Source organism: Furipterus horrens, unplaced genomic scaffold (genome assembly GCF_987537825.1).
Source record: "Furipterus horrens unplaced genomic scaffold, mFurHor1.1.pri manual_scaffold_2, whole genome shotgun sequence".
Taxonomy (NCBI): domain Eukaryota; kingdom Metazoa; phylum Chordata; class Mammalia; order Chiroptera; family Furipteridae; genus Furipterus; species Furipterus horrens.
In genome coordinates, this window is record NW_028327172.1 from 163,513,286 (window position 1) to 164,641,539 (window position 1,128,254).

A 1,128,254-nucleotide genomic window follows, 5' to 3' on the forward strand; every position below is an offset into this window, starting at 1 on the left:
AGCATGACAAAAGACATAGAAACCATAAAAAGGACCAGTCAGAAATAAAGAATATATTATCTGAAATAAATACACTGAAAGGAGTAAACCCATGCCTTTATAATCAATTAATATTTATGGAGGAAGCAAGCACATTAAATGGGTTAAAGATAGTTTATTCAATAAATGGTGTTGAAAAGCTTGGACAGATATCTGTAGAAAAAGAAACTAGGCCATCTTCTTACGCCACATACAAATAAGTTCAAAATGGATTAAGGACATAAATGTTATACCTCAAACCATAAATATACTAGAAGATAACAGAGGCAGTAAAGTCTCTGACATGGTTCGTAGCAATATTTTTTTTCTGCTATATCTACTCAGGTAAGGGAAACAAAAGAAAAAAAAATAAACAAATTGGACTACATCAGAAACAAAAGAAAATAATAAACAAATGATACTATATCAAATTAAAACAATTTTGCACAGTAAAGGAAACCATCAATAAAATAGGAAGACAACACATTGAATGGGAACACATATTTGCTGATACATCAGATAAGAGGTTAATATCCAAAATTTATAGAGAATGTATAAAATTCAACATCAAAAAAGCAATCTAATTAAAACATGGGCCAAGTACCTCAATAGACACTTCTCCAAAAAGGACATACAGATGGCCAATAGACATAGGAAAACATACTCAACATCACTAATCATTAGAGAGATGCAAATTAAAACCACAATAAGATATCACCTCACTTTGGTCAGAATGGTTATCATCAATAAATGAACAAACACCAAGTGCTGGTGAGGATGTGGAGAAAGGGGAACCTTTTTGCACTGTTGGTGGGAATGGAGCTTGGTGCAGCCACTGTTGAAAGTAGTATGGAGTTACCTCAAAAAGTTAAAAATGGGAATGCCTTATGACTCAGTGATTTCACTTCTGGGAATATATCTGAAGAAGTCCCAAACAATGATTCAAAAAAATATATGCACCCGTATGTTCATTGCAGTATTATTTGTAACAACTATGATTTGGAAACAGTCCAAGTGTCTATCTGTAGATGAGTGGATAAAACAACAATGGTACATTTACACAATGGAATACTACTCAGCGGTGAAAAGGAAGAAAATTTAACCCCTTTCAACAGCATGGATGGTCCTGGAGAACATTATGCTAAGTGAAATAAGCCAGTCAGAGAAAGACAAATACCATATGATTTCACTCATTTGTGGAATTTTATGAACAAAATAACAAGCAAAATAAAGACAAACTTATAGATAGGGCAGGCTGAGAGCTCTGCTTGGTGGTAGTATAAAGGATGCAGGGATCAAACAAAAAAGGAAAAGGACTTATGGACATGGACAACAATGTGGTGATTGTGGGTGGACGGGGTAGATGGAGATGAAAGAGAGTATAATGGGAATAAATAATAAAAAACACAATAAAAATAAATAAAATAAATAAATACCTATAGGAGGATTTAGCATGATTGGGAGGTCATGCACCTCACTTCATCAAGGTTTGCTAAGACAGTCTATGAATAGAGGAATTAGTATTTCTGGGACTCTTCTGTCCCAAAGATGGTATTTAAGCCACAGCAAATCAGCCAAATCATTAGGATATGTGTGGATCCACCATAGCCACATTGGTCTTGCCTGAGGCTTTGGGCTTTCCACCCCAAGAAGTAACAAACAGTGGCACAAACCGGGAAACAGACAAGCCATGTGTTTGTGAAAACACTGGAAAATAAATTAGGACAAATAGAGAAAAAGTCTTTACATTATGTTAAAAACTGAGGGACAAGAAAATGTACATTTTTAGCTACGAGCTCCCTTGATATTCATTCCATAAAGGTTTTCTCTCAAGTAAAACAATGAACTTGCTGGTGTGATAAATTAGCAGACACCTCCTTGGGTGTGAAGTATTCCTGCGTTGCAAATCACTGATTTTATTAGATGGCAGCTCTAGCAGCAGTCTAATGTTGCCTCATGAAAAATCCATAACAGTTCACCCTCATTTTAATGATTTTGGAAAATAATAGGACGTATTTGAGAACAGCCCACTTAATCATAGTCCCACTTTTTAGTCATGTGTGCTAAAGTGAACGTGACCCATGGACTTTTGTGGCCATTATTATTATTTAGCAATGTATGAGCCTAACTCAGTTTTTCATCTTTACCTGACTGATTCACACATCAACTCTCCCCAGCATATTTCTTGCATCCTGCATATGTTACAGCTGGTTTGGTTTCTAAGCTCATTGGACAAAGATCAAAACTAATTCAGATGAACATTTAACCCCATTATGATGCTTGTTTATGAAAAATGCACATAATGGCTTACATTTTTAGTTTAGAGAATAACTGAAAGTAACTGTACCCAAGATTCTCTTCAGACATCTAATCAGAGAACAGGAGGAGTTTCTAAGATAAACAAAAAATTGATGAAAGCCAATCTTGGAATAAATTGTACCTCTGTCTTATTTGTCTTCTAATTGTACTTTGTTTACTTATATGTAAATCTTTATTCATGTGATACCTTCATTGTGAGAAAGTCATGCCATTTTCCTGGCAACACAAACCTTCTGGGAACACAAGAGTTTGGTGTATGCTCTCAAATAAGTCACTTTCTTTTTTTCTTTGAATAGATAGAATAATTTATCTTTGCAGGCACAATATTGGAAAAGAAGAGGACATTACTGCATTTTTTTGTATGTTCTGATTCTTGTGTTAGGACTACCATGTATTCATTGATTAGACTATATCTCAAGGTAAGAAAAGATGTTATTTTTCAAGTTCCATAGTTGTTTAAATTACTTTTCTAGATGGACGCATTTATAATATTAGTATATGCTCTTTGCATGATATTTTCAGGTAGGATCATCACTTATCAATAGCAAATATTTAATCTGCTAATAAAATATCAGTCTGTGTCTTTGTTTCTATTACTGTCTATTTTCTGGTACATATGCTTTTAGTGTGATGTATATTTATTGGTGTACAATTCCAGCAATATGAAGACTGTTGACTTTATTTTTGTCTTTATTACATTTTAATGCTTTTTTAATCACCATTTGTTGTCTGCTGCTATTGAAAAATTCTTTAATAGAAATACAATACTTTGAAAATAAGTGGCAACAAGAATGTCCTAAAAGAAAATCAGAGTACTGAAATAACAATAGATGTTTAGTTGCCTCAGTTTGCCCAGTGAGACTGTGAATAGACTGCTCTGGAGAGATGCAGATTGAAACAAATGGACATTTTTTTGTTGATTCTTCTATGTGGGTGTGCATGGCTATGTAGGACCATTTGCCTGACTCACCATTGTTGGAGGTTAGGGATGTCACATTCTGTTATCTGACATATTACATATAGTACTTCTGGAAACATTGGTGACCCTTCATAGAGGTCCTTGGCCTTTCATGGATCAGGTTCCATCATTTCTGTAGTCCTACATTCCCAAATTTTTATAGCCAAATATATTTGCCTCATCCTATTACTCCTCAGGTAATTAAAAGACGTATTAACATACAAAAAGCAGAGAGCATAGCCCAGATTACTTGGTAATCTGGAAAACATCTCATTTGAATCATACCATGTGAAAATTTTTTTAAAAACCAAAGGAGGAATAAGTAACTTAACATAAATTTTGGCTGATTTTTCTTATGCCAGATGGAAATGCCAATGGATCATTCATACATTCCCCAATAATTACAGAGTATTTGTTTTTAAATAAATTTTAAATTATGTTTTATTGATTATGCTATTATAGCTGTCCCAGTTTTTCCCCCTTTCCCTCCCTCTTCCTTCCAGCAATTCTCCCCACTTAGTTCATGTCCATGGGTCGTGCATATAAGTTCTTTGGCTTTTCCGTTTCCTATACTATCCTTAATATCCCCCAGTCTATTTTGTACTTATCAATTATGATTCTTAATCCCTGTACATTCCCCCCCATTCCCCTCCCCACTGATAACACTCCAAATGATATCCTTATCTATGATTCTGTTCCTGTTCTGGTTTGTTTTTTTGTTTTTGCTTTTAGATTCAGTTGTTGATAGTTGTGAGTTTGTTGTCATTTTAATGTTCATAGTTTTGATCTTCTTTTTCTTAAGTGTGTCTCTTTAAAATTTCATATAATAAGGGTTTGGTGATGATGCACGCCTTTAGCTTTATCTTGTTCTAGAAGCACTTTATCTGCCCTTCAATTCTAAATGATAGTTTTGCTGGATAGAGTACTCTTGGTTGTAGGTCTTCGCTTTTCATCACTTGAAATAGTTCTTGCCAGTCCCTTTGTGCATGCCACGTTTCTTGTGAGAAATCAATTGATAGACTTATGGAAACTCCTTTGTAGGTAACTCTTATTTTCTCTTGCTACGTTTAAGATCTTCTCCTTATCTTTAGCCTTTGACAATTTAATTATGATGTGTCTCGGTGTGGTCCTCTTTGGGTCCAACTTGTTTGGGACTCTCTGTGCCTCCTGCCCTTGTGCATCTATTTACTTTGCCAAATTAGAAAATAATTATTTTTTCAAATGAGTTTTCAATTTCTTGCTCTTCCTCTTCTCCTGGCATCCCTATGATTTGGATGTTGGCACTTTTGGAGATGTCCCAGAGTCTTTTTATTTTCTGCTTACTTTTTTGAATTCTTGTTTCTTTATTCTGTTCTTGTTGAATGTTTATTTCTTCCTTATGTTCCAAATAGCTGATTTGAACCCTGGATTTCTTTCCTTCACTGTTAGTTCCCTGTATATTTTTCTTTATTTCACTTAGTGTAGCCTTCATTTCTTCCCTTATACTTTTGCCATACTCAATGAGTTATCTGAGCATCTTCATCACCAGTGTTTTGAACTCTGCACCTGACAGATTGGCTATGGCAATATCTTACTGCTGTGTTTATATCTTCATTTTCTCCAGGAAAATCTGCTAGGGAGTAGGCTGTGGGATATCTACCCTTTATATTTTCTATCTTATATCAGTATTAGTGCTGATATCTTTAAAATATTGGTCCTGTCCCTCCAGTTCCTAAGTCAATCCTTGATTGATGCTGGACAAGGTGGGCTTTATAATGGTAGACTTGGACTCATGAGTTGGTAGGTATAAGCTTACTGGTGCAGCGATAGGTTCTTATACAGGATGCTTGGAGTAATGTTTGGGTATTTAGGCACAGTTGTACTTTGAGGATATGCATGCATTAATACAGACACAATGTCTTACCAGTATGACTCATGACTACTTCTTTTATGTTGTGATTCATTCCAATACTAGCATGTTGCCTTTTCCTTGACCACTTTTCCAAATGTTCTTACTTGGCCTTCAGCCCACTTTCAAGAGACCTAAGTTGCCTGGAAAAACAGGTAGAAGGGATCACGTTGTCCAGAAGGTAGAAAGAACATCTCTAGAGCACATGGGGAACTTTCCCTGGCTTGGCCTAATTTATATGCACTTTCTGAATTCTTGTATTCTTCCCTGTGCCTGTGCTTGTTCCTAAATAATGAGGAGACATGCTTTCAAGGTGACTTGTGTCCTCTACTCATTGTCTCTTCTCTTATTAACTTTCCCTCAGCTTCTGAAGTTCCCCACAGGATCAGAGTAATTGATCTATGATGCTGTTGGTGGTTGGTGCTGGAGTGCAGAGAAGACATTTAACATTGTTCCAAGGGATACATAAAACCACAGGATAAATTTGGCACAGTTCCCCAAAGGTCAAGCTGTTATTTCTTAAATTTCTGCAGTTTAGAGTGGGCTCTGCAGGGCTATTCTACTGCTCCAGATGGCAACTGCTGGAGCTGGAATCTTTAAGATATCTTCTTTATTCACATGTTTAGTGCCTCAGCTACAAAGTCTGCAAGAGCTGGTGGCTAGCCATGCTTCTATCTCTTTCTCTTTCCACATGGTCCTTCCATTAGGATAGCCGGATCTTTTTACATGGTGGCTCAATGCACCAAGAGAGAGCATTCTAAGAGGACAATCTCCATTGTGAAATCACTTGTCAAGCTTCTGCTTGCATTCTGTTTACTTAATGTCCCATTAGCCGACGTAAGTCATGTGGCCCAGTGCATGAAAGGGTTTGCATCCTGAAGGCAGGATTTATTTGGGAGCTGCCAACCTAATAGTCTACCATATAGAGAAATATACCAAATTTAAATCAATTTTGAAGATGAAACAATAATTTCAAGATAACTTTGCCTTTATGGTGGGCCAAGACTCAACCACTTTGGATAAAGCATTTACTTTTTTTCTGCTGCGAGAGCTGACCGAAGCCAGTTAGGTGTGCACAGCTATTAGGTTCCTTTTGGGTCTTGAGAGCTGTATATGGTTAGTGGTAACGAGGGGTAGGTAAATGCACTCTTATAACCTTGGATCAGGCTACTAGGAAATGAAGTCTCAGACCAATTTTTGGTATTAATATAGACCTTTCTGCAGGCAGGCGCGAAACAATCTTAAACCAGTTCTGTAAATATCACTTAAGGATCTTGCCAAGGGCCCCCTTCTTAAAAATAAAGATTCCAGGGCTCACTAGAATCTACCTCCTGTTTTAGCAAGCATGGAGTATACATACCTATAAAATATCATAGCCAATTAAAATTTCTCCACTGCTACTAATTTCCCAAATGAAAGTTCCATTTTATCAGCTAACAAGTCACTAATTTCACCAATGAAAACGCACTCCTAACATTATGTTGATTAGGAAAGCCCTGGCATTAAAAGGAGAAAATAATGACTGAAGATCATTTAGTCATTACCTCTAGTGTGCAACTTTTCTAATAAAGTTTAGCTAATCATCCCCAGAATGTGGATTTCTGATTAGGGCAGTATCCTGCCCTAATATTGAGATTGTAACTAGCGCACAGTCTATGCTAAAGGATATTAAAAGAAGGTGTAGATACTATAACATATGCCTTAAAGCATGCTTTGGTGGAAAAATTCGAAACATTTCACCACAATATACAAAATTATGACCTTGGAATTAAGCTTTGTGGATACATTGCTTCTGGAAAGAGCAAAATGCGTTAGGTAACTTTCCAAAACTAATTTAAGTTTTGTGTACATGTGAAAAGGTCATAATTAAAAATTTTATTAGAATTTTTAATTTAATTACTTTTTATTTTTTATTATCTATTTTCAAACATATACATACCCAGCTTCAGTGCTGATCAGTTATGATCAATTATCTTCACACCTCTCTACTTCCCTCCCAGCTGCATTATTTTAAAGTAGGTCCCAGATATCACGTTATTTCATCTGTAAATACTTCAGTGTGTATTTCTAACAACAGATGAGAATTCTTATATTAGTAAGATAATGCATAATCCTACTAATATACCTAAGAAATGAACAGTTCCTCAATATCCAGTCAGTGTTCAAACTTCTCTGAATAATAAATGTCTAAATACAATTGGTTTGTTTGATTCAGGATTCAGACAAGACTTGATATTCACCATAGGTTCTATATTTCTTGTGATAGACCGAGACAAGGTTTCTCCAGTTCAGCACTATTAACAATGTGGACTGGGAACTGTCCTGTCATTGTAGGATATTTAGCAGTATCCCTGACCTTTGCCTGCTAGATACCAATAGCACTAGCCCCTAGCGTGACAAACAGAAATGTCTCCAAATATTGAATAATGTTCTTTGGGGGAAAGATTGCCTCAGCTGAGAACCACTGATATAGTATTCATGTTTAATTTTTTGGCAAAAATATTTCACAGTTGATATTGTATATTTCTTATTGCATCACATCACAAAGTACAAAATCAATGGTTAGCTCTCTCATTTTAAAAATTAATTATTTATTGATTTGAGAGAGAGAGAGAGAGAGAGATATTTGTTTTTTTACTTATTTATGCATTCATTGGTTGCTTCTTGGATGTGCCGTGATTGGAAATCAAACCCACAACCTTGGTGTATCGGGACAATGCTCTAATCATCTGAGCCACCAGGCTAGGGCTGGTTAGCTCTCTTTTTGATTAGTGGGTCCAAATGTTGTCTACCTGATTCATATACTATGCTGAAGTTTCTCATTTATCTTTCACTCAAGAATTTTAATAGCCACTGATGATCATTGCCTACGGCCATTATTTTATTAGGGATTGCAAAACGGTGATTTTATTTTGTCATTCTTTCTACATTTATTAGCTGGGATTCCTCTATAAAGAATGTTTCTTCAATAATAATTTGACTACACTGTAAATGAAGAAACATTGTGTTCCTCTGCTCACAGCAGTTCTGACACCAAACATTTGGGATTTCTACCGAACAGTTCTGTACCCACAGGTTAAGTGCTCGGTCTCACAAGACTACTGCCTGCCCCCTTCCAATGCCAGCTGCAAGTCCTAGATAGGTTGCCACCTGTACTTCTAAACAACCAACTATAAATTGGGAGTTCCTATGATTCCCCATCCTTGGGTTCAATAATTTGCCAGAATGGCTCACACAACTTGGAGAAATGTTTTACTTACTAGATCACCAGTTTATTATAAAGGACACAACTCGTTAACAGCCAAATGGAAGAGATATGCAAGGCAAGATATAGGGTTGGGGCACAGAGCTTCCACATGCTCTCTGGGCATGCCACCCTCCCAGCATGCTGATGTGTTCCCAGACCTGGGAACCCTATGAACCCTGTCCTTTATGGAGGTTGCCTTACATAGGCACACTTGGATAAATTTTTGGCTATTTGTGATTGAACTTAATCTGGAGGCCGACTCCCCTTGGTAGCTGGGGGTGAGGGTGAAGGTTCCAACCTTGTAACCACACAGTTGTTTCCTCTGGCAACCAACTTACATCCTCTGAGAGTCACCTTATTAGCATAAACTCAAGTGTGGTTGAAAGCAGGCTTGTTATTAATAACAAAAGTTGCCCCTCTCGCTACTATCACTGAGAAAATTGCAAGGGTTGATTTAGATACTCTGTCTCTGGAACTAGTGATAAAGTCTAAAATATATTTCTTGTATCACATTTCACCCTCTGGTTTTTGAACACTGATTCCTTGCAGTAAAATGATCACAAAAGTCTAAAGGTACTGACACATTACTGAAATCCATTCGGTCATTAAATAACTACTTAGTCCATCATCACATTATATGAAAATGTCTCACAGAAAGAAGGCACTCAAATTTTTAGGCTTTCATTCAATCTTGTCGGGTTCTAAGAACAGAAGTAATCTCAGCAATAGATGTTCTTCACTTGCTTTTTTCACTTAATATATCGTGGAGAATACTCTATAGCAGGGTTCATCAATAGTAGCGCTATGGACCAGATAACTCTTTGTCCTGGGACTGTTCAGTGTATTGTAGGATGTTTACCAGCATCCCTGGCCTCTAGTCACTAGATGCCAGTAACACACCTATTAGACAGTCAAAAATGTCTCCAGACATTGCCCAATATCCTCTGGGAGGCAAAAATCACCCTTCACTGAGAATCAGTGCTTCATAACAATATTGAGAGCTTTCTCCTTTCTTTTATGACAACATTGTACTCCATTTTGTGAGTGTATCATCGTTTTTTCATGCAGTTCCTATGGTCAGGTATTTAAGTGGTTTCCAGTCTTTTACTATTACAGTGCTGTGGTGAATGGTGGGATGCCTATATCATTTGATATTTTTGCTAATGTATTTTTGGCAGGATTCCTAGAAGTGGGATTGCTGGGTCAATGGGTAAATGTGTGTGTAATTTGTCTAGATATTACCCTAATTCTTCTCCTTGAGGATTGTACTATTGAATATTTTTCACTTTCTATAGCAAGGGAATGTTTCTCCACAGCCTCACCATAGAACATGTTATTAAACATTTATAATTTTGTCCATATATTTGAGGCATTTGCTTTTCTTTTTCGGTGAATATCATCTGTCCATTTTTCTATATGTATTTCCATCCTCTAGAATCATCAAGACCTCTCTTTATGTTAGAGATATTAACACTTTGAGTGATATAAACTGTTAATCTCCTTGCCTCCATCAGTTTGTATTTGTCTTTTGCTTTTGCTTGTTACTTTTTTTCATGTGAAAGTTCCTATTTTTATGTGGTCGAATGTAACCCATTTCCTTTACTGCTTTTGGATTTTAAGTCAAGGAATGCTTTCCTTATTTTCAGCTCATAAAAAGAATGACAAATGTTCCGTTCTAATATTCATTCATATATATATATATATATATATATATATATATTTTATGTTTAGATTCATTTGGAATTTATTCTGGCATACAGTGTGAGGAATGGTTTCAGTTTTATATTTTTCTATGTAAACAACCAGCTTTCTATTAGGCAGTCATTTTTTTTCCTTACTGATTTGAGATTCTGCTTTTATGACATCTTAAACTTTTATTTTCAGTTTTATATATTTTTGAATTTTTATTTATTATTTTCTTGCTATATCTATCAATTCATGTGCCTACACTGAAGGCTTCAAAATAGTTTTTAATATCTAGTAGGGCTATCTTCTCTGCTCTATTTTTTAAAGCATTTCCCTGGATATTATTGCTTGTTTGTTCTTTCAAATAAAATATGTAATCAACTTAGCTAGCTCTGGGGAAAAAACAATATCTATTTTTGTTGGGATTATGTTAAATTCACAAAGTCACTTAGGATGAGCTGACATTTTTATGATGCTGAGTTTATTTATCTAAAAACACGTGTCTTTCCATCCATTTGAGCCCACCTCTATGTCTATCAGGAATGTTTTATGGTCTATAAATGTTTTTTCTTTATTATTTTTTAAATTTATTTTTTCCAATTACCATTTACATTCAATATTATTTTGTATTAGTTTCAGGTGTACAGCATAGTGGTATATGTACAACATATACTTTACGAAGTGTTCCCCCTAATATTTTCAGTACCCACCTGGCATCATACATAATTATTACAATGTTATTGACCATATCCCTTATGCTTCTCTTCACATCCCCATGTCTACGTGTAACTGCCAATCTGTACTTCTCAATCCCGACATCTTTTTCACCCCGTCCTCCAAACCACCTCCCCTCTGGCAACCATCAGTCTGGTCTTTGTATTCATGAGTCTGTTTCTGTTTTGTTTTATATTGTTCTTTAGATCCTACATATAAGTAAAATCAGATGATATTTGTCTTTCTCTGACTGATGTATCTCACTTAGAGTAATAACCTTTAGGTTCATCCATGCTATCACTAATGGTAAGATTTCCTTCTTTTTTATGTAGTCTATAAAATATTAGATCATCATATAATGTGAAGAGTAAGGCCGTCCTCTCATTTCACACATGACTTCCAGGGTACATACATGTTTTGAGACTCACCCTCTTATTTTTGTAGCCACGATCATTTAGACTTGATTCTACCTTTCTGAAAATTTGGGAGGTAGGGAGAAGAATTGTATGTAGAGTGGTAAGGGTATGGACTTTGGAGTTAGACTGCTTTTGGTTTGAATTTGTCTCATTTATCATTTATTTGACTATGGGCAAGTCCTTATGGGCAAAACAGGGATTTTTACCTTTTATTGTAGTAAAGATGGAAAGAGATAACATATGTAAAGCAGCTAGAACAATGCCTATATGAGTAAGAATTTGGTTTCAGTGGTAACTGATACTTGTGGTTAAATTCTCCCAGTAAACTATCCTGGTCCTGAACAGTTTCCCGTATGGAAGCTGGCCATGTGTGTATCTCTTTATACCATATATATGTGTGTGTGTGTATACACAGTATATATATACTGTGTGTGTATATATATATATGAATTCATCCATCTTCCATTCATGTTAATTTCATTGGTGGTAGGCAATACCAGGCTGTTTTGAGCTTTTTCTTTTTTCCATGAGTTGGTATTTTTTTAGACTTTATAATTTTTTTGTCTCACTTTTACAAAATGCTGAAATAACTTGCAAGTTGTGGCAGCAGCTTTGCTCATCTGAACACTGATGGATCATCTTTTCTGGGAAGCCATCAATCAACAACAGCTAACAAGAATATGGAGTGGGGCAAGAATGGGAAGGGGTCCGAAGGTCACTTTACTTGGTTCACTGACTACTTGCTGTAAACCCTTTTGATTGATGTTGTGGAAATTTCTGCTGATTGCATCACTATTTCAGGACAGCGTTGACTTGCTTTCTCTTAACAGGTTTCTGATTTTAGTTAAGAATCAGCATTCTCAACTTTCGAAATTTTATGCAGATGGCAACATTAATTGAGCACTGCTGTCTACTGAGCAGTGCACAGCAGAGTTAAAAATAAGTGGAAGGGCCAGTGATGTCCTGTCCCAGGCTGGGGCTGGGTTAGGCATGCTCTGTTCTGACATGAGCCTATCTGGCTGGGCAATTTATAGATTCAGGGAAGGTGGGCTGATGAGTGCTCAGCTAGCATAGTGGTTGCAGGGCTGGGAGTGCTGGTTCATGAGGGAGGGTAATCACAGGAAAACCAAAGTAGGGAGCAGGAATGAAGTTAGCACCCTTTATTGGACAAAACAAGGAATGAAGGTCGGTACTGTGGCCAACAGCAAGAAGAGGCAGCCCTGTAGTCTGAAACCTTGGTTGAAAGCTGTGAAAACTGAGCAGATGGTGGAACAGGAGTTAGACCAAGGTCAGAGGCAAATAGCCAGAATTTCTTTTGCGAGTGAGTTGTGCAGACAGGGTGTGAGGTGCAGTGCCACCTTTTTCAAAAAGCAGCACAGGACATCCCTGGGAGTCAAGCCAGTGAACTGAGGGCCCTCTCCTTAAAGGAACCTGTCCTCAGGGTTGAAGAGGCTCCAGACATGGCTAACAGGCTCCACATTCTATCAAGCAAACCTGCTATATGCAGCGGGGATGGAATTATCTTAATAATAGTAGCACCTTCATTTCTTTAGTGCTTTTAATGCTTCAGAGTACCTTCTCCCCTTTCCCTATGAAGATGATGCTCATGGCTTTCCATTAATACTTTTCCTTGGCTTTGTTTTCTTGCAAAAATTTATGGACTTAGGTTGATTAAAACACATTTTTTAGTCTGGTAACCTACAAGATCTAGAGGTGTCAGAGTGAAACTGTGTATTGTCTGTATACTCACACTTTTGTGAGATGCATACACACCTTCATTAATTCAACTAAAAATTTGTATTGTGCACCCATTAGGTAGCAGGCACTGCTTTGGTGTTATAGACATGCAATTATTTCTATATATAAAAGATATGTCTATGTGGGGGACAGACAGGCATGGGCAGGTGTGGGAAGCAGACAGGCTTGGTTTAAAAGACTCTGACTGTTGTGCGGAGCCGCCCCCAGCTGGGCCCTTAGCGGGCAGGTTGTCTTCCAGGCCTGCTCTGAATCCCACCCTCCGGGGGATTTTAAAGATAAAAAAGAAATACAAAGTGGCTTTTAAGGAAAAGGGAACCTGCTCTGTTTTTCTCTGTAAAGCCTCAAATCCTTGTCAGTAAAATGTGAAGAACAGAAAGATTAAGTAAGAGGAAATGCGTTTGACCTTGTGTAAAATACCTGGATATTTCAACCCTGTGTTGAACTGCATTTCCCTTTCACTCCCTACCATTTGGGGAAGTGCTGCATATTTTCCTTAAGTACTTCCGCATGTGGAAAGTAGATAAAAACATTGGCTAATAAAGAAATGGGGGTGATTTTCCACTAGAGAAAATCCCCTCCCTTCCTTCCTCAGATGCAGAGTGTCTGAGTAGTTTCTTCATCCACTCCGAGGGACCCAGAGTCTGTCACATGACTATATGTTTATTATTCTATAATATCACCTCTTATCCAGAGGCATACTGATAATAACCTCAACCACTCAGAACATAAATTGGAAAAAGGCAGTGAGAGCGGTTAGAAGTTGCAAACTGAAGACTTATCCTGTAGGAAAGACAGAATTGCCCTCAGGCAGTTGCTCAGAACAACTGTGTGTATAACGCAGCAGATGACAGCAGCTAGACTCATTGACCTCCTGAGAAATGAGAGCTGACAACAGAGGGAGGAGACAGGAAAAAAAAAACCCCTCAAAAATGAAATAATTTCTTTTGTTTTGTTTTTTAATGAAAAAATAGAGACATTTATTGAAGAAGATACAAGATACAAGAAACATTATACATAGTCCCCTTCAAAGTAGAGACCTTGGGACCTCACACAGTTCTCCCAGCATCTCTTCCACTGTTCAAAACACTCTGCAAAATCTTTTGTTGGAATCACCATCAGCTGCCCCGTTGTATTTTCCTGAATTTTATCGACAGTCTGAAATCCCTTCCCCTTTAAAGGTGATTTTTGTTTGGGGGAAAAGTCAGAAGTTGTAGGGCGCTAAATCTGGGCTGTTGGGTGGCTGAGACACTTGGGTTGCCTATCGTTGTTAATTGTAGCCTGTATACGTTCAACATTCTCAGGTGTTCTTCTTGTTGCAGGCCTTCCAGAACATGGATCATTTCAACAGACTCTCCACCATCTTTGAAGCATTTGTACCACATTTTCATCTATACTGCACTCATTGCATTGTCCTCAAAAGCCTTCTGAATCATCTGAATAGTTTCCATGGAGGAATGTTCAAGCTTAACACTAAATTTGATGCATGTTCGTTGCTCTGCTCGCTCAGTCATTTTGAATGCGATGGCCACACAGTACACACACTCACTCAGTGGCGTTTAACATCCCCACCAATTAGTGCAGTGAAGTCATCATTGTTCAAACATGCACATTCCAGTCCACTCTCTTTGACTGCCAGGTTACACCAATGTTGCGCAAATCATTCTTGTTACATTAACAATGGCTGGACTTTTCCAGACAGACCACATGTTCATAGATTCCTTGGTACTTCTCCCATCAAATAATGAAACTTAATTCTCCTCCCGATGAGTGTGGGCTGAATTTAGTAACTCTCTTCTAATGAATGTAATATGATGGAAGCAAGGTTGTAGGGCTCAAGCCTAGGTCATAAGCATTGTGGCTTCTTCCTCACTCTCCTTAGATCATTCGCTCTATAAAAAGCCAGCTGCTATGTGGAAAGGACACTCAGTCAGCCCTTATGCAGAGGCACACATGGCATGGATCTGAGGCCTCCTGCAGAATGCCATTAAGGGCATGGGGGGATTCTTGTGAACCTTTACTGGACTCCCTACACTTCCTTGGAAATGTCCTTTGGCCCCAGGGCTCTCTCTTCTTCTACTTCCCCAAGCGTTTCCTGGGAACCTACTATAAAGAACAGTCTTGAACACTGCTTGCCTTCTATCCATGTGTTCTCTAGGGGTACTGGGCTGCTCATATGGCTTCCATTAGTGCTCGTTCATGGATAACTCCTCGTTCTCCTAGAGCTACCACCTCTCTGCCTCTCCCTGGAAGGAATAATTCTTTTTGAATTCACCCTAATTCTTCAGCACAATGGTCTGAGCCATTTAGTTTAGGAGTAAAGAACCACAAGAGTGACAATCTTTGAGGACAGTACCACATTAAGTAGCACTATAATTAGTGTTCATAAGGCTACCAGCTCATGTTTGCACAGCTTTATTTTTTAAATACAGTTCTTTACATTACTGGTTTTATTAAGGCAGCACAAAATCTCTATGGCAACATGCATCAGAATCACCTGCAGGGTTTGTTAAAACACAGAGTGCTGGACCCCACCCTACAGTTTCTGATTCAGTAGGTCTGGGGTGGGGTCCCCAACTCTGCCTTTCTACTAAGTCCCTATGTGCTGATGATGCTGGTTCAGGGCCACACTTTGAGCTGATTTAGAGGGTATGTTTGGCCTCTTGTGTTAGTATTGTCTCTATTTCACATGGGAAGAAATGGGATTTTAGAGAACTTAAATTACTTAACTAAGGTCACACAGGTGGAGGATTTCAGACTCAAATGTAGGTCTTCTAAGAAGAAGCCATATGCTTTTCAACTATGTGCTGTTTTCTCAGATTTTCCCTTAAAAAATTAAGAGAAGGTTTAATACAGTTTAGATTTTAATCAAAATACCTGGGATTAAATGCATTGCCATTCTGACTATTATCGAAAAAGACAAGAGGTGACAAGTGCTCTTGAGGAAAGGGAACCCTTGTGCACTGTTGGTGAAAAAGTAAATAAGTGGAGCTACTATGGAAAACAGCATGGAGATTCCTCAAGAAATTAAAAGTAGTACTACCATATGATCCAGCAATTCCACTTCTGAGTGTATATCTGAAGGAGATGAAATCACTATCGCAAAGAGATATCTGCACCCCCATGTTCATTGCAACATTATTCATAATAACTAAGATTTGGAAACAAGCATTCATCAATGGATAAGTAGATGAAGAAAATGTGATACAAACACAATGAAGAAGGAAGCCCTCCCATTTGTGACAACATGGAACCTTGAGGGCATTATGCTAAGTGAAATACAACAGGCAGAGGAAGACAAACACTATGATTTTAGATGTATGTGGAATCAAAAAAGCCAAGCTCATAGAAAGAGAGTAGATTAGTGTGTCAGGAGCTGGGGCAGGGGGTGAGGGGCGGTTGGGGAATGGGGAAATGTTGATCCAAGGGTACAGACTTTCAGTTATAAAATGAGTAAGTTCTGGGTATCTAATGTACAGCATGGTGAAAGTTGCTAAAGAGAGGAGATATTAGGTGGTCTTACCACATGCACAGAAAAGGTAATTGGGGTGTTATGGAAGTGTTAACTAACTTCATTGTAATCACTTCACAATATATACATATATCAAATAATCACATTACACACCTTAGACTTACACAGTATTATATGTGACTTATACCTTAATAAAATGGGAAAAACATTGCCCTTCTGGTTTATTAGAAAATTTATGTATATCGCAAATATTCATCCTTCACGATGCTGGATGAGTTTGGGGGATATCCAGCCTCTTTGACACTTAGAACATTTAAGTAAGTACTAAGAAATAAGGATGAGTGGATAAAAAAAGAATACAAGGAGGAAGTGGGTGTTTGGATTGACTGGGGCAGGTGAAGATCCTTTGGTAATGAGCCATGAGAGAGTGGGAAAGCATGGGATTTGGCAGACCAGTAGAAAGCTGGTATTTCAGGAGCATCTCTCTGCAATAATAATTTACCTGGAATGCTTGTGTTGACTTTGACTTGATGTTGATCTTTGCTAGATGAAATCTGTGATAGTCTTTTCCAGACAAACAAGCGGTCTACTTCCAGGGTTGAAATGTCTAAGAAAAATCTATTCTGTTCATGTTTCTGTGACCGTTTTACTTCTCCGTGGTGATTTCCCCTGAGTTCTTTGTTCCAAGTCCTTTCTGAATTAATTAGAGAATTATTCAATATGATGAAGCCTCCTAAGAATCTCTAAAAGTATCTTAAATAAAATTCTGACATCACATACATCCTTTCATCTTAAGACCTTGATAGTAGCTGCCTTTAATGTGGAGAAATGGCATTAGTCTCTCAGGCCACAACCAGGCTGTCTCATCAGGGTTGGTCAGAAAAACAAAACCACCACAGGCATTTTAAACATGAAGATGTTTAATACATGACAGAGGTGCTTACTAAATTATGGAAAGGCTGGAAAAGTGGAAATTATGGAGGTTCCCTGCCACAAAGAAGTGGAGAGCTACTCCCACCCAGAATCAAGAACCTGCAGAGAACGTGGCTGGTGGCCTCAAAGCCTCTCCTAGCTCTGCATAGTAGAAATGACAAGAAAACAAAGAGACTGTTGTAAAGACACATCTGGGAAATGTCCATATCCATCTGCTAATGCCACCTGAGGAAGCAGAAAGGATGTCTGTATTCTCTCTTCCCTTTCTGAATCCTGTAGAAGTACAGTGTCATTGTTGAGCCCTAGGACACTTCAAGTTTAACTTTTTAAACAGGATCCACTTGGAAGGTAAAGTTGGTGTCACTACACAGATGTGGTTGTGGCCTCTTCCTCAAATTACCTTCTAGGGGTGGACACATGGGAGTCTGGCCAGAAGTGGAGGTCTTCATGCATCATCACCAAACCTCTGAGCTGTGAAGTGTCACTGCACTTGCAGTTTCAGGATTTGATTTTGCTTGACAGATATTAGTGACTTATTACACAGGGGAACAATTTTTAACACAATTCCTGTTGAATTCTATTTTTCAGCTGTTTTAGACTTAAATAGGCATGCTGGTTTCAAAACTGCAGTCAGTTTTCTTCTCTCACACCAAGTTTTTTCTGTACAGCTTATCTTATGTGACCACTCTAGGCTGGATTGAGGCTGGATTGAGCCTGGATCAAGGGAAGCACTAGTGTTCTCCTACTGGCTGAGAGCAAACCTCCCTTGAGTGGGGAGGGGTGGGGGACAGCCTCGGAGACCAGCAACAGGTTCATACTTGTCTAGGCTATTCAGTTACACATGAGACAATGTGGTGAGAGGTTGTGTGCCGCTCTGTATAGTGAATTGTATTCCGAGGTGTAGTCTGAGTTCTTGTCTGTATACAAGGAGTTAGCAGAATTTATTTTTTTATTTACATATATACTTATTTTCTTTCCTTCAGATCATGTCTGCCTCTGCTATTTATTGTCATAAGTGCCTAAACAACCCTGATTCATTTTGCTATATCTGTGGCAGTTTCATCATTTCCAGTCAAAGGACAAACATCAGCACATTTGTCAGGCAAGCCTATTTTGCATACTTTAAAGTAAAACTTGGTGATCAAGATAAGTCTTGGGCCCTTCACAAGGTGTGCAATGCAAGCAGTGTGTCGAGAATTTATGGATGTGGATGAAGGGAACATGTGATAAATTGCCATTTGGTATACCTATGGTTTGGCAAGAACCCAGAGATCATTCAAATGACTGTTACTTTTATACAGTGAAAACATCAGGGTAGAACAAGAAAAATAAATGTAAAATAGAGTATCCTAGTCTACCATCAGCTATGTGCCCAGTGCCTCACTCACCTTGTAAGAAACAAGGACATAGTGACTCCCAAACCAGTAGAAAGTCATTAGTAACAAAGGGCAAATGTAATTAAAGGATCTCAAGGGCAAATGTAATTAGAGGATCTCTGAGAAGGGAGTTGACAGCATTAGCATATTTACAAATCACAATAGGGGCATTTAGATGACCAAGTTAGATTGTAACTCCAGAGTAACCAATAATGGAGAAACTGGGAAGAAGGAAAGGGGTGGGGAAGCTAATCAATTTCACTTTAGAGTGGCAATTTCACTGTAGGGCGAGGCACTTTACTATAAAACCAGCTTTCTTTGTCTACTTTTCACGCACATTCTCCTGGCTGAGGGTGTGCCCTGCAGACTCGTGAATAAATGCGTCGCTTTGCTGCTCAAGTCCTGTGTCCCGGTTTTTATTGTGAGCATTTCTCACAATCTGAAATCCCAGTGCCAGTTTTCATTGAACTACCCTCTTTTGCAAAACAGGAGTATGGTGAAGAACTAAGCGACAGCAACGATGAAGATTTTGAAGTTGAAGATGACTCAGTTTGTAAGGGATTTGATCAGCATGAGTTGAATGATTTGGCATGAGATTTGCGACTATCCAAAAGGGCTTCAGAACTCCTAGCATCAAGACTGCATGGGAAAAACTTGCTTGAAAAAGGAGCAAAGGCATCCTACTCTCGATCAAGAGAAAGTGTATTTCTCCAGTACTTTTGAAGTGACGGTGGCTTTGTATATTGCCATAACATCCATGGTTTAATGAAGGAGTTGGGAATTACAATCTATAACTCAACTGAATGGCAACTGTTCATCGATAGCTCAAAGCATAGCTTGAAGTGTGTCCTCCGCCACATGGCAATTTATTTGGTGCAGTCCCAATTGGCCATTCAGTTTGTTTTCGTGAAGAATATGAAGACATAAAGTGAGTCATTGACCTGTTGCAATATCACAAGCACAATTGGATCATCTGTATTGACCTTAAAATGGTCTGCTTCCTTCTTCCTCAGCAATGTGGATACACCATGTATCCCTGTTTTCTGTGTATGTGGGACAGCAGAGTTCATGAGAAGCACTGGGTAGAGTCAAATTGGCCTCCAAGATCTGACCTCGAACCTGGTGATCCAAACATTCTACATGAGCCACTTATTGACAGGAAGAACATTCTATTCCAACCTCTGCACATAAAACTGGGTTTCATGAAGCAATTTGTTAAAGCTTTGCCAACTGAAGGAGACTGTTTCAAGTATCTCATTTTGGCATTTCCTAGCCTGTGGTTTGAAAAGATAAAATACCTTAATATATATGTTTGGTAGCAAAACCTTATTACTTGTACACACTTTGACTTACAGTAACAATATATAGCCTTTATATGAATAAAACAACTCCAAATAAACAGTATATTCAGGTAAGTTTTTTCTTTATTTTCCTTTGTTATGTACATTTTGTATGCATTTTGGGACAAAGGGAGGGTATCCTGTACCTTAAAAAGTTGATGTCATAGAGAAAAACTGGGTCATTTTTGGATTCAGATGCCAAAAGCTAGTCAAAAACAAGTGTCAGATACAACTCAACGAAAATTGTGTTCCCCAATGTTTTTATATATATATATATATATATATATATATATATATATATATATATGCACACACAGACACAAACACACATTTTAGGATTTTTATTTTTATTTATTGGTTTTAGAAAGGGTGGGAAAGAGAGAAAAAGAGAGAGAGAAAGCGAGAGAGAGAGACAGAGAGAGAGACAGAAACAATGATTTGTTGTTCTATTTATTTATCCCTTCTTTGGGTGATTCTTACATATACTCTGACCAGGGATCAAACCCACAACCTTGGCATATTGGGAGAAAACTTTAATCAGTTGAGATTCCTGGCAAGGGCCAATAATTTTTCAAACCAATTTGACAGTTTTACATTTTATATATTATGGAGTAATCTGTATAATGAGCTTGTCTATTAGAAGAAGGCATGCTTTCATAATTTTATGAAAAATATTATAATGAGATTTAGCAGCAATAAAAATATGTAGTAAGTATATTTAATAGTTGTTACATCTGGGTTATGGGGAGTTCTATTTTCTACTTCTGCTTACTTATATTTAAAAATTTATTTAGTATGACTACATATAACTTTGTTTAAAAATTAAATAACATCATGTCCTGACTGCATAACTCAGTTGGGTGGATGTCGTCCAGCAAAGTGAAAGGTCACTGGTTTAATTCCTTGTCAAGGCACATGCCTGTGTTGCAGGCCTGGTCCCTGGTTGGGGTACATATGAGAAGCAACTAATTAATGCTTCTCTCTCACATTGATGTTTCTCTTCCTCTCTCCATTGCCCTCTCTCTAAAATAAATCAATAAAAAATTTAAAAAATTAAATGACATCTTAAACACAATGTGTTTTTCTTTTTTAATTTTTAAGTATATTTTATTGATTATGCTGTTACAGTCGTCCCAATTCTTTTCCCTTTGCTCCCCTCTGCTTAGTACCCTCGTCTCTCCAGCAATCCCACTCCTCTTAGTTCATGTCCACTGGTCCTGCATATCAGTTCTTTGGTTTCACCCTTTCCTATGTTATTGTTAACTTCCCCCTGTCTATTTTGTACCAACCAATTATGCTTTTTAATCCCTGCATTATTTTCCCATTTCTTTCCCTTCCCCCTCCTAGCTGATAACCCTCCAAATGATCCTCATACCTATGATTCTGTTCCTATTCTGGTTTGCTTAGTTGGATTTTGTTTTTATTTTTTAGATTCAGTTGTTGATAGTTGTGAGTTTGTTGTCATTTTAGAGGTCATAGTTTTGATCTTCTTTTTCTTAAGTAAGCCCCTTTGACATTTCATATAATAATGGCTTGGTGATGATGAACTCTTGTCTGGGAAGCACTTCATCTGCCCTTCCTTTCTAAATGACAGCTTTGCTGGATAGAGTTGGTTGTAGGTCCTTTTTATTTTATTTTATTTTTTTTACCACCTTGAATACTTCTTGCCAGTCCCTTCTTGCCTGCAAAGTTTCTTTTGAGAAATCAGCTGATACTTGTATAGGTACCCCTTTGTAGGTAACTCTCTGCTTTTGTCTTGCTGCGTTTAAGATCCTCTCTTTATCTTTCACCTTTGGCATTTTAATGATGATGTGTCTTGGTGTGGTCCTTTTTGGGTCTAGCTTGTTTGGGACTTTCTGTGCATCCTGGACTTGTATGTCTATTTCTTTCGCCATATTTAGGAAGTTTTCCTTCATTATTTTTTCACTTAAGCTTTCAATTTCATGCTCTTCCTCTTCTCCTTCAGGCACCCCTATGATTTGGATGTTGGCACATTTAAAGTAGTCCCAGAGGTTCCTAAGCCTCTCCTCCTTTTTTTCAATTCTTGTTTCCTCATTCTGTACTGGTTGACTGTTGTTTTCTTTTTTATATTCAAAACCATTGATTTCAACCTTGGTTTCCTTCCCTTCACCATTGGTTTTGTGTGAAGTTTCCTTTGTTTCATTTAGCATAGCCTTCACTTCTTCCCTTATGTGTTAGCCATACTCAAGCATATCTGTCAAGCCTGTGAGCATCTTTATCACTAGTGTTTGGAATTCTGTGTCTGTTTGGCTGGCTATCTCTTTGTCGCTTAGTTCTCCCACCGGAACCTTGATCTGTTCCCCATTTGGGGCCACACTTCTCTGTCTCCTCATTCTGACAGACTCCTGTGTTTATTTGCCTCTGTGTCCTGGGTAGAGCTGTCACTCCTGTCACGCTGTAAGGGGCAGAGCCTTAAGGATTCATCAGTACGGGGCTACCTGTTTCACCACATTGTGGCGCTGTATGTGTGGAGGGGTCGGAGAGGGAACAATGCTGCCTGCCCAGCACTCTCCCCTTTTCAGGCACCTCTCTCACTTCCGCACCGGACTGGTGCCTCTCTAGCTGTAGCCCTGGCTGTCATTCCCAGAGTTAGTGGGTCTGCCGACATTCTAGGACTGTGGAAGGAGCCCTTTAAATAAGTGGACTCTGCTGAGAGACCGGAAGTTTCTGCCTCCACCCCAACCCCCACTGGTCTGCACAGTCAGAAGCAATGAGGCTTGATTTTCGCCGGTGCTGGCACCATGAGCTTCTGGTCCGGTGAGGAGCTGGGAATGCTCCCCAGGTTTCCCTCCTGACTTTTTAAAATGTGTGACTGCACTTTCTGTTGGCCTGCTGCTGTTGCCACCACACTGCGTCCTCTCTGCCCTGGCTCTGCCTCTCCTACTTGTCTGGATGAGTATTTCTTCTTTATATCTTTGTTTGCTGGACTTCCATGCAGTTTGTGTTTTTTTTGGACCTTCTGGTTGTTTCTAGTTTTGAGGTAGTTGTGTTCCTTCTTAGCTGTGGACGGAGATGCAGTGTGTCTGTCTATGCCTCCATTTTGGTCGGAAGTCCCAATGAAAGCCTTTTTGATGTAGCATTTGTTTTTGTGTCATTTTATCAACCTTTAGTTGTCTGTGCTATTTAGGTAAGGAAAATCACGAATATACAAAACCAATGCTCTCCAGAAAAGGTTTATGAGTTAGATGTTTTCTGAAATAAATACTCAAAGCAAATACTAAAAAATTATTTAAATAATACTTACCTGGCAGGGGAGATACCATGATCACGAAGGTGGTTTTCCCAGGGCGAGGCTTATCCATTGCACTCCGGATGTGCTGACCCCTGCGATTTCCCCAAATGTGGGAAACTCGACTGCACAATTTTTGGTAGTGGGGGATTGCGTTCGTGCTCTCCCCTAGGGAAAAAAAAAAAAAAAGAAGAACAAGAAAAAAAATTATTTAAATAGTTCATAAACAATGATTGACTTTTAACCTTAGTAAAGGTGGTAGTATTTACAGTTTGCGATACAAATGAAGAGTTCTTTAGAAATGATTAAAAAAAAGCCCAACTCTGATTTTATTTAAATTACCTTTCCACTAATGTTTCTTCTCTTTTTCAGGAGATGAGCCAAGATACCATGGTGTATTTAGAATGCATTTTATTTTATCAAGTAATTTCTATTGTTCCTATATTTTATAATTATTGCTGACCAATAGAAGTCTTGACTATTCTCTGTGTGTGTGTGTGTGTGTATTTTTTTTCTCCTCTATGGCAAAATAGGAAAAATAAACATCGGGGATTTGAAGTCAAATTGACCTGAGTTTTAATCCTAATTTGCTGCTTAATTTTGGGGTGTTGGTCAAGTGCTCTAAATTCTCTAAACTTGTTTCTTCATCGGTAATATAGAAATAATATTAACTAATACCTACCTCACTGAGTTGTGAGGACTAAATGAACTGTAGTAGTGATTGTTGGTATTATTAATTATAGTCTAATGAAGATACTAAAGAAAGAAAATTATCCAGAGAGCATATGGTCAAGAATGATTTTTTTTTTTTTAATGGGGGAAGAGGAATGTCACAGAAAAGCCACAATTTGAAAAACCAACTCCAAAATAATCACAATTGATTGTTCAGTAAAATTAAGGAGCTTCTCTATTTCTTGCCAGCCTATTTATATCAAAATGTGTAACATGGGACCAGTTTTGTTTCTTGGCATGTTTCTGGCTACTTGTAAAGAAAATGTTCAGTTGCTGTTGTTCTGGGAAGCAGATGGGTGGATGGCATTTATGAATTGTGCTTCAGATGGAGAAACTGAGGCATCAAGTAATTGATTGCTTTTCCCAACATTCCACATCCCGGAAACATCAAATTTGAAGTTACAGTTCATGAATATCTTATGCCTTCCAGCTATGCACTGCAGAAAGCAATTACCAATGGATGAGATGCTAAAAATGGGGGCTTTCTCTAAGGGAGGCCAGCTTCGGAGTCGTGCTTTTGTGTCTGGTACAGATGGCCAACTGGTAGTGCCTACCAGGGTTTCCCCCCTGCAGCCACCCACCCTCAAGTGACAGCTTTTTGCATCTTCTTGTCTTAATTAAACCACCAACAGAGAATGCCAGTTATCTGCTTGTGTGACACCTCTGAATATTAAGTAGCTTTTGTAATTAATTATTTTTTGAAAGCCTTTATCCTCCATAATTAAATAAATCTTTGAGAATTAATAATAGGTTAGCATGGTATATGGGCTGAAAATTCCATGAGCAATAACTTGGCAGTGTGGGAAGAACTTTGCATCCAATACAGTGTTTCTATTGATCAATCCATAATGATCTGAATGCTCCCAATACTAACATTACGACGTGTTCCTTCCTTTCTCTGTATTCCCGTGCACCCAAGTGGAACCAATTGTTTCTGCACAGGGTAAGATATAAAAATGCAGATTTGCTTGAATAACTTCTTGTCAACAAGGCAATCTGTGTTGTACATGAAAATATGCTGGAAGCAGCTGTCTGCCTCATATTGCCCTCTGGGTTATGACGGTGATACTGTTTAGTAACTTTTGTGTCTTTTTGTGCTGGCAGCCACTTTGAGACCAGATAATAGATGCTGGCAAGATCTTGCTTGAAGTCACAGGCCTGGAAAGAGTGGCTTTAATCAGCTGGCCCTGATTAAAGTCACTCTCCTACAGCGATCTTGTGGAATGTGACTGAGGTGGCCCAGCCCACAGGACAATCCAGTATGCCACAACTATCTTAGAAGGGGAGCCTGCTTTTTTGCCCTTGAGAGGCCAGACAGCTGGGGAAGGGGGATACTCTGCCTCAAGGGCCTGGTGTCATGTGATTTTGCTTTTTACGTGGAGGCCTGGAGGCCGTTTAATCTTAGCTGTAGGGGGTTTAGGTTGTTAGCTGCCAAAACTGGATAGAACAGGTGTTTAGCTAGAAGCAGTATAGGGGAAGGGAAGATGGCTGGAATTAGGTGAGCAAAAACAGGGATGTGGTCATACCCATACTTATATTTAAAGGATATTTCCTGCCTTTTCCTTCCATCCAGTCCCATTCTCTTTCATTCTTCCTTTCTTTCCTATCCTTGCCTGTCCTCTTGTTCACTTGTCCTAATTTTGTGTTTTTGTTTTAATGGCTGGCACCAGGATTGTCTTGCTTAGGTTTCAGCTTTCAGAGTAGCAGGATCATGCCTCAGCGTTACAGAGTTTTAGATCTGGAAAATGTCTTGGGAGTTCTGGTCCAACCATGGAGAGTCTTGAATCTAAAAGATTCTGGAAAGATTCTAGGGGTCCTCCCAGGGGTTTCACTTTTTTTCAGATAAGCTTAGGAGTGCTGTGTGGCTTAGAAACTTACATGTGAAGCTAGTGGCTTTCATGACAATTATCACCATAACAATTAATATGCATTGAATGATTCACACTATATATCTTGTCTTTGACATTTTGGTTAATTTTAAAACAGGTAATATGTCTACATGGTTCACAATACAAAAATCATAAAAGAAATCTAGAAAAAATTTCCCTTTTCCCCTCCACTGAGTTACTACCTCCCGAAGAAATATAAAATTTATTTATTTATTTATTATATATCCTTTCATAAATTTTTGTGTATAAACAAGAAAATATGAATATATATATATATATATATATATAGTTTCCCTTGTTTCATGGTACAAATGGTAACACATTATACATTGTTCTCTGCTTTATGCATGTCTTTACTTAATTCTTACAGCAGACTTACGTGGAATGAGCTGCTTTTACCCCATTTTGCAATTAGAATTCAGTTCTAGCTGAGTACTTGCTCAGGGCGACATAACAGAGTGATGGACCTGGGATAACCTGACTGTCTAACTTGATCAGCTGTGATTGTCATCAGTCAGGCTGTGTTGCCTCACTGGAGCCTCTCTGGGCTCCTCAGGGTTCCTGCTGATTTGCACAAGTTTCCCAGGGACTCAGCAGTGCTGGCTCCTAACCACAGACTCCTGCCAACGATAAGGGAATGTGGCAAAACTGATTCAGCTCTGTATCAGCTGGCATTTCTTTCTTTCTTTTTTCACAAAGTAACAATTTTTAAAAAATGTGGTCAAATGCATATAACCTAGAATGTACCATCTTGGTCATTTCTAAGTGTATAATTCACTGATGTTAAGTACATTCACATTGCTGTGAAACCAATCTTCAGAGTGCTTTTCATTTTAGTAAGCTGAAACTCTGTTCCCATTAAACAATAACTCCTCCTTCCCTACTCCTGCAGCAGCTGGTAACCACCATTTCACTTCCTGTCTCTCCGAGTTTGACTACTCTAGGTACCACATATAGTGGGAAGATACTGTATTTGTCTTTTTGGAACAAGCTTATTTCACTAAGCATAATGTTGTCAAGGTCCATCCATGTTGTAGCATGTGTCAGAGTTTCTTTCCTTTTTAAGGCTGAATCACATTTAATTGTATGTATATATCACATTTTGTTTATTCATTTATCTTTGGTGAATACTTGGGTTGTTTCCATCTTTTGGCTTTGGTGAATACTGTTGCTGTGAACATAGGTATGCTAACATCTGTTTGTGTTTCTGCTTTCAATTCTTTGGGGTATATACCCAAAGTGGAGTTGCTGGTCCATAGGATAGTTCTACTTTTAAGTTTTTGAGGAACTGCCATACTGTTTTCCATAGTTCCTGCACCATTTTACCTTCAGTGCACAAGAGTTTAATTTCTCCATATCCTCAACATTTATTTTCTGTGTTTTTATTTTGTTGTTGTTTTGTTTTGTTTTTTGTTTTTTTCATTGTAACCATCCTACTTGGGTATGAGATGACATTTCCTTTATAACATGCCTTTAGACACATATCTTAAGTCTCGTATTGGGGCCCCTGGCATAGAATTCAGAGTTCTTCTCACCTCAGGCTTATCTTGCAGTCAAGAAAGGCTGTGGAAGGGGAACCTGCTGGGAGGCCAAGAGAGGCTAGTGTCTCTGCTCAGAACCCCTGGTCAGACCCTGCCCCACGCCTGGGTCCTTAGTGACGTCACTCTGCTTTATTGTGTCTCTATCTTGCTGGTTATTCCTCAGGTAGAAAGATATTCTTGACCTTTGCCAAAAAGACGGGATGGGCTACGAGAACGCAGAGGAGACTTGTCTGTTTCTTAGGTTACTCACGTTCTTCATTCTTTCTGGATAGTTATTGGCTTTGTCCAAATGCGAGACTTTTTAAACCTAGTGACATTTTCATTCAGTAAGCCACGTCCACCTCCCATCTTTACATTTTATCCTCCCTTGGAAGAAGATGGGAATGTTTCTTTCCCATGGTGTAATGTTGCAGGAGATAGCATGTCTCCTGCAGACTCCCTCAGGTGAGTGACTCAGTTTGGCAATTTAGGTGAGTCATTTTTTCCCATTTCCTGGCCTGTGCTCTCTGTGATGTTTCTTGGAAATGATTAGAAATTTGTAATTAGGACTCAGTGTGACCTCAGAACAGCAAGAGAGTGAGGTATTTTTCTGTATTTCCAGCCGTAATCCAATATCTAACCCAAAGTTTAGCTGCCATTAGGATGGAAGTGGAGCACCTTCATTTGTGATCATTCTCCGCCCATCTTCTGCACATCACTGAATATGGATATTTTAAAATGTGGCGTCTTTTTCTAATCACAACAGCAAATACGCCTCCCAAACAGAACCTTGGAAAATGAAGAAAAACACACCATTACAAACATTTTTGTTTATAAAATCATAACATAGGTAGTTTTATAGCCTACTTGTCTTCTTAAGAGGTTGGATAATTTTCCTACACTAATACATATTCTTTACCATGTAACTTTTAGTGATAATATTCATGGCATAAAATGGATATTCTGTACTTTATTAAAAAGTTTCTTTATTGTTGGAAATTTAGACAATATCCTTTTTGGTGGTTAGAAATTTTCATGAACATCTTGGTACATATATCTATAACAATTCTGTTATTTTTATTTGAAAAAATTTAAGAATTCTTACCTGGGGACATTTTTTTCATTGTTTTCAGAGGCAAAGGAAGTGGGGGAGAGAGAGAGAGACAGAGAGAGAGAGAGAGAAAGATATCAATGTTAGAGAGAAACATCGATTGGTCACCTTTTTGTTTGCTTGTATGTGCCTCAAATGGAGGATCAAACCCGCAACCTGGGTACGTGCCCTGACTGGGAATCAAACCTGTGATCCTTCCGACTATGGGATGATAGTCCACCTACTGAGCCACACCAACCAGAGCCAAAATTATGTTATTTTTAAATGCTATTTTTGGAAAGATGTATAAGAAGGTCAATTTTATGGCAGGTGACCACGACTCCACAGGGAATTGAAATGACACTATAGGGTCTAATGCTGCTAAAAGTGAGTGGAAATGTTCCCCTTGGGTTTCTGCACTGACACCAGTTCCAGAGAACTCTGAACAAACTCAACTTCAGTATTGCTTTGCCAATTCCATTTGACACCCAGAGTTCTAAGATGTTTAGGATGCTCTTTTTTTCTGCCTCCCTGTTGTTTGTGGTCCCAATTAGTGGAACCCCTGGAAATATGTAACTAATCAAGACAATAGCCACATCCTCAAAATGTACATCTAAGTCTTTGATTCTTTGTTTTGTGAGGTGTTAGATGATCTTAACAGTGTATTTCCTGAAATAGTCTGTATTTCCCCAGGAGATTTCTTTAGTTCTTATTATATGTACAAAAAAGCATTATCTCATTGTTATTCTTATTGTTATTCTGGGTGTATCCTCAGTGTTGGTGATTTACTACAGACAGTTCTGGCTTTTTTTGCCCTAACACATTCCTGGAAACTCTGTCATCGAGCAGATTTTTAAAAATATCATGTTTTCTAATGAGAGTAACAACACAATTGGAGACCAATATATTCCTACCAATTAACTTGCAATCAAACAAGTCATGGTTATGGTAAACAATATGTCATTAAAACAAACAAATATCTTTCTTTAAGTTTTCTAAATTTTCTTTGGAGCAATCAGAGATTCAAAGTGGTTCCACCAATTCAGGTCATATAAAGTGAACATAAATCTATGACATGTATTATTTATTCAAAGGGCCCCAAATGTACATAGAAAGTGTTAGTAAAGACTATAAAAACATGGTGAGATGAATTTGTGTGATAAATTTGGCCCACATCTAGATCTTTGGAGCTGGCAAAACTAAAACATGGCTTATCCTGCTTCAATTGACAGAGAAGCAAAATGGGTCCCATAGCATTAAGTGACTTGCTGAAGGTGACCATGCATATATTAACCCAATATGTACTTAATAACAGTTTTGCTTCCTTCCTTAGATCTAGTAAGCAGATAGTGTGGTGTGCCTATCGGCTGAAACCCTTATTACCCCAACTACCGAGATAGTGGCTGTGGACAATTCTGAACTAAATCCCTCTCGTGGGCTTGCCCTTGGCTGCAGGAAGCCTCTTTAGCCAAGGGCTGCTCCCATCTGATGACTGGTCTGTCTGGTCGATGCAGAGATATAAGGACGTGGCCCTCTCAGTCCCAACTAAGGCAACTGGAAAGGGCCAGTAGGATCACCTGAAGACTTTGTTGTCCCTGCACTGTGGCCCAATTTCTCCCCATGCCAGTGCTGCTTCCTTCCCCTCCCTCCAAGTACTGATCCTGAGAACACTTCCTAATAAATGTCCTGCATCAAACTCACTCCATTTCAGAATTTGCTTCTCTGGGAACTGAACTGTGATGTTAGACAAATCTTGGGATATTTTGGATCGTTGAGTATTTTAAGAAAATTTGTAGCATTAAGTTTGAACTGATGTCTTATTTTTTCATACTATTTATACATTATTTTTAGAAACATATGTGAAGTGGTTATGCTGTCTCAACTTTGAATATGTAATACATATAATTGTGTACAATGTACATTGTATACAAATACACCCATATTTCTCTGATAATCTTGCAGCATCTCAATAAGGACTTTAATTTGGAAAAGATATAACTTATTAATTTTTTTCACTCCTTCCTTTTTCATCAAACAAACTCACGGTCACTATTAAAAGGAGAAGAAAATTCCCCAAGTTTTGTGTTTGGGAAGAAGAGAGGAATAATTGGTGGGAATAAGAAGATGAGAAATATTTATGAGCTGATTTCATGGAAATTAAGTCAGGATTTAAAAAAAAGAAAAGATGCAGAAAATAAAATGGCATAATACATACACATGTATCTACTACCCAGAATTAGTACTTGTTAATAAATTGTCATCATCGTTCTTTTAAAGTATGAAATAAAATGTTAGGGGCAGAGCATTTAGGACTGTCTCTTAACCACATCACAGAGCCCACGGTCCTGCCTGCTCTCTGCGCTTGGCTGGATCACCAGCCAGACAGCAGATCTTTAACACCAAAAACAACAAATGGCGCACGTGGACAGGAGCCACGTGTAAGCGTTGCTGGGTAGCATCCAATGAGCAGAGTGATGAACTGTGTTGAGAGCAGAACACACCTTCCCTATACATGGACATTCACTATAGTGGAGTCAGGAAGGTACAAATTGAATTCCAGACAGTGAAGGTTCAGTGAACAAACGCTTGAGGAAAAATCGCTCTTTTTATAATACAGCTGGTAGCATTTAAAAAGTCTTCAAAATTTGTGGAGGTTAAACTGCTTGTGTAAAAGAGTTTGGAATGCATGATGAATTCATAAATAACTCCTTGTTTTTCCAGACAAGTTCATCCTCATTATTCTTTGTTCCAGTAAACCTCCTGCCTAGTCACATGAGTCAGAAGCCTGGGCATCTTCCTGGAATTCTCTTTATCTGCCACACCCAGTTCATTTACCTTTCTAAGAAATTGTTTAAATCCATTCCTTCTTGTCTATATTTCTTCTGCTGTCTTTATCTGAAATCTCTTCAATTCTGGTTAGGCTGCTACAGATCTCCTAACTGGTCTTGATTCTTTTAACCTTGCTTCCTTCCCTGTCACCTGATCCACCGCACCTCAGATGCAGGATTCACACTACCACCAGCGGGGTCTTCCTAAAATGCAAATTTGGCATCATTCTTTTTTGTTGTTGTTGTTTTGAAAGAAAATATTTTTATTTCAATTTTTAAATGTTTTTATTAAATTTATTGAAGTAACACTGGTTAATAAGATTATGTAGCCTTCAAGTGTACAGGTCTATGATACATCATCTGTATATTGCATTGTGTGTTCACCACCCAAAGTCTCCTGACACCATATATTTGACCCCTTTTACTGTTTACTACCACTCCCCACCCCCTTTCCCTGGTGATGGTTGCCTGCATGCTATTTCCTGTCATGAGTTTTTGTTTTTCTGTCTTGTCTGGTTGTTGCTTTCTATTTTACATCCGACACATGAGTGAAATCATATGGTTCTTGACATTTTCTGTCTGACTTATTTTGCTTATCATGATGTTTTCAAGATCCTTCGTTGTTGTCTCAAATGGCAGTATTTCATCCTTTCTTATGGCTGAGTAGTATTTCATTGTATACATGTAGCACATCTTCTTTATCCAATCCTCTACAGAAAGACCCTCCAGTTGGTCCCATGTCTTGGCCACTATGAATAAAATGGCAATGAATACAGGAGTGCATATATCTTTGTGAATAAATGTTTTCAAAATTTTCAGGTTGCTTCCCTGCCACCTGTCCCACCCCACCTCAGATGCAGGATGCACATGACCATGAGTGGGGTTTTCCTAAAATGCAAATGTGGTATATTATTCCTTAAAAACAAACAAACAAACAAAAGAAACTACTTGGCAGTTCCCCACTGCTCTTAAAATAGATTCAAGCCTCTCTGTGAGATATTCAAGCCCCCGACATTCTCCAGCTTCACATAGCACCTTTCCAGGCTTTACACTTCATATTCTAGTGATGCTGAGCTGTATATAACCCTACACCAAATATTTAAGTATTCCACACCTCCAGGCCTTTGGTCAGGCCTCTTCCCTATCTTGCTCCTACTACTTCAGTTGGCTAACTTCTACTCAAGGCTCAGTATTGGTGTCTTCTCTTTAGGAGATCTTCCTCAATTTCTTCCAGCAGGGCAGAATTTTCCCTGTTTTTATGTCTTCCCCTCCCACTTTCCTGGAAACTTCAAATTTTACTGAACTCTGCATCCCAGTATCAAACACAATACCCGCATTTAATGAGTGCTTTAAATGTTTGTTGAGTGCCAAATCAGTGCAGCTGGGAAAGAGGCTGAACCACTATGTGGACCACATGTTGCTGGGTGGAGCATTAGTGCGTGACTAGCTGGGGCATCCTGAACACAGGTGGGTCACCTGCAGAGGTCTCTTCTCTAAGGAGGCAGAGGACTAGACACCAGGTATGTTTTGAGTTTTTGCTGAATCTCTGAGAGCCTCTTGGGCCCACACAGGCTAGATCACTAGAGTTAGGAGAGAAAGTATGGACTTCATGTCATTGGAGGAGTGGGAGTGGAAGGGGGAGATGGTAGATGGGACAAGATGTCACTGAGCATTACAGGACCGCACAAGGAGAGTAGGAAATTTTGCATGAAAGAGACTGATCAGAAGATATTGTTCTCCTCTTCTTCACCCTCCTCTTCTTTTTCCATTCTTCTCTTTCATTCCTTCCTCCTTTTTATGTCTCTTCTTCCTTTGTCTCTTTTCTTTAGTTTTGGTAGGTATATTACATTTTACATTCCAAGTAACCTTTTAACATTAGCGGTGTAGAGAGAAAAGGTAGAGAAAAAATATGTAAGCGTACAAAATAAAAGGCATCTTAAAAGGAGGGTGGAACTTAAAGAGATGACAAGTAAAATGGTTCATTCATTAAGTTGGTTATTACCAGCTTTAAAATCAGTTGTAAATCAAGCACTTGCATTGTGGAAGGCATATTGCCTTGGTGCATAAATCTGCTAACAGTAATGCTGCTAAAATAAAGTACAAGTTCAGGATGCTTGGGTTATGAGATAAAGTAGGAAAATAAGTAATGTTAGGTGAAAAGGCGCAATGCTTAATCTCCTCCTGCCCCTGTCAATCATGCATAAGGTATTAAGTTTATTTGGTCATTTGTGGACCATAATTTGCATAAGCTAGTTATAACTTCCTGTGGAGAGTTTGAGAAGCTGAAAACAAATACTAAACTTCAGAGCGTGTATATCACAGGGAAACCGACAAGTGCTAGAGTAAGACCACAGAGGAATTTCAGTGCTGTTGGATTTACAGTATCTTTGCTTAAAAGAATTGTATTCTGTGTTTAGTTTAAGATAAGCCCATAGGCCTGGGCATCATTTCAGCCTCTCTACTTGTTGTTTCTCACAGCATGGCCTTTGACCTGCATTAGAATAACTTGAGGTGCTTGCTTTGGTCCAGATTGCTGGCCCCCACCCCTCAGATCTACAAGATCAGGATACCAGACAGCAGGTGCTGGGCTCTGCAGTTTGTTTTAAAGTCATCAGTGCCCATTTTCTGTGGCACACCCACATAGAGCCTACTGACGTGCATTATGAAAGTGATGGTTAGTATCAAGTAGCCTGGACTGAAGTGAGGAAACATCATGTAAACTCTAAGTCATGTCGGATGGCCAGTGTGGTTTGTTGTCAGAAATTGTTGAACTGGAGTCAGAAACAAAGGGCAAAGCTGGTGAGCTTCTAAGGTCTGACCTAATGGTGAGCAAGAGCTCCTTTGTGGCCACGGGAAACCCTTCCCTCGTGAGATGACTAAACAGTGGCTTGAACAGTGCCCGTGACCCTGGAGGGCCCTGGCCAGAGGGTCTTAACCACAATCGTATTTGGCTGCCTGACTCATGCATGGGAGATTTTTTCCAGAGAATAACCCTGACCTTGAACAAAACCACACAGGGAAGTGGTCTGTTTTGTAGGCTGTGAATTGCATCCAAGCCACAGCCTAATTCATCTGCTGCTCTGTACAGCTCCTGAGACTTCAACCAGCCAGCCCTTCTGCCATCAGCAAAGCAGGCACAGTAAAGCTGTAGGGCCAGATGCATGGGCAGCCGGCCCAATGTATCTTAGTGCATGGAACGGAAAGTCGTATCACAATCCCTCTTTATGGCTTTCAATCCATTTGATGGTATTCCAGAAGTATATAAACATATTTTCCTGCTCTGATCCACTCCCTTTTCTGATAATCTAGAACATCGCTATAACTATTATGATGTTTCTGTCCCTAGCAATGTAATACCTAACAAAGCATGCCATTGAAAATGCACCCTCTATTGTATTTAATAAAAGCATTACTGTCTGCGATATACACACATGACATCTTGGAAAATGATACTGGATTTATTCCAAGAATTTTTCAGGTTATTCTAACATCAGAGTATGAGAACATTTACTCCTAATTCTAAAAGCTGTTACTTTTCTGTTGTAACACCCAGATTCATTATTACCAGACCAAGTAGATTGTGGTCACTTGTTCTGGCTCTGGGTCTTCCCATCTGGCTGCAAGGTGAAACATTTACAGTGCCCCCAAGGACTTCAGTGTGCTCTCATCTTGACCTCACAGAGAGCCCAGCAGCTCTGCCCCTGCAGCAGTCTAGTGAGAACCTCCTCGCATATCTTGTGATTGTCAGGATTGTTGTGTTTTATGACATGCTTCTATGGGCTCCAGCAGGCTACCCCCACTTAGCCTGGAGGGAGGACCAAAGAAGGGAGAGAGCAAAGGGCCTCTAACTCAAGGTCTCTGATATCCTTTCCCATTGGTTCATGGCTTCTTGCTTTTATTGGTGAACTTCCAGATTCTGGACCTTATCTGTCAGGAGCTGTGGCACCTACCAGTGCCTCCTGGCCTTAGCTGACCTCTCTGGAATGCACTGCTTGTAAGACTGATTCTTGCAGCCTTCTCTGCCTGCCTTTGTGTCTCTCACCAGTTACCTGTTAGAGGCTCACCTGGCAAAGCAGGCCTCTAGTACTGACCCCTTCTGGTTCTCTGGATTCTGTTGCCACCAGAATCTAGAACTTAACCAGACCTGGACTTAAGCTCTGTGGGCGTAGTGAGCAGGCACTATGTTGCTTTGCTCACTCCTGTATTTCCTGTAACAGGTACCTAGTAAATGCTGGCCAAAGGCTGAATGAAGTTGCGTACGAACTTTAACATTTTAAAATGTATAACTATACATTATAGGATCGGGAACCCAGAAGGAAAATTATTTGAATAATGATAACATGAAAGCTGTAATTCTCCTTATGTTCTTAATAATTTTTGTAGTTTCCGCTGTTGTCAAGATATTTCTTATAGTCTTTTCAGTTTAAGATTAACAAGTAAAAATTGCTTTGCTATTCCTAAATACTGACTAACAGGATTTCCTTCCTGTTATGGGCCGTGCAGAGAAAAAGTACAAAAAACTTCTTCAAACCAGGGCCTTCAACTGAAGTGTTCTGAGGCCTAAAATCTAGAAGAGGCCACTGTAATTAGTGTTTCTGATTCTCAATCAACTACTTTTCTTTTTCCCTCCTTAAATTCAAATATCATACATGCCAACTTTTTCCACTGAGAATTCTTGATAAATGGTATGAACCAGAATGGAATCAATATATACATATTCTCATTCCAATTCTTATTCATAAATTAAGAAGAAACACCACTCAAGTGTGACTTATAGTGCCTTAACTAAATTAACTGCTTGGCTCTATGTTCCCTAACATTGGAATATTGTCAAATGAACTCTTGGGGCTGATGTTTCCATGAGAAATTTGCATGGACCATTCTCTTTGAAAATTTTATTTTTCCCCAATAGAAGAAACTAAAGAAAAGAAGCATACCCTTAAGACAAAGCCAAACTCTGGATAAGAATATCATTTGTTTTTACACAGATTTTAAAAGAGCAGAATGTACCTCAAAACGAGAAAAGCCCAGTGACCTCTTAAGCTGATCTCTGGTGTGTGTTCACGAGGAAGAACAATGGACAGGAAAGAGATCCTTATACCTGACTGACCTCAGGACGGCTTTACGGGGCCAGCAGCACGTGGTGACTAGCGCTGGTGCAGAGCTGTCAGTTTGCAAACGTTACCTCCTCTGAGCTTCTCAGCAACCCTGAGGTGTAGTTGGATAGGCAAGAGTGTTCATTAATCTTGTCTTCTACATAAGAAATGGATGCTCAGAATGTTGCCAAATCTCACTCAGCAAGTAAACGAGAGGGTTGAGAATCAAACCTAGGTCTTTTGACCATAAATCAGGCTCTTTTCCATACACCCCTCCTGAAACAGTGACTGCTCTATGTTCTTCAGAAGCTAAGAGAAGGCTAACTAATAATCTCCTTTGCCATGGATTGTCTGAAGACGAATTTGTATGAGATATTGACTTTTCAGGAGTTTTGTTTTTGGTCTCTTCTTTTAATATTTATTCCGGATGATTTCCCTAGCATGCTGTTGCTTACTGGGTCCAAATTCCTGAATAAATATTGATATTTAGCCTACTTGGAGTTTATTTAAATAAATAATATCTTTGATAGTAAAGACAATAAAGAGAAATTTGAAGCATGGTCAAAGGATTTGGTTTTCATTCTTTGGATTCTTTAGACCTGAGCTGTTGGGTTTAAGTAGTGCCATAAATCATACTGTCCCGACAGAAAGGGGAATGGAAGCCTCATGGCATTGCCAAAATATTTAATTTTCCTTTCAAACGCTTCATTGATTATGAGTTTTGCTCTTTTTTTTTTTTTTTTTATGTTGGAAGAAGAGGCATTAAGCAGATTTACTCTATAGTTAATTCTTGATGATATATGTCCACAATCTCTTACCTGTAATTCTAAATTCCAGAAAGTTCTGAAAATCTTATTTGTTTCATAAGTCAGGTGCAAATTTATTGGTGGAAATACCAGATCTAAAATGAACAAAGTTTAGGCTTTATTTACCTTATTTAGGGTAGATATTTATGTGTTTTGCTATATAAATATTAATACAAGATGTTCCCCAGATCCATTTAGTGTATTATCTAATAATGGTTGCATAAAATCTGAAAAATTTTTAATTCTGAAATGCAACTAGCCTCAAGGATTTCAGATAAAGGATTGTAAATCTTTTCTCAAGAAGAGAAGGCAGATGTGTGAGTGACAGAATATGGAGAAGCACAAGCAGGGGACCGCAGTACCTTTCACTCACACGAGTGCCTTTCCTAATGGGAGATTACATATCCCCACACTGCTGAACTCACGCACAACCACATGATTGATTTTCTCTAGCAAATATGAGCAGAAGAGATGAGTCATTTCCAGGCAAAGCATTAAGCTCATGTATAGCTCTCCATTCTCTCTCTCCCTTCTGTCATGAGCTCAACAATGTTTTAGATGAAGGCTGGGGTCCTTCAGCTTGGATTCCCAGTGCAACCTGATGTCGAGCTATGGTTGATCTGGAGATGTAATGTGAATGAGAAAGGAACCTTTATTGTTCTTTCTGCAGTATCACCAAATCTATCTTCACTGACACATGCAAGATCAATGGCCTTTGGGATGGAGTTGTCCATTAATATAGCAACTGTGGGCACTGACACAGTCAATGACCAACAGTCAGTGTCCTCTAAGGGTTTGAAGTCCAGCTATACAGATAAAGAGTTAATAAGGAGACACCAAATCAGGCCTGGCCTGCCACACTTTCTCCCACATCTAGGCCTAAGGCCAAATGTCTCCTGACTTTGTGTATCTAAATACATGCTTGGATAATAACATACATTTCTTCTTTGCTGGATTTAACAAGTCATGTAAGTAATTAATGTTCATTTTAATAAATAAAACAACATGAAAGTATGTAAAGAAAAAGTTAATTTTATTCTTCCTATCTCCTTTCAATGATATATATCCTTCCATGCCTTTTCTGCGGTGAGAAATATAGTATATGGGTTCACTTTTTAGTATTATCTTACCATGATATTACTCTGCCAATGGCATCCATTCAGTTACTAGCTCTAACTAGGCAATTAATTCTTTAATTATTAAAAACTTCTTTTATTGGATGCTTACTATGTTCAATTCACTCTTATAAACACTTCATTTCATCCCCTGTCAATCCTCTGAGTTAAGCACTGTTATTACCAGCATTTGCAATTTGAGAAAACCGAGGTCCAGATAAATAGAATAGTTTGTAAGAGTCATGCAGATTAGGAAGTGGTAGAGTGAGAAACCCTGGCTTTATACACCATGCTTTCAACCTCTAATTTATATCGCTTCTCTAATTATGTAATAGTCCATGAATAAATGGGCAATAATTTAGTCAATCACTTCCTTATTGAAGGTGATTGAGGTGATTTCCTTTTTTTCTTTTTATTTTGCTACCACAAAATGAACAACACTAAAATATATTCTGACACTTTTTTTTCTGTTGAAAAGAGATCCATGTTAATTTCTTCCTATGCTTTATTTGGGAGAATCCTACCAACCCTGGCCATCTTAGTCTTGGTTCGACAAGGGGTCCTAGTTATAGTAATTCATTTTCCAATGACCAGTTAGGAATTCTTGCTTCAATGGTTCTTCTGAACCCTCTACGTATCTCTGTAGTACAGGGTAAAATGGAGAGCCCTGTTTAAGTCAATACAGTTTACAGTTAGAAAGAGGAGGAAGTGAACTGTAAGAGATTACTGTCTCCTAGATGTGTCAGATGCAATCACACGGCATGGATTTATGAAGCAGACTAAAATATTTGTCTTGATTGCTCACTGATTAAGAATATACTCTAATGTACAATCTTGACAGGCATCTAGGCCAACTACCCTTACTTTAAGGATCTGGGTCAGGGATGCCCAACTTCTTCTAATTCAGCAGTCTCATTTCATTAAAGGATTATGCAAAGAAGCCTCAGCTGGGTTTGTACAATTGGCTACTTCATCTTCAGTATTTCATATAACAGGAGCCCCAGTGGTTGCCAGTGTTACTGTTCATCGATTTGTAATGTGGCCTTCCTCATTGTTTAGTATAGAGTTTGAAAAAGCAATCAGCTGGAGATCTTAAGAAAAATGGATATACCACATGAAAAGTGGACATACAACTTAATACTGAAATAATTCATGAAGATATTTGAGGTAAAGTGTTAGACAAAACCCCATATGTTGGAGATGCTTACAAATGGGATTTTGCAAAGACTGAGCATTATTTAGAAGGAAATGATTAAAAATCTCAAGAGGTATATTTTTAAATTTCAATCTAAAAGCACTGCAGGGTATGTATTTTTCAGCAGATTGCTGCATTGTGCTACCAAATGAAAACTAGAAACTAAAACAGATTTGGTTACTTTAAGGTAAATTATCCAGTAAAACGCAGAGAAGAAAGTTATAGCATAATTTGGGAGATCTTGTGTTTGTTGCCAGACAGTGTATTTTTGTGTGGGGTAGGGACTAAGGGTGGACCTGCATGTGGTCTCCTTTAATTTTTTTTTTTTTTAAGTACAATACAGGCATTAGGGTAACCAGTAGTCACTCTATATAATATGTATTGGAAGGAAATGCATTCAAGAGATTAAAAATGGATTCAAGAACTTCTGCTTTTGAAATAAAGCATCACATAATCTGTCCTAGAATGTCAGTTTGTCTGTTTCTCTCCTCAGCACCTTCCATTTCTGTCTACATTTATACTGACCTAGTAGGGAGTGGGGCACAGGAGTTTTAAAGTATGAAGCCTCATGCTTAAGCATAGATGCAGGCATCAATCTGTTCTTTTATTCTATTCATGCAAGGTTGAGGAATATTTTAACCAGCCTACACTATCTTAAATACTAGAGCCTATTTCTTCATCCATGGTGTTGATTAAGGTGCTGCTGATTTCACCAATGAATTTTTTATACTCATTAGAGAAAGCACTGAGATATGAATACCTGTAGCACAAGGAACTGTAGACCCTGTGGCATGTGAGCTTTTACTTTATGAATGTGGGATCCTGATTAGGACAACTGATTGCCCCTTGAATGAAACTTAAGCCAACTAACATCTCATTGTGTCCCATTGTCTATATTGAACATTTTGAAGTACATACATTATAGATACTTAACTGCAACGAACTTATGCAAGCCCGTAAACTCAGCTGCTCTCCTTCTTATTTCTATTTTTCAGTTCATTCAGATTTTGCCTTTGGCTACATACTTCTTCCCACTTCTAGCTCAACTCATGCTCCAGTTTCACTTATGATGACTGTTCTCTTTTTAATACCTAAGTGTATGAAAAGGTACAGTTACTTTTTTGACTGATCATTTACATTATTTTATTTGCTATTGCCATTGTGCTAAATGCATTGTTTTGACCTGAAAGATTAATCCTCTGCCAAAAGAGAAAGAAAATGACCAGCTTGCCCTTGATGTGGAATGCCTTCCATCTCAAGTCCTTTGGGGCTCTGCTTCTTTTCACCTGTAAAGTGAGAGATTTGGACCACAATCGCTTATCCTTCCCTGACAGTTCTGATAATTTGAGATGGTCTTTCTTGTCCCAGCAGTTACACCTTAAGCTAAACCTGCAGCAGCCTGTGAAGTAAAGCAATGGATCAAGGTCTGCATTTTAAAGGGCTTGCTGATTTTGGGTCTTTTCTCTTATGATGTTGAATCAGAACTCCAGCGTCACTATTTGATGATCCAGCCAGCTCTCTTCCTATAATGACTAATGGATATACATGGTGATGGTGCCAAACCTCTGCCATAGGCGAAGCATCCCTTACACCAGGAAGTACATCAAAGGGGGAATCCATGGGATTCAACTGCCTTCCTTCAGTTTTTATGCAGTGATTGACCAAAACAACATGAAGAGTATAGCATATCTTCCCCGCTTTGCTTTTATATTGAGTTCTGCATTCTCAGCAGGTTGCATAATTTTTTTCAAGACAGCAAAGATTCTGCCTTTGAATATCAAGGGTTGTCTTAACAGTTATAATGCTCTGGCACCGATGCCTGTACAGGTGTCCCTGGCTTACGATGGTTTAATGTACCATTTTGTGACCCTATGATGATGTAAAAGAAGTACACAAAATAAATTACCTGAGCTATTCAATACTTTATCATAAAATGGGCTTTGTGTTAGATGATTTTGTACAACTGTAGGTTCATGTTAGTGTTATGGTCATGCTTAAGATACTCTAGGCTATGATGTTTGGTAGGGTAGGTGTATTAAATGTATTTTTGACTTAGATATTTTCAATTTATGGTGGGTTTATTGGGTTGTAACCCCATTGTAAATTGAGGAGTGTCTATATTTAATCTCAATTTAAATATTATTTTATAATAGGCATTTGTTTCAATGTCTATTTATTCGTTAATGGCAGAGGTATTCTTCATTACACAGACACTCAGTATAGTGACACTTATAAAAAGAATTTATAGATATAGAGATGTATTCAATATTGGCACCTGCTCACTGAATTCAAGGAATGTGCAGATCCCTTGTCTGATGTTCTAATAAAAGGACACGCTCATTTGTTCCTTTGTTTATATTCCTTTTTTTTTTTGTTTTTTTGTTCTCTCTTCTCTTGTTCTCATGGTTTTGCTCATTTCCAAAAGGAAGCCACTTAGACCACGTGCTTGGACACTGTCTGAGGTTACTATTCACTAGAAAATATGAGGAAGGATTAAAAAAATTGGCTGCTTTTTCATTCTGTTTCCCTCCACCCTCAGATAGTTTAATTCAACTTTTTGCTTTTCCTCGAAGTCATCAAGCCTTCAGGTCAAACACAGAAAGAAACAAACTTACTGTTATACTTTGATAATTCTTGATTTATCAGAAAGTAAAAATGTAAGGGTATATTATATATTTTTTCTGTAGTCTTAAGTGTGACTTTAAAAATCATGCTTTAAGCCAAACTTTCTCTCTTCCCACATCCCATCCTCATCCTTGGGATAATATAACTCTCTATACTTCCTTTTGCTGACTGAAAAAAAAACAAAACAAAACCTCATGACACTAGGATTCTCACTTATATTCATGTTTGATGAATCTGTTTTCTTTCTCAGATCCACTCTGCAGTTTTCCCACCTAGTTCTGTGCCCTGGTGGTTGGAGTACTTCACCAGGCTGCCTCATCCTCTGGCCCTGGTTGTTTTGGCCAGTGGGAGCTTTGGCAGGGGTTAGAGGGAGGGAGGAGAATGAGGTCTGTGGATTTATGGACTCTCCCCTCTCTTTGTGTTTCCCAGTGCTTTGGCTGCATTTCTGGACTAACTTACTGTTTCTGTGATATGTCCCTCTCCACTTAGCCTCTTTGTTTCCAAATTTCAGCATCTCCCTTGCCCTTTTAGGTTTATGGGTATTAACAGCAAGCGCTGATCCCAACCCATTGTCCCTTGAGGTTTCCCTACACCTACCCACCCCTTTATTAAACTTTCTTCAAGTTACTCAGATGGAATGTGCCATCATTTCTTGTTCGGGCCCTTGATGGATAAATAATACAATGAATGCTTCTATTACCGGGAAGTAGTATGGTATGATGATTATTTTCCATTTGGTGTCAGAATTGATCTAGGTTTCAGTACATCCCCATCACTTCATTATTTAACCACTCTGGGCCTTCATTTTCTCTAATTTAAAGTGGGGAAAATATTACCCATTTCACAGAATAGTTACAAGAATATATATGAATACTCAAAATGTTAATTAGTATATTAGTTCAAATATAGATATATGTGTGTTTGTATAGACATGAATGCATATATTGGAAATTTTCATTTCTTTTCAATTTACCTTAAATAACCTCTTCACTAGGAAGGCCTGGGCAATTACAAAGCCGTTATTTTTAGTTCCTCTACACCTTGTGCTGCTGATCCCTGTGTTTCAAGTTACGCGGACCGCCACCCATCCAGTGCTCCACAAGTTCCTGCTTATCTAAATGACACTTCATTTCCTGGCGGCTCTGGTAATCTTACCTCAGGTCTGTGGAATGTCTTCAGCTGGTGAGTGCTAGAAGTCGGGGGTCCTGGTGACGGGAGAATCTTTTGCGGACATCTTAACTCAGTGTAGGCTGCTGACTGCTGAAGTGCTAGCATCATTCATATTCGTTCCAACTGCTTTACAGAATAGCTTATTTTTTGTTTCTGTCCTTGTATTATAGATATACACTGTTTTGAGAGCCCTGGCTAAGCCCGGAGAGGTGCTTGCAAGGATTAGCTAATTGATTATTTTAAATGCTTTGAAACTGGCAGAGTTTCGTGAGAAGGATGGGCCAAATAATTTTAGCAGGCTCAGTGGGAGGGCAAACTCTACCAAATGACTCTTAATTTGCTTTGGTATATAGTAGGACTTGCTTATTGTACAAAATGTCCAGTTAAAGTGAGTTATATATGTTATTGCATTTAAAACATGACCTAGGAAAATGCTTTTAAGATAGGAAGAGGCGTTTGGGAAATATATACGAAGCTTTTGTCGAATGGAGTTGCAGCTACTGAAACCACTAGGTTTCTCTGACTCTAAACAAGCTCTGTGAAGCATGATTCGGTACTTTTAAGGGCCTGCTCTGTGTCTGGGCTGGATATGGTCACCATGGTTCTCTGCCTCAGAGTTCCAGAGACCACAAGAAGAGACCGATATACACAGTCAAAACCCTTTAATAGGGTGCAAAAAGGGGATAGCAATTAGAATATCCTATAACATCCAGGGAGTGTTTATCAGAGACTGTGGCTACATTGGAGTTAAAGAATATTACATTCAACTATAACAATGGGATTTGGGGATAGTTGTTAACCTGGTGGGGCAAAGACTTGAGATTGTGGCAGGTATCACCGGAAATGTGGCTGTAATGATATAGGTTGGGGCTTACACATTTTGACTTTATACTGTAGATAGTGGGAAACCATTGAAATTATTGAGCAGGGAAGTGCCATGATCAGATTCCTGTGGCAACATCATGGAGTATGAATTGGCTTCAGGAGAGATGTGAGGGAGAAGACCCAACTGTGACACTTCTATACTCCAAGTGGAAAGTACTAAAGATTTTTAGGGTTGTGTAGGTTTGGGGAGAAGATAATGAGTTTTTTTATAATCAAGATAAATTCAAAGTGTCTGTGGGTTAGTATGTAGGAAGTCCAGTTAAGTTCTTGTCTGTGAGATAACCAGTAGAAAGGCCAGTAAGTCCTTGGAACTCTCCTTGAGAAAGAATCAGCACTTAAACTATCACTACCACCAGAGACTTTGAGAACTGGAGGAGAGGAGGCTCTCTGGAAACCCCAGGGAGGCAGTGAGGAGCATGCACAGCAGGGGTAGAAAAGCAAGAAAGAAACAGAAGAAAATGGTGCTGTCAGAATCACGGGACAAAAAGAAGGAAAGGTGGTTCAGAAATGAGAAAATTACCTGCACAGGAAGGAAACTGTTCTCCTTTCCCGAGACATTTCTTTTCCCCCTGCCTATAGGTTTCTGCTCAAAGGACATCTCTTCAGAGATGTCTTCCCAGACCATCTACCTAAAATAGTACCCTTCCCCACTCCATATCACCTTTCCCAAGCACTGTTTTAAAATATAGGTTTTACAATGTTTTATTCAGGTTTAGTGAGGCCAGCAGGTCAGGAGAAGACTGCCATTATTTCTTCACTCCGTTTGGGCCTTCTGTCTAATGTCCTCACCTCATCGCTGGAGACAGATGACTTTCTGGGGGTAGAAAGCCAGAGAAGTGGATCATTACATTTTTCTTTGCACACTGGATCAATTATTGATGTAGAAAACTTCTTGTCTTGGATTTCAGATCCAGTTAAATGGGATAGAGATATCTGAGGTTCTTATAAGATCTCATTAAAAAAAGAAGATTTTATAAATTTCATGGTGTAGATGTTTCAAGGTCAAAGCCATATTTGGCTACTTCCCCAATTAAAATATATGGAAGAAATAGACTAAAACTGGAAGAAAAAAGGAAATGGAGAAAACATCCTGAAAAAGTAATTTGTAAGTTGAAATATGTGTGTGAAAAGGAACCCTGCTTGGGTGGTTGTGGAAGGAAAAGTCCATGATGATGATGGACAAGCATCTTGAGTCTCCATATTAGTTTGGATTGCCACTCTGGGCAGGGTGTAACTGAACAATTTAAATATCTCATTTATACTTTTAAAATGAGGTACAATTTGTATATAGCATTATATTGGTTTCAGATGTTCATTACATGTTTCACTAAATGTTTTTAATGCTGTGACTCCATTGCACATTTTTGCTGTAGCAAAAATTCAAACTATGCTGTATGAAGAGATCATGTCCCATATTCTTGCCCCTAGATAGAACAAAGGTCAATGGTTTGCGTATTTTTCCTCCCCAGGATTTCTTTTATGCACTTACACACACACTTTGTTTTTTTGTTTGCTTGTTTAATTCATGCTTTACTATAATTTCCTTTTCCACTTATCAATGTCATAGACATCTTTCTAGGTCAGAGTATAGAATTCCACCTCCTCCTTTTAGAAAGCTGTTTTAGTAGCCACATATTATGCGACTGCATGAATAAACCATAATTTATGTTTCCATGTTGCCTTATTGATGGATAGTCAGGTTTTTAAATGTTTCGCTAGGTTTTTACTATTATAAACCCTGTGGCAACGATGCTCATTTGTTCTCCTAGTATTTTGTGGATTTAGTATTTAGGTTTAAATCTTGAAGCCACATGGAATTTATTTTGTGCAGGAGGTAAGGTGGGAATTACAGTGATTTCTTGACTTTCATCATTCAGATGATTACCCACCTGAAGAGATTCAGTCTCCAGGCACCCAAGTAAACACATTGCATCTATTATAGAAATACATTGAAAATTGTAATAAGGGGACTCTCTGTGGTAGAAAATAGTAGATAGTGTGTTGGGGAGAGGTAGCAGAAACAGCAGGCTTGACCGTTATGGACTAGAGCAGGGAGCTCTGCTTTCAGGTTGGAATGCTGCATTTTAATTAGCGATATTACTCCCAAATGTTCAGCTGCATCAGTGGGGGCATTAGAGACCCCTGCTTGCTCATCGTAATTCAGAACCTACATATCAGAATGTCTAATTAGATCTCCTCTCTTTGAAAGGTCAGTCAATAAAATTATCATGTTGTGTCATTAAGGTCTAGAAGTTACTCTGCTATAAGTGTGGTGGATTTTTTTAAAGTTAAAAATTGCCTGTTCAGGTCAAGGGTCTTTTAGCAACCTTTGCTAGACTGAGATTCTGGAAGGCCATCATGCAAAGGATCTCTGAAATTTCAGCTACTTAGAATATTTCTTGTCCTTTTTTTTTTTTTTTCTTTTTCTTTATCACTTTGGACACTGTGTTAGAGTCAGGCTCTTAAGCCCTTTGGTATATTTTCCTGTTCATAAAGAAAATAATATTTAATTCAGTCTTTGTTTTGGGTCTTGGATTCTGTAATCAAATATTACTTTCAATTAATTTCCATGGGAAGAAATCCCCAAATAAGCTCTGCTCTTCTGAAAATGTTATTATCATACAGAAATTAATGGAGCTAGATTTTTTATTTTTTTCAATTTTATTACTTGGCTATAAGTGAAGTAAGTTAGGGAGCTATCCAAAAATTTTTAAGCCACTAGGATCTTAATTAGAATTCTGTATGGGGTGACAAGTTCGGGGGGGTGGGGAATTGGGAATTATGGCAACCCTTCTGTATGACAGTTGCTGCTGTCTCGCTCCACTTACTTGGCCTCTATGAGTGGGGCCACCTCCTGGGTTCGCCAGACCTCACACCAGCTCTCTCCATATGCAAAGCTGTTGAGCTGTTAGCCTAAGGATCTGAGACTAGGGGGAGGGGGTACTCAAAGCTGAAAGTTACATTACTCTCATTTCCATTATATTATGGGTTAAATTAGCTTTTGTGAGGGTGCCAAGAAAATCTTACCACTACTAATAACAGTATTTTCCAAAGTGCGGTTGCATCAGAATCATCTGGTGTGTAATCAAAATGCTGCTTGTTGGATTCCACCTCAGAATGTGCATCTCCAGTGGTAGAGTTCAGGGATCTATTTTTAAAAAGCCTCCTATGCTATTCAGTTGTGCATTAAAGTTTGATAATATTTGATTTATAACATTATTTCAATAGGGGAAATGTACTCCTGGTTCTAACCAATTGACTTCAAAGTGTACCTTTGGAATTGTGTGCAAGGACATGGGTCTAAACTGTGTATAAAATCAGTGTCTGGATGACAATCACATTTTAAAAGAACCAACAATTAACTGGTAAATAGATTATGGCTCAGAGTATTCAGGTTAAGTTCTAAGGCAGCAATTTTCAACCTTTTTCATCTTATGGCACACATAAACTAAGGTAATTACTAAAATTCTGCGGCACACCAAAAAAATATGTTTTTTTGCTGATCTGGAAAAAATAGGTATAATTTTGATTCATTCACATTGGATGGCTGTTGTTGTGTTGGTTGTTGTCATTTTTAAAGAAAATTTGACACTCTGAAAGAAAAGAGGTCAGTGAATGTGATTAAATTGTCAAGTATTGCATGTTTTAAAAATTCTTGCAGCAGACTGGTTGAAAATTGCTGTTTTAAGGTATGGAGCTGGGGATTACACGAGGAGAGAATTCCCGCCATAATTGAAGCACAGAATGGATATTCAGCTAGAAGGAGAAGCTGCAAGAATAATTCAGATATCTGTATCCAATGTCAGCTGGTTACTCTGCCCCTTGAGGTTTGAATAAGATGGCTCAAACCCTTTCTACAGCCCCTGGAATGTCAATGCTCTTTCCAAGATTTCTACAAATGTTAGGGAACTTGTCTTCTTGGGGTTACTCCTTGAGGACCCCCTTGTCCTGCTCTGCATCTTGTGATGGTCCTTTATCTTTGTTCTGTATGGCAAGCCCTTTTTTGACCCCTCAGCAGCAAAGAGTTATTTTATTAGTCAGCATCTTTACAGATGATTGTGGGATCAAAGGGCAGAAGTCACATGACCACATCACACATCATAGAATAGTACTGACAATCATGTCTTAAACATCCCCATCCTCAAAGGTGTTTTTGAACAAACCACGACAGAGATGTGTCTCACTGGACAAGCCACTGCATATCATATCCTGGTCTTTCTCCATCTTGCTGGCTCCCCTCTCTCCTTTGTCTCAACCATCTCTCCAGGCTTGCATGGAACTCCAAATTCTTCTCACTCTTTTCTTCAGAAAATATCAACTCTCTTGAACCCCTTTTCCCCAACTCACTCCCCGGGACAATGCCGACCAAGGTCCTTGGGTGAGAAAAAGTGTCATTCAGTCTTTTCTTTAACAAAATCCATCATCCTTAGGAAAAAAAAAAAAAAAAAACTATTTGGGGATTCAATAATATCTTCCAAAGATCTATTTTATATTTCTTTCATGGAAAAATGAATTCTGTCTAGGCTCTACTGGATGGATAAAGGCTGAGAAAGAATCTTTTCTTCCTACATAACTAGAGAATCTTTTTTGTTAGGAGATGCTCATCTGGAAAAAGTTAGGCAGGATTTTTATAAGGTTTTAACAGGCAGATACACACCAGTGAGCTCCCATTAGTTAACCTCACCAGTCTTTACAACGCTTTGTATAACATGTTTAGGAAGAGATCATCTGTATTTATAGCCAAATAAATGCAGACAGAATCAGTTCCCACTTGCCAGCAGAAAGAATGCTACTGACGCCAGGTGAGTGGCATTTGCAAGGCCATTCAGGGCATTCTGTGTCATAAATCGCATTTTGAGACTAAAGCACCAGAAATTGTTTTCAGGATGGTTTGCTTTCTTGCTATCTTACCTTGTGTGTATCTGATAGCTTTTTGTTTTGCTTGAAATGGAAAGTCACTTCCCAGATGAGAGATTATTTTATTTAGTACTCTTATTTTCTTGGAAAGTAGTCTGAATTTTTTTTCCTATTAATTATGCACAGTGATTCTCAATTGGTGAGAAAATTATGATCTCATAATCTCTTTTCCTTATCACTGCTGAATGATTAGCCTCATTTGCTGTGTGAGTTCCAGTTCATGGTTGTGAAATGATCACTCTCCCTGACTCTGGCTAAGCACGTTGGCTTGATGGCTTTGACCTTTACCATGAAAACAAGGGAGATGAAAGGATGTGACCTGTGTATAAATTGTCACTCACATGGGGTTATTTTGGCTAACAGCTTGAAATACATATTTTGCTAAACTCCTAGAAGGTACGAGTGGAATGTTTTGTGTTTGGGGTTTTTTAAGGCCTTCCAGAGTTATTTTTAAGCAATGAGAAAAAAGTTTGATTGCCCATTCAATACAAACAATAAATTTATATACTGAATCGTAAGCTCTGTGAATAAGTGCATTATAGGTTCCCAAGAATGGTACAGTTCAGTTTGCTTTATCTGCTCTTTGATAGGTATTACTTCCACTGCACTTAATTGGGACCACTGAAAAATTTAGATTCAGTGCATATTAGTGACTCCAAGGGATGTATAAATATCTCACCAAATCCCTTTAAATGGTGTTCTGGATTTGGTCAAGGGTCTCACTGTAGTAATTTGCAGGTGTGACTGATATTAACTTATAAATTTCCCATGACTGGTCCTTTGTTGATTTCAGGCTTCCCCCCTGTTCGGTAATGATTGCTCAGCAAGCCTATTTTACCTTCCTTCTCTGTGGGCCCTTTATTGCTTTGAGACGTGCCTCTGTGTGTGTATGTGTGTACATATTCTTAATAGTAATGCATGGGCAACAGCAGACCCTCCATATTACCCTGCCCAGGCTCTGTAGCTTCAGTTTCACTGGAGAGGACACTCCAGCGTCATCGCAAGATGTCGATTCAACACGGGAGGAGACAGATACCGTGTCACTCCCGAGTCGGACTGCACAGCCATTCTCGGCGGTGCAGATAGACTCTTAAGAAGCTACACCATTGTCTCTCGAGACGGACGGCTGCCGCCGCCGCCGCCGACAACGAATGCATGAGATAGTATTTCCCACTAGAGCATATTCATTTGAGATTGTGGAGCTATTTCGTACTTGACATATTTCTTTCTTCATTTGACTGTGCATTTATTTCAGGGGACTTGGACTTAGATTGGGTAAGTGATGACAAAACAATAGGGACAGTGTAGAAATAAACACATGCTCTAATGATCTGTACAATATCACACTTGGTTACTGATCCTGTGACATTATTTCTAGTTATCACCATCAGGATATGTTTGAAGTCCAGCATAATGACCTAATGTGTTGCTGTAAAGGCGCTGATAAATTTATATGTGGGTAAATAATGATTGATTTTTAAAATTCATTTTATTCTTCATTATTGAAAACGAGATTCCCATCCTCTGACATTAGAATATAATCTTTCTATCATTTGCTCTTTTTTTTCTGTCACTAAAATTTTGAACTATATTGCATAGAGTTGAATTTCTCACTGGTTAGTTCTGACTCATTTTAGAGACTTGAAAAAATAAATTGTGTTACAACCATGTCAGAACTGCTTGGCTTGTGTTATTGATAATCATTGTGCTCAGCTAACATACCTGTTTAAATGAAGATCTTTAGGATATTCTTACTACTTCAGTTAGAGTTGTACCATGTTTTCATTAATTCATTCAAAATATATTTATTTGTAACCAACTTCATCTTTCTCAGCTTTATTGCGGAATGACTGACAAAAATTATATGTATTTAGGTTGTACAGGGTGGTGATTTTTTATGGTGTTCAATGTGATGATTTAAACATATACTTTGTGAAATGATTACCACAATCAGGTTAATACATCTGTCAGCTCGCATAATAACATACAAAAAAATATTTGAACCATTTTGGTGGTAAAACGGATTAGCAGTAGAAGAGATACCTGTATGATTCTGTAAGTGTGGGTCTATCTTTTTTATTAATAATGAAGAAGATACATAATATTCAATAACATTAAGCATTAAGATGGGCATAAAGCCTATATTAATGCAATGAGCTTTAGGTAAGTATAAAATTTCTAATAATAATAGTAATGGGCATTATGTAGTAGCAGTAGTTAATATTGAGAACTTTTATATGACAGTCTGTGTTCTAAGTGCTTTATGTGTGTATAAGCTCATTTAATCTTCATAACAATCCTATAGGGTAGATTGTTATTATCCCAACTTTAAAAATGAGAACTGAAGGACAGAGATGTTAATTAAATTGTCTGAGGTCACACACTAGGAAGCCACAGAAGAGAGGTTTGACTTTAGAGAGAATTGCCAAGTTCAGGAGGCAATTCACACACACACACATGTTACACTTATGCAATAGTTGCCTTCTTTTTGCCATATTTAGGCCATACTTACACTAAAAAAGTATTCACTGTTTATCTGAAACCCATGCTCTTAACCTTCATGCCCATACTGTCTGAAACCCAAGCTTAACTGATAAATGTTAATTTTGTACACCTCAGGTCAATTCTTTTCTATATCTTCTCAAGGTTTTATTGGTCAAGACAGTTCTTTTTTCTAGAGTGAGAATATATCTTAGCAAATATGTACTTTTAGTTTACTCCATGTTCAGCGTTGTGCCAAAGATTAATTAAAGATAGTTCTGCCTGTAAAAGAGTGCACAACCCAGATATGTGAAAGGCTAATTAATTATATTACAGTAAGTAGAATAATAGCTTTGTTGGGCTCTGAGTTGTTAACTCTCCCCAGAAAGCTTGGAGAAAAAATAATAGGGTAGGGAGCATTTGAATTGGTTCTTAAGGGATGAATAAGAGTTCATTAGGAAAGAAACAATGGGTAAGAAGGAAACAATGTGGAAAAAGACATAGATATGTGCAAGTGCATGATGGTATCATTTTTTAAAACATAAGGTTCATGTGCTCTGCCTTAACAGTGGTTGATGAGAATTGGAGAGTGGGATATAGACTTCAACGCTCTACTCAGAAACCTTATCCTAGACCATTGGGAGCCATTGAAGATTTTTAAACAGTGAAGTGACATGATCAGAGGTCCTTGAGAGTTGCTAGGGTGTGCAAGAGGATGTGGCCTAACATGGTACTGGGTAAATTGACCAAATGCTTAATCCAGCGCCATCTGAGTCTTCATCATACTACCTTGGCTTGTAAATTTCATTTTGTCAGAGATGAAATAAAACTAGAGAAGACATTAAAAACAAATGGAAAGTAGTTCAGGAGTGTATACTTTAGGGCATTCTAAATTACTGGAAGGAAAGCAAGTTACATGAGCCTAAGTGTGGAATGAAAGATATGGATTTATCAATAAAATAAAGTATTATGTGAAAACTAGACACCCATTTATCTCATCACATGATAAGAGAATATGCAAGTGGTTATATAATGTAGGCATTGAATAGGAAAGCAATATATGTGAAACTCTGCCATCCTATATAAATCGGAGTTATAATAGTTATCCTACTTTTCATTATTATACCGTTATTAGGATTCTTCATATAGTCTTACCTTCTAACTTTAATTCTTTTAAGGAAAAATATGAGGGGCATTTTTTTGTTCAAGATGGCTTACAATTCATCTCCTTTGCTGGAAGGACTTTATGATCTCCTAAATTACCTTATAATCTCAGGTTTCTGTGTAATGTAGGATGTACATTAGCTCTGGAAAGGAAATCTGAAATATGCTCTAAACATCACATTTTGATGATGCTAATGATAATTTTTGAATGTTCTGGATAAGAGGATCTGAAAGCATTATGAACAGAATAAGCAGCAGAAGGTCTGCCATAGGCAGAGAAGGTCAAATAGAAACAATCCCCCTGGAGTCTTAAATGCATGTTGGCCTCAGGCGCGTGCAGAGTCCATGCCTGTGCATGTTCTCAATGGAGCTTCATTCCACGTCACCCGGTAGGAAAAAAAGTACAAGCACTGGGTCCCAGAGCTAGTATGCATAAAAAGTGGGGCTAGAATTTAACTCTCCTAACTTTCACTTTTATAACAGGTTGTCCCAGCTTTCACTGTGGAGTTTTACAACGGTAATGGAAAATTTTGTGGCATGTTGAGGGAGAATGAAGCCAAGAGCCCGGTGCACTCTGCAGTTAGTCTCTCAAAATTTTGTGGCTTGCTTCTGGTGAGGAAGCGTTAACTTGGCAACAGAGCCACCACAAGGTTATGTTCACTTGAGAACCATGTAGTTGGAATCCGACCCAGTGTTATAATGAATGGGTCCAGCAGACTCCCTGTCTGGGCCTTGGGGCAGAAGATAGATGTTGAATTCAAATACTAAAGGCTGATTTACATTTAGTGTCTCTCTCTCTCTCCTTAGCTTGTTTTCTTGATAACTTTTGTTATCAATTCAGCTATATTCGTATTTGATAAATTGACTCTTACAAATTTAAAATGCTTCAAATGGACAAACCTTTATTTTGACCTTGCTTTGGAAATATTTTATAAACAAACAGAAATCCAAGACCCAGATGAATAATAGTGCTCAGCTGTAAATTATAATGCAGTGACACTAACAATTAAAGCAACACTGCCACCCAACTCAAGTAAATCAGTAGCTTCCTAGTTGCATTTGTACTTGAGAATCATTGTGGCCGTGGCAAAGGTATTGATACTACCGCAAACTTGAGCTGTGAAGAATTAATTCCAGTGTTCTGGTTGCCTAGCTGGAGTAGGAAAGGATGCTCTGGTGCACTTTTTATGGTTAGTGCAAATTAGCAGGTAGTTGTGGTAATAAAGTTCTCTTCTTGATCTATGGCAGGAGATAGCTAGTCTGCAAGAGTTCATTTCAGACTGTAATTAGTTTGTTCATTAAGGTTGGGGAATTCAATGACACAGCTGCATGAGGTACCATTGAAAGCTACCTGAACATATGGCAGAAGGATAATGCAAACTAAGTTCCTAAAAGAAAAAGGCAAAATGGTACAGCTTTGTGCTTTTACTTTACATCCTGCAGTGATTTCCTGAAGGGGGGGACGGCGACTCCAAACCTTCTAATATATACTGATTTTAGAAGGGGGAGGTATATATTTTCCTTGAATGTTACATATATTACATATAAAAGTATATAGCTTGTCCCTGCACACATCCCTAGACATCTAGATACATGCACCAAGGGCTGAACGTTGTTCTTTGGTTCCTAAACATACTTCTGTCTCCCCTTGTGTTTTTAGAGTTAATTATTAATCTAACAAGGTTTTCAGTCTGGTTAGAGGTGCATATACAGAGGTGAAATGAAATTAGTGGTTATATCTGTTTTCTGTAAGACTTATGGGTCTTTGGACATAGATGTAAAATTCAATCTTGCTTGTGAAATGCAAGCACTTAGATAGAAATAGTCTCTTAAATTTGCTTTTTGTGCTTACAAACTAATCTGACTTCAGACATATAGTTATAGTCAGTAAGGTTTAAAAACCCTTATAGTACTTGACTTGCAAAAACCAAGGCCTGTAATTCAAGCAGATTATAGGAAGAATGAAATATGTTTTGTTAGGAAGAAAGCCCAGGAGGTTGAAAAAATTGACTGGAGCAAAGCACAACTTGATTTTAACCATTATACCAAAACATTATTATATCTCTTTTCATATTCTTTATTTGTCACCCATAAACATGGTAAGTGAAAGTGTTATTGAAGTAAAAGCATTCAACCCAGGAAACAAATAGGTGTGGAATTGCAACACATCCCTGATATTTTGTTTTTTGCAATTGATTTACTCTATAATTAGTGCCAAAAGCTATTCTTGACTACATTATGTGCTCATAACACTAAGGTCTCTTTTTCTTGTGACTCTCAATCCAAATTGATGGATAACACAGATGAAACAAAATTCTTCTGCCAAAACTGAGGTGTTGAATTATGAAGAAACTCAGAAGAATATGCACAAGGAGATGGTGCTCGATTGTTCCATGGGTTCCTGATCATAAGGAAGCTTTACATCCTATTTTGTGGTTTTTCTGTACCATATAAATTTTAAAATGTGTGTGTGTGTTGCTTTTGTAATAATTCAAAGACTTTTATTTTCAAGAATGTAAATTTACTTCTGTGCAGGATCTAATGATTGTGGCTGCAGCTCTGAATGAAAGGTGGTGTGGGAGGCAGAGGCTTGTAGGTAAATGCACAGGAAGGGGAAACCTGCAGAAAGGCAGGTTAGGGAATGTTAGAGATCAGAGGAGGATGGGCTCTGAGTTTAATATACCTGTCAGAACAAACCCAAGTGATAGGTTGAATTAAGTGAATATATTACAAATCAAATGATGACAAAATCAGGGTGCCAGGCCAGTAGCATAATCTGGGATCTAGTTTGATGATGGTCAATGAAGGCTGAATTGAAATGAATCAGGAGTCAGAAGGAATTGGGAGATCGTCCCAGGTAAGGCAACTTTCATCTCATTCCTCAAACTTTCATATTTTTAGATAAAATAATCTTCATGACAGAGAGAAATCTACTCAAATGTACATGAGAAAAGACAAACGAAAATACCTGAGTAGATTAGGGAGTACAAGCCTTGACCCCAATTGCATTTATGTCTCAGGTATTAACCTCATAAATACATTACCATGGAGAATAACAAGACATTTATCTGACAGTCAGTGGACAATTCTGCTGCTTTTTTTTTTTTTTTTTTGGCTTTTACCTACAGTAGGGGAAGGGCAGCAGAAGTCTGTGGCTCCTGGTATCACACAGGTTTAGCAAGGTTGTACAGTGTGTTTAGAATCTGAATTGTTCTGTCTGTAGTATTGGGGCCTGGTGAAAGCTGTTGCTCCCCAGAAAAATGTGTTTGCTAAGGAGTATCTCTTCACTGATTGTTAATTATTCAACCTTCTGCTGTTGTTTTGTGTATGAGAATTTTATAGCCATTTTGAGGAGACAAGAGATGCAACCATTCATTCATTTTTACATTCATTCACTCATTAACTATGCTAGATACCATGTCTCTAGCAATGAATGATGCAGCAACATCTTTGCCTTCACGGGGATTACAGTCAAATAAATGACTTACCGTAAGTGATGCAAATCTTCTGTTCTTTTTGCCTGCTTCTAATGTCCTATCTCCTTGCTTAAATCACTTTTTATTTTACAAATGCAGACTAGGATAAAATTAAACAAGGCCTTGTGGTGTTAAAGCTTTGTTAATTTCATAGGATGGTTTCAGCACATTTACTAGTGTCTGGTGAAGAATTGTGATAATTAAGATTCAGCTATACTAATTAAAACAAGTGAACAAAGTCTGTTTAATGTCCCTTTCCTCAAAATTTTTAATTTCTCTTTTGCTTACTCTTGATTTTGCAGAATTCTGTAATCCTCACTGGAGTTTTCCTGTCATTAGAGAAATTTATGAAGTTATGCTGTTTTGGGAACCTGAAGAAATTCTACAGCAGTAATATTTTAAAATTTAGGTTCCTTTGGTTCAACTCATTTAAATCAATGAATTTAAATGAATATGTATTCTGAAAGTCAAGCTTTCATAAGAAATTCTGACCAATGTTTATTGTTTTACTATGCCAAGGTTAAAACTGAGTCCCCATATGCTTCCGCAAATCTCCTCAGGAATTAAGAGCTAAATTGTGATATGAAATCGGCTAAATAAAAACTGTATCGAAATAGGAAGAAGGAAATTATGCAAAATGCTAATAGAGGTTGTCTCTGGATAGTGAGATCAAGAGGTTTATATCTATTTACATTTTTCTACATTTCTACATCTCAAATTTAGCAGCAAAGAAGATACTTAGAAAACTAGAGTAATAACAAGTGTTAAATGCTCTCATGGATTGAGATTTCTGCCATAGAAAGAACTTTCCTTTCAAAGGCAGGTTTCAACTTCCTTTCAAACAATCCATTCACTTTTAAAATGGAGGCATCCTTTGGTTTATTTTATTTTATAGATTGGTATTTCACTTACTTCATTAGAACACTAACTCATCAGGTTTTTTCTGAGTTCATTTGATCCAATGGAGAATTCAGCTTCACCTTTTTAATTTAGTCCAATTTTGAAAACATAGTGCTGCCCTGTGATTGAGTGCAATGTCAATAATAAAAACAGAATAGTGATAATAAATAGTGCCTTTATGAAATGTGTGTGTGTGCGTGTGTGCGTGTGTTGGGGTAGGGGTAGAGGTTTGAGAGAAATCAGATTTCTACCTGTTAACATAATTTTTAACCTCATTATCTACTCCAAGAATTGGAGAAACTTGATAAGTGGTTCCAAATGAAATGGGAGAAAGAGTTGAGGCCTGGCTTCCTGAGTGTGGGATGAACTTTCAGGCCATGAGTTTTATACATAATAAGGATATAGATTTTAGAAGCTAAGAGCTGGGTTCAGTTCCTAACCCTGTCACGGGATAGCTGTGTGAGCTCTGAAAATTACTTAACCTCTCTGAATTTCCTAATTTGTGCAATGTGGAGGTAATTTCTACCTTTCAAAGTTGCTTTGGGCAAGTAATGTGTATAAAATGTTTGCCATCATGTTTGGCACATGTAGCTACTTTTGGAACATGAGAAGGCTGCCTATTGGTGGAAAATCCTCACACAAGTTATTATTATCCCGGATTGCCTACTTTAGGAAAATCAACCTTTCTCAAGAAAAATTGTCAACTCTGACAGGAAGTTAAGAACTTTTGTAATACATGAGTATTACAAAGCACTACCCCGGGTGAGAATTTTGTTCATGACACTGAGTGGTTTTGCAAGCAAGGAATAAGGACTGTTGCCCACACACCGATTAACTTCACCCCTCATTAGTAATGGGTGCCTGCAGACATCATTTCTTTTGCTTTATCTTATTTCATGAGGATGACATCCAAGAGAACACAAGTAGAAATCCAGTTGTTATGCCTTGCTGTTAGCGGAGCAAGTGTAGGGTAAACACCATTCGAGTTAGATGTATTACACTAACCTCAGTTGAATGAGCAACCAAAAGGCCAAGAAACACTCTATCAAAGCTGAGGAACAGGGGACTGAATGAAAGAAGGTGAAAGGAGTAGCCACAGAACATACATACATGGCCCATGGACATGGACAATGGTGTGGGGATTGCCCGAGGGATTTGTGGGTTGGGGTAGAGGCGGGCAAAAGGGGGAAAAGTGGGGACAACTGTAATAGCATAATCAATAAAATATAATTAAAAAAAACAAAGCTGAGGAACAGCTTATTTTGAATTACAAGATGGAAACTTCAAAACTTAGACCTGGGTTTAATTAGGAGTTTTGGGCATTCTTACCCGAAATCACAAGAGCAAAATAGTTGAAAGTGGTTCCTTTACTTGGGGCCTCTTTTTTTTTTTTTTTTAAACCTGTAATTATTCTCCCTATTTCAGATTACAATTGAAGGTAGTTTATAATCTTTGCTTTCTCCTTTTGCTTTTTCATGTCATTAATAATTATTTACTGAAGATTTATTAAGGCCAAAAACTAAGCTAAATTTTGAGAGTGCCAAAGGTTTAAGAATTGCTTCCTTTCATAGCTGTGTGGTAGGTTAGTTACATATAAAAGGGACAGAATAGCCATAGTAGAAGGTAGTTTTTGATGATGAATGCCAAATGAATGTCTCTATAAAATACTCTGTGTTGACAGTTCAGTAAAAGTAGAAATTGAGCCTTTAGTTCTCTCCAACTCTTATAGGTGAAAACACTTTATCAACCTTCAATTTTCTCAGATCACAGCTGAGCAGCTGCCTTGATCTACCTTTTCTATGGGCACTAAAATCCCAAGGTGTCATCTGGAATTTGAGAGCCATGCTCCATTAACACTAATGAGTGACTTATGGTTAAATCTTCATGGATCAGGCTAAACATCTCCCTGTAGGTACCAGTTCACATTTCATTTCTGTGGTCATCACACCAGCGTGCACTAAATTGCTTGCATCATTTAACCTGTAAGGGTGTCCAACAAACCGATGATATATGGCACGGAAGGTATTCCGCGTAGTCCAGGCTGTTATTGAAAATTTTTTGGTTTCTTGATTACAGTTTCACATTCAGGTCAAATACAGTTATAAATTTCCAGGCCCTCATTGTTTCCTGTAGTATTTGGGTCAACATACTTTATATGTGGAATAATATGACTTTACAATGACTGTCATAACAGTAATGGAATCAATTTGCTTGGGGAATCTAAAGATTTAAGTTAAACACTCTTGATAATTGAATTGCCAGCATGTTATATTTTTGTCATTCTAATGATTTGTAAAATAACCTTCAGATTCATAGGCGGGCAAATGAGCAATTTTTAAAATACTGTCATGAGAAACTCAAAGGACAAAAAAAAATCTATTTTCTACATAACTCTGAATAGTTGTTTATATTAATTGTGTCTACGTTGATTATAAATTTAATGTCAGGAAACATAGTTGAGATGTATAATTCAAGGTTAATAAGAAGGTGTTCTGTTATATGATTTAGTCATGAGCCACAGCTTGAAGCCTCTCCTTCCATCACTAATGAGTCTCCTCCAGATTTTCCTCTAAAGCCATAAGATTCTGAACCTCTGAACTGCCGTGTGTGTGTGTGTGTGTGTGTGTGTGTGTGTGTGTGATTCTTTGTGCCTGTGTGTTTGCCCTTTTGTTTGGGAACTGGTCCTCGCCAGCATGTTGCTGACAAATCAAATCTCTGTTGCAGAGTCTGGCTGTTAGATTGAGAGCCATTAATAATTGGCAATTTGTAGCTGTCATAATGATGGTGGGGATTTTCCAGATGGCTTTTCCCTTTCTCTTGAGAAGGGCTAAGACTTATACTTATTCTCTTTGGTGGGGTTTTGATCATGCAAACATTGGTCATGCCCCTTGACCCACAGTAGGGACAGAATTTGGTTGACTCATCTCTGGTCTGGGGACAGGCCTGTATCTTGTTTTCCCTAGGACAGGTTCACAGGCTTATCTGAGCTTTGGCTTTCTGATCAAGGGGCAAGGCTTCCAAAGGGTAAGAGTAGAGTGTATTAGGCTGGAGATGGTAGAAGTATTGGGGTTTTACCGCTGCACATTTGAAAAGAGAAAAGAAGAAGAAGAAGAAGGAGAAGGAGAAGGAGAAGGAGAAGGAGAAGGAGAAGGAGAAGGAGAAGGAGAAGGAGAAGAAGAAGAAGAAGAAGAAGAAGAAGAAGAAGAAGAAGAAGAAGAAGAAGAAGAAGAAACGCCCATCTGAACTTTTAAAATAACTAAACCATTTGTTAAGAAAATAGAAAGTAGGAAGATGAAAGCATTATGTTTCTTTTGGACCTAATTGTAGGCTAAATGATACAAGTTTAAATTAGGAACAAAATGGTAGTTTTATAGCAAATACTTTTCTCCCCTCTAACTTTGTTCCCTTTCTTGTGCTACCACATCATGTACCCAAGGGGGAGAAGAGAATTTTCTGTAAAGTTTTATAGTTAATGCCATCTGAGCGGTGTTATGTTTGAGAATGGGGATAGGGTACTTGGGAAACGTCTTTCCTGTAGAACTAATGACTGTAATCAAGCTTCTTTCTGCCCCACAGTCCTTGTAGTTGGGCTGTCCTTTGACTAAAATTCTGTTCTCTAAGCTTCACAGAAATCTCTGTGTAAACATGACCTTATTTCATACTTTCCCTGACCTGCTCAGCTGTACTAGGTTGTCCCTTTCCTGCCCTGTGATATCCTCAGTTGGTCTCCTCATCTGCTCTCTTCTTCCTCATGTCACTAATCATCCCTGGTTCACTGCTCAACGTCTGCCACTCTCATCAGGAGGCAAAAGTTCCATGAGGGCAGGGATTGTGTCTCTTACTGCTACACCCTCAGGGTCTAGTATCAGGTGGAGATTCAAAATATATTTATTGGACTAATGTCTTCATTTCTCACCTTAGGCTCTGCATATAGAACCTGAGTCTCTATGGAGACAGAGCTCTGCTATGCTTGTTGCATTATCACGGATACACTACTCCAAGATGTGCAATTTTTCCCCCACATTTTAACATTTCTTAAATCAGGATACACATTAAATATATACATTTAATTAGGTAGTGATTATCACCCATAAAAGCTGCTACTCATTTGATGTGGATCTTATAATTAAATGTGCCCCAGAATCAAGAACATTGTGGTGGACAGAATGGCCCCCCAAAGATAGCCATATCCTAATCCTTGAAACCTGTGAATATGTTACCTTACATGGCAGAAGGGACTTTGCACATGTGATTTAGTTAAGGTTTCTAAAATGGAGATATTGGCTTGGATTATTCAGGTTAGCACCCAATCTTTATGAGAGGAAGGTAGGAGAGTTAGAATCAGAGAGGAAGACTTGATGGTGGAAGTATAAGTTAGAATCATGTGGAACCACAAGCCAAGGAATGTGAGTCTTAAAAGAGGCAGGGGAATGCATTCTCCCCTAGAGCTTCCAGAAGGGACATAGCTCTGCCAGCCATTTTAGACTTCCACCTCCAGAACTGTAAGCTGATAAATATGCATTGTTTTGTCACTAAATTTGTATTGATTTGTTATAGCAGCTATAGGAAACTAATATAGGCATTTTATTAGGGGCAATAACATGTGTTACATTCTTAATTTTTTTAATGTCCGGTTTCATAATCTTCTTGGGCATTGCTAAGGTGTGTCATTGACTCTCTAGGAACAAAACATCATTGATATTTCAGGATCTAGACAGGGTATAGTTGTGGAATTATCTGATGCCTTTTTGCAGATGCTGTCAGTGCACCATCCATACTCCCTTAACCTATTCCAGAGGTCACCTGCAGGTAGTTCCTATATTAGAATGAGCAGTCATCTCATTTTGCCAGGACTTTGAGAGTTCTCAGGATGCAAGACTTGGTCAGGTGCTATGACCAAGAAATTCCTGGCAAGCTGGGTTGGGGTGTTCACTCTACCTTGGGGCTTTTACCATCTTATGATGAGGACATTCTCACCTTACAAACAGGGTGTGAGTTAACACTACAGAGCATCTTTTAAACAACAAGGGTGGAGAGTTGGTGGGTAAGTGTCCAGCTTCCCTGCCTCTCGGTGGGAATGTTCTGAGGCATGTTTCATGCAATCTCCCAGAGGGACCCCTCCATGATTGAGCCCTAATTGCCCACAATGCTCTTCAGTGAACTTCTTATTGGCTTTCCTTGTTACCTTGTCTTCAACCCTCACCACGCTTCTTAAATTACTTAAAAATTTTTTTATTTAATTATTTGTTTGTTAATTAATTAATTAATTAATTTATTTTTAGAGAGAGGGGAAAGGAGAAAGAGAGGGAGAGAAACATCATTGTGGGGTTGCCTCTCACTCGTGCCCCCAACTGGGGACCTGACGTGCAACCTAGTTATGTGCCCTGACTGGGAATCGAACCAGCAACACTTGGTTCTCAGGCCGACGCTCAATCCACTGAGCCACAGCAATTAAATTACTTTTCAAATAAACTTTTTGTACCCGGTCCTTGCTTCTGGGGCTGTTTTTGGATGAGCCCAAAGTGGGATATCACCCTAGGCTTAAGTGTTTTATGTGATAAAGTCCAAAATCCCTCACATGGCCTCAAACATCTGGACCAAGTCTTCCCTTCTAGCTTTATCCCTGCTCTCTTCACCAATTAACATAACAACCATACCAGTCATTATTCAGAATCTAGCCTGTTCCAAATTTCTTCCTCACATAGTCATTTTTCCTGCCTAAAAGTCATGTTCATCCTTTATATTCCCACTTAAATGTTACTTCCTTATGGAGGTGTCCATGTCTCACCTGCACTTTTCCTTTGTGGCACATATTATGAAATGAATTACTTATTTTACTGGAGGGTGATTATCTTTTAGATGTGGGTCTTGCAAAGAACTTGAACATACTTGTATCACATGGTATTGGTATAAAGTAAGGTTTATAAGAAAATCACAGGCAGAAGGGTCAGTGTGATGCATGTGTCCCCTGTCCTCTGGTCAGCTAGCGGAGAGGAACACTAGCCTAGGCACAGTTGTGGGAAGGTCTCCTAAAGAAGGATCCTGCTATGTACCACTGCATATATTTATAAGGTAACTGGGAAGAAGCGGGGGACATCTAGTCAACTTGCAACAGTAGAAGCCTCCTGGACAGAGAGATATTCATTTTTTTTTTTAAGTATACTTGATTGATTATGTTGTTACAGTAGTCCCAATTTTTTTCCCATTGCTCCTCTCTGCCAAGTACCCCCCTTCCCTCTAGCAATCCCACCCCCCCTTAGTTCATGTCCATGGGTCATGCATATAAGTTCTTTGGCTTCACTCTTTCCTATATTATTCTTAACTTCCCCCTATTTTGTACCAACTGATTATGCTTCTTAATCCCTGCACCATTTCCCCATTTCTCCCTCTTTCACCTTCCAGCTGATAACCCTCCAAATGATCCCCATACTTATGATTCTGTTCCTATTTTGGTTAGCTTAACTGGATTTTGTTTTTATTTTTTAGATTCAGTTGCTGATAGCTATGAGTTTGTTGTAATTTTAATATTCATAATTTTGATATTCTTTTTCTTAAGTAAGTCCCTTTGACATTTCATATAATAATGGCTTGGTGATGATGAACTCTTTTAGCTTTATCTTGTCTTGAAAGCACTTCATCTGCCCTTCTATTCTAAATGATAGCTTTGCTGGATAAAGTAATCTTGGTTGTAGGTCCTTGCTTTCATCACCTTGACTACTTCTTGCCTGCAAAGTTTCTTTTGAGAAATCAGCTGACAGTCTTATAGGCACCCTTTTGCAGGTAACTCTCTGCTTTTCTCTTGCTGCTTTTTAGGTTCTTTCTTTATCTTGAATCTTTGGCATTTTAATTATGATGTGTCTTGGTGTGGTCCTCCTTGAGTCTAGCTTGTTTGGGACTCTCTGTGCATCCTGGACTTCTATGTCTATTTTCTTCATCAAATTTGGGAAGTTTTCCTTCATTATCTTTTCACGTAAGCTTTCAATTTCTTGCTCTTCCTCTTCTCCTTCTGGCACCCCTATGATTTGAATGTTGGTATGTTTAAAGTTGTCCCAGAGATTCCTAAGCCTCTAATTTTTTTCAATTCTTGTTTATTCCTTCTGTACTGGTTGATTGTTTTCTTTCAAATCATTGATTTGAACCTTGGTTTCTTTCCCTTCAACATTGGTTTTGTGTGGACTTCCCTTCGTTTCACTTAGCATAGCCTTCACTTCTTTCCTTATGTGTCTGCCATACTTAAGCATATCTGTCAAGCCTGTGAGCATCTTTATCATTGGTGTTTTGAATTCTGTGTCTGTTAGGTTGGCTACCTCCTCATCTGTGAGGTTGGCTATCTCCTCATTGCTTAGTTCTCCCACTGGAACCTTGATCTGTTCCATCTTTTGGGCCATACTTCTCTGTCTCCTCATCTTGACAGGCTCCTGTGTTTGTTTTGAGATAGTCTTATTAAACCAGAGCTTAGCTAGATGTATCATCCCAATTTTTAAATGGAAAGTCCCATCAGTTAAAAAACTGTTGAGTCCACACTTTCAAATATGTATATTTATTTCTTTGTACATGTACCTCTGTCAAGCTAAATGTCAAATAGTAGAGAAACTGACTTTCTTTTGTGAGATGAGCATAAGCAAAAGTAAAAATAAATACAACTAAAAAATTAAAAAACAAAGTGGTAAAACCTTGGCACATCCTAATAGATCATTTTGTGTGTGTCCTGGTGTGCACATATCTCTCTGGAAATTAATGTTCTAGAGCAGTGTTTTTCTGAGCTAATGAATCCCCTGGGGAGCTGGTTAACTGGAAGACTGATTGATTTGGTCTTTGTGGGGCCTGGGATTCTGCATTTCTAACTAGCTCCCAGGTGCTGCCGATAGAATTGGTTTGTGAACCATACTTTGTATAGCTGGGTGCTCAAGCATCTTGCTGCCCACATATTCAATAAGCCACAGAGATTTAGACGCTCAGATTAAAAAGAGTGATATGGCATTTCTATTTTTTGGAATAATTCTGTCTCATGGTTTGCTTTCCAGGTGAAATAGTGGATTGTGTGTGACCTTCACCGCACTGTGGAATGATTGCCCATCAGAAAATATAAAGTGAAGGACAATGGGGCAAGGTGAGAGTTTGCTGATTCTTCATTTCTCCTGTCCTTTACATTCTAATAATCTGTTCTTATTCACTTGAAAAGATGGCAGAAACTCACCAAGCCCCATGACCAAGTTTTATGCTGGGTGCATTACATGCACCTTTCTATTTCAGATCTGGCTCTAGTGACAGAAACTAGTTTGAATACAAAGAGGTGTGCTACCCTGTGTGTGTGTGTGTGTGTGTGTGTGTGTGTGTGTGTGTGTGTTTGTGAGAGAGAGAGAGAGAGAGAGAGAGAGAGAGAGAGAGAGAGAGAGAGAGAGAGAGAGAAAGGGAGAGGGAGAGGGAGAGAGAGGGAGGGAGTGCCTTCTCTGCTGACCCTCTGTCTGATCTGATGTGAGGGAGGTGGGCAAACCATTCTCACTCCTGTGCTCAGAGATGCAGTGAGGATTTCCCAGTTAGTGACAGAATCTAAGTGATTTGTAGGCATTTTTGTGCTGATTGTCTTGCCCTCTAGGCATAAGTAATGTTGTATCAGGAGGGCAAGAGGGTTCCAAATAGATTTAATATTCCTTGTATGAGCTTCAGCCATCTGCCCGCCAGCTCTCAGTGTGAGCATAATATATGTTTGCAGAATCAAACACAAAGAGCCTGTTTTTTTCCTTTTTCTTTTTCCTTTCTTCAAAGTCTTTTAGTTTGGATCATTTGTGTTTTCCCCCTCTTTTGGGGTAGGTTACTAGGGTCACCCTCTTCACAATTATATTGACTTTAATTTTGTTTTCTGATGCCTCTGGCATATTTAAATAAATGTTTCCCCCCTTTCTGATCTCCATGTGCCCCTCCCAAACAGAACTATGTGCTTAAAATTAATAAATATCTATAATATCTTATGCACCCATGAGGCTTAAACTGTAGGCACTCTCACAGGGTACAGATGACATGCTGGACATCTGACAGTTCTTACCAGGCTAAATCTGAATGCTGTTTTTCTGATTGATGAAATTTTAACTTATTTTCCCATTCAGGATAAATTTTATGACCATTGATGATCCTGTCCTAGTAGCTATAGCTCACTGTAGGACTGAAATTATTTGGGTGTTGGGTGTCTCTGACCTGAAACCCTGTGTCATTTAAGGTACTTGAAATATGGGGATCTTAAGGTCTGAAAGAGATGAAAATAAGTTAAGATAATCAAATGGAGTTCTTAACTTAAAATCTCACTTAAGCTAGAAAAATTTGGCAGGAGATTTGGAAAGTTGGTATGAACACTATTGGGCAGGAGGTGGCTAATGGAAGGTGCGCTTGAAATACCCTTTGTGCAGGTTTGAGGGCAGAGGGGTCAAAATTCTTCATTCTGCTTATTTTTATTTAGTCAGCACACTTTGCATTGTTTTGCATTGGGCAGTGTATATTTAAAAATTGCCTCCTTTTTAAATGCATTTCACATTCAGTTCTCCCTCCGGGGGTGGGGTGTGGGTGTATGTTGGGGGATATGCTGAAAGAGCCCAAACCTTGCTGCTTTTCTAGTCTAATGATGATGGCAGGTAGAGGAAGGATGTGTGCCCTGGAGCACTGCCTGGAGGCCAGGCCAGCCTTCATCTCTCTAGCTACATGACCTTGGTAATAAGCATCTCTGTGCTTTATTTTCTTCACTTGTAAAGTAAGGATTATGATAGTGTTACCCGAAAGAGTTGATGAAACGATCAAATATAATAATGCATAATAATATATGCAAAGTACTCAGCATAATGCCTCCCTCATACTATCATGTTGGCTATTGCTACTGTTATTTCCACAGAAATGGAGGTTGGAGAAAAATGGGAGTGTGGATTCCACATCATGACTAGTGCTGTTTAGCTGAGAAGGATGTTTCTGAAACACATCTTTGTCCATGGGGCATAGAGAGGTCAAGGTTGATAGGGGAAGGAAGAAAGAAAATAGAAATAGTACTTTAAAAAAAAAAGCTTTGGTTTAAATATGTGACTGCTGTGGAACTCATGAAGCTGTTTGGTTGGATGGGAGCCATCCCTTCCTTTGAGGGTGGTGCAGGTTGCCCTCTCCTCCCCCTAACACCAGGTGTTTGGATTTGGTCTGACTTCGAGTCATCTTCGAACTGTATTAGTTGTGAGACTGATGGAGTGCTAGGGGTGACCTCGTTTAGAACTCCTTAATCTCACTGAATATCTAATGCAGAGAAAATCTGGGCCTTGGTGGATAGTTGGAACTGAATGAGCCTTTGGGGAGCAGTGTGCTTCTGACCAGAACCAAGAGCCTCTCCTTTCTCTTGTCCCAGCTGTCTTTCATGTGAGGTTTCACAGATGTCGGCCACACCAATGAGGGTGAGGGACCAGTCAAAGGAGGGGTGTGAAGCAATGAAATGCAAACAGAAATGGTATTTGCCTCAAGTGCCTTCCAGGGGAGCATTTGGATCTTCAGCTTTCTGGTGCCCTGTTTCCCATGAAGGATCCAGGCCGTCATGTGTTCAGCTCTCTCCCCGCAGCAGTTCTGCTTCTTAGTGCTGGCTCCCTCTCTCTGCCCAATTGTTTGTGGTCTCTGAAGCACCCTTGCTTAATGGGTGGTGCCAGAGTCCTGGTCCCAACCTTCGATGTTCCTCCGTCTGGTGTTAGCTACAGTCTTTACTTGCAGCTGCCCTTTGGCGCATTTGGCTCCAAAGGCTCCATATCGATGCCCTACTTTCCAGGTGACTTTGGCTCTCTACACTTGAACCATCATTCCTAAGGTTATGGCAGAGCCTTGATGCCACTGTGGGTTTTGTTGTTGTTATGCAGTATCAGTCTAAACATTATCGTGGGCCTTCACTTAGGCACTCCCACCATCACCATGATAAATCAGGTCCTTTCCCACAAGCATAATGACTCTTATATTAAGCCCCACACTATGGGGAGGTGTAACTTATTCTCTTAGTCTCTTATTACACTTATAATATTGCAACTTTTCCATTTATTGATTCAATTTATCTAGGCTGCTTCTATCTTGTGAATTATAATATACATTCCCTCCAGGGCTGAGTTGGAATGTTGATACTTCATTGAATGACTTTCCCCTTAAAAACCCTAACTTTGCTTTGTGCTATCAGCCAATTATATTGGCCCAAACTTTGAATCTCTCTCACATTAGAATATGTCTCCCCCACGTGTCACAGCCCAGGGCAGGGCTGTGCGGGTAAGGTATAATTCTTTATTTATTAAAGAGCCTCTCGCCGTCAGCTTCAAATATCCTAGAAGACTTTTCCAGGGAGCTCCATTATAGCTTTTCAAGTAAGTAAACCTTGGCAGCTAGCTCACTGTGGCAGCACTGAAACCCCAAGTTCCTGCGTCAGAGGAGCAAGCTTGGCTGGCGATGTGGGAGTGTTACCTCAAGGATATGACGCTAGCTTCTCCCTCCAACTTCCTCCTTCCCTTTCTCCCTTTCTCTCTCCCTCCCTCTTTCCCTCCTTTTTTCCCATTTTACACCTATCTCAAAGGAAAGTACATTTTTCAGGGGAAAAATCTCAGCCCTGGCATTATTTAAACACGATGCGAAGTTTCACACAGAGGGCATGATTGAATGCAAAGAGTGCGGGCCATGAGGAGACTTAGAATCCAGCCCCGACTCTGCCAATATACTTTGTAAACTTGGGCAAAAACTTTACACTTTCTATGCTTCTGAAATAAAGTGGGGTGAGGGAGGGGGAGGGTGGATTGGACTAAATTCTTAAAAAAACTATTTATATATATTTAATGGAATCGGGCTTCCAGCATATAGGGATGGAAAAGCCATGGTATATGCCAGGCTTTCCTGCTCACCTTCTTGGTAAGGAAGGATGGGGGCCCAGACTGAAGCCACAGGCTTCCTTGTTGTACCAAGAAAGAAGTGAGACAAATATTAAGTTTCAATCAATAGCACTACCGGAACACAGAAGATGGAACTATTTTCCCCAAATTGTTTTTATTGCTGCCAGTAGCTGCTATTTGCTAAGAAATCCATTCAGATCATCAAAAGCCATAGAAACATACAGTGCATGAAAAGATAATATAATTGGCACCATTGTAACTCTATACGTGTGTGATCTCAGCTTGGAAGTGGGACGTTGTAGGATAACTTGTAATCTAGTTCTTTTGTTGTAAAATAGAATGTTACCATTGTATTCCTGTGGAATAATAATTACAAAATCTCAGGCAAATAAAGAGCCTTTCTCAGGAGGTACTTAAAGAGCTCAATAGACACCCAGTCAGCCTTGTAAACATAGTAAAACCTGGCTTGCTTACATTGCTCTCAACTGAAAATTCCTATTAACAAGTATCTGCCCTCATCTGTCTTATCAGGATAAATGCTTTTTATGCTGGTGAATCTGACAACCTGAGAGACATGGAAATGCCTTCTGAATCATCAGAGAATTATGAAACCTTCAGTAGAGTTCCAGTGTTGGTTGTAATTTATGACAGTCTAATTTTTTGAAAAGTGGTATTTCATGTGTTGTAGAGACTATAATTAGTCAACATAGTTGATTAATCAGACTGCTTCACTTTCTGACCAGACTCAAGTACTGTACCGTATTTATGGTAACTATAACACCCAATGTCCCTGAAAGCCACAAAGGAAGTAAGGTAGATGAAGATAGTATTCTTTATGGGTTGGCATAGAAAAAATATTACTCATTCTGGGCAAGTGAACATTTCCAGAGCTTTATTGTTCAACTTCTACATTAGCTTCTAAACTAAATGAAAAGAGAAAATAGGTAAGTTTTAAAAATAGATATTTGTTTTTTATGAGTTTGCCATTCCCAAGGTCATGGTTAATGTTAATAAATAGACAATCAGCTCTTTTAGCAAGGATGAGTGTCTTTAAAAACAAATTACGGGTGAGACTTAGTAGAGCCTCTTCACAAACAGAGATTTTTTTTTAAAAAAGAGAGTATCAGTATAGTAGATTTAGTTGTATTAATTGGTCCATTCTAAATGTTTTATTGAGGGGATGGGATCTTAAATCAGTTAAGATTAACTTGCTAACTTTTTTAATGTCCAAGTTCTTAATGATAGGATCTTTAAAAAAGTATTAGAATTGGTGTTTTTTGCTCAGGTTCACTGCAAAGAATAGAAAATTCAGGAATGTGTAAAGAAGAAAATAAAAATAATCCATTATTCTATCACTCAAAGAGAACTATTATTGCCTCTTCATATATTTCCTTTTCTTTTCCTCCTATGTGTACATGTGAACATTTTACAAAGTTAGCCCATACTACATGTACAATATGATGTCCCTCACCAACATTACATAGAAGAAATTTCCTAGGTCACTAAATAGTCATTTAGAACATACTGAAAGCTTACTATATTTATCAACCATAGTATGTTAAAACAACCTCCTGTTGTTAAACTTTAGATGGTTTATAAATTTGGGCATATAATGCTGCAACAAGTCTCTTTGCTTATTTGTTTATCTACCCATCCATCTTCTTTCTATTCAGTCAAACAAGCACCTTTAGAATGCTCCTTTTTACCTGGAGTCTCTAATACAATGTGACTTGATGAACTATTAGAAACTTTTCTAGTTCTGTTTTTCTTGCGTGTGATATTAGGTGATTTGACAAGAATTTCTCTGAGGTCTCTGTCACCAATCTAATGCTTTTACAGTGCTTGTATGTGCTGACAATATAGGGCAATGTTTCTCAAAGTCCAGTCTGAGTACTACCTGCATTGGAATCTCCTGTGGTACTTAATGAAAAAAAAAAAAAAAAAAGTCTAGTTTTAAAGAAGCTCTCCAGGTTAGTGTTATACACATTAAAGTTTGAGATGTACAGTTATAGGGTTGCGACATAAATATATGACATAGGTCTTGTGTCCTGAAAGTATCTCCCTTATTTATAAAGGACAAGCCTTATAGGTTTGGAAAGAACAACAGGGTCCCACCTGTGTGTTATCAGTCTCCTGGCCCCAAGGCCCATCCTCCCACACCCCCAAACTGCACTCCAGCCAAGGCCATGGAGGGAGCTGTGACAGTGATGATGGAGCATATCTGGCCAAGCCGCTGTGCCTACAAAGTCATCTTTCCTCTTCTGGGGCTTACCTGTGCCTGCCCCTTTCTGTAAAGAGTGTTAACGTAAGAATGGGAGGGAGTTCCTGCTCCCAGGCTTCAGGAGCCCTTTCCCTTCCCAAAGGGACGGTGAGGCTGGCGCTGGCTCGAGGAGGAGTTCCTCTGGGCGCCTTGTAGCGGTAAGTCGCCTGGGTCAGGCAGCAGCCTTAGCAGCAGCGCCTTTTCCACCTCCCTTAGCACGGACGAGGGGAAACTGGAGAAGTGGGTCAGCCCGGCGGGCCCGTCAGGGCAGACCCTCCCCCGCCTTCGCGTCCAGCTCTCCCGCGGAGCATCAGGCTTGGGCTCCAGCCGAGCGGTGTCGCTGGAGTGTCCGTGCCCAGGGCTGGGCCGACCCGTGCCCGCACCACTGTGCCCGCCGGCTGCCCTTGCCCGCACGCGGCCGTGCGACCTGCGGCGCCGTTGGCCTTCCCGCCACCCCTTCGGCGGGGCCCTTTCCTTACTACGGTAATAGTGACATTCAGCGGGAAAGGCTAGCGTGTACCGTGGCGCCCCGGATCCCGCGGCGCAGGAGGCTCGGTCGGCGGACAGGATTGCGCGCCCCTCGCCCCGCTGAGTGCGGCGGCCGGGCAGTAAGCTCGCTGGCCCCGCTGCCCCGGGTCGTTGGCTGCTGCAGGGCAGCCTCCGAGACTCTGCCGGCGCTGGCCGGTGAGCTGCGGGCAAGACCACGCCGCTTGGGCTCCTACACGGGGAAAGGACGGATCCAGCGCTTCGGGAGGACACCCTGCCTCACTGCTCGTATATGGCCAAGTTTTTCGCCGAGCTCCTGGGCTGCACATTGCCGAGCAAGGGCGCCTCTCCCATGTTTGAGGTAGGTGGTAGAGGGCGTGTCCCCGCAGCGACACGGCTGTCTGCAGTGGCGGGGGACCTGTGACCGCGGCCCTGGGGCCCCAGGAGTTGATAAGTGTGCAGGCTCACTTGACTGGTTTCCATCTGGATGTCTGGGGTGGGGCAGGGAGAGGAGGGCGAGAAGGAGACCTGTAGCCTGAATTCTTGTCTCCCCGGACCTCAGTCTTTTTCTTTTTTCTTCTTCTTCTTCTTCCCTAGTTGACAGGCAAACACGTTTTCTGTCCATCTGCACGAGTTTTTAGAGTTGGCCTTTACCTAAAATGCCGGGAATGCCTGAAACGAGCAGCATCCTGCAGTCCCTCTCTGCTGTCTACGTTGTTTCTTCCTTTTTCCTTTTAATCTGAAAACATAATGAACAGTAAAATCTTTAGGTCACATAGTTCCTACCTTCCTTCCTCCTCCTGCCCTCCCCCAACCTCCAGTGCACGGCAAACTCAAAAAGTTAATGCATTTCTTCTTCTGTGAGTGAGATACGTTGGGAAAGAGAAGGATTAAAATAGGGATTGCCAAGTCATGTGAGGAGATCTCAGTTCTGAAGGCAGGTACTTCTAATTGCTCACACCTGCGAGAGATGGCAATGACGCTGCTGTAAGCATCTTGGCCAGGCGTTGTTTTTGGGAAGGCTGGCTTGCTCGTCCTCCTTGGGGGAATGGTGGCATCAAGCTTTTAAAAATAGGAAACCTATATTGGCCACTTAGGAGAAACAGCTTTACATTGTGCACAGTCCCTCCCTTACCTCTGTAGTGCCACAGGGTCTTTTGTCTCTACACACTTGCCCTCCCCAGCAGGCTGACTGCCTGACAGCAAGGCCTGGACCAGAGCACCCCTGCTGTGGCCCTGGCCAGGTGAAGCAGTGCTGCAGCCTGTGCTTACCTGGCACTCCTCACTGAGCCTGAGGGCCTGACAACTTCCCCTACCAGCCTCAGGGTTGCTCCAGGAGCAGCGTCAGCCCTGTCTGTCTGCGTTTCCAACTGGCCAGAGAGAGCAGAACTTGGTCTCTTCTCTTCTGGGTGTGGGAGCTTGTCCTTCAGCAAGGCAGCTCTGGAGAACTCCAACTGTTTGTCTCTTCCTTGACTGCTTGTGAGTCTCTTCACAAGCCTTTGACAACTGTAGGTGTTCTTACCTTCTGAGGTCTTATGGTCGGTCACATTCCTTTGATTTTGGAGCTCAGATTGCCCAACCCTTAATGTTTGCTGTGTGGCAAATCAGTTTTTAAGCAGGGAGACCCCCCATAGTGGGCAATAAAGAGGATCTGGGACAACAAGAGTAGGCTGGAAGAAACCAGATTGAAATGTTTAGGCACTTACTTGGTAGCCTAGAATCTAAAAAATAATGAAGAGCTTGAAAAAGTAGTTTTCCAGGCCTGCAGCTAAAATTAGCTGTCTCCTTTGGTGGATAACATCTCTGCTCATTTGCTTCTCTGGGATGTAACTGTTAGGAAGCTTTGGGGGGCCATTTGGGACACCTAAGAGACTCCTTTAAAACTGCTGTTCTCTACAGCTTTCTCGTCACTTGTATTTGGATTTTTGTTCTTAAGTTCCATTCCAAGCGATTTTAGTTGTATGTACTGTGTCTTGGTTGTAGATAAGCCCATTTTATCCTCCAGTCAATAGATGGCCCACCATAGTTTCTCAGAATAATTGGCTCTCAATCATTGATGGTTGGCGGGAGCCTTAAAATCTAATCAGAGACATATTTAGACAATGAAGAAAATGAGTGGCTGTTTTTTTTGTTTTTTTTTTGAAAGAGCTCCAGAGAAAGGGAACTCCCTCAGTCCTGGGTAGCTCAAAAGTTGCTTTGTGTAATTTCCTACCCATTCGGAGGCAGGAGCTACTGAAGCACAAGCTCTTCCCTTTCTACAAATTATTGATTCAGTGTTGGCTGAATCAATCAAAAATACTACATGCAGGTATCACTTTTAATCAATGTTGCTGGAGGAGTTAAGTGACCATCCCTTTCCTACCTGTGGGGGAAAATCTGTGCCCAAGGAGATGAATAACTGAGTCAAGGGCGTGTTTTGAGGATGCTTTCTTCTCAGGCAGAAACCAGTAACCCCTTCAACACACTGTGGTTGAGTTCTCTACATCTGGTAGGGAGAGAAATGTGTAAGAAAGATAAACTTAAACCTTTTAAAATACTAATTTCTTACAAGTGAGATTGCTAGGACATGAGAAAATTTTAAGCAGCTTCTCACTTCCACCAAATGCTCTGATTCTAACTTTGGAGGTTACTTTAGTTTCAGGGAGGTCAAGAGAAGAGACGAATGTTTTCCTAATGAATGGCCTTTGGTTTCATTCTGGTTAGGAGGTGGCCAAGAATGTAGTTTCTTCCTACACAGGCCAATTAGGTTTGCACAGAGGAGCTTCTGCCTGGAAGAGTACTGAATCCCGACAGGACCTCTTGTGTGCTTGCAGTTGCCTGACAAGGGAGAATGGGCGACAGGTACGGGGAACCCAGGGACAAAAAGCCACTGTGGTTGTAAAACAACCCCAGGGCATTCCCTGCTGTGTCACCTTCAGAGGCTAAGGACAGATGGTGTCCATCTGAAACAGAGAGTAGGTATTTGTGATCATTTTGTTAACCTCTGCTTCATTTTTTTTTAGTAAAGTATTTATATTTACAAGCCAGGTCTTTGAGAAACAACTTTACAATTTCAAGAAAAAAAGCAAAGGATACTAAGCTTACCCCAGCCATGTCAGTGCCATGAGCACTGGGGCTAGGCTTTTGGAATAACTTTTGTGCCACAGCAAGACAGAGCTGCTGCAGAAAGATTGAGCTTGCTGGGGATTCTGGATGTCTAGAAAGGTGGGACACTTTACACACACAGGTTGGTGGTTTCAGACCAACCTTAATTTGCTTCAGGTCACTCTGGTAATGTGTGCTAGAGTGAGGACCTCAAAGTTCATCTACTTCCCCCAACTATTGTTACTGTGCATTAAAAACTTCTGTTTTGCTTTATTTTTTGGTTTTCTACTTCAGCTTCAATCCTAGATGTACTCTTTCCCTTCGGAAGTAGGACAGGGAAACCCATTCTTTCATATTTTCTTTCATTCTTTCACCTTCATTATGTGACCCTTGGAATGGTGAGATACCTTACTCCTGGAAGTGTTCTAGCAAAGGCTGATTGAACACAGAAAAAATATTAAAGGAAAGATTCAAGTTCAATCTATTGACCCTTTATAGAGAGCTTCCATGTGTGGAGCATTTGCCGTATGTTGTCCTGTTTTATTCCCCAATCACATTATGAGGTAAGTCGAGTTGTCATACCTGTTTCAGAAGTGAGGAAAACGAGGCTCAGAGTCATTGCACAAATTGCCGGGGGTCACTCACCTACTAAGATCTGATCTGGGAGATAAATCTTGGACTCTGATTCCATAGTATTTTGCCAACCAGCTGCATTGACTTACCCCATCTTTTCTTGGCCTCTGATCTCTATCTCATCCATTCTATCTCTTGGACTATTGCCAAAGTTAGATAATCTTCCTTAAGAGCCCACCTCAACACTGTGCCCATTTATATACCCCAGATTCTTTGGTAGCTCATCGCTGCACATAGATTCAGCAGGGTATGCAGTTCCTCTCAGAAGTGTGGTCACTACCTAATTTTCATGTCCAGTCTTTCCTTCCTCCCACTGTATTCCTAATATTCCAGCAACTACCCCATTTCTTGATTGAGTGATCTCACCTCCAAGCTGTCCCTCTGCCTGGGATACTCTTTCCGTTATATTCTCCTATTGATATTTTCCCTTTATTCAAGGTTCAGTTCAAATCCCACCTCCAGATCCCCTTGGACAATATCCAACCCTCTCCCACAGTCTCACTGAATATTATTTATGTTTGTTTCCATGTGAAACTGTGTACAACTTTCTTTTATAATTTCTCTATACTTAAGTTTTCTATCTTCAATAGGGGATAATAGCAGGACCAAATGCAGGGCAGTTAATTTCTGGAGAGAACTTAGAATAGTTTCAGTATGTGGTCATTCCTGAGGTCCTTTCCTTGTGTGTCTCTGATCTTCAGCCTCAAGAACTAAATATTTTTTTCCTTTCACACCATGTAGCAGAGTATCTGGCACATAGTTTGCATCAAATATATGTCCGATTGACTTGATCATCCAACCCTGAGGGTCCGTAATTTTCTTTGCTTTAAATTATTTGTTATCTGAAATTCAAATTTAAGCAGCACCCTGTATTTTTCACTTGCCAAATCTAGCAGTCCTATCTTACCTTCCTCCTCCTCCCTCAGAACTAGCTCATAGAGTTCAGTTCCACTCAACTGTGTAAGTCTTGTCTTGTCCTTTCCTTTCTATAGCCCCTACTCCGCCAGAAAGCCTGTCCCGGGACACAGGAGCCACCTGTAGGGAATTGTAGCTGGGCACCTGTCTGTCCCCATTGAAAGCTTTCCACTGCAAGTGTCAGGGCTGCAACTGTGTGAGGCATATTACTGGAATCCTGTTTATTCATTCTTCATGTGTTCACCAGTTCATTCAGTCATTCATTCATTTAACAATTATTATTAAGCATTGGCTTTGTGCTAGGCACCCCATAGAAGCCTTGCTAAGAGACGTTCAATTGTTTTGACTGTGACCAACAATAACAAAGATATTTTACATTTCAATCCTGAATTCACATAGCTATTTATACTAATATTATACTGGAATAAAGTTTCAAGAATAGTACTTTCCCTTATGACAGGGGATGGACTCTGATTTTTGCAATTCTGTTCTTTCCTTTGCATTCTACCTCTTCCATCCTAGTAAGAATTAAATGGGGGAAAGACCCGCTGAATTGGTTTCATGAGTTGTGACTCATAATTTGAAAAGCAGAGCTATATAGGATGATAATATTCTATTTCTACAGACCAGTTTGTATTACCTCATTATCCAGTAGTATCCTTATACCTTGTGACATTAGGAGACTTTTGTGGTCTGTCTTGGGAAGACAGTTACTATGCATAACACTATTTTTTGATGGAAATTATTTTCAGGGCTTTAAACAACTAACTTAACAAATAACTTTTGATAAATATCCTGCCTCTAAATTGGGTAAACGTTTGGTATGCTACCTGAGCATATTTTATGACATAGTTTTTTATTTTGAATGCTGTACTTGTATTTCAATTTGTTTGTCCTTTGCATCCACTAACAAGTGTGCCCCACTGGTTGGACTGACTCCCCATGCTACAACTGGATCTTACCAGTTTTATATTTTAATAGGCCCATCTCTTCTCTTTCTAGCAGTGTTTTTCCCTCTAATTTGCTTGATAAAGATCTTGATTTTGTCCATTACAACGAACTTCTTTATCTGTTTAAAAGAATCTTACACATTCTTATCCACTTGGTCATTCTGATTGGTTTCAAGCATCTAAAAAGTGAACCATGTGGTCAGTCTGTTTTGAAAGTAAATAACTTGCTTGTATATAGCTTTCACTTTAGTGATTAGATGTTGGTGGATGATGATCATAAGAGAGAAGCTGACTTTGAGAATAATAGCTCCTGTTACCACAGCTGGGCCATTTGAATTTTAAGCTAATGGATGCTGCATTTGTCTTTTAAATTCCCAATTCAGTTGGTTTGAGGGCCAATTGAATTTCTCTACCACATCTGAACTGTTGTATACACCCGGGCAACTCTCTTTTTCTTTGTGTTAGCTGCTTTTAAACTCTGCATGTGGTCCTAATGCACGCATTTCATTTATAGGAATATTTGGTCCCATTATGATTACATCTGTCTAATGGCTTCTTGCTGAGAAACAGTTACATGATTTGTTCTTTTCTGTATTTTGATAAGGAAAGGCTGGTGTTTCATATCTGTCAAATGGCCAGTGCTGGTTTCCATGTCAGAGGAAGCAGAGATAAGAGCTTAGGTCTTTGATTGATTGATTTATTTTTTTGCTTAGTTCTTTTCAATTTGTAGGTGTTCTTGTATATTATGAATTTCTTTACTTTGTAAATCTTTGATGAAATACAATAGGTCCAGTAGTGACATTTATATTAGGAAAGTTCTACCTACTTAGAGTTACCTATTGAAGTGGCCTATATAGAATGACAACGTTTTTGTTTTACTTTAAAAATTTTTTAAATCATTTTTTAATTGTTATTCTATTACGTTGTCCCCAAAGTTCCCCCTTTGCCCTCCTCTGCCCATCCCTACCCCTGCTTCCACAGTCAGTTCCTACACTGTTGTTCATGTCTGTGGGTCATTCATACATGTTCTTTGTCTAGTCACTTTCAGTCTGTTTCATGTTTCTATGCCTATGGTTTTATTTTGTTCATTAGTTTATTTCGTTGATTAGATTTCCTCGCAGGTGACATCATATGGTATTTTTCTTTCATTGACTGGCTTATTTCACTAAGCATAATATTCTCCAGTTCCATCCATGCGGTTGCAAAAGGTAGGAGTTCCTTCTTTCTTTCTGCTGCATACTATTTCGTTGTGTAAATGTACCACAGTTTTTTGATCCACTTATGTACTGACGGGCACTTAGGCTGTTTCCAGCACTTGGCTATGGTAAATAGCACTGCTATGAACATAGGGGTGCATAGGTTCTTTTGAATTGGTGATTCAGGACTCGTAGTGTATATTCCCAACACTGGAATCACTGGGTCAAAAGGCAGTTCCATTTTTAGTTGTTTAAGGAAGTTCCATAATGTTTTCCACAGTGGCTGCCCCAGTCTGCATTCCCACAGAAAAGTGCACCAGGGTTCCCGTTTCTCCAAATCCTTGCCAGCACTTGTTGTTTGTTGGTTTATTAATGATGGCCATTCTGAAGGGTGTGAGGTGATATCTCATTGTGGTCTTAACGTGCATCTCTTTGATGGCTACTTATCTGAATTCTGTGATGAGTAAGGATTGTGCTTTCTACCTTAAACTTATTCTTGGCCTATTTCTCCAAATACCTGTAAGATATTACTGGTATCCTATGGCCCTGTCAAACCTCTGCATATTCAAATCAAAATGGAAGACTCATCCCTCTCCCTGCAACCAGCTGGAACCCACTTCTCCTTCCTAACTCTATCATCAGCCAGAGCACCACATGTCTTCTTACCTAGAGTAGCATGGTGGTGCCCTCTTTGCTTTCTGTTGTTTCATGAACATTCTGTCAGTGATGCCTGCACATTCTTTCCTGGATTTGTACCTTTATTTTTATCCCTGCCAGTCTTCATCCACTGATCTGACAAACATTTATTGAATATGTACAGTAAGGTCTAAAGGGGATTTCACAATAAGCCCGTAATTGGTTTGCTTCCCTGAAGCCTCCCTCCTCTCCACTTTCCCTGAATTTGCTACTAGAATACCACAATACTTTATCATTGTCACTTTCCTACGTAAGAGTCTCTAAATTCTGCCTAGGTTATTTCTAAAGTATTCTCTCAAGTGTCTTACTCTGCCTAGCTAACTGTACTTCCTGCCGTTGATTTCCTTCCATTGATCCTCACATGTCAAATACAAATTCTTGCCCTTGTCTATCCTATAATATGATGACCTATCCTCATTCTTTTCATTCTTCCTAACTGCACAATCTTCAGGGCTACAGTAAAAACCCAGCCTTTTCTGATCCCTTCCCCAAAGTCACAGCAAAGAGGCCAAGAGTACACAGGCTGGAGGATGAGATACTAGGCTTCCAATCCTGGCTCCCCCACTTTTTAGCTATATGACCTTAAGTAAATTACTTGTTTGTGTCTCACTTTTTTTCTGTATAATTAGAATAATAATAGTAGCTATTTCATTGAAATGTTATGAAGATTAAATAAGAATTCAAACAAAGTACTTAGCATATTATGTGGCATGTTGTAATTGACAAATAACATATAATAACGATGTTTATTATGGTTATTATTGTCTACTTTCTCCTTGATTCTAATATCCCTGAGTTGTCTTTCTTCTTTGACTACCTTAGACATACCTTACATTTTCCTGAATTCTTCACATTGCAGAGCACAACATAGGTACTCAATCAATATTTATTAACTTTGAACATATGCCATATGCTGTTTTAGCAAAATCTGGGAACCAATTTATATCCGGATATATTTAATTGTATGTCATGGAAATGTGACACCCACTGTTCTTTAATGACTTGTCTCTTATCTATGGGATGTATACTGATGCTAACTTAGCCTGTAGTGGTAAATGTGATGATAATGTACTTTTACATACAATTCTGGCAGAAGCAGTACTTGAAAAATGTGCCAATTATAAATGCCATTTAAATAAAATTCAACCATAGATTACAATATAATTAAACACAGAGTATTCTTTTATTTTTCAAATGGTTTGCAAACACATATCCTCAAAATAAGTCAAGTGAAGCAAATTCATGCCATCAGTCAAGATTTTATTCATCAGACCTTTATGTTTCATGCTGTGGGTGGAGAATTCTTGCTGGAGGTTAGGTTAGATTATTCCAAAATTAATTTAATCCAAAAAACATTTACCCAGTGGGCTTCCTTATTGAATTTCTGGTGGGAAAGAGTGGGTAGTGATGCCCTGCTTCCCCAGGAACTCTGTTGGAAGGCCTGAACACATAGGAATTTACTTTCACGGAGATTATTTGGACTTGGCTGAAAGTCCAGTGAGGGTGCCTATAGAGAGGCACATGGACTGAAAACTAAAGAGAAGCAGCATTAAGAATTGCAAAGAACCTGCACCGGGAGTCTTAATATCTACATTCTGAGCCTGGCTGACCTCCTCACTGGCTGAATGCTATTGGGGGAATCTTCTTACCTCTTGGAGTGCCAATTTTCATAGCTCTAAAACAAAAGTATCCTTATTTGATTTGCTTTACTCACAGAAATGATGTGAGGCTCTGTGTGGCAATAAATGTGAACATCCTTTATAAAATGTCAAGCATTAGACAAATGTGAGTTGCCATCACTGATATTGTAATGAAGAGGTCAGAAACAGCACTTATATCCTGGCATCCAGGGTATGCAGGAGCCTGCTGGCAAATGGACCCTTAGGGATGGTATGAATGGTAAAGAATAAAATGCTTCTTTTTGAAGGGTTGAGAAAGAAATATGAAGCAGTTGTATTTTACAACTAGAGCTTTAGCCCCTGTGCAATAACCCCTGGAATCTATTTGTATTCAGAGATTTAGGTAGGGAATAAATCTTGTAAAAACTAAACTTGAACTAGGTTTATCAATGACAGAATCACATCAACATTGGGAAGATGGAGGGTGGGGTTAAGGAGTAGAGGTGGGAGGTTGGGATAGGGTGAGATAAAGGTTAAGGGTGGGGATGGGTGTGCAGATATTCATGACAGAAGGAGAATTACAAGGAGGGGCTGCTGGACCAGGCTCAGAAAGAGGATATGAGAGGCTACGATTGCAGATTGCAAAAAGGTATAGTGGTTGTTGTGTGAACGCCCTCTCCTCTCCCTTTGTCCCCTGAGCCCAGCTATACCCTCTGCCAAAAAAAGAAAAAGAGCTTGACATGATGGATGATCCAAGCAACTCTGCTATGGAGCCATTTCAAAGGGCAGAACTCAGAGGAGGAAGTCTTTCAGTGCATGGGGAGCACTGATGTCCTGAGCAGAGCAGAAATGGGTAGTTGGCTACAGTACAGTCCAATGGCTGGTTCAAGAGCTCACGTGATGTAGTTTTCCCCAGAGCACAACGACTGATACCAAAGGAAGAAGGGATTCTTGGAAGAGAATCTGATGTCTCAGAATGTGCATGGAGTTCTCTGGCTAGCAGAGTTGTGGGTGTAAGTGATAAGATGACTTCATTTGTAACCACATTTGGGTATATACAATTTGTTCATGTAATCTTGTCAGTTTTATTCTTCCCTATTTCATTCTTGAATCGGTGTGAAATCTACCCACCCCAAGTCTTTTTTCCCCCAACAAGCTTATTCTCGATGTTCATTTTAACCAAATTTTATACACATTAAAATGTGTTATGTGTCTGTTAAGAGAAAGTGGGGTGGTGTGGGAGAGGTCAGAAGCATATACAGAGTCACACACTTCCAGAAAGACACACAGACACACAGTGATTTGCTGCTGAAATGGCTATGATGATCAAATCACATCATGTAATCAGTGGTTAAAATGAACCCAGAAATCTCACTGATATTATATATCAACTTTGCTCCAAAACCTTAAGTGTACTTAAATGTGTGAGGCCAAGCATCTGGGACACTTCTCAGGGGTTAACAAACTGAACTTTCTTCCTTTTGAGGTTCTCTTTTGCCTCCTTGCTCTCCTCTCACCTAGGTAGGCCCTTTCCAAGTCTGTGACAGAGCTGTGTGCAATTCTCTTTTGTTTTTTTCCCCATCTCAACTCTGCAAATAGAAACTGATTTCATTTTTTCCTCATGTATAAAGAAATAGTGCATCTGATTTCACAGGCCAGAAATAAATGATTGGAAAGCATCCATCCAGGCTCTGGGGAAGCCCCTAAAATTATCTTCTACCTTATGGACTGTCCAGATTGTATGTGGGGCTGGGGAAGATGGGGGAAGGAAAGCAGGATTTGGGAAATAACATTTTCTCGGGCCCAGGTGCTGTGAGTGAGTCAGATGGCTGGGTGAGTACCCTGATGCTGGCTCTGATTTTTAGGAGTCCATTTGCTCAGTGCCAGCTTTGAATGTCCAAGCATCTGGGCGGACCCTCTGGGGTCCCTAGTTAATGCAGCTCCCTCTCTCTGCACATTGTGTGAACTTCCTTTATGTGTGAATGCTGCCTAGATCTAGGGGTTTCTCTTGGCTTACCTTGTGTTGCATCTTTGATTTGGAGTTGCTATGGGTTTGAATCACAAGACTTATGCCTTCACTTTGCAGAGTTGATGGATAATAAACAATAATAACAGTTCTTTAGAATTTACCAAAACATCTTATGTACATAATCTTATTAGATATGAAAAACAATACAAGGTCATTTTACTCTATTTACAGATAAAAAAACAAAGGAACAAAAAATAAAAATTATTAGCTATTGGAGAACAACTTGGGTCTAAAATCGTTCAACAGCCTTGCAGATAATAAAAGTAATTTATCGCCTTTGTCTATATACACCCTCTTCCTTAATAGAACTAAGAAGACAACAACATAAAAATACCATCAATTGAAATCATCAATATGACATTCTTTGAAAACCATAAAGTGGTACAAAGAAAGGTAAGGCACCTTACCTCAAATACAGCTTGGAACAACAATGCAGGGTATGCCTAACTACCATACAATAGTGTTATAGTTGAACTTATTCTGTCCCTAGTAAAATAAAGGTCCTTCCCAATTCAAAGGCATTCCCTAAGCCCTTCTTTGCCCCACAAAATTAGCATTAATCCCACTTGACATCTCTCACCACCCCCATCTCTTCCTTGGGGTTCCTTATATCACTGAATGAAGAGCCCCTGAGCTGTGAACTGTGGCGAATGAATAGATTTGTCTTTTCACACAAACCGTTCCTAACGTGTGTATTGCCCAGGATTTTATGTTATAGCATTTCCTGTCTTGCTGGCTAGGAGTATTATCAGTAGAAGAAAATAACTGAAAAATTTCGTGGCACAATGCTTTATGGATTTTGAAGCACTTTGACTGATCTTCATAAACACCTTTTGAAGCATTACCATTCACATATGACAAGTTGAGAAGCTGAGGTTCAGAGAGATAAGGTGAGAGATAAGGAAAGTGATGGAGCCAGGACGTCAGCTCTAGCTCTTCTTTTCACAAGTTTCCCCATTTTTTTCCAGGGCAAGCCAGGTGCTCACTGTGATGCCCTCACCAGGGTAAGGAAGCTATTGAGTCTCTTATACATTAGTCATCTCCATAATGACTCCACCACCACCAAGGCAAAGGCGGGGCACCCCCTACTCCCTGTCTCTTTGTTGATATTAAGGGCTGCCCTTATATGATTATCTTCTAGAATTTAATTAAATTTCTACTCTGTCACTTGTCACTTATTATTTATGTGACCATGGCCAAGTTACTTAACTTCTTTAAGCTTCAGTGTCTTCATCTATAAAATGAGGACAATGGTTATTATGGAAATTAAATGAGAAAATATATGTTCACTTGGCCTGGCACGTAATTAACATTAGGTATTATCTTTCTTCTTATTAGTTTTTGTTCACTTTCCACTTCGTGTTTGGGTTGGATTTACATTTTAGCCTGGTTATTCCTGTATTAATTTTCTAGACTGAGGTGGATATTAAGTGGATGAGTAATGGGAGTAGGAAAGGCCTAAGAAAAGGCACCTACTATATACTGCGTCACTGGCCCACACTAAAATGAAATTAGATGCAGTAGCACTAGTGGAGATAAAAAGATTAGTTTGATTATTTTTTATGGATAAAGAAACCAGTGTTTACTCTTCTGAAGTCTCTTGCCATTACATACTGTGCTATCTGACTACTCATTGAATAAGCATTTATTTAATCCTAGTTATGTGTCCTATTCATGTGCTTGCTGCTGTAAGGATTACAACCGAGGACTATTCTGAGCTGAGGTCTGGTATGAAACCTTTATGCCTATTCTGGGGAAAAGAGTTTACAGGCTAACTCTTTCTCAGGAATGCTTCCCAGTGCTGTGATGATCATTTAAAATATTTTCCAAAAGGAGCTGGTTTCAGAAGAAATTCTGTTCTTCCAGATTGATGCGATAAATAGGCAGAATAAGTTATCATTTGTGTCTTATCACTTTTCTTGAAGACACAAGCAATGATTGAAAATGGTGAAATGATGGGATTGTGTCTGAGGTCACAACAGATGTAAAACCTTTTGAAAACTATGCCTCTTTATTGGATTTTCTGATTTTGTTTTGTAGTGCCTTAGGCAAATTACTTTGCTCACACGTACAATGCTCCAAATAAAAATATCTCACTGGGCTGTCCTGCAGATTGCATGAAATATGATGTGAAAGCACTTAGCATAGTGCCTGTCACATGGTAGCAAGTATCCAATTAGCAGTGTTTTTCTTCTACACTGATGAATATGCTCCTTGGCTTTTCTAGACCACTGGTTTAAATCAAGTCTTCCTTTGAAGGCCCTCCTCCTGTTATCTGCTTTTATTCTGTTAGCCCCTTGAGCATCTCAGTGTTTCTTCAGCTCAGCATGGCTTCACATACATAGCCCATCAAAGAGTTAATAATGCTATGCTCTGGCCTTTCTGGTTTGCTGGAGCTACTTAATCAGACAAATCATTGTGGCTCTTTTTTGTGCAACTCATTGATGTCCAAAGCAACTAATTAGAGAGAGGGCGTATAGAAAATCAATGTTTACTAGCATTGACATTTCTTCCAATTTAAGCAATTGATTTGCTTACATTCTTTGTGAAAACCTGTTGAAATCTAAAATTATCCCAGATGACAACATTAGAGCTTTCTAATAGGTTTTCAGTGTTAGAATAAAGATTATTTGAACATTAAATACACAGTCAGAATTTGGAAGGGATCCAGGATATTACATGAGCATACTAGACAAATAGTTTGTACTTATGACAGCATTAAAGAAGCTTCAAGAGAAGAATAACTGTTTAAGAATCTTGCCTACTTAGAGGGGAAGAGGATTTTATTAGATATTATCCCTTTGCACCTCCAGTTCTTGATGTCTTTCTGCTCTGTACTCCAGGAAGCCAACCTGTATGAAACACAGCCACTGGGGTCTCTTGGCCTTAGCTTCTAATTGTATTTGGCCAGTGGGATACATTGGTCAGAGACTGAAGGGAGTGTAGATTGTGAGGGCAAGACATTTAGCACTCCAGCTCCCTCTTTGCAAGGTCACCTTGAGCTGGCTGTGTCCCCTCTGACTAAGTCATAGCTCCTATAAAGTTCTTTCCACACAGCCTGTCTCTCTCCTGCTTCCTGCAACTCTCCCTTCTTTTGCTACTTTAGTGGGGGTAACTGGGCATGTTACTAGCCTCAAGGTATTGTAGATGCCTTGTGGTTTTTCTTACAGCCTTCTTGCATCTTTGTAAATAGTCAGATTTTATTGAACTTTCCTTAAATTACCCAATTTGAATATGTCATCTGTTTCCTACTAGAAGCCTAAATGAACTTATTCTTTCACTGGGATAGTGAGGGTCATAGGTCCTCTCTTGTAGTGTTAGCAGAATCAAGTGACAGATGTCAGAAAAGCAACTCACGCAGTACCTGGTATATACCCCTTAATGTTGGCTCTCTTTCCCTCAGTTCATGGGTTCTTGTCAGATTAGATATGGGGAGAGACTAAGACAAAATTAAATGAGATTGGAGGAACATGCTGGGTGGAAAACCGGGATAAGGCTAGAAAGTAAGAGGTGAATATATAGAATGCGAAAGAGAAACAATTTTACTGCAAAGCATAACACATAAGCCCCGAATAGGTGGCTCAGCTGGTTGGAGCACTGTCCCACACACCCAAAGGTTGAGGGTTCAATCCCCAGTTGAGTCATGTTTGGAAGGCAACTAATCGCTGTTTCTCTTACATTGATTTCTCTCTCTCTCTCTCTTTCTCTCTCTCCCTCTCAAATCAAGAAACATATCCCTAGGTGAGGATTTATAAAATAAAAGTATACCACATCAGCAGAGAAGAGTGCTATTGAGAAGGCTGCCTAGCAAAAGGGCAGACCAGATCTTGACCTTGCCAGAGCCAACCAACTCTAAAAAATGACCCCTATCATGGGCCAAGTATGGGCCATGATGGGTCAGCTTACTAAAGCCACCATCTTTCCTGCTGCAGCAAATAGAATTTTTGAAAAGGGCAATTGTCATCATCACAATAGCCACGTTAATGACACAATGGCCTCATTAATGGGGAAAAAGAAAAACAGGTGTAGAATATTTCTTTAAAATGCATATGTGTCAAAGAATCCAATGTCATTTAGAAATCAAGCTACATGGGTGGCATAGTTTAATCAACCAGATTGGGATAATATCATTTGCATTTTTCAGCAATTACGTATTGATATGCCCCCAATGATCTGGTTGAGAATCAGCATTCAGATATAAAATTGATTGATTCTAGGGATTATTAGGTCAATAATTAACTCTATATTGCTGACTCAAATTGAGATCTAAAGAGCCACTAAGTCAACAATTTTAGGTAATCAACAGCAGTTCCATGGAAAACTAGCTTTTCTATCCTTTGTTCTTCTAGACCTGTCATCCTGAGTGATTTTTTTAGCTCCCTAGGGGGAGCTCTGACTTAGGTGTCCCTGGGTGGAACTCTATATAAGTGTTCAATTTGGTCTTAAACATCTTTATAAAGGAATTTGTGCTTCCTTCATTCAGTAAAATGTGAAGTGCTTATCCTTCCCTTTCCTCCACCATTCTCTATTCCCAGAAGAAACCACTTCTAACCATGTAACATAATATACATATTAACAGATAGTTTATATGTGATTATACTTTTTAAACGCATATTACTCAACAAACTGATTCATTTAAATTTAAATATGATTAGCATTCTCATACAGATATTTTCAGACACTTCTGCTAATGTTCTTACAGGAAAGAAGAAGTGAGAATGAGGGATCATGTAGAACATTCACAGGGAGTTATGATTGGCCTAACTGGTCTCCAGAAGTCATAGCAACTTATAGTCCAGCCAATAGTGTACATGACTGTTCATTTCTCCACACTTTTTCCCAACTGTATTTTATAATTTAATCTAATAGGTGAATATAATTGATCTTTGACACATTGACTTATAGTATAAAGAGTGCTTTCCCAAAAGGCAACTGAACTGGGCAGAGACCACACATACATTACATATTTTAAAATTTTAATAGAATGTTCTCACCCTTATCTAACATAAGATTCATAAATTTTTTACCTTTTCTTACAATAGTGCTTCTATGTGCCTTCATTTTGAACATAGGGTATATGAGAACAAGTTTTACTTCTCTTGATTCCCTTTCTTATAAATTAAGTGTTCAGGGGAGGTTATATTCTAGTTGCTACAAGCATGAAAAGTCCTGTTATTAGACTAAGAAATACTTGGTATTCTCTGCCTTCTCCAGTACATTTTCTGAGTACCTACCTTTCTAAAATTGGTCTCTAGCAGGTTGTGATATGAGTGGGTCCTGGATGAAAAAAATGTAACTTCTATCACAAACTAAAATTTTATAGAAATAACTTGGAAACATCATGGATAAATCAAATGAGTGTTCAAGACCATATTTACCCCTTTCTAAGTTCTTGAGTTAGGACTCATTGTCGTCACTCAGGTTTTGTGTGAACTTGGACAAATTCAGGTTCCACTTATTTTATTTGTTCTGTTTCGCCCTCTGCTGGTTGTTCAGAAGAAGAATAGGAATGATTAGAACTACTGTCTCTGACCCTGTGAGTTTTTTCTTGTTTGTTTTTGCTTTGGAAAATCAAAATTCCAGTTGAATTCCCTAATTCTAAAAACATTAAAAGAAGCCCTGGGAGTTTTATTTGACTAATTTGAATTACTGTGTTTGGAGATAAGGCATGGGGGTGGAAGAAAACCACCTTGACCTCTTTTTATATAGGTCTTACTGTTTAGTTCTTCAAGTATAAATTTTCTCAGGCGTATAATTGTAGCTACATTATAAATTTAAGGAGTTATATTTACATGAATATATACATGTCCTGGAACCCTGCCAACCTGGAACCCAGAGCTGAAATCATCCTGAAAGACTGAAAAAATAAAATAAAACCCCACAGAAGTAGATACCTTCTGCTTATTACCATACCCATTAATGCAACAAAATGTAGACACATGCTTTCAGAGCCTTAGAAGGCTCTCTTTTACTTCCAAGTTCTATGCGTTACCTGCTCTGGGAAATCCTCAAAGCTTGGGGGCATTATAATAACAATTTATTTAAGAGCCAATTGCCTCAAGCATCTGGTTTGCCTGGGAGATGTACGCAGGACAGCAAAGGACAAGTAAGGAGGTGAGAGTCTGTCACCAGCCTCCGCTCTTCACAGAGTGTTCCTCTCTGTCTGGCTCCCTTTTGCTTTTCTGGTAACAGCACCACCATACCTTTGGGAAGCTGCCCTTTCTCCTCCACATGACCCAAACTTGGCCTCTTCTTCTCTGGGATTTTACCTGTTAATGCAGGGAGAGAGCATCTATCTCCTTCTAGGGTCACAAACTTGGCGTTGTAGAAGTTTGGACTGTCCATGATGCTCTCCTCCCCCCACCCTTACCCTACTTTATGGCGGGCCCCAGGACAGCAAACATGGAGAGAAGTAGGTGGAACTGAAATATATTTGGAAGTAGAATCTGCTGAAGGGTTTAAGTGGAGGCAAGAGATTGGCAAAAGGGGCGAGTCAAAAATAATTTCTCCATTTTTAATTTTGGTTCCCGCTTGAATGTGTTGTCATTGTTCATGTAGGGAGAGAATGAGGGATGGGATTGGAGATGGAAGCAGAACTTTGAGGTGACAAGCATCAGGTCTGTCTGGACATAAGGATTTAGAGAGAACCGTGGGATAGCCAAGTGGAGATGTTATGTTGTGCAGTTGGATATGTCAGTTTGGAGCTAGGGGGACAGATTTGAGCTATCAACATTAATTTAGGAGACATGGCATATGAATTGTATGTGAAGATATTAAAGTGGATGAAAATATTTAGAGATAGAAGACACTGAAGAGAAGAAGGCTCAGGACCATGTTTTGAGGAGGATCAAATTTTAATGATTGGGTAGAGAAGGAGAACTTAGCAAAGGAGACTTAAAAGGAGAGGTTAGTAACGTAGGAGAAAAAGTAGAATGAGAGTAAATGATCACAGAACTGGAGAGAAGAGTCTGAAAAGAGGACAGTGGTCAACTAAGTCAGAAGCACCGAGAATAAATTAGAGAAATTTGAGATCAGAGACATAGTCATTGGGTTTGGCAATACAAAGAACATTGGTGAAGCATTTTCAGTAGAATAATGAGCATGAAAACAAGCTCAGAACAGGCTGACAAGGAATAGTGGTGACCAGCAATGTAGATAACATTGTCAGCTCATGAGAAACTCCCTACCTGCACCCCCTTACCCTCACACACACACAAATACACCGCAGTACAAATACATATGTGGGGCAAAAACCTGGAATTATCTTCTGGAGGGCAGGCCTCTGGTAGTATAGGCTTCCCCCACTGGGTTAGTGTTCTAGGAACCCTAGAACCAGTGCACCAGCTGGCATTGTTGTGAGAGGCTGCGTTCAATTTCAGTGAATGTTTTTTAAGACTCTTTCATCGTGCTTGCCCATTTCATGATGCGTGATTTATGAGCACACCTGCCCACACCACACTGAATGTTCGGCAGTTTCTGACAAAAAAATGGCATGACCCCCATGCCTCACCCTCCCTAGTCACCTGATCTCACCAGCAACATTTTTTTTTGTTTCCCAGGATGAAAAAAAATCCTCAGAAAGAAATGTTTTGCAGATATGGAAGAGGTGAAACAAAAAATGGCAGAAGCAATAAAAGGCATCAAAATTGGTGAGTTTAAAAACTGTTTTGAGCAGTGGAGAAAACATCTTGATATGTGTATTGTATGAAATGGAGAGTACTTTGGAGGTGACTGAGTTTTAAGCATGTAAGAATAAATACATAATCTTTAGTAAATAAATTCAGTTTTTTGCCCCCCCCCTCCATAGCCATGTCTGATAAAGAATTTAACACCACTACAGTATGAATGACCACTTGGTTGTTTGGGTGTTGTTTAAATAGCTGGTATTTGGTCAGTTTGAGTATGTAAAACTCAATAGTGCTGGCTTTCATTTATAAAATCTGCTTAAAACTTAGATGTCAAGAAACATAGTTTAAAATACCATAGAACTTTTCATCATACACATAAGATCCAAAAATATATTTTTAATAAATTTCACATATTATGTGTTTATTCATTCCTTTATTTAGTTATTTATTTTAACCAGTTCAAAGCCTTTATTGGGGAGGTCCAAGCAGGTGGGCTGAGTCTGGAGTGACTGCAGGCCCGAGCAGAAACAGAGCAGGGTTTCTAAGGGGTGGGAGAGTTGGCGGGACTCTCAAAAGTCCCGATGGAGCTAGTGATAGGGAAGTAGGCTCTGAGAACAGGGAAACCGCTAAAATCTTGTCAGCAGAAAAAGATATCTTGGTTAAATAGGATAACTGCAGGGCATAGGCAGTCACTAGGGCCAGATTTATTGGGGGGCTTGCTGCAATTAGATGTGAATTCCCGGAATCCAGGTCTTATGCCTAAGATTCCTGCCTTCGTTTTACTGCTTCTGGGGAGTTGGGTCGAAGGTCTGTTTTCTGAAACTTCTTTGGGCTGATGTTAGGATGTAGAGCTGCCTTTATATTTCTTCTTGAGGTATTGGTTGATACGGAAGGGTATGGAGTAGGAGGACGTCACCAACAGCTTGGTTTGTGGCAGCTTGCACTGTCCTGAGGAGAAAACTTATTAGAAGGTGTAGGAGACAGGTTAGTATTATTGGGGTTATTAAGGGTATTAGCAAGGCTCAGAGGGGAGAGGAAAAATAGGAGAAGATCTCAAGCCAGGAGGAGTCACTGGCAGCATTTATTTCTGCATGTTTTATGATGTCAATGTTTTTTTAAAACTTTTAAATCTTTTACAACCTGCCCACTAGTGTTGACATAAAACAGCACATCAATTTAACAAAGTGCATGTTCCACCTGCTTCAGTAGTTAAGGAGGAGAGGCAAGGCTCTCTCTCTAAAAATACCAGTGGGGGGAGGTGGGCGTGGAAGTAGGCTGTCCTGCCCTAGAATGGGCCCCCTACTCCCGCCCTGCTCTACTTAGGGCAGGGGCTGGAGCAAAGTGGCTGAGATTACACGCTCAGGCCTCAGGCATCCGCTGAAAACCAGCCTGAGTTTAGAAGTATCACTTTTTTTCCTCTGCGTTGGAGAGGCCAGCACCCTGCTCTTTCTTCAACCAGTAATAAGCTTGAATAGCGAGTTAATTATCCTGTTGTTTCTAGGACTTAGTAGCTTCTAGGTCTAGAAGTTACAGTGTTTCAAAGATTTACCTCCATATTCTTTCTTTCCCTGCTTTCTTTCACTTCCTTAAGTCCTTCTTTCTTTCTTCCTTCCCTTCTCTTTTTCAATTCCTTTCTTTTCCTGCTCCCTCACAATCTTTCTTCCATTTACACTGACCATCTATGACTTACACGAACCCTCTGCAATGTAAGCAATCTTCTGCAATATACATAGTCTTCTGTGCAAGACGCAACATTCTAAAATAAGGGAGATGAATTTTCTTTGAAAGTTAATCAGGAAACGAATACAGAAAAAAACTTTATTATGTTGGCAGATATACACAGTGCTCAGAAGTGAGATGTTTTGTAATGTCATAACCTTGACAGCAGCAGGGGCTGGAGAAGAAGGGGAGAGATCAGGCTTGGATGACTTCGATCACTTCAGTTTTAAGAGTACCAGATTTTTTCTTTTGTATATCGAGGGAGGGGTGAGATTTTTCCCTTTCTGTACTCTTGTTCCTAAAGTGGGTGCAGTGGGACCAAGCCTAATTTGAAACTGAAGTTAAATGCAAGACTTGGGTCAGGCAGGTAAGGAATAGCGTCGCCTCCTACTAGGGGGATAGCGATCAAAAGCATGGCCTTAGCGGATTAGACGGACACTTGGCTGAAAAACAAACACAATTACTTTTTAAAGCAGATAGTTATGGGGGGGGGGCGGTAAAGAGGTAAATGGAGCAGCCAGAGAAAGGGGAAAAAAAGACTGAGTGAGGGAATTTGAGCAAAAAGGCCTAGTTAGGAGAACAGGACCTGGAAAAGCCAGGACTTGCCAACTACAGGCTAAAATCTTGCTTCTCCTCTTGAGAACTAAACCTAAGTGGGGAATGCACCACAAAGATGGGACAGTGAGATTGCTTTTACAGAGTGCCTCTCATTGCGTGGGCTTCTGCCTGTGGCTGGCAGGAAACCTCGCATTCGGTCCTGGTCCATGTCCCAGGTTATCCTCTCATGGATGTCCTTCTTTGCAGTGAGCACCCTGGTGGCTTTTAAATGCTTGACCTGTGCCCACGGGGTGCAGCAATTTCTTGAGAAGAAGACATTCACTTGGCAAACTAACATTGCCCCTCCTTGCAGCTCCTGCACGGAGTATTTGGATGCAAATTGAGTTGCTAGAAGTCATCTGGGGTATAAAGAAATGCAGTAAGCTCACAATAGACCAATGATTTAAATTGACTTTTCTCCTGGCCAGGTTTAGAGGCAGAAAAGGCTAAGGAACCCCTTTGATGGGTCAAACGTGCTGTTTTGTGAGAAGGGCTTCCAAAGGCTGCTATACCTTTGGTCATTTCCCGACTCTTTTACGTCTCAGTTCCTCCTGTCTAAAACAGCCAAGGGGGCTCAGAAGACCACCCCTTATTTTGAGGGTTCCCGGACGAGCCACAGTTGTATTACAGTGTTGGGAGTTCCCTATGAGGCCCCTGTACCTCCTAGGGATTGACGCCAGACACCTCTGCCAGGCCCCTACTCATGTAGGGATGCTAGAGAACTTGGGCTGGATGAAGGAAGTGCCTCTTTTGTCTTCAGAGCTTGGGGGGAACCCGAGCACTCATTTCAGATTTCATTGTTTCTACCCCTCCAAAGACAGGTCTAGCACGTTTGAATGCTCCACCCCCAAAGTGCAGCATGTCCTTTACCCCAAAGGTGAGAGACTGTACTCACTATGTTCCAAAAGGCTAGAGACAGAGTGGAATCCGAGACATGGCAGCATTTCTGTTAAATAATGGAGGGAGGAGAGTGGGAAGTGGCAGGTGATTGGTGAGCAGAGGGAAGGAGTATATGGGCCTTAAGCTTGACTAGAATACCTCAGCAAAAACATATTCTTCTAAGGAGCACGGAAGGACAGGAATAGTGGACGGTTGCGAGACTATGCAGTCAACTGTGAGAAACACCTCCATCCCGTCCAAAACTCAACAAATGGACGTGGAGACAAAGAGTACAGCGAAAGTGAGGCTTTAATGGAGGCCTTACAAGACCGGGTGTCTGTCTGGTATGCCGGCACACCCAGTGGAGGCACAGCAGGATTTTTATTCCCTAGTGCGGGGTTCTCTTCCCCCAGTTTCTCATTGGCTGAGTACTGTGGGAGGTACAATCTTTCTGATCGTGTTTAAAAATGATTGGCTATCCCCTCCTCTCTTTGTTCTCCAAGGCATTTACAGCACGTTGCAGAAATCCCCAGCTCCTGTCACACCTTCTCTCATGTATCCTGTTCCTTTTTTGTTCTTCAGTTTCCTCAGAGACCCTCTAACCAACATTTTGCGGTTTTGGCATGCCCACTATGCTGTTTGTGCAAGCTGACCACCAGTTGTTTTCCATTAACTGTACCACCCTGAAAATAAGACTATTAACATCTCTATTCTTATATCAACCCAAACAATCAAGATTGAGGAACTGGTAAGTGGCCCAGTGTATCAATAAGAAAAGATACTGGCTTCCCTGTTACTGATAGAGCTACCCAATGTTCCATCTTGAATACAGGCATGGGGCTCATGCAGCCCCTGGGCAGCTTCAGTCCTCCACTGCTAGTCCCAGGAGCTCTGGGAGGTCAGAGCCAGGAGTCCGTCCCAGGCGGGTAACCAACATCCCTGCGCCTCCTCTAGTGTGCACAGCAGGCACAGCCCTGGAGGGGCTCATGGATTTGGGCACTGTTTAGCCCAGAGTCCAGGCTTGCCGCATTTGAAGCAGCGCCCTGGAGGGGTCAGACTTTTTCCTTTTGATGGGTTAGGTCTGCCGGACTGTTTCAGAACAGAAGCCAGTAATTGGAAAGCCTGAGTTCACAATTGGGCATGCTCCTCATCTTGATGGTTAGACTTTTAAAGCCAGATTAACACATTTGGTCTGACTGGTTTGAGGGCTAGCCTCTAATTTTTGGAGCTTGTGGTGTATGTTGGGAGCTGACTGTGAAATAAAATGCATATGGAGAAAAAGTATGTTCTTGGGGAATCAGGATTTAGGTAAGTGAAACGCTGGAGGGCTTCCCTCAATCTGGCCAGGAGGCACACTATCATATGACTGTGGGCCTGTCAGTTTAGAGTACAATATTCCCTCGCTTATCGTGGGTATTACATTCCAGATGCCCCCGGCAACAGGTGAAAATCCACTAAGTAGGAACCTTACATTTATTTTAGTATTTATATATATTTTAAGGCTTTATAAACCCTTCCCCCACACTTATAAACCATTCCCAGTCCCTTATTAACCTTTCCCACTCCCTTATTAACCTTGTCCACACTTTTATAAACACTACTTATGTTCTTAAACATATTCTACAGTCTTAAACCTACGTAACTTTAACCTATGTATACAGTACCACAAAATCCCATGATATAGCGAAAAATCCATGATAATTAAATATAATATTTTTAAAAATCCTGCGACGCTGAGTCTCCCTCCACAACTAGGAAGGAATACAACTACCTTAAAACTAGAGACAACCACAACTAGGAGGGAATACAGCTACCTCAAAACGAGAAACAACCGGAAGTTCCAGGGTGTCAAACTGCATGGAAGTCTAGCAAACAAATATATGAAGAGGAGATGCTCATCCGGACAGGTGGTAGGGCTGGAGACAGGGTGGAGAGGATGTGGTATGGTGGTGGCAGCGGCGGCGGTGGCGGCAGGCCGGTAGAGAGCCCAGTCACACGTTTTGAAAGGTCAGGAGAGACACCTGGTGAGCGTTCCCAGCTCCTCACTGGACCTCGCAGCTCATGGTCCTAGCACTGGGGAAAATCGAGCCTCATTGCTTCCGATTGTGCAGACCAGTGGGGGTTGGGGTGGAGGCAAAGACTGCTGGTCTCTCAGCAGAGTCCACTTGTTTAAAGGGCCCCCATGATCCTAGATGGTCCGCAGACCCGCCCACCCTGGGAACGACGGCCAGGGCAATAGCTGGAGGGGCGCTGGTCCGGTGCGAAGGTGAGAGAGGTGCCTAGAAGAGGGGCGAGTGCTGGGCACGCAGCATTGTTCCCTCTCGGACCCCTCCCCCACATACAGCGCCACAACGTGGTGAAACAGGTCCCCGTGTACTGACGAATCCCTAAGGCTCCATCCCTTACAATGTAACAGGAGCGACAGCTCTATCTGGGACACGAAGGCAAACAAACACAGGAGCCTGTCAGAATGAAGAGACAGAGAAGTATGGCCCAAAAGGGGGAACGGATCAAGGTTCCAGTGGGAGAACTAAGCGATGAGGAGATAGCAAACCTAACAGATGAGGAGATAGACAACCTAACAAATGCAGAATTCAAAACACTGGTGATAAAAGATGCTCACGGGCTTGACAGCTATGCTTGAGTACGGCAAACGCATAAGAGAAGAAGTGAAGGCTATGCTAAGTGAAATGAAGGAAAATCCACACATAACCAATGGTGAAGGGAAGGAAACTGGGGTTCAAATCCATGATTCGGAACATAAGGAAGAAAAACACAGTCAACCAGTGCAGAATGAGGAAGCAAGAATTGAAAAAAATGAGGAAAACTTCGCAAATTTTGCGAAGGAGATGGACATACAGGTCCGGGAAGCACAGAGGGTCCTGAGCGAGTTGGACCCAGAGGGGACCACACCAGGACGCATCATGACTGAGATGCGAAAGGTGAAAGATAAAGACAGTCCTAGGGGCAACAAGAGAGAGGCAGAGAGTTGCTCACAGGGGGGTGCCTATAGGACTATCAGCTGATTTCTCAGAGGACATTTTGCAAGCAGGAAGGGATTGGCAAGCAGTATTCAATGTGATGAAAGGCAACCTGCAACCAGGATTACTCTATCCAGCAAAGCTATCATTTGGAATGGAAGGGCAGATGCAGTGCTTCCTAGACAAGATAAAGCTAAAGGAGTTCATCATCACCAAGCCATTATTATATGAAATGTCAAAGGGACTTAAGAAAAAGAAGATCGTATAGGTGGTGACAAATATATCAATTTGCTCTTTAGCTATATTAAATTCAATTTTGCATAAAAAAAAGAAAAAGATCAAAACTTATGAACACTAAAATGACAACAAACTCACAACTATCAACACCTGAATCTAAAAAAGAAAAACAAAATCCAACTAAGCAAAGCAGAATAGGAACAGAATCATGGGTATGGGGATCATTTGGAAGGTTATAAGCTGGGAAGGGGGAGGGAGGAAAATGGGGAAATGGTGCAGGGATTAAGAAGCAGAATTGGTACAAAATAGACAGGGGAAGTTAAGAATAATATAGAAAAGGTGAAGCCAAAGAACTTATATGCACGACCCATGGACATGAACTAAGGGGGAGTGGGATTACTGGAGGGAAGGGGCGTACTGGGCAGAGGGGAGCAAAGGCAGAAAAAAATTGGAACTACTGTAACAACATAATCAATAAAATATACTTAAAAAATAATCCCGTGATACAGTGAGGCCGCGATAAGTGAACCGGGATACAGAGAAGGACTACTGTATTGGTATGAGGCTGGGCTGCCAGCCACACCCACTCTCTTTCCTCACTAGCTAAACAGGTGGACAGAATGACAAAGAGATCTTGCCAGGTAATAGGAGACAGTGAGATATTTAAATTCCTTAATGAAATGGGTTGGGTCAGTATAGTAAGAACCAAGGCGTTGTTCTACTTGAGAGAGGTCGGAGAGGGAAAAAGCAATGTGAAGCCGAATGGGTCCCTGGAGCTCAGCAAGCTGTCTAAGACAGAGGACAGGATGAGGCTGAGAAATTGTCTCGCGATGTAGTCTGGGGAAAGTGGTGGGTTGGGTTGGCCACCCCCGGGGCATTAGGAGGTGGAGGAGCATAGGGAGGAGAAGAGGAGAGGAGGCAGTCTTCTAGGGCATCTGAAGGGATTTTAGGAGTCAGAGACGGAGTAATGGGATCAATAGGATCAGATGGATGGGTTTTGGGGAGGATAAAGTGAGGAGGATTATTTGGTAAGTGGAACAGGATTGACAGAAGAAGGGGTGGTTGTGTAGGTCAGAAAAGCCTTGAATGGGTCTGGCTCAGTGGATTGAGAGTCGGCCTCCGAACCAAGTGTCGCTGGTTTGATTCCCAGTCAGGGCACATAACTAGGTTGCATGTCAGGTCCCCAGTTGGGGGCGCGAGTGAGAGGCAACCACACAGTGATGTTACTCTCCCTCCTTCTCCTTTCCCCTCTCTAAAAATAAAAAAAATAAACAAACAAACAGATAAATTATTTAAAAAAAAAAAAAAGCTTTGAATGGAGGGAATTTCACTCTACTTGCCCAGGTGGTGACAGTAGTTGTTGAGATCAGTTGATATTCGGGGCCCAAGAGTCCCTTTCTCGGGCCAAACAGACCTGTTGTCTAATTTATATTGAGGCCAGGCAGTATTACAGAAAAATATCAGTCTTTTAGTTTTGAGGTCCATTTAAGGCCTAAGTCCTTGAGGTTTCTCAGTAGTCACTCCAGGGATGGTGTTCCAGGGACGGTGTTCCACTAGGGCTTGGATTGGCCTGAATGTGAGAAGGGTGAGGAGTAAGGCCTGTCTCCCAGCTTGAGGGCCTCTCAGCGGGTGTACTGCCCTGTGATCCATCAGAGCAGTGACAGAGGAAGAGGAGAAAGGAGAGGGGTGTACCTCGGTCCTCTTATCCCTCAAGGGTCCAGAACCTGGTAGCGCCTCTCACCCAGCACTGGGATTTCGGAGTGATGTGCAGTGACAACAGGAGCAGAGAGAGGGCTGGAAGTGCGGGGAGAAGCAAACTCCTTACCCTGGTAGAGATCAGCCAGTGTGGATGCAGGGACAAGGCAAATGGGTGTCCCTGAACACATCTCATTCTAGGTTTCAGCCAAAATGTTAGGCTTGTGCGAAGAAGACGGTAGGAGACATGTAAACCAACTCAAAGCCTTTATTGGGGAGGTCTGAGCAGGCTTGGCTGAGTCTGGAGTGACTGCAGCCACATAGTATGTGTTTAGTGGAAAATAATTAGAATATTATGTAAATAGTCCAGTAAATAATTATCTTTCAGATCATATATTTTTTCTTTAAAATTTGTGTATATTCTTGGGATGTTTTCAGAAGTAGATTTTCATATGTATCTGCCTGACCTATAGGATAAGCTGTGCAGGCTTCAGATTCAAATTCCGCAGCACCTGGAAAAAGAATTAAAGGATTATATTCTTTATCTAAAATACAAATAAGTGTTAAGAAGAATGAAAACATTTATATATGACTACAATACACACACAAGATTACTATGAAATATAATTTGTCCATGGTTGCCGACTGTATTCATTGCTATTGTGGCTAAGTATCAGAGCTTCTGGTTTTTTTGTTCTTCATTCATTTAATCAACAACCATGCACTGAGTATGACAAGCACTGGAGTTACAAGGTGGAGATGACACAGTCCACCCCTGAACAATCATATATTATAAACTCAAAAGACAGATGAATGTGCAATTTCCACTCAGAGTCATATATAAGATGACAAATATTAAGGGGCACACAGAAGGGACATCCAAGTTTTGTGTCAATATTGTCAGCTATTTGATGAAGGTGATATATGTGTGTATATATATATATATATATATATATATACACACACACACACACGCACACACATATATATATGTAAGTGGGTAGCTGAAGAATTAGGAAAGAGTGTGCCAGAGAAACAAATGAAGCAGATGCTCAGGCTATAGGTGAGGGAGAACACTTGTGGAATTAGAAATAGTCTAGTTTGGCTAGATGCTAGAGCAAAGGGGCAGAGTAGGGTAAGTGGTATTTTGAAATAAGTCTGAATTATTTGGCAAGAACTAAATGGATTTCTGTGTTTTTATTCCATGCAAAGGAATCTGGAGTTTTTCCTGAGGGTCAAGGGTAAACCAATGACAAAGTCGATGACTGGAGATTTAAATGTTGCCCCTCAGCGACAGCTATATGAACTGTAACTGCTTGACTAAGCATTACTAGATGAGTCAGGTTATTGGGCCTTATATCTCTAGCAAAAACATGAGAGGTGGATGAAGCCCACTTTTCTGACAAGAGGTTCAGTGTGCAGGTTGACAGACCCATAGGCATGGCAGAGGAAAGGAAGGGGACAGCCAGAAACTAAAAGAGATACATGGACTTTTGAGATTTTAAAAAAGCTATGAAATGTGATAAATGAATGCAAATAAGTGTATTCTTCCTTGTGAATGTTTATGCTTTCACATTTTTCAATCCCTATGTATAAGAAAATACTTAATACAGTATGGGTTACTCAAACATGTAAATGGATGCCATTTGCTATTTATTTCAGAAATCAATAATATCAAAATTTAATTAATAAAATATGGCAACATACCTTCTTCTAGTTCTCTAGTTAGAATTTTTTCGAACTCCTGCCGCATCTGAAATAAGTCAAGTATAATTTATAACAATGAAGTTAAACAAGAGACATTATTATAAGAATGACATACAGCTTATGAAATGTGAGCTTTAAATAATTTTATTTAATTTCTATCTACTTTTAAAAGGTTTCATTTATTTATTTTTAGACAAAGGGGAAGGGAGGAAGAGAAACATCAATGTGAGAGAGAAACATCAATCAAGTGCCTCTCACACGCACCCTGACCAGGGATGGAACCCACAACCCAGGCATGTGCCCGAACTGGAAATTCAACCAGTGAACTTTCAGTTTGTGAGACGACACCCAACCAGCTGAGCCAGGGCTAAATAATAATTTTAGAGACTAGCCCTAACTTGGGGATTGCGTAAATAAATAAATAAACAATCACATAAGTAAAATCAATTCCCACTAACTTTTATGAATATGTAAATGCTACTTAGATTAATCTGATAAAAGGTACAGTTGATATTGGTCTATTGAGTAAACATGACTTTAGGAAAGTGATGTTTGATCCCATTGGTACAACAAAGTTTAAACAGGTGAAGTCATATTTTACAAGGAATGCATTATTTTGCAATTGTTAGGAAAACTGCCCTTTGTAAAAGTTTAATCAGGGACTCTGCTCAAGATGGCAATATAGACAGACCCCGCCCAGCGGCCAGCACCCGGAGCAGGCCCGGCAGCGGAGCGGCGCGGCGGCACCATGCAGGTCACCCTGAAGACTCTGCAGCAGCAGACCTTTAAGATCGACATCGACCCTGACGAGACGGTGAAAGCACTGAAAGAGAAGATTGAATCCGAAAAGGGGAAAGATGCCTTTCCTGTAGCGGGTCAGAAATTAATTTATGCAGGCAAAATCCTCAATGATGATACTGCTCTAAAAGAATATAAAATCGATGAGAAAAACTTTGTGGTGGTTATGGTGACAAAACCCAAAGCAGTGTCAACACCAACACCAACAACAACTCAGCAATCAAATCCTGCCACCACTACCACAATTAGTTCTTCCACAGCACCAGCTGTGGCTCAGGCCCCAACCCCCGCCGCCGCTTTGGCTCCCACTCCCACACCTGCATCTATCACTCCAGCATCAACGACAGCATCTTCTGAACCTGCACCTGCTAGTGTGACAAAACAGGAGAACCCTGCAGAAAAGCCAGCAGAAACACCAGTGGCTACTAGCCCGACATCAACTGACAGTACATCAGGAGATTCTTCTCGGTCAAACCTTTTTGAAGATGCAACAAGTGCACTTGTGACAGGTCAGTCTTATGAAAATATGGTCACTGAGATCATGTCAATGGGCTATGAACGAGAGCAAGTAATTGCCGCCCTGAGAGCCAGTTTCAACAACCCTGACAGAGCAGTGGAGTATCTCTTAATGGGAATTCCTGGAGACAGAGAAAGTCAGGCTGTGGTTGATCCCCCTCCAGCAGCAGGTACTGGGGCTCCTCAGTCCTCAGTGGCTGCAGCTGCAGCGACGACGACAGCAGCAACTACAACAACAAGTTCTGGAGGACATCCCCTTGAATTTTTACGGAATCAGCCTCAGTTTCAACAGATGAGACAAATTATTCAACAGAATCCTTCCCTACTTCCAGCATTGCTACAACAAATAGGTCGAGAAAATCCTCAGTTACTACAGCAAATTAGTCAACATCAGGAGCATTTTATTCAGATGTTAAATGAACCAGTTCAAGAAGCTGGTGGTCAAGGAGGAGGGGGTGGAGGTGGCAGTGGAGGAATTGCAGAAGCTGGAAGCGGTCATATGAACTACATTCAAGTAACGCCTCAGGAAAAAGAAGCTATAGAAAGGTTAAAGGCATTAGGATTTCCTGAAGGACTTGTGATACAAGCATATTTTGCTTGTGAGAAGAATGAGAACTTGGCTGCCAATTTTCTTCTACAGCAAAACTTTGATGAAGATTGAAAGGGACTTTTTTTTAATCTCACACTTCACACCAGTGCATTACACTAACTTTGTTCACTGGATTGTCTTGGGATGACTTGGGCTCATATCCACAATACTTGGTATAAGGTAGTAGATTGTTGGGGGTGGGGAGGGAGGGATCTAGGATATAGGGCAGGGATAAATAAAGTGCATGTCTGCTTCAATTAGCAGATGCTGCAGATCCACACAGTATGTAAAATAGACAACCAAAAACCAGCTTTTGCAGGTCTTTATATCTTGTATAAAACAGTAGGTAACTTCCTAGGTTTCACTCTTTAGTGTACTAGATCCAGAAATTTAGTGTAATGCCCTGCTTAATATTTCTTTGACTTAACATTGGTTTCAGAAAGAATCTCTGCTACCTAGAATCTACAGTCTATTTCATGGCAACACTGGATAATGGCTTTATGAAATTGAAAAAAATTTGGGGGACATCTATAAACAGAAATGCCAAATTATTGCTAGTTATTGTTGCTGCTTCAAATAAGTATAAAATTAATGTCAAGAAAGCCCATTCTTTCATGTTAAATACTTGGGGTGGGGGGGGAAGAAGGGGAACCTTTTCTTAAAATGAAAATAATTACTGCTATTTTCAAATCTCTTGATCATTGAATGTGAGACCCTTCTAACATGATTTGAAAAGTTCTACAATTATAGGCAGAGTTATTTTCCTGTTTACATTTTTTGGTTTGTTTTGGGGGAAAATTGGTAGGTGTCTAAATACTGTTTACTTCCTTGTTACAATGCAGTAAAAGTTTTAAAACCTTCGTTGCATGTTTGCTTTTGATGTATCCCTTTGTGAAACTAGCACTTTGGGGCCAATGGAAAAACGCAGCCTTCACTCTCCCTCCTCCCCTCCCTCAGCAGAAACGTGTTTGTCAGCAAGTCGTGAGTTCAAACTGCTGCCTTTTTTAAACCCCACAACATGCTGATTCAGTTTAAAATTAATGCAAATGTTTCAAAACTGGGTTTCTGATATTTGTAAATGTTTTTCTTTATTAGATAAGAATATATGACCATTAAAGTCATTAGGATTATACTGCTTTCAAAAAGAGGTGAACAGAACTAGAATCCTGCATCTTTTATTGCATTGGAAAGACTGATGAATGATGAAATCTTTGGGGCGGGTTGGGAGATGTGTCTGGAAAAGTACTTTGAAAAATATACAATCAAGATATCTTGTGGCATATTAAAAGAAAAACCTCAAAAAAAAAAAAAAGATGGCAATATAAGTAAATGCAGTACTCACATCCTTCCACCACCACATCAAAATTGCCACTAAACTACAGAACAACCATCATTCAGAACCACCTGAAATATAGCTGAATAAAAGTCCTACAACAAGGGATTTAAAGAAGCAGCCACATTGAGGCTGGCAGGAGGGGCAGAGATGCAGAACGGGCTGGTCCCACACCCATGTATGGTGGATAAATATCGGGAAGGATATCTTGGCTGCAGATATCCTGAGAAGCGAGGTGGGTCCTAGCCCCACACCAGGGCCCCTAGACCAGTGTTCCCGTGCCAGGAAGAAAAGTCCCCATAACTTCTGGCTGTAAAAGTCAGTGGGGATTGAGGCTGAGTGAGATGGAGGGCTTCTGAGTCCCAGGCATTTTTCTTAACTGTCCCACACACAGACTTCCTTGGACTCACTCCCTTTGAGCCCCAGTACTGGGCAGCAGCTTAAGACACAAGAGACACCCAGGGAGGAACTGAATTGCCTGGCATCTGGGTAAGAGCTGGGTGGGGGGCAGTTTTCTGCCAGACAAAAGTGCTAGCAGAGGCCATTGTTCTTTTCTGAGACCCTGACCCACTACAGAGAGGACAGGTGGGCACCATATCTGAGTCTCCATCAATCAGACAGACTCACACCATTTGCCCTGTCCTGGTTATTCCCTGAGACCCCACTCCACCCAACCAGTGGGCCCACCTAAGCTGTTTATAGTGGCTTTTTAAAAAATATGAATGGCCTGTCTTGGCTCATGCTTCAGACTTTCCTAAAATACCTCAAACAAGCAGCAGCTGGCCTCAGTATGCCCTGTACCTATCACTAAGTGGCCTCAACCTAGCACTAGCAGCAGCTGGCCTTGGTTGGCATCTTGTCCTTACCTAAGCACCCTGAAGCCCAGCATAAATAGATGGCTTTTTACAGATTTATTTGTAGCTCATGCCAGTTGGCCCTGGCAGAACACAGGTGGCAGCTGACCCTGAACCTTCCAAGAGGCCCCAGAGCCCGCGCTCCCGTTGGATATATCCAGACCACACTGAAGCAACCATCCGACCACTCAACATGTGAAACACTGAAGGGGCAGACTCAACTGGCACCAGACCCCAATGAAGTAAGTCCTGCGCTGTGGGGTGGGCCGCTGCACAGCTGATCCTCCACAGTGGTTGGTGGTCACAGCCAGTCCTTGCAGCCAATGGGCCTGAGAGTAAATATCTTCCATTGATGTGCCAACACCAATCAAGGCTCAACTATAAAAGGAGGGAGTATAGAGCCCACACAAGTGGCACGCCTGGAGTGCCAAGCTTGTGTGATCAGGGAGGTTGTGTCGCTGGACCCTGCAGAACACCTACTACATAAGGCTACTCTACCAAGCCTGAGAGATGTAGCAGCTCTACCTAATTCATAGAAACAAACATAGGGAGGCTGCCAAAATGAGGAGACAAAGAAACATGTACCAAATGAAGGAACAAAGCAAAACTCCAGAAAAACAACTAAACAAATGAGACAAGAAATCTACTAGACGCAGACTTCAAACACTGGTTATAAGGATGCTCAGTGAACATAGTGAGAACTTCAATAGCATAAAAAAGGACATGGAAATCATAAAAAAGAACCAGACTGAAATGAAGAATAATTTGCAGAGAGTTGACTCAACAGGACAGTGGATGAAGCTGAGAATCAAATCAGCAAAAGATACCCAATCAGAACAGCAAATGAAAAAATAATCCAAACAAATGAAGATAGTATAAGGAGCCTCTGGGACAACTTTAAGCATACAAACATTCACAGCACGGGGTTGCTGGAAGGAGAAGAGACAGAGCAAGAAATTGAAAACCTATTTGAAAAATGACAGAGACTTCCAAAACTTGGTGAAGGAAATGGACATACAGTCCAAGAAGCACAGAGTCCCAAATAAGATAAACCCAAAGAGACCAACACCAAAGGTTAAAGACAAAAAGAGAATCTTAAAACCAGCAAGAGAAAAGTAGTTACCTATAAAGGAGTTCCCATAATACTGTCAGCTGATTTATCAACAGAAACTTTTCAGGCCAGAAGGGATTGGCAAGAAATATTCAAAGTGATGAAAAGCAAGGACCTATAACACATGTGAAATGTGCAAGAGTCTTGTTAGATTCAGTGCCAAGGTTTTTATGGCACACTAATCACACAGGCATCTTCCCCATAGCATGTGCCAAAATACAAGATTCCCAGAAGGAAAGGAAGTGTTCAGCATGAACCCCACTGTTTGTACAAACAGTTTGGGTATAGTGAACCATTCTTATCAGTTAGGGAATGGTGGGAACCCTCCCCAGATTCAGGTTTCCAGACACCAACCAAGGCCAGATATTGAAGCAGGACTTTCTAAGGATAGCAGCCTTAGGCCTGCTGTATGAAATTGTTCTGCACAGCAGCTATAGCCCTGACTTAATTTCTGGTGTTGTCTTAAAATTTATTTAACACAGATTTAAAGAACACAGATTGAGGAACTATTATGTCATGCACTGTGTTAGGAATACAAACACTGACAAACACTTGAACATAAAAAAACTGTAAACCAGAGAAATCTCATCTGTTATGAAATTGTCTGAAATAAATTTTTAAGTTTTCAGTTCTAAGAAGAAGATCTAATGAATATCCGTTCAATGATATCTGTATTTTATAATATCATTAAATAACACAATTGAAAGAAATTATAAATTACTTCTGAGGTATTGGACAAACATTAACTAAAATGTGAAAAGTCAAGGTAAAAATTAGCAAAACAGATATGGAGTAATCTACAGTACAATGGAATCAAGTGGGCAATGCTAAACTTCATGTAATGGTAAGAGAGGCAACAAATTAAATATCATGAAAGATGAGAAAATATGCTTCAATAACCAGTGCAACTAAAGTCACAGACTTAGGTGATATGTTATTATAATTATTGTCTTTAAAGTTAGAATAACAATGCTGGGTAAGAAATTCACAGTATAAACAGTCCAAAATGTTAAATAAAGCTTGTATAAATAAAAATAGCAATTAAGAATATTCTCTCACATAAGATGACCAAAATTTTAACTTAAAAATAGAAATTAATCCATTTAGTGTTACAAGATTATTTAATTCATAAAAAGGATTTATCTCAGTTTCATTTAAACAATAAATATCCAATATGCTTAAGTACTTGGATATCAATCATTCACTTAAGCGTGGAAAAATCAGGGTGCAGCAAAATTTTCAATTTGTTATGAAGCGTCACCAAACTAAAACCCATTACAAAGTAAACCAAAGCATCGCCCAGTATACCATAAGTTATTAGGCAGTAATATTTAGTTTCTAAAATTGAAATTATATGTAGCTTTAAAAAAATTTTTAAATGTGTCAGTTTAGCTACATTTGTTGAGTAAAGTTAATGATAGGCATCTCTTTAAAATGAGAGATCTGGGGACTTAAAAACGATTGTAGAATTTATGTCTCCTTTCTATATTAGCACAAATAATTAAGGCCTTTACTCAGTGTGCATTAGTCAATTAAACAACTTGGAATTTCACCAAATTAAACACTAAAATTATATCAGAAATCTGAAGCCCAAGGGAAAAAAGATACTATAACTAAGCTTGGCCAAGTAAGTCTCCATGCTATTATTTGAAGTCCGCGGCCTTAAAGTAGGAATCAAGTTTTCTTTTGGAGTATAATTTCCATAGAGTACAGAACTATTACTAAGATTTCCAACAGAAGGCGTCTCCAGGACTAGCCTTGTATTAGGAGTGTTGAGTAAAAATCTGTTACGCACTTTCTGCAGGAGAAGTTCAGTGTTGACTTCAGCTAGCCTCTCGTTAGTCCTGTGAAGATTGTAAAAATAAATGCTTAGTATTTCATTTTTCCCTAAGTGACTTGCATTTTTTAAAGTTGCTGCAGTAGTAAATGGAATTTCCCATTAAACAGCATTTTAACACTGAAAATGTGTAGGAGTAGACCTACTATATACAAGTTTAAGTCCTAAATTGTTCTAAAGAAGTACATATGCTTGAGGGGGGACTGTGGGGGTTCCCGACGAATGAGTAATCCAAAGCAGGGAGGGGAGAGAAATGGCTATCAGTGATGTACGAGGCTTAACAGGTAATACTTGCTGCCTTCTGGAAGGGCTGTACTTACAAGATTCTTGAGGATTACCTTGGACATATTTAGTAAACAAGTTTAGAGACTTAAAAAAATCCTTCATAGACATTGTCAAGCGTTTGCTTTCACCACCCTTGTGCAAATCACTCATTACCTTGGAGATTTTAACCACTTGGCACTGAGGCATGATTTAGAGCAACAACCTCTAAGGGAGAACAAGGTAGCCTAGTTGGTGATCAGAATGAACCAGAACAGCTCCAGAGGCAATTATAACGTTGTTACCAAGGCACTGGAGGGGAATCTGCCCTTTCTGTCTTTCACACCCCCCTCAGACAGACCACCTTACTATTTTTAGCCACTTTGTCAATGATGCTGCCCTTCACCCCGATATTAATCTTTCCCTATTTAACATGTATGCCTTTATGTAGAGTACAAAAACTATAAAGGATAGTTAGTCTCAAGCCGCCCTCTAGTGATAATAACAAAGATCACAATCAAGAAAATAAATTTGCCAAACACCAGAATGTGCCCAGTATTGAACCTTTTGGGTTTAAGTTGTTTTCTTTCAAAAAATAGTTAAACTCATTAACATTTCTATTTAGGGAAATTGCAACAAGCAATTTTATAATAATATCACTGTTAAATTATAAAGCTTCAAAAACACCTAGCTTAAAGACTAGTAGATCAGGTTAACTATATGAAAACGGGGGGAAAAAGCCATGTAAAATTTAAAATGGGGGAAGAGATGCAAACTGTTCTGGAAAAACATTTTAAAGATAAGTTCGTTTACTAACATAATTTTCCAAATGACACTACTTAGTGAGCTTCCACTTCCTACTAATCTCATAAACCTGGTTAGATAAAAATTATGCTTTTGAAACTAATTAATGAGGTAAATTTGTTTTCCCTGATTCCATGTTTTGACTTACTTCTTTAGTCCAGATTCTAGAGCTTCATTTCTGAGTTCCAACTGCCTTATTACTGAAGCATTATGCCTTATTACTGAAGCATTATGAGTCTCTCTTAACTGCTCCCGATGTTCTTGAGATGTTGCTTGTGTCTAAAGCAAATAAGCAGAATATATTTTAAAAATAAGTATAATCTGAATAATTATACTTATTTTCTTTAGTTTTGAGTCAATGATTCAGAGAGCATCTTTAAACATAAAAAAGCTGAAGTTTAAAATATTTGTTAACAATGTCACAACTAAATTATAATTATAAAGTTACATCTTTTATTAGTACTCTTGCATTCTGATAATCCAAAGAATAGCAGAATCAATGTAAAATTTTAAGAATTGCATAACAATAATGGTATAATTTTAAAATTGCAATTTATTTTTTATTCCTAATATTCTTGTTTTATATCAACTGGTCTTTAAAATAAAATTATCCTCTAGTAAGAATTATTTTGAAAGAGCAATTTAGTAATAACAATGATAGAAATTGAAATACTAAAAGGGAGAAACATTCTACCTTCCTTCCTTAAATTTACAAAACAAATTGCTATTAAAAGAAGGAAACATACAATGTCTATTTCCAAAACGTAATCTGCAGTGAAATGAATTACTTTAAATATCAAGAAATTAACCTGTAAATATAGATAGACTTCTTTAAATTTTTCTTCTATATCCTGTCTTAGTCTTTCTTCAATCTTCTGTTTATACTGTGCTATTTCACTGTTTTCTACCATATGCATTTCCATATGTCTTTTGAAGTTTATTTCTTGTTTCCACTTCATTTTTTCATCCTTTAGTTTTTCATATTCTTTTTGCATTTCTTTCAGAGATAATAACTCCTGTTGAAGAAGTTTATTTTTTTCATGCAGACATAGATATTGTAAAGATGCAGTTTCCAGTTTTTCTGTAAGGTGATCATTCTGCATGAATAAAATAATAGAGTTTGGTTATGAAGGTGTAGACTGAGAACAGTCTAACTCAACACAAGTATCAAATTTTGAAACAAATTCAGTTGCAATAAAGTTATTGGTACTGTAGTAGAGACTTATAATGTGAAATTTTTAATTACTCAGAATAAAAAACAAAGTTAAAAAGACCAAAAGTCACAACAAAATATATTTAATGTTATTGTCTTTGTCACAGAATGTCTGCATTTCATTTTATACTTTTTTTCCTATGACTGTTTTCATGTCTTCCTCCACAAAATTACCGTGAGTCACCTCTTAGTAGAAAGTCTATTACCTCTTCCCCAATACGAATTCTCCATAATTTTTAAAGGAGTTTTGGGGATAGCATATTGAGTTATTTAGGCCTAACTCAATAAATGCCTCCCAAAATAAGACTTAAAAAATAATAGTGTAATTAATGAATCTTATATAATTTTTTTATTTTAATTTTTAAAATATCTTTTATTGATTATACTGTTACAGTAGTCCCAATTTGTTTTCCCTTTGCTCCCCTCCAACCAGCGACACCCCCAACCTCCAGTTGTCCCCCCCTTTTAGTCCGTGTCCATTGGTTATGCATACAGTTCTTCTCAACATCTTTCTGTCTATTCCATTCCCTCCTATGCTTCTTAATTCCTGTACTATCTCCCTCCCTTTCCTCCTTCCCCCTCCCTGCTGACCTCCCCCCAGTATGTTCCCCATACCTATAGTTTTCTTTCCACTCAATTCATTGTCTATTTAGTTTGCCTTTGTTTCGATTCCCTAGCTTCTGTTATTGGTTGTTGTGATGCAGTTTTCATTTTAATGTTCATAATTTTGATCCTCCTTCTTCTAAACCAGTCCCTTTAACATCTCATATAATAGTGGTTTGGATCTAATGAACTCCTTCAGTTTTACTTTGTCCTGGAAGCATTTTCTCTGCCCTTCTATTCTGAATGACAGTTTCACTGGATAGAGTATTCGTAGCTGTAGGTTTTGGATTTTCATTACTTTGAATATTTCTTGCCAGAGCCTTCTTGCCTGCAGGGTCTCCTTTGAGAAATCAGCTGATAGTCTAATTGGGACCCCTTTGTACATAATTCTTTTCTTTTCTCTTGCTGCTTTTAAGATTTTCTCTTTCTCTTTAATTTTTGACTATTTGATTTTAATGTGTCTTAGAGTGGCTCTCCCTGGGTCCAGTTTTTATGCAACTCTCTGTGCTTCCTGGACCTGTAAGTGTATTTCCTTCCCCAAGTTTGGGAAGTTCTGCTTCATTATTTTTTCACATAATTTTTCCATTTCTAGTTCTTCTTCTTCACCCTCTGGCAATCCTATTATTCAAATGTTTGTTCGCTTATAGCGGTCCCAGAGGTTTCTGAGCCTCTCCTCGTGTTCCTCCCTTTTGTTTCCTCTTTCTGCACTGGTTGACTCTGTTCCTTCCCTTTGTTCCGATTCGTTGATTTGATCTCTGGTATTCATTTCCTCACCACTTGTTTTGTATGTTTTCGTTCGTTTCAGTGTGACTAGCTTTCATTCCTTCCCTGTCTTGTTCCAATTCTTTTGTTAATTCTGTAAGCCACCTTATGACTATAGCTCTGAACTGAGCCTCAGAAAGATTTCTTATTTGCTCATCGGTTAGGTCCCTCATCTGCTGCCTGGTGAGCTGCGTCACCGGGATTTCAGTCATGGTCTATTTCATCTTGTCAGTTTTCTGTTTACCTTTGTTTCCTGGGCGGGCTGTAGGGGGCGGCACCATGTGCACTCGTCACTACCTGGCGACCAGCGACCTTTTTCACCACTCTGTGGCGCTTTGTGTGGGGGCAGGGGTCCAAGATGGATTCCTGCCATTACTTTCCGCTGAGAGACCAGGAGCCTCCTTTCCTATGGTCTCATCATCCAAGGCAATGAGGGGTCTGCCTTCCCCAGCATTGGAATTGCGAGCTGCTGGGTCTCAACTGCAGCCGGGATTGCTCCCCTGGTGTTTCTCGCAGTCCTGCTGCTACCACGGACAGCACGCCCAAGCTTTCCATCCCGATTCAGGTTTCGCCCTTCCTACCCACCCAGACGAGCACCGCTGGTTTATAACTTCATACGTTGGGCTTCTATGTAGTTTTATTTTCTAGAATTTCTGGTTATTTTTGGTTTTGAGGTAGTTGTATTCCTACTTAGTGGTAGAGGGAGACAGAGCATGTCAGTCTAAGCCTCCATCTTGGCCGGAAGTCTATTTTTCTAATTAATGAATCTTATATAGATTCTAATACCATGAGCCTTAAATGAACTACAAATGTTTGATGCTAATTGAATTGCATTCCAAGAAGAAAGGATTCCCAGGGTTAAAGAGAAATCAAAGCTTCCACTATAAATGTTTAGTGAGATGAGCTATACATTTTTTAAATCAACCACAAAAGGCTTAATTCAGTAGTGCTGTCTTGCAATTCTTTGTTACTTCCCACAAAGAGAATATACTAAACAACAAAAACTCCCTGGAAATTCTGTCATACTGAGTTGAGAAATACTGAGTTGGCCAAAAAGTCCGTTTAGTTTTTCCAGTAAAATAAAAGACATACAAGTATTTTTCATTTTAACCAATATCTTTATTGATTTGGAAATTTTGAGTATGTTGGCTGTCTCCCATGGGGTATAACGTTCATTGTTCTCAGTTAACGTCTCGTTTGATAGCTATCAATTTCAACTGGTCTACCTGACCACGGAGTATTAATAGTCCAGCGAGATATCTCCAGCACGAAACTTCACACTTTTGACACATTGGATCAGTCATAGCGCCTTCTCCATACCCTACACAAATCTTTTTTTTTTTTTTTTTTTTTTTTTTGCATTTCAGTTCTAATTTTACCCTTCTTGAAATAATAAAGCATAATATGCCAAAAATGTTGTGTATTTTCTTTCATGTTCAATATTAAAATGGCTACACAAAAATTCAATTTTGATCAGCTTTTTAAAAATGTATGCTGATATAGCAGCTATCAAAATACAATCTAACAAAACTGTTTTGAATGAAGTTCAAGACAACTAAGTGCTATTAGAGCCATCTCATGGGAAAGAACAAATGAACCCAATACTACTTTCCTTTATTTGATAAGACAAGGTGAGTGATGCAGAGTTTTTAAAGGATGTCTACAAATTCTTTGGCACTCCTCCCATGAAACAGGTGCTGGCCTTAGTTAAGTAACTATTCCTAGTGAATAGAATATGGTGGAATTGCTGTGTGACTTCTGTGTCTGGGTGATACAGCTTCTATCTGACTTTCTCCAGGGAAGCTCACCCTGAGAGCCCAGCCACATTGTCAGGAATGAAGCCACCCAGGCCACAGAGTCAGTCCTCATATAGGTGTTCCAGCTGGGATTGTTCCAGCTAACGTCCCAGCCGAAAGCCTGCTCCAACTGACAAGCATGTGAATGAACAAGTCCTTAGCTGCTTCTAGTTCCCAGCTTCACATCATCCCAGCTGGATGGCATGTGGAAAAGAAACGAGCCGGCCTCACTGAGCCTGGCCCAACTGCAGATTTGTGAACAAAACAATGCTGTGTTGAGCCACTAGGTTTGGAAGTGGCTTATTAAGCAGCAATAAATAACTAGCACAGACTCTGATATTTAAAACAGAGTGCTGCCACTAAAAAAAGAGAAAAAAAAAAACAACAAAAACCCAGACAAATGTATGAGTGCCTTTGAAACAGGAGGCAGGTGGAACCTGAAATAATGTGAAGACACGTGAAAATGGAAAACAGAAGGGCCTCCCAGAGACGATTAGTGGAGGCCTGATGGCCCCTGAAGAGGCTGACAGCAAGGGATTCCAGGCAAGTGAACAAAAGGACCCTGGAACCTGGACAAAAGGGGACTCCTACTATAAAGGAACTCAAAGTAAAATGGATGTGAAAGATAAGCTTAAGAAAGACTATTAAATATAAAAGAACCAGGACTTACTGGTTTCAAATACCCATTTCTCATAGCTTCTCCCACATGTCCAACTGTCAAGTAATGCTAAAATAAACAAATGGCTTCTAGGCTAAGATAAAATCCAGGGTGCTTCCAGGAAAACATGGTCTGAGGATGAAGCCAAGACTGGAAAACCCTTAAGGCCTCAGAAAGATTAAGATGGTGCCTCCAATTTCTTTAAGGATCTTCAGAATATAAGAATTTTAAAGGCACTGTCTTATAATAGGTCCAGGAAGCCCTAGGTGAAGTTCTTATCTTAAAACAATTTATAAGAGTGGTTTTTCTAATGGCATGAACCTGATAAAATTTACAGGAAACTCAAAGCTTCTGACAGAATTGTAGAAGCAGAAACCCTGCTTGCTAGCTTGGACTAAAGGAGACCAAGACAGGACACAGTAAAGAGGCCTGTGGATCTCAGATGTTCAACAGGGAGCAAGCAGGCTGAGAAAAGAGCTGCAATCCCAGGTCATTTCTAATGAAAAGGGCACAACAAAGAGCTCAGAGGGAGCAGCCAAGGGCCATAGAGAAGCAGTCCATGGTTAGGACTAAGTTTTCCATTCCTCCTTCAGTGAGGAAATAGAGGAAAGTTTGAAATCATTTTAAATCCCACTATTAAAAAAAAAAAAAAAAAAAGCAGTGTCCTTTGGCACTATTAAATACGTACAATTTCTCCTCTACCTTACTTCAAGCTTGTTTGTATGAAAAGGTAAGAACATCTCATCTTTATGTTACACCACAATGTTTTTCCACAGCACACAAATTAGCTTTAAAATTTTGAAATTTCAGAAGGAGACAGTCCACATTTTGTGTGTGTGTGTGTGTCTGACTTACTCCCCTTGAAAGCAGCACCACTAAGTAGAGCAAAACCTGCAAAAAAAAAAATCCATGATGGTGATGCTTTCACCTATTTTCAAGCTTTTTTTCAAAAACTGAGTATTGGGGTGACATTGGTTCGCAAACCATACAGGTTTCAAGTGTACAATTCAATAAAATATCATCTACACACTGCATTGTGCACCCACGGCTCCAAGCAGTCTCTTTTTGGCCCCATTTTCCCTTCCTTTGCCCACCTCCACCGACCTGCCATCCCCCTTTCCCTCTGACTATCACCACACTGCTATCTTGTCTGTTTTATGTACCACTGTATGTTTTATTTTAAATCCCTTCACCTTCTTTCATCCATCCCCTCAACCCCATTCCCCTCTGACAGCTGTCAGTCTGTTCTCTGTAGCTATGCTTCTGTTTCTACTTTGTGACTTTATTTTGTTCATTAGATTCCATGTGAGATCATTCAGTATTTGTATTTCACTGACTGGCTTATTTCACTTAGCATAATAACCTCCAGGTCCATCCATGCTTTTGCAAAAAGGTAAGATCTCCTTCTTCTTAATGGCTGCTTAGTATTCCATTGTGTAAAGGTACTACAGATCTTTTACCCACTCAACTACTGATGAACACATGGGCTGTTTCTAGTTCTTGGCTATTGTAAATAACACTGCTATGAACATAGGAGATTCTTTGGGATTGCTGGGTCAAAGGCAGTTCCACTTTTTGATTTTTTGAGATATTTTCCATACTGCTTTACACAGTGGCAGCACCAGTCTGCATTCCCACCAACAGTATACAAGGGTTCCTTTTTCCCCACATCCTCACCAACACTTGTTGTTTGTTGATTTATTGATGATAGCCATTCTGACCAGTGTACGGTGATATCTCTTTGTGGTTTTAATTTGTGTCTTTCTGACGATTAGTGACATTGAGTGTTTTTTTTCATGTACCTATTGGCCACCTGGAGAAGTGTCAATGCAGGTCCTCTGCTCATTTTTTAATTGGGTTGTCTTTTTTATGTTGAGTTGTATAAATTCATAGTATATTTTGGACATTAATCCCTTATCAAATGGATCATGGGTAAATGCGTTCTTCTATTCAGTGGGTTTTCTTTTCATTTTGTTGATGGTTTCTATTGCTGTGCAAAAGCTTTTTATTTTGATGTAGTCCCATTTGTTTATTTTTTCCATTGTTTCCCTTGTCCAGGAGATATAGCAGCAAAAACACTGCTATAAGAAATGTCTAAATTTTTTTTAATTTTGTTTTATTTTTATTTTAATTAAAAAATTGTAATTGTTTTTCTATTACAGTTGTCCCATTTTTCCTCTCATTGCTTTCCCCTACCCTGCCCACTCCTTCTCCCACAGTCAGTCCCCACAGTCAGTCCATGTCCCTGGGTCATTTATACATGTTCCTTGACTAGACCCTTCCCCTTATGACCCCCCTTCTCTCTTTCCGCCTTCCCCCCTTGTCACTGTTAGTCTGCTCCTTGTTTACATTGTCTCTGGTTCAGTTTTGCTCGTTTGTTTGTGTTGTTCATTAGTTTCCTGTATTAGGTGACATCATATGGTATTTGTCTTTCCTTGCCTGGCTTATTTCGCTTAGCATAATTCTCTCTAGTTCCATCCATGTTGTTGCAAATGGTGGGAGTTCCTTCTTTCTTTCTGCTACACAGTACTCCATTGTGTAAATGTACCAGTTTTTTGATCCACTCATCTACAGATGGGCATTTAGGTTGTTTCCAGCACTTGGCTATTGTAAATAGTGCTGCTATGAACATAGGGATGTATAGGTTCTTTTGAATTGGTGTTTCAGGATTCTTTGCATATAATCCTAGCAGTGGAATCGCTGGTTCAAAAGGCAGTTCCATTTTTAGTTTTTTGAGGCAATTCCATACTGCTTTCCATAGTGGCTGCACCAGTCTGCATTCCCACCAGCAGTGTAGCAGGGTTCCCTTTTATCCGCATCCTCGCCAGCACAAGTTGTTTGTTGATTTGTTGGTGACAGTCATTCTGACTGGTGTGAGGTGGTATCTCATTGTGGTTTTTATTTGCAGCTCTCTGATGGCTAGTGATGTTGAGCATTCTTTCATATGCCTATGGACCCTCTGTATGTCCTCTTCGGAGAAGTGTTTGTTCAGGTCCTTTGCCCATTTTCTAAATTGGGCTGTCTGTCTTCTTGGTGTGGAGTCGTGTAAGTTCTTTATATATTTTGGAGATCAATCCCTTATCTGAGGTATCACTGGCAAATATGTTTTCTCATACTGTTAGTTAGTTCCCTTTTCATCTTGCTGATGTTTTCTTTTGCTGAGCAGAAAATCTTTAGTTTGATGTAGTCCCACTTGTTTATTCTTTCCTTTATTTCCCTTGCCTTAGGTGATGTATTGGTGAAAATACTGCTGCGTGGGATATCTGAAATTTTCCTGCCTATGTTTTCCTCTAGGACTTTTGTGGTGTTACAGCTTACATTTAAGTCTTTGATCCAACTTGAGTTTATTCTCTTGTATGGTGTAAGTTGGTGGTCTAGTTTCATTTTTTTGCATGTCCCTGTCCAGTTCTCCCAGCACCATTTGTTAAAGAGGCACTTTTAACTCCATTTTATGTTCCTTCCCCCTTTGTCAAATATTAGTTGGCCATATAGACCTGGGTTTATTTCTGGGCTCTCTATTTTGTTCCATTGATCTATATATCTGTTCTTATGCCAGTACCAGACTGTTTTGATTACAGTGGCCTTGTAGTATAATTTGATGTCAGGTATTGTGATTCCTACTACTGTGTTCTTCTTCCTCAAGATTGCTGTGACTATTCAAGATCTTTTTTGGTTCCTTTTAAATTTTTGCAGTATTTGTTCGAGGTCTGTGAAATATGTCACTGGTATTTTAATAGGGATTGCACTGAATCTATAAATTGCTTTGGGTAGCACAGACATTTTAATGATGTTGATTCTTCCCATCCATGAACATGGTATTTACTTCCATTTATCTGTATCTTCCTTAATTTCTTTCTTCAGTGTTCTGTAGTTTTCCAAGTATAGGTCTTTTACCTCCTTGGCTAAGTTTATTCCTAGGTATTTTATTTTTCTTGTTGCTATAGTAAATGGGGTTTATTCTTCTCGTTTTTATCTCTGATATTTCATTGTTGGTGTACAGAAATGCCTTTGATTTCTGAATATTGACTTTGTCCCCTGCTACTTTGCCAAATTCACTTATTAGGTTGAGTAGTTTTTTGGTGGGGTCTACAGGGTGTTCTATGTACACTAGGACGTCATCTGGAAATAATGACAGTTTTACTTTCTCTTTTCCAATTTGGATGCCTTTTATTTCTCTTTCTTGTCTGCTGTGGCTAGAACTTCCAACACTATGTTGAATAGGAGTGGAGAGGGTGGACATCTTTGTCTTGTTCCTGACCTCAGGGGAAATGCTTTCAGTTTTTGCCCCTTGAGTATGATGTTGGCTTCAGGTTTCTCGTATATGGCCTTTATTATGTTGAGATATGCTCCCTCTATTCCCACGTTGCTGAGTGTTTTCATCATAAATGGGTGTTGTACTTTATCAAATGCTTTTTCAGCATCTATTGATATGATCATGTGATTTTTGTCTTTCATTTTGTTTATGTGGTGTATTATGCTTATTGATCTGTGAATATTAAACCATCCTTGCATCCCTGGGATGAATCTTACTTGATCATGGTGTATGATCTTTTCAATGTGTTGCTGGACCCTGTTTGCCAATATTTTGTTGAGGATTTTAGCATCCATGTTCATCAACGATATTGGCCTGTAGGTTTCTTTCTTTGCTGTGTCTTGACCTGGTTTTGGAATTAGGGTAATACTGGTTTCATAGAAAGAGTTTAGGAGTCTTCTCTCTTCTTGGATTTTTTGGAAAAGTTTGAGAAGGACAGTAGTTAGTTCTTTTCTAAATGTTTTGTAGATTTCACCTGTGAAGCCATCTGGTCCAGGGCTTTTGTGTGTCAGGAGTTTTTCCATTACTGCTTCAATTTCACTAGTTGTTATCAGTCTGTTCAGGCTTTCTGCTTCTTCTTGATTCAGTTTTGGAAGATTATATGTTTCCAGAAATCTATCCATTTGACCTAGGTTGTCAAATTCCTTGTGATACCGTTGTTTGTACTAATTTCTTACAATCCTTTGTATTTCTGTGGTATCGGTTGTGATTTGTCCTTGAAATGTCTGAAATTCTGCTGCCTATGTTTTCTTCTAGGAATCTTATGGTTTTCTGACTAACATTTAAGTCTTTAATCCATTTTGACTTTATTTTTGTGTATGGTATATGTTGGTGGTTTAGTTTCATTTTTTCCCCCCACATGTTTCTGTCCAATTTTTCCAACACCATTTATTGAAGAGAGGTAGTGAAATCTATCACTGAGTCTATGAATTATGAGTTAAACACAGTGGAGCAAATGCCTAAGTCAGCAGATCCTGTTACCAGGACTTAATGGAAATGGGAGTGAAGTGAGAGGTGTTGAGTTAGAGACTGAAGGTTTGAGTGGAGAAAAAAAGGAATGAACATTGTCTCTGTAAGATTACTTTCCCATAATGTCAGGTCAGCAAAACATAAAGTGGCCACAGGCTTTATGAAGAAGCAATAAATCTCCACAAAAGTAGAGTTAGGGACATTCCACTACACTGACTTTTTATTATTACATTAAAAAAAAAAAAAAAACTGGTAATATGCAAGATGACCAGGAAAGAGTTCTTATAAAATTTGATGCAGTAATAGAATAATGACAGACATATAGACCAATGAATTAAAAGGGAGAATCCAAAAATTAACTCTCACACATATGGCTAAGTGCTTTTCAATAAGGGTGTCAAACAATTAAATAAGACATGAATAGTCTTTTTAACAAATGATACTAGGAAAACTGAATATCCACATGCAAAAGAATAAAATTAGACTGCTACTTCATACCATATATAAAAATTAACTCAAAATGTAAAACCTAAAACTATAAATGTTTGTCAGATCAGTGGATGAAGACTGGCAGGGATAAAAATAAAGGTACAAATCCAGGAAAGAATGTGCAGGCATCACTGACAGAATGTTCATGAAACAACAGAAAGCAAAGAGGGCACCACCATGTTACTCTAGGTAAGAAGACATGTGGTGCTCTGGCTGATGATAGAGTTAGGAAGGAGAAGTGGGTTCCAGCTGGTTGCAGGGAGAGGGATGAGTCTTCCATTTTGATTTGAATATGCAGAGGTTTGACAGGGCCATAGAATACCATTAATATCTTACAGGTATTTGGAGAATACCTGGCTGGTTTGGCTCAGTGGATTGAGCGTCGGCCTGCGAGCTAAGTGTCGCTGGTTCGATCTTCCAGTCAGGGCACATCAGAGAAGGAAAACTCTGACTCCAAAAAACCTCCACTGCCTTGTGGCATACCTCTTCAGGGGAAAGGCTAAGGGAGTAAACCCCGACAGAAAATCCGGAGCCGGAGTCCCTAAGGCGGTTTGACGTTGTAGTCAATACCGGCAACTCCTGCGGCGCACCTGAAGCCAAGCTGTGTTGACTCCGTCTTTCCCTTGGACCCTTCAGCTGCGAAGAGAGGGGGGTCTGCTGCATGGGCAACAGCAGACCCTCCATATCACCCTGCCCAGGCTCTGTAGCTTCAGCTTCACTGGAGAGGACACTCCAGCGTCATCGTAAAGATGTCGATTCAACACGGGAGGAGACAGATACCGTGTCACTCCCGAGTCGGACTGCACAGCCATTCTCGGCGGTGCAGATAGACTCTTAAGAAGCTACACCATCGTCTCTCGAGACGGACGGCTGCTGACGACGACGACGACGACGACGACGGAATGGCATATCGATATCAGAAAAGCCCTTCCCAGAGCTTTACAGATGGTAAAGTGCTATAAATCTCTAAATCCCAGGTCTGGCTGCATAGTGAAGGAAGGCTGGTTTCTATTTTGTTTGTTTTCTTACATTGGGGATAAAAAAATGCGCTTCTGATCAAATAATTCTCTATTATATTTATATTTAATTGCTTAAAATACATTGAGAATAAAGCTTAATTATATCAATGTCTCCAAGAAGAAAGTAGTGGTGTGATATAAAATAATTTTATCCAAATAGTTAAGCTAAAATATTTTCAATTTAGTCGTATACAAAGATAAGTACCTTCATATCGAATAATACACCCCATAGACAAATTTATACTTAAAAAGACAAGATTATGTCTCATAAAAAGAATTAAAGCAATGTAAAATTAAGGACTGGATTGTTCAGCACAGACAAGATGACAAGTGCTGAAAAGAATGAGGCCAATGAGAGGACAGTCAGAGAAAGCTTCATGGAGAAAGGGAGGTTGGGAGCTGGGTCCGAATAGATGTCGGATTAGGCAAGAGGAATAGAAACTGAAAAGACAAAATGGACAGCATGGGTAAAGGCCGAGAGATGCTGAAATCAGCACGGTTAAAGCCAATGGCAGGTAAATAAAAACATATGTTTACATAATAACTAATGTTCATAGTAGAATTATTAACAGCTAGGAAGTGAAAACAACACAAAGTTTCATGAACTGATGAATGGATAAGTGGTTTAGCCACATAATGAAGTATTGTTCTGCAATAAAAAGAAATACATAAATACTGATGTGCTATCATATGGTTGAACCTTGAAAGTGTGACATTAAGTGAAAGAAGCCAGTCACAAATGCTGCATACTGTGTGATTTCATTTATATGAAGTGTCCAGAATAGGCAAGTCTGTAGAAACAGGAAGTACACTGGTTGTTGCCTGCCTGGTGGTGGGGAAGACAAGAAGCTGGGAGTGACAGCTAGGAGACGTGGAGTTTGATTTTGGAGTGATGAAAATGTTCTATAATTGACTGAGGTGATAGTAAGATGCATAACTCTCTATATATGTCAAAATATATTGCATGTATAATTTAAATGGGCAGATTATATGATATGTGAATTATAGCAATATAATTTTTTTAAAAAGCCAATGGTGGATCTAAATTTAATTTTTAAAATTTTCTCTTGTGGATGTGCATACTATAATGATCTGAATATTTCCATGCTTTTGCAATGTTTCTGAGAGAAAATGAAGGAAATGCCTATTTCAACTGGCTTGTAGAATGATGTTTCCATACAAGTTATTCTGAAGTCTATGAAGTAAATATGGATTCTTTGTCCATTCACAAAAGTGAAGATAAAAAAATTTCTGGAACATTCCGTTACACATTATCCTCCGATTTTATCTGTCAGTTCATCATGATAATGGAGATAGCACTAATAATATTGTATAGTAGAAAATAAAGTCTCTTGAATTCTGTGAAGAATAATGCACAATTCTCGACTTTCCTAAGGATAAATATTATGAGAAAAAACATAAATACAAATGACTGAATAAAGCAACGGTTTAATAAATGTAAGTGCATTATAAAGATAATAAAATTATAATAAATTAATTACAATAAAGATAGAAAGAAAGCTGCCCATGAAAATTAGTATCCTAAAACATATTCTATTACTTAATCAGCTATAGATTAACTGATGGCATGTTAAATTCCATACATACTTGACTTCCGATTTCTTCTAAGTTCTTCTTTAAATCCTGTGTCTCTTCTTCCAAATTCGTACGATAACGTGATGTAACCTCCAGTGAAGCCTCTGACATAGATAGTCTTTTCAGAGTATCAGCCAGTTCTTCTTGAAGTTGTCTCACAGCTGCCTAGTAAGACATTTCTGTTACTGATTTTATAAATCACACTATTAAGTCATGTTAATAATACATAACTTCATATACAGAGTGGGGCAAAATAAGGTTTACAGCTGTGAATATGCAAAACAAAGAGTTTACTCTTGTATTATTTATTAATTACTGTATTATTTTCCACACAAACAACTGTAAACCTACTTTTGCCCCATTCTGTATGTACTTTGTTAGTCATATTATTAACACAAAATATAACCGGGAAAGTATCACCAATATACATCAATTCACCTTCTTTTCCTCAGATGGACACATTCCTGTTTATTAGGTAATCTGGCCTTGATCTCCCCCCCTGTTACATATAAATCCTACCACCCCTCACTAGTCTGAACTGGAGAGCCAATGCCAAATTAACAAATCACAGAAAACTACAATTTTCTCTGTATTAAACAAACATCTCCAAATGATCATAATTGGATCTTGAAACAAAAAATATGAGCAAATTACTTGTAAAAATATTCAAACAAAATTGTAAATAGTGGAAAGATTAAGTCAAGTATAGTTTTGCTAAAACTCATCATGTTTGTCTCAAATTATGATTTAATGAAAAGTAGATATTTTAAAAGTTTAGAGGTCATAAGATTATATTACTCAAGAATGAAATATTTCCAAATTTAATTCAGATTGACATAAATAAAAATAGCATTATACTAACTAAAATGTATCAGAAGCCACTGAGGGAAAGGTACTATAAGATACAGCATCTACACTTCAGTTCATCTGGGAAATCTGAAATTAACTGTCAAGATAATCCACTTAACTGAAACTTAATTTCAAAATACTCCTTTTAGGAATGAGTATTTCCATTTATCTGCTTCATAATGGTATTGAAATGTGGTGAGATTAAAATTAGTATTTTATCAGGCTAAATTGTTAATATAAATCTATATCTATTAACAGTCTATAATATAACCTCTTAAAATTTCATAGACAACACAATGTCTTTACTCAAAACAAAACACCTCTCAAGTCTAATTTTCATTTGCAGGATACAATATCTGCATTTAAACTGACAGAGCAAACACAGTTATAATCTATATAGTTTTAATGATCAGCTAGATTCAAAATTTAGCCATCATCAAAAATAATATTACTTTGAATTTTCTTCTAGGAAATTTGAAAAATATCTATCTTTTTGGATACTTACATCTCTCTCTGCATTACTGTTTTCATACTGATGCATTCTTTCCTTTAAATGATGGCATTCATTGGTTAGTTCCTTATTTCTTTCTTTTAGTATAACAACTTGTTTTTCACTTTCGGCTTGAAATATTTTGATGATATCCCGAAACTGATCTCGAATATTAGTTACTGTCATTTCTTTATTGTTGGCTTTGTTGTGAGCATCATCTAGCTGCTGTCGAAGCGACATGTTTTCACTTTGTAGGTGAGATAGCCTCTCCTCTAAGGAGCCCTGCTTTCCAATGTACTTATTCATTTTACCTTGTTCTTCTTGATACCTGTGTTCAATCTCCTTCTTTTGACACTGTGTTTGGCTTAGGTCTCTTTCTACACCTTCTAAAACCAGTGTTCTTTCTCTGGGAGCATCTCTTGTGTGATGAAGCTCAATTTCTAGGCTATTGGATTTCGTCGTCGTCGTCGTCGGCAGCCGTCCGTCTCGAGAGACAATGGTGTAGCTTCTTCAGAGTCTATCTGCACCGCCAAGAATGGCTGTGCAGTCCGACTCGGGAGTGACATGGTATCTGTCTCCTCCCGTGTTGAATCGACATCTTGCGATGACGCTGAAGCTACAGAGCCTGGGCAGGGTAATATGGAGGGTCTGCTGTTGCCCATGCAGCAGACCCCCCTCTCTTCGCAGCTGAAGGGTCCAAGGGAAAGACGGAGTCGATGCAGCTTGGGTTCAGGTGCGCCGCAGGAGTTGCCGGTGTTGACTACAACGTCAAACCACCTTAGGGACTCCGGCTCCGGATTTTCTGTCGGGGTTTACTCCCTTAGCCTTTCCCCTGAAGAGGTATGCCGCAAGGCAGCGGAGGTTTTTTGGAGTCAGAGTTTTCCTTCTCTGATGTACCCTGACTGGAAGATCGAACCAGCGACACTTAGCTCGCAGGCCGACGCTCAATCCACTGAGCTAAACCAGCCAGGGCAATGTAAGTATATATATATGTGTATATATATGTATATATATATATATGTGTGTGTATATATATATATGTACGGTATGTGTGTGTACATGCATGAGCACTCATTGGAAGAATGGTAAAGAGGCAGGTGGTTTGGGCAATGAGGCACTTGAGAAAACATCAGCCTCTTTCTCTAATGTTTCCTAGGTTTGCTTGCTTCTCTTTCACATTCCCATAACCTCTAACGCTGGTGATTTTAAAAATTTAATTTGGCAGATGACTGATTCATAATTTGGTCTAATCACTTGTGCTATTTTCACTGTAAAACAATTAATAGCAATAGGAAATGTTCTAATTGAAAAAACTAACATCTGCCCAAGAAGAATGCATTTCTCTATAAATTTTTATAATGATTTTATTATGACTAGAATAGGACATGACCAAATACCTAATTGAATAGTAGATCGCAACAGGGCCAATTGGCTGGATGTATTATGTAAATGTATAGACTCTTCCATAGGACAGGGGGGTATGGGCTTTACTGATATGGCAAAACATCACCTCCAATGCCTCCTTCAGTGCTGAACACCAAAAAGCATGTCTTCAGGGACTAGAAAGGGAGTAACTTTACAACCCTACTTAAGATAGATCCCATGAGACCCCAGAGTAGGATTCTAGGCCCTATTTTTCTACCACTAGCAAGAAATACCTGCAGTTTTCTTTCGCTATTGGATTTACTTTCTGCTTTACATAGTTGTTGAGAAAGCATCTCGTTTCTTTTTTTTAGGTCAGAGATATCACGATTCATTTTTTCCCGAAAATGCAACCATTTTTCTTTTTCTTTTTCGTAACTTGCAGAAACCTAAGGAAAACATAGGAGACATGTAACTAACACTCATTGAAATGACGTATCATGATATCCTCTGAAATTAAAGAGTAACATATGTTTACAGAATGAAAGGTTGCAATAAGTGGATATCCCCCTGGAAAAAACAGAGTTGGATCCAAACTTCCAAATCTGTACAAGTATAAATTCCCCAAAATTCAAAAATGTAATATAAAATGATAAATCCATGAAAGTACAAAAGGAATCATAAGAGAAATTTTAAGAATCTCTTAATTAGATAACTCTCCACGATGTCAGAGGAGTGAGTGAAGGCTGCGCTTGCCTCCTACCAGGACCAGTCTGGAATTTTGGCTTAATTGTGGAGAAATCATCTGGATGACCAACTGGACACAGGCTGGAGTTAGCTTTGTAGCTGTAGCAGGCAGAGGAGGCTGCTTCGTCACGACCTGTCTGGAGCAGATCGTGGAGGAGATGCAGGAGTGCCAGGAGTCCCAGCTGGGCTCCCTTGGGTGGCAGCTGGGGGTGCGGAGAGATGTTTCAGTGCCGCGAGGATTCTCCAAGAAGAGTGGGGGTGGACCTCAGGCTGGGTCTGCTGTTAGAGCAGACAGTGAACCAGGTGGTGCCTGGCTGCACGATGCGTAAAGCAGGATCTCCCTCACCCCTTAAGACCAAGGAGGAATGGCTGGAGGTGCAGTGAGATTCCTGAGAGGAGGGTGTGCAGGATTGCATTTGTGTCTGCTTGCCCTGTGCCCTGAAGTGGACTAGAGATGCTTGCAGAGAGTTCAGGGTGGTGGTGTCGGGGAGAGAGCTGGGGGAGCAGCGGATGGGATCCCAGTGCTGACTCATCGCATGTGCTGCGGGAGAAATATTTCAAGCAGACCACTCTCCTCCAAGTGGCATCAGCCAGAGGGAAAGCAATAGCCCCGCCTGAAGAAATAACTCAGCCCTGTTCCATGGTGTTTGCACCTGATTGCAGATCACACGTAGGACGACTAGAGTAAAACCCAACCAAAAAAGACAGACACAGCAGCAGAACGCCGGTAATTTCAATAAGGCTGCCTAGATCCAGACTGGGATATGATCTGACGTCACCAGGGGTGGGTCAGGAAAGAGAAGAAAGTGGTAAAAACTAGATACTATGGAAACCAATTCCATGTGATCTTCTACAGGAGTTATTTGTCTCCTGCATATGTTTTCAACAGTCATTTCTTGTCCTCCCAGTCTGTGCATTATAAGTAACTAGTTTTTATATTATAGTTTACTTAAAATCTCATACTTTGCTCCTCCCCTTTCTCATTTAATGTATCATCTGGTTTCCTCTTCTTATTTTTGTTTTAAACTCTATCTTCTCTCTTGCCACGACTCGTTTCCAATCTGCACTCATTATTTCTCACCTCTTCAGCCTCTCCATACCATTTTTCTTGTCATTAGTCACCCCGCATTTTTTTCCTCATTCATAAAATACACTTATTCTCTCTCCAGCTTGATCAATCTGTGCCCATTGAGTGTGATATGGTGGTGGTTGTGGCATTTCTGCAACTGTATTCACAGATCTTCACTGTTCTGGTATTTCAAATCTCAAACCTTCTCATCCGCCTCTCCTACTCCATTTGTACCTTCCTCCAGCCCTTTCCTTCTTTAATTTTAAATTTGAATTTTACCCTGCCTTAGCCTGGTTTCGATTCCTCACTCTTAGTATTCCTTCTCCCTCCATCATTTCAAAATCACTTCCCTTTCCTCCAGACTTCTCTTAAGTTTCTCTTTCTTTTTTACCTCTTACACCCATCCCACCTATATAAATCTTAGCTCATAGATTGTTGATAGTGTTGTGGTGAAACTTTTTCTCAAATTTGATTCCTATTTTTTCTTCTTATTCATCTTCCTTACTTTTTTTCGTTTGTTCTCTCACACACTATATATAAATATTATAACTTCTGTTTAAACCTAATGCTATACACTTGTCCTCTCTTCATTCTGCCTTCTTCCCATCCTTTTTTTTATATATGATATAAATTTTACTTTCTCTCTCATTGCCTTATCCCTACTCGCTACTATTATTGCTCCTCCCCACCCCTCCTCAAAATCATTTTTCTTTCAGTTATTCAACTCTTGTTTGTTTTTCTTTTCTTATAATAGTCTTAATCTCTTTACATCCTTATTCATACTGGTTCATCTGCAGTTTATATGGTGACTGAAAGTGGGGGATGTCTTTGTGAGTGTGGGATTCTTGCCTGGGCTGGTGGTTTGTTTGAGCAGCAGCTCAACAACTGTTTACAAGACAGAGTGGGCGGAGTGACTCTCAGTCAGCTAGCTGGAGGGAAGGACCCACCAGAGAGCAGGACAATATCAACAGAAACCAAAACACTACCAGAGTCCAAATAAACGGCACAAGGCCATCCCAAGAGCATCAGGTTCAGGAGATCAAGGAGTCTGCACCACTGAATCCCACAGGACTCCTACCACAGACGGTAACACCATGAGAGTAGAAAGTCAAAGTAGATCAACCTAAGAAGCAGAAACAAACAAGAAGTCACCTAAAATGAGAAGATGAAGAAACAACATCCCATTAAAAGGAAAGGAGGAATTCGCAGAAAGAGTGATAGATGAAATAGAGGCAAGCAAACTATCAGACATGGAATTCAAAATAATGGTCACAAGGAAGCTCAATGAGCTCAGCAAGCTCTGAGAAAACTACAAAGAACTCCAGGGGAACTACAAAGATCCACAGGGCATCTACAAAGAACTCCAGGGAAACTAAAAGGAACTCACTGGGGAACTACACCAGCATTAAAAAGGATTTAGAAACTATTAATAAAAGCCAGGAGGAAATGAAGAATACAATTTCTGAACTGAAGAACACAGCAGAAGGAATCAAAAGCAGGACAGATGAAGCAGAGCATCAGATCAGCAAGCTATAGGAAAACGTAGAAAAAAATTCCCATACAGTGCAACAAAATGAAAAAAGACTGAAAAAGAATGAAGAGGGTTTAACAGAGCTGCAGGACAACATGAAACACAATAATATCCGTATCATACAGATAACAGAAGAAGAAGAGGACCAAGGGACAGAAAACCTGTTTGATAAAGTAATAACAGAAAACTTCCCGAACATGATGAGAGAAAAAGTTTCGCAAGTCCAGGAAGCACAGAGGGTTCCAACTAAAATGAACCCAAAGAGGCCTACTCCAGGACACATCATAAAGAATCGTAAAGGCAGGAAGAGAGAAATAGCAAATAACATACAAGGGAGCTCCGATAAGGCTATAAGCAGATTTCTCAACAGAAACACTACAAGCAGGAAAGGAATGGCAAAAACTATTCCAAGAAATGAAAAACAAAGGTCTACAACCGAGATTACTCTACCCAGCAAGGCTCTCTTTCAAAATGGAAGGTGAAATAAGGGGTTTCCCAGACAAAAGAAGGCTAAAAGAATACATCTCCACCAACCAGCACTGCAAGAGATGCTAAAGGGACTGCTTTAAGATGAAGAAACAGAGCAAGACAGAGAGGAACACAAGCACAAGGGGAAAAAATCACAATGGTAAGGTTATCAGTAATAACCTTAAATGTAAATGGATTAACTGCACCAATGAAAAGACATAATGTAGCTGAATGGGTAAGAAAATGCGACCCACATATATGCTGTCTACAAGAGACCCACCTCAAAACAAAAGTTCTACACAGACTGAAAGTGAAGGAATGGAAAGAAGTATTTCAAGCAAATGGACATGAAAAATAAAAGCTGGGGTAGCAATACCTATATCAGACAAAATAGATTCCATAACAAAGGCCATAAAAAGAGACAAAGGAGGACATTTCATAATACTTAATGAACAACCCATCAAGAAGATATAACCCTTGTATACATATATAAACCCACATAAGAGTACCCAAATTTACAGGGAAAATCTTGGAGGATTTCAAGAAGGATAACGACAGCAACACATTCATAGTAGGGGACTTTAACACCCCATTATCAACAATGGACAGATCTTTGAAGCAAAGAAACACCAAGGATATTTAGGCATTGAACAACACTCTAGATCAAATGGACTTAACTGATAAATACAGAAACTCTCACCCTCAAAAAGGCAAAATATACATTCTTTTCAAGTGCACATGGAATATTTTCAAAGATAGACCACATGGTAGGATACCAAACAAGCCTCAACAAATTCAACAAAAATGAAATTATATTAAGCATATTGTCAGATCACAATGGCTTGAAATTAGAAACTAACCTCAAGGAAAAAAACTCAAAAACACTAAAATTCATGGAGAATGAATAACATGCTATTAAATAATGATGGGTTAACAATAACATCAAGGAAGAAATCAAAAAGCTTCTGGAAACAAATGATAATGAACACACAACAGTCCAAACCTATGGGACACAGCAAAAGCAGTCCTGAGATGGAAGTTTATAGTGACACAGGCCTACTTAAAAAGGATAGAGGAATCTCAAATAAAAAATTTAACCCTACAGCTATGAGAATTAAGAGGAAAAACAACAAACAAAGCCCAGAGCGAGAAGAAAGGAAATCATCAAGATCAGAGCAGAATTAAATGACACAGAGACTAAACAAACAATTCAAAAGGTTAATAATACCAGGAGTTGTTTTGTTGAAAAGGTGAACAAAACTGACAAGCCTTTAACTAGACTCATCAAGAAAAAAAGAGAGAAAACCCAAATAAATAAGAACAGAAACGAAAGAAGAGAAATCACAACCGATACCGCAGAAATACAAAGGATTGTAAGAAATTACTATGAACAACTACATGACAAGAAATCTGACAACTTGGGTGAAATGGAAAAATTTCTGGAAACATATAATCTTCCAAAATTGAATCAAGAAGCAGCAGAAAGCCTGAATAGACTGATAACAACTAGTGAAAGTGAAGCAGTAAACAAAAGACTCCCGGCACACAAAAGCCCTGGACTAGATGGCATCGCAGGCAAATTTTATCAAACATTTAGGGAAGAACTTACTCCTATCCTAACCACATACTGATGTTTCTCTCCCTCTTTCCCTTCCTTCCCCTCCCTCTAAAAAAATTAAATTAAAAAAAAAAAAAAAAAGCCATAAGCTTAAGAGCAGAACCTTTAAAATACTGTTAAAAGAAGGTAGCCTTTTTAAACAGAAGGATCTTATCTTCCATGAAAAACTCAAATCTTAATTTAAATCACAGCTAAATGGGTCAAAGAGCGAAAAATACAAGCACTGTGAAATAATTTTTTTAAAAGACGTCTGACTACTTCCATAATAGCCTCAAGGCAACTTAGCCTGAATGCTAACATTTCAAAAAGCCAAAATTTGAGACTTCTGGCCAAGATGGAGGCGTAGACAGTCACACTGCATCTCCGTCCACAACTAAGAAGGAATACAACTACCTCAAAACTAGAAACAACCATAAGTTCCAGAAAATCAAACTGCATGGAAGTCTAGCAAATGAAGATATAAAGAAGAAATACTCATCCAGACAGGTAGGAGGGCAGAGAGGACGCAGTGTGGTGGCAGCAGCGCCAGTGGCAGGCCCGCAGAAAGCGCAGTCACACATTTAAAAAAGTCAGGAGGGACCCCTGGGGAGCGTTCCTAGCTCCTCACTGAACCTAGCAGCTCACAGTCCCAGCACAAGGGAAAATCAAGCCTCATTGCTTCTGACTGTGCAAACAAGTGCGGGTTGGGGAGGAGGCAGAAACTGCCGGTCTCTCAGCAGAGTCTGCTTATTTAAAGGGCCCCACGGTCTTAGAATGTCCACAGACCCACCCACTCTGGGAATGATGGCCAGGGCAGCAGCTAGAGGGGTGCCAGTCTGGTGCGGAAGTGGAAGAGGTGCCTGGCAGAGGGGCGAGTGCTGGGCAGGTGGCATTCTTCCCTGTCGGACCCCTCCTTCACATACAGCACCACAACGTGGTGAAACAGGTCGCCGTGTACTGACGAATCCCTAAGGCTCCATCCCTTACAACGTAATAGGAGTGACAGCTCTGCCTAAGACACAGAGGCAAACAAACACAGGAGCATGTCAGAATTAGGAGACAGAGAAGTATGGACCAAAAGGGTGAATGGATCAGGTTCCAGTGGGAGAACCAAGTGATGAGGAGATAGTAAACCTAACAGTTGAGGAGATAGGCAACCTAACAAATGCATAATTCAAAATACTGGTGATAAAGATGCTCACAGGCTTGACAGATATGCTTGAGAAAAGCAAACGTATAAGAAAAGAAGTGAAGGCTATGCTAAGTGAAACGAAGGAAAATCGTCACAAAACCAATGGCAAAGGGAACGAAACCAGGGTTCAAATCAATGATTTGGAACATAAGGAAGAAAAACACAGTAAAATAGTGCAGAATGAGGAAGCAAGAATTGAAAAAAATGAAGAAAACTTCCCAAATTTTGCGAAGGAGATGCATATACAGTCTGGGAAGTACGAAGGGTCCCGGGCGAGCTGGACCCAGAGGGGACCACACCAGGATGCATCATGATTGAGATGCCAATGGTGAAAGATAGAGAGTCCTGGGGGCAGCAAGAGAGAGGTGGAGAGTTGCCTACAGGGGGGTGCCTATAGGACTAGCAGCTGATTTCTCAGAGGAAACTTTGCAGGCAGTAAGGGACTGGCAAGCAGTATTCAATGTGGTGAAAGGCTACCTGCAACCATGACTACTCTATCCAGCAAGGCTATCATTTGGAATGGCAGATGAAGTGCTTCCAAGACAAGGTAAAGCTAAAGGAGTTTATCATCACCAAGCCATTATTATATGAAATGTCAAAGGGACTTACCTAAGAAAAAGAAGATCAAAACCATGAACACTAAAATGACAACAAACTCACAACTATCGACAACCGAATCTAAAAAATAAAAACAAAATCCAACTAAGCAAATCAGAATAGGAACAGAATCATAGGTATGGGGATCATTTGGAGGGATATCATCCGGGAGAGGGGAGGGGGAGAAATGGGGATATGGTGTATGGATTAAGAAGCATAATCGATTGGTACAAAATAGACAGGGGGAAGTTAATAATAATATAGGAAAGGGTGAAGCTAAAGAACTTATATGCACGAACCATGGACATGAACTAAGTGTGGGTGGAATTACTGGAGGGAAGGGGGATACTGGGCAGAGGGGAGCGAAGGGGAAAAAATGGGAACTCTTGTAACAGCATAATCAATAAAATATACTTTTAAAAATATCTCAAAAAAAAAAAGGCACGATGGAAAACCTGAAGGACTTAGAAAAGACAGGTGTTTACAGGCAAGGCTCAATGGCAGGTAGGTGGCTAAGCTCCTGTGCCATGAAGTTCTGACTGAAGATCACCCTAAAGGTTCTTTGTGTAAATTCCAGCAAAGCAGACTTAAAAGATCATATGTGATCATTTGCTACTCTTGATGTGTTTATGCGAATGAACAGGCTACATTAACAATGGACTTAATGCAGTCCCTTTAATGACAAGAAGGATAATCTTAAGGAGAAAAATCGCGATTCAAGGAAAATCACAATACTCAGTGGTAGACTATAAAGAAGTTCAGCTAACTGTCTTTAAAGTTTATTTTCATCAAAGTTTGTTTTCATTTGAAAGTTGAACGAGGTCTGTGGCATAATCAAAGATGCTTAATTTACAGGCAAAAAGAATGTCTAATGCCTTGCAATTGGATGTCTTTCCAATAAGACAGTCTTACAGATTTAGAGACTGGATTGTGGGTTATGCTGCATAAATTAACATGTGTTTTCTGTTTTCAAAGGGCATAAGCCTAGGATCTCATGACCTGAGTGGTTGTCTGTACATATAGGCCTCACTTAATCCTGTCTGCAGCGCTTCGTCCTGAGACTCAATGGTTTGGCTGAACTAAGTGGCTGGGTTGGTGAAGAATGGAGTGGTCTGTGGGCTTCACTTTAAAACTGGTTTCTCTTTTCTGTCCTAATGGCTTGGACAGAAAGGGTCCAGAGGTCTGAGGAGGGAAACCTAAAATATTCCCCTCAGCCCAAATTAAGTATAGTGGGCAAAAGGGTTTCGGACAGGTGTGATGTGCCTGGCACACCTTCCTCCAAAGAAGCCCTTTTTTTCCCTAATGTGGGACATTGAAAAATTAATACCTGCCTTTTGTCATCTAGTGGTTATGGACTGAATGATGCCTTTTAACCCTGTTGCCAAATCTGTTGCCCCCAGAATACAACAAGGATGCCAGCCTGTTAAACCAAGTACGCCATTGTTCGGGGACAGCCAACTGACCTGGGGTCTGCAAGATGCTTCCCCATGTGGGAAGGCCACCCTCCCCTCCACACCCCCACTCTTTTTAGGGATTTCTGGACCCAAGGATAGGTAGGATGATGACCATGCCAGCTTGAAGCAGCTAGAGGAGCACGAGACCTTCATTCATTGTCCTTTATAAAATTATAAAGGGTCTTCAGTCTGAGAGCGGGGACTCAGAGCGGGGTCCTCCGCCCAAATAAATAAACAAACAAACAAATAAATAAACTATAAAAAAATGAATTGGAAAAAAAAAGATGAGTGGATAAAACTGCTGTGATACATTTACACAATGGAATACTGTTCGGCCATATAAAAAAGGACACCTTACCTTTTGTCATAGCATGGAAGGACCTGAAGATTATGTTAAGTGAAATAAGCCAATCAGAGAAAGAAAAGTATGATGTTATTTCACTTACATGTGAAAACTAATGAACAAAATAACTGACAAAACAGAAACAGAGGCATGGACACATGGAACAGACTGAGAGCTGTCAGATCAGAGGAAAGATGGGGAAATTGGATAAAAGAAGGTGAAGGGGGACCTCTGGCCAAGATGGAGGTGTAAATACACATGCTGTGTCTCCTCACAACTAAAAAGAAATTTACAACCACGTCAAAACTAAAAAAACCCCAGAACATCCAGAAAATCGAAACTACAGGGAAGTTCAGCAAAGAAATAAAGAAGTAATAATCAGCCTGAAAGGTTGGAGGGGCAGAGCCAGGATGGAGAGAAAGAGGAGCAGAGCAGTGGCTGCAGGGGCTGCGGGGGTGATGCTGGGCAGGCGAGTGGCTGGTAGGCGCGGGGAGCTGTACCTGGGCTGAAAAACAGCCATAGAGTTTAAACCTGAGAAGCAGCCTCAGCGCCAAAACAGACCGCATAGCGGGCGGTTACCGCCCCAGGGCAAAGAGAGCCGCATTGCTTCCGATTGTGAAAGCAGGTGGGGGCTGGGATGGAGGACGAAGCCAATAGTCTCCAAAAGGAGGTAGCTTGCTTAGTACCGGAAGGGGGAGAAGTGCTTGGAAAAGTGATGGCAACCGGCACATTTCCCTCTCTGACCCCTCCCCCACATACAGCGCCAAAACAGTGAAACGGTTGCCAGCACTAATGAATACCTCAGGCTCTGCCCCCTATAATGTAAGAGGCACGACAGCCCCACCCAGGTCACAGAGGCGAACACAGAAAGCTGTCATGATGAGGACACAGAGAAAGTGACAGATCAAGGTCCCAGTGACACAACTAAGCAACCAGCAGATAGCACACCTGACAGATCAGAAGACAGACAACTTAACAGATGCACAGTTCAAGGCATTGGTGATCAAGATGCTCACAGACTTGACAGCAAAGATTAAATAGGACAGGGAAAGAATGAAGGCTATCCTTGCTGAAATGAAGGAAAATCCATATGAAACAAGTGGTAAGGGAAAGGAAACCAGGGTTCAAATCAACAAATTGGAACATAAGGAAGAAATGAACAGTCAACCAGTACAGGAGGAAATGAGAATTTAAAACAAATGAGGAGGCTTAAAACCTCTGAAACAGCTATAAATGTGCCCACATCTGAATCATAAGGTTGCCAGAAGGTGAAGAGGGAGAGCAAGAAATTGAAAAATTATGTGAAAAAATAATGAAGGAAAGCTTCCCTAATTTGGGGAAGGAAATGGACATTTGGATCCAGGAAGCAGAGAAAGTTCAAAACAAACTAGACCCAGGGAGGACCACACCAAGACACATCATAATCAAAATGCCAAAGGTTGAGGAAAAAGAGAAAATATTAAAAGCAGAAAGAGAGGAGTAGAATTATCTACAAAGGGGTCCCTATAAGACTATTAGCTGATTTCTCAAAGGAAATTTTGCAAGCAAGAAGGGACTGGCAGGAAATATTCAAAGTGATGAAAAGCAAGGACCTACAACCAAGATTACTCTACCCAGCAAAGCTATCATTTAGAATGGAAGGCAGATATAGTGCTTCCAGACAAGGTAAAGCTAAAGGAGTTCATCATCACCAAGCCATTATTATATGAAATGTTAAAGGGACTTATTTAAGAAAAAGAAGATCAAAACTATGAACATTAAAATGAAAACGGTATCACAACTATCACAACCAATTATCACAACAGAAGTTAGGAATGGAAACAAAGTCAATCGAAGGAGGCAACTAGAGTGGGAACAGAATCATAGGTATGGGGAGCATGTGGGGGGAGGTCACTGGGGAGAAGGAAGCGGGGAGATGGAGGGAGATGGTACAGGAATTAAGAAGCATAGTAGGAGGGTGTGGAATGGACAGAGATTTGTTGAGAAGAGTTTTATGCATGACCCATGGACATGGACTAACAGGGGTGGCTGCTGGAGGGTGGGGGGTTGCTGGGTGGAGGGAAGCAAAGGGAAAAGAAATTGGGACAACTATAACAGCATAATCAATAAAACATACAAAAAAAGAAAAAGAAGGTGAAGGGATTAGTCAAAGAACATATATGCATAACCCATAGACACAGACTATAGTGTGGTGATGGCCAGAGGGAAGACGGTTTGGGGGCTGGGTAGATGTGGGCAAAGTGGGGATAAATGTGACATCTGTAATAGTGTCAACAATAAAAATAAAGAAAAAAGAATGAAAGAAAAGTACAAATTAGTAGTCACAAAATAGGCATGGTGATATAAAGTACAACATAGGGAATACCGTCAAAAACGATATATAACTATGTCCAGTGCCAAGTGGGTACTTGAAATCTGAGGGACCACTTTGTAAAGTATATGATTGTCTAATCACTATGCTATATACCTGAAACAAATACAAAATAATATTGAATTTGAATTTAAACTCTAATTGATATATTTTTTAAAAAGGCAAAGCTCTGTCTCCCCAAAGGAAAGTTTAGCCATTGCACACACACACACATACACACACACACAAACACACACAGAAATAAGACATTTTTACAAAAGATAAATTTACCTGATTGAAATTTATTCTAACAACCTTCAATTCCATCTGTAGTGTTCTATAAGCAGTTTCAAGTTGTTTCATTTCAACTTCTTTAATATATTGCTCTTCTCTTTTTCTTAACTGCTCCTTTGTTTTGTCATATAATGAATGCATACTTCTCTTCTTTTTTTCCTCTTCTAATGTAAGTCTGCAGTTAAATATACTTATCTTAAAATTCATTTTGTTAGAAAATAAAATGTTCATTTTATGATCTGGTTCCACATATGCTGGTTTATTATCATAATGAAATTCCTGTTATTGAAATTTTTTCTTGCTAGGTTTCATGTTTTTATTTCTTCAATCTCTTCTGAAATTATATACATATATATAATATAAATATATATTTATTTGTTTGTTTATCTCTGGGCTCTCTATTCTGTTCCATTGATATACGTGCCTGTTCTCATGCCAGTACTAGACTGTTTTGAATACAATGGCTTTGTAGTACAGTGTGATATGTATTGTGATACCCCGAACTTTGTTTTTCTTTCTCTAGATTGCTGAAGCTATTTGAGGCCTTTTTGGTTCCATATAAATTTTTGGAATATATATATATATATACATATATATGAGAATTAAAACCTTTTTGTTACTTAGTAGGTTTTAGTCAGAAGTAACTGTGGTAAATGCTGTAGAAAAGAAAATTTGGAGTTATTCAGTAAAGGTAGAACTGAAATTATCCTTTTTTGCACAATCATAATTACTCCTCCATTAGGACAACACATGATATAGTTACTAATTAGAAAGAGAAGTGGTTTTCTATAAACAGGTTTGTAAATTCTCTAGAAATACAATTTCAGCTTCACAAAATATCACGGGTACTCCTAAAAATGATTCACAGTGTAGGACAGCATCTGTAGAAGTCTTTTACACAAGATATATCTGCTGAATACTGTAATCTAAGACTAGGCTAGGAAGTCTGTTGCTTAACACTTTTTATGTTTCTTCTTTTGTAACCTTTTCAATGTATCTTTTCCATTATTATCTATTTTATACATCCATTTAAAATCCCTTTGGAATAAGATAGAATTAATTAAATCAACAATAAAGAATAATATATGCTTTTAGTACAGACCTTCAAGTTAGTGTCATCTAAGTGTAAGAAAGATGCTGAACACACTAATCAGTCATCCTTCTCCATTCCATGCATATATTAAAACTAAAACTGCATTAGTTAAAAACATTTTTTTTTTCTGTCTTGATAAAAATGGCCATTTCATACTCTGTTGATGTGAGTGCAAATTAATATAACTGTCTTGGAACAATTTAGGAATATGAACAAAGATCCTTTTATAAAGTTCTTACACTTAACCAAATAAGACTCTATTAAAAATTTTATTTAGAGTATATAATCAAAAAATGTAGGAACAGACTTATATAACAGACATTGCTGGCAGGATTAATTATAATACACAATAATGAAAAACTACTAAAATTCAACTGGTTAAATAAATAATGAGGTTTCCATATGATGGACTTCTATATGGTAATTCAAATGATGATTTAAAAAATATACATTATCTTGTAACTCAAAGTAGGCACTGTTAAAAATTGTTATATTATTCCAAAAATGTCATACCCCATAGTAGTGAAGACGTGTTCTTTCCTGTGAAATCATAATTGGTATGAAGGCAATTATAAAACTTTTCCTACAAATATGAAGAGTATATAAAAATAAAAGTAAATATTTAAATATTTCTTTAAAAATAAACTATTCAATACCTCAAGCTGTTGCGTTCTTGTTCCCATTGTACTTTTTCATGTTCTAACAGTGATTTCATTTCTTCTGTTTCTGAGAGCTCCTTCTGTAGTACACTAACCATATTTTCCATATTTTTAATATTTTCTTTAAGTATTTCACAATGATTCGTCTTCTGTTCTAGCAACATTTTATATGAAAGAAATGAGGCTTGAATTTTCAATAAGGTAACAGAATCTGCATCAGCAAGAAAACAAAAATAGAAAAACATTTGAGTACTTTTTGTTTCTAAAGGACTGTGCATTTTCACATTCATTCATATACTGAACAAATATATATTGAGTACCTACAATGTGGAAGAGATTATATATACTAAGCTCTGCAAATAAAGCAGACAAGACTCCTGGCTCTTGTTTAAAGTCTATTGGAGGAAAAAGACAAATTAAATGACAATTATAAATTCAGGTAGATATTGTAAGTAAATTAGAGTTCTATGATCATATAATAGAATTCAATCTAGACTGGGCCCAAGAAGATTTCCCCAAAGAAGAGATGGGTACAGTGACAAAGGCAAGATGAGCAGGAAGCAATCAGGCAAAGGAGGAAGGAGAACATTCTAGACACTCTACAGCACGTGCCAAAGTTCTATGCAATCTGCTTCTAACAAGATGGAGTAATAGGTACTGATTTACCTTCCTACATGAAACAAGCAAAAACAAAATAGAAAAAGTACACTAAAAAAATTACTTTCGAGACAACGAACTTCAGGCAATGAAGGACAACGATGCCTGAAACAAATGAAGTGAGCCCAATGAAGTGAATGTCCCAGTTCACTGCCTTTAGAGAATTTACAGGCCACAACACAGGGAGAAGGAACTGAGGCAAGAGTCCACCAGACTCCTTGGGTTGGGTGATGAAGCTGAGGGTCTGATGAAACTCAGGCAGGTAGAGGTCACAGGTTGGAATCCTGGAGAAGAGGGAGCAGAGCAGAATCACCACAGACCAGAGAAAACAAACATATGAAAAGAGTGGAGGAAGCAGTAACCTGGTGTTCACAAAGAACCAAGAATGGTATCTATTTCCATTAGCCAGGCTGAAAAAAAAACCTCATAACTCACAGGCCAATGAACAGAGCAGGCAGAAAAGTCTTGCCTCAGTAGTGGAGAGTAGCCATTGGTAAAGCACTGCTCTGTTTTGACCTAACATTGACAGAGCAAGACCAGAAAGGATCAAACTGTTTATAAGGAACTTAACTAAATCCCAAACAAAGCTCAAAAAGATAAGTAGAGGCATGAAAGCTATTTAAAAATAAATTGCACTTAAAAAGATGCATATTATAATGTCAGACATGAAAAATATACTGGATGGAAATAAATGCATATTAGACATCACAAAATAAAAGTTAGTAAATTTCTCATCAGTGAATTGTGAGAAAACTTAAATGCCTAATGTGTAATTCCCAAAGAAGCAGGAGGAAGGGATGGAAAATATTTGAAGACACAATGACCAAAAACTTTCTAAACTCAATGAAAAATATAATTCCACAGATCTAGGACAGATCTGACTAGTAGAGAAGAAATTGAAGTAACTTATTACCATGTTCTTATGTATTACATATGATATGCTATAATATTACTTGAAAGTAGACTGTGATAATTTAGTCATTTATCATAAAGCAACCCTAAACCAACCACTATAATAGCAAGAGTTATATAGCAAATAAGCCAAAAAAAGACATACAACTAAATCATAAAAATCACTCGATTAATCTGAAAGAAGACAGAGATAAAAATAGGAACAAAGAGCAGATGGGACAAAAAGAAATCAAACAGCATGAACGACAGATTCAAACCTACTGTACTCCCAATCACATTAAATTAAAACTGTCTAAAAACCGCAACTGGATAAAAAACCAAGACCCAACTACATACCACCTATAAGAAATGAACTTTAAACATAAAGACACAAAATCTGTAAAAGCTTAGAAATAAGAAATAAGACTCAAACACCAGACAAAAGAAGACTGAGGTAAGTGGCTATCTTAACACCAAAGTAGATTTCAAAGCAAAAAATAATATCAGTAATTAGAAAGATCAATGCATAATGATAAATTAATAAGCAGTATAATAATCCTAAATGATCACGCACTTAACAGCATCAAAATACATGAAGCAAAAATTGATAGAACTGCAGAGAAAAACAGACAAATTCACAATTACAGTCTGAGATTTTAAATGTAATCACTCAATAAATGATAGAACAAGTAGGCAGAAAATCATCCAGGATATAGTAGACTTGAACATCACACTTCTCTTCCTAAGTACCTATGAAATATCTACCAGAAGAAACTATATTCTGGGTCATCAAATAAATCTTAATAGAAAGAGTCAGCCAAAAGGATTTAAGTCATATAAAATATTCACCCTAGCCACAAAGATATCAAATTGAAAATCAAAACGAAAAATATCTCTGGAAAATATTCAAGTATTTGGAAACTAAGTAACATACATCTAAAGAACCCTTAAGTCAAAGATGTAATGAAAAGAGAAATTTGAAAAGTATTTTAAACTGGATTTAAATAAAAATGAATATATTAGACTTTGTGGAATGCTACTTAACAGTGAAATTTACAGCACTAAAAATCTATTAGAAAAAAAAAAAAGGTCTCAAATCAGTGACCTTAGTGTCCACATTAAGAAATGACAAACAAAATTGGGACTACTGTAACAACATAATCAATAAAATATACTTTAAAAAAAAAAAAAAAAGAAACTAGAGTAGGACTTCTGGCCAAGATGGAGGCCTAGACTGACACGCTCTGTCTCCCTCCACAACTAAGAAGGACTACAACTACTGCAAAACCAGAAATAACCAGAAGTTACAGAAAATAAAGCTACATATGAAGTTATAAACAAGTGGTGCTCGTCCAGACGGGTAGAAGAGGCAAAGCTGGGGTGGAGAGATCAAGCCGTGCTGTCAGTGGCAGCAGCAGCGACGAGCGACGGGACTGCGATAAGCACAGGCACCCGTGTTTAAGGGGAGGTGAGAAGCACCTGGGGAGCACCCCCGGCTGCAGTCCAGACCCGTCAGCTCTCGATTCCAACCCGGGGAAGGCAGACCCCAATTGCCTCGGACTGTGAGGCTCAGAGGGCGTGGGGACGGAGACGGAGGCTCCCGATCTCTCAGCAGAGAGTAAACAGCAGGAATCCATCTTGGACTCTCGACCCCACACAAAGCACCACAGTGTGGTGAGGAGGGTTGCCCGTTAGTGATGAGAGCACGGGGCTCTGCCCCCTATAGCGTAGGAGGTGTGACAGCCCCGCCCAAGAAGGAAAGGTAAACAAACCTGCCAGGATGGCAGGGATAATGATAGAGATACCAATCACGCAGCTGACCAGAAAGCAAATACACGAATTAATGGATGAGCACATAGATAATCTTTCTGAGGCTCAGTTCAGGGCTATAGTTATAAACAGCTTACAGAAATAACAGTGGGACTTAATCAAGATGGGGAAGGAATGAAGGCTAGTCCTACTGAAATGAATGAAAACACGTATGAAACAAGTGATGAGGGAAGGAAAACCAGGGATCAAATCAACAAATCGTAACGTAGGGAAGGAACAAACAGTCAACCAGTGCAGAAAGAGGAAACAAAAAGGGAGGAACATGAGGAAAAACTCAGAAATCTCTGGGATAACTATAAGAGAGCGAATATCTGAATTACAGGGTTGCCAGAAGGTGAAGAAGAAGAACTAGAAATTGAAAAATTATGTGAAAAAAATAATGAAGCAGAACTTCCTTAACTTGGGAAAGGAAATAGACTTACAGGTCCAGGAAGCACAGAGAGTTGCAGAAAAACTGGACGCAGGGAGAGCCACTCTAAGACACATTATAATCAAATAGTCAAAAATTAAAGATAAAGAGAAAATTTTAAAAGCAGCAAGAGAGAAGAAAAAAATTATGTACAAAGGGGTCTCCTTTCTCAAAGGAGATTCTGCAGGCAAGAAGGGACTGGCAAGAAATATTCAAAGTAATGAAAATCCAAAACCTATAGCCACGAATACTCTATCCAGCGAAACTGTCATTCAGAATAGAAGGGCAGAGAAAATGCTTCCAGGACAAAGTAAAACTGAAGTAGTTCATTAGATCCAAACTACTGTTATATGAGATGTTAAAGGGACTGGTTTAGAAGGAGGATCAAAACTATGAACATTAATATGAAAACTGTATTACAACAGCCAACAACAGAAGCTAGGGAATCGAAACAAAGGCAGACTAAGTAGGCAACGAGAGTGGAAAAAGAATTATAGGTATGGGGAACATTATGGGGAGAGGTCAACAGGGAGGAGGGGGAAGGGAGGGAGATGGCACAGGAATTAAGAAGCACAGTAGAAGGGAGTGGAGTAGATAGGAAGATGTTGAAAAGAACTATATGCACAACCAATGGGCATGGACTAAGGGGGGGGCAACTGGACGGAGGGGGGTCACTGGGTGGAGGGGAGAAGAGGGAAAAGAAATTGGGACAACTGTAACAGCATAATCAATAAAACATAATAATAAAAAAAAGAAACTAGAAACATAAGAACAAAGTAAACCTAAAGCAATAAAAAGAAATGAAATAATAAATATCAAAGACAAAGTCAATAAGAGAGAAAATAAAAAGTAGAGAAAAGTCAATATAACAATTGCTTTCTGAGAATCTATGGCAGGCCAATAAAAAAAAAAAAAAAGAGAAGGCACAAATTACCAAAATTAGAAATAAGTAATGTGACATTACTACAGATTTTATAGAAAATAACAGTAATACTATAAAATTTATGTAAATAAAGTTGACATTTCAGATGAAGTGGGTCGATTCCTTGAAAAACAAAAATTACACAAACTCAATCAAGAAAGAATAAGCTAAATAGTCCTATATCCATAAAAGAATCTAAAGTCCTAGTTAAAGACCTTTCTGAAAAGAGAAAATTCCAGGTCCAAATGGCTATACTGGTGAATTCTACCAAGCATTTTAGAAAAAAATAATACAAACTCTCTCAAACAATGAAGAGCAGAAATATGCCCCAACTCATTCGCTAATACCCTGAAACCAAAAGCAGACAAAGATGTTGTAAGAAAAAAAGTTATGTCATGAGCATGGAGGTTAAATTTCTAAACAAAACATTTGCAAATCAAATCCAACAATACATCAAAAGGACAATTTGTCATAACCAGATGGGGTTTATACCAAAGAACTTATATGCATAACCCATGGACATGAACTAAAGGGGGATACCAGGTGGATGGGGACAAAGGAGAAAAAATTGGGACAACTGTAATAGCATAATCAATAAAACATACTTAAAAAAACTATCAAAATATAAACTTCACATATGTGTAGTATACCTAACCAAGCCGTTGGAAAATAAGCACTATTATAGGAAAAAACATATAAGTCAGTGGTTGCAACACAGATGGAAAGAGGATAGGAAATTATACCAAATGAAGCTAGAGGCTATTGTGGCTTTAACCTGAGAGCATAAGAAGTAAAGGCTGGGTTTTAAACATAATGAGATCGGAATTTTTAAAAAATATATAATAATTATAGCTGCAATGTAGACCAAAGTTCCAGGAGGTGAAATGGCAGGAAAAAGTTATGAGGTTATTTTAATATCCTAGGAGGGAATTTTCAGACATAACCTTGGGTGAAGACATTGGAGAGAAACAGTCAATAAACACACTAGGCATTGCCATTCACACTGAGAAAAATACAGTGGAAACTACCATAGCTCTTTGGCTGAGAGCATACAATTGCTCTCACCTTATAGTAATATAAAACATATTTCTTAGATAAGTAACCATACAACACGTCAGTGCTCTGTGGTTCAATACTAGACAAGTTGTACATATATTATTACTACCGTATACATAAAAATGCTTTATATGTATACAATGGTCCTACCTTTACAATGCATGCCAAGTTGTTCAATTAGCAACAAGAAATTATTACAATTGGAGTCAGGCAACTCACAAACTGTTTCAGATGACTGAGTTAAATTCAGATGACTGGGATTAAATTTCTCTTTGACCTACAAATAAATAATACTGTGTTTCAAATGTTGATAATATATATTAGGTGTACAGAGGTAATAAATAATCCACTTTTATAAAAGCAAAAACATAGGTATTTTAAAAGAACTGATTTTTATAAGGAAGGTGCCTTTATCAATAACTAGTATGTCTAAATTACTTTCAGAAAGTATGTCTCTATAACATAGGAAGATTTTCTATTGTTTCACTATGTTCTAATTTTTTTACTACAAATAATATTTTTGATAATTTATTTTTCACAATACCTTGTTCCCTTTACTGGACGTTTTCTCTTCATGAGTCATTTTCTCTGCAGACCTAAAAAGAAAATTAACAATCCTTCCCGGTAAATATTAAATACTTAAGATACAAAGAATATCTAAACCTATTGTTTCCTATATAAAATGTCTGTATTTGTAATTAAACAACAAATAAAAAGAAAAACTGACATTAAGGTACAAAGAAAATATAATATTAATAATAATAACATGAAATATTAAATTTAGATCAAGCTGATAGTCAAGCCCAAAGGAAAACATAATGTTTGTTACTTGCACTATTTATTAGTAAGAAATAATATACCATATGTTTTTATTGTCATTTTCAATAAAAACAAGTTTTTACTGGCACTAATTCCTAGTTGGAAGGTAATCCTTAAACCCTTATATGAAGGAAACATTTTATAATAGTCACAATACTAGCTTTTTGAGGACTTAATATGCAACTAGTATACATGAGCGTGAGCATTTTACATGTCTTAGGTACATTTTAATCCTTGCAAAAAATCTTGGATGTAGGCAATATATTAGGTATTTTACAACGAAAGAAAATGAGGCTTAGAAAGGTTAAGTAATTTGCCAGAGTCTATAGAGGTGTTCAATAGCAGATCTAGAATTCAAACCCAGGAAATCTGTCTTCAAAACATGTTTCACAATATGCTTTGAAAGTAACACTTATTTTTAAGTGTTTTTAAGTACCACGATAGCAAATGAATTTATATTATTATTCCATTTCTAGCTATAATTACTAATAATCATTTCTGAATACTACACATACTTTTTAAAAATAAAAAGAATTTTGTACCTAGGCCATATTGAAAATATTCTTTTAATAACCTAAACATATTTTTGATAAATTCATCAACAGGCATTCATTCATCCATTCAATTGTTTAATGACACATTCAAAATATACTTACTGAGAACACAGTATGTGTTAATGGCACTATTGGTATAGAAGGCATGGTTTTAATACTTTAGAACTTTATAATCCAAAATTAATAATCTGCGATAGATTGTTACAGGTTTATTTTTCTGTTGCACATAAATAAAATCTTCCTCTTTCCCCCACAATCTAAGAGACTTAATATAACCTAATACTTTCGAATACCTTATAAAATCATAGCTATTCATGGTAATACTGTCAAAGGCATTATAATATCCAGAATTTTTAAGAAATAATTAAATTCTATTCAGTATGGTCTCAGTGTTTATGTTTACAATTATATAATTTTAAAAAATCTGTGTATGATCACGTAACTTTTAATTTTCTGCATATTCAATATATGAGAATATTCCAATGTGGATCCAACTCCACATATGTGTATGTGATAGAAATAGTATGGACAATTAGTTCACTCTAATTTTTAAAATATAATGTAATACAATCAATGAGCTGATACTTGGAAATGCAAATAACTCATATTTAATAGACATGTCCTTCTATACTGGATGATTTCCAACAACATACAGAGATACTCTACAAGCTCCTGTTTTAAAAGAAAAAAGAAAACTCCCTTGGAACTCCACATTCTTCTTCCATCATCATCCATTTGTCTATTGCCTTTCCCAGTAAAAATTCTCTAAGGAGTGGTTTACACTTATTTACTACAATCTGACTTCCATGGCAACTATTTCTAGAAACTGCTTATTTTAAGGGTCACTTGTTTTTTTTTAAGTATATTTTATTGATTATGCTATTACAGTTGTCCCAATTTTTTCCTCTTTCCCCGCCTCTGCCTGGTACCCCCCTTCCCCCCAGCAATCCCTTCCTTAGTTCATGTCCATGGGTCATGCATATAAGTTCTTTGGCTTCTCCATTTCCTTTACTATTCTTAACGTCCCTGTCTTTTTTTTACCTACCAGTTACACTTCTTAATCCCTGCACCTTTTCCTCCATTATCCCCCTTCTCCCACACTGCTGATAACCCTCCATATGATCTCCATACCTATAGTTCTGTTCCTGTTCTAGTTGTTTGCTTAGTTTTTTTTTAGATTCAGTTGTTGACAGTTGAGTTTGTTGTCATTTTACAGTTCATAGTTTTGATCTTTTTCTTAAATGAGTCCCTTTAACATTTCATATGATAATGGCTTGGTGATGATGGACTCCTTTAGCTTTACTTTGTCTAGGAAGCACTTTCTGCCCTTTTATTCTAAATGATAGCTTTGCTGGATAGGGTAATCTTGGTTGTAGGTCCTTGCTTTTCATCACTTGTAGTGCTTCTTGATTCCCTGTCTGGGCACACCTGTTACATTGTAAAGGGAGCCTTAGGTTTTGTCAGTGCAGGATGGCCGGTTTCATCATTTGTGGTGCTGCATGCGGGGGAGGGGTCAGAGAGGGAAAAATGCAACTGGCGCCCCTCTAGCTGTTGCCCTGGTGGTGGTTCCCAGATGGGTGGGTTTGCATATTTTCTAGGACTGTGGGGGGTCCTCTAAATGGCAAAATATACAGCATGTTAGAAGAGAAAAACTAAAGCAGAGAAATGTGTTGTGTGGGGAGGGCGTCAGTAAAATATTAGGCTGGCCAAGAAAGGTCTTACTAAGAAAGTGGCTTTTAAGTAAAGAACTAAAAAATTGGAAAGAGCATGGCATCTGGATATCAGAGGGAAGAGCATCCAGATCGAAACAACAGCAAATATAGACTTATGCTTGGAGTGTTTAAGGAACAGTGAGAAATTGTCTGGTTGGAACAGAATGAAAGGGATATAAAAAAGAAGTTCAAGTCAGAGACACAGATCTAAGACGAAGGAATTATATAAGGCCTTGTAGATAGTATTATGAACAATTTTGACATGTATCTGACTTATCATTTAAGAGGTCCACTGTGTTTAGAATTGATGAAAATAGTAAAAAGGGAAAAACAAAGGAAGAAAGGAAGGGCGAGGGAAGGAAGGAAGGAAGGAAACCAATTAGTTGTCTATTACACTAATCTGAGCAGCAGGTGATAGTGGCTTGGGTCTGAAAGATGCTTCCCAATATATTTTGAAGGTAACCTGGCAAGATCTGCTGACAGATTAGATGTGAGGCGTAAGAGAGGATGGCACCAAGTTTTTGACAGAGCAACTGAAGAGCTGTCATTAACTCAAACAGAAAGACTATGTGAAGAGCAGGTGTGAAAAAAAAAATCAGTACAATTTTGGACATCTTAAGTCTGAAATACCCAAGAGCTTTCCAAAAAGAGTTCTCAGGTAGGCAGTCTGATATACAGGGCTGGAATTAAGGAGAGATACCTGGGCCGGAAATATAAATTTGGGGATTAGCATATACAAAGTAGTAAAAGTCATGGGAAAAACAGATCAAGGACTGAATCCTGGAACACTTGGAAAGTGTAAAAGGTGGGGGGTGGGGAGAAACAAGTAAAATAGACGGAGATGAACAAACTAGACAGGCAGCGGGGAACCAGGAAAGTGTGCTTCCGCTCCCTTAAAACTAAGTCCTGAAAGCCAAATGAAGAAAGTATTTTGAAGATAGTTTCCCATTGGGTCAAAAAATGCTGATAGATTATGTAAAACGAAGGCTAAGGAATGCTATTTTTATTAAAGTGAAAAACCAGTGGTAATCTGGAGAAAAACAATTATGGAGGAGAGAAAGGGCTGAAAATTACTAGAGATGGTTCAAGAGTGCATGGAGGGGAAATTACAATCAGTGAGTGTAGATAGTTTCTAAGGACTTTGTAGCTAAATGGCTTGATCGTGGATGATCTGATTTTCTTCTTGTTTAGCTATAGTTTTCAATCCTTTCATAGTGATTATGTGCTATTTTTGTAATACAGAAAAGTTTCTTAATTGAAAAAATGCCAGACAACTTATTAAATAATAAATTCACAAAATCATACAACTAAAAGACCCCGCCACAAAATTTTTTTAGATATATATGATGGGGCAAAAGTAGGTTAACAGTTGTGAGGAGCAAAAAAAAAAAAAAAAAAAACAAGGAAGAGTTCATTCTTGTATTATTAATTATTGGTTTCAATATGAACCGTAAACCTGCTTCTGCCCCACCCTGTATAGTGATATTATATAACCTGATTATCATTTTTCTTATAGTTAAAAAAGATCACAGGATTTTTTGCTTGATGAGAATCATTCAACTCTAGAATATATCTACTATTAAAATATACAAAGTAATTAGTCATATTAAAATTCTGTAACTGAAATAAAGGGAGAAGCATGCAGATAATTTTTTTCTTTATAAAATGAATTTTTATAAATTGTATAATATGATGTCACTGTTGAAAAATTTGGTGTGCTGCATACTGAAATACATTCTCTATAAAAAAGGAAGGATAAAAGCATGTATGCAGGGTACCTTTGAAAGGGAAATTCACTCCATTAGCAGCACCTTGATGTATAGTGAATAGGTCAACAAATGACTGCCTGCAGGCCAGATCGTGCCCATTGCCTGTTTGTAAATTAAGTTTTATTGAAACACAGCTATGCTGTTCATTTACCTATTGTCTTTGAAAGATTTGGGATTACAATGAAAGAGACCTGATAGTCCACAAAGTCTAAAATACTATCTAATGCTTTATAGAAAAGATCTGTGCCCCCCTGACTTAACAGATTGATCCCCTGCTGTGTTTTAATGTTTTACTCAATATACTGAAATTTTTACACAAGATATGGAACAAATTGCCTTGTGAAATCTCTTGCTTTCAAATTAACTTGAGGGTCCAATATTTGAACACTCACATATTAAGAACTAAACAGAAAAATCTAATAACAAGCAATTATGATGGTAACAAAGCAGAGTGCCAGTGTAGAATAAGCTTCCTTTTGAAACACACCAGATATTAATGACATCCCCAGCTCCCATGCCCCCTCCCCCCTGCCTGCAGCTGCCTAGGAGATAACGATGTATCAGCGCTCCCTGCCTGCAACTGCCTGGAAGATAACGGGGTGTTTTAAACTTAAAATAAACTAAAACTGTGTTCCTCTTTGATCAGCCCGTTTACCTGCAGCTGCGAGACAACCAAACGGCTGACTCAGCTCAAAAATCCATTTTTTTCTTCCCCCTATAAAGCAACCCCTCTCTCCCCTAGAAGCTTGGAGACCTAGCTACCGGCGGCATGGCTCCCTCCCCGCTTGCTAAGCTTGGACTGCCTGTGGCAGGGCTTGCTCCCCACTTGATGATTCTCCCAATAAACTTCTTTTTTCCTGCTTGCTGTGTCTTAATGGCCTTCTGAGCAACTCCGTTCTTATAATTAAAAGTATTCTAACAAAATTTGCTTCAGATATGACATCAAACAAAATGCTTTAAATGTACTTTAATTATGAAATAATCAGTATGCTGTAGACCTAACTTCATTTTTTCCAGTGGTTACATACTACGTTATTTTATGGATATAAGAATTTATTTCCTTATAGATAGGTATTTAGACTATCTCCGACTTTCTGATATACAATGCTATGAAAAATATCCTTAACATATATATATATATGGGGGGGGATCAAAAGTTGCTTTACAGCTGTGACTACACAAATGAGTTTATATTCTTGTATTATTATTTATTAACTATTGCATTTTCCATACAAACAACTGCAAACCGATTTCTGTCCTGCCCTGTATGTAACATATTTATATAAATATCCTTGATGCATATATGTATATTACATATCCTTAACATGTCATATTGCATATATTATATATAATGACCTACTGTATGCTTTTTATATATAGTAATATATAATAAATGTCTTTAGAATGTGTGGGTGTGTTTATACAAGACATGTTTTCCTGTAGGGTCTATTTCAGGAAGTGTAGCTGTTAGGATAAAGCAACGACACATTTGACATTTTGAAACACGTTATTTATTAATAATTACCTTTCAAAAAAGATTTATCAATTTTATCTAGCAATAGTGTATGAAAATGCCCTTTTTACTTTTATTTGCCAACCCTGCTTGTTATTTGTTAAATAAAATATTTATCATCTATGACCTCAAAAAATGGTATCGCATTGTTAGTTTGTATTTTTCTGATTACCACACAAAGATGAATATCCCTAGTAAAAATATAAAATTGTTTACCATGAATATTAGCTCAAATTAGAATTTTCTTTATAGGAAAGTAACAATAACCTACTGTTAAATATTGCTATAAGCTTACCAGTCAGAATACTCATTCTCTGTAACAGGGAATGGCTGGTTATCAGTTTGTTCACTCTTCCTTTGCTGAACCGATCCATCGCTGTCATTGGCATCAGCACTGCAAATGTTTTTTATTACTTCCATTTCACTACTGTTGTGCCTTCTTTTTTCTTCTTCAACCTTTAATTAAAGTTTGATATTAAAAATAATTGCTATTACTTTATCCCTTAAAAAGACCTTTTGTGTTTTTATCATTTGGCTTTTAGCTTAATTTTCATGACTTTAATAAAAAAAAATTTTTTTGTGCTTACTTTAATTTCATTATTACAATTCTTTGAAATTGTAAATTCTGTTTTATTTGATTCAGTAAAAAAGCAGAATTTTCTAAGAGTTCACAAAGGGCTTTCTGAATTTTGTGCTCTATTCACATCCAATCTCCCTTCTCCCTCAGTTCCATTTATCTAGCAGAGACATAGAAATAAAAAGACAAAGACATAAAATATGTCCTCTTCTGTCTTTCCCACCTGAATTTTGCATTACACAGCTAGTTAGAGGATGTGACACTGTGCTTCAGTAACAAATAGGAAGCATTCCTCTTTCTGCAACAAGCTATTTTTTCACACACTGACTTTTATAATTTTTCTTGGTTTTAGACCCTGGAGTTATCAAAAAAGTGATGGTATTCATAAAATATATGAACCAATTTTTACAACAATACAGGGACAGAGTGAAAAGTAATGAATTGTTAGGTAATGTACAACCCTGGAAAATGAGTAATGCTCCCCAAATTTCACATTCAATAACCATAAAATTTTATAGCTAGAGAGTATGGTATAGAAATAATTATCTACTTTAAGCCCCATATTTGCTGAAAATGGGAATAAAACCAAGGTTAAATGATCTACCCAAAGCTTCTAAAAATGCATTACCTAGCATTTTATGGTACCAAAGAGATTATAAACTTCTATAATGCTGAATCAGATAAAAGAATGGAAAAATTCGTCGAATTAATCAGATAAATTAAAAGTGTGACTTTTGCAAAGTAATTTAATGCCTTAGTTTGGGGAGAGGGCTCATCCACCTTTTCCCTTTAAAGAAGAATATCTAAATGTTTGTTTTTTAAAGTCAATGTTCCTCAAAACTCAGTTTCACCTTTAAAGTTAAATATTGAATTTTTTGCAAAGGGTTTATGCTCTCTATATGATAATGTTATACATGTCAAAATATACCATACTATTGAACAACATTATATAAAGGTTTGACTCTACAAAAACATCTGACAGTAATGATAAACTAAATATATGTGGAAGTATGTGCTTGTTATTGAAAATATCTCAAAGTGGTCACATTGGAATTCTATGCTCCAAGGAAGTAAAGCATATAAAATTGAACACATTAAAGCACAATAATAGATGAGTTTAGCTGGGAATATTTTCAATATTGCTTCCCTCAGTCACGGCTTCCTTCTCATTTTATTGTTTATGGAATGCAATTTATACTGAAGCCAATAAACTAAACAACAACAACAAAAATCTCTAGTGCTTATTACATCTTAAAACAATTTTCCTTATACTTTTTCTGATTCAGAAGGTCACATGGTACATAGCTAAATTAGTGCCCCAGTTCATATGGAGGACTGACAGAGAGACTTAAGTTGATTAAAGAACAAAACTTATGAGACTGTTTTCCTGAGCTCCTATTATTTAGATTGCAGAAATAATCAACTTCTAGCCTCAATTACAAATTCAACCAAACTCAACCAAACTCATCTTACAAACTTTTTTTTTAAGCAAAAAATAGAATGGATCAGATAACTAATAAGAGGAAAAAAGTAGTAGCAGCAAGTGAACCTCTACCTCTTTTTGAAATTGATCTTTCTTTTTCCAAAGCTAGAAAGAAACTCTTAATTTTAACATATTTATTTCATTCTTAAAACTCTGTATTATCTTGCTGTGATTCTTCATTTAGATAACTTTCAGATGTTCTGTCATTATATGGTAGAGAAAAACTCACATTTTCTAATTCATGTTCCATGCTTTTACAGTTATTAGCAAATAGCTTCATATAATGGCTTGAGGACAACTTTTGATTTTGGTTTTGTTTCTGTATAAGTATTTGTAAGTGCAGAAATATCCTGCCTTTTTATTTAAAGCACATGTTTCAGTTCACTGCAGCAGGCAAGCCACAAATCACAAACACGTTTTAGATCACAAGACTGAGATGTATGTCCAATGATAATTTCCAGTTAGTAATATTTGGGTTCCTATTTTTTGCCATTTGGGTATCAAGCTCTTGGTCTTTTCATTTCAAACTTAACTACTGGGTTTTTTTTTATTTTTATGTTTTTGTATTTTTTATATCCTTATAAAAACTCTTCTCATTTGTGTTAAAAGCAATTCACTATCCAGTTTGTTATCATTTTTATAGTGTATTTGTATTCATTTAAACAAAGCTTAGAAGATTACCAGCAAGGGTATTCCAAGTGCAGCACAGGGAATACAGTCAATAATATTATAATGACTATATATGATGTCATGGGAATTCTAGCCTAATTGGGGATATCACTTCGTGATTTATATGAATCTCTTACCACCATGCTGTACACCTGAAACTAATACAATATTGAACGTTAATTTTAACTGAAATAAAAAGTTTAAAAAGCAACAACAAATTTTCTGAAATTTGATATTTTACTATTTGGTTATTAAGAATTTCTGCTTCTAGAGCTGGTTATTATTTTAAGCAAAACATGTATTCTTTAATTAAATAAATAATTTAAAAGACTCTCAATGGAATGATTTAAAACACAATGGAATGATTTAAAGCTGCAATACAGCTTTTGAGAAAGACAACTTAAATTTCTAAAATTACACATTTTGTAATATTATTTCAGTTCAAATAAATATTATTTCTAACCAAGTTAGAAATAAACAAAATAAAACTCTCTCCTAACAATATGATACCAAAATAAAAGCAGTCCAAGGAGAAAAAAAACTATATATTATATAATATATAGTTTTGGAACTGAGAGACACCAAGATTTCTTGATTATTACAGTAAGTAATGGGATCCACTAAAGAATCATTTAGGCATGTGTATTATAAAAATCATGCTGGTATGATTTAGAAGTCATATTAAAAATCCTTATCTCTGATCAAATTTCCTACCTCCTCTTTTGTGGTAAACTTTCCTCCAATATAATTTTTCTACCACTATATATTTCGCAGCCCCCCCACCTTCAATATTTAAAGTTAAAAAATATGCAACATATCATACTTCCACCAAAATGGTTTGCTTTGACTAATTTTTCGTTATAAACATAAAACAACGATAGCTAGACCACTACTAAATTTTAAGAGCAGGAACATTAATTTCATGAAGGAGCACCTTACTTTGGTATCAGAACGGAAGTCTTCATCCTCTGATATAGGCCATGAATCCTCAATGCCAGGGTTTCTGGAATGCCTTTAGAGTAAAAATAGCCAACAAAAATTTTCATTTCTTTAAAAAACCAACCAAAAACCTGAGTGAAAAGTCAGCTATCTGTGTATTAAATGAAGATTCTTGATATAATTAAAATTTGGCCTGTTTTAGAAAAGCTGTCAGTTCTCTATTTCTGTCTTCACCTCTCCCAATCTATGAACTAGTCAATGGAGACATGCTCTAAGTTCCCACAAAGGGTGACAGCCAATATACTGGCAAAGCCTGAAGTTAATTTTTCACCAGAAGTCCTGAAGCCTGAATTAAAAATCCAATAAATGGCTGACATAACTTTTGACTCCTGAACTGGAAAAGATCTGATGACCTGAATCAAGGTGGAAAGACAGACTGTTTCTTCTCCATTGTCTGTCCTTGGTTCAAGGACTAAACTATGTCCGTCAAAGGACTAATCTAGGTTCTTTAGGAAGGAACTTACTAAGGTGACAACATTTCTTCATTTTACCCTAGAATACTACAGGGAGTTTCTTGAAATGTTTAAAAGTTAAATGTCCAAATGTCAAAGAACAAATGTGTATGACATTAGCCTTCCCACTCCCAGATTACCCTTCTGCAGCGTCCAAAACCATCTCCAAGCTTTAAATCTTCAGCCTACAGAGGCACACACGTTTGAAACAAGAATGGGTTCAAATAACCAAGAGTAAGAGCTCTCGACTTCCCTGCTCCTGGAAAACAAGCTAAATGGATTCTGCCATCCATATCTAACATAGGCGTGTTATCAACTACACACCTCCATTACTGATTTAACAGCCAGTCCTACCCATTTCCTACCCCATTCCTACATGGGAAGGCTATCAGCTAATTGGGAAAAGGGGCAGAGGTGAGGAGACACCTGCCTTGGGCCACAGATCTATATAGTTCAGCAATCTCCAGCCCCCTACGACTCGAGGGGATCAAAGCCCCACTCTGTAAGTAGGGGTTCAGATAGATGATACCATAGTCCTGTTTGCAATAAGGAGAATCTTTCTAAATTATTCTAATACTTTTCAATAGAAACCTTGAATTTTGCTAGTTTTCCAAATTAAGCAAACAAACAAAAGAACAGGAACATCTTCAGGACTCTCTTGAACCCTTTATTTTAATCTGCCTTTCTAGAAAACTCCCAACATCCTGTGGCCTTCCTTCTTGTAACTTGTCTTTAATTTGTCATAAACCCCTCTACTCTGATCTCTTTCCCCTATCTGATCTCTCCCATCTCTTTTCTAAAACCCTTATTCCTATCCCAACCCAGTGTTTTTCCTCCTGATTTCCCTGCTAATTCTATTCTGTCTTCTTTCACTGCATTCACTAAACCCAATCCTACTAGGCTTAGAAATCTGAATTTACATCTCACTTCCACCACTTACCACATCCAAGTAAGTCACTCTAATTTCTTTGAGTTTCAAATTCTCCATGTGAGCAACCAGTTGGCCAGAATGTTAAACACAGGTTGAAGTACTAGTGGGTGTTCTGATTATTTAATTGCTAAGATTCCTTAAAGTCCTACAATTCTATGTGCTCTTCATTCTATCTATAGAAAAATGGAGAACACGTAACAGGCTAAAGTGGAAAAAACTAACACAATGAGAGAAACTCCAAAAAAGGCAGAGAAGAAAGTTAAAAATCTAAAACGTCATGAAAGAAAAAAGGACTCTATGAAAAAGAAAAAAACTACAACTAGGCCAAGTTACTGGCCTGAAGAGAAAACCAGACTGGGAAGTCAGTGAGTAGAGAAATCATTGAGAAATATCTTTTAAATAGATGCTGAATTTAATTAACATAACATGGTTTATACACAGATATTTTTCACTTACAAAAAATAATTCATATCAAGAAGAACAGATACTATTATACTTAAAAACACTTGCCTGATTAGGTTTTCCTTAGGTCAAATCTATGGTTCTGTGGCCATAGCTAACCATGATGTGCCCTAAAGTCTTTGTTGTGAAAAACAAGGTACTAGTTACCACTGCAATTGTCGACTATATTAAGACAAATGCTTGGGTTTCTTAGGAAAACTCTAAATCACAGTTAACACACAACTAGATCTGACATTCTGAGGTGATCTGATTTGTATCTGTATCTTGATGCCAGGGCCACACAGAAACTTGGCAGTGTATGTTGAAGGACAACAGAAGGGATCTGGGAGCCAGGCAGAATGACACTCCAACCATGGGTCAGCCACTTGTTAACTATGGAATCATGGGTCAACTCATCAACCTCCCTGAACCACAGCTGCCTAATTAATGAAAAGTAGGCTATTAGGGCATAGCTACTTTGCAAAGGTATTGCGGTGACTATATAACACATGTTAATTCCATAGTATAGTGTCCAGCCCAGGGCAGAACGCTCAAGAAATGTTAAGTTTCTTTTCTCTGCATTCCCTTAGTTAACATATAGTTTTTAAAAATCCATAAAATCCTACCTCTTCAAAGGGTCTTCTTCAGACTTCTCACTCACTGTTAAAAAAAAGTAAAATACATTTTAAATCAGCAGTGGAAAAATCCAGAACTTTAAAAGTACCAGACTGATGCTTTGTTAGAAAGTAGTCCTTTGGGACCTAAGATTATACTACAATGAATATGAATGATACTATTAGTAGGCAATTAATACATTAAAAATATTTACTTCTCCTCCTTTATATATATCAAATGCGGGAGAAAAAAAAGAAGGAGATCATAATCTGATATCTACAAGTGAACTGCTATTTACAATGATCATAATTCTAACTAAATCCTATCAAACTGACAGAAAATAGTATCATTAGTAGAATCAGTATCATAAACTAACAATGTCAAACTTGAAATGAATAATTTTTCCAGACTCCTACCCTTAGTTAGAAGAGAGTATGCTTATTTTGCTGTAATACAATACAATTTCTCAGCTCTGTCCACTCTATCACAAGGGAGCCTGGCTACAGGCAGTACACTTTGCACATGGCAAAACATAGGAAACAGACACTTTCTGGCCCTATTTCCCATCGCAGGATAAGTATGACAGACTTTGTGGTTCCAGTTTTATCAAGTATAGCTCCTTGAGACAGTCTCCTTACATGGCTAGAATCTATCTGGACCCACCTCAGAGAGAAGGATGGTCCAAATAGTTAGCGCTGTGCAGTAGTGCGTGATGTAATTTTTCTCAACCCTCCCCAGTATGTGACAAATGCCTATAGAAATCATGCTTTCTCAGCTTGTAAGGCATATATCATCAGATCCTATACTGATGAACAACAACAGCAGCAACAACCCATAAAGGACAAAAAAACATCTTGGATAACTACATTTAATTACCTTGGAAATTTTAATTTTTTAAACATTCAAAAAAATACCTACTGTATGATTCCAACTATATGACATTCAGTAAAAAGATCTGTGGTTTCCAGGAGTTAGGGGGGAGGGTGGGATAAATAAGCAGAGCATGAAGGATTTTTAGGGCAGTCAAACAATTCTATAGGATACTATAATAGTGGCTACATGTCATCAGACATTGTCAAAGCCCATAGAATGTACAACGCAAAGAGTGAAACTTAATGTAAACTATGAACTTTGGGTGATAATGATAAGTCATTATTTGGGCTGATGTGTTATACCTGTCCTTGAATTTGTTTGTGTTGATACTTGTTTTCGAAATTCCAGTAGATCTACATCCACGTGAATAAAGACATAAAAGGAATAAAGGAAACAATGATGTCAGAAAATATGTGAAACCAGTAACAATCCTATTATAATCAGAATAAGAAATAAAGACTTCTAATGACTGACAATACATTCTATAGTATGAAACTTCCTATAAAGAAAATAAAAACACCACTGTTAATTTTCTCCAACTAAGCAGTGCTTAACTTTTTATAATAACTGTGCATCAATCACTTGTGATAGCTATAGTTATCATATGTAGTATGGTTACCGGACCCTGGTTCTTCTCACCTATGCAGTAAAGAATTATAGATCAGCGAGCCTGGAAGTGTGCATGCAAAGTTTATCAGTGAATGGGAAAGCCAAAGCAAGGGTGGCAAAAACAAGGGTGGCCAAAGGCGGGTGACTAGCACCCATGTGACCAGAGCCCAGGTGGCCAGGTGGGATGAGGGTGAGGGAATTACAGATTGATTGATGGGTAAAGATGGTGCCAGCTTCCCCCAGGGAGATGTGACTACCCAAATGTAGGTATGAGTGGGAGTCTGTTAGTCCCAAACCTTATGTCACTGCAGACTTTATTTGTTCGTTTTGCATACGTGACAGAAGGCAGGCAGTTAACTGAATTCTTGTATGGATGGGCTTTTTCTCTGGACACCGTAGACCCCTCCCCTCCCCACTTCCAGGCCTTGGGATGACTACCTGTCTCAAGGCTTTTCTTTTCCCAGCTAGTGGAGATGATACGCACAGACTTTCAAGGGCTCCCCCTGCACTATCATAGTTTACTTGTGTAGTCTGGAATGCCTGGCAGCCTTATCGGACCAGGCTCACGACTACTGGTCAACGGGTGAGACATGTCTCCCTCTGCTTCTTGCCTTCTCTATTAAGTTCTTTGTTAGACTGCGATGGTGAGAGTCCTGCCTTTACTTCCCCCCTGCTACTCATTCTATTTGCTCCCAATTTTTTCTTAATTTCTTATTATGCTAAAAATATAGCTCACTATTAAAGGCATTTGTTGACAGGACAAGGCAAAAAGTCAAAAATAATTGTCTACAAAATGTACATAAGTTATCCATGGATATTCCATCTCAACACGTATGGAAAAAGAAAACTGGTCTTCTCTGTTGACCTGCTGCTCTTCCCTGTTCATCTGATAAAGTCCTAGTCTGCATGTCCAATTAAAATACTAGTGCACAACCTGCAAACCTATGAATCATCTTAGATTTCTCTCTCCCTGCTAACTTTTTAAATTCAGTCATCATTAAATCATATTATCTAGACCTCTTCTGTCTCTGCTTTACTTTGCCACTGCTTCTGCCCTAGTCAATCATGGGTTCTTAAGAGATGGCTTTCAAAGGGAAAAAAACACTACCAACTATTACTGCTATTTCTTAAATGAATAAGATTTTTTAAGGAAAATAAATAAAAAACATGCAGGCCTAGAAACAGAGCACATTTTAAGTGGAATAAATGAAGCTTCCTGGCTTTTTTATTTCAACATGGATAGGTGAAAATTTCATAAAGAACTGATGGTAGCTGAAAAAACATTCTACCCACTTTTTAAAAACCCTAATTCCCCATTATGCACTTAAAGTGTATGGGACATATTATGCATTAATAGAAAAGAATAAATAATGATAATTATAAATTCCTAGTGGGCTCTGGTACCTAGTAAGCACTGAATAAAGTATAGTAAGTAATACAAATGACAATAACAACATCCTCTTGAAGGGCAGGGACTGTGTTTTTAAAATATTTGTATTTTGCAACATCAGAGTAATACTTAGCACCTAAGGCACTTGAGAGTTAAATGGCACACCATTAAGCAGACAAATGAATAAATGAACTTTGAAAATTTCTTTGAAAAGTACGTTTAAAAAAACCACAGAAATAAACCAAGGACAGCTCTATCACATTATGAATGCCTTAAATATCAAAACTCTATTTCATCTTTGTGTTTCTTATAACTCGCAAAACAACCTACGCAAGTCCTTTGATAAAGGTCTACTAAGTCAAAGGCGTCCTCATACAGCTCAGGCTGCGCGATGCACTAGGTGTCACATCCAGCTAGCACACCAGCGATTTTTGTTACTGTGAAGCATTTTTATACTTTTATTAAAAATGTGTTGACTTTGGGCTATTGAATATTTATTTTGATTATCTTTTGACCAATGGCAACAGAGTATCTTGTTCTAAAGAAATTACAGTATCATGACAATTATCCAACAAACAGAAGGAAACATCTTGTTCTAATTGAGTCAAAATATCTCATTCTGTTTTGACCTATGAGAAAGGAAGTTGATAACAGTGAGACCCTGTTCGTATAACAACATATAGAATAACTTACGCTTCTCAACAAGGCATTGCTTTTCTGACTTATCTATCGGTAGATATCTTTAAAAAACAATCTCATTGGGAATGCTGCACACTGGCTAAGTTTTGTAGTTCTTACCGCTTGCCATTTGTTTATGGCACTAGGAAGGTATTGTTGAGTTCCCAGTTTTAGTTACTTTTCTTAGTGAGACAAATCAGGACATAATAACAAGTATTTACTTACTAAATATAATCCATTTGTTGTAAAAACTAAACAAAAGAACCATTTTTATAACAAGTATAATTTGTTATCATGTGATTATAGAGGAAACATACAACATCCTAACTTTAAAATCTTTTTTCGTTTTTACATAAGGATATAATATGAAATTTTAGGGGTCATGACTAAAGAAATGAACTTCTTTTCAGACAATACTGTCCCAGATTTTGAATTACCTACAATAAACTGCTTAAGCAGTACTGAATACTATTCTATTAAGAAAGAAATTATGAAAGAAAAACTGTACGTGAGATTTACACATTTTTTTTCACCGCTCTTTCTTATCAAAACTTCTTTACTCTTACTTATCAATGGCAGGACTGCCAAAAGTAATTCACTACTAGATGTCTTACCAAGACTTTTGCTACTTTCGAAACCCGTTTTAGATCTCCTTTCTTCCGTATTTTCACAACTTAGTTGATGATTGCTGTGCATAAAATTGGTGATAAATAATATTACTACCTTAATACTGATATCAAAAATATTTTTCAAATATATTAAATTCTTAAGAGTATTTCAGATAATATCTTGAGCTAATATCAAGACTTCATACCATACATTTCAAATTTGTAAATTCTACAAACTTTTTATTAAGGAAAATAAAAACATGAAACAGTCATGACTTGATGGCAATACACTTCTGTAAATCAATTAGAGTTAGCTTGACATAATGGCAAGTGTCTTAAACTCAGAAGTCCTAGGTCTGTAACCAATAGCTATTTGTTCTAAGACAGTACTTCTCTTTGGCTCGAAATCCTCCTCTGCAATATAAGAATCTTACTGCCTTATTCTACAAGGTTGTTAGGATGATTGACTAAATGAGATAATACACCAAGAAGAGATGCTTAGGGAAACAGCATAGTAAAAGAAAAATCTGTTCATGAACTTTGTTGAACCTACTATGAAATCGCAAATCAACCCCAAAGTGGGTTTTTCATAGTTTCTAACATTTAACTGTTGCAGTTTCCAGAAAATAGAATTAAGTTAGTTATTAGCTGCTCCTTCTTTGTGGCTTGTAATTCAGGGCATCTCAGCAATTATATAACTTGCAATGAAATTTATTTAGAAATATATTACTTCATTAAGTCAGATAACATAATATTCCACTCTTATTGTAGCTAATCATACAAATGGCAGAAAATTAATAGAAGTCAGGACCCGGCCTGGACTACTAGCATCCTTCTCCACCTGCTCAGACTCTGAACCAGCAGATCTTTATGAGAACGATGCTTAATCTCCCTGTTTATTCCCAATAGACTTGGAAGATAAAATCCTACTTGTCAATCATGGATACTGATGAGTCAGGGATAGGGCTTTAGCAATTCTAATACCCAATAACCTACTTTGACTTAAGAGCTTTCTGTTTACTGACTTCCACATGAGGCATAATTAAAATATTTTGATATGTGAGGTAAATTCAAGCAGTTGGGAGAATTTCATTGTTACGGAAAACAGATCACTTGAGGGGTCAACCTTAACTATAGAATCTCAGGCAAGTTGATGCCTATTATTCTAGGAAAGGTGATATGGGACCTTCCTTGACTTAAACAAAGATGCTCTACAGGACAGAAAGTGGCCTTGGGCTAGAAATCTGATAATGAAAAAGAAAGGAAAGTCTGATCTTTTCCTGCAACATTATTTGAACCTCTCTGACAGCTTAGAATGCTTCCAACAAATACCTGCTAACAGAAAAAAGCAAATAAGATGCTCAAAGGATAACTAGTGCACAAAGGTCTGGACTAAGTTGTGAGCTCTCCATAGGTTTTCAAATGTGTGTGGAAGACTGTGGGTGTCTAAAGCTAGGAGGCTCAGCTGCCAGAACAAGGTACGAGTAATTAGAATAAGGGCTGAGCATACAAGCATATGTATGTGAACTAAAAAAAAAAAGCTGTAACTTTCAAGTCCAAGTGTGGATCAACATGAAGACTTGGGAATCTGGATCAGCAAGGGTAACCTAGGAGCATAGATCTATCATGACTGTAGGACCAGTTTCAATAGCAAGTCTGCAGCAATAGAATCAATGGAAACAACCAAATGATTAGTGTCTTTGTTTTACTTCTCCATCTGACCTGTAAAAGATAACTGGCTCCCTTGGACTTACGGAACCCTTTAGGTTGTTGAAAAATTCAAAGATGAGATTATAGGAGTTCGCCCCCAGAAAATACAGAATCTTTGGCTATACCTAAGATTTCAAGGTCCCAAATAACTAGTTAGAAAAATCAGAGATGTGACATTATTTTTACCCCATGCATAGGGTTCTACATAGAATGAAATGGGTAATATTAGGATCCAAAACAATAAAGATCTTAAAAGTTCTGAGCTAAAGAATCTGGCCCATTGCTGCTTCTCACTAGTCTAGTCTTTTGCTTGGTTTCTGGCTGCTGGCACAGACTAATTCAGTGCCATTCCCAGACTGCCTGAACCAAACTATGAAATCTTACCTTTTACATAAGAAGTAATGGTTAAATTATTTTAAACCTACGTTTAGCGATACCTAGCATTTTAGTGTAAACACTTACAAATGAAGACCACTAACAAAAGCATATTCTTCTGTAGTCCATCCATAGTTATCTTGAAAAAAGAAATCAGTGCCGTGCTGAAGAAAAAGCCTGACTCTATTTGTGGACTCATCATTTACTGCAAGCATGAGGGCTGTTCTATTATAACAAAGGGGTAAACTTCACCCTCGGGAACTTCAATTAAGTCATTTAAACATCTAATTTGATATATGTTATCAAGTCAATACCCTGTTTATCTGTGTAGAATTGATCATTCACATGCTTACGCGTTTATCTTTGTAAATTACTTCCAAGGCTAAAATTAAGGGACAAAAAGAAAGCCTCTTGTCCCACTTGGATATTACACAGTAGAATTTGCTAATTTAAAATCCTCAAACGGATAAGAAACTATGCTGAGGTCACTAATCTGAAGTAGGTGAAGATTTAAAAGAATTTCCTGTTTCATCCTTAGTCTGTTATATTGTACTTCAAAGTCAGCTAGAAGTCAGGTAAGTAAGAGCTTTTTGGCAGACTTAAAACAATAATATCAATAATAATTATGATGTTAATAGTCATAGTGTTATTTTTTTGTATGTTTTATTGATTATGCTGTTACAGCTGTCCGAATTTCTTTTCCCTTTGCTCCCCTTTACCTAGCAACCGCCCTCCCTCCATCAGTCCCCCTGACTTAATCCATGTCCTTGGGTTGGGCATAAAGCCCTTCTCAACATCCTCCCGTACTATTCTGCATCCTCCCACTACGCTTCTTAATTTCTGCACCATTTCCCTCCCTCTCCCCTCTTTCCCCTCTCACCTGACTTCCCTCGACATGCTCCCCACACCTAGTCATAGTGTTACTGATGCTGACAAGCATGAGGTAGGCACGAAGTTAAATGCTAGATAATCTTACACACAACCAGCCTTGAAGGATACATTAGGATTCTCTTTTTCATATCAGGAACATATCTGGGGATGATAAGTAATGTTGACAAGGTCACGCAGCTGGCAAGAAGGAAAGCTAGCCATTAAACCCAGTCTCAAGTGACCTGAAAGCTTATCTCTTTCCTTTATCACCCGCCTATGACTCATCTTCATTAAAGGAAAAGTTTATTCAATTAAAGTTATCTTCCTTCCTTCTACCATACCAATTAGAAATAAAAACATCAAAATATACTAGAAATGAAAAAGGATGAGTACATAGTATCTAGCAGCAGTAATTCATAGCCACTTAGGGATAATCTAATAACACCAGTATTCATCAGAGAGAGAAATGTAAAGCAGGGTCATCCAAAAGACAAAATCAACTCCTACTTAATTTTAATATACATCTTTTAAGGAAAACTATATGCAAAGTAAAAGTAAAAAAAAAAACTATTAAGGGAGACTAAATCCAATATTGTATCATAATATTAAACTAACAGAATCCATATAATATAAAACTAATAAAACCAAGAGGAAACCCCTCTAGCTGAGATCATATAACCAAAAAATCAGATTGCAAATGACATCACTCAATATTATAAATGAATATGAAACCATGTTATACTCTCCTTCCAGTTGCCTAGCCAGAATAATTGTTTTTCTACCTAGTTGATTATGTTTGGTATTTTTCACTATATAATTATAAATTAATCTTCTTATTATTAATTTAATCTTTCTGACTTGAGTGATTGTTCCACTCAAAAACAATAAAGAAAATGAACAACTGTACCTTTCCAACTGATGGACTTTTGCATCTCTGTTTTCTAAAAATTCCACCATTTTCTCTTTGTGTTCACGCTTAGCAAGTGAAAGTGGTGTGAGGCCCTCCTGTAAAGCAGCAAAAACAATTTATAATTTATGAAATAACATATATCCAACCAAATTTTAAAACTTATAAAAGATCCTCTGAACTTAAACACATAATACAGAAAGTAAATAAAAGTAGTTCCTTCCACCCTGACCAGTGTGACTCAGTTGATTTGATTCCCGGACAGAGAACATGCCTATGTTGCGGTGGTCCCTGGTCAGGGCAGTATGAGAGGTAACAGACTGATGTTTCTCACAGAGATGTTTCTCTCCCTCTCTCTCTCTCTCTAAAAACAAATACATAAAGTATTTTAAAAAGAAAAAAAAGCAGCCCCTTCCTTTTCACCCCTGTGCTGTCACCGGCTGCTGCTTCTCTTTAAAATGCCCACCTCTCCCTCTTCAGTAGATTAACTGCAACATCACTCTCCAGAACTCACTTCAAACACGTACAGTACTGGTTCCAAGAGTCTGTGTACCTATCACAGTATCTATCTATCGTGGGATACTGGCGTTATTTCATTGCTCCCCATCTAAAACAAGAGCTTCATGAGGGCTGAAGCTATTTTTTGATCTCTGTATTTCCAAACTATAAAAAGTAAAAAGTATAAAGTATAAAGTAAATGCTTTCAATACTTTTACTGAATTAATAACCTAAATAATTAACTCTAGTGTTTCTTAAATTGTATTTCAAAGAATATGTACCCTACTTTGCCAGAATTGTAGCACTATGTCCCAGCAGAAAAAGGATCCAGAAGGATCACCCGTGTTTAAAAAATATGACAAAACTGTGCATTGTATGCTCAGTACTAAAAAAGTATTTAACTTTGCTTAATCCCAATTTGTCAATAGTTTTCTGTGGCAAACATTAACATTTGTAAATTACGGAGTTGCATGGATACAGTTTTGAGAGCTTTGCAACAGAGGTGAAGGTTTTCTCCAGGTTATACACAGTTGCTTGAATCTCTTCTACTAAAGCTATCAGGATCCCAGATGTCAACGTCAGTCACTCCTGCTTCAAAACGGTTTCTAAAAAAATGGACTCTAAATTAAGAGACAGGCCAAACAGTGTGAGCAACTCACAATAAACTGGTTATCACAAGACCTTATTGCCTCTAACCAAGGACACCGGAGAGCAAATGGTATACCTCTCCTCCCTAACCAGAGAATACATAGCCAAAATCACCCTGGTCTGGAAAATAGAGAACAGAGACCCAATTAATGCTAATTGTGCCAGCTAAACCCAAGCACAGATGAAGTCAGGAGTACAAATAACAAAAACCTCATTAGAAGCCAGTCAGACCTAAGGTAACAGTAAAATACTATAGCCGACCAAGGAATAATCCCAAACCCCTCTATATGCTCATTTTGACGCCATCAGCATATTAAAAATGCACCCAGAAAGCTGTTGAATAGTCTACTGAAACCCTCCCCTAAGATTCATTCCAGCATGGGAAAAAAAAAAAAGAGAAAAAGCCCTCAGGACAAAGACTCACTGCGGGCTTGCACTGGAGCACACCCATGCCCCGTCCAGGCCATGAATTTTTTACTTCTTTCTAAACTCTAAGGGTGTCCATGAGACGTACAGCCAGGGGAGCAGCGGGCAGCAGCAGCTAACCCTCAGCTAACCCGAGCTTATCCCCTGACCCTCTCTCCAAGGCTCTCTTTTTCTTTGACTCTCCAGTGAGCTAACAGCTGCCCCACCTGGGCTCACTTCCTCCCTACAATGTTTCCAGGGAACCAAAGCAGAGCACTACCTAGGCTCTCTCCTGTTGCCACTTCTACCCTAAGCCCTTCCTTTGTTTCACGGTCCCCAGCTATAATAAATGTACTCTCAAAATCACTTAGACTGCTGTTGCAAAATCCTTCCTACATGAACTCAAGAACCACACACTACAAGCTGGCCTGATGCAGACCAGCTCTAGGCTGGTCCCTGTGCAGTAACAAGAATATGATTATTTATAGGACCTATAAAGGAAAAGTTTTTTAAAACAATAACATAAATTCTAACTTGAAAAATTCAATCCCATTCTTAAAAGATCACTATAAATATATATATTATAAATGAATGCAGATGGTCTTGAAAATATTGATGTCTTTAATAAAATATAATACAGGAATTGTAAACTCAAGTGCTTATAGAGGTAAAGTAGGTAACTCAAGTAAGAAAATAATCTAGGTAGGGATGGCAGCAAACTAGAGAACACATGTCTCATATGAAAGGGTCAGATTCTCCACAACATAGCAAACAGCAGTATGGGCTTATGGGGTGCCATATTTGATTCGTTAAGAGAAGCTTGAAATCCAGATTTCCACATGAGTCTCCTAAATTTAAATGTTGACTCAATTTATGGAAGCAAAATAAACATTCAGGGCCCACATTTAGGCTAGAGCCCACTTGTGTTTTTATTTGCTATGTTTTTAAATGGTTGTGTATAAAACAAATATTTATATTTAAACCCATTTCTTTCATTAGCATCATATGTCTTACCAATATTTTGGGCCATGTATGTAATAAAAATAATTATTTAGACTAATAATACCCACTACAAAAATTTGCCAATACTTATTAAAACTATAATCAGTTCGTATTTAATTCTCTGAAATTGTTAATCAAATAGATAATTAGTTGATAGAACTGCTGAAACTAAATTACTGGAACAATCCTCATCGTCATTGTTATTAAAATTCATGGTTTTTGATGTTTTAATGTTTAAAGCTGCCATCCTGATTATGCCAGGGTTCTATGAATTTAACACATACTGAAACAGTTCATCACACTATTTCAACTAAAAAGAAGCCTCAAGACTTAATATTATTGCAGGAAAATCCTGCTTGTGGTAAACATTTGCTGATCTAAGGATCTGAACAAGAACAAATGATGCAAAATTCTTAAAGGGTCCGATTCTACTAATTAACAGATGACCCATAAGCAAATATCTAAAGACTGGATGGTTGAAAGGAAAAAGGTGTTCTTTAAGTCAGTAGATATTGCCAATAATGGTCCCAGTAACTTCTTAAGCGAAGAGGTGGCAACAGTTGAAAGTCAGGCCAATATTGCTGGAAAGGAGAGAGTTTAAGGAAGTTTCGCCTATCAAATTCCAAGTCTTTTAGAGATTGCTTAAGTTTGTGCGATCTGTGAATTTACACATTACACTTACCCATTCAGTAGTTCTTAACCAAGTGTTATATCAGAATCTCAAGGAAATATTTCTAAATACACATGTCCAGGATTATTAGATTTACTCAGGCAAAATCTTTAAGGAAGAGCCTAGAATTGAAAACTTTTTAAAGTCCATCAGGTGACTGTGGTTCACCAGCACACTTCAAGTTGAGAACTAGTAAAGTACACAGTCACTTTAGTCTCGTCTCTCACCTGCCTGGCCAAACCCCTCTGTCACTTGAGGACTGGGCCAACTAAAAGTGTAAGAGATATAAATAACTTATCAAAACGGCATTTAATTTCCTGGGTAGGGGTCAAAAGGGACTATTAAACTCAAAATGCAACTCGATTTCATTATTTATAAACTCCTTACTTCCCATCAAGACCTTCTAGATTTGAGAACAGACTTCAGACTCTTATCTAAGTGACTGTTTCTGCCAGAATAGGATAATAGCTCAGTTAATCACCTGTCCTTTCCTCTTGGGCCCCACTTAATGATCACTGTTCAATGCCAGTCTGGTGGCCTCAGAGCCTCCTAATATTGATCTTGAGGCAAGTTTATAACTCACTGATGCACCCTCCCAAACTAAAAATCACTGTCCCTGAAAAATGAAGAGCGCTTTATCCAAACACATAAACTGCAAGGAGAGGAAAAACAAAAAATAAATCCCAAAAAACCCAAAAAAACCCTTTTCTGGTTATTTCCTCTCAATCAACATATTTCCAAATTGGCCTCGGTATTTTTAATTGCTCTTTCTCTTTCGTTTTCCTTTTTCCCTCTTAGGCTTTGGCCAATGATAAATCACTTTTATATAAATCACTTCTTTATCATATAAAAACTTGTCAATAGCAGCAAGATTTCTATTTAGTATAAAATGTTTTGTTTTGTTTGAGTTTTAAGATAATGCCTATTTCCATGGGATATTTTGCTTTCCTGTGTTGTTTGACATTAATTAGGGAAAAACTTGGCTGAAAAATTTTTTTTAGAAGTTTTACCTCTAATAAATTGTTTTCATAAATAGATATCAGCAGGGCATAAAAGAGAGCTATATCCTCTACTGCTTCTTCAAAAGTATCATTATGTAAAGTGAAATCTTATACAATTAAGTTATTTCAAGATATTTTCATTCAGAGAATGCTTCAGCTTCCAAATATGTAAAATCAACCCCACCTGTGTCCGCCGAGGCTGTTCCTGTCAGGGTTGCAGTGGTGAGAGGTAATGTGTGTCCAGGAGTAAAACTGGGTGGACTGCTTTGCCATCACGTGCGCCCTGTGTACAGCTACAACCCCACTGAGGAGCCACCCGAGGCTGAGCAGGAGGTCCACTCTCACGTGGAAAATCCCAAGGAGGTGTGTGGCTGGCGGAGTGGCTATGAGCACAAGTGGATGCCTTTGGTAATGTCAAGACATGGCCTGACTCTCTTGCCACAGCCTTCCAAACTCTGGTGTTCTGGAATGTTCAGGGCCTGTGGACTTCTGCTTCCCTTCTCACTTGCACTCACCCAGCTCCCCCTGCTGGGTACTAGGTCTCTTCCACCCACCCATCCCCAGCAGCCCCCGTTTCCTAAGCCCCTGCCTGCACAGGAGCCAGCCCCACCTTCACTTCACTCCCCGCAGGCCTTCAGTCCTGGGTGGGCTCTCAGCCTATCACCCAGTCCCAGGCACTAACAGAAACTTTTTCCTTCTGGGCTGAAGGGTAGCTGGAGACAGTGCTTTGCCTTTTCCCTGGACACTACATTCTCCAGCCCTCCCTGACCTGGCTTGGAGTTGTTCCCATGGTGACAGGGCCTGATATATTATATTCAGAATATGCATGTGAGAAAAAAAAATAAAACCATGTATTTCAAATATTTTGTAAATAAAGTCGGTTGATCTATACCTTGTTTCTTGCTTCAATGTCTGCATTATGTGCAAGCAGCTCTGCTACTATCTCTGTATTGTCACCCAGGGCAGCATAGTGGAGCGCAGTGTTGCCTTCGATGTCCATTATATTTGGGTCAGCACCACGTTCTAACAGAATAGTCGCACATTCCTCCGCCTGGCATCGTACGGCCTGTCAGTAGTATGCCGAGAAATAGATCATAAATGCTAGGAGTTCAAAGTAAACAGTTCAACAATAACTTACAGCTAAATGAGATAAATTCATTTTTATTCTAAGTAATTAAATCAAACCCATCTCATGCTGACATAGTTGGCTACTCCATACCGTAATCAGAGCTGTCCTTTCATCAATGTCACCGAAGTTCATCTCGCATTTTCTGTCTATTAGGAGAGTGACCACTTGCGCATGGTCATTGGCACAGGCCAAATGTAGAGCAGTTCTGTGCAAGTGAGAGACATTTTTAGGAACCTAGAATGCACTATCTCAAAACATACAATTATTCATGCAATTGCAAACATTAAAAGTTATCCCCCCCCCAAAAGAAATGTAAACAGGGATGTACAACAACAAAATGACTTAATAATCCTTCATTACAATGATAAATATCTACATTTAGAACTTAATAGTTTAAAAATTATAATATGAAGATAATAATAAAGTTGTATACACTCATTGAGTTCACAATATCTACCAGGCTCTATGTTAAATGATTAATTAAGCATTTATTATTATATGTAAACTATTAATAAATTTTTAAAAAAGTTATCCCTATGCCTTCAAAACAAATATTTAGTTTTTTCCTGAAGACAGTACAATATGTATTAGTTTTTGTTACTCACCACATTAATGAAGGAGCAGCTTAATGGAATAGAGAGACCATGACCTGGGAATTCAGCTCAGCTTGGGTCTGATCCAATTTTAACCCTGTCACTTATTAGCTATCACTTAGCCTTTCTGTGCCTCAATTTCCTCATCAACAAAATGGGGTTAAAAATAGTAGTTATCTCATAGAACACTGTTTGCTTAAATGAAAAGTTATGCAGTGTTTACTACAGTACCTAGCACAAAAAAAATCTCAGTAATTGTTAGATTCTTATTATTACTATTACTATAACTTTACAAAGATATTCAACTAAGAAAATGGTAATATGATACCTACTTTGCAGATGTGTTTTAAGAATGAGAAGATATACTGTATTTCAGTGATTCTAAGATGTTATTTTCTCACACTTTAACATCTCATACTTTGATATTGGAATGCAATTTATAATTCAGAATGTCTTACAACTATAACTGGCAGCATTAAAAAAAATTCCTTCATAAAATATTAGGCATCATACCATCCATGGTGCCCTATATTAAGTGAAGTAATGATAAACATAACAGATCTTTTGCAGTTCTAGTCATATGGTTGGTATGTAAATCAGTTTTAGTTCATAAAAGCATTATGGGGAAAGACAAAACAAGAGAACAATTTTTTTAAAAGTTTAAGAAACTTTAAGCCAAAGGGAACTATGGATTCAAGTGAATAGGATGGCTCATTTTATTTAATATTTAGACTTACAGACTGTATGGAAATTAGATATTTCCAATGATCATTATTAGTATTTAATAATATTACACATTTCAAAAGGGGAGGTAAAGGTTATCTTTTACAATTTCCTACCTTCAGAAATACTTTTGTTTGAAAGGAGGGAGAAAAAGCTTTAGCTGTAGTCCTAATACTTCAATTTTAAATTTCTTACTTTGCTAATACTGAGCAACACGAAGTTTTTAAAGGAAAAGAGTCTGAGGATAGACTGAAAGGGCCCTGAGTAGAAGACACATGCTACAAAGGTATTCAGGTTATATTTCATGAATAAGTAAATTGAAAGAATGGGTAAATATAGTTTGAGAGTTCAATATTCTTAAAGAAAATGTTTATAAAGTAAAGCAATCCTTCTGCAATATAATAATCTCTTATACTTGCTAGCTTTGATTTTTTATTTTCATAAGAACACAACTAAAATGATTATAATCATTTACATATTACGCATAATAAAACTATATAAAATAAAAACCATATGCATATAATTAAATATATGCATAAACTCTACAGGCACAGATAAAAAGATTTCCTTTACTTTTTTTTTAATTAATCAATTTATTTGTTTGTTTATTTATTTATTTTATTTTTAGAGAGAGGGGAAAGGAGAAAGAGGGGGAGAGAAACATCACTGTGTGGTTGCCTCTTACTCGCGCTCTCAACTGGGGGCCTGACATGCAACCAACCTTGTCATGTGCCCTGACTGGGAATCGAACCAGCGACACTTGGCTCGCAGGCCGACGCTCAATCCATTGAGCCTCAGCAGCCAGGGCTTCCTTTACTTTTGAAGATGCTAAAAGTTATCAAAATATATGACTCCTCAAAAAACATTAAAAAAATATAAAGTGAGAAATTATTTTTATCCGTTCAAGATTCATAGTCCTGCTCTTCACCAAGATTATTTCATTCAGAATAAAATTTTACTAAAATTTCTATACATGTTCATTGTAGAAATCAGAATTTTTAAAAAGGAAGAGAAATTTTCCCTTATAATTCAAATGCTCAGAAATAAATTTGATCACATTTTGCACATTTTTTGGTTAACATAAGGGCATAGTCTGTGTGTATATATAATCAAACTGATTTTTGTCTCCCTTTCTGATCTACCAAAGTACATCTTTTCATGTCAACATACGTCTATTATCTAGTCCACCTTTAATGGTCACATATTATTCCATCCTACAGATGCACTGCAATTTTTAAACAAAATCCATTTATATGAGTTTTTAATACACTGTTACTTTAAGCAGTGCTGAGAAAAACAAATTGCATTTAATTTATCTAATTATTTTATGGAAATATTTTAGTATAAATAGGATAGATAAAAAACAATATATATTTAAATGTGGTACTTATAAACAAATTGCCTATTTGAAAAGTCAGAAGTGACTTAAACTTTAAGTAGCAATATAAGGACTATTGCTGGTCACCTTCACAAACTTTGTGGATGGAAAACGGTATTTCACTACTTTTCAACATAAATTCCTTTTGTTTTTTTCCCCTATGTCCATTGGTCACTTGTAGATATGCTAAAAGTACTTTGTCCAATTTCAAATTAGAGTTCTCTTACTTGTTGATTTCAAACTCTCCTATGTAAAATAAAGATATATGTTTTCTCTGATATGCATGTTGTAAATATTTTGCAAGTACATTTTCTTTTATTTTATTAATATTAATTTCTGAGTTTTAATTTTTTTATATTGCTCAATCAACCACCAGAAGTCTTGCAAAATTTTGAAGTCTTTGTCAACTTGAAAAAATATATAAATATGTTCTGTCTTCTTCTGATAATTTTTGCATTTTGTATATTTGAAAATTTTAGTCTACATCCCATCTGGAACTTATTTTTTGAGATTAAAATTTAGCTAGTTTTCTCCAAATATTTAAGTTATTTCTCCATTTATGAATGATTCATCTTTTTATGTAAACATAAAATGTTAACAGTACCAAGTTCTAAAGACTTAAATCTATTTGGATGTTTGGGCATTTCTATTCTGTTCCAATCCCTTCTTTGTCTTTTCATCTATTGGTAAGTAAATAATTTGTGGAAATTGATAGCACATGTTGATGTCTAGAAAGGCAAATCTTCACTACTGTATACAGTAATTTTCTTAATTTCATCACAACAACAGACAGCATGTGTAACTCAAAATTTTTATTTAATTTATGTAAAATTGGTAATGATCGGAAGAGCACACATTCAAAAAAAACGATTCTCCCTATTTAAGACCACAGCCATCTTCCAATTTCAAAACTCCCTTCTGAGGTCCTTCAACAAAGAACATATATACACCACTGTACACTGATATAAAACGGATATTGGATTTTATCCGAAGAATTTTTGGCCCAGAAGTTGACCTATTGTGGAAATTATTTCTCTTACTATGCACTTTTCTATAGTATACAGCATTACGGTATAAAAATGTGAACATCAAATAAAAAACGCTGCATATACTTCAAGTGTTCTGTGAGAGGAATTATGAATGGGTCTTTTAAGTTTGGGTTTTTGCTGCTCCTAAAGTCGGCCTGAGTGCAAGACCCCACCTAAGGTCTCCACCACCGAGGTGCTACGGAGCCGCGGGAGGGAAGACAGCCCAGCGCCCTCGGTGACAGGAGGGCTGAGCTCCACCTGGCTGAGCCCCAGCAGGTGAGCGCTTCTCCCAGGTCCACACCACCTCCTCCCGGTCCACCCCTGGCTGTGGGCCTCGCGGTCCCTATTACCTGTGCATATTGTCTCTGTCATTCACGCCACTGATCCGGAACAACAGAATCTGCTTCACTTTTGTTACGCTGCCCACAATGGCAGCTTTGTGGATCTTTCCCATATCTTTGTCCCGGTGGTGCCTACGTTGGGAATGCCTTCCTCCCACGCAGCTCCCCGGGGTGTCCGACTGGACAATGGGCGACACGCCCTTCCTACTCCGGAAACCAAACATCTTCTTCATCTTGGATAACCTAAGGGCTTTAGAACAGCCTCATTTTCCCCTCCGCTTTTCACCATCTGGTGAGCCACATTACCGCTCCAGACGAGCCAACGTCTTCACGGAACAACACCCCGGCAGGGTAGTAGGGCTCAGAACCTTTCAGCTCAGAATAATCGTAACCAAGCAACTACCCCACCCCCGGCCCCCGCAAACACAACTGCGCGTGCGCGCCTCAGGGATTACATCACAGACAGTGAGCACGGAAGCCTGCAGTCAGAGATACCCAGAGCGCATGTGCCAGGTCCAGACGTTTTAAAATCTCAGCTTTGCTTGTGGGTAGTGTGGGTTCCGTCTCAATGTCAGCGGAAGTTTGGCAGTGTTTTGAGACAGCTACAAAACTTAGCTTCACCCCAGTGGAAAAGCTGTCTTTGCCTACGTCTGGGGCTAGAGTGGTGTGGAAATCTGGGGTGCTGAAGGCCTCCTCCCCCAGGAAACTCCCCTAAAAGAAATCTATATGTCTTCTTGCCCCTCAGCTCATTCCTCTTCCACATCCCTCTGGGCCCCAGCCAATCCCCATGGAATTAGGTAGATGCAACAACAGCAAGAACTTTTAAAAAATTAGCTACTCACATGTGGCAAACCACATTTTCTCACCTAATTTAAAGTACCACTTTATTTTGCATTAAATATTCCGTTTCGTTTTTGTTTTTTTCTTCTTTCTGTTTCTGGATTTTCTGTTCCATTCCACTGAATGATATACTTCTTGCAAAAGTACTCCAGTATTTGAACTTCTTTATAAGATGTATTTTAATATACATTAGAGATCCAAAGTTTCCCCTCTTTATTCAGTATTCTCCCGGCAATGTTTACGTCGAATTTTTTTTTTTAATTTATGTTTTGGTTATTCAATTACAGTTGTCCCATTTTTTCCCCTTTTGCTCCCCCCTCCCAGCCCATCCCTTCTCCCACAATTATATCCCTCCCCGTTGTCCATGTCCATGAGTCATTCATATACGTTCCTTGACTAGACCCTTCCCTTACTTATCCCCCTTCTCTCCCTCCCCTCTCCCCGCTCCGTCGAAATTTTTTGAGATGAATCTTAGTGAGATTTTTATTTTAGGTTGAAAATTAATTTAAGCTGAAAATCTGTTGAATCAGTGTATCCAGATAGATATTATGTCTCTTAATTTATTTCTTATTTTATCTCCCTAATCAGTTCTTGGCAGCCTTTTTCTTATGTAAATCCTTCAGTATTCCTTGGGGTGACCTGTAAGACCAGTAAAGACTCTCTGTAGTGACATCTGAAGAGAAGAATATGACATTTTTTGAAACAGCCTGTAATGAGGTTCGAAGACATTACCAGGCTACGGAGAGGTAGGAACCACACACCAAGACTCCAGGTCAGTTTTAGAGATTTGGTTGACACTAGTGTTTTGGTACAGACCAAAGATACTTAAGGAGTATATGTTAGACCAACTTTGAGCTTCTGTGTTACTTTGTCAAATGCAACAGGAATTTAGGATTGCCTGTTCCCAGACTTCTGTGGAAACTAGTTTCAGATCCACAGCAGATGACCTGTAGAAGGTTGCTACTTAGAACTCTCATGCCTATTTAACACTCAGATAATGCCCTGGTTGAGCTCTCCTGCACTCTCACTTAATAGTTATGCTAACGGAATTAATAATGGGTAGAGTGATATTTGTTTTGTCATGAAAAACAACTCGGAGGTGGATGCCTTAACAAATGCCATAGCTAAGGTTTTCCAATTCTAACTCAAACGCTATTATTAAAGTCTTCTTCATGTTAATGTTACTACAAAACAGTCAAACACTTTTCCACAACTGGTTAATTTGTTCTTTGCGATGTCTTCCCATGCATTCTGCTGTATCTATTAAGGAAACCTGAAGTGATGGTTATTTTAAAACAATATAAAAATAGAGTCTGTTTTGTTCTTTCTGAAAATCTTTTAGCAACCAGTTTCTCCAGTTGTTCTATGTTTTTTGTTTGTTTTTTCCCTTTTTTCCTCCATTTTCTCCTACCTCTGCTTCTTTTCATTACCTGGCAAAGTTATATAGATGTAACTAATGTCTCAGGTTGAAGAACTGGTCTTTAACATTCCTCAAAACTGAACGGTAGAAAAATTTGAGGAGATAGCCTGAAATCATTTCTATGGAACAGAAAGTAGGAAACATGAAAGATACAGCACATTTTAGTGAAACATATTCACTCAGATATAGTTCTCTGTTAGACTGACACACAATCCTTCCTTGCATTTCTGTATTTTCTAAAAAAGAAATCAGATTTTCCTCTATAAGAAAAACACTTCAGTCATTTAAAGGATATCTCCTTTATAGTTATTCTCACTGTGATATTTTCAGAGATGAAAGAGTCATTCAATATTCATTATCTACATAGCATAGTAAGCCCTCTAAAGTGAGTTGATCCATCTATTCCTTGCTCTGCCTGATGGTGGGAGAATTAGGATAATTAATCTACTGAATACCTATTCTTTAACTCACTGAAATAGTGTTAGCTGATGACCTAGAAAACACTCTTTTTAGTCCTAGAGATACAAAAGTATTCACAATTTCTTCCTAGAACGCACCATCAGGTGGGAGAATGCAGACCTAGAAACAATAAGTTAGAGAACAGTTTATTACAGAAGTACCAATCAAATGCTGTAGGGAAACAGAGAAAGCAGTTGGACATAGAGCTTAAATAGAAAAAGGCGGGAGAGAAAGACTAAGAAGTCACCAATGTACAGATGGTAGAAAAATATGGAGAGAAACTAAAAGGACTAAGGATACAATTGTAGAGTTTATTAATATGAAAGGAAAAGTAAAGAATAAAAACCCACAATATAATTCCTAAATTTTAACATCATCATAGAATTGTTATAACAGAATAAAGGAGGAAATGAGAGCTATAACAAACTAAAGTATTCATCAGAAAGGGTTTCTTTTGTCTTCATTAACTGAGCAGTATTACAAACAGATAATTCTACCAGAACCCTGGATTAGCTCTTTCAGTCTTAACAGTATTAACTTTGATAATTATGTAAAAATACCACCACTAAATTTCACTGAAAAAAATGTTATGGGCATATTTATTTTTATTTTTTATTTTATCATTTTAAATCATTTTTATTTTTCAATTACAGTTGACACATATTATATTTGTTTCAGGTGTACATCTCATTGATTAGACATTACATGAATCTCTTGCCCATCTTGTGACAGAATAGTTAAAAGCTAGGGGAATTCCTGGGTAAATGGAATGGGGAAACTGAGATAAGAAAATTAAGGCTAAACAGCTTAAGGAACTCACAGCAAGCTGGTGAATCATAAGACCTTATCTCCCCTAACTAAGGACTTGAGCGCAAATGATTTCTACCTCTCCTCCCTAACCAGAAAATACATAGCTGAAATCACTTTGGTTTGGCAAATAGAGAACAGAGACCCAGTTAATGCTGTTTTGCCAGCTAAACCCAAGCACAGATAAAGTCAGGAGCATAAATAACAAAAACCTCATTAAAAGCCAGACAGACCCAAGATAAAAGTAAAACAGTATAGCAGATCAAAGAATAATCCCAACCCTCTCTATACATTCATTTTGACTCCATCAGCATATTAAAAATGTACCTGGAAAGCTGATGAAGAGTCTACTCAAACCCTCTCCTAGGATTCTTGCTAGCAAAAAGAAGAGAGAAAGAGAGAAAGAGAGAAAGAAAGAGAAAAAGAGAGAAGGAAAGAAAGGAAGGAAGGAAGGAAGGAAGGAAGGAAGGAAGGAAGGAAGGAAGGAAGGAAGGAGAAAGAAAGAAAGAAAGAAAGAAAGAAAGAAAGAAAGAAAGAAAGAAAGAAAGAAAGTAAGAAGGAAGGAAAGAAAAAAAAGAAAAGAAAGAAAAGAACAAAGAAAGAAAGAAAGAAAGAAGAAAAAGAAAGAAAGAAAGAAAAGAAAGAAGAAAAAAAAAGAAAGAAAGAAAGAGAAAGAAAGAAGAGAGAGAGCCCTCAGGACAAAGACTCACTGTGGGCTTGCTCTGGAGTACACCCATGCCCTTCCCAGGCATGAAATTTTTCCTCCTAAACTCTAAGGGTTCCCAAGGGACTTGCAGCCAAGGGAGCAGCTGGCAGTGGCGCTCACCCTGGGCTTACCCCCTGATCCTATTTCCAAGGGTCTCTTTTTCTGACTTCAGAGTGAGCTAAAAGCAGCACTCCCATCCCAGGGCTAACTTCTGAAACTGTGACCTTCACTTCCCAGTGAGCCAACAGCAGCCCCACCTTGGCTCACTGCGTCCGTCCGTATATGTTTCTAGAAAGTTAAAACAGAGCACTGCCTAGGCTCTCTCCTGTTACTCTTTCTATCCTAAGTCCTTCCGTTGTTTCACTCTCCCCAGCTTTAATAAACATATTCTCAAAATCAACAGGGCTTGCGTTGTAAAATCTTTCCCACATGAAGAATCCACACACTCTATGCCTGCATGAGGCAGACCTGCTCCAGGTCAATCCCTTTTTGTTAACAATCTGACACCATACATAGTTATTAGAATACTATTTACTATATCCCCTACGTCGTACTTTACATCCCCATGACTATTCTGTAACAACCAATTGTACTTCATAATTCCTTGACCTTTCTTAGTCATCCCCCTAACCCCCCTCCTATCTGTCAATCATGAAAATGTTCTCTGTATCTATGAGTCTGTTTCTGTTCTGCTTGCTTGCTTATTTTGTTTTTTGGATTGAATTGTGTGTGTGTGTTTGTATACATATGTGTATACATATATATGTATATATATGTATACATATATATATCCATTTTATTGTTCATATTTTTGGTCTTTTTATTCTTCTTAAAGAAGGCCTTTTGACATTTCATATAATACTGGTTTCTTGGTGGTGAGCTCCTTTAGCTTTTTCTCAACTGAGAAGCTCTTTATTTGTCCTTTTCTAAATGATAGCTTTGCTGGATAAAGTTGTCTTGATTGTAGGTCCTTGCTTTTCATCACTTGAATACTTCTTGCCAGTCTCTTCTTGCCTGTAAAGTTTCTTTTGAGAAATCAGCTGATAGTCTTATGGGAGTACCATTGTAGGTAATAACTGCTTTTCTCTTGCTGTTTTAAAATTCTCTCCTTGCCTTTAACTTTTGGGAATTTAATTATAATGTGTCTTGGTGTGGTCCTCTTTGGGTTCATTTGTTTGGAACTCTCTGTTCTTCCTGGACTTGTATGTCCATTTCCTTCACCAAGTTAGGGGGATTTTCTGTTGTTTTTTTCTAAGTAAATTTTCAATTTCTTGCTCTCTCTCATCTCCTTTCAGCATCTCTATTACCCAAATGTTTGTACACTTGAAATTGTCCCATAGGTTTCTTACATTATTCTCTCTCTCTCTCTCTCTCTCTTTCTCTTTTTTTGGATTCTTTTTCTTCTGTTGTTTTGGTTCAGTGTTTTTCTTCCTTATACTCCAAATCACTGGTATGATTCCCAGCTTCACCTACTCTACTATTGATTCCCTGTAAATTATTCTTCATTTCAATTAGTGTATCCTTAGTTTCTGATTGGTCCTTTTTCATGCTGTTGAGGTTCTCACTAAATTCATTGATCATCCTTATAACCAGTGTTTTGAGCACTGCATCCTGTAGATTGCTTGTCTCCACTTTGTTTACTCCATTTTTTTGAGTTTTGTTCTAATCTTTTGGGATGTGTTTCTTTGTCTCATTTTGGCAGATTCCTTTTGTTTGTTGCTATGTGTTAGGTAGAACTGCTATATCTCCGAGTGGCCTAATGTTGTAGGTGTCCTGTCGGGTCCAGTGGCACATCCTCTTTGATTACCTGAGCTGGGTACCAGAGGTGCACCCCTTGTGTGGACTGTATACACCTTCTTATTGTAGTTGAGCTTAGTTTGCTGTTTGCCTGTCCATGAGAGAGATTTATACCCAGGATGATCAGGTGCATGGACCCACCACCAAACTTTGACCACCAGAGAGTATCAGCTGTACAGGGGCCCACTCCACAGAGCAGGACTTACTTTAGCAGGTCCCTGTTGCCTGCTGAGTCCACACCCTGAGTGTGTCACTTGTGAAAGTTGTTGGGTGGTGATGCTTTGACATGGTCTGAAGCTATCCACTATGGGCTCTGGCTCTGGGGCCTCCTGGGAGGTGCAGGTCAAGGTCAGTTGCTGCCTGTGTTCTTCCTAGGGCCACCTCGCATGAGCTATAAAACTATTTGCAGATGACTGCTACTTGTCCTGGGATTAGAGTTGCCCAGGTGAGGCTAAGCTGAGAACTGAGGCTGACTCTGCTTGTGCAAGGCCTGGGGCCACTTTGCAAGAGATCTGGGGCATGCTGAGGTTAGATGCTGCTTGTTTGAAAGAATTTTTAAAAGTTTGAAGCATGAGCCAAGACAGGATATTCGTATGGAAAAGTCACAGGAAACAGCTGGGGTGTGTCCAAAATTGGGGTAGGACAGGGCCTTAGGGAATTATCAGGGTGGAGCAAACAGTGTGAGCCAGGTTGATAGTGTCTCAGATATGGCACCCACCTGCCCACTCTGTGGAGAGAAGGCTCATCAAAGAAACAATGGCCTCTGTCAGTACTTTTGTCTGGGTGAAAACTGTCCCCCAAGGTCTTGCTATGATGTGGGGCAGCTCAGTTCCTCCTACATGCCTCCGGTGCCTTTTGAGCTGCTGCCCCAGCACTGGAACTTACAGGGAGTTAGTCCGAGTAAGTGTGTGTGTGGACCCTTTAAGAAGAAATCCCTGGGACTCCAGAAGCCCTCCATTTCACCAGCCACAATACCTGTTGATTTTTACAGACAGAAGTTATGGGGACTTTTCTTCCTGGCACTAGACCCCTGGGATGGAGGGCCCGGTGTGGGGCTGGGACCCCTTGCTCCTTAGGTGGGCACTCCACAGCTAAGATATCCCTGCTGATTTTTAAAAAATATGTTTTATTATGTTATTACAGTTGTCCCAATTCCTCCCTCATAGACCCCCTCCACCTGGTACACCCATTCCCTCCACAAGTCTCCCCAACTTAGTTCATGTCCACGAGTCATGCATATAATTTCTCTGACTACTCCACTTCCTATACTGTTCTCAACATCCCCTTGTCTATATGGTACCTACCAATTTGTGCTTCCTAATCCCCTCACCTTCCTTCTCCCTCTGATAACCTCCCAGTTGATAACCCTCCAAATGATCTCCATATCTATGATTCTGTTCCTGTTCTGCTTGTTTGCTTAGTTTGTTATTTGGATTCAATTATTGATAGTTGTGAATATATTGCCATTTTAATGTTCATCATTTTTGCCTTCTTTTCCTATGTAATTCCCTTTAGGATTTCATATAATAATGGCTTGGTGATGATGAACTCCTTTGTCTGGGAAGCACTTTATCTGCCCTTCCATTCTAAATGATAGCTTGGCTGGATAGAGTAATCTTGGTTTAAGTCCTTGTTTTTCATCACTCTGAATACTTCTTGCCAGTCCCTTCTTGCCTGCAAAGTTTCTGTTCAGAAATCAGCTGACAGTCTTATGGAACTCCTTTGTAGGTAACTCTCTGCTTTTCTCTTGCTGCTTTTAAAATTCTCTATCTTTAACCTTTGACATTTTAATTATGATGTGTCTTAGTGTGGTCCTGTTTGGGTCCATATTGTTTGGGACCCTGTGCTTTGTGGATTTATATTTAAGTTTCTTTCACCAAATTAGGGAAGTTTTCTTTCATTATTTTTCAAATAAGTTTTCAATTTCTTGCTCTTCCTCTTCTCCTTCTGGCACCCGTATGATTTGGATGTTGGTATAGGTAAAAGTTCTCAGAGGCTCCTTAGCCTATGCTCATTTTTTTGAATTCTTGTTTCTTCTGCTGTTCTGATTGAATGCTTTTTTCTTCCTTGTGTTCCAAATTGTTAATTTGATTCCTGGCTTCATCTTCCCCACTGTTGATTCCCTGTAGGTTTCTTTCTTTAGTTCACTTAATGTAATTTTCATTTCTGCCTGAGTCTTTTTTATGCTGTAGAAGTACCCAATGAATTCCTAGAGCATCCTAGTAACCAGTGTTTTGAACTCTGCATCTGATAAGTTGCTTATCTCTATTTCATTTGGTTCTTTTTCTGGGCCATTTTTTTCTGTTTTTTCATTTGGGCCATATTTCTTTGTCTCCTCATTTTTTCAGCCTCCCTGTGTTTGTTTCTGTGTATTAGGTAGAGCTGCTTTGACTCCCTGTCTTAGTAGAGTGACCTATTATAGAAAAGTGAATCTGTTAACTTGCATGGAGTGAAGCCTTAGGTAATTGCCTGGATGGGGCAACCCATGTCACTGCTCTGTTGCTTTCTGTGAGGGAGGGCTCATAGAGGAGACAATGCTACTGCCTGGCCTCTGGAATTTTGCCCAGGAGAAAGCTCTCTCCTGAGCCTTGCCCTGTTGCCAGTCGTTTCACTTTCTCCCTGTATGCCACCAGTGCCCTTCCAGCTGTTGCCCGGGTGCTGAATCCCAGAGGGGGTGGGTCTGTGTGAGTCCTAAGTTCATTGCTGTCCATTCTCAAGAGGAGTCTCTTGAGAATCCCACAGTTTTTTCCACTGTCCCATCCCCCCTGGTTTTACAGCCAGAAGTTAGGGGGACTTCTATTTCTGGCACTGGAACCCTGGGCTGGGTGGTCTGGTCTGTGGCTGGGATCCCTCACTCCAAAGGTATCCCTCCCAATTTTTATCCACCAAATGTGGATGTGAGACTGCCTGTTCCATGTTTCTGCACCTCTCCATGTCATTCCACGTCTCTGCCCCTCCTACTTGTCTGGATGAATGTGGCTTCTTTAAATCTTTGGTTGTAGGACTTGTGAATAGCTCAATTTTCTGACAATTCTGGGTGATATGTTTTGTAGTCTAGTTGAATTTTTTTCTCTAGTTGTGCATGGAGGCAAGCAAAATGTCCCCCTCCTGATTTTTATCCACCACATGTGTATGTGGGACCAGCGTGTTCCACATCTTGCCACTGTTACCAGTCTTAAGGTCATTTCTTCTTTAATTCTGTAGTTGTTGAAGTTCCATTCAGCCAGATTTTAGGTGGTTCTGAATGATTTTTTTTTTTTTCTTTCTGTACTTTAGTTGTAATTTTGATGTGGTTGTTGGAGGAGGCGAGTATCGCATTTACCTACATTGCCATCTTGACTGGTATACACATTGAAATTTTAAGGGGAAAAATACTAAGCCATGACATAGTATAATCAAAATTATATAAAATACAAAGACAATAGTTTCTTTCCAAAAGTTAATTTAAAGGTGACATTCACGTACATCTCACGCATTGTGATAAATTATGCAAATATTTCAGCTTTGAACAATCATATCACCAAAAAGTGTTCAAACAAAAACCCATTAATATTTGTAACCACTTTTTTGATTCTTGGGATATTATTAGAAAGAAACATTGTTTCCTACTATCCTTTAAATATTCAGATATTTTTCTCCCAACCCAGGTTGAAAAACCTTACTGTCAAGTAATAAAATGTCCATAGGGTTGCTTTAACTCACAAAGAACTGAAACAGAATTGCCAACCCCACATAACTATAAAAAGGCCCAAAGTCAAAATTGATCAGCTAGGCCAGACTTCATGGTCACTTGCATTAGGGGTTCAAGGAAGATGCAGTACTTTTCCTCTTTCCTGCTTAATTCCATCCCCCCACCCCCAGGTGATTTTACCAAGATCAAAATTAGGGTGCATAGTTGAGTTCTTCTCTGGCTGATACTATAAAATGGTTTTGAGCAGTCTGGATCTGGTGATTATTTTAAAGCTAGCTCTTCTTCTCAGGGTTACTTCTGTACCCATAGCTGTTTTCATCTGGAACTCCCTTAACCTCAGTGAACGCAACCCATTCTGTTGGCCTTTATTTCTTCTTAGCTTTTAGGAAATAAAGATATCCACTTTGGATCATTGTCTTCAGAGGCCTCCTTAAACTTCTAGATTTTTTGTACAGTATCTAAAATGGCTTCCCCATAAGGGCTCACTCTTTTATGTTTGACAAACATCTGGTCCTTCATAAACGCTCAAGCAATTTTAGTCAAAATAAATGCCAAGAATGCAGATAAGTCTAAAACTATTAGCAATTATTCTCCCTTCATCAGCCAAAGCAACTTACCAGTTGTTTCAGGTTCCAGGTTACCTGTGTGATTCAAACCCCAGTTTCCAGAACTGCAGATACATATCAAACTCACCAAACTAGATTTCATGAGAAATAAGTACCCTTTCCTTCTCTCCGTATGGCATATTTGCATATATTTTTTCATAAAATGCATTTTCAAATTTATACAAATTCTGAACAGATCCATTACCATTATGTTACCATATGATGCAAGACTGAAAACAGTGTAGCATGTATATATATGCTAATTAAGTTTCTATTGTAAATGGAGTGGGTGTTTACATTTTTGCCTAACAAAATGGGGATTCATCTGTAACAGAAATTGGTGAGGAAAGAACTTACACAGAAATAAAATCTTTAGTTTTATGACTAGGTGTTATTTCTTCATTCTAAAGATGATATCTATATTCCTACATATTTTATTATATTTTACATACTTACATTAAGAAATATGTGCATAACTGGTTGGGTTGAATTAACTCAGTATATACTTAAATGTTTTTATATGTTTTATTTAACCCAATATATCCAAAATACTATCATTTCAACATTGAATCAATATTTTAAAGATTATTAAGGAAATATTTACATTTATTTGTACTAAGTTTTTAAAACCCTGAATGTATTTTACACTTACAGCACATCTTGATTCAGATTAGTTACATCTTGTGTACTCGGTAGCCACATGTGGCTAAATGCCGCCATATTGGACAGCACAGGTCTAGATCCTGAATGAAGGTATTAAATGAGATCATAATTTTAGCTCAGACCTCTGTTAAGGTCCTTTCCTTCCTCATATTTTCACTGCTATCACTACCACCACCACTGCTACCACAGTTTAGAAATGTAGTTCTCTCTCAGGCTAGTCTCTCCAGCTAAGTAGAAACCATGCCTTGGACATTTCTGCAATCTCTCTCCCATCTGCTACTCTCCCTTATATCCCCTTCATTTCATAAATGGGAAAACTGGTGCCCAGAGAGATTGGTGATTGGTCCAAAGTCACACAGTAGCTAGAATCTAAATTCACTCTTACAGATGACTAGACCAGAGCTCTTCGGACTTCCTTAAGCACTCAACCATTTCCCTCTCCCTATTTCTGCCTTAGGGCTCAGTTACTCTCCCTTTTCATTTGTTCAATTGAATTTATTGGGGGTTATAGTAGTTCATAAAATTATAGGTTTAAGGTGTATAATTCTATAAATAGCATCTGTATGTTGTATTGTGTGTTCACCACCCCAAGTCATGTCTCTTACCATCACCATTTATCCCCATTTTACTCTTTCCTGCCTCCCCCCACTACCATTTACCCCTAGTAATGACCATACTGATGTGTATGAAATTTTTTTCTTTATCCCTTCACCTTTTCCACCCATCCCCCCTACTTCCACCCCTCTGACAGTTATGAGTCTGTTTCTATTTTGTTTGTTAGTTTATTTTGTTCATTAGATTCCACATATAAGTGAACTCATAGGTAGGTATTTATCTTTCTCTGACTGGCTTGTTTCACTTAGCATAATGTTCTCCAGGTCCATCCATGCTATCACAGAAGGTAAGATTTCCTTCTTTTTTATGGCTGAGTAGTATTCCATTGTAAAAATGTACCACAGCTTTTTTATCCACTCCTTTGTTGATGAGTAACTGAGCTGCTTAAAAATCTTAGCTATTGTGAATAATGCAACAGTGAACATAGGGGTGCATATATTCTTTCAAATTCATGGTTTGGGTTTCTTCAGATAAATTCCCATGGGTGAATTCTCTGGATCATGAGGCAGTACAATTTTAATTTTTTGGAGTTACTCCATAATACTTTCTACAGTGGCTGCACCAATTGCATTTCCTAATATCCATATCCTCACCAACACTTGCTGTTCTTTGATTTATTGATAATAGTCATTCTGATAGGTGTGAGGTGATACTTCATTCTGGCTCTTTTAAAAAGGATATTTTATTGATTATGTTGTTAAGTAGTCCCAATTTTTCCTCTTTGCTCCCCTCTACCCATTACTCCCCTTCCCCCAGCAATCCCACCCCCCACCCCCTTTAGTTCATGTCCATGGGTTGTGCATATAAGTTCTTTGGCTTCACCCTTTCCTATATTATTCTTAACTTCCCCCTGTCTATTTTGTACCAACCAGTTATGCTTCTTAATCCCTGCACCATTTCCCCGTTTCTCCCTCTTTGCCCTCCCAGCTGATAATCCTACAAATGATCCCCATACCTATGATTCCATTCCTATTCTGGTATGCTTAGTTGGATTTTGTTTTTATTTTTAGATTCAGTTGTTGATAGTTGTGAGTTTGTTGTCATTTTAGTGTTCATAGTTTGATCTTCTTTTTCTTAAATAAGTCCCTTTATCATTTCATATAATAATGGCTTGGTGATAATGAACTCTTTTAGCTTTACCTTGTCTGGGAAGCACTTTATCTGCTCTTCCATTCTAAATGATAGCTTTGCTGGATAAAGTAATCTTGCTGTAGCTCCTGGCTTTTCAACATCTTGAATACTTCTTGCCAGTCCCTTCTTGCCTGCAAAGTTTCTTTTGAGAAATCAGCTGATAGTTGTACAGGCACCCCTTTGTAGGTAACTCTCTGCTTTTATCTTGCTGCTTTTAAGATTCTCTCTTGATCTTTCACCTTAGGCATTTTCATTTATGATGTGTCTTGGTGTGGTCCTCTTTGGGTCTAGCTTGTTTGGAACTCTCTGTGCTTCCTGGACTTGTATGTCCATTTTCTTTTCCAAATTTGGGAAGTTTTCTTCCATTATTTTTTCACAGTTTTCAATTTCTTGCTTTTCCTCCTCTCCTTCAGGCACCCCTATGATTCAGATGTTGGCATGTTTAAAGTTGTCCCAGAGGTTCCTAAGCCTCTCCTCACTCTTTTCAATTTTTGTTTCCTCATTCTGTACTGGTTAACTGTTTGTTTCTTCCTTATATTTCAAACCATTGATTTAAACCCCGGTTTCCTTCCCTTCACCATTGGTTTTGTGTGGATTTTCCTTCGTTTCATTTAGCATAGCCTTCACTTCTTCCCTTATGCGTTTGCCATACTCAAGCATATCTGTCAAGCCTGTGAGCATCTTTATCACCAGTGTTTTGAATTCTGCATTTGTTAGGTTGGCTATCTGCTCATTGCTTAGTTCTCCCACTGGAACCTTGATCTGTTCCCTGTTTTGAGCCATACTTATCTGTCTCCCCATCTTGACAGGCTCCTGTGTTTGTTTACCTCTATGTCTTAGGTAGAGCTGTTGTACCTGTTTCGTTGTAAGGGGTGGAGCCTTAGGTGTTCCTCAGTACAGGGCTCCCAGTTTCACCACGTTGTGGCACTGTATGTGGGGGAGGCGTCAGAGAGGGAATAATGCCACTTTCTCAGCACTTGCCCCTTTTCCAGGCACTTCTACCACTTTTGTATGGGACTGACGCCTCTCTAGCTGTTGCCCTGGCAATTGTTCCCAGAGTGGGTGGGTCTGCAGACATTCTAGGACTGTGGGAGCCCTTTCAAGATGTGGACTCCACTGAACACTGGCAGTTTCTTCCTCTGCCCCAACCCCCACTGGTTTGCACAGTCAGAAGCAATGAGACTTTATCTTCCCTGGCGCCAGGACTATGAGCTTTGTGGTCTTGTCAGGAGCTGGGAACACTCCCCAGGTATTCCTCCCCACTTTTAAAATGTGTGACTGTGTTTTCCACCAGCCTGCCACTGCCAGTGCCACCACATTGCATCCTCTCCACCCGGGCTCTGCCCCTCTTACCTGTTTGGATGAGTATTTCTTTTTTATATTTTTGTTTGTTGGGCTTCCATGCAGCTTGATTTTCTGGAATTTCTGGTTGTCTCTAGTTTTGAGGAAGTTGTATTCCTTCTTAGTTGTGGTGGAGACCCAGCATGTCTGTGTAGGCCTCCTTCTTGGCCGGAAGTCTCATTGTGGTTTTAATTTGCACTTCTCTGATGTTTAGTGACATTGAGCATCTTTTTATATGTCAAGGCAAATAAAGGAAAAAATAAGCAAATGAGACTACATCAAACTAAAAACTTTTTGCACAGCAAAGACCATCAACAAAATAAAAGGACATCCCACCGAATGGGATAGCATACTTACCGATACATCTGATAAGGGGTTAATATCCAAAATTTATTAAAAATTTACAAAACTCAACACCAAAAACAAATAATGCAATAAAGAAATCAGCAAAGGAACTGAATAGACACTTCTTCAAAGAGAACTCAGTGTTTACTTTAAAATGTAGATTAAATAAATACAAAGAATATCTAAAAATAAGAGTTGTTGATTACAAAAAATAATCAATTCAACAAATGTAGTTTACATGTGAAACTCTTGTACCTGGTAGCTTTGAAAAGTTTACAACTCCTTCCAATGTCCATTTCTATAAAACTGTTGTTATTGGAGTGTGATTCTGAATAAGTCAGGGAGTTTCACTTTCATCCTGATGAGGTGATGAATTTGACAAAGCATCTCTACCTTTGAAAAGCAACTATAAAGTCGGACAAAATTCTTTTAAAATACGTTTTAGCACTCTGGAAATCTACCGAAGACCTACAACAAGCTAAGAAGTGTTTATTTGTGAAAACCTCTGAAGTTTGGGTAAAAATGGTGTGAGTCTCTGCTGCTGTGGTCCCACAACCCATGCCAGGGCTTGTTACCATTGCCAGAGGAGACCCACTTTACTCGATGCATTCTAACTGAGAATGGTGATCTCCATGGTAAGCAAACAGAGTTTGATAGCCTGAGGTTGTCCTGTTTGAAGCAAACAACAGATAGAGTAGCTAGCTATTTCACTGGCAGTATTGGAAGGTCAGATGCCATCTGGATTTGATAACACTTTACATACTCCAGATTTACCAGAGGAATGAAGAACAGAACCTGAAGCTTGTTCAGGCCATTCACAAACCCATGGTTACCAAAGACTACATATATGCACAAGAAAAATCAGAAAGGCCCACGAGAAAGCAAAACCAGGGAAGACCTGAAAATGACCTGAACATTAGATGTACTTGCCAGTCCACACTCAGACCCATCAGCAGCGTGGAGGGCCTGGCTGATGGGATAGCAATACTTATTATAAATCAGACAAAATTAGACTTTAAAACCAAGGCTATAATAAAAGACAAAGAAGGACACTACATAACGATAAAGACATTAATCCAAAAAAAGGATATAACTCTTGTAAATATTTACGCACCAAGCATAGGAGCACATAACTATATAAAACAATCTTGATGAAGATAAAGGCAGAGATTGTCAGTAATACAATCACATTAGGAGATTAGAAAACTCCATTTATGTAAATAGATAGATCTTCTAGACAGAAAATCAGCAAAGAAACAGTGACTTAAAGGACATGTTAGACAACATAGACTTCATTGATATTTTCAGAGCATTTCACCCCAAAGGATCAGAATATATACATTTTTCAATTTCATATTAAACAGCTTCCAAGGTAGACTAAATGTTAAGACAAAAAAGAAATCTTAAGAAATTTAAAAAGATTAAAATCATATCAAGCATCATCTCCAACTACAATGGTATGAAACTAGAAACCTATTACAAGAAAAAACTTAAAAACACAAAACACATGGAGGCTAAATAACATGTTACTAAACAAACAAACAAAAAATGGTTAACAGTAAGATCAAGAAAGAAATAAAGCCCTGGCTGCTGTGGCTCAGTGGATTGAATGTCAGCCTGTGAACCAAGTGTTGCTGATTCGGTTCCCAGTAAGGGCACATTACTAGGTTGCACATCAGGTCCCCAGTTGGGGGTACGTGAGAGGCAACCACACAGTGATGTTTCTCTCCCTCTCTTTCTCCTTTCACCTCTCTCTAAAAATGAATAAATAAATAAATAAATAAATAAATAAACAAGTAGATTTTTTTTAAAAAAGGAAAGAAATAAAAAGATACTTTAAGACAAATGAAAAAGAACACACAGTAACATAATATCTATAGGACACAGCAAAAGCTGTCCTAAGGGGGAAATGTATAGCAATACAGGCCTATCTCAGGAAACAAAAAAAAAAAGGGAGATCCAAGGTGGCAGAGGAGTAAGTGGAAGCTACACTAACCTCCTCCCAGGACCAGTCTGGATTTACAACTTAATTTTGGAGAAATCATCTGGAATAACCAACGGAACACTAGCTGGAAAGAAGTCTTATAACCACGGAGAGACAGAAAAGACCGCTACATCACAACTTGACCGGTAGGGAGTGCGGAGACGCGGAAGGGCTGGCTGGGCTCACATGGGTGGCAGCTGAAGGGACTGAGAAACAGCTCAGCAGCCGGGGATTCCCCCTGAGAAGGGCAGGGTCTAAACCCCCAGCTGGGCTTCCCAGCCTACAGCAACAGAGTGGAAAGTAAAATAGTATCAGCTGTGAAAAGCGAAAAGCCACAGGGTTTCTTGCTAGCCGGAGAGAAACTGCAGGAGAAAAAGAGCTCTTAAGTGGATCACATACGGAAATATTTTGGCCACCACTTACCCTGGGCTCAAGCAGAGGGAAGGCAGAGAGGACTGGAGACACTTGGGGAGAGTTTGGCGCGGTGGCTTTAAAGGGAGAGCTGGGGAAGCGGCCGACTGGGTCCCAGTGCTGACTCATCCCCAGTACTGCGGGTAGACCATTCCCCTCCAAGTGGCGTCAGCCTGAGGGGAAGCAAAAGCCCTGCCTACAGGAATTAAGCTGCCACACCCACAGTCCTTAAGCCTGATAGCTAATCACAGATTGAGTAGATTAACAATCAAAGAAGACAGACAACAGCAGTAGATCCCTGGAAGTCTCCAACAGGCTGCCTAGGGCCAGACTGGTACATGATCTGACGCCTCCAGAGGCAGATCCAGGAAGTGCAGATCATTCTAAGAAGCACCAACAAACAATAGGAGTCAAAAAAATGGGGAGACAGAGAAACAACCTCCCATCAAAAGGAAAGGTAGAATCCCCAGAAAGAGTGCTAAATGAAATAGAGAGGAGCGAACTATCAGATATGGAATTCAAAACATGGATTATGGAGAAGCTGAATGAGCTCAGCGGAAACTACAAAGAACTCCAGAAAAACTACAAGGAACTCACAGAAAATTACGTGAGCATGAAAAAGGACATGGAAGCTATCAATAAGAGCCAGGAGGAAATGAAGAATACGATCTCTGAATTGAAGAACACAGTAGAAGGAATTAAAAGCAGGCTAGAGGAAGCAGAAGATCGGATCAGCGAGCTGGAGGACAACCTACACAAAAACTCCCAGACAATGCAACAAAATGAAAAAAGACTGAACAAGACTGAAGAGGTTCTAAGACAGCTGCAGGACAACATGAAACGTAATAATATCCGTATCATAGGAATTCCAGAAGGAGAAGAAGAAGAGCAAGGGATAGAAAACCTCTTTGAAAAACTAATGACAGAAAACTTCCCTAACATGACGAGAGAAAGAGTCACGCAAGTCCAGGAAGCACAGAGGGTCCCAATGAAGATGAACCCCAACAGGCCCACCTCAAGACACATCATAATTAAAATGGCAACATTCAAAGACAAAGAGAGGATCCTAAAAGCAGCAAGAGAAAAACAACTAATAACATACAAGGGTACTCCAGTAAGGCTATCATCAGATTTCTCAGCAGAAACACTACAAGCCAGAGGGAATGGCAAAAAATATTTCAAGCAATGAAAAACAAAGGCCTACAACCCAGAATACTATACCCAGCAAAGCTCTCATTCAAAATGGAGGGTGAAATAAGGAGCTTCCAAGACAAAAGAAGGCTAAAAGAATACATCTCCACCAAACCAGCAATGCAAGAGATGCTAAAGGGTCTGCTCTAAGAAGATAAAGAAACAGAGAAAGACAGAGAAGAACACGAGTACAAAGGGGAAAAATGACAATGAATAAGTACTTATCGGTAATAACCTTAAATGTAAATGGATTAAACGCTCCAATTAAAAGACATAGGGTAGCTGAATGGATTAGAAAGAATGACCCACATATATGCTGTCTACAAGAGACCCACCTTAGAACAAAAGATCTACACAGACTGAAAGTAAAGGGATGGAAAAAAGTATTTCAAGCAAATGGGCATGAAAAAAAAGCCGGGGTAGCAATACTTATATCAGACAAAACAGATTTCACAGCAAAGTCCATAAAAAGAGACAAAGAAGGGCATTTCATAATACTTAAGGGAAAAATCCATCAAGAAGATATAACCCTTATAAATATATATGCACCCAACTTAGGAGCACCCAAATATGTAAGGAAACTTTTGAAAGACTCCAAGAAAGATATAGACAACAACACACTCACAGTAGGGGACTTTAACACCCCATTGTCAACAATGGACAGATCTTCGAAGCAAAGAAACACCAAAGATATTGAGGCACTGAACAACACTATAGATCAAATGGACTTAGTCGATATATATAGAAGTTTTCACCCCAAAGAAGCAAAATATACATACTTCTCAAGTGCACATGGAACATTTTCAAAGATAGACCACATGGTAGGACACAAAACAAGCCTTAACAAATTCAAGAAAATTGAAATTATATCAAGCATCTTCTCAGATCACAATGCCTTAAAATTGGAAATCAACCTCAAGGAAAAAACTCAAAAACATTCAAACTCATGGAGAATGAATAACATGCTATTAAATAATGAATGGGTTAACAATGACATCAAGGAAGAAATCAAAAAGTTTCTGGAAACTAATGATAATGAACACACAACAACCCAAAACCTATGGGATACAGCGAAAGCAGTCCTAAGAGGAAAGTTCATAGCAATACAGGCCTACCTAAAAAAGCTAGAGGAATATCTAATAAAAAATTTAACCCTACAGCTACAAGATCTAGAGGAAGAACAACAAGCAAAGCCCAGATCAAGTAGAAGGAAGGAAATCATCAAGATCAGAGCAGAATTAAATGACATAGAGTCTAAACTAACAATTCAAAAGATCAACAAAAGTAGGAGCTGGTTCTTTGAAAAAATAAACAAAATTGACAAACCTTTAACCAGGCTCATCAAGAAAAAAAGAGAGAGGACCCAAATAAATAAAATCAGAAACGAAAGAGGAGAAATCACAACTGATACCACAGAAATACAAAGGATTATAAGAAATTATTATGAACAACTGTATGGCAAGAAATTTGACAACCTAGAGGAAATGGACTAATTCCTGGAAACCTATAGTCTTCCCAAACTGAATCAAGAAGAAGCAGAAAGTCTGAATAGACCAATAACAGCTAGTGAAATTGAAGCAGTAATCAAAAAACTCCCAGCACACAAAAGCCCTGGACCGGATGGCTTCACAAGTGAATTCTACAAAACATTTAGGAAAGAACTAACTCCTATCCTTCTCAGACTATTCCAAAAGATACAAGAAGAGGGAAGACTGCCAAACTCATTCTATGAAGCCAGTATAACCCTAATTCCAAAACCAGGTCAAGACACAACAAAGAAAGAAAACTACAGGCCAATATCGCTGATGAACATAGATGCTAAAATCCTCAACAAAATATTGGCAAGCCGGATCCAGCAACACATTAGAAAGATCATACACCACGATCAAGTAGGATTCATCCCAGGGATGCAAGGATGGTTTAACATTCGCAAATCAATAAACGTAATACACCACATAAACAAAATGAAAGACAAAAACCACATGATAATATCAATAGATGCAGAAAAAGCATTTGATAAAGTACAACACCCATTTATGATAAAAACTCTCAGCAAAATGGGAATAGAGGGAGCATACCTCAACATAATAAAGGCCATATATGAGAAACCTGAAGCCAATATCATACTCAATGGGCAAAAACTGAGAGCATTCCCCCTGAGATCAGGAACAAGACAAGGATGTCCGCTCTCCCCACTCCTATTCAACATAGTCTTGGAAGTTCTAGCCACCGCAATCAGACAAGAAAGAGAAATAAAAGGCATCCAAATTGGAAAAGAGGAAGTAAAACTGTCATTATTTGCAGATGACATGATAGTGTACATAGAAAACCCTATAGACTCCACAAAAAAACTACTCGACCTAATAAGTGAATTCGGCAAAATAGCAGGATACAAAGTCAATATTAAGAAATCAAAGGCATTTTTATACACCAACAATAAAAACTCAGAGATAGAAACTGAAAGAAAAATTCAATTTACCATAGCAACAAGAAAAATAAAATACCTAGGAATAAACTTAACCAAGGAGGTAAAAGACCTGTACTCAGAAAACTACATAACACTGAAGAAAGAAATTAAAGAAGATACAAATAAATGGAAGCATATACCATGCTCATGGATGGGAAGAATCAACATCATTAAAATGTCCATACTACCCAAAGCAATTTATAGATTCAATGCAATCCCTATTAAAATACCAGCAACATATTTCACAGACCTAGAACAAATACTTCAAAAATTTATATGGAACCAAAAAAGAGCCCGAATAGCCACAGCAATTTTGAGGAAGAACACAGTAGGAGGAATCACAATACCTGATATCAAACTATACTACAAGGCCACGGTAATCAAAACAGTCTGGTACTGGCATAAAAACAGACATATAGATCAATGGAACAGAATAGAGAGCCCAGAAATAAACCCAGGTTCATATGGTCAACTAATATTTGACAAAGGGGGAAAGAACATCAAATGGAGTGAAAAGAGCCTCTTCAACAAATGGTGTTGGGAGAACTGGACAGGGACATGCAAAAAAATGAAACTAGACCACCAACTTACACCACACACCAGAATAAACTCAAAATGGATCAAAGACTTAAATGTAAGCCGTGATACCATAAAAGTCCTAGAGGAAAAGATAGGCAGGAAAATTTCAGATATCCCACATAGCAACATTTTCACTGATATATCTCCTAAGGCAAGGGAAATAAAGGAAAGAATAAACAAATGGGACTACATCAAACTAAAAAGTTTCTGCTCAGCTAAAGAAAACATCAGCAAGATGCAAAGGAAACCAACCATATGGGAAAATATATTCGCCAATGACATCTCAGACAAGGGATTGATCTCCAAAATATATAAAGAACTCATACGACTCAACAACAAGAAGACAGACAACCCAATTAAAAAATGGGCAAAGGACCTGAACAAACACTTCTCCGAAGAAGACATACAGAGGGCCCATAGACATATGAAAATATGCTCAACATCAGTAGCCATCAGAGAGATGCAAATAAAAACCACAATGAGATACCACCTCACACCAGTCAGAATGGCCATAATCAACAAATCAACAAACAACTTGTGCTGGAGAGGATGCAGAGAAACGGGAACCCTGGTGCATTGCTGGTGGGAATGCAGACTGGTGCAGCCACTATGAAAAACAGTTTGGAATTTCCTCAAAAAACTAAAAATGGAACTGCCTTTTGAACCAGCAATTCCATTGCTAGGATTATATCCGAAAAATCCTGAAACACCGATTCAAAAGAACTTATGCACTCCTATGTTCATTGCAGCACTGTTTACAATAGCTAAGTGCTGGAAACAACCTAAATGCCCATCTGTAGATGAGTGGATCAAAAAACTGTGGTACATTTACACAATGGAGTTCTATGTAGCAGAAAGAAAGAAGGAACTTCTACCATTTGCAACAACATGGATGGAACTAGAGAGAATTATGCTTAGCGAAACAAGCCAGGCAACAAAAGAAAAATACGTTATGCTGTCACCTATTACAGGAAACTAATGAACAACACAAACAAATGAGCAAAATTGAACCAGAGGTATGTAAACAAGGAGTAGACTAACAGTAACAAGGGGGCAGGGGGGAGGGAGAAAAGGGGGTAAGAAGAGGAAATGTCAAATCAAAGAACATGTATAAATGACCCACAGACATGGGCAACTGAGTGGGGACTGAATGTGGGGCAAGGGAGGGGCAGGATACAGGGAAGCAAGAGGGGGAAAAAAAAAGTGAGACAACTGTAATGGAAAAACAAACAAAAAAAATTTTTTAGTGGGGGAAAATGAAAATATGAAGAATGGAAATGCCAGTTCAGTGAATATTAGGATAAAGATTTTCCTTCACGTTGTATATTTTTCTCCCTATTTGATCTCTCCAGAGTTTGGCATTCTAAACAAGTAAGTAATGACTTAAGTTTCTTTGCATAGAACTAATAAGACCAGTTGTTAATAGAGGTTCCTTTTTCTGACCAAGCCTTTGACTGGAATGTCAAGCCTAAAGGAGACATGCTTGGGCTCAGGTTGTTGCCAAAAAGCCCTAAGGAACTGGGAATGACTTTCAAAGGTAATAAAAGCCCGCGAAATAAAAGGCCTGCTGCCATGGTTGGTTGTGCGGTCCACAGCAATCTCTCCAGGGAAGGAACGAAGGTTGTTTTCCTGAAAGATGGCTAGAAGGGACCTTAAGGCACAATGGAAAACCAGAAAGACTTGGAAAGGACAGGTGTGTACAGGCAAGGATGAATGCCAGGTATGTGACCCAGCTTCTGTGCCCTGAAGAGCAGACTGAGGGCCACCCTAAATGTTCCTTGGGTAAGTTCCAGCAAAACAGAACTAAAGATCATAAGTGATCATTCGCTGCTCTTGTTATGTTTATGCAAATGAACAGGATAAATTAAAAATGGACTTAATGTAGTCCCTTTAAAGACAAGGAGAGTATCTTAGGGAGAAAAATCATTATTCAAGGAAAATCACAATGATCAGTGGCAGACTGTAAAGTAGGGCAGCTAACCGTCTTAAAAGTTTCTTCTCATTTAAAAAATGGTTTCACTTGAAAATTAAACCATATCTGTGATATCACCAAAGAGATTCAAGTTGCAGGCAAGTAGAATGTCAAGTGCCTTGCAACTGGATGTCTTCCCAATAAGACAGTCTTACAGATTTAGAGACTTGTTTGTTGGTTATGTTACATAAATTAACATGTGTTTTCTGTTTTCAAAGGGCATAAGCCTATGACCGCATTACCTGAGTGATTGTCTGTATGCATAAGCCTCACTTAATCCTCTCTGCAGCGCTGCCTCCTGAGACTCAACAGTTTGGCTGAACTAAATGGCTGGGTTGGTGAAGAATGGGGTGGTCTGTGGGCTTCACTTTAAAAGTGGTTTCTCTTTTCTATCCTAATGGCTTGGACAGAAAGGGCCCAGAGGTCAGAGAGGGGGGAAACATAAACTATTTCCCTCAGCCCAAACTAAATATAATGGGCAAAAGGGTTTTGGACAGGTGAGATGTGCCTAGCACACCTTCCTCCAAAGAAGTCCTTTCTTCTTCTTCTTTTTTTTCTCCTAATGTGGAACATTGAAAAATTAATCCCTGCCTGTTGTCACCTAGTAGTTATGGATTGAATTATGCTTTTTAACCCTTTTTGCCAAATCTGTTGCCCCCAGAACACAACAAGGATGCCAGCCTGCTAAACCAAGCACGCCGTTGTCCGGAGACAGCCAACTGACCTGGAATCTGCACAATCCTTCCCCATGTGGGAAGGCCACCCTCCCCTCCACACCCCCACTATTATTAGGGATTTCTGGACCCAAGGGTAGGTAGGACGACGACCATGTCCAGCTTGAAGCAGCTAGAGGAGCTTGAGACCTTCGCCCATTGTCCTTTACAAGATTACAAATGGTCTTAATATCTGAGAGGGAGGGATAGTTATTTTTTATGAACCATGGGTATGGACTTGGGGGGGATGCTGGGGGAGGGAGACACTGGGTGGAGGGGAGTAAAGGGGAAAAAATTGGAACTACTGTAACAACATAATCAATAAAATATACTTTAAAAAAAAAAAGAAACAAAAAAAAGAAAAAAATTCAAATAAACATTCTAATCTGACATCTAATGAAAGTAGAAAAAGAACAACAAAGCCCAAAGTGAGTAGAAGAATGGAAGTAACAAAGAGCAGAAAGAAATGAAATAGAGTTTTAAAAAAATACACAAAAGATCAATAAAATCAAGAGCTGGTTCTTGGGAAAGATAAATAAGAATGATAAACCTTTAACCAGACTGATCAAGAAGATAAAAAAAAAAAAATAACCCAAATAAATAAAATCACAAATGATAGAGAAGTAACGAGTAACACTAGAGATATACAAAGTATTATAAGAAAATATTATATCAACTATATGCCAACAAATTAGAAAATCTGGAAGAAACAAATAAATTCCTAGAAATATACAGTCTTCTAAAACTGAACCAAGAAGAAACAGATAACCAGAACACATCAATTACAACTTATAAAAACAAAAAATAATCAAATATCCCAGCAAACAAAATTCTTGGACTAAAAGTCACAGGTGAATTTTACCAAATATTTAAAGAAGAACTGATCCATCCTTCTCACACTATTCTAAAAAAATCAAGAGGAGGAAAGACTCCCAAACTCATTTAACGAAGCTAGCATTATCCTAGTTCCAAAACCAGGTAATTATACAACAAAGAAAGAAAATTATAGGCCACTATCAGTGAGAAACATAAATGTTAAAATCTTCAACAAAATATTAGCAAACTGAATCCAGCAATATATTAAGAAGATCATACACCTGGGAATCTGGTCAAGGTGGTAGTGTAGGAAGACATGGCTTGCCTCTTCCCACAACCACATAAAAATTATAACTAAAATATAGAAAAACCATCAGCCAGAACTGTCAGAAATCGAGTTGAATGGAAGTCTGATAACTATGGAATTAAAGAAACCACATTCATCAAGATGAATAGTGGGGTGTAGATGCAGAACTGGTTGGTCTCTCACCCACGTGTAGTGGATAAAAATTTGGAAGGGATTTCTCAGGAGTGAGAAGTCTCAGCCTCACACCAGGTCTCCCAGCCCAGGGTTCCAGTGTCAGGAAGTAAGTCCTCACAACTTCTGGCTAGAAAAACCAGTGGGGATTGAGTCGGTGGAGGAAACTTCTGGAGCCCTAAGCAGTTCCTCTTAAAAAACGCACACACAGACTCATCTACTCAGACTTACTCCTTCTAACTAAAGCACTGAGGTAGCAACTTGAAAGGCATCAGTGATATAGAGAGAAACCAAAGTGTCTGGCATCAAGGCAGAGGCTATTGTCTTTTTTATAAATGCTCCCCTGACAGAGCCAATGGCTGGTGCCATATCTGAGACTCCATGAACCTGGCTAACACTGTTTGCCTCACCTTGGAGGTTGCCCAGAGACTCCACCCCACCCAACTTATGGGCCCACCCAAGCTGCCTTTCCATATGAATGGCTGGTCTTGGCTCATGCTTCACAACTTCCTAAATCATTTCGAACAAGCAATAGCTGGCCTCAGTGAGCTCCAGGCCTGGCACTAGCAGCAACCAACTTAGACTCATAGCTTGGCTTTGCCTGGGAATCTCCAAGCCCAGCACAAGCAGCAGCCATCTCAGAATGCTTTATAGCTCAGGCAGGGTGCCCTGGGCAAAACACAAATGGGGGCTGACCTTAGCCTGCACCACCCAAAAAAACCCAGGATCAGCACACCCAATGGACAGCAAGAGACCACTCTGGAGAACCACCACCCTACCCCTGCACAGCTGATCCTCCGCAGAGGGCATAGGTTGTTGGTCAGTGGTCACAGCCAATCCTTGAAGCTGACTGGCTGGGTAAGTCCTTCCCATTGATGTGCCAACAGCAACCAAGGCTCAACTATAAGAGGAGGGTGTACTCAGCCCACATGAAGGGCACACCTCGAGTACCCAGCTTGGGTTATAGGAGAGCCTGTGTTACTGCATCCTCAAGACACCTACTAAATTAGGCCATGGTACCAAGACATGGAATCAAAGCGGCTCTACTCAATACACAGAAACAAACACAGGGAGGCCTCCAAGTCGAGGAGGCAAAGAAATATAGCTCATATGAAGGACAGAACAACACCCCAGAAAAAGAACTGAATGGAATGGAGATAGCCAACTGAGCAGAAGCAGAGTTCAAAACACTGGTGATAAGGATGCTCAGAGAAATGATTGAGTATGGTGATAAAATAAAAGAAGAAGTGAAAGTTATACAAAGTGAAATAAAGAAAAATATACAGGGAGCCAACAATGATGGGAAGGAAATCAGGATTCAAATCAATGATTTGGAACTAAAAGAAGAAATAAACATTCACTTGGAACAAAAAGAGGAAACAAGAATTGAAAAAAAATGAGGAGAGGGTTAGGAACCTCTGAGACAACTCTAAATACACCAACATTCGAATCATAAGGGTGCCAGAAAGGAGAAGAGGAAGAGCAAGAGATTGAAAAGTTATTTGAAAAAATAATGAATGAAAAATAATGAAGAAAATAGACATGCAAGTTCAGGAAGCACAGAGAGTCCAAAACAAGATGGATGCAAAGAGGCCCACTTCAAGACACAGCATAATTAGGTTAAATATAATGAGAGAATCTTAAAAGAAGCAAGAGAAAAACAGTTAATTGCCTACAGGGGAGCCCCCATAGTTGTCAGCTGATTTCTCAAAAGACACTTTGCAGGCTAGGAGGGGTTGGCAAGAAATATTCAAGGTGATGAAAAGCAAGAACCTGCAATTAAGCGAAGCTATCATTTAGAATCAAAGGATAAAGAGCTTCACAGACAAGAAGAAGCTAAAAGAATTCATCACCACCAAACTATTATTATATGAAATGTGAAAGGGTCTTCTTTAAGAAGAAGATCAAAAATATTGATAATAAAATGGTAATAAATACATATCTATCAACAATTGAATCTAAAAAACAAAATAAACAGAACAGAAACAATATGTAGATAGACAGAATGTTTTGATGGTTGCCAGAGGGGATGGAGGTTGGGGGATGGGTGGAAAAGGTGAAAGGATTAAAAAGTACAAATTGATAGTTACAGAATAGTCATGGGGCTGTTATAGAAAAAAGAGTAGTCAAAGAACATAATGCAGGACTCATGGTCATGGACAACAGTGTGGAGATTGCCTGGGGGAGTTGAAGGGGCTGATTGGAGGGGACAACGGTAGAAAAATTGGGGCAACTGTAATAGCATAAACAATAAAATATAACTTAAAAAAGCCTTCTGGATATGATTGGATTATGGTAAATGCAGTTCAATTTGAGGAAAACAGATATCTTAACGACATGGAATCATTCTATCTGTGAATATGGTTTCTCTCTCCATTTAGTTGTCTTCTTTAATTTCTCTCAAAAATATCTAATTAATTCGGTTAGAGTTACTTCTGAGTATTTTTATTTTTATGGCACTTAAAATAATACTAATTTTAAATCCCTTTCTTGTTATTTTAGTATTAGAGTTGAATTTGGTATACTTACCTTATATTGTGTAACCTTAATAGGATCATCTATTAGTTTTTGCTGATATTGAAGTTTATCTAGCAATTATGCAAAGGTCACATAAAGGCCATTTTATTTTTTCTTATTTTCTTTAACCTCTCTCTCTCATATCTTTTTATTTTTTGCCTTCTAATGTTTAAGTAAATTCATGTTAAAACACTAGCAAAAACATCTATAGGTGCAGCAATTTAAGAGATCACACATGGTAAAGATAACAGACTTATAAAAATATTTTATAAAAGTCAGTAAACAAGCAGCTACAATCTAAAAGAAAAAAAAAAACCTGAGGAGGGAGAAGAATCTCATTTACAGAGATACCACCTTATAATATTTAATATGTCTAGTTTTTTTTTTAGGTATATTTTATTGATTATATTGTCACAATAGTTCCATTTTTTTCCCCTTTGCTCCCCTCTGCCCAGCACACCCATCCCCCAGCAATCCCCCCCCACCAGTCCATGCCCATGGGTCACTGATACAAGCTCTCTGGTTTTTCCCTTTCCTATACTACTATTTTTAAAAAATTAATTAATTAATTAATTGATTTTTTATAACACTCCCCCCTCTCATACTTGAGATCCTTTATAATCTTATAGAGGACAATGGGCGACGGTCTCATGCTCCTCTAGCTGCTTCAAGCTGGACATGGCCGTCGTCCTACCAACCCTTGGGTCCAGAAATCCCTATTAAGAGTGGGGGTGGCCTTCCCACATGGGGAAGGATTGTGCAGACTCCAGGTCGGTTGGCTGTCCCCAGAGAACAGCATGCTTGGCTTAACATGCTGGCATCCTTGTTGTATTCTGGGGGCAACAGATTTGGCAACAGGGTTAAAAGGCATCATTCAATCCCTAACCACTAGATGACAAAAGGCAGGGATTAATTTTTCAATGCCCCACATTAGGGGAAAAAGAAGGGCTTCTTTGGAGAAAGGTGTGCCAGGGACATCATACCTGTCCAAAACCCTTTTGTCCACTATACTCAGCTTGGGCTGAGAGAACTATTTTAGGTTTCCCCCCTGTCAGACCTCTGGGCCCTTTCTGTCCAAGCCATTAGGATAGAGAAGAGAAACCCGTTTTAAGTTGAAGCCAACAGACCACCTTATTCTTCACCAACCCAGCCACTTAGTTCAGCCAAACCGTTGAGTCTCAGGAGGCAGCGCTGCAGACAGGATTAAGTGAGGCCTATATGTACAGATAATCAATCAGGTAATGAGATCCTAGGCTTATGTCCTTTGAATAAGAAAACACATGTTAATTTATGCAACGTAACCCACAAACCAGTCTCTAAATCTGTAAGACTGTCTTATTGGAAAGACATCCAGTTGCAAGGCATTTGACATTCTTCTTGCCTGTAAATTAAGCACTTTTGATGATGACACAGACCTAGTTTAACTTACAAATGAAAGGAAACCTTAAATGAAAAGAAACTTTGAAGACGGTTAGCTGCACTACTTTATAGTCTACCACTGAGCATTGTGATTTTCTTTGGATCATGATTTTTCTCCCTAAGATTACCCTCCTTGTCATTAAAGGGACTGCATTAGGTCCATTTTTAATTTATCCTGTTCATTTGCATAAACACAAGAGCAGCAAATGATCACTTATGATCTTCAAGTCTGCTTTGCTGGGACTTACAGAAGGAACATTTAGGGTGACCTTCATTCAGCCTGCCCTTCAGGGCACAGAAACTGAGCCACATACCTACTATTCATCCTTTCCTATAAACACCTGTCCTTTCCAAGTCCTTCTGGTTTTCCATTGTGCCTTAAGGTCCCTCCTAGCCATCTTTTAGGAAAGCAACCTTCATTCCTTTCCTGGAAAGATTGCCATGGACCACACATCCAACCTGGGTACCAGGCCTTTTTTATCATGGGCTTTTATTACCTTCTAAGGTCAACCTTAGTTCCTCAGGGCTTTTTGGTAACAACCAGAGCCCAAGCATGTCTCCTTTAGGTATGACATTTCAGTCAAAGCCTTGGTCAACAAAACCTCTATTAACAACTGGTCTTATTAGTTTCATGCAAAGAACCTTATGTCATTACTTACTTTTTCAGGATGCCAAATTCTGGAGGGATAAGGTAGGGAGAAAAATATACAGTGTGAAGGAAAATCCTTGTCCTTCTAATATTCACTAAAATTGCATTTCCATTCTTTATATTTTCTTTTTTCCCCCTATTAAAGTTTTTTGTTTGTTTCTTTTTCTATTATATTTGTACCACTTCCTTTTTTCCCTATTGCTTCCCTGCACCCAGCAAGAGAGAGGCAGAGAATTGCCTACAGGGGCATGCCTATAGGGCTATCAGCTGATTTCTCAGAGGACACTTTGCAGGCAGGAAGGGACTGACAAGCAGTATTCAATGTGATGAAAGGCAACCTGCAACCATGACTACTCTATCCAGCAAGGCTATCATTTGGGATGGAAGGGCAGATGAAGTGGTTTCCAGACAAGGTAGAGCTAAAGGAGTTCACCATCACCAAGCCATTATTATATGAAATGTCAAAGGGACTTACTTAAGAAAAAGAAGATCAACACTGTGAACACTAAAATGACAACAAACTCACAACTATCAACACCTGAATCTAAAAAATAAAAACAAAATCCAACTAAGCAAACCAGAATAAGAACAGAAGACAGGTATGGGGATCATTTGGAGGGTTATTAGCCGGGAGGAGGGAGGGGGAGAAATTGCGATATAGTGCAGGGATTAAGAAGCATAATTGATTGGTACAAAATAGACAGGGGGAAGTTCCGAGTAATATAAGAAAGGTTGAAGCCAAAGAACTTATATGCATGACCCATGGACATGAACTAAGGGGGGTGGGATTGCTGGAGGGAACGGGGATACTGGGTAGAGGGGAGCAAAGAGGAAAAAAAATTGGAACTACTGTAACAACATAATTAATAAAATGTACTTAAAATATACTACATATATATAATTTCACACACACACACACACACACACACAGGAATATTATTCAGCCCTGAAAAAGAAATCTTGCCTTTTGTAACAATATGCATGAAATTTCAGAACATAGTACTAAAAGAAATGAGTCAGAGAAAGATAAATACTATAAGATCTCACTTATATGTGCAACCCAAAAATAATAAACAACTGAACTCACAGATAACAGAGGAAAGATTGGTGGTTGCCTGAGGCAGGGGAGGAGGGAATGAGTGAAATAGATAAAGGTGGTCCAAGGTACTAACTTCCAGTTATAGGATCAGTAAGTCATGGGGATATAATATATAATATGATGATGATACTTAACAATACCATATCATATACTTGAAACAATACTGTATCATATACTTGAAAGTTGCTAAGAGGGTGGATTTTAAAAGTTATCATCACAAGAAAAAAATACGTACTTCTGTGTGATAGCTGGTATTAACTAGACTTATTGTGGTGGTCAGTTCACAATATTTTTAAATATTGAATCATTATGTTGTATACCTCCAACTAATATAGTCCTTTATGTTACTTATACTTCAGTAAAAAAAAAAAAAAGAGTGAAATTATAATACAGTTATACCTATAGTGAAGAAATAAGCATTTATAATTATTACTTTGATTTGAAACTCAATCCTTAACCGATATCTGTTATTATATATGTATATGTTTATGTATAATAGAATATAGAACATTTATGATAAAAACCAAATATATGACATGCATGTTTGAATAGGATACAAAATACATGTTTAAAGATGTTTATATATTACATAAGTATGTGATAGAAATATCATGTGTATTATAAAGCTATATGTAAATATATAGGATAAATATACAAATATACATGTATGGTATATACATACAGAAATGTACATGTCATATGTGATAAAATAAAATACTGAACTGATTTGTAGAAACTCTGTGTGAGCAAACTTCTGCTATTAGGTTCAACTGTTGTAGCAGGGACAAGGTATGAATTTTTCAGATTGTTGTCTAAGTAATAAAGTTTATTTCCTATATTAGCAATACTATTTAAAATGAAGGTAATAATATTTCTGGAATAGAAATATAGTAACTTTAAATATAAACAATAACATTTCATTTCAATAGTTTTTTGTTGTTTACAAGAAAATACAATCCTGAAGACTTTACCAACAATTATTAATAATAAAATAAATTAGTTCTAGTACATTGCACAATTCCTTTGCCAGTAGGTCATGAATAAGTGTAACCTACAACTTCAATACTATTTTCAATAATATTTACATATTTTCTACACAACTGATGCCTATTTCATCCTCACATAGACAAATATGTCCAAGACCAACCACTGCCAAATAGCCCTTTCTTATTTTCCAGCTGAAATGTGATAAAATGCATACAATTTCAGGGTAACTTCAGGAATGTTAAGAAATGTTTTGTTCTCTAAGGAAAAGATTTATTACTTTCTTGGTATGAATTTTGCCTCCAGTTGATTCATTTTTCTAACAACATTTTGAGACCAAAAGCTTTTCAGCAGATTGTTTTTCTCGAATAAAGCTCTACTCACATATTTGTGTTTGGTCTCCACTGGTATTTCTTAGCAGGAAAAGGTGATTTGGAAGTTTCTAATCACCAGTGGCTATTTGCCTCATTTGGCTAACTCATCTTCCTCTGACCAAAGTAAGAAGCTTCAAATGCCTGAGGGCTGGCAGCAGGAAAAGGTGCATAGATGAGATCCAAGAGCAACTTAAAATACGTTGCACCACATGTTACTTTATCACATTATTCTGGATTTGGCTGTGCTGTGAATCAGTTGGGTACATAGTCTTAGTACCCAAGTACTAAGTTGGATAATCCTTCATGTGCCTATGGAAAAGAGTAGAGGCGGCCAGCCTATGAAAGAATGATCATCGCAGCTTTCCTTCCTTTAAGTTGCCTCCTCTCTTGGTCATCACCTGCCATGGACTTGCACAGAAAAATACTACTTTATACAGGGATGATGTCTGTTGACGGCAGAAAAAAATTATTGCATCTACTGCCACAGGGACTGTGTTTTATTTTTAAAAGTTGTAGAGCAACTTTGGGGTAGTACAACAAATGCCCCAGGACAAAATGACAAAACCAAAAGTGAAGAATCATATTATGCCTGTACACAATGTGAGACAGGACCTTGACATATTTTGTGTGTGTGTGTGATATTTATTCCGACAGGTAAGACTCTCCTAAAGTCAGTGGTATTCATTTTAAACTATAACAGTAATATCTTAACAGTGTTCAAATGTCAAAGGATATAACTTTTTAAATACATTATTATCCTGAAGGTGTATTGAAGGTGAATAAATGAAGAACCATCAGAATAACAAAACTTCTAAGGCAGGAGCCTGACCTCTTAGATAATACAATTTGACCCTTTAGATTTGGAAACTCATTGATTTGAGTATGAGAAACACTGCATTTAAAATTAAATGTTGTGGACTTCCGGCCAAGATGGAGGGCTAGTCAGACACACTGCGTCTCCCTCCACAACTGAGAAGGAATACAACTACCTCAAAACTAGTGACAACCAGAAGTTTCAGAAAATTGAGCTGCATAGAAGTCCAACAAACAAAGAAATAAAGAAGAAATACTCACCCAGACAGGTAGGAGGGGAGGAACCCGGGCAGAGAGGGTGTGGTGTGGTGGAAGCAGCAGCGGCTGCAGCAGCATACCGGCAGAAAGCATGGTCACACATTTTAAAAAGTCAGGAGGAAAACCTGGGGAGTGCTCTCAGCACCAGACCAGACCTCACAGCTCACGGTCCCAGTGCCATGGAAAATAAAGCCTCATTGCTTCTGACTGTGCAAACCAGTGGTGATTGGGGCAGAGGAAGAAACTGTTGGTCTCTCAGCAGAGTCTGTTTCTTTATAAGACCCCCACAGTCCTAGAACATCTGAAGACCCACCCACCCTGGAAACAATGGCCAGGGCAATAGCTAGAGAGGCACCAGTCCCATACAAAAGTGGGAGAAGTGCTTGGAAATGGGGCGAGTGATGGGCAAGCGACGTTGTTCTCTCTCAGACCCCTCCTCCACATATAGTGCCACAAAGAGGTAAAACCAGTCTCTCTGTACTAACAAATACCTCTGGCTCTGCCCCTTACACCGAAACAGGTGTGACAGCTCTACCTAAGACACAGAGACAAACAAACACAGGAGTCTGTCAAGTTGAGGAGACAGAGAAGTATGGCCCAAAAGAGGGAATGGATCAATGTTCTAGTGGGAGAACTAAGCAATGAGCAGACAGCCAACCTAACAGATGAGGAGAGAGCCAACCTAACAGACACAGAGTACAAAACACAGGTGATAGAGATGCTCACACCTGACAGATATCCTTAAGCATGGCAAACTCATAAGGGAAGAAGTGAAAGCTATGCTAAATGAAATGAAGGAAAACCTACACAAAATCAATGGTGAAGGGAAGGAAACCGGGGTTCAAATCAATAATTTGGAACATAAGGAATGAAACACAGTCAACCAGTGCAGAATGAGGAAGCAAGGGTTGAAAAAAATGGGGAGAGGCTTAGGAACCTCTGGGACAACTTTAAACATGCCAACATCCAAACCATAGGGGTGCCAGAAGGAGAAGAGAAAGAGCAAGAAATTGAAAACTTATGTGAGAAAATAATGAAGGAAAGCTCCCCAAATTTGGCAGAGGAAATAGACAAGGAATCACAGAGAGTCCCAAACATGCTAGACCCAAAAAGGACCACACCAAGACACATCATAATGAAAATGCCAAAGGTGAAAGATAAAGAGAGAATCTTAAAAGCAGCAAGACAAAAGCAGAGAGTTACCTACAAAGGGGTAACTATATAACTATCAGCTGATTTCTCAAAAGAAACTTTGCAGGCAAGAAGGGACTGGCAAGAAGTATTCAAGGTGACGAAAAGCAAAGACCTACAACGAAGATTACTTTTTCTAGCAGAGCTATCATTTAGAATGGAAGGGCAGATGAAGTGCTTTCCAGACAAGGTAAAGCTTAAGGAACTCATCATCACCAAACTATTATTATAGAAAATGTCTAAGGGATTTACTTAAGAAAAAGGAGATCAAAATTATGAACATTACAATGACAACAAACTCATAACTATCAACAACTGAGTCTAAAAATAAAAACAAAATCCAACTAAGCAAACCAGAATAGGAACAGAACATAGGTATGGGGATCATTTGGAGGGTTATCAGCTGGGAGTGGGGAGGGGGAGAAATGGGAAAATGGTGCAGGGATTAAGAAGCATAATTGGCTGGTACCAAATAGACAGGGGAAAGTTATGAATAATATAGGAAAGGGTGAGGCCAAAGAACTAATATGTACGACCCATGGACATGAACTAAGACGGGTGGGATTGCTGGAAGGAAGGCGGGTACTTGGCAGAGGGGAGCAAAGGGGGAAAAATTGAGATACTGTAACAACATAATCAATAAAATATACTTAAAAAATAAATTAAATTAAAATTGTACTCAGGTTGGTGTGGCTCACTTTGTTGGAGCACCATCTTGTAACTGAAATGCTGCAGGTTTGACTCTCAGTCAGAGCACATACCTAGGTTGCAGGTTTTGTCTTTGGTCCAGGCTGGGCACATACAACCCCCAATCCAGACACCTAGAATCTTCGCTCTGGGCGATAATCCCCAGTATGGGTGTGAATGGGAGGCAACCAATCAATGCTTCTATCTCATATGGATGTTTCTCTCTCTCCCTTCCTCTTTCCCTAATAGCAATAAAAAACAAACCAAAAAACTCCCCAGTGAGGATTAAAAAAATAAAATTTAAGGTAGTTTTTTTTAAACCATTTTGCTCAAAATTAGTTGTAAAGGCAAGAAAATGCTGGCACTGAAACCAGAAGAGCAATAGGGTAGAGAGTTATGTTCATTCTTTACTTTGCTCTCTTACTCCTCCTCTTGGATCCCATAGATTTTTTTTTTTTCTTTCTCTAATGCAGATACTCTCCAGCTGACCCATCATGGTTCATGCCACACAAACTCCAGTTGAGGTTGTCTGCCATCCAGAGAGGGACCTGTCTGATTCACTTAAGCATAGTTCTTTTCTGCAATATTCACTTGATCCATAACATCACAGATCCTTGTTGCCCAAATGGTATGTTCTTCTGCTGCCTTTCTTCCTGGCCCTGATAGTGGATAACTCCTGCCAAAGTCCTGCCTTTAGAATTCTTAAAGCAACAGTCATGCCCTAGTCTCTCCACCAGGGGGAGGAGAAAGGAGAGGGCAGAGCTTCTACCTATGCATTCCCATCAAAGAATACTTCAATAAATCTCTACCCTTCTCTTTTTACACTGTTGGAAAATGACAGTCACCGAAACTTAAGGATGAAATAAGAATTCTTTCACCCATTGTCCTCAGCTGAAATTCTGTGAAAACAGAAAAAGCCTCACTCCTTTTGTGTTTTACGTGTCTGCAAGCTACTATAGAACAAAACAAGATTTTAATTCTTCACACATGAAGCATGTACCTGCCTGAATCATGGATATAGAGGAAAAAATACTGGGTGAGTAAGAAAAGCATGATTCCCATGCTGTCTTCTCTTTCTAGCTGTGCAACTGGCTAAGAGTAGCTTTACCTCAGTAAACTTCCAGTTAATCTATAAAATGAAACAGACACACACACACACACACACACCCCTAGAATATCTGGAACAGAATAGAATAGACTATTTAGAATGAAATCTATATTTTTAAGCTGAATGCTACAAATTCTTTTGAGGTCCCATTTTATGACTTGTCTGAAAAAGTGACAGAAAGGGATCTTCTCTGGATGGCACTCTTTAAGGTAGGGAGAAACCAGGTACCATTAACAATCAATGGATTACTCAAGGAAAATGTTGAAAGAATCAGTTAATTCTTTGGAAAAATAAATCCCAAACTATTTATTCCCAAACAAATTCTACGCGGATTAAAGATTTACATTTTAGATAAAAGTCTAGAGATAAAAGAAGAAAAAAAAATGAATATCGGTATAACTTTGGGATGAAAAAGATTCTAAATATCAGAATAAAAAGGCAGAAACCATAAAGGAAATGTCAGAATTATTTGAGCAAGTATCACTTGAGACTCACAGAGTCTTGTAACCTCAGAACTAACAGTGACAGTTTATCAATCTCATGTCTTTTCAGATGAAAAAAACTGTCACCTGGAAAATTTCCAAAAGGACCCTTAACTGAAATATGTGATTATCTAAGGGTCTTCTGGAGTAACTGGGTCTCAGCTCATCTCTTTAAAATCTAACTGTTCTCAGACTGATAGATATCGGGGGGGGGGGATGGGAGGACTGGAAGAGATTAGTCAATGAATGTACATCCATAGAGGCATGGCTCGTGGCCACAGACAACAATGTGGGGAAGGCTAGGAAATGGGGGCAGTTGAGGCAGTGTGGAGGAGTCCAATGGGGAGAAAATAGGGAACATCTGTAATAATGTCAACAATTTAAAAAAAAAAAGAACAGAAAACAGGAAAAATAAGAAAGAAAGAAAGAAAGAAAGAAAGAAAGAAAGAAAGAAAGAAAGAAATGAGCTGCCGCTTTCTAGTGCCTCACGGCTAACCCAGCATAAAATTATTCTCAAACATTGCATTTGCTCACTTCTCCTAAGTTGACTTATGAGGGGGAGACTCTTTAACATACTTAGAAGCTAATGGGAGGATTTGGTGAGAATTGAGCCTAAAGTTACAAAACTAGACAACGGCTTATGAATATTGTAAAAAACAGCAGAAAGAACAGAAAGATGAAATCTAAAATACAAATGGGGAGATGAGGACTTCCGGCCAAGATGGAGGCATAAACAGATATGCTGCATCTCCCTCCACAAATAAGAAGAAATACAATTACCTCAAAACTAGAAATGATCAGAAGTTCCAGAAAATCAAGCTGCATGGAAGTCCAACAAACAAAGATATAAAGAAGAATTACTCATACAGACAGGTAGGAAGGGCAGGGCTGGGGCGGAGAGGACATGGTGTGGTGGCGGCTGCAGCGGCGGCAGTGGCAGCCTGGCGGAAAGCACAGATACAGGTTTTAAAAAGTCAGGAGGGACACCTGGGGAGCATTCCCAGCTCCTCACCAGACCGCGCAGCTCACTGTCCCAGCACTGGCGAAAATAAAGCCTCATTGCTTCTGACTGTGCAAACCAGTGGGGGTTGGGGCAGAGGCAGAAACTGCCAATCTCTGCTGAGTCTGCTTGTTTAAAGGGCCCCCACAGTTCTAGAACATCCATAGACCCATCAACATTGCGAACGACGGCCAGTGCAACATCTAGAGGAGTGTCAGTCCCATACAGAAGTGGGCAAAGTTCCTGGAAAAGGGGTGAATGCTGGGAAAGCGGCATTGTTCCTTCTCAGACCGCTCCCCCACATACAGCACCACAACGTGGAGAAATGGATCACCCATACTGACGAATATCTAAGGCTCCACCCCTTACAACATAACAGGTTCAGCAGCTCTACCTAAGACGCAGAGGCAAACAAATGCAGGAGCCTGTCAAGATGAGGAGACAGAGAAGCATGGCCCAAAAGAGGGAACCGATCAAGGTTCCAGTGGGAGAACTAAGCAATGAGGAGATAGCCAACCTAACAAATGAGGAGACAGACAACCTAACAGACACAGAATTCAAAACACTGGTGATAAAGATGCTCACAGGCTTGACAGATATGCTTGAGTACGGCAAACGCATAAAAGAAGACGTGAAGACAACAAACTCACAACTATGAACAACTGAATCTAAAAAAAAAAAAAAAATCCAACTAAGCAAACCAGATTAGTAACAGAATCATAGGTGTGGAGATCATTTGGAGGTTTGTCAGCTGGGAAGGGGAAGGGGGAGAAATGGGGAAGTGGTGCAGGGATTAAGAAGCATAATTGGTTGGTACAAAATAGACAGAATGGAGTTAAGAATAATATAGGAAAAGGTGAAGCCAAAGAACTTACATGCACAATCCATGTACATGAACTAAGGGGTGTGGGGTTGGGGGAAGGAAGGGAGGTACTGGGCAGAGGGGAGCAAAGGGGGAAAAAATTGGAACTACTGTAACAACATAATCAATAAAATATACTCAAAAAACTACAAGCAGAGGGATTGGCTATTGAGGAGAAGAAATATCTAAAGTGAGAATGATCAAAGTAGAGACCCAATGCTTTGGGAGAATTTGAGCATGAAGGGCCAGAATCCAACTGCCCTGGAAGCCAGGCTACCTTTGGACTCTTTAGTTAAATGAGAAAATAAGTTCCACCTTTGCCTTAAGTCCTTCGGAGCAGATGTCCTAACACTTGTAAATTGATGCAGGAAATAAAATGATAACAGACATGCTTAATCTGATGCCACCCCATCATTGCCAGGTCCTGTCCTGCACTTACCAGGAGTCAGTCTCAGAGCTATAAAACCAACACAAAAAGAGGTTACAGTGCCGAGTTCCTTAAAAACCAACACCTCAGAAAATGTGATCATGGAATGTCTAGCCCAATTCTATTTTGTAGTCATGTTGAGGAATCTAAATTCCCTTTATAGGATAACTGGAATGCAATCTGCTTTGCTTAAGGACATTGGACATCCAGACTCATTAATGCATTAGATAATGGGTAACGTAGATATACGGCTGGATTTGAAACATGCAAATTGATTTCTAATATTTATTACTTTGTACTGAATGGCTTGTGGATAATTGTAGTCATGTTGTTCTCTCCTCTTCACATGCACACACACAAATCTGATGCATTTGTATAAGAAAAGGCTAACAAAATTGCCAATATGTGGCTTTGAGTTTGAAACTTACTCTGTAATGTCGGATTTGTGAGCAAAATTACTGCAGTATTCCACTTTATTCATTAGAGTCACTCCCTCTACTTTGAAGCTGTGGGATAAATAATGCAAATCACAAATCTTATTCCACCTGTGGGTTCTTACTTAAGTCAGTGACCTCAGTTTTATAGTCTGTGATTTCATATTTGAGAAAAGATTATAACTGAATCTCATGCAACACATTGTACTCTTGAAAACAAATGCAAAACTCAAAAGCAGAGAAGTGCCAAACATTAAAAAGAGAAAATTGATGCTATCTTGTGGTAACAGAGAAGTAAGACTAAATATTTTATCTCTTTTTTTATATATTAAAGACTCATTGGCAAAATCAGACCTACCTTAAACAATCCCTTCCCTCGGTGTTCTTTAACACCCAAATAAAACCTCTGTACTCCTCCTTTAGGATATTGTCAATGTGCAGACACTTCATTGAAAATCAGATTCATGGTTTCAGCCAAGAAATTCTAATTTCCTGAAAAAGTAGTTTCCATGATTATACTTTGATATTTGAATGAGAGGCAGATCTTAATTCTGCATGTTAAGGTAATGCATTCATGGAAAAAAGCTCTAAACCATTTTTTAGGCATTCACATAGTAATCACCAAGTGTCTTTGAGAGATGGCCCAGATGCCAGAAACAGCACGGGACTTGATTTTTGAGTCCATATAAGTGCATATTTATTTCCAGGAAACGTAGTGCTATAGAAAAGGGTATTGGACGTACTCTTCCTAGAAACTTCTTGATTGAGCAAAGAAATAAGATGAGCATGAGCTAAGATGTCCTCCCCCATGCTCCACATTTGTCAAGTAGACTGAAAGAAAATGCCAAGTGATCCCGAAGTATCCTTACTTTGAATAAAGGCAGAACCATGGAAAGCACTGCAGGCCTTGCTCTGCGCTGCAGATGCGGCCTGGTGCCTCGCTGGGCAGTCAGTCCATGAACATTAAAGGCATAATAACCCGGTGATATGCATTTATACTAGCAGATAGGACCTCTTAGTTTCAACTGATATGTAATTTAAATAATTTATGCTTAAAGTTAATAATATACCTCAATATTTAACAGGAAATACTTCCTTATTTTATAGGAATAAAAAAATTAATTTACAAATTTGCACTACTTGTCTGGTGGAATTATTGACAGGAAGGATGGCCATAAAAGTAGTAGAAAAAGGAAAAGAAGAGAGTCAGGGAAAGGAGAGAACGAGAGCAAGAAGGTGTTTTACAAGCATAGGGTTAAAATCATGTGTAACAATCATATGAGGCTGATTAGAATAAAAGCCAACATTTGTTGGACACTCACCAGATAGAATGTTATGCTCTGATTTTGCAATATTTTATTTAATCCACTTTGAGAAATTTAGTTGAGCTTCCATACACTACTATATTGGATGTGTAGATTAGATGTTGTTGATTTTTTCTTTTTTTTTTGCACAGAATTTTTCTCCAGTTTAAAAAAAGCTAGAAATCACATTTAATATCTTCAGCATTCTTCATCAGTACCTAGCTGGGTGCCCTTCACTGACTAATCAAATATGCCAGATGTTTTTATTAAAAAGACATTTTTAAAAGTAGATACTGTGAGATAAAATTGCCTTGTAAATACAGATGCTTAAAATCTCTTTTGAAGTCACTCTTGAAAGCGAGTTAGGTGAATTTACAAAATAAAAATGTCTGTGGAGTGGCTATGCTCAGGGGTGAGGAGAGAGGGGAGGCCTGTGCTCAACAGAGTCCTGAGAAAAGGCTTCCTTTAGCTTCCTGGGACCCTGGCATGTAGGTGACCAGGCCTTCTTCTGTCACAGGCGCAGTCTGCAGTGTTGGCCCTGCCTTAGGGCTTTGACACATGGGGAGGCAGAGGGAACTTGATCCAAACACAGGCACCAGAACTGGAAGTCTTCTCAGAAAATGAGAATGGTTCAGCCTCTGGCGATTGGATGAAAGCATGCAATGATTATTTCTTCGTGCTCCTCGCAGAAGTGACCACAGTTCGGGGGTCTAGGTGAGTTCCTGGAAGATCTGTTCATGTGCGGGATGAAATGCTGTTTTCATTTCTGCTGGTTATCTGTACGGGAAATATCATTGTTTGGTTTTAGGACCTGCCAGGTTTATTTGATTGAATTCTTAACCACATAATTTTTGAATGCTGACCTGCTTAATATCCTATTTTCTATGGATATAAATAAAATTAGTCAGACAGACCCCTCAAGAAAGTAAAAAGAGTGAGAAACATGTCTTCCTTGCAGAATCTATACACAGGTTCAATCTTATACCACAAACTTTGACGCAACTTAAGATACAACACCAGGAATGAGAAAGCAACTTACTCTGCAGAGAAGGCTATGCTCAGCCGCAAATGGGGAAATTCTGTAAAACCCCACTCAGTGTGTGCAGTTCAGGGGCAGAAGGAACATACTGAGTTCCGAATATCTTTTCCGTGCTATAAGTAAAGGACCCCAGACCCATGCTGCCAACTTTATCCTCCACTTTGGCCCAAGGAGAAGACACTTAGGGCCCAATGTAATCACCATTATTATACACCTGGCAATAGGAGTAGCAAAGATTCAGCTACAATATCCAGTCGTATTATTTTCACATTTTAATAATTTTGTAATCTAATTGCTTAAAAAATCTACAGCAAAAGAAACTTTCCATCTCCCAGATGAGAGAGTAAGAGATAATATAGTCATCGTTTCCTGTACTTTGCTCTCACCTTTGGATAGAAGAATTATATTGTGTTGCTTCTTAAAAATGTATTCCTAATGTGGATCACTGTTTTATAGATATCCTCAAAGAAGTATCGCATGAGGCACCATTAACATACAGCTATAGTAGATATCTTCACCATAATGAAGAAAATATCTGTTATGAAAAACGACTGCCCTTCCATTCAAATTAGTTATTTTTTCTGCGACTTTCTTGGACCTTTCTCTGTGCTGAAAGAATTGGATTATGAATTCAAAGACATTCCCTATCCCAAATTGTGTCCAGCCATATTTCCCAATATAGCCTCTCAGAGTTTCTGCAATAAGGTTAAATAACATTGTGATATTAAAATTAAATTAAATATGCCAACTTTAATTAAAATATTCCCCAAATTATGTCAAAACATAGTGATACTCCATAATTAAGTATGTATAACCCCTCTCATTAATTTGCTAGTTAATTTAATTTAAAAGATTTAAATCTTGACAAACTAAAATCCAAAATCTTTCTGTTAAAGTTCATTAAAAAGGCTAAAGTGTAAAAATGTCCCAATGTCCTTGTGAATTATTAATCCAAAGAAATTAAAGTCCCAAACCCCAACTCAAAGTCTAAAATTGTCTTTTGCAACTTTTCATTCTTCTCACCTTCAGTGAGATGATTGTCCATGTCTGCATTCTTTCAGAAACTCCAGCCTTTTTGGAAAAGGTGAGCACAGGACACTGAAACTGTTCACTGCAGATCAGCTCAGGAGCTCATGTGTAAGGATTCAAAGCATCAAAATTACAGCAGCTGTTTTCTCCACCTATACACTTTAGAAAATTAAGCAATCCCCAACTTTTATTACAGCTATAGCAAATATAATTATGTTCTAAAACCCAATACTTAATGTTGTCAAAGACCATAATGTAAGATTGATGCAAAAATAATGTCCAGTTTTGAGGTCTATTTTAAAAATGACAATCCCCCAGCCTTGGACTTGTAAAAACCAGCCTTGGAGTGCAGCTTGGATCATTTTGCACACACCCAGGCCCAGGAGAAGGAGCCACAACTGTGGATCACTGACAGCTCCAAACAGGTTTCCCAGGCCAGTCACAGACAGCATCTGACATGGGTCTGAATCAGAGTCTTTCCAGATCTTCCTAATACATAGAAACAAACACAAACAGGCAGCCAAAATGGGAAGACAAAGACACATGCCCCAAAAGAAGGGCCAAGAGAATTCACCAGAAGAAGAACTAAATGAAATGGAGGCAAGCAATTTATTAGATATAGAGTTAAGAGTAATGATTATAAGCGTGCTCAAAAGCATGACAAAAGACATAGAAACCATAAAAAGGACCAGTCAGAAATAAAGAATATATTATCTGAAATAAATACACTGAAAGGAGTAAACCCATGCCTTTATAATCAATTAATATTTATGGAGGAAGCAAACACATTAAATGGGCTAAAGATAGTTTATTCAATAAATGGTGTTGAAAAGCTTGGACAGATATCTGTAGAAAAAGAAACTAGGCCATCTTCTTACGCCACATACAAATAAGTTCAAAATGGATTAAAGACATAAATGTTATACCTCAAACCATAAATATACTAGAAGATAACAGAGGCAGTAAAGTCTCTGACATGGTTCGTAGCAATATTTTTTTTCTGCTATATCTACTCAGGTAAGGGAAACAAAAGAAAAAAAAAATAAACAAATTGGACTACATCAGAAACAAAAGAAAATAATAAACAAATGATACTATATCAAATTAAAACAATTTTGCACAGTAAAGGAAACCATCAACAAAATAGGAAGACAACACATTGAATGGGAACACATATTTGCTGATACATCAGATAAGAGGTTAATATCCAAAATTTATAGAGAATGTATAAAATTCAACATCAAAAAAGCAATCTAATTAAAACATGGGCCAAGTACCTCAATAGACACTTCTCCAAAAAGGACATACAGATGGCCAATAGACATAGGAAAACATACTCAACATCACTAATCATTAGAGAGATGCAAATTAAAACCACAATAAGATATCACCTCACTTTGGTCAGAATGGTTATCATCAATAAATGAACAAACACCAAGTGCTGGTGAGGATGTGGAGAAAGGGGAACCTTTTTGCACTGTTGGTGGGAATGGAGCTTGGTGCAGCCACTGTTGAAAGTAGTATGGAGTTACCTCAAAAAGTTAAAAATGGGAATGCCTTATGACTCAGTGATTTCACTTCTGGGAATATATCTGAAGAAGTCCCAAACAATGATTCAAAAAAATATATGCACCCGTATGTTCATTGCAGTATTATTTGTAACAACTATGATTTGGAAACAGTCCAAGTGTCTATCTGTAGATGAGTGGATAAAACAACAATGGTACATTTACACAATGGAATACTACTCAGCGGTGAAAAGGAAGAAAATTTAACCCCTTTCAACAGCATGGATGGTCCTGGAGAACATTATGCTAAGTGAAATAAGCCAGTCAGAGAAAGACAAATACCATATGATTTCACTCATTTGTGGAATTTTATGAACAAAATAACAAGCAAAATAAAGACAAACTTATAGATAGGGCAGGCTGAGAGCTCTGCTTGGTGGTAGTATAAAGGATGCAGGGATCAAACAAAAAAGGAAAAGGACTTATGGACATGGACAACAATGTGGTGATTGTGGGTGGACGGGGTAGATGGAGATGAAAGAGAGTATAATGGGAATAAATAATAAAAAACACAATAAAAATAAATAAAATAAATAAATACCTATAGGAGGATTTAGCATGATTGGGAGGTCATGCACCTCACTTCATCAAGGTTTGCTAAGACAGTCTATGAATAGAGGAATTAGTATTTCTGGGACTCTTCTGTCCCAAAGATGGTATTTAAGCCACAGCAAATCAGCCAAATCATTAGGATATGTGTGGATCCACCATAGCCACATTGGTCTTGCCTGAGGCTTTGGGCTTTCCACCCCAAGAAGTAACAAACAGTGGCACAAACCGGGAAACAGACAAGCCATGTGTTTGTGAAAACACTGGAAAATAAATTAGGACAAATAGAGAAAAAGTCTTTACATTATGTTAAAAACTGAGGGACAAGAAAATGTACATTTTTAGCTACGAGCTCCCTTGATATTCATTCCATAAAGGTTTTCTCTCAAGTAAAACAATGAACTTGCTGGTGTGATAAATTAGCAGACACCTCCTTGGGTGTGAAGTATTCCTGCGTTGCAAATCACTGATTTTATTAGATGGCAGCTCTAGCAGCAGTCTAATGTTGCCTCATGAAAAATCCATAACAGTTCACCCTCATTTTAATGATTTTGGAAAATAATAGGACGTATTTGAGAACAGCCCACTTAATCATAGTCCCACTTTTTAGTCATGTGTGCTAAAGTGAACGTGACCCATGGACTTTTGTGGCCATTATTATTATTTAGCAATGTATGAGCCTAACTCAGTTTTTCATCTTTACCTGACTGATTCACACATCAACTCTCCCCAGCATATTTCTTGCATCCTGCATATGTTACAGCTGGTTTGGTTTCTAAGCTCATTGGACAAAGATCAAAACTAATTCAGATGAACATTTAACCCCATTATGATGCTTGTTTATGAAAAATGCACATAATGGCTTACATTTTTAGTTTAGAGAATAACTGAAAGTAACTGTACCCAAGATTCTCTTCAGACATCTAATCAGAGAACAGGAGGAGTTTCTAAGATAAACAAAAAATTGATGAAAGCCAATCTTGGAATAAATTGTACCTCTGTCTTATTTGTCTTCTAATTGTACTTTGTTTACTTATATGTAAATCTTTATTCATGTGATACCTTCATTGTGAGAAAGTCATGCCATTTTCCTGGCAACACAAACCTTCTGGGAACACAAGAGTTTGGTGTATGCTCTCAAATAAGTCACTTTCTTTTTTTCTTTGAATAGATAGAATAATTTATCTTTGCAGGCACAATATTGGAAAAGAAGAGGACATTACTGCATTTTTTTGTATGTTCTGATTCTTGTGTTAGGACTACCATGTATTCATTGATTAGACTATATCTCAAGGTAAGAAAAGATGTTATTTTTCAAGTTCCATAGTTGTTTAAATTACTTTTCTAGATGGACGCATTTATAATATTAGTATATGCTCTTTGCATGATATTTTCAGGTAGGATCATCACTTATCAATAGCAAATATTTAATCTGCTAATAAAATATCAGTCTGTGTCTTTGTTTCTATTACTGTCTATTTTCTGGTACATATGCTTTTAGTGTGATGTATATTTATTGGTGTACAATTCCAGCAATATGAAGACTGTTGACTTTATTTTTGTCTTTATTACATTTTAATGCTTTTTTAATCACCATTTGTTGTCTGCTGCTATTGAAAAATTCTTTAATAGAAATACAATACTTTGAAAATAAGTGGCAACAAGAATGTCCTAAAAGAAAATCAGAGTACTGAAATAACAATAGATGTTTAGTTGCCTCAGTTTGCCCAGTGAGACTGTGAATAGACTGCTCTGGAGAGATGCAGATTGAAACAAATGGACATTTTTTTGTTGATTCTTCTATGTGGGTGTGCATGGCTATGTAGGACCATTTGCCTGACTCACCATTGTTGGAGGTTAGGGATGTCACATTCTGTTATCTGACATATTACATATAGTACTTCTGGAAACATTGGTGACCCTTCATAGAGGTCCTTGGCCTTTCATGGATCAGGTTCCATCATTTCTGTAGTCCTACATTCCCAAATTTTTATAGCCAAATATATTTGCCTCATCCTATTACTCCTCAGGTAATTAAAAGACGTATTAACATACAAAAAGCAGAGAGCATAGCCCAGATTACTTGGTAATCTGGAAAACATCTCATTTGAATCATACCATGTGAAAATTTTTTTAAAAACCAAAGGAGGAATAAGTAACTTAACATAAATTTTGGCTGATTTTTCTTATGCCAGATGGAAATGCCAATGGATCATTCATACATTCCCCAATAATTACAGAGTATTTGTTTTTAAATAAATTTTAAATTATGTTTTATTGATTATGCTATTATAGCTGTCCCAGTTTTTCCCCCTTTCCCTCCCTCTTCCTTCCAGCAATTCTCCCCACTTAGTTCATGTCCATGGGTCGTGCATATAAGTTCTTTGGCTTTTCCGTTTCCTATACTATCCTTAATATCCCCCAGTCTATTTTGTACTTATCAATTATGATTCTTAATCCCTGTACATTCCCCCCCATTCCCCTCCCCACTGATAACACTCCAAATGATATCCTTATCTATGATTCTGTTCCTGTTCTGGTTTGTTTTTTTGTTTTTGCTTTTAGATTCAGTTGTTGATAGTTGTGAGTTTGTTGTCATTTTAATGTTCATAGTTTTGATCTTCTTTTTCTTAAGTGTGTCTCTTTAAAATTTCATATAATAAGGGTTTGGTGATGATGCACGCCTTTAGCTTTATCTTGTTCTAGAAGCACTTTATCTGCCCTTCAATTCTAAATGATAGTTTTGCTGGATAGAGTACTCTTGGTTGTAGGTCTTCGCTTTTCATCACTTGAAATAGTTCTTGCCAGTCCCTTTGTGCATGCCACGTTTCTTGTGAGAAATCAATTGATAGACTTATGGAAACTCCTTTGTAGGTAACTCTTATTTTCTCTTGCTACGTTTAAGATCTTCTCCTTATCTTTAGCCTTTGACAATTTAATTATGATGTGTCTCGGTGTGGTCCTCTTTGGGTCCAACTTGTTTGGGACTCTCTGTGCCTCCTGCCCTTGTGCATCTATTTACTTTGCCAAATTAGAAAATAATTATTTTTTCAAATGAGTTTTCAATTTCTTGCTCTTCCTCTTCTCCTGGCATCCCTATGATTTGGATGTTGGCACTTTTGGAGATGTCCCAGAGTCTTTTTATTTTCTGCTTACTTTTTTGAATTCTTGTTTCTTTATTCTGTTCTTGTTGAATGTTTATTTCTTCCTTATGTTCCAAATAGCTGATTTGAACCCTGGATTTCTTTCCTTCACTGTTAGTTCCCTGTATATTTTTCTTTATTTCACTTAGTGTAGCCTTCATTTCTTCCCTTATACTTTTGCCATACTCAATGAGTTATCTGAGCATCTTCATCACCAGTGTTTTGAACTCTGCACCTGACAGATTGGCTATGGCAATATCTTACTGCTGTGTTTATATCTTCATTTTCTCCAGGAAAATCTGCTAGGGAGTAGGCTGTGGGATATCTACCCTTTATATTTTCTATCTTATATCAGTATTAGTGCTGATATCTTTAAAATATTGGTCCTGTCCCTCCAGTTCCTAAGTCAATCCTTGATTGATGCTGGACAAGGTGGGCTTTATAATGGTAGACTTGGACTCATGAGTTGGTAGGTATAAGCTTACTGGTGCAGCGATAGGTTCTTATACAGGATGCTTGGAGTAATGTTTGGGTATTTAGGCACAGTTGTACTTTGAGGATATGCATGCATTAATACAGACACAATGTCTTACCAGTATGACTCATGACTACTTCTTTTATGTTGTGATTCATTCCAATACTAGCATGTTGCCTTTTCCTTGACCACTTTTCCAAATGTTCTTACTTGGCCTTCAGCCCACTTTCAAGAGACCTAAGTTGCCTGGAAAAACAGGTAGAAGGGATCACGTTGTCCAGAAGGTAGAAAGAACATCTCTAGAGCACATGGGGAACTTTCCCTGGCTTGGCCTAATTTATATGCACTTTCTGAATTCTTGTATTCTTCCCTGTGCCTGTGCTTGTTCCTAAATAATGAGGAGACATGCTTTCAAGGTGACTTGTGTCCTCTACTCATTGTCTCTTCTCTTATTAACTTTCCCTCAGCTTCTGAAGTTCCCCACAGGATCAGAGTAATTGATCTATGATGCTGTTGGTGGTTGGTGCTGGAGTGCAGAGAAGACATTTAACATTGTTCCAAGGGATACATAAAACCACAGGATAAATTTGGCACAGTTCCCCAAAGGTCAAGCTGTTATTTCTTAAATTTCTGCAGTTTAGAGTGGGCTCTGCAGGGCTATTCTACTGCTCCAGATGGCAACTGCTGGAGCTGGAATCTTTAAGATATCTTCTTTATTCACATGTTTAGTGCCTCAGCTACAAAGTCTGCAAGAGCTGGTGGCTAGCCATGCTTCTATCTCTTTCTCTTTCCACATGGTCCTTCCATTAGGATAGCCGGATCTTTTTACATGGTGGCTCAATGCACCAAGAGAGAGCATTCTAAGAGGACAATCTCCATTGTGAAATCACTTGTCAAGCTTCTGCTTGCATTCTGTTTACTTAATGTCCCATTAGCCGACGTAAGTCATGTGGCCCAGTGCATGAAAGGGTTTGCATCCTGAAGGCAGGATTTATTTGGGAGCTGCCAACCTAATAGTCTACCATATAGAGAAATATACCAAATTTAAATCAATTTTGAAGATGAAACAATAATTTCAAGATAACTTTGCCTTTATGGTGGGCCAAGACTCAACCACTTTGGATAAAGCATTTACTTTTTTTCTGCTGCGAGAGCTGACCGAAGCCAGTTAGGTGTGCACAGCTATTAGGTTCCTTTTGGGTCTTGAGAGCTGTATATGGTTAGTGGTAACGAGGGGTAGGTAAATGCACTCTTATAACCTTGGATCAGGCTACTAGGAAATGAAGTCTCAGACCAATTTTTGGTATTAATATAGACCTTTCTGCAGGCAGGCGCGAAACAATCTTAAACCAGTTCTGTAAATATCACTTAAGGATCTTGCCAAGGGCCCCCTTCTTAAAAATAAAGATTCCAGGGCTCACTAGAATCTACCTCCTGTTTTAGCAAGCATGGAGTATACATACCTATAAAATATCATAGCCAATTAAAATTTCTCCACTGCTACTAATTTCCCAAATGAAAGTTCCATTTTATCAGCTAACAAGTCACTAATTTCACCAATGAAAACGCACTCCTAACATTATGTTGATTAGGAAAGCCCTGGCATTAAAAGGAGAAAATAATGACTGAAGATCATTTAGTCATTACCTCTAGTGTGCAACTTTTCTAATAAAGTTTAGCTAATCATCCCCAGAATGTGGATTTCTGATTAGGGCAGTATCCTGCCCTAATATTGAGATTGTAACTAGCGCACAGTCTATGCTAAAGGATATTAAAAGAAGGTGTAGATACTATAACATATGCCTTAAAGCATGCTTTGGTGGAAAAATTCGAAACATTTCACCACAATATACAAAATTATGACCTTGGAATTAAGCTTTGTGGATACATTGCTTCTGGAAAGAGCAAAATGCGTTAGGTAACTTTCCAAAACTAATTTAAGTTTTGTGTACATGTGAAAAGGTCATAATTAAAAATTTTATTAGAATTTTTAATTTAATTACTTTTTATTTTTTATTATCTATTTTCAAACATATACATACCCAGCTTCAGTGCTGATCAGTTATGATCAATTATCTTCACACCTCTCTACTTCCCTCCCAGCTGCATTATTTTAAAGTAGGTCCCAGATATCACGTTATTTCATCTGTAAATACTTCAGTGTGTATTTCTAACAACAGATGAGAATTCTTATATTAGTAAGATAATGCATAATCCTACTAATATACCTAAGAAATGAACAGTTCCTCAATATCCAGTCAGTGTTCAAACTTCTCTGAATAATAAATGTCTAAATACAATTGGTTTGTTTGATTCAGGATTCAGACAAGACTTGATATTCACCATAGGTTCTATATTTCTTGTGATAGACCGAGACAAGGTTTCTCCAGTTCAGCACTATTAACAATGTGGACTGGGAACTGTCCTGTCATTGTAGGATATTTAGCAGTATCCCTGACCTTTGCCTGCTAGATACCAATAGCACTAGCCCCTAGCGTGACAAACAGAAATGTCTCCAAATATTGAATAATGTTCTTTGGGGGAAAGATTGCCTCAGCTGAGAACCACTGATATAGTATTCATGTTTAATTTTTTGGCAAAAATATTTCACAGTTGATATTGTATATTTCTTATTGCATCACATCACAAAGTACAAAATCAATGGTTAGCTCTCTCATTTTAAAAATTAATTATTTATTGATTTGAGAGAGAGAGAGAGAGAGAGAGATATTTGTTTTTTTACTTATTTATGCATTCATTGGTTGCTTCTTGGATGTGCCGTGATTGGAAATCAAACCCACAACCTTGGTGTATCGGGACAATGCTCTAATCATCTGAGCCACCAGGCTAGGGCTGGTTAGCTCTCTTTTTGATTAGTGGGTCCAAATGTTGTCTACCTGATTCATATACTATGCTGAAGTTTCTCATTTATCTTTCACTCAAGAATTTTAATAGCCACTGATGATCATTGCCTACGGCCATTATTTTATTAGGGATTGCAAAACGGTGATTTTATTTTGTCATTCTTTCTACATTTATTAGCTGGGATTCCTCTATAAAGAATGTTTCTTCAATAATAATTTGACTACACTGTAAATGAAGAAACATTGTGTTCCTCTGCTCACAGCAGTTCTGACACCAAACATTTGGGATTTCTACCGAACAGTTCTGTACCCACAGGTTAAGTGCTCGGTCTCACAAGACTACTGCCTGCCCCCTTCCAATGCCAGCTGCAAGTCCTAGATAGGTTGCCACCTGTACTTCTAAACAACCAACTATAAATTGGGAGTTCCTATGATTCCCCATCCTTGGGTTCAATAATTTGCCAGAATGGCTCACACAACTTGGAGAAATGTTTTACTTACTAGATCACCAGTTTATTATAAAGGACACAACTCGTTAACAGCCAAATGGAAGAGATATGCAAGGCAAGATATAGGGTTGGGGCACAGAGCTTCCACATGCTCTCTGGGCATGCCACCCTCCCAGCATGCTGATGTGTTCCCAGACCTGGGAACCCTATGAACCCTGTCCTTTATGGAGGTTGCCTTACATAGGCACACTTGGATAAATTTTTGGCTATTTGTGATTGAACTTAATCTGGAGGCCGACTCCCCTTGGTAGCTGGGGGTGAGGGTGAAGGTTCCAACCTTGTAACCACACAGTTGTTTCCTCTGGCAACCAACTTACATCCTCTGAGAGTCACCTTATTAGCATAAACTCAAGTGTGGTTGAAAGCAGGCTTGTTATTAATAACAAAAGTTGCCCCTCTCGCTACTATCACTGAGAAAATTGCAAGGGTTGATTTAGTTACTCTGTCTCTGGAACTAGTGATAAAGTCTAAAATATATTTCTTGTATCACATTTCACCCTCTGGTTTTTGAACACTGATTCCTTGCAGTAAAATGATCACAAAAGTCTAAAGGTACTGACACATTACTGAAATCCATTCGGTCATTAAATAACTACTTAGTCCATCATCACATTATATGAAAATGTCTCACAGAAAGAAGGCACTCAAATTTTTAGGCTTTCATTCAATCTTGTCAGGTTCTAAGAACAGAAGTAATCTCAGCAATAGATGTTCTTCACTTGCTTTTTTCACTTAATATATCGTGGAGAATACTCTATAGCAGGGTTCATCAATAGTAGCGCTATGGACCAGATAACTCTTTGTCCTGGGACTGTTCAGTGTATTGTAGGATGTTTACCAGCATCCCTGGCCTCTAGTCACTAGATGCCAGTAACACACCTATTAGACAGTCAAAAATGTCTCCAGACATTGCCCAATATCCTCTGGGAGGCAAAAATCACCCTTCACTGAGAATCAGTGCTTCATAACAATATTGAGAGCTTTCTCCTTTCTTTTATGACAACATTGTACTCCATTTTGTGAGTGTATCATCGTTTTTTCATGCAGTTCCTATGGTCAGGTATTTAAGTGGTTTCCAGTCTTTTACTATTACAGTGCTGTGGTGAATGGTGGGATGCCTATATCATTTGATATTTTTGCTAATGTATTTTTGGCAGGATTCCTAGAAGTGGGATTGCTGGGTCAATGGGTAAATGTGTGTGTAATTTGTCTAGATATTACCCTAATTCTTCTCCTTGAGGATTGTACTATTGAATATTTTTCACTTTCTATAGCAAGGGAATGTTTCTCCACAGCCTCACCATAGAACATGTTATTAAACATTTATAATTTTGTCCATATATTTGAGGCATTTGCTTTTCTTTTTCGGTGAATATCATCTGTCCATTTTTCTATATGTATTTCCATCCTCTAGAATCATCAAGACCTCTCTTTATGTTAGAGATATTAACACTTTGAGTGATATAAACTGTTAATCTCCTTGCCTCCATCAGTTTGTATTTGTCTTTTGCTTTTGCTTGTTACTTTTTTTCATGTGAAAGTTCCTATTTTTATGTGGTCGAATGTAACCCATTTCCTTTACTGCTTTTGGATTTTAAGTCAAGGAATGCTTTCCTTATTTTCAGCTCATAAAAAGAATGACAAATGTTCCGTTCTAATATTCATTCATATATATATATATATATATATATATATATATATTTTATGTTTAGATTCATTTGGAATTTATTCTGGCATACAGTGTGAGGAATGGTTTCAGTTTTATATTTTTCTATGTAAACAACCAGCTTTCTATTAGGCAGTCATTTTTTTTCCTTACTGATTTGAGATTCTGCTTTTATGACATCTTAAACTTTTATTTTCAGTTTTATATATTTTTGAATTTTTATTTATTATTTTCTTGCTATATCTATCAATTCATGTGCCTACACTGAAGGCTTCAAAATAGTTTTTAATATCTAGTAGGGCTATCTTCTCTGCTCTATTTTTTAAAGCATTTCCCTGGATATTATTGCTTGTTTGTTCTTTCAAATAAAATATGTAATCAACTTAGCTAGCTCTGGGGAAAAAACAATATCTATTTTTGTTGGGATTATGTTAAATTCACAAAGTCACTTAGGATGAGCTGACATTTTTATGATGCTGAGTTTATTTATCTAAAAACACGTGTCTTTCCATCCATTTGAGCCCACCTCTATGTCTATCAGGAATGTTTTATGGTCTATAAATGTTTTTTCTTTATTATTTTTTAAATTTATTTTTTCCAATTACCATTTACATTCAATATTATTTTGTATTAGTTTCAGGTGTACAGCATAGTGGTATATGTACAACATATACTTTACGAAGTGTTCCCCCTAATATTTTCAGTACCCACCTGGCATCATACATAATTATTACAATGTTATTGACCATATCCCTTATGCTTCTCTTCACATCCCCATGTCTACGTGTAACTGCCAATCTGTACTTCTCAATCCCGACATCTTTTTCACCCCGTCCTCCAAACCACCTCCCCTCTGGCAACCATCAGTCTGGTCTTTGTATTCATGAGTCTGTTTCTGTTTTGTTTTATATTGTTCTTTAGATCCTACATATAAGTAAAATCAGATGATATTTGTCTTTCTCTGACTGATGTATCTCACTTAGAGTAATAACCTTTAGGTTCATCCACGCTATCACTAATGGTAAGATTTCCTTCTTTTTTATGTAGTCTATAAAATATTAGATCATCATATAATGTGAAGAGTAAGGCCGTCCTCTCATTTCACACATGACTTCCAGGGTACATACATGTTTTGAGACTCACCCTCTTATTTTTGTAGCCACGATCATTTAGACTTGATTCTACCTTTCTGAAAATTTGGGAGGTAGGGAGAAGAATTGTATGTAGAGTGGTAAGGGTATGGACTTTGGAGTTAGACTGCTTTTGGTTTGAATTTGTCTCATTTATCATTTATTTGACTATGGGCAAGTCCTTATGGGCAAAACAGGGATTTTTACCTTTTATTGTAGTAAAGATGGAAAGAGATAACATATGTAAAGCAGCTAGAACAATGCCTATATGAGTAAGAATTTGGTTTCAGTGGTAACTGATACTTGTGGTTAAATTCTCCCAGTAAACTATCCTGGTCCTGAACAGTTTCCCGTATGGAAGCTGGCCATGTGTGTATCTCTTTATACCATATATATGTGTGTGTGTGTATACACAGTATATATATACTGTGTGTGTATATATATATATGAATTCATCCATCTTCCATTCATGTTAATTTCATTGGTGGTAGGCAATACCAGGCTGTTTTGAGCTTTTTCTTTTTTCCATGAGTTGGTATTTTTTTAGACTTTATAATTTTTTTGTCTCACTTTTACAAAATGCTGAAATAACTTGCAAGTTGTGGCAGCAGCTTTGCTCATCTGAACACTGATGGATCATCTTTTCTGGGAAGCCATCAATCAACAACAGCTAACAAGAATATGGAGTGGGGCAAGAATGGGAAGGGGTCCGAAGGTCACTTTACTTGGTTCACTGACTACTTGCTGTAAACCCTTTTGATTGATGTTGTGGAAATTTCTGCTGATTGCATCACTATTTCAGGACAGCGTTGACTTGCTTTCTCTTAACAGGTTTCTGATTTTAGTTAAGAATCAGCATTCTCAACTTTCGAAATTTTATGCAGATGGCAACATTAATTGAGCACTGCTGTCTACTGAGCAGTGCACAGCAGAGTTAAAAATAAGTGGAAGGGCCAGTGATGTCCTGTCCCAGGCTGGGGCTGGGTTAGGCATGCTCTGTTCTGACATGAGCCTATCTGGCTGGGCAATTTATAGATTCAGGGAAGGTGGGCTGATGAGTGCTCAGCTAGCATAGTGGTTGCAGGGCTGGGAGTGCTGGTTCATGAGGGAGGGTAATCACAGGAAAACCAAAGTAGGGAGCAGGAATGAAGTTAGCACCCTTTATTGGACAAAACAAGGAATGAAGGTCGGTACTGTGGCCAACAGCAAGAAGAGGCAGCCCTGTAGTCTGAAACCTTGGTTGAAAGCTGTGAAAACTGAGCAGATGGTGGAACAGGAGTTAGACCAAGGTCAGAGGCAAATAGCCAGAATTTCTTTTGCGAGTGAGTTGTGCAGACAGGGTGTGAGGTGCAGTGCCACCTTTTTCAAAAAGCAGCACAGGACATCCCTGGGAGTCAAGCCAGTGAACTGAGGGCCCTCTCCTTAAAGGAACCTGTCCTCAGGGTTGAAGAGGCTCCAGACATGGCTAACAGGCTCCACATTCTATCAAGCAAACCTGCTATATGCAGCGGGGATGGAATTATCTTAATAATAGTAGCACCTTCATTTCTTTAGTGCTTTTAATGCTTCAGAGTACCTTCTCCCCTTTCCCTATGAAGATGATGCTCATGGCTTTCCATTAATACTTTTCCTTGGCTTTGTTTTCTTGCAAAAATTTATGGACTTAGGTTGATTAAAACACATTTTTTAGTCTGGTAACCTACAAGATCTAGAGGTGTCAGAGTGAAACTGTGTATTGTCTGTATACTCACACTTTTGTGAGATGCATACACACCTTCATTAATTCAACTAAAAATTTGTATTGTGCACCCATTAGGTAGCAGGCACTGCTTTGGTGTTATAGACATGCAATTATTTCTATATATAAAAGATATGTCTATGTGGGGGACAGACAGGCATGGGCAGGTGTGGGAAGCAGACAGGCTTGGTTTAAAAGACTCTGACTGTTGTGCGGAGCCGCCCCCAGCTGGGCCCTTAGCGGGCAGGTTGTCTTCCAGGCCTGCTCTGAATCCCACCCTCCGGGGGATTTTAAAGATAAAAAAGAAATACAAAGTGGCTTTTAAGGAAAAGGGAACCTGCTCTGTTTTTCTCTGTAAAGCCTCAAATCCTTGTCAGTAAAATGTGAAGAACAGAAAGATTAAGTAAGAGGAAATGCGTTTGACCTTGTGTAAAATACCTGGATATTTCAACCCTGTGTTGAACTGCATTTCCCTTTCACTCCCTACCATTTGGGGAAGTGCTGCATATTTTCCTTAAGTACTTCCGCATGTGGAAAGTAGATAAAAACATTGGCTAATAAAGAAATGGGGGTGATTTTCCACTAGAGAAAATCCCCTCCCTTCCTTCCTCAGATGCAGAGTGTCTGAGTAGTTTCTTCATCCACTCCGAGGGACCCAGAGTCTGTCACATGACTATATGTTTATTATTCTATAATATCACCTCTTATCCAGAGGTCATACTGATAATAACCTCAACCACTCAGAACATAAATTGGAAAAAGGCAGTGAGAGCGGTTAGAAGTTGCAAACTGAAGACTTATCCTGTAGGAAAGACAGAATTGCCCTCAGGCAGTTGCTCAGAACAACTGTGTGTATAACGCAGCAGATGACAGCAGCTAGACTCATTGACCTCCTGAGAAATGAGAGCTGACAACAGAGGGAGGAGACAGAAAAAAAAAACCCCTCAAAAATGAAATAATTTCTTTTGTTTTGTTTTTTAATGAAAAAATAGAGACATTTATTGAAGAAGATACAAGATACAAGAAACATTATACATAGTCCCCTTCAAAGTAGAGACCTTGGGACCTCACACAGTTCTCCCAGCATCTCTTCCACTGTTCAAAACACTCTGCAAAATCTTTTGTTGGAATCACCATCAGCTGCCCCGTTGTATTTTCCTGAATTTTATCGACAGTCTGAAATCCCTTCCCCTTTAAAGGTGATTTTTGTTTGGGGGAAAAGTCAGAAGTTGTAGGGCGCTAAATCTGGGCTGTTGGGTGGCTGAGACACTTGGGTTGCCTATCGTTGTTAATTGTAGCCTGTATACGTTCAACATTCTCAGGTGTTCTTCTTGTTGCAGGCCTTCCAGAACATGGATCATTTCAACAGACTCTCCACCATCTTTGAAGCATTTGTACCACATTTTCATCTATACTGCACTCATTGCATTGTCCTCAAAAGCCTTCTGAATCATCTGAATAGTTTCCATGGAGGAATGTTCAAGCTTAACACTAAATTTGATGCATGTTCGTTGCTCTGCTCGCTCAGTCATTTTGAATGCGATGGCCACACAGTACACACACTCACTCAGTGGCGTTTAACATCCCCACCAATTAGTGCAGTGAAGTCATCATTGTTCAAACATGCACATTCCAGTCCACTCTCTTTGACTGCCAGGTTACACCAATGTTGCGCAAATCATTCTTGTTACATTAACAATGGCTGGACTTTTCCAGACAGACCACATGTTCATAGATTCCTTGGTACTTCTCCCATCAAATAATGAAACTTAATTCTCCTCCCGATGAGTGTGGGCTGAATTTAGTAACTCTCTTCTAATGAATGTAATATGATGGAAGCAAGGTTGTAGGGCTCAAGCCTAGGTCATAAGCATTGTGGCTTCTTCCTCACTCTCCTTAGATCATTCGCTCTATAAAAAGCCAGCTGCTATGTGGAAAGGACACTCAGTCAGCCCTTATGCAGAGGCACACATGGCATGGATCTGAGGCCTCCTGCAGAATGCCATTAAGGGCATGGGGGGATTCTTGTGAACCTTTACTGGACTCCCTACACTTCCTTGGAAATGTCCTTTGGCCCCAGGGCTCTCTCTTCTTCTACTTCCCCAAGCGTTTCCTGGGAACCTACTATAAAGAACAGTCTTGAACACTGCTTGCCTTCTATCCATGTGTTCTCTAGGGGTACTGGGCTGCTCATATGGCTTCCATTAGTGCTCGTTCATGGATAACTCCTCGTTCTCCTAGAGCTACCACCTCTCTGCCTCTCCCTGGAAGGAATAATTCTTTTTGAATTCACCCTAATTCTTCAGCACAATGGTCTGAGCCATTTAGTTTAGGAGTAAAGAACCACAAGAGTGACAATCTTTGAGGACAGTACCACATTAAGTAGCACTATAATTAGTGTTCATAAGGCTACCAGCTCATGTTTGCACAGCTTTATTTTTTAAATACAGTTCTTTACATTACTGGTTTTATTAAGGCAGCACAAAATCTCTATGGCAACATGCATCAGAATCACCTGCAGGGTTTGTTAAAACACAGAGTGCTGGACCCCACCCTACAGTTTCTGATTCAGTAGGTCTGGGGTGGGGTCCCCAACTCTGCCTTTCTACTAAGTCCCTATGTGCTGATGATGCTGGTTCAGGGCCACACTTTGAGCTGATTTAGAGGGTATGTTTGGCCTCTTGTGTTAGTATTGTCTCTATTTCACATGGGAAGAAATGGGATTTTAGAGAACTTAAATTACTTAACTAAGGTCACACAGGTGGAGGATTTCAGACTCAAATGTAGGTCTTCTAAGAAGAAGCCATATGCTTTTCAACTATGTGCTGTTTTCTCAGATTTTCCCTTAAAAAATTAAGAGAAGGTTTAATACAGTTTAGATTTTAATCAAAATACCTGGGATTAAATGCATTGCCATTCTGACTATTATCGAAAAAGACAAGAGGTGACAAGTGCTCTTGAGGAAAGGGAACCCTTGTGCACTGTTGGTGAAAAAGTAAATAAGTGGAGCTACTATGGAAAACAGCATGGAGATTCCTCAAGAAATTAAAAGTAGTACTACCATATGATCCAGCAATTCCACTTCTGAGTGTATATCTGAAGGAGATGAAATCACTATCGCAAAGAGATATCTGCACCCCCATGTTCATTGCAACATTATTCATAATAACTAAGATTTGGAAACAAGCATTCATCAATGGATAAGTAGATGAAGAAAATGTGATACAAACACAATGAAGAAGGAAGCCCTCCCATTTGTGACAACATGGAACCTTGAGGGCATTATGCTAAGTGAAATACAACAGGCAGAGGAAGACAAACACTATGATTTTAGATGTATGTGGAATCAAAAAAGCCAAGCTCATAGAAAGAGAGTAGATTAGTGTGTCAGGAGCTGGGGCAGGGGGTGAGGGGCGGTTGGGGAATGGGGAAATGTTGATCCAAGGGTACAGACTTTCAGTTATAAAATGAGTAAGTTCTGGGTATCTAATGTACAGCATGGTGAAAGTTGCTAAAGAGAGGAGATATTAGGTGGTCTTACCACATGCACAGAAAAGGTAATTGGGGTGTTATGGAAGTGTTAACTAACTTCATTGTAATCACTTCACAATATATACATATATCAAATAATCACATTACACACCTTAGACTTACACAGTATTATATGTGACTTATACCTTAATAAAATGGGAAAAACATTGCCCTTCTGGTTTATTAGAAAATTTATGTATATCGCAAATATTCATCCTTCACGATGCTGGATGAGTTTGGGGGATATCCAGCCTCTTTGACACTTAGAACATTTAAGTAAGTACTAAGAAATAAGGATGAGTGGATAAAAAAAGAATACAAGGAGGAAGTGGGTGTTTGGATTGACTGGGGCAGGTGAAGATCCTTTGGTAATGAGCCATGAGAGAGTGGGAAAGCATGGGATTTGGCAGACCAGTAGAAAGCTGGTATTTCAGGAGCATCTCTCTGCAATAATAATTTACCTGGAATGCTTGTGTTGACTTTGACTTGATGTTGATCTTTGCTAGATGAAATCTGTGATAGTCTTTTCCAGACAAACAAGCGGTCTACTTCCAGGGTTGAAATGTCTAAGAAAAATCTATTCTGTTCGTGTTTCTGTGACCGTTTTACTTCTCCGTGGTGATTTCCCCTGAGTTCTTTGTTCCAAGTCCTTTCTGAATTAATTAGAGAATTATTCAATATGATGAAGCCTCCTAAGAATCTCTAAAAGTATCTTAAATAAAATTCTGACATCACATACATCCTTTCATCTTAAGACCTTGATAGTAGCTGCCTTTAATGTGGAGAAATGGCATTAGTCTCTCAGGCCACAACCAGGCTGTCTCATCAGGGTTGGTCAGAAAAACAAAACCACCACAGGCATTTTAAACATGAAGATGTTTAATACATGACAGAGGTGCTTACTAAATTATGGAAAGGCTGGAAAAGTGGAAATTATGGAGGTTCCCTGCCACAAAGAAGTGGAGAGCTACTCCCACCCAGAATCAAGAACCTGCAGAGAACGTGGCTGGTGGCCTCAAAGCCTCTCCTAGCTCTGCATAGTAGAAATGACAAGAAAACAAAGAGACTGTTGTAAAGACACATCTGGGAAATGTCCATATCCATCTGCTAATGCCACCTGAGGAAGCAGAAAGGATGTCTGTATTCTCTCTTCCCTTTCTGAATCCTGTAGAAGTACAGTGTCATTGTTGAGCCCTAGGACACTTCAAGTTTAACTTTTTAAACAGGATCCACTTGGAAGGTAAAGTTGGTGTCACTACACAGATGTGGTTGTGGCCTCTTCCTCAAATTACCTTCTAGGGGTGGACACATGGGAGTCTGGCCAGAAGTGGAGGTCTTCATGCATCATCACCAAACCTCTGAGCTGTGAAGTGTCACTGCACTTGCAGTTTCAGGATTTGATTTTGCTTGACAGATATTAGTGACTTATTACACAGGGGAACAATTTTTAACACAATTCCTGTTGAATTCTATTTTTCAGCTGTTTTAGACTTAAATAGGCATGCTGGTTTCAAAACTGCAGTCAGTTTTCTTCTCTCACACCAAGTTTTTTCTGTACAGCTTATCTTATGTGACCACTCTAGGCTGGATTGAGGCTGGATTGAGCCTGGATCAAGGGAAGCACTAGTGTTCTCCTACTGGCTGAGAGCAAACCTCCCTTGAGTGGGGAGGGGTGGGGGACAGCCTCGGAGACCAGCAACAGGTTCATACTTGTCTAGGCTATTCAGTTACACATGAGACAATGTGGTGAGAGGTTGTGTGCCGCTCTGTATAGTGAATTGTATTCCGAGGTGTAGTCTGAGTTCTTGTCTGTATACAAGGAGTTAGCAGAATTTATTTTTTTATTTACATATATACTTATTTTCTTTCCTTCAGATCATGTCTGCCTCTGCTATTTATTGTCATAAGTGCCTAAACAACCCTGATTCATTTTGCTATATCTGTGGCAGTTTCATCATTTCCAGTCAAAGGACAAACATCAGCACATTTGTCAGGCAAGCCTATTTTGCATACTTTAAAGTAAAACTTGGTGATCAAGATAAGTCTTGGGCCCTTCACAAGGTGTGCAATGCAAGCAGTGTGTCGAGAATTTATGGATGTGGATGAAGGGAACATGTGATAAATTGCCATTTGGTATACCTATGGTTTGGCAAGAACCCAGAGATCATTCAAATGACTGTTACTTTTATACAGTGAAAACATCAGGGTAGAACAAGAAAAATAAATGTAAAATAGAGTATCCTAGTCTACCATCAGCTATGTGCCCAGTGCCTCACTCACCTTGTAAGAAACAAGGACATAGTGACTCCCAAACCAGTAGAAAGTCATTAGTAACAAAGGGCAAATGTAATTAAAGGATCTCAAGGGCAAATGTAATTAGAGGATCTCTGAGAAGGGAGTTGACAGCATTAGCATATTTACAAATCACAATAGGGGCATTTAGATGACCAAGTTAGATTGTAACTCCAGAGTAACCAATAATGGAGAAACTGGGAAGAAGGAAAGGGGTGGGGAAGCTAATCAATTTCACTTTAGAGTGGCAATTTCACTGTAGGGCGAGGCACTTTACTATAAAACCAGCTTTCTTTGTCTACTTTTCACGCACATTCTCCTGGCTGAGGGTGTGCCCTGCAGACTCGTGAATAAATGCGTCGCTTTGCTGCTCAAGTCCTGTGTCCCGGTTTTTATTGTGAGCATTTCTCACAATCTGAAATCCCAGTGCCAGTTTTCATTGAACTACCCTCTTTTGCAAAACAGGAGTATGGTGAAGAACTAAGCGACAGCAACGATGAAGATTTTGAAGTTGAAGATGACTCAGTTTGTAAGGGATTTGATCAGCATGAGTTGAATGATTTGGCATGAGATTTGCGACTATCCAAAAGGGCTTCAGAACTCCTAGCATCAAGACTGCATGGGAAAAACTTGCTTGAAAAAGGAGCAAAGGCATCCTACTCTCGATCAAGAGAAAGTGTATTTCTCCAGTACTTTTGAAGTGACGGTGGCTTTGTATATTGCCATAACATCCATGGTTTAATGAAGGAGTTGGGAATTACAATCTATAACTCAACTGAATGGCAACTGTTCATCGATAGCTCAAAGCATAGCTTGAAGTGTGTCCTCCGCCACATGGCAATTTATTTGGTGCAGTCCCAATTGGCCATTCAGTTTGTTTTCGTGAAGAATATGAAGACATAAAGTGAGTCATTGACCTGTTGCAATATCACAAGCACAATTGGATCATCTGTATTGACCTTAAAATGGTCTGCTTCCTTCTTCCTCAGCAATGTGGATACACCATGTATCCCTGTTTTCTGTGTATGTGGGACAGCAGAGTTCATGAGAAGCACTGGGTAGAGTCAAATTGGCCTCCAAGATCTGACCTCGAACCTGGTGATCCAAACATTCTACATGAGCCACTTATTGACAGGAAGAACATTCTATTCCAACCTCTGCACATAAAACTGGGTTTCATGAAGCAATTTGTTAAAGCTTTGCCAACTGAAGGAGACTGTTTCAAGTATCTCATTTTGGCATTTCCTAGCCTGTGGTTTGAAAAGATAAAATACCTTAATATATATGTTTGGTAGCAAAACCTTATTACTTGTACACACTTTGACTTACAGTAACAATATATAGCCTTTATATGAATAAAACAACTCCAAATAAACAGTATATTCAGGTAAGTTTTTTCTTTATTTTCCTTTGTTATGTACATTTTGTATGCATTTTGGGACAAAGGGAGGGTATCCTGTACCTTAAAAAGTTGATGTCATAGAGAAAAACTGGGTCATTTTTGGATTCAGATGCCAAAAGCTAGTCAAAAACAAGTGTCAGATACAACTCAACGAAAATTGTGTTCCCCAATGTTTTTATATATATATATATATATATATATATATATATATATATATATATGCACACACAGACACACACACACATTTTAGGATTTTTATTTTTATTTATTGGTTTTAGAAAGGGTGGGAAAGAGAGAAAAAGAGAGAGAGAAAGCGAGAGAGAGAGACAGAGAGAGAGACAGAAACAATGATTTGTTGTTCTATTTATTTATCCCTTCTTTGGGTGATTCTTACATATACTCTGACCAGGGATCAAACCCACAACCTTGGCATATTGGGAGAAAACTTTAATCAGTTGAGATTCCTGGCAAGGGCCAATAATTTTTCAAACCAATTTGACAGTTTTACATTTTATATATTATGGAGTAATCTGTATAATGAGCTTGTCTATTAGAAGAAGGCATGCTTTCATAATTTTATGAAAAATATTATAATGAGATTTAGCAGCAATAAAAATATGTAGTAAGTATATTTAATAGTTGTTACATCTGGGTTATGGGGAGTTCTATTTTCTACTTCTGCTTACTTATATTTAAAAATTTATTTAGTATGACTACATATAACTTTGTTTAAAAATTAAATAACATCATGTCCTGACTGCATAACTCAGTTGGGTGGATGTCGTCCAGCAAAGTGAAAGGTCACTGGTTCAATTCCTTGTCAAGGCACATGCCTGTGTTGCAGGCCTGGTCCCTGGTTGGGGTACATATGAGAAGCAACTAATTAATGCTTCTCTCTCACATTGATGTTTCTCTTCCTCTCTTCCTCTCTCCATTGCCCTCTCTCTAAAATAAATCAATAAAAAATTTAAAAAATTAAATGACATCTTAAACACAATGTGTTTTTCTTTTTTAATTTTTAAGTATATTTTATTGATTATGCTGTTACAGTCGTCCCAATTCTTTTCCCTTTGCTCCCCTCTGCTTAGTACCCTCGTCTCTCCAGCAATCCCACTCCTCTTAGTTCATGTCCACTGGTCCTGCATATCAGTTCTTTGGTTTCACCCTTTCCTATGTTATTGTTAACTTCCCCCTGTCTATTTTGTACCAACCAATTATGCTTTTTAATCCCTGCATTATTTTCCCATTTCTTTCCCTTCCCCCTCCTAGCTGATAACCCTCCAAATGATCCTCATACCTATGATTCTGTTCCTATTCTGGTTTGCTTAGTTGGATTTTGTTTTTATTTTTTAGATTCAGTTGTTGATAGTTGTGAGTTTGTTGTCATTTTAGAGGTCATAGTTTTGATCTTCTTTTTCTTAAGTAAGCCCCTTTGACATTTCATATAATAATGGCTTGGTGATGATGAACTCTTGTCTGGGAAGCACTTCATCTGCCCTTCCTTTCTAAATGACAGCTTTGCTGGATAGAGTTGGTTGTAGGTCCTTTTTATTTTATTTTATTTTTTTTACCACCTTGAATACTTCTTGCCAGTCCCTTCTTGCCTGCAAAGTTTCTTTTGAGAAATCAGCTGATACTTGTATAGGTACCCCTTTGTAGGTAACTCTCTGCTTTTGTCTTGCTGCGTTTAAGATCCTCTCTTTATCTTTCACCTTTGGCATTTTAATGATGATGTGTCTTGGTGTGGTCCTTTTTGGGTCTAGCTTGTTTGGGACTTTCTGTGCATCCTGGACTTGTATGTCTATTTCTTTCGCCATATTTAGGAAGTTTTCCTTCATTATTTTTTCACTTAAGCTTTCAATTTCATGCTCTTCCTCTTCTCCTTCAGGCACCCCTATGATTTGGATGTTGGCACATTTAAAGTAGTCCCAGAGGTTCCTAAGCCTCTCCTCCTTTTTTTCAATTCTTGTTTCCTCATTCTGTACTGGTTGACTGTTGTTTTCTTTTTTATATTCAAAACCATTGATTTCAACCTTGGTTTCCTTCCCTTCACCATTGGTTTTGTGTGAAGTTTCCTTTGTTTCATTTAGCATAGCCTTCACTTCTTCCCTTATGTGTTAGCCATACTCAAGCATATCTGTCAAGCCTGTGAGCATCTTTATCACTAGTGTTTGGAATTCTGTGTCTGTTTGGCTGGCTATCTCTTTGTCGCTTAGTTCTCCCACCGGAACCTTGATCTGTTCCCCATTTGGGGCCACACTTCTCTGTCTCCTCATTCTGACAGACTCCTGTGTTTATTTGCCTCTGTGTCCTGGGTAGAGCTGTCACTCCTGTCACGCTGTAAGGGGCAGAGCCTTAAGGATTCATCAGTACGGGGCTACCTGTTTCACCACATTGTGGCGCTGTATGTGTGGAGGGGTCGGAGAGGGAACAATGCTGCCTGCCCAGCACTCTCCCCTTTTCAGGCACCTCTCTCACTTCCGCACCGGACTGGTGCCTCTCTAGCTGTAGCCCTGGCTGTCATTCCCAGAGTTAGTGGGTCTGCCGACATTCTAGGACTGTGGAAGGAGCCCTTTAAATAAGTGGACTCTGCTGAGAGACCGGAAGTTTCTGCCTCCACCCCAACCCCCACTGGTCTGCACAGTCAGAAGCAATGAGGCTTGATTTTCGCCGGTGCTGGCACCATGAGCTTCTGGTCCGGTGAGGAGCTGGGAATGCTCCCCAGGTTTCCCTCCTGACTTTTTAAAATGTGTGACTGCACTTTCTGTTGGCCTGCTGCTGTTGCCACCACACTGCGTCCTCTCTGCCCTGGCTCTGCCTCTCCTACTTGTCTGGATGAGTATTTCTTCTTTATATCTTTGTTTGCTGGACTTCCATGCAGTTTGTGTTTTTTTTGGACCTTCTGGTTGTTTCTAGTTTTGAGGTAGTTGTGTTCCTTCTTAGCTGTGGACGGAGATGCAGTGTGTCTGTCTATGCCTCCATTTTGGCCGGAAGTCCCAATGAAAGCCTTTTTGATGTAGCATTTGTTTTTGTGTCATTTTATCAACCTTTAGTTGTCTGTGCTATTTAGGTAAGGAAAATCACGAATATACAAAACCAATGCTCTCCAGAAAAGGTTTATGAGTTAGATGTTTTCTGAAATAAATACTCAAAGCAAATACTAAAAAATTATTTAAATAATACTTACCTGGCAGGGGAGATACCATGATCACGAAGGTGGTTTTCCCAGGGCGAGGCTTATCCATTGCACTCCGGATGTGCTGACCCCTGCGATTTCCCCAAATGTGGGAAACTCGACTGCACAATTTTTGGTAGTGGGGGATTGCGTTCGTGCTCTCCCCTAGGGAAAAAAAAAAAAAAAGAAGAACAAGAAAAAAAATTATTTAAATAGTTCATAAACAATGATTGACTTTTAACCTTAGTAAAGGTGGTAGTATTTACAGTTTGCGATACAAATGAAGAGTTCTTTAGAAATGATTAAAAAAAAGCCCAACTCTGATTTTATTTAAATTACCTTTCCACTAATGTTTCTTCTCTTTTTCAGGAGATGAGCCAAGATACCATGGTGTATTTAGAATGCATTTTATTTTATCAAGTAATTTCTATTGTTCCTATATTTTATAATTATTGCTGACCAATAGAAGTCTTGACTATTCTCTGTGTGTGTGTGTGTGTGTATTTTTTTTCTCCTCTATGGCAAAATAGGAAAAATAAACATCGGGGATTTGAAGTCAAATTGACCTGAGTTTTAATCCTAATTTGCTGCTTAATTTTGGGGTGTTGGTCAAGTGCTCTAAATTCTCTAAACTTGTTTCTTCATCGGTAATATAGAAATAATATTAACTAATACCTACCTCACTGAGTTGTGAGGACTAAATGAACTGTAGTAGTGATTGTTGGTATTATTAATTATAGTCTAATGAAGATACTAAAGAAAGAAAATTATCCAGAGAGCATATGGTCAAGAATGATTTTTTTTTTTTTAATGGGGGAAGAGGAATGTCACAGAAAAGCCACAATTTGAAAAACCAACTCCAAAATAATCACAATTGATTGTTCAGTAAAATTAAGGAGCTTCTCTATTTCTTGCCAGCCTATTTATATCAAAATGTGTAACATGGGACCAGTTTTGTTTCTTGGCATGTTTCTGGCTACTTGTAAAGAAAATGTTCAGTTGCTGTTGTTCTGGGAAGCAGATGGGTGGATGGCATTTATGAATTGTGCTTCAGATGGAGAAACTGAGGCATCAAGTAATTGATTGTTTTTCCCAACATTCCACATCCCGGAAACATCAAATTTGAAGTTACAGTTCATGAATATCTTATGCCTTCCAGCTATGCACTGCAGAAAGCAATTACCAATGGATGAGATGCTAAAAATGGGGGCTTTCTCTAAGGGAGGCCAGCTTCGGAGTCGTGCTTTTGTGTCTGGTACAGATGGCCAACTGGTAGTGCCTACCAGGGTTTCCCCCCTGCAGCCACCCACCCTCAAGTGACAGCTTTTTGCATCTTCTTGTCTTAATTAAACCACCAACAGAGAATGCCAGTTATCTGCTTGTGTGACACCTCTGAATATTAAGTAGCTTTTGTAATTAATTATTTTTTGAAAGCCTTTATCCTCCATAATTAAATAAATCTTTGAGAATTAATAATAGGTTAGCATGGTATATGGGCTGAAAATTCCATGAGCAATAACTTGGCAGTGTGGGAAGAACTTTGCATCCAATACAGTGTTTCTATTGATCAATCCATAATGATCTGAATGCTCCCAATACTAACATTACGACGTGTTCCTTCCTTTCTCTGTATTCCCGTGCACCCAAGTGGAACCAATTGTTTCTGCACAGGGTAAGATATAAAAATGCAGATTTGCTTGAATAACTTCTTGTCAACAAGGCAATCTGTGTTGTACATGAAAATATGCTGGAAGCAGCTGTCTGCCTCATATTGCCCTCTGGGTTATGACGGTGATACTGTTTAGTAACTTTTGTGTCTTTTTGTGCTGGCAGCCACTTTGAGACCAGATAATAGATGCTGGCAAGATCTTGCTTGAAGTCACAGGCCTGGAAAGAGTGGCTTTAATCAGCTGGCCCTGATTAAAGTCACTCTCCTACAGCGATCTTGTGGAATGTGACTGAGGTGGCCCAGCCCACAGGACAATCCAGTATGCCACAACTATCTTAGAAGGGGAGCCTGCTTTTTTGCCCTTGAGAGGCCAGACAGCTGGGGAAGGGGGATACTCTGCCTCAAGGGCCTGGTGTCATGTGATTTTGCTTTTTACGTGGAGGCCTGGAGGCCGTTTAATCTTAGCTGTAGGGGGTTTAGGTTGTTAGCTGCCAAAACTGGATAGAACAGGTGTTTAGCTAGAAGCAGTATAGGGGAAGGGAAGATGGCTGGAATTAGGTGAGCAAAAACAGGGATGTGGTCATACCCATACTTATATTTAAAGGATATTTCCTGCCTTTTCCTTCCATCCAGTCCCATTCTCTTTCATTCTTCCTTTCTTTCCTATCCTTGCCTGTCCTCTTGTTCACTTGTCCTAATTTTGTGTTTTTGTTTTAATGGCTGGCACCAGGATTGTCTTGCTTAGGTTTCAGCTTTCAGAGTAGCAGGATCATGCCTCAGCGTTACAGAGTTTTAGATCTGGAAAATGTCTTGGGAGTTCTGGTCCAACCATGGAGAGTCTTGAATCTAAAAGATTCTGGAAAGATTCTAGGGGTCCTCCCAGGGGTTTCACTTTTTTTCAGATAAGCCTAGGAGTGCTGTGTGGCTTAGAAACTTACATGTGAAGCTAGTGGCTTTCATGACAATTATCACCATAACAATTAATATGCATTGAATGATTCACACTATATATCTTGTCTTTGACATTTTGGTTAATTTTAAAACAGGTAATATGTCTACATGGTTCACAATACAAAAATCATAAAAGAAATCTAGAAAAAATTTCCCTTTTCCCCTCCACTGAGTTACTACCTCCCGAAGAAATATAAAATTTATTTATTTATTTATTATATATCCTTTCATAAATTTTTGTGTATAAACAAGAAAATATGAATATATATATATATATATATATATATATATATATATATATATAGTTTCCCTTGTTTCATGGTACAAATGGTAACACATTATACATTGTTCTCTGCTTTATGCATGTCTTTACTTAATTCTTACAGCAGACTTACGTGGAATGAGCTGCTTTTACCCCATTTTGCAATTAGAATTCAGTTCTAGCTGAGTACTTGCTCAGGGCGACATAACAGAGTGATGGACCTGGGATAACCTGACTGTCTAACTTGATCAGCTGTGATTGTCATCAGTCAGGCTGTGTTGCCTCACTGGAGCCTCTCTGGGCTCCTCAGGGTTCCTGCTGATTTGCACAAGTTTCCCAGGGACTCAGCAGTGCTGGCTCCTAACCACAGACTCCTGCCAACGATAAGGGAATGTGGCAAAACTGATTCAGCTCTGTATCAGCTGGCATTTCTTTCTTTCTTTTTTCACAAAGTAACAATTTTTAAAAAATGTGGTCAAATGCATATAACCTAGAATGTACCATCTTGGTCATTTCTAAGTGTATAATTCACTGATGTTAAGTACATTCACATTGCTGTGAAACCAATCTTCAGAGTGCTTTTCATTTTAGTAAGCTGAAACTCTGTTCCCATTAAACAATAACTCCTCCTTCCCTACTCCTGCAGCAGCTGGTAACCACCATTTCACTTCCTGTCTCTCCGAGTTTGACTACTCTAGGTACCACATATAGTGGGAAGATACTGTATTTGTCTTTTTGGAACAAGCTTATTTCACTAAGCATAATGTTGTCAAGGTCCATCCATGTTGTAGCATGTGTCAGAGTTTCTTTCCTTTTTAAGGCTGAATCACATTTAATTGTATGTATATATCACATTTTGTTTATTCATTTATCTTTGGTGAATACTTGGGTTGTTTCCATCTTTTGGCTTTGGTGAATACTGTTGCTGTGAACATAGGTATGCTAACATCTGTTTGTGTTTCTGCTTTCAATTCTTTGGGGTATATACCCAAAGTGGAGTTGCTGGTCCATAGGATAGTTCTACTTTTAAGTTTTTGAGGAACTGCCATACTGTTTTCCATAGTTCCTGCACCATTTTACCTTCAGTGCACAAGAGTTTAATTTCTCCATATCCTCAACATTTATTTTCTGTGTTTTTATTTTGTTGTTGTTTTGTTTTGTTTTTTGTTTTTTTCATTTGTAACCATCCTACTTGGGTATGAGATGACATTTCCTTTATAACATGCCTTTAGACACATATCTTAAGTCTCGTATTGGGGCCCCTGGCATAGAATTCAGAGTTCTTCTCACCTCAGGCTTATCTTGCAGTCAAGAAAGGCTGTGGAAGGGGAACCTGCTGGGAGGCCAAGAGAGGCTAGTGTCTCTGCTCAGAACCCCTGGTCAGACCCTGCTCCACGCCTGGGTCCTTAGTGACGTCACTCTGCTTTATTGTGTCTCTATCTTGCTGGTTATTCCTCAGGTAGAAAGATATTCTTGACCTTTGCCAAAAAGATGGGATGGGCTACGAGAACGCAGAGGAGACTTGTCTGTTTCTTAGGTTACTCACGTTCTTCATTCTTTCTGGATAGTTATTGGCTTTGTCCAAATGCGAGACTTTTTAAACCTAGTGACATTTTCATTCAGTAAGCCACGTCCACCTCCCATCTTTACATTTTATCCTCCCTTGGAAGAAGATGGGAATGTTTCTTTCCCATGGTGTAATGTTGCAGGAGATAGCATGTCTCCTGCAGACTCCCTCAGGTGAGTGACTCAGTTTGGCAATTTAGGTGAGTCATTTTTTCCCATTTCCTGGCCTGTGCTCTCTGTGATGTTTCTTGGAAATGATTAGAAATTTGTAATTAGGACTCAGTGTGACCTCAGAACAGCAAGAGAGTGAGGTATTTTTCTGTATTTCCAGCCGTAATCCAATATCTAACCCAAAGTTTAGCTGCCATTAGGATGGAAGTGGAGCACCTTCATTTGTGATCATTCTCCGCCCATCTTCTGCACATCACTGAATATGGATATTTTAAAATGTGGCGTCTTTTTCTAATCACAACAGCAAATACGCCTCCCAAACAGAACCTTGGAAAATGAAGAAAAACACACCATTACAAACATTTTTGTTTATAAAATCATAACATAGGTAGTTTTATAGCCTACTTGTCTTCTTAAGAGGTTGGATAATTTTCCTACACTAATACATATTCTTTACCATGTAACTTTTAGTGATAATATTCATGGCATAAAATGGATATTCTGTACTTTATTAAAAAGTTTCTTTATTGTTGGAAATTTAGACAATATCCTTTTTGGTGGTTAGAAATTTTCATGAACATCTTGGTACATATATCTATAACAATTCTGTTATTTTTATTTGAAAAAATTTAAGAATTCTTACCTGGGGACATTTTTTTCATTGTTTTCAGAGGCAAAGGAAGTGGGGGAGAGAGAGAGAGACAGAGAGAGAGAGAGAGAAAGATATCAATGTTAGAGAGAAACATCGATTGGTCACCTTTTTGTTTGCTTGTATGTGCCTCAAATGGAGGATCAAACCCGCAACCTGGGTACGTGCCCTGACTGGGAATCAAACCTGTGATCCTTCCGACTATGGGATGATAGTCCACCTACTGAGCCACACCAACCAGAGCCAAAATTATGTTATTTTTAAATGCTATTTTTGGAAAGATGTATAAGAAGGTCAATTTTATGGCAGGTGACCACGACTCCACAGGGAATTGAAATGACACTATAGGGTCTAATGCTGCTAAAAGTGAGTGGAAATGTTCCCCTTGGGTTTCTGCACTGACACCAGTTCCAGAGAACTCTGAACAAACTCAACTTCAGTATTGCTTTGCCAATTCCATTTGACACCCAGAGTTCTAAGATGTTTAGGATGCTCTTTTTTTCTGCCTCCCTGTTGTTTGTGGTCCCAATTAGTGGAACCCCTGGAAATATGTAACTAATCAAGACAATAGCCACATCCTCAAAATGTACATCTAAGTCTTTGATTCTTTGTTTTGTGAGGTGTTAGATGATCTTAACAGTGTATTTCCTGAAATAGTCTGTATTTCCCCAGGAGATTTCTTTAGTTCTTATTATATGTACAAAAAAGCATTATCTCATTGTTATTCTTATTGTTATTCTGGGTGTATCCTCAGTGTTGGTGATTTACTACAGACAGTTCTGGCTTTTTTTGCCCTAACACATTCCTGGAAACTCTGTCATCGAGCAGATTTTTAAAAATATCATGTTTTCTAATGAGAGTAACAACACAATTGGAGACCAATATATTCCTACCAATTAACTTGCAATCAAACAAGTCATGGTTATGGTAAACAATATGTCATTAAAACAAACAAATATCTTTCTTTAAGTTTTCTAAATTTTCTTTGGAGCAATCAGAGATTCAAAGTGGTTCCACCAATTCAGGTCATATAAAGTGAACATAAATCTATGACATGTATTATTTATTCAAAGGGCCCCAAATGTACATAGAAAGTGTTAGTAAAGACTATAAAAACATGGTGAGATGAATTTGTGTGATAAATTTGGCCCACATCTAGATCTTTGGAGCTGGCAAAACTAAAACATGGCTTATCCTGCTTCAATTGACAGAGAAGCAAAATGGGTCCCATAGCATTAAGTGACTTGCTGAAGGTGACCATGCATATATTAACCCAATATGTACTTAATAACAGTTTTGCTTCCTTCCTTAGATCTAGTAAGCAGATAGTGTGGTGTGCCTATCGGCTGAAACCCTTATTACCCCAACTACCGAGATAGTGGCTGTGGACAATTCTGAACTAAATCCCTCTCGTGGGCTTGCCCTTGGCTGCAGGAAGCCTCTTTAGCCAAGGGCTGCTCCCATCTGATGACTGGTCTGTCTGGTCGATGCAGAGATATAAGGACGTGGCCCTCTCAGTCCCAACTAAGGCAACTGGAAAGGGCCAGTAGGATCACCTGAAGACTTTGTTGTCCCTGCACTGTGGCCCAATTTCTCCCCATGCCAGTGCTGCTTCCTTCCCCTCCCTCCAAGTACTGATCCTGAGAACACTTCCTAATAAATGTCCTGCATCAAACTCACTCCATTTCAGAATTTGCTTCTCTGGGAACTGAACTGTGATGTTAGACAAATCTTGGGATATTTTGGATCGTTGAGTATTTTAAGAAAATTTGTAGCATTAAGTTTGAACTGATGTCTTATTTTTTCATACTATTTATACATTATTTTTAGAAACATATGTGAAGTGGTTATGCTGTCTCAACTTTGAATATGTAATACATATAATTGTGTACAATGTACATTGTATACAAATACACCCATATTTCTCTGATAATCTTGCAGCATCTCAATAAGGACTTTAATTTGGAAAAGATATAACTTATTAATTTTTTTCACTCCTTCCTTTTTCATCAAACAAACTCACGGTCACTATTAAAAGGAGAAGAAAATTCCCCAAGTTTTGTGTTTGGGAAGAAGAGAGGAATAATTGGTGGGAATAAGAAGATGAGAAATATTTATGAGCTGATTTCATGGAAATTAAGTCAGGATTTAAAAAAAAGAAAAGATGCAGAAAATAAAATGGCATAATACATACACATGTATCTACTACCCAGAATTAGTACTTGTTAATAAATTGTCATCATCGTTCTTTTAAAGTATGAAATAAAATGTTAGGGGCAGAGCATTTAGGACTGTCTCTTAACCACATCACAGAGCCCACGGTCCTGCCTGCTCTCTGCGCTTGGCTGGATCACCAGCCAGACAGCAGATCTTTAACACCAAAAACAACAAATGGCACACGTGGACAGGAGCCACGTGTAAGCGTTGCTGGGTAGCATCCAATGAGCAGAGTGATGAACTGTGTTGAGAGCAGAACACACCTTCCCTATACATGGACATTCACTATAGTGGAGTCAGGAAGGTACAAATTGAATTCCAGACAGTGAAGGTTCAGTGAACAAACGCTTGAGGAAAAATCGCTCTTTTTATAATACAGCTGGTAGCATTTAAAAAGTCTTCAAAATTTGTGGAGGTTAAACTGCTTGTGTAAAAGAGTTTGGAATGCATGATGAATTCATAAATAACTCCTTGTTTTTCCAGACAAGTTCATCCTCATTATTCTTTGTTCCAGTAAACCTCCTGCCTAGTCACATGAGTCAGAAGCCTGGGCATCTTCCTGGAATTCTCTTTATCTGCCACACCCAGTTCATTTACCTTTCTAAGAAATTGTTTAAATCCATTCCTTCTTGTCTATATTTCTTCTGCTGTCTTTATCTGAAATCTCTTCAATTCTGGTTAGGCTGCTACAGATCTCCTAACTGGTCTTGATTCTTTTAACCTTGCTTCCTTCCCTGTCACCTGATCCACCGCACCTCAGATGCAGGATTCACATACCACCAGCGGGGTCTTCCTAAAATGCAAATTTGGCATCATTCTTTTTTGTTGTTGTTGTTTTGAAAGAAAATATTTTTATTTCAATTTTTAAATGTTTTTATTAAATTTATTGAAGTAACACTGGTTAATAAGATTATGTAGCCTTCAAGTGTACAGGTCTATGATACATCATCTGTATATTGCATTGTGTGTTCACCACCCAAAGTCTCCTGACACCATATATTTGACCCCTTTTACTGTTTACTACCACTCCCCACCCCCTTTCCCTGGTGATGGTTGCCTGCATGCTATTTCCTGTCATGAGTTTTTGTTTTTCTGTCTTGTCTGGTTGTTGCTTTCTATTTTACATCCGACACATGAGTGAAATCATATGGTTCTTGACATTTTCTGTCTGACTTATTTTGCTTATCATGATGTTTTCAAGATCCTTCGTTGTTGTCTCAAATGGCAGTATTTCATCCTTTCTTATGGCTGAGTAGTATTTCATTGTATACATGTAGCACATCTTCTTTATCCAATCCTCTACAGAAAGACCCTCCAGTTGGTCCCATGTCTTGGCCACTATGAATAAAATGGCAATGAATACAGGAGTGCATATATCTTTGTGAATAAATGTTTTCAAAATTTTCAGGTTGCTTCCCTGCCACCTGTCCCACCCCACCTCAGATGCAGGATGCACATGACCATGAGTGGGGTTTTCCTAAAATGCAAATGTGGTATATTATTCCTTAAAAACAAACAAACAAACAAAAGAAACTACTTGGCAGTTCCCCACTGCTCTTAAAATAGATTCAAGCCTCTCTGTGAGATATTCAAGCCCCCGACATTCTCCAGCTTCACATAGCACCTTTCCAGGCTTTACACTTCATATTCTAGTGATGCTGAGCTGTATATAACCCTACACCAAATATTTAAGTATTCCACACCTCCAGGCCTTTGGTCAGGCCTCTTCCCTATCTTGCTCCTACTACTTCAGTTGGCTAACTTCTACTCAAGGCTCAGTATTGGTGTCTTCTCTTTAGGAGATCTTCCTCAATTTCTTCCAGCAGGGCAGAATTTTCCCTGTTTTTATGTCTTCCCCTCCCACTTTCCTGGAAACTTCAAATTTTACTGAACTCTGCATCCCAGTATCAAACACAATACCCGCATTTAATGAGTGCTTTAAATGTTTGTTGAGTGCCAAATCAGTGCAGCTGGGAAAGAGGCTGAACCACTATGTGGACCACATGTTGCTGGGTGGAGCATTAGTGCGTGACTAGCTGGGGCATCCTGAACACAGGTGGGTCACCTGCAGAGGTCTCTTCTCTAAGGAGGCAGAGGACTAGACACCAGGTATGTTTTGAGTTTTTGCTGAATCTCTGAGAGCCTCTTGGGCCCACACAGGCTAGATCACTAGAGTTAGGAGAGAAAGTATGGACTTCATGTCATTGGAGGAGTGGGAGTGGAAGGGGGAGATGGTAGATGGGACAAGATGTCACTGAGCATTACAGGACCGCACAAGGAGAGTAGGAAATTTTGCATGAAAGAGACTGATCAGAAGATATTGTTCTCCTCTTCTTCACCCTCCTCTTCTTTTTCCATTCTTCTCTTTCATTCCTTCCTCCTTTTTATGTCTCTTCTTCCTTTGTCTCTTTTCTTTAGTTTTGGTAGGTATATTACATTTTACATTCCAAGTAACCTTTTAACATTAGCGGTGTAGAGAGAAAAGGTAGAGAAAAAATATGTAAGCGTACAAAATAAAAGGCATCTTAAAAGGAGGGTGGAACTTAAAGAGATGACAAGTAAAATGGTTCATTCATTAAGTTGGTTATTACCAGCTTTAAAATCAGTTGTAAATCAAGCACTTGCATTGTGGAAGGCATATTGCCTTGGTGCATAAATCTGCTAACAGTAATGCTGCTAAAATAAAGTACAAGTTCAGGATGCTTGGGTTATGAGATAAAGTAGGAAAATAAGTAATGTTAGGTGAAAAGGCGCAATGCTTAATCTCCTCCTGCCCCTGTCAATCATGCATAAGGTATTAAGTTTATTTGGTCATTTGTGGACCATAATTTGCATAAGCTAGTTATAACTTCCTGTGGAGAGTTTGAGAAGCTGAAAACAAATACTAAACTTCAGAGCGTGTATATCACAGGGAAACCGACAAGTGCTAGAGTAAGACCACAGAGGAATTTCAGTGCTGTTGGATTTACAGTATCTTTGCTTAAAAGAATTGTATTCTGTGTTTAGTTTAAGATAAGCCCATAGGCCTGGGCATCATTTCAGCCTCTCTACTTGTTGTTTCTCACAGCATGGCCTTTGACCTGCATTAGAATAACTTGAGGTGCTTGCTTTGGTCCAGATTGCTGGCCCCCACCCCTCAGATCTACAAGATCAGGATACCAGACAGCAGGTGCTGGGCTCTGCAGTTTGTTTTAAAGTCATCAGTGCCCATTTTCTGTGGCACACCCACATAGAGCCTACTGACGTGCATTATGAAAGTGATGGTTAGTATCAAGTAGCCTGGACTGAAGTGAGGAAACATCATGTAAACTCTAAGTCATGTCGGATGGCCAGTGTGGTTTGTTGTCAGAAATTGTTGAACTGGAGTCAGAAACAAAGGGCAAAGCTGGTGAGCTTCTAAGGTCTGACCTAATGGTGAGCAAGAGCTCCTTTGTGGCCACGGGAAACCCTTCCCTCGTGAGATGACTAAACAGTGGCTTGAACAGTGCCCGTGACCCTGGAGGGCCCTGGCCAGAGGGTCTTAACCACAATCGTATTTGGCTGCCTGACTCATGCATGGGAGATTTTTTCCAGAGAATAACCCTGACCTTGAACAAAACCACACAGGGAAGTGGTCTGTTTTGTAGGCTGTGAATTGCATCCAAGCCACAGCCTAATTCATCTGCTGCTCTGTACAGCTCCTGAGACTTCAACCAGCCAGCCCTTCTGCCATCAGCAAAGCAGGCACAGTAAAGCTGTAGGGCCAGATGCATGGGCAGCCGGCCCAATGTATCTTAGTGCATGGAACGGAAAGTCGTATCACAATCCCTCTTTATGGCTTTCAATCCATTTGATGGTATTCCAGAAGTATATAAACATATTTTCCTGCTCTGATCCACTCCCTTTTCTGATAATCTAGAACATCGCTATAACTATTATGATGTTTCTGTCCCTAGCAATGTAATACCTAACAAAGCATGCCATTGAAAATGCACCCTCTATTGTATTTAATAAAAGCATTACTGTCTGCGATATACACACATGACATCTTGGAAAATGATACTGGATTTATTCCAAGAATTTTTCAGGTTATTCTAACATCAGAGTATGAGAACATTTACTCCTAATTCTAAAAGCTGTTACTTTTCTGTTGTAACACCCAGATTCATTATTACCAGACCAAGTAGATTGTGGTCACTTGTTCTGGCTCTGGGTCTTCCCATCTGGCTGCAAGGTGAAACATTTACAGTGCCCCCAAGGACTTCAGTGTGCTCTCATCTTGACCTCACAGAGAGCCCAGCAGCTCTGCCCCTGCAGCAGTCTAGTGAGAACCTCCTCGCATATCTTGTGATTGTCAGGATTGTTGTGTTTTATGACATGCTTCTATGGGCTCCAGCAGGCTACCCCCACTTAGCCTGGAGGGAGGACCAAAGAAGGGAGAGAGCAAAGGGCCTCTAACTCAAGGTCTCTGATATCCTTTCCCATTGGTTCATGGCTTCTTGCTTTTATTGGTGAACTTCCAGATTCTGGACCTTATCTGTCAGGAGCTGTGGCACCTACCAGTGCCTCCTGGCCTTAGCTGACCTCTCTGGAATGCACTGCTTGTAAGACTGATTCTTGCAGCCTTCTCTGCCTGCCTTTGTGTCTCTCACCAGTTACCTGTTAGAGGCTCACCTGGCAAAGCAGGCCTCTAGTACTGACCCCTTCTGGTTCTCTGGATTCTGTTGCCACCAGAATCTAGAACTTAACCAGACCTGGACTTAAGCTCTGTGGGCGTAGTGAGCAGGCACTATGTTGCTTTGCTCACTCCTGTATTTCCTGTAACAGGTACCTAGTAAATGCTGGCCAAAGGCTGAATGAAGTTGCGTACAAACTTTAACATTTTAAAATGTATAACTATACATTATAGGATCGGGAACCCAGAAGGAAAATTATTTGAATAATGATAACATGAAAGCTGTAATTCTCCTTATGTTCTTAATAATTCTTGTAGTTTCCGCTGTTGTCAAGATATTTCTTATAGTCTTTTCAGTTTAAGATTAACAAGTAAAAATTGCTTTGCTATTCCTAAATACTGACTAACAGGATTTCCTTCCTGTTATGGGCCGTGCAGAGAAAAAGTACAAAAAACTTCTTCAAACCAGGGCCTTCAACTGAACTGTTCTGAGGCCTAAAATCTAGAAGAGGCCACTGTAATTAGTGTTTCTGATTCTCAATCAACTACTTTTCTTTTTCCCTCCTTAAATTCAAATATCATACATGCCAACTTTTTCCACTGAGAATTCTTGATAAATGGTATGAACCAGAATGGAATCAATATATACATATTCTCATTCCAATTCTTATTCATAAAATAAGAAGAAACACCACTCAAGTGTGACTTATAGTGCCTTAACTAAATTAACTGCTTGGCTCTATGTTCCCTAACATTGGAATATTGTCAAATGAACTCTTGGGGCTGATGTTTCCATGAGAAATTTGCATGGACCATTCTCTTTTAAAATTTTATTTTTCCCCAATAGAAGAAACTAAAAAAAAGAAGCATACCCTTAAGACAAAGCCAAACTCTGGATAAGAATATCATTTGTTTTTACACAGATTTTAAAAGAGCAGAATGTACCTCAAAACGAGAAAAGCCCAGTGACCTCTTAAGCTGATCTCTGGTGTGTGTTCACGAGGAAGAACAATGGACAGGAAAGAGATCCTTATACCTGACTGACCTCAGGACGGCTTTACGGGGCCAGCAGCACGTGGTGACTAGCGCTGGTGCAGAGCTGTCAGTTTGCAAACGTTACCTCCTCTGAGCTTCTCAGCAACCCTGAGGTGTAGTTGGATAGGCAAGAGTGTTCATTAATCTTGTCTTCTACATAAGAAATGGATGCTCAGAATGTTGCCAAATCTCACTCAGCAAGTAAACGAGAGGGTTGAGAATCAAACCTACGTCTTTTGACCATAAATCAGGCTCTTTTCCATACACCCCTCCTGAAACAGTGACTGCTCTATGTTCTTCAGAAGCTAAGAGAAGGCTAACTAATAATCTCCTTTGCCATGGATTGTCTGAAGACGAATTTGTATGAGATATTGACTTTTCAGGAGTTTTGTTTTTGGTCTCTTCTTTTAATATTTATTCCGGATGATTTCCCTAGCATGCTGTTGCTTACTGGGTCCAAATTCCTGAATAAATATTGATATTTAGCCTACTTGGAGTTTATTTAAATAAATAATATCTTTGATAGTAAAGACAATAAAGAGAAATTTGAAGCATGGTCAAAGGATTTGGTTTTCATTCTTTGGATTCTTTAGACCTGAGCTGTTGGGTTTAAGTAGTGCCATAAATCATACTGTCCCGACAGAAAGGGGAATGGAAGCCTCATGGCATTGCCAAAATATTTAATTTTCCTTTCAAACGCTTCATTGATTATGAGTTTTGCTCTTTTTTTTTTTTTTTTTATGTTGGAAGAAGAGGCATTAAGCAGATTTACTCTATAGTTAATTCTTGATGATATGTGTCCACAATCTCTTACCTGTAATTCTAAATTCCAGAAAGTTCTGAAAATCTTATTTGTTTCATAAGTCAGGTGCAAATTTATTGGTGGAAATACCAGATCTAAAATGAACAAAGTTTAGGCTTTATTTACCTTATTTAGGGTAGATATTTATGTGTTTTGCTATATAAATATTAATACAAGATGTTCCCCAGATCCATTTAGTGTATTATCTAATAATGGTTGCATAAAATCTGAAAAATTTTTAATTCTGAAATGCAACTAGCCTCAAGGATTTCAGATAAAGGATTGTAAATCTTTTCTCAAGAAGAGAAGGCAGATGTGTGAGTGACAGAATATGGAGAAGCACAAGCAGGGGACCGCAGTACCTTTCACTCACACGAGTGCCTTTCCTAATGGGAGATTACATATCCCCACACTGCTGAACTCACGCACAACCACATGATTGATTTTCTCTAGCAAATATGAGCAGAAGAGATGAGTCATTTCCAGGCAAAGCATTAAGCTCATGTATAGCTCTCCATTCTCTCTCTCCCTTCTGTCATGAGCTCAACAATGTTTTAGATGAAGGCTGGGGTCCTTCAGCTTGGATTCCCAGTGCAACCTGATGTCGAGCTATGGTTGATCTGGAGATGTAATGTGAATGAGAAAGGAACCTTTATTGTTCTTTCTGCAGTATCACCAAATCTATCTTCACTGACACATGCAAGATCAATGGCCTTTGGGATGGAGTTGTCCATTAATATAGCAACTGTGGGCACTGACACAGTCAATGACCAACAGTCAGTGTCCTCTAAGGGTTTGAAGTCCAGCTATACAGATAAAGAGTTAATAAGGAGACACCAAATCAGGCCTGGCCTGCCACACTTTCTCCCACATCTAGGCCTAAGGCCAAATGTCTCCTGACTTTGTGTATCTAAATATATGCTTGGATAATAACATACATTTCTTCTTTGCTGGATTTAACAAGTCATGTAAGTAATTAATGTTCATTTTAATAAATAAAACAACATGAAAGTATGTAAAGAAAAAGTTAATTTTATTCTTCCTATCTCCTTTCAATGATATATATCCTTCCATGCCTTTTCTGCGGTGAGAAATATAGTATATGGGTTCACTTTTTAGTATTATCTTACCATGATATTACTCTGCCAATGGCATCCATTCAGTTACTAGCTCTAACTAGGCAATTAATTCTTTAATTATTAAAAACTTCTTTTATTGGATGCTTACTATGTTCAATTCACTCTTATAAACACTTCATTTCATCCCCTGTCAATCCTCTGAGTTAAGCACTGTTATTACCAGCATTTGCAATTTGAGAAAACCGAGGTCCAGATAAATAGAATAGTTTGTAAGAGTCATGCAGATTAGGAAGTGGTAGAGTGAGAAACCCTGGCTTTATACACCATGCTTTCAACCTCTAATTTATATCGCTTCTCTAATTATGTAATAGTCCATGAATAAATGGGCAATAATTTAGTCAATCACTTCCTTATTGAAGGTGATTGAGGTGATTTCCTTTTTTTCTTTTTATTTTGCTACCACAAAATGAACAACACTAAAATATATTCTGACACTTTTTTTTCTGTTGAAAAGAGATCCATGTTAATTTCTTCCTATGCTTTATTTGGGAGAAGCCTACCAACCCTGGCCGTCTTAGTCTTGGTTCGGCAAGGGGTCCTAGTTATAGTAATTCATTTTCCAATGACCAGTTAGGAATTCTTGCTTCAATGGTTCTTCTGAACCCTCTACGTATCTCTGTAGTACAGGGTAAAATGGAGAGCCCTGTTTAAGTCAATACAGTTTACATTTAGAAAGAGGAGGAAGTGAACTGTAAGAGATTACTGTCTCCTAGATGTGTCAGATGCAATCACACGGCATGGATTTATGAAGCAGACTAAAATATTTGTCTTGATTGCTCACTGATTAAGAATATACTCTAATGTACAATCTTGACAGGCATCTAGGCCAACTACCTTTACTTTAAGGATCTGGGTCAGGGATGCCCAACTTCTTCTAATTCAGCAGTCTCATTTCATTAAAGGATTATGCAAAGAAGCCTCAGCTGGGTTTGTACAATTGGCTACTTCATCTTCAGTATTTCATATAACAGGAGCCCCAGTGGTTGCCAGTGTTACTGTTCATCGATTTGTAATGTGGCCTTCCTCATTGTTTAGTATAGAGTTTGAAAAAGCAATCAGCTGGAGATCTTAAGAAAAATGGATATACCACATGAAAAGTGGACATACAACTTAATACTGAAATAATTCATGAAGATATTTGAGGTAAAGTGTTAGACAAAACCCCATATGTTGGAGATGCTTACAAATGGGATTTTGCAAAGACTGAGAATTATTTAGAAGGAAATGATTAAAAATCTCAAGAGGTATATTTTTAAATTTCAATCTAAAAGCACTGCAGGGTATGTATTTTTCAGCAGATTGCTGCATTGTGCTACCAAATGAAAACTAGAAACTAAAACAGATTTGGTTACTTTAAGGTAAATTATCCAGTAAAACGCAGAGAAGAAAGTTATAGCATAATTTGGGAGATCTTGTGTTTGTTGCCAGACAGTGTATTTTTGTGTGGGGTAGGGACTAAGGGTGGACCTGCATGTGGTCTCCTTTAATTTTTTTTTTTTTTTTAAGTACAATACAGGCATTAGGGTAACCAGTAGTCACTCTATATAATATGTATTGGAAGGAAATGCATTCAAGAGATTAAAAATGGATTCAAGAACTTCTGCTTTTGAAATAAAGCATCACATAATCTGTCCTAGAATGTCAGTTTGTCTGTTTCTCTCCTCAGCACCTTCCATTTCTGTCTACATTTATACTGACCTAGTAGGGAGTGGGGCACAGGAGTTTTAAAGTATGAAGCCTCATGCTTAAGCATAGATGCAGGCATCAATCTGTTCTTTTATTCTATTCATGCAAGGTTGAGGAATATTTTAACCAGCCTACACTATCTTAAATACTAGAGCCTATTTCTTCATCCATGGTGTTGATTAAGGTGCTGCTGATTTCACCAATGAATTTTTTATACTCATTAGAGAAAGCACTGAGATATGAATACCTGTAGCACAAGGAACTGTAGACCCTGTGGCATGTGAGCTTTTACTTTATGAATGTGGGATCCTGATTAGGACAACTGATTGCCCCTTGAATGAAACTTAAGCCAACTAACATCTCATTGTGTCCCATTGTCTATATTGAACATTTTGAAGTACATACATTATAGATACTTAACTGCAACGAACTTATGCAAGCCCGTAAACTCAGCTGCTCTCCTTCTTATTTCTATTTTTCAGTTCATTCAGATTTTGCCTTTGGCTACATACTTCTTCCCACTTCTAGCTCAACTCATGCTCCAGTTTCACTTATGATGACTGTTCTCTTTTTAATACCTAAGTGTATGAAAAAGTACAGTTACTTTTTTGACTGATCATTTACATTATTTTATTTGCTATTGCCATTGTGCTAAATGCATTGTTTTGACCTGAAAGATTAATCCTCTGCCAAAAGAGAAAGAAAATGACCAGCTTGCCCTTGATGTGGAATGCCTTCCATCTCAAGTCCTTTGGGGCTCTGCTTCTTTTCACCTGTAAAGTGAGAGATTTGGACCACAATCGCTTATCCTTCCCTGACAGTTCTGATAATTTGAGATGGTCTTTCTTGTCCCAGCAGTTACACCTTAAGCTAAACCTGCAGCAGCCTGTGAAGTAAAGCAATGGATCAAGGTCTGCATTTTAAAGGGCTTGCTGATTTTGGGTCTTTTCTCTTATGATGTTGAATCAGAACTCCAGCGTCACTATTTGATGATCCAGCCAGCTCTCTTCCTATAATGACTAATGGATATACATGGTGATGGTGCCAAACCTCTGCCATAGGCGAAGCATCCCTTACACCAGGAAGTACATCAAAGGGGGAATCCATGGGATTCAACTGCCTTCCTTCAGTTTTTATGCAGTGATTGACCAAAACAACATGAAGAGTATAGCATATCTTCCCCGCTTTGCTTTTATATTGAGTTCTGCATTCTCAGCAGGTTGCATAATTTTTTTCAAGACAGCAAAGATTCTGCCTTTGAATATCAAGGGTTGTCTTAACAGTTATAATGCTCTGGCACTGATGCCTGTACAGGTGTCCCTGGCTTACGATGGTTTAATGTACCATTTTGTGACCCTATGATGATGTAAAAGAAGTACACAAAATAAATTACCTGAGCTATTCAATACTTCATCATAAAATGGGCTTTGTGTTAGATGATTTTGTACAACTGTAGGTTCATGTTAGTGTTATGGTCATGCTTAAGATACTCTAGGCTATGATGTTTGGTAGGGTAGGTGTATTAAATGTATTTTTGACTTAGATATTTTCAATTTATGGTGGGTTTATTGGGTTGTAACCCCATTGTAAATTGAGGAGTGTCTATATTTAATCTCAATTTAAATATTATTTTATAATAGGCATTTGTTTCAATGTCTATTTATTCGTTAATGGCAGAGGTATTCTTCATTACACAGACACTCAGTATAGTGACACTTATAAAAAGAATTTATAGATATAGAGATGTATTCAATATTGGCACCTGCTCACTGAATTCAAGGAATGTGCAGATCCCTTGTCTGATGTTCTAATAAAAGGACACGCTCATTTGTTCCTTTGTTTATATTCCTTTTTTTTTTGTTTTTTTGTTCTCTCTTCTCTTGTTCTCATGGTTTTGCTCATTTCCAAAAGGAAGCCACTTAGACCACGTGCTTGGACACTGTCTGAGGTTACTATTCACTAGAAAATATGAGGAAGGATTAAAAAAATTGACTGCTTTTTCATTCTGTTTCCCTCCACCCTCAGATAGTTTAATTCAACTTTTTGCTTTTCCTCGAAGTCATCAAGCCTTCAGGTCAAACACAGAAAAAAACAAACTTACTGTTATACTTTGATAATTCTTGATTTATCAGAAAGTAAAAATGTAAGGGTATATTATATATTTTTTCTGTAGTCTTAAGTGTGACTTTAAAAATCATGCTTTAAGCCAAACTTTCTCTCTTCCCACGTCCCATCCTCATCCTTGGGATAATATAACTCTCTATACTTCCTTTTGCTGACTGAAAAAAAAAACAAAACAAAACCTCATGACACTAGGATTCTCACTTATATTCATGTTTGATGAATCTGTTTTCTTTCTCAGATCCACTCTGCAGTTTTCCCACCTAGTTCTGTGTCCTGGTGGTTGGAGTACTTCACCAGGCTGCCTCATCCTCTGGCCCTGGTTGTTTTGGCCAGTGGGAGCTTTGGCAGGGGTTAGAGGGAGGGAGGAGAATGAGGTCTGTGAATTTATGGACTCTCCCCTCTCTTTGTGTTTCCCAGTGCTTTGGCTGCATTTCTGGACTAACTTACTGTTTCTGTGATATGTCCCTCTCCACTTAGCCTCTTTGTTTCCAAATTTCAGCATCTCCCTTGCCCTTTTAGGTTTATGGGTATTAACAGCAAGCGCTGATCCCAACCCATTGTCCCTTGAGGTTTCCCTACACCTACCCACCCCTTTATTAAACTTTCTTCAAGTTACTCAGATGGAATGTGCCATCATTTCTTGTTCGGGCCCATGATGGATAAATAATACAATGAATGCTTCTATTACCGGGAAGTAGTATGGTATGATGATTATTTTCCATTTGGTGTCAGAATTGATCTAGGTTTCAGTACATCCCCATCACTTCATTATTTAACCACTCTGGGCCTTCATTTTCTCTAATTTAAAGTGGGGAAAATATTACCCATTTCACAGAATAGTTACAAGAATATATATGAATACTCAAAATGTTAATTAGTATATTAGTTCAAATATAGATATATGTGTGTTTGTATACACATGAATGCATATATTGGAAATTTTCATTTCTTTTCAATTTACCTTAAATAACCTCTTTACTAGGAAGGCCTGGGCAATTACAAAGCCGTTATTTTTAGTTCCTCTACACCTTGTGCTGCTGATCCCTGTGTTTCAAGTTACGCGGACCGCCACCCGTCCAGTGCTCCACAAGTTCCTGCTTATCTAAATGACACTTCATTTCCTGGCGGCTCTGGTAATCTTACCTCAGGTCTGTGGAATGTCTTCAGCTGGTGAGTGCTAGAAGTCGGGGGTCCTGGTGAAGGGAGAATCTTTTGCGGACATCTTAACTCAGTGTAGGCTGCTGACTGCTGAAGTGCTAGCATCATTCATATTCGTTCCAACTGCTTTACAGAATAGCTTATTTTTTGTTTCTGTCCTTGTATTATAGATATACACTGTTTTGAGAGCCCTGGCTAAGCCCGGAGAGGTGCTTGCAAGGATTAGCTAATTGATTATTTTAAATGCTTTGAAACTGGCAGAGTTTCGTGAGAAGGATGGGCCAAATAATTTTAGCAGGCTCAGTGGGAGGGCAAACTCTACCAAATGACTCTTAATTTGCTTTGGTATATAGTAGGACTTGCTTATTGTACAAAATGTCCAGTTAAAGTGAGTTATATATGTTATTGCATTTAAAACATGACCTAGGAAAATGCTTTTAAGATAGGAAGAGGCGTTTGGGAAATATATACGAAGCTTTTGTCGAATGGAGTTGCAGCTACTGAAACCACTAGGTTTCTCTGACTCTAAACAAGCTCTGTGAAGCATGATTCGGTACTTTAAGGGCCTGTTCTGTGTCTGGGCTGGATATGGTCACCATGGTTCTCTGCCTCAGAGTTCCAGAGACCACAAGAAGAGACCGATATACACAGTCAAAACCCTTTAATAGGGTGCAAAAAGGGGATAGCAATTAGAATATCCTATAACATCCAGGGAGTGTTTATCAGAGACTGTGGCTACATTGGAGTTAAAGAATATTACATTCAAATATAACAATGGGATTTGGGGATAGTTGTTAACCTGGTGGGGCAAAGACTTGAGATTGTGGCAGGTATCACCGGAAATGTGGCTGTAATGATATAGGTTGGGGCTTACACATTTTGACTTTATACTGTAGATAGTGGGAAACCATTGAAATTATTGAGCAGGGAAGTGCCATGATCAGATTCCTGTGGCAACATCATGGAGTATGAATTGGCTTCAGGAGAGATGTGAGGGAAAAGACCCAACTGTGACACTTCTATACTCCAAGTGGAAAGTACTAAAGATTTTTAGGGTTGTGTAGGTTTGGGGAGAAGATAATGAGTTTTTTTATAATCAGGATAAATTCAAAGTGTCTGTGGGTTAGTATGTAGGAAGTCCAGTTAAGTTCTTGTCTGTGAGATAACCAGTAGAAAGGCCAGTAAGTCCTTGGAACTCTCCTTGAGAAAGAATCAGCACTTAAACTATCACTACCACCAGAGACTTTGAGAACTGGAGGAGAGGAGGCTCTCTGGAAACCCCAGGGAGGCAGTGAGGAGCATGCACAGCAGGGGTAGAAAAGCAAGAAAGAAACAGAAGAAAATGGTGCTGTCAGAATCACGGGACAAAAAGAAGGAAAGGTGGTTCAGAAATGAGAAAATTACCTGCACAGGAAGGAAACTGTTCTCCTTTCCCGAGACATTTCTTTTCCCCCTGCCTATAGGTTTCTGCTCAAAGGACATCTCTTCAGAGATGTCTTCCCAGACCATCTACCTAAAATAGTACCCTTCCCCACTCCATATCACCTTTCCCAAGCACTGTTTTAAAATATAGGTTTTAAAATGTTTTATTCAGGTTTAGTGAGGCCAGCAGGTCAGGAGAAGACTGCCATTATTTCTTCACTCCGTTTGGGCCTTCTGTCTAATGTCCTCACCTCATCGCTGGAGACAGATGACTTTCTGGGGGTAGAAAGCCAGAGAAGTGGATCATTACATTTTTCTTTGCACACTGGATCAATTATTGATTTAGAAAACTTCTTGTCTTGGATTTCAGATCCAGTTAAATGGGATAGAGATATCTGAGGTTCTTATAAGATCTCATTAAAAAAAGAAGATTTTATAAATTTCATGGTGTAGATGTTTCAAGGTCAAAGCCATATTTGGCTACTTCCCCAATTAAAATATATGGAAGAAATAGACTAAAACTGGAAGAAAAAAGGAAATGGAGAAAACATCCTGAAAAAGTAATTTGTAAGTTGAAATATGTGTGTGAAAAGGAACCCTGCTTGGGTGGTTGTGGAAGGAAAAGTCCATGATGATGATGGACAAGCATCTTGAGTCTCCATATTAGTTTGGATTGCCACTCTGGGCAGGGTGTAACTGAACAATTTAAATATCTCATTTATACTTTTAAAATGAGGTACAATTTGTATATAGCATTATATTGGTTTCAGATGTTCATTACATGTTTCACTAAATGTTTTTAATGCTGTGACTCCATTGCACATTTTTGCTGTAGCAAAAATTCAAACTATGCTGTATGAAGAGATCATGTCCCATATTCTTGCCCCTAGATAGAACAAAGGTCAATGGTTTGCGTATTTTTCCTCCCCAGGATTTCTTTTATGCACTTACACACACACTTTGTTTTTTTGTTTGCTTGTTTAATTCATGCTTTACTATAATTTCCTTTTCCACTTATCAATGTCATAGACATCTTTCTAGGTCAGAGTATAGAATTCCACCTCCTCCTTTTAGAAAGCTGTTTTAGTAGCCACATATTATGCGACTGCATGAATAAACCATAATTTATGTTTCCATGTTGCCTTATTGATGGATAGTCAGGTTTTTAAATGTTTCGCTAGGTTTTTACTATTATAAACCCTGTGGCAACGATGCTCATTTGTTCTCCTAGTATTTTGTGGATTTAGTATTTAGGTTTAAATCTTGAAGCCACATGGAATTTATTTTGTGCAGGAGGTAAGGTGGGAATTACAGTGATTTCTTGACTTTCATCATTCAGATGATTACCCACCTGAAGAGATTCAGTCTCCAGGCACCCAAGTAAACACATTGCATCTATTATAGAAATACATTGAAAATTGTAATAAGGGGACTCTCTGTGGTAGAAAATAGTAGATAGTGTGTTGGGGAGAGGTAGCAGAAACAGCAGGCTTGACCGTTATGGACTAGAGCAGGGAGCTCTGCTTTCAGGTTGGAATGCTGCATTTTAATTAGCGATATTACTCCCAAATGTTCAGCTGCATCAGTGGGGGGATTAGAGACCCCTGCTTGCTCATCGTAATTCAGAACCTACATATCAGAATGTCTAATTAGATCTCCTCTCTTTGAAAGGTCAGTCAATAAAATTATCATGTTGTGTCATTAAGGTCTAGAAGTTACTCTGCTATAAGTGTGGTGGATTTTTTTAAAGTTAAAAATTGCCTGTTCAGGTCAAGGGTCTTTTAGCAACCTTTGCTAGACTGAGATTCTGGAAGGCCATCATGCAAAGGATCTCTGAAATTTCAGCTACTTAGAATATTTCTTGTCCTTTTTTTTTTTTTTTCTTTTTCTTTATCACTTTGGACACTGTGTTAGAGTCAGGCTCTTAAGCCCTTTGGTATATTTTCCTGTTCATAAAGAAAATAATATTTAATTCAGTCTTTGTTTTGGGTCTTGGATTCTGTAATCAAATATTACTTTCAATTAATTTCCATGGGAAGAAATCCCCAAATAAGCTCTGCTCTTCTGAAAATGTTATTATCATACAGAAATTAATGGAGCTAGATTTTTTATTTTTTTCAATTTTATTACTTGGCTATAAGTGAAGTAAGTTAGGGAGCTATCTAAAAATTTTTAAGCCACTAGGATCTTAATTAGAATTCTGTATGGGGTGACAAGTTCGGGGGGGTGGGGAATTGGGAATTATGGCAACCCTTCTGTATGACAGTTGCTGCTGTCTCGCTCCACTTACTTGGCCTCTATGAGTGGGGCCACCTCCTGGGTTCGCCAGACCTCACACCAGCTCTCTCCATGTGCAAAGCTGTTGAGCTGTTAGCCTAAGGATCTGAGACTAGGGGGAGGGGGTACTCAAAGCTGAAAGTTACATTACTCTCATTTCCATTATATTATGGGTTAAATTAGCTTTTGTGAGGGTGCCAAGAAAATCTTACCACTACTAATAACAGTATTTTCCAAAGTGCGGTTGCATCAGAATCATCTGGTGTGTAATCAAAATGCTGCTTGTTGGATTCCACCTCAGAATGTGCATCTCCAGTGGTAGAGTTCAGGGATCTATTTTTAAAAAGCCTCCTATGCTATTCAGTTGTGCATTAAAGTTTGATAATATTTGATTTATAACATTATTTCAATAGGGGAAATGTACTCCTGGTTCTAACCAATTGACTTCAAAGTGTACCTTTGGAATTGTGTGCAAGGACATGGGTCTAAACTGTGTATAAAATCAATGTCTGGATGACAATCACATTTTAAAAGAACCAACAATTAACTGGTAAATAGATTATGGCTCAGAGTATTCAGGTTAAGTTCTAAGGCAGCAATTTTCAACCTTTTTCATCTTATGGCACACATAAACTAAGGTAATTACTAAAATTCTGCGGCACACCAAAAAAATATGTTTTTTTGCTGATCTGGAAAAAATAGGTATAATTTTGATTCATTCACATTGGATGGCTGTTGTTGTGTTGGTTGTTGTCATTTTTAAAGAAAATTTGACACTCTGAAAGAAAAGAGGTCAGTGAATGTGATTAAATTGTCAAGTATTGCATGTTTTAAAAATTCTTGCAGCAGACTGGTTGAAAATTGCTGTTTTAAGGTATGGAGCTGGGGATTACACGAGGAGAGAATTCCCGCCAGAATTGAAGCACAGGATGGATATTCAGCTAGAAGGAGAAGCTGCAAGAATAATTCAGATATCTGTACCCAATGTCAGCTGGTTACTCTGCCCCTTGAGGTTTGAATAAGATGGCTCAAACCCTTTCTACAGCCCCTGGAATGTCAATGCTCTTTCCAAGATTTCTACAAATGTTAGGGAACTTGTCTTCTTGGGGTTACTCCTTGAGGACCCCCTTGTCCTGCTCTGCATCTTGTGATGGTCCTTTATCTTTGTTCTGTATGGCAAGCCCTTTTTTGACCCCTCCAGCAGCAAAGAGTTATTTTATTAGTCAGCATCTTTACAGATGATTGTGGGATCAAAGGGCAGGAGTCACATGACCACATCACACATCATAGAATAGTACTGACAATCATGTCTTAAACATCCCCATCCTCAAAGGTGTTTTTGAACAAACCACGACAGAGATGTGTCTCACTGGACAAGCCACTGCATATCATATCCTGGTCTTTCTCCATCTTGCTGGCTCCCCTCTCTCCTTTGTCTCAACCATCTCTCCAGGCTTGCATGGAACTCCAAATTCTTCTCACTCTTTTCTTCAGAAAATATCAACTCTCTTGAACCCCTTTTCCCCAACTCACTCCCCGGGACAATGCCGACCAAGGTCCTTGGGTGAGAAAAAGTGTCATTCAGTCTTTTCTTTAACAAAATCCATCATCCTTAGGAAAAAAAAAAAAAAAACTATTTGGGGATTCAATAATATCTTCCAAAGATCTATTTTATATTTCTTTCATGGAAAAATGAATTCTGTCTAGGCTCTACTGGATGGATAAAGGCTGAGAAAGAATCTTTTCTTCCTACATAACTAGAGAATCTTTTTTGTTAGGAGATGCTCATCTGGAAAAAGTTAGGCAGGATTTTTATAAGGTTTTAACAGGCAGATACACACCAGTGAGCTCCCATTAGTTAACCTCACCAGTCTTTACAACGCTTTGTATAACATGTTTAGGAAGAGATCATCTGTATTTATAGCCAAATAAATGCAGACAGAATCAGTTCCCACTTGCCAGCAGAAAGAATGCTACTGACGCCAGGTTAGTGGCATTTGCAAGGCCATTCAGGGCATTCTGTGTCATAAATCGCATTTTGAGACTAAAGCACCAGAAATTGTTTTCAGGATGGTTTGCTTTCTTGCTATCTTACCTTGTGTGTATCTGATAGCTTTTTGTTTTGCTTGAAATGGAAAGTCACTTCCCAGATGAGAGATTATTTTATTTAGTACTCTTATTTTCTTGGAAAGTAGTCTGAATTTTTTTTCCTATTAATTATGCACAGTGATTCTCAATTGGTGAGAAAATTATGATCTCATAATCTCTTTTCCTTATCACTGCTGAATGATTAGCCTCATTTGCTGTGTGAGTTCCACTTCATGGTTGTGAAATGATCACTCTCCCTGACTCTGGCTAAGCACGTTGGCTTGATGGCTTTGACCTTTACCATGAAAACAAGGGAGATGAAAGGATGTGACCTGTGTATAAATTGTCACTCACATGGGGTTATTTTGGCTAACAGCTTGAAATACATATTTTGCTAAACTCCTAGAAGGTACGAGTGGAATGTTTTGTGTTTGGGGTTTTTTAAGGCCTTCCAGAGTTATTTTTAAGCAATGAGAAAAAAGTTTGATTGCCCATTCAATACAAACAATAAATTTATATACTGAATCGTAAGCTCTGTGAATAAGTGCATTATAGGTTCCCAAGAATGGTACAGTTCAGTTTGCTTTATCTGCTCTTTGATAGGTATTACTTCCACTGCACTTAATTGGGACCACTGAAAAATTTAGATTCAGTGCATATTAGTGACTCCAAGGGATGTATAAATATCTCACCAAATCCCTTTAAATGGTGTTCTGGATTTGGTCAAGGGTCTCACTGTAGTAATTTGCAGGTGTGACTGATATTAACTTATAAATTTCCCATGACTGGTCCTTTGTTGATTTCAGGCTTCCCCCCTGTTCGGTAATGATTGCTCAGCAAGCCTATTTTACCTTCCTTCTCTGTGGGCCCTTTATTGCTTTGAGACGTGCCTCTGTGTGTGTATGTGTGTACATATTCTTAATAGTAATGCATGGGCAACAGCAGACCCTCCATATTACCCTGCCCAGGCTCTGTAGCTTCAGTTTCACTGGAGAGGACACTCCAGCGTCATCGCAAGATGTCGATTCAACACGGGAGGAGACAGATACCGTGTCACTCCCGAGTCGGACTGCACAGCCATTCTCGGCGGTGCAGATAGACTTTTAAGAAGCTACACCATCGTCTCTCGAGACGGACGGCTGCCGCCGCCGCCGCCGACAACGAATGCATGAGACAGTATTTCCCACTAGAGCATATTCATTTGAGATTGTGGAGCTATTTCGTACTTGACATATTTCTTTCTTCATTTGACTGTGCATTTATTTCAGGGGACTGGGACTTAGATTGGGTAAGTGATGACAAAACAATAGGGACAGTGTAGAAATAAACACATGCTCTAATGATCTGTACAATATCACACTTGGTTACTGATCCTGTGACATTATTTCTAGTTATCACCATCAGGATATGTTTGAAGTCCAGCATAATGACCTAATGTGTTGCTGTAAAGGCGCTGATAAATTTATATGTGGGTAAATAATGATTGATTTTTAAAATTCATTTTATTCTTCATTATTGAAAACGAGATTCCCATCCTCTGACATTAGAATATAATCTTTCTATCATTTGCTCTTTTTTTTCTGTCACTAAAATTTTGAACTATATTGCATAGGGTTGAATTTCTCACTGGTTAGTTCTGACTCATTTTAGAGACTTGAAAAAATAAATTGTGTTACAACCATGTCAGAACTGCTTGGCTTGTGTTATTGATAATCATTGTGCTCAGCTAACATACCTGTTTAAATGAAGATCTTTAGGATATTCTTACTACTTCAGTTAGAGTTGTACCATGTTTTCATTAATTCATTCAAAATATATTTATTTGTAACCAACTTCATCTTTCTCAGCTTTATTGCGGAATGACTGACAAAAATTATATGTATTTAGGTTGTACAGGGTGGTGATTTTTTATGGTGTTCAATGTGATGATTTAAACATATACTTTGTGAAATGATTACCACAATCAGGTTAATACATCTGTCAGCTCGCATAATAACATACAAAAAAATATTTGAACCATTTTGGTGGTAAAACGGATTAGCAGTAGAAGAGATACCTGTATGATTCTGTAAGTGTGGGTCTATCTTTTTTATTAATAATGAAGAAGATACATAATATTCAATAACATTAAGCATTAAGATGGGCATAAAGCCTATATTAATGCAATGAGCTTTAGGTAAGTATAAAATTTCTAATAATAATAGTAATGGGCATTATGTAGTAGCAGTAGTTAATATTGAGAACTTTTATATGACAGTCTGTGTTCTAAGTGCTTTATGTGTGTATAAGCTCATTTAATCTTCATAACAATCCTATAGGGTAGATTGTTATTATCCCAACTTTAAAAATGAGAACTGAGGGACAGAGATGTTAATTAAATTGTCTGAGGTCACACACTAGGAAGCCACAGAAGAGAGGTTTGACTTTAGAGAGAATTGCCAAGTTCAGGAGGCAATTCACACACACACACATGTTACACTTATGCAATAGTTGCCTTCTTTTTGCCATATTTAGGCCATACTTACACTAAAAAAGTATTCACTGTTTATCTGAAACCCATGCTCTTAACCTTCATGCTCATACTGTCTGAAACCCAAGCTTAACTGATAAATGTTAATTTTGTACACCTCAGGTCAATTCTTTTCTATATCTTCTCAAGGTTTTATTGGTCAAGACAGTTCTTTTTTCTAGAGTGAGAATATATCTTAGCAAATATGTACTTTTAGTTTACTCCATGTTCAGCGTTGTGCCAAAGATTAATTAAAGATAGTTCTGCCTGTAAAAGAGTGCACAACCCAGATATGTGAAAGGCTAATTAATTATATTACAGTAAGTAGAATAATAGCTTTGTTGGGCTCTGAGTTGTTAACTCTCCCCAGAAAGCTTGGAGAAAAAATAATAGGGTAGGGAGCATTTGAATTGGTTCTTAAGGGATGAATAAGAGTTCATTAGGAAAGAAACAATGGGTAAGAAGGAAACAATGTGGAAAAAGACATAGATATGTGCAAGTGCATGATGGTATCATTTTTTAAAACATAAGGTTCATGTGCTCTGCCTAACAGTGGTTGATGAGAATTGGAGAGTGGGATATAGACTTCAACGCTCTACTCAGAAACCTTATCCTAGACCATTGGGAGCCATTGAAGATTTTTAAACAGTGAAGTGACATGATCAGAGGTCCTTGAGAGTTGCTAGGGTGTGCAAGAGGATGTGGCCTAACATGGTACTGGGTAAATTGACCAAATGCTTAATCCAGCGCCATCTGAGTCTTCATCATACTACCTTGGCTTGTAAATTTCATTTTGTCAGAGATGAAATAAAACTAGAGAAGACATTAAAAACAAATGGAAAGTAGTTCAGGAGTGTATACTTTAGGGCATTCTAAATTACTGGAAGGAAAGCAAGTTACATGAGCCTAAGTGTGGAATGAAAGATATGGATTTATCAATAAAATAAAGTATTATGTGAAAACTAGACACCCATTTATCTCATCACATGATAAGAGAATATGCAAGTGGTTATATAATGTAGGCATTGAATAGGAAAGCAATATATGTGAAACTCTGCCATCCTATATAAATCGGAGTTATAATAGTTATCCTACTTTTCATTATTATACCGTTATTAGGATTCTTCATATAGTCTTACCTTCTAACTTTAATTCTTTTAAGGAAAAATATGAGGGGCATTTTTTTGTTCAAGATGGCTTACAATTCATCTCCTTTGCTGGAAGGACTTTATGATCTCCTAAATTACCTTATAATCTCAGGTTTCTGTGTAATGTAGGATGTACATTAGCTCTGGAAAGGAAATCTGAAATATGCTCTAAACATCACATTTTGATGATGCTAATGATAATTTTTGAATGTTCTGGATAAGAGGATCTGAAAGCATTATGAACAGAATAAGCAGCAGAAGGTCTGCCATAGGCAGAGAAGGTCAAATAGAAACAATCCCCCTGGAGTCTTAAATGCATGTTGGCCTCAGGCGCGTGCAGAGTCCATGCCTGTGCATGTTCTCAATGGAGCTTCATTCCACGTCACCCGGTAGGAAAAAAAGTACAAGCACTGGGTCCCAGAGCTAGTATGCATAAAAAGTGGGGCTAGAATTTAACTCTCCTAACTTTCACTTTTATAACAGGTTGTCCCAGCTTTCACTCTGGAGTTTTACAACGGTAATGGGAAATTTTGTGGCATGTTGAGGGAGAATGAAGCCAAGAGCCCGGTGCACTCTGCAGTTAGTCTCTCAAAATTTTGTGGCTTGCTTCTGGTGAGGAAGCGTTAACTTGGCAACAGAGCCACCACAAGGTTATGTTCACTTGAGAACCATGTAGTTGGAATCCGACCCAGTGTTATAATGAATGGGTCCAGCAGACTCCCTGTCTGGGCCTTGGGGCAGAAGATAGATGTTGAATTCAAATACTAAAGGCTGATTTACATTTAGTGTCTCTCTCTCTCTCCTTAGCTTGTTTTCTTGATAACTTTTGTTATCAATTCAGCTATATTCGTATCTGATAAATTGACTCTTACAAATTTAAAATGCTTCAAATGGACAAACCTTTATTTTGACCTTGCTTTGGAAATATTTTATAAACAAACAGAAATCCAAGACCCAGATGAATAATAGTGCTCAGCTGTAAATTATAATGCAGTGACACTAACAATTAAAGCAACACTGCCACCCAACTCAAGTAAATCAGTAGCTTCCTAGTTGCATTTGTACTTGAGAATCATTGTGGCCGTGGCAAAGGTATTGATACTACCGCAAACTTGAGCTGTGAAGAATTAATTCCAGTGTTCTGGTTGCCTAGCTGGAGTAGGAAAGGATGCTCTGGTGCACTTTTTATGGTTAGTGCAAATTAGCAGGTAGTTGTGGTAATAAAGTTCTCTTCTTGATCTATGGCAGGAGATAGCTAGTCTGCAAGAGTTCATTTCAGACTGTAATTAGTTTGTTCATTAAGGTTGGGGAATTCAATGACACAGCTGCATGAGGTACCATTGAAAGCTACCTGAACATATGGCAGAAGGATAATGCAAACTAAATTCCTAAAAGAAAAAGGCAAAATGGTACAGCTTTGTGCTTTTACTTTACATCCTGCAGTGATTTCCTGAAGGGGGGGACGGCGACTCCAAACCTTCTAATATATACTGATTTTAGAAGGGGGAGGTATATATTTTCCTTGAATGTTACATATATTACATATAAAAGTATATAGCTTGTCCCTGCACACATCCCTAGACATCTAGATACATGCACCAAGGGCTGAACGTTGTTCTTTGGTTCCTAAACATACTTCTGTCTCCCCTTGTGTTTTTAGAGTTAATTATTAATCTAACAAGGTTTTCAGTCTGGTTAGAGGTGCATATACAGAGGTGAAATGAAATTAGTGGTTATATCTGTTTTCTGTAAGACTTATGGGTCTTTGGACATAGATGTAAAATTCAATCTTGCTTGTGAAATGCAAGCACTTAGATAGAAATAGTCTCTTAAATTTGCTTTTTGTGCTTACAAACTAATCTGACTTCAGACATATAGTTATAGTCAGTAAGGTTTAAAAACCCTTATAGTACTTGACTTGCAAAAACCAAGGCCTGTAATTCAAGCAGATTATAGGAAGAATGAAATATGTTTTGTTAGGAAGAAAGCCCAGGAGGTTGAAAAAATTGACTGGAGCAAAGCACAACTTGATTTTAACCATTATACCAAAACATTATTATATCTCTTTTCATATTCTTTATTTGTCACCCATAAACATGGTAAGTGAAAGTGTTATTGAAGTAAAAGCATTCAACCCAGGAAACAAATAGGTGTGGAATTGCAACACATCCCTGATATTTTGTTTTTTGCAATTGATTTACTCTATAATTAGTGCCAAAAGCTATTCTTGACTACATTATGTGCTCATAACACTAAGGTCTCTTTTTCTTGTGACTCTCAATCCAAATTGATGGATAACACAGATGAAACAAAATTCTTCTGCCAAAACTGAGGTGTTGAATTATGAAGAAACTCAGAAGAATATGCACAAGGAGATGGTGCTCGATTGTTCCATGGGTTCCTGATCATAAGGAAGCTTTACATCTTATTTTGTGGTTTTCTGTACCATATAAATTTTAAAATGTGTGTGTGTGTTGCTTTTGTAATAATTCAAAGACTTTTATTTTCAAGAATGTAAATTTACTTCTGTGCAGGATCTAATGATTGTGGCTGCAGCTCTGAATGAAAGGTGGTGTGGGAGGCAGAGGCTTGTAGGTAAATGCACAGGAAGGGGAAACCTGCAGAAAGGCAGGTTAGGGAATGTTAGAGATCAGAGGAGGATGGGCTCTGAGTTTAATATACCTGTCAGAACAAACCCAAGTGATAGGTTGAATTAAGTGAATATATTACAAATCAAATGATGACAAAATCAGGGTGCCAGGCCAGTAGCATAATCTGGGATCTAGTTTGATGATGGTCAATGAAGGCTGAATTGAAATGAATCAGGAGTCAGAAGGAATTGGGAGATCGTCCCAGGTAAGGCAACTTTCATCTCATTCCTCAAACTTTCATATTTTTAGATAAAATAATCTTCATGACAGAGAGAAATCTACTCAAATGTACATGAGAAAAGACAAACGAAAATACCTGAGTAGATTAGGGAGTACAAGCCTTGACCCCAATTGCATTTATGTCTCAGGTATTAACCTCATAAATACATTACCATGGAGAATAACAAGACATTTATCTGACAGTCAGTGGACAATTCTGCTGCTTTTTTTTTTTTTTTTTTTGGCTTTTACCTACAGTAGGGGAAGGGCAGCAGAAGTCTGTGGCTCCTGGTATCACACAGGTTTAGCAAGGTTGTACAGTGTGTTTAGAATCTGAATTGTTCTGTCTGTAGTATTGGGGCCTGGTGAAAGCTGTTGCTCCCCAGAAAAATGTGTTTGCTAAGGAGTATCTCTTCACTGATTGTTAATTATTCAACCTTCTGCTGTTGTTTTGTGTATGAGAATTTTATAGCCATTTTGAGGAGACAAGAGATGCAACCATTCATTCATTTTTACATTCATTCACTCATTAACTATGCTAGATACCATGTCTCTAGCAATGAATGATGCAGCAACATCTTTGCCTTCACGGGGATTACAGTCAAATAAATGACTTACCGTAAGTGATGCAAATCTTCTGTTCTTTTTGCCTGCTTCTAATGTCCTATCTCCTTGCTTAAATCACTTTTTATTTTACAAATGCAGACTAGGATAAAATTAAACAAGGCCTTGTGGTGTTAAAGCTTTGTTAATTTCATAGGATGGTTTCAGCACATTTACTAGTGTCTGGTGAAGAATTGTGATAATTAAGATTCAGCTATACTAATTAAAACAAGTGAACAAAGTCTGTTTAATGTCCCTTTCCTCAAAATTTTTAATTTCTCTTTTGCTTACTCTTGATTTTGCAGAATTCTGTAATCCTCACTGGAGTTTTCCTGTCATTAGAGAAATTTATGAAGTTATGCTGTTTTGGGAACCTGAAGAAATTCTACAGCAGTAATATTTTAAAATTTAGGTTCCTTTGGTTCAACTCATTTAAATCAATGAATTTAAATGAATATGTATTCTGAAAGTCAAGCTTTCATAAGAAATTCTGACCAATGTTTATTGTTTTACTATGCCAAGGTTAAAACTGAGTCCCCATATGCTTCCGCAAATCTCCTCAGGAATTAAAAGCTAAATTGTGATATGAAATCGGCTAAATAAAAACTGTATCGAAATAGGAAGAAGGAAATTATGCAAAATGCTAATAGAGGTTGTCTCTGGATAGTGAGATCAAGAGGTTTATATCTATTTACATTTTTCTACATTTCTACATCTCAAATTTAGCAGCAAAGAAGATACTTAGAAAACTAGAGTAATAACAAGTGTTAAATGCTCTCATGGATTGAGATTTCTGCCATAGAAAGAACTTTCCTTTCAAAGGCAGGTTTCAACTTCCTTTCAAACAATCCATTCCCTTTTAAAATGGAGGCATCCTTTGGTTTATTTTATTTTATAGATTGGTATTTCACTTACTTCATTAGAACACTAACTCATCAGGTTTTTTCTGAGTTCATTTGATCCAATGGAGAATTCAGCTTCACCTTTTTAATTTAGTCCAATTTTGAAAACATAGTGCTGCCCTGTGATTGAGTGCAATGTCAATAATAAAAACAGAATAGTGATAATAAATAGTGCCTTTATGAAATGTGTGTGTGTGCGTGTGTGCGTGTGTTGGGGTAGGGGTAGAGGTTTGAGAGAAATCAGATTTCTACCTGTTAACATAATTTTTAACCTCATTATCTACTCCAAGAATTGGAGAAACTTGATAAGTGGTTCCAAATGAAATGGGAGAAAGAGTTGAGGCCTGGCTTCCTGAGTGTGGGATGAATTTTCAGGCCATGAGTTTTATACATAATAAGGATATAGATTTTAGAAGCTAAGAGCTGGGTTCAGTTCCTAACCCTGTCACGGGATAGCTGTGTGAGCTCTGAAAATTACTTAACCTCTCTGAATTTCCTAATTTGTGCAATGTGGAGGTAATTTCTACCTTTCAAAGTTGCTTTGGGCAAGTAATGTGTATAAAATGTTTGCCATCATGTTTGGCACATGTAGCTACTTTTGGAACATGAGAAGGCTGCCTATTGGTGGGAAATCCTCACACAAGTTATTATTATCCCGGATTGCCTACTTTAGGAAAATCAACCTTTCTCAAGAATAATTGTCAACTCTGACAGGAAGTTAAGAACTTTTGTAATACATGAAGTATTACAAAGCACTACCCAGGGTGAGAATTTTGTTCATGACACTGAGTGGTTTTGCAAGCAAGGAATAAGGACTGTTGCCCACACACCGATTAACTTCACCCCTCATTAGTAATGGGTGCCTGCAGACATCATTTCTTTTGCTTTATCTTATTTCATGAGGATGACATCCAAGAGAACACAAGTAGAAATCCAGTTGTTATGCCTTGCTGTTAGCGGAGCAAGTGTAGGGTAAACACCATTCGAGTTAGATGTATTACACTAACCTCAGTTGAATGAGCAACCAAAAGGCCAAGAAACACTCTATCAAAGCTGAGGAACAGGGGACTGAATGAAAGAAGGTGAAAGGAGTAGCCACAGAACATACATACATGGCCCATGGACATGGACAATGGTGTGGGGATTGCCCGAGGGATTTGCGGGTTGGGGTAGAGGCGGGCAAAAGGGGGAAAAGTGGGGACAACTGTAATAGCATAATCAATAAAATATAATTAAAAAAAACAAAGCTGAGGAACAGCTTATTTTGAATTACAAGATGGAAACTTCAAAACTTAGACCTGGGTTTAATTAGGAGTTTTGGGCATTCTTACCTGAAATCACAAGAGCAAAATAGTTGAAAGTGGTTCCTTTACTTGGGGCCTCTTTTTTTTTTTTAAACCTGTAATTATTCTCCCTATTTCAGATTACAATTGAAGGTAGTTTATAATCTTTGCTTTCTCCTTTTGCTTTTTCATGTCATTAATAATTATTTACTGAAGATTTATTAAGGCCAAAAACTAAGCTAAATTTTGAGAGTGCCAAAGGTTTAAGAATTGCTTCCTTCCATAGCTGTGTGGTAGGTTAGGTTACATATAATAGGGACACAATAGCCATAGTAGAAGGTAGTTTTTGATGATGAATGCCAAATGAATGTCTCTATAAAATACTCTGTGTTGACAGTTCAGTAAAAGTAGAAATTGAGCCTTTAGTTCTCTCCAACTCTTATAGGTGAAAACACTTTATCAACCTTCAATTTTCCCAGATCACAGCTGAGCAGCTGCCTTGATCTACCTTTTCTATGGGCACTAAAATCCCAAGGTGTCATCTGGAATTTGAGAGCCATGCTCCATTAACACTAATGAGTGACTTATGGTTAAATCTTCATGGATCAGGCTAAACATCTCCCTGTAGGTACCAGTTCACATTTCATTTCTGTGGTCATCACACCAGCCTGCACTAAATTGCTTGCATCATTTAGCCTGTAAGGGTGTCCAACAAACTGATGATATATGGCATGGAAGGTATTCTGCGTAGTCCAGGCTGTTATTGAAAATTTTCTGGTTTCTTGATTACAGTTTCACATTCAGGTCAAATACAGTTATAAATTTCCAGGCCCTCATTGTTTCCTGTAGTATTTGGGTCAACATACTTTATATGTGGAATAATATGACTTTATAATGACTGTCATAACAGTAATGGAATCAATTTGCTTGGGGAATCTAAAGATTTAAGTTAAACACTCTTGATAATTGAATTGCCAGCATGTTATATTTTTGTCATTCTAATGACTTGTAAAATAACCTTCAGATTCATAGGCAGGCAAATGAGCAATTTTTAAAATACTGTCATGAGAAACTCAAAGGACAAAAAAATATCTATTTTCTACATAACTCTGAATAGTTGTTTATATTAATTGTGTCTACATTGATTATAAATTTAATGTCAGGAAACATAGTTGAGATGTATAATTCAAGGTTAATAAGAAGGTGTTCTGTTATATGATTTAGTCATGAGCCACAGCTTGAAGCCTCTCCTTCCATCACTAATGAGTCTCCTCCAGATTTTCCTCTAAAGCCATAAGATTCTGAACCTCTGAACTGCCGTGTGTGTGTGTGTGTGTGTGTGTGTGTGTGTGTGTGTGTGTGTGTGATTCTTTGTGCCTGTGTGTTTGCCCTTTTGTTTGGGAACTGGTCCTCTCCAGCATGTTCCTGACAAATCGAATCCCTGTTGCAGAGTCTGGCTGTTAGATTGAGAGCCATTAATAATTGGCAATTTGTAGCTGTCATAATGATGGTGGAGATTTTCCAGATGGCTTTTCCCTTTCTCTTGAGAAGGGCTAAGACTTATACTTATTCTCTTTGGTGGGGTTTTGATCATGCAAACATTGGTCATGCCCCTTGACCCACAGTAGGGACAGAATTTGGTTGGCTCATCTCTGGTCTGGGGACAGGCCTGTATCTTGTTTTCCCTAGGACCGGTTCACAGGCTCATCTGAGCTTTGGCTTTCTGATCAAGGGGCAAGGCTTCTAAAGGGTAAGAGTAGAGTGTATTAGGCTGGAGATGGTAGAAGTATTGGGGCTTTACCGCTGCACATTTGAAAAGAGAAAAAGAAAAAAAGAAGAAGAAGAAGAAATGCCAATCTGAACTTTTAAAATAACTAAACCAGTTGTTAAGAAAATAGAAAGTAGGAAGATGAAAGCATTATATTTCTTTTGGACCTAATTGTAGGCTAAATGATACAAGTTTAAATTAGGAACAAAATGGTAGTTTTATAGCAAATACTTTTCTCCCCTCTAACTTTGTTCCCTTTCTTGTGCTACCACATCATGTACCCAAGGGGGAGAAGAGAATTTTCTGTAAAGTTTTATAGTTAATGCCATCTGAGCGGTGTTATGTTTGAGAATGGGGATAGGGTAGTTGGGAAACGTCTTTCCTGTAAAACTAATGAATGTAATCAAGCTTCTTTCTGCCCCACAGTCCTTGTAGTTGGGCTGTCCTTTGACTAAAATCCTGTTCTCTAAGCTTCACAGAAATCTCTGTATAAACATGACCTTATTACATACTTTCCCTGACCTGCTCAGCTGTACTAGGTTGTCCCTTTCCTGCCCTGTGATATCCTCAGTTGGTCTCCTCATCTGCTCTCTTCTTCCTCATGTCACTAATCATCCCTGGGTCACTGCTCAATGTCTGCCACTCTCATGAGGAGGCAAAAGTTCCATGAGGGCAGGGATTGTGTCTCTTACTGCTACACCCTCAGGGTCTAGTATCAGGTGGAGATTCAAAATATATTTATTGGACTAATGTCTTCATTTCTCACCTTAGGCTCTGCATATAGAACCTGAGTCTCTATGAAGACAGAGCTCTGCTATGCTTGTTGCATTATCATGGATACACTACTCCAAGATGTGCAATTTTTTCCCCACATTTTAACATTTCTTAAATCAGGATACACATTAAATATATACATTTAATTAGGTAGTGATTATCACCCATAAAAGCTGCTACTCATTTGATGTGGATCTTATAATTAAATGTGCCCCAGAATCAAGGACATTGTGGTGGACAGAATGGCCTCCCAAAGATAGCCATATCCTAATCCTTGAAACCTGTGAATATGTTACCTTACATGGCAGAAGGGACTTTGCACATGTGATTTAGTTAAGGTTTCTAAAATGGAGATATTGGCTTGGATTATTCAGGTTAGCACCCAATCTTTATGAGAGGAAGGTAGGAAAGTTAGAATCAGAGAGGAAGACTTGATGGTGGAAGTGTAAGTTAGAATCATGTGGAACCACAAGCCAAGGAATGTGAGTCTTAAAAGAGGCAAGGGAATGGATTCTCCCCTAGAGCTTCCAGAAGGGACATAGCTCTGCCAGCCATTTTAGACTTCCACCTCCAGAACTGTAAGCTAATAAATATGCATTGTTTTGTCACTAAATTTGTATTGATTTGTTATAGTAGCTATAGGAAACTAATATAGGCATTTTATTAGGGGCAATAACATGTGTTACATTCTTAATTTTTTTAATGTCCGGTTTCATAATCTTCTTGGGCATTGCTAAGGTGTGTCATTGACTCTCTAGGAACAAAACATCATTGATATTTCAGGATCTAGACAGGGTATAGTTGTGGAATTATCTGATGCCATTTTGCAGATGCTGTCAGTGCACCATCCATACTCCCTTAACCTATTCCAGAGGTCACCTGCGGGTAGTTCCTATATTAGAATGAGCAGTCATCTCATTTTGCCAGGACTTTGAGAGTTCTCAGGATGCAAGACTTGGTCAGGTGCTATGACCAAGAAATTCCTGGCAAGCTGGGTTGGGGTGTTCACTCTACCTTGGGGCTTTTACCATCTTATGATGAGGACATTCTCACCTTACAAACAGGGTGTGAGTTAACACTACAGAGCATCTTTTAAACAAGGGTGGAGAGTTGGTGGGTAAGTGTCCAGCTTCCCTGCCTCTCGCTGGGAATGTTCTGAGGCAGGTTTCATGCAATCTCCCAGAGGGTCCCCTCCATGATTGAGCCCTAATTGCCCACAATGCTCTTCAGTGAACTTCTTATTGGCTTTCCTTGTTACCTTGTCTTCAACCCTCACCACGCTTCTTAAATTACTTAAAAATTTTTTAATTTAATTATTTGTTTGTTAATTAATTAATTAATTAATTAATTTTTAGAGAGAGGGGAAAGGAGAAAGAGAGGGAGAGAAACATCATTGTGTGGTTGCCTCTCACTCATGCCCCCAACTGGGGACCTGACGTGCAACCTAGCTATGTGCTCTGACTGGGAATCAAACCAGCAACACTCGGTTCTCAGGCCGACGCTCAATCCACTGAGCCACAGCAATTAAATTACTTTTCAAATAAACTTTTTGTACCCGGTCCTTGCCTCTGGGGCTGTTTTTGGATGAGCCCAAAGTGGGATATCACCCTAGGCTTAAGTGTTTTATGTGATAAAGTCCAAAATCCCTCACATGGCCTCAAACGTCTGGACCAAGTCTTCCCTTCTAGCTTTATCCCTGCTCTCTTCACCAATTAACATAACAACCATACCAGTCATTATTCAGAATCTAGCCTGTTCCAAATTTCTTCCTCACATAGTCATTTTTCCTGCCTAAAAGTCATGTTCATCCTTTATATTCCCACTTAAATGTTACTTCCTTATGGAGGTGTCCATGTCTCACCTGCACTTTTCCTTTGTGGCACATATTATGAAATGAATTACTTATTTTACTGGAGGGTGATTATCTTTTAGATGTGGGTCATGCAAAGGGCTTGAACATACTTGTATCACATGGTATTGGTATAAAGTAAGGTTTATAAGAAAATCACAGGCAGAAGGGTCAGTGTGATGCATGTGTCCCCTGTCCTCTGGTCAGCTAGCGGAGAGGAACGCTAGCCTAGGCACAGTTGTGGGAAGGTCTCCTAAAGAAGGATCCTGCTATGTACCACTGCATATATTTATAAGGTAACTGGGAAGAAGCGGGGGACATCTAGTCAACTTGCAACAGTAGAAGCCTCCTGGACAGAGAGATATTCATTTTTTTTTTTTAAGTATACTTGATTGATTATGTTGTTACAGTAGTCCCAATTTTTTTCCCTTTGCTCCTCTCTGCCAAGTACCCCCCTTCCCTCTAGCAATCCCACCCCCCCCCTTAGTTCATGTCCATGGGTCATGCATATAAGTTCTTTGGCTTCACTCTTTCCTATATTATTCTTAACTTCCCCCTATTTTGTACCAACTGATTATGCTTCTTAATCCCTGCACCATTTCCCCATTTCTCCCTCTTTCACCTTCCAGCTGATAACCCTCCAAATGATCCCCATACTTATGATTCTGTTCCTATTCTGGTTAGCTTAACTGGATTTATTTTTTATTTTTTAGATTCAGTTGCTGATAGCTATGAGTTTGTTGTAATTTTAATGTTCATAATTTTGATCTTCTTTTTCTTAAGTAAGTCCCTTTGACATTTCATATAATAATGGCTTGGTGATGATGAACTCTTTTAGCTTTATCTTGTCTTGAAAGCACTTCATCTGCCCTTCTATTCTAAATGATAGCTTTGCTGGATAAAGTAATCTTGGTTGTAGGTCCTTGCTTTCATCACCTTGACTACTTCTTGCCTGCAAAGTTTCTTTTGAGAAATCAGCTGACAGTCTTATAGGCACCCTTTTATAGGTAACTCTCTGGTTTTCTCTTGCTGCTTTTTAGATTCTCCCTTTATCTTGAATCTTTGGCATTTTAATTATGATGTGTCTTGGTGTGGTCCTCCTTGAGTCTAGCTTGTTTGGGACTCTGTGCATCCTGGACTTGTATGTCTATTTTCTTCACCAAATTTGGGAAGTTTTCCTTCATTATTTTTTCACTTAAGCTTTCAATTTCTTGCTCTTCCTCTTCTCCTTCTGGCACCCCTATGATTTGAATGTTGGTATGTTTAAAGTTGTCCCAGAGATTCCTAAGCCTCTAATTTTTTTTAATTCTTGTTTATTCCTTCTGTACTGGTTGATTGTTTTGTTCCAAATCATTGATTTGAAACTTGGTTTCTTTCCCTTCAACATTGGTTTTGAGTGGACTTTCCTTCGTTTCACTTCACTTCTTTCCTTATGTGTCTGCCATACTTAAGCATATCTGTCAAGCCTGTGAGCATCTTTATCGTTGGTGTTTTGAATTCTGTGTCTGTTAGGTTGGCTATCTCCTCATCTGTGAGGTTGGCTATCTCCTCATTGCTTAGTTCTCCTGCTAGAACCTTGATCTGTTCCATCTTTTGGGCCATACTTCTCTGTCTCCTCATCTTGACAGGCTCCTGTGCTTGTTTTGAGATAGTCTTATTAAACCAGAACTTAGCTGGATGTATCATCCCAATTTTTAAATGGAAAATCTCATCAGTTAAAAAACTGTTGAGTCCACACTTTCAAATATGTATATTTATTTCTTTGTACATGTACCTCTGTCAAGCTAAATGTCAAATAATAGAGAAACTGACGTTCTTTTGTGAGATGTGCATAAGCAAAAGTAAAAATAAATACAACTAAAAAATTAAAAAACAAAGTGGTAAAACCTTGGCACATCCTAATAGATCATTTTGTGTGTGTCCTGGTGTGCACATATCTCTCTGGAAATTAATGTTCCAAAGCAGTGTTTTTCTGAGCTAATGAATCCGCTGGGGAGCTGGTTAACTGGAAGACTGATTGATTAAGTCTTTGTGGGGCCTGGGATTCTGCATTTCTAACTAGCTCCCAGGTGCTGCCGATAGAATTGGTTTGTGAACCATACTTTGTATAGCCTGGTGCTCAAGCATCTTGCTGCCCACATATTCAATAAGCCACAGAGATTTAGATGCTCAGATTAAAAAGAGTGATATGGCATTTCTATTTTTTGGAATAATTCTGTCTCATGGTTTGCTTTCCAGGTGGAATAGTGGAATGTGTGTGACCTTTACCGCACTGTGAAATGATTGCCCATCAGAAAATATAAAGTGAAGGATAATGGGGCAAGGTGAGAGTTTGCTGATTCTTCATTTCTCCTGGCCTTTACATTCTAATAATCTGTTCTTATTCATGTGAAAAGATGGCAGAAACTCACCAAGCCCCATGACCAAGTTTTATGCTGGGTGCTTTACATGCACCTTTTTATTTCAGATCTGACTCTAGTGACAGAAACTAGTTTGAATACAAAGAGGTGTGCTACCCTGTGTGTGTGTGTGTGTGTGTGTGTGAGAGAGAGAGAGAGAGAGAGAGAGAGAGAGAGAGAAAGAGAAAGAGAAAGAGAGGGAGAAGGTGAGAGAGGGAGGGAGTGCCTTCTCTGCTGACCTTCTGTCTGATCTGATGTGAGGGAGGTGGGCAAACCATTCTCACTCCTGTGCTTGGAGATGCAGTGAGGATTTCCCAGTTAGTGACAGAATCTAAGTGATTTGTAGGCATTTTTGTGCTGATTGTCTTGCCCTCTAGGCATAAGTCGTGTTGTATCAGGAGGGCAAGAGGGTTCCAAATAGATTTAATATTCCTTGTACGAGCTTCAGCCATCTGCCCGCCAGCTCTCAGTGTGAGCATAATATATGTTTGCAGAATCAAACACAAAGAGCCTGTTTTTTTCCTTCTCTCAAAGTCTTTTAGTTTGGATCATTTGTGTTTTTCCCCTCTTTTGGGGTAGGTTACTAGGGTCACCCTCTTTACAATTATATTGACTTTAATTTTGTTTTCTGATGCCTCTGGCATATTTAAATAAATGTTTCCCCCCTTTCTGATCTCCATGTGCCCCTCCCAAACAGAACTATGTGCTTAAAATTAATAAATATCTATAATATCTTATGCACCCGTGAAGCTTAAACTGTAGGCACTCTCACAGGGTACAGATGACATGCTGGACATCTGACAGTTCTTACCAGGCTAAATCTGAATGCTGTTTATCTGATTGATGAAATTTTAACTTATTTTCCCATTCAGGATAAATTTTATGACCATTGATGATCCTGTCCTAGTAGCTATAGCTCACTGTAGGACTGAAATTATTTGGGTGTTGGGTGTCTCTGACCTGAAACCCTGTGTCATTTAAGGTACTTGAAATATGGGGATCTTAAGGTCTGAAAGAGATGAAAATAAGTTAAGATAATCAAATGGAGTTCTTAACTTAAAATCTCACTTAAGCTAGAAAAATTTGGCAGGAGATTTGGAAAGTTGGTATGAACACTATTGGGCAGGAGGTGGCTAATGGAAGGTGAGCTTGAAATACCCTTTGTGCAGGTTTGAGGGCAGAGGGGTCAAAATTCTTCATTCTGCTTATTTTTATTTAGTCAGCACACTTTGCATTGTTTTGCATTGGGCAGTGTATATTTAAAAATTGCCTCCTTTTTAAATGCATTTCACATTCAGTTCTCCCTCCGGGGGTGGGGTGTAGGGGTATGTTGGGGGATGTGCTGAAAGAGCCCAAACCTTGCTGCTTTTCTAGTCTAATGATGATGGCAGGTAGAGGAAGGATGTGTGCCCTGGAGCACTGCCTGGATGCCAGGCCAGGCTTCATCTCTCTCTAGCTACATCACCTTGGTAATATGCATCTCTGTGCTTTATTTACTTCACTTGTAAAGTAAGGATTATGATAGTGTTACCTGAAAGAGTTGATGAAATGATCAAATATAATAATGCATAATAATATATGCAAAGTACTCAGCATAATGCCTCCCTCATACTATCACGTTGGCTATTGCTACTGTTATTTCCACAGAAATGGAGGTTGGAGAAAAATGGGAGTGTGGATTCCACATCATGACTAGTGCTGTTTAGCTGAGAAGGATGTTTCTGAAACACATCTTTGTCCATGGGGCATAGAGAGGTCAAGGTTGATAGGAGAAGGAAGAAAGAAAATAGAAATAGTACTTAAAAAAAAAAAGCTTTGGTTTAAATATGTGACTGCTGTGGAACTCATGAAGCTGTTTGGTTGGATGGGAGCCATCCCTTCCTTTGAGGGTGGTGCAGGTTGCCCTCTCCTCCCCCTAACACCAGGTGTTTGGATTTGGTCTGACTTCGAGTCATCTTCGAACTGTATTGGTTGTGAGACTGATGGAGTGCTAGGGGTGACCTTGTTTAGAACTCCTTAATCTCACTGAATATCTAATGCAGAGAAAATCTGGGCCTTGGTAGATAGTTGGAACTGAATGAGCCTTTGGGGAGCAGTGTGCTTCTGACCAGAACCAAGAGCCTCTCCTTTCTCTTGTCCCAGCTGTCTTTCATGTGAGGTTTCACAGATGTTGGCCACACCAATTAGGGTGAGGGACCAGTCAAAGGAGGTGTGTGAAGCAATGAAATGCAAACAGAAATGGTATTTGCCTCAAGTGCTTTCCAGGAGAGCATTTGGATGTTCAACTTTCTGGTGCCCTGTTTCCCATGAAGGATCCAGGCCATCATGTGTTCAGCTCTCTCCCCGCAGCAGTTCTGCTTCTTAATGCTGGCTCCCTCTCTCTGCCCAATTGTTTGTGGTCTCTGAGGCACCCTTGCCTAATGGGCGGTGCCAGGGTCCTGGTCCCAACCTTCGATGTTCCTCCGTCTGGTGTTAGCTACAGTCTTTACTTGCGGCTGCCCTTTGGTGTATTTGGCTCCAAAGGCTCCATATCGATGCCCTACTTTCCAGGTGACTTTGGCTCTCTACACTTGAACCATCATTCCTAAGGTTATGGCAGAGCCTTGATGCCACTGTGGGTTTTGTTGTTATGCAGTATCAGTCTAAACATTATCGTGGGCCTTCACTTAGGCACTCCCACCGTCACCATGATGAATCAGGTCCTTTCCCACAAGCTTAATGACTCTTATATTAAGCCCCACACTATGGGGAGGTGTAACTTATTCTCTTAGTCTCTTATTACACTTATAATATTGCAACTTTTCCATTTATTGATTCAATTTATCTAGGCTGCTTCTATCTTGTGAATTATAATATACATTCCCTCCAGGGCTGAGTTGGAATGTTGATACTTCATTGAATGACTTTCCCCTTAAAAACCCTAACTTTGCTTTGTGCTATCAGCCAATTATATTGGCCCAAACTTTGAATCTCTCTCACATTAGAATATGTCTCCCCCACGTGTCACAGCCCAGGGCAGGGCTGTGCGGGTAAGGTATAATTCTTTATTTATTAAAGAGCCTCTCGCCGTCAGCTTCAAATATCCTAGAAGACTTTTCCAGGGAGCTCCATTATAGCTTTTCAAGTAAGTAAACCTTGGCAGCTAGCTCACTGTGGCAGCACTGAAACCCCAAGTTCCTGCATCAGAGGAGCAAGCTTGGCTGGCGATGTGGGAGTGTTACCTCAAGGATATGACGCTAGCTTCTCCCTCCAACTTCCTCCTTCCCTTTCTCCCTTTCTCTCTCCCTCCCTCTTTCCCTCCTTTTTTCCCATTTTACACCTATCTCAAAGGAAAGTACATTTTTCAGGGGAAAAATCTCAGCCCTGGCATTATTTAAACATGATGCGAAGTTTCACATAGAGGGCATGATTGAATGGAAAGAGTGCGGGCCATGAGGAGACTTAGAATCCAGCCCCGACTCTGCCAATATACTTTGTAAACTTGGGCAAAAACTTAACACTTTCTATGCTTCTGAAATAAAGTGGGGTGAGGGAGGGGGAGGGGTGGATTGGACTAAATTCTTAAAAACTATTTATATATATTTAATGGAATTGGGCTTCCAGCATATAGGGGTGGAAAAGCCATGGTATATGCCAGGCTTTCCTGCTCACCTTCTTGGTAAGGAAGGATGGGGGCCCAGACTGAAGCCACAGGCTTCCTTGTTGTACCAAGAAAGAAGTGAGACAAATATTAAGTTTCAATCAATAGCACTACTGGCACACAGAAGATGGAACTATTTTCCCCAAATTGTTTTTATTGCTGCCAGTAGCTGCTATTTGCTAAGAAATCCATTCAGATCATCAAAAGCCATAGAAACATACAGTGCATGAAAAGATAATATAATTGGCACCATTGTAACTCTATATGTGTGTGATCTCAGCTGGGAGGTGGGAGGTTGTAGGATAACTTGTAATCTAGTTCTTTTGTTGTAAAATAGAATGTTACCATTGTATTCCTGTGGAATAATAATTACAAAATCTCAGGCAAATAAAGAGCCTTTCTCAGGAGGTGCTTAAAGAGCTCAATAGACACCCAGTCAGCCTTGTAAACATAGTAAAACCTGGCTTGCTTACATTGCTCTCAACTGAAAATTCCTATTAACAAGTATCTGCCCTCACCTGTCTTATCAGGATAAATGCTTTTTATGCTGGTGAATCTGACAACCCCAGAGACATGGAAATGCCTTCTGAATCATCAGAGAATTATGAAACCTTCAGTAGAGTTCCAGTGTTGGTTGTAATTTATGACAGTCTAATATTTTGAAAAGTGGTATTTCATGTGTTGTAGAGACTATAATTAGTCAACATAGTTGATTAATCAGACTGCTTTACTTTCTGACCAGACTCAAGTACTGTACTGTATTTATGGTAACTATAACACCCAATATCCCTGAAAGCCACAAAGGAAGTAAGGTAAATGAAGATAGTATTCTTTATGGGTTGGCATAGAAAAAATATTACTCATTCTGGGCAAGTGAACATTTCCAGAGCTTTATTGTTCAACTTCTACATTAGCTTCTAAACTAAATGAAAAGAGAAAATAGGTAAGTTTTAAAAATAGATATTTGTTTTTTATGAGTTTGCCATTCCCAAGATCATGGTTAATGTTAATAAATAGACAATCAGCTCTTTTAGCAAGGATGAGTGTCTTTAAAAACAAATTACGGGTGAGACTTAGTAGAGCCTCTTCACAAACAGAGATTTTTTTTAAAAAAGAGAGTATCAGTATAGTAGATTTAGTTGTATTAATTGGTCCATTCTAAATGTTTTATTGAGGGGATGGGATCTTAAATCAGTTAAGATTAATTTGCTAACTTTTTTAATGTCCACGTTCTTAATGATAGGATCTTTAAAAAAGTATTAGAATTGGTGTTTTTTCCTCAGGTTCACTGCAAAGAATAGAAAATTCAGGAATGTGTAAAGAAGAAAATAAACATAATCCATCATTCTATCACCCAAAGAGAACTATTATTGCCTCTTCATATATTTCCTTTTATTTTCCTCCTATGTGTACATGTGAACATTTTACAAAGTTAGCCCATACTACATGTACCATATGCTGTCCCTCACCAACATTACATAGAAGAAATTTCCTAGGTCACTAAATAGTCATTTAGAACATACTGAAAGCTTACTATATTTATCAACCATAGTATGTTAAAACAACCTCCTGTTGTTAAACTTTAGATGGTTTATAAATTTGGGCATATAATGCTGCAACAAGTCTCTTTGCTTATTTGTTTATCTACCCATCCATCTTCTTTCTATTCAGTCAAACAAACACCTTTAGAATGCTCCTTTTTACCTGGAGTCTCTAATACAATGTGACTTGATGAACTATTAGAAGCTTTTCTAGTTCTGTTTTCCTTGCGTGTGATATTAGGTGATTTGAAAAGAATTTCTCTGAGGTCTCTGTCACCAATCTAATGCTTTTACAGTGCTTGTATGTGCTGACAATATAGGGCAATGTTTCTCAAAGTCCAGTCTGAGTACTACCTGCATCGGAATCTCCTGTGGTACTTAATGAAATTTTGAGCGTCGGCCTGCGAGCTAAGTGTCGCTGGTTCGATCTTCCAGTCAGGGTACATCAGAGAAGGAAAACTCTGACTCCCAAAAACCTCCGCTGCCTTGCGGCATACCTCTTCAGGGGAAAGGCTAAGGGAGTAAACCCCGACAGAAAATCCGGAGCCGGAGTCCCTAAGGCGGTTTGACGTTGTAGTCAACACCGGCAACTCCTGTGGCGCACCTGAAGCCAAGCTGTATTGACTCCGTCTTTCCCTTGGACCCTTCAGCTGCGAAGAGAGGGGGGGTCTGCTGCATGGGCAACAGCAGACCCTCCATATCACCCTGCCCAGGCTCTGTAGCTTCAGTAGAAGCTACACCATCGTCTCTCGAGACGGACGGATGCCGACGACGACTTAATGAAAAAAAAAAAAAAAAAAAGTCTAGTTTTAAAGAAGCTCTCCAGGTTAGTGTTATACACATTAAAGTTTGAGATGTACAGCTATAGGGTTGCGACATAAATATATAACATAGGTCTTGTGTCCTGAAAGTATCTCCCTTATTTATAAAGGACAAGCCTTATAGGTTTGGAAAGAACAACAGGGTCACACCTGTGTGTTATCAGTCTCCTGGCCAGGCCCATCCTCCCTCACCCCCAAACTGCACTCCAGCCAAGGCCATGGAGGGAGCTGTGACAGTGATGATGGAGCATATCTGGCCAAGCCACGGTGCCTACAAAGTCATCTTTCCTCTTCTGGGGCTTACCTGTGCCTGCCCCTTTCTGTAAAGAGTGTTAACGTAAGAATGGGAGGGAGTTCCTGCTCCCAGGCTTCAGGAGCCCTTTCCCTTCCCAAAGGGAGGGTGAGGCTGGCGCTGGCACGAGGAGGAGTTCCTCTGGGCGCCTTGTAGCGGTAAGTCGCCTGGGTCAGGCAGCAGCCTTAGCAGCTGCGCCTTTTCCACCTCCCTTAGCACGGACGAGGGGAAACTGGAGAAGTGGGTCAGCCCGGCGGGCCCGTCAGGGCAGACCCTCCCCCGCCTTCGCGTCCAGCTCTCCCGCGGAGCATCAGGCTTGGGCTCCAGCCGAGCGGTGTCGCTGGAGTGTCCGTGCCCAGGGCTGGGCCGACCCGTGCCCGCACCACTGTGCCCGCCGGCTGCCCTTGCCCGCACGCGGCCGTGCGACCTGCGGCGCCGTTGGCCTTCCCGCCACCCCTTCGGCGGGGCCCTTTCCTTACTACGGTAATAGTGACATTCAGCGGGAAAGGCTAGCGTGTACCGTGGCGCCCCGGATCCCGCGGCGCAGGAGGCTCGGTCGGCGGACAGGATTGCGCGCCCCTCGCCCCGCTGAGTGCGGCGGCCGGGCAGTAAGCTCGCTGGCCCCGCTGCCCCGGGTCGTTGGCCGCTGCAGGGCAGCCTCCGAGACTCTGCCGGCGCTGGCCGGTGAGCTGCGGGCAACACCACGCCGCTTGGGCTCCTACACGGGGAAAGGACGGATCCAGCGCTTCGGGAGGACACCCTGCCTCACTGCTCGTATATGGCCAAGTTTTTCGCCGAGCTCCTGGGCTGCACATTGCCGAGCAAGGGCGCCTCTCCCATGTTTGAGGTAGGTGGTAGAGGGCGTGTCCCCGCAGCGACACGGCTGTCTGCAGTGGCGGGGGACCTGTGACCGCGGCCCTGGGGCCCCAGGAGTTGATAAGTGTGCAGGCTCACTTGACTGGTTTCCATCTGGATGTCTGGGGTGGGGCAGGGAGAGGATGGCGAGGAGGAGACCTGTAGCCTGAATTCTTGTCTCCCCGGACCTCAGTGAGTCTTTTTTTTTTTTTTTTTTTTTTCTTCTTCTTCTTCCCTATTTGACAGGCAAACACGTTTTCTGTCCATCTGCACGAGTTTTTAGAGTTGGCCTTTACCTAAAATGCCGGGAATGCCTGAAACGAGCAGCATCCTGCAGTCCCTCTCTGCTGTCTACGTTGTTTCTTCCTTTTTCCTTTTAATCTGAAAACATAATGAACAGTAAAATCTTTAGGTCAGATAGTTCCTACCTTCCCTCCTCCTCCCGCCCTCCCCCAACCTCCAGTGCACGGCAAACTCAAAAAGTTAATGCATTTCTTCTTCTGTGAGTGAGATACGTTGGGAAAGAGAAGGATTAAAATAGGGATTGCCAAGTCATGTGAGGAGATCTCAGTTCTGAAGGCAGGTACTTCTAATTGCTCACACCTGCGAGAGATGGCAATGACGCTGCTGTAAGCATCTTGGCCAGGCGTTGTTTTTGGGAAGGCTGGCTTGCTCGTCCTCCTTGGGGGAATGGTGGCATCAAGCTTTTAAAAATAGGAAACCTATATTGGCCACTTAGGAGAAACAGCTTTACATTGTGCACAGTCCCTCCCTTACCTCTGTAGTGCCACAGGGTCTTTTGTCTCTACACACTTGCCCTCCCCAGCAGGCTGACTGCCTGACAGCAAGGCCTGGACCAGAGCACCCCTGCTGTGGCCCTGGCCAGGTGAAGCAGTGCTGCAGCCTGTGCTTACCTGGCACTCCTCACTGAGCCTGAGGGCCTGACAACTTCCCCTACCAGCCTCAGGGTTGCTCCAGGAGCAGCGTCAGCCCTGTCTGTCTGCGCGTTTCCAACTGGCCAGAGAGAGCAGAACTTGGTCTCTTCTCTTCTGGGCGTGGGAGCTTGTCCTTCAGCAAGGCAGCTCTGGAGAACTCCAACTGTTTGTCTCTTCCTTGACTGCTTGTGAGTCTCTTCACAAGCCTTTGACAACTGTAGGTGTTCTTACCTTCTGAGGTCTTATGGTCGGTCACATTCCTTTGATTTTGGAGCTCAGATTGCCCAACCCTTAATGTTTGCTGTGTGGCAAATCAGTTTTTAAGCAGGGAGACCCCCCATAGTAGGCAATAAAGAGGATCTGGGACAACAAGAGTAGGCTGGAAGAAACCAGATTGAAATGTTTAGGCACTTACTTGGTAGCCTAGAATCTAAAAAATAATGAAGAGCTTGAAAAAGTAGTTTTCCAGGCCTGCAGCTAAAATTAGCTGTCTCCTTTGGTGGGTAACATCTCTGCTCATTTGCTTCTCTGGGATGTAACTGTTAGGAAGCTTTGGGGGGCCATTTGGGACACCCAAGAGACTCCTTTAAAACTGCTGTTCTCTACAGCTTTCTCGTCACTTGTATTTGGATTTTTGTTCTTAAGTTCCATTCCAAGCGATTTTAGTTGTATGCACTGTGTCTTGGTTGTAGATAAGCCCATTTTATCCTCCAGTCAATAGATGGCCCACCATAGTTTCTCAGAATAATTGGCTCTCAATCATTGATGGTTGGCGGGAGCCTTAAAATCTAATCAGAGACATATTTAGACAATGAAGAAAATGAGTGGCTGTTTTTTTTTTTTTTTTTTTTGAAAGAGCTCCAGAGAAAGGGAACTCCCTCAGTCCTGGGTAGCTCAAAAGTTGCTTTGTGTAATTTCCTACCCATTCGGAGGCAGGAGCTACAGAAGCACATGCTCTCCCCTTTCTACAAATTATTGATTCAGTGTTGGCTGTATCAACCAAAAATACTACATGCAGGTATCACTTTTAATCAATGTTGCTGGAGGAGTTAAGTGACCATCCCTTTCCTACCTATGGGGGAAAATCTGTGCCCAAGGAGATGAATAACTGAGTCAAGGATGTGTTTTGAGGATGCTTTCTTCTCAGGCAGAAACCAGTAACCCCTTCAATACACTGTGGTTGAGTTCTCTACATCTGGTAGGGAGAGAAATGTGTAAGAAAGATAAACTTAAACCTTTTAAAATACTAATTTCTTGAAAGTGAGATTGCTAGGACATGAGAAAATTTTAAGCAGCTTCTCACTTCCACCAAATGCTCTGATTCTAACTTTGGAGGTTACTTTAGTTTCAGGGAGGTCAAGAGAAGAGATGAATGTTTTCCTAATGAATGGCCTTTGGTTTCATTCTGGTTAGGAGGTGGCCAAGAATGTAGTTTCTTCCTACACAGGCCAATTAGGTTTGCACAGAGGAGCTTCTGCCTGGAAGAGTACTGAATCCCGACAGGACCTCTTGTGTGCTTGCAGTTGCCTGACAAGGGAGAATGGGCGACAGGTACGGGGAACCCAGGGACAAAAAGCCACTGTGGTTGTAAAACAACCCCAGGGCATTCCCTGCTGTGTCACCTTCAGAGGCTAAGGACAGATGGTGTCCATCTGAAACAGAGAGTAGGTATTTGTGATCATTTTGTTAACCTCTGCTTCATTTTTTCTTAGTAAAGTATTTATATTTACAAGCCAGGTCTTTGAGAAACAATTTTACAATTTCAAGAAAAAAAAGCAAAGGATACTAAGCTTACCCCAGCCATGTCAGTGCCATGAGCACTGGGGCTAGGCTTTTGGAATAACTTTTGTGCCACAGCAAGACAGAGCTGCTGCAGAAAGATTGAGCTTGCTGGGGATTCTGGATGTCTAGAAAGGTGGGACACTTTACACACACAGGTTGGTGGTTTCAGACCAACCTTAATTTGCTTCAGGTCACTCTGGTAATGTGTGCTAGAGTGAGGACCTCAAAGTTCATCTACTTCCCCCAACTATTGTTACTGTGCATTAAACTTCTGTTTTGCTTTATTTTTTGGTTTTCTACTTCAGCTTCAATCCTAGATGTACTCTTTCCCTTCGGGAGTAGGACAGGGAAACCCATTCATTCATATTTTCTTTCATTCTTTCACCTTCATTATGTGACCCTTGGAATGGTGAGATACCTTACTCCTGGAAGTGTTCTAGCAAAGGCTGATTGAACACAGAAAAAATATTAAAGGAAAGATTCAAGTTCAATCTATTGACCCTTTATAGAGAGCTTCCATGTGTGGAGCATTTGCCGTATGTTGTCCTGTTTTATTCCCCAATCACATTATGAGGTAAGTCGAGTTGTCATACCTGTTTCAGAAGTGAGGAAAACGAGGCTCAGAGTCATTGCACAAATTGCCGGGGGTCACTCACCTACTAAGATCTGATCTGGGAGATAAATCTTGGACTCTGATTCCATAGTATTTTGCCAACCAGCTGCATTGACTTACCCCATCTTTTCTTGGCCTCTGATCTCTATCTCATCCATTCTATCTCTTGGACTATTGCCAAAGTTAGATAATCTTCCTTAAGAGCCCACCTCAACACTGTGCCCATTTATATACCCCAGATTCTTTGGTAGCTCATCGCTGCACATAGATTCAGCAGGGTATGCAGTTCCTCTCAGAAGTGTGGTCACTACCTAATTTTCATGTCCAGTCTTTCCTTCCTCCCACTGTATTCCTAATATTCCAGCAACTACCCCATTTCTTGATTGAGTGATCTCACCTCCAAGCTGTCCCTCTGCCTGGAATACTCTTTCCGTTATATCCTTCTATTGATATTTTCCCTTTATTCAAGGTTCAGTTCAAATCCCACCTCCAGATCCCCCTGGACAATATCCAACCCTCTCCCACAGTCTCACTGAATATTATTTATGTTTGTTTCCATGTGAAACTGTGTACAACTTTCTTTTATAATTTCTCTATACTTAAGTTTTCTATCTTCAATAGGGGATAATAGCAGGACCAAATGCAGGGCAGTTAATTTCTGGAGAGAACTTAGAATAGTTTCAGTATGTGGTCATTCCTGAGGTCCTTTCCTTGTGTGTCTCTGATCTTCAGCCTCAAGAACTAAATATTTTTTTCCTTTCACACCATGTAGCAGAGTATCTGGCACATAGTTTGCATCAAATATATGTCCGATTGACTTGATCATCCAACCCTGAGGGTCCGTAATTTTCTTTGCTTTAAATTATTTGTTATCTGAAATTCAAATTTAAGCAGCACCCTGTATTTTTCACTTGCCAAATCTAGCAGTCCTATCTTACCTTCCTCCTCCTCCCTCAGAACTAGCTCATAGAGTTCAGTTCCACTCAACTGTGTAAGTCTTGTCTTGTCCTTTCCTTTCTATAGCCCCTACTCCGCCAGAAAGTCTGTCCCGGGACACAGGAGCCACCTGTAGGGAATTGTAGCTGGGCACCTGTCTGTCCCCATTGAAAGCTTTCCACTGCAAGTGTCAGGGCTGCAACTGTGTGAGGCATATTACTGGCATCCTGTTTATTCATTCTTCATGTGTTCACCAGTTCATTCAGTCAGTCATTCATTTAACAATTATTATTAAGCATTGGCTTTGTGCTAGGCACCCCATAGAAGCCTTGCTAAGAGACGTTCAATTGTTTTGACTGTGACCCACAATAACAAATATATTTTACATTTCAATCCTGAATTCACATAGCCATTTATACTAATATTATACTGGAATAAAGTTTCAAGAATAGTACTTTCCCTTATGACAGGGGATGGACTCTGATTTTTGCAATTCTGTTCTTTCTTTTGCATTCTACCTCTTCCATCCTAGTAAGAATTAAATGGGGGAAAGACCCACTGAATTGGTTTCATGTGTTGTGACTCATAATTTGAAAAGCAGAGCTATATAGGATGATAATATTCTATTTCTACAGACCAGTTTGTATTACCTCATTATCCAGTAGTATCCTTATACCTTGTGACATTAGGAGACTTTTGTGGTCTGTCTTGGGAAGACAGTTACTATGCATAACACTATTTTTTGATGGAAATTATTTTCGGGGCTTTAAACAACTAACTTAACAAACAACTTTTGATAAATATCCTGCCTCTAAATTGGGTAAACGTTTGGTATGCTACCTGAGCATATTTTATGACATAGTTTTTTATTTTGAATGCTGTACTTGTATTTCAATTTATTTGTCCTTTGCATCCACTAACAAATGTGCCCCACTGGTTGGACTGACTCCCCATGCATGCTACAACTGGATCTTACCAGTTTTATATTTTAATAGGCCCATCTCTTCTCTTTCTAGCAGTGTTTTTCCCTCTAATTTGCTTGATAAAGATCTTGATTTTGTCCATTACAACGAACTTCTTTATCTGTTTAAAAGAATCTTACACATTCTTATCCACTTGGTCATTCTGATTGGTTTCAAGCATCTAAAGAGTGAACCGTGTGGTCAGTCTGTTTTGAAAGTAAATAACTTGCTTGTATATAGCTTTCACTTTAGTGATTAGATGTTGGTGGATGATGATCATAAGAGAGAAGCTGACTTTGAGAATAATAGCTCCTGTTACCACAGCTGGGCCATTTGAATTTTAAGCTAATGGATGCTGCATTTGTCTTTTAAATTCCCAATTCAGTTGGTTTGAGGGCCAATTGAATTTCTCTACCACATCTGAACTGTTGTATACACCCGGGCAACTCTCCTTTTCTTTGTGTTAGCTGCTTTTAAACTCTGCATGTGGTCCTAAATGCACGCATTTCATTTATAGGAATATTTGGTCCCATTATGATTAGAACTGTCTAATGGTTCTTACTGAGAAACAGTTACATGATTTGTTCTTTTCTGTATTTTGATAAGGAAAGGCTGGTGTTTCATATCTGTCAAATGGCCAGTGCTGGTTTCCATGTCAGAGGAAGCAGAGATAAGAGCTTAGGTCTTTTATTTATTTATTTATTTTGCTTAGTTCTTTTCAATTTGTAGGTGTTCTTGTATATTATGAATTTCTTTACTTTGTAAATCTTTGATGAAATACAATAGGTCCAGTAGTGACATTTATATTAGGAAAGTTCTACCTACTTAGAGTTACCTATTGAAGTGGCCTATATAGAATGACAACGTTTTTGTTTTACTTTAAAAATTTTTTAAATCATTTTTTGTTATTCTATTACATTGTCCCCAAAGTTCCCCCTTTGCCCTCCTCTGCCCATCCCTACCCCTGCTTCCACAGTCAGTTCCTACACTGTTGTTCATGTCTGTGGGTCATTCATACATGTTCTTTGTCTAGTCACTTTCAGTCTGTTTCATGTTTCTATGCCTATGGTTCTATTTTGTTCATTAGTTTATTTCGTTGATTAGATATCCTCATAGGTTACAGACATCATATGGTATTTTTCTTTCATTGACTGGCTTATTTCACTAAGCATAATATTCTCCAGTTCCATCCATGCTGTTGCAAAAGGTAGGAGTTCCTTCTTTCTTTCTGCTGCATACTATTTTGTTGTGTAAATGTACCACAGTTTTTTGATCCACTTATTTACTGACAGGCACTTAGGCTGTTTCCAGCACTTGGCTATGGTAAATAGCACTGCTATGAACATAGGGGTGCATAGGTTCTTTTGAATTGGTGATTCAGGACTCGTAGTGTATATTCCCAACACTGGAATCACTGGGTCAAAAGGCAGTTCCATTTTTAGTTGTTTAAGGAAATTCCATAATGTTTTCCACAGTGGCTGCCCCAGTCTGCATTCCCACAGAAAAGTGCACCAGGGTTCCCGTTTCTCCAAATCCTTGCCAGCACTTGTTGTTTGTTGGTTTATTAATGATGGCCATTCTGAAGGGTGTGAGGTGATATCTCATTGTGGTTTTAACCTGCATCTCTTTGATGGCTACTTATCTGAATTCTGTGATGAGTAAGGATTGTGCTTTCTACCTTAAACTTATTCTTGGCCTATTTCTCCAAATACCTGTAAGATATTAACGGTATTCTATGGCCCTGTCAAACCTGTGCATATTCAAATCAAAATGGAAGACTCATCCCTCTCCCTGCAACCAGCTGGAACCCACTTCTCCTTCCTAACTCTATCATCAGCCAGAGCACCACATGTCTTCTTACCTAGAGTAGCATGGTGGTGCCCTCTTTGCTTTCTGTTGTTTCATGAACATTCTGTCAGTGATGCCTGCACATTCTTTCCTGGATTTGTACCTTTATTTTTATCCCTGCCAGTCTTCATCCACTGATCTGACAAACATGTATTGAATATGTACAGTAAGGTCTAAAGGGGATTTCACAATAAGCCCGTAATTGGTTTGCTTCCCTGAAGCCTCCCTCCTCTCCACTTTCCCTGAATTTGCTACTAGAATACCACAATACTTTATCATTGTCACTTTCCTACGTAAGAGTCTCTAAATTCTGCCTAGGTTATTTCTAAAGTATTCTCTCAAGTGTCTTACTCTGCCTAGCTAACTGTACTTCCTGCCGTTGATTTCCTTCCATTGATCCTCACATGTCAAATACAAATTCTTGCCCTTGTCTGTCCTATAATATGATGACCTATCCTCATTCTTTTCATTCTTCCTAACTGCACAATCTTCAGGGCTACAGTAAAAACCCAGCCTTTTCTGATCCCTTCCCCAAAGTCACAGTAAAGAGGCCAAGAGTACACAGGCTGGAGGATGAGATACTAGGCTTCCAATCCTGGCTCCCCCGCTTTTTAGCTATATGACCTTAAGTAAATTACTTGTTTGTGTCTCACTTTTTTTCTGTATAATTAGAATAATAATAGTAGCTATTTCATTGAAATATTATGAGGATTAAATAAGAATTCAAATAAAGTACTTAGCATACTATGTGGCATGTTGTAATTGACAAATAATGTATAATAACGATGTTTATTATGGTTATTATTGTCTACTTTCTCCTTGATTCTAATATCCCTGAGTTGTCTTTCTTCTTTGACTACCTTAGACATACCTTACATTTTCCTGAATTCTTCACGTTGCAGAGCACAACATAGGTACTCAATCAATATTTATTAATTTTGAACATATGCCATATGCTGTTTTAGCAAAATCTGGGAACCAATTTATTTCCGGATATATTTAATTGTATGTCATGGAAATGTGACACCCACTGTTCTTTAATGACTTGCCTCTTATCTATGGGATGTATACTGATGCTAACTTAGCCTGTAGTGGTACATGTGATGATAATGTACTTTTACATACAATTCTGGCAGAAGCAGTACTTGAAAAATGTGCCAATTATAAATGCCATTTAAATAAAATTCAACCATAGATTACAATATAATTAAACACAGAGTATTTTTTTATTTTTCAAATGGTTTGCAAACACATATCCTCAAAATAAGTCAAGTGAAGCAAATTCATGCCATCAGTCAAGATTTTATTCATCAGACCTTTATGTTTCATGCTGTGGGTAGAGAATTCTTGCTGGAGGTTAGGTTAGATTATTCCAAAATTAATTTAATCCAAAAAACATTTACCCAGTGGGCTTCCTTATTGAATTTCTGGTGGGAAAGAGTGGGTAGTGATGTCCTGCTTCCCCAGAAACTCTGTTGGAAGGCCTGAACACATAGGAATTTACTTTCACGGAGATTATTTGAACTTGGCTGAAAGTCCAGTGAGGGTGCCTATAGAGAGGCACATGGGCTGAAAACTAAAGAGAAGCAGCATTAAGAATTGCAAAGAACCTGCACCGGGAGTCTTAATATCTGCATTCTGAGCCTGGCTCATCTCCTCACTGGCTGAATGCTATTGGGGGAATCTTGGAGTGCCAATTTTCATAGCTCTAAAACAAAAGTATCCTTATTTGATTTGCTTTACTCGCAGAAATGATGTGAGTCTCTGTGTGGCAGTAAGTGTGAACATCCTTTATAAAATGTCAAGCATTAGACAAATGTGAGTTGCCATCACTGATATTGTAATGAAGAGGTCAGAAACAGGATGTGTATCCTGACATCCAGGGTATGCAGGAGCCTGCTGGCAAATGGACCCTTAGGGATGGTATGAATGGTAAAGAATAAAATGCTTCTGTTTGAAAGGTTGAGAAAGAAATATGAAGCAGTTGTATTTTACAACTAGAGCTTTAGCCCCTGTGCAATAACCCCTGGAATCTATTTGTATTCAGAGATTTAGGTAGGGAATAAATCTTGTAAAAACTAAACTTGAACTAGGTTTATCAATGACAGAATCCCATCAACATTGCGAAGATGGAGGGTGGGGTTAAGGAGTAGAGGTGGGAGGTTGGGATAGGGTGAGATAAAGGTTAAGGGTGGGGATGGGTGTGCAGATATTCATGACAGAAGGAGAATTACAAGGAGGGGCTGCTGGACCAGGCTCAGAAAGAGGATTTGAGAGGCTACGATTGCAGATTGCAAAAAGCTACAGTGGCTGTTGTGTGAACGCCCTCTCCTCTCCCTTTGTCCCCTGAGCCCAGCTATACCCTCTGCCAAAAAAAAGAAAAAGAGCTTGACATATGATGGATGATCCAAGCAACTCTGCTATGGAGCCATTTCAAAGGGCAGAACTCAGAGGAGGAAGTCTTTCAGTGCATGGGGAGCACTGATGTCCTGAGCAGAGCAGAAATGGGTAGTTGGCTACAGTACAGTCCAATGGCTGGTTCAAGAGCTCACGTGATGTAGTTTTCCCCAGAGCACAACGACTGATACCAAAGGAAGAAGGGATTCTTGGAAGAGAATCTGATGTCTCAGAATGTGCATGGAGTTCTCTGGCTAGCAGAGTTGTGGGTGTAAGTGATAAGATGACTTCATTTGTAACCACATTTGGGTATATACAATTTGTTCATGTAATCTTGTCAGTTTTATTCTTCCCTATTTCATTCTTGAATCGGTGTGAAATCTAGCCACCCCAAGCCTTTTTTCCCCCAACAAGCTTATTCTCGATGTTCATTTTAACCAAATTTTATACACATTAAAATGTGTTATGTGTCTGTTAAGAGAAAGTGGGGTGGTGTGGGAGAGGTCAGAAGCATATACAGAGTCACACACTTCCAGAAAGACACACAGACACACAGTGATTTGCTGCTGAAATGGCTATGATGATCAAATCACATCATGTAATCAGTGGTTAAAATGAACCCAGAAATCTCACTGATATTATATATCAACTTTGCTCCAAAACCTTAAGTGTACTTAAATGTGTGAGGCCAAGCATCTGGAACACTTCTCAGGGGTTAACAAACTGAACTTTCTTCCTTTTGAGGTTCTCTTTTGCCTCCTTGCTCTCCTCTCACCTAGGTAGGCCCTTTCCAAGTCTGTGACAGAGCTGTGTGCAATTCTTTTTTTTTTTTTCCCATCTCAACTCTGCAAATAGAAACTGATTTCATTTTTTCTCATGTATAAAGAAATAGTGCATCTGATTTCACAGGCCAGAAATAAATGATTGGAAAGCATCCATCCAGGCTCTGGGGAAGCCCCTAAAATTATCCTCTACCTTATGGACTGTCCAGATTGTATGTGGGGCTGGGGAAGATGGGGGAAGGAAAGCAGGATTTGGGAAATAACATTTTCTCGGGCCCAGGTGCTGTGAGTGAGTCAGATGGCTGAGTGAGTACCCTGATGCTGGCTCTGATTTTTAGGAGTCCATTTGCTCAGTGCCAGCTTTGAATGTCCAAGCATCTGGGCGGACCCTCTGGGGTCCCTAGTTAATGCAGCTCCCTCTCTCTGCACATTGTGTGAACTTCCTTTATGTGTGAATGCTGCCTAGATCTAGGGGTTTCTCTTGGCTTACCTTGTGTTGCATCTTTGATTTGGAGTTGCTGTGGGTTTGAATCACAAGACTTATGCCTTCACTTTTCAGAGTTGATGGATAATAAACAATAATAACAGTTCTTTAGAATTTACCAAAACGTCTTATGTACATAATCTTATTAGATATGAAAAACAATACAAGGTCAATTTACTCTATTTACAGATAAAAAACAAAGGAACAAAAAATAAAAATTATTAGCTATTGGAGAACAATTTGGGTCTAAAATCGTTCAACAGCCTTGCAGATAATAAAAGTAATTTATCACCTTTGTCTATATACGCCCTCTTCCTTAATAGAACTAAGAAGACAACATAAAAATACCATCAATTGAAATCATCAATATGAAATTCTTTGAAAACCATAAAGTGGTACAAAGAAAGGTAAGGTACCTTACCTCAAATACAGCTTGGAACAACAATGCAGTGTATGCCTAACTACCATACAATAGTGTTATAGTTGAACTTATTCTGTCCCTAGTAAAATAAAGGTCCTTCCCATTTCAAAGGCATTCCCTAAGCCCTTCTTTGCCCCACAAAATTAGCATTAATCCCACTTGACATCTCTCACCACCCCCGTCTCTTCCTTGGGGTTCCTTATATCACTGAATGAAAAGCCCCTGAGCTGTGAACTGTGGAGAATGAATAGATTTGTCTTTACACACAAACCGTTCCTAACGTGTGTATTGCCCAGGATTTTATGTTATAGCATTTCCTGTCTTGCTGGCTAGGAGTATTATCAGTAGAAGAAAATAACTGAAAAATTTCGTGGCACAATGCTTTATGGATTTTGAAGCACTTTGACTGATCTTCATAAACACCTTTTGAAGCATTACAAGTTGAGAAGCTGAGGTTCAGAGAGATAAGGTGAGAGATAAGGAAAGTGATGGAGCCAGGACGTCAGCTCTAGCTCTTCTTTTCACAAGTTTCCCCATTTTTTTCCAGGGCAAGCCAGGTGTTCACTGTGATGCCCTCACCAGGGTAAGGAAGCTATTGAGTCTTCTATACATTAGTCATCTCCATAATGACTCCACCACCACCAAGGCAAAGGCGTGGCACCTCCTACTCCCTGTCTCTTTGTTGATATTAAGGGCTGCCCCTATATGATTATCTTCTAGAATTTAATTAAATTTCTACTGTGTCACTTGTCACTTATTATTTATGTGACCATGGCCAAGTTACTTAACTTCTTTAAGCTTCAGTGTCTTCATCTATAAAATGAGGACAATGGTTATTATGGAAATTAAATGAGAAAATATATGTTCACTTGGCCTGGCACGTAATTAACATTAGGTATTATCTTTCTTCTTATTAGTTCTTGTTCACTTTCCACTTCGTGTTTGGGTTGGATTTACATTTTAGCCTGGTTATTCCTGTATTAATTTTTTAGAGTGAGGTGGATATTAAGTGGATGAGTAATGGGAGTAGGAAAGGCCTAAGAAAAGGCACCTACTATATACTGCGTCACTGGCCCACAGTAAAATGAAATTAGATGCAATAGCACTAGTGGAGATAAAAAGATTAGTTTGATTATTTTTTTATGGATAAACAAACCAGTGTTTACTCTTCTGAAGTCTCTTGCCATTACATACTGTGCTATCTGACTACTCATTGAATAAGCATTTATTTAATCCCAGTTATGTGTCCTATTCATGTGCTTGCTGCTGTAAGGATTACAACTGAGGACTATTCTGAGCTGAGGTCTGGTATGAAACCTTTATGCATATTCTGGGGAAAAGATTTTACAGGCTAACTCTTTCTCAGGAATGCTTCCCAGTGCTGTGATAATCATTTAAAATATTTTCCAAAAGGAGCTGGTTTCAGAAGAAATTCTGTTCTTCCAGATTGATGCGATAAATAGGCAGAATAAGTTATCATTTGTGTCTTATCACTTTTCTTGAAGACACAAGCAGTGATTGAAAATGTTGAAATGATGGGATTGTGTCTGAGGTCACAACAGATGTAAAACCTTTTGAAAACTATGCCTCTTTATTGGATTTTCTGATTTTGTTTTGTAGTGCCTTAGGCAAATTACTTTGCTCACATGTACAATGCTCCAAATAAAAATATCTCACTGGGCTGTCCTGCAGATTGCATGAAATATGATGTGAAAGCACTTAGCATAGTGCCTGTCACATGGTAGCAAGTATCCAATTAGCAGTGTTTTTCTTCTACACTGATGAATATGCTCCTTGGCTTTTCTAGACCACTGGTTTAAATCAAGTCTTCCTTTGAAGGCCCTCCTCCTGTTATCTGCTTTTATTCTGTTAGCCCCTTGAGCATCTCAGTGTTTCTTCAGCTCAGCATGGCTTCACATGCATAGCCCGTCAAAGAGTTAATAATGCTATGCTCTGGCCTTTCTGGTTTGCTGGAGCTACTTAATCAGACAAATCATTGTGGCTCTTTTTGTGCAACTCATTGATGTCCAAAGCAACTAATTAGAGAGAGGAAGTATAGAAAATCAATCTTTACTAACATTGACATTTCTTCCAATTTAAGCAATTGGTTTCCTTACATTCTTTGTGAAAACCTGTTGAAATCTAAAATTATCCCAGATGACGACATTAGAGCTTTCTAATAGGTTTTCAGTGTTAGAATAAAGATTATTTGAACATTAAATACACAGTCAGAATTTGGAAGGGATCCAGGATATTACATGAGCATACTAGACAAGTAGTTTGTACTTATGACAGCATTAAAGAAGCTTCAAGAGAAGAATAACTGTTTAAGAATCTTGCCTACTTAGAGGGGAAGAGGATTTTATTAGATACTATCCCTTTGCGCCTCCAGTTCTTGATGTCTTTCTGCTCTGTACTCCAGGAAGCCAACCTGTATGAAACACAGCCACCGGGGGGTCTCTTGGCCTTGGCTTCTAATTGTATTTGGCCAGTGGGGAACATTGGTCAGAGACTGAAGGGAGTGTAGATTGTGAGGGAAGACATTTAGCTCTCCAGCTCCTCTTTGCAAGGTCACCTTGAGCTGGCTGTGTCCCCTCTGACTAAGTCATAGCTCCTATAAAGTTCTTTCCACACAGCCTGTCTCTCTCCTGCTTCCTGCAACTCTCCCTTCTTTTGCTACTTTAATGGGGGTAACTGGGCATGTTACTAGCCTCAAGGTATTGTAGATGCCCTGTGGTTTTTCTTACAGCCTTCTTGCATCTTTGTAAATAGTCAGATTTTATTGAACTTTCCTTAAATTACCCAATTTGAATATGTCATCTGTTTCCTACTAGAAGCCTAAATGGTAGAGGAACAATAGCAACTTCCTCTTGAAATGTTAAAGTAACCATCTGAATTACTGGTTTGTGAAACATTTTGCCGATTCATAAAAATGTCGTGGTGCCTTGTTACATATTCAGGTAAAAGTGCACGAATTTACAAGACTAATATATAATGATATGGCCGGTGTTGGTTGTGACTTGTGGTTAAATAGAATGCCATTTGAGTTGAATGAGAATAATATTAGAACTTCTGTAAATGCCAGTATTTTAAAAGACTGGAGTATGCAGAGATGGAATGCATTACATCTCAATATCTTGATTTGCAGGCGAGGAATCTTGAGTCATCAAGAAGTTAGATGAGTTGTCCAGTCAGATGATTAGCATGTGGCAAAGCTGGGTCTTGAACCACAACAGCGACTCTAAGGCTAGTGGTTGTTTCAGCACTCTAAATTGTGGAAAACAGTTAAATTTAATGTCCTTTATGGACATTAAAATACATGAATTTGACTTTAATTGGTTAGCTTGGAATGAACTAGAAATGTGCTTCAGAGTGGTGTTGTGGGTTTTGATTTGTTTTTAAACAGAAAATTAAGGACGAGTGAGGAATTTCAGTTTCTAATAATTCATCTCTCCCATCAGAACAATGTTATGAAGATGATAAGTGTTTTTTTGCTGTATAGTACTTTTAATTTTAGAAAATATGGTTTATACTTGTGCTAAGTGATGAATTATAGAATTGCTTAGAAAACAATCCTGACCTCTGAATATACTTCATTATTAAAAGAGTTTTGAGGGAACTAGTCTCCCCTTACAGTTTCATACCAGACAAATATTTGATTTTCTGTTGCATATGTGGTGTGTTCCCTGATAATCGGAGTAGTTGTTATATAGAAGGTATCAATGTTTCTAGCCTTAAGGTAATACCAGCCTAATGCAAGGGATATGGGATAAAGATTAGACCCAAACTGGAAAATAAACAGGATAAAATTTTCTGTTTATGTCAACTGTTAGGAGGACCTATAAGATAACCCATTCAATTAAATTGAAAGTCCCTGAAGTCAAGGCTGAAAATTTACATTTTCTTTGTAGTTTCTTCTACCTCTTCACATGATAATTACTTAGTAAATATTTGACAAGTAAATAATGAAAATCACAATAAGTCTTGTAGTATTTCAGGAATAAGATAGGGAGTTTAGTCTAATCTGTTTTATGTAGTTCATGGTTTCTAGGCTCACACATTGGGAATATTACTTTGTTGTATATACATTTTATGGGAGTGTGATGGTTACTTTTTTCTACTTAAGGTTACATATAAAAATATTGGATTGTGAATTCAATATCTTTTAAATAAATTAAAAAGTGAGGCTGCCTGGCTGGTGTGACTCAGTGGACTGAGCGCCAACCTGAGAATCAAAGGGTTGCCAATTCGATTCCCAGTCAGGGCACATGCCTAGGTTGCGGGTCAGGTCCCCAGTTAGATGTGCTTGAGAGGCAACCACACATTGATGTCTCTCTCCCTCACTTTCTCCTTTCCTTCCCTTCTCTCTAAAAATAAATAAATAAAATCTTAAAAAGAAAAAGTGAAGCAGTTTAGGTAGACAGATCAATAATAGGATGATTTAAATCAATTTTACTATGAAGAAACATCATTAGTTTTCTTGTACATAAAACCTTAAAATTTAGTAAAAATAAGCTGCATATTGGCTTCAGTTTTTGTGCTTTGGTACTGATCCATAAAAACAGTGACTCACACCTGCTACAAGTATCAGCTTTCCTTGCACTTTTGCAATACACTAAAATGATCTTTCCTTTCATTATGCTTTTCTGGATAGTGCTGCACATTACTGTATTACATGCATATTTTAGAATTTTGAACTCCTAATTTTTTCTATATGTATGTAAATACATGCAATTCCCTTTAAAATGTCACTAGTGAATCCTTGTTTGTTAAATATCAGGATTGGCTTATTATTTTTTGAATGGTGGAGTTTTAAGAAAAACAAATCTGTTGAAGAGCTAATGGTTAACTATATGCTTACCTAGATGTAAAAATTGAATTTTGATAATCACAATTTCTTCAAATAGAAAGTTACAGCATGGCCCTGTCGGGTGAGTACTCAATGCTCCTTTATTACTCAACCTATCAAATTAGTTCTCTTTCTCATTGAGCCTCAAGATGCAGGGACGCAAATCTGACTGGTTGTAGGATTCAGATTGGGCCATGTATGTGAGTGGGTAGAATCTCTTATATGCATATGTCTCTGTCTTATTTCTTGTTCCTTCTAAAATGGTAGGACCAGGGAAAACTCACTTATGAAATGCACGGCTAATCCCTTTGTATTGCTTTTTCTCTATTTCCATTCTATATTGTGAGAGTGGTTAGGAAGAGATGTTAGCATCATCCAATATGATTTTTTCATTTTGGGGGGAAGGAAATGAACCATAAAATATTTTAGGATGATACTGATAGTAAATTCTAGGATATATAATTATACCAACTCCCAAACTCTTTTTATGAAGCCAATATTATCTTAGTTCCAAAACCAGGTAAAGACACAACAAAGAAAGAAAATTACAGGCCAATATTTCTGAAGAACATAGATGATAAAATCCTCAACAAAATATTTGCAATCCAGATCCAATGATACATAAAACAGATTATATACCATGATCAAGTAGGATTTATCCCAGGGATGCAAGGATGGTATAACATTCACATATCAATAAGCATAACATATCACATAAACAAAATGAAAGACACAAATCATGCGATCATATCAATAGATGCTGAAATAGCATTTGATAAAATCTAGCACCCATTTGTGATAAAACACTCAACAAAGTGGGAATAGAGGGAGTACACCTCAACATAATAAAGGCCATATAGAGGAAAACTACTGCAAATATCATACTCAATTGGCAAAAACTAAAAGCATTTCCCTTAAGATCAGGAACAAGACAAAGGTTCCCTGTTTTCAACACTTTTATTCAACATAGTACTGGAAGTTCTAGCCACAGTGATCAGACAAGAAAAAGAAATAAAAGGCATCCAAATTGGAAAGGAGGAAGTAAAACTGTCATTATTTTATTATTTGCAGATGACCTGATAATATACATAGAAAGCCCTATAGTCTCTAACAAAAAACTGTTCAACCTAATAAGCAAACTTGGCAAAGTAGCAGAATACAGTCAATATTCAGAAATTGGTGGCATTCTTCTATGATAACAATGAGTATCAGAAAGAGAAACTAAGAAAAAAAATCCAATTTATTATAGCAACAACTAAAATAAAGTACCTAGGAATAAATGTAACCAAGGAGGTAACAGACCTGTACTCAGAAAACTATAGAACACTGAAGAAATATATTGAGGAAAATACAAATAAATGGAAGCATATACTGTGTTAATGAATTTGAAGAATCAACATCATTAAAATGTCCATACTACCCAAAGCAATCTATAAATTAACACAATTCCTATAAAAATACAAAAGGCATATTTCACAGATATAGAATATATATTCTAAAAATATTTCTTTGTGTCTGGCATTTTTAGTTAATACAGTTGAAAATGTTTATTATTTTCAAGTTACTGGTATCATTCAATTGAAGAGCCATAGAGCATAAATTAAATGTGCTTTTACCTCACTTTTTGGGTAATGTTTTGTGTGTTCATTTGCATTTTTGACACATTTTCTGTATAAATCTTCAATCATTATTAATTGGAACATTTAGATAATAAATAGAGATTTTCTTAACAAGGAAATTTGTTTGTTATATTCTGACTTCGTGTTGAAAGATGGTTACAAAAAATGAAAGTGGAAACTTTTCTTGTCAAAATACCACATGAACTTGAAATAGTGAAACTATACGTGGAATTTTGTACAAAAAACAACACTATTGACTTTTCTACTTCAGTGTCCTTTCCTTACTTGTGACTGTCCATGGTGCTGAAAAGACTACAGTCTTGTTAGACACAATAACAAAATATTGGTGTCATGAAAAATTTTTTAGAGTACCCTCCATTTTAAATGAAGAACTATAGCAAGATTGTAATTGCTTATCAGGACAAGAATCTATATGTTTTTCCACTCTGTCAGACTGGCAAATCTGACTTAAAACTGAATGGACCCTTAGTAGAATTAAATGAACAAAACTCTAGGGTTAACGAAAGCAGTTACTGTATTACAAATCTTCATAAACACTTTGAACACAGGAAAACATATAGAGTTTTTTATTTATTGGGTACACTGATGAGTTATCATCAGCTTGTAACAACCCTACTGGTGAGAGCTATCAATCCTGTTTGAGAAAAAATTTAAAACATTCTGAATCATATCTTACCTTTGAGTCTTTTGAAAACCTTCTTGAAATTCTGACTGACTTTGGAGTACTTTCCAAATATAAACAACCATCTCATTTTCTAAGGGCTAACTGTTTACATTCAATGTCCACTCATGTTTTTAAAAACTTATTTAGTAAAGGTAGCAAGATTTAGAAGGATAAATCTTGAGAGTACTAGGTAAAAATTCTGATATAAAATATGAGCCAGTCTTATAAATTATGCTTAAAAGACTTTAATCTGGTAAGTCTTTATTTTTCTTCATGATAGTATGAGGTGCTACTTAGTATATTCTTGCTCACTGGTTTTCTAATTTTATTTTCCCCATTATTTTTTGTGTTGGTTTGACTGTCATTTGGAAACATTTGAAAACAAAATTATTTGTATTTACTTAGAATATAGGGAAAATTTTAGAATAATTCCAACATTCTGTGTCCCAAATGTATTTATAGGGAAAATGGCAAAAAGCACTCCTTAAATTACAGCTATGTATTTATTGTATTGTGTAGGTGCATACTATTTTCTTACAAGTGTACCAGGAAAAATTAATTCATTACATTACCCTAGCTTATCCTTCTTATCTTGTAATTTAGTTTATTTAAAAATGAATACTCATTATTTTTTAAAAGTTTTATTGGGGTTTACTTGACATACAATAACTTGCTATGAAAGTGTAATTGCTGTAAAATATACTACTTGATAGGTTTTGGTGAAGGTATACACATGTGAAATTATCGTAATCAAGATAATGAACATATCTATCACTCTTAAAAGCTTTCTTGTGCCCTTTATAATCTCCCCACCTGAATCTCACCTCTACCCTCAGGAAACCACTGGTTTGTCTTCTGTCTTTAGTGGTTAGTTTACATTTTCCAGAATTTTTATCAGTGGAGCCATACAGTTTGTACTCATTTTTCTGTGGTTTTATCTTGCTGTTTTGTGTACAACATATGAGGTCTGTCCAGAAAAAATCCAGCCACCATTAATATAATGAGAATGGTTTGTGTGACATCGGTATACCCTGGCAGCCAAGGAGAGTGGGATGGAATATGCATGCATGAACAATGATAACATCACTGTACTAGTCAGTAGGGGAGTAGATGCCATTGAGTGAGCATGTGTACTGTCTGGCAGTCACATTTTAAAAGACTGAGCAAGTAGAGCAACAAATCTGTGTCAAATTTTGCATTAAGTTTGAACATTCCTTTATGGAAACTATTTGTATGATTCAGAAGGCCACAGCGATGGGCAACTGGTGATTGGCAGCTTCATCATGACAACATGCCAGTTCATGCATCGTATCTTGTGCAGAGTTTTTTTGAGAAACATCAAACCACTCAGTGACTCAGCCTCCCTACAGCCCAGATTTGGTGCCCTGTGACTTCTGGCTTTTCCCAAAACTAAAACCACCTTTGAAAAGAAAGAGATTTCAGATCTTTGGTGAGATTCAGGAAAATATGATGGGGCAGCTGACGGTGATTGGGAGAACTCTGTGAGGTCTCTAGGTGCCTACTTTGAGGAGGACTGAGGCGTCATTGTCATATGTACAGTGTTTGTTGTGTCTTATATTTTCTTCAATAAATGTTTCTATTTTTCATATTACATGGCTGAATACCTTCTGGACAGACCTCGTATTCCTTTATTTCTTCACTTTTTGATTCTGTGTTGGTTTGTATGCATTAAACATCTCTTACAGTCTTGAATGAGTGGCCTCAATGATTTTTTTTTGGCTTATCTATGTCTTTTAGATGGAAACCATTAAGAGATATAATAAAATGTAAAGTTTGCACGTTTTGGAATATGTTGTTTATTAATACCAAGTTCTAATTTTTATTATCAAGATACATTACTATATGAGTTTTATTATAAATAATAAACAAATATTGAACAAATGGTTTTTTTAAATAAAGCAGATCCTTATTTGAATCCTGTCTCTGTCACTTATTAGCTGTGTTTCCTTAGATCAGTTATTTCTCCTGGTTTCAGTTTCCTCATTTTAAAATAGGAATAATGACAGTTGTTATCAGGACTAAGTGAGATAATTTATATAAAGTACTTGGAACGTATCCTGGCACAGGCTGAATTCTTAGTAAGTGTTGGTTGCCATTATAGGTTATACTATGAAGGTGGAATGTCACTTGCATTAAAATATTTTGTGGTATTCAGCCTTCGGTCAAAAACTGTTTGCTTTTCTCATAGACTCCTATAGTTTAAAAAAATCTATATTCAAGTGTCATTTTCCACTGTTTATGTCTTAAGGTTCATTTTATTGAGTGTCTTGGTCTGTGCCTACATGATAACAAACATCCAGATAAGAACTGAAAAAACATTAGATTTTGATTCATATCAATGGCCATGCTGGATTGACCAAATTAACTTGACTAGTCAACTGTGTTTTGTGTTTGCCTGCCTACCTTTTTGTCTGGATCGATTCTTTTTTCTTCTTCTCTGTTACCCCTGTCCTGCTCAAGTTAGCATACCCTTGTAGCAATTTATCTTTTGTGGGTTTTGTTCTGGAAGGGACATTTGGCTGGTTAGTTTTGAGAGTTTGTATCAATAGGAGAAACCAATCTCCCCAAGCCCCTTCAGACCATTCTGAGAACCTCTTGCACAACAAATGGGAATACTCTGGGTTCTGAGTTCCAGCCGATGTACTCACATTTTCCTACTGTGCTTTCCAGTGAGCACTTGTTGGCAACTTCTGGGGATTCCTGTTCTCAGATCCATATTTTCCTTCTTTCGCTTTCCTCTTCCGTGGCAGGGGATATCACATGGGGCTTGTAGCTGCTGGTCGTTTATCCCTATACACTCATGTATTCAGGGTCCTGGGGAAATCTTGTCACTTAATTGTCACCATTTGATGTAAATACTGTTCAGGAGTTTTTGGGTTTTGGTGTTTTGGTGGTGCTTTAATAGAAGGGATTTGGGAAAGTTTAAATACTAGATTGTGGCTGCCATGATATTCCCCGAATTCCTCCCTAGTCAGTCTGTTTTTCACATTTATCTCTCTATTTGATATAGAGCCAACAGTTTTCTGGAAGCTCTGACCCAAAGGTTAATGAAATGGAAACTAGATGGTGATAAAAGAAACTAGCCTAGTCGGAGATAGCTTGCTAGTGGGATTCTTTCAATGTAGACATTTATTTTTTCTGAATGTGTTTTTCTGTGGTTTAGAATCCATTACTTTTTTATTATTTAATTTGAAAATATGATGACAATGTATAGATCATTTTAATGCATTTCAGATATGCCAGGAGTCAACTTCTGTCCTCCTGCCCCACAAGGATGAGAATTACTAAAAAAATATTTTGACACAGCACTGTTAATTTAGAATTCAGGTATTGGTTCTACTCCCTGCCACCAGAATTGTAAAGGAATTTTACTTTTGCCCTATTGAGCAATTTTTAAAAGTCTTCTTGGTGAGCTGGGGTTGTTTTCTTTTGTTTCCCTGATCTCTTATTTTTCTTGGTATTAAAAATCATTCAGGTTGGAAATATAGGAAATGAAAAGCTTTTTAGGGTTTTCATTGACTTCAAACCTAGAGTGTCAATTAAACCAATTCAATTACTTCTGGTACTTTGCCTCCTTTCTTGAGGAAATTAATCACTGGACAAATAAACATGTCATCTGGTCATTTGAAAACTTATTGATTTTTGTTCAAATTTAAAATTGATTAGAAGTAGTGTTGGTAGTGGTCTGGGGTGAGTGAGAAAGGGAGGAAGCAGAATTAATTACTCCCCCAAGTCTATTACACTCCAAGGGCATTTTCTTCACAATCATTATTGCAAGTGTATTGTTAGACTTCACCATGGAAGGTTGAGTGTATTAGCAATTTTACCTGATTTACAGGAGAGAAAAATAGGAATCTGAGAAAGTGTTGAAAGTCCAGGAAGATATAATTAATTCCCAAACTTCCTCCTTGTGCTCTGTCTTCTCCTACAGAAATAGCTGAGCTTTTAACAGCAGTAATCACTTACACCTTCCCTTATAAGAACAATTTTCACAAAGATTCATAAGGCTCTCATTTTCAAAACTGTAGGAATTACTTCTGATCACACACATTTTTGTGTACAGGTGGACTTTGATGTACTTGGATGCTTTACAGCAGGGAGAGGTTTCCTCATCTGACCTCATCTCTTTGTCCCTAGTACAGCCCATCTGCTCCTTTCTTGAATCTTGCTGTGTGTGGCACCCAGTTCATGACTGTTTAGTTTCCAGTTCCCCACCCTTGCTTGCCATTCTCTGCCATCTGAAAAGCCGTTCAGCATCAGCCCTGTTAGTTAAGAGTTAATCTCTCTTCTTATCTAGCTTAAAATTCAATTCCTACAGGAAGGCTTCTCCTATTAAATGTTATTTATTTCCTCTGATGGTGCCATTGGGGCACTGTCCTCTCAGCACATAAATATTTGATTTGAATAATAATACTTCTCACTGCACTTAATATGGATTCCAATCCAAACTGAGCTCTTAATAAATGACTACAGTAGTTTCCCCTTATCCACGGTTTTGCTTTCCACAATTTCAGTTAACTGTGGTCAACTGAAGTCTGATAATTGAATGGAAAATTCCAAAGAAGAACAATTCATAAGTTTTAAATTGCATGCCATTGTGAGTAGTGTGATGAAATCTCATGCCATTCTGCTACATCCCGCTGAGGGATGTGAATCATCTCTTTGTCTAGTGACTCCTGTATTCTCTACCTGTCCATTAGTCACTTAGTAGCCAACTTGGTTATCAGATCGACTGTCATAATATCTCAGTGCTTGTGTTCAAGAAACCTTTGTTTTACTCAATAATAATCCCAAAGCACAGGGTAGTGATGCTGGCAACTCAGATGAGAGAAAAGCTTTAAAGTGCTTCCTTTAAGTGAAAGGGTGCTACAGTACAATGATATATTTAGAGAGAAAGGAGAGACCACATTCACATAACTTTTATTACAGTATATTGTTATAATTTTTATATTTTATTTTTAGTTATTATGTTTATCTTGTACTATGATTAATTTATAAATTAAACTTTCTTATAAGTATGTATGTATAGGAAAAAAAGGTATATATAGGGTTCAGTACTATTAATGATTTCAGGCATCCACTGGGGGTCTTAGAACATATGTGGATAAGAGGATCTCATGTGTTAACTAATTAACCTATTACCTTTTCTTTCAGGAAAACCAGTAAATAAGCCTCATGTATCAAAAGTCTATATTTATTCAGGTTTTGACTATTTGAAAGTAAAACTAATGTTCTATGAAAATAAAAGGAAGATGAGGTTTAGATGAATTGGGTTTATACTATAATTTGGTTATTTGCATACTAACACTTAACTATAGTGTGTAGTAATAACTATAAATGTTTTTTGAATTATAAAAACAGCTACTCTATTTCACAGTGTACCAGGCACTCTATAAGGAACCTGGATTAGTTAATATAATCCTCCAAATACTTGAACTCTTATTATTTAGGGTGGGCAAAAGTATGTTTACAGTTGTTCATATGGAAAATAATACAATAATTAATAATATAAGAATGAACTCGGTGTTTTGTGTACTCACAACTGTAAACCTACTTTTGCCACCCTCATATTTATTTTACAGGTGGTGACCTCGATGCTCGTATTAGCTGGGTAATTTGCCCAAGCTAACCTAGATAATACATGGTTCAGATGTGTTTTTATTACAGGCAATTTATATCTAGACCTTATGTTTTTAACTGCTCTGTTCAACTAATGCCAAAAATAAGAACATGGTGAATTATCACTGGGGAACACAATTTTTGGTTAGTTTGATCTGACACTTGTTTTTGACTAACTTTTGGCATCTGAAGAGAAAAATGGCCCCAGCTTTTCTCTATCACGTTGACTTTTTAAGGTACAAAATACCCTGCCTTTGTCCCAAAAATCATATAAAATGTACATATGAAGGAAAATGAAGAAAACATCTGAATATACATTTTCTTTAGAGTTATTTTATTCATATGAAGGCTATATATTGCTACTGTAAGTCAAATTGTATACAAGTAATAAGGTTCTGCTACCAAACATATAGTTGGACAATATCGTGAATGTGCTTAATGCCACTGAATGACACACTTTAAAAATGGCTAAAATGGTAAATTTTATGTTTCATGTATTTTACCACAATTAAAAAAATAAATGAGGAAAAATAAAATTATAAAGACATGTCAGAAGGACATAGAATCCAGCTTGAAACACCTTCCTCTGGCCCTTCTGTGATAATTTGAACATCAAAATAAATAGCCATAGAACTAGATTACAGACCATTAAAATTTTAAAAATATATAAGGCTATATATTGCTACTGTAAGTCAAATTGTATACAAGTAATAAGGTTCTGCTACCAAACATACATATTAAGGTATTTTATCTTTTCAAATGACAGGCTAGGAAATGCCAAAATGAGATACTTGAAACAGTCTCCTTCAGTTGGCAAAGCTTTAACAAATTGCTTCATGAGACCCAGTCTTATGTGCAGAGGTGGGAATAGAAGCTTCTTTCTGTCAACAAGTGGCTCATGTAGAATGTTTGGATCACCAGGTTTGAGGTCAGATCTTGGAGGCCAATTTGACTCCATCCAATGCTTCTCATGAGCTCTGCTGTCCCACATATGGAGAAAACAGGGATACTTGGTGTATTTGTGTTGCTGATGAAGAAGAAAGCAGATCATTTGAAAGTCAACACAGATGATTCAACTGACTCTCTTTATGTCTTCATATTCGTCACAAAAACAAACTGAATGGCCAGCTGGGACTGCACCAAATAAATTACCATTGTGGAGGAGGACACACTTCAAGCTCCACTTTGAGCTATCAATGAACAGTCCCCATTCAGTTGCATTATAGATTGAAATTCCCAATTCCTCCATTAAACCGTGGATGTTATGGCAATACACAAATCCACCATCACTTTCAAAGTACTGCAGAAATGCACTTTCTATTGATTGAAAGTAGGATGCCTTTGCTTTTTTTTCAAGCAAGTTTTTCTCATGCAGTCTTAATGCTAGGAGTTCTGAAGACTTTTTGGATGGTCCCAAATCTTGTGCCAAATCATTCAACTCATGCTGATCAAATCCCTTATGAACTGAGTCATCTTCAATTTCAAAATCTTCATCGTTGCTGTCACTTAGTTCTTCACCATACTCCTGTTTTTCAAAAGAGGGTAGTTCAGTGAAAACTGGCACTGGGATTTCAGCTGAATGAGGCACTGGGCATATAGCTGATGGTAGACTAGGATTCTCTATTTTACATTTATTTTTCTTGTTCTATCCTGATGTTTTCACTATATAAAAGTAACAGTCACTTGAATGATCTCTGGGCTCTCACCAAACCATAGGTATACCAAATGGCAATTTATCATGTGTTCCCTTCTTCCACATCTGTAAACTCTTGACACATTCCTTGCATTGCACACCTTGTGAGGGACCCAAGACTTATCTTGATCACCAAGTTTTACTTTAAAATACGCAAAATAGGCTTGCCTGACAAATGCTCTGATGTTCGTCCTTTGACTGGGAATGGTGAAACTGCCACAGATATAACAAAATGAATCAGGGTTGTTTAGGCACTTACGATGAGAAATAGCAGAGGCAGATATGATATGAAGGAAAGAGAATAAGTATGTATGTAAATAAAAAAATAAATTCTGTTAACTCTCTGTGTACAGACAAGAACTCAGACTACACTTCAGAATACGATTCACTATATAGAGCGGCACAGAACCTCTCACCACACTGTCTCATGTGTAACTGAATAGCCTAGACAAGTAAGAACCTGTCGCTGGTCTCCAAGGTTGTCCTCACTCCTCCCCACTCGAAGGAGGTTTTCTCTCAGCCAATAGGAGAGCACTAGTGCTTCCCTCAATCCAGGTTCTCTCCAGCCTAGAGTGGTTGCATTAATATAAGCTGTACAGAAAAACTTGACACGATAGAAGAAAACTAACTGCAGTTTTGAAACCAGCATGCTTATTTAAGTCTAAAACAGCTGAAAAATTGAACTTAACAGAAATTATGTTAAAAATTGTTCCCCTGTGTTATTCTTTTCCATTCCATTTTACCTTGCCCAGGCAGATTTAAACAGCTGAGAGCAGTGTTTTGCAAAACTTGTCCCAGGCAACCTGCATCAGAATCATTATATTGTGTAACTGATTCACTGACTAAGCATCACATGTGGGTTGTATACTAAGTGCAGCTTTGGCTTTCCACCCTGCCCTGGTTTTGTTCAGAAGTACATTCCATACCAATTCTTGCTTTAGGAGGTTTTCTTGGGCAACAACTAAAACAATTTGAGGCCTGTTTTCTCATCTGCATGGCCCATCTGGTCTACAGGAAACACACATACATCCCTTGCCCCAATGAGTTCTGGGAGCACAGACTGATCATAACCCACCAATCAGCTAGATTCTGCTGCCTCAGGACACTTTCACTTTTTCAGAGGAAAGTTTAGCTTGCTGTCTCTCCATGACCAGGAACACATGTCAGGCTCTGGAAGTGATCTCATGAGAGCCCCCTCACTCTTTTTCACAGTCTTTTATTTCCTTGCTCAGATGAGGTATTCAATGTCATGGAACTGATATGAAACATTTCTTTTGTAGTTTCTATGTAGGAAGGCATGGGTATGTGAGTGTGTTTTGCACTACTTTTGGTTTCTATGGTGTTGATGCCTGTGCAGGATGTCTTCATTTTGCCCTTTTGGATCTTCTTTCTATTTCTATCCATTCACTTGCATGACCCAAGAGGCTGAACTATATGGACTTCACCAATGGGCTCCCTTGCCTTCTGGCTTCCTGTTAAATTTGGTCAATGGGGAAGATGAGAAGAAGCCAGGAAGAAGGGGATGTAAGGCTGGGTTAGTGATTCTCTGGCTTTCTACTGGGTTTTTGTGGACTGACTGCCTCTCTCAACAAAGGCCAGAGCTTATGTCAAGCAGCCCTGTTCACCCAGCTCCTCTCTCTGAATTCTTGTAGCGCTCCCTTCTCTTGTCCTTTGGGATGTAAATAGACCCCTTGCTATTACTAGAGCTGGGGCATTGCCTTACCCGTGTGGCTTCCCTACTCTCTACCCACACCATTTGTAAATACTCTTTATTAAACTTCTTCATGTTCCCAGCTTTAGTGTGCCGTCTGTTTTCGACTGGGATCCTGTTATGATACCTCAGTTGAAACTGACATAGAGATGTTGCCATTTTAACATCCTGTTATGCACATTAAAACATATCCTTTCTTGGGATAAGTGTCTGTTCAGGTCCTCTGCCCATTTTTTAATTGCATTTTTAATTTTTTTGTTGTTGATTTGTATGAGTTCTTTATATATTTTGGGTATTGACTCCTACAGAGGTGTTTTTTGCAAATACCTTCTCCCATTCAGATGGTTGCCTTTTTGTTTTATTGGCACTTTCTTTTGCTGTGCAGAAGCTTTTTAGTTTGATTTATCCCATTAATTTATTTTATTTCATTTCCCACATCTTTGAGGTCAAATTCATAAAATCCTCCCTAAGACCAAGGTTCATAAGTTTAGTACCTATGTTTTCTTCTATGTAATTTAGGTCTTTGATCCATTTTGAGTTAATTTTTGTGTATATTATCTGTTCATCGGTGGAAAATGGGAATGTGAAAGAGGTAATAAAGGGTAAAGAGGGCAAACATATGGTGACTTTGGGTGCTGAACAGACATTGCAATATACAGATGATGTATTATAGAATTCTATACTTGAAACCAATATAATTTTATTAACCAATGTCACCCTAATAAATTTAATTAAAAAATAAAAATATATAGATTACTTGGACCCCTACTAGATTTACTGAATCACAATCTCTGGTGGTGGCATTTAGGATTTTGTGTTTTTCGCAAACATCTCAAATGATTCCAATGCTTACTAAAGATTCAGATTTAACAGAAGTTGAACGTCAATTCAGGAAGTAGAAATTAAGTTTTGAGTGATGCCTTACCTTTAGGAACTGAACCATTTTGCCAGCCTGGAAAGCTTATTGAATTCACCTTGGCAGTGCTTTGAGTTTCAGTAATAGAAAAATACTTTGTGTATACTACCCATGTAACTTTTATGTTTTCTTATATGTTCTCTAAAAATTGGCTTAATTATTTTAAGTGAATCGATTAATATTTTTGACTGCCACACATAGCTCCTGTGAATGGCTATTTTTATACTTTTCTTGAAATTATAGACATGGTTTACCAGTATCAGATCAAGTTAATTTTTGGTCTAATATATAGATCTAATACCCCTTGTTAATACTACAATTTAATAAATAGTGTTTGTAGTAACTATTACTGCTACATGCTTTCTAGAATAACATTTTTTAAGAGGGAGATTTTAGAATTGCTTTTTTAAGAAGATTTTATTTATTTATTTTTTGGGGAGAGGGGAAGGGAAGGTGGGGGAGGCAGGGAGAAAGAGATGTAGAGAGAAACACTGATGTGCATGTGAGAGAAACATTGATTGGTGGTCTCTCACTCACCCCCAACAGGGACCTGGCCTATAACCCAGGAATGTCTGAGAATTTAACTGGTGACTTTTTGGTTCACAGGCTGATGCTCAGTGCACTGAGCCACACCAGTCAGGCAAAATTGCTTTTAATAAGGATGCAGCAGGCATAACAATGGACAACCCAAAATGTCTATGTCCTAATCTCTGGAGACAGTGAATGTGTTAGGTTACGTGGCCAAGAGGAATCAGGTTGCAGATGAAATTAAAATTTCTAATCAGATTTTCTTGAGCTGTTGAATTTATACTGGAATATCTGGGTGTTTTCAATGTAATCACAAGGGTCCTTAACCATGGAAGAGGGAAACAGAAGTCAGAGCGATATTATTTGACAAAGACTTGACTTATTATTGGCTTTGAAGTTAGAAAGGGGCCACGAACCAAGGAATGAAGGCTACTTCTAGAAGCTGCAAAAGACAAGGAAATGGATTCTCCCAAAAGCTTTTTGGAAAGAACATAGCCCTGCTGACACCTTGATTTTAAACCTGTGAGACTCATGCTGGACTTCTAACTTATAGAAATGTGAGATAAGAAATATATATTGTTTTAATCAACTAATTTGGTGTAAATTTGTAACAGCAGCAATAGAAAACTGATACAAAGGGTTAAAAGAAATAAGGGGAAGGAGATTTAAAATAATAAAGCACTACTTTAACTGAGGTCATTTATCCTGTAAACCTTGAGGTATGCACAGGCTGTAATTGTCGTGTCTGAATGTTAGAAAAAAAAATTTAACTCATTCTTTTGGAACTTTAGTGGGTGACATTATGGCTTTTTGATATTTTAATTATGAGATTGGCAGGGGAGCAACTTAAACACAGAGAGTGAGAACTGGGAACCTCATCCTAAGTCAGAGCTAAACTGCTTAGAATGTATCTGACCTTCAATAAATGGAAGGCCAGCCCCCAAGAGACAATATCTCCATAGTGACTCTATTCTTTTGTGTCTCTGGAAAACTGTCAGCCCGTCACTGAAAGTATAAGAGACAGGGCAAGAAGCAGGAGTACCTGTGTCTGATTATCTTTCTTATCTTTTAATTTTCTGTGGTATTTTTTGTTTTATTTATTTCCCAATTTTCATATTAAAATTTTTACATTTTCTATCATATTTTTAATTCCAAAGAACTAATTTTTAATTTCTGAATGATGACAAGGCCTCCCTCCCTGACCAAACAGTAGTCAGTCTTCACTGAGCCCTCTTGACTATGCCTCTGTTGGCCTGCCAGCCCAGCTTTAGTAAGAATCCTGCTAAGCTATTTTAGTGAGAATTCCCCCATCCTTGATGTCCCATTAAGGTCCCCATTTCGTGTCTATGGACCTTCTGTATGTCCTCTTCAGAGAAGTGTTTGTTCAGGTCCTTTGCCCATTTTTTAATTGGGTTGTTTGTTTTCTTGAAGTTGAGTCATATAAGCTCTTTATGTATTTTGGAGATTAGTCCCCTGTCTGTGATGTCATTGGCGAATATGTTTTCCCATATGGTTGGTTTCCTTTTCATCTTGCTGATGTTTTCTTTTGCTGAGAAGAAACTCTTTAGTTTGATGTAGTCCCATTTGTTTATTTTTTCCTTTATTTCTCTTGCCTTAGGAGATGTATCCGTGAAGATATTGTTACGTGAGATATCTGAAGTTTTCCTGCCTATGTTTTCCTCTAGGACTTTTATGGTGTCATGGCTTACATTTAAGTCTTTGATCCATCTTGAGTTTATTCTCGTGTGTGGTGTAAGTTGGTGGTCTAGTTTCATTTTTTTTGCATGTCCCTGTCCAGTTCTCCAAGCACCATTTGTTAAAGAGGCTCTTCTCACTCCATTTTATGTTGCTTCCTCCTTTATCAAATATTAGTTGACCATAGAGGCCTGGATTTATTTCTGGATTCTCTATTCTGTTCCACTGATCTATATGTCTGTTCTTATGCCAGTACCAGACTGTTTTGATCACAGTGGCTTTGTAGTATTGTTTGATATCTGGTGTTGTGATTCCTCCTGCTGTGTTCTTCTGTCTCAAGATTGCTTTTGCTTTTCCGGGTCTTTTTTGGTTCCATATGAATTTTTGGAGTATTTGTTCTAGGTCTGTGAAATATGTCATTGGTATTTTAATAGGGATTGCATTGAATCTGTAAATTGCTTTGGGCAGTATGGCCATTTTGATGATGTTGATTCTTCCCATCCAAGAACATGGTATTTGCTTCCATTTATTTTTATCTTCCTTAATTTCTTTCTTCAATGTTATGTAATTTTCAGAGTACAGGTCTTTTATCTCTTTGGTTAAGTTTACTCCTAGGTACTTTATTTTTTTTGTTGCTATAGTAAATGGTATTTTCTTTTTTGTCTCTGTCTCCAATATTTTATTGTTGGCGTACAGAAATGCCTTCGATTTCTGTATATTTATTTTGTACCCTGCTATTTTGCCAAATTCACTTATTATATTGAGTAGTCTTTTAGTGGAGTTTATAGGGTTTTCAAGTGTACTATCATTAGCCATCAGGGAGATGCAAATGAAAACCACAATTAGATACCATTTTATCCCAGTCAGAATGGCCATCATCAACAAATTAACAAAGAACAAGTGCTGGCGAGGATGTGGAGAAAAGGGAACCCTACTGCACTATTGGTGGGAATTCAGACTGGTGCAGCCACTATGGAAAACAGTATGCAATTACCTCAAAAAACTAAAAATGGAACTGCCTTTTGAACCAGCAATTCCACTGCTAGGACTATACCCCCCAAATCCTAAAACACCAATTCAAAAGAACTTATGCATCCCTATGTTCATAGCAGCACTGTTTACAATAGCTAAGTGGTGGAAACGGCCTAAATGCCCATCTGTAGATGAGTGGATTAAAAAGCTGTGGTACATTTACACAATGGAATACTTTGTAGCAGTGAGAAAGAAGGAACTCCTGCCATTTGCAACAACATGGATGGAACTAGAGAGAATTATGCTTAGTGAAATAAGCCAGGCAAAGAAAGAAAAATACCATATGATATCACCTAATACAGGAAACTAAAGAACAACACAAACAAATGAATTAAATAGGACAAAGAGCAGAATAGCAGTCAATAGGGGGTTGGGGGGAGGGAGAGAAGGGGGATAAGTAAGGGAAGGGTTTAGTCAAGGAATGTGTATAAATGACTCATGGATTGGACAACAGGGAGGGATATGATTGTGGGAGAAGGGGTGGGCTGAGGGGCGAGAGAAATGGGGGAAAAATGGGACAATTGTAATTGAAAAACCAAAAAATAAAAAATAAAAATAAAAAATCAAAGCCAAGGAAGAAAGAAAAAAGATCCTCAGTCTGCAACCTTTTGATACCTAACAAATTTCCTTTTAGTAATTTCTCATCTAATGACGCCCTCATGCAGGCTATAAATCTCCAGCTGTCCCTATTGTATTTTGAATTGAGTTTAATCACTATCCCCTACTGTAAATAGTCTTGACCCCTATTGCAATAGTCTTCGATAAAAACTTCCTTGCCTGTTTAACTTGTCCAGTGCAATTTCTCTTTGACAAAGCTTCTTTTATATAGATTCTTTCCCTTATTTCTTTCAGTTCAATGTCTTCTTCTCTTACCAATCAGAAACCAATAGTGATCGTTTTATTTTTTTCTAAAATTTTCTCTTCTCTGCTTTTCTTCCCTACAAATTTAGAGATTAAAGATATTATTTCTTCACACTTAAGGATGGGACACTAAAATTCTAAATGGAAGTTTCTGTGTGTGACTTTTCAACTGAAAGGCTTTAGAGTAGGATGAATGGGCTAGGCTGTTTCTGCAATCCTGCATTAATACCTGCGACTCCTTTCTCTAGGGTGGTTGGTGAATTTTCCAGAGAGGATTCCCAAATTACTGCCAGTTGGGAGAGATATAAGTATAAGGCTACCTATGTCACTCAAGGCTGAGTGGCAAACTGGGAATCTTACCTTTCAGTGTGTGTGTGTGTGTTTTAATGTAACCTCTCTATTTTTAGTGTGATATCCCTTACTCTCTGTGTCCCTAGTGTTCCCCAGATCACAGTCCCTTGTTTCACTATTTCCAGAGAGTGACTCTAGGGTTTTTGCAGGTTGAGAAGGATATCTAGATGCCTGTAAAGTCTATGCAGATTCCCTGCCAGTCATCCTGTTTTAAGTCCTGCCCAATTTCCCACTCTTTTAAAGGTACCTAGTAACTCTAATTATTCTGTCTTTTCCTCATTCTCAGCAAGGAATTGGTTGGTTTCTTTCAGTGCTGGTATAAAATTAAATTTTCTCTGGATCACTTATCTATCTGCTTTCCATTTTTCCAATATTTTGCTTCCATATTCTCTGAATTTTTTTTGGTGTTTACTAAAAATGGAATATCAAAAGGTATTTAATGCATCATGTTTAGCTGGAAGTAAATGTGTACATTTTAGAAAGGTTTTCAAGATATTAACTCATTGTCTTCTGGTTTTCTCTTAGTCAATAAGAATTTCAGTTCACCTTAACATCACTGTACCTCCCAACAAATTCAGAATAATACATGGTGATGGGACTGTTGATTTATTGTGTAAATAGATACACTGTATTCTCTGATATATTTAAAATTTTATTTATTTTTGTTTTTTAAATTTTTGCTGAATTTATTGGGCTGATACTGGTTAATAAGATTATATGGGTTTCAAGTGTACAATTTTTAAAATCCATCATCTGTATATTGTATTGTGTGTTCACCATCCAAAGTCAAGTCTCCTTCTGTCACTGTGTGTTCCCCATACCCTCTTCTACCACCCCCACCCCCTTTCCCTCTGGTGATCACCATGCTGTTCTCTGTGTCTATGAGATGTTTAATTTTTCTTAGTCCCTTCTCCTTTTTTGTCCAACTCTCCAACCCCTGACCCTTCGAACAGCTGTCAGTCTCTTCTCTGTATCTAAAAGTCTGTTTCTGTTTCGCTTGTTTGTTTATTTTTGTCATTAGATTCCACATATGAGTGGAATCATATGGTATTTGTCTTTCTCTCTATGACTGGCTTATTCACTTAACATAATACTCTCTAGGTCTATCCATGCTGTTATAAAAGGTAAGATTTCCTTCTTAAAAAAATTTTTTTAATACTCACCTGAGGATATGCTTACTGAGTTTAAAAGAGAGGGGAAGAGAGGGAGAGAGAGAGGGAGAGGAACGTTGATGTGGAGAGAAACTTTGATCAATTATCTCTTGTACATACTCTGACCGAGGATCAAACCTGCAACCTAGGCATGTGCCCTGACTGGGAATTGAATCTGCAACCTTTAGGTTTATGGGATGATGCTCCAACCAACTGAGCCACACCAGGTAGGGCAATATTTCCTTTTTCTTCTCTTTTTATGGCTGAGTAGTGTTCCATTGTGTGAATGTACCACAACTTTTTTATCCATTCATGTATTGATGGGCACTTGGACAACTTCCAAATCATGGCTTTTGTAAATAGCGCCGCAATGAACATAGGAGAGCAAATGTTCTTTTGAATAATTGTTTTGGATTTCTTCAGATATATTCCCAGAAGTGGAATCACTGGGTCATAAGGCAGTTCCATTTTTAATTTTTTGAGATATCTCCATACTGCTTTCCACGGTGGCTGCACCAATCTGCATTCCCACCAACAGTGCAAAAGAGTTCCCTTTTCTCTGCATCTTCACATCACTTGTTGTCTGCTAATTTATTGATGATGGCCATTTAGACAGGTGTGAGGTGATATCTCATTGTGGTTTTAATTTGCATTTCCCTGATGATTAGTGACATTGAGTATCTTTTCATATGTCTGTTGGCCATCTGTATGTCCTCTTTGGAGAAGTGTCTATTCAGGTCCTTAGCCCATTTTTTAATTGGATCGTTTTTTGGTGTTGAGTTGTCTGGGTTCTTTATAAATTTTGTACAATAAACCCTATCAGATGTATCATTGACAAATATGTTGTCTTTTTATTTTGTTGATGGTTTCCTTTGCTGTGCAAAAACTTTTTAGTATGATGTATTCCCATTTGTTTATTTTTTGTTTGTTTCCTTGTTTGAGGAGGTATATCGAAAAAATATTGCTATGAGAAATGTCCGAAATTTTACTACCTATGTTTTCTTCCAGGATTTTTGTGATTTTCAGTCTAACATTTAAGCCTTCAATTCAGTTTGAATTTAGTCTTGTATATGGAATAATAAGGTGGTCTAGTTTAATTTTTTTGCATGTATCTGTTCAATTTTTCTCAAAACCATTAATTGAATAGTCTGTCTTTGACCCTTATGTTCTTGCCTTCTTTGTCAAGTATTAATTTGCCATAAAGGTGTGGATTTTTTCCTGGGTTCTCTATTCTGTCCCATTGATCTATATGCCTGTTCTTATGCAAGTACCCGGCTGTTTTGATTATATTATAGTTTGTTGTCAGGTAGTGTGATTCCTTCAACTTTGTTCTTCTTTCTCAAGATTGCTGTTGCTATTTGAGGTCCTTTGTGATTCCATATAAATTATTGAAATATTTGTTCTAGTTCTGTGAAATATACCATTGGTATCTTGATAGAAATTGCATTGAATATACAGATTGCTTTAGGTAGTATTGACATTTTAATGATGTTGTTTTTTTTCTGTCTACAGACATGGTATATGCTTCTATTTGTTTGTGTTTTCTTCCATTTCTTTCTTTAGTGTCTTATAATTTTCTGAGTACAAGTGTTTTACATCCTCAGTTAAATTTACTCCTAATCATTTTATTATTTTTTGATGCAGTTGTAAGTGCATTGTTTTCTTCATTTCCCTTTCTCATAGTTCATTACTGGTGTATAAAAAGGCAACTAATTTCTGGATATTCATTTTGTATCTTGCTACTTTACTGAATTCATCAATCAATTCTAGTAGTTTTTTGGTGTATTCTTTAGGGTTCTCTAGATATAGTGTCATGTCATCTGCTCCCTGATACTTTTTAAAGGATATAAAGCAGTAGTATAGTAAATATAATTGAAGAAAAGAATTTATAATAGAGAGTAAATTACATAAGTGGAAACCATCTCATCCACCATATTGCATTAGAGCTGAGAATTATCCCAGTAATCACCTAACAATAGGGGTCCATATTGATTTTAACTGCTAACTATGTCAGGGATGTGCCTGCAAGTTCAAATTTTAAATCTAATTCTGTTTAATTTAAAAGTATTTCCTGAATTCTGAGTTGTAATTTAAACAGAAAAGGATTACAAACCATGGCAAAACAACAAATCTCAGTTGCTTATCCCTCATGAACTGATTAAGACCTTTTCATCATCTTTTATCATGGCAGGGTCTTTGAAAAAGCAGAATAAATTGGGATACTTAAGGCCACTCCAAGTGTAATAAAACTCCCAACAGACTCAGAATTAATAAATGATGATGGAACTATTCAGCTATTAGGATTGGACCTTTCCCTTATTTATTAAGGCCATTAGAGTGGAAAATAAAAACCTGATTAGAATTCAAGGAATAAAGTAAAGAAGAATCAGAAGTGAAGATGGAGGACTGTAATAAGCTTCTACTTGGTAAAATCCAGGACTTCAAATCTCTATCTTCCTTTTAAAGGATATACTTTTAAAGTAAACACTGATGACAGTTTTTTCTCAGAGTCAAGAACAACTCTTGGATCAATCTTGATCATGTTCTTCATTTACATAAATTAAATTTAGTGGTGGTTGAGATTTTTGAGAAATGTTTTAGGTTATTATCGATGAGATCAGACACTTGAAGGACTCTGTTTAGAGTAGGGCCCTGAAACATCATGTGAACAGTACATTTTCTTGGATATTTGTATCTAACAATGGTTTTAAAATCACTTGTTCTTATATATAAATTTTTGACCCTCCAAAAGGTGTTGAAGATTAACTAAATTGACTTCTGTTTAATACCATTCAAATTCATGTTATAATGTTCCAGAACATTGCCAATTAAAAAAAATGCTTCTTATTGAAAACATAACTCAATAACTTGATACCAGGTGGTGATGATGATCAATTTCTAAAAAATCCCCTGGCATGTTTCTGTTTTGATGAGTAATATAACTTCTAAAAATATTACTTCAATAAACTTCTTATGTCTGTAAAATAAGATTTATGTTCAGATACTCTTTAAAGCCAAGTGGTTTCCCATCCAAGGAAACGTATACTAGATAGTTCTTCATGCTCTGTCTTTAGCTTTAATGCAATGAAACAAACTTAAAATTTTTTAACTACCTTTGCCAAATATCCAGTTAGATTATTGTCAATATTTTAATCTATAAGTATGAATTTATTATATGTTTTAACATGTCCTAGACTACAGCAAAATGTTTTCTAGTTTAATTTTATGGAAGCACCTACCGCAGTGCCTATTATAGATGCCTATTAAGCATTTTCTGGACTTCCATATCTGTTAAATTCGTTAACTACCCACTGTAAAACAAAAGATCTTCAGAAAAAAGTTAAGCGAGACTTCAACTTTTTAGTCAAATAAAGATGAAGAAATGTTCAAATCATAAAATAAATAAGTTACCCACAAGCACAGTTATTTAATTAGTACTGGATATAAAAATATAAACTTTACTAGTTGCTATATAGCCACTGTTCTGAGTACCTACCTCTTCCAACTGTCCTCAGGACCCTAAACCTCGCTACGATCCAGCAATTAATGAATTAATGCCTGGCACAACAAGTGGTGTCCAGGGCCCAGAGTTCATTCTGATTGAATATTGGCTAATATCTAAGGTATACTGTTAATAAATATCTTGATTATTACCCTTCCTCACTCATCAGGTGATATGTGCTAAGGAATGCAAATAAATTTCAGTATTAGCTGGATAAAGATTTTATTATAATCAACGAAGTTTTTTAGAGCATTTCCCAAGCTCTTTTTCATGGAAGTATTATTCATTCATTTGAAAAATACCTATTTCTTTCATGAAGGACTTTTCAGATCCTTTAATATACGACTTTACATTTTAAGTCTCTAGGAAGGACTATCTCTGTTTCCAAAACTTACTTGACTATGGAACCTCCCCTTTTGTCCCATGGAACACCAATTAATATCAGTTGATATAACATGTATTAATATCTTAAATATTTAGAATAGCACTGGCTTTTCCTCATATATGTAAAAAATTATCATTATTCACTCTTTGAATTATAGAATTCTGGCATGAAGAGAAGTTAGACTTGACTATTGCTTTGGTCAGGCTGGTTAGATCATGCTGTGGGAACACATAACTTCTAAATCTTAGTGGTTTAACACAATAGCTGCTCATGCAAAGGCTGCTGTGGGGGTTGAGACATTGTCCCAGTGATAGGGAAGTTTTTTCCTTGTGCTGGGGAGCAGATGGATTATATGGGGAGCCCTACTGTCTCTACCAAAACCATACTGCAAAACTCAGGAGCATGTAATTTAATGTTAATTATCCTTTATTTTTATTTTGATAAATAAATAAATAGCAAGCTATATGTTTTCAACCTCCTCTAAAAGTTTTTGTTGGTGGTGTTTGTCATTCTGCAAATTTGCCATTGAAAAGTGTCAATAGGCTTTGCCCAGTCTTAGAGTGTACCTCATTTTTGCTATCACATGCTAAGGTATTTAGTTCAGGTTTTTAAATATTCAATTTATGCTGTAAATGTACAGAGTTGAGAATTTTGTTATCAGATTTTTGTGCTTTTTGGCATCCTGCTTGCATATCAATATCGTTCATTTCAATGTTTCTTATTCTCTGTGTCTGTTTGGTTAATTTGTGTATAGACACTCAATTAAAAACTTAATATTTTTTTTGCTAAACATCAAAGGTATTGTCCTTTACCATGATTATTTCCTAAAAGACACTTGCCCAGTTAGAAATCCTCCCTGACTTTGTCACAAGTGATGGTCTCGCTTGAAGGGATATTCTTGTCTTTGTTATTGAGGAGATGATGCGAAAGATAGGAACTCCGATAGAACTTTACAGGAGCAGCTGAACATAGTATCCCACTATGTCTGGCCTAAATCAGTTGTTACTAATTTTTCAGTTTTGTGAATCATTCACTTGCTCACATTTATTCTGATGTTAAAGCCTCCAGGATCTCCCTGTGTTTGGACACCTTATTGGACGGGGGGAAACTACCTCAGCCTGGTACAGAGCAGTGCTGAAGGACGCTGTGGTGAGGGAAGGATGAATCCCTTTTGCTCATGACAAATATTTTTGCAAAATGATTTAGACTTTAGCATATTCCACAAATATGTTTTTTTTTTTTTTTTTTCATGGTGCTATAGGGGAGGAAAATATTTTTTCCTTTTACCCTTCCAAGTCTCAGCTAGGGCCCTATAACAAGATGGATTAACAGGAAAGAAGCATACAAATGTATGTAACATAACTTTTACATGACATGGGATTCTTGATAAGGACATGGATATCTGAAGGAGTGAGTAAACCTGAGTGTTTTTGTGCTAGGTTTGGTGAAGAGGGGAAAGTCATGGGAAAATGTGACAGAACAAAGAAGTGTATGAGCGAAGTGTAGTAAACTAGGGAAACAGCAAGGCCTGTTTGTTCCATTTCCTCTCAGCATCTCCTTATCTTGAAGATAAAAGACATGCTTTGGAGGAAGATCAGAAAGTCTTTCCTGCACATGGCATTTCTCATATTCCTTTAGCATAAAACATTTACTATGTCAAGGTACCACATTTAGGGATAGTGTGTTCTGAACCCAATCAATGCTATGAATAAACACCCCGGAAATCTCAGTGGCCCCGACTCTACCTGATACTGCCATTCCTGAGTTTTCTTATTCTCTTTCTTCTCAAGTTCTCCTGAGCAGGTATGGCCCATGCCAATTTAAGAAATTAGTAATGAACAAGTATGAGATGGCAGCTACACTATACCCCTATTGGTAGTATTTTCTCCTGGCCTTGGGCATTCAGTGCTTTGAGAAAATAATTTTCTTTACAAAAAAGTTGGAGATGGATATTAGAGTCTTTAGCCTCTTGACTTTTTAAAATTAAAAAATTTTTCTTTTTAAAATTTAAATTAAAAAGCAACGTGTGCTCATTGTAAAAATATTAGAAATTACAAAGTAAGAAGAAAGAAAAAGAGAGTCCATCTATGACTACCATCACTCTCCTGTACAGAAACAACTACTGTCATTTTTGGGGGGCCTCTCCCTCAAAACTGGAGTTTTCTTCTGGAGGTGGTCCTCTTGTAGTACAGGCTTCCCCTGCTAGGTGAGTGTTCTAGGAACCCATCTGTGTCAGTGTGCCAGCTGGCGTTGTTGTGAGAGGCTGCGTTTGGCTTCAGTGAACTTTTTGTTTTTGCAGACTCTTTCAGCACTTTTGCTTATTTCATGATGGGTGATCTGAGTGCATCTGCCCATACCGCGCTGAGTGTTCAGTAGTTTTTGACCAAATACCAGAGTGACCCCTGTGCCCCACACTTCCTGTTCACCTGATCTCACCCCGAGCCACTTTTATTTGTTTCCCCCATGAAAAAAGATCCTCAAAGGGCAACGTTTTGCTGGTGTGAAAGAGGTGAAACAAAAAGCAGAAGCACTAAAAGGCATAAAAACTGACAAGTTCAAAAATTGTTCTGAGCAGTGGAAAAACATCTTGATAGGTGTATTGCATCAGATGGAGAGTGCTTTGAAGGTGACTGAAGTTTAAACATGCAAGATTAATACACAATTTTTAATAAATAAATTCTGAGTTTTTTGCTGCCCCCCCTCACCCCTGTATATTATGGTCTTTTATAACATTTTCTCTATATACTATTTTATATACTGGTATAGACACTATTTCATGTTTTCTTTTGCTTTTACATTTTATAGACTTTTTTCCATTTTTTAAAACATAATGTTTAGATTTATCATTTTAATGACTGTTGAACAGTTCACTGAGTTAATACACCATCATTTGAAAATGAGTTATGGTTACAAGCAATGGATTCTTTGAGAAGCATTTCCCCTTCTCTCCTTTTTGTTTGAGCAGGTGTCTGGAATAGATAGGCCATTCTCCTCTCCCCCTGGAGCATGGCTCACCATTGCCTTGTTGCCCACTTTCTCCCTTTTACTTCATACTTGAAATATCTTTTCATCTATGAATATAAATAATCAAAATTCATTTGGAAAGAGTTAATAAGAGAAAGAATTTTTCTCTGAGGAAGATCATTTTGGATAGGGTTGAAAGTGGGGTTTTTTGTTTCATCTGACATTGGCCTCCAAATGAAAGTGGAAGGAACTGCAGCTGTATTTTAACTACAAAATTGTGCATACATATGTCTGAGGAATGTTATGAAATGGCTTAGAAAATGACCCTCAATGCCTCGAGCGGAGTCATTACAATGTGTGTACTCATTTAAGCATATTCTTGGGCCTCTGCTTTCAGATGGCTTGATTTGTAATAGATGCCATTCTTTCCATTGTTTGCATATCAGAGATGATGGTTTTTTCTTTCTCCCCTATTGCTGCTGCATCTCCACCTGGGATTATGCAGATTCTGGTTTAAGCCTCTTTATTCTTCTCTGCAAGTGTGCATGATGAGCTTCAAGTCTGCGACTAAATGATAACGGATTTCAGTCTTCACCAGTGACATTTGGAAACTCCATGACTTAAATAATACTTGTGTCACACAATAGAGTGGTCACCCTGTCTTAACAATGTGAAAATGTAAATAAGAGGAGTATTGTAAATATGTTGAGGCCAAATCTTAAAATGAAGGTGGGGAGGGATGTCTTAAGCATTTTAATGGACCAATTTTATGATTTCTCAAGCTGAATATAAAGGACAATCTTATCGATAGTGGATACTTGGAATAATCAAGGGAAGGCACTTAGAAAGGGTTTAATTTATTCTGTCAGATATTCAAGGTTATAACACATTTCAACAAATCAAAGCCATCATTTGAGAAATAACAAAGATTAAAAGCCAGCATTGGATACCGCAAGCTTGCATCTTTCCTGCCTTGTAATCTGAGTACCAGTTTTATATTAAGTAAAGCTTAGTTATTATCATTAATTAGCATTTATTTCTGTCTCATTGGGTGTGCAGTGCTTTTTGATGCTCTAGATGTTAGGGGGATTCAATTTATTGTCTAAAATAACTGAGTACTCTATCTTTTGTTTAAAAAGGTAAACAAGGGTGTGAAGAGAGTTTTGATAAATTTGTGAGATCTGGGCTTATGGCTGTAGCCTGTGAAGGGAGGAGAGGCAAGGCCACAGAAACAGGTCTGTGGGGCCAGGGTATTAGAAAAGAGCAGAGGTATTTGTCTCAAGACCAATGACCTTGAGGATAAGGTTACTGAAACCTCAAATGCCTGTTTGGGTTCTCAAGGCAAAAAAACCCTTTGCCTTATTTCCTTCTTCCCATTTTCCTTATTCTCATTTCCCACCTGCAGAGAATGGGCATCAATTTCTTGCCTTGAGGAAAGCAGACTTTATTGAGCATCTCACATCCATGCTATTTGTTCTGTAAGAGAAAGAAGGAGGCTTTTCTGCTCCAAATGCCCAGGGAGGGCCTTTCCTCATTTCATATTCCTGAATCATCTGGATGCTCGCACTTGGCGTATTGACTCGTGGCAGTGACAACTGCACCTCTGTGTAATATGTCTTTAAAGTGAGAAGCCTTTCCTGGTCAATACTGAATCAATTTGCTCTGGCAGCCTAATTGAATGCCTCCCTTAGACAAATAGGTCACCAGGGGAAAGGGTAAAACCTTGATATGCAGATCTGAATCGAAGCCCCAGAGAAAGCTGTTTTAAAAATACACATATTCCTTGTCAGAAGTGGCCTAAGTAACGAGAGCAGTGCTAGTTATTTGCTCAGAAAAATGAACCTAAATTAATCTGTTTACATCCTCCTCCTTTTTTTGCTGCGCTACTATTTTACTTTAACTGGATCCCTGCAAAAGAGAGATACCAAACAAAACTCCAGAATGACCCTTAGGATGAGGAATTTCTCGCTTTAAAATTTTAGTTATGTAGATCTATTTTAAAAAGAGGCACCCCAACCTGGCTGCTGTGGCTCAGTGGATTGAGCGTCAGCCTGCGAGCCAAGTGTCGCTGGTTCGATTCCCACTCAGGGCACGTGACTAGGTTGCACGTCAGGTCCCCAGTTGGGGGTGCGAGTGAGAGGCAACCACACAGTGATGTTTCTCTCCCTCTCTTTCTCCTTTCCCCTCTCTCTAAAATTAAATAAATAAACAAAACAAAACAAGTAAATAAATAAATAAATAATTTAAAAAAAAGTGGCACCCCATTTCTATTTAACAGATTGCATTGATATTTAAATTATTTGATATCCTTAATAGTCATAAAATATAGCTTTTTCCTAAGATAAGCTTGTTTTTGTTTCTTTTCTCATAGTTCCTTTTGAGGTTTATGAGAAAGAAAGGGGCTAAAAACTCTCTTATGTGTGCTCAGCATTGTGTTAGCTTCTTTCTAATAACTGTTTTCATCCTTACCAGAGCCCTGTGAGAAGAAATAATCCCCCGTGTACCCAGGAGGAAATTCAGACAGCTTGGGTAACTTGCCCAAGATAATTTATTTACTTACTGGTATGAACCAGACTCTGGTGTTTCCAAGACCAGTACTTCTTTTCCTATAGGATTGGATTTTGATACCACTTTTAAAAACGGTATCTTGGGGACAGCTCCTTTTTGTCAGAACAGCCTTGCTCTAAGAAATCTCCCAGAGACCAATGTGGGAGCAGGCAATGTGTTTATTGAGGGATGGAGGGGAGAGGCAACTCCTGGACCAAGTTGAGGGTCCGTAGGAGGAAGGGAATGGGGAGCAAGGGAATGGGGATCTCCGGTCCTCCACATGGGCCCGTAGGAGTCCCACTGGGACTTCTGCAGGCATGCTTTTTAAACTTGCCAACCACACATTTCAGCAAGGGTGATTTCGCTATATTAGCATATTCAGTAGAGGGTTTGCATCTTGTTGCTGTCATTCTGGCCAAGTTGATTAACATATCCTGCTGTTGTCTGACCAGGTTAATTAACATATCCTGTAGTTGTCCTGACCAGGTTTTCATTGTGGCTACCTCTATATTCTGACACTTTTATTCATCTTTCTACCTAAATGACATGAAAATCTGTACATACCCTGTATATGTTTCTGTAGTAACACAGTGCCACAAAGGTAGTAGCTTTAAATAAAATGGATTTATTTTACTTCGATTCTGGTGGTCAGAAGTCCAAACTTGGGCTTTGCTGGGCTAAAACCAAGGTGCCAGCATTCAGAAAGCTTGCATTCTTTTCTAGAGATTGAAGGAGAGAATTTGCTTTCTTGCCTTTTCCAGCTTCTAGGAGCTGCCCTCATTCCTTGCCTCTTGGTCCCTTCCTTCATCTTCAAAGCCAGCAGTGGCTGGTGGAGTCTTTCTCATACTGCATCATTCTGACTTCTGTTTCTGCTATTGCTGTGATTACACTGGCCCAACTGGATAACCCCAGGTAATCTTCACATCTCGAAGTCAGCTGATAAGGAAATTTAATTCTATCAGCAACTTTAATTCCCCTTTGCAATGTAACCTGAGTAGTCAAAGGCTCAGGAGAATAGGACATAGATCTTTGGGGGACCATTACTCTGCTTATTAGGTGATCTTTTAACAAAATAATATAGTTGTAAGAGACCCAAGATTTGAAGTCATATTGCCTTTTTAAAATCTTAACCCACTGCTTTCTCACTGTGTGATTCGGGGCAAGTCTATTACATTCTCTGTGCCTTGGCATTCTTATCTATGAGGCAGGAATAATTATCTGTGGTGGAGACTGAAATAATGCACGCAAAGTGCTCAGTATGGACCAACACATGGCATATAGTAGACATCCAATAAACACTGGATATTATTATTTTTAAGTTTATTTTATTGATTATGCTGTTACAGTTGTCCAATTTTTTCCCTTTGCCCACCTCCACCCAGTAGCCCCCTTCCCTCCAGCAATTTCCCCCTTAGTTCATGTCCATGGGTCATGCATTTAGGTTCTTCGGCTTCACCCTTTCTTAAAGCAACGGTTCTCAACCTGTGGGTCGCAACCCCTTTGGGGGTCGAATGACCCTTTCACAGGGGTCGCCTAAGACCATCAGAAAACACATATATAATTACATATTGTTTTTGTGATTAATCACTATGCTTTAATTATGTTCAATTTTTAACAATGAAAATATATCCTGCATATCAGATATTTACATTACAATTCATAACAGTAGTAAAATTACAGTTATGAAGTAGCAATGAAAATCATTTTATGGTTGGGGGGTCACCACAACATGAGGAACTGTATTAAAGGGTCATGGCTTTAGGAAGGTTGAGAACACTATCTTATACTATTCTTAACATCCCCCTGTCTATTTTGTTTCTATCAATTATGCTTCTTGATCCCTGCACCGTTTCCCCATTTCTCCCCTTTCTCCCTCCCAGCTGATAATCCTCCAGATAGTCCCCATATCTATGATCCTGTTCCTGTTCTGGTTGTTTGCTTAGTTTGTTTTTGTTTTTTAGATTTAGTTATTGATAGTTGTCAGTTTGTTGTCACTTTAATATTCATAGTTTTGATCTTCTTTTTCTTAAGTAAGTCCCTTTTAGCATTTCATATAATAATGGCTTCGTGGTGATGAACCTTTAGCTTTACCTTGTTTGGGATGAATATTATTTTTACAAAACATTGCATGCATTCTTGGTGCTTTGTGCTACATAAAAGGTTTCACAGATTTTTTTAGCTTTCTTAACATCTATGGCACTTACTATTAAATACATTTCTAGTTTATTGTAAAGTTACTTTAAATCAAAGCTGTAATTGTTTAAAAACTGGCTTGAAATGAAAAGAAATTTTGGGGAAATTCACTACATTAATAACGTATCATAATTATTTAATTTTTTAGTACTTCTAAGTCTTTGCAAACATTCAAGACAATATTTTTCTTCCTTCTAGAGGCACTGGCTTGAACATAATTAGCATGCAATGAAAGCAGTTAAATGCCAGATGGAATCCAAGAGGCCGAGATGGCTAGAGGTGAGGGCAGAGGCTGGGACGTGGTCAGGTTTGCGCACTCTCACTCCTTTTGCTACACTGAGAGTTCCCTAGTGGGTCTCTTATCCTTGATGTGTTTCAATCTTTTCAATTCATTGAGGACATAGCAACTTATTAAGAGCTCACTCAATTAATTCAGTAAGTTTGGTTTTTAGCCATGTGCAAGGAACAGAAAACTGGTCTCAAACTGGCTAAAACAATGAGGCGTTTATCAGCTCATGTAACTGAGAAGCACAGAGGTGTGTCCGACTTCAAGCAGGGCTGGAGCCAGTGGTTCACCGATGCCATCATTCTGCATCAGTCTTTCTTTGTTTTCACCAGGACTCTCCAACCTAAGGCTGGCCTCATTGTGGTCCCAAGACAGCTGCTAGGACTTTCTAGGGGCTTCATTTCTTCTTGCTTAGGTTTTGCTCGCTTTGGAGCAAAACGTAGCTCCAAACTTTAAGGATCTTACCACCAAATAGAGCCTCTTAACTTCCAGGATCCTTGGTTAGTATCAAAATTAATTCACATCAGACTCTCAGTCTGACTGTCATTGGGTCAAGAAAGATACATCTTCATATCTGTACCATGAACATAAAGAACCTGCTCAGTTATCTCAGAGGGAGCAGTCTTGGAAAGGACTCAGGGAGTCTGGGTGACAGATGCGTACTCAGTAACAGAAACTGACACAACTTAAGCTTCTCGTGTTAAAGTTGTAAACAGGGTGAGAAAGGTGGGATGGAGCAATTAAGACTAGAAAGTAGAACGGGGTGGTAGCCTGAAATGCATTTCCTGGGGGCCTGGTGTGAACTAAATTTAAAGTGGTTTGAAACCATGTAGTTACGTCACAGTTCATGACATATATGGGGAGACCCTAGAGAGGAACTGGGGATTGAATCTGTCAATTAAAATCCTATTTTCTCTCCAAGAAATAGGCCCTCTGGGTGGGTCATCCTGAGAGCTTCACTGATGATGAACTTCACATTTTAGTTGCATTTTCTCTAAATAACTACCTCCCTAGGGTAGAAGGTGCAGATCCCTTGGTACATATGAAACTCACTTAAGCAATGAATGGACTTCCTGCAGGTCAGTGCAGGAAATCCCACAGGATGAGGGAGGGTCTAGGCTAGAGGCAGGGATTAGGGTCAGAGCAGTTGCTTATACTATATGCACCCATGTAGTTCCAATTCTCTCTCAATTTTGTTATGTTTGAGTTCTGGAAGAACACAGGAAACCTAAGTATATTGAAACATATTTAGTAGTATAATCAATTAGAATTTCAAAGAAAAGTAAGCTAACCCACATTAATGGTATTTTTAGTAATTATTATACATGAGATAGTCATAATGATATTTTCTGCCAGTTACTCTAATTATATTACTTTGACATAGCCAGACCACTTTTGAGTTTTCCTTTTGCTTTGTTACTTTTTCAGTATCCATAAATAATGTTAAGGCTTGTCCTGCCTGAGAGCTAAGAAAGGCTAGAAGTAAGACAATAGAGCAAAACAGATGAGAGTTCAAAATGCTACCTTTTTCACTCATAAAGCTTCAGTTGGAGGATATAGCTAATCATCCTTTCCCATCTAGTTAGTGGCTGTGCTGGACCAAGTTTGACTCTCTTGGCTGGTGGAGGAGTTAGGTGTAGAATATAATAGGGTATGACTTGGGGCTTCCCCCAAGGAACACAAAAGAACCAAGAGGTAGAAGGGAAGAACTGAGCTGAGCATGTCCAGTTTATTCTTCCAAATGTATCCATTGAATAGGTCACCCCCAGGGAGAGGTCATGGATGTTACACTAAATGGACTCCCTTCCTCAAGCATAGCTAAGTGTTCCCTTTAACTGTATAAACAATTTTTCTTGATATTTTGTAGAGTTTAATTTTATATTTATATACTGACTCAATTATACTGTCATCCAAAGACACGATCTTGGATTCAAAACAACCACAGGACTTCCTTTATCTTCTATCATCCCCTCTTCTAACCTGTTCCTCCTCCTCATCGACTAAATGTGGCTCCTGGACTTAGGCATCTTGAGGTCCTCTTCTGTAGTTATTTAAATTATTTAATTATGTTAAATGCCACATTTAATCCTACTCAGTAGGTCTATAGATTTTTATATGCCATTGTATATACATTATCCCATTGAATCCACAACAGACCTGGGCAATAGGATTTGTTCTCACATCTAGATGAAGAAACTATCTCTCAGAATGGGCAATTCATCCAAGGCTAAAGAGGAAGTAAGCCGTGCAATAGAATTTAAACCCATGTCTCCACTCCAAAGCCTATGCCCAGGGCTTGACTAAGAGAAGCTGATGATCCCAAGCACTTCTTTCTCAACTTTAGCAGGAATGAAGAATAGGTTTGAATTGGAGATGACCTGTGAAATGATGAAGTTCACATAGCTCTTTGATAGAGGTGAGTACAGGAAAGAGCGTAGTTGGACACTGAATTCTCTGAAAGGTAAAGGGTTATGGTAAGAGAAAAGTAACTTAACATTTTTAATATAGGCTTCTGTCCTAGCCCCACTGCACATGGAGGGCAGTCAAAGCTAGGCAAGCGGCAGGGTTAATTTTTCTAGCACCTCCTCTGCCCCTGCCCACTGCTCCCCTTACATAGTAGGACATGGACTTGGGAAAGGCTTGATTTGATTTTAAGTAGGAGCCCTGGGGCAGGGAGCTGGTCAGGTGTGTAAACAGCTGAGTTGAGTAGTTTCTTGACCTACTGTTCTCAGTAAGTAGGCAATAGTTGGCCCACAAAAGCCTCCTCTCTTCTAGGACACCTCTCCCCTTTTCTTCTCCCTCTCCCCAGTCCAGGAAGCTGACAGGAGGGGGGTGCATGGCAACCTGTATTGCAAAGGACGCTTATGGCTCCAGGGTGAAAAAGGGTTTCTCTGTTGTTGATGAGGAGAAAGAATATGAGGTGTGTATTCTGTTTTTCTCTTTGGGGGAGCAGGCAGCTGTGCCCATGCATGCCTGTTTCTGAGGATCTGTGGCTTCCTGGCCATCTTTGTCTCTGGAGCAGAGTGTTTTCCTTCATTTCCTTTTTGGTGGATAGTGTTATAAACCTTGTCTTACCTTCTTCTCTGGCAGTGCTGTGTGTACCTCCCCCTATCCTCCAATCCATTGTCTATTAAGACAGCCAGTCATTAAAATTCTGTCTACTTATAGCAGTACACTAGAAATAGCTATTGCATTGACTGTTGCATGTGTACAGCAATTTGCTTTTTTAATTTAAGAGAAACTTGCAAGTGTCATAGCTCTAGGATAGTGTGCTGGTATATTTATAATGACTATTTTCATCTTTCCCACTTATCTGGATACCTGATAAGAATAATAAACATCTCACCCAGAATTGTGGGCAAGAATCCAAACCTGTAGTGTATGAATGACTGAATATTTAGCTGCGACTTGCAGGATCTAAGCAGTGATTTGTTATTATGTAGTAGGGGTCTGAGTTATTTCATGAAATCTTTACTTGCAGAGGGGTGGCAAAAGAGATTCTAGTACATTATTAAAATGTTTCTAGAATCCTTAGGATTTTTCATAGCAGGGTGTCATATGCCCAGATCTCTGCTCCATGGGTAATTTCAGTTGGCCTTGTAGATTTACTGATTTCTCATATAAAAACTAAACAGTAAAATAAATGAAATAAAGCAATAGAAGTTCATTTACTTCATTTCCACACTGCTCAAGAAGACTACACAGGAAGTTCTTGACTTGATTTTAAATTCCGTTAATAAATGGGAAAAAGAAAAAAGAAAGCCATATTTGATTTCCCTTGCTCTGCATCTATCTCTTTTACAAACAAACTGGAAACTGACAAGATTCTATTCCATTGATATTTCTTGGTTGAAGTGATGAAGGTGTCCATAAGTCATTTATTTAAAATTGCATCTTTGAGATATGTACACTGTTCATGGAGTTCTTGAACGTTTTCTTTGAACTGATTCCCAAGCAGGACTCATGTACAGGCTTTAATAGAAAGTGTAACCATGTGTTCCTGAGCTTGGTGGGACCACTGTAAAAGTGTTCACATGTTATGTACAATGTATTTTTTTATAAGGCACTTTAGTGCTGTGTCATAGATTGAAATGAGCAAGGTGATTCTGGCCAAGAACATATACATTGTTAAAGTTAGCTAGTGATGGAGAAATTTAGAAATTTGATTTATGTTTATTTAGCTTGAAATTTTTCTATCACCAAAAAGGGGTTTGATTCAGTTTTCTTCGTGTAATTGCAAAGAGTTGTTTGTGGTGAGGAAAAGTTGGGGGAAAATCCTTTTATTTGCCAGAAATCTCTTCATCACCTTTTCTATTATAAGGCTGGTGCAAAAATAATGTCCAATTTCGAGGTCTATTTTGAAAATGAAAAAGCCCATGATTATGAAAATATTTATTCATTAACATAACCTCCTTTGCTTTCTAGAACTTCATTCCATCTGTCAGCTAGCTTATAAATGCCATGCTTGTAAAATTCTTTAGGTTTTGAAGCAAAATATGAATCCAACTCATTTTCAGCCTCTTCTCTTGATGTCAACCTAAGACCATCAAAATGGTTCTGTAGTCCCTGAAACAAGCAATAATCAGAAGGAGCAAGGTCTGGAGAATATGGAGGATGAAGCAATACTTCCCAACCAAGCTCTTTCAAGAAATTTTTGGTGAGTCGAGCTGTGTGAGAATGAGCATTATCATGATGGAAGATGATACCCTTTCTGTTGACTAAGGAGGGTTGCTTTTGGTTCAAAGCTGCTTTCAGACGACGAAGTTGTTCACAGTAAAGATTAGCAGTAATTGTTTGATTGTTGTTTAACAGTTCATAATGGACAATTCCTTCCATATCCCACCATCCACTCAACATGATATTCTTTGGATGAAGTACTCCTCTTGGTTGTTGAACTCTTCTTCCTCCTTGACTGATCCATGATCGGCAGCGTTTAACGGTATGGTAAAGGATCCACTGCTCGGTACCTGTAACAAGCCTACCTAAAAATGATGCCTGAAGGTGTTGCGAAAGCAATGAGTCACAACAAGCAACACGCTGTTGCAGATTCTCTGGAGACAGTTCGTGTGTGGCCCATTTTCCAACTACTAAAATCTTTCCAATCCTTTTCAGTTGGCATAGCATGGTTGTATGGGCTACATTAAATTGTTCTGCAAGTTCCCTAGAGGTAATGATGGGGTTTTCTGTGACAACAGCTTCCAATACTTTGGAATCAAGTTCTTTTGGATGATCCTCTTTTGGCTCATTTTTCAAACTGAAATCCCCACTTTGGAAATGGGAAAACCACCTCCTGCAACTTTCAGTCACTGCATCGTCCCCATAAGCGTTCTGAATAGACTTTGCTGCTGTACTTGCATTGGAACCTTTATGAAACTCATAGAGTAAAACATTTTTAATGCGGTCTTTAGGTGGGACGAACATGGGTGCAAATATTGTGGATGATTATGAACAATATTTTGATAATCTGAAAAAATAAGATATAAAATGGTCACTGTGACATCAGAAATTATAAAAGGCACAAATTTAATAAATACTATCTAAAACTTTCTTTTAAAAAAGTCAGACATTACTTTGGCACCAACAATTATAATAGCTCATAATTCTTGAGAGCTAACTATGGACTAGCCAATGTGTTAAATGCAACTGCATACAGGTAGATGTTAAAATAATCAGCTTTCAAAACAAAAGCAAAAACAAACACAACCCCCACCTGCAAAAGACAGTTCTAATTTGTAGCACCTACCAATTTCTGTGGTTTAAATACTCCCACTATGGCTAATCCATTGCTGATTGCAAGCCACGCATGTGATATAACTGAAGGAGGAGTTGGGAAGAAATGCTACCAGAAGGTCCTTGTGAGTTTATAGGAATCAGCTCCAACACACTACTGGCTAAAAGTTTTATTCATATATGTACTAAACTCTCACACCAGCTCTATCATTTAGGTACTGTAACAGCCTCATTACAAAAATGAGAACACTGAAGCACGGGGAGGTGAATTAATTTATCCTTGTTACATAGCTAGTTAGTCAAAGAGTTAGGATGTGCACACAATAACCTGGCTCCTGAGCTGGTGCTGTTAACCACAATACCATACTACCTGTAGTCTGTGTAGTGGTTTCACCTCCACTTCAGAAATTTGGTGCAAGTATTGTTTAGGAATATGAGGTTGCTGAGTGTGAAAATTATAAAGTAGAAAATATTTGTGTTAATGTATATATTTATATCTATGTAAGTTCATTTCTGTGAATTACTTAAGATAATGGCTAAGAAATGTGCTCACATGGGGAAATATCTCTAAGAGCCACCTGGATTCCTGCAGGCATGCTTTTTAAACTTGCTGAATGCACATTTCAGCGAGGGTGAGTTTGTCATATTAGCGTATTCAGTAGAGGGTTTGCATCTTGTCATCCTGACCAGGTGGATTAACATATCCTGTTGTTGTCTGACCAGGTTTGCATCCTGGCTACCTCTATAATCTGACAGTTCCACAAGACCCACTTTGGATGCCAGGGACAAGTCTCAGGTTGTCACCTATAATTTTGACCAATAAGCTGTAAATCAGGGATCCCACAACCCCCTCCTCAGGTTTGATAACTTGCTAGAATCCCTCACAGAACTCAGAGAAGTGCTTTACTTATTATTACTGATTTATTTGAAAGGATACAGTGCGAGCATAGGCAAATGGGAAAGCTCCGTAGGGCAAGGTATGGTATGGGAGTGTGTGGAGCTTCCGTGCAGTCTCTGGGAATGCCACCCTCCCAGCACACGAAATGTTCACCAAACCAGAAGCACTCTGAACCCATTCGTTAGGGTTTTTATGGAGGCTTCATCACACAGGCATAATCCAGTCAGTCATTGACCATGATCATTAACTCAACCCCACCCTTCTCTCCTTCCTGGAGGTCAGGGGTGGGGCTAAAAGTTCCAACCCTCTGATCACATGGTTGGTTCCTCTGGTAATCAGCCCCTATCCTCCAAGAGTCACTTCATAAGCATAAACTCAGGTATGGTTGTGTTACAGAAACAGGGGAGTCCAAAAATCCCCAGAGTTTGCTGCTGGGGGATGGGGAGAAGTAAGCAGCTTTTCAAATGCTTCCACATGCCTGAGGCTGGTGGCTACTGTCTTTCTTATGCAAATGGCTTTAATGCATCCAAAGCCTCAGGCAGATGGGAGGAGTCTTGAACCAGGGGACAGTATGGAAAGCACACAGAGCCTACGTAAGGTTCTGTGAATGGTCAGAACTGTTTGCAATGCCCACTGCGTCAGATGACGCAGTCAGGGATATATAAGCAGCTGCAGACATTTTAGCTCGGACTCTCTCTCAAGCTCTGGTTCAGGCTCTGGCTCTCACTGGCACTCTGAGACTCTCTCTCAGACTCTCTCAAGCACTCACTCGCGCTCGGGCTCTCAGACGCTCGGACTCAGACTCTCTCAGACTCTTGCTCAGACTCTCTTTGGCTCTTGCTCGTGCTCTCACTCTGACTCTCTCTCGCTCTCGGACTCAGGCTCTCACTCGCGCTCTGGCTCTGGCGCTCTGACTCTCTCTCTGGCACGCTCGCGCGCTCGCTCTCGCTCTCTCGCTCTCTCGTGTGCTCCCTCCACGTGTGCTTGGTGAAGGGGCCTTCTCCATGTGGCTTGAAGAAGGGGTCTCCAGGCTGCTTTAAGAGGCTCTCGCCATGCGGTTTTGAGAAGGAAAGGAGATCCGCGCAGTTTGCAGGAAGAAGGCAGTTTGCAAGGAGGCTGAGAATCCAGGTGGTTCTGCATTGAGAGCTGGAGGGCACCACAGCACAGAAAGGACCTCCCCAATCAGATTGAATGATTGGCAGCTGCTGGTAAAGCTGAACTGTGTTGGGAAAGTAGGGAAACGGTTTCTCTGACTTCCCTAAAACTAGCCTGGTTTGGAAGGGGGGGAGGCAAGGATATGTGTTTGTGGGTATTTTAAAGAGCATAAGACTTAACAACAGAAATCCGCAAATAACTAAATCTATATAACTGTTAAATAAACAATTCTTTTTCTTTTCACCAAACTCTGGTATTGAGAGTTATAATTTTGGCGGCGGGCAATCGGGCCCCTAACTAAAGAGCCCGTGGGTTTGTTTTCAACTGGAGCAGCCCAGGGGTTCTGTAACAATTTGGCGACGCAGACGGGACGTTAATAATTGCCCGTGGCAGGTCGATCCCCTTGGGAGACACCTTCTGAGGGCGCCGACCGCCTAAGCACGCCAATGTGGTGAAAAGAAAATAGAACTGAGAAGGGATTAGAGAAGTAAGATTGTTTGCTAAAACTTATTTCTGAAGTATTTCTGAAATAATGGCATCATGGATACTAGATTTGTTTGTCCAATTAGGAGAATTCCTGGAAGTAACAGAACTATGGATGCCTGAGTGGTATATATGCTTTCTGGTCTTTGGGGTTTTTCTGGTTTTAGCCATTAGCATGTATGTCTGGGTTAATAAGAGCAGTTCTGGGCAAGTCCCTGATGGCAGCCCGCTGGGAAGAATTTTGGAAAATTGGGATAAATACTGTTGTTATCCTATGACTAGAAAAATATTAATTTATTATTGTAACACTGTTTGGCCTGAGTATGTTCTGGGTGGTAAGAAAAGGTGGCCTGTGAATGGTTCTCTGAATTACCATGTGATTAATCAATTAAAGGGGTACTGTCTGCAATCGGGAAATTGGGAAGATGTTTATTATCTAAATGCATTTGTAGAGTTGCATAATAAGACCTTAGCAGAAATGGAGGCCCGAATAATGGTGCAGAGGAAAAAGGAGATCTCGAATCCTTTTCCTGAGAGTCAAACGCCGGAAGAAAGGGAGAATGAGGAAGTAGCCCTCTTTAATTCTCTAAATCCGGGAGACAAAGGCCCTAATTTGGTACCAAGCCAGGCACAGGTGGGGGCGGTTCAGGAGGCCATAGCTTCCGCAGCAGTGGCTCCACCTCCTCTGCAGGAGGCCCAGGCTTCCGGGGCGGCGGTTCCTGTGGCGCAGCGCCCTCTGCAGGTGGAGGTTGCTTCCACCATACCACCTCCAGAGATGGAAGTGGCTTCCGTGGTGCCCGCCCTTTTGCAAACTCAAGGGACTTCTCTCGCACCACCCTTTTTGGAGCCAGCCTCTGAAGTGACTGCAAAGTCAATGACTCCACCCTTACAGGACGAGGAGTGGGTCTCCCCCGCCAGAACCCGCCAAGGAACTCAGTATAGTCAGGGGGCCTCCCAATTTGGAGCAAGCCAATTCCCTCTACGGCAGTACCCAATAGGTGGAATAAATCAGCAAGGCCAGCCCTCTGGCTACTATTGGGCCCATACTCCGTTTTCCACTTCAGATTTGCTAAATTGGAAGAATTCTAACCCCTCATATAGGGAAGATCCTCAGAAAATGGCAGAGCTTGTTGCCTCCATTTTTGCCACTCATAACCCGAACTGGGCAGATGTACAGGCTCTCCTAAATATTCTGCTAACTGGGGATGAGAAGCGACTGGTTACAAGTAAGGCTAATGAAGAGGCTCAGCGTCTCCATGGAGAGGATCCCCATGGGACCCCCGACCCAACTGTGGCAATTCCTTGGACAGAGCCTAACTGGGACCCAAATGGTGGAGGCCTAGTTCCTTTGAAACACTACAGGAAGTGTATATTGGAAGGACTTAGAAACGGGGTACCCAAGCCAAAAAGCCTGAATATGGTACAGACTATTCAGCAAAAACCAGATGAGGATCCTTCTGAGTTCTTAGAGAGGATCTATCAAGCCTATAGAAAGTACACTGATGTTGATCCACAGGCACAAGAGAACTTAAGAATGGTGAACATGACATTTATTGGGCAGAGTGCCCCAGATATTAGACGGAAACTCCAGCGTATAGATGGAGTATTAGGAATGAGCCCCTCTCAGTTAGTGGACATCGCATTTAGAGTTTACCATGCAAGGGGAGTAGAAAAGAGAAGACAGAACTTAATGTTCGTTAAAACAGGCTGGAGAGGCCAAAGGAAGAAACAGGACCCTAAAGAGAGGAGGAAAGCGCCATTGGGCAAGGACCAGTGTGCCTATTGCAGAAAGAAGGGCCATTGGAAAAATGAGTGTCCAGATCTTAAGAAGGGAAGTAGAAATGAACATTCTGGCCAGGCAATGCTGGGAAGGAGAAAGCAGGACAATGACGAATGAGGAGGCCCAGGGGCTCCATTGGACATCTCTCAACCTATTACTATTTCCCCACGGGAGCCCCGGGTAAAGATGAAAGTGGGGAATAAGCAAGTTGACTTTCTTGTAGATACAGGAGCAACATATTCAGTATTGAATACAAAATTAGCAAAAAAAGGTCTGGATGAAGTAACAGTTACTGGGGTGACTGGCCAGTTACAAAAACAAACATTCCTGCAACCCTTGGAATGCCAGCTTGGGGATAAAAAATTAATACATAGTTTTCTCTATATGCCAGATTGTCCCATTCCATTACTGGGCCGAGATTTACTTTGTAAATTACATGCACAGATAACATTTTCTCCTGAAAAACAGCAGCTATGTGTAGAAGTTCCGCTGGAGCACGCTTTTCGACTACAGGCAGTTTTGACCTATCCAGAAGATCCCAAAGGTGAACCATTCCCACCTGAGATCCATGAGCAGGTTAACAAAACTGTTTGGGCTGATGGAACCCCAGGTAAAGCAGTTAATGTACAACCTATTAAGATTAATCTAAAAGAAGGGGCAAAGGTCCCACGAAAGAAGCAGTACCCCCTCAAGAAGGAGGCATTAGAAGGAATCCAGCCAGTGTTGCAAAAGTTTTTAAAATCAGGACTAATTCGGCCATGTCAGTCACCCTACAACACCCCCATTTTACCAGTTAAGAAGCCACATTCTGATGAGTATCGGTTTGTACAGGATCTGAGAGCCATTAATGATATTGTACAGGATATCCATCCTACAGTGCCTAATCCTTACACCCTGTTGACCATGGTGCCTGGGGACAGCAAATGGTTTTCAGTCCTAGACTTGAAGGATGCCTTCTTCTGCATCCCAATAGATGAACAGGCTCAGCAACTATTTGCCTTTGAATGGCAAAACCCAGAAACTAAAGCCACACTCCAATACTGCTGGACTGTGCTGCCACAAGGATTTAAAAACTCCCCAACTATATTTGGGGAAGTGTTGGCGAAGGACCTAAGGGATGTTCAATTGAAGTCAGGAGTCCTTTTACAATATGTGGATGACCTATTAATAACCAGCAGCAGCTATGAGGACTGTTTGCACAATACCATTACAGTCCTAAACCATTTGGCAGAAAAAGGATACAAGGTATCACCTCACAAGGCCCAGATCTGCAGACAGGAGGTGGCATACCTGGGATTTCAACTAAAACAGGGTACCAGAAGCCTAATGGCAGATAGAAAGCAAGCCATCGCTATGTTAAAAGTCCCAGAAAACAGAAGGCAGCTTCGTGGGTTCTTAGGAATCACAGGGTTTTGTCGGATTTGGATTCCAAACTTTGGACTCATAGCGAAACCACTGTATAATTCCTTGAAGGGACTGGACTCTGAACCCCTAAAATGGACAGGGGATTGTCAGGTAGCATTTGATACCTTGAAGGAAAAGCTGGTTTCATCCCCGGCACTAGGATTGCCTAACTTACAGAAGCCTTTCAAGTTGTATGTTCATGAAAGGCAGGGAATTGGACTAGGGGTACTAACCCAGACTCTGGGAAGTATACCCCAACCCATAGCTTATCTCTCAAAGAAGTTGGATCATACAACAAAGGGATGGCCACCATGCCTCAGGGCAGTAGCAGCTACTTGTGACATGCTACAGGAAGCTGAGAAATTTACTTTGGGACAGCCCACTACAGTACTGGTACCACATCAGGTATTAACTCTGTTGGAACAAAAAGGAGGGTACTGGCTGACAGCAGGGCGCATGGGGAAATATCAGGCCATTCTGCTGGACAATCCGAATGTCACCTTACAGGTTACCACAACCCTGAACCCAGCCACTCTACTTCCAGATGTAGAGGAGGACTCAGCCCTTCAGCATAATTGCTTAGAAGTTATTGAGCAAGTTTATTCCAGCAGGCCAGATCTGCTGGACCAGCCGCTGGCAGCACCAGACTGGGAGCTGTATACAGATGGGAGCAGCTTCATGGACAATGGCCAGCGACGAGCTGGATATGCAGTGGTCACCATTGACAAGGTAATCGAAGCCCAAGCCCTGGCACCAGGAACTTCAGCACAAAAGGCTGAACTAATAGCCCTCGCCAGAGCTTTAATGCTGTCCCAAGGAAAGAAGGCTAACATATACACAGACTCCAGATATGCCTTCATGGTAGTTCATGCCCATGGAGCAATATGGAGGGAAAGGGGACTTTTAACTGCAGGTAACAAGGATGTTAAGCATGCAGAAGAAATCTTGCAGCTGCTGGAGGCAGTGAATCTACCAGACCAGGTCGCCATAATGCACTGCCCAGGACACCAGAGAGATGGATCCCAAATGAGCCAGGGAAACCAAGCTGCAGATAAAGCAGCCAGACAAGCAGCCAGAGAGCCGCCATGCCTAGGGGCTTTAGTTCCACATCTAGACTTATCAGAGTTTAAACCTCATTACACAGAACGGGATGAGGAACGGGCTCGTGAATGGGGATTCACTAACACGGACCCCAATTCTGTGTGGAAGGTCAACAACCATGGTATGATTTTACTCCCTGAAGCTCTAGTGTATCCTGTCCTTAAACACTTGCATGAAGGGACCCATTATGGAAGGGATGCTTTAATGAACTTTATTAGGCCCTATCTAAGTGGCCCATATTTACAAAGGACTGTTCAGAGGATCACACACGCCTGTCAAATATGTGCCAAGAACAATCCTAAAACAGAGCGTGTCCCAATGGAAAAGGGCATACAATATAAAGGGAAGTGCCCATTTGAGGACTGGCAGGTGGACTTCACACAAATGCCTAAGACCAGGGGCAATTTCAAATTTCTGTTAGTTTTTGTAGATACCTTCTCTGGATGGGTAGAGGCATACCCAACTAGAACTGAAAAGGCAACTGAGGTAGCAAAACTGTTACTTAAAGAAATAATTCCTAGGTTTGGACTTCCTCGCAGCATTCAAAGTGACAACGGACCATCGTTTACTTCGGAAATCTCCCAGAAAGTTGGACAGGCATTACAAATACAGTGGAAATTACATGCATCTTGGAGACCTCAATCTACAGGAAAGACTGAAAAAATGAACCATACAATAAAGAAAACTCTGGCAAAAATATGTCAAGAAACACATTTACAATGGGACCAGATACTTTCCATTGCTCTGCTCCGAGTTAGGGTGGCACCCAGAAGTGGGCTTAAACTGAGCCCCTTTGAAATTGTTTATGGGAGACCCCTCCAAATCTCCAGTTTAGGAACACCCCCTCTGGATTTGGAACACGAGGCAAGAATTAAGCAATATGTACAACATTTAGGGCAAACACTGAACACTTTGCACAAGTTTGCTCATCGCAGATTAGTATATCCATCCGATGAACCCTTGCACCCATTTGGACCTGGGGACAGAGTCTTACTGAAGACCTGGAAGACGCAAGGTCCTGAACAGCAGCTGGCTGAACAATGGACTGGTCCCTATGATGTTTTGCTAACAACACATTCTTCGCTGAAGCTGGTAGGAATCAAGCCCTGGATACACCACACACGGGTAAAACGAGCACCGCCTGAGGAGGACACAGACCCTGCTGCTGTGACTGACACCGAAAAGGAAAGTTGGATCTGCACTCCGGAAGATTTGAAATTACTCTTTCGAAAAAAAGGACAGTGAACTGAAACACAGATTAAAAGTGTTTCTTTTGCTTTAGGCATGTGCTTGCAAATCTAGGGAATTTTAGCTGCCAAATACTGAGTTTGGGTAGAGTCCTTTGCAGTGTGGAAAAGAATTGGAAATGGGTTATGGTTAAATCTGAGTGGGTAAATATATAGAAAGGTTGTGAAAGTTTTTAAACCTGGGAAAAGGGAAACCTGAACTACTTGTGGTCTAATTGTATGGTTACTGTACCTCTGTATTGGCATGTAGCCATTGGGGACCTATGAAAGGTCATTTGGAATTCCCTGTGTTGGCATTTAGCCTTGGGACCTATGAAAGGTCATTTGGAATTCCCTGTGTTGGCATTTAGCCTTGGGACCTATGAAAGGTCGTTTGGAATTCCCTGTGTTGGCATTTAGCCATTGGAGACCTATGAAAGGTCGTTTGGAATTCCCTGTGTTGGCATTTAGCCATTGGGGACCTATGAAAGGTCATTTGGAATTCCCTGTGTTGGGATTGGCATTTAGCCATTGGGGACCTATGAAAGGTCATTTGGAATTCCCTGTATTGGTTTGGCATTAGCCATTAGAGACCTATGTAAGGTCTAGAATTCCCTGAGGCCTAGGAAGGGTCTGGAATTCTCTGTATTGGTACTGGCCATATAATCTGAAAGGAAAATTGAGGTTTCCCAGAGAAAGTTAAGAAAACTTCACATGTAGGAAAGTGAACAAAAGAAAGTATAAGGAATGGAAATGCAATTTTGGGAATATTAGAAGGACAAGGATTTTCCTTCACACTGTGTATTTTTCTCCTTACCTGATCCTTCCAGAATTTGGCAATTTAAAGGAGTAAGTAATTACATTAGGTTTCTTTGCATAAAACTAAAAAGACCAGTTGTTAATAAAGGTATTGTTAACCAAGACTTTGACTGGAATGACATGCCTGAAGGAGGCATGCTTAGGCTCTGGCTGTTACCAGAAAGCCCTGAGGAACTGGACTTGACTTTTGAAGCTAAGGAAAGCCCAGAAGGAAAAAGGCCTGACACCTTGGTTGGTTGTGCGGTTCATGGCAGTCTTTCCAGGGAAGGAACGAAGGTTGCTTTCCTGAAGGATGGCTAAAAGGAACCTCAAGGCACAATGGAAAACCCAAAGGATTTGGGAAAGCAGGTGTTTGCAGGCAAGGCTGAATGGCAGGTATGTGGCTCAGCTTCTGTGCCCTAATGGGCAAACTAAAAGTCAACATGAAGGTTCCTTGCGTAAGTTCCAGCATAGTAGACTTAAAGATCATATGTGATCAATCACTGCTCTTGTTGTGTTTATGCAAATGAACAGGCTAAATTAAAACTGGACTTAATGCAGCCCTTTACTGACAAGGAGGGTGATCTTAAGGAGAAAAATCATGACTTAAGGAAAATTGCAATGCTCAGTGCAGCTAACTGTCTATAAAGTTTGTTTTCCATTTGAAAGTTAAACCAAGTCTGTGACATTATAAAGGATGCTTTATTTACAGGCAAGAAGAATGTCAAATGCCTTGCAACTGGATGTCCTCCCAATAAGACAGTCTCTCAGATTAAGAGACTGGTTTGTCAATTGTGTTGTGTGATTTAACATGCATGTTCTTTCTGTTTTCATAGGGCATAAGCCTATGATCTCTACCTGAGTGATTATCTGTACATATAGGCCTCACTTAAGAAGCCCATCTGCATTGCCACCTCCTGAGACTCAACAGTTTGGCTGAACTAAGTGGCTGAGTTGGTGAAGTATGGGGTGGTCTGCAGGCTTCACTTTAAAACTGGTTTCTTTTCTGTCCTAATGGCTTGGACAGAAAGGGCCCAGAGGTCTGAGAGGGGGGAAATCCAAAATTTATACCCCTCAGCCCAAGCTAAGTATAGTGGGCAAAAGGGCTTTGGACAGGTGTGACATGCCCTGCACACCTTCCTCCAAAGAAGCCATTTCTTTTCCTAACGTGGGGCATTGAAAAATTAACTCCTGCCTTTTGTATATAGTGGTTGTAGGTTGAATTGTGTTTTTTTTTTAACCCTGTTGCCAAATCTGTTGCCCTCAGAATATGACAAGAATGCCAGCTTGTCCAGCAGTACCAGCCCTTGGAAACCAAGCATGCTGCTACCCAGGAATAGCCAACTGACCTGGACTCTGCAAGATTCTTCCCCATGTGGGAAGGGCACCCTCCCCTACATCCCCACTCTTATTAGGGATTTCTAGACCCGAGGGTAGGTAGGACGACGACCACGTTCAGCAGGAAGCAGTTAGAGGAGCATGAGACCTTCGCCCATTGTCCTTTATAAGATTATAAAGGGTCTTAGTCTGAAAGGGGGGAAACTGTTACAGAAACAGGGGAGTCCAAAAATCCCCAGAGTTTGCTGCTGGGGGATGGGGAGAAGTAAGCAGCTTTTCAAATGCTTCCACATGCCTGAGGCTGGTGGCTACTGTCTTTCTTATGCAAATGGCTTTAATGCATCCAAAGCCTCAGGCAGATGGGAGGAGTCTTGAACCAGGGGACAGTATGGAAAGCACACAGAGCCTACGTAAGGTTCTGTGAATGGTCAGAACTGTTTGCAATGCCCACTGCGTCAGATGACGCAGTCAGGGATATATAAGCAGCTGCAGACATTTTAGCTCGGACTCTCTCTCAAGCTCTGGTTCAGGCTCTGGCTCTCACTGGCACTCTGAGACTCTCTCTCAGACTCTCTCAAGCACTCACTCGCGCTCGGGCTCTCAGACGCTCGGACTCAGACTCTCTCAGACTCTTGCTCAGACTCTCTTTGGCTCTTGCTCGTGCTCTCACTCTGACTCTCTCTCGCTCTCGGACTCAGGCTCTCACTCGCGCTCTGGCTCTGGCGCTCTGACTCTCTCTCTGGCACGCTCGCGCGCTCGCTCTCGCTCTCTCGCTCTCTCGTGTGCTCCCTCCACGTGTGCTTGGTGAAGGGGCCTTCTCCATGTGGCTTGAAGAAGGGGTCTCCAGGCTGCTTTAAGAGGCTCTCGCCATGCGGTTTTGAGAAGGAAAGGAGATCCGCGCAGTTTGCAGGAAGAAGGCAGTTTGCAAGGAGGCTGAGAATCCAGGTGGTTCTGCATTGAGAGCTGGAGGGCACCACAGCACAGAAAGGACCTCCCCAATCAGATTGAATGATTGGCAGCTGCTGGTAAAGCTGAACTGTGTTGGGAAAGTAGGGAAACGGTTTCTCTGACTTCCCTAAAACTAGCCTGGTTTGGAAGGGGGGGAGGCAAGGATATGTGTTTGTGGGTATTTTAAAGAGCATAAGACTTAACAACAGAAATCCGCAAATAACTAAATCTATATAACTGTTAAATAAACAATTCTTTTTCTTTTCACCAAACTCTGGTATTGAGAGTTATAATTTTGGCGGCGGGCAATCGGGCCCCTAACTAAAGAGCCCGTGGGTTTGTTTTCAACTGGAGCAGCCCAGGGGTTCTGTAACAGTTGCTTATTATGAATAACAGAGGCATTCTTCTTAGTCCTATCACTCACGAAGTTCCAATGGTTTTAGGAGCCCTGTGCCAGGAATAAGGGATGAAGACCACATATGTATTTCTTATTATATTATAATATCATGGAGCCCTTTCCCTGATTTAGGTACAACAGTCTATAATGAAGAAATTATTATTACTAATTGTTATTATTACTTTTAACATTCAAAATCAATGCACCCACTTGGTATAATCTAGCTATCTCTCGGGGAGGTTTTTTTCTGGTCACATCTGATTTGTACTTCTGTTTCTGAGTCAGCTCACTATTTCACATGTGCTATAAACAGTATTGCAAAATCAACACAAACAGAAAAACAAAAAACACCTTTTTTTTGACAGTTCCTTCATATTCCACCATCCCCCATGCCAAAAAAATACCCCAGCAGAATCAGTTACCTAAGACCTTTGTGCATGGAGAAAACCTTATGGAGAGTCATAGAGGGTTTACATTCTGCAACACTATTAATAATAATTTGATATTGAAATTTAATTTTGTTATTCCCATTCACAAAAAGCTTCTTGGCCATTTCCTCCACCTTGAACTGTAGTTTTCTCTCATTGTCTTGGTTTTCCATTTCTCAACTCTAAAAAGTTCTATTTCATTGTCTGGTTTTCTCTATCTACCACTTCCTGAGTCAGCTAAGGCTCTTTCTGCAACCTAAAGGCCCATTAACATACTCTAAAATACATGGGCCTCTCTTTCTTCTCAAGTTGTCTTTAATGGAGAAACAGGCAGTGCAGAGGATATCCTCACTGTTATGAAATATGCACACAGGCAAATACCTTACCACCTCCCCCCACTGAGTAGGACCGACTCACTTGATTTTATCTGTGGTAATGTTTGATTTGATTTTTCATTTCATGTGGGATTTGCTCAAATGTAGTTTGCCTGTAGAATAGGAAGTGATGATATGAAAGATGAAATTGCCTAGAGTGATTGTCTAACTACATGATCTGTTCTCTCCCTCAGGGGCTCAATCTCTTTCAGCCTTCTTATCTCAACATTGGTTTTATCCCTTGAATCAGTCCCACTAGGAGCATAAAGGTGGGTTTTATAGAATGGAGACTGTAGCATAGTCTGGCAACAAGCAATGTGTTCAGATGTGTTTGGAGGGTGGGTGCCTTTTGTGAACAGGCCTACGTCAACCTGGACATATTTTTGGTAGATCTCAGTAGCCCCTACTAGTTAGAGTGGCATGATGATTAGCTTACCGCCCACCCCCACCCCCAACACCCACACACCCTTGGTGTCATGTTATAATGAAAGCAAGTCTTAGTCAAAGTTCTTCCCCTCATGAAGGTGCTTATTAGCATGTACAGTCATATAACTTGTTCTGCAGGGAGGTGAAACCTAGCTCTGTCCTTTTCGGTGTCCTGAAAACATCTTACAGGAGGGTTCACCTGAGGCAATGTGGCCCTATTCCAGTGTCAGGATTCAGTGAACTGGGAAACCAAGGATTCTCTGATCCGCTGGCTGGGCACAGGATGTTTAGAGATTAGGCTACAACCACAGTTCTCATTATATTATTATACTGTTTTCATGTACAAGCAGAAGAGTGTCTCAATCCGCCTGTTTTTAGTATCTCTAATTTCACTAATGGCAACCCATTTCTAGCGTCTGCTGTAATAATTAACAAGCCACTAATTTAATCATTGAAAACCTTTTCAACATTTATTAAGCCACTTGACAGAACCTCTGGTGTTGATCAGAGATAAGGATAGCTGAAGGCTTGTACTAGTTGCCTTGGATTTAATAATGGTGACTGGCTACTTTGGAGCATGAACTTCGATTTAGATTGTAGTTTAAACTAACAACGCTATAATATGTGTGGTAACCAAACAGGAGTTGTGAGAGAATATCCTTTGTCCGAAGATGTTTAAGTGTTTTGAATGTTCTTTCTAATCTCAGGTCATCATTATTCCTCCCCTTCAACGAGTATCTCTAAGACTATAGAGACAAAATGACAGCTTTCTTTTCTCTGTGGTACAAGCTTACAAATAAGAGCAGAATGGACTGTTGTTAAGTGCACATGAATGGAGGCAATCTGGTTTGATAGAAATACGTCTTGCAGTCTTTTGTTGGGTTAAACCATAGAACTTTCAAAAGGGATAGATATCCATTTTTCTGGTGTGTAAACTTTGTTTCCCTAAAAAATAACCTGAAAGAATTGCTAGAAAAATGCAGACTTTAAATCCCCAGAAAACTCTGTGTGGCTCCTTGTTTTCATTTCTTTGAAATTCAGTATGGTAAATATTGCTCATGACTTGCAGACCAAATAAAATGCATAGCAGCTCAAAACTCTGTCCACCATTAAGTAGTTTTTTTGGGGTGTGTGTGTGTGTGTAGAATTTTTTTGTGTCAATTCAGACAAATAGATAGCTTATTCCAGTAAGGAAAAAGAGACAAATAAAGGGAACAGACAATTAACCTTCTGACCAACCTACAAAATAAAATATTCATGAAACTAGAGTTCTTAATTAGCTAAGAACCATGGAAAAACAATTTTATAGAAGGCCACTTGAAAATTTGGATTGCAAACACATCTGAATTTTTACATTGTTCAGAGGTAAAGGCAAATTAATCTCCTTAATTAGGATCTCAAATATCTCAATGGTGAAAATCTTATATTGAGTTCCTTGGGAGGAGTTAGATATGAAGTACTGACTTTGTTAATACTTGTATTCTAAAGAGCAGGGTACAAATTTTGATGTGCAATATTTTAAAGACAGATATGAATAAATGGGTTACTACTACCCTCATTCACATTGACTGTTTATACTTGTAATAGTTCTACACAGAATGGTTATCACATCTTTCAATATATTTCTCCTTGTATGCACTGTCCTATTCTTGCTCTTTCTCTGACCTCTCCAATCTGAACTCTAACATTTTTTAAATCTTGTTTCTTCTGTTACAGTTGTCCCAAATTTTTCTCCTTTGCCCTCCTCTGTCCAGCCTATCTCCTGCTCTTACAGTCAATCCCCACACCATTGTCCATGTCCACGGGTCATTCATACATGTTCTTTGTCTAATCCCTTCCCCTTTTTTCCACCATTATCCCTGCCCCCCTTTCCTCTGGCAACTGTCAGTGTGTTCCATGTTTCCATGTCTCTGGTTCTGTTTTGTTAATTAGATTCCTCTTATAAGTGAAATCATATGGTATTTGTCTTTATCATTTTTGTTGTCATAAGTCTGGGATTTCTTCAAGATTGAGAGAATGAAGCCAGGGAGGAGACCTAGATTTGGATCTGGATGCATTCCGGGTCTTTGGGGTGGGTTAGAAGTACAGATCCAACTGCAAGTTCTGGAAAGCAGGCAAGTGTGATGATAAGTTAAACATGGTAGTTATTGAGGAGGGTAATTAAAAGATAAGGGTCCATGAAACAGGGGTAGGAAGGATGCAGGCCTTGTACCAACCAGGCCTACCCTTCCATGCCAGGGACAGCCATCACTAATTGATCATGACATCTTTTCCTCTAGAATCTAGACAAGGCTTAGACTTCTTTTCAACAACGTATTCTAGGAAGCCATTAAAAAATGTATGGTCTAAATGGGTGACCCATCTGGTGTATAAGAAATCATAGAGCAGGCAATGTTTGGAATAAGAGGCCACAGATATCATTAGAGATGTGCTTAGCTTCTAACTGGCTTGAAATTCTAGTCCTTTGGAGAATGACGAGCAAGAGCAAGGCATGGAACACTTAGTTGTGAAGGGACTGGGTTGTGGGAAGCTTACCAAGATGAGGAACAGGACAGAGTTCCAGAACTGGACTATCAGGTGGGGAGTAAGGCTTAAGAAGAAAGAAGTCCTGTTATGAGGACCAGGAGGCAAAGTTAAAGCTGGGTGATTGCAAGGAAAGCTTGATGCTATTCCCTGGAGTAACTGGACAGAAAGAGGAGACAGAAAAAAAATCAACAGTCTTCATGGGTACCTGTGGTGAACCAGAGGCTGTTTGGTGCTTTATAGATTTGATCTTATTACAGAGGAGTTTATATCAATATAATCCCTTCTGCCAAAGAGTAGATTTATTCCTGGGCTGGATCCAGGCTAAGCTACAGAAGCTTCCTGCCAGGCGAGAGCTCATCTCTTGCTACCTCCTCTCATTACTTGTCTTTTTAAATCTCCAACTGGATTTTCATCTCTTGAGGGAAGACACCAGGCTTACTGTTTTTTTTTTTTTTTTGTATTCTCCTCAGGGTTCTACTTGCCTTAGGTACTCAGTGAATATTTGTTAATTGATGGCTGGATCCTGGCACATACAGCATCTGCTTTAGAAGAAACATTTCTGGTGATTGTTTTTCAAAGTAGATCTCTTTGTAAGATCAAATCTGATTTTCCTTGCACTGTAGTTCTGTGTAATCATTGAATGAACAGTTAACAAGGGTAAGAAGTAAAGTCTATATCTAAATGTCATAAGTAATTGGACAGAATTCACCCACTGGGATATTCTTCACACTGAATCTCTATGTGAGGAAGACTCTGGGCTGAAAACTCTGACAGCCATGAGAGGAGACACAGTACAGAATTCTTACAGTCTTTCTAGGACGGGACTCCTTGAGTCCCAGGGTATGTCCCCCACACCCTTGTTGTCCCCTCTGTGACTTTTGTGTTGTCTGAAATTTCTGCATGATACTTACCCACATTTGTGAGTCAAGTCCATGAGACTGTATGTTAATATTCATCCAGCATGTGGAAGATTTAAATTAAACCAATATCAGTTTTGTGTTCTTGCAAAATTAAGTTTACGATATACTTTCTGTTAGGTTTGTCAGATTAAGCCTGGTATGGTTGAGAGAAAACTTGTGTCCAAATTAAAAACAACCAGAAAGATAGGCCCAGTCACCATCTTTCCCTTTAGATGTTCCTGGTGGATACTGAGATATGTATGTGAAATAACATGGGCTTTGGGGTTAGATGGTATTATTACTCTATCACTGACTTATTTGGGCAGGGTAATAAAACTCTCTGATTCTCGATCTCTTCATGTCTAAAATGTGGATAACAGTGCCTGTGCACACAATTTCTATAAGGATTTAAGAGAATGCTCATAAACCGTGCAGCAAGTAGCCCATACCCAATAAAGTATAGATGTTATTATTAAACTTCTGATTGGTTTTTGGAAAGTAGGAGGTAAACCCATTCTTACCTATTTTATTTTTCCTTTTCTGAAATTTCCTTTATCCAATAAGGAAACTAATGAAACCATGAAATACAAAGTCAATGCGATGCATCACTTTGGGGGCTATTTTTGTTCACTGGATACAGAAATATTTGTCATTGATTATTTTATCACTCAGGCAGCATATAACATAGTATATGGGCATATGCAGACATTGAGGTGGATGCTTATAGTTAGAACACTTTATACAAACCATTAAGGAATTCACAATAGATAAGCACAAGGAAACTGATCAATAGATACCATTGAAAGAAGCACACATGAATTCCAAAATGCAAATACTGAGAATGTCTCCCTACCACACTCTCTTCCCCACCATATTCTTCCATCAGTATTATAGTTTTAGGTATGTTCTAGCTTTTGGTCATCTTTCAATCGTAAGCGATATTGTCATTTAGGACCTGTCTCATATCTCTTAGGCAACAGTGGCAAATCAGAGTGAGATGTGTTAATACTAAGGCAATTCTAAGACAATAACATCTTGCTACACATTTTAAACTTAAGGAAAGACATAAACTCATGATAAAAGGGAGCCTGCTATGTTATATGTATGTGTGTGTGGTCCTAGTCATGATAAAACTGCTTAATATTCTGTGAAAATATTTTTACAAGCTCAGTTCCAGTTTCTATAATCACAACAATAATTTTTCACACCCTGGCACCTATTAAATTAGCAACCAAGTTCTTTTCTTGAGCCATTATTCAAATGGATTCCATCTGCATTCAAATTAATCTCAAGATCATAAAAATTAACAATAGGAAAGGTACATTAAATCACCTAATCTATTTCTTTGCTAGGGGAGAATTTATGTTTACATTGTAATCTCTAGTGCTTTGTCTAGTCTGTTTTAAATGTGTTGAATAAGTGTTATTTTGATCCTGGGTGGTCATCTCGTCAAATTCCAGGGGAAATTCTTGTTCACAGATTAGTGAAATATATATGGATTTTCTGATGCTGTGCAATTTGCCAGTGCTCAGAACTGCCAGGAATCAGGCAGTGAATTTCCAGAGTGTGTGTGTGCATGTGTGTGCATTGGAGGGTTGGGTAGGTCATGTGAGGGGTAGAGAAAGACAAAAAGAGGACAATTGAGGAGGATGATATGCTTGATTATATTTGAGATTTAACAGTTGTTTGCTTTCATTCTGTAATACTCTGTGTGGCTTGGGGAATTGAAAGAAGAGTAAACATAGTCACTAAGCCATGAGAGAGGCATGAAAAATGTGGTGGGTCTGATGCTAATTTGAGTAGTAATTATGAAATTTTTATAAGGTCAAATATCCAGAAGCCAACTGAAAAATTCTTTAACTTAAGGTTTTATACTCTATTAATCTTACTATGGGTACTTTAAGTTATAGGCTCTGAAGTAGAAAGTAAGAGACCAGGCATTCTAATACTTGCTCATTTTCTTTTTTTATAATTCAGTTGCAGTATTCCAGTTAGACAGATAGATAGATAGCCAGACAGACAGGTAGACAGAAAGATAGGTAGGTAAAGTAGGTGTCTATATTCACCATCTAACTCAAGAAACAGAACATTATTATTACAATGAACCCTTCCTTGATTGTTTTAACTCAAATGTTCTTCATTTCCTTATTAATAGAATGAGATAAGCAAAAAGCATGAATCACACATTGTGTAAAACAAATTTTATGACCTTATGACATGTTTGTTATTAAAATTAAACAAGTCCAATTGAAGACAGAGAAGGTCTTACTACCCTAGAACTGATGTGAAAAGCATGAGGATCCCTTCTTTCATAATCTAATGGAATATAAGGATCATAAAGGACTTTAAATTCATTTACCCTCTGTGTGCTGCTTGAATCCCCACTTTAACATCCTAGTATTTGTTCAATTCCTGCTTGAATACCTTATGTGTTGAAAAAATTATTAGTACACATGGCTTCAGTAATAATGGTTTGAAGGTTCTTATTTCTACCGATCCCCAATCTCTGCCTGCTCAGCATTTCTACCATGGATCCTTATCTCATCTCTTCACACATTTGAACACAGTTGTCATTGCCCCTTGCCTCAACCCTCAAAGTGCTCCCAACCCAGTTTCTTAAGCTAATTCACTTTCTCCCAGACATCAACATTCCCGCTGCTTGGTTTGCACGCGACTGTCTTAAGTGGTAGCTTCAGGCAAACCCATTCTTCACAGTCTTCCAGAAATAGTTCTTTCAGTGCCTAGACTGTGACAGGGGCTTAATACATATGCTAAATTGGATGAGCCGAGTGTAACCAATCCTGTAGCAAATTTACCTAGCGCTGTAAGCTTTCTCTAGAAAAACATTACCTCCCAAATTTTCTTCAGTACCTCTTCCTGTCACAGTCTTCATTAGATGAAAAAGTGAAAACATCACCTTTTCTTCAAACTCCTTCAGTCCCTCAGGAACTGAATCCATCCTGTTTGATAAGCCAAAACACAGGAAGAATTCCTTCCAGACTTTCTCTCCTTCACTTACTCTTCAAAACAAAAAAAGGAAACCAGCTTGCATTTAACATATACAGAATTCTCTCAATTGCCAGCTACAATGTACTGGCTCTGCACTGTGCGCAAACCACAGTAACCTCTTGTGCAAAGCAGGAAAAAGAGCCATCTCTGGTGGATACATAGACAGCAACCCCCCTGCCCCCCGTCCTGTCCTGTTTGTAGCCCCATTTCCTTCTCCACCAGGCACTTCTGTGGGCTCACACTCTCAGACAAGCCAGCAAATCAGAAGACTGATAATAGAAAAGCTCTTGGGAAGTCTTGTTGGTTAAAGGATGATGTTATGAAAAGAAACAAACCAAATGCTAGTAATTACTTTAACGGCAATGAACTCTACGAATTTGTGTAAGTTTGGCCATGTCTGCAAACTAGGTCTACTTGGCTCAGACAGGTACAATTTTATATAGAAAAATATTAACAGAGCCCTTAAAGGTGAGGAATGTTTATAATTTGAAAGTGGACTGGCTGTGGTTGCTGATGCTGCTGAGTTCACCAAATACATTTCACTAGTCTTGTCTTAAGTGGCCCTGCACAGACAGGAGGTGGAGTAACCACCCCAGCAGGTTGCCTGCTGCTTGACTGTCCCAGCTCTCAAGAACAGATATTTGGTGTTGAAAGGCTGAGGTCATAAGGAGGTGGAGAATGCTGGAAGAAAAGAATGAGCACATCCCCTCTGGAGAGGCCACATGTTAGATCAATCCCATCTTCTGGCCACTGGCATGACTGCAGGGAATGAAATGTTAATTTATGTGCATTGCCATCCTGTGCTTGGAAAGTGAGTCTGAATCTAAAGTGACCAAACTGACTGCTCTCTAACCTTTGGGCTCGAAGGTTATAACCCCTTACCCCCTCAACCCCCAAATTCCAGTGTTCACCTATGGAATCAGCAGGCCAGGCCCTATTTCCTAACTTCCTTTTCCCTCCCCACACTCCCCGCTATTTCTTCCTTCCTTTTCCCAGTACAAGTCTGAGATGCCCTGGTGATAGGATAATATGAAAACTTTGCATCCACATAGAATAATTGGTGACTAGCTAAAAATGCTTTTCTGTAACCCACAAAGAAACAGTGAAGTGTGTGAAAAAGAAATATGTTTACTTCATGTGGTTTTGAAGAGACCATTTGAAACCACATAAAGTAACACCCAGCTTTGCAGTACTGAAAAGTTGACTTTGCAGTTTGTTTATGATTCCTTTTTCTCAAGAAAAGCCTATAGTCTCTCTTATTCGGGGAGGGGGGATGGAGAAGAGGCAATGGAATCATCAGCAAGAAAACCAGAATTCACATCCTAGCAATACGAATAATTGCAAGCTCTTAAATGGAAATTGGCATGTTTACAGATGACATAACATTTGTTGAAGTAAAATGGGATGTCCCTTGAGGCATAGATAGCTTTATTTGTTCCTATCTGAGAGCTTTTATGATCCCAGGAATAAGCTGTATTTCATAGTATCTTGGTGGCAGGTACCCCGGATAACAAAGACATGTTTAATAAAGCTATCTTTTCCATACAGAGCCAGAAGACTTACAGAACAGTGCTTTGTACTGCATTGCCAGGTCTATATGCTAGAGTTAATTTCCATTTGCTTTCTGTTCATGTTCTGGCACATGTAGGATTTAGCCATGTGCTTGACTTTGATAAAATTCTCTCTTAATTTTCTGATTCATTTCTTCATCTCTGAAAGTGTTTCTCACTCAGAGATGCTGGGATTGATGGAAGGATGACATGATTGGGTTTTGGAAGAAAGCAGCAGAGATGTTCTTTGTCCAGCATGTGGAAGGTCAGCCTGAGCAGACTGAGTGAGGAATCTCCTTCTGTTGGACCATTTGCACGGATGGCCCCTGCCACCCTCTAAGACCTTTGTGTCTTTCAGAGGCTGGTTGGTTCTTGATGTCAATCTGACATGGTTCAGTGATTATTCACAGAATCACTGATGAAACATCCCAACCTCAAGGAGCTATCTCTGTAGTGCGTTTAAATTCATATTCACTGATTTCCAAGCCTCTACAGACAACGCCTCAGTTATACCTGTCTTTGGGCATAGCGTATGCATTGTACTGTGTACCTGTCTTCCCAGAAAGGTGCCTTTCCCAGCTCTGTGGCACAGCAGTGAAAACATTCCTGATTGTGGTAAGTGCAGCCCACTTCTACCGTTCTCCCAGGGCACATGCTTCAGTGAGGACTGGTCCACCTCTGAAGGCTGGCTACCATGCCTTTCACTTTTATTTTATCTTTTTAAATTTTTTTTCACCTGAGGACATTTTTTTCATTGCTTTTAGAGTGAGAGAAAGGGAGACAGAGGAAATCATTGATCAGCTGTCTACCGTACACGCCAGGACTAGGGATCATACACACCTGGACCAAGGACCAAACCTGCGACTCAGGCGTGTGCCTAAACTGGGAATGGAACCCGCAACCTTTCAGTTACGGGTGGTTGCTCCAACCAACTGAGCTACATCAGCCAGGGCATGCATTTCACTTTTACCCGATCTCTTTGCATTGCTCTAAATCTTACAACCTTGGCTCTTTGATCTCATGGAGCGGGCTATGCTCTGGCCCTCTGCTACTCTGGTTTCTGCCACTTGCTCTGTCCAGGCTACATTTCATGGCTTATCCTTTCATTCAACACTGTTCTAAAAATAGGCAAATAAGTTTTTGTCCTTATTGAGCTTATGTTCTAGCTGGGAGAGGTAGAGTTAAAAAATAAGTTAAAAAAACAAAAACAAAAGTTACGTTTTATTTGTGCTTGCCAGTGGCAGGGTTAGCACTTGTGATACTGGGCTGCTCCTCTTTCTTTGCTGAAGAATCCTGCTAAGAAAGCTTCTAGCCCCTTTCTGTAGCTGTAAAACTAGCCTTTTTGTCCTTCTGGGCATTCTGATAATGACCCCCATAGGTTATTGGTAAAGGGGTAAATTGTGCTGAAGATGAAGAGCTGCTTCAGCAGTGGCATAGAAATAGATTCAGTGCAGTTATCTGAGAATTTGGGTCTTTGGCTTCATCCAAGTCCAATTATTTGATCTGAGTTGATTGACTAAATTGTAGCATTGAAATGTGCTCATTACTGCTCACTTCTAAAAGAAATGGATATACATATAAAAAATACACACGGTGCTTTGTCATGTAAATAAAATGTTCTTACAAACACAATCTCATTTTAGCCTTAAGGGTCTTGGGAGAGAGGCAGAGCAGATAGCATCTTCCCACCATAAAATCACACCCATAAATTGTAGTCCTACTGTGTGTCCCTGAGTAAGTTACTTAAATTCACAAAGCTTGTTTCTTCATCTCTAAAATGGGGATGATAATACATGTACTTGTGAGGTTTTAGTGAAAAAAAAATGTAAGTAAGGTACTTAGTAGTGCCCAACACATCATAGGAATGCTAAATGACAGCTGTTGTTACAATTATTACTCTTTATAGTGAGGAAACTGAGGCTCACAGAGGGAAGCACCTTGCCCCTGGCTGTTAATGATGGGCTGCAACCAGATTCTTCCCCCTGTAATAGCAGTGTCCGTGGTCTGTCTGAGCAACATCCACATGACATTTCAGACAAATGGCCTTTTATGCTCACGAAATAATTGGTGCTGTCAATCTTGTGACATAGTGCTCATTTCAGGGGGAAATGAAACCTACAGTCACAAACAAGACAATGATTTTTTTTTTTTTGGCATTGGGGTGGACTCTTTGGGGTCCAAAGCATCATCACAAACTTAGGTGAAGAAAACACTGGGATAAAGTAAGGGGGTGAGAAGCTCCTGCTGAACTGGGGGTGGGGTGAGGAAAGTGACCCAACGCCTTTTTAATTAATTAGGAGCATCATTTACCTGCTCCCAGAGGATATTTTTCTAAGCAATAGGTCTTGCATCTGAGGCATCTAGATGAATTGATTCCCTATGTGTGAATGATTGAGATGTATTCCCTTGGGCTCCTCCCCTCAAAATCATTGGGATGGATGTACTGCTGACCAAAATTGTCATGAAGAAATGTTTAAAAACAATAACACCCACCAGGTTACATCTACCTTCCGACAAAACTATTTTCTGCAATAAACAGAGTATATATGGGTATAAAATAAGGCTTACATATCCTGTGTTTATTGATATAAAATAATAAGGCTTAAGTGTCTCTGCATTCAGTGCTCTTTCTACAGAACCTCATCACTTCACCTGTTTACATTAAGTTGTTGGGTTTCTATGAATAATAACACTAGCTAATATTACCGAGCATTTTACTATTGCCAAGTCCTGCTTTCCTACCTTGCATGCATTTATTTATGTACAGCTCTCAAGAACTCTATGAGGTGGGTACAATATCGCACTCCTACTGCAGATATGTGAAACCTTAAAAGAGGAGGTGACCTTCCCACTAACCTCACGTAACTCAGAAGCACAGGAGCCAGCACTGGAAAGCAGGCAGTCTAGCTCTAGAACAGTGGTTCTCAACCTTCCTAATGCCATGACCCTTTAATACAGTTCCTCATGTTGTGGTGACCCCCCAACCATAAAATGATTTTCATTGTTACTTCATAACTGTAATTTTGCTACTGTTATGAATCATAATGTAAATATCTGATATGCAGGATGTATTTTCATTGTTACAAATTGAACATAATTAAAGCATAGGGATTAATACAAAAACAATATATAATTATATATGAGTTTTCTGATGGTCTTAGGCGACCCCTGTGAAAGGGTCGTTCGACCCCCAAAGAGGTTGCGACCCACAGGTTGAGAACTGCTGCTCTAGAACATATGCTGTATGCTTTTAACCACTGCATCCTATTAGAGAACTAACTCATTCTCTGAAAATTGAAAATACAAACAAAATTTTGTTAACCAGAGTCATAGGCACAATGCACTCTTAATATAGAACATTGTTTTTGAGAAATCTGTTTATGATCTTAGAGAAAAAGTAAATATCAGGCACCTTTCTTGGGGCCCCTGCTGGCTCCCCAGGCATTGGCAAGGCTGGTGTATGGAAGGTGGGACCCTCCAACAGTAGGGGAAACTCTAGGTAGCAGGAATGGAAGGGGAGAGACATTTCTGAGAGGTGCGTGGTTCTCTCTTTGATGGGAAATGTGGTGAGAGAGGTGTAATGGATATATGTCCTCAAATTAATTTGCATATTTTTTCATATTTTTCTCATCTCTGTCAAATTTTCTACTTTGCTTTTAAAATGATGTTTTAAAATATGGCTCCACCACTTATTGGCTGTAATTAGGGATGTGGACTAACCTCCCTGTGACATTTTGTCTTCTGCAATGATAGACCTCCGTCAGGAATAATATGAGGAATAAATGAGCATATGCAAAGCACTTAGCATAGTTCCTGCCATATCCATTATAAGGCTAATAAATATTAGCTATCACTGTCATTCTTGTTTTAAAAAGTAATGGAAAAATATGACTGGTATATTTCAACATTATCCAAGTTAGAAAGATATAAGCTGATCACTTGGGTTAGAGATTTATTTTGTTCCAATTTAAAAACATTAACAAAATATTTCTTGAGCCTCATTGTACATCAGGCCCTCTGGTAGAGGTTTCCATATCCGTAATTGACTTGATCCTAGTGTCCAACCATGAGATAGCTAGAAACTAATGTTGTTTTTACTTGGTGTATGTGGAAACTGAGGCTCAGGAAGGATAAGTGATTCTTAAAATCAGTCATTCAGCTAATAAAAGGCAAATCAGGACCAAAGTCCAGGTTTTCTGACTTAAAACAGGATGCTTTCTCTACAATCCCACTGTGTCTCTGTCCCTTGACCTATTCTTGCCCGTTTCTGCTGGTCACCATGCTTTCCCCACATTCCCCTTGGCATCATGACAACCTCAGTTCCTGTGCTGTAGTCCACACTTTCCTTGCTTTACAAAGACTTCTAAAGCTTGAAAACATTTTTTCCTTTTACACTTAAAATTTCCTGTCTTGCAATTTTCCAAATCTACACATGCAATGTCCTAAATTCTGTATCTCATGAAAGACTTGGATTGATGGCTATATTATGTTGACTAATTTGAAAGTCATCACATTAAAAGGAAGATAAATTCAGCGCTTGTGCCATCTATGAGAAAGGCTCAGAGCACCATAGTGCCTATATGTGTGTTTTAATTAATGAATGAAAATTTGCCAAGTTACTCACTTAATTGTAGCAAAAGAGTCAATAAGATGATGTTTCTTTACAAAATGAAAACTTAGTTTTGTTTGATTTTTTGGCCTGGTTTTAATTTCATTCTTGCATATGTCCCTTCTCTGGGGCACTGCTCCATCCACTATAATTCCCATTGTCTTAGTCTCACTGACAATCCCCTTGAATGAACACTTCAGAGCCTGGCTGGTCACCATGCTTCAGAAATGCAGCAACTTAAAGCAGACTCTATCTCAGCTGGGTCCTAAGTGAATGGTGTTAACCTCCTCACATCCTTGTGCATTAAGCAGGAGTCAGGGAATTATTTAGTAATGTGGAGAGTTTCTAGTCTGTTCCAATGAGGAGAAAATGCTAAGGATCAGATATGTGAGTAATTCATATGTTCATCTATTCATCAAAAAGTTACCCAGGCCTTCTAAATATTTCTAGAATGTAAGCTCCCAGTACACAGGTTGGTGCCTTACATGATAATTTTCTGATTAATTGAATGAATAAATGAGTGAATGGAGGAAAAACACTGTGCTAGGGAAGCATGTAAGAGGATGCTGGAAGGATGAGTAGGTATTAGTCATGAAGTAAAGAAACCTTTGTTTGAGGATCTGAATCCAACAGTACAATGACAGTGTTTTCCAGAATTGCCATCATAAGAAAGGACAGAAGGCAGCAAGGATGGGCACAGCCAAGCATCGGGAGACACTCCAGAGTAAGAGATACTGGCAACACAGAATATATTTAACTGGGAATGGGGTTAAAGGTCGCTTGATCTATTTTTATTTGTTTATTCAACACTTACTAGAACTTACTATGTAGTGGTCACTGTATGTTTTATAAGTTCATCTGCATAACAAACCTATTATTCTGATTTTACAGATGGGAAACTGAGGCACAAGGGAGTTAAACAGTGTAGCCAAGGTCATATGTAAGTGGTATAGTGAACCAGGGTCCAAACCTAGGTGGCCTAGATACAGGGCCCATTCTCTTAATTTTATCACTATGTTAACTCTTGTTGATGAGCCAAAAAGATTCTTTAAAAGAAGCAAAAGCACAATGACACCTGGACTCCTGGAAGCTATATATTTATACAAAGGAAAGGAGGCTTCCTATACCAAAACAGATAGATATTCTGTTTTGTGATAATACAGTACCCTATATTCCTGTTACATTAAAAGAGGAAAAGGTTCTTCTTAACCTTTTCTGACTTTTGCTGGTGTGTGTGAGTAGAAGGAATAACTAGAGAGACACAGAGAGAGGGATACTGGGTATATAAGTGGAGTGGGGGGCGGATTCCGATTCAGCAGTTTGGGTATTCAGCTAGACTCTTTGTTCATTCCCAGGAAGTGATCACTGCCAAAGCTTGCTCCTGTGTGCCCAAATCTGCTTATTACTGCATTCAGACTGTTACTTTGGCTTTACATTGCTTAAACACAATAAAAATCTCCAATCTTTTTTTATTGTATTGTGACAAGAACACTTAACCTGAGATCCACCCTCTTAACAAATTTTTAGGTGTACAGTACAGTACTGTTCACTATAGGTACAGTGTTGTACAGCAATTCTCTAAAACTTATCCTTCTTACATAACTAAAACTGTACCCATTAAACAGCCACTCCCCATTTCTCCCTCCCCCAGGCCCTGGCAACCATTACCCAAATAATTTAAAAGTGTCTAAAATGGTGGTGAGCTTAATATGGTGCAGAGATTTGGGGTTTCCTTCTTCCAATTACCTAGATAAAAGCTCAATGGACATATTTAAAAAGTTTTAATGGATATAGTTGTTATTATTACCCCAAATAGTTTGTATATTTCTGACATTTCTAGAAAGATATTAAAACAATTTCTAGACAAAAACAAACAAACAGACAAAAATAGATGGCCAATTTTTCTTATAAACTTTCCCACATGGAGCTCATTGGGTGTCCTATGTTTGCCAGTGAATTTAATGCCTGTGATGGGGTGGGGAGGAACTCTGTCGAAGACCACTGTGGATAAGATTCATGATATGAGCCAGTGAACTGGTATTTAAGATTTGCCAGGCTGGATTGACAGAAATGACTTGAGTGAAAACAACGTGTAACTATTGTTTTCAATAGATTTTGCTTCTAACCTGCATTTAGTGAGCAGTTCCCCACAGCCAATTGTGTGTTGGCTGGTGGACCCAGGAGCTCAGGCTCATTTTTCTCTCCCTAAAAGCACTATAGTTTCTGGAGGGCAATGTGTGTTAGAAGCCTGTTCCGGGCTGCTTTGTCAGGAGACGGAGATATAATAAGAGGCTGTCGGGAACAAACAAAGACATCCTTGACAATGGCGATTTATCTTGCTACCTGCAACATGCCCTTTGGTTTGATAGCTGCCTGGGCAGGCTGGAATTATTTATCTTGAGTGCACACTGATATATGGAAGTGTGTGCCTGGCAGGCTTCCTTCCTTTCTTCCGTTCCTGCCTGGCCACTCTCCTCCGTTTACTCTTCCATATCAGAGGGCTGTCAGCCAGTGTTGTCCTGGGGAATAGAGGGGAGGGCAGGTGCCTAGAAATATTTTAGGAGAAATAATCTTCCTTGCAAACAGGGCTTGATCTAGTTTCTATTTTTCCTGTTCATTAAGCCTGGGGAAATCAGAGACGCTTAAACAGTATCTGGAAGGTGCAAGGAATGTGGGACTGTGCTTCTTTCCAGCAGTGATCTCTTTTAAGCAGATCCTACCTCTCTTCTGCCTTCTCAAAGAAAGGCTTTCTTCCTGCTTCTTCCTTTTGCTTGGGCTTGTTCCAGGTGAGACTAACACATGACAGTTTCAGGAAGGCACAGTGGCAGCAGCTCTCCTCCATTTGTGCCTTGGAAAATACTGCTCCCTCTGTTAAGAATCTTGCCTCCCCTGACCCCTGATTTCCTCTGGTTATCTCCTGCTGTTTATTTACACATTCAGCTCAGGCATGACCTTTTCTCAGCATCCCTTGCCCAGTTTCCCATCTTAGACTGTGCAGGGAGTTTTCCAGGGCAATGGAAAGCTAGAGAAAGAGTTATTGTTCAGGGTCCCTGGCACTGCCTTTGTTATCTTCCCTCACTCCCAACACAAGTATACAGCACACACACATACACACACATACATACTATTGCATTCTGCTCCCCAAAGAGCATGTGGTCATATCCCTAGTTCACAAATTAGGTGAGTCTGCAAATGGAATCAAGCTAGCAAGAAATGGAAGTTGTTTGCAAAAGACTTAAGCTGAGAAGAATTTAATGACTATTTCCAGTAGTGTGGGTGAGTTAAGGACCTAACAATTGGTAAAATACTCAGAGATGAGCTACAACAGGAAGGGGCAAGCTCAGGAATAAAGCTACAGGGACTTTGAGAGAGAAGAAGCACTAACTCACAGGACTTATGGCCACAGAGCAATGCACACTCTACTGGAAGTCTAGTGAGGGAGGGTGGGAGTGAGAGAAATTCATCCATCATCTAAGCTGGAGGGATTGGAGGTGCAGAAGAAGCCTGGGTGATGAGTCAATTGAGGTCACACTTCTGGGGCACAGAACAAGGCACAGAGGTGAGAGTGCAGGGCATGTGGGACAGGGATACAAGGTGGCAGGGATGGGAGTGAATGGGAAAGAGCCAGCATATGAATGTTCCTTTTGCTCTATGAACCCTTTTGGCAATCTCAAAAGCTAACAGATCCTTTTCAAAATAATGTTTCTAAATACAAAAATAGAATACATAGGATTACAAAGGGAACCATTTATATTGAAATATGTTTATCAAAATACTAAAAATACAAAATTATGCTACAGTGATATACGAACATCTGTCCAGAAAAAGTCCAAAGTCCAACAATTGTTAATATAACAAGAATGGTTTGCATGGTGATATAACCTGGCAGCCAAGGAAAGAGGACTGGAATGCACATGCTTGAACAATTATGATTTCGCAGTACTAGTCAGTGGGGGTGATAGACACTGTTGAGTCAGCATGTGTACCGTGTGGCCATCACATTCAAAATGACCGAGCAAGTGGAGAAACGAATCTGCATCAAATTTTGTGTTAAGCTTGAACATTCCTCCAGGGAAACTATTTGGATGATTCAGAAGGCCACAGCTATGGGCAACTGGTAATTGGCAGCTTTATCATGACAATGAACCCACTCATGTATCACATTTGGTGCAGAGATTTTTAACGAACATCAAATCACCCTGGTGACTCAGCCCCTCTACAGCCCAGATTTGGCACCCTGTGATTTCTGGCTTTTCCCAGTACTAAAGTTACCTTTGAAAAGGAAAGGATTTCAGACCATTGATGAGATTCAGGAAAATACGACAGGGCAACTGATGGCAACTGGGAGAGCTGTGTGAGGTCCCAAGGTGCCTACTTTGAAGGGGACTGAAATGTCATTGTCCTATGTACAATGTTTCTTGTATCTTCTTCAATAAATGCCTTTTTTTTTTCATATACATGGATGGATACTTTCTGGACAGCCCACATACATGTTTATTTATTAACACGGGACACTGCAAAATATAGTGGCAGATTTAACAATTACTAAACTTTCTCAATGATTAGTGTAAATGATATTTTAAGATATGTGCAACAGCTGAAATAGTTATGAGAATATCTGTGATGTTTTTATTGTTGATAAAGTCAGACTATGCTTTGCTGCCTATACTCATGGTTGAGGAAAATGCTAAATTTTATTTGAGTAGAGTTTAGTGATATGCATCAACAAATAATTTCCTCTTCTAATTTCATGGATCTCTGAATTCTGTCCATGGGCTCCTTGAGAGTCTCAAGACCCCAGGTTAAGAACACTTGCCTTAATATAAGTGCAGGAATGTTAAGTTCCAGTGAAGTGGTGTTGTAAGCCTCAGTATGATAGGGCAGCAGGATAGCCATAATCCAGCTTCTTGACAGTAGTGGGATCAATCGAGCCTCCCTGTGCACTGTCCGAGGGTCCTGGGAAAGCCATGCTAAGAAATGGTGCATTTGCTCAACTCTCTAGTTGCCAACAACTCTCTAATACTCCTGTTAAGGATTAGATCCTTGGCTACGCTAGAATGTGAACTTCATGAAGACACGAGTTGTTAATAAACCTGTACTACAGTAATATATATATAAATATTCATCAGGTGTATGGCTTGATGAATTTTCATGACCTGAACATACTGGTATAAGCAAAACCTGGATTATTACCACTATCCCAGAAGCCTCCCTCAGGTCTTCTTTTCAGCACCCCAAGGGTAACTACTATCCTGATTTCAAATAACATAGAGTAATTTTGTCTGTTGTCGTTCTTTTTAATTAATAGAATAATGTATAATAAAATAATACTCTCTTGTATCTTTCAATATTCTGCTTGTGAGTTTCACCCATATTCTTCCATGTAGTTGTAGATTATTCATTATCATTGCTGTAGAGCCTGCCATTGTGTGACTATACCGTAATTTATCAATTCTGCTGTTAATAGGATTTGGATAGTTTTGAGTTTTGGGATATTATGTATAATACTTATTATAATTATTCTAGTACATGCCTTTTGGTGGACATATTGGAATATTTCTGTTGAGTATATACTTAGGACTGAAATTGCAAGGTCATGGGCCTGAGTACATTTAGCATCAGTACGTATTGTCAGTTCTCCAAAGTGACTATTGGTTTATACTTCTACCAGTTCCACTTGCCCCAGGTCCCCACCAACACATGGTGTTCTTTTCTTTCTTATTTTTGTCATTTTGGTGGTTGTAGTTTTAATCATCATTTTCCTGGTGACTAAGGAAGAAGAGCACATTTTCACCCAGGTATTGGTCATCTGGATATCCTCTTTTATGAAGTACCTGAGCAAGTCTTTTGTCCATTTTTCTAATGTCTGTCATTAGATATCCTGAGAAAATTATTTAACCACTCTCGGTTTTTTCTTTGTTAACTTAGGATACTCATAGAACCAATTCATAGAATTGCTGTGAGGATTAAGAGAGAGTCATATAAAATGTTTAGCCTATTGTCTAGCACCTGGCCAATGGTAAGTGCTTCATGATTTGCACCAATTATTATTAGTTAATCGGTGCACGTCAGGCATTCCATCTACATTTGTTGCATAACTGAATTTTAAATGTATTACTGTAACAGCATTGTAATGAGACTCTATTAATATTACCTACATCTGGGTGGGAACCTCAGAGGCTTAGAGATGGGATGAAGGAGGTTACTTATTTTATTCTCTTTTGAATTTTTTACTATGTGTTTCTTATTAAAAACACATAAAGTTAAAGTCCAAAGAGCTGAAATAGAAATGGAAATAATCTGAAGTTAAGTTGAATTATGAGCTATGTTACATGTGTTACCACATACACCCAGGATGTATATGGAGAATGAACATATTGTGGAACAGTAGAGGGAAACCTTAGAAAGGAATAGATTTACTCAGAAAGGAACAATGTCAATGTATTCATGTGGAAGTTATGAGAAGGATAGGAAAAGTAGGTTATTCATGTATAAATAGTATTTGAGTGTTCCCAGGGCTTAATGAGGTGGAATATGAACTTAACGTTGGGAAACAAAAGATCCCAGAAGACAGAAAGGAAATGAGTGGAATGCTTTAGTTATGTCCAGTCCAGACCTTAAAGGTCCCACAAAATTTGAACAGAAATATTTTGGTCTAGGGTTTTTGAGGATGGAGGTACAGATCTGCATGTCTCTTGGAGCTTTACTATGTAAAAAAACCCACATTTGTCTCTCATGGTGAATTTTATGTTGCATTTTTCCAAGTAAGTCACCTTTGAGTGATCTAGAAGGAGAAGTAACAGAGGTCTGTCTGTGTTTTAAATTATTATTATTAATAACAATTCTGATAATGTCTTAATTTGCATAATGTTTTTCACAGTGTCCCTAATGCTAATAAGTACATGTTATTTGCTCTTTACACAAACTCCTGAGAAGGTTAGCTGTTGTTGTCTCCATTTTACAGGTGGAAAAACTAAGTCCCAGAGGGACTAGGGAAAATGAGAGAGCCATAATTAAAACCAGTTTAGTACTGGAAAAAACCCAAAGTACAATCCACATGGTGACTATATATGCCTGTGACAGGTATAGGATTGAGATGGGAAGGAGCATTGATGAAATGTTCAAGTGACGAATAATGACTGGAGAGTAATGAATGGAGATATTTGAGATGGAGAGTTCAGTGGCTACCACCACCCGGGGGATGGATGGTTGTGGTGTCATGTCATGTGGTATGCCTTTAGGTTGTGTCATCTCTGAGCTTTGATGACGTCCCAGGACAAATGGCTTTGTAGCAATGTTCAATTTAGTAACTTTTACGTGGTTATATTTTCTGTTTAAATGGAATTTGTGTGTTTGTGTGTGTGTGTGTGTGTGTGTGTGAGTATTCTTAAAATGTACCATTTTACAGGGAATATAGTCAATAATATTGTAATAACTATGTATGGGTCTAGGTGGGTACTTGAAATATCAGGTGGACCACTTTGTAAAGTATATCATTGTCTAACCACTATGCTGTATTCCTGAAACTAATACAGAATGATATTGAATGCAATCTATAATTGAAAAAATATTTTAAAATATCCCAGTTGATCACCACACTTTCTGGAATCTTCATTTCCTTTTGGATTATGTCAATTAGTCATGGGGATATAAAGTACAGCATAGGGAATATAGTCAATAATATTGTAATAACTATATATGGTGTCAGATGGGTATGAGATTTATTGGGATGATCACTGAGTAAGTTTGTAATGTCTAATGTCTAATCACTGGGGTGTACACCCGAAACTAATATAATTATGTATGTCAGCTGTAATTGAAAAAATAAATTAATTAATTAAAAATAATAATCACATTCTAGTCCATTTGATTCCCCACGCCATTTACTCACCTATTTAATGATAGACCTAGGAAACAGTTTCAATGTCACCTAGAGCAACCTCCTCATAATTTTACAAATGAGGAAACTAAGACCCAGGGAGGCACGGTGACTTGTCCTCCATCACACCACCAGCTAATGTGGAGGATGGCATGAATAAGCTGGAGGAGAGGAAGAGGACAGAGTTGGCTTTCAACATGGAAGATATTGTTATAGAAGTTGATTAAGTTCAGTTTTAAGGGAGGCAAAAGTTTTGAAAGTTCTATGGAAAGAGAAGGATTGCTTTTGGGACCAAGAAGAATGTTACGTATCTAGCTGCTGGGTAATGATGGCAGATGGCAGCCACAATGTTATTGTAGCTACAGACCCAAAAGGTCCTTAGCCATGGCACATCTCACTGACACACCTTCAACTCAGCACTTCAGTCCTGAACCAGTATTGAAAATGGAAATTCATACATGACATATGTACTGGGCAGGACATGAAGATAGCCCCCAACCACCCCTTTACACACACTCTTTATAACCCCACCCCCACTTTAGTATGGGCAGGTCTGTGAATACGATCGATTTTGCTCCCATGATTAAGTTACATTACATGACTAAGATAAAGGAATTTTGTAGATCTGCTCTCAAATCAGTTGATTTTAAGTGAGTCACTGACTTAATCAGTCAGGAAGTATTCACAAAGGACCGAAATTCAAAGTAAAAGATACTCATAGTGTCTTTGAAGAAAAAAAGCCTCTATGTTGTGAGAGACCTACATGGCTAGGACTTGAGACGGTTGTTGTAGGAGCTGAGAGCAATCTCTGATCTCTGGCTGCAGCCAGCAAGAAAATAGGAACCTCAGTCCTACAGTCATAAGGAGGTGCTAACAACTTGAATGAGCTTGGAAGAAGACTCCAAGCTCTCAGTAAGACCACAGGCTTATCCGATGTCTTGAAACCTGGTGAGCAGAGGACCCAGTTAAGCTGTACCTAAATGTCTAACATATAGAAACTATGGGATAACAAAATTTTGTTATTAAATAATTTTACCTATCTAGGTATCACTATCTTGGAATAGCCCCAAGTTGAGGAGTATAAATTCAGGCAGAACAGCCCTTTTGAAGATACTTTATTTCCTCTTGGGTTTCTGGACTGATGTGGTTCTTCATAGTATAGCTTGTTCGTTATGTGGGCCAATAACAGCAAATTTTCAGAGAATTGATTCGTAATAATTTTTGTGAATCATTTTGCAGAAAAACAGTTTTCAAGGGAGTCAAATGAAGCTTTATTAAAAGCTTTACCTTAGGGAAGATCATAACTCTGGAAACCTATCAGAAATTCAAAGTAGGCCTTCCCCTCTTAGATACATTGTTTCTTTACTTTAAGCAAAATCTTGGCTTGCTTGAAGAAAAATAAGTCTTTCTGGTATATGAGGGAGCACACTGGTGCTTTTCTTTGTTATTTTATTTTCTAGGCTACCTTTTCATTCTTTTCTGTACTGACAAAACAGAAAATGCTAAGGAGCATTCATTTCTGTTTGATGCAAGGCCTACTGGGGAGAGGGACCTTGGAAAGGGGCCAGCCTCTTCCTTCCCTGGAGACAATGCCCCTGTGTTGAATGAGGCTCTCTTAACTGGCTACCTTTCTGGTGGTTCCCCTGCCACACAGCTTCTCTTCCACAGTATTGGGCCTTCTCTGTTGTGAGGGAAAAAGTGGGACTGGCAAAGTTCTTGCTCAGGAGGAACCACTTGGTGGAATTTACTTGTGACACTTCTAGTACGCAAATTCAGAAACTTAATTCTTTATTTTAATTCTCAGACATGGCTGAACCCTTGTAAAGAAAAGATTGTTCTAATAATGTTCAGCTGTATCCTTCAGATTACTCTAGATTTTGCAAATATTCAGCCCAGATCAAAGTAGCTGACAAGCCCTGGCTGGGTGACTTGGTTGGTTGGAGCATCATCCTGGACACCAAAAGGCTGCAGGCTTCATTCCCAGTCAAAACATACACCTCAGTTGTGGGTTCGATCCCTGGTTGAGGCACCCATGAGAGGCAATTGATGTTTCTCTCTCTCTCTTCCCATCTCTCTCTCTCAATAAACATATCCTCTGGTGAGGATTAAAGAAATGGCTGACAGATTTCCTACTGGTGGGTAGCACAGAGGACTCATGTCTTAATCAAGGGGCCCCTAAGAGGTGACGGCAGTAAATGTTTCTACAGCACAGTGTCCAGGCTCCTCCGAGAGCTGCAAGAGAAGAGGGGCAAAGAGATGAAGTGAGAACATCACCTCCGATAGAACATGCCAGATCAGTCTAGTATCTTCGAAATTTGGAAATAAATCTTCTGACTGAAAGTTTTTGCAAGTGACACAGCAAAGCATAAAGGCACTGGACTATGACTCTATTTTTCATTCTGTGATCAACCAATTGTATAACTTTGGCCAATTCATAGAACAGCTCCAATTCTCGGTGTCCTCAGATGTGAAAGTGGATATTACCATTAGAATTCTTTGTGTACACAGGGCAGAAAGTAGTTCTCATCACCCTAAGGAAAAGAGGATTGTTTGGAAGGTGCTGGGCTGCCCACAGGACCTATGGAGACTTGAGACCCAGGCTGGGGAAGGGCAGAAAGCAGAGCAGGTCTGGGTTCTGTGGCAGCAGTGACTGTGCTTAGCTGTGGTGGGCTTTAGGTTTAGGGACATACTTCTTTCCCAGGAGAATATAGAAAGTCCTGGCTTCACAGTCATTGCCAATCCTCCTGGCTGAGTCCCTGGCTTTTGGTTTCTCACTTAGCATAGAATTTCAGGTTTATAATATAGATATTTAATTTACAAGGGAAAAAGATATGGGCATTTTCAGGCTTCCTCTCCTGGAATGGTTTCTCTTCTGGGATATATGAATTTATTCAGCAGAATTTTGATTTGATTGAAGTTAATACACTTGCTACCAACCTGAAGCTTGAAACGTTTAATTTTATCATTTAATAATATAAATAAGGTGGAGAAGACCCTAGGCTTGACATACTTGACTTTTAAATCTAACTTTGCAAAATAATTTACTAAGAAAAGTATTTTCTATTCTTTTTCAGGTTTCCCTGGATATATTGTTATAGGATAGTAATGAGCATCTCTAGAAGGGGGGCAATGCATATTTGAAGTTGGTTTTTATTTTCCATTTTATTAAAATAGATTCTCTAAGTCAAAGGCATTTCAACTTACATTTTCTCTGTGCTAGCCAAACACTTAGACATAGTTACCATGAGAGTTAAGATTTGAGAGCTATTTATATAGAAATACACTGTCATTGAATACATTAAGAGTGCTTTTTCCCCCCTGCTATTCTGAAAGTCAGTTGGAACTCAATTTAGAAACCAAAATTCATGCCATTTGTTCAGTTTGGTGCATTTTAATTGCTTACTTGGGAGCTTAACCATTTTAGAATATTTTCTTCATCTACAAATGACAGAATATTTGTGTGCTGCTGCAGAGATATTTTTAATCAGCATAATCAGATATGTTAATCAGCAAGTATTAAGTAAACATAAAGTATTGACCGTGTGTGTGTGTGTGTTTCATGTTAGGAGTTGGGTGAGAATTACATAAAAGAGCCTCAATCTTGCTTTGCAGTCAAGTTTGGAAACCATGGTCTGTTTCTGATCTAGCACTTTCAAGCAGAACTGCCCTTTCAATCAACAATGACAAGGATGAGCTGTGGAACTGGGCCCTATTGTTTTCCCATCAAATTCCGCAGGGAGCATCGTTCATAGGCACAGACTGTCATGAATGCACGAGTGATGTAGAATCTCACACAATCCCCATTGGAAGAATGTGGCAGAGGTGGTTAGCTGTACCCTAAAGTCCATGCTGCCTTTTCTACAGAACATACTTGTCTCTAGCAACTAGTTTCCAATCTGGGGCTAAATTTTACAGCCCTTCTTGCATTTGGGTGTGGTTACATAAACTATTTCCTGCTAATGGAATGTGAATGGAAGTGGTGGGTGTCACTTCCAGGCCATAGTGATTAGGAAGCATGATACTTCCTCCATGTTCTCTCTTTCTTCCTCTACTGGCTAGATGCCGGTGACTACCAGGTATGGTGGAGCCACAGAGTGGAACCATTGTGAGGAGGAGTTCCACCTGTCAACTTGGAATATCTGCCTTATATTTTTACCTGAGCAAGAAATAAATTTATATTGTGTTTAAGCTTTTGTATCTGTCTATTTTTATACATCTGTCTTTTTGTTATATCAATTAGCATTACCTCAGATTCCTTGAATAAACCTCTGATTTTGCTACTCTGTGTTTATTGTATCTTTGAAATTCTTTGTCAGTCTGAACTTATAGTGGAAAGAGACGATTAGACTACATTTCCTATGTTTATTATATCTACAAGAGGACAAAAATATATGATTAAAAAATTGACACTCCTTAATTTTATAAATCACCTTCCTGAATTTCCCTCACAGATTTTTAGGCCATTAAGAGATGGTATGGCATAGTGGTTAAATGTATAGGCTATGGAGCCAGGATGCCCAGGTTTAAGTATTATTTCTGTTGCTTATTTTTTCTGTGTACTTGGGCAAGCTGCTTAACCTGTCTATGTCTTTGACTCTACATCTGCAAAATAGGGGCAGAAATACTACCTGTTCAATACATCAGAGTGTTGTTGTGAGGATTAAAGGAATTAATATAGTTAAGCACTTACAGTGTTTTCTGGCTTGTAGTAAGCACACAATAAATGTCATTTTTTATGATTATTCAGGTGTCTTATTGTGGTTTAGCCTAGGACTTCTAACTACTCTTGTATTTGTGTTCAGTTTTCATATTAGTGTCAAGAGAATCCAGGAAGTTTTTCCATGAAGGGTGATGCCATTGTCAATGGGACAGAGGTAAATCTAATATTAAATAACATGAACTATAAACACTGGCTACCTTGTGGATTAGAATGTCTAAAATGATGATGATGATAGTTTATACTTTATAGTGTTTATTGTATGTCAGGCATTGTTTTAACTTAACATTTATTAGCTCATTTATCATCACAATGATCCTATGAAGTAAATTTTATTTCTTATTTTTCCTCTTTTAGAGATGGGGAAATCGAGGCACAGTGAGGTTACGGTACTCATCCTAGGTCACAAAACTAATAGATGGCAAGTTGTTGCTTCACATTCATACAGTCTGCCACAGAGGTCATGCATAGGAAACTCCTGTCTCTCTTTAATGCCTCATTAAAGGGTTTCCTCTTCTGTGAAGTCTTTCCTTTTCTGTCCAACAGGTTGTCACGGCTTTCTGTGCCAGCCACCACTCTATCTTGGACTGCCTTGATTGCAGCTGGACCCATGCTGCATTGTAGTTATTTGTTGATTTTTCTGTGATATTCTTGTATACTTAGACTAGACTAGTGCTTTTCAAACTTCCATGTGCCTATGAATCGCCTACAGAATCTTATTAAAATGCAGATTTCGATTTAGTAGGTGTGATGGTTAATTTTATGTGTCAACCTGACTGAGCGCTCAGATATCTGGTCAAACATTATTTCTGGGTATGCCTGTGAGGGTGTGTTTGAATGAGATTAACTTTTAAATCTGTATACTGAGTGAAGCAGATTGCTCTCGCCACCATGAATGGGACACATCCAATCAGCTGAAGGCTTGAATAGAACAAAAAGCCTGGCCCTTCCTCAAATAAGAGAATTCCTCTTGCCTGAGTGCCTTCAAACTCTGGCTGCTTACTGCTTTTGGGCTTGAAAAGAAAACTTAGCTCTTCTGGTTCTTGAGCCTGCCAGCTTTGGACCAGAACTGGAGCATTGGCTCTACTGAGTCTCCAGCTTGCTGACTCCCACTGTAAATTTTTGGACTTGTCAGCTTCCATAATCATGTGACCAAATTCCTTATAGTGATAAATTTCTTTATATGTGTGTGCATATCTACTTCTCCCCACTGTATCCCTCCTTCCTTTTGTCCCACCCTTCCTTCTTCTATTGGTCCTGTTTTCCTGGGGAATCGTGACTGATACAGAGATCTGGGGTGGGACCTGGTATTCTGCATTTCTAACAAGTTTCCAGGTGACACCAATGCTCCTAAGCAGTGGGCCATGTTTTGAGAAGCAACGACGAGACTCTTTCACTTACATTTTTATCTTTGGCCTCTTTCATAGAACGGTCACCCCAAAAATACCTTTTGAAGGTTTCAGGTGATCTTTTCTTACCAGGGAAAAGATTCTCTAAGAGAAAAGTCAAGGAAATAGTGATAAGAAGTGACTTTGAAAGCTGTAACTTCGACTTTAATATAGTCCAAATTTGAGCTAAATAAAGAGAAGAGAATAAAAAATCAGAAAAAATGATGGTTGTAAGAGCTAAACATCAAGGAAATGGAAAGTAAGATTAATGAGACTAACTGGGACTGACTGAATCTATAAGTGGTTAAGCATAGAGAAGATGAAATTCATTTTAGCACTTGTGGTTTTAATAGCATGGATTTGAAACTGCACTGCCTGTGTATCTTGATGTCATGTACAGTTTAGTTCCATCCATTTATGCATCAAAAGCCATTTTAATCACTTGTAAGTATGATAATGTACCCATGAAGTCTGAGACTGATAACTTTCAGTTTGTTACATGGGTCATTATTTTCTGCTGTGGAGATGGTGTGGCTCATTGGCTGTGTTTCCTCTTGGAACTTTGTTCCTGAAGTTTGGTTACACTATAGTCAGCTCAGCACATTCAGGGTTTAATTTCTGTATGGCAAGTGTTGATAATATGTTTCATGATTGACTTTGCTCATTTCCTCTTAGTGACTACAGTTTATTTACCAGATTGATAAACCTATGACTCTAAGATTAAAATGATCCCAGGAAGCACATAAATGATAAAAGTGCTAAAACAACTATAACAAAAGAAAACAATAGTGGTAAGATACACACACAGATATGAACATACAATCTAAGATCCTGTTCATTGTAAGATGTATCATTAAGGTACGTACGTACTGCAAAAACTGAAAACAAAGTCATGTTATAGTAATTATATTCTTATGTTACAAGAATGTCACATTATTTTATAATAATATGCATCCAACTTTCAGAGATTTTAACGTGAAAAAAATTGCACTTTAAAATTTATGAAATACATTGTGCCTTTATGTACATGTGTGTATGTGTATATGTAAGTAAATTAATACATATACTTATTTATATATACTCTTTTAGATGTATAGGCACTATTATTATTTTCATTGACTTGAGAAAGAGATAGAGGAAGGGAGAGAGAGAACAAGAGACACATTAATTTTTTGTTCCATTCATTTATGCATTCACTGGTTTACTCTTGTAGGTGCCCTGACTGGGGATCGAACCTGCAACATTGGCATATTGGTACAATGCTCTAATCAACTGAACTACCCAGCCAGGGTTATATAGGCATTTAATATTGACTGTGAAAGGCTACAGATATTCTATATAGAACGTACAGAAAATGAGTTTTCCTGGTTCTCTACAGCTGAATTATGAGACACCACTAGTGGTATTTTTAGTTTATTTTAAATGTTGGGAATGATTGAAACGCTGTCCCACTGAAATGTTTCTAGAGCTTAAGATATTTCAGGCTTCAAAAAGAATACTTATTTCAACCTGTGGAATTAATAATCTCTAGTTAACAAAAAAATTATAATTTAAACAAAGATGATTTGGTTATTCATATGAAATATATGCTCTGTGATATGTCTTCTTACTATCTTGATTTTTTTTCAGACATTTTAGTACGGATCTGCTGCTTTTAAAAAATCTTATTTGATCTGAGTTCTCACTTAAGATGACCCTGTTAAACCAAATTGCCAATGCTTTCACTTGCATGACCTTAGTTAAAACTGCATGGCAAGTTCAGAATTGCTTCATATATCCAAAGCTCCCCAAAGGTCAATAATGATCTTTTGTGTGTGTGGATTTTGTGACAAATAGCAATGGACTTTATGTGAGAAACAATTAAAATATCATCAATACTCACTAATGTCTTTCACCGAGGGATCAGAATTGTGCAAAAACTATGAACCCCAGGAGCATGACAGATATCATAGGCCAACCAGAGTTGTCATGGAAAATCTAATGATCATTATTTTTCATGGATGAAACTCACACTGCCAATAAAACCTTTCAAATGGGGGCACCTGTGTCCCTCAGGAAACATGTTTAGACATCGCTAACATCTTTTTTCTCCTCCCGCCCCCCAAAGTCCTTTTAAGAAATTGATTATTTAATGTTGAGCCTTGTGTTAATTCATGTTGCTTTCTGTTGATATCTTGTATTTGAACTAAGAAGGCTAGCTTATTCACTGAGAAGGCAGGAGCCAGAAAGGGAACATTAAGGGACTGCCAAGATAACGAGGGTATCTAAGGGTCAATAACAATAGTCTTATTTTTAAGGAGAGAAGGACCATAGACATTCTGCACAATGTTATTATCATGCAAAGTCTTGAAAAAAGGTTCTACACTATTTAAATAATGATAAGATATACAATATACTTGCAGTTAACAGGAATGAGAATTTCCTGTGAGCCAGGGACTCTGGCAACAATACTAGAAGGCAGATACTCTTACTAGACTGGTTTTACAGACGCAGACACTGATTCACAGGAACATTAGATAACTTGCCTAAGTGTGTCAGTCAAGGTCCTGGCAAGAAACACATTCATATTGGGTAAAAGGGATTATTTGCCAGAGTATTGGCAGGGTTTAGGGAAACCAACACCAAGTTAGCAACATTGGGGTCCATTTCTACTCCTAGGACTGAGGAGATAAGGGAAGGAACAGTTCTTGGATTCAAAGTTACATGGAGAAGACTGCCTGACAGGATCTGTGTATTTTGGGAAAGAGATGTTGCTAGACCCAGAGACTCTGAAGGAAAAAGCTGGGAGAAGAAATACCCAGCCTCACTCTCTTTCTGCCCTTGGAGTCTTCCATTGGCTGAATCCCACTGGAAGCCAGAAGGAAAAAGGAGCCTACTGATACTGTCCCTATGGCTCCACCTCCTGGAGCTCAGAGTATGATGAAGTGTGGTCTGATTCCAACACCAGTGTCCCTAACCATTGCTTCATGCCAGATGCCTTCAGTCTGCCTTCAGAATGAACCCAGGGGTTTAAAAAGTTCCATAGAAATGTCTTAGCAGCCCCAGACATCATTTATTCATTCTTTATTATTCATTTAAAATTTCACTAGACTTCCATTTCTAGTGTTACATAGTTCTGGAAGAACATCTTGTCTTTCTTTCCCCCAGCTTCAGGAAGTTCAGGTTTATCTTTGGCTCCTGATGACTATGTGTTTTGTTACTTCACCACACTGTGTGGAGTGTTCTTTTATTTTTGGAAGTGTTTCTCCAATAATTGTTTTAGTTGAGAAGAAATAAATTCTTATCTTAAACTGCTCTTTAAGCCAGGTAGATCTTTGAGTTTTTGCAATATCAAGAAAGTATCTATTTCTAAAAAAGACAAGAAAATTACCTTTCAATGTTTGTGTCCAAAAGCCAAATTATCTGGAGAGGAATAATTCTCTTTGTGAAGAGGCAGACAACTGAATCAATGGTTGTCTATTTTTACATTAAAATGTAGTTATTTCCATAGATACCTGACTCATAAGGATTATACAGTTGTGTTTCCCAAAGTCTATTTGAATGATATGTAGCAATGATATAATAAAATTCTAATATATTCAAATACTTTAAAATTTTCTTTCAAAAGCTATGGAGGTTTGTTTAGTGCCTGAAATAGAGATGAATAGATTCAGCTTTCCATTTTTAAAATCATTTGCTACAAGATACATTTTGGAAATATAATAGGGCTTATCACTTGCAATGATCTTGTTTTTCTTTTTTTATTGTTGAAAAGGTGTAATGAAGATTTTATGTGTTCAAATGGGATGGTATTATGATCAGAGCAAGCTATTTTTTGTAGAGAGTAGGGAGCCCCAGGTTACCTAGGAGTTTACTCAGGTTATGGGGTATGTGGTTGTCACAGACCTTAGCATGGCTACTAGTGGCCCCCATAGACAGTTAGCTTGCTGAATATCCTACTTGATTGTAGTTATAGTTGAAATTTGTATACTGCTTTAAGGCATACAAAGTATTGACATGCATACATTATTTGATCTAGCCTTCAAGCTTATGAGGAAATATTATTTTTTAATTATCAAAATACAAACAAGAAAATCAACGTTTAGTTTCATAGGTAGTGAACAGTAAAGCCAGAATTCAAACAAGTCTTCTGACTCCCTAGTTTGGATCTCTTTCTAATTCTCTAATGCTGACTCACAAAGTCTCACCAACCCAATCAACTGGCAGAGAATTAGAAGTCTGGTTTAAGGTGGGTCTTTCCCAGAGAAGACCTAATTAAGATTGAGTAAGGATGGCAATATAACAGGTTAGGACTGGCGAAAACAGTGAGGTGAGGGGGTTGCAAGAGTGCCAGTACTTATTGAAGAGTTAATGATCTTTTGGGAAATTTTTGTGATTAATAATCAAGTTACTTGCTGCTTTGGCAAGTGTCTCCTGGAGTAGTAAAATAATGCTAATGAAGACTGTGTGTGTGTGTGTGTGTGTGTGTGTGTGTGTGTGTGTGTGAAAGTAGATAATTACAAGGTAGGTCCTTGGTGTCCAAGCTGTATATCGAGGTAGATGGCTTAGTTTCCCAGTGTCCCCCCTTGTGGCCATTCTTCAGCCTGAACTGAAGGATAGATACTTTATGTTTGGGACTGTGATCAATCCAGATCTTCAACGGTGTTGAAGTGTCACAGTTGCATATCAAGTACCTGGGGTGGTTGGTTCTACCTCTGTATCAAGATTTTTTGCTCTTTTGCTTCATGATCCCTTGTTAGATCCTTTGATGTGATAGGGGCTACACAGCAGCATTTAAAACTCTGGAGATCACACATCTGAACATGTGACACATGCTAAGAGAAGGATTACAATCAGAGTTTATAGTCAGCTCCTCAGCCAGAGATTGATAGTGTCCAGATTAAACCAGGAGATTATATCCCATACCAGTATGAAGAGGCCACAGAACCCAATAAGGCATAACCACATTACCTGATTTTTTTATTTGTTTGCTTCATGCATCTTTTAGCACTATTAAAGATCCAAGAGAGATCTGTAGAGATGTAAGTATGAGTTCCTCTATAATACACATGTCCCTCTGGAGAAGCAATATTATATCTCAGGGAGCTCTATTCTGAATCACTGTCCAGTTTGTTCTATACTTTTGGTGCTCCTGTCTGAATCACCTGCAAATCTCCAAACCCAGGATTTTTCTTCTTTTCCTGGCCTCTTGTAAAGTACGTTGTGAAGATGTTGGCAAAGAGAAGAAAGCTATCAAGAATTTCCCTGAGAAGTTTTGATTTTGGTTCTCATATTAGGGCTGAGGTATTCTCTTTTTTCTTAAAGCTCAAATTGGTGGGTCAGAATGGGCCCTGGGAGACATCAGGGACAATCCTGAAGCAGGCATTAGTTTACCAAAATAAGATGATTCTGTTCAGCTATGCGTAGTAATCAGTAGGCTTTTCTTCAACAAACGCAATACCCATCATTAGGGGCTACACAATGATCTACTTTGGCCAAAATACTCCTATTGGATTGTCAAATATATTGTAACATTCTGGTGCCACTCATCAGGTAAAGTTTAGCATCATGTGATGAAATTTGTACTAGTGAGATCATTAGGTAAGTCTGAAGTAAGAAAAAACAAGTAATATGTCATATTTGTAAAATTTGTGAAAAGGAGGCAGCTTCCAAAAACACACCAACTTAACAAAGCACAACTACCTGTCAAAATAGAGAATGCTTTCTCAGAAAACTAAATAATTTTTCTCTTGAGAATTCACTTATGCTTTCAATTAATCTGGGGCTTTTTGAAATGTGTCAGGCATTGCATATGTTGCCAAAAATAATTGTCTAAGGCCTTTTTCCCTTTTCATCATACTGAAAATAGGTAATATATCTAGTGAACCCTGCACCTAATGCAAGCTCATGGCCATTTCTGCTGCTTTCATGACACTGATACGTGCTCCCTTCCCAGCCCCTTTTGTGTTCCTGTGGCTGCCCCAGTACTTCAGAATCCCAGAGAATATTAGTGGGGGATGTGTGACCTGTGTAGCTCTATGGATTTTCACACACATGTTGATAAGTATTTGGGAAATGAAATTGGCAGTTAGGGAGGAATGAGATCAAATGAAAAACGGAAAGATATAAGTTGTTTTTCCAACACAGCACTCAATCATAGAAAGGAAACTGAGGTCTTGGGACAGCATTCCTGTCTTTCAGGATATAGCCTACGACCTATTGAGCCACATTAGAGTATCTTGCTATATTTGGATGTGGTCTCAGATTAAAGTATTTTGGACTGAGTCACAGCTAGAGAACCTTGTATATTCAAGAGTTGACTGAATAAATATCATGAGGACATGAAGGTTATGCTTAGCTAACAATCACCACCACCACTACCGCCACCATCATTTTAACAACTATCATTTCTTGTCTGCTTGCTCTGTGCCAGGAAACGTGCTAAGTGATTTATGGCATTTTCTCATTTAACCCTGTAGCAATCCTATGAAGTGGCTATTTTTAGTACTCTCATTTTATAGATGAAGAAATCAAGGCTTAGAAAGCTTAAGTAAACATAGTCAAGGACGTACAAGCAGAAATATGGTAGAGCTTGAATGGGAAGACAGATCTCTCTGACTTGGCAAAATATGTTAATAAAATTCAAATTTGAGTATCCAAGTGACTGTATCTAGGAGCAGCCCTTGTGAGACCCGAGTTTCAACAACTTGGCATAGTCAGTAGGATTCCTAAACTCATAGTATGTCTACAGTGGTTCATAGAAGTACCAGCTGGGGCTTCTGGGATAAGGGAGGTTTTAAATATATCATTAAAAAATTTCCATTTAGTGGCTAAAATTCCCCTGGGAGTCCTTTAAAGAGCTGATATATAAATGAGGCTGGATGAAGGACAGTTGTGACCACCAAAACCAAATTAAAGAATTTTTAGTACAGTGAAAGTAGAATAATTTTTTTAGGCCCTTGAATAGACTGACAGCAGAACTTGTAATGATGGACACACATCAGTCCTGGAAAATTGCCGTGGAGGTGGTAGTAGAAGTCTCCTGATACTGAGACTTATCCTTGGAGAAATCCAATTTGACATTTTGTAACAGTAGGCTGCAAAGCAGGGGACAAATTTAGACCATCAGGAATTTACTCTACAGTTGGGATGGTCTCTGAGCCCATTTTGTGAAGTTTATGGGTACAATGCTGACTTAGAAAAAGAGCCTTTTGTGAAGAACATGAGGTGGCTCTGAAGGTATCCATTAAGACTTCCTGCGTATTTCTTTCTATCATCTTGAGAGTTGGAATGGGGAACCAAAGTAGTGAGGGCATGGAATGACAGGCCTTAACATTTTAGGTCCTCAATCATTTTAAGAAAGCGTGGGTTTTATTACTTGGTACTCATATTAAATAGGAAAACTAGAAGATCAACATCTACATTTCAAAGGACTCTATACTGTAAAGAAAAGATTCACTGTAGGATATTTTTTACACAGTTATTCCCTGGGCATTAAAGTACACATTTCTATAGCATTAATTAATTCAAAGTGACTAAAGAGAAAAGGAACATAGATGTGAAGAATTGGGAGCCACTATTATTTGGAGATCCGTCAGAAACAAAAGTAAACTTTTCCTCAGGCAAAATGTGAGCCAATGGGAACACCAGGTTTGATTTACAAAAATTCTACTCACAGACATAGCTTGCAAAGCAAAGCATACTTGTGCTGGTTTTGTATAATGCTGTGGTTGACTACCTCTCTTTGTCCTGGTGTTTTTATATGGTTGAGTCAACAAACTGTTGTTGTCAAGAATGGGAAGTCAGCATTCAAGGAGAGTTAGTACTATAAGAATCTCCTCCTTGAGTAAGGAGATTGCCCCTAAGATGGTCATAGATCTATCATATGGTTTTATAATTTCAAGTCAGCATTTATTATTGGCAACCTGGAGTAGAAAAATAATGATGACCAAACTATATATAATCTATATTGATGAAAATTTTATATTAACTTCTCTATAGGTGACTTCAGAGTTGTTTTAGGAACTATGTATAATTTTATATTTTAGTCATGTATAAATATTACAGAGACTGATAGCAATTTACAAATAATACACAGGCTATTCTTGACCTTTTATTTTTATTACAATTATTTCTATTAAGACCATTATAATATACATTTGAGTGAGAAATGAAAGTAGTCCCTACATATTTAAATGCCTTTTGTTTATTGTCACAAGGGATGACATGAAAAGCAAAGATAAAGCCTGAAGTAGCCTTAAACATTAAAAAAAAGAAAAAAACAGATGAAATAACTAGACATTAAGGCAAGAGGCCATAATTTACCAAACATTATGTTCAAAGGGTAATTTGCCTACTTGACTTCCCCTTAGATCACTCACAAACATCTCAGAAGTAGCATGTCCTAAATGGAACTCTTTATTTTCTTTTCCAGACCAATCTTCCTATCTCCAGTTTTCTCCATTTCCACAATGGCAACCCTATTTACCCAATTATTTGTGCCAGAACTCTATGAATTGGTCTTGATACACCTCATACACAATCTATAAGCAAGTCCTGTTGATTCTGAAATATCTTGAATCCATCCATTTTATCCATGAACATTGCTGTTTTATTAGTTAAAAGCATTTTTATCATTCACCTGCACTATTGCTTTAATATACCAACTGGCCTCCCTTCTTCCACTCTTGGCTCCTCCCACTCATTATCCACCCAGAGACAGGAATGTTTTTCAAAAATATATTTATCAGACCATTTTATTCCCCTGCGTATAATTCATCAGTAGCTTCTGATTGTACTTGGAGTAAAATCCAAATCTTTATAATGGGCCAAAGTCTTAGATGACATGGCTTCCACTCCCTCCTCTACACCACTCACCTTCTGTTTTCAGCCAACACTGTTCAGTTTCTTGAACACATTGTGCACTCTGTGATGTACTGCTCTGCTGTCTCTGCATGCATAGTGTTCACAGGGCTCACTGCTTTCCACCCTGTAAGTCTTGGCTCAAATGCCACCTCTTTAGACAGGCCTTACCTCACAAGTTTCTCTTGTTATTCTCTTTCTCAGTTTCTTGCTTGTTTTATTTATAACATAAACACAAACTTGCAGTTATTTTACTTATCTGTTTGCTTATATTTTTCTCTCTTCCCAACCAGTATGTAAACTCCATGAGAATAGAGGTGATTAGTCTTGAACAAGTTTCTTGCTCAGTGTCTTACATGCAGTAGGCAGCCAGTAAATACTTGTTGAGTGAATCATCTTGGAATTCACCATCCCACAAACATTGAAGATAATGGTTGATTTCCCAAATACACCATAAAAACCTATTTATTTTAAGGATGTAATTTAACCAAACCTCTAGGATTAACAGCTTGAGTTTGGGGATTTGAGAACAGAGCTATGCAGTTGGATTCAAGAAAAGGAGAAGTAATAATTTGCTCTCACTTTCTAACATGCAGATTTAGCTATAGGTGAATTATAAAAATGACAAAGTTTGTCTTCAGCATCTTTATACTTCCTTTTCCTGCAGCCTTCTTTATTTTATTTCACCTTTATTTTATTTATTTTTATTTTGTAGAAGACAGAAATCCATTCAGGAAAGACCAAGAAAAAGGTGATCATATAATGGGTAACCAAGAATAAGAATTGTATTTCACAGAAATAGGAACTGTGAAGCCACTGAGAGTAAAGACTGTATATCTCTCTTCACTCTTTCTCATTCTCCCCTTCTTCTTTTCCACTTTCTTTCCTTTTCCCTGTCTTTGTCTCTCTCTCTTTCTCACTTACGCACCACATGATCTCTCTCCTAGGGTCCCTGCTGTTCTCTGTCATATGTCCTATTCTCTGCTGTCTGGTTCACTCTGCTTACTTATAACTTTGAAAAAGTCATTGTGGCCAACACTCTATGACCCTTTTATATTACAACTTTTAAATTTTAGTTCTCGTTACTAACTACCTCAGACTGCTTTCCATTTCCAAATTCTTGACAGAAAGATCTTATTGATCTTTCTGAGCAAGGCCATAGGCCACTCTCCAGCCTACTTGTTGGCCTCCTATTGGATCACTGGTCTACCCTTGACCTAGCAATCTGTGCCTGAGGTGAGAAGTGAGGTCATGTGATGGGGGCATGGTCATGGAGGCAGCAAGTATTGTGAGTGGGTCATAGTCCTCTGAAAGAAATATATATGCATAGGAAGCAAAGATCTATGTCTCTAGCACCATGGTCTATGTTTGTAATACCTTCTACTCAACCTGCTAGCTCCCTCACTCTGGCCCAAGCATCCATTCCAAGCCCTCAAACTAAAGTCTGCCCAGCATGATCCACAAGTACCTACACCTTTTGTCTAGTTAAAGCCCTACTTGGAGGAAGTGGTTATGATCCCTACATGTCAGGTATAGTGAAGGTCATTTGAGATACTAAATTGAATAGAATACAGGCCCTACTTTTAAAGAGTTGCAGTCTAATTAGTGAGGTGGACCAGTATACCATCAACTAATTTTTAGTGTGTTCAATGCTATTACAGATTGGTATGACTAAAGTGTGTCCTCAGAGTCCAGTGGTGAAGGTTAATAATTCTGCTTTAGTAGGAAGAGAGAGCTGGATAAGACTTCACAGGAGATCTGACATTGTGAGTGGGCTTTGGAAGATGAATTGGAGTTGAGAGGGGGGTGAAGGCATTAGCATAGCCATAGAGATGTAAGAGCCTATCAGACAACTGGCCTCTCTAAAGCATGAAGTACATGGGAGCACGGTTCTGCTGAGATGTGAGCTGGAAACGTAGGGTGGAACTGAACTACTGGTCATGGAACAGCAATAGCTAAACAGGAATTCATGTAGTTATGAAGAAAATGTGTAAGATAGGGAGACATGGAAGAGTTGAGGCAGCGACACATTTCATGTACAATCTTACTTAAACTTCATATTTGAAGTGCACAACCATCTTTTTTTGTTCAATTTAACTTCATTAGCATTACTGAGCATCTAATACGTGTCAAAAACAGCTCAGAAGAGAGTTATATTTATGTGACATCACAATTAAACCCATGGGTGTGGCTTCTCCCAGGAAGACAAGGCAGAGGAAAAATGACGTGGTGATGGGGGGTGGGGGAGGGACTAATGTAAAAGATACCTCCAAACAGCATGACTGAAAAACTAGGAGGAGAGACAGGGAGAATAGAGACAGAAGCCAAGGGAAGGGATTCAGGAAAATGGGAGTGGTTAGCAGTGTCTAGAGCTGCAGAATGGTCAGAAAAGATAAAGACTGCAATTTGGCATTTAAGAAGATTATTATGAGCAGGATGTAGAGCAAGGAGCCAGTGGGGACTCTGGGGGTACAGGGTAGCAGTAATAAAATAACTTCCCCATTTCACCTAGCGCTGACTCTGCACTAAGGAGTCTCATTTCAGTCAGTTTTAATATTAATACTTTGTTAGCAGCTCTTGGAAAAGGTTTGTTGAGGAAGGAGACTGAAGCTCTTGGCTTAAATGAAGGTTCTGGATTATTTATAGGTTTAATTTATCCCTGTGATTCATGTCCCCAGTTGACATAGGCTATTAAGAGTTCGTTGCATTCTTTTCTTCTTGAAAAAGTAAGAAGAATATTTAATCATAACTGAGTTGCACTAATAGAGATTTTAATAAAACTGGGCTGAGCTCGGCTGGGAAGGTCGAATAAGCAATGGAGAGCGAATGTTCCTCTGGGTGCACTCTGTGCACTGGCGTCATTCTTAGGACTGAAATATAGTATTGAATCCAAAGAACTCACAGGGTTTTCATAAATGCAGTTGAATTGAAAGTCTATGCAAACACATGCAGTACATAAACACATCTTTCTGGACTGTTAAGCCTCCCTGTAGCTTAGATAAAACTTAAAAAGAAACTCTTTGGTGAATTTGATAATAGCCTCATTAAAATTAATTTACCTTCCATGGAAATCAAGGTAAAGACTGAAATGCTTCCCTTCCCACATACTCAGCCTTTCTTTGAGGGTAAGTGAGAGGGCCTGAGAATTATCACCATCAGGAGCTTAGAGAGCATCTCCTACAACTTCTTTGTTTTGCAGCAAGGAAACAGGGCCACTGAAATTGCTTGTGCAAGGTGCCTGTTTCATGCCAGAGCTAGGAAAGGACCTGAGTTTAGGGTACTTGCTATGGGGCAAAACCCACATTACTACTAACGCTAGCAAGAGACAAACAACATGAGTAAAATCCTACCAACTCTTCCAACCTTCGTTCTAGACCTCTTTAGTCCTACTAGAGTTTTCTTTCTAAAAATGAATCTGATTGTGCTATTCCTTCCATGTGAAAGCCTTCAGTGCTTCCCCATTGCCTATAGTGTAATGTCCAGACTCCTTTGAATAATAACCAGAGCTCTGTCTATTTCTCTGGTCCTATGGATCCAGCCCATACCCCTCAACTTTTAGTTTTCAGACATACTTAGCCATTTGCAGTCCCAGATTCATGGTTTCACACTTTTTCACTCTCTCTTCCTGGGAGCCTCCCCACCTTGCTGCCCACCCCCCCCCCCCGCCACTTAACAATGCCAGTTCATCTTACAAACTCAGTCTAAGCATAACTACCTCCCAGAAATCTTCCCACACCTTCTCCCTTTGGGCTCTCATTCTAGGATGTTGCCTATCTCTGGTATAATATCTGCCTCAGTGACTGGCAGTCATTTGTTAATATGTTTGACTATTTGGCTACATCCTGAGTACATAGTGCCTGGAATGTTTAGATGCTTAATAAATGCTTATGGAATTGAAGCAAACAACAAGAAATCCAGGGACAACAGGAAAAGAAACTAGATTACCCTTGAGAAAAAGGCATTTGGACCTATTTTAAAAAGCCATGGCCCTTTCACATAAAAAAATCAAGCATACGATTCCAGAGATAATATAAAACAGTGGCAAAAGACAGATTTTTTTTAAAAAAAATAAATATTGTTGAGACAACTAGTTAGCAATTTGGGCAAAGAATCAATCGAAGCCATCTAGTAAATAAATACCAAATGGCAAGTATAAAAATTAAACCACAGTCTGGCATGAAGAAAATAACCTGAAAATTTATTAAAGTTTAGTGAAGTCATATGTTGCATGCTTGAGCTTTAGTCAGGGCTTAATGATGACTTCATAGCACCTAGAGATTGACTGTAATTGTACTGATTGTCCAGGACTCTGTCCAGTACAGTGTTTGGCACACAGTGAGTTCAGTAACTACTTATAGGATGTGAAGATGCATGTATGTCTTGATGAATGTGTAGACCCGTCAATCTAATAGGCAAGCAGTTTTCTGTGTGCATGTGCCTGTCTTTGAACCCTGGTGAAAGGAGATGAAAAGACCTTATGGGACCATCAGGTACCACTTCTGACACTTCAGATCTGTGCTATTTTTCATGTTTTCTGTTAAGAAGATACAGAGAGGATGAGATTTGGAACCAAAAGAGAGAAATAAAGTTCTTTCGAGGGTGTAGGATGGGGAATGTGTGTATTTGTGGGAGGGGGAGCGGGTGAATTTCTAAATGTTTTTTAAGTAATTTTAATCCTCTTTCTCTTTTTTGTGATGGCAAAGAAAGTGGTTGCCTCTCTTGCTGATGGGAAAAATTGATATATTTGAAATACAATGTTAGAGGAGAGCTCTATAGATACCCTAGACCAGAAAGATGAACGAGGGGCTCCTAGAGCAATTTAAGGCCGGAATATCCCTGGAGGCAAAAATGACAAAACCGCAGCTGTCCTACTTCTGGCACATCATGGGAAGGCAGGGTTCTTTGGGTGTGGGGGTGGGGAGAAGGAACCTATACTAGGAAAATGAGAAGGCAGCAGGAAAAGAGGAAGAACCAAATATGAGATGCATTGACTTTATTAAGAAGCCACAGGCATGAGTCTATGAACAGGGCTGTTGAGGACAGGGCATTGTGGACATCACTCATTTATAGGGTCATCAGGAGTCAGAGTTGACTCAAAGGCATGTAATGCTCCCACTTTCTTGTCTCATGTCCCTTTCTAATAGAAAGCAGATAATAGAGAGCTGCAAGCTGAAAAAGGAGTTCCTTCATCTGGATTTTTGTTAGTTCCATGAATAAGTGCCTAGTGTGTGCCTTCAGAGAGCTACAAAGAAAAGAACTCTAACACATAACACTTATCTCAGAGTTTATCATGTCAAAATATCTGGTCTTTCTTAGTATTTTCCTCCAGCATTGTGTTTTCAGAGATGCTCAATATTAGACTTCTGCACATTAATAGCCTTAGAGACATACGGATTCAGAATATATTATAGTCATTTGTCTTGGCCTTGTTCGTGCACTGAGTTCATCATTGTTTTATTTTCAGCACAGCTCCTTTTTCCCCTTACTGTAGAGTTATTAACAGTAATAGGAGCTTCCCAGCTTCAGTCAGCAGCATGCCTGAGAGGGATGTTCAAGAGAGGTAGGAGGGTTTCATTTCCCAAGTAATTTGTATGCCAGGGAGTACCACTCCATAGAAACCATGTTCTTTGTAGCTGATGTGGTTCATAATACGGCTGGCATGGAGGGGTGAACCACAACAACCAGGGCAGACAGGGAGAAACTGGAGCCGACAACCAAAGCACTCCTCCCCTGATCCCAGGGCTAGACAGGTACTAAGGGTGGGCCAGGTGGAGGCACCAGCTGGCCGTGGGAAGAAAGAACACAGCAGGTAGGCAGGCCACAGCACCTAAGAGATCATGGGGCAGTCTCGGAAGAGGGTCTGAACACAGAGAGCTGTGACAGTAAGGCATATAGGGGATGATTAAGTGTAGTGGTTAGGAACAGCAGCTTTTGGAAACAAACCGTTTATTAAGCAAAACGTGTTGTATACATTGACACTGGAATGTTTTTCAGCCTTTAAGAGAAAGGAAATCTTGCATATGCTACAACATTGATGACTCCTGAGCATATGCTAAGCAAAATGTACCAGTCACAAAAACCTAGATACTATGTGACTCCACTTATCTGAGGTTCCTAGATTAGTCAAATTCATTAAAACAGAAAGAAGGATTGTTGCCAGGAGCTGGGGGAAGGGACAAGGGGGCATTGTTTAATGTATATAGAGTTTAAGTTTTGCAAGATGAGAAAGGTTCTAGAGCTGAGTTGTGCAACAATGTGAATGCACTTAACATCACCAAACTGTACACTTAAAAATGGGTACCATGGTCAATTTCATGTTAGGTGTACTTTGCCACAATTAAATTTTTTTTAAATCAGAGATATCCCAAAAGAAAAAATAAAGGCAGCTTTGAATACAGGATCTCTGAGTTCAAATTCTGGCATAGACAATGACTAGGAGGGTGCTTTGGGCAAATCAGGTAACTTCTGGGGAATTCGGTTTCTTTCTTTCTTTTTTTATTATGCTGCCTATACTATAGGATTGTAGTGAGGATTAAATAAGACACTATATATAAAGCCCAAGACACTTAGAAAAACATATTAGTGTTGGTTTTTACCACTGCTATCAGGTGAATATGTAGCAAGTCAAGTATGTAAGCAGGTGATTTGGTTTAGGATGTCAGTGAGCATTTTAAGGCCAGATACCAGGTTCAGATTGAGGGACATGACTTCAGTTCTCAGTGGGGTCTGTAAAGAGCAAGGTGTGGCCTTACAGCAAATGTCCAGAAGGAACTGATGCTGACCCACCACTGCTCCCAGATCTAGTCATTTACAGACAGCATTGTCAGGTGACCCAAGGTGGGTAGAACATAAAATCAGAGAAAGGGTATCTTGTGAGCAGAGAGGAATTTGTCCCAGTCATTTATATTAGATACTCCTTAAAGAGGAAAGACTCCTTACATTTCTGTTGGAGAGGCTGGTATTTTCCTCTCCCTTAGTCAGGAGGTGTTGCCCTACCTTGTGAAAGAATTGCAATTCAGAATGTCATAGGTCTTTTGAATTGAACCACCTTCTTGATTTCTTCCAAAGATGATCAGATTGAAAAAGAGCCACAGGTCAGGGGGTATCCTCTTTCAGTACTGTGCAGTCTTCCTGCACTGTTATCACCAGGCAAATCAGTAAGTGGTCGGCACTCTTGTTTCAGGAACCTTTCCATTTCAGCCATTTCTTTTTGTATTGTTCTGGAAAGCAAGCCCAGACAAGGACATGACGTGGGAGGCTTTCTTAACGTCCTGTCAGCTCAGAGGTGCCCCTCGTTCCAGCCTCTAAACATGGGTGACACTTCTGAGTACAGCATGCTAAGAGAGCAGGCAAGTCCTCCTAGGAGTTACTGGGTTGCTAATCACCCCATTTGCAGAGTGATCCCACTAAATTAGCCTCTGCTCTAATTAAGGGAACTCAGGCCAGAGCCCATATTTAAGAGCTCTCTTTGTCAGTTCCATCCTGGGGTTTAAATAGAATATTTAATGTTGGTTTAATGTTGGTAGAGCAAACTGAAACATTTCCTAATTCTGCTAAAAGTAGCAGAGAAATTGTAGACTGGTGTGTGTGTGTTGGGGGGGTGGTGGCTTTACAGTGAGGGCAGCATCACTGGTGGGGAAAATGAGTCGTATTTGCTGGAAGAGGTCACTTAAATTCCCTTTTGGTTTCCCGTAGAGTCCTGCATACAATGTATTTGAACACAATTGCAGGCTTAGATGTCAGAGCTCTCATTTTCATAAATAGGTCTGGAAAACATAATCGCGTTCGCCCCTTGCTGTTTTTGACTTTGGAGTAACTTTTCAGAACACACTTTTAATTAACCCTGACTTATAAGTGTTCAGGTCAGAGTTCCAAAGCAGCTTGGTATAATTTGATTATGGCAAAAATCATGAATTTTTAAAATAAGGTTTTCTTCTGCTGCTGCCTCTTTTTTTGTGTATGTAGATGTATGAGGGGGTGGAGGGGTAGCTTTATTAGGTGGGCTATTTTTATGTAAATGTCTTGAAGCCTGCAGTAAAATACCATGCAGGCATTTCCCAAGTTAGGCACACCTGATTTGTGAATGTTGCTTGCATCTGTGGTGCCAGTTACAAAAGAGCCCTTTCCTACCTGCCTCTGCTCTCCTCCCCCTGTTGCCAATTGCTCTGGAGAGAACAGCCTTGGGGGCCATGGCTACTGGTGGGAGCTCAGGTCTGACTTTGGAGAATTTCTGATCTCCTGTCTATTTTCCATGACTTTCTTTCTCTTAAAGCAATTATTCGTGCAACCCAGTTTCTTTGTATTTTCTGATTTTCATTACTCTGGATTGCTGATTCTTCCTTGGGCAATTTTTTTCATATCAATAATAGTATAAGACACTGGGCTTTGATTCAGAAGGACTGGTTTAAATCTTGGTTCTACCACTTGTCTATTAGCAGTGTGACTTTGGGCAAATTATTTTGTTTTCCATATCTCAGTTTTCCCATCTATAAAACTGACATAGCACAATTACATTCACCTCTCAGCCAAGTCAAGAGGATCATGTAAGACAATGTAAGTTGGGTGGTGTGTGGGAACCCATGGTAAGTGCTCAAAAAATGTGAGTTGTTGGTGGTGTTGTTGTTGTTTTTTTTAATTTTAGTTTCTTCTTTATTTTTCTCCCTTGCCCTGCCTTTCCTTCCTTTTCTTATTTTTATTGAGTTGTTTGAGAAAAACAGGTTCTTTTCTTTTCCTCTTGATTACCCCCCCCCCCCCGCCCCATTTCTGTGTTTTTCAAGTTGAGACACAGGGAACGATAAGCAGTAGTCAGTCCCCAGTAAGAGTTGGCCTGGGCACTGTGTGCCCTGCCACAAGGAACTGCTTAACAACTTGCTCTGTCCTCTTGCTGTTCTTCACTACTTAGTAGTCCTAAGTGACCCTATTCATAACTGCTAATGATCAGAGTAATGCAAGGGATGCCCTTGAATCAAGAAAAGCAAAGCCATCTGCTTGGGATGGGAGGGTGAGGGACATCAGACATATGAGCAGGGAATACCATGCCTTACAATTTTTAGCAAGACCTCTTGAGAAGTCCACAATTTTTACCTTAGTCTCCATCCTCTTCAAATTGAAAGTGCTGTTCATTCACACTATATGGAAAAAGCAAAATCATTTTCTTTGTTGATTTTATTATTTTTCTGTTTGGTATAATTGTTAGTATTGTGATAGCATACTGTTTTTATTGAAATTACATAGCATTTCAGTCATACCAGAGGTTAAATTAGGACTGTGTGTTGTAGCTGATAAAATTATTTCTTTGGGGGAAAAATGCCCTTAACACCTAACTAATGAAAGAATTTTTAGGAGACCACAAGTTTGTAAGTGGGGGGGTTGAATGTATAACATGATATGTAAGATGCAGGTCTAACCTCCATTCTATCTAGATAAGACATTTATTAGGAGAGACCTAAAAGCTGATTTAATGTCAAATGCAAATGTTGTTTCCCTGGAATTGGATTGGGGATTGTATTAGGGTTCTCCAGAGAAACAGAACCAATAGGATATGTATAAGAGGAGATTTATTATAGGATTGGCTCATGTGATTGTAGAGGCCAAGAGGTCCTACAATTTTCTGTCTGCAGGCTTGAGACCTAGGAAAAGTTGGTGATGTAATTCAGCCTGAATCTGAAGGCTTGAGAATCAGGGGAGTGCTGGTGTAAGTCTTGGAGTTCGACAATCTGGGAACCAGGAAATCCAATGCCAAGGACAGGAAATGATGGACATTCTAACTCAGGAAGCAAGAGAGAATATGCGCTTCCTTTACCTTTTGGTTCCAAAGGGGAGTGGGGGGGTGGGGCAAGAGATTGCATGATGCCCACTCACAATGGCGAGGGTGAATCTCTTATTCAGTCTACTAATTCAAATGCTAATCTCTTCTAGGAGTACCCTTGCAGATACACCCAAAAATAATGTTTTACCAGCTATCTGGGCATCCCTTATCCAGTTACATTGTCACATAAAATTAACCTCACAGCTTTGTAATCCCCTTTATAAGTGGAACTCTTGTCCTTTAAGTTGTGTTTGCTATCTTGACTTAAGTACAAAGGCTATATCCATGGATGTTTATGGCACTTAAAATGGTATTGAATCCAACTAAATTTATAAAATTATGAATATAAATATACAGAATTTGTGTGCTTATTTTTTAATTAGAAAGGTTAAATAATTTGGAGATCTGTTTTTGGACTACTTTGAGTAATTTGCCAACATTCAGCCTGTTTCAGTTATCCTGGCCCACCCACTGGTTTGATCAAATTAAGAATTTTAACACCAGGCATTTAAAACAGAAAGGGAAAAGAAGTTTCTTTATGTGGATTCTTCAACAAGAAAGAGAGAGAGAGAATTAGTTCCTGTTTCTGTATTTTCCTACTTTCCATTCCAAGTTACCATTGTCCTTGGCAGGCAAGTGATCCTCAAATTGTAATTAACCTACCATATGTATCTAGGATATATATATATATATATATTATATATCTGGGGTGCTTGTTATCATGCACATTCCTGGGAACCCCTCTATATCCCTGCTTTAGAATTTCTGGAGTTGGGGTTTGGTAAATTCCATTGCTAACAGCCCCTGAAATGACCTTTATGAACTCTAAAGTTTGAGAATCACTGACCCAGACATTCTTCCTTGGGATGTATGTGACTGACAATGAATGTGATGGGAATGGCCTCTTTTATTCAGGAGTTGGATTTGCTGGACCTTCATTTTTTAGTTTCTTACCCTCTTTGGGGGTAGATTCGTCGGGGTCTATATAATACTGGTTTGTTATATTGCCACAATAAAATGTCACAGACATTTTAAACAACAGAAGTTTTTTTCCCACTGTTCTGCAGGCTGCAAGTCCAAGGGCAAGGTGTCCCAGGGTTGGTTTTCTGGAGAGATCTCTGTCCTCTCTTTCTCTTGTGGTTTTTCCTCTATGCATATGTGTTGTATCGTAATCGCCTCTTCTTATAGAGATACCAGTCACATTGGATTAGGGCCCATTCATGGAACCTCGTTTTTACCTTATTTACCTCTTTCAAGGCCCTGTCCCAAAATATAGTCCCATTTTAAAGCACTGGGAGTTAAGACTTCAGCATATGAATCTTTTTTTGGAGTGGGAAACAATTTAGCACCTAATAGTCTAAACGGATCTCAAAACACTGTATGAATAAGTGAAAGATGAATCCTTTAGATTTCTTACAAAGTTCCTCTACCCATCCCAGCCTCTGTCCAACAGTAGGAAGCCTACTCTCGATTGGTCTCTTGGTCTCTCTCCTCTAAGGCAGCAGGAATGAAGTAGGGACAATGACAACTTGCGTTTAATTGGTGCCGTTCCTCCTAAGCTCCATATCTATGAATGTGGGAGAGTCTGCTTTAAACGATTATGTGCGATGGTTCTTGAAAGTAGAGTGAGAAGCCAAAACTCTTTTCATAATCAATATTAAGAAGATGTTCTTTGCTTTCCCCCCCTGTTTTACTGGATGACATCTGCCCTGATTGTGCAAGAGCAATGGTGGTGAAAACTGCTTGTGCTAAAGCATGAATTCAGTCAGTAGCACGAACCTGTGCTAGTAGTTCTTATAATGTTAGCTCTGTGCATTTGCATTGCAGAAAAAAGAAAAGCCAGTTTCACTAAAAATAACCTTGATGAAATAGTAAAAATTATTGAGTTTACTAAACTGAACCCCCTAAATACACAGCTTTTTAGGATTCTATTAGACAAAATGGAAACTATGCATGAAGCACTTCTGTACATAAACATTCAGTGGCTGTTTTGAAGAAAAGCACTTATATGATTGAATTGGCAACCAGACTAGCCTCGTTTTTCCTAAAGTATCATTTTAACTTCAAAGAACAAGCAGTAGATTCACATTCATGTAGCTGGCAGACATGTTTGCAAAAATGAAGTGAATCTATTGCTGTAAGGAAAGCAATTGACAGTATTTGTTGCTCATAATAAAATGTAAGCTTTCAAGTGAAAATTAGAATTTTGGGAAACTGTATCCATTACTGTGGGCCGGATACCTTACCAACTGTTACAGCTTTTTCAGGAGAGGTTGGTGATTAATTATTATGATTAAAAATATTATGTAATAAAATATGTCAATATTTGGGAAACCTCCATAACTCATTAAACAACTAGTTTCCAAATAATCAATGCAGGATGCTGTAAAATCATGCATGGGTAAAAGATCCATTCAAACTTCAAGGTAGACTAAAACTTTTTATGTAACAGAGTGTAAAAAGTTAATTTAGGAAACTACCAGTTGTCAAGTTTCAGCTTATTATTAGAGAAGAATATTCACAACCATCTAAAAGGATTATTACAAATACTCTTTATTTTCCAGCTAGATATCTGAATGAGGCTGATTTTTTCTCATTTACTTTAACCAAAAGCGTATCATAGCAAAATAGATTAAGTGCAGAAGCAAATATGAGGATCTAGCTATCTTCTATTTAAGCTAGAGTTGCAAAAATTTGAAAAACATGGCATCTTCTCACTAGTATTTTTCTGTTTGGGAATATACATAAAATATATAGAAATATGTTATTTAACATGTAATGGGTTTATTATTACTATTTTAAAATGAATAAATGTGTATTTTAAAAAATTCTCAGTCCTAAAAATGTTCATAATCACTAATCATCAGAGAAACGCAAATTAAAACCACAAAGAGAGATTACCTCACACCTGTCAGAATGGCCATCAGTAACAAATCAACAAACAACAAGTGCTGGCGAGGATGTGGAGAAAAGGGAAGCCTTGTGCACTGTAGGTAGGAATGCATATTGGTTCAGCCAGTGTGAAAATGTTCGAAGGTTCCTCAAGAAATTAAAAATGGAACTGCCTTTTGATTTAGAGATTTTACTTCTGAGAATTTATCTGAAGAAACCTGGAACACTAATTCAGTCTCATGTTCATTGCAACATTATTTACAATAGCCAAGATTTGGAAGCAGCCGAAATCATCAGTAGATGAGTATATAAAAAAGCTATTAATACACTAGAATATTACTTGGCCATAAAAAAAACAACAACAAAATTTAACCATTTGCACCTTCACGGATGGACCTAGAGGGTTTTCTGCTAAGTGAAAAAGGTCAGAGAAAAACAAATACCGTATGATTTCACTTACATGTGGAATCTAAGAAACAATAAAATTGAACAAACAAACAGAAACAGACTCATAGATACAAAGAACAAACTGATGGTTGCCAGAGGGGAGAGGGATTGCGGGACTAGGTGAAAAAGGTGAAGGGATTGAGAAGTACAGTTTGGTAGTTTACAAGACAGTCATAGGGAAGTAAATAAACTACAGCATAGAAAATACAGTGATCCCTCACTTATCACGGGTATTACGTTCTAGACCCACCCTCCTCCCCCCCGTGATAGGTGAAAATCTGCGAAGTAGAGACCTTACATTTATTTTAGTAATTACTGTATAGTACCGCAAAATCCCACGACATAGTGAAAAATCCGCAATAAATAATTAAATATAATATTTTTAAAAATCCCGCGATACAGTGAGGCCGCGACAAGTGAACTGCAATATAGAGAGGGACAACTGTATAGTCACTAATACTGCTAATAACTATGTATGGTGTCAGCTGAGTAGTGGAAATATTAGGGGGAACACTTTCTAAAGTATATGATTGTCTAACTACTCTGCTGTACACCTGAAACTTAATATAAAATAATATTGAATTGAAAGAAATATTTTAAATGAAAAAATATTCTCAATTTTAATTTCTATTAGTAAATAGCAATGGATATAACCTATACAAACAAAAGCTCTTTGGGAGCCTCAATAATTTTTAAGAGTGTAAAGGGATCCTGGAGCAGACAACTTGAGGACTACTGACTTAGGGAGACATTTTTTTGTGCCTACATTGTAGTAATTAGATGAGTTAACTTTGACTCACACTACACTTAAGGTGAAATATACTCACTTTATGCTAAACATAGTGAGCTTGATTTTTTTTTTTTTCTCATTGGGAGGAAAGTAATAATGGGACTCTATACTGACTTAATCTCATGCATAGATTAATGCCTGTTTTTATCGTTCCTAATTCCATATAAAGTTAAATAATTGTGAACAAACTGGAAAAAAAGAAAAAATCTCTCTAAGAACTTATGTTTTTGAGAGATTTGTTTTAATCTAATAAAAATAAATTGAAATTAGCAGTGATAAAAATCCACCCTATAGAAAGACACTTGGGAATCTTGTCAAATGTGCTCTTCCATTCTGCCTCTATTTTCTCATTTTCCAATTTATAGAGCATCTATTTTTCTGTCTCTTCCTTCCCCCTTACCTCTTCTTTTATTTATTTCTCCCTTCTTTCCCCTTGCCTTATTATAGCTAAAAGTATTTCCTTATGTTTGCAGTTTTGGGTTTCTGCCTGAGAAAGATGCTGAATCGGTAAGTATGAGCACAGCATTGACAAAGTGTAGGTGCATCTCTGCATTCTCAGCTCCAGGACTTAAACAGTTTTCTATGCAGTATGTAAAATTCAGCACTGGAGTTCATGCTATGCTTCTATTTTTAGATTGCTAGAGGCTGTGAAGGAAGATTAGGGGAAAGAATTTTAACCTAAAACATATACCTTCTAGAGGAAATGACATCAAAATAAGGTCTACTATTATATTGTGCTCTTCATAGATTTCTTTCTCGTTTTTCCTCTAGTCCAAGAGTCGCTCCAGAGCTGGCCTGAAAGCAAGCACAAAGCAAAAGGTACGTTGTTCCCCTCAGCATTGTTCCTTTAAAAAGTAATTATTTTGGTGGGTGCTTTTACTGTTTTCCTGAAGAGACTGACTTGTTTTAGTAGGCAAAGATGCACCCAGAAACAAGATATTTTGAGGTCTTCATTTACTTTGTCTCCGTAATTGTAAAACTGAAGTTGCAGTAAGATCCTTGAAATAAAATGGAATGAGAGATATTCTGGAAACCCAGTGATAAAATCTTAGAATTTCCCATGACTCACAAGCAGTTCTGAAAGCAAGGTCAAGAACATGCTTTTCCACATTCAGGTCTTTATTTTCTAAGCTCTTCACAGTGAAGGCATCTACTCCTATCTCAGTTCATATTTTTTAATGATCTTTATTCTCTCAGCGTTGGCTATGGAGAATGACCGTCACCTATAACTCGCAGTGAACTGGCTGAAACATGAACTTTGTGAGTCAGAAAGAGTTGGTTTCAATTTCTGGTTCTGTCACTTTATAGATGTGTACACTTGGACATATTTCTATGAAGAAGTATAGTTTATTTTAGAAATAAAATGAGATAATATATTTGAAGCACTTATATCTTAGTGTCTAGCACAAAATAGGGACTTAATTTTTAAATTCTATAATATTTCATTGATACAAAACAGTAGAAAATTCTAAAATCTTAATACACGTACACACACACACACACACGTAGATTTATTTATTAACTTAATTTTTCCATTATCCCTAGCATATGGTTTATAACCAATACATAAATACTCCATTTTGACAGGGGTATCATTATCTCCTTGGCAGTTCATTTCATTTTGGGTCACTGAAATTGTAAAATCTTTTATATATGTTTATTCACATAGGATAGCCTGTAATTTCAAGCCACTGTGCCTATTTCTGTCCTTGTAACTCCCTAGAATTAGTATGCCACATTCTTTCTCACATATGACAGCCTTTCCTAGATTGGGAGAGAAATAGCCCCCCCCCAATTCTTCTATTTTGTACATTATTAATATCAGTTTTTAAAATTATTCCTCATATAGTTCTTAGACTCCCATGAAAAAGATTGCTTGTCTTTGGATCTTTTTCCATTATCCAACATCATTCTCAAACATCTAGGTAGCATGTTCATTTTCATCTCTGAAGAAGTGCACTACACTGGTGACTCTCCAATGGCCAGTGGGGCAGATCTAATTAGATGGAGGGCCTTGCACCAGCCTTCAGTTGTCTGCTTATGTGATAAGCCTGTGTAGGAAGTTGAACTTGTCACCATCCATTTTTCTAGAGACAATTCTCAAAAGATCTCCCTTACTTGGACTAGTAGACTGAATGGAGATGATCCAAGAAGGGAAAAAGATATATCAACTCTTTCCAGTCTCATACATTGCAACTTCCTTTCAATTCATGTTCAGCAAATTTGAAGCTATAAAGTTTAAAAACTTATATTGTATGAAGTTATCATATTCACAGAGGTTAAGTACTGCCTAATAACCACACATTAAAAATTATAATAATATGTATTAATTTATCAAAATGCCTTGACAAAGTCAAATATTTTTAATGTTTTTACATAGTCCCTATTAGAATGCTAACCTATTATTTTTTTCCAGTATAAATTTAAAGGCATGCAATATGATACCTTGATTTACATTTATTATGAAATTATTACTACAATAGGTTCAGCTAACATCCATCCTTTCATATAGGTACAATAAAAAGAAAAGAAAGGTAAAAAATTTTTCTCCTTGTGATGAGAACTCTTAGGATTTACTCTCTTAACAACTTTCCCGTATGTCATATAGCAGTGTTAGCTCTGGTCATCGTGTTGCACATTACATCCCTAGGACTTATTTATTTTAAAACTGAAAATTTGTGCCTTTTGAGTGTATTCCCTTAGTTGCAGTCTGAAATTCCAAAATCTTAATCCTCAGAAAAACAGACAGACACATACATTTAAATTATGTTAATTTCTGCTGATACATAGGACAATGATATAAATAGATTAGAATTTGGAGAAGTTCATGTTAAACAATTATTCTTCTAATGTGGATGTTTGAAGTGTTTAAAGTGCTTGCCTAACCTGTCAAGATAATGAACATATTAACTCAGAATACCATTCTTGTTGCCAATTGATAGGGAAAAAAACACTTCAAGAATGCAAAACATCTAAGGAGACTTAAAGAGATAACAACTATGAAATTTCTAAGCCTAGTGCCTAAGTAGATGGTAGCTATTTTTATTAGAAAAATATCATCTTGGTTGAAAAAAAGAGAAGAGCCAACATTAATATGGCAAACACTGTGCTTCAGGTTCAGTTATGAGCACTTAACTTCCAACTTATTTAATACTCTCAACAGCCTTCTGAGGTGGGTGTTCTTGTATCCTTTGGGGTCTGTCAAGACAATGAAATCACAACCAATAATTTCAACAGAGAGACTATGATATAAAGAATTCTTAACTGGCTATAAAATTGTTAACCAGATAATGGAAATATTAATCCTGGGTGGAAATCCCAGAACTACTAAAACTTCTTAGATACTTAAAGGGAGGGTCCCACAGAGTTGAAATTCAGACCTCTGAGGACAGGGTACAGGCCAGCACACTATGAGGCTGATTCTCTGCAAGTACCGGGAAAACATTGCAAACTGGTTCAGTGGCTTTGCAAGAAGGTGAGATGTGCTATGAAGGTGAGGCTCAGAGGAAGTGCACAAGAAGCAGTCCCAGTTCCTTCTTGTTTTTCTAGCTCTGCAGCCCCTCTAGCGCTCCCTACTGGCAGAGCTAACAAGAAGCCAGCTGACTAAGCAGGAAGGTGTTTGCAGACTCCCAAGCCTAACATCACAAAGCTGGTTACAGAAAAATAGGTTTCTGGTGAGAGACAATAATTTAACCGATACATTTAATAGCTCTATTTTGTAAGTGAGGAAGCTGAGGCACAGATGGGTTCAGTTATGTTTGCCTAGTCCTATGGTCTGAATATTTGTTTCCGCCGAATTCAAATCTTAACCCCTATAGGTGATGGTATTAGAAAGTTGGCCTTATGAATCGAATTAATGCTCTTTTTTATTTTATTTTATTTTATTTTGAGAGTATATTTATTAGAGCTGGTGAGAGTGAAATAAAGGAAGGGCTTAGGGTAGATGAAGCAACAGGAGAGATCCTAGGTGGTGCTCTGCTTTGGTTCCCTAGAAATGTTATAGGAAAGAAGTGAGCCAAGGCAGGGCTGCTGTTAGCTCACTGAGAAGTCATAGAAGAGAGCAATGGGGGAAAGTGGGACAACTGTAATAGAACAACAATTAGAAAAAAAAGAAGTCAGAGAAAAAAGGGCCTCAGAGACAGGTTCAGTGGGTTAGTCTGGCATGAGCTGCTGCTGCCCTTTGCTCTCTTGGTTTCAAGTGTCATGGGAGCCTTAGAGTTTAGAAAAGTGAAGATGTGTGCCTGAGAGGGAATAAAAGGGTGGGCATACTCCAGAGAGAGCCTGCTGGATTAATGCTCTTACAAAAGAGATCCCTCAGAGCTCCCTAGCCCGTTCCACCATGTAAAGACAATGTAAGGACACAGTGAGAAGTCTGCAAGCCTTACCTCAACATGCTAGCACCCTGATCTTGGGCTTCCAGTCTCTAGAACTGTGATAAATACATTTTTGTTGTTTTTAAGCCACCCAGTCTGTGGCATTTTGTTACACACTTACTCCCTAACCCCATCTGCAGTTTTACTTTGTGTGGTTTCAGTTACTCCTGGTCCAAAAATATTACATGGAAAATTCCAGAAATAAATATGTATGTTTTAAATTGTGCACTATTCTCAGCCATGTGATGAAATCTCACTGTCCAGCTCTGTCCCACCCAGGGTGTGAATCATCCCTTTGTCCAGCATCTTCATGCTGTATACACTCCCCACCTGTTAGCCACTTTTTAGTCATTTTGGTTTTCTAATCAACTATCATAGTGCTTGTGCTCAAGTAACACTTATTTTACTTAATAATGGCATCAAAGCACAAGAGTAATCATGCTGGTAATTTGGATATGCCAGAGAGAAGCTGTGAAGTGCTTCTTTCAATGAAAAGGTGAATACAATACAATAAGATATATTTATTACAGTATATTGTTAAAATAGTTCTATTTGTATTGTTGTTAATCTCTTATGGTGTCTAATTTGTAAATTAAGCTCTATCATAGGTGCATATGTACAGGAAAAAACATAGTATATACAGGGTTTAGTACTATCTGGGGTTTCAGGCATCCACTGGCGGTCTTGGGACATATTCCCTACAGATAAGGCAGCAGAGGGTAGGGAGGTTGTCTGTAGTAGCTAGAAAAGACCAGTACACCCATCTAGGAAGAGGCAGGGTCAGAATTTAAACCTAGACAGCCTGGCTTCAAAGTTAAAAACTATTAACCTCTTGAACAAGTGACCATGAGCAAAAATGCTTCTCTATGCTTTACTTTAAAAATCTGTAAAATGAAGATGATAGTTCCTAACTTTTTGGGTTGTCCTAAGGATTAAATAAACAATATAAATATGTACCTATTATATTTTCTGGCACATAATAACTTCCTAATAAATACTAGCTCTTAATAAATATGACAGTTTCTTGTTTTGAGTGTAGGAACTTCGTTTTGGCTCAGTGACTCTGTGTTTTGTAAGTATTGCCTTTGCCTTGGGGTGATTCCATCTCTAGTGGGTTATTTAGATGATTAGTCTCTCTCCAGCTTAGCATATTTGAGTGTTTATATTGGAGAGTGAACAGTAGAGAAAATTTAGTGCTGGATTTTGATCAATGGAGGCTTTATTGTTGATGTCCTTAAAATCAGTATTTATCAGGGGCTGTATCAGAGTACTACGTTAGTCTTTCACTTCAGATTTTAAGTGGTGGGGAAATCATTGAATTTATTCATTTATTCTTTAACATAACAATTATTTATTGGGTACCTAATTACACCAGGCACTATGCTAGGTAACAGGGGTGATATACATGGACATATGGACCCTGCCCTAGAGACTGTTTCTTCCAGTCTAGCGGGGAACTTGATGCAACAAGCCAGCTGCTCATTCTCCCTCATTCCTCCTTGTCCTTGACAGGTGATATTTCTTTTTACATAGATATAATGCTATCTTGTGGGTAAATATCTATTTGGCCTTCTATGTAGTCAACCAGAATCCAAGGGGCTTGTATAGGGTGGGAGGGGAGATATGTTAAGTGAATGATAGCTTCTTCTTCTGAAGGACAAAGTCATTAATTAACTGGTGAAGAGGCAGGTCTCAGACAAGACATGGAATAAGTGGGAGCAGCTGAGAGGCAGTGTCCCTAGAAAGCTCTTGGGTCCCTGGTGATTGGTCATAGGTATTTGTGTGCAGGGATGTAAGAGTTAAGGGCTCCAGGCTGGATACAGTGATGCTGTTGGGCTTTTTGCTTGCATGTAGTCACTAGATTGGGAGGCAGAGCCTGGAACAGGAAGGGCCTTAGACCCGTGGAATTAGCTAACTGTGGTGTGATCAAGAAATGCTCCTGTAGAAGTTAGGCTGTTTTATGCTTTATTTCTCTTCGATGTTTACGTTCCTTTGGCTTAAAAATACCAAATATCCTGGTATCCTAAGGGAACCAAGGGAAGGGCTTTATGTATGTACGTTGGCCAGAAATTTAAAAGAGCTGGCCTTGGAGGCTAGCATGGTGGTCGTAGCATCTAGGATGCTCTTGAGAGAAACTCAAGGTCATAGTGATGTGGTGAGAGTCATACTAGGTCTTGTGATCTTTATAAAAAGTCTGGTAAAAATTAAGGAGGTTAGGTTATGTTGAGGTCTATTTTTTAGGACATGAGAATACCCAAAACCCATTCTTGAGCCCCTCAGCTTAAGGGAATCAGAGGAAAATAAATACACAGAAAACAAAGACTGGCAAATGACTATTCTGTTATCTCAACGTACAACTTCAGGGAGTGAGGCTGAAATAAATAAAAGATTCATTTTCCCCCTCCCACTTTCTACTTTCCAAGTATCTTTTCAAGATTAAAAACAGTATTAATAGTAAAAATAGCATACAATCAATGTTCCACTTGCTTTGCAATTATTCGGTGATTGCACTGCTTTCATTTGATTTAATCAGGGTGAACTTAAATTGCCAATGCCTAAAGTTAACGAAGTGTTTTAAATATTCTCAGTCTCCTGCCCAAGCATTTCCTGGTGTTCAGTAATCTTGAGTTTACTATATTCTTTCTTCTATCAAAGCCATCTTCACAGATCTGATAAATAAATTCACAGTAAGTTACTCTTGAATTATATGGCTTAAAGTCTAATGTCTCCTAAGGGTATTTACATTTTAATAGGCAACAGGAGCCAATGAAATTGAGTTGAAAGGGAGGAATTTCTGGTGTTAACAATCAGGAAACAATTTTTGGTAGGTAGGAAGATTTTATCCTGGCTCCTAAAATTGCATCGTTTACCTATAAAATCAATTCAGACTAAACATTAATTGGTTAGGTGATGTAGGGTCACAAATGTCCATGGTTAGTTGATAGGGAGCTAATACCCTAATTTGTAGCATTGAGGCTGGTACTTCCCTGTTCAGCCACCCTCATCTCTCCCTCCCACCCTCATTTCCCCTCTTCCTCCTCATGTGTAGACTGTCATGTCCCTCTATCCCACAGCAAGTTCTCCTCCTAATGGAAATAGTGTTTTGTTAATATTTGTACCTTTCCTCTAGCTCCTTCTCTCTGGTACCTAGTATATGAGTGCTTCCTAAATGTTGATAAATATATTGAAAAAACATCTCATGCCCCCATTGACACCTAAGCCAATCATGCCATGAACAGTAACAGAGCCCATTGTTAGTCTCAGATCCCCACCTGGAGAAGTAGCTCTAATTTTTCCTGCCAAAGACTGAAAAGAGGCTCTTGAACATTTCTTATGGTATTATTTTCATTTTCTAATTCTGTACTTATGCCCTTCAGTTGTGTTCTTTTGCCCTTCTGATTCCTCAGTTCTATTCCCCCCACTCCCACACACAGCTCCTCCACTATCAACATCCCCACCATTAATACTTTATTGTCACTCAAAGTCCACAGTTTACATTAGGGTTCACTCTTGGTGTTATACATTCTATGGGTTCTGACAAATATAATGAAGTGTGTCCACCATTATAATACCACACAGAACAGTTTCAATGCCCCCTGTGCTCCACCTATTCCTGCCTTCCTTCTCCCAAACTGCTGGGACCACTGATGTTTCTACTCTCTCCATAGTTATATCTTTTCTAGAATGTCTTATAATTGGAATCATACAGTATGTAACCTTTTCAGGTTGGATTCCTTCAGGTAGTAATATGCATTTAAAGTTCCTTCACATCATTTCATGGCTTGATAGCTTGTTTCTTTTTAACACTGAAGAGTATTCCATTGTCTGGATTTAACACAGTTTATTTATCCATTCACCTACTGAAGGACATCATGGTTGCTTCCGAGTTTTGGCAGTTATGAATAAAGCTGCTATAAACAGCCATGTGCAGGTTTTTGTGTGACTATAAGCTTTTCATTCATTTGCGTAAATACCAAAGAGTGTGACTGCTGGATCAGTTTTTCTTTCCTATTATCTCCCCACAAATGACTCATAGCCTTCGCTTGATTCTTGTCAAGTATCTGCTCCGTCTTGTGTGTTTTCCCACATGTGCTCTGTGTTCTTGGCCATGTACTTCCTGCATTGAGCCTCTAGAGTCTCTAAGAATGATCTGTACCCTACTTGGAGGCATGTAAGGAAAGAGAGAAACTCTTATGTAATAATAGGCTACAGAAGTTTGTAATGTAGCAGCTAGATTTGGGAAAGAAATAGAAAACAGAAGATGAGTTCATAGTGCCCAAGAGTTAAATTCTTTCCATTTATGTAGTTCATATTGGCAAAAAAAAAAAAAAAAAAAGAAAGAAAGAAAAGAAAGAAAGAGTCCGTTTGGGCCTTTTATATCACAGTGAGGATCTGAACACTGAATCTAGCTTGAGGAAAATTGGTCCTGGTAGTGACAATTCCCCTTGAAGGCCCTGACAGGAGATTAAGAGGAAATTCTACTCCCTGAAGTGAAGTCCATATTATCTTTCACTCATGCTATCTTTTCATGGCCTATGAAAGTGCCGAGTGGCTTTCTGGAAGATGCAACCTGAATAAAAAAGTGACAGAACCAGCAAGATGAATTTAAAAGAGATGGCGATCACCTCTATAGGCTCAAAGCAACAGGGATTCTAGAAGAGCCTACTATTTTTTTTTCCCAGAAAAACCAATACATAAACCTCAATGATCATTGATTTCAGTTTTCTCTAAGTGCATAAATTAAAATATGTCATGTTTTAGAAATGCTGTAAATAGGATATCAGAAGGAAAGAATGAAAATGTATCTCTTTTCCTCCTTTTCTTTGAACAAAAATGAGTCTCTATGCAGAAATTGGAAATTTACAACTCAGTCATGTTTTGTTTTGCCCATTTAAGTGATTTTTAAAAATTCTCAGCCAATATTTTAAATGTGAGTGTTTTCACATACATATGAGGATTTCGGGCTTGCACTGAAAAGTTGGAATATCTGAAACATTAGCGTGCATTTCCAAATGACAATAGTCACCGGTAGCTGAAAGGCCACTACCCCCTCTGACCAGGGCAGGCTCTTCCAGTTCACCACATTCCTCAATTCTCTCTGCTGTCTTCCTGACACCCTCCAACTCATGCCTCTCCCTGCCTTCCTGCCCCTGACTGCTCTTCTATGAGACATTTTGCTACTTATTTCCTAGAGAAGTTCTACATCCTTATATTGATATTTTAAATGAGATCAACCCCAGGCTGCCTTGCAAATACATCCCATTTTAGCAAATACATTAATTAGGGTTCAGGTTTTATTAGTGACATGTTAGGCTTCTGCAGAGAATTATTTAAAACATTAATCGGTTTAAACTTATTTTCTTGTAATGTATTGATAGTAAAGACTTTTTTAAAAAGGATTAGTTTCAGGAGTCTTGTATTTGCCATCAGGTCATGGATTTACAAAACATTTTTTCTGCATTTTATTTAAATTGGGAATAATTTTCCTTTAAAAAGAAACTAAGGACAGGAGTCTAATTCGCGAATATGCTAACTTTCTACATAATGACACAAGTCCAAATCCAGACAAAATCAAACAAAAAATATATTCTCAAATATCCACAACTCAGTCACAAAACAATCAATAGAGGGGTAAAATAGGAGGGAGATATAAAATAGTCCACATAAGAAAAGCGTAGCAAGGAAAATCTGGACAAATAAAATGCAAACGATAGGATTCCCAGTGTCCGTGCTGATGGTTCCAGAGCTACAGAATCGCTGCCGTGACCGGTCTCCATCTCAGATGAGAGGAATGAGGTAGACACAAAACTGAGGAGGTTCCCAAAACAAAACATAATATTTGTGATAAACACCTTAATGCAATATTTTCAACTATAATGCAGTGTTTTATAAGTCAAAATTAATGCAAAATAATCCATGATGGATAAAATGGTTTTGCTGGGCAACAGGCTGAAATTTGGCCAGCATTTAGCATACATACCCCATCTACGCCAGCAATGGTGCTAAGCACTTTTCATGCCTTTTTTTTTTTCTTTTTAAAAATTTAATATACAGAACAATTCCATGAAATAAGTTCTATTATTTTCTGTCATTCTCCCCATTTTGCAGCTGAGAAAACTGAGGCTTAAAGTTGTTGAGTAACGTGCCCAAGGTTATAGCTAATAACTAACAGGATCCAAGCAGCTTGACTCCAGAAACTGCTCCTGTCCATGGTTCAACATTACTACTTCCAGGATGGCTCAGTTAGATCAAATTCTCTGGATGCTGATATGACTCCACTATTCTGGCATTTCTACAGGCTCAGAGATAAGTTCAGGACCTCAGAGCAGACATGTATAGACTGGCCCAGAGTTAATTTGATGAAAAGCCGTAGCTTATTGGTTTTCCTACACTAGCTGGTTTCTGTCCAGCCTGTTGTTAGGAGAGAAAGTGTGGAAAGAGATGAGGCAGGGGGAAAGGGAGAGAGAGAGAGTCAGGACATTCATAGGTACACAGTAAGAGGCAGAAACATAAAGACAGTGAGACCAAGAACAAATACAAAGGTTGTTGGTAGAGGCAAGAGCAATGAGGAAGAGGCTCCTTCACCTTGAATTTCAAGCCCAGAACGAAGAGCAAGGGAACTCTGAAGCTGAAGAGGGTGCATGTAACTCAGCACTAGAGCTGTGGGGAAATGATGCTTCTATCTGTGGGAGTACATTGGTGTCACTCAGGCCTGTTTTCTGTCTTCTTTACCATGGGTTCTATCCCTGTCCTTTCCTACACAGCTATATCTTCATAGGTAGCCTGAGGTTTTTACTGCAATCCGAAATAGCCCAGTGGGCCCTTGTTCCAATTTCATAGTCCTCTCTTCCCATCTGAGTTGTCCTGTCCTATCCTTCCACTGCCTTCTCCCTGCCCCTGGCCATCCTGCCTCCTCTAGCTGCCATTATTACTTACACTTTAATGTAAGAGCTCTCATAAGTGGAGCCACATTTTTTTCTTTGTGATGCTTCATGAAACTGTAAAGAGCCAGCTGTCTGTGATCCTTCAGCTGACTCTCCCAAATGCTTCATTATCTGTCAGTTTCTTCATGCCTGCAGGGCTAGAAGCAGAGGGTCTGGAGCTGAGGGGACTGGGCAGGTAGGGGGTAGTATCTGAGAAGGAATGCGCACAGAAGTAAGAAAGAGGTTCAGTTAAACTTACAGTACACTGGAACACATCTGCTCACTCAGTGGCATATCTCTTATAGAATATTTATACTTTCAACTTCAGATTTGCTGCTACTGCTACAAGGTTTAAAATACATATGGCAGATTTTCCAGTACCACTTAGCTCACTGAAATAATAATTAACCATCAAGGCCAGTGGTTCTCAGTTTTATCAGATCCAATAACCCCCTTTGGCAGTAAATATTTAAGACGTGTTTTGTTATGATTCCTCTGCTTTTTATATGGATAATATGACCTATTTACTTACACCTTTAAAAATGCTGTGACTATAGAAGAAGTAAAAGGAAAGCAAGTTAAGTAAATAATGTAAATGTAAATTCTTGGGCAGAAATATGTCAGAGCCATACAAGACTGTCAGATATTAGAATTACTGAAAGTGGTACTGTGACTCATACTGTCTGATATGAGTGTTTTACATTGGCAACTCAAAATCCACAAGCAATGTTATAGTCAGTGATGATTTCCCAAAATTATCCTTGGCCCCCTCCAAGGAGATCCATATCCTAATTTCTAGAAACTTAATATGTTACCTCATGTAGCATAAGGTAATTTGCAGATGTAATTAAGTTAAGGATCTTCAGGTGGAGAGATTATATTGGATTAGCCCAATGGGTCCAATATAAACACAAGAGTTCTCTTAAGATAGCGACAGGAGTGTCAGAGTCAGAGAAGGTATAATAAGGGAAGAAGTTGAAGTGTTGCAAGGCCATGAGCCAAGGAATGTGGGCAGTTTCTAGAAGCTGGAAAAGGCAAGAAGAGGGATTCTCTGCAAAAACTTCAGAAGAAACACAACTTGGTTACCCATGGTAGACTTCTGACCTCTGAAATTGAGTTTCTTACAGCAGCAAAAGGAAACTAATACAGTGACCAACTCTTGGAAAATTTCAAAATGTCGAAGTTCAGTTGTTATAAATTTTATATGATAGCTTCCTTCTTGGAAAATTTGTTGCATAGTCAATATGTACAAAAAAAAATACTTTGTAATTATATGTATAATGGAGCTCAATTAGACTCAAATAGTTATAAACAAGGTTTTCACTGTATTACCAAGTCTTCTATTTTCTCAATCTTCTATTCCACGTCTTCTCTGCTCTCACCCACTTGCAGTTTTGGGTTCAGATTTTATGCTGAACAATTTCACTTCTCTCTTGCTTTGAGACCTCTTTGCCTTGTGGTTTTGCCTTTCCTTTGCAGAATAGCCTTCAAAGTGTTTTCTGCAGACTGTTTCCTTCCTAAGGCTGCTGACTGTTAACATTCTTGTTCAGGTACATGCTCTTCCATCAGTCCTCAGGTTTGACTGATGCCTGATGATCCTTCAAAACTCAAGTGCCATAATTTCCAAGCAGTTTCTTTGACCTCCACTGTCATGGGTAGGTCCTTCTCTTGGATTTTCACTGGTCTTTGAACTTACTATCCTTATCACCTGTTTTGTTTTTCTATGTCCAGACACTGTGCTAAGGACTTTAGATATATTTTGTCACTTACATCATATACCAAACCTATGAGCTAGTTATTATTATCCCCATTTTACAGATGGGGAAATTGAGACTCAGAGTAAATACTCAATATTTAAAGTAAAAAAACTGATTCTTTTTCTTAGATTTTTTTTGTTTATGAAATATTAAATTTCAATGGATTCTCATTAAAAGAATTAAATCTTTATAACTTTTTACTCATTAGTAATCAGTTTCCAGACTGTTTCCCAAATTCTTCAGGATATCTTCTTTTAGAGTGGTGGGTATCATACTTTATACACTTGTATCATTTAAACTTTTTACAATGGTCAATTAGTGGAGTCCAACTTATTTGTCTTTCATGTATAAGTTACAAATAAAAAATATTTTAATGTTTTAAGAGTAGTTTAAATGTTTTCTAGGTCAAATATTTTTGTATATAATTTTTTGTGTATGCACACAATTCATTCACATGTTGATTTGTTCTATACTTACTAAATGTCACTGTGAACTAGGTTGTATTCTGGGCACTAGGAGCATAGCAATAAATAAGAAGGACAGTGGAGCTCACATTCTAGTGTGGAATATATCCAACATTCTGTCTAAGAAAAGAAAGAAAGCAGGAAAAGGTGGCAGAAAGGGACAGGGAGCTTTCATTACTTAGTCAAAGAAAGTCGCTCTGGGGGGCTGGTATGTGTGCATGGGACTGAATGAAATAAGGTAGAAAACCATATTAATATCTGGTGAAATTTATCCCACAATGTAACTTGCAATTTTTATGAATTACTTGTGTTTTATTTTGAAATTAAAATTAGTAGTATTAAAAGTACTCATTGAGTATATACTAGGTGCTTGGTGGGTAAGTTGGGCTGTTGGATAACAGGGAAATATGAGATCTGACCTTGATCACCTAGATTACAACCTCAATGGAAGTTAAGAACAATACACATAAGAGTATAAATGAGAAAATATTAATTTTAATTAATTAATTATTATTCGGTGCTAATTGTGTGACAGATTCTAGGTTTTGGGAGAACACTTTGGATCTTACATCTTTAGAATTAGATGACTAATTTTGCTAGATTCAAATATTTTTAAGCACAAGGCAATAAAACTTGAAGCAAGAAGATGGGAAAAATGTTCTTTAATAGAACTTTAGCTCTCACCCCTGTAGGGATTTCCTTCTCATAGGATCTATTCATGGAGTCTTTGAAATATGATTTTCACTGGGGATAGGAAACCTATTGGGAATACAGACAATTGATTTATGGTCTATGGCAATCTAAGCAGTGGTAGCTCTCCTTGGATCCCAACTCCTGCATCACCAAAATATGGTGGGAAGGGTAGCAAATTTATTGTTTTTCCTGCTTCTCTTCTCCATTGCTCTCTGTGCTTTGAACAAGTGAAAGTTGTGATATTGACTTAGACTAATAATCGAATTGAGACTCTCCATTGTCAGGCATAGAACTATTAATAGTAATTCCCTTTTGTGGCACTCAGAAAATGATTCATGGCTAGAACATGAATATGCTAACAGTATTTGTGCTGGTGGGATTATAACATTTTTGTTTTTTTCCAAGTTTTCTGCTTTTTCAAATCTCGATCATTCATAACACAGTTTCTGATTATACTCCAATTTTTGATGGTATTATCTTTGAAATTAAAAAAGCACAAGAAAAGTAATGATTCAAAGAAATCATTGGACTTACTACATTGAGTGCTTATTTGCTTTGTACAGTTGACTTTTCTCTGCTTAACTTAATTTCTTGCTTCAAAGATTCCATGCTTGAATCAACTTTTTTTATATTTTAATGATGAGTATTGTTCTAGTCATTAATTATAATATCTAGCGTTCATACAATGATGTTTATCCCAAAATGTAGAAACACATTTTTAAATTCAGTGATCCCTTAAATTTCAGCCTATCACAGAAGAGAGGCAGCAAATATTTACATTTCGTACAAGGGCTTGGAAGTTAGGGGACCAAAACAACAGCAACAACAAACTGTATACATTTTTCTTCGATCTGATTTGAAATATACTTTATTACAAAGCTGCCTAGTCTGTTCCCAAGACTATTTCTAAGGCCGGTAGTGAGGTTTTCTGAAATAAGCATTAAGTGCTGCTACCAGGCTGAGGCACAAGGCTTTCTCTTTGGTTTTCTAATTTCATTAGCTGCAAAATTGTTCTCTGGTGTTAGAATTCCAGGCAATGATCTTGACATACTGCTTCCCACAAGGGGTCCTGTGATTGTTTCGGAAGGTCTTTGTTGCAGTGTGTGTTATGAGAATGTGCTGGTCCTGGTTCTGTTTGCCTGCCATGCTTTCCTTACCCTTCCTCTGCTATGCTCACTGTGATGGGGAATCAAACCTGGCAGGCTGCACTGATTCCCAGGCTCCCCCTTGTCAGTTGGCCTCTGTCAGGGGTCAACCAATGCGGGGACACTGAAGGGTTGGAGGGTGGAAGAAGCCAGGGCACCAGCTTCTCCAGGGGACCCCAGCACCTGCTTTCTGCCCTAGTCCCTCTAGCCTAGGGCTGTCACGGCTTTCTGCTGTAATCTCTGGGCTGCCTCCTTTTCCTATTTGGCTTCTCAAGAGCAATTCCCTTGCCTGTGCTACTAATTCTCTGTTACTGAAGTCCCTGTTTTAGATGTGCCAAGTGGCTTCTGATTTCCTAGTTGGATCTTGACTCCTACAGGTATCAGTTCTCAGGGATGATTGCCAACAAAACAAACCACTGTCTGTAAGAATTTTCAGAAAATTAAAGTTAATACAATTTACCTTGTTTTAGGCCTCAAGAAACAGAATAATGTGGGGACAGGTGATAACTTTATAATTTTGTAGGCAGATACTTCTGAGCTGAAGAATTATTTTATAATCTGCTATAAAATGAGACAGGTTAATTACATAGACCTCTGAGTTTTGTTGTACACCTTGGATTTCTAGCAATTTGTAATTAGCCAAAGATATATTGTGGTATAATGTGATGCCTCTAAAATATATTAATGGAAATATTTAAAACTTTGTGTCTAAAAGCACAATATCTGTATCTTTATTTAAGGCAGACATTCTACACTCCTTAGTAGTATTACTATAATACAGACTATGAAGTCAGTTTACATTATTTTCCTGGACAGATGTCTATGCTGGATGAGTTGCCAACAATAAGTAAGGAACCGGTATGTAGTTTCTCCTGGATTTATATAACCACGTGACGTTCTGCAGTGGGGAAACCACCAGACTAGAAATCATTAAACAGTGCTCGCTTCAGCAGCACATATACTAAAATTGGAACGATACAGAGAAGATTAGCATGGCCCCTGCGCAAGGATGACACGCAAATTCGTGAAGCATTCCATATTTTTTTCTAGTGTTTTTGAGGAATTCAAAGTGCTACTAACATTTCAGAAAAGATATATCTACAAGTTCTTAGTTTAAGCAAGTAAAAATTATATTACAACTTCACAACCATACTCGTGTAATGTTTTGAAATTTGTTTTTCTGCAGAAAAAGTTTTCTTTTAGTTTTTTTTATTAGTTCAATTTTTGGGGGGACCAATGTCAATCATAAGATGCAAATAAATTAATTTATTTTTAGTAACTGATCATTGTACTGGAACCCTACTATTAAACAAATACTTGAGAGGATTATTTCCAAAGAAAGAAGTTCTAAAAATAAAGTTAAATACATTATTTAAAAAAAAAGAAAGAAAGAAATCATTAAACATAGATCTTATCTTAGATTGCATTCTCTAGAAACAGGGTTATGCAAGTGGTTTCTTGAGGGAAGGACAGGGCAGAGGATGAAGACAGGCAAAGGTGTTCCAGCTGAAGTCTAGCTTTAGCCTGATCATGTGGGGAACTCTGGAGAAAGAATGAGACCACAGAGAAGTCCCACCTTGAGACAGAGGGGCTGGACTTTGGCACCCCTGTTATCAGTCAGTCTTTCACTGTGCATAGCCCGTGCTGGGGTAGAAGTATGCACTCTTCCAGGCATTTATGCCCATGGAGAGCAACAATGCCTACAGCCAGTGAGAGATGAATAAACTGACCTAATAAAGGAGATATGTGTGAGGCACCCTTAGCATCTACTGTAGGTATCAGTACACCACTTAGAAACCCTTTGGCATTGGACAAGACACTTAACTTCTCTAAGCCTCAGGTCCCTTATCCATTTAAATAATGAGAAAAGACAGGGGGTTGGTAATAACAACCACCCTTGTCACTTTCTCTACCACTCATACAAGTGATTTGAAAGAAACAGAGTGCTGTGGAAGTAGGTAGCTAGGCTATTGGGAGAGAGGGCCATGCAAAGTTATAAAGCTGTGAAAACTCCAGTTTGAACATGACGTCAGTCTTCCCTTGGATTCCTCTGAAAACATAGTCTGAGACTAGAACTTGGGTAAAGGTAGATTATTTGGGAGGTGATCTCAGCAGACAGGAGTGACAGAGTGGGGATGGTGAAACGGGTAGAGGAAAGGCTAGATGCACAGTTGAGGTCCCTGCAGGGGTGTGGGTAGGGCTCCATCATTTGCATTTGAGGCAAGCTATTCTTAGCAGGAAATGAGTCATGGCCTGCACAGCACTATTGGCGTGACATTCCAGAGTGCAGTGTGCTGTTTGTTATGCTACATTCTTGGCACTGTTCAGATCCATTGATGTTCTTCATTAATTCCATTCTGTCATTGATTCTTTAAAAATGAGTCTGATCCCTGCCTCTAAGAGGATTTAACAGTGCAATAAGCTACAGTTCCCCTTGCACAGCAGATTCTGAGGCCACGATGGATATCCATCATCTCTCTCTTCCACTATCCATTCTAGTCTCCCCGCACCCTCAGCCAGCACTTCTGAGGTTGCTTGCTCAGTAGGTGAACTAGATCCTCACCCTGAGGGGCCTGGCACTGACTTTCTGCAATTACCTGTTACCTGTGATCAGTGGGTATGGAAACACTAAGAGATGCCCAGTGAACCACCTGAGATCCAAACTTACTCCTCATTTTTCTCCATTGTGTAGCAGCAACCGTGTCTCACTAGGATTAACACAGTTTCTCTGCCAATATAGGAAATAGCCTAGTATTTGGCTCAGCAAAAAAAAAAAAAATTAATGTAACCAAAAGGTTGTGAATTTGATTCCCGGTCAGGACACACACCTTCACTGTGAGTTCAAGCCTCAGTCGGGGTATATACAGGAAGCAACGGAATGGTTTCTCTCTCACATCAATGTTTCTTTCTATTTTTCTCTCCCTTCCTTTCTCTTTAAAAACAGTGAACATGTCTTAAGGTGAGTATTTTTTTAAAAAAGGAGTCTAACTCACACAGTTGTCCATCCTAGCCATGGTTGAAATCAGAGATGGCCCAAAAGAATGTCAATTGGGGAATCAGGTGTGTCTGCAACAGTTACTATCTCAGATCTTTTGTGAAATTCCTTTTTGCATGTGATGCTGGGTAGGAGTTTGTGCCCAGGAATTTCACAGACCTTGGTTCTGCCATCTTTGATCTTCCATTCTGTTCACATATCATTTAGGAAACAGTGGTAATTATTATGTACCAATTTCTGTATTAGAGATACAAATAAGAGGAAGTTTCTGTCCTTTGGGAACTCACCACCTAGCATAGGAAATAGGTATTTTAACAGTGAACTATATTTTGAAATTGATGTTTTTAATACAGGGAGCACAAAAAAGAGTAATAATCCTGCCTGGAAAAAACTGGAAGCCTTCATAGAGGAGGTGATATTTGGGTTGACCATTAAATGATGAATACAAGTTTTCAAAACGGACATTGATGAATGGAAGAAATGCTGGGTAGAGAAAACAGCGTCAGCAAAGGTATTGAGACATGAGGAAAAAGGCGTGACTAAGGAATGATAGGAACTTCAGGGGCTAAAGCGAAGAGTATGTGTTGTTGGGGTGGGGTGAGGAAAATTAGAGAGGGGTAGAATGGGAGGAGGAAGAAATGATTGAACCAGGTCAAACTGAAAGGCCCTGATAGACATCTCTAATGTAGACATGTGTATAGACCCCAAAGTCAGCATAGCAGAAATATTAAACCAGGATGTGCATGGGTAGACAAGGCAGTATTGGCATGAAGCTCTCAGAACCTTGCCACAGCTCTACCAAAAGGCTGGAGCTGGAAGGAGCTTTCCCCACCACTTTCAAATATGTTTCAGAAGATATACTACAGTGGGAGTCAACATGGTCTAATAGTCAGAGCTGTTCTGACTGAGGCAATGAAAGTGGTGGTCATGGATGAAGGGGAGTGCAACCTCCACCCACTTTGCTGCCATCTTGGATTGGGACTTCGCTCTGGGCTCTATCTTTTGCCCTTTCCTGTATCTTCTTCTTAATTTGATCCCTAAACTAGTTATCTCTGTTGGAGGAATGTAGCAAAGTGGGGAGGAAAAGAGAGAGTAGGGGTAGCGGACACAGGGACCTGCTAGAATTTACTATGGGAATTTTTCAAGCTACCCTCCTCTTTTTCTCTACTAATAGAAATGCTAATATGCCCCCCTGGGGAAGAGGGGAGGTAACTGGTGAGCTGGAATCACAAATGAAGTCTATATCCTGTCCCTCAGGCCTGTTGGGGAGAAAAGACATTTAGAACCCTGACTTTAACCTTAGCTTTTGCTTTTTAGAATTCTGAAGAGACTCCTTTCTAATTTCATGTTCTTCATGACATCAGAAAATTGCTAGCTCCCAGCATTTGTTTGTTTATTATAGCCCTTAGAGTTTATTACTAATCCTAATACATATAGCATAATCAAAATGATAAATTTCACTGCTAAAAGTCTTAGGCTTATATGGTAGATAGTTCAGGACAGATTTCCACATTTCTGTCATGTTTAGCACTGGGGAATGGAGTGAGGGAGGAGGTTTTGTATGTGCTTATTGTGATAACCTGTCATAAGGATATTCTCAGGGTTTTGAGTTGCCCTTAAATACCTACAGTTATGAGTGAGTAACAATGACATGAAAAAGAGGACTGTAAAGAGTTTTAGATCTTGTGGGCCATAAGGATAGATGAGGGGGGGAACTAGTGCTTTATTTCCAAGTCTTTTAAATAAAATAAGTTTAGTACAAACCTATAGCTTAGTTCTATTAATGGAAAATATTTTTTATTTCCTCAGTACATTTTAGAAATATTTTAAAAACAAATATTTAAATTGTAAAAAGAAAGCACATAGGGATAATTATTGTAATTTCATCTAAATTTTTTCCTGATATACATTTAAAAATTTTTATCACATTAATATATATGCATGGTTTTAAAAATAAAATGATGCTAAAAGACTTACATATAAAAAAATAGGCTCAGTGGATTGAGCGTCGGCCTGTGAACCAAGAGTGTCGCTGGTTCGATTCCCATTCGGGGCACATGACTAGGTTGCATGTCAGGTCCCCAGTTGGGGGCATGAGTGAGAGGCAACCACACAGTGATGTTTCTCTCTCTCTCTTTCTCCTTTCCCCTCTCTCTAAAAATAAACAAACAAATAAATTATTTAAAAAACATAGTAGTCATCCCCTCCCTCACTCATTGCTGTTATCAAGAGGCAAATAAGTACTTACTCTTTTGTATGACGTTCTATTTTGCGAAGCCAGAATTTTTAATCTCCTCCCCTATCTCCTCATCTCCTTTATCATTTTAATGTATTTATTTCACAATTTTTAATTCCATATTTGTGGTTTTATTATTTTTGCTAGATAATTTTTTTTTTTTGCTAAGCCAAATAGTAGGCTATGATTATATTTGCTCTATTTTATAAGCTTTGATTTTTCCTGGAATTAACAATTGCCTCATTTGTTGTTTTTACTTGTTTCACTGTCTTCTAATATCTGACCCAACTCTTCTCATACCCTCCACCAACTTCGAAAAATGTCTTTCTTAATTTTTTTCTTATCGTCAGACCTTCCCCACACCCTACCTTTTTTGGAGACATATCTTCTGGAACCCTCAGCTGCTCTGTTCAGCCCAGATTTGTTGCTCCCTAGACTTGCTGCAGAACTGCTCTCCTTTGACTAATCCACTTTTCTTCTCTATTGTGTGTCCAAGATTCATGTTATTTTCTTTCTTAGCTTATTTCTTCATTTTCTTTAGCTTCTTGAAAAGCCATAGAGGTTTTTCTTGGATTTTGCATATTTGAAAAACAGTATTTATTCCATTTTTTACACTTGATTGATAGTTTGGCTAAATCTAGAATTCATGGTTGCAATTTTTTTTATCTTTTTATTTTTTAGAATTTTGACGCTATTACTACAGTGACTTGTAGCCTATAAAGTTGCTTGGAGAAGATGGATTCTTTTCTTATATCTGGTCCTTTGCCTATGACCTGTTTTTTCCTTGCTGGAAAACTTTAAGACCTCTTTATCTCTAGGATTCTTAAATTTTATTTTATTTTTTAATTTTTATGTTTTTAAGATATTACTTGTTTATTTTTAAAATGAGGGGAAGGAAGGGAGAAAGAGAGGGGGAGAGAAACATTAATGTGTGGTTGCCTCTTGCACACCCCCAACTGGGGACCTGGCCCACAACCCAGGCATGTGCCCTGACTGAGAATTGAACCGGCAACCCTTTGGTTCACAGGCCAGCACTCAATACACTAGGCCACACCACCCAGGGTTCTTAAATTTTACAATGCTATCCTCAAGATAGGTTCCTTTTTTATTCATTTTGTTACGTCTTTTAAGCAAGACAGTCATGTCTTTTAGTTCTGGAAAGTTTCCTTGATTTGTTTGAGGACTTCTTCATCAATGATTTCTCTGTTCTTTCTTAGATGTATCTTTCTTTCTCTCTGGCAAGTCATTTACTTCTCTATTGCTTCCACTATCTTATCATTTAATTCAGAATTAAAATGGTCTCCTAGACTGACCAAAGACTGAATTTGCATTTCTAATTCTTATTTTCTTGAGTATTAGGGTGACTTTTAAGATGAGAGAAATTGGAAATGTCAATGATCTTCACACTGAAAACCCAGTAATCATCACTTTAATTATAATGGAGAATAGGAGAATAGTCGGGGTAGCTAAATAAGTGGCTGTATGGAAAGAATTTCTTTTTCCTCTTAAGGTTTTCTTCTGATAAAAGCTTAAACACTATCCTTTTGAAAACATATCTTCTTCTTAAATGTGTGAGAGTAGATGGAAAAACAATGAAAGAGATTGTGGCTGAAAATCGCATTGCAGCATTTTTTCCATCATTTATAGGATGGGATTTCCTGCCTTCTTTTCATACAAATTCATATTTTCCCATCACGCCAAAGTTAGAATACACTGGAAGGAAATTGTGAATTTTCCAGGTGGTCTGTTTACTCTGCATTTTTGCACAGAAGTCTCGAGTCCTAACCTCTGGGAAAAGTGCTTAGTATTCTGGTTTCATCTAAACTGATGCATCATGTTTAAATTAACAGAGAATAAGAAAAGAATCAGATGGCTGGAGCAGGTTTGAAGGAGGATGTTAAAGTGTTTCCTGAGACGGTGGTTTTGTAGGCGTGATGCAAACAGGAACTCGTTTATATGTGGTCATAAAGGGCAGTTGATGATAATGGATATTGCGCACTTACTATGTGGCCGGGATTGTGCTTGGAAATGCTTTACTTACATTGTCCTGTTGAAACAGAACCCCAGGCTGTTCAGTGATGATGGGCTCGATTGCCCTCTCCCATAAAGCATAACTCCCGATACCAGAGTTTGGTAAAAAGGAAAGGAATTTTTTATTTAATAGTTATACAAATTTAGATTAATGGCGGAATTCTGCCGTTAAGTACCACTTCCTTTAAAACACACACAAGCACACCGTCCCTCCCTTTGGTAAACCAGACCAGTGTCAGAATACACCAGACTGAGGTACTGTCTTTCAGAAAAGTAGAAATTCACAGCTCAGCATTCCCGGTCCCAGCTCAGCTTTCCTGGCAGCTCCCATTCATCTGTGCTTGATTGGGGAGGTTCTGCCTGTGTCGTGGTGTTCTCCAGCTCTTAATCCAGAACTGTGTGGCACCTCCTTACACACCTGAACTCATAGCAGGCTGGTGGAGTCCCTCTGCAGTCTTTCAAACTGGATGGCCCAGTGCCCCAAATGGCTGCTGCCTTACTTTTAAACCCTGACCGTGGCCTGTGACACAGTCAGTGTGGTAACCAGTCCTGGCCACTTGCAGAATCTCCTACAGGCCCCATAAGCCTTTTTGTCACCATTCTATGGTCAAAGCCCCTCCTCCCATCTCCATCCATAGCCATTTGCATAGCTAAGAAACTAGCTACCAGCCATAGATATGCAGAGGCATCTCTCAGGAAAGTGACTGTCCTCCACTGAGTCCCGTCCCTCAAATTCTGAGGCTTCTGTCCACTCTCTTACAATATAATCCTCACCATAACACTATGTGGGAAATACTGTTATCTCTGTTTTACAGGTTAGGAAGCAGAGAATGAAGTGATTTGCCTAAATTTACACTGAATGAGGAATTAATCCTTGGCAGTCTGAATATGGAAGCCCTGAACTAACCTATTCCTTAGAGATGAAGAGGCCGTGGAGATAGTTCCTATAAAGAAGGGAGGCAGTGGGTATAGACAAAGGAGGCAGCCTATATTGACGACATTCAAGGAAATTGCGCCCCAGGGGCCTCATGAGTGTTGCTGAGAAGAGCAGGCGAGGAAAGGAACTGTGTAAACATTTGCTTCTGCTTGAGTGTGTACCCCCCAGCGCCCTTCTACCAATTAGGAGAGCTGTCTTGAAGACTGCTGCCTCAGCTTCCGAAAAGAAGACCCCAGGGCATGCATTAATAAGAAGAGGGGGAGCTACAGCTGACAGAAAAATAAAGCTCTCATCAGGATCCATGGGCCCCCAGTGAGGTTGGAGCTTGTTGACTGAGCAGCAAGAGACTCCTGCTGTTGAGCTTCCCTGACTCCTAGCCTCCCTGCTGCATCTTGGAAGAGGGCTCTCTCCCCCATGACTTGCCTTATCTGGGATAACTAATGAACAGTGTGATGACAGGAGACACCTCTCCATATTGTTCATATCTTGGGCCCGTGACCAGATAATTCACCATTACCCTCTTGGTTCCATTAGAGGAGGAGTGCCATTTCAGCACTTTGCAGAATTAGGATGCAAAAGCAAAGGGCACAGAGTTAACTACATCATATCTTTCATTTATTTAGTCCATTGCTTTTAGGAGAGCATGGATTTAGAAGGGAGGGTTTTTTGTTCTGAGATGCAATCCCTCTTTAGTCAATATTAGGATGCTTGTTAGAATTACTTTGGACAAGAGTGACTGGATTCTGTCTGCTATCCACTAATTTAATACAAATGGAACTCCCTTAAAGCAGAATTTTTAAAATTTATTTTTATTGTATTTTTCCATTACCATTCATGCCTCTTATACCCTCTGCCACCTGCACCCACCCTCTCCTCCAATGCAATCACCACACTATTGTCTATGAGTCTTTTTTCTTTTTTGCTCAATCCCTTCCCCCAGAGCTGTCAGTCTGCTCTCTATCTATGACTCTGTCTCTGTTTTCTTTGTTACTTCAGTTTGTTCATTAGATTCCACATATGAGTGAAATCATGTTGTATTTGTCTTTCTCTGACTGGCTTATTTCACTTAGCATAATGTTCTCCAGATCCATCCATACTCTCACAAAGGGTAAAATTTTCTTCTTTTTTACAGCCAAGTAGCATTCCATCATGGAAATGTACCATAGTTGTTTTATCTACTCATCTACTGAAGGACCCTTGGGCTACTTCTAAATCTTGGCTATGTAAAGCCTGAACAGACACTTCTCCAAAACAGACATACAGATGGCCCATAGGCATATGAAAAGATGCCCAACCTCAGTAGTCAGCAATTCCACCTCTGGGAATTTATCTGAAAAAACCTGAAATACTAATTAGAAAGAACACAAGGACCCCTATGTTCACTGCAGCATTACTTACAAAGTAAAATTTTGAAGGGCTTTCTACTACATAATCTGTTTTGAACCTAAGAGGATGGTGTTATTGTTCCCTAACAGTGAGGAAACTGAGACTCATAGATCTTTCTGTAAGAGCTGTGCCCAAGATTGTGCAGGGGTTGAAGCAAAAGGAAACTCTGACTTGCTCCTAATCCTGGGCTTTTTACCAAGCACCTCGTTGGGTTGAATTGCCTGTTGCTCAAAGTTTGCTAAAGTTTATCACTTCTCACAGCTTTAAAAAGTTTCTTGTCATGGAGACCCTGGAGATCGCGCAGGAAGATTCTGTTAGTCAGTTGCTCATTAGGCATTTTTTTTTGGTTACATAAACATTCAGTACATTTCTAGGCACATGGAGAAAAATAAATTAGGTCATGCTATATGATTTTAAGGAGTTTTCAGTCACATTGAAAGATGAGTTATGTAAATAAAATACTTAGGGAACAATTAAGTTCTCATTTATGACTAAAAGGTAAATGCAGATTTGCTCAAAAAAGGGAAAGAGATGAAGTAGGCTGGAAGACTTGGGGAATGGAGAAGGTGATATATATGTGGATATGGAAGGATGGGTCGGGATGGAAGAATGGATGAGACATAGGAGGGCAAGAAAAGACTTTTCTATCAAAGGAAACATGAAATAGGAAGGGAGTGTTCGAGGTCAGCCTTGGAGTGTGCGATAATGGTGTGACAGTGGAAGGAGTGAGGAGTGTAGGTAGCCACACATTTATTTGATCTCTTTTTGCTCTACTAGGTTTCCTTCCCCTTGCAACAATACATAACGTAAAGTGAGACCAATAAAGAAAAAAGGCACTTCGTTTGCATCTATAATTATTGTCATTCTTAATGTATCTATTTTACCAACTAGTTTTTGAAGGTGGAACACAAAAGTGGCCAGCACTCAAAAAACTATTATTATTTTCATCCTCACCCGAGGATATGCTCATTGATTTTAGAGAGAGTGGAAGGGTGGGAGAGAAAGAAGGAGAGAATCATCGCTACGAGAGAGCCACATTGATTGGTTGCCTCTCATAAGTGCCCTGACAGGGATTGTCATATGCAGTAGTCCCTGAAGGCATTGGTGTAAAGGAACTCCTTGTCTCCCTCTGGGAAAACTCAGTATAGTTAGACAATGACTCCAACCTGAAGTAAAAGGCTCTGGGTACACTTGCCTGAATTCCCTCCATGCTTGCCCAGCTAATTGTGAGTTTGTTTAATAATGGATCATTCCGCTCACCTTTCACTCTCAATGACCTGTATTGATGTTATATTCTGTGTACAGAATATGTTTTTTACAAAATTTGTTTTCTCCCATGTTCCTTATGCCCACCAAACATAGTCTAACTTGTCCAGTTCTTCTCTGAACAGAACAACAATGTACTTTTCAAATTTATCTATTAGGAAAAAATAGGGAGACATCTATTTATGACTTCTATAGTGAGCGGCTTTCACCAAGAGGGTTTGCACTGCTTTTCTTTCCTGCCAGTAGGCTATGGAAGCAGGTCTCATGGTCTTCTGTCCCAAGTACACAGTGAGCCCACAACACGTAATTTTAATATGAACTTTGCCTAGTCTGTAATCAATGCAATCTCACTAGCTGGGGTAAAAGGGATTCCCTAGAAACCTGACCCCTGCCTGCCCTTAACCTTCAGGCATTCACAGTTAGCCTTCATCTATTTACTGCCTTTTTATGCACTTGTTTCTGGATAAGAACTCCCACTTTAAGAATACTGTAAATATCTAAAATTTCCCTCTAATTCAAGGGGTTCTGTTTTCTCTGTGGGAGGGTTTTCCACTGAGATTCAATTTCCCTGGTAGAAATGTGTTTTCTGGCTTCCGTGTGCGATTAATTCAGGAAAGCATTTATCTGTTGTGATCTAAATGTGTATTTGTTTTACCCTTAGCCAACAAGACAATTACAAATGTTGTCTTGCTGCCACTGTAGGCTTGGAAGTGCAGTTGTCACCTTGAAAGCCACAAAGTATGTAAGTTCCAGGCTTTGTGCTGACACTTGACTAGCCGAATATATGCAGGAGCCAGAAAGTGGGGATTATTTTACGGGAGATAATGAATGCTCTTCTGCCCTACAGAATTGGCCATGGGCTTTGCTTGGGCCCTGATGCAGTGTTGTTTCTGAAAGTGTGCAGAGTGACATGACTGTCTAACTTCCCAATCACTATGTGTTCGTGGGTGCTCCAAGAATATCATTCTGTGGAAGTGCTCTCTCTACCTTCTTCCTCAGGCCCCAAGATTTTTGTTAACTCCTAAAACTCTGAGGACCCAGCATCTGGGACAGACTCTGACTGGGACTTGAACAAGTAGCTCCTTCTGTATTCAAGAACTAGAAAAACTTGGGAACACTCAAGGATGGAGCATCTCCATTGCTATTCTGGAGAAGGTGGAGCCCATTGGACTATCAATCCACATGTCTTGCACTTATTTGCCTAAAAGTGTTAGTCCTCTGCTGTCACATGCTTACTTAACATTCATAATAAATACTTTTCTGTCCATAGTTATAAAGACAGGGATGATAAGGAAAATATATGTAAAACTGTAACATCTTTGTTATTAAAGCCGAAATTAAAAAAGACTTCGGTGGTGCCCTTCCTAGTGAAAAGCCTGACTATCTGATGCTATCTTTAGATGGTTCCTTAGGGAGCAGTTTTATGTCATTTTCTTGTAACTGTCACTCAAATGTGTTGAAGGGAAGTTTCATTATCATTTGCATATTCCAAAAGTTTACTGAATTTTAAGAGAGTATGCCCAAGAAATAACTTGTCTTGATATATTTAAGAATCTGGAAGTTTTTCGCCCCTGGTTGGAACTGCCAAGCCTGGCTGGGACTCTAATAATTTATTTAGTATAGCTTAAGGTGGATTCAGTCCAAGTACTTGGGATTTAAAGAGGTATGAGCCATGATTCCCGTACATAGTAAAATGAGAGTTGTACACATAAACAAGATACTTATAGAGCCCAGAACCCTCAGTAGAGCTATCTATCAAGTACTTTGAGAGTAGAGAGGAAGAAGGAGGAAGTTAACTCGAGATACTTTTGCAGAAAAAAATGGCCTTTGAACTGGGTCTTGAAAAATAAGTAGGAGTGTGAAGGATGAGGAAAGACAGTGAAGACCACCCCAGCAAAAGGCAAAGCATGAAAAGGCAGGAGATACAACACAGAGAGGGAGGCTTGTGGATTTGAAAAGTATTCTGTGGACAAAAAGGCATGTACAAATTGTAAATAAGCTTTATAGGATAATGTGAGGGAGTTTAAACTTGGGTAGGTGAAACCATGGAGACTTTTAGGCAAGAGAATGAGGGCAAGAGGGGGCAACACTCAATGCTACATGGAAGGTGAGATAGACGAGAATTAAGATGATGCTATAAACAGATCAGTCAAAGGCCCTGGTAACTTCTGAAGGAACAGCTTCATTAGAGGGGTGCAAATGGAACCAGGAAGCAAGTATTTACAGAGTGAGTTGATGGTCAAGAATATTAGCAAGAAAGTGAAAGGGAGAGTATGGAATGGGGGGATTCTGTGACTTTCACTGTGGATTGCTGTTCCAGATCTCCTCCATTCCAAGCTCCCTTGAGTACACTCTGCACTACAGGAGGGGCTGGAAGGTTAAAGCCTTCAGAGATTCTTTTCCAGGAATGAGCTGGATTCTTCCTATTGGGCTGCTAGTAAAAGATGATGTATAAAGGAGCAGAGGCAAGGTGTGAGGCCCTACGTTCCTGATTCATTGGCTCCTGCAGCCTCAGGGCTCCCCCAACCCTGGTGAAGAAGGCGGGCTTCCCTCAGCAGCTCCCTGCTGGACTGAGTTTCAGAGCTTGCAACGTGAACGTTGTAGATCACAACAGAGGCTGTATGATGATGATTGCTGTGCTTGGAAGCTTGACTTGGTCTCTTACTCTCTTTCCTCTAATGATTGTGTTTAGCACCTAATATCTGGCAATAAAATGTTTATTTGATTAAACCAACTATAATAGTGTCTGTTGTCTGCAACTGGATCAGAATCTTGTGGTTATTGAATGAATACCTGATGACTGAATTATTAGCCATATAAATGTAGTTGAGACCTTGAGTCTGTGGATAACAATGAAATCATCTTATTATTAATGTCCCATTTATAAAAACCTTAGCTGCTATCTAATGCAGAGTATCAGGTTTTCCTCAAATTTTCCCTCATATATAACTAACAAAAAGACCTGGGTTTATATAGATAGTAAAAATTTTTACGGAATTTGGTCAGATGATTAGAAAGTAGGTCTGTTTCCACTATCCTTGCAGTTGAGTTTCATATTTAACTAATTTATCAGATCCCACACTGAAGGCTTATGGTGGTTGCAAATGTGCTTAGTTTACATGCTTCACAAAATGTTTGACTACATTGTCAATGGTAAACGTAAAGAAATCTTACCCAGGGTCTCTAACAACACAGGTGATTATCCTGCCTGGAACTGAGTAGCCTCTGTCTGCTGGAAGGGGCATGGTGGCCAGCTCCAGGCACCGCCTGCCTGCCTCCCTGGTTTCCTCGTCCTTTGCCTGGCTCCTGTGGGCATTTAAGTTTGGGATACACGTACTAGGTCATGATTGAAGAAATAAAAGTTGTCACCTAGCATAGAACAAGGGTTCTCTGAAAAAATCATGATGTTAAGAATATTCAGCCTTCAGTCATAAAAACTGTATTTGTATTGTAATCTTCCTTGAGAAAAAAATTATTTGGATTTCTGTTCTGGGCTATGCAGATTTTGAAGATTCACCAATTAGTTTCTATACTACACTGTCATTGGCCTCTTTATCCATTGAGCACTTCCTCTTGCTATTATTTATTCAACATAGAAAACATGTTTGCAACCATTTGCTTCCTCTTTGTCATCCTGCTAGATTGCTCACTTATGTTATTGTTTAGGAGTATCTATCTTTGCCATGTTCCTGGGGGAAATGGTTCTGCTCTATTTCCTTTGCTTTCCTCCAGTGCATTGTTTTGTGCACTAATATTTATATCATCTTTTTTCTCACTCTTTTTTTGTTTTGATTTAATCTTTATTGTATTTTTTCCACTACCATTTAATCCCTTTACATCCCCTCCCCCCAGCAATTACCACACCGTTGTCCATGTCCATGAGTCCTTTTTCCTTTCTGCTCAATCCCCCCACTCCCTAACCCCTCCCTACCCTTAGCTGTCATCTGCTTTCCATCTATGAGTCTGTCCCCACTTTCCTTGTTAGTTCAGTTTGTCCATTAGATTCCACATAGTGAAATCATATAGTATTTATTTTTCTCTGGCTGGATTATTTCTCATTCTTTTAGCTTGAAAAATGTATCACTGAATAATGAAGTATGTGGCTGGTAAATGAACATAGACTTTTAGTTCCTATTTCAATAAAATGTACACAGAGAGCTAATATAGTTATTTTAATATATACCCATTCAGCTGTTCACTTAGCAGATACTACTTAAGTACCAAATGTGTGCCTGATGTTTCTAGGTCCCATGGATGCAATGGTGAACCAAAGAGAACATTCAACCACATTCTTGGGGAGAGACAGGCACAACTATAATCTCTTATCAAATAGTACTATAAGGAATGATGCTGGAGGGGTAGGTGATCCAGTCACATGGCTGCTATTCTAGGTGGGTGAAGCAAGTAAGGCCTCTCTGAAGAGGTGACATTTGAACAGAGACCTAAATAAAGTAAGGGGATGAGTCATGTGAGTGGTGGTTGCTTTTCCTGGCTGTTTCGACAGTTCCTGCAAAGGCCCTGGGGAAAGACTGTTCTTGGTTTGTTCCTGGAAGGGCCTGAAGGCCAGTGTGGCTGGAATGGAGTACGTACCTGAGGGAGTGCATAGTTTAGGTTAAGCAGGCTTTGTAGGCTGTGAAAAGGAATATGGGTTTCATTTTATTTGTGATGGGAAACCATGGAAGGAAGATTTATTTGTTTGTTTTTAAGATGGGAGACTCTTGAGCATCCATCTATACCCACAGGAGGGGAGATGGCTGTGGATAATGCCCTGTCAATGGTTGGTTTGTTCCCAGAATCAAGTTCAGGTTTCACGTGGGTGAAGTGGGACACAGAGCTTGGCTCTAACTCTGTGCCATTGCTCCTGCCCTGCCAGTGCTCCAGGCTCCTCTTCCTCTCTCTGACTCCCTCTTGCCGGAGCAGTGTATTCCCTGCAGAGTATAACATGGTGTAAAATTGGTGCATGCAGACTTGTAATACATTTGTGATTTGTGGTGTATCAACATTGGTGATCATTTGAGTCTTCTGAGAAAACATGGATTCCAGGAACAGTAGGCTACATACTTTTTAAATATGTGATCTCACCAGTATAAATATCTGAATGTTCACTCATCTGTGTTTATTGGGACTGGGGGCAGCAGCTTTCTGTTTAAAATTGTCCAAAAGCACATTTGGATAGATGTGCATTTAGGCAGGTGCATCCATTAGGAGGGATAATTTTGACAGACAAACTAATTTGTGATACCCCATTGACCAAATGACAGAAGCCCTCACTTTTCCATACTCCAATGCACCTTAGTAATTATTTAACTGTTTGGAATGATCATTGTCATGTTAAAAACCTTATTACTTTTCATCTTGTAACACTTGTCAAAAGGACACTGATTTTTTTGTTTTTGTAGTAGAGATGATAATCCATCAGTGAGTTCTAACAGAAGTCCACTGATAATAAGTTCCCCTTGTCAAAAGTTTATTTTGTTTCTGTTTTCACTTTGACATGGTTTTAACTCAAAGTGATACTGCAGTGAAACTTAAAATGTTACCTCATTTATTACTGCTCTGCCCTCACTCTTGACACTACAGGACCCTGGCTTTCTTGTTTCCAACCTCAGTTTTTGAACTTGCTGTTTGCTCTGTCTTGAGCCCCCTATTTCAGCATACACACATAGCTTCATTCCTCACTTTCTTAAGTGTTTTGTAAAATGTCAGCTTATAACTGATCACCTTTTGCTAAATAAATACTCCACTATGGCACTCATCTCTTTTGCTCACATTACGTTTCTCTACAGCATCACCACCCCCTGGCAGGCTGTTTATTTACTTGGTTACTTGTTTATTGCCTCCCTCACTGGAGTGTAAGCTCTGGTGAAGTCAAGTTTGAGTTCTAGACCCCCATTAATAGCATATTCTCACCAACTGAACCACTCTTCATAGAGATATTGAAAGCCCAAAGTTAACAATCCTTGTAGCCAAGGATGTTCAGGTCAATTTCCTTTGGAAATTGGGTTGATTTCTCTTAGGATGAATTTCCAGTGTGTCTAATAGGTCTTTGAATCTTGGCTCCTTGAAGTGTGGTCTGCAGACCAGCAGCATTGATATCACCCCAAGCTTGTTAGGAATGAAGGATCTGCTTAATCAGAACATGCATTTAATGCAGGTGATTTCTTTGTATAATTAAAGTTTGTGAAATATGGCTCTAAATCAAACAACTTTGACCTAAAAGTCAGAAGAGATCTAGAACTTGGTCACCACTTGGTTTTGGATATCACCATTAGTAAAGGGGCCATTAAATTACTTCGTATTCTTTTTTTTCTTTTTAAGTTGAAAACAGATCATGGAATTTGAGTTGGTCATGTAATTGCTCTTCCCTCGAATTCTTCCTCTATGAGGAGGTGGTTGGTCTAAATGTCTCTGCATGTACATGTGTGTGGGCTTGGGTGTGCTTTTCAGGCTCAAATCAGAGCAGATCTGTGTATTATCTTCACTTCCATTTTCCCCTTGGTTTCATACTTCTGTCCTTCCAGCGCTCTGTTGATTCACTGGGGAAAATGGTAACCACATTATATTTGAAGAGAGCAGTCCAATGTCTTGATCCCCAGAAAGAATCCAACTGATAAGTTAGTTAGATTGAAAAAAAGTTATTTGAACTCTTACTCTATGTCAGGCACTATTTATATGCTTTGCATCATAAACTTATACAATCCTAAAAATAACGTGGTAAGATGAAAGTAGTGCTATTGTTGTCCCAGTTTCAAGTTGTGGAAACCAAGGTCTGAAAGAGTACTTGTCAAGTTCACACAGTTACTATGTGAAGCAACTGGGACTTCAACCCAGGTGGTCTGGCCTCTGGGCCAAAGTGCTGCCCCATTTTTTTTGAGGGAGAATCTTGCAAATTTACTAATACCCATTAGAGAAAAATGTGGGTTAAATGTTAGTGAAAGGCAATTGTAAGCACTTCAATGGGACTCTTTTGAAAGGCAAAAGTATGAAATACTGAATTTTGAGTTTAGTGATCTTTATTTCTTTTGAGGCTTATATTTAAACCTTTTGTTATGCAAAACTTATCATGTGATTTTCCAAAGCACAAACTGTCTGGAATGATGAACAAGTTGTATATATTATTCATTGTAACTACTAACAAGTAGCATAACTTGAGATTGTTGAAATTGCTCTCAACCCACCTTCAGGCAATCATTAGCATGCAAGTGCAGGCAGCACAGGGGCAATTCCATGAGGACTGGGTGAGGGGAAGAGGAGGGGAGTGTGAGAAGGAACCCAGATGTGTGTTTAGCACCTTCCACTAGGAGGCCTATGCTGGGTGTCTTACATACATTATCTTATTTAAATCTTCACAACACACCAATACCATAGAATCATTTCCTCCATAACAGAACAGGAAATCCAAGGTTTGGAGCTAAGTACTAGCTCTGAATCTTACAACTAACTGTTATCTGATGGTGGCAGGATTTGAACCAGGTTTACTGATCTCAGTGCTCATCTTCTTCCCAATTTGACATTTTGGAGAAGCCGAGAGGTTCATATGATATGTTTAAGATATTAGAAACATGGATTTCAGGTTAACAAGATTTATTTAAAATATAGATAGTTCCCTATCCTAGTTAAAACAATGCTATTCTCCCAGCTCAGATTACTTGACAACAAACAGTAAATTGAAGTAAAAAAAAGAAATAAACAACCCAAAAACCAAGAAGGTTTCTGAAGACTTCCCTAAACACCTAATTAAAAACAAGAGTTAGTGAATAATTGGTTTACTTATAGTCAGACACATTATCTGTTGTATATCCAGTCCTGGAAAATTATCCATTTGTTCATTATTTGAGGACAGGTTGGCTTTGCTTGGAGGCAGTTGAAGCTATAAATACACACATGTGTCTCTAGCCACCTCCTTAACATCACACTTCCCGACTTGTGTGCATTGATCTGTGCTATAAACACAATTGGCAGGAAATCTACCCTAAGTCTTGATTCTAGTGATTTGCTTCACTGGATGTAGTTGCCTTAATGCTGGTGAATTCTCCAAATTAAGAACCCGTGCTGATTTTACCTATCCTTGTTCTCAGCTCCTACCAGGACATAAGAGACTTTCATCCAAACAGGTCAACCCAACCATCCCTGTGAGGCAGAATTTCTTGAGATACATGTTTCCATGCCTGTTGAAGGTGAAGTCTACAAAGGAAAGGAGACTCTCTCTCTCTCTCTTTTTTTTCTTTTTTTTACTAAAAATGCATAGTATTTTTTACATTCCAAAAGGAAGGCAGCTGAGCTTCTCAGTCACTGTGGAAACATGATGGCTTTCTCGATTTTGCAAAGGGGTTTTTGTAGCCTGTAATGAGGCTGCAGCCCAGAAAATTGCTTGGGAATCATCGTATTCCCTCCCCGTCCAGTGTAAGTGGTTTTTCCCCTTTTAAAATGAAGGACTTTCTGTTAGTCCTTAAAACAACCCTTTCTTATGCTGCATTTTTTTTTTAACCTTAAGTTTAGTAATTTGGGGAATCATTTTCAAATGTGGAGTTACCAAACCATACAGAGTGATCATTCTATTGTAATTTGAGTAACTCTTGCAGTATCTGATGTAGAATGAAAAGGAAGGCTGATCATGTCTCCCTTGCCTTTCCCTAGCTGGGGTTTCTTAAAATCCTCCGACTTATTTTCTAGTAACAGTATTTTTCAGCTTCCTGAGGCAGCCAGCAAATCTCTGATGTAACAGGATTTGTCATTTTGATTCTAGTTGAAATGAAGCATTTTGTACAGTACATGAAAAAATATAGAAGTCTTTTCAGGGGATGAACAGTCTATTATCCATAGCAAAACTCCTGTTTTTTGTGTGTGTGCGAATTACTGATTACAGCGGCAGCCCAGGCAGAAAGCAGCTAAGCTGCTGCTGAATTGCTGTGGCCTGGAAACGGAGGGGAGCTTTATTTTTTTAAGCGCTTTCAATTGGTGCCATAGTCTCCATTTTGTAAAGTACAAATGAGCTCTTTGGTTAGAAATCCTGAGGGTTAAAAGCATCTACATAAATGGAGGAGACATTCTCTGACTGCCGGGTCCGTTTTAGAGTTGGAGGGGAATGATGGATAATGGGTTGATTCTTCCAGTGACAAAGCCTGCCCCTTTGAAACCTGTTTACATTTGTAGGATGATCCATCGGCCTTTCCCAGCTGCGACTGTGACGACCAATTTGAGAGGAAGATTAGTACCTTTAATGACTAAGGTGTCTTGATTTTGGCAAGAACATAAAACAGTCTTTTATGGAGGCTTGACTACGGCTTCAGTATTCAGACATCATGACCACCAAGGTTTGAACTTGCCTTTTCTGCTTCTGGATATAAAACCCTCCAGGAGGGAGAGATAGGAGAAAAAGTAATCACATGAGGCTTGCTGGATGTTTTGAGAAGTTTGTAGTAATCTTCGTTACTCCAAGCGCTTTTTGTTCTTGCATTCAGGGTCCACTGCACAGGTGCGTGGCCAATGCTATTGCGCAGGGCGGGATCTCAGAAGAGCCCCGGGCTTGGTTGAATGCTCCGCTGTCACCTTCTTGAAATTAACCTTTTGAGCACGAAATTCTTCGTATTTATTTTGCAGTAAGGTCCACAAATTATGTAGCCAGTCCTGCTTGTAGTTTAGTCTTAAAAGGTGGTTAAAAAAAAAGTATAAAGAAAAAACCACAAAATGCAACAACAACAAAACCCCCACTAGCACATGCACCATCTTCTCGGTGGGTGAGCCCGTGAAAATTTGGGGAGAGTGGATGCCTGCAGAGAGCATGGAAGCTCTGCGCCCTTCCCCCATGCCTTGCCATATGCACCTCCTCTATCTGGCTGTTTGTTTTTACAATAAGCCAGTGATGGGGAAAAAAAAAAAGTGACAAAGCAGGGACTCTGACCAAATATTCCCATCTCTTGTTTATTGCCAATCGAATTTGCTTTTCTTTCTGACTTCGTTCTGTTTTTCTCCTTCTGTTTTTATCCACCTAGAGAGGAAATTTGTATAATGTATAGTTAAGAGACAGACTGAGCTGAAGTCAATTTTCATGGTCAAGTACCTTTATTTCTTTAAACCTTAGTTTAATTAGTTGCAAAATGGGAGTGATAATCGCACCTAACTCATAGAATAGTTATGAGGGGTAAATTATGTAATGCTTATAAAACATCTAGTATAGCACCTGGCAATGGTAAGCACTCAGTACAAAAGAGCTATAAATTTTATCTTTCACTGATTTTATCCAACATTTTATTATGAAAAATTTAAAACATACAGAATAATTAAATAATTTTATAGTGAACACCCCTACGCATGCCTTAGATTCTCTTATTAACAGTTTACTATTTGCTTTAGTGTATCTCTTTCCATCTATCCATTTATCTATCCACCAATCAGTTTTTCTTTTGTGAAAAATTTTGCAGGAAGTTGCAGATGTGATTACACATCCCTCAAATATTTCAGCAAGTAAATCATCAACTAGAGTTCATTATTTGTTTACAGTTATTTTGAGGTAATATACATAGAGTTAACTGCCTAAATCTTAAGCGTATATTTACTAAGTTTTGACGAATGCTTGTAGTTGTTTTACTCAAATCCCTATCCAGTTACAGAACTTAATCATCACCCCAGAAAGTACCCTCATGCACCTTCCCAGTCAATCCTTGAGCCCAACCTCCATCCCCAGAGTTAACCACTATTCTGTTTTTCTTTTTTTACCTTAGATTAATTTTGCCTGTTATATAACTTTATATAAAGGTAGTCATACAGTATATATTCTGGTGTAAAGCTTCTTACACTCAGCATAATGTTTTTGAAATTCATCCATGTTAGTGTTTATTTGTTAGTCTTGCTGAGAACCATTCAATGTATGACTATACCATATTTTGTTTATCCATTCCCCTATCAGTGGACCCCTGGGCTGTTTTGGGGTTTGGGCTATTATGATTGAAGCTGCTGTATACATTTGGTAGATTTTTTGGTGTCTGTGTGGAGTTGCTAGGTCAGAGAATAGTGATATACTTAGTTTTGTAAGAAACTATAATAAATTATCCCAAAGTGGTTGTACCAAGTGGTGTGCTGGTAAATTGTTATCAACTGGATTTCCAAAAAAGAAAGAAAAATTATTAGGAAGAGGATAGGGGAGAAGAAAAAAAAGAAGAGGAGGAGGAAGATGAGGATGATGAATGACGAGGAAGAGGAATGGGAGGGAAAGAAGGAGAAGAAGAGGATCACCCATAACTACAAGTGCAAAATTGTCAGTTCCATAGTGTAAATACTTGTACCACAGCCAATTTCAAGCTGCAGTTGTGAAGTCATTGAGGGTAAAGATGGGAAGAAACATGCACAATTTTCTCTAGTTCCTGCACACCATTAGCTGTACTATTTTATTCCCATTAACAGTATAGGAGAGTTTCAGTTATTCCACATCCTTCTCAACATTTGGTGTTGTCAGTCTTTGTAACTTCAATCATTTTGGAGGCTATTAGTAGTATCTCATTGGGGTTTTTAATTTGTATTTCTCTAATGAGAATGCAATTGTGCTTATTGGCTTTCACATAACTGCTTTAACGATGGATCTGTTGCATTCTTACCTACTTCTTACTGAAAAGATTCATATAAAAAATAGTATCTACCCCCAGTTGTTGAAGATATTCCCTACTTTTTCTTGTAAAAGCTTTATTAAATTTTATAATAAGTAAAGGTCAAAGATTTTTGCATATAATATCCAGTTATTATAGCAACATTTGCTATGACTTTTATTTCTTCATTTGATTGACTTTATCAAAAATTAAAGGGGTGTTTCTATTTCTTATATCTCTATTATAGTGATTTGCTTGTTGATTATTATGCTAGTAGCACATTATCTTGATTGCTGTAGCTTACTACTCAGTCTTTGAAGTCAGGTAGTATAAGTTCTCCAACTTTATTTTCCTTTTTTAAAATTGCTTTGGATAGTCTAGATCCATAACATGCATTTTACCATATTTTCCACTAATTTTAGTTTGAGAAATAGCAAATTATTTTATTTTACAACAACCTGTCCTCTTTTATTTATTTACTTATTAAAGTATATTTTATTGATTATGTTGTTACAGTATCACATTTTTCCCCCCTTTGCTCCCCTCTGCCCAGTTCCCCCCTTCCCTCTAGCAATCCTATCCCCCCCTTAGTTCATGGCCATGGGTTGTGCATATAAGTTCTTTGTATTCACTCTTTCCTATATTAGTCATAACTTCCCTGTGTCTATTTTGTACCAACCAGTTATGCTTCTTAATCCCTGAATGATTTCCCCATTTTTCTCCCTTCCCTCTCCCAGCTGATAACCCTCCAAATAATCCTCATACCTATGATTCTGTTCCTATTCTGGTTTGCTTAGTTGGATTTTGTTTTTATTTTTTAGATTCAGTTGTTGATAGTTGTGAGTTTATTTTCATTTTTTTAATGTTACTTTATTTTATTTTAATTTTAATTTAATTTTATTTATCTGTTTTTAGAGAAAGGGGAAAGGAGAAACAGAGGGAGGGAAACATCAATGTGCAGTTGCCTGGGGATCTGGCGTGCAACCTAGGCATGTGCCCTGACTGGAATCGAACCAGTGACACTTGGTTTGCAGGCTGACACTCAAAGTTTATTTTCATTTTAATGTTCATATTTTGATCTTTTTCTAAATAAGTCCCTTGACATTTCATATAATGATAGTTTGGTGATGATGAGTTCCCTAAGCTTTACCTTGTCTGGGAAGCACTTTATCTGCCCCTCCATTCTAAATGATAGCTTTGCTGGATAGAGTAATCTTGGTTGTAAGTTGTTGTTTTTCATCACCTTGAATACTTCTTGCCAGTTCCTTCTTGCCTGCAAACTTTCTTTTGAGAAATCAGCTGAGAGTCTTATAGGCACCCCTTTGTAGGTAACTCTCTGCTTTTCTCTTTCTGGTTTTAAGATTCTCTTTTTATCTTTCACTTTTGGCATTTTAACTATGATGTGTCTTGGCGTGGTTCTTTTTGGGTCTAGCTTGTTTGGAACTCTCTGTGCTTCCTGGGCTTGTATGTCTATTTCCTTCACCAAATTTAGGAAGTTTTCCTTCATTATTTTCTCATATAAGTTTTCCATTTCTTGCTCTTCCTCTTCTTCTTCTGGCACCCCTATGGTTCAGATGTTTGCACATTTAAAGTTGTCCCTGAGGTTCCTAAGCCTCTCCTCATTTTTTTCAATTCTTGTTTCCTCATTCTGTACTGGTTGACTGCTTTTTTCTTCCTTATGTTCCAAATCATTGATTTGAACCCAGGTTTCCTTCCCTTCACCACTGGTTTTGTGTGGATATTCCTTCGTTTCATTTAGCATAACTTTTACTTCTTCCCTTATGCATTTGCCATACTTAAGGATACCTGTCAAGTCTGTGAGCATCTTTGTCACCAGTGTTTTGAACTCTTCATCTGTTAGGTTGGCTATCTCCTTGTCACTTAGTTCTCCCACTGGAACCTTGATTTGTTCCCTCTTTAGGGCCATACTTCTCTCTCCCCTCAACTTGACAGGCTCCTGTGTTTGTTTGCCTCTGTGTTTTAGGTAGAGTTGTCGCACCTCTTACGTTGTAAGGGGCGGAGCCTTAGGTTTTTGTCAGTGGAGGGCAACTTGTTTCACATTGTGGTACTGTATGTGGGGAAGGGGTCTGAGAGGAAACAATGCCATTTTCTCAGCACTTGCCCCTTTTCCAGGCACTTCTCCCACTCCTGTATGGGACTGGCGCCTCTCTAGCTGTTGCTCTGGCGATTGTTCCCAGAGTGGGTGGGTCTGCGGACACTCTAGGACTGTGGGAGCCCTTTGAACAAGCAGATTCTGCTGAGAGACCGGCAGTTTCTTCCTCTGTCCTAACCCCCACTGGTTTACACAGTCAGAAGCAGTGAGGCTTTATTTTCCCCAGCACTGGAACTGTAATCTGTGTAGTCTAGTCTGATGCTTGGAGTGTTCCCCAGGTGTCCCTCCCGATTTTTAAAAATATTTGACTGCACTTTCCGCTGGCCTGCTGCTGCATTGCCACTGCTGCTGTTGCCACCACACCACGTCCTTTCTGCCCTGGCTCCACCCCTCCTACCTATCTGGCTGAGTATTTTTTCTTTATATCTTCATTTGTTGGACTTCCATGCAGCTCGATTTTCTGGAACTTCGGGTTGTCTCTAGTTTTGAGGTAGTTGTATTCCTTCTTAGTTGTGGAGGGAGATGCAGTGTGTCTGTCTAGGCCGCCATCTTGGCCGGAAGTAACCTGTCCTCTTTTAGAAGTTAAAAATTCCCTTAAAGCATTTAGCATATTATGAATATTTTATAAATATTAAGCATCCAATCAGAAATTCCCCAACCTTGTAGTAAAATGTTGTCATTGTATATGTCATGCAAAGAGTAACTGGGGCAGAGGGGTTAATTAATAAGTGCCTAATGGTTATTTGATGAATTAGGAATCAGGTTTTCTGCCCTTAGGGACAGTGAATTCCATTAAGTCATGCTGCCTGGAGCAAATAGTGTCAATTCTCAATGAAAAAAGATGCTAAAATTTCTAGTGACCTATCAGATAGAAGTCTCAGACTATTTCTGAAGAATGAGTATGTGCCGATAATTATAGGCTGTTTTCAGTGACCTTTTTGTGCTTTATATAACTGGCATAATAGATTAGAAGAAAGTCTATTGGACTATGCCAAACAACATCCCCATTTCAGACACCATTCCTAGTTCATGTTGGAATCCCTTCTGAAAAATGTTAGTTTAAGGGAGCCAATTAACCATACTTGCCTTCTTTTTAAAATTCTGATCGACTTGAGAAATTCATAAAGAAGGTTGGATAAGAATCAATAGCAAAGTTGGTTCAGAATCATGTGAACAAAGTGGACTTCCTGTTTCTTATCTCCTCAACTGAGCCCAATGCCCAGATGCAGACTAGACAATTGGGGTTCTCTCCACCCCTTTAGGGTCAGATCTGTGAACACAAAAAGAAGGCAGAAGTTCGGAGGAAAATGCCTATGATCCTTATACAGGCAGCTCTGAAAAGGAGAGTTCAGAGAAAATCCTGGCTAAACATCAGCATCAAGTTTCTCCTCTGCCCGTGGGGAAGAAGGACATAAAAAGGTGAGTAAAGAAGGCAGAGCAGAAAGTTTTCTCCTAAAATGAGATAGATGGGCCCAAGGCAGGAATGTTGGAGGAAGAATCTGCTTGCCCTTTTCAGTCATGGGGAACCCAGAGCAGCCTACCTAAATGTCTCTTCTTATGATATTTTATTCATTTTTTAAATATGTTTTATAGTTGTCCCAATTTCCCTTCCCTCTGCTCCCTTCCACCCGGTGGCCCCCCTCACTCCAGTTATCCTCCCCTTTTAGTCCATGTCCATTGGTTGTGCATATAGTTCTTCTCAACATCTTCCTGTCTATTCCATTCCCTCCTACTATGCTTCTTAATTCCTATACTATCTCTCTCCCTATTCCCATTCCCCCTCCCTGCTGACCTCCCCCCAGTATGTTCCCCGTACCTATAGTTCTTTTCCCACTCTCATTGCCTATTTAGTTTGCCTTTGTTTCGATTCCCTAGCTTCTGTTGTTGGTTGTTGTGATGCAGTTTTCATTTTAATGTTCATAGTTTTGATCCTCCTTCTTCTAAAACAGTCCCTTTAACATCTCATATAATAGTGGTTTGGATCTAATGAACTCCTTCAGTTTTACTTTGTCCTGGAAGCACTTTCTCTGCCCTTCTATTCTGAATGACAGTTTCGCTGGATAGAGTATTCGTGGCTATAGGTTTTTGATTTTCATTACTTTGAATATTTCTTGCCAGTCCCTTCTTGCCTGCAGGGTCTCTCTTGAGAAGTTAGCTGATAGTCTAATTGGGACCCCTTTGTATATGATTCTTTTCTTCTCTCTTGCTGCTTTTAAGATTTTCTCTTTCTCTTTAATTTTTGACAATTTGATTAAAATGTGTCTTGGAGTGGTTCTCCCTGGGTCCAGTTTTTCTGGAACTCTCTGTGCTTCCTGGACCTGTAAGTGTATTTCCTTCCCCAAGTTTGGGAAGTTCTGCTTCATTATTTTTTCACATAATTTTTCCATTTCTAGTTCTTCTTTGCCCTCTGGCAATCCTATAATCCAAATGTTTGATCTCTTATAGCTGTTCCAGAGGTTTCTGATCCTTTCCTCACTTTCCGTACTTTTTGTTTCCTCTCTCTGCACTGGTTGACTGTTTGTTCCTTTTCTATATTCTGGTTTGTTGATTTGATCTCTGGATTTTATTTTCTCACCACTTGTTTCGTATGTGTTTTTGTTAGTCTAAGTATGAGTGGCTTTCTTTCGTTCCCTGTCCTGTTCCAAATCTTTTGTTAATTTTGTAAGCAACCTTATAACTATAGCTCTGAACTGAGACTCTGAAAGGTTTCTTATTTGTTCGTCTGTCAGGTTCTTCATCTGCTGCCTGGTGCGCTGCGTCACTGGGATTTCAATCGTTGTCTCCTTCATTTTGACAGATTTGTGTTTTGCTTTGCTTCCTGGGCAGGCTGTGGGGGTGGAGCCCCATGTACTCCTCACTATCACTACCCTGCGACTCGCAGCAGTCCCGACCTTTTTCACTGTGCTGTGGTGCTTTGTGTGGGGGCAGGGGTCCAAGATGGATTCCTGCCATTATTCTCCACTGGGAGACCGGGATCCATCCTCCAGCCCTCTGGGTCTCACTGTTGGAGGTGATGTAGTGGCTGCTTTTCCGAGCGTTGGGGTCGCGAGCTGCCGGGGCTCGACTGCAGCTGGGATTGTTCCCCCTGTCGCTCTCCCTGCTGCTACCGCAAATAGCCCTGCCCGACCTTTCTGTTCCAGTTTTGATTTCACCCCTCCTACCTGTCCAGGCGAGCACTGCTGGTTTATAACTTTGTACGTTGGGCTTCCATGTAGTTTTATTTTCTGGAATTTCTGCTTATCTTTTGTTTTGAGATAGTTATATTCCTTTCTAGTTGTAGAGGGAGACCGAGCATGTCCGTCTAAGCCTCCATCTTGGCCGGAAGTCCTCTTTTCTTGTGATAACTTTAAGTTGAAGCTACCTGTTTATAGTTCTGCCTTTTGGCCCTCATTCTGTTCTTCTGACACTCATGGGATAAATCTACATATCGTTCCAGCAGACTGACAGTACTTGAGTGCTTGTTTTATCTTTATTTCTTGGCCTTCATGTAGCAATCCTTAACTTTTTCTGATTCTGAAATGTACACTGTGTGTTTTCTCCCGCCCAGCATCCATTCCCTCATTCTCTCTACTTCTTGTAAAGCCCTCTGATGTTTTCTTTTGCAACCCCCCTCTTTCATGCCTGAGCTATTTGATTGGGTGGGATGGAACACTGTGTCCCTTCACTCCCCCTGCCCCTAGTGCCAGGAGTGGGTAATTGATCCCATGGCCAGTTAGGAGATTTGAAATCACCAAAACTAAGAACTCATAAGGATTTTGACTTCCAGGAAAATAGTCGCATGCCTAGAACATTTTATCTTCTGGTGTACTACAACATCATAGCATTCATTGTGGGTACTCCAAATATTTTATTAATGCTAAATTTAGCATCCAGTCACTTTTCAGGAAGAATTAGACATTAGCTGAATATTTCTTCAGTTCCATCCACTTGCTGTAATTGGAGTGACCGCTAGAATGGCTGAAGAGACAGTCCTTGGCAGTGTATATCTCAATCCTCTGCCCCTTGATAGCACACAGATTGCTATAAACATGCAGGCAAGGGCCTTTCTGCTGGGTGAGCCTGCCCAGTGAAGCTGAACTATTCTACTCCATAAAATAAAAGGTAGTGATTGGTACTTCCCTTTGGATTTCTATAATGTACAATGAATGATGATTTAAAAAAAATTTTCCCTCCTTATTTTCCATAATTAAGAATAAAATTTATTTAGTGAACTGTACGGGCTGCTTAGTGTTTCTACATTACCCAAGGTAATTGTTACTCAGAGTGAGTTCTTTATTGCCTGCATTTAAAGGTTTATTTTTCTTTTGTTGTGATTTCTTGGCTGTGCTCCTGGCAGGCCTGACAAATTAATAGGCATCAGTACTAAAAGTATTTGCAATTAAAGTAAAGTGGTAATAAAGGTCACCTGTTCCAAATAGCTTTTCTTTCAAAGAAAAAAAAATTCTGCTAAAATCAATGTGCATTGTACATGGATTGTTCTTTGCTGCAACCCCTTATCCACAGTTGGGTTTTAAATATTGTTCTCCTAATTTAAAATGGATAGTAATTGCAAATGTTAATCTTTGGCTTGATTGCTGTCAATTGTATTTTGAACTACATCTCTCTGATATAACCAAGGAGTGCCAGAAATAATGACATCTGTTTTAGCCCTCATCCCATTCACTTATTCAGCACACACTGAGTATACTTCTTATGTGATTGCAGCTGGGGATGTGAAGATGTAAGGCTGTGGACTCTCCCTTTGAGGTGTCACAGTCCAGTAGAGAGAGAGAAAGAGAGAGGGATAATTGCTGAACAGTATGATTAGCTCAACAGAGGACTGTTGGAAGGAGAGGCTGCAATTAATTCCATCTTGAAAGGTAGGGTGGGTAGTCTTCAGGAAAGAGATGTATTTTAAGGGATGAGTAAAAGCTATTCCTGAAAACAAGTAGGAGAAGAGCATGTCAGGCAGAGGGAGGAGCTTATGCAAGCAAGGCAGTGTCAAACAATCTTTCTTGTTTTGAGAACCAGAAGCAGTGTGATGTTTTTGTAGTATGAGGTCCGAGGTGGGAGATCTGGAAGACTAGGCTGGGGGATTATGCCATATAAGAACATATGTCTACCTGTGTTGAATTTTATCCTTTGGGTATTAAAAAGATTTTTAAAGCAGGAGAATGACATGGTTAACATTAAATTTGATAAGATCCTGTAGAAGCCATCCATGAGTAGATGTTACTTGCTAATTTTAATGGAACATGCAGTCAGCTGCCAACTATTTATGATAACATGGGTATAGGAAAGCATCAATAATTGAAATCCTTGGATGAAAATTATTTAGCTTAATAAGTAAAAAATGGATATGAGGCTGGGTCCCCTTCCAATGACACTAAGTAACTGTGTGCCTCTGAGAAATTAATTTAATTTCTTGGTCTTTGTTTTCTTCTGTTTCCTCATCTGACCAAGGAGGTAGCTGAACAAATTCTCTGAAGTATCCTCCAGGGCTAATCCTTTGTGGATGTCCCCCAGTGGACTTAGTTTCCTTCCTCCCCATACTTTTTAAGGGAGCCTAAGTGGTAAAGGAGACTGGATCTCCTGCCCTGTGCTGCCAATAATAGGTAGGGCATGTTATATGCGCTAGTTTACATTGATTAACCCACCACTGGTGGGCCTAATTTAGGACTGTTTGTGCTTTGATAAATGTGAGATTTCATATCCTGAGTTCCAGATAAATGTTTAAAAATCCAACAAGACTAGAGGCAGAAATCATATTTTATTTATCTTAATATCTCCATTATCTTGTAGTGGATTTTCTTTCTAAGAAAGTAATTGGTAGAATTCATTTTGGGCCGTTTTAATTGACTTCCTTCATGTTTAGTATAATTTCTATGCATCTAATCTTTTCCTTCTTAGTTTGTGGAATTTTCTTTCATTTAACACAAGGGTCATGGATTCAGCAGAGAAGACAATGAAATAGCTGTTCTGTGTTACTGGAACAGGTTGAAGAATAGGCTTTTTCATGTAATAGTCTTGATCCTAAGTGAAAATAGTTGTTCTTCTGTAAAGGAGTTGGCCAATGCAAATGACCTCAGAGAATCAATCTATTTTATTGGTATATGGATTAAGATATATTCATAGTCTGCTTGAGTCTTTTCACCTTTATAAGGCCAATTCTGGGGTGACACACTTACCTTTTGAGGTGATATTCCTTCCTCTCAATAAGAGTGCAAAGGGAGATGATAAATTATATGAAATCAGATATCTGGAAACAGAGTCCAAGAAAGTACTTAAAAATAATTTTTAAATGACCATAATGATAAAAGAATTACAACACTTTCTATAGCATTTACATTTTTTGAATATGTGGTTAATTCACTTTTCTATGAGTAAGACTTAAAGTACCTAGCAAATCTTACTATTGTGTAATCCACATTCAATACCTTCACTATTCATTTCAGAAGGTGTTTACATAAGGCTTAAAGAAATAAAAACAATCACCGCTTCCCTCTTCCTATCTTCATGCAGATTTGCATATTACTTGCATAATTTAATGTCAAAATGAAGAGAATCTTCTTCAGTCTTTGTGACTTTCTCGCCAGTCTCCTTAAGTCTTTACTTTGTTCTCTAAATAACTTAAACCATATTTCTTGATTACATATACTTGCTCTTTAGTTTCTAGGCCAAAATACCTATAGTTGTAGGAAATCCAGTCTTTACTTTGTCTAATAGTATTCTTTTTATCTGTGCAAGTTTCAGCGATCAGTTGGCTTCAGAGTAACTGGTTTCCTCATTACCCTAGTCTTTTGGGTGTATATCTGCTGACTGAAGTATACTACCTAAAGATACAGTGTGATTGGCTTTGTTCACTTGGGAGAGTAATAAATGACTTTCATTTAAGGAAAACATTTACTGTATCTTAACAGCATGAAACAGGAGAATGTGACAGTTAACAACCTCGGTAGTAGATTGTCAACTACCTGGATGTGAAACCAGCTTTGCCACCTATTGGTTATATAAATTTGGGCAATTATTTAAGCTTTCTGTGTCCCAACAGAGGTACTAAACTATATCTATCCTACAGAGTTTTTTTTTTTTTTTTTGTGAAAACTAAAGAATTATTTCATTTTAAAAGTTTAGATCAGAGTATTAAAATATATTAGCGATGATCATTATTAGAGGTATCGCTCATTTCTTTTCAATTTGGCATCAGAAAGGGATATGGAAAGAGGAATATGAAAGTCTATATGTATTTTTAATGTTAGGAAGGGCTCTATCCAGTTAAGTGTAACTATATAAAGCTGAGCTGTCTTAAATTAATCTCTGAGCATTGTTACTGGAAGGGGCAAGGGGAGACTGGATGAAAGAAGGTGAGGGATTAGCTAAAGAACATCTCTGCATGGCACATAGACACAGACAACAGTGTGGTGATGGCCAGAGGGAAAGGGGGACAGAGGCTGTGTGGAGGTGACCAAAGGGGAGAAAACGAGGACGTCCATAATAGTGTCAACAATAAAAATAAAACTAAGAAAGCCCAAACAAAGCAAAATCCGCTGCAAGCACCTATTCAATATTGCATTAAACAGTGCTAAACATAATTTAAAATTTTAAGTGTGTCAAAAATGTCTACAGCTTTCTTTATACAGTGTGAAGAAGGAAACAAAACCCCTTTATCTTTTTCTTTCAATTCTGTATTTCATCAATATATAAAATAATGATGTTCTTTATGAGCAATAGGGCTATGGAGTCAATGAAATAGAATATCTCACATGGCATAGTACTTGTTCCTAAAACTGTTCCCTCAGAGAACTCCATCATAAAGATTCTGCATTGTTTTTGTCCTTCTCATTATTGTCCTTGAATTTTTAAATCTCTTCTCTCTTCTCCTCTCTTCCCTTCTCCTTTCTTGTTTATTTTCTCCCCAGATACAAATCACGTTAGTTGTTCTCTTTCTGTTTTCCAGTTCATGCTGTACCTCAAATCAATGTAACAAAAGTTATCTTAGCTACTAAGATCCATTTCTCTGGTTAAGTGGGGGAATGGGAGAGATTATGACTTCAGGACCTCTGTTTTACAAGGATAAGAACAGAAGCACGTTTCCAATCTAATATCTCTCTCACCAGATTTATCCGAGTCCATTACCACTTATCTCTACTCCCATTTCCTAGGCACTACCAAGTTAAGAGAATGTATACCCACTTCACCTCAATCTATACTTGACAGAGAGTATGACTCAATATATTACCATGATGTCAGGTCTCAGTTTTCCTAAGATTTCTTTTGGATTTAAAAATGGCTTATAGTTTTCTGTAATCTTTTTACAGAAATGAATCTTTGCTTCATTGCTCAGGTGTTTGGAACATCTAGGGGTCAGTGGGAACTCACAGGAAGTGTGGCCATCTACCTGATTGGGGAAGGAAATGGAGAAAACTTAATACTTGAAATGTATCTTGAGAAATGAGTGAATGTTGAAGAGGCATGTTTCTGGGGGAGACATAGGAAGGGATTGAGAAGTGAGGGGATATGAGATCAGTTTAGGCAAAGATACGAGCCGATACATATAGTCAAGAGACATTCAGGAGTGCCTATTCAGTGGAAAATGGGGAGTTTGGTCTGAGTGAAGCACAAGGCTCAAGGAGAAGTCAGGGTTCATGGGGAAATGTGATAAATTTAATTTAGACATGTAGAATTTGTATGTCTGTAAATCACCCAGGTGAGAAAATTTAAAAGGATTATATACAAGTTTGGAATAGTAGTAAGACTATGAATGAAAATATAGATTGGGAACTTTTGACCAATTGAAAGAATGGGAATTTTTTGGAGAAATGTAACAATAAAGATGGATGGATAGGAAATTGTGGTGATAGATCAATGTACTTCAGTTTAAGATTATAGAAGTAAAACAGTTCTGAGTTATAACAAATTCTATGATGAGAAAATTAAAATTAAGATGATGCAAAATAATGTAAAATTATGACTTTGTTATTTGCAGAATTCTGTTCTTTTTTAAAGATTTTGTTTTTTTATTTTCAGACAGAGGGGAAGGGAGGGAGAAAGAGAGGGAGAGAAACATTGATGAATGAGAGAAACATTGATTGGTTGCCTCTCATATGCTCCCAACTGGGGACCTGGCCTGCAACCCAGGCATGTGCCGTGACTGGAATTGAACCAGCGATCTCTTTTTGGTTTGCAGGCTGGTGCTCAATCCACTGAGCCACATCAGCCAGAGCCAGAATTCTTTGCAAGTAAAATAACAAAGGGCATTTTAAGAACTGGATTAGGAGTACAACGTCTTCTTTTCCAGCTGCCCTAATTTCCTATACATCTTAGTCCCTGGTAGAGAGTAGCCACTCTTAGGTTCATATGAGCTTTTGATTTTATTTTTTTAGACTTCTCTAAAAGAGGAAATGGTGCCTATAAAATTTCTCTGCATGCAAAATAAGTTGCCAGCAGTAATATAATGAAAACATTAGGTATTAGCTGTCTGTAGTGAGTGTTAATGTGTCCCAATGTAGGAAAGGTGATCAGCCAGGCAGGTCTGGAAGTGTCTATAACTATAGATGAGATTAGGGCCTTCTGAGGACTGTTTTTAGGTCTGTTCCTACTCATAAAGTTCACTTGGGTCATAGGTGACTTGGGCACCTGATTGTCATCTCCTTGAAGATGTGAATAAATTTAATGCTACTGCTTGTTCAGAGATGTAGGTACTGTTATCTTGGTCTCAGGTCTAGTTTTCTACCTTTTCCCCCATTTCACTTTGTACAGTTTTACATTGATGCCCTTTATTGTTATACTGTATTCACTACTCTCAAGTTTTTTTGAGCAGTAATAAATTAATCCCATTTATTTAAGGCTCTTCTTGCTGATCTCTATATTTATGTGTTATATCAAGATGATTTTAACCACAATCAAGCTCTTTAAATTTTTAATCATCCACTTACCAAAAATTAAGGAGCCCTACATTATTTAGATATATATCCTCCTATCTATCCATCATTCTATCTAATCTACCCATACACATGTGCACACATGTGTGTACACACATGTATTATTATTTTAAAGGCAAGGTTAGACAAATCCATTCTAAGGTTTTAGGTAGCAAAACATATTGTAGTTTCCAGTTCTGTAAGAGAGCAGACAGAAGCCCCACAATTTGGGGAACGGTACTCAGAGGAGCACAACCATTTTCTTAAAAAAAATACCTAGTTTCTTAATATGTAAATAGCTATTGCCATTCCTTGTGCCAGGGAGCTGGGAGGGGCTTTAACCACAGAATGGTGATGACAAGCTTACAGGGCCCATGCAAAATTATACAAGTGGCCACAACTGGTCACCATATCTACTACAACACAGGCCACGGTCAGGGATTTAAAAATAAGGCAGCAGCTATTAAGCAAGAGAGAGCCATGTGGTTTAAAAGAAAGCAAAAGCACCCCACCAGCCAGCAGTAAGGTCTGGTGGGTAAGAAGGTGCCACGTGGTTCTGGATCAAGAGCTGAAAAACACCACGGCACAGTCGAAACCTCCCTAATCAGGCATGAATGAATGGAAGCTGCTGGTAAAGCTGAGCTGTGTCTGAGAAATACAAAGCCACGGACTTCTATTTTCCTAGAGGGAAATAGTACTTCGGACTTTTCTGTTCTGAAAGTAGCCTGGTTTGGCAGGGGGAGGCAGAACTATGTGTTTTTTGGGTGTTTTAAAGCAGGTGAGACTTAATGGCAGAAATCCACCTTAACCTAAATCTGGTTAACCCTTAAATAAACAACCCCTTTCCTTTTTCACCAAACTCTGGTCTGCTTTTTGGCATTGGACAATTGAGCCCCTCATAACTGAACACCTCGTGGGTTCTATTTCAGTTCTTCTGACACCTTTTCCCAAAGCAGGTCTGAGGTTCAGAGAGAAAACATGCCCTGCTTCTTACTCGGCCTCTTCCCTTGAATTTTCCTCTGTACCACTGTGTCTGTCCTGGTGGTCTGAGGAAGCAAGGACAGAGGACTAAAGACAAAGGAGGACATGTCTCTGGCCAGTCTACCACAGAAGGACTAAAGCAATGTGGGGGAGAAAGAAACTTTCCTCTGCCCTTAAGAGTCTTCTGGCTGGTCTAATAAATAGACCTGAACCAGATTAGCAAGAGAAAATAACCAAATTACATACATACGTATGTATGGAGGCCCACGTATATGAAGAGTCAAAGACCCCACATGTAGGAGAGGTTGAGAGATAGAAAGGGAATATAAGACAGCCTGAGCTAGGAATAAGGTAAGGTGCCTTGGGGCCTTCAAAAGGTCATTGCAGGATGATTAGAAGAGCGGACCTTTAGTAAATAGAAGTTTGCCCTGTCGTATAGGTAAGTCAAAAGAAATTCTCCCTGCTAAGTTCTTATGGGTAAGGCCTCTAATTAAGATTTTTCTAGGTAGTTAAGGGTGTGGGGCAGAAGTTTCTCTTAAGCCTATGGCTGAAGTTCCTTTAGCTCAAAACAGTCTGCATACCACAGAGGCACATCTTGGGGTGACTCCATCTGGACCCCCACAGCAGCTTCTGTAGAACTTATTAATCCTGGGTCTAATGCTAGTTTCTGCTTGCCTTTCTAAAGTGGGAATGTGGAGGCAATGAAGAAAGGGGACTAAAAGGAAGAGAGGAATGGCACCCCTACTATGGGGCAGGAGTTGGAATTCCAACAGGAAGCAGGCAGTGGAGGAAGGCCTGGATGTGACGATTCTAAATTACCAAATTACCCAAAGGCCGACCTTTAACCCTTGGCATATCCGAATTCACCCTCTGTGACCCAATTCTGTTCTTGCCTCCACTGTACCCATCACATACTCTTGCAGGAGTAGGAGTAGGAAAATGGGGGAAGAGCCTTGAACTCCTTCGAGAGATTAAATTTGTTTATTTATTCAACACTTATTAATATTTGTTAAATACTTATTTGTGCAGGCTTTTTTTCTGGACACTATGCACAAATATATGGCAAGTGAGAAAGAGAGAAACTAAGAAAGAAAAAACTGAAATTTTGATTGTTTTCTCTGGATTTAAACTGAATTATAAATGCTCTCAATCACTATGATATATTTTATCCTCCTGTCGAACAGGTGTTATATAGCAAATGGATGGATAACTTCTATACCAGCAACCTATAAGATTTTAGCATCTTTTACTCTTTTTCCTTATATATAATTTATTAATATATTGCATTGAGTTACTGAAGATTGGGAAATTGTTTAAGTCTTTTTTCATTCTGAGTTAAGAAATTATTTGGAGACTTACCAATTTATTGTCTTGGCAGTTTGCTTAAAATGGCACTATGGTTTTTAGTCTTCTGAAAGCCAGGGTGAAAAATGCCAGGTTATTTGGCAAGATTTCCATCCCGCTGTGCAGTCAGACAGACATATGCTGAACTATGGAATAAACCCAACCCTTTTCTTGAACAGGGGACCTGTGGACCCTCTGAAAATGTAGGTCATAGTCACTAATTTATAGAACTTTACGTTGAAGGTCTGCCAGTTGAGATGGTTAATTTGTGACTTTCAGTTGGTTGTGAACAGACATGAGCCATTTTGACTTCATGTGGAGTTCCTGGAATGCTGGTAAATTAGCTAGAGATTACCAGCACAGGGATGTCCCCATGCTGATATTTGGCTAGAGAAGCTTGGCAACAAAGAAGACTTTCTTGGCCAGCCCCTGTGAACAAACTGGCCTAGAGTCTGACAAGGGGGGTTGACAATAATCCAAGACTAAGGTGCATCTTTTGGAGAATGTGTAAACTATTTTTAGTCATCTTTTTAAAAATTTCTTTCCATAACTAACTTCTCTATAAATAGTTTTAATTGTAGGATAATTTCTTTTCTTTATGAACTTCTCTATTAATAATTGATTTGCATTTAGGCAATCTGCTGTCTGTAATACTTGGTAAGTGCAATTATCAGTTATTTCTAAAAAGAGAATTGGTATAGTGATCCCTTTTCAGTTAAGTTTAAGAAGTTAAACTCTGCACTTTTGGGTAATTTAGGCAGTTTCATACATTTCTGATAATGGGGTTAGGAAACTTCTTTCTAAGTATTAGTAGTAAAGAGTCTGGTAATAGTTACTGGATGTGAAAATGTAAAATTAATAACTACATTTATCATTTTATAACAAGCTTCTTGCCCCATGTGGTGAAACTCTCTGTAAACATGAAGAGCTTGAACAGCAACAGGTTGCTTCCTTCACGTAAGTAATTAATTAAAAGTCCTTGATCCTTTTTGGTGAAAATAGAGAGATTCCCAACAGGAGAGCAAAACCTGTGATGCTGATAGAGAATGCTGGAGGCTGCATGGCTCTGTCACCCAGATCAAGCTGGTCCAATCTTTTGCTATTTTTTCCATGTTTTGAATAGATTAGTGTCCCTCTTGAGTGCATATGTATTTAATCATCCATTCATATTTGGCTTGCTTTCTCTAGGTCTTCATTTTTGTTTGTTTATTTCCAGTTTTCATAATATGTATTATATGGAAACATGACTCCTATGTGTTTCGTTTAGTTTTTCCTCTAGTTATAAATTCTGTTTTCTCTAGCAGATATCAATTAATTTTACTCTAAATTTTAAATGATAGCTTTTATATTTTAGTAGCTAGCTATGAAATTTATGACATAGGTGTACTCTTATAAATTATGTCTTCATTTGAATACCTGCCTACACTGCTATGTTAAAATATGTTAAAAATGCTCTGAATTAGTCTGGTTACCTATTTTCAGATGTAATGCATTCTTAAAAATGTGTGTGAAAGCTAAAAGAATCAAAGGTGATCAAGGGACTTCAAAATTTCAAGGTGCCATTGGATAAGATGGACAGCTAGTGTTAGAGAGTGTAAACGTATTCCTAATTACTCCTAGTCTTGTAGATATAATCTTCATAGGTACATTTGTCTTATTTCATATATATTCTTTTATTTTTTCTTTCCCATCGTTTCCTGACTGAAAGTTGAGATTTGTCCCTTTCGATGGTCCTAAAACTTGCTTCTCCTCCTTCCCCCGCCCCCAAGAATATGCTATTTATTGCCATTGATTCATCTCTTATAACCTCCATTGGAGTTCAGTAGTTAACTTCATATAGGTCAGACACATTTCTTGTTAGGTTTATATTTAGGAATTTCTCTATTTTATGTAATTTCTGGGATGTAAGAAATTATTGATTTTTATACATAGATCTTTAGCTAGCTACTTTGTTAAATTCTCTTAGTTCTTAGAGCTATTGATTTTTCTAAGCAGACTATCATGTGGTGTGCAAACAGGGACATTTTTGGCTCTGTTTTAAATATTTATCATTCTCATTTCTTTTCCTTTGCATTGGCTTTTAGTATAATGTTAAAAAGTAGTTATAGTGGGCATCCTATTCTTGTCTTTCTTTTGTATTATGATTTTGATGAAATCTTTATTTCTTATTAATTTTAACATACAAATGAGTTGACTTTTAATTTGGCTAAAAAAGGGTCAAAAAAGAAATAAAATATCAAAAGAATTGTACATCAAATATATTATGATGCAGGCAAAGGTGGTGTCACTGCTAGAACTGAAATGATGGCAAGCTGGCAGCATCACCATGCAGTGGCCTGAAGTGGTCCCTGGGAAGTTCATGTTCAAAAGTCTTTTTTAGCAGAGTGAAGTTTTGTTTCAGGGTTTATTTATATGTATGAATTGTAGCAGTTCCAAAGGTATAAACATGACTTCTTCTTATAATAAGTATGGTTATGACTGTTACAAATATGGTCAGGAATTCTTCTTTTAATTGATTGCTAGGATTAGACCACTAATTTTCATGAATGAAGGAGGGTATAATTCCCCTCCTCATTACTTAATAAGCAAAAAGTGGAACATAGTTTTCCCACACTCTGAATATAGGCTGGAGTAAATAGAAGTTTAAAATACAAAGAGGGTACTGAATAAGAAGATTACATATTTAACAGAAAATTAATTGCTTTCCTACAGTTAAATTATAGGGATATGTAAATAAAACTTAATAAACTTAGAGATATAGATAACCAAGCATCAAAATACTCTCTATAAAAAAATCTTACAATAGCAAAAAAATTTAGAAGTACTAAAAGATAACTTTTAAAGAAATTTATCACATGAAAAAGTTTAAATCTTTTTTCCTGGAAGAGGTTTGACTGAGAATCCCTCTGGTGCATATGTAGTGGATCAATGGAAAAGCAAATGCATTCGTAGTGTGGTAGTGGGTAGGGACATCATGGCTGCCCATCTGTCCTGGAGCCCAAAGGGCAGTCATCAACATTCCTTATGATGTATCCAAAGATGTGTGAGGATCTCTGACTTGGTCAACGTCACTGTCCTTATCCTAGGGTGTCTGATTTGGAAAGCATAACAGAACAAGAAGATGTTTTTCCAGGTAGGTTCTGCCTCCCAAAGGATTAATGACTGACTGAGTCCCTGCAAAGTATTAATAACTTCCGTAATTCTTTTTCTACATGCAATGCTCCATTCAAACTAGATTCATACTGTTCCCCAAACAGTGCCACCACCTTTATACCACTGTGTCTTTCTGTTACATCTGTCTGAAATTACTTTTCCACCCTTTCATCCCCAAACTATAACCCAGTGTTGAAAGGCCAGCTCATCTTGGATGGGTTTCGCAGGAAATTGTAACAACCCTTCATCTACTTCCTCCTGTCTTCCATTCCTCTACCATCAGCTGAACACAAAACCAACAGAATCATCTTCTCTCTGAACATCCACAGCACATTTTACTCTTGTTATATTCTAATTTGTATAACAATTGTACATTTTGATCTTTCTACCAAATTATAAGCTCATCACAAAAGAAAAGAAGAAAATATGTCTTATTCATTGTGTATGCTCTTCTGCCCACCCCCTTCTCACTTTTCATTGTACTTTGCATGTAGTAGATATTCAAACAAACATTAAATTATCTTGAAGATGAACTTTATTATTAAAATGGAATAAGATCAATGTACATGACATTCACCATTTAAAACTCTCTGAAAAGGACATTACGTAAAAGATGGTAAAAGAATCAGAGAACTTTGTCTTTAAAGTCTCTTAAACCAAAATAATGAACTGTATCTAGAAGAACAGTAAAAAGGCTCTTAGTTGGTTGGCTTCTGTCAGATGCCCTGAAAACTCACTCTGCCATGGAAATCTGTGTATTAGAAATGTAGTGGGAAGTGCCCCCAGGATGGGGACACACCTGTGGAAGGCAGGAGAGAAGGAAGCAGGACTGGGTCATCCTAACGCAGGCCCCAACTCATCCTCCAGAGACCTTTGGAGCTGGATGTCCTTTCAGGATCAGCAGACATTTAATACTGTTCAAAACATCTACAGGACATGTGGTCCATGCCAAAAGGTCCTTGAAATCTGGTTCTATCCAAAATGTCTGTGACCATATTTGGTCCATGCCAAATGGTCCTTGATATTTGGTCCTGTCAAAAACATCCATGCTTAGAAAACATCCTGGGATTCAAAGAGCCCACAATGTTTATTTCTATTTTTGGTTTACAGAATTAATACATAAAAAAGACTATCATGTTTTATTGGTCCAATAATTGTGTTGTGGCTGTGTTGCCAATAATAACCCTTCTTGCTTTGGTAGCCTAGCTGATGGGTTTAGGTAGATGGGTCAGCATGGATCAAATGTCTCTGGACATTTTGGACAGGATCCAATGTCAAGGACCTTTTGGTGTAGATCAAATGTCTACGTGGACATTTCGAACAGGATCAAATGTCCTGCAAGGCAGCTAAGAGTTGTTCCATCTTGGGTCAAAGGGGCTGAGTCTTTATACCACCACATTGCCCACTATTGGAAAAGGGTTGGTAACCTGGGCATAGATGGCACTTTTTGGCTGAAGGCAACCACTAGACAGTGACTTGGCTGAGAGCCATTAGCTGCCAGCACTCCCAGACAAACCACAGCACCCACTGCTCTTATACTAGCATGATTGGGATACTGGTTGATTAATTTAAAATTTCAGTTAAAGAGGAGAATCATAACAAACAATACATACATCCACAAATACTTTTTTCAACTTAAAATGTATCAATGTGTGTTTATTTCCCAATATTTTAATGAGAGGATCAAGGCCTTTATTTGAGCATGAACTTTCTTGTTGAAGTTTTACATCATTGTGTAAAATGTCCTGTTTCAGTTTAGAGATACTTGTAAAACATTGTTGTACGTAACTTGAAAGCAAGATTTTTAGTGATTTGGCTTTCTTATGTCTCAGTTTCTAAATTTGATCTTATGGTTTGTCATAGTGTAAATATACATGTTTTAGAATATTAAATAGTTCTGTAAACCCTATAATTAAAAGTTGCAGTACTCTGTTCCACCCCTGCCCATTTTTTAGCCCACTCTCCATAGACAACCACTTCAACACTTCCCTCTTTTTCATTTTGATTTATCTCCATATAAATAGCTCTATGTCTATATAGTTATTTTTGTCTTAATTTTTCAGTGTAGATATTTTCTATTGATGTCTACTACAGAAACTGATAATTTGGTTTTCTTATATCCCTTATGTCTGGCTCCCTGGCCCCATTCTTCAACACACTCTTCCCCTCTTGTCTTCCAAATATGGTTGTGTTCTAAAGTTGTGGCTTATATTATTGAGCCTCAGTTACTACCACTTACAGCTAAACCACGTAGTATGTTATGATTGCATTTACTTTTCTCTGTAACTTTTAGGGTTTTCTTTTTTTGAGTTAGTAAGTACCAGAAACTCTATGCCTCATTGTCTTTGCCCGTAAAATGGGGATAATAAGGTAGTCAGAGATATACAAATGTTAATTATTAGTTTTCATTGACTTTGTTTATTATGTAATAGTCCCTAATTCATCTCAAACTTTATAACAGAACTGTAAATTTCTTTTCAATACACTTCATCAATACTAAGTATTTAGTGAATGTGTTGAAAAATATGCATAGCCAATATTCTAATCTACATTTTCTAAACAGCAAATTAATTTAACTGAGAGAGCAGTGCCTTTGGAACTGGAAGGCCTGGTTAAAGGCCTCAATCTGCCCTTGCTTATCTGCATGGCCTTGGGCTAGCATATTTGAATCTTAGTTTTTTTAATCTGCTAATGAGAAAATTGGATTAGATTACCCCTAGCATTGCTTCCAGCTGTATGATTCCATTTTGAAGTAAAGGTATGCAGAAAATACCAAACTTTATAAAATATAAGACTGCAATAATATTAGCTGCTATCACTTCTTGCACTACCTCCATGAGATGCCTTCATAACCACTGTCAGGCAACATTATGAAGACTCCATTCAAATTCCATTTGAGTAATTGTCCTACCTTTTGGGGCACCTGGTGGTAGTTTGACAGAGCCACCACTATATGTCGCTATAGGTTACATAACTAAGTGGTCAGGAGTACTCTAAGCATCTTTCCACAAGCCTCCTTGTAGGTTTAGAATTACACACTTTAATACTTACACTCAAACATAAAAAAAAAAAAAAAAAAAAAGAAAGCTAAGATGGAAATTAACAATGATTTTTTTTTAAAGGTGGTAAATTCTTCTAAAATGTCCTTTACTTTTTCCATTTGCCTTTTCTCTCAAATGCTTTTTCTGCCTATCTAGTTACTGGTATAAACTGCGGCAACTGTCTTTAAAGGAATTCCCAACTGAGCAATGGCTTGACTCTTTGGCCTAAACCTTTACATCCCTCCCCTGCCAAGATAAAGAGAGTAAGCCAATGAAGGAAATATGAGTCTCTTTGTCTCCTGGTTCTTGCTTCTATTTTATCTCCAAACTTATCTAGAATCCTAGACACTTACAGTATTTCACTGATTGTATGAAAATAAGTGCATGTTTTCATATTTTAACATTTCTAACGTTGTGACACTTCATGTAATCAATGGTGACATATAATTATAATTAGCAGTATTTTTTGTGATGTCTTAAAATCAATGGTGTTTTTTATGTGATAAAATATATATCTGATAATATGGTATTTCCATCTATCTAAATTTATTAGAGTTCAGTGCTGTGTTAAAAATGTTGTGATGGATGGAGTAAGTTCCTTTTCTAGTCTAATTTTTAAAAGAGGCTGAGGTGGAAGAGAAAGCAATATTTATTGTATTTATTGCATGTCTACCAGGTGTCTGAGCTATGTGCTCTTCTTATAATGTAGTCATATAACCCTCATCATGCTGTGATGTGGGCTTTTGGGGGGGTTTAAAACTACAGAAATTAATTTTCTCACAGTTCTGAAGCCTAGATATCCACAATTAAGATGTCTGCAGGGCCATGATTCCTCTGAAGGATCTAAGGAAAGAAACTTTCTTGTCTCTTTCTGGATTCTGGCTGCTCCTGGCACTCCTTGGCATTCCTTGGCTTGCAGCTGTATCACTCCAGTCTCTGCCTCTGTCTTTATATGGTCTTCTTCCTTATGTGTCTCCCTGTATCTTCACAAGGCATTCTTGTAAGGACACCAGTTATTGAATTAAGGACCACCCCTACCCCTCCAATCCAGTATGACTTCATCTTAACTTGATTACCTCTCTAATTACCCTATTTATAAATAAGATCACATTCAGATACTGGACTGTAGATTTGGACATATCTTTTTGGGTACACAATTCAATCCATAACGTGATACATCCACTAGCCTGACAGAAAAACTAGACAAGTAATGTTACTTGTCTGAAGTCCATGTGCCTGACACTTTGATAGGCCAAAACTCAAAGCATCAGTCTTTGGAGTATGGAGAAGTTTAGTGATCAAGAAGGTGCCAATGGAGAAGGCAGGAGACCTAGAGGTGTCTCAAATACATTGTAGGAAGGTACAGAGTTCAGGTGAAGTGGGCTTTTGTGTTTTCATTTTATAGGTGAGGAAACTGAGACCCAGAAAGTTCAGTAACTTGTGCTAAGTGATATTGCTAGTATGGGTCACGGTGCAAAACAGTGTGTTTATGCGCGTCCTATATTTTTTCTACCATGTTACATTGGTATTTTAGGGTATGCCACTTCCCTTTAACTCTTGCAGGTTTCCGAACAGCCCATAGAACTTAGCCCTCTTTGAACAAGGTACAGTTCTTTTATCAACATTAAAAATGTTGAGATCTTCAATTCAACAATATAGAAATGGTTTTTCTGAACTCCAGCCTCAATGCTTATGATCAAAAAGATGGAGTGAGACTTGATGTCCCCAAGACATGAATTGCTTCCCTTGGGGGCCGTTGAATGCCAGAGAGCAAACGGTGCTCAAGAGGCAGCGTGGGGCATACATAGCACGACTCATTTGGGGCTTTTGGATTTTCTTAGTCTACTGTCAGATGACTCTAGGAAATAGTGTTTTAAATGCCTTAAATTTTTTAAAAAAGTATTTTCTTCAAGTCTCTAGCTTACAGAAAGCTGGTTTATCAACTTTAGAACATGTTTGGAACGGGTTGACAAGTGTCCTGGAGATTCGGGCTCTATGCAAGATGTCATTGATAGGAAGCATTTAGTTGACCTCCCTTAACTTTCCAAGGGGCAAGGTTGAGGGCAAAGTCCTTTCATACAATTTCCTTGCTTTGAACAGTCCCTGTATGCAAATAGCACTGGTAAAGTCAAGAAGGGCTGAGAGGGAAGAAGGCAGTTTACCGATCATCATTGTGTTTGCATAGACATGGGGTAACTAAATTTCAATTCCCAGCAAATCTCAGAAGTTCCTGAAATACATTCCCTTCTTATTCCCCACTTCATGCCCTCAAAAGCATTTGCTCTCTGCAGGCTGTACTTATGTTTTCCATTTCCAATCCTTTATATTTCAAATTCTCCTCATTTGTAAACCTAAAGACAAAACATTAACAATCTGTCAGAGGTTCTGTTCCATTCCTCTGTCTAGGGATTTATTATCAAATTACTCCTTTTATATCAGCAACTTGAGATCTTATGATGATAAATAATCTGTTGTCCTATTTTCCAAGAATTCTTCAAATAGAGGGCATATGATTATAACATGTACTGGATATAATAGCCAAAAATTCAAGGTCACTAAGAAATGAGTTGATTATAATTGTTTCAAGATTTCTTGACTTGCAGAGAATACTATTTGCTAAAGCAATTTTGAAATGATGTAGTTAACTTTCCATCTTCTAAGGGAGGTAATAACTCTATTATATGTTATCTGGGTGGAAATTATTTGCACCCTTTGAGAGATATCCATCCATCTTAAGAATGATTGCTTTGGGAGGGAAGGCAAAGTGACAACCACAAAGCTTTATATTATGTGTCAAATCTTGAACCTTTTGATATAAAACCAATGAGAGTTACATGGGTATATGTGGTAAGACACAAGAATAGAAATAACCCAGTACCCTCCTGAATACTAAAATCATGGGGCATCTTTCAATCCTTATCTTATGTGATTTCTTGTCTGCATTTTGCTTACTTGTTTAATTATTCGTCCCTTCCATTATTCAACAAATATTTATTGAACACTAGTTCTGTGTCATGCACTGTGTCATTATGCTGTCAATAAGACAGAGTCCCTGGCTTTGGGGAGCTAATATTCTTTGAGGGTTGCAGACAAGCAGACAGTTGAAGTGTGCTGTGGGAAGCACTCTGGGATCACTGTGGTATGAGGTGGGACCACATAGAAGGGGATTGTAATCCCGATTTGGGAGATCAATGAGAGTTTCTTTGAGGAAGTGCTATTCTGTAGTCTCACTCTGACTATTCTAATCCTCTGATTGCTTTTCTTAATTTCCTTAGATGGTTCTTCTTTCTTTTTTCCTTTAAAGTGTCAATGTGCCCTACAGGTTTGCCCCAGTCCCTTATTTCTTATAATGACACACTTTCCTAGGTACTCTCTATCAAAATCAAGGCTTCAACCATCCTTACACACAGTTGGTACCTAACTAGATCTCCAACTAGCCTTAGGCTATCAAATTAGTTACTCATTCATTATTTGATCAAACAGTCACTGACTAGGTGCCACATAACGGGCTGAGCCTGAGGTACCAGAGGTGAATGAGGTTGACTTATTAGGCATTCACTGACTTTTAAGTATAGTTAGTAAGAACTACATAAAAAAAACAACTATGAAATATGTGAGAATAAAGGGCTTTAGAAACACAGAGAGAGAAACCAGTAACTACTCCTGGGAAAGCAAGAGAAGTTTTTGGAAAGGGAAGTAGAAATTTGCCAAGTGATTAAGGGAAGGGATTTTAGACAGAGGGACTATAATAGTATATTCAAGCACTTGGAGGCCTCCCTGGCTTGTACATAGAACAGTTGAACATGTAGTGTGACTGGCTTACGGGATGTATAGTGGAAAGCACTGGTATCTGTTCTGATGAAATAAGATGCAGTCAGATTGTCAATAGGCACCATGATCAGAAGCAAGGGCATTTTCTTGTAGGCATTTAGGAGCCAGCAGAGATCTTCAAACTGCCAACTTATAGAATCAATTTAATTTTAAGTAGTTATTCTGGTGGCATTGTAGAGGAAGCACTGGTGACATGGAAATCTGATGGGAAATTAAATAAGAGGTAACAATGATCTAAACTGAGGTGTTGGTAAGGCCACTGGGAGAAAAAACACTTTATAAGTTTTCTGTAGTGGAATCAATAGAATGTGGTGGGTAAGAAAGAAAGAAGACTCAAGACACTAAGATTTGTAGTTGAAAGAGGGAAAGATGATCTCATTATTAACCAAGATGCAAACAACGGAGACATTTGCAGTAGAGGAATGCAGTAAGTCCAATTTTGGACACGTCAAGTCATAGATGCTTGTGGGACATTCCAGTGGATATATTGAATAGGCAGTTGGGAGAATTAATTATTTTGAATAATAATATATCTAGTGATTAAAGCCATAGAAGTGGATAGATTATGGTAATATTCAACAAATTAAAAAGATTACTATATACCAGCCATTGCAACATGTAGGATAGGAATGAGAGTTTGGCATGACCTGTGCTTCCAAAGAGTTCCCTGGGATAAGGGACATAATCAAATAAATGCAATATAGCAGTGTGGAAAAGGTTATTATAGAAATAAGTACAAGCTACAGAAGGGGCATTAAACAAAGCGAGATCACACAGGAAGGGTGGAAGATGCGGAAAAGAAGAAAACCAGGCTTAGAACTCAGTAGATCTTCTCCAAAGAATAGGGGAAGCTTCACAGATGGGCTTGTCATCTCGCTAAGGCACATGTCATATCTCACTCATCTCTATACCCCCAGCAGAACCCAGCTTGCAACGGAAGTGCTCAATAATGTTTGTTGAATTGATGGGCCCAGGGCAGTTGGAAAGAAATGAGAGAGAGAGAGAAAAAAAAAAAAAAAAAAAGGCATGGGGTTTCCCCAAGCCCTAGGGAACACTTTAATCATCTCTTATTAGCCTTTCACTTGGTGAGCTTGTGCAGGTGGAACTCAAAATAAACTCTGAAGAAATAAATATGCAGCAATTTAGAACTAGGGTAAGGACTGCATCTGTCAGTGCTCTAATTATGAAATGTGCTTATGGCAACCCAGATCTTTTATTTCTGGTGTGTGGTAAAATTAATTGTGTAGCCATCGATTTTCTATCAAACTGTCACTTAGCGTGTCTGAGATAATGGCACATTACCTTTCATTTACTAATGACAGTTCTGGGCTTTAAACAGGAACCCGTCACATTGGGCCTGGCAACCTGCATCCATTGAAATGATTTGTAATAGCCAATCATTATGAAGGAGTCTTTCTTCCTGGATCTTTTTCCTCCCTCCGCCCCCCCAACCTACTAAATTTGCATGTTAGAGTATTTCATCAACATAGTTGGTGTTCTGTTTTTTGAAGATGGCTCTACTTAGATATATATTAGTACATGGAATTACTGTAAAAAAGGAAAAGAAAGCAAGACAATGTGTTAAGGCTTCGTGAGAGATAAATTTCTGCAAGGGCTGAGTGCTCCAACTTGATTGCCCAAGGCTGGTCTTCAGTTTTGTTCCCATATTTCCTGAGAGGCTTGACGGAGGATTTTAATTTCCCAAAATAACTGTGGGTGTGGTGTCATATTTTTGTTGTCTTTTCTGGCTGACAAATAGTTTTTCAAATAAAAAAGACAAGACTTTTTTTTCCTGTTTATATTCTCTCTCTTGCTGCAGGAAAGATCATGCTTTTCTGGAGAGTAAGCTATAGAAGTTGCTGGAATGTTTTCTCAATAAGACAGACTTGCAGGCACAACTGTGTGGGTGTGTGTATTGAAAATGATCATTCACATCACTTTTATTTCCTCTCAGACACTGCATAGTATTCACAGTGTGTCATTATCCATCTAGTCTGACAAAGGAGCACAAGTTGCCAGTATATAATAATCTGGAGATCATTCAAGGGAGAAATAGGCTCATCCTTCCTTCTTGCTCTCAGCCACTTGCATTTCTAGAGCCCAGGCTTCAGGGAAACTTGTAGCCTTTTACTTACTCCCCCATCCATAATTTTGTCTTTAGTGGCGCTGATATAGCCCTATAATCAGGCATTTGTAAAGTCTGTAGTGTGTGGTTGGAAATAGCTGGAGAAGGAGTTCAGAATTCTCAGAGGTAGTCATAATATCTACTGTGTATTGAGCACACGTCCTCTTCAATTCTTAAAAACACTCTAAGGTAAATGGTCTTGTTCTCTGAGGCTCAGAGAAGTTAAGTGATGGGCCCCGGTCTGACTGAGGGGCAGTGCTGGGATTTGAGCCTATACCTTTTTCATTAAGCTACCTGCTCCCAAGAGGGACACCTTTGGCCTATGTATGTGTTGTTGGTAAGAGATATTCAACAACCACGGCTTTTTCCTCTGCTATTTTCAAGGCAGGTGGTGATCCTGTGCCAGGGTGGAGGAGGGAAAGGGAACGTGCGCAACAGGGATAAAGAGACCTCAGATATTGGTAGCAGCCAGGATCTGGCTAAGGTTGAATGAAGATTGTCTTCTCTTCACTTAAAACATGATTATGGGGAGTCAGGAGCTGGGAGCAAGTTTAGTGGCAGCACTTCTCTCTCCCTCAAGGAAATGCAGTCTTAGGGATGATGGAGAACTGGAATAATTAATTTGGAATAAAAACCCCTACTTTCAAAGGACTTATGACCATGGTGGATTATGCTAGTAGTTTGGAATGGTCAAGGGTATAACTCAGTTCCAGGGAGATCGACAGCCCTATGCAGTGTAAGCAGAACGATGATTCCTCCTGTGTGAACTATTTTATTACTTGGTGCTTTCTTTGGCTTTACCTCATGCCAGACCTGCAAATCTGGAGCTGTCAGCTCCAGTCCAGCCCCTACAGAGCATGTACGGTGGCAGTGCTCCAATTCTCAAGGCGGTGAGTGTGAAGATGGTTCAGCACGCAGGGGAATATTTATAGCTTTGTCAGCTGCTGGCACTGTAGAGATGGGCTCAGGATGGCCAGAAGAGCTTTAGTTGTTGATGAATGTTTGTTTAAAATGATGATCCAGGGAACTGAGTTACAGTACAGCCTCCCAGCAGCAGGCCCGATCTAGACCAGCACATTTCGGAGAACACCAAATTCCTCGTTCTACAGTAGCCCAGGGTCACATGTGAGCAAAGATGATGCGGGTGTTCCTTGGACTTGCTGCTTACATCAGAGTCCTCTGTCTGCCCACAGCTTTGTCTGTGATATGCATCTTGTCCTCTTCCCTGATTTATCTGAGGATGTGGGTGATTAAAAAGGTAGATGTGTTTGCTTCTACTTTGCTCTGGCTCCCTGACTCAGAGTCAGTTGTCAGCACCCTAGCCTATTTGTTAATATTTATTTCTAAAGAAAGACCTAAATATATCAAAGTATTAATACTAATACCATAAGCAGAGTATTTTAAGGTACATGATTTTCATCTTATCCTCATAATAACCTTCCAGGTGGGTAGGGAAAAGTTTATTATGCTCTTACAAAGATGAAAGCCAGTGTTTTAATCAAGGTTACAAGAACAATAATTAGTGGAACCAGGACTAGAGCCAGGTGTTTCTGATTCCTAGATCTATACCCAAGGGTAGAGAAACTATAGCTTGCAGGGTCCCACTGTCTGTTTTTCTATGGTCTCCAAGCTAAGAGTGGTTTTCACATTTTTAAATGGTTGGGAAAAAAGCAATAGAATAACATTTCATGACATATGAAAATTATATATACTTCAAATTTCAGTGTCTATAAAAGAAAGTTTTATTGGAACACAGACACGCTTATTCATTTATGATTTGTCCACAACTCCTTTCATGTGACAGAGACAGAGCTGACTGAGCTGTTGTGAAGAGACCTTAGGGCCCACAAAGCCTAAAATATTTACTGTCTGTCTTTTTATAGGAAAAGATTGTCAACCACTGTTGAGGATGATCAGTAAATAGAGACCCCTTTGGTACATAGACTCTGTATTAGTTCAACAGGGCTACCATACAAAGTACCACAAACTGGTAGCTTAGTATAACAAATCTTTATTGTCTCACAGTTCTGGAGACCAGAAGTCCAAAATCAAGATGTTAGCAGCTCCATGCTCCCTCTGAGACTGAGTAGAATACTTCCTTGCCACTTCCTAGCTTCTGATGGTGTCTGTCAACCCTGGGTGTCCGCGCGCTGTGGCTGCATTCGTCCAGTCTCTGCTTCTGTCACACGGCTGTCTTCACTTCATCATCCCTTTGTGAGCATGTGTCCAAACTACCCCTTTTTAAATAAGGATACCAGTCATATTTGATCAGGACTCACCCTAATAGTGTCTTAACAGGATTATCTGCAATTACTTTATTTCCGAATAAGGTCACATTCACAGGTACTAGGGGTTAGGACATCGACATCTCCTTTTGGGGAAAATAACACTTTCCCCACATCGTATGTGTCCCCACATCTTTCTTCTTATGCTTCCTTTCCTCTTCTTCCTTTTCCTCTCTTTCTCCCTTACTTCATTTATTATACCTTCATCATTTATGAAGTCCCTTCTGTGTTCTCACCCCTGTGAACATCACTGTGCAAAAATATAAGATACACAGATGATTAAGAGTTGGCCTCTGGCCTCAACAGGTATACAGTATGATGTGGAATCATCTATGATAAGTTTTATCAAAGGAGTTTGTGTAAGGTACAATAAAGACTTGGAGGGCTTTTAAGGATCTAAATTCCCTAGTATTTTCCTAATACTAACTAGTAGTCTTTCAAAATAATTGATGTCTTATCATTTAAAGTTCCACAGGTATTAATTCAAAAATTGTAGATGCTAATATACATAGAATTTTAGTGTAAAATTTCCTCACTGTTCTTTTGAAGTCAAAATATACAGAAATATTTTGCTCTTCTTATTTGTCTCAATCCCTTCACTCCATCTTCCTCCAGCATTTATCATGTCAAATTAGATACTCTGGGAAAGATAATGGGATGTAGTCACCTTTAGCCTTTTTATATTAAGTTGGTGACTTTTATGGAGACTTGGTCTACAGCTGTGTGGGATGGAGCTTGACCCCACTCAGTGCAAAGATAGGTTGCATTTTGCTGTGTCTTCTTTGAGGCTATGCTTTCTCCTCCTGGCACTAATTGGCCACATTCAAATACTCTGGGGAAGTGCATGGAATGTATGCAACAGCTTCTCCTCCGCTTGCACCAGAGAACAGCATCTAGCTGGTATTGCAGAATCCTCCTCAGCAGGGTCAGGGATGTGAGGGCACAGCCAAGGGAGGGGTCCTGTTGGAGGCTGTTTGTGGACGGCATCCTGGGTCCTATCTTTTACTCCTGTGCAGTTTGTTCCCTGCAGATTCAAAGTGTCCTACAAATTTCTACCCCAAAGCTACTAACCTCGAAACATCAAAGATTTACTCCTTCAGGAAGGGGGAACTGGTACTAAAAAGCTAACACCTATCCTCCCAATGGTATTCTCTTGTTAAGGTTCGCACTTGCTGCTGACCTTAGCTTTGTAACTGGACTTTATATATACGTTTCTCAGTCTCTGTTCAATTTAGCCCTTTTAAAGGAGATTTTCTAGATCTCTTTTATAAATTCACTACGAATGCAAAGTCTCTTTAGTTTTATAAATAATGCTGAGTAAGTAGAAACTTAATTTATTAGTAAAGCACCTTTGACAATAATATGAGACTTGAGCAACCTCGTATTATTAGTGTTTAAGTAGATTTCATATTATTCTTTGATAATCCCATAGTACAATTCTGATAGCATACTCTATCCTAGAAATACTTCTGAAGGCCAATGATCTGAGCCTTGGTCTGACTACTTATTACTTCAGGAAGCTTGGGCAAGTCGCTTGACCTCTCTGTTTCTTAGTGTCCTACAGTGAGTATAACAACTACTTTATAGAGTTGTTTGGAAGTTCAAGTGAAACAATATGTGTCAAGGAGCTCTAGAAATTGGAAGTTTTATATAAATATCAGAAGGTATTGTTAGTATTCTTACTAATTAAAAATTATGCTAGAAAATTAGAGTAAAAAATGCTTTCTTTTTCTGTTGTGAGGTTATAAAAGCCGCTAGTTTTCATTATTGTTAACTTGCTTTGGGTATATCTCAGACCACTGGCTCTCAAAGTATGGCTCTCAGACTAGAAGCATCAGCCTTACCTGGAAATCTGTTAGGAATCAGATTCTTGGTCTTCACCCTGTACCTCCTGAATCATAACCTCTGGGGGTTTTATCAAGCCCCCCATGTGATTCCCATGCCGATTACATTTGAGATATACTGCCTTAAAGTTATGCCTGAAAGGGTACGTATAAGCTCTGATTTTGTTGATTTTTTTTTTTTTAACTTGGTCTTCCTTGCAGACATGGAAGTGATTCTGAAGACACCAACGTGTGCACGTAAGATGGAGTTGTCACCGCCATCATTTGACTTCCCGCTATGTTGATGTAGGTCCTCCGATTACAGGTCCTTGAAGCACCACCTTTGTTAAACACAAACTTGTTGGAGATTATGGCGGGGATCCAGAGAGGGAGTTTTAAGGTGCTCCCTACTTAACTGGGGTAACAACAGTTGAATGAAATGACTAGTAAACAATTCAGTGAAATTTAGTACAATAGCACTGAGCTTGATTCCTGTTCTGGCTACCCCTGTTTATCAAGTGTTGTTTTCCCTCTAACAGTCTTTAGTCTTCCTTACACAAATGCCTACCTATTAGTGAGTCTGAGGCTCACCCCTTAGGTACCATGCCAGGTGCCCTATTGCATACCCTGTGCTTTCCCATCATGCCCCTAGATTGCAGTTATTCCATGACTGTTGTGACAGACAGGTGGATGGTAGTTACTTGTATAAGTTGAAACCCAGAGCTGCAAACTTAATTAATGTAGAAGAGGGAAAGTTGTGGGAAAACATTAGGGAATCGTGGTGCTGTGGTTTTGATCCACAAGGGCACAGGCACATGGTAGGTATTCAATAAGTAGTATTTATTGAATAAATGAATGAGGAATGAATTTCACGTTTTGAGAGCTAACCTGCTTAACTTATGGGAATCTATCTTATTGCAGATGAACAGACATTATGCCTTGATTGAGTGAACTATTAGATATGTTTAGTTTTAAATGCAGGCGTAAAGAGATTTGATCTTTCCATGGTTCAAATTTCCTCCCATCAGCTTTCTCTTAATTATTCACAAGTGTTCCAAAACTTCATTAGCTAAATAGGATGCAGATGATGGTCATTAGTCTGGGATATAAATCTTGCTGGCATATTCAATGGCTTTTAACTTGGTTAATTGAAATTTTCAGTATTCATGGACTACAAGAAAACACGGTAATTTTATCATTTATTCAGGGGTATAATTTTTTTCCTTTAGCTGGCTATATTTTATAGCTATGCAGTTTAACAAAATAAATATGAATGCCATACTTTGCCTGGAGGGAAACCACTATTTTCAGTGTACATGTATCAATACTAATCTACTAAATATGAAGACCAAATGGAAATTTATACTAGAAATCCTAAATTGGCCAACTAAAATGTCTGTGAAAGCATCCAAGTAGTATACACTTTTGGGACCCATCAATTCAAGGGTAAGAGACTTCCAAATTATTAGTAATATGAGTAGACCTAGTTGTGACATCCATCAATGAGTAAGAAATCATCCAATGTGTCTGTGGGGTGCAAATTGCAGGTATCAAATGCAGATGCTTTATGCAGGCATCATTCCTTTACATGATTCTTAGCTTTCAACTGCATTTTACCATTTATCAAAACTAGTTGGCCTCTGCTTGGTGGTGTCTGGCTGATGATGAAACACACACATACACACATATAAAGGAACGGATGTTTGAAATAAAATTTCATAACATTACTATCTATCTCAGAGATTTAGTTTCTGAATTCCTTAATTTTTATAATCTAGTACTTAATGCAGTTCTTTTCTTTTGCACCTGACTATTTCAATTTAATCGTGTCACACGTTTGCTGTTTTTAAAATATAAATCTTAGTTATAAACATTCCATGGCAGAAATTGGCTCAACACAGATAGACTATCTTTTTCTGTGTTTTTTCTTAAAGCTAATTTAGTGGGAATAAAATAACATTGTAAACACTCTCAGAGGTATATTCTCCCTTAAAAAGGAGTATAGAACATATGGCCTCTCTTTTCAGCGTTCAATCACTTTGCAAAGCATTCCCACCAGGGAGACTCAGGAAAGCAGCTGTCCTTCCAGAAGTCTCTTTCTGTAGGCTAGACTGGGTGAACCATCAGTCACTGATTCTCCATCTGGGATCTCTGACCAAGGCCTGATCAGTTATTATCCCAAGTCACTCTTCCTTCTGGGTTGCTTTGGCCTTTCTGCCCAATGAAATATTTCTACCCATGGTTGTTAATGTTAATTTAAGGAAGACATGTTTAAATACCTCAGCCTTCTAAATTAACCATTATTTAATATGTCTCGAAGTCAGATGTAAGGACATCTTATAAGTTATGCTTTTGTGATTCACCTGTAAAACTCTCTCTACCTCTGTAGATAATCAAGAGCAGATCTTGTTATTCAAAGATTCTTTCCTCAGAGGATGGAAGGAAGAAGTATAGGTAGTATACTCATTGATTTCCAATGTACCTGATAAAATCAGGCTCATTTTCTCCAAATTAGCCAGGGCTCTTTTGACCTAAAAGGAAATGTATATGGGCTTCCTTATTTCAAAATGAAAAATTCAAGACCTGAAGGTCAGCGATCCATCATAAGTTCACGAGGAGGTCTATTAAGAAGTCACAAGAATTAAATGCCTAGGCTCCCGAGCAAGTGGTCCATTTGTTTATCTGTACAATAACTCTAATATAAAAGAGCAGCAAAATTGTAAGTTCTAATGAGGGGTCACGTTCAACTAGAGTAAATCAGCCACAGCCAGTATCTGCCCTTAGCAAAAATGTCAAAGTAAAATATATTGTAGTGGACATAGGAATGCTCCACACAGATCTCCCTGTTGCTAAGCTGCCCTCAGCAGTCAGTCCTCTTAGGAAACTGCCCTTGGTTGAAAAGAGTCATTTTGCCTAGAGTGCATGCCCCAGTTGGGACAGGTCTATCCCATCTTCAGATTTCCTTGTTTGGTTGGCTGAGACCTTTGTTTGTACCCCAGTCCAACCTCTCCTTCTGCTCAGACCTACACTCCTTCCTTTCCTTCTACAGGGGGAGATCCCAAGAACACTCCCTAATAAATCTCCTACATGCTCATCTCCATTTCACAGTCTGCTTTTTAGGGACCCTAACCTGCCATCTGTGCCTTTAGATAATTTTTCATCACCATTGAGTGTCCAATATCCTCATGATGTAAGTGTTCATTTCCTATTACATCTGTTTTCAAAATTATTTTAATATCTGCATGATAAACTCATTCCCTTTAAGGTGTAACAGACCAACAAATTATAATACAAGAAATTTTCAATTTCCCCCTTTCCAGTGACTCTTACACTCCAGGATCCCTCAAGGGACTGGAAACCTTATGCTAAAAATTGAGCTCTAATAAATGAAATTTCAGGCGTCAGTGTATAAACGGAAAACAGTGGGGTCTCACCTTTTTAGATTCATTTTGGGAAATTGTCACAGCTCTCCATGTGTAATACTGTTCACCCGGTGCTGGTCACCCTGCCAACAAGTTTAGAAGTCAGTCAGTCCTCTAAAAAAATCCTTGTGCTTCATTATGCTTATGCTCCTGTGACAAACATGGCATCCTGCAACTTTGGTGGAGAGGACGCATGAGGAGTTTCCTCTTTAGTAGAAAAATATTGATGCAACGATCAAGGTCACAACACGGTTAAGTCACCATACTTTGAGTCTCTTATTTTCAGTAAAGTGAACATGTTATGGAAGGTTTAGAAAGCCCACCCAAAATCATTTACAATAGCTGCAATTAGCAAACTGGAATGCCAGTTAAAGTCTTTAGAAAGGAACAAAATGAGATTGACCAAGCATATAAGCAAAACCCCTTTAGAAAATGGCCAAATTAAGGATGTGGATTCTCATTGACCCATGCTATACCTCTTTCACACTCCTTCCAGGTACTGATATTTCACCATACATTTGTCCTTTGGCTCAAGTGTTGCCTTCCTACAAATGTAACATTTAGAGCTAATTGTATTAATATTTTTAGAGAGGCCAATTTCACCCATGTCTGGCTCTCATTTCTCCTACCTTGTGTTTTTCAGGTTACCTAACACTGTTCTTGAAGGCTGAATGGTATTGTTTAATTTCAAAGATCATTTCCCCTGGGCTATAGCAATAATGTCCAACTTCTTAGATGTGTTAGTTAATTTGCTCTTCTCCATGGTGTATCTTAAGCTTAGTTAAAAGTGCATTTAGTCTCTCAAGTTGCTTGTACACGGTCTTCATAGCTAGAATTTGGGTCCTCCTCAGATTTTGATTTCCAGTTTAGGGCAGAAAATGAGACTTGAAATCCTGGACAAGAAGAGAAATTTCCACCAGTAGACTTCTGTTTCCTGGAAAAAAATTTGTTACACTAGCCAGGGAATTGAGATAATTTCGGTAACTAGCTCCTTTAGAGTTTAAACCCATTGTTCTCAACTGGGGGCACTTTTGCACCCCTTCAAGGGGACATTTGGCAAAGTCTGGGATATTTTTTGTTGTCACCACTAACATGGGGAGGGGTGTGTCCTATTGGTATCTGGTTTACAGAGGCCAGGGATGTTGTAAAGCATCCTACAATGTACAACACACACACACACATACCCCTAACAAAGAATTATCCAGTCCAAAACGTTCATAGGCCCAACATTGAAAAATTGCTTTAGCCAAACCAAGTGTGTAATAGAAAATCAGATATATACTAAATAGAGAGAAAATGCATTTTACACTATTCAGGAGTCTTTTGTTTCTCTCCCTTGGCTTTACTTTATAATACTATTACAACGTGAAGCTGCTTTTTCAGCATTATGCTTACAAAATAGTGTTTTGGGATAAGGACTACAGTTGTACCTGATGTTATTTATTTATTTATTTTTTGCATCCATTCAATGCATATTAACTGGATACCTTCTTTTTATCAGGCACTGGCCTAGGTAATGGGGCCATAGCAATGACCAAGTCGTGTTGGGTCTTTACCTTCCTGGACCAGAAATCTGAGAGTGAACATTGAGGGTTCCCTTATGTATGATGCTCAGGTATACAAAAGCGTAAAGGTGATGAAAAGTCATGAGGAAGGCATTTGATTGAAAGATTATAAATGGGGTTCTCACAGCATGTGAGAACTGTCTCCGTCTTTGGTTTTTCTTTTTCTTGTTACTGGCATAGTCTTTGAAGAGCAAGCAAGAATGTCTTTCCTTATATCCCCAAGGAATATAGAGATGAAAGAAACTGAGACATACTGGCAGCAGCAAAGATCATGAGTGCATGGAACTTCCAGGATACCTGGTCCTGCCAACATGGGCTGCTGTTTGTCAAGGTTGAAAATGGAATAAGTTATGTTAAAAAGAATGAGTTGTATGCCCTCATTCTCTTGAAGCAAAGATGGCTGTTCTTTATTGGAGCCATTTTCTTCCTTTCGTCAGTAATTCTGGTGTTTCTGTTTTTATAAACTTCCCTATTTTTCAATTTTGCCTTTCCTTTTTTCTTCCACCACCAAAATTCTTCCCTCCTTTCTCTTTTTCCCTTTTAATTTAAGCTTTCTGAATAATGTGTATCTCTTCCCTCACAAACAAAACAAAAACACAAATAAAAACTGCCGGCAAATCAAATTTAAAGATCACACCCAGCCTAAACATTAAACTTATTTTTCTTCATTAAAGATGCTTTCTTTGGTATGTATATCCACAAAACCTGGAAATCACAAATATCAATCAATAAAGGAAAGCATACATAAAGTATAGGGTATCCATATTATGGAATGTTATGTAGCTATTAAGAATAATGAGTCAGTCTATATGAACTGACCTGGAAAGATGTTGATAACATAGTTTTAGTAGGATGATATGATGTCAAGAAAGAAATGACTTCTATATGGGCATATGTAATATAATAAATATAATAATATATGTGATTATATATTATTTAATATGTGTTTGCATAAAAAAAAAGAAAATGTGGAAGGATGAACACAAATGGTTATTATTGGTTACCTCAGGAGGATAGGTTAGAATGGGTATTAACTCATTAAGAATGTATATTAGTTTTGTAATTAAAGGCAAAGAAAGGTTTAATGAAAAAAAAAGTCAATACTATTTATGTGGCTGGCTATAGCTCAGTTGAACTTTTCATAGGATAATCCAAAAGGAACAAATTTGTAAATTTCAACTGACCTTGAATGCTTAAATGCCTTTCTAATAGTTCATGAGGCCAAGAAAATATCCATACAAATATGTCACTTACTGGGAGGATAGTTCAAGTGGAGATGAGGCAGCAGGCTCAGGTACTGCTGTTCAGACTCACAAACCTCATGAATGGAGAGAAGTTCCACTTCCTCACTTAGGCTCATAAAAGGTATTATTTGAAAAATTTTTGGAATTTGACATTTTGGACATATGTCTTCAAGATAAAGAAAAAGTACCATGCGTGGTTTGGGAATTAGACTACTTGTCTTTGAGTTCTGGTCTTTTTCTGAGGTATATGGTCTTTGACAACCTAGTTGTGCTACAATTACCTTGTTTGTGAAATGAAGATAAACAAGAATCTTTACTTCATCAGATCATTGTTGCCCATAATAAATGTTCCAAAAAGGGACGGGGGGGGGGGAGGTTGTGGCTGTAGAAGCAGTGAAGGACAGACACTTTTTAAAATTTAGAGAAATCAGTGGGGTTACAGGAAGTGGTACCCATCTTGAATTGAAGATGCACAGGTCTGGGTCAATATCATAATGCGTTGATAGTTCTAATGTGTCTCCCACCTTCCTGTTTTACAGACCACCGTTTTCAGCACATTGGGCTGTGAGAAGTCCTTATCTGACTGCAAAAAGGTGAGTCAGCCTCTTAAAAATTTCAGCCTGCTGTCAGAGAATAAAGGCTTCAGAGTTGATGACATTCACTGGAAAAGCTCTGGTATCAATGAATATATTCTGATGACATATTGTAACCCTCTTTCTTCAGAGATGGAAAATTGATTGGTTCTCTTTAAGGAAGTGGAAAACTCTGTTATCATTTGACAGAATTTTTTTTTTTTTAATAGAGAAACCCTGGTTCCATATGCTTCTATCTCGCTATTATTTGATGTTTTATTCTGCAAGATGAGCCTCAAGGGAGTCCAGAGCAAGCTGCATTTCAGGCATCTATTTCTCTTTTGCAAATTTAAATCTAATAAACTTAAACCCAATACAATATAAAAATGATTTGGAAAGAAAGCTGATCATATGGCATAAAAGTCTGCTTTGGATTGACCACAATCAAGTTTGAGAAGCTGTCATGCTTTGCAAAAGCATTAGCCTCGCTGGCATCTGATGGAAGCCATCCCTGTAATGGATCACGTCTGCAGGCTGCCTGCTGTAGTTGCAGCAGCGTGTCTAATTCCTGGCCTTTGCAGACCAGGGGGCACTTTTATCCGCCTCTTTAATCTCAGGTTTAACTAGATCTTCTCCTTCTTGAGGGGAAAAAGTGATTTCACAGTCTAAACTACTCAAATAAAGTCTTTGACACTGCCTATTGATATGGAAAACCAGGTGCATAATGAATTGACCTGTTCCTTATATATTACTTACTAGGCCTTTCTTAGGATTTTATGCCATGACATTGTTTGCTAAGCTATTTCTGTTTCTGAGTTTTCTTGATATGGAAACAGGTAGCAGAAATATTCATCTTTAAAGTGGTGTGAGCGCCCACCATCCTGAATGCCATCCATTTCATTACCTTGATAGTTTTTTATCATGTATTAAATCTCCATCTAAACTGAGTTCTGCTGTGTTTGCCTTGCTCTCAGCTCCCTGAGTGTGAGGTCCATGTAGCTCTTTAAAATCAAAAGTCTTAGAGAAAGAAGAGACTTTAGGGGTTCTCTAGTCTCACATTTTTCTCAGTGGTACTGCCATTATTAGCCTCTACCTGAATAGTCTGTTGACAAGGATCTTAATTAGCCTAACTAGCAAGACAGAGTATTAGTGAGTTCTTCATTTTATTGAATCAATATCTGCCACCTTTTGATTTCTGCCTAGTTATTCAAGTATGAAGTCAGTTAAATGTTTCTTCTGAATCTTCTCCCTCCCACCACTAGGCTAATGTCCTATTTCTAATAGGACATTGATATGATTGATTTTCAAAAGCATGGACTGTTGGGAGCTGGCTGTCTGGTTTTGAAAAGTGGTTTTACCACTTACTACTATGTGACCTTGGGTCACATTACCTTTCTGTGCAGAACTTTCATCATCTGTAAAATGAGGATTGTACCTATCTCATATGGTAGATGACTTAACATACATAAAGTGCTTACGACAGTGCTCAACATATAGTAATTGCTATATTAGCTATTTTTATGATTGCTTTCAGACCAGGTTATCTTTTTTTCCCCCACAGTCTTTGTTACCAATGTCAAGAATTGTGGATCATTCTCAACATGTTGTCCACTTGGCAAAAACACTATGGGATTTTTACTCTCCATTCAAAAAGCTTTGTTTATTTGATGTGTGCCAAGCACAGTGTCAGACATGAGCTATGGTAAAGGTTAAGTTGTAGACTTCCTTGAGTGTAGCACTAATAGTCTATTAATACAGTGTAAGTTGGCATCAGTTTCTGTTTATAAGGCATATTGTGCTGTTGGCCTCATGAAGTTTAAGGTCCTTTTATGTGCCCTTAAGACATTTTTACATCAGCTGCCATTAAAACATGACCCTTTTTACATTTATATAAATAATTCTTTGAGTATGAACATAGGCCATTATGTTTATTTTTATTCATTTAAAAATTTTTGATCCATCAAGGTAATTTATAAACCCAGTTCTGCTGTCCAAATTATTTATTACATCTCCCAGTTATATTTCATGTACAAATTAGAGGAGCAGTGTCAGTCTCTATGACTTCATATTCATTCATCCATTTATTTACCCTGGCAGTTCACAAGTGTTTACTGAGCACCTTCTATGTGATGTGAACTAGAATATCATGCTGAATAAGTCACATATGGTATTTACCCTCATAGAACTTATAATCATTAACCAAGTACAATTCAGATGCATGATATATTGTGATAGTAAAATTGTGATAAATGATAAGATTTTTTTTAAGATTGAAGGTTATGAGATCATCTAGGAGAGCCTCATATAATGTAGAGTTCAAGGAAAACTTGCCTGAAACGTGACCTTCACAAATACTCAAAGAGTGAATGGGATTTGGCCATGTGAAGGCAAGGTAAAAGCAGAAAAACAAGAAGTGTGAAAGTCTGGAGGTGAGAGGTGGAGAACTATAAAATGTTCACAATGTCTGGAAATTGCAAGCTGAAATAGAAAATGATGAACAGTGAGATGAAAGGAAGCCAGATTGTGTAAGGCCTTGTAAAACCATATTAAAAGTTTAGATTTATTCTAATGGTAACACAATTTATCAAATATTGACCATGTTCTCAGCCCTGTGAGAAATGCTTTACATAGATCATCTTTTTTAATTTTTATACCAGCCCTCTGATGTAGGTAGTAGGCAATATTATTACTACCACTTACAAATAAAGAATTTGAGGTCTAGCTATGTTAAAGAACTTGCTTAAAGAAACGCCAGGAGAAGGTGTTTGAGTCAGAATGTGGCTGCAGGCATTTGGACATCAGACCATTGCTTTTAGTGTTTTGCTATCTCCTTCTGCCACTGGATTCTAGGTATTAATTTATGAGTCCAGCTTTCCCCTAAACATCAGCACTTAGAGGGAAGGAACAATGGCTGATTCTGTTAGAAATAATAAAACAATATCCCACAGGTGGTAAGAACTTAATAAAGATTTATTTAATAAATAGATCTGCTACCAAATGATTGTTCATTAGTGTGATATTGTTCTGGAACCATTTTGTTCTAAAAAGAATCTTTTTGCTTTTTCACAGTTGTTGAAAAAACAATATTGATATTCAGGTTTTATTTATGAAGGTAATTTCTACACTAAAATAAGATGTTAATGAGTACTGGGGGTGGGGGGGGGCATGGAAGTATTTAGCCAATGACAGTGAATATCCCAAGGCCTACTTCCTGAACACCACTTTATACAGTTGTAAGAACTCCTGTTTCTATTTTTAGCCAGAGACCAACTAGTTTGCTCCTTAATTTGGAAAGCCTTAAAACCTCTAGGGGAACATGCATAAATTCATTCATTCATTCATGGTTATTTATTAAGTTCCTCCAACTGGAAGGCAGTGGTTTTTGTTAATATGTTATAGAGGAAAAGTAAATACACCAAAACATAAAATGACTTACCTTAGGGTACATATTAAACTCAAGGCAGACTCACAGAAGTTAGACCTAATCCCTATCTTCTGATTTTCTTCCTCTGTAACTTCTCTAGCCCAGCCTATTTAACTAGAGCTGACACATAGGGGATATGAATTGGGTGGATGAGCAGCAGAGAATGAGCCTCAAGCATGTTCCACAATGTCCCCTGCCACCTGTTTGTATTTATTGATATTTATATGTTTGTGTCTTGATACTTTACATCTCTCAGTGCAAGACACTTGGACCCAGATATGTTGGCTCAGCAATTTTTGTGTAGGGGTATTCTGACACAGCGCTATTGAACTTTCAGCATTTTAATGTAAAGGTAATGTACAAAACAGATATTCTCACCTCTTCCCCATGGCTCCTTGCTCTGACCCTGACTCCCACCCCTGGGGCACAGGCCAGAGATAGGCTAGAGGTGATGGACAGCTAAGGGTGATGGATGGGGTGAGGGTCAGGGATAAGATGAATCCCAGGGATGGGTTAAAGTTTAGAGATTTCTGTTTCACAAATTACTTGAAAATGAAAAACAGTGGTTTTTCCAGTTTGCCATCAAAATCCCCTGCTTTATCCTGTTGTAACTTCTGTCTATGTATGGTAACCTAGAGCCCCATCCAGAATTCCTGTCTATGGTTGCAGAAATAGGGTCCTTAACTTGGAGAGCTTATCTTTAAAAATTCAGCTATCATTTTGATGGCTTATTTTACTTTTGGTGGGGGAGGGCAGGGAAACAGCTTCATTTTTCTCTCTGTATATCCCTCTCTATTCTCCCTGGACTTCTGGTATCCTAACCCATATAAATGACAACTTTTAAAAAGTAGGGTATTTAGGAAATATAAACCTATCATCTAAAAAGTATTGGTTTTAGAATATATGGGAACCTAAAGGAAATCCATCTGTTGGTGTCTGGTAATTTGTGGGACTGTTTGTGGCTGCGTTGACTTCTGTTTATTCTCTCCAACCCTTGTCTTTGACTTGGGTCCCTCCATCATTTCCAATGATGTATGAGTGTGCAGAGCACATGCCCACATCAACTCTTAGCCCACTGGATGATGTTTTTATTTTTAATAGACATAAGTGATACTTCACTCACATGGATAAGGTATTTTCTTTCAGGAAAAGACCATTAAGAATATAGAATGTAATGGGCTACTAGGAAATTCACATTTTTCATCAATGTTGTTGATGAATAGGTTTCTGTGTAAACACAGTCCCAGATAGCATATCAACGGTTAAGATATTTACCCACAATTAGTTCCTCAGCCCTTTGAAACTATATCATATCTGCCTTCCTCTTTTAAAGACTAAGACTTAATGTCTAGACTGCATTCATTGACCTCCACAAAGCTGACTGGGCAGATTCCCATGACTCTCAGCCTCTTGGCAGACGTTCCAGGCTGGTAGGTCACAATGACTTCTTCCCATGCCCTGAGAAAGGGCACAAAGTCCAAATCAAACCAGTCAGCTTTGAGGAAATTCCTTAGTTCCCCCTAGAAGGACTGAATTTCATGTTCTGGAGCAGTTGCAGTAAGGGGTATCATTTCAAATAAATTTAAATGCTGTTTAGTTTCTAAATACTTTCTAAATAGATTTTTTGGAAGCTATGAAGGTTCATTTTTGGCAGAGTGCTGTTTTTGCTGACTTGCTGTATGGCTCTGTGCTGGATAAAGGATGATATATACACATTTGCAAAGTTCTATCCTTTTTTCATGTGCGCCAACATAGACCACTAATTTATGGGAAGGAAAGTTGTATCACTTTGAACAGAGGAAAAGCACTGCAGCTTGCCCTCTCTCCTTCCTTCCCTTTCCTCCTCCCTCCCTCCCTCTGGTTTCTCCTTTTACTCCCCTAGCAAAAAAAGAGCTCTTCTCACTCATTTGCAATGTCTGGGGTAAGGATAAGTGGTTATGGATTCTATGCCCTCTTCCTTTGGCGATTATTGCTGGTTTTGGTTTTTATCACTGCGTTTTTTTCAATCCCACTCTCCTGAGTGAAGATCACAAGCTCTGGAGATTGGTTGCTGGGACTGGATTCCCAGCTTCACCACCCAAGTGCTTTACAACTTTGCCCAAATTACTCAGCCTATGTGTGCCTCGCTTGTCTCATTTATAAAATGAGATAAATAAAGACATCAGTCTATAGAATTGTTGTGAGGATTGAATAGATTAATCCATGTAAAATTTTTAGAACAATGTCTCAGTAAGAGATGTTTCTTTGTAAGTCCACCCCTATGCTAGTAGAGAATAATTTGAGTCTTGGTGCTTTGAGTCCCATTTTGTCTCTTTGCTTTAAAAGAGCAGCAACATCAAGGAAAATACATCAGTAGATTTGGGCTAACATCAGCATTAAAAAAAAAGTAAACTGTAGTTGAATTGGAGAGATACCTTTGTATGGATATCTAATTATTAGTAATTCTAAATCAATATAATAATTAGAATGCACTCAAGTTCAATACTGTTAGAGGTTCCAGCTCTGTAAAGGCAAAACATTTATTAATAAATGTACAGCCTTCCTAATAGTGCAATAAATGTACCTTCCTATGTCTTCAGTATCAGACATTAAAATTATTAATAGTCCTTGTTAATTCATAAGTTTGGCATAGTATTATTTCTTCAACGGCCTACAGTAGAAGGCTTGAGGTGGAAAAGAAAGGAAGGGGAAAAACCTACCTTGGTGTGCTTTCTAATGCCAGTACCTAGAACATTTTCAGGTAGGTAAAAATATATTTTTGTGTACTTAGAGCTACAGAAGAATAAAATATGTCTGTCTCTCAAATAAGTTTATAGTCATTGCCTTTTCTAACTATTAATATGGGCCCAGTTTGACCATTAGCATTATCATTTGTTGAGCCAGTATCCTTTATACAGAGATGGGAAAAAATAGGTGAGTATGCACAAATTTATTCTTATTATTTATTAATTATTAGTAATTACTAATTATTGCATTATTTTTCATATAAACAACTGTAAACCTACTTTTGCCCCACCCTGTAATTGTGGTATGGGCCAGATAAAGTCAATACTGTGGGTAGAGTGGGCCTGTGGCTTTTTTCTTCATTGAATGGAGACATTTCAGTAGGTGGAGGGTTTGGGTCGGAAACGTGAACTTCCTTGCTCTCAGTGTAGTAGCCTTGGAGATAATTGAATAGGGTGAAAGTTGGCTATTCCTCTAGAATACTATCATGTTATATCCCTAGCCTAGAAATTTTTTATTCTTAGCCTTGTGATCTTGAAATTTGGGAGGGGAAAGACACATGCACCCAAGATCAAACCAAGTAGTCATAATTTACAGGATTAGAATTGGTTGCAGAAAATAGTTTTCTATTTTTTATTGTATTGATTTTTTAGATGGGGAGAGAGAGAGAGAGGAGAGAGGAAGAGGGGAGAGGGAGAGAGAGATGCATTGATTTGCTATTCCACTTGTTGATGCTATTTATGCATTCATTGGTTGATTCTTGTATGTGCCCTGACCAAAGATCGAACCCACAACCTTGGCAATCAGTATGATACTTTAACCAACTGAGCTACCTGGCCAGGGCAAAAATAGTATTTTGAACAGAAGAAATGTATTTCCTGTTTTTGTGTCTCTCTTACCCTAAGCAAGAATCAAAGGATACATTATAATCATTTTGTTGTTGTTGTTGAGGTATAATTTACAAGTAGAATGCAGTGGTCTTAATTTTACAGTTTAATAAATGTAAATTTTTAGTATAGTAACAGAATCCCATCAGTAGCACTACCTCATGCCTTCTGGGATGGGTCTAACCACACCACTAGCAATGCTAGAGCACCCATTATTCTCTCTCAGCAGCTGCTATAGTTGTCACTGTCACTCAGAATAAATAGCCCATTTAGATCCATAGATTGTACAATATAGTCATTGTCTGAGGCAGAAACTTTGCTAATAGGAAGCAAGGTAGTTACAGGCAAATGTCACGAAATATGTTGCTCTCATCCCCTTTGAGCTGCAATTATCCCAGTTTCATTCGCATGAAAACAAGTTTCAAGAATATGACCTTTGTAGTGTGTGGTTCATGCATAACTGCCCATGTAATACACATTTTAGAATATATTTGAAACAGTAATAATTAGCAGCATCACTCCTACATGTATACCTGAAAAAACTATATTGAACTACAAATAAAACATGAATTTTTGTCACAGCAATTCCAGACTGACAAAACAGTGTCATAGGGTGGCAGAAATAAGGGGATGTTGATGACTCTCTCAAATTATATATTTGCAAAGGAGCATTTAAGAATCATACTTAATACACTTTTTTGCCTTTTGTGTGGGGGGAGAGGGGTAAATGCCAACAACTACTCTATTCAGCTTTATGATCACCACTCTGATGTCTCTAGGTTTTTTAAAATTTGTTTGTTTTTGTTCAAGTACTAAAGATATAGTGAACTTCTGGTAAGTTGTGAGTTTCCCTTGTGATTGTAAGAGAGTCTTCTTCTTGGCTCCTGCATCACTAAGTCTCAAGGACATTGCAGTTTTTCTCCTTCCTTTCCTCCTTCTGTTGTGTTTCCCTTTCAGATTTTTCAGGATCTTACATAATCAAGGCTGGGCTATAGTTATTTTAACATCGGCTTGTATGTGCATACACATACGCTCATTTAATTTTACAAAATGTGTTCTGACAGACAAGCTCTGGTAGAGATAGCTATCTTGGTTTCTTAGTCTGCAGGAAAGTATTCTAGTTATGAAAAGAACAATAAAAAAAAGATAAATCAATAAGAAGAATGGAGAAGAGTTCATGTAAATTGTATCTTTGTACTGGCTTATAAAGTTTTATAAAAGCTGAGTAGTCAGAATACTTAATTTACCTCAATTAGCAGTGATCATTCTTGCTATTGTTCCCAAAATGGGACTAAGTCATTCTACAATTGAGCTAATTGCCACCTCTGATTTAGCTGCTTAGCTCTGTGCTTTTCCTTTGTTTTCATAAATGATCAGTACAGGCCAAATAATCTCTTCCCTCTCTCTCCTCCCACATTGATTGTTATTCTTTATTATTTTAATTCTACACTCTGATGATTGCTATAATCTCCTAAAGTCATTGCTCAAGCCAACCACTAAGTAAGACAGCTGTGGTGGTGCCAAGGGCAGGGCTCTCAGTCAGGGAACCAGCGCGGTGGCTGCATTGCAAGGCGCCAAACCAGCTCTGAGACGCTGCTCTGCGAATTTTATGTGTATTCACCTAATTCATCCTTAGAATAATTCTGTAGGTTGTGTTAAAAATTTCAACTGAGTAAAATTTAAAGATCTTATTAGTTTTATTCAACCATTCATGAATTGGGCGGCATCCCATCTAGTAAAATAGAAAGGAGCTCAGAGAGCTATACAAAAGGAAAACCTTTCATAGACAGGAAAAGGAAATTATTAGCAAAAAGTGGATTGTTTCAGGCAAGGTCACCTTCCTATGGGGAGTGAAAGGGATCTATCCGGCAGATTATTAAACTAGTGCTGACCATGTAATTCCAGACTCCGTCCCTGCGAGAGGTGGAATTGCAGTTAAGTATTAAGTCTTTGCTGAAGTGGGGCTTAGCACAAGTGACTCCATGTGGGGCCTGTTTTCTCTTTTTCAACAGTTGATAGCATTGTTTGTCTTGTTTTACACTTAAGATAAGCGAGAGGAAGAGAGGCTAAGTGACTTGGGCACAGTGGTAGAGACCACTGGTGGGTGGAGCTGGAACTCTCTTCCCAGAAATGGGGTTCTAGAGCCTGTGCTCTAAGCCCTGGCACCATTCTGCTTCTCAGGAGAGTGGGATGGGAAAGTGCAATGATGAAAACCAAAACTGGACAATAAGAGCTGAAAGGAGAATCATGGAACCCACAACCATGTATCCTTATCCCAATCATTACAAATGAATGCAAAGAGCTCTGTCTTTGCTGGGGCAGTGAGAGGGGGAACCAGGGAAGGAGGGATGTCTGCAGCTTTTCCCCTCTGTTCAATAGTGATACAACTATATCATCTTATCAACCCCTTCTCAATAAACATCCTATTTAAAATTGCAACCTGCTCCTGCTAACCCCCACGCTGCCTATTTCTTCACTTTGCATTCTAAGATACTATGTAATTAATTTATTTTGTGTATTAATATCTGTTTTTCCCACCAATAGAATAAATTCCAGGATGACAGTATTTTTTTTTTTACCTGTTTTATTCACTGATTTAATGGAGACTTGAACAATGTAGTTCCAAAAAATGCACTTTAAATGAATTACTAGTATTACTAGTACCACCACCAATATTTTTAATCATCGTAAGGAATGACTGCAGAGCTTTTTTAGCTGAAAGTGACCAGAGATTATCTCTAATCCAACTCCTCCTTTTATAAAGGAAGAGACTTTTGGGTGAGCCTTCAGGAGAATTCACAAGTCCAGGTGCACAGGGTTGTACCTTAAAGTCACAAAAACACCGTTCATTTAGCTTTTTCATTATAAAAGCCTGGAGAGTTAGAGGTAAATTTTGTGACATCTCTTGAAGTTTGAAGCCTCCAGGAATTCTTTAGTTCTGCTCTTCCCTCTGGACAAGCTGTGAACCTTTTACCATATTCTCATGCAACCAGTTTTTTATAGTTTATGTTTTATGCTTCTACTCAGCTGAAGCATAAATAAGTGTCAGATTAGTCAGATTTAGCTTAACACCTGAAGACTGTTTATATATATGGAGATTGTAGCTGCTTAAGTACATTCATTTTAAGGATTAGCAAAAAATTAGCTTTTTAGCTTTCATTAATACTAAGGTTTGACCACAAGGAGGTCATCATGTTGGACAAAAGACTATAATTGTCTTAAAAAAAAAAAAAGATATAACCTAGCACCGGGCATTTTTGTAGCCACAATCCCTAGCTTGTCCATCTCAATAAGTTTTTTATAAATCAAATTTATTGGGGTGACATGGTTAATAAGATTATGTGGGTTTAAATTGCACATTTCCACGGTACATGATCTGTATATTGCATCGTGTGCCCACCACCCAAAATCAAATAATCTTCCATCACCATATATTTGACCACTGTTACCCTTTACAATTGTGCCCCCACTCCCATTCCTCCTGGTATCTGTGTCTATGAACTATAGTGCTCCTACTATACTGTTATCTGTGTCTATGAAATTTTGTTTGTTTTTCTTGTTCATTTGTTGCTTTCAGTTATATATCTGACACATGAGCAAAATCATATGGTTGTTAACTTTTTCCATCTGACTCATTTTATTTAGCATAATATTCTCAAGGTTCACCTATGTTATTGCAAATGGCAGTATTTCATCTTCTCTTATGGCTGAGTGGTATCCCATTTTATACATGTACCCTATCTTTATCCAATCACCTATTGAAGGACACTTTGGTTGTCTCCATGTCTTGGCCACTGCGAATAATGCTGCAATGGACGTAGGGGTGCATATGTCTTTGCAAATATATGTTTTCAAATTTTGGGGTAGATACCCAGAAGAAGGGTTGCTGGATCATATAGAACTCTATTCTTAAAATTTCGAGGAACCTCCAGACTGTTTTCCATAGTGGCTGTACCACTTTTCATTCCTACCAGAAGTGGATATTGGTTCCTTTGCCTCTGTAACTTTTCCAATGCTTGCCATTACTTGTCTTATTGATAATAGCCATTCTAACAGGTGTGAAGTGGTATCTCACTGTGGTTTTGATTTGCATTTTCCTAATAACTAGTGAGGTTGAGCATCTTTTTATACAGGGTGGGGAAAAAGTAGGTTCACAGTTGTGGGTACATGAAACACAGTTTATTCTTGTATTATTATTTATTAATTATTATATTATTTTCCATACAAACAACTGTAAACCTACTTTCTCTCCACTCTATATATCTGTTGGCCAATTGTATATCTTCTTGGGAGAAGTGTCTGTTCAGGTTCTCTCCCTATTTTTTAATTGGATTATTTTTTTAAATAACTCATACAACTAAACATCAATAACTTTACATAAATTTTTCTTTCCTCTTCCTTCTCACTTTCTCATTTCTGTACTTAACTTTTGCTGTCCTTCCCTCCCTTATTCCCTTCCTTTTTCCTTCCTTCCTTGACCTAATATATCAGCTAACAAGGTGTAAGTTATAAATTGTTTGCATCTCTCACCCAAATTTATTCAAATCTTCTTTAGGTCCTGCCTGAGAAGGTGGCTTTGATTCACCCACTCCAAGTTATTTATAAATTACTTATTTCATAAAGTCTCCCATGATAAAAGACAAATGAGTCCCTGTCATGAATGAGCACATTCTTTAGTATCCGTGGTGGCAGGGAGCATTACTATGCTTACATAAATCACAACAGGGTGAGTTCTATAATAACTATATAAACACAATACTTTGATAGCAGAGTAAGGTTGTACATAGCCTTCCCTGGGAGAGCCACTAACTCAGTTGACCCTGCCCATTCTAAATTCTTACTAGAGCCGTGTCTAAATGCACCTCTGGCTGGGACTGTTTATCTTCTGAGTCAGGGGCTGGAGGATGGTCTAAATCAAAGCCTTTTTTTCCCCATGATAATGAGAGATAACTCTCCAGTGTTGCTAGCACTTGAAATATTGTCACAGGAGCTCACGTGCTCTGTCCTGCTCTGAGGTGGAGCCTACATTTAATGATCTTTAAAACCACAGACCATGCAGGCTTGTGGAACTGCCTACATATGTTGAAAAAAAAAAATGGTGCTGCTGGTGTGGAGCTGCAAGATAAGCAGAGAACCCAGTAAATGACTCAGTGGGAGTTTCCCCCAAGGGAAGGATAAAGAAAAGAGTGTACTGTTTTTTTGGCAAAGGAAACTGGCACTTAACATGATTATTGCAACTCCGGGCACTTGGCTTTTCCCACTGGGGAGATCAAACGTGGTAAAAGCAGAGTTGCTCTTCTGAAGCTGAAAACTTCATGAGCTCCAATCTCCAACTGTGATGTCAAAATGGCCAATATCCTTGGCACGCCGAGCCCTTTAATTAATTAGAGCCTCGAGCTGGCAGCTCACCACAAGAGCACCTGAATATGGTTGCCTGAGAAAAGACCCGCCAGTGACTTGCTGCTCCCCCAGAAGCCTGCCACTAGCTCCCGCCTGTCTCTGTGGGGAAGACAGGGGTGCCGTGTCCCCCTGATTAGGGATCTGTTTCCACTTAGAATTCTTTAGAGAGGGGTTTTCAGCGCAGTCTTTCCTCTCAAGCAGTTCTAGAGGAACTAAAGACAAAAGGAAAAGTCCCATTTTCCATTTCTGTTTGGAGTGCCAGGACAGTCAGCATGTAGAGCAAGCAGAAGGTGTCTATTTAAAGGCTGCACTTCTGGCCGAATCAGAGCTTGTCATCTTGCATTAGCTCTGGAAATCCCAAGGTTATCCAAGTAGGAAGAGGTCTCGATGCTCTCTCATGTCATCAAGGTGATCTGGTGTTGTTTTGAGGGCTGTCCGCCCGTTATCTCTTCAGGGGATTTGGGACTCAGTTGTCAAAAGCTGCGTTTCCAGGTGTCTCAGAGGAAGATCCTGCAGGATTGTGAATGTTTTGCGTGCCCTTGCTGTGCTTCATGAAGCGCCTTCTGCTCATGTTGCTCCGAGGGGTGCCCTTTGGAAGACTTTTTTCGGTTTACTTAGGACAGGTATGTGCAGAGGACTGAGCCAGGCTCGCCTTCCCCTGCAGAGCTGTGCTGAAGCAGAGGTCATATGACTGGAATGCAAACCTCAGGCTGTGCACCTTCCGGTCCTCTTCCACCCACAGCATCTGGCTTCCTCCTTCTGGTTTTCGTTCTGGGCCTTCAGAATCTTGGGCATGGGGATGCTTTCTTTGCCCATTTTCTCTATGCTCCTCATAGCTCTCTGAACTATTTCAAAGAATTTTTAAAGCCTCTACAGAATGTGATAATGCATTTTCACACATCGAATGGAGTTATTTATTCTCTGTTAAACATAGCCTGTGTAGTATGTAGAACATTTATAGCATCAGACGATATAATTCCCAGTGTATATGTAACTACTAAAAAACTCTGGAGCCAAACTGCTCAAATAATATGTTGCCTCCAGCACTCATTAACCTGGTAATACTCATCAAGTCACTAAACCTTTCTGTGCCCTCCATTTCCTCTTCCTTCTTCTTTTTTTTTTTTTTTAGAAGCCATTTGTATTTAATGATTTAATAAGGTCTGTCTCATTCATAGTGAGCAAAAGTCAATAACCAACATCCACATTGTGCTCAAAAACAGCTCAAAAATCATTTTATACAACATATTATTTTTGTAAGTCAGACTGAAATCCAGAGTTAACATGTACTTTGCTTTCAAACTACAAAATACAAAAACATAAATGCACAATTAAAATATCATGTTACTGAATGCCTCAGCAAATTGTTTTGCTCCAAGGGAGAAAATAAAATTTGGTAATATGTTGGTTTTGTGTGTGTTCTCCTTACAATCTCTTCTTAAAAATCAACATTTTTAGCTACTTTAGTATTACCCCTAAAGTAATACTACTGAAGTATCAGTATAGTACACTATACTAAAGTAGTATTAGTTTAGATTTAGATGTGGGAGTGGCCAACTAAGGATATACTTATAAAACCTTGAAGTAAATGTAAACCCTGAGACAGACTGAAAAGAGCAACGTGAGAAACCAGGCAAAAGGAGAAGTTTTGGGAACACTACTATTTAGGGGTCAAACAGAAGGCAGAAAAGGAGACAATGCTAACAAGCCTGTAGAGAGGACCAGAGAGTTTGAAGATGCTGAGAAAAAAAGAATCAATTGATGCAGCAATGTCTTGACGATGGAAGGGAAAGGGCATTGTTCATGAGAGCCAGAGGACAAAAACCTCAACTAGGAGGAGAAACATTTCATGTGCATAGAGAACATTTTAGTATGAATGGATTGGGTGTGTCATTTCTTCATTTTTAAGATGGAGATAATAAGAGGGATGACATTAAACCCACAGTGTAGGATCTCATGAGTGTTTTGCTGTCATTTCTGGATCTAGCTTCTCTTGATGTAGAGAGAGATCTACTCACCCTCCTCATGGCCAATTATCTACCTCCCACACAAACAGAAGACAGTGGTGGAACAGAAACAAGATAACCCCATGAATTCCTATCCTCAGAAAGGGGAAGCAGACTCCCAGCAGCCTCTGGTTGTGCAATTTTGACATCCGTGCAGGCGACTTACCCTTGGGTAGGCCTCACTTCTGTTTCTAGGAGATAATTTCCAAGGCATCTGGCTCTCCCTCCAGAGAGGGTTTTCTTTAACTGTATCCTCCCTGGCCATAATTGAAGAAGGCATTACAGACTGTGCCCCTCTTGGGTGAGGAGCTACTACCATTGAACAGCTATAGGCCCCTTTAATCTCAAACTCTTTAACTTATTCAGAAACTTAGTTGGCTTTTGTGTATTTGATTCTCAGTTAGTTCCATGTGCTAACAGGCATGTGCATAATTCTTTTATTTAAAAAAAAAAAAATGTACATCCCCTGGCTAGGTTTCTGGCCTTCTGGCCTGTGCAGAGGGTATAAGAGTCTCAGATAGGGAACTGAATGAGGGGAAGGAGCAGATTGTGCTTGTTTGTCCAGTGACTTTAGTCTACCTGGGGCTTTAAAAAAAATGTTGCTTCAGTTTTGTGTAATATGATTGGGTCGATCTGACTTAACTGCAGAAGGAACGGATAAGTGTGTCCAAGAAGATCCTGGTAGTTGAGAGGAAGGTCAGAACCCATAATTTTAATGCTATGAAACTGGGCTAAGTTTATTTCTTTTACTCACTATCCTTTTTACCTGAATGTCCTGGGTCTCACCAGGCTCTGAGTACAAGCATTAACATTGAATACTATATTTTGTTAGCTCCTAGCCCCCATCTGCTGACATAGACAACTCAGTTCTCTCCTGTGTGTTTCTGGAAATTCCCAAGAGTTTTTCACATGGACTTCTCAGGTTTCTTAAGGAAGTCTGCTAACTAGAGTCACAGCAGGGAGCTTGTCACTGTCTTCATTGGCTGTGAGTGTCCCATGAAAACACCGCTTACCTGTCTGATGGCTAGGCAAACACCTCTGTTGTGTAGTTTTGCTCCATAACCCTGCAGGGTACTGCTGTGCTTTAGTGATCTAATGGGAGAACACTATTCTCCCAAGCTCTGTGAAGAATTTGGGCTCTCAGGCCTCAGAGCAGCACTGCTTGTTCTCATGGTCCTTCCTGAACACAGTACCTTCAGCTCCCAGTCTTATCACCCTCCTCACTGGCATCAAGACCTGTTCCTAAATCTCAGAGGAAAAGTATGTGTCACGTATTCCCCTCCGCTATGCTCATCTTTCTCCCCTCACCTACATTTCCCCTTTCTCCTGAATATGCCTGCATCAACATTTTGGCCCTCTCTTTTATCCAGAAACAACTCCTCAATGTCTTTGTTCATAAACATGTGTGCTCAGACGGTTGCCAACCCAGGTTCATACACAGAGACTATCAGAATCCCAATCTAGACAGCTAGGCTGCTCTGATAATCTGCTTCAAATTGATGAATAGCCCAAGTCTATTCTATGCTCACAAGACTTCTAGTTCTAGAAAAGTGTGAAGGTTAATTAAGCAAAATGTTAGGCTCTATTTCTCCAGATACCAATCAGGTGCTAGAGGAAATCTATGTTTATGTTTCTAGGGTTCTTTATCTCTGAAATGTGCATTTCAACAGTGTCTGGGTTTAAAGGATTGAGGAAGCCAGAGTGTCTGTAGATTCTTATCTTGATCTGGTTCATAAATAAAGGAAGCTAGATCACTTATTGAACACCCTGTTTAACATCCTTAGAAGGAAGCTTGCTACTTCAGCATTTTAAAAGTTGCCTTTTGTCTGCAGACAAACTCTTTTTACTGGGGTCAGTGAGTGCCAGGTCATGTCATAACCTGGTGAGGAAAACCTGACAGTTTAACTTCGACTTAATGTCATTTTATTGTCATTTTTAGCAGCGAAGTAAAAAAAAAAAAAAAAGATGTTGCATGGAAGAATAGGTGTAACTCCAGAAATAAAGGAAAATTGAAATTAGATTGATTCTATAAAAACGAACTATGTATGCCTATGCTCTTGAGAGATGATATTGATTGGTTCAGGAGAGATTACATCGGAGTGAGCACAACACAGTGAGAGGATCTATATCTGAGATCTGGTTTTGTCATGGATTTGTGTGGTTTGGGGGCAGTATCTTAATTTCAGCGCCTATTTCTTCATTTGACAAATGTTTCTACTAGCAGTTAGGCCTGATACGCAAAGTGTGTGTGAGGACAGCTGTGTATGTGCTGGAATGGCATGAACACAGGTCCCCGCATGAGGGTGGAGCAGAGGAGAAAACAGAGGGGTGCAGAAGAGGACTGTTTTTGCTTCTTTACAGTCCATGGGAGGACAGAAGTGGGAGATTTAAAAAATCGTGCAGTTCTGGGGAAGAGAAAAAGAGAGCCAAAAGATTCAATTAGGAGAAAGTTTGTTGTGATGCCTTACCAATGAAAGAGGCTGGCACAGTGCCTGTCTTTATGACTCAAACTGTGATGACCCCCATGTACTGCCAGATCCTCAAGAGCAGGAACCACAATGTTGTTGCTTGTGTAATCCCAGCACATATAGACAGAGCAATTTTCAATAACTGCCTGTTGAATGATGAATAAATGAATGAATGGATCCTGGGTGTAATTTAACCACATGAGTATACAAAGCAGTTCCCAGATAAGTGCGTGTTGTATGAATGAATAAGTGAATTCACAACTCATATCTGACAGTTGTGCAATTAGGTTAATTTCAGGACTGTAAAATAATCAAATAGGTGGATACAAGCAGTTAAAATGAAAACCCAAGTGAAACAGCAGGTAGAGCATTTTTATTCCCTGTTGCTGCTGCTGCTGCTACTGCTACCAGAAATGATTTTAGGAATTTGTTCATATGATAGAAGAAGTAACTCTGTAAACATAGTTTGGGAACTTCCAAGTAATAAAGGAATCTCTTTTGTGTACTTTCATTCTAAAAATTTGTCTTTCAAAAACTAGGGCGATTTGTATTTTAAAACCCCTATCAACACAGTTATTTGCAAAATATGCATTGGATAATAGCAGCAACCCCTGTAAAATTGAGTGAATATGTAGATATACTTAAAAATATGTTAAGAAAGTATTCAAAAACTTGACCTTGAGGCATTTGCCCAAAATTTAGACTCTAAAGAACTGTAAACCCACAGGGCCTCTTTCACACACTGTCAATGCTGTGTTTATATTAGTTGCATGAATGAGTCAGGGGAAGTTGGATCAGAACTTCTAGAATTTTCTGTTTTTCTGTTTAGTTTACCAAAGGATAACTCCTAGAGAGACTGGAAAAACAGTGGGTTGAATAGATGGAAGATTATGATATTTAAACATCTCCATCCACATATATGTTTAAGACTTGACAAACGAGAATGAGATTATCTGCAGGCCTGTATTTTTCATTTAGGAATAAAGAACTTTAGCTAGTATAGGGAACAGAAAAGATAAGCAGAATGTAGATATAACTCAGGAAGTCATTTGAGGAGGAATTTGCAGTAATGTGGTATGCTTTGGGGGTAAAGGATGAAAATAAGTTGAATTTCTTGGGACACCTCTGGGGGAGGATATTTTTTATGCAAATTGACAAGAGTTTGTCATATTGCTGTACAGTATTTCCTCACTTATCGCGGGTATTACATTCTAGACCCCTCCACCCCCCCGCGATAGGTGAAAATCTGCGAAGTAGGAACCTTAAATTTATTTTAGTATTTATATATATTTTAAGGCTTTATAAACCCTTCCCACACACTTATAAACCATCCTGTCCCTTATTAACCTTTTCCACTCCCTTATTAACCTTTTCCACACTTTTATAAACACTACTTATGTTCTTAAACATATTCTACACTCTTAAACCTACATAACTTTAACAACATATGTATACAGTACTGTAAGGTTTTATATGGGCACTCACCAGTGAAGTATACTACAACTTGAATGATGAAGATGATGAATTAGCTATGCAGTACTGATGATGATCAACCCTGGCTGGTTTGGCTCAGTGGATTGAGCGTCGGCCTGCGAGCTAAGTGTCGCTGGTTCGATCTTCCAGTCAGGGCACATCAGAGAAGGAAAACCCTGATTCCAAAAAACCTCCGCTGCCTTGCGGCATACCTCTTCAGGGGAAAGGCTAAGGGAGTAAACCCTGACAGAAAATCCGGAGCCGGAGTCCCTAAGGCGGTTTGACGTTGTAGTCAACACCGGCAACTCCTGCGGCGCACCTGAAGCCAAGCTGTATTGACTTTGTCTTTCCCTTGGACCCTTCAGCTGCGAAGAGAGGGGGGGTCTGCTGCATGGGCAACAGCAGACCCTCCATATCACCCTGCCCAGGCTCTGTAGCTTCAGCTCCACTGGAGAGGACACTCCAGCGTCATCGCAAGATGTCGATTCAACACGGGAGGAGACAGATACCGTGTCACTCCCGAGTCGGACTGCACAGCCATTCTCGGTGGTGCAGATAGACTCTTAAGAAGCTGCACCATCGTCTCTCGAGACGGACGGCTGCCGACGACTGATGATGATGAAGGTGATGAAGATGAGATGACTGTACTGCACAGCAAAGAAGAGCATTACAGCTCTTTTAAAGGCATCACTTTATCAGGCACTTCTTCAGGTGGTGCAGTAGTATCTTTGGCCTCATCCATGACTTCTACTTCCACTAAAGGTATAGGCATAACTGACCTCTTCATTCAAGTGATGAACATAGTTATGGGGAGTTGCTGGCACTGCTTCTTCTGATTGAGAATGTTTTTGTAAACTGACATGACACTATCGACTGAATTTGCAAACTGTAGCAAACAAATCATATGGGGGTCCCATTCTTCAGCCACTCGTTGAAGTTCTTTGCCCATTCTGACTATGGTTGCAAGACAATCAAGAGTTAGGCCAACCTCCTTTTCTTCAACCCATTGTTCATCTTCTTCCTCATCCTCTTCTTCACTTGCTGACTTAGTCAGCTTCTCTAGGTCTTTGTCCATTAATGGTTGAGAGTGCACATCAATCAGGGTATTTACGTCTTCAGTAGTCATGTCACAGAAGCCCTCTCCTCCCAGTATTTTTGCCAGCTTCATGGCCTTATCCACTGCAGAGTGATGGATTTCATCAGGAGAGAATACCCTGTAATCATGGACCACTTCTGGCCACAATTTTTCCAGCCGGCATTCAAAGCCTCACTCTTCATCTCCCTTATGCCTTTCGAATATTTTGGAGACACGATGCAATTGTGTACTCACACCAGTATGCCTTTAGCGAGAAGTCTTGATCCAAGTCCATAGCTTCAATGGGGTTTTGTAGGGCATTTCAGCTGCAGAGCACTTTAAAAGTGTGAATAACGCCTTAATCCATTGGCTGAATGAGCGATGTGGTGTTCGGCAGCAAGAAGTCTATCTGGACGCCATCATACATCAGGTCGACAGCATGGCCTCCAGCATTGCCCATTATCAGAAGCACTTTCAAATCAAGGCCTTTCTCTGCCAGATAAACCTTAACCTCCAGAATAAAAAAATTGATGAAACCAATCAGTTGTGAGGAGTTTCGTGATCCAAGCCTTAGGGTTGTGCATCCAGTACACAGGCAACACATTCTTATTTTTGTTTTTTAGGGCCTTTGGGTTCTTGGACTTATAAATAAGCCCTGGCTTTATCATAAAGCCCACAGCATTCCCACACATGATTAAAGTTACCCTATCTTTTGGGGCCTTGAAACCAGGGTCTTTTGCTTCTTCCTTCATAATGAAAGTGCAAGACGGCATCCTTTTCCAGAATAAGCCCGTTTCATCCATGTTGAAAACTTGTTCAGGCTTATAGCCTCCTTCCTTTATGATGTCTTTGAACACGTTGTTCACGTCCTCCTAGGCTCCGGCTTTATCTGCAGAGGCAGCCTCTCCATGCAGAGAAACGCTCTTGAGTCCAAAGCGTCTCTGAAATTTGTCAAACCAGCCCTTGCTGACACTGAATGGGGTTGGTCTGGTTGGAGAAGCACTCGAAGGTCCTGCTTCAGCGTCATCGTTGTCATCCTCTTCTTCATTCTCATCACTGTCGTGATCATCCCTTTTTGCTGCTAAACAACCACACAGTTGCTTGGCCTTCATCTGGATGGTGTTTGTATCCAGCGAGATTTCTTTTTTCTGCAATCGTGTATCCACACAGCTAATGCAGACTCCATCTTCACAATGATCTTATTGCGGGAAGTAACCATCCTCTTTGCTGTTTTGTTGAAAGTCACTGATGCCGTAGACCTGATATTCTTCTCATCCTTCTTTATATAGTGAACCATAGACTCTTTGATCCCGTAATGGCGGCCAACAGACGCATAGCTTCTCCCTTCCTTCAACATGTCGAAAAGTTCCACTTTCTCTTTTATGGTAAGCATCTTCCTCTGGTGCTTGGGTTCACTGCCAGAATCCTTAGAAGATGCAGAACGTTTGGGTGACATTGTAGGGCTTGCAATAAATTCAGTCTTTAAGGAAAATTTCACAAAACACAACATCACAGAGCAAAACTAGGCACAGTGATAAGAGGTAGGAGTGAAGTGGACAAGGCAAGATGCTGAACGTGTGTGCACAGTGCAGGATAGCAGACAGACTGATGCTATGGTTACTGAGCCAATCAGCACCCAGGATACATAAGACAATGCTCTGATTGCTCGCCTTCCATCAATCAGCCAATCTTGTGCCGTGTACAATCTCATGTAGGCAAATGAGCTCGAGTGTACATCTCTTTTTCAGCGTAATGTATATGTTCATCCACACACACAAAAATACATACTGTAAAGTGTGCAGTATTTTATTTCAATTTAATATTCTTTTAATGTTAGAATCATTTATTATATATTTTTATACATTTTTTGAAAATTTTTAGGCAAAAATCATTAAAATCATAAATACTATACATATAAATGCATATACAGTACCGCAAAAGCCTGCGATATAGCAAAAAATCAGCGATAAATAATTAAATATAATATTTTTTAAAAATCCCGCAATAGTGAGACCACAAGTGAACCATGATATGGAGAGGGACTACTGTATTATTAACTGGCTGACTTTTAAAAGCCCTTTAAGACTTCAGGCATGTCTATAGGAACTTTTGGTAGCCCTATGGCAGAACCCATTTCTGCACACCAATCATTAGGACACATGTGCTTGGGCCAGATAAGCCCAAAATTCCAAAGGGGAAAGAGATTTGTTTTTAATCCACAAGGTCTGATAGGCCACTGCCATTATGGATTTCATGGTGGAATTTCCCTCCTTCCATGGCCACAGTGAAGGTTGTTACCCTCATCAAGATGTCTGAACATGGAGCACAGAACAGTCAGTCATACTAAGTTCATTAGGGAATTTCTTGCTTCCCTAATTAATGTAAAATCTGACTTCTGCTTCCAGGTATTAATTTATATCATGAATCTAGAAGACACGATTCAAAATTCTGCTTGTCCAGAACCATCTGCCCTCTGGTCCCTGTCCTCCCACTAGTGGTCCAATGGAATGGAATGTGTCCCCTTCTACATAGAACCTGAAATACTCACACTATTAAATTTATGTATAATAATTTACCACATTCCTCCATGCAGAACACCCTACTGCACCTTCCAAATACTACCATAACCACAGCATCTGGCAGGTACCTGGAAAAGATACCCTTTCTAAGTCAAGAAGCAACTCAGTGCTAATCCTTGTAGGCTTAAACATCAGGAAAACAATCTGAATGGAAGAAACCTTATATTCCCAGTACAAACTCAGAACCAGTCCCAGACAAAATCTGGAGGACCCCTCTTTGGAACATTTAAAGTCAAGAAAAATAATGGCATTCCATTTCCGCTGTTCTGTGCCTGTGGAGCCACTCTGGTTTTCACTGTTCCCTCACATCTGACCCTCAGAAACTCTGCTCCATTCTTGGTCTACCCCTAAAAACCCGAAGTACAGAAACAGAGTATGTGAAAGTGGACTTTGGCACCACAGAGAGCATAATATCTTCCAACATCTGACTATAGAATTTATATGGGCTACAGCCTACCACTCACCTCAGTAATTCCTCAGTCATGCCAGTGTCTGCTATCTGGTAAAGCCAGGGTGGTCTCAAGAGCTACTGCCCAGGGACAGGTCATGGAAGAAAGGCGTGTACCAACCTTCATCCTATCCAGCTTTTTAAAACGGAGCCAACTATGAACAAAGTCTCAAGGACTAGCTGGTGGTATTCAGGACTTTCACTAGCACCCTCCTCTTTGATTCTGACCACTTGCCATGACTCTGTCTCCAAAACCTGCCTCAGATATTATTTCAACAAACACCTGCACCCTTTTCCAGATTTGTCATGCTTTCTACCTGTCCCATCAGGAATTTGGATGTCTAGTCTTCTTTAAGTTTTCTTGCTTAGCTCACCCACCCCACTTTTCTTAGTCTATTTTGGCTGCTATAACAAAAATACCATAGATTGGGTGGCTTAAATAACATTTATTTCACACAGGTCTGGAGGCTGGGAAGTCTAAGATCAAGGCCCTGACAGGTTAGGTGTCTGGTGAAGGCCCATTTTCTAGTTTATAGACAATGTCCTTCTTCCTAGTTTGTAGACAGAGGTCATCACATGGCAGAAAGAAGGTGATAGTTCTCTGGAGTGCCTTTTGTAAGGGCACTAATCCCATACATAAGCGCTCCACTCTCATGGCATAATAACCTCCCTAAAGTCCTCACCTCCAAATACCATAACATTGGGGGATTAGAATTTCAACATATGAATTTGGGGTGGGGGGACATAAACATTTAGTCCATTGTACCACTTGCCCACCTGTACCTGCACATACATGCACAGATATACACACACGTGCACATATATTCCCATATATACACACAGAGATGCAGACCAGTGTAAGTATGATGCAAGATGAAGCAGTAGTAGTAGTCTGGGGTCAGATGATAAATGACCTCCTAAGTAGTTTGGTTTTCAGCCTTCAGACTGAAAGGATTCACTGACAAATTTTAAGGAGGAGAATGAATTGATGTGCATTATACAAAGATCTCCCTTTCTAAATGCAGTGTAGAAGACAATTTAGAGCTCATCAACACTAGAAGCGGATGCTACTGTATTAGCTCAGGCCTGTCCTTATTACCTGACTCTTAACTCTTTAACTTATAAGACACTCTGTCTACCTCTGTTTTCTGCCTGCCATATACTGGTTGCTTAATCAGTATTTAAAAAAGCTAAGGCAGGAAAGCAAGATGGATCTGCACAATGGATGTAAATAAGATGTATGGAACTGTTAGAGAAGGAGGCAGCAAAGGAGGATCAAGAAAGGGCAGGGGAATAATAAGCAGGTGGGCTTTTACTTGGGACACAGAGGGATGGGAATGGATAAAACAGAAAGTTGCCCAGGAGAAGTAAATGCAAGTTGGAATAGGCACATATGACACAAAAAGAGTAAGGTGAGAGTGACAGTGCTGACTACGTGTCTGGAGAGGAGAGACACTTGATATAACTTTAGTTCTAACAATCAAGTTGAATACAAAGGGCAACCCCACTGTTCATGAAGGAGGACAGGAGAACTGTGCCAAGGTGAGATTTCTCTTGCATGGAATCTGAGTTGGAAGACTTAGTTCATGAAAAATAAGAGATTTGTGAATACATGTCTTCCTCAAAAGATACATACAATGGAAAAATTATTTAAGGGCATACACCTTTCTGCATTATAAAAATGGAAGTTTGGGGGAAGAATTTAATTTACAGCTTGAGAAAAAATGATAACACCCAAAGCAACCAATATCTGAAATATGAAGCCAGCCTCTTAGAATAAATTGGCCAAAATATGGGATTGAAGCTCAACATTTAAGTGGAATTTATAATATGGACATAAAATGAGGAAGTTGATTAATGGAATCTGCAAGAGTTATATGGTACAACGAATAATAGATGTGACTGTAAAGTGAGTAAAATACCTTTGAAACTTTAGTTATGGCAAAACTGATTTATTTCCCCTAAAAAGCTAGGGAAAGTTGACAGGTAAAATTTTGACGACACTAGAATTCTTATGACAATGAAGATAAGGGGTAATCAGTTTATGAAATAAAACACTGAGGAAAAGCTGGCAGGCTAGAAAATTGCATTCTGGGACTGCCTCCATCGGCAAGGAAGTGGTTAAGAATGGGTAAAGTAAAAACAGAGCTAAGGCACCGAACATGAAGAAACAAAATGTTTAACCAATGTGGAAGCTTCAGACAAGAATAGCACAATCAGGTTTTGAAGACTATAAACATTCTAGGACTTATGGATTCATTTTGGGTTAAACAAAGCTTTTTGAGGACAGTATGGGAAAAGCTTTGGCAAATAGAATGAATGAGAAATTAAAAAATGAATGTCAAAGACTAAGAAATATATTAGAAACTGGAGGCTAACACCATTACTGAAAATTTATTACAGTAGATTTTATCTGCAGGACTACCTGCGGTGGTTGACTGGATTAACAAAGAACATGTTACAAGGTGTTATAATATAGCATATGTGGTGGGAAAAACATGAATTAAAGGAAAATCAGAACATTTCAAAGGAAAAAGGTAAATAGAATGTATATTATAATTGAATTAATATGCTTTTATTTGTTCCAAAAAACTATGATTATTTTCCTTTAAGATCATGCAAAGATTTACTATGCTAATAAGATGTGTTGAAAGGTCTTTAAGTTATCCTCAGTTTCTGTGGCCAACCCGTGGGACCATTTTTAAAACCACTCATTAGAAATGGTAGGAAATGAAAGCATGAGGGCAATGAAAAATGGCAGCCAGAACATGGCTTTATTCTATGCATGGTCTGTGGGGTTCACCCAGGAAAGCAGAACAAGTAGGAGACATATATCAAAAAATTTATTTCAAGGAATTGGTTGCACAATTGTGAGACTGGCTAGGCAAGTCCAAAATCCAGGGGACAAGGAATGGAAGGCTGGAACTCTCAGGGAGGGGGTGAAGCTGCTGACCACAGCTGAAGTTTCTTCTTCTGAGAAGCCTTAGTTCTGCTCGTAAGGCATTTCCACTGATTGAATCAGGCCTACCTAGATTATCTAGGATAATCTCCCTTAATGTCAAGGGACTATGAACTTCAATCACATCTACAGAATACCTTCACAATAATAGATTAGTGTTTGATTGGATGACTGGAATTGTAGCCTGGCCAAGAGACTATCAAACTCTCTTAAGAAAATTTAATAAGAATGAGGTGTTAAATGAAAAGGGATGTAGTTATAGGAACTCAGCCAAGGAGCAAATGCTGGATGGAGCCAAGTCATTAATTCACTCAATCATTCACTTAATCATTCACTTGCTCATTCATCAAACATTTGTTTCCAGTTACTGTATGAGACATTGTGGTTACAATAAGATACAGCCTCTTTCAATAAGTAGCTCCCATCCTGGTATGGGAGATACAGAAGTAAAAAGACATTTACAAAATGTGTGTTATAAAATACAATAAAAGAGATGTGTGTACCTGCTATGGGAGCATCAAGGAAGAGCAATGAGGATGGGAGACAAATGGAAATAAACTAATATTGAAGGTGTAGAAAATGGGTCATAAGCCAATGACAATTCTAGGCATTTATGAGAAGAGGATAAATAAAGGAAATGGAAATAAAAATAGAGGAATTAAAAAAGTTAGCAAGCATGGGAGGGTAACATTTCTTATGCTAATTTTCCTTGTACATATTCATGATGTGTGGCTCTCCCTGAGAATATGTGTAATCCCACCAGCGGTAATGAAAATCCTTTTATGGCTTGTGGAAAAAGTAGCACAAGCTCAGAGGGCAGCTGTGCATCTGCTAGTCTAGAGGGAAAGAACAAGCTGTATGGAATTTTTTCACATTTCAAGGTTACTGAATTTCAACTTTAAGAAACCAGAAGATAAGAATGATGTTTGAGTGTTTGGGCAGCTGAAATACCAGGTGCCCAAGTCAGCTCAGAGGCTCCACTGGAAAGAAATAATTTTCACAGTGAACTTATCTGTCCCCAAATGCACCAGGTTATGTCCTCCTATTACCCCTGCCTTCCAAAATAGATCCGCATGGTATTAACTTGGATTCTTGTTGACAAGTAACAGGAATCAATTGAAACAAAAAATGAGTACTTATAAGAATGCACAAATAGATGAACAGAACCAATGGGAAAAGGCAGCCTGATCTTAGAAAGGGGCTGAGCCTGGGATTTTCACCCTGTCCCTCCTTCTCTCTTTTCTGCTTTTTAGCTTCATTCACTTTGGTCTCCAATCCAAATGGTGAAGTATCTGCTCCAGAGTTAACAATTGTAGCTGCAGCCACACACGAGGGACTTTTCTAGTTCCGAATCTGACTGGCTGTGTTTGGATCAGGGACCAGGTCAGGGTCCAGGAGGAGAGAAACTCAAGTCTGCAGTTACCTCTCTCCAGGGAGAAATCTCAGCGAAAAGAGATGGAGAGCACATCACACAGTTTTAGTTCTACCTGTAAAGTTCTTGATTCCTACATTTTTTCTTTTTTCTTTTAACCTGACCAGAGGGTGTCATGATAATGGGTGAGCCTTTTTTCATAGCCCTAGAAAAGTATGATGGTGAAATCTTCAAGAAACAACAACCAACATGCTTTATTTGCTTTTCTATGTTATAATAGTAAAATCATAAAAAACATGTTGAACTAAACAGCTACCCTTTCCTCTTTTCCACTTCAGTCTACCTACACAGGGAATTAAAAGCAAGAACCAACAGATCATTATGTTTTCACTTAGCTCCTTTGTGCTTAGCGTTTGGAGCTCGACATCAGGGATACAGAGGAAGCATAAGACATGGATCTTGAAAAAAAAAATGAGAGAGAGAGGCTTATTATCTACTGGAAGTATAAAAGGAAAGATTAAGAATAAGGCTGTATTATATCAGATTAATATGTTGATATGACATTAATATGATATAAATACTATCACAAAGGACTAAAGAAATAAAATATTTGGGGCACTCCTCTCCTGGCCTCATGTGCACCTGCTGGGTCTGTCCCTTAGGCAACAGAGAGAGGGAAAGGCTCCTGCTGTGCACCCCTCCTCCTTCCCCAGGGAGAGAGGAGAAAGACTGGTGAGAAACCCTGAGAAATGCCTTCCTGGGGAAAAGGTGATTGTGAATACTGATATATGTTTGAACCTCACTAGTGGTTTTTTAAATCAAATTTATTAGACTTTTCTCTCCATTATACTATCCTGCCTTTCCATAGATCTGTAAGTGATGGTAATTGCTCTATTTTTCTGGGCTTTAACCCTTGTAATAGTCCTATAAGGATAATATATTTTACATGGTAATACCCTAATAAGAATAATACTACATATAAGATTAGGTGAATTGTATTTGACAAATTTAATTTTAAAAAACCAACAGGAAAAGCCACATCCCAATGAGATTAAATACTGACTTAAGTCCTCAAAGCGGGAACTTGCTAGAAGTTTAATTTTGCCTTTATCACTGCTCTGCTTCCTACTCCCAGAGGGCTTTGCAGCTGCTCTCAGATCCTGCACCCTAGAGTCTCTGAAGCACCTGCAGGCTCCTTGGTGAATGACAATGAACTTCAAAGTGAGTTTTTTCTAGTTACTATTATTACTTATAATGATTCTTACAAAGATAAGTTAAGCAGATGAAATTGAAGTAAATAAATTTTGAGGGTTGTGGAGAAAAATGATCAATAGAGTTAAAAATTCCTTAATGTCTCCTGGCCCTAGATCATTTTCTCTTTCTTTTATAAATAGTTCAACAGAATAAAATACTAGTTTTTGACAGGAAGAGGCTGTGTAATTTTTCTGTAGTTTCAGAAACTTGGTATTGTAAAAAAAATTATCTCAAGAAGTACCATTAAATTTTTAAAGCTAAATTTCAGTTTTGAAAACAAACCTGTCACAAAATGCTTTTAGGGAGATGGAATGGGGTCTCCCTCCGAAATAGTACTGGAAATGGAGAGGGCTCCAATTGTGGTCGCTTTCTAAAGCAACATCTGTTGTAAGGACTCACTGGAAAAACAGCCACAATTTTATTACAATAAAGTAAATATAAAACATAAATTTAATGGTAATAGGAAACACAGTGTTTTCCCTCTTGTTTACAGTTGTACTCACCATAGTACATAGGACATTCTGTCTGAGGTTATGTGATGAATTTGATGTGTATACTTGGTTGGGCCACAGTACCCAGCTATGTGGTCAAACATGATTCTGGATGTCTCTGTGAGAATGTTTTTGAATTAGATTAACATTTAAATTGTTGGATTTTGAGTAAAGCAGATTGCCCTCCATAATGTGGAGGAAGGCCTGAAGAGAATAAAAGACTGACTTTTCCCAAGCAAGAGGGAATTCTGACAGCAGATGGCCTTTGGACATGAACTGCAGCACTGGCCCTTCCCTGGGTCGTTAGCCTCTGGCACCCCTGGCAGATTTTGGAATTATCGGCTTTCATAATTGCATGAGCCAGTTACTGAAAACCAACCAATCTCCTCCCTGCTCCCTCGCCACACACACACACCATCACCCTCCTATTGATTCTGTTTCTCTGGAGAACCCAGCCTAATGCAAAGGTTGAATTTCATTATTTGAATTGAGACAGAGAAGGCAGCTCCCTTTAAAAGTAGCTCCTCTTAAGAATTTATTTAAATGGTATAGACTATTACTTCCTTTAAAACACAGCCTCTTGAATGTATACGTTTATAAATCATTTAAAAGGTGCTTTATTTAAGCAAGCACTTAATGAATTGGAACAAAAGCTGCAATAAGAAGTAGATTATGTGGGACACATTTTAGCAAGTATTAGATAGTGAACTCATGGAAGATGAGTTCATTTGCATCAAATCAAGTTCAATCTCTGATCTATTGTATTGAAATTGCTGATATTTGAGTGAGTCTGACCTATAAAAAAAAGCAATTAGATACGGTTCAGTCTAATAGAAGCACATTTTTATATGATAATGACTAGAAAAGAGCATTTCTAGATTCTTTGCCATGTAAGTAATTGCCTTGATTTAGAATCAGTTTTTTATTTTTTTTCCAGGCCAGTAAACTAAGTAGAAGAAGATGGAGGAATAAAATAGTTTGTGTGGAGAATACACAAACTTGGGCATGGTGGCTGGTCTTTTAAATATGGTTCATCAAATCTTGACATTTCAGTTCTTTTTTGAGTACACTGCAACACCTCTGAAATCACGGATACAATCTATTTCCTCCTTTAATGTAGCTTTTCACCTAAGGCACCATTCCATGCCAGTGGACTGGCTGCATGCCAGGTGTTCGTGTTGATGCTACTGAAGTGCAGTTGATATTCAGTGTGTCTCTTAGGTGCTGTTTCTAAATCTGCACAAGAATGACTTATGACATCCCTAGTGATTTCTCGTAGGGCAAGATCCATAACAGTGCCTTATGTATGGGTTGCCCCTGACAGTTCAGAAAGCTCACTCACTTTTCATCTTCACACAAACATCATAGCATACATTGTTTTCTCCATATTTATAATGGAGAAGGGGCAGCCCAGACAGCTGAACTCACCTATTGAGGTTATGTAACTTAATGAAAGGTGCTAGAACTCTGTATCACTCCCGGCACTGTTGCTTTTCCACCTAGAGATTGATTCCCAGCTTTCCTGCAACTTGCTTTTCTCCTTCCAATTTGGTCCTCCCCCTTTTGTGGGTTAGATTGCTGCTGGACCCTGAGTTGCTTATGCAGCAGGGTTCTGCGAACATTTTCAAGGCTGTGTTTCCAAGGGAAGTCTCAGCAGTTCCCTTCTGCATTCTGGCGAATGGCCTTAGCTCTCTCTGGGTTTGTTCTTGTTCCAAAATATAGTGCTGATTTTGCAAACTTCCTGTAAAGCATGTGCACTTTGAGAGCGTAGCCATCTGCATGCAGCAGAGCTGTGACATTGAAGTAGCGGCTGTTCCCAGCACACACTCACTTGCCTGGTGTATTCAAGGAAAAGACGGCATTGGGGCACCCAGGTGACTGCTGCATAGAAAGCTGAATTCAGGAGCTGCCTCAAGTGCTGAAGAACAGGCAGCGAGTGGGATAAATGTGGCCACAGACCGGCTTGGCTGTTAAGGACTGTGAATGGAAGAGTCCTTCACTGAGGAAGGCGCAGATTGATAGTTAGTCTTGGAGAATGAGCCGGAGTGCAAGAGCTGTGCCTGACTCTGCTTTGTGTCTGCCCAAGGACAGTGCATGCAGCCCAGACACATAGAATAGAAAAAAAAAAAAAAAAAGGTCATATCAGCAGAATGTTATTTGTGGTCGCAGAATAATACTGATTCTCTAGTTAAGAAAAAAATACCTTCCTCTTTCTTTCTGTATGTTTTAGCACTCTTGCTGGGATTTTTTATTCTTTGAATTAAAAAAATGCAGTTCTCTTTTTTGCTATTGGTTTACCTCAATCTGTCTTCACTATTGCGTAAATTCACAGCAGAGGTTATGAATATACCTTTTAATTCAGTTCACAATATTCCTGAGAACAGATTTTCTGTCCTGTGAAAAATTTTTTTCAGGTTTTTGCCTAGACATTCATAGTTTCTTCATTCATTCTGGCTCAGTACCACAGGGACAATTCTGGCACAAAACAGACATTAGCAGACTAGCATACAAGATCAATCTCTTATCTTACTAATTACCACTCATTCCCACTGACCAAATGTGCAGGTCTATAGAAAAAACAGCTTACTTGAAAAGTAGAGGCAAGATACATCTATAATTCCACCCAGATGGGTGTACTCTGTCAGAGGAATTTTCAGTACTCACTTCCGATTGATACATCTTCAACCGCAAGTGCGATAACAAGGCCACCTCTGGCCTTGAGTCTCACAGCTAATAAATTGAGCCTTGGTTTCCCCATCTGAAAAATTGGGATAATCATAGCTACTTCATAGTGTTTGAAAATCAAATGAGATCATGAATGAGAAAGATTTATAAGCTGCAAAGTGCTATAAGACCTTAAGCTGTGATAATGAGGATGGATATGATTTTTAGAAGTTAGAGAACCTCCCTACACCGTCAATTTTAAATTGCCCTTTCTTTTTTTGTTTTCTTAATACGGATGAACTTGTTTATAGGTATTACAATAAGAATACACACACACACACTACACACCACACACCACAAACAATTCCTCATAGATTTCTTTCTAAGAATTGTTAGGAGATTAGTGTTAGAAATCATGACCACATAGAGTTTAGAGTGCGGTTGGCAAACTATGGCCATGGACAAAATCTGGCCAACTGCCTGATTTTGTAAATAAAGTTTTACTAGCACACAGCCTGCCCATTTATTTACTCATTGGCTAGGGCTTCTTTTTAATTGGTTATTTGCAATAGACTGTATGGCTCAAGAAGCCTAGAATATTCACTCTTTTTGGTTCTTTACAGAAAATGTTTGGTGACTCCTGAATTGGGTCAAAGGATTTGGCAAAATAAAAGTAATTTTAACTTCTCAGTATGATCATATCCTTTGACTCCCTCAGTGGTCAGTGAAATGGACATTTTGATACACTGGCCCTGAAAAGGTAAATTGGTGTAGCCTTTCTAAAGGGCAAATTGGCAAGCTGTTTCAAGAGTTTGAAAAATTCTCATCCACTTTTAGTCATTGAATACAAGTAAAGTGAACATTAACAATGCTCACTTCTGAGATATAGTGCTCTAAATGCTTTAAAAATGCTTCTAACTTTTAAAAATTCTCTGCTGTCATTTTAGAATCTTCATAAGAATCATATAAGAACACAAACATACCAAGATGCTGTGGGGGAAATATGACCCCAGTGCAATGCCATTGTAGTGGTTATTGTTTAAGAAGCTATAGAGTGAAGACTTCTGGTAAGTGGGCAGGCATCCTGAATTTTACTTTTTAAGTTAGAAGCATTTTTAAAGTTTTTGTAGGCTGAACAGATCCTGAACTCTAAAGCCTTCTACATACCTTCAGATCAAAATTTTCTGTTTCTCTTGTAATTAGCACACGTACACACACACACAGACACATGTGTGAGCATGCAAAAGGACAACTGAGTATTAGTAACAAAAATATTATCTGTGTTTCCAACTTCTTTCTCTCTCTTTTTTTTTTGGAGCAGTTAATTTCATGTGCAAAGTCCTTATGTTTAACCAACCATTTCTTATCTTTGGTAGAAAGAAGTTACAATGGCTGAATACCTTATTTTAAAGATTCAGTAAAATAAGAAAAATATTTCTGTTAGAGTTGCATTATCAGAACCTTGCTCTCAAAAAGAAAAAAGAAACAGAAATGGAATACAAGTTGAAAGCCCCTGCTATGGTTTAGAAATGACTTTATGTTGGAATGTCTTCACATTTATTATTCCTTTGTTGTCAGTGGTAGTTCCCTCCATTGGTATCTTACATTCGTCCTCCAGGGGTAAAATGCATCTGAGAAGGTGGTAACCCATGGCAACCAGCCACTGTGTGAGAGGGGCAAACTTACTTGAAAGTGTACTTAATATTATCTTGGTGAGGAAACCTTGTGGAAATGATTTCCCTTTTCCCGATCTTTACAATTCACAAGAAATGCACTGTGGAATGTCATAATGAATGTACTACGAGATATGCTACTGGTGGATGGAACCTAGTTAACAGGTTTTGAAGTTCAATGTCAATACTGTGCAACTGTATTAGAAGTTCTGGAGGCTTCTAGAGTACATATGCAAAAGCTAAGTGAGTGCTTATCAAAAGCATGTATTATAACTGCATGTAAATCTACAGTTATCAATAATATTTTCAGTTACAAAAGCATGTGCATTCTCACACTTAGAGGTAAAATTTTGGTGATTACAAAGTGACTTTTGCTTAAGTAAATGCTAAGAACCTAGCTCATGAAGAAAATCAACTGTGTGTTCTTGTGTATTTTTATTGATTGAGATAAGCATTTGTGCACAGATAGGACTTATAGATAAACATGCCCCTGAGTAGAGACTGAGTGCTACTTTCTTGGAAGGACGAGGTACTCTAATGAAAATTTCTAAGACCTATCCTTTTGCACTTACATACACAAACATACCAGAAGGTTTTTGTTTTGTTTTTTAGTATAAAAAAGAATGAATATTATTTCTATTTTTACTGTTAATATTTTTCTGAAAAATAGGAAAGCTTGATAAACTGATCATTAAATCTCAGATTATAAATGAACACATGAAATAGAATGGAGGAAAAAGGGTTCATTGTACTTCACTCTCCAGAACAACACTTAGTGACAACCCTTCTCAAGTTAAAAAGGAACTATTAGATCTTTAAGGATAAGAAGTTAATAGTGATTCTTTGCATTTGCAGAATGTAACACCTTGATTCCAAGGACCTTGTTAATTGCACTTTGCCCTATGACTTAAGTAGCAGAGCAGTTTTACCACAGGAGGAAAAATGCCATTATAATTTCTGTAAGGGCACATTTTTGATTATGTGTATCGTGTGTATGATATATATATGTGTGTGTGTACTCGTGCTATACATGAACACATGTATACACACATACTTCAGCATTGTTTGCTATATCAGAAAACACCCGAAATAAACAACTTAAATGAATATCAATCGGGAATGGGCCAAATATATCATGATTTAATGAAGCAGCCTTTAAAAAGAATTAAGTACATCTCTCTGTGTTGCTATGAAATGTTTTTCAAGATACAAAATTAAGTAACAAGAAAAAAATTGCTAAACAGTGCAAATGATCCCTTTCATACAGATAAAATGATACACACAGAGTTACAATATTCTAGTAATTATAACTTTATATTGGGATAATGCATAAAAATATTATTAGTAGAGTTGGAGAGAGAGGAGTGGGATTTGGAGGAGAGAGAATTTCACATCTTATGTCTTTCTAAACTGTGAAAATTTTCCTGTGTGTGTGTAATAATTCTATTATTTAAAAGTGTTAGAGTTTATCTATGGGGTAGATATTTTGTTTTGTTCTATATGCTTTTCAACATTTGAAAATATGTTATTAAAATATTTGTTAGTTATAGTGGCAGTTGACAGTCTGTTTATCTATATAAAGTATTAAGAGAATTTAAAAATTTTTTATCACTTTTTGTTCTATAGTTAATATTGAAGTAAGGGGAACCCAGTGTCATCCCCAGCCATCTACTCACTTTCACTACCCACTCTGCCTCCTGCAGAGAGGAACCTCTGCAAGATGACCTCTGGAGTTATGTCTGACACATGTATTTAACTGCCACAGTTGCAGTTATAATTGCACATCCTGACATTGCACAAAGTTGAACAGACCCAGTAGCCAGTAGTACATTAATTGAGAACATCAGGGCTTATAGTCCAGGGTTTAAATCTTCTAGTGGTTTCAAATTCCATAATCAAGGGAGCCCAGATTTCTGAGCTGCGATCCCTCTTATGTAGAAGAGACCAGAGAAGGGATAGAGAGATCACTGTAATGTCTGTATGGACCATATATCTGTATTATCACTTGTAGTATCTGATTCCTACATTTTATATGAATAGTATGTCTGTCATAAGTATATAAGTAGAGCTTTCATCAGTACACAAATACTTATTTAAAATCATCTTGTGAGACAGGTTGGGGGGAAATATCACTAATACCTCTAACTTAGGGGCTTGTGATTTATATTACTTTGGAGTTAGCAGAGATAGCCTACTTTTGATTCATCCACACAATCAATATTGTAAGAAGAGAATAACCCCAAATCCATGCTTGTTAAATAAATGGAGAAAAATAAATAAATGGAGAGAATTATTGACTCCCCTATTAGGGAAGTTTAATGGTGGACTGTAGATGTAGGCAGATGGCTAAATCAAGGGGCTCAGACAATGTTATCTTTATCTTCTTATTTCTGTTCCACTTTGCAGGTTGGTGTAATTCTCTCCTATTGCATACTTGTTTTTTTCCTGTGTAACTAAAAAAGTGGTTCCTGGAAATCTTCAGCTCCTAAGGTTATACTTCTCTGTCTAGTTGGCAAGGACAATCCTTTCCCTAATGTCCATTATTAAAATAGTTCAAGGAGAACTCCAATTGGCCTCTTGAGCGTCTGGTGCAAATTTCATAGCCAGTCATTAGTTCTAGAGACATGTAGTGCTGTGATTGGCCTGGGTTTGTTCATCTCCCCACTTCTGTAGCTAGAGCTGGTGATTGAGGGTATATCAAGATTGGAAGCCCCAATAACATTCTCCCAGGGAAACCGGAATAAGTATGATGAACAGCATTTTGGAAATGAAGAAACTATCTTTTGTAATCTACGATAGGTGACCTCCAAAGCCATCATTTCCCTTTCACGCTTAACCTAGGTGTAACTCTATTCAACTTGTTTATATCCACAAGTGGACTGAGGTGCAGGATTAAGGTGGAGTTTGGGCTCTACAGTTTTCAAGTATCTTCCATTAATAAAAGACATTCCTAAATCTAATTGCCTTTCCTCTAAATTTTTCCTTATATTTTATAATAAGGTTCTGGGAATTTTCAAAGCCATGACTATTCCATATTAATTAATTTTTAAAAGTCTTTGTCCTCTTTACTCTTAAATTAATAAAGATTGAGAAAGGAAACCAAAACAAAAATAGGCTTAACAAGTTACCTGAATGGCACATTAGATGAGAGTCAGAAATTAGAATGAGGTCAGCAGCATGACTGAAAAAGATGTCCCCTGTTTGAATCCTCCTGTTGAACAACAACAATTTGGCATCTATCCATGGACCACACTGTTTTTGTGGGAACTTTGGAGTCCGACACCATATATAAGGAGACCTTGGAGGAGTCTCACCCACTGATATAAACTGACAGACTCAGTTGGAGCTGTGGATCCTGCAGTGGTCCATGAATCAGCTCTAGCCCCCTTTGGCTGTGGTCTATAGTCCCTGGAAAATAGTTTTAGGCAATCACCCACAGACAAGAGCCTTTGTGAAAGCCCAAGTTTCCAGTAGAGACATTCCAGCACGTTTTTGGAGAAAAAAGAAAAAAGGAGTTGGATGCATCTGAGTAGGTAATGGATGCTGTTTGACTTTACACCCCACACTGCCCCCAGGCAGCATATTTCAGTGCCTAGAGAGATCTTCTTGGCCCTGATTCCCCCCTGCTGGGGAGAGTGAGAGTCTGAGAGTGTGTGCCTGGCTTCTCCAGCTGTGCGGGGTGCTGCCAAGGAGGCCTATTTCTCTATCACCCCATCCAGAGTACTGAGTCATAAACTGAATGGCTGGAGGATGGGAAGAAGCTGGGAGAGTGAATGATAGGATTCTGGGGTGGGAAGGGGTAATTAAAGGAATGTGGATCCTACTAATGCTTCTGACTCCATCGAGAAGCCCACCCATGAGCCGCTGGACAAGCCTTGCCGTGGGCACCCGCAGTGCACGGTGGCCTCACCCACACACCCTCTCACCCTGTAGCTGGCTCTGTGCACATTTCTAGTGGCGGTGAGAGCAGGCTTTGGCAGATTGCCACTGAGTGTGCATAGACACACAGATGGCCAACAAGTATATGAAAACATCACTAATCATCAGGGAAATGCAAATCAAACACTAATCACTAATTATTGGGGAAATGCAAATTAAAGCCACAATGATATATATATCACCTCACACCTGTTAGAATGGCTATTACCAAAAGACAGACAGCTGTTGGTCAGGATGTGGAAAAGAGGAAGCCCTTGTGTCCCACTGGTGGGAATATAAATTCAAACAGCCAATATGAAAAAAGTATGAAGGTTTCTCAAAAAATTAAAAATAGAGCTATCATGTGATCCAGCAATCCCAGTACTGGGTATGCAACCAAAGGAAATAAAATAAGGATCTTGAAGAGGTCTACACCCCCATATTCATTGCAGCATTATTCACAATAGGCAAGACATGGAGACAACCTAAGCATTTACCGATGGATTAATGGATAAAGAAAATGTGGTATATATAGGGAATAGAATATTATTTTGCCATGAGAAAGAAGAAAGTCCTGCCATTTGCAACAATATGGACGGACCTTGAGGGCATTATGCTAAGTGAAGTAAATCAGGCAGAGAAGGACGCTGTATGATGTCACTTATATGAGAAATCTAAAAAAGCCAAACTCATGGCAACATAGAGTAGAATGGTGGTTGCTGGAGGGTGGGGGAAATGGGGAGATATTGGTCAAAAAGAAGAAATTTCCAGTTATAAGATAAATAAGTTTGGGGTATCTAGTGTACAGTATGATGATTATAGTTAATAATACTGTATTATGTACTTGAAAGTTGCTAAGAGAGTAGATTTTAAATGTGTTTACTGCAAAAAGAGAAATGGTAGTTATGTGAGATGAATGTTTATTTATTCTTGTATGGTAACCATTTCACAATAGATAAGTGTTTCAAATCATCATGTTGTATACTTTATACTTACACAATATTACATGGCAAATATATCTGAATAAAACTGGGAAAAAAAGCTAATCATGAACACAGAATTTATATCTTACTACAAATACTTCTCTTACTTTGGGGAGGAGAAGTCCCCCTCCCCCAAACTCAAGTATAGCAAATCTTAGTGCAAGATTTGACTTTCAGGACCACTGGTGATGTAATCAGGGACCACCATCACTGTATGGTATTGGTTAGAGATGCTGTAGAGGATGTGTGGAAAGTCTATTTCTTATCAGAGAAATAAGATTTTATAGACAGTGGGTCTTTTCCTGAATGGAACTTTGTAATCATCCCTTATCATAGTAATTCAACTAAAAAGCTGCCTGGAGTTCTAGGTGAATATTTCTGATTTCAAAAATTGTTTCAAGGCTTTTTCTAACTAGGAAGCTCTGATTCATGACAAGTTTCTTCAAGTAATTTCTTAGCTATGATGTCCTCTAAGTGGCCTCAAAGTATAGTTTAAACAATAAATGACAGAATATCAAAGCTGTGGAATCATCACTTCTCTAAATATACTTAAAAACTTTATTCCATCTTCTAAAAAATTTTGTATTTGAGTCTGTTGATTCAGCTTTTTACATGAAAATAAACAAGTGGGTGTTAAGGAAGGTACAGAGGTTATGATTATAATAGTTTGGAGTTGGAATCCTGAGATTTAATTTTGACTTTGCTTCACAAAGAGTTTCTTGGGCAAAGTTTCTTTACCTTCCTGAGTCTCAGTTTTCTTTTTGCTAAACATAAGCAATACTTATTAAATAGTGTTGTTGCAAATGCTAATGACATAATATTGGTCAAGGACTTAGCCCAGAATCAGGTATATAGTAAATGCACATAAATGTGTGTTTGATGAAATCATTGATGTTACTTTTGGCTATTACTATACATTTTTAATATTATGGGGAAAAATCAGTCAAAATCTATGTAAGATTGTATGTCCCCCCTTTATTGATTTCTGATTCTGTATATTTATTTGTGGACTAAGCTATGGGAACCTAAATTTTTCTTTGTAAGGTCACTATTTTAACTGTTTCTTAAACCTCATCCGTTGCCTTTTTTTTTTTTAGATGTTTCTGCATTTGCCCTGAAATTGTTAAGATATTGTCCATTATGTTACTAAAGGATCTCTGCTTCCTCCTTACATGGGAAGTTTCCATCTGAGTTTGGTTCTAGAAAAGCTTTATCTCTCTTGAGAAAGTAGTCAGCTTCCTCTTCTCAGATCAAAATGCTTATGTGACTTATCACCTTTTCCTCTTTGTCTTGTATGTCAGGAAGATTGTAGTTGGTCTTTTCACTCAATCACAACCACTTGACTCATTGTTATATTTTGAATATTTACTTTTCTCTTCCTGTTTAAAAATGTTAATTTATTTTGTCTTTATTTTACCAAGTGCCTCACATCCTTTTGGAAAAGATATGAGGTAGAAATGAATATATTTTTATGTGTGTGTGTGTGTATATATATATATATATATGTGTGTGTGTGTGTGTGTGTGTATGCATATACTATATGTCTTCATACAGAAATATTTTCTTATTAATTTCATTTGAAAGTTTGCCAACTAAATTTAAGTTTTGATATTAACAGCTTCTGTAATTACTAGCTTCCAACTAGTGCTTTCTTTACCCTTTGTTCATTTCCTTCACATGTTTGTCCAACAAGTATTTTTTGGTGCTGGATATGTTGAATTTTTAGGTGGGGAAGTCTCTATGAAAATGAATCAAATTGTCATCAGCGAGCATATGACCTACTAGCATGTATGGACTCTTGAGAGGAAGAATAGGCCTAATGAGATCAGAGTTACTTTTCATTAAAAAAGGAAGAAAAAAGGGAGACACCTCTAAAGGTGCCACCAGTCGAGTCTCGGACTACTTCTTTTTGCTCATCGCAGCCTCCGGCAGCACCCTGTATTCCTTGCAACCAACCCTGCCAGCATGTCTCAGGCTGAGTTTGATAAAGCTGCTGAGGAGGTTGAGCATCTGGAGACCAAGCCAGAAGATGAGATGCTGTTTGTCTACAGCAACTACAAACAAGCAGTTGTGGGTGACATAAATACAGAATGACCTGGGATGTTGGACCTCAAAGGCATGGCCAAGTGGAATGCCTGGAATGAGCTGGAAGGGACTTCCAAAGAAGATGCCATGAAAGCTTATGTCGACAAAGAAAGGGATTAAAGGAGTATGGGATCTAGGGACTGAGCCTGACTGCCAGCCATGCATTTCATCTGAACTGATGATGATCCCTTATTTTTCTAATACCATAGATGGAGTAAGAGAATGGAATCAACCCTCTTCCTGAACACTGTCCAGGATAGAGCTCTAACAGGTTAAGGAACTTTAATGGTTACTTACCTTGCTGAATAGATTTTATCTCTCGGTTCATTAAAACTACATTTGTTACTAAAAAAAAAAAAGAAATTTGTATACCCTGCTTATTCTGATATAAAATGATAGGTTGGAGAAAGGCTGGGATTTTTGGTTTTTTTTGTGACATTATTACTGAATCTGATGGGACTCCGCTAGTTTCCCACAGCTTCTGGTGAAATTGGTTTTTCTCTTCATTTTCTTGGTGCCTTTTCTACAATAGGTACAGAAAAGATGTCCTTTCATATCTGTGAGGAAAGAGAATGAATTTTGTTTTGTCACATTCCTGATTACACTTTTAAAGACAGGGAGAAAATATGCCTGCTTGTTGAAGCCCATTTTCTTGTCATTTTTTACTACTCTGTTTCTCGGGACAACTTAACCATTCCTGCTTAATGTTGTCATATTTTCCTCTTCATGAGTGTTTAAGGCAACAAGAGGCTTTTTATCCTATTTCGTGAGGAAATGAGATGTATTATTAATCATACTTACTTCATTCATAAGTCAACACTGCCTCAGCAGAGCTTGTATCACACCAAGGATAACTCTTCCTGCACAAAGGGACATTTTCAGGTCATCTCAGAGAATGTTTCTTGACTTTAACATAATGGTACATTTCTTTTTGGAAAGCTGCCGCCCTGTATTTGGGTTAATGATACTCATTTTGGACTTATTTCCTCAATACCCGTTGAACTACCATTGTGAGCTTTATGTCATGTTGGGATCTGGACTGAACACAACTGTGATATTCTGTACCTTAAAACTAGGAAAGTATGGAAGTAAGGTACTGTGTAGGTATGTAAGTATTGTTGGTCTGCTTTTAAACACTGCATATGGGAGAGGCTTTATGAATTCCATATATGCCCCATTATTGAAGTTGGGGTGATCAATGGTCTTGGTTATTAGCACTGGAAGTCCTGGATCCCAGGAAAGCCCTCTGTCTTGGGCAAACTAACAGTTGATCATATAAATTTGAAGCTCAGATAAAAGCTGTAACATAATATGACCATAACTGGTTTGGACTCTAGGATCTTAATTTCCAGTAAGGCTCTCTTAAACACAGAATTTTATTTGCAAGACTATTACTCCAACTTCTTAGCTTAAGTAAAGAGCATTTGTTATAAGGAGTCTTATGGAAGTCAAAGAAAACTGAGCAAACAGACTCTAGGAAATATGCGACTCAGAGAATGTTTTCAGAGAACGTGAGTCTGAGGGTCTCAGTAGCTTAAGTAAAAATAATTTAATCTAGTATTCTGCCATTCATATGAGCTAGCTTCCAACTCCCTCAGGCTCTCTGCCCTTTAGTTCAACTTTTTTAGGACAGAAATGTCAGTGGCTCAACCCTGGCCATGGATTGGTTTCCCCTTAGCTCTTGTGTTCAAACCTGGTCTATTTAGCAGCAGGCCAGGGCCCAGGTAGCGATCACTGCCTAGCATCCATCTCACCCTCACTGATCATAGTAATTCTTGTCTGTGGTTCACTTAGGAATGGACATGTTACCCACATTTGGTCAAAGAGTTCTGAGGAGAATCTTCTGGAGGGCTTCTGGGAATGACTCATACATCCTCAGAATGAGATACAATGTCCTCTGCATACTGCTGTGTCTGCTTGTATGGGCATCTGACTGGTGGTCCAAGGACAAGGGCAGCACAAGAAGGGCAGAGGAGAGAGGGAAGAAAATCTCAGTCTTGGGTGACATCTTTGAGTCAGTGAATCAACCCGGAGTGTGCCTCACCTCTGGACTTCCTGTAATTAGAGAGTTAAAAAATTCTTTCTTTGTTTAAGCCATTTGAGAAGTGTACAATGTATTCTGTACCTTAGGATTTATGATACATGCTAAGATTATAATTGGTAAAAATAATAATAATACATCATAACTAACACCAACTCTGTCAGCTGGTAGGAGCTGGTAGGGCTGCTCCTGTGGATAGAATATATTCTTTAAGAAAACATCGGTAAATCAAAGATACACTGCAGCTCCTCCTCTTTTGAATTTAATTCTTGTTTTGAGTGTGCTGGATACACATTCCCTCTCTCTTTAAAGAGAATAAAAGAGCCTACATTCTTTTACTTACAAATGCAGTGGCTCTAACCACAATCTAAGAAGGGCCCCAATAAGCAATGAGCCCTGCTATCTATTAGTTGCCAGAAGGAAGGACCTCAAAAATAGTCAGCATGATAGGTTAGACATCTTCTAATATTAACTGGATTATAATTAACTCTATTCAGGAAAGTATATTATCTGGTTACCCAGGATACACCTTGTAAGCAAATTCATTTTTGAGTATTTACTTATTTCTCAAGAGTAAATATTTTACAGGAGCCTTACATATATATAGCTCTATATATTTTTAACAGCCAAACTAGACATTTGATAATACCTATTTTTATAATTTTCCAGGCTTAAAATGTTGCTATATTAGTGTCATTGAGCTCTGGATGTCATGACGGTTGATTCATTTGTGAGTTAAACTGGGAGAATCTTGGATCTCTCCATGATAAGAAGGATGCTTAATGAGAAGGAGGGTATTTTTTTCAAGGCCTCCCAGGAGCCTGTCTTAGAATAATCTGGCTGGCTGTTAAAGCATATGGCAGAGCTGGCTTCACAGGTGTGTGACCTATGCAATCACATGGAGCCTCACCTTCAGAAGGGTCTTCTGCTTGGTTTAATATTCTGCTATCCCCATTCTGAAATTCTTAATAATTTTGAACAAGGGGCTCCACAGTTTTATCTTGTCTGGGTTCCTGCTTATGATTCTGTGCACGCTGGACCTGCAACCACCAAACAGTTATTTTCTTGATCCTGATCAAAGATACAATTTTGAACACACCCCTTCATTGTTATCAAAAGCTCACAAAGCAGCATTCGTGAAGACTGGCTGAAGGATTTGTGGCCTTTCTACTCCTCTAAACATGCTAAAATCAATTTCTGGACTAAGCCACTGATCTCAGTGCCTGGACCTTATCATTTGCTGCTCTCATCCCCTGCCCCGCCCCCAGGTGCTTTGTTGAGTTGATCTTTGGTAGTGACCCCTCATATTGAAGGATGCCTTAAAAAGTCCACACAGCACTCGTCATTGTATTTACCAGGAAGGTGTTGTTGAGGGTATTGTTTATAACATTATGCACTATCCTTATGGGGATCAATGAAAGACATTTCTCTTTGTTCTCAGTACTAAAAATGCTATTCCTGACCAGTATTACTGGTTTATCTTTTGGATTTAGAATCATATGGTTGTGTTTCCTTGTTTGTCTTAACTGCTTGAAAGCTTAGCAACAAGTGACTAAGGACTAAATGCACAAACCTTGTAGTTTGCATTTTGTATGGTAACCTTATCCTTGTTTTCATCTTATCTCCCGTACCTCATTTTCCCCTGCCTTCGTTTTCTCACCCACTTATTTTTTTTTTAAGTATTAATCTATTGTTGTTGTAGCATGTGCAGTATTGTAAACAGCCTTAAATTCTTCTGGAATATGGTGAATAATAACTGTATAATAAAAGTTATTTCTTACATATACTATATTTGCAACTGGGAAACAAGATATGAGGGATAAAGAACAATGATATGTATATATATTTTACTATGTAGATATACAAAGGAGTCATTTTAGAAGGGTTTTAATGCAGGGAGTGATAAGGAAAATGTTTGGTAATAATAAAGTATGACTTCTAGATAGAAGTATTGACTTCATAGTATCTCTTGAAAAACCCTTCCATCTCTTTGTGTCTCAGTCTTATCTTTGAAGAGTGGATAATAACATACTATATGTTTCCAAATATTTAGGAGCAGTGTTAATCACCAGAGTCAAAGAAAACAGAATTGCCTTTAACATAGGTGTTTTTCATAAGCACAAAGAATTTATTACTATTATTTTTAATAAAGCTACTTTTATTTCAGTGCTATTTCTTCTAGGAGTCTCTTATTTTTGTAAACAGTAGATTACATAGTGGATATGAAATAAGTTTAGGAAGAACTATGTGAAATTGTAATATGTAGCTTTATTTTCTCATTTCAAAACTTGGAGTGTCATGCTTTTCTCATGACATTTTTAATCTAATGGTTTATTCAGTACTCATTCACAAATGTTCAGTGAGGACATTTTATGTACCAGGTTTTGTTCTAGGTGATGGAGATACTTCAGTGAATAAGAGGCATCCTGTCTCCGTGGTGCTTACATCATAGTGATTTTCCCCAAAATTATCTCCTTGAGTTTACACCCCTTTTCTACAATGCTTTATTTAATTCGTTTATTGGCATGTTAAAATCAACTCTGCTTGAGATACACCAATCTCAGTTTTTCTCTTTCTTTTTTTGCTTATCAAATAACTGGAAGTTTCACTTGATTTGCTAGTGAACGACATACTTTACTGATTATAGAGGTTATATGTTGTGCTTGATTTGGGCTAATTTACATAATTTCCTGATTGAACTGTATATTAGCCTTTTGACCTCTGCACTTCTCCAAAGGTGGAGAATAATTAACCTGCACAATTTGATAGAAAGAATTCACATCTGCTATTTTTTTTCTTTTGCCTCAATTAGCAGACACTTCTGATAACATACATTTTCTTCCAGACTACATATGAATAAGTTATTTTCCTTCTGGTAGGAACTGCACCATTCACTTAGCATTGACAACATTAAAATAAATAAATAAATAAATAAATAAAGCAATGCCACTTCTTATTCACAGCAAGTAAAAAGAAAATCAAGGAATTTGCCAAAGTAAGGCAGCAATTTCTTAGCCCCAATAGCTTCCTTGCTTTACTACTTAGAAGGAACAAAAAGAGTGATGCTATTTGCAAAAACACCTGACTTTGCAGTTAGCACTCAAAAGAATATGTAGTACAATAGTTGGTTAGAAGAGGATTGAAATTTCTTTTCTGGAAGGAATGCCATTTAACTCCTCAAGTCATTTGTCAGACCAGAAGGAGAAAAGTGGCTTTGAAATAGCTTTGTCCTGAGGATAATTCTGAAGGAAAGGAATAACATGGCCTTTCTTTTGTATGGCTTGACAAAGGCCTGGGAGACTTAAAGCCATGATCTTATACTTTTTAAGGCTCATGGTTATTAGCAGTTTTCTGGTGGAATACACTGGCTCTAGGACATCTCTGACCGTTTCTAACACAAGGGAAACTCATCATGAAAAGTGAAGTCTCAACTGGCAATGTGATTTCAACATTAGTGTTACCAGACAGGGGCCTGGCCTTGAATGGGTCCACCTATGGCCAGCTGTGATGTGTGGGTTCTTCACTTTGTGTAGGAAAGATTTCGCAACAGGATTCCAGGTGACTGTGAGGATACATTTATTAAAGCTGGGGACAATGAAACAAAGAAGGGCTTAGCACAGAAAAAGCTACAGGAGAACCTAGACTGGATAGCCTTGGCTCACTGGGAAGTCAGAGAAAAGGAAGCCGTAGGGATGGGCTCAGGGAGTAAGCTTGGGACAAGCTGTCAGATGCCCATTGCCTTAGAGTTTAGGAGATGCCTGCCTGTGATGAAAGAAGTGGGGGGAAAGGAAAGGAAAGGGAATGGCGTAGGCTGCTCCCCAGAGGGAAAGCAAGCAGGTATTGGGTCCTTCGTCTTGATGCTTTTATCTCTTTCTTGCATGCAGGAATCTTAGGGGAGGTTTCAGGGGAGGGTTTCAGTAGAATATTCATCAGATTAGGGTCACGATTTCTATTGACTGCTCAGCGATAGGGCAGGGAGGGGGTCTTTAGTCATTGCAGTTGGTCCTGGCATCTCCCACCGGGTTTTGCTTCCTTTCTGGGCCTAGAATTGGAACACAACTGAGGCCTAGATGCTATCTCTAGTGAGGGGAACTTTTGTATCTGACTGTAAATTGCTCAACCATTGTGTTTAGCTATCTGTCTTGGTTTCCCTGTTCCAGATGCCTAGAAATTTTCCTAGCTTCTTACTATCCTGTCTCATTAGATCTCACAGTTTAGGGTGAAGGGCTGAGAATGACTAAAAGGTTCACCCTGTATTGGCTTAGCCAAAAGGTCCACATGATTTTTTCCATAAAATAAAAGACACATTTTTCATTTTCATCAATAGCTTTATTGATTTGGATATTTTGAGTATGTCAGTCATCTCCCATGTGGTATAATGATCTCAATTAATGTCTTGATTTGATTGCTATCAACTTCAGTTAGTCTACCTGATCATGGAGCATCATCCAGTGAGAAATGTCCAGCACGAAACTTCACAAACCACTTTTGACAAGTTCCATCAGTCACAGCACCTTCTCCATACACTGCACGAAACTTTTTTGCATTTCAGTTCTGTTTTTCCCTTTCTTGAAATAATAAAGCACAATACGATAAAAACGTGGCATATTTTCTTCCATTTTCAATATTAAAACTGCTACACAAAAATTCACCAATTTTGATAAGTTTTTAAAAAAATGCACACTGATATGACAGCTGTCACAATATAATCTAATAAAATTGTTTCAAATGAAGTTAAAGACAACTCTGTACTATTAGAGTCATCTTACAGAAAAAAACCAAACAAACTTTTTGGCCAACCCCATGCCTACTTTGGCATTGCTTTAGGAATAGAGGTTGGCTGTGTTACCACAACTAAAGGACAAGGACCTTGGGAGTCAAGGGGTTAAACCTGAGGTAACAGAATCTTATTCCCTTGGTCAACCAGCTTGGCTTGTGCAAGGATCTGAGCCCACAGGAGGCATAAATAAGGGACAGAGGTCTTGGAGGCTGTGTGAATTAACAGTAGTGATTTTGCTTGACATCCATGAGGGCGATAACCACTGAAAAATGGTATTTGCTTGGGGCTGAGCAGAGTTTCCAATTTTCTCAATTTCAGGCTTTTGGAATAAGGGTTTTTAGTAAACTTCCAAGACTCTTGAACAAATCAGGGGGTAGGGGAAACTTCCAAAAAGGGGAAACTTTCTGCTAATCTGTCATGCTGGAGTGGGTGGTGGTTACTAGAGATGGATCATTTTAATTTGCAAGGGGAGATGAAAAAGTGAAGTGGGATCATCTAATTACATATTCAAGGTCTGTCCAGAAAAAGTCCAGCCACTGTTAACATAACAAGAACAGTTTGTGCGACCTCACTATAACCTGGCAGCCAAGGAGAGTGGACTGGAATACACACATGTGAATAATGACAACTCACTGTCAGTGGGGGTGGTAGGTGCCATTGAGTGAGCATGTGTACTGTGTGGCTGTCACATTCAAAATGACTGAGCCAGCAAAGCAACAAATCTGCATCAAATTTTACATTAAGCTTGAACATTCCTCCTAAGAAACTGTTCGGATGATTCTAAAGGCTTTCTGGGGCTATACAATGAGTGCAGTGTAGATTAAAGTGTGGTACAAACACTTTAAACATGGTCAAGAATCTGTTGAAAGGGATCCATATTCTGGAAGGCCTGCAATAAGCAGAACATCTGAGAATGTTGAACATATATGGACTGCAATCAACAAAGATCAGCGACTGACACTGTGAGAATTAGAGGCTGACCTTGGAATTCCAAAAACTGTGTCCGAGATTTTGATGCAGGATCTTGGCATGAAAAGTGTCATGGCAAAATTCGTTTTGCAGCTTCTGCTCCCAGAGCAGAAGAAACATTATGCTGCAGTTGCTAGTGATTTGATTCAAACTGCTACCAAAGAACCAGATTTCCTCAAGAAGGTCATAACTGGAGATGAATCGTGGGTGTACAGCTACAGCTATGATCTGGAAAAAAAGGCCCAGTTGTCCATCCCAATGGAAGTCACCTGGTTCTCCAAACCCAAAGAAGGTGTGGCAAAGTCATAGCAAGATCAAGATCACGTAAACTGTGTTTTTTGATTGGGAAAGTGTTGTCCATCATAAGTACACCCCTCCAGACCAAACAATTCATCAGGAGTACTATCTCAATGTTCTTTATCAGCCGAGAGTTGCAACACAACAAAAATGGCCACAGCTATAGGCAACTGGTGACTGGCAGCTTCATCATGACGATGGACCTGCTCGTGACTCATGTCTTGTGCAGTTTTTTGGCAAAACATCAAATCACTCAAGTGACTCAGTCCCCTTATAGCCCAGATTTGGCCCCCTGCAACTTCTGGCTTTTCCCAAAACTAAAATCACCTTTGAAAGAGAAGAGATTTCAGACCATGATGTGATTCATGAAAATACATAGGGGCAGCTGAAGGCAATTGTAACAAAGGATATTGCAGAGTGTTTTGAACAGTGGAAGAGACACTGGGAAAACTGTGGGAAGTCCCACAGTGTCTACTTTGATGGGGACTGAGGCATCATTGTCCTATGTACAATGTTTCTTGTGTCTTCTTCAATAAAGATCTCTATTTTTCATAATATACGGGTGAATACTTTGTGGACAGACTTCAGATATAATGTTAGTCCATGTCAAGATACTTGCATGAATTAACTATGATAGCTTTTCTAGAACAACAAAAGACAGCTATGGATACTGTAACTGGAACATTTTAGTTAAGGAGCACTTTTAATTCACTTGTTGAAATAACTAGTTGGGCCTTTCCTATAGTTAATATGAGTAGTATCACTTCCAATTAAGTTGTTCTCACTTCACTATATTTATGAATCTTTGCATAGGTTTCCTCACTATTGGAGAAAAATATTATTCTATAATTTTACAATTCCTCGTGAGCCAGATGACCCTGGCTGGTTTGGCTCAGTGGATTGAGCGTCAGCCTGCGAGCTAAGTGTCGCTGGTTCGATCTTCCAGTCAGGGCACATCAGAGAAGGAAAACTCTGATTCCAAAAAACCTCCGCTGCCTTGCAGCATACCTCTTCAGGGGAAAGGCTAAGGGAGTAAACCCCGACAGAAAATCCGGAGCCGGAGTCCCTAAGGCGGTTTGACGTTGTAGTCAACACCGGCAACTCCTGCGGCGCACCTGAAGCCAAGCTATGTATTGACTCCGTCTTTCCCTTGGACCCTTCAGCTGCGAAGAGAGGGGTGTCTGCTGCATGGGCAACAGCAGACCCTCCATATCACCCTGCCCAGGCTCTGTAGCTTCAGCTTCACTGGAGAGGACACTCCAGCGTCATCGCAAGATGTCGATTCAACACGGGAGGAGACAGGTACCGTGTCACTCCCGAGTCGGACTGCACAGCCATTCTCGGCGGTGCAGATAGACTCTTAAGAAGCTACACCATGGTCTCTTGAGACGGACGGCTGCCGACGATGACGACGTGAGCCAGAGAAAATTGAGTGAATTTTGTCTCTTTTCAAAAATGACCTCAAACTACTTCAGTCTATGACACTTTTCTATTCTCCTTGACATACAGAAATTGTTTTCTTAGGTTCTGGAAGGGAACTTTATTTTGTTCTCTCAGCCAAAGATAGTCTCATCATAGGACTTTACTATGGAGCTTTGGTTTCTTCTCTTCCCAGCTCCCCAGTAGACATTATCTGTGTGTGTGTGTGTGTGTGTGTGTGTGTGTGTTAAGACTAGTTATAATGCTCATGGGCTCCAGCAAATCTCCCTCAGGGTACTTTGCAAAATAGTGGTTCAGCAGTATGTCATAGAGTGTGTTTCTCTTTTCCATTTCAGGAATTGTATTTTAAATATTCAACACTTTATGGCCATGAAAAGCTCTGGCAGGAGTAAGGAGTAATAGGTCTAATAATGCCCAGCGTAATGCCTAGCATGTAACAGATACATTGTAAATGCCTGTTGAAAAAAATCAATAACTGTTTTTTAAGAAAATACCATCTCTTTGGAAGGGAAGGGACGAATTAGCAATATTGATAAGTCACTATTAATTTGCTAACTTACAAAGATTCTTCATAAAATCCAAAGGAATAACTATGTAAAAGAATTCTAATTAGTGATGCTGTACTTAGAAAAAGCACATGGCCTTTTTTACATGCTGTCTTCTATCTGATTGATGAACTTCAGCAGGCTAAGCCTTCACAGAAACTGATCACTGATTCCTCTGCTCAGGGATAAGGATTTTATTCCTTCGCTCAGGGATAAGGATTTTATTCCTTCAAATTTTTAGTAAACTTTCAAGGCTCTTGAGCAACTTGAGGGAAGTAGAAACCTGAAACTTATATTGTACTTTGTGTAACCCCAATGTGCAGGATTAATTTAAATGGTCCTTGTAGGCCCTAAAATGCCCCAAAGTACCCTATAAAAATTACTGAAATAACTATTTTTATGACATATAACAGGGTAGAAAGAAGATTTCTTAAGGCACTAAGCAATTATGAGCCCAATAACTTTGTTTCCAACGTAGTAATGTTGAGCCAGAGATAACAGATATACACAGGTATTTAATGCCTTCAAAACAGCGTTAGACTCTACTGCATTACCCCTTCTCTGTATAAAACATGCATGGTTAACCTTTCTCCTTGGGACCTTCCTCATGAACAAAAGATGCCCAACTAGGGCAGTGACTCCAAACCACCAGTTGTTGGACCAGCTGCATTAGAATGAGCTGGGGAACTTGCCAAAATACTGATTTGGGAACCACACTCTTAAGATTATGATTAAATAGATATTGATGAGACCCAGTTATGTGTGTGGATTAAAATTTTTTATTTCTGGTGATAGGATGGTAATAAATTGGAGAAACCTTTCCTGATATACATCTAAAAATGCCCAGTAAGATAGATATTTTACACACACACGGACACACACACACACAAAGACACACACACACACACACACACACACACGCACACTATATATATATCTCTGAGTTGGAGGCAGAATAATGGAATTGTTTGGGTTTATATATGATAAGGAAGTTTGACTCTATAGAATTAAGTGAAGTACCAAACCTGGCCTTGAACTGCCTGGCACATCTGCTGAATGCAGGTGTTCTGCAGCCTGAGTTTTAGTAGGACCTTCTGTGCCCTGATGGAGGAAACAAAGCCTAGGGCTCCAAGCAGAATAGGAGGTCAGATCAGAGTTTGCATGCAAACCCAGGACAATATGCTCAGTGGCTGTGCCAGAAATTGTCTGCCCTGAGGTGCTGTGTTTTAGCTTTGGCTCTGGATAGAACAAAGAAATAAGAAAATTGCTGCCTCTGATCATCCCTGAACACAAACTCACACTCATAGAGGAGTATGGCTTGAATTCACACTCTCTTGTATGTGCCAAAACACTCTAAGCTGTGTATTAAATGTGAGATGGCCCAGGTTGGTGTGGCCTGTGGGTGGCAAGCAGAAGCCAAACTATATACTTTAAACAGGGCCTCCAAAAATCTCATAGATGGTGTTCCAAGTAAACAAACCTATAATTAAAAAAATCTCTATAGACAGGAAGAAATAAGCCACTATAAGAGAGAAACAGCAGAAACAAAGAAATACAGAAACAGATATGCAAAACCTATAGGCATTGGAAGTATCAGGTGTCAAATATAATATGTCATAAAAATTGAATGGTATTTATTTTACAATCAAGAGTAAGAAGATGCCCATTATTTTTGCTTTATATTCTCCAACTGGGTCAGGAATGAATCAACAAAATATTTATGGGTATATTTTTGAGACTAATAAAGAAAAATATATTATGTCTGTATTAGTTTGCTAGGGCTGTATAAAGAAAGTACCACAGACTGGACCGCTTAAACAGCAGATATTTTTTCTTTCACAGTTCTAAAGCCCTGAAGTCTGGGATCAATATATTGGCAGGGTCAGTTCTTCTGAGGCCTGTCTTTGGCTCAGAGACAGCCATCTCCTCCCTATGTCTTTCCATGGACTTTCCTCTGTGTATCTCTGTGTCCAGAGTTCCCATTCTTATAAGGATACCACTCGTTGAATTAGGGCTCCTCTCAATGACCTCATTTTAACTCGATTATCTCTTTAAAGACTCTGTCTTTAAATGCAGTCCCATTCTGAAGTATAGGAGGATTAGATTTCAACATATGAATTTGGGAGGACATAATTCAGCCCATAGCAAGATACAAGGGCAATAAGTCCAATAGGGAAGAATAAGGTGGGAAAAGGGTTGGGAATGTCTAGCCGTTGGAATTTTAAATTGGGTTTCAAGGAAAGTCTCTCTGAGAATGTGACACAAACGAAGACCTGAAGGAGGTGAGACACAGGCCATACATGGGTCAAAAGGTGTCTGGTGTGTTCCAGAAAAAGCAACAAAATACCATTTCATACCCATGATATCAGTAACAACTAACAGGTCTGAAGATAGTAGTTTCTGTCAGGGATGTGGAGAAATAGAGATTCTCGTATACTGCTGGTGGGAGGGATATAATGTGATATAAACACTTTGGAAAATATGTAGATATTTCCAAGTAAGAATGGAGGTCACTATTGCCTATGAGCATTTCATCCTAAATATGCTCACAAAGAGACTTGTGCCTGAACATTAGAAGAGGAGCAGAAGAATATTCCTGGCAACATGGTAACATTCATAGCAGCAAAAAATTGAAAACAACATAATGTCCACCAAGAGAAGAATTAATAAATACATTCATGTATTAATAAATGAAATACTATATACAGCAGAAGTGGACAAAATATAGGTCTATGTGTCAACACAGATGATCATCAAAAGTAATGTTGAGCATATATATAGTATGGTTCTATATAGGTAAAGTTCAGAAATAAGCAAACTAAATTATTTATTTTAGGGATATGCTTATGCACACACATGTATGTAACACCCATACATTTGTGATAAAGCCACAAAGAAAAGCCAGAGGATGATTAACAAGTATTTAAGCAAGAATGATTAACAAATGTTGAAGTTGGAGTTTACTTGTGGTGGGAAGGGAAGGGTATTGCATTGGAAAAAAGTACACAAGGGAACATAAATGTGTTTTTGTTCTATGTCTTAAACCAATTTATTATCACATAGGCATTTAGATATTAAAATATAAGCATCTTGACATTTTAATGTTAGTAGAGATAAAGTATTTAAGTCACAGATTTTTTTTCTATGTTGTATCATCTGGTAATCAGGAATGTATATTCCTGCGTAAATCATTGCCAGAGAATATTTAAGCAGACATTTTCTAAGCTTTGGGAAAATTCTACATAATCCCTTATGACAACATTAATGCTGTATTTATTAATGTGCTTTTTCTTTTCACATATTAAAAACCTAACATTTATCTCTTATAATGGTGAAGCAGATTCAGCACCAGGTAGAATCAGGACTACAGTCTAATTCAAAGCAGAAAAAGCTTTACTTACAGCACTGACCAAGCATGGTTAATCCTTATTTAAGCATTCACTTCCTTTCTTTCAACTAAAAGGGGCATTTAGATTCTCTGACCAGCTCTTCCTATTGATGACCAAGTAAACTATCAAGGGAGAGAATATAAAATAAGTTAAAGTCATAGTCCCCTGCACTGGAGCATTCAGTGTGTGTGAAGAAAACTTAAAATCATTTCCTTTGGTGGCATGTTTTAATCATATTGCTATATGCACTTCATAGTTTATCTGTAAGCATGCTCCTTTCCTGACTTAAGCCTTAAACTGCCCTAAAAGCTAGGTGAACAGTTGGAACCATAGCGGGGAATGATCTTGATGACAGCAAGTTCTCTCGTTAATAAATGGAAGGGTCAGAATTTGAGTTCAGATATTTTGACTTCTGGTTCTGACCTTTTCTCTTATAACACGACACCTTTCATTAGTCCCCCAGTTTTCAGTTGGGGAAATAGATCATTTACCAAGGTTTTGTTAGAAGGAACAAACATGATAACTGTGGCTTATAAAGAGTGGTTTATTCTTCTCACGAGTTCAGGGCAAGAGGTACACACTGCTGATGTTAGTTTAGGGTAAAGGCTCAAAGCTATTCTAACAGATGCCTCTGTTCCTTTACGATCGTAAGATAGTTGTAGTTGTCTCAGATGCCATATTTATTTTTAGGACAAAAAAAAGACAAAAATTGAAAAGGTGGTGCCAACAGATTTTCATTGATATCTTTTTGTCCAGAGATGTGAAATAAATTTCTCCCATTGAAAGAGATGCTGAAAAATTATTATTTAAAAAAAATTTTCAACCTCAATAGTAGAAGCAGGCAAAGCCAAATGGGGTTGAGATTGAACCAAATGCCCATAGTGTTTGTCACAAGAAGTTAGAGGCATGGCTCAGAGGCTGATGCTGAGCTCTTTGATTAATCAACATGTGCACAGCTATTTAGTTTTTAAGCTTCAGAAATTCTTTGTAAGCCCTTCTTTATGGGTTGCTCCACAGTGGACCATAAGTAATTACTGAGATTGTGTCTATTAATTAAAAAGCACACCACTGGGACAGTTAGCACAACCATTAGCAGTGTTCTTCTGTGGTCATGTGGCTTCCTAATCAATCTCTTGTAGGTGTAACTGCTGGTCTTCCCCTTGGGCACTCACAACTTTGCCTTTTGCTTTTACAAAGCATCAGACAACTGGAGACTCAGGCAATCAAACCAGGCTTTAGATGCTAAGGACTATTTTTTTTTCTTTTGAATATAGCAAAATGTACCTGTAAAGAGTTAGTATTACTCTCTGTATACACATTTATCTAAACCTTTGGGATATACTCTAAAATAGAGGCTGGTAAACTTTCTGTGAAGAGTCAGATAGTATATATTTTAAGCTTTGTGGGCATTATTGCCTTGGTGTTGTGACTAATCAGCCCTGCTAATTATAGAGAAAAAACAGCCATATATATATAATACAATGTGCAAATGAATGGCTGTGGTTTATGGTTATTTACAAAAACAGGTTGAGGGCTGAGGTGGACACCTGGACCAAAGTTTGTCTACCCTTGTTCTAGAAAGGAGCTCTGGAATAATGATAATAACACCAAATAATAGCCAAACTTATAGAGAACTAATGTACCAGACCTTGTTCTAAGTCCCTTTTAAATATTATTCCATTTTGTCTTATAATAATGCTATGGGGTAAATAACCATTATATTATTACCTCATTTCACATATGAGAAAACAGACATGGGAAGTTTATTTGTCTTGCCCAAAGCCCCCAGAAGGTGCAATTATAGTAGGTCTTTAAATTCAGTTTGGCTTCACTGTGTGTTCTCTCCTAAGATGATTTTTTTAAATGTCTTTTGAAGAAATTTAGGTAGTAAAGCAAAAGAATACTCTTCCGTAACCTATTCCTCCACCCTTATATCCACCTATCCACTCATTTAACCTAGTTAACAAGTATTTACTTCCTACATCTCATGCGGTAGACACTGCTCTAGGTAGTGGTGATACCACAGAGAGCAAGACTGGCAAGGTTCCTCTCTCTGCATAAGGCTCCTTACCTAGTAAGCAGAGTCAGACAGATAAACAAGCAAAAAAGAACCTCGTGCCAGAAAGTGAAGTTGTTGAGCCTGCTTAAAGTGACAGTGACTGGGCTGGCTGGGGAAGGGCTTTCTGAGGAGGTCATGTTTGTGCTGAGGCACAAATAATAAGAGAAACAGGCCACATGAAGATTTGGGAGAAAGGGAGCTCCTGGCAGAGAGAAAAACACCTACAGTGCCCTGAGGTGGGAATGAGCTTAGCTGGAGGGCTACACAGAAGGGTATAGAAAGGGCCTTGCAAGTAAGTGGTATGAGGGGTGGTTGGAGAGTTACTCATGAGGTAAAGTCTTATTCTAGGTTTGGTGAGAAGTCATTGAGGGTTTGAAGGAGGAAAGTGAATCATCTGATCAGCTGCTTGCTTTATTCTGATTTATAAGAAATATATATTCAGTCATTCGAATGTCCAAAATGTATTTCTCCTACATATCTGATATTCATCCACAGTTCCCGGCTCACAGCTCTTAGACCTCTTGGAATTTGCTAAGTGTCCAGAGTGAAAAAAGTATCTTTTGGTATATGAATGAGGTGGCTTTTGGGAGGCATCTAAGGAGGGGGCTGGTTGTCAGGAGACCTAACCTCCTGATTAGAACTTTTAGTCCCATCCCTCACCTCCTGGAATCAGTTGCCACTGGCCAGTGATTTAATCAGCGATGCCCATGTAACGGAGCTTTTATAACAACTGAAGAGGACAGAGGACAGGGGGTCAGGGAGCTTCTGGGTCAGTGAACACTGGAAGCTGTGGGGAGAGTTGAGTATCTGGAGAGTGTATGGAAGCCCCATGCCTTGTCCTATGCACCTCTTCTGTCTGGCTATTCCTAAATTATATATCCTTTTACAATAAGCCAGTGATCTACTAAGTAGCATGTTTCTCTGAGTTCTGGAGCGGTTGTAGCAAAGTAATCAAACCTGGGAAGGGAGCTATGGAAACCTCTAATTCATAGCCAGTTCATCAGAAGAGCAGCTAACTACTGGGATTGGGATTGGCATTCTGAGTTGCAGATGGTTGTTGGAACCTCCAATCCATGGTTGGCGCAAAGCACAGAGACCCTGGGTTTGTGACTGGCTTCAAGTGTATTGTTTGGGGGTGGGGCAGTCTTGCAGGACAGAGTCTTGTGGAATCTGGTTTTATTTCCAGGTGGTATAGATAGTGTCAGAATTGAGATGGATTTTAGGACACCCTGTTGGTGTCTGAGACTGTTTTGTTGGTATGGGGGGAACTGGGTCCAGGAACCCAATTTTCTGTTTGACATAATTAACTCTAGCTGCTCTGAAGAGATTACAGGAGGAAGTTGGGGGGTGATCAGGAGTCCAAGAAAGAGAAGGTAGATATTTGGGGTTAGACATGGAGAGGTGAAAAGTATAAGGTTTGGGGATTTTATTTTAGTAGATAGGACATAATTGGTGGATGGATTGGACAGGGGGATTAAGCATATGATAACATTTACAAAGATGGGGAAGCCCATGAGAGAGACAATTTGAGAGGGAGAGGGGGAACCAGGAGGCTTTTTTGGGGGGAAGTTAGTTTTGTATGACTGTTCTACATCCAAGTAGAGCTGTCAAGTGGGCAGTTATATGTGTGAATCTGGATCATAGGGCAGACATGATGGCTGAGATAAAAATTTTAGTTTATGCATATAAATGATTGTATCAATTAAAATATTTTATGTTGCATGTCATAGGAAACCCAAATTGAATTAGGTTAAATGATAATTACTCATAAGAAGAAGCCCGGATGTAGGTCAGCCTTCTGGTTTGGTTTATTAAACACTTCCATGGATGTCTTCAAAGACCCAAATATTTTATTCTCTTTATTGTACTGTACCAATGTTTTCTGTATCCCAAAGGTGGTTTTTGTGCAGTTGACATCAAAGCTATGGGCTTCCTCACTCATATGTGGAGGTGGTGTGGGGTGGGTGGGGGTAGAAGATAGAGGGACAGAGAAACACACACACTGACTATGAATGCTTCTCAAGAATAAAAAAGGCTCTGGCCAAGAAGCCCTAGCAAACCTTTGCTCATATCTTATTGGTCCAAATTGGCTTAGGCCTGCCCATGCTCAAAACAGTAATTGGCAATAGTCATGAAATTTTTACTGTTGACTTTGACAAAGTACCTCGAGTGGAGCCAATACAGGAAGTCAATCTCAATGTCCATTATTTAGACTCATGAGATCACATAGAGAGAAAGTAAAGAAATAGGATAGAAGAGAACCCACGCCTTTCCCAAGGAATTTTAACATTTTGAGGCTGACCTGAGATGCAGTGGGGGACAGCAAAGTAGTCTGAAGAGCAGGCCAGTGAAGGGTAAGAAAACCAGGCAAATGTCATGTCACAAAGGTTGGAAGGAAGAAGTATGGAGAAGTGCAAAAGGCTGTTGAAGGCATATAAAGTGAGGCAGAAAAGTGCTCTTTGGATTTTATTCGAGTTAGGTAAGACCATTTGCTTTCTATTGGTTTGGGGCTGGAAGCAGGATACTTAACTCTAAGTTTATAAAATCCCAATATTTGATAAGTGATTGTTTCTGGAGGACTGGTAAGGAGAGATAGGAGTTTATGTTTTTTGTTATTGTTGTTTTGTTTTTTTTAGCAATTGTGAATTCATAGTCATTAAGAATTGTTGTTCATAATTTGTCTTGTTGTGAAGGTTAAAATGTCTCTTTTTCAGACCTTTAAAGATAGACTTAAGATCAGATTTCACACATCAATATCCACGTTTTTGATCCTTTAGTATACTATAAGCTGATAAAAAAGCAAATGGGAGTATAAAAATATTAATATCTGATCTCTTTATCCTCCCTTTTGGATTTCTATGCATTCTTTCTTATTCGTATATGCCTTGAGTAGACCACAGCTATGCAGAGGGCAGGTGCATCAAAATCACCCTGACTATATATGTGAAATACGCATGGATGCCAGTGACAATTCCATGTTCCCTTATGCTGAGAAATAAAATCATGGATGGATGGATGATGGATGGATATGGAATGCTAAAATGCTATGTGTTCAAAAATTTAAAATCAAGCCAAGGGTGAAACAAAGTCAGAAGTCATGTAGATTATATGAGGGGCCAAAAGGAAGGGGAACATGGATGAATGATAATATAGTAAGTTTTGCATGGCATTTGGACTTTCTTACTTTCTTGTATCTATTTATTTAAAAGTCTGTTTCCCCCTTGAAATTCTGGATTCCTTCAGGGAAAGGATTGAAACAAATATATTAAAAATATTTATATAAATATATACTTTTAAAATCTTTACACAAGGATATATTTTTATTACTTTGAGAGAGAAGGGGGAAAGAGAAACAGAGAGGAGGGAGAGAGAAAGAGAGGGAGGGAGAGAGAGAGAGAGAGAGAGAGAGAGAGAGAGAGAGAGAGAGAGAGAGAGAGAAACATCGATGTGAGAAAGAATCATTGATCAGTTGCCTCCTGTATCTCCTGTATGCATCCTGACTGGTGATCAAACACACAACCAAGGTGTGTACCCTGCCCAAGGATTGAACCCACAATGCTTTGGTGTATGGGATGACACTCCAACCAACTGAGCCATCTGGCCAGCGCTCTTTTTTTTTTTGTATTTTCAGGGCTTAAATTTGAGTGTGATGTCTGCAAAATTGTTGAGTAAATGTAAGGAGAAGGTTGGATGGAATGGGATAGGTTGACATAGGACTGACATTACATAAAGGAAACAATAGTTTTGCGTCTTTGTGAGATGCTGTTAGGTTGTGAAATCTGAAAAGATACCCCCATGTTAAGAAATAAAAAGTTTCCTGAAAGGCCCCATTAGTCCAACTAAGTCAGTGGTTCAACCTGGGGCAAATTTGCATCCCAAGGGACATTTGGAAACATCTGAAGATATTTTGTTACAGTTTTCTGCACAGTAAACTCTGCATTTACGGTACTTCCTGTTTTCTTGCAGAATAGAGCTTGTAGTTATCCTAGTACTAATGATACTTAGAGAAGAGCAGAACCAATCCTAGATTCCATGATTATGTGGATCTTTTTAAAATATTCCATGTGATGTGTTTGTTTAGAATTTTCAGACAGACACCTTGGTTGTAAAGACACCAAGCTTCACCTGCTTATATCATTTCTCTGGATAAGAACTTCCTTCTTTATGTGAGGACGTAATCTAGCATATCTAGAGAGCAAACAAAGATTGACCAATGAACAAACGAATGGCAGGGTGTGTAATGAAATGTGCCCCATTTTACATCCCCCCAATCCCCACCCTGTACTCAAATGGCACAGCCCTAAAACATGTAACAATGCTGCTGTGTGCACTCGAGCTTCCCATTTGGAAATGAACAGTAGGTGGTGTCTGACAAGCTGAAAGATGCTGAATAAAGGGTCCACACAGCTGTAAATAGTAGGGAGCTCCCCAGTACAAGGCAGGGAGTGTTGGGCTCCTTCCTAATCCGGCAGGCTTCTGTGCAATCACATCTGCGTGCATAGTTGTGATGTCTCTCATTACAATTTCAAATGATGGGCTTATTTTTTAATGCACCTAAATTGCCTTCAATAGGCATAGTGATTGAACACTGTAAATATTTTTCTGTGACACTAAAAATAGTAAGAACTCTGGAAAGCGTTTTTGTTTCCTTTTCTGCAAAAGCTTGTCTTCCTTGCAGATGATGAGCCCTTGAATGTGGTCATTTACACAAACCCTTCTCATTGAATCTTTTGCCAGCTCTTTTACTACCGTGAGCTCTGTCAGGGCTCCATCAAACCTACTGCCCATAATAATGCTGAGCTGGCCTGGGGAATCTGTTGCCCTCGGTGTACATGCATGTGTGTGGGTGGGGTGGGAGGTTGGGTAGGGAAATGGCTTTGGGAAACTGGATTTGGGACGGAAAGGCCCTCTGCCAGTTGGCTGCCCTGTAACATGTCTAGGCTGCTGCACCTCTGTTCCTTGTGGCAAAACACCAGCTTGCTCTTTCTGCATATTTTCAAGGGCCTGCCATCCCCTGAGGAGCTGCTCATGCAAATGAAATACAGCACGCTTGTCTTTCTCTGTCTTATGTTTTCTGTGAGCACTCACCATTACATTGCTGTGTTAGCAGTCCTGTTACTAGAAAAAGGGGTCCTCATCATCCAGGCCCCGAGGATGTATGTAAAATGCCCTTGGTGGGAGGGGGGGAAATTTCTATTTAAAAAATCTATGCTATAGTTCCAAGTATGGTGGGCAAGGGTAGCACTGAATAAAATGGTTTTTCTTCAAATTCATATAAAGGACATGGATTGAAATGAGAAAGAAAAACCTGCAGCCCAGGACGAAGTTCACAGATATTCAGGGGGACAGCCTTCAGACATTTCACTTTCATGCCACTTCATGTGTCCACAAGCTGCTGCATTTCTATCTTGCCTAATGGTTTCATAAAAATAAAGTAAATTATGATGCAGGAAGAATGGGTTTCTGTTGATTCTGCTACTCTGTTTTCTCATGTCATCACCTAAAATCAATATTTTATATTTCAGTGATCTTGTAGAGAAAAGGTAGAAAATATTGCTAATATCTTTCCCTAACACTTGACAATGTTCTCATTACATTGCTAAATCTTTTTTTGGGGTGGGGTGGGGGGCTGGAGACAGCCACTTGGATGAGTTGTTCCAGGTCAATGGCAGGAATTCAGTGCAGGAAGTGGGTCCCAGCTCTGCCTTAGTCTGTAGGTGTCAGTCTTGCTTTTGACTCCTACTACTCTGCTGTGTTCTCTCAGCTACAAAAAGAAGAAAAGCATGACCTATTCTGCCACTGCTTCTAGTTGAGGTCTAGGACTCCTGAACTGTCGTTCACTGGTGAAGATGTAGTAGGCACACGTTCCTGATAGCACTGTATTTGTTTGCCTCAGTTGACTCCATCAAAAAATGAGAAGAGAGATGTGTTTAAAGCCTCAGAGATATTGGAATGTTTGATCTATGAGGGCAAGGCAGTGGCTGAGTGTCCTTCCCTGTATGAGGGGTGTGTGTATGTGTGCATTTGTCTATATGTGTATTTGTGTACATGCACATATGTGTGTGTATTATGCATAGTTGTGTGTGTGTATGTGTAGTTGTCACAGAGAGCTGCTTGGAGCCCTAGGCTTTGTTTCCTCCATTAGTGCACAGAAGGCCAAGTGGAACATAGGAGCAGGGTAAGGGCTTTTAGTCTTTGCAGCTCAAAGGTGTGGTTCTCACTACTGTTGTTACAGCACCAGCAGGCAACGCATTGCCTCAGATAAGCTGCTTAGAGACCAAAGAGGGTTCTTTCCAGAGAAACTGCTGCTTGGCAAGGAGAGAAGAGCCGTGAACCTATCACCCTGTTGGCAGTGGGCCTGGTGGTTACAGTGGAGCAGGCTTGATGCCCAAAGCAGACAGGCTGTGGCCGTGATTTCTGAGTGGATACTTTCTGACAGCTCTTCCCTGGAGCTCAATGCACAAGAACGAATAAATGACATAGAGGCTCAGGTCTCTGGTGAAAACAGGTCTACTGTTAATGCATTCACAAATATAATAATATTTTAATCAGATTGCTAGGAAAATGACATCCATATAAATATTTTTTTTAATCTTCTGGTAAATGTGTAAAACATGCCATGGTATTTTTTTTTTTTCTTTTTTAACTTTAGAACTTTGTATAGTGTTAAATTAAGACTGTTAATAGAAACTAGCTCACTTGAAATGCATTCTTCAGGCACTATTGTGAAGAATGAAAATAAGGGTGCTTCTCAAGAAAGGGGGAGGATGAAATATGGATTCCTAGCATACAGCTCTACATATTTACCTACTGTTGTGGGCTGAATTGTGGTTCTCCCCAACACTTGCCAAATTCATATGTTGAAGTCCTAATGCCGAGTACCTTAGAAATGACTGTATTTGAACTAGGGTCTTTGAAAAAGTAATTAAGTTAAAACAAAGTGATTAGAGTGGGCCCTACTCCTATATGAGTGGTGTTCTTATAAGAAGAGGAAATGGGACACAGATACAGAGGAAAAGCTGAGGGAAAAGGTGGCTACCTGCAGGCTAAGGAGAGAGGCCTCAGAAGAAGCCAACACTGCTGACATCTTGAACTTGGAATCCTACCCTTCAAAAGCTGGAGGAATAATACTTTGTGGTAAGAAAGTAAAATTTTGGAGTATAAGATTTTTGAGTTGGAGCAGTACCAGTTTAAAAAAAAAAAAAAACATGATGGCCAGAGGGATTATTCAAGTAAAGTGTAGTTAAAAGTCACTGAAGGTAAAAAAAAAAAAAAAAAAAAAAAAAGGCAGAAGTTCATTTTCATCACAATTTATCATGAAAAATAAAACAAGGTGAAATCTCTGCGAGGACTGAGCAGCCAGGGCTAGGGTGACAGAAGATATACTTAATGATGATTAATCATGAGACATTTTTCCCCTTAGGAAAGAGCATTTGCTTGCTTATTTATTTTGGGGCATGCTTATTTAAATAGAGGGAGTAGGCAGTCTGGGTTTTTCCATTTCTAATGTTAAATAAATAAATCCCTAGTAGCTGGAGAAAAAGCAACACAGATGTGATTGATGAGCTAAATAATGAATTCTTCCTCAATGCCACAAAATTGCAAATGAGTTGTGATATGCTCATGATTATTTCTTCGATGAAAATGTGACATTAAACTATTCCCAGAAACATAGCAAACTTCTGTTTGCTGATACACTGGGCTTTTCATTAACCTTTTACACACATGCCATAGAATCTACTTTCTGTTCCTGAAATTTTTGTATTCAAATCTCTCATAAATGTTATAGAAATATAAATGAACTTGGAGAGGTTTTTTTTTTTTTCAGCACATGAAAGAAAAGGAAGATCAATGACTGGAACAAACTGATATCTGGAATGACAGTTGTCATGGAAAGGTTAAAATCACTGTAAAGTTCTTTCAGTGAAATGTTATTATCTTATTAGCTTAGACTTAGCCTTTATGTTTTATATTATATCCTGTTGACTTGCTTTGAAAATAAAATTGATAGACATGTAGAAAAGAGGTAAGACAACTTGCAAAATATTTATGTAGGTTAAAAAAGTCCACGAGGTTGATCTATTAGGTTCCTAAGACTTCGTCGTCGGCAGCCGTCCGTCTCGAGAGACGATGGCGTAGCTTCCTGAGAGTCTATCTGCACCGCCGAGAATGGCTGTGCAGTCCGACTCGGGAGTGACAATCCCTGCCGCACTTGTTACAGGTGAAGGCAGATGGCCGTTGTTGCTGCTGTTGACGCTGCTTCCGCCTCGATCTTTTCTGGACCGCCTCCTCGTTGCGCGCAGCCTCTGCACGTGACGTACCTTGCCTGACCGCGAGCCTCCAGGCTAGGCGGTCGTCTGCTTGAACTTCCCATGTGTTGAGATTGATGGAGCATTGTGTCATGTCCTTTTTGCAGATGTCTTTGAACTGCAGTTTTGGGCGCCCTGTCATCCTCTTGCCTTCTGCTAGCTCGCCGTAGAGGAGGTCTTTGGGAATACGGCCTGCATCCATTCTTTTGACATGGCCGAGCCACCTGAGGCGTCTCTCACTAAGAACTGCATGCAAACTGCTCATATTGGCTCGCTTCAGCACCTCGGTGTTGGGGACCTTATCCTGCCAGGCGACATGCAGGACGCGTCGCAGGCACCTCATGTGGAAGTTGTTGAGTTTCCTTTCGTGCCTTGCGTAGGTGGTCCACGTCTCGCTGCCATAGAGGAGAGTGCTGAGTACGCAGGCTTGGTAGATGCGCAGTCTGGTTTTCTCAGTGAGGCTGGAATTGTTCCACGCTCGCCGGTTCAGTCTGGCCATAACTGTGGCTGCCCTGGCGATTCTCCGGTTGACCTCCAAGTCGACTGACAGAGAGCTCGAGATGGTGGACCCGAGGTAAGTGAAGTCGTTGACAACCTCCAGGGTGTACCCGTCGATGGTGATGCATGGGGGAGTCCCCGTGCCTTGAGCCATAACATTCGTCTTCGTCAGGCTGATGGCTAGTCCGAACTCCTTGCATGCGTGGGAAAGGCAAGTGACTAGCTGCTGGAGTCCCTCTTCGGAGTGTGATGTCAAGGCTGCGTCGTCGGCGAAGAGCATCTCACGGATGAGCACCTCTTTGACTTTGTTCTTGGCTCGTAGACGGGCCAGGTTGTAGAGCTTGCCATCGGATCTGGTGTGAATGAAGACACCCTCGCTGCAGTCCTTAAAGGCGTATTGGAGGAGCATGGAGAAGAAGATTCCGAACAGCGTAGGCGCGAGGACGCAGCCCTGCTTTACTCCGCTGCTGACTGGGAAGGCCTCAGAGGTTGCGCTGTTGTAGGACACCGTGCTGTGCATGTTGTCGTGAAAGGACATGACCACAGCAAGCAGATGTGGTGGACAGCCAATCTTCCGTAGCAAGCTGAAGAGACCGCTTCGACTGACCAGATCAAACGCCTTCGTAAGGTCGATAAAGGCGAGGTAGAGTGGTTTATGCTGCTCGTGACACTTCTCCTGCAGCTGGCGTAGGGAGAAGATCATGTCCACTGTTGATCGGCCAGCTCTGAAGCCACACTGGGACTCTGGGTAGACGCGGGAAGCAAGGGTCTGCAGGCGGGCAAGAGCGACCCGGGCGAATACTTTGCCGACGACGCTGAGGAGAGAGATGCCCCGGTAGTTGTTGCAGTCGCTGCGGTCTCCTTTGTTCTTGTACATGGTGATAATGTTGGCATCTCTCATATCCTGGGGGATGTAACCCTCCTTCCAGCAGCGACAGAGTAGATGGTGGAGCGGCTGTAGCAGGACTGGATTTCTTTAGGATTTCTGGAGGGATTCCGTCGCTTCCTGGTGCTTTCCCGCAAGCGAGGCGGTCGATGGCTTTGCTGAGCTCTGCCGCAGTAGGTGGGGTGTCTAGCTCCTCCATGACTGGTAGGTCTGGGATGGCGTTAAGAGCAGTGTCTGTTACGGTGTTCTTCATTGCGTACAGCTCGAGGTAGTGCTCGGTCCACCGCCGCATTTGCTGTTCCTGGTCAGTGATGACCTCACCTGTCTTGGACTTAAGGGGGACGATCTTGGAGGGGATTGGGCCTGTTGCCTTCTTGATACCCTCATACATTCCTCGTGCGTTGCCTATATCGGCGGCTTCCTGGATGCTTCTGCACAGGTTTAGCCAATAGGTGTTGGCACAGTGGCGGGCGGTCTTCTGGACTTTGTTCCTGGCAGCCCGTAGAGCTTGAAGTGTACTGGGAGTGGGCATGGCCTTGTAAGCCAGTAGGGCCTTCCTCTTAGCCTCGATCACGGGTTCCATTTCTTCCCAGTGAGCCTCGTACCAGTCAGCGTTCTTCCGCTCTTTCTTCCCGTAAGCAATAATGGCGGAGTTGTATATGGCGTCGCGGAGACGTGGCCAATTGGATTCGATAATGTCATCTGCCGCCACTCCCTCGCCAAGTGCATCTTCCATCTTGTTGATGAATTGCTGGGTCTTAACTGGGTTGCTGGCACAACTGGTGTTGATGCGTGGGCGACCCTTCATCTTGGAGTGGTGCAAGCCCCGGCCTTGTCCTCTCCGCCAACCTCTCCTGCTGCACTTGCCTCTCACTGAAGTTATCTTGTTTCTATTTTGTCACGCTTTAAAAAATTTTTTTTATTATTTTTAAATGGATTTTGTGTTGTTCTGATTATTTATGCTTTCATTGGTGGAGTCTTGGTTCTCTGCCGCCGCCACCGCACTGCGTCCTCTCCGCCCGGGCTCTGCCCCTCCTGCCTGTCTGGATGAGTATTTCTTCTTTGTGTCTTGTTTGCTGGACTTCCATGTAGTTTGATTTTCTGGAACTTCTGGTTGTTTCTGGTTTTGAGGTGGTTGTGTTCCTTCTTGGTTGTGGAGGGGGATGCAGCTTGTCTGTCAATGCCTCCATCTTGGCCAGAAGTCCCCCTTTACGTTGATAGATGTTTGGATTTTTCTTTTCTTTTGTTGATACAATGTTACAATAAGCATCTTTACTCATGTTTTAGTGTAAATTTGTCTAGACTCAGCCCATGAAAGCAACATTGCTTGATGGTGGGACATATGCACATCTTCTCTTTGATAGATATTGTCAAGTTGTTGAGCCAATTTATACTTCTGCCAGCGGTTTGAGAGTTCCCATTTCTCCATGTCGTTTTTGATATGTTTTAACTATAAAATGGTTGGCAATCTGAGAAGACAGCAGGTTTGTACCCTAACAGACTTGTGTTAAATTCCATTATAAACGGGCCATTTTTATAAGGAGAAGTATAGACAAGGGGTTTGGAATTCAGGGAAAAGGTTAATTGGATAAAAGCTTCAGCATTCTTTCATGTTTGTCCAGGGCGGTGGTCTTTATCTGTATCCTGGGCTGTGGTCTTTATCTGTGTTTTGGGCAGTGGTCGCCTCACCCTGGAGTACAATGGCTCAGATGCCATCTTGATGGCTTGCAGTCCTCCTGAGGCACAAAGGTGGAACCGCTTATGGTCTCCTGGAGTCAAGGTGGATCTTACCTCCAGTTCCTGAAACAATAGCTTTTTATATACATTGATTACTAAGCTTAATAGCTACTACCTGAAACTAGGATTTCTCTAATGTTTGAGTCCCATCAATTTCACTAAGTTTTCTGCTACCATAAAACAAGGATCCTGTTTCTTCTAGTTTCCACTAACATGTCCTCATTTCTTCTGAGCCCTCACTGGCAACACCTTTAATATCCATATTTCTACTAGTAGTTCATTCATAGGAATATGATTTGGATAAGGCAGGCAAGGAAAGTGGGAAGGGAACTCTGTGCACTTTGGAATCACCTATGCCCTCTGGGGCCAGGAGACCTCATACAACCACCACCTTGACTCCTGAGAGCTGATCAAGCCCAAGCCTTCCACCCATCCCCCTCTGATCAGAATCAGGGAATCAGGTCCTGGAAGGGGCAGGTGGCTCAGACACCAAGTGGGCCATCTCTACTCCTGTAAAGGAGGAAAGAGGAAGGACATCTCTAAAATCAGAGAAGGAAAACTCTGACTCCAAAAAACCTCCGCTGCCTTGCGGCATACCTCTTCAGGGGAAAGGCTAAGGGAGTAAACCCCGACAGAAAATCCGGAGCCCGAGTCCCTAAGGCGGTTTGACATTGTAGTCAACACCGGCAACTCCTGCGGCGCACCTGAAGCCAAGCTGTATTGACTTTGTCTTTCCCTTGGACCCTTCAGCTGCGAAGAGAGGGGGGGTCTGCTGCATGGGCAACAGCAGACCCTCCATATCACCCTGCCCAGGCTCTGTAGCTTCAGTTTCATTGGAGAGGACACTCCAGCGTCATCGCAAGATGTCGACTCAACACAAGAGGAGACAGATACCGGTTATAAGCTCATCCGATTGGCGAAGGAAACGAGCGCCAGGGGTCTCCTCTGACGGTGGGAGAGGTCATCGCACCTCACTGGACAGCTACCGCCCGCCTCAAGCTGGGCAGCCCCAGCCAATTAGGTGCCGTCTCGCCATGGCTCGCCTGCCCCACTGGGTGCGTGGGGATCAGAGAGGCGCCTCTCGAAAAGTGGGCCACAAAACACCCGCACCAGTTAATTCCAAGCAAACAACAAGAAAAAAGCCTCCGGCTCTTCACCTCGCTAGCTGGAACATCAGGACCATGTGCCCCGGACTTACTGCAGACCTTCCGTGGATCAATGGTGCCAGGAAAACCGCTGTCATCGATAGGGAACTGGCACGACTAAACATCGACATTGCGGCTCTACAGGAGACCCGGTTGGCCGACAACGGAACTATCAGAGAAACCAACTACACCTTCTACTGGCAAGGGAAGTCTCCGGACCAACCAAGACAGCACGGTGTTGGGTTCGCTGTGAAGAACACGCTTGTTAACTCCATAGAGCCACCCACAGGAGGCACAGAGAGATTACTTACCCTCCGATTGTCAACAACTTTCGGCCCAGTCAGCATTCTTAGCGCGTACGCCCCAACCCTCTGCGCCACCACTGAAGAGAAAGAACAGTTCTACCATGCACTGGACGAAGCGTTATCCAAGATCCCCAGAAGTAACGCTCTCTATCTCCTTGGAGACTTCAACGCAAGAGTAGGAGCCGACCACATGGCCTGGCCCACCTGCCTTGGAAACTTTGGGAGAGGAAAGATCAATGAGAATGGTCAGCGACTGCTTGAGCTTTCGTGTCACCACGGCCTGTGCGTGACAAACACATTCTTCAAGTGCAAAGAGATCCACCAGGTGTCATGGAGGCACCCCCGCTCCCGCCACTGGCACCAGCTTGACCTCGTCATCACCAGAAGAACAGATATTGGCAGCACCCTCCTCACCCGCAGCTACCACAGTGCAGACTGCGACACGGACCATGCCCTCGTGGTAAGCAAGGTGCGCATAATGCCGAAGAGGTTGCACCACTCCTAAGACTTAGTATCTCACTTTTAAGTGATTTATTAAGCATATCAGGTCTCCAGCTGTGCCCTGTAAATTGTTCATCAAGAGCATTCCAAATTATTTATGGTGCCCTTTTTTTCTTCATATCTGTGTCTTTTAGCTGCAGCACAGAAAAAGCCATGGCATATTTACCTAAGCATGTCTTCTATTGGCTGCTAAGGGATTGGTACGACTAGAGTTCTCAGGCCTAACTATAAGGGCCCAGAAAATAACTTGCCTGGTTCCATGTTATTCATTATTAGTGATAACTCTGGCAGAAAGTTAATTGTGCTTTTCTGGATCAAAGAGTTTAGTCAAACAGTATGGGCAGAAGAAACACCAGAAAGCCACTGAAATGCTACTCAGCAAAGCCAGGAATGAGTGGTGGGCAGCAAACAAGATCGCTCAGCTCACTCAAGGGCTGCCAAGGGGGCAAGCTTGCCCAGCACGGTCTCTGCAAGCTAAATGGAACTTTCTTCCTCCTGCTTCTCTGAGGTATCAGAAAAGTTTTGAATCTTTGCAAATGGACTCATATTCCTATGTCCGTACCAATACTTCCCAAAGCTGGCCCTATTCTCACGCTGCCCAGGCCACCGTTCAATGTCAAAGCATATGAGTCTGCTTTTAAACAACAACACAGACTGCCTGACCTGAGTACCTGATCTCTTTCTGGTCCAGTCTCTATCAAAACCTGGATGTGAGAAATCATAATTATGAAGGAGTGTTTGCAAATGTTATAGTCCATCCACTTCTCCAGGTATAAAAAATCTTTCCCTTGGATGTGGAAAACCATCAGATCCTTACTCTTGGTCCGTTGTTGAAGTGCTTTAGCTGAGTTGCACTCCAACAATTGCACTGTGCTTTGCTTGCAGTGCAGGTTTTCATCAGCAACAGCTGAGCATCCTTTGCTATTGATTTTACTATGGGATGTGTTTAAGGGCATTGCCCACCAGACCCCATAATGTCCCCTCTAGAAGATCCTAAGGAGACATTGCTCTTGGGTCTCAGTGCCAGGGAAAACCATGTTACTCCTGAGCAGTTGGCTTGTTTTTCTCTTAAAGACACCATTCATCTCGTTTATCCCTCTTTGCTTTAGCTGTTAGAAAGTTAGAGCTCTAATTGGGACATAGCTCTAAGAAGTACGTATACTACTGCTACTTTCACCCTTAATGCTATTATAATCCCATCCCTTTCGCCTTGTGCACCATCTCTTCAAGGATGTACAGCCTTTTGTAATTGGTGTATTAAGGATTACATAAAATTTCTCTCAATTTGAAGACATGATACACAATCTCAAGGGTTTACCAGTAAAATAGTAAGGATATAGATCTTGATACTCAAAGAAAATGAAAGTAACGAGCTCACAACAAAGGAGCACATGAGTGGAAAAAGCTCAGTTCAAAGTACATGTACCTAGCAAAGAATGGTGGTGTGAAGCTTCATGTCACATATTTTAAGCCAAAAAGGCACAGCTAGTATCAGTGTTCCCTGGAGTGCGTTCTATCAGACATTACTTTTTAAAGGGTTCTGTGTTCAAATACAATATGTTTGGGACACTCCAGGAATATATTTAATTTTTTAAAAAACGCAATCTGATTTCTAGAAGTTCTTAACATTCATTGTGAATCTTTAGGAGGCAGACTATGTGGTGCAGAGTTTCTGAATTTATTTGACCGTTCGTTTTTTCCTGGAGCATGTCCAAGAGCTAATCTTTTTAAAGAAATTCTAGGGTAGAATAATGCCATTTTAATTATTATTATTGTTAGAAAGGACGTTCTCTGTTTTCTCTTAAAAAGTGTTTTCTCTTTAAAACTTAGATATTTATTGATAGTAATCTTAATTTTTTATCTTAAAATTTAAAGTGGCAATGCATTAAAAATAAAAGTAATGCAAACTTTTATAAGCCATGTGTGGTGTTTAGTGGCTTCTTTTATATTTTATATTTAGCTTATTCCTTCTTTCTTTCTTTATTTAATTTTATTATTTTTCTTTCTTTTTTATTCCTATTTTTTTATTCATTTTTGGGGGCACCCCCTCTCTGTAACAATTTCCCCCTCTCAGACTTAAGACCCTTTATAATTTTATAAAGGACAACGGGTGAAGGTCTCGTGCTCCTCTAGCTGCTTCAAGCTGGACATGGTCATCGTCCTACCTACCCGGGTCCAGAAATTCCTAATAAGAGTAGGGGTGTGAAGGGGAGAGTGGCCTTCCCACATGGGGAAGGATCTTGCAGAGTCCAGGTCAGTTGGTTATCCCCAAGAAATGTCATGCTCAGTTTAACATAGCTTATTCCTTCTTATTTTAATGTTTAAAGTTCTTAACTATAGGATAATGTGATGTTGAGGTGGAATCCTTAGCAATAAGCTGATTTAATAGCATAATCACACTCAGGAAGCACAATAGTGAAGTGGTTAGAGTCTGGAATAAGACATAGTTTCGATTGATGGCTCTATTGCTTACTAAATCTGTGACTTACTAGATGTGTGACCTTGGAAGGTTACTTAAATTCTATAAACCTTGGTTTTATTGTCTTTAACATGGGGATTATGATATATCTTCCTCATAGACTTGTTCTGAGAATTAAATTAACTTACGTGTGTGTAGAGTACTTAGCACAGTAATTTTCATATAATAAGTACCTAATAAATTGTAACTTTATAATTTTTGTTTATTCAGCATTTATTGAGCAACTGCTAGGTAATGGGCTGTATATGTAGTTATAAATATGAATGAGTCACATGCCCTGCCCTTGGAAAGCATGGTCAAGTAGACACATAACAGTTACATAAATGTGTAAAGTGAAGTATTTATGGATTAATGATAAATATAAATACAGAAAGAGTGGAGTCATAGAAGAATTGTCGGTTTGGGGGGGCAAGATGCAAAGGTAGCTGACGTGAGGATCTACAGTGGATGCTACATTAGGGAACAGTTATAAATTGTGATTCAGTGTTTTCCAGAGAGAGGACAGTGAGGCCAGGGGTGCTGGCAAGGGGGATTCCATGATGACTTATGAGAATGAACAGAGTAAGTGGAGTAAATTCAGGAAGCTGCAGGTAGCTCAGAATATCTGTGAATGGCATGTGCAGGGCAGAGGTGTGATGAGAAACAAGGTTGCCATGATCAGCAGTGGCTAAATCGTGAGGGCCTTAAATCTGTAAGTGAAATGTTTGCAAGTTATACACTAAGTACTTGGGAGGCACTGAGGTATTTCAGCAGTGGAGTAACCATTGATTTGTTTTAGACCAATGTCACTCCACGTGTGGTCTGTGTACTTGCCGCATTAGGAACAGATGGGACCTTTATTAGAAATGCAAATTCTCAGGCTCCATCCACAGCCTCTGAATCAGAGTCTCAGTAATTCATGTCTCAGCAAGCTCACTAGATGATTTTTTGGTAACATTAAAGTTGGGGAAGCACTGTTTTAAATAGATCACCCTTTGTGTTTTACAAAGGATAGACTAGGCCTTCTCCAGTTAGAAGCAGAGACATTAATGAGTGAAGAACCATTGTCCAGGTCTGAACTAAATTAGAAGTGCGGAGGGGGGGAAGTAAGGGACACATAACAGAAATATTAATGAAGTTTACTTTATGGAACCTTAGTTACCACCTGGATGCTATGTTAGAAAAGGGATAATTCAGGGTTAACTACTAGATTTCTTGCTTTATTAATGACTGATGTTATGCATTGAGATAGGTAATATAAGAAGAGCATAAGTTTTTGTTTTGTTTTTGGCAGTGAGAACAATCTACATACTGGTCAAACTAAACCACTTGAACTTTTCTAAACACACATGTTATCTTAACTTTAAGGACTTGGTACATGTTGTTTCCCTTGCCAAGAACACTCCTGCCTCATTCCCTTCTTCAGCTCTCTGTCTCTAGCAAACTCCTATTGATCCCTCAAGACCCACCTTCAAAGTAATGCTCAGAAAAGTGTTCCTTCTAAAGGCTTTCTTAGGATTATTAATTAAGTAAAATGGATTCTTTGTTCTCTGTTTCCTTTGTGTTTAGGTCCTGATGGTAAAGTCTGTGTCTGGCTAAACATTTCACCCCAGTCCCTGGCAGGATACCAGGTGTTCAATAACTAATTGTTTGATAAATTATGAAAGAATGGTCAGAGGAACAAGAGTTGTCAAAAGAGGACTAAGAAAGCATCGTATTAGAAGTAGGAGTACAAGCAGGAAGTGAGGGCATGCAAACCAATGAAGGAAGTCTTAGAAGGTAGTGATCAGTAGTGTCAAAAGCTTCTAAGCGGTTGTGTAAGATAAAGACTGAAAATATCTATAGGATTTGATAGTCATGGCAGCACCTTTAGCCAGGATGGTTTGAGGGAGTGCATCTCATGGTAGAAATCAGATTGCAGTGTTTTAAGAACAGCTGGAGCATGATAGAAAGGATGGAAGAAGGAGACATGGGGGTCAAAGGAAGGCTCTTTGAAATGAGAGATGATTTAATACTGTATATACGCTATTGAATGAGGGCCTGATATAATGAGGAATCTATAGTAAAGAAGGAGGAGGAAGAATGATAACCAACCAAATTCCAGCTTAGAAGAAGGGATCAAGCTTCATGAAGAAGTATTAATCTTAAATTGGAGGAGTGCCTGGAAGGGAATGGAGATAGGTGTGGATGTAGACAAGTTTATGGGGATGGGGAAGGAAGTTTTGAGTTGAGGGTTGATAGCTCAATTTTCTCATTGAAATAGGGAATAAGCTAGAAGTTCCTGTTAATGAATGTGTGTGTGTGTGTGTGTGTGTGTATTTAGGGGGTGGTTTGGACAGGCCTGGGGATGTGCTCATGGAGAGGAATGAAGGTTCCAAGTAGCCATGTAAGACCTGACAGAGTGAGCTGACCAGAAACAGCATCACCATCATCATCATCATCATCATTATTATCATAAAAGGAAGTCCTATCATTTTAAGGTTAGTACCCCTTATGAATTCTAAGAGTTTATTGAATTAGATGAGAACTTTTTATTGAGTATATAGGAAGTGCTGTAAGATCATTATTGAATTTCAATATGATGCTTGAGAGACTATCACTGAGGAAATATTTTTTATAAAGGGCTATCTTTCCATAACTCAAAGAATGTTATTTGTCTTATCATCCAACTATTTATATATTATGTAAATGACCTGAACATTTAATAACAGTGTGATCCATGTGAGCTCCCACACTACAAAAGAGGGAAGAATACAACCATGTAATTACTTAGGTTGAGTATGTCACATCCCGTAGTGAAATGCATGAGCGAGCAATGCTGTGCTGCCTTGAATAAACTATTAATCAGTATAAAAATATAAAGATATGTACCTTAACATCACGGTTTTATGCCCCACATGGCTCTGTAATATTAAACATTAACATTTATTGAGTTATTACTGCCATATGTTATGCTATAAGCTTTCCTAGTATAATCTCATTCAAACTTCATAATAATTCCAGGAGGCAGGAACTATTTGTTATGTTTTATAGATGAAGAAACTGAGGCTTAAAAATAGGAAACTTTCTTCTCTTTTAGCCTGCTGTTCAAAGGAGAACATGTACACTTCAGAGGGCCTGCTATTTAGTCAGTTTAGAGTTCTATATTTAAACTGCAATTTTACAACTGTTCTAATTTTACAATTTTGCAACATTGAATAACCTAGGTAGGGACATTTAAAAGTCCAGGCTAGCTTGTACTAGCCCCTGTGCTCCTGATGAAAAAACACATGGCATATGTTCTGTCCCTTCCCCTCCTGTGCCCATTGCAGACATTTATAATAAATCAGAGCACACTTTTCTTGACACCAGACTTGGTCTCAAAAACCCTCGTGAGATAGCGATCCAGGCATCCCTACTCGTTGATTTGTCATCCAGAGGCTAATATACCCAGTTATTTTGTGAACCATATCCGGTGGACAGGAGTGTCAGTTCTGATCCTCTGAGAAGCAGCCAACACAGGGTAAGACCTACAAGGGCTTCATTGGGGGAGATGCTTGGGAAGATAAAGGAGAGGTGGGGAGGAGAACAATTGTGGGCAAACAGGGTCTTCAGACCACAGTTCAGGTTTGACATATGTGAAAGGACAGAAGTGAGGATTGGATAGGTGGGACCTCTGACTGTAGCACAGTTCTGAGGAAGTCTTAGCCAGGGTGATGGGTTTCCTGAGCAAAGGTGTCTTTTAGAAGAATGCCCCATTGGACAGGAATGGGCTGGTTCTCCTTCCTGCTCCCCTTATTGTGTTCAGTCACTGGCTATGAGGAGCCTGGGGGAAGCATGACCTTGCAGCCGGAAGCCACAAGCCAACTAAATCGTTGATGAAGGTTTGAGTGCACACTTTCATTGCAGCCATGGCAAGTATCCCTGGCAGTGTCTTAGCTGATTCTTATAGAGCAGTTGGGAACTATGACTGTGCTACCAGTGCCGGCGATTCACAAGCCACTGGAAGTTTCTTAGCAGCTAGATTTCTCATGTAATGGACATGTGTTTCTTAACAAATAAACAAAGATTCTGCCACTTCAAGAGTTACTAACAATGAGTAGAAGCTCAGCAAAGCTACTTGGCTGGTAACTATGTTTACTCCTTGCTCAGTACATTAGTCCTGCATACCAGTCTCTGATCCTGTGGGACTGAAGGTGTATTTTTATAAGATTACACATTACCACGCTGTAACAATAACATCAATCACAGTTATTACCTACCATTTCTTGATTGCCCGTTGCCAAGGCACTGCATTTGAAATACATTGATATCGAGATATTTATAAAAACCCTATAAGGTACATGGTACTACCCTTTACAGAGACAGAAAAGAAAAGGATCAGAGAAGTTAATGAGGTTACCAAAGTCTAACAGTAAGTGGCAGAGCTAAGATTTTAAGCCACATGCCCCTTGGCTCCAAATCCCAAGTTTTTAATTAATTTTTGGGGTTACTCACAATGAGTCAGAAGCTGTGGCCTGCTGCATGTAATACTACACCCTTCCTCCCCCAATTTGATTAGATTTACCTTTAGGGTTGGATGCAAACATCATTAGATAAAAACCCTTATCTAAATATATTAATCATACCTCCACACCTTAAGTCTAATTTCAGAAAAAGGAGTTTTTGTACAGAAGTTTTTCTAATGCACATTCAAAATAGAGAAGTTTCTTTGTTTCTCGTTTCTCATAGTTACGTGGTGGCCAAGGATAGTGTTATAAGCTATATGTGAACAGAGGCCATGTCTAGCTTATGCCTAGTTCCTCGCACTGTGCCTGAGACACAAAGGACACTATACAGACATGACATGAAGGACTGCTGGCATATTTGGCTGCTGATAAAATGGGGTATTCATTAAATAGATCATAGGCAGAAAAAGAATAGTGTTAAGTTCACTTAAATTAAGATGGAAAAGTATCTAGAATGTTCTGTGCCCTAAGTCTGATCAGTAGCCTATTATTCTTAGAGGCTGAAGGTGGATCTTTTGGATCTGATTTTCCTAAACTATACAAAAAGGGGCAATTGGCTTAGCCATTGAGAAAATGAAAAGGAACATCTGACCACTGTTTTGTTTTGTTTTGTTTTGTTTAAATGCCTATTACAAGCCCTGGGAAAATGTGTTCATTTCTCCAAACAGCCAGGTGTTTGGAGAACAGCCCTTTGGGGCCAGCTGGCAGAGGGCAGCTGGTCATCAGAGTAGATGGGGAAAAAAAACCATCTAAAAGATGAAGAGTTAGCCCAAGAGAGGGCACAGGAAAGCACCCAGTGTGAGGGAGGCTATGGACAGGCCATAAATTATGTAGATGGAAAGGATTGAAGGAGCACATTTTAGAAGGTGCTAGTGTCTAACAGAAGGTCTCTAATTAGCAAAAGCAGATGTCCAGCTAGGAAGTCAGTTGTCACTTCAAATGTTGGTGGGTCAGAAGACATGCACAGCATTCAAGAGGTGGAGAGACTTTGATGCATGCTCTGATGACTGTGAGCACCTTCAGCAAAGGAACCACCATGCACAGGGGTCTAAAGCACAAGGTGAGTCTCTCTAGGGAAAAGGAAGGGGACCGAAAACTACCAAAATGTGGACAACTTGCATATAATTATTAATGGATTTATGGGGAAGTAATCCAAAATATGTCTTGAATTTTAAACTTCTCATCCAGGAAAATGGTGGACTATATTTATAAGAGAGAAATGCAAAGTAATGCTGTGGTTTCCCTATTCTCCACTGTTCCACTGTCCTCTAACCCCACTTGTATTTCTAAGGCAATAACATACTGTAAATAACAACTAACATTGTTTGGCACTTGTTACATATAGGCACTATTCTACTATTCTATGTTTCTTACATAAATTAGCTTGCTTATCCTCACAATAGCCTTCTGAGCTACACTTTTATTACCCCTATTTTACAGATGAGGAAACTGAGTCACAGAGAGGAAATTTATTAAAGAAAAAAGAACACCTAATATCTAACAGGGTAAGAAAACATACTCCCACCATTGTTAAAACAAATTGCTGGTTACAGTAACCAAGTGCTAGAGATGAAAGGTAGAAAGGGCAAACAGAGGAAATGGGAAAGAAACTAGGCTAGAGAAAAAACCTTTTTTTTGCAGGGGGGGAGGAACAAGGGCAGCTAGTCTTATAAGAATAAAGGTAAATAATAGGCCTAAATTTTATAAAATTAGACCAACATTTACCTATTAAAGGGACTTCAGAGTTAAAGCACAGTCTCTAAATCTTAAAAATAAAACATATCTTGTCTATATCCTCAAGTCAGCCTAGTGATGACAAACCTTGAAAAAGCACTGGGAATAAAAGGAAGCCAAATGGGGGAGGGGCAGTGAGGGACGGGTGGGCACTGCAGACGAGGAAGCACAGGAGGCTGCAGAAGTGCTGTTGACTGTATGGTGATGACCATCTGTCATGGTCAGTAAACCCTCAGGGCTTTGACTCCCAAACCTGAAAACTCTCATGTCTTCTGTGGGGTCCTCGGGGAAAAATTAAGCAGGGTCCCGCTCCTGTGGCATGGCAGTCTGTTGTTACACATATGTTCAAATTAAGACTTTCTTCCAAGAGAAGCTGTTTTTCATTTATGCCTGTGTAAGCTCAATCATCCAACCAACCACTGGAGGTCCAAGGCCATTCTTGGCCGGTGTCTTTACTTGACCATGCACTTGCCTGTCTCCCACCCATTGCTGCCTTTGAAGCAGGTGCCCAAACTCTGACTACTATAGGCTGAGTCAATATACAAGGTCTGTGTCTGTCTCATGATTCTTAACTTGTCACAGCAAGAGACACTGTTGCTAAGAACTGGGCCAGGGAAGTTACAAAGACAATTTCAACCAGGCAAATATATGCAAATAAACTGGTTTGAAGGGTGGTACAGGCCAAATCCAGGTTGTTAGACTCTGAGCTGGAGCAGAGAGAACAAAGGAATTGATGTGATTGTCTGTGGCTCAGAGGTAGGAATGTAGGGACTCCATTGCTTTTAGTAACCTTGTGGAGTCTGAAAGCTGAAAAATAAGACATGAATGAAGTGTACTCCAAGCTTTATCAAGTTGGAGTCCTGAAAATATGAGTTTAAGTTAAAATCTTTCTTCTCTCAGGAACCTAATGGATAAAATAAACTAATGACCAAAATAGATCCAGAGGCATGGAATCATGGAACAGACGGACAGCTAAAAGAGAGGAGAGGGGAGGCAGGGACTGTTTGAAAGAAGATGAAGGGACTAGTCAAAGAAAGTGGTGAGGGGACTGATTATGAAAGTGGGGGTCAGACTGGGTGGAGAGCGGCAAAGCGAGGAAAAGTGCGACAACTGTCATAGCATAAACAATGAAAAAAAATAGCGTGTAAAAGCTCTCCTCTCATTTCACAAGGTACGTGATGTTGCTTATTTGAAGTCTTCCCATAGCAAATATAGAAGGAGTTGGCTTTCCTTCTAATTTCCTCTCTGCTCTTATGTGACTTTTGGAGTGTGCACTTTCTGGCCTCTCTGCCCTCATCTACTGTAGCCAGAAGAAACTGCCTTGCTGCCTATTTTTCTGTCTTTCATGTGAGGAGTCACTTAATCTCTTAAACCGTCATGCTAGGGTATGAGATAGGTGCGAACAGTATAGTTCCTGAGGGGAGGGAAGGACAGGGTACCTCTGCCAGGTGGAAGTCATAGCAGACTGGGCAGGCAGAAGGGTCTGTGTGTGTGTGTGTGTGTGTGTGTGTGTGTACAACTTGATTGTTGGCAACAACTATCTTGTCAATTTGTTAGGTAAATCTTCAGGATTAATTGATTTATGGACCTCTATTTAGGCTTAGTTGTTAGTTTTCTCAATGTACTATTAGACATAGGGCTATCTACATTGTTTAGTCCAACAGTGGTTCTAAATATTGGCTGTACAATATTATTATCTGATGAGTTTTAGAACACCCTGTGGGAGACTCAGATTCAATTGGTCTGGATGTGGCCTATACATCAGGACTTTCAAACACTCTCTAAGTGATTCTAATTTGTAGACAAAGCAAAGCACCAAAGGTAGAGAGATACAAACTAATAAGAAGCCTAAGGATTTCTCAGGCCACTGGGCCAGGTGAAAGGACCTGTTTTAGTGACACCATTAGTTAAAAGGAAGAGGACACTGGAAATCAATATCTAAATACAGGTCTTTCCATTTACAAAGCAGCAACACCATCAGCTACAAGTCAGTAGGGGAGGCCACAGAAAACACTTAATCTCTTCCGAGATTTATTCTTGTCATTAATCCATTTGTGTCAAGGTATGTTACGGTCCCCCTCTCTTAAACACTAAGAGATGCTCAGGAAGCCTGGAGGCCAAGTACAGCTTTATTAGCAATGTGTTCACTAATTCTCCCTGGAGTTCAAGTAACAGAGTAATCTCTGTGAACAAAACCCACTGCTTTCAGTGCATATCAAGATAGACACCAAATCAAGTCGTTCACCCCAGATCTCCAGATGATAGACTGTGAAACCAGAAAATTATGCCACAGGGGGCTTAGAAAAGAGAATGTCAGTCAGGTTTGCATTGTCTTTCTGCATCTTGCACATCCAGGCAATTTTTAAGACATGATTTGATTTTAGTCAAGGAATTCATTTCCTTGTAATTCTATCAAATACTATCAATGATAATGTGCAACCTTCACCGAGCACTGCTATGGACCTGGCATTCTGCTAAGGGCTTTGGATGGATTATCTCATTTCATCTTCACGTTCTCTACAGGGAGTAATGCTGTTTTTCTCATTTAGAGGTGAAGAAATTCAGACTTAATGTGGTCTTATGATGTGGTCATTACCTTGTGCTAATAAATGATAAGGCATGGACTCAAACTAGAACTGGGACTTCAAAACCACTTTTATTACTTAGTTACTGCTCTTGGTTTATATAAACTTCCAGGATAAAATAATTCAATTTTGATTGCTTTTCAGTCCATTAGTTTATCCTTCCCTAGAATCTGAACCCTAGTAGTTTTAATGATGAGTAATTTTTTTATTGTTGATTTATTTAAAAATGAGCCTTTTTCTAAGAGGTTGATTGCTAATACATACATGAACTTCAAACAACAGCTGACTTTATAATCTGGGGTTGAGATGTTTCTTTATTCATTCTGGTTAATCACAAGAAGGAAGCAGCAACAATAAAAACCAGATTAAGAGCTGCCGAATATGCTCCGCGGCTTACTCATACCATCAGCGCTGCTATTTTGTCAGCACTGAAAGTTCAATTTTATACTGTATACTGTTTTTTTTTTTTCTGTTTTAGCTAATGGTGGTTGTAACATTTTGCTCAATCTGCCAGAGATACTTGAAAATCTTCCCAAAGCTATCATTAGCAAGTCATGAAAGAGGGCCAGTCAGGGTTTCTTCGCCTCCAGTTACATGGATGCTTGGATGAAGACATGATGGTACCTGAGTTTTTCCAGCACTGACTATTTTACTCCAAAGTAATAAACAGAGAGGACAGCAAATGCAGTTTTGGCTAATCTGCATTTGAATACCCACGTGCATGTCTTCTACTAACTGTGTTCTGAACATTTAGCACAATGCCAACCTCTAAGAAGTGGTCAGTGCAGTGCATGTTGATGAATGGCTTGGGCTTAGCTGCTGTCTGAGCTTGCCCTGCCCTAGATGGGATTCTCACCTGGGGCTCTGCACTTGCACTCAAAATGTCAGTGGGTGAAACCTGTCCATGTGGATTTAAGGAATCTCTAGCACCTCTAAAATCAGTTGCAACTTTTCAGTCTACAGAGACCAGAAAATCTGGAATAAGTAAATCTCAAGGTTAGTTTATTTCCTTTTAAAGCTTTACTCCTCTGAAGCCAAGACTCAGTTTTTTTACCTCTTGAAACAAAGCATGTAGCAAGCAACATGTCTCTATGCTGTGGGCTCCTCTAACTTTTGGGTTTAAAGACAGAATGAAGTTGAAAAGGTGATGGGAAGAGGTGGTGATCCTCCTCATTCACTGGCGGAGCAGCCTGCACATTACTGTCCTTGAACTCTGGGAAAGATGCACGTGGCCAAACGCTGGGGATACCTTTTGATGCAGAGACCAGGTTTTGTTTCCTTCTGACTATAATATATTCTATAATTTATATCATTAATGATATATATTTATAGTATACTATAATATAAATTTTAGCTTAAATGAATTTTGGAAATAATACAAAGATATGTGTAAAACCCAGTGAGGCTATAATGACTAGAAAGGCATTATGGGATTCACGAGGGTGTTCCACAGGTCTCTTGCCTTCCAGGCCCACGGTAGGAGTGCACTTCCTCACCATCCCCTTGACCTAAGTGTATCCTTGAGACTGCTTTGACCAACCAAGTGTGCACGCAGGAGAAGAGCTTCACCCCTGGGCAGAGGCTTTAATCCATTGTGTGTTTTGCCTTTCCTGCCAGCAGGGTTGGTGGATGCTTCAGCAACCCTGATCCCTGATGGAATCTTCTTATGGACTCACTATTGATATGTAGGTAGAAGAAACAATATTTTGTTATTCGAAACTACTGAATTTGGGGTTTATTTGGATGAGAAATGTAGTCTGATTAATAAGAAAATCATCATGTTTAAGTTCCCATATTGAGAGGTAGTAGAAATATGACAAAGGAAATTGCTCAAGAGAAAAGGACTTGAAAATTGTTTATTTGTCTTAATCTTAGGAACTGCTGACCAGCAAATGTAGGAAAGGATTGAAAAGATATTAAATTGCCCAGGCCAAGCCCTATGAAGCCTCTGTTTTTTGAATTTTTGTAAAATATATATGATATAAAATATTTTAAAATTTTATTTATTTATTTTAGAAAGGGAGAGGAAGGGGGAGAGAGTGAGAGAGACAGAGAGACAAAGACAGAGAGAAACACAAAGAGAGAAACATTGATTTGGTGTTCTAGTTATTTATTCAATGGTTGATTCTTGAATATGCCCTGACCAGGGATCAAACCCTCATCCTTCGTATATCAGGATGATGCTCTCACCAATGGAGCTACCTGGCCAGGGCTACATGACAAAATTTGCCATTTTTACGTATATAATTCAGTGGTACTAACTACATTCACATTGTTTTGCAACCATCACCACCATCCATCTCCAGAACTTTTTCATCGTCCCAAACTGAAACTCTATACCCATTAAACAATAACTCCCCATTGCCTCTTCCCTAATCCCTGGCAACCACCATTTTACGTTCTGTCTCTATGAATTTGACTACCCTAGGTAACTCATGTAAGTGAAATTATATAGTATTTGCACTTTTATATATGGCTTATTTAAAGCCCTCCCCCCCACCTCTTTTATAAAAAGACTGCATTCTAGGGTTTTGCTAAAAACTCCAAACCTGGAGATTTCTAAGGCAGTCTTTGCTCAAAGAAGAGAGAGGGATGACAGGAATCTGCCCTGATCACTGACTCTGGTGACTGCCAGAGGGGGCTGCATGCTTTCCAGGCCAGAGGTCAGCCCCCTTTCCAAACTGGAATGCCAGAGTTCCAAGCCCTGCGCCTTTGGGTCAGAGGTCAGGGGTCATTTCAAACCCTGAGTGACCAAGTTCTGCCTCCTGCTGATACGGGAAAGGCAGATCGCTTTATCCTGCAAATTGAGGTGGAGGGACAATTTTGATTTCTTTCACTTGTAAAGGGTGAGCCCAGTGACAGCAGGTGGATTATAGCTTTAGGAAGTTAGCTGTGATGATGGTGACAGGTCCCAAAGACACAGGAAACAATTCTCTGAACCATCAAAGGAGGAAGCTTCTTTATTGTAGTTTTTACTTGAATAAAATAAAGTTGTCCAATGTTATCTGGGGAAGTTGTTACCCTTTCTGGTAATTGCTTTTCTTTTTTTCCCCAGAATTACACTTGTTAGACATGAGTGGGTAGTCTAAGGTAGATAGCAGAGGAGTGAAGGATGGTAGTGGGAGTGGGGTCAGAGAACTACAAGTTAGAGGGTGCAAAATCATTCACATTGATGTGGACCTCTGAGCTCCCATTCAGGGAAGTGGGCCAGTTTTGGAGGTCATGGGTGAACTTACAAGACCCCCTCCTAAATCTAGGTTCTGCATCCTCCATTAGAGGGCCACGTGGACAGGTGGTGGAATCCCTGTCTCTTGGTAATATTGAATTTTTACTTGGAAATTAGCAGAATCAGAAGTTTATTTTTTTAAACAGGTATTAGGAAATTTCAACTGCCATAGAGATAATAAAACTGTGCTCTGGTTTATGCATTTGTTCAGTAGATATCTCTATGCGTCAGGCGCTTAACTGGGTGCTGAGGATATAACAGAAGCAGAAACAGACATGGTTCCTTCCTTCGTGGAGCTCCCAGTCCAGGGAGCAGACAGATGTTAATCAATTAATAAGTGTTTATTGAGTATGCATTATGTTCCAGACACTAAGGATGCTCCAGGAAGCTGATCATACAAATTCATGTAAACAAAATGTCGAATTGTAGCTCTAATGAGAATTTGAAAAAAAAAAAGAAGTGTTCTGTACCAGATGAGTCTATAATCCAAGTTTAAGATAAGCAGGAAAAGCTTGCCTGGAGATCTGAGGGACAGAAGAGCTTCACCAAGTGAATGGGGACAAAAGTGCATTCCAGACAAAGGGAATAAAAAAACATGCAGGGGCTTTGTGGGAGGGAATATGGTGGGAATGAGGGTGAATGGAGGCTGTTGGTGGTTGGATGGGGGAAAAAGGGATTGATGGAAAAGTTAAGGTTGGAGGGGTAGGTGGGAGCCCGTCAGGAAAGGCATGCTCATAGAAGTGAGGGGAGCCTGGCTTGTCATCTTCATTGTTGGAATAGCTAAGAGCATGGATTCTGGAGCCAGACTGCCAGGCTGGATCCCTGCTCTCCCACTTACAATCTTTGTGACCATAAGCAAGTTATTTAACCTCTCTGTGCCTCACTTTCCTCATCTGTAAAGTGTTGAATATAACAATGCCTACCTCATAAATTTGTAGGACAATGAAATGAGCTTATACATATAAAGTGTTAAGAAAAATGTCAGACACAAATTATAAATGCCACTTAGGTAAGACCTATTATTATTATTATCCTTTATGGTAGAGAGCATCATTATTCACCAGATATTCCCCAGCCACTTTATGAATAGAAATCCACACTGAATTATATCCAGAACATGTAAATGTTTGCATCATGAACAGAAAAAACCTAAAACAAACTGTAGGTCTCTTCAGGTCTGTTTGCAGTATAAAAAATGTACTTCTCAGGTAAATCATCTTGGAGAAATGCTCCTTCGAAAGTGAAGGAATTAAATTGCCATCTACTTCGCCCAATGTGTATCTGAGATTTTTGATACTGATTCAGGCAGAAGTTACTTCATATCCTTTTTATCATTTTATCATTGATGTAATTGAGCAATCTTAGAATTTTAGAGCCAGAAGCCACCTTAGAGATCAGCTAGTCATTTGTTCTGATTTAATTGGCTGTTGGTTTCTGCATGAAGTGATCACATTAGAAAAAAGAGCTGTCAGCTTAAGTCTTTAACAGACAAGTAATTAATTTAACTGAGTGTTTCTGTGAAAATCATCAGTCATGTGCAGTTTCTCAGAATTTTTCCTGAAAAATAAAAATAATAAGCAGCCTTACTTTGTATCTATAGGTGTGGTTACATTGTGAGTCATCAGCCCTTCCATGTACATGGCACTATATTATTAAACAAACAAAGTTTTATGGAAAACTCACTATGTATAGGGCCTTGTGATGGGTACTTTTATATGACCCCTTGTTTAATCCTCACCATAATTCTATGGAGTCTTGGGCAGGTCTTGGGTCCACTGGCCCTTGGATCCTATCTCAGCCTCCCTCTGCTCTGCCCTGTAGTGAAGGGGACTGACTCCTGCAGCTGCCTTTCCCAGCCTGTCCTGCCCACTAGTTCCTGGTTGGGTTTGGGCATTGGGAGGCACTGCCTGCAGCTCATGCGGGACTGTCAGAACAGGGTTCAACTGTTTCCTCTTGGTAACTTCACCCCCAGGCTCCCATGCCTTGTTTCCTCTCTCCATCTTTTCAGCCAATGAATGGTAGAACTTTCTGCTCTTGTTCATCTCTGAAAGTACCCCATTTCTTGCTATTTGGTTTACGGTCCCATCACCTGTATAACCACTTCCCTGCGTTAAGTTCCCTCTATTTAAAATGTGTGATGTAGTCTCTGTGTTCTTATTTAAGCCCTAACCCAGAGAGTACAGTATAATTACATCTGTTCTTTTTAATATATGAGTAAAGTGAGGACCATATAGGATATATAGCACAATATTAAGCTGTCAGCTTAAAATCAATATCATAAATCTACTAATTAAATCAAAGTCCTTGCACTCCTGTGCTCACATAGACTTTTTGTGCTATTACACTATGGTGCCTTCATAACTCTCTAGAAAAGGGAAACCCAATTATAGGGGTGATTCCTTTTGGTTCATCAGTGTCATGATGGGTTTTACCACCATTTTGTTTTAGTTCAGTTACATTAATAACTTACTGCAGTATGAGTTTGAGGATCAACATCTTGCATCTCTCCAGACAGAATTATTAGGCTCTCAGGCAGCATATTTGAAAGGTGCCCTTTTGCATGTCCACCAAAGCATGGTTCTTTGGGAAATCCTCCACAGACCCATGAAACCACCAAGTTCTGACTACTTTTCCAGGATGAATTCCCTTTGTTTCAGTTCAAATAGAAAATTGAGATCTTTATTCTTCACCTTGAATTTACTCAGAATCAGGATAAGGATACAGTATTCCCTCACTTATCACGGGTATTACATTCTAGATCCCCCCGTGAAGTAGGAACCTTACATTTATTCTACACTCTTAAACCTACATAACTTTAACAACATATGTATACAGTACTGCAAAATCCCACGATATAGCAAAAAATCTGTGATAAATAATTAAATATAATATTTTTTAAAATCTCGTGATACAGTGAGGCTGTGATAAGTGAACTGCAATATAGAGAGGGACTACTATACTCTTAAATTATTAACTTCCACACAAAATCAAAGAGTTTGGACTTCACCATAATTTTAGGCTTAATTTTCAGATTCTTTTCATAGGAATAAATCATAGGTTAAAATGTTTGTGGTTTGAAAACACTGAAGGAATCTTAGGGTAGCCTCAATTTACTTGTAGAGACTCTTCTTATGAAGAAGTTGGCATTCAAAAAAGGACAAATAAAATGCTAAGCCAGCAGTAGAAAAACAGCCTATGAGTTCTCTCCTATTAAATAGTAAGAATGGATAGATGAGACCAAGCAGTGGAGAATGTTAAGCCTTGGTGTATGTATTGTGTGTGTGTGTGCTTGCATGTGTATGTGTAGGGGAAGAGGTGCAATGCCAAGCTATCAAAGTAATGAGCAATTTGACGTTGTGTTAAAAAAATATGTAAAATTGTGTTGGTTGAACTTAGAGGTGAGAAAGAGAGTTTGGAGGGAGGGTACTATTATAATGTTATGATAGATTGTATATGTAGCATGTAATATATATTACAATGGTCATGATAATTAAGAAGAAAGGTAACAAAAACTTTAACTAAGTGACTGACTGCTACAGGTGGATGCAGGAGATGATGTGGAGGTAGAAATCATGAGATTTGAACATGACTGGGGTAGGAGGTGAGGGGGGAGAGGAAACTTGAGAATGGTTCCATTTGAGCCTTCGTGACTTTATCTTTTCTTTTTTTCATGTAATATCCAACCCAAATAACTTTTTGTCTTGCTTTGGAACGTCCATATTATTACAGGAAACTGATTGATAGTCCTTCTTCTTTGATGAGGACAGAGAAGTGTGCAAAGTGGCTTAGCACACCGCACTTCCATTGAAGTAGAAAAAGAGCAACTAAGAGATTCCAAAGTCATCAATTCTGCTGACCAGAGATTGAGATCATGAGATATAAAGAAAATGGGGCACCTTCTGCTTACTGATCACACAGTGAGTGACTACAAGTCCACTGGGCTTCACAGTATGATTAGATCTCTAGAACATCCTTATAAGGTAAGAATCTTGCACAGGGTCAGGCAAGGGATAAGGTAATTACCTGCCCCAGCTTCACCTGGGGTCAGAAATAAGCCAAGAAGGGAGGTTCTCAAACCTAGCATAGCCTTGCACAAAACTCAGGCTGGTCTCCATACTGCCTTGAGGGCAGAGAACACCTTTTATCACCTTTGTGTTCTTATGTTTGCTAGTCCTGTTACCAGAAGAACCTGTTCCTCCCCACCATTTAAATCCTTCCCATCCAATCATAAGAGAGACACTTAGGTTGCTTTCATATATTGGCTATTGTAAATAATGCACTTGAAAAAAATGTATATCCTGCTGCTTTGGGGTGAAATGCTCTAAAAATATCAAATAAATTTATCTGGTTTAATGTGTCAATTAAAAAATAAAGTAAAATAAATGCTCCACATCCTTCAGAGCCTGAGTGCCTCCTACTTCCCCACGCCCTCCTAAATAACTTGTTTTCTTTTCAACTTAATGACAGTCTGCATATTTCACATTATTTTGTACTTCATGATATATTGCATTTTATTACCCTTTAATTTCTATAATTGTATTTGTCTTGTCCTTCCAAGCAGATTGCAAAATCCTTGTGGGAAGAACTATTTCTAATTCTTTATCATCCTCCACAACACCTAGTACAGAGTGAATACTTGATGAATATTTAGTATGAAAAATTTACCCTAGTCTTCTTCTAGCCACTGCATCTCCTTAGTTACCTTATTGCTTTCTTCTTCGGCTGTTGGGCTGCCACCATACATATGAACGTGCAGTACAGATTCTGAACACTAAAATATTTCTTCCTTCCCTGACTTGTGTGACTCAGTAGATTGAGTGCTGGACTGCGAACTAAAAGGTCACTGGTTCAGTTCCCAGTCAGGGCACATGCCTGGGCTGTGGGCCAGGTCCACAGTTGGGGGCGCAGGAGGCAGCCGTGTTTCTCTTGCACCTTGATGTTTCTCTCCCTTTCTTTCTCCCTCCCTAAAAAATAAAAGAAAAATATCTTAAAACACTTCTTCCAGCCAAAGAGTACTGTGACCTAGAGCATTCCAGACACGGTTGTACAGTGGGAGGAAGGGAGAAAGAAAAACGTGTTTAAAAACACTGCTTGTTCTTTGACCTGGGAGAACTTGTTTGCTGGAAGTTACTGAAAAACAAAGCTGCTCAGACAGTTATCGGTCCATCTTCAGACTCTGGTATGTCTCGAACAGGAGTACAGTTGGAAATGACGTAAACCAAGAAATTCCTGGTGGGACATTTGAGTACAAAGGGTTTTAAGAACATTAGCTTCTATATTAGTACAAGAGACCAAGCAGGTCATGTTTCAGTGACTACTATTTATCCATCTAGGAATATTATGGCAACTTATATCTATGTGTTGAATTTTTTACTGTAAGTGTAGATAAGTGTATATAAATTCATTCTAAATTCCACTAAAAATGGGAAAACTGAGATCCAGGGAGTTTAAGTAACTGAACATCAATAAGTGACCTCCTCTAGGAAGCCTTCCTTGCATCATTATATCTCCCATAGCAACCTGTGCATATCTTTTATATGGTAAATATAATAATAGGTTTTATATGTCTTTTCCCTGAGAATTTCATTCAGTTTCTAAGTCCAGTTCTTTTTTCCCTGGTACATTTACATGGCCATTTTAATGTATGTCATAGACCTTGGAGTTTTTAAACAGAATGCCCTTCAGTTACTGAGAATAATTACTAGCTTTATTACATAGTCAAGATTACTTGGTGTGTCCTCCTCTATGGAAGAGAGTATTTAGGACATTTATTTTTTTCTTATGAACACCCACCCCCCTGCATTTCAGTGTCTGGTGAGGCTCTGTTTCTGGAAGTTAACATCAAAGAAGATAGCTAATAGTTATAATTGCTCCCTGGCAGAAAGGTTGCCACGGACACTAGAGAACATTCACGGTTAATTTTTTAGAACCATGGCTAATGGGACAAATCACTAAGCCATGGAGCCTCCTCCAATTGAAAGAGAATAAAGAGATGCAGAGGGAGAAGCAGGTCATGGGCTGTGCCCTGGGGTTCAGGGCAAGGAGAAAGCAGGGAGATATGACTTGATGTGACTTACTGGGTCAGCTGTGGGTGGCATTGGACTCAGCTGTCACAGTTGAGCTGATGTCAGCAGCACATGATTGACATCAGTGCTAAGACTGCACCAGCCACCCAGAAGCATGTGGTGGAGACAACCAGCGTTTGAATCCTGTAGGAGAAACTCTTCTGTTGGGAGTCACCAGATAGCAGTAGTGAGCCCTCTCTGGCTGTCCAACGTCTTGGTAGGTTCAGCTGACTTGGAGAGCTTATCTAGGAGGTGCTATGATTAAGCTTAGATCCCCCAGACCATTAGAGGCCAGGCTGGGGCTAACACCTGGATGGTCACACTCCAGCCTAGTGTTCTCTGCATAGACAACACAGGAAGGGAGACATTAGCAGATTTTTAAGAAGTTTTGAAATCAGGTTAGGTACAAGTTGACTCTTGGACAGCTTCCTTGTTTAAAACACAAAAGATCTTTCAGGTGTTCAGTGACCTCAGTGACTCTACACAGCAGCTTCTCGTTATTTCTTGTAGCTTAAACTGGAGAAACATTGCCATTGTGTGGTCATCATGCACATGCTGATCTTTATTGATGTGTAAGAAGTAACAACAGTGATGCATGCAAGAAAGAGATTTCAGTGGGTCCCTTCCTGGGCAGGCCACACTGTACCTTTCAAACAGGATGTAGTGGTTATAATTAAAACTATAACAATCTTTAAAATAATGTTTAAAAGATAATAAACAGCTTGAATTTGCTAAACACTTCAAGCATTGAAAACATTTTGACTAATTCTATCTCATATTATCTTCTCATCTACTTCCACATAGCTTAGCAGGCAGTAGTAGTAGATGCCCAATTTGTAGAAGAACCTGAAACCAGAGAGATTTGGCAATTTACCCAAGATCACACAGTCAGAACCAGGGCGAGAATTTTGGTTCTTTATCTACTGGTTTTTTTTTTTTTTTTTGAAGTAAAGTTCACAATAGCTTATCTGAAATTCTGAAATCCAAACAAAACAACCTATTTTCTTTCCTAATTCATTTGGTGGCAAAACATTACCCGCCCTCAAGTACTGTGGCAACAAAATCTGTCTTGAGGTGATGTGAGCTCTTTCTTGTTCTCTTTAGGGAGAATATTCATATATTTTATTGCAGAAATTTTAATGTGTTCAATTACAGGATGCTGCCTGAAACTAGTATATTCTTTTTGTTATATGAGTCCTATTGTCTTTATAAAGGCTAAGAAAAATTCTCATTTCAAAAGCTCATCTGAACAGAAGCATTTTAGATAATTGTAACCCTGAAGTAGATTGCTTCTGCCATCTAACAGAGTCAAAAAATGAAGTATTTATGTTAATCAGATATTCTGATTGTCACTAGAGGTGCCATATATATATATATTGCTAATACTGAGTAAAGTAGACTATAATAAAAAACCCTTAATATCAACTCAGCAGTTGTGAGGGTTAAATAAGGTAATTCAGGTAAGTCACTTGGCAGAGTGACTGGTTCATAGGACACTTTGCATACCTAGAGCATTGGTTATTACTTTTCTTAGTTAACTTTGTATCCCTACGTTACAGAGGAAGCAGTGACAGGTAGAAAGGTTAAGTAACTTGCCCAAGGTCACATGGCTAATAAGTGGTATTGCCAGGACCGGACACCCAGTCTGTCTCTTCTACCCAAAGCATATGCATAACCAGTAGGGTAGAGATGAAGAAAGCAACAGGACCACAGAACTAGCAGAACAAGAAGAGGACAAAAAAAGTACTGCCTGTTTCTATATTCTCTTGACACCACCTGCAGATATCGATTCTCTCAAGTACCAAGCAAGGAATGGGGTATCAGAGTCAAGATGACTGCACATGTTTTGCCACCCCTCCCATTCAGAGCTGAAGTGTATTCCCCTCTCCTTGAAAGGGCCTGGCCTTAATGACTTTCTTGACCAGTAGAATGTGGCAGAAACCCTGGCTGGTTTGGCTCAGTGGATTGAGCGTCGGCCTGCGAGCTAAGTGTCGCTGGTTCGATCTTCCAGTCAGGGCAAATCAGAGAAGGAAAACTCTGACTCCAAAAAACCTCCGCTGCCTTGCGGCATACCTCTTCAGGGGAAAGGCTAAGGGAGTAAACCCCGACAGAAAATCCGGAGCCGGAGTCCCTAAGGCGGTTTGACATTGTAGTCACCGGCAACTCCTGCGGCGCACCTGAAGCCAAGCTGTATTGACTCCGTCTTTCCCTTGGACCCTTCAGCTGCGAAGAGAGGGGGGGTCTGCTGCATGGGCAACAGCAGACCCTCCATATCACCCTGCCCAGGCTCTGTAGCTTCAGCTTCACTGGAGAGGACACTCCAGCGTCATCGCAAGATGTCGATTCAACACGGGAGGAGACAGGTACCGTGTCACTCCCGAGTCGGACTGCATAGCCATTCTCGGCGGTGCAGATAGACTCTTAAGAAGCTACACCATCGTCTCTCGAGACGGACGGCTGCCGACGAGAGATGATTCTTGGATCGTCCAGGGGTCTTTAGAAATCTTTCCAGATCATCATCATGAAAATTAATTACGAAGTCATTGGACTGTAGAATGTGGAAGTGCTGTTTAATAGCCTGCTGGTTAAGCCAGGTTTTCTTGGAGAGGGAGAGATGGGCGTGGGGAGAGAGAGGGAGAGAGAGAGAGAAGGGGAGAATGACTTTGGGACTGGCAAAACGCTATTCCAGCAAATTATGGTACTTATAGTAACTTCCTTGGGTGAATTAGTTGAGACTTTTCTGGAAATTAGAGCAAAGAAAAGACACCTCCTTTTCAGGACTTTCTTCAAGTTTTGTGGATGAGGCCAATGAAGCCTATGGTTTAGGGGGCAGGAAGTAATCATCATTTGTGCATAATGATAATTCACTCCCATCCTCCTCCCAGCTCCCCTCACTGTGGCTTTTCCTTCTGATGTCCTTACTTTAAGTCTAGGACTTTTAATTTTCAAACCACACTTTGGAGGTGAGTGCCTGCCGGGCGGTGGGGAAAGTGAGTAGCCTGGGAGAGAAGAACAGAAGCCTGAAGTGCCGACCTGGGAGCTGAGGGGAGAGCCTCAAATATTGGTCCTAATCCTGCAGCTCCCTTCCTGTCACAACTCACACCCCAGATAGTGAGAGGGAGCTCCAGCACCTCATGTTGTGATTTGTCAGGACAGGCTGGCAAAGAAAGTGAGCCCCTGGGTGGCTAAGCCCGAGATTAAAAGGACCTCGGACCATTGTGTGGCAGTTGCTTCAACTCACCCATGTGCTGTGTGGCATCAGCACATGTCTGGCCTTATTTGCTGTTTGGGGCACGGCACTTGAAAGGTGCCCCCTCCCCCAGCCTCCTTGACATTTGTCCAGAGATTAATTGGGCTAATCCCTTTCTTGGAAGAATGGGCCGGAGAGTATGTGTTCCAGGAGGGTGAGGAGGCAGGCCGGCTGGCGCTGAAGAGGCGAGCATTAATGAAGGCGCTGGGGCTTGCTGGGGCCCTTGAAGGAAGAAAAGAGCAAATTTCTCTGCTGTTCCTGGACAAGGCTGACAGGTGTGCAGGGAGACTGTAGCTCTTCTGTTCTGCTTGGCTTTGCCAGAAGGTCTGTGCACACCAGCAGTAACCACTTTTGACAGTTCCAGCTGTCACTCAGGGAGGGTGCGTTCCCAGCACACCTTGGCTTGCCATTCTTGTCCGCCTCTTCTACTGAGGGCAGGAGATGAGAGCCCCGAGGAAGGCTGCCCTGACAGTGGGAAACACTCATGGCTTGGGTATTTGCCTGGGATCTTAACAAGAGAACTTTTAAATTTCATTTTGAACCAGGCATTCAAAATAAACATTATTTATTATTTGAAATTTGGGGTTGCAGGAAGGCACGGCAGGGGACCATGGACAGTGTTTTGTTTTGTTTTTGTTTTTAATGAGTTTAGAGAGAGAAAGAGGAAGAGAGAGAGAGAGGTGGGGGGGTGTGTCATTTTGTTGTTCCACTTAGTTATGTATTCATTGGTTGCTTCTTGAATGTGCCCTGCAGAGGTCAAACCCACAACCTTGGCATATTGGGCCAACACTCTAAACAACTGAGGTGCCTGGCCAGGCCTATGGACAGTGTTTTCTCCTACTATATGCAGCTGCCCCTATTGGGGAGGGCACAAAGCTCTTCACCTTATTGTCTAATAAGAATAGCTAGCATTTATTGGGAGCTTATTATGTGCAGAGGGACTGTTTTAAACATTTTACATTTATTAATTAGGTCATTGTTCTTAACAATCCATATGAAGTAGGTGCTAATATTGTCTCCATCTGACTGCATTAGCAGCCTGCCCAGCCTCATTTGTAAATGTGACACCAAGACTCAAACACCTACAGTTTCATTCTTGGCCCCATTCTCTTACCCAGTGCACCAGGCTGCATTGCTGGCAGAGAAAAGGGAATAAGCATTTTACCTGGGCCCATTCCAGGTTAGAACACAACTTCAGTGAGACTGAACAGTTAATTGAGGATAATGCATCCCAGGAGAACTGTGGATAAAGAGCCATGGAAATACTTTGAGGTCCCTGGGAACCTATGAAAGCTATGTGCCTAATTGTACTATCGGTGGAAAATTCCCTCTAGCTAACAGGATTCTACTTGAGCACTGTGTTTCTTTGTAAATTGCTGCAGACACTGGCATAAGGAATATGAAAGGACTGATGGTTAATCAAATGAACTTATGGAAGAGAATTCTTAATGTGGAATTTATATTGATGCCCATTATAAAAACTGCTAATAATGAGGAATTTAAAAAATGTCATTGCAAGGTAAAAGAAAATTTGCAAAGGTAGGACTATCTGTTCATCTTTTATCAGAGATAAGATAGATAACTAGGTCACAGAATTTGCTTTAGGGGAACTGAAATGACAGGTAATAATGTCAGAATAATGGTTGGAGAATTTTTGGCATGTCTTTGTGATTTTTGAGCAGAACGAGTAATCTTGGACTTAGGAGCACCTGATTTAAATTGGTTTCTCCCTTTTGTGTTCCCTCTTTCCATCCAGCAGAAAGCACACACAGCCTCTCTTTTTCTAGCCACGTCTTTTTCTGTTGTAGGGATCAAGTTTATGACCAATGCAGATTCTCAAGTGGGAAAAGGAAGAGAAGGGCAAGGAGATGTAGAGTCAACTTACCTAGTACTTGATCTTCAAAACCAAGCTAAGAAGGTACACTGTCTTCACTCTGTGACGAGGAAACTAAAGATAGAAGCAGTTGCTAACCTAAGACCACACAATAAGTACATGGCCAAGCTGGCTTTGTACACAGGCTGTGATTCCCAGAGCGGGGCTTTTCACATTGTGCCCACTCCTACTCATCATCATGTCTCCAGCAGCAGCTGGTAAAGATGGTGAAGATAAGGAAGGGGAAACTTCACCCCTCCACTTTGGTGCCAGCCCCCTTCCCTTCTCTGTTTTGCTGCCAGGCTATTTCGCCACACCCAGAGTCAGTCTCCCTGCTCTAGAAGGGGCAGAGCGAGGAAGTAGATGAGAGTAGGCATCCTTGCTTCCTGATTCCCGGTTTTGCACCTTTCTCTTAGTTCAACCACAGGTCCCCTCTCCTCCTTCCCCTGCTCTCAACCCATACTGATCCTCACTGCTCACGTGGACCTGAGAACAGCTACAGCTCTGTGGACTCCTTAAGACAGAAAATGACTTTGGTCATCTTCATCAAACTTCTAGGCCTGAGAATTCTGAGGAGTAAATCTTCCTGTGTGCTCAGGAAGGTGTTTTTCAACAGTCATCACCAGTCTAGGGTTATGATACCCAGAAAAATATGACACAAGAATTTGGCAGAAGAGAGCCTGTTCCAGACCAAATTTCTGTAAACTATTGAAAAAGGCTCTTTTTTAGAAGTTCGAGAACCACTAGCAAAATCTCTTGCTCCTTTATATATAGAGTCTTCAGTTTCTGAGAAAATACTTAGTGGGTTTCCAATTGTATTACTTCCTGTATGAAGATCAATGTATTAATTATACAAGGTAATGTCATCTATATCCATCTGACTTTATTTGAACATGGTGTAATTTAGTAGGTGACAGGATCAAACAATTTTTCCTTCTTGGTACTGCTATGGTGCCTTGGGCACATGTACCTCATAGCACATATGTACCATTGTCATTCATTCCCTTGCCTTCATGTCACATCAGATGTGAACACCTTGGTTGCACAGACCATGGTTAACTTAATGAATCTTAGTGTAACAACTTTCCATTCTTATCCTGTTCAATACATTTTTCACATAGTGGTCAAAGAGAACTTTTAAAAACATAAATTAAATTGTGTCATTTTCTTGCTTAAAAACCTTTCAAAGTCTTCCCATTGCCTTAAAATACAATGCACATGCTTGACTGGGACTCACCCCACCCCCTGCAGGGTCTGGCTCCTGCCTCCTCTCCAGCCTTGCTCCAGGTCTGCTGGCCTTTGCTCAGTGCTCTGCTTCCCCGGGGGCCTGAAAGCTTGTTCTTCTTTGTCTCTGTGGGGAATGCTCTCCCGCAGGTTTTTGCAGAGCTGGTTTCTTCTCATGCCTCAAATCTTAAATGCTTAAATGTCACCCTAAATGTCAGAGAGACCTTTTCCTGAACACTCCATCTGTAGTGAGTCTTCCTTGTTTCTTTCTATCACTGCACTGTTTAATTTCTTTAATGTGTATATCACAATCAGCAGGTCCTTTGTTTATCAGCTCGTTTGGGTTCTCATGTTCCTCTCATGAGAATGCAGGCATCTTGAAGACAGGGTCCTCATCTATTCACAGAAATATCTTTAGCAGAAAGAGCAGTGCTTGGCATGGAGCAGTGCTTCACATTTATGTGTTTAAAAATTGTATGCACAAATGAACAAATGAACAATCACAGAGATTCTTTTACAATCACTACCAAATGGGAATTATGTGTAAAGATTCTACCAATGGTTTGTATCTTTTGTATTTACCCAAGTGGGTGGTGTGGCCCCTCACACTTTCAAACACACCAATTGCAAGGAACCAAGAGAAAGGCAGCTTTTACTATAAGAGTGCTGCCTGCGAGTAGAGATGATGTCCATGGGTCCCAATGCTGTTCTGCATGCCTGCTGCTCATGCCAGCTCCCCACCTCCTCCTGTTGAATCCTGTATTTTTCCAAGCCTGAGGTGGCCAAACTGCCTGTGGACACCCTACGAGCAAGAACAATTGGGAGGTTCTTACTCCTGAATTTGGGAGATTCTTATTCAAATCATATCTCTTTCAATAAAGTACCTTCTTTTACAAGAAGCTTTCAATAAATGGGAGTGGCTACTTGGAATCTAACCCCTCTTAAGGCTACTCATTTCATGACAGCTTCACTTCTTCTGGGGACGGAACATCCTCAAGAACAGGTGATTTCTGTTGTCTTATCCAACGCCTCCTGTCTCTTTTTCAGGTCTTGTTTTAGCATCCTGAGAAGCAAAGGAGTGAGTCTTATCAACTCTACAAGTATTTAGGGTGACTTATTTATGGCTCAGCTCAACAACCCTCAAATTTATCTTAAAACAAGGGAAAGGTGACCAGATCCCAAAAGACTACCTCTGTTCTTCCTCAATTTATGCAATAAGGCCCCAGAGTCATACTGTGGAAAACAACTTCTTCAAATATTCATGTTACATCAGCAATTTGAAATGTATTTTCTTAGATAAGGATGTTTTGCTTTAAATTTTCTGTTTGTTTACATTTACAATGCTTACTAGAATTTTGGTTAAGAGTGGCATTTCGGTTAACTTCCTGTAGCACTCTTAATGATAACAAATGTGGACTTAAAGTAGAAAATGACAGGGGTGTTCTAATAATATTTAGGAAACAATTATTTCATCCCTGCATTATCAGCTCTTTAGAGATTGAAAAATAATTTCCTGAATTGTGGCCTAAGGTGATAATCCCATAAATACAGTCTCCTCTCAGTGAAAGGGTTGGAGTCCTTGTTTTGTTTCTTGCCTTTGAATCATTTATGAATTTAAAGCCACCCTACTGAGCACTGACTCATCTCTGCCAGGTGCATTGGGCCTCAGTGGGTCAGAAGTGAAATGTGGGTCCCAAGCAGGGGAAGAGATGAAAACCACATTCACAGTTTGTTTGCTCACAGATGTTCACATAATAGAAGCCAAAATTTAAGAAGTAGCTTATTTCTTTTTGTATCTGACAAGAGACAAAGAGAACAGTTGTGTGTGGGGTTGGGAAGGCAAGGTGCTATGAAAGTCTGAGAAGAATTGGGAATACCCATGTTCTTCAGCCCTGGAAAGAGAATAAATTAATTGACATGAGTATTGATTTTCATTCCCAGGAACACAGACCATCATTGAGGCAATTGGATCTCAATGAATCATCTGCAAGTGGCTTATACAAGAGGAAAGAACTAGAGCTTGATCCTGGATGAGGCCTGGGAGACCTGGCCATTGATTTCTCCCCTCTCCCAGACCGTGAAGAGTTGTGCAGGACTTATTATGCAGTGTCAGGGTCGTGACAACTCCTTGTGCTTTGTGAGCTGCTAGGATGTTGGCCACAGATTTCCTCTCTGCCTATGTCAGCACAGTCAATTTTGGTCTGCATTTACAGCAGTGACTTGTCACCTTGTGATACTGAATTCTCTGTGTCCTCTTGCAGAAAGAAAAAAAGGTGGGACAGTGTGAGAGAAAACGACATTTGCTATGACTTTATAAGCTTGGCCTCCCTAAGCTGCTTGCTTTCCTTCTCTCTGTGGCACTCCTTTCCTCATGGTCAATGACCAAATAAATAATTGCTTGTCTCTAAATTATGACCGGTGTGGTCTAAACAGCTAGATTTCTTTTAGGTTTGGTTAAATGACTCAATGATACTTTTCCAATTTATTATGATTCTTCTACAACTTACATTTAATACATCATATTTTAAATTCATGTTACCCTGAGTTCTCTGATTGAGAAGTATCTCTACTCTGCCTGGCCCTGGCGTTCAGTCTTTGTCTCTATTGAAACAGCAATGCAGGTGGGATCATGCTACATTTTCTAGACCAATAGACATTATTCTATTGATAGCTCCAAATATCTCATTTTTACCAGTATGAAACTTAAAATAAACAAATATATGTAATTTACTTCATGTCCCTTATTTTCTCTAAAACATTTGCTTTATGAATAGAAATAATGGAAACACTCATTAGTCAGGGCAGGTTAACTGCTGTATGGAACAGCATCCACACTGCAGTGGCTTCACACAGTAAAATTGATTTTTCATTCAGATGCAAGAGGTGAAAAGATGTTCTATTCAGCCGTTCAGAGACTCAGTTTCCTTTTATCATGTGGCTCCGTGTTTGTCTAGAGCCTTGGTATCTTGTCCATTCAGCTGGTGATGGAAAAGAGAATTAATATTATGCATTGGAGATGTTTGTGGGTCAGACCTGGAGGAGTCCACATTATATCCACTTAATTTTATTGACTAGAATTAGGTCGTGCAACCTCACGCTAGTATGAGGGAGGTTAAAAATAAGTGTAGGCTTTATAGCTAGGTTAAAAAAAGAAGTAGAGCATAGCTATTGGTAAATATTAGCAGTCTTTGCCATATCAAAAAAAATTTAAAAAAATTAAAGCTTTAAAAGAAGAAAAAAACCTGTTCATTGTTAATATAGGATACTACATACATTTTAATTTAATTTATTTATTTAAAAACATTCTTAAGGTTTTATATATTTTTTGAGAGAGGGGGTGGGAGAGAGAAAGAGAAGGAGAGAAACATCAATGTGTGATTGCCTCTTGTGCACCCCCAACTGGGGACCTGGCCTGCAACCCAGGCATGTGCCCTGACTGGGAATTGAACCAGAGACACTTAGGTTTGCAAGCCGGTGCTCAGTCCACTAAGCCACACCAGCCAAGGCTAAATACATTAAAAAAAAAAAAAAAAAAAAAAAAAAAAAAAAGACATAAAACTGCTATAAAACCTATAAATTTGGTAATAGCTATATATGCCATTGGAACATTAACTACAGCATCAAATTTTGCACACTAAATATTTGTTGAATGACTGAATGCTTGTAAGTACACTCATCAGTATTATCTCTACCAGCATCTCCATCTAGAGTTGATTCAGGAGAAACAAAAGTTAAACAGTAGCCTATACAGATGTTGTAGGAGAGTGTTTGATGCCTTCTTGACAGTGTCCTGACATCTGCTTCTGATGAAAGGCAGTTTAGTGCATAGATATTTTGTTTACTGACTCCTAACATTGAATAAACTTTATTATATAAACAGTAGTTGATGAGAGGTTAACTTACTTAGGATTTTCCTTTTATTTTTCTATTTTTTGAGAGATTTTTGAGTTAATGATAAATTTGCTTGGCCAGTTATAGAAGTTCATCCAAACAATCTTGACTACTAAGATCTCAGGATATCAAGATGTTCTATAATACTCTACCTTTGACTGAAGTTGAATCATTGGGGTATCTGGGTCATTGAATTATCAGACATCTACTGTATAGCAAAATTATCTATATTATATCTTTTTGGCACACTAGACTTTATCACCCATTAGCAACTTGAGCCCTTGGCTTCTGGCTTGTTGTTTATGACATGGTAGACCTTCAGTAAATGTTCTGTGGCCCCTGGACCAGGAATATCAGCATTGCTTGCATGGAACCTTTAGAAATTCAAATTCTTGTGCTGACCACAGACCTATTTGGGGTAGAGCCCTGCAATTTGTGTTTTAACAGTCTCTCCAGGGTTCTGACACATGCCAAAGTCAGAGAACCAGATCTTAACAATTATACATGTAACGTCTGTCCAGAAGGTATCCAGCCATGTAATATGAAAAATAGAGACATTTATTGAAGAAAAATTGTACATAGGGCAGTGACACCTCAGTCTCCTTCAAAGCAGGCGCCTTGGGTCCTCACACAGTTCTCCCAATCACCAACAGCTGCCCCATCGTGTTTTCCTGAATCTCATCAACGGTCTGCTATCTCTTCTCTTTCCAAGGTGACTTTAGTTTTGGGAAAAGCCAGAAGTTGCAGAATGCCAAATCTGGGCAGTAGAGGGGCTGAGTCATCTGGGTGATTTGGTGTTTCACCAAAAAACTCTGCATGAGATGTGATGCATGAGCAGGAATGTTGTGATGAAGCTGTCAATCACCAGTTGTCCATAGCTGCAGCCTTCTTAATCATCTGAATAGTTCCCGCAGAGGAGTGTTTAAGCTTAATACAAAATTTCATGCAGATTCTTTGCTCTGCTTGCTCAGTCATTTTGAATGTGATGGCCACACAGTACACATGCTTATTCAATGGTGTCTACTGCCTCCACTGACTAGTACAGTAAAGTCGTCATTGTTCACACATATGCATTCCAATCCACTCTCCTTAGCTGCCAGGTTACACCAATGTCACGCAAATCATTCTTGTTATATTGACAATGGCTGGACTTTTTTCAGACAGACCTCGTATATATTGGTAACATTGGGTACTTCATTGTTGTTCACTGTTCTCAATCAAGCTTAGTAGAGTACATTGAGAACTCTTTCTAGAATTGGACATTTCTGGGATTTATCTATAATTATGCAACTGTCTTCAGTTCCCCTTAATGTCCCATAAAATTCCAGTTGATACCTTGGTTTCCACCTGGTGATGGTGATTGTGGACTTGCCTCCAGAAATATGAGAGAATAAACTTGATGTTTATGTCACCAAGTTTATGGTGATTTGTTATAGTAGTCATAGGAAATTGATACAAGTAGCATTTTCCATATATTTTGTTTTTTTCTCATATTGGTAAAATATTTTGAGTCTATCACTCAAAATATGTTTATTCATAAATATATGCACGTAACATGTTCATTACATACATTATAAGATATACAACATAAGATTTTAAAATAATACACTATAAAGGGAAAGAAATATCTTATAGGTAATTTTATATTACTAATGGTATAAAGATATTCTATTTTAACTAATAATCATGCTTTAGTGAAAGCAGTGTATTTGAATATGCTTCATTAGATTGAAAAACTTAACAATTTGTTAAAGATCTGTCAGAGTTCAGTTTACTTAGATATTTTACTCTAATGGTTATTGTAGCTGAAAAAAATTACCTCACAAAGATAGGCAGACTCAAAAGGAGTATGTGTTTTGGGAGCATTTCTGAGTATTTTAAATAAAATTCTTAAAATTCAGGCCAAGAAAGCCATATGCAAAAAAAGGAGAGTTCTTTCTTCCCTAGAGAAAATCCTAGGAGCTTTAAGAAGACATTTTTTTCCTCCCATAATCTTTAGGTTCTTTCAAATTCTTAGGTATTTTCTAAACCTGAATCTTCTCTCTGCAGCTGCTGATCTGTCTTAAAACGACAGGTGGCCCCTTGTTTATTGTAGCCCTGGGGTGGGAATGTCAATTACCTATTAAGAAGAAGGAACTTGAGGCCCAGAGGAGACACTCAATTCATCAAAGGTCACAGGAGTCAGTGACACTTTAGGACCTAGAATATTAACTGGAGTTTTATTCACTTGAGCACCCAATATTCCAGGACAGAGAGCAAGCTGGTTTCCCCTCAAAGATAAATACTTTTTCTGTCCCATCTGAAATTCCATTATCTAGTTGTAGGGCTCCAGAAGGTATGAGTGTTTCTTTGTGGGACTAACAGGAAAGTTAGACTGGTCAAATATGAAGCATTGTGTGAACTGAAAAAACTGTCAGAAGACATAACAATGAAAAATTTCATTCAAAGAAAACTAATTTCTTTATCAAAAGAAACCAGAGTTTCCAAATACCATGCCATGCTGTGTATGAACTAGACTGGGCCTTAACCCATACCTTTTACAGGGGCATGAACCACACCCTCTTGAATTGAACAGGACAGAAGTCCTGGTCCCCCAGGAGGGCAGTGCCAGGCACATAGAAGGTATTCAATAAATATTTGCTGGATGGTTTAATGCTCTTGCTGCTCTCCTCAACTTCCAGAATCATTTTCCTGCTAGACTCCAGCAAAGCCTCCTCTAGTCTTCCTGGTTGGTATATTGAAACATAGGTAAGGTGGTGCAACATACTGTGTTACAAGGTAGTTAACATTATTAATCTTTTTTTTATTGTGGATATATTTTATTTATTTATTTTCCATTTTTTTATTGTTTTATTACAGTTGTCCCATCTTTCCCCCATTGCTCTCCCCTGCCCCACCCACCTCCCCCCTCTTCCATAGTCAATCCCCACCCTGTTGTCCATGTCCATGGGTCATTTACATTAGTTCCTGACTAGACATCTCCCCTTCTTTCCCCCCTTCCTCCCCTCCCCCCTCCCCTCTGGTCACTGTCAGTCTGTTCTTTGTTACCATGCCTCTGGTTCTATTTTGCTTGTTTGTTTTGTTCATTAGGTTCCTGTATTAGGTGAGATCATATGGTATTATGAAATGTCCTTCTTTGTCTCTTTTCATGGTCTTTGTTGTGAAATCTGTTTTGTCTGATATAGGTATTGCTACCCCAGCTTTTTTTTCAGGTCCATTTGCTTGAAATATGTTTTTCCATCCCTTCACTTTCAGTCTGTGTAGATCTTTTGTTCTGAGGTGGGTCTCTTGTAGACAGCATATATGTGGGTCATGCTTTCTAATCCATTCAGCTACCTTATGTCTGTTGATTGGTGCATTTAATCCATTTCCATTTAAGGTTGTTATTGACAGGTGCTTTTCATTGTCATTTTCCCCCTTTGTACTGTGTTCCTCTCTGTCTCTCTCTGTTTCTTCATGTTCTCAAAGCAGACCCTTTAGCATCTCTTGCAATGCTGGTTTGGTGGAGAGGTATTGTTTTAGCCTTCTTTTGTCTGGGAAACTCCTTATTTCACCTTCCATTTTGAATGAGAGCCTTGCTGGGTAGACTAGTTTTGGTTGTAGGCCTTTGGTTTTCATTGCTTAGAATATTTTTTGCCATTCCCTTCTGGCTTGTAGTGTTTCTTTTGAGAAATCAGCTGGTAGCCTTATTGGAGCTCCCTGGTATGTTATTAGCTGTTTCTCTCTTGCTGCTTTTAGGATTCTCTCTTTGTCTTTGAGTTTTGCCATTTTAATTATGGTGTGTCTTAAAATGGGCCTGTTTGCGTTCATCTTGATTGGGACCCTCTGTGCTTCCTGGACTTGCATGACTTTTTCTCTCATCAAGTTAGGGAAGTTTTCTGTCATTACTTTTTCAATTAGGTTTTTTATCGCTTGCTCCTCATCTTCTACTTCTAATATTCCTATGATACAGATATTATTATATTTCATGTTGTCCTGCAGCTCTCTTAAAACCTCTTCATTCTTTTTCAGTCTTTATTCATTTTGTTGCACTGTCTGGGAATTTTTTTCTATGTTGTACTCCAGCTCATTGATCTGATCTTCTGCTTCATCTAGACTGCTTTTGATTTCTTCTACGGTGTCCTTCAATTCAGAAATTGTATCCTCCATTTCCTCCTGGCTCTTATTGATAGTTTCTATGTCCTTTTTAATGCTGGTATAGTTCTCAGTAAGTTCCTTGTAGCTTCCTTGGAGTTCTTCATAGTTCCCCTGGAGCTCTTTGTAGTTTTCTTTGAGCTCACTGAGCTCATTGAGCTTCCCTATAATCATTATTTTGAATTCCGTGTCTGAGAGTTTGCTTACCTCTATTTCATTTAGCACTCTTTCTGGGGATTCCTCCTTTCCTTCCGATGGGGGGTTGTTTCTTTGTTTCCCCATTTTTGTGACTCTTCCTGTTTATTTCTTCTTCTCAGATTGATCTGCTTTGACTTCCTGTCTTAGTTTTGTGACCTTCTGTGGTAGGAGCCCTGTGGGATTCAGTGGTGCAGTCTCCTTGATCTCCTGAACTTGATGCTTTTGGGATGTGCTTTATGCTGTTTATTTGGGCAGTCTGGTTGTATTTGGGTTTTGGTTGTTGTTGTATTGCTCTTTGGTGGGTCCTTCCCTCCAGTTAGTCAAGAGTCACTCTTCCCATCATGTCTATATACTGTTGTAGAAGTGCACTTTCTTTACTTCCTGGGTCTGCCCCTGGTGGTATCAAATTGTGTCCCAGTCTGGGCCTAAGCAGCCTGTTCGAGACTACCAGAGATCTACTGCCTTTGTCTGTCTCCTTTAGTTGTTAATCCATTTAATCTGTGATTAGCCATCAGGTTGAAGCACCAAGGGTGGGGCAGATTAATTCCTGAGAGCAGAGCTATTGCTTCCCCTCTGGCTGATGCCACTTGGAGCAGAGTGGTCTGCCTGAAGTAGGTATGGGAAATGAGTCAACAGTGGGACCCAGTCAGCTGCTCCCTCAGTTCTCTCCTCAAAACCACTGCCACAAATTCTCCTGAAGCATCTCTAGTTCTCTCTGCCCTCCCTCTTCTGGATCCCAGGGTAAGTGGGTGCCAATATATTTTCATATGTGGTCCCTTTAAGAATCTTTGTCTTCGACCATTTCTCTCAGGCCAGCAGAGAACCCCTCGGCTTTTTGCTTTTCACAGCCAGGTGCTATTTGACTTTCTGCTCTGTTGCTTTAGGCTGGGAGGCCCACCTGGGTGCTTAGACCCCACCCTTCTCAGGGGGAACCCCTGGCTGCTGAGCTGTTTCTCAGTCCCTTCAGCTGCCACCCGTGGGAGCCCAGCCCATCTCTCATCTCCGTACTTCCTACCAGTCATGTTGTGATGACGCAGCCTTGCTGTCTGTCTGTGGATATAAGACTTCTCTCCAGCTAGTGTTCAGTTGGTTATTCCACATTATTTCTCCACAATTAAGTTGTAATTCCAGGTTGGTCCTGGGAGCTTCCACTTATTCCTCTGCCATTTTGAATCTCCTAGTCTCCTTTAATAGGCACTTGTGTGAATGGCTAGTGTAGTCAGGGTTTAAAAACAAGAATGCCTCTGGTTTCACCTTTGTCTTATTGCCCTGAATTACTCTATTGTCAAATAATAGTGAACTGACCTGCACCTACAGAACAGATACCATCCAACTAGCCATTCAAAAAGCATTTTTTGAAAACCTACTAGGACCAGATGCTAGGCAATACTGGTAGGTACAAAGACAAGTGATATAGACTCTACTTTCAATTAGTTGGTTATATAGTGCCTGGAAGCCCCTAGAAGGTGAAGGGTTGTAAGAAAAGGTCAAGTCTGTCAGTACAGGGGCTTCCCAAGGTATCTGCACTTACTTGAAAGAAGGCTGTGCTCTTGGCATATTTTGTGGGCCCCCTGGGATATAGTTTAAGTCAGAGACATCAAAATTAAATTTTAGTGATATTCAGAAAAGAAGAGAAAGATGAAGTTTCTGTGGCTTACTTTTACCTCTGCCCTTTGCTTCCCAAGCATAGGCCTGGGCTGCACTCAATTTCCCTACCCAGGAATGGGGAACCCTAGAAAGATCACTGTGGCACAGTGTGAGAATGGGAACAGGAGTGCAGTTGAACTTTGAAGGAAAAAAGGCCGGTTTGGAAGCTGTGGAGTAGGGTAGTTAGAGTCTGAAGACTGTGTATAAAGATGTAATTAGTAGTAACTGACATTTATTGAGTGCTCACTGTTCATTAGGCACTATTATCAGCACTCTACATTCATAATTTCATTGAGTCTTTACAGCAACCATATGTGGTTGACATTATTATAGTGTCTTTCAGATGAAGAAACTGAGGCATGGGGTCATTAAGTTACTTGCTCAAGGACACACAGCTGGTAAGTAGTAGAGGCAGGTTTTGGACTTTTAACCACCACTCTGTGCTGCACTATACTTGATAGATCGGATATGAGAGGTGCAACAATTGGAAGGTCCAAGGTTGACACCCAGGCCTCTGGTTAAAAAGCCACTCACCATGATGTACTGACTATCACGGGGAACACCAGATTTGGGAGGAAGAGCAGATTTGGGAGGCCAGGGGAGACTGTGGTTTGGGACAATTTGAGATTGAGGCATCTTTAGGACCTGCATGCAGGTGAAGATGTTAGTTATTTGATGGTTTATGGTTCTGGAATTCAGGAGAGAAATATGAGCCTAAAAGAAACTATGACAGAACTAAACAAACAAAAACAAAGAAATAAAAAACCCACACATAGGAAAAAAACAAATGTTTTCAATAATACTTGAAAATTTGACCTGATATTTTGAGCAGCTGATATCTAGAGTCAGTACATATTCTAATCCCTAACTTTTATACAAAATAGGCCTTCATACATAAAGGTGGTTTTGCTGGCTTTTCTCATCAGGAGGTTAAGCTGTGAGTGATATATCTACTCGTCGTGATGATTTACAATTATGCACCCATAGTCTTTCACTCAGCATTTGTGACAGCACTGGCTGGCTTCATTGGTATAGTTTGTATCCATGGAGCTAATTGACATATACTGACGTCAGATGCTTGGCATTGGTTCCATTGGCAACATATACCCACCAAAAGAGCTGAGTGATAGCAATACTGAGAGAGAGGAGATGCTGCTGACATTTTTATGAGTCTGTAAAAATAATGTTTTAGGGCTTGTATATTCAATAAATCTACTTGTGAAGCTGATGGAATGTTCTGTATTGTGGGGAAGATAAATTAGCCTAATGCCTGTGTAGTTTCTTTGTTCCTTGTTCAACAAAAGGGGGCAGACGATATACAGCTGTTGCCCATGGTAAACTGCACTTCAGTCTTTAATGAAAAATGTCCTTCCAGGGCACCCTCTCCAACCCCAAATCAGAATATGCCCCCATTTTCTGACCTTTGTTGAATGCCTATCAGGAAATCAGTTTCATGGTGTTCTTAGGTGATGAGTGGTTTAAACCAAAGTTCTTTGACATTAGGTTAGTGATGGCTTCCTGTGGCAGGAAGTTGTTTTCCACAAACTTGCAAAACTCCTTTCCTGTGTCTTTCTGTGGGGTGGTGAATGGTACTGTTGCAAACCAGAAATCAGACCCTGCTGGGACCTTCCTACTTAGAAAATGGACAAAAAATTGCGAAGAGAAAGAAAAATGGCAACCAATACATTAAGTAGTGCAAAGTCACTCTGAGGAAAAGCTGGGTCTGTAGATTTCTGAATACCAGAATGATAGGTACCTCAGGACATGCCTCTGATTTTCTCTCTCTCATAGGAATTGCCTAAAAGACCACTCCTTCTTGTTCATAGTGTAGTCCAGATAGCTAATGCATCACCTCAGAGAAACTGATGGATTTTTGAAAGGGGTTTAGCATTATTCCCCTTTCTCTCTGTAAACTACTAGTCTTTAAATTTTTAAAAGTCTTTTCTCTTATCAATAGAAGTTAAGTAAAGACTGCGAAATATATGTACATATCTTTAAATTGTGTGTGTGTGTGTGTGCCCTACTGGCTGCTATATTGTGAACATTATAAAATTCTATTCCTTGCCCACTTAAGCATATTGGCATGTAGTGAGTGACAATGATATTATTATTTTAGTTATTAATTATTCATAGTTATTAGTGGAAAAGAAACTTTGTTGTAATGTAATATGTCCACATATATCTCAGTATCCCACATGGAGAAAGCCTGGATTAGAGAGAGAAAAGACTGGAGGAAACTTCTGCTACATGCCCAGCAGAGAAGCTAGTATAGAAGTCAGCATATTTGTCCATTCAATGGTTAGGATTTGAACACCTACTTTGTGCCTTTGAACAAAGCAAGTCCCCCCTGAATGAGCCTGTACTCTCCTGAGAGAGCCCAGCTGTCCTGATATGTGACTACAATGGGCACCATTTACCTAGGGTACATGGAAGTGTAAGAGCGGTGGCATTGGTGAGGGAAATAAACATGTACCTGCTGTGTCAAGTAGAGATAGGCACTGTGAGGGAGAACAATATAGAATGTGGGGACAGAGAGTGAGAGGGAGAAATCCGATGGGAGAAATCTCCTGAGAGGGGAACTGAGGTTTGACCTGACTGCACGGAGGTAGCTACTCCTGTGACTGTTGGAGGGAGGGCATTCTTAGTATTCATTCTGGGTTCCATCCTGGCATCCCTGGTTGCAGATGACCACAGCTCAGCAGGCCTGAGAATGACTTCCTGAGGGGCTTTCTGGCTCCCAGGGAACAGGAGGCCCATTTCAGCAGCTGTGAGCTGCCACATAAATAAGGCACCAGAGCTTTGTTACACTCAGTCTGCTCCCTGTCAGGACTCACAAGGCAGCACCCTTTGTGCTTGCTAATAATGGATGTCCTTTCCAAGGCTCCATCACGGTCTGAAACACGAGCTGTGAATTGGTACACCCAGTTCCTCCCTCCCCACCTCTCCCTCCACAAGGCTGGGAGTTCTGATGCTTTTAAAGACTTTTATTTTGTATAAGGTGGATGTCCAAGCTATGCAAACAGTTTAATAACCAACTGACTAGAATTTACCCCGAAGTTGCCAAGTATTTTAGGAAACTGGACCTATATAGGAAGGATACCACTTGTGAGAAGTGGCAGAGGTAGAAAGTGTGAACTTATGTTGCAAGGAAAATTGGAAGTCTTTGCAGTCCTTTCTCTATATGTTTTTACTGAATTTTTTAAAATTATAAAAATAACATTTCTTAATAATTCCAACAATACAATGGTATTAAAAATTAATAACCTCTAACCCTATTCTTCTCTAATAATTTGTACAGAATAGTGCAGAGGGCTGGAGTGTGACTCTCAGCCAGAGAGCTACTTGCTAGCTATGTTATGTTGCACAAGTTAATTTCGGCCTCAGTTTTCTTATCTGTAAAATGGGAGTGAAAAAAATCTTTTACCTACCTTATAAGGTTGTTGTGAGTATTAAATGTGCAGCACATATTGCACTTAAAATAATACCTGGTTAAATGTAAGCACTATGTTCATGTTAGCTATTATTGGCATACTATTATGAAGTAGTATTTTTTTTTCTTTTATTCAAATCATTGTGTAGAACTTGGTACCTCTTTTATTTTTTCTTCCCTTATTCTATCAAAAGTATCTTCCTAGATCCAAATCCAAAAATATGTAAACATTCTTATTAATTTTTAACAGCTGTATTCTACTATTTAATATGGACAGTCATTTATCTGTTTAGACATTTTTTTAGTAGGCATTTGGTTGTTCTGTTTTTAACTCTTACAAATAATATAGCAATAAAAATTACTGTACATAAATTTTTTGCACTCTTTCTGTTGTTTCTAAAAATTTTTTAAAAGTGGGATCACTGGATCAAAAGTCATGAGATTTTAAAATGGTAATAGATGTTCCAAAATATCATAGCAATTTGTACTTTTACCAGAAATATATCAGTGCTCATTTCCCCATGTGCTTACCAGCACTGGATGTTATCAATCTTTAATATTTTTCTGGTTCATCAGGCAAAAAATAGAATCTCATTGTCCTTTCAGTGACACTTCTCTGACTACCAGTGAGGTTGGGTACATTGAAGGGTCCTAAGCTGAGCATTAAATAGTAAGATTTCTAGTTTGAAAAATCACTAGAGCTAAAATGTGGAGGACTGAATAGGTGGGACAGTGGGGAAGGCTCATCTGGAACTAGGGAGGCTGGTTAGGAGGCTGTTTCTGTTCTCCTTCCTTTACCCATTATTTTGATAATTTGTAATCCCAACTGTCAACCTCTAACTCTTGATCCTTATCCTAGGTTCCAGTAACATGTTTCTTTTCCTGCATTGTGCATGTCAGTTGTAGAGGCAGCTCCAAATGTCCAGAATAAGTTCCTATCTTATATTTCCCCTCTCTCCAAACCTATCCTTTCTCTTATTTTCTAGACTTCATTAATGGTCTCACTATCTACTGAACTAAATCTAGTATTAGGGTTAATTAGTCTTGTCTAACTAAACTACAAAACTTGGAGTCACTTTTCAGTCCTTATCCTTTATCCCCCACAGCCAATCCATCACTAAGTTCTGTGATTTTACCTCTACCTGCTCATTCAAGTCCTCCCTCCCTGTATTCTCCCTGAAGCTGCCATTTGATCACAACTTCATCATTTTTTTCCTGATTATTGTATACCTTCTTCAGTTCCCAGCATGATTGGGTTCCTTCATTCTCTTCTCTCTACTTGAAATTTTCTTCCATCATTTACCCCCAACCAGTGAAGTGAAACATCCTCCTAAGCTTAGCTTGAGTGTTCCTTTTCCTGTGAAGTCCCCTGTTATTCATACCCTACTCCAGGCAGAACTCATAACTCCTTTGTTTGTGTTCCTGTTGTATTCTCTTCATGCTTAGGTTGTAACACTTACCCCATATCATCATCATTTGAATCTTTTGCTCCATGTTATGCGTGACCTTGAGAACATGGGCCGTGACTTCCTCATCTTTTTATCCGGCACACTACCTGGTAAAGGCAGCAGTTAATAGTTTGTCGAGTGAAGCAGGGAAGACACACAGGTTTAAACTTTTGCTGCTAAGAATTAAGTTATTATTAAAAATTCCTTATCTTTAATATCTTTAAAATCTTTTAAATTATAAAACAGCACTTATTCCTCATAGGACATTTGGGGAAAAATGAAAAGTAAAAACAATATCATTCATTTCCTATTTATACTTTTATTTTGTCTTTCTCCATCATAGTTTAATGATTACATAATAATTTCTAGTGGGATGAGTACCCCACACACACCTGATATCTGTATTCCTAGAGTCCGGGAACCCTGGACACACTAAAAAGCACTGGGACAAGATGGGCAATCCTTTAATATAATAGATAAAAAATATGTTAGCAGAAGGTTATCCTTCACAGTGTTTTTGTAGAGGAAATATTTCTCAGTGTGGTGCCATAAGGTCTAGAGCGACGTTGCTGTACGGACTGAGCTGGGAATGAATGAATAGATTATGGGGGCTCATCTTGAATTCCTAACGCTCAATGTACTCTTGATCACTCATCATTATGTTATTATTTTTGTTTCCTGTAACAATAGAGTTTCTCTGGTGAGATTCTGATTTTCTCCATATTCATTTTCAATGAGCAAACTGTATTTACTATCTACGTTATAATAGAGCTTGAGAAAAGACAAGGGAAATGGGACAAATCTTATCCCATCAGATCTTTACATAATTCGATTCAGAAACAAACAAACAAATAAAGCAATTGAACTTCCTCTGGGATTTCTGTTGTGTGTTTCATCAGCTGTGACAGTAAATTTGTTTTCTAACTAACTCTTCACCTTTTCTTCCATGTTAAGGGTTGTGGTTGCAATTTTCATTTCATTATACTATCATAATTTACACACTCAACACCATGATGTTGAACATTTCAGTTTTTTCCTTTTTTCACCATTATAATAAATATAATTAATAAATATTTGAGGCATTAAACATTTTCTGTATTGTTTTATATCTTTAAGCCCGTTTTAGATACAAAATTACTGAATCGAAGGATAAGAACATTTTGAGGTTCTTGGTACATTTTGTACAATTTTTTCCAAGTGTTGTTCAAATTTACACTTTTCCTGTAATGTATGAAAGTGGCATTTTTGTCACATCATTTCCAAGAGCGAATGTTGACAATTAAAAAATAAATCTCTGCTAATTTGCTAGGTGATAGGCTGTTATAGAATTTTTACAGAATGTGTCCTCACAGCTTCGGAAAACCTTTGGACTGACTAAGATTGTTTATCTTGGTTAAAAGTCTGTTATATATTCTTTAAATGTCCTGATAGCCCCATAATTCCTGGCAGCCCTGAGCATTATTCCCATTTACAAGGTGTACAGTTGTGCTTCAAAAATGGCTAGTTGTGAGTAATACGGGCTGTGTCATCTCTGTGTAGGAGGAATGACTTCTTGGAAGAGAGATGGGGACCCCAGGGAGGAAGAAAAAGAAAGAAAATGTTTGACTAGGGGTAAATTGGATAGTCTGGGAAGGATTTGCTCACTAAAATTTGCTCTCCATAAATCATAGTTTTAAGACCAAAGGATTGTTAGACAGTGTAACCAGGGACTTGCTTTTTTTTGCAGTTAAAATAAAAAAGTCACCCACATATTCCTCTAGGTACAGGCATGCGATGGGAAAGGAGGGAAGGACAACAAAAACCTTGTGAGTCTTGACTACCTTTAAATCAGGACACTAAATACTCATTTGGACTCACTGAGAGTCCCTGTCTTTTAGGGTATTTGCTTGCTTCCCTATAGCTGTAAGTTTTTCCTGAGCTTATAAAATGCTAAATGCAAGGTTTGGAAATCAAAGCACCACTTAGATATTGTCATTTTAAAGTGCCCAAGACTAAGAAATTGCTATTTGTGACAAATGCTTCTCAAATTATTTCTAGCCCTTCCCAGATATTTTCTCCCCAATCAGCACATATTTTATTGTTGTTCCTTAGGAGGAAAATTGGTCTGATGGGATGAGATTTTGTTGCTCTCTCTTACCCATTTTTAATGCCCAAGTAAAGCAATCAGCAAATGTGGATTGTTATTTACTTTGTGCTGGGCTTTGAAAAGGACCAAGAAGCCTGCTCAAATCTCACTGTGCCAGATCTTCTGTTTAGGAAAAAAAAAAAAAAAAAAAAAAAGAAGGTGATTAGTAACTAAGCAAAGTTCTGCTTTCAAATAGATCACCGTCAAGTTGTATAGAGTTCCATGAGCACCAACTGTGAAACTATTTGGGTGAGTTTTAGGTGCCAAATGTTGGAGTACAAATCTGAGTGCAGAACAAGATTAATAATACCTGAACTTTTCTAGAATTTAACAATTTAGGAAGAACGTGTAAATAACTTATTCTTATTTGAGCTTTACCAAAACAAAGCCACACAAAATCCCCATTTTTACAGCTAAAGTAACTGAGGGTCAGAGATATTAAATAAATATCTTGCCAACAGAACTCCATGAGTCAGGACATAGACAGAAATGAACATCATAGTTCATGACTAAGCGAGCAGATTTGCTTGTCTGGGCTAGAGGATTTTACAAAGTGATTTGCAGGGAATATGACTTCAGAAGTAGGGTGGAGCCTTTGGAAGTAAATTCAGTGTCTTTGATTATTTTTTGAAAAATTTTGAGCAGGAGTAATATGATGTATGAAAGTGATGCCTAGCATAGGTACACAGGTTGATTTCAGATGGAGAGAAGCTGATTTAAAGAGGTTGTCCAAATAATATTGTAATAGTCAATGGATGATACTCTAGTCTTAATTTGTATGGGAAGGTGGTATAGAATGGGGAGGAGAAGACCCATCAAGAATATATCCAAAGAAAAACATGGAGGTCTTAGTAATGCAATGGGTGTGCCTGATGACAAAGGAAGGAGAACTGTGAATCAGTGTGGAGACTGGAAACAAGCAGAATGGCAGTTCAGTTCACCCAAAACTGGCTCCTTGAATTCGCAGGCAGTCAGACAATTCTCTGAAAGCATTTCCAGCACCAGAGGAACACAGGGGTGGGGGAAGAGTTACAAAGCAAGAGTTTTCTGGCTTGTTTATAATCACCAACTTAATTCAATGAGGAAGTCGTTCAATAAGAGATAGAAAAGAGCAGTTTTTATCAAAATTTTTCCAGTGTTGATGAGTGGGTTTCTTTGCTGCAAAAACAGCAACACTAAACTGCTTGATCCAGTTTTCTGCTTTGTTTGGGGAAAGTGTTTCTTCAAGCTACAACATGGGACAGGAAGAGACTAAGGTTCTTTAATAACAGAATTTTCATTTGTGAAGGTTTGTAAAGTTTTCAATCTCCTTTCAGGAAAACGGATATAAATAATTTGTATTTCTCTAGCTTCCCTGACTAGCACAGCTTCTGAATGCACCTCTAAAACAAATTACTGCTATTTTAGCAATGTGGGTATTTAAACAAGTCATTGAGAACAAAGGTCTTTGAATACAAGGGTGTCCTAAGCAGATTTCAATATCATTAGTAGCTCATGGAATAATTATACAGGGTTGGGTAAAAGTAGGTTTACAGTTTGCATACACAAAACACAGTTTATTCTTGTATTATTTATTAATGTATTATTTTCCATACAGACAACTGTAAACCTACTTTTGCCATACTCTCTAGTCTCATGTTCTGGAGTTTTCTTTATCTCAATAATAAGGAGTATTCTATAAGGGAAATATTATACAGTATAATCAGATTTTGCAACTTTGGGGGGATAATGGAGAGGGAACTACGTGAGGCATCTTTCATGAACATAGAAGAATCAGAATTGTTAAGTGGTGTTTTAATTTACCCGAGTCTCAGAATGAGTGAGGCAACAAAGCAAAATGTTAATAGTAGTTTTTAGTCCTTCTGTTCCAAGTCATTTTGAGTTTGAGACCTTGAGCCAATAGTAGTAATTAGTGGCATCTAGTTGCAGACTCTTTAATCTGAAATGAAAAAAAAAAAAGAGTGCAACCAGTGACCTTCCAGTGTCTGAGGTAGAAGAGAAGCTGAGAGCTCTTCCTTTGTCCTTGTCCTCCACATACTCCTCCTCCCCCATCCAGTGAATGCTTTCTGCCTCCTCCTAACTTTCCTAGGTGATCTATATGGAATTTCCACTCTGGAAATTATCAACCTTGCATCCTAAAAATGTATTCTGGTTTTTTACAGCAAGTTGACAAACATTTCCTGAAAACCTCCTATATGCCCTGTGCTAGTTCTCGTGCAAAAAAAATTTTTCCTCCATATTGACTGAGTCTGCCTCTTTGTCTCTATGGTAACCTTGATAGAAAGCTAAGTAACACTCCCAGTAGGATGCCATTCGTTCTGGGGTTTGGACAACGCTGGGACAAGTGTTCCTTAGTGAGTTACTGTCGTATGTTACGGAGACTTCTCAATGTTAATTTCTTTCAGCAAATAAGCTTTCCCTGAAATATATACAGGATGTAGTGAAAAGAGACCGGAACTGAGGATTTCTAGACTGGAATTTTCCCAACCTGCTATGAGGCTTTGTCCTGGTTGTTTGACTTTGGAGAGTTCCTTTGGTTTCTCTTTACCTCACTTACCTCAGCTGTAAAATAAGTGGTTGGGCTAGAGGCCGCTTATAATCTATGCCCTTTCTTCCAGCTCTAATGTTCCACTATCATATTTTGTTTAACTTTTGTTAGGAAAAAAATGATATCTTCTATAGCCTCGGAGTGCTCAGTAAACTGTATTAAATTGATGATATTAGTAAAAGATGCTTTGCTTGCTATTCAAAAACAGACTTTTTGCCACCACTGGAAAATAAATTAACTTGAATGGATTATTTGTGTAATGTTACTTGGGTGTTACTTTTAACTTGGGTGTTTCATGTATGGAAAATAAGCATTAACATTTTTTCGGAAGAGATGATGCCTCAGAGTTTTATCAGACCGTTTTACTACATCTGCTATGTGGAGCCAGTATTTTGTTTGTTTTAATGGAAAAATGACTTTTTTTTTTCAGTAAATTAATGTGAGCACAATATATTTCCATGGTGGCAATGGGGAGGGAAGTTGGCATCCAGGGTTCGAAGAATATAGAGGATAGAGAACTAGGTAGAAACAAAATAGATCCTAATAAAGTCTGTTTCCTTTAGAAAGAACAAAGACACAGCTGCTCCTGTGAATCTAAAATAAGTAAATAAAGGTTTGTTGTTTATTCAGTTACATACTCCCTGTTAAGTGATGAGAGTGAAGGGAACTGAATCATCTATTTAAATTAAAATGTCACAGGGCCTTTTGGGGGGCAGTCACTACTTCTCTGACTTGCCCTGGGAAGTTTGCTGTCTGGGTTGGCATCAGCCCAATCATGGTGGCTGTGTTGTCTCGGACTGCATGCTGTTCTTGACTCCTGTGGAACTTAAGGGGTGGGGACTGAGTGGGGCACAGGGAGGGAAGGAGACTTGGGACAGCTGTGCGTATCCTCCCAGACACATTCAGGGAAACGTGTGCCTTGTGAGAAGGCAAACCCCACCTGCCCCTGTGATTTTGGCAGCCTGTAATTCTAGGGCAAATCATCATTTCTTTTGGTTGTTTTTGAGACCTGTTCTTTTGAACCAGAGTTGGACTCTTCCACAAGATTCTCTACCTAGAGTTTAAAGCTCACTCTGATCTATTCCCAACTCCAGGCAAGCTTTTGTTCCATTGCCAAGGTTCTGTAGCCCTCAGTTATAGGACCCAGGTATGATTTTGCTAGCAGCTAAATCTGGTCCCATAATAACTACTAAAGGCAATGGCTTCCAGCAGGGACTGCCCTGGCCTTAGGCTGTTGTGCCGCCAGACTACTAATTGCTGCCTCTGATGTTTGTCACAAATGCCTAAGAAGAAGATATTCTACTCTTCCTGCGAATTTGAAGTTGCACATAAATGGTCCTAAAGTGTGGGGGGGGGGGGGGAGTAGAGGAAGAGGACAAATAAGTAGGTTGCCTGAGGTCATGGTTCTGCTCTGGATCTCACCCTAGTTATCTGATAAAAGAGAAGGTTGTCTGAGGTCATTCCCAGCTCTAACGCACCCAGTATTCATGTCTTTATCACTGTTTTCCTGCTCAAATCCCATCCACTCTGTGAAGCTGCTTTGTCCAGAGTTCCCTGCCTCCATAAAAGTTAATTTCTCTCTTTGCAATATCATTTCACCATTATAACCCTCACCACAGCCCACCTTGTACTTTATGCTTTGGATCTGTGTCTGTCTCCCTGACTAAACTGTTAACGCCTGGGTAATCAGGTCTGCTCATGTCTTACTTATCTTTATGTTCTCATAGTGCTTTCTGCATTGCAGGCAAGCACGTAAGAAATGTCTGAGTTCAACAGAACTTTTCACTTACAGTCACAAGAAAACAATCTGCAAGGAAGTCCTTGGGAATGCAACCTGTAAAATTGCAATTTCTGTTAACCTCTTACAGGCTGCCAAAATCACAGGGGCAGGTGGGGTGTGCCTTCTCACAAGGCCCACGTTTCCCTGAATGTGTCTGGGAGGATATGCACAGCTGTCCCAAGTCTCCCTCCCTCCCTGTGCCTCACTCAGTCCCCACCCCTTAAATTCCACAGGAGCTTAGGAGTTGAGGAAATGGGTAGCTCCTTGTTCCTAGACCGTCGTCGTCGGCAGCCGTCCGTCTCGAGAGACGATGGTGTAGCTTCTTAAGAGTCTATCTGCACCGCCGAGAATGGCTGTGCAGTCCGACTCGGGAGTGACATGGTATCTGTCTCCTCCCATGTTGAATCGACATCATGCGATGACGCTGAAGCTACAGAGCCTGGGCAGGGTAATATGGAGGGTCTGCTGTTGCCCATGTAGCAGACCCCCCCTCTCTTCGCAGCTGAAGGGTCCAAGGGAAAGACGGAGTCGATACAGCTTGGGTTCAGGTGCGCCGCAGGAGTTGCCGGTGTTGACTACAACGTCAAACCGCCTTAGGGACTCCGGCTCCGGATTTTCTGTCGGGGTTTACTCCCTTAGCCTTTCCCCTGAAGAGGTATGCCGCAAGGCAGCGGAGGTTTTTTGGAGTCAGAGTTTTCCTTCTCTGATGTACCCTGACTGGAAGATCGAACCAGCGACACTTAGCTCGCAGGCCGACGCTCAATCCACTGAGCTAAACCAGTTCCTAGACCAAAGTTTATTAAAAGGATAGCTACCTTCAAGGATTCTAGCTCCTGCCCTGGCTGGTGTGGCTCATGGATTGAGCACTGGCCTATGAACTGGAAGTTCGATGGTTTGATTCCCAGTCAGGGCACATGACTGGGTTGCAGGCTGCGCCCCCAGTTGGGGGTGTGCAAGAGGCAACCAGTCAATGTATCTTTCCCTCTCTTTCTCCCTCCTTCCCCTCTCTCTAAAAATAAATAAATAAAATCTTTAAAAAGAGAAGGAAAAAAGAAAAGAATTCTAGCTCCCTAATGCATTTTTTAGGTTCCATAGTAAACATGGTTATTTTAATTTCTGCCATATTAATGACCCCACAGACAAGCAGCCTGTACACATATTCCAGAGACATGGACTCCATTGAAAACTGAGACCAATCAGAACTCTTTTTACCCTGTTGAGGCAGGAAATCAAAACAGTATAATTTCAGTGTATTCTTCAAAGATTTGAGTGCATATTATGTTTAATGTATTGCAGGACATACAAAGCTGAAGAGAATGCAGCTTCTGCAGTTAGAACTTGCAGCTTCATAGAAGGTTTTAAGAAATCACTTACATGACTATAGTGTGAGGCTGAATTTAATAAGTGCAATCAGCAAGTGAGAAAGTTCCAGTTATGAGATTCAGAGGAGAGAAAGCTCACATTCAACTGGAGGCAGTTTTTTCAAATGCCATGAAAATGTTTCTTTTTCAAGCATTCTTGGTTAATCATATCAGGGCTAAAGTTCAAGCAATGTTTATGTCAGGGGTTCAGGTGGAAAGTGATCATATAAGATTATAAATTAAATAATGTAGCGGAGAAGATTGGGATATGTTAAAGATAAGGAGGCCAGCTGTACTAAGTGAAAATTAGCTTGGCCTCTTTGTCAGAAAGATAGTAGCAGAAGGAAAGAGTGTGGACCAGTCTTCCCTCAGCCTCCCCGGCACCACTGCCTCTACGGCTAGTACTACCACCACCACTTCCACCAGTTCTGCTATTTCTTCATGTGTGTTTAGCCATGGACACCAGTGGTGTTGGTTTCATTCTGAGTCCTCTCTCCTTGGATTGTAGCTGTCTGTCTTCTCCCTCTGTCTTCACATGGTCTTTTCTTTGTGTGCTCACATATCTGTGTCCAACTTTCTCCTCCTTTTATAAGGACACTAGACATATGGGATTAGGGTCCACCCTAATGACCTCATTTTATTTTAATCAACTCTTTAAAAACTTGACCTCCAAATAGGGTCATATTCTAAATCACCGGGGGTCAGGACTTCAAAATCTGAATTTTGGGGGAACTCAAGTCAGTCCATAACAATGACCAATTTGCAGGATATGTGCTTTGTTTTTATTTTTGAATTTAATTCAGATGATAACTGTTGATGAGACATGTTTACATTTTAGGAGGTACACTAATATTATTTCCACTTATGAGCAACAATGTGGCACTGTGGCTGTGGAGAAGAGAGAAATCAGTCTATGTGTGCATTAAGCCATGGCTTCCACGTTTTTACCATCACCCTTTTCCCAGTTGGCCTCCTCCAGACAGAGACCTCCAGTGTCCCTCACACCAATGCTGTCAGAGTCATCTTTCTAAAGGGCAACTTTGATCATGTCTCTCCTTCTACTGTGAGCATGTTAAGGGAAGGGATTGTGTCTGATTCACCTAAGAACCTTAGGATGCTAGCCCACTCCCTAATGAGTACTAGAGACTCGATAAATGTTTATGGAAATGAAAATGAGATACTACATGCAAAAAATAGGTGTTGTCCTGACTGGTGTGGCTCAGTGGTTTGGGTATCATCCCACAAACTGAAAGGTCACTGGTTTGATTCCTGGCCAGGGCACATGACTGGGTTGTAGGCCAGGTCCCCAGTTAGGGGTGTATGAGAAGCAACTGATCCATATTTCTCTCACACACCAATGCTTCCCTCTCTCTCTTTCTCCCTCCTTTCCCCTCTCTCTAACAATAAATAAAATCTTTTAAAAAAATCTTTAAAAAAATAGGTGTTATTCTGGTTACTAATGTTGTATAATAAGTGACTCTAAAATGTAGTTTCTCAAAACAGTCACCATATTATTATTGATGGCCTCTGTGGGTCAGAAAATTGAACAAACACAGCAGAAATGGCTTGTATTTGCCCCAGTGTACAGAACACTGACTCAAGAGATTAGAAAGCTTGGATCAACTTGATGGCTGGGACTGTTTCACTAACATACCTTGCCCATGGGCATGGTTGACTGGACAATGCCACCTAAAGCAGCCATTTGTGGGTTCTTTATGTGGTTTGAGCCTCACAGCTTCAGGGTACTCAGACTTCTTACCTGCTGGCAATGAACGGGGCAGAAGCTACGTTGCCTTTTATTACCCGGCCTCAGCTGCCACATAGCATCATATCCGCTGTATTCTTTTTATTGGTCAATGTGTCACAGGCCTGCCTAAATTCAAGGAGACTACCACTTGATGAGTAGTGCTTCTCTCTCATTAAGAAAATGTGGGATGGGAGTCATAACTGTGACCATCTTTGGGAAATAAAATCTCCCATTAAAAATAAAAACATCAAACCTACCTACTCAAGAGATACTATACAGAATTCTTTTTTGTAACCAAATTTTAAAGAGGCTTATGGATAAATACTAAATGACTCATCTATTGTCAGTAGAAAGATAGTTGAATAAACTTTTATTGTTCTTTTCCACCTACTAAAAAACCTGTTTACAAAGATATGTAATAACATGGATATGTTAGTTTCATTACTAGTTAAGCTAGATTGGGGAAAGCAACTTGACTTGTGGCCATAATCAGGTTTCCTATTAATTTCTTTCCTAAATTAAACTCTTTTGCCCAGAATTATAAGCCATTCTGCTCCAGGATAGAGGAGCACACATGCAGATCCTGGAGAAAGTCCTGTTGTGTGCTGAGGTTTTTAAAGCATCAGCTCCACCAAAATGGAGTGAGGTTAAGAGCTAGTGTGCCAGTGAGACCAATATAGAGGTCGAATCAGTGTACTGACTTGGATTTGGCTTGGGTTAGCCTCATTTTTGCTAGCAAGATAAAGAGATGTTTTTCTAATAAGAGAGGTAGCAGAATTGAATATTTTCTCCCAAATTAAGCTGGGTGCCTGGACTGGGTTTGGGCTGCACCATCTGAGGTTTCTTTATTTACTTATTATTTTAGAGAGAAGGGACAGAAAGGAGAAAGAGAGGGAGAGAAGCATCAATGTGTGGTTGTTTCTCACACACCCCCAACTGGGGATCTGGCCTGCAACCCAGGCATGTGCCCTGATTGGGAATTGAACTGGGGACCCTTTGGTTCACAGGCCTGCACTCAATCCACTGATCCACACCAGCTAGGGCCAATCTGAGGCTTCTTGAAAGTGGACAACAGCCATTGTCCCCACAAAAGCACAAAACAAGGATAACCTCAGATGCCTGTGGAATTCATACAATGGGCCTGTGTGACAAACACAGGCCACCCATGTTTTCTTTGGCCAAGATAGTATTGTAAGAAAATTGGGAGATTTAGAATAAAAATCTAAAATCCTGGCTTCTAAAAATATCTGAAAATATTTGGTATGCATTTCAGTATGGACACCAGCTACTGCTGTGTGGGAGAGGGGTAGTGGTTGCCACAGGTCCCTGTTGTTTTCCTCAGTATTGGCATAAAGTCATGGTTGCAAATCATCAACACACCTGTCTGCTCCTGTGAATAGAAGGCCAGTCCAGAAGCACTTTGTGTTTCAAGAAAAGAGTTCCCTTGTGGGAGAGGTGAAGAGTTAAGCGTTTGATATGAACACATTGTCCTGTTTATTCATTTAGGCCACCTGTCTGCCTCATTTGAAGTAGTGACCCCCATGACTTTGGGGAAAGAGAGCTGAGAATCTCTTGAGTGATAACTGAACCCAAAGGAAACAGGTGTTAGAGCCCAGGGCCAGGCTGCGTGAGACTCACGGGATACTGAAATTGTAGGAATACTACACGCATTCCTCTCTCATCCTCTCCTAAGTCCTCAGGACATCTTTATTCCGGTAAAAAGCTGAGCCAGAGAGTCTTGAGTATGCTATGGAAACAACCCCCCGCAAATCTCAGTGTCTTAAGGCAGTGGGTTTCATTTCTTTCTCACGCGACACATGTCCAATGTGTGTGCAGTGGAGGCTCTGCTTCATGCCATTATCACTTCAGCACTTCACCGACAAAGCAGAAACCACCTGGAACATTGCCAACAGCTATGCTAGAAGGGAAAAAGAGCTACAGAAATTGTTCACTGGCTCTTCCAATTTCCACTTGGAAATAACACGTTATTTCTGCTCGCATTTCATTGGCCAAAGTAAATCACATGGCACTGCCTAACTACAAAGGTCAATTATACTTTGTATAATTCCTCCATGTCAGAAAGTTGGAAGCGTTGGGTACAAAGTACTAAGAGCTACAACTTATGCCTCTAGGATCTCTTTTAATTTTCTGGTTCTACAGAAGGAGTTTGAGTCAGTCTACCTTAAATTGAACTTTAGAAAAGAATGGCCAATAAATATTGGTATGACTGGTCAGGTCGACAGGGCACATATCAGACATTATGTGCTTGGACATGAACTTTGAGGAGATGGGCCTGTTTGTTCAGGAGGAGTTGCCCTTTGGCAGACTGAGCCCATAGAGCTTTTTAGGGCTGACCCAAAGCATTAAAAACCATTCCCATTGTGTAACAGCATAGAAGACCGGAAGCTTTTGTTTGGCCCTTTATTTCTATCTTTCTCATCTATCCTCAAAATGACTGTCAGCATGCTGTATATATTTGTTGAACATGACACAATATGAATATATCTCTTAACATTCCATAATATCTACACAGACATTCCGCAGGTATGTTTGTATACTGGTAATGAATAGCTTGCTAAACAATTAAAATTGGATCATCTAATAACCAAGTATGATTTCAGAAAGCTCTCAGGATCAATCACTAACTCAGTGCACTTGACTAGTTTATATTTTCCTAAGGGAATGCATCAGTATTGTTTCCTGAAAGGTTTTGGTGATGCAGTTATTGAAACAGACACTTTAATCTTTTAGGGGCATTTTAGCTACTGAAAAGTCACGTTTACTAGCATCAAGATTTATACTGCTTTTTATTTTTAAAATACCTCCACATTATTTGACTTTGTAGAAAAAGGAAGGTTAATTATTGAAAATGTTCATACGGAACTAGAAGTATGTTGTCCAAAAATGTGATTGGCAGCTGAGAGCAGTGTGCTCTGACTGGACATTTATTTTCTTTAATCAAGGAAGGGTGATGAGGAATATTTCTACGTATTAATTAAACAGAAGATACAGATAACTAAAGTTCCATGTATTTGAGGAAAATAGATGCTAGAGAAGTGCTTTATTGTTCAGGTATAATTTGAGGTTCTTTTATTTTCATCAAGGAATCAAACACCCCCCCCCCCTTTTTAAAAAGATTTTATTTATTTATTTTTAGAGATAAGGGAAGGGAGGGAGAAAGAGAAGGAGAGAAACATCAATGTGTAATGGCTTCTTGCATGCCCTCAACTAGGGACCTGGCCCACAACCCAGGCATGTGCCCTGACTGGGAATCAAACAGACAACCCTTTGGTTCACAGGCCAACACTCAATCCATCAAGCTATACCAGCCAGGGCTCAAAAACCTTTTTTTGTGTCTCTCTCTGTTTTACTTAGCCTATTAAAAGGAGAAATGAAAAACATACAGTAGTTAGAATTTCTTCTTACAGAGATCCTTTCTACTAAAATATGTAATCTACAATGACATAATTATTTTATTTTCCCAAGTTAAGATCCATGACAGACCCAGTCTCTTGGCTCAGAAAGTAAGATCACACAGCTCAGTTTGTTTGGTCATCTCATAATATCTGAAAGATCATAGTTTGAGTTGTGTGTATCAATGGATTTCTGACAAATGTTTTTGCGTAAATATAAACCCTGTGGATTAAGAGCAGGAATAAGGATGGCCTCAACAAAAACACAGTAGAATCAACTAACCCTTCGAGGGACTGGAATCTCACTACCCAGATACCAACAAACTCCCCAAAGTCTTTGCCTAGCATCCTGGCTACCAGCAGACCGGCTAGTCTCAGACTCTCCCTCTGTGTGTGGTGGGGTGAGGGGGCAGGGGGTGGGGGGGTGGGGGGTGGGGGGTGGTGCACGGCGGAGGTGACATCTGGTACTCTGGTTTTCCCCAGAGAAAAGCAGTTCCATTCATCTCAGCAGCAGGAGGTTGCATTTCTTCTTTTCATAGGAATGTGTCCCACCTTTTCATTTCAGGGTATGTGAAGGGCTTTGCAAAGTATAAAGAAATACTTACAGGTAATGGAAAGCATGTTATCCCATTTTACAGATAGAAACACTAAGCCAGAAAGATTTAAATTAAAAAAGGCTATTTTCTTAAGTATAGCAGAAGCCAGGAGACATAAGTCATGACTATGATTCTAATGCAGTCATCTGATTAAATCACAATTCATAGACATTTTTTTTTCTTCTTCTAAATCAGCCCTGCAATTAAAACATAATTATGCTTTGCTCTTTCTTGATCCCTTTCACCCAGGGAACAGAAAGTACTTTACAAACATTAATTAAGTGGCACAACACCCTTGTGAGGAAGGTAGGAATTACCCTGCTCTTAGATGTGGTGATAAGGAAACTGAAGAATGTGGTGCTTTATCCATGATTACCAGGGGAATCATCCAAGCTTCCATACAGTTGAAATCTCTCTTTGGTCTTATCTTTTAGTTAGACTTCTTTGAAATGCATTTATAATCTTTTGTGAAAAGTATTTTCAGCTGCTTATTGTTATTAGCATTTTATGTTATTTTTAAAGATGAGCTTTTCTGAATCCTTTTCATTATATATCTGTTTTAAACTTTAAATCAGAGCTTAAATTACAGGGAACTCTCTGGTATGTTTATTGATTAGAGTACTCTAAATATCTAAAGTCTCACCTGAACCTTTTATCTTTCCATGAACTTTTTAAAAACTATACTGAAGTACAATAACACATAGATACAGAAAAGTACAAAAGTCATAAACATAAGACTCTATGGATTTTCGCTAAGTGAATACGCCTGTGTACCTGCACAAATCATTAACAGTGTCCACACCCCCACACCCTCTGTGCCTGCTTCCTGCCACTGCCCTTCAAAGGCGACCCATAGCCTTAGTTCTATCAGCCTTAAGTTAGGGTTGCCTGTTTTTGTACTTTAGATGCATTGACTCATACTGTAGTTATTCATTTCTGTCTGTCTTCTTTCACTAAGCATTATGTCTGTGAGGTTCATCCATGTTGTTTGCAGTTAAAGTACATTTCTTCTCATTACTGTAGAACCTTCAATTGTTTAAAACAGTACAATATCTGTATCTATTTTACTGTCGATGAACAGTTGGGTTGTTTCCAGGTTGGGCAGTTGAAGTATTATTTTAAAGATAAGTTGCTATCTACACTCTTTTTTAATTAGGTTGCAGTAAATCAAGGATAACTTCTTACATGCTTTACCATGAAGGTATTGAGATACACAAATGATGTGAACTAAGGAGTTGCTAAGTGCTATTTGTAAAAGGACTGAGAGTCTTAAGAACCTGTTTCCCAATTGTGGGGGTGGGAATAATTTAAAATTTCTGTAAACTCAGAAATATAACTTGCCTCTATTTTTTGGTTGAGTTCACAAGAGGCATTTTAGAGAAGTGCAAAGAGCTCAGCTAGGCCTGAGTGTGAGTCGTAGCTCTACCACTTACTGTGTACCTTGGCCAGCTCAGCCTCACCCAACGCCATCTTTCTTAACTCTCAGTTGGTATCACGGATTGTTGAAAGATGATTAAGTTAAATATGTAGCTTTAAGTAGGAATTCAGTGAATGGCACGTCTTATTAGGTGTTGATATTTTTTTGACCCAATATGACTCTAAATCCTACCAAATGGTAGTCTGACTGGCCGAGATTATAATTTTGGATTATTAAGAATAATTTCTTGAAAAATGTAATAAATAACTGTATAGTGAGTATAGAAATATCTATGTTCAAAGGGACCTTCAACATGAAGAATTTCTATATTTCTTTTTGAGATCTATTAATGAAGAATATACAGTGGTCAATTGATTCAATCTTTATTATATCATAGATATAATAAAAAAGCAGATCAAATGTCATCTGGTTTTAAGCTCAGAATTCTGTGAAAGTGGAAGTTTGGGCCCAAAATTACTATGGGACTTTGCATTTGTGAGATCCTTGATCAAGGAGCTTCCTGCTAAATGATAGTTTAGAAATAACAGTTGGAGTGAATTAAATGGGAGGGACAGATTTTTTTTCCTTGCCTGACTCTTACGTGGCTAGCTGTCAATTAAATATATGTCACAAATTCCTGAATATTCACAGAGAGTCATTTATCACAGCAATTTTCAACCTCTTTCATCTCATGGCACACATGAACTCCTTACTAAAATTCTGCAGCACATAAAAAAAAATTTTTTTTTTTGCCCATCTGACCCCCCAAAATAGGTATAATTTTGATTCATTTATACTAGGCAGCTATTATTATGTCAACTGTTGTCATTTTTTTTTTTTTAATTTGACAATCTAAGGGAAAAGAGGTCAGTGCCCCTGACTAAATAGTCAGGTATTGCATGTTTTAAAAATTCTTTGGCATAACGGTTGAAAATTGCTGATTTATTAGGATCATTACCATGTCCTTGTTAGTCTACCTTTGCCCATCTGAAGAAATGGTTGTACCCAGTTGCTCAAGCTAGAGCTTCAGTGTTCTTGAATCCTCATTCTACCCAGATCCAACCATTCAACAATTCCTAACAATCTACGTCCTAAATACCTTGTGAAGCCACCCACTTCTCTCTGTCCCATTTTCACTATCATAGTCCAGTCTGCCAATGTCTCCTACCTAAATCACTTCAGGAGACTTATACCTGATCTCCCAGTATCTATTCTTGCCCTTTTATAATGCTAACACTATGTTGCTGGTAGAAGTGATCAGTTCAACAAACCAGATTAGTTCTGTCTTATGCTTCAAATCCTCGAATAGTTTCACATTGAATTTAGGGTGAAGTCCATCAATCTTAACCTAAAAAATGACCCTTTCTCCTTTGCTGCCCTGCTCTAGAGATTTCATGCTACAGCCTTCTTTCTATACTAAGTGCCATGTGTCCTTCCTTCAGATGATTTTTTTTTTTCTGTACCCTATCTTTTTCTAGCAAACTCCTACTAATTTTTCTGGTCTCTGCTCTAATATATTTCTTCAGGAAAATGTCCCATGATGCCATGAATTAAATTATTAGGTCCTTCCATTGTATACTTTCGTAACATCTCTACTTGTACTTATAATGCCATGCATATTTAAAATTTTGCATTTAATGCCTACTTTATTTTCTAGTCTATCAGCTTTATAAGAGTAGGGATTCTGTTTACTTTGTTTATATAAATGTCTCTATTGCTAAGTGCTCAATAAATGTTATTGACTGTTTGAGTCATATATTTCCATTGCGTAGGATTAGGTTGTTAATATGTCCAGAGGAAACAGAGGGTGAGTTTTTATCTCATCAGAAATGTTGAAATGATATTTTAAAACAGTGAAGAAAATTGTCAGTGTTGTTTGTGAAACTACAGGGAGCGAACCCTTCAAAAGGGATTATAAAGGCTTTATGCTGATACTCATTTTGACCATTTGTCCTGATTTATTCTTTTATCACAATATAAATTGAACAACAACAAAATGCAATGTACATGGCCTTTGATATCTCAGTAATGACATATAGCAGCAAAATATACCCTGGAAAACTCCTTTTCCAATCTACCTTTTCTAACTCCTTACCAATGTTTCTTCTTCATATATTGAGTCTTTGCAACAAGGCCATCTGCAGGCTCAGAGATGATGTCTCTCTTTTCTGTTACATCATCCAAGTGCAGTGTTAGTTCTTCAGACTGAAGCATAGGAACCATTCATTTAGAGATCCCCTGGGGTTTTACCTATAAGTGCAGGTTCCTGTTGCCATAAAAAACCCGAGAATTAATATCTCTGGTGGATGAGGCCTAGAGAACTATGTCTTTAACAAGAACCCAATGTTTCAAATCTATCATTCTAGTGCCTATCCATTACAGGTTTAGAAACTGACAACAGGTGTATGTGTAGGATGATAACTTTGGGGAACACAGAATTGCAATTTATGCATGCCTTTGTCAACAAGGCCACTCTGTCAGCTCTAACCTTGAAATAAGCCTGAATCTCTAGCATGATAGGAGTCATAGAAACACAAAGATAAGAAGACCTTAAAAGACCATTTGGTTAAACTTTGTGCTTCAGGCTCATTTATATCCAAACCACATGAGACTGCTAATGGTTTACTTCCTTACTAGAAATATTTAAGGACAGAGAACCATTAATATACCTGGGGTTTATTCACTGAGATCATTTTATAATCTTAGGTGATCTACTTTCAACATTGAAACTTTTTGGCTTTGCCTGGAGTCTGTTTCTTCTTCTCTGGGACTTTGTAAACATGGAGAACAACTAACATTGGCACCATTTTAAAATACTTTCATATAAGCCTCTCATTGTCCATCAGGACTAGGGCTCAATAGAACCCTCAGCACAGGCTTACTGAGTTGGAAGCAATCTTAGACACAACTTAAGCTTAACATCGTCATTTTAAAAACATGTAAACAGATGCAGGGATTAGATGTCATAAATCTGAGTGACAGATTTATGAATATATTTCAACACCTCAAATTAATTTTTATCTTGGGTTATGTTTTCCCATAGTGCAGTTGGAAAGCATCTGGTTGGTCTAAATTCAGATCTGGTTCAACTCCTTTTCTATCACTCACTACCTGTATGATTTTGGCACATTATATGATACACCTGAGCTTCATTTTCACCTTATGGTATATGTAGATAAAAATCTCAATTTAATGGAGAATTAAATGAGTTATAGCATTCTGCCTGGTAGATAGTAGGTGCTCAGTTAAAAAAAATTCATGTGTTTGTTGTTGATATAATTTTTGGAAGGCAGTTTGATAACATGTATCAAAATATAAGATATGCATATTCTGTGACTTGGCAATTTTAGTCATTGTAGTGAAATCAAGCACCACATACAATGTTTAGAAACCTGTAAACTAGCTCACTATTACAGGACTTTAGTTACACAGTGTGTCAGAGCTTATTTTCTTAAACAAGGACCCACAGTGAAATCTTGAACCAACCCAATTATCCTAGAACAGGGATGCGGACAGTTGTTTAGGAGAATTTAACTGCACCTACTTTAGTCACAAAAAGAAAAATAATTATGATAAATAATGAGTTGATACTTTACTTAATGCATATTATATGGCAACCCTAAGATGATTTACTTAATCTTTGCCATAACCCTTTGATGCAGATACTTTACTATTCATATTTTAGTGAGATTAAGTAACCTGTGCATCTTATGGGAGCAGTGGAGCGGCAGGGTTTACACACAGTTAATTAGTGTTTGATTCCAGAGCCAAGCACTCAATTCTGTAACTCTTATCTGTGAAGGTTCAAACAAACAGACAGAAACCACATTAATGTGAGGGCCCCTTCCCAGAGCTTATGAGGCGCAAAAGTGTAGTAAGTCAGGCAGGGTTGAGAACAACAGTCATAACCTTCCTATGTGCCTTTTATATGGTCTGCTTATTAAAAAGAAAAATACTACAATGGATGTGATTGCCTTAATCACATATTGTGGCCCCATTTTCACCTATCAAATTTCCTACAGCATCTTTGAATTGACTCAGAGAGTGGGGTCCACATTTGAAAGATCTCGCTGAAAAACCCTAATTAGGTACAGATGCATTTGTTTGTTTTAGTAATGGTTGGGTGTAGGTTTCCTTCTTTTCCCTCATCAAGGAAGCTGAGGTTCTGTGGCAGCCACAGACTACAACATAAATATGGGGAGGAAGGGAGGGAAAATCTTGGAAAACTCAGAGCTTGATATTTCCCAGACATGCCCCAATCTGCTTTTGACCTTGCTCCAAAAGGAGTGGTTTCCATAACAGAATGTGTGTAATGTCATGTGACCCTACTGGAGCAGTTCCCCATCAGACAACAGCCTTCCCTTACTTAAGACCCAAGACTTGATTGTTTGGTTCCAGCTGCTAACTGCTTGGGCTCTACTGTCTATGCACATCCGTGGCAGCCCTGGTCTCAATGCTGCTTCCTTCTCCGCTGCTATCAGCAGGTTAGGTGGGAATAGTTCGTGCCTGAGTTAATATGAATAGTTAACAAGTATTCATTAATTATATCTAACTACTTTTTTTTTAATCCTCACCTGAGGATATATTTATTTATTTTAGAAGGAGAGGAAGGGGAGAGAGAAAGAGAAATGTCACTATGAGAGAGAAACATTGACTGGTTGCCTTCTGTTTGCACCTGGACAGGAGATCCAACGCACAATGCAGTTCTGGCTGATGTGGCTCAGCCGGTTGGAGCATCACCCTGTACACCAAAAGGTTACGGTTCGATTCCCAGTCAGGGCACATACCTAGGTTGCAGGTCTGGTCCCTGGTCCAGGCGTGTACACGAGGCAATCAACTGATGCTTCTTTCTTGCATCATTGTTTCTCTCTCTCCCTCTCTCTCTAAAAAGCAATGAAAAAAAGTCCTTGGGTGAGGATAATTAAAAAACAACAACTACCCACAATTCAGGTATGTGTCCTTACCAGGGAGCAAACCCTCAACCTTTTGGTGTACAGGATGAGGCTCCAACCAACAAAGCCACCAGGCCAAGGCAATACTATCCTCCTACTTCTTAACCAGCCCCGCCTGGTAAGTAATCCGAGAACTAAAATAGTTTCTCTTTACATTTGGTGACAGAAAAGAGAAAGATCTGGGAGATGACAGAATTTGCCCAAAGCAGCATGGGGAAGAAAGCAGAGCCAGGCGGAACTCAACCCTTAGCGAATCCAGCCTCTTAGGCAAGATTACCTCGCAGCCTGACGTGTGGGCTGCCTCATTCTCTTTGCATTTTCTGACCTCTTTGCATTTTCTGATGGGAGTCTTCCTTCTGAGACTCACAACAATGTTAGGAGAAGGGTCAGCCGTCTGGGTGACTTGGCAATGGCTTCTATTAGGACCGCTTCTTTCTCCATAATGATGAAATTCAATCTCACAGTTTAAATACTTGTCCCAAAATATTTCAAAATGTGAAATGCATGCGAGCCAAATGACAAAAATGTTTTTTTAAAAAACAAAAACATGGGCTTCTTGTCATCCACCACAGTGGCTGTTTCAAAGTCTGTTCAGTCAGTAAATTATTCTTTCTGATCTTCATTTCTGATGATATCCAGATGGTCTAAAAGTCGATCTTTGCTGTAAGAGAGAAATTCTCCGTGAAGTTAAAAGTGAGTAGCCATCATGTTCAGATAATGTGAGTGGGAATTAAATGGAATGACATAGGATTGCCTGTACCCAATTAACCATAATTGACATTTAAATAATTACAGTGCCTATATATTCAGCTTGGGGTTGGGCTTAAGTCTTAAATGCTCTTAACTCTTAAAGTAAAACTATATCTTTATTTCTAAATTATAAGATACTTTATAAAAGCCAAAATTGCTAATGTTAACTTTTCTTTCTTTCTATTTCCTTCAGATCTTCTAGAATTAAAATTCTGTTTTGATGGGTTCAGAAATGGTCTGTAGTCAGCCAACCACAGGTTGAGTCTGAGAGCTTGAAAGGGGTCTTGGTTTGGATTATGGTGTTTAAGGTTTATTCTGTTTCTTTTAAAATATAACCTTAAAATGACTAATTAGTAAATAAAAACATTGTTATTGCAATTTTTAATTCACCATAATTTATCAGACTTTGAAAAGGAAGTGATAATATTCTTTTTCAAAATAAAAAATGCAATATTAACTTCTATTTCTTGTCTCTCTCTGTTCTATACACTATGCTTTCTTTTGTTATCATTTAGTTCTTTTTATTTTATTTATTTATTTTCAATTACAGTTTACATTCAACATTATTTTGTATTAGTTTCAAGTGTACAGCATAGTGGTTACTTTACAAAGTGTTGCCCTCACTATTTCCAGTACCTACGTGGCACCTAACATAGTTGTTGCAATATTTTTTACTGTATTCTCTCTGCTGCACTTTATGTCCCTGTGACTATTTCATGACTGTCTATTTATACTTCTTGACCCCTTCATCTTTTTCACCCCTCCTCCCGTCTGGTGCCATCAGTCTGTTTTTATTTTGTTTGCATATTTTGTTGTTTAGGTTCCAAATGTAAGTGAAATCATAGGGCATCTGTTTTTCTCTGTCTGACTTATTTCACTTATCATAATAATTTGTAGGTACAACCATGCTGTCGCAGATGATAAGATTTCCTTCCTTTTTATGGCCAAGTAATATTCCATCAACAAAACAAAAAGACAAACTATACTGAATAGGAGAAGATATTTGCCAATGATATATCTGATAAGGGATTAATATCCAAAATTTATAAAGCACTTGGACAACTCAACACCAAAAATACAAATAATCCAATCAAAAGTGAGTAGATGACCTGAATAGACACTTCTCTGAAGAGGACATACAGAGGGCTACTAGACATAGGAAAAGAAACTCAATGTCACTAATCATCAGAGAAAAGCAAATTAAAATCACAAGGAGATATCACTTCACACCTGTCAGAATGGCTGTTATTTAGTTCTATTTAGAACACAGAAGATGGATATAATTACACATTTTATAAATGCAGAAACTGAGAATCAAAGAACATCAGTAATTTTCCCAAATTGAAAATGTTATAAGAATAGAAAACCAGGAATGTTAGACTCAAAATGCACACAGTTTCTTTCCACTTTGCTGCATAGTTTACCAAATTAAAATCATCCATAGGCTATGTTCAGATACAATGAATGAAAAGTAAGTTTTATTACACCAGCTGCTCATTACTATTAGAAACCAAATGGAAATGGGTGACATTGCAGTTCACCTTTCCCACACAGATATGTTCATTCTGGGTTCTAGAATATAGGTAAGTAGTTATTGATGTTCTTATTAACTGGGGTTGGGGGGAGAGAAATTTACACAATTGTACATTATATGGCACGTACTTAGATACAGATCCTCAAATTTATTTAGGTGTGAAAATCAAATAATAAAGTATAAGAATTTGAAAAATTCTCTGGACAGAAGAAAACTGCAAAATGGGTCTTTTTATACAAAGACTGAATAGTCAGAGGACATCGAAGATCTAAAAACTCCCACTTTTTCTTCCCTTTTCTCCCCTTTCTCCTCTTTCTATCTCTCTTGCTTTTGTGTTTATTCACACTCTCATGCTTTCTGATTATAAACAATTTTCATCTCTAACTCACTAGAAGGATATAATCCAGTGTGAGAACTCACTCTTACTGTAAATGGAGGTGGCCTTGGTCCCCAATATGGAGATCCCTGGTATTCAGTGTGGTCTTCAAACCAGCAGCATTCAGTCTTACCTAGGAGTCTGATGGATGTGTGGAAACTCAGACCTTATCTCAGACCTAAAGAATTAGAACCTACCTTTTAACAAGATCCTCAGGGAATTTATCTGCAAAACAAGATTGAGAAGCACTGGCATACAAGAGTTTTACAGGTTTGTCACTGCAGAGCAAAACACTGCCCAAAATGGGAAAGGGATGGTTAAAGGATATTGCTTCCAGGCTCCTTCTATAGTTAGCTGTAGTTAGAACCAGGGCTCTTCTGGGAGTCGGGAGATGTGTATTTCTGTAGGCAACAGATTAGGACAACAAAGTGTGTAGTGGGTACTCTGGTTACCGTTGTACCACCACTCTTGATAAGGTGGCCAAAACACAGGTCCTCTAGGGCCTCGGCTCCTGTGGCAGCCAGTTCCTCCATTCCCTGTCAGCAGATATGCACACATACACACATGCATGCATGAGTGCTGCTACCCACATCAAAAACAGCCACTCGTGCACCTAAAGGAAAGGGAAGAGAGAAATCCAAATGTATCATGTCTCCTATGTGCCAGGCATTGTAGCAGGTGCTTTCCTTTTAAAGACTAGACTGTGTATAGAAAATCATATCATTGTGAGCACCCACTGAATTACCATCCAAACTTTGGTAGCCAGAACCTCCACACATTAAATAGTTCTACAACTAGTGTTTTTAATGATGATCTTATTAAATGATTCAATTAAATGATATCCTAAAAGTCTAAATCATAGATGAGTAACTAAATTATGTTAATTAGAGTTCTCATGTTTCTTATATCATTTTTTTTGCAAGAAAACTTTGACCTTTATTTTTTATAAAGTTAAACAATAAAGCTTTTACACGAAAAAATAGGGAATATCTTCAATAACTGAGGGTAGATAACTATTTTTTATATGAATCTCGCCAATAAAAAGTGGGCAAGAATGCAACAGATTCTTCATTAAAGCAGTTATATGAAAGACTAATAAGCACAATTGCATTCTTATTAGAGAAATGCAAATTAAAAACCCCAATGAGATACCACTAATAGCTTCCAAAATGATTGAAGTTACTGAGTGACAATACCAGATGTTGACAAGGATGTGGAACAACTGAAACTCTCCTATAGTGTTAATGGGAATAAAATAGTACAGCTAGTGGTGTGCAGGAACTGGAGACAATTGTGCATACTTCTTCCCATCTTTACCCTCAATGACTTCACATCTGTAGCTTGAAATTGGCTGTGGTACAAGTATTTACACTATGGAATTGACAATTTTGCACTTGTAGTTATGGGTGATCCTCTTCTCCTTCTTCCCCTCCCATTCCTCTTCCTCTTCATCATTCTCATCTTCCTCCTCCTCTTCCTTTTTCTTTTTTTTTTCCACTTTTTAAATTGTTCTATTATAATTGTCCCATCTCTCCCTCATTACTGCCCCCTGTCCTGCTCCCCACACCCTTCCCACCATCAGTCCCCAACCCGTTGTCCATGTCCATGGGTCATTTACATTAGTTCCTTAATTAGACCCTTCCCCTTCTTTGCCCCCTTTTCCCTCGCCCCCCTCTCCTCTGGTCACTGTCAGTCTGTTCCTTGTTTCTGTGATTCTGGTTCTATTTTGCTGGTTTGTTTGTTTTGTTCATTAGGTTCCTGTGTATTAGGTTCATATGGTATTTTTCTTTCATGCCTGACTTATTTCACTAAGCATAGTATTCTCCAGTTCCATCCATGTTGTCACAAAAGGCAAGAGTTCCTTCTTTTTTTCTGCTGTGTAGAATTTTATTATGTAAATGTACCACAGTTTTTTGTTCTACTCATCCACTGAGGGGCACTCAGGCTGTTTCCAGTGTTTGGCTATTGTAAACAGTGCTGCTATGAACATAGGGGTGCATAAGTTCTTTTGAGTTGGTGTTTCAGGATTCTTCAGGTATAATCCCAGCAGTCAAATTGAAGGATCAAAAGGCAGTTCCATTTTTAGTTTTTTGAGGAAATTCCATACTGTTTTCCACAGTGGCTACACCTGTGGACATTCCTTTTCACCACATCCTCTCCAGCACTTGTTGTTTGTTGATTTGTTGATGATGGCCATTCTGACTGGTATAAATTGGTATCTCATTGTGGTTTTTATTTGCATCTCTCTGATGGCTAGTGGTGTTGAGCATTCTCCCATAAGCCTATGGGCCCTCTGTGTATCCTCCTTGGAGAAGCATTTGTTCGGGTCCTTTGCCCATTTTTTAATTGGATTGTCTGTCTTCTTGGTGTTAGGTCATATAAATTCTTTATATATTTTGGAAATCAAATCCTTGTCTGAGGTGTCATTGGCAAATATGTTTTCCCATATGGTTGGTTCCCTTTTCATCTTGGTGATGTTTTCTTTAGCAGTGCAGAAACTTTTTGTTTGTTGTAGTCCCATAAGTTTATTCTCTCCTTTACTTCCTTTGCCCTGGGTGATATATTGGCAAAAATGTTGCTGCGTAGGATATCTGAAATTTTACTGGCTATGTTTTCCTCTAGGACTTTTATGGTGTCACGGCTTACATATAAGTCTTTTATCCATCTTGAGTTTATGCTGATGTGTGGTGTAAGTTGGTGCTCTAGTTTCATTTTTTTGCATGTCTCTGTCCAGTCCTCCCAACACCATTTGTAGAAGAGGCTATTTTTACTCCATTTTGTGCTCCTTCCCCCTTTGTCAAATATTAATTGGCCAGAGAGACCTGGGCTTATTTCTGGGCTCTCTGTTCTGTTCCATTGATCTATATGTCTGTTCTTATGCCAGTACCAGACTGTTTTAATTACTGTGACCTTGTAGTGTAGTTTGATATCAGGTATTGTGATTCCTCCTACTGTGTTCTTCTTTCTCAAGATTGCTGAGGCTACTCGGGGTCGTTTTTGGTTCCATATAAAAATTCTGAAGTATTTCTTCTAAGTCTGTGAAATATGTGAGTAGTATTTTAACAGGGATTGCATTGAATCTTTAAATTACTTTGGGTAGTATGGACATTTTAATGATGTCAATTCTTCCCATCCATGAACATGGTATATGCTTTCATTTATTTGTATCTTCCTTAATTTCTTTCTTCAGTGTTCTGTAGTTTTCCTAGTACAGGTCTTTTGCCTCCTTTGTTAACTTTATTCCTAAGTACTTTATTAATCTTGTTGCTATAGTAAATGGGGTTTTTTTTTTTCCTAGTTTCTATCTCCAATATTTCATAGTTGGTGTACAGAAATACCTTTGATTTCTGAATATTGACTTTGTACCCTGCTATTTTGCCAAAATCACTTATTATGTCGAGTAGTTTTTTGGTGGCGTCTATAAGGTTTTCTATGTACACTATCATGTCGTCTACAAATAATGACAGTTTTACTTCTTCCTTTCCAGTTTGGGTGCTTTTTGTTTCTTTTTCTTGTCCGATCACTGTGTTAGGACTTCCAAACTATGTTGAATAGGAGTGGAGAGAGTGGACATCCTTGTCTTGTTCCTGATCTTAGGGGGAAAGCTTTTAGTTTTTGCCCATTGAGTATGAAGTTGGTGGCAGGCTTCTTGTATATGGCCTTTATTATGTTGAGGTATGTTGCCTCTATTCTCAGCTTGCTGACTATTTTTATCATAAATAAGTGCTGAACTTTATCAAATGCTTTTTCAGCATTGATTTTTTTTAAGTTTATTTTATTCATTATATTGTTATAGTATCCTTGATCTCCTGAACTTGATGCTTTTGGATGTCCTTTATGCTGTTTATTTGGGATCTCAGGTTATACTTGGGTTTTGGTTGTTATTGTGTTACTCTTTGGTGGGTCCTTTCCTCCAGCTAGCCAAGAGTTACTCCTCCCACCATGTCTTGTACACTGTTGTAGATGTGCACTTGCTGTACTTCTTGGATTTGCCCCTGGTGACATCAGATTGTTTCCCAATCTGGGCCTTAGCAGCCTGTTGGAGACTATAAGAGATCTACTGTCTTAGTCTGCCTCTTTTAGTTGTTAATTTATCAATCTGTGATCAGCCCTCAGGCTTAAACACCAAGGGCAGGGCAGATTAATTCCTGTGGGCGGGGCTACTACTTTCCCTCAGGCTGACACCCTTGGAGAGGAGTGGTCTGCAGTATGGGGAATGAGTCAGCACTGGGACCCAGTGGGTTGCTCCCTCAGTTCTCCCCTCAAAACCACCACCCCAAATTCTCCTAAAGCATCTCTAGTTCTTTTTGCCCTCCCTCTGCTGGAGCCCAGGTTAGGTGTGTGTCAATGTATTTTTGTACGTGGTCTGTTTAAGAGCTCTTTGTCTCCAGCCATTTTTCTCAGGCCAGCAAAAAAAAAAAAAACATGCCTTTTTGCTTTTCACAGCTGGATGCTATTTTACTTTCCCCTCTGTTGCTGTAGGCTGGGAAGCCCAGCTGAGCGTTTAGACCCAGCTCTTCTCAGGGGATCCCTCGGCTGCTGAGCTGTTTCTCCATCCCTTCAGCTGCCACCCGTGGGAGCCCAGCCAGCCCTCTTGCATCTCTGCAATTCCTACCAGTCATGTTATGATAAAGCGGCTTTTTCTTTCTGTCCGTGGTTATAAGGCTTTTCTCCAGCTAGTGTTCAGTTGGTTATTCCAGATGATTTCTCCACAACTGAGTTGTAATTCCAGATTGGTCCTGTGAAGAGATTGTGTAGCTTCCACTTACTCCTCTGCCATATTGGATCTCTCTCATGTCATCTTAAAAGTTGGCTTCCAATGACGCCAAATGCAAAAAAAGGTATTTTAGCCTGAATATTATACACTTAACCTCAGACTTGAAAGGGACCTTTTTTTTTTGGTTAAGAATAGCTTTCTGGTGTTTGTAGACTGTGATATGGGCATAATTTAAACAGTTGTTCCCTTTCAATCTCTGAGAAGCCTATCTTTTATAAGATTCCTTTTGTTAATAGCACCCAAAAGTTCACCAGCAGTGTTCCTAATAAGGGATTATACAAATAATCCTTGAATGGAATCCTAGTCCTGTTTCTGCCCTGACTGGCTGGGAACTTTGGTACTGTCACTGAATCCCTTTGGGTCTCAGGTTTGTCCTTTGTAAAAAGTATGAATTTGACTCAGCTCTTAAGACCCCTTCCATGCCACATGAACGTTCTGAAAGCAAAAATAATATTGGAAAATCAAATGTGTCAACAGGGGAATGGATTCAGTTGGGTCTTATCATGTGCTTCCAGCATTTCCACGCATCCCACCTCTCTTCCTACAGGCTTGGTCTGTGTCCCACAGCAGCTCAGCGACTGGGCAAGAGGCAGGACAGCTGGGAGCAGGGCAGCTGACTGGTGATCACTGAACAAAGAATATTAGTCCCTTGACTATGTCATGGCTTCAGAAAAGGATTTGAGTCTTTTCATAGGTTGCATGTCTAAATTTTCTTTCATTTTTGAAATTTTCACCATAAATTCAGGACAATGCAGAATATTCTAACTACTTGAAAATGATAAAACCACTGATATAGTATGGGGGTAACTCTCAACAGAATCAAAGTTTTGGTTGGCAACTTATGCAAGAGAAAGAACATAAACTTTGCAGTTAGAAGGACCTGTGCTTCTATATTGCCCCTGAATAGCTGGTGATTCTGGCATGATAATTAAATTTCCAGAAACTCAAATTCCTAATCTCTTAAGTGGGGATCATGGTATTTATATTGTAGGGTTATTATAAGGATTCAAGATAGTATATCCAAAGCTTCTGACATATAATAGATGCTCAATAAATTTCAGGTATTATTTGTGGCTAGAATAATGGCTTCTTTATGCCAGTTTGTGAATCATCATGGTTTTTGACATATTTTCACCATTCGATGACAGCATAAAATAATTACAGTATAAGTAGTTTTTCACAAATTTATATGGTGTTTCTTTTTATGAAATGATATTGGTAATAATAGATGGTGATTTTATTTCGACTTAGTAAAAAAAAAAAAATCCTGGTAAATCTTAACATATATGCCCTTAAATATATGTCTAATTTGTCTGACCTATAAATCCAAAATTACAGGGCTTAGGGCTCACTGAATTAAGACATCTTAATCGTACTAAATATTAGGATCAATTGAATCATATGATTTTCATTTTAAAATCCTTTTAATTAGGGCAATGGGATTCTTAGCATTCTGTAGCCACTTCATGCTACAACCAATTACTATCTCCTGAGTTCCTATAATATCTCTCTTTGGGATAACTCAATTCATGCTCGTGTGTGTGTGTGTGTGTGTGTGTGTGTGTGTGTGTGTGTTTTCTCAATATGGTATCAATGTGTCTTAGATCTTTCCCCAAAGATTTTGGAGTCATACACAACAATGCAAAGAGGTCATATATTGCTGTGGTGGTAGAATCTGGGCTCTATGATCAAGCTGCCTTGTCTCAAATTTTGGTTCACTGGGTATCTGTATAACATCAGTACTTTACCTTTTTTGTGCCTCAGTTGTCTTAGCTATCAAATTTCAAAATTAACATTGCCTACTTAATAGGGTTGTTCTGAGGATTTACTGAGATAATCCAAGTAAGCATTTAGTATAAGGCCTAATATGTAGAAAGTGCTAAAAAAAAAAAAGAAAAAAAAGAAAAAGAAAAAGAAAAAGGAAACTAACAAAGAACAAGCAAACAAAAAACTCTTGGGAGTCAGACAAACTTGAGCTCTGACATCACCATCCCCTCCTGGATTTCATCATATGGCTTTAAGCAAGTTACTTAGCACCTCTGTACCTTATTTTCTTCACATTTGTAGTCAGTATCGAATAAGTTATTATAGATACTTAATATTGTGCTTGACTCATTACAGTTGCACAATAAATATTTTATGTGCTCTGTCTCCTTTTACCAATCTGTATTGCACATGGCCCTACCTCTGTACTTTGCACATAGTTATAATTAATAAGTATTTATTGCAGCCCTGTACCTATGTCTTGTCTCACTGCCTCTCACCTACATTGTCAGTTACTCTACAGGGAAGAGCTGAGACCAATGTACTATAAACACAGAACAAGAATCTTACTGGTTGGGACTCAGGTTACTTAGACCTCTAGCCATTCCTCTGCTTTGGCTAAGCTTGCCACCTGAAAGACCTCTCTAATGACAGCTTATCAGAAAGGACACTGGCTTGGAACATTTTGTGATAACTTATCACAGTTAGGATAGTTATGGGCCCAACATGTTGTTTTAAAGACACATGTTAAGAAGTTTGTGGTGGGAAGTCTGTGTTTTTCCTGAGAGCTCCAACCTCAGCCTCTTTATGTGATTCTCACATTGTCAACTCATGGGGCAAAGGTGATGCCTCACTGGACTTTACCACAAAGCCTAGTGTACACAGGGAAAACGTATGAGAAATATTTTTGCCTTACATGATATGTCCCTCAAGTTAAATGAATTCCATTGCTCTTAAAAAAAAAAAAAGAAAAAAAAAGGCAACATTCTTTTAAGAGCCATTTTGGAGTGAGATAATGTTTATTTTCACTCCTGGAATGAGAGAATGAAGGAATGGATAATTGCAGAATAAATCACTGAAATAGTTTTTAAATATATATATTTTTCAAAACCTGCCTTGACACTAATGTTCTAATGTATGGGAATTCGGGGCCCCTTACACTAAACCCTGGTCCCCATTCTTTTCCTTTTTATCAACCTCTTATAACCTGGAATTTTTTTCCTTTTTTTCTTTTAAATTGTTTTGTATTCAATAAATGTAGCATTTTAGGAGATACTTCTCTTAAAAGTGAGAATTTAGAAGGAATGGTTAAAACACTGACTCTATATGTTTTGAAGGTGTACTCTAAAACACATGGGGTTCTACAGTGGTGGGCTTCTGAGCAGGTGGCACCTTGCCATGATAGGAAAGGAAAGAGCCCTGTGACTAGAATGGTCACTTTGGATGCGTTTATTGCAATATGTTGTTTCTCAGGTATTTACTATTTCCACTACTCAGAATAGAATATTCCTTTACTAACATTCCAGCGCCTATAGCAGCTCCAAAAACAGTAGTTTTTACTGTTGGAGGAAGAGACTTTGCAAAATCTCATTAAACATTTACCTTCTTACTCTACTCTGTCAGAAGAATTTAGACGCGCTTTGGTGCCCTTTCCCTCACATCCTTTTTAACACAACCTTTTTCTTACTGTGTGACACTAGGCCGTGAGTAAAATGGGATTAGGATCTCTAAGAAGAACGATACCTCCTATTAGGGAGACAAAAAGGGGAAGGAAAACAAACATTTGTTAACATTAGCCAGACTAGATCAGCTTTTCCTAAGCTGAAGTCATTCAAAGACTGATCATGATTTTTCTTCTTATTTGTATATCGCTTCTCTTATTACTTCATATGTTTTGTTTCTTTAAATTGAAATGGTTTTTAAAAATATAGCTTTGCTCTAAGAAATTAAAAAATTTTATGGTCTAGTTCCCTAACACATATGAAAAGAAACACATAACAATAAATATTAAATCTTAAAATGTGTATTACTTAAAATCACCTGTGTAACACTATTGATAAGCATATTAAACTTTGGGGAACAGTGAACTGGGTTGTCCCACTGTTGAAATTGAAATCAGGAGTCAAGACCACATTCTTACTATGAAATTGGGAATGTGGGAGTTCATTTGCAAAGCCAAGGTTGGTAGAAATGCATGTAGGTGTATCCAAGTATTTAAGGCCTTCCGTCTTATGTCTGCTCTCAACCTACTCTATCGTAATCCTGAACTCTCCCTCTGTGTCTTCTGGGCTCTTGACCGCCAGTCTTAACTACTACCTCTGCTTCACCGATTGTGATCTGTGGGTTGTCAACCTCAGACTGAAGACTGAATGCCCCGCCTGCACAGGCCCCTTTGCATGGTTTTCCTTTTGGCTTTTTTGACTGTGGGCTTTTCCCCAATTTTTATTATTATACAAATTTATACAAATTATGCAAATTAGTACAAAATAGCAGATTAGAGCTGTAAGTGCTCTGGGAAAAACCTGATCTGGAAGGACTTTGTGTGACTAGGAATGGAGCCATTACCAGTTAAAAAAATAAAATCTTCTGAGAAGAGAATTCATGAGAAGCTTAAAATAAAAAGTGTTTCTGCTTATATCTCTCATAAATATTTTATATCTTAACTATGAAAAATGCAGACCACCCTCTCTGGTCCTTTCAGTAATTCTTGAACCAAAATGGCATTTATTCAGTGCTGCAAGCAGTTTCCAAATATTCTTAAAATGGTTTCACCATTCTTTACATGCATCCCCAGAGATCATGAACAGTTTTAGGGTTGGAGGAATAGAAGTTCAAAGACACAGGAAATTTACTAGTGTAACTCAATCTTCTGCCTCCTGGTTTAAGATTCTCTTCACTGATGTTTGTTACCTGAAGATATGTATAATTTGGCATCAAATAAAAATACCTAAGATTTTACCTTTAATAAGATATTGTGGAATGAGATGTGGATGTTTAAAGGGACCAAATCCATAAATAGCACTGCTAAGTAATATTACAACTGATTGCTTAATTAAATTCACAAGGATGCCTTTGATGAAAATACCAACTGAATGCTTTAATTCTGATCAATGGGATCCAACTTTGATGCCACAAAGTCCCATTATTAATGTATAGTTTGTACCTGGAGTCTTATTTATACTGATGCAATTTTGCACAGTGTAGGGTGATGCCATCTGCTGAAACAATAAAATGAGGGAACATACAGAGACCCTCCCTAACACTTTTGAAATCCCTTTCCTCCAAAATATCTGAATTTTAACTAGATTTAGGAAATATGAAATTCCTGAGTCATACTAAGCAACATAAACAAATTTCATATCAAAGCGGCACATGCAAAGGAAGCCTATTGTCCAGGGTGGCAGTAGAAGACATGCCCATGTATAGGGTGTTCTTCATGTGTGGGCAGCTCCTATGTTAGGAATCCTCTGAGAGAGACCAGAACATGCGGTGCTGTGGGGTTCTCTGTCCCAACCCCATAGTTGCATGTGCTTGATAGTAGCCAACCCTTTATGATATTATCTACAAATTATATTTCTTAGTTTAATGCTGGCCTCATTCATCAACATTTAAATTTACTCAAATCTAAAGCAGCTAAATAGCATGGCTAAGGAGAAGCAGAAATGGAAAACTCTCACCAGGTGTTTATAATGGTAGTTTGAGAATTATTAACAATAGTGAAAATATTCATTAATATAATAGCATCAAAACTGGCACTATAGATTGTGAATATCAGAATCACGGAGACTTGGGCTTGACTGATGAGACCTACCCCAAAATGAGCAGGGTACTTGCAAGGAAAGCTATGCCAAATTTCCATCTTTGCCAGTCTGCATTTCTGTCTTTCTAATATGGTATTTTTCCCAAATTCCCAACAAACTTTCCAAGTACTCCACAATTTTTAAGGCAAGGATGAGGACCTTTAAGAAAAAAATGATTTGTTTATTAATAATTCAACTCATAATTCCGCTTAAGTAAATAAACTGATCAATAACTGCAGACTTCCTTAATCTTGGAACTCTATCTTTGGTATCTTCGATTTCTTCACTTGTGTTTAACACTGTAAACACTGGTAATTCATGTATGGAAAGAAAAGTACTAATTTTTCTTTTGCTGAGCAGTAACTCATCAGCAGCTCTGTTTGCTGAACGTTTGTAGATGGCTTTTACAAACAGTTTGCCTCATCAGTTGGATCCACAGACTTATGAGTGGGAATTCAAGGGGCATAAATCCACAGACCAAAACCTCTTGGTTTGAGTAAGGTAGTACATCACAGTGGAAAGAGCACTAGAAACCTGGTTTAAAATTCTGTTTTTTTCACTAATTAGTTTTGAGACTTTAAGCAAGTTTTTAATCTCTCTGGTCCTCATTTTCAATGAAATGAAAATGTTGGATCAGATCTAGGCTTGTTTCAGGTGCCAGTTCAGATTCATTGGTAGTGGTATCTGGAGAGTTTTGAGAATGATTCTAAGGCTATATCCAGGAACAGTGCGAATGAATATTCTCATTGATTGAATCAGATTCAGGCTTATCCTGATAGAGAAGCTATGTCTGTTCTGTAGAGGACTGACAGGAGTGCCTCAGATGTGTTAATCCTGGCTAGGCATACACTGGAAGGCACATTTCTCTCTAGTTGAGAGAACTATAATGCATGTCAGAAGCAGCAAGATTATTTTATTATTTTCAGAACCTGAAGTAGAAAATTCTCTCAAACAAGAAAGGTTTTTTAAAGACTTGATTCTTTCCAACACCTTGGCCCAGCCTCTCATGTTTTCCTATTGACTTATAATAACCAGTTGGAACAAATGACCAGGTGGTCCAGCCTGTCTGGGGAATGAATGAAGGCACCCAGAAAGTCCTTCCTCACTCATATTCATCAGGTAAAACTTGAAAGGGTTACTTTGCTTACCAGTCAGTCAGCTCATAATACGTTAGTGTGAAGTGCTTAAGCAAGTTGTAAACTGGAGACTTTGTATAATATTCTTTTGATGGAATCAACCCCAAGAGGTCTTTAAATCAGCCAGAAATCATAAAATTACTCAAGCCTACACAATCTTAAGGAGAAAGTTTGCCAAATAATTAATTGTAATGTTGTTGTCTATACTTCAGAATTTGTGATAAGTGCCCTGAACAGCTTCAAATACACAAGTCTCTCTTATCTTTGTTTGTTTAATGAAGATCTTCCTAGTTCCTAAAATCCTCAAAATTTGAAGGAGATTTAGATCACTTTTTAAAAATTTATCCATTAGATTAATTCACTTAAAGCTGAGGCTTTGGAATCACCATTCTATACCATCTGGCAGTGTATTTTATATTTGACTACAAGTCAGAGTTTGGCAGTTCTGGTCTATTTTTTGTTTTATTGGACCTATTCCTAACCTTAGGAAAATTGTTGAAGCACAGCATGTCTGTTTCCCTCTCCAAACAATTGGATATTGGCTTTTTTCCCCTGACTGTACCTCAAGAATATCTGAGGAATCAAAGAAGGCCCAGGAGATCCATGGAGACCCTCTGGTAAAAGTCACTCATGCCATGGCCATTATCATCATTAGCTAGGATGTTACTCTGTGCCTTCATGATAAATAGCTCTCTGTGTTCTCTTGAGCACAGAGACACCATTTACTTACCATTTACAGTATTCATAAATTGCAGAGGCTCAGAAGAAATAATTTTGATTACAAAATACTAATACGATTTTTACCTTATCCACAAAACAAGTTTATCTACTTCGTGATTTCTCAAGGCAGATGAGAAATTATGCAACAAAGTCTGCTGCCAGGACATATGGGTATGTTGGCAGATATCCTAAGAACGTTTTATGCTCTCAGATTGCTGTAGTCTCTTACAGTCACTTGTTCTGTTAAAGACAAAAGGAACAAGAGTAATGTGTCACAGCTTTATTATCCTTGAAAATTGATTCACTTCAAGAGGACAAGTATACTGTTGTCTGTGTCTGTGAATTTTTTGTTTTTGCTTAATCCTTGGGGGTGGGGACAGGTAGAAGAGGGTAGAGGGGAGATAATGGTGATGGAAGGAGACTTGACTTGGGGTGGTGACCACACAATACAATAAACAGATAATGTATTATAGAATTGAACACCTGAAACTTATACAATGTTATTAACCAATGTCACCCCAATCAATTCAATAAAAATTAGGAAAAAAAAAAAAGACTAAATGACATAACATATGTAAAGTACTTATCTCAGCACCAGGCACATAGTAACTGCTCAATAAATGGTAGCTATTATTTTAGTAAGATTTTCCCTCTATTACCTTAGACTTCATATAGAAAAAAATAATCCAACATTTTCAAACAAACAAAAAGTTCTTATTTACCCTTTTAAGATGAGTTGCTATATAAGATTAAAGGGCACTTTCTTTTAAAAATATGATTTTTTAATGTGTAATCTCTTATGTTTTCCACAATTTCTTTTAAGAGAGAAGACAAATTCTGGCTAAATTTTTCATATGAATAAAAGTATCAAAATGTACCCTTCCCTCCAAAAAGAGGGAAGATATATACATCTTCAGAGAACATGATTTTATTTGAACTGATCCTCTTTTAGACTATACTTTTAGTGAACTTTATATTGTTAGAACAAGTTGACTGTTTTTCAGCAAATATCTATTTTTTTCTCCTTCCCAACCAATCTCTACATTCTTTATTCCATTTAAGTAGTGGTGTGTGCATCAAGGTGTTATTTTCTTTTTTTAATATTAAATATTTATTTTAATTGTTAAAAGTACAAATAAAGTATAAAAGACATTCAGTTCCCCCACCCTCATTTCCTCCATGGGCCTGAAGGTTGCCTGCATCTTTGGTTGATAGTTTCTGTGCATGCTGAAGTCTTCCTAACTCAAGCACTTGGGTCTCTCTGATCAGGAGTCAAGGTTTAACACATAGATCTGTGAAGAAAAAAAAGAATCCATATTTGTGGCATCTGCCAATTTTGTGAGGTTAATACTCTCATGGCCATTTTCAGGTTACCAACATGACATCCCAGAACACAAAGCTTGGAAGAGATGCAGTAGCACACCATTAAGTAGTATCATCCCTGCCTAAAAACCATAGGTGTAAATGAACTTAAGAGCACAGATTGTAGTAAAAAGTAGTAAAATAATTAGGAATGGGTGAGTTTTAAGTATATGTTACCCTTGTTTTAAACATAATTTATTTGTTCATGCATATAATTTAATTTTTAGTAAAAACTGTGTTTAACAAGTGGCTCACAAAGTTCCTGAAAATTTAGTAGTTGATTCTATGAGCTGGTACGAACTGGTTCCACATCACAATTACAAATGAGAATGTAGAGAAAAAAAATTTATTAATTCCCTGGGAATGCTTGAAAACCTGGGCAGGAAAATGTAAGTGATTCTGAACTCCCTAAAGGAGGATGTGCCCACTCCACATGCTTTATTTAGTGCTTTGGCATTTGTGCACTTAATGTGTAGATCATATCAACAGCAAAACATGGGGAGAACAGGCTTATCAGATAGGCCACTTCTAAAAACATCAAAAAGACTCTACAAATTTTAAAGAAATATAACACAACTGAACATAAAACCAGAAGAACTTGGAGAGATATTTTTACAAATTTAGTTTAACCTAGACAATATAAACACATAGAGATAGTATTAAATCCGTCTGGGAAGGCAATACTATAGACATCATTGTTCATTGTGTATGAAATGAAGGAAGTAAAGAAGACAGGCCAAAAGGAGACAGAGCCTTAGCGGTTGATGTATGTAGGTAGATTAAGAAAATAATTATATAATTTATAATTACGTTGGCTATAAGTGAATGGATCTGAGACCACCACAAGTCAATCTTCAAAGCTTGGCTGCTTGGTTAGAATGGCTCAAGAGGCCAGGAGGGAATATGAAGTCTACCATGTCTAGCAATTGTAAAAAAAGAAAGCAAAAATATCCTAGTCTACAGATTTTTCTCCTCCTCCTCCTTCTCCTCCAGAAATTGCCTCCAAGCAACTCACCCCCACATCTTGTTGATTCTACCTTATCTCCTATTTCCAGGCATTTACCTGGAAGTCTCTTTATCAGTTTCTGGCCTAGTTTCACTTACTGTTTCCTCCTAAATTCTGTTCTTGAAATTGCAACTTGAGTGTCAGTTTCAGGAAATGTTCCTTGACCCTGAAGTCTATCTGGAAGATACATGAGTTAAAATTACTTGCTTCTTGATATGTCTCTCTCCATAGACTTAAAATTGCTTAAGGATGGAAATGTATCTTATCCTATTAAATCCTAATTATGCAATAGGTACTAAAGAAAATTTTTTTTTTCTGAATGAGTAAAATCAATGACTCAATGCCACAGAGGAGAAAGAACCCAATGGACCCTGGAAGGCTTTCCATTGCTTAATACACACAGAATTCTCTATATTACTAGATGATAACACTGTATTTACACCCTCTCTGAATAATAAATGAGCCAAACAAAGTCAATGAAGAATTTTCCTTCAATGGACATGCCTCCTGTTGCCCTTCTTAATCCCAGTCCCTGTTATTCTCCCTTCAGCTATGCTAATAACCTTGTCCCTCTTTCCCCCAATTGCCTTCTGGCATTCCTTGCTTACCATACCAAGTACAGTAGATGTTCTGTAATTAACTGAATGAATGAAGGAGGAAGTAGATTCCAATGCTAGGGACTCTCTACCTTTGAGCACTTCTGTGACTTCTCTCTCCCTCTACCTGAATAATTAAATGCATGTTTTTTTGTCTTGCTCTTCAGCACTCTGGCAACCACTGCTCTCTCTGTATTCGTGGAGACAAAATAAAATGGAGTAAGGAAAAATTACAGGTTAGACAAGTGTCTGGTGATAGCCTAAATTATTATCATTGCAGAAAGTTAAATGTTGACGTAGGCTGGTTGCATACCTCCAAAGACATGAAATTCAGGTTCTAAATTAGAGGTAGAATTACATTCTGTAGCCCAGTATTATTCTCAGGTGTGTGGATGTCTTGAGTAAAATGGCTTTAGCACCTATAGACTTGGGGCTCTTTCAGTTGGGATTTCTCTCACATTCATGATTTTTAATAGGCAGGTATGCCATGCACTTTGACTTTTCAGAGATTTACTCCTTTCAGGCTATTAGTATAAACCTGGGTTTTATTTACTGCCCTCAAACGAGGCAGAGCTGATGACAATCTATCCCCAGTGAGAACTTTAACTTCCTTTGTAATCATAGCATGTGGCACGTGGTGTTGGGAGTTGGTGAGATTATCAGTCCTTACCTGTACTTTTTCTGCTTGATCTTATTACCTCTACTGGGATGAGAGCCTCAGGCACCCTCATTACTCCTTCAAAGGAGCATTGTGAACCAGTCTTCAGCTTTGTGGTTGTTTGTTGTCTCCTTAGCCATTGGAAATGGCCGCTTTAGAGCCCTGGGTATTTATTAATGGTCTCTTCTCTCTTTGTTGAATTAAGTAGCAACTTTTTTTAACTGGCAATAATGTAAAACCTTGAGGTTCCAAAAGATATTTATATTCAACTTTTTAAAAGAATCTAAAACAGTGACACTCCCTCCTAATTTGCTTAATGTAGAACTTTTTCAGTTCATTAGGACTCCACCAAAAAGCTGAGAAGAGTTTACACATATTGTCACATATTATATCCAATTATACCTCAGGAGTATTGGTTGAAAATATTTTATCTGCATGGAAGTCGTTAAGAAAATGTAAAGTGATTATTTGCAATGCAGTCTTTAAAACATTGTTTCTCAAAGTGTGGACTAGTCTTCTTGCATCTTACTTGGAGAGCTTGTTTAAAATGCAGATCACTAGGCCTCAAGCTAGATGTTCCAAAACAGAATATGTGAGGGTAGGACCCAGGAATGTGCATATTTAGCAGATTCCCAAATGATATTGATATACTTTATAAACTAATGACCACCAATCTAGAACATTAAAAAAAATACAAGAAGGACCCCATTGATAAATATAGTGTTGGGCAACCATTATGCAGGTGGATGTGTATGGCAGAACCTGAGCTATAGTGGGTAGGAGTCTGCTGTAAGCTCTAAAACATTGATAGCCCCATGTATCAACAACAGAGTGGCTTACAACTGAACATCATACATTGCTTATGAACTGGACTATATAGAACATTCAGACTTAATAATACAGGAAGAGTGGAACAAGTAAGTTTCCTGGCCCCCCCAAAATGAGTAGATTTCTCCTCATGATGTCAACAGATTAGGTGAGATAAGGACAAAGATTTCTTAGGCCTATTCATTCATTCACTCATTCACCCGCTGGATAGATAATTATTGGGCACTTACTTTGTCTCAGGCAATATGCTAGATTCTGGGAATATAGATGTGAGCAAAACTGATGTGGTCCTTGTAGTCATGGGGCTTATAGCAGAGTGGAAGAAAGATATTAAATAAATAATCCTAGAATCGCAGAAATAATCATAGAGATTTGTGGTAAATGCTCTGAAGAAAAACTATATGGTACTAAGAGGACCTAATATAAACCAGAATATAGTATTTAAATGTATAGTGCAACTGTTAACTCAGCAAAACAACCTGAGCACTCCTTCTTCATCGCTTTGTGATACATATACTAGATATCATCAAAATAATAGGTAACATTATTGAGTGCCAACTATCTCTCCTGGCACCATGGTAGATTTTTACAAATGTTTCCTCCTTTAACCTTCTCGGTAACCCTGTGAGTTATGTCTCATTTCACACATAGCCTCCTTTTAAGTATTTAAAATCCACTTTATGATCACTAGTAGTAATGTGCAGCTCTTTAGGCCCAAATACTATGCTATTGGCATACTCTCTGGGTTACAGTAAGGCCAAGGGCAATCACCTGGTGCCTCGGATCCATACACCTGCAAGATAAACATAGTACATCCTCCTAGAACATAATCAGACCAATAGCAAGTATTTTTTTTAACCCCAGTATTACAGCAAGCATGAATATTTTATGGAATAGAATACAAAATTAGAATGAATCTTTTTATTTTATTTTATTTTTTTATTTTATTTACTTATTTATTTAAATATTTTATTTATTATTTTTTTTTCAGATTTAATGTGTTTTATTGATTAAAATATTACATTTGTGCCAATTTCCCTTCCCTCTGCTCCCCTCCACCCGGTGGCCCCCCTCCCTCCAGTTGTCCCCCCCTTTTAGATTATGTCCATTAGTTGTGCATACAGTTCCTCCCAACCTCTCTCCGTCTATTTCATTCCCTCCTACCATGATCCCCAATTCCTATATCATCTCCCTCGCTCTCCCCACTCCCCCTCCCTGTTGACCTCCCCCCAATATGCTTCCCGTACCCACAGTTCCTTTTCCACTCTCGTTGCCTGTTTAGTTTGCCTTTGTTTCATCTCCCTAGCTTCTGTTTTTTAAACCAGTCCCTTTAACATCTCATATAACAGTGGTTTGGATCTAATGAACTCTTTCAGTTTTATTTTGTCCTGGAAACACTTTCTCTGTCCTTCTATTCTGAATGACAGTTTCGCTGGATAGAGTATTCGTGGTTGTAGGTTTTGGATTTTCATTACTTTGAATATTTCTTGCCAGTCCCTTCTTGCTTGTAGGGTCTCCCTTGAGAAGTCAGCTGATAGTCTAATTGGGACCCCTTTGTACATAATTCTTTTCTTCTCTCTTGCTGCTTTTAAGATTCTCTCTTTATCTTTAATTTTTGACATTTTGATTATAATGTGTCTTGGAGTGGTTCTCCCTGGGTCCAGTCTCTTGGGAACTCTCCTTGCTTCCTGGACCTGCAAGTCTATTCCCTTCCCCAAGTCTGGGAAGTTCTCCTTTATTATATTTTCACTCAATTTTTCAAGTTCTAGTTCATCTTCCTCACTCTCTGGCAAACCAATGATTCTTATGTTGGGCCTTTTATAGCTGTCCCAGAGGTTTCTGATCCTCTCATTGTTGCTTCCCATTTCCTCTCTCTGCATTGGTTGACTGCTTGTTCCTTCTCCATATTCCAGTTTGTTGAAATGAACTCTGGATTTTTTTTCCTCACCATCTGTCTCGTATGTGGTTTTGTTCCTTTCGTTATGAATGTTTTTCGCTTCTTTCATATCTTTTTCCTGCTCTTTTGTGAATTCTGTAAGCCACCTGATAACAATGGCCCAGAACTGAGCCTCTGACAGGTTTCTTATCTGTTCATCTGTCAGGTTCTCTATCTGCTGCCTGGTGAGCTGTGTCACCGGGATTTCTATAGTTGTCTGCCTCATTTTGACAGATGCTTTTTGTTTTCTTGGGCCGGCTACAGGGGGCGGAGCCTGTGTACACGTCACAATTCAGCGACCGGCGCCTGTCCGCGACCTATTTCGCAGCCCTGTGGTGCTTTCTTTGGGGGCGGGGGTCCAAGATGGATTCACACAGTTATTCAGCTAGGAGACCGGGATCCGTCCTCCCGCCCCCCTGGGCCTCACTGTTCAAGGCGATGCGGTGGCTGTTTTCCCCAGTGCTGGGGTCGCGCACCGCCAGGGGCTTGACTGCCTCCGGGCTTTTTCGCCGTCCCGCCGCTGTCTCAGGTGCGACCGCAAACAGCGCTGCCCTCTTTAACTCTTACCTGCCCAAATGGCACCGCTGGTTTATAACTTCATATGTTGGGCTTCTGTGTAGTTTTATTTTCTGGAATTTCTAGTTATCCTTTGTTTTGAAGTAGTTGTATTCCTCTCTAGTTGTAGAGGGAGACCTAGCGTGTCTGTCTAAGCCTCCATCTTGGCCGGAAGTCAGAATGAATCTTTTTAGATGAGAGGACACTTTTTTAGATAATAGGAAGAATGGTGTGAATGCCACCAAATGCTTCAGACTAATATTCCCCAAGCACGTTGTGTCCCATTTTACCCAACATTCACTCACACCCACTCAGTTAAACACATTTGCTCCTCTCTGCCATTAGGGAGAGTTAGCTGAAAAAAATTTTTAAGAAAACGTTTCTTAAATTCACACTCTCAAGCTTTGTTTATTCCTGAAGGTGTAATATAGAGGAAAAATCTTGTGGCTTGGAATGAGCGAGACTCGAGTTTGAATCTTGAAAGCACAGATTCCCAGCTGTGTGACTTCTATATTCTGAGGCCCAGGTTGGTTAGCTGTGTACTGAAGATGTATTGCAAACACCATAAGCCTATTTTGGTGATTAAATGATATAAATGTAAAGTGCCAATATCTGGGACATAGAAGACACTCAAGAAATGATAGTTGATCACAGTCTCATATATATCATAATCACATATTTGTCAGACATTAGACAGAGGGTAGGTGGATAGCAATGGCCAGAGAAAACTACTAGTCCAAGAAGGGTTTTTACCATGTTTTGGTTTCTAGAGTAATGAAACAAGACTTAAAAGCAAAGTAAACGCACAGACACTCACACTCATACTCACACTCAGACCTGCCCTGTGGGAAGAGCAGAGAAACAAATAGCGGGTGGGAAAGAATGGACCATAGGAGAGAGGCTTCAGAAGCCTGGAGCTTTTGAGATGTGAAGAATATGAATCAAACTGTCATCAAAAGACCAAGCGTTACTCTTTCTTCAAACACTAATTTATAAAAAGTTAAGAAAATAGTAGGGATATGGGGATTTTTTTCTCCCATAGATATTTTGCTTTAAATCTAGTCTCTATTTTCTTCACATCTTTTGTGAGACTGATATTATTTGTGGTTGGGATCAGAAACTACACTGTGCCAGAACTAGTGAGACTTGGATTTTGCTTAAATTTGAACTCTTTGATTTTCTGGTTTATGTTCTCACTTCCTGTTTCTAAGACCAAGAGCTTTAAATAGATTAGAAAATAATTATCACACAATATCAGGCCCATAGGAAAAAATGTTGTTATGAGTCAAGTGCAAATTTATTAGAATTATGTAGCTTAAAATATCTTTAGCAGGCTATATATAAATTTATGGGGAGGAAAAACGCCTTGGATTCAATTCATTCAAGCTGTGAAAACTTTACTGTCAATTGACAAAACCAGCCAACAAATTTCCTATGCTCCTCATGTGTTGTGTTTGTAAGTGTCCTCCTCCACCCGCCCAGGGCACGCAAAGGCCCAAACAACAGTTCTGTATAGACCCACCTTTAGTCTGGTCCTTCCACAAAAGAAGTGAAGAGAGGGCAATTGCCCTGAAGATCAGAAGAGTGTTGAGCTTGGCTGCTGGCCTAGGGGAAGTGCATAGGATGAATTCCAGACCCTCCTCCAGAGACGATATTCTACCCACGTCTGTTCTATCCCAGCTGGCACTTGCGGCTCACTCCGCTGAATCTCACCACATTCTCTGGGAGTGAAAAGATAAAAGTCCCCTATCACCTTCTCATGGAGCAGATAACTTCCTGGTCTCTGTCTTCAAATCAGCAACATCTCCATGTGTTTCTTGGTTAACTATGAAAGGAGTTTTAACATCTTTGTACTTTTAAAACAAGTTTCAATGTTCTTTCTAAAAATAGAACTATCTAAGAGAAATAAGAACCTCCCTGAACCACACTCGCCTGTGGTCCTGTCATACCTCTTGCTTTGTCTGACGTGCTTCTTAGGGCCTCTCCTCATTTTACCTTTTGGGGATATTCAAAGATTCCTGTTCTTTAAAGGAATCAGAAATAGGTGGAGGTGACAAAGCTCTCAGAAATGCTTACATTTTTTTCTTCCCTTCCTACATCTCTGTGTCACAGCCATGGTAAATTCTTGCCTAGCTCGAAGGTGTCATTGGCTGGCCTGCTTTAAAAGAAGATCCACTAACCATCTCAATCGTGTGTGACTGTTGCATAGAAGGAAAATGCTGGCAGTTTTGATTAAGGATAGAGATGGCTTACAACAGATGCTGGCAACTCTCAGGATGAAAAGCTTAGGCCAATGAATCCCAGGGGCTTCCAAGAGGCATCATGAGGCACAGGGACCTTTGGAACTCGCTCTGCCTTGTGGCCCCAGGACAAGGGGGAAAGAGAAGGCATTAAAGGGATTCTAACATGTGCCTTTGAGCATCATCTTCCACACAGTAAAGCATTTACATAAATTTCCTTCTCTACTGAATTGACTGTCATTTCACAGATACAATCATAATTGGGAATGTTTGCTTTCATAATATGTACTTGCAGATGAAAACTATCTGGGCAGGTCAATACTATGAATTAATTGAGATCAAGAGCACTTGGCATGTGGAATGAAGTATAGTGGCCTACCTCCCTTTCAGCAGGAGAGAGGAGTTTAGAATTTGAGGCTATGTGCAGGCTTTCCTGAGACTCTTACTAGCCATGAACAGTTATCTACAGAATGTGATATGTGGGGCATTTCTTCATTCCACAAATATTTATTGAGTCAAGCACTAGGCTAGATGTTGGGAGGAAACAGAAGGGGCAAGTCCCCGCCCTCACAGAATCTGTAGACAAACAGGAGAGAGACACATCAAATATTTCCACAGGGAGGTGGAACCTCAGACCTCCCATTAACCGCCTCCAGCTTCAGTAAGTACTTTTGTTTCTCAGTTCTCTCTTAAGAGTGTCCTTGAAGTCTGGCCCACTGACCTGGTACATTATTGTCTCCTGGGGAGCTTGTTTACAATGAATATTTCAGGGATTCACCCCAGTCCTACTGAATAAAATCCTCTGGGCTTTTAACAAGCATCCCAAAATATTTGTGATGCCATTAATTTTCTCTTTGCACATTTTAACTGTGATAAGGCTTTACAATGTTTCTGTAAAAGTGAACACATGAGCAAGCATGTGGATTTGTGGTATAACGAGAACTGGAATGTGGCTTTCAGACATGAAGTTAAATGTTGGTTCCCCAATTTACAACTTTGCTTTTGAGTCTCAGTTTCTTTATCCCATGCCCACTGAATGGGTGTATGTAACAATGCCAAGTTCACAGACTGTGATCACTACTTTAGGCTGCTTTATCTAATTAATAATAAGTTACTCATAAATAATGTTAAAACACAAACCATGGACAGGAAGAAGTTATTTGCAACATTTATATATAATACATGAAGTTCAGAATACACACACACACACACACACACACACACACACATAAACAATGCCTACAAATTGGTAGACAAAAGACAAATAAAAGCATAGAATAATTGACAAGGGGTGTGAACAAGCAATTCACAGAGAAGGAAACTGAATCAGAAAAAACTCAGTTGGTTACAAGAAAATGTAAATGAAAAAAAAGTGGCACCTTTTACTGTAGTTTGACATTAGCAAAACTAAGAAGTCTTACAATATCAAAAAGAGTTGTCATGATGTGGATGAAATAATACTTTCCTGCATTCATCATGGGACTATAATGTGATACACTCACAAGATATATTGACAGTATCTAACAAAATTCAAGACATAATACTTCTAGGCCTCAATAATTCCACTTCTGTGTATATATCCATCAAAAACTCTGGTGTATGTGCAGAGAGTCATATAATAGAATGAATATTTCAGCATTGTTTCTAAGAGTAAAAAATATTGGAAACGATCTAAATGTCCATTTATAAAGAAATGCGTAAATAAAATGAGCAGTTCAAAGTGACCATCTAAATCAACTGGTTAGATCTTATGAACTTTATGCTGAGTGAAAAGAATAATAGCCTTAGTATGAAGCATTTACATAAACAAAAAAGAACAAAAATAGTGTATTTTGTTTTATAATGCATGCTTATACATGTTAATATTTTTAAACATGAAATAGGAATCAAAATTCATGATATTTGTTGCCTGAAAAGAATAATGGGCAAGGGTAGGTGGCTAAAAATGTTATTTAACTATCTTTGCCATTTTATTCCATAAAAACAAAATATTAAAACCTGGAAGAGATAGAGCCAAATGTCAACAATTGCTAAATCTGGATCATAGGACTATGAATGTTTGCTGTTACATTATTCTTTATAGTCTTCTGCAACATTAATGTCCCTGAAAATTAAGAAAAATGAAATTGATTACTTTCATCATCTCATAACTGAACAAACTGTTTGGACAGACAAGAGGAGAGAGTCACTAAAACCTGACATGCAGTGAGGTGGCCTGCTATACCTACTGGAAGAGGTTGGAGGGTCAGCTGCAGAGTGCTGGAGGTCCCCCAAAGACTTTGAGCCTCCCTCAAGAATGTGAACCATGTTTATAGTATAATTGTATTTGTTTTTAATGCTCCCAGCTACTGTTTATGTAGACAGTGAAATTACCACTCAGAGATTCAGAGAATAAATAGCTCTCTTTCTTCGCTTCCATGTCCCCCCTTCTCACCCCCAACCCGCTTGCGGTTTGGCAGCCGCACTTGACTGCCTAACAGTTGGCCGCTCCTCTCCATTTCTATTTTATCTTCCTGTCTGAAGTGGCTGCCATGGGAGTATGAAGGAGACAAGGAAAGGAGAAAACAAAGAAGAAGAATATAATTGACTCGGGATAAAGAAAGAACATCTCTTGGTTTATCATCCATGCTGGGACCGACACGTGATTTTAGGGATGAGGTCACCAGAGATACTAACTTGCAGGCCCCTGAGCAGTTCTGTAGTGACCTTTAAATTTCTTGCAGGCTGTCCTTTAGAAATATAACACACAGACAGAGGCACAGAGACACACGTGCATACACTCAAACTCCACTCCCACCTCCCACGCTTCAGTAAAACCTCCAGCTCATGTGGGCAGCATCTACTCCCCTGAACAGAAACCAGGGTGTTCAAGAGAGTGGAAACAAAGCATCATGTTTGTTTTAATGTTCTTACCTCCTCATGTAGGCATGTAACTTGTGTGCTCTGAATGACACAAGTCAAATAAAAGGAGAGATTATTTTTTTTTGCAATTAATGTGTTATCATTTGGTTCTGATATACCATATAGCTTTTTTCTCTTTTTGGGAAGAGGATAGATATTTATTGATTCTGTCCTGCTGGGGAAGTGCTGCCTTGGCATAGAGTAGAAAGCAATAGTTTACAAAAAGTGGGGTTCCCATTCGAGCAGCATCAGCATTACCTAAACTTGTTAGAAATGCAAGCTCTTAGGACCTGCTATTGGGTGAAGGCCCAACAATCTGGGTGGTTCTGATGCATCTTAAAGTTCTGGAATCTCTGTTATGAAGAAATAGCACTGAGATAAGAGTTCAGGTCTCAACTCCTTTACTTACCAGCTGTGCCACCTTGGGCAAATAACTCATTAGAATCGAGTGTTTTTAATATAATGTAAAGAGCAACTATTTACTGAATGTGTAATGTCCATGAAAGTTCTCGAAAAACGGTGAAGGATCATATAACTTAAGCAGTTATTATTGCTGTTATGGTATCTTGGGAGTGGTTTTGTTTGCTATATTAGATGCTCTGATTTAAGCATCTCTTCTGCTTCTCTTAAAAGCTGCTTACCACTTATCCATAGTTGCCAAATTTAGCAAATAAAAATACAAAACACTCAGTTAAATTTGAATGTCTAATAAACTACAAATATTTTTAATGTAAGTATGTCCCAAATATCGAATGGCCATACTTATACTAAAAAATTGCTCATTGTTTTTAACACATTCTATATTTAATCTGGAACCCTGTATTTACACTGGCAACCCTCTTTTTATTACTATTATTATTTTTTAAAGATTTTATTTATCTATTTTCAGAAAGAGGAGAAGGGAGGGAGAAAAAGAGGGAGAGAAACATCAGTTGGTTGACTCTCCCATGTTGTGAGAGTCAACACAACCCAGGCATGTGCCCTGACTGGGAATTGAACCGGCAACCCTTTGGTTTGCAGGCTGGCACTCAATCCACTGAGCTGCACCAGCCAGGGTTTACTCTTTTTAAGTAAGGGGTCTTTTCTAATCTTAGGGACCAGTTTTTATTGATTTCAAAATGGTCACATAGGAGAAGGAATGCTTAAGCTTCAAGTAACAGAAACCTCAGTGTTTTGAACAGTTTATGTGTCCTACATGGCAGATAGTGTTGGAGGGAGGTGATTCTAGGCCAGGTTCAATGGCCTCAAAGACATTAAGGCTCTGTTTCTGGGTCCCTGTGATTCTTCTGGTCTTTCCCTCATCATCACAGAATGGCTGCAGGAACTCTAAGCATCATAACCTCACAGAGTTTTCTCGTCAGACAGCTTTATAGTGTCAGAAAGAGAAATATCTTTCCAAGAATCTTTTTGGAAGACTGGAAAGTTATCTACCATTTTCAGTCTCTCCAGTGCAGGTAACAAAGGAAAAATGGGTGATGGAAGCATTCGGGGTAGCTCTACGAGGTGTCTTCCAGTGTTGAGCAAGCATTTGTTGAGTGCCTACTCTATGCCAATCCCTGTACCTGGTGTTAGAGATACAGAGATGTATTAGACAAAGTCCCTGCCCTCTGGGAGCTATGCTCTCTTTCAGAAGGCAGCTAAAAATCACATGAACTGATATTATTAGCTATGTGTTCTGTTAGAGATTTGTGCCGGGCATAACAAGAGCTCACAGGAGGACCGCTTCCTGGGCCAGGATGTCAGGAAAAGCCCCTTGGAGAGAGAGGTTCTACTCAGCACATGGTAAATGCTTGGGATGGTGTGAGGATGAAATTAGTTTACATCTATACAAACCTTTATTGTGGTTTCTAGCGCGTCATAAGGATACAACAGATACTAACTCTTATGATGATGATTATCCTAGTGGAAGCCAGTACCTGGCCTGTCACATGGGTGCTCATCTTTCATCGGCTGATCTAAATCACGGCATGTGAGCTGTCTTCCCTGACGCAGGGTTAGGACATCGAACAAAGAATGGTGAAAATGTGCAGAAGCAAAGCAGATGGCAGAACCAGGGAAATTAAAGTTTATGTATCTAAAGAGTTATCTAATAGGTGTTTCTCAGAAGTTTTACAGCCTTTGCTCTTTTATGGATATGAGTATGTGATCCTCATATGATTATCAATGTTAACTGACATTGAAAATAAGTTCAAAATTGTAACTAAAAAGAAATCAAAACAGTGGGACAATATGCTGTTTTATTTTCAAACTATATCACATCTCACTTTGTACCACAAACACCATTCAGATACCTTCCTTCTGCCTACTCTATTCATAATTGCTTGCTGCTTTGGAGATCATGTGGGTTAGTGGGTTTTCATTCTGTTATTTCCCAGGTCCCTTGAGGGTAGGGCTACCTCAGGGACTAAAGAGAAGGCCAAGCATTCTGGACTCTGCCATATTAACAATCTTACATGCTATCTTCCCCAGAAATGCACACACACACATACACACACATACCCATGCCAAACAGGATTTCCAAAAAGCTTGGAGGTTAAAAAGACGATACTGGAGAGTCAGATTCCCTGCCTTCTAAAAGCTGTGTGATCTTGGACAAGTTTCTTTACTTATCTGTATGTTGGTTTCCTCATATGTAGAACAGGAATGACAGTAAAATTCCCAATTTTATGCAGTTAAGAGTGAGAATTAAATGACGTAATCTACCTGAAGTGTTTAGTGGAAAGCCTGACAGATTCTAACGATGCAATAATTGTGAATTATTAGTATTCTTTGTATTAGTTATTACGATTTTGAATATAATTTATCTAAACAAAGAGTACTGATTAAAAAAAAAGGGAGGGTGGGGGTCACTGTTTCCATCAGACCACCTTCTATAGCTGAAGTCATTGAGGTCCAGAAAAATTGGGTGGCTTATTGAGGTCATTCATTTGGTGGTAGCTCTGTATCCAGATATTAGGTCTCCAGACTAGCCCTGCAGAGCTCATAGAGATCACAGTTCACAAGGTTTTCATAGCTCAAAAGAATTTTACTTGAATTTTTGTAAGACTGGCATCAGATAGCCAGAGTCCTTATGAATATATTTCAAACATTGGTTTCCATGCTTCAAGTCTAACGTGAACAGTGGATATACCTACCTTCACAGCAGGGATGAGCATCCACTTGGCTCCCTGACAGGATTCCCTTTTGATTCTCTTTTTAGTTGTTGCCCCAGACCCAGTTCCACTCTCAGCAGTTTTAGCTAACAATCCTCCTAGCAGGTTGAACCTCACTGAGCCACTAAGTAAACTTAGAGAGACGGTGTTAAAAAACTAACAAATCCTGACCTGAGTGGCCCAGTTGGTTGGGGGTTGTCCTGCAGAGCAAAGGTTGCGGTTCAATTGCCAAGTAGGTCAGGTTGCAGGTTCAGTTCCTGGTCAGGATATTTACAAGAGGCAACCAATTGATGTTTCTCTCTCACACTGATGTTTCTCTCCATCTCTTTCTCCCTCCCTTCCCCTCTCTCCAAAAATAAATACACAAAATCTTTTAAAAAACAAACAAGTTCTCCCCTCCAGAGGAGAAAGTCACTCATACTCCTTATAGGCATTCCCGTTCTTGTGGGAATCCAGTCTAGAAACCCAGAAAAGCTTTCAAAAGCCTTTGTCCAAAACCTGGGACTACTTGGTCTCGCAAATGTAATCTGTTCCATTAGCCAGCTCATTCTCCTCACTGGATCCATCAAGTAATCTAATTAAAATGGGCTCAGACAATAGGATTTATTGTCTCACATGACAAGATATCTGAGGAACGCAGTTACAAAGTTAATGCAGTATCATGGGTGCTGGGGCGGTTTCTTTGTAATTCTGTTGTGGTCAGCCCAGGGTACAAAGTGGCTACCACAACCCCAGGTCAGCGCTCTAGGTAGTCTCTCCTTGTCTGTGATGGAAGACCTTTCCCAGTGTCCCTTGGTGAATGTTCCTGTCTGCGCCGGGATGGTTCTGCTGTCGGTGGCCTAGCTGCAAAGGGAGGTGGTGACTGGGTCCAGCTAGGCTCTGCCAGGTAGGAAGAAAGAGTTGGTGTGGGGGTGGGGGCAGCAGGATAGTGGCTGTTTGGCAGATGTTTTAGTTTGCTGGGGCTCCCATAACAAAATACCTCAAATTAGGTAGCTTGAACAACAGAAATTTATTTTTCACTGTGCTGGAGGGCAGCCTCTGTTAAATTAATGACCTCGTCAAAGGCCCTCTCTCCAAATACAGTCACATTAAAAAGTACTAGGGGTTAGGACTTCAACATATGAATTTGGAGGGTGGGAGGGGGATGCCATTTAGCCCATAACAGCAGGCAACCAACGATAGCTGTCATATTGCCAGTGACAGGTTTCTTTCCACCTACCCCTAAACCTTTGCTTCCTACTCCCTCTTTTTCAGAATTACTTTATCCTCACCAGATATCCAAGAAACTCATTTTCTGAAACAAATACAAAGCCCGCCTCTCCCAGGAATCCCATTCCTGTGCCTTTGCTCATCTTCCCAGCCCACTTCCAGTGAATTCCGCCTGCATTCTCAGGCAGGTATCTTTACCGCTGAAGATGTGGCAGCTTGGGAATGACTTGATTAGAGCTGAAGAAGTACTACAGACAAGTCATGACATCACTCAGTGTGAATGCTAGTTTAGACAAAACCTGGGTTATAATGAATTTTGATTAAAGTGGGGGAAAGAGTCATCATGTTGAGATGGGAAGATGATCTGAAATCTTTTCTGAAATCTGCCTGTTACTTCATCAGTATCACATGTTGCAGTGGAAACTTCAGAGAAACTTGGTGTTCAACCTGGGATCTTTTAAGGGGACTTCAGAATCAGAAACTGAAAAATGAGATTTTACTTACAAAAGGGAAATTGGTTGGGCACCATTTTAGACACTGTTGGATTTCCGATCAGGAGACTCTCAATAGAATTATAGTCTTATACTATATGCTTTCTCCTCTCTAGCTATTATCCTTATTATAATGTGTTTGTATGGAGATGGGAGAATAGCAATTTCAAGATTAAAAATCTCAGCTCATCGACTTTTATAGCAGCAACCATACCTCAATTTGATTTTAAAATGTACAATTAACTTCTTAGTTCTCCTTAAAAAGAATATATTTCTCAGAGGAGGGATCAGGAGTCCCTTATCGATAAGATCCTCCTGGTTGTGGAATTCTTATTTGTCACAGTTTCTCTGGGTGACTTTTTAAAATGAACTATTTCAAGATCATCTTGAATCTGGAATTTTTAAAAAAGGAACTGTTATTACATGGGCCTGCTGAAGGCATCAGGATTTCAGCTTTGCTCTCTTCTGTCAATGCAAAGGTCTTTTTATCTTTGGTCAATGATGGAATTCAAAGAGAAGGACACATTTTGCACATCCTATCTCTCCACCAATTTCTTCCTTTGCAGCTTTTATTGAAAGGAAGCCAGCATACACCTACACACATGACATGCGCACAAAATAACAGGTGTCCTGAGCCAGAGCCTTCCAAAGCCCAGCCCCACCAGTGAAGTTAGGAGCCATGAAAATGGTCTTTCAAGTCAACAGCCTTTGCTGTCAAGTTTATATGGAAAACAGTGTCAGAAGTTTGGCTTTATGTTTGAATTATCCACTATTCTGTCACATGCATATTTACTTTGCTTTCTTATTTAAAATTAGCAGAGATCTACAACTTGAATACATTGTATTCTAACTCACTGGTATTGTACTAAATAAATAAGGGGAAATAAGAACACGAAGTAAGGTGCCATTAGTTCTGTCTGACAAAGGAAAGATTATAGACATGCTGATAAAGAAGGAAAATTTGAAAACGCAGAGTAGAATTTTGCCAGATTGGAGACTAAAGAATTCTGGGCAAAGGCAAGGACACAGGCAAGTGAAAATGCAGGGTCTGTTGAAGGAATGAAGAGCAGTAACACAGAAGTTTGGCACAAGGACAAAGGCTGATGGATATGATTTTGGACAGAAGAAAAAATGCCCAAGTTAGGTATTACAGGGTGCAAGGTACTTAGAAATCAGAAAAGGCAACATAAATGGAATGACAAAGTATACGGGGAAAGATGTTGGCACTAATATTTTACACCATTGGGGGACTACAGACCAGTACTTGTAAAGTAGTTGAGATCAAGAAAAAGTATTGTATTATCATGTTCTCAACTAAATTATCTGGACTGTAAGTGCATAGTCAGATACAGGGTTTGTTCAGAGGTCAGCATATTCAGGAAGTCTTCCTGAAATGCGCGGAGATGGGTCAAAGTCTGGCAGGGAAGGGAGACTTGAATGATCAGAGAAGTACTAGAGAAGGCAATCTCCCTGAGCCAGTGACTGGATTGTGGGAGCAGAGGTGGTTGATATGAAGGACAATAAAGTGACTAGCCTAGCAATGAGGGAGGGGATGAGGGTTAATCTGTAGAGTCAATTCAGTGCTTCCCAGTCTTGATTGCACATTGAGTTGCCTAGGAAGATTTTAAAAATACTGATGTCTCAGTCCCATGCCCAGGAATTCTGACTTAATTGGGATGGAGTGTGACCTGAGCCACAGGACTGTCAAAGCTTAGGTAGCAAGGTTTAGCAGAAAGAATGATGATTCTGGCAGCGAAGAGATCTGGGTTCAGGTTGCAGCTCTGCCCAATTTCCAGTACTATGAACTGAGCAGGGCCTTTAATTCTTCTTGTGGCTCATCTCTCTGTTTTAGATGTAGAAATATTAATTCTGACCTAGCAGAGGTAGTGTGATGCCCAGTGAAATAATGGGTCCAAAGTACCTGGCATAAAGCAAGTATTCATTGAAAGCAATCTGTGGTGTCATTCCTATAGGGAATAAAAGCCCTGTTGACACACCAGTGATCTAAACCTAGCTTAGCCCCTTGAATATTATATGACTTCAAATAAGAGATGCAGTCTCTTAAACTTAGATTTTTCCCATCTGTAAAATCAGCATTTTCTTCCTTTTTATGGTTGAGTAATATTCCATTAAAATGAATGTGCTGTATTTTATTTATCCATTCCTCAACTGATGGGCATTGGGGTTATTTTCACTTTTTGGCTCTCATGAATAATGCTGCTATGAACCTCTGTGTGCAATTTTTTGTTTGGACATATGTTTTTGTTCCTCCTGGGTATATGCCTAGGAATAGAATTGCTGGTTCACATGGTAACTCTGTATTTAACACTGTGCCTTTTTTCATAACATCTGTACTATTTTATCTTTTGTCATAAATACAGAAGGGTCCCAATTCTCTACAACCTTGCCAATACTTCTCTTTAATCTATGATTTTTATTATTGCCATCCTAGTGGGTATGAATGGTATCTTATTGTGGTTTTGACTTGCCTTTTTCTAATAGCTAATAATGTTGAGCATCTTTTCATGTTCTTATTGGGTATTTATAAACCTTCTTTGGAGAATTGTCCATTCAAATTCTATGCCTATTTTAAAATCGGGTTATTTGTCCTTTATTACTGAGTTTTACGAGTTCTTTATATATTCTGGATGCAAATCCTTATATGTAATTTGCAAAAAAATTTCCCATTCTGTCGTTCATCTTCTCCACTTTCTTGATGGTGTCTTTTGAAGCACAAATTTTGAATTTTGATGAAGGTCAACTAACCTATTTTTTCTTTTGTTTCTTGTACTTTTGATTTATCTAAGACTTTATTTAACCAAAAGTCATGAAGATTAACTCTTATGCTTTCTTCTATGAATTTTATAGTTTTAGTTTTTACATTTAAGTTTGTGATTTATTTGGAGTTAATTTTTATCCATGATATGAGATAGGAGTCTAACTTCATTCTTTTATAAATAGATATATATCATTTGTTGAAAAGATCATTCTTTCTCCATTAAATTGTTTTGGCACCCTTGTCAAGAATTTATATGTCCAGTTTTATGCCGCCTTATCTTTTGAATGAGAAAATAATCCAAGTTTAGAAAATCTTATAGGATATGCTGCTACTACTCTTCATTGTTAGCTTTATTTTGTGTCATTGAAAAAATTAAAATTATCTACCATTGCTTTCTTAAAAATGGATTAATTTGATTTAGACTTTATTCTGTATTTCACATAAAAAACTTTGTGGTGAGCCTTGGCTGGTGTGGCCCAGTGGATTGAGTGCTGGTCTCAAACCGAAGGGTTGCCAGTTTGATTCCCAGTCAGGGCACATGCCTGTGTTATGGGCCAGGTGCCCACTTGGGGGAGGTGCGAGAGGCAACCACACATTGATGTTTCTCTCCCTCTCTCTTTTTCCCTCCATTCTTCTTTCTAAAAATGAATAAATAATGTCTTTTTTTAAAAAGGAAACTTTGTGGTGAGAAAATTATCTGATTTTTTTCTCACTTTTCCAGGAAAGAAAATAAAGAGAACAAACCAAGGAGACCTGGCTTGAGGTCACAGCTGTGGTACACACACTGTTCACTGTCACACTTTCCCAAACATCTCTCTCTCTCAGCATTTTTTCCTTAATGCATAAGCCAGCTTGACCAACAGTAGGTTTTGTGACTGAGTAACCATGTTTGGTTCTTTCTTTATTCTCATTGCTGTGAATTTTCAATACAATTCTAGCACTCTTGTTTATCTACCCCAAATATCTCAAACTCCTTTTAAAAATGTGCATCGTTTCTCTGCCCTGAAGGTAAAACACAGCAACCTTGTTTAATAGCAAAGCTCACATGGCTAGTGGTTCAGGAACAGAAGGATTGATTGTCTTCTCTCTGGGTCTCGTCCTCATTTGTTCAATTAAAGGATGAGGAGCAGGGCTGAAAAGGGGTGAGCAGGCGGGCCTGCTGGAGCTGCTCTCTGTTGATGGTGTAAGCAGCATATGGGGCTGCCTTTCATGGGATGTTCTGCCTGCACAGTGTGTGAGAGGCAGACGGTGGGCAGCAGGCCTTGTGACAGAGTGCATCTGTATCCTCGAGGGCACAGATGATTTTCAGTTCTTTAAGCTGCCCTGATAATGGTCTCGGCATGACAGACGAATAGGGCAGGGGGTAATTTGGACCCAAAATGGACAGCTGAAAGCAATTCTGGAATGGAACCTAGAATCTACCAATCCCAACCCTGCCTGGAGTCTCAGTGATGAACTCCTAATGACATATGCTATGGAATTTGATCTTACCCTTATAGGGAGGAGCAAGATGGACAGATGGAGAAATGGAGTTTCAGGACATCCAATAACAGCACTGAAAGGGCAAACAAAATCTGATCAGCCTTTGAGAGGTGATGTAAGGACTTAATGCTAGGTTTTTGTTTTCTCTGAAGCTAGTGCCTGGATAACTCTTTAAAATAGCAGGAGAAAATTAATTTGTTGACAGTTCAGACAGTCATAATTACATCATCTACATATTTGCACCAATTCTTCTTCATTCTCTGTGGGTGCTTGTGAGAGCTATAGAATTGGTCTATTCTATAGAAATGAGAATTTATCATTCTGAGATTATTTCTTCTTTGTGGGTGAATATAGGATAGAAAGGTACAAGTAATGTGAATATCATTTATTTACTTTGGATTTCCCATTGAAGAACTATGTATTTATCAATTTAATTTGTAACATGAATGTGTTCTAAAGCACTTACCTTCAATAGAGCCTAGCTTTCAAATTCAAAATAGTCATTGTTAAAGAGCTGGCTCTTAATGGCAGACAATCTAGTCTGGAGGGTGTTTAGAACTGCCATTTTCACAAAGACTGGGGGAACTACTGGAAGATGGTAGATGGGGCAAGAGATATAAATGTCCTGCAGTGTGAGGGACAGTCCTGCACAACAAAGAATGTTCTCACCCAGGATGTGAGTAGAGCATTGAGGAACCGTTCCAGTCACCTGAGCCTAACTCTCATTCCTGTATTTGGAGTGGACGGTGTACTTGTCTGCATAGTCTGGGCTGATACCCATAAGGGGGTGTCTGATGCAGTGATAGGAAAAAAATCTGAGATGTTCTAAGTTAATTTACAGTGGCTGGAGAGTGAAAGAGAGAATTTATAGTCTCTTAATGGCTGCTGACCAGTTAATAAAAGATTTCTCATGTCCCTGTTTTGCCTGTTGGAATTTTAGATCAAGTCCAGGGGACTGTTTCCAAAGATTATTCTAGCCAGGCACCACCTAACTCCAGGAGCCTCCACTTGTTTACCTGTGGGCCTCCCAGACTGAGGCCCCAGCCAATCCCCAGGAGCAGCCATTTCTTCATACGGACCCTGCCCCTGTTGCAGGGCTGGCCCCACTCACTTCATCTTCTCCCACTGCTTTGTCTACAGCCAATGTGAATTCTTTCAGGCAGCTAACTTCTTTCTTTCTTCCCTCATCCCCCTACTTGGTGTATAAAAATGCTTGCAAAACTCCAGGACAATAGACTTGTCTTTTCTATCTAGTCATGCTGCTGGTGGTTTAGACTTCATACCCCTAAATTTGTCTTTTAGCTAGCATTTTTGACTCAGTAAAGCCTTACTTACTAAAAGGCCTTCAGCCATGGAAGTTGTTTTTAGTTTAACAGCAGAGATAGCATTGCTTGTGCCTATGGTGCTCATCTCCCTTCCTGCTTGCTTACTCTGTGACCTAGACTCAGCCAAGCCTCTCCTCCAGCCACCGCAGACTCATTCCTGCTCTCTGAAGTTAATGTTCATCTTGTAGATAACTACATTTACTGAGTGCTTACTTTGTATCAAAGAAGGTGCTGGATGATTTTTTTATATATTATTTCATTTTGTCACTACAATAATCCCAAGGGGTTATTATATTATTCTAATCTAATATTCTTCACAAAAATGAAACTGATGTTTTGAGGAATTCAGTAACTTGCTTAAAGTCACACAGAGAGGTCAGAAAAGGTTGTGGAGTTGGAATTTGGTTCCAGGTCTGTCTTCTTGCAAAGCCAAATCCTCCCGGAAGCGTGCTGTACTGCCTACCCTGGCCTTTGCCCCTTAGCTGACCCTTTGTCTCTTAGCTGATGGACTCTGCCTTGGCTCCCTTGCTGGCTCGCTCACAATTTGTGCTGTTCCCTCTCCTGGGAACCTTATTCCTTCCTCATCCTAGCCTCCTTTGCCTGGCTGATTCTTACTTAGTCTTCAATCTCGCTTCCTTGGGGAAGCCTTGGGTGACTTTCCCCACTTTGGGTTAGGAATCTCATTTGCATGCTTGAGCAATAATGACAATGTTATAAGTGTAGTTCACTTGTCTATACCCCTTACTAGACACTAAGGGATTGTGACTTGTTTAACCCTCTGTCCCTGATGCCTAGTAGCCCTGGCACAGTTTAGGTGCTACACAGATGTTTGTGGAAGGTGGAGAAGGTGGCTTGAGCTCACCCCTCTGGCTCTGGCTATTCCAAGAGTGGCTCCTATGGTTATTACCCCGTAGCCCCAGCTCCCTGCTCACAGCCAGCCTTCTTGATTGGGACCCACTGCTGGCCATCTCTAAGAGGTGGGGGGCATGAACCAGACCAGGTCTAAGGGGGAAACTTGGGAGGGGAGACCAATACTCGTGGAGTATAGAAGAAGGGGTTTTTATGAGAGGAATTTGTGCTCCCATAGAAGAACATATGGGACAAATGAAACAAACTGTCAAAATGTGGACTTTCTGAGCCACATAAAGAATTATAAATAGCTGATCCTCTAATTCCCTCTAACTTCAGCACAATTAAACCAGGTTCTAGTAGAGTCCCCACCCCCCCAAGCCCTCCTAGTGTTGATAGGATAAAAAGTTGTGGGTTTTGTGAGAAAAACAATAGAGAAAAAACATTTCTTGTGTAATGCTTTGGGCATTTAGCATTAAAGAAAACTAGTTCATTACTCAGAGGTCAACAAGTCAGGCCAGGCACATATTTATAGGATTATATAGATCTTTAACACAATTATGACATTGTGATGGTGCCTGCCATGTGCCAGGGACATTAAACATGTGCATGTAGGGGTTGGTTTCCCTGTTGATTTATTTTTCTCTCTAATGTTTACCACCATCCCAAGACTTGGGAACTATTTTCCCTGTTTATACATAGCAAACAAAGGAATGTCACTTGCCCAAGGTCGTACCCCTTGTAAGTGACTGAGATGGAATTCAAACTCATGTCTGTCTAAATCCAGAGTCTAGTGACTTACAGGTTACCTCATGCAAAGGCATCGCCACTCTTCCTCCCACATTCCTTTCACTTCCTCATTCTCCCAGAAACAGTGTCCTCTGTCACCCGGAGTGAGTAAAGTGGCATGACAGGGGTAGGTGTGTGAGGAGGAGGGTCTCTGGCTTTTCTTTGCCAAAAAATAAGATAAAACTTTTGCTAAGTCACAGGTGTAAATGATCTGTGATGTAAATGGGAAGCCTTTCTCTTCATCGAGCAAAAATGATTGAAAACGCTCTGGGTCAAAGAATTTACCTAAGTTTGTTTATTCTTATCTAAATTTTGTTTTTTTAAACCCAGAAAAATATTCAGTCTGACTCAGTCAGGAAACTTGTGCTCATAAATAGATCCTTCTGAACATAATCAAAATGGTAATTTCTTCCTCTGGGCTAGACCAACCCGGTGGCCCGACTGCAATTATCGTCTCTGCGCCAGCCTCCTGTGCCATTTCATTTTGTCAAGCCATCCTCATTTCCAGGCAGTGCAGAGGGCTGCGTGTTTTTTTCCCTGCAGCTCAAATCCTCCCAGTCTCCAGAGGCAAGTGTGACTGCTGTAAGTCAAGTCGAATTTGCTATTCCCAGGGTAGCCTTTATCACTGTTGTGCAAACACCGTCCTTCCAAAAACCCATAGGAGGACAGCATTTGATTCTTTTGCCTCACCGGACTCCGTGAGGTCAGAGCTGAAAAGCTCACTATCCTCCGCACATATTCCTGTCAGACCGACACAGATCTGTCCCGGTCATATCATGAAATGGCTGCTTTTATCTGAAGTGTTCCCCACACATGCAGCTCCATTTAACAGGGCAGGTCATTATTAATGAAGGAAATGAGTGGGTGGAGGTGGGGGTTATAAGTGTTCCCCAGAGGTTAAACATTTTAAGTGTGTACATGTGTGCTCGTTTGTGGCAGGCTCACTTCCTGTCCTAGATCCCCTCAGGGAACACAGGACGATGTCACGAGTGTATGACATAGATAATTAGGTGGTATGCTACAGAGACATGTTTAGAGCTTGTCATCAACAGGACTTGTGATGACAGGCAGGTGAGGACTCAATTTCCATTGTCCAGAGCGAAAAGCTGATGAGACTGAGATTTCATCATCGTAGCAATGATGTAATCAGCTTTTGATCATTTAGAGGCTGCTTTTCTGCTCACTGGATGATTCAGGGCCTTTTATTTGGTGATTGCCAGCACTTCTTTCACTGAATAGCGCAGGGGGAGGGCAAACAAGTTGAAACGCAAACATATCCACTTTCTAACTTGGCAGCTTGGCTGAAGGAGGCCGATGAGGTTGGGGGGCATAACACCAATAGCTGTGATGCCTGAGGATGGTTTTTATTTTTATTTTTTATTTTTCATAATGTGGACTTTCTGGGCCACATAAAGAATTATAAATAGCTTCCTGATCCACTAATTTTCTTTAACTTTAGCACACTTAATCCAGGTTTCTATTTTTCAATTATAGTTGACATTCGATATTATATTAGTTTAGGGTATGCAACGTATTGATTAGACATTTGTACAACCTATTGATACAAAGTGATTACCATGATGAGCCTAGTACCCATCCGACATCATACATAGTTATTGCCATATTATTAACTATATTCCTTATGGCCTTGGGATGGTTTTCAGAGGAAGGCATAATTAATACATCTGTATCACTCTATTCCTTAGAGTTGACACAAATGAAGTTTTTTAAAAAACAGGAAGTCGGAACCCCTATTTCTGTGTCCCAGCTCTAGAATGCAAGGGCCCTGTTTAAAAAGATCTCGCCCAGCATCTGCCCCACAGTCCACACCCTGCTTCTTGAAACTGCCTCTTCCTCTTCTTTCCCTTACTCTGCACTCTTCTTGCTTCCTTCCTTCTTGACACATCCTCAGCCTCCTTGGCTAATTCCTAATGTTTCCACTGAGCTCTGTGATGAGGGAGCTAGCTACCTTAGGAATCTATAGTCACCCTCTTCTCTGCTCCATTTTCTTCCTCAGAACAATTCCAGCCATGTGTACATCTTCGCTCATACTTAGACCCTTTAGCGCCAGAGCCAAGCATCTCACTGCCTGCTGGGTACCCACATACAGACATCCAGCAGGCGTCGTAGCCAAAGATCAAACTAAACTGCTGCTCTCTTCCCTCCACTGCACCATCCAGGCCCTCCATTCTCACAATTGCTCATCATCACTAAAAATTTCCATTTATTGCCAGTAGAGCAAAAATTGCTTTACATTCTTTGAAAAGAAATTTGGAAGAATTAGTTACAATATAAAATACATACACCCTTTAACATAGTATTCTCATTTTGGGTTTTATCTTATAGAAATCAAAGCACCTCTCCATATAAAGTCATACATGTAAGGATGTTTATTGTTTACAGTGGTGGAAACTTGGGAACAATCTTAATGCCATCAGAAAGAGTACATGCCAGTGATTTACAGCCATTATAGAGCTAGTTGATGTGAAAAGATGTCCATGATGTGTTCTGAAGTCAAAGACCAACTTGCAGAATAATGTTCATGATATATAATTATTATACTGAAAAACCTTCCAAAATAACAAAAACCCTATATGTGTATATGTGTTTATGTGCTTGAATGGACATGGGGAAAGAGGTGGAAGGATATTCAGTAGGCTGTTAATATTGTTTCCCGGGGTAGGCAGACGTTAGGAGGAGTGAATACATGTTGCTTTTGTAATATCAGGAAAAAATATTAAATTGTTCATCTTCTTGTATTTCTTGTTAGTCACTCAAGTAAGAATCTTAACATCATCTTAGGTACCTCCTCCCCCTCCCTTTCCTCTTCTTCCCAATGATTCATTGTTTTTGTTTGTTTCCTCCACCTGACTACAAGGTCATTGCAGGTAAAGACCTTCCACATAGTACCTTGCACATATTTTTCAATATGTGATTATTGACTTGAAATGAAGATTTTTTATGTCATTCATCCATAATTTTATTATATGTATATCTCTAAGCTTTTATTTCTTAATCAGAGGGATATCAGTGCTTTCACCAAAAGCCCTCAAATACACACTGCCTCACCCCACCTTGCTTTGGAAAATGTGCCCTTGGAATACAGGGTATTACATTATGTATTCTTCTCCTAGGTTTACTTACACATATTTATTTTCTTACAAGTATTTTTCTCAGCTCTACATCCTGCTTTCAGAATAGTTTATAGAGTCCTTTGGACAGGAGGCAGGTAACAGGGGGTAAACAGCCCCCTGAAGACTTTGTGCATACTATGCACTGAAATGAGAAAAGAACAGCATCTGTGTCAAACATAATGGTGAAAAGTTGATCAAACCTCAAGGTGTCTTCCAATGTCAAAAGTTTGAGAATATGAAACCACAACATTCAGACATTTTACAATGAATTCCTAAAATAGTCTAATCTCTGTACTAAAGATGAGGTAAGAAATGTTTTGCCATATGCAAGGGAACATTTAAGCACTCTCATGACCTTCTTCAAAAACCCACACCCACACCCAAATACACAAAAACACTGCGTTGAACTTTACCTGAATCCCAACTTGCTGAATCATGATTTCACTGGCTTTGTTCCCATGGCTTTCTAGGGCTGATGGTTAATATCTGAGTTGCCTAAAAGAGGCATAGCAAATGTTCAGTCAGACTTGATGGATGATTGCTTCATCCATCTTCCTACCAGTTCTGCATGCACTATTCCAGTATGCATTCCAGAACCATGAACAAATTCTCATACAAGGACCTGCAATTGGACATCCTCACAGTCTGTGGGATTGCATAGCACGTTGAATGACGAGGCATGATGTCATTTCCATGCAAATAAATAACAACAGGGGATCTCTGAAAGCGGATTGAGTATATCATCAACATGCTATTTACATCCCCAACACTTTTCAGGATGAGAGTTCAGCATAATCACAGATATCAATCATAATGTTCCTTTGTTCCTGGAAGTTGCCATATATCACTATTGTCATTTTACAAATAGTGGCAATGGGGACACTGTCACATATTCACAAAAATACTGCTTGCTTATAAGGGATAGAATTTGGCATTCCATTAAGGATGTAAACTGAAAATAGTGAGACTCAAGTAGTTAAAAATAACTGACATGAAACAAATTGTAGTTCCTAAAGAATGTCACCCTTTGTGATGATATCTATAATTAAGATATATCATTAGATTCTAAGCTTAGCATAGTCAACAGATAGAATCGCATGCTGAAGTTATGCTTCTTGAAACCTGTTCTCTCTGTGTTCTGCATTTTTTAAGGGTTGGTGTCAAGCTAGTAACTCTTAGGGGGCTGCATTTTTTCCTATTGGTTCTAAATTCTGAATGTAGTCTCCTCACTCCAATGAGTTGACTATTCTGATTGGAGTCAATCCTTTAGAAAGATATTCTTTTACATTGTGGCTCTTTATTGAGCCCTCCTTCCCTACCTCCCTACTCCCCACACAAACAGGAAATACTACCTTGAGCAGCACAATGTTCTCTGAATGAGCATTATCTCTTAGCATCAGAAAGTTAGTGGGAGCTTTGCCCAGGGAGAGGAATTAGAAATCAGCCCATAAAAATAAATGAATCTGTTTCCATAGTGACGGGAATCTTTCTCTCTATAGTTTTTATCCTGTGTTTCTCCACAGATCCCTTAGGCAGAATAACAATAAACTTGAAGAAAACATTTTATTATCTTAATGGATTCTTAATTTAAAGCCAAAAGCCTTTAAATTATCTTCCCAAGGATACTGTTGGCCATAGCTTCTGGAATTGAATACCTGAGCAGCATTGCAAGAAGAATATCACCTCCCAGGACACATCCAAGCACGAGGAGCCAAGTGGGGAAAACCTCCTGGGTTACACGTGCTTTATGTATGCAGCTTTCCTGATGGGTAATGCACCTGTCATGTTTAATATTTCATTGGTGAAGGAAATGTGCATCTGTATGTGTTCATCTACCGAGTGAAATTTTGCACTGATGAAGCCTGCATGTGGTGAACACGACAGGGCTCCCTCATTATGCCCCTAAATCGTATTCGTAGCAACCAGGAGGAATTCATATCAGCAGCAAAGTCTCAGCCACTGCTCCTTCCCCACCAGCCAGCTCCAGGGTATCCTTTACCTTTTTCTGCTGTCTGGGACTGCATCTGCCTTTGCCATTGTACTGAGGAGGCTGAGGAAGGCCAGCAGCTGCAGAGTCAGAAGCACTGCTGCAGAGATAAGGGACCCAGAGAGCAAATTACTGGGCAAAAATGTCCTTGAGTGCCGGTGAGAAACTGAGAGCCACCCCAGGAAAATGGAGCTGGTGAAAATGTCCTGGTGTAAACACAGCAAACTCATGAGACAGGTGACCCATGAGTGGAATGAGGCAAATGACGTAAGTGGAAATTATTTCAGTGTTGTTTCAAAAACCAAACATGAAAGGGCTGAGTAAATACCTATGAGTTTTTGTGAAGTCATCTCAATTGAAAAAAGTCTTGACTCCTTTTCTTAATACCTTATGAAGGTGAATGTATATTCCAGTTTTCTTGGAAGGTTTAGGGTTTATGCCTATTGTCCTGGGATAGCTATTAATGCTAACACTTTCCATTCTCTATCTGCATGACTTAATTTAAATTTAGGAGACAGAGAATTTAGTTATCCTAGCTTATATTTTTTAAAAACAACAGTAAGCCAAAGGACTAGCTTAGCTCAGATGCTCACCATTAGCTTAATTTCCTGAAGCTTGTATGGGGGTAGGAGAAGGGAAATAAAAGGGATTGTGTGGTATAAAATGTAGTTGCTTAGGTATCAGGTACTAAGGGAGGAAAAATGTCCCTCAAATTTTCCCCCCAAAAGTGAGCAGATATCAATTGACATCTCCGATTCACAGATGAGTCAAGACCTTGAGGGGCAATTGAGAGTTAGCTGGAGAATCTAAATATTATCACTAAGTATCAAGAATCAAGAGTAAGATTGTTAGAGAAGAAACCAACATTCAGCAAAGTCCAGCGAAGACCAGTTTGGAATAGGAGAAGGCAGCGGCCAATCAGAGATGGAATCTAAGGAGCATCTCTAATGGAGGCTGATCTGTTTCTTTTCAGAGGTTAATACCTGCCATTCCTACTTTATTGGGCAAAGGAGGAAGTTGGGCAAGTTCTCAAGGCCATATGCATAGAGAGAGATGCTTTAGACTAATCCAAGACAAGAACTGAAGGGAAGCTGAGAGTTCATATAGTTATACATAGTGAGTATGCTCCAATGCTCTTGCCTTCATTCATTGAAGACTCATGAGGTGCAAGGTATTGTTATAAATACTGGGAATAATGCAACACTTTACTTTCCCACCCTGGCTCTCCCTGGTCCCTCTTCCCTGATTCATAGCACTTTTAATTTTCTAAAATACTACCCATTTCACTTTTTAATTTTTTATTTCACCCCTGAGACCTAAGATCCATGAAATCTAAGCTCTATGAGAACAGGAATGTTCTCTATTTTATTCAGTGTGATATTCGCAGCATCCAAAAATTTACCTTGCTCAAAAATAACTTGTTGAATAAATTAATGAATTCCATCACTTCTCTGTGTTACTGGCACAAGATGGAAGAGAGATCATATTCATAAGTCAGAAACTACCTGAGTGCTCCCTGGAAACATTGATGAAGCATGAATACATTCCTGCATTTGAGGATTTTCCTGTCTTATTGGGCATAAATATGCCTTCAACATGTTTATGAGTGTATTAGTCAGTGTTGGCCACATTATTCTGCTGTAACTAACTAGCTCTTGAATCTTACTGGTTTAACACAACATATGCAGTGCTGGGTAGCAGGAGGCTCTGCAGAAACCTGGGCTGACAAAATCTCCACCCTCCTTTGACACCATTACCTCAACGTGATACTTCAGAGTTTGCTGCTGCAAGAGAAGGGAGAACAGGGATAATTCAAAACTCTGTTCGTGTTAGCTCAGAGCTTGCTCCTTTCTCCAATATGACCACATCTTTGTCTACCATGACCTCCATGGAAACTCAGAAGTCTTCCTGTGTACTCAGAAAGGAGAGAGGAACCAGTTGTAGTTTTAAGCACACACATCTCTATCATAGCCAGTGACCGATGCTGTGTGTAGAAGCGTCACTAATATTTAATGTGAAAAGCTCTTGGAGGACACAAAATGGACTTTTCTGGTTCAGTTGTTTGGTTTAACAAAGTTTGAAACACAGGGTTAGAACTAAATAATGATAATTATATGACTGCTATTGCATATGTATAAACAACACTTGAAGCAATTTTTCAATAAATTAAAGGAAAAAATCATACGAAGATGTAAAAAAGTGGTCACTGAGCCACTCAAGTGATTTAATCAAGACTCTCTGGTCTGTCATGAAAATCTGTATCTGAACCAGCACTCTCTGTACTCATTACCTTTTCCCTCATTGAGAGGGAGTTTATTTCTTAGTGTGAAAATGCTCCAGCGGAATTCATTTTTTCTGAATAGAGATGTCTATTTGGATCTGACCTTCAAGGCCCCATTAAGCAGGAAAAGCAAGTGCTTACTATCTTCTAAAGATGACAGATCCTAGATTTTTTATCTTATTTTGAAGGAAATTCCATCATACCAGCTCAGTCACTGACCTTGAACACTCAGCTTGGCAGGGGGAGTTGTACAGAGCATCAACAAGTCCAGTTTTCATAAATTCACCCTGCTCCTCATGGGAAATGTTTGCAGAAAGTGGTTGCATGAGCAGGCAAGAAAAAAGTGTCCTATTGCTCTTAAGTTCTTTTCATTTTAATCTCTGGATAGACTAGTTGACAAACTGGCTCATGCAAGGAATAGAGAAGTAGAATATTCAGCACTATAAAACTAACATTCTTTTATATTATTGGAAAAAATTAGAAAATGCAGAAAGGTACATAGAATGCAACTTAGCAGCAAGGGCTCAAAAATATATCCATTGTCACCTGTTTTGTGCAAAGCAGAGTGGTAAGTGCTAGGGATAAAATACTGGGTAAGACAGAATTCCTAACCCCATGGAGTACTATTTAGAGATAATCACTGCTAACATTTCAATGTTAAACTAAAATCCTTCCAGTTACATTTATTAATTTATTGTATTTTAGTTTGTAGGGCAGTTTTAGGTTCATAACAAAATTGAGAGTAAGTTGCAGAGATTTCTCATACACCCTGTGCCCCAACACAGGCATAGCCTCCCTCATTATCAATATCTACCACCAGATTGATGAATCTACATTGACACATCATATCTCAAAGTACATAGTTTATATTAGGGCTCACTCTTGATGCTGTACGTCCTATGGGTTTGAACAAATATTCAATATATAACACGATAACACATGTCCATCATCATACAGTATCATACAGAGAAGTTTCACTGCCCCCCAAATCTTCTTTTTTTGCCTACTCATCCCTTCTTCCAATGCTTGGCAACCACTGATCTTTTTACTGTCTCCATAGTTTTGCTTTTCTGGAATGTCGTGTAGTTGAAATTATACAGTATCTACCCTTTTCAGATTGGCTTCTTTCTCTTAGTAATACACATTTAAGTTTTCTCCATGTCTTTTTATGGCTTTGTAGCTCATCTCATTTTTTGGTACTGAGTGATATTCCACTGTCTGGATGTACCACAAAGGTTATTTATCCATTCTCCTACTGAAGGACAACTTTTGTTGTTTCCAAGTTTTGGCAATTGTGAATAAATCTACTATCAACATCTGTGTGTAGGTTTTTGTGTGCACATAATTCTTTGGCTCCCTTGGGTAAATACCAAGGAGCATGACTGCTGGATTGTATAGTAAATTTTGTTTTGTAAGAAATTGCCAAACTGTCTTCCAAAGTGGCCGTAATCTTTTCCATTCCTGCCAGCAATGAATGAGAGTTTCTTTTGCTCCACATCCTCATCAGGTTTTGGCCATTTTAATGGTATCTCATTGTCTTCATTGCATTTTCCTCATGATATATAATGGGAGCATCTTTTCATGAGTTTATTTGCCATTTTTATATCTTATTTGCTGAGGGGCCTGTTCAGGTCTTTGGCCCATTTTATAAACTAGTTGTTTTCTTATTGTTGGCTTTTAAGAGTTTTTGTGTATTTTGGATAACAATCCTTTATCAGATGCATTTTTTCCAAATATATTCTCCCAGTCTGTGGTTTGTCTTCTCATTCTCTTGACATTGTCTTTCACAGCAGACATTTTTAATTTTAATGAAACCCAGCTTATCAATTATTTCTTTCATGGATTGTGCCTTTGTTGTTATATCTTGAAAGTCATTGCCATATTCAAGGTCATCCACATTTTCTCCTATGTTATCTTTTAGGACTTTTACATTTTTATGTTTTACATTTTGTTCTGTGATGCATTTTGAGTTAATTATTGTGTGGTGTGTAAGGTCTGTGTCTAGATTCATTATTTCACATAGGATTATCCAGTTGCTCCAGCACCATTTATTAAAAATATTATTTTTTCTTCATCATAATGCCTTTTGTTCCTTTGTCAAAGACCAGTTGAGTATATTTATATCGGTCTGTTTCTGCATTCTCTATTCTGTTTCATTGATTTAGTTTTAATATTCTTTTGCTGATATCACCCTGTCTTTATTACTGTAGCTTCCTTCTAGTCATTCTTACTTGAACACATGCATACACACTCATACGCTTGAGGAGACTGAAGCCAACAGGCATGGCCACAGTCTACAGCTGCTTTGAGTGTGGCCTATTCTGAAATACAAGTCATTCTCAGAGTATATAAAAAATCTCAGACCCTCCAAATCAGGATACATGCATTGGACCTAACATTATAGATTATAAAAAGCAAGTCAACATCTGCATCTGAGACATGATTTTTACTAAATTAATATGATTTGGAGCTACATTTCAATATGTGAATGGTACTTAAAAAAAAAAAACAAAACCAAGCACGTGAATCCTCTTAATCTATTACAAGGTTTAATATTAAGCTGAATGTGTAGTTAATGTTAACAAGTAACACTGACCATAGATGATAGGTTCCAAATTTCAGCCAAACAAATAGATTTCATAGAGGCCAGAGTTCAAATTCAGCCAAAGAGCAACAGGAGTCTCCTGGGTAAAAACTGATAAAACAACTTTTCCTTACTTTATGAATTCTGTTACAATGCTTTCTATGATACTCTCATGTATGTGGTGGTCAGGTACTAAAAGTTCTTAGACTTTATCATGCCAGGTCATGTGTGTCCAGACATAGACCAAATATATTGATAAATGAAGATGAATCAACGTTTGTTTTCTTTTATCTCTATTATTTATACACATACACTAATATTAAAGGATACATCCTGAAGTTAAAAAATGCAAAGAAGAATATAGTGGCTTTGTTGCCATTTTTATTTGTGTTTTAACATTCTCTAAGACTTTAAAGAAAATCCACTAAAATCATAAATTGGGGAGTAATGAAGCAGAGGGAGGGTGATTCAGAGCAACCAAACACTGGGTAGACAAGAGAAAGAAGCATCTAAATACCAGGTTCACAAACAGCAGTGGCAGCTCATCTTCCAAATTTCTTAAGTGGTTTTTAAAAAAAAAATTCAGAGCCTAAATGGATTGTTCTCCATCGAGAGCTTAATTCTGACTTCAATTTGTCTTGAACTATCAAATAACATTTTCATGGCTTAGAAGTCATCTTTTTTTATGATTATAAATTAAATGTTGGAGATGCTCAGAAAGAATAAACTGTCCATTCAGAATACTGAGGATGGGAAAGAGAGTGTTACCTGGATACTGTGACTGGGGTTTACATGTTCCTGGTGTTGCACAGGTGGACTTTACATCTGCTGTGTGTCTGCCCTTCTCCAGAGAAGGCTGCTTTTCCCTGCATGTGAACATGACTGAGGATGAGTACATGAAGATGTTCAGGCTCCCTAGTGTAATATATAGAGTCAGCTGCCTACATTCTAAGGGTGAGGCAGCCCCAGTGGGAGTAGCAGCTGGTATGCATGTGTTCCCATCAGCCCAAGCTGCAAAAATAGAAAAGTACCAACACTAAAGCAATCTTTGCATTTGGATGGCATGCACAGTTTTCACTTCCCTTCAGGGCTGATTAATTAGACTATTTTCATCTAGCAATCACTTGTCAATTATAAGCAGCAGGCAGCAGATGATACTGTAACGTTGCTCAATAGCAATTTGTAGAAAGGAGTGTTCAAAATAGAATTGGTTTAGGAAACAGTGTAATTGAATAAGAAGCCAAGAGAAAATATTTCAGTTCTTCTTATTGCCCTACTCTAACCTTCTCTATTTGGCAAGGGAACTCTTTCCTTAGGGCTCAATTTTTACTACTAGTCTCTAAGTGGATCCCAATGTTGTCTGTTGATGTGACATGACTTTATAACTACAGCTACACGATATGCAGAAATGCCCTTAGTTGTGCCAAATCTATGCAATTTTAGATTTTTCTTTTAGTGTCATCTGTGTTTTAGAATAATAGAAACTTAAAAAAAAGATTGAGAGAAATTTCACCCAAGAAAGGAATCCTCTTCATTTGAATAAAGTGTCTCCTAAGCATTTACCAGGGGCCACGGACATGTAACACTTTGTGTCAATCAAGCATTAAAAAACTATCACCAACATAATAAACAGACAACAAGGCCAACCGACCAACCAAACAAAACACCAGTTTTACAATTTATAAAATTCTTGCAGGGTAAATCAGTTTAGTGCTTTGATAAGCTGGTTCAAATTTAGTTTTTATCTTTGAGAATGAAATAAAACATAACAGAAGACAAAATTATATTCCTTCTCTACTCTGTATTCATCTTGAAAAAGTGGCATCTTTTAAAGAAAGACTTGAGCATAGTGAAGAAACATCTCACTCTTTATGACCTAGCAGCATTATGACCTATAATGTTTTAGGGATGCAAAGTATTTTATGGATATGAGTTACCACTGTTACCTAAGACTGTCCTTTCAGTAGCTACCAATAACTGAAGAATGGTGGCACACAATTTGTCATGTTCTCTATTCCCTGAAATGTTCCATCATTTCCATGACATCCACTGTCTCTCCTAAGATGTGCTGCACAGACACTGGAAAAAAGAGAGACCCTTATAAGATGTCATTTATAGTAGTCAGAATTATCTCTAAACAGTCTTCATAAGTTAACTCCTTTCTTGGTTTTAAAAAGAGACAATATTAGTGTGGTATTTTGGTGAACAGCATAGTGTTTTGAGGCAGAAAACCTTGGGTTCAAATACTGTTCTGTCATTATCTAGAGATTGTCTTAACCAATTTATCTCAATTTATTAAATGCCAGTTTCCCAAGTTGCATAAATGTTAATCATGCTTACTTCATGTGGTTTTGTCTAACACAGTGCTTGGCATACAACTGTCAAGTAACAACAATTAACTGAGTTTATTCTGGCTATCTATCTATCTATCTATCCATCTATGTATGCAAACACTTAGATATAGTATTTGCTTAGTAAATAGTCAATCCAAAATAGTTATATAATGACCTTAAATGTCTTTCTCTTTGCTATTCTCAGCCTGTAATACTCCTTTCCAGGTTTTTCATGTGTCTTGCGAAGTTATTATTCATCAGCAGCAGAAGCCAGCTCTACCTAATATAAACAGAAAAACAAATGCATTAAAAGATACTGCTGGAGGAAATATACATTTGGTGGAGTGCATATTGGTACAACCACTATGGAAAACTAATTGGCATTGTATACTAAAAGTTGAATACTGTATATGCAGAGTCTGGTATATAGTTGAGAGCAGCAATTCTACTCTCAACTGTATACCACATAGAAAAAAAACATACATATGTGCACCAAAGGCATGGGTAAAGATATTCACAGCAGTATTGTGTGTAATAGTCCTCAACTGGAAACAATACTGATGTCCATCAGCAGTGAAATGGACAAATTGTTACATATTCGCAGAATGGAATGCTGTACTATACAGCAATGAAAGTTAACCAATTATATCATGTACGCAATGGCATGATGAATCACAAAAACAATGCTAAGGAAAAGAGTGCAGATCCAAAAGAATATATTTTGTATAATTTTATTTATATAAAGTTCAAGATTGAAGTTGGGGGGATCTATTTAGAAATGAGGATAGTGGCTTCCTTTAGAGCAATGACTGAATGGAGTTTCCACTTGGATGGGGCCTTTATTGACACCCAGGTTGCTGAGCAGGAGACCATCTCTCCAGTTGAAGCTCCATTGTGATCAGTTTAGATCTGGACCTCTCAGAGCCCATACTTCTGGGATCATGTTGTACATGAAGCTGACTTATGAGAACTGTGGAGAACTATTTCTTCTCCTATGTGATGTTTTTCATGTTTGAATAGATGACTTTCCATTTTCATTTTCTTTTCTATATTCTCTGAACTCCTAGAGAATTTAAGGCTCATATCATACAGGTGGATGTACCATTGTGTGGTATAACTTGGCCACATCTTGGTTTTGATGGTACAAAGAGATGTATAATTGTGATGTGTTATTGATTGAGTGTTTTCAGATTCATTGCCTTATTGGATCTTCTTTAAAATAAAAAGCAAATTGCATACTATATATTTTTAATGCTAAAGAAATGGAACCTCAAAAAGGTCATATATCAAGTAAATGTCAAAGCCTTTCTCAAGTTAAAGTTTTCAGAATAGTAGGCCAGGGCTTTTTCTTTACAAGGTGCTCAGAGCAAGCCATATACTTATTTTAAAAGCATTTACTTTTATAAGCCTATGCTATTTTATTAACTTATAGTTAATTATTATTTAAAAATATTAAAAATATTTGCTGATTTTAGAGACTTTAAACATATTTTTAAGAAAAATTAAAATTTATAATTTATAATAGAAAGTTTTGAATATTTTTAAATTTAAAAATAAATATACTTATTTAGACTTATGTAATAAACTTCTAAATAATGTATTTATACCTTATATAATTATTACAACCAATAACAGAATTTTTATTGAAACATTTTTATAAACCTTTACATTACTTACCAATGTTTTTATTGAGCAAAAGAAAAATAATTCATGGACATGGACAACAGTGTGGTGATTGCTAGGGGAGGGGGGTATAGGGGACTAAATGGTAATGGAAACAAATAAAGATTAAATAAGAAAAAAAATTTAAACAAAAAAATTCTTAAACTTCCCACAGGGCTAAGTCATAGTGCTCAGAAGATAATTTTTTGATTGCTAGTAGGAAGGAAATCTATTTACTGCGTTATAATAGAGATTCATAAATGCCTGATATTCTTTTTGAAGTGGACACCAAGGAAGAATAACAATAGAACATTTGTCACTAACATGAAACATTTTAGTTTTTAGTACTCATTATGTAAGTTTATTTGGCTGAGCTGATTTTAATTTAAATCCTCCAGATGAGCCTTTGATGCAGGTCTCATTCTGTTTTACCTTTGGGGAAACTGAGGCTTAGCAAGATTCAGCAGCTTACTAGCTAGCAACTTGTAGGGCCAGAATTTGATCCCATGCCTCTGACTCCATGCTTCTTGTTTCACTGTGACACAAGCTGAAGAAATTACAGGATAGAGACATAGTCAGCAATTACTCATTGAAACGAGGGACATAGTGGGTACAGACACTTCATGCCAATGAAGCCCATAAAGAGGGCATTGTATTGTTTTGGTTGGTCACCTGACACTGAGTTACTTAACCTCTGTGACCCTTAGCTTTTCATTTATAAATATGAGGTTAATTGTGGCATCTTCCTCGTAAGTTTGCTATATGTGTGTACATACATTTAAGTGGTAACTACGTAAACCAATCCAATCCTTTTCAAGAGCAACAGATAGTAAGTAACAAGGACCATAAAAATATCCATTATCTTTGGCACAGGAACTTTACTGATGGAAATATATTATAAACAAATGACCCAAAAGACAAAAGTATACTTACATAGATGTTAATTACAGGGAAAAACCAAGAGAAATAAAAGCATTCATGTATCACACATAAAAACTTGTACATGAATGTGCGTGGGTGCCTTATTCACGATAGCCCCGAAGTGGAAACAGCTCAAATGGATGAAAAGATAAGTAAAGTGTGGTATATCCATCCAATGGCGTATTTTTGGCAATGAAAAAGCATGAAGTAATGATACATGCTACAACATGGATGAACTTTGCAAGTGTTATGCCAAATGGAAGTCAGAAAAGACCACATATTGTATGATTTCATTTATATAAAATGTCCGAAATAGGCAAAAATATACAGATAGGAAGTGGACTAGTGATTGCCTAGAGTTGGGAAAGGGGACATGAGGGGGGCAGTGAATGGCTATTAATATATAAAGGGCTTCTTTTGGCAGAGGACAAAAATATTTAAATATTACATTGTAGTGATGGCCACACAACTGTGTGAATATACTAAGAAACACAGAATTTTGTACTTCAAATGGGTGAATTGTACGGCATAAGAATTGTATCAATAAAACTGACTTTAACACTGACCTGTGTGGCTCAGTTGCCTTTGTCCTGCAAAGCACAACGTCACTGATTTGATTCCCAGTCAGGGCACATAGCTGGGTTACAGGTTAGGTTCCCAGTCTGGGCCCTTAGAAGAGGTAACTGATTGATGTTTCTCTCTCATATCTATGTTTCTCTCCCTCTCTTTCTTCTTCCCTCCCCTCCTCTCTAAAAATAAGTAGATAAAATCTTTAAAAAGTAAAAATAAAATTTTTTAAAATTACAAATAAATTAGGAAAAAAATGAAAACAATCCAACTATCCATCAAGATATCAAATACATTATACTCTATCTTGTTGATAGAACATTATGTAGTCACTGAATATTATAAATCCAAAGATTATGTAACAACACAGAAAATATGTCATGTGATGTTAAGTGAAAAATGTGAGTATGGTGCGAAGTGATATTGTGGCTAAATATACATGCGTTTGAATAAAAGCTGGCAGGAAACTCAAAGGCTAGAAAGTAAGGTAAAGGAAATGTGCCTCCTTCTGTCAGAAATCCCATTAATGTTGTTGAGTTGTTTCGAAAACACTTGTTTTAATGTACTTTGTAATGGTAGCCTTGTGGTAGGTGCAGGTGGTACTGAAGATTCATAAAACATAGAGAAGGAAGGGAAAAGCACAAGGGACATTTTAAAAATTAGCATGTAAAACATCCAAGAAGTGGAAATTTAAATGCAAATATTTAGCAGAACATTTAAGGAATATAGGCTAAGGAAGGTGCTGAAGAATGTAGAAGCAGGCCAGGCTCTTAACAGGATTCTGCCTGGAAAGCTTAAAAACTAGAGTGCTTGTAAGTAACTATGCTCTTCCCACCAACCTGCTCTCTGTTCCCAAGTGCTGAGGGGAGGGCATTTTTATATACCTGAGTTGGTGTGGGTCTGTGATAATAACCCAAAAGGAAGTAGGCAAGCTTAGCAATATGCAGTTTACTTAAGTTCACCAAAATTGTACTGGAGTGTGGAAAAGGGAGGAAGTCTGGTCAAGCCTGAGTGAGTCAACATTTAATGGCCCTCCACCCAGTTCTCCTCCCTTCCCAAGGCCACCTCACCTCTGTGTCTGTGTTTTTGACCCATGCAAGGAATGAACTCCAGCTGTGATGGGTGGGGTAAACCCCAAACCCTGTTGGTTAGCTTCTACAGATTGGGGGATGGGGCAGAGAGAGCAGGGACCAGAGCAATGGCAACAATCTATATCAGGAACTTTTTGGGAACTTTTTCCTTCCTTGATTCCTATTGAATGTGTGAAATATCACAGCTCCTTCATCTCTCTAGGTCCCAGAAACAGCTTGTGGCTTTTATAGGGGGCAACTAGCATGCTGTGGTAGCAGTTCTTGAAAAGCACACTATAGATGCAAGGTGCAGTTATTTTTACTCTGGAGAAATGACAGGTGGCAGGGTGAGGTTGAATAAAGGGATGGCAATCTTTAAGGTAGAATCTGAGTCCATTTCAAAACAGAACACATTATTCCTTGGTACAGAGAGGAAAGGTGGGCACTTGATGGACACCAAGGTCCATGTTTTCTATTGAGTATAAAATGAAGATTTCTAAGTGAGGACATATTCTTTCCTTCAGAATTATTAGGAATGCATGAGCTGTCCAGTGATGCACCCTCATGCAGATGCCCCCTGGGTGGCTCCCACTGCTCAGTCAGCTAGCTGAGCCTGCCAGATGGTCCCTGCAGCCCTTCTTCCTCATCAAAATCCTAGATTATTTCTGTCCTTTTGCACGAGGAGTTGCTCTTATATTTCAGGCACAAGAATAAACACTGAAGGTTGTAATTACAGTTCAAGGCTTTAACCACTTCTTTGGTCTCCTTTTAGGAATCTGGTCTCAGAAAAGTAACAGGTACCTTTTATGTGGAGATCTCTGAGCAGTTCTTAGCCACTCAGGATGGCTGACCTGCCTTTTCTGTAATTCTCTGTTTTTCACTTTGTCCAAGTCCTTCCTCAGTGGTCCATTCCCACATTTAGAAAATGGTGAATTAGATGTGGACCCAACTACTCAACCATCCTAACAACAGTGACAAAACCCTGTGTGAAAAGCCTGAAATAAGAGGAGATTTGGGAAGGGGAAACTCTATTTAGTAACAATTATATGCCCCTCACTACTTTGTGTTTTGCATTTGAACCCATTTTTTTCAGACATTCCCTTTTATGTATGGCCCAGAATTCAGAATTATCACATATTTTCCCATCAAACGAATAGTTTCTAGGTGAGAAATCTGTTTTGCAACTGTTGTTTTCGTCTGAAGAACACCCAGTGCAAACATATCAAGAGAATCCTTAGTCTAAAGAAAATCAGGCCACACAACAACCTAAGAAAACTAGTTATGTGTTGCCATAGCAACAAGGCCAGCCTCAGAGTAAAGGGCAGAGTTCTTCGGATTCATCTACTGCGTTTGCAGATTGACTTCCTTGAAACAGAATCATGTGTCCTGATCCTCAAAACAGAACCTGTTATTTTCATTAAAAAAAGACAAAAGGTTGCAGTGTCAAATTGATCTATTTTGTCCTTTTACCCTGGTGCCATTCAATGTCTTTTTATCTTGGAAAGGTGGATTTTGGTAACTGGATCCTTTGGAACTTTTATGCATGCATTCACTAATATATTAGGGACCTGAGCCAGTGCGATTTGATGGTAATTAAACTTTGATGGCTGGAACATAACCTGTGAAATGAGTTACTAGTCTTAATTTAACCCCTAAAGGACAGAAACCCACACTGCTTAGAAGCCGGCCATAAACCCTGTTTTCAGACCAGGAGAAGTCAGAGGTTTGAATGGCTTCTCCTGAGGGTAAATTGCAGGACCTCTTCCCCAGGAATTATACTTTGCCTTTCTGGACCACTGATATCTTCTCAATTAGTCTCAAAATGCCCTGTGAGATGTGTGTAAATAACCCAAACCACATTTACAGTCAGGGCCACCCTGGTCGAAAGTACAAGTAATTTGCCCAGGGTAAGGTAATTAGTAACAGCAGGGGTAGAGATTCCAGAGGGTTGTTCTCCCATCCTTTGCTAAGACCACTGAAAAAAATCTTCCTTTCACTCAAGAAAATGGCCAATTAATGAACAGCAGGAGGTAGTGGATTCATTTTTAAAGGTCATTTTCATTTTATGGGATTATTGGTACCTACGGTTAACTTTTTTCTTTTTTTTTTTTTTCAATAACAAGCCTCTTAATGTTTAACAAGACTGAGAGAGAGTGGAAAATGTGTGTAGTGAGAATGAGAGCTTGATCTGGTAAGGTGTTTGGAAATTAGTGATGGCATAAAGAAAGATTTAGCTGACAGAAAGTGTTCTAAGAGAAAGCACCTACAGTATGCCTTAGTTCGTTCAGGCTGCTATAACAAAATATCCCAGACTGGGTGGCTTATAACAAACAGAAATTAATATATTTCTTATAATTCTGGAGGCTGGAAGTCTGAGATCAGAGTGCCAACATGATCAGATGAGGTCTCTTTTCCAGGCCGCAGACTCTTCATTGCATCCTCACACGGGAAAGGGGGCAAGCAAGCTCTCTGGTACATCTTTCATAAAGACATTAATCCCACTCATCAGGGCTCTGCCATTGTGACCTATCACTTCCTAAAGGATTTATCTCCTAATACTATCACCTTGGGGATTAGGTTTCAACCTGCGGACCTTGTGGGGACACAAACATTCACACCATAGCAATGTGGGAGACGTGCATTGGATTCTGAAGGATACAAAGATAACTAATATATAAGTCTTGTCCTCAGATGCTAACATTCCCCAGCAGAGAGTGACAAATACTCTAAAAATAATACCTGGATCCTGTGCTAGAAAGAAAGTTATTCTGACTAATCAGAAGTTGAGGAAAATAGCAACATGTTTCTTAGGGAATCTGAGTTGGGCTTCATAGGCAGATATTGAAGAAAGGGTATTTTAGGAACTAGGAACAGCACAGGGGAAGAAACATAGACTGGAATCTGTTCAAGAAAAACATACTGACCAGCTATGGCTTAAGGTTGAGATTTAATTCTAGGACACGGTTGGAGCTGAAACCCAAAGAGTGGGAAAGGACCACATTTTTCAGGGTTCTGAAGAGCAAGTAGAGAATTTTTAAATAAGATTCCATATAGATTCAAAGATATGAAAATCAGAAGGTAACTGTGGTCAGTGTTTTTATATAACGAGATAATAGTAGTTATTTGAAGAAAAAAGCAGATTCACATAGTCTGATTTATGTTCTGTGATGATACCTTAACAGATTAGGCTGAAAATATTCTGCATTTATGTCAACACATGTGTGTGAATTCCTTCAAAATGTCATAAATGGTTTTGTAATATGTCCCTGCACAAGGTTAAATAAGTTTGCACAGGCTGCAAACTGAAGATGCCTGCGCAAAAATGCTGACTCAGGTATTTTAAGTGGCAACTCTTCAGTGTAAGTGCTCAAGGCGCTATTGTGAGAGACAACGAAATGGCTCCATGCAGCAGGAGAGCCAGCCAACCCCTGAAATCACTCTGTGTTTCCTTTCTTACAGGAACAGCAATGGAAAACTTCGATGTACAGCAGCGTAACTCTGATTGAGAAGCCAATTGACAAAGTAAGAATGAATCCGTTTTTTGTTGAACAGTATGATTTCAGCCTGTTACCTATTATTTCTTTTTTGTCTTGAGCTACTTGGGGGAAATAATCAAATGGATCTCATAAAATTGGCTAGTAAATTCCAAATTTTGTACTATTTGTTTGGCCCTTGCGGCACATGCACTATGCAGAATGTTGAACTGAGAAGATATTGATCTGAGATTCCCTTATCTCTGCTTTTGTCTCCTGCTGATGTGCTCCCCAATCCCCTCAAAGTTCTGATTTCTCGGCAATTTGGTTCACTTTCACCTGTCTGCCAGAACTTGTTGAGAGGAAAGAGGGTGCGTTTAGTCAATTACATGGTAAGGAGAAGATACACCTTAGAGGTATGCTGTTAGGTTCAATACCTGGGACAATGCAAATTAAACTGGAAAACAAAAAGATGATAAACAGGAAAAGAGGTTTATCACTGTAATAAGGAGGCCTTTATGGAAAATAAGTGAAAACACAAAGAAGGGGTTGTATTTGAAATTTATATACTATTTTAGCAAAGTGATAAATTGTGGAGAAGTGATAAGAAAGAAAAAAAGTTTGTGGTTTCTTGGGGCATTTAATTATGAGAATGTGAATCCATGAGGGAAGTTAATGGAAGATAAGTTATTTAGTAAGGTTTGTTATGCAGACTCAAGTTCATGCCTTTTCTGTGGGTCATCTCTGGAGGTCCAGAGTTCTTCCTTTCCTGGAAAGGAAGACACCTTTACAAACTTAAGTTACCTTTACAAAGGGAAATGGATACCCTGCTTTTAGACATAATGAGGGAGAGCACGGAGCTTTTCCTGTATCTGCTGTTTCTCAATTGCCTTTGTTAGCAAGCAAGGGCCTGCTGCCCCATGCACATAGGAGCCAAAACTATGACACCAAACTTAGAGAAAAGAAAGAGTGGTTTATTTATTGCTGAGCTTACTCAAAGGACACAGGAGGCACCACTCAAGGCTGTTCTCCCTATCTGGGGGCAGGACAAGTTTTAAGGGTTAGGGAGAATAGGGTGACATGAGGTAATGCTGGTGGAGCAAGTTTTGATTGGAGGGTTTTGGAACTTGGCAAATTATATATGGTCAGGGGGCAAGAGAAAGCACAAAGGAATTCCAATATGACAGAATTTGGTCATTTTTATGATTTGTCTGTATTTGGTCTAGGCACCTGATCTTCCTCATTGAAGGAACTCTTGCTTCATAGAGGGCTCTGGTGGCCACACTTATATTACTTTTCTGTAGACTGAAGATTCTTGGTTCCAGTCCATCCCAAGGACAGGGGTGCGATGTACATAGTCTTGTCTCTATAAGATAACTCAGACTGAATTAATCACCAATCTGCTTTAAGGGAACAGAACCTGTTTTAAGCTGGTCAATGTGATTTTTGTGCTGTTTCATCTTCATGTCAAAATAATCTTTATGCCAGTGTGGCATATTTTCGGGTGGTATATTCTGATCCCTTTCAACATATCAGTATGAGATCCAGCCACAAGACTACTTCTTCCAAACATATTAGTTTTTCAAACTATTTCGCGGGAGACTTTGCCTCTAGAAGAGAAATTACAGGTTTTTAAATGAACTGCTACTTTTCTGAACCTGAAATCACAGCCCTTAGTCCCACCATGAAGTGTAGAGCCAGATGATAAGAGTGTGGGCTCTCTGGAGCCAGCCTGCCTGGGTTCAAATCCCAGTTCTTATCGTTCACTGGCTAAGTGACTTTGAGCAAGCCACCCATAAAAAAGGGCATCATAATAGTACCTGCCTCATGGGACTGTCATGAGGATCAAATAACTTAATATATTAATAAATTCACAGGAACAAAGATTCTTTTAAACTTATATTGTTTACTGTGTATCAAGAACTCAACAAATTATGGAAATGAAATTAATAAATGAATAAATGAAAAGCAGTACACATACTGAGCCGAGAGGAAATGAATCCTCTATTTGCTTATCTCAAGAAATGAGAGCTACAGAAGGTGGTGTCATTTGCCGGGAAGAGAAGTAAAACTTTGGTGAGTATATCAGGCACACCTAACAAAAGGATCATGATCTACCTGGAATACCTGCCACCATCCTGTCCTTTGCTACAGTCGTGCATCTCTAGAACACACACACAATCCGTAACAAGGATGAAACATAGTCACTGTCAGGATCAGTAAAAAACAACAGTTCTTTCAATAGGGCTTTTCTCTCCAACGTATAGATATATGTGGGCAGAACCAGAATTTTTGCAGTTTTTCAGAGGAAATGCATCTATTTTCCCTGCAATTCCTGATCATTTTGACTTGGTGGCAAATCCTGCAAGGCAGCTGTCTGCAGAGTGTGAAATCTGGGCTGAACAGGAAGCCTCTTGGCTTTGCTGCCAGTACGGCTGACGTTTTGCAGGCATAGCAAGGGAGAGACCCAGGCTTCTTGGGACTGAGTTTCTGTGAGGTCTGCACTTTCCCTCTGCTGACTTCAGTGCAAGTGAGAGAAGTTTCATTTGGCCCAAAGACTAAAAACAGCAAATAAACAAAATATATCCTGAACGTCACAGAGTGTGTTGGCAACTGCTCCAACACTCACTGTCTTGGCCCCGCCTTTGTCTCCTCCAGCCCCACCTATTTTGATTTTTTATTTAGATTCTAAATAGACTACCACTTTGTGAGGACAGAAAAAAGCCATTTCAAAGGTTGAAGTAAGAAGTCAAGGCACCTCAGAGGGTCTCCTCTGACTAAATTTTATTTCAATCCAATAGACAGCCCTGAATTTACTCCACGTTTTCCTAGACCTGGTCAGAAACACAAACGGCCATGTAAGAATGGTAGGGAGTGACTTTTCAGAGAGCAGAAGAGAATCAAGAGGATTGTGATCATTTTTGGTTTAGTGATAGTTTGCTATGGGATTCTCAGCCGTACCTCCCCTCCCAGGGCAGAATTAGTGGTGTCTGTGCAGTGGCACCAGGACTGTCTAGGATTGAATGCGATTGCTCTCAAAGGATATTCTTGCTCTCTTTTCTCCCCCATAGCTCTGGTTTCTGGCCTTAATACTCTTTCTGTAAAATACTCTAATGAACTCACTTTGCAATAAGCTGTTATCTCTCCACCTGGAGAAGAAAAATAATGCTGAAAATGTAAGCAAAACCGAGCTTTAATTATAGGGGTCAAGAGAAGGCAGCATTTGGGGTGGATAATTGAAACCTGTAATTAATCTGCCCAGAATTTCTCACTGTCAAGAAACCTTCTGTTGGGTGAAAAGCTATAAGCTGGACCCAGATGTGATTTCTATCAGTCAAATTATGGTGCCCCAAACGGAACCAGGAACCAGTGTTTCCTTGCTGTGGGGGGAGGAATGGCATTGTGAATCCTCCGGTTGAAAAACAGAGGATTCCAAAGTGAGCTCATAATAGAAAAAAAAGATATTTTGGAGCCGACTCCATTCTTACAACTAAACAATAACTTTTCTATTAATGGTTATGATTATTGGAGGAATACAGAGGAGAAACTTTTTGGAATATAAAGGGAGAAGCCAGAGAAGTCACTGGGCAGTAGGCAGACAAGCAAGCCTGGAATATGTGGTTATCCAATCAAGAGAAGTTGTGTGTGTTATTTTACATAATTGGAGTCAGAACCTTTTGAATGGAGCATACAAATTTATGTAAATAAGAATGCAAATTCTAAAACTGTGTCTTGAGACTTCCAGGGGAAGTCCCAGCAGCTTCATCTTTCTAGCCTTTGCACCTATTAAATATTGTGTTGTGGAAACTCGAGATGAACTTATTTCCCCAATCACAAAATATTATAACTGGAGGACTTTCTTTGTAATTTATAAGAGATACTCTGGAGAATGAATCAACACTGACTATTTTAATGTATTTGACAATAAGAATGTTACCCCCAAGAGGTTGCACAGGATAACAGTAAATGCAAAAGGGATTTTAGGCTTTCAATAAATTAATGGCAGATCCAAAGTGGACTATTGAAGGGAATTAGACAATAATGGCAGAGACATTGGGGATATAGGGATATAGGGAGATAGGTAACATTAGGGGATGACATTGAATTCAACTACCAGGTTCTCCCACATAATTCTCATTGGTGCTACTAGCAAAACAAGAAACTGGGCAGAAAGAAGCATAATTTCAACTGAGCAAAGCATTGTGCAGATCATGCCAAGTCAGAACAATCCAGTAAAGTGTCATGACCTCCTCAAACTGTGCAGAATATACAAGCAGATGGATTTGTTTTGAATTAGGAGCTGCCCATGACCGTGGCCGTGCTGGCCTGCCTTTCTCAAGAGAATTTAGGTGAAGGTAAACTTATTCTCAATCAAAAGAAATCTAACTGTAATGCATTACTTGATTTAACCAGAAGGAAATGGAAAGATAAGCCACCTTGAAGGATAGCAGTGTTATTAAATGGAAGGGTGGCTAAAAATGTAAACAAGGCTCCCTAGACCTTCCATATTTCTGGGTGAGTGAAGGGGAAACCAGAGGAGCTAAGTGGAAGTAACTGGATAAACAACAGATAAAAAGAAAGGAACTGGTGAACTCAGAATCAACAAACTATAGAGCTGCTTTATTTCAAATTTGGGAGGCATCTGTGGGAAGGAAAGAAATAGAGGTGCCCCTTTTTACAAATTAATCTTTAGCTCCTTTTAGCACTGGAGAATTTTTCTTACCAAAGGAAAGTTTACCTTAGCAAACAAGGGGAATTTTAAGAGTAGTCTTGTAAATTGCAGCCCATTGAGAATGATTGAACATTGCAGCATTATGTCATAGCTGGGTCTGGAGAGACAGCACCAGTTCTATAAGAACTACCTTGGGGCTTAATATTTAAGACTCTCAGTGACCCAGAAAGATGAAGAAGCATCTGTTACACCCATTAGAGTCCACATTATTTCTTCTCATTGCCTCTTTCCACAAACTAGTCTGAGGCCTATTGCTACTTCCAAAAAACAAAAACAAACAAACATCTCCCCCCAAAAAACAACAACAACAAAAACCTTGAAAGTCAGGAACAGAATGATCAAAAGGTAATAATAATTCTGAGCAAAGCAAGCCACTATAACTACTACAATTGTAGATAAACATAATTTTAATAATTTTAAATGTGAGTGTTCCTGATTTGACTGGATCTGTTTCTCTATGTATTTAGTTTTTGGTCACAGAGGCAAACTACATTAAGCCAAGTATTCTTATTTTAGGGCCTTTGTGACAAGGTGAAACTTTCAAGTTAAAAAGTTACTTTTCTTCTTCTTTTAAAATAATGGAAGTTTTAGTGGGGCATATGTCCACCCAGCTAAAGAGAACATTTTTCAGCCTTCCTTGCAGCTAGATATGTCTATATGGTGAGATTATGGCCAATGAGATGTGAGTGGAAGTGATGAAGACAATGTCTGAATCATGCCCTTTATAGGAAAGGCAGGCCCCTCTTGCTCGCTGGAATACACATGTGGTAAGAGAAACCGGGAAGAGCCACGTTACCAAGAGAGGATGACTGAGAAACAGTGATGAAGAGTTGACATCTTTGACTCTGTAGTACTGTTACCTGCTTGTGTTCAGACTGCTATTGCCTGGAACAGAAATCAATTTCCATCTTGTCTACCCTACCACTGTTTTGGCCATTGATACAGTATCCTGGTGCACAATTAGAGCAGGAGAGAGAGTGAGCCACCTGCTCTAAGAAAGTCATTTAGACTCCAGTGAAGGTAGAAGGCAGAGCCTGGTACAGTAAATATCAGTTAACAAAATTAAAATGCTGAGTCCTGACACCTATCTGTCAAGCCAAGCCTGAATGAGGAAGGAGAAATATTGAAACTAACTTCTGGCTTTAAGAACAAGATGATGAACAGAATTCTGCTAAGCAGAGAACCTGTCTTTGCATTCTCAATGTAGTAAATGCAGCTTTCTATCATACACTGAATTTCACAAACATTGTCCTTAGAACTGAGGCAAACAAATTTTTACTAAAAATACTCAAACTCAGGCACAGTAATGAAACCCATTATCTGGTCAAATAACACTTCTATTAATATTTGTATGTAGGAGCTGTCATTAATTTGAAAATATTTATTAATATCTTCATATATGTATTTAGCATAATTTTTCATTCTTTTATCATCTGAAGCAGGTTTGGTATTCCTGGGGCAAACATCTTGAGCTCTAGTTTTTGCTATAACCCTGTCTACACAGGATTTTGTGAGATGAATAAATCCTTTCCTCATACCTCATCCTAGATCCATTCTCCTTTTATTTAACATAAAATAACACTTATTATTTTGACAGAATAAGTTAGCCCTGTAGAACATCAACTGTTACATGCATTAGAGTTTATGTCATTTCTTTCCATTGTCTCTTTTCCCCAAAATGCCTGACAAAATGGCATGCATGTAGTAGGCAGTTGGTGCTTGACTATTGATGGTTAAATGAATCTTAGTTTGTTATTCAGTCAGCTATTTTCACCTTCTTATCCTTGTTCATAATGGTTATTGAAGTAGTATTCTATATGAGTGGCCTAGTATATCTACCAAAGACAAAGAATTTTTAAAAATCAATATTATGAGCACTATTCTGTAAATATTAAATAACTAGAAGTGGAAATAGATATCCCCTAAATTTAGATTCCTGAATTCTCACTACAACTGAGGCACAACCTAGGCTGAAGTTTACTACATTGGGTGCATAGGTAAGAGCTCAGTTGGGTAAGAATTGCAGTCTGATATACAAAGACAAGAAGTCTACGTATCCCAATATTTATAACAGGCTAGAATGCTCTATCAACAGGCTTTATTAGCTCCAAAGGGTTGTAAAGAGATTCAAAAAATATACTAAACCAATGGCAGTTCAATCTATCTCCTCCTGTAATCATATAAAATATTTAATGCCAGCTCCTCAAACCTACAGAAAATAAATGAAGTATAAACAATTAATATCTGAAGAATACATTTTATTAGATTTATAAAATTCATTAACTCAGAAATAGGTAGAAGCCCAATATAAATGAGAAACAACAAACTTAAACAAAAGTAATCTTTGTTATTCTGGTCTTACTTTACAGCTTATTTATAAGCTGTACAACATGTATGGCCTAAATGGACAGGCACAATGTACTTGATGTTTAAATATTAAATAAATGTTTTATTAACAGCCCTCCCCACCACACACAAAATATCCAGACCCTTGTTTTTGAGGACTACCTCATTGTCAAAGGCCATGGAGTCATATTTGTGTTTAAGAACTCTTGTTGATTGTATTCTCGTCTCAATGTGCTAACACTTTCTCATTAACACTGCCCCAATTTTTCTCCCAGAACCCAGCTTGAAAATATCAAGTGGAATTCTGATGGAAAATGCTAAATAAAAATACTGGCCTGGTGTGTTATTAACCAAGAAAGAAACATAACTTTGCTCCACCTGGGAGCAGGAATAAAAAAAGATGACATAAGACCAACATACTGTATATACATACTCTCTGTTCACATAGATTAGAAAATAATAACCTTACTAAATTCCGAAAAATAGCACTACATAATTATCATCAGAATTATTACATATTTTGTGCAGTTTTGCTACCTTCCCTATACTCTATGTAGCCTTGAGAAAGCCAAAGAAAAAGAAGCCCTTCTCGGAAATATTGCATTCTAAGCATTCTATGCCAGCCTGTATCCACTAAGAAAGAAACAGACATTGGATGCCTTCCATGTGTGAGGTATGTGCTATAAATGGTAATCCAGGGCAATTTGGTTAAATGACAAAGCAATAATCATTATTATAATAGCTACCATTGTTTGAGAACACTACCAAACACTAACATATGTTCTTCATATATCTCTCATTTAATTATGTTACTGGGGAAATCTAGAGAGGATAAAGAACTTGTTCAAAGTCACAGACTAATAAATGGTAGAGTTGCCATCCCAAACCAGGCATGCCTGACTCAAGAACCTAACCACCAGCTGGAGAGATTTTTTTTTTTTTTAATTTGGATGATCTCTTTTCTATTCCTATTGAAATATCAAAGTTTGCTGAGAGAACACAAGAGGGATGCCATAAAAAGTAAGACCTGTCTTATATTATGGGTCTCTCTGGCTACAGTTTTTCATTTTCATTTTCCAAAATGCCCCAGTTATAAATAGCAACCCTGCACAAGTGGAAAATAATGTGTTAGCATGCAGTGTCAGGTCGTCCCTTTAAAGGCAGTTGCTTTACAAAGAGCTTTAAAAGGGGTATGAACTGCAAAGATATCACCATGAGGTGACTCAGATCAAAATAGTATTCCTCAGAAGCCATTCCAGATAATGTGGTGTCCCAGTTTATCTCCTCTGGGAGAAGGAGGCTTAGTGCTCACCATAATCCATGAAGCTATGCATTTAATTTTAATAACTTTAACACTCGATGAAAAGAGTCAGAGTGGTATTATAAAAGTTCAATTTAATAAAAGAATCAGAATAAAGCCTAAAATCTCCACTCACCACTAATGCCTGTTAACTTTTTCATATAAGCATTTTGGATGCATGGTAAAATAAATGAGTATGAATGAAGTGAACAGAGAACAGATTGCATGAAGGTTTATGGTCTGAATGGTATGGAGGTAATTAGTGGTGAAATGAACTCCCCAATTGTGTCTATGTTTTTAAAGGTTATTTCCTGCATTTTATGAGATGGGAAACTACATTTGGGCCCCCAATAGAACTTTGTGTTTACTATTATGGAGTTTTATTTTAGCCTACCTTACTTTAGGGTTGGCTGATTGCATGTCCGTCTTTTGCAGGGGCTTGTAATCAGCTTGGCTGGGGGCTTGGGTGGAGAAGGATTGTGCCTTGTTCATTATTTATGTCCCCAAAGCACCAAGCATAATTTTTCCATATTGAAGCTGCTTGTTAAGAAGGAGAGGGAAGTGGTAGAAAAAGCAAGGGAAAGAAATTCTCACGTTGTTGCATCCAAGATTGCTGTTTTCTGCTTACCTGGGATCAGCCTGCTCCTCTCTAAGAGTGCCTTCTGAAACCTGTCTAATGAATAGCTTAGTGAATAAATTCAACTTTACCTTAAAAGACATTTTCTTCAGAATAACTCTTTAAAGTCTCTATTCATTTGCAAGTGGCAGAAACTGTAATTTTTTACACTAAGAACTTTCAAAGAGAATCAACCATAAGAGACATGATGAAATTAAAAAAAAATAGGAGAGAGGAGAGAAAGAGAGAAAGAGAGAAAGAGAGAGAGAGAGAGAGAGAGAGAGAGAGAGAGAGAGAGAGAGAGAGAGAGAGAGATTAATTGATTGATTGTTTCCTTCCTTCACTATACCAGTGAAAGTGGCCTTGCCAAGGTCAGGAGGAAAATTCTAACTGCTAAACCCAGAGTACCTTTCAGTGCTTCTCTAATGTGATAAAATTGACCTCTTCTTGAAAGTTGTTTCTCTCTCGACTTTTATGAGAGCTGACTTCTAATTCTCATTTGACCTCAGTCTCTTTTGCTATTTCATTCTCCCTCAATAAAACCCCCAATTTTGTGTTCCCCAGTGTTCCATTCCTGGTGTACTTAAAAAAAAATCAGCCCTATCTCCCTGAGCAATTTTCTTTATTCTCTTATTTCATTTGTTCAATATGTTTAAAATTAAACTAGTTAGCTTCTCTTTCCCTTCTTTTGATTCTCCTGTTCCACAAATGTTCTGTTCCTCTCTCAATGAATGTTACTACCTACCGTCTACCCAACAATTCAAGCCAGATACTTGGTCATCCTCATACTTCTTTCCTCTCACTCATCCATTCAGTCTAAGAAGTATAGTGGCTTCCTACTGACTACTGAGTTAGTCTGACCTACTCCACCACCCCTCCCCAGCCTCAGCTCCCATTGCCCAGTCCCTTGACCCCTACACATGACTCTGTACTTCATGACTCTGCCATTGTGCGTCCTGTTTCCTCTCCTTATTCCGGCCTCATTCCCTTCTTTTCTTCAAAGTCTATCTTACAATTCACTTCCACCTCTCTCCCACCTGTCCTCCAACCTCTATTCTAAGTTAAAACTATACTATGTATGTTTTATTTTACAGCATTGCTCTCACCTTGTTGCAATTGTTTGCTTGTATTTCTGTCTCCTCTTAGTAATGGAGCACGCTTCTTATCTTTGTACTCCTCAGTGTGTGGCACAATGTATGGCATGCACTACGCACTGAATGGTCTGGAAATCCTGTTTCTGCTTCTGAATTCCCCATCTGTTCATTTCACCACATACCCAGAATTCAAAGCTCATATAAATTCACTATTTAGAACTCTTCTACCCACTTACAAAGTTTAGAATTCTCTTGGCTAGTGTACCTGACTCTCAACTTTCATTGATGAGGAAAGTTGAACACTCCCCACAGGTGATTAATGATAATTATTAAGTTGGAGTTCATCATAAGAAAAGGAAAGATTTTTATCAGTTAGAGACCATGAAGACAGCACATTGGCCAATGTGAATTTCTCCTTATTAACTGACAACAATGATAATTGGTGAAGATAGGCATATTACCCCATTTAGGTAATTCTACCAGTTCTATTTTATTAAACAGAATTGCAGTGGGAGTTAGAGCTGCCTGCTGTGCCTTTAGAAGAAAGAGTGATCATGGGCAGTGTTTCCAGATGCTCTCTGTACCAAGAGAAGGAAAAATGGTTACTAGCTCCAGCTTGAACTTTTGATAGGAGGTCAGTCATGAAAGAAAGTTTGGCCTTTTGTGCCTTAAAAATATCTAACCAGTTTAAAATTAGGTATTCTGATAGGGAAACACAAAGTGTGAAAAGATGGGAGTTTTCTACATAATAAATTTAAATATCTCACAAAGAAGTGTTTGTAGCATAAAAATGTACATTCTGTAGTATTAGTTAATACTGGTACTTATAATAATAAAATTTAGTGACATAATTATTTTAAAGGACATAAGATATAAAAAAATCAAGAATCTTCACACAACTTCTTACTGTGAAAAAAATATACATTTATAATTACACAATCAAATGTTAATTAAACATAGTAGAGGGACATTATTTGATCAATAGTGCTAAGTATTCTGAGAGATGCTAAAGAAGTTATTTTTGTCTTAAGGGATATAGAATGACTTACTTAGCATTGGAAGGTAATTTAAATGTCAGCTAGTCCAATTGCTCATGTGATGCTTAAATCTACCCTACAAATACCTGTCAAACCTCCTGTGAATAGCTCCAGTTAAAATGAGCTTTCTACCTCCTGAGGCAGTTCATTTCATATTTATATAGCTCTTACTATTAATGATAATAAATAAAATTTATTGAGTGCTTACCATGTGCCAGACACCAGGCTATATATTTTATCTTCAAAACTCCTATGTAATCTTCATCACAGCCTTATAAAATGGTGCTGCTATTATTTCCATTTTATAGATGAGGGGGGAGACTGAGGCTTAGTGAGGTTGGGCAACTGCCCAATATCACACAATTGGTGAGCCCAGGACCCAACTTTGAATATACAGTTTGCATTCTTAAACAGTATACATATACTATAATTTTATTAACCAATGTCACCGCAATAAATTTAATTTTAAAAAGCAGTATACATATGCAGCCTCTCTAACTCAACTTCATCCCTATGTTGAACTGAAATCTACCTTCTTAGAGCTTCTATTCATTGGTCCTAATTTTTAATGAGATGACACTAAACATGCCTAATTTCTTTCCACATAATAGCTCTTCAAATAGCTGGAGATGGTTATCCACCACTCTACCCTCTCAGTCTTTTGACTGGATACACAATTGCATTTTCTTTCATTTTTTCTAGGCCCTTCAGCATCAAGGTCACTGTCCTTGAGCAAACCCCACTTTGGGGTCTTATACATTTCACAAAGTAGAAAGCCATAGTAGCTTTTTTGGAAGAGTGGAAACACCAGGTTGAGTTATATGCTTGTGTTTTACATATATGTTGGTAAGCTATATCTCTGCTGTCCTATATTCACTCAGTTTGTTTTTAAACTTGAATTTAGAGCTTTGTACTTAGCTCAATTATATTTTAACTTAATAGTATAGTTTACTGTTATAGAATGCTAAAATCTTTTAGGGTCAAGATTCTGCCAACTAAAAAAATTTTCCCTTTCTATTAATAATGTTTGCTATGTATTAAGCCATCCCAAACTTAGTGGATTAAAATAATAATTTAGCTCTTCATTCTGTGTTGTAACTTAAGCTGTGCTTAGCTTATTGGTTTTCTGGACTTGACGGACTTACTCATGCACCTGTGGTCAGCTACTAGGTCAGCTGGGGACTGATGGGTCTAGAAGCACCTCAACTGGGATGGCTAGTCTCTGCTCTACATGTTTTCTCACCCTCCAACAGGCTAGCCTAGACTTGTCCACATGTTGGAAGAAGGGGCCTGATACAGCAAATGAAACCAAGAAAGGCCCCTTGAGTCCTAAGCTCAGAACAAGGACATCATTATTTTTCCTGTATTCTATTGGCCAAAACAAGTCCCAAGGCCAGCAACCTTCAAAGGCTGGGAACATACACTCCATGTCTTTGTAGCCTCGGGGAGCTTCAAAGTCACTTTACCAAGAACCTAGATATAAGAAAACATGACAATTGTGTCATTTAAAAATTCTCCCACACTCTTAGAGTCATGCTATTTGTGGAATTGATAAGTACATAGTTGAAATTATCCTTTAAAAGTTCATAGGTAATTCAGTTTATTAAGATTTTAAAATAAAATTCTATGTAGCATACTACCTTTCTCTCTTGCTATCTAGTTAGAGAGCTATACCAAAAACACTGTAAACAGTGAAATAAAAAACTAACATGCTAAAAATTCCATTCTATATCTAAAGAGGCATACAGTAGTTCCTCTCTATATCGCGGTTCACTTATCGCGGCCTCACTGTATTGCAGGATATAAAAAAATATTATATTTAATTACTTATCACGGATTTTTCACTATATTGCAGGATTTTGCGGTACTGTATATGTATGTTGTTAAAGTTACGTAGGTTTAAGAGTAGAATATGTTTAAGAACATAAGTCGTTGGCAGCCGTCCGTCTCGAGAGACGATGGTGTAGCTTCTTAAGAGTCTATCTGCACCGCCGAGAATAGCTGTGCAGTCCGACTCGGGAGTGACACGGTATCTGTCTCCTCCCGTGTTGAGTCGACATCTTGCGATGACGCTGGAGTGTCCTCTCCAGTGAAGCTGAAGCTACAGAGCCTGGGAGGGTGATATGGAGGGTCTACTGTTGCCCATGCAGCAGACCCCCCCCCTCTCTTCGCAGCTGAAGGGTCCAAGGGAAAGACGGAGTCAATACAGCTTAGATTCAGGTGCGCCGCAGGAGTTGCCGGTGTTGACTACAACGTCAAACCGCCTTAGGGACTCCGGCTCCGGATTTTCTGTTGGGGTTTACTCCCTTAGCCTTTCCCCTGAAGAGGTATGCTGCAAGGCAGTGGAGGTTTTTTGGAGTCAGAGTTTTCCTTCTCTGATGTGCCCTGACTGGAAGATCGAACCAGCGACACTTAGCTCGCAGGCCGACACTCAATCCACTGAGCCAAACCAGCCAGGGCTTTGAGAACATAAGTAGTGTTTATAAAAGTGTAGAAAAGATTAATAAGGGAGTGGGAAAGGTTAATAAGGGACTGGGAATGGTTTATAAGTGTGTGGGAAGGGTTTATAAATCCTTAAATATATATAAATACTAAAGTAAATGTAAAGTTCCTACTTCACGGATTTTCAGCTATCACGGGGGCGTCTAGAACGTAATACCCGCGATAAGTGAGGGAATACTGTACTTTAAAGAACAAAGAGCTTCTACCAGGGCCACCACCAGGAAAATGTCATAGATGAGTTTAAACTTGATCTGGATTTGAAAAGTAAAAATAAATAAGGCTAGAGTGTGTATTGGAAAGAAAAATGAGAAAGCATTCAAATTAGGGATTAGCATGTGCAAAAGCACACAGAGGCAGAGAGTAGACTAGAGTGACAATATTGTAGAGTTTCTCCGAAGAATGAGTGGTAAGAAAGAGTAGCTAGGTGAGAAGGGATTAATAATGAAATTCAGAACTCCAAAAAAGGAAACTGAGCTTGATTTGGTTGGCGTTAGTGAACTATGGATGGTTCTGGAGCAAAAACATAATGTAATTAAAGTTTTTGCACAACCAGCCTAACATTAGTTTGAATGGGATATTTTTGGAATCAGTGAAACCACTGAGAAAAGCCTTATAGCATTTTTTATCCCTGATTAAAACTAAGTCCCTAATACTATTTTCCCTGAGGTAGTAAAAAAGTCTTAGATAATTACCCTGCCAATAAGTCTTATTTCTGCCAATTTAAGAAGCAGAGAGAAGTTGCCAGCATCTGGAAAGAGGTGACTATGTTCTTTTTCTTAAAGAGAAGAAAAGGAAATGTAACAAATTCTGTTTAACTTTGAGTCATTTAGGTCCTGTGTACAGAGTTTTCAGGGTTATTTCCCTCAATGGCAAAATGAGCATTTGTGGAAATAAAAAGCTGGCATTTTTAAGATTCAAAAACTTAGTAACTGAATAAAACCTTGAATAATGAAAAAAGTCTTAGTTTTCCACCGGAGTCTAGAAGCACTCCTTACTATAATAGGACAGATCAAACCCCCTGACCTTCTCCAATGTACTCTTAGTCTGAGTCCTATTGTATAGTAGGGTCTCTGTAATAAATGGAATCTCTTTTTAATCAATGTTTTAAAAAAAACACACAATAAAATCCTCGGAACATATTTAATGATCTGCTATTGTAATAGAGTAAGATGTTCCAAGCTTAATAGTACCTGTTGGAACATGAATGCACTAATGGATCTGGGAAACAGTTATCAATGACCATTAAAGCTGTTAGCTCAAATGTTAATTGGGAATGTTATGTAGGAGAGATCAGGCTGACAATACCTGCAACCACTAATTAATTTTAACATCACTGAAAGTGAGGCATTCAGACATTGTATGTCCCATGACATGATGCAGAAGGAGGTTCACAGCTCCACCTATGAAGTATTCTGACCGTCCCACTCTCCCCCAATTAAACCCAAAGTTTATCAAGTCTGTAGCTCTAACTACCACCTGGTACAAAATTCGGGGACATAGGAACATGGTAAATGACATGACAAGAGTACAGTCATTCAACCCAGAAACTGAGAGATTCCTTAGGACAAATGACCCAGTTTCTTCAACAAATAAATGACACAGAATATAAAAGGGAGGGGAAAGCTTAGTGACATGTCAGCCAAACACACCACATTGATCCTATTTGAATCTGGATTCAAAACTCCAATTCTGAATGACATTTTAAAAAAATAAGAGAAAACTGACCCCGGCTGGATATTATATATTAAGGAGGAGTTATTATAAACGTTGATGGTGTGTTAGTTGTTATTTGAAAAGCTCTTACAAGCTAAAGAAATATTCTGAAGTACTGATATGTGACAAGATACTATGTCTGAAATTTACTTTAAAATACTTTAGCAAAAGAACAGCGGGGATATGGGAGAGAATAGATAAAACAGGAATTGCAGAATGTTAGTAATTATTGTGCTGGGTTATGAGTGCATGTGGGTTTATTATAATATTCCCTTCACGTTTGTATATGTTTAGAAATCTCTGTTCAAATTATTTGAAAATAGTTTGAAAAAATCATGAAGGAAAAGATTAATAGAATCTTCATAAATGAAATTAAGAATTGCTATGCCTTCCTAAACAACAGGATGGGGAAAATATTTGTTACAAATATGGCTGACAAAGAGTTAATATGTATACACATATACACATGTGCACATACATATACACATACAAGCTATGGGAGAAGAGACAACCCAATAGCTTAATGATATAAACATATATTTCAAAAGGGAAAATGCAAATTGCTTTAAATATCCTTTTAGAAATAATCATAAGAAAGCAAATTAAAATTTTTGAACTGCTAAAGCAAGCTGTTCTCCAGAACATATATGCCTTTTATGTCCTGGAAAATAGTCATTTCCTACAATCAATAGATAAATTTTTAAAAATAGTAGCAGCCTTCTTGTTAAATGCCAAAAAAGTGTCATGTGCTATACAGTCAGGGCTATTTTTGGGAAGTCTTTCTAACACTTCTACAGTGCTGATAAAATCCTGGCCAAGATTCCCTGCTGGTGCTGAAGAGGGAGTTCGTAGAAAAAGCAAACTCAGGGAGAGGGTTGTGACAAGGAAGGGCTTCACAAGGTGCTTCTAGGGGTGTTGACAATATTCTTAATTTGGTCGATAGCCATATGGGTGTTCCTTTATAACTGTTTCTTAAATTGTACATATACTTTGTAGTTCTCATTATATAGGTTCTTCACGTGCTTTGTTAAATGTATTCCCATACCCTGTATAATTAGTGCATTATATTGTATAGTAAAAGTTCTTTTTTTAAAAAAAAAGTGAACTCCAACAAGTATGGTCTCCTACATGCCTTGAGCTACTTCTTGAGGTGGTTGGCCTGAAACTACCCTGAGTGAGCAGAGGGGAGTACAGTATAACTGCCTTGGAATGGAGTCCAGCATGTGAGTGGGCTGGAGAGTCTATAGTGGTCGATGCTATTTCCCAAGGGGAACTCTTAACTCATGTTTGGCTATAGGGGCTACCCAGAGGCATTGCTGGCTGTTAAAGGAATGTTCAGCTCTGGAACTACCCTAAAATTAGAATGCCACAGGAATATTCAAGAATCCCCTGAGAATTTGTTCTCTTTTTTAAATCCCACCCATGTGAGATGTTTTTCATGACCAGAAGAGTCCCATGTGTACTTATAAGAATAGGCAGACTATAAAATAATTTTCTAACAGTGAAGATGGATATATCCTTAATTATTTTTATCTTTTTACCTAGTTCCCGTAGGTAACTAACTCCACATATTTGCAAGAAGGAAGACGGGGTAAAGGGGTAGATAAATTGGTTAAGCTATGATATCACGAAATCAACCAAGTTTGTTCCTTAAAGTTAACTTTCTAAGGTGCTGTGTGCAGTTTGTAATTGTCCAGAAAGCTTGTGTGTTCACTGATTTTATTGGAGTGATATCAGATCCTACTTTAGCATCAAGTGCTTAACCCTGATTTGTTCATGGTCGCACAATTAAAAGAAAAAATAAATGATAAAAGCTTAAATATATAAAAGAATGATGTGACCATTTGTTGATAAATTGTGGAGACAATCTATTAAAAAGCACTTTAAACTTGTCTCAGAGAGATGGAAAAATATAAATATAATAATAATTCATCTTCAATGGCTTCTAATAATTAATTGCCTTCTTCATTATTTAGAACAAGAAACTAAGGTTTTTCCTGGAACTATGCAACTCATAATGTGCTCTACAATTCTCTTTCCAATTCCCTTCAACTTTACCAAGTTACTTGGAACCTGAATATTCTACTCTATCCTTAAGAAAGTCTCTCTCAGGAACAAGGGATTTAGTTTTTAAATTTCATCCATGAGTTTGAAGTGTTAATTAATGATAAATAGGAGTGACATTTGATTATTTACAAGAGAATTTGGATGTTTTTTCTTGGTTCCCCCCAAAAAACCCACCCCTTTTTCTGATTATGGAAGTAATATTCTCTCATTCTTCCTCATTATGGGTAATTTGGAAAATTCAAAGAAGGTTAGGGGAAACAAAAAGTTCCACAATCCAAATATAACCACATTTAACATTTTGGTGTATTTTCTTTCTATTTATGCATATATTTGTGTTATGTAACTGAGATTATTCAACATATGCACTTTTCTATTTAGTAGAAATAGTTTTTTCTTCAGACTATTACATGAGCATTTTATATCATTACAAAGATTTCAGAAATCTTGTTTTTATAAGTGATGTTTGAGTGTATCACTATAGTTTAAACTATTTTTACCAACAAATAAACTCTGGACCTTTTTGGTTGTTTCTAACTTTTGTCATTATACATAATGAACATACTTATACATAGATTTGTGTATGTTTCTCTGGCTATTTCTTTATAATTATTCCTGACTATGGCAAAGGTTAGAGACTTTTAAATTTTCACAATATGTACTACCTAGATACATTTCAAAAATGTTGTTCAGTCGATAGTTCTACTAACATTATATAAGAATGCCAACCTCACTATACCTCTGTCAGCATTGGATATTACAATTTTTAATTTTTGCTTGGTTCAATCATGGTATCTCATTGTTTTGATTCGCTCTTGCTTACTACTGGGGTTGATTTTCTTCCTATTTTCATCTGTTACTTTTATAATTCTGTTTTCATATAGTATATGTTCATAACTTTGGTCCACTTCCTATTAGAACTTTGGTATTTTCATACTGACTTTTATATATACATGTGTGACAGGAATAACAGGAAAATATATCAGACCATAAATGTTTGTCATCTGTCAACCTTTCCCCTTCCCTCTTTTTCATTCCCCATTTCTCTACTCTTGAGAAGGAATGTTGAGACGTTAGCTCTGCTAAAAGGAGTGAGGTGTGTTTGGAAAATATAAACTAAATTTATGCATATTAATTATAACATTAATCCAGAAAGGCATGGAAATATATGAAAAAATTAAGTTGTGGAAATATGGAGATAACTGACTGGGGGGAAAGTTATGAAAATAGCAGGAAGTTGGAGACATTTGGCAGAAATGAGAAGAGGAAGAAAAGGATGCAGGCCAGAATGTTTCCCGAAAAGATGGTAAGGGACATGGGAACCTGCTGTGATTAAGGAGGCTTTGACGAGGAAGAAAGGCAAAGGTATTTTTTTGTTGTTTTTTGTTTTGTTTTTGTTTTCCACTAGAAAGAAAATGTAGGTTTAGGGTTTAGGTGCATGTGCTTTTTCTGTGTGCCTAACCTGCTTATGTGGATTTCACAGTGGCCTTTATCCTAGATTTTTCTTGTCCTGTGATTTAGATCAGGTTAGGATGGGGCTATGCCTGCTTGCCTTATTCTGAGGTGCACTGACAGGAGGAGGCTGGAAAATACCCACTGTGCCTTCCAAAAAACATGTTAAGAACACAGTATTCAAGGCGTTTTTTAAAAAGGGAAGCCAGATTTTTCCATGCTAAATCTACTAAGTTGGTGTGTGTGCATTGTCATGTGTATGTTTTGTCACTTTTGGCAGGTAAAAAGATTTTTGAAAGAATATTCTTTCTGAGTTATTTGGTCAACCACAGTTCTTAGATTTCCTAATACACAGGGAATAATGTTAACAGTATTAACAGGAATCGCCTTTGTTGTTATTTAGGTATGTTATACATTATGTCCATATAACCGAAAGCAGGTCTGGCTGCCTCCCACTAGGAAAGCCAATACTTGAGTGGCAGGTATTGAGGAAAGTGGTTTAGTTTCAGATGCTGGCAACCTGGGAGATGGGAGACTCATGTCACAAACACCATTTTCTGAGAAGATGAGGGGCTCATGTCTCAAAGCCCAACTCTACATCTCAGTAGAGGCAGAGGTTTTTACAAGGAGGGAAAGGGGAACAAAACAAAGAGATCAAGGGAAAAGGTTGAAAAGATCTCTATGTGCAGACGAGCACAGTCCATTCCAATAAGGCAAGTGATGGTGTGTGTCATCCTGGTTTAGTCATCCTGGCTTCATGTCATCCCTGCTTCCTGTCATCCTGGGTCCATAGTTAAAGGTCACAAATCACCTGGAGCTGGGATGCCTGAAGGTCAGAGTCTGTATCTTTTGAAGTCAGTTCCTAGGATTCTTACACAAACATGCTGTTCATTTACAAGCTACATATTAGTCAGAGTCCACACTTACAGAAACAATGTCAAAAGAATGGTGGGCTGGGTTAGAATTCCCCAATGTTACAATTTTCTACTGTTGCAAATCTCCACTGTCAATTTTTCTTCCGTTTTTATGGAAGTGAGTTGGTTATAGTTAAAACATTTCAGAAAACTAGGAAAATTCAGGATCCAGTCTAGTTCATACATAAAAAATAAAATTTTACAGATAATTAACTGAACTAGAGTTTAATTTTCATAATTGTGTATAGTAAATTTTCTTGAAATACAATTTTTCTTCTAAAATCAACCTCACTTTTAAAAAAGAGCCAGATCAAGGCCAATTCATTTACTGTGTTAAGTCCAGTTTCAATTTGGCCTGATTATTTGCATGAACACAACAGGAATGGCAATTGATCATAATAGACTCTCTTAAACCTATTTTGCTAGAATGTTACAAGGAATTTTCAGATGGAACTTTAATTAACCAACTCACACTGTTGCCATCAGACTTTGCCTGCAATGGCTACAGGTTTGTGTAAACTCCTCAAATTCTCGAGTTCCCCAAAATGTCATGAGGTTCTTTCCTTGCCATTTTCCAGGAAAGCAACCTTTGCTCCTTACCTGGAAATACTGCCATGAACCATATGAATGAACAAGGCACCAGAACATTTCTCCAAGGGGCTTTCATTGGCTTCAAAGTCTGTCTTTATTCCTTAAAGCTTTTTGCTGACACCCAGAGCCTAGGCATGTGTCTTTGAAACATGACATTCCAGTCAAAATTTTGGCTAATAAACCCACAACTGGAAACTGGAAAAAAAATTGGATTCCTATTGAATTAATTCAAACAAATATATTGCCTTAAAAATAATAATACTTGCTCATTAAGAGTTTCCAAATTCTGGAGGGATTAAGTAGGGAGAAAACTACAAATGTGTCAATATTGCTACAATTTACCAAATTGCTCTAAGAAAACGGGTTCTTAAAAGCCAGCAGTATTTTGAACAAAGTCATAAGAAAAATAAAATTGACTCAGATCAGATCAAAGAGGCTTACATATGTCCCAAAAGTCTTATGAGTATCACACAGCATAGGAATCAAGGACAGATTGAAGTCTTGAAAACTGAATCTGAAAACTCATTGAGCATACGAATTCTTTCTCATGCTGCTGCATTTCCCTGTTGAGTTTTCTCCCTGCATGTCTATTCCATACTTCTTTCTCTGTCATGCAAACTTCATCTCCTTAAGCATTGTTTTTGCTCCCTCATAACTTCAGCTTGTACATAGTTCTGTTATATCTCACATGTTTTCATCTAAGCTTCATTACTCTGTCAGGACCTGGAAACTTTGCCCTTGGCCCTTTAGTTCTGGCTGGTTGAATAATTCAAACAATATACAGCAAGTTAACTGAAGAAAATAAAATTTTAACAGGTATACATGTTATTTTGGACTAAGAAGGGGGAGGTAGGCAATTCATAGGTAGATGAGAAAGTAAATGTTTGTTAAACAAATTCTGTAGGGCCCTAGAGAACTGATGGGACAAAGGAGAATCTAGCAGAACAGATTTCTGCTTAGATCCTGTCTGACACACAACTCACATGCACTATTGTGAATATGCTTAGATTCCCTTTCTGAACAGGCCTTCCTATCTGAATCTGTTTAGACAGGAAAGGGAGAGGTAAAACAAATAAACAAACTTTCTGAGTTTGTTGGGCTCTGATTGTTTTTAGCTTTAAACAGGAGATCTGTCCAGAAAGTATCCAGCCATGTAATATGAAAATTAGAGACATTTATTAAAGAAGATACAAGATACAAGAAACATTGTACAGAGGACAATGATACCTCAGTCCCCTTCAAAGTAGGTATCTTGGGACCTCACACAGTTCTCCCAGCCACTATCAGCTGCCCCGTTGTATTTTCCTGAATCTCATCAACAGTCTGAAATTTTTTCCCTTTCAAAGGTGATTTTAGTTTTGGGAAAAGCCAGAAGTTGCAGGGTGCCAAATCTGGGCTGTAGGGAGCCAAGTCACCTGGGTGATTTTTCGTCAAAAATCTCTGCATGAGATGTGATGCATGAGCAGATGTGTTGTTATGATGAAGCTGCCAATCACCAGTTGCCCATAGCTGTGGCCTTCTGAATCATCCAAATAGTTTCTGCGGAAGAATGTTCAAGCTTAATGCAAAATTGGATGCAGATTTGTTGCTCTACTCACTCAGTCATTTTGAATGTGATGGCCGCACAGTACACATGCTCACTCAACAGTGTCTATCATCCCACTAACTAGTACAGTGAAGTCATCATTGTTCATGTATGCACATTCCAGTCCACTCGCCTTGGTTGCCAGGTTGCATCGATGTCATGCAAACAGTTCTCATTATATTAACAAAGGTTTGACTTTTTCTGGACAGACCTTGTAATCTTCATGTCAAGGTTGTACATTCTGGGGACGCTCACTCCCAACTCTCACAACTCACTGGCTTCATTCACCTCTCAGTCTTCCAATTCCAAATTCCTAAACTGACTGGCTCAGGTTGTCTTTTTCAGTCAGACCACAGCTCATAGTTCCTTAGTCAATCAAAGAACAGGTCACCTTGAGGCTAGTGGCCAGAAAGAGGTCACTTTGGCATAAGGTATGTAAAGTTAGGCTGGAGGAGTTCTAGGTGAGAAGCATCATAAATGTGACCAGTACTTAAATACTATGTGGAAATATGTATGAACAGAAAATAGAGTTAGGGAAATAAAAATAGTTAACAGCCATTGACTCTGGGCAGCAATCTTACAGATTTCTTTTTCTTCATTTTGTCTAATTTTCCTTCAGTCAACATATTATTTTATAATCACAAACATAATAAACTTCCAAGTACTTCAAAATATTTTTTTAGAAGAATGATGTAATTAAAATGAAAAGAGACTTCAGGATGATATAATTCAACACCACTTCAATTTACAAACATTAAAACAGGCCCATGTAGTAAAGTGAGTTACCCGTAAGCACAGAACAAGGGAGTGACTAAGCTCTGAGTCTCCTGACTCAATCCTTAATGATCTCAGCCACAAATGTACTGTCTTGTCTGAACCAAATGAGATAAATGCTTCTGATTGCAAGTCAGAGCTTGTAGAGAGAGCAGGTCTCTTAAGTGTGAGACCTAACTGTAAACCATGTACTAAATCTTTAAGACTTGGGAAAGTTTGTTAAGAATAATCCCCAGTTGATCTGAACTCTAATTCCCAGGTTTCATTTAACCATCATTTTGTTGTAAGTTATATTTTGCTAAAGGCTTCTACTTACTCCAAATTGTCAGGTCTGCTTTATGTTAAAATAATACCAACAGTAGAGAAATAAGAGGATTTAGAAAATTTCCAGATGTGAAGTGCAGTCTCACTTTGCACATGTGTCTGTCTCTCCACTCCGGTGGTTTTGGCTGTCTTCCTTCCAATGTGTTTTCTCTCATGGGATTAACATGAGCTCTTGAGAAGAAAATAAAGTCTTTGGGGGTGAGAGTTGAAGTAGAGGCTGTAGGAGTACAAAAATCATCTTTACACTAAGGGAGAAAAGGAAAGAAAAGTTAGAAGTCTCTTAAGGTTTTTTTTTTATTTTTTTTTATTTTTTTTTTCAGATTTAATGTGTTTTATTGATTAAATTATTACATTTGTGCCAATTTCCCTTCCCTCTGCTCCCCTCCACCCGGTGGCCCCTCTCCCTCCAGTTGTCCCCCCCTTTTAGATTATGTCCATTAGTTGTGCATACAGTTCCTCCCAACCTCTCTCCGTCTATTCCATTCCCTCCTACCTTGATCCTCAATTCCTATATCATCTCCCTCCCTTTCCCCATTCCCCCTCCCTGTTGACCTCCCCCCAATATGCTTCCCGTACCCACAGTTCCTCTTCCACTCTCGTTGCCTATTTAGTTTGCCTTTGTTTCATCTCCCTAGCTTCTGTTTTTTTTTAAACCAGTCCCTTTAACATCTCATATAACAGTGGTTTGGATCTAATGAACTCTTTCAGTTTTATTTTGTCCTGGAAACACTTTCTCTGTCCTTCTATTCTGAATGACAATTTTGCTGGATAGAGTATTCGTGGTTGTAGGTTTTGGATTTTCATTACTTTGAATATTTCTTGCCAGTCTCTTCTTGCCTGTAGGGTTTCCCTTGAGAAGTCAGCTGATAGTCTAATTGGGACCCCTTTGTACATAATTCTTTTCTTCTCTCTTGCTGCTTTTAAGATTCTCTCTTTATCTTTAATTTTTGACATTTTGATTATAATGTGTCTTGGAGTGGTTCTCCCTGGGTCCAGTCTCTTGGGAACTCTCCTTGCTTCCTGGACCTGCAAGTCTATTCCCTTCCCCAAGTCTGGGAAGTTCTCCTTTATTATATTTTCACTCAATTTTTCAAGTTCTAGTTCATCTTCCTCATTCTCTGGCAAACCAATGATTCTTATGTTGGGCCTTTTATAGCTGTCCCAGAGGTTTCTGATCCTTTCATTGTTGCTTCCCATTTCCTCTCGCTGCATTGGTTGACTGCTTGTTCCTTCTCCATATTCCAGTTTGTTGAAATGAACTCTGGATTTTATTTCCTTTCCTTCTGTCTCGTATGCGGTTTTGTTCCTTTCGTTATGAAAGTTTTTCGCTTCTTTCATATCTTTTTCCTGCTCTTTTGTGAATTCTGTAAGCCACCTGATAACAATGGCCCAGAACTGAGCCTCTGACAGGTTTCTTATCTGTTCATCTGTCAGGTTCTCTATCTGCTGCCTGGTGAGTTGTGTTACCGGTATTTCTAAAGTTGCCTGCCTCATTTTGACAGATGCGTTTTGTTTTCTTGGGCTGGCTGTCGGGGGCAGTGCCTGTGTACGTGTCACAAGTCAGCGACCGGCGCCTGTCTGCGACCTATTTCGCAGCCCTGTGGTGCTTTCTTTCTTTGGGGGCGGGGGTCCAAGATGGATTCACACAGTTATTCAGCTAGGAGACCGGGATCCGTCCTCCTGCCCCCCTGGGCCTCACTGTTCAAGGCGATGCGGCGGCCGCTCTCCCCAGCTCCGGAGTCGCGCACCGCCAGGGGCTTGGCCGCCGGGACTCCTCGCCGGGGTCGCGCACCGCCAGGGGCTTGCGCAGCCGGGACTCCTCGCCGGGGTCGCGCACCGCCAGGGGCTTGCGCAGCCAGGATTCCCCGCCGCCAGCCGCTCCGGGCGCAACCGCAAACAGCACTGCCCTCTTTAACTCTCACCTGCCCAAATGGCACCGCTGGTTTATAACTTCATATGTTGGACTTCCGTGTAGTTTTATTTTCTGGAATTTCTAGTTATCCTTTGTTTTGAAGTAGTTGTATTCCTCTATAGTTGTAGAGGGAGACCCAGCGTGTCCGTCTAAGCCTCCATCTTGGCCGGAAGTCCTCTTAAGGTTTTATTCAAAAACAGTACTTCAAGCTGAAATGAAATACCATGCCTGGCAGGAAAAGATTCCCACACAGTTTGAAACTGGCTTCTACTTAACCTGGACGAAACAGAGATTTGGTCAGTTCTGGGTATCAGAATGCTCAGATAATACCAGCTAAGGCACTCACGGTGTGTAAATTCCACCTGCATCAAGCCTCAGAGAAGCTGATGATATGGTTCGGGTACAAGTCCCTGGTCCATTTAGTATTTATTTCACTGTTGGCTTAGAAGAGGATGGACTAATATAACATATGTCACATGAATGACAAATTCAAGATTGAAAGTCTGAATAGTCTGCAATGGTAGCTAGAAAAATCATCCCCCCCCCAAAGTAAGATGAAAAAACTAAAAAAGTAAAATCTTAAACTCAGAAACAAACAAAAATTAATCCTAAAAATAAAAGATAAGCCAATGTTACTTAATAATGGTTGACATAAAATTGAGGTGTCAACGTTAAGCTTAATATGACTTAAGCATGTACAAGAAAATGAATGTAGGAAAAAAAGTGCCCCAAAATTGTTTTTAGATTTTAGTATTTTATGTTGGAAAATGGTACAAGCAGACTGGAATGTGTCCGAAGTAGGGAGGAGGGTCTGCAAACCATGTCTTAGAGAATCAGGAATATTTATCTTAGATAAGGATATTCTGTTTGGGGGGGGAGGAGGAATATGTAATAATGTTTTTCAAGTGCTTGAAGTATCCTCACGGAGTTAGAAGTATTTGATAAAGGACCAAAAGGTTAATTTGCAGGTGGGAAAATTCAGTTCAATATAAGGGGGATCTTTAGAATGATCAGAGCTATCTGCAAACTGCCGTAAGCCGCCTTGGGAGGTACTGTGTTCTCTGTTATTGGAAGAGTTGAAGCAGAGGTTAAAGAATGTGCTTGATGATGGTAGGACTTTTTCTAAGACTACTTATATGAATCTGTGTATCAGAAACTTAAGTCATTGAAATAATCTTTTCTCTTTTTACAGCATCCTCTGCATTCACTTAGTGGTATCACTGCCCTTGTTATTTCAAGGTAGATATTGAGATAATATAGGATATTAAAATGACTTAAAAAAACAACAAAACACCAGCAGGTAATGTTGCCACATACATTTCTTAAGTACTGTTCCTAAATTCTCTCCACATGCAGTTACTATGCATCTGTCATGAGCCAGGCAGGCATTGTGCCAGGGTGCAGGATACAAACATGAGAAAACATGATACCTCTGGACAGTTTTATTTGGGATTAACACCCATGTCATGTACAGGCTGATATTTTCTTAATGCTAAAATGAGCTTTATCTGTTTTAAACTCTTTCTAGATTTAATGATCTCCCATTTTGTTAGATGCTTTGATGTCCTTAGATTAACACTTTTCAACCTTCTACATCTCATGGCACAACATAAACTAAGTAATAAAATTCTGTGGCACACCAAAAATATATTATATAATTTGCCAGTCTGACAAATAGAATAGGTATAATTTTGATTCATTCTGGCTGGGTAGTTATTGTTGTTTTGGCTGTTGTCATTTTTTAATTTGACAGTCTAAGGGAAAAGAGGTCAGTGTCCCTGACTAAATAGTCAGGTATCAAATGTTTTAAAAATTCTTGTGGCACACCAAAATTTTTGCCTTAGGTGAAAATTGTTGAAGTATATATATTGGTGAGCCACCTCTAATATTGTAGTGACTTTCAATTGAAACCTTTCAAGATGGGCCTGCTAAGATTACATTCTATTTAAATAAAATGGAAAACAAATAAACAAATAAGTGTATATTTGTTTCAAGCATCTTCCTTTATGCTACTGTCTTTGAATGTTTAGCACATTTATTCAGTACATCTACCTAAGGTAGCTTAATCTTACAAGTTGAGCTGGTGAAATTTAAGTTTGAAGACATCTCCGATAATTAGAGGCCCTTTGATATGGCATATTCCACATTTAATGTGTGAGCAGATGTTGGCCTGTATTAAGCATTAAGATCAAAAAGAGTTAAGTGGGAGGTTAACCTTGCAGAAAGCCTCAGTGGTATCCAACGGTTTTTTGGACTTCTGCTTAGATGCGAGGCAACTGGCAAATCAGGTTCCAGTGTTATTTGCTCCTTGACTACTTTGCAGCTAACTGCTTTCTTTGTGTTTTACAATTTACATTGAGTTCTTTTGGCGGCAAGGGGGCAACCTCTAAAGTTGCATTCAATTTGCTAAACCACCAAAGCCCATCTGTGTGTGTAGGTGAGGAGGGTGGGAGGAGGGAATCCTAGACCAAACCTGTGCTGTACTTTTGGAGTGAAATGTGATTCTTTTGAATAGAAGAAAAGGCAGATTAATTCCCCCATGGAGAACAGCCAGGCTACTTAGCAAGCTGACCATATCTTCATCACTGCTTGTTGCTTAGGTTTGGCTGTTTAATGAACGTGTATTCTGAGGACTTAAATATAAGTCATGTTCTTAGTAAGATTCATATCCACTTTTCAGAATACCGATTTCCTTAAACAGGACAGCAGAGTTGAACATAGGTTACTTTACTTTAGAATGTCCAGCTACTATTTAAAAAAAATAATGATAACCTATGACTATTTTTGTTTTAACATGTCAGCACCGCAACAGTCACTTTTGATGAAATCCACACTTAGTCACCAAAGGAGCAGCCGTAGGAAGTCAGAAGGAGCATACCAATACTAGTGAACCCCAGTATCATATGACACACCCCTTCCTGGTTAGTACAATTTTATAAACTTCAGGAAAGACCCTTTTTCAAAGTTGAATCTGTACATATCAGTGAAGATAGAAATACCAAATATCCTCAGCTGTTGCTGGGACCCAAGAAAAACCACTGATCTATAGCTTGCCAGTCCTAGTCATCCTTAGATAGGGGTGGCTGAAATATCCATGCCTGGTGGCCTGGTGACCCTGGAAAGAGCGCCTGCTGTCACATCTGGACTGTGGCCCTTGTAGAAGACAGTCCTGTGACTTGACTCACGGTCAAGGAACTCACATTTATCTGTTCATAGTTCCTTGTAATAGTTAACAGTGGTGTCATAAATGAGCAGAGAGGAAGAGCAGACTCAAAAGGCAGGACAGAGAGGGACCATGTAAGTGAGTCTGCAAGACAGACTTGCCTTTTCAGTGTGTAATGACACATGTTCACTACTGATACCCCTACCAGGCCATCTCCTCCTTTCAGCCTCCTCTCATGCCCGCACAGTACAACGTGATACCATCCACCCCGGCAAGTTTTAATGCTGCACATTTCAGAAAGCCAGTGGAGAGAACTACACTTCATGGCCAGAAATTCCCAAGGACTACTCCAATATGGAGAGCTATGACTGCTAATCTGAAGGATGGAGTAAAAAAAAATGCTGATGCTATATTTTATCATAATTAAGAAAGTTCTATAGTCCTGAAAAATTAGTATAGGTGCCTATCTAATGATCCTTAATCACTTCCGATGGCTTTGCTATAGCCCGGGCACTTTCTCTTTTTCTTAAATCCTATTCAAGACTATTAGACATTAATTCTGGTCAAAACTTTTTCCTTTTTTAATAGTTTCTCAGATGCCCTGCATATAGTGTGGCCAAGATAAAATATGAATGTCACAGGAATTGAAACTATTTACAAGCCATTAATAGAAATGCTTTGCTCATAACTGATAAGTTCTAAGGAAGAAATCATGCTATTGTTTCAAGGGGCTGTGACTGCTCCCATCTCCCAGTTTGACAGGAATCAATCTGAACTCCTACAAATTAAATGTACATTCTTATTCCAATGACAAGGTGAATAAAGAAGCTTTCAAATATCAAAATTCCAATTGGAGCTGGCATCAGAGGTGGATTTAACGGTGGGCGCACTGGGTTCATGCCTGGGACCCTGACTTCTGAAGGGCCCCTCAAAACCCCAACTTTACACTTTTTTCTAATGACAGCAAGTTTGGTTTCATATGTGCAATTTTAATTACGTACAAGTTTACAATCAGTGGTAAAAGCTGATAGTATGTTTATATTCGCTTATTTTCATTATTTCATTACTATGCTGCATACTATACACATACTGTGCTGCATAGGCCCTGCGGGACTGCACTACTGCTCATGGGAGCAATGGAATCGTATTTGCTACTTTGTACTTACAAAGGTTCTCCTGCAGTGCAGACTTATGATATACGTAAATATGCAGGGATGTAAATTAGTTTGTGGATATGTACTTGTTTCATTTATGGTTTTAAAAGTAGTTTTCTGTGTGTATAAATAAATATTCAGGTAAGCTGAAATTATATTAAAATAAAATTAATTCCTACTGTTGAAATTATATCAAGATAAAATTAATTCCTGTTGTTACATCAGCGCCTGGATTTTCATAATTTATAAATAATTTTTGAATTTTAATTAATCATTAATTTATTGCACTATAACAAAAAATCTCTTCTCTAATATTCTAATCATTCAGACTATTAAATTTTATATTTTTCTTTTTATTGGTAGCCTGAAAAATGAAACATCAAAACTTTGTGATTATTATTATGCTATTATTAATTATATTATACATGTATTCAAATTTTATTGCAAACAAAACATTAATAGTACATAATATCTTTTATTTATTTAAAAACATGGTTAACATGTATTTTGATTTTCCCTCTATTTCTCTTTTTTTTAAGGGGCCCAATATTTTCTTCTGTGCCCAGGGCCTCAACTGATCTTAATCTGCCTCTGGCTGGCATACAGTTATTTAATGTCCACTTTTCGAGATGATTCAGGATATCAGCAATAGGTATAATAGCTCTTTCAGCTTCAGTAAAGCATTCTACAAAAAATTACTGTTTAGCATTCTTGATGATGAATCTAGGTAGGATGTTCCCTGATAATGGCCTAAGAAAAAGGCATCAGCCTATGAGACTATATTGAAATATCCAAATGAATTAATAGCTATAGATGATGGTGTTACCTCTAAATTAAGACCAACCAAGGTCCAAGGCCAATGAGAGACCGAGAGGTTTTGCATTAGAGCAACTACGCATCCCTGCTTATTAATGAGTGGGGACTGAAAGCAGTATTTTCTCTATACCTCAGGCTGAATTGAAGTCTCGGGCCCTGGTGAGCCCTTTGCTATAGCCTCCCTTAAACTGTATGAGTATTGTAACTGCGTGCCTGATCCATCTCCTTGGTCCCTGGTACCAAGTTACCTCCCATAACTCTTTAGCCCTACGTAACTGCCTTGCCAAGTTTCTGTGTGACCATTTTCCTTTGAACTGGATCTTGCTTCTCACCTCACTTACTGGTCTCATACTGGTTTTCCAGGGTTAACTGGACATCCATACCATAGCCAACTAGAGCCAAATACCTTAAAACCCAGATAAGACGACTTCCTGACTCAGATCTATCTTCTCTTTGACCACTGAGTCTGATCCAGATGGGATTAGGGTTCCTCACCCTCCCTCAACACTTGTTTTGATTTAGCAACCTTCCCAGCTTTTCCAAGGGCCCTGAATTGGTACTGGCTTTTCTCCCAGGCAAAAGCTTCTATTATAGCATGGCTTTGGCTAAAGTATGTATGAGACCTAGAAGTTTATTACATAACCCAAAGGAAAGGGAACTTCCCAAGAGCATCAGAGATCCAGGACATTTCAGATATGCTTACAGGCTAGAGACTACGGAAGGTAACCACCAGCATTCTGTTTGCAGATCCAAGGGCATGTCAAGTATAAGAAACCGTGCCTTTCAAAATCCATTAAATTGTAAATCAGGTGTGTGTTGCAGAAGTTGCATCAAGTGTCATTACTTGATCTTTATTATTCTTTATTATTAAAATATGTGAATTGGATGTATTTAGCTAGAATATAGCAATACATCTCAAAAGAATCTTAGTAATAGCCAGATGAGTTTTATTCTAGATATAGTTCATCAATAATCAGAAAAAACAATTTACCCCAAGGACATTTCTAAAGTTGAGAGGCTACACAATGACAACCACTTTCAAGGGCTCATCAATGTCCCTCTCGAGGTCCAACAGTTGCAAGCACTTAGGAAGTGGGAGTGAATGAAATACGATCCACGAGTCATAGTAAATTTGCAGCTTCTATTGGCAGCCTGAAGCACAAGTAAAACAAATTAAGTGAGCTTTGACTTTTAATCATACATTTAGATGTAACCAGCTTGAAATTTGTTTATTTGGTTGAGGGAATAATTAAATAAATAAATAAATAAATATAAAAAATAAAGTTGAGAGGCTATATAAGCACAACTGACACTGCTGTAACTGTTATGTGAACGTGTAGAATGGCTTTTTCACCAAAAAGCTTCCACGTACCCTTGTGAGGGACTTAAGAAAACCTCTCAGAAAGGAAAGCAGTTCACAGAGAAAATGAATGGTCAATGTAATCATCAGAAGAGACCAACTGTACAAAGTCACCAATGTATATACTTGGTTATTACCTAAAAATGGACCTGACAAGTAGGATCTGTGCTGTTCCTTTTGTACCCCACCAATTCACCCCTTCACTCATATATTGCAAAGGCATCTTTTGTTTGAAGAAATGATTGATGGCTGAGCCGTGGAGGTAGTATAATCTAACACAGTGGTCCACAAGAGTTCCAGTGCATGGGAATCATCAAAAGAGTTATTAAAAGGGCAGATATCCAGGCCTTACTTTGCGAGATTCTGATTCAGTAGTTTTGGGGTAAGGCTCAGACATCTGCATTCAAAATAAGCACCCAGGTGATTTTAATGCTCTTTCTATTTAACATACTTTGAAAAACTGAGGAAAGAGCATGGGTTTTAAAATCAGACAGATTTCAAATCCTAATTTAACCATTCATTTATTTGTAGCCTTAGGCAAGTCAGTTTTCTCATCTGTGAAATGAGGATATGCAGTAATAATCTCATAGGATTATTGTAAATATAGAATGAAATTTGTACAGGAAGTACATAGAACATATACTAGGTGCTCAATAAATGTTAGTTTCCTACTCAAGGTTCTTGGTGGGTTAGATCAAAAATCTCATAATAAGGTGAGACTTTGGGAAAAACTCTTAAGTCCACTTTCATACATGACCCTGAAATCTGTTGTCCAAACTGGGACAATGTTGAGAGTGAAAGAAGGTGCTATTAATAACTATGCTGAGACAACAGTGTGAACCCAGGACTGTATAGTCACCTTAATTACACAGGGGAACAATTTTTAACATAATTACTGTTGAGTTCGACTTTCCAGGTATTTTAGACTTAAATAGGCATGCTGATTTCAAAACTGCAGTTAGTTTTCTTCTATCATGTCAAGTTTTTCTCTACAGCTTATCTTAATGCGACCACTCTAGGCTGGATTGAGCCTGGATCAAGGGAAGCACTAGTGCTCTCCTATTGGCTGAGAGCAAACCTCCCTTGAGTTGGGAGGGGTCGGGGATGACCTTGGAGACCAGCGAGAGGTTCATACTTGTCTAGGCTATTCAGTTACACATGAGACAGTGTGGTGAGAGGTTGTATGTTGCTCTATACAGTGCATCATATTTTGAAGTGTAGTCCAAGTTCTTGTCTGTATACAAGGAGTTAGCAGAATTTATTTTTTTATTTACATACATACTAATTTCCTTTCCTTCAGATCACGTCTGCCTCTGCTATTTCTCATCGTAAGTGTCTAAACAATCCTGATTCGTTTTGTTCTATCTGTGGCAGTTTCACCATTCCTAAAGGACAAATATCAGCGCATTTGTCAGGCAAGCCTATTTTGCATATTGTAAAGTAAAACTTGGTGATCAAGATAAGTCTTGGGCCCCTCATAAGGTGTGCAAGCAGTGTTGAGAGTTTATGGATGTGGACGAAGGAAACGTGATAAATTGCCATTTGGTATACCTATGGTTTGGCGAGAGCCCAGAGAGCGTTCAAGTGACTGTTACTTTTGTATAATGGAAATGTCAGGTCAGAACAAGAAAAATAAATGTAAAATAGAGTATCCTAATCTACCATCAGCTATATGCCCAGTGCCTCATTCTGCTGAAATCCCAGCACCAGTTTTCATTGAACTACCCTCTTTTGAAAAGCAGGAGTATGGTGAAGAATTAAGTGACAACAATGATGAAGATTTTTAAATTGAAGATGACTCAATTTGTAAGGGATTTGATGAGCATAAGTTGAATGATTTGGCATGAGATTTGGGACCATCCAAAAAGGCTTCAGAACTCCTACCATCAAGACTTCATGAGAAAAACTTACTTGAAAAAGGAGCAAAGGCATCCTACTTTTGATCAAGAGAAAGTGCATTTCTGCAGTACTTTCAAAGTAATGGTGGCTTTGTGTATTGCCATAATATCCATGGTTTAATGGAGAAATTGGGAATTCCAATCTATAATGCAACTGAATGAGGACTGTTCATCAACAGCTTAAAGTGGAGCTTGAGGTGTGACCTCCTCCACAATGGCAGTTTATTTGGTGCAGTCCCAATTGGTCATTCAGTTTGTTTTTATGAAGAATATGAAGACATAAAGAGAGTCATTGATCTGTTGCAATATCACAAGCACAATGGGATCATCTGGGTTGATCTCAAATGGTCTGCTTCCTTCTTCGTCAGCAACACAGATACACCAAGTATCCCTATTTTCTGTGTATGTGGGAGAGCAAAGCTCATGAGAAGCATTGGGTGGAGTCAAATTGGCTTCCAAGATCTGACCTCAAACCTGGTGGTCCAAACATTCTACATGAGCCACTTGTTGACAGAAAAAAACATTATATTCCCACCTCTGCACATAAAACTTGGTATCGTGAAGCAATTTTTTAAAGCTTTGCCAACTGAAGGAGACTGTTTCAAGTATCTCATTTTGGCATTTCCTAGCCTGTCGTTTGAAAATATAAAATACCTTAATATGTATATTTGGTAGAAGAACTTTACTACTTGTACACAATTTGACTTCCAGTAACAATATATAGCCTTCATATGAATAAAATAGCTCTAAATAAACAGTATATTTAGGTAATTTTTCTTTATTTTCCTTTATATGTACATTTTGCATGCTTTTTGGGACAAAGGGAGGGTAGCCTATACCTTAAAAAGTTGATGTTATAGAGAAAAACTGGGGTCATTATTGGATTCAGATTCCAAAAGTTAGTAAAAAACAAGTGTCAGAGCTAACTCAACAAAAATTGTGTTTCCCAGTGGCCAGATAAAAGGCCATCTAATTACACTGCTTTACCCCAATCTACTTTACATTCTTAAAGTTATAGAGTTGAATGTGGTCTTTGCAGTTCTTCTCTTGGCAAAAGCTTTTCAACTACAGTTGGTAATCTCCTTATAGTCAGAACCCGCCCCTAATGCATTTTTTAAAATGTTTATTTATTTATTTTTAGAGAGAGTGGAAGGGAAGATGAAAGAGAGGGAGAGAAACATCTATGTGAGAGAGAAACATCGATTAGTTTCCTCTCTTATGCTCTCTGATTGGGGACCAAACCCACATATATACAAACATGGGCCCTGACCAGGTATCGAATCGGTGACCTTTCATTTTGTAGGATGATGCTCAGTCAACTGAATCACATGGGTCAGGGTCCTTAATGTGTTTTTACTGTCTCTGCAATGCCTAGTATTAGTAACATGTACTCAACATAGTAGGTTCCTCAGAAAATAATTCTGAATGATTAAATGATATAGTTTCTGTTAATACAATTATTCCCAAATAAAAAATATTCGAAGTCAATTTCCATTTTCTATTGTGTCTGAAAATTTCCAAAGAACTAAAATAATAAGGATCATAGCACAATTCTATTTAAATTTCTCTACTGACTTCTTTTTATGTAGAATATATAGAATAAAATTCTTTCAGTGTATGAATCTCAGAATGCAGGTCAGCTGACATCTCCATCTACCCAAGAGTGCCATTTTAACTAGAAGCTGGGTGACTTTTCATTTTAGCCAGATCTTATACTTGCTATCAATAGATTCTCTGATAGCCATGATAAGAAAATCAGAAAATAAAGTATTTTTAACACTTTAACAGCCTTAAAGCTTAAATCATTTTACAAATAGAATGTCAAGGAATGTTATTTGAAGGTATTTATTGTATAACAATTTGTATTCATATAGGCCGAGAAAAAAAATCTAAATGTCCAACAAGGTGGGACTGGTTAAATAAGAAACGACAGCACTTCTCAAAGTGTGACCATAGACTCTGGGATTGATTCTGAGGTCGAAATTATTTTCTTTATAACACTAAGACATTGTTCATCTTTTTTATTGTTCTGTCATTTACACTAACGGAACAAAAGAAATGTTGGCAGGTAGAAATGCTGGTGCTTTCGCAGAATCAAGGCAGTGGCACTGAACTGTGCTAGTAGTCATGTTCTTCACCACCATGCATGTCCATTAAAAAAAAAAAAAGAAAAGAAAAAGCAAGTTTTACTTAAGAATGTCCTGGATAAAGCAGTATAAATGACCATTTTCATTAAATCTTGATGACCCTTGAATACTTGTCTTTTAATATTCTCTCTGACAAAATGGGAACCATACAAAAAGCACTGCTGAAGGAGGGGAACTGTCTCAAGCAAAAGCACGTATGACATTGCTTGAGGTTTAATAGTAGAACACTTTGTATGAAAAAATTACTGATGGGTAAAATGTAGTTATTCAGAATTGGGTATTGGGCAGATACTTCCTGAAAATTAAATGAAGTGAACTTACCACTTTAAGAAAAACAATGTACTGCATTTCTTGCCAATGATAAAATGTGAGCTTTTAAGAGAAAATTAGAACTTTAGAAAGCTGCCAGAAATTGACAAGTTCTTAATACTTAAAGACTTCTGGGGAAATTGGCCATGATATTAATGAATATTATTTTGTGATGTGACATAAAATAGGTCAACATTTGGAACATCTGCATAACTCAGTGATTTCTATTTTCCAAATAATTAATACATGATGCTACATAATCGTGCATACAGAAGTGATCCATTCAGGTGTGGATTAGACCAATAGTTCATAATACTGCATATCATATTTGAAAGTTGCTAAGAGAGTAGATCTTAAAAGTTCTTATTACAAGATAAAAATTCTGTTACTATGCATGGTGACATAGGTTCATTGTGGTGATCATTTCACAATATATAAAAATACTGAAACATTATGTTGTATAGCTGAAACTAATATAATATATGTCAATTATCCCTCAATTAAAAATAAGTGTAAGGTAGTACAATAGATTTTAATGTAACAAAATAGAAAAAAGTCTTTTAATGTGGTTTCAGTATCTATTTTGTAACTAAACTTTAAGAAGCTACCACTTTGTTGAGTTTTAATGTAGTTAGAGAATATTCACAATTATCTAAAGAGGTCAATAAAATATGCCTCCCTTTTCCAACTACATATTGGTGTGAAGCCAGATTTTCTTTATAAGTTTCAACCAAAACAACATTTTGCAACAGATTAAATACAAAAGGAAATATGAGAATCCATTTGCCTCAAACATTAAAGGGATTTACAAAAGTATAAAGCAATGCCATTTTTTCACACTAAATCTGGAAAATATAGTTAATTTTCACAAAATGCATTTCTGTTAACACACAGTGGGCTTATAACTGTCATTTTAAATTAATATATATTTTAGTTTTTTCAAAATTAATTTTTAATAGACATATATAATGTATTACATACATACAATATAAATAAGAAGAACTCACTGGACTCTTAAATAATTTTTGAGTGTAAATGTTACAAAGACCAAAAGTTTGAGAACAGCTGAGTTATGGTATATTAGTAAAATGGAGTTCTTTGTAACAGTGGAATTTATAAGCACTTACTGGACTTCACTCCATTAGACATTGTTAAGTGAATGAAGTGAGTTGCTTTATAATATATGTAGTATGCTTCTATTTGCATAAATGGAGGAATAAAATTATATAGTAATATAACTTTATAGATATACATAAACACTTTGTTATTTATGAGTGGATATTTCTTACATATCCTAAACTGTGGTTACAGCTAGGGAAGTTGCCTGGGGTTTGAGTAGATGGAAGAATAACTTTTCATGGTATATCCTTTTGTACATAAAACCTTTTTTACAATAGACTTAAGCTAGTGAGAAAGCTATTTAACAATTTAACATCACAGAAATCATATGAAGATATAAAAAAATTGTCCAATATTAGTTAAAAATACTCAGTAGGACAGAGTTGGTAATAAACTCTAGGTATACTAACATTGAATTTGCCAACTTTGGTTCAGTATCTATAAAAACAAATGTCTCCTTTTGAGTTCACAGTCTCAAATTTTAACTTTATTACAAATAAGTACTTTTTGTCCTGCTTCCTATCTTTCTGCAAATATTTATTTTTCATTAATATTAAGCAATTCTACTGGCAGTGCTTATTTTTGTCAAAGTGGAATGGCCAAATTTCACAGACAGGAAATGTCTTTTCTTACTAGATTCAGTTTATTGAAGAAGGAAAGACAAGTAGAACATGAAGGTCAGAAAAGATGAGATTCGTGGGCAGAAATTACCAAAAAGAAGAAGGGAAAGGATTAAGATGAGAAAGGGAAAGGGTTACAGTATGAGGGGCATGAGACCAGAGAAAGTGACTAGGGAAAAAGTTAAGAACAGCATGGGAAGAAACCAGGAGGGGAGGAGGCAGAAGTAATACATGGTCAGAGAGCCAGCACTTAAAGATAAGTAGAAAGGAGAAAGAGAAACAGAAATCAAAACAAGAACAGAAGCTGAGTTGAAAACAAAGTCTACTGAAGAGAAATGACCCCCTTAGCAAGTAACTGATGGAGGGGCTGACTTTGGCTCCAGGAGAATTGGGGGTGAAAATCACTAGACATATTCAGTGGAAATTGAATGGGACATGGAACTTGACAAGAGGGGATCAAGAGTATTTTGATTGATTTAAATGAGACTTTTTTTTGAAAGATATAAATTATGGCTCACATCAACTTTCTGTGTTCTTTCTGGAAAGCCGAACACAGAGGGAGGGTAACCCTGAGCTGCGATGATGGGGAAAAAGGCAGAAACTTCTGTGATTTCTTATCCTCTGAGGAGGAGAAAGGAAGGGGCTGCTGAAAGAGTCCTTTACCCAGTGGGTGTGCAGCTGGTCTCTGAGTCTGTCTCTCCAGCTGAGCGTCAGCCCAGTCACTTCTGACCCAGACAGTCCCTGACAAACAGCGTTCCACCCACCAGCCTTCGGCTGTGGCCAAAGGCTATTGGAGGCAGGGTATAAGCAGAACCACCTCGAGACCAGAATATTAGGGAAATGGAAATTTTGAGAGAGAAGAGGAAAGAGAGGATTGGTGTAGCAAAAGTGAAACTTCCACAGTAGAAAACCGTGGGTACTTAAATTGGGGAACAAAGGTAGGAAGAGGAGCACAACAAACAAGTCCAGAATCACTCAACTGGATTTTGACTTAAGAGTGTGCTTCCTATTCATTTTAGGGAGTATTACTTATTCTGTGATGATAAAGAATTTGGGGGCTCTAGGTCAGCAATTTGTCAGTGTTGTTATCAGGTCCTGGATCCTCCATCCCCGATTTTATCTTTTAGGGCTGAGCTTTGTCCACCATGATCTGCTCTTTGCAAGCCTCTGGTTGTGTCAAAGGGAGTTTATTATCCAACAAGTTACCCAAAGCACTAAGAGAACTAGCCGCACAGGCACAATTCACTGATGTGCTAGTGTAAGACATTTTGTTAGCCTACAATTGATATTGAGATGAACACCAATAAAAAGCAAGGATGGACCTCCTGTCTTTATGCTATCAGTCTATATATAAAGGAACTATTAATGTAATAGTCCTGATATTGGGCCAACATTCACCAAGAAGCAAGTGTTCTCAAGTGATGAGAAAACTGAGCATAAGGTTAAAAGATTACCATACAAGTTAAATATCCAGAAACATCTGGGATGAGTCATTCAATATAGTTGGCAGTTTGTTCCTTGAAGTGTAAGAATATTTTTATTGTAGTTCTTTTACGTGGAACTCATATTCAACAATGTAATTCATTCTTTTCTTTCTTAAAGAGTATATTCTGATTATATTTTTGCCTTTTCTTTATTACTCAATGTTAATTATCATTAAAATTAAGTTATGTTTCAAGGTTTTCTCTCAAATTTTCTTTTTTTTAGCTTTCTGTCCCTCTCCTTGGGGTCAGGCTGTCAGCAGCTACTCTGCCACCCCCTTCTACTTGCTGTCTCTCATGTACTAAGGACTTGGAAGTCACATAGCTATGGATAACGTACCAGGAAATAGGCTCTGAATCAGTACAGGAGCAAAATATCTGAACTTCATTGTGTCAAATTTGTCCATCTGTTGGTTTGGGTGTGCGAACTTTGTGTTATCATTTGGGTGCTCAAGTTATTTTTGTTTTATTTTGTATTTAATCTATGATTTTGTTAACAGAGACTACCAGATGAATTGAGGAAAAATGAAGTACTTTGAATATAAGTTGAGGGAATCCTCACCAATTGTTAAAGCTTTACTGAGCACAAATTTGACAGTGAAAATAATGTTTATGGAAAGGGAAAACAGATTTCCCACCAAACAAATCAAGACACACTTATTACTCTCAAAACTTGAATTTATGGTTGTTTTTACAAAATATCAAAAAAAAAAAAAAAAAAAAAAAAAAAGAAAGCCCCAGCTGGCATGGCTCACTGGGTTGGGTGTCATTCTGCAAACCAAAGGTCGCCAGTTTGATTCCCAGTTAGGGCACATGCCTGGGTTGTGGGCCAGGTCCCCAGTTGGGGTTGTACAAGAGGGAACAGATTGATGGTTCTCTCTCACGTTGATGTTTCTCCCTCTCTTTCTTTCTCCCTCCTACCTCCTTTCTCTAAAAACAAATAAATAAAACATTTAAAAAGAAAAAAGAAAAAGGAAACTAAATACCTCAAAAAGGTTACCAAAGATACTTACTATTGATATTAATGTCTTTCAGGGACCACCATTTAAATAACTGCTAGTTTTCTTATATATAGGTGTATTAAGACAGAGGAGTTTATTACTTCACAGCAAACAAATGGACCAAGAAAATTGCTATTATAGAATGTATATGCTGCAGGGAAATCTCACTATTGATCTTTCTCAGATATCTTGAGAAAGAAAACACAGCTTTTACTTATTTGCTTCTGAGTACATAAAAAAAAATTTCAAGTAATTTAAAATCAGATTAGATGACATCAAGTTTATTAAACTTTATTAGTTTTAACTCTAGTTAAATGACTTTCTATAAGAGGAGAAACTTTCATTTGGAAACTCAATAATAGGTTTAAACTGAAGTCAGGCATCCCAAAGATTTAGGGTGTCTGCGAGAAAGAGTCTAAATACAATAAGTTAAAATAAGGTAACTAATCGGCTGTGGGACATTTTAGTCATCTCAGATCTGCCAGTAACAGGCTTTCTGACCTCGCTAGTCAGTAGGTTGTCTAGGCCTCAGTTTCCTCACTTGTAAGATGAGATGGCTGTATGAGAAGATCTCAGAGAAGCACACAGGTCACTATCCATGGAGCAGCTTTAGAATGTTGATTCATCTGAAAATCTAAGCTAAGGATATCCTTCAGTTAAGACACTGGCTCAACTACCTATAGAGATTGGAAGGAAAAAATCCAGTATTTTCCCACTTTCATTCTCATAGCTGCTGGTTTCATTTCTTTGTAGGAACCCCCCTGCTGTGACGTACAGGAAGGATGCTTGATATAGAAACGAAAGCAGAAGCAATCGGCAATATAGGAAACACCTATATGCCTGCAAGGAGCCTTAGCTATTTATTGCTCTGAGAAATTTGGAAGGAAAAGTATTTAACAATATCCACTTCCTCAAATAATACCTTCCTTAAGTGAATAACTTGCCTAAAAGATATTAAACTTGTGAGTCTAAATTTCAATGTAGAACATCCCTAGGAATTTTCTTATAATAGAAATAAATGTTGTCACCTACTATTAGACGTCAATTAAAACTTTTTGTTATAAGTGTACCAGTTAAACAAAAACAGTTAGGAAGCCATCAAGTAGAGAAGCTCTTCAACAAGGATGGTGACAGAGATAACTTGCAAAGAGAATAGATTCATCAAAGATTTCTGAGTGGCTAGTTCAAGCCCATCCAAAGTACTGTTTTGTTTTGCCAATTGTGTAATTGGTATCAGTATGGACATTCTGCTCCTGAGGGCCAAAGATACTGCCCATATTCAGCAATCCTCTGCTTGGTTGCTTATGCACCAAGCTATTCTTGGTAGCCCTGGCCACCTTTAAGGCCAGGTCTAGAATAGCATTTTTAGACCTTTTTTGACCACAACTGACCATAGAAATACACTTTAAGCCATGAACTAGTACTCACATATGTGAATGTATGCACGTACATATATATAAATAAATACACCCATAAAAGAGTCTCAGGAAATGACACATTCACCATATGGGGTGCACTCTGGGACTGTCTATTTTAGTCTGTGCTGCTTTATTTGTTAAAATGCTATGGTAACCCGCTGTATTGACTATGCAATCACAGCTTACAGTGTGAAAAACATCGCCCTAGATTAACAATTCTGATGGTGATAAATATTATACAGTATATGATAATAATACAATGAAGGCATCAACCAACAGAACCCTGAGCCTTATTTAGAAGAATCAGAGTAACTTAACCTAGACTAGCAAAGATATGGAAGAACTCTTGAACGAGAGCTCCAGGGAAATTTTCTGAGATAACAGTTGACAGCTACTTTAGAGACTCTTTGTCCTCATTCCACCTGTGTTTCTGACTCATCTAAATAGTGTTGCCTTAGATGTTTGAAAGATCTGCTTCTATATATATTCTGACCTTAACCAGATTTGGCAGTTAGAAGAAAATTCAACTGTATAACACACCATTATTTTATGAACTGCTAAGAAGGAAAAAGACGCTGTCAATTATAATTGTAAAAGGTTGTTAATTATATAACATATCTCCATTTTAAAGATGTTAAAATCTGAAAAAAATACACATTAAAAAAAAATCAACAAAAATCAACACTGAACTGATCATTCACTTAGAGGACTCTCTTCTAGCCTTCTAGTTCCCCTGTTCTTCCCTTGATAGAACCAACAGGGGTTTTCTTATCCGTGGAGAAAATTAGCATGGTTGTATTTTATTTAATTTTATGCAATTTCATAGAGTTCTAAATTTGAAAGTCATCTTCAGTGATAATCTAGATTGTACCTGCTTGTGTTAGAGTTGAAGAATCTGACATTCAGGGAGATGACGTGACTTGCCCCAGATAACATTCCAAAGCAGAGACAAGAGGTAAAAAACAGACAAACAAAAGATCTAGGTCATTAGGCTGGAAAGGAGAAATCGTAGCACAGAGAAAATCAAGGCTGCAACCAAAAACCTCTGGTCTATTTATTCCATCTCCTCAGTTCCTGAAATGGAATTGGTCATTTCAAAACAAGGGGACCATAGGCCCCGTCTATCTTGTGGATCCATATCTTCATTTTGTGGACAGCAATAAATTATTGCCAGACACTGTCTTCTTCAAATATATTTTTAGTCATGATGTTTGCCCTTCAGAAGTACTCAGGAGCTACCTTGGTTCGAATCTAATTATTTTCTGTCAGAGCATCAGGATCTTCCACTATCAACTTAATTTGTTCATTTATAAATTATATACCACCCATTTCCCATAAGGATTATTTTGATCAACCTTCCCACCTAACTAACTTAATCTAGTTATACTATCCTTATTCTCATTGATTCTTGACAAAGTCCTAATCTACTGTTTAAGTAAATCTACCTGTCATCATGTGGTGTGAGTCTTCCCACTTCCATTACTTTACTAATGTTCCTCATGTCAATTCCTGACTATATTTTCTTTTTAATCCAGCATTTATCCCTCCTCTTAAAACATTCTTTAATTAATGTTGTTTTGTGCTCTCAGTGTGCTTAAAAGATATTCTACATTCCTTTCTGTTTTACTCAGCAATTTACTTGAAAATGTTTTCTAACTTAAATCAACTTTTACAAGTTGTGTTCCTTTAAGTGTCACTCTTTTGCCCTGCCCATGACTTTGAGGATGATGCTCAGTCTGAAACATTTGCTGATTTACATGACCCCTGTCCTCGAGGAGCTAACTAGTTGGAAGGAATATTCAAGGACGGACACACACACACACACACACACTCCACGCTGAGACACAGGAGGGGACACATTAACAAAACAGCAAAGCAGTATGAATGTTGATTCATGAAGGGTTAGTTCATCACCTAATGATCAGCCAAAGGTACAGAATATTTGACTAAATTAGAGTTTGACCTTCTCTCCCAACATTCACTGTATGCATTTTAACACTTAAGCCATGTCTATTGCCAGTTCCTCAAGGATGCCTTGTCACACCTCTGTGCCTGTATTTATAACCTCCAAGCCTAGAGCACCCCTCACTACTCTCTTCACCTGGGTCACAATGCCATTTCTGAAATCTCTCAAGAGAAGTTACTTGTCATCCCACTCTGTCCATGTCCCCTTCATTGTGCATCCATGGAGCCATGCAGCTGAGTGGCTATGGCCATCGTACTACCTGTCATTATATCAGAATTGTCTTCTCCCCTGTTTCCATTCTCAACTTGCCTGTGAGATACTTACGATAAGGGGCTAAGGCTCCTCTTTGAACTTTTGGCACCTAGAATGGTGCCAACAATTATAATTTGTGATCAGTTCATATCGTCCCAGGAAAACCAGGTGAAAATAAATTTGAGAGAATGCTCTATGTCCACCACAGGAGGGAAGGACACTTTCTGGGGTCAGTGAGTAAAACAGATCCACAGTTATTTCTCCTAGATATTATAAGTTATTCTTAGAGTCAGGTTGCTCTTTAGAGTTCTTCTTTGGCATGGAATAAATCACAGAAGCTTGTTAGCAATATGTTAGAAAAAAGTATTTTCTGAAAGGTTAGAGCCAGCAGGACTTCTGTCCAATGACTCATCAGGCAGCCTTCGAAATGCTGTTTTCTCTTTAGACTGCAGGAGATTTGTCTCTGCCGTCATATTGTCCGGGTTGGATAATTCATGTTATATTGATCTGCTTGTTTTCTCTTAATTGTGTTTTTCTTTGCCCTTTAAATTTAGTTATATGTGTATTAGCTTTAACAGAGTTCTATTAGGTCATTTCAGTTCATTTTTTTCTCTACTATCACTACCACCCCATTTACAATGTTTTCAGAGCAAGGGAAGGGGTCCTCTTAAGAAAGGACAAAGCAATTGAAGTTTATTTTCTAATAATAAGTGAAAAACTTAAATCTCAATCAACTTGCCTTTTGGGATTCATAATCTGAGAGGTATTTCTTCTATCTTGGACCACACAAGAAGGACATCTCTGGGTAAACCATTGATGGAACTCAAATATAACTCATATTAGAGTTTCTCATTCTCCAGTTTTGCTAGATGTTAGAAAGTTTAGCCCAGTGGAAATGCAATAGATTCTGGAGTCACATAAACATCGGTGGAATGCCACGTGCATTGTAAGGATGATGCAAAGGGCCCCTGAGGCACACAAAGCTTGATTTAACCTCCTCTGCTATTTGCCACCTGGGCAATGTGGGAAGATTACTTCTATGCCTCCCTTACCTCATCTGTAAAATGGGATTTAAAACACTTCCCTCATACAGTTGTTGTGAAACCTGTATGTGCAATAGTATATGTAAAGGCTCATGCATACTTAATGTCAGGTGCATATTAAATATTTTAAATGTTGGTTATTACTAATATCACTTCCAGGCTATTTTATAAAATTGTTACCTTATTAAATAATTTTTCATTAGTAACTTTGGCACCAGCATTGACATTAGAGATTTAAGATTTTTCATATAATTTATTCTGTTTTATTTGTAATATGGGATTTACTGCTGGCTTACCCTGTGCCAAGTACAAACATTATCCCAAAGTTGAATCACTTGTGGACCCAGAATACCATTATTGATTTTCAACCAAGTTCTTTGCATGTGGAGTCCTTGGTAAAGGTCTCTGGTGGCTTCTTTTGGCTGAATCAATTACTTTGGAAAATTTCGTTGATCCAGGAAAAGCCTGAACCAGGGTGACAGCATCATAAAATGAGTCATAAATCCAAAGAGCAGCTTCCAAATTATCTCGTCCATGATATGTAGAAAGACAGTCTTTGGTAAGTCAGCAGGAAACAAGAGGAAGTTGTTCCAAAAATATAGCCATGCCTTTGGAGGCTAGGAGGGGTTACCTCAAGGTTTTGTTTATAGATTCAAGATTGTGGGGCACATTCTGTAAGCAGCATGTCTACTTAAAAGAATATGACATTTCAGAAAGTTGTTCACAATTTAGTTTTAAGTGAAAAGACAAATGCTAAAATACAGAAAATCCAGATATGTATACATCAAAATGCAAAAAGTGAGCATTAGGATTGCAGGAAGATTTTCATTTATTTACAATAAGGATATACATCTGATGTAATAAGATAAAAGTCACATAAAAGAGAAAGTGAATGTTGTTCAAAATTTATCTGCATAAAGTTCAAGGACTTCTGTAGCAGTTCATATCACCTGGTATCAATCATTTAACTATTGATATAACAGTCAAAGGAGAAATGAGAGGCTGCAGGGTTTGGAGGAACATGATGGTACTCAAGAGTAGAAGATAGGCATCTACATTTGTTTCCTATTCAGATGGTAAGAGCCCCTTCCACAAGTATTTTCAAAGGCACTTTTGCCAGGATCATTGAGACAAACATGCATCCTACAATACTTCAGTAAAAACAGTCGATGGTAACTGTGTTACTTAGTATAATTATGGTCGTATCATGAAAAAAGAGTCTGCTTGTCATTGCAAAGGAATAACACAGAAGCCTCTTGGTAAAGAATTGGTTTATCCTACAGCTAATAACCTTGCAGAGTTTATTTTAAACCCAGAGGATTAAGAGCTGAATAAACAAATAGAATTTTTAATAAAAATTATATTAAAAAAATAACATTGGCCATATGAAACAGAGACTTTCAAAGAAACAGTAAGCTTGGCTAGCTTCCAAAGTTAAAATCTTAGTAATTAGACTTCAGAAAACAAAAAATACAAAGAATTGCTGTGCAATTGCTTACCACCAAAGAACAAAGCATGCCAAATGTCAGGCCACAGAATCTTATGGAACTCAACTTTTTCCTAAACTAAGAAGAATAAAGGCAGTCATAAAGTAAAGAATGCTTTGTGTTTCCAATTTTGATTTGGAGTTGAGGTGGCAAGATAAAAAAGTCTCTTTACTACAATGAAGCCAAACAATTTTGAAGGTGAACTCTGTTGGCAAAATGCCATTAGACATTGAGCTTTCAGTTAGATGTCAATTAAAGTAGAACTGCAAGTTAGAAAAGGAAAAACTAGAGGCATCCACCTTGAGAAAGACATCCATTAATTCCACACCCACCAGTGGGTGAGCTTCATCGCCCCCTGTTCTTGAAAAGCTTATGTTGGTTGAGGGGGAGGGATCTGAGGGAGAGAAATGATACTGGGTATGGCAGGGAAGTGGGGTATGATGTCAGTTTGTTCATTTTTGTATGGTGGTTCCTTTCAGGTCTGAGTCTATCCTGACTGAGAAAGTAGAGTGTAGGTTAATTTTATACTTCTTCATTCTAATGTTTTGTGCTCAGCCTCTGCTATTTTCTTGCCACTCTAAACACTGCTTATCTTGAATGACAAGTTATGTGTTCTGTCGTGAGTTATTGACCTTTCTTAGTTATTAATTTTTTTTTAATCCAGAAACTCATAGATATGTAGATCCCTCCAATAGTCCAAGCAGAGACAGGTAGTGATATTTCTAGTCTTCCATTTGTAGACTTTTCAACAGTGGGACATAAGGGGAAATTTCAAATTGTTAAAAGTATTTTTAGTTAATAAAAGATCATTTATCCCATTATAGTATCACAACCCTAACACACTAAGGAGGGTAAAGTGAAGCTATACATCAGGATTATTACATATTATGTAACTCTTCAATGAATTTATTAGGGTAGGCACAGCATGAAAGTAGATGTTGGGACTCTATGTTTAATAGGTATCTAGTCAGTATGTAAGTATAATTATAATATAAAGTATTGTTTCTCTTCACATGTCCATTTCTTTTCAATTTCATAAGCTGAAATGTTATTGATGTAGAGTGTTTTTCAAATATTTTTAAACCAAGTACTATCTCATTTCCTGCCCAGAAACATGGTACTTTGGTCACTATAAAATCTATAGCTGTGTGATTTTTGTTTTAAGGATAGATTCTGGCTTGTTCATTCAAAAAATTTATTGAGCATCTGTTATTTGTCAGGTAGTAGGGAATTCTCATCTCCAGGCATTTACAATTCAGTGGAGAAACAAACAAGAGACTATAAAAAATCAATGTAATAAATATGAACTTTAGGCATAAAGACTGTGTGCTGCAATAAATTTAGTAATTTATTTACTCCATTTTCTAAAATGAGTAATGTTATACTAGCCTCAGGGCCAGTTAGATTTAGGGGCTCAAACAATGTTATCAGGACCAGGGCGTATTTATCTCTCTCTCTCTCTCTCTCTCTCTTTTGTCATTTTTTTTTTTTCAGATTTTCTGATTTTTTATTGTTTAGTTTCACATGATTATTTTTCTTTCTTTCTTTTTTGGTTTTTTAATTACAGTTGTCCCATTTTTTCCCCATTGCTCTCCCCCACCCAGCCCACCCCTTCTCCCACATTGTTTTTTGTTTGCTTGTTTTGTTTTGTGACAGTGTCAATCTTAGGCTGTTGATTGACTTCAACAGCTCCAAGCTTATTCCCACCAAAACAGAAACCCCATCCAATTAGTTCCTGCTAAAATCTTACAGTTGGCTATGATTAACTCTTCTTGGGTAACATGTCCACTTCCAGTGCAGACACTGTGGTACTGTGATTGGCTCTCATTGGCTACCTGGTCATATGGACTGAGAGATGGGTGAGTGTCCAAGGAAAAATCAGGGTGCTACTTGCTGAAGAAGCAACAGATGTTTACCATATATGATCATCAATTACATGGAACAGTGAACTCTCTTAAGCATTAGATTTAATGCTATATCAATTTCTACCTTATACCAAATATTGAAAATATCTACTCTATACTTGATTATTATCTGTATGGAGAAGTCTATACTAAGTCATTCTCTACAAAGATGAACACATAGAATCACTTCCTAAAAATGGAGGTCCATTAAAGAGCTGAGTAATATTCAAATGTACCATTGAGAAGCCCAAAGCCCAAGCAGGCAACGTTGTAAACAGACTACATGCATTGGAAAGTAAGATGAAGTTTAAAAAAGGAAAACACTCAAAAGGCAGATCCATTTTTAAGTTTCTGAGGTATCTCCATACTGCTTTCCACAGTGGCTGCATTGTCACCAACAGTGCAGAAGAGTTCCCCTTTCTCCACATCCTCACCAGCACTTATCATTTGTTGATTTATTGATGATAGCCATTCTGACAGGTGTGAGATATCTCATTGTGTTTTTAATTTGCCTGTCTCTGATGATTAGTAATATTGAGCATCTTTTCACATGTCTATTGGCCATCTGTATGTCCTCTTTGGAGAAGTGTCTATTCAGGTCCTTTGCCCATTTTTTAAATTGGGTTGTTTGTTTGTTTGGTGTTTAATTTTGTAAATTCTTTATGAATTTTGGATATTAATACCTTATCAGGTGTAGTGACAGTATGTTCTCCCATTCTGTGGGTTATCTTTTTATCTGTTGATGATTTTCTTTGCTGTGAAAAAAACTGTTTAGTTTGATGTAGTTCCATTTTTTAAATTTTTTGTTTCCTTTACCTGGGGAGATATAGCTAATAAAATATTGATGCAAGCAATGTCCAAGATTTGCTGTGTATGTTTTCATCTACAAAATTTATGGTTTTGGGTCTAACAGTTAAATCTTTGATCCATTTTGAATTTGTTCTTGTGTATGGAATAAGAAGGTGGTCTAGTTTCACTATTCTGTACATGTCTGTCCAGTTATTCCAACACCATTTATTGAATAAATGATCTTTAGTCCATTGTATGTACTTGCTTCTTCTGTAGAATATTAATTGACTATAAAGATGTAGGTTTATTTTTGGGTTCTCTGTTTTGTTCCATTAATCTATGTGTCTATTTTTATGCCAGTACCATGCTGTTTTGATTACTATGGCCTTATAATACAGTTTCATATTAGGTAGCATGATTCCTCCAACTTTGTTCTTTCTCAGGATCTCTGTTGCTATACAGGGCCTTTTGTGTTCCATATAAATTTTTGAAATATTTGTTCGAGTTCTATGAAAAACATCATTAGAATCTTGATAGAAATTGCATTGAATAGATTGCTTTGGGTGGTATGAACATTTTAATGATATCAGTTCTTCCTATCCATGAGTACAGTGTCTTATAATTTTCCAAGTACAGGTCTTTTACATCCTTGGTTAGATTTATTCCTAAGTAAGTGATTTCACTTCTGGAAATATATCCAAAGGAACCTGAAACACTAATTTGAAAGAATATAAGCACCCCTATGTTCATTTCAGCATTATTTACAATCACCAAATATGAAAGCAGCCCAAGTGTCCATCAGTAGATGAATGGGTAAAACAACTATATGACATTTACACAATGGAATACTACTCAGACATAAAAGAAGAAGAAAATTTTATCCTTTTTGACAGTATGGATGGATCTGGAGAATATTATGTTAAGTGAAATAAGCCAGTCAGAGAAAGACAAATACCATATGATTTCACTCATATGTAGAATCTAATAAACAAACTGAACTAACAAGGAAAATGGGGACAGACTCATAGATGGAGAGCAAGATGACAGCTAGTGGCGGGGGACGGGGGGAGGGACTGAGCAAAAAGGAAAAAGGATTGATGGACATGGACAACAGTGTGGTGAGTGCTGGGGGAGGGTGGGTATAAGGGAACTAAGTAGTAATGGGAAAAAAATACAATAAAGATCAAACCAGAGACAAAATAAAGAATTCCGAGATCAAATACATATGATACTAGAATAATTTTCATCCTTTTTTCTTAAAAAACTTTGAAAAATGTAAAAAAAGAAAACAATGTAAAAATAAAAGAAATCCTTCAGTTCTTCTAAATATTTCAATCCATTGATATTTAGGAGATTTGTCCCACCAGCCAGAAAGATAATATAGTTCAAATAGGCTACAATTTAAAATTCTAAATTAAAAGAAATGTTTTTCAACTGTAATTTTTATATCAAATAACAACAACAACAAAAATCAAGAAGCAAACAAAAAGTCTTGAAATTAATCCTTTCTTTTCAGAGAAAGATATGTGTTTGAGTTTCCAAAATGTTGCTTGACTACATCAGGTCACTTACATAAGCAGGAAATAGTTTATCAGTAAACACATAACTGTATTTTTCCACAGGACCAAAATGTTCAAATGGTTTTCCAGTAAATAAGTTTACTTTATTAAAGATCTGTTTTCATAAGCCAGAGGTCATTTGTGGTCATTGCTACCATGAGTATGTCAATAATAAACCAAAAAATAAGCACATTAAACACTATCATAAAAATCCAGGCCTGGGAATGGTCATATATCAAACTATCAAGCATAGTACTTATCTTTTTTTATATGTTCACAAATATTTCTAATCTAGAGAATGCCTAATGATTATGTTAAATTAGACCCCTGCCACTGCTGTACTTCACAGAACTTTATGTGTTACAGCATTTGTAATGTTGAATTTTTATAAAATGTATGACATGTCATTTGCCTCTTTGCATGTCTGCCTTTATACCTATACTATGAGCTCTTAAGGACAAGGACCAAATCTTTATTCATCTTTTTATCTCCAAACACTGTGTTTGACACCTACAGAAGTATTAAATAGATGTTGAGTGAAATAAAGAATGAGTAGATTACCCTGGCTGGTGTGGCTCAGTGGATTAAGTGTCGGCCTGCGAACCAAGTGTTGCTGGTTCGATTCCCAATCAGGGCACATAACTAGGTTGCACATCAGGTCCTCAGTTGGGGGCACGAGTGAGAGGCAACCACACAGTGATGTTTCTCTCCCTCTCTTTCTCCTCTCTCTAAAAATAAATAAACAAACAAACAAATAAATAATTTTTTTAAAAGAACATTTACAGTTAAAAAAAAAAAGAATGAGTAGATGAATTAATGTACTCTTCCATTTAAATGAATTTATGAACTCCTGTTTATTATTTATTGCCTTTATTAGTTTCATTTTTTAGGTACCTCTAAGTTTAATTCTATGTAAATTGGCCGGCTCCTAAGTATGTACCTGCATAGATTATGAGTTATTCAGGAAGTGTCCCCAGTTTGGGCCTGGGCCAGGTCTGCTGTTGGCATACAGGCAGGGTTGGCCATACCTGGTTAATTCACATGACAGACCATCAACTGCCATTTTATAATGAGTGAAGGAGAGACTCCTCGTGAAAAAAGTCCAATTATGTTTATTGCTGGGGTTAGACACATATGGGTATGTTTGGCAAATTATTGAGTCTGCTCCGAAGATTTTTGAGTTAGGAGGTGGGTGTAGGGGCTGTGATATATTCTGGAAGAGAATTAATGTTAAAGGAAAATAGCCAAGCATGACAGGCCAAGCCAGTGGCACATTCTACCCTACTTTGGAAGAAAAGAGGATTCTGTGCTAAAGTAGGTCTGCCACTTGGATTATCTTCTCTACCCACCTATGAGACGCAGGGGAGTTAGAAGGGCAAGAAGCAAAAGCAGAAGAACTCTTAATAAACTCTCTAGCATTTTGGGGCATGTTTTTACTGCACTTTGGGATCCCTCAAATAGAGTGCAACACAAAGTAACGTCAGCCATTCTCCCTCTGCCCCTTTCCTACCAGCTCTTTATCATGTTCTACCACATAGTCTTAAGGGAAGAAATTTAATCTCCCATCTTAATATTTTCACAGAACAAGGAACATCCTTTATCCTCCCGACCAAGGCTGTGGCTTTGACAGAGGCTTCTTGCTTCTCTCCCAAGCCCATACCTGCTTCCCCACAAAGGGGGAGGGTAGCTCATTTCTAGGAGTGTTCCTTTGTTGACAGTGACTGCTTCTGCACATGTCCCTTGCTCTCTAGGACACACCTGGGAGCAGTAGGCACTCAGGTTCTTTAGCTCTCTTTGTTTCCATAACAAGAAAGCACAAGGGGAGAGAATTCACCTCTTACTTTCTCTTCTCTACCCTGGTCAGCCAGTAACAGGGTTAATGAGATAGGCCTGTGCTCTTTCATGCACCTGCCAACCCATTTCTCCCTTATCCTCCCAGCCTAACCCTGGTTTCAGATGGCCTCAAGGTCTGCATTTGGGTGAGGATGGGATGAAATACTTTGGCTGTAAATCCAAATTGCATCCTCCAACCCAAAATTTACCAGAGTTTGCAGTTGCCCAGTTCATTAATAATGTGGTTCATTAATAAACCTACAAGTGACCATCAATTAGCTTTTGAGTTCCTAGCGTTGGTACTTTCTCCACTGGAACCTGGTGGAGGGTCAGATTGAATCATGACCTCCTCTCCCATATAACTGAGATGCTGCTCTGACACTGTCCAAGTCCAGGGAACCAATGGGCTGTGTCCAACGGAGTAGGGCAGAGAAGTGACATGTGCCCTAGAAAAGCCAGCATGTGGTCCTACCTGATGGAGCATTGGTGAAGCACACCAGGAATGGCTGAGCAGCAGGAGAGTCTCAGCATTGATGGAGGGGCTGCAGTGCCCAGCAGGAATCTGTTCACCAGATACCAACTGATGGCTTCCAGAAATGTTTGAGGCTGGGGAAACTTACCTGGCTATTTAGGTTAAGGTAGTAAAAAGTATTATTTTAGGTAATCTCATTCATATTCACAAACTGATGGCTGCTGGGAAGATCATAGTTACCTTCATTTTACTCTCAAACTAAGCACTCATTCATCAGAGGAACTCAACCAAAACGGGCAATGGTAGTAGGGATATGAACTAATTAAGTCACTAGAAGTGCTGACCATTACAGACATTGTAGTTTAAAGAATTATCAGTTGAAATAAGAAAGCCACTATTGTTACGAACTGTTAATGTGCTAATTAGAGAATTTTAAATTATTATTTTTTTGCTTATTTCTGTGTGCCCTGACTTTGGAATGTAGTGAAAAATAAGGCTGCAAACTAGAAATGACAGTTTATTCCTTTAAATTTTTTTTCAAAGCCAAAATCATTATCTAAAGCTAATTCTCTATGTCCAAAAAATTCTCTTTGTTGCCACCTCAAAGCCACCTTGCAGATTAAAACTGCTTGGTCTCAAAGTGAGTTTCTTTTAACTGAGTTATTTCAAAAGGTAATGCCAAACCTGCATATAGTTTACATTTGAAAGCTGTTCCAACAAGTAGATGGGACTAAATGCATTTTTAAAATTTGATTCTTGGCACCTAAATATATGTGTGGAATTTTATTTTGCTATAAAATGCATTCTTTCATCTACAAATATTATAGTTATAACTTTAGATATTTTCCAAATTTTATGACTTATTTCCTTTTTTAATGATAAACAAATACTTATCTCTTTTAGGTAGTGGCGATATTTGTTTCTTATTGAGGTGGAAGCTAATGTAAATCTGAAACTATGCAAATACTTTTATTTGTGTTTACAATATTCATATGGTTTTTATTCTTTTTTTCTCAAGAATAACGTTTATATCAGTTAATTTCTGTAGCCTGGATCAGTATTAGAGTTTGGGTTTTTCATACGTCAAATTTGTGTCTGAATTGCATTTTATAAATTTTTATATCATCCATGTATTTAAGGTAGTAGTTACAAAATGACACGTGTTCTCAATATTCTTACCAATTAGACAATCCTTAAAATGTTTTTCCAGCTGTCTTGACAAATTGACAAACAGATATTTTGTCTACGATCGTGCCCTAGTCGCTTTATCTCAAAGGTAATAAACCAATGTTCTGATCATGGAAAGGTAGTTTGGTGTGACAGAGGAAAGAAGGGGACTTTTGAAAAAAGGATATCTGGGCTCAGATTATAGCTCTACTGCTTACTATCTGTGTGACCTTGAGTAAGTGATTGCGCCACTCTGAACCTCAGTTCCTGCATGTGTGAAATAAGAATCAGGCATGTGTGCTGGGCAGATTAAACAAAATATTGCATGTTGGTAATAGAGCAGGCTCTGAAAAATGCCAGTTTTATTATCTAGCGATGTATTCCTCCCTGGAAGCTCAGCTATCTCTATGTGTTTATTATGACATTTATTTTTTTAAGTAGTTATAAACTCATAAGACTTTAGGGCTAGAAGTTACCTTAGAGATCAATGAGTTAATGGTATTTCACAGACAGGCAAAGCATGGCACAGTAAAGTTAAGTGGTGTAAAGAGTCTTTTTTCCATGTTGTATAAGAAACTGGAGGCAGAATCATTACTTGTTCAATTTTCTATCTGAAAAGAGCAGGCAAAACAAACCTTTAGAAAAGTGGTAACAGGTATGAGGCAAGCCTCAATGACAGTTTGTGGTTCAGAGTAAGATAAAGACAACGTATTTTAAGAGTGGGGCTCATTCACTTTACTGTGATCATGCATCTGAATGCTTTAGAGCATCCTGAACGTTATAAACTAAATGCATGTAATCAGTTGTCCAGTATCTGAGAAAGTAGACATTTACTGTGATTAATAACTCTACATCCCGAAGACATTGAAGATCCACTTAAGATATTTTTATCTGAGACTATTCCTATTACTGTCAACTTGATTCTGAGAAGTAAGAGATCCTAGGCCCTAATTCCCATGAACTTACCACATATAGAGGCCTTCACATTCATCAGCAGCAAAAAAGAGTTGGATCAGCGGACTCTATCCCACATTGCAATCCTTTACATTGTCACAGTCACAATATTTATTGTATATACACCTGTAATGTTATTTGCTTTTTAAAAATAGCCTCACTTTTTAAACTTAACCTTCTCCTAAATAATATCTGGGAAGTGGCACATTTGCCATACTGATTCTGTTTTTTTCTAATATAAAGATAATTTTATGACTATTGAAATAAAAAAAGTCTGTATATAGCCACCTAAAATTGTCTCATGTACACTCTGTCTTCCTTATAGTGCTAGTAGAGTCTCACTCTTCTGTCTGCTTACCCCTCAGATCTGTCAGAATGAAGTAAGATTTTCAGTGACAAAGCCCTTCCTATACTCAAGTGTTTAGTCTCTGGGTTTTTAAAAAAAGCCACTGTACTGGGTCATTGTAGGTTTTTTTTGTGGGAGAGGGTTGGGTAGGATCCATGAGCTTTAGGATAGGCACAAGAGAACATAATGTCAAATGCAGTAAAATCTCCTGATTAAAATATTGTTTAAAGGGTTGAAACACCACCGTTAGAAAGGATTTCTTATTTTCAGATTAGTACCAATTATATTAAATTAAGTCCAAATCTTTCACATCCATTCGTACTTATGCAAAAAAACTTCACCTAAAAACTAACGTTCTTTAATAACATGCTAAAAGTTTACGGAAATTATAAGAGTCCCAAAACAACATCCTTCACAAATAAAATATTTGAATAGAAACAAATGGAAGAAAATGCATTAAAAAATTGGCCATTAATAAAGAATGTATATTTTGGAAAATATATTGGAGAGTGGAAGAAAATCCCAGCTTCACATAAATGTTCCCCAGTAGACACTGACCCTATTTTTTATTTTTAATCCTCACCCGAGGATATGTTTATTGATTTTAGAGAGAGAAGAAGGTGGAGAGAGAGAGAGAGATGTGAGAGAAACATTGACCTCTTGCCTCCTATATGTGCCCCAACTGGTGACGGAACCCACAGATTTTTGGTGCACAGGACAACACTCCAACAAACTGAGCCACCTGGCCAGGGCGACACTGACCCTCTTCATTGAGCTGCTTCATTTTCACAAAATTTCTTCTCTTTACTTAGAACTTAAAGTCCATTCTTCCATTTCTTTCAAATTTAAGTTCATTTTCTTTTTTTTAAATTAATGTATAAATAGACTCATGGCTATTTTCTATTACATAGATAAATAAGTAGATAGCTGAATATATAAATAAACACTCTGTACACACATACAAGTATATATGCATATCTATATTTATATAATTAACACAGGTAGAGTATACTTTATTTGGAAGGACTCCAGTGTTCAACTGAGCTTAGCATCACCCAAACTGTGTTCCACAATTTCCATGCAGTGTTAAATGGGTGCTCCATTGCAAAGGGGATCCATGATCAAATATCTTCGGTAAACATTGGGTTAAACAAAACTTAACAACTTAACACTATATACTGTACATTTTGGTTTCAAAAAAGAGCATATAGCAATGCTTCTCAAACTTTAATGTGCATTAAAATTTTTATATTGAGTAGATCTGGAATTGGGCCTGAGATTCTGCATTTTTAGCAAGTTCTCACTAATGCTGATACTTCTTGTCCAAGGACCACACTTTGAATAGCAACGGTGTCTTTCTCTAGTCCTTTCTTTCTATTTATTTATCTTTAGAGAGAGGAGAAGGGAGGGAGAACGAGAAAGAGAGAAACATTGATGTGTGAGAGAGACATTGATCAGCTGCCTCTTTCACATGGGCCCGCAACCCAGGCATGTGCCGATTGGAATCAAACTGGCGACTTTTCGCTTTACGAGACAATGCTCAACCAACTGAGCCACTTATTTAAAACTTTATTTTACTAGTGAACTGCACCTTCCCAACACACAGTTAGTGTTTTATGATGTCTGGTTGCCTGGCTTGGTAGCTGGCCAGCTGACTTGTTGGTTGGTGTTTGTTGGTTTTGAAAATGAAAATCAGTGATTGACAACTTTTGAAGCTGTTAATATAGCTGAACTTCTAATTTTATAGGATTGTAACTATAATTTTTAAAATTCACCCTAAATTTACCTAATTAACTGTTAGCTTTTCAATGGTTTTGCCTTGTTTCACTCAGGTTGTGCTTGGAAAAACTTGACATCCATTGCTCTTGTAGAAAGGAGTGAAGGAAATAGGACACATGTCTTTTGAGTTCTATCCCAATGTGCAATGAAGGATGTGCTCACTTTATAAGCACACTAAAAAAATACTTGACTCTTAGAGCTAGGCTAAAATCACTAGCTGATGATTGTTTGGATTTATATTATTGGCATCTTTTGATTGCTGATGAACACTTAATCATGGGGTCATACAGCAAATCATCCAACTTCTTTTATCCAGTAAGCCGGCCACTCAGTACTCTTCCACCTACTCACGCACCCATTACCATTTACCTATCTATACACTTGCCTAACTATATATACACTCATCCATTCACACATCCAGTCTCCACCTATCCTTTTAGTCACATGCCCAGCATATGTCTACCCACCCATCCATCCACACACCCTTTCCGTTATATTTATTTGTTTAACAATAGGTGACATCACTTTTTGGCAAACATGAAGTAAAAGCAAAATCAATCTGTGAGTTTAAAATAGATAAAAGAACTCTGGCTGCTGTGGCTCAGTAGATTGTGAGCTGGCCTGTGAACCAAAGGATCACTGGTTCGATTCCCAATTGGGGGTGTGCAAGAGGCAACCACATACTGAAGTCTCTCTCCTTCTCTTTCTCCCTCCCTTCCCCTCTCTCTAAAGATAAATAAATAAAATATTTAATATAGGTAAAAGAGTTAACTACATATTATTTTACCATCTTATACTTCCTTATGTGCTGAACTCTCAATCTGTGAAAATAAGATATTCTGACTTAAAATTTTTTGATTTTATGATGGTCCAAAAGTAATACAAATTCAGTAGAAACCATACTTTTAATTTTGAATTTTGATCTTTTCATGGACTAGTGATATGTAATACAATAATACTCTCTTGTGATGCTGGGCAGAGGCTGCAAGCCACAACTCCCAGACAGCCCTGAGACCACTAGTGTAAACAACAGATAGTCTCCAATAAACTGTGTTGCCAGTACTTTTTGAGTATTCTAGTTTGTGTTTTCACATCCCATTATGCCTACAAAGTGCCCATCTGCATCTCCTGCAACTAGTGAGAAAAGAAAGGCAATTACTCTTGAGATGCAACTCAAAATAATTGCCCAACTGAAGGCTATTCTGTGTGTTCTGAGCATGTTTAATGGTTAAGCCATGATGTTTGGTAAGTTAGGTGTATTAAGTGCGTTTTCAATTTATGATATTTTCAGTGTACAATGAATTTATTGGGATTAGCCCCATCATAAGTTCAGGGGCATCTGTATTGCAATGGTAGATTTTGAGCAATGTCTGAGATGGTGACAGAGCAGGAAGAGAAACAAATTACCTGAGAGCTGAGAACTGAGCTGTCCAGCATATCTCCTCATCCCGACCTTTCTAATTCTTCACGCCAGGATGGAGTCATTTGCTCCTTTCCTACCACATTTCCAGGCATTCCCCTTCATACTACTCTCCAGCCAGCCAAACTGAGCTACTTGAACTCCCCGACATCATGCCTTTGATACCTTTCCCTCCATGTGGACTGCACTTCCTGTCCCCCATGGAATGTCTAGTTCACAGTCTAGTGCCGCTCTTTCCTCCCTGAAGTTTTTCCAGATCTTTTTTTTTTCTGATTTGTCATCCACATTCCTCCTGTGACACTCTCCACTTTTGACCTTCTATTCTAGTTATTTATGGGTATGTCTACTAACACCTATTAGGCACAAAGTTCCCTAGAAAAATGAGGTCTATACTGATACATATTTACATTCTTCACAGAATCTCAAGCAGGGCCACTCAGTAAAGATTTCTTGAATGAATTGATTGATCTATCCACACTTGTGATTGAAGACTTTGAATGTGCTGATTTCATGAGTAACTGAGGAACTTGAAGCTAAGAAATATCCTGGTGCCTATAAAATTCTTTGTTAGCTTTATTAGTAGGTTGTTATTGCTGAATCTTTTGCAAAGTTTTTTGCCATGCTTTTATTGAGGATGTTTTTATTGTTTCAAAGTTATATTACAGTCTTGATTTAATTAAAGTATTGACTTTCTAGAGAATACACTATTAAAATAATTTATCCTTAGTGTATTAATTCTTATACTATTTATTTTTCCCTCTAAAACTTTCCTTCAATTAATAGTCAGTTCAATGTCAAAACTGTAAAGAATTACATGAAGTTGTAGTTTGGAACTTATTACCCACTAACAGTTCCTACTGTTTCCTTAGGCTTTCAGATCACTTTGAAGATACAAAGTCTCTTTACCATCAGAATTTACCAAAATTCTTATCTATTCTTTCCCATTCAAGTAAAACAATTTTAGCTTTTGTTTTGTTGCCATTTATTCTTCTACATTGTCTCAAACAGTATATGAATTTTATTAGTCACTATATGAAAGAGAGAGAAGAAAAGAAAGTGATTCAGCTGGTAGTTCAAACATAGCAACCTACAGAATTGTCCCAAGGCTGGAGGACAAAATGAGTTTGTATTAAACTCTTAATTTTCTACAAACCTATTTCTTTAAGATGTAGTTTAACACTTCAGACCCTAGTCTTAGTATCTTCACTAATTTGTATAATTGTGTTGGTTTTTCTTTTTTCCTTTTTATTATTAATCTTTCAATTTTAGAATGCCGATTTTGAAAATTTTCTAACATTCATATTTTTACTTTGAATAGTGAGAAAAAAATATAAAAAGGGTTTCATTAACATTGATTCAGTTGCTGATGTAAATCTACCTGGACCTTTTCAGATTGCATGTGGAGCTGATAAGCTCTGGGGGTGGAGCAACTTCCACAAATGCCCAGGAACTCCTATCATTCATTATTCAGTGATTATATTTGTCACCTCTGTCAACTGAATGGACTCATTAGTTTGAAAGAAATCATTCCATTTTGGTGAATAATAGTATTTAACGCAAATCTAGAGTCTTCCATGGCCTGCAGGTCTTCTCCATGGTGTCCCCCTGCTAGGATCGTTCTGGTTTCTCTGCTACTGCCACACTTCCTTTTGCCTCAGTTAGGGCTATGGCCTTTGACTGTCTGGCCACCAGAAGTAGAGCTGTTGGGGCTTTAGACTTGCAGGATGTTTGCCACTTCTTTAAAGAAGAGCAAAAGACAGCAGGACAAGAAAAGTACATGTCAGTCCATCACAGTTTTTCCCTTCTCTGAACCTTGAACATTTTAGCAGACAAACATTTGGACATATATTTCCAACATTCCTGAAGGGCACTTTCTCTCTAGTACTTAAAAATAGGTCCACTAGATGCATCCTGGAAGCCCCTTCTGGTCTGCCTCCCTTTGAAAGCCTCCCTTGATACTGGCTTCCTCCACTGAAAAGCCCTCCCTACTGGTCCCCTCCCACTGCCACTGTCACTGTCAGCTGCCCAGGATGGAGCCCCATGGAGAAGCGGCTCCCAAAGGACACTCCCCAACCTGGCCTTTAACACAGTCCCTCTGTTGGATGTTTCTGGCAACTCTGCAGTCCTGACCCTGAGTCTTTCCCCCTCCAAACCCTTCACCTTTCACCCTCACCTTGGAGGCAAGAAGGACCAGGGGCCATTCAGTACTTTTTCCTTTTGAGGCCTGGAGAGAGACCCATTCCATCCTATCTAATGGGGTCTCCTTTGGAAAACATAGTTTAAATTCCAAGCAATCAACCTTCCAGTGAATCTGGAGCACAGATTGTGTGTGATTTGGGGACTGTGTGTTCTTACATGGAGACAGTAAGGTTGTAGATGCAAACTGCTGCCCAACTGCTGAATGAGGACTGCTGAGTGAGCACTTAATATTTTTTTATAATTTAATTCTCTAAAGACAGGAAACTGCAGGGAGCTGCATTTCTCCCCATTCAAGAAGTATTCTACTCCTTTACAGCAAAAGAGCTGAAAGTAAAATGAACTGTGCTGTCTGGATTGGGACTGGGTAGTCTGGCAGCCATTCAGGTCTTTTTTGATGGTGTGTCCATCCAAAAGCAAGTTTGTGAAGCACTGCTTAAAATGCATGGTGTGATTCTTTGAAAATTAGAGCAGGATAGGGAGGGAGGGAGAGTGCAGAGTTACACATAAGTTTTTCTTTACAGCGGGAGAAATTGAGGCAATGAAAACAAACATTATGCAGGGTCACAGAGTGGAGCCTGCAATCTTGAGAAAATGATCTTCATTTACCCTGTCATTTCCATGCAACTGGTTGAGAGCTAATCTTATTTTTAGATAAGCTTAGTTGTCTGGGATGTTATTGTCTGCTCCATCATTGGGGAAGGTAGTGTGTTTTAAGAATAAGATTAGTTATCAGAAGTCTCCCAAAGACAAAATTTAAGGAAAAGTAGATTTACTTCCTTATAAAACAATTTAACAAGTTCCTTTTTTATTGTTGGAGACAAACAAAAATTATTGTAACATAAATTGAGGAATGTATTTAAGTTATAAAACACAACACCCATCCCCAACTTAAGAACCAGAATATTAACAACACCATAGAAACTTCTTATATGTTCTTCCCCAAATTTCTCAAGTGTCCCACACCCTCCACGACAGAGATAAACATGCTCCTGGATTTATGTTTGTGTGCTATGTGGCTTTATTTTAACAGTTTTATTATATAAATATGGATTGCTAGACACTATCATATTGTATTTTGCTTGTTTCTTGAGCTTCATAGAAATGGTATCATATTGTATATATGTTTCTGCACCTTAATTTTAATTCCAATATTATATTTCTAGGAGTCATCTATTTATCGCTTAAAGCTGTGGCTTATTCATATTCACTGCTGTGTAATATTCATTATGTGACTATATTAAAATTTTGTTAGTCACTCTTGACAGTGGATTATTGGGTTTGTATAAAGAATTAACAGTCAAGATTGGGCCAATGTGCCTGTCTAACAATCTCTACAAGTCCGTAACTTCCAAAATTTTTTTTTACTCTTATCAAAAACAGATACATTTTATACTATTTCTCAGTACTTATACACATATAAATAATAGAAACAAAGTTTAATGAAATAATACTTATTTTACGATGTATGATGTACTCTAATCCATTCTATTTCATTTTTACTTTTATGCTTAATTAGCATTGGCTGAGGACCACCAAATTGGTTCCATTACCCTCCTGTGGCAGATCACAATTTGTAAAACACGGCTCTAAGTCTTACACTGAAGAATAAATAGATCAGTAGATCAAAAAGTATGGCATGCTTATTTTTAATATTATGAATTCTGAGTGGTCAGGAAAAATAATGTAGTGAAATCAGTATAATATTCATAGTCACAATGATTGTAAGATTTTATCCCTCACATCATTAAAGCTCCATTAATGAGATAAAATAATGTTTCAGAGACTCAAACACTTCCAAAAGTCTTTTTATCTAAACTAAATTTTTTAAAAATTCAGCACAATAGAAGAGTTTTAATAAAATAAATTTTCAAGTCACTTTAAAAATTTTAATTTCATCATCAGAAAAAGCAAAATACTTTTCTTTCCTTTGTCATAGGAGGTGATAGGTGGCTGCCAGAGCAGGAGTCAGAAACCTAAGCACCCATAGACCTTATGCTTGGTCATTTCCCCTGTGAACTTCCAACTCTAAGAAGCAGGCAAGAGATGCCGATATCATGAGGTCTACACCCATCTCTCCTTGACTGCATAAAAACACTGGGAAAATTTTCGTATTTCAGCCTCCTCAGTGGAGCACTGGAGAAGAGTCTCTTCCATCTATCTTCAAACCCAAAGTGTCCCTAAAAGCTCCTTTTTCTACTATACTTTATCAGAGTTGATGGGATTGACCACATCCCATCCCAAATTGCAGACATCTTCAAACCTCAAGTAACAAAATTCCCTTCTTATAACAAGAAGACTCTGGAAAGAGGGGTACATCTGTGTACCAGGTTTCCTCACTACAAAAAGGACAGGGTTAACTGAACGATTCTGTTGCCATTTTCCCCTTGGTGCCTCTCACACCCAGTCTAAGGAGTGGGTTAAAAAGTTTGGGATCCCCAGTGAGGTAGCAACATTTTAGGATAATCTGTCTCTAGAGCCTCTCTGTTTTTCTTAGAAATGGAATTATTCTCTATTAAAAGAACTACTAGAGTCCTCCCAAGTAAAACAAGAAATTTTTAAGAAAGGATTAAAACCATGTTTTTATAATTATGATAACAGTGTGTTATTTTTGGAGCATAAATTAGTCTCTTCCTTCTTAACCTTTCTTCTCTTCCTTCAGAGACTAGTGAAAAAGTTAGAAATATTTCAATTTCTAATCCTTTAAGCAGATTTTTAAAATTATTATTTTTTTCTTTCTACATAATTTTATTAAGGAGTTTGTTTAGCATTCACAATAGTGCCTATTACTTTCTTCCCTTTATTTTTGTTTGTAAATCATTGGCTGTTTTATAACTTTTATTTAAGAAACAATGTTTATATAAGAGAAAATTTACATTTTGAGAAGAGTCTAGTGATTAAGAGTAAGAACTCTGGAGCCAGATGATTTGGGCTCAAAGCCCAGCTCCTCACTTACTAGTTTTGTGACATTGGCAAGTTACTTAAACACTTGTGCCTCAGTTTCCTCATTTGCCATATGGAAATAAAAATGACATCTTCTTCATCATGGGGTTCTTGTAGGATTAAGGATGTCAATATATGAGGTCTGTCCAGAAGTTATTCGACCATGTAATATGAAAAATAAAGACATTTATTGAAGAATATACAAGAAACATTGTATATAGGACAATGACACCTCAGTCCCCTTCAAAGTAGACGCCTTGGGACCTCACACAGTTCTCCCAATCGCCATCAGCTGCCCTGTCATACTTTCCTGAATCTCATTGACAGTCTGAAATCTCTTCCCTTTCAGCTTTGGGAAAATCCAGATGTCTCAGGGTGCCAATCTAGACTGTAGTGGGGCTGAGTCACCTGGGTAATTTGATATTTTGCTAAAAAACTGCACGAGACATGATTCATGAACTGGTACATTGTTGTGATGAAGCAGCCAATCACCAGTTGCCCAGAGCTGTGGCCTTTTGAATCATCTGAATAGTTTCTGCAGAGGAATGCTCACACTTAACGCAAAACTTGATGCAAATTTGCTGTTCTATTCATTCAGACATTTTGAATGCAACAGCCACACAGTACACATGCTCACTCAACAGTGTCTGCCACCCCCACTGACTGGTACAGTGAAGTCATCATTGTTCATGCATGTACATTCCAGTCCATTCTTCTTGGCTGCCAGTTTACACTGATGTCACATGAGTCATTCTTGTTATGTTAGCAATGGTTGGACTTTTTCTGGACAGGCCTCATATATAAGTGCATAGACCAGTACCAGATATATAGTAAAGGCTCAATCCATGTTATTCTTTATTTATTTTCCATCATTACTATTATTACACAGTTATTATATTATGTGACAACCCACAACCTCCCTCCGACTGCCTGAGAAGGAGAAGCTGATTTTTTTGTTTCTAAATCTGTTAAAACCAACACATTTTATCCTCTTTGGGACACTGTATATATCCAACATAACATACTGATGAAAGTTTAGCTTTGCTTAGCTATTAAATTAGATGAAGTATATAAAGTACTTTGCAAATCATAAGCTGCTATATAAATGTCAGTTATTATAATACCTACTACCAAGAAAATTTCTATTTTCAAGATACCATTTTTTTTAAGAGAGGGCTTATCTTTCCTTTTGGAAATAAATGCTAGGTGATTTTCCCATGAAGAATAACCTTTATGGAACCTCAAAGATCTTAGACTAAGATTTGTTGATGGCATTTTTCATTTTTGGGATAAGGATTTAGATTGTATCAAATTTAAACACATTTGCAGTTTCAGTTTTTCCTTCAACAAAGATATGAACAGATTGCTGTCCCTTGTCTATCAGAAAAAGAAAAGCACTCTTAGTTGCAGGAATTTTAAAAATAAATGTTAAAGAAAATAGGTTTGTAGAAACTTCATTTCTCAGACCATTTGATGCATACTTCATTTAGCTAACTATAATAAAGCGCATATCTTAAGAAATTTTCTGGGAAGGAGACATCCAATTTTCAGTTGCTGGAATTTCTTACACCATCAATACAAAGTATTCTCACTTTCTTCAGTTTCCTTTTGTACACGCAATGTGAGCCTCCCCTAAATATGACCTTATCATTGATATATATTATCGTTTTCTCAGTCTGTCAGCCCTATGCAGTGTGGCATTTTGTTATCAGCGTATAATGTTATCATATGTAAAATTATTTCCTGAGTGTATTTGCCTCCTCAACTAGATTTTAAGCCTCTGAAATCAAGGATCATATTTTATACTATTCATAATCTTTTTTACAATGGCCAGAAATCTTCCAAGCACAGAATAATTGCTCAGAGAGTGCTAATTCACTGATTAATTGAAATTTACATGAGCCCACTCTAGAATCCAATGTGACAAAGCCCTGTTTTTCCCAGATAAAGCAAGACCTCATAACAGTATGTCCAAAGCCAAGCTCATGATTCTTCCTAACTCCCAAACCTGGCCTTCCTTTATGGGAGGACACCACTACCCATCCACTTAGGCAAATGAAAATCTAGAATTCATCTCTAACACATATCATAACCTTTCCAAACTTCCCATTTCCAAACCAACACAAAGCTGTTATTTTCTGAGTCTTCCCATATCTCCCCACCTTCTACAATCACCAGATGGGTAGAAGGTACTGCATCATCTCTCACTGGGTCCACCACAACACTTCCAACTCAGCTTTCTGCATCTTTCCTAAGTGGCTCCCATCTGCTCATATTACATGAGTGACCTTCCTTTATGAATGCAAATCTGATCACATTTTTCCCTTGCTGCCTATCATTTTCAGAAAAACAAAAACACAAATCCTTCACTTGGTCTATAAGATCTGCTATGATCTGGCCCATACTCTGAGGGTATTTTCCATTTGCCCCTCCAGATCCGCTTTATCCTTTTCCATCCCTCTCTGTGCCCTGGGAGCTGATTTCATAGGCTGCCTCAAAGGGCTCCCTCAACATCTGACTTGCAGTTCATTTGACAAAACCAAAGGTAGGAGATGGGAAGGTGGCTAGAGATTGCAGTATTTATTCCCCTGGATCTCTTCCTGCTGTGTAGTCTCAAATTGGTGGCTTCTTCTTCTTCTCATTCTCCTTCTCGTTCTCCTTCTCGTTCTTCTCCTTCTCCTCCTTCTTCTCCTCCTCCTCCTCCTCCTTATTATTATTATTATTATTATTATTATTCTCCTTCTCCTTCTTTATTCCTATTCTTCTTCTTCTTTTTTTGTTTTTTGGCTGCATTTTCTTATAGTCAGAACTACTGAGGAGTCTTTTTCCTGGAGCCATTTTCTCTGATAAATATAGGCCTAGGAGAAGCTTTTCATTCTTAGATACTGTACATCCCTTATTGATTTTCCCTTAATCATTAAGACACTGTTATAAAGAGTCCTTTTATTAAACCATTCTCAATGGCCCCGTTTGAGTGTGCCCTGTTTTCTGCTGGAACCCTGACTGAATCACTGTTCCCTCCTTAAGCTACTGGCCTTTCAGTTCTTCAAATATTCCATGCTTCTGTCCACTTCTGCCTAAATGAATCTTTTTTTTCCCCTTGGTTAACACTAACTCACCCCTTAGATCTCTGCTAAAATATCACTTCCTAGTGGGAGCTTTTTATAACTCCACAAGTAGGTCAAATAGCTCTGTAATATACTTTATTACTTCTTGTAATTTTCCACAGCACTTATAAGAAGATAACAAATACATCATTGAATTAAAGTACATCTCTGCCATGAATGCAGGAGTCACATATGTTTGGCTCATTACTGTCCCCCAGCTCCTGACACAATGTCTGGAACATGTGGTTTTCAGAATATAAATAATAAAAAAATTAATCATTTAATTAATTTGCTAGCCGCTAACGAAAAATGTGCCGATCTTTAAGTGTATATAAGTGGGCTGCATTTATCTCTTTATTTTGTAGATCTGTGTCCCATGGGCTAATCATATTTTGGACAACGAGATTATTTTTCATTCTTTCTCCCAATCACAAATTTCAAAGCCAAGCATTTCAAAGTTACATTATGTTAGGAATTTCCTCACTGCCTACTTGTCTCAAATGACTGTCCCTTTCTTCTTCTTTCCATACTCTGCTCTTTCTTTTTTCCTCAATGAATAGTTTTCCCTTTCCATTATCTCTTATTTGTGGGCTGGAATGCCCTTCCACCTCCGCCACCCTGACCATATCCATGCGACTAACTCCTTTACTACCTTCAATGCTTTGCTTAAAAGTTTCCCCAATGTAGCCTACTGTAACCACACTACTTAAAATTTCTGAAGCAATCCCCTCCCCAAATCTCCTGTTCCCTGCTCTGTTTTTCAATAATGTTTATCATTGTCTAGCATCATTTATACTTTTTATGATGCTTATTGTTTACTGTCTGTCTCCTCTAGTAAAATCTATATGTCTCAGATGCCTACAACAATGCCTAGAACACAGTAGGCCTTCAAAAATACTTGATACTCTGGCCAGTGTGGCTCAGATGTCTGGAGCATTTTCCCATGGACTGAAAGGTTGCAGGTTCAATCCCTAGTCATGGCACATGCCTGGGTTGTGGGTTTGATCCCTGGTCAGGGCATGTACAAAAGGCAGCCAGTCAATGTTTCCCTTTAACATTGATGTTTCTCTCTCACCTTAGTGTTTCTCTCTTTCTCATCTCTCCCTTCCTCTTGCTCTAAAAGGTAATGAAAAAAATATCCTCTGGTGAGAATAAATATATATGTTTGCTGAATGAATTAAATCAATGCCCTTTTCTCAACCTTTGACTGGTCTGTACTTCTCATCCATATCTACTCTTTCCCCCATAAACCAAAAGGCAATTATTGATTTAAAAATTGTTCCTTGTTCCCTCCCCTTCCTACACAAACATTATGATGCAAAAATTTTAAAAGAAGTCTCATGTGACTTAAAAGAAATGCCCTTACCATACATACTTCCTAACTTACTTATTAAACATGAACACAGAAATCATGCTTTTTGGATGTAATGTCCTATTCTCAGTAAATGTTTTGTTATGAACATAATAAAAATGAAAACAAATGTTAATAGAAGTCCATAAAGCAATTAATTTTTATCTCCACTTTATCTTTAAATCACTTTAGAAATATTGTATAAGAAGCAAATTTGTCATATAATCTAGCAAAAGAAACTTCTTATAAGTTTGCACTTTTATCATTCTGTGTCATAGTCATCATTGATATTCAGTCCCAAAGTGCCTTCTGAGTAATTAAACATTAACTCTTCAATAGCATTTTGTCCATCCTATAAATTGACTTGGTTATCCATGCGCATTACATATACCCTCTAGTAACCAGATTATTCCAACCAATCTAATAGGAAGTATTTATTAAGTGACTAATATGTGCTCTTCCTAACATTGTTCTGTTAACCAAAACACTGTGCCTCTATGTATGCTAAAGGCTGAGAATTTACTGTATTACTAACAACTACAAATATCTGAAATTACTTTTACCCAAGATGCTAACTGGCTGAAGAAGAGAGGTGACGGCTGGTTGATATTCGTGTCAGTTCTTATTTCTTCATGACACTCCCTCTTCTCTGAGGCATATACCTCATCTCTCCTTGTGGTTAATCATATGGAAACTCTAATTGGTTTTTCTCCTTTAAGGGAAAATGGTAGAAAATTTTACCTGAAATGTTTTGTCTTTTATCTCCCTTTTATATTACATGTTAATAAAAGAGCAATTAGGAAGTACAGAAGGGGAAACAAAGAAAAATTAATTCCCAGTTCTCCCACATATTTTATTATTAAAGGTTACTATGGTTAATTTTGGGGATCTGTTTCTTTTCATGATTTTTACACACATGTGTGTGCACACACATGTGCACCAGTGATCTGAAACATGTCAGTAGTGGTGAGCTAGAAAAAGAACAGCCCTACCCCATAAAAGTAACATCTATAAAAAACATACCTAAAAGGAAGAAAAAGAAAGAATGAAAACCTAGCCTCTAGGGTAAAGGTTAACAACTGAACTGTCATTTAGAGTTGATGATTTGCTTTCCCCTAAGCTTAGAGCTTTCGGGGAATTAGTTTATGATCCCAGGCAGCTTTCTCAGTTGTGGTTGGGGGTAGGGAGAGGCTGCCCAGTTAGCCCTAATTATTACATTTTGTTTCACATTCCCACTTAAACAGCTAACCTTTTCTTTCTAATGGGTCTGGATTCTGGCAGCCACAGCTTGAACTGACTGAGCTGTTCTTTCTCTAAATGGCCTTTTGTGTGTGGATAATGACCCCACTCTCTTGAATAGGGTTTTTCTCTACTTACTGTAGCTAAATGCATCATTGGAAAAAACAAAGTAAAGAGAAATTGCAGTAAAATGGTACATAATGGGATGGAGTGTAGGCTTGGCTCTCAGACGTTCACACTTTCCGTCTTCTAAAGTTTCATGCAGAATAATATTAAACCTCGGAGTGAAAAGTGGGGGGAACTGTGGCAGGCTGCACCTTGTGGGATTTGGCCTTGTTCTGGGCTGAGATTTGAGAAGACGAGCTGTCTCTTAGTGCGGGGGTTGCCTGTGTCCTCTGTAGAAACGCTGCTCTGCTTTTTGACCCAGCTTAGAGAGTCAGAGCCTGCCTCAGAGTAAGTGCTCAGAAATGTGAATTTCTTCCTGGTCAGTCTCAGACTTCTGAGGGACATTGGTCTTTCTTGTCCTTGTGTTACAATTCTGTTGTGATACTGGAATGCACCATGTCCATGACATGGGTGAAAGTCTTGTAAAACAGATGAATGAAAGGTCTTGGACATCCACTTTATTCACCAAGATTTAGAATTATAAAAATCAAGTGTCCTTGTAAAAGGAGGAATAGTGGTGTCATAGTTCACAAAGCTTTATGGCAGATTTTAAACTACCTATTTTACATTTAAAATTAATTAAGGGATAGTCAGATCTCTTTGTAATCCCAATATAGTTTATTACCTAAGTGTAACCTAAAATCACAGTAAGGCAATTTTAAGGTCTAAAGACTGTGTTATCAGAGCTTCCCTACCTATACTAATTCACTACCCTCTTCTTCACTCTGTTTTTTATCCTCACCTGAGGATATGTTTATTTTTTATTTTTTATTTTTTTATTAACAACTGGTCTTATTAGTTTTATGCAAAGAAACTTAGGTCATTACTTACTTCTTTAGAATGCCAAATTCTGGAGGGATCAGATAGGGAGAAAATATATACAGTGTGGAGGAAAATCCTTGTCCTTCTAATATTCACTGAACTTGCATTTCTATTCTTTATATTTTTATTTTCCCCCCACTAAAAATTTTTCTGTTTGTTTGTTTTTCCATTACAGTTGTCTCACTTTTTTCCCCCTCTTGCTTCCCTGCACCCTGCCCCCCCTTCTTCCACATTCAGTCCCCACCCAGTTGTCCATGTCCATGGGTCATCTATACATGTTCTTTGACTAGACCCTTCCCCTTCTTACCACTTCTCTCCCTCCCATCTCCCCCTTTGTTACTGTTAGTTTATTCCTTGTTTACATAACTCTGGTTCAATTTTGCTCATTTGTTTGTGTTGTTCATTAGTTTCCTGTAACAGGTGATAGCATAAGGTAATTTTCTTTTGTTGCCTGGCTTGTTTCGCTAAGCATAATTCTCTCTAGTTCCAATCATGTTGTTGCAAATGGTAGAAGTTCCTTCTTTCCTTCAGTACTTATTCATTGTCATTTTCCCCCTTTGTACTCATGTTCCTCTGTGTCTCTCTCTGTTTCTTCATCTTCTTAAAGCAGACCCTTTAGCATCTCTTGCAATGCTGGTTTGGTGGAGATGTATTCTTTTAGCCTTCTTTTGTCTTGGAAACTCCTTATTTCACCTTCCATTTTGAATGAGAGCCTTGCTGGGTAGAGTATTCTTGGTTGTAGGCCTTTGTTTCTCATTACTTGGAATATATTTTGCCATTCCCTTCTGGCTTGTAGTGTTTCTGCTGAGAAATCTGATGATAGCCTTATTGGAGCTCCCTTGTATGTTATTAGTTGTTTCTCTCTTGCTGCTTTTAGGATTCTCTCTTTGTCTTTGAATGTTGGCATTTTAATTATGATGTGTCTTGAGGTGGGCCTGTTGGGGTTCAGCTTCATTGGGACCCTCTGTGCTTCCTGGACTTGCATGATTCTTTCTCTCTTCATGTTAGGGAAGTTTTCTGTCATTAGTTTTTCAAAGAGGTTTTCTATTCCTTGCTCTTATTCTTCTCCTTCTGGAATTCCTATGATATGGATATTATTACGTTTCATGTTGTCCTGCAGCTGTCTTAGAGCCTCTTCAGTCTTGTTCAGTCTTTTTTCGTTTCGTTGCACTGTCTGTGAGTTTTTGTCTACATTGTCCTCCAGCTTGCTGATCCGATCTTCTGCTTCCTCTAACCTGTTTTTAATTCCTTCTACTGTGTTCTTCAATTCAGAGATCGTATTCTTCATTTCCTCCTGGCTCTTATTGATAGCTTCCATGTCCTTTTTGATGCCGGTATAATTCTCAGTAAGTTCCTTATAGTTCTTCTGGAGTTCACTGTAGTTTTTCTGGAGTTCTTTGTAGTTTCTGCTGAGCTCATTGAGCTTCTCCATAATCCCTGCTTTCAATTCCATACCTGATAGTTTGCTCCCCTCTATTTCATTTAGCACTCTTTCTGGGGACTCTACCTTTCCTTTTGATGGGGGGTTGTTTCTCTGTCTCCCCATTTTTGTGACTCCTATTGTTTGTTGGTGCTTCTTAGAATGATCTCGAGGATATGTTTATTGATGAGAGAGAGAAAGAGAGAGAGAGAGAGAGAGAGAGAGAGAGAGAGAGAGAGAGAGAGAGAGAGGTAGAGAGAGAGAGAGAGAGAGAAGGAGAGAAGGAGAGAGAGAGAGAAAGAAACACTGAACCACCAAACAATTTCCTCCTGTGTGTGCCCTGACTGGGGACTGATCCTGCAATATTTTTGGTGTATGGGGTGACACTCCAACCAACTGATGCACCCAGCCAGGGCATCTTCTTCACTCTTGTTTACTCTCCTTCTGTATGTAAAAAGCACTTTATAAATTACCAGACATTATATAAATACCAAGCAGTGTGATCTAATCACTCACCCTTCTCTTCTGTACCTAATTCCCTCCATTGCACCTTATTTACTTGGTACTTACTAATTCTGACCAATCTGTTTCTCCCACCTCATCCCTTGGGTATGTTAATGGTTTCATTTAATAAAGTAATGAACTATAATTGGTTAATAAAGGGCAGTTAGGGCTGCTAGGGTACAGCTCTTTGAAGATCTGCAAGGCACTTCCCTAGGGTGATTCATTGACTCCCACTTCTGAGTGCCTTTGGTACCTCGTCTGAAAGGGGGGTAATAAAATGCATTTCTTATTTACTCAAACAAGTGAAGAGAGACGTATGGCATGTGTATGTACATTTAATGTTTTTTAAGTTCGGTATTAGCTTAAGCAAAAGGGCAAGAAAAAGGACTGAAACATGGACCAAAGAAAACGGAGGAGATTGTGTCCTACCAATGACTAACTTTGGGAGGAGAGACTAATATTAGTATTTACAACATCTACTAATTGAACATGATCGTTTTTGTTTTGTCACAATAAATTCTTAATAGGCTTTAAGCATATTACACTTTTATAAAATACTATTAGTTTTAAAAATTCAATGAGGTTTGGAGAAAATTCAGGCAATCAAACTCATTCTGTATGAACGTGTAGCCTAGTCATTTATGTATATTCCTACTCTTTCTGAAAAATGTCTGAAGCAACTGTAGTTTTGCCCAATAGCTTTGGCTCCGGCTGCTGAAGAGGAGAGCTGAGCCAAAGAGAAGTATCATTTGGTTTTTAAACCTTGACTTTACTCATGGACTAAGTGCCTTTGACTCTACCGAACTTACAATTTAGATGTGACCTAATCTTTATAATCTATATGAGAAATTGAAAGATGACTAAAATTTCTAACACTAGAAAGGCTGATATGTTTAGAGAAACACTGCTTATAAGTGTCCTTTGTAGGACAATACAGGGTCATCATGAGTCAAACTATTTGCTAGTGACCTGGATCAGTACAGAGGCTTGGAACACCTTCAGAGCAGGTGCTAAACAGTGACAGCTAAAATAAGGAAGGTCATAGACTAGGGTAGTACAATTGCAATTAGAACATTTCTAATGAAATAGTGACATTCTCTGTCACTTTGCAATACAGGTAGCATACATTCATTCACATATTCCTAAATCTTTATTGAGCATTTCTTATCTGCTAGACATGGTTAGGTTAGGGTCCAGGGATACAGAAGATCAACAGAGCAGGATTGTCACTGCCCTCAGTAGATCACATCTGCTAGAAGAGTTTGGAATATAGATGACAAAGTAACAGGTCTCATTTACTTATCCCAAGTGAATTCCTTCTACTGTTGCATGCACTCACTCACTTAATTTAGCAACGACTATGTGGGATAAGTATTATCTTCCCTTTTTTACAGATAATTGAACTGAGGCACAGAGATTTTCACACCCATGCATGATCACACAGAAGTAAGTGATGAAGCCAGATTCCACTCAGACCCCATGTCCTTCATCACTGCCTCTGGTACCATATTCTTAAAGAAAAGGTATAAAAAAAGAAATCAGATCAGATCAGGAATCCCTGGGAAGGGATTAGCACTGCTTTTAAAGCTTCAGTGTTGTTTTTTTTGTTTGTTTGTTTTGTTTTTTAAATTTTTAAAATTAATTTATTGTTGTTCCATTACATTTGTCCATTTCTCCCTCATTGGTCTCCCCTGTGCTGCCCACCCCGTCCTGTCTCCCACAGTCAGTCTAAACCTCCATTTTATTCCTATCTCCTATCTATAACTACCTTTGAGCATTTGGTGAATTTTCTTTTGTCTTTCTGTGCAACTGGTTTTGCTATGTTGTTGGGTTTTTCTAAACGTAGTTGTAATTATATTGCATATACAATGTTTGACATGTAATTCTGAAATGTGTAGGCCTTGAATTTATTAGCAATGATGGGAAGTCCTTGAACATTATTGCTTAAGGTCTTTCATAGCCCAAGAGATACATTTTTTAGGTACGTGTAAAAAAACTGAACTCACTGGGAAAGTAGTCATCTACTTGTATGATGTGTATTTATAATGATAAGCAATTTATATTTAAAAATTATCATGAAGGCTTACTTATATATTGAAATAACTAGAAATTCCAAGAATCAAAATGAAATTTAAATATGTTTCATCATCTTGTTATTTAACCTATGCAAGTTAAATTTGTTCATCAGAATTGTAAATGAATTTACAATTTTAGGAATTTCCACAAGTATTCAGGTATTCATTAAGAGCTCAGTTAGAATAATGTTCCTTTTATAATAATGTTAAACATTAGAAATAGGGGAGGGAGAGGATTAAAAAATCACAATTATAGCCAGTATTTCCATAAAGGGTATGTGTGCTTAAACTTTAATGATGGTATAAACAGGAATGTGTTGCACTCCATGGGTTACACCTCTCACCTATTAAGAAGGCACATGAAGCTTTTGTTAGAAAAATAAGGAAGTGGGTTGGGGGAGGGGAAGAAAATGTGCTTCAGACTTTTTAACTGTAGCTACTGCTTTCATATCAGAAGCCAGTTTTTACATTTGAAACCCCAACTGATCTAAGCAGATTTTTAGCTTGCCAACTAATGAGTTTAAAAATGAAGCCCTCCTGTTGTTGCTTGATTTTCTTTCTGCTTCAGTTGTTTTTTCAAATAAAATGCTGAAATGCCAAGGAAGCAAGTTTCAGAAATGCACTGGGAGCTGAATCATAGCTCTGTGTACCACATGGAGCTGAATTTCACTGGTGTTACCTGAAGACTCTGTAACGTTCTAATATTATTTAAAGGCAGAAAACTCTTGTTTAAAGGAAGGGAACTTCTTAGTTGCCAGAAGCAGAGTAAAATGCTTGGTCATGAAGATATAAAAAGCTTCTAGTCTTTTCTTTATGATAACTGAATTCACTAAAGCCTCACTCTAACATAGTAAATTCTTCAATATAAGACAACTTTGCTTAAATTGGATCCAGGACAGACTTAAAAAGCAATAGTATTTGACCCAAGCACATTATTTAGATTACCTCATTTGATAGTCACTAAAACCTTATACGATGGCTACCATAATTTCCTTCATTTTACAGTTAAGGAAATTGAGGCACAGAGATTTTAAGTAACTAGCACATGTTTACAGTTAAGGAGTGGCAAGGCTGGAATGTGAACATAGATAAAGCTTCTGAAAGCCTTATTTTTTTCCATTTCCTCATCCAAAATCTCCAATGGCAACTAATAGCCTATCAATCCAATTGACAAGAGATGAATGGGCCAGTGTATGTCTTTGGAGAGCAGGGGATGAATGAAGGCACAGGGAAGTGGAGGCAGGAATTTCCTAAACCAGCTTTCAGTTTCAGTTCCCATCACAGGCTGATGATTCTCTTGGCCCCCATTCCCAGACCTATTCTCCAGCCTTCTCCAGAGCCACTCTCGTGCTGTCTGGCTTCTAGGTGGGTAGGGTCAATGGGAGGCACTGCAGGAACATGGGGGGCTGAAGGAGAGAGAGGTGGGTGTATTTCTTCCTCACACCCTCCCTCCTTCGGTGCTTATCTTGGATAATAATTGCGTCTTCTCTGCCAACCTCCTGCCCTTTCAGCCTTGGCAATACAGTCAACCTCTTGTGGCTGGCCTCGGGCTTCTCTGTCTCTTTCGTTCCTTTAACCATACCTCTTTAAGTCATCCCTTCATTAAAGCCGCAGTTGAATTATCTGGGAGGAATTCTGTTTCCTACTGAGACCTGACTGACAGACTTTCTTTTTAGCCTTATTCTCCCCACCTCTGTCTAAATCCATTCATTCATTAAACAAACGTTCACTGAGCCAGTACATCAGGGTGAAGCACATCAAGGTGAATAAGACAGACAAGGTCCTTGCTTTCTTGAAACTTAAAAATAACTCAGCACTTTACTCCTTTCTGTGGTTGTTTATTTCCTATTCCCCACACATCTCTCGACAATTATAATTCTTTAATCTCCTGTTAAAATATTTCTTCTTCAAAATTGCAATTTAGACTTCTTTTGAGCACTGTGAAAGGGTTAGGTTCTGTGCTAACAAAGAATCTAAAAAAGTCTTCTCTGGCCACTGGAGCTGTCCGGGTCTCCTTCCCAGCCGCCCATAACTGACACATCCACAAGCAGGAGCCGGTAAAATGTTCTGAGTGGACTGCAGCTGACTATTTGTTCCTTTGAAATGGTTGGTTTTCCCAGATGATGAAGAGATGCTTGTGTCACAGGATAATTTATGGAATAATAGGCAGTATTTTTCCCTAACCATTTCCAAGCAGCAGAGCTTTGGGGCTCCTTTTTCTCAGGATAGGGGTGTGTTGAAGAAAGCAGTTTCCAGAGGTAACCTGCCTTCTTGGCTTTTGTTTCTCAAGGACTGAGTTCCTGAGGAAATCATGGAGGTGGGGAGAAAAAGAGAGGAGAAAGAGAGAGAGAATTCAAGAGATGTCTTATCAAATCATTACCTTTATACTAGGAGTTAGCAAAGTATCTCCCACAGGCCAAATCCAGCCCCCCACCTGCTTTTGTATGGCCCATGAGCTAAGAATAATTTTACATTTTTAAATGGTTGAAGAAAATCAAAAGAAGAAACATATTTTGTGACACATACAAGTTATACGAAACTCAGATATCAGTGTCCATAATAAAGTTTTATTGGAAAATAGCTACACTCATTCATTTCTGTGGCTCCTTTAGTGATACATTGCAGAGTTGAATAGTTCCAATAAAGAGCCCAAAAGCTGAAAATATTTACAACCTGGCCCTTTATAGAAGTTTGCTGACCCTTGATGTAGAGTGGATGTGCTAATTCTTGTTCATAGACTTTAAATTTGGCTGCTTAAGAGAGGATCTAGTCATCTAAAACCTGGATTTATTTCTATTTATATAAGGAGTAGACAAAAGTTTTACTCACACAGAGATATAGTCACTATTAGAACAGACTAAATCCAAATAAGGGGTCATTTCTATGAGTTACACAGAAATCAGTACATTTTTAATAAGCTTAGCCTGAAACCAGAAGTTCTCTCAGATACATTATAATAACAGCTTCTGTTTATAGGCCTCTATAAGCCACATACTTCATTAGCAACTCAATTTAATCTTGAAAACCATCTTGAAAGGTAGATATTTTCAAGATTTTGTGAAGGTTTATATTTAATGAGTTGAAATATAAAAATCAAAAGGTATGTTCAAGCCATAAAACTTGAGAGGTTGAAGAGCAAAGAGGAAGTATAATACACAGAGTTGGCTTTTCTTTCCACCTGACATGAGGTCTGGTTTTGTGGCAGATGAAAAGAAAAACATATTTAAACCACATCAGATATCATCCAACCACCTCCATAAGTGACGCACTCAAGGGCCAGACTCAGTGAGTACCAGAGCCCTGGTCCATGGGGTTGGCCCCTGCACATCTGGTCCTCCACAGTGGCTGGTGGTCACAGCCAGACCTCGCAGCTGATCGGCCTAAGGGTAAATTCCTCCCATTGAGATACTAACAGCAATCAAGCCTCAACTATGACAGGAGGGTGTACACAGCCCACATAAGGATGTATCTTGAATGCCCAGCTTGGGTGATTGTGGAGGCTGTGCCGCTGAACCCTATGGGACACCTACTACGTAAGGTGACTCTACCAAGCCTGGAAGACATAGCAACTCTAATAAATAGAAACAAATGCAAGGGAGGATACTGAAATAAGGAGACAAAGAAACATTTCCCAAGTGAAAGAACAGAACAAATCTCCAGAAAAAGAACTAAACAAAGTGGAGACAAGCAGTTTACTAGGTGCAGAGTTCCAGACACTGGTTATAAGGATGCTCAATGAACTTAGTGAAGAGTACAGGAACTTAATGAGAACTTCAACAAAGAGATAAGAAAACCTAAAATATAACCAATCAGAAATGAAGAATATATTACTGAAATTAAGAATACATTACAGGGGATTAACAGTGGAGTGAATGAAGAAGATCAAATCAGAAATTTGTAAGGTAAGGAAGCAGAAAACACCCAATCAAAACAGGAAAGAAAAAAGGAATCCAAGAATTTGAGGATAGTATAAGCAGCTTCTGGGACAGCTTCAAGCATACAAACATTTGCATCACAGGGGTGTTAGGAGAAAAAGAGCAAAGCATTTAAAATCTATGTGAAAAAATTATGGAAAACTTCTCTAACCTGGTGAAGGATATACAAGTCTGGGAAGTGCAGAAGAGCCCCAAACAAGAAAAACCCAAAGAGACCCATACCAAGACATCATAATTAAAGTGCCAAAGGTCAAAGACAAAGAGAGAATCTTAAAAGCAGCAAGAGAAAAGCAGTTGGTTACCTACTAGGGAGCTTCCATAAGACTGTCAGATGAATTCTCAACAGAAACTTTGCAGGCCAGAAGGGATGGGCAAGAAATATTCAAAGTGAAGAAAAGCAAGAACCTACAACCAAGATTACTCTACCGAACAAAGCTATCATTTAGAATTGAAGGAGTACAGCTTCCCAGACAAGAGAAAGCTAAAGGAGTTCAGTACCACCAAGTGAGTATTACAAGAAATATTAAAGGGTCTTCTTTAAGAAGGAAAAGAAAAATGACTACAAAATATGAATAATAAAATAGCAATAAATACATATGTATCAACAATTACTTTAAATGCAAATGGGTTAAATGCCCCAATCAAAAGACATCTGGAGGCTGAATGGATAACAAAACAAGACCATTACATATGCTGTCTACAAGAGACTCACTTCAGATCAAAAGACAGACTGAAAGTAAAGGGATGGAAAAGGTATTTCATGAAAATGAAACAAACAAAAGCTGGGGTAGCAATATTGATACCACACAAAAGAGACTTTAAAACAAAGACTATATAACAAGGGGCAAAGAAAGACCCAGCAATTCCACTTCTGGTCATTTTTTTGAAGAAACCCAAAACACTAAATCAAAAAGATGTTTACATCTATATGTTCATTGCAGCATTATTTACAATAGCCAAGATATGGAAGTAACCTCAGTGTCCATCAATAGATGAATGGATAAAGAAGAAATGGTATATATATATATACAATGGAATATGAATCAGTTATAAAAAAAAGAATGAAATCTTACCATCTGCAACAACACAAATGGACCTAGAAGGTATTGTACTGAATGAAATAAGTCAGACAGAGACAGACAAATGCCATATGATTTCACTTATATGAGAAATCTAAAAACAAACAAACAAAAAACTAAATGAACAAGCAGAACAGAAACAGACTCGTAGATACAGACAACATTTTGATGACTTCCAGATAAGAGGGTGTTGTGGCACTGAGAGAAAAAGGTGAAGGGATTAAGAAGTACAGATTGGTAGTTACAAAATAGTCATGGGGATGTAAAGTACAGCACAGGAAATATAGTCAATAATTTTGTAGTAACTATGTATGGTGTCAGATGAGTACCATATTTATTGGGGTGATCACCTTGTAAGTTATATAATTTCTAATCACTGTGTTGTAATCCTGAAACTAATATAATATTTTATGTCAACTGTAACTGAAAAAAAATTTTAAGGTAAAAAATTTTTAAAAGCCAACTTTACAGAGTTGTTAGGAATCAGTGACCTAACTTATGAAAAAACACCTGCCAGTGTCTGGAAAGTAATGGTTGCCCAATAAAGATTAGTTTATTTCATTCCTCTGTTTTCCTAACTACATTTCACATTCATCAAAATATATTTTAGTTATACATAAAGAAATTTTGGAGGAATATGAGAGGAATTAATAAAAATAGTAAAAATGATAAGGGCTAAATAGTAGGTTTGGGTAGGCAGAAATGAGAGTGGGAACATTGCTTCTCTATATATTATTTTAATCTTGTTTTGACTTTTAAACAAGTAAACATATTAAGTATCAAAAATTAAATTTAAAATCTGTAATTAGGCTTAATTTGAGAGCGATAAATTTTAGAGCTACCCTAGTAGATAAGCCTACCCAATTTTATGATAGTGGTTTTCCTCAGAAATTTATTTTATTACATTCTGTTCTTTTTAAAATCTTCTTTGGGAATAATTTATTCCTTGATTTGAACACATAGTAAGCATCCAGATTTCTTTGTTTATACAGATAATTCCTATAATGATTCTTCAGCTAGTGGTTAATTTTTATAACTGAAACTTAGCTGCTGAGAGCTTGTTATACCTGATTTTCATATACTTTTCTATCTACTGTTGTTTCAATTCATTAGCATTATTTGTACAAACGCATGTATTCTGTAGTGGATAAAATACTATTTCCAGTGCTATATCAAATTAAATAATGACATACTTAATAGTTAAAAGAATAGTTTAGAAACTTACCAAATTTCAGTGGCTTGCACAGAGATTTAACTCCTAACCGCTTAACAGAAAGCATATGGCTCTCAGGGACTCGGTCCCTGCCTTCTCTTTTCATTTCCTGATGCCCTCTAACATCACTACCACTTGCAGGTCTCAGTGTTTCCATGCTGCTTCTTTCCTGAGTGTTTGTCACCTAGTACATGCTTCATAAACATTTAATAACTCGATGATCAATGAATCAATGACCAATAAACATTCTGATAATTGATTTAATTTTTCAGAATGCTGTGTCTACTAGATAGGCTACGTTACTTGACATACATACACCCCATTCTTCTTAGTAATTAATCTGTAGCTTTCCAAATTATTAAAGTGGCTTTTTATGAACCAGCTCTCCTGGGTTTAGTTAATGTGGATCAAACCACCTATAGGTAAGCTGGTGAAAACACATTTCAAGACCCACTGAGCCTATGTCTTGCAAACATTCTAAAAGAAAGCAGTTGAGATGCACAACTTCTTCACTTCACTCACATGACTCTAGCGGAGCTCCTGGGGCTACTCTGTGTCCCCAGTTTCTCCCAAGGAGCAATAACCACTCAGAGCCCTGCTTTCATTCTCTTTCTGAAGGCCTCCTGGGTCAGACTCTGTTAGGATAATTTTCAAGGCTTTTTATCAATTGCTTCCAATTTACTCTTTTTGAACTCTTTCCCCCAGGTCAGTCAGCATCATGAAAACATATGCTCTGTTCATTTCTACCCTCAAATCTTAAACCATATTCTTCCCATTAAAAAAAAAAAATCCCAGCCCTGGCTGGTGTGGCCCAGTGGATTGAGCACCAGCCCGCGAACCAAAGGGTTGCCAGTTCAGTTCTCAGTCAGGGCACACGCCAGTGTTGCAGGTCAGGTCCCCTGGTTGGGGATGTGTGAAAGGCAACCACACATTGATGTTGCTCTCCTTCTCTTTCTCCCTCCCTCCCCTCTCTTTAAAAATAAATAAATACAATCTTTAAAAAAAAATTCCCCTTGGTTTGTTTGTTTTTAAAATGACTTGTTTTGTTTATACCAATTAAAATTGTATATGTCATAAAAAGCTTAACTAAAACTCATGTCTTTCCCATAATCTTTCTTGGCACCTGCTATTTTTATCATAACATCTAATATTTCTCTATGTGGCCTAATTGCTTCTCCATGGCATTTTATTTACAAATCTTGTCTCCTCAACTAGAAGGAATCTTCTTCTGAGACACAGTTGGGTTTGCTACTTCTTTATCATTTCTCAATGCCCACCACAGAGCTCACTGGGCTGAGTAAGTGATCTAAGGACACTTAGACGGAATCTCCAGAAAGTATTTCAAATTGGGAGGAAGAGAATGAATAGGATTATACATAATGTCTGCCATGATAGGTGTTCATTCTTTGTTATCTAACATAATCTTCACAAAATGCTGCCAAGTATGTCTTATTAGCACTGTCTTTTAGAGGTGAAGCAACAGATGTTCACAAATATTTAGTGACTTACCGAACCTCACACCTCTAGTATGTGGCAGCACTGGGCTTTTAAAACACATCTGCTTGATGTCAAAGGTTTTTTGTTTGTTTGTTTTTTTCACTGAATACTTTACTGGTACTTAACAGTGGGAACAATCTTTAAGACTGAAGAATATAAAAAGTTAGTATCCATTCTTAGTGGGTATATTTATTTTTAAAATGCCTATAAAATAGCATTTTTATATTTCTTTTAAATTAAAATTACATAGGAGACAGCTTCTTTTTATCAAATAAAATGTGGAAACAATCAGGTATCATTAGGGAAATAAAGTTAACTGTTAGATAAACAAAGCTTTGCCCATCTTAGTTAACTAACAAAAAAATCCCAAGTTTAGAGAAACTTCAGGTTCCCCTTCTTAGAGAGGCAGCAAGAATATTGCATTATATTTTCTGCTTCTGGCAAAAGCGTCTTTAAAAGACCCAGTCTTTTTCTTCCTCTCTTCTACTTTAGAAGACAAAGTAAATAGTAGTACAAGTTTAATTTCTAGCACTTTCCAAAATAAAACCTAGGCCCCGTATGCCAAGAAAGCAAAACAGAAAAAAAATTTTTTTTTTTTTTCTGAAAACCCAGATCCTCTTTCCATCTCTAAACCTCAGCCACATTACCCACTCTCCCTGCTCCTAAGCCCCCACCTACCCTGGAAACCCAGTATGTGTTTGTTTTAGCTCTTTTTTCTCTGTTGGCTTTTTTTCTTTCCTTTATGGTTCTCACTGAACGGAGACAATGATGCCCTGTAGTGGGCGTGCTGGGTGAATGCAGACTGTGTGTCTGGAAGCTGCCTGACCCAGGCAGGATGGTGATTGGTGTACAGCCTGTCTCACAGCAGGCCAGCTCCTCCTTTTGTGAGATGACTACAGAAAAATACATTTTCTAGACATCTTTGTTTCCGGTTGTTCCCAATGCCTTTCCTTCTGAGAAGTGAGATCTGGAAACTCACATGATAAGTTATGGCCCTGGAAGTCTTCTGGCTGACAGATCTCATCACTCTAAAGAAGAGGAAGGCAAAGGAAGAGGGGAGGGAAGGGGCTTTTTTTGAAGAGGTTGATGCTTTCCTTACATAGAAAATCCATTTCCCTTTTTTTTAACCTTGGACTAGTTTTAATTTTGTTATTAATTTGAAATAGCTAATCAGTTGCCCCAGGCACACACATGTTGCCAAGACTGCAGAATACCTGCCCTTTTCTAATCAACCCCAAAGTGATAATGGTTTATATGCATAATATTCAACTTAGTCTGCAAAGCCCAGGCACTTTCTATAGGACGAAATGCTGAGCTTGTTCAGTAGGACTGTCTAATTCATACTAATAGCAGAGAGGACCATGCAGGGTTACAGTATTTTCATGATTGAACAAGAGGGCAAAGAGGGCAAGAGAGAGTACACACTTTCTTTTTTTTTTTTTTTTTTTTCAAAAACACAAACTCTAGGAAGAGATTTCACAAAGCTTACTTTCCCATTTACTTGGACAAGTGTCATTTTGTTGTGAATGTTTTCTGTCCTCAACAGGGTACTAGTGGAAATATCCTTGGAGCCCCCAAAGAGAAGTAAGGTTTACATAGCATGAGCTTTCATTGCTGCTCTGATACCAAATATTTACTGGGAAGCAGGATGGCTTTCTTCATTTAAATGAGAATTATTTGGTTTGGCTTAATGAAGCAAGAATTAACTGTTAGCTGTATCACTTAACCCACTGTTGTGATGTATCTGTCTTTATTGAGGAAACCTAATACATGCTTGGCAGGTCACAGCAACACTACCCATTTAAGGGAATTGGTGAGAAAGAAGACCATGGATTCTAATTGAAATGACAGCAGGAACTTGAGCAAAATGTAATAGTCTGCACTGAAATGTTACCACCATCCCATCGGAAATTTATGTCTTGTCTTCTACTTAAACGGCCAATCAGATATTCAGGGACCTTGCAAAGCGATACCTTGACCACCTCCTTCTAGCCCACTCTGAGGGTTCCATTTCCATAACAGGGTGCTCTCTCAAGGGAAAGCACAACTCCAGCATCATTGAGTGCCAAACCCAGCGTAGCAACTTCCCTTGGAGTTCTGCCATTCGACTCAACTCCAGTGATGAGCCAATTGAGATTATGAAATATCTGGGGAAACGTTGTAATCCTAGGGGACACGGTGGCAAAGTGGATGGTTTATAGTTCCTTGAATTTGACTCATCTTTTCCAAAAAGCCTCCCTCAAACTAAGGTATATTTGATAACAGTATTAAAACATACTTAACATTCAAATGAATAGATTTCTGAGGCAAAATATTTTTATTATCGGAGCCAAGACAGTATTAGAGATAGGGAGGCATGAAAAAAGAGAGTAACTGAAGATTAGCTTTTTAAATAGAAATTCTTTTGATATGCTACTTTATAATAATGCTGTTTTATTTCAGTGCCTGCCTCTCAAATGTCTTAATATACTTTACAAAAAAATCCTTTTAGTGTGTCATAGTTTCTAAATTTCGTAACTTCAACAACTGCCTTTTCTCAGTAATGAAAGAATCCTTCCATTTTTTAATAGTAGATTCTTGAAACATAATTTTGGTAGAATAAATTACTTTGTCCCTTTATAAGGATCCTTACTACTATTTCCTAACCTAATACTTCAAGAGAGAAAGAAACCCTATACTGTGTAGAATGGATAGGAACATGAACATCTTCAGGCTACATTCTCTTTACAGAATTTTTTTTTCCAATTCACTATTGAAAACATTGAAAAAGAAGCAGAGGGGTATTACATGTCACTAAGGCCACCAGTTTGTAAAGTGAATCAGTTGGACCTTAGATCAAAAAGACTTGCCAAATACTATTTGGATAGTTATAAATTGAGTAATTTACTTGATGAAAAATATGTCTACAGAACACATAGATACCTTACAAAGAAGTATCAATAATTCATACCTCTTCCCCAGTCAATTCTGAACAAATCCTTGTATGAGTTGGTAAAGAAACGATGTTCCTTAAAGATGCCCCATAATTCTTCTGGTCCAAGACTTCTCTCTCCTTGTTATCACAGTCATATTCTAACAGAGGTAATCCACCCTACTGTGCCTGTTACCTATCAAAATACATGTCACAGTATATTTCTCTCAAAGGAGAGGGCTTCTGCAGATAAGCGATGCACAGACATCTGGATTGTCACGCACACTAGAAACCCATTGGGTTATACAAATGCTCCACATTCATCATAGTTGCTAGTTTTAGGGGGTGCAAATGTGTAGGAGACTATCAACCAAAAATAGAGCTTAACATTTACTGTGACTTTTGATACTGAGACACGATTCCTCTTTTTCCTCTGCTGTAAGTCAGCAATGGTGTGAAACAAGTTAATGAAAACACTGGTGGCTTAATACTTTTCAGCCACTGGCTGTTTCTAGGCAGCCCTTCTCTGGAGCCGTATTTGTTATGGTGGAGCTCATCTAGAGCCAATAGAAAGATTCTTTGAAAAACAAAGTAATTTCTTCTAAGCGATTTCTGCTCTCCCTTTCTCTCTTTTTAAAGATCTGAAGGCAACAATTTTGTGTACTTTAATATCATGAAGTGTGGGAAACCATCACATTTTTAAAGCACATTTCTAGATAATAGCTTTATCAGTAGGCATCAGCTTACCTTACCTATGCACAGACATTGAACAGTCTGCCCACTGACGTTCAGTTGAGTCCTGAGGAATAAATAACAACAAAATCCTTCATAGTTTTTTTTTTTTAAGGTTATTTTTAGTCCTTGATGTCTGAGATATAGAAACATGTGGGAAGAGATTTATTTGTATGTTGAACTCTTTTCTCTGGGTGGAATTATTTGAAGAATTATTTTAAAACTAAAACATTTTATTATACAAGGAAAATGTAGTCATGGAATGTTCCTCTTCCAGCAGTTGCTAACTTGGCAGCCCCCAGGCCACATCCAGCCTGCAGATGTGCTTTTTTTGTGGTCTATATGTTTGTTATTAATTGACTTAGAAGACATTTTATGTGAACTGGAAATTTTACATAGAAATGGATTTCGAGATTTTTAAAAATCTGTCAGTATTGGGAATGCACTACCCCTAAGTAGGAGCTAAGTGGCAACTGCTCCCTTTAGATGGGGCTCAGGCCCTCCAGTAGATGGAGGGGAAGGAGGGATGATTCCTCTATATCAGCCATAAATTCTTCAGTTGTCCCCTTCAGCTTGGACACAGGTCCTCCAGTTGCTGCCTTTAGATAGGCATGGGCCCTCTAGTTTGCCACAGCTCTCCACAAACCACAAATCAGATCCTACTGTAGACATCTGCTTTTGGATCACAGCTCATAACAAAGAACTTTTGATGTCATAATATTTATTACTTAGAACAAGAGAGAAACTATGATAAATGCTTTTTGAATTCCTTAAATAACTTCCTTTCCAAGAACATGAACCATCATTATTCATTAAACACCTATCATGTGCCAGACACCTTTTGCACCCTATCTCATGTGATCGCAACTCTATCAAGTGGGCGTTTTACAGACAGGGAAAGTGAAGCTCAGAGAGACTAACTCGCCTAAGATCACGCAGCTCTTAACGGGCAAAATGAAATTGCATTTTTTCACCTGCCTGATTCCAAAGCCCAGACTCTTCCACTAAATGTTCTGAAGACTTCAGATGACTCCATATAAAATCTCATTCCTCTTATCACATCCCTGTCTACAGTAAGGAGTTGAGTCAGAGAGACGGAAGAGGAAAAGGGAAATTTTTAACTTTTTCTCAGTCACTACGTCACCATTTCCTTCTTAGAACTACAATATAATTACCTATTTTGGTTTTTGTTTTTCTGTAATTCCTTAAGACAAGTTGTAAAACCTAATCAATGTGTGGCTCTTATAGGCTGCCAGAGGGTTGGCATGCATATGGTTTTTATTTTTCCATTGGCCATGTATTCGCACCCCTCAATTGCTGCACAGCTGTATGGAGCTCAAATTGCAATAAAAATGGTTTAGTGTAAGCCATTCATATATAATGGCTTTTGATTTTCCCCTAGGCTTTGAAAATCTCTCTTAATTATCTTCCTGTAGACTTGGAATTTCTTCGCCAAGTCTATCTTCATTTACTGAAGTGTCTCCAGAGAGCCACTCAGAGGAGTTTCCTCAGAAGTAGAAACTGGCCCCAAGCCCTCATGTTGAGGCAGGTCAGTGCAAGTAATAAAGTTGACTTAAAAACTGACTCAAGCCCTGGCTGGTGTGGCTCAGTAGATTGAGTACCAGCCTGTGAACTGAAGGGTCCCTGGTTTGAGTCCCAGTCAGGGCACATGCCTGGGTTGTGGACCAGGTCCCTGGGTGGAGGCATGTGGGAAGCAGCCAACTGATGTTTCTCTCTCACACCGATGTTTCTCTCCCTCTCCTTCTCCCTCCCTTCCCCTCTCTCTGAAAATAAATAAATTAAATTAAATTAAATTAAAAAAAAAACTGACTCCAGCAAAGAAGCCACTTAAGAAATTGCACTCTGTCCCCTCTCTTGAGAAAATTGGTAAAAATAAGAGTAAGAAAGGCAAAAAAGAACACTGAATAGGCCAGAACTGGGGGGAACAACAATTTCACTGAGCTGATTCCCTACCTGGAGGAGGGGGGCGTCCTTCTGCTCTGTGTAGCTCCAAGTTCCTGCCTGCCCCAACACACCTATCCAATCCTCCCGATACCTTCCTTCATTGTCTGTTACCTATTCCGTTGTCTGTCCTGAGCACCTAAGTAAATGACACCTCTCTATCCTTCTCTATCCCCTCGCCTGCTTTACTCTTTCCTTTTCACACTGCCACATTATGTAATATATTTGATGTGTTAATACATTGTTTGTCTGTCTCACCTAAATGTAAGCTCTCTGAGCACAGGACCTGGTCTACTTTCTTCTCTGTCCCTAGCACCCTGTGCCTGGCACATTATAGGAACTCAATAAATATGTTACTCAATTTCCACTATTACTTAGTATCTAACAATGAATAAGACATGATTTCCATCTTCAAAATATTCATAGACTTTTTTGAGATACAAGTATGAACATAAATGCAACTCATAGTAGGAGAGCTTGACTTGTATCCATGACTTTAGCAAAACTGATTTAATTGATTAGCTGTTGGACTCCCAGGTGTGATGATTAATTTTATCTATCAACTTGCCTGGGCCAAGGAGTACACAGATGATTTGCTTAAGCATTATTCTGGATGTGTGTGCGAGGCTATTTCTGGATGAGGTTACCATTTTAACCTGAGGACTGAGTAAACTGTGCTCCCTAATGTGGGCCTCATCCAATCAACCAAGTACCTGAACAGAACAAAAAGGCTGCCACTGTACCACGACCACCATGGCACCCTCCCCACCCCCCAGGAGTTAAGTGGGAACTCCTTCTGCCTGACCGCTTTGACATTGGTCTTTTCCATTCCTCAGACTCAGACTGAAACATCAGCTCTTCTTGGGTCTCATGTCTGACAACTTTCAGACAGGAGTTTCACTATTAGCTCTTAGGCCTTCAGATTTCAAGCGGAACTACACATTGGCTCTACTGAGTCTCTAGTTTGACAACTGTACACCTTGGGACTTCTCAGACTTGAGCCAGTTCCTCAGGATAATATATACATGTGTTGTTATGAACCCAAGGAGATTATATATGAAAAAACCATAGATTATACATAATCATATGTAATATAAATTATATAGTATATATAGATATAAAATCTCCTATTGGCTCTGTTTGGAGAATCCTAATACAGTCACACAAACTTTTGAAAGTGTCATGTTCTTTTCTCCCCTGCTTCTCCTAGAAGAAGATGCCAAATGGAATTAAATGTGCCAGAGGTTTACTCAGGGAAGTGCCTGTGAAGGATAAGGGATGAAGTGGGAAGGAACAGGAGTAGGAAGGGTGGGCAGCCTTCAGCTCATGATGCAAGCCTAGGGCCTATGAAAGCAAAGAGGAAAGGACAGGCTGAGTAGGAAGAGTTTCAGACCACAGCACAGTTCTGAGAAAGTTTTGGCCATCCTGATGGAGAGTCCCCAAACCACAAGTTCCCATTTGAGGAATCCCCCTTGAGACAGGAATGGCCCAGCTCTAGTCCCCCAGTGTGCTCAGTTACTGGCTAGGAAGAGCCCTGAGGAAGTGCGCTCTCAGAGTGAATGCTGTGGTAGGTCCAAAACACAGCAGAGGGAGGCCATCAGTCAGCTATGCTGCACAACAGATTCTCTGAGCAGGGTGCCTTCATGACCTGTTCTTATAGAATGCCCTTCTTTCTAGAGGCCAAGGGTAGTTATCAGAGTCTATGTAGGAAGGCCAATATGATTTTAAGGAGGGATCCTGTGGACTTATCTTAGAGCACATGGTCTTACTTAGATTGTATATTTACCGAAGGCACTCTTGGAGCTGTCTCTGCCCAAGAGCTGGAATGGGATGGGCTGAGGAAGGATGGCGGTAGGACTTTAGGGAAAGGGGGCATGGAAGCTGGACTGCCAACTCTGCCAAAGCCAGCAGCATGAGAAGAGAAGGCACCTGCCATCACAAGGCATAGGAGGGGGCCCTGGTTTTGAAACCAGTAATACATCAATCCATGGACCAACTTTGGTACCCACACTCTACTCGACAGACCTTGGCTGAGACTTTGAGGATCTGGATATATTTCAATAGAGCAGGGAGGAATATGGCAGAGATGAGCTTTCTTTAGTTGGAGCAGAAAATCTCCTGCAAGTGGGCAGAAAAAGATAGCAGGCCACCTGTTCTTCTGGCAAACCAAATAGTGGTTGTTTTTTTAAATGATTATAAATCAGTTCCTTTCTTTTATTTCTCCTTTAGGATCAAAATTTATTAGCAATCTGGAAGATTTATGTGGGCTGGGCTTCCCCTACAAACATTTCACTTTAGTGTATTTTCCCATCTCTGAAAATTAAGAGAACTGCCACTTAAAGCCTGTCAAAAAACAATCTTGTCAATTAATTTTGATGGAATCACAGTGGTAAAACATTGGTGCTAGGCGGAAATTGGATATCCTTTATTATTACATATAGGGAAGTAGAAACCCAGAGAAATTAATGATTGCCCAAGGTCAGCTGGATAACTAATGGCAGAAGACAGGCTGGAACCCAAAGCTTTAGTTTTTAGGCCATAGCTCTGCCCATCAGGGCAGCCTACGTTTCTTTCCTGATTGTACCCTGCTTTTTTTTACTCCCTCAACTTAAACACATACTTGGTTAACCAAAGTTTTTTTTTATAACCCCTTTCCTAAGAAATCACTTTTTTCTCTGGCTAAGAGTTTTGTGACCTAACTTAATTTTAGAAAAACACACAGAAAAAACAAAAAACAAAAAAACAAGCTGTACTTCAGGAGCCCATACAAATGCCATGGCCTTGAAAACAATAGCAATAGTCTAAGATAAATCCTGTGCAGGGAAAAGGAGGTGTCTGAATCACCCAGCTTTGTACCTGGTAGAGCCGACACGTTACTTATGTGTAAGATTCTGGCAGCTGCTGGCCTGTGGACTCTGAAACCTCTTTGAGCTGGAAGGAACCTTGATAATTATCTGTGAGGAAACAGAGTCCCAGAAAAAGCAAGTTAGGACTGGAACCCATACCTTCCTACTCTTAGCCAGGTAACTGTCTATAATAAAACACTTTGAAGAGTGCAGAGACGAGGCTTTTAATGTAAGATACGTGAGGACAAATTCAGAAGTCATGTCAAAATGAGAGCACATTGGCAGTGATGACCACTATTGCTCCCTACTTATGTTCCAGGCAGTGTTCTAAGTGCTTTACATGGATGCAGTACTTCTTTCACTGGTCTGGGAGTCAGCTTCGCCAGGTTATGTCCCAGCAACAACCCCAAAGTCTCAGTGGCTTACAGCACAGGATTACTTCTCATGTGTTGTTCGCTGTTGGTTTTGACAGCTGAGGTGCTGCTCCACATGGCTTCTTCAAGACAGGATCTGGCGTGAATGAGAAGACTCTATTTGAGATATGTCAACCCTGTAGCAGAAGGAAAAGGGTACAATGGCCCTGAAAGCCTCTGCTCACTTCCGTAGGCCTCTGACTCAAATTCCACAGGATAAAGCAAGTTGTCTGGCCAAGCCCAATGCCAATGAGAGAAGCATAGCAAGTCATGTGACAATGGGTGTGTGCGTGTGTGTGTTTGTGTTTGTGTGTCATGAAAACCAACAAAATGTTTGAAACAATGTTGCAATATATCACCCCAAGAATCACCACTTCACATTAGCTTTTTGAGTCTTTACAAAACACCTGTCAGGTAGATAAAAATATCATTTGATGTACGAAGTTTGTACAATTAAGAGGCAGCTGGTATTTGAACCCAAGCAGGATGGCCCGAGAGCCCACACTTAAGCATTAGGCTGTAATCAATGAGTCACTTTTCCTAACATGCTGCCTTTATTCTGGTAATCCTCTGACACAGTTCACCTCTCCCCCTCCCCCTCTATCCACTAGTAAAGTCTGCCTAGTGCCTAACGCTGAGACTTCAACCATCTGCTACTTTTACCTATATTGTCACATTCACTTATTTATTCAAAAATATATAGTCTAACCACTATGCTGTACACCCGAAACTAACACAACTAATATTATTGGATGTAAACTGTAATTGAAAAAAATAAAAATTTATTTTAAAAAAGAATATATATATTATATATATAATATGCACACACACAGCATCCGTGAGCATGACATGATACAAAACAGTAGACGGAAAGTGGTTACAAAGATAAACCAGAAATAGATGATAGTCCTGCTCTCCGAAACCTAGTCAGAATATGTGTCACTGAAATGCACACAATAAACTGATAAATTCTGAACCCATATGAACCTACCATTAGAGTGCTATGGGAAAGTAATGAGAGGTTTCTTGTCAGGAGGGAGGCCTAGGACAGGAGGGGAGAGGTGGGGAATGAAGACGTGCAGATGGAGGAGAAGGAATGGAACGCATGAAGACAGGGCCTGCCATGGGGATGAGGGGAAGCAGCAGAGCCATCAGTTCAAGGCACCCACGCATTCAGCAGGGGCCGCAGAAGAGCTTATGCCTGTCTCAGCAGTGTTTACACTCTACTTTAAACTGGTGTTCTAATGCTGGCTCACACTGCCTGTAGTGACTAGGAATGAATATTTTTATAAGTCCTGTAATTATCTTTGAGTAGCACAATTTTATTACATTGTGTTTAAGAAACATTAAAAGCATTAAATTGATAAACATCTTCTAAAATATATCAAATAATTTAAAATCCTGGTTTTGACTTACCTTCATTTTTTAAAAACACCACCCACAGCTTCAAAAAATAAAAGATTTCATGTCTTTCAATGTCCAACAGGCCCTACAGTAAAACGGTGGAAAGAAAGAACAATAATTTTGGCTGGGAAAGTTGTTTTCATTCCTTCCTTCCTTCAATCCACAAATATTTAATGAGCACTTACTACAAATAAAACATTATTCTGGGTGTTGGGGATGCAGGAGTGAACAAGAGGCACAAATTCTGCCCCCATTGATTCTGCATTCTGCTGAATGTGCAAAGAGAAGTAGTGAGAACCAAAAAGCTAAATTGCACATTTAGAGAGGAAGTGAACCTTTATTGTCAAGCTGACTAGAATAATTTTTTTTTTTTACAGAATGTGGGGAGTCATTGAAGGGCTCCTGCAGGAAAAATGTATGAGAGCTAGGCTTTGGGGGTGTTAATCAGGCAGTAGTGTGCGTGCGTGTATGTGTGTGTGTGTATGTATTGGGAGTGAACTAGAAAGGAACCTGTGTAGAAGAAAGGACATCCTGAAAGCATTTGATGTGCAGCAGATGGAAAAGCAGTCCTGAACCAGGATCCTCAGAGTGAATGCAAAACACAGATAAGATGAGAAAGATTCCCACCAGCTGGAATAGTAGAAGAGGACTTCCTGATCATGTGGATGGGAGACCAAAATGGAAGAATCAAAGTCCTTGCAGTTTGCAGCCTACTCTTTGGCAGGGGCAAGGTGATTTAACCCAGAAGCATAGATTTTAGCACCAGAGGACCCTAGCTTCTATAATGAAGCAAACCAGAGCTCATTCACATGGTGCCTCGGTATATGACCCAACAATTAGTGTTGAGAGAAACGGATCTTTATTTACAATATTCCAACCTTAGGAGGGGCTGGGAGCACTTCTGCCCAGAGCCCTGTTCTCCTATGAGACCCAGCACTTCTCTTGCTCCCCAAAAAGCTATAAGCCAAAACCAAGCCCCAGATTTCCCCATCTCCTTATCTTTTAGCTCTCTCCTTCAGGATCTGGAGTATGGTGTCCTCAGCCTCCGCATAACCGTCCAGATAAGCATATGACATATTACACTGGATCGTGGTGAAGTCCAGGAAAGGCACAAGTCCCGTATGTCCCAAATTCCAAGAGTCCAGATAGAGTCCGGGTCTGCAAGGTGGAGTCTCTGGTGGCTTCAGGGTCAGCTAGAGCGGACACAATCAAATCAGCAGCCTGCCTGCTTTCTTACTATCCCAGGCCTCATGGCCGAATCCTTACTACAAACCACATAGCTGCCTGCTCATCGCTCCTACATCATGGCACCTCCTCACATGGCTGGAACAACATGCTCCTTCTCATGTGGCTGCTACAGCATGCTCTTACATCATGGCACCCTTTCCTTAAGGCTGCCTGCCCTTCTTTTAAATCCTGACTGGGAACTTCCTATGTGACCTCATCTCCAATTCCTCTCACAATGAGCTACATTTGCTAGTTTTCCAGTATTATTTACATTCTTTTGGCTGCCATCTTTAGTCAGGGCAAGAATTTCCATCACAGGTGCTTCTGGGGAGGGCCTCTAGCCCCCCTTGCCAAATCAGGGTCAGGATACATTCTGTAAAGCAGTATAGCTTTTTGCCCCAGGGCAGTAGCACAGCTATTATGTAGCTAACACCTTGCCACAAATATGCAAAGTACCTTAAATGCTGTGTTATCTCCTTGCCCTATCCCCCAAACCAGGGACTGTGGGGACTTTGGAGATCCCTCCCTCATTTCACTTCGAAGTCTGATCTGACACTTACCAGCTGTGAAGCTTTCAGTAGGTTGCTTACCCTTTCTGAGCTTCAGTTGCCCTATCTGTAAAAGTGAAATATAACCCGTAACTGGCAGGATTACATAGGACACAAATGAGGCTTTCGATAGCTTTTGTTATGATTATTATAGTTACATGGAGTATGAACTGCTTGGGGCATGACTCTGAAATGAGTGTAGGACATACAATGAGAGATGTTCAGTGGACATTCACAAAGGATGAGCCTCTACACCCATTAATAACGACAATGGATTAACATTTATTTTTGAGCATTTACAATGTTAAATATTTGATGAGCTTCCATTCAATTAGTCCTCACAGCAAGCCTGTAAGAAAAATATGGTTGTCATCATGATTTCATAAATCAAGAAACTGAGATTTAGTTAACTTAGACCAGCCTACACAGCCAATGAGAGGCAGAATTTGAATTCAGACCCCCTTGGCTCCAAAACCCATACTCTTTTTTTTTTTTTCCTTCTTCTTCTATTACACTTTACTTCCAATATTATTTTATATTGGTTTTGGGTGTACTGCATAGTGGTTAGACAATTATATACTTTACGAAAGTGTTCTCCCTGATATTTTAGTCCCCACCTGGTCCCATATACAGTTATTAAAATATTATTGATATATTCCCTATGTAAACATGCCTGTAACTCTTTTGTAACTATCTATTTGTACTTATCAGTCCCTTCACCTCTTTCACCCAGTTCTCCAACCTCCCTCCCCTTTGACAACCACCAGCCTGCTCTCTGTGTCTATGAGTCTGTTTTAACTTTTTAAATTTATTTTGTTCTTTAGATTCCACATGTAAGTGAAATCATATGGTATTTGTCTTTCTCTGGCTGACTTGTTTCACTGAGCATAATACCCTTTATGTTCATCCAGCCATTGCAAATGGTAAAATTTCATTCTTTTTTTCATGACCAAGTAATATTCCATTTTATACTGGGTATATGTACCACTACGTTTTTATCCACTCATCTATTGATGGGCACTTGGGTTACTTACATATGTTGGCTATTGTAAATAATGCTGAAATGGACACAGGGGTACATACATTCTTTCAAATTAGTGTTTTGGGTTTCCTTGGATAAATACCCAGAAGTGGAATCACTGGGTCATAAGGGAGTTCCATTTTTTATTTTTTTGAGGAAACTCCATACTGCTTTTTATAGTCAAAGACCTTATTCTTAAACATACAAGGTTTGTATTAGCATTGCCGGAGGTTGCATTTATGGTCATGTGCTGTGTAACCATGTTTTGGTCAGCAACGGACTGGACTGAGTATATGATGTTGGTCCCATAAGATTATAATGAACCTGAAAAATTCCTATCTCCTACTGATGTTGTTCCATCTTAACATGATAGTGAATCACGTTACTCACATATGTGTGGTGATGCTGGTATAAACAAACCTACTGCAAAGCTAGTTGCATAAAAGTATAGTATATACAATTATGTACAGTACATACTCAGAGAAGGAAAACTCTGATTCCAAAAAAACCTCCGCTGCCTTGCGGCATACCTCTTCAGGGGAAAGGCTAGGGGAGTAAACCCCGACAGAAAATCCGGAGCCGGAGTCCCTAAGGCGGTTTGACGTTGTAGTCAACACCGGCAACTCCTGCGGCGCACCTGAAGCCAAGCTGTATTGACTCCGTCTTTCCCTTGGATCCTTCAGCTGCGAAGAGAGGGGGGGTCTGCTGCATGGGCAACAGCAGACCCTCCATATCACCCTGCCCAGGCTCTGTAGCTTCAGCTTCACTGGAGAGGACACTCCAGCGTCATCGCAAGATGTCGATTCAACACGGGAGGAGACAGATACCGTGTCACTCCCGAGTCGGACTGCACAGCCATTCTCGGCGGTGCAGATAGACTCTTAAGAAGCTACACCATCGTCTCTCGAGACAGATGGCTGCCGACGACGACGACGACAGTACATACTACATGATAATCACGACTATGTTATTAATTTATGTACTTACTATTCTATACTTTTTATCATTATTTTAGTGTACTCTTTCTACTGGTATGAAAAAAAGTTTGCTGTAATACAGTAAATAGTAAAACATGCTGTGTTATGCCAGCAGCAGCCTCATGCATTTTGTGTTTATTGCATCTCTTGATAGCATCACTTTCTCTTATAATTGATTTTATCCCCTGTTGTTCTGTACAGTAACATGCTGTACAGGCTGTTAGCCTAAGAGCACTAGGCTATACCAAATAGCCTAGGTGTGTAGTAGGCTATCCCATCTAGGTATGTGTAAGTGCACTCTGGTGTTTGAGTGACAACGAAATCTCCTAACAATGCACTTCTCAGAACACATCCCCATCATTAAACAGCAAATGACTGTAATTTAGCTTAAGAACTGTAACTCCCCCTGCCCATCCCACTCAGACACAACCACCCTGCTATGTGGCTGGGCCCCGTTTTGATTCTCCTGCTGTGCTTAGGAAGGAATGAGTTTAGTCTGAAGGGAACCCCCCTGACCACCTGAGCAGCACCATTTTGTGGATTAAAGCATGTTTTGTGGTTCCACTCAGATACTGGTCAGTCAACCTAGTTACCCCCACAGACCACTCACTGTCTTTCTCTGGTAATTTTGACCAAATTCCCTGGGCTGGAAGCTAATGTGATGGAAACACGCGACCCAGGAATCAAGACCCAGAGTCAATTTGGGCCTCCACCTTTCACTACCTGTGTGATTTGGGGAAAGTCCCTTATCCTTTTTTGAGCCTCTCTCTTTCTCATTTGCAAATAACAGGTAATAAATAGCCCCAGGCTCAGATCAAACAAGGAAAGAAGGCATATGCAGAAGAAATCACTATGTAAATAGTCACTGTTCTCTCTGGGGATTCTGCCCTAACAGTGGGCCAGCTGGAGAAGTGGCAGAAATCTGGGCTCCTAGCTCCCAGAGATTGCCCAGGTCTTGGGCCACAGAATGCTCCTCACAGACACATCTTGCCTGACCCTTTTATTAGACTCCCTACCTTGAACTTACATAAAACCTATCTGAACTCTTTTGTTTCCCAAGTGTAGCCATATTGAGCCGTTTATCACTCAAGAAAAAAGTGTCACATTCACAGTTCTGCCCCTTCTATTTTGACGTTAATTTCTGCATTACCTATGCAGAGTACAGGTTTCTGATTCAAAGCAAGCCCTACTTAGAATACAGTGGAGGTAGTCCTCTGACTCAGACTCACTTTAACAGTTTAATATCAAGCATGTTAATAGCTTTGCCATTTCTCAATAAACAGAATCTGGCTATAGAGCCTACTGTAGTGTTCTTTCCTAATAATTTTCCGTATGAAGTCTGAAAATTGGTTTTCGGAAATCTATGGTACAAAGATAACATTTGTCAGCTTACATTTGGAAAAAAAAAAAGGATATTATCAGAAGAAAACATGATGCAAATTGTTCTATGGCTAAGTCAGAGGAGCTTGACTTTGCTTCTTATTCTAAGTCAATCCCTTTAAAGTATTAACTCATCCTAGTGAGCAAAGACCTGCCTTTTTATGAACATTCGCTTCTCACTTACCCTGTCTTACAAGTAGACATGTTACTGTTTTTCTTTTCTTTTTCTTTCCTCTACAATCTGGCCTGTTGAAGGAGACACCCAAATGCCAGAGCAGTGGAGCGAATAATCGGCATTTACTCTCAGCTCCGGCACATTTTCTAACCAGAAGGACTCCTGAGTTGAATGAGTGGTGGTCTCTCTGTGCATGTGGCTTTGTGCAGCAGGCCTGCCAAGCATTACTATTCCAGCCCTTAAACCTGTGCCAGACTGTTAATGTCTTAATGCTTATTCAAGTGTCAGGGAGTGCTGGCAGATGTCAGAGAGAATGGGAGGCTGTCAATAAGGAAATTACTTACATTCACGGGGTGATTGCAGTAGTCTGTCAGGTAGCGTTTGATGGGATGTCAAGCTGAAAGAAGGAAGCAGAGAAAAAAAAAAAGAAGGTGGCAGCTAACATTATTGGGGGAGGGTCCCTTTATTAAAAATAAATTGTTTATAGAGATTTTTATTTTCCTTTTTTTCTAGAGCTAAGCACCAGATACAGCAGTCATAGGTCAAGAAATACACAAAAAGTGGTTTCCTATTTCTGGAGACCTCAAACATATGAAGAGCTGCATGACTGGGGCCTTTTGTTTTTGATACATGACAGATAATTCAAATTTCTTCCTGAGGAGGCAAAAGGAGCCAGTTCTCTGGTCATCAGGAAACACAGAGTTCCTTCAACAACTACTTACTTATTACCTACTCTGTGCTAGGCATGGCAAATAACCCAAGGACTATATGTACACAAGAAGTATATTTTAAAACACATTCTTTAAATTCTAGGGAAGAAAAGGTGTTCTCCTTGCTGTACAGTTTTACGATCAAGAACTTAAACTAAGTAAAGTCCCACCCTTGTAACTCTAGCAGCACCTGCCTGCCTTCTTTGCTTGTGTAATGGGACTTGAAGAAGGGAGCTTCTGGAGAAAGAGGCTTGGAGGTAATCTTGCCTTTAAAGGCTTCTCTCAGTCCTGGATTTGTCATGGTGATTCTATTTATTGCCTCCTTAAGCCTGTCAGGCTGTCTTCCTGCCTCATTTCTTTACTGGTCTTTATAACCCCCTCCCTCCCTCCAGTCTGTGTATATGTGTGTGCTTGGAGGGAAGAGCAGGGGCAAAAATACTGTTGTGTCCTTGATCAATACTCAGATACAATGGTCTCATTACAAAGGGGAAAATGCACATGTAGTTACAAAACTTACCTTTTTAATGAAACGTCGGCCCCCTTGGAGTCCCCCTGGAAACATGAGACACTTCCAGTGTTTACCCCCGATGATGAGAAAAACACCATTGCATTTAACGGGAACATGGCAATTCCATTTGCAGTGAATGGTGGCTTTTTAGGGCTGTCTACACTTAATGTCCCTTATCTCCTATTGTAACCTAGCTCCCTTTAATATCTTAGAATTTCTCCCAGAAGGAATAGAAAGAGAGGAAGTTAGGCACATTTGTTAGTTGCTTTTAGACGAAGGAAAAGCAAATGTTTTACTAATGGAAATGCCAGGGCTAAAGGTGCCCAGAAATAACAGGAACCAAGGACAGGGAACTTTTTTCCAGTATCTGCGTCCAGTCAACTCCTGAAAGGTGCTGTTGCAAGGATTGGACCCCATGGGGACAAAACCAGCTGGGTGAAATGGGGGGAGAAAGCACAAGTCCAGACTGAGCCTGGATAAAGAGATGGGCCTGGATGATTCCCATGAGCCCTCTCCCCACTGCCCTTCCTGTCCTCCCCAGTTCCTCCCCTAGCCCCCTCCCATGAAGCAGTGTGGAGTCTGCATTCTGGATAAGAGTGGGCTCTGTCCCCATCAGCAGAACCCCAGGAGCACCTCGCCCCCCTGCTGGTGTGGCTCTGTACTCATGGGTTTCCAGGGTGCAAAGCTCCATCTAATTTAACACTAGGCACTGATGAGGCTCCCAGCCTTTTCAAGTGTCCTCTGAACCTTTGAAGTGCTGTCCCCAAGGAGGCATGAGCAAATTTCTGTCTGAAAAATGTGGCATTACTTAACCCAACCCCCAAGAGACTCTTCCAAGGGCACCTCACATTTCAGGAAAGAGTAAATAAATTTCTATCAACTCAACTCACAGCTTTCCTTCTTTCCCTTTCTAAGCTGAAGCAGAGAGCAGTCATGCTGGAAGCCCTCTCTGCTACATGTATCTGCTTGGCAACATCGCTCCTGGTTAGCACTACAGGTCCTCACCCTCATGCCCACAGCCCTTACACACCCAAGTAAAGTCCGTCTAACGCTTTCTTCTGTATGCTGCAATATGAATCTCTGGGCAAAAGGGCATTTCAATCAATCAGTCAGCTAATCAATTAATTCAGGACCAAAGGGAAAGAAATATTGAAAAACACAGAAAAACATGCTATCAGCAGACATAGGCAACATCATGCCAATATCCTAAGGGTGTCAGAAAAAACATTAGCAAAGCATTAGGTTTCCTGTATGCATTTACTTTCCCATTTGGTTACTTACAATATACTGCTCATTTTACTGAAGAACTCTATTTTTTAAAAAAATATAATTAAAAAAATACATAGTGCTTTAAAAATATTTTCTTGTCCTTCTCTATTCTTTCTACTTTTGTGGTTGTTAAAATTCTAAATCTTTGTTTCCTTTATCTTGTTCTCTAACTGGATACTGGTCAAGGAGTAATGAGAAAAATAAAGATGACAAGACCAAAAACTCATTAATTAAGTACTTACTGAGTGCTGGAATAACCTCTGCATACCTCAATAAGACTTTAGGACAATCCATTACTTCTGTTCTACAAGTGAAGAATGAGATTTAGAAATGTTAAACGACTCAAGGTCTCTTGTTTTGTGATCCCAGCTCAAAGGTCATTTCCTGAGGAACTGCCTGCAACTAGGACAGATACCTCTTTAAAAATTCTTATAATCTTATAACATCTACCTTTCCTTCATACTCACTATGAGTTTGTAATTTTACATTTATTTATGTAGTTAGATGACTTAAATATTTCTCCCCACTAAACTCAAGTTCTATGATAGCAGAAATCACATCCATTTTTGCTATTACTGATCCTGATACATTTTAGGATTATCATACATATTGAATGAATCATTGGATGGATATTCAAATGACTTAATGAATAAGTGCGTCTTTATTTGTTTAACTGCATGATTTGAGAATTTTAGTTTAAGCAGCAAGATTGCTTTTTAAATGTAGTCCTAGATGACAGTCTGTCCAAAGTATCATAAACTGTGCAGCATTGAATAGTGCTAGTTGAACTGCCTGGGTTTGAATGGTGGTTTTTCCACCATTCTTTGTTTGACTTTGGACAAGTTACTTGACCTCTCTGTGTCTCAGTTTCCTCATTTGCAAAATGGAGATAATAGAACTCACTTCATAAATTTATGAAAGTTCAATGAATATGTAACCGCTAAGAACAGTACACTTGGCGAGTTCTGTACATGTGTTAGGTATTATCGTATATTCAGGGACTTAGTACAGAAATATAAAACATTCCAGGCTAATTTCATTCAAAGACTACTATGTGTTAGTGTTTATTCATTGACTGAAACCACCTCTTCTGTTCATTCTTAGAAGGTCCAACTCTTAAAGAAGTGGCTCTAGGTTTTTCACTCTTATATAGAAAATTCACAACATGAATCCATCTTGAAATTTTTACTAATATTTCACCTACAAGTTCAGAAAGAAAATATTTAGAAAATATTTAGTGAAGATAAATTATTTAAAATTTTTGAACATATAAATGTTTTGAAAAATATGTAGAAACCTCCTATTGGACTCACATCCTCTACAATCACATATATATAATATTTTTATTGAAATTATTGAGGTGACATGACATCAGATAATAAAATTATATAGGATTTAGGTGTAATTGTGGAATGAGGCAGAGTGATTAGGGGTCATATCCAGAGTTCCATAGTGCCAGACTTCATCACAACCCTGCCAACTGTTAGCTGTCTGGTCTCACACAATTCTGTTAACTACTTCTTGTCTGTTTCCTCAGCCAAAAAATAGAGATGTCATTAATTAGATTGTGATGGTTAAATAAGATAAATTTCTAAAGACTCTGGTAAGTCAGAAATGCTCAGTAAAAGTTAGTTTTGTATTACCTCCCACCCTTCTTCTTTTCCTTTTTATAATCATTTGAACCAGGGCTTTGCCATACTCTGCTATCCTTTTTGTGCCTTCTCTGATCACTTCTTCATTGTTTTTTCAGCCTTCCCAAGACCAAAGGCATCAAGTGGCCTTTTTTCTTCTCATTTTCCATGTGTTTTCAAGTAATAAAAATAGTAGAAAAACGAGACATTCAATCAAAACAACTGAATGGAAATTTGCCTCCAGTTTTCTTCTGACTTGCTACTTGATTTTGAGCAACTTACTTAACCTATCTAGGTTTCCTTTAGTTCAGCTGTAAAAATAAGACCAATTCTCCATGAATGATATCCTGAAATCGTTTTTTTTTTCTTTCTTTGCCCTTTCTCTTTATATCTGTGCCATAATAGCAGTAGTAATACTTCTAAAGCCTTATGTATTTTTGGTATTACTTAGTGATCATATCAAAATTCTGAGGTATTCCAGTTTGTCACAGTCACTCCACTTTCAGAGAAAAATGACCTGAGAGAGTATGTATGACTTAGTAAATCACAAAAACCCTAGAATACCGATTTATTTTACTGTGGTCCGTCAGACTTTTATGATGCACTTCCTGTTTGCATTACGCTGGCAAAGTACTGGTAATACAGCAAGGGTCCCATACTTTTTTGTTACACAATACATTGAAAAGTAAACTGGTAACTGAAAGTATTAGATGCTAAGAGCCAAATGAATAACCCAAAATTCCTTTTGCTTTTATTGACTTGTCTGTGAAGAAAGAATCTCTTCTTTTTCTTAGGTGGAATTCTCCTATCCGCTTGTCAGATAGTCATGTCTCCTGTGGGTTCCATGGAGAGTACATGGCAGAAAGAGGCTAATTTTACTTTGACGACATTACTTAAGTTTTATGTAAGCACTAGCTTTGGGATAGCTATCTTACAACAATGGTCTGTTTGGACTTTAAATAGGGCATGTTTAAATGCATGCTAAAACTTTTAATTTCTGTGGAACAACAAATCTGAAGATTGGAAATTATCCTGATAAGTTTTCTTCTGAGTTTTTTTCCTGAGTCCATGTTTTAAGTCTGGGTGTATGAGAAATATGCAGAGTTTCGGTTTCATTTTTCATGAAACTGAGAATAGAATTGACTTTGAAACTCTACAATAAGAATAAGGACTATAAAAATATTTTCTAATTAAAAAAAAAAAAAAAAAGAAAAAACATTTTCCCAGAAGTTTTGATAGGGATTTTAAGGAATATTTAAATTTTTGAATACACACACTACCAACACAATAAAGGATGAAGAAGTGTCTTGTGAAACATTTCCTTCCGCTTTCTCACTCTTACTCTCAACCACCTACCTCGTTCCTATCTCCTCCCCCAAACAGCTAACCACTTATCATCTCTGTTTATCTGCCCCCACATTTTTTCTGTAAAAAATCATACAGTACAAATATATGTTCCTTTGTTTTTTCTTCTTTTGTATACTATAGAGCATAATAATCTGTACCTTTTTCACTAAATAGCATATGAGCCTTCCTTGTCAGGACAATTTTCTTAGTATTTTCTATTATACTTGCAAAGTGTTTGAGTCTATGAATGTATGAAAACTTAAGACAATTAGTTGCTTCTAATCTACCGGAGGAAATGAAAAACTTTGTTATTCCCCATAATGAGTGGACTGTATCATAGGATAATTTTCTTTAGCTGGTATTGTTGGTTCAAAAGGTGCATGCATTTGTAATCCTCCACAACAATGGATTTTTGCTAGTCTGATGAATTAAAGGAAAAGATCTCAGCATAACTTTTATTTACATTTTTGTTAATGATTCAGATTGAGCATCTTCCATCTGTGTAAAAGCCTTTTCAGATACTACTGTGTGATCATACCCTTTGCTGATTTCCTCTTAGGTTGTTGATGATTTCCACTTAGTAGAAGTACAATAAATAATTATATAGTCTCTATTTCCTAAGTTTGCTATGGGATAGCCTCCTTTTTTAGTAAAAGGTGGCCTTTCTCACCTTTTTTGTATTTGAAACTACAGATGGTTAGTTTTGACAAGCCCTAACAAAGTATATATCTTTTTAATCTGTTTTAAAGATTTGGCCACAGTTGAATTTGAGCAAATGGAAGCATAACTATATGTATTCCTTCTCTTTCTATTGCACTCCTCCACCTGGTTGAAATTTCCTTGATATATTTGAAAGAAACAATTACAGCTAGGATAAACTTCCAGTCTTTCTTCCTCTGTATGTAATTTTAGAATCATTTTACCAGTCCTCACAATAAGAACTGGAAGAACTGGTAATGTGAAAAGAAAAAAATAAAAAGAAAAAAGAAAAAGAAACTGTCTACAATCAAATTAATCTAACACTATAGCTAAATGATTACACTTTCCTCTCTCTCAGAAGTTCAAAAATGATTCTTTTTCAGTCAATATATCGTTTTCAGAAACGATATAAAACCAGCTATAAAATTAACCTATTGGCTTCATAGTACACATTTAGAAAAAAAGAAAAAGCTATGGTATAAAAGGAAGGTGAGTTGCCTATATGTTGAAAATTAATTCCACATGTATTATGAGTCAGGCATTCTACTGAACACTGAAAATATGAGGGGGTAAATAAAGAAGGTGTGCTAAGAAGCCTTCAGAGTCTGGTTTGTAAACCAGTCACACTACCCTGATTACAATGAAAATCACCTGAGAAGGCCTTGCCAAACTACCCATGGCTGGCCCTAGGCCAGAAATCCCAGGGATGCAACTCACTAACAAATGTTTCTAAAAACTCCCCAAAAGATTCTAAAGTGAAGGCAGAGTGGAAAACCACTGGGTCGGTCTTGCCATACTCCAGCGAGAGCGAGAAAACCACAAAATATTTTGAAGAGGAAGTGGTCATGGAAATTTTTATGTGATGTAATATAAACTACACAGCACTGACATTTTTTAAAGTATATTTTATTGATTATGGTATTATAATTGTCCCCCCCACCCCCCACCAGGTATCTCCCTTCCCTCCAGCAATAACCCCCCTCCCTTAGTTCACGTCCATAGGTCACGCACATAGGTTCTTTGGATTCTCTATTTACTTTACTATTCTTAATGTCTCCCTGTCTATTTTATACCTACCAGAAGTGTTCTTGCCACAATGTTTAACTAAAAGGCAGTAAGGCTTTAAAACCTGCATTCCAATGTATAGATAACTCAGAGGACAGAAGAACAAGTTAAATGGCACCTTAAGGAAAATTATCAGACAAATCCACAAAATGGTACTTTCTCTAAGACAAGTGGATTGGTTTCTTCAGAAAAGGCAGTGCCATGAAAAGCAGTCAAGGACTGGGAGCGGAGAAGGGGCCCATACGGTGTGAAAGAGAACAACGAAACAACCACCAAATATAACTCATTAACCTTGATTACAACCTGGTTCAAAAAATCCTTTGAAAGAGTTTTTGGGAACAATTTAGGAAATTTTACCCTTTGAGACAATATGGATGAAACTGAAGCACATTACACTAAGTGAAATAAGCCAGTCAGAGAAAGACAAATACCATATGATTTCACTCATATATGGAATCTAATGAACAAACTGAACTAACAAACAAAATAGAGGCAAACTCATAGAGAGCAGACTGACAGCGCTGGGGGGGCGGGTAGTTAGGGGCTGAAAGGATCCAGCAAAAAAAGACAAAGTACTCATGGAACATGGACAACAGTGTGGTGATTGGGAGCGGGGGGATGGGTGGAGGAAAAAGAGGGCATAAGGGGGATAAATGGTAATGGAAAAATACAATAAAAATAAAATTTAAAAAGGAAATTTTAATATTTAAACATATACTAGAAATTAGATGATATTAGTTAATATTGTTGACATTTCCTAGGAGTTTAGGTACATAAATATCTACGTACAAGAATGTCCTTATTTTTCAGAGCTGCATGCTGAAGTCTTTAAGGGCGTCAACAACTTTCAAATGGTTCTTCAACAACCATTTAACAATTAAGTCACACAAATAGAGCAGCACATATAGTTATACTTTTTAAAGGAGTTTGAAAGAGGCTGAGGTATTAAGCATAAAGAGGCTGCTGAATAGTATAATTATATTTAATTAACTACCATTTGTTGAGTGAATTCTGTGTTCCAGATACTGTACTGAAGCTTGATATTATTTCTCTTTTAAAACAAGCATTATTATTTTAATTTCACAGGTGAGATAACTGAAGCTTTTAATAATTAAACAACTTGTTCATGTTCACACTGAGTTGAGATTTGAACCAAGTTCTTCCTGTTTCCATTGTGGGTGATCTTGATCATTACGTAGCGTTGCTCCACCCCTAACCTGTACCACAACCACTTATGTGGTCAAGGATAGCACACAAGCTTTGGATTTATTTTAAATACAGCACCTATTACAATGAAAATCCACCTGACATTTATGTGTCTGCTCTACAGACTGTGTCTTCCTTGTCATACAAAGACCACAGAGTCGGATGCATCAGGATCCAAATCTTGGCTCTATTATTTATTAGGGGGTTATTCTCAGGCAATTTTTAAAAACTTCCCCCAGCTTCAGTTATGTCTTCTATAAAGATGGAGATAATATTAAGGGCTTTATATGATCATTATACACATTAAATAATTATATGTATATGAAAAGCACTTAGCACAATCCCTGGCATGTAGTAAATGCTCAATGTATGTTAGTCACCCTACACCACCTTTTATTATATTTAATTTGAATGACCACATATGATTCCTGCTTATATAGAAAACCCTCTGATGCTTAAAGTGGTTGCCAATGCTGAGTCCTTCAATCATATCCATTAACAATTAACTTAGCATCAGAGACCAGAGCTTTGAATCCCTAAAACCTACAATAGGAGTAAAACTAAAAGCAGGTCCAGCTCTTTGCCACTACAGAAGCCAATGCTCGAGAGGCAGGTGCTGATATAAAGGAAAGTGGTTTATTTTCAGCTTCCAGCCACCTGGAAGACAGGGGACTCATGTTTCAAAGCGCATCTCCACATCTCAGTGGAGTCAGAGGTTTTTATAAGGAGAGAGAGGGTAATGGAACAAAGACTTCAAGGGAGGGGGTCGAAAAGTTCTCTACGTGCAGATGAGCACAGTCCATTTTGATAAGGCAAATGATGGTCCGGTGTGTATCATCCTGGTTTAGTCTTTCTGGATTCACATATCCTCATTTTACATCATCCTGACTCAATGGTTGAAGGTCAGCATATCTCTGGGAGTTGGGATGCCTGAAGGTTGGAGTTTTTAATCTTTTGAAGCTAGTTCTTAGGATTCTTACACAAACATGTGGTTCATCTATAAGCTACATATTAGTCAGGGTCAGGCCTTACAGAAACAATGTTAAAAGAATGGTGGGGTGGGTTATAATTCCCCACTGCTATAATTTTCCATTGTTACAGAAGAACTCAGCTTGTGTTCAAAAATGTATTTGTAGTATTAAATCATCAGTAATTGATAGTCATTATGATTCATTATTATAGCTGTATCAGGTATTAAAAATTTCTTATAGGAACTTAAAATTAAGATTATTTCAATGAGTTTCTAGTCCTGTAAATAAACAAGGTATTTAAAAAATAAATTTAAAAAATAAAAAAATGAGTTTCTAAAATGCAAGCAGGAACTGTGATTTGCAATATATCTTGGGACCATGGAAGTTCATTCCAAGTAAATGGATTAGTGTGATAAAAATCATAGAGGTGGGAAAACATAAACAAGCTGTTTACTCGATTAGATTATTATGTATATAAAATAAAAATAAGAGATAAGATGGAAGTTTGGTTGAGGACCTTGTTTCAATAGAGTAAACCACTGTCAGTTTTAAAGCAAATGAGCAATTCAGTTTCCTGAAATACCAGATATCAGGGATAATCTATTCTGGCAGTATATTATATATGTATCTGTATCTGTCTTAGCAATGGGGAAGAGGGTGGCAATCGAGTATGTGGTTGTTTCTCTAATCTCTGAATGCAATGGAACCAGAAATGGCAAAGGAGGGGATGAAGAATTTGGGGGTAGAAAATGAGAGTATATAGCTATGGACTGAATGCAAGCAACAAACTCAAATAAAGAGGCCAAGGGGACTTTCAGGTCTCAACCCTGAGAAAAAGATACCCTAATCAGAAATTAGAAGGTCATAAGGGGGAGCTATTCTGGGGGAGGTGAGAAATTTCCTGATGGAAATGGTGAGTTTGTTAGACCTCTGCCTTCTTTTAATTAGTAATACTACAACCAACCCACTGTTTGAGGCTGGTTATCATAAAGCTGCAGGCTTAAAACTATGAGGTCAATCTCTCCTCAGCTTAGGTAGCAGAGCACCTAACATCTTGAGTCAATATATGAACACAGAGCAAAGAAAAAAGCTTAACAAATCTCTCTTGGAGCTCATGTACATAGACTGACTCAGAATAGCTTCAATTTAGAGCTTATGAGTGTTCCATGGCCCATAGAATCTATAACTCCATCTGCTTTATGGATGGGCTGGTTGAGAAAAGGGAAAGTGAGTCTAGGAGGCTACATAGTAGGTCAAAAGGTAGCAATATTTTCACTCATCTATTTATTCAGTACATATTAAGCACCAAGTATTGTTGTGGGCATAAGAGTTATATACAAGGCCTTCACTCATGTACTTTCTATTCTAATTATCAGAATATTTCTCTAAATATAATTCCAACAGTAAATACATAAATGGATAAATAAGATAGTTTTCGGAGTCACAAGGTCTTCTTGAAATGCCTTTTCATTCTTAGCAATGATCTAGAACTAACCTGTCCTGGCGATACTTATACCTGATTCCTCGTCCTTTAGGTCTTACTGTAAGAGAAGGCATCTCTTCCCGTCTTGCAGCAGAGGCCCACCGCTGTTCTACATCCTAGTAATGACCCCACTCTGTAATGCTTGATTGTTTTCTTCCCTTTGTTTAATGTCTGTCTTACCCACCTGGGTGGTACCCCCATGACAGCAAGAACCTTGCCTATTTTGTTCTCATTGGTTTACCAATGTCTTTTCTAAGGCTTGGCTCACAGTAGGTTCTCAGTAAATATCTGTGGAGTTAGGGTGATCAACCATTTCAATTTGCCTGGATCGGAGGGTTTGCCAAAGACATAGGGCTTTCAGTGCTAAAACCAGGATAATCCCAGGCAAATTGGGTTGGTTGGATAAGAAATTAGTCCCAGAAATAGACCACCCATCATCACAGTTAAATCTCAAATCTCATTAATCAAACCCAGAGCAGAGGTATTACTGGGCCATGCTACACTTAGTTGCAGCCACTGCCTCTTAATATATGTCAAGCCTTAGAGAAAAGTGAAAGAGGATCCCTAGGGACTCTTGCAAGCGTCATAATCACTATTGTAATGAAGACATTGAATTCTAGGGAAAGAGTATGCCAAGAATTATAAAATCAGCGGAGTTGGGTTATGTCTATCAGTTCTGTGTTTCCTCAAGCCTCTTGGCTTTTTTCTAAGGTATCCAGATGGAACTGGACTAAAAACTAACAATTAAAACAGTCCTAATATGAAGTAACAGCTGGAAGACATCTCTGAAATCATATAATTCAGTTCACTCCAAATTTTCCAGTTGAGAAAACTAAGAATTTGAGATGTTAACTTCTCCAGTGGAGAGCCAAGTTTTATAGGATGCTCTTCATTTGTTCCTACGCTGAGCAGAGTCCCTTTGCAGTACTGGCCAGCTGCTCTTTTCCTAGTCCTTTCCACTGTTTACTCTGAGCGGGCTGCCTTGCTTTGCATTTCCTCCCTCATTTTGTGTGCTCTGGAACAAGTTCTACAAGCTTTTTTGCAAATGACTTATTTCAATGTACTGGTTGTTTTTCCCTAAAAGGATGCTTATTTAACAGGTTTAGACATTCCTTCTTTCTTGAAGGTGCATTAATTACTCTTGAGATTTGGAGTAAAAAAATTTTCACCACTATGTAGTTTGCTGAACTTGGAAGGAAGGAAGGAAGGAAGGAAGGAAGGAAGGAAGGAAGGAAGGAAGGAAGGAAGAAAGAAAGGAAGGAAGGGAGGGAGGGAGGAAGGAAGAGAAAGAAAGAAAAAAACTTAAAAATTATAAAAATTTATGAAGCTTAATGGGCACCTTACTTGCCAGGTGAGGTGTTTCTGGAGTTTATGATATTGTGATATACTTTAAAAGATTGGGTCGTGGAAAGGCATAGAATGAAATTCACATTCATTTATACTTTGTTGTTTGTTCTGAATCAAAAAATGATATGATATGTGTCTGCCATTAGCCTTAATGCAAAAGCAGGAGTGGGGCTAACAAAAATGGCATCTATTTAGAGATATTTTCAAATCAGCATGTCCTAGTTTAACTGTTTTGGGAAAAACATACAGCTTGTTGTTGGTATTTTGAAATTTAGAAAGTTTGGATTCATGACTGCCTTTTGTAACAGTTGGTGTTCAACTTTTAGCTTAGGAAGCCAGGGCATTTAAAAAGAGTTTTTTTAATGAGTTCTTATAAATGAAATAGAACTTAAGACGATGTTTTATATAGCTGAGGAACTTTATCCAGAGTGAGACATTTCATTTTGCCCTTTGTTATGAATTTCATCTAATGAAAAATGTTAAATTCATATCTCTGTAGAAAAGGCCTTGGTCTTTCTTAGGTCTATTTCTTCATATACACTTTCTTAGGGGAAAGTCTCTTTAAAATCATTGAGCAATAGTCTGGGCCAAAAAAAAAATGTCTTCTTCTCCAACTCTTTCCAAACTCTACCTCTACAAGCAAGAGCAGGGTTCTTCCACCCCACCTACTCATCCAAACACATCTCAAAACACACACCTCATCTCTCTCAACAGACCTGAAGTAAATGGGCCATTCCACTAATAGGGACGTTTTGTCCGTATGGTCAACCCCATTTGCCTTTAGTTCTTGACCACTCTTCAGACAGCTAATTAGAAAAAATTATGTGAATAATTGTAGATTCTAAAATTATCACCAGTTAATTCCAGGTCTTAGAAACATTAATCATATGCTAGTGGTGTTGGTCTGTGGGAGATTTGACTTTAAAGCAGACTTCAGTTAAGAATCAAAGCTATTTTGTGTGTTTATTCACAATACACATCTCTGGGGGGGGGGCACACACTATCACATCAAAAAAGCAAGAGAGGGGCTAATTTTGATAAACTATGGGAGTTGCATAACATCCTTTAATAAACTTGGTACCTATTATTTTCTACAGTGGCACCAAATAAAATCTCTGTACTGTTGACTGATAGTTTTATTTTATAAATGTGACTAATCAGTGAGCAGAAAAAGGTAAAACAAGACATATACCAGTATATATTGCCTTAAAATATAAGCTTTAAATATAGTTTAGGATTATGCAGTAGAGTTCTATGAAAATACCCAATTTTGATTATAAATTCTTTTGTTTTTTTGAATAAGTTTATACAATATAAAAGTATAAACACCTGTGTACCCACCATGCACAAATGATAATAATGAACATTTTGTCACATCTGCTTTATGTCTTTACGAAGGAAATCAAACACTACACATAAAGTTTAAGTTCCCTTTGTCTTCCATCCTCAGTCTCACCTTCACCCCTTCCCTCAGATAGCCATGCTCTTTAATTTACTAGAGAAATAGTTAAACTATATGATCTGCACCATTTGTTTTTGTGCAGAAAATATGTTTCACTTTATGTTTTTCAATAGCAATATCTAGCTAAATATACCATACAGAAATTCTGGTTTTATTATGATTTCCATGTGCCAAAATAAATGTTTGGACATTTTACAAAATTAACCATCCCAGAATCATCTAGAAATTACAATGATCTAATATTTTTTCAAAATTATACAGTCTAATGAAAATCACTTATGTTATCATATAAAAGAGAAAATACCTTAGGGATATGTTTTCATGATGACAATAGTACATGCTTACTAGGTAAGTTTTTTGATCAACATAATTTCTCCAATATACTTTATGAAGTGTTATTAATAGTGTAGACCATGTTACTTTAATGATAATACAAGCAAGAGTTTCCTCTCTTATTATCTTGAATATTAAAAAAGATAAATGGTATTAAGAATTAGAGAATTCTAATAAAAGGCTTTAGCAACATCTAGAGAATTCTTTATCATTTTATCAAGAAGTGTTTAATAGAGAATACTTATCATCAATATTTGAAAACAAATTATACTTCTGTAATATCAAAGTAGCTCCAGAGATTTCACCCCTGCAGGAATAATTAGGAAGTAAAATTATGTCGTGTTTGAAGTCTTGGACTCATCACCTGGGCTCTTTGACTGGTGTAACTTTGCTATTATCTTGTTGGATGGCCTTGGAGAGAGATCATTTAATTTCCTAAGATTCAATTTCCTCATCTCAAAAATGCCTTTAAAAAAATCTGCCTTGGTTGGTGGTGTAGGGGTGGGGAAAGATGAAAAGAGATGATCATTAATATTTCTCCCAGCTGTAAAATTTTATTATTCTATTATTCATTTTATCCCTTCTCCCTTCCCACTCAATGTTTAAGGATATATATTGGTAATTAGTCAAACCTGAGGGGATCTTCTAGCAAAATAATCAGACTTAATATTAAAGGTTATAAGAATTTGAAACAGAAAAACCTTTAAAAAAATTCATTATAGAATTAACTCATTCACAAAGAACCAGAAAAAGAAACTGCTAGAAAGAGATGTTAGAAATAGAGAAATATATTTATATATACTCTTAACTATAAATATTTTATAGGATGAAGAATATTTATCTAAATATACCATTTTAAATATAGTTGAATTTCTACTTAAAATGGTGATATATGTGTCTTATCAAAATGATGCATGTTTAAGGTTATGAAATATTTCTTTGTCAGTGCAGAAATAATAATTAACTCTGCATTATATAATCAGTGAAGATGATGAGATGGTCTCATGACCCTGTGATTAGGCCGAGTTATACTTAATTTCTCAATATCAATATCCCTCTTGAGGATATTGTAAATAATTACTTTGGAAGAGTGTATAAGAATTGACAAATGAGTGAAATGATAAGGCTTATATGGGGAAAATAATAAATTTGCCTTTCAATAGTGCTTGTCTGCTATAAATGAAGGTAGAGTAATTTTTTACCTTTTCTTAGGGGATTTGAAAACCTCCTCTGTCTGTTGTGGAATTTTCCAGGCAGCCATTGCCTTCCTTTGTATAACTCTGTGGTCTGGGAGATAAAAGGTGGCAGTGATAAAGGATCACAGGAACACGTGGAAGAGACTTCCCTGAAGTTATCTTTTCTAGTTCATTCCCTTCTATTTAGGAGCATTTTCCTTCTTAGCAAATTTAAATAAATGGCTATTTATGATATTTTTAGTGATACCAGGAAGGGAAAATACATGCTCTGTAGTGACCACTGTTACAGTTGAATGACCCTCGCAGACCCAGTGTTCTCCATACATGAGAAAATGGATGTGAATGGACATTGCAAACGATAACAACTGTTGGGATTTATTATTGAAATTACCATTCCAAGGCTGACCCAGTTGTGTGTTTTCTCACAAAAATTCCTTCTAACTGGCAGGGTTCATTTATAGTTATAAAAGGATTGATGTGACCAGGCAGGGACTCGGGATCTTGAATATCTAAATCTTCATGTCCTGCCTTCATGATCCTTCTCTTAGGTTTCAGAGAAATGTCCGTACAGAGGCAATGCCAAGTACATACACACTTTTTATTATGATGAAATTCTAACACAGCCCCCTAAGAAGCTAGGTTGGCCTATGAGCAGGAAGAAAGCATGAAACCAAAGCACACCAAGCGGTCTCCTTCCCCCTTTCACTCTAGACTCTCAGATGATGAGGAAAGGGGAGTCAAGGAAAAGTACACCGAAAGGCAAGGGGGAGATAAGGGTTTTCTTTAAGGATTATTCTCTGTGAACGGGGTGGGTGTGGGAGGGCATAGTTACATTGTCTTCTTCTTCCTTTAACTGTATTTTCTGTGCAATAGCAATTCCTTTTTTTCTTTATATAAAATAAACACTTCGGTATCTGTGCCACACTCTAGGTATTTTTGGTTTTTGTTTATATTTTATTCTTAAAAAAAAAAAAAGAACTTGCGTGTTCTGGAGAAGCTGTGTTTAGATCAGAGATCCTATAGGATAGTTAACCAACTGCAGTGTCATGTTAACACACCTTGCTTAGTAACTGTTGATTTTCAGAAAAATTTATTCACATTTTTGCTTTATAAAATACTCAAGCTTTTGTTAACATATAGGAGAGACAAATGCACCATATTGATTAAAAAAATGGGCTTGTCTTCTTGGCTTTTGTAGGCTGTGGTCTAGATTGACTATTAGTGAGTTGTGGGACCAATGCCTTTGTTTTTTCTTATAACTGGGGCTAAGATTCCATATCCTTGGAATGTTCATCTCCATATTCTAGAGTGATATTGAGAAAGTAAGTGAAAGAGAAAATGTGGATGTGTTTAGGTGAGTTACTTGGCCATTTCCTAAGGTCCTTTAAGATCCAGAAAGGGAACTCAATGCTGAAAAAGGCTGTTACTCCACTTAGGACATCTTAATGTTTTTCTTACACTGAAGCTGTGATCCATTTCTTTACACTTTTTCCCCTTAGAACGTATCTCGTGTTCTGGAGCCTCATTCCTCTTTCGCATGGCAAATTCTAAATATTTGAAGGCAATTATGCTTTGTGAAATTTTCATTTGAAGTTTAAGTGTTTTAAGAATATCATAAACCACAAAAATTTATATTATATTTGTGTTTGAGACAAATAATAAACATTGCTTTGCAGTGAACACAACTGGCTTCTAGTTTAATTAAATACACATACCTACTAGGGTTTTTTTGTTTTTTAATAAATGTTTATTTAGGAATATATTTCAATTTACATAAAAGCTGCCAAAATAGTAGAGAGTTCCCATAAACCCAGCACCCTGCCTACCCCAAGTCAACATCTTACACCTTACTTGGTATGTTTGTCAAAACTAAGAGACTGATCATGGTATGTCACTTTTTAAAAAAGTATATATATATATATATATTGTTTGTTTTTTAATGTGTTTTATTGATTATAATGTTACATTTGTCCCAATTTCCCTTCCCTCTGCTCCCCTCCACCTGGTGGCCCCCTCCCTCCAGTTGTCCCCCCCTTTTAGACCATGTCCATTAGTTGTGCATATAGTTCTTCTCAACCTGTCTATTCCATTCCCTCCTACCATGATCCTTAATTCCTATATCATCTCCCTCCCTCTCCCTGTTCCCCCTCCCTGTTGACCTCCCCCCAATATGTTCCCCATACCTATAGTTGTTTTTCCACTCTTGTTGCCTGTTTAGGTTGCCTTTGTTTCAATTCCCTAGCTTCTGTTGTTGTTTCTTGTGATGCAGTTTTCATTTTAGATTTCATAGTCTTGATCCTCCTTTTTCTAAACCAGTCCCTTTAACATCTCATATAACAGTGGTTTGGATCTAATGAACTCTTTCAGTTTTGTTTTGTCCTGGAAACACTTTCTCTGCCCTTCTATTCTGAATGACAATTTCGCTGGATAGAATATTCATGGTTGTAGGTTTTTGCTTTTCATTACTTTGAATATTTCTTGCCAGTCCCTTCTTACCTGCAGGGTCTCCCTTGAGAAGTCAGCTGATAGTCTAATTGGGACCCCTTTGTACATGATTCTTTTCTTCTCTCTTGCTGCTTTTAAGATTCTCTCTTTATCTTTAACTTTTGACATTTTGATTATAATGTGTCTTGGAGTGGTTCTCCATGGGTCCAGTTTTTTTGGAACTCTCTGTGCTTCCTGGACCTGTAAGTCTATTTCCTTCCCCACACAGTGCCTGTGTAGTTGTCACGACCCAGCGACCAGCAGCAATCCGCAACCTTTTTTGCTGCGCTGTGGCCCTTTGTCCTAAAAAAGTATATTTTATTGATTATGTTGTTACAATAGTTCCAATTTTTTCTCCTTTGCTCCCCTCTGCCCAGTACCCCACTTCCCTCCACCAATCCCACCCCCCTTAGTTCATGTCCATGGGTCATGCATATAAGTTCTTTGGCTTCACCCTTTCCTATATTATTCTTAACTTCCCCCCATCTATTTTGTACCAATCGATTATACTTCTTAATCCCTTCACCATATCCCCATTTCTCCCCTCCCCCCTCCTAGCTGATAACCCTCCAAATGATCCCCATATCTATGATTCTGTTCCTATTCTGGTTTGCTTCATTGGATTTTGTTTTTATTTTTTAGATTCAGTTGTTGATAGTTGTGAGTTTGTTGTCATTTTAGTGTTCATAGTTTTGATCTTCTTTTTCTTAACTAAGTCCCTTTGACTTACCTTTCATATAATAATGGCTTGGCAATGATGAGCTCCCTTAGCTTCACCTTGTCTGGGAAGCACTTTATCTACCCTTCCATTCCAAATAATAGCTTTGCTGGATAGAGTAATCCTGGTTGCAGGTTGCCTTTCATCACATTGAATACTGCTTGCCAGTCCCTTCCTGCCTGCAAAGTGTCCTCTGAGAAATCAGCTGATAGTTTTATAGGCAACCCCGTGTAGGCAACTCTCTGCCTCTCTCTTGCTGCCCCCAGGACTCTCTCTTTATCTTTCACCTTTGGTATCTCAATCATAATGCATCCTGGTGTGGTCCCCTCTGGGTGCAGCTTGCCTGGGACCCTCTGTGCTTCCCAGACTTGTATGTCCAACTCCTTCACAAAATTTGGGAAGTTTCCCTCATTTTAAAAAATTCTTGCTTCCTCATTCTGTACTGGTTGTCTGTTCTTTTCTTCCTTATGTTCTAAGTCATTGATTTGAACCCTGGTTTCCTTCCCTTCACCATTGGTTCTGTGTGGATTTTCCTTTGTTTCACTTAGCATAGCCTTCACTTCTTCTCTTATGCGCTTACCATACTCAAGCATACCTGTCAAGCTTGTGAGCATCTTTATCACCAGTGTTTTGAACTCTGCATCTGTTAGGTTGGCTATCTCCTCACCACTTAGTTCTCCCACTGGGACCTTGACCCATTCCCCCTTTTGGGCCATACTTCTCTGTCTCCTCATCTTGACAGGCTCCTGTGTTTGTTTGCCTCTGTGTCTTAGGTAGAGCTATTGCTCCTGTTATGTTGTAAGGGGCCGAGCCTTAGGTATTTGTCAGTACAGGGTGACCTGTTTTACAATGTTGTGGCGCTGTATGTGGGGGAGGGGTCTGAGAGGGAACAGTGCCACTTGTCCAACACTCACCCCTTTTCTAGGCAGTTCTCCCACTTCTGTATGGGACTGATGCCTCTCTTGCTGTTGCCCTGACTCTCATTCCCAGAGTGGATAGGTCTACAGATGTTCTAGGACCATGGGGGCCTTTTATTATTTATTTATTTATTATTGATTATGCTGTTACAGTTGTCCCAATTTCCTTCCCCCCTGATCCCCCCTCCCTCCAGTTGTATCCCCCCTTAGTCCCTGGCCATTGGTCCTGCATATAGTTCTTTTCAACATCTTCCTGTCCACTCCACTCCCTCCCACTATGCTTCCCAATTCCTGCACTATCTCCCTCCCTCTACCCCCTCCCCTCCCCGCTGACCTCCCCCCAATATTCTCCCCTTACCTATAATTCTTTTTCCCTTCTCGTTGCCTACTTAGTTTGCCCTTGCCTCAGTTCTCTAGCTTCTGCTATTGGTTGTTGTAATACAGTTTTCATTTTAATGTTCATTGTCTTGATCCTCCTTCTTCTAAACAATTCCCTTTAACAACTCATATAACAGTGGTTTGGACCTAACAAAGTCCTTCAGTCTTACTCTTTCCTGGACATGGGGGCCCTTTAAACAAGTGTACTCTGCTAAGAGACTGGCAGTTTCTTCCTCTGCCCCAACCCCCACTGGTTTGCACTGTCAGAAGCAATGAGTCTTGATTTTCCCCGGTGTTGGGACCATGAGGTGCGTGGTCTCGTGAAAAGCTGGGAACGCTCCCCAAGTGTCCCTCCTGACTTTTTAAAATGTGTGACTGCGCTTTCCACTGGCCTGCCGTTGCCAGCGCTGCTGCCACCACCACACCATGTCCTCTCTGCCCTGGCTCTGCCCCTCCTACCTGTCTGGATGAGTATTTCTTTTTTATATCTTTGTTTATTGGACTTCCATACAGTTTGATTTTCTGGAACTTCTGGTTATTTCTAGTTTTGAGGTAGTTGTATTCCTTCTTAGTTGTGGTGGGAGATGCAGCATGTCTGTCTCTGCCTCCATCTTGGCTGGAAGTCCGGTATGTCATGATTAATTAAAATCCAGACCTTATTCAGAGTTCTAGCTTTTCCACTAATCTCCTTTTTTTTTGTTTCAAAATCCAATCCAGAATATTACACTGCATTTAGAACTAAATCCCTTTTAAATTCTATTGGTTAACTCAGTCATTTTCCCCTGGGACAGAGAATGTGTAGGAGAGCTGTTGTCTTCATGACTGAGCTGGAGAAACTGAGGCCTGACAACACCAAGTGACTAAGATACCTTAGCAGGGCAGGGAGAGCAAAGCCAGACTCACTTTGTACTGTTCCTCTACATTTCCTGCCTTCCACCCCAGCAGGACTCTTGGTTTTCAGAGGCCCCTTTGGATTTCCTACCTGGCCTCCCTCATCCTATAAGCGCAAACAAGGAGAGATGTCCCTACTAGACTGGACCAACCCCTGCCCCATCTCTTCTTCTCCTAGATTTGAGGGCTAGGACAGTGTCTTAGTGAATTCAGCCTGGGCAGAAGGAGGCCTGTGAAAGAGAGAGAGAGAGAGGGAGAGGTATAGAGAGAGAGGGTTTGGAGGAACACCATTATTTGCCTATGCAAGTCATTCATTTGTGATAGATGAAAAATGACACAAATTATTTTCAATTTCTCTAAGAGGAATAGTTTGTTTCTCCATCCCTTGAATCTAGGCCAGCCTTATGATTTCTCTGACCAAAATAACTTAGTAGAAGAGAGGTTATGCCAGTTCTGGGCTTAGAACTCAAGAAGCCTTGCAGCTTCTACTCTCATTTTTATGGAATCCTGAGGCCATCATGCGATTAAACCTGAGCTAACTTGCTGGAGAGGCCACAATGAGGAGAATCAAGATATCCAGCCAACAGCCTGCCAACAGACAGGCAAGTGAGTTAGACCATCATAGACCATCCAGCCTTATCTGAGGTGTCAACTGATTAAATGCAGTTTCAGGAGCAACCCTAGGTGACATCAACAGAACTCTTCAGATGAGCCCAGCCCAAACTGCCAACCCATAGCACTGTGGGCAAATAAATGGCTTTTTAGTGGCTAAGTTTCGGAATGTTTGCTATACAGCAAAGGCTAACTGTTACACAATCCTTATTTCTCTCTTAGTGATGATATTCCAAATTTATTTCAGGAGGCAGTGTGCCAGTTCCAGGAGACAAGATATGGTTGGTTTACTCAATTGTGACAATCCTGTTCCCTGTTGTCTTAGCTTTCTTTGCATCAATTTGACTATTGATTTTACCAACATTTACAAAGATAAGAGTTGAATTAATGGAGTCAAAAGATCAGAAAGAAACTACTAGGAGTAGAGAAGGTAAAGAATGTATTTTCATGATAGAGAATAATTGATACATAATCACATCGTGTATTGAGTGCTTATCATATGATAGACATTAATTCAACCAACATGTACTAGTCAATAATTAATCAACTAATATATATTTATTTAGTGCTTATGTGAGACACTGTTCTAGACATTGACATACAGCAGAAAAACAACAACTACAATGACAACAACGAACCTGGCTCTTACAGAGTTTATATCCTAGTGAGAGGGGAGAGGCAATAATAAGTAAAATACATAGTATGTTAAATGGTGGTAAGCCCCATGGATGAAACAACAACAAAACCAGGAAGGACACTATGGAGTGGGGTCTGACTGTCATTGTTCAAAATACATTTCATGTATTATCTCTCTTAATTTTCTCAGCACCCTATTGAAGAAGTTCCCTATGTAAACCATGACTGCTATTTTCAGATGAGTACACTGGGGCCCAGAGTCCTTCAGTGCCTGAAAGACTAATCAACCAGTATAATCACAATTTGGGATGGGCTGCCCAAGCCTCTGGGCTTTACCCTGCATGGCTGGCCCCAGCCAACTTCTCTTGGCTGTATGGCTTCTCCTTTAAACTGCAGGGAGGCTGGGATAAGTGAGAGTGAATCACTGAGTCAGGGAGACCCATTTTCAGAAGAGAACAAGGGAGTATAATTAGAAGACGAGAAGTGAGAGGAGGCACAGATGAAGAAAATGAGGGTAGAGAGCAGCTAAGAATAGGCAACGTGAACTTCAAGATGACTGTTTCCACCCCAGGAAGGAGGAGGGAGGAAAGATGATGGAGCAGGGACAATAAAAGGTTTCTCTATCTCTGTAATCCTAATTACAGTCTGAAAAGACAGGTATAAGTAGTGTTATGTTATATATGGGAAAACTGAAGCTCAGAAAAGCTACTTTACTTAGGCAAGTTCACATAGCCAGCAAGACAGTCTCCTAGTGTTTTGTTTTTTTCTTTAGGTCTCTTCCTTCCCTTATTTGTTTCCATTGTCTCTCCCCTTTTGCTTCCTTTTATTTGTACAAAGTGAGGTATTGAGGTTTTTACCTTTACAAAAATAGTTATCAGGTATCCAATGATAGAGTATATGGTTACCATGACAACACAGCCTTTACTGAGGACTGTCCTCCCCTTTTTGCCACCCGAATCACATTTCACAACACAAGTTCTCTTCCTTTGTGGAACTTGAAACAGCAGCAATTTTACATTTTGTTTGGATGACCATTTGCTTAACATTTGTCCTCCACTAGATCATAAGCTTCATAATGGCAGGGATCAGCTTCTTTTTGCCTGAAGTGTGCCCCCAGCGTTTGCACAATGCCTAGCACTCAAGCTCTCTGTAAATACTTGCTGAGCAAATGATCTTTTGATTACGCTCAGCTTTCTTTTGAAAGTTACATGGACAGTAAGCCTTAGGTCATAATTATGTTAATAGATACTGTATAACGACTCCGGCGGGTATTTACAGGTAATACACAGGTAAATGAACACACACACGCACACATACATGACTGCACAAAAGCCCCCAGCAGGTGCACCCAGGAGGAAACGCTCGCCTTCGGAGAGAGCCGAACCAGCGAACCAGCGCTGCTAAACACAGCTGCGCTGGGGTTTGCCCAGCTCAGGCCGCCTCTGCAGCAGCGTGGGAGGGCACCGGGGGCGACCGCACAGCTGGAGTCTCCGGGGAGGCGGGGTGGGGGTGGGGGTGACGTGTAGACCGTCCCGGGCACTGGAGGCGGTGATCTGCGCTGTGATTGGCCCTCGCTTGCTGGGGTGGGCGGGGCTGTGATGGAGGGCTGGCTCTTCGAGCTAAGTGGGTGTGCGCCAGGGCTGGGCCATAGTTTCAGTATAAACAAGGAGCCCGACTGGTTGCGCGGGGTATTTTTTCCCCACTTATTTCCGCGAGCTTTCGCTCCAGTTCCTTTGGTTGCAATTGTGGTCGCGGCAAACAGCCGGGAAGGCGAGGATCTGGGGTCCATCTGCAGGTAGGTCGTTCCCTGACCAGGCTGTTCTCAAAGAACGCACAATCACCCTGTGCGCTGCGCTCCTCTAAGCTACTCGAGAGCTGCAAGCCAAACCAGCCCGGCTTAGACTGCGCCCCTGCGGCTGGGTGCTCCCTGGGGCGGCGAGAGACCCTGAGCAAGCGAGCTCTCACTGGCGCAAAGCACCCCGCAAAAGCCAAGGGGCCGGGGAGGCCCCCTGTCCCGCCGCCGTGGGCACCTGGGGCTGCCCTGGGAAAGGACCTGGTTCCAACAGGTGCGGGGTCCAGCCTCCGGGACCAGGCAGTAAAAGCTTGGGTTTTTTTCCTTGCTTCTCTCGCCCTGAACCCGCAGCCAGGCTTTCTGTTGTGAGATCTTCGTACAGTTTTTGAGGATTTGTCCGAGTTGTAGTCGCATTCATCCTTTCTTCATTCCCTCTTCCTGTGCACTCAGCTAGGTTGTTCTCTTATACTTATTGGCAAGTTTCCGTGTGTGGGGGTTGGGGTGGGAGAGAGTGGAGGTGGAATTATTTTTAATGTCAGAGCCACATAATCTAGGGTCGGATTTAGGAAGAGACAAGGCAACAGAAGTGCTGTGCTCGCCACCGGCGGGGTGATGTTCTTTCATCCCACTCGCGTTCACCTGGCGAACTTGGGGCACACCGAGTCGCCTTGCTCTTGCCTGAGTTCAGGTGAGTCGCTGTGGGTGACCTGCTGGGACGACAATAACGTGAACTGGGGGTACCTAGGAGCCTCGCGGGCAGCTAGTGTGAGGGAGGCTCCTCTTTCTTGGGCAACGGTGGGGACAAGCGAAAAGGGCAAAACGGAGTGTGTGTGTGTGTGTGTGTGTGTGTGTGTGTGTGTGTATGCGCGCGCGTCTGCCTACCACTTGAGTATTGCTTCTTACCTTATCCCAACCAAATAGGCGCAATTTAAGCAAAAGCAACGTGCAGAAGGTGGCATGAGAGTGTTAAATAGCACATCTCTAGGGTCGACTTGTTCTGGTGAATGTAGATGTCTGTCATCGTCGATTAATTCGGTGGGGGGTGGGCGTGGTATAATGTGTATAGTTGAAAACACACTGAAATTTGCGTAGGTGTCTTTGGGCCGAACACATCTCCAAGGAATCTTTCGTCAGCAGCACCATGTGACAACGGTCAGGAACTGCTGGTGTGCAAAGATCTATATTTAGCCCTACATGATCTCTAAAGACAGAGGAAAGGTCTCTGAACTGGGTACATAAAAGAGGAAGAGTCCAGGAATCATGGATTTGCACTCTTGAATAATGTCTGGTACAGTCAGACTCAGATGGGGTGAATAATTATTCTTTCCTCTCGAAAACAGTAGCTAGAGCTTGGCATGTGATCGCTGGGTCTCAGTTTAAAACATTACTGGGCCGTGGTGACAAGTTTATGCTAAGAAACGAGGTTACAATTAACCAGACAGAGTATATACTGGTTGGAGATTTGGGAGGAAAATAACAGTTCAGGTCAGGTTTAGAGCAAATGTAGAATTGATGTCTAAGAAATAATAAAAATAAAAATTGTTGGCTATTGAGATTTTCCTAGGAAAAAAGTATCAATTAATGGTTCTTTATTTGGGGAAGGAGATAATAGTTGAGCTAATGAGGGCCCAGGGCACCTTTGCTAGAGATCAGGGTTCACAGGCAGTGCTATATTATGCCTTTCAAGTGGATTTTCTGGCAAAGATGAGAAGATTTCTCCTGATTAGCAAATTACTTGTTGGCATCCTTTCAGTACATGTCCTCCAGTCCTTTGTTTTCCTAGAGGTGGGCAATATTTCTGGCTACTAAGCATACTGGCCTTGGACTTTCTGGTTGTCTAATGGAGTGTTAAATTCTTTGAATTTATTTCTCCCATGTGCATGTTCAGTCTTGCTCAATATTATGTGCTGCATTAAGACAGTTAATCTGCTACTACCACACCTGATACCTGGGGATCATACAATCTTTTGGAATAGAAAACCACCAGAAAGCATTTATATTTATTGTATTTCCCCCCTAGCTTAGTATCTAATTTAAGATATTCTTAGGTATATATTTCTAAATATTTATCATTTATCATAAAATATATATTTCTTATATAATTGTTAACACTGCAATCTAAAATTAATTGGCTAATAAACGACAATAAGGAAAAAATAAATTAAGTTACACCTACCTAGGAAAAAGAGAAATGGTCAGAAAATCGAAGGGCAGAAGCTGGGTTGACTGTCTGTGCTAGGCAAGGTACCTAAGATGGCACAGGAAATGATGGGGTCAATGGTGTCAATCTCCAAAAGCAACCTGGAGGCATTAGACTTTGGAGGAGCATTTGGATGACCCCAAAGAGAGTATCTTTTTGGACAAGAGATGGAGGAAGGACTATATTCTCCTTAACTTGAAAGAAGAATCTGGAATCCCTAAAGCAGGGATTGAGAATCTTGGTTCTGATTCCCACAAATAATAAATGGAAAGGACGTTATAACATTCTGTGAGATCCTAAAGACACAAATTGTATTGTTGAAAATACTGTGGTTGAATTCAAGAGTTGCCTTCCCTTCCCCTTCACTTTTCAAGAACCACAGTTGTCCTTTCTTGGGTCTCCAGTGAAATCTACAAAAATGATATCTGTGCAGCCTTCAATGATACTAAAATGGCAGGTGTTGTAGCCTAGCGCTGTGGACAGATCTCTGCCTTTGAATAGAGAGACTAGGGTTCTAGCTGATCTGGTACCCTAACAAGTCTCTTACTCACTCCCTGTACCTGCAACATCTGTAAAATTAGACAGGGTGTTGAACTAGATGATTTACAAGTCTCTTTTAGCTCTGTGATAACTGATTTATTTTGATGTACTATTACTTCACGCAGTTGCACCCTGTATTAGCCATGAATGAATGAAGGTTGAAGTGATCTGTTGTCAGATATTCACCTATTTTCTGGGTGCATGGAAGTGAGGAGAGGAGAGTGAAGTTTATTTTTATTGATGAAAACTGTGTAGAGATTTAATATTTCCTTAAACTGCTTTTGTTTTTCTCCTGCAGTTATATTTAAAAATATTAATTATCAAGAAGGTTGAGTCAGGAAATTTTTAAAAATTAAGTCAGTGTTGTTATATACTAAATTTTACACCAGTTTTTTTGCCATTCATTTTTTTATTAGGTTTATATATTTACTGTTTTATTATATCTAGGAAATCATTCAAATGGTAGAAATTTTATTAGGAAACACTGGTATGAAAATTAGTTTAACACAGGGAAAGTACAAATAATCCTTGTAAGAAAGGAAACACTTTACTGTGCTGACTACCAGTCTCTTTCTATTTATCTGAAAGAATGAAAAGGGAGGCATTAGTGTCATTTTTCAAGAACTTGCAGCCAAAAAATAAAATTATCCCAGTAACCATGTTTTAAAGTAAACTGCAGATAGAAAATTCTGCTTGTTTACTAAATGTCCTCACTAAGTATCTGCTCATGTTCCTACTGAGATGGATTGGGTTTAAAAAGTATATACCCTTTTAGTAAAGGATTCTCTCCCAAAAAATATTCTGTAATTTGGCTTGAGTTGTATCACATATAAATGATAGTTCAGCTACTTTCACTGCCTTTCAGTATCATAGCCAATAGCCACGGGGGGGGGGGGGGGGGGTTGTTACATGTAAATTAAACAAAATAAAAAATTTCATTTTTCGCTTGTGCTAGCCACATTTTAAATGCTCAATAGCCACACATGGCTAACAGCTACTGTATTGGACAGTGCCAAAGAGGAATATTTCCAATATCCCAGAAGGTTCCTTTTTGACAGTACTTAATTAACCAATGATGATTTTGATTATCCAGAAGATCACTTTTATTCCTCTGGGAAAATGGAATAATTAAATCTCATCACAGACAGAGACCTAAGACATGGGTAATAAGACTAACTGGCGTTATCAAGCCAGTATATATACATATATATATATATATATATATATATATATGTATATATATATTAATCCCTGGCTGGTTTGGCTCAGTGGATTGAGCGTTGGCCTGCGAGCTAAGTGTCGCTGGTTCGATCTTCCAGTCAGGGCACATCAGAGAAGGAAAACTCTGATTCCAAAAAACCTCCGCTGCCTTGCGGCATACCTCTCCAGGGGAAAGACTAAGGGAGTAAACCCCGACAGAAAATCCGGAGCCGGAGTCCCTAAGGCGGTTTGACGTTGTAGTCAACACCGGCAACTCCTGCGGCGCACCTGAAGCCAAGCTGTATTGACTCCGTCTTTCCCTTGGATCCTTCAGCTGCGAAGAGAGGGGGGGTCTGCTGCATGGGCAACAGCAGACCCTCCATATCACCCTGCCCAGGCTCTGTAGCTTCAGCTTCACTGGAGAGGACACTCCAGCGTCATCGCAAGATGTCGATTCAACATGGGAGGAGACAGATACCGTGTCACCCCCGAGTCGGACTGCACAACCATTCTCGGCGGTGCAGATAGACTCTTAAGAAGCTACACCATCGTCTCTCGAGACAGACGGCTGCCGACGATATATATATTAACAGTACAGAACGAACAATGCCACTTTCCTAAGTTCAACAATATGCCAAAATTACAAGTACTAATTTCTCAATTTTTCTCCCCCAAACTGCAGTTCTTCTTTTACTTTTCTGAACCAGCACCGGTTGTTGTTGCTGGAAAGCACCAATTCTTACAAAGACAATGAACGTAGAGCCATCTACTGGTAAACTCAGGAACTGCATGAAAGTTGCAGATAATTAAAAACACTGCATAAAGAATGTCAACATGTTCTGTGATCCATTACCACGAAGCACAAATTCATCTCATAGAGAAGTTTTAAATGATTATCCACGCCCACTTAGAGTGTCCATGTACTGAAATGTCATTTTTTGTTTTAATAAACTGCTAACAAGGTATTCCTAAGACAAAAGATGAAAAGTTGTAGCTGTTTAAAGTAACACGTAGGACAAATCAAGCAAAATGCAAATTCATTTTTTGTACAGAAGCCTATATAACAAATAAGAAAACAATACCACCATTTCATTATTCCGGAGAGAAGTAGGGCCTTCTTTCCTCAAAAACATTGATTTTTTTTCCTCCCGACTATGAAATCTACTGAGCATTTGTGGCTCCTTTTCAAGGAATGTATTTATCTGGGAGTTACTTACTTTCTGTTCACATGCCAGAGAAGTGAGTTGTCAGCTCTGTATGTTTGTACTCTCAACACAATACCTCTTTCTATCAAGGTTAGCTGAGGGTATAGCATTTCTACAGTTCCGAGAGCTGTTGCTGGAGGACTCTGCTTTTAGGACTTTGCCCTGGCTGAGGAAAGGACTGAGAAGATAATCTTTTAGATATTTTCAAGCTCAAAGTAAGCCATATTTTAGATAGTGTCAAAACTTGACTTGAACTTTTATCCCGGCTCAAATCTTTAGTTAGATGCACTCTATGAGCTTGTATTCTGAGATCCAACAGTGCCAATGAGGTACCAGCTGGGGTAAAGCTGAAATATATGAACTCTTTCTCATTCAGATCTCTGGAACCTCAAATGAAAATAGGAAGAAGCTATATTCACCAAAATGCAAAGTTCCTTTGGAATCTATGTGGTTATTGAGGAACCAGGAACTCCAGGATATTAAATTAAGCCTCTCCTCACTAAACAAATATGTTTTCAACATTCAGCGGTGGTAGGGAGGCCTTCCTTCACCTCTGTGGGGTTTTTCCTTTCTTTTTTTTTTTTTTTTTTTTTTTTAATTGGGACTTATGCTCAGCATTTGACCAGAAGCCAAAAGATAGTGATCAATGTAAAGGCATTGGATTAAGTATTTGAAAAAACACTTTTTTTCTTTGACTCCTACCTTTTCTATCTCATTCTCTTGAGTGTAAAGGAAATGCTGACTTGACATTCTGGGACAGATTTACAATGCAGCTATAGCAGATGTTGAAAGATAGCTTTTGATTTAGTCCCCACACCCATCTTTTCCTTGACCTCTTTTCCAATTTGAATTGTCACCTGAAACCACCTTATGCTGGTGCACCTGCCTCATCGTAAATAACATTGTGAAAAAGCAGTCGCTAACTCAAACACAGTCTGCCGTTGAGAAAAAGGCAGCATTTCATCTGGTGCTTTAGTTACTTTGAAACCATTAGGCATGCCTTTCAAATCCATTCATCCCTTAAATCATCCAGAGCTTGCTTCCTTGCGGCAGGATCAATGTCAGGCTGAACTTTTTCAGGGTCCTTCGAAGAACATGATATATCTTTGTGAATTAGTTTCCCCTGTAAGATCTCTTGTCTGTCAACCAAGTTTCCAGCCTACCAAATTAATTTTAAGAACGTTCATTTTGTATACCTGGCTTAGATTAATATCTTTTACTTCTCTTTGGGAGGTTTTCCAGCAGGACTTTTAATCTGCATGCTAGTTTTGGTGTGGCCAAATTTTCTTTTAGCCTTGTTCATTATTTTAAAAACAAAGATCTGTTTTTCATTGTCTTATTGCATCCTCTTCATCCTGAAGGACTGCCCCAATTTAGGGGAGAAAAATGCCTATATAATTATCTAACTCAGACCAAAAGAAGTGACCTTTTTAAAATCTTCTTCAATTTCATGTGATTGGTACCACCTGAAAATACAGTACAGTAGTCCCTCTCTATGCAGTATCGCGGATCACTTATCATGGCCTCACTGTATCGCGGGATTTTGCGGTACTGTATACGTATGTTGTTAAAATTACATAGGTTTAAGAGCATAGAATAAATGTAAGGTTCTTACTTCGCGGGGGGGGGTCGGTCTAGAACGTAATATCCGTGATAAGTGAGGGAATACTGTATTCTTTGATTTCTAAGGAGGAGTTTTGAATGCGTTAGATCAGGATTCCCTTTAGAGTCACCCTGCTCTCCTCCTCTGAGGTGAAGTAGATAAATATCTATGTTCTGTGCAGGTCAGCACATGTGCATCCTAATCTGGAGTCAGACCTCCTTGAAAGTACATGCAAACTTGTCGCATTCCTTGTGGAGAGAGGTTTGTGATTTCCTGAAAAAAGTTAAGAGCCACTGGATGAACAGAATTTATTCTGAGTTTCCAGGAACTGGTTTGCAAATGAAACTTTGTAACGTGAATGTTACTGCCCTCTACCTTATCTTACCGGCAGCTTGTTCAGGTGTCTCCCTTAAATCTCTCCTTTTCCACAGGAATTAACTACTTTGAAGTTTGACTTAATATTCAAATTTAATGCCAGTAATTGACTTCATGCTGTCACACATTCCAATTTTGGAAAAGACTCCATTTTTTCTAAACAAGGTTTCTGGTTAGCAGGTACCCATGCATAGGTATATGGAGTTGGACAAAATTTGTGCTAAAGAATGACCATGGAGAGGTTGATTCTGAGATCATGTTGGAAAGAGTAGAGAGAAGCAAGTTGAGAGCTCCCAGGACCCCAGGGACAGAAAATAGTAAATGTGAGAGCTGTAAAGAAGTTCATTGCAGATAAGAAAAAAAATCAGAACTATATTGAGATTGAAAATAAATAAATAAATGGAAGGTGTGGGACAGGAGCCTCACACTTAGCCCTTCTTCCACTAGGAAATCGTCAGCAAGCGAGTCCTAGAGTTAATAGTGCGCAGGGCTAAAAGGTTCTCTGTATTGCTGTCCAGTACTTGGATTTTGTATTTTTCTTAAACAATAACCAAGCTAATATTTAATCTTCTGAGTCTTTTCGTTTTTGGAACTGAAGCAGGTAGAACTAAGGTCCTGGTTGTTAAAGCCGAGCAATACTGAGCAACAGTAGTTCTTGATGTGGGTGATACTTGGGAGAAAAGAAATCCACTATGTTTACTTGTTAGGTATTTAAAAATACACTTCACAAATAGTACTTTCTGTACCATTCTGCTGACCTTCTCCCTTGTTTATCAAGTGTATCTATTACACTAGGCAGTTGATCTTTCCAGAAAACGGCTAGGCAGGCCACTTGTATGAGGTTTTCCAGAAACGGGAGGTGAATACTGTGACCCATGATCTTTCTTTTGGTCATTTGTCTCATTAACATTTTTTACTGCAAATAGAGAAAGTATACACAAGCAAATAGTACTGTATTTCATTGACTTTAAGATGCCATCCATTGTAAGGTGTTCTTTTATTTCATATATAGCTAAAAAAAGAAACATGTTTTCTTATCACTCAATTATTTATGTGCAACTCAATTTCAAAGGTACTAAAATATAAAGAAGTAAGTATTAGAATCTCTGAAACCTTTATCTAGGTGGGACTATATATTCATTGCAAAGGTCTGTAGCTTAAACACTTTTATTGATAATGTTGCTTTATAAGAAGAGTAATTAATGTCCTTAATACATCTTTGGAGCAAGGATTTATGTTGAACATGTAAAACATACATTTTTCTAATAGCTTACAATTTGGGACAAACTGACAGACTCTTCATTTTATGGTCAGAAGAAGTTCAAAGAAGACCATTTGCAGTAGAATGTAATGTGGCATAATAAATTTTGACCCTGACATCTGAAACCTTGCCCTCTCTGTCCCTTATCTGATGTATAACCTCAAGCAAGTTATCACAACTTTTCTGAATCTCAGCTTCTTAGGCAGTTAAAACAGAGTGAGGATGCCTGCCAAACGGTGGCTGTAGAGTCCAAAATTGCATCTGTAGCTGGTAAACCTCACACAGGTAGGGGCTGCACATCTTGCCTGTCAGGTGAGGGGCCTTGAGGGGGAATCAGAGAAGTAAAGGACTGTGGGAGGTGGAGACCTTTTCTGGCATACAGGATCCATATAATAGAAGAATGTGCAGCTAAGGACAGGAGAAGGCCTAAGGGAACTAACTGTAAGATGCTGTCTTGAGTATATGACAAGGTAGAAAATATGACCACTGGAATGCCTTAAATCTCAGCAGTTGCTCAATGCATGTTCAACAATCAAGGTGGCTCATGGGAAAATCAAGTCAGCTGATTAGCAACAGAACTTTGGGGAAATTAGAAGGCAGAAAATGACCTGTGACACACTCTCTTCTTGAAATTGATTTTTAAGCATAATAAGCTACAACCCCAGTGAACTTAGCTTTGGCTGGTTTCCAGTGCTATTTGCAGTATTTTCTTTTGGTGTGGGGTTGGAGGAGGTTTTCTAAGTGTCAAGACTTGATATCTCCTCAGACACATTTTGTGCGTGACACGTTTCCAAGGAACAATACAAAAGCTTTTTGCCTTTGCTTTAATAAGGCTTTAAGAAGAACTTTGCTATAAGGAAAGTTGGCAGTTTTGTTAGAATTTCAGAAGGGGTAAGTGAAATTGGAAGTCATTTTCCAGATGAAAACCTGCTGGAGTGGGGCTTGCAGGGTAAATGACTTTTTAAAGTGTTCAAGACTATTAAGCACCGATTTAGGACTTCACTCAGTCAAAATCCTTGTCTAGATTGGAGTCCTTACCTGTTTGGTGGGAGTACCTGATTAAAATATACAAATACTTGGTGGCTTTTAGTGCTGATTCCTTTAAAGGGAACTCTGAGTGACTCATGACTATTTTGTGGGTTAATGCTTAGTGTTAATAAACTGAAGGCAGCTGGGGTACAAAATTCAGGGGAGTTCCATTGGGCTCACTTGGGGCATCTTAGCCTGATCACTTCAGGTCACCTCCCAGGGTCTCAGTTTGCACAAAAAGAGGAGACTGGGCCAGGTTGTAGTGGCACTGGACTATTGCTTCTTCTGTGACTGTCTTGTAGTCATTGCTAATGACTTAGGATGCACATTCTCACACCCACGTGCATCCTCTGAATCCTTCTCACTCATCCCCAGGCCTGTAGGCAACCACTTCTAATCAATTGCTATTATTATGGAATGTGAATTAAAACTCATTTTCCATCCTGACCAGATGATTTGTATGGTCCTTTTGAACTTATAACATTTCCTGAAATTCCCAAATCCTGGTCAGCCATCTCTGAAAAGCAATTTATAAGCATGGTTTCAGTAGTGATGAGTAGTAAGTGGAGGAACTGAGGCAAATCCATGGTTGTAGGCAAAGAAGAAAGGAAGCCCCAGGGCATGATGGTGTGAGTTACACTTATCATTCTGCACATGAAGGACACCGTGTGGTTTTAACCAGCTAAAGCTGTTTATAGCTGCCCCTAGTGTTCCCTTCAGGCTCTCAGAAGTAGCTTTTAGGTACTTCTCATTTCTGGTCCCATGTCCCAGTTTAAGGACATTTTGAGTTTCTCTGGGCAAGGATAGACAGGCTCTTGTTTTTTCCTCCCACCAAGGATTTGCAAAAATTATATTGCATGAACTGTACTCATAGAAAACTGGCACTGGAAGAGGACAGAAACATACTTTGTCCATTGCCTTGTGAAATGTTAACACTGAGTTATTTATTTAACCGGGAATCCTACGTGTGAGGTCTTGCCAATGAAGTGTGGAGCATTTGTGTTAACGTTTACATTCCATAGTTCCCGATCCTTTGGCCATGACCTTGTCCTGCCTAAGCGAGAGGCACAGCCACGACGACCCTGATGTTAACACATCTCCACAGATAGAGTGATTCTCAGTAATCATGTTCTTCCCATGTGTGGCTATGTTTCCAGCTATTCTTTTACATCCTCCCCTCAGCATTGGGGTGTGGATGGGATAAAGTACAAAATGCTGAAGCTTTTTCTCTAGTTCTTTTTTGTATGCCACTTTCCCTGCCAGATTGGCTGTACCAGGGTTGCTGGTTTTTCTAACACCTCACCCCTGGCCACCCCCTGCCAAGGCACCTGCCCACGTTGTGAGTCTGTGACCCTCATTCGCTGGAGCTGGAACAGGTGTCCTAGCAGTGAGGGATGTGCCTTCTCAGACAGGGCTGCACACCCCTGCCCCGTTGTCCCATTTGGATCCAGATATCTTTTGCCATCCTGTAAATAAGGATTAGCCCAGGTTGTATCCTCCTGTAGCCTCCACACACCTTGTCTTTCCCTGTCAGCCCAAAGCTGGAGTTTGGATTCCTCTCATTGTTTGATTTCTGAACCCCTCAGTCTGGGCAGCTCCTGAATGCCTCCATTATCCAGACCTGCTGCCAGAACCTGGGAGTCTGTTCTCAGGGCCTGGCGCTCTGTCCCTAGGAATCCAAGGGATAACTGAATAGCCCCTGGCCTCTGCTGAGCATCTTCTCACAAGGCTTTGTGAGCTGCAAAGCACACAGATGGAGAGGTCTGGCACGGTGCTCCTTGTCCGCCAAATCAGCTACATTCTCAGCCCATGTGTTTACTGAGAACTGAGGCTTTATAGAGCTCCTCACCCCCAAAAGAATTTTGACACAAAGGGATGAAAATCAACAACATCCCACATTCCAGTGAAAGCTGAGGAGTCAGCATTAAATCTCTTTGTACATACATCTATGAAACACACACACACACACACACACAGAGTGTACTTTCATTCTAGACCTCTTTTACAATTTCACTTTTCAATTTTTGTTTTGGTTATCTCCTAATCTATGCGCAATGCTAGTCTGATTGATATTTCTTAAGTGTAGATAATACTTCCCAACTTTGAAGGCTTATACATTTCTCCTTAGGATAATACTTTCCTCAGTCACAATGACTGAATGCGAAGGACTGGCATGTAAATATGGCAGCCAGAGACTTGAATTTAAGTTCAAATTAGTCCCTTTGATCTAAACATTTTATGGTATTTGATTGAATGAGATTGGTACTCAAAAGTATGCATATACATGTTACTCAAAGAGCAATTTGCTTCTTGATGGGTTCTGATATTGTATCAGAAACTAACCTGTTTTTAAAATTGCCTGTTCCCTCCATACTATTAAAGCATAGTCCTATTAAAGCTTTTCTTTTGGACTGCATATTACTAACACTTATTTTCTCCTTTTTAATTTATTTTAGGAAAGCATGCCTCAGACGCCTCCCTTTTCAGCAATGTTTGACAGCAGTGGTTACAACCGAAACCTGTATCAGTCTGCAGAGGACAGCTGTGGAGGGTTGTATTACCATGACAACAATCTCCTCTCTGGATCTCTGGAAGCACTCATCCAGCACTTAGTACCTAATGTGGATTACTATCCTGATGTGGGTATCCCTGCACTCTGAACACACCCTTGGTTTATAATGTAGCAGAAATTATAATATGGTAATCAGGGACCCTAGATAATACTGAATTATATCTGGGATGCTAAGACTTTTCCAGTAAGAAACTGCATATGATTATTGGCTGTTTTGAGATCAAAGTGAGCCTGGGTATGATTCAGATTACAGGTGTCGTCTACATACCAGTTTATTTTCAGGGTTGGTACTGCATTGTAGGCAGTCAGAGACCATCTAAATGAAGTGTTTGTAGGCTTGCTTCCAGCATGTGCCTTGGCCCTTAAGTAGACATGCCAGAGAACATTGGATGCTCTTGGAATATTTAATGCCTTCTTGTTTCCAAGACCATCACTATGCTGGGAAAAGTAAAGTTAGAGAAATGTCATAGCAGAGAAAAAGTGTTACATTCAGGTTGCAGTTCTTTGTGATTGGACATCAGATGACGTGTTTGCTTATGTTTTACCTTGATAACAGACATTTGTATAGATCATAATTTCCAATCGAGACAATTCATTTACATTTGCTTAGACCTTACAGCAATTCCAAAAGGCTAGAGAAGAGAAAACAAATTCATAATTTGCCCGTAGTCTCACTCCTGGTATCAGCAATCAAACCCAGCTTTTCTAATTCTGGAGCAAGTGATGTTTTTTCCCTTCCTTTGTGCCAAAGCTGCCCTGTCAGCCAATAGCCAGTTGTTAATAATGATTTCATGAAAGTATCTAGACAGTAGATTCATATGTTTTTATAAATATAATAATGACCTTGGTGTGCAAAGGATAGTTTGTGGTTGTCACTGTAATTCAGCATAATGTTTCATACTGAGTTATCTCCGTGTGTGTGTGACTTGTTACATAGCGTTTTCAAATATGTTGCCACACAGGGAAGAACTTGTAAGCAAAAGTAAAAGGAGACCCTTGTTCAGCCCTGTAAGTGTTTATGAGCTACTAAAGGCGCCTAAAGGGGCGAAAAAATCCTATGGAATTTTTCTTTGCCTTGTGAGTCTGAAACTGTTCTAACAAATAAGAACTACTTCATGCTTGCCTTCTTGGGAAACAATGTGTTAAACAAAGTATATAGTGTGCTGCTGTATTTTATCAAATTGCTTAGCCTTTAAGCAAGTAAACAGAGTACTTGAAAGCCTGCCTGTGACTGTTGTGACACAGCACCCAAACATGTCAGTGTGCTGCCCTGGACACCCTAGAGAACGCTCGAGCTGCTGTGGATTGGGTGTTTCTTTGGTTTCCATTGAGTTACCATAATATTTGGACACAGAACATGATTCTGTATGGGTGGCATAGTTCAGTTAGATTTATCTCTCTGGGTTGAATTCCATTCTTTTTTACTGGGGTGAGTTATGTGTCCTGGTGTTCTGGCTCCCAAAGGATGGGTGTGAGTATGTGCTGTGAATAATTTCAGTAGCTAAACTTATCCTGTACTTCTATTATTTTTAGTATGGTTTAAAGGAAAAGGTACATGAGAAGGTAAAGCAGAACTTTGCCTTGTGTTGTTTCAGTGCTAGTAAGAATCACTTTTGAAACTGTGGCATATTAACATTGATTGAGAACTTAATGAACTATGATGTATAATATGTAGGAAAGATACTAGTTTCAGAGAAAATGTAACCATGATTTTTTTTTCCTTTTGTCACAGAGAACATACATATTTACCTTTCTACTCAGTTCTCGGTTATTTATGCATCCGTATGAGCTCATGGCCAAAGTTTGCCACTTATGTGTTGAGCACCAGAGACTAAGTGATCCTAACAGCGATAAGGTAATGATATGTTTTGATCTTTACATTCTTTTCTATTAGGTTTGGTGACTGTGGCTTGGAGTAAGTGAAGTTTTCCTTATATAACACTAGCTTATCCCTAGGCTGAGGTGCGTGTATGGTGTCATGGCTATGCAAAGGGAATTGGGAATGGCATGAAGAGTACAGTACAGATCTAATGCCATGGAAGACTCCTAAGTCCTACCTTAAGTTGGTGGCACTTGGCATTGACTTGGGGGAGGTGGACTAGAGGTTATTCTTCAGCACCAACAACTTAGCACTAGAAGTTTATCAGTGACACTGTCATTATTTTTTTGATGTAGTCTTTGATGATTGACATCACTGAATTAGATTTTGCTTTTCTCCCTAGAGCCAGATCAGAAAAATTGCACCCAAAATCCTTCAACTCCTGACAGAATGGACAGAAACATTTCCTTATGATTTTCGGGATGAAAGAATGATGAGAAACTTAAAAGATCTGACTCACCGAATAACCAGTGGTGAGGAGGTGGGTAACCTGACTTCAGCACAGCTGATTGTATCTCTAGGATGAGCCTTGGTGGGAAAAGGATATGAATTAGGCATCAGAATTTCCACTGTTTCCTGTTAAATGGGATGATTATACAATCCCACTTCAAAGGAAATGATCTAGAGTTTATGTGATTAATTTTGGGGTATGTTCATTTCATGTCAATTCATGCACAGGATTCATGTTGTAAGTGTGAGAGTTTTTTTTCCTTTATTTTATTTTATTTTAAATTAAATTTATAGGAATAACATTGGTTAATAATATTATATAAATTTCAAGGTCACAACTTTATAATCATCACTTGTTTATTCCATTGTGTACTTACCCCCCCAAGTTTCCTTCTGTCACCATATATTTGACCCCTCTTTACCCTACACCCCCTTGAAAATGTGTTCTTTAAAAATTTCTACTAAATTTATTGGAGTAACAGTCAATCACATGATATAAATTTCAGGTGTACAATATTATAATACATCTGTGTACTCAATTGTGTGTTTGCCATTCAATGTCTATTTCTTTCTGTTTCCCTATTCTTGACGCCGTTTATCCTCTTTGTCCTCTCCCTGGCCCCTTCCCCTCTGATAACCACCATTCTGTTGTCTGCATCTATGAGTTTGTTCATTTGTTGTTTTTTGTTTTATAACCCACACATGTTCTTCCTTAAAAGTCCCTGGGGAAGGAAGGGCACCAGGAGGACGCAAAGGATAAGAGGAGAGTGGGAATGCTACCAGTGGACAGGCACGCTCCAGGGACTCGTGGTCTGGATGAACACAGCCCATGCAGTGTAGGAAGCTCTCCTGCTTCATTGTTATAAAGATGGCACATGCATGAACCTGCCAAGCGGGGGGTCAGAAACAAAGTATGATACTTTTTCCCAAGGTTCTTTATGGAATTTGGAGATTAAGCAGTAGCTTTCAAGCTAGGCTGACTAAATCCTGGTTTTTGTCTGGGTTTATTATTTGCTGGTTTCTATAATTTATCGAAGTATTTTTTTTCCTTCCTTTCTTCAACTGTTCTAGTTTAGTCTCAGTTGGGCCAGTTCACAGGAAAAAGGAGATCATGTTCCAAAGTTGGACCAGAGTTAATGGGGCAAGAACACTTCTCTTTGCAAGTGTTTTTTTTTTTTTTTAAAGATTTTATTTATTTATTTTTAGAGAGGGGGGAAGGGAGGGAGACAGAGAGGGAGAGAAACATTGATTGGTTGCCTCTCGCTGGATCTCAGCCAGGAACCTGCAGGCCGGTGCTCAATCCACTGAACCACACCAGCCAAGGCTGTAAGTGTGTTTGAATTTGACTTGACTTATACCTTCCTTTCTTCCAAAAAGTTTGTCATAGTGTTAGATATTAAGTATCTTGTTAGTAGATACAAACACTAACAGATATAAAATAACATGACTATATTAACAGATAATAAGGATATTAGTAAATGATGAAGAGAAATAGTTTGTACCATGGAAATGAGAAAACAGATAGGCAAATGTTGAGAACCTGTCCACTAGGACAGGGCTGCTGTGATTTGAATGTAAGCTCCAGATCAAAGGGAAATAAAGTTGGTTATATAATTTTCACTGTCAGGAGAGAGAAAGCATTCTAATTTTTCAGGGCATTAAATTAAATGCAATTTTCAAAAACTTTTGTATGAGAGACTTTGTACAGGGACCATACAATGAGATGAAGCAAACTGCTCTGCACGGTGTTTATAACAAATACTCCTTTATAAACAAACAAACAAATAAATGGAGGCCGTAAGATTAATGCATAAATTAGTGAAGGTGATTCTTTGTGAGAGAAGACAAAGAGAAAAAGGTCCTAGTCTTCTGGTGCCGGAAGCTGATCCAAGGCTAGCACTTACAATAGGTGCAGATGGAAATTAAGTCTCTTAGATAATCTTTCATAAGTATCACTTCCCTCAGGTGAGCCTTTGATAAGTGCTAACTGGCTATGACAAATTTAAGGTTATCCTCTTTGAAGCAGGCCTGGAGGGCTGGTATTCTGTGTTGAGGCTTGTTGGGCAAAGGTGCCTTTGTAGTTTCTCTTGCTGGTGAGCTCCTGGGAAGAAGTTACTTAGGCACAGATACAACACTTTCACATGGAGAAAGATAGGCAAAACATTTGGCAGTTGTAGTGAAGTCTTGTTTCATTCGTTTTACAATACATTTTCCATTTACTGATAAGATTCCTTGAGAGCTCGTTCTTTCAGTGGTGCGCTGTGAGGATCCTGTAACAAGACACCGTATCCATTCTGTCTACTTCTCCTGAATACATTTTAATACCATTTCCCCCAACTTAAAAAAACTCAGAATAAAATCTCATAAGATTAGCACTTGAAAAATTTGCACTTGCTTTCCTGCATTGTGTTCTCATGGAAATAGAATTAACCCTTTTACTGTTTCCTTATGGCATTATATTGAATCCCGTGCTGAAGACACCCATTATTTCTGTAAGGATGAAGAAGGGGTTTCCCGAGTCATTTAGCAAGTTATGTCCATTACAATTATTCTGCCAGTGTGTGTGTGACGGGTTCTAGCAAGGTATGGATTGGTAAGCCCCGCATTCACAAAGGCAGAATCACCCTTCACTTTTGTAATCAACCATTTTTTAGAGGGCTTGGTTGTTGAGTTGCTTGCCAGGGTCAATGCTGACTCAGCATCTTTATTTCATGACAAGCTCTTCAAAGGATTAGTGGCTTTATAAGAACTTTTTCCTGTGTGGAGGCTGAGCCCTGAGCCTGTTGGGACTTCATTTCAGTTAAGTTGCATTTGGGTTCTGGATGTGGCAGTCAGCCTACCTCCTTGATAAAAGGTAGAAATGCTGACTTGGTCCTTTCCAAGTGGAACACCTTTTTCTAATCAATACAGATAAAAAGTTAGTGTTTTGAAAATGCCAAATGTATGGCTTTTTGTCCTTCTTGTTGTAGGAGAGAAGGAGATAATCTCTATCTGTGTTGGTTAGCTGGATCTGTTTTTAAACTAAGATCACGCTGCCCCAGGGTTGGATGGAACTGTGCAGAAGGCCAAACAGCCTCTGACCTGGCTTCTGACCCGTGTTCCTGGGTTAGTAACAAATCCTTGATAACCCTTGAAGTTTTCAGATGCTCTTGAGTGTGAAAGGAGATGAGAACATCAGTTGAGTCCACCAAGGGAATTGATTAACCTCAGGGTTGAGGGGAGAGCTGTCACCTGCCTGCATCAGGTTGGGTTTTACAGTGAGATGCTCTTCTTTCTATTTCTGTTCAATATTCAAAAGAGGCTCCACACTTGGCCGTTGGTTGATCTGCTGTGCTTTGGCAAGTGTCCAAATTCCTTGCTCCTTCTTCATTTCTATAAATCATAGAGGTGAGTGCCCTGTGTTAATGTCCCTTTAAGCTCTAAAATTGTGTGGTGGGTGCTCTCTACTCAGCTCTCTACTTTGCATGCCACTTACCTGTCATGTGCTAAGTGTCCCTCCTGAGAGAGACCTTCCTGCACCACCCCAATCACAATCACACCCCTCCCTGTTATTGACTTTCAGTGTTTCCTCCTTCATAGCAGTCTGTGTGATTAGTAATCACTTGCTCTTCTTATGGCTTTTTTTCCGTGTTAGACTCCATGCTTTGCCCCCTTTGCTCACCATAGTGTCCTTAACTCCTAGCTCAGTACCTGGCGCTCAGCACTGTTTGAATGAATGAATGAATGAACTATTTGTTTCCTATTCAACTACTGGAATAAGAAAAACAAATTTCTCTTCACTGAAAACTTATTTTCCTCCACGGGAAGAAGCACAGGTTGGGATTGGGACTTGTTGCTTCTTGTCTGCGACTTCACAGACTTTTTTGACAGTTGATGAATCCAGGTGTGCCCCATATATAATTTAGTCATGTTCTTCTGGATCTTCTAGGACAGTTCCATATAATTTGGCTTAATATGTTTTCCCCTTGGGGATTTTCCCAAAATAAAGTGGTTTATTAGGACTTGCCTGCAAGAAATATGAAATGAAACTAATGATTGAATTACATGACAAATGACTGTAGTGGGTATAATGCAGTTTTCTCTTCATTAAGGGGCTGGTCGTTATTTTATTTTTATTTGTCAGGTAATTACTCGGCACTGGCATTTGAAGTTATAAAAAAGAATAGGTACATATTTAGCAATTCATGACTCAGTGAGAAAACATGCTTAACAAGACAAAGCTTGGTTTCTTAAGGAGCAATAGCAGCAGGAAACTTTTAGAAGAGGTAACACACATATATATGTCCTCTCTCTGTCCCTCTGTCTCTCTCTCTCATGCTCGCACGAGCAAACACACACACACACATACACACACACACATTCAGAGGGAGGGAGGGAGGGGGAGAGAGAGAGACAGAGAGAGATTCTGGTTCTTCGTTATTTGAATAGTTTCGCCCCCTGTACTCTATTGTATACATTTTCCCCTTAGGCTTTGCTGATTTTGCCTCCCTAGCCGAATGTACATTTCACTACTACCTCTTCCCTAGAAAGGCATTCTTTAAAGTATAGAGTAAATCTTCTGCCAGGTAGCTAGTAGTAGAACGCTGGTTCTCCCACTTTGCTGCATGTCAGAATCACCTAAGGAGCGTTTATTATGACATCTGAAACAGAAGACTGAAGAAACCATTAAAGTTCATAAATTTCTATTGTAACTCAAGATTATGAAAGTAGAAGAGGCAAGGAAAATAGAAATGAGGGATTTGTTTGTAGTGAGGTATAATTGACATAAAACATCAGTTTCAGGTGTACAACATAATGATTTAATATTTGTCTGTACTATGAAATGATCACAATAAGTCTAGTTAACATCACCATATGTAGTTAATTTTTTTCTTGTGGTAACTCAAGATCTGCTCTCTTAGCAACTTTCAAATATGCAAAACAAGATTATTAATTATAGTCACCCTGCTGCACATTACATCCCTAGGACTTATTTATTTCATAACTGGAAGTTGGTACCTTTTGCCCCTCCTCACCCATTTTGCACTCCCTCCCCCATGTACCCCCATGCAAGATTTGAAGCAGAATTTAATTCAGCCTTGAACTGCTGTGAATTCCAAAGAAAGAGGCATTTTCTTTGTGTGACAAGCATATTACCCAATAGATAACATCTTCAAAAACTGGTCATCTTAATGCCGTGGGCAAGGTAGGTTTTTGAAGGTTCAATTAAACATTTAAGCATTTCATTAGTGATTTTAGGGTAGTCTGTAAATGCAAAGAGAAAAAAAGGTGTATATTCTACTGAGTTTAAAGAACTCAATGGATTATACACCAGATAAGTTGAGAAGAAAAGGAAAAGAAGTCTGTATATGCATTTTTGCCTTGACTCTATGAGAACTGATCATTTCAAGACATAGTTTCCCTTGGCTTAATATGCAGATATCTGTTCATTTGAGTTTTTGTAATATGCACTGGTAACCAAATTGCCTCTGTAAATAATATGGTTCTCATACTTGTAGGTAAGAAGCCATTTAATTTTCAGATAAGTAATCTCAGAAAATGATATTGTGTTAACCTTTTAAAAGGAGCTGATTAGGCAGGGAAGCATAAAGGGGCCTTTCTACATCTGTAAATTCACCGTGACTGTCCCTGTTTGGAGCCATTCACCTAAGGACCATGCTGGCATTGAATCAGCCCATGTGCCTTGTTTTGATGGCCCTCGTGATATACCAAGAGGACAGTTGTTGTTTATTTGGCAATTTGGGGCTAGAAAAGGAAGAATAAAAGACCTTTGTAACTTACATCAAGATAACTGTACCCCAGAGATTGATTGGTTATGGAGTTATTTCTTTGACTTAACAAGTGTTTTAAAAACCAGTATTTGACACTTATTGATAATACATACATTGCTTTTAAAACAATTTCTCTTAAGTGTTGAGGCTGTAGCATAATGCGGAAGTGACCAAGGTGGCAGATGATAGTAGCATTATGGGGAGAATTGTCATGTGGAAGTGTTTGGTTGTGATCTTTATCAATGACTCATGAATACAAAGAAATGAACATGAGTCAAGTGGAGGTCAGGTACCAAAAATGAATATCCACTTCCTTGTGATCAGCCATGTTATGTGTGGAAGTCAGGAAGGTGGTTGAAGGGTGAGTGGGAAGTAATGGTGTATTTCTGTCAGGTAGCCATTCATGCCTTAGACTAACGAGATTGGCAATGTTAGGAATGGGGAAATTACAAAGGCGGCCCAAAAGAAAAAGTGTTAGAAAAAGGGTGCTCTGACTTGGGATCCATGCATTTTAATTCACCAAAATTAAGTCAGTACATTTCTATGCCAGGCCAGAGAACATTTAGTTATATGTGGCTTTTAGTACACTGGATTTCTTCTATAGCTAATCTCAAACATCACCGTAGTGTGTTCTTGACCTACTCTGAATTGTACTCTCAAGAGCAGCTCAATAAAAGAACTAAGTCTTGTAAGTCTGAAAAGACACCTTTTGTGTATGTGTCTCTTTTAAACTTTTAGAGCTTGGCTGAATCCTCCTGTAACTGCCCTGGGTTATGGTGGTTCTCCACCATCAAGGTAAAATCATTCAAGTCCCTAGTCTGTGCATTTGCACAGTGGTGAAATAGATGTGCAGAGCGAAGGTGTAAATCATTGCTTCTTCCTGGCAGACATATAGGAAGAATGTCCAACAGATGATCCAATGTCTGATCCGCAAACTTGCTGCTCTCAGCCAGTATGAGGAAGTCCTGGCAAAAATCAGCTCTACATCTACAGATCGGCTCACAGTGCTCAAGACCAAGCCACAGTCCATACAAAGGGACATCATCACTGTCTGCAGTGACCCTTACACGTTGGCCCAGCAGTTGACTCACATAGAGCTGGTAAGGTTTTTGGCCTGCCCTTTGCAGTCACAGACTTGGTTTGCTGTGGCAACCAGACAGTGTGTTTGTCAGCAGGAATGTCATGGGAGAGGTTAGCACAATCCAAATGGAAAATAATCTGAAATAACTGGAATGGGTTTTGTTTAGACTTTTGAATATGAATGTTTCTGATATTCTAGGAATTCTTTTTAAGATAAATACTAAGCAAGACTGAAAGAGCAAAGAGTTCATTGACCTTCCTCGTCTTCCCCCTCTAATTACTTTCCCGTAACTAGGTCAGCTTTTCACTATCTAGTGTCTTATTGACTTAAGCAGAACATTGCCTCTGCCTAGGGTTAAAGGCTCATTTTACAAGCTGCTTTAAAAAAATGGGGGTAGTGCCAGAAGTCAATAGGCAGTTGAAAGTCCATTTCTTCTCATTAAAAAAAAATACTGTTGACCTGCTGGGTTTGTGTTTCAGGAAAGGCTCAATTACATTGGACCAGAAGAATTTGTTCAGGCATTTGTGCAGAAGGACCCTTTGGACAACAACAAGGTAATCAGTCTACCCAGAGGTTCGCCCTGAAATCAGAAATGGAATTCCTTAGCCTGTGATAGTGGGTGTAAGGAGACAGAAATTAGAACTATTTTATTTTAGGTTTTAAAAGCAGAAAGTTTTTAAAAATTTTATTAGCCATGTCTGATTCATTGCAGTTTTTCCTGAGTCAGGTGTCCAAGTGCCTCTACAATATTCTTACCCTCTCACCAACTTTGAGCCTCATCTTCCTCCTTATTGGGAAGTGTAATGAGCAAGTAGATGCAGGCATTTGCAGAGATGAAATTAGGAGATACAATCATAATGGTTTTAGCAGATTAGGTGAGAAAATAAATACAAGAGGATGCTCTGCTCATGATTCAACAGTAACAGAGGCAGTAAAGACAGGATGCACATCCAGTGTGGTAAGGGTCTTTACTGCTTGGCCTCTTGTTTTAAGGTGAATCCCTCATGAAAGGTTTATTGCTTGAGTGAAGCTCATGTGTAAGGAAAGTGACACTAGGCATGGACTGTAAAGTCAGTGTACACACATAAGACATTTTTCCCCAGTGACCTGCAGAAGCATTTCAAATTATTAGGCAAAAGCTGTATCACCTCCTGATGAAAACTTCCCTTTGGGAGTAGGGGCAACAGCTGTTTTCCGGCCTTAGAACAGTTTCCCTCAGTACAGGAAGTGTAGAGTACGTTTTGCAATCAGTCGAAGGCTAGTGGACTTTTTTGTGTATGCTTCTTTTGGAAGGAAGGAAAGAGGGGTGTAATTAACCTGTTGAAGCTTGGCCTTGAACTCCAAGATGAGCTTAACTCCTTTGGTTTTTGAACAATATGTTATTCACCCTACTAAGGACCATGATGGTGTAGACTTCCATTTATCTACCTCGAAAGAATTTAGTTTCTCGCTACATGATGCTCCAATTTTAGAAAAAATTTTCTAGTCTCTGGCACTCTCAGCTTCTCCTTGCTATGTTAGTAGTGATTGGTATTCACACCCCTTGCATTAGGCAAGGTGGTCTTAGAATGCTCTCTAGCCCTTTCTTTGAACTGTACTCTTAAGCACAGTTCCCACCCAGAGTAATGTAGTTTCCTGGAAGGGAAGGGAGCTGCAATGAAAGCATCAGAGTACATTTCTAGACCTTAGGGGTTTCACTGGACTCTATATTTAAAGAGATTCTGATATTTCTGTAAGGTGAGTCCAGAATGTTAGTGTCTCTGTTTCTCCATCTCTCTCTCTCTCTCTCTTCCTGTAAAGCTTTCCTAATCCAGAAACTGAGAATAAACTGACAAAAACAAGAGTCTAATGCACTCTTCTTTTTCTCCAACTCATCTGCTCACTTTGCTTTCCTTTTTAGAGTTGCTACAGTGAACGGAAGAAAACGCGAAATTTAGAGGCTTATGTGGAATGGTTTAATCGCCTCAGCTACTTGGTTGCTACAGAAATCTGCATGGTGAGGAAACGAATTTTTCTGTCTCCTAGCTCTCTATATTATTTTTCTATAGTTATTTTACATCTGTTGGGCCTACACGTTGGATGACTTCCCTCATTTTTCTTTTTTCTGTGCAGCCTGTAAAGAAGAAGCACCGGGCAAGAATGATTGAGTATTTCATTGATGTTGCTCGAGAGTGTTTTAACATTGGCAACTTTAATTCCTTGATGGCAATAATCTGTGAGTGTTTTCTGGAGGATGCATGTCCTTTATTTTTATAGCTTTTGTGAAATGTATCTATTGAAAATTTGCAAATACTTTTTGTTCATGAGAACGATATTTTTTAATCTTGAATTGTTTCAGAGTGTTCAGAATACCCAAATTGGTACGAGTCTGTACAATCTTTTTGAAGTATACTAGAGTTCATGGAATACATATGATCAGTTTATCTTTCCCTGAATGTTTACCTATAAAAGCTTATTAGTGAGATATTTGTCTAACCTGTGCTCAAAAAGTATTTGAGCAGCTTGTGTATTCATCATTATAGAAATATTTGATCTGAGATTAAATTATATGATCCCATCAGCAAGAAGGTAGCTTGAGAAACTGGAACATTTTCTGTCTGTGCATTTCCTAGTGCTTATCAATACAGACCTTACTTCCCTCAAATACAAATTTTGCTTCTCTTCTGTAGCATGAGGATATAAATGTCAGTGGCCATATGTTTTCCCATGAATCTTATCAATAGGGCATTAGGTAACACTGTGTCCTAGTTTTCCCAAATTATAATTGTAGTCGCCACATTTATTGATAATGACTCATTAAAAAGTATCCTAATTTACAAGATGAATGATATGACTGTACTACACGTTGTATGTACTCAGTAAATATTTGAATATTTACCTGGCTCTCTAGATTCTGGGTCATTTTGAAGCCAGAGAATGCACCAAATTTAATTCAGTAATTTTGATCCTAATAAACATCTCCTGTCACCAGTTTTTTTCTCCATTTCCTTTTCATATCATTTCCCCTTGTCTTTCCCATAAAAATACTGGCCACGTTTCAGCTCTTCATCTGGCTCACTCCATGAAAAGAGTGAACAGAATAATATCTAAGTAGGGGACGTGGAAGGTCCAGAGTCTAGGTAATAGAGGATGAGTTAATTTTAGGTATGCAAGAATTCACTCATGGAATACATTTAGTATTTACTTATTTATTTTTTCTCTTTACCGTTAGGAAAATGTTAAGCCATATCATGGGAGAAAATACTTATAATATGTATAGTTGAAAAAGAACTTGTATCTAGAATCTATAAAGAACCCTACAAATCAATAGTGAGACAAGTAATACAATGAAAAAGAGGGCAACATATTTGAACACTTCACAAAAGATATACTAGTGCATAATAAGTATATGAATAGGTGCTCCACCCACATCATTAGTCATCAGAGAAATACAAATTAAAATCACAGTGAAATACCATTTCACACACTGAAATGACTAAAACTAAAAATGTTGGTTGCACCAAGTATTGGTGAGGATGTGGAGCAAGTGGAACTCTCAGACATTATTGGTGGGAGTGTAAAATGGTACTACAACTTTGCAAAACTGTTTGGCAGTTTTTCATGAAGTTTAACTTACATTTAGCACTTTTTTCAGAGTTAGAATGACTTTTCTTACTTCTCTCTTTCAATTTTCTTTTCCCCTCCCCATTTTAAATGGGTAGCTGGCATGAATATGAGCCCAGTCTCTCGACTAAAGAAAACTTGGGCCAAAGTGAAGACTGCGAAGTTCGACGTTCTTGAGGTACGTGGAGATGATGCTTTGCTGTTAAGTAACATTTTACACCTGAAAAAGGCAGATTTGTCTGTGTGCTTCTGTCTTTTGATCGGATAGTTCTACACAGATGAAAACCTACTGTACAGACCCAGGGAAAAGAAAGGGACTAGAATTGGAGGGCAAGGGGGATATCAGGTTGTAGACTACCCCTTTCAGAGGGAGAGGCATCCATTTTGGGGAGAACTGACTGAAGAAATAGTGACCTGTCAGTCACATCACCTCATATGCCAGGATGGAATGTGGATCTTGGATAGTCTGGAGTTCTACCTCAGTGTGTGCCTCCTAACTTTATTTATTTACAATATCCCAAAGAAGGAGTTCCCCATTCCTCCAAAAATATTCATTCCCCATCTTTTCAACAAATTTAGCTAACCTGTGAAAAAGCCCTTGTCATTTAGTTCTCAGGATAGTAAGACGTACATAAAGGTACTTGTGTTTGAATCAGAGTTATATCATTATTATCTTGGTGTATTGATGCTTTGAATCTGCTATCTTTGGAGATATTAAAAGTATTTTTTTTCCCCTAAGTTTTCTCCCCAGTTGGGATTAACATTGAGTATATTGCATTTTGCTTTATTCATATTGTGTAATAAATTTCTTTTCTTTCTTCTGAGGTAATATGCCTCAATTGTTTCTGAATGATTTGTTACCAACAGCAAAGAGCAAGTTCACTATAAAGTGCTGGATCACTGTATGATGGCTAAGCATATATATTGACCTTTAAATGACACCAGGCAGTGGTTTCTTATGTTGGTGTTTGAGTCTTTGTTATCAGTTTTAAGTCTAATCTCAACAGTTAACATGGAAAAAATTTGGTCTTGGTTTAACATTATTGAAGCTACATCAGCTTGTAGGAATAAACAAAACCTCAGGAAAGAAAATATTTGTGTTCTTATGTGTTTCATGCCTACATGTGTGTATAGGAGAGATAAGTCACATTCTTAATGAGTTCCCAAGTGATTTCAAAATTTTTATGTAGAGTTAAAAATCTGATCTTGTAAACGTTCTGCAGGTGAGAAGTAAATAGTTTATTCTTTCCTCTCTTTTGTCTATAGCATCAGATGGACCCTTCCAGCAATTTCTATAATTACCGAACAGCGCTTCGTGGGGCAGCACAAAGGTCTTTAACTGCTCATAGCAGCAGAGAGAAGGTATGTGTTTAAAGGAGTTTCATTCATGGTGGAGTTGCCATGTGTTGCACTGAAATGCATTGTGAACTGTTACACTGACCTTCTTTTACCTGCTCAGATCTAAGAAAGCTGATATATTGTAGAAATTTTCTTGCTGGCCACATAGGGAAGGAGCATGCTAAAGAAAGTTGTACTGCAGAAAGGGAAAGGGTAACTTGGTATAGAATTTTGCAAATGTATGTTGCTGTGTTATTATTGCATTATTTAAATGATTATTTTGTAATGTGTCTTAGCTGCATTTCAAGAAATAAATTAAGTCATATGTTAAGATGACTAATAGTATTAGAGACTAATTTGATTTAATGGAAAAAAGATGTTTAAGCTCAGCACAAGGTAGCTGACTTAATGTAACCTTTTCTGTTAAAAGAATCAGCTTACCTCCCATGGTCAAGTCATTTATTTTCAGAAAGTAGGTTAGTTGCTATAACATTAGGCCTGCTGTGACTAATTGGGTATGTGGGTGGCAGAAAAGTGTAGGAATGGTATCTGAGAAATTAATAATTCTTACTCTGTTTACCCTGCCCTTAAACAATTTCATACTATCCTGGGTCCACCATGTTCTTGACTCTGAGGGTCCTTTGTAGGCACACTTCAAGGTTGTTTCCTTACAGAGGAAGGATAAGTCGTTTCAACATTTTAAGATCATGTTATATGAGAAATAAACACCTGGTTGTGGTAAAGGGCTGACAAAGGTTACTTGATGAAAGTTATTTTCTGCATAGATTCTTTCCGTCTTTTAACTTAAACTGTATCTTCAACAAATGAAAGAAAATGAAGGTAAAAAATAGTTCAGGGTTTCTCAATCCCTTCCCCTCAAAAAGCCTCAGCTTCAGGGTCTAAAATAAAAACAAACACAAAAATAACCCCCACCTTTTAAAAAGGCTAAACTGGGTGGCAACAGTATCTGAAACAGCAGTTCTGATACCGTTTGAGAGATTCTGTAAATATATTACCTGTCCTTTAAATAAAGAAACAAGGTCAGAGAGGGGATGAAGCAGAATTAACTTTCTATAATTTAGCCCAATGGAGTTTACCAGCTTTTCAATTTAACTTGCTCAAATCCCAGTACTCCTGTGACTAGATTGAGAAGAGATCTCATCAGACATTTTTTAAGCTTTGGAAAGTGAGCACATCCATGGGAGGACCCAGTGCCCTGAAGGATGAGGAGGCTGTCTGCAGCTTCTCACTTACCTCTCTGTGCCGGAGGCTCGGCTCCCTCTGCATGTCTGCTCGGCCCTCAGTGAGAGGCCGGTGGGCCCTGCTCAGTGAGGCAGCCACAGTGTCCTGTCTCTTAGGAGGGAGCTGCAGCAGTGGTCAAAATAGCCTAACGCCGCCCCCAAATTCCCATTTAATATTTGTGGGCCTCTAATAGCTTTTCCTAAGGGAAAAAATACCCAAAGTATTTACCTTTTATAGCATTTAATAAATTCTGTCTGCTTAGTTTTATTTATTTACTTACTTATGTTTTTATTTTTAGAGAAGAGGAAGGGAGGGAGAAAGAGAAGGAAAGAAACATCTATAAAGGAGAGAAATATTGACCAGTAGCCTTCTGCATGTGCCCCGACTAGGGACCTGGGGACCAAGCCTACAACCCAGGCATGTGCCCCAACCAGGATTTGAACCGGCCACCCTTTAGTTTGCAGGATGACACCCAACCAACTGAGCCACACCAGCTGGGGTGGATTTGTTGTTTATTTTTTTAAATCAGTTCTGTGTGAGCATATGAATTGTGCTCTCTAGTTTATAAAACAAATGAAATCACCACCATTAAAAAACTATGCTGTTTCTTTTTCACAATTAGTCTCCAAGTCTGTGACTATAAACATTTTTAGATAAAATCCATCTTTTATTCAAGAGAATTGGGATTCATTTTTCTTTTTTGAAGTGAGGGTAAACTCTCTTTATTCCTAAGTAATTTCCTGTTTTAAAATCTTCCTGGACACATAACTAGAGTAATAGAATCTTTGGTATTCTTTCAGATCTCTAGTTTATGTGGCCAAAGTGGCACATCTAATACTTTATTAGAGAACAAATCAAATCCGTCTTCCACACAGGAGCCTTAAATGGTCTTCAAATAGTACCCCTCCCCCATGGGAACACATGCGTCCAGGTTTTTAACCATTCTTTATACAATTGTGTGGTTTTAAATCTTTTTACCATTCTCCTTTCGGTCATGGAAACTTGTTTGTGCTTATGAGCCTTCATTTCTAGGCGTGGAACTGATAATGCCTTTAATGTGTAGTGGCTGAGCCTCTGAATTAAGAACGTTCTGAGAGGGAATTGGAAGACATTATTATTCGAGAAGTTCTCCATTATTGGCAAGAGTTCCTAGAAACCAGACTCTTGCTCTGTCTTGTTAGTAACCCACATATTCACCTTAGCTCACAGAAATGCAAAGTCCTTAGAACCTCATGATTTTTACTCTGTTAGGTTTTAATAGGGGCTAGAGAGCTGAAGGGAACTATCTGTAAATGAAAAGTTGAAGAAGCCTGTGAGACTTTTCTTGCATATGAGCATAAGGAACAGAGCAGGAAAGCATCTTAAGGAAGATTTCTTATATTTCTGTTTTCTTGGAAGAATGATTCAGTCGGTCGTAGAGCATCTTGCAGGTATCATGCATGCAAAAATCACATACAGTATAGCCCTTGCCACCCAATAAGAGGCACATGACATGATATTTGAATTTATGAAAACTTTAAATATCAGTATGAGAGAGTAAATTTTCAGCACCCCATGACTCTCACAGCCCGGCACTACAGAATAGAGCACAGAAACAGAGGTCTTGCTTAAAAGCTATTACAATGTGTAAACATTGCATCTTGATTATAATATTGCCTCCTTTCCCAGGGGCTGCCTTATGATGATGTATTTTTATAATCTTTTAAGAGCATCAGTAATATATCTGTCCTTTATACGGGGCCCATTGTTTTTTGGGGAGTGCTTCGTTGAAGTCAAACCTGTATTATTTAATTTAATCTTCACCACAACTCAATGAGTTAGTTGCTGCTGTTTCCATTTTAAGGCGAGGACACGAGGCTTTCCTAGGATGCTAGGCTTTACGAGGAGTTATCAAACTTTTTCTCTTAAGGACCAGATCATAAGTATTTTTAGGCTTTGTGGGCTGTACCATGTCTGTTGCAGCTACTCAGCACTGATACAATAGCACGTAGGCAGACACAGACGACATGTGGGTGAGTGAGCATGGCTGTTCCCCAGCAAAGCTGCATGGCCACTGTAACTGGAATTTCATATCATTTTCATGCTCATGAAATATTATTCATTTGGTATTTTTCCAGCCATTTAAGAATATAAACTGTATGACTCTTAGGCTATCCCAAAACAGGTGGTGGGCCGGGCCACAGGCCACAGGCCACAGTTTGCCAACCCCTGGCCCATGCCTCCAGTAAATTGTAGAGCCAGATTTTAAACTGATGTTTGACAGAGTCCAAAGTCCAGCACTTCCCAGTCCCAAGTGGTCTTTCCAAGAAACGAGGTTCAGATGTTGTGTTTTATCATTGGTACCATGTCTGTTTAATTCTAAAATAACAGAAACACTAGCATCATTTGAAGGAGTACGGGTTGGGGGGGCATCTTTAATAATTCAGCTTAAGACACTTCCACCAGAGACAATAGCAAATGATTGAAAGTATGATAATCAAAGGGGCTGTTAGAATCAATATGCACTTGGGATATTTAAAGATCAATGAAACAAAAAATAATCAAAGCTTTTTTTTTTTTTTTTTTTTTTTTTAAATAAGTAACTTTAGGGGAAAATCTGAATTTCTCTCTAGAGGTGGAAAATGATACTTAATATTTTTAAATAGGAGCCAAAACATATATTTTACAGACCTCTCATTTATTTAGTATAGATGTATCTACATGAACCATAAGCTTAGGGAAACTTCAAAAACTTGCTTTTGGGTAAACAACATAGGCCTGCAATTTTGTGTTTGAAGCATTATTTGTATTGGAGGAAATTTAGAATCTTTAAAATCGTGTTGGCATCTGAGAGAAAGTGGACGTTACTATGTTCGAGCTTTGTCCTTTGTTCCATATGGGCTTAGTAGGAGTTAGGGGACTCTCTTAGAGATTATCATTATTTTAGGTTAATAAATTAAATACCACCTCATCAAACCAAAGATATGAGGCAGGAAAGGCTTATTTTTTAAATAACCATTAATTTTAATATGCACATTTATATTCCTTCTTCACTTGGGCACTTCTCACAACATATTGTGTAAGATCTTTCTTTGGTGATTTCCCATGAGAACAGGTGCTAACTTGTTCTGTCATCTGAAGGCAAGTTTACTTAATAAGAAGTTTGTAGCAGCTAATACCTAAAACCCTGAGCTCTCCTATTACCTTGAGCAATGTCTTCTAGAGTAAAATGAAATGCTCATCTAAAAAAAAAATCATCTAAAATGAAGAAGAAGTGATATTTATAACCATACAGATTCTAGCAGGGAGATGGGTCACGCATGTTAAAATTTTGATACCTGCAATGACAGGTATGCTATTAATAATTTGATAAATGAAAAGCAAGAGCTCTTTAGATCTTTTCCCTTTGATTGTCGTTAGAACTTTCAGATTTTATTATATGCTATTGCACTGAGAAAAACAGGAAAACTGGGAATAACATGAATCTATCCACTGTCCAGTGTTACTTATCTTTGCTGTCTTTTGGTTATTAATAGCATTTGTGTCTTAAGCAACATTATATAGGGAGGAAACTGCTCTCATGGGCGGTAAACAAAACACTGTATCTTAATTCACTCTGGCCTTTTACGTAATCCAGAGTTAATGTTGTCATTAAGTTCTTATACTGTTTGATAAGAGGCTAAATGTTATCTGCACAGAACAAACCAGAATCTTTTGTTTGTTTGTTTTTTAGATTGTGATACCATTCTTCAGTCTTTTAATCAAAGATATTTATTTCCTCAATGAGGGCTGTGCCAACCGCCTTCCGAATGGCCATGTCAACTTTGAGGTGAGGATGAAAAGTCCCCCAGCACTACACCTGAGGCTGGAGTTCTAGAAGCAAATTTTCTCTTTACCTACATTTTATAAGAAGATAATAATACCAAGCAGAACAAATTAGCTGCATCAGTATTATTAGTTATTTGAAAGTATTTGAGTAAATTTCTACCTGTACCTAGCAGATACCTATACCTACTTTTTATGAAATTAAAAAATTACATAGTTCAGCAGATTAGAAAAGCCAGAAAAACATTAAATGGAATGGGCTCTTCTAAGCTTGTAATTCTTGATGATTGCTTTTAAATTCTTTAATTTACTCTTTTCTAGAAATTTTGGGAACTGGCCAAACAAGTGAGTGAATTCATGACGTGGAAACAAGTGGAATGTCCATTTGAGAAGGACCGGAAGATCTTGCAGTACCTGCACACAGTACCAGTCTTCAGTGAAGATTGTAAGTAGACCATTCAGCTGGCACTACCACCAGCATCCCCAAACCCTGTTATTAGGAAATTAGTGTATAAATGCTTGGTGCCTAGTTCTTCAGTTGCATGAGGTCTGGCTTCTGACCTATTCCATCTGAAGAATTTTGTGTTGCACAGAAAACCGTAGGATTTATCCCTAATATAGTTTCCACACACTCACTTCATATTCAGCCATAAAAGATATGTTTCTGGGCTTAAGCATTCTTTATAATGCGTGGTCTGCAGAGGTTTGGGCATCAGCAAGAGTTTTTAAAGAATTTTTGTTTCCCTTGTTTGGGCTTGCTTGAAGGGGAAAAGAAAGATGTTTTGAGGTGTGATGATATGCAAGGTAATTTGAGTAAATAAACAGTTAATCGCTTCCCCCTGCTGTTTGAAAAAGTAGTGGAAAGTCTTTACCTATGAAAATATCAGGGACTTTGAGGCAGATAAAGCGATGGATGTATAGAAATAATTGACCATAAAGGTGTAAAGTTATTTATAAAAGACTCATGGATTTATTCTATTGATTTGTTATATCCTAATATTATAGAAGTCAGTAGCATCTATTAACTAATAATTTCCTATAGTAGATGGATAGTGTTCATGATAATGACTGAAGAACTTTTGTGGAATTAATATTAGCATTCTAGAGGGGACTTGATCATTTTAAATCTCTACATAGGATTAATAACAAGCTTTTAAATCTTTGGATGAAGGTGCATTTTGGTTTAAAAATAAAGAAAATATATTAAAAGGATGAAAAAGTGGCCTAAAAATCTAGCTTTTTGCCTAATTTATTTATTAATTAAAAAATATCAGGGCTACCAGAAGTGGATGCCCCTCCCACCTCTTCTTTGTAAAGAACATAAATGTGAGTATAGGATAACGTCATATGACTTGCATTTGTAAGCCTTTTTTTTTTTGCCTCATAAATTGTCTCATAGTTAATTAAGTGCCATTTTGGCCAAGAGTCCCTTGAGTTTTTGTGGAGAGGGTCAATCAGGGACAAAATGATATTCTGTGTTCTCAATGAAATGCTGAGGATTCTCAGTCATAATTGATGTGCTAGGGAGTGTGTTTTGCTATAGGGTTTGGCTCAGGTTAAACAGGAAATGGATGGTGGTAGATAAGATGTCCAGAGGTGACTTTAATGTTAATGCATTCTTACTTTTGGTTGATTGTAGCGCTGTACTTGGCTTCCTATGAGAGTGAAGGACCTGAAAACCATATAGAGAAAGACAGATGGAAGTCTTTAAGGTGGGTCTCGTTGCTTCTCATTGCTGGGCAAATTTAAAGGTGTCAGCCTTTCCAAAGGAAAGCCACTTGCTTTCTGTAGGAGGTCCCTGCCCATGTGTTCCAAGCCCTCAGTGTCTCCTCCTTCCTGTTAACTGAATCTTTGTGGCTTAAAGTCCTCATTACCATCATTCAGTTTTATTGTTTTTCTTTTTTCTTTTTTTTTAAATATATTGGCAGATTTATACAATGCCCGTTTTTTTTCTGTCTCCCATTATTTTAAAGAATAAAAAACTGAAATCACCCCATGATGTGATAAAAGGAACACTGACTCATTCTCTTCATCTGAAAGAAGTTCAGACTATATTTCTGAATAGTTCTAACACTAAACTTTCAGTTGACTTGAGGTAAAAGAGACCTATGTGCCAGTCGGTTCAGTAAATTTGAGTGTGTCACATACTGACTGAGTCTTGGTCCCGACCTTGGTTTGAGAAAGAGAGAGAGTTGGCTCTTTAAACATAATCCAGGATCTTTTCATATTTAAATATTTTGTTACTCTATTAGTATTTTTAAATAAATGTATTTTCCAAACAAAACTAGGGTAGGTAGATTTGCATTTCAACCATTCGAGATACTTTAATAGGTGATAACATTCCAGAGTATAATAATAATATAATCAAAATTGCTATATTTGTATTTCTACTAAGACACTCTGGGAATATGTGCCCCTTTATACCAAGGTGGATGAGCACATTTTCTCTTCTTCCCAGTCATTTGGGAGCCTTCATTAAACAATATTGGATGAGGTTTCATGAACTAGGATATATCTAAGATGTATTTGGTTTTGTGTGATTTTGTTTGTTTCCATGGAAAATTTAGGCTTTCCTTGTACTTCTCAATGAGAAGGGGTAAAGTACATTGTCACTGGAATAATTATCCTTACAGCAAGTTTTGGTGCTAGGTAAAGGATTAGAGATGCTTCTTTTATCCCTAGACACAAACATGATAAAGGTATGACCAATACCTGGAATCATGGGAATGTAACAGTTTACTGGCCTGATGCCCAGTTCTACTTTTATGAAATTTTATGCCTGCTAGTGGCCCATCTGTATTAAAATCTTATATTACTTACTGTTGGTATTAAAAGATAATAACTACACTCTTAAATATTATTTACATATGTGTGAAACATGAGCCTCAGATACACCTTGCTGGATAAAAAATTTGGAAATTACTCCTTTTGGTTATCTTTTATAGATAAAATATGCCATCCATATTTCTCCTCTTTCTAATCCTCCTTTTCTGTTTTTAAAAAACATTAAGCTTTTAGAACCCCTGAGTACAACTTAGCTGTTGTTACTTTTTGTATGGATTTTTTTTAAATTGGTAAGCAGCTGAGTTCACTGTACATAAGTAATACCTGGTACCTGCATTACCTGTGAAATCCAGACACACTAAAATAATCCAAACCTACCATATACTTTTCTAGTTGTTATTCCCTTCTGATTGTTCTTCGTTCACGCCATAGTCCTATGGAATAGTGGTTCATTTGGAAGGGTTTGTAAGTAAAAAGGTTGATAGTGAAAGCTAAAGACTGAATTATGTAATTTTGTCCCATATTTGTATGTACTATACACACAGTACACAAGAACATTTAACAGTTGATTGGTTGAAATGTGACCCAAGAATTTAGTAGAAAATTTAGAAACATGACGTAAAAAAGAGGTTGCGCTGTACTGGTGTAAATTCAGACACAAAGCCATGAATTCATTTACCATTGTACTCAACTCGAAAGTGCTCAGTAACGATGCTCCTGGTAAGAATTCATTGAGGGACCAGCAGTGGTACAATCGAGTGAATGGTGTATGAGGGAATATGCATATAAACACAGTAGAGATCTATTTTTGGTATAAAAGGCTAGTTGCCATGTTAAAATTGTTTGTAAGGGGCCTCGAAGAACAGACTCTCCTCTGAGTCTGGATTTCAGCCATGAGCACAGCCTCTTCCATATCTTGTCCAGTTTTAAAGCCCCACTCGAATGCCTCCCTCTTGCTTCCCGATCCATCTGCACTCTACCGCCATCTTCCTCTCCCGGTACAACCCTGTGTCGTTTTGTAGTATACATGCTTATTTTTCCTACTACTATGTAAAACCCCTTAAAGGCCAGCAGAAGGTCTTGCCCCACATTGGTCACAGTGCTGGACACAAGCTCCTGCAGTGTTGAGGAATGAGACTGGGTCACCTCAGCTGTTGGCCAAGCATAGCAGCAACCGCAAAGAGGAGAAAGAAAAGAAAAGAGGTCATGATCATTTGCAAAACCCCATATGTTAAATGGATGCTAAGACTAATTACAGTACCTGAAAGCAAGTACATACATTAGCTTTGAGGGCAGTAATGTATTTTTTACATAGACACTTTTCCTGTTGGCCCTAGAGCCATTCAGATGCTTTGGTTTAGCAGCGGCAATGAAAAATGCACCTCTGAGGGTAAATAAACACCTTTGTTGTCACTTGTTATTTAAATGCCCTCAGTGGGAATGGAATGTGAAGATGCTTATAGTCACTAAATAAGCCCACCTCTGATAAGACCAGCACACAGCTAAAAGCTTTCTATCATTAATGATTTATTTTTGTTTTAATATAAAGCCACTCAAAATATAGACTTATCTATAAACAAAGCTTTTGCTCTCTCCATTAATATATATTTATTTTAAGTGACTAGCAGTTGTCCAAAAAAACCAGGACTTCAACACAATATTTTTTTCCCTCTTTTTAAATATATTAAACAAAGAAAAATCCAAAAAACTTAAAACACAGGAAAAATGGAACTAGTATTTGGCAAGGCGTTTTAACCCTATTTCAAATAATCTGATACAGTTGTTCATATGTTTTTTTTGTTTTTTTTTTATTGCTCAGGTCAAGCCTCTTAGGCAGAGTTTAACAAATGGGATACTGGCTGCTGCTGCATCTCGTGGTCCTTGAGGGGCTGGCCTTTGTCCTCTGGCATTGAGTGCTATAAAAAGTCACCAAGTCCCTGCAAGCAAGCTCACTCAAGAGCAGACGGGAAGCTGAGTCCCCACAGCTGACAGACTGACTCAGATTTTGTGAGACTGAAATGTTCACTGAAGACACTTGAGCAAGAATCCTCTGAAGACCCCGGCTCTGCATATGACTCATCTCCTGGAATTTCCATGTGAATCACAGCTCTGCACCTGGATGGAGCTTTCTTTTGTGTGTGTGTGTTTTTCTTATTTGTTGAACATTTGCTGCTAATGGGACTTGCCCAGCTGAGTGCTGGCTCTTAGGAAGCCCATGTGTCTTTGTTAACTTAAATGGAAAAGGGAGAGGAGGAAGAGGAGCAAACCCTCCCGTGAGATCCCGAACTTCAGCTTAGCGGCTTGGTCAGGAGGAGGAGGACTGGTTGAAAGCTGACTGTGGACTTCGCTTCCCTTAGTGCGTGCTGTGTTGTGAATTCCTCTCCTCCCTCTTCCAACAAGGTTTTGAGTTGGCTGCTGGTTAGCAAACTCCTTTTTACCCACATAAGTTATTTAATATAATAATGAAGCTCAACACTGTGGTAGGAAAATAGCCACTAGAAAAAGGAAGCAGAGTTTGTCATTGGACTGCTTAACGTTCTAGAAGAAGTATTTGTTTTCTTTACCCCTCTGAGCTGTTTACAGCTGACCACTGTGTTAGACAGATGTATTTTGCAGTAGTTTTTTGTTACTTAGTTTTCCATAACGCATATATTTTTTTCTCTTGTAAATTTAAATTATCTGACTTTAAGGGTCTTGGAAGAACCCAAAGGCTAATTACAACTTAATTTTTTAACAGACTCTTATTTTTCATTGCCTTTTGGAGGCTGCTGGTGACTAAACAGGTGAACGAAGAATAAATTGGAAAAATTGCCACCAACCACCACCACCACCACGCCCGCCACAGCAGTGAACCAAGCAAATGAAAAACATCTTGCTTTCAACTCAGTGGTTGACCTGATTGTGAAATAGTTCACCTTGTTAAACATCTAAATAAGTCTGTAGTTGCTCTGCAAAAAGCCATTATACTTAGTTACTCTAGGAGAAGCTATAGAGTAGTAAACCGTGCTGATGAAAAACAAAACATTGTGTTCCAAACAGAGATGTATTTGAAAACTTCAATGACATGGTTTCAAAAACAGAGCATGTGTGTGTGCTGCACGCCCTCTCAGCAGATCTGACATGTCTCCCAGTTGTCCCTTTGCAACCATCAATATATTTCACACTCTGCAGCAGGAGGTGTGGCATCTTTCTTTTCTTTCATGAATGAGATTGGTGGAGGGGTCGGGTGCTCTAGTTGCAGGCGTTCAACTCAAGTGCCTGGCTAAAAGTGTGTGTGTCCTTAGGAAGTGGCCTTTAGGAGCATGTGTGTGCTCACTGCTTTTTTATGAAAATGAATCATAGTAAGCATTTAAGAAACATTACTTGCCAGTAACTAAGTGTTTAGCATAAATCATCATCCCCACATAGTAGGTGCAGAAATAGGCAGGTTAATAAAAATAATTTGTTCGAGGCCACATAGCTAATGAGAGGCCCAATGATTTGAACTAAGCCAGGTCTGGGCTGGGGTCCAGGGGTGCTGATGCCGCTGGTCCTGGAATTAGCTTAAACTGGCAGAATGCTGCCTCCTTTCCCCCTGTACTGCCTGGCTTTGAACCTTGTGACCCTCTAGTTGTTGCCATGACAGCAGCAATGTTTATCTTTTCAGCTGGCCATGTCAGGGTCAGCAAGCTATGTGCTTTTGGCTAAATCTGCCCTTTTCCACATCCTGCAAGGTAGCAATAGTTGAAAAAATAATAAAAATAATAATATTTCATAAGACATGAAAATATACAAAACTCGGATTTCACTGTCCATAAATAAAATTTTATTGAAATATGGCCATACTCATTTGTTTATGCATTTTCTTATGGCTGCTCCCTGCTACAGTCTTGTAGTTGCAACAGAGACTAAGTAGCAGGTCCGCAAAGCCCCAGATATTTACTCTGGCCCTTTACAGAAAGTTTGCTGACTCCTGATCTGAGTGGTCATTGTGAGCATTACAATGAGTTTGCAAAAATGCTATCAGGTCTCTTTTTCTATGCCAGTAGATAGGTAAATGTGGCTACCGCAAAAAATTTCCTAAAGTGTTATCAGGCTGCGAAATTGGGATTCTGAGGTTATTTAATCAAAAAGTTTTCACAAGAGTTACCATTCTCACACTTAGCTTCTTGTTTTAATGTCCAGAAAAGCCAGAGGTATAAACCCTGCATCAACTTGTCTGTGGAAATCATTTACTCTCCTCCTCCTAGTGCTGTGTGTGGATTTGGGCTCCCTGGCAGATCACAGATGCATTTATAATTCGTGTGGCTGGCTGGAAGCCTGGGTAAGCACAGGCACAAAGAGCAGCAGGCGATGTCAGCCTGGCGGGAGGGTCCCATTTGGGTGGCTCTGTCCAGGCACGCCCTGCGTTCCAAAGCAGCAGGCTTTGTTTGCGTCGAGGCCTGGAGAGAGCCTCAGAACAGGCTGGGTTTGGTAGGGAAAGAAGAGGGAAACCTTCCCTTTTCGAAGCATTCCCTGTTTTTGAGAACATGGGTTCCCCAGGGGTGGCCTTTCATCTAGCAAAGACCATCATCAGAAACGGGTCGTCTTGTCCCGTCTTTGAAAGTTTTCAGCTTCGCCTCTCTGCTCGGCCTGGCTGTGGCACCCCTGCCCTTTTCTTCACTTCTCTTGTACTTCTGGCTCACGTTTAGTCCACCCTTACTTCTGTTTTTCCACTTGCTGTCCGTATGCCTCAAGCACTTAGAATCTAAAGGAAGCAACCCAGCCCCGCCCCTGCCCCTGCACACACAATTGGAAGCTGAATTGCTGAACCACATAGGAATGTACCTTCTGCTTGGGTGCATTTTGTTTACCCTGTGGCCTGTCTCAACAAAAGACAGCGCCTGTCTCTATTCCAAACACGTCTGACTATTTTGATGGAGAATTCACAAATGCAATAGAAAAGGGGGTTAGGCTAATTTTCCTCTGGAGCTAAGAGTTCAAAGGGATTCTTGAACTCGTTTCTAGGGGAGAAAAATGTGGTTAGTAATCTGGAAACTACTAACAAAACGTATAAAACCTGAAGCTATTCTGATGGCAACTTACCCTTAAGGCATTTTATAAGGGAAGAAGATTGCTGTCAAACTTGGGCTTCTAGAGGGCATTTTTCCAGTGGAGGCACTTTGGGAATAATTCAAGCCAAAGTTTTGTTTACTGAGTATGAATGATCAGATGATTGCCTCAAGTCACAGCTTCATGAAATCAAGATCACTTGACTCCGGTCAATGCTAACAAAAGCGAGGTTGCTTGGTGGTTTATGCTTCCAAACCTTACAGGTGAGGGACTTATCATTCAAAACTAGCACACGAGGCTGTCTCCATGCAGAGGAGACCACTGCATCACTTCTGTTCTGTGCTGAAGAATCAACTCCTCTTAAAAGATTCTTTTTTTTTTTTTTTTTTCCTTACTGCCGTGAGGAAATTCCCAGGTAGCCAATTCCTTTTTGAGCTCTAGGAGCCTTCAGCAGACATCCCACTCTGCCAGCCTGAAACCCCGCTCCATTTCTCTAAAGATTCCATCCAATAAGAGAGGAAACATCCAAATGTGTGTGAGTATCGGACAGCATGAGGCAGCTGTCTTAGAATATTGTTAACTGTCAGCAGCTTAAATTTCAATGTGCATGTAATCCAGCATTTTAGGACTCGTAAGTAATGATTGGTAGAGATCATAATTTCGGGAATTAAAGAGGAAGAAGGAAACGGATATTTTTTAGAATAAACAAGAGAATCAGGTTCTCCCTGAAGGTTGCCAAACCAGTGGGTTTTCTGTGTGAAACAAAGTTTGCTTTCTTTTCCTCTTCCACCCACGCTACTTGGAGAAAATGAAGGTTCGTGTGAAATCATCTTTCTCCGGGTGAATCACTTTGGGAAAGTTAGTTCAGCAGAAATGTTGTCAACTTGGTTGAGACCTCACAGTTTGGAGGATCATGGGCATTATTAGTGTTTTTTTGCAATGCAATTATAAATCCTCATAAGTGCAGGTGAGCTGTGTGGAGAGTGAATGTGTGCTCAGTGAATATCCATGAACCAGCCTGTTACCAGTCTGGCTATTAGAGATACGTACGTTTTTGCTTTATTTGGGTTTTGGAAATGAGTATAAATTTAAATGATTCTGATTCATTCCTATGAATGGCATTATTCCCACAGATAAGCAAAGGAAATCTATGGCTCTAGGTTTATTATTATTATTATTATTAATTAGATTGGTAACACTCCCAATAATTATGCACATTTATTAGTGCTTTTTAATTATGTTTATTAGTACCAGTAATCATGACAAGGAATCTATCTTCTAAGATAATGTAAAAATCCATCGTTAAAAAACACTGGGACCAATGTTGTTTACGGTCATGGGATAAGTCTGGAGAACATCCTATGAGATTATTAGATGTGGAATGTGAGAACTGAGGGCTAAACCTCACTCTGATTTCTAGGGCTTTGGGACAGAATCCCCACATTTCCACCTCAGAGTGCTTATCTGTAAGTATTAGGTCTGGACGAAGTGATGTGGACCAGCGGTCCAAGAGTCTGGTTTGGAAAGCACTTTCTCAGTTTGCTGGACTGAAAGGTGAATTAGCAAGTAAACCCAGCATCCTGCATCTGTTCTTCTGACCCTCTGTTCTTCCTGCCTGGCTCTTTTGTGTTTAGTTTCACTGTGTTGAAGAGTAAGGGATAAGAGGCTAATTGCTACTAGATAGGAAACAAAGGAGTGAAAAAGGCTCATCATGCACCCCTCCAGTTGCACCCCTTGCTGCATAACAGGATAGAGTTCATTATAGTAACCAACGATTGCTCCTCAAACCAAAAGCCAGAAAACGCCTTTAGTACAAGGCCCGTTGTATAATTTCAAAGGGACTAGATTAAGAAAGCATAGATTCCAAAGACTACAAAAATAACTTTGTTGTGTAGACTACATCTCTGCCACAGCAGCAATTGTAATTGCTTATCTGTATATTACATATAAAGTGCCTGTTCATAACTAGTCATTTGTAAATGAATCACTATTTGGCTTAAAAGACCAAGACACAGACAAGTGATGATCAGAATCCTCTTCTGCCTTTTGTCAGCTTTAATCCCCTGGACCAGAGCCGGGACCTCCTCTGAAGGCTGGCCAGATGGTGGTCAGCTACTGAATTTGACATACCTGTTACAGGAAGTCTTCAAAAGGACATGCTCCAGTCTGGGGGTGGGGGTGGGGGTGGAGGCTACAAATGCTCCCTGAATCCTAATCCAGGACGACCTCTGCAAAAGAGAAAATATCAAAGGAATAAAAAGACAAATGAACTCAAGGAAAAATGTAGAAAGATGTGTAAATAACAAAGCTTTGCCAAATGGGAGAGCAAGAAGAGGCGTGACATTAGCAGGGTCAGAGCTTCTGAAATACTCAAACTCACTTATGTAAAATCTAATAATATGACGATGAAGCTAGGAGATATGTTCTGGGAAATCGCAAACTACTTGCTATATAAATAGGTATTAGGTAAGTCAGGTAAGTGAATACAGTTAGATAACTAGGAGAATTATTTTCAATGACAGTAATTTACTGAACTAACATTATACAATAAATTTTATAAAATTCTGGAAAATAAGCGTCACCAACCCCTTTCCACCTATTCAAAAATAAACAAGGCCTTGGTGCAGGGCATAGAGGAGCAGGCTGGCATGCTTGCTCTCTCAGCCAGTTGAGGCTTAGGTGAAAAATAAGGATAATCCAAGAGGTTCTTAGATGCCCCATCAAAGACTTAAAAAATGTAAATACTTCAGAGATCAATTCAGCCCTCCTGTGGTGGCCAGGGATGAGTGGGAGAGGAGGTGAGGGTGCACAGCTGTTACCAAAATATTTTTACTAATGGAATTTCCTGTGCTCAGAATTCAGAGCATGGTCCATACTCTGTCAAGATGGATCAAACCTGAAGGGAATTTTACACTCTGCTCTCATCCCGGCCCAGGTTTAGGCTGTTGGGCCTTTAATTCCAAGACACCTTCTCCTCAATTGAACTATTGGTTCTAGTGGAGATGGAGGCAATGAAGGAAGATCTGTTACTGCTAAGATTGGCCACCTCTTTCAGCATAATTCCCAGGTGCTATTGTGTCGAGAGAGTCGCGCTTTGCTTTGCTTTAACAATCAGTTCTATCAATGATCGTTGCTTGGGATGGGCCTGGGCCCCAGGACATCAGTGGTCTCCAGCCCCACACCTGCCGAGGTTGGGGGATGCAAAGCAGAAACTCAGCTCTGCCAGTAACAGACAACTCTGTGCTCGGAGCAACTGGTAAGTTCCCAGCTCCCATCCTGCCTCCTCACCATGCTCAATACCCTCTCACTTCTCACTCCAAATCAAGAGTTTTGTTTCTTCATGGCCTATCGACTTTAGCTAGCAATTTGAAGGTTTAAATTTGTTGATTAATTCATGCTGTTATGTGATTGAGAATCATTTTATGCTCACTCTCTAGGTCATATAATAGAGTGAAATTTTAAAATTTAGGCAGTAGGACAAGAAATGTGGACAAGAAGACCTTGTAAAGCCATAACCAAGTGACTGATTCATTTAACCATCATACTGGGTGGTGACCAGCCTGGGACTAGAGCCACACTCTAGGACTGTTCCTTTGAACCAAGCAGATTACCTCCAAAATGGGCCACCCTACCTGGGACTCTGCCCAGGGCCATACCCCTCAGTTATTCACAGTGTTTTCAGCCATTTCAGGACTTCTGGATTCACAATTCTGTAATTGTTAAGAAAGAAAATGGAAGGGTCTCATTTGAGATTTACTGAGACCTACACAGCTGCACACTATGCAGAATGCCAGAGACACTGAGGAGTAAGACCCAGTACCCACGCTGAAGGAGCTCACCTTCTGAGGAAATCACCCTTACAGAGCAACAAGTGCTGGTTGGCCCCAGGTGTCTCCTTGGTGCTCCCACACAAACTTCTATTCTTAGCTAATCAGCTGGGAGATCAGAGAGCTTTTCACGGTAGATGCCAACCTGCGATTTTATGAACATTTGCCTGGGGAACTCCTACTGCATGTGGGTACATGGCTGGGCAGCCAGATAGGATGCGTCATGTTCTTCTGCCCCGGTGGAGGAAGACAGCTGGGGCTGAAATCCATCCAGCCTTCACTCACTAAGCTGTGTACAGAGCCTGTGCCCAGGCAGCCTCCTTCCGGAGGGAAGGGCACTCTGTTGTAATCCATCTGCCCCGTTAAGGCATCTTTTCCTAATTGGCACAGAGGCTCTGGAGACCCTGGCAGCAGCCCTGCCAAAGGGTACAAACAAAATGCTCTATTCAAAGAACCACCTTGTTTGTGTTTGTTAGGGCTGAGTTAGCATTTCAGCGGAGGCTTGACAGGATGGAGAAAAGATTTGGGCTCTGTGCTGAGAAATAGTACTTTATGCTGAAGGTCGATGTGGAGCCACAGAGGGAGTTTTAGCGGTGAGGTGCCCAGCTCAGGGGTGCATTCTAGCAAGATAATACTGGCTGCTCTGTGGAGGGTGAATCGGCATGGGGGTGGTTTGGGGGGGGGGGTTCCTGTCTTAGACCAAAGGATAGATCAGGCGGACCTCAGCCAAAACAGGAGGATGAGAGAAGGACATGGATCTGTGAACTGCTAAGAAGACAGAGGTGAAAGCCCAGGGCGGAGGTCACTGAGAATGTAGACACCCTGGAGAATGAAGAGGAACTGAGGCTGGGGTGTAGCCGTTGTATGTAGGCCTGTGTTATGGGCTGAATTGTATCCCCCCAAAAAGATATGGGAAAATCCCAACCCCCATAGCTCCAAATGTGGCCTTACTTGAAGAGAGGGTCTTTATAGGGATAATTAAGTGAAAATGAGGTTGAGTGTGGGCCCTAAAACAACATGACTGGCATTTTTTAAAAAGGGGGAAATGTGGACACGGACAGACAGGCACACAGAGAAAGTGCCCTGTGGAGTAGAGTTGAGCTGCCACAGGCCAAGCAAGTATCAGGAGTTAGGAGAGGCCGCCCGGGTGTCTTCAGAGGGAGCCGGCCCCGCTGACTTCCACCTCCACACCTCCACGGCGCCGCACGTCTGTTGTTTAAGCAACACAGTGTGTGCTTCCTTGTTACAGCAATCCAGAAAGCTGTCTGTGTCTTTTATGGTTAAATTGTTTATCAGCTGAGGTCTGCTGTTCATTAAATCCCTCTGCTAAAGAGGAGGTTCATCGAGGGATTAGGCAATACTTCCTACCCTTCACCTTGCACTCCACAACTATAATCATGCCATTTTATTGTCAGACATCCTTTTCAGGTTCCACATTTCCTTTATATATTACCTTCAATTGTATCATATCGTAATCAATGTGAAATGAATGAGGGACTTGAAATGTTTACACAAATCAGTGAATGCAATTAAAGACATATAGTGGAAACAAATGTGATCGAGCCCTGAGGCCCAGCCCATAGTGAGATGGACTATGTGGGCCAAGTGCAGAATGGGAAAGGACTCTGGAGAAAAAAAACATACTCCCTTGTTTTACAGATGCATACACTAATGTCCAGAGACATTATGCGACCTTGAGCTAGTGATTTAATAAACTGGTGACAGGACTAGAAGTTAAGATTTAGCCTCTTGACCAGTAGTCGTTTTTTCTCCTGACGTTGCCCGGTGCAGAGCCAAATTTCCCTTTGAATGGAATGGATCTGATGCCACCTCCAATTTATGAATGCAGGTGTCAAAGGTCAAATGATCTGAGAAAACATCCATCCTGCCAATTGTTCAAAAAAAGAGATGTCATAAAAATAAATAGTGGCCTGAAGGAGAGCAGGCACAAAGGAAATGTGAAGAGAAAGGAAATTATTTTGTTATTGGATCTATTGCATTGGCTACTTCTCATCTCTTTGATGATTGCTTCTCAGTCTCAAAGCACTGCCTGTCACTAGGGTTCAGGGAGTCCTTTATTTATACAGTATTCCCTCACTTATGGCAGGTATTACATTCTAGACCCCCCTGAGAAGTAGGAACTTTACATTTATTCTACACTCTTAAACCTACGTAACTTTAACAACATACGTATACAGTACCGCAAAATCCTGCGATATAGCAAAAAATCTGCAATAAAAAATTAAATATAATATTTTTTTAAAAATCCCGTGATACAGTGAGGCTGCGATAAGTGAACAGTGATATAGAGAGGGACTACTGTATTCACTTCATAGATGACTTCATGCAGTCCCATAAAATCCTCGACTACTTGGTGACTTTCCCATTTATAGCTCCAGGCCTTCTTGCCCAAAGGTGAAGTCATCTTAAAACTTACAAAGCTTACACTTTAAGGCTTCTCACTTGGACAGCCCCTCTTAGATGCTGTACCTAACTGTGTATTAAGTCTTAAATTCTTTATCTCAAAGAACCTTCCCTGAAAATGATATAAGTTCTGGGTTCCAGAAGCCTGGATCCACCCTGTACCTTGGCTCCCTGGACTTCAGACTTGTACACTGCACCTCCATGGGATGACCTTGCCCAAAAAAGAAAAAGAGAAAACCTCCTGATGTTCCTGCCAGGGGTAGCCATTGGTGCTAGTCACCAAATATTTCCAGCTCTCTGATTTCCAGGCATGTGGCAGGATTGTACATCCCACCATCTCCTTTCAGGTTAGGCAGAGGTCTGTGATCGCTTTGTTTGAGGAAGCAGGAGTGAAAGTGACTTCATGTCCTCCCTTCTGACTGCTGTGGTGACAGCAGGAGAGTGTCCTGATGAAGTCTCAGTCCCCCTGGATCCCCGAGTGAATACTTGAGCAGAGCTCCCTGCCAACCGGTAACCAACCATGTACTAAGAGTGAAAAAGATTTTTGTGGGTTAGGCCAGTGAAACTTGGGGATCTGTTTGTTACCACAACAGTACAACCTAGCCTGTGATGACTGATCCACTTCCCAAACCTCTGCCTCAATTCATCTTCCCAGTTGCTCCGGCCAAATCACCTGGCCTCATCTTGATTTCTATTTCTTTCGCTGCACATCAATAGTCCTGTAGACTATTCAAATATATCTACTTCTCACCATCTCCACCATATCAAGACATTGTCATCTTGCAGGATTATTGCAGCAATCTCCCAAGTGCCTGCTTCCAGTGGCCTATATGCCACATATGAGCTAGGTGGTCACTTAGGACACAAGTCTGCTTATGCTGCTCAGCCTATTATTTACATTACTCTCATGGTTTCTCATCTAACTCAAAGTGAAATCTGAGGTCCTATATGATCTAACCCTGATGTCTCTCAGCCCCATCTCCTACCATCCTCCCCTTGCTCATTCAGATACAGTCTCACTCTCCTCTCTAGTCTGTCCACACACTAAGCCTTGTCCTAACCCAGCCCCTGGCCTGGAACATTCTTCTGCGGACAGCACCCCCAGCCCATTTCCTTTTCTTCATCAGCTCTGCTGAGAGGTCTCCTTCTCAGTGGGGCCTTCTGATGGATCCCCCTTAAATCAGCAGCCCCCTCCCAAACGTGTCCATTATTTTGTAATAAAGTGTATGTATTGAACATATTATTGCTGCATGCTAGGTTCTCTGTTAAACTTTTGACAGAAACAAACTCATTTACTTACAATTATCCTATAAAACAAAACCATTATTGTTTTTATTAAGGGGGTGGAGAAATCATGAAATAGAAATGCTGGACATTTGTTCAACTAGTCACAAAACTAGTTGGTGGCACAACTCAGATTTATCTGCGCCGGGCTCTAAATGTCGTGCTCTTGATTTTTGTGTAATTTTGCTTTGTAGGTTAGGAAGGTTTCAGAGATGTGTTAAAATTTGGTTTTGGCCATTTTAAAAATAAGTATTCATGTCATCCTATTGGCAAGCAATTGCAGCCTGGATCTAGCACAGTAAAATTCGGTGCTCAGAGCTCACCGAGCCCTGGTTCCCACAGGCTACGCTTTAGTAAGTCGGCGTCTGCCTGGGTGCAGGTTTATCACAGAATGACAGCCTTCTGACTCAGACCTAATCTTGCTGCCATCTTTATCATGGACCAAACTAAACAGTGAGAAGGTTACAAAACTAATATTGCCTCTGTATTAAAATTTTTGTTTGTTTGTTTAGTTGCAATAGTAAATTAAACCAAATCAGATGAAAATTGACAGACTTCAGTTAGCTTCAAAAGTTACTCTTGGAAATTCAGGTGGAAGAAAATAGGTCTTACAAAAGTTCATGTAAAGGATCCTGCTGATTTTAACCGACTCTCCTCTCCATCGGACCAACAGTGCATGGTATCATACAGGTGTGTTTAGCAGCCTTCTTGCTCATTAAGAAAAATTCTTCATTCAGATGGAGGAAGACTAGAAGTCTATAGTCAGTTGGGCTGCTAAACCACATCTTTTTTATTTTGTTCCACTGTTTTGTCATCCTATTTTTTAAGTTTGGAGTACCAGACTTTAAGATGGATATTGACAAACTCAGAAGCACCAAGAACAGTAATGAGGACAGTGAAGTTTTAGGAATCAAAGCCATGTGAGACCTTGGCTGGGCCCGGAGTTGTTAAGCTTGAAGGGAAGGTTTGATGGAAAGTAACCATCATCAAGGGGCCGACTCTACTTTATAAAAGGGAAGAATTAGGGCCAAAAAGTGAAAATTACAAGAAGGTAGATTTCAAGTTAATGTAAAGAAATTTCTAATACACACAAATATGTACTGTGTCTCCAGTGGTTACAGGAGATAGACCAGTGCATAATAACATACCCCTCCTTCAAAGTGCACGCTGACCAGTAAGATGGACAGCTGGCTGACTTACAAAGGTTGACCTGTGCAAATGCAGCAAATGAAGCTGCTCTGCAAGTCAGCAGCGGCACAGGAGGAGCACTGATCGTCTCTCCCCATGTGGCCAGGGCACTTGGCAGAAGGATAATTCAGCATAACTTGGAAGCACAGGTGTGAGTTTTGTGGGAGGCTACATGCTAGGGGAGTGCTTCCAGGGGAACCCTGAGAAGGAGTGAAGGCTGTCACGAAGGGATGGAAGGAAGCCAAGCAGGACTGTAATTTCAGGTGCTGTCCCTGGTTCAGCCCAATCCCTGATCCTGTGGGGGAGCTCTGGAGCATGAATTACATCTCAGAGTTTGTCCCCCTTGAAGCAAAAGAGCAGGGATTTTGTACTTTCACACCAGTCTGCCACTCATTATGGGCTGCAGTGACGGGGAGCACGTACAAGCAGGGCCTCTCCAGAGCAGTCCTCTGAGGGTCTGAGGGACTGGTGGGAACCATTCACAGCATAGCATGGAGAAACTGGGGGAGAGGGGCAAGATGCATTAAAGGACCATATGGTTAAGACGATTTTGGCTCGGCACCAACAGCATCCTCTCTCAGGGGCAGGGAAAAGTGGGCCTTCTAGCAAAAGAGCTAGCTGAGCAAAGGAATGAAAATCAAAGTATGCTTAGAGGAAGGTGAATAGAACATAAGGAGGAAAAGGCTAAAAATCAAGGGTGGTAGATTTTTGTGGTACCAAGGGGAAAAATTCTAGCAGGTTAGCTCAAGAGAGGCAGGAATCACAAGGAAATCTAAGAAAGAGAGCTGTGGTATATCAGTGCTTTTTGGGGAGACAGATGCGGGATTCAAGGGTGCTCCGAGAATCCTATAGGCAGGAGTTACTGGGTTATTACTTTAGTTCTCTGACAGATTTTCTCTACATTTTTCAATTTACCATCCAATGTCAAGACTCTCTTGACCTAGCTAAGCATCATTGACCTTGTCTGAAGAGAACTTTTTGTATAAGCACACTTCTTAATTTGCAGTAAAGCTTTGGGAAGGTGTCTGACCCTCTAGCCTACCAGCTGGCACCGGGATACAGGGCAGTAGATCACAGCACACAGTAAGGAGACTAAAGGAGTGGTGGCCATGGTCCAGGTGCTGCAGTTGTCCAGGATAAACTTTCCAGGAGCCACATCGAGAAGACCCTTGTGTCAGTTATCCATGGCTGTGTGACCAACTCCCCTGGGCCAGGCTGAGGATAAGGCAAGCCAGAACCTAGACACAAACTTTAAGGAGGTTCTCACTCTCAAGACCTGCAAAACAGTTTGGACATTTTATACAAGTAGAGTGTTCAACAATGAGGTTTTGTTCTTCCTGGTTCCAATGTTGAAGCTGTGTGAAAATGGTTAACTCTCCCCTGAGTCTGCACACCCTGTTTTTGTTCTAAGTACCTCTGATATTTTACCCAAGACAATGAATTGTCAGTGAGGTGCTTTGGGGCCTACAAAGAGATGGAAATACTGGAAGAAGATCAGAGAGTAAGGACAGACATGACTGAGGGAGTGGGAGGGATTCATTTATGTGGAAACATGAAAGATGGAATAACTAGCAATGACTAACGATACGATAACTGTCTACAAACACCAGGCGTGTATGATGTGAATGCCAAGAAGGCATTGCTTCATTCGGCACAAAGATACAATCTGAGCAGTAACACGACAGGTGAAGAAATAGTGCATCCTGAATTACAGGAAAAGAAAGAGTAGAGATTGAAATCATTTTATAAAGATTACTTTCCTTCTCTGAGGGTGACTTCTATTCATTCATTCACTCATTCATTTCTTTCTTCTGCCAACTTTAAGTACTCGAGGAGCCAAACAGAAGCCTTCTCTGCAGCTTTTCCCATTCACACCTCAGAGGAGCCAGCCTCCAGCCTTTTCTTCATTTCCTCAGTGACTTTCCTAAATCCTCTCCATTCTTTCTTTCCAACAACGTTGGCAATAGCATCTTGATGTATAATTTCTCCGAAAAAAATATTCCACAGCAGGCATTCGAGCCGACAGCTGATCCAAGAGGCATGTCTGCCTAGAGAGATGAAGGTTCAGCTGTGCTGTCACCTCTGCCATAAAAGCCACCAAGAGTGTGTCTGGACTGGAGTCAGCACACTGTGCTCACAGCACTCTCCCTCACTCGCTAAGTCTCCCTTCTTCTTGGTGACATTAAGTCACTCCTACTGTTATCATCTTCGTGGATCACCAGGGCCAGCAGGAGGCCTATGTCAAAGCAGAAGTACTGAAAGTGGCCTTCTCTCAAGAAATTCATCATCATTGTCACTGAAACAAAGGAACTCACAATTTCCCATTCTTTCAGTAACTCCATATGGAGTGCATTGTGCTAGGCTGTTGGCGGAAAGCTTAAATCTGGCCTCAAAAAGAATGCTCAAGACAGTCTCACCTTCAAGGAGCTGTCTGGGGGCTACTTGCAGCTCCATATACAAGGAGTTACAAACTGCATTTCACTCAGTGTCAGTGTCTAAGGGCCTGTGTGGAATGGTGGGTAACAAAGGGTCATGGGTGTGCACGTGGAGGTGTGATCGGCCAAACAGAAAGGAGTTGGTCATTCAGAAGCAATCTGAAGAAGGAACCAGAGAAGACTTAGTTAATTATGGAGAGATGGGGATTCGAGGTGGAAAATTACTAAACTTATAAGAGCAACCCCAGAGCCCGTGGGAGTCTGTGAATGTCCCGCACTAGCTCCCCGTAGTAGCTTGGAGAGAGGGAATGGGCCTAACACACGATCAGAGCAGCCTGCCCACAACAGCGTATACAGAATGGAACTAGGAACCTTGGGTAAGGACACAGGCGGCTGGACTTCTGGGACAGAATTGCCACCTTTCAGTGAAGAAAATGTATACAGTATTAGGAATGTAACCCTGGCTGGTTTGGCTCAGTGGATTGAGCGTCGGCCTGCGAGCTAAGTGTCGCTGGTTCGATCTTCCAGTCAGGGCACATCAGAGAAGGAAAACTCTGATTCCAAAAAACCTCCGCTGCCTTGCGGCATACCTCTTCAGGGGAAAGGCTAAGGGAGTAAACCCCGACAGAAAATCCGGAGCCGGAGTCCCTAAGGTGGTTTGACGTTGTAGTCAACACCGGCAACTCCTGCGGCGCACCTGAAGCCAAGCTGTATTGACTCGTCTTTCCCTTGGATCCTTCAGCTGCGAAGAGAGGGGGGGTCTGCTGCATGGGCAACAGCAGACCCTCCATATCACCCTGCCCAGGCTCTGTAGCTTCAGCCTCACTGGAGAGGACACTCCAGCGACATCGCAAGATGTCGATTCAACACAGGAGGAGACAGATACCGTGTCACTCCCGAGTCGGACTGCACAGCCATTCTCGGCGGTGCAGATAGACTCTTAAGAAGCTACACCATCGTCTCTCGAGACGGACGGCTGCCGACGATTAGGAATGTAAGGCTCTTTATTGCCATCTAGTGGTGGGGACGAGGATAACTCTAAAATAACCTAATAGGAATTATTTTTTCTAAGCAGCAGAGAGGCTGGAAATTATTACGTTTGAAAGTAATGACTGGGTTTGAAAACCCTTTATTTTGTTAGGGCACTATCCAGAGTATGGGGATTCTTTTTCTTTTCACATGTTTTGTATCAGTTCCGTGATTTCTACTTCTATTGTCCAATTCCTCCCGCTTTAGTTGCTAACAACTGTATCGTTGGAGAAATGCTGCCACCTTGTGGGAGGTGTGAATAAAAGCACCGAGGGCAAGCAAGAAATCGTTTAACTTGTGAGAAATCTGGGACCTTAAAAGCAGGAATTTAGCCCTAAGCAAAATTGTGAAGTCAGTAGAATTTGAAATTTCGTTACTTCTGTGTGATGACAGGTAAATTAATTTGCTAGCCTTATTTTTTATCTGTAAAATTGACATAATAACACATACAGAGCACAATAAATATTATTTTCCTTTAGTCTTTACCTTCTTACTCACAAGAACTTCTTGTGTTTTTCTATGCCCCAGACAGAAAACAAATGTTCTGCTTACATTAATTTGCACTAAAGTATGCGTGACTGGTGGGCTGAACTGTAGTCATGGGCAGTCCATGAAATGGAGAGATATAAAAAAAATCTTCATTTTTATAACCAAACATAATTTTCTAGACCTTGGATCCACCTCCATCCCTTTAGCAATTCCTAGTTTTTCCAGTTCAACTCGGTAGCAGTGTTCCAGTAAAACTGAGGATTCATTTACCTTGGTTCCCGTTTCAAGCCTCTACTGCCCCTTCCTCCCACAGGCCAGGCTATGCAGGTCATCACTTACTTTGGTTTCCATCCCTCACACGAGGCAGATCCTGAGTACAGGGGTGCCCAGAGGACCCACAAAACGCAGGTTTCCCAGGAAAGCGTCCAAGGACATTGTCTAAATCTTATCTACTTAAGGATGTGAGAGCCCTGCTAAGGTATTACATTTCTTGCTGTTTCTGTACAGCGGTAAAGGAAGCAACAGATAATAAAAATGGGAAAAAAAAAACTTTTTATGAAGTCTTATTTTTTACAACAAACAAGAAACAGGGTCGTTGATATCCATTTTCCGAAGTAAACAACTCTAAAAACGGTAGCCCATGCACTGCAAACCTAGGAAGTTCCTCTAGGCTTACACTTCCCCAAAGTTGTTGCTCATTCTCTACAGGTTCCGGGTGCCACCTGCTTTCTTTAGAAGTACTGTAGTGAAAGAGAAACACAGATTCCTGACGTCACCCTGCAGGGGGATCATGAGGACTGTGGCTTTCCTGGGGAGATGCACCCACCTCCCAGGTGGCCAGCAGGGGGAGGCCTGCAGATTCCTGGGTGAGAGGCCTGCAACAGCAGCCTGGGATCTCCTAGACGAGTCCCTTCCCTCTTGCACAGACCATTCTCACGGTATGATTCCTAGCTTTGGTTATCTTCAGTTTACAACACAGGAGAACGACAGTCAAATTTTTCAGCTTCAGAGGGACCAGCCATATTTACAAATGCATTTCTTAGAAAACATTTAGGAGGCCGCAGCCTTGAATTTTAGGTAATTGCAAAAGAAAGAGCAATGACATACTAGAGCATTTCTGTGTCAAGTGTAGTAATTACTGAGAGGTGAGGAATGTGTCCAGGTGGGATACTCAAAAAGTCTCTGGAAATTACTTTGCAAAGTTTAATGCAGTAGATAAGGTGGGCAGATATTGTGATAGTGAATTGTTACCTGTTACCTGGTAGTGTGTATTTGGTGTACACAGAGGGCATTACCTTCAGGGAACTGCCTTCAGTTCTCACTTTGTTCCAAGAGATGTTTTGGAATATCTCCATGTGCTCACCCATGGGCCCAGCACAGCTCACCTTCAGCCCCAGTCTCTCACAAGTCATATGGAGGAGCATTCCTTAGAGCATCTCCTTTCAGTTAGTGACAAACACAATTTGTCTCCCACTCAGTTCCATCACTCTTCGTCCCAAGGGTCTTCCTGCTCCCTGGAGATGTTTCAGTCAGATGTGGGTTATCTAAACAGGTGGTATTGACCGATCCCTTTTTTCCTTCCTTCCTTCCTTCCTTCCTTCCTTCCTTCCTTCCTTCCTTCCTTCCTTCCTCTCTTTCTTCTTCTTCTTTTTTTATTTATTATGTATTGGTTTTGGGTATACACCTTAGAACAATCACTTTCTTTATGTTGGGGCTGGGAAAAGTCAGCGAGGCATATAAAATGTGTACTCCAACACCCATACACCTCCCAGCTTTTCACCCTGGCCTGGATCTGGGTCTGAATCTGTTGTCATGAACACGAGGGACCAATGATCATGCCACCTACTCTTTTCTGATACTTTGGGAGAGAGTTAAAATAAATTAGTGATTCTGATCTGGAGTTCCTGGGTAGGTTTTGGAGGACTTGTGACTTTCTGCAATAGAATGTAAACTGTATTTGTAAGTTTATTTGTATGTGTTTTTGTTCTGTAAGTTTTTCTGAGGAGAAAGTCCACATATTTCCTAGAGTTCTCACAAAGATGCATAATTCCTCAGTGGTCTTCTACAATGCATGGCTTTCCAGAGTATAAGAAATTGGTCCTTCAGAGCAGTGAGTAATCTCCTTGGGACCCAACTATTCCTGAAAGGAGAAAAAAGGAAGTTAACCAATATCTATCAGCCATATCCTTATAGAAGAGCCCATCTAATCAGCTCAACAACCATGCAAGCTCAGCATCATTCTCTTGTTCACAGACGGGGAAGTGGAAGCTCACAGAGGTCAGGTAACTTGTCTGGCAAAACGACATTCAAAGGAGTGTTCCAGGCTCCAGGGTGCACATCCCAGTCGCCACCCCACTGCACTGATTATGTGGTGTCCTGCTTGCCTTCTTCACCAACTCTCTCCTGATTCTTGTTCTCTAGCCGTCCTTCTGTTTTGTGAAAAGCAACCCGTTCCTATCTGGTTGGTGTCTGCCCCTTTCCTCACCTGTTCTTTGCTTATACACTCATCATGCATGGGTGGCCCTGGGGGCAGATCTGCCCTGTAGATATATTTTTATGATGAACAGTGTTTTACCAATATTTAGAAACTAGAACAATTCACATAGAAGTTTGGATTTCAAACTGCTTTGGCAAAAGAATATCTGCATTCTCTGTTGATTAAGCACAGGCTGGAACTGAGTAGATGGGGAATGAGTCCCAGTTCACATGTCCTCATCCCTCCCCACTGGGCTCTCCTCTCCAGCCAGTGCATCACTCTCCTAGGTCATCAGCTGGGGCCTTCGGCTTCTGGAGTTTCAATTCTCGGCTTCTCCCTTCTCTTCCTCCTCTCTTTTCTTTTCCCCTGCCTTCCATACTCACCTGACTATGTGCTCTCCCTCTCCAAAATAAACACCTCTTACTTCTCCTTGGTTTCTCTGCCCTTCTCTTTCACACTCATCTCTGCTCTCTTTCCCCCTATGTCCTAATAAAGAACTAAAGACAAAGAGAGACAACTGGAGGCTATGCTGTCTCTCTGTAAGTATTATGTCTGAGCTCTGTTGGGCTCAGTACTAAGTTGGGCAAAATAGCCCAGGGCTCCCCTGGGGTCAATTAGTATCTCCTTTGTGGTGTTTTCCTTTAAAAGGAAGGGAATGATTTGACACACATAGTGTCTTAGATACCAATTTTATGCCAACTGTCTTTTCTCTCAAAAGAGACAAACAAGCAAGAGCAAAATGGCCACGTGGAGGTATGGAGCGAACAACCGTGGGCACACTGACTTCCTCTGAGCTTCCCCTTCTCCCCAGCACTGTAGGACAAGTGGACATTGTGGTTCTCACGCTGCGGCAGGTTTTGTCCGTGACACTGGGCATGTAACTCTTTGGTTGTCAGCATTTTGCTCTCTGAGTTAAGCTTTACAAAGCTAATGTGATTGGATCTTCTATGTGTGTGCTACGTTCATGGATTTTTATTTAGTATAAAGTACACTAAAGTTCCAACATGTCACGTTTTCTCTTTTGCAAATTGTGGAGGCAGGAGGTGAGGGGGAAAGATGGCCCCAGAGAGATGGAGTCATAGGGCTTCTCCTCCTTGATGATAAAGTACATTAATCGAGTTCCCTGGAATCAGTGTTCCCACGCAGTGATGTTCAAAGGGGAAGGCCAAGCCCTGCAGGGAAGAGAGTGGCACATATTGTTGGGGAAGAAACTTACAAGACCCTGCAAGAGTCTGTCATCCCCACACATGTAAACTTTACACTCAGTGTGACCTATCGTGCCCCACTTTTTGTTCAAGGGTCTCATCTTAAATAGTGTGTCATTCCAGTGGGGTCATTGAATGAAGACCTATTTTCCCATTGGAAATGAGCATTTCACTTCAGAGATGTTTAATCAGAATATCTGTGTGACCTTTAGTGGATAGTGTGGCTCTTGCCTCTAAGTTTATTTATCCATATCAATATCTTCATTACATTTTTCATCCTGGAGACACTTCTCACATGTAAAGCAATCAGAGAGTCCAATGACTTCAACCCTTAAGACCTGAGACCATTGAGAGCAGCCAAGTTAATGCACAAGGCCAGAAGACTCACACTCTCTGGACTAATCTGGACTGACTGCTTTAAGGATAATATTTGAGATTTAACAAGGACTGAGAATCAGTGAGTTAGATACAATGTATCTTTTCACAATGGAAGCTCTTAAATAGGCTATTCTTGTGCAAGAACACAGCAAGGTCATGGTGGGGCAATTGCTCTCAGGCCGGAGCTCCTCCTGTGTACCCTGTTGCCTGAACCAGGAGAAAAACCCATTGGGGAAGTCATGGGCAGCAGCCCCCTTAATATGTCTGTAATAATATTATTTGTCATATTTGTCTGAAAGTGCTTCTTTCTTCCTTCTCTTCATTTCCAACTGTGCTATGAAAATGAAAGGAAGCACAATATATGGGAAAGAAGGTGGGGATGAGGAAATTATTTGTATTGTGCTTTCTTCTTATTTCTCTTAACTCCCTTCCCTTTGTTTGGAAGCCACAGTGTGGTGAGTATCCTTCTAGCTAATCATATGTACCTTTCTGGCACTGGAGTGCCTATTTCTGTTCTCCTAATGCCTTTGAGCTGGTGTGCGGTGCATCCAGAAACTGCATTAGCTCTGACAAAATGTCCCAAGACCTGTCATTTTCCTGCTCTGTTCTGTTTCCTGAAAGACCATTGTTCATTGTGAAATCATACATTTAAATGACCTTGAAGAGCTCACCTAGGAATCAAGAGTCTTGATCTTTCTGGGACTGGCCACGAATGTATTCCATGGCCTCAGACAGTTCTTCAGGTTTCTCTAGTTCTCTCCTTTACTCATTCATATGTAGGACTGCTAAGTAAAACATTTCCCCCCTTTTTGAAAATATTAGCTGTTTATTTTAAAGAATTGAATTCAAATATTTTGAGTATCTGCCATGTGCATGTGCATGTAAAATGCTGTCGTAGACCCTGGGATAGAGGGCAGGAGATGCAAACTAAAGGAAGGAATTAAAGAATTTATGGTGAAGGTGGTATCTCCATTTTACTTACAAGTAAACTGAGGCTGAAAGAAGATAATTAAATTGCATAAGGCTACCAACCTAGGAAAGTTTTGCATTCAAACACAAGTCAATTTGGTATCAAAGGCTATGTCCCTATTGTCCCATACTTGCTACAAAGATGATTGGAATGTGTCTTCTGTCCCCAAGCGGCTCTCAGTATAAAATGGGAAGTAGTACATATCCAATAAGTATAATTCAAGGAATAGTCTTTAAACTTTGTATAACAGAAAATACATAAGACTACAGGAGAATGGCAAATGCAAAAATTACTTGGGATTATATTTGGGTCTTTGTTATTGGTAGTGTTACCACAGTTACAGCTTGAATCTCTTTTATAACTCTGAATTAAAGCTAAAGAGATGTTTCTGAGAACACTCTGACATTAATGTTTAAATCCATGCCACACATCACAACAAATTCTGGTGTCAGAGATATTCAGGGAGCTGCAAATCATTCCCACAGTTGTGAGGATCAATTTCCTGGCTTTACCTCATCATATCTACCCATGGCTTGTGACTTAGCCCTCTCTGTGGCTCAGTGATATAGCTAATTCCTTTAGGAATCTGTGCTGATCTGAGCTTGTCCTGCCTGTGCTACCAAAGGGCAAGTTAACACCCTTCCCCAAATGTGGGAATGAAGGGTTTCAGAAGTCCCACTGCAATGTTCTGTAAAGAACCAAGCACTCGTGCTTAGCAAAGGTTAACCCTTAGGCCAGATTCCAGATTCTTATCCTCTGAAGTTCTGTGAGAGAGTTATTGCTCCGTTCAGAGAATGAGGGTCTGGCCCAATAAAAACAAACCAATTTATAACTGCGTTACAGACACATTCCACTTGTAATGCTCAACTAAGAGACATTACATGCTGGATGTGCAGCCCCACGACCATTGTTATGGCCAGACCCAAAGCAGATTCATTTCAGTTTTAGATATGGGGTTCTTGGGACCACACCCACCGAGTTCTGCATACCCAGGAGGCTGCTCAGGTTGGAGCACCTGTAGTCACTACACTGGGGATTGAGAAGCACTTTTTCCAGCTGTGAGTCTTGCCAAATGTATCCACACCACAGAAATGAGATCTGGACAGCTTGCATCACATTCTTCCAGGCTTAATCTGCTCAGCAACCAAAGTGAAAACAGCTTTTCCCCCACTCCTGGCCAACTGGGTGTACAATATAGTCTACTGTCACCACACAGCAGGCTTACCTCTGCATCCTGTCACCCAGACAGCGATCTCAGACCTCCCCAAGGGTGTGAGTTTTGGGACATTCCTTTAACAAGCAGGAGAATCACCTAATGTGCACCTGAAAAGGGGTGAAACTTTGAACGGCATTAACAGTTTAGTTAATATTTATTTTTAAATTGCCTTCTTTATGCAGCTGAACAGGAAGACATTATAGATGGTCACAGAACAAGAGGTTCTGAAACTTCTATTGAAGACAATGATCTTGTCCCTTCAAGTGGGGCCCAGTTGGATAGGCAGGCACGTAGCCTCTTCAGTGGATCTCTCCATGACTTTATTCCTAGGAGGAGGAGCTGGGAGAGGCAGCATGGGGCTGACTTAACAAACCATGGCCCATTGCACACTCGGAGTCGGCTCCAGGAAGGGTGGAGCCCTGACTATGGCCTTCAGGCTTTTGCTTTCCTGACTCTCCCAGCCAGCCCCTGATGGAGGGTTTTTCAAAGATGAGTGGCAACTGTCATCTAATGTTTGTTTAGTAGTTTTTTGATACTAAATCCATAATATCAAAAGTTATTTCTAACAAGGGCCCTTGTGCTACCTAACTTATCTCACTTTAATTTCTTATATTCCTGTCTCTTACTTCTTCGGAAGTAATATAATAGAGTATCCTGGGAGACACTTGGACCTGAATTTATTTTTCTAAAGTGAGGGAAGAAAAACCAAGAAAAATTTATTTACATATTTAAAAGTATTTTCTGCCTTATTAGAAATGGTGGGTTAAATTTATCTGTGGATCATACTATCCTTTTGTTCTGGGAAAACCTAAAGTAAAACAGAAATACTTTACTGGTTTACCAGTTAAATTATGCAAAATTATTCATCATTGTTCTTGGAAGAAAAACTAAATGCAGTGAAGCAACTCAAAACTGAGAAATTAAATGTTCTGTTGGTAATGTAGCCAGTGAACTTGAGGTTAGTAACATTGCCTCTCTTACTCCTTGCTGTATCTAGCCATGGAAAATGAGTGGTGACTGACACTGAGCAGGCACCTAACAAATATCTGCTGACTGATGGACTGACTTGTTGCTAGGACTTCAGAGGTTGTGATGGTTTCTTTGTTCCAGATTGTGTTAGTCTCTCTCCTTGGACTGCAATAGGATGGCCTTACTCTAAGCAAATGGTATGTGTTTCTCAAGTTGCAAGTAACTGAAAGTCTTAAAAAAATAATAATTAAAAATGCACCAAGGAAACACCATTTAGAGAACCCCACTGTGAAGTTTTCATCATGATTATGTTAGAAAGATTGAGGTGGAATATTTATTATTTGTTTGCTTTTGTTTTTTAAAGTAGACCACTTTTGCAATTAGTAAGGACTACTAAGACTGATATAATTGATACAGTCTCTTGCCCCTAAAATGTCTGTGTTGGTTTTGTATCTCACACATTGTTGAAAATGATCATATCTTACCCTACTAACTGCCCTGGGGTTTTACAGGAAAATGTGTTGTGCATGTAGCCAACTTATTATGTTCATACTTCTTGTGTGAAAGGATCTCCTTCCAGCCCCTCCAGAAGATTAAGAAGGGAAAGTTCTGGAGGACTAAGTTTTGGGTTGTTCTGTTTTCCAAATAGCTCCTATATAAGTGTAGTAAAAGGTAGGGGTCAAGTGGGTGGGAAAAACCCTATATTGGAAAAATCATCTAGACCCCTAAGTAAGAGTGAACAAGTGAAGAAAAGGCTCTAAGATGCTAAAGTCATCATGTACATTCAAAAAACCCCATTATATTCATGCCTAAGGGATATACTGCAGTACTGAGGGAACATGGCTTCTCAATAAGGAAGAAGAAGAAATAAGAGAAGGGGAAGGAGTAGGAAGAGGTAGAAGAAGGGAAAGGGAAAGGGGAGGAAAAGGAGATGGGGAAGAAAAAAATCCCACCAGCCAAAATCAATGAAATTATTAGGTTACACAGTACTTATGGCTGCCTAAATGTGTTTGTTTTTAGACTCTAATTTTTTTCAGGTACAGGAGGATCTTGTCATAACAGCTATTTATTGTATGGCTTCAATACCCTGTAGGTCTACTAATGCTTTTGGAACCAGTGCAACTATAAATGATAATAGCCTAATGGATCACAGTTGTTGAGCTCCTAAGTTAAGTGTGGATATCCAGTCCCATTGTCTGTGGTATAAAGGGTTTCTACTGTGTCTGTCAAAAAATATTCAGCTCACAAAAAGCTATAGCTAATAAAATGTCCAACAAGGTAGATGAAAAGGAGATCAGTTTGATTCCTCTGAGCCTAACATCAACCTGTTTTGGGCTGATAGGTAAATATTGACTAAAACTGACTGAGAGCTGATTGAGTCAAACATGCAGAAAGAATCCTTTCCTTATTTCTGGGGCAAGGGCCACAGTTTTTATTTTTCTTAATGAGAACAAAAGGGCTATTGGAAGTCAAGCATTTCATGGCAATAACAGTAGCACATTGCAATAGCAACGTGCTGCTCCCTTTTCACCTTTGTAGGAAATGTAGATGATTCTGTCATCATTCATGAGGACATGACACAAACTCATGAAAATAGAGAAAAACATCAGGGAGTGGGTGTAGTGGTTAAAAGAAGGGCTAGAGCTGAATAACTGGCAGAGGTGACTAAAAATATGGATTAGGGTAAATTGTTAAGCCAGGGATGTGGAAAGTTAGTTCCCACATGACCATTCCGTATTCATTCTTAACAAATTTGGCTTTACAAATTCTGCTCCAATATAGCAAATTGTCTCTTGAATCTGTCTCTGAATATGAATTAATTTTGTGGTCTGCAGTAGGTACAATATTAAAGAGATGCAGTAAGTGGAACAGTAACATTGCACAGCAAATTATTTTTTGCTTCTTCAGGAGATGAAGACATGATTCTCAGAATGAATAATCAGTACCAATAATAGAGAGCGTTGTTCAACCACAAAGGCAAACTCCAGGGGGAGGGGGGACTAGCATGGGACCAGTGAGGCTGGGGGAATAAGCGCTGTCATGAAGAACTCTTTCACCTTGGCCACTTACCTCACAGGACCAAACGAGGACTGCCATAATACATGCAGCACACCGATAACAGTGCCTCTTTCATAAGAAGTGCGTAATAAATGTTAGCTATTATTTACATTAATTATATATACTGGAGTTTGCTTTGTGGTTGAACAATGCTCTCTGTTATTGGTGTTGATTATTCATTCTGAGAATCATGTCTTCATTTCCTGAAGAAGCAAAAAGTAACTTTGTTTGAAACATCCTAATCTCACCTCCGCTGACCTGAGGCACTGAACTGAGGTGAGGTGAGGCCCCAGAAAGGGAGCTGCTTCTGTCATCCTTGCCACCCCTCCCCTCCCTCACACCACTGGTGCTTCTACACAAATGGGATCTTGATGTTTAGGGTCAAGGGGAGTCACTTGCTGGGAATCTAATATCTTTCAGTAGCATTTTGTCAAACATTAGTGGAGGGAAGTGCTGGTAGCATTACTTAGAATAGATGAAGCCAAGGGAGACTGAATAATCTGACTCTTGACAACTGACTGGGTCAGGGGTCACAGGAAATTGCCTGGATCTAAACCCAGCCCTGAGGAGTGTGAGTTCTAATTTCATATTTCCCAACCAGTTTACTAAACACAGGCACCGGGGGCGAAGAGAGAGCATGACAAGGGAGGTAAGAGCACAAGCTTAGAATTAGACAGCTCTAGGTAGGAACTTTGTCCTTTAATAGCTATGTGGCCCTGTAAAAGTTCTCTAATATCTCTACCTCAGTTTCTTCAATGGCACAACAAGGATAATAAGTCACTATATAAACAGCATACCAATTAGATGAGATAATATAGGTAAAATGTTTAGCACAGACACTGGCTAGTATATTAGACACTGGAAGTATATTATCTATCTTATACCTAATAGAGTGTCTGGAATATGAGAATATACTATAATTATTCGTTGAATTTAATTGAATTCTGTTTTGTTTTTGTTTTTAGACATATTCGACAAGCTTAGTAAAGTGGTGGAAATTTAATGCAAAGTTCTAGGAATGTTCATGATCAATCTAGAGTAATGAGGAGCTGTCACTTGCTCTGTTAAACAAGCTTTCTAATGGCCCATGCATCATTAGTGTTAGTTTCGGCAGACAAATGAAATTCTGAACTGAAAGCAAGAATAACTGAGGGCATGATGCTCAGCACTGCTGGCCAGGATTTGTGCTGCCAAGATGTAGAGGCTCCCCGCTTTCCTGGAAAGCAAACGGCAAGCTCCAGGCTTAATGACAGAAGAATGAAGACCACGTGGCCAGGTAAACGCCACAAAAGGTTCAGTCTGTCTCCCCAATAATGCTCTGCTTTTTAAAAAATATACTCATTTCTTGTCCTTAAAATAATAAAATAACCTATTTAAAAATAGTAAAATTACTTCTTCTTAAATAAACTCCACAATTTAAAAGGACACAAATAAACATGACAGTGAAAGAATAAATAAAAGAATCTAAAAGGGGTTTTCATAAGAGAAAGACAACTTAGTCATCCAATCAGTGATAGTTATTGTCTTCCATGTGCTAGGAGCTACAAATATGCAAATCATAAGATCTTAGTTAAAGTGAAAAATGACTAAAGAGACAACCCATTCTATAAATTTAGAGGAGGGAGAGATGGTAGAACATAAAGTGAACTTAGAAAATGATCTACTTCAGTCCTGTTTTCTTGCTTTGGTGCTGAGAGCCAGGATGGTTAGGGATCACCTCCAGTCTGCACCTCCAGGCTGCAGCCAGTGAGTGAGGAGTGCTGCTGACCCCCAGTCTCCCCTCTTGCTTAGGGTAGAGCAGTTTAGTATAGGCTCCTTGAACAAGAGAGGACTTAAAATGAGTTTTGGAGGATGGATGGACTTTAGGAAAGTGGGAATGTTAGAAAGTAGGAAGGTAGGAAAAGTTATTCTAGTGAAAAGAAAAAAATATAAATAAAATTGGAGATGTGGGAAAATAATAGATACATTCTGGGAACACCAAATAAATAAGTTTTATCAGTGAGCAGGATCCAGTTATGGGAATAGTCTACATTATGGTTTTTGTCCTCAAGGTGCTACTGATGAGGGCATATGATGCAAATCATCAACTCTCTTCCTTATGCCCTGCTTTGCCCCACGATCCATGCTGGTTCCCTTCTTACATTCTCAGTTTGGGGAACCCTTGATCACAAGATGCCTTTGGGTTTTGTCTTGCCAAGTCATTCATATAAAAACTAGGATGAAGAGAACTCACTGTGCAGAAGAAAATGAAAAGAGAGTTAGGAGAAGAAGAGCATATTCTTCCCAGTATATTTCTCTTGGTACTCTCCTTCCTCTCCTGCTGATATATCCACCCTTCGATTAATGGTCTTGTGTTTCCATGAGACTTTGTCTTTGGTTTTGATGAATAGACTGAGGAAAGACTAATATGTTTAGGTCAAACATGTAATGGTTCTATGAACTAAAAAATGAATTACTCCTGTGGGACAACTGTAATAGAAAAACAATTCAACTCAAATCTACTGGGAGATAACATCAGATTCCACAGGTTAAGGGCTCAATCCCACAAGACCACCCTCCACTTCAGAAACCGGTCAGAATCCTAGGTAACAACCAGCAATGACTCCCTCCTTTGTTCTAATTAATTTGCCAGACTGGCTCACATTACTCAGGAAACCTATTTACTCACTAGATTACCATTTTATCACAAAGGATATTGAAGTATACAGATGACTAGCCAATGAAAAAGAGGCAGAGGCTGAGGTATGTGAGTAGGAGCAGAGCTCCCATGCCATCTTCAGACAGCTACTCTCCCAATGTGTCCATGGGTTCACCATCCTGGAAGCTCTCTGAACTGTCCTTTTGGGGTTTTTTATGGAGGTTTCATTACATGGGCATGGCTGATTAAATCATTGGCCATTGGTGATTGATTCAACCTTCAATCCCTTTCCTTTCCTTGGAGGTCAAGGAATGGGATTGAAATTCCATCCCTCCAATCACAGGGTTGGTTACCTTGGCAACCAGTCCCCATTTTAGGTGCTTTCTGAAAATCCTCCCATTAATTTAACAGAAGACACTTTTGTAGATTTCATAATGTAGGAAATTGTAAGGGCTTTAGGAGCTCTGTGCCAGAAATGGGGTGAAGACCAAATATATATTTTCTATTTTAAGTCATAATATTACAGTAACCCGTGAAGTCATTGATGGGCATCCTACTTGAGAGACATAGGGGCTACAAAACTTTAAGTGCAAACTTATGTACAAGGTGACTTTCTTCATTTTTAAAATTATATTTTTTTATTTTATAAGCAATGCATCCACCGGATGAAAAACTCCAAGATATGGATGGGTACAGTAAAAAAGTTTCCCTCACTTTCTTGATCCTGAGCCACGCAGTTTCCCTTCTCAAAGACAACAATGCTTCCATTTATTTGTTCATGCTTTCAGAACCATTTCATGTGTATACGCACACAGACATACGATGACTCAGTCCAGTTATGCACATCTACAAGGAACTAAAATAGAGGCAACTCCTCAAAATAAAAATAAGTAACATTTCAGAGCCAATTTTTGAGACATCATCACACCAAACTCTCTCTCAAATTTCTCTGATCAACTGTGTTTATTTGCATTTTAATTATATTGCAATTGAACTTGTGTCAAACTAACTTTAACTCTGCTTTGAGAAAAAGGGAAAGGAACTCCAGAGATAGAAAATTACTATGACATATATTCCTCATTATCTTTTTTTTCCCCTGAATCAACTATTTCTAAGAAAATTTAGACCTCATGTCATTTCACTTATGTATATATTTAAGAATGCATTATAAAAAAGTAAATATTTTCTTACATCATCTCAATGTCATTATCATGCAAAACACAGTAAATAATTCCTTGGTATCGATCTAACACCAAAAATTTTCAAATTTCCTTGATGTCTAAAAAACTTTCTTCTTTGACAGTTACCTTGATTTAGGTTTCAAACAAAGTCCACCTGTGGCATTGAAAGTTAATCCCTTCCAATCTGGAGCAGTCCATAGCCCACCTAGAATATCCTACACTCTGGATTTTTCTGTGTATTTTCTCATTATATCATTGAACTTGCATCTTTAGTTCCTGGAAAACTTGAGGCTAGTTTTAATCACATTAAGTTAAACTTTTTGGGGGGAGAGAGGGAGCTGTTGGAGCAAAATTACACTGTAGGTGGCGCTGTGTAGTTCCTGTTGCATGGCCTTGGGAGGTATGTGATTGGTTGCTCCATCTCCATGGTATTTCAATATGGTTTAATGCAGATGTCACAAACTAAGGCCTATGGGACATATCCAGCCAGTATGCCACTCGACTATGTAAAGAAGATGTTACTGGAACACAGCCACACTCACTCCTTTAAGTATTATCTATGACTGCTTTTGCGCTACAGTCACAGAGGGGAGTACAGTAGTTCCTCTCTATACTGCGGTTCACTTATTGCAACTTCACTGTATCACGGGATTTTAAAAAATATTATATTTAATTATTTATTGTGGGTTTTTTGCTATGTCACAGGATTTTGTGGTACTATATACATATGTTGTTAAAGTTACATAGGTTTAAGAGTATAGAATATGTTTAAGAACATAAGTAGTGGTTATAAAAGTGTGGAAAAGGTTAATAAGGGAGTGGAAAAGGTTAATAAGGGACTGGGAATGGTTCATAAGTGTGTGGGAACATATATATATACACTAAAATACATGTGAGTTTCCTACTTCGTGGACTTTCACCTATCACAGGGAGGTCTAGAACGTAATATCTGTGGTAAGTGAGGGAATACTGTAGTTGTGGCAGAGATGGCTTACTTAGCCTGATACAGTATATTTATTATCTGGCCCTTTACAGAAAAGTGTGTTGATCCCTGGTTTAGCTTGTTCATGTAATTACAGACTTAGCCTCCAAATGAGCCTTAGCACTTAAGCTCTAAATGCTTAACTGATTTGTCCAGCCTTCTTTCAGTAAATCCTGAGACCAACAGCCTCAAAGAAATACCCTTATTTCTTTTCTTTTCTTTAAAAAAAATTTACTTATTTATTTTTAGAGAGAGGGGAAGAGAGGGAGAAAGAGAGAGAAAGAAACATCAATGTGTGGTTGCCTCTTGCACATCTGCACCCCAAGCATGTGTCCTGACTGGGAATCGAACCAGCAACACTGTGGTTCATAGGCCAGCACTCAATCCACTCTGCCACACCAGCCATGGCCACCCTTATTTCTTTACTCTTCCCTCAGTGGTAACAGTATACTTATTTATGTGAAAATTAGCTTCTCCCTTTTGTCTGGACAAGGCTGTCTCTGCACTCCAATCAACATTGGGACCTCTATCCAGGTAGTTGTTTTTGCAGACCCTTGTCAACACTGATTTTAGGTAGAGTCATGAGCTGCCTTTATTGTATAACTTGAAGGATGCTGAGAAGTTTGTCCTAGACAAAATAAAGCACTATCCCTCATCAATATCCAGACTTTCATAAGTAGAAATTCTTTACTATGAGTTAAGGTATTATCATTGGATGCTGTCCAATATATGCTTGACAGAGATAGTAAAGTAAATATATTTTTCCCCGCAAATAACTTCATAAATTAATTTATTGGGATGTTTCAAGTGTGTGATTATCTTAGGATAGGATTTGATATTGGAGAAGGGGGAAGGGAAAGAGTAGGCCAGTGTGCCCAAGGCACTGGTATGCTGCCATATGTTTGACAACTGGGTAGATCTCCAGGGAGTAAAAAGACCCTGAGCTATAGCATCTGTAAGCTTCCATGGTGTAAATATCCCCAGCATGGCCCATTTTTAGCTTCAACATGATGTCACAGAACCTTGAATTGGGAAGAGATTCAGAGAATCAGCTCACAGGAGCAGGTAGGAGCCAGTTCCTGTATACTCCTAACCCGTAGGGGAAGTTTTTCAGATTATCTGGGAGATAGAAGAAATACAGTGGAATCTGGGAAAATTCTCCAAGAGACAGAATGCTATGAGAGCACAGGTGGGAGAAGAAAAGGCTTAGTGGTTTCCTCAAGTCTGTGGAGGGCAGCCACGTTTAAGGGATGGGTCTTCTGCCTCAGGAAAGATTTCTCTTTCCAGTGGTTTTTTTCTTTCTTTCTTTTTTTAGCTATAATGGACACAGACTTGTAGTCTCACCATTATTTTCTTTAAATTAAAAAAAATTTATGGGGTGTTCTCATGACTTCATAGTTCAATGGAGAGTGGTTTATTTCTCTGACTAACATCTGTAGACTTGAGCTGTAAATCTGTGTATCTGGAGTGTTCAGTTACTCCATTCACATGGTCCCGATATGTAAGTATTTTTGGCTTTCGATCAAATAAAACTTGAAGATTCTCATATGTGTGGTCCTCTTGAATATATATTGTACATTATTTTTAGGGAAAAGAGAGATGCCCAACTACCAACTAAAGTTTTAAAATTCTGTCATTTTTATCCTATTAGAAGTTATTCCTTTAATGATAATGTCTGTTACACTTTGTCCTTTGAAAAAGAAGGGATAATTGGAGGCTTACAAAGTGCCAAACATTTCAGACTTTTGAGAAAAATAATGAGATAGTGCTGGAAACAGCATTTTAGACTCCTCTTTCTTTGCATCCAATTTTTTTTTTATATACCTATTGGTTATATGTATTTCTTTTTTTAGGCATTTTAGACTTCAAAGAAAGAATAAAGTTTTCCTAGAAAGAGACCTGGGTGAAAGGCTGCTTTTGGAATTTTTTTCTAATTATTTCTAATTAAGTTATATGTTGATGTTATGTGTGTGTCATGTCAACCACTTTATTTCTCCCCCGAGATCAGGCCTCAATAATCAAAAGGCAGGAATCTCTGGTCAGGAAGAAAATGAAACGGATTTTATTTATACCGACATAGCGGATATAAAAGATGTAATGAAAAAGAGGATTTTAAGGAAGAGACAGAGTGTTATATAATCTCTTACTATTTTTTAAGTAGAAATGGAATTTTAAAATCTATAAATTTATGATTCTACATGAAAATAACCTGTGGGCTCAGATTCAAAAGAGTAATTCTTGTCAGGTTTTTTTTCATTTAATGCTTTTTCCTGTTTTTTCAACCCTCTCCTCTCTCCCAGAAGATCAGAATCTGTCTCAGGAGAGGCTCCTGGATAGTCAGTAAACGGTGTTCTCTACCTTTGCCTTAATGGTAATGATTTGTTCATTTACCTGTTATTTGGGGCTGTTAGTCCATCACAAATTTCTTTTGAACTTGGAAAAGTGTTCAGGGTTTTGGTGGGACTCAAGAAATAATTATAATAGTAATAGCAATGCCCTCCTTTTTCCAAACAAATTGACTGCCTCAGCAGTCACTTAATGGAAAAAGAAACAACAAAATACTAAAATATAAATTTTTATGGATTCTCTAATTTGCAGATTGTATGTCTGAGTTGAGTAAATCTTTGTTTAGTGAATCAAGTCAAGAAAATTGGACTAGGAGTTTTCTGCAGATAAAATAAATTAATTTGTGAATAAATAAAAGTAATTGTTCCTAGAATCAGAGATAAATATCACCCCTCCCCCTCTCTCCTTCCCTCCCTTCCTCCCTCCGTTCCTTCCTTCCTTCCTTCCTCTCTCTCTTCCTCTCTCTCCTTTTAATTTTTTATACCACTGAGACTTGCCCCATATGTGCTGGCAAATCCATACTTAAATGGGTGCAGTTAGTGAGAACTGGGAAGTCACAAAAGACATTATCATGTTGGGATTTATTATGTATAAAAGTTTCCTTACTTATTCCAATTTGGGCCTTTGGGATAGGTTGTTTTTCCTGCACCTCCTAATCAAGTGCTCATGAGTGACAGTCATGCATGGATTTACTGATATTCTGAACAGAATTTCAGAGGTGAATAACTTGGAAGCATCTAGTCCCTGGTTTCTCTGACCTTTAACCTTAGTCCCGCCAGGCAGGAAGATCTGGTTGAGCTTTACTTTTAGCAGTTTGAGCTACTAAATCAATATGTGTGATTTTTGTTCTTTTTAAGTTTTGAGATATAATTGATATATAGCATTATATTAGTTTCAGGTATACAACATAATGATTTGATATTTGTATACATTATGAAATGATTACCACAATGTCTAGTTAATATCTGTCACTATACATAGTTACAATTTTTTGTGTGTGATGAGAACTTTAAAGATCTATTTTCCAAGCACCACTAAATATACAATATAGTTGCTATAACTACAGTCACCATCCTGTACATTACATCCACAGGACTTACTTATTTTATAACTAGAATTTTGTATGTTTGACCCTCTTTACCCATTTATAAGTATTTAAATACACATAAAACTATATATTTTGAATCATATCATTTTTTTCTGTAAAATATTCTTGCTGGCTAGCTCTGTTGGTGAACACTCCATAGCCCTGACTTGTAAGCTGGATGACTTCCTTGTCTTCCACATGAAATTTTTTGTCAATTCATTCAAAATGTAAATACTTTAAGTGAGTGAGCGTGCCTCTGAACAATGAAGAAAAACTATCTCTGTTACAGCTGACTTCTAAATTCCCAAGGTTTTCTGGCACTATGCGTGTGGGATATGCAGACTTCACAACAAGACAAAGTGGACTCTTCAGGGTTGCCTCTTTGAGTTGAGGTCAGAGTTTTATATTTCTCTTTCTTCCCGGGCCACCTCTTACTACTCTCTTCTCGAGTTACTAGCCATCTCAGCCACGAGGTCCATATGCCTCCAAAGTGTTTATGGGGCACCTGCACCTGAGAATTTGATAAGGAATTCCTGCTGTGATAAAAAGTGCTCTTAGGTCAAATGTGTAGTGGTAAAATTAATTGTTCTGAGACTGTGTGTCTCAGGCCATCTATAAAAGCCACGTTATTTACTGCCTAGGATACCACCTGTGTAATGCAGCTGTCTCAACCACTTTACACACACATACACGCCCCCACACCACACAGAAAAGAGCGAGAGAGAAATTATATTCAAGGGGAGGTTTTATTGGGTTAAAGCCATACTCTCTGGGGTTTTTGTTTTTCACCTAATTGAAAACATCTACAATACTTCTGCCAAAGAAACCCAAACACAGGCCGTCCTGGAGATGGGGTGTTCTTGTCTCTAAACCATGAATCATGGATGAACTTGCCCCAAATCTAGGCCCAAGTATAAGGTTCTGCTTATCAAAGAAAAAAAAAAAAAAAAGAAAAATAGTAGCTAGCAGCAGGATCACTGAAGTGACAGTGACTTGATTTTGAGCCAAAGAATTGTCATTAGGCTTTGAGTGCCAAAAAGTTGCATGGAAGTAGCTGAAGTGATGCTAATTTTAAATCTCTCAAGAAGCTCAGTGAAAGGGCTTTCTTATGTGCACTCTTTGGCGCATGGTTTACGTAGCCTTTGGGTATTTTGTTACCCTCTATACCCCACCTTTATTTCTCCCTATAGGTTTGAATAGTAACAAGGACTAGTTCAGTTAATTTATCTTCGTTAATTTATAAATCTTAAATTTATCTCTGAGATCTAGTCATGCCCCGCCCCTGCCCCTCCCTCCCAACACAAATAGAGCAAAGACCATTCTGAGGCTAAAAGAAGGGAGACTGAGGAGGCTACTGTTTTATTAGCTTTGATCAAGGCTTGGAAAACTGTGGCCCACAGGACAAATCTGACCCTTTGCCTATTTTTGTAAATAAAGTTTTATTGGAATACAGCTATGCTCATTTATTTATATAGTGCCTGTGGTTACAACAACAGAGTTGAGAAATCATTATGGTATACAAAACTGAAGATATTAATATTCTGGCTCTTTTTAGAAAAGGTCTGCTGGCCTCTGATACTAGGGGTTAGTGTTTGAGGACTTTCTTGGGTGTTGGAAAAAAGCAAGCAGGTGACCAGGACTCCTGAGCCTCTGAAATAAAGTGTAAGATAAACCTCCTGAAAACAACAGCAAAAGGACGGATATGACCTTTGTGTACATCAATGGTGAGCTGCCTGTGAGAACTCACCACCCTGGATATATGTGGAGAGGATGCTTTGGATGATATTTCCCAAATGTTGTTGCATAGAATATTAGTGTCCTACAAAAGCTATATCATTTCATGAGAAAGGGATTCCCTCTGGGAAACAAGTTCATTAACTACTCAGGCTAAACAAAGCTCATGAGTTTTCTTTACTCCAGGACTTGTAATTCACTGATGTGTTGTGGAATATAAGAGGGGTATAATGTGCATGGTTATTTCTCATTCTTATTTGCGCACAGAAACCCTTCTCTTGGAACATCTAGAAATATCTTATGGGCTATGTTTTCTCATGGAAGACAGTCTAGAATCCTCTCCAGAGTCTCAGCACACATGAAATCTGAGTGTTTTTTTTTTTTTTTCAGTATTAAGTGCTCCAATTCTCTTTTCCAGCTGGCTGTGCTATTTGCTGGGCACAACACTGCAGCTTGCCCAGTTGTTAAATGTCTTGAAATACTTTTGTACGAGTTGGCAAATAACAGTTTCTCTGAGCCCTCAAATACCCCCTGTAGTTCTGGCCATCCTGGCTTCTTCCCTGAGACCTTCTAGACTTCTGCTCATTCAAAAAAATAAAGGTTATTTTGTGAAGAAGTAGACAGGCAGGGGCTCTATGATCATACCTCAGCACTATCAGTATGTGTTCTGACTGGTCACTGCCCATACCCTGTGGGTTTGTTGAAAAACTTGAATATCGTTATCCAAATTCTAACGTGAGTGCATCTATTTTCCAGTCCACTAAGAAATGTCTTGCCTGTCATTATGCAAGCGTCATAGCACTGCTGAAGCCAAACAGATTCCAGTGGCACATCGAGCTTAGCAACATCAGGACCACTGTACTAATGGGGAATTGGAAGGTTTGAGCAATGGCCCTAATTCTTACGTAGGCATCTTATTTCTCCCAGCCAAGTAAACATGGCATAATGTCAAGGATGGGGGAGGGTATCATGGGAATACCTTGAATAGTCTCTAAAAGTTAAAAAAATAAAAAGGGTGAAGTTTCATATTAATGATAAAGCTTAAATGATTATTAGTAACAAATTGGTGACATATCTGAGAAGTAATTAGCCCATATCAATATGTTAAGAAGTGTTGATCTGATGTGGGACTCAGATAAATCCAACACATTGTGATGGGTAAATGCTGTGATGAGAAAAACATGGAGCTGAGCACCGCAGCTGGACTTAGGCAGAGGAGATGGATCATAACATCTTTTCTGGAGGAGGAGACTTGTGAGCCAAGTCTTGAAGTAGGAAGGAGCTAGTCAGGGTGCGAAGGGGATAGAAGTGGTGTCCAGGTAGAGGGGACAGAATATTCTGAGCTCAGTTCTGGCTCTCATTCTCTTTCCTCTCACATTCCTGCCTCAGAACCTACCTGCTATTAAAAACTCAGCTCGAATGCTTCATCTGCCTTAAACTCCCTCATGCCCTCAATGGGATGTGGTGGTTCTCTGCTTTGGGCAACTGTTGACCTTGGCATTTCAGGGGAGAAAGCTTGTTCTCCCTCTGCATTTCAGAGTTCTTAACTGGGACCCCTGTAATAAAAGGTCAACAAGAGAAAGACAAACATTCATAGTTTATTAACATACATACCTCCTCTGTACAGGGAAGACAGCCAGGCAAAAATGACTAATTCCCCAAGATGGTTTAGAATTCAGGATTAAAAACCATCTTAATATGGAAAAAGGGAAGGAATATCAACTTTTTAAGGGAGAGTAAATGGTTTTTAGGAAAGATGAATGGGCCCACAGGAGACTAGATCGGACAAATGATGGCTGTGACAAGGTTTGCCTGGGTGTGGTGTTGACTTCTAATTTCCTCTCTCTTGAGATGACAGTTGATCTTTGCTGGCTGCTAAAACTCCCAGGAAGGGGATCTATGACAATTTAGTTTCTTTTGGAGGATCTGTTTTTAGGCAGACAAGGGTTAGTGGGGTACAGGGGAAGCCTCTTCCTGCATCTGTTGCCCTTCAAATACCTTCAGTTCAAAACAGTCAATATGCCAAAGGGGTGTATTCTGGGTGGCATATTCTACCCTTGAGTACTTCCCTTATAGTACACTCCGGTAGACTGGATTATTATGTTTGTGTAGTTGTCTTATATCTCCTATTACACTGCAGTTTCTTTAAGGGTAGAGCCTCGATCATCCTTTTACATTCCCAATACTTTGTATGTTGTATGGGTTTTAAAATTTTATAAAATGCGTTCAGAAAGGTCCCCATTGATCTGACCTTCTGCTTTTTCTTTCTTTCTTTGTTTGGTCCTTGCTCCTCTCGTCATATCCCCTTTGGAGCTGTTTGGGAGAGCTAGATGATGCCCTGCATGTGTAGGGCACAGTGTGGAGTGCCCTATAATAGAAAGTAAATATGGTCTTGAAAGGGAAGTATTATAATCATCTGCACCTTGAGAATCTAGTATAATTTCTCAGACAAAAAATATTTTTTGGATAATTGTATTATTTATTTGTTGTATTTTGCCCATGTTGTTTGGCTAACCATGAATTTAGATAATAAGAGATAAATTCCAAATCAGATGAGCTAATATTTCTTATTGCAAACTCAATTTTATTATCTGGTTTATTTTTATCATCTGTAAGATATATCCTCATCAATTGTTTTGGCAGGCTCACCTAGTATCGGTAGAAATGATGTTTCAGTTCCTTCTTAGGACTTTCTAAGAAGCTTCTTAAGGATTTCCAAGGACTTCACACTCAAAACACCTAAACTGGTTACCAAATATGCTAATTACCACATGTGAAGTGCTGTCCTAGGGAGGTTTGATATGGTTTTAGTCAAATCTCTTTTGATTTCCAAGTGACAGAAATCCATTTCTAACTATTTCCTGTGTAAAGGAATTTCACGTGAGCCCATTGAATTACCTCATGGCCATGAGGTCAGGACGTTAGCTCAATACTGTGAAGAACAGGGACTGGGAACTGGACAGCTGACTCAGGCGAGGTAGTGTCTCATTTTCTTTTTTCCTTTCTTTCCCTCCTGCTCTTCCTCTTCGGACAGCTTTTACCCCCTTTACACGCAGAAGGCTAAATGCCACCACCCACATTTTATCTCCTCAGGTCAAGTAACCAACCTAGCTCTCTCGGCGCTTCTCATCTAGGACACGATTGTGGAAGGATATGTTTGGGTAAGTTACTTCCTATTCAGTAACAGAGATGCGGCTTGATCCCAGGGTACAATCGCGGCTACTGGGAGCCCCTTCGCTCTGGTGTGAATGAAACAGAGAGGTACAAAATCCATTTTTATACTTACGCCATTGAGTAGAACAGCAATCCTATGACGCAGGTATTATTATTTCCATTTCATTGAAGAGGTAACTGAGGCTCAGAGAGACTGAGTGGCTTCCTCTGGATCACAGTGCCAAGATTTCAAATCAAGCCTATCTGACACCACAGTTGTTGTCATCTATTTCCTCTCAGTCCCTGGCTAGGAAATGACTTGCTGCAGGTGGGAGGTGATGACATACTTGGACAAAGTAGACTGATGGCTCCTCTGGTACTATAGGGGCTGTGATGGTGGGATTGCCATTCCCTGCTTGTACTCCTTTTCTCAACCTAAAGTAGAAGCAGAGGAAAACAAAGAGCATTTGGTTTTTTTGGCCAGAGTGGCATGGACTTCAGCAATGCTTCTGAAGTACCCACAGCACCTTTTGATTTCAGAAGCTTCCTGTAGCTCCCAGAGACTTGCTGAATCATGAACATATTCAGGAACATGTAAAAAATTACCTATCTATACATAAATTTCAAGAGATATTATCTGGAAGTCAAAGCTCAGAAATCATCCTTATTTTTTTCTTTTTTATGTTTAACAAATATATTTTCATACATAGAAAAATAGAACTGCTTTGTATTATTTAACGATGCAAATGAGCTCCTAAGATTGTCTAGATATCTACTGCATATACACTCCTGAAAATATGGCTACATATGGTCTCAATTATGGGTCTTACTCAAAGGTTTTTTCCCTTTCATGTTAACAGGATTTTTCAGCAGGGTTATGAGACTCAGCCAGATAGGGAACTATACCTTCTCATCTGCCTTAGCTTTGCCCTCAGTTTCTTTTCTTTTTCCATATTTCCCTCACAGGAACGTCTAATTATTCTTTCCTCTCACAACTGGCAATTTTCTCCTGTTTATTTCTCATCTCTACAATGTTTTGTTCTTCATTATTTTTTGAACCCCAGAGGTCATAATGCATTAGCTTCCTTATAACTGTTACACTTAGTTATTCATCCTCATTTACTTAGAGGTTGCGTAAAGCAATTCAGGGATGCAACCTGGCAGTGCTATTGTTAGGCACATTTGTGTCATTCCCCGATGAAGCCCCAGCCTTCCTTGTGAAGCTTTTTTCAACAGGTTTCGAAGTTCACATTGGTAAATCTTCCAGTGACACCTCACCACTTCTGTGATACCTCCAGACCTCTCATCTGCCTTGCAAACAGGTAGACAGCAAATCACAATCACCCAACTATTGCAAAAATGCAGACTTTTCATCTGTGTGGTCTGGGAATTATCAATCAGCAACTATTGATTAAGAAGACTTACCTATATCATACTCAGTGCTGTGTGGAAAGCCCAATGACCAAAAACCTTTTACAAAAAAGGGGAAAAAAAAAAAAAAGGAAAAAAGAAAAGAATAAAACACAGGTCTTGTTCTAAGGAAGGTTTCAATCTAATAGGGACAGTATTAAAATACAAGAAGACAACTAACAATAAAAGGCAACAGACAGCCAGTGCCATAAGAGCAATGGTGATCATTAGATGTTTTTAGAGACCAGAGGAGGAGGAGAGCTCTTCTGCTCTGGAAGGGCTGAGTGGGCATAGGGCAGAGGTCAGTGGAGTGAACATCAGAGGACAGAAAAGCATGGACCTTGTTCAATGGAATGCCCTAAATACTTTGTCAAAATTGGAAGGAACTAAGAGAGACTAGTGGGAAAGGAGGCTATGAAACTATATGGTACAACTTGGGAACAGAAGTGGAAGGGTCTAGTCAAGGAACATGTATAAAGGACCCATGGACATGGACAACTGGGTGGGGATTGACTGTAGGAGTGGAGGTATGGAGGGCAGGGAGAGCAATGGGGGAAAAACTGGGACAAAGGTAATTTAACAACAATAAAATAATTAAAATCAGAATTTATCCTAAAGGCAACCCCAAATTTAAATTCATAAACATTGTATAGTATGGTTTCTTATTTCCCTCTCTCTTTCTTTCTGTTGTAAGTATAAAGATCTAGGATAATATTCATCAAATATTTTTTAAAATGTTTATTTTCAGGCAGTAAGATTTAGGATCATCTGTGGCTTTCTTTCTTGTACTTTGTTGCTTAAAAAATTTTAATCATGGATGTGTATTATTTTTATTTTTTTCTTTTGTTTATTCTTTGAAGTGTGTATTCTTTTTATAAAAATGGAGTCACCACTCTAAAAATCAATAATATGAAGTTATTTGCAAGGAAGTTGCAAAATAATGTTCTAAGTCACACATGCCACATAGCATGCAGGTCAGATAGGCAGTGTCCCCTCTGGTTACTCGCAATGACTCTGGGTGACAGTGGCAAAGTCTTTAGGTTGAAATCTTTATAAGAATTTTTGAACATTTCCATCTCTGAAGCCAAGTCAAATGACTCTGGATGAAAAGTGAAAACTGAAGTCCAATTCTTAAACACCAGGAAATCAAATAGGTGTAATCACCTTGCCAATTTTCTAAACTTTAAAAACAGAGCTTGAATTCACCCATCCAACAATTTTCTACTTTGCCTCTTTTTATCCAAGGGACAAATAAAAACAATTAACAGGCAAATATTAAATGATATTCACAATAAAACATTTTCAACTATACTACTCTTCTTAGGACTTCTCTACCTACTCACCCACACTGTCTTGCAAACATGCCGAAGAATTTCTAAGAACCCCAAGAATGTGGTCAATGAAGAAACTTGGGTTGCAAGCCTAACTTCAGAGAAGTGAACAAGCACTGAATCATCCAGCCAAAACTAACAGTCACTGCAGACATCATACTGTGCTGTGCATTGACTATTTCAGGTCAAAGGGAGAGAGAGATTGACATAGGTTTATATCTATTTTAATTCAGGAGGCATCTTAGGATTTCGTTCTAATTATAGGGCATTTACAGTTCAATGGGCATATATATATATATATATATATATATATATATATATATTTATAATAAACTATTACCGCACATTTTCAGTTATATTGACAGTCAGACAATTCACCAAAACATGCCATCATGAGTAAACGCCTGATACAGATCCGACTGTTGACCTATAAGACTAATTTGTCCTGTACCCCAGAGCCAGCCAGCATTTTGTGGCATTCTGTAAATTTTAGCACTTGAGATTTTTTCTGCTTTTTGATCAATAATTTAAATTTGTGTTAGTCAAACAATAATTTAAATTTATGTAATTACAAGATTGAGATACTTTAAAGCACATACAGGACTATAAAATTTAATTCCCCAAAGATCAATATATAGAATGTTGAGTGGCCATTACACATAAGCTTTGTAAGGAGAATGTTCACTCACTGAAAACAGTATAAAGAAACACTCTATACTTATTTTTCAATGATTATCTGGATAGTTGTTTAAATTCTACTTACATAACATTTTATCACAAAATCCTTAAAAATGTTTTTAAATCGCTGCATGGTATTCCACTCTTTAGGAACCATAATTAATTTTATAGTTTCATTTCATATTTGAACATTTAGATTTTTTCTGAATTTTTATTATGATAAATTAAGCTGGAATTACCTCTTGAGTGCACCTCTCATTATATATCAGGATTAGTTTCCAGAGGTGGAATTTTTGTTGAAAGACAAGGATTGTTAATCTGCTTTCCAGAAATATACTAAATAGCAGCATACACGGATGCCAATTTATCTTTCTAGACTGCGGCATTTAATACTCTCATGAACGCACTAATAATGTTGTTTCTGGTGCTATAATTAGTCGAGGATGTGCCTACATCATTATAGAGACAGGGAAACCATGATCCAGATCATGTTGTTGTGTTGTCCAAGTTCACGTAATTACTGACAGAGCTAAGTTAGAAGCAGAGTCTCTTGACTTCCAATTTGGTGCTCTTTTGCTGTAATTCTTTACATACCTTTTAACCAACTACGCTTATTATCATTATAGCTCTAACAACATTTGTTATCCATTTTCTTTTAAGGCATTTCTAGATGGTCACTAAAATGCCAAGGTGCTGAGGGTTTTATGCTGTGCCTTTTATTTAGGAACATCTCGTCTCTCCTATCCGAACACTTGGAATTCTAATAGCTTGTAAAATCAGTATTGACCTGTTAATTTGTTAGAAATGCTGGATCTCAGGTCCTATCCAAGTCTAATGAATTAGAATCTGTATTTTAACAAGATTCCAGGGTAGTTTATAGGCACATTTAAAATTTAATTCTAAAATATTTGGGTCATTTTTCCTGCAACATGGTAGCCATTGTTTGAAAGTATAATAAAGAGAATAAAAACATTTATTAATATTTTGAATTGAATTGATGAATAACACCTTTCCCCAAAATATGATTGAATAGTTCCTTTATAGTCATTATAGTTGGACCACAATAATAAAACCTTTATAACTTATAGTACAATTGTATAGTTAAGGATGTTGTCCCTGGAAACTCATTTCTACAACTTTGATCACCAAATAAAGGAAGATGATATTAAAAAGAAATAAAAACTTTTTAGACTATTAGGAAAAATATATTTATTTGGTAAAATCAGGCATTTTTTGCTGTCTTTTGAGGATATTTCTATAGAGATTTAATTAGCAATATTTCTTAAAATACGCATCCAGTGAAGTTAGAAAAATAGACTTTCCCTTCCCTGGCAAACCTTTGCATTGCAAATGGAGATATTCTTTAATACTCCAGACTTCTAAATTTTATTGGAAATTATGACAGTCTCTTTAAATTGTTGTTACCTGTTTGATGCTTATCAACGTTGAAAAAATCTTCAAATGAGAAATGTGAGGGGAGAGGTGGTGTCCTCGGTAACTTTGCTGTGGCTTCCTGTGTTCCACTCATTGGTCAGTCTTTAAGATGAGTTTTGATTTTCCTTTGCATGGCTTATGTGTGATAGAAAAAGTTATCAATGACTCATGAGATTTTTATTGATCCAGATCTGCATTTTTGCCCACCTCTAGGGGAAGTTCAATGTCCACTGACCTCAAAGGCAGTTTTCTGAGAAAGACTGATCAGGGGTGATGGAGAGAAAGGGAAGAAGCTGTAGAGTATACAAATCCATTGACTAAAGTCTTTTCTGGACTTTAAAGGAGTCAGAAGAAAATGCTAAGTTCAAAGTTTTGGGCTTTCAAAAAGTATTGTAAAAGAATAATAACATTACAAACTAGTAATACAGAAATTATAGCAACTCCCAATATTTAAGGAAATATTTTTCTTTTTCAATTATAGTCACTCTATAGGATTTAAAAATTTTTGCTCTAGGGTGCTAAAACATACTTGGAAAAAAGTTTTGTTTTCCAAACATGAGATCCATTATTTGGACTTTATAAAACTAAATAATTTATTTTATTATCATCAATTTATCTCCCCCCATCACCCCTCCCTCCCCAATAAATGTACAACAAGACATTGATTCAACTTTAGTTATCCTCCTAGAGAAAAGCAAGTTAAACTGCTTACCTTAAAAAAATGTATGTATATATTTATTTTAGCTCAAACTTCTTTAACTTATGGAATAATATTTCTACTTTCTAAAATACTCTCAGATAAAAATATAATTCTAACGTAACTTTTTTTATTGTAGTCAAAGGGGATTTTTCTCCTTCAACCTCACTCTTTATAAAAATTGATTTCTTTACAATGTTGATAATCAATAAAAACCTTTACTTAAACTCCCCAAAGTGCCCACGGTAACCCAGACCCTCGATAAATCTAGGGGCTGTCTCAGGGGTTTCCAGGCCGAACTATCACCCCTCCCCCACTTTTATGATGATATATGAGGGTCATATACAGGGACCTACCCGACATCCTCTAAATTAAAAGTCATTGGAGCAGGTAGTTTAAGGAGCAGATTTATAACAAGTTTCAAATGAAACAAAGGTATTCCTCACAGCTGTGAGCCATCTGCAACCAATTTTCTCATACTTGGTGTATACTGAAGATAAATATTATCCCCATACCCTCCCCACCCCCTCAGGACACACAAGACTCATATAATCTGCCACCCAGAGGAACCTTAACATTTCCAAAGTGTACAGCTGCTCAACCTCCCTTTGGCCTTTTTCTTATAGTTCATATCAATTTTAAATCATTACCACGCTTATTATGCAGACCCTTACATGGTTGTTTAACCTGAAAATGCTGGTTAGAAAAGTAAGGATCATTAATCGCCATGAAGTTCATAGCTATGACTGATTATTCTGTGTGGTCATGAGTAATATTAGAATCATAATCTGGATAATTTCCCATAAGAGTGCAGAGAAAAAAAATGAATGCAGAGCAGTATAGCTTGGTGTTCCAGAGGATGACTTGAATCCTACAGATGGGGAGTTAAATTCTACTAGTTATGTAATCTTGGCTTCCAATTTCTCAGTATAACCTGGGCATGTAAGTAGTATCTACTTCATAAGGTTCTTGAGAGGATTCAATATATAATGCATGGAAAATCTTCACCCAGTAAAGATTAGTTATTATATCATCTTTATAAATGGTAATACATTCAAAGTTACTTTTATTAACCATTGTGTTCATATAATAAAATATTAAAATGTGAATACCACAAATGATCTCTTTCATCTAATACCTCATAGCACTGTTTCCTATACCACACAACACAAACTAATGTTTACCCCTGCATTCACATTAACTTCTCAGACCATCCACCAGAGAACAGTAGAAGTTCATAAGATGTGACAGCTCTCTTTCTTTTTCTCTCTCAACAAGATAGATGAGTACTGGGTTGAATACAATTAAATAATCTTTCCTGTACATCTTCCCAGAGTCTTCAATACACTGATTGTCACTGTCAATTTTAGCATAATGATAATGGCAGTGGCAGTAGTGATGGGGTTTATAGTTACATTGTTTTCCAATTTTATTTGACTAAATACCACATTTTGTTTGTTGTTTTGGACAGAATATCTATATATAAGATTTCTTAAATGGTCTGAAGTTGGTATCTGTCGTAGTCTTTTCTGGCTGCTCTAACAAAAACACCATAGTCTGGGTGGCTTAGAGAACAGGAATTTATTTCTCACAGTTCTGGAAGCTGGGAAGTCCAAGATCAGCAGATTCAATGTCTGGTGAAGGCTCATTTCTTCGTTTACAGATGGTTGTTTTGCTGGGTCCTCTCTGGAGTAAGGAGCAAGGAAGCACTCTGGGGACTTTTCTAAGGGCATTAATTCTATTCATCAGGGATTTGGGGGGGGGACGCTTTCAGTCTATAACAGTGTGATATAAACATAAAATAATATATTTCAGTTATCTCCTTCAACTACATACTTTGTGCCATAATGATATGGCCAGATCCCATGGCTTCCTGGCCATTCTAGTCCAATTTAATCCAGTTAAAAACTTCAATCTTGTATCCAATGCAATACTCTACACTATTCTCTTCCCCCACCACAGGCAAAGCAGGGAGGGGACTTGGTCTGCCCTTTCACTTCTCTTTTCCGGCTTCTTCTGAGTTCTGTTTTATTTGTGTTAGAATAGGAAGGAAAGGGTCACAAAAAGCAGGTGTCCTTTTTTTGTATAAATGGAAATGCAATTTAATACACTATCATGTGTCACTTTGGGGGAGACATAGTTGACTGTGAAGCCCTATGTTTGGTGTGACAGAACTCCAAAGGCTCATTTTCTCATAGGAACCTTGCTTGCAGTTTTTGAGATGTGGGGCATTTACTGGATAATGCACTAATGAGCACCTAGACGGATATTTTCCAACATCTTCAATTCCTACCTGCATGGTGGACCTTACAGCCTTTTACTTCTGGGAGCCCCTCACCAACCAGCTGCCCTCTTAGGTGGGGTACTGGCACTAGGGCTCAAACCCAGTGACCTTCCGTAGGTGTGTAGGTTGTTCCACTGCCACTCGTCTTCACGCTGCCGCCTCTCACTCTCCTTAACCTCGTGTAGACAACCACAGATGGTAGACCCGTGAGCCCACTTCATAAGTAGGTGGGCATTTGCCTAAGGAATTAGATGTCTGTCTTCTTCTGCAAGGTACTGCCAGTTTCTAAGAGAGTCTCAATAGCAACTTCATTACTTGGTTTTGGGGGTGAGGAAACTACTTTTCACAGGGATGTGAAGGAAGAGCTATGGTCCTGTAGGAAGAGCTTTGCACTTCAGGCCCTTAAACCTATGTCTTCCCCTATTCCTCTTAGTCCCCCTTTATTCTTCATGCACAGAAAATGGCTTGGGCTTGGGCTTGAGCTGTTAAGTTCAGCTGCCACTTACTAAGCTCTGGGGATGGTAAGAATCTGGTCTCCAATTGCTTACAATTCTCTTTACTCGTTGGAATGTGAATTGTTCTTGGGTGTAGGTCCTGTTCAGCAGAAAAGTCTGCTCATATTATGTTATAATTGTTAAGTTCTGGCAGGACATTTGTGGTCTGTGAGACACAGTTCAGCAAACACTAGACCCTAAGTTCCATGAGGACAGGGACTGTGATTGTCTTGTTCATTTTTGTATCCTTCAGGACTAACATTTAACAGGAGCTCAGTAAATGTTTGTTGAGTGAACAAACAGATGAATAAATGACCAAACCTCATCATCCTTTAAATTTTAGTGTCAATAAAAATAACTTGGGGAACTTTTTAAAATACAGATAGATGCCCAGGTTTCAATGGCAGAGATTCTCAATAAATAGACTAGGGGGAGATGAGACACTTTGAGAAATACTGACTAGTCCACAGGTAGAATCACCTTGTATGGTTCAACACCTTCTGGTTAAGAAGTGCTTAAACACACATATGTAGTGCTAGTTTCCGCAATTTTCTCTTGACTACAAATGAAAAAAAAATAGGCACAGACATATGCAGGTACAAGCATACACATCACACATAGGTAAGAGAGGAGAGGAAATGAGGAACAGAATCCATGTCTGAATCAATACTTTGAGATTCATGAACATATAACTTCATGGAAAATGTCATTGGGAAACCCTATAACCATTTCCTACTTTTATATATGGGTGAAAGTTCCTTTCCTTACTGTGATTAAGTCACATGTTTGTATGCTGCAAATCAAAATTCCTTAATTCTTAGCGTCCTTGTCTGTAATGAAATCCAGGAAGGAGCCATGGGTGGGGCAGCAGTGCCTCCACTTTGCAGGTGGTACCAGTTATGCAAATAAATTATGACTTGGACTGTCTAGAGCTGTCAGTACAATGTATGTCAAAAGTACAGAATAAAAATTGTAACCCTAATACTTCCAAAAGGTGGTCATTATCACTGCAGATGAAGAAAATCTGTTTAAATTATAACCAGGGCTATGTAACTCCAAAGAATATAATTTAATTGGAAAAGGTTTGAATAGACAAGGATAACATTTTTAACAAAAATGAACTCAACTAGCTATAACTTGTCTTATTTAACATATTTCTTTTAAATGTTTTTATTGAAATATACATACAGCAAAATGCCCTTATATTCATTTTTATTCTCAAGTTGCATAACTGAAATCCTTTTAGAAACAGGATAAATATTCTTAAATTTATTTGTTATTTGAAATGAAGTGTTCATCATAACCATGTTATACATAGTAGGAGAGGTTAATATCACCAGATTAGTTTATTATGTTTTAAATTATGCTATTTTCAGATGTTTCTTAGAAAGCTAGAGGACATTATATGTCATTTTATTATCAGAAAAATATGAATTCTCAGATAACAATCAGGCAAGACATAAGTGAAGGAGGACACACTTTTAAGGGCTTAAAGTTACAAGCATTCCAGAGCAATAGTCAGGAAAACCCTGCAGTCTCAAGCTTATAAATTATGAAATAACCCCGACAGCTCCATATGCCTTAAAATTACTACTGAGAATGACAGCCATGACTATAAGGAAGAAATTCAGGGGGATTGATAGAAAAACTTTTTAAATACAGAGATTCATGGCATGATGTCAATTATGGGATTAAAAAATGTCTTCCTACCAAAAAATAAATTGACAAAATTCAAATTTTGTATTGTGAAATGAAAGAAGTCATTTGTGGTTGGATATCTTGGAGTATCCTCTCCTCTCTCAACCACTCCCTCCTCTTGCCTTCCCTTCCTTTTTTCCCTGGAACTTCAGATTATTTATTTTTACTTGGTCATCCTTAAGACACTTATAAAGGAGAAACTATAGTTTGGATAATAAAAATGAACCACTATTTCACCCTCAAGGCCTAAATTCTATAAGAGAGGTCTTTTATTTATTTATTTATTTATTTATTTATTTATTTATTTATTTAAGTAGAGCATCTATATTAATATCTCTGGTTCCTTGGAGATATGTGTGGGAGGGAGAGAGGGAACTTGGGGTAAAAGATGAGAACATGCATTTTTAATCATCTATGACAGCTACTAAGGGCAGGTCTGTTCATACGTATAAAGGGTTCCTGAACTTTTAATTCCTTTCAATATAGAGTACTAAATACTTCTAGAGTGGGCACAGAAAACCTAGTTTGATCTAGACTCCAAGAATAGCCTTTAGACATCAACAGGAAATCTGGATAATCTCTCTAACGTCTTAGAGGAAGAGCTGCAACAAAAGAGGGGTCCAGAAATCCTCACAGGACAGGACATGATTCGTAGGGTCACTTACCTCTGACTGTAAGCCCCAGTGGCTCATCGATATTGTCCAAAGCTCGGCCTTGTTTATTGGTTGTAGGCAGTGGCATTTGACACACCTGTGTGGGATATTTTGACTTAACTGCTTCCCAGATATATTATGGTAAAAATTAGTATTTTTACTTAAAAAAAAAAATACAACATGTCTAAACGATGTCAATCTCAACAAAGCACCCTCAACTCTGTCTCTCCCTCGCCACCAACTGCTGGCCTTGTTGCTTGCACACCATGTCACTGCCCTGCAGAAATGCTTTGATTACACCAGGTCCTTCGCCAGATTAGGACAGTGTCCAGGGCCCTGAGTCCTCATCTCACTCGGGCTTATGCCAAAGATGTAAAATTTGGTGCAGATGTCTGGGCCTTAATGCTTCAAGGTATAGAACTTTTAGCTGATGCTGTAGCTGTTACTAAGGGCCCAAAGGGAAGGTCAGTGATTATTGAGTAACAAAAGATGGTGTGATCATTGAAAAGTCCACTGACTTGAAAGATAAATATAAACATATTGGCACTAAACATGTTCAAGATGTAGCCGATAATACAAATGAAGAGGCTGGGGATGGTACCTCTAACTGCGACTGTACTGGCATGTGCTATTGGCAGGGAGGCTTTGCAAAGATTAGCAACGGTGCTTGTTCAGTGGAAGTCAGGAATGGTGTGATGTTAGCTGTTGCTGCTGTAATTTCTGAATTTGAGAAGCAGTCCAAACCTGCGACAACCCCTGAAGAAATAGCTCAGGTTGCTACAATTTCTGCAAATGGAGACAGATATTGGCAACATAATTGCCGATGCAACAAAAAAGGTTGGAAGAAAGGGAGTCATCATCACAGTTAAGGATGGAAAAACACTGAATGATGAATTAGAAATTATTTAAGGCATGAAGTTTGATCAAGGTTATGTTTGTTCATATTTATTAATACAGCAAAAGGTCAGAAATGTGAATTCCAAGATGCCTATGTTCTATTGAGTGAAAAGAAAATTTCTAGTGTTCAGTCCATTGTACTTGCTCTTGAAATTGCCAGTTCTCACCATAAGCCCTTGGTTATAATTGCTGAAGATGTTGATGGAGAAGCTGTAAGTACACTTGTTTTGAACAGGCTAAAAGTTAATCTTCATGTTGTGGCAGTCAAAGCTCCAGGTATTAGTGACAATAGAAAAAACAAGCTTAAAGACATGGCTGCTGCTACTGGTGGTGCAGTGTTTGGAGAAGAAGGACTGACTCTAAATCTTGAAGATGTTCAGCCCCTTGAGTTAGGAAAAGTTGGAGAGGTCATTGGGACCAAAGATGATGCCACGCTCTTGAAAGGAAAAGGTGACAAGGCTCAAATTGAAAAACGTGTTTAAGAAATCACTGTGCAGTTAGATATCCCAACTAGTGAATATGAAAAGGAAAAACTAAATGAATGTATAGCAAAACTCTCGGATGGAGGAGCTGTGCTGAAGGTTGGTGGGACAAGTGATGCTGAAGTGAATGTAAGGAAAGACAGAGTAATAGATGCCCTCAGCGCTATGAGAGCTGCTGTTGAGGAAGGCATTGTTCTGGGAGGGGGTGTGCCCTGCTTCGGTGCATTCCAGCCTTGGACTCATTAACTACAGCTAATGAAGATAGAAACATTGGAAAAGACATTATTTTAAAAGCACTCCAAATTTCTGCAATGTCCATTGCTAAGAATGCAGGTGTTGAGGGATCATTGATAGTTGAGAAAATTATGCAAAGTTCCTCAGAAGTTGGTTATGACACTATGCTTGGAGATTTTGTGAATATGGTGGGAAAAGGAATCATTGACCTTACTAAGGTTGTAAAAACTGCTTTATTGGACGCTGCTAAAGTGGCCTCTCTGTTACCAACAGCAGAAATTGTAGTCACAGAAATTGTAGTCACAGAAGTTGTAGTCGCAGAAGTTACAGTCACAGAAATTCCTAAAGAAGAGAAAGACCCTGGGGTGGGTAGGATGGGCGGAATGGGCGGTGGTATGAGATGTGGCATGTTCTAACCCTGGAACAGTGCTTTACCATTATTAATGAGAACTGTGAGAGGAAGTGTAAGGCTCCTCACTTAGAACTCAGAGAAGACAGTTGGGAGAAAAGCCTGAAGAAAAGGCTGGCTGATGTTTAAGAAAATCACTATAACTATCAGTTATTGGTTTCTGTTGACATCATATAGTGGTTTACCACTGTCACTGTCCATGCCTACAGATCATTTATTTTGTATTTTTGAATAAAAATAAATTTGTACAATCCTGATAAGTGCAAGAGCCATGTACCAATGTACAGCTTTCACCTGAAACCACTGAGGTAGTTTTGCTACTATTCTGTTAAAATCAGGATTTTAGTGCTTGGCATAGTCTGATGAGAAGTTAAGCAGTCTTTTGGTGGAGAGTAAGAATAATTGTGTACAAAGTAGAGAAATATCCAATTATGTGATCTTCATGTAATAAAAAATTGTTTAAAGTTAAAAAAACAAACGAACAAACAGCCACCTCTCTGCCTGGGCATAATTTCTAGCACTGAAACTAGACATATTCCGCACTTCATTACCTTACACTGTGTTCAGGTCCCTACTGGGATCTCAGCTGCAACTGCAGGAAGGTGTCAGTTTACTGAGCAGGGAAAGAAAACCAACCTCTTGCGGGATATAAAGCCATAGTGTACAAAGCTAGGGGATTCTTATGCAACGCTGAGTGATTTATGGATGTGAAAGGGAAATTTTAAAATGTCGTCTATCTTTAGAGCTCTCTGTAACTTCTAAGAATGAGAAAAGTTTAGGAGTCTAATGAAATATCTGAAAATGTTCTCACTACTTTTTAAAGATTTTTGCTTTGATCCTTTAGCAGAGGTGCTCATGCAATAGAAAGCATACAAACATGTAATAATGTAAGACAGAATTATGACCAAAAATTACTTATGTATCCCTCATGATGCTAACAGCGCTCTTTCAATGATACCCAGATACTTTTCTGCTGAATTAGCATGAAGACATTTTGTATTTTACCCCCCCCCCACTTTTTAGTGTACTATCCCAATCCATTTCTTTATAAATTTTTATTAATTCACAATTGTAGGTCAGTTCTTAATGATGCACTGTAGTTTGATGACTTTATGACTGTTCGCAGCCTGGGTTATTCCTCCTCATGATTCTTTGGATGAATCTTTGTTAGCAAGAAGTAGGAAGGAGCAAGGAATAGGCTGTATACTAAAATAAAATCAGCAAGTCAAGACTGAAAAATCTGTATGTCTATGTGTGTCTTTCTTTAACTGATATATGTCTCTAAAGTTGATATTAAAATGTAAGTTATTTTTTGGTTATTCACAACCTGAATCCAACAAAGGGACAATGTTAAATTTTATGAATTAAATAATTAAATGAATACTTAAAAAAAATCAAACAATTTTATACCTCTTTAAGTGGGCATAGCCTCATAAGATAGATTTTACAAAAATTTCAAATGGGTCATATGTTAACCTTTAATTCTTGGCCCCAAGAATAGCCTTACCTAGGTACTTGTTCTGTATACCATAACTTATAAGACCAATGTATATAAAGACTCAAGGATTTTTTAAGAAGGGAAAATATATTCTACTCCTTGTACCCCTAGGACAATCTGCATTCATCCATGCCCTTCTTCATATAAATACACTTAATACTGAATGCATTTACACCTTCTCAAAGAGAAACACCCCCAAATTCCCCCTTCTACTGCATTTCTGCAGAATGTCCAGGTGATATGCAGCTCTACCTATTGGATCTACATGCAACTCCATGGTCCTGGGAGGTTCATCACCCCACAAAGGCTGCACTGACCACTGAACTCTGGGTGTGCCTCAGGGATGAATATGTGAGACATCATCAAGTGGCACCTCCCCGTTTATGTCCTTGATGTCATCTATAACCTTTGCACTGGTTGCTGCTTTGATAATAAAACCAAAATGAAAGCAACCTTGAACAGAGTCCAAGTCAGAATTCTTGCAAACATAGACCAGACTCTGTGGTCTGGCCTAACTCACTGGACTGGTTTTACTCTGTTTGCTGCTTTGATAATAAAACCGAAGTGAAAGCAACCTTGAACAGAGTCCAAGTCAGAATTCTTGCAAACACAGACCAGACTTTGTGGTCTGGCCTAACTCACTGGGCTGGTTTTGCTCTGTCTGAATCATCAAAACAACTGATGGATTCAGTGAAAAAAATAATCAGTTGAACCTGTTCAACTGAACCACAGGTTAACTCAGCCAGCCTGGTCAGTACTGTAACCTGACATAAGCACAACTTCAGAGTTTTTGCTTTTTTGATATATGAACTCTAAAAGAGCCACAACAAACAAACATACAAATAAACAAACAATATTGTGAATATATGTACAACTTTCACCTGTACTTCCATCTAACATGAGGCTTTTTAGAGAATTATTACCAGGCTTTCCATTCTTGCTACAAAGACCCCACTTCTTCCCTCAGATTCAGAAGAAAATGCAAACTTCCTAAGAAGTGGCCTGCATTTCACTTTTATATTTCATTGTAAAAACAACGATGCCATCTGACTATGTTCCCCTTGTGACATGTAAAAAAAGCCCTGATTATAGAGCACACAGACGTACCACCACTGTCTTTCCTGTGCTCCTCACAACTTCTATTTTATTTCTGATCAATGGGGAGGGACATAATAAGAAATGCTTCTGCATGTGAGGCTGATGCATTGAAGCATGTTTCATTTGGAGGGTCTCTCTGTTGTTTGGAATCCTTATTCCAAACTGGGTTACCGGGAATAGACATGGTTGCCCATGTGCCATTCAATAATTGCAGGCAAATAATTTTAAAGAACCCAGTGAGTGCAGGTTCAGCCCTGCATGAGTGATCTAAGAATAGGTAGCTGCTGGGCGCTTAAGGTGTAAGTGGCTGCTTGGACCGAAGCTACATTTACTTTAGCCACTAGGGGGCAGCACGGCACAGAGTGTGGCGCAGGTAGAGACTTGCCTGGTTTAAAGGAGGCTGCAAAAAGCAAGCAACCAAAAAATGACCTTTACAATTTGCCCCCATGTAAAGAAATTAAACGAGTATGCAAAGATTGTCGCATTGGTGGCTTACTAAAGAAAAGTAGATGACTATGTTTAGATATACACCACCCCTCCCAACAGCAATAGAAGAAGGAATCAGCTACTCAATTAAACTGAGAACAAGTTATCAAAGTCAGAATGAAAGCTTAAAGTACAATTTTACTTATTTGGGGTTAATGACACTTCAAAGCATTTAGAAGCAGATTGACCCACGTTTATCTGCCAGCTCTATCATTTACTAAGTTTCGTGAGGCGGGGCATGTTGTTTAATTCTCTAAAGAGAAATTCTCTGAGAAATGCGGATAATAATAGCAACCTCATAGAGGGGTTGTGAGCTTCAAGGAATAATGCATAGGAGGAGATGAACTCAGCTAGTTAGCCCTCAATGATGTAAGCTCTAAATATGAGTGCGGTGACCCCACAGCTCATTTCTGGGAATAAACTTTCCTCTTCCAAAGCTTTTTAAATTCCAGGCTCAGGCTCCTAAGCGAGACGCAGGGCCCAGGAACAAATGGGTCCAGCAAGAGAAGGAGGGAGAGGTGACAATGCAAACCCTGTGCCCCACATTTTCATCCTCCTGGGAGTTCCCCCAAGCTGCCTGCTGTCACTGACGGAGGGTTGACTGTGTCCTCCAGGCTCCGTGCAGGGAGTGAGCAGGCTGGGAACACTGTACACAGGTGAGCTGGAGGGAGCCACAGCAACCAATCCCCACCCCTCTTTCCTTTGCCTTTACAATCTTCAGAGGGGCAGGGCACATCTGTTTAGTTCCTCCACTTATTTTTTAAATCAGATTGTTTGGTATTTTTGCTATTAAAATTGCATGAGTTCTTTATAAATTTTGGATATTAACTCCTTATCCGATGCATGGTTTACAAATATTCTTTCTAATTCCATAGGTTGCCCTTTTATTTTATTCATTGTTTGTTTTGCAGTGCAGAAATTGTTAAGTTTGATGTTGTGGTGAGATAAGTCAGACAAAGAAAGATAAATACTGTATGATATTCCTTATAAGCAGAATTGAATAAAACTAAAAGACAAAAAAGGAAAAAAAAATACCCAGAAAATAAAAACAAATCTGAACTTGAAAAGACAGAGAGTGGATAGGTGAGATGTTGTTTAAGCATACATGCTTCTAACCAGTAGATAAAAAAGTGCTGGAGACTGAACACACAACAGTGATCATAGACAACACAGTTGTATTATAAACATTAAGCTTGCTAAGAGATTAGATCTTAACTGTTCTCACCACTAGAAGAAATGACATACAGAGATGGATGGAGGTGTTAACTATCGCTACAATGGCAATCATGTTGCAATATAAATGTGTCAAATCAATACGGTGTGCATCTTAAACTTATGCAATGTTATATGTCAATTATATCACAATTAAAAATTTAAGTATACATGGTATACGATCTTATATTAGTTTCAGGTGTATGGTATAGAGATTCAAACCTTATGAAGTCTGTCCAGAAAAAGTCCAGCCATTGTTAATATGACAAGAACAGTTTGCATGACATCAATGTAACCTGGCAGCCAAGGAGAGTGGACTGGAATGCACATATGTGAACAAGGTCAACTTCACTGTCATAGTCAGTGGGGGGTGAGACGACATTGAGTGAGCACACATACTGTGTGGCTGTCACATTCAAAATGACTGAGCAAGTAAAGCAACAAATCTGCATCAAATTTTATGTTAAGCTTGAACATTCCTCTGTGGAAACTACTCAGATGATTCAGAAGGCTGCAGCTATGGGCAACTGGTGATTGGCAGCCTATCACAACAAAGCACAGCTCACGCATCAAGTCTTGTGCAGAGCTTTTTGGTGAAACATCAAATCACCCAGGTGACTGAGCCCCCCTACAGCCCAGATTTGGTCCCCTGTGACTTCTGGCTTTCCCCAAAACTAAAATCACCTTTAAAAGGGAAGATATTTCAGACCATCAATGAAATTCAGAAAAATACAATGGGGCAGCTGATGGCGATTGGGAGAACTGTGTGAGGTCCCCAAGGTGCCAACTTTGAAGGGGATTGAGGCACCATTGTTTTATGTACAATGATTCTTGTATCTTGTATCTTCTTCAGTGAATGTCTCTGATTTTTGTTTTACATGGCTGAGTATATTCTGGACAGACCTTGTTGTATAAACCTTACAATATGACCACCACACTAAGTCTAGTAATCATCTGTCACTGTGAAAACTGATCACAATATTATTAACTTTATTCCCCTTCACCTTTTCTTTTTTAAATAAAAGAAAAAACAATAAAGTGAAAGAGAAGTTTCATTGAGCAGGACTGCCCAAGGGGAGGAAATCCCTGTCTCCTGTTTTAATTCTTATTGCTCTTGGAACTCTTCTTCCTAGCTCTTTTCTCTCTTGCTTCTTTAGTTCTGGTTCTGAGCTTATCAAACTCTTCAATCTGCCAACAAGCATCTCTTATTTATTTATCCATTTTAACAAGTTTTTATTGAGGACATGTTATGTGCCATATATTGGGAATACAGTGAAGACTAGAGGTTGGGGCCTTGTTCTAATGAAACATGCTCTCTTGTGGGGAGAATAGACAATAGACATGTGAACAAACACATAGGATCATATCTGGTAGTGGTTAAGTTACAGGTAAACGTGGAAGTTGAAGTGTATAAGATGGGGCAGTTAGAGAAGACTTCTTTTAGTAGGTGACATTAAGCTGAGGACTGAATGATGACACTTGTCTTCAGTGCACAAGTCACAGCATTCTAGGCAGGTACAAAGGCCCCAAAGTGGGCTTGTTGCATCTGGGGGGCAGAACCAAGGCCCATGAGGGGAAAGGGGGGAGTGGCGAGAGATGACATCAGAGGTGGGCTCATCATGTCAGGCTTTGGCGCCGGGCTAGAGAGTTGGGATTTGCTTCTGAAGTAAAAGGGGTGGTTTTCATGCCTTAATGGGATGTTTCCTCTTTCAATGTCATAGATATTATCTTTTTGTAAGCCATTATTATTACTATTTATTTTTATTTTTTTCTCTTTTTCAGTCCTCGAGAATATGTTTACTGATGAGAGGAGAGACAGAGAGAGGGAGAGAGAGAGAGAGAGAGAGAGGGAGAGAGAGAGAGAGAGAGAGAGAGAGAGAGAGAGATGGAGAGAAAGAGAAGGAGGGAGGGAGAGACAGGGAGAGGGAGAAACAAACATTGATTTGTTGTTCCACTTATTTATGAGTTCATTGGTTGATTCTTTTTTCTTAAATATTTTTTTATTGTTCTATTACAGTTGTCCCAATTTTTCTCCATTGCTCTCCACTGCCCCCCGCCCCCCACTCCTACAGTCAATCCCCACCCTGTTGTCCATGTCCGTGGGTCATTCACACTAGTTCCTTAATGAGATCCTTCCCCTTCTTTACCCTCTTCTCTCCCCCACCCCACCTCTCCCCTCTGGTCACTGTCAGTCTTTTCCTTGTTTCCATGACTCTGGTTCTATTTTGCTCATTTATTTGTTTTGTTCATTAGGTTCCTGTATTAGGTGAGATCTTGTATATTCCCTGACTGGGGATTGAACCTGCAACCCTTCCGTGTATGGGATGATGCTCCAACCAACTAAGCCCCCCAGCCAGGGCATAGGTAATATCTTATGTGTTCTTCTATCTGTATTGCAGTTTGGGCTTCTGCTCTGAGGACCCTATGGATAAGCTTCTCCTTTCTCTCTGCTGTGGTTGAGTCCTGAGGGAGGCAGGACTCTGGATAGGTGGGGCCCATGCTCTGCATTTGACCATTTGGGTCTGGAGCTGTCTGATGTCAGCTGGCCCTGGGCCAAAGCCCCAGGAAACAAGTTTTTCTGGTTGTGGTGAGCATCTGGGATCCCGCTCTGAGCACCAGGAAACATAAGAAAGCAAAGACCTTCTGTAAAAATAAAGCAAAGCTATATACTTTATTTGTTACCAGAAAGATTTATTTCAAAAAACATTAAATTAAATATTTTTTATTAGTTGAGCAGTCCTAATAGCTAGCACAGGGTCTGTGGGAGGGAAATGGGGGGAGATATCTCAGCTTCCATCTGGAGCCACACCAAATGACTTGCTCAAATCTCAAGTGGGAGCATTTTTCTTTTATAAGGTGCAGTAGGTCACTTTTCCCTCATTAATAACATATTATGTGATCTGGAAGGGGGAGGCTTTCCAGAGTCTCTGTCAATAAACTCAGCCCACAGTCACTTTGGTCACCCCCCTTTGTGTCCCTCAGCATGGTGCTAGTAACTTTAGTCCAGAGTCAAGTCAGGGACTGTGAGTTATGCGGTTGTTAGTGACTGGCCCATAAAATTCTACCATTCTAGAAGAAATAGAATTCTTATAGCCAAGTATGTTATCTTGCTAGAAATTAGATTTATCCTTTCCTTTTATTTGTTTAACTCATATTCATGAACACTGACTATATGATAGGTGCTGAATGAACAAGGGTTTACAAACATATTGTCTGTCCTTGTGACACTTCTGGTCTATGTGTATACAGAACTGGAATTTCAAATCTCATCATAGACTAGGAGCTTATACCAATGCATGTGTGTGCTCGAGTGCTGTTGTAAGCAAAGTGGTAACTGACCCTGGATCTCAGTGTTGGATATACAACAGGGAGTAGTGAGGTGTGAGGCAAGCTGCCGAGTACTTACCCTCTATAAAGGAGTAGCTGTTACTCACTCTAACATATGGTTGTTATGTGATGAGAGCCCAATGTTGCTGAGATCTTTAACCTATGAAAGAAGTAAGAAATCTATAATTTTACACAAAATATCCTACTTTAAAAAATGTAGGCAGAAATTTAAGTTTTTATGAGGTACAAACAACAACAATTATAATTAGTTTCCTATATTAAAATTAGTAATTTGTAAAATAAAAAATAATATAATTATCTATCTAAATATATTTATATAGATATTTCATGTTTGTCAGGACCAAACAAAACACATGTGTGCACACACACACACACACACACATATGTACATACATATTTTTATATATCTCTGTTCCTGTCTATATATCAATATCTATGCATATTAGTCAATCTGACCATTGAACTTCTAGTTTGCATTCTCTGATTTAAAGGAATAATTTTAATATCAGCCTCCTTCCATGAAAACATACTCTAATTTATTTTTTACTTACTGACTGCCTATATGAATTGAAGGGCTTCAATGACTAGGGCAGGGAAGATTGTGGCAAAGCTAGGGAAGAACAGATTAACAGATGGTTATTAAGAAACACATGGGAAGTATCTCTAGTGTGAAAATGCCATAAGGAGAAATAAAATCCCATGTACTTCTCTGTCATAAGGTCTATGGGATCATCACAAATATGAATCTTAATACTGTGGCCTTACTTTTCTTAAGTAGAAAATACCTAGAAAGAAGATCAGCCCCTGTGGGGGAGGAAAATGATATGCATTTAGTGAACTGGATAGATTTATAAATCACAGAAATATAGCCCAAATAACTGGGACCTCCCCCCAAGGCCACCTCCTGAGTGAGTAATGATTAGATGATTGTGTTCACTCTAGTTAAGAGCATCATCATTAGAACTCATTATCTGCCTTGCCATTTCCTTGCCATCTAAAGAGAATGAATATGGAGATAAGCATCTGAGGGTCATCTCGGCACCTCTGTCCTGGTTTAAATATGAGGCAGAGCATTGCAGAAGAACATTAGGAAGTGCGAGGCCAGCACATACATTATCTCTGGTAATTCCAGCATAGCCCCTTCCAACCAACAATCCCAAACACTACCTAAAAGAGCAAAGCTAGCTGAAATAGCCCAGATGTTCACCCTGCTTATAAAATAAAATACCACACAATGACCTAGGAGAGATAACATCAAATTAGTCTGCAAAGCTGGGTGTTAATGGAATAAAAAATATCCCTGAAACTTCGGTGCATCTGCGCTTGTACTATGGTATACGCTCCTTTGGATTTGGCTAGTTTGTGTCTGGATAGCATACATCTGGAAAAAATGTCACAAATGCTCTAGAAGTTAATTCTTTCATTGATAAGAAATTGCTTTCTTTAGAAAAAGGTGAAATAACACGGGCTTCTCAGTTAGGCAGATTCTTCACCTCCAGGAAAGGTAAGGAGTTTCCATGTATAACCTGAGACAACAAAACAGACAGAAAATAATCACAAAGACCAGCTGGAAATTCTTGTATGTCAAAGTCCTTAGTCTGATATGTTTTGATTAAACCAGAGCACTGATATAAGATCTTCTGACATGTTGTGGGTCATTCTGCTCATATCTTCATGGATCCCCTATCATTTCCATGCATACCAGCTTGATTTACAATGGCCAACACCTGCTCTTGGGCTGCTAGAACCCATTTTACCTATTGAAATGCCTGCAAATGAAGAGGGCCATTCTTATAAATTACTTTAGAGGATGGAAATGTACCCAGTTTCCTTGCCCCTTGACAGGACAATTCTGGTGTGTATGTGTTCATGCCTATTCTCAGAGCCTTTCAAAAGGATTATGCTCTGGTTGCCCACTGAGGTAGCTGACTTAATTATGTGCTCCTATTGCCCGATTTACTTCATCTGCCTCATCTATCCCTGAACCTCCCAAAGAAATGGTGGGCATTCAGTCCACATCTCAGGGTCTTCTTCTTGGAAGAACCCTCTGGGACACCTTTCTACTCAAATAATTTTCCTCTCCTTAACAGTTAAAGAAAGGAAGCACATCTCACCAGTAAGGGTTATTGCAGATAAAAATCAGCTGAAGTCTCCTGCTGCCTATGCAGCAGCATCCTGGATATAGATCCATGATAACTTTAGGAGTACCAACCCTCCCCTTACTCGGTCTCTTGTACCTTCTCTTGTGATCTACTGTTTTTAGTGTGGAAGGATATAAGGGAGAAACCACATCAAGACTGGTAGAAGGGGCTGATACATAGAAAGAACTGATCACCTACCCACATGTGGTGAATAAAAATTGGGAGGGATGTCTTGGCCGGGGAGGCTTTGCCCTGAGGAGCGAGGGTCCCAGCCCCACACCAGAGCCCCCTTGTCCTGTGGTGCTAGTGCCAGGAAGAGAAGTCCCCATGGCTTCAGGCTATAAAAGCCAGTGGGGATTGTGGCTGAGTAAGACAGAGGCTTCTAGAGTCCCAGGTGTTTCTATTGAAGGTCCCACACATGACCTTGCTTGGACTCACTAACTCTGAGCTCCAGCACTGTGGCAGCAGTTCCAAAGGCATCAGGGGCATATGGGGAGGAAATTAATTATCTGACATTGGGGAGATGGCTGGAGGGCAGTTTTCTCCTCAACAGAAGTGCTGTCAGAGGCCATTGTTCCTTTTCTGAGTCCTCCTTGCACAGAGCTGGCTGGTAGGCACCATATCTGAGTCTCCATCAACCTGGTTATTATTGTTTGCCCCTCTTTGGTGATTCCCTGAGACCCCACCTATGGGGAAAATGGAATCAGTCTGGCTTCACCTGGATGTCCGGGCATGAGTGGCTTAGAGATAATAGAGACTTGCATGCACAGAGCACTTGCCATTATTTAACCAATGACATTATATTTTGGCAAGCAGCCACCTTGGTCTATGCGTAGTATATAGGGAAGCTGAGACTCCCACTGGCAGGAGAGAGAGGGAGAGAGAGCACGCAGAGCAGAAGAGCAGAGCAGCACAGTGCAGGAGAGCAGCACAGCGTGGATCCCCCCAAATAAAGGCATGTCAGACACTTCCCACAGCTCCATGTGTTTTTAGTTTTCCTTCTTCCCAAATCCTGAGTGCGTTGGCCTCAAACATTTGCAAAACACAACATGAGGGCCCATCCAAGCTGTTTTCTTATGAATGGCCTATCTTGGCTCATGTTTCATACTTTCCTAAAAACTCAAACAAGAGGCATCTGGCCTCAGTATGCCCCATACCTCTTGTGAGGTGTCCTCAGGCCTGGCACCGGTGGCAGCCGGTCTTGGTCCCTAGCTTTACCTCTCCTGGGCACCTCCAAGCCTAGCACAAGTAACAGCCAACTGCAGATTGCTTCATAGCTCTTGCTGGGTGGCTCTGGGAAGAATATAGGTAGTAGCTGACCTCGCCTGCACCTCCCAGGAAATCCAAGAGTTATCTTCAGACCACAAGTGACAAACTCAAGGGGAAGTCTCAGCAGGCACCAGAGCCCCATTGAAGTAAGTCCTGCTCCATGGATTGGGCTCCTGCGCAGCTGATCTTTCACAGTGGTTGCAGCCAGTCCTTGCAGTTGGTTGGCCTTGGTATATATCCCCCACCTCCAGCAATCAATAACAATCAAAACTCAACTACAACAGGTGGGTGTACACAGCCCACCTGGGATGAGGGCAAGGAGGCACACCTGGAATGTTTGGCTCAGGTGAATGGGAAGACTGTGCCACTGAATCCTACAGAACATATACTACGTAAGGCCACTTCACAAAGTCTGGGAGATGTAGTAGCTGTACTTAATACATAGAAACAAACACAGGGAGGCTGCCAAAATGAGGAAACAAAGAAACATGTTCCAATGAAAGAACAGAACAAAACTCCAGAAAAAGAACTAAACAAAATGGTGACAAACAATCTAATAGATGCAGAGTTCAAAACACTGGTTATAAGGATGCTCAATAAACTTAGGGGAAGAACAGATAAACTTAGAAGGAAATTCAAAAAAGAACTAGGAAACATAAAAACAACTAGAAAACATAACAAAGAACCAGTCAGAAATGAAGAGTACCTTACAGGGAATCAATAGTGGAGTAAATGAAGCAAAGGATCAAGTCAGAGATTTGGAAGATAAGCAGAAAACACCCAATCAGAACAGTAAAAATAATTTTAAAAATATGATAATATAAGGGGACTCTGAGACAACTTCAGGCATACCAAGATTCTCATCATGGGGATGCCAGAAGGAGAAGAGAGAGAGCAAAGAATTGAAAACCTATGTGAAAAAAAAAAAATAATGGAAATTTCCTTAACCTGGTGAAGGAAATAGAAATAAAAATCCAGGAAGTACAGAGAGTCCCAAACAAGAAGAACCCAAAGAGGCCTACCAAGACACATCATAATTAAAATGTCAAAGGTTAAAAACAGAGACTCTTAAAAGCAGTATGAGAAAAGCAGTTACTTACCTATAACAGAGCTCCCATAAGACTGTCAGCTGACTTCTCAACAGAAACTTTGCAGGCCAGAGGGGATTGGCAAGAAATATTCAAAGTGATGAAAGGGAAGGACTTACAACAAGATTACTCTACCCAGCAAATATATCATTTACAATTGAAGAACATATGGAGAGCTTCCCAACAAGATAAAGCTAAAGGAATTCATCACCACCAAACCAGCATTACATGAAATGATAAAGGGTCCTCTTTAAGAAGTAGAAGAAAAAAAGGTAAAAACTATGAATAATAAAATGGTAATAAATACAGGGGTGAGCAAAAATAGGTTTACAGTCATGAGTATGCAAAATAGAGTTTATTCTTGTATTATTTTTATTACCTATTGTATTATTTATTTGTATTACAACTGTAGGCCTACTTTTGCCTACCCTTGTATATATCTAACCACAGTTGAATCTAATAAACAAAATAAACAAATACAGAACAGAAACAGACTCATAGATGCAGAGAATACTTTGACCATTGCAAGATTGGGAGAGTGTTGGGGACTGGGTAGAAAGCAGAAGGGATTACAAAGTACAAATTGGTAGTTACAGAATAGTCACAGGGATGTAAAGTACAGCATAGGTAATATAGTCAATAATATTATAATTACTATGTATGGTGTCAAATGGGTACTAGATTTATTGGGATTATCACTTAGTAATTTATATAATGTCTAATCATGGGGTTGTACATCTGAAACTAGAAAGTATCCAGACTAAAAAGTGTCCATAAAGTATCCAGCCACATACTATGAAAAATAAACACTTATTGAAGAAGATACAAGATACAAGAAACATTGTACATAAGATGATGACACCTCAGTTCCCTTCAATGTAGGCACCTTGGGAACTCACACAATTCTTCCAATTGCCATCAGCTGCCCTGTCATATTTTCCTGAATCTCATCAATGGCCTGAAATCTCTTCCATTTCAAAGGTGATTTTAGTTTTGAGAAAATCCAGAAGTTGCAGGGTGCTAAATCTGAGTTGTGCAGGAGCTGAGCCACCTGGGTGATTTGATGTTTTGCAAAAAAACTCTGCACAAGAAATGATGCATGAGTGGGCACATTGTTGTTATGAAGTTGCCAATCACCAGTTGCCTATTGCTGTGGCCTTCTGAATCATCCAAATAGTTTCTATAGAGAAATGTTCAAGCTTAAAGCTGATTAAATTTTATGCAGATTCATTGCTCTACATGTTCAATCATTTTGAATGCAATGGCCACACAGTACACACACTCCTCAGTGGTGTCTACCTCCTGCACTGAATAGTACAGTGAAGTAGTCATTGTTCACATATTGGATTCCAGTCCACTCTCCTTGGCTGCTGGTCACATCAATGTTGTGCAAACTGTTCTCATTATATTAACAATGGCTGGACTTTTTCTGGACAGAGCTTATGTTTCATGTCAACTGTAACTGAAAAATAAAAAATTATTTCAAGTAAAAAAATAGATAATAGATAAATAAAATTTTGTTCTGCTTAAGAAAAATTTGAGCTGTTTATTAAATCTAGATTCCCAATCTCAAGTCTCAAAAATATTGAGTTAGTGTTTCTGGGGTGAAATCCAAGTATTTGCCCTTTTAATAGGTGTTGCAGTTCTAAAACATAGCTCCAGATTCTTTGACACTCCTAGAATTGAAATTTAGATTCTATTTCTCCTTTCCTTGACTGGGAAGTCACTTCTTGACCAACAGAATACAGTGGAAAGGATGTGCAGGTTTCTGGGCCCAAGACTTAAAAAACGTGTAGCTTTTACTTCCTGTCTTTTGGGATGCTTTTATTTTGGAACCAAGCCTCTGTACTAAAAGGAAGCTAAGCATCTGTAGGGTGAGGCCCTTTATAGTTCTTCTGGCACAGTTGACACCGTCACACAACCCTAAGACACATGAGTGAGCCAGTCTTCCAAAGAGTCAAGTCAGTCTCTAAATGTGGGTCACCTTTGAGCAGCACCTCAGAGCAGAGTCAAGGCAAAGCTGCCATGCCCTGCCCAAATTGATGAATGATTATTGTTGTTTTAAGCCACTGCATCTTGGGTTGGTTCACTAAACAATTCCAACCAGAACAAATTCTCCAAGTGATGCTTAAGTATATGGCTCACACACTTTGAAAAACACTCTTTCTGATAATCAGCTGTGTTAGAAGTTTATGCAGAAGTGAATGGCGGTAAAAAATCTACTAAAGAGAATAAGGTGGTCAGTAGTTAAACATACAGGAAAAATATTTTTACATGGGGCATCCATTGATAATGTGGAGAGCATAAATGTTAATCTGCATATTCAGATATATAGGAGAAATAACTTTCAAAAAATTTTTAGTATATTTTATTCATTATGTTGTTACAGTAGTCCCAATTTTTTTTCCCTTTGCTCCCCTCCTCCCAGTACTCCCCTTCCCTCCAGCAAGTCCTCCCCCCTTAGTTCATGTTCATGGGTCATGCATATAACTTCTTTGGCTTCACCCTTTTCCTATATTATTTTTAACTCCCCCCTGTCTATTTTGTACCAAACGATTATGCTTCTTAATCCCTGCACCATTTCCTCGTTTCTCCCTCTCCCAGCTGATAACCCTCCAAATGATCCCCATGCCTATGATGCTGTTCATATTCTGGTTTGCTTAGTTGGATTTTGTTTTTATTTTTTAGATTCAGTTTGTTCTCCCACTTCCGTATGGGCCTGGTGCCTCTCTGGCTGTTGCCCTGGCTGTCATTCCCAGAGTGGGTTAGTCTGTGGATATTCTAGGACCATGGGGGCCCTTTAAACAACTGGACTCTGTTGAGAGAGTGGCAGTTTCTTCCTCCACCCCAACTTCCACTGGTTTTCACAGTCAGAATCAATAAGTCTCTATTTTTCCCTGGTGCTGGGACCATGAGCTGTGTGGTCTGATATGCTGCTGGGAGTGCTCCCCAGGTGTCCCTCCTGACTTTTTAAAATGTGTGACTGCACTTTTTGTCAGCCCACTGCTGCCGCTGCCACTGTCACTGCACTGCCGCCATTGCCCTGCGTCCTCCTGGCCCAGCTCCACCCCTCCTACCTGTCTTGATGAGTATTTCTTCTTTATATATTTGTTTGTTGAACTTCCATACAGCTTGATTTTCTGGAACTTTTGGTCGTCTCTAGTTTTGAGGTAGTTGTATTCCTTCTTAGTTTTGGAGGGAGATGCAGCGTGTCTGTGTAGGCCTCCATCTTGGACAGAAGTACCCCCAGAATTTTTGATCACCTAATTTGATTTATTCCTTTCCTCATCTATACTTTTGCAATGCTGGGGCACTGAAGGCTTTTGATCTTGACCATCATGTCTTCACTTTTTGACCTCCACTGATCTTGGTCCCATATCAGACAACACATCACTATTTAAGTTTTCTCATGGGAGAGTAAACAAATGAAGTGGGCCAGGTTTAAGACAATCAAGGCAGCTGCTACTTTGCTCTAGCTTATTGTTGCCAGAAGAGAATATGCATTGGGGAGCCAGACATCCTGATATTTTAAAAGAACCCTGAAATCGGCATTGTTATGCAGAATCTCCTGATATTAGCTGTGCGTAACAAAGGCAAGATTTTAACATATATTGTGAAGGTCAAATGAAGCATATCTATGGGCTAGCCTTACAGCCTGACTGTATGTTTTGACTTAGTTAATTTTATGTATGTGGGGGTTTTGAGGGGGATACAAAGGGCAAAACAGAGCAAAGATTTAAAAGAAATATGGAATCAAAAGCCTATCTGTGACTTAAAAAAAAAACAAGGAACAATATAATCCTTGACAGAAAAGAGATTTCAGTCTAGTTTGAAGTGAGGGCAGTTTTTCTCTATGTGTAAAGTAATCAGCTGTGCAATGAGCAATGTCCTGTCCTGAGTGGAGAGCCCAGAGTCCAGGGCTTAGATATCCCACCTAAAGAGGAGCCAGGAGTAGAGAAAACACAATAGGACAGGACTATGAAGCTCAGATAAGTCAATTGACAGATTTAAGTAAGCAGGATTTCTGACAGCCAGTTAGTACATTAGGTTCAGACTCAAAAACAGAAACTCTTGGAATTTGAAATTAGCTCTTCACTTTGAATATGACTCCATTCCAACAGTAATTATGAGTCCTCCTTCAGACATAATCACAGCTCTTTAAGAGCTTACTCTTAAAATGTTAATTAAAACAATATATTACACTTGGGAGTATAAAAAGTGAAGAAGACAAAGAAGAATGCAAAGGTTTGCTGGATGGATTTAGGTCAACAGGGATTCAGTGAGGAAGGAGAGTTCAATGCAGATGTCCTGTTCACAGTCCAGCTCCTAGACCAGTGCTGTTGCTTTACTGGGAAAGACCCAAAAGGAAGATCATACATGAGTTGGAAGATAGATCAGAGAATGGGTTTAAAGTTCTTCATAATATAAATTCTACCTCTCCTTTTGGAAGGTGTGAATGAGGTCATTTGGGGAACACATAAGAGTGAAGTAGTGTTTATAGTTAGGACTCTTACTGATGGTGATAGAACAAAAATCAAGTGTAATTTGCCTAAAACAAGAAGGGAAATATTTGCTCATAGAACTGACTCATCCAAAGAGAGAACTTGTGTAGCTCTCTCCAGGATCTCTCATGATGTTATCAGGATTCAGTTAATTTTCTCACTTGGCCCTGACTAAACACCAGCTGAGAAGCTTCAGGTAAATATCTGAGACCCAGGTTTAGGTTCAGTGAAAAATAGAGCATCTCATTCTTGTTGCTCAAGCCCAGCCCAAGTTCCAAGGTTAGCTCCAATTGTACCAACCTGAATCACATGCCAGCTCTTGAGCTAATCACGAGGCCAAGGGAAAGTGAGGATGCTGACTGGTTGGGACTAGGGCTGGTCTTACAAGCCAACATCAAAACTTTTCTGATTTTTATCCTCGAGTCCTTTCTCTCTCTCTGCTTCAGTTTGGATCCTTTGTATTCATCCTTCTGTCAGTGAATATTGTCTCGTCTCATGTCTCATCCACTGCTAAACCAGTCTGTTGAGTTCTTACGTTAATACATTATAGTTTCTAATTAAAAAATACCCATTAGACTCTTTCCTTATGGATTCACCCAAAGCTGTGTACAAGTATATTTAAAGAAGAATTATTTGTAGTAGCCAAAGAAGGAACCAAAATAATTTCTATCAAAAGTGAGTGCATAAATAGTGTTATATTTGTAGAATGTGATACCATATAAATGGTAATAAAAATGAATGAACTCCAACTATACCTAAAATCATGACTGAAAGTTGAAAATATAAAATTAGGACAAAGAAGTCAGATGAAAAACAAAATGTGATAATTTCTATATAAAGTTCAAAACATATGACATTACAATATTTAGGCATAGATATTTAGGTAGTAAAAGTATAAATAAAAGTGAAGAAATAATTACTAACAAAGCCAGTGTATGTACTTTTGGGTAGATGCATTAAATTTTGCAATAAAGGGAATATAAGACAGAAGAAAAGGGTAACCAAGGGTTTTGGCAAACCCATGAGCACATAAGTAGTTTTCCTCCACCTTTGACCTCTATAGTCATTTTTAAATACCATCACAAACTTTCTACAGTGATGGCTTGAACTTTTGTCCTAGAAAAGTGGTAAATAACATTATATCCAGAAGTCCTCTGTTAAATTTTATGTTTTCTAGTCAGGTAGAAAAGAAGTCAGTGTGCACTCTAGGAAGTGTTATATCACCTCTCTTACCACCAATATAATAGGTGGTAGGTTCCATGAGCAAACATGAGATAAACCCTACCTCATGGAAGCTGGAAATAAGAGACACTAGGTTGTACCCTGTGAGTTAAACTATAAAATCATATAATTATTAATTGAAGCAGACATTTTCAAATTCCCACTAAACAATAAAGATTTGCTTAGTACTTACTAAGGCTCATGTGCTAAAAGGATTACAAGCATAATACGACAAACTTGCAAATTAAATGGGATTATTTTCTAAACCTTGCAAAGAAGGAATGATGTTTAGGACATTCTCAATAAAGTACTCAGGGTCCCATGGCCAAGAAACGGCAGAAATGAGCTTCAAAATGAGGATATCAGGCTCCCGAACTCCTGTTTTGCACTCCCACATCATAATCTCTCTAATAAAGACACAGTGGCTCCCAGATCTGAGCAAGACTGGAGGGTTCCATCGTACGTGGTCTTATTTAGCCAGAGACGTGTGAAAAATCAGAGTAATTTGGAAGGGCCAATTCAGGCATTGTTCAGGGAGAGGAAGTCCTGCCAATAGATTCTAGTTTTCATGGTCCCTGTGGTTTAAGGCTTTTTCTGTAGTGGAGCTGGATGTATCTGGCTTTCTTAGCCTCACAATCGTACACATTTCAATTATGCAAATAAGCTCATCTTATGATTTCTTGGTTAGCAATCAGCTTTCTGATTATAATTCGACTTTCCAAAAAGAGCTCCTTAGAATTTGGAGCTTGTGCCAATTGGAGTGTTCTGGTGTGTGTGATGGCTTTTATTTCTCATTGTCTACCAACACTTTTACTTAACTTCAATGGGCATATTAGCTGACTTTATCTGGTGGGTAGTTGTCACACTGTGAGGAAGAACAAGCCATAAAGCTATTAAATATCAGTGAAGTGATATGGGTCATAGGTTCCCTGGGGTGTGATGGACTGAACTGTGCTCTCTCCTGCCCCCCTGAGGCCTTAACCTTCATTGTGACAGTATTTGGAGATGGGATCTTTGGGAAGTAAATAAGTTTAGATGAGAATGAGGTCAGGAGGGTGGAGGTCCCATGGTGGGAATAGTGTTCACCTGAGAAGAGACGCCAAAGAGCTACCTCACTGTCTCTCTCATTACCTTCCCCACCACTACCCTGCACAAAGGGGTCACATGAGCATACAGCAAGGTGACAGTCATCTACAAGCTGGAAAGGGTTCTCACCAGACCCAGACCATGCTGGTACCCTGATGATGGACTTCTGGACCACGGACTGTGAGAAAATGATTTTTTGTTGTTTAAACCACATAGTCTATGGTATTTTATATGGCAACCTGAGAAGATGAATACAATGGTTCATTGGAATATAGGGAGGCAACCCTTCTCTGAGTGACTGAAAGAGGGTATGGTAGGAAAGGACAGGCTAAAGAAACCTGAAAGGTCACCCCCCAAAAATGAAAAACCCAGAGAGCATCATCTTAAGGAGAAGAAATCTGGAAAACTACCTATGCTTTCTTTTTTAAAAAATGTTTTATTGATTATGCTGTTACAGTTGTCCCAATTTCTTTTCCCTTTGCTCCCCTCCACCCGGCAACCCCCCTCCCTCCAGCAGTCCCCTCCACCTTGGTCCATGTCCATGGGTCATGCATATAAGCTCATCTCAACATCCCCCTGTCCCTTCTGCACCCTCCTACTATGCTTCTTAATTCCTGCATTATTTCCCTCCCTCTCTCCCCTCCCCACTCCCAGCTGACCTCCCCCCACATGCTCCTCATACCTATGATTCTGTTCCCATTCTGGTTGTCTGCTTAGCTTGCCTTTGTTTCCATTCCCTAGCTTCTGTTGTTGATAGTTGTTACCTTTGCTTCCTTTAGGGCTGTGTTATACTTGGTATTATGTACCAGATCTTTTGTCTTACATTTTCCTTTGTTTTCTGTACCTGTTTTATTCAGTAGAAGAGCTGCAATCATGCCACCAACATGGAGGACACTTTTAGAAAGTAAAAAAAAAAAAAATTCAACTCACTAAATATATTTCGTTACATAGTATCCCTTTTGCAGATCATTCTTTCCTTTCTGGAAGAGAATCGGGTTATAAAACCCTGGTCATGCAGTTAGCAGGACTTTTAAATGGTGTTTGATTTTTTAAAAGCTTAAGCATCTGACACATGGTTTTTCCAAGTCAAACAGCAGTTTAAAAACTAAGAAGCTTTGAAGTCAGAGGTCTGTAATGCTGTGAACTTGTTTCTTTCTCTCTATCCTGAAATAGTAGGTGAGATCAGATGAGAAAATTTGTACAGATACTGTTTGTGTTTCTCTACATAGAAGACCATTTCTTAAGAGTCTGCCCTATAAACCTTAGTTAGGTTCTATAATACACTGAACCACTTTTTTTCAAATGTATAAAAAAGTTCAGTGTGCTGATGGAAAGCTATTTAACCGCACTGTTATCACTTTTAAACATGAAAGTGTCATTTTGTCTTTACTTTTCAAATAATAAACAGAAGGACCCGTAGTTTATAAAGCCCACATAGCAACCCTTGACCAATCCTGATTTTAAACTCACAATGTCATGATAGGAGCCTCTTTGAAGAATGTAAAGGTCTCAAAAATAATAGTTATCCTTTACATTGTACCTACACATGGCAGTCACAATTCTTGTTGTCTTGCACTATTTTTTACTATTGTAGGACACCAGCAATGGAAATAAGTAATGGATGAAAAAAGTGAGTAGCTCAGTTACTGGACCAAGACTCATTACTAATGAGAGGCTGGGTCATAACTCTCCAACTCTCTCACTATGAAATTCATGTTCTCTTTATTCTTATGCCATGTGGCATCCATAATGATTTCTATATTTCTGGAAAGACCAGATAAGTCAATTAATAATCAATTTTTCATTCCAGAAAAATAGAAAACTCTCAATAAGAGTAAAAATAAATGAACATTAATGGTTCAGAGACTTGAATGTCATTTCATTTCTCTATTATTGAAATTCTTTCAAAGCAAAACTAATTTTTTTTTTAAATGGTGGTAAGTGTGTCCTAGGAGAGAAGGAAGACCAGCAGGACTGAGGACTGTCTTTTACCAGCAGGTTCTAACCTTGCCAAGATGACTGACCATTAGGGTATTGATCTGCAGAGCTTACAGTAATCACAATAATTCACATTTATAGAGAACTTGACTTTTTAGGTCAGAGAAAAATTGTCTGGAAGAAAACAAGACAATTAACTGGATCAGAAAAGAAGCCATACGACGTAGATTAGATTAGATTTCTCTCGGAAACCTTGACGGATCAATGTTTCTGTGGGGAGAGTGGGGAATTATAGGTCACAAATAGTCACCAGGGAAGCAGTCTACCTGCAAAGTGCAATAAATACAAAAGAAGTTTGAAATTGGAAATTGGTTTGTTACAACAATGCATGAAATGAAGAAAGATGAGGAAGTCGAGGTAGTTACAAGCCTCAGCAGGAGGAGGATTACCTGAAAAATAGGGGTAAAATGGCATTTTTGTGAGCAGTTTCCTGCACTAAAGGAGGAAAGATGTTTAGTCTGTTTGGCAGATCTATTTCTGTAGAGAAGGGAGAGGGCTCATTAGTTTGCCAAATCTTCATGGTAATGTGCCCAGGATAATCCAACACCCCAGCTCTGATTCTGTCTTCTCTAAGCAACCTTCCGATGCTAATTGAGTTTCCCAAATAGAGTTCTCTCATGGGAAGGAAATGAGTGGACAGACTGACATGACTATCCAATCTGCCTGGTAGTGTGATTTCTCACTGTAAATTAAGACCCTGGCTCCTGCATGAGATGTGGTTGGGTAATGTGAGTCAGGCCTCTTTGGGCCTGACTTCTTGTAAACTAAGAATCAAGGCCCCAGGTCTGCAGAACTGATAATAACAACCTCATCCACACGTACAGGATTTGCAATTTGACTCATGTTTTCGCATTTAGCTCTGAATATATGTCTGTGAAGTAATTATAATGATTTCTATTTTATTAAGATTTGAAAAAGCTAAGTGTATTTCTCATGGTCATACAGACAAAGTTCAGGGCTTCTGATGATAAATCCGGAACTCCTCTACTGTCAGGGACAGGTGACTGCACAAATGTGGAGACTCATGAGATAGAGTTGCCAACAACTTGCAGCCTGATTGATATTTTGCAGGACCTGGTGGCTAGAGGATTGTGTGTTGTTTTTTTTTAAAGGTCATCACTCTCAATTTCCCCATCACCTCCAGCCTTAGGAAACCACCGATCTACTTTCTATCCCTAAAAATTTATCTATTCTTGACGTTCCACATAAATAGAATCACAATACAATATGCAGTTCTTTGTCACTAGCTTCTTTAGTATAATGTTTTCACGGTTCATCCATGTTGTAGCATATGTCAGTACTTTATTCCTTTTTTATTGACAAGTAACATTCTATTGCATGAATAAACCACATTTTGGTTATTTATTCATTAGTAGATGAACATTTTAGGTTGTTTTTGTTTTTTGACTGTTGTGAGTAGTGCTTCTATGAAGTTGTATACAAGTTATTGTGTCAACATGGGTTTCCCTTTCACTTGGGTATATAACTAGGATTAAAATTGCTAGATCATATGTTAATTATATGCCTATTTGAAAAACTACCAGGTTGTTTTTCAAAGTAGCTGCACTAGTTTATATTCTTACTAGCAGTAAGAATAGTGGTAAGAATCCTTCCAACACTTGTTATGATCTGACTTTTTGATCATACCCTTTCTAGTGAGTTAGTGGTTTTAGCTGGCAGTTCTCTGATGACGAGTGATGTTGCACACCTACTGTTTTATGTGCTTATTGGTCATTTGTGCATCTTCTTTGGAGAAATGTCTATTCAAACCTTTTGTCCACTTTTAAATTGGGTTACTTATCTTTTTATTATTGAGTTGTAATTGTTCTTTATATACTCTAGATACAAGTCCCTTATCAGATACATAGTTTGAAAAAAGGTTCTCCCATTGTGTGGGTTGTCTTTTCTGTCTCCTGATGGTGTCTTTTGAAGCACAAAGGTTATAATTTGGTGATGTCCAATTCATCTATTTTTTTTTCTTTTGTTGCTTTTGCTTTGGTGTACTGCTAAATCTTTGAATAATGGGAAAAACTGATTAGATGTCCAAATGACACGTATTGTTACTATGAGGTAAAGTACAAAATAAAGGATAGTTTGGAGGGTATCTGCTTTCAAGGAATTTGAATTGTGTTAAAAAGAAAGCCTACAGAAAGAAGAAAAGGTAGAAAATAATAAAAGGATAGATTAAGTGTTGGTAAGGAATAAATATTGATATTTAAATTTCAACAATAGTTTGTTACTATCAATGTTTATTGCTTTGAGTCTTTGTAGTACAAGCATGTTATATCAGCAGTATATCCATCAAATAATATGTTTTACATTTAGATTTTTTTATGCTTTTCTAGCAGTGGAAACAACCATAACTGTATGGTACATTTGCTTTCAAAGCTAGTAAAGGCCAAATAAGTTGTCCATATATATTTGTATAAGATTTAAGTATTTATTTTAAACGAATTTACTTTGTGTATATATCATTATTAAAACAACACCTTGGTTTACACAAAACTCAAACTGCCTTGTAAACTCTCATAAAACAAATCAAGATACATGTAGTTTTGACTTAGTTCACAATTAGATTTCCTTCCTGGTCTAGTGGCAGGTATTTTATGAGGATCATCTGCAATATCTAGTAATCTGCTGCAAGAAATAGTGTGATTTAATTATAAAATAATTTGCCATTCAAAATACTTCTTCATATACTCTAAGCACTCTTTAATGATATAACTTAATAATATCATCAAGGAAGATTCTAAGTACAGTAAAGAAAAAATAACTATATTTAGTTCAATGTTAAAAGGAAAAGTGAATGGAGAAACTATGCTTTTTCACACACACACACACACACACACACACACACAAACCATTATGATGCTTATGGTTGCTCTGTACCAATGTTTCAGTTTATGTACTCATCAAATTTAAATTTTGAAGTGATGATGGACTACAAACTCTAGTAATATACTACTGTGGTCATAGAACTTAAACAACAGGCTTAAGAGTTTAAATAAAAGTCTAACTAAACTGTTTTTGAAAAAATGCATCATTATTAAATCATTTAAGCCTAAGCAATATGAGGAGGACCCCCCAAAACCCAAAATTTATTTATAAAAAGTTGTGTATTTATCCTAACATGCTTAAACTTCAGTCATCTTCAAAGTACTCTCCATTTGATATAATAAACCTATTGAGACATTTCTTCCATTGCTCAAAACAGTTTTTTAAATCATCAATTTTGATGTCTTTAGTGCTTCTGCTGTTTTTTTTTTTTTTTATTTGTTTGTTTGTTTGTTTCATTTCTCCCACATCAGGGAAATGTTTCTCTTTCAGGATGTTTTTCATCTAGGAAAACAAGAAAGAGTTGCTCAAAGTGAGATCAGGTGAATAGAGAGGGTGGGGCATGGGGCTCATGCCATTTTTGGTCAAAAACTGCTGAACACTCAGCACTGTGTGGGCAGGTTCTCTCGTAAATAACCCATCATTAAATGGGCAAATACATTGAAAGAATCTTAAAAAAAAAATTCACTGATGCTGGATGCAGCCTCTCACAACAACACTAGCTGGTACACTGATACAGATATGTTCCTAGAACACTCACCTAGTGGGGGAAGTGTGCACTGTAAGGGGCCCACTCTCCAGAAGTTGATTTTGTTTGTTTTTGTGCCCCACCTCATGTTAAGCAAACATGATACTATTTAAGAATAAAGTTCAAAGGTAACTTAGAAATAAACCAAATGAAGTTTATGATTTATTACTTTCCCCATTTATTTTCATTTTTTTCTTTCAATTAATTCTAATCATGTTTCTATGCACAAATGTTTTACTTTAAGGTTCTTTTATGGCTGACCCTGTTGATGTAATATGAAATCCAAATCTTCCTGGGATTTTGGCCAGTTTCCCAGATTTTAGGATATTTCTTTAAAAGTAAAATAAATATTTATTTATTTTTAAATTATTTTTTATTGTGTTATTTTGTAGTTGTCCCAAGCTTTCCCCTATTGCTCTCCACTGCTCCATCCACTCTTCCACTCCCATAGTCAATGTCCACCCGGTTGTCCATGTCCATGAGTCATTTACACATGTTCCTTGATGAGTCTTTTCTTCTTCTTTCCCCTCCTCTCTCCTCCCCCCTCCCCTCTGGTCACTGTCAGTCTGCTCCTTGTTTCCATGCCGCTGGTTCTGTTTTGCTCATTAGTTTCCTGTTATAGGTGAGAACATATGATATTTGTCTTTTGCCACCTGGCTTATTTCACTTAGCATAATACTCTCCATTCCATCCATGCTGTCTCGAAAGGTAGAATTTCTTTTTGCTGTGTAGTATTCCACTTTGTGAATGTACTACAGCATTTTGATCTACTTATTTACTAATGAGCACATAGGCTGTTTCTGGCACTTGGCTGTTGTAAATAATGCTGCTAAGAACATGTGGTTGCATAGGTTCTTTTGAATTGGTGTTTCAGTATTCTTTGGGTGTAATCCTAGCAGTGAAATCGCTGGATTAGACGGCAGTTCTATATTTAGTTTTTTGAGGAAATTCATACTGTTTTCCACAGTGGCTGCACCAGTCTTCATTCCCACCAACAGTGCTCTAGGTCTCCCTTTTCTCCACATCCTGGCCAGCATTTGTTTGTTGATTTGTTAATGATGCCCATTCTGACTGGTGTGAGGTGGTATCTCATTGTGATTTTCATTTGCATCTCTCTGATGGCTAGTGATGTTGAGTATTCTTTCATATGCCTATGGGGCCTCTGTATGTCCTCCTTGGAGAAGTGTCTGTTCAGCTTCTTTGTCCACTTTTTAATTGGACTGTTTGTCTTCCTGGTGTTAAGTCGTATGAGTTCTTTATATATTTTGGAGATCAAATCCTTGTCCAAGATATCATTGGCAAATACGTTTTCCCATATGGTTGTTTCCCTTTGCATTTTCCTGATGTTTTCTTTAGCTGAACAGAAGCTTTTTAGTTTGACATAGGCCCATTTGTTTACTCTTTCCTTTATTTCCCTTGCCCTAGAAGATATATCAGTGAAAATATTACTCGTGCGATATCTGACATTTTACTGCATATGTTTTCCTCTAGGATTTTCATGGTATCACAGCTTACATTTAAGTCTTTTATCCATCTTGAGTTTATTCTGATGTATGATGTAAGTTGGTGGTCTAGTTTTATTTATTTTTTTACATGTACCTATCCAAATCTCCCAACACTCTTTATTGAAGAGCCTATTTTTACTCCTATGTTGTGCTCCTGCCCCCTTTGTCAAATATTAATTGATCATAGAGAGATGGGTTTATTTCTGGGCTCTCTATTCTGTTTCATTGATCTATGTATCTGTTCTTATGCTAGTATTGGACTGTTTTGATAACAGTGGCCTTTTAAAATAGTTTGATAGGATATTTTTATAACAAAGTGACTTTAGGGATTTTTTTCCTCTCATATCTGATTTATTTATTTTTAAAAATTTAACTCTTTCTGCCAGAAATACACATAAACACACAAACTGAACAGAAATATCCAGGTTCTGTTTATTGCTTTTCAGTTGCTTTGTTTTGTTTCCAAGGAGCAAGAGGGAAAACTTATGATGGAGAACAGGTGATCATGCTTATAAAAGGATCCTGTAGGCAAACTAAGGAGGCCTGGTGCAAGTAAGTCAGCACTATGAGTGGACCCCGCTTAAGCGCACTTGCTGCTTTATGTAAAAAGCACTCTAACCAATGTCTCCTGCATGCGAATGCTTATTGCCTTTGGTCCACTTTCTAATAATCCTCTTCCTCACTTCTGCATTCACTATTGAGCTGGGCGCTTTCCCATTGGTCAGTTGTTTTTGAGCTTGAGTCTATTCATGCCAATTGTACTTGTTCTCATAACTGCATAATTTAATTGAATATTAGGTAAATAAGAAAAGAAATAAGTATGAACAGAAGTTTTTGTTTTAATGAAAATAAAATTAAGTTAGTTGGAAAGAGTCTAAAATTGAGTCACTTAAATAAAATTGCTGTTGAATTAGTACGTAAAATGAACTATAATGTTTTGAGGAAAAGTGGGGTTATATAATGTCTGAACTAGAAAATGGCTTAATGAGTTCATTCAGAAACTTATTCATTTACCTTGCAAACATTTATTAAGTATTTACTATCTTTACCTGAGTAGCTAGGGTTATAAAAGTGAATAAGTCATAGATCTTAAGTAAATAAAGTGTAGTAGGTAAAGGAACAATGTAATTGCAATAAAATATCATGACTATATCCAAGGAGTGTTTTTTAAGCTATGTTGAAATAAACATGTTCTATCTTACTGGTTCATAGTAACTGTTTTAAAATAATAATTTTCTCTCTTGGTAACATGAAATGTGTTATCAATATAGGACATTTGGAACACAGAGAAAAATGTAAAGAAGAAAATAAAAATTATCTTTAATTTCTCTGTTCAGAGAATTACTGCACATTTTTGGTGAATTTTCTTCCAATCTTCTTTCTCTCTGTTCTTTTTACACACACACGTGCGTGCGCGCGTGTCTGCATGCACACAACACAATATATTTTCACTATATTATATTATTTAACACTAATGTATAATATGTTATATATATATCTAGTCATATATAAACTGTACATTTTTAAAATAGGCTTTAAAACATTGGTGACGACACATGGTTCAACACTAAAGTATCTTTTTGATGTATTAAACTCTATAATGAGAAAAATTTAGTAAAAAGTGTAAGATTTAAACAAAAGTGTCAGCTTAGGATAAAACAAAGAAAAAATTGGGGTGTCATGTTTCACACATTCTCCGTTGTAAGTGCCAAGTGTTTTAACTACTTTATAGAGAGGCCTCTGATTTTGTTCCACATCAGCTGACCCTTTTGAAATAATTGAGCTATGATGACATGACAGGCTATTGTAGATTGAAAGAACTCACAACATTTTAGGATTTAGGCAGGTGTTTACATTTCTACAAAATAAAGTCTATTGAGGAAAAGCTACTGCTTGTCTGCAGGTAAGTGTCCATCCCCTCACGCACATTTTATGCTCCATCTTGCCAAGAAATGGCATTGGGAGGAGTGGGAGTGGGACTGCCACAGGACAGGGGTGCGCCCAGAGCAGATCTGTGGCTCAATGACATTATGGTGGCCAATGGCCAGTCTTCTCAATTTTGTCTCATCTACCAGGAGTGTTTTAACTGGAAGTCAGCCTTGTGGTTCTATAGGCACAGATGCCATATCTGTAAAATAATGGATGCAGAATTGCTTTGAAAAGTCTGAAGTTTTACACATTATGATCCTCCTTGACTATTATTAATAAGGTGTATGGAGATCAGGGACTTTCCCTTCTGTACTTCTTCATTAGTCCTTCAACATTCTATTCCTTTTTTTAGCACTGTTTTTCTCCACAGATAGAATTCACCAGGACTTTGATCAGAGACCCTGTGCCCACAGTGACACCCAGGCAAGGTCAGCAGGAAGACTGCCCCTCACTCTGCACCTGGACATCCAGATCTCACCTCAGACACCTGCGCCCTGGTTTATGATACCATGTTAAGTTAGTGGTTTTATTAACTAGCTCAGCGGTTTTCAAATCTGTTTCTGGGAATTCTTCATTTTTTCTTCCTGAATCACCTGCTTTCACCTTTTCTGCTCTGGACTTTGTTCTTTGTCTCCACCCTTGCCTGGAAACAGAAGTGCTAATTTTTTACGTGATTTCCTGTCACACTCTCATCCTGGATTTGTTCCAATGTCAGGGCTGGCTTCATGGGTGTGCAACCCATGTAGCCTCACATGGCTGTGTGCTCAAAAGAGCCCTGCTCTAAATTAATGCTCTGCTGCCACTTGTCAGGGCAGCTTTGCTCTGATGAATCACCCAGAGACCACTGTGGGGTCAGGCAACAGGTTTATTGAGGAAACAAAGGGGGAAAGGGGTGGGGGGGGTGAGGCAACTCCCAGACTGACTCAAGGGCCCATAAGAGCAAGGGGAATGGGGAGCAAGGGAACAGGGAATGGGAAACAGTGAATGTGGACTCCTGGTCCTCCTTGTGGGCCCATAGGAGTCCCACCAGCGCTTCTGCAGGTGCCTTTTTTGTACTTGTCAAACACATATTTCAGTGAGGGTGAGTTTGCTTATCAACATATTCAGTAGGTCATTTGCAGCTCATTGCCCCCACCCCACCCCACTGCCTCCCCACCAGGTTAGTTAACATATCAGGCTAGGTCCATCAACATTTTCTCTGGAAATTGGCTAGGTCCATCAGCATTTCCAAAGTCCAGATGTGCATTCTAGCTGTCTCTATATTGACCACCCTTAGGTTTGTGATTCCCTAGGAGGACCCCCAGTATCGGCACATAGGCGTACTCATGGTTATAATTATGACAGCTGAAAGACACAAAACAAAACCAACAGAGGAGAAAGGGGTAGAGTCTGGAAGAAACCAGAAGCAGGCTTTCAAGAATTCTCTCCCAATGGAGTCACACAACAATGAACTGTGACAACATGTGTGAATGTGGTTTACCAGGAGAACTCATTAGAGATTTCAGTGTCCAGGACTTTTGTTGATGGATGGTCACCTAGGCATCGTCTGTCTAGAGCCTACCAAAATCCTACACTTCTAGAAGAAAGCCGATGTTCAGCATAAACCCAACTGTTGTATAAACAATTTAAACACAGTAAGCCACTCGTAACCAGTTAGTATGACATGAACCTTCCCCAAATGCAAGTTCCAAGATGCCAGCCAAGCCATTCACTCTTTTTTGCATAGATATCCATAAAATAGCTTGAAAATCAATGATGTAAGTATAAAAGAAACATCAGGATGTGAATGACTTTAAACTATCTATAAGTTCATCAGCAATAATGTAAATCCCTATGAATATTATTCCAAGAGAAAAGAGAAATGGGAAAAACTAGATTCAAGTAAGAAGACTGTATTAAGTTATAATCAATGTCATAAATTATGAACTTTGTGATTTCATATATCAAGTTATACATTTAAATAGGAAAAATCATATCACCAATGGAATGAAGTGACTATAGTTAGAGAATCTTAGACCATAATTTACTCCTCATATTTTATAAGTAAAGACATAGAAACTAGGGATTATTTGACTGTTCCAAGATCACACAGCTGGCAATGAACCAAGTGAGGTGTTATGAGATCCTTGGAAAAAACAATTTCTAAATTTAAACACATTGCTCAGAAGGTGTCACATCTGGGAAAATACAATAATGCTGTAAAAATATTACTTCACGACCACAAAATTAATTAATCCATAAATCAACAAATAATGTAAAACTCACAAATGATTTTTAGAAATGAGCCCTAAAGACTTTTTCAAACATAAAATATAACTGTTATTATAACAAGGTTAATGAAATTAGAACAGGACAAGTGGAAATTGCCAATTGCACAGTAATTAGGTGAATCTGTGTTATCCCAGGGGAGTTTTCTCAGGGAACATTTTCTATGATCAAATAAGTTTGACCTATATATGCTTGGCATTCATGTAAGTTGTACTTTCACGCATTCTAAGTTGATCTTCACAAACTTCCTGTCCATGGTGAACTTCAGTCTTTTCTACATAACTAGGCTAAGTCATCATGGGATGTCTCCAATTGCCAGATGTGCAGTTTGCCTCAGGCACTGCAGTGGCAGAGCTGATGGGTGGGGAAGGGGCTAGAGTTGGGATCTGGACAGTGGGGAATTGTCCAGTTCTTGGCTTGTTCTCTTTCCACTCTCTTACTTCTCCAAAAGGGCCACCTTTGAAGATGAATATATCATAAAGCAACATTGCCTGAACTCAGACTCACAGAAGCCCTCATTCCTTCTGGGGATGAGGAGTAAGTGGCAGAGAGGGTATATAGCGTTAGAGAGCTGTATACAGGATGTTAAGAGCTATGAAAACATTGAACTTTGGAGAAAGAATGAAAGTAAGGGAAACACAGGCCTATTTTGGGGGATAAATGATATGCGACAGACCCTTGTACAGTATGGGAGTTACAGGCAATCACCCCTGCCAGATAAAAAATCTGAATATAACTTTTGACTCCCGCCCAAATGAACTACAGTCATCCCTTGATACCTGCAGGTAATCGATTCCAGGACCCCCCTTGGATACCAAAATCCAAAAGTGCTCAAGTCACTTATAGAAAATGTTGTAGAATAATGTGTACAGTCAACCCTCCACATCCATGGATTCCCAACGATATTTTACATCTGCAGCTGGTTGAATCCAAGGATGCGAAACCTATAAATACAGAGGGCTGACTATGTATTTATATTAGAAATCTGCATATAAAATAGACTTGCAGTTTAAATTTGTGTTGTTCAAGGGTCAGCTGTAGTGAATGAACTACCAAATGTTTATTCCACATATATTTCTCTATCAATGTAAGTGGTGATTATTGGTGCTAACTCCAAAATAGGGGTGGGGGGATTGTAAATTGCTATGCAAGCCCTCTTGGTCCACATGCGTTATATCCTCCTGTGTGAAAAGAACATAGAGAACCTATAGGAAAACGGGGGAAAGATAAAGAGAAGATATGAGACATCTGGAGATCAGCAAATGTCTTTATTTCTTTAAAAAGGATAGAAGGGGCCCTGGCCAGGTGGCTCAGTTGGTTAGAGCATTGTCCGAGGTTGAAGGTTTGATCCCTGGTCACAGCACATACAAGAATCAACCAATGAATGAATGAATAAATAAGTGGAACAGCAAATCAATGTTTCTCTCTCTCTCTCCCCAACTTCTCTAAATTAATAAACATTAAAAATTTTAATAAATATAAAAAAGAGCAGATAGTTACAGGGGATAAAAGACTATCTTAAGATTCATTCTAAACAAGATCCTAGAAAACATAATAATAGAACATTGTGATATTATACTTTCTACATGGCAGACATTGTTCTCAGTGCTTTAACATTTTTTAAACATATCTTAATATTTCATATTCACAACAATCCTCTGAGGATAAAATTACCACTGGCAGGTCTTTTGGGATACTCACTTTTTCCAAATAGGCTAATAGGCTAATGAAGTATTTTTCTCTGAAGACCAGATTCCTCTCCTAGAAAGGAACTCTGATAAATACAGTAATTTCTATCACATGCTGCAGGGGTTATGGTACAGGTACAGAGAACTAGGCTTCTTTACTAATAGTTAAAAGTTGCTATTAAAATCCTACTTTGTTTTCTGATGGTATGGCCTTTCTCTGGTCCAGACAACCTATAGTCTGTAGTAGAATCATCAACAAGCCAGATCAAGGTTACTAATGTGGGAGACCACTATTGGTTCAGCCAGTTCCTCTTGTCCCCGTTATCTGCAGTACTGGGGATGTTAGCCTGGTCTCTCCTATTCTCAGTCTGTAGCCTTTCCTCCAACCCCAGTCCAGGGTACGGATTATAGAGTCCTTTAAATATTTCTGTTAGGATGTGAACGCACTTGAACCATTATTAGGGAGCGGTTGTCTAAACCTTTTTTTATTCTGAATATCAGCCAATTTCATACCATTATTGCAGATTCATACAATTCCTGGTTCAAGATTCCCCCTTTCTCATCTTATTCCTATGAGTATGTAACCAAGACTGACAGAAACAGAGAGCTCTGTACAGCTACATCTGGTCCTCAACCCGTCCTCTTATCTTCAGAAGCCTTTGCAAATCTGAGATCCTAATTCTATCCCCTTAGTTTGAAGCTTTTGCTGAACTCTGAGGGTACATCTGACCATGGACAGCCTTCTCTTCTTGTGCAGTCATGTCTTCTTTCTTGTTGATCAGACTCTGATCTAGAATAGTAATTCTCATTTTCTTTATCATCTGAAACTTGATATAGATAATAAACTAGGTTAAGACCTGCTTTCTTGTTTTTTGTTCTTTAACCAGAGCAGGTCTTTCAAAACCTATATAGATGACTGACTTTTGATTTTAGCATAATTAACTGATTGGGTGTTTTTGTTTGTTTAATTTACAGTTTATATATATAAATATGAAAGAGAAAGAGAATAGCGGGAGAGGATGAGAAGGCCTTTCACTGCTTTTATTTGGTTGAAATGGATGCTGTTTTTATGGTCACTATATATGAGTATTGGGAAAAATATATATACAGAAAGACATGCTAAAAAATATGAATAACTCAGGTTTTTAGCACCATTAAGGACAGAATAAGTTAGCGATTCAGAGCACGACCTTTGGAATTTAGATGGAACTGGCTTCAAGTGCTGGTTCCTTTACTTACCCACTATATGACTTACTGATCTTAATTTTTTGATACACAATTTCCTCATTTATATAATATGGTTATTAAAATACCTCAAGGTGATGTAGAAATTATATAATGTATAAAATATGCTTAGAACTTTGCTTAGCACATAAGTTAACACCGAAAAAATTGGTGGTTATTATTCTCCTAAGAGCTAGAGATTTCCCTGCATTATTTTGGGACAAGCTTTATGAATAAAAACGGTAGGTCTTATGGTTTAATATAAGTTAAGCCCTCCAGATCCTCTTGCTCCTTCTCCCAATGGCCGTAAGGCAATAAGGCTCTTGTGTTTAGTTTATTAAATAAGCTGGATTCAATAGAGTACAAGCAAAAAGCAACTTTTTCCTTTTCACCCATATTCCTCTGAACCTAATCTCTCAACTTGTTCTTTCTCTGCCCATGAATGAATGTTTGGCAGGTCTCATAGATCTCCTAGTTACTGTTAAATAATAAGTCATCATTAAATAAGCAGAAATTTAATCTTGTCAATAGCCACATAACTTCAAACTCACATTCAACTTCATTCTACATTGTATCAGCTTAGGTTTCCTTTATGTCTGCAAGACCATGGAGGTGGAAGACAGGCACTGGCTGCTTCTCTATGTCTCTCCTTGGTCCTCATTAAACATTACCTGGGAGAAGGAAAAATTAAGTCAGTCCTAGCTCCCAATATCTCCATTCAAATTAGCTTATTAAATTAGCTCTCAAATCCTGACTTCGCCATGGCAGCCTCAGTTGGTGCCGCTGATTCTCTTTAGCTGTGTGTACAATTGTGTCCATTTTGGCAAAGAGAGAAATGGTAGGCACTTCATCCCCATTGGTCTGGCCTCCCTCTGCACAAGGTCTAGGCCATGCTGGTGTATCAGGGGAAAACATGGGAGTGCAGCAAGTTGGCTTGTGGCCATGTGTCATGGACAGGACAGGTGACATAAATTTGTGGAGTCCTGTGCAAAGTGAAATTGCAGGATCCTTATTAAAAAATTATCAAGAATTTCAAGACAGTGGTGTCAGAACTTGGAGACAGCTAGAATGCATACCTGGACTCCGGAAATGATGATGGACCTAGCCTGATATGTTAACTAATCTGGTGCTGGGGTGGGAGTTGGGCAAAGCAATGAGATGCAAATGACCTACTGAATATGTTGATAAGCAAACTCACCCTCACCAAAATATGTGTTTGACAAGTATAAAAAAGGCACCTGTAGAAGTGCTGGTGGGACTCCCACAGACCCACAAGGAGGACTGGGAGTCCCCATTCTCCACTCCCTGTTCTTTTGCTCCCTATTCCCCTTGCTCCTATGGGCCCTTGATTTGGTCCAGGAGCTGCCTCTCCCCTCCACCCTCTTCCCCCTTTGTTTCTTCAATAAACCCGTTGCCTGATCCCACAGTGGTCTCCGGGTGATTTCTCAGAGCAAGACTGTATGACAACCTCCAACTCAAAATCCTTGAAACGGTTCATTTCCTCTATGTAATTTCAGGGGTTAGTTCATTTCAGAGACATTTGGGAGCAGTTCCTACCTCATATACCAGTTTTCAGCCTGGTATGGACTAAATGAGTGTGATGGCCATGTTAATTGACCCAGGATGTAAAAATACTGCTGCCTTTTTATTCAAGTGTTCTCATGAACATGAACATTATAGAAAAGAGGTTTTCAAACTTAATTTTTTTAGTCATAAAATTATTTGTGTATATGAAGACTTTATGGGAATGCCAATGTGCAAAACATTTCAGTGTAAGGCTGCTTTGTTTGGGGGAGGCTTCAGAGCCTTGCCTTCTTGCTATCCTTCCTCCTTTTTGATCTCAAGGTAGAAAATGTAACTTGGAGTTTACTTTAAAAAAAAAAAAAAAAATCTAGCCCTGGCTGCTGTGGCTCAATGGACTGAGCATCGGCCTGCGAGCCAAGTGTTGCTGGTTTGATTCCCAGTCAGGGCACATGACTAGGTTGCACCTCAGATCCACAGCTGGGGGCATGAATGAGAGGTAACCACACAGTAAAAAAAAAAAGAAAAAAAATCTATACCCTAACTGTAAGTACTCCAAACATGCACTTCTTTACACAGTGAGGGGGAGAGGTGGCATATTGTATTATTCCCAGTGAACCCATACATGGAATTACCAAATTAGGTTATGAGAGCAAAATTAGGTTTTCTCTTTAACAAGAAAGCAAAATCTGAGCATTGGAGGAGTTATAGATGCCACAGCTAAAGGCAGAGCTGAAATCTCACTTGTGAACCTGAGAGTGAGGAACTAATTGCTTTAAAGCATCTATTATGACCCCACTATTCATTATTTCATTTAATTTTTTAAAAACCATGAGAGGTATTTTTTTTTTCTGTTTCATAGACTAGGAAGCAAAATCTCACATTGGTGTAAAGATGGAGTTTGAATATACCTCAACCCTTTCTGCCATAGCACATTGTGTCCCTAGGTGTCAACTTTTCAGGTCATCTGCTATTTGACCCAGCAGCTCAGCTCACTAACCTCATGTACTGTGTTCCTTTCTCTTGTGGCTAGTGAAATCTTTTTATCTGAATGAAGAGTGGCTGAAAGGCCCTGCTTCCATATGCCTTGCAAGAGAGACTGGGGTTTAGGGGAGAAGGATGTGGTCATTCCTCCTTGAAGAGGCAGCACTGAAATTTGGATGAACATGTAGCCGAAAATACCTTGCAGGGTCCCACAGTCCTTGCTAAACTGAGTGCATGGAAAATGTGTTTTAATTACCATGGGCCACAGCTAGCTGAGAGATATTTTGCTGTTTGTGACTGATTAGCCTGATGCCTTTGTTTAGAAAGGAAAGCTCTGCTCGTGATAACTGCTTGTCAGCCAGAGCTTCCTAATTGTCTCCAATTTTCTTGTCTCTTGACATTGCACTTCAGTGAATCCGTAACACACTTCCTTTTCCTCCCAGTCCATGATTACCCCACTTCAGCTCACCATACAACAGCTGTCATCCTCCAGTGCACATGAGCATTCTAGCAGAATGACATTACTCCATAGCCTGGCTTTGCTTTAAAACTGTGGAAGGACATTGCTCCTCTCAGATGACAGACGATTGAAGAAGGAGGGAAGTCAGCCCAAAGTTCATAGCTGTAAGCACCCAGTGAGTCAACAAAGTATAGCCCCAACAAGTGATACATATTTGAACAGGGGAGATAATGTGCTTCTCTGTTTTTATTCATTCCTCCCTCACCACCAAAGGCTTCAAGACAACAGTGAGACAGGGATGGTTCTCAACCTTGGCTTAAAGCATGCTGGGAATAGGGATTCAGTTCTAGATGGAAGGTGGGCACGTAGGATGGAATTGTAAGCAACAGAAAGAAGTGCACCACAGATTGTCCAAGACTAAGATGAAGAAGAAGCAAAATAGATTCAGTTTGGGTTTAACTTGGGCTCAGGAAGGTCTGTGAAGAGATTTTTAAAATAAATATAAATTTAGTTACTGTTGTATATTTTCATCCTTACAGTTTGTGAAGTATGCATCATTAATTTACTTTTATAAATGAGAAAATCACATCTCTGAGAGTTTAAGAAACTTGCCCCAGGTGTGTCGTTGGTATGTGGTAGAGCCAGGATATGAACCTGGTTCAACTGAAGTGAAAGCCAGTGCCTATCAACCATGCCATGTTGTGATCAAAGTCAGGGCAGCAGTTTCAAGCTTTAATTCCCAAACTGTACTCTGTATCTTGTCCTAGACCTGAGTCCTTCTTTGTTCATTCCCTGTCTTGATTAATGGCACCATGATTCATGAGCTTGGCAAGTCTGAAACCCAGCATTCCCTCTTGATGCCTGTCCCTCCTTCACTCTTCAAGACTCATCTCACATGTCACCTCCTCTGCAAGTCTTCCCTAACCTCTTCCAGGTTAGACACTTCTTCCTTCTGTTATGTGCCCAACCCACCTAGCATTCTGTAATGTATTTGATGCATGCCTTTGAGCTCCACTGTAACTGGGCATCTTGAGAGGTTAGGGACTCTGCTCCACACATCTTTACATCCCCAGTGCATAGCAAATGACTGTCATATTGTTACACATTGTTGTTACTTTAAGGAATAGAGAAAATAAATAATTGAATAGAAACCAGAATATCAAAAATGTTTCATTCTTAATTTTCATTTTTTTATAACTAACTGGTAGAGAATTGCTCATGCAGGAGTATTGATTATTACACTGGGCATTGTCTTTGGTGGCAATTTTTCAAGATGAAAGGACAGAAATGGCAAGTGCATAATATGTTTATGGTTATAATAATCACTGATTAAACACATTGGATAGACATAAGACACTAGATACTTTTAAAGAAAATGGCTTCTCCAAGATACTTCATCAAACGTTCAATTATGGAAAGGTCCTCTAGGACTAAAGCAGGGTGCCAAAATTTATACTGAATATCCTTCTGGTGCAGGTTTTTTTTTTTTTTTTTCCTGACATAGACTGGATAAATGTGCATCCTGGCTTCTTTCCCTACATTTGAACATAACTTAGCAGAAGTTTAGTGCTCACTATGTGGCTGATCAGCTCCACGTGTTCAATCGCAGGGCCATACCAGAGTCCCCTGTAATTGTTACCATTTGTTTCACAAGCCTGGGGAATAAATATCATTTCATCTCTTGCATTTTTCCACAAAGTCATTGAGAAGATAATTTTTCTTATTAATAGGAAGTCTAGAATTACTCTCTTAATGCCTTCTCCACCCCACTAAGTTGTTCAATAACCCTGAGGATTTAATTAATTTGGGGAGGATGGCTGGAAATAATTCTGCTCCCAAATGCCAGGTACAAAGAAAATTGGAAAAGGAGCCCAGTTTACTGCTGCTGTTGCCTCTGTCTGCTGCAGTCAGCTTCAGATGGTTGGTGAGTGGCTTGCTGTCTGTCCAGGACATGCTGGTGCCCTCTGATTAGAATCCTAGGCAAAGTTTCTTTTCAGTTCATACCTACATGGCCAGTGGCTGTTACTCCAACAAAGTACAGCCACTGTGCTAAGTTACAGAGAGATATCTAGCTTTGGTTATCCGTATGTGGGAAGCAGTCCTTCCCCCAGTTCCTAAGACCTTGTGTAAAATAAAGGTCATCAAAATTGACTTCCCTTGAACAGTATGGGGAGTTGGATGATCTTTGTTGCTTAATAAACCCTAGTCAAAGCCACATGGCCCATCAGTTTCTCTAATTTATATTCTCGGGTAACTATGAGTTCAGCCTTCCTCCTTACCCCCAAATCCTTAGGCTCCATATGCAAATAAACCCCATCTTTTCTTCAGAAATTGATTCTGTTTCTCAGAATATTTTGGAGAGGAGCTTGCCTTGCTGCCTTCTCCCAGAGAAGTGAGTATTTTACAAAGGGAAGATCAATTCTAGGGGTATAAATACATATATAGTTTAAAAATTATTATTTCTTTCTTTCTATCTGTCTCTGTAATGTGTATGTATATATTTTTAAGTTTTTACAAATAATTCTCCATTACTCTCAGGGGGAGAAAATCACTACATATATCCATTAATAGCCACTGCTTTTTGTCACACATTCTATCACCAGTATCATTGGCTACGGAAGGAATGGTGCCAGGGCCTGTGGATAGACTGAACCATGCTCTTGTAATTACTAGACAAACCTAATAGATGGATTAAACTATAAGTCTGCTGTTGATAAGCTGACCATCCATAGAAAAAAATCTCTTAGCCATTTGTATGTTGTAAGAACTCTACTTTTCCTCAACTCATTCTTTGTTTATCTTATGGACACTGAATGTTACATTTGATTGTATGCTTCTTGGCTTGATAATTCAGATATAAGTGACTAAGATCTTACATTATGCGTATATTTATTCTAATATGTCCCCTGATTTATCAAAATAATTTACCTATACTTACAAATTAGTTCTTTCATTATTCTATGAAATGAATACATTTTCTTAATGTATCTTTAAACCTTTAAATATATTTAGATAGAGCTTATCTTAAAAAATTGAAGATATGTTTGTATTATCTTCTTTCTATACAACAGCAATTGTTACATTGATCAGAGGTATTTCAGAAAAATAATCAGTGTGATATATATCCTGTGTCAATTTTTATTATACAGTGTACTCATATACCTTGATGAACAAAAACTCACTGAGAATATAGAGAAATTTATTTACATCTCTTAGGGAAGCAGACAAGGCTATTTGGATTTAAATATAGAAATAGCTTTTGTATCTACTAAAGAATGTATTTTTAGGCTATTTAAAATACATTCATGCATTCACAAGAAGATGACACCTAATATGTAATGAAGTTCATTTAGTGAAGCATTTCCTAGAACTGGTCATGAAGTCATCTCTATGTACAGACAAAATTAAGAACCATTTTACTTTTGCAATTCATCTCTCACATACTGTATTTGGAGCCTGTATTGTAATATTAATTGTAATATTAATTGAAGGGATAAATTGCAATGTTAGTTAAAGGGATGAAAAGACCCTTGGTGTTCTATATGCTACTACTTATGCAGTATTAAACAGAGACTTGAGGAACTGCCCTGATTATTCAATACAAATTTCTCTCCCAATCCAAATACTAAACTCTGGTTAGCTTAGTTGGTTATAATACAGTTCATTTAATGGCAAAACCAGGCTCAGTCACTTCAAGGGCCAGATAACTATTATATCATATATGGAAAGAAAGATTTAGTGTCTCAGCCATAGGCTGTGCTCTCAAAGCCAACCAGCAATCTCACAGATATGTGCTCAGGATCTGGAAGAGACAATGTATGAGAAAGGCTGGCTCAAAGCTTCCTGGAGTGGGCCTGTGCTAAACAGATGATGTTTGAAGGATAGATTATTCCCTATGCTCATCATTTAAGTGCATACTCAAAAACCAGAGTTTGTTTATACCACAGCTAAACTTCATCTTGTTTTTCAAAGGGTTCATCTTACTAGCCTAATAAAGGGTTCATCCTGCTGTTTCTCTTTGGTGTGTTATTAGTCACTCCCAACTTGGTGCCATACAAAAATGTGATAAGCAAATCTCCTGTGTCTTCCCTTCTGTCAGATGGCTGAGTAGCCCAGGGCCAAAAGAAAACCCTATACCTAGCACAAGGCACAGCTCTCTGGCCTGGACACCCTTTCCCTTAGCTATGAATCCTCCTTTCTCCATCTGCTTCTCCAACACATCTTGCATGGAAAGAACATATGAGGTTTTCTCCCATTCCCCTGTTCACCACTCCAGGCTAAACTACTATCATACATCATCTTTCTCCTTACAATAGCGCTTGTCAGTTTATTGTTGACTATGTTTTTAGATGAGGACATCCTCTAAAGCTATGTGTGTGTTGGGTGGGGGGCAGGTCAACTTTATGGGAACTGGATCCTAGTGGGAAGGTGGTTCCCAGACTAGTGTACTTGTAAACAAATTACCCATGGGGAATCGTATTCTAACCTCAGCCCAATGAAGGCTATGTGCTGAGCACTATACTACAAAGTTTACATGCACTATCGTAGTCTCTTATGAACTCAGAGGGGATCTGAAGAAGAGACTAGAGGCCAGGATAGTAAGAACAATGCAAACTAGAGGAATCTTTGTAACTTTCTTATGTACTTATCTGATTTGTTTTTACCTTTGTAATAGCATTGATTTCCTTAAAATGATGAGATTATTTTTAGGGTTCATAGAAAACTTAGAAAACTTCTTTTCTTCCAGAGTCTACTTTGTGGAGAGTGGAGTGCTCTAAAGAAGGTAATGGCAGCAACAAGAAGAGTAAAAAGCAAGAGTCCCCGAGGCAGTGGAGTACTGGTAAGTGATTCAAAACTGGTAATGGGGTATGGAAAAGCTGTGATTTGTAACATTTTGCCCATTCCCCTGGTGTATATTTTCCCACCACTGCCAATTTCATTATAACTAACAATGCCACTGAACATGGAATTGGGAAGAGATGCATACATATGGCTTTTGTGAACTGGTTGGGAGCCAGCTCCTACACTGTAAATATTCATTTTTATGTGCTCAACTTCCAGCATAGCATCTGACACAGCGTACTTGTGAATAGTCTGAAAGACAAGAGTCCAAATTTCTACTTTAATCTCTATTACTTTTTGAGTGCTTGACCTTGAGGATGTCATGTAACCTCTCTAACCCTCATTTGAAATACTGGATTTAAAGCAGTCCCTTTTCCATGCCATGTTTATCTCTGAAATGTAATGAAAAAAAGTATTAATTTTCTTTATTCGAGGTACATGTTTATAGTTTTCTCTCAATTTCTAATTTTTTTAACTTAAAAAAATGATTGTTAGTCTTATAGGAGTGATTATTTATAAAATCATGTGAGGTCTTAGTGATAAATGCTTTCTTTTCTAAGTGCTTAAAAGGCAGTGGTATATAGTTATCAGGTAAGAATTTATAGGCCATGGCTTAGTCATGCAAAATAGAACACCAGTTTTCTAAAATTAAGTTTCACTTATTTCTTGAACTCCTATTCTTCTGTCTAGAAGAAAATGCAATATTATAAAATCAAAGAAAACTCCATTGAATGCTGCAATTTCTCATGCAATTCAGGGCATTTTCTTTATCTTGGCACGTGCAAGTTTGTGACTTATCATTTTCACCTCTGCAAATGGAGGATTATTCAGAATTTATTGGAGCAGCATAAATTTGCTCTGAAAGCAGTTTACAAATACACATTGGGATCATGCTGGTTATCCTGAAGTAAACTCCAGCAGCAGCCCATCCCTCTGCATGTGGACCAGGTAGGTTGCTAGTGGAGGGAGTAGTGTTCATTGTCTGCTTCTGAGGACCTTCTGAGATGATATATATGCGAGGCACAAGGCTCACACAGGAGTAGGCAAATAGAGGCAACTCCAAACACAATCAGCTTCCTCCCGTTTAGGAAGTTTCTAAAGTAACCCCTAGGGCTTAGAATTAATCTGAAGGAGGAAGAGAGAGAGCTAGAGAGGGGGAGGGGGAGGGGAAGAGAGAGAGTGAGCAAAGATGAGAGAGTGTCTTCATCCTTTGTGAAATAGAAACCTGAATGATTAAGAAAATGGTTGACTTAAATCAGATTTAACTTAGAAATGAGTAGTTTTCGTTATTAGCTAGAATTGTGGCTAGTAGCCAGAAATCAAATTTAATCATTGAGCTGATAATTGTGGAATTTCTACTTGATACAATAGTAACCTATTTTAGTATTTTGCTAGAAATGGACACCAAGATTGTCAGTCTCGATATTTTCCAAATAACATCAATCTCTTCTTTGGAGTGGGTAACTTTTTTACTTCTAGATTCTCAACATCACCTTTGTTTTTTATAATCATGCAAAAGCTACAAAATGAGCAATGTTCACATTTGCAAATTCTCTTAGTACTTTGGGAAGGAATTCATTTCTGGAGATTTGTGTTTATTTAAAACTTTAAAAGTTTTATTTTCAACTACTTTTCACTTATCCATTCCCTTGCTATCATGTTCAGTCAAGCCTTTCAAGCTTGAAAATTCATGCTCCTTGTGGATCCTGATAACTTTATACTGACTAGATAGATAACACTTATTTACTGTTAGCATCAGCTATGGTCGATAAATGAAGGGCTGTGCTATAGGGTAATTAAATGCTGCTCTTAGAGCACACAATTCAAGTGAAGTGGAGAATTAATATGAATATGCAAATTCAGTTAGCCAAGAACACCTTTTAATTGGTCTAGATGAAGTGATTTTACAGAATAAATTATTTGAATACTCTCCCCGGTTTGTCCCTAAAGAGACCAATGTAGAAGAAGTTCATCAGCAAGGAAAAGGCATTGTGATCCTTAAACAATTAGAATTTTGATTTCCTTTTGACTGGCCAAAGAAAGTCTAAGTTAAAGAAGTAATGGACACTTTTGAGATCTTAATAATTGCTCAACCTTTCTGAGGGGCTCTTCTCTACCATCTTCTTGATAAAGACAGAGGTGATTCACCCTGAAACTTAAACTTCAAGATCCCTCTCTGGGACAGGCTCCTTCCAAGGCCCGAGAAGGGACCAAACAATGTCTTCATATAGACAGGTGTTTGTTTGTTTGTTTGTTTGTTTTTAATTTCCAAAGTTATGATATTTAACTGCAATCTGTTTAGACCCCTGTCTCATTTCTTTATGTGCTCCTTTCTTTCATATTTACTCTCCTGTGAGGATGCCTTGGAGTAAACATTTTGAGGATCTGGAGATGAGAGTAGATTTAGGTTTGTATGTATCTATGGTGTTTACAATCAGTTAAGTTAGTGCTGGCTTTTCCTCTGTGATGTGGTTTTCAGGTACTGGGGTGTGATGCCAAGGTGCAGGACCAGAAGATGTACTGGTGATACACCCACCAGTGCCCAGCCCTGGAAGCAGGTGGGTCATGGAAGAGAAGCAAGGCTTGAAATATTATAGATAGACTCAAAAGCTAATTTGTGGAAGATTATTTCTTTCACTGGATGTGTACAGTTGTAAACAGAAGATTCAGTTCTTATTGATTCATAGTCAAAAATAGAAATTCTTTCATATCTGGAATATATTCAATAATGCAGCATATGCAATTATTAACCCACCATACTGGTGATAGGAACTGCTGAAATAGAATTTATCAGAATTCCTGTGTATGTAATAATTTTGCAAACGAAGTGAAGGCCTATGTGTGAGATCATGTTGTTTAGGCCTCTCAACTGTCAATAAAACAATTTTAATCAGTCACGTTAGAAGAAAAAATTATCTTTTTATTTTCTCTATTAAATATTATTTTTATTATTTATAAAAAGGTGATAAAGGAACAAGCAGCCAAAAATGTAGGCAAAAGCTATTCCAGAGCTATGTTAGCAGTTATTTCACACAAAAATATTTTTGTTATTTGCTAGATTTTTGCAATGTCAGAGGTATTTTTCAGCTTTTTAAAATTTGTAATTTCTGGTGGTTGGTTTTCTCATTCTGAACAAATCTTCACTTTAGATCAAAATTTTGTATTTGCAATCATGTATTCTTTTTCTTAAAAATGTCCCCAGCAAAACCAAAATCTCTCTTCAGAAGCCATCATACTTCCAACAAATACATTCCTTACTGTTTTCACAGAAGAACACATTTCAGGTACTATTTATTGTGATGCTGGGATGTACAAAAGTGTTTCATAGCTATGATTGACTTGGGGAAATTGCTCAGCCTCCCTGAGCTGAAGATTCTTTATAAAATGGAAAGAACAGGCTCAGTCACAGCATCGATTTCTAGATTCAGTGAGGTTAATGGTGCACACGCAAGTATGTTTTAAATTCTCGAGTGCTATTTAGATAAACAACCTGGCAGCCTTTGAGAATAGACTGCCCCCTGTCATATTTACTCTGTCATGTTTCATTCACGCTCTGCCTCACTAGTGCTGTATTCTTGGACCTATTCATGGTTCACCTGTAAAATGGGAGAGAATGTTCCCAACTTGTGCGTTGTTGTAAGCATTAAAGGGGTGATCGTCATATTAAAACTGTTATTGAATTATAGCTGTTATTTATTACCAAGATATATATCAAATAATATTTTAAAGGTCTACAGGGTTACAGAAACCTTTTAAAGCAAACTTTTTTGCTTTTTATTAAAATGTATTATTTTATACTTTTATTTGTATGAGATTCACTTATATTTGCAGCCATGAATATTATACTGGCTTTTAGTTTTGTAATTGATGCACTTTGATTTTGTAGCTTGAGCAATGTAAACAAAAAATACGTCATGTGGCAAAGTCTTAAATATTTTGTCACATCACATATGGTAAAGACATGTCAGGTTAAAGAGACAACAGCAAGCACTATTAAATATCCAGGACCTTGTGGACATCATAAGATTTTGTGCATTATTTGGCAAGATGGATTTATAAAGCATCTTTCTTTTCTACCAGGTGTTTAAAAAAAAAGTTTATGGTTTTTCTCATCTTTTCACAGCTCTATCATTGATTTCAAAAGGATAGAGTTAAAGAGTAACCCTTAGAAAAAAACTTACTCAAACTTATATTCCTTTCTTTTATTGCCCCAGCAGGAGGGATTTCTCCTTTTATTGAAAAATTTCTTTACACATAGCTACATCTCACTGTCAATCAAGAAAATTGTCTTGGAGTCTATATTGGGGGTGTCTACCATAGTTTCAGAGATCAGACAAGATAGAGGCAGAGGATTTGGAGAAAGATAACAACGTTTTTCTGGTACCAAGAAGATAAAGTCAAGAGATGGTGTATATCTGTACAATAAGCACTAGAGTCTGGTTTCCTGGAAAAAATGTTCTTCCATGCACATTTCTCAAATAGTGTGTTTCTTTTTATCCTCTAACTTTCCACCTCTATGGCTTCCCTTGTGGTTGATGTTAAATGTTCCAGTTACTATAGCTGCATAACAAACAACCTCTAATTTAGTGGTATAGAACAACCACCTTTTTGTGATGCTCATAGATCCTGGGGGCAAGGGATTTTGACAGAGCACAGCAGAGACCTTTTCCTCTGCTCCATAACTCTGAACCCTCAGCTGGGAGGAGTGGAGCTGCTAGTGGGGACTTTAGTGACTGAGAGTCGGAATCAGCTTCTTCCACTCACATGTCTGACTTTTGGGCTGGGGTGACTAAAGTGTGGCTTTACCTGGAACCATTGACCAGAAAGTCTACTTCTGTCCTCTGCCTGTGGCTTGAGTTCCCTCTTACTAAGGCAGCGCAGGGCAGTTCAGGTATGCAAGAGCAAGTGCTCCAGTGAACAAGGTGAAAGACTCAGGACTTTTATGACCTAGTCTCAGAAGTAACAGTGTCACTCCTGGCATACTCTATTAGTTAGAGCAGACATAAATGTACCCAGATTCCAAGAACGGGGACAAAGACCCCACATCTCAACTGAAAGTTTGTCAATAATTTCCAGTCATTTAAAAATACTGCTTCAGTACACAAATTCACTTTAACAGCTAAGGTTCAGGAGTGAATGCGCAGAATTGATTTCCCTGAACCATGTGTGGCAAGATAGAAAAATTAGTGAGAAAACTGAGGTAAGACATCACACAGTCTAAGAGAGATAGTATTCTGTTGCAGAAAGAGCTTTGTGTGGTGGGGACCGATGATATAAAAATCCTGTGTTCTGTGCTTGAGCTTTTTGACTTCCAGGATCAGTTTTCCTGTCAGAGTTAATGTGAATTAACATCCATGGTTGATATGAAGATCCAATGAGATTATATTGGCATATCAGATCTCCAAGGCAAACCTAAGGTAGAAAAAGATGAATATTCAATAGTCCCTTAATACTCAATCTTGTTTTAGGTTAATGAATGACAAGTTACACCCAGAAGGAAAACTATGACAATCTGATGGGCATCATAAAGTTTAATTTTGTGAGAAGCCTTGTTACTGGCAACTGGGAATATGTTTCACTGTTTTAAAGGCCTACATTACTTTTTAGGCCAATCATGTATTATGACCATATATCAGCTTTATATATGACATAAGAGCATTATGAAATCCTACATGTTAAGGTAGAGAAACTGAGGTTTATAGGGATTATGTAAATACATGAAGATCTGGAAGCTTATAAGAGATGGAACTTGAATTTGAATTCAATTAGTATATATCATACTGCCCAATGATCCAAAGCCTTGTCTATTTGATAGCCCTTTTTGGATTATGCCAAAATGACATTGAGTTAAGTTCTGGTTTAATATAGTTAATTTGTTTCAATAAATATTTATTAGACATCTCTTCAATCTAACTGAACTAATATTTAGTGAGAGGTTAATGTCAACCAGGCATTGGCATATAGAATTGACAACATAAAAACCTCACCTTCAAGTAGAGCACACAGTATATGGGAAGAGAAGAACATATAAGTAGATAATTACAATGTAATTAGTACATTTCTGCCTTGCTTTAAACATTGTGTGAGTGCCGTGGAGGCTAGAAAAATAAGCTAGATGCAAGATCTGTCCTCAAATACTTATAAGTTACTGAAAAACTGAATTCTATTAACACAGCCTCATCAGATAATCCAAGAAAACAGCCTCTCTGGGTCTTGATTTATGGTTATTGATGATTTCTTTAGATTTCAAGATGGTGGCTGCTTGATGAAACAGTCCATCTGTTATGAATGTAGCCAAAACTGTAAGAAAATAACCAATGGTATTTTTAATAAAAGAAAAACCAACAGTGTTTGTATAGATGCCTGTGGTGACCACAAGAATGACTGTCATTGTATACATTGCCTTTAAGCTTCAAAGTGTTGATCACAAAAATGGAACCCATCCCTGAGAATTGTTTCTTTGATGGTTAGTGTTTTCTGTTACATTTTGATCCATCATCCATTCATCCATCCATCCATGTGTCGAACATCCACCCATCCAGCTACAAAAGAGCGTGACAGGCATGTTAATGTTCGGTGTCAATTGTGTGCTGAAACTGGTGCACTTGGGCTTTCAAGTGATAACTGTAAAATTTCCAGGAATTCTCATGCTTAAAATAAGCCATTTAATAAAATTAAATGATCTAAACCTTCAGTTAAGTGAATAAAAAACAAAGTTAATAAATACTCAAAACTCATCACTTACTAATTATTTTACTACACTCTGGTGATACCTGTGTTCTTATGGTTATTTAAATTTATTTCATCTGTATGATAGAAATGCTAGAAAATGGTGTGTTACTTGTCAGGCTGCCTTTGCTCTGAGAAATCACCCAGAGAACAGTCTAAGATTTTACACCAGACTTATTGAAAGAAGGGAGGGAAAGGGGTTAGAGGTAAGACAAAACTCCCGGACCAACTTGAGGACCCACTGAAAGAAGGGAAGGAGAAGGAGACTCCCAGTCCACCTCAAGAGCCGGTTGGAATCTCCTGCCTGTGCTTCTGCAGACGCCGTCTCCATACCTGTCCAAACATACGTTTCAGTTAGGGTGAGTTTATCCATCAACACATTTGGCAGGTTGTTTATGTACATCTCCCTGCTTTTCCCCCACCAAGCCAGTCAATATGTGGTGCTAGGTCCCTCAACATTTTGAGCAAAGTCCATGTTTATTTCCTTGGGAGAGACCAGGTCCGAATTAACTTGCATATGGTTCATTTGCATATGTCAAAAGTTGGGGCAGGCAGCCCCGTTGCCGCTGTGTTCTGACATTATTTTGCATCTGTTCCCAGTTCGACACTCAGTGATGTGTCGGTAGCCTGAAGTCAACCATAGTGAGAATATTCACGCCTTGGGAATTAGCAACCGTACCTTGATATGTGTCACAGAGTAAAAATGGATGGGGCCAGTGTTTTAAGTAACAATGAGCTCTGAAGGTGTTGGTTTGTTTGTTCTTTACTTGTTTTGTGATGAATATCTTATTTTTTATTAAGCATTTTAAGTAATCTAAATAGAGTTGGTACTTTACAAAAGTAAATTACTTTGGGAGGCTTTATTATGAAAAAAAGAACAAAAACCCACAAGGCAAGTTTAACACATAGTTCTACTCTACATGGCAACTGCTTTTAACTGTTCCTTCTGGTGTTTATCTTAACATTTAAGAACAATATCTTTTTTAATGTTTAAGGTTTACAACATAATTGTTTTTAATTGAGACATCATTTATATATAACATTATGTAAGTTTAAATTGTACAATGTGTTGACTAGATACATTTTTATATTGCAGTATGGTTATCACCATAATGTTAGCTGTGCCCTCCATCATTGCATCACTTAATTGTCAAATTTTTGTTTGTGCTGAGAACATTTAAGGTCCAGTCTCTTAGCAATTTTGAAATATAACACACAGTCTGGCTGTCTGTAATCACCATGCTGTGCATTAGAGCTCATCCATCTTCTACTTGCAAGTTTATACTCTTTGACCAACAAACAGTATAACAAACAATATTCTTAAAATGCATATGGTAAAACAATTGCTTTCAGACACCAAGGTATAAATTTATATTGTATTTTCACTGCCCTAAGAATGATTAAACCATTTTCACCTAAAACTTTTTTCAAACAGAAAATAATTTTTTAAACTTCATTTTACTTAATGATTTTAACTATTCATGGTTTTGTGCACTTGCTTGTTAGTCTGTCCCTATGAAGAGAAGGTTTGCTACACTAAGCACTTAAGTTTCACAAACCATTTCTGTTCATGCCTGATTCTAAAATTTGAATATGAAATTATTTCCTCTTGGAATTTTGAGGGCACTTCTCCTTTGTTTTCTAGTAGTCCATGTCACTATTGAGATGTCTGTCTTATTGTACCCTTGTATTTGACCTTCTTTTTCTCCCTAGAAGCTTTCTGAATTTTTTCTTTATTCTTGACATTCTAAAATATTTCTGTGATTTCAGTTCAGTGGGCTGGACATTCACTGAACCTTTCATTTTTCTTTAGCTTTGTTATGAACTTGACTTTATCTTCCAACAATGTTATTTATTATTATTTTTAGATTTCAGGAACCATATTTTTAAGTATCTGAAATGTGTTTCCACATCAATTTATTTTAAATATATCATATGAAACATTCATTGAATTTTACTCTATATCTAGGCTGAGAATTTCTTTGTTATAGTAGGTGGCTTCTATAGCATTTGTTCATTGATATGTCATATATTTTCAGTCTTAAACTTGCCCTTTTATTCCATATTATGGTCTTTGCTCTACATTCATTTTTCTGGGACCTTGATGGGATTCTTCGAGATGCAAATCAGTGCCTCATAGGAAAACACAACATGGTGTAGAACTTTATTAATTTCATAACCTAAAGATGAAGTCATCTTTTATTTCTTCACACTTTTCCCACCAACCCTACAGTCCTAGGATCATGTCTATGTTTATATTATATATTTAATAGGTACTTTGACATTCCATTGTGTGTTTTCTATAAAGACACTATCAAAGACCTAATTTATTTAACTCCCTCAAGTGCATGATATTATTAGATATTATAAAAATATTTATTGACAGAATAATTGGTAAGATTAATCTACCTGGAGAATAGTTTAAAAAAAAATAACTTTTTGCTCCAAATTTAGTTTTATTTGTGCAATATGAGGTGCAAATACTTTAGAAAACCCTACCTCTTAGCCTGTGACACCACGATCTACAGGTTAGGAAAAAGGTAGTTTTGAGTCCTTCTTGGATTATATATTTTTTTAAAGAAACTGCTATTGTTTCTTACTTTTGTACTATTATTTTTCTCTGAACATAACTCATTGATTTATAATAGAAGTCAATAGGGGATATTTCCTTTACAGGAATTTACTCTGTGATCAGAGTCAATCAGAGCCCACCTCTTTCATAAACAACACAATGCCTACAAATAAAACAATAACAAAAATATCCATTACAAGATTTTCATACTTATTACATTATTACGTCTCTTTTAAATGAGAGACACTTAAATGGTTAAGTGATACAGCTTAAAGTATAGCCTAAGTCTTATCCAATTCAGTTCCATTTTTCTTTTCTTTCTTTCTTTTTTCCTGACTCCCTTTAATTAGCACTATGAAGTGAGTTTGAGATCATAAGCCCCATGTGAGCCTGAACCAAGTTCCCAGTTCATCTGTGTCTCAGCATTTCCAAATTTCTCACCATTTTCTCCATGAACTTAATGCCTCTTTCCATATCAGATTCCTTAGAAAGGAGAGATTTAAGATGATTCAGATTTAGCTTTTTTAATGGATTTGAAATGATATATTCTATAGAGTTTATTAAGGCCTCTTAATTGTTGATTGGTTGGGACTTGTAACTAGGCAGATTTTGTGTAAAGTCCCACTCAATTACCTCTAGGATTAATCTAGAAAGTTCTCTCAGTTGTCTATCTCTTATTTCCTTCTTTCACATTTCCTTCCTTCTTTCATTCCTTCATGTTTAGATGAGGAGGGACAAATTCATCCCTGTTTTAGTCTTTGACAATGTTTCCGTGAGCCTTCCTGGTTTTTCTGACATTTGACATGGTCTGATGCAGTGATAAGCAAAAGCAGGGAAGTGGGCCAGGAGATGCCAGTCCTAAAAACAATAATCAGTACCCTGTGGTAGGCCTGGCATACAGTTTATCAGGAATTTAAGTGGATGCATCAGTCTTGGGACTACCATCTGGCTCTAACACTAGACTAAAAGGGTTTTGAGAAAATCACATAGTAAACCATCCTGTTTGCCTTCTTTCCTTCCCTTCAAACAGCACTGTGCACCAGACACAGTTCTGGTGAATAAAACAGATGGGAGGAGACTGACAGAGACAATATATACACTAGGTAACTTACTTTCCTCATATCTGAGAAGTTGATAAGTGCTGGGAAGAAGAGTATATCAAGGAAGCAATAAAGAGTTCAGGGAGCAGGGAGTGAGAGCTGCTGAAACAGAATGTCCAAGGGTGTGAGGAGCCAATGCCTGAATTATGAATGCATGTATTCAGCTCCCTGAGAGCACAGGATGTGTCCCAGAGTTTGCAAATCAGTGACCTAAGTGCATTTTCTTGGGCTACATTGCATCTCTTAAGTAAAGAAATAATAAGTGTAAACATTCTTCTCCAAAAGTTTCATAGATGTTGTTTGTTGAGGCTGTCTTTTTCCATTCATGCGTACTTTGAACAAATATTGAAAATGGCTTAGCATCCTCATGTTCTTTCTTATGGCTCTCGTGTCACTATCTGGCTTTCAGAGGAGAGTTGAAGGCCAGAATACCAGAAATCTCAGTCTGTAAGAGACACTGATTGGTTTCAATAAAACAACCCAGAGAAGATGATACTTACATAACAGTGAGTTATCATAAAATAATTAACTGTCATATTACTTTATTCAATTATACAGCAATGCTTAAGTTTGGACTTGAAGATGCAATTCAATTTTCTTTTGCTAAAATCATGCTTGGTCATAAATTTTTATTATCTTTATCTATGGAAACAGAAACAGACTACTCTGGGTGGCTCTAACATCATATGACCTGTTGGCTAAACATTTGGACAGGGCAATAAATCTTGATGAACTTTGCCCAGTGCTATTATTAGTGAAAGATTAAAAACTGAGGTATAAAGCTAATGACTTAATAAGTAACCCCTGCTTTTCAGAGGCAATGGGATTGAGGCTTGCTGTAGGGAAACACAGTGGAAGCACAGCTCTTTCCTTTCAACCTCCTGTTGCCACCTCAGGGTTCTGTCTCAGGGGATCCTACCGTCCTCAAGTGAGGCAAATGTGTGTAGGACACAAAGAAAGGCTCTTCTGACCTCTCTCTGAGCCATGGGGAAAGGAGAGAAATGAAGGCATGAGGTGAACAGGATACTTCCCATTCATGTTAGTGAGAGTGGGTCACTAGTTTAACTCTTTTTAAAAAACTTCTGAGCACCAACATTATTTCTATATTTTAAACACACAGCTTCAGTACACTTCAATTTAACTTTGACTCTAGGCAAAGAGGGCATGCTGGGATTTAAAATGATTAATTAAATATATTCTATTTTCTTTCTAGAGAGTCTGGCCCTTTATTGAACTGTTCTTTTTTTTTTTTTTTTTTTTTTTTTTAATTGAACAGTTCTTAACTTTGAAATTGCTGATATTGTGTCATTAAGATTGGGGAGCTTACTAAATGAGAGGCATCCTGATATAGTTAAAAAAAAAAAGCTTTTGGAGTTAGGGACAGAAGACCTTAGTTTGAATTTATATATACTGCTAATTACTTGATGTAGCCTTTCTGAGCTTCCAGTTTTCACTGGCAAAAATTAGAGTAATAAGTAAATCGCAGGACTATTGGGAAGATTAAATAAAATAGCACGCAAAAGCAGCTGGCATGATACCTGGCATATAGAGTAAACTCAGTGGACTTTATTTATTTATTGTTGACTTTATTTCATATAATGTGATAGGACCAATGCACATTACTCAGCTGGTGAAGCTTTCTTTTGCCTGTAGGAGAACTTTCAATGGGAAATGACAGAGAAGTTATTACCAACAACCTTTGACATTTTACCCTCACTGGAAACTTTTTGTATGCTGCATTTTGGGAGCATAACCACAACATCCAAATGCCAAGACCTCTGGGGAAACATGCCACAAAATATCACCCATGTGTTTCAATAATGCCTTTCATACAGGGAAGGCCTGCTTCAAAAGACAACCCGAGACTCTCTATGCTTTATTATGTTGGTTCCCAAGATAAAAGAAGGCACTGGTCACCTAGTGTGGGTAGCTGGTAGCTGAAGCTGGCGTGTGTGCATGTTGGAAGGGTGAAGCATTTATAAGCACACAGGGTTTAAAGAGTTATACATATTTGGAGAACTAGAGCAAGATCACAGTGTTGACCATGAGAGTGTAATTGCTCTGTATAAACTTTCTTCTTCAAGTCTGGGAGACTGAAAAAAAAAAAAAAAAAAAAGACTGGGAGACTATTAGCAATGTGCAGCCCTGCCCTGGGCAGCAGCAGGTGTTACTGTCATTAGACCCTTTTAGTCTCTGGCTGTCAGGGTCTGTGTGTGAACAGCACTGAGGTTGACCTCTATCCCTGCAGACAAAGACAAGCTTGAACAGCCTTAGCCAGGACTCCCAGAGAACATAGGCTGGACATGCTGTCTTGGCTCTCCTCACAGGCCAGAAAATATACTTGTTTCTGGAGCAGAATACTTGCTTGCTTTTAGGGCAGGAAAATAAAGCTCTCACCTTGCATACCAACAGAACCTTGGTGTCTCTATGGCTATCCAACCCTGGTGCCTGCTTTTCCATGCAGCTGATCACTAGGCTTGGCACCCCTTGTTAGATGAACAACACCCACAGTATGTAGTGAGGTCAATTTACACATTGTTTTCCTATGCAAAGGACAGTCTCAGAGGGTTTTTCATAAGATATAATTCTTTTTTATTTTAAGTACTATTTTTGCAAAGAATTGAGCCAACAGAATTCTTTTAAAATTAGTCTCTACTTATTAAACATTTCATTAGCCCTTTTCACTGTAAGGGGTATAAACTGCAAATGATTAGAAGTAGAAAACAAAGTAGTACGATTCTAGAAGTGTAAGATTATTCCCAAATCAAATAATTTTAGGTACGTCACCATTTTATTTTCTATAGTTCATTAGTATGAGAGGATTTCCCATTCAGATCTGGTTTTTAGTTGTTCCTCAGGAGAAATGTTTGCTAGAGTTGAGCCCTATATTTTTTGAAAAATATGCAACTGGGGCTAGAATATAAACTTCTAGTGTCACAGAACCAGTTTGTCTTAGGCATTTTTTTCTAGGAATATAGTCTTAGTCAAGAAAGTGATTTATTTCAAAGCAATTTACTAAAAATGTACATGGGATAAGGCCCCGTGGGAGGGTGAAGGGGAAAAGTACCAACATTGGCCAAGGTTTGGTTCCATACCTGACAGGCTCTCAGACTCACTGGGGAAGGAAATACGTAAATAGGATATAATTAAGCACGAAAGCAAGGCAGCACTGCAGGATTCTGTGCCAGATGAGTCATGTAGGCAGAAAGAGTTCTAGGAATGGAAGTCCAGCCAGCCAGATTAGGCTCATGGTGTAAGACGAATTTAAAGATCTCTGCCTGAGGCCTTTGGACATTACTGTAAAGTAGAGAAAAATGGATTGAAGCAGGTGGAAAGTGGTGTGAGTTTTATAGACTTGAATTTGGCGTAACAAGAGCTCTAGGACATGTAGATTCAAAATACCATAGTGGAAGTTTTTCTTCAACCATGCTTAATACTCCTGAGTCTCCTAGGAGCCTGACACAGTCCCTTCATATACCTACATTTCTTTAACTAAAGTCAGGGTTGTGTCAGTGATGAATTGAGTAGTAGAGTAACTTCATTCCTCTGCCTCATACTACTAATGGGGTGACATTAACAACTGTGAGTCCAAGCCATGAAAGCAAGCTATGTCAGGTCAGACAGACTTTACTTACTACCCCTGTGAGGACTATGCATGCAATGTAGACACTGCCATTGATTATTACAGTCTGCAATACAATCCATACTTTCTCTTACCAGAGATAATGTTTTTTTTAAGTATATTTTATTATGTTGTTACAGTAGTTCCAGTTTTTCCCCCTTTGCTCCTCTCTTCCCAGTACCCACCTTCCCTCCAACAATCCACCCCCCATAGCTCATGTCCATGGGTCATGCATATAAGTTCTTTGACTTCACCCTTTCCTATATTATTCTTAACATCCTCCCAACTATTTTGTCCCAACTGATTATGCTTCTTAGTCCCTGCACCATTTCCCCATTTCTCCTCCTCCTCACTCCCAGCTGATAACCCTCCAAATGATCCCCATACCTATGATGCTGTTCCTATTCTGGTTTGCTTAGTTGGATTTTGTTTTTATTTTTTAGATTCAGTTGCTGATAGTTGTGAGTTTGTTGTTATTTTAGTGTGCATAGTTTTGATCTTCTTTTTCTTAAGTAAGTCCCTTTGACATTTCATATAATAATGGCTTGGTAATGATGAACTCCTTTAGCTTCATCTTGTCTGGGAAGCACTTCATCTACCCTTCCATTCTAAATGATAGCTTTGCTGGATAGAGTAATCCTGGATGTAGCTTGCCTTTCATCACATTGAATACTGCTTGCCAGTCCCTTCCTGCCTGCAAAGTGTCCTCTGAGAAATCAGCTGATAGTCCTATAGGCAATCCCCTGTAGGCAATCTCCACCTCTTTCTTGCTGCCCCGAGGACTCTCTATCTTTCACCTTTGGCATCTCAGTCATGATGCATCCCGGTGTGGTCCCGCCAGGGTCCAGCTCACCCAGGACCCTCCGTGCTTCCTCAACCTGCATGTCCATCTCCTTCGCAAAATTTGGAAAGTTTTCTTCATTTTTTTCAATTCTTGCTTCCTCATTCTGCACCGGTTGACTGTTTTTTTCTTCCTTATGTTCCAAATCATTAATTTGAACCCCGGTTTCCTTCCCTTCACCATTGGTTTTGTGTGGATTTTCCTTCGTTTCACTTAGCATAGCCTTCACTTCTTCTCTTATGCGTTTGCTTTACTCAAGCATATCTGTCAAGCCTGTGAAAATTTTTATCACCAGTGTTTTGAATTCTGCATCTGTTAGGTTGTCTACCTCCTCATCTGTTAGGTTGGCTATCTCCTTGTCGCTTAGTTCTCCCACTGGAATCTTGATCCATTCCCCATTTTGGGCCATACTTCTCTGTCTCCTCATTCTGACAGGCTCCTGTGTTTGTTTGCCTGCACATCCCAGGTAGAGCTGTTGCTCCTGTTACATTGTAAGGGACAGAGCCTTAGGGATTCATCAGTACAGGGCGACCTGTTTCACCACGTTGTGATGCTGTATGTGGGAGAGGGGTCCGGGAGAGATCAATGCTGCTTGCTCAGCACTAGCCTCTTTTCCAGGTACCTCTCCCACTTCCGCACCAGACTGGCGCCCCTCTAGTTGCTGCCCTGTCCATCGTTCCCAGAGTGGGTAGGTCTGTGAGCATTCTAGGACAGTGGGAGCCCTTTAAACAAGCAGACTTTGCTGAAATTGGCAGTTTCTGCCTCCACCCCAACCCCACTGGTCTGCACAGTCAGAAGCAATGAGGCTTGATTTTCCCCAGTGCTGGGATTGTGAGCTGCGAGGTTGGGTGAGGAGCTGGGAACGCTCCCCAGGTGTCCCTCCTGACTTTTTAAAGTGTGTGACTGTGCTTTCTGCAGGCCTGCTGCTGCCACTGCTGCTGCTGGCACCACACTGTGTCCTCTCCACCCCGGCTCTGCCCCTCCTACCTGTCTGGATGAGTGTTTCTTCTTTATATATTTATTTTCTGGGCTTCCATGCAGTTTGATTTTCTGGAACTTCTGGTTGTTTCTAGTTTTGAGGTAGCTGTATTCCTTCTTAGTTGTGAAGGGAGACACAGAGTGTCTGTCTATGCCTCCATCATGGCCAGAAGTCCCAGAGATAATGTTTATTACTGGAACAAAAGCACACACTGGAAACTTGGTTCTGGGCCTGGCAGTCATTATAACAAAGTGTTACCATATTTTGGGGTAGATATTGGGTTAGACCTAAGGAGGACCCAAATTAAAGAATATTCGTAGAGGAAGTAGGGCAAATGATTTCACTTAATTTCAACCCAATTTATTAATGCCCCCTTCACCTTTAAGTCTTCCTTTTAAAAAAAAAATAAGGTTTTAACCACAAAAAATATAAAAATAATTCCTTGGCATGTTTCTCTTGGTGCAAGCCATCTGGCAGTACTATTCTTGGTAACAGAAGCATATTATTTGTAACTGTCAGGCCAACTGTCACTATCTTCCAGCATTCTGGGGGATATGAGAGTAAAGTAACATTTCCATCGATTTGTGAGAGGGAAATATAATTTTCTTTCTATCTTTATACATTTTTATTGCTGATCTAATAATCAAATTGACATGAGACAAATTAAGAGGAGAAAATAAGTGAATGTATTACATATATATATATGAGAGTTCCATTAGAATAGGGGACCCCCAAGGACACTCTGAGCAGTTGAGGTTTATAGTAAATGAGATTTTCTTCTAGTTTGTATCTCTGATATTTTATTGTTGGTGTAGAGAAATTCCTTCGATTTCTGAATATTGACTTTTTACCATGCTATTTTGCAAAATTCACTTATTAGGTCAAGTAGTTTTTTCATAGAGTCTATAGGGTTCACTATGTACACTATCATGTCATCTGCAAATAATGACACTTTTACTTTCTCTTTTCCAATTTGGATGCCTTTTATTTCTTTTTCTTGTCTGGTTGCTGTGGCTAGAACTTCAAGACTATGTTGAATAGGAGTGGAGAGAGTGGACACCCTTCTCTTGTTCCTCACCTCAAGGGGAAAGCTTTCAGTTTTTGCCCATTGAGTATGATGTTGGCTTCAGGTTTCTCATATATGGCCTTCATTATGTTGAGGTATGTTCCCTCTATTCCCATTTTGCTGAGTGTTTTCAGCATAAATTGGTGTTGTATTTTATCAAATGCTTTTTCATCTTCTCATCTATTGATGGGCACTTGGGCTGCTTCCAAATCTTGGCTATTGTAAATAATGCTACAATGAACATAGGGTATATATACAAGGGAAGACCCCCCCCATGGAATTTATTTATAAAAAATTGTGTATTTATTCTTACATGTTTAAACTTCAGTCATCTTCAAAGTACTCTCCATTTGATGCAATGCACCTATTGCGATGTTTCTTCCACTGCCCAAAACAGTTTTTTAACTCATTGATTTTGATGCCTTTTAGTGCTCCTGCCATTTTTTTTGTTTCACCTCTTTCACATTCGCAAAACATATCCCTTTGAGGACTTTTTCATTTGGGGAAACAAAAAAAATTGTTTGGGGTGAGGTTGGGTGAATAGGGAGGGTAAGGCATGGGGTTCATGCTGTTTTTGTTAAAGACTGCTGAACATTCATCACAATCTGGGCAGGTATGCTCATAAATCACTCATCATTAAAGGGGCAAATATGTTGAAAAAATCTTTTAAAAAAAATTAACTGAAGCTGAACACAGCCTCTCACAACAACAGCAGCTGGCACACTGATACAGATGGGTTCCTAGAACACTCACCTAGTGAGGGAAGCCTGTACTACAAGAGGCCTGCTCTCCAGAAATAATTCTGTTTTTTTGCAGTCCTGCCTCATATCCTTTGGAATTAGTGTTTTGGATTTCTTTGGATAAATTCCCAGACATGTAATCACTGGGTCATAAGGCAGTTCTTTAAAAAATTTTTTTTTTCTTAATACTCACCTGAGGATATGTTGTTACTGATTTTAGAGAGAGAGAGAGAGAGAGAGAGAGAGAGAGAGAGAGAAAGAAACATCGATGTAAGAGAGAAACATTGATTGGTTGCCTCCTGAACATGCCCTGACTAGAAACCAAACTCACAACCTAGGTATGTGCCCTGACCAGGAATTGAACCTGCAAACTTTTTGGTGTATGGGCAGATGCTCCAACAAAATGAGTAACCCAGCTAGGGCAAGGCAGTTCCACTCTAAAGTTTTTGAGGTAACTCCATATTGCTTTCCACAGTGGCTGCACTAATCTGCATTCCTATCGACAGTGTATGAGGGTTCTCCTTTCTCCCCATCCTTGACAACATTTGTTTGTTGATTCATTGATGATAGTCATTTTGACATGTGTGAAGTGGTACCTCATTGTGGTTTTAATTTGCATCTCTCTAATGATTAGTGATGTTGAGCATCTGTTCATATGTCTATTGACCATCTGTATGTCCTCTTTGGAGAGGTGTCTATTCAGTTCCTTCGCCTATTTTTCATTGAAGTGTTCTTTTGGTATTGAGTTGTAGAAGTTCTTTATAAGCTGTGGATATTAACCTCTTAGATGTTTCAGCAAATATGTTCTCCCACTCAGTAGATTATCTTTTAGTTTTGTTGATAGTTTTACTATGCAAGACATTTTTAATTTGATGTATTCCCATTTGTTTATTTTTTCTGTTTTTTTCCCTTGCCCAAGGAGATGTATTAGATAAAAATATTGCTACAACAAATGTCTGATATTTTAATGCTTAAGTTTTCTTCTAGGATTTGTACATTTCCAAGTCAAACATTTAAGTCTTTAATCCATTTTGAGTTTATCCTTGTGTGTGGCATAAGAAGGTGGTCTAGTTTCATTTTTTTGCATGTACCTGTCCAATTTTCCCAACACCATTTTTTGAATAGACTATCTTCAGCCTATTGTATGGTTTTGCTTCCTTTGTCAAATAGTAATTGACTTTAAGAATGTGGGTTTATTTCTGGGCTCTCTCTTCTCTTCCATTGATCTATATGTCTGATTTTATGCCAGTATCATTATGTTTTGATTACTATGGACTTGTAGTATAGTTTGATATTAGGTAATGTGATTCCTCTAACTTTGTCCTTTTCTTCCTCAAGATTGCTGAGGCTATTTGGCTTCTTTTTTGGTTCCATATAAATTTTTGGAATATTTGTTCTAGTTCTGTGAAATATATCATTGGTATCTTGGTATAAATTGCATTGAATCTGTAGATTTTTTGGGGGGGCAGTGTGGACATTTTAATGATATCAGTCCTTTCTATCCATGAACATATTTGTGCTTCCACTTATTTTTATCTTCTTCAATATCTTTCTTCAGTGTCTTATAATTTTCTGAACACAGTTCATTTCCACCCTTGATTAAATTTATTCCTAGGTATATTATTCTTTTTGAAGCAATTGTGAATGGGATTGCTTTCTTAATTTTCCTTTCTGATAGTTTATTATTGGTGTATAAAATGCAACTGATTTCTGCATATTAATTTTGTATCCTGATACTTTACTGAGTTCATTGATTAGTTCTAGTAGTTTCCTAGTGGAATATTTAGGGTTCTTTAGATACAGTATCATGTCATCTGTAAATAATGATAGTTTTAGGTCTTCCTTTCCAATTAGGATGCCTTTTATTTCTTCTTCTTATCTGATTGCTGTGGCTAGGACTCCCAGTAGTATGTTGAATAGGGTGGTGAAAGCAGACATCCCTGTCTTATTCCAGATCTGAAGGGGAATGCTTTAGTTTTTTGCCTATTGAGTGTGATGTTGGCTGTGGGTTTGTCATATATGGCCTTTATTATGATGAGATATATTTCCTCTATTCCCACTTTGCTGAGTGTTTTATCAAAAATGAGTCCTGGATTTTATCAAATGCCTTTTTTGGAACTATTGATATGATTATGTGGTGTTTATCCTTCATGTTGTTTATTTAGTGCATCACATTTATTGATTCGTAGATATTGTATCAACCTTGCATCCCCAGAATAAATCCAACTTGATCATGGTGTATGATATCTTGTATTGCTGTATTCAGTTTGCTAATATTTTGTTGAAAATTTTAGCATCTATCTTCATCAGGGAGATTGACCAATAATTTCCTTTCTTTGTAGTGTCTTTTCTGGTTTTGGAATTGGGATAATGCTGGCATTGTAAAATGAGCCTGGAAGTCTTTCCTCCCTTGCATTTTTTGGAAAAGTTTGAGAAGGATAGGTGTTAGTTCTTCTCTGGATATATGGTAAAATTCACCTGTAAAATCATCTGATCCAGGGCTTTTGTTTGTTGGAAGTTCTTTGTTTACTGCTTCAATTTTACTAGGTGTAATCTGTCTATTCAGAGATTCTGATTCTTCCTGATTTAGTTTTGGAAGACTGTGTTTCTAGAAATTTATCCATCTTATCCAGATTGCCCAATTTGTTGGCATATAGTTGTTCATAATATTTTCTTAAAATTCTTTGTATTTCTTTGGTGTCAGTTTTTACTTCTTTTCTTTTATTTTTGATTGTATTTATTTGAGTTCTCTCTCTCTCTCTCTCTCTCTCTCTCTCTCTCTCTCTCTCTCTCGCCTAGTTAAATGTTTGTTAATCTTGTTTATCTTTTCAAAGAATCAGCTTTTGATTTCATTGATCTTTTGTATTTTTTATGACTCTAATTCATTAATTATTATCTTTATTATTTTCTTCTTTCTACTCACTTGGGCTTTGTTTGTTTTTCTTTTCCAAGTTCCTTTAAGTGTAATGTTAGATTGTTTATTTGAGCCTTTTCTTGTTTGTGAGATAGGATGCTAATAATTTCCTTCTTAGGTCTGCTTTCCCTGTGTCCCACAGATTTTGGGTGGTTGTGTTCTTATTTTCATTTATTGCAAGTTATCTTTTGAGTTCTTCATTGACCTCATTGTTAACCTATTTATTGTTTGGTATCATGTTATTTAACCTCAATGTCTTTGTGTGTTTTTCAGTTTATTTTTTCTTGTGAATGATTTTTACTTTCATAGCATTATGGTCAGAGAAGATGCATGATATAATTTCAATCTTCTTAAATTTGTTGACACAATTTTTGTGTCTTAACATGTGGTTCATCCTAGAAAACGTTCCATGTGCACTTGAGTATGTACTCTGCTGCTGCTTTGGGGTAAAATGCTCTGAAAATATCAATTTAATCTTTTTGGTTTAGTGTCATGAAAAGCCACCATCTTCTTGTTGATTTTCTGTCTGGAAGATCTACTCATTGATGTCAATGAGTTTTCAAAATCCCCTACTATGGCTGTATTACTATCAATCTCTCCCTTTATGTTCATCAAGATTTGCTTTATTAAGATAAATCTATGTTGGGTGCATAAACATTTACAAGGGTTATATCCACTTGTTGGATTGCTCCCTTTATTATATGTATTGTCCTTTCATATCTCCTATTATAGCCTTTTGTTTTAAAGAGTATTTTGTAATATGTATGTATTGTTATCCCAACTTTTTGTTCCTTTCTATCTGCATGAAATGTCTCTTTGCATCCCTTTCCTTTTAGTCTGTATCTTTTGTTCTGAGGTGGGTCCTTGAAGACAGAAAATATATGGATCTTGTTTTCTTACCCATTCAGCTACCCTATATCTTTTGATTGGAGCACTTAAGCCATCTACATTTAAAGTGATTATAGATACATATTTATTGCCATTTTATTTTGTAACTATATTTCTTCTTCTCCCTTCTCCTTCTCCCCCTCCTCCACTTCCTCCTCCTTCTTCTTCTCTTCCTTCTTCCTTCTTCCTCTTCTTCTTCAACCAGGTCCTTTAACATTTCTTGCAATACTGCTTTGTTGGTAGCAAACTTCTTTAGCTTTTTCTTGTCTGGGAAGCTCTTTATTTCCCCTTCAATTTTAAATGATATCCTTGCTAGATAAAGTAGCCTTGGTTTTATGTCCTTGCTTTTCATCATTTGAATATTTCATTCCAAACCCTTCTGGTCTGAAATATTTATGTTGAGAAATCAGCTGACAGTGTTATGAGAGCTCCCTTGTTGGTAACAAACTGTTTCTCTTGTGGCTTCTAAGATTCTCTCCCTGTCTTTAAGCTTTGCCATTTTAATTATGATGTGTCTTGGTGTGGGCCTCTTTAGACCAATTTTGTTTGGGACTCTCTGTGCTTCCTAGATGTGTATGTTTTTTTCCTTGACCAGATTAGGAAGTTTTCAGTTGTGATTTCTTCAAATAGGTTTTCAATTTCTTGCTCTCACTCTTCTTCTGCTATCCCTGTAACGGAGATGTTGTTATGTTTCAACTATTCTTTAACTATTCTTTCTTTCTTTCTTTCTTTCTTCTCTTTCTTTCTTTCTTTCTTTCTTTCTTTCTTTCTTTCTTTCTTTCTTTCTTTCTTTCTTTCTTTCTTTCTTTCTTTCTTTCTTTCTTTCTTTCTTTCTTTCTTTCTTTCTTTCTTTCTCCATTCATTTTTTACTGCTCTAATTGGATGTTTTTTCTACTTTGTCATCCAAATCTCTGATTCAATCTTCTGCTTTATGTAAGCTACTGTTAACTCTTTCTAGTGTATTCTTTATTTCAGATATTGTATTCTTCATTTCTGACTAGTCCCTTTTTATGGTTTCTATGTACTTTTTATGCTGTTGAGCATTTTTACAATTATTAATTTGAATTCTATATCTGATAAATCACTTGCTCCTACTTAATTTAGCTTGTCTTCTGGAGAAATCTTTTGTTCTTTTACTTGGGGCCTGTCTATTTGTATCCCCATTTTGGCTGCATCTTTGTGTTTGTTTCTATGTATTAGGTAGATATGTTATGGGCTTCAATATTCATATGGTGGCCTTTTGTAGCAGGTGTCATGTGGGACTCAGTGGCACAATCTCCCTGATCACCTCAGCTGGTAGCTCTAGGAATGTCCCCTGTGAACATTATGTAGGTCCTCCTGTTGTAATTGAGTTTTGATTGCTATTGGCATGTTCTTGCATGAGATTGACCCTCATCCACCAACAAAGTGCTCAATCTGCTGTGCAGGAGCTAATTTCACAAAGTGGAATTCATCTCAGTAGGGTTTGGTATCTGCTGAGCTTTCTCTGTGGATATGCTGCTTCTGAAGCTTATTGGATCCTGCTACTCTGTTGTCTAAAGCTGGCCTCTGGGTGTATTGGTTTTGGATCTCTTCAGAAGGACTCTGGTTCAGACATACATCAGGAGCTGCCTGTAACTGGCCCTGGGCAATTTGTTTAGAACTCTCAGTGATCTATAACTTATGGTTACTTCTGTTTGGTCTGGGTGAGTGTGGAAAGGACTAAGCTGCGCACCAAGGTCAGCTTTTACCAGCACCATTCCTGTGGGCACATCAGCAAAAGTCTCAAAGCACTCAGAGACCTGCCTGAACTTGCAAGCAGCTTGTTAGACTTAGTCACCAAAAGAGTCTCTGGCTATACTCCTCAGCAGTGTGTAAGCTCCACAGGGTGGTGTTAGAGGGATTCCAACAGGTAGGGCTATTGCTTCCCCCTAGGCTGATGCCACATGGAGGGGAGAGCTCTGCCCCAGAAAGATAGCTTCTGCAGTATGGGGGAATGACTCAACACAGGGATACTGATGGCTGACCCTTCAACTTTCTCCCCCAGGGCCACCAACCCAGACTCTCCTCATGTAGCTCTAGTCTGCTCTGCCCTCCCTCCAATGGAGCGCAGGGTAAGTGGCTGCAAACAAAATTTTATGCATTGGCCCTTTAAGAGGGTGGCTGCATCTCTAGCTGTCTTTTCCTAGTGGATGGAATGCCACTGCTTTTCACAGCTGGATGTTATGTGGGCACCTTTTCATGCTCCGGTGCTCTAGGCTGGAGAGCTCAGTTTGAGGTTTAGACCCCACCCTTTTTAAAGTAAACCCCCCACCCCAAAGCTGAGCTATCCCTCTGGAACTTCAACTGCTGCTTGTGGAAGCCCAGCTGGCCCTCTCACAGATCCACAGTTCCTACCAGTCTCAATGTGGTTTCTTCTGTAAGACCTTGTTTATAAGGCTTTTTCCAGCTAGTCTTCAGTTGGTCATTCAGGGTGATTTTTCTATAGTTTAGTTGTAATTCCAGTTTGGTCCTGGGAGGAGGGTAGTGTAGCTTCTACCTCCTCTGCCACCATCTTGGATTCATTGATAATATATTTTATTTATTATTTATATCCTATCTACTTCAAAAATTTTGAGATTGGTTTGCAACTCTCTGGGTACCTATATGATTTTTACTAAAAGGAATAGGCAATAATCATTTTTTTCCCAACCTGATAGTTTCCTGCCTTAACCTTGATGCAGGAAAAAGGCCACAGATTTTATAAATAAAAGGAAAGTGCTGCAATGTCATTCTGAAATTAAAAATCAAGGTGACAATACTCACAGTTATTAGCAATTGAAACTAATGAAAAGTTCTTTTCAATAACTTATCTTCTATATTAACATAAAACTTTTAGATTGTCAATATTATTCTTACAGTCTGACATGCCTTGTTATTATTTTGAATTCAGAACTTTCTTTTACTTTACTTTTTTAAGAAATAGTTTCTACTATTAAGAATACCCTTTCCATTTTACATTCATGAAGTGCTTAGTATCAAGTATAGTAAAGAGAATAGTTACTTTCTTGTGCTTAGATATTTCTTCAGATGAAAACTGAATGAAATTCAGTGTCATATTTGATTGAAATGAATATATATATATTAGAGTTTAGAACGAGCTTACCAACAAGTAAATTCCATCACCAAGTTCTGGATGCTTTATTTTTCTCACAAGAGATTTGAAAGAAGAAAAAACAAAGAAGATAAAAAATTGCCACTTGGTAAATTGCTGAAAGGAAAATCTATATTTCACATCTGGTTATGTGAAAAAAAAAACAAAAAACCCACCTATTCTCCCTTGTTTCTCATTGAAACAAATTGTTGGCAACAGGACCTTGCCTTTGTATAAGGAAAATATGTATCCCACACTTTAGATCGAAGCTGAACGTGATAAACCATGTGTCTGGTGAAGAAGTGGAAAAGATTTTGCTGCTTCACTATGAAGAAAATTTATATACACGCCATACCAGACATGTACATGAGGGTGGAGGAAGGTACAAAAGAAAAGAAATTCCTCTAGAACCAGGGGCAAGACAGGCACACAGAGCCAGAGACAAGTCTTGGGTCTCTCTCTAAAAACGTTTATTGACACACATAATGATAATGTGCATAATGACTCTCTGAACTCTGCTTCTTGGTGAGCCCAATAAATGCAGCATTTCTCTGTGTATTTGCCTCTACATTTCTGGAGAGTTTACATTCAGAGATTAATGATCCATCACAAAATTTGTCAGCTCAGTTAATGTATTTTTTAAAGACTTGCTAACTGATCCTGATTTAAGTCATCTGCCTAAAAATCCTATCCACAACCTCGGTTTGACAAATAGGATATAACCACTGCATCTCCAAATAGCTTCGTTGGTAGTCTCCATAGAGGAGGTGAATAAGATTATTTTTCTTTTCATTGTGTCCATGTCTACTGATACTGCTAAATGTTCTAGCCAGGTCAACCAAGAATTGATTCTGTCTTGTAATAATACACAGTCCAACAAATTCAAAGAACTATGGTCCTTACATGTGAAACCTGTGACACTTCAAACCTTTACTTGTCTATATTTTATGAGGAACATATTGAATTATTAGTAATTCTAGTAATTACTAATATTATTTGTAATTTTATAAAATTACATTAAAATTAAAGGAAGCAGGCATATTGAACTACTAGTAATATAATAATATAAAATATGTTAATATCATTAAAATTTATATATTAATATGTTAGTAATATATTAGTCATTCATTCAGTAATCATTTTTGAATACCTATTATTTTCCAGACACTCTTCTAGATCTATGAACAAAACCATCAACAAAACAGATGCAGATCCTTGTGAATGTAGAAAGTTACAATCTATTGAGGGAAAACAAAATAAACAATGGTCATAATAAATAAGTAAATTAATTTGTTAACGTCTATGAAAAAATAAAAAATAGAGTAAGCAGGACAAGGGAAATCAGTAGTGATGGGCGGGATGGAGGGAATGTTGTAATTTTAAATAAGGTAAGCATCATTGAGAAGCTGAGTTTTGAACAAAGGCTTGAAGGGGAAGAGGGAGTTATCTGGGGGACAATAGATCCCATTAGAAGAAATAGCCAGTGTAAGGAACTTAAGGCAAAGAGCTACTTGGTACGTTCCACAAATAGCAAGGAGGTTACTGTGGCTGGCACCAAGGGAGCTGGGGGAGAGTGAAAGAGATGAGGTCAGGAACCAGAAAACAAGAAGTGCAGGGTCAGGGAGTTGACATAAGACATTACAAAAATTTCAGCTCTTATTATGAGTGAAATTGGGAGACATGATTAGGGTTTTAATGAGGGAAGTGACATGACCTGATTTACATTTCAAAAGAATGACTGGCTATGTGGGACTAGAGTACAAAAGGGTGAGGGTATGATGGGCTGGAAAACCAGTTAGGAGGGTGCTTCAGGAATCTGGTACAAGTTGATGCGGCCTCAGCCTGGTGGTAGCAGTGATGGTGGTAAGTGGTATTCTGAAGTTACCGCCAACAGGGTTTTCTCATGGACTTGATGATGTTACACACTGCAGGACTCCTGAGTGACATTATTTGGGGCCCACTCCTCTAGTGCAATTTGGTTTTGGGTATGTCTGTAGCACAGACTACATAAGACTGTTTCTAATTACATATTTGTTGTCCACATTATTTCTTGTTAATGATTTTCTTTTGACATAGGAAAACAAGAATATGAAATAACATTTGTTTAACAACTATACATATCAAACCCTCTTCTGGGCACTTTAAATGTGTATAATGAACTCACTAACATTTACTGAGTGCTTACTAAATGCCAGGCATTGTGTTGAACACTTTTATGCACATCATCTTATTTAATCCTCTCAACAGTCATGTGAAGCTACTATTACTATCTCTTTATACAGATGAGTATACTGAGGCTTAACAAGATGTAAATCACTTGGTCAAGATAAATTACCTGCCCATAAGCAGTAGAGCAGGGAATCAAACCCAAGGATTTTTGTTTGTTTTAGATTTTATTTATTTTTAGAGAGAGGGGAAGGGAGGGAGAAAGAGAGGGAGGGAAACATAGGTGTGCAAGAAAGACATTGATCTGTTGCCTCTCACATGTTCCCAACCAGACACCTGGCCTGCAACCCAGGTATGAGCCCTGACCTGGAATCAAACTGGTGTGATCTTTTGGGTCACGATGATGCCCAACCCACTGAGCCTCACCAGTCAGAGCAGGCAGTTTACAGTTCATTAAGTATTCTTGCTTTCTATTTAATCCACACTCCTAATACCCCAAATTCTGTAGGTAAAAATTATGTTCTCCATGTAATTTCCAGTCAATGTATTGTTATTTTCTATTGCTACTATATGTGTATGTACAGACTCTGTCCAACTCTTTTATTAGTTCCTTGCATATAGAAAAATTGAGTATATGCCATAGCACCAACTCTGAGGTCCTGAGTATAGTTAGGGTTGAGGAGATGCAAGCTGATTGATTTTGTGCTGTGTTGTTTCATAACATCACCTTACACCACATGCAAGGTCTTATCCTACTTCTTTGCACTCCCCAGAGTACACATTGCATAGTGTGTGCTCCGGAAATGTTATTCACAGCATATGTTTGTAGCTTAATCTATTTCTATCCTCGTGATTCTGCAATGACTCTTTCAGCTCTGAACCAGCTATTTTGTCTGCTATGACTCTTATAAGAAGTAACAAACACTGCTTTTTCTTCCTAGAATATTTTTATTGTATTCCCACATGGGCAGATAAAAATGAATCTGACATAAGGGCTCAAACAACAACAGTGTTCACATGGACTGACTTACTTTTGATATTTTTACCAATCTCATGAGATCTGTAAATTTATAGTATTTTGAACTCCTTCAACAGGTCCTGGAGGGAGAATCAGAAAAAAGACAGATAGTAATCGTGGCCAGGTCAAGGAATCATGGACAGGTATTACCAGCTGATGTAAAAAGACATAAGCCTCTCTGCTAATCTAAAGGTCAGAAGCTCAGATTGGGCTCCTGAAGAATATAGAAGATCTCGTAAAAGAATATATGGCAGGTACAAAAGAGTTTCTTGCCTTTCATTAAATAATAGAGTCTCTTACCATGTTGGAAATCTCCATTTTTGAAAAACAAACAAAGACGTAAACAATAATTGCAAGAAGACAGTAAAAATCACATTCATCCATTACTTAATGAGATATTCTTCCCTTATCCTACCGTAAGAATATTGATTTTATTTTTCCATCATGGGATCTATATTTGTCAGCACAGTGTACCATAACAAAATACAATAGACAAAATAGCTTAAGCAATAGAAATTCTAACATTTCTAGAGGTTTGAAGTCCAAAATCAAGGTGCCAGCTGATTCTGTTCCTGCTGAGGAGTCTCTTCCTAGCTTGCAGATGGCTGTCCTCTCGCTTTTTCTTTACATTGCAGAGAGAGAAAAAGAAATCTGGTCTCTCTTACTTCTCTAATAAAAAACACTAATCCTATGAGATCAGGCCCCTATTTTTATGACCTCATTTAACATTAGTTATTTCAGTAAAGGTCCTGTATACAAATACAGTGACATTGGGGGTTAGAGCTTCAACATATGAATTGGTTTGGGGGGCATATAATTCAGTTCATAGTAGGGTCTATCTTTGTGATTTATCCCAAGACTAGAGTTTATTATAGAAAATAAATTTAGTAGAATTTTCTACATCTATAGAGTAGCACTCTCATTAGCGACTATTTAGGGGTGATAAAACTATTTGTGGAATAGCTGAGTGCTATATTATTCCTATTTTAGATGAAATAAACAATAACACCAACAGTAAAAGCAGATGTTTAAAACCAGCCTTGAGGATCTAAATGCTACTACTTTTAAGATCCCTAAACTGATGAGACATATTCTCCTACTATCTCTAGGAGACAGATAATCCTTTTCAGGTGTAGTAACTTCCTTCATTGAGTACAGATCGTACAACAACAACAACAACAATACTCTAAGATAACTTCTAATATCCATATTGTTAAAACTACCATGTACTTTGTTTTGTAATTTAGTCAAAATAAAATTATGTCATTAAACCAGCAATGTTAGGAGAAAAAAAGAGTACTCTTGATCCCTGTTTAGATACTAACTTATTAAAGCCATTTTTATCTCAGATATGACCTCACCTAATCTCTGTCTATATGACTTTCTAAATAACAGATTGGTTTTAGTCAGTTTAGGGAAATAGTTGGCCAATACAATAAAAAAGAAAATAAGGGAGAAAAAAAATAAGAAAATACAATAAGAGAGAATTATATTGTTTGATTAGATACATGTATTAATGACTGTACTATTTGTTGTTCTTCTTGAGTCAAGCATATCAGTTATGACTGACTTTAAAGCACCTATGGAATATGGGCTACTGAATTCAGATTATTTTGATAGAGTACTGAGAGAAGAAGGACCTTTAGAGATATTTCAGCTCAACCCCTTTTTGGTGGCTGGAACAATTATAGCCAGAGGTGGTAGGAAGGTAAGAAAGCCCATACCCCCAAGAACCTAGACTAGAATTAGGGGCTGAGTCTTATCAAATTGTGTCAAGCTTCTCATTAGTGTTACCACATTCTGGGTTTAGATTATTTTCAAAATATGCCTCTGTGTTCTTTCTCTGTCCAATAAGACATTCCTAAACCAGCAAAACTTGAAACATTTTTTAATAAAAGGCTTTGAAATCAATAAAGCATTTTTAAAGGAGTATGAAAGCTAGATTTTCCCTGACATTCTAAGAACTGTGGGGTCATGATGTATGTAAATTACTGAATTAAATTTTTTTCTATAAATGTATAGTTTTTAAAATTCATGATGTTTTAGGTTTAAATAATTTTCCTGAAAGTGTCTTTTATTTATATAGGTTTTTTTTTAAGTATATTTTATTGGTTATATTGTTACAGTAGTCACATTTATTTCCCCCTTTGCTCCCCTCTGCTCAGGACTGTCCTCCCCTCCAGCAATCCCACCCCCTTAGGTCATGTCCATGGGTCGTGCATATAAGTTCTTTGGCTACGCCCTTTCCTATACTATTCTTAACTTCCCCTGTCTATTTTGTACCAACCAATTATGCGTCTTTTTCCCTGCACCATTTCCCCATTCCTCCCATTCCGCCCTCCCAGCTGATAACCCTCTAAATGATCCCCATACCTATGATTCTGTTCCTATTCTGGTTTGCTTAGTTGGATTTTGTTTTTATTTTTTAGATTCAGTTGTTGATAGTTGTGAGTTTGTTGTCATTTTAGTGTTCATAGTTTTGACCTTCTTTTTCTTAAGTATGTCCCTTTGACATTTCATATAATAATGGCTTGGTGATGATGAACTCCTTTAGCTTTACCTTTTCTTGGAAGCACTTTATCTGCCCTTCCATTCTAAATGATAGTTTTGCCAGACAGAGCAATCTTGGTTTTAGGTCCTTGCTTTTCATAACCTTGACTACTTCTTGCCAGTCCCATCTTGCTTGCAAAGTTTTTATTTTTTATTTTTATTTTTTGAGGAATCAGCTGAGAGTCTTATAGGCACCCCTTTGTAGGTAACTCTCTGCCTTTCTCTTGCTGCTTTTAAGATTCTCTCTTTATCTTTAACCTTTGGCATTTTAATTATGATGTGTCTTGGTGTGGTCCTTCTTGGGTCTAGCTTGTTTGGGATTCTCTGTGCTTCCTGGACTTGTATGTCTATTTCCTTCACCAAATTTGGCAAGTTTTCCTTTTTTATTTTATCACATAAGTGTTCAATTTCTTGTTCTTCTTCTTCTTCTCTGGCTTGCATATGGTTTGGATGTTGGCACATTTAAAGTTGTCCCAGAGATTCCCAAGTATATCCTCATTTTTTTCAATTCTTGTTTCCTCATTCTGTGCTGGTTGACTCTTTTTTTCTTCCTTAGGTTCCAAATCATTGATCTGAACCCCAGTTTCCTTCCCTTCACCTTTAGTTTTGTATGGATTTTCCTTCATTTCACTTAGCATAGCCTTCACTTCTTCCCTTATGTGTTTACTGTACTCAAGCATATCTGTCAAACCTGTGAGCATTTTTATCACCAGTGTTTTGAACTCTACATCTGTTAAGTTGGCTATCTCCTTATCTGTTAGGTTGGCTATCTCCTTATCAGTTAGTTCTCCCACTGGAACCTTGATCTGTTCCCCTTTATGGACCATACTTCCCTGTCTCCTCATTCTGACAGGCTCCTGTGTTTGTTTGCCTCTGTGTCTTAGGTAGAGCTGTCACACCTGTTACGTTGTAAAAAACAGAGCCTTAAGTATTTGTCAGTACAGGGTGGCCTGTTTCACCATGTTGTGGCACTTTATGTGAGGGAGGAGTCTGAGAGGGAACAATGCCACTTGCTCAGCACTCGCCCCTTTTCTAGCATTTCTGCCACTTCTGTATGGGACTGGCGCCTCTCTAGCTGTTGCCCTGGCCTTTGTTCCCAGAGTGGGTGGGTCTGCTAGTGTTCTAGGACCATGGGGGTCCTTTAAACAAGTGGACTCTACTGAGATACTGGCAGTTTCTTTCTCCACCCCAACCCCCACTAGTTTGCACAGTCAGAAGCAATGAGGCCTTATTTGCCCCAGTGCTGAAACCGTGAGCTGCGTGGTCTGGTCTGATGCTGGGACTGTTCCCCAGGTGTCCCTCCTGACTTTTTAAAACATGTGACTGCACTTTCCACTGGCCTGCTGTTGCCACCACTGCTGCCAACACCACGCTGAGTCCTCTCTGCCCCAGTTTCACCCCTTCTACCTGTTTGAATGAGTTGTTTATAGTTTTGAGGTAGTTGTATTTCTTCTTAGTTGTGGAGGGAGATGTCACATGTCTGTCTAGGCTTCTGTCTTGATCAGAAGTCTGAAAATGTCTTAAGTTTTTGTTTACTAGCTTCATTCCTCGGTCTCAAATATGTTGTTTTATATTTCTTTCTGAGTTTGTAAAACTTTCCTTCCTTTTCTCATTAGCCCTACAGGACCTACTCTTACTCACTAGGTTGATGACTAGTGTAGATGAGAAAACCATGTGTGCCTATGCATGTATCATCAACAAAAAGTTGGTGAATTGTCACCATTTTTTTTGAAGGCTACAGGAATACAAGTATATATCTACATATCATATTTTAAAAACACATTGCAATCATTTTTTATTTCTAAGTGGCATGTGATGTGAAACAGCTGAGCTGTTTCAGAAATGGGGCAGATATATTATAAAACATGTATTGAATGATAAATTTGTATTGGGTTTGATAAATAGTATAAGAGCTTCAGAGAGTGAATATTTTCCAATGTTGTATGCTGAGAGTGCTGTCATATTTATGTGTTTGTATGGTCAAACTCAAACATGAGAAATAGCTTGGTTTTCTTATGCATAATAGATGGAGTCAGATCATTGTGTTACTGAGTTGAATTAAGATGTGGCAGATTTTGCTCTCGGCACACAAAAGCCCTGGACCGGACGGCTTCACAGGCGAATTCTACAAAACATTCAGGGAAGAACTAACTCCTATCCTCCTCAAACTGTTCCAAAAAATCCAAGAAGAGGGGAAAATCCCAAACTCTTTCTATGAAGCCAGTATTATCCTAATCCCCAAACCAGGTCAAGACACAACAAAGAAAGAAAACTACAGGCCAATATCACTGATGAATATCGATGCTAAAATCCTCAATAAAATATTGGCAAACAGGATCCAGCAATACATCAAAAAGATCATACATCATGATCAAGTGGGCTTCATTCCAGGGATGCAAGGATGGTTTAATATTCGCAAATCAATAAATATAATACATCACCTAAACAGAATGAAAGACAAAAATCACATGATCATATCAATAGATGCAGAAAAAGCATTTGATAAAGTACAACACCCATTTATGATGAAAACACTCAACAAAATGGGAATAAAGGGAGCATACCTTAACATAATTAAGGCTATATATGAGAAACCTGAGGCCAACATCATACTCAATGGACAAAAACTGAAAGCATTCCCCCTGAACTCAGGAACTAGACAAGGTTGTCCACTCTCTCCACTCCTTTTCAACATAGTGTTGGAAGTCCTAGCCACAGCAATCAGACAAGAAAAAGAAATAAAAGGCATCCAAATTGGGAAAGAGGAAGTAAAACTTTCATTATATGCAGATGACATGATAGTATACCTAGAAAATCCTATAAACTCCACTAAAAGACTACTCGATATAATAAGTGAATTTGGCAAAATCGCAGGGTACAAAATAAATATACAGAAATCTAAGGCATTTCTGTACACCAACAATAAAATAGCAGAGACAGAGATAAAAAAGAAAATACCATTTACTATAGCAACAAGAAAAATAAAGTACCTAGGAGTAAACTTAACCAAAGAGATAAAAGACCTGTACTCTGAAAATTACATAACATTGAAGAAAGAAATTAAGGAAGAAACAAATAAATGGAAGCAAATACCATGTTCTTGGATGGGAAGAATCAACATCATCAAAATGGCCATACTACCCAAAGCAATTTACAGATTCAATGCAATCCCTATTAAAATACCAATGACATATTTCACAGACCTAGAACAAATACTCCATAAATTCATATGGAACCAAAAAAGACCCCGAATAGCAAAAGCAATCTTGAGACAGAAGAACACAGCAGGAGGAATCACAACACCAGATATCAAACAATACTACAAAGCCACTGTAATCAAAACAGTCTGGTACTGGCATAAGAACAGACATATAGATCAGTGGAACAGAATAGAGAGTCCAGAAATAAACCCAGGCCTCTATGGTCAACTAATCTTTGATAAAGGAGGAAGGAACATAAAATGGAGTGAGAAGAGCCTCTTTAACAAATGGTGCTGGGAGAACTGGATAGGGACCTGCAAAAAAATGAAACTAGACCACCAACTTACACCACACACAAGAATAAACTCAAGATGGATCAAAGACTTAAATGTAAGCTGTGACACCATAAAAGTCCTAGAGGAAAACATAGGCAAGAAAATATCAGATATCTCACGTAACAATCTCTTCATGGATACATCTCCTAAAGCAAGAGAAATAAAGGGAAAAATAAATAAATGGGATTACATCAAACTGAAGAGTTTCTGCTCAGCAAAAGAAAACATCAGCAAGATGAAAAGGAAACCAACCATATGGGAAAACATATTTGCCAATGACATCACAGACAGGGGACTGATTTCCAAAATATATAAAGAGCTGATACGACTCAACATCAAGAAAACAAACAACCCAATTAAAAAATGGGCAAGGGACCTGAACAAACGCTTCTCCGAAGAGGACATACAGAAGGTCCATAGACACATGAAAAAATGCTCAACATCATTAGCCATCAGGGAGATGCAAATAAAAACCACAATGAGATACCACCTTACACCTGTCAGAATGGCCATCATCAACAAATCAACAAGCAACAAGTGCTGGCGAGGATGTGGAGAAATGGGAACCCTACTGCACTGTTGGTGAGAATGCAGACTGGTGCAGCCACTATGGAGAACAGTATGGAATTACCTCAAAAGATTAAAAATGGAACTGCCTTTTGAACCAGCGACTCCACTACTAGGATTATACCCCAAGAATCTTGAAACACCAATTCAAAAGAACTTATGCACTCCTATGTTCATTGCAGCACTGTTTACAATAGCTAAGTGCTGGAAACAACCTAAGTGCCCATCTGTAGATGAGTGGATCAAAAAACTGTGGTACATTTACACAATGGAATACTATGTAGCAGAAAGAAAGAAGGAACTCCTGCCATTTGCAACAACATGGATGGAACTAGAGAGAATTATGCTTAGTGAAATAAGCCAGGCAAAGAAAGAAAAATACCATATGATATCACCTAATACAGGAAACTAAAGAACAACACAAACAAAGGAACTAAATAGAACAAAGAGCAGAATAGCAGTCAATAGCGGGGAGGGGAGACGGAGAGAAGGGGGATAAGTAAGGGAAGGGTTTAATTAAAGAGCCTGTATAAAAGACTCATGGACATGGACAACGGGGAGGGATATGATTGCGGGAGAGGGGGTGGGTTGGGTGGGGGAGAGAAATTAGGGGAAAAGGGGACAACTGTAATTGAAAAACCAAAATTAAAAAAAAAAAAAGATGTGGCAGATTTTGCTTGTTAATTTGTTCATTAGATTCCACATATGAGTGAAATCATATAGTACTTTTATTTCTGCGACTGGCTTATTTCACTTAGCATAATGCTCTTCAGGTCTATCCATGCTGTAGCAAAGTGTGAAATTTCCTTCTTTTTTTATAGCCAAGTAGTATTCCCTTGTGTAAATGTACCACAGATTTTTTATTCACTCATCTACTGAGGGGCACTTGGTTTGCTTCCAAATCTTGTCTATTGTAAATAACACTGCTATGAACATAAGGGTCTGTATATTCTTTCAAATTAGCATTTCAGGTTTCTTCAGATAAATTTACAGACATGGAATCACTGGGTTCATGGACACAGACAACAGTGTGGGGATTTTCATTAGGAGGGCAAGTAAGGGGAGGTGGAGGAGGATGAAGGGAGAATAAGTGGTGATAGATGGAGACTTGACTTGGGGTGGTGACTACACAATACACTGTGCAGATGATATGTTGTGGAATTGTGCACCTCAAACCTCTATAATTTTTTAACCACTGTTACCCCAATAAATTTAATAAAAATAAAAAATATGGCATATTTTTATATCCGTCGTCGGCAGCCGTCCGTCTCGAGAGACGATGGTGTAGCTTCTTAAGAGTCTATCTGCACCGCCGAGAATGGCTGTGCAGTCCGACTCGGGAGTGACACGGTATCTGTCTCCTCCCGTGTTAAATCGACATCTTGCGATGACGCTGGAGTGTCCTCTCCAGTGAAGCTGAAGCTACAGAGCCTGGGCAGGGTGATATGGAGGGTCTGCTGTTGCCCATGAAGCAGACCCCCCCTCTCTTCGCAGCTGAAGGGTCCAAGGGAAAGACGGAGTCAATACAGCTTGGCTTCAGGTGCGCCGCAGGAGTTGCCAGTGTTGACTACAACGTCAAACCGCCTTAGGGACTCCGGCTCCGGATTTTCTGTCGGGGTTTACTCCCTTAGCCTTTCCCCTGAAGAGGTATGCCGCAAGGCAGCAGAGGTTTTTTGATGTCAGAGTTTTCCTTCTCTGATGTGCCCTGACTGGAAGATCGAACCAGCGACACTTAGCTCGCAGGCCGACGCTCAATCCACTGAGCCAAACCAGCCAGGGGCATATTTTTATATAAATATGCATATATAAACTATAAATATAAACCCACTTATAAACATATAAGTAAGAGAACCTATGTACAAATCAGGGTGGTAGATTCTGTGAGAGCTATAAAGATGAGTAAGAGTCAGACATACACATATTTAAACAAGACTATTTAGAAAATTATCAGGGCTATGACAAGAGATCAGCAAACTGTAGACTTTAAGAAAGGAAGTTCTGGAAAAGGTAAAGATCTCTTTATCTGACAACAACCTCTAGGAGTCTTGGGTTCCAGACCTAGGTTGCACAGGTTTAAATCCCTTCTCCATCTCTTACTTACTATGTGATCTATGAAAATTACTGAACTTCTCTGTACCTTTATTTCTTCATTTACAAAATAGAAATGATGACAGTATATCCTTTCCATATGGATTGTCTTGAGGACTAAGTGAGTATGTAAAATACTAAGAAATATGTATGAGTAAGTGACATAACAGAGGGTTAGCTGGGCCTAAATACAGGGGGTGGTAAGAATTTATGGTAAAAGAGAAAAAGGAAGTACTTTCTTTTGCTGCTCCCAGCACAGCATATTTTTTAGCTTTAAAGTCTGTAGAAAAATAGAGTGTAAAATACAGGTGTTCTCTGCTTTTTGAAAGTTGACTTTACACTGCTTTGCTTTTACAAAAGACCTACATTAGTACCTGTTTTTGCTAACTGAAAGAGATCTGAAAAGGATTTTCACTTCTATGAAAAGAAGCAAAAAACAAAAATAGTGTTTGGCCTTTATTTTGTAGTGAGCCTTAATAAAAAGTTCTCACCCTGAGCAGTGAGAATAGTGTCAACAAGCTTCCTGCCCAAGGAACTACAGTCAGTAGAAACCACTGTAACTTTGAATCCTGTCTGTGAACATCTGTGCTTTATCTTGGTTTATTTTGTGTATCTGTTAGCAAGATATGTCCTAAGGTATCAGAAAAGCCTAAGAGTTCATAAGGGTATTATGTTTAGCATTAAACTGGACAGAATCAAGCAAATGAAATAAAAAGTTTGAACTTACCTATGTTCGCTCTTTGTATTATCTACCCACAGAAAAAAAAGAATCTTGAATGCTACCGAAAATACAGATCTACCTTGTTTTATTGAACTTCGTCTTATTGCACTTCACAGATGTTGTGTTTCTTTTTTTTTAAATTAAAGACAAGACCCTCCACCAGCAGAAAGATTAGAACTGACTTTATTACAGTGGCCTGGAGCCAAACTCACAATATCTCCAAGGTATGTCTGTATCGGTTCTGATAGAAGTAATGTGGTCACTTCTAGCTGGCATCCAGTAAAGGATAAAATGGAAAGTCTTTTGCTGAAGTGCACTAATGAGTGTACAAATCATGGTGTTCTATTATCTTAACAATGTGTGAGGCTAATACTGTTGTATTTCAAGCCTTTCACATCAGCTGCAAAAGCAGACAACAAAACTTGACATTCAACATGAAGCAGGCAGAAAAATAAGAAGGTGTAGAATTTAGTGACCTCTCTTTCCTGATGATTGAGATGATGATGAGATGTTAATAGGCCCTATTCGTCTCTCTCCTACACCCCAGTCAACTGTACCTTCTACCACCCCAACCACCAACCACCCAGCCTAACACACGATCATCACCACCTATAAGCCCTCCAGTGTGCTCTCTGTCTTCCTGATTCTGGGAAGTGAAACTATACTGCACATATATTATTTCTACTTTCAACTTTTAATATATGCTAGTGTTATTTTAGGTTTTATGTATAATTTGGTATGTTTTAACTTTTGGAAAGTCACAGGTTTTACATATTGAACTTAGAAAAATCTGATTATCTGATATTTAATAGTGAGAAAGTGCTTTATAATTAAAGTCAATATAAAGATAATAGGACTTCCAGCCAAGATGGAGGTGTAGACAGACATGCTGTATCTCCCTCCACAACTAAGAAGGAATACAACTACCTCAAAACTAGAAACAACCAGAAATTCCAGAAAATCAAACTGCATGGAAGTCCAGCAAACAAGGATATAAAGAAGAAATACTCATCCAGACAGGTAGGAGGGGCAGAGCCAGGGCGGAGAGGATGTGGTGTAGTGGCGGCAGCAGTGGTGGCAGCAGCAGCAGCAGGCTGGCAGAAAGCGCAGTCACACATTTTAATAAGTCAAGAAGGACACTTGGGGAGCATTCCCAGCTCCTCACTAGACCTCACAGCCCACAGCCCCAGCATTGGGGAAAATCAAGCCTCATTGCTTTTGACTGTGCAGACCAGTGGGGGTTGGGGTGGAGGCAGAAACTGTGGGTCTCAGCAGAGTCCACTTATTTAAAGGGCCCCCGTGGTCCTAAAACATCCACAGACCCACCCACTCTGGGAACGATGGCCAGGGCTGTAGCTAGAGGGGCGGCAGTCTGGTGCGGCAGTGGGAGAGGTACCTGGAAAAGAGGCGAGTGCTGGGCAGGCAACACTGTTCTCTCTCAGACCCCTCCCCCACATACAGCACCACAAAGTGGTGAAACAGGTCACCCTGTACTGCCGAATCCCTAAGGCTCTGCCCCTTACAACATAACAGGAGTGACAGCTCTACCTGGGACATAGAGGAAAACAAACACAGGAGCCTGTCAGAATGAGGGGACAGAGAAGTATGGCCCAAAAGGGGAAACAGATCAAGGTTCCAGTGGGAGAACTAAGTGATGATGAGATAGCCTGCCTAACAGATGAGGAGATAGACAACCTAAGAGATGCAGAATTCAAAACACTGGTGATAAAAATTTTCACAGGCTTGACAGATATGCTTGAGTAAAACAAACGCATAAGAGAAGAAGTGAAGGCTATGCTAAGTGAAACGAAGGAAAATCCGCACAAAACCAATGGTGAAGGGAAAAAAACTGGGGTTCAAATCAATGATTTAGCATATAAGGAAGAAAAACAAAGTCAACCAGTGCAGAATATGGAAGCAAGAATTGAAAAAAATGAGGAAAACTTCTCAAATTTTGTGAAGGAGGTGAATATACAGGTCCGGGAAGCACAGAGGGTCCTGGATGAATTGGACCAAGGGGGGACCACACCAGGATGCATCATGATTGAGATGCCAAAGGTGAAAGATAAAGACAGAGTCCTGGGGACAGCAAGAGAGAGGCAGAGGGTTGTCTAGAGGGGGTTGCCTATAGGACTATCAGCTGATTTCTCAGAGGACACTTTGCAGGCAGGAAGGGACTGGCAAGCTGTATTCAATGTGGTGAAAAGCAACCTACAACCAAGATTACTCTGTCCAGCAAAGCTATCACTTAGAATGGAAGGGAAGATGAAGTGCTTCTCAGACAAGGTGAAGCTAAAGGAGTTCATCATCACCAAGCCATTATTATACGAAATGTCAAAGGGACTTACTTAAGAAAAAGATCAAAATTATCAACATTAAAATGACAACAAAATTACAACCATCGACAACTGAATCTAAAAAATAAAAACAAAATCCAACTAAGCAAATCAGAATAGGAACAGAATCATAGGTATGGGGATCATTTAGAGGGTTATCAGCTGTGAGTGGAGAGGAGGTGAAATGGGGATATGGTGTGGTGACTAAGAAGCATAATCAATTGTTACAAAATAGACAGGGGGATATTAAAAATAATATAGGAAAGGGTGAAGCCATGAAGTTCTATGCATGACCCATGGACATGAACTAGGGGGGGTGGGATTTCTGGAGGGAAGGGAGTACTGAGCAGAGGGGAGCAAAGGGGAAAAAATTGAAACTACTGTAACAACATAATCAATGAGATATACTTAAAAGACACGCATAAAGAGAATAAGTTTGTGTATATTTAGATGGTTCAAATACTTTTCCTCTTTGGTTTATTACCAAGTGGTTGATGCAACCAGGTGAACTAAATAGCCTATTGGGAAAACAGCAATGGCCAAGTTTTCAAAATGGTTATCTGATGGCTACCAGAGGTTATTCAAATGTGTATGCTTGTGAAGAAATGAAATTTTTACTAACAGTCCTCCATATGAGATTAATTGCATTCCAGCATCTTAACAGAGTCCAGTAGGGGTGGGAACGGAATGTAGAGAGAACTGACCAGACTTAAGCAGCAGCTTATGTATGTCTGCCTTAAACTTCAGGTAGACAGGTGAGCTTTAGGCTAGTTTAGAAAAAGGCTCTTAGTGATTCAGAAATACTAGAAAAAGAAGGGGGAGAACCCATGAATAACTAAAGGTGAAAGAACAAACCATCAGGAAAGATAGAAATTAACTTTGTAGGCCACTAGCTACCATTTCTATGCACCCAGGCCTGACCTCTGTCAGCACCATTGATTCTTTGCCTGAAGCTCTCTGACTGTCAAGTGAGGCTGGAACTTAAGGGGAATTATTTCCCTTAACAATCCCTGATGGCAGTTCGTGGAAAAAAATGCCCAACTCCTTCGGGGGATATTCTCTGATGTAAATGTCCTACATGATTCCTGGAGTTCCCAGAGGGAATAGGCTCCAGTTGTTTATAGTGGTGACTGGCTTGGTCACGCTCTCTTCATTGGCCTCCCTCTTTCTTGTCTCCTCTCTACACCCTGCCAGGATTTCCTGTACCATCTCCCAACTGAACGATTTACTCTCGATTCTTGTCTCAGTGTGGACTTCAATAGGAGCCCAAAGATAACTCAACCAAGCAAAATACTTGGAGAAGAGGAAGACACTTTTTGTCAGAGGATACAAAATGGCAATACCCATACATTTCCTTCTTTCTCTCCACAAAGTCCACCTATGGGTACAGATGAGAGCAAATTGATACCATAACAATTCTTTTGAGGCATAGTTGCCCTTCTAAGTGTCTCCCTTTAGAACAAAGAATTGATCGTTTCTTAGGTGCCATTCAACTTCTTCCCACATTCTGTGTCTAGTTGGCTGAGGTATGTTTCAGGCTGCCTGCTCTGCCACCAACTAGGAAACCCACACTTTACTGCCTCTCTTCCTGCTACTCCCCGGGTGACCTACTCCACATGCCATTTTCTGCTGCTTTGAGTGAGAGGTCAGTGCTAGGCAGAATCCACAAGGGTTTGTGTGGCCATGAGAACAGGTTACCTCATACTCTGCCAAAGTCAGATACAGGGGTTTGTAGCCCTCATTCTCTGCAGCCAGGCCCACTACTGCCCAGGAAATTTTCAGTGATGCACTGAAAACTAGAGATACCATCTGCTGCCCTGGAGCCAGACAGTTGAGGGTCTCACAGATCTTTCTTCTCTTAGCTCTAAGAAACCTGGTACTTGGTAGACAGGGCTTAATTTCTATGTTCTTAGGCTGAGGGTGTCTGTATCTTCTTCACAGACCTGGATCTCCTCTCACTTTTCCCTGAGGTACCTCCTCCCTGGCCATAAGCATGGGGTGATGTACATTGTTTAGAAGGCACAGATAGCTCATATGATGATGGCTGAGCACTTCATTTCACTTATTGACATTGTCACAGCATAAAAGATCTGTGACATGTTTTGCTATTAGATATTTGACTTCATGCAATCTGATGATTTCATCTTCCTTTAATCAGATAAAGGAGGATATGCTCCTTTCCTTCATTATACTGAAATCATCAGCCCTTCCTTATCATATTCTCTCATCTCACCTCCCCTGGGGCAACTTTCCAAACTGCTCCACATCTATACATGCCTTTCCCTTTAGAGTCCTAGACAAGGAGGGGATCTCCTATCCATTCATGGTAGTCAGGACTCAGATAGCTACGAGGAGATGATCAGGTAGCTTAAGATGTGACAGAGGGCACAGAGTCGCACTGAGGTCCTAGAAAAAGATGGGATAAAGCAGCCAGACCGAGGCTCTGAAGGAGCTGGGGAGATCAGAGTGTGAGTGCAACATGGCAGCAAGTGAGGCAGGACCCCGGGCAAGAAGGCTATACAGTACAGGAGTGAGAGAAGTCATTTCAAAGTATTGTGTCTGTAAGGGGCCCTAGTAAATAGCACATCTGTTTTCTGCCTGAGTGCTAAACAACTTCAGAACTATTAGAGAAATAAGAGAGACCAAAATACCACTTTTATTTCTGATAGAATTAGATGATCAACTTTCTTGCCATTTAAGAATCTGCCTACCATGAAGCCTCCATGCTGGAGAGCCCATGGAGGGAGTTGATAGAAGGATAGAGAAAGAGGCTGGAGGTACAGGGCTCTACATGTGTGAGTGATGTTATAGTTGATTCCACTCTGACATTATCTGATTGCAGCCAGGTGACTTTCAGGGAAAGAATCACTTAGCTAAGCCCTTTCCACATTCTTGAACCACAGAAACCATAACCAATGTTTAATGATTATTGTTGCCTTGACCCACTAAGTTTTTCAGTTTTTGTTACACAGTGATAGATAAGTGGAATCCTACTTCCTAATTTTGTAAAACAATTTGTTAATATCATTAAAGGGATGACACCTGTTACAACTACCATTAGCAAGCCTGTGTGTGTATATGCATTTAGATATTACTCAGTTTAGTACATTTTTAAGAATTACTACTGTTATATGATTTGTAGGCCAGCTTGCAAATAGTATCTACAAAGGGCCTGAAAGTTTGCATTTCTAACAAGCTCCCAGGAGATGCTGATGCTGCTGACCAGGGACCACTCTTCAGCTGCTGGCCTAGATTTCTACCAGTAGGTGTGGTCATACTGCTTTTGGGATAGTGAATTATCACTGCTCATTGGACTGCACTGCAGGATTTGTTATTGGATCAGAACCTCTCTGCAGCCAAGTTCTGACCCCACAGCAGTAGGCTTTTCAGTCCTTGCTTCTGCCAGACCCATCTGTTCTGCTGCTGTCAACCCTTATGACAGACTGAGTTTTAAGAAGTGACTTTCCAGTGTGACATGGCTATGAATTATGACCAATATGTTCTCTTGTCTTTGTAGCTGCTATATATTTAAAGTAAATAAAAGCGGTTTCTATTTATTAGAGATTTTTTTAAGGTCTTTTGGTAATTCTTAGAACTCTCCATCAGATTAAAGCTATAATAAAGTTTTCATTAATCCTCATTGATGAGGAAAGAGGAATATTACCAACATTCAAGTAGCCAATAACCACAACATTAGGTTACATTCATTCTTTTTTCTTGTTTTGATTTAAATTTTTTGTTGTTGTTGTTGTTTTCTTCCAGTTAATATCTAAATAATCATAGATCTCCGTTTCAGGTGTCGGCAAGATAGGGGAGGGCAGCTAGGCAAGAATTTAAAATTATGGTAGCAATTTAATGTTAACCTATGCATCCATGTTTATACATGGATTATAATAAAAAAGCAAGCAAGGCAGATTTTTAATATACCAGGCAAAGCAGAGCTCTAGCTATTCACTCAAATGTACAAAAAACAAACAAACAAACAAACAAACAAAAAAAAAAAAAAACCCAAGCTTAATTTATCTCTCTGTTAGTCCAACATGGATAATGTTGGAAACCTCACAATTTTAGCAGCTTTGATATGCAATTGGAAAAGCATTTTTTGAAGTGTCCCATAGTCTCATGAGTTCTATTATGCTATAAAGGATCACATGAAAGAAGGAAGAAGGACAACTAACCAAATTTTGGAAAATGCCAGACTAAAGAAAGTAGGACAGTTTTGTTTTTTTTCCCCTGAAGGTCAATGTCAATGTACAATATGAGTCTTCAAGTGTGAGTTAGCCAATGTATGTATTTTCCAAATACTTTTACTGGCGCAATCTCTCTCTCTTTCTCTCTGGCTTGAGTTAGAAAACCATATGGCTTGGGGCAATTCTTTAAAATATGCAGCTTCCTCAGGACTGCACATGATGTGGCAGCTGGCTGCCTCCATAATGAGTGATCCAAGAGAGACAAAAACAAGCAGGGAGCTGTAATGCCTTTATGTTGTTTCTAATTTTCTACAATTATAAAATAGACTGCATTTAACATCTTCACAAGTAAATATATTATAGACATTCACATCGTTTCCATAACATATGTTTAGAGAGGTAGAATTGCTCTCATGTTGCCATCATGATTCAAGTGTCATCTTCTCTGAAAGGTCTTTCCTAACCTGACTGAAATACACCTCTCGCCTGTCACTATTTATCCAATTGTCCAATTTTACTTTGTATAGGATTAGCATTGCCTGAAACTATTTTAATAATTTGTGAACTTCTCTCCTCTTTTAGACTATAAGCTCTAAGAAGACAAAGGTTTTGCTCAATTTGACCATTACTGTATTTCTGGCAACAGGAATAGTACTTGGCATGAGTTATGTGCTCAATAAATATTTAATGCTTATGCATTAAATGTATATGAGTTTTATTCTCCTACCATCTGCCTAACACTATATTTTAAAAAATCTTCAAATAGATAAAAATTGGCATTTTTGTTAATGGCATTTTTTATGTTTTTGATCATTGTTTAGGATGAATGTTTTTGATATATTTACTGATGACTATACAGTTCTACTTTAAGAATTTGTTCTTTCATATTCTTTTTCCAATAAAAATTGGTTCATTCATTGTTCATTGATCTATAAAAGTTTTTTAAATTTTTTATTTTTTTAATACTTTTTATTAACTCCTTGCCTGGTATTTGCACTGCTGAGGCAAATTGTTCCAAATTAATTTCTCTATCTAGACCAGATTACACTTACAGGCATAGATTTTCACTTCCAATATGACAGTGACAGAGATTGATCATTTGAATAAGTATAGGTGAAAGGACTGAAGAAGCAGCCACTGTTTGTCGAATATGTCTTTTACTTGCTCTCTCTGAGTTCTGTGGTTAGCCTAAGGTCTTTAAAAGTACTTCCCCTTCAGACCAATCTGACAAAGCTGGGCCTCGTCATTTGAAGCTATGCTTCAGGGAGTCCTTAAAATAGTCCTCATGCCCCATCCTGCTTGTGGCTGCCCTACTTTAGCTCACAATTAGAAAAGTTCTTGAGTCTCTGGTGGTCATCTGTTTCCCTAATGGGGTCAGTTCCATAAAGCTGTGCCAAGTTGAATGTCACTTTACTGTTGGAGTCCCTGACTGGCCATTAACTGTTCAATAGGTTCATAGGCAACAACGTTGGATATATATAAGCAAGAAGTGATTTTCAAGGTATATACAACTCTCAACATGTTCAGAGTTGAGCTTTAACCTTTGAAGTCACATTCTGCCTGCTGGCATTTCAAAGAGGTTAGCCTTCTTGGTTCTTGTTTCTTTATTGTTCGTTTGTACAATATTGAATTGACAATCTGCAGACACATTTGGGGGATTGTTTCCACCTCTGCATGGTTGAAGAAGCTCTTTGAATCTGAGTAGATTCCCCTGAGACAATTTATCAAATCTTAATCCTCTCTATTTCTTCCCCCATTTTCTTCCTTTCTTTTTATGAAGAAGAGGAGAATGGATTATGACAAGTGACAAAAGAGAAATAAATATGGTAGTGTAATTCTGATCTATCTCTTGGTGATGAGGGACTTTATGATATTATCTATACCTCAAATGAATTTTAAATGAAACCATTATAACATCCTCTTCCTTTATTTAATATGCATAGAATAAGACCTCTAAACTTCAGCTTCATTCTAAGCTTCTAGTTAGTAGAAAATGGGATGACTGGAGTTGAGCAGGAGTAAACCAGGGAGTAAAAGAAGGTCTTCAAGCTGCCATTTAATTGGGCTGACCTCATGCTGCTCACTGAACTTTATAAGAATATAATTGGAATGTAGAGCATGCCAAAATCAAGGTGAGTCTTCTATAAGAGTTCTGTGTGAAAATCCAGAGATTCTTTGCTATTCTTTTTTAAAAAATTGACTTGACTTTGGTTCAACATGTAATTGATTTGGTCCAGTGATAGACTCTTCTACTCATAGATGACTGCAAAATTGTTCTTGAATTCTTAATGCAGATGTGAAATTGAGGTCAGGCTGTTAATGCATTTTTATTTTTGATGGAAAACAGTACACATTTTTTGATGTTTACCTCTAAGAAGGATCAGTGCTGGTCATACCGTTTTTATTTCAGTTTCTGAGAGAGCACCTTAATTGGGTCATGGTCATTTTTATCTCCACTTGGGCTACATCTGAGAACCTGAATGTATGTGGAGTATAATAGATTCAGAGGCCCAGATAGAAATCTTGTTTTGGAAACTATTAGCTGTAAAGTGTCCTTGGGCTTCCATTGCTTACTGCTAGTACATCCTTCCATCAACCTAAAGGACAGAGATCTTTCTTTTTCAAAAAGTGAATTCTACCAACTTTTTGAATCTAATCTTCTCTCCTTTGCAGAGGGTGAATAACTGTGCCTTTGAGTGTGGCAGATGAGCTAACTCCTACTACAAGGGAAAAGCAAGTTCTGTGGGTGCCCCATAATGTTGAAATACTTTATAAGCCACAGTGGCAAATCTACCTAAAAGGACTATTGTTTAAGATAAGGTACAGTAGAGCATAAATCTAAAACTAGTGGGACTATTACTTTGTCTTTGTAAAAATAGGATTGTTACCTACAATGCCATGCACAATAAGCTTCTTTATCTATCAAGAGTTCTCTGAGAAAAGCCGATACTTTTCATTTTCTGTGTAGACGGGCCCCAACTTACGATGGCTCAACTTACAATTTCTACTTTATGATGGTGCAAAAGCAATACCCTTTCAGTAGAAACTGTACATCAAATTTTGAATTTAGATTCTTTTCCTGGTCTAGTAATTTCGATATAAGCTATCTGGTGATGCTGGGCAGCCACAGGGAGGCAGAGCTCCTACTCAGGCACGTGATCAAGGGGGTCAGATGCTGAAACTCTCCAGTGTGCTGTGTTGCCAGCAGTTTTTGGACATTGTGTTTTGAGCACATTTAAGGTAGGCTGAGCTAAGCTATGACGTTCAGTAGGTTAGGTGTACTAAATACATTTTCAACTTATAATATTTTCAGTTTATTATGGGTTTATTAGAACATAGCCCCATTTTAAGTTGAGGAGCATCTGTATTTCCTTTTCATTTCCATTTTTTCCTTCTTAGCCTTGTGTCAATTTTATTATTTTTAAAAAAATGTTTATTTTTTATTTTTCAATAGCAGTTTACATTCAATATTATTCTGTATTAGTTTTGGACATACAGCAAAGTGGTTGGAAAATCATGTACTTTACAGAGTGGGCTCCCCTCTGCTTTAAGTACCCACCTGGATTCATTTACATTCTTGCTTATGCTTGGGTACTATGTTTGTTCTTTCTGCACTATTTAGAATTGTTTGGTGAAGGACATTTAAAATAAGGTAAACAGTAATAGTACAATAACCCTTTTAGTGAACCAATGGTGCAGATTGAGGGAATCTGACTGTCACATTGACCAGCTCATTGGTTTGCTGGAGGCAGCTCGCACTGGCTCCTGAGGGCTGATTTTGCTCCTCACTTCCCAAGTCCACATTTAATGGTGTCACATTGATTGGTAGCTTGAAATTAGCCAAAGTGGCTAATCAAGTGTAATTACACCTTTATAAGTCAGGTGTGTCTCCACCCCCTGTCAAGAGGCCCTGTTGTTAGATATTTCTCAACACTTCACTGCTTATGGCCAGCAAATGTGGGCAAAGGCAAGTCATGAAAACACACCATGGGAAGTCTTCAAGATTGGTGGGAATATTATAGCTATTGGGTTGGCCAAAAAAAAATTTTTTTTTTTTCTGTAAGATGGCTCTGGAGTGCCTAGTTGTCTTTAACTTAATTCAAAAAAATTTTGTTAGATTGTATTGTGACAGCTGCCATATCAGTGTGCATTTAAAAAACAAAACTTATCAAAATGTAGCCATTTTAATATTGAAGATAAAAAAATAAGCAACATTTTTGGCATATTATTCTTTATTATTTTGAGAAAAATAAAAATGCAACTGAAATGCAAAAAAAGATTTGTGCAGTGTATAGAGAAGGTGCTGTGACTAATTGTACACATTGAAAGTGGTTTGTGAAGTTTTGTGCTGGAGAGCTCTTGCTGGACGATGTCCACAGTCAGGTAGACCAGTTGAAGTTGATAGTGATCAAATTGAGACATTAATTAAGAATAATCAATGTTATACTACATGGGAGATAGCTGACATACTCAAAATATCCAAATCAATAAGGTTGTTGCTGAAAATGAAAATGTGCCTTTTATTTTATGGAAAAATCTAAACGAACTTCTTGGCCAACCCAATACTTCAGTATACGACAATCCATATAAAATGAGACTATAGATGACTGAGAACAGTTCTTTTTAACAAGTGCAACAAAGGAGGTGTAACTAAATGTGTGTTCTTTCAAAACTACCACTGTGAAAAATGACACGTTTGTTCCATCCTCTTAGTTGTCATTAATCAAATCGGTTTGGTAGCCTCTTCTTGAAACCAGTTTCAGATAAATGTTTATGAAGCACATACATGTTTAATATGTAAGATAAGTAAGCTAAAGTATCTTAATCCTTACCATATACTGACATATAGGATTCTTAGAATTCTTGTGAGGATGCTTTCCCTTAAATTCAGGGAGGAAAAATCCTCTCTTCTGAGGGGAGGAAATGGTTTCCTTTCATAACACACTGCACTTTCCTAACAGATGAAGTCTTTCTGGCTCCCACTTCTCCTCTTATATTGTTGAGGGGTGAGAGGAGGGGAAGTAAAAATGACTTGTCCTGACATTTCAGGTCTTGGAGAGGTGATTGGACCCTGCTTCTTCCTGTTCTTTTAGAAACTGAACACAATTTCCTTGTCTAGTCAAGGAACAAATATGAAGGCCCCTTGGACATGAACAACAGGGTGGGGATTGACTGTGGGAGACGAAGCAGGAGTTTGGGTGGGGCAGGGGAGAGCAATGGGGGGAAAAATTAGGACACCTGTAATTGAAGAACGATAAAAAAATAAAATAAAAAAGAAACATCATTTTTTCTCTGCTATAGTCATAATTTTTTTTTTTTTTTTTTTTTTTTTAAGCTGAGTCTCTTCTAGCATTAAATATCAGGAATCCTGTTGGGAAAGTAGATTTTTTTTTTTTTTTTTTTTTTACAGCTTTTATGCTTGGGAATTTATGATATGAAAAACTGAGGCAATACAACACATTAGATTTATTTATTTATTTACTTAAATTTGATCTATGGGGGTAACATTAGTTAATAAAATTCCATAGATTTTAGGTGTACAATTCTATAATACATTACCTGTATAATTGTATGTTCACCACCCCAAGTAAAGTCTTTTCTTATCACCGTTTATTCCCACTCTTCCCTTTCCTACCTCTGCCCACCTCCCTTTTCCTCTTTCCTTCTGTACTCACCATACTGTTGTCTGTGTCTATATTTTGCTTTGGTTTTGTTTTTTTGCTTAATCCCTTAAATGCTAGGACAGAAGAGTGAAGTGGTGAGTCATCGTGTGTATGTGCATGTGCAAGCTTACATACAGAGGAATCAGGATTTGCCTCTATTTTTAGCAGCTCACAGAAGTGTCCTTAGGGCTGTTTATATTACTGTTCATGCATTTTTTGGACTATGATTTTATCTTGACTCCCCAATTTCTGAGGAAATCCCTGTCATATTTTAGAATCTTAGCTTTTAGTAGTTCTCTTGCATTTGGAAAGAAAAATATGGATGGTCAAGAAGAGATGAAAAGCTCTGAGAAAGTGTGTGATAGGTAACATCTACTTCTTTTTATCCTGTTGGGAGAATCACATTCATTTAACATATGCCACTGATTCAAAACAGGTGGACACAGTGTTAGAAAGATGGTAGGAATGTTAGTAATTTGATTCTTATCAGGGTTTGGCCTTCACCCTGAAGTCAGTATCAATGCCTGATGCTTTTTACTTAAAACTGACTTGAGTTTGGGGGTGGGAACAAGCCTTCACTGTAGAAAGACTGGAGTCAGGACAGGTTAGGAAAGCGGGTTCTGAGGATGGCAGTGGTGAAAGCAAGGGCCAGTAAGGTGAATTTAAGAATCTGCCGGATTAAAAGGCAGGATGAGTGGGAGAAAGTGGATATGTAATTAAGCTGGGGTCTACCCTAGCCAGCCCCTGGGAAGTGCTGACACAGGCTGAAGGACGATTGGCTCAGGGACGCAAACCACTGTATAAAGTATATTAAATGAGTAACACACGGGAAAGAGCTCAGAAGCGTCTCTGACACATAATGAAAATTCAATTAGTATTATTTTTCCTCTCTTCCTGCTCTTTATGATGCTACCAGGTGGCACATAAAGCACACTGTGTTTGCTTGGGCCAAAAGCATCATTGTGACAATATTGTCTCAGCAGCATTTCCAGTGCAGGTAAAAGTTGAACTCAATGTGTGAAATGGCTGAGTGAGAAAAATAGCAGTCACAGATCAGGAGAGAAATAAAAATACAGCATTAGCTGGAGTTGAGAAATAAATAATAGGGGTCTTATTTACCTTGGGGAAGCAGGAGTATCTGGAGGCTCAAAGCTAATAATCCTAGGGGACAGTTCCTGAGCTAGTGAACAGGACCATGAGAGGCATAATAAGCCTAGAGAAGAATGTTGGGAAGTCATAAAAAAAAATCAGGTGATGTGAGAATCCATGGACAATGACTTTTAGCATTTGATATGAGTCTAAGAATTAAATCAAATTTCCATTTAAGGAGGTCAGGATGAATAAGGCCATTAAAGGGGCAGACATAGGCACCTGCCTGCTTTTTTGTGTCCTCTGGGAAGGACTCAGAAGTGCACAGTTTGGGATCTTGGAATCTTCTGCTAACTAACCTGGGTCTATTGTGTCTCAACTGTTTGCATTGCTTTTTTAGGGTTTCCTTCCAATTATAAAATTTACACATATTTGAGAAAAAATCAAAATAAAATCTCCCCTTTTACCAATTAATTGACCTCTGAATCTTTATTTACGTACTACACACACACACACACACACACACACACGTTATTAATTTCACACTACCTAGAAAGCTTTCACAACCACTTAAGCCTTAACACCTAGATCAAATGTCACTTTATACAGCCTCCCCTGACTCCTTGCCTTGTCATCCTCTAGCTTTCATAATGGCCTATAGCGTTTTAGGACTTCAAACAACTTTGCTTTGTATAATGGGCCTCTAACACACTCTTGAAACAATGTTGATTTAATATGGTTGTATTCATTTGCAGGATGGTTGTTGTTTTCTGCCACCCACAATTCATCACCTCCCCCCTGCTTTTTTTGATAAGGATAGCTTATCTTCTTTTGGGAGAGCTATCCCTCTTGCACTGTATATGCTCTATTGCTAGGGATGCCAATCATCATGTCTGTCTTCTCCTAGTTGCAAGCTGGGCATATGAACCATGATGGCCAATTGGACTCAATGGAACTCTCTCTGACTACTTAAGCATAAGGAGATTTATTACAGAGAACCAGGCATCCAGAAATTACTGGCAGTGCAAGACTAGTGTGCAAAGAGACTACCATTGGGAAGCTGAGAAATTGAGAAGCCAATGAACCAACTTCTGGTGCCCACTGCAACCGTTGACCCCAGAAATATGCCACCTTAGCTGTGACCAGTGTCATGACCTGTCTGCTGGAAATAAACCAACAAGATGAATGATCCATGCCTTGTTTCTCAAAATCTATTAAGCTAGTGGCCATATATTGAGACCTTGCCTAGAGCTATTGCAGAAAAATCAAATCCTTGACACTCATTCTCTGGAGCAGAAGTTATAGAAGCAGCACAAGTGTGGTATCTGCTTCACTTCTGCCTTTCAGTCTCACAGTAATGCATATGGTTAGCCGAATAATAAACACCTTCTGGGGCACTGGCTGCCAGGGAGATGGGGAGACTTAAGGAACATAGCATTTTTGTTGTGTGTGTGCATGTCTTTTTTAGCTTCGTAGCCTCTACAATGAGCAAAGAGACCCTGGCATAGGGCAGAATGGATAGTGAACACCAATCCATTATATGAGTAATGGACTCTCTTCCCCATGTTTTACCTCTTGAGCATTGTGATTAAAGGGCAGAAGAAAAATGGTTGGAGCTCATCCATTCCATGCAGTGTTCTGGTCTGCCACTTAGATTACTAAATGACCATGGTTCTTGTACTTTCAAGCATCTGCAGGTTTCCCCTTGGGTGTGTGAGCCCCAACCATGACCTTGTAGTGAATTCCCATTTACCTGAAGTTAACAGTTCTGTTATTTATAATCAAACACCTTAACTTATATTCTTTCCTGTTTTTCAGTGTCAGCTTATCCTCAGATTCTTGCTGAATGACTGAATGAATACATTAACTCTGCACTTACTGTTGACTGCTCCTCACTGGTGGGAGCAGCATTTTTGGAACCCTAGTCCCTTAGAACTCAAAGCAGAAATCTTCAGAGATCAGTTAATCCAAACTCCCTCTGTTTTTTAACATAAAGAATTTGAAGCAGAGAGACCATGTAAACTCATTTATTTTCTAACCACATTTCTTTATTATTTTTATGTAAATACTATCTATTTTATTTATTTATTAAAAAAGTATTTCATCAGCCTGGGCCAGTGTAGCTCAGTTGATTGGGTGTTGTCCTGCAAAATGAAAGGTTGCCACTAGTTCAATTCCTGGTCACACGTGCCTGGGTTGCAGGTTCGGTCCCTGGTCAGGGTACGTATGAAAGACAACCAACCAATAGATGTTTCTCTTATATCTGTGTTTCTCTCCCTCCCTTCCACTCTCTCTCTAAAAAATAAAAATAAAAATAAATTAATCATCTTTAATAGCTGCTAACAAATGATAATCATTAAGGAATTTAACATCTTCTCAAAGCCATATATTCAACCTGTATATACACTTTAACCAAAAGTCAAACATATCTGTCAGTCACATAATAGTATTGAATATGGAGGCCTCATATCATCTTTATTCAAATTTTAAGGCAGTACTTCCTAGATTTAATATAAGGATTTTATTAATAAGCTACCTTATATTTTTTCTTTCTGATTTGTTAAACTTTAATCATAGCTCCTTTGCTGAAATCATTCTGGGCAAACAAATTGTAATCTTTTATCTTGTTCATTTTTCTTTAAAATCTGGGAGAAGAATTTTCACATGTTGATTATAATCATCTATAATGAAACCAAAACAAAGTGCTTAAAAAAAGGGAAGAAAAACATTCCCATTTTTTACATTCCTTTATTATTAAAATGATAGGAATTCTTCTTGAAATATTCAATCTATATAACAATTAAAGTCCTTTAATTGGAAATATTCTTGGAAAACAAAGTAGATAAGCAACTTTTTTTTAAGTAACATAGGTTTGTTGAGAATTAGCTAAGAATTTTATTATAGAATCTGTAGCTAGGCTTGTGGAAAATCTATAAACATCTTACTGGAAGCTTTTGGGGTTTTTAATTCTTAGTGGAGAGGCTTTCGGGGTTTTTAATGCAGCCATTGATCTCCCCTCCTTAAAATTTAAAACAACAAAGGGTCCATCTGTCAAAGCCTACTGAAATACAAACTTTGCAAAAGATCCAGCCACAATCTCACATCCTATGAAGATTTTAAAATACACTCTATAGCCTCCCTGCAAAAATACTTTCTGAAGAATAATGTTTTACTAAGTTTTTTATACTAGTGACCCAAAGACTTTGAAAAACATCCTCAAGAAGCTACTACAGGAACTTCCAATTTAATGAATTTTAACAGCTGTTTCTGCTACTAGGCCTATAAGTGGAATTTGATTTCCCTTGAGGTGATTCCATTAATTTGTTTTTATTATTTTAGAATAGCTAATGTGCTGTAGCTGGCTGGGGTCTGACCCTAGGAACGTGGTAGGTGATGTGGCAATTCTGGTCCTCCTCTGAGGGTTCCTTCTAAAGACCACCCAGGTGGGTGGATGGAGCAAGAGCTAGCATGACAGAGGCCATCAGTGGTGCCACACGTCGCCCCCACTCTGCTCTTACGGGCAGAGCATTCCTGCCAAGGCCTCTGGAGAAGTTCTCAGGAGAGCAGAACACTCAGCAGTTTCCTGAGGTGGTAAAGCAATATTATTTCCGCTCAGCTTTTTAAGGGCAGACCAGACCACCCCTAAGGTATTTAAGCCCTTACCTGTGGAATGCACTTGCAAAATAGGAGGTCAGGAAAGCTGTGCTTCAAATACAGCTAGGCTTCAAGAGGACTCAATTGTGATTTCAAATTCTACATCAGAAAATTAAGGATAACAACCTCTGTACTTCCGATTTCTCAGGGTTATTATGTGTATAAGATGTGGAAATAAAGGTGAACTCATTTTAAAAAGAAATGCTGCTATGCACTTACCAAAAGTTTTCTTTTAGAAGGAATCTAATTTAAAGCTTACCTCAAAACTTTGTCATGTAGGTCATTTTCCTTTCCAGACAGAGGTTGAGGTCAGGTTTCTCTTTTTATAATGTATTGCCAAAGGTTTTTTTCAAAATGAAAGAAATTAGGAGATTTTCTTGAAGAGTATGAGCAGTTTGGTCAGCAGGAATTCTCTGAGTAATGTATTTTTAATTCAATAATTCTAGTCTATTTGAAAAATATTTATATGATGGGATAAGGCATACTATGGCCAGTTCTGTTTTTTTAGCCAAATTAATTTGTTAGCTTCAAACATAGTCAATTAAACCAACAGTGATACATTTGAATTGCTAATTAACAGTCCAAATGATTGAATTAGTACATTTTATCATAAGGACATGGGCTTTGTTTGTAAAATACATACATACATGAGAGTATGTAAGGAAAGAATCAAACTGTACAGTTGGTTTGGCAACCTGTGGTTTGTGCTGTCTTACATCTCTATCATAGTAAGTCAATTCTTGGGTTTGCTGGACTCATAGCATCAAGCCTTAGGAGCCAATTCACTCAATTGTAAATGATTTCTGAATGAGCAAAATAATGCTGTTACTTTCATTTTTATTCCCCTGTATGCAAACCTGACTAACCTTTTGATTATTGTTGCTGATTTTGGGGATAGGTCTAGAAAGATGTAGATGTGGCTAGAGACTACTAAAATATATATATTTTTTAATTTCAAAAATTGTACATACTCATGGTAGAAAATGTAAAAAATTCAACAAAGCATGAGGAAGGAAAAAAACAACAACAACAACAACAACAAAAAACACCCAAAATGACACTATTCAGAGCCAGCCATTTCTAACACTCTGACATAATAATAATAATTATTTTTTATTTCCTATATTTTACTTTTAAAAATATGTACTACTCTGTGGCTTGTTTTATCCTTAACATTAAACATTATTTATTTGTTCACCTGATAAATATTTTTGTGTGTCTTCAGTTATGTTTTTAAATAGCTACAAGATATTCAACATGCTTCATGTTTTATTAACCTGTGATCAACAAAGGAGAAAAAGTGTGGCTTTTTTCTTTCTATTGTATGTTCTGCCCTGATTCACTCAGTGATATATCTGAACCAGCCTAGCTGAATTTCTAAATTATATGATATATTAGACATTCTTTATATTAATCTCTTTCAATTTAAAGAACTGCCACTGAATAGGGAAAGAATCTATACTAAAATAAATAAATACATTATGGCAACAAACTCTCTTTTCTACAATTCTAATAACCTTAATTCATTAAATATTTTATTTATTATAAAAGTATTTTATTGATTGTGCTGTTACAGTTGTCCCAATTTTCCCCCTATGCCTCTCCCAACCGTGCACCTCCCACTCCCTCAGGCAATCCCCCCACCCTTTTGTTCATGTCCATGGGTCATGTGTATAAGTTCTTTGGCTATTCAGTTTCCTATACTGTACTTTACATCTCCATGGCTATTCTGTAACTATCTGTTTGTACTTCTTAAGCCCCTCACCTCTTCACTTATTCCTCTACAGCCATCAAAATCCTCTCTGTACCCATAATTCTGTCTCTGTTCTTGTTTGCTTAGCTTGTTTCTTTGATTCACTTGTTGATATGTGTTTATTGCCATTTTTTTACTCATAGCTCTCATCTTTTTTCTTAAGTAAGTCCCTTTCGTCGTCGTCGGCAGCCGTCCGTCTCGAGAGACGATGGTGTAGCTTCTTAAGAGTCTATCTGCACCGCCGAGAATGGCTGTGCAGTCCGACTCGGGAGTGACACGGTATCTGTCTCCTCCTGTGTTGAATCGACATCTTGCGATGACGCTGAAGCTACAGAGCCTGGGCAGGGTAATATGGAGGGTCTGCTGTTGCCCATGCAGCAGACCCCCCCTCTCTTCGCAGCTGAAGGATCCAAGGGAAAGACGGAGTCAATACAGCTTGGCTTCAGGTGCGCCGCAGGAGTTGCCGGTGTTGACTACAACGTCAAACCACCTTAGGGACTCCGGCTCCGGATTTTCTGTCAGGGTTTACTCCCTTAGCCTTTCCCCTGAAGAGGTATGCCACAAGGCAGCGGAGGTTTTTTGGAGTCAGAGTTTTCCTTCTCTGATGTGCCCTGACTGGAAGATCGAACCAGCGACACCTAGCTCGCAGGCCGACGCTCAATCCACTGAGCTAAACCAGCCAGGGCTTACATTGCATATAATAATAGTTTCATGATGATGAACTCCTTTAGATTTTTCTTGTCTGGGAAGCTATTTATCTGCCCTTTGATTCTAAATGAGAGCTTTGCTGGATAGAGTAATCTTAGCCATAAGTCCCTGCTTTTCATGACTTTGAATATTTCTTGCAAGTCCTTTCTAGCCTGCAAAACTTCTTTTGAGAAATCAGCTGACAGCCTTATGGGAACTCTCCTGTATATAAATAACTTCTTTTTTCTTGCTGCTTTTAAGATTCCTTCTTTATCTTTAACCTTTGGCATTTTAATTATGATGTGTCTTGGTGTGGACCTATTTGTGTCCATCTTATTGGGGACTTTCTGTCCTTCCTGGACTTGCATGTGTATTTCCTTCACCAAATCGGAGATATTTTCTTTCATTATTTTTTCAAATAGATTTCCAACTTTTTGCTCTTTCTCTTCTTTTAGCACCTCTATAATGCTAATATTGGTTCTCTTGAAATTCTCCCAGAGGCTGCTTATATTATTCTCATTTTTTTTCTTTTTCTTCTGTTTGGATTCTATTTTCTTCTTGTTCTGCTTGGTTGTTTTTTTGTTTCTTTATGTTCTATATCATTGATTTGATTCTCGGCTTCACCCACTCATTCCCTATATATTGTTCATTTCCATTAGTATATCCTTCATTCCTGCCTTGCTCTTTTTATGCTGTTCAAGTACTCACTGAGTTCCTTGAGCATCCTTATAACCAGTGTTTTGAATTCTGCATTTGATAGATTGCTCATCTCCATTTTGTTTAGTTCTTTTTCTGGATTTTTGATTTGTTCTTTCATTTGAGCCATGTTTCTTTGTCTCCTCATTTTGGCAGCCTCCTTGTGTTTGTTTCTGTGTATTATGTAGATGTGCTATGACTCCCTTTCTTGGTAGGTTCCAGTGGATTAGCTTTCCCTATCACCAAAGTGGGTACTCGAGGTGTGCCCTCTGTGGGGGCTGAGTACACCCTTCTCTTATAGTTGAGCCTTGATTGCTGTTGGTATGTATATGGGAGGGATTTACTCAGGCCAGTCAACTGCAAGGATAGTCTGTGACCACTCACCACCAACCTCCACTCTCCTTGGAGGATCAGTTGTGTCAAGTCAGGGTGGTGGTGCTCTGATGTGGTCTGTAGCTGTCCACTGGGTAGGTAGGCTCTGGGGTTTCCGGGTGATGCAGGTCAGGGTTAGCCACCACCTATATTCCACCTGGGGCCACAGAGCAATCTGCAGATGGATGCTACTTGTGCTGGGCTTGAAGTTTCTCAGGTGGATACAAACTATGATCCCAAGTTGGCTGCTGCTAGTGCTTGGCCTGGGGCTGCTTAGCCAATGGTGTGTAACTGGAGGCAGGCTTGTAAGTTGGGTGGGGCAGAGCCTCAGGTAAATGCAAGGGTGAGGCAAACAATGTAAGCCAGGTTGATGGAGGCTCAGATATGGTTCCTGCCTGCTGGTTTTGTGGCTCTGTAGGGGGAGGGCTCAGAAAAGGCACATTTGTCTCTGCCCTTCTTTCTGTCTGGGAGAGAGCTGTCCATCAGCTCTCACCCTGTTGCCAGGTACTTCAGTTCCTCCCCATATGCCACTGGTGCCTTTTAACCTACCACCCTGGTGGCACTCATAGGGAATGGGTCTGAGGAAGTTTGGTGCAGGCCTTTAAGATGAACTGCCAGGGAGTCCACTAGTTTTTCACCAACTCCAATCCTGCTGGTTTTTGCAGCCAGAAGTTATGGGAGTTATTATCCTATCACTGGTACCCTGAGTTGGGGGGGGGTGTGGTGTGTGGCTGGGACCCCCTACTCCTGAAATATCCCTCTCAAATATTCATCTACCACACATGGGTGTGGGACCAGCATACCTGTTCTGCTTCTCCACATTTCCTACCCTTCTGAATTGATATGGTTTCTTTAGTTCCATAGTTGTGTAATTTCCATTCAACTAGATTTCTGATGGTTCTGAGTGACCTTTAGTCTGTAGTTTAATTGTAATTTTGATGCGATTGCAAGAGAAGGTGACCCATGTTTACTTATGCCTCAATCTCGACCAGAAGTCCAATTCATTAAATATTTTATTTAAAATGATTAAAAAGTGATTATGTACATGTTTTCCTTTATATTGAAATAACTTCAACAAACATTTTAAAGATCTCATAACATATAAAACATTGAGCAAGAGGGTACAAGGATGAATATGATATGATCTCTGCTCATGAATAGCTCACATTTTATTTGGGGACTTAGTCATAATCATAATTGTCTAACACTTGGTGCTATACTAGAGATACTAATTAAGTGCTATGGCAACTGAGAGGAATTAGAGATTTATTCTGATTGGGAACTGAGAAAAGCTTCACAGAGGAATCAGCATTTTATTTTGTCTTAGAACTCCCTATACATACACCCTGACACCTTGGTATGAAGATTTATATGCAAGTGATTTTATCCAAGAAGTACTCCCAGGGGAGACTTTGTACAGAAGTGAGAGGAGGAGGACAAGGAAGAGAAAGAAACCAAACACAAGGGTGAGATTTCAGGCAAAGTTCAGCCGAAGGTAGTGTCAGCCTGATACTGCAGGGAATTCAGGAGTGTGAATTCTATCTCAAAGTTGGCCTGAGTTGAAGAAAGTTGTGTTTTCACACCCTACATCCATTCATCTGGGGCTGAGGGATGCCCTGGAGGTGGGAATGGGGAAGTAAGACAGGCATAAAGTCCCAGATTCTTTGACCTCCTCCCCTGCATGGACAATGGGTCCAGTAGGTTCAAGACAATCATCTGAAGAGAGTCATGTACAGGTATTAGAAGCAAAAGCTGAGGGGCAAGAGGGAGGCACACCAAAGCAGTAAAAAGTAATCTGAGAGGCTCCAGGTGGAACACTTGACAATATTTACTCCAGGGTTGGATATTGCAAGGAAGTGAATAATGTTTTAACAACTTGGAAATAGGGAAAGACATTCTAGATCTGTGCTGTCCAACTATATTATAGTCTAGTCACATATGGCTAGTAGCTACCAAAATGGAACATGTGAATAGAGAATATTTCTATCAACAGAATAAATTCTGTTGGACAGTGCTGTATCTAGACTGAGAATAGTAAAAATAAAATCATGGAAATGGAAAGGGGCAAATAATTTATTGGGGCTCTAATGAAGGTAGATGGCTGGAATACAAGATGTGAGCAAATTGTAAGAAGCTTTGGAATCATTGATCCTTTGATAGTAGCACCTACAACATACCTGTTGTTCAATAAGAGTTTACTACTTTAAGGATCCACCTTGAATACATATACAGTATAAAAATTTGGCAGTACCTATGTTTCTATCCACTGTTGTCTCCATACCTGGCTTTATGCTAGGTCTCTCTGTGCCTTTGTCTGAAAACTTTGTCTCTCATTTGGTCTTCTGGCCTCTCTTTTCCTTTGGCTTCTCTAGCCATTTCTCCAACATTAGTCCATTGCCTCCTCTCTCAGTTCCAGACTTAAATCTTTAATCCTGTTTCAACAGACTTTAGACTTCCTACCTAGCATTTTGAATTTCCTACCCTCTCTTACCAACTATTTCCCAGCTAGCCTCAATTTATATACATAAAGTCCCGATATGAAGAATTCAAAAAGATAGAAGGTATACTGAGGCAAATCAAGTTAATGGATTCAGGAGTGCTGAGAATGTTGGGTAGACTGTGGGAAAGAGTCAGTGAGGATGGAAAAATAAAAGAAAAAAGAGAGGGAAGGTAATTAATAGAATAAAAAATCTTTAGGTAACAAGAACTTTTAGGAAAATAATCTCTTCCTTGATTTCTGGTGGAAAGAATGTATTCTTCATCAATACTATCTTCTATAAAAAGGAAACTAAGGCTACTATATTGTTAAGAGCTTGTTCCACATGCTTCCTGTAGGGTAAAATCTTATCAACCTCTTATCTGTCCTCTTATCAACCTACGTTTTTTTCTACATATGAATTTATAAGAGAAGAAAATGACAAAAATATAAGCTCAAATCATGAAATATTTTATTTTTAAATTAAACAAATTTAAACTGTGCTAAAATACACATAAAATTTACTATCTTGACCATTTTTAAGTGTATGTGCAGTTCCACAGTGTTGAGTACATTCACATTGTTGTGCAACCCATCTCTGTAACTTTTTCATCTTGCAAAATGGAAACTCTGTACCCATTAAACAGCAATTTTTCTATGAACTCTGCCTCCATTATTGCCAATCATCATTTGACTTTCTTTTTCTATGATTTTGACTACTCTAGATAAATGAGTAGAATCATACAGTATTTGTTTTTTTGTGACTGGGGCTTATTTCACTTGGTTTAGGGTCCTCATGGCTTATGTTGAAGTATGCAACAAGATTTCTCTGTTTTGTTCTTTTTAAAGGCTAGATAACATTCCATTGTATGAAGAAGCTGAGTAATAGTTCATTATATGTATATATCACATTTTGTTTATTCATTCATCTGTCAATAGCTTCTTCTAGCTATTATGAATAATGCTATGTACATAAATCATGTAATTTTTACAAATAGATCTTTCAGATATTGCCTGATCTTGTACAAATTATCATCTTCTTCAATATCACGTTGGACATATATTTCACAATCATAATGGCAACCTGAGAGCCATTTAATATCATAAAATCATAACAGGGAATTTTTGGGAGGCAGAATTCCTATTCAGAAATTTTCTTATTTATGTTCTATTTCTAGGGCCTACCGTCATAGTGATCACAAATTCAGAAGGCCATTTTTAAAGATATTTAATATCTTATTTTGCTTTCAGGTTGCTATTATTTAAGAAATAATTAAAATATATTCAGTATGCTATGATTTCTATAGTAGAGAAAACTAGTCTAATACATTTTAGCATGATTCTCAAGAAATAAACATTGAAATAAGAATTGATTACAGGTTAGATTTTACCTAACCAAAATATTCATTTAATCAGAACATATGTCTTCCAATGTTATTGACTCCATTGCAATTATAAAGAATTGTGCTTTGAAGGATGTGAAACCTTGTTTTAATCAAATGTTGAAAGATCAAAAATAGCATTCGTATGTGGTAATCTGGGATAGTGTGTCCTCAGGCAGATGCAAGAACAACATGATTTCAAATAGGTCCTTTCAGGGCTGATCTTAACCCCAATCCATGAGGCAAATCTTTTTAGAAAGATGAAGAATTCCTTAGCCAATTTAACCAAGTTCCACCAACCATAATTTTCACTGTTATGAATGCCTTCTCTCAGAATTTTTGTTCCTTTTTTGGAATCTGTTAAATTGCATGGTGAGGTCTTTTTTGCACCACATACCCATCCAGTCCCAAACCAACTAAAGGCCTTGCAGTGCTTCTGTGTAGCTGATAAACAAGCTCACAAAAAAGCACAGTAAACAACAGAAAATCCTGATTTTCCAAGTTACAGGGGTGTCTTCATCGAGGAAGAAGGAATATGTGATATTGGATGTAAAGCAAATATCCAAGCATTTAAATGCAACATCATTAGGGGAAAAATAATTTAGTCAATACTGTTAATTTCATTAACCAAAAGTGATTGTAGAGCTTGATTCACGGTTATTTTTCCAGTCCTTTGTGGATTGCCAAGGTATTTATATTTGACCTGCAAATCACCCTTATTTTTTTCCTCCATCAAGGACTAAGCAGTTATTATAATATCCTGACCTTCTACCTCTCTGTTTAAACTTCTTAATGTAAAAAGCAGCAAGGCTGCCTTCCTGGATAAAGAGATTTGGTTTTATATTGTCTATATCTCAGCACTTTTTAAAAAGGAGTATGACTGATATGAGAGACCAAGATGCAAAAATCAGAGCCTGCTGGCAAAATCTGTGCTCATAACCAGCTAGTGTGCACAGCTCCCTACACTAACCCAAGTCCCTGAGGGGGTAATATCTGTTCTCTTTCATTCCAGCTCCTTCCAGAGGGATATAATTTTGTCACATGGGTACTGTCCACTAAACCAGCCTGAACAGACGATGAGTTGTATGATTGTGTACATGGGCAAGGGCCTCAGGAGGAATTTGAGGCTGTGGTACACAGTGACCCCAAATGGGGAGAGATTTCCTGGAAACTGAACTTCAGCCGAAACCCAAGAGTTTAAAAAAGGCAAGAAAGTAAATGTCAGCTCATACCACTGAAATAAGTTATTGACAGTGGATTAGGGTGGGGAAAAAAAAAAAAAGAAAAAGAAATCATAGTAATTATCTACACATCCCTATCAACTATGTCTCTTTTATAATTTAATATTTCTACTGAGTTTTAAAATGGTTTCTCAATGTTCATATTCCTGTGTGCATGAAAACAGAATGTATTTTTAAAATCAGTGAAAATACAAAATATAAAAAGTTTGATCATCTGTCCAGTTTATTTTCACACTTACCTTTTTTGGGTTCCCAAATCTCAGTGGGAATTCTGTAAAATAATTTGTCATGTGATTCTTACTGACTTGAGAGTGGCAAAGGAAAGATATTCACAAAAGTTGTAACATATCCTCTCATTTTCTTCTCTTTTTCTCTACTCTGTAACTATCTAGTTGCTTTCAGAAAAAAATCTTTCTGTGTTTCACTTTGGCCAATGTAACTTATGACCCTATGACTCCTGATATATATCTCCTTAAAATTTTTTCCTGAGAGCATTCAGAAGGAACATGAAAAGCTATTATAGAAGCCTTTACTCAGGAGACCATTTTGTAAAATACCTTCCCTAGAGTAAAGGCCTAATAAATATTGATTCTCTCCACTTTTTGCTTTTTCTATTAGAATGCATTCTAGTCATCTAAGCCTTTTTACCTTCTATTTTTAAAGAACCTAAAGCCACCAATTTATTTGAATTTTCAGAATATCTGCTGCCTAAAGAGACTTTTTAGGACATTTAAATATTTAGTGATCTTTAATTATCTAGTGTACAAGCAGTCTCTTTTCTAATAGCAAATCAGAAAATTATAAAGGAAGAATGCAGGCTATTTTTACTGGATACATCTTTTATTTGTTTGTCTGTTTTGAGACAAACTTGATATTCTTGGACAGAGAGACATTTCTTTCCAGATCTCTGGAAAATTTGCTGAGTGGAGAAGAAGTATTTTCTGAATAGGAGAGGCTACCAGAAGTCTTGAAAAAGGAGATTCTGAGGGCAATTTTTGCAAAGATATGAACATCACAATCTCTTCAACTCAGAAAACTCTGGAGAAAAAATAGTCTAATATGGTCTGGCTCATAGACTTTCTGCGTAGGAAGGACTGCAACAAGGAATACTTCCTTTTTGCTTCTGGCAAAGCGAAGAAAATTAGATTATAAAGGAGACTCTGAGGGAACTAGATCATTCCAGAGTGAGAAGGAAAGCAAAGCAAAATTGGAGAACTCTCATGCCCTCCAACATGCAAAGATAAAAAGGAAATTAAAAAAAAGAAAGAAAGTGGAAGAGAGGTTATTACACTACCAGGGATGAAAGATGGGAAAGAGGCCTCCAGCCAAAAAAGGGACCCTTATACGCTAAGCCAACGTTCCCCAGTTACAGACTATTAAAATGAAAAGTCAACATATAAAAGAATGTCTGGGCAGCCTACTGTCGACATTAAGGTTCTTATCTGGTAAAGTCAATTTGCAAACAAAGATGAAATTATCTAGGACTTAATCTGCAGTCATAACCCAGATAAACTTTGAATATTAACAAACTGAATTAGAGTCAAATAGAAACAGCAGGCTTCCTGGAACATAGGAAATGGCAGACACCCAGTTAAAGCCAATGCGAAAATAAAAGCAGTGTGAAGATGAAGTAGCAAAACCTTGCCATCTCCCCAGACAACCACAGCGGGAAAATGTGGACACTTGAAAGCAAAACTGTAAATAGACCTCAATACAGTGAGAAATTGTGGTGGTGGGAGCACAGCGGTGCTTTTGAGAGTAGGATTGTCCATGATTTTTGGTGGAGAGTCCCAAAGAAACTAAGTTTTTGCAAAAATGTTTTTAAAGGAAAAATTTAATTGCTTATAGCATTGACTTAGGTTTAAATTACATTTTGGAACATGAGCAGTGACCCTTCCAAAAGCAAAACCATCTCAGTTCTCAAAATTTTTCATATAAAATTCTTAATGAAGTTAGGCAAGAGGATGTGTAGTATGCATGGTAGGATTTGAATGAGATTAATCCAGTTAAAGTTAGAACCTTGAATTATCAGCTTCCCAACACAAGAGTAATAAGGCTGCTTAACCATGTAAAATTTTTAAAACATTCCTCGGTCACAATTTTTGCTGTGCTTTAATATGTAGGAAAAAATTGAAAGAGGAAAATATGGAACTCTAAGTAAAGGTGAATTAACTAGGAAAACTTCCTGCTAGGTGAAGAAACTGCCCTTCAAAGCGACAGTTGACTAGGAGATTCATAAGAGCTTCAAAATATTGCCAAAAACATTAGGATACCCTTTGGAATACTAAGTCACATTTGATGACCAAGCACATTTAACATTCCCTGTCAAAAAGTAGAATTGCTCATTTCAATATTTACTCAGTTGGGGAAACATTTATGAAATACATGAACTTTAACTTCACAAGACTCAGTTTATTCTGGTGAAAATATTAGTATTTAGAGATGCAACATTACACATAAAAATAAATAAACCATGGTTTCTACTTACGTGATGGTACTATGAGGCATGCTTGATTTGAATTTTTTAAGAAAACAGGCCATTTAAACTTGGACAAGAACATACTTTGAAGAACATATTTTTGGCAGAGATATTGATTGGAAAGTACTAAATCTGAGTTTGAGATGGTAGTGTGCTCACTTTTATGGGACTTCCCAAAGGAAAGCCTGTAAGAAAACAATTAAATGGGTGTGGTAAATTATATCTAGCTCACCCTTGGAATGTTAGAAAGACTAAGTATGTTTTCAGTGAATGTTTATCTTAGCAACTTTCCCATGTAACCACATAGCTCTTGTAACTCAGTAATATCTGGAAAGTCTATTGCTTTAGACTGAGTATTTGTATCCCCCCCAAAATTCCCAATGATAGTATTAGGGGGGCATGACCTTTGGGAGGCGATTAGTACAGACAGTGGAGCCCTCATGAATAAAATTAAGTTCCTTATAAAAGAGACCCTAGAGAGCTCCCTCATCCTTTTGCCATGTGAAGACGCAGGAAGAAGACAGTCATTTTATGAACTGGGAAGCGGGCTTTCATTATGCACTGAAACTGCCAGTGCCTTGATCTTGGACTTCCAGCCTCTAGAAATCTGAGAATTCAATGTTTGTTGTTTAAGCCAGCAGCCCAAATGGACTATGATAGTCCACTGTCTTAAAACCAAGCGGCAAACACACTGAAATTCAATTAAAGATGGCTATATTGGTTACTTAGTAACTTAAAACAACACCTATTTATTTATTTATTTATTTATTATTTTTACTTTTAGCTATCTATTTGATAGGTCAGCAATTTGGGCTAGGCTGAGCTGGGTAGCTCTTAAGTTTGCTGACCTTGGCTGATGTTATGAGCTGAATTGTGTCATCCTGTCACCCCATTTTTCCCCAACCATGCCCTCTCAAATTCATATATTGAAGTCTTAACCATCAGTACCTCAGAATGTTACCATATTTGGAGACAAGGTCTTTATAGAAGTAATTAGGGTAATATGAGTGGGCCCTAATATGACTTGTGTCCTTATATGAGGAGGGAATTTGGAAACAGATGCATACAGAGGGAAGACAACATAAAGGTATTAGGAGAATACCATCCAAATATCAAATCAGCTGACTATAAGCAAAGAGAGGGGCCTGGGACAGACTCATCCCTCATAGACCTCAGAAGAAACCTTCCTGGCCAACACTTTGATCTCAGACTTCCAGCCTCCAGAACTTTGAGAAAGTAAATTTCTATTGTTTAAGCCACCAGTCTGGTACTTTGTTAGAGCCACCCTAGCAATCTGCTACAGCTAGGCCACCTCTGCAGGTAGCTGGTGGCTTGGCTGGGCTGGCAGATTATGATGGCCTCAACATAGGTATGTGAAAGAACAGGGGTCTCTCTCCATATGCTCTTTCATCCTCCAGCAGGCTAGCCTAGCTTGTCTACATGACATTTGCAGATTTATAAGAAGACAAGAACAGAAGCTGGAAGACCTTTTGAGACTGAGACTTAGAACTGGCACGGTATCACTCTTGCCATTTTCTTGATCAGAACAAGTCACAGGGGCAGCACCCATTCAACAGTTAGGAAAACAGACTCTACCTTTTGATGGAAGGAGATACAGGGCATTGTGGCCGTTTTTGCCAACTACCACAACAGCCATTTGACACTGTGGCACAGATCAGAGGTGTGGGTCAAAATTACACTCCGGTTTTGATTTTGGAAGCCTCTTAAATGGAGCTTTCTACAAAAATTAGACTGAGGCCAATATTCAAATAATAAGGACTGGGTTTTTAAACATCATTAATGCTTTTAAGTGCATTCTACCCCCATAAGCAAATACTTTGTTTCAAGCAGATGCTAATGCACAAGACTGAATCAGGGATTTAAAAAATAATAAAGTTAAATCTCTATCCAACAGGCTATTAGATCTAAATTTTATGGGTGGACTTAAGCAATTAATGGGGTCATGGTGAACCATTACTTGTTAAAACCCGCCTTTCCCAAGTTTAGATGATTAAAAACATAGTTCATTTGCTTTGTTTCAACACAATGGATTGTCTAGACACTTTTTGTCTTTCTTTGATTGATAATTATTTAATTATTTTTATTGAATAAATATCAGTTAAGGGCCTTACCTGCAATGTCCCAGTAATACATCAGTAAATAAAATGGACTTGATCTGTGCTCTCATAGAACTTCAGTAAAGAAGATATTAAGTCAGTAAGAGCACACATAAAAACATAATTAAAAGTGTAAAAATTTCTGTGAATATAACATAAAGTGTGCAATAAAGGACCACTCATTCAATAAAGATATATTGAGTGATTTATTATAAGCCTGTTAATGGGCTTGGCACAGGAAATACCAAAGTGAATGAGTCAGAGATGTCCCTTTCCTTATGGAGCTCACTTTCTAGGATGGGAGACAGTCCAAAAGACCAGCTAGTTAATTAATTAAAAATAAACAAGGGCTATTATAACTTGTGATAGATGCTATGAGAAAACACATGAACAAAGAAAAGAACAAAAGTGAGCTCATTTTTTGGAAGGTGTGATCTGATAGGGCCTTGACAAGAAAGTGATATTTAAACAGAGAACTAAAGATGAAAGAAGCTGTCATTTTTAGGAAGAGGTAGGAAACCTCCAGACAGAGGAAACAGGAAGTGTAAAGCCCTGAGGGGTAAAAGGTCTTGACAGGATGGAGCTGGAATCTGAATGAGTCTAGTGACCAATATTGTTGGAGGGTCATGAGTGCAGTGGGGCAGGAGCCAGACCATGCAGGACCTCATAGAACAGGAGAAGTTAGATTTTATTTTAATGCAGTGGGAAGACACCAAAGGATTTTAAACAGAGAGCGATTTGACCTGGTCTTAAGACCAGTTTGCTATTGTGTGGACAGTGCATTGAAGGATTAGAAGAAGAAATAGTGAGACCAGTTATTAGGCCACTGCAGTAGTCCAGGTAAAGAATTAAGGTAGCCCAGGCTGGGGCATGGGATGAAGAAATAGAAAATCAATGTGGAATTTTAACAGGAAGGCCTGATGTAGAGTAGGTAGGTCAGGAAAGGCTTCTCTAAGCCATATGTGACCTATATGTGAAAGCTTAAGAGAAAAGTCTTTATTCACATTGTGAAGCAGGACTGAATTAAAATCTAAAAAAGGTATAAATTCTAAAAAGGTAATAACTTTCCCCTTCTCCAAAGCACATGTAATATCCATGTAATTCAAAATTAAAACTGGGCTAAACCACAAAATAAGTGTAAGCAACTTCCACCAGATTAAAATTATTCCCACCATGACTATGTTCATGCTTTTACTTTTGAACTTTCAAATATCAAATAATTTCAAGATAGTCTAGCTGATAAAGATGTGCTGTGTCTGCTTGTTTAAGCTAGCCTTTAACAAAGACCCTGAGACGAGAAAAGTGTTTAGAAGTTATAGACTGAGAGTAGGCTTCATTCTATAGAACTAGGAGCAATAGCCTGGGGCAGATCATCAGGGGGTCTGCAAACTAAAAAACGAGGACCGGATTTTAAGAACAAAGAAGGAGCATGCAAGAGAGTAAGAGAGGATTAGAGGAGCTCAGTTAGGACTGCCCTAGCTCTGTGAGAAATGAGTGTAGTTGGAGTAGAGGTGTTGATAGCAGGGGAAGAAATATTTCCATCAGTCAGGAGCCAGGTCAGATGTTTCTGGAGGTCAGTTCTGATCAGAAAATGAATAGCTTACCTATTCTACTATTTTTTTTTAAACACTTATTTTTATACCACTTCTCTGTTTTGACTGGCGAAAAGCAAAACTGAGAGTTACTTTAGTTGGTGTGAATAAAATGTCAGAGGCAATGTATCGGTCCACTGACTTTTTCAAAAGAACTAAAAAATGTCATTATTTTTTATATTTGGAAATTCACTCTCACTTTGTTCTGTTTTGATCTGTGTGGTATGCTTTTAAGATAATACTGTAGCCACTGTGACCTGTATGTCTCACAGTGGCTTTTAACCGAACACATTAAAATTCTGACCTATAATAATTCTCTTAAATGTGCCGACTTATTATTTTTTTTTATTTTTACTTTTTGACTCTCCTATTAAGCTATAATCTCCTTTTCAATATTTGAACTTTCTAATTCTTTGGTCCAGAGGTTTTGTATACTTGAGAAGAGTAAGCCATTTATCTCTGTATTATGAGCAAAAGCATAGTGCATGAAACCAAATAGATGCTCAGTCTGCTTGTGGAATGGAATTTAGACAGTCCTGCCCTCAATGAGGTTGCAGGTGACTTAAGAGGTTAACTGCCTCAAAAATGACACATCATGTTGTAAACGTAACAGCATGTCATGACACAGAATAGGAGAGAGAGAGAGAGAGAGAGAGAGAGAGAGAGAGAGAGAGAGAGAGAGAGAGAGAGAAGGATTATTTGTGTACAGGAAGTGCCAGGAAGTTGGTTCCAGGGGAGCAAGTAGGGAAGGATACCCAGGTGGAGGAAATACCATGCAAAGAAGAAGCAAGAGGTATTCAGAAATTATAAAGTTCCAAAATCCTTAAATGTGCCAAAATGTACTGAGAAGGTGGCAATATACAAGGAGACAGAGTCTAGAGATAAGCAGGAGCAAAAACATACAAGGCTTTGTAGGTCCTGTTATGGAGTTTGGACTTTATTTGGCAGGCAGTGAGGTGGGGGGCAGGGAGAAGTCTTAGCATGGATAAGCTGTCTCCGAGCAGTATAGTAAGACTTGCATTCTGCAAAGAGCACTTTGGTTGTATAGTTGGAGCAAGTTCACGTGCACAGCTGGATTAACCTGGTAAGGTCTTATGGCAATAGAGCAGCTGAGAGAAGGCTAGGCCCTTCAATCAAGCAGAAGTCTTGGAAATGGAGAGGTGGGGTAGATTCAAGAGATTTTCAAGATGGAATAGACAAGACTTGATGACTAGATGTGACGGAGAGGGAGGCATTGGGAAGATTCCAGATTTATGGTTTAAGAGATACATAAGAGATGGAGCTACCCACTAAGGTACAGAATGCAGGGCTAGTTGTGGAAAAAGTGCACCACTGCACATTTATGTGTAAACTTATGGTGCCATCCCTGAAGAATTTATCACCTATGGCCTCTGTTCCAGAGAATGTTTACATATGTTACATTCTTACGGTACTTGATCCAAACCCAGTGTTGACAAAGCCACAGCTGCATCCAAGGTGGGAAACGACGGGCATCTCTGAATCACATCTTTGCCTCCAGCTTGCTAGAAAGCTGGGTCCCATGCAGACTCACTTTTTGATTAAAAACTATAATATTACCTAGACTTATGCTCAGAAAATTACTCCTCTGTCTTTTTTATCATCGTGATTTACTTTATCAAAGGCATTATATCTTTATTTTTTCTGTAGGTGTTACAGGGAGTGATATTGAAACAAAAGCATGAAACTCTGATCTTACCTCAATAAGGACCTTTTTGGTATTTGATTCTACTAACATTATCAATTTTCTTTCCTTCCCTTTTCTTTTCTTTTCCCTTTCCTGCCCCGCTCCCCATACACTTTGCTCTTTCGTGTCTCCTTGTTTTTGCATGTGTGGTTCTTCTCACCTAGAATGTAAGCCCAACTGATTTCCACCTAAAGAACTCTATGACTTCTCTACTGCTGATCACCAACACTGTCCTGGGTACTACACAGGCATGATCATGCTTGTGCTCAGAGCACTGTGATTTAGGCTTAGAGAGGTTAGAAAAAGGTGGACGTGGCATTATAACCCAGCTCTTTCAGATCACAGAATCGATGCTCCTGTTTCTTGGGCTCTTACCAAATCCAGAAATCTTTGTTCATTTCCCTAGCCAACTATTCACTTTTCCCTCCAAATTTCCATAGAACTTGGCACTTAGTTTTATGGTGACTTAGTATATTTTAATCACTTAGGTTTGTAACTCCAGTTGGTTGGTTGAATTCCACAAGACAAGAAATGGTTCTTTCCATCTGCTTCAATAGTGGCACATAGTAGGTGCCAATAAGTATTTGTGGAATGGGTTGCTGCATGCTGAATAAATGCATGCATGAATTATAGAATTTCAGCATTTTCTATTTGACTTTGAACTTCTGGGAGACAGAGATATTTGCTTTTTAAATTTTGAACTGCACCGCCCCCCAGTTGAACAAAAGTTTGTTGGTTGGTCAATGAATGAATACTTGAATAAATTATTGTGTCTGACTAGAAGCCCAACATGGTCAATTTTCCTTCCATATTTTACCAGGTTTGGGAGCAAGTAAAAAAAGATCATTCAAGAAGCCAAAAATTTTTTTAATCTCTGTTACCTTCAGATTAAATGCAGTTAATCCAGCTTTACAATAGAGACTATAGGTCAATTTCAGGTAAAAAATAAAATAAAATTTTAAAATCGAGCAACATTTTATTTTTTCTTCATTTATTCATTTACTCACTTACACTTGGGAATTGAAAAGCACCCCAGAGTTCGAGTAATTCACAGCCTTTTTAAATTTTTTATTGTTGAAAGCCTGAGTATGGGGAAGCCAACTGGGCCACTGGGCTGAGTCCCCAAAACAGCCACTGTGGTAGATGCCTCTAGAACCATAGTATGGGGCTCATAAATTAGAACAATAATTCTCAGAGGGTGACCCAGGGGCCCATGGGAGTTCCCAAGATCTTTTCAGGGAGTCACAGATCAGAAAAATTATTATAACCATACAGAGACCTTATTTATCTTTTTTTACTGTCTTTCACATATGTGATATGTGACATAATACCAGATTGAATGCAGGAATCCTGCCAATCCAGCTACTAAGGCAGACATTAAAAAAATTTACACAAACATCAAACAATGATTTTCTTCAGTATTTTTTGGAAATAGTTATATTTAATAAAATTATCTCATGTGAATATGTAATGGGTTTATAGTAGTTATTTTAAAATAAATAAATACTTATAAAATGTTTTAGTTTTAATTTTGACTATGATAAATATTGATAGATAAAACCCACATAAACAAAAGTATGTTGGGGTCCTTATTAATTTTAAGACTGTAAAAAGTCTTCTGAAACCAAAACTGTGAGAACCACTGTGCCAGACAAACATGAACTCACAAGAAGTTTCCAAACCCACTACTGCCTCAGGAAGTATTGCCTAGAGAGTGTTTCCTTCTAGCTGCTGTGTAGGCTGGGCATAGAGGCAGAAGGCAAATCACTACAAGTTTAAGACATCCACCCCCTGTTCTATATTATTCCTCTGACCCTACTCCCTCCACAAGGGGGACGCTACTTCTGCTTCCCCAGATATCTACAGCCAGAACCGATATTTAATCTCTGGTCTGAGACCAAACTCTGGCTTTCATTCTTCCTACTGCAGATCCCTCATAGCCTTTCGTCAGCACCATGAAGCCTCAACTCCTACACCAAATCTGTTCAAGGGCGAGTCATTACAATCAGCTACTGGAGAGCCTGCTGATTATGTAGTTCCTAAAATGTTCTCTCAATAAAGGAGCCATTCAGTAACAGGGAAAGCTAAAATAACTTTCAATCACAGTTGCAGAATTTCTAATAAAACTCTATAATTAAAAATATTGATCCTCAAACATTTTCGCTTTTATTTAATGGTCAAAACCAAAGTGGCGTTCACTTCTGGTCTTATAGCTAAGTAGCCTGCTAGCAACATTTATACATCCACCAAAGAAATATTTATTGACCACCTGCTCTGTTAGGTTTATTCTGTGAAGGTTTGTAAATACCCAGCCTAGAAATTGTTGTGTATCCTGTATCCAGTCCCTGATAAACAGTCACTGAATCTTGGCCTTTATAAAATGAAATAACAAGAGACCAGAACAAACTATGTGTACATTTTTTATTGTGCTTCATTAACAAAAGAACCTGTTTTAACTGGACCACACTGACAATTTAATTGGTAGTTTACTCCCAATTCAGGTCTCCAAAGGGAAGCCAGAGATGTACATTGCAAAGTCAGTAACAAATAAAGTGGTCAGAGAAAAGGAGAGTGTCCAGTAGTGTAGGTTAATTTGTGGTTATTCCCACTGGCAAGATCAGGAGCTGGAAATGAACAGTGATACCTGACAATGTGTTAAGGAAGACTATGTAGTTGTGTTTTACTGACTTTTTCATGCAACATGCTGGCTAGATACAAGCCTGGAGATGATTTATTACTTGCTGTCTTTTAGCAGATGGTTCTATCTGGCATCATGGCATCAAATGAGCTCACTTAGTGGTATACTGTTTACATAAACCAAGCAAAATCTGAAAAACAATTTCACCTATTGAAGTACTGAAACTAAACAGGATTTTCAATTACCCTTATTTCAGGGAAATTTTATTGCTGACTGATTAAATAAAATCTCTGGTGTCTGGAAAAATTACTGGGAGGAAGAATCAGTAATAGCCAATCTGGGTTTGGGAAATAAGACAATTTTTTTTCTCTAGTGAGGTCCTAAAATTTTTAGTTTCTCCTTAATGATTACATGAAAAGATAAATGTAATATAGTTCAAGCCAGATATCTGTTGATGAAATGCCAGGATGGGCACATAATAGCCCATTTGTACATGGCACAATATTCTAAAAGAGCCAAGTGAAAAAAAATAACATTCAAATTGTTTTCATTTATCTTTCATTATGTTGCAGGTAAAGTCATCACTACTTCTAATTACAGATTAGTATTATAACAGTCTCATAAACAACAAACAAAATGAACCAACAGCAAAAAACAGCCATTATTAGCACATAGCTTATGTTATCCTAACTATTGCTAGGTTAGGTGTGGTTGTTCTTTTGTTTGTTTGTTTTGTTTTTAATTCTTATTTTATTTTTTAAGGTTTCATTTTGATAGTTGTGAGTTTGTTGTCATTTTAATGTTCATAGTTTTGATCTTCTTTTTCTTAAATAAGTCCCTTTAACATTTAATATAATAAGGGCTTGGTGATGATTAACTCCGTTAGCTTTACCTTGTCTTGGAAGCACTTTATCTGCCCTTCCATTCTAAATGATACCTTTACCGGATAGAGCAATCTTGGTTGTAGGTCCTTGCTTTTCATCACTTTGAGTACTTCTTGCCAGTCCCTTCTTGCCTGCAAAGTTTCTTCTGAGAAATCAGCTAACAGTCTTATAGGCACCCCTTTGTAGGTAACTCTGCCTTTCTCTTACTGCTTTTAAGATTCTCTCTTTATCTTGAACTTTTGACATTTTAATTAGGATGTATCTTGATGTGGTCCTCTTTGGGTTTGGCTTGTTTGGGACTCTGTGCTTCCTGGACTTGTATGTCTATTTCTTTTTTTTTTTTTTTGCCAAATTAGGGAAATCTTTCTTTCTTATTTTTTCCCATAAGTTTTCAATTTCTTGCTCTTCTTCTTCTCCTTCTGCTTCTCCTATAATTTGGATGTTGGCACATCTAAAGTTGTCCCAGAGGTTCTTAAGCCTCTCCTCATTTTTAAAAATTCTTATTTCTTCATTCTATACTGGTTGACTGTTTATTTCTTCCTTATATTCCAAATTGTTGACTTGAACCCCAGTTTCTTTCCCTTCACCATTGTTTTCATGTGGATTTTTCTGTTTCACTTAGCCTAGGCTTCACTTCTTCTTTTCTGTATTTGCCATGCTCAAGCATGTCTGTCAAGTCTGTGAGCATATTTATCACCAGTGTTTTGAATTCTTCATCTGTTAGGTTGGCTATCTCCTCATCACCTAGTTCTCCCACTGGATACTTGATCTGTTCCCTCTTTTGGGCCATACTTCTCTGTCTCCTCAACTTGACAGGCTCATGTGTTTGCTTCTGTGATTGTTCTTTTTAAATTTATAGATAAGGCTACAATTTATAGAGCTGTTGCTACATGCTATTTCCATTTGTTGGTACACAGCATCTGAGTACCGAAACAGCTAACCCATCTCTAGTAACTGTATATAACCTTGTCCTGTGGGACAGAATTATTTCCCAGCATTCCAAAACAATGTTGTCTTCTGTCTGGAAGTGATACTTGAGTAGGTACTTAACATCATTGCTTTATTAGTTGATACCCATTGAACGATTATCACAATGAAGAAAAGCTCATCTTGGACATATAGGCATTTAGAGATTAAACCTAAAATAGGCACATGGACATATGATTATAAAACTGCTTCATGAAAGCTGTGGTATGGACAAAACCTCAGCCAGATTCTAACATTAGGGAAATAGACTTGAGGGCAGCCCAAGACTGTGTGAGTGGTGGTCCAGAGTGTGAGCTTATACCAAGCATGTATAAAGGGAAGTGTGTCTTGTTTGCTCTTCCTGCTAACCTGCCCTTCGGACTCAGCTCCAACACTGAATAAGGGAGACCATCATAGTCTCTTATCTTCTAATCCTCAAAATCATCTCCTTCTCCCATAAAAAATTTCCATTAGGCTATAAGTACCTCCTTGCCCTTGAACCCCCAGACCAATTTAGATCCTGTGGAGCTCTGAGCATTACTGGAGTGGCAAGTAAAAGTGGTAGGGCTGCCCTCTGGGGTCTTGCCACTCTGTGATCTGTAGACCAGCAGCAGCAGTGTCACCTGGGAGCTGTGAAGAATGCAGTGCAGCATCTCAGCTTCTTCCCAGACCTATGGAATCAGATCTGTTTCACATTCTTTCATGCTCATGTGTTCCAACCATAATGGTCTTCTCTCTGCCTCTGAAACTCACTCAACACCTTCTGGTCTCATAGCCATTTGTGGTTCCTTCTGCCTGGCATGTTTCTCCCCTAAAGTCATTGATGGTGGGCTTCGCTTCATCATTTAGGCTTCACTCAAATGCTCCCTCTTCAGAGAGTTCCTATCTGACCACCTCTTAGAAGCAGTCCTCCACACACAACCTACAGCATTCTGTTTTATAGTCTCTATAATGCTGGTCAAAATTGGAAAATGTCTCTCTTAATTATTTACTTGTTTATTTTCTATATCTCCTTCCCCAGAATTTTTCCTTTTTTCCCTTACTATTTCCTTTACTCAAAAAAAATCCATCCTCATTTTCCTTCTTGCACAGATGCAAACATTCCAATGGGTTCATTTTGTATCTTTTTATTTGTATGTGTTTTTAAAAAATGTGTATGCCTATATTTTATACATATTTTAAATTTCTGTACAGGATATTGTATTATATATACACATCTCATGATATTTCTTGCATTTTCTACTAAATACTATATATTTTAAGGTATATCATTTTGCTTTATGAATATCAAAGTTGTTTCTAAGTGCTGTATAATATTCTATGGCATATATCCACTAATAATATATACATTCATCCTTCCAGAGATGGACACCCAAGTACCCTACAGTCTCAAACCATAACACCACAAAAGAAGCTTCAGTAAATATCCTTGAATATATACCTGTATTAACCCGTGTGAGAATTTCTCTGGGATATATAGTATGCTCAGAAATGGAATTGGCATTGGGCTGTACATATTTTTAATTAGGGCAGATCATACAAAATAGCTCTCTACAATGGTTTCACCACTCTAATCTCCTATCCTTGATCCAGAGGTTAAGTTCCATGAGAACAAGGCCCATATTTGCTTTGCTCCATTAGCTCCCACTGTCCAGGTATGAGAAAGAAAAGGTGACAAGTGGGCTTCCACCATAATGACAGCTTTATCTAGCTGTTGCAGGATACAGTGTTGGGGTAAAGTACCAAGAATATAAAATAATGCACTGCATACTTTCTTTTTATTATAGTCATAGATATAGATACAGATATATACTGTATCAAAAATACAGTAAGATTTAATTTTTAATTTTTAAAAATTTCTCCCAATTCTGGCCTTGGCAACCACCAATAATCTGTTCTCTGTATCTATAAACTTCCCCCCTCCTTGCCCCAGATTCCACATATAAGAGAGATAATATGATACTATTTATCTTTCTCAGTCTAATGTATTTTACTTAACACAATGCCCTCAAGTTCCATTCATTTTGTCACAGATGGCAAGATTTCATTCTCTTTTATGACTGAATAATATTCCATTAATATAGATCCATTTTCTTTATCAATTTATTCATCGATGGACACTTATGTTGTTTCCAAATCCTGGTTATTATAAATAATGCTGCAATGAACATAGGGATGCATATATATTTTTAAAGTTATTGTTTTTGTTTTCTTTGGATAAACACTTAGAAGTGGGGTTGCTGGATCATATGGTAATTGTGTTTTCAATTTTTTTGAGGAATCTTCATATTGTTTTTCATAGTGGTTGCACTGATTTACATTCCCATCATCAGTGCACAGGGTTCCCTTTTCTCCATAATGTCACCGACACTTATTTATTGTTGTCTTTTTAAATTTTAAAATTATTTTATTTTATTTTATCAAGAAGGGGTGGGAGAGAGAGAGAGGGAGAGAGAGAATGTCATTCCACCTATCCATGTATTCATTGGTTAACTCCTACGTGCGCCCTGACCAGGGAGCAAACCTGCAACCTTGGTATATTGGAACAATGCTCCAACCAAGTGACCTACACAGCCAGTGTCTTGTGTTTTTTATAATAATCCTGCTAGCAGGTATGAGGTGATGTCTCATTGTGGTTTTGATTTGTATTTCCCTCATGATTAATGATGTTGAGCATCTTTCATTTACCTGTTGGTCATTTCTATGTCTTCTTTGGAAAAATGTTTGTTCAGATACACCCATTTTTTAATTGGATAGTTTTTTTTGTTGTTATTAAGTTGTATAAGTTCTTTACTTATTTTGAGTATTAGTCCCTTACTAGATATATGACTTGCAAATATTTTCTCCCATTCAGCAGGTTGCATTTTTATTTTGTTGATGGTTTCTTTGGTTGTGAAGAAGCTTTTCAGTATGCTGCAGTCCCACTTATTTATTTTCCCTTTAATTTCTTTTGGTTTTGGTGTCATATTTAAAAAATCATTGCCAATACCTATGTCAATGAGTTTATTGCTTATGCAGTCTTCTAGAAGTTTTATGATTTCATGTTCAAGTCTTTAATCCATTTTGAGTTAATTTTTGTGTAGGGTGTAGGATAGTGGTTCAGTTTCATTCTTTTGCATGTTGCTGTCCAGTTTTCCTAAAACCATTTATTGAAGAGACTGTCCTTTCTCCCATATATATTCTTGGTTCCTTTGTTTTAAATTAATTGATCATATTGGACACTGATTTATGTGTCTAATTTTACTGTTTTAATTACTATGGTTTTGTAATATAGTTTAAAATATGGTACTATTTAGCATATTACTGCATTTAGTATACTGGCATATTTGGTACATATTCAGTATAGTAGCATTGCATATTGAACTGAATAGAAGTAGAAGAAAGACAGAGAGGAAGGAATTAGAGGGTCAAGGAACTAGAAGTTACTTTAAAGTAAAGAAAGAAAGAAAGAAAGAAAGAAAGAAAGAAAGAAAGAAAGAAAGAAAGAAAGAAAGAAAAGAAGAAAGAAAGGAAGAAAGGGAAAAAAGCATTTGAGCAAACAAGCTTAAAGAATGGAAGATAGTGGTCACAGAATGTGTTCTTATCTTAGCCTGGGTTCCCTAGAAAATAGAGTCTCAGATAAAGCTCACATGGTAATTTTTTTTTTTTAAACAGTGAAAAAATATACTTCTATTTACTTTGTTGAGTCAGAGGGTCATAAAAAAATGTTACTAAAGTAGGTATCAGGAAACAGAAAGGTGCTTTAGAAGTCCAGTTACCTTGGAGTTTATTTAAATTAAGAGGACAAGGTCATAAAGTTTTTATGCAGTACATACTTTGTTCTTTATATAACAATTGTGACAAATAACAGAAAAAGTTAAGGAATACTGCATTTGTGACCCATACAAAACACTAACATTTTGGGTTGTATATAATTTAAAAAACAGTCTCAAACACTTTATGAAATACTGTTGTAGACAATATGTAGAGGGGTGCCTTAGGAAGGCATAGAAATGCAGTTTAGAAAAGAAAGGGAAAAAAATTAACACTGTAACTACTCAATTTCTTCAAAATAACTGAGCAAGAAAAACAACATTGAAACTTCATACAGATTTTACACAACTTATATACAGTACCTTGACTTTAAATCCAAGAGCAAAAGTTAAGACTCCCCTCTTCTATTTTTGGTAAGCAACTGCATGGTAAACTTAGTGGCCTTTTAAATTATTTTATTTAAAAGAGGTCAGGTTTTGCACTTTTATATGATGTCACTAATGTTAATATTTCTTGGGCTCTCTGGAAGCTTCTTATTTTTTTTACAGCTGGCAGCTCCCACAAAGCCAGCCTCAGTTTTCTCCGGTTTATTTTGTGCATCAATTCCTGTAATAATCTTATTCAGTTTGGTCTCCAGGACCATTCTTGTTTCTGCAAGAATATTGTGAACCTTGTCTACATGGAAAATTAAATCCAGTTCACAGACATTTTCAAAACACTTGTCTAATGTTTCCACAAATACTTGAATTATATCTAAAATGCCAAGTTTGCTTTCTGAGGAATCCACAGAGAAGGCAAAATATAACGTTGCATAATGTCTATAAATCAGTTTGTTGTCAGATCCTCCAATTAGTAATCTCCTTCTTAATTAGGGGATGTTCTCCTAAGGAAGCAGGAGTGAGGGGGGAAAGGGAAATGAAGGAGAGGGGGAGAAAAAGCAGATGGAAGGTGGTACATTACCAATGTGTCCACAGCGTCTCTAGAAAACAAAAATGGTTGCTGAGTCATGCTAAAGCAGCTGAAGTCCAGAAGCCTTGCATCTTTGAATAGCTCTTAGGTGGGCAGGAAAGCTGAGCAATTATCTGCTGACTTCTTCCTGGCTCCTGTTTCTCAATGGTCAGTTGGCTCCACAGAGCATTAATTCCACTGTATTTCTCGGGTATTTGGCCTCCCTCCAAGCATCAGCTAAGGAAGCCAGAGCTTCTGTGGGTCCTGTCAAGTCAGACCTGGGACCTTGAACTACTAAGGATCCCTCTGTGATGGGTGTTATGCTGTTGAGGACGCTCAAGGGGAGGCTGAAGTTGGTGACAGCATTAGCCTGGGTTCTACAATCAAGAGGCACTGCTCTGACCATTATGTCTGAAAAGCATGTAGGGCTGAGCTTATCTGGGGTGAATATACATTATCTGAATTAATGATTTTAGAAGAGATTCCAAGTGTGGCTGTGGGAGTTGATAGCTGAAAGTGAGTGGAGATGAAAGATACTGGATATAAGGTCTAAGGAGTTGAGAAGTCAAAGTAGTGCTTGAATGGTCCACTGTGTTGGGATGCCAAACACTGAGTCTAATACAGTTAGTGTACACTGGCTATATTGTTTAATGAGCATCCATAACTAGAAAAAAATTGCTATTTAGAAAACTCAAGGCATTATGGACTGAAACTCAGTATATGAAGTTAAAAACAGAAAATTAACTGTATTTATATACTGGTCCTTTATAGTAAAATTTACTATTACCTGATTAATTAGACAGATCATTAATTTCTGACAATTGTCTTTGTTCCAGAAGGAAAGTCAAGAACATATTTTAACTTTTTTTTTAGAATTTCAGAAACATAAGTACAATTCTTCTGGCTAATAAAGTCATGGCTCTCTCTATCCCTAGGATTTGGACTTGTAGTTGGTGCTCTGAACCATGCCCTCCAGGTGTTTACAGTCAAGCAAGGATCATAAAAATGTAGATAGATAACAATAATCCAAAGTAGAAAGCTATAAATACCTCAAGAGAACTGACATAAAGAATAGTTTTGTGGAAATGCTGAAGAAAAGGCATATACCTAGAAGTAATGATTGAGGCTAGAGAGAGAGAGAAGGAAGGAGGAAAGGGGAAAAGGAAGAAGGAAGGAAGGAAAGAAGGAAGGAAGGAAAGAAGGAAGAAAGGAAAGAAGGAAAGAAGGAGGAAGGAAGGGAGGGAGGGAGTAAATCTGGGAAAACTTAGAATGCATGTGAATGGGGCTAGAGGAGGGTAGACATTCAAGGAGAGCATGGGCAAGAGACTGGTCAGTTCAAAATGGGAATCCATGTAGGCTCTAGGTACTACCTGGAGAGGCTATGACAATTGCCCAAATGTGCCATTAGTTGATGCCCATGGGGCTTATCCTCTTCCCCACCAGAAATCAGTAGGGAGGCATTTGACAAATGAGGGGCCATTGTCCCCTTTGAGAGACAGGAGTAGGAAAATAATGCTCCCAGAGCTAGGCCTGAAAGGTTGTGTGGTGTTAGTAATGAGCTCCATAGAAGAAGTAGAGACACTGAGTATAGGGTTCTTTCTCAAGTCTCTAGTATTTTGGTAAGTAGGATTTTTGTTTTAAAGAAAATAGGACAGTAGATTGAAAAGCGGATTTATTTATTTTTATTGTTTGCTTTTTGAAAAGAGTTGAACTATGCGTGTTCTGAAGATAAAGAATTAATCTAACAAAGTCCTTGCTCTGTAGTGCAATAAGGGGGATATAAAAGTTAACAAGTATTTGTGATATGGAGTGGCACACTGTTGTGGTATCACAGAGAAGGATCACTGTCCTGCAGAATCAGTGAGATTTGAGGTGAATAAAGGGACTGCTGGCTGCAGAGAGGTTATATAGCAGAAAAACTGGTGGAATCACTTGGCCCAGTTTCACAGCCATGTCAAATGATGCTGGTACCTGTAGGGCAGAAACACCAAAGACAAATGCTGGTACTTATTCTGGGTTAGTTAGGGTTATAGCAAAACTAACGTATATGAAAGCAGGGCACAGTGACCTAAGGTTCTAACCTTAGTGATTGAAATGGCTGTCCCTGGGGTCAGTGTGGTAAGATAAGCAAGTCAGAAGACAGATGAAAGAAGAAAACAGAGGAAAAGCAGTAAAAACAAAGAGATGGTGAGAAACTGGAAGTCAGAACCATTACATGGGTATTTTTGTCCCTTTCATATCCTCAGGAAATCTTCTGGTGACATACAGAAGAGAGCTCATCTTATTCCTTGGGGTGCTCTGATCTGGGGTTCAAATGTGAGCACAAAGCCTGGACTGATGAGGTGGCCTGACAGAAGTTTGTGCACAAGGACAGCTACAGAGCCTTCTGTGAGGGAATTCATCTCAAGAAAGCAGAATTTAGGCTGCATGAACTTGAACTAGAGTGTACTTCTCCAGGGGCTTGGGAGTCTGAGTTCAGCATGGAAGTATTACTGTAACCTGTTCCCAGCTCAGTCCTTCGGATGCAGGACCATGTAGGAAAGAGTAAGCAGGAAAAACTGAGTGATACCTATAAAACACTGAGGCTACTTGGGGACCTACCTGTCCAGCACAAAGACGGGTTTTTACTCTCCACTTTTCCACAAACTATCTCTGAGTTTAGATGGCATGAGAACCCTGGTGCTCTAGTGACAGTGCTTGCCCAGTGGAGCTGAGGCACAGCCAGTGGGCATTTGTTCATGAACACAGGTCCTACACTGCCAGTGGACCCAGAGCAACCTTGCCAAGGGGGCCTGGAGAAGGGATGTATTCTTCAGTCAATGTCCAGGAAAGGCCAATGGATTTTGGCTTTTCTCCGTCTCCACAGAGGCCGAACTGGGTACAGTTTTAGGGTCTGGAATTACATAGATGGGCTCTGTAACTTATTAGCTCTCTGACCTTGATCAAGTTATTTAATTCTTTGAGCTTGCTCAGGTGGACGTAGTAGTTGAGAAGTTGCATGTATGTCTTTAATATGTGGCAAGAGTCAGAACACACACACACAGCATTCCTCCTGTCTGAAGGTGCTTTCTCCTTGATGACTCTTACACATCTTAAATTTAAATGTGAGTTTTCAGAGCCCGGGGCTCCTTCGTAGCAGACTCTGGATTGCCTAACCAACATCCATTCCCACCCTCTCTGTTTTGTTTGGGTATCAACTCCTGAAAGAACACAGTTATGAAGAGTTCAAGGGCAAATGTTGAAGAACTTCAGGCAATTATAGTAACCCTCTCTCCATTCCCCTCTCCCATTCCCAGCATTTAGGCATGGGCATGTGACTTGGTTTGGACTAAAGACAGGTGACAAGACACCTAAGGCAGCTTAGGAGAAAAATTTCCCCACTCTTGAAAAGAGGCACACTCTGCTACCATTGGGCACTGTCAGGATTGGCTGTCATAACGGAGGCTGTTCCAGCCATCCTGGGAACTTGGGTGGGGCAGATCCAGATAGCAAGCTGTCCTGCTGGAGATGGGAGGGGGGATAACAGAAACAGTCTGTGCCTTCCCTGAGATCACAGTGGCTTGCTGAATTCACCTGCTAGAGCCTCTTGACCTTTGAACTCCTAGGAACTTCTAGCTGTATGAAACTATGAATTTCCTTATCATTAAAGACAATTTAAATAGGGTTAATTATTAATTGCAGCCTCCCACATCTAAATTATAATTCCATATTGTTTGCTCTGATATTTTCCTTCATAGCATTATCACATATAGTTTCTTTTGTGTTTACTTGCTTGTTGTCTCTTTTGCCCCATTGGATTGTAGATTCTAAACTGGCGCAATCACATGTTAATTTTGTTCACCACTGAATTCCCAGATTTTAGCCCAGTCCTGAGGACTAGAAGAAGCTCCTAGGAGCTGCTCAAGCACATTTGTTGAAAGAATGAATAAAGAGCTCAAAAATGGTCACTTTTCTTCTCCTCCTCCTCCACCTCCTCCTTGTTCTTTGCAGTTCAGTGTGGTATTGCTGACAGAGCACAGGTTCACTGGGAAAGAACCTATGTTCCCTCTCAAACTTGAACTAGTTGGGTGGTCCTGGGCAGCACTACATCAATGGCTTTCAAGCTTTTACCTCAAAGAGCAGTATGAAAATACATATTACATGGTTGACCCAGTATATACGTCTTTAACTGAAATGAAAGATTTATGTGTAATGTACTCTGGTATTTTTATTTCATTCAAAATATGCAAGTTTTGACCTAACACATCAATTTTGGGGCCCATTAATTAGCAACCCACAGTTCTTCCTAACACCCCCCCGCCCCCAAAGAAACTGGACTAAAGGAAATGTATGGACTTTGAAAATCTTTGATTTTGTCTTCTTAGCTCTTAAACTATATATAAACATTCAGCGCATTAACTTAAAAGTTCACTGTTACAGTGACTTAACAATGGCTTAATTATTTCCCCTTTTCCTATGGAATTCTTCCCTATCCTCATCTCCTCTAGTTGGGCTATTTTGAAGGCCTCTACAAAATGGCACAGGTTCATGAAAAAGTACTTTGCAATTTTTCTTTTCTTTTTTTTTTTTCCAACTAGTGCATGCGCGCGCACGCACGCGCGTGCACACACACAACCTACATTTTCCACCATTCGACATATTTACCTGGGCCTCATTTCTATATGTTTATGTTCATAGTAGTGCACACCAGTGTTATCTGAGCCCCACTGCCACCACGTGGCTTAAATCCCAAGAGAGTTGGGGTCTAACATTCTCCAGAAGCACAGTGAAGAATAGACCCTCACTGTACTTACTTCCCATTCCTCAACACTAAACTGCCCTTGTCCTCCTCGATTAGCCAGTGAAATTCCTGGGGGTGGGGTGGCAGGAGGAAAGAGAGAAAGCTACACGAACATCTCGCAACTCCGGAGCACAGCAAATAATGCGGTGGGGTATACATATATTTAGAAAACCATAGTGCCAGCCTCAGGAAAAAAAAACATGTAATCAAAAGGCGACAGGGAGAACTTGGGTGATCAAGAAAGTTCCCTGCCAAAAGACCTTCTGATTCCAAAGGAAGATACAATCTCTTTCCCGTGAAACTCCATTCGAACCACTGACCCCAGCATCACGTGAATTGGCGAACTGGATGCAAGTTATGGCTTCAGAGTCTGAGAAGAGCGCGTCTCCAAGCTGCTCCAGAGTCATATTATCATCCGGAAGGGCATTGGTGTGACAGGGGAGGGCACGTGCAGGATACGTGCCCTTGTTTGCGCTCTGGGAGGGAAGGCGAGGTGCGGGCGGGGGAGAGCCTGCAGTGAAAACAGACTGGAGGGGCGGGGTGGGCGGAGGAACGGAAAAGAGGAACACCTCCCTGAACTTTCCTCTCCCTCGCCCCAAATACTTGAAATAGAAATAATAACATGGGAAAAAATGCTTACAACCATGATGTTATCTTTCTACTTCAGTTGCCTCACTCTGGAAGGTATAGGGTATAAAGTGCAGATTGCGACTATTGCCGCCAGTTCGTCTCGGGAGTAGAGGTCTGGGGTGGTGTGGGTGTGCGCGAGGGTGACCCTTCTTTCAGGGAGGCTGGCTCCCTGCTCTTCAAGGCCAAAGCCCAGGCTGACCCCCGCCCCCTCCTTTTCCTCCTTTCCTCCCTCCTCCCCTCCCTCCTTTCCTCCCCTCCCTCCTTGCGCGTCTTCTCTGCACTGGCCCCCGCGGAGGAGCCTGGCGGCAGCACCAACGCTACCACATATCCTTCCCGCAGCGCGCTGGTCCGTGCTCCCCCGGCTCCCACGTAGCCCGAGCAGCGGTGCGGGCAGCCCCGGAGCTGAACCGCGCGCCCTGCCCACGGCCCAGGTGGTCTGAGCTGACCTGCGCTTCTTGTGGACGCTGGAGGCTGCTGGGGAGGGCGGCGTGGGAGAGAACGCAAAGACGCAGGGGCTACTGCGCCGGGGTGACAAGCTGCGCACCTGGAAAGTTACACGGCTCTCTGGTGAGGTTCGCGGGCTGAGGGCTTGGGCACCAGGGTACATCGGGAGGGACAGGTTCGGGGTACACGTGTGTGCATGCTGCGCGCACCTTGCACGCTGTGCGCCTCTCTTCCCCACCCAGCCGGTCTCATGCCCCTGCTGTTTGCGTGTGGACGTTTGCACGCCTTGCGTCCACTTGGTGTGGCACCTTCTCGCGAGCACCTGGAGGCAGGGGAAGTCTAATGATTTCAAGCAGCTCGGCTAGGGGAGGGAGGGGCGAGCTCAGCCCCAATGGGTATTCCTCGGGGTTCTCACACCTTTAGCCCTGGAGCCTCCCTGGAGACTCTGGGCTGGGGCTTGGCACAGCTGTCAGGGCGTGCGCTCCCAGCTTCGCTTCTCAGGGCTCTGGGTAGCTGCTGGAAGGCAGTACTCGGGCAGGGACTCCAGGAGTCCTTGTAAACTTGTGTGGTGTCCTGTAGCACTCCCAGCACAGTGAGGCGCTTTCACATTTCTTGCTGTGTATTTTCTAGTGGTGAAGAACCTAGAGGAAACACATAAAAGCAATAATTCAGCCACTTTGGGGACGAGAGAAAAAGCAATGAGTTCGAGTTTGAGAAAAACTAGGGTGCAAATTCACAGCAGTTGAGTCCAGAGCTGAGAATAGAAAGAAACAATGCAGGCAGAATTAAAAAGTAGGAAGGCCTGACAAATGTCTTGGTTTCCTTATTTTCATCTTGTCTCCGAAGTTACCAGATACTTTTTTTTTTTTAATAAAGGAACAAAGCAACACACACCTGCTCCCCCCACAGTTCCTTTGAAATTCTTTTCTCTTTTTGCAAGTTTCTTCTCTGCAAGCTGACTATCTCACATACCTACAGAATCTATTGCCAGTACTCCTGTTTAATTTTATACAGGAGGAGTTAATATTGTAGAAAATTTTCTTTGTTGAGTTGGAGTCCATCCTCTCCAATGGGACATTGTGTACCTATGACAAGGACATAAAAAAATGGTGCAGAGATATCTTTTTCTTTCATGTGCAATATTTCACTTCAGTATTCTGAAATCCTTACAAGTGAGCTTAGTTCACCTAAGAATGAAGGCATCTGTGCATTTGTTGCCTGGACATTGCCCAAATCTTTTGAACCCCTATTATCTTGCTTACTCTAGGCCAGTGATTTTCAACCTATGTGCCTCAAGAACTTTTAAAACATGCAATACCTGGCTATTTAGGCAGGAGCACAGACCTCTTTTCCCTTAGATTGTCAAATAAAAAATAAATGACAACAGCCAACACAATAGCTGTCTGATGTGAATGAATCAAACTTGTACTTATTTTTTTTTTGTCAGATTGATAAAATATATAATATATTTTTGGTGTGCTGCAGAATTTTAGTGATTAGCTTATATGTGCCATAGGATTTTTAAAAAGGTTGAAAATTGCCCCTCTTGGCCATTTTCCTACTAATTATCCCTTTGTTTTCCACATTTTCGTTTTCTCTCTCTTTGCTGGTTCATTATTCTGGCCTTACAAAGAACTCTCAAGTTTCCACTATTCAAAAAATCCACTTCATGAACCAAGATACCATTTTGAGGTCCCTACTCTGAGCTTTGGCTCTGCCCACTGTCTTCTGTAATCTGGTTCCTATCCTAACTCTTCATGAAAGGCTACGTTCAGTGCTTTTCTCCTCTCGTCTCATTTGCTTTGATATGTCTGTGGGATGTGAACTGCAGCCTGCTTACCTCTTGAAAATCTTGCGTTCATGGCCTCCATGATATTTCTTCCTAGATCTCTTAATTGTACAGCTAGCTATACTTTCTCCATCTCTGTTATTTGTTCTTCTTCTTGTCCTATTCACCTATAGAAAATATCCACCAGTATTATCTAAATGTACATAATAATAGAGGTATTCCTTTCTTTTCTCCCTTAGTGATCTCATCTACGAATGGGACTTCAATTCCTACCTCTGTAAAGAGATCTCTTGTCTTAACCTTTCTTTGTTGCTCTCTGCTAGACATTTTCACCTTCATAACCCACAGGCACCTCAAACTCAACATATGAAAACTCATTACTGTCTGCATGAACATGTTCATTTCCTGGACTTTGGTCTGTGGCACAGTACTATCCAATACATTGTACTCTATTTGTTTGTGAATGAATGGATAAGTTCATAGTACTACCTTCCTCCAACCTTCCTAGATCAAAACTCTGGTATCATTTTTGACTCCCCATTTAATTCCCACATTTAGAGATTTTGCCTCTGCAGTATTCCTCCCATCATTCTCATCTTTTTCTGTGAATTCCTTCAGATCCTCTCTCACTTCTACCAAAGAAATAGCTTCTTCTTACCCTATTTCTAGTTTTTTCTTTCAAACTTCATGTAGACCTAGACACTCTTCTTTTCCTTATTGCCAATCTCCTGGGCATTTTCATCTACTTCTTTAGTCTCTATTTCTGTATCAATGATAGCAAAATATTTTGAGTTCCCTCTACTTGTTTTCTAGTCCTTTTCATTTCTGACTGCCTACCTAGCTCCTCGACCCTAAAATTTCTACAGGTCCTTCAAACTGAGTGTGTCCAAAATTAAATTCACTATTTTATCCCTTAAAATCTGTTTCTCATTTTGGCAAATGACACCACATCTTATCCAGTTGCCCCAATGGAAGCTTCCAAATCTTTATTGTTTTTCTTATCAACACTCAAATTCTATAGTTACAATCTCCTGACCTACATCTATAAAATTACATTTCTCTGTGTTTGCCTGTTTATCTGCTACTCTGTCACCCAAAGGTACAATAGCAGAATGGAATCCCTCCAAATTTGGCAGTGAAAATATAGTGTATGTGGCAATTATAAAATTCACTCTGAACATTCTGCTAGGGGAAGGGGCACTTCAAAGAGATAGCCAACCTCTGGAGTAGCTGAAAACTGATACAATGAGATGCTTATATGACTGCCTGACAAGAGAAAATTACTCTCCAAATTAAGATGCTGTGGACAGAGAAAACAAGCAGTAGATTCAAACCTGAGTTCCAGCTCACCAGTCTCAAGGTCAGATGGACAGAGGCTTTTAATGGTGGCAATGAACATCCATGTGTAGGTTTTAGTGCAGATATATGTTTTCATATCAGTTGGATAGATACTAGGGAACTTGATTGCTAGATTGTGTGATTACTTAGCTTTGTAAGAAACTGCCAAACTGTCTTCCCAAGTGGCTGTCTCATTTCACATTCCCATTAGCCATGAATGAGAATATCTGCTGCTCCACATCATCTCCAGCATTAGGTATTGTCAGTCTGTTGGCCTCTGTAATAGTTGTGTAGTGGTATCTCATTGTTGTTTTAATTTGGGATTATCTAATTACATATAACGTTGAACATCTTTTCATATCCTTATTTACCATGTATGTATCTTTTGTGGTGAGGTGTCTGTTTATATATTTTCCCATTTTTCAGCTGGTTATTTTTTTGTGTGTGTGTGGATTTGGACAAATGTATAAAGACATGTATCCACCATGTTGAGTGTTGAGTTCCTCGTGTATCTTGGATATCATTCCTTTATTTGATATGTGTTTTGCAAATACTTTCCTCCAGTCTGTGGCCATTGTTTCATTCTCCTAATAGTGTCTTTTGCAGAGTAGACATTTTTAATTTTAATGATGTCCAACCTATCAATTTTTTTCATGGATTGTGCTTTTGATGTTTTATCTAAAAACATCATCAAACCCAAGATCACTTAAATTTTCTCTCGTGTTGCTTACTAGCAGATTTATAGTTTTGTGTTTTACATTTAGGTCTTTGATCCATTTTGAGTGAATTTTGTGAAAGATATAAGGTCTATGTTTAGAATCTTTTTTTTTCTTTTTACATATGAGATGTCCAGTTGTTTCAATACAGTTTGTTAAAAAAAAAAACACCAAAAAAACCTCCTTTCTCCATTGACTTGCCTTTGTCCCTTTGTCAAAGGTCAGTTGACTATATTGTGTGAGTCTATTTCTGGACTCTCTATTCTGTACCATTGACCTATTTGTGTATTCTTTCACCAATAAGACACTGTCTTGATTATTGTAGCTTTATAGTGAGTCTTGAAGTACAGTAGTACCAGCACTCTGACTTAGTTCTCCTATAATATTGTGCTGGTTTAGTACACATATTTTGAGCAGTATGTTTTTCTACTAAGATCAATTATTTACTTGGGTAAATAATGTTATAGGAATAATAATAGTAAATTTAATATTTATTAAACGCATACACTCTGTCAGATACTCTTCTAAATGCTTATTATGGTTTAACTCATTTAACCCTCTAGCAGCTCTAAATAATATGCAACAATATTTTATCTGTCTGCCTGTTGATCTGTCTCTGTGTCTATCTCTCTCTTTTATTATTGACACACAACCCGAAGGTCACGCCCAAGGGCATATAAATACCAAGTGCAAGTGATTGGATTGGAACTCCAGCTCTACATCCTTAGCCAGCACTATACCATGTCCCATATTTACAGATATACAGATATATATAAACGCATGTGTGTGTGTGTATTTATATCAGACTCCAGATGGGTAGAGAGAGAAATAGATATTTTCTAGATCAGAAGCAAGGTTTGGTTTCCAACTACGTTAGGGCTGGAGGAAAAACCGACAACAAACCCTAATTCCTCCCATATTGGCTGCCAGGTGTTTATCTGCCTGCAAGAGCCTGCACAGTAAGTTTTGCTTTTCCTAGACCTTTTCCAGTTACCTCCTATACATGACACTTCCTAAACAGTGATTAAATTAATGTAATAATGACTGATAACTTTCTATAGTTTTCCTCTCTTCTTGCTAAATGCTGTCTCTCATTGTGTTCCTCTCCCCTGTCCCAGGTTGTGGAATACTGCTTTTACAGTGGGCCGTGGCTTTGCTGCTATTGTTGTTTATGTTGTTGTTGTCATTGTCATTGTGTTGTCTTTGTCACTGATGTTGTTGTCGTGGTTATTGCCTTCAAAGGTGATTAGGTGGGTCCTTTTGGAATAAGGAGTTTGCTGCAATATGTGTAAACAAGTAGAGGCCACATAAAGGCACCACAAAAAGGAGGAGTCCCTACAGTCCTGGAACCCGGGCTGGGTTATTCACGAAGCTTTCTTGTCTCCATCCTTTCATGGGCTTCCTTCAACAGAAGGTTTCCTGGGCTGTTTGTTCCAGAATGATTATGACTTCTTTCCTTTTTCTTCTTCTTCTCCTTCTCTTCTTTCTTCTCCTTCCTCTTTTAGAAAGAGAATTTTATTTTGAATTAAAATTGAGGCCATCCCAAAGACTTCTTAATGAGTAAAATCCCTCTCCCCCAAGGAGAGTAATTTGGCTCAAGACCTCCAGTTCACTAGACTGCTGTCCCACCCATCAAGGATCCCCTCTGGGCATTTTCTGACACCCTTGTAAAAGAGCTACTTGATGCTTACTCCATGTCAGGCATTGCTCATGATGCCTTACTAACATAATCTTCATAACCATATGAGATGGATAGAATTATGTCCATTTTCTAGATTAGAAAGCTGAGAATTCTAAGTAATTTATAGATTACACAGCTGGGGAAGGACAGATTGTTTTTTTACCCTGGGTAGCTACCCTTCATTGTTCATGTTAAATCCTGATCTTTATCTTCAAGCTCATTTCTTAGTACTTTATGTACTGCCTTCTGACTATAAGAATGATTCTAATAACCTGTAGTTGCTAGATTCATGGAGCAACATCCTGTGGTTCATTTCTTCTTGTGGCTAGCAATACATACCTGGGAAATAGCTTATCTGTTTTAATGACTGATACAGGAAACAGAGTGAATCCAATTAGGTTTTATGAAGCCAGACACTCAAAGCCTTGGCTTGAGGGGCAACAAAATCGAAATGGGCGAACTCACTAAGAAACCAGACTTAGTATTGAACCTTTTGGTAACTTACATAGCTTTAACTAGTGACCTGAAGGATGAGTTACTCTCATTTCACCCCTCTTTGGAATTCTAAATAACTTGAAAGATTTATACAGCTTTCGAGCAGACTTCATTAAAACCAGAGAATAGCTGGATTTTGGGGAGAATTTAGCATGTTGTACTTAATTGTGCTTTAGGTTTGTAAAATTATTGGATTGGTATAGAATGTTTTAAATGCCCTACATAGAGCAAAAATTATTCCAATCCTGTTCATATTTAGAATTTTACAACTATTTTCTGTGTCAAATTTGACTGCAAATTCATGGAGCAATGCCCCTGATATAGTGCGTGATAGGCCATGGTGAATAGTTGTTTGATGAATAACTATGAGTTGCTAGTTTTATGTTAAAGTTTTTGTGTTCACTTTTGTTCTTTATGGGGCAATTCCTTTCCCCCTGACTCCCCTCCTTCCATCCTGCCTTGGTTGAGGAATTCTTGTCTCCATGAACTAAAAATGTGTGTCTAGAAGATGGCTCACAGCTCGTTAAAAACTTGTGCACACATTAATTTGAGATACCTTTGGAGGGCACACTTCTCATGCCTGTCATTCAGAATCTCATGCAAGGTTGTTCTTAGGTCCCCATCCAATGTCTTGTGAATTGCTTTTTTGGGTGTCCAGGGCTAAATCTTTGAATTCTAGTCTCCTCAGCCTTTTTATATATTCTTAATCTCTAAGAACAGTAAATGCTGCCAAGTCAACAGATACTTAAAGTTTAAACGTGCCACATCTCTGCAACATAAAGAGGTGCAATTCTCTGGAAACTAATGTTTATTAATGACTGCTTTGAATATGACTTCTATAAGAATATCTGAATATTTTAAGATTACTTTTATAAGTACATTTATTGTCTGTGTGTGCTATCCATCTTAGGCTACCTGCATTGGCTATTTGGCTGCATCTGTTTGAAACTTAGAGGCTGTTTTACATCTTTATGTCTCTGTCTTTATTGTTGTAGAGGTCCCAATTATTCTGGTAGAGCTAGTGAAATCAGTCTAAGAATTTCATTTCTTTTTGAGTTTGAAATTCAGAGGAAGAAAGGGGCAAGAAGATGTGGGTTATATAATGAGAGGTCATTCAAACTGAGTTTATACGTGTTATAATGCTTCTTGGGTTATGGCTGTCAAAAAGTACACATGCAAAAGTTTGAAGTTTAAATGGGTAGCCTCAAGAAATACTTACACTTATCATAATTAATCAAAGCAATATTTTCCCAACTTTTTGATTTTGCTCACATGTGCTTATTACCTGCAGAGATTTATCTTCTATTTTCACTGAATAGATTCTAAGCCTAATTATCTAATTTAGCCTCCACTTAAGCAATGATATCAATGAAACCACAACTTTATGGGGTCCATTATCTCTATTCCTAATGAATGTTAAAATAAATATATAGCTATTGAACTGAAATAATTCCTCATCATTCTGATCTGCTTTTCACATTCCAGGCCTCACTGTATGAGTGACCACTTTGGGACCTGCACTGAGCGTATTCTTAATAGGAAAAAACAGAGCCTTGTACCATGGGTCATCATTTTTGGACAACTTTGGCTTTAGGATATAACATAAAGGATGTAGAAAAATCTCCATATCTCTGTTTTAACTTCTAGTAACAGCAATCTGGATTTCTTTTTTTTTTTTTAACAAGCAAACCTTACCAAAATGTCAAAACTTAGCAGGTACACATGGCTAGAGAAAAGTGCTAATAAAGCAACACCAATTCTACCTCCTCTTCCCACAGAATGCAGATGTGTTATTTTCTAAACATGGGAGGGTTTCTTAGCATAGCCGCCCAGGGAGCTGTGAGGGTTGTGACATTTCCAAGCCTCTGCTGCTGTAGCTGCTTGTTTGTGTTTTATCTTTGCCATGCTGACATCCAAATTGGAGTTCTGTTGTGATGCTTTTGACAACTGTCCAGAGAGAATGACCAAAGAGAGCAGCAGGTAACACAGGCCATTAATGCCAAAGGCTCAGGTGTGATACCTCTGCTAGCGAAGGGACAGGGTACAATGCAACCAAGTGCCAGCTCTTCCTCCTCATGGAAGAATGAAGGAAATAGATTGATAGCTTTCTCTCTGGAAGCATGGGGAATTTAGTGCCTATCAAGCAATGAGGACACCTATGTTTCTACTTATGAAACAGATGGCATGAGGGGAGTGGTGGGGCTGTTGGGACATAAAACTCCTCTGGATAATTCCCAGTTCTGTGCCCTCTCTCAGGTCCTTGAGCACCATGGGAAATGGTTCAGTGAAACCCAAACATTCCAAGCATCCTGATGGCCAGTCCGGGAACCTCACTATTGATGCCCTGCGTAGCAAGGTGACTGAGCTGGAGAGAGAGCTGAAGAGGAAGGATGCCGAGATCCAGGAGCGGGACTACCAGCTGAAAGAGCTGCAGGAGCAGTTGTCAAAGCAAACTGTGGTCATTGCTGAGCTCACGGAGGAGCTCCAGAACAAGTGCATCCAGCTGAACAAGCTTCAGGATGTGGTGCACATCCAGGGAGGAAGTCTGCTTCAGGCCTCTCCAGACAAAGTGCCTCTGGAGGTCCACCGGAAGACCTCAGGATTGGTCTCTCTCCACAGCAGGAGGGGAGCAAAGGCCGGGGTGTCTGCCGAGCCAACCACCCGAACCTATGATCTTAACAAACCCCCTGAATTTTCCTTTGAGAAAGCAAGGGTCAGAAAGGACTCCAGGTAAGAAGTTCACATACTCTTTTGACTTGTATGGCCTTAATATTATGAAACACCTGAGTGATGTTTATTAAGTTTCCTCAATGGTAAAGAGCATATTAACCCTTTCAGATTTTGGGATAGAGAGACTTCTAAAATGATTTGTTTTGCAAAAGGGTCTCCCTTTAAGGAGAACTTTTATTTAAAGCAGTGATTGTACTTTATTTGGACTTTGATTTGTGATGTGTACAACTGAGAAATTGAGTTTATGAAAGTTACTTCCATTATCTTGAAAACCCTAAGGGAGTGAAGAATTAGATTTAGGGCATCTACCCTTCTCTCTTTCTATAGGAGAAAACTTAGAAATGTACAGAAATGACAATGAATTATGAAGATGTATAGCAAAACCACTTTCTAGCATTTAGTCTGCAAATGTTATGAAAAAGGAATAAGCTAGAGCCTCAGAAGGGAATGAATTTATTCTTTCACCCCATGGTTCAAAGTGAGCACTATACTACCTTCTTCCAGCCACTGTTAGATGCTAAGTGCATATCAGTGAGTAAATAGACACAGTGCCTTTCTCAGGGAGAGATAGTAGACATGGACACAAGTAAACATTGTATAATTATTAATTGAGATAAATGATCTGGTGGAAACCAGTGTATAGTGGATGGTGTGTGGGGTTAAGGAGAGAGAAGGGCAAAGAGGCACCAGAATTGGGATTGTCATGGAGTTCTGACTGAGAGGGACACCTTTAACTGAGACCCAAAGGAGAAAAAAGGAGTGTGAACAAGGTGGAAAGGACATTTCAGGCAAAGGGAACAATTAAAAGCTAGAATTAATTTTTAAAATAAGGCTTTTTAAAAACAGCATTCTTGCATGTGTGTTTTGTGTGTGCGTGTGTGTGTGTGTGTGTGTGTGTGTACATTTCTTTTCTGACTAAAGTTTGAATTTCCTAACCAGGAAAGGTTGACTAGGAACACCATGGATTAGGGTTTCCTTTCTACATTATTTTTAAATGAGACTTATTTATTAGATGAAATTAGATTTTTTGCCTTGATAATATCTTTGCTGAGTCTGGATTTCTCATGTAAAATGAAAGATTTGGTGAAATTCAAACAAATTTTAATTTATTCACTGACACAAGTAATATAAATCAAGATAAAACATCTGACTTAAATAAATGATTAATTTTGACTATAGATATAAAGGGAAGTTTAATTCATCAATTTGTTGATACTACTTGACACAGTGAATGATGAATAAATATTTGTTAAAGAAACAAGTCATGCTGGATTATTAATTATAATATTCTGTCGCTGAAAGACATGTAATAGTTCAGAAGAGTGTTTTTAAGCCAATATATATAAATATTTTATTATTAATTGGTTTGGAAAAGGTCTTATCTATACCATTTAATAATTATTTATTTTTGGTGGTACAAATTGAGAAATTATAACTGTTACAAACTTATGCTTATTTTTCAAAAACTGAACATCAATCATACAGTATCTCTTCTGATATATCAGAGATACATGCACATGTAGCAATATTATATATTATACCTTATATTACTATATATGTATACATATATATTATTTAGGCACAAAAAAATAACAATGAGCTTGTATATCTAGGAGAAGTGTGAAAGAATTTAATAGCAATTTACCTTCTGTGAGTTCTTCCTACGTATTCCATCAAATTTTTCCTCCTGAACAAAGATTATATTTAGTAATTTGATTCCAAAGACTTATGTCCATCTTTAAGCAAAACATCATTCTCCTGGTATTAGGTAGCTGAACAATCCAAGATAAAAATATCTCTTTGTAATTCTTTACTAACCATTGTAACTAGGCAAAAAAAAAAAAAAAAAAAAAAAAAAAATTAGCAGTTATACACAGCTAATTTCTGGGCCCAAACCTCCTGTCTGTAGTGAGTGAGACACAGGAGAGGAAAGACATTATAGCTCTTGAATAAGGTTTAGCAACGATTCTCATCATCATTAAAAGCAAGCTAAATGGGTACAAGTCTGTGCTGAGGTCATGATGAAATAAGACTAATTGATTCCTTAATGATTAAGTCCTAAGGAGACCAAAGTAGACTGTTCATGCCCTAATATCCCCCATCTGCTTTCATAGGGCCTTGTGGTTCTAAATTGAAAATTAATTCGAATATGGAAACCATTCTTTTTTTGTTGACTGATTTGTGTGTCATGTGTGAAGTTTGTGCCTCACATTTTCTTGCAAAATATCTCTCACCTTACCGCTGGAATAACTGGCTAACCACAAGTGACATCATCAACTCAGAGATTTTAAGTTTTCCAGCTTTTTAAAAATGCTCAATATTATAATTCATTTTCCATTTTCAGATAGTTCCAATTTTAGAGAAAAGCCATAAACAAACTTTGGATATTTTTATATATCTTTTATACAGTCTATGAAAAATTTTGTCAGAAACAATTTTCTGGAAGTTAGATCATTAAAAAAGATGGGAGCATCATTCAGTGATAAAAGGATGATGTCAGTATCTGTTGGTTTGGCTACTTTTCCAAGCACTTCTGTTAGATGGTAAGGTATTTAAGATACCTGTCAAATTGTTCCTTTATTTATTTTTAGGTTCACATGTTTTTATTTATTAAACTTTTATAAACTTTCCTGGCTAAACTTATGACTGAATTCATTCTTACTAATATGTGTCAACTACGTTTTGGATCAAGTCCTTCCTCCATTTGGAATCTAAAAGCTAGAGAGGCTGTTCTGTCTTTTTGTCTGAGAGGATATCCTGTCTCTGATGAAAATTTACAGTGAGCAAGAAAGTGAGAGGAGACTTAGCCCTCCTCCAGTCAACAACAACAGGGAGACAGGAAGTACTGAGAGAAACCAGAGAATACAATTTAGGGAGATGATAGATTTGGAATTTGAGGATTCAGACTCAGTAATTCACCAGAAGCCCTAAAACCCATGCCACAGCAGTCTGCGAGTTTGCTGAGGTCCCTGTGCTCAAATGTGTTATAAATGGCAAGTGAACCTCATCAAATATCAGGCCAGCTCTGTTGTCCTCTACCCATCAAATGTACCTGTAGGTCCTGAAGGGGTAGCTCAAATTCTATACATAGTTACACCTCCCTGCTTTATATGGAGGAATTTATATGCTCTACTGGCATTGGGCAACTCTTGAAATTTGTCTTTTGCAAAATTCAAGGTTTGGCTTTTTCAGAGCAGGTTCTAGAATAATTCAGTGCTGTCCAATAGAACTTCGTGCAATGCCGAAAATGTTCTGAAATCTGTGTTGCCCAGTTGAGAAGCCAATAGCAAAATGTGGCTGTCAAGCACTGGAAATGTGGCTATGGCCACTGAGGAATTGAATTTTTAATTTTAATGAATTCTAAAATTAAATAGCCACATGTTAGTCTGATGGCTACTGTATTGGATATTTCAGTTTTACATTATGTGTTTTGGACCGTACTCCTATCCCCTGAAGTGGGAATTATGACCTAGTTAAATTTGGGAAAACTTTATAGACAAAAATAAGACCCATGTTTAGTTTTAGGACAAAGCCACAGAAAATAATTGTGTGTGTGTCAGATCGAGGTGGGCACAATGTGGAGTCATGCTTAAGCTGCATTAAACCTGCAGTTTATGACAGCCTTTTGTAGTGCTTTGGCTTTGAGCCTACTGACCATGTTAGATCTTCAGCAGCAAATAACCATGTGGGCATGTGGCCCATTTCTATTATAGGTACTCACCCTTTTTGAAATATCATAAATCATGATGAGTCAGAGCACTACAATATATCAATGTGCTCTCTGATTTAAATGTATTGTGGTCAACATCAGCAGACTTTAGAGCCAGAACCTTGGAGGTTGTTTTATGTGACCCCACTTACTGGCGAAGTGAGGAAACAGGTGCAGGAGAGTTGCAGAGCTAACATTAGAATCCACGATTCTTGACTTTGAAATCAGTTCTTTCCCTCTACAAGTCTTATGTTTCCAGACTTTCCACAGAGATCAAAGGCCTCAAGTCAGGCCAGTTTGGGCACCAGTCTGCTTTATTTTGACATGCTGTATTGATTGATAGGAAGAAAGTTGGTGCTTCCTGGCTTCTCCCAAGCAGAGCTGAACAGAACTTAACCATTGCATCCATGTTCACCAAGTGCTGATCCTCAGAGCTCAGACCTGTGTGAAAAGAACACAGCATGGGCTTGATCCATCTCACGACACAGACTGTGATGTATATGGCAAGGCACAAATGGGTTTCCAATGCGTACAGTGTTTTTCAAGGCTGAGAACTGAATATCATTGGCAAAGGCGGGGGAGAAAGCTCAGATAGCATTTCTGCTCATGTCTAACTCTGCCTTGAGCACCAAGACAACAATGCCTCCAGAGGTCATACGTTTTATGGAAATGAAATTTTCTGTTTGTGTAGATATTGTTTAGCAAACTTCAGCACCAGCAGAGCAAAATTATGAGCTTATGTTGAATGTCTGGTGGAACACAGGCAAATTAATCAGAGACATCTGGCAAGTTGCTAGTCTTCCTTTCGCTAAGAAGGCTTGAACTATCATTTGAAACTGTTGTTCTTTCAAAAAGGAAAGATAAAACAAAGAGTTGCCATCTGACTTCAGATGTTGACTCTAGTTTTAGGAAGGGCAATTAGGCTCATTTGTCACTCCCACTCCAGGAGCAAAATAGGTAAAAGCAGGAAATACTACCGAGTCATCTTTTTAAATAAGATGTGGAAAAGGAGTGTGGAAGAGTGCGTTTGCTATTATTTGTGCTTCCTTTCTAAAGTGGTGCTGAGCATTTGAATGTGCATTCCAGGAATGTGGCTCCTTTATCAAACAGGAGTGCTCCTATGGAATAATAATAATAGTAGTAATAATAACACTCTAAATGCTTCACCAATATTGGATCATATCATCTTCACAACAACTCTATAAGATAGATGCTATTATTTCAACCCCATTTTATATATGAGAAACTGAGGCATGCAGAATTCAATAACTTACCTAAGGTTACACTTTTTTATGATAATTTTAATGTCAGAACCAATACCTAAAGCCTGTTACCTAAAGTCTGTTCTAACAACCCTATATACCACTTTTCCAAGATGAAAATTGAAGAACTCTTCACAGTTTAGTTGGAAGCCTTGTAAAAAACTAAATATGTAATTAGAAATACTTTTCTAATGCCTTTTTTTTGTATGATTAGAAACATTTCCCTGCTATTGTTATTTATCCCTGAAAATTATGCTTCCAGAAAGGGCTGTCTTGGTGTCAGTTTGCAGTAAGAAAAATTTTGCTGAGGGCGGGAGGGAAAGAAACAGTTTTTTTTCCTCCATGAAATAATGACTTACACAGATAGGTTGTTACAGGTTTTTAAGAGTGCATCTCCAGATAATTATCAGTTGGATGATTAAAAAATTTGTACAGAATGGGGAGAGATCTGAGACTTCTGAGCCTATTTATAGCACCGTAGGTACAGTAGTCACCTATTCTCCATGTGCTAATTTAACAGAGACCTTTAAAAAGAATAGAGTCCTCATTCAGATTTGTTTCAGGTGATTTGGATTTTTGTGAGCCCTTTCAACTCTGCAGAGTACTTAGAAGGCAAAACATCTTATTAAAAATAAATAAATAAATATGCCCCTTTCCAATCCATGAAACAAAAATTTACAATGAAATTGAAAATGAACAGAGATCAGAAAGAGCAGAGTAAGTTTAGTAAGATGTGGTTTTTTGTTGTAGGAGCTCTTGATTTATGTTTTATGTGTTTTGTATTTTAGCTATCGTGTGTTTCATACCTAGAAAATGGTTATTACATTTTGTAACAATTTAAAACCAAAATTGCTAGCATCATGTTGCTGTTGTGCCAGTTAATATTTATAGATCTTGTTAAAATAAATGCACTGAGAACATCAAAAAAAATTTGTACATACGCTTATAAATACTATTGCTTTAACCTGGATCTTCAATTAAGCAAAAAGCAAAAATAAATAAATAACATAATCATAATACTAAAAGTATATAAGGGAAGGAAGAAGCGGCCGGGGAAGGCAGTTGGCTGATGTGTCTGGTGGAAGTGGTCAGAATGTTTGAAAACAGAAGGTTTATGTTTTATAGCAATAATGTGCATGTGGACATCCCAATCAGAACTAGCTAGCTACTTATGGATGGGGTGAGAAAACCAAGGTATTGGTTAACTGCTAGAGGTCTGTTGTTTTCAGTACATTATCTCAGGGAGGCTAGATGGACTCATTGTCTAATGACGAGGATGTTGCTTTCCTGTTGGAGCAAATTTGAAGTGAAAGCTGAGAGTCAGTCAACAACTTGCTTAAGATCATGCTGTGATAAGTTTCTTGAACCATGTTTCCAATCTGAGTGGGCTGGTGTCAAAGTGTGCTCTCTGCCATGGTGTGCACAGCTCTTACAGGTGGTGCTGCCTGCAATGTGACTGGCTCCCCCTTGGAGTTGGGGGAAGGAGGATAGGGTGGACATGTTGTTAAACTTCAAAAAAAGGGAGAGGTAAGGAGCACAGAGAAATTGAAGAACCTGCCTGAAATTAAGTGGCAACTGCCTTGACATCTTGAAGTTAAATAGGTTTCATCAGACTTTCTGAGTCTGGGCACCCAGCCCCTCTCACTTCCTGCCCTGCTTTTTCTTCTCTCTCTCTAGGATGCAAAGACCCCTGGGCTTCCTGCATTCTGCACCCTCCCTCAGCCCTCTCTCAGCCTCTTAAATTATCTTCTGCTTGGTTTACAGCCAACCTTTGCTCCTCAGTTGAGGCTCACATCTTTCAGTCTGTCCGTTGCTAGGTGTTAGGAAAATGTTTAATTAAGCCTCAGAAAACACTCAGGACTCAAAAACCTATTGTTCTGAGTAAGTCACCAGTCTACGTGCTCACAGACATTGCATGCCATTCTGGACACTGCCCAGTTCCTAGCTAGATTCCAGGAAAGAGTGCACTAGAAACAATATAGTTGAGATGACAGTGGCCTTTTGCTCTTTGCTTGTGCAATTGGAAGGAAGCATTGTCACTTACCTTTGCCTCCTAACAAGCGGTGCAGTCAGTTTCCAGGGGAGCCTCCCTTTTCTTTCTGGAGGCCTGAGCAGCTCAGCTTCGGTCACTTGACTTTTTCCAGGGTTTGACCTGTAGTAAAATTCTCCAGAACAGGAAATGCCTTTCAGTTTTTAGATTCTGAAAGGACCTCCTCTGTGAAAGATACATTTCTTAAAATTGTTATCCTTTGGCTAAAACTGTTTGCTTTCTTTAAAGTCTCATTTAAAAAAAATTTGTCTCCTCCTCTCCATGCCGACTCCCCTTAGAAGTATTTGTTAGTTGTAGATTTTTTAGTAGTCTTGTTTGACAGGTTTTTTTTTTTTTTAGATCTATAGCCAGGAATGACCAGAGGATATCGTATATATAATTCATACCAAACCGTGAGTGAATAGGAACTCCCAATTTCCTTTCAATCCTTCAAGCAGTATTTGTTTGCCATGCCAAATTAATTTTAATTCGTAAATTTCAAGCATCAGTTTTGATGATCTTTTTGGGGTTTATAGATCAAACTCTGGGAAATATGAAGGAAAGAAAGATCTGTATAGTTTCTAGTTTCTTCTATCCAGATGGATGAGAAAAGGGGAGCTCAAAAAGAGCAGAACAAGATACTACTTGAAATTTCTCAGAAATATAAACTCAGAGAAACCCAGGTATATTCATTTCCTATTGCTGCCTAACAAGTTACTATACACTTAGCAGCTTAAAACAATACCTGTTTTTTATCCCAGCATTTCTGTGGGTGCAGAGTCTAGGCATGGCCATCTAGGTTATCTGCTCAGTGTTTCACAATGCCACAATCAAGGTGTCACCTGTGTTCCTTTCTAGAACTTTCTAGTAGAAGAGGTTCTTTTTAAGTGCATGTAATGGTTATCAGTATTCAATTTCTCGTGGTTGTAGGACTAAGCTCCCTGGTTCCTGCTGACAGTCAGCTGGGGGCTATTCTCCACTCCTAGAGACCACTCCCTACTATAAGTCCCTCTTGCAGGCCCTTTCACAGTATGGTGCTCACTTCTTCAATGCCAGATAGAGATCTCTTTACAATTGGCTAAGATGAAGTCTTCCATAGCACACACTGAGTGACCCTCCCAACACCATTTCCTTATCCTGTTGTTGAGGAGTAAGTCACAAGTTCCATCCCTATTCAAGGGGGGGGGGGGTGATGATACAGGGCATGACTCAGATGGGTAGAGATCATAGGGTCATCTTAGAATTCTGTGCACCATGCCCTTTTGTGATTCTGATTGGGATTCCTGGCTAAAGAATCTTGGCCATGATAGATATGTAAAGCCATACATAAAAAGGCCAGAGTTTTGAACACACATGTTTATAGCAGCATTATTCACAATAACCAAAAGTTGAGACAACCCAAAAATGTATCAATGGATGAATGGATGGAAAAATGCAATGTATACATCCAATGAGGTATTATTTATCCTTGAAAAGGAAGGGAATTCCTTCCATTTTCATGCTACAACATGAACCTTGAAGACATTATGCTAAGTGAAATGAGCCAGACTCAAAAAGACAAATATTGTATTTTCCCACTTATATGGGGTACTTAGAGCAAATTTATAGTGATGTAAGATAGAATGGCAGTTTCCAGGGGCTGGTAGGAGTGGGAGCAAGAAGTTATCTTTGAATGGGTATAGACTTTTAGTTTGGGAAGATGAAAAAGTTCTGGAGATGGATGGTAGCAATAGTTGCAAAATAATGAGAATATACTTAATGCCTCTGAACTATGCACTTAAAATGATTAAAATAGTATAGTTTATATTATCTATATTTTACCACAATTAAAATAAAAGCTCAGAGTTCTGGGGCTGACTGGCCAGTATACCCCTAAATGCTAGGCTATGTTTCTGGTCTCATTCAAGATGCTGGGTGGAGGGGGAGAGTCATAATTTCCTCTCTTCTGTATTTATTAGGTATCTTCAAAGGAGAATAAGATAGGACAAAGCCTTGTGACAAATATTAATTGATTATTGTTAATTACTTAATAGTAATGGATTTCTTGACGAGCCTTCAGTAGAGGCATGTTCCCCATGCTGTGGGAACAGAGAGGGAAAGGACAGCTTGAAACTCCCTTGCATTTTCTTGTTTACAACTGTAAGTCTTAACCTTAAGTGCACAGTATAGTCACCTGATGAGTATTAAGAAAGATACTGATTTTTGGGTCTGGCCCCAGGGAGTCTGAGTAAATTGGTTTGAGGTAAGGGCCCTGGACATTAGGATTTATGAGAGCTCCCTTGATGATTCTAATGTATAGCGACTTTACCATATTGTTATAGGAACAGGCTTCCCTGCAGTTGAATCCAGAAACACCCACTTTGACAACCTAAGAGTAATACTCCTTACAGACATCAAAGGAAACTATTTATCATTTCTACCAAATTACCATGCAGCACAGTGATGATTATGCATATCATCAAGTCTGTCAGAGTAACTTCCTTGTAAGATTTGGTTGTTTTCAGCATTTCATTATGAAACTCTGTTCTTCAATACTCGTGGGAATAGGATCATCTGCACACTTTTATGAAAGGGACAGAGAAATGTTTGTTGTAAGCATGAAGTAACAGTAAACATGATTAAATTACAACCATACTTAATTACATGGGCAGTAGGGTAAGGGAGGTGACAGGAGAATGTCACCTTCACTTTTTGATTACCCAAGGGATAACCTCATCTTTCTCCTACTAGTTTCTCAAATTATAACTTGTGCATTTATTAGGTTTGTTTTTTTCTTGTTTATCACGCAAAACATTTTTGGGAGAAGGAAATAGATGCTTATCCTGCTTATGATCTGTGCCTGTTTCCTAGGGGACTGATGTTTCCACCTCCATTCTTGTTTCTGTACCCATGATTTTTAAAGTAGGAGAAAGAATTTGCATGTCCTTTAGCATTAATTTTGTTGAGTTTCCATTAAGTGCCAGACACAATTCTAGGTTTCTGGTAATAAGAGGAGGAAGAAAACATAGTCATACTCTTGAAGATCAGTTTCTTTGGGGAAATTAAAATTTATTGCATTCTTATGTGATTAATATTCTAAGGTGTACAAAGGAAGGAGGGAGCATACTTTGTTTAGTGGAATCAGGGAAACCTCCATAGAAGAGGTGACCTTGAGCTGGTGTTTGAAGGAGGAATAAACAGCAGGGAGACAAAGTGGCCTCGCACATTTGGGGATCTGCAAGTAGTTCCGTGGGCTTGGGGTACCCTGGGCATGGGGAGGCTGTCCAGATAGGGGGGCTGGATTGTCAGGAATTTTACCAACACTGTGAAGGAGTTTCACTAAATAAAAGTAAGTGTTAAGTATAGAGTTTGTAGAGCCCTTCTAACTGGAAGGTTAAGTTGTTGGTAACTCACTGACCTATAACAGAAGTATATGTCCCTATGTAATGTATTTTATATGCCAGGTGCTATTCTTAGTTCTTATATTGTTAACTAATCTAATACTTAGAGAAATCCAGTGACTCATGGATTGTGTTACTGTCATTTTACAGCTGAGTAAACTTGAGATTAAGTGACTTGCCCAGAGTTTCACTGTTAGTAATGGCAGAATTGGGAATCAAACCCTAGCATTACAGCCCCAGACGCTTGTACCCTTGATAAATATGATTTACAATATGATTCTTGTGGGTCTATATTATAAAGCTATGAAATGTCACACAAGTTAAGTTGCCTTGGCCTCTGTGCTCACAAGAAATCCCTGATAGATAAGAGGTGCTGGCCCCTGCGTTGCACTAAGCCTTATGCAAAGAGATCTGAAAGACACATGCTGTGATCAACAGAAACAAATAATGTCCTCTAATACACAGGAGTAGAGAAGGATTGAGGGCCCAGCATAACAAGAACTAACAAACAATCTAGAAACAGGCATGGGTATGTGGAACAGACTGACATCTGTCAGAGGGGAGAGGTGGGTGGGAGAACTGGATGAAAGAAAGTGAAGGGATTAGCCAAAGAACATATACGCCAAACTCATAGACACAAACAACAGGTTGGTGGTGGCCAGAAGGAAAAGGGGCTGGGGGGAGGTGGAGGTGGGCAAAGGGAAGGAAAATGGAGATATCTGAAATAACATCAACAGTAAAAATAAAGTGAAAAAAAAAAAAAAAAAGAACTGTCAGTGGACTTTGACAAATTGAACTTCCTGAAGCAATTTAAAGGACAAGAATTTATTGCTTCAAAGAATGTTGATTATGTGCATTGGGGAGGTATGAAAGGATTACCTGTGCTGTCATCCAAGGACATCAGTTGGAGAGCCGACCCTATTGGAGGAACTTTGAACTGAGCACGATGGCTTGATAGTGCCTCTTTGTTTCTCCATGGTTTTCAGAACTTTTCCCATCTCACAGGATAACTGTTATTATCTCTGCCATTTATTAATTACTTACTTGCATCTTATCTTAGTTAATATGCATAACATTTCTCTGTTTATGATTACCATGCTCTGTTCACAGAGGAGAAATCTGAGATTCAGACAGATTAAGTGATTTGACCAAGGTCACAGAGCTAAAACATGTGGGAGACCTGGGCTTTTTACTTAGGATTTTCTGACTCCAAAGCTATACACATATTTTTTTCTTTTAAGTGAAATTTTTATTGAAGTATACAAATCATGGAGTGAACGCACCCATGTATTCACCAAACAGATCAAGAAATAGAACATTCCAGCACCTCAGAAGCCTCTTCAGCTCCCTTCCAGTCCCTGCCCATTGTCTACCTCAAAGGAAGCCTCTACAGTACCAGTATTATCACAGATTACTTTTGGCCTATTTTTGAACTTTATTATAGTGGAATTAGTAAGTATGTACCATACAGAGTTTGACTTCCTTTGTTTAGATAGTAAGATTCACTTACATTATTGTATGTAGCAGTGGTCCTTTAATTATTATCATTATGTAGTGTTTGCTGTATGACAGTATCACAATTTATTAATTTACTGCTATTGATGAGCATTAGATTGATGTTTAGGAATTTTGACTGAAGCTTTCATGAACATGTTCACACATGTCTTTTGTTAACATTACTATGATTTATGATGGGTATATACCTAGGGTGGAATTACTGGGTAGTACATTTTTTATTGAATTTATTGGGGGGACATTGGTTAATACAATTAGATCTCAGGTATACAGTACTACAGGTATTCAGTACCACCCCAAGTCAAGTCTCCTTTCATCACCATTTATCCTCCCCTTTACCCTCTTCTAACCTCCCCACTCCCCCTTCCCTCTGGCAATCACCATAGTGTTGTCACATTTAATATAAATTGCCAAATAGTTTTCCAAGATGATTGAACAAAATAGCAATGTATGAGTATTAAGTTACTCCACAATCTTGCTGGCACTTGGTGTTGCCAATCTTTCTCATTTTAGCCATTCTGGTGGGTATGTTGTGGTATTTCATTGTGGTTTTGGTTTGCTTTTCCTTGATAATTAGCAAGGGTTAGCACCTTTTCAAGTATGTATTTTCGACTGATGTCTGCTTTTCCCCATACATATGTATGCTTCTGTTGGTCATTTGAAAGTAATGTGTCTCTTTTCTCCAAATGCTTTATACATTTTCATCTTTGTATTTGGTTTTCAGTAACTTGACTCTGATGGGACTAGATATGGTTTTCCTTGTATATATTTTGTTTGGAGTTTGTTGTGCATATTGGCTGTGGCTTGAAGTACTTCCATTGATTTAAGAAAGTTCTTGAATATGATACCTTTGTATATTGTTTAAGGCCAATTTTCCCCTTTTCTGGGGGGCTCACAATACACGTATGTTTAATTTCTCTATTACGTATGTCTCCTACATTTTGTTTTTGTTGTTGCTGTTGCTGTTTTCCATCCCAGAGTCTCTCCAATATTCTATCTAGAGATATTCTATTTGCCTACACATGTTCAGTTTCTAATCTAGATTACTAGATTACTAGATTTTAAGCCCATCTATTCAGTACCAAGGTTCAGATACTATGTTTCAATTCTACAGTCTCTATTTTAATTTTTAAAAAATATTTATGCTCTCTGCTGACATTCTCCATTTTGTCTTAACTTCCTTAAACATATTAACTACAGCTATGTTGCCACCTGTGTTGGATATCTATAATATTTTGATCTATTATGGGTCTGCTTCTATTTTCTTTTTCTTTTCTTTTTTCTTTTGCTATTCACTGATCTTTTTCCTGGTATGCCTGGTAATTTTTGATGTCATGCCAGGTACTTCTTATAGAAAAACTGTGGAGAAAATGTGTCTTAGATTTTGTGAGCATCCTACAGAAAGCATTAACCTTTGTTTCTGGCAGGCAGTTAGGCTAGAGGCAAATCACTTAATCAAAACAGGGATTTGTTGTTTCAAAGTTGGTTTTCAGTCTTTTTGAGAACTAGCCTGGTTTTGGTTAGTTTTACTCTTAGGTTGCATGCAGCCCTTTATATTCCACCCGAAATTCTGGGTATTTACCAGGATCTCTCCAACATGATGTGTTTTGAACACTAATGTTTGTCTTCCAAACCCTTTGGCCAAAACTCTGCTTAGTGCTGCCTACAAATTAGCAAATGCCCTGAAGGGAAAAGTAGAGGTGAATGACAAGCTCATGTTCTCTTGTTGATCATGGCTCATCAAGTTGTTGCTCTGTTGGAAGATGTCCTGTGCTTTCAAACAGACTTGTTAATATATATTTTAATCAGTTTTTTTAGTTGTTTTGTGTGAGCAAGGAGAGTTTGCTTATACTAGCTGGCCTGTCACAGTTTTAGGAGGAGTTGCAGAGTTCATACTCCTAATCATTTCTGTATGCTGCTTCTTAAACAGAGAAGTCAATGCAAAGGCCCACTCCTCTAAGATTTATAATTTAATTTGGAGAACAACTCATAAAGATAACTTTTTTCTAATAGTAGAGTATTACAATATGTTTAAACACTAAACTAAGTTAAAAGGATCTGGGAATTCTTTGAAGCCATGGGTCACACTTAATTAATTTTTATGTCCTAAGTAAATGCTTGGTAAAATTGTTGAATTGAATGGATATAAATACAAGTACCCTAGGAGTTCAGAAGAAAATAAAAAAGATTGTGTGAGTTAGAGTGTCCAGGCAGGCTTTCTTTTTTCTTCTTCTTCTTTTTTTAAAGATTTTATTTATTTTTTGGAGAGAGGGGAAGGGAGGGAGAAAGAACGATAGAAACATCAATGTGTGGTTGCTTCTTGCTCACCCCCAGCTGGGGACCTGGCTCAGGCATCTGCCCTGACTGGGAGTCAAACCAGCAACTTTTGGTTCACAGGCCAGCACTCAATCCACTGAACCACACCAGCCAAGGCTAGGGTTTCTTGCTAGATGTATAGAGTTTTGATAGGTTGAGGGGAGAAGAAATCAAGTTAGAGGAGAAAGCATGTGCTAAACCTGAAGGTAAAGCTGACCGGCATAGGAGACAGTGAGGATACCAACCTATCTGTGACAAAGGATTTTTTATGACTAAGTACTAGATGGATATAGTGGAGCCATGTGGTGGGAAATGGGGAATACCAGATTGTGGGATGTTGTTTTCTTCTATGGGCAAACAGGTTTTCACAGCGCAAGGGTTAGGGGGACTGACTTCACTGCACTGTCAAAAATCAGATAATAACATTTAACTCTCCCAAAACTTAACTACCAGTAGCCTACTGTTGACTGGGAAGCCCTACTGATAACATTAACAGTGGATACATATATTTTATATATGCATTACATACTGTATTGTTACTATAAAGTAAGCTGGAGAAAAAATATTATTAAGAAAATCATAAGGAAGAGAGAACACATTTACAGTACTTATTGAAAAAGTCTGCATATAAGTGGACCCACACAGTTCAAAACCATGTTGTTCAAGGGTCAGCTGTACTTCCATGGAATGTGAATAGAAGTCAAGTCAAAAAAAGAAAGGAAATAAGTAAAAACGACACTGAACTTTGGAAAACATTGGTTTAAACGGATGTTTCTACTGCAAGATTTCTTTGAACCTTTAAAGTATGCATTATGAAATTATAGAATTGGGATATGTGGGCACTGGGGGAACACTTGCTGGAATAATACCTTGGCAAGAAAGGCCCACAAAAGCTGGGGTTTGGGGGGGTATTTGCACTTCTCCTACTTGCACTAAGAACATCTAGCGAAACTATTTTCTCAGTATTTATTAATTGAATGGATTGTAGAGGAAGCTGTTAAGATTGTTCAGACCTTAAGTTTTTTGGTTTTTTTTTTTTTTTTTTTTTTTTGACGTAGGGGACTGTAGTGACATCCTTGAAAATGGAAACCAAATGGATGAAAGTAATATTTGTAAAGCGAATTGACAAGATTTGGTGATAGATTAGATGAAGGAGGAGGGAATTTCCCAAGGTACTCAAGAGTCTAGATGACTCTGAGGATGAGGGAGGCACTGTATGGAAGAAGGATTTCTGTACAAAACTTTATTCTCTTTCCTTCATGTAGCCTGATGATCTGATGGATGTGGTCATGAAGGAAATGTCTTAACTTCATGACATTTTACCCTGCGTTTCAGAACTTGCTCTGTGGATAAAGATTACAAGTTTTCAAACAATAAAGCTAGTGATGGGAAAGTTTGAATGAAAAAAATACATTAAAATACTCTATTTTAACAAAAATCACACTGAATTTGAGTGAGAACAAATGTTTTGTGCAAAGATTCTGACTTAGCCCACAAGCAACATTTTTTCCAGTTCATCAGTTCTATGATATCTACATATAAAACATGTTAATGAAAACATTTGAAACTTATGGTTATGAAGATTGGGTAATTATTTATATCTGCTTCTTTTCTAAAAGAAAGAAGAGTGTTCTAGCATTATCAGCTAGTGGGCCTTGGATGTGAGGAATAAAAAGGCTGTGAGATTGAAAACATAGGTTATCTTGTATAGACATAGTAAGAGGCAAACCTAGGCAAACCCAGGCTACCACCATCACCCTGTATGTCTGATCAAACCTAACAAGTCCCAATGGAGCTGACTTCTCTAGCTCAGAGGAGCCAATGGATAGAATGGAGTCAGCACAGACTGTAGACTTATAGACTTAGATTTAAATCCTAGAGAGAATAAATTTTTTCTTAGCTCTTGGTCTACGTATCCATAAAATAGGAATAGTAATTATCTCACAGGATAGTAGTAAGGATTAAATAAGATATAAAATAACCAGTACCATAGGCACTATGCATACCTACATACATCGGTGGACAAACTGTATTGTAGTCCTTTAAATATACCTTCTATCTACCAACCACATTTGCTTTCCATCCAGAAGTCGTGTGTCCATTAGTAGTGCATCTAGGAATCTTGAGAGATGCTATATTTGTGCTGAAGGAAATTAGGAGTGATAAGAAACTTTGGTGTAATAATGATTACCAGAAAGATATTCAAAAATATTTTCAAAGATTTTTACATGTAATAATGGTAGTTATCAAGGTCAAGTGCTTATGGCTAGAAAAAATATTTGTGGTGCTGGAAAAGTTGTAAGTACATAGGTAGTTGTATCAAGATTCAAAATGAAGTAACTCTAAATAGCAAAACATGATTTTTATTCATCACAACTAACACCTCTTTTCCATTACACCAGTGAGAAGAAGCTCATTACAGATGCTCTTAATAAAAATCAATTTCTCAAGAGACTGGATCCTCAGCAGATCAAAGACATGGTGGAATGCATGTATGGGAGAAACTACCAGCAAGGGAATTATATTATTAAGCAAGGAGAGCCAGGAAACCACATCTTTGTGCTGGCAGGTGGGTTTCACAGAATTTTCCAGTTATCATATAACAAATATTTTGCCTGTTGTCTTATGATTGTTGCCAACATTTATAAAAATGCAAAACTATTTTCTGTGTTTGCAGGAAATGTAACAGATTGAGCTCATGAAATAGTAACTTTGTTGGTCTAATCATGATGATGATGATGCGTAATATTTACTGAATGCTTTCTATATGATACATAATATTTGCTGAATGCTTTCTATATGTCAAGCATCCTATATGTTGAACACTTAATAGAGAAATCTCGTTCATCTTCTCATCAGCTCTTTTAGGCAAATGCTGCATCTGCATGTTACTAATGTGGACTATGTCACAGAGAAGTCAAATATCTTATCTAGAGCCACACAGCTCTTAAGTGGTGGAGGCAGGATGCAAACGTAGGCGCTCTGACTCAGGTCCATACTTTAAGTCAGTGTCACTCACTCGACAACTTAAGAAAGCTGTTTCCATTCAGCACACCCTGCTCGTGTTCACATTTTCCTGGTGGTTGTACCAGGAAAAAGAAGACAATTACTTTTTTTAGTATTGTAAAATATTTTGGTTTTATACCATAATTTAAAAGATAATTTGGGTACATTTTAGCCAACAAATCAAATGAAATGCCTTAACATTAAAACTGGTGTCTTTAGAGCAATTTACATGGTTTTCTTTACATGTGATCACTTAAATATGCTTAACATGCCGGGAAGATTAGGTTAGATAGGCAAAGGATTTATTTCTCAAATGCATATGTATTAGAGTGGTACGCAATTTTCTTTTCTTTTTTTTTTTTTTAGATATAGAAGCAAGAAATTATCTGAATAAGACTTCTGGCTATTGAATGTACTGTCAAATTCTGAATTGCCCCAACTTTTTCAGTTTTAGGGAAAAAAGTTAAATTGGCTTAATCAGATGAAATGGTAACCTAAGATGTGCTGTGGCCTTCTATTTTGCATTATAGTTCATGCCAATCTAAGCAATGCTTATAATTTATTTTAATTTTAAACTTACTTTTATTATAGCCTCACTCAAAATTATACAAACACAGTATAAGGTTATACAAACAATACCGGCACATTTGGATGTATCTCTAAAACAAAAAATATACCAAAATAAATACATAAGAAGAATATTAACTAAATTACAGACCAATAAAATTTAAGTTAATATTAATGTGACAGATGTTAAATTTTCACTCTCACATTTTACAGTTAGTCTCTAAATTTGGCGTGTTCTAGTGAACAAGTGCTAATTCAGTGATCTTGCCACTTGTTAGGTAATGCTTTTATAATTCTTATTTACTTGGGGTCTTAAGTGTGGGGCAGAAGTAGACACCCTTAAAATTCTACAGTCATTCCCAAGTAGTTATTTTACCCAAGAAGTGAATTACAGTCTTAATTTATGCAGCCTTCAAGTTTTCGAGGATAGGTAATCTGGAGTAATCACCCTGCCCCCCCCCCTTTCAATTTTTGTTCTTAGGCATTTTACTTCTACTTTAGCAATACTGAAACATGCTGGTAAGAGAAGATAGGACATTCAGTCAACAAATATTTATGGGACCTATTAGAAAAGGATGAGAAACTCATGTCAGCCTATCTTGTTCCTTGCCAGTAACTCTGGTGAAAGACTTGAGGAGAGAGGAATTTGAACAGAAGGCAGCATCAATCAATACAGCCATTCAAATCAGGGCGATAGCACACATGGAAATGAGAATGGGACAGTTTCTTACTTGAATTAATTATGTGTTATCTAAGGGCTGAATTGCCTGATTTAATTGATTGGGCAAATTAATTTGTTAATTAAAAAATCTCCCCTTTATAAAATATAGCATGAATAGCTAATAGTAAATTATATTTAGCATAAACTTTTGATATCCCATTAACTTCAGTATTGCTCAAGTCCAATGAGACATAACCAATTAGAGAAAAATTTGAAATGCAATAAAGTCTATGATACCCACTTGACAATACCATTAAGTGGTTTCAGTGTCATAGAGTTTAGTTGTAATGAGAAATTATTAAATTTTTCATATCTCATTTGTAGGATTTGGAGCCAAAACAGAGTTTATTTATTACTAGAATATAAATTCTGTCAGAATCAGTATCTTTTCTGTTTTGTCCACTCTGCCTCTGGCACCTGGACCAGTTTCTGGCAGAACATAAGTACTCACATCATATTTGTTGAATGACTAGATGGACAGAGGCGAACCAGAGCTACTTAGTAGTGAATTAGGAGAAGGAATAACCCCACTAAGAATATAGGGTTTGTTTGTTTTTGCATACTCTTTTGGTTAGGTAAGGTTTTATTTGCATTTGTTTAAAGGGGAAGGACAATAGAATCGCCAGGGAGAAAAACAAAGAATGGTGAGGAGGTACCTGAAGTGCTGCCTCTCCCTCCAACCTTTGCCTAAATAAAGATTCATTTCAAACACTTTTTTAAATAAGACTTTATTTTTTACAGTCTTTTTTATTTTATAACAAAATTTAGAGGGAGATACAGAGATTACCCATAAGTCCCCTGCCCCCACACACTCATAGCCTCTCCCATCATCAATGTTACTCACAAGAGTGGTACATTTTATTTTATTTATTTTTTACATTAAAAAATATTTTTATTTAATGTTTGTTCCAAGGATGGACCTATATTAACATACCACAATCACCCAAAGTTCATGTACCTTAGGGTTCACTCTTGGTGTTGTTTATTGTATGGGTTTAGACAAATGTATAATGACATGTATTGTACATTACAATATTATACAGAGCATTTTCATTGCCCTAAAAACTCCTCTGTTGTCTGTTTACTCATCTCCCCTTTCCCCAGCCCTGACACCACTGATCTTTTTATTTTCTCCAAGGTTTTTCCCTTTCCAGGATGTCATACAGTTGGAATTGGTTGCTTTCACTTAGTAATATGCATTCAGAATTCCTCTATGTCTTTTCATGATGTGATAGCTCATTTTGTTTTAACACTGAATAATATTCTATTGTCTGGATGTACCACAGTTTATTTATTCATTCACCCACTGGAGGACATGTTGGTTGCTTCCAAATTTTGGCAGTTAAGAATAAAGCTACCATAAAAATCTGTGTGCAGTTTTTGGTATAGACATAAGTATTCAGTTATTTTAGGTAAATACAAAAGAACGTGATTGCTGGATTGCATGGTAAAAGTATATTTAGTTTTTCAAGAAACCACCAAACTGTCTTCCAAAAGGGCTGTACCATTTTGCATTTCCACCAACAATGAATGAGTTCCTGTTGCTTTACATCCTTGTCAACATTTGGTGGTGTCATTTTTCTGATTTTGGTCATTCTAATAGGTGTGTAGTGGTATCTCACTGTTATCTTAATTTGCATTTCCCTGATAACATTGGGTGTGGATCAGCTTTTAATATGCTTACTGGCAATCTATGTATCTTCTTCGGTGAGTGTCAAGGTCTTTGGCCCATTTTTCAGCTAGGTTATTTGTTTTCTTAATGTTGAGTTTTAAGAGTTCTTTTTATATTTTGTACAACATTCCTTGATCATATGTGTCTTTTGCAAATTTTTTTTCTCCCAGTCTGTGGTCTTTTTCAAGCACTCTTCTTAGTAACTTCCATTTATTAATTCATTTCACTGAATGAGGAATTGGACAACTACTTAGGCTGAGTAAAATAGCTTCCCCAAGGACACACAGCCCAGGACTAGTCAGCACCAGGCAGTCTGACTCCAGGGCCAGTGCACTTCTCAGTTATGTCAGTGTGATCAGCTGTGATATGTTTCCAGGACATACAGTAATTTGTATTTTTTTGTACAAGGGAAATTTTTTCATGGATTAGAATGAATTTTAAATAAAATACTTGCCATCCACACCACAATGATAATATTCACAATAGCTAACACTTATATGGCATTTACTATGTGCTAGTCATTGTTCTAAGTTCCCTACCTATATTATTTATACCTCACAACAAATGCATGAATTAAATAGTATTATCCCCATTATGGACAAAGAACTTAAAGGAGAGAAGATAACTCTCTCAAGAGTAAGTGACAGAGCTGGTTTCAGTCTGTATCCTTAACCACTTTATTGTATTGAGAGTCATAAGATATATTAACTTACTAATTGTTTTTTTGTTTTTAATTATGAAATCCAAGCAGATTTTGATTTTTTTTTTTAAAATTCTACCTGATAGAGGGCCGAGTAGAGGTGTCCCAAGGAGAGAAATTGCTATCATCCATTCCTATGTGGACCACATTTGGGGAACTAGCCATTTTATACAACTGTACAAGGACCGCCTCTGTGAAAGGTAACAGATGAAATGCTGTAGCTCTGAATTTTTATACAATGTTAGAGATAATCTGATTGAGACACTATTGCATCCTGATTTAGTCTTTGTCTTCCACTGTGACCTCTATACTCTTTATTAACAGAAATCTATGCTCATAAAAAGATTTATATTGAAGCACTTGTTTAAATAATTCAAATTTAGAAGAACTTTCCCATCAGGTACCTCTTTGAAAATATAAACATGGCTTTCAGCTGAATTATTCCAATATTTGTTTTAATTGCTGCTTCACGTTCTTTTTTTTTGCCGTATAGACATCTGCCTTTAGTTCATTTAGAATATTTGCTTTCCATTCTCTGTGGGGTTTTGATCATATTAAAAATCATAAAAATTAATTAAACCAATGAAAATATATAAATATCAAAAGGAAGGTCAATTAATTAATGAGAGTTTTCATGAATGACTTTTGAGGTTAGTTTAATTGCTTCTCTTTTAAGGTTCCTGATTTGACTTTACCCAATTTTGGGGTTTCTTCTGAATTACTGTGATGTGCTGTTTGTCAGTATTTGGGACTGGATTACATGTCTCAGCACTGCTCCAGTATTTAATAAAAATACAGATTCAGAGCTTCTTTCCAAACCTAAATCAGAAATTCTGGCCATATATTTTTAACAAGAATGTAAAGATGATTCTAATTCACTCTAAAGTTTAGTAAACCAGAGCTTTGGATTCTGATCTATTTTGTAAGCTTTCATTACTCCTTTTAAAAATAATTTTACAACCATAATTTCATATAGATATTTTAGAGCCAGTATTTCTGCTCTTCCTGTTTAGATTTTATTCTTGCTTTGAATGTCTTTTCTGTGACTAACTAACTAACTAAATAAATAAATAAATAGTCATAGAGATCCTTAAAATATATTGGCTCTCTTTAGCTCCAATGTCTAAACAACAGAAAAAGATATCAAAATATACTCATACATCCAGAGATCTTTAACTTTCAATTATCTGCTTGCGAATTCTTCACTCTTTGAATTAGCTACTGGCTTTCTCTTGTATTACAGCACAAATCTGGAATACATCCTGATGATGTAGTGTTTAATTGGGAATTGCAAACTGATTTTAATATCATCTTTAGCAGAACATAATTAGAAAGAAAATCTTTTGCTACTCACTTCTAAACCACTGTTCATATGAAAGCCAAAAATGATTTTATAAAATTACCCATACTTATATCCCTGCTTCCTTCCATTTACATGTTTAAGTAATGCATTTTCCTAGAAATATCATTTTATAAGCACATATAAAAATTTATCGATTAACATTTTGGAATGTTTTCTTAATGTGGGGCTAAATAATATTTTATTACTGTCTTGATTTTTTTCTAAAGCTATTACCAATGTGAAAACTTGGGCACTAGACCGAGAGGTGTTCCAAAATATAATGAGAAGGACAGCTCAGGCTAGAGATGAAGAATACAGAAACTTCCTCAGAAGGTAAGAATAACATGTTTGTGGAAAAAGCAGATAATGGTGTAGCAATTTTGTGGATATGTTGGCTTTATCGCAATCATTATTTCACAATAGCTTCTCTTAAGCATTTTCCACATGACTCAACCAGAAATATTTCTGTGCAGTAAATGCCACTCTATATAATATTTAATTCCCATTAGGCTCATGGCACTGATTCATTCACCTGGGTTGCTCAGTTGACTTTGTAAGATATTCTGTAAGTTGGAAGAGGATAGCAAAAGACAATCTTTCTCATAATGCTTTGCTTAGAATAATATTGAAATTAATTTATTTTACTATTCTTGCTTGCTTTACCAGAGGCATTCCTTTTCCTTGTCTGCATAGCCCACTGTCTTCTGGATTTCAATACTTGTAGCAAATTAACCCTTTGAGTGACAACATCGCTCAGAGCGACACTGACAAATTTTCCCCAAAGTGCCAGCGTCGCTCCCAGTGACTCTTTTTTTGAAGGCTATAAATATAGATAACAATGGAATAATTCATATTTTATGTCTTGTTCTCTTTTTTTTGTACCTCAGGTTATACAGTGATATAATTTTTTCTCATGTTGATCCAAATTTCAAATTACGCATGGCACTCAAAGGGCTAATGTGCCAAGAATGTTACCATGCTTGCCATGATGGTATGGATTCTTGGAACATACTCCTCGTACTCATTTTACAAACTGTTCCATACCTCCAACTATCTGGATGCATAAAATTATAGAGAAAGAAATACCTTTGTAATGGAAAAAGTCAGTTACACATTAAAAAAATTTTGGAAAATATAAGTTTCTCATTTAAACCATTTCTGTGAGTGTGTGTGTGTGTGTGTGTGTGTGTAAGTTTTGATAGTCTCTGAAGCTGCAGTACATAGTGTAATGAACTGTTAGCTATGATAAGTGGTGATAATAGTAAAATGTCTGGCAAAAATAAATTCTAAGTTCTTTTTAAGTATAGTGATTTTACCTTGCATAAGTAGTCTGCAGAACCAATGAGTTTAGGACTGTACAGTGCCTCACATATATTAAGGACTCAATAAATATTGAATGAATGCATTGCTAATCAGTAGGACATTGCATGCATTAAGGTTTCTCCTATAGATTGTTGCTGATTTCCTCTCCAAGGGTCAATAATGACTCCAGGCAGAGAGTTGCAGTAATAATAGCAAGTAGGTGCCTTACCTTTATGCCAACCAGTGCCTTAGTATAGGTGATCTTAAGATTCAACAACTGAGCAACACAGGTCATCATTTAAAGCTAATAAACCACACCTACGCAAGGACAAAAAAAGGGGGTGGGGTAAATAAATAAACCAGTGCTTGTGGGTTACATTGAATATCTGAGATAAAACCCAAACCACTAGGCATAGCAGTTCATTCCCCTGCAGTCTAATATGTTCCGGCTTAGCGAATTTACTAGTATATATTCCTCCCTTTCTTTTTTCTTTTTTTCCTTCCTTTTGTTATCTTATTCATGCATTTATTCAACAAATACTTATTTCCAAGTCCTAAATATTGTGGATTCAGTGGTGATCAAAACCTTTAAGGAGGAGAGGCAGACAAAAGATTTTTTCTCACATCAATTTCCTCACCAATCCCCAAAGATATTCATTTACAGGAGGGAATTTTCACTAACATCAGACATCCCAGTGTGGAGCAGAAGTAGAACTTCCATGATGGGCATGTGTTAATCAATATGTTCTGGCTCCACTTTTACCTTTTCATCAATAAAGAGATGTATTAGAGAAATACACTTATCTTTGTTTCATAATACACAGTAAGCTCTTTATTTTTCTATTTAAATCTTATTATGAAGTATTTCATGTATCTAAAATATACATAGTACATATATAATTTATAAAACATAATAACAAAATGAGCACCATCAAGCTCCTGTCTGACTCCAGAAGTTGAAGTTAGTAATGCTGTTGTTCTCATGTGCTCCCCATGTCCTATCCTCCTCTCCTTGGGGTAGTCTGTGTTCTGAAGTTTAGTACTAATCATTCCCTTGGCAGTCTTTATTATTTTGCCTATAGCTTGATTTAGCCTATTTTTGAGCTTCATAAAAAATGGTGTTATTTTTGTAACTCAGTATTTTTCCTAATCATCCATTTGTTAGTTCAGTCATTTCTCCTGTTATAGGATTCTGATACCTAACTCTACCAATAGTGCACTTATCTGTCCTATTGGGTGTTGTTCCAGTGTTTGGCAATTGCAGATGATTCTGATGCAAATCTTCTTATACATGTCTCCTGGCCATGTGCCACTCCATGAACATGTGCAAGGGGCAGTGTAAAGCTCTTTTTTCAAAAATCAGATCCAATCATATATTTTTGAGTACTTCCTTTTTTTCCTTAGGGGTGTCAAGTTTTAGATGCTAAGAAAGACATTTATTTTATAAAAATTGTATCAACAGGCCTGAGTAAAAATGGGTCAAGTAGAGGAGAAATTTCTCTAATAGAGCAATTTAATCATCTTGATCGGTTAATCACACTAGTGAAATTTCTGATTTTTTTCCAAATAAGTTTATATATTCTGTTTCATTTTTTATATATTATTATTATTATTTGTAAAAATGTTTCTATTATATGCCTCTGGCTATCATTAATTTTAAAAGGTAATATAATATGACTAATCAGAAATCATTTTCATGCTAATTTGTACATTCTCCCCTGAATTCAATCTTTACTTAATTACAAAGATTTAGATGAAAATATGATCCTTCTCTGGAAGCAGAGCTTCTCACCCATGCTAGTAAAAAAGATATTGAGATATGGAGAAAAACACATTTTCAGAAGTGAATCATTTTGAAAATCAAAAACAAATGTAAATTATTTTTCCCAAACAGATATAGTCTGATTTTTCCTTATATAGTACCTATTTTTATTTATTTGCCTATGATAAATGTCTGTGATGTGTGTTTATATAATTTTAAAGTATTTGAAATGTAGTTATTTATGTGTGATTATTTTGAGGTTTACTTTGGAAAAATCAAAGTGTATTTTTAAAATGCATGTAAAGATTTTTGAATCTACATATATGTGTATACTTATAGTTTAATTTAGAAAGATAAATGTTTCTTTTTAATTTTGAAGTGTATCCTTGCTGAAGAATTTACCTGAAGACAAATTAACCAAGATCATTGACTGCTTGGAAGTGGTAAGAAATTTTAAAGCAAAAAAAAATAAGTAAAATAATACACTTTGTTAAGAGGTTGTATGACCTAGTCTTTATTAGCAATGTAAATGGGTAAAAAGGAGAAGATGGTAGATCACCAGTCCACTGAGACCAGGAGCCATTTTCTGTTGTGAGAAAACATGAGGTCAATTCTTACTGAATTTGGGGGCTGGGATAGTTCTAGGTGACTCTTCTGAAATGTATAAAACAAAATTGGATTTGCATGTGTAAAGTGACATTTGATTTGCATATTTTAATCATTTTATTGTATTTTCTAAAAATAATCTGCTTTATTTGAGATGCATTTAATTTTCTTCAGTTAACATCATGATCCCTTATAGTTTTTATAGTACAAAGAAGTCAGTGATACACACTTCAGAAATAGAGTCAAGAAAAGGTGTATTGGGCCTTTGACAGTAGGCTTCTGAATCAGGGCTGTGAAACACTTTATACTTGAAAACTGTAGGCCATGAAAAATACATTCAAAAAAAAAAAAAAAAAAAAACTGCACTTAAGAAGCACTTCATTTCAACATCTAGGGAAAAAGTGGCATGTTGGAATGTGTTCAAAAGCTCATATTAAGTGTCACCCAGATGGTTGGTTCTAGTCCAAGACTAGTCGAGTCTTTTTGTGAATAACGCTTTTATGATGTGTACCTTGGAGTCTAATAATATGCATTATATGAAAACTTCTTCAGATTTCAGAGATTAAAATTCAAAGCAAATAACCTTTCCCTGACTTTTTTGGGGGTCAATTTCATTGAAACCAAAATGGCTTATCAAGAATTTAAAAGAAGGTAAGTAATAGTTAAGGATTCACATGCAAACTCAAAGCTTTTATGAAGCTGTTCTCAGCAGGAGATAAAAAAAAAAAAAAAACCCTGCAAGACTGATTGTTGACAGATTCATGCCTCTGTCAATCACAATATACAATGTAAACTAGTATCTGTTGAGAAGGGAGCACTGATCATTTTACCCTTAAGTGTAAGTGACACGAGTAATGTTTCCATTTACAATTCATGGACCCCATCCAGCAGTTTATCAAGGACAGGCCATGATGACACAGTGCCTGGCCTCGTGTCCCCAGGGTGTTAGGTTATGAAGTCATTTTCAAGAGGACTGCTTGCCCTGAGTCTCTTGGGATTTTCCCAGTGTAACATAACCCAATCACAGATGTTACAAATTAATAATTCATCCTAATTTCTGAAAGTCTTTTTAAATCTAGGGAGGCCCTATATTTTTTGTTAACCAAGGAAAATCTGGTTTTAATATAATACTAATAGAGTAGATTCACCAGAGGGGAATTCCATGCTGACAGCAAATATTAAAATTTAGTATCATTAAAAATAAATGGTAAATTAGATATATTTATAGCTGCCGCAGGCAACAGCTACAGACTATATAGACTGGGGGACTCAAATCCAGTATTAATTAGCACACAATTTGAGTTTGAAAGTCTCATCTTTTAAAACACCTAGAAAGGCTTTATTATATCTCAGCATTTGCAGGCAGCAGCACAGTTTATAAAGAGCCCTTTATTCATACCTGGCAAACAAATGTGACTCTGTAATATGTGAAAACTTTCAAATGCAAAAAGTGATTAACAAGGGAGAAATAGGATCTATATAGCTCTAAGAAAAGCACCGTATTTACCACTGTAGCTTGGACTTATGACCCATTGACAGGGTCCTGACAACGGCAAATCATTAGTGCATCAGCGTTATGACAGAGCGCCCACTGAGTTCTAGGACCAGCTGTCCCACAAACTGGCTCCGTAATCTGTGGGAAAAACAGGCTGAAACTGGCATGCTGTTTAGGAGTTGATCTGGGAGTATTTAAATTTGGGGGCAGGGACTGGAATGGAGGATCAGAACTTCCCATCTCCAAGCAGTTGATCTGATGAGTTTGTTCAGACTTGTACTGTTGAACTCCTAGACCAAATGGCCCCAACTGTGTAGTGTTCCAATAGCATCTCTTGCTTTAGCTCAAATCACCCGGAACATTCAGCCCTGGACGAAGACATTGCCTATAAGCTCCTTCTCCTGTCCCGATGGGAAAAGGAGAGGGAATGGTACCAACAGACTCACTGACGTGCTTTAAGCCTTAACTAACAAACATCATTTGGAAAGCAGTGTAATTATTAATGATAATGTGACTTCTGCACCTGGCAGTTGACAACACTTCTGCACCTGGCACAGAAGACAAGAGAGGAAGGAGTTTCAGCTCCTACGCATGGTGATCAATCTAGGGAGCATGGAATTTGACTGTGGTTGATGGAAAAGCCACCTAACTCTGTTACAGAGCTTTTGTGTTTGACCCAGTAACCCTCGGCACTGACTCTGACATGCTATCTTTCATGAAACTGGAGGTGTGGTGGGAATGAAGTGGGAGTGGACTATGTGGAATGTCCTAGTCCTTACTCAGATCGCCCATGGTGCCACTAAAAAGATAGATTCCTAGGTCCCCCCTCACACTTATAATCAGAAATCCTGGTGGAGTAGGGGCCCAGAACTCCACACTTTATGCAAGTTTTATGCTTGCATAGTAAAGTTTGAGCAGCACAAGCTTGAAGTTATGAACAGAATACATGTATTTAAAGTGCTACAGTCTGCCTTTTCATTTCAGGAGTTTTCCTTCTTTTTAAATCCTGTTTTAAAAGTCTGATCTTCCTTATAGTTCCTGCTAACACTTGCTTATGTCAGGGGGTTTTCTCACTTTAATGATTACATCAAGAGTCATAGAAAGTTGAGATAATCATGGATTTTGCCATAGTTTATGATCCAGTTAGTTAAAGGTGGGGCAGCTAAGGTGTTGTAGAAAGTTTACTAGTCCAAGGTCCAGAGATTAGGGTTTGTGGTCAAGTCTCTGTCACTAGCAGCTGTCAGTTAATTGTGGTGGCCATTAAGGTGGTCTTGTCTACAAAAATAAGAGGCTGGTGGGCCACATATCTATGGGCTCTTTCAGTCTTTTAATTACAGAATCCTATTCAATTGGCTTACCCAAGTCAGAGGGATTACTGTTGGTTTTCATTCTCTAGGCTCTTGTTACCTGGAGTTAGGCAATCAGGTACTAAAAATTGATATTGTTCACTGATCCAGGTGTGTTTGCTTTAAAATTGCTAAGTTGTTTTAACTATCATCCTTGTGCAAACAGAAAGTTGCTAGTAACAAACCCAAATACCTGTATACAGTTTCTTAAGCAACCAACTTGGGTGTGTAGTCACATGGTGCATGGAGGGTGTGTGTGTGTGTGTGTCCCCTATATCTGATTGTGTCTTATCAATATTTGTTTCTAGCCACACCCTAAATATTCTAAAGAGGTTGTCATAGTCTTGCTTCTCTGTCTTTGTCCTTCACACCGTATGTTTTTCTTCTGGTTTTATATACATTTTTTACAGGTACTCAGGCTCTCGCATTTTGCTGGACTATCAAAGAATGAGCACTTTTTTTACAGTGAAAAAATTCCTTTATCTTTAGCTATTGCCACCTGTATAGTTTTCTTCTAACCTCTACCTCTCAGATTGTCCTGGAATTATTGCCTTACTTTTCCTCTTGTCGTACACTCAATAGGTACTCTTTGGATTTCTAGAAACTTCTATTTTTTTCTTTTCTTTTTGAAATAAGTTAAATTGATCTGCTTAGGTGGCTAAGGTTTTTCCCCTTTTGATAAGAATTACCTCCCAGAAATGCATTTTAAAAGATAGCCCAGTTAAGAGTTCACGAAGAAGACCAGGTATTTGCATCTCAAAGGTACAGGGAAAGAAATGGGAGCTCCTCCTAAAGGACTTAGGTTTCATAAAGCTAACTATCTATAAGCTTTTTGAGATGAATAGTTAGAATCTTATTCTAAAACATCTTTTTCAGACTGTGGGACACAACTCAGACGTCATAAAACCAATTTAGAGGAACATTTTTATATCACAGTAATCAGTATAAATATTGTTTTGAAAGATGTGTTTCAGTTTTATACAAATGACTGTATATGTGCATGTAAAATGAATTTCTTACTGTAGGTCAGAGTGAAAATGTTTGGAAACCATTGCTCCACAGGATAGGTCTATGGCTTCTTGGTCCTCCAAGGACCCCTTTGCAATGTAACCACAGGACAGTAACCACACTGTTTGCATTTCTCTTTTTGGTCTTGGTGACCACCTGGCTAGACAGGCTGCACTCCCCACTTGACAAACACTGGCCAGTCTAGCATCATAGCCAGTACTTACCACCATATATTTTTGGTCTGACCTACATCCACAGCCTTTTCTGATCTATGAAGTTACTGTCAACACACTGGGAGGTATTATTTATCTTCCTCCCATGGTTTTGGGTGACAAAGAATCAACCCTGGGAAAAATACCACTAAGAAGGTTGCCCCTTAAGAAACAACAAAGCTCTTTCTCAGTGTTCCCTTTCAAGCTTCTCGCCTTTTGCTGATCGGACTGACACCAAAAAGTCTTTATAACTGAAGAACAACCTACCAGCACTTCAGAAATTCTCGACATTCCTTTGCTCCATGTGGTTGATGATAACAGGAGAGACTGAAGAGCATCCTGAGACAGGAATGTCTGCCATGACACCAATGGGTTTAGTAAAAAGGATTGAACGTTAACTATGTAATGAAGATGTCTGGATTACAGTGTGATGGTCACTCCCTTAACCTCCAAGGGTCATAATCATCTCAGCTGTAAAACGTAACTAGCAAAGGCTTGTGATAAAGCTAAAATGAGAAAGATGAAAGATTTGGAGGAAGCAAACTGAGATGCAAAAAACTCAAAATACTATTTTCCAACTAAAATAAAAGTTTATCACTTGCTTACATAACAGTCCAAAGAAGATGGTCCCTGTTGGATTGGATCCAAAGGGTAATTCAGGAACCTAAGCCAATCTCTTTCAAGATCTCTCTGGGCCATGCCATTGCGATTGAGGGAAAAGTAGGAAGAACCAGGCCTGAAGTGGATCGTGGGCCTGGCATGTAGGAGGCACACATGACTTCATCAGGGAGACTGAGAAGTAAAATTTACTGTGGGAGGCTTCAGTGACCAGCTCACGGCCTCTTTCACAGGAATTAATAGTCACCAAGTGCCTGGTATGTACCAAATGACCAGGTACTTAAGATCCAGCATCTCACCTAGTTCTTAAACAACATTAAATGTGGCAGGTAACACTAATCTTAATTTTATAGAAAAGGAGACTGAGGTCCAGAAGATTTAATTAATAACTTGGCAAACCATTATCATACTCCTTTACATGGCAAACATTGAGTTTTTACTATGTTTCAGATGCTTTTAATGCTTCAAAAAAAAAAGACTGTCTTTAATTGGCTTACTGAGATAGATAGAATGGATCCCTCTGCCCCGCCCCCACCTGAATGTCCAGACCCTGATCCCTGGAATATGGGAATGTTATGTTACATGGCAAAAGGGACTTTACCGATGTAATTAAGGTTCTTGACCTTAAAATAGGAAGATTATCCTGGATTATCTAGATGAGCCAAATGTAATTACATGAACCCTTAAAAGCCAAGAATTTTCTGTGGCCAGACTCAGAGAGATGCAGCAGAAGTGGAAGTCAAAGAGATTCCAAGTGGAAGAAGAATTCTGCATGCTGTTGCTGGTTCTGAAATGTAGGAAGCTTTGTGCAAGAACTGGATGGAGAGAGGCCTCTGGGATGACAGCCAGCATGGATGTGGGACCTTATCCTACAACCCGCAAGGAACTGCATTCTGCCAACAACATGATTAAGCCTGAAAGTGGAATTCCCCAGAGCCTCCAGAAAGGAACACGCCCTGCTGACACTTTGAGTTCAGTCTTGAAGACCCAATGCAGAGAAATCCAGTTGAGCCACACTCTGCCTGAAGTCTATGACGTACAGACACAATAAGTGGGTGTTATTTTAAGCCACAAAGTATGTGGTTATTTGTTTCAGCAGCAATAGAAAACTAAGGTGGTTCTCTTCTCTAAGTCTTTGGAGGTAAATGTTCTTATTTGAACTCTATGGATTGACGGAAGTGAAATTCACAACAGAACTAGGATTTCAAATCTAGCTCTGTTTGACTTCAAATACTCCCCCCCCCCGCAAGATATCATTCTTCTTTCCATGACAGGTTGAAATGTATTGTAAAATGTACCTAGTGCTATGTAAATCAAAGATATATTTATTAGTATTAGGAGTGGTATTGATTCCATAAATAGGTTTTAAGAGAAGAGTAAATGACCAAAAAATATATTGAAATATAGTAAACACAATGGTTTTGTTTGAATGTTACTGTCAAGTCTAAAGTAAAAACAAGAGACAGCTATTATATTAATTATACCTTTTAAAAAAGTTAAAGAAACCCAGATTTGAATGAGAAAACCACACGAATTTCTACCTTCCAAATTACATTTCAACATATTTACTAAAGAATCTTGACTGAACATTACAGCAACATCTGGTTTTTATGAAAGCACTATCTCTACTTTTTACTACTCTAGTCATTTGAATGTTAACTATAACACACATTGAACAATGAGAATATTATGACAGCAATTTAAGTGTTCTAACTAGAGAAAGTATAACGCCATAGTACATATTCATCTTCACAGTTTCTTTAGTAAACTAGACGGAACTTGCTTGGCCTTGTTGGAGAACACAGGTTTGCCTTGGATAACAAGTACATACATACACAAGAAACTGAATGCTAAACAGATTTGAACGAGAAAACCACACTAATTTTTACCTCTCAAACTACTTTTCAACATATTTACTAAAGAATCGTGACTGAACATCACAGAAACGCCTAATTTTTATGAAAGCACTATCTCTGCTTCTTAACTACTCCAATCGTTTGAACGGTTCACTATAACACACTGAACCATTTGCTTGTATAAATGATTAAGAGATCCATTTTAGATCTGTGATCTAGAGACAGCATTGCTCTTTTGATCTGGCAGGTGGATGAATTACTTTTCCTTGCCCAAGGATTCTTTGATTATATACATATATGAGGGAAACAAAGAAATGAGTGACAGTTTGAGATTTCATGAGGATAAACTTACATTGAAGAACAGACTTTACATGTGAAAGATTCTGATGTCAGTCTTTTATAATGATAAAGCTGTGGAAAAAATTCATATGAAAGAGCTACTTACTGTGTATGTAAAATTTTCCCAGCCTTTGCCCTTCCAGGAATGAGAAATGGAGGCTGATATTCCTGAAGTCCACTGAGGATAATAGTTTCAGTTTATTAAATAATTATTTGTTCTTTTTCTAAACTCCAGACCTAGTTTCAGCCTGTTGCCAATCACCAGTTTATATTCCGATTATTTATGTGAAACCTCATCTGTGTAAAAGTGATTATTGCTCTGCCCTCATTTCTCTTCATGCCTTCAGGCCCGTGCCTGACATTCAGTAGTCCAGGTGATTTTTTTTCTGCGAAAGATAAATGTAAATGCAGGTAATATGCAAAAATCTCTTTACTTTTCTACAGTTGACAACTGCAATCTTTTAAAAAAATATTGTAGTTACAATAGCAGAAATTAAACAGAGGTGGAATGCTCATTTCAAAGATCTGAGGAGTTCTGTTTCATTTATGTTTTCATCAGTACATCACCACCTGATCTAACCTGTTCTTTTCCTCTCATCCCAATAGGAATACTATGACAAAGGAGATTACATTATACGAGAGGGCGAGGAAGGAAGTACCTTTTTCATTTTAGCCAAAGGAGCGGTAAATATTAATTGTAGCTTACTTAAAGTAAATCAAAAAGTCTTTTCAAATCAGTTTGCCACAAACACAGCAGTGTTCTGCATGGCAACATAAGGAATCCTCTGTATTGAACAGACAAAAGAGTTTCTGCTCAGAAGAGTCCTGTGGGGTTCAGTCTGAGCACTGGGTTTGGGGGCACAGGAACTTGTGGTGCATTTCAGCAGAGACAGTAACTTCCTAGTGACCATAGCAGGTCACTTGATTTTGTTTGGACCTCATTCTATCATGTATAAAATGAGTGGGTTATTTCTATGGCCCCATTTAGCTATGAGTATGTGATCAGCCCCAAAGTCCAAGGTCAGGGCTGGAACATTTTCCCATCTGACAGACAGGACAGCAGCAGGTAGAGGAGAGTGAACTCAACACTTGAGGACGGCGATGGTCAGGCATCAAGCTATTGAGTTTGGCTCAGGACTTCAATTCATACACAATAGCCTAAGTTGACTTAGATGCGGATGAAAATTTTATACAATATACAATCGATATTTTTTCTTACCCAGATATTGAATGGATAACGTATTGCCAGTTATTCCTCTGTTGACTCTTTACAATGATCTTCAGAGACAAAAAGCATTTGTCAAATACGGAAGGAAAGAGTAATCTTGTGCACCTGTGTCTATAAACTGTCAGCTTTTCACAAATGTTCTTTCTTTCATGGAAAAGTTCATCACCAGGGAGTCAGGCACTGCCCTTTGTCAATTGGTTTGTGATTGAACTTTCAGCGGGGCCCCCAGTGAAGGAAAACATTTAACAAAATGGTTTCAAACCTCAGAAACCTTCAATCCTCAGAACCACTTTTCTCATTTCTATCCAGTCTGGACCCCATGCTTTGAAAGACTTCTGGCTAATAAAAAAATTTTTAAACCATTTTTTAATTAATGATGACTTAGATAAATGCTAATCAGAATGTCAACATGAAGCAACCCTTGTTACCATCTTGAATTGGAATAATTCTAACCACAAACAAGGAATAGTGAAGTTTTTGTTAGGCCTTGCCATTGGGGGTTCTTAAACTTCCCTGGACTGTGGATCACAATGACCCATGAAAGTTTGGGGACCCTTCTCCACATCCACATTTTTGTTCAGTTTTAGATGATTCACAGGATTCAGTGAGTCAGTTATAAACAACAGATTCAGAACTCCTAATACTCAGTCTTATTCTTGATTAAATTGTCAGCTATTTGGCATTTTGAAACAAAGTTCCCAAGGACCATTATTATTTGCTTTTACTATTCTGAGGAAAGAGTCGCTAAATTCACATAAAAAATGTTAACTTTGGTCATGGACATGGACAATGGGGAGGGATATGATTGCGGGAGAGGGGGTGGGTTGGGTGGGGGAGAGAAATTGGGAGAAAAGGGGACAACTGTAATTGAAAAACCAAAAATAAAAAATAAATTAAATAAATAAATAAATGTTAACTTTGGGAGGTGAGGTTTGAGTGGAGACTCATCCTCTTACAAAGAGTGGAGGCATATGATTGTGTTAAATCATGGGATTTCCCAGAGCATCCAGATTGTCCTAACCACTGCAGAATTGCCCCCTGTTCAGTCAAGTTTGCATAGAGCTGGAGGGTCTGGTTAAATAGATATGTGCTCATGTTCTCTTTCTTTTCTTCTCTCTTTAACTACTTGACAAAATTTAGGTAAAAGTCACCCAAAGTACAGAGGGCCACGATCAGCCACAACTGATAAAAACTCTGCAGAAAGGAGAGTATTTTGGAGAAAAAGCTCTTATCAGGTGAATCCATGAATTTATATACCATTCTAAAATAAATATTTGTTTTGTATGTGCAGCTACTCATTTAGAGTTGTCAAATTGAGCTACCACATTAAGGACAGCCAATGTCTGGGAATTAAAGAAAAATTACAAAATACTCTTGCATAGGAAATAAGTTAGAAAGCCTTAAGTTTGCTAGTGAAAACAAGGTGTTTTAGTTTAAAAAAGAATCAGAGAAAGAGCTTTAAAAAGTCAAATGATAATTTTCTCTTTAAGAATGGGTTTTTGTATTTCCAAGGTTTGAAATATTGCCATTTCCCCCACTTTTAAAAAAATGTCAGATAACGAACTTTACACATTTTGTGTGCTTTTCTAATCATCATGACCAAATTTCTATGTTTTTAAGACTTTTAATCAGTTCACTTTACACATTTTAGAAAAAAACCCTTAAAATAGTGTATTTGAAATTTCTACCCAAACCCTAGATCTTTTGAGATACAAATTTATTTGGTTCATATAACTTACAAAATAAATATTTAAAAAGGTTAATCAAGTGGCTCAGGAGACACTTTGTACTTCCTGGAACTCAGAAAACAACCTCAAGTCTGAAGAATTACATCTTCATAAATGTAAATAACTTTATAAAATTCAAGTTTAAGTTTTGAGAAACACATTTTTTTGGAGTTATACTGGTTCTAAAACAAAATACTTGAAGTTAGTTAAGAAATCCCTTAAAATGTATGTTATTATTAAATACTTTTATTTCATAAAATCAATAAAATAAAATCACATGCTCATAAAAAGGAGCAGTATTTCTCTTCCTTTATCTTCCTCCAACTTTTGTCTAGAAAGCTATATTTCTGCTTATTTGTATGTAAGGACAGAACAAAAAAAGCATTCATAAATTAATATGTGAAGACAAATTTTATTATTTAAAGCTTTTAAAGCTATTATTTTTTAAAGAAAATCAACTATTTAGTTAATGTTATGGCTGTTATGTAAAGATTTTTAAAATTAAATTTAAGGACAAGTTGAATTTTCCTTTCCCATTTTCTAGCTGGTAATGAACATGTTTCAATAATAGGGAAATTGTCCTTTGTCTTTTTAAAGTTGTGGCATAATAGGATACATTAATGTAATATAGTTATGTAATGTCATTATTCGAGACTTTAGCATATTTGTTCTTAAGATTTACAGATTATTCTTCTCATACTACCAAACAAAGTAACAAAAAATTGACAGTGCAGAGAACTTCACAAATGTGCATAAAGTTGAAATAGCTTTTGAAAGGAAATGTGCTGTCTTGTTTTGCTGGACCTGAAATAATTTATGCATGACGTTGCAACTAGCCAATTACAGTGTTTTCATCATGAGAAACATGACAATTCATATTTAATATAACCACTCAACTCCCCAAAGCATTTGAAAGCATAAAGCTAAAATCAATGAGGAGAGATGGAGACAAATATGTTTTACATTTTTGTGCATTTTTATGCTGTCGGTTCTCACGCCCACTGACTGTGACACAATAGTCTTTGCATCCTGTATATTTTCATGACTCGACATTAAATAGTTTGAGGAGTTCTTTCAGAATTTTATGTGCAAAAATAAACCCGTGGCACTTACACAGTTATTATGAAAGAAATGTGTGATTGATACACATCAAATACTTAACAAGTGTTTGCAGAGAGTATTTCTAGTAAAAATGATGACACTGATAAGTGAAAAGGATGCCATTTCTCTTTGTTCTGAACTCACATAGTTCACGTAGTTTGATCAAATAGTTGGCCCACAGCCAAGATCACATCTATATCTGTGTATCTGTAGCTATGTATACACATGCAAGTTGAGTACAAACTACCCATCTCCCCAATTCAAAAGCTAATTGAGCTGAAATGTTTTCACTAATGTCTTTTAGCAAGGACCCTGTAAACCTAGGAGGGACTGTGGGCTATGTAAGAAAATGTCTTGATGCCAGCCATGGGAAGGGACTTCTTTGGATTATAGAGAAGTGCTGTCGAGATTTCTCTGTCCCATCATTAAAGGAAGATGAAAGAACTATACTTTGTGTGATGCCAATTTTGATGAAGTTGCTTAGAGAAGTCTCAATATGCTTGCTACTCCAGGTTACTTTGAATGAATCTCAGAGCACAGGCTACCATATGGGTGTGCCTTTTTTCAGTGTCTTTAATTCATAACTAATAGAGGGAGGAAACATTAAATAAAAGTCTCTAAATATTTCACCCAATGCTTGACCTATTGGTATTCATTAGGTTACTAAATTTACCATCATTCGATCACATGCCATAATTCATTGTGTTTAAGATATCACTTGTAAGATGCACCATTATATTACATACTCCTGAGAAAGAACAATGTTGCTGTTAATTACATTATGACGTGTCATCATTGTAAGACATAAAATCTCTGATTTTAGAGATTTTAAGGGAAGATATACATATTAGATTCAACGACATGGAAGTATTTTAGTGTTTTTTAATTCATTGGGCAATAGGGAATTAAAAACACTTTCTTTGGATTTAATTCTTGATTGGTTTATTATATGTTAATTACTTAAATGATTTTCCAATAAGTTTAATCGATTGGTTAATTTCATTTTTGCGTACCTATTCATTAGTAATTCCCATTTGATCAGAAGAGAGCTGTTTTATTTTGGCAGGAACAGAACAAAAATAAAGTTTCATACATAGTTGCAGTCACTGATTCCTCTGTGTTCCCAGTACAGAAACCTTTTTTCCCCTAAATTTCTTGTATACATAATCTTTATTGAAATATATTTCAAATCTTTTCTTTTTGGAAAAAGAGGTAGTATAGTTTATGATGTTAATTAAGAAAACATAGTATTTGTAAAGTTTAACTGATGATGTTTTACAAAGTAGCAGACTCCCTAATAAAAATAGATGTTTAATTTCTAACTGAATAAAATTGACTTTCCTATTTTTGTCTCCAGTGAAGATGTCAGATCTGCTAATATTATTGCTGAAGAAAATGATGTCGCATGCCTTGTTATAGATCGAGAGTGAGTATACTGATATTGTTGGAGAAGGCAGGTTACTGTCACCTTTGAAGATGCGGCCTTCTGTTATTCCAAGGGCCCATCTGTCTTCTCATTCATCACCACTTGGAAATGCTGGCCAATCTTCAGCTGCGAGTACATTCTATTAAAATTCATGGGAAGGAAATAGGCCTTCTGATCTGAATCTGTCTGTAGCAGTGGCAGATGCTGGCAGACTAAATATTTTGTGTGTGAAGTTTGTACATAAATATCAGCAATAGATTTAAATTCTCCATCTTCCAAAGAAATTAGCTTACGTGTATTAGTACTTACAGATTTTTTTCCCATATAATATAGTGAACAATTTCATAATTTATTTCTAAAATGCTCTAAGCAGACAAAAACATTTAAAATAAAACTTATCTCTCAGACAAAATATAAAATACTCATAAGCTATATATAGTTCTAGAGAAGTTTTAATTTAACACTTGTAGTTTGCAAGTAATGTGTGTCAATATTAATCTGTAAATGTTTTAGGTTATTTTTAAGAATAAGTCATTTTGTGGCTTTAACACACTTCAAATTATATGTGAATTTGATCCCTTGTATATCTCATTAATCAGTTGAATATTTATTATTTAGTTATAATAAAGGAAATTTAAACCTATGAAAGCTAGGTTATTCTCTAAGAAAAGTCATGATGTAGTCAAAGAAATAGGGCATAGTCCTGTGAAATATTAACAAAAATAGTAACAAGAAGTATCACAAGGGAGTATATAGTTGATTGTTAATTGAATACAACATTTATTGAATGCAGAATCATAAAACTTTATAGATGGAAAGAACTTTGCAATACTTAAAAATCTTTTTATTATAGAAAATTTCAAATATATTTAAAAACAGTATTATGAACCTCATAATGCAAGTTCAACAATTACTTATTAATGCCTTATATATACCACTTCACCACCTCTCCCTACCTTCTCCACTCTATTTTCCAGCAAATTACTCACATAAAATTATTTCACCTATAAATTTTAGTAACATCTCTAAAAACTAAGTATTATTTATAATGCATGACCACAATAACATTTACATACCTAAGAAATTAACTAATTCTTTTTAATTTATTTTTTATTATTTAATTGACATAACATTATATTAGTTTCAGGTATGCAACATAACGATACAATGTATGTCTGTGCTGTGCAATGATCACCACAGTAAGTCCAGTTAACATCCACACATAGAATAATCTCTCCCTTACAGATAAGAAAAGTGAGTCTCAGACCAGATAAAGAATTACAGAATTGCTTCAACAGCACCATCTGTGATGGAGCAGAAACTCCTGCCCAGGTCTCCTGTTTCTTTCAACAGTTTTTACACCACACCATTTGGCTCCCATAGTATGTGTTCTGTAAGAGAAGCAATCAATAGACTATTTCCTTTCCACTGTGTTCTTAAAAAGGAAAAAAAAAAAAAAAAAAAAGATTTGGTAAACCTGAACTGCAAGGCAGAAAAGTACAGAACTGTTTTCTCTTCTCACTGATAGCTTCTTTGCTTTCATAAACTTGAAGTATTCACTATATAACTTCTAATAACTATTCTACATATTATGGTGGTGACACTAACATACATAAATTATTGAAAACAATTTACAAAGCCTTGAATAACCATAGAAATAGTCTTTTACAAGCTTAAGAAGAATGTCAAGTTGCAATGGTAACTATCAGCACAGAGCTTTTAATTGAATTTTATTTTATTCATTTAGAACATTCAACCAAACAGTTGGGACTTTTGAAGAACTCCAAAAATACCTTGAAGGGTATGTGGCCAACCTGAACCGTGATGATGAAAAAAGACATGCGAAGTAAGTGGAGGAATATTTTCCTAAACTCGATGTGATTACAGCAGTTGATGAAGAAGGGACAAAGGGATGTGATTTACTATTGTAGTAGGTTTTAATGTGCCTTCCCTAGAAAAATTGGGGGAATTCTTCTGAATTGTATTCCACAAAGAGGATACCACCCACCATGACTGTGATTGTTTTAGTGTGTAAGTGAGCTCCTTATTTGGGGTGATGAGTAGTAATGGTAGGGAGAGATTTCCTGATATGGGACCTTGGAAGGGGATTCTTCACATTATCTGGTAACTTAGTTAAAAGAACATTAATTCAGAAGCAATGCTTCTGTTGCCCATGGAAGTCAAACAGGAATGCCAAGGAATTAGAGTAGCCCATTCACTCTGATTTCAGGTTAAAAACTATCAGTATAATCAGAATTATTGCAAAATATTAAGGGAGCTATTGTTCAGGTGTGTGTGTGTAGGAAGGAATTGGATAGGGCTCTAAATGTAGTAATACTGATAAATTTTCTGTTTAATTGAAAAATCTACTTTGTAAAATTAAAACTATTTGAAAATTCTTTGCTAAAGTATTTTGTAGAGGGAACATTTAAGCACATATTTTTCAGATAGTACAATTGAAGTTGAAAAGTCAAAAGTTCTAGAAAACTGACATTTAAGTTAAATTAGAGCATTCAGTCAGGACCCTATAAGGCTTCTTTTTTTTTTTTTTTTTTTGCAAGGAATGTATTTTCAACTTTTATGCTAAAGGCCTTTTGTAGTAATAGCCATTTATGAATATTTAATACAGAGCAGTAAGTCTTAAATAAAAGAGAATAATGAGTATTTCCAAATAACCATAGTTAGGTATAAATTAGAAAATGTATTTTTGTGTTTCACAAAGTAATTACTTTGGTTCAGTCATAGAAAGCTTCAAGATCTGACAAAAATAGCATATTTCTCAGTGTGGCATTCTTTGGTTTATGCAACAAAGAAAATGCCTCTCATGTTTTATTTCCTCTCTCTGACTCTTTTCTTTTTCATAGCTTTATTGAGATATATTTTAAATACCACATAACTCACTGATTTTTACTTCTCATTGATTCAGTTTTATATTTGTCTTTTTCTTATTGTGTGTGCGTGCTCCATATTTTCATTTGTATGTTCTATTATTTTATCCCCTGATGTGACTGAATTTGATCCTATAAAAGTTGAAATAGCCTTTGAGGCAACTGTAGGCAGTCATTACTCAGAAATTAGACTGTTGTGAGCATGGAAGTTATATGTGGCATGACCATGGCTTGCCTAAGGAGGTGTGTGTAAAGTGTCGCTTCTCTTGAACAGGAGATCCATGTCTAACCGGAAGCTGTCCAAAGCACTCTCTCTGGAGATGATTCAGCTGAAGGAGAAGGTGGCCAGATTTTCCTCTTCGTCCCCATTCCAGAACCTTGAGATTATCGCAACACTGGGCGTTGGTGGGTTCGGAAGAGTTGAGCTTGTAAGGGGTTTACGTTTCAAGCATCTGAGAGAAGCCTTTGACTTTTTTGTTTGTTTGTTTGTTTTATATTGCAGTGTATCTTGGAGGAATGTATGAATTGTTATTGCTGTCTTACATGTTGCTTTGAATTGGAAGTAGACTTTTCAGTCTATTTGTTGTATAGTAGCAGGTTCTGTGCTAGTAAGTAACTTGTAGCTGCTATTTCAAGTTTCTTTCATCACATACTTTTGTGAATATTTTTCATGATGGTATATATTGGAGAATGTACCAAGTAAGCATTCCTGAAGACTATAAAACCTTACAAAATGTATTTCCTAACAGCAAAATATGTGTATATGTACACTCATGACACACTCACTGTCTGTATACTAAAGAAGAATGTGTCCTGTGCAAGTGCTGTAGAATCAAAATCTTCAATATTATATATATGTCCATCTCTTAAACAGCTTCACTCCCACATCTGCTTTTGGCTTTTTAAATTCTGTTTTGGGGTCGCTCAAAGTTCTTTATCAGAAAAAAAGAAAAGAAGATGAATGCAAGGGGATGTTTGGAGAGTAGCCTTCTGTAGTGTTGATGAGGACAACTGGGCATGTATGGCCTGATTTTGGCTGCATCTTCCACGTGGCCACTGCTCTGAGCGTTTAAACCAGCTCCCAAGAAGTAGCAGAATGGTATCATTAGATCAGGTGCTCAGAGAAGAATATAGAGTGGAGGGCTGTGACCTTATTAGATACAGATGGTTCTGAATCCCTGGCAATTACCAAGCCCTTCTCTGCCCAGCAGATTTTTAACAGTTCTCTGTACATTAGCCTCCGGAAACTATGCTGACACTTCCATCTGCTGGATGGCTCTGGGCATGAGCAGATCTGAAGTGCTGCCACGAGACTCTGGATAGTACACTTCACACAAGTCAATACTTCATCTCTGATGGGTGAGGGGGGAAAATGATTTCTTAATAGGTCAAAGACTGTTTGTAGTGTTTCGGTGCCATATGGAGAGAGGAAGGCAATGTCCATCTGCAGTGATATGGTTCACCAAAGACCTTGGCAAAATAATTGAATAAATAATGCTAAGTTCTGTTTTTTCCACAGAAAATTATAATTGAAACAATAATTTCACCATTAATTTAAAAGTCATAGGCAGCACTAATGGCAAATATGAGGAAATATGGGATGCAGTCATTTCTGCACAATTTTATTACTTGTCAAATGTAGTTTGCTTATGGAGTTTTAAGCCTATCTGAATACTTATTAATATTTTTTGAACTTTCTTTTTAAGACAAACTTCTATTTGTCCATCCAGAGCAGTGCTCTTCAACAGAACTTCCTGTGCTGATGGAAATGTGCCATATCTGTGTTGTCCAGTAGGGTAACCACTAGCTAGAAGTGGCAGTTGAGTTTTCAAAGTGTGGCTAGTGCAACTGAGAAACTGAATTTTTATTTTTAATTAATTGAAAATAAATAACCTCATGCAACTAGTGGCTATTACATTGGATAATGCAGATATAAATCTCGATGTTTTATTTTGAAAAACCAAAGAAGAAAGAACACTTTTTGGCAGTTCTGGTCAAAGCTTGTCATGTCACCTTCAAAACTGAATAGATTTATAAACATTAAGTATTTTAACTAGAGATGTTCTCTTCCTATTTCAATACAAACATTTTAGAATCATGTTCCAGATATGTGAACTCTTTTGGAAATTACAATGAAGGGGAAGTATATGCCCCTGAATAAAACTCAGTTCCCAGAGGGATAAGTGTTTAACACCTACATTTTATTTTAATGTGAAAGCATTTTAACTCTCATTAGTTAACATGTTTTATACAGATGTTGTCAGTCTTTCCTAGTAAGTGAATTTTGAGGGATCTTTCTCTTCTTATATAGGTTAAAGTGAAAAATGAGAATGTTGCTTTTGCTATGAAGTGTATAAGGAAGAGGCACATAGTTGATACAAAGCAACAGGAGCACGTCTACTCAGAAAAGAGGATCCTGGAAGAGTTGTGTTCTCCCTTCATTGTGAAGTAAGTCAACATCTGGCTTCCAGAACTCAGGATTTTAGCCTCTTTCCCTGAGTGTTTCCATGCAAGACGATGGACAGAGAAAATAGAGGAGGCTACATTCTCTGAGTTCTCCATCCCAGACACATCAACAACACATAAAATGCTGGAAGTTTGAGATCTAGGGTCAAGCACCCAGATCTTTTTTATTCCTAAGTAAATGTCAGGAAAGTGTGTGCATGTGTGTGCATATGTGTGTATAAAATTAATTCAGAAATTGGGAAGGAAGAATTCATTGGAAACCCCTCAGGGAGCCTGCTGCTGTTGAGTTTCTGCAAGAAGTGGCATTTGGGTGCATGTCAGCTGCCATGGAGCAATAGACCGTGCCTCTTGCAGTTCCTAGAGGCCCAAAGTTCCACCTCCTGATAGTTACTCATCTGTCTGAAGCTATCATCAGAGCTTGAAAGAGAACGTGTTATTCTAGGCCACGGCTGTCTTTACTTGTGAATTCATGGGTTAGTGGTGTAAGCCAGTTTATGTTTTCTTATATGGCTTTAATGACTTCTGGGTGATATACAGTGTCCTTTTAAGACAGAATTTATCCTTTTGGATCAAATGCCTGAAAGAATCTTTTTTTCTAACCCATATTTCCAAATTTTTTTTTTAATTTTAAAAAAGAAGTATGAACTCAGACAATGCCGGTAATAGGGTCATCTAGTTATCTTTATATTAACTATGTTCCAAAAGCATATCCTCCTCTCTTTTTAACCAATAATTCATTAACTAACTATAATGAACAGCTTCAGTGCATGGATTAGGCTTTACTTATTTCCTCATTTCCAGTTCTTGGCATATGGTAGGGCTGTAATGATATAAAAAATGAATATGAAGAACAATATTTATTGAGAAATTAACATGTGTCTGGCATGCTTTTAAGCAATATGTATATATTTTATATACATATAAAAATATATTTATTTTAAAAGTTATATTTATTTTATGTACTGCATATAAATATATTAAATTGATATATAATCAGTATTATATCAATAATATCTAATAAATATATAATGAAATGAATACATATATTCATTTGTTCTTAATAATAGAACAGTGAGGTAAATGTTATGACTGGCTGATCAAGGATTCAAGCCTAGACAGCTGGTTCCAGAGCCCACACTGAACCATGATACCAGAATGTTTTTGCTGCCTAGACAAGATTGACTGCTCTACTGTCTGCTATCATCTGGGCATGGTGCTCAGAAGAAGACGGGCTATTTTGATTAAGACCCAGAGACTACTTCCACCTAGTGTAGAAGTGTAGTACTCTCCTAGGTCCCACATCATTCCCCCAGTTTCTGAGTGTGCTGCCAACTGAGGATCTGGCTCAGTCCCTTCCTCAGCATTGTTCATAGCTGAAGAGAGCCCCCTTGCCCAAGATCATGCTCTCCTTCCAGGTACCTCCTACACCACTGGTGGCAGAGCTCCTTGAAGCTGAGGCTTTTGTTGAAACTGTAGCCCAACTCTCCCTCTGCCCAAATCTGTTTATTCCTCCCCCATGGATACTGTTACCAAGTGTACTTCCCATTAAACTTCTTATAAACCTTTTTTTCAGAATCTATTCCCTGATACCAACCAGAGGATATGAGACATGAGTATGAATAACTGTTATGCAAGACAAATCTTAAAAGAGATAAATGCAGATGTCCCTGGGTTTGTGGAGGAAGGAGAGGACATGTTTGGTGGGGTGGGATAAGCAGCCGATTGATCAGGAAGGTGGCCTCTGAGCTTGGCCTTAAGGAATGGATAACACTTTTACAGTGAAACTGAGATTAGAGAGTTGTCTGCGGGCAGAGGGAGGACAGTCTAAGTAAAGGGTCCAACGTGAGCAAAAGCAAGGCAATAGGAAATATCACAGAGTACTCAGGTAGAAGCAGAGTGTAGCTGTAATATGTTTGGCAGCAGAAGAGGACCAGCATTTAAAATGTTATTGATAATACCCTTAAGTAACTTTAGAGAGGTTTGAAAACTAGATTTCTAATAATAACCATATTTTTATTTGTCTTCACAGATTGTATCGTACTTTCAAGGACAATAAGTATGTATACATGCTTCTGGAAGCCTGCTTAGGTGGGGAGCTATGGAGTATATTAAGGGACAGGTAATGAAAGAAGATTATAATCCATAACTTTTGACTACTCACAAATGGTCTAAAGCATGCTATGTTCATGGTCATTTAAAGAGACATGAAGGAAGTTGTTGAGATATGAGTCTAAGAAAATATTTTCACTTGATAAAGTAGTAATAGTGACATTTTCTTAGCCAACATTATAATCGTGTCAAGGGCATCCTGTAAGGCCATTATTGTCATTCCCGTATTAGGGACTGAAGAATCCTAGGCTTAAGGATAGTGTGTGCTATGTACATTAATATGTTCATTATGAGACAGTAGATGTAAATCCAGATGCTTCTGATTGTGAATCTCTAGAAGAGAGATGAAGAAAGGTGGGGAGTGGTGAAGCCTTTTCTGAAACCAGAGTAAGATGTCTGCAAAGGCTCCATTTTATAAAAGGTGTAGTTTCCACACAATCAAAAACACCAATCTTTGCGGAGCACCACCTGTGCACAGGGCTCCACAGTAGACAATTTGTGGTTTTCCAGACAACACAGACTTTTCTAACCAAAGGAGTAATAAGTATAATCTTTTCCTCCAATGAGTTTTTAGTGTATTTGGGAAGATAATGTGTGGAATTTAAAAACATTTCATTAGTTAATGTGAAAACTATATATGACAAAGAAGTTGGCAGTTTGTAATTGAACATCAGTTGAGTGTGGTAGATAGCAAACTTGGAAGAGAAGAAGGACTTGAACTAAACTCTAAAGATGACCAGATGTGGAAAGGCAGAGAGAAAGGGAAACTGGTGTAAGATACAGCGGGACATTGGGATAGGTCTAGCTCTCTGTGGATTATGAACAGCAGGATTCGAGTAGAAGACAAGGGCAGCAGAAGAGGAGATGGAAAGGTAGGCTTGCAGTAGATTGCGGGGGCTAATTACAGGCATTTAGACAGTATTACTTGGGCCCATGGTTCTTAACCCTGACTACATGTTACAGTCATGTGGAAATCTTTTACAAAACAAAAATGCTGAACCCTAACACTAAAGATTAGGATTCAGTTCATCTGGGATGGGGTCCAGTAAATGATGTTTAATGCTTCTCAGGCAATTCTAATGTTCATTCATTGTTGACTGTCACGCACCTAGGCAATAAGGGACCATCGAGCATCTGAGGAGAAGATGAATGTGTTAGGATCAGATTGTTGGATGGATCTGAATGGGGAGAACCTGGAAGGATGAGGAGACTGGCATGACACCTGCAAAAGCATTTCCATCTTCTATCTTTGTTTCAACAGGCAAATCTATTTAGAAAATCTAAATCTGATCCGAAAGGGGAATTCTACTTCCTGTTAGGCATTGCACCTAATCCTCAAAACAATAATGTTAAGAAAGTAGTAAACCCATTTTACAGATAGGGATCTGAGGCTCAGAACAGCCAAAAAAACTTGCACAAGGACACAGTGAGTGGAAACAGCAGGGATCAAAGCCAGTCTCTTTCACCCCAAAGACACATCCTCCTATTAATACCATGCAGCAAATTACCACCACATCTTAACAATTGAGTATGCAAACAGACACAGTGCTGACCAAGGGCAACTCTGCTATCACCAACGTGCACCAGAGAGGAAGGAGTTATGGTTACATCCTTTACAAAGAGGAAATGAAAATGATCACTTGAGTCATTTTTCAGTCAAGCAATCAATTAGAGATGTCTGGTTCAAACTTGCCATTTGAAATAGTTGCATTTTCTCCAGCATTGCATATCTCCATAAATGTCTAAAAAATACTTTTCTTATTTTTTCATTTTATATGTTCGTATGTAATTACCAGAAACAATTGTTTGGATGTGGACATTTTCATTTCAGTGAGGTAGTTCTTGTTTGCATCTAGTATCCCCCTAAATTGCTTTATGATCAGCAACCTGACTCATTGGCAGTATAAAGCACTTCTTAGTGTCGCTGTTCTACAGACCATTTGTGTTGCATAAATGTACCAATACAATAATGACACCTGGAACAAACAACAAAGATGTATTTCTGGAGTATTAAGAGGGAACATGATTTCATTGCAGAGGCAGCTTTGATGAACCCACCTCCAAGTTCTGTGTCGCTTGTGTGACTGAAGCATTTGATTACCTGCATCGACTAGGTATTATCTACAGAGACCTGAAGCCAGAAAACTTAATTCTAGATGCTGAGGGCTATCTGAAATTGGTAAGACAAATTCTCTAACTTAAGAGTATCATAGAGATATTTCCAGACACAAAGCTGTGTCCGTAGTTGCAATTTTCTTTTAATTTTGGTACACCTGTCGTTTCCAGTTTGGGGGACAGAGACTTTGAAGCACAGGGAGCAGTGTTACGAGTGCACTTTTTTTTTTTTTTTGGCCTAGGAATTTAATGTTTCCACCATATTTGTGACTCCTATTATGGATTCACATAATAGAATGCCTTTAAAATTGGATTTTGTTAGTATTTTTGTTTAATAATTTTTACCTGGTTTTAATTGATTCCTGCTACATATAGGGACTGGCTATAAGGGATAAGGAAAGAAGAATATATGGCTCCTGCCTGAGATATCCACTGTCTCTGTAGGGAGAAAAGATACACATATAAATTTATACACATATAAATGTTGGTGTTTTTTTTTTGTTTTTTTTTTTTTAATCTTGTCAAGTACAACCAGAGTTGAGAATAACAGCACTAGACTACAGGCTCCTTGGAGATGGAGACTTTTTTTGCTATCCATCCTTGTAATCCTCAATGGCCTAACATAAATCCCCATTCATGTCACACTAAAGAAAATAAATGCTACAGTCACATAGACTGCTTTCAGTAGGAAATAGTAGTAGAACTGGGCAGTCATAATTTAGGAGAAACCAAGGTACTTTGGACCTCAAGAGAGAACCCTATCAGGATGATGTATCTGGGTGAGTTTTCCTGAGTTCATTTTGTCAGTGTCTCAAAGACATTAAACCATCTCCCAACTTAACATTTACAACAATATTAAATGTTTCTCATATGAGAACTTTTACACATGGACATAATAATAGCTACTATTTAATGAGTGGTTGACTATGTGCAAAGCTACTGTGCTAAAAATTTTGCAATTAATATATTTAACAATTAATGAGATAGGTTTTCTCATTCACATTACAGTGTGTAATGTAGTATTAGGAATCAAATTTATTTGTGTAATTGCTAAGCGATTTCTCTTCCTAGCAAAGGAGTAAAATAAAAGACCTTTCATTTGAAATCTGGCTAACTTCCAAGAAACATTTTGATCCATTCAAGCTTTATCTTATCCATGAAAGAGGGCTTTGAGAATTGGTGAGGTTCTAGCACAAAGCCTGGATCACTCTTCTTTACAGTTCCTTCATTGGCTGTGCCTCTCACAGCCCTTTATGGAAATCCTTTGGCATCTTCCAGAAGTAAAACTATCATGAGGGATGCAGATATCTGTTTGACTCATTTCTTTTCTTTTCATAGCTATTTTTAAAACATTAAATAGCATATTTGGTATTTATAGTCATAGAGGTCAATAAATATCTCTCTTGTTAGTCATTTATATTCATCCTGCTAACTCACTTGCCAACCAGCTAAATGAAGGTTAATAACTAAAGCCTTTGGAGACTAAAAAGTAAACATTGGCTATTTCCATTATCCTGAAATGCTCTCACTACAAAATGTCTGAAAAATACTGGATGAAACATGAAAAACAGTATTACATGCATGACTCAGTTTACAAAACAGCATTGGGATTTTCCCGAGTCTGGGAACCAAGCTTGAGCAGTAGCATAAGATGGAACTCAAACATTGAAGCTGCTGTCTTGTGGGCACCCAGCAATGCTAGCTGGCCAAAAAGTTTGATTTTATTAGCTGCACCATCTGGGAACAGGAGACCAAGTTTTAGATGAGAGCAGTGGGGAAGGTGAAACAGAGAACATTGTAAAGAGCCAGGGATCACAGAGATTACACTCTCAGGGAAATAGAAAACAAGAGAAAATATCTAACCTATAAGGACAGAGTAAATGTTAGAAAACATGCTTTTCTCATTCTTGGGCCTTTGGTAGAGGAATGGAAGAGTCTTTTCTAAGAATTCTTGGCCACTGGCTGATCCTCATGGAGGTTGGGTGCCTAGTCTTCAAGCAAGAATTTAAATGAAAATGGATCATGTTGGTAGCATGCCCAATTTCCCAAAAATCAATGTATATTTCCTCTGGAAGAATGTACTCTCAATTCAGGACACAAAGACCTCTCAGAGATAAAGTTCCAGGGAACATGAGCTTACATTTAAAAATAAAGTTTTAAGAGTTTGAGGGGGAAAAAATAGCATAAACATTATTTAGCCTGCACATAAAAGTCGCAGTATTGGAATAATCAGGTGAAGAATGTAAAATAAATACACCTAATGCCTTTTAAAAATAACAGAGGGTGCGAGCCAAGAGTCACTGGTTTGATTCCCAGTCAGGGCACATGACTAGGTTGCACGTCAGGTCCCCAGTTGGGGGCGCGAGTGAGAGGCAATCACACAGTGATGTTTCTCTCCCTCTCTTTCTCCTTTCCCCTCTCTCTAATAAAATAAAATAAAATAAAATAAAGAAACAAATAAATAAATAAATTATTAAAAAAAAATAGAGGGAATAACAAATGAATCAGAAACAGAGTTTCAGAAAAGATCTAACCGGTTTTGAAAAAAACTAACAATTAAAACTTCTATTAAGAAATTAACATAATTGAAATTAAATAGTCAATGGGAGTTTTCATTAATGGTTGGAGTAGCTTGCATAGGACTAATCTTGCTAAGATTGATTATAATATCTGTGTAAAAATATGTAAAGACATTGGAGAATGACAGAAAGTCAAAGGAGACCTTCAAACCTTGAAAAAGGGAACCACACTGGTCAAATCCACATTGATACAGCTGCTTACATCTGTTCATTTCAGGACACATTTTATTGTGTATGGCAGGGGGATAAACCTTTAGTTAACATTATATCTAACAATGAAATATTGAACATTTTTCAATTAAATTGTGAATAAAGCAAGGATATTTTCTTTTACCACTTTTTTTTATCATAGTATCAGAGCAAATGAAATAAACCAAAAAAAAAAAAAAAAAAAAAAAAAAAATGAAAGACCAAAGATTAGAAAGAAAGAGGTTACAACCTGCTTTTATTTGTGGACATGATTGTTGATTTAAGAAAGCCTAAAGAATTTACCAAAAAAGTACTAGAAAGAATAAGTAAATTAAACATGATTACAACTATAAAGTCATTATATAAATAAAGATTATATTTTATTCACTAGCAGTAAATATTTAACAAATTAAATTAAAAATACCATTTATAATAACATCAAAATTGTAAAATAATTTTGAATAAGTTTAATATGTAAAAATGTGTAAGTCCTCTACATTGAAAATAGCAAAATATTGTCGAGAAAAAAAAAAAAACTAAAAGGTAAGATACTATGTTCATAAATTGGATAACTGAATATTTGATAAGATGTTCACTTTATCCAAAATATCTACAGATTCAGGGCCATTGCCATAGAATTTGGAGTAAACATTTATTTAGAAACTGAAATGTTAATTCTAAAATTTACACAGAAATGCAGTGTTTAGTCGAGTTAATAACCACTTTGAAAAAAATAACAAAATTGATTATATCTGATATCAGATATACTAAAAACACACAGTAATGAAGGGAGAGTGATAATGATCTAAGGATAGACAAATAGCTTAATATAATGGAATAAAGTCCAGAAATAGACCTATATAGTCAACTGATTTATATAGCAAAAGGGGAAAGGCTAGTCTTCTCAACAGGCATTGCTGGAACAGCTGGATATGCACATGTAAGAGGGAAAATGAACATGACTACTCCCTCACACTATCTACAAAAGTTAATTCAAGATGGATCCTAAACCTATGAAATAATCCAGAAGTACACATACGGTAATATCTTCATAACATGGGATAAGCAGAAATTTTTTAGAACACAAATGGTAGTAATCTTAAAAACTTCAGGCTGCTATAACAAAAACACTATAGAGCAGGTGGCTTAAACAACAAACATTTATTTCTCACAATTTTAGAGGCTGGGAAGTCCAAGATCAAGGCTCTAGTAGATCTGATGTCTGGTTAAGTCCCACTTCCTGACCTATAGAGAGCTGCCTTCTCACTTCTTCAGGTTGGGAATGAGGGAGAGAGGGTCAGCAGAAGATAGAGCTAGAGACAGAGACACAGATAGAGATAAGCTTTCTCTAGCCCAGTGGTTCTCAACCTTCCTAATTCTGCGACCCTTTAATGCAGTTTCTCATGTTGTAGTGACCCCCAACCATAAAATTATTTTCATTGCTACTTCATAGCTGTAATTTTGCTACTGTTATGAATCGTAATGTAAATATCTAATACACAGGATGTATTTTCATTGTTACAAATTGAACATAATTAAAGCATAGTGATTAATCACAAAAACAATATGTAATTATATATGTGTTTTTCAATGGTCTTAGGGGACCCCTGTGAAAGGTTCGTTCAACCCCCAAAGGGGTCGCGACCCACAGGTTGAGAACTTCTGCTCTAGTCTCTTTTTATAAGTGCTTTACCCTCATGATATAATTACCACTCAAAGTCCCTACCTACAAATAATATCACACTGGAAGTTCAAGTTTCAACATATGAAGGGGGTGGGGGGTGCACAAAAATGCAGTCCATGATAATTGGACTTCATCGAAACTAAAAACTTCTGATCAAAATGCATTGTTAAGAAAATGAATAGTCATACCATAGAGTGGGAGAAAATATTTGCAATGTATATTTATGACAAAGGACTTGATTGTACCCAGAAACATAATGAACTCCTACAGTTCAATAGTAAAAAGACAACCAAATTTTAAAAATGTTTTAAGATCTTGAAAAATCGTTTCACAAAAGAAGACGTAGGAATTATCAATAAGCTATATCAGTAGTCATCCAGGAAATGCAAATTAAAACCACAAAGAGGTATCATTTTATACTCACTACAGTGACTATAATTTAAAAGATTGGCAGTACCAAGTGTTGGTGAGACATTCTCCTAAATTTCTAGTGGGAGAGGAAAATTATAAGCCATTTGAAGAATAGTTTTGTTAGTTTTTCATAGAGTCAAACCTACGCCTGTTCTATGACAGAAAATTTCACTTCCTGGTAGAAACTTCACTGCTTGTATGATATGTATCCAAGAATATTGAAATTACATCTTCAGAAATCTTGGGCAAGAATGTTCCTAACAGCTCTATTCATAAAAGCCCTCAAATCAGAAACAGCCCAAATACCCCTCACCAACTGATGGCATAAATTTGTAGTAGTACATTCAGCAATGGGATGCTGCTTAGCAGTATTAAGGAATGAGTTGCACAGCAAACAACAACATGAACTTTAAAAATTATGCTGAGCAAAAGAAGCCAGACACAAAAGAATATCTTCTCTATGATTACACCTATTGACTTCCTAGAATAGATGGCAGAAATAAACATAATTGTTGTTCTGGGAGGGGCATTTGACCAGAAAGAGGTTATGAGGGAACTTTCTGAGATAATGGGAGCATCTATATTTTGACTGTATGATGGTTGTAATTACATGAGTATGACCTACATTTAAATTCAATGAAATGTACATCAATAATATGTGCATTTTATTGTTTGTAAATTGCACATCAATATGAAAAATGTAACAGGTGATAGCAGATGATTCACAAGTAAAGAGAAAAATCAGTAAGCTAAAAGATAAATTTAAGTAATTTACATAGATAGTATCACAGAGACACAGAAATGTGGAAAATAAGAGAAATGAAGTGATGAGGAATAGAATGAGAAGTTCTTAAAATGTTTTATTGGAGTCCAGGATAAAAATAATATATCTCCCAAAATAGGAACATTAAGTTTTTGGATGCTGATATCAATGTATTTTAAGATAGAAATCAATTAACAAAATATTAAAAATAGGAAGCAGCCACTAATAAAAATCATAACTCATCTCATTGAAATTTTAAGAATATTTCAAAGTAACTGAATGATCAGTGAAGAAGAAACTGTAATGAATATTAAAAAGCAGGTGAAAAAGGTAAAGGGATTAAGCAAAATAAACAGACATAAAGGGAAAGGGGCTGGGGGGGTGAAAGAGGGCATGGGTGTAAATAGTGGTAGAAAGAGACTTGATTTGGGGGAATCAGCACACGATGCAGTGTGCAGATGATGTGTTATTGAGTTGTACTCTTGAAACCTGTATGGTTTTATTAACCATGTTACCCCAATAAATTCAATTAAAAAAACAATATACTGCATACATATCACTACAAGTGGGTTGCAGATAAAGTGATAGCTAGAGTGTTCATAGCCCTAAAAGTTTCAACTAGGTGAAGCAGAACAAGTGGGTCCGGCTGCCTGTGGCAGCAAAAGCCAAACTTGTAAGACAGGTGCTGGTACAAAAGGAAAGACGCTTTTATTTAGGTTCTGGACCTGGAAGAATGGTGAACTCCTGTCCCAAAGACCTTATTGCCTTCCTGTGCAAGCCTGTGCCTGGTTCTTATAGAGATAGGGAGGGAGGGCTTTTTTTATCTACTCAATCATCCTGCTAGCTTTTGGTATGCTCAGTGTAAGAACCTTTGCCTGCACCATCTTGGCCAATGAGGAAGACGCCTCAGGGCTCCCTGACTGTCTGTGGTATCAAGGTCAGAGGGAAGGAGGAGGCTACAACACACTGTCAGAAAGCCTGGGGATACAGCAGCCCTCACATATGGGGGACTGGTTGGAGAGTGTCCAGGGCACCCCTGGATCCAGTACGCCCTGTCCTCCGTGCAGCCCCCATGTGGCTCACCCCTCTGACTTACTGTCTTTGGTAAGATAGGAAATAAGAAAGGCTAAAAATTAATGAGCTAAGCATCTAATTTAAGAAGTTGGAAAAAGGGAAAACAAAGGAAAAGAGAAGAAAAAATAATGAAGTTAAGAACTATGAATTAATGAAATATAAAATTAAAAGGATATGGAAGCAAGATTAGTGTTTTGAAAAGCTTAATAAAATTAACAAATCTGTGGAAATACTGATCAAAAGTAAAATAGAAGAAGAGATATAGATATATACTATCATAAGTGAACATTATGACAGTTAAAGCAGAGGTTTATGTGGAGTAGAAAGTATTTGGGCGATTCTACATTGTCTTATTCTATGAGGTAGTTTAAACTTGATTCTCCAAAGTAAAGGGCTAAGAAAGGCTAATTAATATCCAGTATCACTCATGAATTTAATCCAAGAATTATAAACCAAATATTAGCAAACCGAAAACTACAATGAATACAAATTTTGATAATACACCATAACAAAGTTGGATATATCTCAGAAATGCAAACATTTAACATTAGAAATTCCAATGAAACAGGTCACCACCTTAATAGACTAAAAAATAAAAATAATTATCTAACGACCTCAATAGATGCAGGGGAATTTTTCATACATTTTTACATTTAGTTATGATAAAAATCTCAAAGCAAACTAGGAATATAAATAACTGTTATTAACTCAATAACAGATGCCTAACAAAAATTCAGTGCAAATGCTTTACATAATGATGAAATATTAGAAATATGCTCTTAAAAGTCAATGGGATAAGCATTTCTATTCAGTATTTTACTGGGGGTCCTACCCAATGCAGTCAGATATGAATAAAGTTAAAAGAAAGATTAGAAAGTAAATAACAAAACCTATTTCCTCATGTGATATGATTAACTGTAGAAATCCAAAATGTAACAACAAATTGCTAAACTTAAGTAGAGAGCTTAGTGTGGTTGCTGGATGGAAGATTAATGACACAAGACCTCAATGCAGTATTTTTAAATACCAGAAATGCAGTTGATAAATAGCTATACAAATCCCACTTAACAAAAAGCCTAAGAATATAATATATGTAAGTAAATATATAAAGTATGTAGAAGTAAACCTAACAAAAATCTAAGAGCTGTGAGAAACTTATACAAATTTATAGATAGACATGAAAAAGATGTAAATTAATAGGCTCATTCGCTTTCTTCTGGGCTCAGAGCTAGACAGCATACCCCAGCCTTCGTTGTGCTGGCTGTGATCCTGTGGCTAGGTTCTCGCTAGTGACCTGTGAGCTGACTTTTGTGCACCACCCTCAGACCTCGGCTAATAGTGATCTGTGGAGGTGATCGCTTGTGGCCGACAAACAGCAGATTTGAAGTTGACAGAGCCATGAGATGGAAGGAGCCTGCTTCCCTGAACCACTGTCTGGAGAAGAGTTCCCTGCTGCTCAGGAAAACCCATTATGTGAGGAAGAAGAAAATTAATGTAGAGCTTAAGCTTTTATACTTTCTTGGATATGTTTGTTGTAGTAGCTAGCATTACCCTAACTAACTCGGGAAGATGTACTGGGTTTAAAAATAAGAGGACACAACATCCCAATCATATCAGTAGTTTTCACATTGGTCTACAGGTTTGATACATTTCCAGCGGAATTCCAGCAGAGCTGTTCATGAAGCTTGGCAAGCTGATTCTAAGTGTATGTAGAATGACCAGGAGCCAAGAATAGCCGAGACATTTCTGAAGACATGAAAAAGAGGGTGGGAGGACATTCTCTCAATATCAGAACTAAATATGCCATAGCTAAGACTAATTACTAACGAGGGATGGAATGAAAATTACAAGCACAGTGATTTTCTAATACTTATAGAAGGTAAAAAATAGAAGTTGATACCACTAAATGATGGTGAGGATTTAGAGCAATGGAAACTCACATGCACTGCTGCTGGTGAAGCAGGTGATAAAATAGCACAGTCCCTGAGGAAAGATACAGGGGTGCTGCAAAAGTTGCTTTACAGCTGTTTGTATGGAAAATAATACAATAATTAATAAGTAATAATACAAGAATAAACTCTGTGTTTTGTGTACTCAAAACTGTAAACCTTCTTTTGCCCACCCCATGTATTTGACAATATCTTGTAAAGTTGAAGATGCCACATCTTTAACCCAGCAATTTTATTGTTACTCATGTCCACTAGATAAAATGCAAAATGATGTTAATAGAAGCATTTTGTAATAGCACACAATTAGGTATAATATACATGTTCAACAATAGCAAAATGGACAGAAATAATCATGGTGTGTTAATTCAATGGTATCTAATATAGGGTGAAAATAAATGTACTATAATATGGATTAAATTCACTGATATGATTTCAAGTGAAAAGAGGCAGTTTGATCAAGAATAGATATAAGATTTATCTAAAAATTTAAAAACTGAGAACTATGTATCAGATCTGTGGTAAAATCAGAAACAAAAATAAGCAAATGATAAACATAAAAATCAGAGTAGTGACCTCTCGGCAATGGGCAGGAAGACACTATGGGAGGAGCACATAGGGCTTCCACAGTAGCTCTGTTCTAATTTTTAAACTGGTGGGGAACACAGGAGTGTTTTTATTCTCATGCTTTATGACTTGCATACATGTCTCAGTATTTTATATGTTGCAAGGATTTTTTTATTTAAAAGTAAAAGTAGTCATCGGCTCCATCTATGTTCTTTTTCCAGACCATTACTAACTGTTCTCATTAAATGATAAAAGCTTATCAAATTAGGCTTTTCCCACCAACCTGCTTAACATATGCTGCTTCTTTCCCCTTAAATACGTTCTAGTTCCTGGTTCAAGTGTCACCTCAAATATCCATGACCTTCCTAAATTTTAATATTCTCATCTTCAACAGTAGGGGAATAGTTCCTATCTCACAAAATTGTGAAGTTGTTTTAAAGATTACAGATATCTTACTGAAACTGATGTTAATAGTAATCTATTTATTCAGATTATTTTTCACCAAACATGTGTTGAACATCTGCTGTGTTACAAATGCTGTAGGGGGTACAAAATGAATAAGATATAATGCCTCTTCTCAAGGAAGGATCCAGTCACACAACTAGATGATACTGCAATGAGGGATGTAATTGTGGAATATAAACAGTGTTAAAGAACCTCATAGGAGAAAGGAACTGGTTCTGTAAATCCTGCTCAAGGAGGTGGTGGTATACCCCTGGCCGAGTGGCTCAGTTGGTTGAGCATCATACCATGTGCCAAAAGGTTCCAGTTTCGATCCCCAGTCAGGGCACATATGTAGGTTGCAGGTTTGATCCCTGGTTGAGGCATGTACAAGAGGCAACCAATTGATGTTCCTCTCTCACATTAATGTTTCTCACTATCTCTCCCTCCCTTTCCCTCTCTCTAAAAAAATCAATAAGCATGACCTCAGGTGAGGTTTAAGGGGGAGAAAAAGAGGTAGTGGTTTATAAGATGAGCCTCTAATGATTTTTTTTCAGCTTGTTCTGTATACACAAAATTCCTCTTCATTTTGCCCACTTCCTACTGAACACTCTAGGTATTTCAGATGAGTTACCATGGCCCCAAAAAGATTCATAAAAGATTCACCCATCCCATACCTTAGCTCGTCTCACCCTCACTTCCATCCAGGGGAAACCATTCACTGCTGCCTGTTGGCAAGCAGGATAAACAGATTCCATTTTAGCCTTGTCTAGACTTGGGCAAAGTAAGTGCCCTCAAAATGCCACATAAATATTTTTTTGGAATGATATGTCTCCATGAATCCTCTGGCTTAATTAGACTGGTCATTTTGATTCCATTTTTTATGTGAACTAGAAAACCAATATCTGACAAATGTACTGACCCAGAAAGAAACTTCTCGGAAAAAGCTAATACTTACTGGACCCCAGCTCCAGTAAGCCATGATGCTAATTTTTCTGTTACAGAATGATGCAATCATCACTGCAGATTTAGAAACGTCTTAAAGCCTTCTAGTATTAAAATCTTTGGAGACTTAATGGAGATTTAATAGATACAAGGGTGGAAAAAATCCTGCGTGCAGCTTCTCCAGAGATTCTTCTTGAAAGCTCAGTTTACTACTTTTAAAAGGGATGTGTATTTTCTTGCCTTTTAGAATGATCCTTTTAAAAACATTAGTTAGGGCTTTCCTACCCCTTCTCTTAATCCTCTAATGGACTCTTAGAAAAAAAAATTTAAGTTCTTTCTGTGGCTTACCAGATCACTACATATGGCCCAGCCACACTGGCCTTGTCTGTCCTTCAACTTACCAAGCATGTTCTCAAAGGCTAGAGGTTACATGCTAGCTCTTCCTCTGACAGAATCACTCTTGCTCAGATTTCCTCTGAGCTCCCTTTCTTAGTTCACTCAGTTCTCTGCTCAAATCTGCTCAAATGCTACCTCTTCAGAGAAGTGTTTCCTGATCACCGTATTTAAAGTACAATTCAGATTGTGTTCTGTAGCTAATTCTGCTGTAGGTTGTTTTCATAGCATATGTAACTATCTGACCTTATTATGCATGGTATATGTCTATGCTTGTTCTCTTTCTCTTAAATGTAAGCTCAAAGAGACCTGGGGTTTGGTCCGTATCCTGGTGCTTGGTCGTCGGCAGCCGTCCGTCTCGAGAGACGATGGTGTAGCTTCTTAAGAGTCTATCTGCACCACCGAGAATGGCTGTGCAGTCCGACTCGGGAGTGACATGGTAGTATCTGTCTCCTCCCGTGTTGAATTGACATCTTGCGATGACGCTGAAGCTACAGAGCCTGGGCAGGGTAATATGGAGGGTCTGCTGTTGCCCATGCAGCAGACCCCCCCTCTCTTCGCAGCTGAAGGATCCAAGGGAAAGACGGAGTCAATACAGCTTGGGTTCAGGTGCGCCGCAGGAGTTGCCGGTGTTGACTACAACGTCAAACCGCCTTAGGGACTCCGGCTCCGGATTTTCTGTCGGGGTTTACTCCCTTAGCCTTTCCCCTGAAGAGGTATGCCGCAAGGCAGCGGAGGTTTTTTGGAGTCAGAGTTTTCCTTCTCTGATGAGGTGCTTGGTACATAGTGGTATTCAATAAATATTTGTTGAATGAATAAAGGAATTTATATTTCTGTTGTCTAGAAGGGATAGAGTTAAAAAAAGAAGAGACTGAGGCTTTGTGGTGCTAGCCATGGTGGTGCAACACAGGGGTAGTGTGAATTTTTATAGAAAATATACAGAACTTGACATCAGAAGATCTGGGCATATTAGGCACATGACTGGATAGGTCTGAGCATCAGTTTCCTCTGACCAAATAGATTAGACTAAAGTTGATAAGATCAAAGGAGATAAAGAAAGTGGTAACTTTCCATAAATCTTATCATCTTCATATGATCATTGCCACCTCTTTGGACTAACATGCAAATATTGTGGAACAAAACTAGCTATTCAAATTACAATTTACAGCTTTTCAAACTAGAAGAACTCTCCTAAACATCTAATAAACTTACAATTATTCTTAAAAAGAAGATAATGTAATAAGAAAATGAGTTGAAAGCTTTTATAAGACAACAAAATATATTTCCACATTTGCGTGCATTAAAAATTCAATTATAAGCATTGATTTCTTGTCTCTTAAATTTTAGTCTCTGTAAAACTAGCTAGGATTTTCATAATGGTTCTTTCTCTGAGGAATAAGTAGATATGCTAATCTCAACTGGTTACAAATTTTAATTTCATAATATCCCCAGCCATCTCTTACAATCCCTGTGAGTCATTCTATGCAGATGAAAGAAAACAGTTAAAAGCCCACTTCAGATTAGGTTGTTTAAATTCCCTTTTTCTAAGAAGGAAATCCTTGCTGTTGTGTGACAAATACTAAAAAGCATTCATAAAAAGGTAAATGTCTAATAGATGTATTAAGGTAAAAATGGATATTTTCAGTATTTGAATGAATAAATGAGGGCTGAATTTTATAGTTCACTGACCCGTATTTTCCTAGGTGAGGACCTATTTTGATATGCTAACCCTATTTATTTAGGGTTTTAACTAAGATTATTGCCATACTATTGAGTTGGTGTGGGTAATAAAGCTATTAAAATGTTCATATTGAAGCCCAGGTATAATTTGTGTGTCTGTTTACTTGAGAGAGGTGAAGGGCAGTTTTATTAAAATAATATCTGTATGTACTGAAGATGAAAAGTATGTCCTAAATAACCCCTGTGGAAGGAAATGAACTGTTTGTTTTGCAGGGGCAGGATGTCAGTCATATACACTGCATCGATTCAGTGAGCGGGTCTTCTGTTGCTCCCGTGCTCTTTCCTGTCTCTATTCTGTGCACAGAGTTCATTGAATAGAGTCTCAGAAAAGTGGAGTAGCCTATTCTGAAAAGACAGAGGTAGCACCAGTTCATTAACCTGGGAAAGTTCCTAATCCTAAGTGAGGGCTGAGTTTAGGTGTCACCCCCTGACATCTTTCCCAGCCTTCTTCCTTATGTTCCAGAAGTATATGCTTTTTTGGCCCTCTGAGTTTATATGTTGCATAATATTCTACGTTGTATTATATATTACATGATATAATATTAATCACATATGTGTAAGTATTCCTAACACAGTGAGCTTCTCCTAGTCAACTGTGTAACTATATGCCTAGCACAGAGCCTGGCCGATCATAGGTGCTGGCTGAATTCATATTCAGAATAAATAAGCTAATGCAAGTGCTATTCACCACCCACCTCTCTGAGAGGGACTGAAAGTGGACAAAGTCCAGCCAAGGTTCAGATGGGATGATCCTGGCTTTTTCTTCGGACTGTCAAAATTGAGAAGGGGCAGACATTATACATAATGGTTTTAAAGACTGTTGAGAATTTTAAATGCCCCTTTTCTCAACAATAGTCTCTTTCCAAAACTCTCAATTTTGCTACTATTTTTTCCTCTGTGATGGAGCTTTTAAGTTCATCACTTCACCCTTCCCCCTCTTCCCATTGATTTGAAATTTATGTCCGTCCTGCTGGCCCTGATCTGCTTCTCATGTGCTGTTCTGCTCTCCCCTGGCTAATGCGTTCCTCTAGGGGTTGTGGGGGTAAAGGCCTATGCATGGACTTTCTCCAGTGTAATTAGATGTACACTTGGCCCTACAAAAGAATAAATAGTGTGTGTGTGTGTGTGCGTGTGTAGTGTGAAGGAAGAGTGGGGTTGTAGAAAGAAGACTGGGGAACTTAGAGGGAGTCTTAAAGAGGAATCTGCATTTTATGGTCTCTGAAAATTTCTTTGACATTCTTTTCCAGGTTGACTTTGGATTTGCTAAGAAAATAGGATCTGGACAGAAAACATGGACATTCTGTGGGACCCCAGAGTATGTAGCTCCTGAAGTCATTCTCAACAAAGGCCATGACTTCAGTGTGGATTTTTGGTCTCTGGGAATCCTAGTGTATGAACTCCTAATGGGCAAGTAAGTCCTTCAAGTTGTGTTCAGCCTCTTCTTCAAAGAAGTGCAAAAATAAGTAATTAACAATCATATATATATATATATATATATATATATATATATGTAAATTTTAAGGTTTAACATTTTGGAAATGTGATATCCTTTCCTCTTTATGTTATTTTACATATAGTATTCTTGCTAGTTTATAATGTAGAGAAAAGATTCAGGTGGGTAAAACAAAGGAGTACAGAATACTATGGTTTACCTAAAATGGCAAGGTCTGTTATTATTGATAATATATTAAGTGTGTGAAGGTTTTGATAATCCAGCATAAGAATAAGAAAAGGAATTGAAATTGTAGGCTATGTCGTTGTTTCCTTTTATATTTTTTGTAATTGAGAAAATAACAATCGTGTTTCAGTTAAATTCATTGATCAATTAAACTAAATTTAGCTATGTTCGTCTGTCTTCCCTAGAAATCATTAATCAGAAATGCTAAGAGAAAGCAACATTGCTGGAATTAAATTTTATTTCCCTTGTCAGCTGCTTTCTAGAAGTGCTAATTAACAGAGACATGGCATAGCAGGGATTTTGGCAGTTAAAATTGAATTGTCATTCCTAAAGAGATTAAACGGCTATATTAATGAATCCAAGATTCCAAATATTCAACATAAGTAGACACACGTATTTATATGCATGCACGTGCATCCATACACATATGTAGATTATATGTAATGTTCATATTTGTAAAGCATCTTACAGTTTACAGAGCACTTACAGGCGTATTATCTGGTTTAGTTTTCACAAATGCATGAAAATTAAAATAGGGATATTTATTATTTTTATACTTTAAATATTTGTTATTATTATCTTATGATTTATATTTTATAGTTTAGAATACCAGGGCAGTGAGCTACCTGCCTAATATTGGGGATTTGATCTGGATCTCCTAGCTCTAAATGTGATGCAGTTTCCATTACACACTTATCAGGTAGGGGAATGGACATGGCCACCGGATTCAGATCAGTTCTCTTTCCAGTTTTGTACCTCCATTTTTTGTTAATTGATTTGATCATCCTTATGAACCTTTATAACCAAATTTCTCAGTCTTAACTTCAGGGAGAATTTACATAATGGAACGACATAAAAAAAGACTGGAATGCACCCATTGATGGGAATTTAAATCTAAACGCATACTTTACAAAAAGACAGTTTAAGAGAATCTTCTTGAACTTTTTACATTACACATTTCAATGTAAGGTTACCTGTGATGCATTCTATATCAACATGCATTGAGCAAACAGATGTGAAGGATTATTTTATATTATCTGTAATCAATCCCAAATATTCATTGCTGAAGATTTTGAAGGAAAGAAGAGAAGAATTTCCAAATAGTCATTCAGAGAGAAAGTTGCTTAAGGTCTTGTGATGCAAGGAATTCTATTTCATGAATTTGTATTCTCATCCCTGGAAAACTAGTTCGCTGTATTTCTAAGAGACACATGATAGTTCCTGTAGGTAACTGGAGAATAAACATTTCCATTTTTACCAGCTGGGATAAATTGTTAAACTTAGATAAATAAAATGAGGAAATAAGGAAAGGGAAAAAACAACAAACAATATCTTGGAGTTGCTAAGGTGGCTTGAGTTGTTATAAAAAAGTTGAGAAATTGTTTCTGTAAAAGTTTTCAGGGTAGGGCACAGAAAATATTTTTTTTAAATATTTTATTTACTTATTTTTAGAAAGAGAGGAAGGGAGGGAGAAAAAGAGGGAGAGAAACATCAGTGAGTTGTTGCCTCTCACACACCGCCAACTGGGGACCTGGCCCACAAATCAGGCTAGTGTCCTGACTGGGAATCAAACCGGTGATCCTTTGGTTCACAGGCTGGTGCTCAATCCACTGAGCCACACCAGCCAGGGCTATTTTTATTTTTAAAATATATTTTATTGATTATGCTATCACAGTTGTCCCAATTTTTCTGCTTTTGTCCCACTCCACCTGGTACCCCCATTTCCTCTGGCAATCCCCTTCCTTAGTTCATGTCCATGGGTCATGTATATAAGTTCTTCGGCTATTCCATTTCCTATACCGTTCTTAACATCCCCCTGTCTATGCTATACCTACCAATTAGTACTTAAGCCCTGCACCTTTTTCCCTGATTCTCCCCTTTCCAACTGATAATCCTCTAAATGATCTCTATATCTATGATTCTGTTCCTGTTCTGCTTGTTTGCTTAGTTTGTTATTTGGATTCAATTATTGATAGTTGTGAATTTATTGCCATTGCCATTTTAATGTTCATAGTTTTGATTTTCTTCTTTTTCTTAAATAAATCCCTTTAACTGGTCATATAATAATGGCTTGGTAGTGATGAACTCCTTTAGCTTTACCTTGTTTGGGAAGCACTTTACCTCCCTTCAATTCTAAATGATAGTTTTGTCTATTTTCTTCACCATTTTTAAATGCCCTGAATTCTAGAGTCAGGAGGTAAATGAAAATAACCAAAAAACAAAACCAAAAGAAAACAAAATATAGTTGTAAATATATAAAAGTGTTAAAAATATTATAGCAATATTTTTGTTTTCTACCTTATTTTCTTCACAAGTGAAACATAAGTTATATAAAAGTTAGTGCACTCACCTTATTACAAGCTTATTACCAGGAGTAGGGATTCTCAATATCAAACAGGTCTCAAGCATGACCATTTTTCAAATGTTAAAGGACACAAGAGAATAGGTATTAAAGTGTTTTTAAAAGCAAAGTATATGCATTCACATATTACTTGAACTCAACTCCCAGTGCTTTCTTACTCATCTTAGAAACACTTTTCTTGAAATACTCTCTTCACAGGATCTTTCTCCATTTTTTCCCCTCACTGGTGGCTCCATCACAGACTCCATTGTTAAGTCCCTCTCATCATCCTGACATCTCATTATTGGGCCACCTCAGTTCCTGTTCGCTGTTTCATTTACTCACTCCCTGGGTGATATTACCAAATTCCATGGTCATAAATACTCTCTGATGACTCCTCAGAGTCATCCCTCCAGCCCTAATCTCTTCCAGAAATGAGAGACTCATAACTTCAACTGCCTGCTTAGCATCTCCATTTCATGTTCAAAATGTAACTCTTGATTCCTCATAACCTGCTCTGCACCCCTGCAGCCCCACCCCACCCCAGTCTTTCTTCTCTTAGTCAATGTTAGCTCTATTCTGTAGGTCAGAACACACTGATCATCATTCTTGAATTCTTTCTTCTACCATACACCACCGTTGACTTAAATGTCTAAATACATCCAGAATCCAGCCACATCTCATCACCTTTACCACTACCATCCTAACCTGGGCTACCAGGCCTTCCTTCCTCCACTGTTGTCACCATCACAGTTTATGCTCCATGCATTAAAAGAAAAATCTTACTCTGGCTGCTTAAATTAGATCATTTGACTCACAACATATTCCCAGGTCCTTCCCATAGCCTACTAGATCTATAGAGTATTGTGACCATCTTTTACATCCCTTTCTCCTGGTTACTCATTCCACTAGCAACAGTGTCCTCCTCCTCGCTGCTCCAGGAACAGCCCATGCCTGCTCCTTACTCAGGTCCTTTTGTACTTGCTGGCTTGTAAGCCTCTGACCACAGATGGTCATTCACTCCTCTTCATTCATGCTTTTGCTCCACTGTCAACTTTTGAGAGAGGCTTCTTGAATCTACTCTAACAAAAAAACTCCACCTCTTTCTGTCATTTTCTCTCCTTTCCTTTATTTTTCTTCTTAGGAATTATCACCACCTGACAAATTACTTGTATGAGTAAATATATATGTGTATAATTTGTTAAGTGGTATGAAATTAATAAAATGATTTTCTGCCATGTCTCCAGATTTTTGGTAAAACAACTAATGACAGAGAGAGAGGGAGGGAGTTAGGGAGGGAGGGAGAAAGTGAGGGAGAGAGGAAGGGAGGGAGGAAGGAAGGAAGGAAGGGAGGAAGGAACTTGGTTGTAAATGTGTCTCAGACCCTGGTTCTAGTGTTCTATTTCCTCTTTTCTCTAGCCCACCCTTTTCTGGAATTGACCAAATGATGACCTACAATTTGATTCTTAAAGGAATTGAAAAAATGGATTTTCCCAGAAAAATTACAAGACGACCTGAGGATTTGATTAGGAGACTTTGCAGGTGAGATTGACAGTTCGAAACCTCTCGTTCCTGGGGAAAGTGGGAAGACTCTTTATTTCTGTTTTCACACACTTTAAATTAGGTATACGTTTACTTTTTGCACTTTTCTCTGTAGTTAAATTATATTTAAAGAAAAATCATTTTCTGTTTTGCTGTTTATGCTAAGTGTTTGAGTTTACCTTATGTTATAGGATCATAGTAACTACTTAAAATATAAAAGAGATTTAAAATTTTCATGTTACTTAGGAATCATCTTTATCTGTTGTAAAACAAAATTAACCACAGCCTTAGCTTAATAAAGGAGTAATTAATTTACAACGTTGTTATTTTGAGAGAAAATTAGTGGTGATGATAAAGTGTTACTATATGCCTTCTTTCAAGCTTCATTTTTTTAAAAAAGTACTCCTTTGGACTTATTATTATTTTATTTAGGTATAATTGACATGTAATATTATATTAGTTTCCCATGTACAATGCAATGATTTGTTATTTGTATATACTGCAAAATGATTACCACAATAAGTTTAGTTATCATCCGTCATATAAAATTACAAAAATATATTTTTTTCTTGTAATAAGAACTTTTAAGATTTACTCACTTGGCAGCTATTAAATTATGCACTGCAATGTTATTAACTATAGTCATCATGCTGTACATTACATCACCATGACTTACTTATTTTATAATGAGAAGTTTGGACCTTTTGACCTCCATCACCCATTTTGTCAATCTCCACTCCACCTCACCCCTGGTGACCACTGTTTTGTTCTCTGATTCTATGAGTTTTGTTTTGTTTGTTCATTTGTTTTCTTTTTGAGTCCACATCTAAGTGACATCCTACAGTATTTATATTTTTCTGTCAGACTTACTTCACTTAGCATAATACCTTCACCATCCACCCATGTTGTTGTAAATGGCAACAGTTCAAAGATTTCATTTTTATGGCTGAGCTGTGTGTGTGTGTGTGTGTGTGTGTGTGTATGTGTGTGTATCACATAGTATCTTCTTTATCCGCTCATCCACTGAAGGACACTTAGGTTGTTTTCATTGTTTGGTTATTGTAAATAATATTGCAATGAACATAAAAGTGCATATGTCTTTTCAAATTAGTGTTTTGACCTTCTTCAGATAAATACCCAGAAGTAGAACTGCTGGATCATATTGTAATTCTATTTTTAATTTTTTTTTAGGAACCTCCATACTGTTTTTCATAGTGGTTGCGCCAATTTACATCTCTAACAATAATGTACAAATGTACAAGGGTTCCCTTTTTCTATATCCTCGTCAACACTTGTTATTTGTTGACTTTTTGACAATAGCCATCTAACAGGTGTGAGATTAAATTACATTTTGGTTTTGATTTGCATTTCCCTGATGATTAATTATATTGATCACTTTTTCATGTACCTGTTGGCCAGCTGTATGTCTTCTTTGGAAAAACTATTTAGATCCTCTTCCCATTTTTAATTGGATTTTTATTTGTTTGTATTGAGTTGTATGAGTTCTTTATATATTTTGGATATTAACCCCTTATCAGATATATGATTTGCAAATATTTTCTCCCATTCAGTAAGATGCCTTTTTAATTTGTTGATGGTTTCCTTTTCTGTGCAAAAGCTTTTTAGTTTGGTGTAGTTTCACTTATTTATTTTTGCTTTTGTTTCTTTTTTTTTGTTTTTGGAGTCAGATCCAAAAATCATCACCAAGAGTAATATCAGGGAGCTTACTGCCTATGATTTTTTTCCTTCTTTTTAGTATTTTTAGTATTTCAGGGCTTAGATTCAAGCCTTTTTAAATCCATTTTGAGAGTTATTGTGTGTGTGTATGTGTGTACGGTGAAAGATAGTAATCAAGTTTCATTCTTTTGTATGTGGCTGTCCAGTTTTCCTAGCACCATATATTAAAGGGACTATTCTTTCCCCTTGCCTCATTTTCCATAAATTGTTCATATATACATGGGTCTATTTCTGGGCTTTCTGTTCCATTCCATTGATCTGTGTGTCTGTTTTTATGCCAGTATCATACTATTTTGTTTACTATAGCTATGTAATATAGTTTGAAATTAGGGAATGTGATGCCTCTGATTTTGTTCTTTCTCAAGATTTCTTTGGCTGTTCGGAGTATTTTATGATTCCATACAAATTTTAGGATTGTTTTTTCTATTTCTGTAAAAAATGCCATGGAGATTTTGACAGGGATTGCATTGATTCTGTTGATGGCTATGTGTAATATAGACATTATAACTATATTAATTTTTCCAATTTAATGAGCACAGAATAGTTTTCCTTCTGTGTCTTTTTTAATTTATTTTATCAATGTCTTATAGTTTTTAGTGTACAGGTCTTTCATCTTCTTTATTACACTTATTCCTAGGCTATTTTATTCTTTTTGATGACATTGTAAATGGAATTTTCTTAATTTCTCTTTCTGATACTTTGTTATTAATATATAAAAACAAAAATATATATATTTTAGTCCTCATTTATTTCTTCTTTAATTTCTTCATTGAGCCATTGGTTGTTCAGTAGTATGTTATTTAATCTCCACATATTTATGATTTTTCCAGTTTTCTTCTTGTACTTGATTTCTACCTTTATCCCATTGGGGTTGGAAAAGATGCTTGATATGATTTCAGTCTTCTCTAAATTTATTGCGGTTTGTTTTATGCCCTAACATATGATCTGTCCTGTAGAATATTCCATGTACACTTGGGAAGAATGTGTATTCTGCTGCTCTTGGATGGAGTTTTCTGTATACTCTTTTAAGCCATTTCTGGTCTAATGTGCCCCCTGTGTAGACTACACATGCCTGTTGACTTTAGCAAGCAGTGGGAGAGTGTGGGGTGCACCTGCTGACTTTTGTGTGGCTGCAGGAGAGCTCTGGGGTGGGGTGCGCTCACTGGCACTATCACTGCAGAGGGAGAGTATAAATATGGCATCTGCCAGCACCTCCATCAAGGAGAGTCTCAACAGACTCCTGCCTCTCAAGCAGACATTTTAGGATTAGCAAATGAATTTACTTTATATATAGCTTATGCACTTCTCAAACTGCTACTTTTGTATTGGTCCCTAGGGTAAGTGAGTCTGTGTGCCAGCCCTTAACAGAAATATCTCATTTCTCTACAGCCCTTTAAGTCTCCTAAATGTGAGCCTCGTTAGTTTTCAGAGCTAGATATTTTGGGGGCTCATCTCTCCACTGAGGCTCCCAAGTGTGGGGGTGACTAATGTTGGGTATGAACCCCTTGCTGCACAGGAAGATGATTTGGATTTGTGAGATTCCTCCCTGGTTGTCAGTTGCCACACTAGGGGTGGAATTTTTGGCAAAACTGTGTCTCTGCCTCTCCACTCGCCTTGATGTGGTCTTCTTACCATATTTTGTGAGAGAGATGTTCAGCTAGTTTTCAGGTCTTTTTCAGAGAGAATTATATATGTAGTTGTAGATTTGATGTGTTCATGGGAAGACGTGAGTTTAGGTTCTTCCTACACTACCATCTTGTACCATGCCCATGACCTTAATTTAAATTACTCCAAATTTCTATTTACCATTAAAAATAGTTTATTGGAGAACAGAAGAGTTATATAATTTTGTTTGAACTTTACTTTGTTGCTATTTTCTTTCACATATTTGAACATTTTTTAAGCATTAAAATTTAGCAAGTTTAGCACATGAAACCTAGCTGTGGGTTGCCAACAGAAATATGTGTGTGCTTACAGGTGAGATCTAAATGATTCCCTACAGCTTTCCCTGATTTTCTCAGCAGAATCTATAAGAGTGCCCTCTCCTGTTCTTTTACATATTTATTTATAGTGCATTTAAAGCACTAGAAGGTGTATATATATATATAGAAATATAGATGTATATAGTTATAGATATAGATGTAGATGTATTCCTAGCTAATTTAACTATGGCTCCATCTACTTAGCTGCCTGGTCTGTGAATATTATTGAATAAATAAATAAATGTTACATTTTAATTTAAAATATACCCAAACATAATTATTATAAGTTGTTTTTTAAAAATATTATCATTTTAGGCAAAATCCAACAGAAAGGCTGGGAAATCTGAAGAATGGGATCAATGACATTAAGAAACACAGGTACACAGTTACTTCTTTGCCCAGAAATATATAGAAATTTATAGAAAATGTTGGTCATCTTGAGGCTTCTCTCAGTAAGCCATAAGGATTTCTTTACAGACTCTCAGATTTTCGCTCTTGGTGCTTTTTATTTAATTTGTGTTTTGCTAGATTCATTCGTAATAATCAGTCTCAAAATGACTTCCCTAATGCTGGAAATTCATATCAAGAATGGATAAAATTCAAAACAAGTTATAAAATCATATCTTTAAGTTCTAACAACTTAGTTTTTATCCACTGCTATCTTACTTATTATTTTCAAATATCAACTTAGAGTCTATAAATGGATTGTTCTAATTTTCACATTTGATTTGTGAATAAAGTAGAATTTAATTATTGTTATCAATATTCAAGAGAATGGCTCAGTTAAATTAACCACTGAATAGTATTGCATTTCAATTTTTATTAATATTATACATTAATTTTAAATATAATTTTCCTTTGACTAGGACTTCAAATTCTGAAGCCTCATGTTGTATTTTACTTTTGGGATAAAGTACATTGAACCTCAAAACCTCAAACAATGTTTTGTCCGTATGCAGTCAACTAACATGGACCTTTTGAGTTCTGTGAATCTAAATCTGTCATTTAGAGCCATAGATAACTTCCATAAGATATCTTTTTCTTAATTGGTTACATATATGGAAGTTGAAGCCTTCAAGATTGTTTTTTCAAATCAATGGCTAACTAAATCCTGCAATCCTCAAGATGTTTTAATTTTGCTTATGATTTACAGATATATCACCTATTGATAGTACAAAAAAGAATTGTGAGAATTTCATTATTGAAAACCTTTGGGTACATTGACATGTTCACTTTCAGAAGTGAAAACACCTCTCAATATTGCATTCCTCTCTGGATATTTTTACACAAGAATTAAGGGTGCAGTAATACAGTGTGAAAATAAAGGGAGAGATACTGCTGCATAGAAACACTGCTCATTTTCTTAACATTGGTAGTGCAGCTGCCAGCCCTGCTCTATCTATTCATGAACTTTCTTGAAATAAAGCCATGTATTCAACATTGTAAATTCATAGAGGGCTCTGCTTTAAGGGTGTATTAGGGAAGGAGGTGGGGCATGGAGAGAGGGGGAGACAGACACATCTGTGGATTTTATAAACATCAAAATGTTTATAGAGTATTTTGAGTACTTTCTTGTTTCTTGTCATCTTTTGGATTGCCTTCAATGTAGTTTATTAATTGTCTTAGATTCCAATTTATCTTTATTCCTACAAGCTGTTATCACAGTTTCTTATCTCATTATAACATGACACATAAACACGCTATTCATATGAAACAAACAAATGTCCTGACAATTAAATTATCCTTTTAACATATTTTCCTCATTTATTTCATTATAGAAGCATCTTCATGTTTTTCTTTGGGGTAATTGGGAAATAGAGTGATACAATTGTTAACTGGCTCCAGTTTTATCTTGTACTTCTTGTTTACCTGAGGCTCATTTAAATGTAGCTGTCAAATTATGATTGGATGCACATGTAGTTTGATGCCAGAGAATTTTCTCACCTCAGCATGGTAATGAAGAATTTTGAATTTCCTTTCCTGTAGGGATTAATTTGCCCACTCTTTTTAACAGGCAGGATGTTTTTTGGCATGTATCTATATAGTCAGAGTATAATGTGTAGGGTAGAGTTCACTAGCAAGATGTGCCAGATTTACACAGTGCCTTATGGTGAGCTCAGAGAGGACAAAAACATTATGTAATTCTATTTTCATAGTGTTTTTAATATATAAAGCACAGGGAGGCCTGAAAACTAGATTTCTCTCTGCCTTCAAATAGGAATATTCTAAAACCTTCCAAAAGTCCCCGAAGTTTATAGCTATCTACCCAGTATACTCTTGGAATTTTTTTAAAAAGTTGTTTAAAAACTTGCTATCAGATTTTCCTATTCTTCTCTAAAAAATACTTCTATATTTTCTCTTAGAGAACTATTCACTTTACCTTTGTATTTAAAACAATACAGTAAAACACGGCACATTGTTATATGTTTGCCCATTCTGTCTTAAATCATTTTTCTTAAAAACAGAATTCCTCCCTTCCTTATTTATGAGCTAACTTAGAAGCTAGGCACCAATTATGTCTCCCAACACCTTTCCAAAAAAAAAAAAAAAAGAGATAACAAATGTGTAGGGTACAATTAAATCTTCCCTGCTATGTAGAGGAATAATTTGTTTCAAGTGTCTTCACATTGCATTTAATGTTTCTAGTCTGTGAAATTACTTTCAAGAATAGCTTCTACAAGTCTTCTAAAAATGAAGAAGCAATTTATGTGCTGTTGCTGCTAATATTTCTTTGGTGAATACTTTTTACACATGAGTACATGCTGGCACTTGTATTACTTAAAATGTGGTTAATGTCAAAAGGCCAAGTGTTAAGTGAATAGCCACTCATGTTAAGTAAATATTGCCATAAGTCAAGTTGTAACAAGTACTCAGCAAGAAATTCACAGGGTCTTTGATACAGTAGAGTAACAGTAATAATTTTTATTAATATTTATGGAGTAGCTTCTGGGAAGAGAGCATTGTAAAATATGTTAAAAGGAATGGTGGCAGTGTTTGGTGTCAATGGAAAAGAATCCACAGAACTGTGAGCCTAGAAATCCCTCAAAATGGAGCATCAGTCTGTACAAAAAAGCTGATGGGTGGATCAAGGAGAGGACGTCTGTGGTTTCATAGCAAGCACAGGGGAAGCTGTACAGCTGGGGTGGCTGTCTGACTTCCACTCTTCAGTAGCTTATACCAAAATGCATTTTGGGTTAAGAATGAAACCTGAAATGGAATATACTAGGACTGGCCCTCTCTGTTTTTGTACTTTTTTCCTTGCTAAGCTAAGGCTGGGAATGGGAAATCCAGTCAAGGACTGAACCAAACCAATAGCAGGGGTGAAAAAGATTGAGAAGGGTGGAAGAATAATTTCTGGTGTCATCAACAGACAGGAATGTGACAGCCTCCTAAAGCCTCCCTGCCTTCCGTCTCACACTCTGCCACCATATGCCCCATGCTGTCCCTTATGGCCCTTCTCCACACAGCAGCCAGAATTATCTTCTGAAAACACATCTAGATAGCATTATTGGCTTAGAACTTTCTACTGGCTTCCCACTATGCCTAAAACTCTGATTCCTTACTGTGTCCTACCAGGCCTTACATGATCTGGCCTCTGGCCATTTTTCAGACATCTTTTTTTTTTTTTTTTTTTATTGTTTCCCCTGCATTCACCACACTAAAGCTCATTCCTCCCACTTCCATCCACTTGGAAGACTCTTGAAACCAATCTTCCTATGGTTTCCCTCTTCTTTTCATTCTGTCTTTAATTGTAATATCCTTTCTTCAAATACTACCTTCCCTAAAAACAGCCCCTTTCAACCCACCTCTATCCCAGTCATTAATCCACCACTTTATTCTCTTTAATCTTATTAGTACTTATTAGTATCTAAAATTAACTTAAGTATTTATATATATATATATATATATTTTTTTTTTTTCTTTCACCTTTCACCAAAATAAAAACATCTTAAAAGCAGGGTCATTTTTTTTTTTTGGATGTCTGGGACCAAACTGACTTCTTAGAAATTTCTGTTGTCTGCCTGACCTGACATCAGTGTCCCAACAGAAGAAATCAGAGGCTGTAGAACAGTACTATTCCATGTTCCTTATAAGATCCTGAGCAACCGTGTACATTGTGTTTGAGTGTTGTGTTTCCAGCCCACCAAGCTTTACATGTATCCTGAAGATCAGATCAGCTCTTTTAGATTAAAGATGTGGAAGCAGTAAATCAAAGAACTTTATCTGGCCATCAGCTTAATCCCATTACAGATTACTATAAAGTACTTAAAAAAAATCTTGGAGCTTTTAGACCCATGTGACTAGCAGTATCACCACCATGGTGTGATGTTACAGCACATGATAGTAAGAAGTCATGTGTAAGAATCTTCTCTTGCAGAGGCATTCAGTTGTTCAGAAGACACATACATTGAGCCCCTGTTCTGTGTCAAGTGTTAGGGACATGAAGGAAAAGAAACAGACAAAAACCACTGCCTCATGGAGCTTGTATTTTAGTGGGAAAGATAGAAAATAAACAGCATAAGTAAAATATATAGTAGATACATTAAGTAGTAGTAAGTGCTGAGGAGAACATATAAAATAGGGAAGGAGAGTAGAAACTATGGGGAGGGTGGGATGGGAAAGGGCTTGTCATGTTAGACTGGGTGGCCAAAGAAGGCCTTGCTAAGAGGATGACCTTTAAGAAAAGACCTGAAGGTATTGAGGGAACAAACCATGTGGAAATATGGGGGATACAACAATCTAGCTAGAGGATGTTGAGTGCAAAGGTGTTTAATTAGAGGAGTGCCCCTACCTTACTGGAACAATGGTGATGAGATTAATGAACAAGGAAGAGAGAAGACAAATGTAGGGCAGTGGTAAGGTGGAAGACGGATGGTGGTGGAAAGGGTGATTTTGTAAGACCTTGTGGCTTTTAGGAGAGACATGGTGGAGACTTTGCCTTTATACTGAGTGAAACAGGACTTACTGGAGAGTTTCAAACAACAGCATGATGAGACCTGACTTACATTTTAAATGATCACTCTTGCTACTGGGTTGTTTCCCAGGAGTAGATTATTGTAATACTGCAAGTAAAGAATAATAGTGAGTTGGCCTGTGCAGGCGGTGGGAAGGTGTTGAGAATTTGTCATATTTGAATACACGCATATTTTGCAGGTAACACCAGCAAGGTTTTCTTACAGACTGAGATAGGGGGAGAGAAAGGATTAACTCCAAGGTCTTTGGTTTAAGCAATTAGAAGAGTTAAGGCAGGTTTCTTGGGGAAAATTTGGAGCTCCAGTGTAGACCTTCTAGATGTCTGATAGGTATCCACTTGGGAGATGATGAATAGCACTTGTAGCTAATAGCCTGTAAAGGAATGGCAAAGTCTTGGTTAGAAATAGAAATATGGCAGTAATTAATATTATAATGCTTTTAAAAGCCACAAGATTCAATGTGATTACCTAGGAAGTGAGAGTATTGAAAAAAGAAGAGGTCCAAGGACTGAGCCCTGGATCACACCAATTTCCTATGGAAATAGAGGTGGGAAATGAGCGAATGCACCCAAGAAGGTTCAAAGAAAGCCAGGACAGTAGCATGTCCCAGAAGCCATGTAAAGAAAGGTTTCAGGGTCTGTGAGTGATGAACTGTAGCAAATGCTTCTAACAAGTTAAATAAGATGAAAACTGAGAACTGACATGATTCAGTGGGCTGAAGAAGGTGAAACCTGATTGTAGTGTGGTCAGGAGAAAATGAGTAAATACAGTGATTAGATAACTCTTTCAAGCAGTTTTCCTCCAATGGAAGGATAGAAACATAGTGAGAGTTGGAAGGGAGCTGAGGTCAAAGGAGAGTGTTTTGTAGTTGGAAGCAATAAAATATTTCCATGCTGATGAGAATGATCCAGCAGAGAAGATGTTGAAGATTCAGGAGGGAGGAGAATTACAAAAGCATGACTTTGAACAGAGAAGCGCCTACAGGCTCAACTATCGAGTACGGGAGCTGACCTTAGCTGGAAGCAAAAGCAGTTAATTCATGGTACTGGGGAGAAGGGAACATACAGTTGTGAGTAGGTAGGTAGGCAGATGTGCTGGTAGAAGATTGTGGAAGTTCTCTTTTGATTATGAATGTAGGGGGTGTAACAATGAGTGGAACAACAGGGAAATCTAGACTGATTACTGGTCAGCAGTAAGTGCTCCTTGAGGTTAGTGGGCATGAATTAATGTAAGACCAGACAGCTAGCACAGTCGAGTATTTTCCTTTGACCACATTGCTGTCAGGGAACAGACAACAAAATGGACTGACAGATAACTGATATGCTAATAGTTTTCAGGCAAGTAATATTACTGTGTCCTTTTCTCATTTCTCAGGTGGTTAAATGGTTTTAATTGGGAGGGATTGAAAGCTCGGAACCTTCCATCACCTTTACGAAGAGAGGTATGGTATCTACTATATTACTCTCATAATTTTGTTGTTAGTATTTGTTTTTGTAAATAGATTTTAAGGAGGTGTGTGTGTGAGTAATAGGTTTTAGATTTTTAAAATAGTTTTCTAAAAATTAAGATGTCATAACAGTTGTGGTTATAGGGCATTAGCTCAGCTCTCAGGAATCAATCACATGTAAATCTAAGGTGTGTTAGGCTGACAGAAATATAGCATGAACCAGAAATGTAGTTTTAAATTTCCTAGTAGTCACATTAAAAAGCGATAAAAAATAAGTGAAATTAATTTAATTAATATCCAAAATATTATCACTTCAATATAAAAGCAATATATAATATAAAATATTAATGAGATTCATTGTTATTTTTCATACTAAGTTTTCACAATCCCATGTGGTTACTCTTGCAGCTCATCAGGTCAGACAGGCTACATTTCAAGTTCTCGGGCCCTACGCGGGGCTGGCTGGACAGAGGGCTCTAGAGAAAGCAGAACATTTGCTAACTTAGGGGAAGAATGACTCAGGAATGACCTGGGTCAACACCCTGCAAACATTATGCTGTGTTCTGGCTAGAGGATTTGGAAGATCTATGTTTCCCCTTGTATATTTTTAGATTGACATTTGAGTTTTTTCATTTAAATTATTGAAGAGAATATAATTTCTAGTCTGCTGAAAATATTGACATTTTAAAGCAAAACATTACTGTTAGTTTGCCCCTTTAGTCAATATAAGTATCATTGAGATTTGATATCAATCAGATATTAAAAAATATAGACAGAAATATTACATCATTCCTTTTTCTCTCTGAATTCATATTCCATATTTCCATTCCATTTTCTCTTCAAAATTTCATTCTGATATAAAATATTTTTGTGCTTGGCAATCTTTAATCAATCATTCTTTAAATGTCTTTTAATTATAGTTTCATAAATTTAAAAATTCTTGTGGCAACAGAATTTCTTTGGCAACACAAATATTTCTTCTGGATTCAGTTATAATTACATTTTATAGCATTCAGTATCAAACAACATAGATATATTACAAAGTTTTGAAGTTGTTATTAAACACTTTTTGTAAAGAAAATAGTTAATGTGCCTGTGGATGCATTTTATTTATTTAAAAGTAGACTCAGATTCCACATCAACTTTATTCATTTTAAAAATTAGATAGATGCAAGTAGTAAGAGTTATGTTCACATAAATAAATACATAGGAGTGGAAGGTTTTATAATACCAACACCCCTCTGAATGCCTCTGAGTAATCTCCCCAGCCTCCCCAAAGCACATTATGATCTATCACAAATACTATTGTGAATGGCCTATCAGCTGATAATTCAATTAGCTACTTCTTACATTTGTTGGAAAGTTAAGAATTGGAAATCACATAATTTACAAAAGAGTCATTTCACTCTGTCAAGAGAGCCAACAATATTTTGAATTGTTCCTTTTTTGTCATTCTGGAAATTTTCTATAGTTAATTAACCATATAAAAGTTCAAGGTTGGTAAGAAACTTGTATCGAGTGGAAGGAGGATTCTGGCAAATTTTGATTTTTTAAAAAAGTATCTGCTGTCACTTTTTCTTTTGGAAATAATTCAAAGGCCAGGTAGCTTCCATGGCATGACCTGATCCATTTGGTCCTAAGGGGAGATCTCATGAGGCTGAGAATGTGACTCAAAATGACAGTTGGTCATCTTTTTTTATATGTAACTTACCAGTAGTTGCAGTTTAAAATCTGTGTTCAGATATGGAAAGCATTATCCAGATGTAATAGCATGCTTAGTCAACATCATTCTCATGTTTGCTTTAACCATTTCTCTATTAGCTCAGTGGACCCACAGATCACAGCTACTTTGACAAGTATCCTCCTGAAAAAGGAGTACCTCCGGATGAGCTGTCAGGCTGGGATAAAGACTTCTGACAGGAAAAAAAAAAAAGATGAATACTGCCTATCTACTACAGAAGAGGACTATGAGCACCAATAATGCAGTACTGATTATTTCTCTCTTTGGAGTATTATGATATCTTTTGGAAGATCATGAGGGAAAAGAAATCCCTGCCCATGAGCGAGGGTGGATGATAGTGGGTACAGAGGTAGTTCTGAATTATAATGTCTCATTTAGATGCTGTGAATTATTCAGGTTTTTTTTTTTTTTTTTCAAATGGTGAAGGCTATTCTATTCTCTTCACAGTCAGAACCATTTTTGTTGAAGGGGCGTAGTGTCTTCTGCAATCTATTGCTCTATCCTGATTGTACTCATCTCCTTTGAGTCCTAATAAGGTTTAGAAGTGTCTTGCCCTTGAGCAACTAAGTCATGCAAATGGTGTCAAGAACAAGGGTGAATTTTGCAAGATTTCACCTGCTCTCAACAACTCCATGTAAACATTATGGCACCTCAAATTAGCGGTCTGCAGAAATCTTGGTAGTCAAAAGAGGCTCTTAACTTTTATTTGCATTCAACCTAGAAATGTGTTAATGTGCTTCTGATATTAGTTTGGGGATAGGCAAGTTTGAGTATTCCGTCAATGGTACTGATCCCTAAAATAAATGAGTTTATTAATCCAATAAGGTAAATATATTCTGTCAGGGGACTTAAAAAATAAACAAAGCAAAAGATATTTTTTGTTCCCCTGTGACCAGATAACTTGGAGACTTTCCAAAGCCTTGTTAAAGGTGGTTTTAATGTGCAGTCACATGGTGGGCTTTTGAAAAGGTTTTACCTTATAGACTCGGTATTTTTACAATCAAGGTAGGAACAAAATTGTGAAGCCTTTTTCTGCTCATTAAATGTAGAGGAGAGTAAAATCTGATAGGTAAGATTGCTGACTCTGAAACTCTGAGATATTTTGTCCACTTCTGTGATTGTTGCTATTAGTAAACCAAGAATATAGACTAACCACAGTTAATTTTTAATGAAGACCCCATTGGTAAATGTTGATCCACTGTAATCACTGTTGACATCTGAGTCACGATGTATTTATAATTTTAGATGGTTAAGGCAGGCAAGGTGCTGGAGAAGGTTGGGACTTTAGAAGTGAAAGTGTCATGTAGCATCTCTCCTCCTCTCGTCTCCTCCATGCAGTCTTCCAAATAACCAAGAGAGTTAGTTCCAATAGCTTTGGATGGCAGTACCTAGGAACTTTACTAGTAAATGTTTCTGCATATCAACCAGGATCACTTCCTCACCCTCCTTCTAAAATGGATAGGAAGCAGAGTTTCTCTGTATCTTCCTAATCTGGCATAGTAAAACTACCTTTAAGCTAGCACATAATTCAAGCTTCTGGTTACAGTTTCACATACAAATGTCCTATGGGAATAGCAGCCTCTATACACACCCCACCTATATTTTCTCCATTCAAAGGAAGTCAGCTACATGCTTCCTAAAGAGTTAAACCAGATAAGAGAAGCCCAACCCAAGAAGGCACATACTTAATAAATTGAATTTCTGTATTTAGAATCCTTTATCTGAACCAAAGAAATTTTGTTTTCTGAAGTAGTATTTTTAAAGATTATGTATTGTACATAGAAAAAACATTTTAAATAAGATAAACATAATCTGCTTAATGAATTTCTAAGATTTTTAAAAGATTTTTATTTGCGTTTGATTTGTAAGCACTGTGTTTTTCCATGTATATATTTTTAAATTACTCACTAAAATGTAGATAATTTATGTATTGGGTCTATATTAAAATTGTACAGTTATAATAGCAATGATATTCTCAAAGGAGAATAAGAGTTGTAATTCAAGAAAGACCTGCATATATATAAATAAAAACTGACTTAGTTTAACTACAGGTATTTTGCCTGTGATTGGCCATATTAATGTGTAATATTCACATGTAATTTTATTGTGTTTCTTTAGAGTGTTTTAGAAAGATGAAGAAATGAGAACTTAAACCACTGTATAATCCCAATTTCACTATGTTTTCCCTGGGTGACCTTGGCAAAATGACTTCATTTCTTTGAGTACTAGCTTTCTCACCTATAGAAAAAGGCACAGTAAAGTAATATCTACTTTAGAGGCCTCTTTGTGGGATTAAATAAGCTATCTAGAGAGGTTTTTGCTGATACTTGTGAAAAAATCAATGCTACATAGATGGGAGCTACTGTTACTATCTCTGTTAGAATTAAAAGGGCCTTAATAAGCATATAGTCCTGAACCTTATGAATCGTTTGTATCTGTATGCACAACTGTGTCAACTAAATCCATTATCTATTTTTCTTTCTCTTTTAAATCATGAAGTAAAAATGGTGATCAAGCTCTAGTGAATAAGTTGAAGAGTTACCCTTACCAAAATGAAGGACTTTAAGAGCTTTCTAAATATCTAAATTTAAAATTTTTATGAATTAAGGATATATATTCTTTTTTCCTTAGGACATACAGAAAATTATCCTACTATATACAAACTTATTATATTCCTAATTGCTTATTATTTATTTTTTTTTAATTTATTATTTTTATTTATTTACAATTTACAATTACCCCCTCTCAGACTTAAGATCCTTTATAATCTTATAAAAGACAATGGGCAAAGGTCTCATGCTCCTCTAGTTGCTTCAAGCTGGACATGGTCATCGTCCTATCTACCCTTAGGTCCAGAAATCCCTAATAATAGTGGGGGTGTGGAGGGGAGGGTGGCCTTCCCACGTGGGGAAGGATCTTGCAGACTCCAGGTCAGTTGACTGTCCCTAGGCAACAGCATGCTTGATTTAACATCTGGCATCCTTGTTGTATTCTGGGGGCAACAGATTTGGCAACAGGGTTAATAGGCATCATTAAAACCATAATGACTAGATGACAAAGGCAGGGATTAATTTTTCAATATCCCACATTGGGAAAAAAAAGGCTTCTTTGGAGGAAGGTATGCCAGGCATGTCACACTTGTCCAAAGCCCTTTTGCCCACTATACTTAGTTTGGGCTGAAGGGAATATTATAGGTTTCCCCCCTCTCAGACCTCGGGGCCCTTTCTGTCCAAGCCATTAGGACAGAAGAGAGAAACCAGTTTTAAAGTGAAGCCCACAGACCATCCCATACTTTACCAACCAAACCACTCAGTTCAGCCAAACCATTGAGTCTTAGGAGGCAGCGATGCAGACAGGATTAAATGGGGCTTATAATATGGTCACTCAGGTAATGAGATCATAGGCTTATGCCCTAAGAAAACAGAACACACATGTTAATTTATGCAACGTAACCCATAAACCAGTCTCTAAGTCTGCAAGACTGTCTTATTAGGAAGACCTCGAGTTGCAAGGCATTTGACATTCTTCTTGCCTATAAATCAAGCATCTTTGATGATGTCACAGACCTAGTATAACTTTTAAATAAAAACAAACTTTAAATGAAAATACACTTTAAAGACAGCTACATTAGTTTTTTTTTAAATATATTTTACTGATTATGCTGTTATAGTTGTCCCAATTTCTTTTCCCCCTGCTCCCCTCCACCCGGTGGCCCCCCTCCTCGCCGTTGTTCCCCCCTTTTAGTCCATGTCCATTGGTTGTACATATAGTTCTTCTCAACCTCTTTCTGTCTACTCCATTCCCTCCTACTATGCTTCTTAATTCCTGTGCCATCTCTCTCCCTTTCCCCTTTCCCCTTCCTGCTGACCTCTCCCCAATATGTTTCCCATACCTATAGCTCCTTTTCCACTCTTGTTGCCTATTTCGTTTGCCTTTGTTTAGATTCCCTAACTCTTGTTGTTGGTTGTTGTGATGCAGTTTTCATTTTAATGTTCATAGTTTTGATCCTCCTTCTTCTAAACCAGTCCCTTTAACATCTCATATAATAGTGGTTTGGATCTGATGAACTCCTTCAGTTTTACTTTGCCCTGGAAGCACTTTCTCTGCCCTTCTATTCTGAATGACAGCTTCGCTGGATAGAGTAATTGTGGCTGTAGGTTTTGGATTTTCATTACTTTGAATATTTCTTGTTAGTCCCTTCTTGCCTGCAGTTTCTTTTGAGAAATCAGCTGATAGTCTAATTGGGACCCCTTTGTACTTGATTCTTTTCTTCTCTTTTGCTGCTTTTAAGATTCTCTCTTTATCTTTAATTTTTGACATTTTGATTATAATGTGTCTTGAAGTGGTTCTCCCTGGCTCCAGTTTATCTGGAAGTCTCTGTGCTTCCTGGACCTGTAAGTCTATTTCCTTCCCCAAGTTTGGGAAGTTCTGCTTCATTATTTTTTCACATAATTTTTCAATTTCTAGTTTTTCTTCTTTGCCCTCTGGCAATCCAATTATTCAAATATTCATTAGCTTATAGCTGTCTCAGAGGTTTCTGATCCTCTCCTCACTTTCCTTACTTTTTGTTTCCTCTTTCTGCACTGGTTGACTGTTTGTTCCTTCTCTATGTTCTGGTTTGTTGATTTGATCTCTGGATTTTACTGCCTCACCACTTGTCTCGTATGTGTTTTCGTTCATTTCAGTATGAGTGGCTTTCATTCCTTCCCTGTCTTGTTCCAAATCTTTTGTTAATTCTGTAAGCCACCTTATAACTATAGCTCTGAACTGAACCTTAGAAAGTTTTTTTATTTGTTCACCTGTCAGGTTTTTTATCTGTTGCCTGGTGAGCTGTGTCACTGGGATTTCAATCGTCTGCTTCATTCCGACAGATCTGTGTTTAGCTTTGCTTTCTGGGCAGGCTGTGGGGGGCGGAGCCCCGTGCACACATTACTACCCGGCGACGGCAGTGATCTGCGACCTTTTTTGCCATGCTTTGGTGCTTTGTGTGAGGGCGGGGGCCCAAGATGGATTCCTGCCGTTACTCTCTGCTGTGAGACCAGGATCCGTCCCCCCTCCCTCCGGGCCTCACTGTCCGAGGCAATGGGGGGGCTGCCTTCCCCAGTGTTGGAATCATGGGCTGCTAGGAGTCGACTGCAGCCGGAATTGTTCCCCTGACATTTCTCACAGTCCCGCCATTATCCCTGCTGCTACCGCAGACAGCACCGCATATTCTTGCCCCTCCTACCTGTCCAGATGAGCACCACTGGTTTATAACTTCATACATTGGGCTTCCATGTAGTTTTATTTCCTGGAATTTCTAGTTATCTTTTGTTTTGAGGTAGTTGTATTTCTTTTTAGTTGTAGAGGGAGACTGAGCATGTCACTCTAAGCCTCTATCTTGGCTGGTAGTCCCTACAGTGAGCTACATTAGTTTATAGTCTACCACTGAGCATTGTGATTTTCCTTGAATCATCATTTTTCTCCTTAAGATTACCCTCCTTGTCATTAAAGGGACTACGTTAAGTCCAGTTTTAATTTATCCTGTTCATTTGCAGAAACACAACAAGAGCAGCAAATGATCACATATGATCTTTAAGACTGCTTTGCTGGAACTTACACAAGGAACCTTTAGAGTGACCTTCAATCTGCCCCTCAGGGCACAGAAGCTGTTGGTGGAAATCAAGTCTCTGGGTAGGGGCATTTCCTTATGCCCCCCTGACCAGGTATCCTGTGACTCAGATAAGCAAGCTGGACTTGCTAACGCCGGCAGCTGCAAGCTGTTCCAGGCCACTGAGCTATGGTATGCTGAGAATAAAGAGACTTTGCTGAGTACTCCATTACTCCCTTCTCTTATCATCTTGTTTGAAGCTTAGCCTTAAGGACTTATAGTTTTGTTTTACTTAAAGTAGTTAATGTTTGAATCCTGGCATCCTATTTTCTCTTTATGCAATATGGTGTGTATCCTGTAATTGCCACCCTCAGATTTCAATAAAAGGACGGTGCTTGCTCTGCTCAGTGCTGACTTGCCTGAGCATGCAGCAGCCCCCTGTTTGTCCACCTTCTGCCTGCTGGAATTACCTCAGCATCCTCGGTCATCTCACATTTAATACAACAGAAGCTGAGCCACATACCTGCCATTCAGCCTTGCCTGTAAACACCTGTCTTTTCCAAGTCCTTTAGGTTTTTCCATTGTTCCTTAAGGTCCCTTCTAGCCGTCTTTCAGGAAAGCAACGTCTGTTCCTTCCCTGGAAAGATTGCCATGAACCGCACAACCAACCATGGTACCAGGCCTTTTTTCTCATGGACTTTATTTACCTTCTAAGGTCAACCTTAGTTCCGCAGGGCTTTTTGGTAACAACTAGAGCCCAGGCATGCCTCCTTTAGGCATGACACTCCAGTCAAAGTCTTGGTTAACAAAACCTCTATTAACAACTGGTTGTATTAGTTTTATGCAAAGAATCTTATGTCATTACTTCTTCAGAATGCCAAATTCTGGAGGGATCAGGTAGGGAGAAAAATATACAGTATGAAAGAAAATCCTTGTCCTTCTAATATTCACTAAAATTGCATTTCTGTGCTTTACATTTTCTTTTGTTCACTTTCTTACATATGAAGGCTTTTTTTGGAGGGGGACAGTTTACTCGTTCATTTATTTATTTTGCTTTTATTTTTCTTCCCCACTAAAAATTTTTGTTTGTTTGTTTTTCTATTATATTTGTCTCACTTTTTTCCCCATTGCTTCCCCCCACCCTGACCACCCCTTCTCCCACAGTCAATCCTCACCCCATTGTCCATGTCCATGTGTCATTTATACATGTTCTTTGACTAGACCCTTCCCCCTCTTACCTCCCTTCTCTTCGTTCGCCCTCCCCCTTGTCACTGTTAGTCTACTCCTTGCTTACATGCATCTGGTTCAATTTTGCTCATTTGTTTGTGTTGTTCATTAGTTTCCTCTATTAGTTGATATCGTATGGTATTTGTCTTTCATTGTCTGGCTTATATCGCTAAGCATAATCCTCTCTACTTCCACCCATGTTGTTGCAAATGGTAGGAGTTCCTTCTTTCTCTCTGCTACATAGTACTCCATTGTGTAAATGTATCACAGTTTTTTGATCCACTCATCTAAAGATGGGCACTTAGGTTGTTTCTAGGACTTGGCTATTGTAAATAGTGCTGCTATGTACATAGGTGTGCATAGGTTCTTCTGAATTGGGGTTTCAGGATTCTTCAGGTATAATACTAGCAATGGAATTGCTGGTTCAAAAGGCAGTTCCATTTTTAGTTTTTTAAGGAAATTCCAAACTGTTTTCCATAGTGGGTGCACCAGTCTACATTCCCAACAGCAGTGCACTAGGGTTCCCTTTTCTCCGCATCCTTGCCAGCACATGTTGTTTGTTGATGTGTTAATGATGGCCATTTTGACTGGTGTGAGGTGGTATCTCATTGTGGTTTTTATTTGCATCTCTCTGATGGCTAGTGATGTTGAGCATTATTTCATGTGTCTGTGGACCCTCTCTGTATCCTTCTTGGAGAAGTGGTTGTTCAGGTCCTTTATCCATTTTTAAATTAGGTGTCTGTCTTCTTGGTGTTGAGTCATATAAGTTCTTTATGTATTTTGGAGCTCAATTCCTTGTCTGAGATATCATTGGCAAATATATTTTCCCATATGGTTGGTTCCCTTTTCATCTTGCTGATGTTTTCTTTGGCTGAGCAGAAACTCTTTAGTTTGATATAGTCCCATTTGTTCATTCTTTCCTTTATTTCCCTTGCCTTAGGAGATACATCGATGAAAATATTGCTACGTGGGACATCTGAAATTTTCCTGCCTATGTTTTCCTTGAGGACTTTTATGGTATCATGGCTTAGATTTAAGTCTTTGATCCATCTTGAGTTTATTCTGGTGTATGGTGTAAGCTGGTGGTCTAGTTTCATTTTTTTTTTTTCATGTCCCTGTCCAGTTCTCCCAACACCATTTGTTGAAAAGACTCTTTTCACTCCATTTTATGTTTCTTCCCCCTCTGCCAAATATTAGTTGACCATATAGACTTGGGTTTATTTCTGGGCTCTCTATTCTATTCCATTGATCTATATGCCTGTTCTTATGCCAGTACCAGACTGTTTTGATTACCACAGCCTTATAGTATACTTTGGCATCAGGTATTGAGATTCCTCCTATTGTGTTCTGTCTCAAGATTGCTGTGGCTATTGAGTCTTTTTTTGTTCCATATAAATTTTTGAAGTATGTGTTCTAGGTCTGTGAAATATGTCACTGGGATTTTAATAAGGATTGCATTGAATCTATAAATTGTTTTGGGTAGTATGGACATTTTAATGATGTTGATTCTTCTCATCCATGAACATGGTATATGCTGCCATTTATTTCTATCTTCCTTAATTTCTTTCTTCAGTGTTACATAGTTTTCCAAGTACAGATCTTTTACCTCCTTGGTTAAGTTTATTCCTAGGCACTTTATTATTATTGTTGCTATAGTAAATGGGACTTTTTTTCTAGTTTCTGTGTCTGATATTTTATTGTTGGTGTACAGAAATGCCTTTGATTTCTGCATATTGACTTTGTACCCTGTTATGTTGCCAAATTCACTTATTTGCTTGAGTAGTTTCTTAGTGGAGTCTATAGGGTTCACTATGTACACTATCATGTCATCTGCAAATAATGACAGTTTTAATTCCTCTTTTCCAATTTGGATGCCTTTTATTTCTCTTTCTTGTCTGATTGCTGTGGCTAGAACTTCCAAGACTATGTTGAACAGGAGTGGAGAGAGTGGACATCCTTGCCTTGTTCCTGATCTTAGAGGGAATGCTTTCAGTTTTCGCCCATTGAGTATGATGTTGGCTTCAGGTTTCTCATATATGACCTTTATTATGTTGAGGTATGCTCCCTCTATTCCCATTTTACTGAGTGTTTTCATCATAAATGGGTGTTGCAATTTATTAGATGCTTTTTCAGCATCTATTGATGTAATCATGTGTTTTTTGCCTTTCATTTTGTTTATCTGGTGTATTACATTTGTTAATTTGCAAATATTAAACCATCCTTGCATCACTGGGATGAATTCCACTTCATTGTGGTGTATGATCTTCTAATGTGTTGCTGGATCCGGTTTGCCAATATTTTGTTGAGGATTTTAGCATCTATGTTCATCAGTGATATTGGCCTGTAGTTTTCTTTATTTGTTGTGTCTTGACCTGGTTTTGGAATTAGAGTAATACTAGCTTCATAGAAAGAGTTTGCGAGTCTTTCCTCTTCTTGAATTTTTGGAATAATTTGAGAAAGATAGGAGTTAGTTCTTTCCTAAATGATTTGTAAAATTCACCTGTGAAGCCATCCAGTCCAGGGCTTTTGTGTGCTGGGAGTTTTTTTTATTACTGCTTCAATTTCACTAGTTGTTATGGTCTGTTCAGACTTTGCTTCTTCTTGATTCAGTTTTGGAAGATTATGTTTCCAGAAATTTGTCCATTTCATCTAGGTTGTCAAGTTTCTTGTGATACAGTTGTTTGTAGTAATTTCTTACAATCCTCTGTATTTCTGCGGTATCAGTTGTGATTTCTCCTCTTTCATTTCTGATTTTATTTATTTGGGTCCTCTCTCTTTTCTTCTTGATGAGCCTGTTTAAAGACTTGTCGATTTTGATTATCTTTTCAAAGAACCAGCTCCTACTTTTGTTGATCTTTTGAATTGTTAGTTTAGTCTCTATGTCATTTAATTCTGCTCTTATCTTGATGATTTCCTTCCTTCTACTCACTCTGGGCTTTGTTTGTTGTTGTTTTTCTAGTTCTTGTAGCTGTAGGATTAGATTTTTTATTTGAGATTCTTCTATCCCTTTTAGGTAGGCCTGTATTGCTATGAACTTTCCTCTCAGGACTGCTTTTGTTGTATTCCATATGTTTTGGGTTGTTTAGTGTTTATTATACTTAGTTTCCAGAAACTTTTTTATTTCTTTCTTAATGTCATTGTTAACCCATTCATTATTTAATAGCATATTATTCATTCTCCATGAGTTTGAATGTTTATGAGTTTTTTTTTAATTGAGATTAATTTCCAGTTTCAAGACATTATAATCTGAGAAGATGCTTGATATGATTTCAGTTTTCTTGAATTTGTTGAGGTTTGTTTTGTGTCCTATCATGTGGTCTATTGTTGAAAATGTCCCATGTGCACTTGAAAAGTATATATATTTTTCTTCTTTGGCGTGAAAATTTCTATATATATCAATTAAGACTATTTGATCTAGAGTGTTGTTCAATGCCTCAAAATCCTGGTGTTTCTTTGCTTCAAACATCAGTCCATTGTTGACAATGGAGTGTTAAAGTCCCCTACTATGAGTGCATTGCTGTCTATATTCTTCCTGAAGTCTTTCAAGATTTTCCTTACATATTTGGATGCTCCTAGTTGGGTGCATATATGTTTACCAGGGTTATAACTTCTTGATGGATTGTTCCCTTAAGTATTATGAAATGTTCTTCTTTGTCTCTTTTTATGGTCTTTGCTGTGAAATCTGTTTTGTCTGATATAAGTATTACTACCCCAGTTTTTTTTTTCCATGTCCATTTGCTTGCAATATATTTTTTGTCCCTTCACTCTCAGTCCTTGTAGTTCTTTTGTTCTGAGGTGGGTCTCTTGTAGACACCATATATGTGAGTCATACTTTATAATCTATTCGGCTACCTTATGTCTTTATATTTGTGCCTTTAATTCATTTACATTTAAGGTTATCAATGATAGATACTTATTCATTGTAATTTTTCCCCTTTGTACTTGTGTTCCTCTCTCTGTTTCTTTATCATCTTAAAGCAGACCCTTTTAGCATCTCTTCAATGCTGGTTTGGCGGAGATGTATTCTTTTAGCCTTCTTTTGTCTGGGAAACTTTATTTCACCTTCCATTTTAATGAGAGCCTTGCTGGGTCGAGTAGTCTTGGTTGTAGACCCTTGTTCTTCGTTGCTTGGAATATTTTTTGCCAGTCCCTTCTGGCTTGTAGTGTTTCTGTTGAGAAATATGATGATAGCCTTATTGGAGCTCCTTTGTATGTTATTAGCTGTTTCTCTCTTGCTGTTTTTGTGATTTTTCCTTTGTCTTTCAATGTTGCCATTTTACTTATAGTGTGTCTTGGAATGGCCTGTTGGGTTTCCTCTTCATTGGGACCCTCTGTGCATCCTGAATTTGTGTGGCTTTTTCTCTCATCAAGTTAGGGAAGTTTTCTGTCATTACTTTTTCAAACAAGTTTTCTGTCCCTTGCTCCTCTTCTTCTCCTTCTGGTATTCCTACGATATGGATATCATTATGTTTCATGTTGTCTTGCAGCTCTCTTAAAACCTCTTCATTCTTTTTCAATCTTTTTTTCATTTTGTTGCACTGTCTGGGAATTTTTTTTTCTACATTGTCCTCCAGCTCGCTGATCCAATCTTCTACTTCCTGTAGCCTGCTTTTAATTCCTTCTACTGTGTTCTTCAATTCAGAAATTGTATTCTTTATTTTCTCTTCGCTCTCATTGATAGATTCTATGTCCTTTTTCATGCTGTTGTAATTCTCAGTAAGTTCCTTGTAGTTTCTCTGGAGTTCTTTGTAGTTTTCTTTGAGCTTGCTGAGCTCATTGAGCTTCCCTATAATCCATGTTTTGAATTCCATGTCTGATAGTTTGCTTTCCTCTATTTCAGTTAGCACTCTTTCTAGAGATTCCTCCTTTCCTTTTGATGGGGGGGTTGTTTCTCTGTCTCCCCATTTTTGTGATCCGTCTTATTTGTTGCTGCTTCTTAGATTGATCTGCACTTCCTGGATCTGCCCCTGGTGGTGTCAGATCGTGTACCATTCTGGGCCTAGGCAGCCTGTTGGAGCCTACCAGAGATCTACTGCCTTTGTCTGTCTCCTTTAGCTGTTAATCTTTTTGATCTATGATCAGCCGTCAGACTTAAGCACCAACAGTGGGGCATATTAATTCCTTGCAGGCGGGGCTTTTGCTTCCCCTCAGGCTGATGCCACTTGGAGGGGAATGGTCTGCCTGCAGTATGGGGAATGAGTCAGCACTGGGACCCAGTCAGCTGCTCCCTCAGTTCTCTCCTCAAAGCCACCACACCAAATTATCCCCAGGCGTCTCTAGTCCTCTCTGCCCTCCCTCTGCTTGAGCCCAGGTAAGTGGATGCCAAAATATTTTCATACATGATCCATTTAAGAGCTCTTTGTCTCTAGCTGTTTCTTACAGGCCAGCAAAAAAAAACAAACAAACAAACAAACAAACAAAAAAAAAAACAAAAAAAACTGTGGCTTTTTGCTTGTCAGAGCTGGATGCTATTTTACTTCCCACTCTGTTGTTGTAGGCTGGGAAGCCCAGCTGGGGGTTTAGACCCTGCCCATCTCAGGGGGAACCCCCAGCTGCTTAGCTATTTCTCAGTCCCTTTGGTGGCCACCCGTGGGAGCCCAGCCAGCCCTTTTGTGTCTCTGCACTTCCTACCAGTCACGTTGTGATGAAGTGGCCTTTTCTATCTCTCCATGGTTATAAGACTTCTCTCCAGCTAGTGTTCAGTTGGTTATTCCAGATGATTTCTCCACAATTAAGTTGTAATTCCATATTGGTCTTGGGAGGAGGTTAGTGTAGCTTCCACTTACTCCTCCACCATTTAGGATCTCTCAAATAACTCTTATTTTAAAGTATATTTTATTGATTATGCTATTATAGTTGTCCCAATTTTTCCCCCTTTGATTCCCTCCACCCAATACCCCTCTTCCATCCAGTAATCCCCCTCTTAGTTCATGTCCATCAATCATGCATATAAGTTCTTTGGCTTCTCCATTTTCTATACTATTCTTAACCCCCGCCCCCTGTCTATTTTGTAATTACCAATTATGTTTCTTAATCCTTACACCTTTTCCCCCATTCTTCCCCTTCCCCCACCCAGTTGATAACCCTCCAAATGGTCTCCATACCTATGATTCTGTTCCTGCTCTAGTTGTTTGCTTAGTTTGTTTTAGTTTTAGTTTTTTATATTCAGTTGTTGATAGTTGTGAGTTTGTGGTCATTTTAATATTCATAGTTTTGATCTTCTTTTTCTTTAATAAATCCCTTTAACATTTCATATAATAATGGCTTGGTGATGATGAACTCCTTCAGCTTTACCTTTTCTGGGAAGCACTTTATCTGCCCTTCTGTTCTAAATGATAGCTTTGCTGGATAGAGTAATCTTGGTTGTAGGTCCTTGCTTTTCATCACTTTGAATACTTCTTGCCAGTCCCTTCTTGCCTACAAAGTTTCTTTTGAGAAATCAGCTGATAGTCTTATGGGAATTCCTTTGTAGGTACCTCTCTGCTTTTCTCTTGCTGTTTTTAAGGTTCTCTCTTTATCTTTAACCTTTGGCATTTTGATTATGATGTGTCTTAGGGTGTTCCTCTCTGGGTCCATCTTGTTTGGGATTCTCTGTGCTTCCTAGACTTGCATGTCTACTTCTTTCAGCAAATTAAGATGTTTTCTTTCATAATTTTTTAAAATAAGTTTTCAATTTCTTGCTCTTTCTCTTCTCCTTCTGGCATCTCTATAGTTCAGATGTGGGCCCCTTTGGAGATGTCACAAAGTCTTCTTATTCTCTCCTTGTTTTTAAAATTCTTGTTTCTTCATTCTGTTCTATTTGAATGTTTATTTATTCCTTATGTTTCAAATCATTGACTTGAACCTTGGCTACCTTTTGTTCACTGTTGGTTTCCTGTGGATTTTTCTTTATATCAGTTAGTGCAGCCTTCATTTCTTTCCTTATGCTTTTGTTGTACACAATGGGTTCTCTGAGCATCCTTGTCAACAGTGTTTTGAACTCTGCATCCGATGGGTTGACTATCTCTGTTTTGTTTAGTTCCTTTTCTGGAGTTTTGTTCCGTTCTTTCATTAGGGCCATATTTCTTTGTCTCCTGAATTTGGCAGCCTCCTGTGTTTGTTTCTGTGTATTAGGTAGAGCTGATTTGACTCCCTGTCTTAGCATACCTGTTAAGTTGTATGGGTCAGAGACTTAGATATTCACCAGGGTGGGATAACCTACTTCACCAAGTTGTGGCTCTGTATGTGTACGAAGAGTTGGAGAAGGGACAGTGATGCTGCCTGGCTGCTGGAGACTTGCTCAGTGCTTGCCCCATTTCCAGTCACATCACCCCCTTCTCATATGCGAGTTGTGCCATTTTGGCTGTTGCCCTGGTGGTGGTTCCTATAAAGGGTGGATTTGCATATGCTCTAGGTCCATGCGGACCCTTTAAATGAACTCTCTTGAGAGACTGGTAGTTTCTTCCACTGCCCCAACTCCCATGGTTTTTACAGCCAGAAGTTATTAGGCTTTATTTTCCCAGCACTGGAACCCTGGGCTATGCAAACTGGCCTGGGGCTGGAATCACTTGTTCCCAAGGTATCATTCCTGATTTCTATCCACCACACATTAACGTAGGATCTCCCATTCCACTGGATACTGCTGTTGCCGCTGCCACTGCCACACTGTGTCCTCTTTGCCTTTGCTACCAACCTCTGCCCTTCTACCCATCTGGATGAATATGGCTTCTTTAAATTCTTGGTTGTTGAACTTCCATACAGTTCGATTTTCTGGCAGTGCTGGGTGTTTTTTCTTTTGAGGTTAGCTGTGATCCTTCTTACGGTTGCGCAAGGTGGTGAGGCATGTCTACCTATGCCTCCATCTTTACCAGAAGTCCCTAATTGTTAAATCATTCTTAATCTCACGTTTCTAGGTGCAAAGTAATTTTTCATTCTTGAGCCTCTCCTCTGTAGGGCCAGTTTTTCATAATTGTAATTTCTTATTCTTTTCTCTAAATTTAAAATGTCTGGAGGGAAGAGAATGTAGAGGTGAAAAGTAACATTTCTGGTACCAGAAAGATCTGAGTTGAATTCTAGTTTTGTTCAGATTTGCGTGATTTTGAAAAACAAACCTCATTTTTATTTATCTGTCACTTGGAGATATACAAGGAAAGCTTTTAAACATTGGCCAGCATCTAATTACTTGTAGGTCACTGAAAATAACCATTTGGAAATAAAAAGACACATTTATTTATTTATTTTTGGCATAATAATAAATTCATGCTCTTTATTGCCATGCATTGTACTAGGAATATTTATATCTATGATCTCATTTACATAAGATTCTAAAACAATTATAAACACACTGTTGACTCCTCTTAAAGCTAAATCCAGACCTCAAATAGCATTTCATTCACAATTTAGCTGTGATGTTTTTACATGGCTCAGTTCCACTTACTGTGACTATGTAACAAATTACCCCACAACTTAGTCACTTAGTACAATCATTTTATTATTCTTCTAGATTCTCTGGATCAGGAATTTGAACAGTACATGGCAAGGATGACTTATCTCTGTGTCAGAGTATCTGGGGCATCAGGTGGAAAGACTCAAAGACTGGGTTACTCAATGGCTGGGAGCTAGAATCACCTGAAGGCTTGTTTACCCACATATCTAGAGCCCAGGATGGGACTATTCAAAGACTGAAACAGCTGGAACAGGGTGCCTATACATGTCCTTTCCTTGGCTAAGATTCCTCCCATCATGATGTCCTTAAACCAGTCAGACTCCTTTCATGGTAGCTTAGGGCTCCACAAGCAGGTATTGGAACCAACAGGGGAGAAGCTGTACTATCCTTTATGACCCAGCCTTGGAGTCATCTGACATCACTTCTGTCATACTCTGTTAGTGGAAGCACAGGCTCATTCAGATTTGAGGAGAGAGAATATAGACTCCATTTGTTAAGGAAGGCAGTTTCAAAGAATTAGCAAGCAAGTCTTAAAACTGCCACAGCCCACATTCTGGCTACCAATTACTTATACTACTGCCATATGCATAATAAATTCATTCCCACCATAGAACCTCCCTAAAAATATCTCATTATAGTATCAGAGTCCAGGGTCCATATAAATCTGTTCAGGTGTGGATGAGGCTTCTCAGGTGTAATTTTCTGGATACATTCTTTTAGGTCTGAATGAAGTATACAAATCATCTATCCTCACACTCACTAATGGGGAGATGATCAAAGGATAACCACAACAAATCCTTGCATTCAGTGAGGGGGGAGATGGGAAGCACAAAGTAGTCACTGTTCCATAAAATTCTAAAATTGGGTGTGATACATGTTACCATTTCTACTCCCTGTGAGTTATTCTCCATAGCTCTTAACTCTGCCTTGTAGAATCTGGGTTCTGTCCTCTGAGTCATTGTTAACTTTTCCCTAAGATGTGGCTGGTATTGACAACTGAATAGACTTCTTAGGCTGTTTTCTGCCTGTAAATGTCTAGTGGTAAAGATGCCTCTTTCCTATCTCTATCCCTTTATTCCAAACTGATACATTTCCTTTAAAAACTTCCTGAGTTTCCTGTGTATGAATTCATGATTCACTTCATTAGGCAAAAGCTACACTTATAAATCTTTTCTGAGATGATGTTGTGAGAAAAACAATTCTTAGACATTCTATTTTTTAAAAGAGAGGGTATGCGTAGCATGTGCTTAAGATTCTCAGAAGGCCTTCGGTCTGTTAGGAAGGGTGTGGTAGGCTTCCATGATTCCTGCTTATGGCATTCATACCCTTTTACAATCTCTTCTGCTGGACTGTTGACCGAACCTAATGACTTCCTTCTAACAAACAAAATGCAACAAAAGTGATCTGATATCTCTTCTGAAACTAGGTTACAAAGTGATCTGCTTCTGTTCTCTCATTTGCTTGCTCTGATGGAAGCCAGCTTGCCACGATATTAGTTCTCTATGGAGAGGCCCATGTGGCAAATATCTGAGGGAGCCTCTGGCCAACAGCCAGTGAGGAAATGAGGCCCTCTGTCCCACAACATGGATGTGCTGAATCCTGCCAGCAACCACAGGAGGAAGCTTGGAAGCAGATCCTCCTCCAGTCAGGCCTCCAGGTGAGACTGGAGCCCTGGCCAACACTTGGAGTGAGAGGCCATGAGCCATAGGAGCCAGATAAACAACTCACAAGTTCCTGACTCACAGAGGCTGTGAGATAAGATGTTGTTTAAAATTACCAAGTTGGGAAGGAAAGACAGACATGAAGTTGGGGAAGCAAGAGCAAAATGGACATAAGAGGACAAACTGGAGTTCTTGAGGAAAATCTGAATTTGGGATGGCAAACTCAAGACCAATTGGAACTTGAGTCTGCCTTTCTTGGTTTCAAGCATTTGATCAAATGGGTGCCTTGCAGAATAAGTTGGCACCTTTCACATATTCCTAGCTTGGGATTTTCAGATGCAGAAGGAGCAACCTGGCTGGAGCTGGAGGAACCACAGACCTGGCTAGTGCCATTCACCAAGAGATGAGCCAGCAGACCAAAAACAATGTGCGTGAACTGGAATAGTGCTTGGTCTTCCACTTGACCCCCAGAGTATAATCATGGTTGCTACTCACTTCTGCATTTCATGTCTTAAGCAAGTTTCTCTTGTAGCAAAGTTGAATTCAGAACCATACAGGGAAGGGAATCTGGAAGATTTATTTATGGCTTAGCTAAACTGACACAGTACAAAGTCATTCAATTTCAAAGCTAGTGAAATATATAATGTATAATTATCCTTACATAATTTATTTAGTTTTAATTTTTAACTGAAGAGGTTTGCTTATTCTCTAACTAATATTTATCAAAGTGTACACAGAGTACAGACCATGTGACTCAATTGAAAGCAGCATAACAATTTGTCCTGGGTGATTTACAGGCAAGCTCTAAATTGAATTAAAACTGAAGCATTTTCAGTCTTGGAAGATACAAAACCAAGGTACTTCTGTTTAACTGTTGGTTACTAAATTAGAAATGATATAATGGAAAATAACATAAAATTTGTTCTGATAAGTGTAAACTTCCTCAGTGAGGAAAAAAACAAATAGACACACACTGAGAAGAACAGCAACAAAAAAAAGCAGAGGAAAATATGATGTGATAAAAAACAAACACCAGCAATACTTCAGTCATGAAACCAAGAGGACAAAATGGGGCTCACTTTTGAGGGAGATGGAGAAAACCAGGTGTTATACTAGAACACAAGCTGACTATGAGTCAACTACCCAGTCCTGCTCATTTAAAATTCAGGAAGATGCTAAGATTGCTAAATGGATATAAGATGTAAGATCTGGAAAGCTGCCATTTTCTACATTCTGCTTGGTCAGCCCCTTTTAATATATGTGCTCAGTTTTGCCTTTAGGAAGGATGGTCAAAAAATTAAAATATTCCCAGAAATACTTACCAATTCAAAACACCAGTCAAGGCCAAAGAAAGTAAAGTACATCTAATAAAAATTAAAAAAAAAAAAATATATATATATATATATATATATATATATATATATATATATATATATTTTTTAAGGCCCATAAAAATCAAAGGGAGAAGGAGAATCCTCTTATTCTAAAGGATAGTGAATGTGAAGAAAAATAGTTAATATATGTCTTCGTTGATTCATGCAACAATTATTGAGCACTATTCCTGGCACTATTTTAGGTGCTGAGGATCCAGCAAAGGGACAGAGATCACAGTTCTAAATATGCCCATATTTATCAAACAATTAGGTTGACAATGATGATCTCCAGGTGGTGCAATCAAGAATACTTTTTGTGTATCTCTATTTTCTAAGGTTTATGCACTGAATTCATATTTTATAATAAAGAGCAAGATTTACTATAAGAAATCAATCTGAATCAGAGAGATAATCTAGATACCAGAAAGATCACTTAAAAAAAGGACTGTTGAACATCAACTACAAATTTCACTCTTAGTAAATCGGCTTACAGGTAGCAGACTGACATAATTCTCAGGTCTCTCCAACATTAAGCCAATGTGCCTTAATCCTTGAGACAAACTTTCAGAGGCTCCTTGTTCCTCACCTCTCCTTTTCCCCACCTTCTCCCTCACTCCAGGGAGAGTACCTCCTGATACCAAATTCTCTCTGCTAAATGCATGTGCATAATTAATTAACTATTTGATTGATTCTCTCAATAAATACCTGTGTGATTTTTTGTGCCAGGCATTGGTGTTCAGCAATGAACATGAAACAATGAACCATGAAGCATATAGTATACAGTTGACCCTTGAACCACATGGGCTTGAACTATGCACGTCCACTTATTCTCAACTTTCTTTCAATAAATCCTGGTACTATTTTTGATTTGTGGTTGAGAGTCCAAGAATGTGGTAAGCCTACTGTATGCATTGATTGATGCCATTTTATAGAAGGTACTTGAATAACCTCAAAATTTGGTATCCATGGGGGTCCTGGAGCAAGTCCCTGACAAGAGCAAAGGCAAAGTTTTGAGGGAGTCAGAAGTTATTAGGGGCTTTTCAACTGCATAGGAGTTGGCGCCCCTAACCTGGGCATTGTTCAAAGTTCAACTGTAATTGCAAGACAATGACTATAGTAGTTAAACAAATGGAGAGCATTATAAAACTTAACATAAAATTTCGATATTTGTACAAAAAATATGAATTAAAAAAGAAGTGTCTGTAGCTTATCTCATTTCCTTTGAGCTTTTACTGACTGGATCATATGGGCAGTGAATCAAAAGTCTTATCCATTTAAAGTTAATCCAATCAAATAATTTAAACAGTCCCTCTAAGGCAGTGGTTCTCAAATGTTGGTGGGTATGAAATTCAGATGCCCATCCCCCCATTCCATTTCAAGGAACTTGGGCCTCCATGGGCTTTAAGCTCCCAGGTGGTTCTGTTAAACCACAAGTATGAGAACCATTGCTGTAAAAAAGTGTTCAGTCTCACTTAGACCTGTTCTGATTTTCATTTAGCTTTACTTCCAATTACATCTCTGACCAAAATAGAGGGTGAGTCACGTCTCTAAAACTAAGTGTCTCCTTAATTGCTGTCTGACTGATATTCGTAGCAGAAGTTTATGGCTGGAGAAGCTCATCATCTGTCCTCTGTGAGCTGAGACAGGGCCCAAGGCCACCCTGGATGACTCAGTTTCCCCTTGGTTATTGCTAGCACTGTGGACTTTCAGGGTTTGACTTTGGTCCCTTCCAGCTCTGTCTGAGACCTGGTTTGCAGAACTTACTACAAAGTCACCTGTTCCCTACTAAGGAAATCCCCTCTGATAAGCTCCCTACCCAGACTTTTAGAGAGTTATAGGTGCTGTTTTTATAGTGAAGAAGCCAGGGGACTCGGGGTAACTATAGTTCAGGGCTTGAACTGGGGGCTGTGCTCTGCCTCCAATGTTACTATGCTGCCTCTGCTCTAGGGAAGCCTGTGATGAACCCCAAACATGGGAAAAAGGGGCTTTATCACCCCGTCTTTCCTCCCACAGTTTCCTGAAGGCAGAACAGTTCTGGTTTTCTCCTTTTTCTCTTCTGCTGGATTCCCCTTACACACATAAAATTCTCTGGTCTCTTCCATGAAGACTGATCTTTTATAACCTAAAGGAAACACAGGAATTTAGTTAATTTTTGTCTCAGAAGCAAAACTTGGCTTTTGAATTTCAAAAATTTAATGTTATCTAAGACTTTCTCAGTAGGACCCTACTGGAACTAACCCTCACTTGCCAGTGGATGATTCTAGAAAAGAACCAAAATTTATTCTTAAGGAGGCAAAAATCAGATAACATTAAGAATGTAAACCAGGATTATTTTCCCTTTGCAAAACTAAATACACAAGAAAGTTATTACAGTGATAAACTATCCATGCAATTAAACAAGATAATGTGAGAGAGTGGGGCTAAGGAGTGAGAACGCCTTTGAATAAGTGGCAAGGAAATGCTGTCCTGCCTCGGTGATATTTGAGCTGAACCCTGAATAGAAGAAAGGAAACAGCCTTGAGACAGTCTACCAAAAACTGTTCCAGGAAGAGAAATCAAATGCAAAAGCTGTGGGATATTAATATATTTGGCATGTTTGAGAAACAGAAAGAAGTCTTGCAAATTTCTCAAAAAACAAAAAGTGAGAGGCAGCAGGGCCAGATGATGAGAACCTCAGAAGCCACAGTGAAGAGTGGTTTTTATCCCAAACAAAATTTGAAGCCATTTGACTTTTTTCCCCCCCTTCTGGAGCCAGGGAGTAAGTTGATCTGACTTATGTTTTCCGAAAATCACTGGGTGCTGTGCTATCTATGGTGGAGCATAGGTCAGGGGACAAAGAAAGTGAGTAGACCATTTAGTAGGCATTTGCATTATTTAAATCAGGGGAAAACTAATGAGAGCTGACTCAGATGAGAATGTCAAATGGGTCAAGAGTGATAGTAGATTGGGGCTGTGTTTTGAAAAGGTGACAAGAGACAAAGAGGGAAAGTAAGCAAGGATGGTTCTAGGGGTTTTCAACGTTCCAGGTAAGCAAATATATGTATACAGGTATATATATGGGTCTGTGTGCATATGTCGTCGGCAGCCGTCCGTCTCGAGAGACCATGGTGTAGCTTCTTAAGAGTCTATCTGCACCGCCGAGAATGGTTGTGCAGTCCGACTCGGGAGTGACGCGGTATCTGTCTCCTCCCGTGTTGATGACGCTGGAGTGTCCTCTCCAGTGAAGCTGAAGCTACAGAGCCTGGGCAGGGTGATATGGAGGGTCTGCTGTTGCCCATGCAGCAGACCCCCCCTCTCTTCGCAGCTGAAGGGTCCAAGGGAAAGACGGAGTCAATACAGCTTGGCTTCAGGTGCGCTGCAGGAGTTGCCGGTGTTGACTACAACGTCAAACCACCTTAGGGACTCCGGCTCCGGATTTTCTGTCGGGGTTTACTCCCTTAGCCTTTCCCCTGAAGAGGTATGCCGCAAGGCAGCGGAGGTTTTTTGGAATCAGAGTTTTCCTTCTCTGATGTGCCCTGACTGGAAGATCGAACCAGCGACACTTAGCTCACAGGCCGACGCTCAATCCACTGAGCCAAACCAGCCAGGGTATGTGCATATGTATATGTGTGTATATATATATATACTCACATATATATACACACATATATATACACACACACATATATATATACACACATATATTTACATATTTAATTTAAAGGTACCCTTTTTTAATTTTTAAAAATTTATTGATTTTAGAGAGAGGGAACGAGAAAGAGAGAGAGCACGCGCGCGCGCGCGCGCGCGAGAGAGAGAGAGAGAGAGAGAGAGAGAGAGAGATCATTCTATTTGTTGTTCCACTTATTGATGCATTTATTGGTTGCTTCTTATATGCACCCTGACTGAGGATCAAACCCACAACCTTGGTGTATTGGGATGATGGTCTAACCCACTGAGCAACCTGGCCAGGGCTACCATTTCTTCTTCTAAGAACAGTTTGCAGACTGTGGTCTGAGTTAGTTTTCAGGAAACTTTGCCAGTTGTTGTTGATTACAGCTTCACAAGGTAAAATAAAAATAAGAAAAGGATTAACATTTTAAGTACTTATATGCTAAGTGACAGTCAGTGTGATAAGTACTTTATTAATGTTATATCACTTGAAATTTATGCCTCAGCTTTATGAAGTTCTCATATCTACTATTTAACAGATGAGAAAACTTGACCCTGGTGGGAAAAGAAACTAATACACTTCAAAAATTTATTCAACCAACACTTTTTAAGTATATTTTATTGATTATGTTGTTATGGTAGTTGCATTTTTTTTCCCCTTTACTTCCCTCTGCCCAGTACCCCCCTTCCCTCCAGCAATCCCACCTTCCTTAGTTCATGTCCATGGGTCATGCATATAAGTTCTTTGGCTTCACCCTTTCCTATATTATTCTTAATATCCCCCTGTCTATTTTGTACCAACCAATTATGCTTCTTAGTCCCTGCACCATTTCCCCATTTCTCCCCCTCCCCCCTCTCAGCTGATAACCCTCCAAATGATTTTCACACCTATGATTCTGTTCCTATTATGGTTTGCTTATGGATTTTGTTTTTATTTTATAGATGCAGTTGTTGATAGTTGTGAGTTCGTTGTCATTTTAGTGTTCATAGTTTTTATCTTTTTCTTAAGTCCCTTTGACATTTCATATAATAATGGCTTGGTGATGATGAGCTCCTTTAGCTTCACCTTGTCTGGGAAGCACTTTATCTGCCCTTCCATTCCAAATGATAGCCTTGCTGGATAGAGTAGTCCTGGTTGCAGGTTGCCTTTCATCACATTGAATTCTGCTTGCCAGTCTCTTCCTGCCTACAAAGTGTCCTCTGAGAAATCAGCTGATAGTCCTATAGGCACCCCCATGTAAGCAACTCTCCACCTCTCTCTTGCTGCCCCCAGGACTCTCTTTATCTTTCACCTTTGGCATCTCAATCATGATGCATCCTGGTGTGGTCCCCTCTGGGTCCAGCTCGCCCGGGACCCTCCGTGCTTCCTGGACCTGTATGTCCATCTCCTTCACAAAATTTGGGAAGTTTTCCTTATTTTTTTCAACTCTTGCCTCCTTATTCTGCACTAATTGACTGTTTTATTTTATTTTTTCCTTATGTTTCAAATCATTGATTTGAACTCTGGTTTTCTTCCCTTCACCAATGGCATAGCCTTCACTTCTTCTCTTATGTGTTTGCTATACTCAAGCATATTTGTCAAGCCTGTGAGCATCTTTACCACCAGTGTTTTGGATTCTGCATCTGTTAGGTTTTCTATATCCTCATCTGTTAGGTTTTCTATATCCTCATCTGTTAGGTTGGCTGTCTCCTCGTTGCTTAGCTCTCCCACTGGAACCTTGATCCGTTCCCCCTTTTGGGCCATACTTTTCTGTTTCCTCATTCTGACAGGCGCCTGTGTTTGTTTGCCTCTGCATCCCAGGTAGAGCTGTCACTCCTGTTACATTGTAAGTGGCAGAGCCTTAGGGATTTGTCAGTACAGGGTGACCTGTTTCACCACGTTATGATGCTATATGTGGGAGAGGGGTCCAAGAGGGAACAATGGTGCCTGCCCAGCACTCGCCCCTTTCTCAGGCACTTCTCCGACTTCCGTATAGGACTAGCACCTCTCTAGCTGTTGCCCTGGCCATCGTTCCCAGAGTAGGTGCATCTGTGGACATTCTAGGACTGTGGGGGCCCTTTAAACAAGTGGACTCTGCTGAGAGACTGGCCGTTTCTGCCTCCACCCCAACCCCCACTGGTCTACACAGTCAGAAGCAATGAGGCAATGGGACCATGAGCTGCAAGGTCCGGTGAGGAACTGGGAACGCTCCCCAGGTGTTCCTCCTGACTTTTTAAAACGTGTGACTGCACTTACCAGCAGCCTGCCACTGCTGCTGCTGCTGTCGCCACCATGCCGCGTCCTCTCCGCCTGGCTTCGCCCCCCCCCCCACCTGTCTGGATGAGTATTTCTTTTTTATAACTTTGTTTGCTGGACTTCCATGCAGTTTGATTTTCTGGAACTTCTGGTTGTTTCTAGTTTTGAGGCAGTTGTATTCCTTCTTAGCTGTGGAGGGAGAAGCAGCGTGTCTGTCTATGCCTCCATCTTGGCCGGAAGTCTCAACCAACATTTTTAAAGGGCCTACAGAGTGCATGGAATCATAGTTGATGGTCCAAATGTGTAATATTTTTACCAATACTATTGATAGGTATCTGATCAGATCACTGGGGAGGAGGAAGGAGGGGCCATAGGAGCAAGCTGCCCGAGGCAATGGTAAACCGTCTAGGATGAGATTAGCTGAGAAGCTGAACACCTCTGGAGCACATGGAATTATAGGCCAAAAGATTTAAAATAAAAGGAGGGCAGAGACTGGCTCTTGGATTCTCTTCCTAGATGCTGCCTGGATGATCATGCTGCAGCTGCCTGCATTTCCCAGAGGATGGTATTTTGGATGAAGAAACTCTGGTTGCAGCCTAAGATTGGGCTGGCCTGGCAGGACTGGTGGGTTATTCTTCTTTGGGTTTTCTAGATGGATGGGATCTCAGACAGACGCATGCCATTCTTCCAAAATTGTGTTGCTTTTGTATCTTATGTTGTTATAGTTTGTGAACTAATCCTATAAAAAAAAAGGTAATTAAAAACTAATGGAGAATGATAGGAGAGCTCAGGTGTTAAAGAGTTTAGCCTCAATTGATAAGCTTTATCTGTTTTTAAAGAGAGGGGAAGGGAGGGAGAAAGAGAGAGAGAGAACCATCAATGTTAGAGAGAAACATCAATTGATTGTGTCAGGGGACTAAACCCAAAACCTAGACATGTGCCCTGATCGGGAATTGAACCAGCAACCTTTCAATTTGTCAGACAACACCCAATCAACGGAGCCACACCCATCAGGGCTCAACCTCAATTCTTGTTAACCCCAACAGGTTTGGGCCATCAAAATAACCTTCTTTTTTTCACATAGGACTTTGAGCTTCTATGGTTTCCATTCATGGTGTGCAAGAATGAAAATATATGAACAAGATAATTTTTAATAGTAATGTGGGTAATAAGTATATATTCAAAAGATTGCTGGCTACACAGGGAAGTCACCTACAGAATCATGTAATGAAACTGTTTATCCTTTACTCCAACTTCTCTGTAGACGAAAAGGGCAATCTAATGTTATATGGAAATATTAGAAATTTGTGTAAGCCAAGTCAGAAAATGCAGACTAGTAGGAATAATAAGCAATAATATTTTGGTTCAAAATAATGTTCTGCTATCAAGAGAAAAATATATACTCTCTTGTAAACTGAGGGGATGTCAAAATTTTTAGAGTAAATGTATAGCCTCTCAAGGAAATTACTGTAAGCATGAGTGTATAGTGTGTGTGTGTTTAAGCAGGCTTGAATCTCTCTTCCTCAGACAATTTTAATTAGTAAGGCTAAGGAGAAGGGAAAGAGGTTTGTGGAACAAAGGTAGGCTCTCATAGCCCTGAGAGAACAGACAGAACAGGAAAGCAAGGGTCTGAGTAAGGTTCTATCCAGAAGAGAGGCTGACAGGCAAAATGTCACTATTTCCTGGAAGCCTAGACACTGTGTGCTATGACGCACCCATGAGAAAAGCTAAGAATGAGGGCTCTGGATCCAGATGGCCTGGATGTGACCTCCATCTCCACCAATGACCAGAGGGACAACTAGAAGAGTGAGTTCTAATATGCTGGTTATGTGGCGTCATGAAACCCTGCTCATACCTTCTTCTTCTGCCACATACCAGATTTTCCTCATTTGTTTTATTACCTGAATTAAAGCTCACTGCTACCACCAATCTTTAATCAAACTCCGGACATTCATATTTTCAACTTCTACTGTATTAGAAGCTTTTGTACTTGCTGTCAAATGTGTCTAAAACATAATTCCTCATCTCACATCCCTCAAATTCTGCTCCTCTTCCCACCTCTCTGTGGAGAAGGCCGAAGAGCTCCCAAACTGAGCCTCTATGGCCAACTAGCCTATTTAAAGATACAACTATAGCCCCGACTGGTGTGGTTCAGATAGTTGCACGTCTTCCCACCAAGCAAGAGGTTGCCAGTTGATTCCCGGTCAGAGCACCTGCCTAGGTTGTGGATTTGGTCCCTGGTCAGGGTGCATGAAGGAGACAATTGATGGAGTTTTCTCTCTCACATAGATGTTTCTGTTTCTCTTGTTCTCCCTCCTGTCCCCCCTCTCTAAAATAAGTAAATATTTTTTAAAAAGATACAACTATAAATCCAATACTTTCAATATAATAATCTATTCAGGGCTCGAGTACTAAATTTTTATATGGGACCATCGGAATTATCCAACATTCTGACCTTCTTATCAACTGTAAGGCCCAATCTGTCCTCATACATTTTTGCCTGAGAATTTTCTCATTTATGAAGGAATTAGGCAGAGAGAATGACTCATTTTTGTACAAGTGAAACAAATGATTTTTAATTTTAAAAGTGGGAGTGCCCAGGGTTATAATTGCCATTCCTTGTTCCATATCCTTCCTTATTTGTGTTTCTATCTGATGGGTCAGGGAAATGCAGGTGACTGCTAAAACCTACAAATTTAAGAAATAAATATAGAAAAGGATGGCAATTACAAGTTTGCCATGTCCTCTTCGAAACTGACTAAACCATAAATAATGTCACAAAAGATAGTCCTGTATATTGTTTCCTGAAAACATTATTAACTGAACATAAGATCAAGAAGAATCTTGTTCTAAAGCCATTTGGCATTAAATCCTTTAGATTACATTGAGGTGAAACTATTTCTTGATTTTTTTCCCCTTTTTTAGTGTAGCAACATTCTCTCACCAGAATCTAACAGCTTTGGGGGCAGACAATTCAAATTGAGGACAGGGATGCACAGAACACTATTTGTCTTTAGGTATAAAAACGATACAAGGGAGAGAGGGAGTGGAATCAAAGAGGGATGGGGAGACAATGAACATCTAGATGCAACTTCAAAATTTCACTGAAGAGCCTCACTAAAGGTAAGTAGTTCACAAAATTGAGAAAGAAGAGAGAACCCTTGGATCTCCAGCCTTATCTAGAATTGTCTTTATTGAAAACAAGGGCCACCCAAGAGCAGTTTCTGCATAGTAAGTGGCGCGTCACATTCTGCTTAACCTGAGGTCCCTGGGTACACACAGAAGCTACGATGCACTTAAGGCATGCCGTCTTGTCTCTTCATGCTAATAACTGGACTCCATCTAGTGGCCGGAATAACAAGCCTCTCACATAAAGAGACTTTAAACCAGAGCAAATAGACTGGTCCTTTTGAGATTTGACTGCTGCTGTTAGAAAGTCTGCAGGTGACTAAACAAAATGACAACAACATAATACAGAGCCCCTAGGCCCTAGGAGTCAGTAATTAGTTCCAACTACTGTTTCATTATTATTCAATTAACTAAAGTGAATTGTTAAGAACAATAAATTAAAATATTCTTGTTAGAGAAGAAAGGGGGTTTAAGGGAACTAAATGATATCAGGAAAAATGCAATAAAGATTAACTTTAAAAAAACAAAAAAAAATTAAAATGAGGTGTAGAATGTACCCCAGAAATAGAACAATAAAGCTTATTTGGAGTATAAAATAAATAAATAAATAAAAGTGTTGATAATCATGAGTATGAATGGGCTATAGATGAAATGGGCCTTTGGACCCCGACAATGGGAGTGTATATTGCTAATCTATCTGAAAAGAGCTTGGCAATGTGAACGAAAATGGAAAAGATTTAATTTTTAGAGGTATAACTAAATGAAACAACCGGATAGACAAATACACAACAATCTATTTGACATTATCTTTATTGTAATATTTTATATAATAAAGGAAACAGCAAAAAACTACAAACTACCAACTCTAAATATTTCGCTATTTGTGAATGGTAAAATAATTGGAGTACAGACACATAATAGGCTACTAGTCCCTAATAAAAATTGTATGGATCCACATTTATGCCTTAAAAATATTTATGTTAAGATAAAAATAGCTTATAAAAGAATATATATAGTATGCCACAATTTTATTAAAATACTAAATTGTTGTGTACCTGACTTAATATGCAAAAATATCCAGAAAAAAATAAACCAAAGCATCACTAATGTCTGTCAGTGGTGAAGTTACAGACAATTTTCACCCTCTTTTTATATTTTTCTCTATTGCTTATATTTTTCAATAAATCACTTAAGTAATTTTTATTGAAGATGGAAATAAAACCTGGGAAACTGGGGCAAATTCATGAAAATTTGAACCTCTCCTTCCATAGTGTTTCCTAATTTGAAAATATAATTTTCTGATTCACTTTATAGTATTGCAGAAGTAAATACAGGGACTAACAAAAGTGATGTATGTTTTTACAGTACAAGTTCCACTTTACTGGTGAAAAATTCTCTCTTCTCAGATCTCTCAGGCACTATACTAAGGCTCCATATGGAAACAGGTAAAAAGGAACCTACAAAAGATGCAGTCTCTGAAGGTGGAAGGCTGATAATTCCTCCTTTGCTTACTGTCCCCTCCCCTCAACATGCTGATGCATTTGCTGTAGTTGGAATCAAGGGGTCAGAGCTGCAGAATGGCCAATGAGAGCGGGGCTGAGAAGACACAGGCCTTTCATGGGCTGGATGACAACCACAGGCATTCTGTCTCTATGCTTCTGGTCCAGGTCCCGATGGTCTCCCAATGAGCATTTAGTATGTTGTCTGCAGCTTTCTCTGAGAATAGTTTTCTCTGGTTCTTGATATTGTTGTTGTCAAACTTACTCCATCTGCTGCTGCAAAGAGCCAGAGATGTGTTTGAATCCTAGCACTACAATTTAATATCTTTGTGATTGCTGGGCAAGTAACTGAATTCTCTAAAACTTCAAATTTCTCATCTGTGGAGCAGGGATCATACTATTCTTGTGAAGAGTGAGGTGGCATAAACAGAGCACCTGGCACTGTGCTGGGCACATAGAATTCCAGAAATGAAAATTTAGCCATTCCCTGTATATTAAAGTAAAGCAGGTATGACCCTCCATTGGATGTAATTTGGATGACCATACAATCTACCAAAAAAATGAGATCACTTTTGAGAGTGAAGCCAGGGGTGGGGGTGGGGGGATCCTTTAATTATGCAGATGCAAGATACAATCTGGGAACTGATCTGGGCAAATTGAGATGGGGGATCATTCTGGTTTTCAGATTCTTAATTTGATTTTCTAGAACTGTAGATAGTTCACAACGGTTGGTGCTTTACTATCAGCACGGAATCTGAATGACTTTCTAATGGAACATGGGTTGGCCAAATCTGATGATACCCTGAATACAAATCTATGGTGTACGGATGTTGCGTTACTATTATTTGCTTGCACAGAAGTGTCCCCATGGTGTGTTATGTGACTTTACATCCCTAGTGCCTAGCATATTGTACATGCTCAATAAATATTTATTGAATTTACGACCAGATGCCCTGAAGCTATTAGTCTCAGATGCCAGGAAGTGCCTCCTGCACTTTCCGGGTGGTTGCTGGCAGTAAGCCCAGCTTTCTAGTAGTTGGATAATTGCACTCTGATGGTCAGTTCAAGGCAGTGGCAATCATCCCTGCTGCCTGTGAGGTCAAGAATAGAGGTTGCTGACTGCTGTTCTCCATACAACATAGTGGGAATTTCCGAGGTGGGAGGGACACTACCTGGCCTTCCTGGAATGCTGTTGTGTCACTCTGTTTTGCTGCCAAATCACGTGTTGTCCACTAGGCTCTGAGCTCTTTGAGAGCAAGCATCACCATTGTCTTATTTGTGGTTGTATTCCCGGCTTTTACAGAATTGTGCCCAGCACAATTTGTGAATGAGTACATAAAAATGGTAATAATGAAAAACTATTTTAAAAGAATCAACAATGGGAAGAGTTGTAATTTGCCATATGAATTTAGAAAATCCACTTATCTTTGGGCCTCATTTTCACTGTCCACAGAACGGGAATAATATATCTCATAGTGAGGTATCATGTTCGCTGGTCATCATAATAAGTCATGAGCACTATTAATAGAATAAGTCTGTCACTCATGGTTGCTATGCGGCGCACCTGAAGCCAAGCTGTATTGACTTTGTCTTTCCCTTGGACCCTTCAGCTGCGAGGAGAGAGGGGGGTCTGCTGCATGGGCAACAGCAGACCCTCCATATCACCCTGCTCAGGCTCTGTAGCTTCAGTTTCACTTGAGAGGACACTCCAGCGTCATCGCAAGATGTCGACTCAACACGGGAGGAGACAGATACCGGTTATAAGCTCATCCGATTGGCGAAGGAAACGAGCGCCAGGGGTCTCCTCTGACGGTGGGAGAGGTCATCGCACCTCACTGGACAGCTACCGTCTCGCCATGGCTCACCTGCCCCACTGGGTGCGTGGGGATCAGAGAGGCGCCTCTCGAAAAGTGGGCCACAAAACACCCGCACCAGTTAATTCCAAGCAAACAACAAGAAAGAAGCCTCCGGCTCTTCGCCTCGCTAGCTGGAACATCAGGACCATGTGCCCCGGACTTACTGCAGACCTTCCGTGGATCAAGGGTGCCAGGAAAACCGCTGTCATCGATAGGGAACTGGCACGACTAAACATCGACATTGCGGCTCTACAGGAGACCCGGTTGGCCGACAACGGAACTATCAGAGAAACCAACTACACCTTCTACTGGCAAGGGAAGTCTCTAGACCAACCAAGACAGCACGGTGTTGGGTTCGCTGTGAAGAACACGCTTGTTAACTCCATAGAGCCACCCACAGGAGGCACAGAGAGATTACTTACCCTCCGATTGTCAACAACTTTCGGCCCAGTCAGCATTCTTAGCGCGTATGCCCCAACCCTCTGCGCCACCACCGAAGAGAAAGAACAGTTCTACCATGCACTGGACGAAGCGTTATCCAAGATCCCCAGAAGTAACGCTCTCTATCTCCTTGGAGACTTCAATGCAAGAGTAGGAGCCGACCACATGGCCTGGCCCACCTGCCTTGGAAACTTTGGGAGAGGAAAGATCAATGAGAATGGTCAGCGACTGCTTGAGCTTTCGTGTCACCACGGCCTGTGCGTGACAAACACATTCTTCAAGTGCAAAGAGATCCACCAGGTGTCATGGAGTCACCCCCGCTCCCGCCATTGGCACCAGCTTGACCTCGTCATCACCAGAAGAACGGATATTGGCAGCACCCTCCTCACCCGCAGCTACCACAGTGCAGACTGCGACACGGACCATGCCCTCGTGGTAAGCAAGGTGCGCATAATGCTGAAGAGGTTGCACCACTCCAAGATGAAGGGTCGCCCACGCATCAACACCAGTTGTGCCAGCAACCCAGTTAAGACCCAGCAATTCATCAACAGGATGGAAGATGCACTCGGCGAGGGAGTGGCGGCAGATGACATTATCGAATCCAATTGGCCACGTCTCCGCGACGCCATATACAACTCCACCATTATTGCTTACGGGAAGAAAGAGCGGAAGAATGCTGACTGGTACGAGGCTCACTGGGAAGAAATGGAACCCGTGATCGAGGCTAAGAGGAAGGCCCTACTGGCTTACAAGGTCACGCCCACTCCCAGTACACTTCAAGCTCTACGGGCTGCCAGGAACAAAGTCCAGAAGACCGCCCGCCACTGTGCCAACACCTATTGGCTAAACCTGTGCAGAAGCATCCAGGAAGCCACCGATATAGGCAACGCACGAGGAATGTATGAGGGTATCAAGAAGGCAACAGGCCCAATCCCCTCCAAGATCGCCCCCCTTAAGTCCAAGACAGGTGAGGTCATCACTGACCAGGAACAGCAAATGCGGCGGTGGACCGAGCACTACCTCGAGCTGTACGCAACGAAGACCACCGTAACAGACACTGCTCTTAAAGCCATCCCAGACCTACCAGTCATGGAGGAGCTAGACACCCCACCTACTGCGGCAGAGCTCGGCAAAGCCATCGACCGCCTCGCTTGCGGGAAAGCACCAGGAAGCGACGGAATCCCTCCAGAAATCCTAAAGAGCGGGAAACCAGTCCTGCTACAGCCGCTCCACCATCTACTCTGTCTCTGCTGGAAGGAGGGTTACATCCCCCAGGATATGAGAGATGCCAACATTATCACCATGTACAAGAACAAAGGAGACCGCAGCGACTGCAACAACTACCGGGGCATCTCTCTCCTCAGCGTCGTCGGCAAAGTATTCGCCCGGGTCGCTCTTGCCCGCCTGCAGACCCTTGCTTCCCGCGTCTACCCAGAGTCCCAGTGTGGCTTCAGAGCTGGCCGATCAACAGTGGACATGATCTTCTCCCTACGCCAGCTGCAGGAGAAGTGTCATGAGCAGCATAAACCACTCTACCTCGCCTTTATTGACCTCACGAAGGCGTTTGATCTGGTCAGTCGAAGCGGACTCTTCAGCTTGCTACGGAAGATTGGCTGTCCACCACATCTGCTTGCTGTGGTCATGTCCTTTCACGACAACATGCACAGCACGGTGTCCTACAACGGCGCAACCTCTGAGGCCTTCCCAGTCAGCAGCGGAGTAAAGCAGGGCTGCGTCCTCGCGCCTACGCTGTTCGGAATCTTCTTCTCCATGCTCCTCCAATACGCCTTTAAGGACTGCAGCGAGGGTGTCTTCATTCACACCAGATCCGATGGCAAGCTCTACAACCTGGCCCGTCTACGAGCCAAGACCAAAGTCAAAGAGGTGCTCATCCGTGAGATGCTCTTCGCCGACGACGCAGCTTTGACATCACACTCCGAAGAGGGACTCCAGCAGCTAGTCACTTGCCTTTCCCACGCATGCAAGGAGTTCGGACTAGCCATCAGCCTGACGAAGACGAATGTTATGGCTCAAGGCACGGGGACTCCCCCATGCATCACCATCGACGGATACACCCTGGAGGTTGTCAACGACTTCACTTACCTCGGGTCCACCATCTCGAGCTCTCTGTCAGTCGACTTGGAGGTCAACCGGAGAATCGCCAGGGCAGCCACAGTTATGGCCAGACTGAACCGGCGAGCGTGGAACAATTCCAGCCTCACTGAGAAAACCAGACTGCGCATCTACCAAGCCTGCGTACTCAGCACTCTCCTCTATGGCAGCGAGACGTGGACCACCTACGCAAGGCACGAAAGGAAACTCAACAGCTTCCACATGAGGTGCCTGCAACGCGTCCTGCATGTCGCCTGGCAGGATAAGGTCCCCAACACCGAGGTGCTGAAGCGAGCCAATATGAGCAGTTTGCACGCAGTTCTTAGCAAGAGACGCCTCAGGTGGCTCGGCCATGTCAAAAGAATGGATGCAGGCCGTATCCCCAAAGACCTCCTCTACGGCGAGCTAGCAGAAGGCAAGAGGATGACAGGGCGCCCAAAACTGCGGTTCAAAGACATCTGCAAAAAGGACATGACACAATGCTCCATCAATCTCAACACATGGGAAGTTCAAGCAGACGACCGCCTAGCCTGGAGGCTCGCGGTCAGGCAAGGTACGTCACGTGCAGAGGCTGCGTGCAATGAGGAGGCGGTCCAGAAAAGATTGAGGCGGAAGCAGCGTCAACAGCAGCAACAACGGCCATCTGCCTTCACCTGTACCAAGTGCGGCAGGGATTGTCACTCCCGAATCGGACTGCACAGCCATTCTCGGCGGTGCAGATAGACTCTCAGGAAGCTACGCCATCGTCTCTCGAGACGGACGGCTGCCGACGACGACATGGTTGCTATTGGCTTTGGAGTCAGATGAATCAGAGTTTAAATGGAGCCTTTTGTTAACTGTTAGAGCTTGAACATCTACTTAGCTTCTGTAAGTCTCACATTCTGCTGCTATGAAGATTAAGCTAGTTGTTGTGAAAATAAATTTGTATTGTCTATTGTTTAATAAATGAAAGATGTTATCAATATTAGTATTCATTTCTAGTTACTTTGAGGTCTTAGAATTTTATGATATTTGTTTCTATTACCCACATAACACTTGTAAAATGAGAGAACTATTAACATTGTTACAATTAGAAAATAGGAAAATTTATTAGGTTTTTATTATTGGGATTTAAGAACAAATTGGTAGATACAAAGCCTAGAAAGCAGTAATAACTAAAATTGTATAATACTTTATGGTGCACAAGGTATTTCTACAACCACAAGATTCACAACACTGGATAAAGTATGGGCTGTTGGTAGGTTTCCATGCATTACTGTGGGTTGCATTTATTTCTCACCATATTATTTGGGAGTTCCCATGAACACTAAAAGCCATGTGTAACTCATTTACCTGGCTGATTTAAGAGGAGTTTGATAGCTTCCAAAAGTTTCCACTCTCTCTTTCCTAGCCAGAAAATCAGAACGCAGGTGCATCAGAGAGACTGGAGGGAGTTTAATATAGATTTGTTGGGTGGGGGACAATATTTGGAGAAACACTTTCTGTAACTCTGTGTGTATGTGTGTGTGTGTGTGTGTACACACACAGAAGAATCTGTCTACATACCACACATGAGAAAGGCCATGGAATGAAGACAGCTCTTCTTGAATTCAGTGAGCCAGAAAGGCTCACTGACAGGAAGAATCATGACTTTATTCTGAGCCATGGAAGAATTTCAGAGCAAGTGCAAGTGCTTACAACCGTTTACTCTTTAATCTTTAGAAGTCTCTTATTTGCTAAGCCTGCTAAATAGGTCCACTTATTTTCAGTCAGAATTGATGAACATTTCTCAACCTTAACACTTTGTATTTCTACATGTTACTATATTATCACCTTGATTACTTATCATTTCTCAGTTTCTATTTTAAAAATCCCATGTCAGTTATTAAATATTTACCCAAAACTAATTTTTAAACACAAAGAAATAATTCAGTACCAATTTAACTTATCCACTCATCTCTGTAGATGGGATACTGAGAATGTAACAGTGGAAAATTGTAATGGTGGCAAATTGTAACCCACCCCATAATTCTTTTGACATTGTTTCTGTAAGGGCAGACTCTGACTAATATGTAGCTTGTAGATGAACAGCATGTTTGTCTATGAACCCTAGGAACTAACTTCAAAAGACAGAGACTCTGACCTTTAGGCATCCCAGCTCCGGGAGGTTTGCTGACCTTCAACCACGAAACCAGGATGACTGGAAGCTGGGATGACATGAATCCAGGATGACTAAACCAGGATGATACACACCGGACCATCATTTGCCTTATCAAAATGGACTGTGCTCGCCTGCATGTAGAGCACTTTTCAACCCCCTCCCTTGATCTATTTGTTCTGTTCCCCTCTCTCTCCTTATAAAAACCTCTGCCTCCACTGAGACATGGAGATGGGCTTTGAGACATGAGTCCCCCATATTCCAGGTGGATGCACCTGAAAATAAACCACTTTCCTCAGCACCTGCCTCTTGAGTATTGATTTTTGTAGAGAACTGGCAGCTGGACCTGCCTTTCAGCTGTGAGAAAAAAATCCTAGCACTATACATACACATTTTAAAAACATAAGTAAGATATATTTTACACACATAATTCCATTCTTAGTCTAGAAACATTAACACTTTCAGTGAGTTGACACAGACTTTTGTACCTTAGAAAGTTAAAAAAATTTTTTTAAGGGTTTTAGAGAAAAACAAGTCCTTCAGAAGGCAGAAAGCAAGTGCATTGTCTGGGTTATAGAGACTAAAGATTTTCCCTCTGAAACTGCGACTTCTCTGGGCAAATGCCCAACATCACACAGCAAAGCAATGGGAACATCGGAAACTTAACTGCTTTTGTCTAGGTTATATCCATAACTTTCTATTTTAGCCTTGAAAATAGCTACCTTTCTGATATAATTATCTTTTAAGTGTGTATTACTTATTTTGATAGCCCTGTATCTCAAAAGAAGGACTGCTGAGAAGTTTTTATGAGATAAATATATAATTTCAATAATATTGTGAAATGTATGTAAATTTTACATGATTGTAACTAATAAATTTGTCATATTATTCACTTTTAGAAAAATCAATAAACAGTTATTATCATATAGGAATTGAAATAACTGCTCATGAAAAACAGGGTAAAATAGTTTATCAGTATTTACCTTTATCTATCAGTCTGTCTGTCTGTCTACATATCTATTTATCCACCTACCTAACTATCTACCTACCTACCTTCCTCCTTCCTGGCTGTCATCTACACATATACCAAATGTTCAGAAAGAGGTAAAAAACACCTTCTTGTAAAAGTGGACTGAATGAATTAGGAATAGCTGTGGACAACTTAATGTTATAATGCAAAGTTGTTTGGAGTCAAAAGAAAGGCATTGGGAGCTCTCTGCGGCATATAATGTAATGCTGGAAAGAGTAACACAGCTGGGTTTGGTAATTAACATCTGTATTATAAATAGCAGGTGAGTAAAAACTGGACCCAGTGCCAAGAGAAATGACCCGAGGCAGCTTTTAGGTTAGAGAGTGATTAACATATAATCTTAAATAACTATGGGTTATAAATTACATCTGTAATAGGTTTTCAATTTCAGTCAGCCACGAGGGTGCTGCATCTTATCGCTTTCCCGAGCATGCATATTGGCCAAAGATCTCTCTATTGCTAGTGCACCTTGTTCAGATGAGGGATATAAAACAGACAACCTTTTCCTGCAGAGTTAAAGTGAAACTATTGTATTTCCTGTTTATCCTAATGTCACCTTTGTTCAAGAGAACTTTCTGTGAGGACAGATGTGTTCTGTATCTACATTGTTCAACAAGGTAGCCACTAGCCACATATGTCTATTGAGCACTCGAAATATGGTTTCATGGACTAAAGAGTGGAATTTTTCATTTTATTCAGTTTTAATTTATTTAAAGTTAAATAGCCACATATGGCTAGTCGCTATGGTATCTGTGCAGTGTTAGATTCAAGCTCTTAACTCTTTACTCCACTGAGGGCGTTTTCTGAATGTTTTAGTTTTCAGATGCTAGACCTTTAAAGCCTAAGTCAATACCAAAACTCAAGCTGTCTGTCACTCCAACTACTGAAGAACCTCTTATTCAGGGTTTCTCTGGTTTTACCCACTACAGTTTATGTCAATTAATGAATCCATTACTATTGAGGACCTCTTGTCTTTAGTGGTGGTCATAACAATACTCTTTAAATTCCCAGTGTTCAAAGCAGACTTTTTTTTTTTTTTTGAGTAAGAGCCTTTATAATAAAGCTAATTGTTTTTCATCAGTTGTGTCTAAGACTTAGTTTTGTAATTTTTTCCCATAAATTCAATCGACTTAAAAAATCCTTTTAATAAGAAAGTGTTTAATGGGTAGATTCAATCATTACATTTTTCACTTATTTTATTTTTCTTTGTATCCTAATTTGGGTTTGTAGACCATCATCTATACGTGTGTGATAGCCACTCCTGAGGTTACTGAGCCTTCTGACAAACTCATATTTTATTCAAGAAAGTGGCAAAAGACCTGAGAAAAAATAATAACAAAGTCCAAGGTTATTTAAGATTTTAACATAAATAAAATATAAAATTTTAATTTAAATCAACATACTCTTGTTTAGGTGATTTCTCCCTTGTTCTTGAATCATGAGGTCATTTTCTTGGATCTAATAGGTAGTTCAAAGCAGAGTGCAGTAAAGGAGACTGCCTGCTGTAAGACAGAAACATCTTATCTTTACAGTGAATTCTAAATCTCAATTCTGTAATTAGCTGGAGTGGGACAGAATTTTAAAACCACTCCTATAACTCTCTGCTAGAGGAAATGAGAATAGTGATGACCTAAGAGGCAACTGGAACTTCAAAATGCTCTCAGCCCAACCCATCAAACCTGACACTTCTCTTTGTAATATGTTGTGAACCCTTGGAAGTGTTACAAAGTCAGCTTTAGATCAAAGAAAGCAGAAAACACAGCTCCAAACTGCCCAGTTATTTCCTGATGCACACCCCCTAACCAGGCCAGCCATCTACCTCTGCTTTATAAAATCACACAAACATTACTAACAGCTCCGACTTTCCCAGTCCATGTTATCGATGCCAGAGTGTGGACTCCAGCTTCCATACAGCATTTGTCTATGTGACCGTTTCAACTGCCAAAATTTTGAGATTGAGTCATTAATTTCTCCCATTTCTAACAAATAAGATGACTTAATGAAATTGCATAGGCTGGACCCAATTTTAAAAGTCTGTGTATGTCCATGTGTATGTATATCAGTGTTTATAGTTATGGAAAATCTCCAGAAAGCAGGGCTGAAGTCCTATAAACACCAAAATGTTTCTCTTAAATAAGTCCATTTTGGGAAAAGCTCTGTCACATGGCTCTTACACATAATTGCCTCACCTCTGGACTGCTGCATTCACATCTGGCCTGAGCCCCCATGAGGTAGGGGCTGGTTTTGACTGTAACCCGATGGCAATTTGCCTGTGTTTTGAGTCTGAAAATGCAGTTGGCTAATATTTTGAGTCAAAGAGTTGGAATATAACCATACCTCTCTCCCTGCTGTAGGGACATGGCAGGGGAGCCAACAACTGTGTGTGCATGTGTAAAAGAGAGAGAGAGAGAGAGAGAGAGAGAGAGAGAGAGAGAGAGAGAGAGAGAGAGAGAGAGAGAGAGATAGGGTATAAGGCTGGCGGGAGGCAATGTAGAAGAAGAGAACACGTGCTACTCTCTGATTTAACTTTTTCTAGAACTGGGTTTCTAATTGCCCTCGGAGTTGTATCTCAATGCCTTGGAAGCAAATGAGGACAGAATGGAAACCGAATTGTTGAAAACTAAACTTGATAACATTAAGGGTGGGGGGAGGAATGTGCTTCAATATTCTAACATTGTTAGTCATCAGCAATCTCCAATT

The 1,128,254-nt window shown here is 38.7% G+C and overlaps 4 protein-coding genes, 5 long non-coding RNA genes, 3 other non-coding genes and 3 pseudogenes across 16 annotated transcripts; 11 read left to right on the forward strand and 4 right to left on the reverse strand.

The window, feature by feature from the left end:
* Positions 1–23,379: 23,379 nt before the first annotated feature.
* On the forward strand, positions 23,380–23,543 carry LOC150019858 (U1 spliceosomal RNA). The gene has a single exon (XR_016509389.1). It is a non-coding gene; the product is annotated as a U1 spliceosomal RNA (small nuclear RNA).
* Positions 23,544–43,335: 19,792 nt separating this feature from the next.
* Positions 43,336–65,372, forward strand: LOC150019859 (uncharacterized). The gene is made up of 2 exons (XR_016509301.1): positions 43,336–43,450; positions 65,286–65,372. It is a non-coding gene; the product is annotated as an uncharacterized LOC150019859 (long non-coding RNA).
* A 33,618-nt stretch (positions 65,373–98,990) lies between these two features.
* LOC150019860 (uncharacterized) lies at positions 98,991–105,757 on the reverse strand. The gene is made up of 3 exons (XR_016509088.1): positions 105,659–105,757; positions 100,446–100,491; positions 98,991–99,250 (listed from the first exon to the last, which is right to left on the reverse strand). It is a non-coding gene; the product is annotated as an uncharacterized LOC150019860 (long non-coding RNA).
* LOC150019861 (lysine-specific demethylase RAD23B pseudogene) lies at positions 101,137–103,389 on the forward strand (annotated as a pseudogene).
* Positions 105,758–109,612: 3,855 nt separating the features above from the next.
* On the reverse strand, positions 109,613–123,681 carry LOC150019862 (ankyrin repeat domain-containing protein 26-like; the record flags this gene model as incomplete). The annotated part of the gene is made up of 3 exons (XM_090267375.1): positions 123,320–123,681; positions 121,978–122,130; positions 109,613–109,645 (listed from the first exon to the last, which is right to left on the reverse strand). Coding segments are annotated over exons 1-3 (477 nt in total), but the record flags the coding sequence as incomplete, so codon positions are not given.
* A 30,098-nt stretch (positions 123,682–153,779) lies between these two features.
* LOC150019863 (putative ankyrin repeat domain-containing protein 26-like protein) lies at positions 153,780–169,659 on the reverse strand. The gene is made up of 5 exons (XM_090267376.1): positions 169,496–169,659; positions 164,380–164,477; positions 160,524–160,597; positions 156,371–156,404; positions 153,780–153,933 (listed from the first exon to the last, which is right to left on the reverse strand). Exons 1-5 carry the CDS (start codon positions 169,601–169,603, stop codon positions 153,780–153,782), a joined length of 468 nt encoding a protein of 155 aa, XP_090123502.1. The 5' UTR covers positions 169,604–169,659.
* Positions 169,660–240,548: 70,889 nt separating this feature from the next.
* On the forward strand, positions 240,549–240,712 carry LOC150019864 (U1 spliceosomal RNA). The gene has a single exon (XR_016509400.1). It is a non-coding gene; the product is annotated as a U1 spliceosomal RNA (small nuclear RNA).
* A 19,838-nt stretch (positions 240,713–260,550) lies between these two features.
* RASGEF1B (RasGEF domain family member 1B) lies at positions 260,551–826,177 on the forward strand. 3 transcript variants are annotated; one of them, XM_090266714.1, is made up of 18 exons: positions 260,551–260,639; positions 404,049–404,096; positions 471,880–471,963; positions 478,428–478,481; positions 667,847–667,909; positions 800,940–801,122; positions 802,788–802,910; positions 803,278–803,415; positions 810,043–810,255; positions 810,716–810,790; positions 812,137–812,232; positions 812,349–812,451; positions 813,938–814,017; positions 815,106–815,201; positions 820,132–820,227; positions 820,545–820,668; positions 821,863–821,935; positions 824,827–826,177. In XM_090266714.1, exons 5-18 carry the CDS (start codon positions 667,868–667,870, stop codon positions 824,849–824,851), a joined length of 1,467 nt encoding a protein of 488 aa, XP_090122840.1. In that variant the 5' UTR covers positions 260,551–260,639; positions 404,049–404,096; positions 471,880–471,963; positions 478,428–478,481; positions 667,847–667,867; the 3' UTR covers positions 824,852–826,177. The 3 variants fall into 3 exon arrangements, with proteins under 3 accessions (XP_090122840.1, XP_090122839.1, XP_090122841.1); XM_090266713.1 differs by lacking the exons at positions 260,551–260,639; positions 471,880–471,963 and adding an exon at positions 289,025–289,660; XM_090266715.1 differs by lacking the exons at positions 260,551–260,639; positions 404,049–404,096; positions 471,880–471,963; positions 478,428–478,481; positions 667,847–667,909 and adding an exon at positions 788,942–789,073.
* On the forward strand, positions 419,570–419,676 carry LOC150019866 (U6 spliceosomal RNA). Its single transcript, XR_016509363.1, has one exon. It is a non-coding gene; the product is annotated as a U6 spliceosomal RNA (small nuclear RNA).
* LOC150019867 (acyl-CoA-binding protein pseudogene) lies at positions 518,224–518,463 on the forward strand (annotated as a pseudogene).
* On the forward strand, positions 554,966–576,872 carry LOC150019868 (uncharacterized). Its single transcript, XR_016509089.1, has 4 exons — positions 554,966–555,249; positions 555,630–555,694; positions 565,464–565,714; positions 576,088–576,872. It is a non-coding gene; the product is annotated as an uncharacterized LOC150019868 (long non-coding RNA).
* LOC150019869 (uncharacterized) lies at positions 605,929–609,508 on the reverse strand. The gene is made up of 3 exons (XR_016509302.1): positions 609,111–609,508; positions 608,669–608,764; positions 605,929–606,147 (listed from the first exon to the last, which is right to left on the reverse strand). It is a non-coding gene; the product is annotated as an uncharacterized LOC150019869 (long non-coding RNA).
* A 2,245-nt stretch (positions 826,178–828,422) lies between the features above and the next one.
* LOC150019870 (uncharacterized) lies at positions 828,423–919,586 on the forward strand. 2 transcript variants are annotated; one of them, XR_016509304.1, is made up of 3 exons: positions 828,423–828,573; positions 916,665–916,757; positions 919,239–919,586. It is a non-coding gene; the product is annotated as an uncharacterized LOC150019870 (long non-coding RNA). The 2 variants fall into 2 exon arrangements; XR_016509303.1 differs by lacking the exon at positions 828,423–828,573 and adding an exon at positions 904,148–904,288.
* Positions 874,072–875,815, forward strand: LOC150019871 (60 kDa heat shock protein, mitochondrial pseudogene; annotated as a pseudogene).
* An 82,548-nt stretch (positions 919,587–1,002,134) lies between the features above and the next one.
* PRKG2 (protein kinase cGMP-dependent 2) lies at positions 1,002,135–1,089,622 on the forward strand. 2 transcript variants are annotated; one of them, XM_090266716.1, is made up of 19 exons: positions 1,002,135–1,002,565; positions 1,010,718–1,011,191; positions 1,027,805–1,027,971; positions 1,032,155–1,032,268; positions 1,033,638–1,033,743; positions 1,036,854–1,036,917; positions 1,044,561–1,044,638; positions 1,046,323–1,046,417; positions 1,049,368–1,049,436; positions 1,051,184–1,051,282; positions 1,052,599–1,052,752; positions 1,054,636–1,054,772; positions 1,056,820–1,056,909; positions 1,058,937–1,059,078; positions 1,072,994–1,073,157; positions 1,077,185–1,077,307; positions 1,081,342–1,081,404; positions 1,087,374–1,087,440; positions 1,089,268–1,089,622. In XM_090266716.1, the coding sequence occupies exons 2-19, from the start codon at positions 1,010,731–1,010,733 to the stop codon at positions 1,089,361–1,089,363; spliced, it is 2,289 nt and encodes a 762-aa protein (XP_090122842.1). In that variant the 5' UTR covers positions 1,002,135–1,002,565; positions 1,010,718–1,010,730; the 3' UTR covers positions 1,089,364–1,089,622. The 2 variants fall into 2 exon arrangements, with proteins under 2 accessions (XP_090122842.1, XP_090122843.1); XM_090266717.1 differs by lacking the exons at positions 1,002,135–1,002,565; positions 1,010,718–1,011,191; positions 1,027,805–1,027,971; ... (5 more) ...; positions 1,049,368–1,049,436; positions 1,051,184–1,051,282 and having other exon boundaries at positions 1,052,696–1,052,729; positions 1,089,268–1,089,618.
* Positions 1,089,623–1,128,254: the final 38,632 nt, after the last annotated feature.

Coding starts and splice junctions, on each gene's coding strand:
- RASGEF1B (XM_090266713.1), top strand. CDS start 289,592: ATGGCCAAGTTTTTCGCCGAGCTCCTGGGCTGCACATTGCCGAGCAAG. Junction 289,661..404,048: donor GCGCCTCTCCCATGTTTGAG/GTAGGTGGTAGA, acceptor TTTTTCCTCTAG/TCCAAGAGTCGCTCCAGAGC. Junction 821,936..824,826: donor GACAGATGGAAGTCTTTAAG/GTGGGTCTCGTT, acceptor TTTATTGCTCAG/GTCAAGCCTCTTAGGCAGAG.
- PRKG2 (XM_090266716.1), top strand. CDS start 1,010,731: ATGGGAAATGGTTCAGTGAAACCCAAACATTCCAAGCATCCTGATGGC. Junction 1,073,158..1,077,184: donor TATGAACTCCTAATGGGCAA/GTAAGTCCTTCA, acceptor TCTTTTCTCTAG/CCCACCCTTTTCTGGAATTG. Junction 1,077,308..1,081,341: donor TTGATTAGGAGACTTTGCAG/GTGAGATTGACA, acceptor TTATCATTTTAG/GCAAAATCCAACAGAAAGGC.
- LOC150019863 (XM_090267376.1), bottom strand. CDS start 169,603: ATGGACATCGAAGGCAACACTGCGCTCCACTATGCTGCCCTGGGTGAC. Junction 164,478..169,495: donor ACATTGAAGCAAGAAACAAG/GTATAGATCAAC, acceptor GCTGCTTTACAG/GAGGGCCTCACACCACTTTC. Junction 160,598..164,379: donor AAAGTCCATCAGTTGGAAAG/GTACAGTTGTTC, acceptor TTTTATGCACAG/CAATCATCAACTAAGTTGTG.